General features: G+C 38.5%; 7 protein-coding genes, 3 long non-coding RNA genes, 5 other non-coding genes and 7 pseudogenes across 52 annotated transcripts; 11 read left to right on the forward strand and 11 right to left on the reverse strand.

The window, feature by feature from the left end:
- Positions 1-18,991: 18,991 nt before the first annotated feature.
- On the reverse strand, positions 18,992-174,473 carry DTWD2 (DTW domain containing 2). Of its 4 annotated transcripts, none has more exons than XM_016953657.4 (7): positions 174,097-174,415; positions 130,358-130,448; positions 124,991-125,085; positions 114,364-114,556; positions 112,803-112,862; positions 29,773-29,901; positions 21,394-22,772 (listed from the first exon to the last, which is right to left on the reverse strand). In XM_016953657.4, exons 1-7 carry the CDS (start codon positions 174,312-174,314, stop codon positions 22,602-22,604), a joined length of 957 nt encoding a protein of 318 aa, XP_016809146.1. In that variant the 5' UTR covers positions 174,315-174,415; the 3' UTR covers positions 21,394-22,601. The 4 variants fall into 4 exon arrangements, with proteins under 4 accessions (XP_526988.2, XP_016809151.1, XP_016809146.1 ...); XM_016953661.4 differs by lacking the exon at positions 174,097-174,415 and adding an exon at positions 173,933-174,069; XM_526988.9 differs by lacking the exon at positions 112,803-112,862 and having other exon boundaries at positions 18,992-22,772; positions 174,097-174,473.
- LOC112209233 (prothymosin alpha-like) lies at positions 159,053-160,717 on the forward strand. The gene has a single exon (XM_063811471.1). It carries the CDS (start codon positions 159,721-159,723, stop codon positions 160,042-160,044), a length of 324 nt encoding a protein of 107 aa, XP_063667541.1. The 5' UTR covers positions 159,053-159,720; the 3' UTR covers positions 160,045-160,717.
- MIR1244-9 (microRNA mir-1244-9) lies at positions 160,506-160,589 on the forward strand. Its single transcript, NR_035598.1, has one exon. It is a non-coding gene; the product is annotated as a microRNA mir-1244-9 (primary transcript).
- Positions 174,474-181,753: 7,280 nt separating the features above from the next.
- LOC134809971 (uncharacterized) lies at positions 181,754-192,711 on the reverse strand. 2 transcript variants are annotated; one of them, XR_010156986.1, is made up of 5 exons: positions 192,580-192,657; positions 190,156-190,364; positions 187,774-187,802; positions 186,976-187,111; positions 181,754-181,846 (listed from the first exon to the last, which is right to left on the reverse strand). It is a non-coding gene; the product is annotated as an uncharacterized LOC134809971 (long non-coding RNA). The 2 variants fall into 2 exon arrangements; XR_010156985.1 differs by lacking the exon at positions 187,774-187,802 and having other exon boundaries at positions 192,580-192,711.
- Positions 192,712-193,078: 367 nt separating this feature from the next.
- On the forward strand, positions 193,079-193,176 carry LOC112209288 (U6 spliceosomal RNA; annotated as a pseudogene).
- Positions 193,177-195,345: 2,169 nt separating this feature from the next.
- Positions 195,346-196,170, forward strand: LOC741042 (N-acylneuraminate-9-phosphatase-like; annotated as a pseudogene).
- A 710-nt stretch (positions 196,171-196,880) lies between these two features.
- Positions 196,881-197,628, forward strand: LOC107974824 (cation channel sperm-associated protein 2-like; annotated as a pseudogene).
- Positions 197,629-200,657: 3,029 nt separating this feature from the next.
- LOC134809970 (uncharacterized) lies at positions 200,658-255,972 on the reverse strand. Its single transcript, XR_010156984.1, has 3 exons — positions 255,809-255,972; positions 205,638-205,801; positions 200,658-200,814 (listed from the first exon to the last, which is right to left on the reverse strand). It is a non-coding gene; the product is annotated as an uncharacterized LOC134809970 (long non-coding RNA).
- Positions 254,243-254,346, reverse strand: LOC112209368 (small nucleolar RNA U13). Its single transcript, XR_002944105.1, has one exon. It is a non-coding gene; the product is annotated as a small nucleolar RNA U13 (small nucleolar RNA).
- On the forward strand, positions 255,951-447,442 carry DMXL1 (Dmx like 1). 18 transcript variants are annotated; one of them, XM_063810594.1, is made up of 47 exons: positions 256,090-256,260; positions 256,558-256,659; positions 266,407-266,530; positions 282,734-282,859; positions 286,673-286,744; positions 289,911-289,989; positions 294,873-295,005; positions 299,193-299,259; positions 300,876-301,054; positions 303,533-303,722; positions 305,692-305,860; positions 321,213-321,425; positions 325,133-325,386; positions 325,495-326,179; positions 326,269-326,390; positions 335,854-335,943; positions 336,549-336,654; positions 338,853-338,972; positions 339,265-339,486; positions 340,755-342,437; positions 343,953-344,060; positions 356,543-356,712; positions 357,217-357,314; positions 358,653-358,818; positions 359,621-359,882; positions 362,209-363,299; positions 363,796-363,987; positions 367,193-367,269; positions 369,290-369,417; positions 369,933-370,181; positions 370,512-370,625; positions 381,657-381,835; positions 385,771-385,910; positions 388,314-388,399; positions 389,692-389,893; positions 401,619-401,736; positions 405,128-405,190; positions 415,200-415,286; positions 418,767-418,888; positions 419,235-419,376; positions 423,021-423,081; positions 431,671-431,798; positions 435,660-435,752; positions 437,329-437,420; positions 438,757-438,809; positions 442,692-442,909; positions 445,318-447,442. In XM_063810594.1, the coding sequence occupies exons 4-47, from the start codon at positions 282,845-282,847 to the stop codon at positions 445,540-445,542; spliced, it is 9,063 nt and encodes a 3,020-aa protein (XP_063666664.1). In that variant the 5' UTR covers positions 256,090-256,260; positions 256,558-256,659; positions 266,407-266,530; positions 282,734-282,844; the 3' UTR covers positions 445,543-447,442. The 18 variants fall into 18 exon arrangements, 15 of the variants coding, with proteins under 15 accessions (XP_063666661.1, XP_016809156.3, XP_009447814.4 ...); XM_063810595.1 differs by lacking the exon at positions 266,407-266,530 and adding an exon at positions 283,987-284,171; XM_009449538.5 differs by lacking the exon at positions 266,407-266,530 and having other exon boundaries at positions 255,972-256,260.
- Positions 318,792-320,473, reverse strand: LOC101057969 (septin-7-like; annotated as a pseudogene).
- Positions 330,868-330,974, forward strand: LOC112209265 (U6 spliceosomal RNA). The gene has a single exon (XR_002944018.1). It is a non-coding gene; the product is annotated as a U6 spliceosomal RNA (small nuclear RNA).
- A 16,269-nt stretch (positions 447,443-463,711) lies between the features above and the next one.
- TNFAIP8 (TNF alpha induced protein 8) lies at positions 463,712-647,613 on the forward strand. Of its 8 annotated transcripts, none has more exons than XM_063810600.1 (3): positions 463,712-467,353; positions 613,346-613,402; positions 647,378-647,613. In XM_063810600.1, the coding sequence occupies exons 1-3, from the start codon at positions 466,916-466,918 to the stop codon at positions 647,555-647,557; spliced, it is 675 nt and encodes a 224-aa protein (XP_063666670.1). In that variant the 5' UTR covers positions 463,712-466,915; the 3' UTR covers positions 647,558-647,613. The 8 variants fall into 8 exon arrangements, with proteins under 8 accessions (XP_063666670.1, XP_063666672.1, XP_003950653.1 ...); XM_063810602.1 differs by having other exon boundaries at positions 647,373-647,516; XM_003950604.5 differs by lacking the exons at positions 613,346-613,402; positions 647,378-647,613 and adding an exon at positions 593,204-594,989 and having other exon boundaries at positions 467,123-467,353.
- Positions 548,867-556,210, reverse strand: LOC104006532 (uncharacterized). The gene is made up of 3 exons (XR_680281.5): positions 556,124-556,210; positions 554,684-554,795; positions 548,867-549,571 (listed from the first exon to the last, which is right to left on the reverse strand). It is a non-coding gene; the product is annotated as an uncharacterized LOC104006532 (long non-coding RNA).
- A 5,208-nt stretch (positions 647,614-652,821) lies between the features above and the next one.
- HSD17B4 (hydroxysteroid 17-beta dehydrogenase 4) lies at positions 652,822-738,259 on the forward strand. 5 transcript variants are annotated; one of them, XM_003950608.3, is made up of 25 exons: positions 652,839-653,034; positions 656,738-656,791; positions 672,059-672,123; positions 674,361-674,468; positions 674,854-674,913; positions 676,156-676,177; positions 676,274-676,320; positions 677,865-677,949; positions 679,282-679,469; positions 689,636-689,727; positions 692,559-692,583; positions 694,353-694,481; positions 697,061-697,164; positions 699,832-700,068; positions 702,523-702,574; positions 707,308-707,379; positions 709,634-709,737; positions 715,479-715,544; positions 721,113-721,182; positions 721,815-721,921; positions 723,051-723,137; positions 725,814-725,900; positions 727,194-727,332; positions 732,348-732,475; positions 737,831-738,259. In XM_003950608.3, exons 3-25 carry the CDS (start codon positions 672,084-672,086, stop codon positions 737,918-737,920), a joined length of 2,139 nt encoding a protein of 712 aa, XP_003950657.1. In that variant the 5' UTR covers positions 652,839-653,034; positions 656,738-656,791; positions 672,059-672,083; the 3' UTR covers positions 737,921-738,259. The 5 variants fall into 5 exon arrangements, with proteins under 5 accessions (XP_003310890.1, XP_003950657.1, XP_517892.3 ...); XM_517892.5 differs by having other exon boundaries at positions 652,898-653,222; XM_003310842.3 differs by lacking the exon at positions 672,059-672,123 and having other exon boundaries at positions 652,822-653,034.
- Positions 669,381-669,480, reverse strand: LOC112209375 (small nucleolar RNA U13). The gene has a single exon (XR_002944112.1). It is a non-coding gene; the product is annotated as a small nucleolar RNA U13 (small nucleolar RNA).
- Positions 738,260-743,053: 4,794 nt separating the features above from the next.
- On the reverse strand, positions 743,054-743,529 carry LOC129144095 (large ribosomal subunit protein eL21-like; annotated as a pseudogene).
- A 7,614-nt stretch (positions 743,530-751,143) lies between these two features.
- On the reverse strand, positions 751,144-751,676 carry LOC129144094 (fatty acid-binding protein 5-like; annotated as a pseudogene).
- A 58,400-nt stretch (positions 751,677-810,076) lies between these two features.
- LOC112209363 (small nucleolar RNA U13) lies at positions 810,077-810,180 on the reverse strand. The gene has a single exon (XR_002944100.1). It is a non-coding gene; the product is annotated as a small nucleolar RNA U13 (small nucleolar RNA).
- Positions 810,181-825,807: 15,627 nt separating this feature from the next.
- FAM170A (family with sequence similarity 170 member A) lies at positions 825,808-838,602 on the forward strand. 6 transcript variants are annotated; one of them, XM_054685140.2, is made up of 8 exons: positions 825,808-825,932; positions 826,531-829,712; positions 832,639-832,779; positions 833,851-834,143; positions 834,919-834,977; positions 835,591-835,635; positions 837,001-837,024; positions 838,496-838,602. In XM_054685140.2, exons 2-6 carry the CDS (start codon positions 829,643-829,645, stop codon positions 835,613-835,615), a joined length of 588 nt encoding a protein of 195 aa, XP_054541115.1. In that variant the 5' UTR covers positions 825,808-825,932; positions 826,531-829,642; the 3' UTR covers positions 835,616-835,635; positions 837,001-837,024; positions 838,496-838,602. The 6 variants fall into 6 exon arrangements, with proteins under 6 accessions (XP_054541115.1, XP_009447823.2, XP_063666674.1 ...); XM_063810604.1 differs by having other exon boundaries at positions 825,810-825,932; positions 833,851-834,625; positions 834,922-834,977; XM_009449547.4 differs by lacking the exons at positions 837,001-837,024; positions 838,496-838,602 and having other exon boundaries at positions 825,810-825,932; positions 833,851-834,625; positions 835,591-835,712.
- A 13,975-nt stretch (positions 838,603-852,577) lies between these two features.
- Positions 852,578-861,545, reverse strand: LOC100610717 (tubulin alpha chain-like). Its single transcript, XM_024356507.3, is given in 3 exon segments — positions 852,578-853,083; positions 853,548-853,632; positions 861,471-861,545. Coding segments are annotated over 3 exon segments (654 nt in total). The 3' UTR covers positions 852,578-852,589.
- A 13,486-nt stretch (positions 861,546-875,031) lies between these two features.
- Positions 875,032-882,723, forward strand: LOC471611 (large ribosomal subunit protein uL10m-like; annotated as a pseudogene).
- Positions 882,724-1,026,921: the final 144,198 nt, after the last annotated feature.

The raw sequence follows: 1,026,921 nt of genomic DNA on the forward strand, positions 1-1,026,921 counted from the left end.
AACTGAGAAGGGGTCATAGAAAGAGAATACAGAGAGAATACTCCAGAAATCTCAAATAATGCATGAAAGATCTTTCATATTGAACCACGTAGTCTGCCTAGACTGAGCTCTAGGAATCCAGCAGTCCAGTGTCCTTTCCCTGCACAAAACAGAGATTCTCATTTCATGATGTGCAGAAAAACCACCTGGGGCATTAGTTAAAAATGCAGACTCCATACTCTGCAAGGCTCCAAAGATTTCTATTGAATAGAGACTATAACATTGGAACCCAGCAATCTTCATTTTTACAATCGCCACAGGTGATTTTATGACTTTGATGCCCAAATCTTAAGAAAGAATGTCAGGTGCTCTTCCTAAGTTCCATGCTGTAGGACAGGGATTGGCAAACTTTCTCTGTAAAGTATTAGATAGTTAATATTTTAGGCTTCAACAGTCATACAGTTTCTATCGCAATTACTCATCTTCACTGTTGCAGTGTGAAAGCAGCCATGGATCATATGTAAATGAATGAATGTTACTATGTACCAATAATAATGTAGTTATGGACACTGAAATTTAGATTTTATATTATTTTGACATGTTACTAAAAATTATTCTTTTGATTTTTTTTAACTACTTAAAATGTAAAAAAAAAAAAAAAATTCTTAGCTCCAGGGCTATAAGAAAACAAGTATGGGACTGATTTGCCATCAGGCAGTAATTTGCTGATGAAAGGTGACAACCAATGAGTGCATGGGGAGAAGGAAGCTCCAGAAACCAGAGTTAGAAAATAAATCATTCATTCTCCTTGTCATTCGATAAAATTTATATGTGACAATATTGGATATAAGGATTAATAAGATTATTTCATTACTTGAAGCTGGTTTAGAGAGACTGACCCCTGTAATTAAACATATGTTCATAAACATGATTATTTATACATCAGTTTTTAGGGTTTCTGAAGTATTCCTATGACCAGAACATTAGGATAATTCTTTCCTCAGAGTTAAGGCTTCCAAAAAGATAGTCTGGCATCTGTGAGATTTTACTTGTCTTATATTTTCAAGCACCCACAGTTAGATTAGCAACTATTCCAATTAAAGCTTAGCTTCTAAATCACCTAATTAAGGTTTTTTTCTCTTTAATGTTTAATATAAAAATACACAGACCAGGCTGCCATATATTATATCACATTGTTTACCATCAATTTTTGTCATTATTCTAGATTGTTTTGTGACTAACCAAATAAACTAATCAGTATATTTTTATATCTTCAAGTTATAAATGGAAGTGTTTTGAAGGAATATAATCATTTGAGATGATTTCAGAAATAAAATGTGTATATTAAGAACTCAAATTATATATCTTTGATTTTATCATGAAAAGTGATTAATGACTCCAAAATTTAGTGCAACTTAATGGTCTGTTAGAGCTTGAAAATAAAAAAGAAGCAAATACTTCTGCACAGCTTTTGCAGACCTCAGTCAACATTTAAATAATCACGTGGTCTTGGAAATGAGTCTGTCTACAGTCTGTTAGCAGCTCTGCCCCATTTGCCTCTTAGGTACCACTTCACATGCAGATAAACAGTTTTCGAAAAAGCAATGAAACTTTGATTTGTCCCATTCTGAGCGATTCTTACTGATTTGATTAATTATCCAACCTTAAAATTCCTTGAAAGACACTCAAAAATTATGCAAATGTCAACAGCAGTCAGGAGAGCAGATGTGTAGAAATGTAGACAAGAAAATAAGGCTGTGGCATTTGAACTCTATACTCAGTTTATCTCATAGGTACCCTGTGTTATTTCCAATTCTGTCTGAATTATTCCCTGAAATCTCCCCTCTCCCTTTCTTTCAATCTCCTCTCCTTCATTCACTCACTCTCATTTACTGTTCCACACCCACCCTACTCTTGATGCTCTCCAGAAAGGCTAGCCCCTTCAACATTTTTACATTCATCTTCCAACATTAGATTACTTCTTCAGATGCTCACTCTATAACATATTCTTTTAACACAGTTTCAATTAGGAGTAAAAATAAAAAGAAAAGAAAACATTAAGATCTCACATAAAAACTCTTCCAATTTACAGGAAAGCAACAGAAATATAACCACTTTTGCTTTAGTCTCTGTCAGGAATTGCCAATATCCCCTACAAACAAACTACAGAGATAAAAAGAACGATGGGGTAAGAGCTGTGGATCCTGCCTACAATCTTAGCACTTTGGGAGGCTGAGGTCGAAATGCTTGAGGCTAAGACTTCAAGGCCAGCCTGGGCAATATAACAAGACTCCATCTCTACAAACATTTTTTTTTAAATTAATCAGATGTGGTGGCACACATCTGTAGTCCCAGCTACTTGGAAAGCTGAGGTGGAAGAATCACTTGAGCCCAGGAGTTCAAGGCTGCAGTGAGTCATGATCATGCCACTGCACTCCAGCCTGGGCAACAGAACAAGACCCTAACTCAAAAAATAAATAAATATAACAATGGAAGGTGAGCTGCCTCTGAATCTGGGATCAATTAGATTCAGTACTTCATAGAGTTTCACTAACCTGCTGCTTCTGTTGTCCCTTATGATAGTACTAATAAACTCTTAGAGTCTATTCATTCTTTAGTTGTTTGCTATACATTCCTTAGTGTCTGTTCAAGACAGACACTATTCCTTCAAACCAATTTGTTTATTATTCCTATATAATGGAAATTTTCCTCAAGTACTCCAATTGGAAATAAAAGCATGTAAAATGTTTCAAGTGCAGACAGAAGCAGCAGAATGTCTATACTAATGCTGCCTCAGCCACAAGGAACAAAGATTCTCAAACAAGCAACTCAGTTCAAATTTAACTATTGAAATATGATTTTTTTTTTTTACCAAAAAGACATGTACATCTAAAAAACCTCCACATTCACAGAAAAACTGAAAAAAACCTTAAACAGATACAATATTATTTTATTCCATTTCTGCACCATTAGATCAGACAGATGTGTTGAGAGTAATACATCAGCATATATACCTACAACAAACAACCTACAGAATAGTGTTGGGAGCATGAAAGTGCCTTTCTTGGCATCTTCGTTGACTAGGAGGACCTCCAACTGACTGTTTCCATGAAGGAATATGGGCCCAGTGAGGCCAAAATCTTTTAATTTTTGAAAGAAGCCAGAAATCTGGATTTTTTAAGTGAGATTACCCAACATGAAATGCTGGTAACTAATTTTTAAACAATTAAATAAGTGTGCATGTTGCTTTAAAAAAAAATGTTAGTCCACGAGTTACCAGTCTGTCATATCTACTCTAAAGAAATTATTCATCATAGCCCTTCCAACTCTATCATCATGGAGCAACTCTTGAATAAGTCTGTGATAAAACCAAAGCAAGAATTATGTCCCATCTATCACCTTCCTTAGGACTAATGATTGCATATTTTGGTAAGAGGAATATGGGACCATGAATAGAAGTGGACTAAGGCAACACTCACTTTCTTCTATTTATGATCAACTTAGTGTGTGAGAGATAAAGGTGAAGTAGGCTGAGAATGCAGTGAGGCTCTACAGAAAGGTAGCTGGCCTCTTGGAGAAAGATGATTTAGCAAACATGTGTATAGAATGATGAGGTGATAGAACAGAGCTAAAGGCCAAGGTACCACCATATCATATATCTGTAACCCTAAGGCTTAGATCCTAACTCCTGGTCTTGCCAGGGGAAGGGCTAGTGTTTCCCCCCAATAATTCATCTTCTAAACCCCGCATTCCAAGAGCTGAGTATCTTGCTAGGAGCCTACCATCCAGCCATGTTACATGCCATGTTATATTTCTGTGCACAGTTCCAGAGGTAAAGGACAATGAGGAACTGCATACCTCCTACTGCTCCTCTCCTCTAAGTTTTCTCCAACAGATGTTATTACAGGCCCTGGTGCACTGTCAGGTGACTCAATCTTGCAAGGCCTTTAAACGACCTAGCAGAGGCTTCAGAAAGGAAGCGAGGAGAAGCTCAATATGCAAGTTGAGGCTTCAAATCAGAATGATGAAAGGAGAGACTTTGTGGTTTGAATATGATCAAGCCCAGTTCCCTAGGACTGAAGGTTAAACAGTGATTAAGGCAGGACAGAAATACAGCCACAAATGCATTTACTAGCAATTCCCCTGAGTCAGAACTCTCAGTAATAGGTGACAAAACAAGGTCCAATGAAAGGAAAGTGAGCTGGGATTCACAACTAACAGTGGGAAGCTTATTATTTTTATTGTAGAAAAGCAGACTGCCTAATGCAAAGAATGCCACAACACCACAACCTGCAGCTACATCATCAGCAAAGATCAGTTAGTAAAGTCTTACTATTGTTCTTCTACATTCCTGCTGTTTCAGGTCAGCATAAAAATGACTGATTATAATACTGGTCAAAAAACAGTAAGTTTTCCTTGAAAGATATTTTGTCCCGTTAAAAGCAGTTTATACAGATAAAGTCATGTCAGTGTAGGGCTTTGAGGCTCTCCGGAAGGTTTAAAGAAAGAAGAAATGATGTCCACCAACTAGGCATGAACTGGTAAATTGTCTAATCACCCACAAGATGCTTGAAAAATTTTTCTTAATTCAAAATTTTTATAAAGTAAAGATGGGGTTTTGCCATGTTACCTAGGCTGGTCTCAAATTCCTGTGCTCAGGCAATCCACCCACTTTGACCTCTGAAAGTGCTGGGATTACAGGCATAAGCCACTGAGCCTGGCTAAGATCTGTAAAAATTTTCAACGTGAAAATGTTGAAAAGGTGACTTAGCTCATTAAGACAGATTGGATTATTGATAAAATGAAAATAAAGATGACTGTGAAATTAAAATTAACATGATAAAGATTGGTAATTCCTTTGTCATAGACATTGAGCAAAAAATGAAGACTTGATTTTTTTTGGCCAAAACATTTAGTGGTACAGTACAGAAATTAATCAGTAATGAAACAAATCAGAATGAATCCCCAATATCCTGAAGTTTTATAATGTTCAAGTGCTAGACTCGTAGGTAGTGTAAATGTTGACTTTTTATTTCAAATCAGCGGAATCCTTCATAAAGAATTCGTGCTACACAGGTAATTAGGCTTGATGGACAGAAATGGTGAAGTGTTTCGGTTTTCTTAGTAATTCAGAAGAAACAAACTATAATTTCTTCACCACACTTTCACAGTAAAACTAGGTTGATTTCAATTTTCTTCATATCCTGAGCTAAAATTTTTGAATACTTTAATAAACCAAAATGAACAATCAAGAGATAATTTTCTTACCTTTCAAAATGTGAAAAAAGGGGGTTTTGGTTCTGAGCACAATTCCAGGAACATTACTAAAATATTGCAGAATACGTGTACAACCTTCCAATCTTATTATTCTGATGAGGACACTGCTCCTTTGGATGTATATAACCAGGTATATTTTTAAGAAATCACTTTAATAATTTTATTTAAGATTTTCTACCATAAGTACTTCATAAAGGAATCTGTATGGCTCAAGGAGGGGATGGATATTCTCGAGACCGATGGCTACAGGTGCAGCACTTTATAAGGCTAGAACTCTTCCTTGTCTGAACTACCTTTATGCCCCTCTTCTCTCCTGCTACCTCCTGTTTACGAGGGTCTCTGTAGACTAGTAAACACTTTTTTCTTCGTTTGTCATATATGTTTGGCCCTTTTGAGAAAACGCATTCATTTTTCATTATGAGCTCTAGAGATGCAATGAGGAAATCTCCCCATCTAGAAAGGCAATCCTGATATCATTCACAGGATGTAAGGATCCTGGGCAGCATACACATGATCCCCCTTTCTGCACAGTGGGGATCAGTGTTAGCTGCCTGCTCCAGGATCCATGTTTCCTCTGTGTGGTTTAGCTGCTAATGTAACTGTCAAGTGCCCCTCAGGGTTTCTCTTCTGCTAATCACAAGAGTTTTCCTAATAGTTCTCCTTGGCTTGGGTTAACTCCCTGAACTCTAACACCATGACAAATCATTAGCTGGTTCATCTTCAACACTCAGCTGGAGATAGCCATAATACATTGTCAAGGGGGAGTAATTGGGGAATGAACAGTAAGGCTTTAAGTTTAAAGCCCTTAAGCAATAAATGTGGCCTTTTCCTCAAAAGGCAGCATACACATCTTAAAATTCAGCACATAGCAAAAGCCATTGTTTCTCTTTGCTATTCCTGACTTTTGATCAAGTCAGACAAGTTGAGAGCACCATACTTGATATTATGATATAGATTTTATCATTCATTTCCTACTTAAAAGGAGTGGGAAGATCCACTATTGACATTATGTTTAAGATGCTCCCACAGAATCTGTTCCAGAATTTCTATCAGAATTTTAAAATCTGAGAATCAGGAGCCCAGTTTGCAATAAAATCAGGCTAAGTTCTCTATAAATTAGAGAGAACTTTGGGGGAACTTTTTTTAATACATGAGCAAACAAGTTGAAAGAGGAGAAAGAAGTTCTCATTGCAGTCTCAGAATCTTGGGGAAAAAAACCCTGTAACTTGTGAAATACTAGAATTGTGTACAGCTGATTGGTGGGATCCTAGCAATGCACAGTGAGAATTTTATCTGTAAATTAGAAAACTCGGGTTTCATATTTTTATCATTTGAGAAAATCCTTTGTTAAAAAAAAAAAAAAGACATTAGAGATCTATGAGCCATTCCTTACCTTACTCCTCTTCTTATATACTCCATGCAGGCCTAAGATAAAAAGTTAAAAGCAGCAGTCAGATGTATAATGCCCATTAATGAGCAATTATTTTAGGATTCTTCATATATCACCCCATTTTAATTTTCCATATTATGACAATATATTTGAGGGCTCTTTATTCCATAACTTAATTTCAGAAATGTTTTTCTGTATGTTTGATAAATACCTAAATCAATTTAAGAAAAAAGATCTCACTATTAGCTTCAAAAAATATATCACTTCCTTTGGCATGTGTGTGTGTATGTGTGTGTGTGCTTATGTACATGTGTGTTTATGCATAGTGCTGTTCTTATAACCAGAAAAGTTTTACCTTTTGGGGAATCTCTGTATTCACATCAAGGAATGCTGGTACAACTTCAGACAGCAAGCTCTCAAGCTCCTTCGGGTTCTATTTTTAAAGAGATTGTTTTGACAGCTCTAATTATGGCATACAGAAATGCCAGTTGGGTAGCTGAACTTGCATTTCAAAGACTAACCTTCAGGAATGTATTTATTAAATATGAAATATGAGCATTAAGAATATCATACATTTTACATAGAATATTTTGGTTCCAACATGATTTCTTCTCTGGAATCAGTGGTCAGTCCAATCTCTTGCTACTATCTTACCTGAATTATGCACTAGGTAAGGCATTTTCCTGTAGAAAGCAGCAAGTAACTAGAACAACCTCTGTGCAGGAAGGCCCTAACAACACGTATTACACTCCTTTTTCTGAATTATATTCTGATGATAATAAACTGAAGTAGTTTAAAAAAAGAAAATTAATTTTATTATAAGAAACACCTAATGAAGCTTTTATTCACTTATGACAGAGATTTACCACATGATGAGAACATTCTGGGCTCAAAGAAAAATTCAGATTCTATTCCCCACTCAAAAAGGAAGTAGATGTGACATGGTTTTTAAGGTGATAAATTAGGGAGTTAATGACTAGATCACAAGGATTGAGACAAACATTTTAATCTAACAAGTAGATATAAAATATTACTGTTGTTATATCCTTCCTTACAAAGACCAAGACAGGATTAAAGGATTTACTAAAGACTACTGATGCCTACCACTGTGATAAAAAATGAAAGAAAAGTAATAGGTCATTTGCCTGGAATTAACATTATGTTTTTTTCGACTAGACATTTATAGCTACAAAAAAAGTATTAACTGGATGGTCATGTCATACAAGGTGGCTTTCTTCTTTTAATAACAAGGTTTATTTTAGGAATAAATATCTATATTAAAATATCCTAGCCCTACTAATTTTTCCTATCTAAACCCCAAATATTGGAAAATCCAAATAGCTAGATTTTTGCATACATCGTTGCAAAAGTAGCCATTTTGATGACCCTGAAACAGTGCTCCAGCATTCCAAAATACAATTTGAGTTAGAAAAATACTGATCATGATCGATAACTTTTTAATGTTAAATACATTTAAATTATTTGAAAACGGATACACTGTATGTCTTAACTCTTAAATAATTAATGCAAATAGCAAGAATAATGTTCTCCAACCATTCTAAATAAATCCAAGTTGTACTGTACTTTTAGAGCTGTCAATAAATCTTCAAGAGTGAAACCCAAGGAATTCTTTTGCAAGATTTGTTTTGATGGCTCCCAGTAGATGGACTAGAGCAAAATCCATCTTATGAGATGAAAGAAGAGAGCCCATTTGTTTTATTATTCAGAATAGTCTCTTCTGTATCTTTATCTTAGATGCAAAAAAGTATTTCTGTACCTTACAGAAGAAATTCAGATAATTATTTCTTTGCAGCAGTAAACATGAACTTGCTTATCGTTTCTAATTCATGCTAAAATAAGTATCCCTATTCTATACTAGACATATATGATGTCAAGATATTTTAAACACCAAGAACAAAATGTCTTTTTAAAAACCATACTATTCCTTATTCTTTAATTTGACAACTATTCACATTGAACTTTAAGGGCTAAGCAATACGGTAGACACGTGAGGAGACAATGGCAAGCAAAAACTTGGCAGAACTTGCAGTACAATCAAGGAGATGGATATTAATCAAATAGTTACCCAAATAAAAAATACTGTACCTGCAAAATGTTATCTGTATTAGTCCATTCTCATGCTGCTAATAAAGACATATGCAAGACTGGGTAATTTATAAAGGAAAGAGGTTTAATTGACTCTTAATTCAGCATGGTTGGGGAGGCCTCAGGAAACTTACAATCCTGGTGGAAGGGGATGCAAACAAGTCCTTCTTCACATGGCAGCAACAAGGAGAAGAATGAGCAAAGAGGGAAAAGCCCCTTATAAAACCATCAGATCTCATGAGAACTCACTCACTATCATGAGAACTCACTCACTATCATGAGAACAACAGCAGGGGAGTAACTGCCCCCATTATTCAATTACCTCCCACCAGGTCCCTCTCATGACACGTGGGGATTATGAGAACTACAATTCAAGATGAGATCTGGGTGGGGACACAGCCAAACCCTATCAGTATCAAACAGAACATAGCTTTATGTAAACTGTATATAATAGGGCTATGTGACTTGATGAAGTTGGTCAGGAAGGTTCCACCAAGAAAACTGTTAGTAACCCAATATCTGAAGGATGTGAGACACTAACCAGGCCAATAAGAAAGCAAAAACATGAAAGAGAGAAAGATACGACATGTGCAAATGTCTTACAGTGGGAGGGAACATGGCACACATGAGGGCCTAAAAGAAGATATTCTATATCTGGGAGAGAAGGGGTAGCAAAGAAGGGAACAGGGCACAAGATGAGGCTGTAGATGTAGGTTTACCATATAGAGTATTTTAGCACATATTATGCTTTGACTTTGTTTTTATTCTAAGGGCAATAAGAAGCCATTAAAGATGTTAGATAGGAGACATACCTCCACTTTCCATTCTTTTATCCTAATCACCTACAGGCTTTCCACTGACCTTTCTCTCACCGTGTTCCAGGGAAAACAGAATGCTTTATCTAATAATCAATTTGGGAAGAATATCTAGACGTGAGTAGTTCAGCTCAAAAGTCCTTCTTCTCTTTGCAAGTAGGCTCGCCTCAGAAGAAGTTACAGTGTAAATCTTACTTTGGCAGACCTCCCATGAAGGCAGGCTACCTGGTCCAGTACTGCCCAGGGATGCGTGGGCAAACCTGCCTGATTCTGAAGCACAGTTTTCTATTTAGTTCTCATATAAACCACATTCTCTATGTACCAACTGCAGTGATAAGGATAAAATTTTCGTTCTTCCTTTACCTCTATTCCTTGTTTTATTATATTGCTTATAATCCAGGCCAAAAGAGGCATGCTGTTTACTAGGGGACCCCTCAGAGACTCAGCAGAACAGTTTTAATGAGGGAGTCTCAATGATAAAAGAAATGGATGAAATATTCGTTGAGAAGAGCAGAAGAGTAACTTAAGAGAAAAATAAGAACAAATTGGACAAATAAGGTGGCCTTTCTTGATGTTAATCATGTATTCATAATACTATCAGTGTCCTCTCTTTAAACTTTTTTTTAGCGCACTCATCTCTTTAAGAGAGGTATAAAAAAGTCAATACTTGGTCTCAGCTAGGGTTACAGTTTTGTTAGATAATGTGACTCAAAGAAAGAGGGGCACAGGATTTCAGGATATTGGCAAGAGTTTATCAGTTAATTTACTGCTGGATCTCCAATGCTTAGATCAGTGCGTGACAGTTATTAGATGCTAAGCATATATTTGTTGAATGAATGAGTAAGATGGTTTAGAAAACAAAGTCGGGGTCTGATTGAGCAAAAGACAGTACAGGGATAAATGAACTTAAAGACTGGTTGAGGTCAAAGAAGGATTACAGTGAAACTATTAATACTTGAACAAGATGGAAGAAGGGAGGTGGTAAGATACTAAAAGATCATTTTCAAGTTATAGCTTTACAAGTGAAATGGTGGAACACAGGGCCATGAAATGGGAGGGTGAGAAGTGGAGGAAGTTACTGAGGATGTGGAGGTTAAAAATCTTCGAGGCCATAACACGATATCAGGCAGGCTGCTATCAAAACCTGAAAGGAGCAGAAAGTATAAAACTTGATGCCCCTTCTTCATTCAGTGGGGAATGAAGAAATTCATACTTCATTAATAATTGGTACAAAGAGAAAGAAAAAAATTCTTGCCTAATTCATGTCAGTATTTCTTGTAAATCTTCATCAATTCTACTCCTATCTCGATTCAGCTCCTTCTTATCCTTAGGCTTATGATCGAGTTATAACTTTTAGCCAGGATTCATTTCCTTGAACTTAAATATTTGAGTGTACATGAGATGAGTCCATTAAAGTTCTAACAAAGTTGTACTTGTAGGATTACCAATGTCATCAAACTGGGATATGAAGCATGGTGAGAATATAGGAAAATTTATCACACAGCATAGAAAGTAGGGTGTGACAGTTAATATGAAAGGCTCAGGAGTCATAAAAACCTAAGTCCAAATGCTGATTATACCACCATTTGCTAGGATTTGCCATTTTCTTTAAAATAATTTTAAAAAGCCTCAGCTTCATTTGTAAAATACATATAACAACAGAACAAACTTCATAGGGTTCATTATGAATATTAAGTGAAATAATGCACTTAAAAACTTTGTAGGATCCAAATACATACTAAACATTTATTATTGGTTTTTTACAAAGGTTAAAGTATTTTAAAAGAAATAAAAAATATCTTAATACATATGTACCTATATCTGTGTGTGTGTGTGTGTGTGTGTGTGTGTATACACTATAAAAGAGTACAGAAGAGCTGATAATAAATAGCAACAGTCTTCTTCACTACTTCTCTGGATATAAGTCCTTCACCATATATGTGACTTGTAAATCTTTTCTCACAGTTTGTGTCTCATCTTTCAAAGAGAAGAAATCTTAATTTTGATACAAATATGCTCTTTTCTTTTATAGATCATGCTTTTGGTGTTGCATCTGAGACATTTTAGACAAATATAAGGTCACAAAGATTTTCTCTGTTTTGAAGTCTTACATTTACATCCAGGATCCATTTACAGTTAACTTCTGTATAAAATATGAGGTTTACGTAGAAGTTACATGTGTGTATTAAATTGTTCTGGCATTATTTGTTGAAAAGACTATCCTCTCTTACTGAATTGCATTTGTACCTTTTTAGAATCGTCTTTTATTTTTAAAACACTTTTTTTTTTTTTTTTTTTTTGAGATGGAGTCTTGCTCTGTCACCCGGCTGGAGTGCAGTGGTGCAATCTCAGCTCACTGCAACCTCCGCCTCCCGGATTCAAACAACTCTTCTGCCTCAGCCTCCCAAGTAGCTGGGACTACAGGCGTGCGCCACCACACCCGGCTAATTTTTTGTATTTTTAGTAGAGACGGGGTTTCACCGTGTTAGCCAGGATGGTCTCGATCTCCTGACCTTGTGATCCACTCGCCTTGGCCTCCCAAAGTGCTGGGATTACAGGCGTAAGCCACCGCGCCTGGCCTTAAAACACTTTTGAAACTTCTGCTACAACAAGATATTCCAGGTTTATTCATGTACGTTCTCTACCGCAGTCCTAGAATTAGCTATTTCTCCAGGGAGTGCTGGGTGCCTTTAATGAGAAATATGTGTGTACTTCTTTACAGAATTTTGCTGGAAGTCCCACCCAACAACTATCTTTTATGTATCATCCATACCCAGCTGCAAAAGATGCTAGACAATATAATTTTTTAGTGTGGTAGACTTTGTAGAGTACTGTTGTTATGGAAGAAAGATAAACTAGATATTATGAGGTAATTTACATTTGTTGATAAGGTGAATAATGTGATAGAGAATAACTTCTTAAGACCAAAAGCACAACTTACATTGATACAGTTGATAACATTAACAATTAAATTTACTCTAGAATATATACTATTCTCAAAATATAGTCACAGTGGGAGAAGATTTATAACTTTCAAAAGAGAACTGGTGTCAAAATCAAGAGAAGCCACACCTGATGAACCTTATCCACTTCTAGGTTTAATACAGATGCAGATATCATGGATTTTGAGCTGATGCCATAATTATATGAGTCTTTTGGGATCATGGAAAGGAATTAGCGAGTCTTGAATATGGAAAGATGTGAATTGTTGCCCCAAAAGGCAAACTGAGGTAGGTTGTCTGCAAAAATAGCTGCCAAGAATTCCTACCATTCCCATGTGTGTATGCCAATCTTTTTGTCAAGAGATCGAGTTTACATCCTTGTATGAAACTCAGATCCCCTCATAACTTGTATCAACTGCTAGAATATGGTAGGAATTACATCGTGTGAATTCCAAGACTTCAGCTACAAGAGGGCTGGAAGCTTCTGCTTTCATTCCCTTGAGGGCCTGAGGCACCATGTCAAGTAGTCTGGCCATCCTGTTCAATAGGTCACATGGAAAAAGGCCAAGAGAGCCTGTTTCAGCCATTCCAGCTGAGGTAAAAGACATGTAAATGAAGCCATCTTGGATCACCTAGCTCTAGTCAAGTCTCCAGATGACTACAGCTGTAAGAGCAATCCCATAAGACTAGCAGAGGAACAGCATACTTGAGACTAGTCCAACTGAGTGCAATACAGCTATCAAAATGATGAGCAAATAAATGGTGGTTGCTTTAAAGCATTAAGTTTGAGGTGGTTTGTTATAAAGCAGTAGATAACTAAGTGTGATATTTGTGAGCCACGTAAATAACTGCCAAAGAGCAACTTCAGTAAGAGGAGGATCTTAATAATCAGGTGGACAAGATGTCACAATCTATGGATATTAGTCTTTTTCCCCAACCACCCATGCCCTTGCCCAATTGGCCCATGAACAAAATGACCATAAAGACAAGGATATAAATTGCACATGGGCTCAGCAACATGGATTTTCATTTCCCAAGGCTGATCTGACTACAGTCACTGCTGAGTACCCAAAATGCCAATAGCAGAGACCAATATTTAACTCCATACCATTCCATCACTAGATCAGCCAGTCACTTAGTGCCAGGTTGATTATACTGGCATCACAGGAAGCTCAGTGTTTTGTTCTCATTGAAACAGACATTTACCCTGGACAGAAATTTTTCTTCTCTGCCTGCAATGCTTCTGCCAAAACAACCATCTGTGGACTTAAGAGAAACACATATTCACTACTGTGATATTCCACACATCATTGTTACTGACCAGGAAACTTCTTTTGTAGCAAATGAAATCTGGCAATGGGCTCTTGCTTATGGAACTCACTGGTATTACCACATTTCCCATCACCCTGAAGCAGATGGCTTGATAAAATAATGAAACCTTTTGAAAATTCAGTTATAGCACAGTGTAGGATAATTGTATGGCTGAGATAATGTCCTCCCGAAGGTGGTACATGTCCTGAATCAGCAACAAAAATATGGTACCATTTCTCCAATTGCTAGGATCCATGGCTCTGGGAATCACAGGGGTAGAAGTGGAAATGGCTCCTCCTTAACCCTTAACCCCAAAGATCAACTAGCAAAATTTTTGTTTCCTGTCCCTGCAATTCTAGGTCCAGCTGGCTTACATGTCTTAGTTCCCAAGGAGTGATGCTTCCATAAGGGCATACAACAGTGGTTCCACTAAACTGGAAGCTGAGACTTCCACCTAGCTATTTCAGTTCCTCATGCCAGAAAACCAACAAGCAAAGAAGAAAATTATAGTACTGACTGAGGTAACTGATCCTGACTATCAAGGGCAACTGGGTTGCAAAATACAAAATGTGAGTGAGAAAAAGTATGTCTAGAATGAAGATCCTCTACTGTGTTTCTTAGTTCTCATGTGTCCTGTGACAAAAGTTAATGGAAGAGTGGCATCAGCAAGATGGCAAAATAGAAGATCCCCCAGTATCACACCTCTCAAAAAAACAGAAGCAGAAACTATTTAAAGACAAGAATACCACTCTAAATTAACAAGAATTTATGGGAGGAGCACAGAAACTCCCTTGGCCCACAGAATGTAGAGGCCACGACCAGTAAGAGAAACAACCATTTCAGATTGTGCAGCCCTCTCCCCAGATCCTGTATAACATCACTCACAAAAAATTTCCCTAGACTCATGATTTCCAAAAATTTCAGGTGAATATACACTCTCCCCAATGGTTTGAGAGTGTTTGTGGGGAGTCCACTCCTGCCCACAGGAACCACTGAGAGTACCACAAGGATACTAATATACATTCTGACCAACAGTATCCTAGCTAGTGTTCCACTTCCTCTGCATCTTTGCCAGCATTTGTTATTTTTAGTCTTTTTAATAATAGTCATTTTAACTAGGCTGAGATAATATCTCATTGTGGTTTCCATTTCCATTTCCCTGATTAGTGATATTGAGCATTTTTTTTTTCATTTACCTGCTGGCCATTTGTATGTCTTCTTTTGTGAAATGTCTATTCAGTTATTTTGCCCATTTAGTAATTGAATTATTATTTTTTGCTATTGTTTGAGTTCTGTATATATTCTGGTTATCAATTCCTCTCAGATGGGTAATTTGCAAATATTTTCTTCCATTCTATAGGTTGTTTCTTCACTCTGTTGATTACTTTGCTGTACAGAAGCTTTTTAGCTTACTGTAATCCCATTTGTTGATTTTCCTTTTCTTGCCTGTGCTTTTGAGGTCTTACTCCAAAAAATGTTTGCCCCAACACATGTCCTGAAGTGTTTCCTCAAAGTTTTCTCCCATTAGTTTTATAGTGTGAGGTCTGGGGCCAGGAATGTGGCTCATGTATGTAATTCCAGGACTTTGGGAGGCCAAGGTAGGAGGACTGCTTGAGGCCGAGAGTTCAAGACAAGTCTGGGCAACATAGCAAGGCTATGCAGCGCAGCAGTTTCCAGCTTGTCCTGACTCTCCTTTCCTTTTCTTCCTGCCTGCTAGTCCACCTGACCAAGAGCAGCACTAGGCCCACTAGCAGATACCTTGACGGGAACCTACAGAGACAGCAGCTATTCTGAGGCAACAAACCTCTCCTCACATTCCCACTTTGGTGGCCAAAAGTGCTTGGCTTCTCAGAAATTTCCTTTAAGATCTCACTTGCTCACCTATGCCAGTGCTTCAGGAGGACTGAGTAGTGACTCCTTTTCTGATCCTCTAACTCCCCCTTTTGGATCTTCACTTTCCTAGTTCCACTCATAATTGCATAAGGTCTAATGCCTACAGTAAATCCCTTTTCCGTAACACTCATATTGGTTCTGTTTCCCAGACTAAACCCTAAGGCAAGGCCAAAGCACAGAACATATCTTAGTCTATTTTGAGCTGCTGTAACAGAATACCATAAACTGGGTAGTTTATAAAGAACAGAAATTTATTTTCCTCACAGCTCTGGAGGCTGGGAAGTCCAAGATTGAGGAGCTGGCATCTTGTGAGGGCCTTCTTGCTGCATTATCCCATAATGGAAGGCAAAAGGGCAAGAGTGTAACAGGGGAACAAACCCACCCTTTCATAATGGCACCAATCCGCCCATGAGGGGACATTCAAACCACAGTAGATCACTTATTTTAAACTTACCTTCTAATACAGGCATACCTTAGAGATATTGTGGGTTCAGTTCCAGACCATCACAATAAAGTGAATATCACAATATTGATGATTGATTCCTTTGATCTATTATTTCTCTGAAAAGTCACCTCCTCCAGCAAGGCTTTTCCCAACTACTGTGACTAAAGTTTCATTATGCTCTCTACTATAGGAGCACTTTCATATCAGTTATCAACACCTGAAATTATTTTATTATGATCAATCATCAGAACTTCAACTTTTTTAACACAGAAATTCTGTCTTCTACATCACTGTATTCTCTAGTACCTAAAATTGTGACTGGCACATAGTAAGTGCTAATTAAAATATCTATTGAATACATGTATGGCTTATTGCACTAATTACTGAGAATTACTAAAGAAACTAAAATCTGTTGACTAAACATAAAAGATAGAAGTTACAGAAAATGCTAATATATACTAAAACCTGATATTTTATGGAAATCCAACCTTATTTCACTACTAACATATTATATTCATTATCCAAATTAATGGTACAAGCATGGGGAGATAATATTAACAGACTCTGCTCTTTGCTGCTAAATACTAGATATAATTCACATATTTCAAATTAAATATTATATTTTAATAATAGGATTAAAGAGAATCATCAGTGAAAATCTATGACAATTACATTTTTAAAAACAATTCACATAACTTTTGTTATTAACAATGAATAGTAAGCGCATATAACAAAAAACCATTATTAGTGATTTAACTATTTTTAAATGAAAATGAGGTTTAGCATTATATTAGGAATGTACTATTAGATATTAGAAACCACAGATGTTTAGTTCTAAGTAAACTATTACTATATCCCATCAGCAAAGATATTAATGAACTAAGCTAAATGATGACCGATACTCTTTAAAGAAATGAAATTAATTAGCACAAGTGAAAAGCCAAAAAGTGACACTATAATTCACTTTCCCTACTTTAACTTACTAAACACTTTACAAATTAAAGAATTAGTCACTTTGTTAATGATGTATTTTACTTTAGAGATACTCATTGTGTCTATCAATCTTTACTTTTACCTTATGCACTAAGAGGATTTTTTTCTTTTATAGGAGACCGTATATGTCTTGGATAAAACTATCAATCACTGCTTGCCACATAGAATTTGAATTTGCAAGAGTTCGGAGAGTTGCCAAAAAAGTATTAAAATATGATGCTAAAACATTGGTTTCCTTTAAATAACTATAGACAATTCTAGAAATGGAAAAAAGGGAAGTATACATTTTAGACTCAAAATCACGTATATTTAAAAATCTTTCTTCATTGATTTTACTAAGAAGCAACTTTAGAAATAAAGCTATTTAATAAAGCTAAAATACTAAACAGTAAGTTTATAAAATTAAATGACATTTTGTAAATCACTGCCAGTTTTCCTAACAATTGTTTCCCATAAAATTACATTTATACACACAAAAAAAATGAGGAAATTTTCCCCTTGCAAATACATTTGGAGGCAGAAATGAGTAAATGATATTTGTATGCAAAATCAGTAAGGAGTACTCTGTAATGAAAATAATCCTGAGGCAGGTACACTTTTTAAAAATGTTTTAATTCTTTAATATACTTCTAAGTAACGATAACAGTAAGACATATAGTATAATTTCTTATTCGAATAATTTTTTTAAAAAACCTTACATTAAAAAGTTTCTTTTAAAAATAATTCTTACGTTGTTAGTTCAAGTGAATCTTATTTTTATTTATTTATTTATTTTTTTGAGACACTGTCTCACTCTGTCGCCCAGGCTAGAGTGCAGTGGTACATCTCAGCTCACTGCAACCTCTGCCTCCCAGGTTCAAGCAATTCTCTGCCTCAGCCTCCTGAGTAGCTGGGATTACAGGTGCCTGCCACTACACCTGGCTAATTTTTGTATTTTTAGTACAGATGAGGTTTCACCATCTTGGCCAGGCTGGTCTTGAACTCCTGACCTCATGATCTACCCACCTCGGCCTCCCAAAGTGCTGGAATTACAGATGTGAGCCACCACGCTCGGCTCAAGTGAATAATTCTTAAAAATTGAAAGACAATTATTTATTTCTCCAATATGCTTTTTAGTAGAGTACAGGAGTTGCTATGGTCTGAATATTTGTGTCCCCACAAAACTCACATGTTGAAACCTTAATTCCCGAGGTATAGTATTAGGAAGTGGAACCTTTGGGGGATGATTAGGTCATAAGGGTCTCAGAGAGCTAGCTCGACCCTTCCACTAGGTGAAGACACAGCTAGAATGCACCATCTATGAACCAGTGAGTGGGCCCCTCACCAGACACCAAATCTGCTGGCACCTTGATATTGTATTTCCCAGCCTCCAGACTTAGAAGAAATAAATTTCTGTTTTTTATAAGCTATCCAGTCTCTGGTATTCTGAGATAGCAGCCAGAATGGACTAAGACAGAAGTCAAGTGATCAGCATGGTGTAAAAAGTCAGGGATTTCCAGATTTCCTGAATAATTTTTAAATGTAAAATTGTAAACTGTTAAGACCACTACAGTATCTTTTGTTTAAAAACATGCTATGTAAGGATGTATGAATATTTGCATAAATAACAACAGCTAGTACATACAATAAGAATAGTATAAAAGGAAAGGGGACAATGTAGGTGATGAAAGAGGGAGAGGAAGACCCTGGGAAGGAGGAAGAAAGTGTGAAGAGAAAAGAGAGAGAATATGCTTTAAGTTAATGTAGCTAATAAAAATTTAGATTGGACAATTTAAGAGAGTAATTCATTCTACAAAAAGCCTACTTATGGGGCAAATTAAATGCAAAGTTTCATTCCATCTATAATGCAATATTATTTATTCATAAAAATATCCATCCATACCTATTTTAAAGAAATACATCTACATAGTAAAATACAGTTTTGTAAAACTTTTGAGTTTACTAAGTCAGATCTAATTTTTTACTTGTAGCATCAGTAAAATTTACTTCTGAACCAATAACAACTACAGGCAAGGGTCAACAATTTAGCTCCCTGAAATTCAGCATCCCTGAAATTCAATGGAAAGGATTTTCTAATAACATGATCACATTTTTAAACCTATTTAGGGCAACAGTTGGAAATATGTGATGAAGAAACTGAGTAAATTATACAGAAGTGCTCTTCTATATAATTTACTGAGAGGCCAAGGCAGAAGGATCGCTTGAGGCCAGGAGTTCAGGACCAGCCTAAACAACACAGCAAGACCCCCATCTCCACAAAAATTAAATGAAATTAGTAAAATTTAAAATTAGCTGAGTGTGGTGGCATGGGGCTGAGGTTCTAGCTACTTGGGAGGCTGAGGCAGGAGGAACACTTGAGCCCAGGAGTTTGATGCTGCAGTAAGCTATGATTACACCACTGCACTCCAAACTGGGTGACAGAAGGAGGCTCTGTCTCTAAAATACATAAATAAATAAATCACTAACTGGTGGTATAGTGAGGAGCTTATTTCTTCCAAAATATATGAAAAATATTACTGGTCATGACTAAGAAAAGTGTCTCTGGAGTCTTAAAGTTAGAGAAAATAATTTTTTCCCAATATAATTCTCCTATTCCACATAAGTCTTGTAATCCAACCTGTAGAAAGCTGCCATGCAGTGTGACTTACTACTATGTATAATCTAGTTCTCAACCTTTTACACTCATGTGTGCAAGAAACTCTCAATACCTCTCATTACACGCAGTGATTTTCAACATACTATAAAGGAGCTGATTAAAAGTGAGGTCACTTTATGTATGAGGAAATACTATTCTCTGAGTTACATGGTTTAAATAACTCACAAAACCATCTACACAACATCAAAGTGCAGATGGGGTACACAAGTAAAACCTACTATCAGCTACAAATTCATAAAACTTGGAACTTCCAGGAAAATCAAGCAAATATAAAGAATCTGAATTTAAAAGCCAACTAATACAATAAAAAAGTAATTTTTAAAAGCCTGATTAATTTTTCTGTTAAAATACTCAGATAATACTACACACTTGAGAACTTTTAGTAATTAAAATAATGGCTTTTAAAACTTACTTACAACTGTTTAATGAGAACAGGTGACTAGAGAAGCATTTTATACCACAGATGATTAAATGGACTCACCTTGTTAAGAGGTCAGGAAAAAATAAGTAAAAAACAAGTACAGTGAGTTAACAGGTCAGTAAAGTAATTTGGAAAACTATACATACTTCAAGAAAATTTTATACATTTCCAAAAACACTAAATTTTAAGCTTTTTAAGTCTTCAAAAATACTCTAAAATGTTTTATTTAAAAGATAAAAGTAGAAATTACTCTTAAAAATCAATAAAGTAAAATTTTGAGATACAAAATGGTATACTGGGGGTAGGGGGAGTTTTCTTTTTAAAAAATAATAATGATGGCTGGGCACGGTCCCAGCACTTTTGGAGGCCAAGGCAGGGAGATCACGAGGTCAGGAGATCGAGACCATCCTGGCTAATACGGTGAAACCCCATCTCTACTAAAAATACAAAAAATTAGCCGGGCGTGGCGGTGGGCACCTGTAGTCCCAGCTACTCAGGAGGCTGAGGCAGAAGAATGGCGTGAACCCAGGAGGCGGAGCTTTCAGTGAGCCAAGATTGCGCCACTGCACTCCAGCCTGGGTGACAGAGCGAGATTCCATCTCAAATAATAATAATAATAATAATAATAATAATAATAATGACTAAAAGAAACTCATGAAGTTTAATATCAATGTGAAAAATTACTACAAAATGATTTTAGCCCCACTTGTTAAGAAACTATTATACATTATTATATGCTGTTTCTTTTCTAGTACACCAAATAATCATTTGATATTAGGTGCTTTACATTGTAAATGAGCTAGTTTGTTTATTTATTTATTTATTTTAGACAGGTCTCACTCTGTAGCCCAGGCTGGAGTGCAGTGGAATGAACATAGCTCCTTGCAACCTTGATGTCCTGGGCTCCAGCGATCCTCCCACCTTAGCCTCCCAAGTAGCTAGGACTACAAGTGCACACCACCACATCTGGCTAATTATTTTTTTTTTTAATTTTGTATGGAGATGGAGTCTCACCATATTGCCCAGGCTGGTCTCAAACTCCTGGGCTCAAGCAATTCTCACATCTCAGCCTCCCAAAGTGCTGGGATTACAGGTGTGAGCTAATGGGCCCAGCCCTAATTTGTTTTTAAGTCCAAAAATAAATCAACAATAGAAGCTAGCACTCTTTTAATATTTTAAAATATTTTCTGCATAGTTTCCCCAAATATTAGCATTCTAATTGTGACCAGCATTATACCTTTTAATGAGTCTAATCCAAGTAAATAATAAACAAATGATCATGAAAACTGTGAGAAATAATCATTGGTGTATGCTCTATAAATAGTTACCAAGTTTACCTTTAAATGGCATGTTTAGTTTTTCCTTACAACTTAACACTAGATACAGGAAACTCTAGAAGTCATAAACAAAGACTAAACAAAATCCCCTCTTCTTGCCAAAATGTGTACATAATTGCAGTAGACTTGTGCTGAATATACATATATGTTACATACATGTCTCTTATTCTATACAAAATCTCAGCAAATATTTTCCCACAGAGCAGGAAGAATTTTTTCTCTCAAATGGAAAGCTTTTGCTCGTTAAAAAGGTTATATTAAATAGCCCTAAAGAAATATGTTCTGAAAATAACAATTGCATCATATTCCACTTATTATCTTCCATATGAAAACATCAATAAAATAAGTTTACCAGAGTCAATAAGCCTGTTCAATGAACACTGAAAAATACAAATTTATCCAGAGTGATTACAAATGAAAATGTGTGCTATTTCAAAATTACATGCACCTCTTTAAAAATCAGGGCAATTAATAGAGCACTTAAATCATATTAGCTGAGTTCAAATTTAGCCCCTAAACAATACTTAAAATTTCCTTATTCCTCTATACTATTTTACAAAATAATAAATTACTTGATTATCATAATTTTCTTTTGCTACTTATTTCAAACTGTAAAGTCAGGACTGCAAACTGATGTAGGAATCTTATATTATTGGTCTACACCTAATTATTTATAAACATTAATGGAAACAACACCGTTCCAATCCACTACAACAATTTTCTTCTATTTTACAAGTAAGAACTTCTAACCTATCACAACAACAAATCATATTTTAAATTTGGGTTTGAAAACGTGTATTAGAGGCACATTTTTAAAAACAAGTACAGTAGGAAATCCTGCTTTTCAGTGAGCCAGTGAATTTCTGTTTATTTGTATTTATGAATATTTGGTTTACTTCCTTCTTCTGGGTAAGATTAGTATGCAATTCTCATTCTTCTTTAGCAAGTCAAAAACCTACAGACCTTAACTTTATGAAAACTTAATTTGGTATTGTTAGATGAAGACAGTTAAGCTAGCACCAAAAGAATAACTGTACTAAATTTTAACACTATTCATTAACAATTCCATTTTCCTGAGTTTGCGTTTGTTCTTTGGCATTGGTTTAGGATATAATCCATTTTTCAGAAGGTGTTCCTTGCTGAGGCGAATTTGGGCACCATGCTGAAGTTGAAAGGAGCATAAAGCTTGAAGAGGGCGAAGCAAAGTCTGTCAAGAGAAAAAAGACACTAAAAAAGTATCTGTGACAAATCATGATATCCTATCTACATTTTTCATTCAGAAATAGGAGTTACTATGTTTCTTTTATTATGATTGGCTTTTAACTATGAGAAACACTAGGCACTCTGATAAGTATATAATTATTTCTAGATAAATAATGTCTTTAAAATTCATGCCTTAATATTACACTAAGGAATTTTATTAAAAAGATACAAATACTGATTTTCCACATAGGTAATAAAGTCTGGCATTAGTTTTATACATTAACTTATTCAAACACCACGAAAAATTGTTGCCATTATAATTGAATCCATAACAAGGAGACTAAATGAGACATTTAAATACAAAGATAAGTATACCAAAATAGTCAATTCAGTTTCTATGACAAATTAATGCAAGCTTACTGACACCTGACAACAATTAGATGATGGCAGCAATGGGTAAACGGTTTGCTATTTCTCTCACATTAGTGCCATGGACCACATACAAGTTAGATGCCCAGGTCTTGGTGCATTTGAAATCATTCTAACAATATCTGAACTGTTTAAATTCAAATACCTATAGGCCAGCCATGTAACAGAAACACGTAAACTGGGTGGATCTTTACAAGCCAACAGAGAACAGTGGCGGCTGTAATACAACTGGAGTATATGCTCTACCTGAAGTTATTCAAATTCAAAAATTAAAAAAAATAACAACACTATGCCAGTGTTTTAAACATATTTTGGGTGAGATTCCTTCCTTGGGCCTGAGACCCCTGATGAAGATGTTTTCAAAAATAATAGCAAAAAAACTTAATTAAACAGATTGTTAAAGGAGCACAAAAGAAACAAAGAAAAAACTGATAGATTTAACTACAAAAAATTCACAATGTCTACGTGAAAATTTATTAACCCACAAAGAAAACCCCACATGAATTAACAAATGCAGTAAGGGTTCTCTTACATGCGGCCAAATATCATTCCTAACTATAATACACACTCTCACATCTGTAATCCCAGCATTTTGGGAGGCTGATGCACAACGTAAGTGGTAGAAAAAGGGCTTAATAGCTTTAATTTACAATGAAATTAAATTTATTTATCGTGATAGTCACTAGTATTTGCTTCTTCATATTATTTTCTCCCTTATTAAAATAATTCAAATTATATTCAAGGTAGCAATGTGTCCAGCTACTAATATTACATTCACTAATGACCCAATCTATCCAAGAAGATGTAACTAGAAGTCCTTGGATGGGGCTTCTAGAGATACTCTTTAAAGGGGACAAACTTAGCAGGCATAGGTTTTTGTCCTTTTTTCCTGCCTAGAAAATAACTGTTGAAGGTAGGACAAGCATCATGTGACTACTAGGCAATAAACATGAAGATTAAAGCCAAATACAAAAGATGATGGACAGAAAGAAAAGAAAACTTGTCCCTGAATTCTTTTTCAAGCTGCATTCCCAGTCAGGACTGCCCACCTCAGCATTTCTGATTTACAGGAGAAAAAGAAAACCCCATGTGAATTAACCACTGCAGTAAGGGCTCTCTTACATGCAGGCAAATATAATTCCTTACTGTAATATACACCCCCACATCTGTAATCCCAGCATTTTGGGAGGCTGATGCAGGAGGACTGCTTGAGCCCAGCAGTTTGAGACCAGCCTAGGCAACATGGCAAGACCCTGTTTCTATTAAAAAAAAAAAGAAAATAGAAAAAATTAGCCAGACATGGTGGTGTGCACCTGTGGTCCCAGCTACTCGGGAGGCTGAGGCAGGAGGATCGCTTGAGCCTGGGAGGTCAAGGCGGCAGTGAGCCACAATCATACCACTGCACTCCAGCCTGGGTGACAGAATGAGAAACTTTCTTCTTCCTTTTTTTTTTTTTTTGAGATGGAGTCTTGTTCTGTCACCCAGGCTGGAGTGCAGTGGCACAATCTCAGCTCACTGCAACCTCCGCCTCCTGGGTTCAAGTGATTCTTCTGCCTCAGCCTCCCAAGTAGCTGGGACTACAGGCGCATGCCACCATGCCCAGCTTATTTTTGTATTTTTAGTAGAGACGGAGTTTCCCCATATTGGCCAGGCTGGTCTCGAACTCCTGACCTCGTGATCCACCTGCCTCGGCCTCCCAAAGTGCTGGGATTACAGGTGTGAGCCACCGCATCCGGCCCAGAATAGAAATGAAAGAAAAGGAAGGAAGGGAAAGGGAAGGGAAAAGGAAGGAAGGGAGGGAGGGAGGGAGGGAGGAAGGGAGGAAGGGAGGGAGGAAGGGAGGAAGGAAGGAAGGAAGGAAGGAAGGAAGGAAGGAAGGAAGGAAGGAAGGAAGGAAGGAAGAGAGATAGAAAGAAAAAAGGTAAACATCTTGGAAAGGCTCTGCACAGTATTATTGTAGAAAACTCCTTATGCATGTTCCCATAATTTATTTTAATGAGGAAAATAAGAGAGGGAATGCTAAAATAACTATATATGACTTTACGTACTTTACAGAGTCACCACAGTGGACTGTATTCTGAAACACTGAACCCAGGAAACATACCTAGGATGATATACAGACCAAGACAACTGAAGATTCTATTGATATTTTATGACATTTATTATATTCTTGTAAACAGAAGAAAACTCATATTCTTATAGTCAAAAGATTCCAACTTTTACATCCTGAAGATAAGATTCTATCAATTTACTGAGGTAATGAAGAGAATGAATTTTGGAAACAGGCAGATCTGGATTAGATCCCTACTCCATCTCTGTTGGTACTCCCTACAGCTGTTCACAAATAAGCCAGCCTCCTTCCTGATACATGAGCACATTGGCATTTTCTATCCCTTTTCAAATTTAGGCACAGCCATATAACTTGCTTTGGTTAATGAAATGTGAGTACAACTAATACGTGTCACCTTAGGGCAGAAGCATTAAAAGTGGTATAGGATACACCACCTTCCTTGCTCCTTCCTTGATGAAAGTGGGATGAATTATCTAGATAGTTCCTCCATCAGGTTGGGTGCCTGAGTGACTGCAATCAGCAGAGGTCCTCAGGGTAATCCCACTGGACAAACAGCATGAGAGATGAATAAACTTTTGCCATCTTATCTGATTTCAACTTTAGAGTTTTAAAGTTGTAGCCTATCCTAGTAAATCCTTTTTGCTGCATGTGAAAAGTGACAGTTTTCAAGGAACCATTACTACCAACTGCAGATATTGGGTAGAGCCAAAACATTCAGGTTATAGCAGGAGGTTTTGCCACATCTATGTTTAAAAATTCCTATGATAAAACTTCATAAGTAGAAAAGGTTCTGTAATAAAAAAGAACCCCAAGCTAAAGGCTTCCAAGGTATGAAAAGTCCTGGTAAATACTGTAGTAGCTAATGAAAGCCACCATCTTTTAGTTCAGACTTTCTTTTGCCAATCTACAGGCAAAAATTAGAGAGGAAAAGAGGGGCAAGAGGATTAACTCTTTTTGAGTGCCTGTGTTGACAACTATGGCGATTACTCATTATTATCTCAGTTCTTGAAATACTATGAGGTAGCATTTTGTATATTACAGATAAGAACACAAGTACAAAAAATTATGTGGTCTGCCCACTTGCAAAAAGTGATGATAATAAGTTGTAATTCAAAACTACTTCAAAATCCACATCGTGCTACTTTCATGTAGCCATGCTTTCAGGTGCTTGAAAAACTGCTCTAGAATAAAGAGTGAGGATGAGACAACAGATTAACAAAGCTATTCTGTGCCAAGTTCTTTATTTTGAGGAGCCCTGCCTCTATAGAATGAAGCCAAGTGAAAATTTACTCTTCTCTGGCAGGCACAGTAGCTCAGACCTGTAATTCCAACATTTTGGCAGGCGAAGGCAGGTGGATCGCTTAAATCCCCTAGGAGTTCAAGACCAATCTGGGCAACATGAGACTCCCCCCGCCTCTCCCATCTCTACAAAAAATACAAAAACTAGCTGGGCATGGTGGTATGCACCTGTAGTCCCAGCTACTTGGGAGGCTGAGGTGGGAGGATCACTTAAACCCAGGAGGCAGAAGTTGCAGTGAATCAAGATCATGCCACTGCACTCCAGCCTGGGTGACAGAGCAAGACTCTGTTGGAAAAGAAAAAGAAAAAAGAAAAAGAAAAGTGAAGGAAAGTGAAGCAAAGAAAAGAGGAAAAAGAAAAAGAAAATTTACTATTCTCCCCCACCATCTTAAGGTTTTATTAGAATGCCCCTGATAAAAGGTTATTGGGAAAAAGTGTATGTCATCACTTTCCTCCCCAGGAGGGAAAGAAAACACCTATGTTTAGGGCAGACTGATACTGCATTTCACAAAGATGCTAATTTATTATCGTAACTAGATGCTAATTTTTTTCTCATAACTAGATTTGAAAAGGCTGGATGTGGGGTTCCCCCACTAAGAAAACAGCTTTCACTATAAATTGTGGCTGGAAGCAATTTTTGCCATCTGTAATAATAAGTAACTTGGGATGTTTTATTATGTATTTCTTCTGCTCACTCTCCCACCATGTTATCAGTACCTCCCAAATCCCAGGTTTGACTGTCAAATATCCTTTTTCTACTCCTGGCCACTGCAGTACAATTACTCCTGGCAACCAAAGCAAGCAGAATGAGGGCTCTAAGACCTCACTATTACTTTGGGACTTTATGTTTAATTTTATCTACAGACAACAATAACAAAAGCTGAAGAGATAATGGGTCCTGTCACCATTCTGTTGTCTTAAACTTTGCCTTTTGTTAGATATTACACTCAGAATGTATTTTGCAAGTCTCAAGTTGTCACAATAAGGATTCCTTTTTTTTGTTTGTTTGTTTTTAAGATATCACATCACAAAGCACAATCTAGCAAGATTCAAGTCAGCCTGTGGCTTTATGTCATCAATAAATGCCTCGGGTTATATAAAACAATAGAAGTAATGAAAGAATGAAAAAATGCTGATGGAGAAGAGGCCCTAAAACAACGTAAAGTTGTCCTAACTATATAATGTTACATCATTTTTTCAAAAAGTTCCTCATCAGTTAACTTTGAAAGAATTCACTCTAATACTTTGTTGAGTCTAGAACATTTGTAAAATAAAGCCTGAAACATTCTTAGCTAATAGGATTCCTAATATAATGGTATATTAATTTTTAAATTTATCTTTTTTTTACAAGTAGATGGTATATTAATTAATATAATGTACAAAATAATATAAAACTGGAGAGAAGGGAGCACCAGCAGAATTAGTAGTAGTAGTAGTACAAACCCTATCCTTAACTGTAACCCTATTATTCTACAACCACTATTACCACAACCACCACCATTACTAACATTAAAGGTTATATTTAGGATTGCAGTAAAGATCCAATTCCAGTTGTGGGAATAGGAGATATAAGTCCACAGAGAATTCTTTCCAGAACCCAAAAGGGGAGAAAAGTAAGCTTTAAATCTATAGCTAAGGAATATATTTTTCCCTCAAAATTTGAACTTTCAATGGGTCCTTGTTTGGTCTGATGTTGTCTGATCCTAGAGTTTTACATCAACAAAAAAGAAAACGCAGAGACTGTAGAGAAAGCAAGTTTAAACAACAACACTGGGTTACATAATTCTATTAAGACACCTGTGAAAAGTGTGTATATTTATTTGCTTAAGAATATACAGAGATGATGGTAAATAAAACAGAAAGACACATATGGGGTATATAAAGTACTATGTTTATGGCTAGGGACATGGGAGTAGGTGACATGGTTAGAGGAGATGGAAAGGTGTCTGAGAACACTCCCTGCTCATTTAAAGTAAGAATCTATGTTCCTTCATGAATTTTTTTTCAAAAGCAGAGAAAGTGAAATTGCCTAGACCCTAAACAAAGTCTACTCAAACACACACGCACACACACACACACACACACACACACGAAAACCCTAGTTTTTTCAAAAGAAGAAAAGTCTCCAACTCTGACATATTCCACAGCTTAGGGTAGAGGAGAGGAAAAAAGTAATTCAAGGCCTGCTTCTAACATTCTTTAACACTCCTTGCTTTTGCTATCTTTTTGTTCTCTTTAGGATTAATATCTTGGTAGCTAATACATTACTCTGAACTGAGCTTTCATCTATTATTGAAATTTCCTTCGTGTTTAAGGCATACTCATAACTGTAACCATAATAGATAATGAGAAAGAAAGAAGGCAGGAAAGAGTACCTCTTTCGCGTGTGTATGTGCGTGTGTGCATCCATGTGTTCATGCTGTGTTTTGAAGGGGGAGTTATAAATCCCTTTTAGTGGTGCTCATTATCCTCTGACTTTCTTCATGAGTTGTATTTATCAAAACTTTTCAATAATTAAAAAACCCTAACAATTTAGGTTTTATTTCACTATTTTTTCTTTTGCTACAAATGCTGTTTCTTGCATGTTCCAAAAGACTGAGATGTTAGTAAGCACACTGAAACATTATTCTTTGCTGATGATTATTAATTATATATGAAATTATCATGCTTTCATAGAAATTAAATGAAATAATTGCAGGTTATAATACTTTCATATTCTCTAGGCTTTTTTTTTTTTCAAGAAAAATGTCTTTTTTACATTCTAAGCAAGGTTAACACGAGAAACAGAAAGTTAGTATACGGCACCAAGGCAAAAATAAAAATGTTGCTATAGAATGTTCTTTTAACCAAAAAGAAGAAAAGGCTGAGCACAAGAGAACACAAAATACCAAAAAGAGACGAGAAAACACTAAAAGAAAAATCTAGCCAAAAAACTACTTAATGTTGTGCTACTTAAATGTAATTTAGCATATTACAAATGCTGTTTGCACAGTTTAGTATGAATATTTAAATAATGCAATCTGGAATGCTAAACACACACAGAAAAACACCAGAGGGGAAAGAAGGTTATAAAAGTACATAAATTTCTAACACAGAAGATTCTACTTGTCACATGAGTTACAAATTTAACAAGCATGTCTAAATCTTCTATGTAAAATCTAAGAAAACTCCCACTTTCAAAAACTATAACCTTACAAAGACGTACCTCTTGTATGTAATTATTTTTCTCCAAGATGGAAAGAGCAACAGCTGCACACTCCAGTGTAGAAAGGCATCTATTAGTCGGCTGCATCCGAATTACATACTGACTAGAAATGCTAGTTTTTAATTGCACCTGAAATCAAAAACAAAATAGAACATAATTTTTGTTTTAAATTTAAAATTATAAAGCTTGTGTTTTAAATACTAATTACTTTCCTTCCAAAACTGCCAGCAGCTTAGAAGTATTAAATGTGTCAATATCTTTTATGTATAACATCCTTTTGTTGCTATTGTTAAATAGTAGAAGATAGCTATACAGAAGAAGACATATCCACAATATATACAACCAAAATAAAAAGACTAATAATCCCCTTGCAGTAAAGAGTGAATATACACTTCACAAAAGAAGTTATAAGAATGGCAAATAGGTACACAAAAAAGTGTTCAACATGATCTAATGTAAATTAAAACCACAATGGGGTAACATTTCACACTCAACAGAGTAGCTAAAATAAAAAAGGCTGCAGCTAAAATCAAAAAGGCTACAAGGCTACAGTAACCAAAATAGCAAGGTACTGGTACCAAAACAGATATATAAACCAATGAAACAGAACAGAGGCCTCAGAAATAATGCCACACATCTACAACCATCTGATCTTTGACAAACCTGACACAAACAAGCAATGGGGAAAGGATTCCCTATTTAATAAATGGTGTTGGGAAAACTGGCTAGCCATACGCAGAAAACTGAAACTGGACCCCTTCCTTAAACCTTATACAAAAATTAACTCAAGAGGGATTAAAGACTTAAGCATAAAACCTAAATCCATAAAAACCCTAGAAGAAAACCTAGGCAATACCATCCAGGACACAGGCATGGGCAAAGACTTTATGACTAAAACACCAAAGCAATGGCAACAAAAGCCAAAATTGACAAATGGGATCTAATTAAACTAAAGAGCTTCTGCACAGCAAATGAAACTATCATCAGAGTGAATAGGCAACCTACAGAATGGGAGAAAAAATTTGCAATCTATCCATCTGACAAAGGGCTAGTATCCAGAATCTACAAGGAACTTACACAAATTTATGAGAAAAAAGGAAAACAACCCATCAAAAAGTGGGCAAAGGATATGAACAGACACATCTCAAAAGTATACATTTATGTGGCCAACAAACATAAGAAAAAAATCTCATCATCACTGGTCATTAGAGAAATACAAATCAAAACCACAATGAGATACCATCTCACTCCAGTTGGAATGGTGATCATTAAAAAGTCAGGAAACAATATATACTAGAGAGGATCTGGAGAAATGGGAACACTTTTACACTGTTGGTGGGACTGTAAACTAGTTCAATCATTGTAGAAGACAGCGTGGCAATTCCTCAACGATCTACAACCAAAAACACCATTTGACCCAGCAATCCCATTACTGGGTATATACCCAAAGGATTATAAATCATTCTACTATAAAGATGCATGCACACATATGTTTACTGCAGCATTATTCACAATAGCAAAGACTTGAAACCAACCCAAATGCCTATCAATGACAGACTGGATAAAGAAAATGTGGCACATATACACCCTGGAATACTATGCAGCCATAAAAAAGGATGAGTTCATGTCCTTTGCAGGGACATGGCTGAAGCTGGAAACCATCATTCTCAGCAAACTAACACATGAATCAAAAACCAAACACCACATGTTTTCACTTGTAAGTGGGAGTTGAACAATGAGAACACATGGACACCGGGAGGGGAACATCACACACCAGGGCCTGTCGGGGGGTGTGGGGGCTATGGGAGGGATAACATTAGGAGAAATACCTAATGTAGATGATGGGTTGAGCAAACCACCACAGCACGTGTATACCTATGTAGCAAACCTGCACATCCTGCACATGTATCCCAGAACTTAAAGCATAATAATAATAAAAAAGAAAATGAAAAAAATAAAATAAAATAAAATAAAAAATAAAAAATGGGGAAAGAACTCCCTAGTCAATAAATGGTGCTGGGATAACTGGTTAACTATATGCAAAAGAATGAAACTGGATCTCTACATATCACCATACACAAAAATTAATTCAAGATGGCCAGGTGGGGTGGCTCACACCTGTAATCCCAGCACTTTGGGAGGCCGAGGCTGGCAGATCACTTGAGGCCAGGAGTTTGAGACCAGCATGCTCACATGGTGAAACCCTGTCTCTACCAAAAATACAAAAAAAAAAAAAACATTGCCAGGTGTGGTGCATGCGCCTATAATCCCAGCTACTTGGGAGCCTGAGGCAGGAGAACCACTTGAGCTCTGGAGGCAGAGGTTGCAGTGAGTCAAGATGGTACCACTGCACTCCAGACTGGGTGACAGAGCCAGACCCCATCACACACACACAAAAAAATTAATTCAAGATGGATTAAAGATTAAAATGTAATGCCAAGGACTATAGAAATCCTGGAAGAAAACCTAGGTAATACCCTCTGGATATCAACCTTGGCAAAGAATTTATTACTAAGTCCTCAAAAGCAACTGCTACAAAAGCAAGAGTTGGCAAGTGGAATCTAATTAAACTAAAAAGCTTCTGCACGGAAAAAGAAATTATCAACACAGCAATCCAAAAACCTACAGAATGGGTGAAATTATTTGCAAACTATGCATCCAACAAAGCTCTAATATCCAGAATCTACAAGAAGCTTAAACAAATTTCAAGCAAAAAACAAAGAACCCCATTAAAATGTGGGCAAAGGATGTGAAAATACATTTTTCAAAAGAGGACATACATGTGGCCAACAAGCAGATGAAAAAATGCTCAGTATCATTAATCTTTAGAGAAATGCAAATCAAAACCACAATGGGGCTGGGTGCAGTGGTTCAGGCCTGCAATCCCAGCACTTTTGGAGGCCGAGGTGGGTGGATCACATGAGGTTGGGAGTTCAAGACCAGCCTGGCCAACATGGTGAAACCCAATCTCTACTAAAAATACAAAAATTAGCTGGGCATGGTGGTACATATCTGTGGAGAATCACTTGAACCTGAGAGGCAGAGATTACAGTGAGCCAAGATCATGCCACTGCACTCCAGCCTGGGCAAAAGAGTGAGACCCTATCTCAAAAAAAAAAAAAAAGAAAAAACTATCAGGGTAACCCACCCCCAATATTTCAATATAGGTTCTTTCTATTTTCCTTAAATGTCAGCTGGTCTGAGAAATAAAGAGAAAGAGTACAAAGAGAGGAATTTTACAGCTGGGCCGCCGGGGGCGACATCACATATCGGTAGGACCGTGATGCCCACCTGAGTCACAAAACCAGCAAGTTTTATTAAGGATTTCAAAAGGGGAGGGGGTGTACGAACAGGGAGTAGGTCACAAAGATTACATGCTTCAAAGGGCAAAAAGAACAAAGATCACATGCTTCTGAGGAAACAGGGCAAGGACAAAATCGGGAACTCCTGATAAGTGTCTATGTTCAGCTGTGCATGTATTGTCTTGATAAACATCTTAACAGAAAACAGCGTTCGACAATGAGAACACATGGACACAGGAAGGGGAACATCACACACCGGGGCCTGTTGTGGGGTGGGGGGAGGGGGGAGGGATAGCATTTGGAGATACACCTAATGTTAAATGATGAGTTACTGGGTGCAGCACACCAACATGGCATATGTATACATATGTAACTAACCTGCACATTGTGCACATGTACCCTAAAACTTAAAGTATAATAAAAAAAAAAAGAAAAAAGAAAACAGGGTTCAAGAGCATAGAACAGGTCTGACCTCAAATTTACCAGGGCTGGGGTTTTCCCAATCCTAGTAAGCCTGAGGGTACTGCAGGAGACCAGGGCATATCTCAGTCCTTATCTCAACCGCAGAGGACAGACACTCCCAGAGCGGCGGTTTATAGACCTCCCTCCAGAAATGCAATTCTCTTCCTAGAGTATTAATATCAATATTCCTTGCTAGGAAAAGAATTTAGTGATATCTCTCCTACTTGCACCTCCGTTTATAGGCTCTCTGCAAGAAGAAAAATACGGCTCTTTTTGCCCGACCCGGGAAGCAGTCAGACCTTATGGTTGTCTTCTGTTGTTCCCTAAAATCACTGTTATTCTGTCTATTTTCAAGGTGCACTGGTTTCATATCATTCAAACACACATTTTACAATCAATTTGTACAGTTAACGCAATCATCACAGGGTCCTGAGGTGATGTACATCCTCAGCTTATGAAGATAAGAGGATTAAGAGATTAAAGTAAGACAGGTGTAAGAAATTATAAGAGTATTACTAAGGAAGTGATAAATGTCCATGAAATCTTCACAATTTATGTTCCTGTGCTGCGACTCCAGCTGGTCTCTCCGTTCAGGGTCCCTGAATTCCCACAACAAAAAATCACAATGAGATACCACCTCACACAAGTCAGAAGGGCTATTATTAAAAAGTCAAAAAATAGCAGATGCTAGCAAGAGGTTATGGAGAAAAGGAAATGTTTATACACTGCTTGTGGGAATGTAAATTAATTCAGCCACTGTCGAAAGCGGTGTGGTGATTTCTAAAAGAAATTAAAACTGAACTATCAATTGACCCAGAAATCTCATAACTGGATATATATATATATATCTAAAGGAATATAAATTATTCTATCATAATGACACAGGTACTTGTATGTTGACTGCAGCACTATTCACAATAGCAAAGGCATGGAATCAACCATGATGGATTGAATAAAGAAAACGTGGTACATATACATCATGGAACACTATGCATTCATAAAAAAAAATGAAATCATGTCCTTTGCAGCAACATGGATGCAGCTGGACGCCATTATCCTATGTGAATTAATGCAGGAACAGAAAACCAAACCACATGTTCTCATATGTAAGTGAAAGTTAAGGACGGGGTACACATGGGCAAAAAGACAGGAACACAGACACTGGAGACTACTAGAGAGAGGAGAGAGGAAGTGGGGCAAGTGCTAAAAAACTACCTATCAGGTATTATGCTCACTACCTGGGTAACAGTATCATTCATACCCTAAACTTCAGCATCACACAATATACCCATGCAACAAACCTGCACATGTACCTCTTGATCTAAAATACAAGTTGAAATTGTTTTTTTAAGTTAAAAAATAACAGATGTTGGCAACGCTGCAGAGAAAAGGAGATGCTTATACACTGTTGTTGAGAATGTAAATTAGTTCAGCCACTATAGAAATTAGTTTAGAGATTTCTCAAAGAAATGAAAATAGAACCACCATTCAACTCAGCAATCCAATTACTGGCTATACACACAAAGGAAAATAAATCATTCTACCAAAAAGATATATGCACTTATATGTTCACTGCAGCCCTATTCATAATAGCAAAGACATGGAATCAACCTAGGTGCCCACCATTGGTGAATTGGATAAAGAAAATGTGGTACATTTGCATTATGGAATACTACACAGCCATAGAAAGAATGAAATCATGTCCTTTGCAGCAACGTGATGCTGCTGGAGGCCATTATCCTAAGCAAATTAACACAGAAAATGAAAATCAAATACTGCATGTTCTCCCTCATAATTGGGAGCTAAACAATGGGTACACACAGAAATAAAGATAGGAACCACAGACACAGGGGGGAGGAGGGCAAGGATTGAAAAACTACGTATTGGGTACTATGCTCACTACTTAGGTGACCCCAAATCTAAACGTCAGGCAATATACCCTTGTAACAAACCTGCACATGTACCCTCTGAATCTACGAAGTTAAAATTTTTTAATACTTAAGTTTAGGGGGTTTTGTGACTTTACTGGGGAAGAAGATGTGGGGATAAGGAGTGGAGAAAGGGACTGTTTAAAAAGGTTAAGCATTTGTGTTAAACAACTACTTTAATCATGTATTAACTTTTAGTTGGAAAATTTTAAATTGGTAAACAAGTATTATTAGTCATAATTTATATCTCTGGAGGAACTTTGGTAAGTTAATAAAGTGGAGGTAGCTCACTTACAGCATACAAATATTACAAAAATTACAAATTTAGACATTTTTTCACATTATGAAAAATGGAATACATTTCCATTTAATCTGAGAAATCTATAAAAACTGCTTAGACTTTTGATCCAAATAAGAATTGTGTTTAATTTATAAAATATGTCATGCTTATCTAATCCTTTCCTAGGACTATTAAAGGATTGCTTTCTTTTATTCTATGCAACTGTAATCTTTTTTTAATAATGCAAAATCTGAAAACCTTATGTCAAAATATTGTCATTAATTTCTCTTAGGATACAGGAAAAATTCAACCAGAGCAAAACTTAGCATGTTATTGAAATCAACATCAAGAATATAAATAAATAATGTTTTCCAAACATTATGCCTCAATTTAAAGTGACATTTTTAGAGCACTCATTTAGAAAAAAAAAATTCTAAAGAGAATAAACATGTAATTTTTTAAATTATATAGTCATATAAGAAAAGTGGATGTTAAAAAGACCTTTTCTACAACCATTATATTTGTCTAATCACATACACACAAAAGCAAACACACACAAAAACATCAAAATGGAGATTTATTCTCCCACAAAAATGGAGATATACCATCATCTTCAAGGTAGTCAACTCAAGAAATAGGTATAAACTTGATACTATGGGAAACTAGTGTTTCATTATCAATTACATCATTCATATGTTTCTAAAATATTTCACATTCTATATAAAGTTATACTTTCTTAAAGATTTTAAATTAATCATAGAAATATGGTTTTAATAACCATATAATTTATATTTTGTTCCTTTAAAATTAAAATGTTGACTGGGCACAGTGGCTCACACCTGTAATCTCAGCAACAGGAGGCCGAGGTGGGAAGAGTTTGAGACTAGCCTGGGCAACAGGCCAGTGACCAGGTATTAGCCATGGTTAGCCAAGCGTGGTGGCATGCACCTGTGGTCCCAGTTACTCGGGAGTCTGAGGCAAGAGGATCACCTGCGCCTGGGAGGTTCAGGCTGCAGTGAGCCATGACTGTGCCACTGCACTCCAGGCTGGATGACAGAGCAAAACTCTGTCTCAAAAAAAATAATCATCATCATCATTTTCGGACCTGTAACTTAGTGTAAATATGTAATTACAAGAAGTTGCGGTAAAACTTTTTACTGCAACTTCTTGTAATTACATATTTACACTAAGTTACAGGTCCTAAAAGAAATTCCAAAAAAAGACAGTGTCTTGCAGAGGCAGTGTCTTGCAGGCAAGGGATATTTATCGCACAGCTTTTAAAATTAACTTTTACTTAAAACAAGTGATATGGGAATTTTTTAATTTTTATTTCTTTATTTAGTCCATTCCTGTTGATTGCAGGCAACTGTTTGATAATACTGCATATAAATGGATACCAAGTATATTATACCAATAAAGAAAACACTAACCTAAATTTCGACTTATTAAAATACTGATGAAAGATAAAGATGTTCATCTGAAAGTCTGCAATGGGAGTAAATATTGGGCCTAGTGATTGGCAAGAATATCTTTAGTGTCAAGACAGACATGACAGCTTAATAGGATAGCATATAACTCAAGGTTACCACCCTTGTTAGAAATATATTGTAAACATTTTGCATTTGTTATTTTACTTTCTATAATTATCTTTTCTAAACATAAAAAATGCATGTTAATTATTAAAGACTTACAAGATTTAGAAATGCATAATATAAAAAGTGAAGTGCCCTATAATATCACCAGCCAGAGAAAACGACTATTTACTTCAAGGTATTTACTTTTACAACACCTTAATTTTCAAAATATGATTATAAAATTTTTAATATTTATAAAATAGAATAGGTAATAGTTGAGTTAGGAAGTATAAGACTAAAACTGACATCCTTGAATCTTCTAATAACCATTTAAGAAACTGAATATATCCAAAATGACTGACACCGTCAGTATGCTCCTCCCAGTACACTCCAGAGAAAGAGAATCAAGATCCATCCAAGTTCACTTACGAATGTCCATAATAAAACAGTAAAAGTTCTCCTAGTAAACCCCACCTTTTCTGAAATAGCCATTACTCTAAATTTTTAATAATTCTCTTAGTTTTTGGTGTCCTAAATAAGACAATTGTTCAATTTTGCCTATTTTTGAACTTTATAAAAATTTAGGTTATATATTCTTCTATAACTTGTCTTTTTAACACTGTTATCTCAGGTATTCATCCATATTATTCCTATAGCTGCAGTATATTTATTTTATTTCTATCTTACAGTATCCCTGTCTGTGAATTTGCCACAATTTATGTATTCATTGAAATATTTGGGATCTTTAAAGTTATTTGCTATTATAAACAAAGTAATAAAAATTAACCTATCTTGGTCTAGAAGTGCAAGAGTGTCACTACAGTACACCCCTAGGAGTGGAACTGATTTAAGTACTAGGTTAAGCACATTTGCAATATCACGAAACAAAGACAAACTGTGTTCCAAAGTAGTTATATTATATACACCCTTCAGTTCTGAATAAGAGTTCCGTCTGTTCCATGTCATCTCCTACATTTAGTATTATCAGATTTTTAAAAATGTTTGCCATATTTTGTATTTTTCTTTACTAAATTAGTCATCAGTTTATAAAGCTATTTTATATCCTTTACCTTCATTCCATTGAGGCTTACTTTTTTTTTTTTTTTTTTTTTTTTTGAGATGGAGTTTTGCTCTTTGTTGCCCAGGCTGGAGTACAATGGCGCAATCTCAGCTCACTGCAACCTCTGCCTCCCCGGTTCAAGGGACTCTCCTGCCTCAGCCTCCCAAGTAGCTGAGATTACAGGCACCTGCCACCACGCCCAGCTAATTTTTTTTTGTATTTTTAATAGAGACGGGGTTTCAATATGTTGGCCAGGCTGGTCTGGAACACCTGACCTCAGGTGATCTGCCCACCTCAGCCTCCCAAAGTGCTGGGATTACAGGCATGAGCCACCGCACCCGGCAGCTTAGATTTTTACTGTTCACGTTATAAACGAAGAAATGTAGATGCACACGTACACTTCCATTAAAAAAAAGTTTGAAAATTGTAAGCGATCTTAACAGCAGTCTCTACTCTGCAACTAACTAGATGAGTGAACTTTCCTATTCATGTGTGTGGGGGTGTGTATACGTGTGTGTTAAGCTTTTGTGGTTTTTTAAATTAAGTATAACCTCTATGTGTACATACGTATACATACATAATATAGCGTGTATAAGTCTTAATATGTGTTGGGCTTGATATATTTTACAAAATGAAAATTTTTACTTTGGCCATATGTTGGGGGTTTTTTGCAGTTTCCTAATGACAAATGCTATTAAGACTTTTGTCATATGCTCATTGGCCATATATCGTTTTTTGTGAAATGGCTGTTTAAGTCTTTTACCCATTTTACAAAAATTGGGCTGTCTTCTTATTAATTTTTCGGAGTCTTTATATATTACAAATATCTTCTCACTGTGAATTATGCTTTCACTCTAGTGTCTTTTGATGACTAGAAGTTATTGATTTTAATGAAACATAATTTATAAATATTTTACTTTATGGTTACTGCTTTTCATATTGTGTTTAAGGAATCTTAAACACCAAAGTCACCTAAAAGAAAAGGAAACAGTAACTAGCAGATACACAGTGCTGGGTATGTGCCTGTTCCCACTAGCCAGAGTGGAAAATCTGATGATTCACATAGTATTGAGTGAAGTACACAGAAGTCTTTCCTCTGTAGCAGAGAATAGGTAGCTCTAGAATTAAGACTTGAAAAGTGGTTGTGCAACTGGACTTACTGCTTCCTCTTACATATCTGCCATCATCAAGCGACTACACCTGGGATAGTTTACAGATGTATGAAAAGCAAGCAGAACAGAATTGAATCTTATTAGTGGCCTAACCAGCCTGTGCTCGTTATAACAGTAAACCAACCAAGATTAGCAGAACTGCCTAGAAGACACCCAACTGACCCCCATGTGGGAGCAATAAGCTTATTGTTATAAGGCTACTAAGATTTTGTGGTTATTTGTCACACAACAGTATTGTGGCAATGTGTAACTGATACTTTCACATGGCAAAAAAAAAGATTTCTTGCCTTAGGATGACTGCAGAGCTTTGCAATACTTCAAAATGAGATTTTCTGTCATTTAAAATAAGGGGGTTGATTTAGAGAAAAGGTACTCAATGGAATTTAAGGGTTTCAGAAAAGAATATCTATATTCAGATAAGCTCTATAATTTCAATAAAAGCTTTCCCCACCCAAGTTTCTAATGTTGACACAGACCAGTACTTTAATAACACAAGAACTGTTTGAGCTGGTGAGAAGTCTCTCAGGAGAAAAGTGTGATTGTCTTTTCGGTGTCTGTTTTAGAATAGCATGTGAGTTAGAGGTTCTTCACCAACTCTTAAAAACTTTGTATTACTGAACTTTTCAAACATACCCAAAAGTAAAATAATATAATGAAGACCTATGTATGTATTATGCAGATTCCAGAATTATCAACATTTTGCCAATCCTGCCTGTTGTAACCCCCCTAGTTCCTTGCTATCTTTTTTAAAACTATATTAAAGCAAAGTACAAACTTCTTGCTGTTTTATTCCTATAAGCTTCTGTATACAAGCATAGGTGATTACTATTTAAAATCATTACCACACTTTTATTACACCTAACAGAATTAGCAATTATACCCTAGTATCATCAAACAAATTTCTCAACTGTCTCAAAACAAATACAGCTGGTATTTTCAAACTATGATCCAAACAAGGTCCACACATTGCAGTTAGCTGTTAGGTTTCTTAAGCCTCCTTTATACCATCCAATTCCTTCTTTTAAGTAAGAAAATGTCAAAGGTGATGTGCTGAGTATTTCCCATTGTATCACATTATGAGGTACATAATGTCTGGTCATCCCACCTTTAGTGGTGCTAAAATTCATCATTAGTTTGGGTCAACACCCTGACCCCTCCATAATAAAGTTTTCCACCCACTCACCTAATGGTTGAGCATCTATTGATAATCTCTTCCTAAAACTATTATTTCAGCGGAGGATTGCATGACTATAATTTTTCTAAGTCTAGATTTCCTCGGTATCTAGCTGGAATTCTTGAAGGAAAAAAAAAAACCTCTTCAAGTACCTGGTAACACTGAAATACAGTTTCTGTAGAAAAGGCAGGATAAATAAAGAGAAAGAATCACATATTCATTATTTTCAGATTAATGAGTTAATAATCTCATAAATGTCAATGAAGATCAATATTTGATTTTTCACTTATTTTTAAAGTATCATTTTAAAGTATCATAAAGTATTATGAATTCATGGCATATGTTTTACATGTTGCATATAGTATACATTTTTGAAATGTTTTGATCCATTCCAGACATTAATATTTTAGATACTCAAATTATCCCATCTTATGGATCCGTTCAATTGGCTCCTGCAGCCTTTTGCTATAATATCATTAGTTTTGATGTCTTCTTTGCCCCAGCACCAATAATTAGGTTCATTTGTTTCCTTTTATTTTTAATGACTGCCATTTTTATGTAAATTATTTATTAATATGAAATAGTCACACAGTTGCATAGTCAAATTGTGTAATAAGATAAGCTTATAGAAGTTTGGTTTCAAGGTCTGTCCCCTCTACTTATTGCTTTCCTCCCTCATAGGTAACATTTTTGGTTTGCCTACCACTTTTTTATAAAAATATGAATAAATACTTAGTATATAAAAATATAGGCCAGACACCATGGCTCACACTTGTAATCTCACCACTTTGGGAGGCCAAGACAGGAGAATCACTTGAGCCCAGGAGTTCAAAACCAGCCTAGGCAACATGATAGATCCCTATCTCTACAAAAAACACAAAAATTAGCCATGTGTGGTAGCATGCACCTGCAGTCCCAGATACGTGGGGAGCTGAGGTGGGAGGATAGCTTGAGCCCAGGAATGCACCTGCAGTCCCAGCTACTTGGGGAGCTGAGGTGGGAGGATAGCTTGAGCCCAGGAAGTTGAGGCTGCAGTGAGCCATGATCATTCCACTGTACTCCAGCCAGACTATTACAGAGTGAGACCCTGTCTCAAAAAATAAAAAAATATATACATAAATATATGTTATATTAGTTATACTGCTATAACTCATTATATATTATATAAAAGCATAGTATGTTTATAATATGTATTGTATTTACTAATATATTATAATCTTAAATGAATATATCATATAAATTAACATGGCTTTCTTACACAAAATGTATGCTATAAACATTGTTCTGTACCTTGCACTTTTCATTTAAATTACTCTTAAAAGTATCTAAATATCATTCCTTTTCATATTTTTTATATTTCTTTTTATAATAGTATAATACTTGATTGTATAGCTATACCATAGTTTATTCAAACAGTCCACATTTTTGATATTTGGGTTGTTTTTCTAGTCATTTGCTATTTTAAGAAAAATAATAAATAGCTTTGTGTTAATCTTCCTGCTGGAATCCTAGGGATGGCTGGGTCTAAGGGAAAATTTACGTAAATATTCATTGAATATTATCAAGCTACTCTCAATAGAGTGGTAACATTTTGCATTCCTACAAACAATACATGAAAGCACAAGTTTCCCCACAAGTTCATAATAGAGCATATTGTTTAGGACTTTTGACAATCTGTTAGGTCAGAAATGGTATCTCAGTACAATTTTAATATGCAGTATTCTTGTTAGGACAGAGGTTGAGCCTCCTTGCCATATATCTAAGGGCTCATTTAAACTTATTTTTTTCTTTGTCTATTAATATATTCTGCCTATTCTTCTATAAGATTAATGGTCTTTTCACTTTTAGAAATGATTTTGCATTATATAAGTCACAAATTTTTTTCCTGGTTTATCTCTTGCCTTTTGACTTTAAATCCACATCCATTTTGGGGTAAGCTAAGTGCAAACTGCCTCCATTTCTCAATAGTTAAGTCAGGATGAGAATTCATTTGTATGCATGACTTCATTGCTTTACACTAGAACTGGGCTTTAAAGGACAATTTTCTCTAATTACTAATTAATGTTTGAAAATGCCTTCACATAGAAGGGTTCTAAAAACGAAATGATGGTTGTTGCTAAATGTCTCCCAATGGTTACCTGGATTAGAGTTAAATCATTTAAGCAGACATTGTGCAATGAAGTTTTTATTGGTGGGTTCACCTGGAAGTTACTTAGCCTAAAGTTTGATGTTCTAATGATACCATGAGATTGAAGTTTATGATTAGAGTAAGCATTTGGTGAAGCCCACTTAAAAGATGTCCAAACTAAAATAGTTTCATTCTTGGGGCTTCATCTACGCATTTCAACAGTGCTGAAAGCAGGTACAGAAATTTAAAAATTTTCCCTGAGGCAAATGTTGGCCCTGCTCAAAGGTATTAAAGTATTATCTTTATTTGTCCTACTTATAGAGGTAGCATAGCCTTCTACTGCAATAGCTGCCCTATAAGATCCTCAATCTCACCCTCAGTTTGGCTGATAACCCAAATACATAGGTTTTAACGAAACTGATTTTTTTTTTAAAAAGAATACTTTCAAACTCACTATTTCTCAGTATTTTTTTCTTTCAATAAACATTTATTGATTACCAACTATGTGCCTGGTACCTAGAAAAGAGACTGGGATAAGGCAGAGACAGCAGGGGAGAAGTTCCCTGTGTCATGGGTCAGTATAGCGAAAAGAGCAGAAAATGAATATAAACGCAAATAAATAATAGTACTTAGTGGTAGGTCCCAAAAAGAAAATAAAATGGACTGATAGAAAGTAACTGGAGAGGCTCAATTAGAATGAGTAATCAGGGGAAAGACTCTGCTGAGGGAGGTAACATTTGAGCTGAGAGCTGAAGAGCCAAAATCACAGGGATATGGAGAAGCAAGTTCCAGGCAGAGCGAGTAACAACAGTAAAGGGGCTAAGCCAGGGATCCCCAGCCCCCAGGCCATGGACCGGTACCGTTCTGTGGTCTCGCAGGATGTGAGTGGCAGCAGGTGGGTGAGCAGGCATTACCGCCTGAGCTGTGCCTTCTGTCAGATCCACCCCAGCACTAGATTCTCGTAGAAGCGCCAACCCTATCATGAATTGCACATGACAGGGATCTAGGTTGCACATTCCTTATGAGGATCTAACTAATGCCTGATGATCTGATGATCTGAAGTGGAATAGTTTCATCCCAAAACCATCGCTCCATTCGTGGAAAAACTGTCTTCCAGGAAACCAGTCCCTGGGTGCCAAAAAGGTTGGGGACTACTGGGCTAAGCAATAGTGGCATGTGCAAGGAACAGCTGGAAAGCTGGAGTGTCTGGAGCATAGTGAGTAAAGGAGGGCATCCTTTTACATCCAGGGAGTTTTAGATACCTATTCCTAGGGTAAAGCAAAAAGAATGTTAGAAATGGGGCCGATGTAAATGAGAAGGTATCAAGGCAGCTTTGGTTACTTTATTGTCTTTGTTTATACACAGGTCTTTAGTGTGATTTAAAAATAAAAAAAAAGTGAAGATCTTGAATTTGCATCTCAAAACAGGGAAGCCACTTAAAATATTATTTACTTTGAAGAAACACAAAATACTATACATATATACCAATTTATACCATTGTACTTCTTAGTTGGTAAAACAGTCTTGGTTTTCTACCTATCATTTACTTAACCTTCCTTGCCACCAGAACCCCCCATTTGTTCAGATGTTCAATTAACAAAGTACTCAGAGAAGGTGGGGCTAGCCTCAGGGAATGAACTGTAAGTACAAGCAAACTATGACTATCCCATTATTCTTTCCCAGTGATTAGTTTAGGGGTCATCATATGAGCCAATTTTGGTTAATGAGACATAACAGGAAGTCTGATGTGGCAGTTTTGGAAAAGTTTTATCTGATAAAAGGAGACAGAGATGTTGAAAAGGCTATATCCCTTTTTCTTCTTGCTTCGGACATTCTCATGTGAAAAGCTGATCCAGAGCCCTGATCTTGCTGAACTGCTGACTTAGCCAAACCTGAACTACCTACCTCTGGACTTTTTATGAGAAAGCCCATATTTTTTCAAGCCACGTTTAGTAACATATTCTGTTAAATATAGGCAATGGCAACCTCAATAACACAAGTGGACACTGCGTTACGTTTTTCAGTTCATAGCTTTTATTTCAGGTTATTTAACTTTATACTTTGTATTCCCCTAAATGTTCCAAATTATAAAAACAAATAGTTGTCCCCAGAAAAGGCAGAAGTTCCACAGACTCCACAAGGGAATGCATACTATAAATCAAGTATGCATATATTATATGCTGCCTATATTCTTCTGAATCCTTTCCACTGTGCATTCTATCTTTAAATTAATTACATGTCATCATGCACCAAACCAAGTAGGCACTAAACCATAGAAGAAAACATCTTATTCAAGAAGTCCTTTCCTATAAGAAGGAATACACATTTCAAAGCACTTCCATTCTTTTGAGTCAACTGCATATCTATTGCATAAAGAAGTCCTTAAAAGCAGATACAGTTACTATAATTTCTGTGGGTGAGTAATGTGTGTGTCACTTCATACAGAAAAGAGACCTATGACTTTTAAGTTAATAAAAAAATTTCCAGTTCAAAAAGGCTTTGAGTCATTGTATTATAGCATTTTTGGACATAGAAGACATGCAGCTTGAGATGAAAAGGTAATTTTGGACATTCTCATGGAAGGAGCAGATCCAGAGCCCTAATACTGTACATTTACAAAGTACCTAATAGGCCTTTAATAAATACTATTATCTCATTTAATTAGTTTCCAAGTATATATAATTGTTCCTGTGTCCAAATTAGAAGACTAAGGCTCAAAAACAAAGTACACAACATGCCCAAAGCCACTGGCTAATAAAAGGGTTGAACCCATGTCTGTCCAGCCAAGGATCTTACCCTTACACAATATCAGGCATTAATACCACAGATGGCATTAAAAAGTCCTCCATAATCTGGGCCCTATCTTACTCTCCGGCCTCTTTTCTTGCCATTTCCTTAGTTGCACCTTATTTTGCAGAACCCTGATGTACCTGTAGTTTCTTACATATATGATTCTCTTTCTCTCCTCTAAGACTTTGCTCCTACCCTCTCCTCTTTATGTAAGTGTCCTCTTTCTCTGCTCATCTTCCCCTGGACGACTTTTACATATTCTTTAAGTGGGTAACACTCCTCCATTAGGAAACATTCCATAATTTCCCCTGCCAAGATACATGATATTTGTCTTCTCGCAAAATACCTACTACCATTGTTCTTGGCATACTGCATCAGAATTATATTCGTGCATTTGTCCCCCTCAACTCGACTGTGATCCTTCAGAACGGAAATGTTCCTTTCCCCCCATCTTTGTATTTGCACCTAACAAAGGGACTGGCACATAAAATATGCTGAATAAAATTTGCCTGATAAACACATGTGTAACCAAACAGACTAGCCAACCAGTCACATTCCTTTCACAGGAAAGGCAGAAGCTTTACCTTTTAATTCTATTTTTTTCCTTGACACAGAGGAAAGTACCCTGGAATAGGATCTCATTTATATTGACAGAAAAATAATCAAGATTTATGAAGAATACATCAAATTGGGAAGTAGTTTCTGAACTAAAATACTTACTGATAATTATGAAAAGAATGCATATAATAGCACAGCTCTCCAGAAGTGCTTTTAATCATAAAATAATGCATGGCTCCAAACATGTTTCCTATCTCTGTTTCAAGAGTTACTATTAAAAGTAAGAAACATACAAAGAAGCTGGCCTTGTAACAGTCACTAAATTCTGAAATGCAACTTCAACAAGATTTGCTTTAAAATGTTTTAGTATAATAGTAAAATAATTTTTTTCTTTTTTTCCCTTGCTCTATCTTCAGCTGAATAAAGTATTTTTTTAATTAAAGAAAGAAGTTTATTTTTTCATACACATACACACACACACACACACAAAATCTGAAAGTAGTAGGCTGACAGCATGGTTCAGTGCAGCAGAACCATGCATTTTTAATCCTCTTGCTGATGTCTCTTGTTGGTAACATCTCCAGTTATCAACATAATCAAGAAAGAAAAAGAGAATATACACAGCTGAGGTGAGAGATCAGTTCTTAGCCCATCCGTGCTTCATAACTGGTTTTACCCAGTGGAAAATAAACTTTTTCCGATTTTCAAGACAGAAGGCAGTGTGATGCCTCCAGCTTTGTTCTTTTGGCTTAGGATTGACTTGGCGATGCGGGATCTTTTTTGGTGCCATATGAACTTTAAAGTAGTTTTTTTCCAATTCTGTGAAGAAAGTCATTGGTAGCTTGATGGGGATGGCATTGAATCTTTAAATTACCTTGGGCAGTATGGCCATTTTCACGATATTGATTCTTCCTACCCATGAGCATGGAATGTTCTTCCATTTGTTTGTATCCTCTTTTATTTCATTGAGCAGTGGTTTGTAGTTCTCCTTGAAGAGGTCCTTCACGTCCCTTGTAAGTTGGATTCCTAAGTATTTTATTCTCTTTGAAGCAATTGTGAATGGGAGTTTACTCATGATTTGGCTCTAGACTTCAAACTATACTACAAGGCTACAGTAAGAAAAACACCACGGTACTGGTCCCAAAACAGAGATATAGATCAATGGAACAGAACAGAGCCCTCAGAAATAACACCGCATATCTACAACTATCTGATCTTTGACAAACCTGAGAAAAACAAGCAATGGAGAAAGGATTCCCTATTTAATAAATGGTGCTGGGAAAACTGACTAGCCATATGTAGAAAGTTGAAACTGGATCCCTTCCTTACACCTTATACAAAAATTAATTCAAGATGGATTAAAGACTTAAATGTTAGACCTAAAACCATAAAAACCCTAGAAGAAAACCTAGGCATTACCATTCAGGACATAGGCATGGGCAAGGTCTGCATGTCTAAAACACCAAAAGCAATGGCAACAAAAGCCAGAATTGACAAATGGGATCTAATTAAACTAAAGAGCTTCTGCACAGCAAAAGAAACTACCATCAGAGTGAACAGGCAACCTACAAAATGGGAGAAAATTTTCACAACCTACTCATCTGACACAGTGCTAATATCCAGAATCTACAGTGAACTCAAACAAATTTACAAGAAAAAAACAAACAACCCCATCAAAAAGTGGGCAAAGGATATGAACAGACACTTCTCTAAAGAAGACATTTATGCAGCCAAAAGACACATGAAAAAATACTCATCATCACTGGCCATCAGAGAAATGCAAATCAAAACCACAATGAGATACCATCTCACACCAGTTAGAATGGCAATCATTAAAAAGTCAGGAAACAACAGGTGCTGGAGAGGATGTGGAGAAATAGGAACACTTTTACACTGTTGGTGGGACTGTAAACTAGTTCAACCATTGTGGAAGTCAGTGTGGCGATTCCTCAGGGATCTAGAACTAGAAATACCATTTGACACAGCCATGCCATTACTGGGTATATACCCAAAGGACTATAAATCATGCTGTTATAAAGATACATGCACACATATGTTTACTGCAGCACTATTCACAATAGCAAAGACTTGGAACCAACCCAAATGTCCAACAATGATAGACTGGATTAAGAAAATGTGGCACATATACACCATGGAATACTATGCAGCCATAAAAAATGATGAGTTCATGTCCTTTGTAGGGACATGGATGAAACTGGAAATCATCATTCTCAGTAAACTATTGCAAGGACAAAAAACCAAACACTGCATGTTCTCACTCATAGATGAGAACTGAACAATGAGAACACATGGACACAGGAAGGGGAACATCACACTCTGGGGACTGTTGTGGGGTGGGGGGAAGGAGAGAGGGTTAGCATTAGGAGATATACCTAATGCTAAATGACGAGTTAATGGGTGCAGCACACCAGCATGGCACATGTATACATATGTAACTAACCTGTACATTGTGCACATGTACCCTAAAACTTAGAGTATTAAATAAAAAAAAAAAAAGACAGAAGGCAGTTTTAAGCCCAGAAAAGTTGGGCTCCTAACCTCCCATGGAGATTGGGAGATAGGGGCCCTATCTTTCTTTTTTTATTTTATTTTATTTTATTTTTTTATTTTATTATATTATTATTATACCTTAAGTGTTAGGGTACATGTGTGTACTTTAAATACTAGTGGCAAAACAGAAATGGATGCTATTAAAAATATCAAAGAAGATAAAGCCATATGTTTTTCACCTATTCCTAATTCTAAAATTCTAGCAGACTTATTATGTGTAAAAACTGCACAGTGCTATGTTACCATGTATCATAATGCTCACTTATAGAACTTTTCTTTTTAATTGCTAGGCTGCCAAAGCCATATTGCGTATTTTCTCATAAACACAGAATAGCAGCCCTCCCTCCTCTTAAATGCAAATAAAATCCTTTTTGCCTACAGAAAGTGTTAATGAAAGCAAATACTGTCTGAAAAATTTAAACACACACACACAAACACACACACAGAGCATATAATGTACATGCCTTTCCAATCTCATGACTAATTATTTACTTCATAACCTTATGTATGATACACCCACAAGTGAGTACTTACAATTTCTGAAATACATCTGAATTTGAATTTGAGAAAAAGCATTCCTTCACAACCGGTAACCTTCAATCTAGGCTGATTCTAGCTTCACTAATGATAATCACTTTAAAATAAGATACAAAAGCAATGTAAAACATGTTAAATGACATTACAACTGTCTTATACTTTATGCAAATACAGCATAAAGGAATAAAGCACTTGCTGACTCAAGAAACACTGCTTTGGACTCATGAGTATAAATAAGTACTTCTATCTTTACTTTCCCTTCAGTTCGTTCCTAAATATACTATATACCAAAAATATGGTCTATGTAAAAAAAATAAATAAATAAAAAGAATCGAGTATCGGACATTCACTTACAGAAACCAGAAGAGAGCTCCCTCTCCCCTCTCCCCTCTTTCCACGGTCTCCCTCTGATGCCGAGCCGAAGCTGGACGGTACTGCTGCCATCTCAGCTCACTGCAACCTCCCTGCCCGATTCTCCTGCCTCAGCCTGCCGAGTGCCTGCGATTGCAGGCGCGCGCCGCCACGCCTGACTGGTTTTCGTATTTTTTTGGTGGAGACGGGGTTTCGCTGTGTTGGCCGGGCTGGTCTCCAGCTCCTAACCGTGAGTGATCCGCCAGCCTCGGCCTCCCGAGGTGCCGGGATTGCAGACGGAGTCTCGTTCACTCAGTGCTCAATGGCGCCCAGGCTGGAGTGCAGTGGCGTGATCTCGGCTCGCTACAACCACCTCCCAGCCGCCTGCCTTGGCCTCCCTAAGTGCCGAGATTGCAGCCTCTGCCTGGCAGCCACCCCGTCTGGGAAGTGAGGAGCGTCTCCGCCTGACCGCCCATCGTCTGGGATGTGAGGAGCCCCTCTGCCTGGCTGCCCAGTCTGGAAAGTGAGGAGCGTCTCTGCCCGGCCGCCATCCCATCTAGGAAGTGAGGAGCGCCTCTTCCCGGCCGCCATCACATCTGGGAAGTGAGGAGCGTCTCTGCCCGGCCGCCCATTGTCTGAGATGTGGGGAGCACCTCTGCCCTGCCGCCCCGTCCGGGATGTGAGGAGCGTCTCTGCCCGGCCGCCCTGTCTGAGAAGTGAGGAGACCCTCTGCCTGGCAACCGCCCCATCTGAGAAGTGAGGAGCCCCTCCGCCCGACAGCCACCCCGTCTGAGAAGTGAGGAGCGTCCTCCCTCCTCGTCCGGGAGGGAGGTAGGGAGGTGGGGGGGTCAGCCCCCCGCCCGGCCAGCCGTCCCGTCCGGGAGGTGAGGGGCGCCTCTGCCCGGCCGCCCCTACCGGGAAGTGAGGAGCCCCTCTGCCCAGCCAGCCGCCTCGTCCGGGAGGGAGGTGGGGGGGTCAGCCCCCCGCCCGGCCAGCCGCCCCGTCTGGCAGGCGAGGGGTGCCTCTGCCCGGCCGCCCCTACTGGGAAGTGAGGAGCTCCTCTGCCCGGCCACCACCCCATCTGGGAGGTGTACTCAACAGCTCATTGAGAACGGGCCATGAGGACAATGGCGGTTTTGTGGAATAGAAAGGGGGGAAAGGTGGGGAAAAGATTGAGAAATCCGATGGTTGCCGTGTCTGTGTAGAAAGAGGTAGACATGGGAGACTTTTCATTTTGTTCTGTACTAAGAAAAATTCTTCTGCCTTGGGATCCTGTTGATCTGTGACCTTACCCCCAACCCTGTGCTCTTTGAAACATGTGCTGTATCCACTCAGGGTTGAATGGATTAAGGGCGGTACAAGATGTGCTTTGTTAAACAGATGCTTGAAGGCAGCATGTTCGTTAAGAGTCATCACCACTCCCTAATCTCAAGTACCCAGGGACACAAACACTGCGGAAGGCCGCAGGGTCCTCTGCCTAGGAAAACCAGAGAACTTTGTTCACTTGTTTATCTGCTGACCTTCCCTCCACTATTGTCCTGTGACCCTGCCAAATCCCCCTCTGCGAGAAACACCCAAGAATGATCAATAAAAAAGAAAAAAGAAAAAAAAAAAAAAAAAAAAAAGAAACCAGAAAAAAATAAAATAAAATAAAATAAAATAAAAAGAATCATACATATAAATACATACATATTTGAAAAGTGAGCAAAAATAAAGCTTAAAATTTGAAACTTTACATTTTGGCATGGCCATGTTTTCTCAAACTTCCTTTGAAGTTAATGTTTAAAAACTGTCTAAATACACACAAATGAAAAATTTAAGAAAGACAAGAGTAGATGAATAGCGACTATATCTCAAGGAAAAATTATGCTCCTTATTTTGCCTTACTTTAGCCTCATTTTTTAAAGCTAGCAAACTGATGAGAGCAAAAGTGTCCTCATTTTATCTCATTGATTCACAATAAACACTCCAAAAATGGAAATAATGAATTTTCATTTTTTTCATAAAGAATATAACCTATCTCCTTAGGTTTCAATAAACCTAAAAAATAAGAACCACTTTTGATTTGCAACACATACTTAAGCAACGACCTTACCTCTCTTGTAGACCTTAATATCATCAAAGCTTGCTCCAGAGCAGCTGACAACCAGTAAAAGTGTATGAAATGTACCAAAGGTCTAAAAGAGGTACGTGTGTCTGTGTGTGTGTGTGTGTGTGTGTGTGTCTGTGTGTGTGTCTGTTAGTGATTTCTGGGAAGGAGAGTAACTGATGACCCTTAGAACCAAAATGCCTTAACTTATTCCATTTTAGAACAACCAGGCATGAAAGTTATGAATCTAAAAACTGCTAAATTGTAGCCTGCCTTTAAAAAAGTCTCTCCCACTTAAAATTAATTAGTTGTTTAACGCCAGAGAAGTCACTTAAAGTTCTTGAATTAGTTTCCTCACAGAGAAATTTGTGAAAGTACCAAAGACCTTACAGTTTAAAAATTTTATGATTCTTTAAAAAAAAAAAAAACATCCAAAGCATCCAAACTTTCAAATCATTTCTACAGACAGCATACTAGTGATTACAGAATCAGACACATACTATTTCCCACGAGAAAGCCATGGGTCAATTACACTCATAATAACACTGATGCAAAAATTCTGCAGTCTTCATAAGCAAACTGAATCCAGCAGTGTGACAAAAATGGAGTTCAAAAGATGGGAAAACATAAATGAACATTAGTACTCTACAAGGAAACACAAAAGACTTGAAATAAATTGAAAGGTAAAATATGTAAGGAAAGGAAGAATTTTATATTTTAAAAATATAAATTCTTCTTCAATTAAACTACAAATTCAGGCCGGGAGTGGTGGCTCATGGCTGTAATCCCAGCACTTTGGGAGCCCAAGATGGGTGAATCATGAGGTCAGGAGTTCGAGACCAGCCTGACCAACGTGGTGGAACCCCATCTCTACCAAAAATACAAATATTAGCCAGGCGTGATGGCACATGCCTGTAATCCCAGCTACTCAGGAGGCTAAGGCAGGAGAATCACTTGAACCTGGGAGGCGGAGGTTGCAGTGAGCCAAGATCATGCCACTGCACTCCAGCCTGGGTGACACAGAGAGACTCTGTCTCAAAAAAAAAATAAAAATAAAAAAAAAACTACAAATTCAGTATCATTTCAAAGAAACACCAACAAATACATTATAGTTGTTGTTGTTTGAGTTGAAAAGACATTTTTAGGCTGAAAAAAACAGGAAAATTCTGACAAATGTAGTAATGACTAATTTACTAAATATTCTACCAATCTACAAAAATACATTAAAAACTTACAGTTAAAGAAAACTAAATTTATATTGGCCTGAAATGGACAAGCATATTACAAAATAGAATAATGGAATGAGGTAATGATTTATAAACTTTACAGGCAGAATATATAATATCTTAGTTTAAAATTGAACAGCATACATAATCTAATTTACCTCAAAATAACTGATCAAAAGGAAAAAATTAATTCTATGGATCCAAGATAGAATTACTTACTCCAAAAGACTCTAAAGAATTCCACAGGAGAAAAAAAAAACTCCTTACAACTATACTCCAGCTAAACATCTGTTCTCTAATTAATAATTTACATTATCTATCCTACACCTTTTTAGCAAGACAATTTTTCAAGACAGCAGAACGATTAAAAACTCTCTTGAGCCAGACTGTCTTTGAAACCAGGACTGTCACTTTCTAACAGCATGTCCTTGAGCAAGTTACCTAACCTCTCTGGTCTTCCATTTTCTTAACTAAATATTATGGAAGCATCTCAAAAAAATACATATGGTTAAATCAGGTTGTCGGACTGAGCCCAAGAATGTATTCCCTCCTACCTAAAATGTCTTAATTGATAGAAAAGAAAAATACACATGAACATGCAGTCATCTATAACAACACTTAAAAACCATAACCACACTGCTGAAAGAAATTAACGAAGACACCAATAAATGGAAAAATACCCCATGTTCATGGGTTAAAAGACTTAATATTGTTAAAATGTCAATACTACCCAAAGAAATCTACAAACCAACGCAATTCCTATCAAAATCCCAAGTCTTTTTTGCAGAAGTAAAAAACAAAACAAAACAACCCTAAAATTCATATGAAATCTCAATAAACTGCAAATAGTCAAAACAATCTTGAAAAAGAACTAAGTTGGATATCCCATACTTTCTGATTTCACAACTTAAACTATGGTAATCAAATAGTGTGGTACTGGAATAAAAGCTGATTAAAACCAATGAAATAGATTAAAGAGCCCAAAAATAAATTCTGGCATAATGGTAAAATGATTTTCAATACAGGTTACAAGACCATTCAATGGGAAAAGAACAATCTTTTCAACAAACGGTGTCAGAAATACGAGATACCCACATGCAAAAGAATGTTGTTGGGCCCTTAGCTTACACCATACACAAAAAATTCACTCAAAATGAATCATGGACTAAAACATAAGTGCTAAAACTATAAAATTCTTAGAAAAAAAATAGGGGGAAATCTTTACAACATTGGACTTGGGATTGCTTTCTTGGATATGACACCAAACGTACCGGCAACAACAACAAAAAAATAGATAAATTATACAACCTCAAATTTTAAAACTGCATCAAAAAACACAATCAAGAAAGTGAAAAGGCAACTCACAGAATGGGAGAAAATATTTGCAAATCATACATCTAGTAAGAGGTTAATATCCGGAACATATTAAAAATTCCTACAACTCAACAACAAACAAATAATGCCTCTAATCCCAACACTTTGGGAGGCTGAGGCAGAAGGATCACTTGAATCCAGGAGTTTGAGACCAGCCTGGGCAAGACAGTGAGACTCTGTCTCTACCAAAAACATTAAAAATTAGCCAGTTGTGGTGGCCTGTACCTGTAGCCCCAGCTACTCAGGAGACTGAGGCAGAAGGATCACTTCAGCCTGGGAAGTCGAGGCTGCAGTGAACCGTGATTGCCACTGCATTCCAGCCTGAATGAGAGATCAAGACCCTGTCTCTTAAAAAAAAAAAAAAAAAAAAGATGGGGTGGGAGGGGAGGAGATTTTGGCTATGCCACAGCATGGAAAATCTTGGAGAACATTACGCTAAGCAAAATAAGCTAGTCACAAAAAGACTAATATTGTATAATTCTACTCATATGAGGTAACTAGAGGAGTCAAAGTTATAGAGAAAGGAGGCAGAATGGTGGTTCCCAGGAGTTGGAGCACAAAAAAAAGGAAAGTTATTATTTAATGCATACAGTTAGTTTTGCAAGAGAAAAAGAGTTGTGAAAATGGATGGTGGTGGTGGTGGTGGTGGTGGTTGTAAAATATGAGTGTACCTAATTCCACTGAACTATATATTTAAAAATGGTTCAGACTGTAAATTTTATATGTGTATTTTACCACAACTTTTTTTACAAAGCATTAAAAGAGATATCAGTTGATCAGAAATCGTTGGGACAGAAAATAGCTGGTGAGTGGATGGGATCTGATTGGTAGAAATGAAGTCAACCACAACACAAAACTGCTAGAGAAAACTACAGCAGATCCACAAAAATTCCACGCTCAGAAGAAATAATACAAAGATTGACGAGGGGTTCCTACTGCAATCTTTAGGATAATTAAACAATACTAAGGAACCTAGACCACCCATACCCATACTAAAACCATCCCCCATATCCTAAGCTTCAAGGAACAGAGAAATTTTTGTTGCCAACCTGAAAAATAAGAGCTGCTCTCTTTATAAATAACAGCATACCATAACATAATGTTCATCCTCCCCAGTAAATCAGGAAATCCAAAGTCAGTGAGATCTCTTTCCACAAACAATTTGGTCAGATTTTAATCATTAATTCTGTAGGTATGGAAAAAGATACTCCAATATGTTAACATAGCCTTTGTTACGGTAACTTATAGTTTCTATACAATTTAAATATAAATACTTTTCAACTGAGCCATTTTACTTCCAATTATCTTATACGGCCTGGATGTGTGTCTCTCCAAATCTCATGCTGAAATGTCTCATACTCCAATGTTAGAGGTGGGGGCCTTGTAAGAGGTGTTGGATCACGGAGGCAGATACCTCATGAAAAGCTTAGAACCATCCCCTTGATGATGTGTGATCCTTGCTTTATCACCACTTCACACAAGAGCTGGTGGTTTAAAAGGAGCCTGGCACCTCCTCCTCTCCCTCTTGCTCCCTCTCTTGCCATGTGACCTACTAGCTTCCCTTCCACCATGATTGTAAGCTTCCTGAAGCTTGCCCTCCCCAGAAGCAGATGCCAACACTGTGCTTTGTGTACAGCCTGAAGAACCATGAGCTAAATAAATCTCTTTTCTTTATAAATTACCCAGCCTTAGGTATTCCATATAGCAATGCAAACAGCCTAATACATTATGTATCACAGATAAAATACTCACATACACATATGCATAATGACATTTACTATAGCACTGCTTACATAATAGTAACGAACTAGACATAAACTAAACATACATCAGAATAGCTGAAAAAACTACTGTACAATCATTCAATGGAATGTCGTGAAACACTTGTTTGGTTGGTTATTTCTTTGTATATTTTAATTTGTACCAGCATTCCTCAGAGATATAGCAGGTTTAAGTTCCAGACAATGGCAATGAAGCAAATACCACAAACAAGTCACACAAATTTTTTGGTTTCCCAGCACATATAAAAGTTTTGCAGTCTATTAGGTATGCAATAGCATTTTGTCAAAAAAATGATATATCTTAATTTTAAAATACTTTATGGCTAAAAAATGCTTACACTCATCTGAGCCTTCAGTGAGTCATCCTCCTTTGGTGGAGGGTCTTGTCTCAAAGTTGATGTCTGCTAACTGATCAGAGTGGAGGTTGCTAAAGGTTGGGTAGGCTGTGGCAATTTCATAGAATAAGACAATAATGAAGTTTGCTGCATCAATGGACTCTTCCTTCCATGAAGGACTTCTCTGTAGCATGTGATGCTGTTTGACAGCATTTTACACACAGGAGAACTTCTTTTTTTCCACAGTAAACTTTTTTCAAAACTGGAGTCAATCCTCTCAACCCCTACTGCTGCTTATATAATATTCTAAATCTTATATAATAACTTATATAATATATAATGTATATATTATATAACATATAACTAAGCTTATATAATATTCTAAATCTTATATAATATTCTAAATTTTAATATTCCAAATCTTACATAATATTCTAAATCTTTTGTAGTCATCTCAACAATGTTCACAGCATCTTCACCAGGAGTAGATTCCATCTCAAGAAGCTATGTTCTTTGCTCATTCATAAGAAGCAAATCCTCATCTGTTCAAGTTAAATTATGAGATTTCAACAATTCATTTGCATCTTTAGGTTCCACTTCTAATTTTAGTTCTCTTGTTATTTTCATTATATCTGCAATTACTTCCTCACTGAAGTCTTGAACCCCTTAAAGTCATCCACGAGGGTTGGAATCAACTTCTTCCAAACTCCTGTTATTATTATTTTGACCTCCTCCCACGAATCACAAATGTTCTTAATGACATCGAGAATGGTGAATCCTTTCTAGCAGGTTTTGAACTTACTTTTTCCAGATCCATCAGAGGAATCACTATTTATGGCAACTATAGCCTTATGAAATGTATTTCTTAAATTATAAGACTTGAAAGTCAGATTTACTCCTTGATCCACGGGCTGCAGAAAGGACGTTGTATCAGCAGGAGTGAAAATAACGTGAATCTCCTTTATACATCTTCATCAGATCTCTTGCATGAACAGTAATATTTTGAAAGGTATCTTTTTCTCTGAGCAATAGGTGTCAAAAAGGAGCTAAAAATATTCAATAATCCATGCTGTAAACAGATGAGCCATCATCCAGGCTTTCTTTTTCCAGTTACAAAGCACAGACAGAGTAGATTTTGCATGATTTTTAAGGACCTTAGGTTTTTCAGAATGGTAAATGACCACTGGCATCAACCTGAAACTCACCAGCTGCATTATCCCCTAACAAGCAAGTCGACCTATATTTTGAAGCTCTGAAACCCAGGCACTGATTTCTCTCTCGCTATCAAAGTCCTTCTAATAGAAGTCTATTTTGTCTACATTAAAAACCTACTGTTTAGTGTAGACACCTGCATCAATAATATTAGCTAGATATTCTGGACAGCTTGATGCAACTTATACATCAGCACTTGACGATTCACCTTGCACTTTTCTGTTAAAGAGATAGCTTCTCAAACCTCATGAACCAACCACTGATAGCTTCAAGCTTTTCTCCTGTAGCTTCGTCACCTCTCTCAATCTTAACAGAATTGAAGAGAGTTAGAGCCTTGCTGTGGATTAAGCTTTGCCTAAGGGAATGTTATAGCTGGTTTGATCTTCTATCCAGATCACTCAAATTTTCTCCCTATCAGCAATAAGGTTATTTTCACTTTTTTATCATTTATGTGTTCACTGGAGTAACACTTTTAATTTCCTTCAATAAATTTTCTTTTGCATTCACAACTTGGCTATCTAGCTTGGTACAAGAGGCCTAGCTTTCAGTCTATCTCTGCTTTTGTCATATCTTCCTCAATAAGCTTAATCATTTCTAGCCTTTGATTTAAAGTAAGTGACATTTGACTCTTCCTTTCACTTGAACGCTTAGAGGCCATTCTAGGATATTAATTGGCCTAATTTCAAAATTGTTGTATCTCAGAAAATAGGACAGCCTGAGAAGAGGAAGAAAGAGAAAGGCCAGTAGGTGGAACAATCAAAACACACAAAACATTGATTAAGTTTGCCTTCTTCCATAGGTGAGGTTTGTGGCACCCCAAAACAATCACAAAAGTAACATCAAATATCACTGATCACAGACCACCACCATAACAGAAATAATACCAATGAAAAAGTTTGAAACATTGTAAGAATTACCAAAATGTTAAACAGACATGATCTGAGCACATGCTATTGGAAAAATGGTGCTGACAGATTTACACGAAGCAGAGTTGCTACAAATCTTCAATTTGTAAAAATCGCACTAGAAGATGGCCAACTAGACAGAAGCAAGTAGAATAGCTCCCACAGAGGGACTGGAATGACAGGCATGCTTGAAACAGATCTTTAGAGGGATGGCACTGAGAGTGAACGGAGGGAAGACACAGAAGCTGGGCAGAAGGAGGAGAAAGACAGGAACACTGAAAAGACTAACATGCACTGGGACTCATTTTTGAGCCACAACAGCTCCAGGGAAGCAGGTGAGGTGAAAAGGCAAGGAGCAATCTGCTCTCACTATGGGCCTCTGGATCCCTGGCAGAAGGGGACCCCTTGACCACCATGGACACTGAGGTAGCAGGAAAAGCTGCTTAGAGAACCCAGAGGGTTTGGTGCAGGAGTGTCTATAGTGGAGCACAGCCCGGAACAGCCATCCCGCTAGGCTCAACTTGCTCCCATAAGAGACTTTAGCCCTAGGGGAAATGTCACACGTGAACTCTGCAGGGCAGTCTTGCACGTTAGATGGGGCTGGTCTGACCTGAGCACCCCTCAGTTGGCTGGCCTCTCCCAGGGCCCCAGCCTAGTCACACTTGCTTAAAGAGCAGTCTCCTGTGCCCTGGGGGCCTATACCATACCTTCTGCACAGACAGACTGTGCCTGTCTGGTAGAGAGCTTCAGCAGGGTGGCTCCTACAGCCATACATCAGCCTGCATGCAGCTTCTTCATACTGCAGCATACCTGCAAGCCCACAGCAACTCCCCACCTCACTTTGCTGGTACATGTCTGCATGGTGAGTTTTGCTTTACTTGCACCACCCACATGTGAGAATGCAGGACGCCCATCGCCCCTGCCAATCCCCACTGACGGCTCCCTTGGTGGGCACACAGCCAGCATGGCCTGCTTTCACCAGCAACTCACACTTGCGCTAACCCTGATAGAGAACAAGGAATCCTCCCACAACCTTAGAGACACTTCATCTTGAGGGGCACAGAGAAGGCACCTAGACCTGTACCAACCAGCATCCTGCCCCAAGCCAACTCCATCTCAACTGCAACAGAGCAGAGTCTCCAGGAGGAAGCCCCCTTTACTTACCCCACACAACTTGCCTTCACCACTGTGGTGAATGCCAGCAGGGAAGCAGGCACCCCTGCATCCACCAGCACTCTGCTGCAGCTGCTGCAGCTTGGACCCCCAAGTGCAGTGGATTCCAAGGCTTAAGGAGCCAGAGAACAAAGTCTGGGTGCAACACAAGTCCCCAGGAGTTACAGCACTCAGTCTAAGAGGTGGGAGTTGAGCATTGGCCCTGTAAAATCTCCCAGAAACAAAACCAGTCGACTGAATCCACCTTATTCCACAATAAAACCCTCAAGGTCATCAAACAAGATAAAAGAAAAAGAAAACCCATCCAAGGGTGAGCAATCTCAAAGACTGAATATAGATAAGACCACAAAGATGGGAAAGAATCAGTGCAAGAATGCTGAAAACTCATAAAGCCAGAGTATGTTCTTTCCTCCAAATGACCACATCACCTTTCCAACAATGGTTTGGAACCAGGGTGAGGCTGAGATGGCTGAAATGAGAGAAATATAATTTAGAATATGAATATGAACAAAGTTTGTTATTTACAGAAGTACATTAAAACCCAATGCAAGGAAGCTAAAAATCATCATAACACAATGCAGGTGCTGATAGACAAAAGAGCCAATATAGAGAAGACTGTAAGCAACATGATAGAGCTGAAAAACACACCATAAGAATTTCACAATGCAATCAAAAGTATTAACAGCAGAACAGACCAAGAGGAGGAAAGAATCTCAGAGCTTGAAGACTGGCTTTCTAAAATAAAACAGGCCGACAAGAATAGAGAAAAAAGAAAAGAAAAGGAATGAACAAAACCTCCAAAAAATATGGGATTACAAAAAGAGAAAAAATCTATGACTGACTGGGGTACCTGAAAGAAACGGGGAGAAAGGAACCAACTTGGAAAACATATTTCAGGATATCATCCAGGAGAACTTCCCAAAGCTAGCTAGAGAGGCCAACATTCAAATTCCAGAAATGCAGAGAGCCCCAGTAAGATACTCCATAAGAAGATCAACCACAAGACTGATAATCATCAGATTCTCCAAGATCAAAATTAAAGAAAAAAAATATTAAAGGCAGTCAGAGAAAAAGGCCAGGTCACCTACAAAGAGAAACCCATCAGACAGTGAACCTCTCTGCAGAAACTGTACAAGCCAGAAGAAATTGGAGGCCAATATTCAATATTTCTTAAAGAAAGGAAATCCAACCCAGAATTTCATAACTACCAAACTAAGATTCATACGGAGAAAAAAGTAAGATCATTTTCAAACAAGCAAATGCTGAGGGAAATTGTTACCAACTGCCTTATGAGAGTTCCTGAAGGAAGCACTAAATATGGAAAGGAAAGACCACTACAGCCACTACAAAAACAAACTGAAGTATGCAGACCAGTGACACTATAAAGCAACCACATAAACAAGTCTGCAAAATAACCAGCTAGCATCATGATGACAGGAACAAATCCACATATATCAATACTATCCTTAAATGTAAATGGGCTAAATGCCCCAATAAAAAGACACAGCATGGCAACCTGTATAAAGAACCAAGACGTATTGGTATGTTGTCTTCAAGAGACCATCTCACATGCAGTGATATACATAGGCTCAAAATAAAGGGAGGGAGAAAAATCTACCAAACGAATAAAAAATAGAAAAAAGGCAGGGGTTGCAATCCTAGTTTCTGAAAAAAAAAAAAAAAAAAAAAAAGACTTTAAACCAACAAAGATCATAAAAGACAAAAAGGTGCATTACATAATGGTAAAGGGTTCAATTCAACAAGAGCTAACTATCCTAAATATGTATGTGACCAACACAGGAGCATCCAGATTTATAAAGCAAGTTCTCAGAGACCTTCAAGGAGACTTAGACTTCCACACAATAATAGTGGAGACTTTAACACCCCACGGACAATCTTACACAGATCAAGACAAAAAACTAACAAAGATATTAAGGACCTGAACTCAGCACTGGATCGAATGGACCCAACGGGTATCCACTCTCTGTGAAAAACAACAGAATATATATTCTTTTCTTCGCCACGTAACACATACTCTAAAATTACCACATAATCAGAAGTAAAACACTCTTCAGCAAATGCAAAAGAACTAAAATTACAACAAGTAGTCTCTTGGACCACAACACAATCAAAATTAAAATCAAGACAAAGAAAATTCACTCTAAACCATACAATTACATGGAAATTAAATAACCTGCTCCTGAATGACTTTTGGGTAAATAATGAAATGAAGGCAGAAATCAAGAACTTCTTTGAAACTAATCAGAACAAAGCTACAACATACCAGAACCTCTGGGACACAGGTAAGGCAGTGTTAAAAGGAAAATATATAGCACTAAATGCCCACATCAAAAAGTTACAAAGATCTCAAATTAACAACCTAACATCTCAACTAAAAGAACTAGAGAACCAAGAGCAAACAAATTCCAAAGCCAGCAGAAGACAAGAAATAACCATAATCAGAGCTGAAGGAGGCTAAGACATGAAAAACCGTGAACTGAAGGAGACTAAGACATGAAAAACCATTCAAAAGATCAAGGAATCCAGGAGTTTATGTTTTGAAAAAATTTAAAAAAAGAATAGACCACTAGCTAGACTTATAAACAAGAAAAGAGATATGATTCAAATAAATACAATCAGAAACGACAAGAGGGGTATTACCACTGACCCCATAGAAGTACAAACAACTATCACAGAGTAGTATGAACACCTCCATGCACATAAACTAGAAAATCTAAAAGAAATGGATACATTCCTGGACACATACACCCTCCCAAGACTGAAACAGGAAGAAGTCCCTAAATAGACCAATAATGAGCTCTGAAATTGAGGCAGTAATAAATAGCCTACCAACCAAAAAAAGCCAAGGACCAGATGGATTCACAGCTGAACTCTGCCAAATGTACAAGAAGAGCTGGTATCATTCCAACTAAAACTATTCCAAAAGATTGAGGAGGAGGGACTCCTCCCAAACTCATTCTGCAAGGCCAGCATCATCCTGATACCAAAACCTGGCAGAGACACAATAAAAAAAGAAAACTACAGGCAACTATTCTTGATGAACATCAATGTAAAAATGCCTAACACAATACTGGAAAACCAAATTCAACAGCACATCAAAAAGCTTATCCACCATAATCAAGTAGGCTTTATCCCTGGAATGCAAGGTTAGTTCAACACATGCAAATCAATAAATGTGAAAACAGAACTAAAGGCAAATATACTCCTTATCTCAACAGACGCAGAAAAGGCTTTCAATAAAATTCAACATCCATTCATGTTAAAAACTCTCAAGTGGCCGGGCACAGTGGCTCATGCCTATAATCCTAGCACTTTGGGAGACCGAGGCAGGTGGATCACAAGGTCAGGAGATCGAGACCATCCTGGCTAACATGGTGAAACCCCATCTCTACTAAAAGTACAAAAAATTAGCCAGGCGTGTTGGCGGGTGACTGTAGTCCCAGGTACTTGGGAGGCTGAGGCAGGAGAATGGCATGAACCCAGGAGATGGAGCTTGCAGTGAGCGGAGATCACACCACTGCACTCCAGCCCGGGTGACAGAGCAAGACTCCGTCTCAAAAATAAAAATAAATAAAAAAATAAAAAAAAGCTCTCAAGAAACCAGTCATTGAAGAAACATACCTCAAAATAATAAGAGCCATATATGACAAACCAGCAGCCAACATCATACTGAATGGGCAAAAGAGGGAAGTATACCCCTTGAAAACCAGCAAAACACAAGGATGCCCTCTTTCACTACTCTTATTCAACATAGTATTTGACGTCCAGGCCAGGACAATCGAGCAAGAGAAAGAAATAAAGGGCATCCAAAAAGGAAGAGAGAAAGTCAAACAATCCATGTTTGTAAACAACATGATAACATGATCCTACAGCTAGAAAACCCCAGAGTCTCATCCCAAAAGCTTAAGCTCATAAACAACTTAAGCAAAGTTTCAGGATACAAAATAAATATGCAAAAATCACTAGCATTCCTATACACCAACAACAGTTAAGCTGAGAGCCAATTCAGAAACCTACTCCCATTCACAACTGCTACAAAAAGAATAAAATACCTAGGAATACAACTAACTAGGGAGGTGAAAGATCTCTACAAGGAGAACTACAAAACACTGCTCAAAGAAACCAGAGATCTCACAAACAAATGGAAAAACATTAAAATGGGCATACTACCCAAAGTAATTTATACATTCAATGCTATTCCTATTAAATTCTCATTGAGATTCTTCACAGAACTAGAAAAAAACTAATTTAAAGTGCATATGGAACCCAAAAAGAGCCCAAATAGCCAAGGCAATCCTAAGCAAAAAGGACAAAGCTGGAAGCATCACACTATCCGACTCTGAACTATACTACAGGGCTACAGTAACCAAAACAGCATGGTATTGGTATGAAAACAGACACATAAACCAATGGAACAGAGTAAAGAACCCAGAAGTAAGCCCACACACTTACAACTATCTGATCTTTGTCAAACCTCACAAAAACAAGCAATGGGGAAAGGAGTCCCTATTCAATAAATGGTGCTAGGATAACTGGCTAGTCATATGCAGAAGATTGATACTGGACCCCTTCATTATACCATATAAAAAATTAACTCAAGATGAATTAAAAACTTAACTGTAAAACTCAAAACTATAAAAACCCTGAAAGACAATCATTCAGGACACAGGCACAGGCAGAGATTTCATAACAAAAATCTTTGTTGACAATGTCAAAAGCAATTGCAACAAAAGCAAAAATTGACAAATGGGATCTAATTAAACTGAAGAGTTTCTGCATAATAAAAGAAACTATCATCAGAGCAAACAGACAATCTACAGAATGTGAGAAAATTTTTGCAAATTATGCATCCAAAAAAGGAATACTATCTATTAAACAAATTCACAAGAAAAAAAAATCCTATTAAAAAGTGGATAAAGGATATGAACACTTCAAAAGAAGACATACATGTTGCCAACAGTCATATGAAAAAAAGCTCATTATCACTGATCATTAGAGAAATGCAAATCAAAAGCACAATGAGATGCCATCTCACACCAATCAAAATGGTTATTATTAAAAAGTCAAAAAATAACAGATGCTAGCAAGGTTGTAGAGGAAAAGGAACACTTATACACTGTTGGGGGGCTGTAAATCAGCTCAATCACTGTGAAAGGCAGTTTCGAGATGACTCAAAGACCTAAAGTCAGAAATATCATTTGACCCAGAGGTCCCATTACTGGCTATATACCCAAAGGAATATAAATCATTCTATTATAAAGATACATGCACGTGTATCTTCACTGCAGCACTATTCACAATAGCAAAGTCATGGAATCAACCTAAATGCCTATTAGTGATAGACTGAATAAGGAAAATGCGGTACATATACACCGTGGAATATTATGCAGCCATAAAAAAGAAAAAGATGGGCCAACTGCGGTGGCTCGTGTCTGTAATATCAGCACTTTGGGAGGCTGATATTGGGCCTTTGACTTTGGGAGGTCAAGAGTTCGAGAGCAGCCTGGCCAGCACGGTGAAACCTGTCTCTACTAAAAATACAAAAATTAGCTGGGCATGGAGGCGCACACCTGTAGTCCCAGCTACTTGGTAGGCTGAGGCAGGAGAATCACTTGAACCCAGGAGGCAGAGGTTGCAGTGAGCCGAGATCCCACCACTGCACTCCAGCCTGGGCGACAGAGCGAGACTACAGCTCAAAAAAAAAAAAAAAAAAAAAGAACGAGATCATGTCCTTTGCAGGGACATGGATGGAGCTAGAAGCCCTTATCCTTAGTAAACTAACGCAGGATTAGAAAATCAAATACCACATGTTCTTACTTACACGTAGAGCTAAGTGATGAGAACACATGAATACATAGAGGGAAACAACACACATTGGGGCCTACTGGAGGGTAGAGAGTGGGAGGAGGGAGAAGATCAGGAAAAATAACTAATGAATACTAGGATTAATATCTGGGTGATGAAATAATCTGTACAAAGAAACCCCATGACACACATTTACCTTTGTAACAAACCTGCCCATGTACCCCTAAACTTAAAATACAAGTTAAAGAAAACTTTTAATCACACTATCTGCAAAGTGTGATAGAGTGAATACAATACAAAAGCGGTATGCCTCTATATCTTATGCACCAACACAGAAAGATAACTACAAATGAAGAATTATATTTTGGCAGTTAAAAGAGAGTTTTAAAGTTGCACTAGTGCTCAATTCACATCCAGACTGCAGTATTTTTGTCACTTTAAATAAGCTATTTGACATTTTTCTGTTGTGAACAATAATCTTGTATCTGTCTAATTCTCAGACCCACATTTTCCTCCACATTTTACCATCTCTAAAATTAGGATATGTCTTATAATAAACAGAATTTTAGATTCCCAAACATCAAATACAACCTGTTTTAAAAATTAATGAGCTCAAAAACACTTATCAATCAGATGCGTGTAACAGTTGGGATTCCCTTTGGAATTTTAAAAACTCTCTTTAAAGCATGCCACCTGATTTTCAAGTGGAATGGGGTTTTGTTTTGTTTTTTAATTAGATTCTGGGCACAACAAAACCGTTATTATATTTACTTATTTCCTTTTAGAAAATACATCTCAGCTTTTTTCCATTTACAGATTATCTCAATTCTCATATATTTGTTGGCCTATGGCATCTCTACAAACACATACCACTGGAAAATATATACTAAAATGCATTTAAATGGTGTTACTCTTCATGTAAAGTGTATTCATTATTCTGAAAACAAAAGGCTATCGAACTAGTTATTTATTTTTTACATATAAAAATAATATTATCTTTCTCATACATTTCATACTCTTTCCTAGCAGGCTAGTCTAAAATGTTTAAATATTGAAATAACCATCAAAAGTCATGGCTAAACTTATACATGAACCAAGACCTTAAGCTCTTTAGTTTGAAGAAGTATTTTGTTTGGGGGTTTCTTTAACAATTAAAACAAATACATTTCTCAATATTTTTATACAGCTTTTTGGAACTCACTGAAAACCACTTCAATCACCTTAAAGCTCTAATGCTATCAGCAAAACGTGTTGCATGCAAATGATTTGATCTTAACTGATTAGTAACTTCATCCAACAGAATTAAACTCATAGTTTTAGTTTTAATATTATATATTAGATTTTGAATGCATTCTAACATACATCTATTTTGGAGAAAAATACTTTATTCCTGCAACAAAATACTTAACATGCTAGCTACCTTGTGTTTCTCATACTATGTTTAAATTCATACAGAAAAAGCAAATACAGTACTAAAGGTGTAGGTACCATTTTTAAAATATCTGTTAAGTCACATGAATTTCACAAGAATTTGATTCAACTGATATCTTTGCTTTCTATTTTATCATAGGTTAATATGCCTCTAAATACCATAATCTAAGATATAATTTTTTAAAATCTTCATTGCTAATTTCAAAAAAATATAATTTGAGTATTTGAAAAGTTCATACGCCTAAGAAATAACATGGCTTATATGAGTATTAATAATTTGAAAGTATTATTTCTTTCTAATAGCTATCAGCATTATTTGAAACTGATATATTTCTAGAACCTCAATATTTCTTTTAATAAAGAAATGAAAAACAAATACTACTGGTCTTAGAGGATGTATTAGTCTGTTTACATACTGCTATAAAGATACCACCTGAGACTAGGTAACTTATAAAGGAAAAAGGTTTAATTGACTCAGAGTTCCACATGCCTGGGGAGCCTTCAGGAAACTTACAATTATGGCAGAAGGTGAAGGAGAAGCAGGCACCTCTTACACAACAGCAGGAGAGAGAGAGAGCACAATAGAAAACTGCCACTTTTAAAACCATCAGATCTCGTAAGAAATCCCTCACTATCATGAGAATGGCAAGAGAAAAACCAGCCCCATTATTCGATCACTTCCCAACAGGTCCGTCCTCCAACACTGAGAATTAAAATTTGACATCAGATTTGGGTGGGGACACAGAGTCAAACTATATCATTCCGTCCCTGCCCCCTTGCAAATCTCACGTAATTTGCACATTTCAAAGCCAATCTCGCCTTCATAACAGTCCCCCAAAGTCTTAACTCATTTCCACATTAACCCAAAAGTCCAAGTTCAAAGCCTCATCTGAGACAAGTCCCTTCCGCCTATGAGCCAGTACAATCAAAAACAAGTTAGTTACTTCCAAGATACAATGGGAGTACAGGCATTGGGTAAATGTTCCCATCCCAAATGGGAGAAATTGGCCAAAACAAAGGGACCACAGGCCGCATGCAAGTCCAAAACCCAGCTGGGCAGTCATTAAATCTTAAAGCTCCAAAATATCCTTTGACTCCATGTCTCACATGCAGGGCAAGTTGATGCAACAGGAGGGCTTCCAAAGCCTTGCGCATCTCAGTCCCTGTGGCTCTGCAGGGCACAGTCCCTACGGCTGCTTTCATGGGCTGGCATTGAGTATCTGTGGCTTTTCCAGGTGCATGGTGCAAGCTGTCAGCGGATCTACATTCTGGGGTCTTGAGGACAGTGGCCCTCTTTTCAGAGCTCCACTATGCAGTGCTCCACTGGGGACTCTGTGTGGGGGCTCCAACCCCACATTTCCCTTCTGCACTGCCTTAGCAGAGGTTCTCCATGAGGGCTCTGCACCTGCAGCAGACTTCTGCCTGTACATCCAGTCGTTTCCACACATCCTTTGAAATCTAGGCTCCCATAACTCAACTCTTGACTTCTGCACACCTGCAGGCCCAAGGCACATGGAAATTGCCAAAGCTTGGGGCTTGCACCCTCTGAAACAATGTTCTGAGCTGTACCTTAGCCTACCCTTTAGCAATGGCTGGAGATGAGCTTCGGGGCACAGGGCACCAAGCCCTGAGGCTGCACAGAGCAGCAGGGCCCTGGGGCCAGCCCACAAAACCATTCATAGGAAAGTCTGCCAGGAAGATATCTGACATGCCCTGGAGACACTTTCCCCACTGTCTTGCCTACTAACATTCAGCTCCTCATTACTTATGCAAATTTATGCAGCCAGCTTGAATTCCTCCCCAGAAAATGGGTTTTTGTTTCCCACCTCATGGTCAGGCTGCAAATTTTCCAAACCTTTATGTTCTGCTTCTCTTTTAAACATAAGTTAACAAAAGTTCCAATATCAAACCATCTCTTTGAGAATACCTACATCCTGAATGCTTTGCTGCTTAGAAATTTGTTCTGCCAGGTACCCTAAATCATCTCTTTCAAGTTAAAAGTTCCACAGATCTCTAGGGCAGGGACAAAATTCAGCCAGTCTCTTTGCTAAAGCATAGCAAGAGTGACCTTTGCTCCAGTTCCCAATAAGTTCCTCATCTCCATTTGAGACCACCTCAGCCTGGACTTCATTGTCTATTTCATTATCAGCATTTTGGTCAAAACCATTCAACAAGTCTCTAGGAAGTCCCAAATTTTTCCACATCTTCCTGTCTTTTTCTGAGCCCTCCAAACTGTTCCAACCTCTGCCTGTTACCAAATTCCAGAGCTGCTTTCACATTTTCAGATTATCTTTATAGCAGTACCCACTCTGCCAGTACCAATTTCCTATATTAGTCCGTTTTCACATTGCTATAAAGACACTACCTGAGACTGAGTAATTTCTAAACAAAAGCAGTTTAATTGACTCACAGTTCCCCGCATAGCTGAGGAGGCCTCAGGAAACTTACGATCATAGTAGAGGACAAAGGGGAAGTAGGCACCTCTTACATGGCCACAGGAGAGAGAGCACACAAGGGGAGACTGGCACTTTTATAACCATCAGATTTCATGAGAATTCCCTCACTATCACAAAAACAGCACCCCCATGATCCAATCACCTCCCACCAGGTCCCTCCCTCAACATATGGGGATTACAATTGGAGATGAGATTTGGGTGGAGACACAGAGCCAAACCATATCACAAGATAAAACTTATTTCAAAATCTTTTTACAGGAGAGAGAAAATAAATAAAGCTAACAAAAATGACACTTGAAAATGGTGGGGCTATGAACTTCACAAATATTTATAGTTCTGTAAGTAATGAGCAGAAGAGACAGAATAGTGTAGTTCAAAATTAGACAGCAGATTTTTGTAAATTTGTAAAAGCTCTTTTTCTGTAGATACAATTTTGCAGTTACTAGATTAAAAAGGAACAGGCAAAAAGAAACATGAAGACTATGATGAACATTTCTCATCTCTGTTTAATCAAATCTAGAATGTTCTTAATAAAATTCTTCCAGAAGCACTAACATTTGAGAGTAATGTATACTTCTCACTTCACTAACAGATCTGTGCTTTTACATACATACATACATACATGTAGTTCCTTTTGTATGTTTTTCAAAAACTCACCCACAGAACCTGAACAATACTAAATTCTTCACTCCCATTGGCTACTTCAAGAAATATTATGCTGTCTTGCTTATCCTGAGTTCTAGAAATGTTAAGTTTGTAATACACTATTAACCTCCCACTCTCCTTCAGAAATCAGTGTCTATGAACCACATCAGTAACACTAGAAGATAATTCCATGTCACATAAATTTGCTGTAACTAAAGGTGAACTAAATTATCGACACACTCATACACAAAGTTCATCAAATACATATTTAAATTTATCTTAGTACAGGGTACTGTACTTTACCCAACTCAAAAAAATTTACTTTCTGAAAATATTTCACACTTTAGCCAATTAAAATTTTTTTAATCATATGCACAGCTTTTTCCTTTCACAAAAATTATTTCTTCAAATATCCTCTAACACTTTGTATCCTATTTCTCCGGATGGTCAAAATAAGCTTTTAAAAACCTTCCAGGTTGGGGCTGGGCGTGGTGGCTCATGCCTGTAATCCCAGCACTTTGGGAGGCCGAGGCAGGAAGATCACAAGGTTAGGAGATCCAGACCATCCTGGCTGACAGGGTGAAACCCGGCCTCTACTTAAAATACAAAAAATTAGCTGGGCGTGGTGGCAGTCCCAGCTACTTGGGAGGCTGAGGCAGGAGAATGGCATGAACCTAGGAGGCGGAGCTTGCAGTGAGCCGAGACTACGCCACTGCACTCCAGTCTGGAGGACAGAGCAAGACTCCATCTCCAAAAAAAAAAAAAAAAAATCGTCCAGGTTGGGTATAGTGGCTCATGCCTGTGATCCCAACACTTTGGGAAGCCAAGGCAGGAGGAATGCTTAAGCCCAAGAGTTCAAGACCAGCCTGGGCAACATAGGGAGATGAAGTCTCTACAAAAAATTAAAAAAAAAAAAAATTGGCCGGGTGCGGTGTCTCATGCCTGTAATCCCAACACTTTGGGAGGCCCATGTGGGCAGACCACGAGGTCAAGAGATCGAGACCATCCTGGCCAACACAGTGAAACCCTATCTCTACTAAAAATACAAAAAATTAGCTGGGTGTGGTGGCGGGCACCTGCAGTCCCAGCTATCAGGAGGCTGTGGCGGAAGAATCGCTTGAACCCGGGAGGTGGAGGTAGCAGCGAGCCGAGATCGAGCCACTGCACTGCACTCCAGCCTGGGCGACAGAGCAAGACTCCATCTCAAAAAAAAAAAAAATTGGCCAGACGCAGTGGCTCACACCTGTAATCCCAGCACTTTGGGAGGCCGAGGTGGGCGGATCACCTGAGGTCAGGAGTTTGAGACCAGCCTGGCCAACAGGGCGAAATCTCGTCTCTACTAAAAATACAAAATTAGCCAGGCGTGGTGGCACACACCTGTAATCCCAGCTACTCGGGAGGCTGTGGGCAGGAGAGTTTCTTGAACTCGGGAGGCAGAGGTTATAGTGAGCCAAAATTGTGCCATTGCACTACAGCCTGGGCAAAAAGAGTGAAACTCTGTATTTAAAAAAAAAATTAAAATAATAAATAAATAAATAAATAATAAATTAGCCAGGCATGGTAGCATGCAACTGTAGTCCCAGCTACTTAAGGGGCTGAGGTGTAAGGATCCCTTATACCTGGCAGGTTGAGGCTGCAATAAGCTGTGATCACACCACTACACCCCAGCCTAGGTGACAGAGTGAGAAATGAGACCCCTGTCTCAAAGAAACACACACACACACAAAAACTTTCCTAATCACCACCTGTGAAAAGAAAGGGGACCTGGGGGGAACTACCTAAAAAGCCAGACCCATACAGAAACCACTATCCACTTTAATCTGGTTTATGTTTTATTATAAATTGTGCTTATTCACTGGAATTATTATTTAATTAACATACTGTCTATCCATCCTGTACAATAATTTCTCATCTATCCTCTAATATTTACCAAGTCTCTGTATGTAACAGGCACTGTTCTAGGGCACTGGAAAAAAATAAGTGAAATGTGTGCCTTCAAAGAGTTTACGGTTATTGGAGATTGAGGATGATCAAGAGAAAATTCCTTCCTCAGTTATCTTGTAGTCTACAAAGAAATGCAGGCAACTCAATGGACAACTATTAAAGCATGAAATAAATCCCTGTGAAGGAATATGTTGTGGGTACTATGGAAATAGTGGGAAGAAAAGCCTAACCTTATAATAGCATAACAAGGAAATCAAGTAGAGGAAATGCAGTTGAAAACTGGGTTTATGGGACAAATATAAGTTAATCTGAGGAATATGAGACTTCTAGATATACAGGGAATGGCAGGTAAAGCCAAGAGGTAAGAAAATTCATATAGAAGTGAGGGAATTACAGAGTCTATTATTAATGAACATAGAATTTAGGTGGCTAATGGAGAGAGAATGCTGTATACTACATTGTGTAATACAAGTTCTATTATTTATCCATTATTATTTCATCTATATTCACTTTATATTTATGTAGCTTAAAAAGCTGAATGTTTCTATGAAATATTTCTTACAACTGCATGTGAATCTACAATTATCTCAAAATAAAAAGTTTAATTTTAAAAAGCTAGATGGGGATTTTTCAAAATAGATTAGGATTTCATTTTTAAGCATAATTTCAGTAAGAAAATGTAATCCTTTGATTTCATAACTCCAATAATTTTATAAGGGTAGAAAATTTGGGTAAGAAATTAATGCCAATAAAGAAACCCAAATTAACAATAGGAAAAGTACCGTGTTTATCTATTTTACAATGTGTTGATCCATTCAGGATCCTCTCCCAAAAAGAAGTTAGAGGAAAGCAATTTGAAATTGCTATTACTAGCAAAAAAAATTTTCTGAGTGGTTTGGGTGGCTAGAAACTGTATGGTATAGTGGATATAATGAGCAGTTTATGTCAGTTTCAAATCCTGGATCTGCCACTTTCTTAACTTGCTAGGGGGTCTTTTAATTTAAAATTCGTGATAAAAATATTCTATCCTCTAAAAGTTTGTGCAAGAATATCAGATACAGGGATATACCCTAATAAAGTTAGTCCATGGCTCTATAGAGTGATTCACAGAGATTCCCAGCTCATTTGACATTTGTTCTAGATAATTGGCACTAAGTTTGGACATGTGCTTGGACCAGGTTTTGATTGTTTGGGAAGGCTAAGGGTGATCAATAAAGACTGTGTACATGTCCAAATGTAAAGATCTACACAATTACAATAAATACTGCCTATCCCTAAGACAGATGGAGTACACCCAACCACATGAGATGGTTCCCTCCATATATCAAAATCAGTATCTTGCCCTAGCCTTCTGTATACAAAAGCATGGGTCTGAAGGGGAATGGTTGAACTTCTAGATGTTTTTGTTTGGTTGGCTGGTGTTTTGTTTTGTTTAAGACAGGGACTCGCTGTTTTACACAGGATGGAGGGCAGGAGTGCAGTCATGGCTCACCGCAGCCTCAAACTCCTGGGCTCAAGCAATTCTCCTGCCTCAGCCTCCTGAGTAGCTAGGACCACAGACATGTGCCACCACACTTGACTAATTGTTCGGTTTTGTTTTGGTTTGGTTTGGTTTTTTAGAAGAGACGAGGTCTCTCTATGCTGCCCAGGCTTGTCTCAAACTCCTAAGCTCAAGTGACCCTCCTGCCTTGGCCTCCCAAAGTTGTGGGATTACAGGCATGAGTTACCATGCCTGGCCAGTTCTAGATGTCTTAATGCAACCCTTACTCACTGGACAATACCATCTGCAACTGTGCACACCTCAGCAAGAATTCTGAGGCTGGAGACTATTCCTGATCTCTTTAGCTATGACACACTTTCATCTGTTCCATTTATATGTTTTTAGTACTTTACTAAAGTAAAATTGACATAAACTGCATATATTTCAAGTATCCAATTTGATAAGATTTGACATACGTATATATCTGTGAAATCATCACTACCATCAAGATAATGAACATAAGCATGACACACCTAACCCTTTGTAATCTCTACTTCTTGCGTCTCTCCTTCTCTTTCCTTCTTCCTTCATCCATCAAGGCTAGCAATGGATCTGCTTCCTGACTATACATTAGTTTGAATTTCCTACAATTTTATATAAATGAAATCATACAATAGGTACTCATGTTTATCTGGATTCTTTCACTGAGTATAATTATTTTCACATTCACCTGTGTTATAGTGTGTATCAATAGTGCACTGTTTTTTTACTACTTAGTAGTTTTTCATTACATGTATATGCCACACTGTTTATCCATGCACCTATTGATGGACATTTGGGTTGTTCCTAGTTTGGGGCTATTACAATTAAAGCTGTATGAGCATTTACATGCAAGTCTTTGTATAGACACATACTTTTCATTTCTCTTGGTTAAATATCTAGGAGTGAAATGGCTGGATCACATGTTACCTGCATATTTAACTTTTCAAGAAACTGCCAAAATACGTTTCAGAGTGATACTATCATTTTACATTACCACTAGCTATGTTTGAGAGTTTCAGTTACTCTCCACAGCTTTGCCAACACATGGCATGACAGCTTTTAATTTTAACCATTCTAACAGGGGTGTAATGGTATCTCATGTGGTTTTATTTGCATTTCTCTAATGACTAATGTTACTAATATCTTTTCGTGTGTATTTGTTTTTCATATATCTTCACTAATAAAGTGTATGTTCAAAACTCTTATGCATTTTTAACTGAGATGTTTACTTATAACTAAGTATGGAAAGTTAATTATACATTCTGAATACAAGTTTTTTCTCAGATAATTCCTTGAAGACATTTCTCAGTATGTGATTTGTCTTTTCATTCTCTTAATGTATGACCTTTGTGTCTTTCGAAGAGATTTTTAATTTTAATGAAAGTCCAAGTCAATGTGTTCTTTTATGGCTCATGCTTTTGGTGAAATCATAGACAAACCCAAGGTTACAGTGAAAATTCCTCTTAGGGCCCTGACCTGGTCCTTCCCTGGTACTTCCTGCAAATAACAAGCCAAGAAAAATTCATCTCATATAAAGATAAGTACTCAATCAATAAATAAAACAGCACAGAATCCATATAAAGCTAATACCAGAAAATAAGGAGAAAAATAAACTGGAAAAACAAATGGCTAAGGCAGAATAATTTAACATCAAGCAATAAATTACATTCAGACATGAAATTCGAGACAGCTATAAAAATGAATAAAGAAGCTCTTCATATACAGACACAGAACAGGCCCTAAAATCCATTATAAATTGAAAAAAGCAAAACAGCAGATACTTGTCACATATCTAACAAGGGGGGATATGCATGTATATTTATTTGTATATAAATAAAATAATTTTGAAAAATAAACAAGAGTCTTGATATATAGGTTGTCTCTAAGAAGGAGAACTGGGTAGATGAAGCACAACAGTCAGAGAAAGGCTCTTCACTGTATACTCTCTCATCTTCTGATTTTTCAGCCATGTAAATATATTACTTTTACAAAAAATTTTAAATCTCAAAAAACGATAGTTTTTTCAACAATTATTTCATTAGTGTGATGTAAGAAAGTGATTAAGTCACTGCTTTCTAAGACTAAAATGTATCTCTTAAGAAATACAATTTTTCATGAAATAATGAAAATCTACTTAGCTATCCCCTGAAACTCAAGATCCTCTGGCTTCAAAAACGTATGCATCATTCTGTTACAATTTGGTAATAATATAATACAAAGTAAAATCTATTAACCAAGAAAAAATAAATTGAAGTGGGTAAGTCCATTTCCTGACAAAAGAAAGTAAATGTCATTATATAAAATATCAATAAATAATACTTCGTGAGTACTCAGTACAATCAGAAGCCATCTGAAGTGTTTTGCACATATTATCTCACAACCATCTGTTAAGTAAATGCTATATTATTACCATTTTACAAATGAGGAAACTAAGGGCAGAGAGGTAATTTGCCATGTCAAAAAGCAGATAAGCTGTGGAGACAGGAATAAAGTCAGTCTGACATCAAAGCCTGGGCTCCTAAGCATTAAGTCATATTGTTTGTCCTACACATTTCATTACACTAGGTACAATAAAGTTCTAAACAAATAGTCTTATATATACTTCAGTAATTCACATTTTATACATTTTAAGGTTCTTAGATTTTAAATTAATTCATGTAAATTTCCACGTACCTTTGAAAACAAGTGGACTTTATTTTAGACAGAATGCAATCCTAATGATGTAAATTAAAGCAATCAAACTCCTGATTTCATGAGTTTTGTGCTCTAATTACATAAATTTCTCTATTTCAGAAGTCAAATAAATGTATATGTAAAAAAGTGGGGCTTTTAGGTTTTCCTTATTTTTTTTTTTTTTTGAGACAGAGTCTCCTTCTGTCACCAGGCTGGAGTGCAGTGGCACAATCTTGGCTCACTGCAACCTCCGCCTCCCAGGTTCAAGCGATTCTTCTGCCTCAGCCTCCAAAGTAGCTGGGACTACAGGCGCACGCCACCACACCCAGGTAATTTTTGTATTTTTAGTAGAGACGAGGTTTCGCCATGTTGGCCAGGATGGTCTCGATCTCTTGACCTTGTGATCCACCCACCTCGACCTCCCAAAGTGCTGGGATTACAGGCGTGGGCCACTGAACCCAGCCCAAAAGTGTGTTTTAAAATGTGCATAGTTCATTTGTGTTAAATAGTTTGAAGGTAAAATTTTTAAATAAATAAAATGTGCAAGTTCCTTAGTAAGCAGATAGAAGAATAGAGGAGGAATATGATGGGAGCTAAATATAAAATTCTGTAAGGTGAAAAATACGTACATATTTATACAACAACTTTACCAATAAAGAGATTTCATTAGTAATTTCCAGATGCAATGGAAGAGATTTTTTACTATAACTTCTTTCCTCTGATTAAATTTGGCTAAATTTTTCCATTTGTATTTAGGTTGTTTTCAAAATCCATAAGAAAATTATCCTGATTTTTTAGAAAAAAAAATATTTCATTATTAGTATGGCAATGTACTAGAAGGTCAAGTATTTTTTTTTTAGCCATCTGTTCCCACTATGCAATCCACATCACTCATAAACAAAGGCAGTTTTACCCACGATGCCCTATAATTGAGGCACATAATCATATCAGCTGCCTAACTATGCCAAGCACGCCTGCTATGCAAACAGCTCTTCTTTCTCTGAATTAATTATGACTACTGGACCAATTTAATACAGTGCTTCTCCACCATTACCTTTGCCAATTGTGACAGCTGTGGTAAGAAAGTCTACAAGGCATACACTACTGCTCACAGCCTACTCTCAATTGTGGCTATGCAAAATATCTCTGAATAATGTACTCCTCTGAAACAATGCAAGCAATTAGAGGCTTAAACACCAGCAGTCTCATAACATAGCTCACTAGAAGTTACAGTAATTGATATATATAAACACAAAGTCATTTCACTTTATTAGATGCTTTCAGATATGAATGCAACACAGTCATACACAGTCTATAAGATACACTGAATGACAGCACTAATATTTAATAAATAAATGAAATGTATTACAAACCTTTACTAACAGAATGGTTGAAATAATGAGGATAACTAAGAAACTACTAGTGACTGAATTAAGAACAAACTGCCTTTCGGTCTCTTAGCCTCAAACATCCAGAAAGAAAACCCACAAACTTTTATACAAGCAAGAAAATAAAATAATCTAGCTCAATGCTAATAAAATACATCACGTAAGTTATATGTGTAATGTTAAATTTTCTAACAGCCATATTTAAAGGAGTAAAAAAGGTGAAATTAATTTTAATAATATTTTATTTAACCTAACAGATCCAAAATAAAATATTTTAACATGTAATCATTACAGATTATTAGTAAGAGATTTTATTTTTCTTTTCCAAATAATCTTTGATATCCAGTGTGTATTTTATCTATACAGAGCATTTTCATTAGGAAGCTCAATTTTAATCAAAAATATTTAATCTATATTTAGATTTTATCAAATACAGTTGAAAAAAGTAGTTCACATATCTAAGTTGTGCCAAGCATACCTCAAATTTTACAATAAGATAATCATGTAAACACCTTCAAATACTTTCCTTTAATATTCACAAACACATTGACAAAATTGGTTCATCTTTTTAAAATCACCAATTTAACTCAGAAGCAAAAGTATATCAGTTTAAAAACTATGCCTGTTCACAGTAAGTAAACTCACTAAAACCATAATGAGGTATGACAGAAATTGTTCTACATCTTTACTGAGGATTCTACATTTTAATTGTTGTGATGGTTACATGAAATGTATATTTGACAAAAAACATTCTACATTTTAAATAAATTCATTTTATTTTATATAAGTTATACTTAAATTAATTTGAAATACCATTTCTCACCTGTCCAGTTGACAAAAAACATTCAAAATCTTAACAACAAATTTGTGGGAAAGGCTGCTGGGAAATACACATTGTCATAAAATGGCAGAAAATCAATGGAAGGAAATTGTATAGTATTTAACAAAACTACATATGTATTTTCCATCTGATCCTACTTCTAGGAGGTAAAAAAAACCCACCTCCATAAATATGAAACAACATATGTACAAACATTATTCAATGCAGCATTATTTGTCAGGGCAAACATGAGAAACAATCTAAACACATTTCTATGGAAACTGGTTGAATAATTGTAGTTTATCCACTTACAGAATGTAAGAAAGAATACAGAGGCTATAAAAAGAATAAGGAAGATCTCTGAACAGATATGGGAGTGGTTACTAGGAAAATATTGTTAAGTTAAAAAAATATATATATATACGCAAAGGAATATATACAGTACTGTAGTTCTATATAAAAAAAAGTGGAAATGAAAGGCCAAGCGTGGTGGCTCATGCCTGTAATCCCAGCACTTTGGGAGGCCAAGGCGAGCCAATGCTTAAGATCAGGAGTTCGAGACTAGCCTCGCCAACATGGTGAAACCCTGTCTCTACTAAAAATACAAAAATTAGTATGCTCCTGTGGTCCAACTACTTGGGAGGCTGAGGCACGAGAATCTCTTGAACCTGGGAAGTGGAGGTTGCAGTGAGCTGAGATCGCACCACTGCACTCTAGCCTGGGCAACACACTAAGACACAGTCTCAAAAAAAAAAAAAAAAAAAAGTGGAAATGAGACTATAAATGTATACGTGTGTGTGTATCTGCTAGTTTTCTGAAAAATGCAATAGAGGAAAAATAAACAAGAAGCCAATGAAATTGATTACCCATAGAGGATATGTGGAAATAAGAAAGAAGGAATATAGAAAGAAATGAGACTTCTGAGTATATATTTTTATAGTTTTTCAATTTTTGTAGATGTGATCAAATTAAAGATGTTCAGATGGGGAGATTATACTAGATTACATGAATGGTCCCAATCTAGTCACATGAGTCCTTAAAACCCTTCCCAGAACTTTTACCAGTTGGGTCAGAAAGAGGAGACTGAAAAAGGAGGAGAAAGCACGAAGGGAATCAACCCACCATTGCTGGCTTTAAAAATGAATGGAGAGGACCACAAGCCAAGGAGCACAGATAGCCTCTAGAATCCGGGAACAGCCGTCAGCTGGACCCAGCAAGAAGACAGAAATCTCAGATCTACAAGCACAAAGAACTGAATTCTGCCAACAAGCCAAATGACAAGGGAACAGTTTCTATCTCAGATCCTCCATAAAGGAGCACAGTTGGTCAACAAACTGATTTTAGTCCAGTGAGAAGGGCAGAATAATAAATTTGTGCTGCACCAGGCACCCAGCCTGGGTGACAGAGGGAGACTCTGTCTCAAAAAAAAAAAAAAAAAGGAAACTGACACACGTTTCAAAAGTATCTATAATCCCCTATATAACATACCACCAGTGTCTTTCTTCTAGTCTTCATCATCTATGACTTAAACTCTGGCAAACTGCTCTGACTTCAATCCTGCTCTCTTCTAACCCACTTTTAAACTCTGACAGAAGAGCGACCCTTCTAAAATGTAAATCTGATTAGAAAAGGCCACTTTACTCTCTATCCATCCCCACCTGTAATTCAATATGTACAATCCCAATCCAACTCCTAGCAAGATTTTTGTTGGAAAACAAAAAACTGATTCTAAAATTTATACACAGAAATGCAGAATAAAATACAAAACAATTTTGATCAAAAAAAGAGAAAGAATAGAGCTTAAGGGACATACTACCTGATTTCAACTCTTCCCACAAAGCTACAATAATCATAGCAGTGTGGTATTGCTATTTAAAGACAGATATATAAATAAATAGAACAGGAAAAAGAACCCAAAAATATACTCACACATACTTGTTCAAGGTATTTTCAAAAAATGAAATCAAGGTACCCCTGATGAACACAAATGTAAAAAGTCTCAACAAAATACTAGCAAACAGAATTTAACAACACATTAAAAAGACCATTTACCATGATCAAGTGGGATTCATCCAAGGAATACAAGCATGTTCAACATATGCAAATCAATAAACATAATACATCACATTAACAGAACCAAGACCAAATGTTTCAACAGATGCTAAAAAAGATTTCAAGAAAATTCAACATCCTTTCATGATAAAAACCCTCAACAAACCTGGTATAGAAAAAACATACCTCAACATGATAAGGGCCATATATCACAAAACCACAGCTATTATCACACTGAATGGGGGACAACTGAAAGCCTTTCCAGTAAGAACGGGAACAAGACAAGAAAGCACATTTTCACCACTGTTATGCAACATAGTACTGAAAGTCCTGGCCAGAAAAATTAGGCAAAGGAAGAAATAAAGAACATCCAAACTGAAAAGGAAAAAGTCAAGTCAAATTAGCCTTGTTTGCAGACTACATGTCCTTATATTTAAAAAAAATCTAAAGACTCCACAGAAAACACTTAGAATTGATACATTAAGTAAAGTTGCAAGATGGGTACAAAATCAACACGCAAAAATGATCAGCATTTCCGTACACTAGCAGTGATCAACCTGAAAAAATCAAGAAAGCAATGCCATTTATAATAGCTACAAAGAAAAAAACACCGATGAATACATTTCATCAAGGATGTTACAGATCTATATAAGGAAACCTGTAAAACACTGAGGAAAGTAATTGAAGAGGACATGCAAAAAAAAATGGAAAGATATCCCATGCTCATGGATTGGAAGAATTAATATTGTCAAAATGACCATACTGCCCTAAGCAATCTTCAGATTCAATGCAATCCTTACCAAATACTAATGACATTCTTCACAGAAACAGAAAAAGGAAATCCTGCAATCCATATGGAACCACAAAAGATGGTGAATAGCTAAAGCAATTTTGAGCAAGAACAACAAAGCTGAAGGCATCACATTATCTGATTCCAAATTACACTATAAAGCTATAGCAACCAAAATAGTATGGCACTAGCATAAAAGGACACATAGACCAGTGGAACAGAATACAGTACCCAGAAATAAGTCCACACACTTACTTACAGACAACTCCTTTTCAACAGAGGCACCAAGAACATACATTGGGGAAAGGGCAGTCTCTTTAATAAATGGTGATGGGAAAACTGGATATCCACATGCAGAAGGATAGAACTATTATATATCCCTATTTTTCACTATACTACCAAGCCTCAGTTCCTCATATAACATGGAACCATTAATAATACTCATTCAAACCACCTTACAATTTGTTTAAGGAATAAAATTATATAATTCATACAAAACTATTTTCTTTTCTAATATGCAGTAATATCCCATGAAGATGTCATTTACTGCTATTAATACACAAAAATAAACATGATTACTGAATATAAAAAAATAATGGTTGAATAACATTCACTCAGGAGTTCTGAACATACTTAAATGTAAAATTATCAAACTATGAGCGAAAATGTGAAACAGCCACTGACAGGATTCAAGGATTTTTCATGTTATTCATAAAGGCGGCTCCAAGGGCTCTTAGGAACTACAAACCAGTGAATAAACAAGAAACATTTCTAATCATAGGTTGCAAAGTTTCCATATTAATAATTATTTCCAGTAATAAAAAGCAATAATATTTTCTACAAAGAGAATTCATGCTTCCATAGTTCTTCTGGAGAATAAAAATTATAGTACATCTGAGCCTGTAATACTACATGTAGGTCAGATTTTTCATTTTCAGATGAAAAACATGAGTCTGAAAAAGGTTAAGATAAAAACAACTAGAACATATACTCTCTGAGGAGGATAGAAAAAAAACATTAATTCTCTTAGAAACATAAGAGCCAAAAAAAGATGTAACATGTTAATAAAACCAGAGAAGGTATAGATAACATAAGCACAGAATTATTCAAAGAATGAAAAATAAATTCCTTAACATTTGAAAAAGATGGTTCAGGGACAAATTCTAAAAACTAACACAAAGTATTTATAAAATATGTGGCCGAATAGGGAGTTCATTACATCAATTAATACAGCTAAGAATAAAAATATGAGCTATTTCAGAAGTATAAGATTATTGAACAAATGATCTGCCTAGTCAGGGTAATCTGATTTTTTAAATGGCATTTCAGGGCTCTAATACTGGAGAGGCCACGTGTAGGCATTCCAGTCAATGGACCCAGCTGAGTACAACCTTTCACCCATCCCTGCCAAAGTGCCAGGTATGTGCCTAAAGCTGTCTTGGATTCTCTTGCCCAGCCTAACCATTAGACGAAAACCACCAAGTAACCTCTATGGACACCAAATCAAACCATGACTAAACTCTTAACAAATTCATAAGATACAATTAAATGGTTGTTCTTTTAAGACAACATTTTGTGGGAGTTTGTTATGCAATATTTCAGGAGGACCCAAGACCACAGTCAGGTTTAGTGATTCTCTGGGACTCACAGAACTCAGTATATAGTGGAACTCACAGTTAATATTTATTACAGTGAAAGAATACAAAGCAAAATCAGCCAGGAGAACACACACATGGGACACAGCTCAGAGGAAACCAGGCACAAGTTTCCAAGTGTCTTCTCCCAGTGAAATCACATAAGATGTGTTTACTTAAATCTTCCAGTACTGAATTGTAACATGTGTGAAGTGTTATCTACAACAGAAGCTCATTAGAGACAGAGTGTCTCTAATTTGAGGTTTACTGGAGGTTAGTCACCTAGGCACCCTTTGCCTGGCATGTATCAAAATTTCAGACTCCCAGAAGAAAACTGGTGTTCATATACATAATTCTTTGCACAAATAGTTTAGGCACAGTGAGCCACTCCTATCACTTAGGAAAAGCTTTGTATCAGTGCAGGAAATTTTACCATTTACATTCTCAGATCCCAGACAAAGGTCAACCTTCTAAGCATGTTTCCAAGGAGAGTAGCCTCCAACCTGCTATGTTAATTATTGTGTGCACATGCAGCAATAGATAACTGCAACAATAGCCACACATCAGTGTTAAAAACAATACAGACCATACAAACCATACAAACCACTGGCCAGACCTGACATAAAATGGCGTATCTCCTGTTCCTGTCAGAAAATTAAATTAAAAGTAATTCAAAGGAATCTTTGTGTAAAACAAATGTACTATGTAATATTATTTTTGAAACAGGTACTACTGCATATGAACTCAGAGTAAAATTAATATTTGAAAATTAAATAATTTCTTTTTTTTGAGACGGGGTCTCACTCCTACGCCCAGGGTGGAGTGCAGTGTCACAATCATGGCTCAGCCTTGACTTCCTGAGCTCAGGTGATCCTCCCACCTCAGCTTCCCAAGTAGCTGGGACCACAGGCATGTGCCACCATGCCCAGCTAATTTTTTAAACTTTTAGTAGAGATGGGTTTTTGCCGTGTTGCCCAGGCTGGTCTCAAACCCCTGGACTCAAGTGATCCACCTGCTTTGACCTCCCAAAGTGCTGAGATTATAGGCATGAGCCACCATGCCCAGCCAAAAAATTAAATCTTAACCCCAGTCTTTTATATTGGTACATTTGAAGTCTTCTAGGTAAACTTTGATACAATTTCATTCTGAAGAAACTATATTACACCACTTGATATGTAATCATTTAATGGTCAGTTGCTACTGGGCAAAAACAAAAAAATTAATGTACAACATTACAATGAATCCCTGATCAGCAAAGAATGAGAAGATAAATTTTATGGCCGAGCACAGTGGTTCACGCCTGTAATCCCAGCACTTTGGGAGGCTGAGGTAGGCAGATCACTTGAGGTTGGGAGTTCAAGACCAGCCTGGCCAACATGGTAAAACCCCGTCGCTACTGAAAAAAAAAAAAAATTAGCCGGGCATGGTGGCGGGTGCCTGTAATCTCAACTTCTCAGGAGGCTGAGGCAAGAGAATCGCTTGAACCTGGGAGGCGGAGGTTGCAGTGAGCTGAGATCATACCACTGCACTCCAGCCTGGGCAACAAAGTGAGACTCCATCTCAAAAAAAAAAAAAAATGAGAATGAGAAGATAAATTTTAAAATCTAATAAAACTTGGCATCAAAACAGTTACGAAAATCTACAGTATGGTACAAAAAATTTACAAAATTGGCACCCTAGAACAGCTCTAATTTTAATCACAAAAAAATTGTTATTAAGACATTTAGTTTAAGAGGAAAAGGTTATCCTTAGCCTACTTGCACACTTGATTGAGAAGTAAATATTTACTCAGGTACTAGCAGGTATGTATTTAGATATTATTTGCCAATTCTGTATCTGTGAAATCGCCTGCTTACTAAAATTTATGTATAAACCCAACATGCACAAGCACAGAACAGCAAAAATTTAGAGTTGCCCAATGCACACATTCCCAGCTGAGGTAGAATTCAGTGATGCTGTATCTTGTTTCAGCTCTCATACTGTAAATATGTGTCTTTTTCACAGCCTATTTAGTGCCACATTTTTGCATTGTTGTGCTTTTTGTTGGCAATTCCACTACGTGGCCCGCAACTTGTAGCACTGAAGTGCTGTCTAGAGTTCCTGAGCTCAAGAAGACTGTGATGTGTCTCATGAAGAAAACACATGTCAGATAAGCTTAATTCAGACATGAGTTATAGTGCTATTGGGCATAAGTTCAATGTTAATGAATCAATGATATTTATGAAATATGGTGTATGTAAACAGAAACACATGTAAAACAAGGCCATGTTGTACTGCTTGGTTAACTAAAATGCGATCAAAGGCTAGTAGGAACCTAATCCTGTATTTTCCCTAGAGACAATAGTTCGGTATTCACTAACTTAGTGTTCACAGAAACTTTCTAGAACCTAACTATGACAAATAACAAGCACTGACTGCATACATAAGCGTTTTCTGGAAGTCGAATATATATACCAAAGTGCCCAAATCATAACTGTACAGCTCCACGAATCTACAAAACAAACACACTTGTGTAACTAGTACCCAAGTCAAGAAGCAAAATATAACCAGAATCCACAGACCTCCTCATACTCCATTCCTGTCATTATGCCCTCCCTACAAAAGAAACTACTACCTTGACATCCAAAACCAAAGTTTTGTCAGTTTTAAATTTTATAGAAATTGAATCATTGAATCATATAAGTCATACTTCGTTTTTTCTTTTTTTTTTTTTTTTTGAGACGGAGTCTCACTCTGTTGCCCGGGCTGGAGTACAGTGGCACGATCTCGGCTCACTGCAACCTCCGCCTCTCGGGTTCAAGCGATTCTCCTGCTTCAGCCTCCCAAGTAGCTGGCATTACAGGCGCACGTCACCACACCCTGAAATTTTTTATACTTTTTGGTAGAGAGGGGATTTCACTATGTTGACCAAGTTACCTGGTCTCAAATTCCTGACCCAAATTGATCTGCCCACCTTGGCCTCCCAAAGTGCTGGGATTACAGGCACAAGCCACCATGCACGGCCAAGTCATACTTCTTTATGTCTGGCTTCTTTCACCAACATTATGTTTATGTAATTCATTCATGTTGTTATGTGTAGTTTAGTTTTTACTGCTGTAGAGCATTCCATTACATATACCACCATTTGTTCATTCTGTTGTTGACAGGAACTGGGGTTATTACAGACAGTGTTAATATGAATACTGTTAATAACTTGCTAGCTTAATATTTTTAAAAACTTTTTCCCTTAATTACATTAAATGCAAATATTAAAAAAAGCTACTTGTCATATAAACATCTCTAAATCAGTAGATGTAAACACAATAATGCTACAAAACTGCAGGCAAGTTAACAGAGATGGTACAGGAATGAAGAAAAGAAGTATAAAGTTGTGGCAGTGAGCTAAATAAAGAAGCACTCATTTTATAGAAAAAAATGTATCTAAAACTATAGTCATATCCTGATATACAAAAAAGATAAAGTATTTTGTCTTAAGATAGACTGGATAACAGAGCTAATAGATTAAACTAAAACCAGTGATGAAAAAATGACTCAAAATCAAGGGCCAGGCGGGGTGGCTCACGCCTGTAATCCCAGCACTTTGGGAGGCCGAGACGGGCAGATCACAAGGTCAGGAGATCGAGACCATCCTGGCTAACATGGTGAAACCCCGTCCTACTAAAAACACAAAAAATTAGCCAGGCGTGGTGGCAGATGTCTGTAGTCCCAGCTACTCGGGAGGCTGAGGCAGGAGAATGGGGTGAACCCAGGAGGCAGAGCTTGCAGTGACCCGAGATCACGCCACTGCCCTCCAGCCTGGGCAAGAGAGTGAGACTCCGTCTCAAAAAAAAAAAAAAAGAAAAAATGACTCAAAATCATATTTCCTGCTCTACTTTTAGTGGAGGTAATCAGTGATAATGATTATCAGAATAATTATCACTACCCAAATATTTATGTATTCACATATATTTTATATTCTGCAAAGATTCAGCTATATTATAAAATATGTGAATATAATTACATTTATAATTACTTATCATAAAGATTTTTAGAACTTCTAATGCCACTCAGTTTATGTATTTTATTTAAGATATTTTACCTGTATTTTTTGGTAGTCACAAGACAATCAACACCCTATGACTTCCCTTTACATGGTAATATTCTAAATAGTAAAAAAGGGGAGGGGAGAATTCCAAACACACATAAGTATTTACATTGCACAGTAAGTATTCCTGATAATCCAGGGATTCAACAAACATAATAAAAACAATGAAGCAGCACTGAAACAATCAAATTTGAGAAAAACCAGACAATACAGTTTCACAATCTCTAATTTCATTTTTAAAAATTTGATCTTCTCTACTGAAAATCAAAGTAATACAGACGCCAGAATGCCTCTCTGATGATTCTTTTTCTAAAGCTTGCTATCTTGCCTAAGTCACAACTTTCATGTAGTTTAAGAAAATAACATATATATTAGAGTATATTAGAGTATACCATATGGGCTTAAAAGAAAAAGAAAATCTTGTATCCAGCTAAGAGAGTATCTAGTAAGTATTACCATGGGCTACAAGTTAAATCTGAGACCTGTCGATAAAAATTAAAATAATAATTAAATGTGTCCTAACTATCCATAAAGTAGATTATTTCCTCAGATTATCAAAAGATTAAAATTACTTCACTGGGAATTATTATTATTATTTTTTTAAGAAATGGTGGTCTCACTGTGTTGCTCAGGCTGATCTTGAACTCCCAGGCCCAAGCGATCCTCTTGCCTCAGCCTCCCATGTAGCTGGGATTTCAGGCACAAGCCACTGCATCTGGCTCAGAAATGTTTATTTTTAACCCAAGCTAAACTCATAATTAAATCAGGTGATTGACTATAACCTCCAATTCTTTTTAATAATTCATACTTAATTACTTTTTATTATTTAAGTATTTTGAACAATTTACCATTAAACATATTCTAATAATGTGTCTATATAATCACATAACAATCCCTTCTCTCACCTTATATCAACACATATCACTATATCTAGTGATCCTGAGAAACAAAATAAGTTATGAAAATATAATTATTTAAACTGATGAAGTACTGAATAGTGGAAAGCTACAAATGTGCTACTTGAAATATCAATTATCAAATGTTCAAAGCCAAAAAGAAAAAAATAAGTCCTTTCTGTTAAATAGTACCTGAAACATAGTAGAAACTCAATAAATATGTATAGAATGAGTAAAATATAAGTAGGTACATCTGTGGAAATGTATAGCTAAAATTATAGCGCACATGAATATATAACAACCATAATCTATTTATACTTTAAAATAGATCAAATAATGTATCACAAACTGGTAAAAGTACCCAGATTTCTGTAAATCAAATAATTATATCTTCAGATAACAGAATCTTTACAGTTAAATTTAGTTATATACACACATTTATCATAATTATTCTTCAACATAATTATCTCAATGGGTTTTCTTTATACTCAGAAAATATATGTTTTTAAAGTTTCTGATCAATGTAAACAGTAAAAGCATGAAAGACTTTTTTTTCAATTACAACCACCCCTGCAAACACCCATCTGGAAAAAGTAAGCCTGTTACTCTCTATGGCAATCATCATATTATTTACAGTGTTCTTAATAACTACTGGAACTCATATAGCAATTTTTGAGATATCTTCTACCATGTATACACAAATGGTTGCCATATGGATCTTGAGATGTGGACTATATGCAAAGCTGCTAATGATATCAAAGGACCAGATGCTCTAAGCTTATGAATCATTACAATGTTATTAATATCCTTTTATACCACATAGTTTATACCACATAAATAAATAGATGTTTAAAAATATCTGACATTATATTACATCCTTTGGGTATATCTATGTTGTAGCACATCATAACTAAAACAGATTTTAGTACTAATAAATTTCTATGTTTTCAACTTAGTCATTAAAATGATATTTAAAATTACAGTCCTAGTGAAAATAATATATCCTAAAATTCCACATTTTTCACCAAAAATTTGTTTATTAATACTCATTGTGCTAAAATGGTAAAAAAAAAAAAAAAAAAAAAAAAAAAACTTGAGTCAGTATGCCTCTAACATAGTGACAATATTGCCTACAAGGTTTCTCTGGGAAACAAGATAAACACTGAACAGCTGGGAAAACTATAAACTGCTACACAAATGTTAAGCATTATCAATGTGTTTTCATAAGTACAAAAAATATTGCTATTTCTTTGTCTAAAGAGACAGGGACAGAAATTATGAGAGACAAATGGAGAAGGTACACCTTATTAACTAAGAAGTAATAAATAACCTTCTTCACATAGTTCCACTTTTGCTCTTTCTTGCAATATCAAAACTATAATCTAGTCAGAATATTAATCAGTGTTAAAGGGTTGAAAATATTCCAATTGCACACAGTGAAAATTAAATTATGCTTGAAGCTGGCTTCAAAATACTAATACAAGTATGATCTTGTCTCCAGAAGCCAAGCAGAATTTTCAAGGAGAATACTGGGATCTCTAAATCTCTAGCTAACATGTTAAGCAGATTCTTACCACCCACATATGTTCTTTAAAAGCTCATTAAGTATTACAAACATTATGTTCTGTCATTATGAAGATGAAATCCCATTAAAAATAAAATTGAATTTCCTGGAAATGTAAAAAAAAAAGTTACGAGGGGCAACAAAAGCGAAATAATAAAATCTCTGCCATCTTGATCATCATCATAATCTTGTCTGCTTATATATATTTGAAATTCAATCAAATGAAATAGAGTTAAAAAGAAATGTTATCTCTAAAAATACAGCATTCATATCAGAGAATTTTACATATATATTAGTATGAAATTATGTCAAAAGGATAGAGGATCTAAAGCTCTGTATTTCCTTAATTAGGACTATAACCAACATTTTTAATGTACACTATAGTGTCTGTACTAAATTTAGGGTTACACCAAGGTTGGTGATTCAATCAGAAAGACATTTAAAACAATGATCAGATACCACTTCACAAAATTTACAATAATAATAAATACCCAGGGCTGTTGAGATTATGAGACCACCTATGCTGTCACAGACTGTTAGTGGACACTGACCTGACAGAATCCTTTAAGATATAAAATACACACATGTTTTAACCCAAAATTCACTTCCAGAAATCTAATAAAAACACCCACATGTTCAAAAAGTTAATGTTTTCAAAGATATTCACTAACATATACCAATAACATCCTCAGTGTCTAATAAAAAGAACAGCTAAGTGTATTATCATACTTATATACTGGACTGACATAGAAAAATATCCATGACATAGTATAAAAATAAAAAGCAAGTTCCTGAACAATATATGTAAGAATGGCACCATTTTTTGTATAACATGTGCATGCACACACATGTTTATGTAGCAGGAATAAAACATTTTTTGTCTGTTTTTTAATCGACTGACATTAAGGTTTCTGCCTGTGTTTAGAAAAATTCCTTATATAAGACGGGTACATAGACAGATAATCAAAGACCAGTAGTATCTCCCCTGAATTTGGAAATAGCAGCAAGTTAAGAAGCAAAAGAAAATAAAATAAGAAATTGATAGAAGAAACAGACATACAGAGAAAAAGAGGGAGAATATGGCAAGAAACAAGAACTGATAACATGTGGAGAAAGAACAGGGTTATTAAACGTTCAGTTTTGAATAGTTCACCTTGTTACAACCCTCTCCTCACCACTTTGGCTACTCCAACATTCACTAAAGTCTACAATACAAACAAAGGCTTTGTGAGAGTGACACTGGGTAAACTGAGCCAAGGAGCTACATTTCAACTCTGAATAGGCAGGAAGCAGAGAACAGACAACATTCAGGGAAGGTAAGAGTTTAGCAGTATAAGAACTCCAAGAAAGAGGTTACCCTAACCAAGAAACTTCCAAAGCATATTTGATAATCACCTTGACACAATTTTATTTAAATCTCAAAAGACAGAGCAACCTCTGCTAACAACTGCATATGTATGTACATGTGTGGATATGTGTCTGTGCTATATTAATGTATAAGTATAAACATGTTTTAAAAATAAAACACTACATTACCCACATTTGATTTGTTAAAATATATTTTCTCTTTTATTTCACATTGTAAATATTTAATGCTCCTTTTTCCAAGGAACTAATAACTAATGGAATTTCCAGTTTAGCTTTAAGAACACAGGCCCTCCAAATTAGCAACTGGAGGAATTGCTAATTAGGAATTCAGAAAGGAGTCTCAGAAAGATGAGAAGAGATGCTCCTGCTCTCTCCCCTGCAGCTGCAGAGCGTATAACATTCTGAGTAAGAGGGCCTGTCCTGATAAGATATAGAACTGAAAGCATTCACATCATAAGTCTAGTATAGAAGCTGTGTATAAAGTTATAACTGCAATCATCCTGCTCTATTTTCTATGATAAAACAGTTCTTACAAATGTTATTTGTTTCTCAAGCCATCTGGATTCAAAGAATCTATGTCCTGTGATTCTAACCCATATCTAAAAAACTCTGGTTTTTTAATTGGTTGTCTCGTTTCAAAAGTGATTGCCCTGGTAAGACTATTTTAATGACATTTCTATTTATGAAGATAAAAATATTTGTCTTTGGATAACTATTTTTTTTTATAAATATGGCTTTGCTAACCAGAAAGGCTTTAAAATTTTATCTCTTCCCACCCTTCATGCATAAAAGTAAAATGAGCAAACTAATCTGGTAGATTCCTTATTTTTTAAAATCATGTATATGACTTTTTAAATTGATTAACTGAATTTCATCAAAATTAAGAAATTCTGCACATCCCAAGAGACTGCTTAGAGGATAAGAAGACAGACTAGGAGAAAACATTTGCAAGTCATATACTGAAGACTTGTATCCAGAATATGTAAACAACTCTCAGGCTCGTTAACAAGAAAACAAAACAATATAAAAATGAGCAAAAGATGTGAATGTACACTTCACCAAAGATGACAAATAAGCACATGAAAAGATGTTCCACATCATTAGTCAATAGCAAATGAAAAGTAAAACCAAAATGAGATATCCCTACTCAACTATTAGAATAGCAAAAATTTCAAAGACCACCCATACCAAGTGTTGTTGGAGATAAGAAGAAACAAGATTTCTCATAAACTACTGGTAGGAGTGTAAAATGTTAAATACTACAGCCATTTTGGAAAACAGTTTGGTTTGTTAAAGTTTAAAATGCACCTACCACAGAATTGAGCCATTCTACACCTGGGCAGTTATCCATAAAAAAAGAAAGCATGCGTCCACACAAATACTTGTATATGAACGTTAATAACCATTTCATTTGTAACAGCCAAAAACAGAAAACAACCCAAATGGTCATTTGCAGATGCCCAGATAAACAAATTGTAGAATATGCAAACAATGGAATACCATTAAGCAATAAAAACAATGAACTTCTGATACATACAACAAAAATTAATTGTCCAATAATTATGCTTAATAAAATGAAGCCATTAAGAGTACATAATCTATTATTATATTTATATAAAATTCAAACTAATCGATAGTGACATAAGATCATGGTTGCCTAAAGATAGGGAAAGGGTAGGAAGAAAAGATTACCAAAGGGATAATCCCTTGATAATCATTTAGGGAGCAATGGATATCTTCATTATCTTGATTGCATTAATGGTTTTACAAGTGCGCATGTATGTCAAAACTTAGCAAACTATACACTTTAAACATGTGCAGTTTATTGCATGTGGGTTATAAAAAATGGAAAAAGAATTATTGAGTCCCAAAATAAATATAAGGCAATGTTACATCACATTTTTAGTAGACTTTATGGAAAGAAAAGGTAATTAAACACTGAATTAGAGGGACAAATTACAATTATCAGGCTTTCCAAAGGCAAAGAAAATGAGACTGGGAACATGATGACAAACTATGCTAACATTTCTTCACCTGGAAATTTTCCTGTTTACTTTAAATGATAATCCACAGAACCATGCTCCAATAGAAACTATGCTTAAAGGTACTCACATCAAGTGGACCATGCAGTATATTACAACATCATTTCCTATGAATTAGAAAGTTTCCCCACTTCTCCTTTCAAATATAGCTTTGCCATTAACTAGCTGACCCTAATTAGGAATTCATTTAACTGCATTGGGATTAATTTTTGTTCAACATTTCAAGTGGTTATTTTAGACTTGTATTAGTCAGGGTTCTCCCCAGAAACAGAACTAATAGGATATATATATAGAGAGAGAGAAAGAGATTTCTTATAAGGACACACATAATTATGGAGGATGACCAGCCCAAATCTGCAGTGTGAGCCAGCAGGTTCAAGACCCAAGAGGCTGGGCATGGTGGCTCACACCTGTAAACCCAGCACTTTGGGAGGCCAAGGCGGGCGGATCACTTGAGGTCAGCAGTTCGAGACCAGCCTGGCCAACATGGTGAAACTCCATCTCTACTAAGAATACAAAAATTAGCCAGGCATGGTGGCACATGCCTGCAATCCCAGCTACTCGGGAGGCTGAGGCAGGACAATCACTTGAACCTGAGAGGCGAAGACTGCAGTGAGCCAAGATTGTGCCACTGCACTCAGCCTGGGCGACAGCGAGACTCCATATCAAAAAAAAAAAAAAAAAGTCCAAAGGTCACCCAGGAGTCAGTGGCACAGATGAAGTCCAAAGGCAGTCTGCTGGAGAATTCTTCTCTTACTCAGGGGAGGGTCGGTCTTTATGTTCTATTCAAGCCTTCAACTGACTGGATAAAGCCCACCCATATTATGGCAGACAATCTGCTTTACTCGATCAATAAAAATGTTAATCTCCTCCAAAATACTTAGAGAAATACTCAGAATAATTTTTAAACAAATATTTGGGCACCCAGTGGCTCACTCAAGTGGACACATAAAACTAACCATCACTGGACCATACAAACTTGCCTTGAAGATGAAGATGCCTTGCACCTCTAAAATTATTTAATTTCATGTTTATTAAAAATGAGCTCAGGACTTCTGTGTCCATGAAGATGAAACAGATGTAGTTTTCCCTGTTTTTCCTCCTAAGTACAACAAAAAACTGGACATTACATATAAAAAATAACCTGAAAAGACTGAAAAGTGATGAGAAGAAAGAAGACCTGCATAGGGACCTCAGGATCCTCAGGACCAAGGAGTGATGTGGGTGAGTTCCCTGGATTTTCATTTTGCCTCATATATGCCTGGCTTGGAGCTAAAACAGCTGGCAGCCAGTGTATCTAACACCCTAGATACATCAATGAGTGCCAAAAACAAAAACAAAAAACCCAAGCTTCATTGCATTTCTGGGTAAACTATGGCTCAGAGAAATTAAATGAGTTGTGTTAGTCAAAGAGCTAGTAATTAAGAAAACAGATTTCAAACACATATCTTCTAATGTCAAACCATGTCTTATATAGCCTAGAATAAATAACAAATGAGTAAATTCAAATTTGTAGAGACTGAATTATGAATGCAAGATAAACCAACTTCTAGGGAAACCGACAAAACAAATGCATCCCACACCACCACCACCACCACCAAAAAAAAAAAAAAACACCAACTCACTGATACCCATCAAAATGAACAAAAGTAATAGAAAAGAAAATGTAACCTGAAGACTGCACCGCCCTTCTGGTTAAAACATTTCAGTTGCGGGTGATGAAAAATTAAACTCAAATCACTTAAGCTAAAACACAATTGATCAGAAAGAACGTCAGTGAGAAGGCAAAGTAGGAGATACCAGCCTTCCTCCACCCACAAAAAACTATTATCCACAAACGAAAATAGCTCTAAAAGAGCTCAGGAGTTAAGGAGCTGCAGCAACACAGTAGAGCAAAAGCCCAAAAATAACTGCCCAAAGATGGTAAAAACAGTCTCATTTTTCCTGAATGAAGCCAACAGTGCTTAGCAATACAAGGAAACTCCCTGACCCGAGTTCCCTTCACAAGAGAAAAGATTAAGGTAAGCACCAGTTTCTCCATCTTTTTAGGGTTCTGCTGCAGTTATACTCCACCCAGATCAATGGGGAGACCCGCAGAGCTGAGTCACCTGGAAACAGCTAGGAACAAAGAAGTGTGTGGCCTATTGGCATCAACCACATGGCAGGTTGTGGCCTTCTCAGCAAAAGACTCTAACACCTTTCAACATGGAGAAACTCAACTCAACAGCCCTTGGGGTCACTGCAGATGCCCCACAGTTGTGAGCACTGAGGACCTCAAGTGTTCATAATCATGAACCCCAGAGGCCTGCTTTGCAGAGGACTCAAGAAGCTTTCACCACTGAGGAAACCAATAGCCAGCCAAGCCACTGCAGACCCCCAACAGCTTTTACTGTCAAGGGCCTACCAGTTTTTCACCTTCTCAGACTTCACTTGCCTAAGCTACCTTAGTAAGCATCACCATGGGCAACCCAGCCCTGGGAACCAGGGCAGCCACCCCACACATGTCCACTACCACCCCAGGGCCCTGCCACCAGGTTCAGCTTCCACCAGTGTGCACACTGCTGCAATCAGACCCTGCAAGCGCACACATGCAGATTTCAGGGCTGAAGCCCCAGTGCCAGATCCATAAGCACAGATAAGAGTCCAAACAGCCCTCACAGCTACCAAGGACCTCCCAAAATTCTTGCCACCAATGACTATGTAGCTGACAATAACACAGAGAGCTGCCTGAAATGACAAGACACTGTGCCCCTGCCTCAGACCTGGAGCCACTGTATTCCCCCGTACTTAGCACTCCATGCCACTAGACCTGGTTCCATAGTATGCTACAATATGCCCTCCAGTCAGCCCATCTGTGCTCTCCTCCTGCACATAAGATATTCATTTACTGAAGCTTGTGATGAGAGTAGCAGGCCCAGTGGTCTCCAAAATGACTTCAGGTTTATTCTTTCCTTGTCTTGGTGAACAGCACCTGGCTTCTGCCCATCTATACCAATCTCCTTATAACATGTGAACATTCATTTAGCCATACCCTTGGTGCTCTCTCCCAAACACACTTTTTCATTCTTTAAAACATGGCCAGGGTGACAATTTTCCAAATCTTTAAAAGTTCTGCTCCTCTTTTGATTATAAATTCCATCTTTAATTTGTTTCTTTTTGCATTTTACTATAAGCATTTAAGAGAAGTCATGCCTCACCCTCAACACTTCGCTTAGAGATTTCTTCCACCAAATATACTTTTTCACTGCTCAGTAGTACTGCCTTCCACAAATCACTAGGACACGAACACAATTCTGCCAAGGTCTTTATTACTTTATAACAATAGCCTTTCCTCTCATTTCCAATAAAATCTTCCCATTTCCATCTGAGACCTCATCAGAATGGCATTTACTATCCACATTTTTACCAACATTTTAATCATGACTACTTAGGCCATCTCTAAGAAAACTGGGGCTTTCTCTGCAGTTATCTTCTTCTGAGGCCTCACCACAATTGCCCTTAATGCTCCGTTCATGGCAGTGTAGGCTTTTTCTAGCATGTATGCCAAATTCTTCCAGACTCTCCCCATTATCCAGTTCCGAACCTGCCTCCACATTTTTAGTTATTTGTTACAACAGCACCCCACTTCTCAGCACCAATTTTCATCTCAGTCCATTCAAGCTACTATAACAAAATACCTTAGGCTGGGTAATTAAACAACAGAAGTTTATTGTTCACAGTTCGGGAGCAGAGTCTGAGAAGTCCAAGATCAAGGCACCAGCAGATCTGGTGTCTGGTAAGGGCTTGCTTCTCAGAGATGGCACCTTCTATGTGCTCTCAAATGGGGGAAGGCACACATAAGCTCCCTCAGGCCTCTTTTATAAGGGCACTAATCCAATTCATGAAGGCAGAGGTCTCGTGACCTAACCTCTTCCAAAGTCCCCACCTCTTAATACCATCACCTTCGGGGGTTAGGTTTCAAATACAAATTTTGAAGAGACATAAAAATTCGAGCACAGCACCATATATCTGATCATGACAAACTCCAAAATACATAAGGAACTTATATAACTCAATAGCAAAAACTCAACCCAATTAATAAATCAGCAAATGACCTAAACAGACATTTCTCAAAAGAAGAAATTCATGTAAGTACTACACACTAACTGATTGTGCCACTGGAGCACCCGAAAAGAAGAAATTCAGATGGTCAACAGGTATATAATCTCTAATCATCAAGAAAATATAAAGCAAAACCACAATGAGATATCACCTTACATCTGTTAGAATAGCTATTAGCAAAGACAAAAGATAACAAGTGTTGGCAAGGATGTGGAGAAAAGTGAATCCTTATACACTGTTGGTGGGAAAGTAAATTGGTATAGTGTATGGAAAACAGTAAGGAAGTTCCTCAAAGAAATAAATATAGAACTACCATATGATCCAGCAATCCTACTTCTGGGTATATATCCAAAGGAATTGAAAACGGAATCATGAAAAGACATCTGCACTCCCATGTTCACAGTAGCATTATTCACAATAGCCAAGTAATGGAAACAACCTAAATATCCTTCAATGGAAGAAAAGATAAAAATAAAATGTGGTGTGTGTATATATATACATGCACACACATATACACACACACACACAATGTAATATTATTCAGCCTTAAAAAAGGATTCTGCCATTTGCGACAAGCTGGATGAAACTGGAGAACAACTCAAATAATATCGACAGGACCCAATCTTCGTCTAGCTATTATCTCTGTACTTGGCTCTGCTCTCACAGACCAACTCTCACTAGTGGCAAGATGGCCATCAGCAACTCCAAATTTCTATCCCTACTCGGGGCATATGTGTGGGTGTGCATTTGGTGCACCACACAAGGTACCAAAACAAGGGGGCAAAGGAACTGAATCTAACCAACACGTCACTCAGCTCTGGCATCTATGAGAAAGAGGCATATTTTTCTTCACACCAAGCCATCTTCAGCAAGTTATGCATTAGAGGACACCTTTCTATAATTCATCCATCAGAGGGGCACTGTTTGGTAATTACTCTCACAGAGACATAACGTAAGCTAGCAGAAGCCTGACTCAAAACAGAAATCCCAAATTCACTCTGATTAAATGTAATTGTTTTGATTTGGGACACAGATCTATCTCTCAACTAATCACTATAGCCTAGAGCCTAGATTTTAAAAATCTCCACCTGAAGTACTTGGACTGAAAATGGCAGGAGTGATTTCCACCCAAAGCAAGATCAGTGTGGTGTTTCAAAGGAAGGGAGAACTGTACAGAAGATAGAAAAAACAACAAATGTCCATGGCTTCACAGTACCTTTAGAAAAAAAAAATCCAAACTTCTTACTAAGGCCACAAGGCCCTGCATTTGGCTCAAGCCTATCCCTACAAACCTATCTTGACCCATTCTGTTCCTCTCTCACTAAGCTCCAACCACCCCGGTCTTCATTCAGTTCCTCAAACATGCGGAGCTTTTTCTCACTTCAGGTCCTTTGCCCATATTGTTTTACTCTACTGGAATGTTTTCCTCAATTTTTTCATGGCTAATTCTGCCTCATCTTTCAAGACTCAGAGCAAATGTCAGCTCCTCTGACAGGGCTTCTCTTCTCCAGGTATTCTCCATCTCAGTCCCCTGCTGCTTCCCTTTGAAATATATATGGCAATATTTTATTTATTATGTTTATTTTTGTCTTTTTCCCCAGCTTACTATAAACTCCATGAGAAAAACAGTAGAATTCACCAGTAACTTATAGCATTAAAGGAACGTAGCTGAACTGCAAATGAATTGGGTAAATGTATGGATTAATCAGTGAATTAATGGATCTATACTGAAAACGAGAAAAGTCCTAAACACAAACTAAACATACCAAAGCTATCAACAAGATGCAATTTAATTTGATCCACAACGAAAGTCAACACTCGGTGCTGATAGTTTGTAGGTATAGTTAGGGCTCATTACGAAGTGGAAGACATTCTAATTAACCCACTTATGCCTAGCGTTCCATTATTGGGATGCTAAGCATGTGGGAGTTATTTATATCCTACTGCGCAGGGTCATCGCCAAGGTCTGATTGCAAAAATTCAAAATATTGCCACCTCAGGTATAAATGGGTTAAACGTTCTTCTAATTGTCCCTAGCTTAGAAGGGTAGGGGCCAGGGACATGGCTCATTAGGGAAGGGTGAAAGTACTCCAACCTGGAGCTCCCTCAACACGAAGGACTTCTGCCAGCAGATCGCCTTTGGACTCAAACTGTAACTCTTCCCTGGGTCTTCAGCCTATTGGTATACTCTGCAAATTTTGATCAAGCTTCCATAATCACATGAACCATATATACACACACACACACACACACACACACACACACACACGTGTGTGTGTGTTTCTCTCTGGAGAACTGACTCATCAGTGAGTATGGTCTATAGAGTTTTAAAATTAAAAAGATGTTAAGTAAGAATTATATACAAAACCAAACTGTATTTCACTTGTCACAACAACAAAGATTCTTAAGTATATGAGAGTTCAAGAAGTGAATGAAATCTTTATCATCTTCCTGAAGTTTGTGTTAAAAACACAGTCTAGCTAACTAAAGAAGTGAATAACCGTAAGTCATAAAAACTGGGAAACTACAGAAAAAAGTACTAGTAGTGAGCAATAAATCAATTTAAACACAATTTAAATAACTGGCAAACATGATTATAAAACCAAATAAAACTGTTTAATCTTTCAAAGAAAGCTGTATCATATGAAAATAATAATGTAATAAACTTGATAAAATACAACTAACAAAAACTGCCGATTAGGCTGGTAGTATAGTGGTTTTTATTTTCATTTTATGAGAAGGAAAAAAGCAAAAGAACATTAAAAAGTGAAAGTTAAACCAAGCATACAATAAAAATAAATATAAATGAAATAAATTAATATGTATTAATGCATGACCTTTTCTTTGTATTTTATGTTTATGATTTTGTCTCACTGACCTTAGATATGCCTTCTTATCAGATATATAAAAGCCTAGGGCAGTTTTGTATCCTTGGTGGTTTCGCCTTACTCTGGTTTAAATGTGTCCCCTAGAATTCATGTGTTGGAAACTTAATCTCCAATGTGACAATGTTATGAGGTAGGGTCTAATGTAAGCATTTCTGTCATGAAGCTCCACCTCATGAATAGATTAATACCATCATTATTAAAAAGGCTCTAGGAGTGGGTTCTTTCTCCTACTCTCTTTTTGTCCTTCCACCTTTCACCAGTTGAGGACAAAGCACACCATCTTGGAATCAGAATCACCAAACCTATCAGTGCCTTAATATTAGAATTCCCAGCCTCCAGAACTGTGAGCCAGAACACCCAGTCTGTGGTATTCTGTTACAGCAGCACAAACCAACCAAGACACACCCATATCAATTATATTATTTACTTATTTAAATGTTTATTGAGCACAGGTACAACGCAAAATCCTTGACTACAGTAAATATAATAAGACATTAAAAGTAACAGCAAAAAAGCAATTAATTTTGCACCAACCAATCCTGCTCTCATGGAATTTACAGTCTAATTGGCAAAATATAAAACAAAATATTAGCAAAGATAATCCAGCAATACATTAAAAAGATAACAGCTGCACTCCAGCTTAAGCAGTAAAGCTGGACTCTATCACTTAAAACAAGTAAAATAAAACAAGTAAGGGTGGTTTCTTCCAGGAATGCAGGCACAGTTCAATATTAGGAAGCATTCACATAATTCACTAAATTATGAAATCAAAGGAGTAAGGCCATTTGGCTAGCATCCTGGGTGATGAATACACATTCAATAAAATTCGTCACCATTCCTGGTTTTTAAAAATCCTTATAAAACAAAAATATATTAATATAAATTTAATTTTTCTGGCTCACGCCTATAATCCCAGCACTGTGGGAGGCTAAGGTGGGTGGATCACATGAGTCCAGGGATCGAGACAAACATGATAGAATCCTGTCTCTACTAAAAATACAAAAATTAGCTGGGCGTGGCAGCACACGCGTATAATCCCAGCTACTTAGGAGGTTGAGGCACGAGAATCACTTGAACCTAGGAGGCAGGGGTTGCAGTGACCCAAGACAGGGCTACTGCACTCCACCTGGGCAACACAGTGAGACTCTGTCTCAAAAAATACATATATTTTTCTTAATATGGAAAAAAAAGCCTGTATCATGTTTAGTGATCAGGTACTAGAAGGCTTTCACTAAAATCAGAAATAAAAATAAGGATTCCCACTAACCAGGACAAGCCCCCAAAATAACCCATATGTAAGCTAATCTTTGAATTTTTTTTTTTTTTTTTCAGACAGAGTCTCGCTCTGTCGCCCAGGCTGGAGTGCAGTGGCGCAATCTTGGCTCACTGCAAGCTCCACCTCCCAGGTTCACGCCATTCTCCTGCCTCAGCCTCCCTAGCAGCTGGGAATACAGGTGCACGCCACCACGCCTGGCTAATTTTTTGTATTTTTAGTACAGATGGGGTTTCACCATGTTAGCCAGGATGGTCTCGATCTCCTGACCTTGTGATCAGCCTGCCTCGGCCTCTCAAAGTGCTGGGATTACAGGCATGAGCCACTACGCCCGGCCTAATCTTTGAAATTTAACTGAATCCAATTAAACTCTTCCCATGTGCAGTGAGTGGAAGCCTACAATTTCAACTAATCACTAAGAATTCCATCTAGGTGTGTGAGTAAAAGAGTAAGTGGCTGATGGTTTTCTAGGTATTTCAGGATCTAGTCCTCTGGTTACCCTTGTCCTTTACCATCAAGACTGACTGTGTCAACATATGGAGGATAATTCTAAAAGTAAGAGGAAGTTCTGATATCCAAATAGGAACTACTCCACAACAGTAATGCAACGTGAATGAGCACTCTTAAAGATAAAGAAGTTGGATAAACAACAAAAGGGAAAGTAAATTCCCAATAAGGGATTGGGGTTGAGGGAAGGGTAGCTACTAAGGCCATTAAATGAAGCCACTCACTCACATTTCAGAAACTTGAGAAATTGGTTGAAGATCTGGGCCAACTGGAAGACAGACAACTAATATCTCAAGGAAGCATTCAGACCCACAGTATGAAGATTGTTGGATAAAAAGGTTAGCTGTATAAAAATGACAACTCTGTTGCCTAACTGATTTGCCTGTCACCTTCTAGTGTTTACTCTCACATTTTATCTAAAATCAGAAACAAAGGATATGTGGTCCATGATTATTTTTTGTTGTTATTTAGTGGCAGTAAATAAAAGAGATCCCATACTCTGATTTATAATACATCACTAGTCTATTAAAAGACATTAAGGCCGGGTGCAGTGGCTCATGTCTGTGATCCCAGCACTTTGGGAGGCCGAGGTGGGTGGATCACCTGAGGTCGGGAGTTCGAGACCAGCCTGATCAACATGAAGAAACCCCATCTCTAATAAAAATACAAAATTAGCCAGGCATGGTGGCGCATGCCTGTAATCCCAGCTACTTGGGAGGTTGAAGCAGGAGAATCGCTTGAACCCGGGATGCAGAGGTTGCAGTGAGTGGCAATCGCACCATTGCACTGCAGCCTGGGCAACAAAAGCGAAACTCTGTCCCAAAAAAAAAAAAAAAAAAGACATTAAAAGAAAGTAAATCTAATAAAACAGAAACATAATAGAAATGATTTTGCCTTTCAATTTAATGTGGAAGAAGCTTTCCTTACGTATCTAAAATGATACAATTTTAGTCATAGTTATTACTCAGAATAAAATCCAAATAGCCTTTGTCACTAACTTGTCACTAACTCTAGTGTCGAGAGTCTAATGTCACTAACTCTGGATCAGAAAGATCCAGAGGAATACTTGCTTTTTTTTCTGACCCCATTAGAACTACAACTAATTACAATTATACTCATCAATAAAACTGAACCTCATGAAAATCTATGGAAATTGAGTTTCCTCCCTTCATCCTAACTTGGGTATCACAAAAAGTATTTTAAACTGACAAAAATATAATAATATACTAACCTAGTTTTATTACATTATTTATATGTAGATGCTTATAATTTGACTACCAAACCAAGTAGCAAGATAGTTGAGATAGACAAGAAATCTCAAATTCGGGTTTAAGTTAACCGCTGATGTGCTATTACCAGACAATGACAGTGCAGGAACTACAATCTTTTTACTTGCATGTCTTAATAACTGAAAGAAAATAAGAAGGACATTTTACAAAAGGACATCTTACAAAAAGAGTAGCTCTAACAGGTGATGAGGGTCCCTTTCCCTAAAATAAAACACATGGAAAGAAACAATAGGGAAGGGAAAAAGAAACAGCCAGGTTTTTGACTCTTAGGTCATATTAAGGATTTATCAAAATAAGTGTACCTATGTTCAAATGCAAGAATACAGTCCATTTCAGAGACAATATTAGTCTGTTCTCACACTGCTATGAAGAAAAACCCAAGACTGGGCAATTTATAAAGAAAATAGGTTTAATTGACTCATAGTTCCACAGGGCTCCGGAGGCCTTAGGAAACTTACATTCATGGCAGAAGGGGAAGCAAACATGTCCTTCACATGGGGGCAGGAGAAAGAAGTGCCAAGCAAAGGGGAGAAAAACCCCTTGTAAAATCATCCAATTGGCCGGGCACAGTGGCTCATGCCTATAATCCCAGCACTTTGGGAGGCTGAGGTGGGTGGATCACTTGAGGTCAAGAGTTCGAGACCAGAGTGACAAACATGGTGAAACCTTGTCTCTACTAAATTATTAGCCAGGAGTAGTAGTGCGTGACTATAATCCCTGCTACTCAAGTGTCTGAGGCAGGAGAATCGCTTGAACCCAGGAGGCAGACGTTGTAGTGAGCCGAGATCGCACCACTGCACTCTAGCCTGGGCAATGGGGCAAGACTCTCAAGAAAAAAAAAAAACCATCCAATTTCATGAGAATTCATTCACTATCACAAGAACAGCATGGGGAACTGCCCCCATTATCTAATCACCTCCAATAAGGTCCCACCCCCAACACATGGGGATTACAATTCAAGATGAGATTTTGGGTGGGGACACAGGCAAACCATATCATGGACTAATATATTCATTATTTAGATTTTCAGATGCAGCAGAGAAGTCAGAAGCCTAAATCCCTTCAGTCTTTTTGTTTGTTCTTCTAAATATACAAGTAATACATTGCTCACTGAAAACGTTTGGAAAATAAAAGAAGGTAAGAAACATCAAATGGACAATCTGACCGCCAAGAGATGACATTTTATATCAGTCAGGTTTTTTTTGATTTTCTTTTTGAGATGGAGTCTCGCTCTGTCGCCCAGGCTAGAGTGCAGTGGCACGATCTCGGCTCATTGCAAGCTCCGCCTCCTGGTGAACACTAGAGTGAGTGACAAGTTAGTCAGAGTGAGACTCCGTCTCAAGAGAAAAAAAAAAAGAACAGGGCTTTATTATGCAGTTCACAAAATCATTGAGAGAATTATAGAAACAGAATCAAAGTTAAACTCCCAGAAGCAATATCCGAAGCTACCACAGAAGGCCTGATGAAGATGATGCTTTCTTACTTTTACCATCATCCAATGCCAAGAGCCCAACTTTACTGCAACTGCTACTGCCACCAATGCCAACACCACTCTTGCATCAAGAATGTGATCTCAGCCAGGCTTAGTGGCTCACAACTGTAATCCCAGCATTTTCAGAGGCCAAGGCACAAGGATTACTTGAGCCCAGGGGTTCAAGACCAGCCTGGGCAACGTGGTAAGACCCTGTCTCTACCAGGAAAAAAAAAGAAAAGAAAAGAAAAGGAATGTGACCTCACAACCACTGGAAAACCTATGCTACTGCTGCTACTCTCATAACCAAAAACAAGACACATTTGCCACCACTCATACATCAAAAATTGAGATTTTAAATAGGGCCCCTTCCTGTCACTTGCCAAAGTCTCACTCACAGGTGGCTCTGATCTGAAAAGTAGAGGTCATTTGTCTGATGCCTAGCTGCAAGAGAGACTGGATATTATACACATACATATATTTATTTAATTATCCTGACAGGAAACACAGGTTCTAGATCAGAGACAGACTTTTAATTGCTCACAGAGCATATTATGCCAGTTCCCCCGATTCCCTGTGGTGCAAAATAGTGAAAGCAGATGTCATCATCTGCTGGTGCAAGAGTTGGAAGCAAAGGAGAGGAACTCTGAAATTATCAAATGCAGAGCTTACATAGGAACTGCCAGCACATGTACTCCTCCTTTCCTTCACAGAGAATGTAAACAAATCCTTTCTGTGGAGAGAAGAAAACGGTCTCTAGGTTTTTAAAACCCTTGAAGTACGAGCAAATGACTCAGGTTTTATTACCATTAGAATGCAAACTAATGGCTTCTTTAGGTCTACCACCTTTAGAATGTGAACAAATGGCTCTGGATCAACACACAATCTCAAACTTCAAAGGCATGTGTACCATTCATACATCCTTTAATGGAGGGGCCAAGTGTTCTATGCTCAAAAAATCATGAGTGTGCAGAAACATGAAAATATTCACAGACTATTGTTTCCCCATATGGGAGATTTACAATCTGAGCTGTAATTTGTATCACATATAAGGTTCATAACAAGGGAATTCCCAGGAGATGATTATACTCAGCCATGCATATGATAGCTGTCTACCACAATGCTGTTTAAACATTATGATGTTTATCATTCCTGTTTTTTTCTACCATCTATGCTTATATTGAACCAAAGATCATCTCATATTTATACTATATTTGAAATTTTATTCTCATATAATTAAATTGTCCTACAAACAGTGGCGTTTAACACTTCAAATAAAATCTTAGGCTTATACATGTAAGATATAGTCACCTGAAGCTGGATTGTTTGAAACAGTAGTAGAAAACTAGGATCCCCACCAATTAGTCTCCTTTCTTTGTTTCATTGTATATTACAGTGTAATAAAAATTTTAAAAAAGTGCACATTAAATGTAACATGCTTGAACCATCCCAAAACCATCCACCACCCCACCTCCAGTCCATGAAAAAAATTGTCTTCCACAGAACCTGTCCCTGGTGCCAAAAAGACTGGGGACCGCTGGTTTAAGCCACTCAGTCTTTGGTATTTTGTTGTAACACCCTGAAAAAACAAAAAGCCCAAGCCAACTAAGACATATCTACATACACTAATTTCAAGGAATGCTCCCATGAAAAGGAAAACTGGGGTATCATATATATTACACTGTCATCCTGTTTCTTTTTTAAAAAAAGAGATAAAGAATACTATATCTGTGATATATTATTGTATTATATATATACTATTATTGTAGTATATATGAACACAGAAAAACTTTTGGAAGCAAACACAACGTACTTTTAACGCTAAATATCTAAAGGTATGGGTAGGGAAGTACAGGTGTGAGGTTACCTGGAATGGGGGCAGAGATTAACTTTTGCTTTAAACACAGTTCATTTTGTTGAAGTACCTAGATTAAGAAAATGCACATCTTCATAATCCTTTTTTTATTAGGCATTTTTAAATTAAAAATATACTTTAGATTTTATCTAATTCTTCAGCATCAATCAATGAAATCACAATTTCAAAAATATTGAACTAAATTGTATTTCTATAAAATATAGTACTAACTCATAAAACATTATGATAGATTTTGTGGGCCAGGATACTACTTAGAAATATTACAGTTATATTCATAAGATTAGTCTGTTTATATCTATGTGTTATTGTCAATTTTTGATATTATTATGCTACATTCATAAAGTAAATGGGGAGCGTTCTTTGTTTTTTCCATGACCTGGGTTAGTAAACTTGGATTCAAGTTTCATATCTGCCACTAATTATCTATGTAACCCAGTAAGAGAAGTGAGTTCACCGTTAAGAACTCAATAAAGAATGGATGGAAGTAGGGAGGCAGAGAATTCCATGTCAAGATCTCTAATAACCCTTTTTAAATTATCCTTTTGCATATAGGAAGATCATAGTTCCTATTATGTCCTATTCTATCACACAAAATCATACACCCAATGGAAGCAAATGTTCCTTCAAGTTAACTCAAGTTCTATTTGTAAATACTATCTACAACCTCAGAGATAAGCCTCGTAGCTGTGAGGGGTACACAGCACCCTAAAACAGAAGCCAAAAAGATCCAGAGGTGTGGATATATTCTGCCAACAAAATTATGAATAATATGCAAAGGTAAAAAAGTAAATCCCTTGAGAGGCTGAGGCAGGGGGATTGCTTGAAGCCAGGAGTTCAAAACCAGCCTAGACAACATGGCGAGACCCCTTCTCTTAAAAAAAGTGTTTAAAAATTAGTCAGCTGCGGTGGTACACACCCGCTGTCCCACCACTGAGGTCAGAGGCTGAGGTGGGTGGATCGCTTTGAGCCTAGGAGTTGGAAGCTGCAGTGAGCTATAATCACACCCGTGTACTCCAGTATAGGCAACAGAGCAAGACCCCATCTCTTAAAAAAAAAAAAAAGAAAGAAAGAAAAAGAAAAAAAAAGTAAAAAGTAAATCACTGATTTGTTAGACCATGGGCATTTTGAATTTAACACTCAAGGGTTCTAGCTCTCCCCCAAAGGAGGAAGACATTTCAAAACATGAAATTATTTTGCTGTGGCACTAATTTAAAGCATATTTCCTGGAAAATACAGTACAGAAGTCACTTAACGAACAGTAAGTAGAATAGCCTATTCAGAATCTACATCTCAATGAGACTGTGTTAAAATGTAAACCAACTCTGAATGCTGACAGAGATTTAAAAAACTGAAGTTTTGGATAAAATAAAAAGAATAACGATGTGTTTGGCAATAGATCAGATATATAGCATAAAGCAGTCTGTAACAGCTCTATGTGGACACAAGAAAAAGTTCTCATAAAAATGTTTTACCCAATGAGTGCTCCCAACAGCGCTCTGCTTATCAAGTGAGAAATTAAGCTTTAGTGGACATTTTAACAGCAGTAGAGAAAGGATATGCAACTACTCCATGGAAATATGTTTATGAAGAAAGCCAGGAGCCTCTACAAACATTTCCATATTCACCTTGGATTTATTCCTAGCAAATGTCAAGGGTCTTGTGTATAAAATTCCTCTGGGAAAGAGATTCACTGCCAAATGGTCTGGATATATTAGAATTCAAAATTAAAAGGAGGCCAAGTTAATGGGTTTGCATTACAATTCTTTCATTCCTCAATTATGTAAGTATGAAGTTCACATATGGTTAGTTACTGATTAGGAGGGCGAAAAAACTATATTTCTTCTATAAACACAACACTCTGGACTTGAATTCTGATTTTTGTTTCCTTTCTGCCATTTTTCTCTCATACATTTAGAGCAAAATTTTTACACTATTAAAGAAACCGAATGGATCACCTAAGTAATAACTAATAATTCTATGCAAAAAACAGGGGTGGGGGTATATGCATATTGAAGCATAGTAAGAAAAAATAACACTACATTTAGAAATAAAACCGAATTATTTTAAACAACATTATAGATTTGGGAAACTTATGCAAAAACTGATCTAAATTTTCTTTTAACATTTTTACTTTGTAGACAAGACTATAAGAGAGAATTGTTAAAACATTTATAAAGAGCACCTTGAGTAAACAAAAAAATAAGCAAAAGACTATATTTACAAATAAACTATATACAGTAGACTATAGCATACAGTGAGTTTTTTGTTTGCTTAGTCACACTTTTAAATCATCCTTCTGAAAACAACAGCCCATGTCCTCTGAGGAACTTCCTAATTCATGCAGTCCTCTTGTCAATAACGGTATCACTCTCCACCCCAACCTCAATAAAAGGGCCATCCAGGATTCTACTCTGGGAAAGAGTAACCATCTTTCTGTTAGCATAAATAAAACCAGCAGGTTATTTTTCTTTTTTGAGAACTCCTCAAAAGTTTTTATTCCTATTCTTTTTTTTAACCAGCACATTGCCTGGTATATACTGCCAGGTAGGCATTCAATAAGCTTTTTTTTTTAATAGGCAATTTATAACACTGGGAAAATTTCATTTCAGTGAAATGATAATCATGTTTTTGGAAACACTGAAATGAAATTTCACCTTACTTCACCTTATAAATTGTACCTCATTCTCACCTTGTTACAGGTAGTTAGATAGGCATGAGCAGGGCAGGAGAGAGCTCTCCCCCTAACCACTAGGAATATCAGGTGAGGTTTGACAATTATCACACTGCCCCCTCTAAAAATGATAATTTGGCAGCCCATTCAGGGCGCCAGAGCGAGGCCATTTCCTGATGATCCACAGCTACTAACATTAAAGTGTTAGTTGAACGCAGATGCCAGGGAGAAAAAACTTCCTGGGCATGCTCACTAAGAGACAAAATGGCGAAATATGACCTTCCGGGTATACACCACCGGAAAAAGGGAAGAAAGCCTCAGACAGGCATGTATGCAACTTGCTAAACACACTGCATGAGCTCCAAGGGTAAGGGAGGCACTGCGCATGCGGGAAACCCACCCTAACGGAAGAATCATGGGAAAGAGGCGAACCTATAAAGCCCTAGGATCAAGGTAAAACATTCTCTTTGACCTTCAGGCACCCTCTTGGATCTCTTCCAAGTAAGCTTTCCTTTCTTTCCTGTTCTAAAGCCTTTTAAATAAACTTCGACTCCTACTCTGAAACGTGCCTCGGTCTCTTTTCCTGCTTTATGTCCTTCAAAGTCTTTCTTCTGAGGAGGCAAGGACTGAAGTTGCTGCAGACCCGCACAGATGTGCTGCTGGTAACTCAGGGTAACTCGGATCTCTTCCACCGGTAACAGCCTGACTCTGAATAATAGAAGTTTTGTCCCTGCTTTTATAAGCCACCTCAGACAGACACTGGAACATGTTAGACAACACTTAAATGCTTCGGAAGGGCATAAAAAATTCTAAAAAAAAATTCAAGAGCTGTCATAATTGCTGGGAAGACTGGCTTCTGCAGCCCAGTGTGGCTTCACACTAGTCAGAAGACACAGATTCTGTATCCCTCCCCTACCTGGGACCTCCAGGAAAACTCCTCTGGTTGATTCTCAAGAGTCTTCCAAAAAGGCAGAGGGCAGACCAACAGACAGGGGCGGTGAACTCCTCTAACCGGTCCAGGTCTCACACAGCTGTTTATCAGCAGTTTAGCTACTGAGCATGTCATATTATACTGGAAGTATCTCCTACCAGGAGGATATTAATCTCCTGCTTCCTACAGATAATTTCCAGTACAGGAAAGAAGTCCATTCATAAGAGAAAATCAGACCAAAACAGAAGCATACCCCAAAAACAGAACTGCCTGAGAACCAGATCCAGCAAAGCCTGAAGCCTCTCCTACTCACTCTGAACCTCACCAGTACATGATCTATATATGTCCTCGTTTAAGTTAGTTTGAGTCGAAATTCTGTCAGTTACCCATGAAAGGGGCATGTTAACTTATTTGTATCCATCTACTAAGGCAGGCCCCTAGGAAAGCCTATTATGTAATTAAATGAATTTATCTTCATCCAGAAAAGCTGGGAAACAGGGTTACTAACTAACTAAATCTTGCAATATACTAAAAATGTGAACAGGCAATTTTTCAAGAATTTAAAAATATATTTTAAAATAAACTTTTAGTGTTACATAAGGTAGTTTAGAATTCATCATAAAATCACTACAATTGCCACTATCATTTTACAATCGAAGTTTTCCATTTAGAAACAGTATACCACTGTGGTTGAGACTACTGGCTTTAGCTCTAACAAGATGGGTTCAAATTGCGGCTATGCTATGAAATAGTTATGAGATCTAAAGCAAGTTATTTAATGTCTCTGTACTTTGGTTTCCTCATCTGTTATCTAAGATGCCAATACTTATTACCTCATGGGATTTGGGGAAAGATAATACATGTAAATACATGTAAAACATTTGTAATCGGGCCTGCTCCATCAAAGCACTCAATGCATTAGCTATTTTTTAGAATTGTGTTAGGTATTTTAGTCTCATCTAAAAACAATGTCTGCATTTTGGTCAAAGGGAATAAAAACTATAAAGAATTTAAGTTTAAAACCTCAGAAGTCAGGGTTCCATTGTTATTCTTCACTAAGTGTATGGCTTGTATGCACCCAACAACAGAGCAGATAACACAAAAACTACTGGGAATGCAGGGATAACATCGTTAAAAATACATAAGCACTAAAGCTTTTCATAATCCTTTTACAGTATCAAACAGTCCAAGTATACCAAAAAATAAAAACATAAAGAAAAATACAATTAACAAACTTAAAAGCAATAGTATGAATGTTTACATCCCTAAATAGAGAATGTACATTTTTATAGTAATAGAACATGAACAAAAATCTACCAGGTACCTATTCACACAGAAATCATAAACTTATTCAAAATAGTGTGGCTAATGCTCTTTTATCACGATTCCAAAAATCAGAAATAAAAGTAAAATAACGATGAAAAGTGTTAAAACACTTAAGAATTAAGAACTCATTGATAGTATGGAGATTCCTTAAAGAACTAAAAGTAGGCCAGGCACGGTGGCTCATGCCTGTAATTCCAGCACTTTGCGAGGCCGAGGCGGGTGGATCACAAGGTCAGGAAATCGAGACCATCCTGGCTAACATGGTGAAACCCTGTCTCTACTAAAAATACAAAAAATTAGCCGGGCACGGTGGCGGGTACCTGCAGTCCCAGCTACTCAGGAGGCTGAGGCAGGAGAATGGCGTGAACCCGGGAGGCGGAGCTGGCAGTGAGCCGAGATCGTGCCACTGCACTCCAGCCTGGGTGACAAAGCAAGACTCCATCTCAAAAAAAAAAAAGAACTAAAAGTAGATCTACCGTTCAGTCAAGCAATCCCACTACTGGGTATTTACCCAAAGGAAAATAAGTCATTATATGAAAAAAACACATAAACAAAGTGTGATGCCTCATGCCTGTAACCCCAGCACTTTGGGAAGCCGAGGTAGGGAGAGGATCACTTGAGCCCTGGAGTTCAAGGCCAGCCTGGACAACACAGTGAGACCTCATTTCAATTTAAAAAGAAAAAAAAGACACATGCGCAGGCATGTTTATAGCAGCACGATTCACAACTGCAAAGACATGGAACCAATCTAAGTGCCCATCAACCAATGAGTGGACAAAGAAAATGTAGTACATATATACCACGGAATACTACTCAGCCATAAAAATGAACAAACTAAGTTCATTTTGCAGCAACTTGGATGGAACTGGAGGCCATTATTCTAAGTGAAGTAACCCAGGAATGGAAAACCAAATTCCGTTATGTTCTCACTTATAAGTGGGAGCTAAGCTATGCGGATGCAAAGATGTACATAATAAATTTTGGGGACTCTGGGTGGAAGGAGGGAGGTGAGGAGTAAAAGACTAAATATTCGGTACAGTGTACACTGCTCAGGTGACGGGTGCACTAAAATCTCAGAATTCACCACTACAGAATTCATCCATGTAACCAAAAACCACTTGTACCCCAAAAGCTATTGAAATTTTTAAAAAAAGAATTCATTGATAATCCATGGGTAGAAAGAAATCAAAACAACTTATATCAATGTTACTGATAAAAGAACACTTTAACCCAAAATGATGGGATACAGTGACAGTTACACTAGCGGAAATATTGCATCCATCTCGCCCCTTTTGTTCAAAAAAGAAAGTGATTTTTTTTTTTAGAGACAGGGTCTCTCTCTGGCACCCAGGCTGGAGTGCAGTGGCACAATCATAGCTCACTGTAACCTCAAACTCCTGGGCTCAAGTGATCCTCCCACCTCAGCCTCACAAGTAGCTGGAGTTATAGGTACAAGCCACCAAGCCTAGCAGAACTCAGAAATCTTAATAAAGAAATTTAGTACTTGTTTTAGTCAGCTTAGGCTGTTGTAACATTCATTTCTCACAGTTCTAGAAGCTGGGAAGTCTGAATCAGAGCACCTGCATGGTCACGGTCCTGGTGAGAGCTCTCTTCCTGGCTTGCAAATGGAAGTCTTCTTGCTGTGTCCTCACATGCAGAGAGAGACAGAGAAAGAGAGAGAGAGAGACACAGAGAGACGGAGAGAGACAGAGAGCAAAAAGGAAGTATCTCTCATGTCTCTTCTTCTAAAGGTACTAATCCCATCATGAGGGCTCTGCCTTCATAATCTAATCACCTCCCAAAGGTCCCATCTCCAAATACCATTATATTGGAAGTTAGGGCTCCAATATATGCATGGGGTCGGGGGAGGGACAGGGAACACAATTCAGTCTACAGAAGTACTCTTAGTAAAAATCTTATAAAATCAGAAGAATAACAGAAGAAAATAAGCCCAAAAAGATGAAATATAAAATTGGTCAAGAAAAAAGTTCAATGTAATGAAATAAAAATAAACTATAATAGCCAATATAAACAACCTAAAAGCTTATATTTTAAAAGTTCTATAAAATAGAGAAACCCCTTTTGAATCTGTTTGTGTAAAAAACGTTTGTGTATGTGTGTGTGTGTCTATGTCTGTGTGTGTATGATTAAAAACAAGAAAAAAATGCATTCCTGAGTAATTAAAATAATTATTTAAGACTGTATATAAGTATATGGCAACCAATCTGCTAACTTAGAGAAAAGAGATAATTCCCTAGAGAAATATAAAAGTTATTAAAAACTGATCTAAATAGAAGTAGAAAGCTTGAATAATTTCCTTAGAAGAGTTTGAAAGAAGAATTTAAAAGCTACCATTTTTAAAGAGAACAGAACCAAGTGATTTCACCAATGAGTTCCATCTAATTTCTAAGGTGCAAGGAATTCTAGTATTATTTAAACTATTCCAGGTCATAGAAAAATATTAAAATCTCTCCAATTTACTTTGGAAGTTAACATTATCTTAATAACCAAACATGACAGTGGACCAAAAATACACATAATTCAATGCCACTAAATAAAATATAATTTTCAGCAATATATCAAAAATGTTTAATAGTTTACTCAGTCGAGTCCATTCCAGGAATATAAGAATGGACCAATATTAAGAAAGGTGTCTTCATAATTAATTACATCAAAAAACTGAAGAATAAACCATATAACTGTAATAATGAGTGACAAAAAAGTATTTAATAAAAACTTAGTCATTCCTAGTAAGAACTAGGTAATTCAGTAACCAAATAATAGTATTTAAATAAGATAATGCTTCTTAACAAAACACATTAATACATATAAAAATAATCTTTAGACTTCTCTGATTAAATGTCTAAGAGACTCTTAATATAGCCAAATGCCTCAACTACAGTAAAATTTGGCAGTAAGAGAGAAGAAATGACAAATTTGAAATTTTATATATATATTCAAAATATATATATATTCAAACTCATAAACATAAGCATACATATATCTAGGTACTATATATTCACACACAGAAATACCACCAAATTCATATATAAAAATCTATGTGTATCCCTTCACAGAAAACATACACAATATACCTAATTATACATTTATATTTATTCTCTGTTGAAATTACTAGTTTACCTGTTTGGGATGTCGGAACAAGGAGTTCTTATAGAAAATGTCCTTAGCCTGGCTCCATGTACCATCAATGATGATGATTGTAGAAGGATAAACAGGAGAATCTAATATAAATTCTTCCAAATTAGCAGCTTCAGACCCTGGATATAATATTAATGTACCAGACTTCCGGCAAACAGTTGAAAGTTCAGGATCTCTGAAAAAGTTTTTAAAAAATATATCTTTATTAGCTTGTGAGGAAAAAAGGTTTTATTATGCTTACTGAATTTCCTAATAAAAGTTTCCCTATATGTAGTCATTTGTCTAATCAAATATAAGTATTAGTTTATAAAGTATGAATTAAAAAGACTCAAAATTTTGTGTACTCTCTACTGATGTATTCACCACAATTCTGCCACTCTCCTCTAGGCTTTCCAATCCTCACTATTCTTCTCTATCAAAGCTTTTCTATCCAACTGCCAGTGACATAACTTTAGCCCTTCCAAAGAATTCTTCCTTTCCTAATACTTCATGTGTAATCTGATCCACTTTATCAAAGTAAACAACTGGCACTGCCTAACAATCCTAGCACAAACAATCCTAACAATCCCAAGGCAAAATCGAGTAGCAATGGAAGAACCATAAAGAGAAGTTAGGTTGCATAGGCAAGCCACATTCTCAAATTCACCTTTGTTAAAGCCAACTAAATATGGCCTGAGAAGGACTCCATACTTCTATATTTGAGTCCTTATGGATGAACCCTAATCTATCTTAATAGGCAGACAAGATTGAAAACCTAATTTAGGAGTATGCACCTGTAACAATGGCTGAGTCTTGGCCAATCCCAGTGGCCATACTTCAACCATTCACAGAGTGCTAAGTGTTCAAACTGTGTTCAAATAAGGCACACCCCAACCTGTAACCAATCCAGCTGTTTCTGTACCTCATTGCTGATTTCTGTACGTCACTTCCCTTTTTTTTTTTGGTCCACAAATTTGTTCTGACCACGAGGCATCCCTGGGGTCTCTTTGAATCTGCTGTGATTCTGGGGACTGCCCGATTCACAAATTGTTCATTGCTCAATTAAATTCCTTTAAATTTAATTTGGCTGAAGTTTTTCTTATAACATCGTATATTATCTATTGAAGGAAACCAAAATACTTCACTTCAAAATATACTTATTTGACATATGTTGACGCAGCTGTTTAGAGGGCTTGCAAACAGCAGTAGCCTTGAAAAGCTGTTGCATCTGTAGAGAAAAACACATGGCAGCCAGGCTTTCTCTGAGGACCTTCTCTTGTCCAGATCTAGGAAATAGTAACTGAAAGTCTGACAACCTTAATGGTCTGAAAGAAATATTTACCCTCTATTCTCTATGAAGGCTGCTATCGGTGCGGTTTCATCTGCATAACAAGACCACTTTTGCCAGCCAGGCCTCCTCTTCTCCCCGTCCCAGATGTTTTTGCCATAATAACCAGCTTTGCCATGCTCTAAGCCCCTATTCTTTCTGTAAACCTCAAGATGACATAAAAGCATCAACCATCTGGCCATTTCTCTGAGTTCTTATATTTCATAAGACTCCCTTACACGTCAATACATTTGTATGCCTTTTCTCCCTTTAATTTGTTGTTTGTCAGATGATTTTCAGCAGACCTTCAGAGGGTGAAGAGGAACGTTCCCCTTGGCCCCTACACCATCATCCAGTTCTGTTATAGAGTTAGTTGATTCAACATTCATTCAAAAATGTGTCAAAGCTTTTTGGTACTGGAGACAAAACAATGAATGAGACACCCTTTGCCCACAAGCAAAAAACAAAACAAAATGCTATTAAGGGGAAAGGAGACAAATTATCATTTTTCTTTGAAATATAATTTGGACTTCCAAATTCAGCTCAGAAATAAAGAGTTTGAAAGTCATCAAGCCCATCTTCACAAAAAACAATGCTAACAAACTGAAAATTAACAACTTTTCTTAGATTCGTCAGAGAATTGAGGCTCCAGGGCAAATACTCCAAAAACCAGAGGAAAAAAAAAGAAAAGTAACCATCTTGAAATAGCCCGCAGCATTCTCCATAACAAAGGCCTTTCCCTCAAGAGAAACTACTTACCACAGCTTTTTTCTACCTATTATTTAACCACAAAAAGAAATTAAGTACTAATATATGTTACAACATACATGTTACAACCTTGAAAACATTATGCTAAGTGAAAGAAGCCAGTCACAAAAGTCCAAATATATTATCTCATTTATATGGAATATCAGATATCAAATATGGATAACAAATAGGAAACTCAATAGAAACACAGAGTAGACTAGTGTTTGCTTAGGACTGGGAAGGCGCAGGGAGTTGCAGAGGACGGAGGGCATAGGGATAGGTAGGTGACAGTTAAAGGTAGAGGGTTTCTTTTTGAAGTGATGACATATTTTAAATTGACTGGTGATGGTTGCAAATATCTTTGGATATACTAGAAACCAATTAATTTGTACATTTTAAATTGGTAAGTTAAATGGTATGTGAATTACATCTCAATAAAGCCCTTTTGAAAAAAAAAAGGGATGAAGATATATGATAATACTAATCAAAAGATAATTCCAGGCCAGGCAGTGGCTCACCCCTGTAATCCCAGCACTTTGGGAGTCCAAGGCAGGAGCACTGCTTAAGCCCAAGAGTTCAACATCAGCCTAGCCAACACTGTGAGACTCCCATCTCTCCAAAAATGTTTAAAAATCAGCCAAGCATGGTGGCGTGCACCTATGGTCCCAGCTACTCGGGAAGCGGAGGCAGGAGAATCGCTTGAGCCTGGGAGGTCAAGGCTACAGTGAGTGAACCATGATTGTGCCACTACACTCAAGCTTGGGCAACAGAACGAGACCTTGTCTTAAAAAAAAAAAAAAAAAAAAGTAACTGCAGTCTGCAATAGCTATATAAACTACAGACAAAGCAGACATCAGAAGGAAACTTATGAGGATGAAGAAAGGCATTACATAATAACAAAAGAGTCAATTCTCCAAAAAGACAACAATCTTTTAACATGTATGTACTTAAAAATTCACTGTTCACAACATGTAAGGCAAAAACCAATAGAACTGAAAAAAGAAACAGACAAATCCAGTAATACAGTTGGAGACTTCAGTACAACCTTGTCAGTAACCGGTAGATCAAGCAGACAAAAAAATCAGTAAGGATATTGTTGGCCTGAACAGCATTATCAATCAACTTGATCTAATTGATATTTATAGAATAGTCCACCAACAACAAAATACACATTCTTCTCAAGTTCACATGAAACACTCACCAAAACAGACCACATTCTGGGCCATAAAACATACCCTGACAAATTTAAAATAGAAATCATACAAAGTATGCTCTCAGACTACAATGGAATTAAATTAGAGCCAGAAAACTTGCTGGAAAACTCCGCAGTATTGGAGATTAAACAACATACTTCTAAATAAACCACGAGTCAAGAGATAAGTCCCAAGGGAAATTTTTAAATATTTTGAACTAAATGAAAATGAAAATACAACTTATCAAAATGTGTGGGAAGCAGCAAAAGCACTGCTTAGAGGGATATTCATAGCATTAAAATGCACATTAAGAAAAAGGAAAGACCTGAAAATCAACAGTCTGAGCTTCCTCCTTAAAAACACAACAACAACAAAAACAACAACAACAAAAGCTAGATATGGCCGTGCATTGTGGCTCATGCCTCTAATCCCAGAGGCAGGAGGGTCACTTGAGGCCAGGAGCTCAAGACCAGCCTGAGCAATGTAGCAAGACTCTGTCTTGACAAAAAAATTTAAAAAAAAAAAAAAAAAGCTAGAGAAAGACGAGCAATTTAAGCCTAAAGCAAGCACTATAAAAAGAAAAGAAAGAGTAAAACCTAAGATGGAAATCAATGAAGTTCAAAATAGGAAGACAACAGAAAAAATCAATGAAATCAAAAGCTGATTGTTATAGAAGGAATTGTGTCCTCCCCAAAATTCATATGTTGAAGTCCTAACCCCTAGTAGCTCAGAATATGATGGTATTTAGAGATAGAAAAATCACCTTTAAAGAAGTGATTAAGTTAAAATGAAGCCATTAGGGTGGTCCCTATTCTAATCTAACTGGTATGATTATAAGAAGAGGAAATTTGGACACAAAAGAAGAGATGGCAGGGGCACACCTGTTCAGAGGGACAACCATATGAACAGGCAATGAGACGGCAACCAACTGTAAGCCAAGGAGAGGCCTCAGGAGAAACCAAATCTACTGGCCTCTTGATCTTGGAGTTCTAAACTCAAGAACTGTGGAAAATAAACTTCTCTTTGGCCGGCCACCCAGTATGTGGTATTTTATTATGGCAGTCCTAGCAAACTAATACACTGGTTCTTTGAAAAGATCAATTAAATTGATAAAACTACACCTGAGGTAATCAAAAAAAGAAGAGCAAAGACACAATTACTGATATCAGAAATAAAAAGGGTGATCATTACTGATTCCAAAGTCATTAAGAAAATAATAAATACTACAAAAAACTCAATGCCCACAAATTTCATAGTTAGGAGGAAATTAACTAATTCCTTGAAAAACAAACTATCAAAACTCACACAAGGAGAAATACGAAAACTGAAAAGCTCTATGTCTATTAAAGAAATTGAATCGATAATTAATAATCTTCTAAAAAAGAAATCACCAGGCCCAGGTGGTTTCAGCAGTGAATTCTCTCAAACATTTCAGGAGGAAATGGTATCAATTCTCCACAATCTCTTCCAGATCCTAAAAACAGACAGAACATTGCCTAATTCATTCTATAAGGCCAGCATTACCCTCATATCAAAACCAAATAAAGGCATTACAAGAAAGGAAAACTATAGATCAATATCCCTTATGAATATAAAGGCAAAAATTCTCAACAAAATATCAGCAAATTAAATCCAAAAAGTTATCTACCATCACAAACCAGATTTATTACAGGGATGGAAGGTTGGTTTAACATTCAAAATCAATAAATGTAATCACCCACATCAATGGACTTAAGAAGAAACATCAAAGGACTGTATCAATTCACAAAGAAAACGCATTTAACAAAACCCAAAGCCCACTCATGATAAAAACTCTCCACAAACTAGGAATAGGGGAGAATGTCCTCAATTTAGTAAAGAACATTTGCAAAATACCTATAGCTAGCATTATACGTAACTGTTCTCTAAGACTGAGAACAAAACAAGGATGTCCTCTCACCACTGCTATTCAATCCCTAGCTATTGAAATAAGAAAAGGGAACCAAAGACATACAAACTAGAAAGATGAAACAAAACCATATATACTCCTCAGAAGACCTAATCATCTATGTAGAAAAGTCCAGGGAACTGACCTAAATAAATAAATAAATAAATAAATAAATAAATAAAAATAACCTCCAAGAACAAGTAAATAAGTACAGCAAGGTCACAAGATATAAGGTTAATATACAAAAGTCAATTGCTTTCCCACATACTAGCAACGAAAAATTCACATTTGTAATTGTTTTAAATACCATTAAAATAGCCCTGCAAAAATGAAATTCTTAGGTGTGAATCTATTAAAATATGTAAAGTACCTGTATGTGAAACACTAAAAAACACTGATAAAAAGCAAAAAGGACTGGGCACAGTGGCTCACATCTGTAATCCTAGCACTTTCGGAGGCCAAAGCAGGTGGATCCCTTTAGCCTAGGAGTTTAAGACTGGCCTGGGCAACATAGTGAGACCTTGTCTCCATTAAAAAAAAAAAAAAAAAAAAAGCAAAGAATATCTAAATAACTGCTTTAGATTTACAGAATTATTGCAAAAATAGTACAGAGAATTCCTATATACACCACACCCAGTTTCCCTTATTATCTAAAAGTAAAATACATGAAAACAATAATACAAAAAATAGAAGGAGATTGCATGGAATTATATTTTTATAAGGTTCTTATGTTATATATTAATGTATAATGTTATTAATTCAAGGTAAACAGTGATAAAGTAAGAATACATAGTATAATCCAAAGACTAACCACAAAAGGCACACCTAAAAAGCCAACAAAGAAATAGAATGGAACGCTAAGAAAAACTTAGTAACCCAGAAGAAAGACATAAAAGAGGAACAAAAGATCAAATAACTGATAGGACTAACAGAAGACAAATATCACTATGGTATTCACTGGTAATGTAAAAGAAAACAAGTCAATAACTACATCCAGGAAAATGAAATAAACTCCCCAATTAAACAACAGAGATTGTTAGATTAAATTTAAAAACCAAGACCCATACCATATAAACACTAGCACCCACACATAGTAGACTTTAAGACAAAAGAGTATTACCAGAGATAAAGAAAGACATTTGTGATATTGTGAAATATATATTTGGTCTTCTTTCCGTTTCCTGGCATAGAACTCCTAAAATCCTTAGAATCTTCAAAGTGTTGTTTTTTTGTATGCTAATATTGACTGACAGCTCCAGGGTGGGATTAGTCACTGGAAAGACTAAGGGGAAGGAGAGAGGCTAAAGGTCAAGTTGATCACCAGTGGCCAATGGCTTAATCAATCATGCCTGAATAACGAAGCCTAAATAAAAACCCAAGCAGACAGGGTTCAGAGAGCTGAACATGTGGCCATTCCTGGAGGATAGTGCACCAGGGAAGGCATGGAAGCTCTGCAGCCCTTTCCCTGTACCTTGCATTACGTGTCTCACCTGTACCCTTTGTAATATCCTTTATCATAAACTGGTAAACATTAAGTGTTTCTAACTAACTGAACCCAAACCAAGAATTGTGGAAGCCCCAACTTGAAGCTGATCAGTCAGAAGTTCCTGAGGCCCGGACTTGCCAATGGCGTCTGAAGGGGGGAAGGGGCAGTCTTGGGAACTGAGCCCTCATCCTGTGGGATGTGACACTATCCCCACGTAGGCAGGGTCAGAATTGAACTGGAAGACACCCAACTAGTATTATTGCAAAACTGACTGCTTGCTTGCTTGCTTGCTCGCTCGCTCGCTTGCTTGTGGGGAGAAATCCTCACATATTTGGGGGTCTCGGAAGTTTTCTGTGTTGAAGTTTGTGGTGTTGACACCACAGCAGAGGAAAAATGGTTGAGAGTTTTTCCAACAACACATAATAATGATAAAAGGACTAGTGCATCAAGTAAACATAATAATACAAAATACATATTCACCTACTTAAAGAGTTTTCAAATAGATAAAACAGGAACCAAAAGAACAAAATGTAAAAATAAACGAATCCCTAATCAAAGCTGGAGATTTTAACACAATTTCCTTGATATTTGAGAGAAAACATGCTCATAAAATCAGTCAAAATACAGAAGATTTGAATAACACTATCAACCATCTTGACCTAATTGATAGTTTGTGTAACACTACATCTGACAACTGAGGAATATAGTCTTTTCTTGTGCATATAGAATATTTACCAAAAGACAGATCACATGCCAGAACACAAAACAAGTATCAATAAAATTTTTAAACCTAAAATCACAGAGTATAAACAAATAAGAGTAGAAATCAAAATAAACATCATGATACATCTAAAACTTCCCCAAATATCTGGAAATTAAGCGACACACTCCTGAACAATCCATGTGTGAAAGAAGAAATCACAAAAGTAATTTTAAAATATTTTGAACTGAACAAACCAAAATCACAATATAACAGAATTCGTGGGATATATAAAGCAATGGTTAAGAAGAGAAACTTGGCCAGGAATCGTGGCTCTCACCTGTAATCCCAGGACTTTGGGAGGCCAAAAGGGGTAAGATACTTTGAGGCCAGGAGTTCAAGACCAGCCTGGGCAACATAGCGAGACCCTGTCTCTACAAAAGAAAACTTTTAATTGAGCCCAAGAGTTCAAGGCTACAGTGAGCTATGTGTGTGCCACTGTACTTCAAGCCTGGAAAACAAGACCCTGTCTAAAAAAAAAAAGGAAAAATTTATAGATTTACAGCTGAAATGTTTATATGCACGGGCCAGGCACAGTAGCTCACATCTGTAATCCTAGCACTTTGGAAGGCCAAAATGAGAGGATCACTTGAGGCCAGGAGTTTGAGACCAGGCTAGTCAACATAGCAAGACCCCATCTCAATTTATTTTTTTTTTTTAATTTATGCTTATATGAATGAACAAAAAGGTTTAAAGTCTGTTATCTAATCTTCTACTAAAAAAAGAAAAAAGAAATTAAATCCAAAGCAAGAAAAAAATTGACAATAAAGAGTAGAAATCAATTAGAAAACCAAACAAAGAAAAACACAAAGCCAAATCTTGGTTCTTTAAAGAGATCGACCAAAACAGACTAAGAAAAAAGAAAAGACACAAATTACCTAAATCAGGAATTAAAAGAGGTTACCACTACAAATTCTACAGACATGAAAATAACAACAAATAAATGCTACAAGCAACTTTATGACAATAAATTCAACAATTTAGATAACTTGTACCATTTCTTTGAAAGGTACAAAATATAAAAACTGACACAAAAATAAATAGAAAATATGAAATGCCTTATGTTTAATAAATGAATTATATTTGTAGGAAAAAAACCTTCCCACAAATTATAATATGACCAGGTGGGCTTTATCTTAGAAATAGAAGGGTTTTAACATGCAGAAATCAATCAATATAATACACTATATTAACAGAATTAAGGAGAGAATCTACATGATCATTTTAATAGATGCATTTCACAAAACTCAACAAACACCCATTCATAATTAAAACTCTCATCATTTTAGAAACTGATAAATGACATTGTATAACATGGTTATTACAGTTAATGTATTGTATACTTGAAAACAGCCATGAAGGCAGCTCTTATATGTTATCACTGCAAAAAAAAAAAAAAACCATAAAACTATTGTTATAAATCTGTTTAATACAGTTGTTGCCTTGGCATCCATTTTACGCCTGACGTAAGTTATCTGTAATCCAGCCAACCCTATCACCTTTGGCCTAGTTAAAACTTTCCCTCCCTGTGTGGTGTTTGCCATATAGCCTACTTGTTCCTCACTAATCCAAAACCCAACACATCGCATAGCTGCTGACCACAATAAAACCTAAAGGTCAATACCAGAGTCATATGAATAAGCTCCCCCTTCACATTGTTCTCTTTAAACTAGCCAGTCTACAACCCACAGGGAAATCCCAAGGGATAATCCCCACAGACCTTAATAAAGGCATAATCCCACAGGTCTCCCCTTCCCACCCACCCAGCGGTTGAATCCCCTGCTGTTTCCAGACTTCCCTTTGGCCTCACATTGGCATCCTAACCTCTCTGGTATCTGTGTGTAATAAACTTCTTTCCTTTCATGCATTTTGGCTTCACTTCCTCATTATGTGTCTCCTGACACAGCCATACTATAGTATTCTCAATATTATTGAACGTTTTGAACAAATCTTAACTATGTGAGGTGATAAATTTGTTAATTAGCTTGATTGTGCTAATCATTTCACAATGTATACATACATCAAAACATCACACTGTACATGATAAATATAACTTTTTCTATCAATTATACCTCAATAATGCTTGGTGGGGAGAAACATACAGCCGATATCATAGTTAATAACGTCCACAGAGTTTGGGACCAAGGTAAAGATGTTGGCTTTCACCACTTCCAATAAACGTTATACTAAAGGTATCAGTTATTGCAATGCGGCAAGGAAAAAAAAAGGATAAGTATCAGAAAGGAAGAAATATAAATGATCTCATTTGCAGATGACAATGCTGCTTACATAGAAAGTTCCAGGGAATCTACAAAACAATTTCTACAACTAACAGACGAATTTAGAAAGTTACTGGATATGGGGTTAATATACAAAAACCAATTGTTTTCTTATATACTAGAGGCAAAAATTTACAAAGGACACCAAAAGCAGTATGTCTCTTAATCATTCCCCGATGATTTCATCATGTACTCTAACAAAAGCCTAAATTAATCATTCAATTACCACATTTATATTAATAGTTCTAATCTGCTTTAATTTAAAATTCATCAGCAAATAATAATTTACTGGCCAGGCCCAGTGGCTCATGCCTGTAGTCCCAGCTGCTCAGGAAGCTGAGGTGGGAGAATCACTTGAGCCCAGGAGGTGGAGTCTGCAGTGAGCCAAAATTGCACCACTGCACTCCAGACTGGGCAACAAAGTGAGATCCTGCCTCAAAAAATAATAATAATAACAATTTACTGAGTAAGCACTATATTAGGCACCATAGGGGGAAAAAAACTGAACTAAATCTAATACAAGAACCCTACCAAAAAAAAAAAAAAAACGTTGTGGAAGATATTTAAGAAAAAAAAAAAAAAAGAACCCTACCATCTACCAACTGAAAGGCACTTTTAACAAAATGATATAAACACTAAGTATATTTGCCTTTTAAGTTAAACATACATTACTATGAAATTCAGATAATGCTATCATTCCTTTGCTTATACATTATTTTTTTATTTCTGATTTTGTTTTGTTTTGTTGTCTTGTATTATTTTGTGTGGTCAGGGGTTAGCAGAACCTAAATTTTTTGACTAATTTCCACTCTTTAGACCATGAATAAGCTGAAAGAAATAAGCTGAAAGAAACCATTTTTTAAGATCTGTGTAGAAAAGAATTATTTACATTGCCCTAACAGTTAATTTACCTTTCTTCACTGAAGCGACGACCGATCTTCACTTTACACTTGTCCTGGGGGAGGCATGCTGCTAGTAGAGGAACTGTACGCAACACTTTGTTTTCCTTTAATTAAAAAATGAATTGAAACATAGATTTTTACTTAGATATACACACTTTTAAATATTTTATAATGAACATCTGATTCATAACTTTATGTATAACTTTCACAAGTCTTTTACTAAAGACCACAGTTTAATAAAAAGAGGTAAAATTTCTCTGATTTATCAGTATTAACCATAAACAAGCATACATTTTTATTCTATTTGGGTATGTTTTACAGGTTTACTGATCAAAGAAGATTACATTAATATATATAATGATTAAGATTACTAAAATGTAAATTTGTGTTTAACTAAATTGAATCATTTACTCTGACAAGTTTTTCATTTCACAAGTAATTACATTTTGCACTATGCCAGCTTGAAGATAATTGCCTAGATCTTTATGCCCAAAAAAGCAAGGAAGTGCTCAGAAAACAAAACAATGGGTTCTTCCCAGCATAGCCTCTTTACTTAAATTAAAAATTTTTTTAAAAAAGAAAACAAAACAATGGGGTATGTCAAAGGGACACAGAAGCCAATCTTAAAGAGCTCCCAATGGCTAAAATTGAACAATCTGAGCAAGAAAATAAATAACACAGTACTGGGTTATAACCCAAAGTACAAATTAGAGTCCAGAATGATATAAATAAATGACTTAATAAATAAATGGGAGAGAAGAAACAAATCTTCCTTACAAAAGAATTCCAAATAATAAATGTAAATACTCCCCCCTCCTGAAGGTGGAACTTAATCTCTTCCTCCCACTTGAGTGTGGGCTGGATTTATGGCCTTGCTTCCAAAGAATATAGAGTATGGAAAGAGAACAAAAATAATAACTTTAGAGTGGAGAAATCTGGTGGCCATTTCTGAAAATGCCATTAAGTTGACTGTCGTCAGTGGTTTCTTCAATGTCCTAGCTTCCATCACTGGAAACCATCTTTCTTGTTGCCACGAGAATTCTACCTTGAATCCCATAGAGCCAAGTGATTAGTTACTCCGCCTTAGGTGGTTTTAGGACATTTTCCAATGTTTAATACAATGTTCTTCTCTCTTTACCATCACCATGAGACTGTGACACAAACTTAATCAGTTTCTAAACCTTTATCAAAGTAATACATGTATATATGTCAAATTAAACAGTGCCATAAGATTTAAAATGCCACAGTTGTTCCCAGATGTACTCCCCAGTACCACGTCCTGGAGGCAATCACTTTAACTCTTTTGGCTATTTCTTCTGGTAGTTATCTCCATATAACCATACAATATATGTTGTTTTTCTATTTCTTGATTTATCGATTTTAGATATTATCCAAAAACTACCAATTATCATCATCATAACAGCTAATATTAAGGCACACAATTCTAAGTACAATACACAGAGAGAGAGAAATATATCTTTTGTCATATCCATTTTACTAATGAGGAAACTGAAACACAGAGATGTTAATTAACTTGCTCACAGTTTCAGAGTTTACAGAACTATTAAGAATTTGAACTCAGGCAGTCTAGCTCCACAGCCCTTAAGTACTGCCTCTCATAACAAATGAGGATTTAGCTTTCTAATACCACTCCTTCCTCTCACATCTAATATTATTAGTTAAGTCAATAAACAGTGTTTGCATCTTCACGACTAAATACACATTGTTCACAAAGGCCAAGTCCTTTAACATAAGATTATTTTCTTGTAAAGCTTTCTGTTATTTTTGAGATAGCTTTTCTATTTTTACCCTTAGGTAATTTTACATGTATGTATACCTACTCTTTGAAATGCTCCATCATATCACCTCCATATCATCTACTCCACCAAGTCTTCTTTTCCCAAAGCCCCCTCCTAGAGCCTATCTAAATGGTTAATAACTTTTTTATGGGAGAGTCAAAAACTAGCAAATCCTTTTTTCTTTTTTTTTATTATATATATATTTTTATTATACTGTAAGTTCTAGGGTACATGTGCACAATGTGCAGATTTGTTACATATGCATACATGTGCCATGTTGGTGTGCTGCACCCATTAACTCGTCATTTACATTAGGTCTATCTCCTAATGCTATCCCTCCCCACACCCCTCACCCTACAACAGGCCCCGGTGTGTGATGTTCCCCTTCCTGTGTCCAAGTGTTCTCATTGTTCAATTCCCACCTATGAGTGAGAACATGCAGTGTTTGGTTTTCTTGTCCTTGTGATATAGTTTGGTAAGAATGATGGTTTCCAGCTTCATCCATGTCCCTACAAAGGACATGAACTCATCATTTTTTATGGCTGCATAGTATTCCATGGTGTGTATGTGCCACATTTTCTTAATCCAGTCTATCATTGTTGGACATTTAGGTTGGTTCCAAGTCTTTGCTATTGTGAGTAGTGCTGCAATAAACATACGTGTGCATGTGTCTTTATAGCAGCATGATTTATATTCCTTAGGGTATACACCCAGTAATGGGATGGCTGGGTCAAATGGTATTTCTAGTTCTAGATCCCTGAGGAATTGCCACACAGACTTCCACAATGGTTGAACTAGTTTACAGTCCCACCAACAGTGTAAAAGTGTTCCTATTTCTCCACATCCTCTCCAGCATCTGTTGTTTCCTGACTTTTTAATGATCGCCATTCTAACTGGTGTGAGATGATATCTCATTGTGGTTTTGATTTGCATATCTCTGATGGCCAGTGATGAAGAGCATTTTTTCATGTGTCTGTTGGCTGCATAAATGTCTTCTTTTGAGAAGTGTCTGTTCATATCCTTTGCCCACTTTTTGATGGGGTTGTTTTTTTCTTGTAAATTTGTTTGAGTTCTTTGTAGATTCTGGATATTAGCCCTTTGTCAGATGAGTAGATTGCAAAAATTTTCTCTCATTCTGTAGGCTAGCAAATCCTTTTATTGGAAATGGTGTGCTAAAGTTAAGCACAGGCAGCCCAGTATTAATAAGTTAGATGAAAACTGGAAAATTCCTTTGCTGAGAATGGCTGGACACAGTGGTTCACGCCTATAGTCCCAGCTCTTAGGGAGGCAGAGGTTGGAGGATAACTTGAGCCATGGGTTTGAGACCTGCCTGGACAATATAGCGAGACCCCGTTCTTAAAAACAGAAAATAATAATAATAGAAAATTCCTTGGCTGAGAAGGAAAAACTGTATGGATGCATTTCTACATGCATAAAACACATCTGTAGCACACACAGTGATGAATGAATCATCTAAACCATGGATTAATAATGGTCAAAAATAAATTAAAAATAAGATATTTGAAAACATTAAAAAAAAAGGCCAAGCATGATGGCTCACGCCTGCAATCCTAGCACTGTGGGAGGCTGAGGCAGGAGGATCACTCGAAGCCAGGAATTCAAGACCAGCCTGGGCAACATAGTGAGACCCTATCTCTACAAAAAATAGAAAGAAAACATTAATATTGCCACAAATCAATGAAAACACCCACACTAAAAAAGCTATCTTATATCTGGAACCACACAATAATGAAAAGGCACCATACTGTGTATACTGCAAAATGAACACAGTATTTGCCATCAAATGTCAAGTGGTTTGGGTTTGTTTTTTTTTTAAGATAGGGTCTTGCTGTACAGCCCAAGCTAGAGTGCAATGTCACAATCATAGCTCATTGCAGCCTAAAACTCCTGGACAGAAGGGATCCTCCCACCTCAGCCTCCCAAGTAGCTAGGCCTATAGGCATGCACCACCACACTTGGCTAATTTTTTTATTTGTTTATAGAGATGGGGTCTCGCTATGTTGCCAGGCTGGTCTCAAACTTGTGGGCTCAAGTTATCCTCCTTCTTCAGCCTCCCAAAGTGCTGGAATTATAAGCATAAGCCACCACTCCCAGCCTCAAAAGTCAGGTGTTAACCAAAATTGCTGTGGCCGGCAAGCTATCAGTTTACATAAATTTGAGCTGTACAATGTTTTAAGTTTAACTGAAGTAAAATACTGCTAGTGACCAAATTGTCATAATCCTGACAAAAGCATGATGCTGCTAAGACTGAGAAAAAGGTTAGGCCAGGTGCGGTGGCTCACGCCTGTAATCCCAGCACTTTGGGAGGCTGAGGCAAGTGGATCATGAGGTCAGGAGATCAAGACCATCCTGGCTAACACGGTGAAACCCCGTCTCTACTAAAAATACAAAAAGTTAGCCGGGCGTTGTGGTGGGCACCTGTAGTCCCAGCTACTCAGGAGGCCGAGGCAGGAGAATGGCATGAACCTGGAAGGTGGAGCTTGCAGTGAGCTGAGATCACGCCACTGCACTCCAGCTTGGGCAACAGAGCAAGACTCCGTCTCAAAAAAAAAAAAAAAAAAAAAAAGGCTGAGAAAAAGGTTGTCCACCAAATGGAGTAGTTAACAATTTGCAATAAAAGAAAAAATGTTTCAAGGCTGAGGCATGAGAATTGTTTGTACCCGGGAGGCAGAGATTGCAGTGAGCTGAGATTGTACCACTGTACTCCAGCCTGGGTGACAGAGGGAGACTGTCTCAAAAAATAAATAAATAAGTGTTTCATCATTTGAAAGAAAGAAAAGATTAATTTCTTTTATACCTCTGTTAAAGTCTTCAAGTGATCCAGACTTGAGAAATTTAAAAAATAATTATTCCTTCTTAGAAAGCTTGACTGCGCCTATGATGTCCTCAGTTCCTAAATACTGAAAGAGTTTTAACTGCATTTTACAGTAAGTAATTTCATAGTATGCATTGAGTAGCTTTGTATTAATTATAACTTCCTCCCCTCTTCATTATGCAGCTAATCAAGAGTTACAAACACATATACACACTGGCACATATGTATTTTACCTGCACAAGAAAGTATTAATTTTAAAATCTTTACATATAACATGCATTATAAAATATACATGTTTCTTCTATTAATCTAAAATAAACCAAAAATTTATTTATACATTCACTTTGTAAGAGTAAAATGCCAAAGTTACTTCTACTGGAGCAAGAAAAGACATCAAGCATCAAGAAACATAAGCTATGACCAAAATTTAAAAAGCAATGATTTTCTTAGCTCTTTATTCACAAAACCTCATTTTTTCTTCATACAAAATTGTTGGGAGTTTTAAATTTCTATACTATTCAATAACATAGATTTTGTGAAATGGTATCTCTCTCTAGAGCATAAGACTCTATACTATCAGTTGAAATTAAAAAGAAACTATTTTTTCCAAAAGAGAAAGCATTTATCATCAACTTCTTTTCAGAAATGCTAAAGAGCTGGTAAGGATAAGTATGTTTATCTTCGTGTTTCCTCTTGTGGACTCATATTCTATTTGAAATCCTGTATTTTACAAAATCTTACCTCTGCTGGATGCTGAATTATGTACAAGTGGGTAGAGATATGCAGAGGGTGCGCTGGGAGAAATGGACACAAACACACTTTCTGAGGCCGGCTAAAGGGTAAAAAGAAAAATAAAACTGGTAAATCTTAAAAATACAATGATATAACAATTTTTTAAATGACCTTAATCCCACTGCATTTATACAAAGAGGTTTGCTAAAGCTACATTCTTTTCAAAATGAAATACCAAGAATGAATTTAATCAATCAGACTTTAGACAGAATTTGGAGAAATTCAAGTAAATTCTTTACCACTTATATAGATTAAGTACCTCAAAACAAAAATCTTACCTTAGTTATATTTAGAGAAAGAATACCTATAAGTCATCTGGTCCCTTTATTCAAAACATGACACTTCTGATTTGCATTCCAAATCAAGAAGAGATCTCATATCAAAGAGAAACCTGGCAACTCTTCTGTATCACTTTAAGTTGAGTAAACAATAAGATGATAAAATACTAGAATATAATTACCAACTAGAGAAAAACACTAATCAAACTTAGCCATCAATCAATAATAGAGAACTTACCAATTGTGAGAAGAAACTCAAATAGACGCCACCAAATTATATTTGGCTAGAATTATACTAGACGAGTATTTGCCTTTTCCATTTAACTTACCTTTTCTTACTGTTTGTCATTTTTATTTTACTTACATTTTAGTGCTTTACTACTGTTTAGGTAACTCTTACACACAATATAAAGTTCAATTAGAATTAAAGGGTATACCTCTTATCTCTGTCCTCCAGCCTACAGGATTCTCTTCCTTTAGGGGCAACCAATGACTGGTTTTTTATGTCCTTCCAAAGGTAATGTATGAATAAACATTTGTATTTTACCATTAAACACTATATTTGGTATATGCATTTATAATATGAAATTCATGACTAGGCACAGTGGCTCATGCCTGTAATCCCAGCACTTTGGGAGGCTGAGGTGGGCAGCTCACCTGAGGTCAAGAGTTCAAGACCAGCCTGGCCAATGTGGTGAAACCCCAACTCTAATAAAAATGCAAAAATTAGCTGGGCGTGGTGGTGGGTGCCTGTAATCCCAGCAACTCGGGAAGTTGAGGTAGGAGAGTTGCTTGAACCCAGGAGATGGAGGTTGCAGTGAGCCAGGATTGTGCCACTGCACTCCAGCCTGGGCGACAGAGCGAAACTCCATCTCAAAAAAAAAAAAACAAAAAAAACAAAAAAACAAAAAAAGAAAGAAAGAAAGAAATTCATTAAGCGGCCAGATCCCAGATATGGGAGTAAATTTTTCACAAACGATCACAGGCAGATGTTATATGCCATTACAATAGTATACAAATAAATGTTATATTAAAGGGAATTTCCAGTACCATACATACAAGCTGATCACTGTTAACTCTTTCCTCAATTTTACTTATTGTGGAATTTTAGACTGAGATTAAGAAATGCTTATTAATAAACCATACAGTGTGGGTAAATTGGCTCAAACATCTGTTAAACACACCCTCTCATTCTGCAAGAAACTGCCAAATCTATGCTCTGGATGAAGAAACTATCTAGATATCTTAGGCAGAAGTAAAATCATATTATACATGACTCCACCTCCTCTTTCCAACCCCACTGAACCTGGAATGGAAGTTTAACCCAAGGAAAATCAATACACCTGATTTCCAGTGACTTCTGAGATGATTTCCAATGATTGTTCTGCCCCACACTGGATTTCCTCTCAGGAATATGAGGAGATTTTTGAGATGGAAAGTCTTTCTGTGGTCACAAGAGTAAACACAAAAGAGGGACAGACACCAACTGATGAAACAGGGTGCAATGACAAACAGATCGAGGACTGCTATAAGAAAGGATTCCTCACTCAGTAGAAAGACGAATAGGATGAGGTACATTCAAATTCTAAAAAACAAGATTCTGATTTTTTCTATTAAGTTAATCAAAACCAAAAACTAAAATGATTCAAAGAATAAATACATCATAGGACAGAAGAACCAAGTAAAAACATGTTTCTCCAACATAACCAGGCAAATTTAAATAAAGTATCTCTATGCTAATAGTATTTCAATGTGGTGGGTGGCGTAGAGTTTGACTTTGAATTTTTTTTAATAAATCTATTCAAATTTTGACTGAAGAAAAGCTGTAAGTCTACAAACATTAGCTTTAATCTTTAAAAACAAACAAACAAACAAAACAGAATCTCACTCTGTCACCCAGGCTGGAGTGCAGTGGCACAACCTCAGCTCACTGCAACCTCTGCCTCCCGGATTCAATCGATTCTCGTGTCTCACCCTCCTGAATAGCTGAGATTACAGGCACACATCACCATGTCCAGCTAATTTTTTATATTTTCAGTAGAGAGAGGTTTTCACCACTGTGGCCAAGCTGGTCTCCAACTCCTGACCTCAAGTGATCCGCCCACCTCAGCCTCAAAAAGTAGTGGTGAAACAGAAAATTTTCCTTGACCCCTTCCTGAGCATCATGACAGGAGTGCCTCACTTACTCAGCCCACAGCTCTCAACGCCTGGTGGGACGGGGAGCAGCAGGTGAGCAAGTGCAGGAGCCAGAGCTAGCACTGTTGGGTGCCGGCAGGTGCAAAACTCCATGGGGCCCCCCGGCAGTGTCTAGGTGAGTACTCGTGACCCCTGAAGCCCCAGAGGGCATGTGATACAGTGCTCTTTTAGCTTTGCTGCCCACACTGGTGGCACCCAAGCTCTTGTTCGGCGTCCAGTAAAAATCAGGTCACAGGAATGAATTGAAGGGTGGTAAATATGGAGGATTTTATTGCCGATGAAAGTGGCTCTAAGCGGGAAGGAAAGCTGGAAGAGGGATGGAGCAGGAAGGTGATCTTCCCCTGGATTCCGACTGTCCCGAGCTGGACTCTCCGAAGCAACAGCATCAAGCCATCCCTCTGATGTCAAGCTGCTTTTCCCCAACGTCAAACTGCAGTCCCTACCATACAGCTGCCTTTCCTCCTCTCCCCTTCTCTTCTCTCTGCCAGTAGAGTCAGGGGTTTTTATGGGTACAGGATGGGGGTGGAACGGGCCATGTGTGGTTTTGGAAAAGACAGCATTCGAGCGGGAAAACAGGAATGCATGTTCTCACTTTGGGGCATAGTTCCAGGCTTGAGGGTGGGGCTTTGCCAGGGACCTTGCCCTTTTCTGCCTAGAATTTCTCTGCTTCCTGTTCCTATCACTGGGATTACAGGCATGAGCCACCATACTCAACCAATTTTAACCTTTTACAGATAAAAGTCCTAACTTTTATCTGTAAAAGTTAGTTAAAAAGGGCAGTTCAAATAAGTTGATTTTGTGATACTATTGAGGAACTTCAGTTATATTGTGGTTTTGTATAGTTCTAAAAATCCCCAAAATGAATTGAAGTTAGACTCACTTTAATAACAAATGTTGCATAACACAGTTGATGAATGATAATATATATTATAAAAACATATTGTAATAGGTAGTTCATCTACTAAAGGTTAGAAATCAACCTTTTAGGTAAAATGTTATTGGAGCAACATAGAGTGTTGACAGATGTGGAAGATACTATAGCATAGCCTGCCTTAGCTGGTGAGTGGCGATTAGGCCTGGTGGAACTGCCATTAATAAACCAACTGTGGGCCAGGCACGGTGGCTCACGCCTGTAATCCCAGCACTTTGGGAGGCCGAGGCGGGCGGATCACAAGGTCAGGAGTTAGGGACCTTCCTGGCTAACACGGTGAAACCCCGTCTCTACTAAAAATACAAAAAAAAAAAAAAATTAGCCGGGCATGATGGCAGGTGCCTGTAGTCCCAGCTACTCGGGAGGCTGAGGCCAGGGAATGGCATGAACCCGGGAGGCGGAGCTTGCAGTGAGCCGAGATCATGCCACTGCACTCCAGCCTGGGCGACAAAGCAAGACTCCATCTCAAAAAAACAAAAACAAAAACAAACTGTGATCAGGGCGAGGAACAGGAAAAAAGGAAATATGGGGAAATGGAGTGAATGCCAGGTGGATCAGAGAGACACGGTCATGGGGGTCAGGTGTGGTATCAGGAATAATGTGGGGGCCAGCCTAAAACAGTAAGGTCAAGTTGTTTGGACAGAAAGGCTACAGGGCACGGTCCCGGCTCTCGTGTAAGAATTCTGACCGCACAGCCCTGCACTTCGGCTGTGTGTGATGAAAAGGGTTGGGATTAGTTAGGGAGAGCTAGTGTGGAAGCAGCTTCTAAGGCTGTTTTTAAGGAAAGGAAAGAGGAGTGGGGAAAGGATTTAGGATCTATGAGGTCAGCTAAGTTTCCTTTTGTGAGTTTATATAACGGTTTAGTCAGGATGGCAAAACCAGGTATCCAAAGGTGAAAGTACCTAACCATGCTAGGAAGGAAAGGAGTTGTTGCTTTGTAGAAGGGGTTAGAGTTTGGGAGATTAGCCAGACACGATCAGCAGGGAGAGAACGTGTGTTTTTATTAAGAATTATGCCGAGATAGGTAACAGATGAGGAAGAAATTTGGGCTTTGAAGGAGGATACGCGATATTCTTTTGAGAACAGATGTTGGAGGAGCAGAAGGGTGTCCTTTTGGGAAGATTTGTAGGAGGGGCTATAAAGTAGAAGGTTGTCAAAATATTGAATAAAGTGAGAAGCAGATGGATGGAAAGAAAGTAAATCATGAGAAACGGCTTGACTGAAGTAATGGGGGCTGTTCCTGAAGCCTTGTGGCAGTATAGCCTAGGTAAGTTGCTGAGACTGATGGGTGTCAGGGTCAGTCCAAGTGAAAGCAAAGAGAGGCTGGGATGAAGGGTGCAAAGGAATAGTAAAGGAAGCATGCTTGAGATCCAGAACAGAAAAATGGGTTGTGGAGGGAGGTATTGAGGACAAGAGTGTACGGGTTGGGCACTACAGGGTAGACAGGCAAAACAATTTGGTTGATAAGGCATAGATCCTGAACTAACCTGTAAGACTTGTCTGGTTTTTGGACGGGTAAAATGGGAGAAATGTAAGGAGAGTTTATATGCTTTAGAAGCCCATGCTGTAGCAAGTGAGTGATAACAGGCTTTAACCTTTTAAAGCATGCTGTGGGATGGGATATTGGCATTGAGTGGGGTAAGGTTGATTAGGTTTTAATGGGATGTTAAGGGGTGCATGATCATTCGCCAAGGTAGGAATAGAGGTGTCTCATACTTGTGGATTAAGATGGGGAGACACAAGGGGAGGATGTGAAGGAGGCTTTGAACTGGGGAAAAGGGCGGCAATGAGTTGTGGCTGTAGCCTAGGAATAGTCAGGAAAGCAGATAAGTTAGTTAAAATGCCTAGACCTAATAAGGGAACTGGGCATGTGGGGATAACTAAAAAGGAGTGCACAAAAGAATATTGTCTAAGCGGCCGGGCGCGATGGCTCACGCCTGTAATCCCAGCACTTTGGGAGGCCAAGGCGGGCAGATCACGAGGTCAGGAGATCGAGACCATCCTGGCTAACATGGTGAAACCCCGTCTCTATTAAAAATACAAAAAATTAGCCGGGCATGGTGGCAGACGCCTGTCGCCCCAGCTATTCAGGAGGTTGAGGTGGGAGAATGGTGTGAACCCAGGAGACGGAGCTTGTATTGAGCCGAGATCACGCCACTGCACTCCAGCCTCGGTGACAGAGTGAGACTCCATCTCCAAAAAAAAAAAAAAAGAATATTGTCTAAGTTGGCACCAGAGTTGGGGAGTTTTAAGAGGTTTAGAAGCCTGGCCATCAATACCCACAACAGTTATGGAGGCAAAGGAAACAGGCCCTTGAAAAGAAAGTAATGTGGAGTGGGTAGTCTCTGTATTGATTAAGAAGGGGACAGCCTTCTACAGTGTTACAGGTAACACTGTAAGAGTTACCTCAAGCGCCTGTGATGGTCCAGGAGGCTTTTGAGGCAATCAGGCAGTGTCAGTCTTCAGCTGCTAAGCCGAGAAGATTGGGGAAGGAGTCAGAGAGCCTTGGGCCAGAATTCCAGGGGCTCTGGGAGTGGCTGCCGGGCAAGTTGGACAGTTCGATTTCCAGTGGGGTCCCGCACAGATGGGACATGGCTAAGGAGGAATCCCGGGCTGCAGGCATTCCTTGGCCCAGTGGCCAGATTTCCGGCACTTGAAGCAAGATCCTGGGGGAGGAGGTCCTGAAGGAATGCCTGACCACTGTGGCTTAGGTGTTTTGAAGTTCTTCTGTGCTGGAGATGTGGCTGGGGTTTCTCTCACAGCAGAGGCAAGTAATTGCAACTCAGAAATACATTGCTGCTTGGCTGCCTCTTTTTAATTATTGTACACCTTGAAGGCAAGGTTAATTAAATCCTGTTGTGGGGTTTGAGGGCTGGAATTTAAGTTTTGGAGCTTTTTTTAAACGTCAGGAGCAGATTGGGTAATAAAATGCATATTGAGAATAAGACGGCCTTCTGGCCTTTCTGGGTCTAGGAAGGTAAAGTCTCTAAGGGTTGTTGCCAAACAAGCCATGGACTGCGCTGGGTTTTCATATTTGATGAAAAAAAGCCTAAACACTAACTGATTTGGGAGAGGCTGGATAAAGAAAAAGGAGCATTAACCTTGACCATGCCTTTAGCTCCAGACACCTCTTTAAGAGGAAATTGTTGGGCAGGTGGGGGAGGGCTAGTCACAGAATGAAACTGAAAGCCGGACCGGGTGTGAGGAGAGGAGGTGATAGAAGGATTATAGGGTGGAGGAGCAGAAGCCGAGGAAGAAGTGGGACCTGGCTCGGCCTGGCGAGGGGCAGCCTGGGGAGGAAGGGAGAGGTCATATAGGTCTGTAGAAAAGGAGGATTCAAAGGACTCAGAGCTTGGGGTGGAGACTGAAGGAACAGACAGGAGAGAAAGAAGAAAGATTTGGGACGAGTTGCATTGGGAGCAGAGATTAGAAAGGGACTGATGTGAAAAAGAATGCCTAGACGTCAGGCACCTCAGACCATTTGCCCATTTTACGAGAATTATTATCTAGATCTTGTAGGATGGAGAAATCAAAAGTGCCATTTTCTGGCTATTTGGAAACACTGTCAAGTTTGTATTGGGGTTAAGCGGTGTTGCAGAAGAAAATAAGGCATTTAGGTTTTAGGTCAGGTGTGAGTTGAAGAGGTTTTAAGTTTTTGAGAACACAGGCTAAGGGAGAAGAAGGAGGAATGGAGGGTGGAAGGTTGCCCATAGTGAAAGAAGCAAGCCCAGAGAAAAGAGAGGGTAGAGACATGGAGAGAAGGGGTGGGAGGGTACTTGCCCCGCCTCGGGGAGGTAGTGCTTGCCACCAAGGTGAAGGATCAAGGCAGGCGTCCCCATGGTGATCAGACACCTCTGAAATGTGGCTGAATAATCAGGCAGGTGTCCCCGCGTGATTAAACACAAAGGAAAGACTGTCTTCCCAAGTCTGTGACTGGCACCGGAGTTTTAGGTTCACGGATAAAACGCGTCTCCTCTGTCTCTACCAGAAAAAGAAAGGAACTGAAATTAAGGGAAGGGAGAGATTGAAAGGTGGCGCAGAAATTGAAATGAGAAAGGGGTTGAGGGATAGTGAGAGGACAGAGAAGACAGTAAAAAGACGCCGCTTACCCAATTTAAAATTGGTGAGATGTTCCTTGGGCTGGTTGGTCTGAGGACCAGAGGTCGTAGATGGATCTTTCTCACGGAGCAAAGAGCAGGAGGACAGGGGATTGATCTCCCAAGGGAGGTCCCCCAATCCGAGTCACGGCACCAAATGTTTTGACACCAAATGTCACGCGCGTCCGTGTGAAGAGACCACCAAAGAGGCTTTGTGTGAGCAATAAAGCTTTTTAATCACCTGGGTGCAGGCAGGCTGAGTCCAAAAAGAGTCAGCAAAGGGACATAGGGGTGGGGCCATTTTATAGGAGTTGGGTAGGTAGTGGAAAATTACAGTCAAAGGGGTTGTTCTCCGGCAAGCAGGGGCGGGGGTCATGAGGTGCTCAGTGGGGGAGTGTCTGAGCCGGGAGAAGGAATTTCACAAGGTAATGTCATCAGTTAGGGCAGGAATTGGCCATTTTCACTTCTTTTGTGATTCTTCACTTGCTTCATGCCATCTGGATGTAAACATGCAGGCTTGGGCTCAAAGGCCTGACAGGAACCTTTAAGAACATTTAGAAACTCTACTCCAAAAGTCTATTTAAAAGTTGTTTGTCTGGAAGTGGTTAGATTCTCAGCCCACAACAGCAGTCTTTAACCCATAAATCTGCAATATTTACAATATTATTTTAAGTACAGTATCTAACCAGGACCACATTGCTTATGCTCCAAGACAACGCCTCTCATCTTGTTTGCACGTCTCTGTTACTCCCAGGGCTGAATTCACTTTCTTTTATTTTAGTCGTATGTATTTCCTTTAGATTCCTATTAATACTTCCATTTAAACACGTGACCACATCATATGACAAAATTTTGTTTTCACATCTTCCTCTCACTTCTAGATGACGAACCCTCTAAGAGCAGAGTTTTCATTTAATTTTTGTATCCCCTAGTACAGTGATTCCCAAACTTTTGCTGTTATCAGAATCACCTAGAGGACTCATTAAACTAGACAGCTGAGCCCCAGCCCTCAGAGCTTCTGATTCAGTAAGCCTGAGAATGTGCATTTCTAACAAATTCCTAGGTGGTGATGATGCTGCTAGTGAGTAAGGAGTGAGGGGGTGAAGAATGTAAAGACCACAGTTTGATGTGCAAGGCTCTAGAGGTGTCCGCCCCAGTGGGTTTTATTTTTCAAGTGACTTGAATTCATTCGTATCTACATCCTGCCCACTTACCCATTCCTGTCTACATCTGAAGGTTGGCAAAGCTTGATGAACTTTTGTGAGAAGTAGTAATCAAAGAATAATAAACAACAAAGCTATGGACAAAATGGCTTACCCAAAACCCTTCCCCCTGCATGAAAATTTGACCTTCCCTTAACTAACGAGCCCTGTTACCCTGGCAACATGATAACTATATTGCTAAGCAACACTGTATGTGATTTAAATGACAACTGACTGGTAGATTGCATATGGACTAGAGACCTATAAAGACCCTATGGGGACACCATACTTTGGACTTCCTTAAATTGGAACCCTAGAAATTTGCTAGAGAGTTGTTACAAAAGATGTCGGCTCCTGAGGGCATAAAGTTATTAGGCTACCTTATCTGCCTAGTGCGGAACATATCACCTTCCACCTGAGCTGGACTGCTATGCCAGACTGCCACAAGGATGCCAGCAGAAAAGGGTCATCTAAGGTTGCTCTATAATGCCACAAATGCAAATTTGTGGCTCCTGGCCTATATCTTTCTGGTATTAGGTGTGGCCTAAAGTAGTCTTATGCACCTGAGTGTCTAGCAACTGGTGCTCTGCCTGGTATCTTATCCCAGATATCTGCAGAGCTTAAAGATTCACTTAGACCAGGTCTTTGCTCCAATGCCCCATTCTAAAATAATCCAAGGCAAGGCATGGTGGCTCATGCCTGTAATCTCAGAATTTTGGGAAGCTGAGGAGAAAGGATCACTTGAGCACAGGAATTCGAGATCAGCCTAGGAAACATAGCAAGACCTCATCTCTACTAAAAATTTAAAAATTAGCCAGACACGGTGGTGCACAGCTGTAGTCCCAGCTACTTGGGAGGCTGAAGCAGGAAGACTGCTCATACCCAGGTGTTTGAGGATGCTGTGAGCTATGATCACACCACTGTACTCCAGCCTGGGCAACAGAGAGAGAAAAACCCTGGCAATCAATCAATCAATCAATCAAATCATCCACCTTTTCTCTCACTATCACTCTCTATCCCCTTATTCTGACTGATTTTTCTTCACAGCATTTTACTACTATTTGACATTATGTTAGCTGAATGTGGGTTTCCTTCCCTAAAATGTAAGCTACAGGGAGGCAAGGACTTAGCCTACCTTTTTCACTGCTATATCCCCAGCACCTGGCATAGTAGGTGCTCAATAGATATTGCTGAATACATAAAGGATTTTTTTCTTTTTTTGAGACAGGTGTCACTCTGTCACCCAGGCTGGAGTGCAGTGGCATGATCTCAGTTCACTGCAACCTCCGCCTCCCAATTCAAGCAATTCTCATGCCTTAGCCTCGTGAGTAGCTGAGGTTACAGGTGTGCGCCACCACATCTGGCTAATGTTTGTATTTGAATAATTAATGTTATTTTTGTATTTTTTTTGTAGAGGTGAAGTTTCTCAAATTCCTGGCCTCAAGTGATCCACCTGCTTCGGCCTCCCAAAGTGCTGAAGTTACAGGCGTGAGCCACCGTGCCCAGCCTGAAGGAATATCTTTACATTCCGTCTTCTCTAAACCTTTGAATGCTTTTCTCCTCCTATACAATTTTCTATCCCATTCGTTAATTTTTTTTATATATCAAAGTTTAATTTCTCCTTTATGCCCTCTCTGGTACTTAAGTAATTCATTTGTATTACAAATGAAATTCAGAGTGTCAGGTCTTCCTTTATTATATTTTGTGATCATTTTGATAAGTGATCGCACATAAAAGACAAAAATATTTACTGAAGAAAACAGTTACTAAAAAAATAGCTAAGCGATTTATGTGTAAACACTATAAGCGTGATTTAACCTAAAACTAATTGCTTTAACTCATGATTTTATATGCTCACAAAACATTTTCTATTTACTTTAAAGCATATTCTCTTTATTAACCTAATTTTAATTATAATTACTTCAAACTAATAAAACTGTAGCTCTTTAAAACATCTCAACTAGCTTTATATTTAGCAAGTTACTTTATAAGACGCATTTCTGCTTATTACCTTACTATCAATCTTTCCTCCCCGACAATGCTCTGCATGCATGGTAATGGTGATTAGCTGACCAACTGTGAAAACATCTCTTCCTAAACTAGTGGGTAAGTGCAGAGTAACTGCTCTCCTCATTCTAAAATCTCTCTAGAAGGTTTAAATATTTAAATTAATAATGGATTGAATAATTTATAAATTCAACAAATTTTTATTCAAATATTTACTGCATACCTAAGTGCCAGATATTAGGCACTTGGGACAATAAAATGAACAAAGATTCCTACCCTCATGGAGCTTATTTGTTCTCACTGTGCCAGAAATAATTTTTTAAAAGTTCCTTGCTTTTCCAGGCACATAGCAGGGTGCAGCTACTCAGGAGGCTAAGGCAGGAGGATCACTTGAGCCCACTTTGAGGCTGTAGTAGTACACCCAGTGAATAGCCACTATGCTCCAGCCTGGACAACACAGCAAGACCTCTATCTCTTAAAAAAAAAAAAAAGTTCCTTGCTTCCTATGAACTATTAAACTTGACAGGCAAAAAATATCACATAACTATATATCAAAACTGATTATTTGTAAATAATGAATATTCTTTTTTTTAAATCAAGCTACTTCTAGAATTTATATAGATATGAGAAATAAAAACTAACATCTAAAGAAATATACACTGGTCAACTGGGTATAGGTTTGGGGAATAACTATTATAATGTCACTACCAATGTTATTGTCTTGCTATGTGACCTTGGGCATGTCACAGATTTTCAATTTCCTTCCTTACAAAACTGGTAACAATAAGGCAACAAGAGAGTTCTGGGGAATAACTACTGCATTACAGGCAAACATTCTGGCTATTATTTTGAGCTAATTTATAACAGACTGACCAAAATAGGTGCTGAGATTTTTCCCTTTTCTATATTTATAATGTATTTACAATGTATTTTTCCGCTCATGGGGGTTTATCTTCTTTAAAACCTATACAACCCAATTAATGTTAATTACATTCTTAAAATATAAATGAAACCTTCAAATCATTTCCCCAAGGAAATTCTGTGAAATAAGCTTTTTCTTCTTTTCTCATTAAGGATGTAGAAATAAATACACGGGCTTCCTGTCAGACTAAGACTGACTTGCTTCCTAAACAAATGCTGTAATACAAAGGTAATGTGCATCACTCTGGGCATACTATCTCTGACAGCCTGTGGGCTAATAAAATTATATCTGACATATGACTAGAGACGCTACGACCTACAAAAACATCTTTCAAAGCTTTAATTAGATTTCTTATATAATATTCACTGAAAGCTTTTTTCTCACAGTACTGATTTTAATCAAGGTAATTCAAATAAGTAAACTTTAAAGATTAGTGAACAGATTTACAAGTACTCTTTTTAAAGAGTACTAAACAAAAGCAAATGTGGAACCCAGAAAAATAGTGCACCTCAACTTTACCAATACTCAACAAAATTTTTATACTCCTAACATAGCGAAAAAGCAAAGAACAAAAAGTTTCATAGCTTTTCATTCAACTAGTTGAATAGATACACTGCATTACACATAAAAATGGCAACAATTTTCCAATTTTAAAACTGGCTTTGGAAAACTAAATACCATAGTGCCCTCTGCTGTCATTTTAAAGAAACTAAAGTGATCTGTAAGATAAAGTCATTGTCAGATTTCTGAAACTATATAACCAACATAACCAATAAAAGTAGAAATAGCTTTACATGATTAACATTATAATACATTTTCATCTCCAAAACAGAAGTAGGTAACATCTTCCATGTCTGACTGCTTCAAGTACAAATAACAATAATATTCCCATACCCTGTAAAATTGTTTTCCTTACTAGATTCTCTTATAACTGGCTTTAGGAGTGGAGGAAGGATAGACTTAGAAAAAATATACTGTTGTGATTTTTTTTTTTCTGAGACATAGTCTTGCTCTGTCACCCAGGCTGGAGTGCAGTGGCATGATCTCGGCTCACTGCAACCTCCGCATCCCGGGTACAAGCAGTTCTCCTGCCTCAGCCTCCCAAGTAGCTGGGATTACAGGGGCGCGACACCATGCCTGGCTAATTTTTGTATTTTTAGTAGAGATGGGGTTTCACCATGTTGGCAAGGTTGGTCTCGAACTCCTGACCTCGTGATCTGCCCGCCTTGGCCTTACAAAGTGCTGGGATTACAGGTGTGAGCCACCGCACCTGGCCACTGTTGTGATTTTTTAGATTTTTTAATTACAGTGTGAAGTTGTCCTATCCTAAAACGGTGATATATATAATATATATCTGTTTTAAATATATATATATATACACACACATTTTTTTCTTTTTGTGAATTGGGCAGCCTCCCACAAAGGAATAGATTCAGAAACACTCCCAAGAATAAATGTCTTTAGATGAGAGTTTCCGAGACTTGTGCCCCGGAGGGCATGCCTAGAGCAGTGAAGAAATTATCAAGTTTATTTGAATTGTGGACTTGCATCTTACTATCCTTAACAGGGAATCTCACCCTAAATATATATTGTGCTTTGAGATAATAAATAATGGTAGTGAGACTCCATTATACTATCATTACTGACCAAAACATTTTTAAAGACTTTATCTCACCAATACTTCTTCCTTTTTTGATATCTAGTTTTGTGTATGTTTTATAAGGTGCATCATATACTAATATATAATAAGTGTGTGTAATTAGAGAAAAATAAGCCTATCTATTAAAATGCACCCTAATTTTTTTAAATCAACTGCAGTATGTAATCAAAATAATTATATCACTGGCCTAGACATGTTTGTTCCTACTAGATCTATAATTAATATAAGTTTTCATGTGAAACCAGAAGTTGGTTATTTGAAAGAATAAATAAGACAGACCACTGGCGGCCAGGCGCGGTGGCTCACACCTGTAGTCCCAGCACTTTGGGGGGCCAAGGTGGGCAGATCATGAGGTCAGGAGCTCGAGACCATCCTGGCTAACACAGTGAAACCCCGTCTCTACCAAAAATACAAAAACAAAATTAGCCGGGTGTGGTGGCAGGTGCCTGTAGTCCCAGCTACTCCAGAGGCTGAGGCAGGAGAATGGCGTGAATCCGGGAGGTGGAGTTTGCAGTGAGCCGGGATCACGCCACTACACTCCAGCCTGGGCAACAAAGCAAGCTCCGTCTGAAAAACAACAACAACAACAACAACAAAAGACCACTGGCTAGACTAATAAAGAAAAAAAGAAAATCCAAATAAAGAATCAGAAATGACAAATATAACATTAACACCAACCCCACAGAAAGACAAAAAAAAAAAAAGACTATTATGAACACCTCCACGCACATAAACTAGAAAACCTAGAAGAAATGGAAACTACAAGCCAATATCCTTGATGAACATAAATGCAAAAATCCTCAAAAAAAAATTAGCAAACCGAATCCAGAAGCACATCAAAAACAAATTCACTGCAATCTGATCAAGTAGGTTTTATCCCTAGGATGCAAGAATGGTTCAATATATGCAAATCAATAAATGTGATTCATCACACAAAGAGAACTAACAACAAAAACCACATGATCATATCAATAGATGCAGAAAAGGCTTTCAATAAAATCCAGCATCCCTTCATGTTAAAAATCCTCAACAAACTAGGCACTAAAGGAACTTACCTCAAAATAATAAGAGCCATCTATGCCAAACCCACAGCCAACATCATACTGAATGGGCAAAAACCAAAAGCATTCCCCTTGAGAACTGGAACATGACAAGTCTGCTCACTCTCACCACTCCTATTTAACATTGTATTGGAAGTCCTGGCCAGAGAAATCAGGCAAGGGAAATAAATAAAAGACGTCCAAATAGGAAGAGAGAAAGTCAAACTATCTCTGTTTGCAGACAATATTCTTTTTTACCTAGAAAACCCCATAGTCTGCCCAAAAGCTCCTAGATCTAATAAACAACTTCAGCAAAGTTTCAGGATACAAAATCAATGTAAAAAAATCAGTAGCATTTCTATACACCAATAATGTCCAAGCTGAGCGCCAAATCAAGAACACAATCCCACTCACAATAGACACAAAAAGAATAAAAATACTTAGGAATATAGCTAACCAAGGAGGTAAAAAAATCTCTACAACGAGAATTACAAAGCACTGCTCAAAGAAATCAGAGATGACACAAACAAACAGAAAAGCATCCCAAGCTCATGGATAGGAAGAGTCAACATTGTTAAAATGACCATATTACCCAAAGCAATATACAGATTCAATCCTATTTCTGTCAAACTACCAATAGACATTCTTCACAGAATTAGAAAAAAAAACTATTCTAAAATTCATATGGAACCAAAAAAGAGCCCAAATAACAATTGCAATTCTAAGCAAAAAGAACAAAGCTGGAGCAAACACATTACCAGACTTCAAACTATACTATAATGGTACAGTAACCAACACAGCATGGTACTGGTACAAAAACAGACATACAGATTAATGGTACAGAATAGAGTAAAGCCACATACCTACAACCCTCTGATCTTCAACAAAGCTGACAAAAACAAGCAATGGAGAAAGGATTCCCTATTCAATAAATCGTGCTGGGATAAGTAGCTAGCTGTATGTAGAAGACTGAAACTAGACCTCTTCCTTACACCATATATAAAAGTCAACTCAAGATGGATTAAAAACTTCAATGTAAAACCTAAAACTATAAAAATCCTGAAAGATAAACTAGAAAACACCACTATAGACTAGGCACTGGCAAAGAATTTATGATGAAGATGCTAAAAGCAACTGCAACAAAAATTAAAATTGACAAATGGGACTTAATTAAAAGGTTTCTGCAAAGCAAAAGAAACTTATCAACAGAGTAAACAAACAACTCACAAAATGGGAGAAAATCTTTGCAAACTATGCATCTGACAAAGGTCTAATATTCAGAATCTACAAGAAACTTAAATCTACAAGCAAAAAAAACCCATTAAAATGTGAGCAAAAGACATAAACATTTTTCAAAATAAGACATATATACGGCAAAGAAGCATATGAAAAAATGCTCAACATCACTAATCACCAGAGAAATGCAAATCAAAATCACAATGACATACCAGCTCACACCAGTAAGAATGGCTATTATTAAAATGTTAAAAAAACAAGAGATGCTGGCAAGACTGCAGATAAAAGGGAATGCTTATATACTGCTGGTGGGAATGTAAATTAGCTCAGACACTATGGAAAGCGGTTTAGCAATTTCTCAAAGAACTTAAAACAGAATTAACATTCCATCCAGCAATCCCATTATTGGGTATATACCCAAAGGAATATAAACTGTTCTACCATAAAGACCCATGCACATGTATGTTCAATGCAGCCCTATTCACCAAAGGAAAGACATGTAATTAACCTAAATGAGCATCAGTGGTAGACTGGATAAAGAAAATGTGGTACATATACACCATGGAATAGTATGCAGCCATAAAAAAAAAACAAAATCATGTACTTTACAGCAACATGGAGCTGGAGGCCATTATCTTAAGTGAACTAACGCAAGAACAGAAAACCAAACACTGCATATTCTCACTTATAAGTGGGAGCTAAACATTGAGTACACATGGATGCCAAGAAGGAAACAACAGACATTGAGGCCTAATTGAGGGTGGAGGGTGGGAAGAGGGTGAGGATCAAAAAATTACCTAGTAGATACTATGCTACTTACCTGGGTGACAAAATAATATGTACATAAAACCCCCATGATACACAATTTATCTATAGATCCAACCTGCACATGTACCCCCGAAACTAAAATAAAAGTTAAAAAAAAAAAAGTTTTAGTGAGTGTTATAATTAAGAAAGCTTAAGAGAGGCCAGATGCCTAGAGAACAAACGTCTCGTATCTAGAGAGATGAATATATACAGCAGCTAGAAAAGCCCCTACTAAAACTGTGATGACAGTTATGGATCAACTAAGACTGAGAATCTTATCATAATCATCTCACGTTCAGTTAACCTATTACTTACTTCCTTTTTATAGAAATAAAAACAAATATAAAATATAGCAAACAGCTTTCTTAACAGCAAATTAATTTAATCACTCTTTCCTCTGCAAACTATTATTTTATATTTCCATAGTTTGTCTTAAATATTACTTAGACATGTTTTCTCTCATACTTAATTCACTATATGTTCTAAAGGAAACAATTTCTTAATCATTTTTGTATTATCCCAGCTGTGCATTTCCTGGGTACTAGATATTGAATAAATAATGATTGGACAAATAAAGAATGTCCACATGATTTATTCAAACTGAGCCTCCAGGTCCTCATGTAGCAGAATCCTCTGCAACTTATTCACTGGCTCCATGAACATCCATCCTTATAAGCAGGAATCAAAGATTAAAGTAGAGATATTCTGCATAGAATAGAATGAGAAGACAATGTTATTGGGAAACTTACCTATTTTGCTTATTCTCTCATCTCCTTTTCTTATCTAAAAACTGTCTGTATTTTAAAACAGTGATTTTTGTATACTTGCTTTATTGGGGGGGGCATACTTCCTCATTTTACATCAATGTCCATTTTCTCAAAAAAGCACAAAGACAGTTAAAAATTTTCTTTGCTACAAAGTAAAGAAAATATATTGATTTAGGTTAGTATTACATTACTACATAAGAGAATACAATAGTGCTACGAATAAGCCATTGATTTTGAGAGTTAAAAATTTTCTTTGCTGCCGGGCGCGGTGGCTCATGCCGGTAATCCCAGCACTTTGGGAGGCTGAGGCGGGAGGATCACCTGAGGTCAGGAGTTCGAGACCAGTCTCAACATGGAGAAACCCTATCTCTACTAAAAATACAAAATTAGGTGGGCGTGGTGGTGCATGCCTGTAATCCCAGCTACTCGGGAGGCTGAGGCAGGAGGATCGCTTGAACCTGGGAGGCAGAGATTGTGGTGAGCCGAGATCACGCCATGGCATTCCAGCCTGGGCAACAAGAGCAAAACTCCGTCTCAAAAAAAAAAAAAAAAATTATTTGCTATAAATTAGAGAAAATACATTAAGATTTAGGTTAGTATTACATTACTATAAGAATACAATAGTGCTACAAATAAGCCACTGATTTTGATGCCTTTCCCCCAAAAAAGTGGTTTTCATCAATGCAACACCTATATACAGCTAAGAATTGAGTACAACTGAAAGTACCAGAATGACAAAATTCCCATCACGAGGCAATTTATTTATGGTGACCTGCCGCATTAACACATGAAAAATTATTAATTTGCCCATAACTTCTGAATCCAAAAAAAAAATCCTAAAAGAAGCTGGATATTAGCAAAACAGACTAATTTCATAAACAGTAATGATATTTCATGGAGAAGAAAAAAGAAGTGGGATTAGGGAGTAAAAATAAAAGAGGGGAGGAAAAGGAGAAGGGAGACGAAAAGAAGGGACAGGTAAAGACAAAGAATTTAACATTTATTGCACACTTTTATGTTTTAGGCACTACGCTAAATACTTTAATTCTCACAAAACCTGTCAGCAGGAGGTAGTATTTTTAGCCTAACTTAAAGATGATGAAACTAAGGCTTAGAGAGGTTAAGTAACTTTTTCAAGAGAAAACAGAGCTGGGGCTAGAGCTTGGTTCTGTCTGATTCCAAAAATGCATGCCTTTAATCAACACATTTGACTGAGTCCACATAAGCAGTTAACGTTCAATGAAAAGTCTTAACACATAGTTCTATCCAGCTGTCCTAGAACCCAGAAGACCTAGCACTAGAATTAAAACATTTAGAGATAAATAAACAAACCTGAGGGTCTAAAGAGGATCCAGAAGCAAAAGATCAAAGCCAAGATATTCATAAAATTCCTCAGTATAAAATGGCTAAAAGTAATTAAGGATATGTGGTTAAAGATATCGTAAGAAATACGAAGAGGCTGACCCACAGGAAGCTAACAATATAGTAGAGAAAAAAGACAAAGTGAGGAGTTAGAAGAAGAAACTATTCAAACTTGGGAGATAGCTAGAAGGATAAGAAATGGTTTCATGCAAGACATGGAACTTGAGCTGGACCTTGAAATAGAGTATGATTGCAGAAAGCACAGATGAGGGAGGAGCTTTTCACAGAGATAGAATAACAGAACAAAGGCATGGAGCCAAACATTAAAAAGCACCTGTTTTGGGGGAGCAGTTCAGTGTAACTGGAGAAAGGGGTGTATGGAGGAGGAAGAGATGAGTGGACAGGCTGAGGACTGACCTGCAGGACTTGGATGTTACACAAAAGATTCTGAACTCCTTTCTTTACCTAAAATATAAGCATTGAAGTTCTCCAGGAAAGGAACAAAATGAGCAGACAGACATGTTAAAAATATAAAGAACTTCATTAAAAGGGAATTGAACAGATGACAAAATGGAGTTTAGAAAACTACTTCATTTAGCACAGGACTGAAAAAATTCATTGCCGAGTGATGGCACAGAGAGAAGCCAGGTACTAAAGAGTAGTTTAAATACCACCTCCCCTGTAAAGTTCCAAGCAGGGGTCCCTCCCACCTCTGCACTCCTAAATCACACTATTCATGTTATATTACAATTATTGGCTTACCTGTGTTTCTTCCCTTAAAGTTCCTTATGGTAATAACCAACTTTCATTCATTTTAATACCCCCAGTACCTAACTTGGTGAAAGAAGATATAAGCATTTGCAGGCCAGGTGCAGTGGTTCACACCTGTAATCCCAGTACTTTGGGAGGCTGAGGCGTGTGGACCACTTGAGGTCAGGTGTTCAAGACCAGCCTGGCCAACATGGTAAAACCTCATTTCTATTAAAAATACAAAAATTAGCCAGGCATGGTGGCTCACGCTTGTAATTCCAGCTACTTGGGAGGCTGAGGCAGGAGAATCACTTGAACTCAGGAGGTGGAGTTGCGGTGGTTGCAGTGAGCCGAGATTGCACCACTACACTCCAACCTGAGCAACAGAGCAAGACTCCATCTCAAAAAAAAAAAAAAAAATTGCAGAATGAAACATCTCAGATGTGTTTACTCATTAATGAGATATGACTGCAGGATGAGATTGGTTCCAAATTATACTTCATATAAGGCACCAAGTTGTGGTCATTTGGTGGCTGAAAGAGATGCCAGGGGAAAATTCCTCTACTTTGCCCTCTCCCTCTCCCTCTCCTTCTCCCCACGGTCTCCCTCTCCCTCTCCTTCTCCCCACGGTCTCCCTCTCCCTCTCCCTCTCCCCACGGTCTCCATCTCCCTCTCTTTCCACGGTCTCCTTCTGATGCCGAGCCGAAGCTGGACTGTACTGCCACCATCTCTGCTCACTGCAACCTCCCTGCCTGATTCTCCTGCCTCAGCCTGCCGAGTGCCTGCGATTGCAGGCGCGTGCTGCCACGCCTGACTGGTTTTCGTATTTTTTTGGTGGAGACGGGGTTTCGCTGTGTTGGCCGGGCTGGTCTCCAGCTCCTAACCGCGAGTGATCTGCCAGCCTTGGCCTCCCGAGGTGCCGGGATTGCAGATGGAGTCTCGCTCACTCAGTGCTCAATGTTGCCCAGGCTGGAGTGCAGTGGCGTGATCTCAGCTTGCTACAACCTCCACCTCCCAGCCGCCTGCCTTGGCCTCCCAAAGTGCCGAGATTGCAGCCTCTGCCCGGCCGCCATCCCGTCTGGGAAGTGAGGAGCGTCTCTGCCTGGCCGCCCATCGTCTGGGATGTGAGGAGCCCCTCTGCCCGGCTGCCCAGTCTGGGAAGTGAGGAGCGCCTCTTCCCGGCCGCCATCCCGTCTACGAAGTGAGGAGCGTCTCTGCCCGGCCGCCCATCGTCTGAGATGTGGGGAGCGCCTCTGCCCCGCCGCCCCATCTGGGATGTGAGGAGCACCACTGCCCGGCCACAACCCCGTCTGGGATGTGAGGAGCGCCACTGCCCGGCCACAACCCCGTCTGGGAGGTGAGGAGCGTCTCTGCCCGGCTGCCCCGTCTGAGAAGTGAGGAGCCCCTCTGCCCGGCAGCTGCCCCATCTGAGAAGTGAGGAGCCCCTCCGCCCAGCAGCCACCCAGTCTGGGAAGTGAGGAGCGTCTCCGCCCGGCAGCCACCCCAGGGAGGTGGGGGGCAGCCCCCGCCCGGCCAGCCGCCCCGTCGGGGAGGGAGGTGGGGGGCAGCCCCGCCCGGCCAGCCGCCCCGTCCGGGAGGTGGGGGGCGTCTCCGCTCGGCCGCCACCCCGTCCGGGAGGTGAGGGGCGCCTCTGCCCGGCGGCCCCTTCTGGGAAGTGAGGAGCCCCTCTGCCCGGCCGCCACCCCGTCTGGGAGGTGTACCCAACAGCTCATTGAGAACGGGCCATGATGACGATGGCGGTTTTGTCGAATACAAAAGGGGGAAATGTGGGGAAAAGATAGAGAAATCAGATTGCTGCTGTGTCTGTGTAGAAAGAAGTAGACATAGGAGACTCCATTTTGTTCTGTACTAAGAAAAATTCTTCTGCCTTAGGATGCTGTTGATCTATGACCTTACCCCCAACCCGGTGCTCTCTGAAACATGTGCTGTGTCCACTCAGGGTTAAATGGATTAAGGGCGGTGCAAGATGTGCTTTGTTAAACAGATGCCTGAAGGCAGCATGCTCCTTAAGAGTCATCACCACTCCCTAATCTCAAGTACCCAGGGATACAAACATTGCGGAAGGCCCCAGGGTCCTCTGCTTAGGAAAACCAGAGACCTTTGTTCATTTGTTTGTCTGCTGACCTTCCCTCCACTGTTGTCCTGTGACCCTGCCAAATCCCCCTCTGCGAGAAACACCCAAGAATGATCAATTTTAAAAAATTAATAAATAAATAAATAAAAGAAAAAGAAAAAAAAAAAAGAGATGCCAGGAAGAAGTATCTCTTAATTCCTTGTTTTTCACTTGCCACTGGGCATTATGCACATACCAGTATTTCTCTTGAGAAACTCATAAAGATATCAGCTATGGTTTGGGTGCAGTCATGCATTGCCTAGAAAAAAACCCTGCCCAGAAAAATACCTTAATACTATCAAAATCCCACAATTTCTCCTAACATCTATATTAGTTTCCTAGATGTACAGTGGGATTTGGCCGTTTCTCTATCATTCTGGCAAATTTACAAAAGTAAACCTCAAAAAATATGATAAAATGTTCAAGTTTAAAAAAGCATTGAACAGTTATCTGGTATATGTGGGTGCGCAGTGGTTGTCATAAAGGGTTATGAGGAATTTCTGTATGTTTCATTTATTTCTGTAAAGTGTGACTTTTTCTTCTGAGTATACACCTCTTTTGTGTTCAGAAAAAATATATATTTTTAAGAAGCATTGAATATCTGTCACCTCAAAGTTACTCCAACAATCTGTGGTTTTTAGATCTTTTCAACAGAAAAGATGTTTAATATTTTCTTATGATCATACTCAAGAAAATTAGTTGATGATATGCTATAATGCCAGTCTTATATCTTTAGTACATTACATACGGCAAAGTAAACTATAGAAGGAAAAGTTGATAGGAATGATACCTAAGTTAATTAAACTGATAAAAGTTATCACTATCAAAATCCATCTCCTAGTATGTTGCTTTCCTTAACAGTTCTCCATAATTACAAATTAAAAGTCAATCAGAGGCCAGGCACAGTGGCTCACACCTGTAATCCCAGCACTTTCAGAGGCTGAGGTGTGAGGATCACCTGAGGTCAGGAGTGCGAGAACAGCCTGGCCAATTGGTGAAACCCCGTCTCTATTAAAAATACAAAAATTAGCCAGGCACGGTGGCAGGTGCCTGTAAGTCCCAGCTACTTGGGAGGCTAAAGCAGGAGAATCTCTTGAACCTGGGAGGTGGAGGTTGCAGTGAGCCAAGATTATGCCACTGCACTCCAGCAGAGCAACAGAGGGGGACTCCATCTCAAAAAAAAAAAAAAAAAGACAATCAGTAACTCAAAAAAAAAAAAAGTCAAATAGTAACAGAAGTATGGGTTCGCAATTCCAAAACAACTGTATGTGTAGATTAGGGTTGAACAAATAATCAAACATGTTGCAGATAAAGAGAGTCAGATTTCTTACTGTCAAAGAAATAAACTACAATTAGAGAAGGGAGGAAGACTAGAATGAACTCTGTGGTATTGGATGAAACTCATGGTTTCTTTACATAAGTGTATGTGTACATATAGATTTAGAAATAGATATAGGTATATGCATGGGTTAGTATATACACAGAAATCCTAGATCTGTCCACTAATAAGATAAACATCTCAGTAGCAATAAACACACCAAGCACCCGGATCTTGGTTTTGAATATCATTTTACAATAAACCAGGGCTTCCTGAAAAAGTGGTTGATTCTAGGGCTGGGGCAGGGAAAATATAAGATAAGCCTGGATCATCTTACAGTGTCAGAAAGTAAGAAAGTTCTCAAAAAAGGATAAGCATGTCAAAAGGTTCCAGGAACCAACCTGAAAGAGTTCTCAATGACCCAGGAGGGAACAATTTGAGCAATAAAAGAAATAAAAATAGTACTGGATTATAATCCAGTAATAAAATAAATATCCATAATTCCATACAGATATAAGCAAATAACTGAATAAATAAATAAATGGGGAGAAAAAGACACAGCTCTTCCATATAGAAACATTCCAATCAATAAATGTAGAAAGAATGGGGAAAATAGAAAATCACCATCAGAGCACCATAGCCATAATTGTTGCAGACAAGATGGATACTAAAATCAGTGGGCAAAAATTTGAGCAGAAACAGTATATTTGCAAAGTCTCAAAGTAAATTCCTCCCCAAGATATTTATTAACTACAAAGGGAACAGGAGTAACTGCATAGTAGAAAAACACAGCAGAGACCACATTAACCAAATGATCTATGTTAATTTCACCAAGAATAATGCATATTGATATCATGTACCTCTGATATGATATTTGCTAAAAATATAGTATTTTTAGACTATTAATTTGTAGCTAGTCTTACCAAAAATGTATAACCTTGCTGTAATCATGAGAAATCATAAGTCAAACCCAACTTGAGAGATATTCTACAAAATAACTGACCAGTATTCTTCAAAAGTAACAAAATCGTGGAAAAAAAAAAGAAAAACCTAAGGAATCATCACAAACTAGAGAGGACTAACAAGACATGACAATTAATGCAATGTGGGACGCTGAGTTGGATACTGAACCAGATAAAATGAACTTGAGTGGAAAAACTGGTGAATTCTGAACATAGTTAACAGTACTGTACCAGAAGCAGCTGCAGTCAGTGGCTATCACAGAGAAGAATGAAAACGGCAAATGAAATTCTGAACCTTCAACTGAGGTATCCAGGTTCTCACATTGGGACTCACTAGGTGGATGGCTAAACCCACAGAGAGTGAGGAAAAGCAGGGTGGGGAGACGGCCCCTTCTGAAGCCAGGGAAGGCCCTACCCCCAGCCAAGGGAGGCAGTGAGTGTGCGACCCCACCCAGGAAACCACGTTTTTCCCATAGATCTTTGCAACCTGCAGATCAGGAGATCCCCCCACTGAGCCCACACCACCAGGACCTTGGGTCCAAAGCATAGCGCTATGCGGAGTCTCAGCAGAGTGGCTCAGGTATGCACAGAGACCCAGGAATTTTGCATACTCTGGCCCTGGGAATTCCAGCAAGGCGGGAAATCCATCCATGCCTTCCCCTAGGAAGGGGGCTGAATCCAGGGGGCCAAGCAGCATCGTTCTGCAGGCCTCACTCCCATGGCACCTCACATGTTAACACCCACTGGCTTGGAATTCCAGCTGGCCAGTGGCAGGAAGCTGGAGACTGCCTGAAATGAACCAAGTTCCTGAGGGGCTTGGGAGTTGGGGCAGCTGCCATCTCTGTGGTTCCAGCCTGCCGGCTCCTCTGGGGAGTCCAGGAGGTCTGGAATGGGAAGAGTTTTCCACAACACAGCAGACTGTGGTCAGACTGCTCCTCTAAGTGGGACCCTGCTTCATCCCTCCTCACTAGGTGGGGCCTCCCTGCAGGAATTTCAGCTACAGTAGCCTGAGTTATATGAACAGATCTCTGATCACTCCCTGGGACTGAGCCACCAAGAGGGGAGGGGCGGGGGGGAAGCGGTGACTGTATTTGCAGTTCAGCCAACTTAGCCTTTCCAGCCTGCTGGCTCTGGAGAGTCCAGGCAGTCTGTACAAGGAGGATTCCCCTCAGCTCAGCACACCCACTCAGCCAAAGGGCAGCCAGACTGCTTCTTTAAGCAGGTCCCTGATCCTGTTCCCCCTGACTGGGTGAGAACTCCCAGTAGGGTGCTCCAGACACCTTCTACAGGAGCATTCAGGCCAACATCTGTTCAGTGTGCCCCTGGGACAAAGCTCCGAGAAGAAAGAGGAGGCTGTCACCTTTGCTGTTTTGCAGCCTTCACTGGTAATATCTCCAGGTGTGGGAGGACCAAGGAGATTAGGGTCTGGAGTGGAACCCCAACAAACCACAGCAGCCCTATGGAAGAGTGACCTGTTAAAAGAAAAACAAATGAATGGAAAACAATAACAACAACAATAACATCAACAAAGAAGATCCCACAAAAACACCATTCAAAGGTCAGCAACCTCAAAGATAGAAGGTAGATAAGCCCACAAAGATGAGAAAGAATCAATGCAAAAACGCTGAAAACTCAAAAATCCACAGTGACTCCAGATGACTGCAACACCTCTCCAGCATGGGTACAGAACTAGGCTGAAGCTGAGATGACTGAATTGACAGAAGTAGGCTTCAGAAAATGGGTAATAAAAAGCTTCACTGAGCTAAAGGAGCATGTTCTAACCCAATGCAAAGAAGCTAAGAATCATGATAAAACAATACAGGAGCTGATAATGAGAATAGCCAGTTTAGAGAGGAACATAAATGACCTGATGGAGCCGAAAAACACAATATAAGAAATTCACAATGCAATCACAAGTATCAACAGCAAAATAGACCAAGCAGAGGAAAGAATCCAGAGCTGTAAGACTATCTTTCTAAAACAGGACAGAAAGACAAGAATAGAGAAAAAAGAATGAGACTGAGCACAGTGGCTCACGCCTGCAATCCCATCACTTTGGGAGGCCGAGGCAGGCAGATCACCTGAGGTCAGGAGTTCGAGACCAGCCTGGCCAACATGGCAAAACCCTGTCTCTACTAAAAACACAAAAATTAGCCAAGCATGGTGGTGTGCACCTATAATTCCAGCTACTCAGGAGGCTGAGGCACAAGAATCACTTGAACCCGGGAGGTGGAGATTGCAGTGAACCGAGATTGCAGTGAACCAAGATTGCACCACGGCACTCCAGCCTGCTAATAAAGCGAGACTCTGTCTCAGAAAAAGAAAAAAGGAAAAAAGAAAAGACGATGAACAAAACCTCTGAGAGATACGGTATTACGGAAAAGGACTGAACCTACAACTGACTGAGGTACCTGAAAGAGACAGGGAAATTGGAAACAAGTGGGAAAACATACTTCAGGATCTCATCCAGGAGAACTTCCCCAACCTAGCAAGACAAGCCAACATACAAATTCAGGAAATTCACGGAACCCCAGAAAGATACTCCATGAGAAGATCAACCCCAAGACACGTAATCATCAGATTCTCCAAGGTCAAAATGAAAGAAAAAATGTTAAGGGCAGCCAGAGAGAAACGCCAGGTAACCTACAAAGAGAAGTCCATCAGACTAAAAGAAAACCCTCAGTGGAAACCCTATTAGCCAGCAGAGATTAGGGGCCAATATTCAACATTCTTAAAAGAATTTCCAGCCCAGAATTTCATATCTGGCCAAACTAAGCTTAATAAGCAAGGGAGAAATAAGATCCTTTTCAGACAAGCAAATGCTGAGGGACTTCGTCACCACCAGGCCTGCCTTTCAAGAGCTCCTGAAGGAAGCACTAAATATGGAAAGGAAAAATCATTACCAGCCACTACATAAATCCACTGAAGTACGCAAATCAGTGACACTACGAAGCAACCACATAAACAAGTCTGCAAAATAACCAGCTAGCTTCATGATGACAGGATCAAACTCACACATAACAATATTAACCTTAAGTGTAAATGGCCTAAATGCCCTAACTAAAAGACACAGAATGGCAAGCTGGATAGAGTCAAGATCCATCTGTATGCTATCTTCAAGAGACCCATCTCACATGCAAAGACACATATAAGCTCAAAATAAAGGGATAAAGGAAAATTTACCAAGCAAATGGAAAACAAAAATGCAGGGGTCACAATTCTAGTTTCTGACAAAACAGACTTTAAACCAACAAAGATCAAAAAAGACAAAGAAGGGCGTTATATATGGTAAAGGGTTCAGTTCAACAAGGAGAGCTAACTATCCTAAATATATATGCACCCAATACAGTAGCACCCAGATTCATAAAGCAAGTTCTTAGAGATCTACAAGGAGACTCAGACTCCCACACAATAATAGTGAGAGACTTTAACACCCCACTGACAATATTAGACAGATGATCAAGACCTGAACTTAGCTCTGGATCAAGCAGACCTGATAGACATCTACAGAACTCTCCATCCAAAAATAACAGGATATACATTTTTCTCCTGGACACATGGCACTTACTCAAAAATTGATCACATAATTGGAAGTAAATCACTCCTCAGCAAATGCAAAAGAACTGAAATGATAACAAATAGTCTCTCAGACCACAGTGCAATCAAATTAGAACTCAAGGTTAAGAAACTCACTCAAAACTACACAACTACATGGAAATTGAACAACCTGAATGACTCCTTGGTAAATTACAAAATTAAGGCAGACATCAAGAAGTTCTTTAAAACTAATGAGAACAAAGAGACAATGCACCAGAATCTCTGTAACACTGCAAAACAGTGTTTAGAGGAAAATACATAGCACTAAATGCCCACATCAAAAAGCTAGTAAGATCTCAAATCAACAACCTAACATCACAACTAAAAGAACTAGAGAAACAAGACCAAACAAACTCCAAAGCTAGCAAAATACAAGAAATAACCAAGATCAGAGCATAACTGAAGGAGATAGAGACATGACAACCCCTTCAAAAAATCAACAAATCCAGGAGCTGGGTTTTTTGGGAAAAAATAACAATAAATAGACTGCTAGGTAGACTAATAAAGAAGAAAAGGTGGAAGAATCACATAGACACAATCAGAAATGATAAGAGGGATATCACCACTGACCACACAGAAATACAAACAATCATCAGAGAATACTATAAACACCTCTGTGCACATAAACTAGAAAATCTAGGAGAAATGGATAAATTCCTAGACACATACACCCTGCCAAGACGAACCAGGAAGAAATTGAATACTTGAATAGACCAATAATGAGTTCTGAAACCGAGGCAGTAATTAAATAGCCTATCAGCCCAAAAAGAAAGCCCAGGAAAGGATGAATTTACAGCTGAATTCTACCAAAGGTACAAAGACGAGCTGGTACCATTTCTACTGAAACTATTCCAAACAGTTGAAAAGAAGGAACTCCTCCCAAATTCATTTTATGAAGCCAGCATCATCCTGATACCAAAACCTGGTAGAGATACAAAAACATAAAAAATTGCCCTCCAATATCCCTGATGAACATCAACACAAAAATCCTCAATAAAATACTGGCAAACTGATTCCAGCAGCACATCAAAAAGCTTATCTGTCATGATCAAGTTGGCTTCATCCCTGGGATCCAAGGCTGGTTCAACATACGTGAATCCATAAATGTAATTCACCACATAAACAAAACTAAAGACAAAAACCACATGATTCTAAGGCCTTGCTTTTGAATCTGGGTGCCCCTGTATTGGGTGCATATATATTTAGGATAGTTAGCTCTTCTTGTTGCTTTGATCCCTTTGCCATTATGTAATGCCCTTCTTTGTCTTTTTTTTATCTTTGTTGGTTTACAGTCTGTTTTATCAGAAACTTACAGTCTGTTTTATCAGAAACTAGGATTGCAACCCCTGCTTTTTTTTTTTTTTTTTTTTTTTGGCTTTCCATTTGCTTGGTAAATCTTCCTCCATCCCTTTATTTTGAGCCTATGTGTGTCTTTGCACGTGAGATGGGTCTCCTGAATACAACACACCAATGGGTCTTGACTCTTTATCCAATTTGCCAGTCTGTGTCTTTTAGTTGGGGCATTTAACCCATTTACATTGAAGGTTAACATTGTTACGTACGAATATGATCCTGTCATTATGATGTTAGCTGGTTATTTTGCCCCTTAGTTGATGCAGTTTCTTCATAGTGTCGATGGTCTTCACAATTTGGTATGTTTTTGCAGTGGCTGGTACTTGTTTTTCCTTTCCATATTTAGTGCTTCCTTGAGGAGCTCTTGTAAGGCAGGCCTGGTGGGGACAAAATCTCTCAGCATTTGCTCATCTGTAAAGGATTTTATTCCTCCTTCACTTATGAAGCTTAGTTTGGCTGGAGATGAAATTCTAGGTTAAAAATTCTTTTATTCCCACTGGCTGCTCTGAAAAGCCATCTTTGCATTGTTCCTCGTCCACCTCCTTGCTCGCCGCAGCCTCCTTGCTCGCTGCAGCCGCCTCCGCCGCACGCCTCCTCCACCGCCGCCGCGGACTCCAGCAGCTTTATCACCAGAGTTCCTGAACTCTCCCTTTCTTTTTAATTCCCTGCATCGGATCACCGGCGTGCCCCACCATGTCAGACGCAGCCTTAGACACCAGCTCCGAAATCACCACCAAGGACTTAAAGGAGAAGAAGGAAGTTGTGGAAGAGGCAGAAAATGGAAGAGACGCCCCTGCTAACGGGAATGCTAATGAGGAAAATGGGGAGCAGGAGGCTGACAATGAGGTAGATGAAGAAGAAGAAGAAGGTGGGGAGGAAGAGGAGGAGGAAGAAGAAGGTGATGATGAGGAAGAGGATGAAGATGAAGCTGAGTCAGCTACGGGCAAGCGGGCAGCTGAAGATGATGAGGATGACGATGTCGATACCAAGAAGCAGAAGACCGACGAGGATGACTAGACAGCAAAAAAGGAAAAGTTAAACTAAAAAAAAAGGCCGCCGTGACCTATTCACCCTCCACTTCCCGTCTCAGAATCTAAACGTGATCACCTTCGAGTAGAGAGGCCCGCCCGCCCACCGTGGGCAGTGCCACCCGCAGATGACACGCGCTCTCCACCACCCAACCCAAACCATGAGAATCTGCAACAGGGGAGGAAAAAAGAACCAAAACGTCCAAGGCCCTGCATTTTTTCTCAAAAGTACTTTAAAAAGGAAATTTGTTTGTATTTTTTATTCACATTTTATATTTTTGTACATATTGTTAGGGTCGGCCATTTTTAATGATCTCGGATGACCAAACCAGCCTTCGGAGCGTTCTCTGTCCTACGTCTGACTTTACTTGTCATGTGACCATGTTCATTATAATCTCAAAGGAGAAAAAAAACCTTGTAAAAAAAGCAAAAATGACAACAGAAAAACAATCTTATTCCGAGCATTCCAGTAACTTTTTTGTGTATATACTTAGCTGTACTATAAGTAGTTGGTTTGTATGAGATGGTTAAAAAGGCCAAAGATAAAAGGTTTCTTTTTTTTCCTTTTTTGTCTATGAAGTTGCTGTTTATTTTTTTTGGCCTGTTTGATGTATGTGTGAAACAATGTTGTCCAACAATAAACAGGAATTTTATTTTGCTGAGTTGTTCTAACAAAAAAAAAAAATTCTTTTATTTAAGAATGTTGAATATTGGCCCCCACTCTCTTCTGGCTTGTAGGGATTCTGCTGAGAGATCTGCTGTTAAGTCTGATGGGCTTCCCTTTGTGGGTAACCCAACCTTTCTCTCTGGCTGCCCTTAACATTTTTTCCTTCATTTCAACCTTGGTGAATCTGATGATTATGTGTCTTGGGGTTGCTCTTCTCAAGGAGTATCTTTGTGGTGTTCTCTGTATTTCCTGAATTTGAATGTTGGCCTGTCTTGCTAGGTTGGGGAAGTTCTCCTGGATAATATCCTGAAGAGTGTTTTCCAACTTGGTTCCATTCTCCCCATCACTTTCACGTACATCAATCAAACATAGGTTTGGTCTTTTCACATAGTCCCATATTTCTTGGAGGCTTTGTTCATTCCTTTTCATTCTTTTTTCTGTAATCTTGTCTTCACGCTTTATTTCATTGAGTTTATCTTCAATTTCTGATATCCTTTCTTCCGCTTGATCGATTTGGCTACTGATACTTGTGTATGCTTCAAGAAGTTCTCATGCTGTGTATTTCAGCTCCATCAGGTAATTTATGTTATTCTCTAAACTGGTTATTCTAGTTAGCAATTCGTCTAACCTTTTTTCAAGGTTCTTAGCTTCCTTACATTGGGTTAGAATATGCTCCTTTAGCTCGGAGGAATTTGATATTACCCACTTTCTGAAGCCTACTTATGTCAATTCATCAAACTCATTCTCCATCCAGTTTAGTTCCCTTGGTGGTGAAGAGCTGTAATCCTTTGGAGGACAAGAGGCATTCTGGTTTTTGGGATTTTCAGCCTTTTTGTGCTGGTTTTTCCTCATCTTCATGGATTTATCTACCTTTGGTCTTTGACGCTGGTGACCTTTGGATGGGGTTTCTGTAAGAGACTTAGACTCCCACACAATAATAGTGAGAGACTTTAACACCTCACCATCAATATTGGACAGATCAATGAGACAGAAAATTAAAAAGGATATGCAGGACTTGAACTCAGCTCTGGACCAAGTAGACCTAATAGACATCTACAGAACTCTCCACCCCAAATCAACAGAATATACATTCTTCTCATCACCACATCACACTTATTCTAAAATTGACCACATAATTAGAAGCAAAACACTCTTCAGCAAATGCAAAAGAATGGAAATCATAACAGTCTCTCAGACCACAATGCAATCAAATTAGAACTCAGAATTAAGAAACTCACTCAAAACCTCACAACTACATGGAAACTGAACAACCTGCTCCTGAATGACTACTGGGTAAATAATGAAATTAAGGCAGAAATAAATAAGTTATTTGAAACCAATGAGAACAAAGACACAACGTACCAGTTTATCTGGGACACAGCTAACGCAGCGTTTAGAGGGAAATTTATAGTACTAAATGCCCACAGGAGAAAGTGGGAAAGATCTAAAATCAACACCCTAATATCACAATTAAAAGAACTAAAGCAAGAGCAAACAAATTCAAAAGCTAGCAACAGACAAGAAACAACTAAGATCAGAGCAGAACTGAAGATAGAGACACAAAAAAACCCTTCAAAAAAATATATGAATCCAGGAGCTGGTGTTTTGAAAAGATTAACAAAATAGATAGACCGCTAGCCAGACTAATAAAGAAGAAAAAAGAGAAGAATCAAATAGACACAGTAAAAGATGATAAAGGGGGTATCACCAATGATCCCACAGAAATACAAACTACCATCAAAGAATACTCTAAACACCTCTACATACATAAACTAGAAAATCTAGAAGAAATGGATAAATTCCTGGACATATACACCCTCCCAACACTAAACTAGGAAGAAGTCGAATCCCTGAATAGACCGATAACCAGTTCTGAAATTGAGGCAGTAATTAATAGCCTACCAACCAAAAACAGCTCAGAACCAGATTCACAGACGAATTCTACCACAGGTACAAAGAGGAGCTGGTACCATTCCTTCTGAAACTATTTCAAATAATAGAAAAAGAGAGACTCCTCCCTAACTCATTTTATGAGGCCAGCATCATCCTGATACCAAAACCTGGCAGAGATACAACAAAAAAAGAACATTTCAGGCCAATATCCCTGATGAACATCAATGAGAAAATCCTTAATAAAATACTGGGAAACTGAATACAGTAGCACATCAAAAAGGTTATCCACCATGATCAAGTCAGCTTCATACCTGGGATGCAAGGCTGGTTCAACATATGCAAATCAATAAATGTAATCCATCACATAAACAGAACCAATGACAAAAACCACATGATTATCTCAAAAAATGCACAAAAAGCCTTTGATAAAATTCAACACCCTTTCATGCTAAAACTCTCAATAAACTAGGTATTGATGGAACATATCTCAAAATAATAAGAGCTATTTATGACAAACCCACAACCAATATCATACTGAATGGGCAAAAGCTGGAAGCATTTCCTTTGAAGATCAGCACAAGACAAGGATCCCCTCTCTCACCACTGCTATTCAAAATAGCATTGGAAGTTCTGCTCAGGGCAATCAGGCAAGAGAAAGAAAGAAAGGGTATTCAAATAGGAAGAGAGGAAGTCAAATTGTATCTGTTTGCAGATGACATGATTGTATATTTAGAAAACCCCATTGTCTCAGCCCAAAATCTCCTTAAGCTGATCAGCAACTTCAGCAAAGTCTCAGGATATAAAATCAATGTGCAAAAATCACAAGCATTCCTATGTACCAACAACAGGCAAGCAGAAAGCCAAATCATGAATGAACTCCCATTCGCAATTGCTACAAAGAGAATAAAATGCCTAGATATAGAGCTAACAAGAGACGTGAAGGACCTCTTTAAGGAGAACTACAAATCACTGCTCAAGGAAATCAGAGAGGACACAAACAAATGGGAAAACATTCCATGCTCACGGACAGGAAGAATCAATATTGTGAAAATGGCCATACTGCCCAATTTATAGATTCAATGCTATTCCAATTAAACTACCATTAACATTCTTCACAGTATTAGGAAAAACTATTTTAAAATTCATATGGAACCAAAAAATAACCCAAATAGCCAAGACAATCCTAAGGAAAAGAACAAAACTGGAGAGGCATTACACTACCTGAGAGGCATTACACTACCTAACTTCAACTATACTACAAGGCTACAGTAATTAAAACAGCATGGTACTGGTACAAAACCAGACACATAGACCAATGGAACAGAATAGAGAACTCAGAAACAAGACTACACACCTACAACCATCTGATCTTCTACAAGCCTGACAAAAACAAGCAATGGGGAAAGGATTCCCTGCTTTTTTTTTTAACTTTTTTTTAAGTGGTGCTGGGAGAACTGGCTAGCCATATGCAGCAGAAAGTTGAAACTGGACCTCTTCCTTACACCTTATACAAAAACTAACTCAAGATGAATTAAAGACGTAAATGTAAAACCCAAAACTAGAAAAACCCTAGAAGAAAATCCAAGCAATACCATTCAGGACGTTGGCACGGGCCAAGATCTCATGACAAAAACACCAAAAGCAATTTTGCAACAAAAGCAAAAATTGATAAATGGGATCTAATTAAACTAAAGACCTCTGCACACGAAAAGAAACTATCATCAGAGTGAACAGACAACCTACAGAATGGGAGAAAAACTTGGCAATCTACCCATCTGACAAAGGTCTAATATCCAGAGTCCACAAGGAATTTTAAATAAATATATCAGAAAAAAACCAACAACCCCATTAAGAAGTGGGCAAAGGACATGAACAGACACTTCTCAAAAGAAGACATTCATGTGGCCAACAAACATAAGAAAAAAAGCTCAACATCACTGATTATGGAAATCCATATCAAAACCACAGTGAGATACCATCTCATGCCAGTCAGAATGGTGACTATTAAAATGTCAAGAAATGGCCAGGCACGGTGGCTCGCACCTGTAATCCCAGCACTTCAGGAGGCCAAGGAGGGTGGATCACTTGAGGTCAGGAGTTAGAGATCAGCCTGGGCAATATGGTGAAACCCCATCTCCAACAAAAATAAAAACATTAGCTGGCCATGGTGGTGCACACGTGTAGTCCCAGCTACCTGGGAGGCTGAAGCAGGAGGAATGCTTGAGCCGGGAAGATGGAGGTTGCAGTGAGCCAAGATCACATCACTGCGCTCCAGCCTGGGTTACACAGTGGGACTCCATCTCAAAAAATAAAAAATAGAGGCCAGGCGCGGTGGCTCACGCCTATAATCCCAGCACTTTGGGAGGCCAAGGCAGGCGGATCACAAGGTCAGGAGATCAAGACCATCCTGGCTAACATGGTGAAACCCCATCTCTGCTAAAAATACAAAAAATTAGCCAGGCATGGTGGCGGGCACCTGTAGTCCCAGCTACTCGGGAGGCTGAGGCAGGAGAATGGTGTGAACCCAGGAGGCAGAGCTTGCAGTGAGCAAAGATTGCGCCACTGCACTCCAGCCTGGGCGACAGAGCAAGAGTCCATCCCCCAAAAAATAAATAAATAAATAATAAAAAATAAAAGGTCAAAAAACAACAGATGCTGGTGAGGTTGTGGAGAAAAAAAGAACACTTTTATACTATTGGTGGAAGTGTAAATTAGTTCAACCATTGTGGAAGACAATGGGGCAATTCCTCAAAGATCTAGAAGCAGAAATATCATGTGACCTAGTAGTCCCATTACTGGGTATATTACCAAAGGAATATAAATCATTCTATTATAAAGATAAATGCACGCGTATGTTCACTGCAGCACAATTCACAATAGCAAAGACATGGAATCAATCCACATGCCCATCAATAATAGACTGGATATAGAAAATGTGGCATACATCATAGAATACTATGCAGCCATGGAATGAGATCATGTCCTTTGCAGGGACATGGATGAAGCTGGATACTTTATCCTCAGCAAACTAATGCAGGAACAGAAAACCAAACACCGCATGTTCTCACTTATAAGTGGGAGCTGAACAATGAGAACACACAGACACAAAGTGGGGAATAACACACATTGGGGCCTGTCAGGAGGGCAGGGGGTGGGAGAGCATCAGGAAGAATAGCTAATGGATGCTGGGCTTAATACCTAGGGGATGGGTTGATCTGTGCAGCAAACCACCATGGCACATGTTACCTATGTAACAAACCTGCCCATCCTGCACATGTACCCTGGAACTTAAAAGTTGAAAAGAAAAACAGTACTGTACCAATGTTCATTTCTTCATTTTGGTAACTGAACTTTGGAGGTAATTCTCCATGGGTCTCTTACATTTCTGTGTGTTTTGTGACTGAGACAATAACCTTTTGTTCTGGACTATCTTTTCAAAGGTATCTACATGGTGAATAGCCCTGAAAGACCCATAAGGTCTCCCTCTGGAAAAAGAGCAGGTTTACTGGCAACCCATTGTAAAAAATTCAGGAACACACTAAGTTCAAGGTCCTTCAGCCAGGACGCAAACCCACTGTGTGCACAGCATCTACCAAATTATCTCTGAAATCCCTGTAGAGCTTGGAGTGGGAGGGGACAACAAAAGAAACAACACAAACATGAAGCTCATACTCCCTGTTGCGCCTTGAGTAATAAAGTCCTTTGTCTTTGGCCCAGGAATTTCATGTCTTTTGCCAGTGTCCATGAAACTGTGACAGGCTAACTTGTCCACTTGCAATTCGCCTGCCAAAAGGACTTGAATAGACATTTTTCCAAAGAAGATATGCAAATGGCCAAAAAGCACATGAGAAGATGTTCAACATTATTAGTCAGCAAAATACAAATCAAAACCACAATGAAATATTACTTCATGCCTCCTAAGATGGGCATAATAAAATGGATAATAGTAAGTGTTGGCAGGAATGTGGAAAAAACAGAAAGCTCATACACTGCTGGTGGGAATGTAGGTGGTGCAGCTACTGTGGAAAATAGCTTGACAATTCCTCAGAAAGTTAAACATAAAACCATATGACCCAGCAATTCCACTCCTAGATAGTAATGGCAAAAACCACAATTACTTTTGCACCAACCTAAAATATATATTAAAAAAAAAAAACTGAGAGTAGGAACTAGAACAGATTATTTGTATACCAATGTTCATTGCATCATTATTGACAATAGCCAAAAGGTAAAAACAACCCAAGCATTCATCAACAGATGAATGGATAATAGATCAACAAAATGTGGTTATACACATAAAATTCAGCCATAGAATTAAGTGAAATTTTCATCCATTTGCTACAACATGGATGGACCTTGAAAACATTATACTCGGTGAAATTAGCCAGACACAGATAGACAAATATATGATTCCACTTAAATCTAGAATAAGTAAATTCATAGAAACAAAAAGTAGAAGAGAGGTTACCAGGGTCTCAGGGGAGGGAAAAATAGGAAATTACAGTGTAATGGACAGAGTTTATGTTGGGATGATGAAAAGGTTTGGGGTTTATACCATTTACATCGTGATGATGGCTACACAACATTATATATTTAATGTCACTAAACTGTACACTTAAATGATTAAAATGATAAATATTATGTTATGTAAATGTTACCACAATTTTTGAAAAAAGAATTAGACTGCCAAATAACTTGTCTACATAAACAAACATATCAGAGACATTTCTATCAGGTCAATTTCCCTACCCTTTGCAAGGTCAACAGGCTCAATACATACCTTTTCAACTAGGTTTCCAATAGTGAAAAATGAAAAACAAGCAAACAAACAATAAACTCAGCAGAAAAAAAAAATCCAACACCTCCCTCTCTCTAAGAGATGGGATCTTACTCTGTCACCCAGGCAATAGCACAGTGGCACCTTCTTACCTTACTACAGCCTCGAACTCCTGGGCTCAAGTGATCCTCCCACCTCAGCCTCCCTGAATCTGCCTTTCTAACATAAAAGTGAAAAGCCAGCAATAGAAATGAGAATCTCATCACAGACAGACAAAGAATTCAGGAGATACAGGCTTGACTTTAAGAAATACAATAATTTAAAAATTGCTTACCTCAAAATAATTAAAAATACCCATGGCCAAAGGTAAAGGAAAAGAATCTTTAGATTAGAAGAAGGCAGAGAAACACCTCATGTAAATACTTACTACATGCAAGAAAAACAAATGCAGTCATACTGTTCATTATTATGTGGTGTAGCAATAATTCATTATCATGTGGTGTAGCAATAAAAATATGAAAGCTAAAGCAGCTCTGCCTCTTATTAGTCATCTGACCTAAAGAGTCTATAAAAGAGAATAACACTATTTAAATCATAAGGTTGTCTCATGTTTTAAACAAAAATGTAAAAGTACTTTGTAGCCTGTGAACTCTTTTTAAGTGATACCAAATTTTAGGCTAGACTATTTTTGAATATATTATCTGACTACATAAGCACTAATAGAAACTATGAATTATTAATTTTGGGAAAATGAACTCAAGGAATTAATGTGCTTTTACAGTCTTTGAAGAAAACTTCTACCTATCGGAGGGTAAAAATATAATTCCTATTTTTCCTAGGGAAAATAAATCAAACACTTAGAAAGCTCTAATGTGGTTTTTAAAACTGGCCATTCCTCTTTGGAGATTTAATTAAGGTTATGAAAAAATTCCCTCTTGACATATATCATTGCTCAACTTTGGACATACAATTAGCCTGCACAATGATTTGTAAATCAGTTAGCTTTTCACATATATCATGAATAAACTATTTCAACAAATAAACATATTTTCTATACTAACAGGAAAGAACAAACTAATATAATAATTTTCTCTTGAGAATATATCTTTGATATATACAAAAATTAAACTTCAGAATACCCAAATTTTTACCCTAAAAATTATCAATAATCTAGCTGATTTTAAATTTACCAAAATAGTTTGTTTTCTTTTTTTTTTTTTTTGAGACGGAGTTTCACTCTGTCGCTGAGGCTGGAGTGCAGTGGAGCAATCTTGGCTCAGTGCAACCTCCGCCTCCCAAGTTCAAGCGATTCTCCTGCCTCAGCCTCCCAAGTAGCTGGGATTACAGGCACTCACCACCACGCCCGGCTAATTTTCGTATTTTTAGTAGAGACAGGGTTTCACCATGTTGGTCAGGCCGGTCTCGATCTCCTCTGACCTTGTGATCCATCTGCCTCAGCCTCCCAAAGTGCTGGGACTACAGGCATGAGCCACTGTGCCTGGCCCAAAATAGTTTATTTTCTAAGTGCTGATACTGATTCAACAGTTTCAGTTATTCTACATTAACTACCCTAGGAATTACCACTTTTCACTTTTCCCACCAAATTTGAAGACTGATTTACCAGTTGCTCAGTCAGACAACCACAATGATGTACAGGAGACCCAGAATCAAAACATAAATGCCTATGGGGGGCCAGCAGTTAACCACAAATGAGTTAAGCAGTAACGACTGGGAGCTACAGTGACCTGGAGAGATCACGCCCAATATACGGGCACAGCCAATAATACTGAGCTTAACCAACTGCTGCTCAGGAAGGTGGTCTCTGAAGCTGTCAGATCTTCCCACTGTCACAAAAGCCAGAAATCTGGATTTTTATATAAAACATCTTGATTTTGAACTATTAGCAACTAATTTAAAAGCTGATAAAACACAGTTCAAAGCAAAACATCTGTAGAGTGCCAGTTTGTGGCTCGTGCATTCTTCTTAAACACCTGCACTCTTCCCTTCTCTCTCTCCTTTCCCCATTTTATCTCTCTGTCTCTCTCTTATGATGTTCCCCCCATCACTTTTTCCTCCAGAATATCCAAGCCTAAAGAATAAGGAAAAGGTAATGATATGTGGAATTAAAAAGCCAGAGAAAATACTAAAACTCAGCATCCTAACTTAAAAAGTCTGAAAATCTTGCAGACTTAGTGATGCCATTTCAACTGGTGATAATACCTACTGTGCAAACAAAATCTTAACGCTTCTTCAGCAAGGAGCCTGGAGTGAGATCAAGTACTTGCATGAGCTAGGGAACCAAGTGGACTGGAGCTAGAGACCCAATTCTGCTACTTGCCTGTTACCTGTATTTCCTCATCATTTAAAAGCAAACAGTAGCTGGGCGCGGTGGCTCTCACCTGTAATCCCAGTACCTTGGGAGGCTGAAGCAGGCGGCTCACCTGAGGTCAGGAGTTCAAGACCAGCCTGACCAACAGGGCAGAAAACCTGCTTCTACTAAGAATACAAAACCTAGGCTGGGCGCAGTGGCCCACGCCTGTAATCCCAGCACTTTGGGAGGCCAAGGCAGGTGGATCACCTGAGGTCGGAAGCTCGAGACCAGCCTGACCAACATGGAGAAGCCCCATCTCTACTAAAAATACAAAATTAGTCAGGCGTGGTGGTGGTGCATGCCTGTAATCCCAGCTACTCAGGAGGCTGAGGCAGGAGGATCGCTTCAACCTGGGTGGCAGAGGTTGCGGTCAGCCAAGATCACGCCATTGCACTGCAGCCTGGGCAACAAGAGCAAAACTCCATCTCAAAAACAAATACAAAACTTAGCCAGGCATGGTGGCAGGCACCTGTAGCCCCAGCTACTCTGGAGGCTGAAGCAGGAGAATGGTTTGAACCTGGGAGGCAGAGGTTGCAGCGAGCCAAGATTGCGCCACTGCAATCCAGCCTGGGTGACAGAGCAAGACTCCGTTTCAAAAAAAAAAAAAAGCAGCAATCTAAAAGTTTGTTACAAGAACTAAATAAAATATTATCATATATAAAATATCTAGGCCTAGTATGTGCCTGGCAGATGGCTGGTGTTTAGTAAATGGGTGTTAAATACATAGATACGGTTTATTATAATTCTTAAGCTTGTTACTTTTGAAAAGAAAACACTGGAGAGACAAAAACTTCCATCTCAGGGTCTATCTGATTCAGTTTATGTGCATGCTCTCCCTGCTGTTTCTTCCCTTAAACAGGTTTTAAAACATGCTGTTTTTAGACATTATTCCATTATTCCTATGACCAATGATTTGCAAGTGGTTTATGACTCATCCTCAAATGCATAGCAGTAACTACAGAAGATATAAAAGTATAATTAAGATGCCTAAAATATTTCTGGAATGAGGCCCTAATTCTTCCCAGTCAAGCTTGTACCCTTTTATCACCATCCAGTTGCTTTTTTTATAAAATAAAAAAGTACAAATTATACAGCAAAAGTCACGTACAAAAGTCAAACTTGTCACCACCTTTCAAATATAAAAATATTACAGTGGCTGGCTTGTTGGGTTATAGAGCATTAGGCCCAAACTCCCTGACATAGTTTATTTTGCCCTTCCTGGGGCAACCACCACTAATCTCTGCAGCCTCGTCTCTCATCACTCCCTCCCTTCTCCCAAACTCCCCAAATACACTATATATTCTATACACTAAACTCTCGTACATACTGTTTCCTCAACCAAAGCTCACTTTTTCCTCCCTCAAGCCCTCTCCTCAGCCAGACTCTTCCCTAATTAATCCTAAATATTAGAATCCAGATTAAATATTTCGTTATGTCCTTCAGTCTCAGCTTACATGTCACTTCCAAGATTTCCCAGATCTTTTCCTCATCTCCACCATACAAACTTAGGGTTAGGAGCACCTTTTTATATGTTCCTATAACACCTTACATATACCCATCTAAGAAAGAAGCTGATAGTATAGAATTCAACAAGAAAAAGACCACATGCTTATGTGCATTTATATATATATATATACACACACACATATATACATACAAATACACACGTACATTACACTTTATTTCCTAACAAAATTAAAGACTCTAGTAAAATCTCAGAAGCACTACTTGGTGAACATGCATCCTTTTGCCTTCTGACTCTTACTCCACGACGGCCTAATTTCGAAGACTGCCAAAGGATATCAAACACATATAAAAAGTGTTTAAATCTTTCCACTCTGATGTCATATAATTTAAATAAGATTGTTTAAATTAGCAAGATGATTTTAACTTGAACAAAGTTATTTTACAAATACTTTTACTTTGAAAAATTCAGAAAACACTTTTTGCTGTTTTCTTCAGAGCTTCAAAATTTTGATGCGGTTCATTACCTATAATTTGAAAAAACTGCCCTACATCATAGGATTTTTAATCTGAGGGCTCCCCATGTAAATAGATATGCCACTTTCCACTAGATCCTGATCTTCAGGAGAACTGAAGTCATCTCTTTTTCATCTTTGTATTTCATAGCCTATCACACTGTCTGGAAGTAGGGTCTCCAAAAATATTTGCTGAACAACTGAATTTTACCAAGTAGTTCAACAAATCTTTTGTGCACCTACCATGTCCCATGACCCTCAGCCTTCTTATGTTATCTCAAATAATGCTAATGATACATACTCTGGGGAGATCAGCCAAGGTTTTGTCTTTATCTGAAAAAAAATAATTATATACGTTTGGGAGTGGGGGATAGGAAAAGTATTCTAAGAGGTAAATGGAATACAGGCAAGTTTTGTAAACAAGACATACATAAAGGACAGAATACATTTATAGAATCTATATCTTGCAATAATAAATTACAAGTTTGGGATCTTTTAAAGAATATTCCATTCATATTTAAGATATGTTATATTACTAATGAGCAAGATTCTGCTGAAAAGTTAAACTGAGTTTGCACTTCCTGAACAAAGCTAATTTCTGGAACTCCCCTAGGCTGTGACATTTGTAGTAATGTGTTCAGAGAAATGAATACAGTTTAAGTAAATAGCCAAATAACTGTGACTCAATGATCAATCAAATCTAAGAATGCATTTTTAAAACTATTTTAAGCATAAATGTAAAGAAGTTCACCCAGGGTACTAGTAGAACTCTAATAGCATAATGAAATAAAATATAAAAAGCCATCAATTCATTTACATTTTATTGACAACACCTAAATATTCTCCATAATTCTAGAATTATATTCTACCTAATTAAAGCAAATAAAATGCATAGCAAGAGGGAGGAGAGCTTTTCACAGGTAGCAAATTTCACCAGAAATAAGCAAAGTGCAGAAATGTTGGGGAAAATTGTAATCCTAAGGTATTAACTAAACGTAACTGAAAAAAAGATTAAATTCAGCAAGCCATTTTTTTAAAAAAGCATCATAAAATAAATCTCTGCTAAACAGATTTTTAACTATATATTTATAATTAACAATTCTGAACAGACTAAAAACTAAATAAAGCTAGCAGAGTAATTTAGCCTTTGATTTATATTTGAAACACTTTTCCTCCAGTATCCTATTGAGACCCCTCCAAACATTTTTAAATGCTTCCCCAACCCCCTCAGACGACTTGTTTAAATTAATTGTATTCACAAACCCCTATGTTCAAATTCACAGTCCCTTCTAATCACAAATTTTCCATCCTCCTCAGAGGTTTACTGAGCGTCAACTATACATAGTACATTTAGAAAATATAAAAACATTCTACATTCAAGATCCTTTCCTCTGAAGTCTTACAATCCAGCCCTAGGAAAAGGTCAAACCTGGGAAAAGGTCAAAATGTCCAAAGTATGATACTCCAAGTATTCAAGCAGTAAAGACCTTCAACCATATTCAGTCCTTCTGTTCCCCTTCTTGGAATGCTTTTCCCCTGGCTGGATTCTTCTCATCTTTCAAATCTCAGAGATAGTTCATGACACCATTGAGCTATTTTCTACAGTAGCAACCCATTCCTTTCCTTCACTGCTTTTTTCCCAGTTTGTAATTACATATTTGATTGCTTGTTTGCTGGTTTATTATCCGTATCCAGTAAGAGAATACTCTACAAAAACATGAACTCCACTGCATTGTCAGTGATTACCAAAGCACTCAATAAACACCTGATAAATTAATGCACCGGTCCGGTGTTCCGAAGAAAGGTCTGAGCTAGACACACTGGGATACAGATGATAATTTACCATGAAAACTGATTTTATAAATTACCAGTGAGACGTATGTAGGGTTTGAAGAGAACCTAGAATGAAGACCTGAAAAGGCCCTATATTTAGAGTTCTGGTAGGATAGGTAAAGGAGACTGTCTCTCTCCTCCAATCCACTTTATGCTTTTTAACTGTGATATAACTATGCCACTTAAGTATGACTGTGTAACTATTTTACAAGTATTATTGTCATCACCCCTTACTTCCCCTTTTGGACGCTTAAGTTTCTTGGAAACAGAACTGATGTCTGCTCATCCCATGATACGCTCAGCATATTGCAGGAAGTAAGGTTAGATAATCATGAACCTGGAAAAACGGCTTCTTACTAGGTAGCTGTGCCTGGCATTTCCGAGATTTCCAACGTGCACCCGCCAACTCCGCCGCCCTAATCGCAGAGCTGCCCAAGCCGCCGACTCCCCGGCAGGGGGCGCCGCACCCTCCTCCGAAGGCCGCTGCCGGCTGCAGTCCCCGCCCCCAGCCCAGCGGTCACCTGCAGCGGGTGCACTCGGGCCTCCGCTCGGCCGGCTCCACCGGCAGCTCCCACAGCCCGTCCGCACTGTCGTCGTCCGCCTCTGCGCCCAGGGCAGCCGCCGCCGGCACTGCGCCGCCCTCCCGCCGCTCCTTGTCGTTCGGCGTCTGAGAGCTTGAGGCCCCAGAAGGCCGCGCAACGGGCTCCTGGAGTGTTCGCGCCTCTTTCTGCGACTCCATGGCGGACACTCCAGTCAGGCCGTGGCATTGAAGCCCGGCTGCCGCCGGGGGGCGCCACGCGCTGTAGAAACCGGCCCGCGCCGCGTAGCGCCATGCACGCACGCCACGTACGGGGGGCGGGTCTCCGAAGCCCAGGCTGGAGGTCCCACCCTGCCGCTGGGAAGGAACGAACCCATTGGTCCGTGCCCAGTGGGACCGTTCACCTAGAACTGGGTAGGCAAGTGTGGGCAGTGTTGGAGTGCTGGTGAGGTTAAGTAGCGTCATTGGGAGAGGTAAGGGAAACCTCCCCGAGAGCACCCCAGTACCAAGCCCGAATTTAACCCCTTTAAAAGTTAAAATAAAATGGCATTCTGCATTTTCCTCCTTGGGATGGCAGTTTAAGAATTTGCAGGATTTCCACGCGTGCATGCATCGCAGGTGCGGCAGCTGATGCACTTATTATTTAAAGGCCAACAAAGGAGAGGTTATATCCACTGGAAACTACTCACAGCTGGTCCGTTTCCTTATGTGAATTTCCTGCTCTTCTATGTCTTGTGCTAATAAGACATCAAGCATGCTATTTTACACTGGACACCAGATATTTGTTAAATTAGATTTTTAGATCGTCCCGGATCAGGAAGCAATAGGAGAGCTGGCCCGGGGTACCAATAGGTTTTATGTATGAGGAAACAAGCCCTAGAAAGGTAACGTTGCCCAGGTATTAAACAACTACTGGATACAGCGGTATATAGCACAGCAGCTGTTTTTTAAAAGCCAAAATGAAATCTATGTTAGAATGAAGGCAGAAATACTATTTACCCAAAATGGGTGTCGAATTCCTTTTATTTATTAATGTTTTGTGTTACTTCCAGCAATACACAACATTTAAACAGAATTAAGCTTGGTTTTCATCAATCATGTGAATTAAGTTTAGGAATCACAGTTGTCTTAACTCTATAGTTGTAATAGATTAAATGTGAGGCAAAGTAGACAACACAGTAATAGAGCAAATACTGTATTTCTTAAAATGTTTATTTCACATTAGATTTTTCAGTCATCTTAAAATCAAGTTTGTGAATAAAATACCGTGCTGTTTTCAACTATCCTACGTTCTTTCCCCCCGGAAACAGCACCTCTCTTTTCCTTTGGAGCGTCCTATGTGAGGGATAGAAAAAGGCTGAAACACCCACCTGGTGATGGACGTAGAGTGGGAGAAAGAACTAGCAATTATGCCATTTGGAATTGGTGGATAAACAAAATCCAGAAACTGTAGGAAAGGAGATGAATCAGAAAATTCATCTTGGCTGCAGATTTAGGTTGGGGAACCAATTCTTTAACTGCCAAAATTAAATTCTCATGTGACTTATCTTTAAACGAAAGGAAGCCGCTCATCTTTAATTTCAAGAGGTGAAATGTGCTCAAGTCCACTAAGGTCCCTTGAGACTCCCAGTTGTGTGGTGTGAGAAGACAGATGATAAGGAAAAAAAAAAAAAACTTTTTATCTAAGGAATGCGAGCAGTCATGTCTCACTCTCCCTTGAGCTAAATAATTACCTCTTGAAGGCGCTTGCTATGCAGGCCCTAGACTGACACCAAGTAGCCATAAAACGCCGTATGCCCTATAGTTCAACAATATGTATAGCCAATCACTAACCAATGTTATTTCTGTAAATAAATGACACTTCCTGAGACATAGCTTTTGTAATGCCCCCCTCTGCTGATTCGTTCTCTTTTCTTTAAAAACTCCAGCCCATTTTGTTCTCCAGAGCACTCTCCACGGCAACCTGGAAGTACGACCTAGGCTACAGTCCTCAACGTTGGCCCAAATAAACTCTCTATATTAATTTTGCCTCTGCTCCTTCCTTTTAGGTTGATGTGAGCCTACTTATTTGGGGCTTCCTTTTTAACACCCCATATCAGATTATTGGCTTTACCCTTCAAGTATTCAAAATCCAAACATTTATCTCACCTACTACTTCTGCCCTGGTTCAAGCCCCCATCATCTCTTGCATAGAATATTGCCAAAGACCTAAGTGGTCTCCTGCTCCATCTCCACTCCTTATGAAGAAAATCTGCTACAAGTCCATTGTCTCAGAGGCTGACCAAAATCAAAGAAAGCTTCCATCCAGGCAGGACACAGAGTTGAGAAAGGAGAGCCATTTTCCTCTATAGGAAGCAAGAAATTCACCCAATATCCAGGTTTGTGAACAATGACCTTCAGACGCCTGAGGAAACATGCAGGTGAGGTTACCACCTTGGGGCAGACCGAGGTATCAGACCATCAGTGACTCAGCTTCTGGGAAGTGCCAAGACACCAGAAAGGGAAGTAAAATATCCTTTATGGGATACAGCCAACTTACTAGTGTCAAGATAATGTATTGAGGTGTTAATGTATGTTTTGTTTATCTCCCAACTTCAGGTAGAAAACCAGACTTTTATGCTCCTTTGCCTCAGAGGAGTTTGGGTAGTAAAGACTGAGGACAATCTTAGGTCCACGCCTGGTGTTGTGGGAAAAGGAGATCCTGTTACTGGTAGAGGAAAGGGCCTCAGTAATGTAAGGGATTGAATATCCTGCCAGGCCTGCAGTATGAAGATTCAGCATTGTATAAGATTTGATTTAAATGAAATAAAAACATGGTATTTTTTGCTATATTCATTTTCTATCACTGTGGAACTAATAACCACAAATTTAGTGGTTTTTTCTTTGTTTTTTTTTTTTGAGATGGAGTCTCGCTCGGCCGCCCAGGCTGGAGAGTAGTGGCGTGATCTGGGCTCACTGCAACCTCCGCCTCCCGGGTTCAAGCAATTCTGCCTCAGCCTCCCGAGTAGCTGGGACTACAGGCTGCATGCCACCATGCCAGGCCAGTTCTGTATTTTTAGTAGAGACAGGGTTTTACTGTGTTGATCAGGCTGGTCTTGAACTCCAGACCTCAGGTGATCCACCCGCCTCGGCCTCCCAAAGTGCTGGGATTACAGGAGTGAGCCACCACGCCTGGCCACTTATTTTTCTTTTAAGTGAAAACCAAGTTTATTAGGCAAGCAAAAGAATAACAAATGGCTACTCCATAGGCAGAGCAGCAGCTTAGGCTACTTCATCAAGGATACTTTTTTTTTAAATTATTATTATACTTTAAGTTCTAGGGTACATGTGCACAACATGCAGGTTTGTTACATATGTATACATGTGCCATGTTGGTGTGCTGTACCCATCAACTCGTCATTTACATTAGGTCTATCTCCTAATGCTATCCCTCCCCCCTCCCCCCACCCCACAACAGGCCCTGGTGTGTGATGTTCCCCTTCCTGTGTCCAAGTGTTCTCATTGTTCAATTCCCACCTGTGAGTGAGAACATGCAGTGTTTGGTTTTCTGTCCTTGTGATAGTTTGTTGAGAATGATGGTTTCCAGCTTCACCCATGTCCCTACAAAGGATATGAACTCATCCTTTTTTATGGCTGCATAGTATTCCATGGTGTATATGTGCCACATTTTCTTAATCCAGTCTATCATTGATGGGCATTTGGGTTGGTTCCAAGTCTTAGCTATTGTGAATAGTGCCGCAATAAACATACGTGTGCATGTGTCTTTATAGCAGCATGATTTATAATCCTCTGGGTATATACCCAGTAATGGGATGGCTGGGTCAAATGGTATTTCTAGTTCTAGATCCCTGAGGAATAGCCACACTGTCTTCCACAGTGGTTGAACTAGTTTACAGTCCCACCAACAGTGTAAAAGTGTTCCTATTTCTCCACATCCTCTCCAGCACCAGTTGTTTCCTGACTTTTTAATGATTGCCATTCTAACTGGTGTGAGATGGTATCTCACTGTGGTTTTGATTTGCATTTCTCTGATGGCCAGTGATGTTGAGCATTTTTTCATGTGTTTTTTGGCTGCATAAATGTCTTCTTTTGAGAAGTGTCTGTTCATATCCTTTGCCCACTTTTTGATGGGGTTGTTTGATTTTTTCTTGTAAATTTGTTTAAGCTCTTTGTAGATTCTGGATACTAGCCCTTTATCAGATGGGTAGATTGCAAAAATTTTCTCCCATTCTGTAGGTTGCCTGTTCACTCTGATGGTAGTTCCTTTTGCTGTGCAGAAGCTCTTTCGTTTAATTAGATCCCATTTGTCAATTTTGGCTTTTGTTGCCATTGCTTTTGGTGTTTTAGACATGAAGTCCTTGCCCATGCCTATGTCCTGAATGGTATTGCATAGGTTTTCTTCTACGGTTTTTATGGTTTTAGGTCTAATGTTTAAGTCTTTAATCCATCTTGAATTAATTTTTGTATAAGGTGTAAGGAAGAGACCCAGTTTCAGCTTTCTACATATGGCTAGCCAGTTTTCCCAGCACAATTTATTAAATAGGGAATCCTTTCCCCATTTCTTGTTTTTCTCAGGTTTGTCAAAGATCAGATGGTTGTAGATGTGTGGTAATATTTCTGAGGACTCTGTTCTGTTCCATTGGTCTATATCTCTGTTTTGGTACCAGTACCGTGCTGTTTTGGTTACTGTAGCTTTGTAATATAGTTTGAACTCAGGTAGCATGATGCCTCCAGCTTTGTTCTTTTTGCTTAGGATTGTCTTGGCAATGTGGGCTCTTTTTTGGTTCCATATGAACTTTAAAGTAGTTTTTTCCAATTCTGTGAAGAAAGTCATTGGTAGCTTGATGGGGATGGCATTGAATCTGTAAATTACCTTGGGCAGTATGGCCATTTTCACAATATTGATTCTTCCTATCCATGAACATGGAATGTTCTTCCATTTGTTTTTGTCCTCTTTTATTTCATTGAGCAGTGGTTTGTAGTTCTCCTTGAAGAGGTCCTTCACATCCCTTGTAAGTTGGATTCCTAGGTATTTTATTCTCTTTGAAGCAATTGTGAATGGGAGTTCACTCATGATTTGGCTCTCTGTTTGTCTGTTATTGATGTATAGGAATGCTTGTGATTTTTGCACATTGATTTTGTATCCTGAGACTTTGCTGAAGTTGCTGATCAGCTTAAGGAGATTTTGGGCTGAGACAATGGGGTTTTCTAAATATACAATCATGTTGTCTGCAAACAGGGACAATTTGACTTCCTCTTTTCCTAATTGAATACTCTTTATTTCTTTCTCCTGGCTGATTGCCCTGGCCAGAACTTCCAACACTATGTTGAATACGAGTGGTGAGAGAGGGCATCCCTGTCTTGTGCCAGTTTTTCAAAGGGAATGCTTCTAGTTTTTGCCCATTCAGTATGATATTGGCTGTGGGTTTGTCATAAATAGCTCTTATTATTTTGAGATACGTCCCATCAATACCTAGTTTATTGAGAGTTTTTAGCATAAAGAGCTGTTGAATTTTGTCAAAGGCCTTTTCTGCATCTATTGAGATAATCATGTGGTTTTTGTCTTTGGTTCTGTTTATATGATGGATTACATTTATTGATTTGTGTATGTTGAACCAGCCTTTCATCCCAGGGATGAAGCCCACTTGATCATGGTGGATAAGCTTTTTGATGTGCTGCTGGATTCGGTTTGCCAGTATTTTATTGAGGATTTTTGCATCAATGTTCATCAGGGATATTGGTCTAAAATTCTCTTTTTTTGTTGTGTCTCTGCCAGGCTTTGGTATCAGGATGATGCTGGCCTCATAAAATGAGTTAGGGAGGATTCCCTCTTTTTCTATCAATTGGAATAGCTTCAGAAGGAATGGTACCAGCTCCTCCTTGTACCTCTGGTAGAATTCGGCTGCAAATCCGTCTGTTCCTGGACTTTTTTTGGTTGGTAGGCTATTAATTATTGCCTCAGTTTCAGAGCCTGTTAATTTGTCTATTCAGGGATTCAGCTTCTTCCTGGTTTAGTGCACCAATAATATTTATAGTTATTTCTTGATTATATGTTAAACAAGGGGTGGATTATTTATGAGTTTTCCAGGAAAGGGGTGGGCAATTTCCAGAACTGAGGGCTCCTCCCCTTTTCAGACCACACAGGATTACTTCCTGATGTTGCCTTGGCATTTGCAAACTGTCATGGTGCTGATGGGAGTGTCTTTTAGCATACTAATGCATTATAATTAGCATGTAATGAGTGCTGAGGACGACCAGAGGTCACTTTCTTGGCCATATTGGTTTTGATGCGATTGGCCAGCTTCTTTATCACATCTTTATGACGTGTGCCTTGTGCTGACTTCCTGTCTCATCCTGTGACTTAGAATGCCTAACCTCCTGGGAATTCAGCTCAGTAAGTCTCAGCCTTATTTTACCCAGCCCCTATTCAAGATGGAATTGCTCTGGTTCAAACGCCTCTGACGTATTTCCCACCTTCCTTTTATACGAGAACCCTTAATGCTAAGGGTTTTAGAGGGACAAAGATCCATCTTCTGTAGCTTCTTCAGGCTGAATAGGGGTGATGATACTCCTGTCTGACTACTAGGGTCTCTTGTATTTGGGGTAGAGAGGAGCTTAGTCAGAAAGCATCAGTATTGTGAGGGCCATCCATAACTCTGACAAAAGGTGATATCTGGAGGATTAATAGGTGTCCAATTTAAGATAACATTGAGTAAACTTACCCTGAATTCTTACACAGAGAGTACAGCAGCAACATATTCCGCAACAGTAAAACAAAACTATCCCAAGTAAACTAGTTAAGAAAGCTTTCCATGAACTGGGCAATTTGAAACCAAGCTGATATGGTGTCACTACCTGATTCCAATATATGCCCAGAATTACAATATTGATCTCTATTTTTACATTATCCATCCCCCTTGTTTTGTTTGAGCAGCAGGCAGAGATCACTGATTGGTTCACAGGAATGAGTGGTCAGTCTCAATTGCAGGGAAAAAATCCTCAAAAACAACTGATGAGGTTACAATCTAATTATAATTGTACCATAGTTCTTGAAACATAGTTTTTCTCTCTTCAGTCTCCCATTTTTACTAAATACAAATCATGGTAAAACCAATTTGCCTTATTATACTTAGCCTGATTATTTGTATAAAGTGCAGCAGGAATAATTATTTGCCACGTAGACTTATTTTAATTAGCTTTGATGGAACTTTTGTTCCATCAAAGGCATCTTAGATAAGACTTTTTTAAAAGCCCAGCCCAACTATGGGGTTGTACTGTCAAATACCTATGAGTTGGGTAAGTTCCTCTTCTCTTGAGGTCCCAAGATAATTTGGGGCTTCTGGGCCTGTCAAAAACTGACATTCTTTACTTACCACAGGTCTGGAACTCTATACAGGGACTATGTAGACAGGGTATGAGGTGAGGCCAGTTTCCCAAGGGGTTTTTATTGGATTTATAAGTCAAATTTAATTCCTTAAAAGAAAGCATGCTATTCCAGTCAAAACCTTGGTAAAATAACCAGTGTCTCCAATTGTGTCCCGTTACAAAAGAAAACAGATTCTTATTGCACTTATGCAAATAACTATATTGCCATAAATTAAGAATGCTCGCAAATAATTTCCAATTCTGGAGAAATCAGGTAGAGAGAAATAAATATGCTCCAAATTTTGTTCACAGGAATAGACTTTACTCAATTGTTAAAAGCTGTAAGTAACTTGAAAGTTTTCTTGGCTCTGAAAAACAAAACAAAGGATCAGCAATGTTTTAAACAGAAAAGTCAAGAAGATTACTGCAGTCTTCTATAAGTTCAGTCTATGTAATTAACTCCTGTTGTGCTTGATATTCATGAACATTCAGCTCTCCATGAGAGTCCTGAAACTTTTTTCGTCTACTGTAATGTTACAATCTCCAAAGTTATTAGAAATGTGCACTTAAGAGCACCTGTCAAAGTCCTATAGCTGATTATAAACCACCTTTTGAAGAGGATCAAAATAAGACAATTGTCTGTGGATGACAGTCTTAGGACAGCCACTATTAAGAGCCACAATTGACAAGAAAATTTGGTTACTTCTGTGGCATACAACAATTTTACATAACAATTATAACTATTAATAACATAACTAAGTCATATTAGAATTATAAGAGTTTACATGATTTTGGAATACACACCAATTACATTTATACAAATACAGCCCAAAGAAAGCCAAATACCATTTTATATTTGACAACACTTCCTGCATGATTTTTATTTTTATTTCTATTTTTGAGTCAGAGTCTCACTCTGTCACCCAGGCTGGAGTGCAGTGGTGAAATCTCAGCTCACTGCAACCTCTGCCTCCTGGGTTCAAGCGATTCTCCTGCCTCAGCCTCCCAAGTAGCTGGTATTACAGGCACATACCACCACGCCCAGCTAATTTTTGTGTTTTTAGTAGAGACAAGGTTTCACCATGTTGGCCAGGCTGATCTCAAACTGCTGATCCCAGGTGATCCATCTGCCTCAGCTCCCCAAAGTGCTGGGATTACCAGTGTAAGCCACCGTGCCCGGCTCTACATGATTTTTATACCAAATAAGCCAAATATGTCTCTTTTGAACTTTAGGGGACCTAATATCTAAAAGATTAATTAGGTCAGAAAAAGATATAATTTAGAGTATGATTTTGGAAAGTTTGTCAGACATCAAAGGTTTAAAACATGATATGATAAAATAGAATCCCAGGCCACCATAAGTTATTCATTCAGGCAAAATGATGATTTAAAAATATTTTTAAAGGCAAAAACCTTTATTCATTAAGAGGGAAGACTTAGCTTTCTAAACAATCTGTGTCTTTTTTTTTTCTTTTCTTTCTTTTTCCTATAGTTTATTTAAAAGGCAAACAAAAATCTTTCTTTTTTTTTGATAGTACATAAAAATCTTGTTCAAGAGAGAAAGCCAAATTTTACCCTTTGTGTTAGTGTACTATTAATGTCAACCCCAATTTTTAATAAAACTTTATAGACAAATCTACCCAATTTTTATGTCTGATCATAAGGTAAGATTCTCATAAACCTTTTACAAATCTTTACAAATTTTTGTTAAAGAACAGATTAGTGCTGTAAGAAAAACCTGTTATGCTTTTATTCCAATATTCCAAAGGGTATTCCAATGAATACCCTTTTAACTTTAGCCAATATGTTCACACATTGAATTTCTTTTACAAGATTAATTTTTCACAAATCTTCCACAACTGACTCAAACCTTCAGCTTTATTCTACTTAACTTAAAACAATCCTTTAACCGTTTAGGCACACAAAAAAATCTACATTCCCATGACATCTTATAATCTTTTACAAAAAACACATTTCACTTTCCTTACACATCTTGCATGTAAAGCTGTTTTTATTTCCAAGATTACTAAAGTCATATGAACTAAAAGTCATTAAAGTTTTTACTTTTCTGACAAAATATTTGAGTTAAGCATTTATTATTTTTAAAACAAATAAAGCTCTTTCTTATGTAAACATCACACACATGGCCAGGCGCGGTGGCTCACGCCTGTAATCTCAGCACTTTGGGAGGCCGAGGCAGGTGGATCATGAGGTCAGGTGTTCGAGACCAGCCTGGCCAACATGGTGAAACCCCATCTCTACTAAAGATACAAAAATTAGCCAGGTATGATGGCGGGTGCTTGTAATCCCAGCTACTCAGGAGGCTGAGGCAGGAGAATTGCTTGAACCCGGGAGGTGGAGGTTGCAGTAAGCCAAGATCATGCCACTGCACTCCAGCCTGGGTGACAGCAAGACTCCATCTCAGGGAGAAAAACTAAATTAATAAAAATCATACAGTCTCCTTCTCCCTGTCCCTCTCCCTCTCCCTCTCCCCCTCCCCCTCCCCCTCCCCCTCCCCCTCCGCCTCCCTCTCCGCACAGTCTCCCTCTGATGCCAAGCCGAGGCTGGACTGTACTGCCGCCATCTCTGCTCACTGCAACCTCCCTGCCTGATTCTCCTGCCTCAGCCTGCCGAGTGCCTGCTATTGCAGGCGCGTGCCGCCACACCTGACTGGTTTTCGTATTTTTTGGTGGAGACGGGGTTTCGCCGTGTTGGCCAGGCTGGTCTCCAGCTCCTGACCACGAGTGATCTGCCAGCCTCGGCCTCCCGAGGTGCCGGGATTGCAGATGGAGTCTCGCTCACTCAGTGCTCAATGTTGCCCAGACTGGAGTGCAGTGGCGTGATCTCGGCTCGCTACAACCTCCACCTCCCAGCCACCTGCCTTGGCCTCCCAAAGTGCCAAGATTGCAGCCTCTGCCCGGCCGCCACCCCGTCTAGGAAGTGAGGAGCATCTCTGCCTGGCAGCCCATCGTCTGGGATGTGAGGAGCGCCTCTTCTCGGCCGTCATCCCGTCTGGGAAGTGAGGAGCGTCTCTGCCCGGCCGCGACCCCGTCTGGGAACTGAGGAGTGTCTCTGCCCCGCCGCCACCCCATCTGGGAGGTGAGGAGCGTCTCTGACCAGCCGCCCCATCTGAGAAGTGAGGAGCCCCTCCGCCCGGCAGCCGCCCCATCTTGGTAGTGAGGAGCCCCTCCACCCAGCAGCTGCCCCATCTGGGAGGTGTACCCAACAGCTCATTGAGAACGGGCCATGATGACAATGGCGGTTTTGTCAAATAGAGAAGGGGGAAATGTGAGGAAAAGAAAGAGAGATCAGATTGTTACTGTGTCTGTGTAGAAAGAAGTAGACATAGGAGACTCCATTTTGTTCTGTACTAAGAAAAATTCTTCTGCCTTGGGATGCTGTTAATCTATAACCTTACCCCCAACCCCGTGCTCTCTGAAACATGTGCTGTGTCCACTAAGGGTTAAATGGATTAAGGGCGGTGCAAGATGTGCTTTGTTAAACAGATGCTTGAAGGCAGCATACTCATTAAGAGTCATCACCACTCCCTAATCTCAAGTACCCAGGGACACAAACACTGCGGAAGGCGGCAGGGCCCTCTGCCTAGGAAAACCAGAGACCTTTGTTCACATGTTTATCTGTTGACCTTCCCTCCACTATTGTCCTATGACCCTGCCAAATCCCCCTCTCCCAGAAACACCCAAGAATGATCAATAAATACTAAAAAATAAAATAAAATAAAAATCCTACACACATCACATATAAATATAGACAGAAGAAGATCCAGTAATTTTAAGATTTTTCATTTGCCAGTTTTTTTAATTACTGACTCCAGGGTGGAGCCCTTGGAGGAACAGGGCCAGGAAAGCATGAATTTCTATGGCCTAATAAGCAGGCACAGCTGAAAGGCAAAACATCCCTCAAAATTAAGGGTCTCATTTTTTACCAGATCCTGGATCCCAAAGAAAGAGAAGTGCTATGGAATAAGACAATGCAGTGATTTTGCCATGCATTTCATTGCAAAGCAATACAAAGCCAATCAGCCCATTCTGTAATTAGCCCATCTTTCATGAGAGTCTTATCTCTCAGTAGGGGGTAGGGACATTTTCATTTGTTTTAGGTAGCCAAAGGCATGCTTCTCTAATCCAAACATGCAAAGAGCTATCTCCCCATAACCGCCATTAGCCAGCCCCAGAAGTACATTTCCTATCTAGTTATTACAACCAAAGCTCTCTCATAGTGTGAAGTAATTTCCGCTAACCCCAAAAGTCAAAACCATTAGATAAGCCAATGCAAAATACAACAGAGCTTTAGATTTTGAGAAGGATTTATCTGCTTTCAATTCCAGGGGTTTCATGAGGAAAACAGAGGTTTTTCCCAAAACGGGGTCTGTGGTGCCTCCTCTGTTTTTCCCAAGGAGTCCCATAAAGCTTGAATATCCACTTTTAAATAAGCTGACTTTTAACCATAGTGCTCTTTAAAAAATCTTTTTAAGTCTCTTATTACATGACTTTAGCCAGGCCAAACAGCCAATATTTTTGTGCTTAGAGAAAGGAAAATTCAAGACAGTCAGTGGAGGGGAAGAGAATCAACAAATAGTGAAGGTCGCACAGACAAACCAGAAAGGACTCATTCCCTAAGCAAGGAATTGAACCCTGAACCTGGGCCACCATTAAGAAAAGATAAAGCCTTAGCCACTAAGCTACAGCATTGGGCAGTTTCTGATGCTTTTTCCCAGAAGGAGCCTAAAGCAGCCAATTTTGTGCTTTGCAATGGGTTTTAACTGCTCAAGACAATTTTTAGAGCTAACTATGACATGAACCCTAAAATTCCTTTTCCCTGGAAAGGGGAGAGCAAGCAAAAGTACTGCCACATGGTTACAAGGTCAGGCTCCAAAGGACATTTTTCAGTGTGTGGTCTCTGGGCAAGATGTTTGTCCTGAGTAATAGAAAAGATAAGAAAGGGAAAGGAAAGGGAGAAAAGCATTGCCTGAGGCAGGGTGGGGAAGGCAAGGTGCTCAGGGAGGCCAGAGAAAGACCCACCCAATGCAGTGACACTGAATCAAAAGTTCAGGCAGCCACTTGTCAGTTGAGGAGGGATCTTTTCCAGCAGCTCCATCAGCTCTAAAGTTTCCCCCTTTGGGGAGGAAAAAGCTCCCCATGCCCCACGGTCCTGTACATGACTAATCCTGTCACCCATAGCCTTCAGCAAAGAATGCAAGGCAGATTAATCCAAAGAGAATAGTGGTTAACTTCCCATAATAACAAATCTATTTTTAACTGAAAGGGACTTTACTGATAGGGTGGTCTCTAACCCCCTAAATCTTAGGGAGGACTCTGACCTTCCTAAGATCAGCCTTGACCCTAAGTTTGGTCAAGCATCCTTGCCTTTTATTAAGAGGGGCTTTTAACCCACTCTGTCTTAGGAGAGACTCTAACTCCCCTAAGCTGGGCCTCTAACCCAATCCCATCCTTTACCCAGGTACAGCACCACTTACCCAGAGTCAGCCAATCAGTGCTGCAGTCTGTTTCCTTTGAGTCCGGGGTCTCCTCAGTATCACCTCTTTGGGATTCATCAGGAAGATGTTACCAGAAAGGGGTCCTGATCCAAACCCCAAGAGAGGGTTCTTGGACCTCACACAAAGAAGAGTTTGAGGCAAATTAATAAAGTGGAAGCAAGTTTATTAGGAAAGTAAAGGAATAGAGAATGGCTACTCCATAGGCAGAGTAGTCAATTTACTGGCTTTTTAATAGATACTTTTTTTCCTCCAACCCCTCCTACCAACATACATTATTTATCTTACAGCTCTGTATGTCAGAAATCTGACATGGATCCCACAGGACTAAAATCTAGATGTTGGCAGGCTGGATTCTTTTGGAGGTTCTAAAGGATAATCTGTTTTCTTGCTTATCTAGATGTTGGCAGAATTCAGTTCCTTGTGGTGGTTATTTTCCTGCTGTCAGCTAAAGGCTAGTCTCAGCTTCTAGAGATAACCCATGTTCTCTGGCTCAGGGCCCCCATCCTCCATCTGTGAAGCCAGCAGGGGCAGGTTGAGTCCTTCTCATGTTCTGAATCTCTCCTGCCTCTTTTTCCATTACATCTTTCTAACCAACTCTCTGCCTTCCTTTTCCACTTCCATTTCTACCCAGATAATCCAGGATAATCTCGCTATTTTAAAATCAAATGGTTATCAAACTGAATTCCCTTTTGCCGTGAAGCAACATATTCATAAGGCTTTATACCAGAGGACAAAGATCACAGGGGTCAAAATTCTGCCCACCATAAATTTGCTCACCTGAATTCCTGCTTGCAAATTCATACAAACTACATATGAAAAAAAATGGAAATACATTTACCAAAAAAATCAATATTTCTATCAAGATACTGAGATTAAAGGTCTGGGTGTGTTTTTCTTATATCTTACAAATATTCTACACAATGACCATGTAAATACTATTTTTAGAAGAATTGTAACATTAACTAGACATCAACATCTAATAATGGTCTGATTAATACCAAGTTATATAAGTGGAAGATAGTTTCTATTAATTCCCTTCTTTGGTTAACTTGCTGACCTTTCCTTAATAATGAATTTCTAATTTTTTTTTTTTTTCTTTTTTGAGACGGAGCCTGCTGTTGCCCAGGCTGGAAATGCAGTGGCATGATCTCAGCTCACTGCAACCTCTGCCTCCCAGGTTCAAGCCATTCTCCTCCCTCAGCCTCCCAAGTAGCTGGGATTACAGGTGTGTGCCACCACACCTGGCTAATTTTTGTATTTTTAGTAGAGAGAGGGTTTAGTAGAGACAGGGTTTCACTATGCTGTCCAAGCTGGTCTCAAACTCCTGACCTCAGGTGATCCACCTGCCTTAGCCTCCCAAAGTGCTGGGATTACAGCCATGAGCCACCACACCCAGCCATATTTCTAATTTTTTAATGTGAATTAGTAGTGAGTCCAGTGATGCTAATATTTAATGCAAGGTCCTCAAGTACAACTGTCATGATTATTTTTATATAAGTTATTCTTAAATGACTTTGTTGATGATAGAGAGGTCTCCTTCTTTCTCTCAACCTCCAGGTTGAGATAGTTTTTCTTAGGGCAGGGCCTTCCTTCACAGCTTCATGCCTTTCACCCTTTCATCCAAATTGTTACCAATATGTCCTGAACCATTTCTTTATTAGTTATACCATTGGTATAATGCTTGTCTTTTTGTTTCTTTAAGTTTCCTGACACTAGCTATCTATAAAAATGTCTTTTTCTGCCTGATTTTCCTCAGGGATCTATTCTAATTTTTATATTTTTTGGCGGTGCAGTGTTGCTTTTATATTTTCTTAAAATTCTAGGTTAATTAAATTGGGTATTTATTATTTCTTCTTTTTCACATGTGAAGACCCACTATATTATTTCTTATCCACATATAGAATATATAATCTTAAAATAATCTTAGTCTTCTGCCTGTAGGATTTCTTTTTAGAGGAATGTTGCATAGGCTGAACTAGAACTCCTGGCCTCAAGCAATCTGTCTACCTCCTGATTAGTGGGAATTATAGGCACTGACTGCAGCAAAGGATTTTTTTTCCTTTTTTTTTTTCTCCATCTTGGTGAATACAGGGATTTTTTTTTAAGCACTTTATTTGCTTGGATTTGTTTGTTTCACCAATCAGTTTTATAACAGGGTGTATGTGTATATATATATATATAATATGTAAAATATATAATATAAATTTATAATTACATATAATATAAATTTATATATAATATATATTTTATATATATATATATGTATTTTTTGTAGACAGAGTCTCACTCTGTCACCCAGGCTGGAGTGCAGTGGCTCAATTTCCCCTGGGTTCAAGCCATTCTCCTGCCTCAGCCTCCTGAGTAGCTGGGACTATAGGTGCACACCACCATGTCCAGCTAATTTTTGTATTTTTAGTAGAGACAAGGTTTCATGATGTTGGCCAGGTTGGTCTCGAACTCCTGACCTCAAGTGATCTGCCTGCCTTGGCCTCCCAAAGTGCTGGGATTACAGGCATGAGTCACCACACCCAGCCAATTTTATATTTTGAATTAAATATTCCTACTGGGAGTTAAATAATTAAAATTGTAAAACCCAATTCTGATGACTGGGAATTTAATTTAACTATTTGAATGAAATAAAAATTAACTCTATTACTAGAATCATCTAATTTTCAAGCAAGAATGGCATTTAAAGATTGCGTAGCACAGTACTCCTCCAGCCTGGCTCACATTAGAATCACGTGAGGAACCCCCAGGCCAATTACATTAGAACGTGGTATCAGGGGGAAACTTGCAGGCATCAGTACTCCTGGGAAATCTGTCCTGCAGCTTGAATTGAAAACCGCTGACCTAATCTAAGATTTTACTTCTACAGATGAGAAAGTTAAAGCTCAGAGGAAAACGACCAGGTAAAAAATTCAAGCCTCCTGACTTCAAACCTACTGAGTTTTCTACTCCACAGATTGTTCTCCATCTTTGAGGTGTTCGAAGGCTTCTCTAGAGCATTCATAACTGTTCATGAAGTCCTAGGTTCTACCTCAAACCTAATGAAACAGAATTTGTCACTCCTTAGGTAATCCAGATGAGCACCAAAGTTGAGAAACATTGCAAGTTACCTAAAGTAATGAGGTTTTTATCATATAAAAAAATATAACTTACATTTCTGTCTTCCATTTTTTAAATTGATGGCTCTTTGTTTTTGTTAGATATATTGTTATTGTTTTTTTAATGTATCACAATCCAATTTGGGGGACATTTTCACCACAGCAGTAATCATTACCACAACCACTCTTCTTTCCTTTGTTTTTCCTCTCGTTTTGTAGTCCTAAATTCTACAAGATGTTGAGCTGAGGCAATAAATAATTGAACTGGAAAAATATGATGCAAAATGATTAAAACTAGAATGTCTAAATAGCTGCAAAGGCCTTGGCAGATATAATTGTTTAATTAGTCTAGAAAAATATAATTTAATTAATAGTTGAGTAAGTCTTAGCAAGAAGAACATTTATTGAAAACTCTCCATTTGTCAGGCACTATACTAAGCACTTTACATGTAATCCTAAGACTATCTCATAATCTTAGGATTAACCCTATAAGGTAAATATTATGTTTACCTCTACAAAGAAAAAGACTGAAGCATAGAGAGATTATAACACCAGGCACAGTGGTTCACACCTGTAATACCAGCACTTGGGGAGGCTGAGGTGGGAGGATCACTAGAAGCCAGGAGTTCGAGACCAGCCTGGCCAGCATGGCAAAACCCAGTCTCTACTAAAACTACAAAAATTATCCGGGCATGATGGCAGGCACCTGTAATCCCAGCTACTCGGGAGGCTGAGGCAGGAGAATTGCTTGAACCTGGAAGGTGGAGGTTGCAGTGAGCCGAGATCTTGCCACTGCACTCCAGCCTGAGAGACAGAGCAAGACTTCATCTCAAAAAAAAAAAAAAAGAGAGAGAGAGAGATTGAGTAACTTGGTCATGGTCACGGTCACACAATAGTAACTTTCAGAATTTATAAATTGGAATCATTAACAAAGATGTCCAAGGCCAAGGAACTTGTCTGTCTCCTTAAAAGCACTGAATAGACACAAATAGTTCTAGAAGTTAGCAGTATTGAGTACAAAGAAGAACCACTGAGAAGGCATTGAGCTACTTTCATATCCTATACTTTATATTAACTCAATTTTTCAAGACTGCTGGCTGTCCTCACGATTTTCTGGAAATTTTAGTTTCAAAACTTGACACAGGAACAAAATAGAAGAACTGAATAGACCAATACCATGAAAAATGTGTCAAAGAATTGCCTCCAGTATACTCTAGGCTCAAATAATTCTGCAAATGCATAATTTCAAACATTAAAAGATTAAATGTGATTAAAACTGTCATGGAAACATGGAAAGCTATTCAGTTATTTATTTTATTTTATTTTATTTTTGAAGCAGGGTCTCACTCTGTCACCCAGGCTGGAGTACAATGGCATGATTATGGCTCACTGCAGCCTTAAATTCCTGGATTCAAGTGATCCTTCTGCTTCAGCCTACCAAAGTGCTGGGAGTACAGGCATGAGCCACCATGCCTGGCTCAGATCTTGGTTTCTAATATGCTGAAATATATTCATTTATATTTAGTACTGTTTAATTAAAGGAACCAGGGCTCTTTGGAGAAATGGTCAATTCCAAAAATGGGGCAGGAAATAAACAAGATAAATCTTGAGCATCTTGTAGTGCCAGAAAGTAAGGAATTATAAAAATAAACATAATTTTAAATAATTCATAAGCACAATGATGTAGGTACATCAAAGGGACAGAGAAGCCAATGGAAAGAGCTCCCAGTGACCAATGCTAGAACAATTTGAGCCACAAAATAGTTTAATAAATAATGAGTCTGGGCACAGTGGCTCATGCCAGCACTTTGGGAAACCAAGGTAGGAGAATTGTTTGAGCCCAGGCGTTCAAGACCAGCCTGGGAAACATAGTGAGACCTTGTCTCTACAAAAAATTTAAAAAATTAGCTGGGTATAATAGCATGCACCTGTAGTCCCAGCTACTTGGGAGGCTGAGGTGGGAGGATTGCTTGAGCACAGGAGGTTGAGGCTGCAGGGAGCCATGATTGCACCAGTGTACTCCAGCCTGAGCAAGACCCTGTCTCAAAAAAAAAAACAAAAACAAAATATTGGATTATAACCCAATGTGTAAAATGAAAACCCATGGGTTTATAGTGATATAAATAAACACTTGAATAAATAAATGTGGGAGGAAAGACAAACCTCCTATGCAGAAGAGTCCCAAGTAATTTATGTAAGTACTCCATTCTCAAGGAGGGGCAACATAATTCCTCACTCCCTAAGAGTGGTCTGTGCATAGTAACTTTCTTCCAAAGAATACAGCATGGAAAGGGGGTGGGAAGAGAGTAATTTTTCAGTGGAAAAATTTGACAAACACTAACTCAAGGTCATTATGAGCAATATAAGTCATGATGGTAGTGTGTGCCCTTGTACCATGTGATGTAAATGAAAATAACCCCAGCCTAATTATGAGAAAAACACCAGACAAATCCCAGTTGTGGGGTATTTTATAAATTACCTTATCACTACTCCTCAAAACTGTCAAGGTTATTAAGAACAAAGCAAAACAGAAGTCTGAGAAACTGTCACAAACAAGAGAAGCCAAAGAACACGTGATTAACAAATATAATGTGGTAACTTGGATGGAATCCTGGAACAGAAAGAGGACATTAGGTAAAAACAAAGGACATCTGAATAAAGTACGGATTTTAGTTAACAATAATGTATTAATATTGGCTCATAAATTATAATGAATGTACAAGACTAACATAAGATGTTTATAATAGAGAAACTGGATACTGGATATGTAGAAACTTTCTGTACTATCTTCACAATTTTTCTGCAAATCTAAAACCAATCTGAAAAAATTTATATTTTTAAAGAAGATAATTGTAGGCAGTTAAAACGTAAACTAAAACAAAAGTTATCTTCCATAATAGAAACATGAAATACTTAGGACTAATCCTAATAGGAAATTGACAAGAGCTATGTGATGAAAAGACATAAAACTTCAGAGTGTGCTCACTTCAGCAGCACATATACAAAAATTGGAATGATACAGAGAAGATTAACGTGGCCACTGCACAAGGATGACATGAAGGAATTAAACATTTTAAAAAAAGAAAAACTTCACTGAGTAATGTGAACATTTTTAATAACTAAAAATGTATAGCATTTGGCTTTATAGAAAACTGAATATCACTAACATGTTGTTTCTTCCCAAACTATATAATCTTAATTCAAACCTAAAAGGGGCTTATTCACTGCTAGTGAAAATGTAAAATGGTAGTACTATGACAGTTTCTTAGAATTCAAATATATACCTACCTTTGGACCAAGCGCTTTTACTCCTCCTCAAAAGAAATGAAAATATATGTTCACACAAACACTTGTACTTAAATGTTCACAGTAATTTTATTTGCAATATCCCTCTCAGTGGGGGCTGCTATAACAAAAATACCATATACTGCATGGCTTATAAACAACAGAAATTTATTCCTCACAGTTCTGGAGGATGGCAAGTCCAAGATTAAGCCACAGGCAGATTCAGTTTTTGGTGAGGTCCCACTTCCTGGTTCATAGACAGATGGCCATCTTCTCATTGTTTCTTCATACAGCAGAAGAGGCAGAGGAACTCTCTGAGGCCTTTTTTATAAGGACAGCAATCCTATTCATGTGGCCTCCAACCATATGACCTATCATCTCCAAAGGCCCCACCTCCCAACAACCATATGACCTATCATCTCCCAAAGGCCCCACCTCCAAACACCGTCACATTAGGGATTATTAGTTTTCAACATATGAATTTTGGGAAGACACAAACATTCAGCTTATAGCAACCTTAAAACTGGGGGAAAAATAAGAAATATTCATCAATAGATCAGTGGATAAAGAATATGGTATATCTATACAAATGGAATAATATCTGATAACAAAAGAGGAATTAACCACTAGTAACTGCAACAATATTGTTGAATCTCAAAATCGTTATGCTGGTGAAAGAAGCCAGACACACCATATAATTCCACACATAAAAAGTTCTAGAAAATGCAAACTAGCATATACTGACAGAGAACAGATCAGTGGCTGCAAAGAGCCAAGGGCAGAAGGGAGGTTATATGCAAAGTGGCTCAAGAAAACAGAGGTGACAGAAATGTGCCATACATTGTGTAATACAAGTTTCACAGGGGTTATACATCTGTCAAATATCACCAAATTTTACCTCTTAAATATATGCAAGTTATACATACATTTGTATGTATGTAAGTTATGCCTCCAAAAAGTTTTTTAAAAACCTAAATCAGGTGAGGGCCAGATATGGCAAAATAATTTTTTCTTATTTGAGAATAGGAAAGAAAAAAAATTTAATGAAAGGTAATGAGTGGGTCCTGTCAAAAAGCAAACTCAGACTTAGTAAGGAGACTTTGTTGGAAGGATTATTATAAGAGGAAAAGGGTCTCCAGAATAGGAGAAGGGGAGCTATTGCAATAATAGGAACTCTTTGACCATAATACCTGCAAGCTTCTCAAGAGTTAGGTGAAAAGAGTTTTTCTTTTATAGAGAGGAGTAAACTAGATTAGAAAGATTTGGATGTGGGCAAGTGGGATAAGAGAATGGGATTAAAGAATGTTTTACCCGGAAGCCAGCCTTCTCTCCAGAGATGCTGTTGAAGAAGGGTTACATGCTGACTCAGACTGAGGATGGGCCAAGGTTCAGAGACCTGGCGGATAGACAGAATCTTAACCAAAGTGTGATTAACAAGCATTTTGTTCCCATTGATCATTAGTACAAACAAGTTTAGTTAATCATTTATGAGGCAAAGAGTGGGAATTTGGAGTCTGTTTCTGGCCTTGTCATAGGTAAACAAGGCAGTATACATGAGTTTTATCTAAATTATATGGGAAAGGGTGCTTCTTTGCAGCAAGGCCTTTCTGAAACACAAAAGGGTGGGGGATTTCTCCATCTTTGCTCTTTTCCAGGAGCACAGAACTTAGGTGAAATTCAACACTGTCAATTTCTTCTAAACAAGGCTGCCATGTTGCACAATTCTAGAGGGCATTTTATTATTTCCCAGATAGGCATGTAAAGATATGATAATTAAGACTAATCAATTGAAAAAAATAGATAACTGTTGAAGAGAATTTATTACAGTACATAGAAGAACCTAAAACATGATAAAAAAATGTAATAGCCATCAATGAAAAAAAATCACACATTATTAAAAGTAAGACATTGCCGGGACGCCCACCTCACACATGCGAGGGTGGCAGGAGCCATGGGGGCTATGGGGATGAGCCACATGCTGGCCTCTTTCTTTGACCTGGACAACATGCTCATCGACATGGCCAGGGTGAGCAGGAGAGACCTGTTGGAGGTGATAAAGCTCTTACAATCAAAATATCATTTTAAGAAAAGGCTGAAATCATCTGTGATAAAGTTCAAGTTAAACTCAGGAAGGAATGTTTTCATCCTTACAGTACATGCATTACTGATCTAAGGACTTCAATTGGGAAGAAGCAGTCCAGGAAACAAAAGATGGTGCCGCCAATAGAAAATTGACTGAAGAATGTCACTTCCTTTGGAAATCTACACTTTTACAGCTTATGACACTAGCAGAAAATATCAAAGTCATGCTCACCGAACTTTGAAAGAAGGTCTGCCTATTTTTATTAAGGAATGGGGACAGACAGATCCAGAGGGAGAAGATTGAGCCTTGTGCCTGTCGGTCGTATTTCCACGCTATTGGAGGTGGAGAGCAGAGAGAGAAGCCAGAACCATCCATATTTTATTACTGCTGCAATCTTCTCCAAGTACAACCTGGGGACTGTGTGATGGTCAGTGATATGTTAGAAACCGACGTCCAAGGAGGCCTCAATGCAGGACTGAAAGCAACAGTCTGGATCAATAAAAATGGAATAGTGCCACTGAAGTCCTCCCCCGTTCTGCATTACATGGTTCCTTCTGTGCTGGAGTTACCTGCTCTCTTACAAAGTGTACACCACAAAGTCAGTATGTCCGCTTAAAGCACATAAAAGGGCATGATTATGAACTTCAGAATCAATGTGCAGAGTTTGAACTAAGAAAAGTTAGGGCATTCCACTTACTATGGTCCAGAATAATTTTACTTATCATTTAATGACCAATATTGCAAAGGTCCTCCCAACCCTATTGCTTTTAAGTTCAACCATTGACTGGTATTTGTATCTGAAAATTCAGATTGCATTAATACAAAGTAGTATAGCCCAGAAAATTTGAGGAAATATATTATTTGTCTGTAACAGGAGATTTTTAAAATTAATTTTATTAATCTTTTAGTACCTTGACTGCATGATACCAAGCAGGCTAGCTTACACATGGATACACAAATGCCAGGTTTTTCTTCTGGCTTAAAAATAGATATTTTTTAAAAATAGATTTTCTAAAACACATAATAGATTTATCACAACTGAATCTGGTTAATATGAAATAAGTTCTAAGTCACATGCAAATCAAGGTATTTCATCATGAAATTATTTTGCATGTTTTTAAAACATAAAACATATTTTTGCCTATTTTGGAGGTATACTTCCTTTTCTATTATGAATCTGATTTTTTTGCACGACTTTTTTTTTCAGAGGAGGACACAATTTTTTTTGTGGTGTGTGACAGATTCCTCCAGTTAAAAAATAAATAAATAAATAAAAGCTTAAAATCTACACATGGTGGCTGAGTAGGGCGAGGCAGCTCACCTGAGCATGGCTGGGCTCAGTCCTGGGCTGGGGCCGGGGCTGGGAATGGGGCGCAGTGAGGCTGTGAGCCGGCCCTGAGCCAGCCCTGCGTCGGGGGAGCGGGGCTCAGGGGGCGCCAGAGCTGGAGGCGGAAGCGTGAAGTCAGGACTGAGTGGGCGAAGAGAACTTGGGCTGAGCAGACATGGCCACTTATCACCAAGAAGGGCAGATGCAGCTGCCCCTAGCTGATGCCATTCGTTCATGTCTCATCGATACTTTCTCATCTAGCATTTGCAAGGCTTGAGCCAAGCTGTGCCGTGGCACACTATCGGGGAGTTACTTCATCCTTCCCACCAGAAGAAACTTGTGTTGGGAGATCAACACTAGCTAGCGTGCTTCTCCATAAAGCCTCAACGTATAGGACAGATTTCACATGCCCAAAGGCTGTTGAGCAGGCTTCATGTGCGCTGCACTCAGAGGCCACCTCTTTCTTTGTGGGCCGGATGGGTCCTTGAGTGTCCTCTCTTCACAAACTTCGTCATCTTCCTCATCTTTTTGAATATGATCGTATTGATGGTTGAAATAGAATTGCTGGAATCCACAAATACCTAACTGTGGCTATTGAAGCTGAGCTTGGAGGTGGCAACTTGGTTTATCTTGTTTATTTTCATCCTGGAGATCCTTCTTATGTGGCTATCCTAGCTTTTCCTTTTTCCGGAAGAGTGTCTGGAATGTCTTTGACTTTGTTGTTACCATGTTGTGCAGGCACTGATGAACTTGGAAGACAAAGCAATGGATGGCTTCAATATCCTTGGGCCCAGCAAAAGATAATGAAGGGAAGTGTTGGAAATAGAGAATTCAAAACATAAATGTCTGTTCAGATAGAAAAAAAATCCACACATGGTCCTCCTTTCTCACCTGTGCACAGTGAGCTTGTAGCTTCCTTGTAGTCTTTACCTCTCAAGGAAAAGTTTTTACTATCTTTTCCCAGATACACAATGGGGTTGAGGGAGCTAGGCTGTCTTACTGGAGATAAGTGCAAGCCACATGGCACCACAAGTCATTTTTCTTCTGTGGATCCATAAAAGCAAAATTTCCTTGGTGCAGCCTAACCATGCAGCCCCCCTTCTGTTCTCTACTGACAGTGGTTTCACCCATATGATGAACCGAATAGAAAATTCGGTTTTGCTACGAGCCATTTCCAGAGCGCCATTTTAATACTTGAGTGACTCTTCTTAGAGTTACCATCTGCCTTAAATCTCCTGTTTTTCACATTTTTTAATATATCGGTTTTGCAGATTTCTATATCTAATTCAGGATTTACTTGGAGCTTAATTATTAATGGCTCTGTAGCAAGGCATCATCTTGCAACCAGAGAATTTTCTCTGGACCATTAGGCTGGACAATCTCATGATTACACTTACTAAACTTGGAGTAAAGTAGTTGATAAAGAATAAAGGAGGTTATTAAAGTGGTTTATAAATATAATTGGATTGGTTTTTGGTGGGTTTTTCTTTTAACCGTTGGATAATAAACTACTAAATAATTACAGCTGTTTGTGGTGGCCCACACCTGTAATCCTACCACTTTGGGAGGCCAAGGCGGGTGGATCACTTGAGGTCAGGAGTTCGAGGCCAGCCTGGCCAACATGGTAAAACCCCGTCTTTACTATAAATACAAAAATTAGCCAGAAATCACTTGAACCTGGGAGGCAGAGATTGCAGTGAGCTGAGATTGTGCCACTGTGCTCCAGCCTGGGCAACAGAGCAAGACTACGTCTCAAAAAATGAAATAAACTAATAATGGAAAATATTAGATTGTGTGTTTGGATGTATAGCTATGTCTCCAAGATTAATACTCAGAGAATCAAATTGTATATTGTACCTATCTGTGAACTTATTTCTTTAGCCAGCTGTTTTTCTGTCTACTGCCAAGAAACAGGATTCTCTGTCTTGTGTGAATGCCCTTTTGTGTTTACTGCTTACTCTTGATTTTTAAAAATGTGATTGTACCCTTGACTGTCCCAAAGTGTTGTTTCTATACCACTGAACATTTGTGAACAGAGTGTATTTGTAGTTTCAGATACAGTACCTATATGACATTGATCATATTTTAGCTATTTAAAACTTAAGTTGGAGGATTTTGGCAAAAGTAGTTATGTGGATGATTGCTCTAATAGACTGGTTGGCATGTGTGATGCTGGGGGCTCGTTCTTTTAGCTGTCCCACAGGATGGATGTATAGGCAGTGTCACATTCATTACACTATGGATAAAGGGTCATCCCTTTTACACAGTGGTGACAAATCTCAACAAGGTAGTTCCTAGGATGTTAAGTGAGCAGTTCTTCAGCAAAAATAATGTAGGATAAAAAAAATGGAATTATTTAATTTCCTTGTCTTCACAGTTTGTATTCTACATAGTACAGTAAGACAATATTAAATTCCATTTGCACCCTTCCTTACGGAAGAACTTTGTGGTTATCTACCTTCTGAGTGGAATGTTACTGAAGATATTTTTAAATATTGAAATAAACCCATGATTTTATTAATAATTTTTCATTTTAGACTAAGATCCCTTAAAATTAAAAAATGTCATAACAGTGAAAAAAAAAGTATGATATTGGGAAAATGGAATCTTTGGATAAAAAGCAAGTTAGAACTACACATGACATAAAAAAACAAAAACAAAAACAAAAACAAAAAAATAGGTCACAGAGAAAAAGTTGAATTTAAAAATGATACCACCAGGCCAAGCATGGTGGCTCATGCCTGTAATTCTAGCACTTTGTGAGGCCAAGGCCAGGGGATCACTTGAGCTCAAGAGTTCGAGGCCAATCTGGGCAACAAAGTGAGACCCCTCCATTCTATTTTTAAAATTAAAAAAAATAAAAATTTTTAAATGAAAAAAAAAATGGCCTGGGCATGGTGGCTCACACCTGTAATCCCAGTACTTTAGGAGGCCGAGGCGGGCGGATCACGAGGTCTGGAGTTTGAGATCATCCTGGCCAACATGGTGAAGCCCCATCTCTACTAAAAATACAAAAAATGAGCCGGGCATGGTAGCATGCACCTGTAGTCCAAGCTACTCAGGAGGCTGAGGCAGGAGAATTGCTTGAACCTGGGAGGCAGAGGTTGCAGTGAGCCCAGATAGCGCCACTGCACTCCAGCCTGGTGACAGAGCGAGACTCCGTCTCAAAAAGAAAAGAAAAAAAAAATGATAACATCTTTTGTAAATTCAGAGAAAATATACCTTAATATTTGGTTGATATCTCTACAGGAAAGGTCTTTATAACCATAAAGGCAATGCAACAAAAGCATAAACGAAAAATGTTTATTTGATTAATAAAACCATAAAACATTTGTATGCCAAGACCAATGTAAACAAAATTTTAAAACACCTAATAAAATCTACTACTAAACCAGGCATTGTGGCTCATATTTGTAATCCCAGCACTTTGGGAGAGCGAAGTGGGATGATCACTTGAGCCCAGGAGTTCAAGACAAGCCTGGGCAACAGAGCAAGACCCCATCTCTATTTTTAGTAAATCTTTTTTAAAAGAAATTTTTTTAAATCCACTACTACACTCCCACCCACAAGGTGCAGATATATCTTTAACTTGGAAGTGGTTGCTGATATGGAAGAAGAAAAGATTTGGAGAAGTTATATCATAAGACCATTGAGCACAGACCTGATAATCAACGAATGTGCACAGATATGACCAAAAACCTATTAAAATGCTGATTTACAGTATCCCCTGCCTGGAGCCCCATTTTTCCTACTTTTGATCCAGCACCAAAGAGGTAGGGTTAGCACAGAAAGAGGCCTCTAGAACCCTGATCCAGCCCTGCTATTTGCATCCATTACAATTGGTCAAATGAGTCCTATGTGGTACTGATTCTTAAATATTTTAATATTACCCTTGATTGTAGAGATATCACTCAAGAGCATTTTTAGGACCAGTAGGAAGAACCATCTCCTCCTCATCTTCCTTCCTCCCACTCGTGCTGTGATATAGCTATGTTAAAGAAGTTTACTTTTGTAATTACCTGGAGGGATGAGAAAGAAGATTATTTACTGAAAATGTTCGGCATTAGGAGACTGGAATAATACTCAATAAAATAATTATCTGTGATGCTAAATAAAACATTTGTCAATAGGGGTGAGAAGTGAGGAGAGAAGAGAAGAGCAAAGCTCAAAGGCAACGTATGGGAAGGCACCACAAAGAGGTAATGGAAGATAGACTCCTATTTGTCTGTGGCAACTCACACTACCTCTCCTCAGGGATTCCAAAGCTGGTATCAATAGTCTAGGCTTATGGATATTGTTCCGTATGTTAAACTATCTAAGGAGATAAAAATCCCAAACTTGGAATTCCTTGAGGAACATCCCCTCCCAAAATTTTGAGCCCCAATAAGCACCTTGGTCTAACATGTCATCTGTTATCTCCTCATTCTAGCCAATAACTAAAAGTCATAAGCCCTGAACCTATCTCTCCTTTTGAATTATACTGCTTTGAAATGAAATGTAGACAGAAGTATAACTTCATTTAAAAGCATCCTGGCAGTTACCTTTTGCTCTTTATCCTTAAATCCTTGAAAGAAAATGTTGGAAAATAATTATTAGTAGATTTTGGGCTTTAATGTTCAAGTTCCATAATCAGTATACACAGAGTCAAGATCCTTGAGCACAAAGAGGCCACTTTTGCTCATCTGCTTCCTCCAGAGCAACAACCCTGTATGTGAGTTTCTATGGTAGCCTGCAAGAACCTTAAAATTAAGAACTGTCTTCTATCAACCCGCCCTTCATGTAGTGAACCTAACTATTAACAAAGAGCCTCAGAATTGTGCTAGAATTCAGTCTGAGACTAAAATACGGGGACACAAACCATCCTTATATAATTATGAAATTCTAGAACCACTAGGCTCCTCAGTGATAATCTTGTATAACCTTATACTTAAAGAAACTAAGAACCAGATATTTTAAGTTACTAGTGAAAGATTTGACAGAAGGCAGTGGTAGATAGAACCAAGCCCCCACTTCCTTTCATGTATTTTCATAAAGGTACTACATAGGCTGGGCATAGTGGTTCACGCCTGTAATCCCAGCACTTTGGGAGACCAAGGCAGGGAGGATCAGTTGAGGCCAGGAGTTTGAGACCAGCCTGGCCAACATGGTGAAATCCTGTCTCTACTAAAAATACAAAAATTAGCCAGGCATGGTGGTGCACGCCTGTAATCCCAGCTACTCCACGGGTTGAGGCACAAGAATTTGAACGAGAAAGCAGAAGTTGCAATGAGCCGAGATCACGCCACCGCACTCTAGCCTGGGAAACAGAGCAAGATTCTGTCTTAAAAAAAAAAAAAAAAAAAAAAAAAGGTATCATATAAATAATTAGGAGAAGTGAAACTATAATGGTGCTATCTATGAACCAATCATTCTGTGCTAGGTACAACACATTGCTTAAGCTTGTCCTGCAGATTTAGGGTAGCTAAAAGTGAGTATCTTTTATTTAGACAATTAGAGATAGCTGAACAAAATCTACAGATTATAGTAGTGTATCTATGTTTATTTATTTAAAAAATTATAATGGTATAACAGAATGTCCTTGTATTTGGGAATTAAACACTGAAGTATTTAGGGATAATGAAGTATCATATCTGCAACTTACTCTTAAATGGCAGAAAGTGTGTGTGTGTGTGTAGAGAGAGAGAGAGACAGACAGACATTGCTTTGTAATAGGATGATAATAGAGATGGGAAGAAATGCACAGATTAAATGTGTTTTAGAGCTAAAGTCAAAAGATTAGCTGATGGTTTAAATATATGGCTAAATGAAAAAGAATCATGAGAAACATAGATTTTGGACTGGAGTAACAGTGACAATGGTATCATCAAATGAGATAGAGAAGACTGGGGTAATCAACATGTCTGGAGGAGAGGGGTGACAAAATAGGGTACCAAGAATTCTGTTTTGTTCATGCTGTATTTAAAGTACCACATCAAGATATCAAATATTCAGTTCTGTGTGCGTGTGTGTGTGTATATATATATATAGAAATATATATGCATGCATATACATATATATACACACATACCTATACACATATATGTATATACGTACACACACGCACACATATATGTGTATAGGTATGTGTGCATATATATACGAGAGAGAGAGAGCATGGCTATATTATGAAAAAGTCAGGGATAAAAACAAAGATTTTAAATAAATGGTAACATTATTCAAAGTGACTTTGATTTTTTTAAAAAACAGGCATTCAAGTGTACCTTAGAAATACCTACTGTTTGCCTGATTTCAGAAGGGGCAGCAAATAAAATGAGCCATCATTTTCCTATATATAGGCTTTACTAAAGCTAGAATAGCTCCAGGAGATCTTTTCAAATCCCTTTGATTATACTGTAAACTCCTAACAGATCTGGAACACAAAAATGACCATTGGTTCTTCTATAAACATCTGTTTTCAGAGCCGGGTGTGGCGGTGCCTGCCTGTAATCCCAGGACTTTGGGAGGCGATGGAGGAGGGTCACTTGAGGCTGGGAGTTCGAGACTAGCCTGGGCAACTCAGCAAAACCCTGTCTCTACAAAAACTAAAAAATAAGCTGGGCGCGGTGGCTCACACCTGTTGTACCAGCTACTCGGGAGGCTGAGGCAGGAGGATTGCTTGAGCCCAGGAGGTCGAGGCTGCAATAAGCCAAGATTGTGCCACCATACTCCAGCCTGGGTGATAGAGTGAGACCCTGTCTCATAAAAGAAAAAGAAGAACATCTGTTTTTAGTTTACTGTTTGTGGGGGTGGGAGTTGGTGGAGAAAGGAATGGAGAACAAATGGGGAAAATCAAGTAATTCTCAAAACAAAAGTAAATCATTGAAATAGTATATGTATGAGTTAACAGAAATGAGTCAGAATTCTAAAATAAATATCCTTTGAATTTCATTATACCAACCTAGAAATTCCTGCAAATATGAATATGATATAGCCTTGCCACTGACGTACCCCTTTCAATAGTCTGAAATAGAGCAGCATTATGTTGAATTCCATGCTGTAGCAAATGGTACTATAGCAAAGCCCTGGTGTTATTTCTGAAATTATAACTTTGCAATTTGTAAAGTCCTTTTACCAACACTATTTAATTTTGTACTTCCCTACAGCCTTAAAATATAAATAAGATATGTATTATCATCTGTATCTGATAGATGAAGAAAATGACAGCCTCTGAAAAATGAAATGGCTTGCCTAAAGTAACATGGCAATTTTAAGTGAAAATACTATATTTAGAAGCCAGATCTTCTAATTCCTGGCCAACTGCTCTTTCTGTGACATCATAAAGCCTCTTTCATCCTTCCCACATTGTTGAGTGTAGTTATTTACTAGCAGTTTCCCAAATTTTATGAGATACAAAATCAAAATAACGTAGAGTAAAAAGAATGGCTGACATGACATTACATCAGAAATAGCTAAGATTAAAATTTATATTTCCTGAGTCACTATTTCTTAACTAATCCATTAAATATTCACTGACGACTCAGCTATAGATGTTTACCATTGTTTCTTTTGGCAATAACTATGTAATACCTTGAGCTAAAACTATGGGGAAAATATATCTGGCATTCCCAGCACTTTGGGAGGCCGAGATGGGTGGATCACCTGAGGCTGGAAGTTCAAGACCAGCCTGACCAAGATGAGAAATTTCGTCTGTACTAAAAATACAAAATTAGCCGGGCGTGGTGGCACATGCCTGTAATCCCAGCTTCTCCGGGGGCTGAGGCAGGAGAATCTCTTGAACCCCGGAGGCTGAGGTTGCAGTGAGCCATTGCACTCCAGCCTGGGCATCAACAGTGAAACTCAGTCTCAAAAAAAAAAAAAAAAAAGAAGAAGAAAAAAGAAAAGAAAAGAAAAAGAAAAAGAAAAAGAAAGAATGCTTGGGCCAAGGGCGGTGGCTCATACCTGTAATCCCAGCACTTTGGGAAGCTGAGGTAGGTGGATCACCTGAGGTCTGGAGTTCAAGACAAGCCTGGCCAACATGGCGAAACTCCTTCTCTACTAAAAATACAAAAATTAGTCAGGTGTGCTGGCGCACACCTGTAATCCCAGCTACTCAGGAGGCTGAGGCAGGAGAATCACTTGAACCCGGGAGGCGGAGGTTGCAATGAACCGAGATTGTGACACTGCACTCCAGCCTGGGCGACAGAGTGAGACTCCATCAAAAGAAAAAAAAAAAAGAAAGCTTATAATTCCATTTCCCAATAATTTTGCTATATTTTTCCAAGTTTCCAAAGAGATAATGGTTATATTATACAAGCAACATAAATGTTTTTAAAACTGTTTTGCAGGAGGAAGTTTAAAAATCACAAAATTGCTAAAGCAGATGTGGCAATTACCAAAAAAACAAACAAACAAAAAAAAAGAGGAAGTTTAAAGAAAAACTAAATATAGAAATAATGTTAGACTATTAGATGTTAGAATGCATGAGTGGAGTTATTGTGGCAGCCACATATGGGAAATCTTAGATTTTACATTTTGGGACATGTTCTGCACAATACCTCTATTCACTGAAAATGCCATTATATGAGCGTATGATGGATGATTGATTTTGTTTATTTTAGCAGAGATGTGAGTGTAGTTTAAGAAAAGCCCAGAGAATAGTAAGTTGAAATGTTTCTCTTCTAGATATCATGTTTCTCTTCTAAAATAATCTTTTTTTGTTAAAAAAATCATTTATTCTTATATTCATATAATAGCTTTTGAATACAAGCTCCAAAATTAAAATTAAATATGGTAACAAGTCAGCTGAACCAGTTAATTTTGCCCCAAGTCATATAATTACAGTCTCAATTGACTTGTTATTTACCCTTAGAAAGTCACTCCAAGCTGGCTGTGGTGATTCGTGCCTGCAGTCCCAGGTACTTGGAAGTCTGAGGCAGAAGGATCACGTGAGTCCAGAAGTTGGAAGCTGCGGTGAGCTGTGATTGTGGCACTGTACGCCAGCATGCGCGACCGAACAAGACTCTGTCTCTTAAAAAAAAAAAAAAAAAGTTACTCCTATACTAAAAACACACACAGTGACCCACAACTGTTACATAAAACAGACTAATAATTGAAGATTGAAAAGATTCATACTCCGCTATACATATATTCAGTTAAACCAGAATTATTCTAAAACAGTATAATCCATAATGTGGAAGATCAGTAGTGTATATAATCCAGAATAGTCCATAACCCCGAAAGAGAAATTAAGGACATGCATTTTGGTAAGATATGAATATTTGACATCCTGATAGTTCGTACCTCCTTAAAAAGATGAAGGTATATTATGAATACTAAAGATCTGACTAGATAAGAGCTAAGTTTTACATTCTGGCTCCTAACTACAATGTTTATTTTCTTTCTTTCGTTTTTTTTTTTTTTTTGAAGGAGCCTTGCTCTGTCACCCAGGCTGGAGTACAGTGGTGTGATCGGCTCACTGCAACCTCCACCTCCCGGGTTCAAGTGCTTCTCCTGCCTCAGCCTCCTGAGTAGCTGGGATTACAGGCCCCACCACCATGCCCGGCTAATTTTTGTATTTTTAGTAGAGACAGGAATTTCATTATGTTGGCCAGGCTGGTCTCAAACTCCTAACCTCAGATGAACCACCTGCCTGGGCCTCCCAAAGTGCTGCGATCACAGGCATGAGCCACCATGCCCAGCCATCCTAATTACAATATTTTCAAATAAAAAATTATGATAAATAATCTTAAATAGTCTGAAATCAGCTCTGCTATAGATAATTCATAAAGGCTGTCCAGCCCATTTCTGGCTCCTAGTCCAGTTTCCTGTCCCCATACTCCAAAGTCCTCTTCCCAAGACAGAAGTTCTTGATTCCCTGCCTGGCTTCAAGCTTTGGAAACAGTGCTGCCTTTCCTCAGGTAGGACAGCCGAAAAGTTATTTTTTTATTATGCTTTTTTGTATTTTCTAAATGTTCTATAATAAACAATTTTAAAACTCAGTTTTTAAGAAGCAATAAAAATATTGTAAGGGATTTACATTCAATTTGCAAGTGATTCAGTAATAAGTGATATGTGATCTTGCCATTTGTTGCATCCTTGTTCTGATTTCCCGTAACAATTACCATACTCACAACCTAGGCCTTCCTGGTTGGAAATTGTCTTGTTCCCTCTGCCACCACAGAGAACTTAGAGCCCTTCACTGAGCCCTGCCTCCTGCCACTCTCATCTGTGGAACTGGGACCCTGTTAACTAATGGCTTACTTCTCCCATATTGCATGCCATAACAACACTCATGCTCAGGTTATCCTGTTACACCTGTGTGAACCTTCCTGATAGGAACCGCTTTTCTGGCTCACCACTACTACCTGTTGCTGTTTTCCCTAGAGACCAAGTTCTGTAAGTCTTGAGGAGGTTGCAAACTGATGGTGCATAGGACAAATTTAGCCCGCTAACATATTTGGTTTGGCACATTCAATGTTTGAAATGTTTACATTTGAATGTCCTTAGGCCAGACATATGTTCCCCAGTTTGCCATAGCCTCCAGTACTCCCTACTGTATATCTGCCCCTTTAGTGGTTTACTTACTTGCTTGGAACATGAAGTCATTTGAGTTAGATCCTTAGGGAAAGAGTCCCTCCACTATCCCTACAGAACTTATCATCTCAGCTGGGCTCTCCTTACCTAGTAACTCAACAGAATGTCTAATTCTAAGTCTCAATTTTGCCTAGTCTTTCTGGCTCCGTTGATGTCAGCAAGTCCATTGTGTGAAATAACAATACTGCCTCAGTTGCAAGAAATTGAGCCAGGAAGATGATAAGATATTGGATGCTACTCTAGACTTACTGACTTGTTTACTACATCCCTCCAAATTATAGCTGCTCTCTGAAGAAATCTAAAAAAAAAGAAAGAAACTCACCAGAAGAGGGAAGCAAAGGACAGCCCAGATTTGCAGAAACATACAAATCTGATGGCTACTGAAGTAAGCATTACTGCACTTATTGATGACTTTAAGCAACTATCACAAGGATGGATGTTCATTGCCCAACCTTTCCATATGTAGTAGGTCCAGAAAATGCACCCAGCCCCAGGCCCACATTCAATAAAGGATTGAATAAAGGATTCAATCCTTTATTCTCTACTGCATATTGAGAATTTGTTGAGTTTGAGAAAACATAGCATATCAGTTAGGGGAAAATTTGGAGGGAGAAAGAGTCCAGATAGGGAGAACGTTGAAGGAGAAGTCAGAATAGAATAAAAAACAAGCAAGCAAGCATGCGTGGAAGTAAAGAGGAAGGGAGGGGCCAGGCATGGTGGCTCACAACTATAATCCCAGCACTTTGGGAGGTCTAGTGGGAGGATTGCTTGGAGCCAGGAATTCGAGACCAGCCAGGGCAACAAAGCAAGACTGTAACTCTACAAAAAGAATTTTTTTAATTAGCCAGGCATGGTGGAGCACATGTGTGGTCCCATCTACTCAGGAGGCTGAGGCAGGATGATTCCTTGAGCTCGTGAGTTCCCAGGAGTTCAAGGTTACAGTGAGCTATGATCATACCACTGCACTCCAGGCTGGGTCACAAAGTAAGACCCCATCTCTGCAAAAAAAAAAAAAAAAAAAAAGAGGAAGGGAGGAAAGGCAGGGGAGCAGGAAAGCAAGTTAACAATTTATTGAGCATGTACACGTGTACTTGATCCTTTTATAGATATAATTTCATTTAATGCTCACACCTTACTAAAGGTCACAGGGGCTCAAAGCAACAAAGTTGGAGTGTATGTGAAGCCAAATATGTGACTCACAAGTCCATGCTCTTTTGATAACACCACAACTCTCTCAAAGGTGATTTATTTTAATCTGTGCAGCAAACTTTTACATAAGAGCTAACTCAACTGTACTTCACACGAGTTGAATGAATAGATAAATGTAACTTTGAAAACAATCCTGTAAGGTACAGTTGGCCCTCCTTATCTATAAGTTTCACATCCACAGAGCCAACCAAACATAGATCAAAAATAGTTGTTAAAATGAAAAATAATACAAATGTTAAAATATACATATAGAACAACTATTTACATAGCATTTACATTGTATTATGGATTATAAGTAACCTAGAGATGACTTAAAGTATACAGGAAGATATGCATAGGTTATATGCAAATACTATGCCATTTTATATGAGGGACTTAAGCATCAGTGGCTTTTGGCATCTAAAGGGGTCCTGGAACCAATCCTTCCCCTGATATGAGGGAAGACTGTATTGTGTTTTCCATTTTCACAGATGAGGAAGCTAAAGGTCACAAAAGTAAAACATCATGCTGCCAGCCAAGGGCTCTTGCAAACATCTGCAGTATCACTGGGTGTGTATGCCACAGGCAGAAGGGTTACCCCATTCTCTGGGCATCTTGCAAAGAGGTGAGCTAAGTAGGGCCAGGGTGCACCTGGATGCATAACAGGGCTGTGCTTAAAGAGAGGAATCCACCCCTGTTCCTCTCCCCTTTACAGGGCAAGATGAAAGTGGAATTATAAGCAAGGGACATAAAGTCTGGTCTTAGACACTAAATGGTCTGAATTTGGGTGCCAGTCATCTGGCAACACTGCTTATTAGTTCCTATGGAAAGTTGATTTTGGTCACAGCTCTGCCCACTGGGAGAAAAGGAGCAACAGTTACCAAGACAAGTTGTTTCAGACATAGCCACTTTCACTGGCAAAAGGAGAGGAGGCCCCAGCTTCAGCTAGTTCATCCAAACAATCTAGAGAGAACTTCTAGTGTCAAGATGTCTTTAATCATTCACCAAAAATAGTGACAGAGCCAGGACTTGAATCCAGGTTTCGTTATCTCAGAATCCAGGTAGGAGCTATAAAGCTATTCCTTCATAAGTGAAGGACAACAGCCAAATCCAATAGCTATAGCAAATTCGAGGTTGTTTCACATGACTTTAGATTTCAGTTGTTCAAATGGCAGGTGAGTGTAACAAGGAAATGGTTCCAAGAGAATGATTCAATCATAACACCCCAGACACGGCTAGGGACATGAAGAGGAAGAACTGGGAGGAAAAGGGTACCTCAGAGATTAACAAAGGAATCACTCAATTGTCTTATTTATTTATTTGCTTACTTTATTTTTACTTTAAGTTCTGGGATACATGAGCTAAACGTGCAGGTTTGTTACATAGGTATACATGTGCCATGGTGGTTTGCGGCACCTATCAACCTGTCATCTAGGTTTTAAACCCCCCATACATTAGGTATTTTTCCTAATGGTCTCCCTCTCCTTTCCCCTCACCCGCTGACAGGCCCCGGTGTGTGATATTCCCCTCCCTGTGTCCATGTGTTCTCATTGTTCAGCTCCCACTTATGAGTGAGAACATGTGGTGTTTGGTTTTCTGTTCCTATGTTAGTCTGCTGAGGATGATGGTTTCCAGCTTCATCCATGTCCCTGCAAAGGACATGAACTCATTCTTTTTTATGGCTGCATAGTATTCCATGGTGTATATGTGCCACATTTTCTTTATCCAGTCTATCATTGATGGGCATTTGGGTTGGTTCTAAGTCTTTGCTATTGTGAACAGTGCCACAATAAACATACGTGTGCATGTGTCTTTATAGTAGAATGATTTATAATCCTTTGGTTATATACTCAGTAATGGTATTGCTGGGTCAAATGGTATTTCTGGTTCTAGATCCTTGAGGAATTGCCACACTGTCTTCCACAATGGTTGAACTAATTTACACTCCCACCAACAGTGTCTTCTTTTGAAAAGTGTCTGTTCATATCCTTTGCCCACTTTTTGATGGAATTGTTTGTTTTTTTCTTGTAAATTTGTTTAAGTTCCTTTTAGATTCTGGATATTAGACCTTTGTCTGATGGATAGATTGCAAAAATGTTCTCCCAATCTGTAGGTTGTCTGTTCACTCTGGTGATAGTTTATCTTGCTGAGAAGAAGCTCTTTAGTTTAATTAGATACCATTTGTCAATTTTGGCTTTTGTTGCAATTGCTTTTGGTGTTTTGGTGGTAAAGTCTTTGCCCATGCTGATGTCCTGAATGGTACTGCCTAGGTTTTCTTCTAGGGTTTTTATGGTTTTAGGTTTTAAGTCTTTAATCTATTTTAAGTTAATTTTTGTATAAGGTGTAAGGAAGGGGTCCAGTTTCTGTTTTCTGCATATGGCTAGCCAGTTTTCCCAATACCATTTATTACATAGGGAATCCTTTCCCTATTGCTTGTTTTTGTCAGGTTTGTCAAAGACCAGATGGTTGTAGGTGTGTGGTGTTACTTCTGAGGCCTCTGTTCTGTTCCATTGGTCTATATATCTGTTTTAGTACCAGTACCATACTGTTTTGGTTACTGTAGCCTTGTAGTATAGGTTGAAGTCAGGTAGTGTGATCCCTCCAGCTTTGTTCTTTTTGCTTAGGATTGTCTTGGCTATATGGCCTCTTTTTCAGTTCCATATGAAATTTAAAGTAGTTTTTTCTAGTTCTATGAAGAAAGTCAATGGTAGCTTGATGGGAATAGCATTGAATCTATAAATTACTTTCGGCAGTATGGCCATTTTCATAATATTGATTCTTCCTATCCATGAGCATGGAATGTTTTTCCATTTGTTTGTGTCCTCTCTTATTTCCTTGAGCAGTGGTTTGTAGTTCTCCTTGAAGAGGTCCTTCACATCCCTTGTAAGTTGTATTCCTTATTTTCTTCGCAGCAATTGTGAATGGGAGTTCATTCATGATATGACTCTCTGTTTGTCTATTATTGGAGTATAGGAATGCTTGTGATTTTTGCACATTGATTTTGTATCCCAAGACTTTGCTGAAGTTGTTTATCAGCCTAAGGAGTTTTGGGGCTGAGATGATGGGGTTTTGTAAATATACAATCATGTCATCTGCAAACAGAGACAATTTGACTTCCCCTCTTCCTATTTGAATACACTTTATTTCTTTCTCTGGCTTGATTGCCCTGGCCAGAACTTCCAATACTATGTTGAATAGGAGAGGTGAGAGAGGGCATCCTTGTCTTGTGACAGTTTTCAAATGCTTCCAGCTTTTGCCTATTCAGTATGATGTTGGCTATGGGTTTTCGTAAATAGCTCTTACTATTTTGAGATATGTTCCATCAATACCAGTTTATTGAGAGTTTTAGCATGAAAGGGTGTTGAATTTTATTGAAGGCCTTTTCTGTATCTATTGAGAAAATCGTGTGGATTTTGTCATTGGTTCTGTTTATGTGATGGATTACGTTTATTGATTTGAGTATGCTGAACCAGCCTTGTGTTTTAGGGATGAAGCCAACTTGATTGTGGTGGATAAGCTTTTTGATGTGCTGCTGTATTTGGTTTGCCAGTATTTCATTGAGGATTTTCGCATTGATGTTCATCAGGGATATTGGCCTGAAATGTTCTTTTTTTTGTTGTGTCTCTGCCAGGTTTTGGAACCAGGATGATGCTGGCCTCATAAAATGAGTTAGGGAGGAGTTCATCTTTTTCTATTGTTTGGAATAGTTTCAGAAGGAATGGTACCAGCTCCTCTTCGTTCCTCTGGTGGAATTTGGCTGTGAATCCGTCTGGTCCTGGGCTTTTTTTGGTGGGTAAGCTATTAATTACTGCCTCAATTTCAGAATTTGTTATTGGTTTATTCAGGGATTCAACTTCTTCCTGGTTTAGGAAATCACTCAATTTTCAACGTTTTCAGTTAAACTCATTTTTTGAATTAAAAGACAACTTCATAAATAACTGTACTCACTGTTCTTCACCAAAAGTCTCTTTATGAAGAAAATTTCTATATAAACAAATATAAGAGCTCAAAGAGCATTTCTACTCTACAAGGCTTGGATCTCTCTCACTCATTTATGTCATTTTTGCTTTTAAAATAAAGTTGACTGTATATAAGAAGTCTTATTGTGAATACTCTTGTAAATACCTACTCCATAATTTTTTTTAATTTCCAATACTTTTGCAAATATCTATCCCATAATTTTTTTTTTTTTTTTTTTTTTTGAGACGGAGTCCCTCTCTGTCACCCAGGCTGGAGTGCAGTGGCGCCATCTCAGCTCACTGAAACCTCTGCCTCCCAGGTTCAAGCGATTCTACTGCCTTAGCCTCCCGAATAGCTGAGATTATAGGCACCTGCCACCATGCCCAGCTAATTTTTGTATTTTTTGTACAGATGAGGTTTCATCATGTTAGGCAGACTGGTCTTGAACTCCTGACCTCAGGTGATCCACCTGCCTCAGCCTCCCAAAGTGCTGAGATTTCAGGTGTGAGCCACTGCACCCGGCCTTCAATTAATTTTGAAATCATAACTGAGCTCTTAAATACAGATTTCTTTATACTAGGCTCACAGAGTTCTATGACTATTATATTAGTGTTTTACCTCTGTATAGATTTGGAGCAAAGACTTGCATTGTTTTTTCTTTGAAAGGTTGAGAGGTGTTTTGTTATGTCTTGTGAAGAACTGTTCTTACTAAACTGGTACTGATCTAAGAATGCTCCTGTTTTTATTCCTTTCCATCCCAAAATTGACCCAAAGATGACAGGAAATCAAGTTTTTTCAATTCATTTCTTTATTCACAAACAGCTCATTTGATGAAGTAATATTACCTCCTTTTTGCATGAGATCAAAATCAGGGCCTTAGTGTTCATTTATTCCTACATTTGCTCCTTGGAGGCATGGATCTGTGAATCAAATGACACATTGCTAGTGTTTATGAATCACAAGGCCATTTAAAAACAGAACATTCACCCTGTATGTAGATTTATTTTTTCTCTCCCTTCTTCTATTTTCTCACCGCTTTCCTTCTTGCTTTCTTTCATTTTTTTCTTCTTTTAGCTGTACACACTATAATTTAACTCATAAACAAAACTAATATTAATACAGTTATGTTTTATGATAAGTTGAAATAATTGAGTATTAAAATATGATCATAAGAAAGTAAAGTTTTGCTTCCTAGATTTGTACTATATTTTACAGTCTAGATATATCTTATTATATTGCTAATGTAATATTATGTTTTGAATATTTGTAGTTTTTACAAGACCATTTGTATATTTGTAGTTGTTACAAGACCATTTCTTGGTACTTGGGATCAGTAGGTTAGTGAGTAGGGGGTGTGACTTACACAGTGTTTCCCCAGAAGCATATACTGAGACAAGAATTTGAATACAGGTAGTTTACTTCGGAATTGAATCCCAGAAGCACCAGTAGAGGAATAGAGAAGTGATCCAGGGAAGGGAAAAAAGAAAATCAATAATGTTACCTTCATCAAGCAGATTACAGTTGTGGACAATTGAGGCTCGATTCTGTTGATAACTCTGGCAGACGGGTAGAAGTTGTAGTTGAGTGATCAGTGGGATCACATGGAGAGCCACGGCTCTCCATGAGGGAGAGGAGAGATACAAATATGGAATGAGGGAGAGAGAATAAGAAAGATCCTGTGGTATTTGAATGGAATTGATATCTGTATGAACTCAACATTTTTTAAAAGCATGTGTGTGAATGTGTGTGTATATGTAAACTTACATGTGCACAGAGCATAACTAGTGGGAGTTTGATGGTTTTGTCAACATTTGGGTCAAAGTTTTAAAGGAAGGAGCCTATCTCTGAAGGAGACAACGTAAGTGGCAGTGACCTGAAACAATGAGAAATCCCCAAAGGGGACACCTAGACGTAAAAAGTTTTCTCCTCCTTTTTGGACAATATACTTTAAGAGGTCTTCTCTGCACTGAACAGGAAATACTTTGCATTTTTATTTAATGAGGAGATCACTTGAAAAATAATTTTATTTTCTTTTTTCTTCTTTTTATTTTAATACCACTATACTAATGAGAAAGAAATCACTTTTTTCTTAATCAGTTCAAGAAAGTAGGGTAACATTTGCCATAAAATAAGCTTGTCTTCACTTTCATAAAATAAACATAAGTGAATAAGTTTGCAAACTTAATATTTGATTTTTTTTTTTTTAAAGAGGGTTGTAGGAAGAGGAGGTATAGCATTAAGTAAAAGATTTAGGCCAGGTGCAATGGCCCACACCTACAATCCCGTGCTCTGAGAGGCCAAAACAGAAGGATCACTCGAAGCCAGGAGTTCAAGACCAGCCTGGGCAAAACAGCAAGACCCATCTCTACAAAAAATAAATTCGCTGGGCATGGTGATATGCACCTATAATTCTAGCTACTTGGGAGGCTGAGGCAGGAGGATCACTTGAATCCAGGAGTTCAGCTATGATCTATGATTGCACCACTGCACCCCAGCCTGAGTGACAGAGTGAGTCCACATCTGTTAATAAATAAATCAATTAATTAATTAAAAGATTTGAGTCAGGCATGGTGATTCATGCCTATAATCCCAGCACTTTGGGAGGCTGAGATGGGTGGATCACTTGAGGTCAGGAGTTTGAGACCAACCTGGCCAACATGGTGAAATCCTGTCTCTACTAAAAATACAAAAATTTGCTGGGCATGGTGTTGTGCGCCTGTAATCACAGCTACTCAGGAGGCTGAGACAGGAGAATCACTTGAACCCAGAAGGCGGAGGTTGCAGTGAGCCGAGATGGTGACACTGAAATCCAGCCTCGGCAAGAAAGCAAGACTCCATCTCAAAAAAAAAAAAAAAAAAAAAAGATTTGATTCTTTTTAAAAAAAACACACAGTGTGGATATCTGATTCTAATAGTGGCAGACAAAGTGATATAGTTTGACTGTGTCCCCCAAATTTCATGTGTTGAAAACTTAACTCCCAATGCAACAGTGTTGGGAGGTGGGGCCTAATGAGAGGTGTTTAGGTCATGAGGTTGTCAAAAGATGCTAGAGAAAATTATCTCTAAATATGTTGAGTCTATTTGGGAATAGAAATAAGGATTATAGGCCGGGCGCCTGTAATCCCAGCACTTTGGGAGGCCGAGGTGGGCGGATCACGAAGTCAGGAGATCGAGACCATCCTGGCTAACACGGTGAAACCCCGTCTCTACTAAAAGTACAAAAAATTAGCCGGGGGTGGTGGCGGGCGCCTGTGGTCACAACTACTTGGGAGGCTGAGGCAGGAGAATGGCGTGAACCCAGGAGGTGGAGCTTGCAGTGAGCCGAGATCAAGCCACTGCACTCCAGCCTGGCAACAGTGCAAGACTCCGTCTCAAAAAAAAAAAAAGAAATAAGGATTATAATCTGGAATGCATGACATGGCAAATCACCAGAGCATTCAGTGAAGAAAGGGTAAGGAGAGCCTTTATTAGCAAAAAAGATTTACATGAGCTGCTTAGAAATGGCTCATTGGTCATGGAGTTTCTAAGCCAGAGTTGCTGTTAGTTCATTGATAGAAATGCCATTACTGGGCAAATGTTTTTCCAAGAACAGCTTAACTTAATCACTGCAGTCTTAAAGAATGTCTTGTGATAAATCTTTTGGGTTTTTTTGTTTGTTTGTTTGTTTGTTTTTGAGATGGAGTCTCACTCTGTCGCCCAGGCTGGATACAGTAGCGCTGTAGTGATCTCGGCTCACTGCAACCTTCACCTCCTGGGTTCGAGTAATTCTCTTGCCTCAGCCTCCTGAGTAGCTAGGATTACAGGCACATGCCACCACACCTGGCTAATTTTTGTATTTTTAGTAGAGATGAGGTTTCACCACATTGACCAGGCTGGTCTCAAACTCCTGACCTCAAGTGATCAGCCCGCCTCAGCCTCCCAAAGTGCTGGGATTATAAGTGCGAGCCACCGTGCCCGGCCATCTTGTGATAAATCTTATCAAACGATGTATGAAAGAAGTGAAAGGATTTTTAGAAAGTTCTTGGAACAGTTCTTATCTCAGATATGTAAGTATGAGCCTCCTCTCCTTCAGGACTTGCTGTCCCTATTTTGCCCTGTGGAGACACAGAGCTAAACCATATCATTCCACCCATGGCCTCTCCCAAATCTCATGTCATTCTCACATTTCAACACACAATCATGCCTTCCCAAAAGTCCCCAAAAGAAAAAAAATAAAGAAAATCATTGCCAGTCCCTTGAGCAGATGATATAACTCATACCAATACTTGTATAGAAGAAGCATATTCTGAGTATTCAAAATTGAATCAGACTCAGAAGTAAAAAGATATAGCCTCAAAAAATGTGGCATACCTAAAATATCCGTGAATCTTCTTACTCATTTAAATAAACTAAATTTGAATTTCAAATTCACTGACTTTTCCTATTACTATGATGTGAGACAGGAAGCGTCCTTCAAGATTTATACTTTTTAAAAAATAAATGACTACACTTTTTCAACAGGACGAATGTTACAGGAAATGAGCATACAAAATAAGAAACAGAAGGTGGAGGCAGTTAGCAATGGCTTTAATTTGGCTCCTTACTTTCACACAAAAACACCTGCAGAGAGCTTCAAATGCTATACATGTGCTGATGATTCTCAAATTTACAACTTCTGAAAAAGTCTTTTTTCTGACACCCCCACATCCTCCTGTTCATTCTTCAGATCTCAGCCTAAAAAAGGTCAATTCCCAGAGAATCCCTTTCCTGAGATCCAAGACTAGGTCAGTTTTAAGACAGGGGTTTTCAATCCTTTTGACCTTGATCTACCATAAGAAATATATTTCATATCATGATCTGGTGCACACACATGCAAATATGCATTCTTAAACAAACGATTATCTCTATCTGCCAGTCACTATTATAAACCACTAGGGATACAAAGTGAATAAAACTTATAAAAACTTTGCTTTAATGGAGTTTACATTCTAGTAATTCTGTTTCTGCCTTTGCCTTCCTTAAAACTATTCTCAATCCTGCAGCCAAAGTGATCCTATTAAAACATAAATCAGACGTCACTCTTTTCCTCAGTGCCATCCAATGGCTTCCCATCTCACTCAGAGTCAAAACCAAGGCCCTGCCTACTACAAATCACATAGCCTTACATGATCTGCCCCGCTGACCATGACTCACCCTCTTTCCTCGTCACCTGCTAGTCCTCCCATTCACTCCCCTTCAGTCATATTGGCCTTGCTTCTCTTCAGACAGGCCAGCCACACTCAGGGCCTTTGCACTGACTATTCCTTCTGCCTGGAATGTTCCTCCTCCAAGTATCCATATGGCTAACTCCCTCAATTCTTTGAGATCTTTAACCACAAGGCGCTTTCCCAAATAAGTCTTCTCTGGCTACCCTTTTTAAAAATTTAACCCCCACCCTTCACATTTTATATACTCCCCTTCCTTGCCTTTTTTCAGCTTCTTGTCATCTTATAACATATTCTATATTTTACTAATTTATCTTGTTTATTGTCTATCTTTCCTCTTGAAAGCATACTCTATAAGCCCCTGGATTTATATATTCATTCACTGACAACGTAAGCAGAAATAAAAGTTTCACAAAAGAATACTTATCATCTGTGATTTACTAGGATGTTTTATTATTTATTTTGTTAAAAATACTGGTCTTAAGCCACTAGATAGATTTCATGACCCACTCATAGATCATGATCCACAGTTTACACTGTCTTAATGTAAGCTTTCGTTGTATCTGACAAATTGTTTCATAGCACATCACAACTGTGTGTGTGTGTGTGTGTGTGTGTGTGTGTGTGTGTGTATTCCCTACCCTACTGTGGGTCCTATGCGGGGCTGAGAAGTCAGGGCTGCCTTACTCACCGCTATGTTTCCAGCACAGAGCATAGTACCATTACAAGTCCAAGTCATGTGCACACAGAAGTTAAAAGGGAGCAGAAACTGTAAGCAGAAGTTAGCCACCAGGAAGACAATGAACAGAAACACAGAGGGAAGTAGAAACTGACCCATGAAAGAGAGAGATAGAGCTGTAGTTCCAGTTCGCAGTCCATAAGTTTCTTTACCCCCCATTATTTTAGACTGAGTTTTTGTTTTTTGGAACTAATACTATATTAATAGCATATGAATTAAACATCTTGATCAATCAGAGCAAACAATCCAAAAACTTCTGTAAAATAAATATCAATAGTTTCTAAATTTTAAGAAAGTGATATTGGGTAAATGGAAGGATTAATTTTGTAGTCTGGAGATGGGGAAGGCAGAAAACCATGTTTGCTTCTGTAGCTTCCATGTCCCTGTACCACCTAGCCAACTTGCTTTGCTCTGCTGCTTAGCTCTGCCACACAAAAGGGCTCCTGCCTGGCCCCTTGCCCTACAGGAGGAAAGATAACCTACGGTGTTTTAGGAAGATGCTTTCAAAGGTAAATGGAACTCACAGGAGTGATCTCTCTCTCGGTGTCCTCTCTTCTAGGAGGCTTAGGTAAAATAGGTCTGATCCTCATTCAGGGAAGTGTCTAGGTTAGTAATGCAGGCCAGCTTAAGTTTAGGTATTTGGACTTGCTCTTTTCCAGTCTAGCACATTTCTCTCTACCTCATTTTATTTAAGAGCTGTAGGCCAGCACGGTGGCTCAGGCTTGTAATCCCAGCACTTTGGGAGGCTGAGGTGGGCAGATCACAAGATCAGGAGTTCGACCAGCCTGGCCAATATGGTGAAACCCTGTTTCTACTAAAAATACAAAAATTAGCTGGGTGTGGTGGCGGGTGCTGGTAGTCCCAGCTACTCAGGAGGCTGAGGCAGGAGAATCGCTTGAACCCAGGAGGCAGAGGTTGCAGTGAGCCGAGATGGCGCCACTGCACTCCAGCCTGGGCGACTGAGCGAGACTCTGTCTCAAAAAAAAAAAAAAAAAAAAAAAAAAAGAATTGTAAAATCTGAGATTCAAATTTGACCATTTAGATGGTCCAATCTAACTCACTAGATTCTGTATTGGAGGTGGGAGACAAAACCTCACATAGAAATAGTGTTCCTATGAATATGTTGTTTTTTGTTTCTCACATATATAAATATATGTATATGAAACCACACACACATATACAGGAATATATATTTTTGGTATTATTTTACATCCATTAATTATTTCACTTTCAAAAATTTCCTTAGTAGTGGCAGACTTATCCATAAAGCTAACAAACCTTAAGCTTCAGTGCTTCGCATTGCTTGGGCCCCTTCTAAGAAATGAACGTAATTTTGTCTATTATTTTGAAGAGGGCCTCTCAAACTGTATAATCTTCATGCGCCATAAAGTCTGGATCTAACTATACCTTCAGGAATGTTATCGGTTGTATTGGCTGAGTAGGGTTAAAGGTTTCAGGAACTCAGGTTTGACCAGCAGCCCTAGCTTTCATAAGGAAAAAAAAGAGACAATATAATAATAATATATAGGCCAACAACAGAGAAGTCCACTCATTTAATGCTTACTATGTTTAAAAACCTTCAAATCTGCAAGGCTATATGTTTCTTTCTGAAAGCAAAAATTAGGGTATAATGTAGGGTTGCTATTTATCCCATCAATTAGAAACTTTTGGTGGCAGGATGGAAAAAAAAATCCTTGCCTTTCTCAGGAATGGAACTGTTCTGTTCACCAAGTTTGCTTCTGGCCACTGCATCTCCAAAGCCTCTGCAGCATATGTGCAGTGAGCAGCCCAGAAGAAGGCTGAGTACAGTGTATGAGACTGCATCAATGCATATAAATTGACTTGAATGATAATTCCATAGTCTCCCAAGGCGGGCAGATTACCTGAGTTCAGGAGTTCAGGACATTCTGACCAACACGGAGAAACCCCATCTCTACTAAAAATACAAAATTAGCTGGGTGTGGTAGTGCATGCCTGTAATCCCAGCTACTCAGGAGACTGAGACAGGAGAATCGCTTGAAACCTGGGAGGCAGAGGTTGCAGTGAGCCGAGATCACGCCATTGCACTCCAGCCTGGGTAACAGGAGCACAACTCTGTCTCAAAAAAGAAAAAAAGAAAATAGTACTTCACCTCTGTGGTCTTCTCCCAAAATCGTATAGCTTCAGTACAATCATGAGAAAACAATCAGAGAAACCTCCGTAGAGGGATATGCTACAAACTACTTTACCAGTACTCCTCAAAATTGTCAAAATCATCAAAAACAGAAAATATCTGAGAAAGTGTCATAGGCAAGAGGAGCCTAAGGACACATAATAACTAAATGTAATGTGATATGCTTAATGAAATCCTGGGACAGAAAAAGCATATCAAGTCCAAGAAATATAAATAAACCATGGACATTAGTAAAGAACAATGTATCAATATTGGTTCATTAATTTTAACAAATATACCTTTTTGTTTTTGTTTTTGTTTTTGAGACAGAGTTTTGCTCTTGTTGCCCAGGCTGGAGTGCAATGGCACGATCTCGGTTTACCACAACCTCCGCCTCCCGGGTTCTAGTGATTCTCCTGCCTCAGCCTCCCGAGTAGCTGGGGTTACAGGCATGCACCACCACACCCGGATAATTTTGTGTTTTTAGTAGAGACGGGGTTTCTCCATGTTGGTCAGGCTGGTCTTGAACCCTCAACCTCAGGTGATCCACCTGCCTCGGCCTCCCAAAGTTCTGGGATTACAGGCGTGAGCCACTGCATCCGGCCTACAAATATACCATATTAATGAATGTGAATAATAGAGAAAGTGGTATGGGGTATATGGGAATGCTGTACTATCTTCTTAATTTTTCTGTAAATCTATAAGTGTTCTTTAAAAAGTCTATCATTTTTAAAAAGTTTTCAGTTATTCTAATAAAAGCATATCATTTACACATTAAATCATACTTTCTGTTTAGTTGAAGTCATTTTAGGAGGCTAATATTTCTGAATCTTTAAAAATTTATGCTACTGATAGGCTTAATTCTACTTTAAAGTGAAATAAGCAACTGATTTAATTAATCTAACTTATGGTATGCTTTTGATACTGTGTGGATTTTTTTAATTAGCAAAAAAACTAAATTAAATTCAACAAGAAATCCTTCTTTCAATTTATTTTATTTAACACAATGACCAGAAACCTACAGAAGCTATAAAATTTCTTAACGAGACATTTCATACGGGAGGAAAAGTTTTTATCCCCTACATAAAAAGGTTATTACAGAATTGATCTATACCAAAATTAAAACATTTTTGAAGTTTTATAAAACTACATGTTAACATAAGACTCTCCAACCTTGTAATTTTCTAGCACCTTTTATCTGTGCAGTCAGGCATTTCACAGCACCTTATGATACATTTATAGTGACTTTTCCTAAATGGGAGAAGCAGATGAGTCAAATGACTTATACTAGATTCTCCATGAGTCAGAGGTACAACTGTTCCAATGAGTCATTACCTATCAGTTCTAAAGTAATTGTCAGGAGAATCATTTAAACATAAACCCCAGAAATCATAGAAGGAAAGAACATTTTAAAACATAGCTATTTTCCTACTAGTTTTTAACAATAACTTGTTTGAGAATGAATTTAGAAGGATTCAAATACCTAAAGACATTGTTAAAATGCAATGCAAAGACATAGATTTTTGTTTGCTTGTTTGTTTTGAAACGGAGTCTCACTCTGTCACCCAGGTTGGAGTACAGTGGCATGATCTCGGCTCACTGCAACCTCTGCCTCCCGGGTTCCAGCTATTCTCATGCCTCAGTCTCCCAAGTAGCTGGGACTACAGGCGCATGCCACCACGCCCCGCTAATTTTTGTATTTTTAGTAGAGAAAGGGTTTTGCCATATTGGCCAGGTTGGTCTCAAACTCCTGACTTCAGGTGATTCGCCCGCCTTGGCCTCCCAAGATATACTGATATCTGTTGCATTTATGATAGCCTACATAGGAAGTACATTAGACAAGTCAATAGTTTTCTTTTTCCTTTTTTTTTTTTTTTTTTTTTGAGACGGAGTCTTATTCTGTTGCCCAGGCTGGAGTGCAGTGGCATGATCTCGGCTCACTGCAACCCCCGCCTCCCGTGTTCAAGCGATTGTCCTGCCTCAACCTCCTGAGTAGGTGGGATTACAGATGCCCGCCACCACGTCCAGCTGATTTTTGTATTTTTAGCAAAGACGGGGTTTCACCATGTTGGCCAGGCTGGTCACGAACTCCTGACCTCAGGTGATCTGCACGCCTCAGCCTCCCAAAGTGCTGGGATTACAGGCGTGAGCCACTATGCCCGGTGACAAGTCAATAGTTTTCTACTAATTCCGTCATTACTATCTGGTATCCTGGCTTGTAAGATAACCACCTTATAAGTAATCTAACAACACTGTGGCAGAAAATATAATTATAAAATTATTAGATGTTATAAAACAAGAACATCTGATCACAGAGTTTTTGCTACTTTGTCCTTTAGTGATAAAGTTTCTTATGAAAACACATACCAGAAATAAAGCACTAATATTTTGTATACAAGTCTAAACTTTTATAATAATTAGTTCTCACATAGACTAAAAAATAGGTTGGGCCCAGATACCCTTGTTTTCAAATTATGAAATGTAAGATTGTGCTAGTAAGAGACGTATTTCAGACAACCCATTTAAAGCAGTGTGGTTTTAAAAAGTGAATAAGTAGAAAAAAACTTGATCTAAAGCCCACTGGGAAAAAGATACATTACCATAAGAGATCCAGTAATTCTAGAACAGTATGATGTATCTTACAAATGAAAACCTTGTTCTTTCTAGTTAGTACATGTTCTGTTAGTATAAATTTATAGTGACAGAACTAATAAAACTCTGGGACCTTGCCCTAAGAGTACATGTAACATAATATAAGGTAAGTCCTTGTTGAATCCAGCAAAATGGTATTAACTACAGGAAATACCCAAAAGCCCTCATTAGAAAGGAATCTTGGCCAGGCGCGGGGACTCATGCCTGTAATCCCAGCACTTTCGGAGGCCGACGCAGGAGGATCACCTGAGGTCAGGAATTTGAGACCAACCTGACCAACGTGGTGAAACCCTGTCTCTACTGAAAATACAAAAATTAGCCGGGCGGGGTGGTGGTGCCTGTAATCCCAGCTACTCCAGAGGCCGAGGCTGGAGAATCGCTTGAACCCAGGAGGCGGAGGTTGCAGTGAGGTGAGATCGCGCCATTGCACTCCAGCCTGGGCGACAATAGCGAAACTCCGTCTCAAAAAAAGAGAAAGGAATCTTATTGTGGACCCAATAGGTACCCTGAGGACAATACCTTACCTTATATCTTCACTATTAATACCCTTTGCAGGGCCCCAGTAGGGAACTCATTGTGAGTGGGACCATATACCTTTCTTCAGGATCACCTCACAAATAATTTTCCTTGGTAGAGTCTAAGACAGACCTGTATCATCAAGGAAAGTCCAATTTCACTAAATACCTGTACAATTTAAGTTTCTATTTTATGAACCAATTCCCATATCCAAACAAATTACCCATGAATCGTAAGGCAGTTTACATGGTTCAACAAATTATACTGAATGGAAAGCGCTATATAAAAGTTTTGTTCCCAAACACCAGAATATCCAACGTGACTACTCTGGAATTAATTCTTTATGCTCTGTGTTTGTATGCTGGGACCTTAATCGGCTGCAAAACAGGAAAGAAGAACAGAGAAGTGACGTAAACAGGAATAGACCCACTGGGCAACTCTAAAAACGTGTAAAATGCAAATGCTGGCAGGATAGAGGAGCTAGGCTAAGGAAAAGGTTATTGCTTTTTTTTTTTTTTTTGAGACTGTGTTTCGCTCTTGTCGCCCAGGCTGGAGTGCAATGGCACGATCTTGGCTCACCTCCACCGCTGGGGTTCAATCAATTCTCCTGCCTCAGCCTCCCAAGTAGCTGGGATTACAGGTGCCCACCACCATGCCCAGCTAATTATTGTACATTTAGTAGAGACAGGGTTTCACCATGTTTGCTAGGCTGGTCTTGAATTCCTGACCTCAGGTGATCCACCAGCCTTGGCCTCCAAAAGTGCTGGGATTACAGGTGTGAGCCACCATGCCTAGCCGTTTATTGCTTGCATTTATTTATTTATTTATTTATTTAGATGGAGTTTTGTTCTTTGTTGCCCAGGCTGGAGTGCAGTGGCGCCATCTCAGCTCACTGCAAGCTCTGCCTCCTGGGCTCAAACGATTCTCCTGTCTCAGCCTCCCCGGTAGCTGGGATTACAGGCACCCGTCACCACGCCTGGCTAATTTCTGTATTTTTAGTAGAGACAGGGGTTTCACTATGTTGGCCAGGCTAGTCTCCAACTTCTGACCTCAGGTGATCCACCCGCCTTGGCCTCCCAAAGTGCTGGGATTACAGACGTGAGTTACCGCACCCAACCTACGATGATTGCTTTTAAAGTGCAGGGAGATGTAGAGATAAAAGAAGGGATACTGGGCTGGGTGTGGTGACACATACCTGTAATCCCAGCACTTTAGGATGCTGATACAGGAGAATCACTTGAGTCTAGCAGTTCCAGACTAGGCTGGGGAACGTATTGAAATCCTTGTCTCTACAAAAAATAGAAAAAATTGGCCGGGTGCGGTGGCTCATGCCTGTAATCCCAGCACTTTGGGAGGCCAAGGCGGGTGGATCACCTGAGGACAGGAGTTCTAGACCAGCCTGGCCAATGTAGTAAAATCCCATCTCTACTAAAAATACAAAAATTAGCCTGGCATGGTGGCAGGCACCTATAATCCCAGCTACTCGGGGGGCCAAGGCAGAAGAATTGCTTGAACCCAAGAGGTAGAGGTTGCAGTGAGCCGAGATTGCACCATCACACTCCAGTCAGGGGTACAAGAGCAAGACTTTGTCTCAAAAAAAAAAAAAAAAAAAAAAGAAGAAAGAAAAGAAAAAATTAGCTGGGCATGGTGGTGCATGCCTGTAGTCCCAGCTACCTGGGAAGCTGAGGGAGGAGGATCACTTGAGCCCAGAAGATTGTGGCTGCAGTGAGCTGTGATCATGCCACTGCACTCCAGCCTGGGTGACAGAATGAAACCTTGTCTCAAGAAAAAAAAAAGAAAGGGCACTGTGCAAATGGATTTGAAGCCTAATCTGACATGAATTTTGTCCCACATGACAAGATTAAAGCAACAACAAAGAATTTCCTGATATAAAAGTCATCCTCTTCACTAACAAACCAACCCAAGAAGACACTTGCTTTATTATGATTATATATATATATATATATATATTTTTATACGGAGTTTCGCTTTTGTTACCCCAGGCTGGAGTGCAATGGCGCAATCTCAGCTCACTGCAATCTCCGCCTCCTGGGTTCAAGCGATTCTCCTGCCTTAGCCTCCAGAGTAGCTGGGATTACAGGCATGTGCCACCACGCCCAGCTAATTTTCTATTTTTAGTAGAGATGGGGTTTCTCCATGTTGGTCAGGCTGGTCTCGAACTCCTGATCTCAGGTATCTGCCTGCCTTGGCCTCCCAAAGTGCTGGGATTACAGGCATGAGCCACCACGCCCAGCCATTTTATTATTTTTTGAAAAAACCTTTGTGATCTACACTTTTAGCAATTGGCTTCTTTTAAACATTATCTAAAACCAGCAATTTTAACATCCTATTAAGTTTGTTCAAATGGGAGTTTAATTATACTGAATTTTTCCATTTCATAAACTAACTTATAGCAAATGGCCAGTGGGGACAAACAACTCTTCTACGAAAAAACTGAATCGCATTTAGGGGCTGAGCCAAATGTCTGCTTAGATTAAATGAGATGTGACAAAAATCAGTATGAGTCCTTGTCCTTGTAGTGAGAAAAAATAATTTAAAAAAAATCAATCCAGGCATGATGGCTCATGCCAGTAGTCCCAGTTATTTGGGAGGCTAAGATGGGAAGATCTCTTAAGCCCAGGAGTTTGAGTCCAGCTTGGACAAAATGCAAGACCCCATCCATAAAAAAAAAATAATAAATCTAAATAAATAAAATGAAAATCAGTATTAGAATATGTCTAGGCCGGGCATGGTGGTTCACGCCTGTAATCCCAGCACTTTGGGAAACCGAGGCAGGTGGATCACAAGGTCAGGAGCCCAAGACAAGCCTAACCAACATGGTGAAAACCTGTCTCTAGTAAAAATACAAAAATTAACTGGGTGTGGTGATGCATGCCTGTAATCCCAGCTACTCGGGAGGCTGAGCAGGCAGGAGAATTGCTTGAACCTGGGAGGGAGAGGTTGCAGTGAGCCAGGATTGCGCCACTGCATTCCAGCCTGGGGGATAGAGCAAGACTCCGTCTCGTGAAAAATATATATATATATATTCGAATATGTCTAGAAGAATACCCAAAACAGTGATCACCTCCAGGAACTGGGTGGCTGGAAGACAAGGGTAGGAGAAAAACATCTTACTATATACCCTTTTGAATCTTTTGAATTTTAAACCATATGAATGTACTATCTATTCAAAAAAAAGGAAATAGAATTTTTTAAATTAAACTAACACTTTCCCTTGAAATATTATGAAGACCGATAACATAATCTACTGCGAAAACCCTATTCTTAAAACAGTAAAATACACAGCAAATGCCATCCTATCCCTCAGGTTAATAAGCTGTGCTATCTTGCAATCAGGAAGAATGCAGTCAATCAAGCGTCTTTTGGAGTCAAAGAACAGTACTCCAAAAAGCCATATCAACAGTAATATTTTGTTGTGTCCCATCATGTGTTATTTAATATGCTCCTTAGGGTGAAAAATGGGTGTGGTTCCAAAATTAAATCTTTCACCTTTATGGATAAAAGGGTAAGTTAAAGTACAAAAGGAAAATAATGTTAAGCTTCTTTTTGTTTTTAAACCTCAAAAGGTTTTATTAATCTCAAGACTGACAGACACAAAAACCAAACTTTGATAAAGGAGATGGACAAGAACATACATAATAGATTATGAATTATTCAGTATAGCCTATTTTAAATCCTGCGTTTAAAAATACTTCTGACAGGCGCAGTGGCTCACGCCTGTAATCCCAGCACTTTGGGAGGCCGAGGCAAGCGGATCACGAGGTCAGGAGTTTGAGACCAGCCTGACCAACATGGTAAAACCCCATCTCTACTAAAAATACATAAAATAGCCATGCGGGGTGGTGCGTGCCTGTAATCCCAGCTACTCAGGAGGCTAAGGCAGGAGAAGTACTTGAACCCGGGAGGCAGAGGTTGCAGTGAGCTGAGATCGTGCCACTGCACTCCAGCCTGAGCGACAGCGATACTCCGTCTCAAAAAAAAAAAAAAAAAAATATATATATATATATATATATTTTTTTTTTCAGTATTGTTACTACTGATGGGGATTAAAATGATTGAGTCCACTTGTAACAACAACAAAAAACCTTGGAATTACTTTTCTTTAATACTAGTATCAAGAAATTTGATAGAGACACAAAACTGCAGGCAGCTGGGTGTATGTAAGAGGCAGGAGAACATAATGGCAATAGTACTTTTTTAGGCCCACTTCTCTGACCCTATCTCTAGCTCTATATCAACACACTTTTCTTCCCGCCTTCCAATAGATTGTCCCAGGCAGCAGGAATTATATAAACTGTCTCTGGACAGGTATACAAATAACCAAACAAATATCATACAGTTAATAAATGATAAACACCATGAACAAAGCGCTATGGACACAGAGAAGCATAGCTGGTAGTATTCTGACCTGGCCACTTTCTAGTGCTATGAGTACTGGTGTTGCCATAGCAACATCCTTGACCCACTGTAAATGAAGATAAAGTTTAGATTAAGGGCTGTGGTAGAGGAAACAATTTAATAAACAATCTATTGTAAGTACAGTATATGAATGGGTACATACAACTTTGCTTCCCCTTGGGAATTAATGGCAATTTTTTTTCTGCTAAAATCTTTTGTTTTCTCCTCTTGGCCCGCATAGAGGAAGTAAAAAAATAAAAGAATATTAAAAAAAGAAAAAAAATTTTGTTAACTTATTACAATTTTAAAAAATGTTTCTCTCTTTAAATGACGGGTGGCAGTACTATGAGTATTTGAGAGCAATTCATAATGTAAAACCTCTATTGTGCTTTGAAATGCATTTGAGGAAGAAGGGAGCTAAATGTTCACCTTCCTTATTGCATTTTGCTTAAGCTAATACTACAATTAATTTTAATCTATTAAGACATTAATGATGTTTAAGCTGAGTAAATTGGATGAAGGAAAATGCTAACTAAAATTTCGCAGAGTTGGCCCATAGAGAAGGTAATTCAAACTCCAACATACATATGAGGCATTTAAGTCCAAGAAAAGAATATCTTATTATTATTTTTTTTTTGGACGGAGTCTCACTCTCTCATCCAGGCTGGAGTGCAGTGGCGTGATCTCGGCTCACGGCAACATCCACCTCCGGGGTTCAAGTGATTATCCTTCCTCAACCTCCTGAGTAGCTGGGATTACAGGCATGCACCGCCACACCTGGATAATTTTTGTATTTTTAGTAGAGACAGGGTTTCACCATGTTGGCCAGGCTGGTCTTAAACTCCTGACCTCAAGTGATCCGCCCGCCTCGGCCTCCCAAAGTGCTGGGATTACAGGCGTGAACCACCATGCGTGGCTTCTTTTCTTATTACTATTAAAAATGTTTTCCTAAACCCTCCATACTTTCTCGATGTCTACTCTAACACCAACTTGCTATACTTCTTTCAGCTGCTTCTAACATTCAGCTTAGAAGACAAGATTAGATACAGCAGGATCTAGTGATAGCATAAACAACCTCCCTCAGCTAAACTGGCTTGAAATAGTGAGGTAAAACAAAACAAAAATATCTTAGAGACTGAGCTGTGAGGTTCACAGAGAAAAGTTAAACATTCAGTGTACCAACAGGGGCATTCATCAACAATATTTATATGAGTGTCTACTATGGACCAAACTTAGGATTGTTCTAGGATTGTTTATAAATGACTAAATTTACAATGACAGGCCCTAATTCTGACCACATTTAAATTTGATAATGATAGTTAAAATGAGGAAATACCAGAAGGGCATATATGACTTGTTATTTTATTTATTTTTATTTTTTTCTTTTGTTATTAGAGAAGAGATCTCACTATGTTGCCCAGGCTGGTCTAGAACTCCTGAGCTCAAGTGATCCTCCTGCCTCAGCCTCCCAAAGTACTAGGATTACAGGTGTGAGCCACTGCCTCAGCCAATTTGTTATTTTATTTAAAATAAGAATGACAACCATTAACATTTACTATTAATAATATAATATTAAGTATTTACTGTTTCTCAGAAACTGAGCTAATCACTTTACTTATCTAAACCTCTCTTATCTAAGTAACTCCATGACGAAGGCACTGGTTTTTGAGACAGTCTTGCTCTGTCACCCAGGCTGGAGTGCAGTGGCATAATCTTGGCTCACTGCAACCTCCCCCTCCTGGGCTCAAGTGATTCTCCTGCCTCAGTCTCCCGAATAGCTGGGATTACAGGTGCTCACCACCACGCCTGGCTCATTTCTGTACTTTTAGTAGAGACAGGGTTTCACCATATTGGTCAGGCTGGTCTCGAACTCTTGACCTTAAGTGATCCACCGACCTCAAGTGATCCGCCCACCTCAGCCTCCCAAAGTGCTGGGATTACACGTGTGAGCCACCGCGCCCAGCCGAAGGCACTGTTTTTACCATTTTACAGATGGGGAAACCAAGACAAGGACACACAGTATCATGGCTGACCAAAAAGCCCATGTACTTACCCTGCTGTACAAACTTTTGGGATTTTAGTGATGAAGAGGAACAAATTGGTATGATCTATATGACTATGAAGTGATACACGCTGGTGGGGGTGGCTCACGCCTGAATCCCAACACTTTGGGAAGCCAAGGTGGGTGGATCACCTGAGGTCAGGAGTTCAAGACCAGCCTGGCCAACATGGTGAATTCTTGTCTCTACTAAATACACAAAATTTAGCCAGGCATGGTGGTGTGTGCCTGTAGTCCCAGCTACTCTGGAGGCTAAGGCGGGAGAACTGCTTGAACCTGGGCAGTGGAGGTTGCGGCGAGCTGAGATTGCGCCACTGCGCTCCAGTCTGGGCAAAAGAGTGAGACTCTGTCTCAAAAAAAAAAAAAAAAAAAAGTAAAAATAAGGTGATACATGTTGGTATCTCAATAGTAACTACACATATAAATTATTTCAATTTAATTTAATTTTATCTACCAACTTCTACCTTTCAGGTAACCACATTCCAATTAGGCATACAGTTTGGGCTATAAAACTAATAGTTAATATTAATTGAGCCTTTAATATGGTGTAGGTGCTGATCTAATTTGTGAGGCAGGTACTGTTTTGGTCATCCCTAGTAAAGCCCTGAGGGCTTAAAGTTACATGGCCAGTGAAGTCCAGAGCCAGGATTCAAACACAGGCAGTCTGGCCCAAGCCTAACCACTGTTCTGTAGAGCCCCTCAACTGAAAGAGGCTAATGAGCCAATAACGATGAAACTTGTGCCTTGAGAAATGAGGGTCAAAGCACAGTTCCTTACAGGAGCCAGGAGTTCTATCATTTTTACAACAAAATCTTTCCTCCTTTGCTTTTAGCCCTATGGGGGAGCTAAATTTTAGTCAGAATTAGGCATTGAAAGAGAGACAAATGGTCGTGGTTATTCAAGTAGCCTAGACACCCCTAATATCTGCTCACACTGAAAGTCTGGTCATTAGTGCCAGCCTCTTCCTAATGGAGCAGCTGGTAAGGTTCACTGAGGACTTGTAATTTACTATTAAGGAATAAACATGAACTCCTTCACAAAAGATGAATTTTCTTTCTAATTGTCCATCAGTTACTTGCTCCTCCTGTCACTGTCTTAACTGAGTCCATAACTTTGGGCAGGTTAAATGCTTTATGCTTGTTCACCTTTGAAATGGCTTATTAATACCTGAGTGGAAGAAACACTATAAACACAAAATATTAATTATACTTACCTTCAGGATTATAAACATAACTAGATTCTTCAATGAGATGACATAAATTAACACGGATTCAGTGCTTTAAATTTTCACAATCTTATTTATGTACAATTGCAATGTCATTTTCATTCCTCAGTTGAAGAATCAGAGTGACAGTTTTGCAAAGTAACTTGCTTAAAGTTGCATGGCATAATAGTAGTTGGGATTCCTAGCTTGGACTACTCTTTGTCCATATGTCCATAATCAAAGTTCTTTTTTTTTTTTTTTTTTTGAGACAGGGTCTTGGTCTGTCACCCAGGCTGGAGTGCAGTGACATGATCAAAGCTCATTGCAGCCTCACCCCGCTGGGCTCAGGCAATCCTCCCACCTCAGCCTCCTGAGTAGCTGGAACTACAGGTGCACACCACCATGCCTAATTTTTTCATAATTTTTGTAGAGATGGGTCTCACTATATGCCCGGTTCTGGTCTTGAACTCTTGGGCCCAAGTGATCCACCCATCTTGGCCTCCCAAAGTTCTGGAATTACAGGCATGAGCCACCACATCCAGCTCATATTGAAAATTCAGAGAAAATTAACTCTTAGAGATGTCAAATCATTTTCCGAAGATTATATGTTTATTAAGTGGCACAGAACCTAGTCTCTCTGACTCCAGAGCATTTCTAGGATTTCATTTTGATCTAAACCCTAGGGAATGGGAGAACATATGTAAAATATTTCTCTCACCTACAAAGTAAAGCAAATGATGGCAATGTGCCATGAACAAGGAAGTTAGCTTAACCCTCTAAACCTGAGATCCAAAACTAAAAGGAAAAAAAAGGATATGACATGTTTCTGTTTCCATCATTAGGTTTTTCATTGCTTATACTCTGAAAATAATGTTTATACTCTTTGTAATATTTATATTAATATGACAATATATTTATATTACTCAGTAAAAGTACTGAGTAAGGCTGGGCGTGGTGGCTCCTGCCTGTAATCCCAGCAGTTTGGGAGGCCAAGGCAGGAGGATCACCTGAGGTCAGGAGTTCGAGACCAGCCTGGCCAACATGGCAAAACCCCGGCTCTACTAAAAATACAAAAATTAGCCAGGCGTGGTGGCAGGTGCCTGTAATTCCAGCTACTTAGGAGACTGAGGCAGGAGAAGCCCTTAAACCTGGGAAGCAGAGGTTCTGGTGAGCCAAGATTGTGCCATTGCACTCCAGCCTGGGCGACAGAGTGAGACTCTGTCTCAAAAAAAGAAAAAAAAAAAAAGTTAAAAAAAATACTGAGTAAGGGCATTGAATTATGGTTCAGTTGGCTTACTGTAATACTTCTCTTCATGTACAGTGTTTACTAACAACAGTGCTACATAACAATAATTAGAAAACCATCAGATGATAACATGGAATGTTGGGTTTAGGTTACAAAATGATACTACAAAAACAGAAATGATATTTGTGTGTACACATCCACAGATACAAGCACATACACAGGCACATAAAAAATATGTATTTGTTATTCAAGTATAAGAATACAGGCAGCCAGGCATGGTGGCTCACGTCTGTGATCCCAGCACTTTGGGAGGTGAAAGAGGGCAGATTGCTTGAGTCCAGGAGTTCAAGAACAGCTTGGGCAACATGGTGAAATCCCATTTCTACTAAATATATATAAATTAGCTGGACATGGTGGCGTGAGCCTGTGGTCCCAGCGACTCAGGAAGCTGAAGTGGGAGGATTGCTTGTTGCGTTGAGCACCACTGCACTCCAGCCTGGGCGACAGAGTGAGAGACCCTGCCTCAAACAACAACAACAAAAAAGAATACAAGCCACCTTTGTAAATATTCTGAATATCAGAACATAACTGCTTTCCAATTGAATAACATCTGGTTAAAAGTAAACACATTCTCATGAATTTATGCTCATCCGGAATCCAGAATGAGGTTTTAAAATATTGCAGCAACTGGGTGATGGTGGGAGAAAGTATGTCATTAGAATTGAATATGTGGCATAATTCTTAAGCTAAGTTTTAGGGCAATTAAGAAATAAGTGAGACTATCAGAATCAAGATATATTTATAACAGTAAAAATCAGAAGCTTTTCAGCTAAAACATTCTATGTACTGATACAAAATTATGCTTTTACCAAATCCTTTCCCTTACTCCAAATTTCTTTATTTAAGGTAGGGATCAAGGTGCACATATTTTCCACATTTGGAAAATATGTTCTTTGGTAACAAAGAAGAGATAATACATACTGTTTGTAGATCCCTGGACCTGCCACACAAACTGTTTGCAGGTCCCTGGACTGGCCAAGCTGCTTCATAAACCTTGCTTAAGCTGCCTTTGCTTATGCTACCCACTTGGCCTGGAAAGCCTTCCCTTTCCAGAAAAGTCCAGAAGAAACTGTTCCATATCCATTACTATCTCCTTCCCTTTCTCAAGAACTGATGATTTCCTTCATATGGCAAATCCTGTTTGCCTGACAGGTTACTTCTGTAAGATTATTTATATCGGTTATTGTATTTACTTGATTACATGCTTCTCCCACATAGCTGGATTGTGAGCTCTGTTGAATGCTGGCATTTTGCAGACTCCTTGATCCTCTTCAAATATGTAGCTTTTTGAAGTATCATGAGGGCTAAGATCTTAGTTGAGTGCCAGAGCATGCCTACTTTAATAATAGCTACCTCCTTAGGAAACACTAGAATACTCAAAATTCTTTAATTAGCTGACTATTCTTTTTGTTGTTGTTAAGACAGGGTCTCATTCTGTTGCCCAGGCTGGACTGCAGTGACATGATCATAGCTCACTGTAGCCTCAAACTCCTGGACTCAAACAATCCTCCTGCCTCAGCCTCCTGAGTAGCCAGGATTACAGGTGCATGCCAACATGCCCAGCTACTTTTTGAAACTTTTTTTTTTTTGTAGCGACAGGGTCTCACTATGTTGTCCAGGCTGGTCTTGAACTCCTGGTCTCAAACCATCCTCCTGCCTCAGCCCTCCAAAGTTTTGGGATTATAGGTGTGAGCCACTGCATCCAACCCAGCTGGCCATTCTTAATTGGGCTCCTCCTGAGGTCAAGAACCCTCAGGAGCACTTTAACTCATGAACTATCCCCAAACATATCTACTTTCTCTGTAAATGTTAACATTCTAATCTAGCTAACAAGCTCTAGTGAGCACAGTGAGTTTAAAGCTGTCCTCGCAAGGTTAACAAGAATTCTGGAGAGAAATATAGTTATAATTAAGCATTATCAGGCTGTACTTTGACCCACTTCCTTGTACCCAAAAGTCATCTAACACTAGATACTGACAACTTGCATTCCCATTTTTCCTATCAATAGGATTTCTGATGTTAGAATCATAAGGCTTTGTTTAAGAATTGCTTAAGCAGGCCACGCGGATGGTCACGCCTGTAATCCTAGCACTTTGGAAGGCTGAGGCGGACGGATCACCTGAGGTCAGGAGTTCAAGACCAGCCTGGCCAACATGGTGAAACCCTGTCTCTACTACAAATACAAAAATTAGCCAGGCGTGGTGGTGGGCGCCTGTAATCCCAGCTACTCAGGAGGCCGAGGCAGGAGAATCACTTGAACCCGGGAGGCGGAGGTTGCAGTGAGCCGAGATGAAACCACTGCACTCCAGCCTGGGCGACAGAGCAAGACTTCATCTCAGGAAAAAAAAAAAAAAAAAAAAAAAAAGAATTGCTTAAGCACAGCCTGAATTCCAGCAGAAGAGCTGATGCCAATGAGTTTAAAGATTTCCCCTCCAGGAACCACAGAGGAACTGAATCAGCATGATAATACAGTTTTTTCATCTCTGTGTCACATGACTTCACCCTGCACTCTTTGATCAATCAATGATATCCATACTTCGGCCCAATCTAAAACCCTTAAAATTCCTAGCCCCCTCTTGCCTGACACCGTGTAAAATGTGACTTTGCCCCTCATTCACCTTCTGCCATGATTGCGAAGCCTCCCCAGCCATGTGGAACTGAGATTGAGTGTTTTGTGGAATCAAGCCCTGCTTTTCCCTTCGGTTTCTGAACTGCACCTCCTTGGCAGATTAAAGTAATGAAAGGGGTCAGAATCTACTGGTGTTAAGAAGTCAGCCTCAGCACTAAGAGAAAGAAGGAAGGAAGGAAGCAAGGAAGGAAGGAAGGAAGGAAGGAAGGAAGGAAGGAAGGCAGGCAGGCAGGCAGGCAATGAAAGCATTTTAAGAAATATTTATACGGCAAATGTTATAGAGAAAAACCTCAAACCAAATTTTATTTCAAAAAATGTTAGAGGAAGTGTTATATATTTTTATGTGCTTAAGAAAACGGTTAAAAAGAATTTCATAGCATTGGGTCTATTAAGTACATTTATTCCAGTGATTTTCTGGATATTTCCAAGTTCCATTTAAAACAGAAGTCTCCTATCAAGCAATCCTTTGAAATTATTTATTCTTTTATGGTTGTAAAGAATGGAAATGTAATACTTTTAATGGAAACCCTAATAAACGGAAGAAAAAAAAATCCTAGCCCCAAGCCCCTTGAGGAGATGGATTGAAGTTTCCTCCAATCTCCTCATTTGGCAGCCTTCTGATTAAACCTCTTTCTCTGCTGCAACATAGTGTCTCAGCATATTGACTTGCTGTGTGCATCAGGAAATGGATCTATTATGGTTACAAGTTCTGCCATTTCTGGCAAGGGGTTATATTTTAGGGGTGAATTTAGTAATTTTTTTAACAGTGTAGTCTAAGTGACATTTTTCTGTTTTAATGTTAAAATATGACCCACCAACAAACAAGATTAAGTCTGGATTTTCTAAAGGAATTTCTAATCTATTTAATGCACAGATATTTCACAAACATAGGTTAGACAGTCAAGAGTTTCCTTTTCTTCAGGTGATGGAAGGAAAGTAATAGGATTTTCCAAGATTATAACAATGATTAGAAATATGTAACAGAGAAGGTAATAGGATTTCATAAGAGATAAGCTTATTTACTAAGAAATGTTGTATATATTCAGTGAGAACCAAAGATTACACAGCATGAAGGACCATGAAATTTAAAGGAGACTCCAAAAACAAAAACAATTGCTGAAGTCTCTACTAGTTTAGCTGCTGCTGTGGCTACTCAGACTAACCACACAAAGCTACTGAAGGGCTCTTTTTGTTTTTGTTTTTGTTTTTGTTTTTTTGAGACAGAGTCTCACTCTGTTGCCCAGGCTGGAGTGCAGTGGCGCGATCTCAGCTCACTGCAACTTCCGACTCCCAGGTTCACGCCATTCTCCTGCCTCAGCCTCCTGAGTAGCTGGGACTACAGGTGCCCGCCACAATGCCCGGCTAATTTTTTGTATTTTTAGTAGAGAGGGGGTTTCACCGTGTTAGCCAGGATGGTCTTGATCTCCTGACCTCGTGATCCACCCGCCTTGGCCTCCCAAAGTGCTGGGATTACAGGTGTGAGGAAGGGCTCATTTTTAACTCAAGAAAGACTCGTTCATATTTAGATTCCCAAAGAAGCGGTTTGTTACAAAGACTGGTTAACTCATATAGCTTCTTTGAACAGACACTTGTTGGAACTCACAAAATAATATCTGAGCCAAGAACAGTGGCTCACACCTGTAATCCCAGGACTTTGGGAGGCTGGGGCAAGATGACTACTTGAGCCCAGGAGTTTAAAGTTTAAGACCAGACTAGGAAACATAGTGAAACCCTGTATCTACAAAAAATAAAATAAAAATTTAGCTGGGTGTGGTGGTATGTACCTGTAGTCCCAACTACTTGGGAGGCTAAGGTGGGAGGATTGCTTGAGCCCAGGAATTCGAGGCTGCAGTGAGCAACAGGGCGAGACCCTGTCTCAGAAAAAAAGAAAAAGAAAATGATACCCCAAAATATGGTGCTTTGACATGCTACACTGAAGAAGCAGACTTAAAGTCTATCTCTATCCTACCTCCCTGTCTCTCATTCTCTTTCCCAAAGCACCAAGAGGGACTCTCCTCTGGAATTTTCGTATGGGACTAAGAAAAATTCTTCCAACAGAAATGCAATTGTCCCAGCCTGGCCAACATCTCTACTGAAACCCCGTCTGTACTGAAAATACAAAAATTAGCCAGGCACGATGGCACTTGCCTGTAATCCCAGCTACTTGGGAGGCTGAGACAGGAGAATCTCTTGAACCTGGGAGGCAGAGGTTGCAGTGAGTTGAGATCGTGCCACTGCACTCTAGCCTGGGTGACAGAGTGAGACCCTGTCTCAAAAAAAAAAAAAAAGAAAAAAAGAAATGCAATTGACTTAAGAACCCCTCCCCAGGAATCTCATCAAATAACCAGGAAAAATTAGCCACCTAGAGAGGAGAAGCTACAAGGAATCACCACACCCAGACAGGCTTTTCCTCTGTTCATCGGAGGGCAGGGCCCAGAGATTATGTGGAAGACTTTATCTGCATGAGAAAAGCTTTGTTTCTGTGCCATTCTGCCCCTCACCCTCCCATAGCTTGCAACTCTTGGTCTCATCTACAAAATAGTCTCATTTACAAAATAGTATCTGCTGCCATAAATCTATATAAGCCTCGACCATCTGGCTCCTCTTCTAGTCTCATACTTTGTATATGGCTCCTGTATCCATATGCATGTCAGTAAGTTTTGCGTGCCTTTTTCTCCTATTAATCTGCTTATTGTAAGTTAATTTTCAGTGAAAATGTAGAAGGCAGAGGGGAAGCTTTCCCTTGACTTCTACACACTGTTGGGCGCCCACTGCCTGAAAAAGCCAATGTCAACTAGGAGTCCTCTTAATTGTGTCTTAGTTAGTGGCTTAGCAAAGTTTCAAATGGCCTATAATCTGTCAGAAGTATTTATCTCCTTGGGATGTGCTATGGTCTGAATGTTTCTGTACCCCCCAAAAACCTTATATGTTGAAATCCTAAGCCCCAAGGTGATGGTGTTAGATGATAGGGCCTTTGAAGTCATGAGGTCATTTGGGCTGAGCCCTCATGAATGAGATTAGTGCCTTTTTTTTTTTTTTTTTTTTTGAGATGGAGTCTTGCTCTGTCACCCAGGCTGGAGTGCAATGGCGTGATTTCAGCTCACTGCAACCTCCGCCTCCCAGGTTCAAGCGATTCTCCTGCCTCAGCCACCCCAGTAGCTGGGATTACAGGCGCCTGCCACCACGCCTGGCTAATTTTTTTTTTTTTTGTATTTTTAGCAGAGACAGGGTTTCACTATGTTAGCCAGGCTGGTCTCGAACTCCTGACCTCAGGTGATCCACCCGCCTCGGCCTCCCAAAGTGCTGGGATTACAGGTGTGAGCCACTGCACCTGGCCATTAGTGCCTTTATAAAAGAGATACAAAACAGATGCAGTGTTATGTGCCTGTAGTCCTAGCTATCAGGGAGGCTGAGTCAGGAGGACACTTGAGCCCTGGAGTTTGAGTCCAGCCTGGGCAAGATAGTGAGACCTCATTTCTAAAAAACTCTATGTAAGGAAAGTTTGGTTTAAAAATAAAAAAAGACACAGAGAGACCCTTGCCCCTTCCACCATGTAAAGACACATGGAGAAGGCACTATGAAGTGAAGTGAGAATGAGGGCCCTCAGCAGACACTGAATCTGCCTTAATCCTGGACTTCCCAGTCTCCAGAACTGTGAGAAATAAATTTCTGTTTTTTTATAAGCTATCTAGTTTATGATATTTTGTTATAGCAGATTGAACCAACTAAGGATAAATCATGTCCTAGCTAATGAACTTTACTTTTATAAAATTATAACTTCTCTTTGGAAACCTTATGGCATTTCTGAGCTAAAACAGCAAGTAAAGAGATGGAATCAGTCTTAGGATTTACCTCATCTTTAGAATACAACAAAAAGTAATCTACATTTGGGGTTTATGTTGTTTATCTTTGTTGTTGTTATTTGTTTTTTTACTTAAACATAGCATCTTATTATGTTGCCCAGGCTGGTCTCGAACTCCTGGTCTCAAGCAATCCTCCCACCTCAGCCTCCAGAGTAGATGGGACTACAGGCATGCACCACCACACCTGGCTTCCGTTTTGAATATAGGTAGAATCACTGAGAAACTTACATTATTTGAATTCTTGGTTAAGGAATTGTGAAAAGTAGGAGTGTACCTCAATAAAATTCTAGGCGTAGTTGCCCAGGACTATTGTTGATTTTCCCAGGAAAAGGCAAACAAATATAAACTCTTGATCTAAAATATCAAGGGGCTGGGCATGGTGATTGACACCTGTAATCCCAGTATTTTGGGAGGGTGAGGCAGGAGGATTGCTTGAGGCCAGCAGTTCAAGACCAGCCTGAGCAACCTGGTGAGACCCCATCTCTATGAAAAAATTTCAAAAATTAGCCAGGTGTGGTGGCATGTGCCTGTAGTCCCAGCTACTCAGGAGCCTGAGGTAGGAGATTGCTTGAGCCCAGGAGTTTGAGGCTGCAGTGAGCCAAGATAATGCCACTGCATTCCAGCCTGGGTAACAGAGTGAGACCCTTTCTCTAAATTAAGTAATTAATTTTAAAAAATAGCAAACAGTGGAATTTCCTGGGAGAACCATCAACTCTTTAACAAAAGTTATCAAATAGCTTACATCCCAAATCTCACCACAAAATTCTTACCTTGCTGTGTCTACCAATTCTAAACTATAAATCCATTTAATTCATGTAATGATCTATATCTAATCCTAGTCAACACCATCACACATACTGGAATTAAAAGGTTTGCCTTAAATCAAATTTCAACATCTCAGTAAATATCCCAACTCTGTTCTTCCTTCTCTGAGACACTATTAAGACTGTTGAAGTAGTGTTCTCTCTCACTACAGTAAGCAATAAACAACTTTGTCTTATTAACAGGTTGATTAGGTGATTTGGGGGAGCCAGCTTTCGACAGTCCCTGAAGATCAAGGGTTATTTCTTATTTATTTCCGTGTTTTATAACATCTAGTAAAGCATAAGATGCTTACTAAACATTTATTTATTTATTTACTGAGACAGGGTCTCAATCTGTTGCCCTTGCTGGAGTGCGGTGGTGTGATCATGGCTCAGTGCTGCCACAGCCTCCCAGGCTCAAGTGATCCTCCCACTTTAGCCACCCAAGTAGCTAGGAATACAGACACGTGCCACCATGCCTGGCTAATTTTTTATTTTTTGTAGAGACAGGGTCTCTCTATGTTGCTCAGGCTGGTCTCAAACTCCTGGGCTCAAACGATCCTCCTGTCTTGGCCTCCCAAAGTGCTGGAATTTACAGGCATGCACCAACACGCCCAACCAGTAAATACCGTAAAATGTTGCAAATCAGTATTTGCTGAATGAATGGATGATTGCAACATTTTGAGCTCTAGAATGTTGAGCAAGTTGGCAAGGCTTTCTGAGAGGAGTTGGTTCTCCTAAGAGGTCTTACCACTCTAGGAAGCCTAAGGATTAGAGTTGTTAGATTTAACATATGAAAATATAGCAAGTTGGAGCAAAGAGGATTTTTAGGGAAGTGACATTACCCTGCATGATGCTGTAACAGTGGGTATATTATCATTATACTGTCGATGAAAAGAGTCAAACTATGTAACATATTTGAAGAGATTTATTCTGAGCCAAGTATGAGTGACCATGGCCCATGGCATAGCCCTTAGGAGATCCTGAGAACATATGCCCCAGGTGGTTGGGGCACAGCTTGCTTTTATACATTTTGGGGAGACATGAGACTTTAATCAAATACATTTAAGAATGGCTGGACAAGCTGAAGCAGGGCTTCCAGCTTACAGGTAGATTTAAAAATTTTCTGGTTGACGCCAGGTGCAGTGGCTCACGCCTGTAATCCCAGTACTTTGGGAGGCCGAGGCTGGCGGGTCACCTGAGGTCAGGAGTTCGAGACCAGCCTGGCCAACATGGTGAAACCCTGTCTCTACTAAAATTACAAAAATTAGCCGCGTGTGCTGTCACCCAGCCTGGGTGACAGACCGAGACTACATCTCAAAAAAAAAAGAAAAAAATTCTGGTTAACAATTTGTTGAGTTTATATAAATATCTGGGATTAACAGAAAAGAATGTCTGGTTAAGGAAAGGGGTTGTGGAGAGGAAGCCTTCAAATAGTAGGCTTTAGAGAGAATCAGTTGTAAATGTTTCTTATCAGACTTCAAGGTCTGTGTTGTTAATTCCAGAAAGGTATAATGAGGTATGTCCAATCCCCACTTCCCATCATGGCCTAAACCAGTCTCTCAGGTTAAATTTTAAGAGTGCCCTGGATGAGAAGGAAGTCCATTCGGATGGTTGGGGCATCTTAGAATTTTATTTTTGGTCTACAACACATTTGTCCAAACCCGTGGAATGTATAATACAACACCAAGAGTGAACCCTAATGTAAACTATGGTCTCCTGGTGATAATGATGAATCCAAGAGCATGACTTGTAATAAATGTACCACTCTGGTTGGGGATATTGATAATTGGGGAGGCTGTGCTTGTGTGGGAGAAGGAAATTTACAGCAAATCTCTGTACTTTACCTTTCAATTTTGCTGTACACCTAAAACTGCTCTAAAAAATAAAATACATTTTAAAAATACAGGAGGCCCAGTTAAATCCGAATTTCAGAGGCCGGGCATGGTGACTCACACTTATAATCCCAGCACTTTGGGAGGCCAACATGGTGAAACCCTGTCTCTACTAAAAATACAAAAATTAGCCACTGTGGTGGCACACGCCTGGAGTCCCAGCTACTTGGGAGGCTGAGGCAGGAGAATTGCTTGAACTTGGGAGGCAGAGGTTGCAGTGAGCGGTGATCGCTCCAGTGCCCTCCAGCCTGGGTGACAGAGGGAAACTCCGTCTCAAAAAAAAAAAAATTTTTGAATTTCAGACAAACAACAAATAATTTTTAGTAAGAAGTATATCCCATGCAATATTTAAAACTTATTAAAAAAATTATTCTGGGCGGGGCATGGTGGCTCATGTCTTGTAATCCCAGCACTTTGGAAGCCAAGGTGGGCCGATCACCTAAGATCAGGAGTTTTGAGACTGGCCTGGCCAACATGGCAAAACCTTCTCTCTACTGAAAATACGAAAATTAGCTTGGTGTGGTGGCATGCACCTCTAGTCCCAGATACTCAGGATGCTAAGGCAGGAGAATTGTTTGAACCTGGGAGGCGGAGGTTGCAGTGAGCTAAGATCTCACCACTACACTCCATCCTGGGCGACAGAGCAAGACTCTATCTCAAAAAAAAAATTATTCTGAAATAATCTGAAATTCAAATTTGACTGGGATTCCTGTATTTTATCTGGCAATCTTACTTAGGATACATGTGGAGCAATTTTGGTGACATATTGTAAGATGGGGGACAGTGGGGAAGTGGAATGTGTGTATACTACGGGTTATGGACTAGTCCCACACAGTGAACTGTCCCACCAAAATGCCAATAGTACTACTTGTGAAAAATGACAGGCTTGTTGAGGAGGATAAAAACTTTTCCTCTACCCTCTTAGGTACATCAATGGGGACCTTTCTTTTTTTTGTTTTTGTTTTTACTTTTGCTCCACACATACAGAGAAGCTTCTCTAGTAATGATCTATAGAAATTATCCCTGATACCATAGCAATGATCTATAGAAATTAGTAATGATCTATAGAAATTATCCCTGATAGCATAGCAATGATCTATAGAAATTAGTAATCATCTATAGAAATTATCCCTGGTAGCATAGTTTTAGGGCCTTTCAATTAGTAATGATCTATAGTAATGATCTCTAGTAATGACCTATAGAAATCATCATTTCTATATTAATGATTTACAGAAAAGATCTATAGAAATTATCCCTGATAGCATATTAATGATCTATATAAATTAGTAATGATCTCTAGTAATGATCTATAGAAATTATCCCTAGTAATGATCTATAGAAATTATCCCCAATAGCATAGTTTTAGGGCCTTTCAATTAAACTGACAAAAGGCAGATTAAGACGGGGAATGAGGCTGGCTACGGTGGCTCACAACTGTAATCCCAGCACTTTGGGAGGCCGAGGCGGGCAGATCACCTGAGGTCGGGAGTTCGAGACCAGCCTGACCAACATGGAGAAACCCTGTCTCTACTAAAAATACAAAATTAGCCAGGCCTGGTGGCACATGCCTGTAATCTCAGCTACTCGGGAGGTTAAGGCAGGAGAATTGCTTGAACCAGGGAGGCGGAGGTTGCAGCGAGCCGAGATCGCACCACTACACTCCAGCCTGGGTGACAGGGCAAGACTCCGTCTCAAAAAAAAAAAAAAGAAATATCCCAGGCTAATTTGTTTCAGATGCAGATACCCAGGCTCTTGGCCTCCTGAGCATCTGGGAGAATTCCAGGAAGAGTTAGCCACTACTACAAAAAATCTGCAGTCCTCCCAAACTCAGTAGAATCCAAAACACAGAGCTACCTTAATCAGATTTATTTTCATAACCAGGTTCATGTTTTGGTTTTTGAAGTTTTGCTTGCTATTCAAGTGTGCTACTCAAATCTCAAATCTTTGTTCTCAGCTTCTCAGCTTTGTGAGTTTATATGAAATCTGTTCATATCTGACGTTTCTCAAGCAAATATTTCTTGGTTTTATTATCCTTTTTCCCAATGAATAATACGGCAGACAGTTTGGTTGCCTACCCAACAGCCATTTCCAGCCCCTCCTTTCATGCACTTCTTTTTCTAAGGCTAAAAAACCTAATTTTTCACTTTGCCAGCCACCCTTGAAACTAGGGGTTTGCAATGTGCCCCCCTTCTGGCCATCGATGTATAATAGGAAGTTTGCTTGGTAGCTTCCTAGAAAGATTTTTCTTCCTGATAAAAGAAAAGTAGAAAGTGAGAAGCATGCCTTTTTCCTTCCCCACCTTCCTGCTTTTCTGTATGTTGTGTGGTGAGAACAAAACACTTGGTGCTTCTATAGCCAATGTGTGCCCATCAGGGGTAAGCCTACACTTTGCTGCTGAACAATTCTGGAACTATCTTTATTGTATGACTCAATTGTATGTCTTTATTTTTATTTTTATTTTTCAGAGACGGGGTCTTGCTATGTTGCCCAGGCTGGTCACAAACTCCTGTCCTGGGCTCAAGGGATCCTCCTGCCTCAGCCTCCTCTGGCATACATAGCTGGGAATATAGGCACATGCCACAACCTAATAATAAATATTTATAAAATATATATTTAATAATAACATATTATAATAATATATATTTAATAATAAATATTTTTTATTTAAGCCACTGCTAGTTGCCTAGTCTGTTATGTACAGCTTAACACATATAATATAAATATTATTTATGCATTTGAATATTTAATATAGCCATCACGTTTGCATTTGTTGATTACTAAACATATGGTTATGCTTCATTTGTTCCCTTTCTGGAATGACTGCTAGAAAGTTGAACAGGTTGTATGGAAACCTTTGGAGCAATCTAATATTTCAATTAAAAAGGAAGAGAGAAACATACAGACTACTACATTCACTCTGTATAGAAACATCATTAAAGAGATCCATAACCAGGAATTGCCATCGTAATATGAATGTGACTTTTAAACCCAATACTTTCCTAATTCTAGTCCGTCTCTTACATTCTCTGCTGTTTAAAAATAGCTTTATTGAAAGATAATTCACATACTATACAATTCACAGTTCCTCTTTGAAAAGAATTTGCATCCTACTTTGTAGAATGAAGACTATCAGGTTTAACCTTTCTGACTAGATAGTCTCTATCTCTACATTTACCATGTCCAAGACCAATCCCTCCACCCTTGATTCCTTATCTCCTGTGTGTTTACTCCATCAGGAGTCTTTGATGTCCTTCCATTTATATAAGGAGCTACTTCTTAGATAGGACTTTCCAAAGGAGGCATAGCAGTGGGGTGTGACACAAATGGGGTTAGCTAAGCCCTGTGGTCAGACAGTAAGAGGTCTGTGCAGGGCAAGATTACTGACTAGACCCAGGCAGCAGGGCTTGGCAAGTTTAGGAGACCAAACAGGCTTTAAAGCTTCTTTTAAAGGTAGCAATCAAGGTCAGAGAAGCAAACTAATTAGACTTTTCAAAACGGTAGTCCTGAGCCACTGCTAGAAAGGACTTGTTCTCTGCAGCCTAGGAAGCCACTGCCTTTTTATCTACTGTAGTGTAGGTATTCTCCAGTCAGCACCTTTCCCTGTGAGAGCCTTGTAGATATTAGGGCAATTTTAAAACTTCTTAGTCCCTAAAAAACAACCAAACAAATATATTTAAAAAGAAAGATTGAAGGAAAGAAAAAGAAAGATACTATCTTCATCTATTCAAGGGTTCTCAGTCTCCAGGTCAGATTCAAGCCTCCGATTGAGTCCCTCATGGCAAGCTAATTCTTCAGAGTCTTGTCATTTTCTTCATAGATTTCCTATTTCAGGACCCCGCTTGAGAAAAGGGCAAAAAGTAAGTAAAAGGGCAAAGACAATTTACACAGTGAAGGTCTCCTTATGTCTTCATCATCTAATCTAACATTGATAACCTCCACTTTACCAAAGTACATTTCTGACATTCACTAATGACTTTCTAAAATCCTAAATCCGATGTTCTCTTAGACTTCAATTCTTTTTACTCTCTGAGCAGCAACCTTTTTTTTCCCCCAGGCACTTCCTAAAATCATTATTCCTCAATGCCCCTCCCATCCACCTGACTGCGTTAGAAGAGTTGACCCCTTGACTACTAATATTGGGTAGTCACTAAGCTTTAGTTCTCAGTTCTCTACTCCACTTTCTTCACCTTCTACCTTGGAAATCTCCTCCATTCATGACGCTAAACTCTTGACAAAAGATAGCTCTTGGTTTTGTATTACCTGCTCTGACAGCATTCCTGAGCCCCAATCCCATCTTCCCAATTATCTTCTGTAATAGACGCCCCATGATTACTTCAACTTCTAATGCTGAAATTAGTCTTAGCCTTACCTACCCAAAATGGCTTATCCTACTATTTTCTCCCTATCTTACTACATTAGTAAAATACCATTTCCTTAGTCATCCAACCCTGCTAATTAGTGGCTAGTTTCCACTACTACTTTTCTTTTCTCTCTCTTTTTTTTTTTTTTTTTGAGATGGAGTTTCACTCCTGTTGCCCAGGCTGGAGTGGAATGGCACGATCTTGGCTCACTGCAACCTCTGCCTCCTGGATTCAAGCGATTCTCCTGCCTCAGCCTCCCGAGTAACTGGGATTACAGGTGCCTGCACCATGCCCTGCTAATTTTTGTATTTTTAGTAGAGACAGGGTTTCACCACGTTGGCTAGGCTGGTCTCAAACTCCTGACCTCAGGTGATCCACCCACCTTGGCCTCCCAAAGTGCTGGGATTACAGGTATGAGCCACCGCGCCCAGCTTCCATTACTTTTCTAAAAGAAATCTTCAAAATGTTTTCCCTCTTTTTTTCCAGGACAAAAACTTTTCTAGAAAAAATATTAAGCAAACAAATGTAATATGTCAGACACCAGACTGCATTATCTATAATAAAAAATTAGAAATATGTAAAACTACCATTATGTATTTTAACATTTCTTTTTTTAAAAATAGAGATGAGGTCTCTCTCTATGTTGCCCAGGCTGGTCTTGAACTCCTGGTCTCAAGCTATCCTGCCTTGCCCTTCCAAATTGCTGGGATTATAGGCATGGGCCACTGTGCTTGGTCAAAATATTTCATTTTAAAGAACACAAGCTTGAGGGTGAGATTTTTTTCTTCCCAGAAATATATATATAGTAGAGCAAAAATTACTTTTTCACTTACAGTAAAAGATGTTTCTTTTATCTACCTTTAGTTCTTTAGATTTAGAGAGCAAAAGACCCTATTTACTAAAAATCCATTATTGTTTAATTAAAGCAGTATGTGCAAACCTGGAGCTTTCTCTCTTTGGATGCTTTAAATCCAGGAATTATAATCAAAAGCCTCTGTACAGAGAATATGGAAGTGTTCTTCTAGAATACAGGGAAAGGTATTGTGGATATTTGCATTTCTAGCAATTTCAGTGACAGAAATGAGTGTTTTCAGAAAGCTGCTTACTGAATTTCTTTCTTAAAAAAGTTATCTCTTTTTTTTCCTTCTGCTGTACAGGGAATGAAAACTCAGCAGGTGAAAGATTAAGCAATTCACCCATTCCTCAACTCTGCTTTCTTCTATTCATTCAGAACTCTGTAACGTATTTTTCTGTAGAATTTTCACCTTGTGTCTATACTTTTGTTTTTAAAAATCCTTTTCTGGCCGGGCGCAGTGGCTCATGCTTGTAATCCCAGCACTTTGGGAGGCCAAGGCGGGCGGATCACGAGGTCAGGAGATCAAGACAATCCTGGCTAACACAGTGAAACCCATCTCTACTAAAAATACAAAATATTAGCCGGGTGTGGTGGCGGGCGCCTGTAGTCCCAGCTACTTGGGAGGCTGAGGCAGGAGAATGGCGTGAACCTGGGAGGCGGAGCTTGCGGTGAGCCGAGATGGTGCCACTGCACTCCAGCCTGGGCAACAGAGCAAGAATCTGTCTCAAAAAAAAAAAAAGTTTAAAAATCCTACTGCTGGCAATTAAAGTTAGTTTTGTCAAGTTATGTATTAAGCACCTTTCAGGAATCATATTCTTGCTTTTCTCTAATCCTCTAGTGTTCTTCTCTCTGTTAATTCATATGCTTAATACTTTCTAAAGATGCAGAAAAACTGGAACTCTCATGTTGGTGGGAATTTAAGTTATCATGTGTTAGTCTTGTTATCCAAAGTGACAGAAATGGAATTCAAGCGAACTTAAGAAAAAAAAAAGTAGGTAGAGGTTGGGCATGGTGGTTCACACATGTAATCCCAACACTTTGGTAGGCCAAGGTGGGAGGATTGCTTGAGGCCAACATAGCATGACTCATCTCTCTCTCTCTCACTATATATATATATGTAAAGTAGGTGGGGAGGATTTTGTGCTCACATAATTGGGTAGGATGGACATCAAACAGGACTGGACCAAGAGTTCAAGTGAGGTTGTCATGGCTTCCCTTTACTCCCTGTAGTAAATATCAAAAATGGAGTTCAGCTCTACTTTTCTTTCTTCATTCTTCCTAAAACACTCAGGGGTCATTTATGTTCAGGGACAATGTTTAATTACTTCAAAAATGCAAGAGTTCCCTGCTAGATGCAGCAGAAAATCCTGGAGAAAGATTCTGATTGACCCAGCTGGGGTTCATCCCTGACTCAATTACAGTAGCCAGGGAAACAGAGGTGAGGCAGTACAGACCTGCCTGGGAAAGGGCATGTGTTCTGTGTTGCCAGACATAATGGACTTAAATCCCAGCTAGCTGTGTGACCTTGGGAAATTACTGCCCTTTACTGTTTTCGTTTCCTTATCTGTAATCTAGGGATTATATTGTAAAGATTACATTCTGTGTAGAAATACACAGAACAATCCCTGGCAAGCAGAATATATTGCATAAATCTTACCGAGTAGTTTTATTATCGGTCATGTGTCTTTCCTTGTGGTTTGAGTGGGAGGGGTTGCTATGAGTAGGAGGTGGTAGTGGAGATGGAGAACAGTGTAGAGTGTTCGTTTTTTCTCCTGTATAGAGGCAGTATACTATAACAGTTAAGAACTTCTGCCTCTACCCCTTACTATGTGACTTGGGCAAGGAAATTTACTCTGTCTCAGTTTCCTTACTTGTACAAGGAAGAAAATAATAGGGGAAAATAAGGGGGGAGGAGGGAATAATAGTATCTATCTCTTCAGGTTGACATGAGAATTAAATGAGTCAATACAGAATGCTTAGAATAGTACTTTACTAAATATTCACTTGATGTTAATGACTACAATGATTACACAATTGATATTTCTTTTTAATTTGCCCATGGTATCTAACTGGTATCTATACTGCTAGACTTGGTTCCCATGTCCCACTTTGTGAAATGTGTAGGATTTATGTAATCTACTTCTAATGAGCTCTCTGATACTTGCCAGACTTATAATCCTCTTCACATGGGAATTACTACTGGAATTTGGACCGTTCCCTTAATTCAGTGTAGGGCCCTGGAGCCTATGTGTTTGCTAACGAGAGGTAGCCCAGGTTGTGGTTGTTTATTTCTCTTTTTATTCATCTCTCTTGTCAAACTAAAACAAAAGAAGCTGAGCCTCAGAATTAATATAGAGTATATTTGGGCCAAAGTAGCGAACAGCTGCCTGGGACACACTTCCAAATTGTCTTGGGAAGTGCTCCGTTCAGACCTTTGCTACAAGCAGATTTTTTTTTTTTTTTTTTGAGACAGAGTCTCACTCTGTCACCCAGGCTGGAGTGCAGTGGCGCGATCTCTGCTCACTGCAAGCTCCGCCTCCTGGGTTCACGCCATTCTCCTGCCTCAGCCTCCCGAGTAGCTGGGACTACAGGCGCGTGCCACCACGTCCGGCTAATTTTTTTGTATTTTCAGTAGAAACGGGGTTTCACTGTGTTAGCTAGGAGGGTCTCAATCTCCTGACCTCGTGATCCGCCCACCTTGGCCTCCCAAAATGCTGGGATTAGAGGCGTGAGCCACCGCGCCCGGCGCTACAAGCAGATTTTTGAAGGCAAAAAGGGGATAAGGAGTGGGCTTATACAAAGTTGTTTGTCAGGAATTCTCATCAGTTCACAGAAATAACATTGATTAGTGATTGGCTATACATTGTTGAGCTACAGTGTGTGGGTTATACTGTCCAGAATGTGGCATTGTTAGATTAATTTATAGTTACTTGCAGCAACAGCTAATATAGCTAGTAGTTTCTTTCTTTTTTTTTTTTTTTTGAGATGGAGTCTCACTCTGTCGCCCAGACTGGAGTGTGATCCTGGCTCACCACGACTCCAGCGGGTTCAAGTGATTCTCCTGCCTCAGCCTCCCCAGTAGCTGGGATCATAGGCGGCTGTCACTACTACGCCTGGCTAATTTTTGTATTTTTAGTAGAGACAGGTTTCATCATGTTGGCCAGGCTGGTCTCGAACTCCCAACCTCAGGTGATCCACCCACCTCAGCCTCCCAAAGTGTTAGGATTACAGGCGTGAGCCACTGTGCCCAGCCACGAAAGCAGTTTCAAGAGATTACATAGTTCAAGGAGAGAAATAGGATATGAATGCTGTCTCATTTTAATGCCTTCCTGGGCCTGATAATTTAAATGGGCTTACATTCCTCATATAAAAAGTGTGTGTGACCAGGCATGGTGACTCACACCTACAATCCCAGCACTTTGGGAGGCCGAGGTGGGTGGATCACTTGAGCCCAGGAGTTCGAGACCAGTCTGGGCAACATGCCAAAACCCCGTCACTACAAAAAATACAAAAATTTGCTGGGCATGGTGGCGTGTACCTGTGGTCCCAGCTACTTGGGAGGCTGAGGCAGAAGGATCACCTGAGCCTGCCAGGAGGTCAAGGCTGCAGTGAATCGTGATGGTGCCACTCCACTCCAGCCTGGGTGACAGAGTGAGATTCTGTCTCAAGAAAAAAAAAAAGTGTGTGTCTGTGTGTGTGTGTACGTGTATATAATTCTTTTTTCTTTGTCACTCTCTAGCAGCTATTTCCACTTCCCTCAGGCAGAAGAGATAAAAAATAAGAATATACGGTAGTTCCAGTTCACATCTTTCTTTTTTTTTTTTTTTTGAGACGGAGTCTCGCTCTGTCTCCCAGGCTGGAGTGCAGTGGCGCGATCTCGGCTCACTGCAACCTCCACCTCCTGGGTTTTACGCCATTCTCCTGCCTCAGCCTCCTGAGTAGCTGGGACTACAGTCATGCACCACCTACGCCCAGCAAATTTTTTTTGTATTTTTAGTAGAGATGGGGTTTCACCATGTTAGCCAGGGTGGTCTCGAACTCTTGATCTTGTGATCCGCCCGCCTCGGCCTCCCAAAGTGCTGGGATTACAGGCATGAGCCACCGTGCCCGGCCTGTTCACATCTTTCTAAATTTGGATTATTTGTACAAATTCTTTTTTTTTTTGAAACGGGGTCTTCCTCTGTCACCCAGGCTAGAGTGCAGTGGTGCCAATCATGGAACATCGCAGCCTCAATCTCTTGGGCTCAAGCGATCCTCCTACCTCAGCCTCTGAAGTAGCTAGGACTACAGGCATGCGTCACTACCCCAGGCTATCAAATATCTATTTAACCTATACTATTCCTGATGAATTTTGCTGTAAGCAAGGTTGCTCTTGGCGGTAGAGGCAAGTTTCCAGAGCAACTAACATCTTCGTTGCACAGAGACCCTCATATTATTTTTACGAGATAATGAGGTTAGAATGCTTGTGAAATTCAAGCAGCATACTCCCCTTGATTTAGGCTTAGTTATGAGAATTTCCCTTACTGCTAACTTCCCTCATCTATCGGTGTTGGCAGTGGGGACTGAAGCCCCTATAGGTGGATCTAGTGACAGAGGCCCTGGGAGAATAGGGATTTTTTTGAGAGGAAGTCTCGCTCTGTTGCCCAAGCTGTAGTGCAGTGGAGCAATCTCGGCTCACTGCAACCTCCGACTCCCAGGTTCAAGCGATTCTCCTGACTTAGCCTCCCAAGTAGCTGGGACTACAGGCACGTGCCACCACACCCTGATAATTTTTTGTTTGTTTGTTTGTTTATGAGACGGAGTTTCACTCTTGTTACCCAGGCTGGAGTGCAATGGCATGATCTTGGCTCACTGTAACCTCCACCTCACAGCTTCCAGCGATTCTCCTGCCTCAGCCTCCAGAGTAGCTGGAATTACAGGCACCTGCCAGCACTCCTGTCTAACTTGTTGTATTTTTAGCAGAGACAGGGTTTTACTACGTTGGCCAGGCTGGTCTCAAACTCCTGACCTCATGATCCACCTGCCTCGGCCTCCCAAAGTGCTGGGATTACAGGCATGAGCCACCGCCCCCAGCCCTAATTTTTGTATTTTTTAGTAAGACAGGGTTTTGCCATGTTGGTCGCTGGACCTCAGGTGATCCGCCCGCCTGGGCCTCCCAAAGTGCTGGGATTACAGATGTGAGCCACTGCCCCCCGGCCAAGAATAGGGATTTAGATTGGTCTATTTGGGGTGGGGGAGGAGGGTAATGACAAGGATTTCAAGAAATCAAGAGTGGGCAAGAGGCATGATTATTTCCCAATCTGAGCTAGCTTCCTATATGCTCCTTTTCTTTACAAGAATCTCAGAATTTGGCCTGCTTGGGTTTCTTTACACTATCACCACCCACTGACTCTTATAAAATTCCCCCTCTTCTTGAGATCGCGCCTCTGGTCTCCAGTCTGGGTGACAGAGCAAGACTCTGTCCCAAAAAAAAAAAAAAAAAAAAAAAAAAAAAAAGATTCCCCCTCCTCTTGAAGACTAGCATTGAAAACCAAAACTTATCTTTGGCCTGCCAATCTCAGAAACCACATGGCACTTCGGTTATGTAAGAGATCTTGCTGCTAGTAATAATGCAAACTATACAATAAAATACTTCCTTTATTTTATTTTTAATTTTTTATTTGGTTTTTAAGAGACTTGATCTATTTTACCTAGACTGGACTTCAACTCCTGGACTCTCAACGATTCTCCTGCCTTAGCCTCTTGGGTAACTGGGACTACAGGCGCTGCATACAGCAAGACTTTTTTTTTTTTTTTGGAGAGCCATCCTTTCTCTCTTATTTTTTTTAGAAACTAAAAAAGAAAACCACCGAAGCACACAGTCAGTGAGCATTCAAAGGATGGAATGATATAATTCAATTATAGTTGAGGGGATAATTAGACTCAATAATTCTCCAGGATTTTTTTTTTTTTAAGACAAGGTCTATCGCCCAGGTTAGAGTACAGTGGTGTGATCATAGTTCACTGCAACCTGGAACTCCTGAGTTCAGGGATTTTCCTGCCTCAGCCTCCCAAAGCGCTGGGATTGCAGGTGTTAACCACTGCACCAGGCCCTTCTCCTGGATTTCTTGGATTAGCAGGTGGATTTGTGAGCCTTGGATAGAAGGAATGTGGAGACTTTGAGCAAGTGGAATGGAGGCATGCAGTGCTGCCTTCTAGACCTGCAGTAAGGAAACAGGAAGAGGAGGATGAGGGGCAAACAACCTAAAATTTACTTTCACCTCCTCCACCTTCTTATTAATCTTCCCATAAGGTCAGAGTCATGTCAAAGTTGCACAATAAATCAGGAATAGATTTAGGATTCGACAGAACCTTATTAGGGGAATTTTATGACATTAGGAGATGATCTGTGAGGAGCAGCATCTTGGAGGCAAAGGGAATTTTGTTTGTTGTTTTTTGCTTTGTTTTGTTTTGTTTTGTTTTTGGGATGGAGTCTTGCTCTGTCGCCCAGGCTGGAGTGCAGTGGCGCAAGCTCTGCTCACTGCAAGCTCCGCCTCCCAGGTTCACGCCACTCTCCTGCCTCAGCCTCCTAAATAGCTGGGACTATAGGTGCCCGCCACCACGCCTGGCTAATTTTTTTTTCTGTATTTTCTGTAGAGACGGGGTTTCACTGTGTTAGCCAGGACGGTCTTGATCTCCTGACCTCATGATCCGCCCGCCTTGGCCTCCCAAAGTGCTGGGATTACAGGTGTGAGCCAACGTGCCCCGCATCTTGTTGCTCAGTTTTATTCTAATACGTGGAATGCTCTTCAAAACTAACAACTGGGCAAAATAGAATGAGTAAACATGTTAAATTATGAACCAGCCACAGAATTTATGTGGGAGCCACACAAGTACAACAATCCTGGTTCTGGGTCTAAAATATAAAATTAAAAAGCACTTGAAGTATAATTTGAAATAATAAAAGACAAACTGTAGGTATGTTAGACCTCAAAAAAAAATATATTTTTAAAAAAGACAAATTAAGTTTTGTCCCTTATCTTATGAAAAGCCTGGAATACATAATGAAATTCATTTTTTAAATAAGTTTCGGGTTTTTTTTTTTCCCCCACATCAGATGGGTAATGTGCAGATGATGGCGCAACAAGGTTTTAGGGAGGGACATCTCACACAAGTGTGAACACACAATCATCACACTTATGAACTAAAAAGTATCTCGTAAGTAGCTTTTTATTGTAAGATAAATGTACATTTTATTGTAAAATGTACATTTTATTGTAAGATAAATGTACAAAATAAATGTACATTGCAAAAAACGTAGTAAAAATAAAAGGAAATAAATTTACTAGTACTTGTCCCACCCAAGTATTATTATAGTTTGAAGTCTTTATACTACAACAAAAGGGGGAGTTTCTTTCTTTTCTTTTCTTTCTCTTTTTTTTTTTTTTTTTTTTGAGTTTCTCTCTTGTTGCCCAAGCTGGAGTGCAATGGCACGATCTTGGCTCACTGCAACCTCCGTCTCCCAGGTTCAAGCGATTCTCTCGCCTCAGCTTCCCAGTAGCTGGGATTACAGGCGCGTGCCACCATGCCAGGCTAATTTTTTAATTTTTAGTAGAAACTGGGTTTCACTATGTTAGCCAGGCTGGTCTCGAACTCCCAACCTCAGGTGATCCCCCCGCCCCCACCTCGATTTACCAAAGTGCTGGGATTACAGGCGTGAGCCATCGTGCCTGGCCTATTGGAGAGTTTTGAGGGTTTTTTGTTTGTTTTGAGACGGGATCTCACTCTGTCACCCAGGCTGGAGTGCAACGGGGGTCTTGGCTCACTGCAACCTCTGCCTCCCGGGTTCAAGTGATTCTCCTGCCTCAGCCTCCTGAGTAGCTGGGATTACAGGTGGGAGCCACCACGCCCGGCTAATTTTTGGATTTTTAGTAGAGAAGGGGTTTCACTATGTTGGCCAGGCTGGTCTCAAACTCCTGACCTCGTGATTCACCCTCCTCTGCCTCCCAAAGTTCTGGAATAACAGGCGTGAGTCACCATGCCTGGCCTATTTGGAGAGTTTCTATACACATTCATGCAACATTTACAGAACACCTTGAATGGGTGGGACTGGTGCGGTGCTAGACATTAAGGACAGACTTGTGTCCTGTTCCTCTGTATTCCAAAGAGGCTTACGGTATACAGGGGGAGACATATAAACAGATGTTTGTCAATTATAATACAAAACTTGTGTCAAAATACAATGAGAGTTGAATCTCAGTTTGTAGCTGTGACTCTGATCATTCTGGAATTCCTAGGTTCTTTTCCAAAACAAACGCTCAATGCAGGGCTGGTGTGTTGTTATTACCAGCACTATTTCAAATCATGTGTTAAGATTAACTTAGGCCAAGAAAATACCACTTTCCTACTTGTCAAGTGTTCGAGCCTTTCAAAAACCATCCCGTTTAGGGACTTGGAAACACGCGCAAGGCTAGAGAAACCATTAAGCTGCTAACGTAGACGTTTCAAGGGTCACATTTACTTAGAGACACTCGGGTCGCCCGGGGGAGCGGTGCATATTGGGACTTGTAGTCCTACCAGAACCGAGGAAACTGCAACTCCATTTAGGATGCACTTCTCCCCTTCAAATTTTCTGGCCCAACAGTTAGATTAAGCCCTAACCTAAAGCACAACTTACCACATCTCACTCATTCTGGGTTCGTCAGGCTTCTGCCAGGCTTATCAAGTTGAAGCTCAAACGCACGACGTTCTCCTGTAGAAGCCTCAAAGAGATTGGCTTATTCTCGGTGGTGGGCGGAGCCCTAGGTGGACCGGGGGTCGGGACTGGCCAGTTTCTGACTAGAAGAGGCGTTTTTATGTTCACTTGCTGATACGCACGCTGTGGTAAAAAAGTGAATTCTTTACCACAGTAGCAGCGGCCCCGAGCGAAGTCTCGCGATATTTCGGCCGCAGGGATCCAGAGGCGCGTAGTGAGTGGCGGAGGACTGTGGGGGTGGCGGGCACCGGAGCCGGGAAGGGACAGGTCAGGCGGGGAGTGCGAGCGCGTACTGCTTGCGCCACTCGGGCTGGGTCAGGAGCGGCTGCCCGAGGTCCAGAGGAAGTGTGTGGACAGCGCGGCCTTCCTGGCCGGTGAGTCGGCCCCGGGTCGTGGCCGGTGAGGGGACCCTGAGCTTCACCTGGGCTAGCGCTGGGAGTGACAGGTGCGCGAAGGAGCGCGGCGCTCCGCCCTTTCGCCGACCCGCCCCCTCCGGGCCTCGCCCTCCCGGGCTCGGGATGAGCCGCGGGCCCCAGCTGAGCGGCTCCGGCTCCAGGCGCCTGTCGCTGCTTCTGCCGTCGCCACCGAAGAGCGGCCGCCGCCCCTGAGGGAAGGAGGGAGGGAAGCAGCCGCTGACCCGTGGCATGAGCTGGATGCGGTGTCCGTTGCAGGACTAGGGCGCCGACATGAACCTGCACCAGGTGCTGACCGGGGCTGTGAACCCTGGCGACCACTGCTTCTCCGTGGGCAGCATTGGCGACCAGCGCTTCACGGTGAGTGAGGGAGGCCCTCGCGTCGCCCGTGGCCCGGCCTTTGCCCGTCATTCTGGGCCGAGCTTGGCCCAGAACGACGGGCAGAGGCGCGAGCGTCTTGTCTCCCCAGGGGGGTCCTTACCACCCAGAGCCCGGCAGACCTGGCCCTTGAGAACTAAGGAAGAAAACCATGTCGGTCAGTGAGGTACTGTATGGAGCCTGAACTCAAGTTAGAATATTTTGTAGGATTTTTAAAGTTTTTGGTCTGTCTGCCTTGGGCCAGGGTGCTTTGCCAAAGTCGTTTGTCCAAAAATCTTTGTTGAGTAACGAGTTGGGGGCTTTTTTATACCATTCTATAGGTTCAAATTGTCAAATTTAGGAATAGTGGAGATTGGTTTCATTTTGTATTCTAAGTTAAGGTCAAGTATCTTTGTAGTTAAAAAGTGGGTGTCTCAAAACAATTACCAATTGTTTGCCATCAACAACTAGCCTTGACAACAGTGCTTTTCATTTATTTTCTTTTCAAATTCCCTGAGAAATAACTTCGGAAAGAAAAGCCTTTTCATTTTTAAAAATATTTCTTGGATATTTTACAATAACCTGGTAATCCCAGGTTAAGGTTGCTTAACTTGCTTTTCATTGGTCACATATTGACAAGAAGAGGGCACCAAATTTCGGGCTACTTGTCAGTATAGTGGCATTTTTCTACCTTAACTATAGGTTTTTTTAAAATAACAATTTCAAAATATAAGTCAGTAATTGCACATGATACTTTTATCTACATAAATTTATAATGCTAATGATTTTTGCTACAATTTGTGTAGATACCTCTTTAGTTGTGATTAAAAGTAAAACTTGTCACTGCCTGGGAATACTAAGTGCTGTAGGCTTTTTTTCTTTAAAAAAAATAAAAGTAAAACTTAATTTTGTATAAGTGACACAAAGTAAACAACGTAACCAATGCCCCAGGTTTAGGAGTGTTAAATTTCTAATCTTTTTCTCTGCTTTTAATTTTTCTGTGGTCTTTGTTGGTCAGAATAAATAATACTCAGCATTTAAAATGGTGGAGGCATTTAATGCCTGAATTGTACTTTTAGAATTGTGCCAAGAAGCATTTTGTTTTCAAATAGAGACTGTACCTCCCCTTTAGATTGACTCATACACATCTTAATTATCGGGATTCCAATTCTAAATGTTTGCCCAGCCTGAATACTTGGGAAAAGAGTGAGCTCTGAGGGTCCCAGTGAGCAACTATAGTTTCCTTACACCTGGGCATTGCTCTCTGCTCTTGCTGCTTGAGAGGAAAGTAAACATCATCCTTAGAAGGTTTTCCTAGTGGGAAATTATAGGATAATATTGTTGCATTCTCTGTCATTTCCTAAATTTATATGAGTGCTTTCTCCAGTGTAAATTCTAAGAACTTTTGCTCTTTAAAAAATTTTGAAATGAGGTCTCCCTCTGTCACCTAGGCTGGAGTGCAGTGGCGGGATCACAGCTCACTGCAGCCTCGACCTCCCCGGCACAAGCCGTCCTTCCACCTTAGGCTCCTGAGGAGCTAGGACTGCAGATGCTAATCACCACGCCTGGCTAAGTTTTCTATTTTTTGTAGAGAGGGGTCTCCTTATGTTGCCCAGGCTGGTCTTGACTTCCTGGGCTCAAGTGATCCTCCCACTGCAGCCTCCCAAAATGCTAGGATTAGAGGCGTGAGCCACCATGCCCAGCCCTAAGAATTTTTTCTAAGAAGGCATTCACAATCTATGTAAGCAGTGGTGTGAACTTCAAAGCATATGCAGTATGGATGGCCTATTTATATACCTGGATGCATTCCTCTATAAAACCTTGGTGAATGTCTGTGTATTATTTTTAAGGAGAGATCAGTTAATGTGCCGAGGAGGATTAGATAGATGGTCATCCTGTACCATCATGTAGCTTGTTGCTCAGTTCTGCTGAATTTTAAAGTTCATTTCCATTGAGTAGGATTTAATCTCCCACCAAGCCTACTGCAGATTTCTTCCAGGTCTCTGGAAGCATTCAGTAAATAAACTAAAAATAAAATTTTAAGTATAAAGAGAGTTCAGCTCTCTTTAGTTTTGATGGAATTTTAAGGATTTAACAGTCATGGTTTTCCTTTGCAGCCTGTCCATCCTTGACACTTTAAGTTGCTTACGCTCATTATCCTGGACACTTGTATACACCTTAAATTTTTCTCTCTTGAAATCGCCCTTTTTTCTTCTCTCATGTTAAAAGGCAGAATCTATTGTTTACTTCTTGAGTTGTTTTGTTTTGTTTTTTTGAGACGGAGTTTTGCTGTTGTTGCCCAGGCTGGAGTGCAATGGCGCGATCTTAGCTCACTGCAATTTCCGCCTCCTGTGTTCAAGAGATTCTCCTGCCTCAGCCTCCTGAGAAGCTGGGATGACAGGCATGTGCCACTATGCCCTGCTAATTTTGTATTTTTTAGTAGAGGTGGGGTTTCACCATGTTGGTCAGGCTGGTCTGGAGCTCCTGACCTCAGGTGATCCACTGGTCTTGGCCTCCCAAAGTGCTGGGATTACAGGCGGGAGCCACTGCACCCAGCTTTGAGTGTTGTTTTTAACCTCTTTTGATTTTGACTTTTCTTTGATAGGAAAATAGTAAACATTAATGGTAGATGGTATGTGAAGACTAAAATATCCCTCAGTTGCATTTTACTTGAAGTGGAGCATGACATCTTCCTCTTGCATTTCCCCTTGAAAAATTCTTTTATTCCTTTTGGTACTTTGTGTTTTCTTTTAGGGCAGTCCTGTTTTTGTAATTCCTCCCTTTGCATGTTTGCAGATAACTTACGTGTTCTTGGTTTGAAAGATTACAAGATGTGAGATCTTGTTTTACTCATAAAGCCTGACAGGTTTTAAATGGAAATGAAACTGAATACCACTTCTCCTATTTTCTAGATTTGAAAATATGAAATTACCAACGCAGGTTAGTCTATTTAAGTATTAGATACTTTTTTACTACCTCATCAGGCATCAAGCTGTTTTGACTTTGCTCTTAGTAAGAAAACCTCTTGTGGGCAATGACCATCTCTCCTGTGCTTTCAGAGCACTTTCTTTGCATCTTTATTCTATCATTAACCAGTCTTGCCTTGTGGATTGTATGTGTATGACTTCCCAGACTTCATTGTGAGCACCTAGAACAGTGATTGAAAGAGTGTTTAAACCTAACAGTGAGGTCATTACTTGGAGTTGATTTCCAATATGGTCCCTTTTAATTAGCTGTTTATCCATTAGCAAGTTATACTCTTGGAATTTCTTTTTTTCTCTTCTGTAAAATGGGACTAAAAGAGTATTATTCATAGAGTTGCTACATGAAAAAGTGCTAAGCTGTAAGTCCATGGTTTAGCACATGTAAATCTCTCAAAAATGTCAGTTTTCATAAAATTAAGGTTATATTTATTGTAATGCCTAACAATAGAAAGTACTTCATAAATTGTGGTTGAATTAATGAAAAATGGATAGAGAAACCTTATAGTAATATAAATATTAATTGCTACATTTAAAAATAGCTTTAATCATTTAGATTTGAGTCCAAATAAAATATTCCTGTTAGTTTCTTTTTTTTTCTTTTCTGCTTTTTTTTTGGAGACTGAGTATCACTCTATCACCCAGGCTAGAGTGCAGTGGTGTGATCTCAGCTCACTGCAACCTCCGCCTCCCGGGTTAAAGCTATTCTCGTGCCTCTGCCTCCCAAGCAGCTGGGATTACAGGCGCACACCACCACGCCCAGCTAATTTTTGTGTTTTTAGTAGAGATGGGTTTCATCATGTTGGCCAGGCTGGTCTTGAACTCCTCACCTCAAATGATCCGCCCACCTTGGCCTCCCCACGTACTGGGATTACAGGCGTGAGCCACCGCGCCCTGCCTGTTAGTTTCTTTTTCAAAGTCAGTTGTTAGGCATTTTATCATCAACAAGTGAGCAACTAGGGGAGACTTTAGGTATGCTAAGCAAAAATTATTTATTTTTTCCTTATTTACTGGAATGCTTCCTTCATGCCTTTTTCCTTGTTAATTTCCTACTGATCTTAGTATGTGAGAAATCTGGTCTTTTTTAAAAAAAAAAAAAAAATGGAGGCTGGGGTCTCCTTATGTTGCCCAGGCTGATGTCTAACTCCTGGGCTCAAGTGATCCTCCCGCCTCGGCCTCCCAGGCTGCTGGCATTACAGACGTGAGCTGCCATGTCCAGCCTGCAATTTTTGTTTTTAGAATTAAATGTATTCTGTTTATAAAAGGCAACAAGTTAAAAAGAAGACTAGTTAATTAGAATCTACATTTATAGATTCTACTTTTATGCATACTATTGATACGATACTTTTTTTTTCTTTTTCTTTTGTGGTTTATCCATACTTAGGGTTGAAACTGTGATTTGAATGATATGGAAAGGGAGATAATTTCCAAGAGACAGAAAGATTGTACCAATATATAAGACTAACTGTCTCTGATTTGGAATTTAAACATCTTAGCTATGGGAGGGAAAGCAAATATGTTATAGCTCCAATTTCCCTTTAGTATTAGAAAACTCAGTGTTTCTAGCTAAGGGAATCTAGATTAGAAATCAAAAGACTGTAATTATGTGAGTGTCATTAGAGAAATAGGGCTGAATAAGTAGTCGTCTTCAGCTTTCTGTAATAAGCATCCTTGAGTTTAGCTCTGTTTTGTTCACTTTAAGGAAATCTTTATTGGTAGAAGTGTAATTGCCAAATTGGGAGGATGGGAAGGTGTTTTTTTTTTTTTTTCTGAAAGGGGGCATGTGAATCTTTTTTGGTGGGGAGAATATAGAAGGGCAAAGATTGCTACTATTCACATGTGAAGAAAGAGAAAGATGTTTGTGGTGCATAAAATATTGCAAGTACTAAAGTGGACTTCAAAATATGTTGGCCTGTTTTAAAACATAAAGTTTTACAGTGTTTAAGTACCTTTAAAATCATTGAAATGATAGTAGTTCTCAATACTTTATTATATTTTAAAGATAATAATTGCTGTATGCCAAACTTAAAACCTATGTCATTTAAATAGGACATATACCAGAAAGGAATTCTTTGGGGGTGTTTACCTGGTATTGTTGATTAAAACTAGAATACTGACTGTTACAGCCTTGAATTTTATTGAAATTTAGAATATTTGAGAAGATTCTCTGCCAAAATTTAAAGTTGAAAGTTATATTTTGATTATATGCTTGATAGCACACATGTGACTCAGTTCTTCCTGTGCATCGTGTTTATTCTTAAAGTTGATAAACCTAATGTTGTATGTGCCTAATAGAAGGATTTTCATTTGTCAATTTAATTTTATTGGTTAGTAATAGATTATTCTGATTATAGATCTTTTATTATTTTTTAATTAAAACATTTTTAAATAAAAAGAGATGGGGGTCTCACTGTATTGACCAGGCATGACCAGGAACTCCTGGCCTCAAGTGATCCTCCCATCTTGGCCTCCCAAAGTACTGGGATTACAGGGGTGAACCAACAGGCCCAGTGCTATTTTATTTTATTTTTTTGAGGCAGGATCTTGTTATATTGCCCAGACTGGTTTGGAACTCCTGGGCTCAGGTGAGCCTCCCTGTGATTACAGGTGTGCCCCACTGTGCTCAGTGATTATAGATCTTTTGACAGAAGCAGCTGGTGACATCGACAGTTTATTTGATAAGCCAGTGCTGCTATTATTGTTTTGATAACCTTCTATATTATAGTCAGGGCACCTTGAAATGAGTTTTTGTGAATAATTTATTTTAGACATCTGTAAAACCAGTTTTACATTTTGATTTAGAAGTTTCATGTATTGTATTACATCTTAATCTTAGGTTTTTTTGTTTTTTTTTTTAAGACAGGGTCTCACTCTGTCACCCAGGCTGGAGTACAGTGGATCTCAGCTCACTGCAGCCTCTGCCTCCTGGCCTGAAGCGATCCTCCCACGTGGCTGGGACCACAGACACGTGCCACCATTCCTGGCTTTTTTTTTTTTTTTTGTATATGTGTGTGTGTGTGTATGTGTATATATACACTTAAAAAATATATGTATGTATACATATATACATTTATTTTTTAAGTGTATATATGTGTGTGTGTGTGTGTATATATATATCTGTACTTACCTGGCGAGACCCTATCTGTACTTAAAAAATATATATGTGTGTGTGTGTGTGACACACACACACACACACGTATATATTTTTTAAGTACAGATAGGGTCTCTCCATGTAACCCAGGCTGTTCTCAAATTCCTGAGCTCAAGCAGTCCACCTGCCTCAGCCTCCCAAAGTGCTGGGATTACAGGTGTGAACCACCATGCCTGGGATGTTTTAGGTTTTTATTTAAAATCAGGTAGACGGATTATTTTTTTATTTAAGAATTTAGTGGTACAAGGATTATTTTAAAATCATGCACAACCCATTCTATTTCACTTATTTATTTAAAACAATTTTTTAAAGATGAGGTCTCGCTGTGTTGCCAGGGCTAGTCTGGAAATTCTGGCCTCAAGTGATCCTACTGCCACAGCCTTCCAAGTAGCTGGGACTACAAGCCTGTGCTGCTGCACCTGGCTCATATTTTCACTTTTATTTTCACAAACTTTCTAGTATTAAGGAGAACATTGAAACTGGAGATTTAGTATGCCCTTTTCTTTTAGAAATGAGACCACTTATATGGACTTGGAGCTTGAATTATTTGTCCAGCCACTGATGCCTCTGTTCTTAGCACATATTTGTGAGATATTTGTTTTATTTATTTTTTTGAGACAGAGTCTTGCTCTGTCACACAGGCTGGAGTGCAGTTGTGGGATCACAGCTCACTGCAGCCTCAATCTCCTAGGCTCAATCAGTCTTCCCACTTCAGTCTCCCAAGTAGCTGGGACCACAGGTGTGTGCCACACCATGCCCAGCTAATTTTTTATTTTATGCGGAGATGGGGTCCCACTATGTTGCCCAGGCTGGTCTCAAACTCCTGGGCTCCAGTGATCCTCCCACCTTGGCCTCTCAAAATGCTGGGATTACAGGCATGAGCCACTGCACCCAGTCTGTGAGATATTCAGATCAAGGAGTTCCTATCATGCCTGTGTTACAAGATGAAGATAACTATATGGAAATCAGACTTTAATTCTTGACCTTATTACCTGTTGTTTCACAGTTATTGCTACGCATTTTAACTTTACAATTTATATAATTTAGCATGAGTTAATTTAGCAACAGTTTTTGTTGCCAGTATCCTTTAACTGTCTGGACCCTTTTTGTTTGCGTCAGTCTGATGAAATTCCACACACTTGATCAGTCTCATGTTCTTTCTTGTTCCTGTATATCTCATGAGCACTGCTAGACTATGTAAAGAAATTCCTGTGGAAAATAAAGTCATGTTTGCCAACCTCAAATGGGACCTCAAAGCTTTCCAGGAATCCTCCCACCAGTCTGCTCATTTTTCCTTTCTTGTACCTTCTGAAACCTCCCACCCCAGTGCTGTCTTAACTCATATAAACTTGCCACCTGGAATCATTCAGATGGCAGCTCCCTCATTTTTGACTACAAGCTGAAAAATCCACTTATATCAGCATCCATTCTTTCCTTCTCTCCTCCTGGTACAATAAAATAAATGTCCCCCAGAATTGTCCAGGGTTAATCAGTCTTCCTGGTGCCCTGGATCTTATCTATTCAGGCTGTCTCTGGGAGCTCAGCCCTAAAGTTATCTCTACTTTTTTCTTTCCAGAGTTTCTAAGACATGCTTAAAACTCTCATCTTGAAAAACAGCCAACCTGAAAATCCTTTGCTGCCACATCCCTCTTTATCTTTGACTTCAAAGTCCTTGAGTTGTCTGTATTTGTTGCCACTTTTATGTCCTGCTCACTTCTTAACTCACTATACTTTGGCAGCTTTTTTCTCCTTAGTCACTGGTAACCACATTGATGCTAATTTGAATCAACAGATCTCCTTTGTACCTTGCTTTCTCTTTGGCATTTGTCATGTTGATCATTTTCTCCTTCACTTTCCTTGGCTTAGTTATACCATACTCGCCCCCAACCCCACCCTCTTAGTCATTCTCAATGTTCTTTGCAAGATATCTTTCTTGTCTGTCCCTTAAATATTGGTGACCGTCAGGCCTACCAGGCCTTGGTCCTCTTCTCGTTTCATTCTACATGCAGCTCCTGGTGTATAGTCTGTGATGGTGAGATCCCTGTCTTTAGCTTCATATTGATAGTTTTAAATACCTCTTGGATTGTTCCACTTGAAGTTGCTACAAATAATCAATTTTAAAATGTTCTGCATGCCTGTAATCCCAGCACTTTGGGAGGCTGAGGCGGGTGGATTGCTTGAGGTCAGGAGTTCTAGGCCAGCCTGGCCAACATGATGAAACCTGTTTCTACTAAAAATACAAAAAATTAGCCAGGTGTGGTGGTGGGTGCCTATGATCTCAGCTACTCGGGAGGTTGAGGCAGGATAATTGCTTGAACCTAGGAGGCAGAGGTTGCAGTGAGCCAAGATTGTCTCACTGCACTCCATCCTGGGCGACAGAGCAAGACTTCGTCTCAAAAATAATATAAGTAAAATAAAGTGTTCTATACTCAGTCAACTCCCCTACCTTGGTGCACCTTCCAACCCACACCCCAATTTGTTTTGTTCGTCCTCCTGTGTTCATTATCTCTGTGAATGGTTCCATTATCCAGCTGTTTTTTTTTAAGCCAAAGATTTGGAAATATCCTTAACACCTAATCCTCCCACATTTTTCTTATACAATCAATCAAGCCCTGTAGATTCTGTCTCCTGAGTAATTTTAATATATTTCCACTTGTCTTTTCAGTAGTGCAGTTACTCTGTTGAAATAGCCTTTTAACCTCTGTCCCTGTATTTAATCATAACTTGTCTTCAACTTAAACAATATTGCCAGAGGGAATCATTTTAAAAGGCAGATTAGGATAAGGTATGAATTCTTCCCAATGCATTTTACTGTACTTTTCTAGTCTCTCATCACTTTTCCTCCTCTCTGTAATAGCTGCCTCCCTAAACTGTAGCTGTATCTAACGTCTTTCCATTTACACAGTAAGAAACGCTTTCTTATTTTCAAGCCATTTCACAAGCTCTTCAGGAAACTTTTCAATTACCCCTCCCTAGGCAAAAAAGATGTAAATCTGGCTAACATCCCTAAAGGCTTGGTTTTGATGTGCCTAGTCAGACTAGATGATCTTCCTATTTGTAGCCTATCTTATAATTCCTTTTTCAGATGTTACCCACTAGAATTGTACTACCTCTAGGGGCAGTGACTTCATATTGCATTCCAAACAGCTGGCAAGGGTAGGGCCTAGTAAATACATGAGGACAAATGGGACAAAGAAAACCTGTGCTGGAGTCAGAAGAGCTCCAAGGACTAAGCTGTCCTGGGCAAGGCAAAGAAGACAGCTGCGTTTGAGCTGCCTCCCCTTCTTCACTCCCAGCTTAAAATCCTCAAAAAGTCAAATCCAGATGACTTCTTGGAAGGCCTTAGGGTAAGAAAGTGTGATTTCAGCTTTCTATTCACTCCCCACAGAAATAGCACTCTTCCTTGATTCATTTAACTAACATTTATTGATGCCATATGTGTGCGAGGCATTGTTTATTGGTAGCTAAAATCTTTACCTGAGTCAGAACCTTTTTAAAATAAAACATATTTTAATGTGTAAAAACTGCTTGAGAACATACTTTGACTCAAACATCTTCACACTTAAGTCAATTAACAGGTATATATAGTTGGCTTCTGGTTAAGTTTTGTTTTTATAGGAGGAATAAGAACTCCTAAGTGTTGGATGCAAGAAGTGTAGATGAGAAGTTAATGTGAAGAAGATATAGAGCTGCAGAAACAAAGATTGAAGACCAACTTAGACTTTACCAATTTTAACCAGAGGTACCCTTGCTTAACCTTTTCATTTTAACTAATGGGGACAAATTGAGACTGTGCATGGAGAATTTTGTTCTTATGTGTATTTGAAGGTAGTTTTTGGCCATAAGTTATAAAGGATTTAAGAAAAGAGTTCCTTTGGAAATAAAAATTGAGTTTTTACTGCATTTGGGGTCCTGCTATCTAAAAATATGAGAAAGAATTATGAATAAACATGATTCTTGCCCTTCAGGAGCCTAAGTTTATTGTTGTCTGAATTGATTGCTGACTGTCATAACTATTTCCCAGAGGAAGTTTTCTTAAGGTTATATGTATATATATATACACACACACACACACACACACACATACATGTATATACATGTTCTTAGAATGTTTTATAAAATCAATTTTTATTTTATTTATTTTTAATTTTTTTTAGAGACAGAGTCTTACAGTGTTTCCCAGGCTGCAGTGTAGTGGCGCAGTCATAACTCACTGCAGCCTCAAACTCTTGAGTTTAAACAGTCATGCTACCTCAGCCTCTTGAGTAGCTGGGACTACAGACATGTGCCACCATGCCTGGCTTATTTTATTTTTTTAGAGACAGGGTCTCACTCTGTTGCCCAGGTTGGAGTGCAATAGTGTGAACACAGCTCACTGCAGCTTCAAATTCCTTGGCTCAAGTAGATCCTCCCACCGCAATGTCCCAAGTAGCTGGGACGACAGGCATGTCCCACCATGCCTGGCTAATTTTTAAAATTTTTTGTTGAGTGGGGTCTCACTGTATTACCCAGACTGGTCGTGAACTCCTGGGCTCAAGCAATCCTCCCACATTGGCCTCCCAGAGTGCTGGGATTATTTATAGACGTGAGCTGCCATGCCTGGCCTTATTTTATTTTTTAATTGATGCCTAATAGATGTACATGCTTTCAAAGTAAATGTGATAATTTAATACATTCATATAATTTGTAAAGATTAAATCACTGTACTTGGCATATCCAGCACCTTAAATATTTGTGTTTATGCTAGAAATATTTGAATTCGTCTAGCTGTTTTGAAATATACAATAGATTATTGTAAACTACATTTACAGTAGTGATCTGTCCAACACTAGGTCTTATGACTTCCATCAAACCGTTTATTAGTTCCAATTATTCAAGTTCTCTTCGTCGTCTCCCCCAACCTCCTTAGCCCTCTGGTAACCATCAGTCTGCTCTCTATGAGATCCACTTTTGTAGCTCCCACATATGAATGAGAACATGTGATATATTTGTCTTTCTGAGCTTGGCTTATGTCACTTAGAATGACCTCCAGTTCCATCCTTTTTATTGTTTGTTTGTTTGTTTTGTCAGAGTCTCAAAAAGGCTGGAATGCAGTGGCATGATCTTGGCTCACTGCAACCTCTGCTTCCCAGGTTCAGGCGATTGTTGTGCCTCAGCCTCCCCAGTAGCTGTGATTACAGGCATGTGCCACCATGCCTGGCTAATTTTGTATATACACATATATATATTTTTTAGTAGAGATGGGTTTCGCCATGTTGACCAGGCTGGTCTCAAACTCCTGGCCTCAAGTGATCTGCCCACCTTGACTTCCCAAAGTGTAGTTCCATCCTTGTTGCTGCAAATGGCAGGATTTCATTCTTTTTAATGGCTGAATAATATTTCATTGTGTACATATACTACATTTTTTTCATCCATTGATGGGCACTCAGGTTGATTTTATTATCTTGGGTACTGTGAATAGTGCTGCAGAAACATGGGCACATAGATGTCTTTTTGATGTACTGAATTTCATTCTTTTGCATATATACCCAGTAATGGAATTGCTGGATCATACGGTTGTTCAGTTATTAGGTTTTTGGATTTTTTGAGATAGAGTCTTGCTCTGTTGCCCAGGCTGGAGTGCAGTGACACAACCTTGGCTCACTGCAACCTCCGCCTCCTAGGTTCAAGCGATTCTCCTGCCTCTGCCTCGGAGTAGCTGGGATTACAGGTGTGTGCCACCACGCCTGGCTAATTTTTGTGTTTTTAGTAGAGATGGGGTTTTATGTGAGACAGGCTGGTCTCAAACTTCTGGCCTCAGGTGATCCGCCTGCCTTGGCCTCCCAAAATGCTGGCATTACAGCCCTGAGCCACCGTGCCTGACCAGTTTTTAGGTTTTTGAGAACCTGCATGCAGTTATCTGTAGTGGTTTTACTAATTTACATTCCCACCAACACAGTACCAGGGTTCCCCTTTCTCTGCATTTTTGAGAACATCTGCTATTTCCAGTCTTCTTGTTAAAAGCCATTTTAACTGGGGTGAGATGATATATGTTTATAGTTTTTATTTGCATTTTTCTGATGATTTGTGATGTTGAACATTTTTTCATATACCTGTTGGCCATTTGTATGTCTTCTTTTTAGAAATGTCTGTTCATGTATTCCCCCCCCCCCCTTTTTTTTTTTAATACAGAGTCTTGTGCTGTTGCCCAGGCTGGAGTGTGGTGGCTCATTCTTGGCTCCCTGCAACCTCTGCCTCCTGGGTTGAAGCAATTCTCCTGCCTCAACCTCCAGGTAGCTGGGATTACAGGTGCACACCATCATGCCCAGCTAATTTTTGTATTTATAGTAGAGACGGGGTTTTGCCATTTTGTCCAGGCTGGTCTCGAACTCCTGACCTCAAGTGATTCACCCGCCTCGGCCTCCCAAAATGCTGGGATTTCAGGCGTGAGCCACTGTGCCTGACCTTTTCCCCAAAAGCGTTCTTTTTGCTTAAAATTGTTTTGGCTATTTGGGGTGTTTGTGGCTCCACCTAAATTTTAGGGTCATTTTTTTTCTATTTCTTTGAAGAATGTAATCTGTATCAGAATACCAAAAATACTCTTCACAGAAATGGAAAACGATCCTTGGCTGGGTGCTGTGGCTCATGCTTGTAATCCTAGCACTTTGGGAGGCTGAGGCGGGTGGATCATCTGAGGCTGTGAGTTCGAGACCAGCATGTGACCAACATGGAAAAACCCCATCTCTACTAAAAATACAAAATTAGCCCGGCGTGGTGGCAGATGCCTGTAATTCCAGCTACTCGGGAGGCTGAGGCAGGAGAATTGCTTGAACCTGGGAGGTGGAGGTTGTGGTGAGCCAAGATCATGCCATTGCACTCCACCCTGGGCAACAAGAGTGAAACTCCGTCTCAAAAAAAAAAAAAAAGATCCTAAAATTGTCTTCTGTGTGGTCATTTTAACAATATTAATTCTTCCAATCCATGAGCATGGAATATCTTTCCATTTTTTGTGTGTCTGCATCAATTTCTTTCATCAGAGTTTTATAGTTTTCCTTGTACAAATCTTTCACTTCTTTGGTTAAATTAATTCCAGCTGGTCACAGGGGCTCACTCCTGTAATCTCATCACTTTGGGAGGCTGAGGAGGGCAGATCACGTGAGGCCAAGAGTTCAAGATCACCCTAGCCAGCATGGTGAAACCCCGTCTCTATTAAAAATACAAAAAACTTAGCCAGGCATGGTCGTGTGCACCTGTAGTCCTAGCTACTCGTGAGACTGAGGCATGAGAATCGCTTGAACCCGGGAGGCAGAGGCTGCAGTGAACCAAGATTGGTGCCACTGCACTCCAGCCTGGGCAACAGAGTGAGACTCTGTCTCAAAAATAAATAAATAAATAAATAAATAAATATAATAATAATAATTAATTCTGGATTTTTTCTGTTCTTCGTAGCTATTGTAATGGGATTGCTTTCTGATTTCTTTGTAAGATTGCTCGCCATTGGTGAGCATACAATGGTGTATGCTATTCTATACACCATTGATGTATAGAAATGCTGCTGATTTTTGTATGTTGATTTTGCATCCTGGAATTTTACTGAATTTGTTCATCCGTTCTAACAGGTTTTTTTGGTGCAATCTTAAGGCTGTTCTGAGTATACAATCATATCATTTGTGAACAAGGCTAATTTGACTTCTTCCTTTCCAATTTGGTTACCCTTTATTTTTTTCTCTTGCTTAACTGCTCTGGCCAGGACTTCTAGTACTATACTGAATAAAAGTGGTGAAAGTTGGCATTCTTGTTCCATATCTTAGAGGAAAAATCTTCAGTTTTTCCCTATTTAGAATGACGTTAGCTGTGGGTTTTTCATAAATAATCTTTATTATTGTGAGGAATGTTCCTCCTATGCCCAGTTTGTTGAGGGTTTTTATCATAAAGGGATGTTGAATTTTATCAAATGCTTTTCCAGGATCTGTTGAAACTATCATATGGTTTTTGTTCTTGGTTCTGTTAAGGTGATATATCACGTTTATTGATTTACATATTGTATTAGTCTCTTCATGCTGCTGATAAAGACATACCCAAGACTGAGCAAGTTACAAAAGAGGTTTATTGGACTTAGAGTTCCATATGACTGGGGAGGCCTCACAATCATGGCTGAAGGTGAAAGGCACATCTCACATGGCAGTGGCAAGAGAGAGAATGAGAGCCAAGTAAAATGGGTTTCCCCTTATGAAACCATCAGATCTCGTGAGACTTATTCACTACCGTGAAAACAGTATGGGGTAAACCGCCCCCATGATTCAATTATCTCCCACCTGGTCCCTTCCACAACACATGGAAATTATGGGAGTACCATTCAAGATGAGATTTGGGTGGGGACACAGAGCCAAACCATATCACATATGTTGAACCATCCTTGGGTCCCTGGGATGAATGCCACTTTATCATGGTGAATGATCTTTTAATGTGTTGTTCAATTTGGTTTGCAGGTATTTTATTGAGAATTTTTGTATCTGTCTTCATGTGTGATATGGGCTTGTAGTTTTTTGTTGTTGTTGTTGCTTTGTCTGGTTTTGGTGTCAGGATAATGCTGGTCTCATAGGATGAGTTTGGAAGTCTTCCTTTCTCTTCAGTTTTTTTGAAGAGTTTGAGTAGAATTGGTGTTAGTTCTTCTTTAAATGTTTGATAGAATTCAGCAGTGAAACCATCAGGTCCTGAGCTTTTCTTTGATAAAATACTTTTTATTATGGCTTCCATCTCATTACTCATTATTGATTTGTTGAGGTTTTGAATTTTTTTTGAAGAGTTTGAGTAGAATTGGTGTTAGTTCTTTAAATGTTTGATAGAATTCAGCAGTGAAGCCATAGGTCCTGAGCTTTTCTTTGATAAGATACTTTTTATTATGGCTTCCATCTCATTACTCATTATTGATTTGGTAAGGTTTTCTATTTCCTTATGGTTCAATCTTGGTAGGTTGTATGTGTCCAGAAATTTATCCACTCACTTCTGGATTTTATTGAATTTGCTGGTATATGGTTGTTCATAAGGATTCTTTTTAGTTCTTTGATCTAGTTGTTTTGTCTTCTATTTAATTTGTTACTTACTTGGGTCTTCTCTTTTTTTCTTAGTCAAGCCACAATTTTGTTGATTTTAACTTTTCATTAAAAAGTTTCATTTCATTGATCTTTTTTTTGTCTCTATTTCATTTATTTATGCTCTGATCTTTATTTTTTCTTCGTACAAATTTGGGTTTGATTTGTTTTTGTTTTTCAGGTTCCTTGAGGTGCATTATTAGGTTATTTGAAGTCTTTCTACTTTTTTTCTTTTTTCTACTTTTTTAATGTAAGCATTTATTGCTTTCAACTTTTCTTAGTACTGCTTTTGCTGTATCCTATAGATTTTGTTATGTTGTATTCCCATTTTCATTTGTTTTAAGAAAGTTTTAATTGCCTTCTTAATTTTGTTATTGATCCATTGGTCATTCAGGAGCATATTTGTGAAGTTTCCAAGGGTTTTCTTACTGATTTCTAGTTTTATTCCATTGTAGTGAGAAAAGGTACTTGATATAATTTCTGTTTTTCAAAAAATTGTTCAGACTTGTTTTGTGACCTCAGATATGTCTATTCTTGGGAATAGTCTATGTGCTGATGAAAATAATGTATATTCTGCAGCGGTTAGGTGGGTGTTCTTTAAATGTCAGGCCTATTAGATCTAGTGTATCGTTTAACTGATGTTCTTTGTTGATTCTTCTGTTAGATCTGTCTATTACTGAGAGTGGGGTGTTAAATTCTCCTACGTTATTGTATTGCATTCTATTTAGATCTATTCATGTTTGCTTTATTTTTATTTTATTTTTTTGAGACAGAGTCTCATTCTGTTGCCCAGGCTGGAGTGCAATGGCGCTATCTTTGCTAACTGCACCCTCTGCCTCCCAGGTTCAAGCGATTCTCCTGCTTCTGCCTCCCAAGTAGCTGGGATTACAGGCACCCTCCACCATGCCTGGCTAATTTCTGTATTTTTAGTAGAGACAGGGTTTCACCATGTTGGCTAGACTGGCCTCAAACTCCTGACTTCAGGTGATCTGCCAGCCTCGGTCTCCCAAAGTGCTGGGATTACAGGTGTGAGGCACCACGCCCAGCAGTGTTTGCTTTATATGCTTGAGAGCTCTGGTGTTGGGTGATAGAGATATTTATAATTGTTTATACTATTTCTGGATTGACTGCTTTATCGTTATATAGTAATCTTTGTCTCTTTATAGTCTGTCTTTGATTTGTAGCATATTTTATCTGATGTAAGTATAGCTAGTCAAGCTATTTTTTGGTTTTCAGTTGCATGGAATATCTTTTTCCACCCCTTTACTTTCAGTCTATGTATGCTTTTCTTGGTAAGGTGGGTTTCTTGTGGGCAGTATAGAGTTGGTTCTTTTTTCTTCATTTATTCAGCCACTCTGTGCCTTCTAATGGGAGAATAAAGCCCCTTTACATTGTGTTGTTAGGTTGCTGCAAAAGTAATTGTGAGTTTTGCCTTTAAAAAAGTATTATTGGTAAGTAAGGATTTACTACTAGCATTTTGTTGTTTTTCTGGTTGTTTTTCTACTCCTCTCTTCCTTTCTTACTGTTATCCTTTGTGGTTAAATGCTCTTCTCTGTTAGTGTATTTTACTTTGTTACTGTTTATTTTTAAAGTATTTATTATTGGTTTTGGCACTGTGGCTACCATGAGGCTCACATAAAACATCTTATTGAAGTGTGTTATTATCTTAAAGGTATGACAGCTTATATCTCAAAGAATAGAAACAAATAAAAATAAAATTCTATACTCACATTTTTGGCTTTCATTTGTCTTAATTTGCCTGTTTTTATATTGCCTGTCTCTTAAAAAGTTATTGTAGGTATTATTTTTGATAGATTTGTCTTTTGGGCTTCATAATAGAGTTATGAATAGGTTACACACCACAATTACAGTATTCTTCTAGATTTGTCTGTGACTTAATTTTTCCAGTGAGTTTTGTATCTTCCAAAACAATTTTTTTTTTTTTGCATATTAGTGGTTTTTTTAAATTTCATGTTGAAGAACTCCCTTTAGCATTTTTGCAAGTCTTAATCGTGGTGAATTTCGTCACCCTTTGTCTGGGAAATACTTTATCTCTCCTTCATATTAGAAGGATAACTTTGCTGGCTACAATATTTATAGAAGACAACATTTTGTCTTTTAGCATTTTGAAAGTGTCATCTAGCTCCCTCCTGGCCTATGTGGTTTCTCTTGATGAATCTTTTGCCAGACAAATTGGAGCTCCATTATATATGCATATATATATATATATATATTTTTTTTTTTTTTTTTTTTTTTTTGAGACAGAGTCTCATTCCATCACCCAGGCTAGAGTGCAGTGGCATGATCTCAGCTCACTGCAACCTCTGCCTCCTGGGTTCAAGCAGTTTTCATGCCTCAGCCTCCCGAGTAGCTGGAATTACAGGTGCGCACCACCACACCCTGCTCATTTTTGTATTTTTTTAGTAGAGATGGGGTTTTGCCATTTTGGCCAGGCTGGTCTCAAACTCCTGGCCTCAAGTGATCCACCCACCTTGGCCTCCCAAAGTGCTGGGATTACAAGCATCAGCCTTGTGCACAGCCACTTCATTTTTGGTACTGCCTTTTTTTTTTTTTTTTTTTTTGAGACAGAGTTTCACTCTTGTTGCCCAGGCTGGTGTGCAATGGCGCAATCTTGTCTCACCGCAACCTCCACCTCCTGGGTTCAAGCAATTCTTCTGGCTCAGCTTTCCTGAGTAGCTGGGATTACAGGCATACGCCACCATACCCAGCTAATTTTGTATTTTTAGTAGAGATGGGGTTTCTCCAGGTTGGTCAGGCTGGTCTTGAACTCCAGACCTCAGGTGATCCGCCCGCCTTGGCCTCCCGAAGTGCTGGGATTACAGACTTGAGCCACTGCACCCAGCTTTTGTACTGCTTTTAGGATTTTCTCTTTGTCCTTGACCTTTGAGAGTTTGATTATTTTATGCTTCGGGTTAGTCTTTTTTTTTTTTTTTTTGAGAAGGACTTTCGCTCTTGTCACCCATGCTGGAGTGCAATGGTGAGATCTCGGCTCACTGCAACCTCTGCCTCCCGGGTTCAAGTGATTTTCCTGCCTCAGCCTCCTGAGTAGCTGGGATTATAGGCGCCCACCACCCCACCCAGCTAATTTTTGTGTTTTTAGTAGAGACAGGGTTTCACCATGTTGGCCAGGCTGGTCTCGAACTCCGGACCTCAGGTGATTTGCCTGCCTCAACCTCCCAAAGTACTGGGATTACAGGTGTGAGCCACTGTGCCCAGCCACTTGGGGTTAGTATTATTTGGGTCAAATCTGTTTGGGGTCTTTTGGCCTTTGTCTACCTGGATATTTATGTCTTTTCTGAAGTTTTAGAAAGTTTTCTGTTACTTCTTTGGATAAGCTTTCTACTTTCTCTTGTTCAAATCCCTCTTGAATGCCAATTCTTAGATTTCATTTTTTGAGGTAATTTTTTGTATCTTGTAGGCAACTTCATTACTTTTCTTTTTTGTTTTTTTCTCCTCTGTTTTTTTTTTTTTTTTTCTTTGAGACAGAGTTTCACTCTTTTTGCCCAGGCTGGGGTGCAATGGCGCGATCTCGGCTCACCACAACCTCTGCCTCCCGTGTTCAAGCGATTCTCCTGCCTCAGCCTCCCAAGTAGCTGGGATTACCGGCGCCTGCTACCATGCCTGGCTACTTTTTTTTTGTATTTTTAGTAGAGACGGGGTTTCACCATGTTGGCCAGGGTGGTCTCGATCTCTCGACCTTGTGATCAGCCCGCCTTGGCCTCCCAAAGTGCTGGGATTACAGGCGTGAGCCACCGTGCCTGGCAGTCCTCTGTGTGTTTTTAAATAGCCTGACTTTGAGCTCACTGATTCTTTCTTCTGCTTGATCCATTCTTCTATGGAGAGCCTCTAATGAATTTTTCGCTCAGTTCCAAGATTTCTGTTTGATTTTTAAAAAATATTTCAATCTGTTTATTAACGTTTTCTGATAAATTTCTGAATTGCTTTTTGTCTTATCTTAGAGATGACTGAATAGTTGTTTCCTTAAAACTATTTTGAATTCTTGGTCAGAGAGCTCACATATCGCCTACTGGTTGGGGTCAGGTTCCTTGCTTTGTTTGGTGAGATCGTGGTTCCCTGTTTGCTGCATTTATTTATTTATTTATTTGACAGTGTCTTTCTCTGTTGCCCAGGCTGGAGTGCAGTGGTGAGATCACAGCTCACTGCAGCCTTAATTTACCAGCTCAAGTTGTCCTCCCATCTCAGCCTCCTTAGTAGCTGGGACTACAGGCACATGCCACCACACCCAGCTAATGTTTTTATTTTTGTTTTTTTGTAGAGGCAAGTCTTGCTGTGCTGCCCAGCCTGGTTTCAAACTCCTAGGCTCAAGGGATCCTCCTGTTTTGGCCTCCCAGTGTTGGGATTACAGGCGTGATCCACTGTGCTTGGCCTGCTGTTTCTTGTGGATGCACACCTATGTCTTTGCATTTATGGATTAGTTTTTTATTCTAGTCTTTGGCTTGTTTTGGTTTATATTGGATATGTTTACTTGGAGATTCTTCACTGCTAAGCCACTGCCCCTTTTTAGGCTCCAGGTGTTGCCTTAAGTCCAGGTTCACCTTGGCTCTAGTAAACCATCAAAGGGCTGCCGTTCCTAAAGTGAGGAGATCCCACAGGAGGTATCTCAGCAGAGGGGGAATGCTGGCTAAGGGTTAATGTGCTGGAAACCTGTGGGACAAACCTCCTACAGGGTGGTGTTACTACTGAACAGCCTCTCTCATGTGGCATCTCCTTTGGCTGAGTTATGGAGCACTATTTTCGGGGATGCAGATAATAATACTGCCTGCCCTCTTTGTTTCTCCCTGTCCTCAGAGATATTTCTTTAGGCACTTGTGATGCTTCTTATGGGTTAGGGCTGGGACAGATATCCTGCTAGAGAACCCAATATGGTGGGGAAGCTGGCTGTTCACCATAATCTCCCTTTTTCCAGTGTAGAAACAATGTTTGGGGAAATTTTCTGTGCCCTAGGTGCTGGGCAGAATTGGGGGAGGGGTGTTGTGAATGTGGAAGTCTCTTTGTCTTTTTTCATTTCTGAAAATTGTCTTTTTTCATTCCTGTGGCCCCAGGAACTGTCTTGTCTTCATATGTGAGTTCTGGGTTATTTCTGGTGATACTTTCAGCACTGTATATTTGTTTTGGGTTTTCTTTTTCTTTTATTTAAGAAAAATTCTTTTTCTTTTTTTTTCACATAGGGTCTTGCTGTGTTGCCCAGGCTGATCTCAAACTCCTGGGCTCAAGCGATCTTTTCTCCTTAGCCTCCTGATTCGGTGGGATTACAGGTGTGATGTTGTATGAATCTGTTTTTCATTTTCTTTGGAGGCAAGTGAAACACCACCTTTTTGGAGCCACAGTTATTATTTTTTAAATAACAGCTTTATTGAAATATAATTTACATACCATAAAGTTCACCCTTTTAAAGTGTAAATTTTAGTGGTTTTAGTGTATTAACAATGTGTATTACCACAATCTGATTATAGAACATTTTCCTCACCCCCAAGAGAAATCCCGTGTCTATTACCAATCACTGTCTATTTGCCACTACCCCTAGCCACTGGCAGCTGGTATCTTACAGCCACTTACATTGCTTGTTTGCTTATTTGCACCAACTACCTTACTGACTCTATGGATTTGTCTATTCTGGACATTTCATATAAGTGAAATAATAAAATATGTGGTCTTTTGTAAAGTTCATCCATGTTCTAGCGTTTACTAGTACTTTTTATGGCTTAATACTATTCCATTGTATGGATATATACTATATTTTGTTTAGCCATTGACAGTTGATGGACATTTGAGTTGTTTCCCCTTGTGGCCATTATGAATAATGCTGGTATGAACATTGATGTACAGGTTTTTGTGTGGACATGTTTTCAGTTTTCTTGAATACAGGCATATCTTGTTTTCTTGCTCTTTCCTTTATTGCACTTCAAGTATTATGATTTTTACAAATTGAAGTTTTGTGGCAACCCTTTGTTGAGCAAATCTGTCAGCACTATTTTTCCAGTTGCATGCGCTCACTTTGTGTCTCTGTGTCGCATTTTGGTAATTCTCAAAATATTTCAAACTTTTATTATTATTATTTTTGAACAGAGTCTTGCTCTGTCGCCCAGGCTGGAGTGCAGCAACACGATCTTGGCTCAGTGCAACCTCTGCCTCCTGGGTTCAAATGAGCACGCCTGGCTAATTTTCATATTTTTAGTAGAGACTGGATTTCACCATGTTGGCCAGGCTGGTCTTGAACTCCTGACCTCAAGTGATCTGCCTGCCTTGGCCTCCCAAAGTGCTGGGATTACAGGTGTGAGCCACCATGCCTGGCCCCTTTTAAAATTATTATTATATCTGTTATGATGATCAGTGATCTTTGTTACTATTGTAATGGTTGTGGAATGCCAATGAACTGCACTCAGACCTCCCTATTCACTGAGACACAATGATATAGAAATTAGAATAGTGACAACCCTACAGTGTCTTTTAAGTGTTCAGAAAGGAAGAGTTACACATCTCTTTCTTTAAATCAAAAGCTAGAAATGATTAAGTTTAGTGAGGAGGGTGTGTCAAGATGGGCCAAAAGCTAGGCCTATTGTGCTAGTTAGCCGTTGTAAATGCAAAGGGAAAATTCCAAAGGAAACTATTAATTAAAGTTCTGTTCCATTGAACACATGAATGATAAGGAAGCAAAATAGCCTTATTGCTTATATGGAGAAGGTTTGAGTGGTCTGGCTAGAAGATCAGACCAGCCACAACATTCCTTTAAGCCAAAGCCTAATCCAGAGCAAGACCCTAACTCTTCTCAATTCCGTGAAGGGCTGGGAGAGGTGAGGAAGCTGCAAAATTAAAGTTTGAAGCCAGCAGAGGTTGGTTCATGAGGTTTAAGAAAAGAAGTCATCTTTATAACCTGTAAGTGAAAGGTAAAGCAGCAAGCGCTGAGTGATGTAGAAGCTTCGGCATGTTATCCCGAAGATCTAGCTGAGATAATTGATGAAGGTGGCTATGTGAAAGAACAGATTTTAAAGCAGATGAAACAGCCTTCTGTTGGAAGAAGATGCCACCTAGGCCTTTCATAACTAGAGAGGAGAGGTCAATGCCTGGCTTCAAAGCTTCAAAGGACAGCCTGACTCTTGTTAGGGGCTAATGCAGTTGGTAACTTTAAGTTGAAGCCCATGCCCATTTATCATTCTGAGAATCCTAGAGTCTTTAAGAATTATGCTAAACCTAGTCTGCCTGTGCTCTACAAGTGGAACAACAAAGCCCGGATGACAGCACCTATGTATACAGCACAGTTTACTAAATATTTCCAGCCCGCTGTTGAGACCTACTGCTGAGAAAAAAGATTTCCTTTCAAAATATTGCTGTTCATTGACAATGACCTGTGCTCTGATCAGGCAGGTGTACAAGGAGATTAGTGTAGTTTTTATGCTTGCTAAAACATTCATTCTGTAGTCCATGAACCAAGAAATGCTTCCAACTTTTAAAGTCTTATTTAAGAAAGTTATTTCATAAGGCTATAGCTGCTATAGATAATGATTCCTCTTATTGATCTGGACAAAGTAAATTGAAAACCTTCTGGAAAGGCTTCACCATTCTAGATGCCATTAGGGACATTTGCAATGCATAGGAGGAGGTCAAAATATCAACATTACCAAGAGTTTGGAAGAAGTTGATTTCAACCTTCACAAATTACTTTGAGGGGTTCAAGTCTTCAGTAGAGGAAGTAACTGCAGACTTACACAATCTTTTTTTTTTTTTAATTTTTAATTTTTAGACAAGGTCTCACTCTGTTGCCTGGGCTGGAGTGTAGTGATGCTCACCACAGCCTTGACCTTCTGGGCTCAGGTTATCCTCCCACCTCAGCCTTTTGGGTAGCTGGGACTACAGGCGTATGCCTCTGCAACCAGCTAATTTTTTGTGTTTTCTGTAGAGCTGGTTTTGCCATGTTGCCCAAGCTAGTCTTTAACTCCTGGACCCAAGCGACTCACCTGTCTTGGCCTCCCAAGGTTCTGGGATTACAGATGTGAGCCACCATGCTCAGCCAAGTTCAATAATTTTATTTGATTTAAAATTTACCAAGACTACGGAGACAGCTTTGTTAACTTCTAGTACCATCGCTGAGAAAAAGTCAAATAGTAGTAGTATGATGCAGCAGCAGCAAAAGAACAAGGGTAATTCAGAACTAGATAAGTCATTGAATGATGAAGTGGTAATTGTGTTATTAGTTGGTATTTTCCTCTGTATAGTACTAAGTGTTTATTTCTGGGATTACTTTACATTTCTCAACTCTGCAAGTGTAATATTTGTATTAAGTAGTAATTTGTGTGGGCTTCAAAATTAATGTAGACTTGATGTGGGAAAATTTTGGGTCATGTTTGACAAAATACTTGCAACGTAATATCTGAAATGAGGTAGATAATTTCAGGTATAACAAAGGTGAAGTTGTGAAGACATGAGTTTTTTTATTCCACTGAAAGGAAACTGAAAATGTTGTTTAGAAGGGAGCAAATCTAAATTGTAAACATGTAAAATTCAACACAATATTTTGAGAAACAGTGACAATCAGTATTCTCAAAATTTAATATCAAGGAGAAAAATTAGTTTCTAAATTATTTGAAAGACAACTTCTCTTAAAATTAGCCTTTGGAATTTATTCTTGCTAATGGTCTTATGACAAGCCTTATGATCCCATCATGGGTATTTATATAGGAGAGGAGATCATCATGTGATTTTTTTGTTTGTTTGAGCCAGTTCTTTTCACTTTGTGAAACTAGTGGAATCATACTTGATTATTCTTTCTAATTTTTAGGTAAAATTCCAGGCAAGCATGTTAACTAGGGAAGGCCCTGTTGGTACCATGGAAATAGCAGGAGACCAAAAATCAAGAGATCAGGTTCTGAAGCCCCACTCTGCCACTGAGATGTTATCAACTTATTTGGGCCTTGATTTTCTTTTCCATATAGCACATTCATTTGTATGTTCTCTCAAGTCCCATTTTTAATATTTTTTGATAGAGTATACAGAATAATTTTGGTTTTGGTAGGAATTAAGGTATATATGAAGTATAATTTTTTTTTTTTTTTGAGATGGAGTTTTGCTCTTGTTGCCTAGGCTGGAGTGCAATGGCGCGATCTCAGCTTGCTGCAACCTCCACCTCCCGGGTTCAAGCGATTCTCCTGCCTCAGCCTCCCAAGTAGCTGAGATTACAGGCATACACGACCATGCCTGGCTAATTTTGTATTTTTAGTAGAGACGAGGTTTCTGCATGTAGGTCAGGCTGGTCTTGAACTCCAGACCTCAGGTGATCCGCCTGCCTCAGCCTGCCAAAGTGCTGGGATTACAGGCATGAGCCACCATGCCCAGCCTGAAGTATAATTTTTAAATATATGTGCGTGTGCAAAAATGAGGAGCAAGTAGACAGTTGATAAAAACTTTATGAACTCAGGTTGGAAAACAGTTTGTGTTAGATGTCTTATTGTTGTAACGTGTACCAGTCTATAATATGAATCCTAGGAGAACAACCATGTACCCTGTAATGGAAAAAACTCCTGTGATCAAAGAAGGTGGTAGGGAAAAGGACACACAAAAGAAGAGTTGTAGTTGGGAGAGTTATGCTAACTGTTGTAAAATTGAAAAAGAGCTATGAAATGCTTGGCAACAAGTCTTGAGCTATGTATACTTTCTTTTGTTGTGATGACTGTTTTTGTGAAATTAAATGCTTCATTTATTCCACTTATAAATTATTAGCTGCATTCTAGGCCCTTGTGTTAGAATTGAGGACTAGAGTAGAGAACAAGATAAACTTGAATCCTTCCTTTTTGGAATTTAACTTTTAATAATAGATATGGACAAAAGACGTTTAAAAATTGTGATATATGCCGTGAAGAAAATAAACAGTAATGTGATAGAAAGTAATGAGAGAGATAGTGGTTGGGAATTGTAGCCTGAATGTTGGAAAGCAGCTAACTAGAAAAGACCAGGCAGATAAAAGGCAGATAAACACCTTGAGATGTAAAAAGGAACAGAAACAAGAGCCAACTGAGAGAAGGAAAGAATAGCCTGAGATGGGTTTATAGAAGGACCACCATTTCGGATATTGACCATGGTGTGGTGTTGAGATTTTATTCCAAGTGCAGTGGAAAACTGTTGAGGGGTTTAAGCAGGGAAAATTACTTGGTGCAGTAAACATTTTTCAAATATCACTCTTTGTGGAAATGCATTAGAGGGAGGCAAGAATGGAAGTTTGCTATTAGTAGAATAGGAGAGAGATGATCATGGTTCAGTTTAGACAAGGGTGGTAGCATTCACTGGAGATGAAAAAAGTGGGCCGGGTGCAGTGGCTCACGCCTGTAATCCCAGCACTTTGGGAGGCCGAGGCGGGTGGATCACGAGGTCAGGAGATCAAGACCGTCCTGGCTAACACGGTGAAACCCCGTCTCTACTAAAAATACAAAAAATTAGCTGGGCGTGGTGGTGGGCACCTGTAGTCTCAGCTACTGGGGAAATTGAGGCAGGAGAATGGCGTGAACCTGGGAGGCGGAACTTGGAGTGAGCCGAGATTGCGCCACTGCACTCCAGCCTGGGCGACAGAGTGAGACTCCATCTCAAAAGAAAAAAGAAAAAAGTGGACAGAGTTCAGAGTTGATGCATATTTTGCAGAAAGGACTGACAGAATTTGCTAATAGGCTGTATATGGGGAGATAAGGGAAATAGTGCCAAATGTAGATTTTTTTTTAAGAAAACACCTAAAATTGGTCTTTTAAAACATTTATTCTCCCTGCCTTAAAACATGATAGTTAATACTAGTATTCTACATGGTAAATGTTTCCTTGACACTTTTATCATTTTTATTTATTTATTTATTTTAGGCTTATGCATCTGGATGTGACATTGTAATACTGGGAAGCGATTTTGAAAGATTACAGATAATCCCAGGAGCTAAACATGGAAATATTCAAGTGGGATGTGTAGACTGTTCAATGCAACAAGGCAAGGTTTGTAATCTTCTAATATACAAATTTGTTTGGAATATGGTTTTTGTCAGGATAATCTCTGAAATGTGTATTTCCTATTGAATTAGAGACTTGGCTTTGTTTCAAAGATAGTGTAGCTAGAAGAATTTTTGGCTGTCTAAGATGCATTCTATAGAGTGCCAGAAATTCTCTTCTTATATAATTTTAAATTATAGCATCATCTTCTCTGAGAAAGAAATACAATACTTACTGATGTAGAATGAGTCTAAAGCTTACGTATTTAAAAGGTGATTGGACTGGGGGAAAGGAGTAACAATGAATCTTCAATATTTACAAATAAACTAAAGGAAATGATTTAGAGTTTTTTTTTTTTTTTTTGGTCTGTGAACAGGTAGTTATCTCCTTGTAACTTCCATGTAACAAGGGCTGTGTAACTTTTTGTGGAAATGAAAAACTCTTTGAGAGTTTATAATATTCTCAGCCCATAAGAAAAGTGAAAAACTTTATCTGGACTTCTATTTGCATATGAAAAGTAGAAAGGTAACCTTGAAAGTAAAATAGCAACAACATAAACAAAAGTAACAAAGTATAAAATTCTTCTAGATCAGGTTAAATACAGTTCCAGTAGTACCAGAATGAGAAAGTCATACTACTAGGCAAGGCAGCATAATATATAGCTTAAAATAACTCCATGTAGGCATAGGTGGTAAGGCCTATATATAGTTGTAGCTAGACTGGACTGAACTTCGCAAATACACTCATATGATTCCACTAGAACATTTTGTGTAAGGAATCAAAATGGTCATATTAAGAGTCCATGGACCCAATCATTTGTTTTTAAATCTAATCTTCATTTGAGGTAAACTTTCTAGGATTAAAAGTTGCCACCTGGGACTTAAAGATATTAATTATAAAATGAGTTTCTGTTTTCTGAATCTTTACATATTTGTTGGACTACTGTTCTTTTTGTTACATGGTATTCCTTCCCTTTAATATAGTTACAGGTGTCCTCTATCTTTTGTTGAGGCCTCTTATGACTTCTCGCTATACAACAAAAATGATCTTTATTATGGAATGCTGGAAATCCTTGGGTTTTTTTTTTGTTTTTTGTTTGTTTTTGTTTGTTTGTTTTGTTTTCTGTTTTTCAGATGGAGTCTCGCTTTGTTGCCCAGGCTGGAGTGCAGTGGTGCAATCTCGGCTCACTGCAGCCTCTGGCTTCCGGGTTCAAGCAATTCTCCTGCCTCAGCCTCCCAAATAGCTGGAATTACAGGTGCTCGCCATCATACCCGGCTAATTTTTGTATTTTTAGTAGAAACGGGGTTTCATCATGTTGGTAAGTCTGGTTTCAATCTCCTGACCTAGCGATTTGCCCTCCTTGGCCTCCCAAAGTGCTGGGATTACGTGAGCCACTGCGCCCAGCCTATCCTTGAGATTTTTATTTTCATTCTCTTCATGTTTGTTTGATCTTCTAGCTCTTTTGTTCTGTAATCTTTCTTAACTGTATAAAAACTTGCTTAATACCATCTGGACTCACATGGAGCTGGTTAATGTTAAAAATCTAATTTAATACTTTCCAATATGAGCTATCTTTTTGTGATAGACTATATGACAGTCCAGGTTAGAATGAAGAAATCATGGCCATGTGTGGTGGCTCATGCCTGTAATCCCAGAGCTTTAGGAGGGTCAAGGTGGGCAAATCGCTTGAGACCAGAAGTTTGAGACCAGCCTGGGGCAACCCTGTCTCTACAAAAATAAAAGTAATAAGTAAATAGCCGGACGTGGTAGTATGCTCCTGTAGTCCTAGCTACCCGGGAAGCTGAGGCGGGAGAATCACTTGAGCCCAGGAGTTCCAGGCTGCAGTCAGCTCTGATGGCACCACTGCACTGCAGCCTGGGTGACAAAGCAAGACCCCATCTCTACAAAGAAAAACAAAAAGAGGAATTAAGAAGTCATTTGGTTTTATAATCATTCTAATGAAGAAATATTTTCTTCATTTACAGATATCAGTATTATCATAGTGGTTCCTTAAAGTATCAGGAAGAAAATTGGCAGGTTCTGGTACCTGGGGACTTCTGACTGTTTACATTTAAGAAGGAAATGTTCTTTGGGAAGCCGAGGCAGGTGGATCATGAGGTCAGGAGTTCAAGACCATTCTGGCCAAAATAGAGATACCCCGTCTCTACTACAAAATTAAAAAAAAAAAAATTAGCTGGGCGTGGTGGCGGGCGTCTGTAATCCCAGCTACTCAGGAGGCTGAGGCAAGAGAATCGCTTGAACCCAGGAGGCAGAGGTTGCAGTGAGCTGAGATCGTGCCACTGCATTTCAACCTGGGTAACAGTGTGAGACTCCGTCTCAAAAAAAAAAAAAAGAAGGAAATGTCATAGGCACCTGTATTTTTATTATTACTGTTTTTTTCTTTGTACTGTACTACCACCTAATTCATTTTTCTGAGAAAATTAATCCTCATTTATCCTTTTATTCATCAGCTTCAAAGTATTCTTAGCCCATTACCTTGGAAAAGTTCAAATTGTTCACCTTGGTGTGAGGCCTTTTACAACCTGGCTCAGATCTGCCTTTTTAGTCTCAGGTACACTATTGTGTTATAAGGAGCACTCTCTTCTTGGTGGGATGGTGGTCATTCACCTCTAAACATACATTGCCTCTTTTAATCTTTACACCTGTTTTCTTTTTTTTTTTTTTTGAGACGGAGTCTCACTTTGTCGCCCAGGCTGGAGTGCAGTGGCGTGAACTCGGCTCACTGCAAGCTCCGCCTCCTGGGTTCACGCCATTCTCCTGCCTCAGCCTCCCGAGTAGCTGGGACTACAGGCGCCCGCCATCACGCCCGGCTAATTTTTTTTGTATTTTTTAGTAGAGACGGGGTTTCACCGTGTTAGCCAGGATGGACTCGATCTCCTGACCTCATGATCCGCCCGCCTCGGCCTCCCAAAGTGCTGGGATTACAGGCGTGAGCCACCGCGGCCGGCCTTACACCTGTTTTCATACTATGCCCTATTTATAAAGTTGAATACTCGCTGCTTTTTGAAATCCCACCCATAATTAAAGGCCCAAACTAAACACTTCCTCCAGATCAATGCAGCACAAGTGATATCTATATCCTAAGAATTCAGAAGGCTTAAAATATCCATTCACAGTTTTTTCTCCATGTTTGTTGTGTCCTCATTTCTTACCTTCTCTTTACTACATCATATGTTCTTTTTTCTATCCCTGATTCATTCATTTAATCTCTCTCTGTGTTTGATTTCCAATATTTTGATGTTCTTTATATGAGACTCACTCAAGTTATAGTAGTAGTTACCTTATAAAACAGAGCCAGGAAAGGTTATGATCCATCAATTTAAAGAGTAAATTCAAAGGATAAAATAGAATATGTTTTAAAATGTACTCAGGGAGTTTCCAGAGGAATAGACCTAAGTTATATTTTTGAAAAGTTAATGTACACTGACAGAATTGTCAATTTAGAGGATGGATGACGACAGTTAGCATTTACTGTGCATATTGTATGTCACTTATTATATGTTAGGTGTTTTACAAATGTTATTTCAACCCTCAATGCTGTTAGGAAGATAGTGTTGTACATATTATGAACACTGTAATGGAAACTAACGTTTGGAGAGATTAAGTTGCTAGTTAACATAGTAAGTTGCAGTTCTAGGATTCTAATGCAGATGTGATAGTCTTCAAAACTGACATTCTTAAGCATCAGTGAATGAAATTGTGTGTATTGGCATATTTAAAGTTATAGTATTCATTTCTTTGCTTTTTTTGATTCATAAGTAACATATCCCTAATAAATTCTTTTTTTCTTTTTAAAAGATTGCAGCGTCTTATGGAAATGTTATCTCCATTTTTGAACCAGTTAACCTACCAAAACAAAAGAAAAATTTGGTCAGTAATTTATGATTTCTTCTTTTAGGAATTGAAATGTTTTAAGTATTGAAAGAGTGTAAAATCAGAGTGATCATCGAGTAAATCGGTATTACTTATATACTGTAATTGAACCTACGTGTTAAATTCCATTTTGATATTAAAAATATATTTAAATTTTTCATTGGAATAGAACTAAAATAAATTGTGCCAATGAATTGTTGAAATGCTTTATTATTTTATTTCTGACATTTTTAATTTTATAATATTTCAAGAGTCAGTAACCTAAAGTTTGGCACTACTTTATTACTAGTATCAAATACCGTTGTCCAGCCATATGTGGTACTCTTTCCTTTGTTTTATAATCTACCTTTATACAGGTTTTCTGCCTCTTCAGGGCTTAACTTCCTTGCATTATTTAGATCATGTAATACAATCGTTAACAGGTCAATGAATGTTTTTCTTTATAAGCAAGCTGTACTCAGAAATAGTTCCGAAAACTGGTTACCCAATAATTTATAAATATTCGAATCATGTTAGCAGATTTTATAGGTTCTTTAATGCTTGTGCCTGTAATCCTCTCTATTTGGGAGGCTGAGGCAGGAGGATTGCATAAGGCCAGGAGTTTGAAACCAGCCTGGGCAAGATTTTAAAAAAAGTTTAGCCAGGCATGGTGGCACATGCCTACAGTCTCAGCTGCTCAGGAGGCTGAGATGGGAGGATGGTTTGAGCCCAAAAATTTGAGGTTGCGGTGAGCAATGATCGCACCACTGCATTCCAGCCAGGGTGACACAGTGAGACCCTGTCTCCAAAAATAAAAATAAAAACAAACCGTCTGAAAGAAGATAAGTGTAGTGTCATTGAAAGAGCAGTGTAAGGGAGCTAAATGATGAGAAATTATGAACACAAGGAAACAACAGACACTGAGGTCTACTTGAGGGTGGAGTGTGGCAGAAGGGAGGGGAGCAGAAAAGATAACTATTGGGTACTGGGCTTAATACCTGGGTGATGAAATAATTTGTACAAGAAAATCCCTTGACACGAATTTATCTATGTAACAAACCTTCACAGGTACTCCCAAACCTAAAATTAAAAGTTTTTTTTTTTTTTTTAAAAAGAAAGAGCAGTGTATTGGGAGTCATAGGACTGGTTTCTATTTCTGGGTCTATCTAGCTAATTGGTCTTAGGTAAGTCAGCCTTAAGAAATTCTTTGCTTAACTCTCAAATTGATTACTATCTATTCAGTCTTGATGGGAATATTATTAGGCTAACATGTCAAAGATGGTTTAGGAATGTATTAATTATAAAGGACTAAACTTTTAATAGCAGACATACCTTTATATATCTTTTGATAGTTTTCATGTCATCTTCACTTAGCTCATTAGTATTTTACAAATTACTTCAAACCTAGTTTGTGCAGCCATTATTTCTTCTTTTTATGAATAAGGCAGTAGAGTAGGCTCAAAGAATATAGTGACTTGACAAGTGAAGCAGCTGTTAAGCCACAGAACTAAGAGTAAAACCATCTGTATTGATTCCTAGGTGTGAGTGTTCTTTCCTTACCTTGTGTTAATGAAAACTATTTTCTGAGTTAATTGATATTTATCTTTAAATTTCATAGAAATAGTGTTCACACTTCTGATTTCTATTTGTTTTTATAGATTGCCTAGTGAATCCAATATTTGAGCCTCTTAAAGCCTTAAGAATTAGTAATTGGCAGTACTAAAAAGAATTTTTTAAGGCGATTACCCCACCCAGCCCAGAATGGTGTATTTCAATACTCAATAAATATTTATTAAATAAAATAAGTAGCTTTTGAAAATCAGTATGTTATGTTAAAATGCCTTTATTGGGAAGGATAGAATAGAGAATTTCAATGTTTGCCCATTTTCTCCTTTCCTAATTATAATTGATGAATGTAATGTATAAAACTCAAAAAGAGGCTGGTTTATTGGCTTATCAGCACTGACTTTGCAGAAAGGACAATAAAAAACTTGATGAAGAAGGGCAAAAGTGGATCAAATGGTAAAGTTATAGACTTGAAAGATGTATAAAATCTATGATTCTAAAATATAGTTTCAGAATGTTTAGATCCTTGTAAAAATATATTCTTTCCTTTTCTTTGTATATTATGGAGTATTCTTGTGAGGTGGTGGTCTTCATGAGAGTTGCACATCACAACTACCATTGGATACATGTGCCCAAATCCTGCTCTGGGAATTTCTAAATCTGTAGCTGTGGGATTGTGTCTATGCACTTATATGTCTTGTTCTAGAGAGGGTTCTGGTATGTACTGTGATTGAAAGACATTCCTGCAAGGCAGTGTTTCATGAAAGCATATTCTGTAGGTCACCTATGTCAAAATCACCTGGGGTGTTAAAGTACAGGTTTCTGTGCCCCATCCTGAAGCTTTTGAACCTGAATTTTTGGGCACAGGTCTCGGAAATTTGAATTTTTAGTAACATCTCAGGCTATTATTTGTTGTACCAAAGTTTGAGAGCCACCACATTAAGAGAGTATGAATCTCAATCTGTAATTGGGCTGTGAACTCAACTTAGTGTAGGCCACAACCCGAATTTAAAAAGAGAATGAAATAGAGAAAATATCAGAGTATGTCACATGTAATAAGGACAAACATAGGTTATATTTATTTGTATGTGTGTGTGTTCTGGGTCAGAGTACATTGTGTATTTCTTACTGATTTGCAGGCAGAAAAAAAGGGAAAAATTTCGCTTTAAGAAGTTGTAAGGCCATAAATTATATAGTAGTATCAAAATGGTACATCTTTTATTCTGAATTTTCCCACATACTATTATGATCTCAGATGGGGACAAAACAGTAAAAGAGAAGGAAATGTCAAATAGTAAAGCCACAGACACATTTAAAATTAACTTTTTAACTGTAATAATAAAGTAATAATTAAATCTGAGGCTAATAAGACTGTTATCCAAGGTAGCGTATGGTTATTGATTGTTTATACTAAAGATAGAATTTTGACCACCAGTTATGGATATTCTCTCACATACCTTCTTTATCATGCGTTCTCTATTTTTGTTGACTGAACTGAACATTTTGTTATCTTTAAAATTGACTGCCTGTGTTATTGTAAGAATAACAAGCATAAACGTACACATTTGACAGAAAATATGCCAATCATAATGGGCTAAATGACTTTTCTTAATTTTAGGAATTATATAGTCAGTGGCAGAAAAGTGGCCAATTTTTTCTGGAATCAATAGCACACAATATAACCTGGGATCCCACAGGTAAGAAAATAAGCAGGATTAACTAAAATGAAATATCACTTGCCTAGTTGTTCTTATTTTTATTACTCTTGTGTATTTCACTTCTGCTGTGTGTGAGATTGTGGGGAATACCAAAGAAGTAAAATGGATTATGCCCTTTTAGAGTTTATACTGAAATGAAGACAGATATGCACTGTAAGAAAGGAGAGAATGTTCTAAGTGCCATAATAGGATACCCATTGTTTTTGGAAAGAGATATTTCTCTGGAGAATTAACGTTTCATTGAAAAGGAGCCTTTGGACCTGAGAGTAAACAGACTTTAGCAATGAGAGTTGGGTAGATGGAACAGGAAAAAAGTGAAATTCAAGAAAATATATGCCAGGCGTGGTGTCTCACGCCTGTATTCCCAGCACTTTGGGAGGCTGAGGTGGGCAGATCACCTGAGGTTGGGAGTTCAAGACCAGCCTGACCAACATGGAGAAACCCTGTCTCTACTAAAAATACAAAAAATTAGCTGGGCATAGTGGTGCATGCCTGTAATCCCAGCTACTTGGGAGGCTGAGGCTGGAGAATCGTTTGAACCTGGAAGGTGGAGGTTGCAGTGAGCTGAGCTCATGCCATTGCACTTCAGCCTGGGCAACAAGAGTGAAACTGTCTCAAAAAAAAAAAAAGGAAGAAAATATAATGAATATATGTATCAGTTATCTATTTCTGCATTAGAAAAGCATCGTCCAAAATGATGGATGGCTTAAAACATCCATCATTTTATTGCTTATGATTCTGTTGGTCAGGAAGGCTCTGTGGGAATGGCTTGTCTATTGTTCCATGTGGTAGTGACTGAAGCAGTTTATCTGCAGCTAAAAGATCCAAGAAAGGCTTTGTTCACATATCTGGGCCTTGCTGCTTGCTATCTACTGGAATGCCTTTGTTCTCCTCCACATGGCCTCTTCTGTGGCCCTCTCTAGCAGGGCAGCCTGGATTTTACATGGTGGCTGCATTCTGAGAGTGAAAGTAGAAGCTGCAAGGAAGTCCCAGAATGTTATTGCTGCCACATTATATGGTCACAGGTCCAGCTAATATTAAGGGTTGGGAGACGTAGACTCCACCTCTTGATGAAAGATATGGCAAAGTCATATTACATGGAGGCATCAACACAGGGAGACATAATTTATTGGGAGCCATTTTTACCATTCTACAAAAGTGAGGGAAGGCACAGAGAGAGAAAGCATAAGATACATTATAATAAGGATTAGTATTTCACTGGGCTGAGTCTCAGTGGTGGTAAGGAGATAAGACCTTACCATGTTATAGGAGACCTTTAAAGTCATGCTAAAAATTTGAATTTAATTCTTTATGGTTGTCTAAAAACTATAGGTTTTCAAAAGAGGCTAGTGATACAAGATTTATGGTTTTGCGAGATTTGTCTGCTAGCAGTGAGTTAGAAGGGTCAGTGGCAAATGGAACAGGAGAAGGAGTGACCTTTGGAGAGGTTGTATTCTCATTAGTCTGGATGAGAAATAAGAACTTATTTCAATGCCTTTTCCATAGTAGGTGTTCAATTAATATTAAATGAATTAATGAATAGTGAAAGGTATACATGGATATGAAATGTGTTTAGGCAGTAGAATTGACATAACAACTGGATTTGAAATTACTTTGAGAGTATCTATGACCACACAAAGAGTAATATGTAGGAGTTAGAGGTAGTGGAACATAAGGTATTAATTGGATATGTGGACCTTGAGAAGCTTGTATATCATAAAGCAATATATAGACATTTGAATCTAGAACATAAAAAGTTATCTTTGGGGCTGGGCACGGTGGTTCAAACCTGTAATATCAGCACTTTAGGAGGCTGAGTGGGGAGAATTGCTTGAGCCCAGGAGTTTGAGACCAGCCTGGGCAACATAGGGAGACTCCATCTCTACAAAAAAATTTTTGAAAAGTTAGTCAGGCTTGGTGGCTGGCACCTGAGGTCTCAGCTATTCAGGAGGCTGAGGTGGGAGGCTTGTTTGAGCCCAGGAGGTTGAGGCTGCAGTGAGCCATGATTGTGCTACTGCTTTCTAGCCTGGGTGACAGAGCAAGAACTTGTCTCAGAAAAAAAAAAAAGTTATCTTTGAGACATAGAAGTCATCAGAGAGAGATATAAAACTATTGGTAAACTGATTAATGCCTTTCTTTTGTGTCCAAATTTACTATTTTATGTTGCCTAATTCATAAGATTTTCTGTTTTAGACTTTTTATGCTTTTTTCCTGCTTTACTATCCATAATATCCTGCTTTAATATCTGTAATTTAATATCTGTAATATCTAATTCTTAGAGTTTGAAATCAGTATACCATATTATATCTTACCTACTTTTGTTTCATTCCATACCTGGGATTAAGTTTGTATTCTGTATTAAATTCTTAATCTTTTATGGGATATGTTAATGTTATCTTCAGTTTATATTAAGCAAAAGAAAAGTTGTATCTGTTGGTAAGTTCAAAAGTGGAATAATCAACATATTTAAATGGAATGTTTCATTACTTCTTGTGCTTTTTTTTGCCCCCTGTCTATGAAACCTTCTGTCTAGTTGCTCTACTATTTATTGAGCTTCTGCTTAGTGCCTGGCCTGTGCTAGAGACTTTGTGCATATTATATAGCTAATCCTTACAACAACTGTATTTAAACCTCAGATTTTATAGATGAGAACATTGAAGTTCAGAAATTACCCAACTAGATCAAATTCACATGGCTAATTAAGCATCTTACTTGGGATTTAGACACAGGGATTTCTGATCTAAAGTCTATGCCAGAGATCCACTTTCCTTTTGAAACAAGAAAACGAGGGCGAAGCATGCTGGCCCATACCTGTAATCCCAGCAGTTTGGGAGGCTGAGTTGGGAGGATCGCTTGAGCCCAGGAGTTTGAGACCAGCCTGGGCAACATAGCAAGACCCTGTCTCTTCAAAAAATTTAAAAAAGTGATTGTTCTAGAAATACACAAATCTATAGTCTTAAATTGCCAAGGTGAATGCCATCTTTATTGTCAGCTTTTTTGCCAAAATTGCTTGTCTTTTGTATGGATGATAGCACGGCCTTCTACTTAATTCCCAAGTCATAGAGTTGGAATCTGTCCTTTAACCCTCTTGTTTTTTCTCTGTATTTATTTGGTGTCAAATCTTGACAATTCTTTTTTTCATTTTTTCTTGAGACAGGGTCTTGCTCTGTTGCCCAGGCTAGACTTCAGTAGCACAATCATAGCTCACTGCAGCCTTGACTCCCCAGGCTTGAGTGATCCTTTCACCTCAGCCTCCCTAGTGTCTGGTACTACAAGTGCGTGTCTAACTAATTTTTGTAATTTTTTTCTGTGGAGGCAGGGTTTCACTATGTTGCCCAGACAGGTCTTGAACTCCTGGGCTCAAGCAGTCCTCCCACCTTGGCCTCCCAAAGTGGTGGGATTACAGGTGTGAGCCACTGCACCCAGCCTTGACAATATTTTTTGAAACGGCTTTCAAATGCTTGCTTTTTAAATATTTGGTTGAGATCCTCATTATTTACCATCTGAATTTTTTTTTCTTTTTTTTTTTTGAGGTGGCGTTTCGCTCTTGTTGCTCAGGCTGGAGTGCAATGGTGTGATCTCAACTCACTGCAACCTCTGCCTCCTGGGTTCAAGTGATTCTCCTGCCTCAGCCTCCTGAGTAGCTGGGTTTACAGGCATGCTCCACCATGCCCGGCTAATTTTGTATTTTTAGTAGAGATGGGGTTTCTCCATGTTGGTCAGGTTAATCTTGGACTCCCGACCTCAGGTGATCCACCCGCCTTGGCCTCCCAAAGTGCTGGGATTACAGGTGTGAGCCACCGTGCCTGGCCTACCATCTGAATTTCTATAGTTAATTAACCAGGTTTAATAGTTTAATAGTTGGTTAACCACACACTTATGGTTTCCCTGATGTTGTCTGTCTCTGGAGTTGTTTTCTAAAAAGTATTTTTAACCTTCTTTGTATACTAGAGTCTTTGAAATTTCGATGTAAGTTACATATTATCTTTCTGGAAAAAATGCACATATTGTACGTGTGATTTTTGTATGTTATCTCAATAGAGGGAGACTCACAGGCCTCTCCATCTGTTGACTGCCCCTCTTCCAGTTAAGCCCTCTTGTTCTGAAATACAGATCCAATTTTGTAACAACTCCCCCACAATCCCCCACTGCCACTTGAAAATCTTTTACTCCCAACTACCTATAACAAAGTCCAAACGCTGTGAACTTGAAAAACTCTTCACAGTCTCACCTTGGCATTTTTTCCATAGTAATTTTTTTTCTAGCCTTTCTATGTACGTTATTCGTTAACCTATACCAGATTAAGAGGCATTCTTGGGAAAATACATGAATTTATATGTCTTCATGCCTTTGTTCATGTTAGGTTTCCTTTCTGAAATGCCTGTCTCTTCTGCTTATTCATCCATTAAGGACCAGGTTGCATTTCCTCACTTTTCCTGGCACTTTTACTACAGGTACACATTAATGTCTCCTTCCTGTGGGCTTCCATAAAGCTTTGCATGCATTTCTGTCATGTATGTAACACTTCTACATGGTATCATATTTCCATGTCTTTCTGCTGAAATATGAACTCATGAAAAACGACAATGTTTCGTTTGTCATTGTATTTCCAATGTCTAGCACAGTGCCTGGGACAAAGAAGATGCTCATTAAATACTTGTTAAATGAGAGATTATAAGATTTCTTCCTTTCTATCTCAAGCTATTTTAACGAAATTAAAATACAGCCTTCTCCTCCGTTCTTCAAAATTTTTTTTGATATTTGACTTTTTTTAGAAGTTGTTTTATATGAAATTCTTGAGCATGTAAATTAAGTCACTATTAAATACCTAAATAATAAATGATGAATAATATTTTTTTTAGGCAGTCGTCTTTTAACTGGTTCCAGCTATTTGCAACTCTGGTCCAATACTAACTTGGAGAAGCCAACTGAAGATGAAAATTTAAATAAAACAGATCTTAACTTTGGAGATTGGAAATGCATTTGGCATTGCAAGTAAGCAATTAATCAGGGGAGTAAACTGATAAACCTGTTGTTCTATGTGGTTTTATTATAAATGTATTTTAGTTGTGTAAAACCACACTGACATAAAAAGTATTGATTTTTAGTCTATGATATGCTTTTTCTTATACACAGATAATTCTCTATTTCCCGTGTTCTACAAATACATTTTTTAAAAATGTCAAATAGGAAGAAACAAATGTGTAAGGCTTACATGAAGACCATTAAATACAAACTTGCCAAATTATATGAAAAGATAGATGACTTTCATGCTTTTGAATGGAAGACTTCCTATTGTGAAGAAATCTATTTTTCCCACATAATCTATATATTGAACATAATCCCTGCCAAAATCTGAGTGGAATTTCTATTAAGCATAGTTCTAAACTCTACTTAAAAGGACAAATATGGGAAAGTCAGAGAAATTCTGAAAGAAAAGAAGAATAAAGATATACAGTATAGTACAATGAATTCTAATGCCACAGATGATCAAGCATTTTGTTATTGATGTAGGAACAGACAGATTAGGATCCAGGGTTAGACTCTGGAGTGCAATGATGTGAGGCTTACTGCAACCTCCACCTCCCTGGTTCAAGCAATTCTCCTGCCTCAGCCTCCTGAGGCACTGGGATTACAGGCACGCGCCACCACATCTGGCTAATTTTTGTATTTTTAGTAGAGACGGGGTTTCACCATGTTGGCCAGGCTGGTCTTGAACTCCTGACCTCAGGTGATCTGCCCGCCTCAGCCTCCCAAAGTGCTGGCATTACAGGTGTGAGCCACCGTGCTCAGCCTTAAGATAGTCTTTTATAGCAGGGAAAACTAGCTAGCTCTGTAGACGGGAAATTAAATTAGAGTCTTTCATACCTGATACCAAAACAAATGTGAGATGGAAAAAATTTCTATAAAATGAAACAAAAATATTAGAGGAAAATACAGGTGAAATTTTATATTTTAGAGCTACATTGTCCAGTATGGTAGCCACTAATTACATGTTATTATTGAGCACTTGAAATGCAACTAGTCCAAATTGAGATGTGCTGGACTTCAAAAATTTAGTATTAAAAATAGTGTAAAATATCTCTAACGTTTAAAAAAAAATGTTGAAATGATGTTTTTATATATTAGGTTAAATAAAAAATATTAATTTTGCGTGTTTTAACTTTTTTTTAAAATGTGGCTGATAGGAAATTTAAAATTACATATTTGGCTAACATTTGTCATTTATGTTATATTGCTGTTCGACAAGAAATGCTGCTTTAGAGTTAGGGAAAGACTAAGAATGACACCCAAACTGGAAATGGATAGGATAGGAAAAATTAATAGTTCTAACCGTATCAATAAAACATTTCTATAAAGCAAATTGTCCATAAGGGAAGAAACACAAACATGAGGAGAAATATGTGCAGTTTTGGGCAAATGCGTTTTTAAAAGTAGGCCTTAAATTAGTTAGAAAATAACAGGTATAACAATAGTAAGCAACATTGGGCAATGGAGAGAAAATTTTAACAAGGTATAGCACATATTAAAAATAAGTGCAATAAGAGGTGATCTCACTTGAAATCAAGAATGTGAAATGTTCAGAAAAAGGATGAATCTTATCTAATAGTGTTTAGAGAAATAGGTGCTCTTGTATACTGTCAATAAGGGAGTACAGTTGATATTATCTTTATTTTTTTTTTTTTGAGACGAAGTCTCGCTCTGTCGCCCAGCCTGGAATGCAGTGGTGTGATCTCGGCTCACTGCAAGCTCCGCCTCCCGGGTTCATACCATTCTCCTGCCTCGGCCTCCCAAGTAGTTGGGACTACAGGCGCTCTACCACCACGCCCGGCTAATTTTTTGTGTTTTTAGTGGAAACGGGGTTTCACCATGTTAGCCATGATGGTCTCAATCTCCTGACCTCGTGATCTGCCTGCCTCAGCCTTCCAAAGTGCTGGGATTACAGGCATGAGCCACCGTGCTCGGCCTGATAATATCTTTCTAGAGCACATTTTGGAAGTATGATTCAACAGGCTTAATTTTTTTCATATCCTTTAAATAAGATTTCCAGGTTTCATTCCTTCATTCAACAAATATTTGTTGAATGGTTCCAGTCAGCTTTAAAGATGCTTAGAATATTGCAATGAACAGATAGGGGTAGATAGAAAATAAACCAGTAAACTGGTGTAACAGGATTTAAGTGAAACTGACTAGGTTTATATGAAGTGGTGATAGCATAAATATCACATACCAAAGTAAGGCAGACGTCCCATATGTAGAATTTACAGAGGAGATTTCAAAGGAGCTCGTTCCATGTATTTTGCACCCCTCAGATAGGTAATGGGTTAACATGTAGAAAGGGAACAGAATTTTGCATAAATAATTCTTTAGAAAGAGCTGTAGGCTGGATTCGGTGGCTCACGCCTGTAATCTGAACACTTTGGGAGGCCGAGGTGGGTGGATCACCTGAGGTCGGCAATTCAAGACCAGCCTGGCCACCACGGCGAAACCCCGTCTCTACTAAAAATACAAAAATTAGCCAGGCGTGGTGGTGCATGCCTGTAATCCCAGCTACTTGGGAGGCTGAGGCATGAGAATAGCTTGAACCCGGTGGCGGAGGTTACAATGAGCTGAGATCACACCACTGCACTCCAGCCTGGGCAATAGAGTGAGACTCCATCTCAGTAAAAAAAAGAAAAAAATAATAATAGTATTTTGTCTTAAGGATATCCTTAGGATTAACCAGATGTTCTAAAAATGTGTGTGCAGGCATGTTCACTTCTCTTTTTTGTTGTTGTTGCAGCAAAAATTAGAAAACAGCGGTGAAAAATTATTTGAAATCATTGTATGTATATATATGTAAACATATACAGTGGAATATAAGCCAGTAAAGTAATAATGTAGATCTGTACACCTGCACACATATACACATCTTTTGCATCTATATGCAAAGATGTTCATGACATATTTTTGTTGTTGTTGTTGTTCGAGATGGAGTCTTGCTCTGTCACCCAGGCTGAGTATAGTGGTGTGATCTTGGCTCACTGCAACCTCTACCTCCTGGGTTCAAGCAATTCTTCTGCCTCAGCCTTCCAAGTAGCTGGGATTACAGGGGCGTGCCACCACGCCTGGCTAATTTTTTGTATTTTTAGTAGAGATGGGGTTTCATCATGTTGGCCAGGCTGGTCTCGAACTCCTGACCTTGTGGTCTGCCCACTTCAGGCTCCCAAAGTGCTGGGATTACAGGCGTGAGCCACTGTGCCCAGCCCATGACATATTTTTTTAGTGGGTGATAAGTGTGACTTCAGTTTCTAGCCCTACTTCTCCCACCTTTTCCTGCAGAAAGTAGAGAGAGTGGAGAGAAGGATTTGGAAGTTTATGTATTAAAATGTTAACATTGGCTTTGTCTGAGGAAAGGATGTGGTGGTACTGATGAAAAATGTAAATGATTTCATTTGGTTTTTATCTACCTGTATCAACTTTTCTGTAATGTATTATGCTTAAAATCAGAAAAAAAAGTTATTTGTATCTGAAATGAAATGTGACAGAATTCCTCTTTGGATATCTTTATAAATAAATTTAGAATTGACCTATCTAATCATGAATTTGGGCAAATAAAAGGAAAGCAGTGATAGTGGTGGGTGTCTTGAGATCAGTATATATGAGTAGCTGTAAGGGAAGGCAATGAAGAGAAATGAACCAAAGTTCCTTTGAGAAGAAAAGGCAAGTATCTACCAAGTATATAGGTGAAGCTGGTAGGCTGAATCCCTAATTGTTGCAAGTCCCCTGTTAACCCACACATAATCTTTAATTAGGTAAGTATTACCCTAAGGCAAACTTATTATATATTATCCATGAAAATGTATGTTGGCATATAGGGATCCATGGTTCTGGAAACTAGATTTTCAGATTTAAAAAATGAAACCATTCTCTCTCATTCTAAGGGAATGAAAGTTACAACTTTTGTTTTAGGCTTTAAAGATTTTGACAAGCCATTCCTTCCATGAGTCTATGGGTGTATGTTTTTATATTTAAAATTTATCTTACTAACTAGTTCATTTTTCAGGTACACAAAGATGTGAGTGTGAAACTTATAACATTTTCTGTCTTTTGAACCAATTGCTGATTTATAATTTTGAGAATATTGAACTTTTTCTTTTTAGTTTTCATTGCAAATTATTCCTTATCTGTTTAATTTACAGAACTGCTTCCCAAGTTCATTTAATGAAATTTTCACCAGATGGAGAATTTTTTGCCACTGCTGGGAAGGTAAATTTTGAAAATGCTATTGCCAAATTATGTGTTTGTAGTTTACTTTGAAACTTTAAAAACATCAACTGGCTTCATTCTTTTATTTATTTAACTTGAAAATAATAGTTTCCATTAAAAATTTGTTTTTTTGTTTGTTTGTTTTGAGGTGGAGACTCACTCTATCATCCAGACTGGAGTGCAGTGGCACGATCTCGGCTCACTGCAGCCTCTGCCTCCCAGGTTCAAGCGATTCTCCTGCCTCAGCCTCTCAAGTAGCTGGGACTATAGCCACACACCACTATGCCCGTCTAATTTTTGTATTTTTTAATAGAGACGGGATTTCACCATATTGGCCAGGCTGGTCTTGAACTCCTGACCTCGTGATCCGCCCACCTCGGCCTCCCAAAGTGCTGAGATTATAGGCGTGAGTCACCATGCCCGGCCATTAAAAATTTGAAATAGCAAAAATTGACTCCATTATTGTGGTGTTAAAAGACTGTGTGATATAATTGAAATTACATAGACTTAGGGGCAGATCTGGATATAAATCTGCCATTTACCAGCTTTATCACCTTGGGCAAGTTAATCTTATTGAGCCTTTCTTTTCTCATGTGTAATATGAGGATAAAAACACCTACCTCATAGGTCATTAATCGTAGGATTAATTTAGACAATATATGCAGTATAGAGTGACCGGCACAGTGCCTTTCATGTAGTATACAATCAATAAAGCATAGCTTCGATTTATATTACCTTTTAGCTGATGTGTATTAGGCTGTTTTTAATATATAAGACTTCATAGGCTTTCTAGAAAGATACTAGTAACCATTTCTTTAGTGTGCATACTTTATTACCTGTCTATTTTAAAGCAATGTATTTCTTTGAAGTTATTTTTATTCATTGGTTCGTAGAGCATTTCATGAGCTGCTAATAAGTCAAATTATTGTTCTCATGGCTCAAAGCATTCTGCAAACTAAGAGTGTAAGATACTCTAAAACCACAGTAAGGTTTTTGTTTTTTAGGAGAGAAGTTGAGCTGTTTATTCTGATTGACTTTACAGGTGGGAACTCAGTTATAGCTTAAAAGCAGTACCTGGTACATTCTAGTCCCCTTTGCTTTTCCTTTATTTCCCCAATTATGACTATAAATTTGATTGTACAAAGAATATTTTATATAGTATTTATATATTAACTCATTTTTTTCACCATCAACATTTTCTTTGAAAAGTCACATGAAAATTCATGAAAAGTATCTCTTTTTTTCAATAATTAGCAGTCTTCATAAGTCTGCTAGTGGTGTTGATTACTTATTTAATATTTGGCTTACTGGAAAAGACGTCCTTAATTTTATCTTTCAGTGTTTCCTGAATGACTCCATTCCCCATACTCTAGTAATTAGCAAGCATTTTTCTTGAACACAGAATACACACATTCACACACTTCAGTTTTTAAAGCACAGTTAGGCAATGCTAATAGAAAAGTGCCAGAATCAGAATTTCCTTAATTCCTCTGTGCTCAACGTCTCTTCCCATCCCCAAGTTCTTGCCACTGGGGAGAAAATTCTTACTTTTGCTATTTGATTTAATCTTTAATTCTGATCTCCATGATTTTCTGTTTTGTTTTTTTTTTCCTTAGGATGACTGTCTTTTGAAGGTATGGTATAATGTAGAAAACTGGCGGACAGCTGTTACTTCTCCAGATGGAAGTTCAGAAAAACAATCCCAAGGAGAAATTGACTTTTCTTTTGTGTATCTGGCCCATCCTCGAGCAGTAAATGGATTTTCCTGGCGTAAAACAAGCAAATATATGCCTAGGTCAGTGGATTGGTCATTTCCCCCCACATATTAAGGGAACATCATCTTTGTTACTTTGATTGCTTCTCTCACTTTTGAGAGTCCATAGTTACAGGACTTCTGAGCCTATGAAGATTAGAGTAATATTAAATCGTCTCTGGCCTGCACATCTCTGGCTGTGGCTCAACTATGTTTGATGCTTAGGATAAGAGCCGTATTAAAGGAGTTTAAGCTGGGATAGTTTACTCCATATCAGATGTCTTTAAGTCACAGAGTTGTACATATTTTCTTTTTCTTTGTGTTTTGTGTCTAATTCTGTCATCTATTTTCTCCAGATTGTTGTTTGTTTATATTTTCACATAAATACTCTGTCGTCTTGTACCTTCTAGTATGTCTTCCCTGGTTTTCTTCTTTTAAAAAATAGCTTTATTAAGAGGATATATCATGAGTTCTTGTATGTTTATTTGACTACACCCAGCATATCTGAGGAAAAGAGAGAGTAGGTTAATACCCTACCTTATTCTTCTTTGAAACAGCTATAAGTTTAACCACAAAAGCCCACAGTGACACACACATACATATCCTCAGTATCTTCTTTTTTTTTTCTGTAGTTCTGGAAAGAGTTAATGTAATACTGAATTTTAGTAGGTTATAGAGACCTATTACTTAAATACAGGTATAAATTCCCTATTTTTGTTTGTTTTTTATGTGTTTTTGTTTTGTTTAGTTTTGAGACAGGGTCTTGCTTTGTCACCCAGACTGGAGCGCAGTGCCCCAGTCATGGCTCACTGCAACCTCTACCTCCTGAGCTCAAGTGATCCTCCCGCCTCAGCGTCTCAAATAGCGGGGACTACAGGTGTGTGCCACCATGCTGGGCTAATATATTTTTTTCTTTTTGGATTTTTTGTAGAGATGGGGTTTTGCCATGTTGCCCAGGCTTGTCTTGAACTCCTGAGCTCAGGCGATCTGCCTGCCTCAGTCTCCCAAAGTGCTGGAATTACAAGCATGAGCCATGTGCGCAGCCAGAAATCCCATTTTGTACTGTATGGCCATTTTCAACTTGGCCACACCATGTGGCATTTTTTTCCTACCTTTTCACTGTTCTATGAATTTTGCTGACTAGATGTTTTGAGCTATAGTGTAGCTATAGCCAGGACAGGGATAGAGAAAAGAGAGTGAGAAAAAATGGAGGGAGATGGGTGTGAGGATGGGGAAAGGAGGAGAAACAAGGGGTTGGGGAAGGAAAGGAAAAAGATGGTAGGAAGGGAGAGGTAGGGGACAGAAGGAGAGAGGTAGAAAGGGAAGGTGGCCTGGAAAGGCTGTGAAAGCAAAGAATGGTGGGAGAGAGAAGCCCGGAGAGGAGGTAGAAAGGGAGAAGAAAACAAGGAAGTAGACAGAAAGAGGAGAGGGCGCCAGAGGGAGAGAGATGCAAGAATGGAGGAGGGAAGGAGAAGGAGAGAGCAGCCAATACAAATTATGCTGTTCTCCCTTCTCTTCTGCAACTTCTTTTTTAGTCAGTTAGGTAAGTTTAACAAAGTGGCTACTAGACAATATTTTGATTTCTCATTTACTTTAACTCACTGAGTTACTGATAAAACCTGCTGATTGTTCCGTTTTTAAAAATCAGATATGTATGCTGGAACAAGTTACTACTACAAAATATTGTGACTTTTTCTTTCTTTCTTCTAAACTTACTGAATTCCCTGATGGAAGGTAGTCCTTGTTGATAGGGTTTCAGCCTTTGAGCTCTTGTTGCTTGTGGGACTTATTAACATATATGTAATTGATTTTTGCTTTTATTTTAAGGAGGTGGCAAAAAGGAAATTAACTGAAAGTCAAGGATGACTAAGGAGGGGGAAGTGTTTAGTACTTTATCATGAATATTCAATTCTTGCATTTCACTGCTTTGGGCATCTGTTAGGTAAGGACAGAATAAGTGTACTCAGTAGTTACTGTAGCTTTTTGTGACAGTGTGCAGGTGCCTTTATAGGAAGTAGAAATGAAGCATATGATATAATTCAAAGAACTATCCACTCAATAAATCAGAAAATTTTATTAGAAGATGTGGTTATTTCTTGTGTGTCAACTGAGAGATTGTGGCTTAATCTCAGTCTTTGTTTTTTTAGATGTAAAAAGAATCTTATTGAGTGCTGGGATGGTGGCACACACCTGTAATCCCAGGATGAGGCGGGAGGATTACTTGAGCCAGAGGATTGCTTGAATCCAGGAGTTTGAGAGCACCCTGGGCAACATAGTGAGACCACATCTCTTAAAAAAAAGAAAGAACATTTGGCAACATTATTGAAACAAGAACTACTGAATTCTAGGCAGAAAAGAAATAGGTTGGCAAGCATTTGCTGTGATGAAATCTGTACATATTGATATTTTCTTCATTGGTACCTTAGTTGGTACATTTAAGTAATTACAGAAACGTTGTAGAATTTCTGTGATACTATGTGAAATTTGTATTTTTGCTTCTAAAATCTTTTCATTCCTTAGGGCTTCTGTATGTAATGTACTGTTGACTTGCTGCAAAGATAATGTGTGTCGTCTTTGGGTAGAGACATTTTTACCAAATGATTGTTTGCTATACGGAGGTGACTGCAGCCACTGGACTGAATCAATTAATTTAACAAATAACTTCAAGAGAAATGCTTCCAGTAAAGAACGAGTTCAAAATGCTTTAGAAGTGAGTGTTTTTGTTACATTACTTACTACAAGTTTTAAAACCTTTGGTACATTGCCTTTTTGGTAACACAGTAATGTTATAAAAAAATCTATATCCTAGGAAAATAATTCTTAGAAAATTTTCAGTTCTATTTGGTTCAAAAAACATATTTTTATCTAGATTTTCTCTGGAACACAAAACTACCTATAATTATGAAGTTACTCTTAGGTTTACTGATGATGATAAAAGGATGATTACATTTGACTTAGCTGAAGTAACATGAAGTAAAATCTGAGAATGCAGAGATTTAACTCTGAAAATAACTTATTTTTTCTTTCTTAGAGCTTGAGTAGTTTATCCTATTCTGTTCTTCTACCATTTTATCTTTAGAAAACCCACCCCACCCCCAGAACTTGGGGTCTTTACAAATTAATATTGAAAGTAAAAGTCAATTTTTGATTTTTGGACACGCTAAAGGTAGAATAGTAATACATTTGATCGTAGCCTAAAGGCTGAGAAACAATAGTAGAATAGTAATACCGATTCTTCCAATTTTTTTTTTTTTTTTCTGAGACAGATTCTCACTCTGTCAACCAGGCTGGAGTGCAGTGGCATGATCTTGGCTCACGGTATTCCTGGCCTTAGACTCCTGAGTAGCTGGAATTACAGGTGTGCATCACCACGCCCAGCTAATTTTTGTATTTTTAATAGGGGGAGGGCTTTACCGTGTTTGCCAGGGCTGGTCTCGAACTCTTGACCTCAAGTGATCTACCTGCCTCGGCCTCCCAAAGGACTGGGATTACAGGCATAAGCCATGGCGCTCGGCCTATTATTTTCTTAATATTGAAAACGAAGTGATTTTATTTCTTGTGGATTTTTTTTTTTTGGGTGGGGGAGTTGTTTTGTTGTTGTTTTTTTGAGACAGAGTCTCTGTCTGTCACCCAGGATGGAGTGTAGTGGGGCGATACCAGCTCACTGCAACCTCTGCTTCCCGGGTTCAAGCAGTTCTCCCTCCTCAGCCTCCCGAGTAGCTGGGATTACAGGTGTGTGCCACCACGCCTGGCTAATTTTTGTATTTAAAGTGGAGATGGGGTTTTGCCATGTTGGCTCAAGTAATCCTCCCACACAGATTGGTCTCGAACTCCTGGCCTCAAGTGATCTGACTGCCTTGGCCTCCCAAAGTGCTGGGATCACAGGCGTGAGCCACCATGCCCGGCCCTGAAAACAGAAGTGATTTTGAAACAATTTATCTTTGAATGCTTTGTATGATTATGCAGCAACAATTTTTCTAATTTGAATAGTATTCTGATGCCTCAGAATATAATAAATTCTGTATTGATTCAACAACGAATAGAATGGTTACATGTAGTAATAGCTGAAAGAAGTTACTGACCAGGAATCTGAAGACTTGTTCTACCTTTTGCCCTGCCTCTTCTTAGCTAGATGATCTTGGGTTCTATATAGACCATTTTATCATATGAAAGATGGGAATAACAATATTTGCACTGCCTGCCTCATGGCATCAAATGGGATGATCTCTATGAAAATGCTTTGTAAATTATGAAATGTCCCATGTGCAGTGGTAATATTATTTAATACTATGTGGTCACAAGGAGTTAGCTATAGACAAAAGACAGTGTATGTAGAGATATCAGTCACAAACAATAGTATTGGGAAAAAAATTTTTAACATTTGATTTTAGGAAATACATTTTAAGAAAATAAGCCTAATAAAAATTGCAAAACACTGTGTGAGGATTAAGAGAACAGCCAGGTACTTTAAGTCATAACTTTATTCTTCAGGATTCAAATTTGCTATACCAAAATATTGAAAGGTGTTTTTACATATAAAATGTTAAAAGGCGTTTTTACATATAAAACATGTAAAATGTTCTGAGCTAGGATATATGTAACTTCTGACAATCATTATATAACCTATACGTGTATGACTTTTGACAATATAGGTATTAGTTTTGTTTCTATTCACACAGGTAAATCTGAGACATTTTCGTAGAGGTCGGAGGAGATCACTTGCACTTGTAGCACATACGGGATATCTACCACATCAGCAGGATCCTCATCATGTTCACAGGAACACTCCACTGCATGCCAATGCACTTTGCCACTTTCATATTGCAGCCAGCATCAACCCAGCCACAGGTAATGAAACATTGTTCAAAACATGTTTCTGAAATTGAATAGATTGATTTTATAACAACTAAGTTATACTTTTAGTTTTCAAATAAGTAAAATATTGGAGGTGACTGTCTTAGCCTATTTTTATTTTTTTATTTTTTTATTTTTTATTTTTTTTAATTTTTATTGATCATTCTTGGGTGTTTCTCGCAGAGGGGGGTTTGGCACGGTCATAGGACAATAGTGGAGGGAAGGTCAGCAGATCAACAAGTGAACAAAGGTCTCTGGTTTTCCTAGGCAGAGGACCCTGCGGCCTTCCGCTGTGTTTGTGTCCCTGGGTACTTGAGATTAGGGAGTGGTGATGACTCTTAACAAGCATGCTGCCTTCAGGCATCTGTTTAACGAAGCACATCTTGCACCGCCCTTAATCCATTTAACCCTGAGTGGACACAGCACATGTATCAGAGAGCACAGGGTTGGGGGTAAGGTCACAGATCAACAGGATCCCAAGGCAGAAGAATTTTTCTTAGTACAGAACAAAATGAAAAGTCTCCCATGTCTACTTGTTTCTACACAGACACGGCAACCATCCGATTTCTCAATCTTTTCCCCACCTTTCCCCCCTTTCTATTCCACAAAACCGCCATTGTCATCCCGGCCCGTTCTCAATGAGCTGTTGGGTACACCTCCCAGAGGGGGTGGTGGCCGGGTAGAGGGGCTCCTCACTTCCCAGTAGGGGTGGCCGGGCAGAGGCGCCCCTCACCTCCCGGACGGGGTGGCTGGCCGGACGGGGCGCCTGGCCGGGCGGGGGGCTGACGCCCCCACCTCCCTGCCGGATGGCGCGGCTGGCCTGGCGGGGGGCTGACCCCCCCCACCTCCCTCCCGGAGGGGGCGGCTGGCTGGGCAGAGGGGCTCCTCACTTCCCAGTAGGGGCGGCCGGGCAGAGGCGCCCCTCACCTCCTGGACGGGGCGGCTGGCCGGGCAGGGGGCTGACCCCCCCACCTCCCTCCCGGACGGGGTGGCTGCCGGGCGGAGATGCTCCTCACTTCCCAGATGGGGTGGCTGCCAGGTGGAGGGGCTCCTCACTTCTCAGACGGGTCGGTTGCCAGGCAGAGGGTCTCCTCACTTCTCAGACGGGGCGGCCGGGCAGAGACGCTCTTCCCCTCCCAGACGGGGTCGCGGCCAGGCAGAGGCGCTCCTCACATCCCAGACAGGGCGGCGGGGCAGAGGCGCTCCCCACATCTCAGACAATGGGCGGCCGGGCAGAGACGCTCCTCACTTCCTAGATGTGATGGCGGCCGGGCAGAGACGCTCCTCACTTTCCAGACTGGGCAGCCAGGCAGAGGGGCTCCTCACATCCCAGACGATGGGCGGCCAGGCAGAGACGCTCCTCACTTCCCAGACGGGGTGGCGGCCGGGCAGAGGCTGCAATGTCGGCACTTTGGGAGGCCAAGGCAGGCGGCTGGAAGGTGGAGGTTGTAGCAAGCAGAGATCACGCCACTGCACTCCAGCCTGGGCACCATTGAGCACTGAGTGAACAAGACTCCGTCTGCAATCCCGGCACCTCGGGAGGCCGAGGCTGGCGGATCACTCGTGGTTAGGAGCTGGAGACCAGCCCGGCCAACACAGCGAAACCCCGTCTCCACCAAAAAAATATGAAAACCAGTCAGGCGTAGCGGCGCGCGCCTGCAATCTCAGGCACTCGGCAGGCTGAGGCAGGAGAATCAGGCATGGAGGCTGCAGTGAGCCGAGATGGCAGCAGTACAGTCCAGCTTTGGCTCGGCATCAGAGGGAGATCGTGGAAAGAGGGAGAGGGGAGACTGTGGAAAGGGGAGAGGGAGGGGGAGGGGGAGGGAGAGGGAGAGGCCTATTTTTCACTGTAGCAAGCTCACTGATTTCTGTTTGTTTGCCCTTTAAGGCCATGACTTGACTTGTGATTTAGGATCTTGATAAGGCATTGAAGTTCATTATTAGTTTATTCAAAAATTGATATTTGAACTGTTACTTAATAAAGGTTAGTACTACAGATATAGTCTTGTATTTTTTTAATTTTTATTTTTTATAGGCATGGAGTCTCACTGTGTTGCCCAGGCTGGTCTCAAACTCTTGGCCTCAAGCAATCTTCTTGCCTTGGCCTCCCAAAATGCTGGGACATTACCAGCATGAGCCACCATGCCCAACCTCTAAAAGTAGTATTTTATAATTATCGTATATTCTTAAAATCTTTGTGTTTGGTACTTGATCTTTGGAGCCAATTCCATAAAGAGGGCAGAAATATGTAAAAGTTATTACTGGGAGAATTAAGAAACTTATCTCTGTAGTCAAATATGTACTATTAGACTAAGAGATCTAGAATATCTGGGTCTGCCTATGAATTTGAAGATTTAAGTACTTATTATTTTTGAGATGAGGAATCACTCCCATTACCCACGTTGGAGTGCAGTGGCACAAACATGCTTCACTGCAACCTTGGCTTCCCAAGGCCAGGTGATTCTCGCATCTCAGGCTCCCAAGTAGCTGGGACTATAGGTGCATATGACCATGCCCAGCTAATTGTTTGTATTTTCAGTAGGTACTCAGTTTCACCATGTTTCTAGGCTGGTCTCGAACTCCTGGGCTCAAGAGTTCCACCTGCCTTGGCCTCCTAAAGTGTTGAGATTACAGGCATGAGCCACTGTACCTAGCCAGGACTTATTATTTTAGTAATTTTTTTTTTTTTATTATACTTTAAGTTCTAGGTTACATGTGCACAACGTGCAGGTTTGTTACATATGTATACATGTGCCATGTTGGTGTGCTGCACCCATTAACTTGTCATTTACATTAGGTGTATCTCCTAATGCTGTCCCTCTCCCCTTGCCCCACCCCACAGCAGGCCCCGGTACGTGATGTTCCCCTTCCTGTGTCCAAGTGTTCTCATTGTTCAATTCCCACCTATGAGAGAGAACATGTGGTGTTTGGTTTTTTGTCCTTGCGATAGTTTGCTGAGAATGATGGTTTCCAGCTTCATCCATGTCCCCACAGAGGACATGAACTCATCCTTTTTTATGGCTGCATAGTATTCCATGGTGTATATGTGCCACATTTTCTTTATCCAGTCTATCATTGATGGACATTTGGGTTGGTTCCAAGTCTTTGCTATTGTGAATAGTGCCGCAATAAACATACGTGTGCATGTGTCTTTATAGCAGCATGATTTATATTCCCTTGGGTATATACCCAGTAATGGGATGACTGGGTCAAATGGTATTTCTAGTTCTAGATCCTCGAGGAATCGCCACACTGTCTTCCACAGTGGTTGAACTAGTTTACAGTCCCACCAACAGTGTAGAAGTGTTCCTGTTTCTCCACATCCTCTCCAGCACCTGTTGTTTCCTGACTTTTTAATGATCGCCATTCTAACTGATGTGAGGTGGTATCTCATTGTGGTTTTGATTTGCATTTCTCTGATGGCCAGTGATGATGAGCATTTTTTCATGTGTCTGTTGGCTGCATAAATGTCTTCTTTTGAGAAGTGTCTGTTCATATGCTTCACCCACTTTTTGATGGGGTTGTTTGTTTTTTGCTTGTAAATTTGTGTGAGTTCTTTGTAGAGTCTGGATATTAGCCCTTTGTCAGATGAGTAGATTGCAAAAATTTTCTCCCATTCTGTAGGTTGCCTGTTCACTCTGATGGTAGTTTCTTTTGCTGTGCAGAAGCTCTTTAGTTTAATTAGATCCCATTTGTCAATTTTGTCTTTTGTTGCCATTGCTTTTGGTGTTTTAGACATGCCTTGCCCATGCCTATGTCCTGAATGGTATTGTCTAGGTTTTTTTCTGGGGATTTTATGGTTTTAGGTCTAACATTTAAGTCTTTAATCCATCCTGAATTAATTTTTGTATAAGGTATAAGGAAGGGATCCAGTTTCAACTTTCTACATATGGCTAGCCAGTTTTCTCAGCACCATTTATTAAATAGGGAATCCTTTCCCCATTTCTTGTTTTTCTCAGGTTTGTCAAAGATCAGATGGTTGTAGATGTGTGGTATTATTTCTGAGGGCTCTGTTCTGTTCCATTGATCTATATCTCTGTTTTGGTACCAGTACCATGCTGTTTTGGTTACTGTAGCCTTGTAGTATAGTTTGAAGTCAGGTAGCGTGATGCCTCCAGCTTTGTTCTTTTGGCTTAGGATTGACTTGGTGATGCGGGCTCTTTTTTGGTTCCATATGAACTTTAAAGTAGTTTTTTCCAATTCTGTGAAGAAAGTCATTGGTAGCTTGATGGGGATGGCATGGAATCTATAAATTACCTTGGGCAGTATGGCCATTTTCACGGTATTGATTCTTCCTATCCTTGAGCATAGAATGTTCCTCCGTTTGTTTGGCCTCTTATTTCATTGAGCAGTGGTTTGTAGTTCTCCTTGAAGAGGTCCTTCACATCCTTTGTAAGTTGGATTCCTAGGTATTTTATTCTCTTTGAAGCAATCCTGAATGGGAGTTCACTCATGATTTAGCTCTCTGTTAGTCTGTTATTGGTGTATAAGAATGCTTGTGATTTTTGCACATTGATTTTATATCCTGAGACTTTGCTGAAGTTGCTTATCAGCTTAAGGAGATTTTGGGCTGAGATGATGGGATATTCTAGATATACAATCAGGTCATCTGCAAACAGGGACAATTTGACTTCCTCTTTTCCTAACTGAATACCCTTTATTTCCTTCTCCTGCCTGATTGCCCTGGCCAGAACTTCCAACACTGTGTTGAATAGGAGTGGTGAGAGAGGGTATCCCTGTCTTGTGCCAGTTTTCAAAGGGAATGCTTCCAGTTTTTGTCCATTCAGTATGATATCGGCTGTGGGTTTGTCGTAAATAGCTCTAATTATTTTGAGATACATCCCATCAATACCTAATTTGTTGAGAGGTTTTAGCATGAAGGGCTGTTGAATTTTGTCAAAGGCCTTTTCTGCATCTATTGAGATAATCATGTGGTTTTTGTCATTGGTTCTGTTTATGTGACAGATTACATTTATTGATTTGCGTATGTTGAACTAGCCTTGCATCCCAGGGATGAAGCCGACCTCATCGTGGTGGATAAGCTTTTTGATGTGCTGCTGGATTTGGTTTGCCAGTATTTTATTGAGGATTTTTGCATTAATGTTCATCAGGGATATTGGTCTAAAATTATCTTTTTTGGTTTTGTCTGTGCCAGGCTTTGGTATCAGGATGATGCTGGCCTCATAAGATGAGTTAGGGAGGATTCCCTTTTTCTATCAATTGCAGTAGTTTCAGAAGGAATGGTACCAGCTCCTCCTTGTACCTCTGGTAGAATTTGGCTCTGAATCTGTCTGGTCCTAGACTTTTTTTGATCCTTAGGCTATTAATTATTGCCTCAATTTCAGAGCCCATTACTGGTCTGTTCAGAGATTCAACTTCTTCCTGGTTTAGTCTTGGGAGGGTGTATATGTCCAGGAATCTATCCATTTCTTCTAGATTTTCTAGTTTATTTGTGTAGAGGTATTTGTAGTATTCTCTGATGGTAGTTTGCATTTCTGTGGGATCAGTGGTGATATCCCCTTTATCATTTTTTATTGTGTCTCTTTGATTCTTCTCTCTTTTCTTCTTTATTAGTCTTGCTAGTGGTTTATCAATTTTGTTGATATTTTAAAAAAACCAGCTCCTGGATTCATTGATTTTTGAAGGGTTTTTTGTGTCTCTGTCTCCTTCAGTTCTGCTCTGATCTTAGTTATTTCCTTCTGCTAGCTTTTGAATGTGTTTGCTCTTGCTTCACTAGTTCTTTTAATTGGGATGGTAGGATGTCAGTTTTAGATCTTTCCTGCTTTCTCTTGTGGGCATTTACTGCTATAAATTTCCCTCTACACACTGCTTTAAATGTGTCCCAGAGATTCTGGTATGTTGTGTCTTTGTTCTCATTGGTTTCAAAGAACATCCTTCTTTGTGCCTTCATTTCGTTTTGTACCCAGTCGTCATTCAGGAGCTGGTTGTTCAGTTTCCATGTAGTTGAGTGGTTTTGAGTGAGTTTCTTAATCCTGAATTCTAGTTTGATTGCACTGTGGTCTGAGAGACAGTTTGTTATAATTTATGTGCTTTTACACTTGCAGAGGAGGGCTTTACTTCCAACTGTGTGGTCATTTTTGGAACAAGTGTGATGTGGTGCTGAGAAGAATGTATATTCTGTTGATTTGGGGTGGCAAGTTCTGTAGATGTCTATTAGGTCCGCTTGGTGCAGAGCTGAGTTCAATTCCTGGGTATCCTTGTTAACTTTCTTTCTCGTTGATCTGTCTAATGTTGACAGTGGGGTGTTAAAGTCTCCCATTATTATTGTGTGGGAGTCTAAGTCTCTTTGTAGGTCTCTAAGGACTTGCTTTATGAATCTGGGTGCTCCAGTATAGGGTGCATATATATTTAGAATAGTTAGCTCTTCTTGTTGAATTGATCCCTTTACCATTACGTAATGGCCTTCTTTGTCTCTTTTGATCTTTGTTGGTTTAAAGTCTGTTTTATCAGAGACTAGGATTGCAACCCCTGCCTTTTTTTGTTTTCTATTTGCTTGGTAGATCTCCTCCATCCCTTTATTTTGTGCCTATGTGTGTCTCTGCACATGAGATGGGTTTCCTGAACATAGCACACTCACGGGTCTTAACTCTTTATGCAGTTTGCCAGTCTGTGTCTTTTAACTGGAGCATTTAGCCCATTTACATTTAAGGTTAATATTGTTATGTGTGACTTTGATCCTGTCATTATGATGTTGGCTGGTTATTTTGCTTGTTAGTTGATGCAGTTTCTTCCTAGCATTGATGGTCTTTACAATTTGGCATGTTTTTGTAGTGGCTGGTACTGGTTGTTCTTTTTCATGTTTAGTGCTTCCTTCAGGAGCTCTTTTAGGGCAGGCCTGGTGGTGACAACAAAATCTCTCAGCATTTGCTTGTCTGTAAAGGATTTTATTTTTCCTTCACTTATGAAGCTTAGTTGGGCTGGATATGAAATTCTGGGTTGAAAATTCTTTTCTTTTAGAATGTTGAGTATTGGCCCCTACTCTCTTCTGGCTTGTAGAGTTTCTGCCGAGAGATCAGCTGTTAGTCTGATGGGCTTCCCTTTGTGGGTAACCTGACCTTTCTCTCTGGCTGCCCTTAACATTTTTTCCTTCGTTTCAACTTTGGTGAATCTGATGATTATGTGTCTTGGGGTTGCTCTTCTCGAGGAGTATCTTTGTGGCGTTCTCTGTATTTCCTGAATCTGAATGTTGGCCTGCCTTGCTAGATTGGGGAAGTTCTCCTGGATACTATCCTGCAGAGTGTTTTCCAACTTGATTCCATTCTCCCCGTTATTTTCAGGTACAGCAGCCAGACGTAGATTTGGTCTTTTCACATAGTCCCATATTTCTTGGAGGCTTTGTTCGTTTCTTTTTACTCTTGTTTTCTAAACTTCTCTTCTCACTTCAGTTCATTCATTTGATCTTCAATCACTGATACCCTTTCTTCCAGTTGATCAAATCGACTACTGAAGCTTGTGCATTCATCAAGTAGTTCTCTTGCCATGGTTTTGAGCTCCATCAGGTTATTTAAGGACTTCTCTTCATTGGTTATTCTAGTTAGCCATTCGTGTAATCTTTTTTCAAGGTTTTTAACTTCTTTGTGATGGGTTTGTGATCGTCTGAAGCCTTCTCTCAGCTCGTCAAAGTCATTCTCTGTCCAGCTTTGTTCCGTTGTGTTTTTTTCAAGGTAGATAAAACCACAAAGATGGGGAAGAAACAGAGCAGAAAAGCTGAAAATTCTAAAAATCAGAGCGCCTCTGGCGAGGAGCTGCATTCCTTTGGAGGGGGAGAGGCGCTCTGATTTTTAGAATTTTCAGCTTTTCTGCTCTGTTTTTTCCCCATCTTTGTGGTTTTATCTACCTTTGGTCTTTGATGATGGTGACGTACTGATGGGGTTTTGGTGTGGATGTCTTTTCTGTTTGTTAGTTTTCCTTCTAACAGTCAGGACTCTCAGCTGCAGGTCTGCTGGAGTTTGCTGCAGGTCCACTCCAGACCCTGTTTGACTGGGTATCAGCAGCGGAGGCTGCAGAACAGCGAGTACTGCTGAACAGCAAATGTTACTGCCTGATCATTCCTTTGAAAGCTTCGTCTCAGAGGGGTACCCGGCCCTGTGAGGTATCAGTCTGGCCCTACTGGGTGGTGTCTCCTAGTTAGGCTACTCGGGCGTCAGTGACCCACTTGAGGAGGCTGTCTGTCCGTTCTGAGATCTCAAACTCTGTGCTTGGAGAACCATTACTCTCTTCAAAGCTGTCAGACAGGGACATTTAAGTCTGCAGAGGTTTCTGCTGCCTTTTGTTCAGCTATGCCCTGCCCCCAGAGGTGGAGTCTATAGAGGCAGGCAGGCCTCCGTGAGCTGAGGTGGGCTCCACCCAGTTCGTGCTTCCCAGCTGCTTTGTTTACCTACTCAAGCCTCAGCAATGGCGATGCCCCTCCCCCAGCCTTGCTGCCGCCTTGCAGTTCAATCTCAGACTGCTGTGCTAGCAATGAGCGAAGCTGCTTGGGCGTGGGACCCTCTGAGCCAGGTGCGGGATATAATCTCCTGGTGTGCCATTTGCTAAGACCGTTGGAAAAGCGTGTTAGTAAGGTGGGAGTGACCCGATTTTCCACATGCTGTCTGTCACGGCTTCCCTTGGCTAGGAAAGGGAATTCCCTGACCCCTTGCACTTCCTGGGTGAGGCGATGCCTCACCCTGCTTTGGCTCACGCTCGGTGGGCTGCACCCATTGTCCTGCCCCCACTGTCTGACAAGCCCCCGTGAGATGAACCTGGTACGTCAGTTGGAAATGCAGAAATCACCCATCTTCTGTGTTGCTCACGCTGGGAGCTATAGACTGGAGCTGTTCCTATTTGGCCATCTTGGAACCCTCCTTTTTTTTTTTTTTTTTTTTTTGAGACAGAATCTTGCTCTGTCGCCCAGGCTGGAGTGCAGTGGGCCAATCTCCGCTCACTGCAAGCTCAGCCTCCCGGGTTCACGCCATTCTCCTGCCTCAGCGTCGTCATTAGCTGGGATTACAAGTGCCTGCCACCACGCCGGGCTAATTTTTTTGTATTTTTTAGTAGAGACGGGGTTTCACTGTGTTAGCCAGGATGGTCTCAATCTCCTGACCTTGTGATCCACCTGCCTCAGCCTCCCAAAGTGCTGAGATTACAGGTGTGAGCCACTGCACTCGGCCTTTTTTGGACAGAGTCTTGCTCCATTGCCCAGGCTGGAATGCAGTGGTGCGATCTTGGCTCACTGCAACCTCCATCTCTCAGGGTCAAGCGATTCTCATGCCTCAGCCTCCCAAGAAGCTGGGTTACAGGAATGTGCCACCGTGCCCAGCTAATTTTGGCATTTTTAATAGAGATGGGTTTTCGCCATGTTGGCCAGGCTGATACTGAACTCTAGGCCTCAAGCATTCTGTCCGCCTCGAGTAAATAATTTTTATGAGTATAAAAACTAGTTGTCACAATTGAAGCATTTAAAGTAGAGCCTGGAATATTACTTGAGGAAAACATTAAAGGCAATATTTGCATAAGGTGTTATTTGCACAAAAAGTGAAAAGTGAAAGCCTCGTTTCACCTCTCCTCCAGCTTTGTCCCTCTCCCTAGAAGACAGCCACTAACAACTATTGATGAATTTTTGTTTGTTATGGAATATTCTTTTTTTTTTTGAGACGGACTCTTGCTCTGTTGCCCAGGCTGCAGTGCAGTGGTGTGATCTCAGCTTATAGCAACCTCCGCCTCCTGAGTCAAGCGATTCTCCTGCCTCAGCCTCCTGAGTAGCTGGGATTACAGGCACCCACCACCACGCCCAGCTAATTTTTTATATTTTTGGTAGAGACCAGGTTTCACCATGTTGACCAAGCTGGTCTCAAACTCCTGACCTTGTGATCCGCCTGCCTCTGCCTCCCAAAGTGCTGGGATTACAGGCAGGAGCCACTGTGCCTGGCCTTTCTTTACCTTTCTTTTAAAACATAGATTTGTTTTGGAGAAAATTGTTCACACTCCTTGAGTTCATTCTAGCCTTTACAGTTTAGCAGACACCAACATGATCCAGGTTTGATTTAATGTGATACTTAAATTTTTGCTTACTTCTACTGATTAGGGATTATTTGCAGCAACTCACTGGATTTGTACTTCAGTGTACTCAATTTAACATTCATATCAAAAGTAACACCAAGGAGCTGGGCGTGGTCACTCATACCTGTAATCCCAACAGTTTGGGAGGCTGAGGCAGCCAGATCACCTGAGGCCAAGAGTTCAAGACCAGCCTGGCTAACATGGTAAAACCCCGTCTCTACCAAAAATACAAAAAAAAAAATTAGCCGGGTGTGGTGGCAGGCACCTGTAGTCCCAGCTACTTGAGAGGCTGGGGCAGGAGAATTGCTTGAACCTGGAAGGCAGAGGTTGTAGTGAGCTGAGATTACACTACTGCACTCCAGCTCCCTGGGTGGCAGAGCGAGACTCCATCTCAAAAAAAAAAAAGTAAGAAAGACCAAGGAACAAATGCTTTTTTAGCTGTGTGACTGTCTTGAATGCTTTCCTTGAGCGTGAGAAGGGAACCTCAACTTCAGTCTTAATGCTAACAAATAAGCAGTCCATCTTAGAATTAGCTCATTAAAGAGGTTGATAGGTAAGTCTATTAAGTAAAAACTAGTTGTTGTTGATATTAAGATACATATGTTACTAGTTCCTTTGACATTATGGTGATGACTTTTTTTTTTTTTTTTTTTTTTGAGACAGAGTCTTGCTCTGTCGCCAAGCTGGAGTGCAGTGGTGTAATCAAGGCTCCCTGCAACCTCTGCCTCTCGGGTTCAAGTGATTCTTCTGCCTCAGCCTCCTGAGTAGCTGGGATTACAGGCATGCACCACCATGCCTGGCTAATTTTTGTATTTTTAGTAGAGATGGTGTTTCACCATGTTGGCCAGGCTGGTCTCGAACTCCTGACCTCCTCGTGATCTGCCTGCCTTGGCCTCCCAAGGTGGTGGGATTACAGGCATGAGCCACTGCACCCAACCAACATTTTTTTTTTTATTGTGGATCAGTTTAAAATTTGCTTGTTACCAAAATTTGTTATAAATTAAGATACTTCTATTAACAGAGCTACAAATTATAGACATTTTATCATGTGAATATTTTTCACTGTTAAACATTTATGGTTAAATAAATTATACTATATCACCTAGGATATATAATTTAATCTCCTTTGCAATAGATACATTAAATTTACCGTTCAAATCTGTTACCGTTAATAATAGTGGCAAACATTATGTTGGAAGTCTTTTCTTTTACATCACAACGTTGTTATGTGAATTTTTGACAGTAGAAACAAAAATAGAGAAATACAATATATGAATATAGCTAAATACAGAATGGTGACTTTTTTCTCTTCAAGGGTAAAAAGACTTTTTTTCTCTTCTAGTGAATTAGACTGCATAAATAGAAAAAGATTGATTCGTTAGCTTTACAGTTTTGCCTTGAAATGATCTATAAATGCATTTCCCCACCTGCTACTTACGGAAAGTATAAAAAGGAAGTTAAAGGAAAGTTTCCTTGTTGGTTACTACCATAAGAAAGATGCTATATTCTATTTTAGCAGGGCCACTATATGGAAAATATCTAAATTAAATGTTGTTACAAAAATGAATTACTAATGAGATTCTAGCTAAGGAGGGCACTAAATGAGGATTTTGTGTGTATATATATATATAATTATTATTATTGTTATTATTTTTGAGACGAAGTCTCACTCTGTTGCCCAGGCTGAAGTGCAATGGTGTGATCTCGGCTCACAGCAAACTCCACCTCCTGGGTTCATGCCATTCTCCTGCCTCAGCCTCCCAAGTAGCTGGGACTACAGGCGCCCGCCACCACTCCTGGCTACTTTTTTGTATTTTTAATAAAGGCGGGGTTTCACCGTGTTAGCAAGGATGGTCTCAATCTCCTGACCTCGTGATCGTCTCAGTCTCCTGACCTCGTGATCCACCCACCTTGGCCTTCCAAAGCATTGGGAATACAGGCGTGAGACATCGCACCTGGCCAATATATATTTAAAAAATCCAAAACAAACAAAGGTTGCTATAAAAAAGCTCTGTATGCACTGTAAGCATATAGGTTTTTTTCTTTTTTTCATGTGTGTTTTTAAACAATGGAAGAGTCAACTGTGTTAGACTAAATTATGTTATTGAGTGGGCGCGATGGCTCACATCTCTAATCCCAGCACTTTGGGAGGCTGAGGCGGTGGTGAAGTCAGGAATTTGAAACCAGCCTGGCCAACATGGTGAAACCCCGTCTCTGCTAAAAATACAAAATTAGCCAGGCGTGGTGGTGCCTGCCTGTAATCCCAGCTACTCGGGAGGCTGAGGCAGGAGAATCGCTTGAACCTGGGAGGCGGAGGTTGCAGTGAGCTGAGATTGCGCCATTGCCCTCCACCCTGGGCAGCAAGAGTGAAACTCTGTCTCAAAAATAAAATAAGGTAAAATAAAATAAAATAAAAACATTATTGTATGTGCTGCATTGAATGGAACCTTTATATTATAATTATCAAAAAAGTTTGCGTCATAGCAGTTTATCCTCATTGAAAACCTTGCAGCATCCTTTTATTTTGGAATATCCTCTCAACAGTCATACCACCAGGACATGACTGTGTAACAATAAAATATTCTCTTGCATTAAGTTGGGGATATCTATTCAATAAAAGACAAAAAAGAAAATGTAGGAAATGTACTTAGAGCTGTTACTTTCTAAGTGCCCAACACCGTGGACAATTCAAGCATCATAATCTCCATAAATAACAATAACAAAAAATTTTTGTCCTGCTGTTAAAATCCATCATTATAGACAAAACTGGTGAAGATTGATTAGACAGATTCATCTAACACTGATGTCCAAGCTGGCATTGGCAACTAATGCATAACTGGTGGTCAATAGAGATTTTGAAAGATCTTCATTTTCTTTTGTTCTTTTCCAGGGGTCTTGAAGAGTTCTGTTCTAAAATATGTTGTTGAGTTGAGCTTCTCAGTTTGCTTTCTCATTCTCAAACTGGTGACGTTTTTCCTCTAAGTCTTTGTGCTGTGCTTAAATTCCTTTTTGCTCTTGGCACCGTTGGAGCTCAGTTTCAGAGTCCTTCAGTTTTAGAACTTTTTTTTTTTTTGACCTTCATCTTGAACACCTGCTTCATCTCTGTCCCCATCTTCTTCATTTTAGCTACATGCTGTCTTCTTTCCTCTTCCATTTGTGCCAGAGGGCTCTTAGTAAGCTGCCCTTTATTCTTGTTGTTTTCAACTCCATTGTAAGTCAGCTGCCATTTTTCTGCTTCTGTGGTTTTCGTAATGGGCATTATCAGGAACATCTTTCAAGTCTTGTATGTGTGTTCCTATCAAGATACTCCTTAGAATTGTAAAATTACAGTGCTCACCATATTCAAATCAGCAACACCCCTAGGATACTGCCTTCCTCTGACTGTCTTGCCATTAACTTCAATGGTAGTATTATTGGCTACCACAGCAAGTGGTAAACAGTCCTTTATCCTTTTTTTTTTTTTTTTTTTTTTGAGACAGAGTCTCACTCTGTCACCCAGGCAAGCCTGGTGATAGCTGGTTGTCCAGGATAGAATTTTAGTTCAACTTTAAACTTACCGAATTACTCACAGAATTTTACTTAGTCTGGTAATCTGGAGTGCAGTGACCGATAGCTCACTGCAACTTCTGCCTCCTGGCTTCAAGTGATTCTTGTGACTCAGCCTCCCAAGTAATTGGGATTACAGGCACATGCCACCATGCCTGGCTAATTTTTGTATTTTTAGTAGAGATGGGGTTTCGTCATGTTGACCAGGCTGGTCTGGAACCCCTGGCCTCAAGTGATTTGCCTGCTCTGGCCTCCCAGAGTGCTGGGATTACAGACATGAGCTGCTGCACCCAGCCAGTCCTTTATCTTTTTAACAAGTTTATTTTCTTCATCATGTGTTTTTGGAAATTCATATATTTAATTTTATGTTCTTAGATTTCTTTCATTATCTGTTTTTAAACTATTGGCATTTCTCTGGTATCAGCATGTCTGCTTTGGCAATAAGTGGGAATGATATTCACTTTTTCAAGTAAAAGCTTCATAAACTTAGTATCAAATGGTTTAAGTCCATGTCCTGAAGGAGAAATGAAGTATAAACAACACTGCACCCTGTTATCAGGCATCTGACATCTGTTTTATCATGATTCTCCATTTAGGTGGTCCTCAATTTACTATCAGTGTAGTCAGTAACCAACAATTACTATTACCCATTGCAAGTCTAAATCATGGGATATCAACTCTTGTGAGCAGCAACTGAACACCACCTTCTTTGATTAAAACTTTGCATAGTTCCACCTGCACGGTCTTTTTAATTCTATGAGAAGGATCTGGATACTCTGGAGAATGCAGAGTGAGGAATAATGAGTTGATTAATGTAAAGTTTCCGAATCCAGATTTCCCCACTGCCATAAGTATGAATTCCAACCCTCTCTTCACTAATTTTCTGGATATTTGATTTGGGAGATTGGAAAATCCCACGTAGACTTCAGGGTTCTTCTGTTGAGCTACCATGCTGCTGTTGATGCTTCTCTCCTCAGCAGCAGATCTCTTGCTGACTGACATACCCTCCCCACTCCATGACTAGCCCCAGCTGGAAATCTTATTTAGAGGTTAAATAAAATGTGTTCCAGAGATTTAAAGATAAATGAAATATTATAAATTTGTTCAGACCCGTAGAATGTACAACACCAAGAATGAACCCTAAGGTAAACTATAGACGTTGGGTGATAGTGATGTGTCAGTGTAGATTCATCAATTGTAATAAATGTACCACTTTTGGTAGTGGATGTTGATAATGTGGGAGGCTATGCATATGTAGGATGGGGAATATGGCTGTACCTTTGAATTTTGCTGTGAACTTAAAACTACTCTAAAAAATAGTATTTAAAAAATCTTAAAATAGGCCAGGCACTTTGGGAGGCTGAGGCAGGTAGATCACGAGGTTGGGAGATCGAGACCATCTTGGCCAGCGTGGTGAAACCCTGTCTCTACTGAAAATACAAAAATTAGCTGGGCGTGGTGGCGTGTGCGTGTAATCACAGCCACTCGGGAGGCTGAGGCAGGAGAATGGCTTGAACCAGGGAGTTTGCAGTAAGCCAAGATCACACCAGTGCACTCCAGCCTGGCAACAGAGCGAAACTCTGTCTCAAAAAAACAAAATCTCAAAATAAAATTAAAAAGTGAAAGAGAAAGACTTTCAGGCAAACAAAATAGAAATGTAATAGTAATAAAAATATGAAACATGGATGTTTCATATGCTAGAAGGTAAAAATTTTAATTTTATCTTTTTTTTCTCTTACAGACATTCCACTTCTTCCATCTATTACATCTCTGAGTCTAAATGAAAATGAAGAGAAGACCGGACCTTTTGTTGTACACTGGCTAAACAATAAAGAACTGCATTTTACTTTGTCCATGGAAGTTTTTTTACAGCAACTTAGAAAAAGTTTTGAACAACCATCTTCTGAGGCCAGTGTAGAAGATTCTAATCAGGCAGATGTAAAATCTGATGAAGGTAAAACTTTAAGAGGAAAGAAAAATTTAAAGTTTTGCTCAAAATAGCAAACATTTTCATATTAGGGTAAAACTAGCTACTTGTAATAAACTTCAAAATTGCAATGACATGATCCAAACATGGACTAGCTCATTTAATAATCTAATGTAGATATTTCTGTTATAGGTAGCTTTCTTCCACATGGTTATTTAAGGACTGGGGGTTCTCATTCTTCTGGTTTTGTTAGCCCTTAGGACTTTCCTATATAAAGGACTATCTGTAGACTAGCAGCATTGGTGTTACCCAGGAGCTTGTTAGAATGCATGTCTCAAGGTCCACACAGACCCACCAAACCAGAATCTGCAATTTAATGAAATTTCCAGGTGATTTGTGTGTACATTAAAGTTTGAGAAGCATTGAAACTAGGACATTAAATTTCTCTGCCTTTGGCCTTCAGTTGGTATAGAGAGAGAGGTAGAGAGAAAGAATGCATAGCTATTTTTCAGCTACCTTGATTGACGCATATCACTTAAACTGTCATTCAGCTGGCAAGAACATTCAGCTGGAATTCACAGGGCCCGTGTAGTTCCTGACTCTGTAGCCTTTATATACTGAGAAATGGAAAGTAAGAAACTGTGGTGGGCAGCTGGCCATCTCTGTGACAGTCTGGTTCATAAATGTGTTTGGTTTTTTTTTTTTAAAGTTTTGTTTTAATTTGTTTAATTTTTAATTTCAAGATTGTTTATGATCATTAGGTAAGAAAAATCAAACAGGTACACAGATAGTTATAAAGTTTCCACATTGTTAAGTTTGATAAGTATCCTTCCAGTTTGATTCTTTGCTTATGCTCGTACAAACATCTAAATACAGACACTTAAAAGTTGTACTGTGGGTGTTCATTTTTATACAGAAATAATGTTCTGCACTTTGTTTTTTTGTTTGTTTGTTTGGTTTTTTTTTTTGATGGGGTCTTGCTCTGTCACCCAGGCTGGAGTGCAGTGGCACAATCTTGGCTTACTGCAGCCTCCACCTCCCGGGTTCAAGCAATTCTCCTGCCTCAGCCTCCCGAGTAGCTAGGATTACAGGCATCCGCCACCACACCTGGCTAATTTTTTTATTTTTAGTCAAGACAGGGTTTCACCATGTTAGTCAGACTGGTCTCGAACTCCTGACCTCAGGTGATCCATCCACCTGGGCCTCCCAAAGTGCTGGGATTACAGGCGTGAGATACCATGCTCGGCCTGTGCTTTGTTTTAATTCAGTCAGTAATGGGCAGTTTTTCATATCATTGTATTTAACGGCTGCTGAGTATTCCATGTCTAAGAGAAATGTCTAACAGGTCTTCTATTGATAGACATTTAAATTAATTTAAATTGTTTTTCATTATTCTAGGTACAATGACTTGTCTTTTTCTTTTTTCTGTGAGTTTTTCTATAATCTTGATTTCTAGATGGGGAATTTCCAGGGAGTGTAGCAATTTTAAATATCAATAACTTCTGACAAATTGCCCTCCAGAAATGTTTTACCAGTTTATACTTCCTCTAAGTGTATCTAAATATATGCTTTACATCCTTATCAACACTGGATGTTTTCATTATATTACTTTTTTTTTTTTTTTTTGCCAGTTGATAACGGGACAATGGACATCTTGTTTTACTTTGCATTTTCTTGATGCAAATTAAGCAGAATATCTTTTATTATATTTTTGCCCTTCTGTGGCTTGCCTTTTATACCGTTTGTCTAATTTCCTGCTGAGTTTTTTTTTTCTTATTGATTTGTATATCTTGACTTACTTTTTAAATCTGGTAAACAGTCAAAACTTAAAAAAAATATATCTCTTCAGAGAAAGGCTCTATATTGCTAACCAGGAATTGGGGGAGGGTGAGGGGACTGGGATTTTTGAAAGAGGAAAGAATATACATATTTACCTGTATTGATAAGTTGATACACAGTTTATTTTTTATTACTAAGGTGTTGAAGGAAACCTGGAAATTGGCACCATAAATGCATTCCCTTGAAATGATTTCTTTAAGATGCCATACCAGTTACAAGTCCATACACCTAGAGGATAACTACTGTAGCATACTGAGGTTTGGATAAACCTGGTACTTTAGAGATAAAGTACAAATTACACTCAAATAATGTATTTTTAAAACTCAGTCCCAATTTTAGTTCCAATTCCAATTCCTTCTTTTTACCATGAGCAAAACTGAGGTCCAGAAAAGTAGTGTGTGTTACTAAAGGTTAACTGAGTGGTTAAATATAGAACATCTGCATTGAGAAGCCAGTTTACTTATTTTCCAGTTTAATATTAGGTCTTCTACCAGTAATCCACTGACTCAGTCCTGTATGGCTACTGATTACTCAGTGAACTTCAGTGACCTTATATTCCTGGAGCAAAGTTACTTTTAATGCAGAGCCCATTTCTTATTAATATGAAAACTGTTACGTTTTTCATCTTGAATCCATTTATAAAGATATTTGTGTGTGTGTTTGTACTAATTGTATTAGTTTTGCTAAGGCATTTTATGTTCCTCACACTCAAGGCAAAGAGATAAAACATAATCTGAAGAAAAATATATACTTCTTCAAAATAAAAAGAGTCTTCTTCATTATGCAGATCTGGGCATATTGTACAATACTTAATGGCTCAAGGGGATCAAAGTACCAGTTTGATGCTGATTCACTAAATAGAATCTCATTCATATTTGATGACTGGACTGTTTGGGGGCTGTGATAGATTGAACCATTCTGGTTATATCCTCAGATCTCACTAAATAAGAAAAGGCTCTACGCTAGAATATGTAACAATTGATCTGGCTATAAATTATGTCTATAGGCTCTTTATTATTATAAGGTGGCGAAAGAGGCCCCTTTCTTGAGCACATGTTTAATAAAAGTATTATTGTCATCTATAGATTGCTGGATTGATTTTGTGTTGTTATAATGAAGATAAGGTGCATATACCACTGTCAGATTAAGAAACTTACATAACTTGGCCGGGCACAGTGGCTCACGCCTGTAATGCCAGTACTTTGGGAGGCCGAGGCAGGTGGATCACGAGGTCAGGAGTTCAAGACCAGCTTGACCAAGATGGTGAAACCCCGTCTCTACTAAAAAGTACAAAAATTAGCCGGGCGCAGTGGCAGGCACCTGTAATCCCAGCTACTTGGGAGGCTGAGGCGGAATTGCTTGGACCCGGGCAGCAGAGGTTGCAGTGAGCTGAGATCACGCCACTGTACTCCAGCTTGGGCAAGAGTAAGACTCCGTCTCAAAAAAAAAAAAAATGGAGCAAGTCCCTTTTCTGGGTTGACAATTAGTCCTATATTGGCATTGCTGCTGGCTATGAAACTCACCACCAAAGGTAAACGATTAATTTGAACTACTTGGTAGGTGTTATGGTAACAAATGATACTTTTATTTTTTGAAAGTCCAAGTTTTCTCCTTTCATCTGTGCAAGGGCAAAAGTAGATAAGAAACTAGATCTCAAAGTATGCTCTGGAGCATTATCATTAAGCATTACATTTACTGGTTTACTTAAAGTATATTGCAAAGAATACGGATAAAGAGATGTGTAGGGTGAGGTGTGGCGGAAGGGGTACGGAGCTTCCATGCTCTCCTTAGGCATGAGATCTCCATGTGTTCAGCTCTCCAGAAGCTCGGTAATTCTTAATTTATAGTAATAACCTGTTTGTATTTACTTGGTTCATGAACTCTTTTGCTTATAGAAACGGATGATGGTGTTGATGATCTGAAAATAAATCCCGAAAAGAAGGAATTAGGCTGTGATAAAATGGTACCAAACTCAAGTTTTACATCATTATCGTCAGCTGCCATTGATCATCAGATTGAAGTACTTCTGTCTGAATGGAGTAAAAATGCAGATATGCTATTTAGTATTCATCCCATGGATGGTTCTTTGCTAGTTTGGCATGTGGATTGGCTGGATGAATACCAGCCTGGTATGTTTCGTCAAGTACAGGTACTACTGTTATTTCTGGAGAGCTACTTCCTTGTTTATGTGGGTACTGTTTTCTAATACCTCTTTATATAATTTTATATGTTCTAACACTTGCTTTCTTGATTCTAGGTGTCCTTTGTTTCCAGAATTCCAGTAGCTTTCCCCACAGGTGATGCAAACTCTCTCTGTAAAAGCATAATGATGTATGCCTGTACCAAGAATGTTGACTTGGCTATTCAGCAGGGGAAACAAAAACCTTCTGGCCTCACCTGTTCCACATCAATGCTTATTTCTTCTGGTCACAATAAATCATCTAATAGTTTAAAATTAAGTATTTTTACGCCTAATGTTATGATGATATCAAAACATGCTGATGGTTCTCTGAATCAGTGGCTGGTCAGTTTTGCCGAGGAATCTGCTTTTTCTACTGTTCTCAGTATTTCCCACAAATCCAGATATTGTGGTCATCGTTTTCATCTTAATGATTTAGCTTGCCACTCAGTATTACCATTATTGCTGACAACATCACACCATAATGCATTAAGGACACCCGATGTTGATAACCCAAAGCAACCTTTTGATGCTCTAAATATTGAAGAATGCTCTTTGACACAACAAAATAAAAGCACTGTTGACGTGGCATTTCAGGATCCCAGTGCAGTTTACAGTGAGCTTATTCTGTGGAGGGTTGACCCAGTTGGGCCATTGTCTTTTTCTGGAGGAGTTTCTGAGCTTGCCCGGATTAATTCTCTTCATGTTTCTGCCTTTTCCAATGTGGCATGGCTGCCCACTCTGATACCCAGTTATTGTCTGGGTAAGTATTCTGGTTTCTATTACAGTAATTTAGATTTGCTGACATTATCATCAAAGGGTGAAATTTTAATATTTGTAAATACTTTCTAGGTGCATACTGCAACTCTCCTAGTGCATGCTTTGTAGCCAGTGATGGACAATATCTGAGATTATATGAAGCAGTTATTGATGCTAAGAAACTTTTATCTGAGCTTTCTAACCCTGAAATTTCTGTAAGTAATGTCTTTTAAAACAGCTTAAGTATATAATATTATGTTTTTAGATAGTTTATATTTATTGGGCATGTTCTACAATTGTGACCTATAATTTGTAATAAGCATTTGTATCTTTGTTCTATTTTTTCACATTTGTATTGTACTCTTGTAATGATTTAAAGCTCCTTTAAAAGGAAACCATTTCTTTCACTCTTTGAAAGAAAGTAGAGTCTCATCTCCTGTAATATGTTTCTGTAACACTTCTTTACTCATAGATAAATGAGGACTACTGACAGTATAATGTAGAAGTTATATCGGCCCCCCTGCAATTATTTTATAGGCAGGAGGAGCTGGAACAACAGGAATAGAATTTTAATCTTAAACATGAAAAGAAAGAGCCCTTAGCTTGGTTACAGTTCAGACAAGAGTTCTTTCAGTATTGTTGTAAGGCTTTTGCCTTATGACAGGCCACATTTGTTCTCATACCCACCTAATAACAACCTTCTAACTGCATTGTCTTGGAACATCCAACAAGCAAGCGTTTCCACTTTTCTGGTTTTGGCGATTTTTCTTTTGGTATCCCCAGAGGCAGCCTTCAGCTGTACCAAGCTTTCTATTTAGGAGATTCAAGCCATCTCCCTGACTACCAATTAATGTATTTGTTAATGCTCGGCTTACAGAGTTGCATAAATGTCAGTGATCTGTTCCAATCCTGTTTTTTTCTGTACGTTAATTTTAATGCATAATTTTGCAGAACACAAGGTTTTCCAAAGCATGTATATAGTATTACAGTAGAAATGTACATATTTTGGGGGGGGGTCTTCTATTTATCAGGCATTTTTAAGTAATGGGAATTTAGATGTGAAGAAAACAGGTAAAAATTTGTATCATAGAGCTTATATTTGGGTGAAGGGAGATAGGAAGAAAACAGATAAAAATATATTAATTAAAAATACTATGGATAGAAACAGTGTTGCAGAAGAATTAGGAATTGCCAAGTAAGTTGCTGGTCAGGGAAAATTTCACAGAAAAAGTACTATTTGATTAAAGATCTGAAGGAGATGTGGGAACTAGATATGTAGATATTTATTAAAGAGAATGTGATTTGGGAAAACGGACAGCCAGTTCAGAGATCCCAAGGCCGGAGCATGTTTGGTATGTGATAAGGTTTGGCTCTGTGTCCCACCCAAATCTCATCTTGAATTATACTTCCCACGTGTTGAGGGAGGGACCTGGTGGGAGGTGATTGGATCATGGGGGCAGTTCTCCCATCCTGTTCTCATGATAGTGAGGGAGTTCTCACAAGATCTGATGATCTTAAAAGTGGCAGTTTCCCCTGTGCACGTGCCGTCTCCTGACACCTGTGAAGAAGGTGCTTGCTTCTCCTTTGCCTTCTGCCATGATTGTAAGTCCTGAGGCCTCCTGAGCCATGTAGAATTATGAATCAATTAAACTTATTTATAAATTACCCAGTCTCAGGTATTTCTTCATAGAGTGTAAAAACAGCCTAATACAGATAATTGGTACCAGGAGTGGGGCACTGCTATAAGGATAACGCAAAATGTGGAAGCGGTGTTGGAACTGGGTAACCGGCAGAGGTTGGAATAGTTTGGAGGGCTCAGAAGGAGACAGGAAGATGTGGGAAAGTTTGGAGCTTCCTAGAGACTTGTTGAATGGTTTTGACCAAAATGCTGATAGTGATACGGACAATGAAGTCCCGGCTGAGGTAGTCTCTGATGGAGATGACGAACTTACTGGGATCTGGAGCAAAGATCACTCATGTTAATGCTTTAGCAAAGAAACTGGTTGCATTTTGGCCCTGCTCTAGAGATCTGTGGAACTTTGAACTTGAGAGATGATTTAGGTTATCTGGCAGAAGAAATTTCTAAGCAGCAAAGCATTCAAGAGGTCACCTGGCTTATTCTGAATGCATTCAGTTATATGTGTTTACAAAGAGATGGTTTGAAATTGAAATTTATGTTAACTTACGTTTAAAAGGGAAGCAGAGCATAAAGGTTTAAAAAATATGCAGCCTGACCATGTGGTAGAAAAGAAAAACTCGTTCCTGGAGAAGAATTCAAGGGCTACAGAAATTTGCATAAGTAACCAGGAGCTGAATGTTAATAGCCAAGGCAATGGGGAAAATGTCTCTGGGACATGTCAAAGATCTTCATGGCAGCCCCTCCCATCAGAGGTCCAGAGGCCTAGGCGGGAAAATGGTTTCATGGGCCAGGCCCAGGGCCCAGCTGCTCTGTGCAGCCTTGGGATTCAGTGCCCTGCCTCCCAGCTGCTCTAGCTCCAGCCATGGCTAAAAGGGGCCGTGGTGCAGCTCCGGCTGTTGCTTCAGAGAGTGCAAGCCCCAAGCCTTGGCAGCTGCCGCATGGTATTGGGCCTGTGGGTATGCAGAAGATGAGAGTTGAGGCTTGGCAGCAACCACCTAGATTTCAGAGGATGTATGGAAACACCTGGATGTTCAGGCAGAGGTCTGCGGCAGGGGTGAAGCCCTCATGGAAAACTTCTACTAGGGCAATGCAGAGGGAGAATGTGGAGTTGGAGCATCCCACAGAGTCCCCACTGGGGCCTCATGGAACTGGGAGAAGAGGGCCACCATCATCCTCCAGACCCCAAAAAGGTAGATCCACTGACAGTTTGCACCATGTGCCTGGAAAAGCCATAAGCACTCAATACTAGCCTGTGAAAGCAGCCACAGGCACTGGACCCTGCAGAGCCACAGGGGCAGAGTTTCCCAAGGCCGTGGGAACCCACACCTGTGTCAGTGTGCCCTGGATGCAAGACATGTAGTCAAAGGAGATTTTGGAGCTTAAGATTTAATGACTGCCTGGCCAGGTTTCAGACTTGCATGGGGCCTATGGCCCCTTTGTTTTGGCCAGTTTCTTCTATTTGGAACAGAACATTTACCCAATGCCTGTGCTCCCATTGTATCTTGGAAGTAACCAACTTGCTTTTGATTTTACAGGCTCATAGGCAGAAGGGAGTTCCCTTGTCTCAGATGATACTTTGGACTTGGACTTTTGGGTTAATGCTGTAAGGAGTTAAGACTTTGGGGAACTATTGGGAAGGCATGATTGGTTTTGAAATGTGAAAAGGGGATTTGGGAGGGGCTTGGGTGGATTGATATGGTTTATTGCTGTGTGCTCACCCAAATCTCATCTCGAATTATAATTGCCACATATCAAGGGAGGCACCTGGTGGGAGGTGATAGGAACATGGTGGCCATTTCCCTTATGCTGTTTGCATTATAGTAAGCAAGTTCTCACAAGATCTGATGGTTTAAAAAGTGTCAGTTTCCCCTGCATGCTTTCTTTCCTGCCACCTTGTGAAGAAGGTGCTTGCTTCTCCTTCATCTTCCGCCATGATTGTAAGTTTCCTGAGGGCTCCCCTGCCATGCAGAACTGTGAGTCTGTTAAAATTACCCAGTCTCAGGTATTTATTTATAGCAGTATGAAAATGGACTAATACAGTATGTAAAGGAACAGCAAAAAGGCCACTGTGGCTGGAGCAGAGCATGTGAGGTGGAAAATAGTCAGGGATAAAGTCGGAAAGTTAGCCTGGCCAGGTCATATGAAGCCTGATAGGCCATTGTGGTAACTTCAGCTTTTACTCTGAATAACATGGAAACTATAGAAGAGGTATGAAATGATTTAGGTTTTAAATGATTCCTCTGGTGGCTATATAGATTAGACGTGGGATGCGGAAGTAGATCCAGAGAGACCAATTTAGGAACCAATTACAGTAGTCCAGGAGAGGGAAAAAAGGAGCTTAGAATATAGCAAGTGGTAATGGCAGAGATGATAAAAATGGCCAAATTCAAGATGTTGTTTAGAACATTGAATAGCTATGAATGGACTGTATGCGGTATGTGTGTGAGAAAAAAAGAGGACTCCCAAGGTTTGTGATTGAATATTAGGAAGAACAGAATTGCTGTGAATTGAGATGTGGAAGAATGTAGAAGTAGCAGGTTTTGAGGGGCAGGGAAATTCAAGAGTCTGGCTTTGGTCATGTTAATTTTGAGATGCCTGTTTGACATCCAAAAGACACAGTAGGTTAGTATCTGGAGTTCAGAGAGAGGTCTGGCCTGAAAATATACAGTAGTTGTCAGCATATAAATTTGAAGTTGTGGAAGTGGATGAGATTGCCAAGGGTGAGACTATAGTTAGAAAACAGAAGTGTTAAGCCAGGAGCGATGGCTCATGCCTGTAGTCCCAGCACTTTTGGAGGCCGTGGCAGGTGGATCACTTGAGGTCAGAAGTTTGAGACCAGCTTGGCCAACATGGTGAAACCCCATCTATTAAAAATATAAAAATTAGCCAGATGTGGTGGCAGGAACCTGTAGTCTCAGCTACCTGGGAGGCTGAGGCAGGAGAATCGCTTGAAACTGGGAGGCAGAGGTTGCAGTGAGCCAAGATGACACGACTGCACTCCAGCCTTGGGTGACAGAGAGAGACACCATCTTAAGAAGTAATAGATTGAATGTGTGCTCACTTCAGCAGCACATAAACTGAAATTGGAATAATACTGAGAAGATGAGCATGGCTCCTGTGCAAGGATGACATGCAAATTTGTGAAGTGTTCCATATTTCTCCAGAAGGGACTGGGGACCTATATTCAACATCCTTAAAGAAAAAAAAGTCTTCAACCAAGAATTTCATATCTAGTCAAACTAAGCTTCCTAAGTGAAGAAGAAATAAGATCCTTTTTAGATAAACAAATGTTGAGGGAGTTTGCCTTACAAGAGGTCTTGAAGGGAGTACTAAATATTGAATGGAAAGATCACTACCACCTAATATAAAAACCACTTAAATACACAGACCAGTAACAGTATAAAGCAACCACACAAACAAGCCAGCATAGTAACCAGCTAACAACACAATAACACAATCAGATCCACACATGTCACTGCTAACCTTAAATGTAAACAGGCTTAATGCCCCACGTAAATGGTATAGAGTGGCACACTGGATTTAAAAAAACAATGGTATGTGGTCTTCAAGAGACCCCTCTCACATGTAATGACACCCATAGGCTCAAAATAAAGGGATGGAGAAAAATCTACCAAGTAAATGGAAATCAGAAAGAAGCCGGGTTGCCATCCTGATTTCAGACAAAGCAGACTCTGAACCAACAAAGATTAGAAAAAGACAAAGAAGGGCATTACACAATGGTAAAGGGTTCAATTCAACAAGAAGACCTAACTATGGTAAATATATATGCAACCAACACAGGAGCACCCAGATTCATAAAACAACTTCTTAGAAACCTACAAAGAGACATAGACTCCCACACAATAATAGTGGGAGACTTCAACACTTCAATGTCAGTATTAGACAGCTCATCGAGGCAGAAGAGTAACAGAGATATTCCGGACCTGAACTCAACATTGGACCAAATGTATCTGACAGACTGCTGCAGAACTCTCCACCCAAAACAACAGAATATATATTCCTCTCATTGCCACGTCACATACTCTAGAGTGGACCACATAATTGGACATAAAACAATCCTCAGCAAATGCAGAAGAACCAAAATCATACCAAACACACTGTTGGACCACAGTGCAATAAAAATAGAAGTCAGGATTTAAAAAATAGCTTAAACCAGTCAATTACATGGATATTAAAAACATGCTCCCGAATGACTTTTGGGTAAATAGTGAAATTAAGACAGAAACCAAGAAGTTCTCTGAAAGTAATGGGAATAAAGATATAACATGCCAGAATCTCTGGGACACAACTAAGGCAGTGTTAAGGTGGAAATTTATAGTACTAAATGCTCACATCAAAAAGTCAGAAAGATCTCAAACTAATAACCTAACATCACTACTGAAAGAACTAGAGAAGGAAAAACAAATCAACCCCAAAGCTAGCAGAAGATAAGCAATAATCAAAATCAGAGATGAACTGAAGGAAATCGAAACACAAAATACCATTCAAAAGATCAGCAATTCCAGGAAATGGCTGTTTGAAAAGATTAATAAGATAAGTACGTTGCTAACTAAGCCAATAGAAAATCCAAATAAACCCAATTAGAAATTACCAAGGGGATGTTAACCACTGACTCTACAGAAATAAAAACAATAATCAGAAACTACTACGAACACCTCTGTGCACACAGACTACAAAACCTACAAGGGATGGATAAATTCCTGGACATATACCCCCTCCTAAGACTGAACCAGGAAGAAATTGATTCCCTGAACAGACTAATACGAGCTCCGAAATTGAGTCAGTAATAAATAGCCTACCAACCGAAAAACCCAGGATCTGAGGGATTCATAGCTGAATTACACCAGATGCACAAAGAAGAGCTGGTACCATTCCTACTGAAACTATTCCAAAAAATTGAGGAGGAGGGACTCCTCCCCAGCTAATTTTTTGAGGCCAGCATTATCCTGATACCAAAACCTGGCAGACACACACACACAAAAAGAAGACTTTAGCCCAATATCCTCTATGAATATCAATGCAAAAATCCTTGACAAAATACTGGCAAGCCAAATCCAGCAGCACATTAAAAAGCTAGTTCACAGTGATCAAGTAGGCTTAATTCCCGGGATGCAAGTTTTGTTCAACATATTAAAATTAAATGTGATTTATCACATAAGGAGAACTGAAGACAAAAAACACATAATTTTTTCGATAGACGCAGAAAAGGTTTTTGATAAAATTCAACATTCCTTCAGTTAAAAACTCTGAATAAACTAGGTGTTGAAGGAACATACCTCAGAACAATAAGAGCTATCTTTGACAGACTCTCAGCCAACATCATACTGAATGGGCAAAAGCTGGAAGCATTCCCCCTGAAAACTGACACAAGGAAAGGATGCCCTGTCTTGCCACTCCTATTCAGCATATTATTGGAAGTGCTGGCCACAGCAATCAGGAAAGAGGAATAAAAGGCATCTAAATAGGAAGAGAGGAAGTAAAACTATCACTGTTTGTACATGACGTGTTTCTATATCTAGGTAACCCTATGTCTTGGCCCAAAAGCTCCTAGATCTGATAAACAGCTTCAGTAAAGTTTCAGGATACAAAAATCAATGTACAAGAAATGACTAGCATTCCTATACACCAACAACAGCTAAGCTGAGAACCAATTCAGGAAGACAGTCCCATTACCAACTGCCACAAAAAGAATAAAATACCTAGGAATACAGCTATCCAGGGGGGTGGAAGATCTCTACAATGAGAATTACAAAACATTGCTCAGATAAATCAGAGAAGACACAAACACATGGGAAAAACATCCTATGTTGATGGATAGAAAGAATCAATATCATTAAAATGGCCATACTGCCCAAAGTATGGCCCAAAAATTTACAGATTCAATGCTGTTCCTATCAAACTACCAACAACATTGTTCACAGAACTAGAGAAACCTATTTTAAAAGTCATATGGAACCAAAATAAGAGGCTGTGTAGCCAAGGCAATCGTAAAAAAAAAAACAGAGCTTTGAGGTATCATGTTACCCGACTTCAAACTATACTACAGGGATACAGTAACCAAAACAGCATAGTAGTGGTACAAAAACAGGCACATTGACCAATGGAACACAATAGAGAATCCAGATATAAGACCACACACCTACAACTGTCTGATCTTTGACAAACCTGACAAAAACAAGCAATGGGGAAAGGATTCCATTAATAAATGGTGCTGGCAGAATTGGCTAGCCATATGTAGAAAATTGAAACTGGATCCCTTCCTTACATCATATACAGAAATCAACTCAAAATGGATTAAAGACTTAAATGTAAAACCTAAAACTCTAAAAACCCTGGAAGACAATCCAGGCGATGCCATTCTGGACATAGGAATGGGCAGTGATTTCATGACAAAGACATCAAAAGCAATCATAACAGAGTAAATAGACAACCTACAGAATAGGAGAAAATATTTGCAAACTATGCATCTGAGAAAGGTCTGAATATCCAACATCTGTAAGGAACTTAAATTTACAAGAGAAAAACAGCTCCATCAAAAAGTGAGTAAAGGACATGAGCACTTTTCTAAAGAAGACATACGTGTGGCAACAAACATGATAAAAAGCTCCATCACTGATCATTAGAGAAATGCAGATAAAAACCGCAATGTGGCACCATCTCACACCAGTCAGAATGGCTATTATTAAAAAGTAAAAAAAAAAAAAAAAAAAAAAAAAGATGCTGATGAGGTTGCAGTGAAAAGGGAACACTTACACAGTGTTGATGGGAGTGTAAATTAATTCAACCGTTGTGGAAAGCAGTACTGTGATTCCTCAAAGAGCTAAAAACAGAACTGCCTTTCGACCCAGCAATCCCATTACTGGCTATGTACCTAGAGGAGTATAAATCATTCTGTGGTGAGGGCACATGCAGGCAAATGTTCATTGCAGCACTATTCACAATAGCAAAGACATAGAATCAATCCAAATGCCCATGAGTGACAGATTGGATTAAGAAAATGTGGTACATACACACGATGGAATACTGTGCAGCCATAAAAAAGAATGAAATGATGTAATTTGCAGGAACATGGGTGGAGCTGGCATTCATAAAGCAACTTCTTTATGGAGGCCATTCTTTAAGGAGGCCATTATCCTTAGCAAACTAACAGGAATAGAAAACCAGATACTGCATGTTCTCACTTGCAAGTGGGAGCTAAATAATGAGAACTCATGAACCCAAAGAATGGAAAAACAGACACTGGGGACTTCTTCATGTTGGAAGTTGGGAGGAGGGAGAGGACCAGAAAAAATAACTCTCGGGTACTAGGCTTAGTACCTGGATGATGAAATAATCTGTACAACAAAGCCCTGTGACATGAGTTTAGCACACGTACTCCCAAACCTACAATGAAAGTTAAAAAAAATTAAAGATTGAATGCTGGAATGCTCTGTTAAAAGTAGGGTGGAAATACAAGGGTGAATGTGGTATATAATGGAAGGCAAAAGAAAAAAAATATTTCAAGGAGGAAGAAGGAATGATTACCAAGATCAGATACTGCTGATAAAGGAAGTCTGATAAAGATTTGAAAATAGACCACTGAATTTAGCAGTGTGACCTTGACTAAAGCAGTCAGGACATGAATGGCTCAAGAGATCAGCATATTTGAATAGTATGTAATCTTGTTTCTTTAGCTCTATCCTTCCTATCTCAAAATTAATGTTTAAAAAGCACTAATTATTAGAACATTTCTAGGAGATTGAAGTCAATTTTTCACATTTATGGATGTAATTTTTTTCCTTAACAGTTATCAAGCATTACTTTTATTTTTCTCTGTACCAACTGAGCTGTAATGCTTTTTCATTCGTTTGTTAATTCCTATAAAGACTAAAGACCTAGAATTTTTATAGTTGAAAGGGACTATATTTAGGCCCACTTGAATTTTATTGTTATTTATCTGTTATGCCTGAAATTTTGTTATTTACTCTTATTTGCATATGAATTGTTTAGTAAATTGTAAATTTTTTTAAAAAAAACAGAAATATGTTGGTGAAGTCTTTAACATCGTCAGTCAACAATCAACAGCCAGGCCAGGATGCATTATTGCATTAGATCCCATTACCAAACTTGTAAGTATTAATTTTGGGGGGGAGGTATATTAAAAAAAAGTTTATGAAAGCATTTTGCATAAAATCTATATATTAATGTAATTTGAAAATTTGCTGTATATTTACAGGTAGATTCAGTAATTAACTCATCACATAATAGATAACATATTATTGTATATTGTACTTCCTAGACTTCAAACTAGAAAACAAATTATCCTCATTACTATATTCACAGCCAAATAAATTTTGAAACTTTGACTCAAACATATTATAAATATTATCATATTACCATTAGATTTAATAAAGTGGTGTTAGGTTCCTCATCCATGGTTATTGAAAATCACTGAAAAGAAAACTAGGTTCCAATGTGTGGCTAAATAAAAAACATTGGTGGATATTATTTCTTACTTATAAAGACTCATTGTAATGAAAGCAAATCATCTTGACCTAAATTTTTATATTCATCTGTTTAATCTAATGGAGGTGCCATACACTTACGTTCTGCTGAACTTTTGACTTCTTATTCTGCCTTTAAATATCTCATTATGAAGTATTATTTTTCTGGCTATTTAGCATTAGGTAAATAACACATAGGTCAACTTACGTTGATATTTATTTATATTCAGCATGGCAGAAAAACCCAACTGCTTCATGTTTTTCAAGAAGACTTCATTTTGAATAACCTTGAGAAGAAGAAAAGCCTTGGCAAAGACAGCATTTTATCTAATGCAGGTAAGGAAGAATTGTTTATGGAATGAGAAATACTATGTACAGTATGTTAGGCAGGTAATAAAGATGAATTGGTAAAATGCTTTACATTGTCTATTTGAAGTAAAAATTGGGGTAGGTTTGTTTATTAAATATTTATCGTAAATATGAGTATCTTTTTATTCTTAACCAGGTAATAAATACGAACAAAATTAAAGGGGCATCTTGGTTGTATGTTTTTTAAACTGCATAATAGAAATGCTTTATTATTAACATATGAGAGCTTTTTGCATGGATGGGGTCCTACCCATCCATTTGGATATTACGGACCTCCTGCCTTTTGAAAATTTATAATTTAAAGAAGTAGCTTAAAACTTCAAGCTAGAAGGTCCTTAATTTAAAAACTGTCTTAATTAATGCTTTTATAATAAAAGTTTTTAAAATGTTAAACTCCTCTCATCAACACTTTACATGAAGGCACACTGAGTAAAATAAAGCTACAGTCTCTTGGTCATCACTTGCAATTACAGAGCCAAACCAAACTCAAAAATGGCATTCTTGAATATCACAATCTTATAAATCAATTATACAGTATGTGCCTGTTGCACAAAGAAGTTATCAAGATTCATATGTTAAATATCTTCTCCATTTGTTCAGACTTTTTTCTTCTCTTTTACATCATGTCTTTCTGCCACCTTTTCCATTTTTCTTTTATGAGAAGTACTCCTTAGAGTTCTGCACTTTTATGTTGACATCTAATTTCTTACCATTGCTTTTAGTCTTCTATCAGTTTTCTCTGAGTTAACGAGCTGTGCAAATACACTTTATGTGTTTTTTAAAACTCTGAACATGTTGGAAGTATGCTAAAAATGGGGATTAAAGATATCAGGCGTAAGAGATAAGATTATTTATTGTATAAGCAAAACTATCCTTTTCATATTAAAATATTAATGAACATGTTAATATTGTTAACAATTTAAGTCTCTTTAAAACTTTTAAAAGAAGTTACTCTCCTTTGCATAATAAGGTTGAGTTTTTCTGTGTTCTTCTTGTATTCTAGCATTTGCTTTTTTCGGATTCTTCAATTTTTAATGTATTTTAATTCTCTTTAAGGCTAAGATTTTTCTTAAAATATTCAGGAAATTTTTACTTTTACCCAAAAACTATTATGTTCATTATTAGAGTTTCCTAGAAAATACCTAAGGAGTTATGGTTTCATATCTTTTGCTCTATTATGAAGAAGAAAAATGTTTTACAAATATTTTCATTATTGGAGCATTTTTTGTTGTTAGTGAAATTATCAAAACTAGGATTGATTTCTATTCTGTTTACTTTTGTTATAATCTTTATCCTTTTCTCTTAATTTCTGTATTTTGGATGCCTAACTTAGGATACATTACCAAAGTTACCTTTTCATTTAGTCTCTCAATACAAGATGATTTAAAACATTTATGGTTACCTTTTTTAATTTTTTTGCTATGCAAATTTATAAAAGGGCAAAGTCTTTGTGCTCTAATAATACCTGCTTTCTCATGTTTTACATGTTCTACGATTTATTTTGTCTTTTTAATGTAATTTTCGTTTACCTAATTGTGCACATAGTGAATAATAGATTATAATGAAGAAAACTTGGATTAAAATCTATTGTTAAAAAGGTTTTTCAGGCAATAATAAATCATTGATTTTTCTGATGTATTTTAAAAAGATATGTTTATTTTGAGCAACTCGTGTGCTGTGTAAACTATGCAATTTGGGCGAAGACAAATTTTCTTGAATGATATGTTTTATAATGAAAACTTATAGTTTGGCCATTGGATAAATATCATGAAGTCATCCATTATAGAACTTATTCATTTGAAAAATGTTTGGCACCACCATTTCATCATGATATGTTGAGTTGAAGTATATATTACATAGTTCCTATCTGTTTAGAAATTTCCTACTTCTTATGGTTTAATCTTTGTGAACAATTTGATGATGATGACTGTAAACCTATCAATTCAAACACGAAATAGCATACATATTATTGTAAAAATTTTAAGTTAATACAAATTCATGTGGTAAAGGATTTGAATATATTTTATAATACCACTTGTGTTTGAAGCCTTAGGTAAAAGTTTTTAATTTTCTTTTTTTAAAGTCCAATTATTTTAACTTGGCATGTTTAGCAAGTTGTCTCTTTTACACATAGTAACAGTGAAAAATATCATTAATACCAACAGGCAGCTCACCTAATGGATTTTCTGAGAAGTTCTACCTAATTGTAATAGAATGCACTCAAGACAACCGTTCACTGTTACACATGTGGAATTTACATCTAAAGTCAATTCCTGTCTCATTAGGTGAGTCTTTTGTGTGTGTGTTTGTGTAACTTTAATAGGTGTAAGTTAACAAATTACACAAAATTAGATAATTTGGGACATATTTCTTAAAGCCATTCTCATTAAATGGTGTTAACTGTAGATTATTCAATTAATTCAAAAAGCTTTTCTTATTTTCTTTCTGTGAAGAATGATATTAATATGTTTACTATTTTATCTTTTACAAGGCAGTTTTGGATTGTAAAATGTAGCAATCGTAATATTTATAGGGTTCCCCTGCCTCAGTTTTTGGTTCTTTTCTTATGTTTTGTAGATGAAAAAGTAGATACAAAATTATCTGAAGCAGCTTGGCAGCCAGAAGAACATTATTCTTCTTCTCCAGAGAAGATCCTATCTCCTTTTTCACAAAAGTATCAGGCTTGCAGAGCAAATCTCCAGAGTACCAGCAGGTTGACTCTGTTTTCAGAAATGGTTTATAGCCAAGAATTGCATTTACCAGAAGGAGTTGAGATAATAAGTATTAAGCCATCAGCAGGTTTGTAAATTTTATGAAAAGAGACTAATTTTGTAACACATGAGTATTTACCAGGTATTTAAAAATAGGTGCTGCAACTACCTCTTAAATCCACACAAAACTAGAAATGGAAATAATATATTCAAGTACCCTAAATTGAAGACTTATAGTTCTCATTATGTTTTCAGATTACTCTGACATTTATCAGCCAGTTCTAGTCTTAAATATTGATTTCTAAAACAAATTTTCTTTGTCTTTTTGGGAAGACAAAGGGACAGTTTCTAGAGCGGAGATGGTAACTAAGTTGTACTTTATTTGCAGACTTTGATGGTATTGGCAATAGCTGCCTGGAGCCATGATTCTGATTGCGTGGTTTCTGCTATATATTTATTATCCTTATTCTACAGCAGTGGTTTTCAAAGTGTCCCCAGGCCAGCAGCATCAGCGTCCTGGAAACTTGTTAGAAATTGGCCACTCCATTTCTTGGGCCACCCAGGGTTACTGAATCTCAAACTCTGGGATGGGGCCCAGTGGCCTGGACTTACAAACCTTTAAAGTGATTCTTATGCATGCAAAAGGTCAAGAACCACTGTTCTGGAGCATCAAGAATACTAATCAAAAATACAAATCAAGGCTTCTGTTTTAGGAAACTAATAGTGCATGATTACTTTAAGTCTAAGCAAATGTTAAGTTGTAGTTAGGAATCTTCTCAGCATTTGTTATGGCAAATATACCTCAATCATGAAGGGCCCTGTAAAGTGACCATTCAGTACTTAAGTAAACATAGGCCATTCACATTTATATTGAAAAATGTGAAAGAGAAGGAGCCAGTGAGTGTTGACAAATTTAAAAAAATACATTGATACCTTTAAAATTAGATTTATAATGTATAAAACTAGCAAAGAGCTGTGAAACAAATTCTGGATTAACTAGAATTAAATTCTGCCTATGCCTGAGTTGTTTGATTTAGGCCCAAGATGTTTAACCTTCAAGAATTGAAGTAAATTATCTCAGAGTTCCCTTTCAACTCTAGGTTTTGGTGATACTTTCTTTTTATATACCTTTCTGATGTCATTAAAAGCCTCTTTCTTACTATTCTTGCTGCCCCTTTTTAACTTAAATAAATATAGGCTGTCTATTATGCAGTTTAAAAAACATACAGCCAAGATGCCCCTTTGATTTTGTTCATATTTATAGTAGTTAATACAAAAGACTAAAATCGTAAGTACATAAAAACAGAAGTATTTAACCAAATTTGACATTTTGTTAACGGATTATTTTTATTTTAGGACATCTGAGTTCATCTTCTATATATCCTGCATGCAGTGCTCCTTATTTATTGGCAACTTCATGTTCAGATGAGAAAGTAAGATTCTGGAGATGCAGAGTAACAGATGGAGAATCTGCCACATCAAAGAATGGAAAAATTGATCTTGCATACATTTGGGAAGAATGGCCATTACTTATTGAAGATGGACTTCAGAGCAATAGTAGTATAACTGTACCTGGTAGGCCTGTAGAAGTTAGCTGTGCACATACAAATCGTTTAGCAGTAGCTTATAAGCAGCCTGCATCTAATAGTAGATCTTCCCAGGACTTTGTGATGCATGTAAGTATTTTTGAATGTGAGTCAACAGGAGGTTCATGTTGGGTCCTTGAACAGACAATTCATTTAGATGAGTTAAGCACAGTATTGGATTCTGGCATTAGTGTTGATAGCAATTTAGTGGCCTATAATAAGCAAGACATGTATTTATCTAGTAAAGAGAATATCACATCAAACACAAAGCATTTAGTTCACTTAGATTGGATGTCTAGAGAAGACGGTTCTCATATCCTGACTGTAGGAATTGGATCAAAACTTTTTATGTATGGACCCCTGGCTGGCAAGGTACAAGACCAAACTGGTAAGGAAACCCTGGTGTTTCCTCTCTGGGAGAGTACCAAAGTTGTGCCCCTTTCTAAATTTGTACTATTACGAAGTGTGGACCTAGTTTCTTCTGTAGATGGCTCCCCACCTTTTCCTGTTTCTTTATCGTGGGTCCGGGATGGCATCCTTGTGGTAGGAATGGACTGTGAAATGCATGTGTATTCCCAATGGCAGCCATCTTCTAAACAAGAACCTGTTATAACAGATTCGTACAGTGGGAGCACTCCATCTATAACAAGTTTAATAAAACAGAGTAACTCCAGTTCTGGGTTACATCCTCCAAAGAAAACTCTGACTCGATCCATGACCAGTCTTGCACAGAAAATCTGTGGAAAGAAAACTGCATTCGATCCTTCAGTGGATATGGAAGATTCAGGTCTTTTTGAAGCAGCTCATGTACTTTCCCCGACTCTACCTCAGTATCATCCCTTGCAGCTTTTGGAACTCATGGATCTTGGTAAAGTTCGGAGAGCCAAGGCCATCTTGTCCCATCTTGTTAAGTGCATTGCTGGGGAAGTTGTGGCTCTGAATGAAGCTGAATCTAATCATGAACGCCGCCTTAGGTCTCTCACAATCAGTGCTAGTGGAAGCACTACCAGAGACCCCCAGGCATTCAACAAGGCTGAAAATACAGATTACACAGAAATAGATTCTGTTCCTCCACTTCCTTTATATGCCTTACTTGCAGCAGATGATGATAGCTGTTACTCATCTTTGGAGAAATCTAGTAATGAGAGTACCTTAAGTAAATCAAACCAATTATCAAAAGAAAGTTATGATGAGCTTTTTCAGACTCAACTTCTAATGACTGATACTCATATGTTAGAGACAGATGAAGAAAATACAAAGCCTAGAGTTATTGACCTTTCACAGTACAGTCCGACTTACTTTGGACCTGAGCATGCTCAGGTTCTTTCTGGCCACTTACTTCATTCTAGTTTACCAGGACTCAGCCGGATGGAGCAGATGTCTTTGATGGCCTTAGCAGATACAATTGCAACTACAAGCACTGATATTGGAGAAAGCCGAGACAGAAGCCAAGGTAAAACTAAACTCCGTACTGATAACATTTTTACTTATTTTCACAGAAAATAATTTTAAATAATTTTTATTAAAATGATGCCATTGGCTAGGCACAGGGGCTTATGCCTGTAAATTCAGCTCTTTGGGAGGCTGAGGCAGGAGGATCACTTGAACCCAGGAGTTTAAGACCAGTCTGGGCAACATAGTTGAGACCCCCATCTCTATGAAAACAAAAAAAAATTAGCCAGATATGGTGCCTCATGCCTATAGTCTTAGCTACTCAGGAGGCTGAGGTGGGATGATGCTTGAGCCCAGGAGGTTGAGCTGGCAGTGAACTGATTGTGCCACTGCACTACAGCCTGGACAATAGAGCAAGACCCTGTCTCTTAAAAAAAAATACCATGAAGGTTTTTTTTGGAAACATCTTTGCTACCTTCACAGCAGTTTTAACTTTTTTTCCCCCCGAGAGTATCATAAACAGCAAACTCTTAATATGCACTATTTATCCTGTAAATCATAGTACTATGAGCAAGTGCACAAAGACTCGTTATGCCGTTCATTTTTACTAATTTTCTGCTCAATAGTATAAAAGATCCAACTGAATCTTTCTGAGTTTAGCAAAATTTAACAGTTTCTTATTAAACAATTATTTTAGGTACCTAAAAATAAAAGGTGGTTTCTGGGTTTTTTTCCCTCATTTTGTAATAATCCACTATTAACAATTATAATTTGGTTTTTAAAACATTGAGTTTTTTTAAAGTTAGCCTTAATATATGCTCCTACCTAGAAAAGCATAATGTAATTAGGTCTTTTCCTCACCCAGAGAGCATTTAAAAAAAAAATACTGCCGAGTTATGAACAGTTTCCCATAAAATCTCAAGTAAGTTCTGAAATGAACAAATTGAGCCTTGTAGACCATATATACGTCAGTATCCCTTTGAATGAAACTTGAAAGGAAAATATAGGGTAAATTTAATATAATAACAAAATTTAAATTTAAGAAAAATTAAGTTGGTTATGAATCTTGACACTTTTAGAGATATTACTAGTAGATACTATTTTTGATGTGAATATGTTATAGGTGTTTTATGTTTTTAGTTTTTGCTTCAAGGAAAAAATATCAGGCCCTCCCACCATAGAACTATTTCTCCCAGTGTTAACAGCAGATTATTGGGGTGGATGTATGATTCGAACAAACTGTATTGGTTAAAGATAATACTGTACATGTGCCACAGAAAAGGTTAAACTGTTCAAAAATCAGTCACATTTTAATTTAAATAAGATTTCAGTCAGAAGAGGTCAGTTTATAAAGAGTATCAGATTCTCTTTATTCTCTTCTTTATTATTTTTCCAATTGTTTATACTATTTTTTCTGTAATGTAAAATTCTGTAGAAAAAGATAAATGTTAGAAAATATTTTACACTGATAACTTTTTTCTTGGTCAGGTTAAGAATGTTATATGCCTATATTGGGTGTTCTTTTGCTTACAATTTTTTTTTTTTAATACATTGCTTCCCCTTTCTCCCATTGCAGGTGGAGAAACTCTTGATGAATGTGGGTTAAAATTTCTTTTGGCTGTTCGACTCCATACCTTTCTTACAACTTCCCTTCCAGCCTATCGAGCTCAACTCCTTCACCAAGGTGATTTTGATAGTAATCTATTAAAGGGAAATAAAGCGAGTAGAAAATGAGAGACTTGGGAGTTTTTAAACTTGTTTTTACCCAAAAATGATAATGATGACATATTTAACACATTTTAAGTTTCCTTTATTTGTTAAAATGTTTATTTTGTCATAATCTTTGCTTAAAACATTGGAATTTTTAGTCGTAGGCAAAAGGAGTTAATGAAGAAACATACTGGAGATGTTCTGTGTTATGTTTTTAAATGCATGATATGTTCAAGGCAAATTAGTATTGTTTCATTTTCTTTAATTTCTTCTTTAGATTGTCTTTTCTCTCCTTTTCTTTGACATTTATCTAAATTCAGTTTTTCCACCAAACATTGAATGACATTTGTGTTATAATACATTCTCAAATTTTAAATATTTCACAGAGTACAGAATATTGAAAGTGTAAATTTACCCACACTTAAAACTACTGATAAAATATGTATTTCAGATATTAGTTTAGTATATTTCATGTATTCTATATTTAGTGCTGTATTTCAGATACTGTTAGTTCTCTTGCTTTGAACTATCTTAGACTTTGAACTGTCTTAGCATAACGTAATAGATTCTTATTAAACGATTATTGTAGGTACCAGAAAATAACATTGTCTTAGAGAGTTCAAAGTAAGAGAAATCTCACTTAAGTTCACTTAGACAAAACAGCATGTTTTTTGGCTCATCTCCCGGGAAGTTCAAGAAATAGAGCTAACTTTCAGCATTATTGGAACTATAGGTTTAAAAAGTGTTATTGGGACTTTGCAGTTTAGCCTTTTAGCCTCTGCTCCTTGGTCTCAGTCTCTTGCTCGTACCTTATGTCTCTGTCTCTTTGTTTCTCTCTCTATTTTCTTTTTCTCATTTTGCATATAGCTTTGAAAAAAGTAAAGTTGAAAATTCTAAATCAAATTCTTTTTAGTTTTTTTTTTTTTTTTTGCTTTTTTGAGATAGAGTCTTGCTCTGTCACCCAGGCTGGAGTACAGTGGTGTGATTTCCGCACACTGCAACCTCCATTTCCTGGTTTCAACTGATTCTCCTGCCTCAGCCTCCCAAATACCTGGGACTACAGGCGCACACCACCACGCCTGGCTAATTTTTGTATTTTTAATAGAGATGGGGTTTCACCATATTGGCCAGGCTAGTCTTGAACTCCTGACCTCAAGCAATCCACCTGCCTCGGCCTCCCAAAGTGCTGGGCATTATGGGCGTGAGCCACCTTGCCAGGCCAGATTCTCTTTAAAATTTTTAGATTGTAATTTAGCACATTAAAATTGTATGTATTTATAGGGTACAAAGTAATGTTCTGATATATGTATACAAAGTGGAATGATTAAGTCAAATTAAACATATCCATCACCTCAGATATGTAAAATATTTGTGGTAAGAATATTTGAAATGTACTCTCTTAGCAATATCGAAATATACAATACACTATTATTAAAGGTAGCTACAATGCTGTGCAGTAGATATCAAAAATGTATTCCTCCTAACTGAAACTTTTTACCCTTTGACCAATGTCTCCCTTCTCATCCTGTCCCCAGCCTTGGGCAAATACCGTTTATTCTCTGTTTCTTTGATTTCAATTGTATTCGATTCCACAGATAAGTGAGATCATGCAATATTTGTCTATGACTGGCTTATTTCACTTACTGTAATGTTCTCCAGGTTCATCCATGTTGTTGCAAATGACAAGATTTCGTTTTTTAAGGCTGACTGGTACTCCAGTGTATATACAGGCATACTCCTTTTTATTGTGTTCTGCTAGGTTGCATTTTGCAAATACAGCAGTTTTTACAAATTGAAGCTTTGTGGCAACCGTTTGTTGAGCAAGTCTGTCAGCACCGTTTTTCCAACAGCATGTGTTCACTTCATGTCTCTGTGTCTCATTTTGGTAATTCTCACAATATTTCAAACTTTTTCTGTCATCTGTGATCAGTGATCTTTGTTACTATTATAATGGTTTTGGAGTGCCATGAACTGCGCCTATGTAGGACAATGAATTTAATCAATAAATGTTGTGTGTACTGTGGCTACAACACTGATCAGCCATTCCCCTGTATTTCTCCCTCTGCTCAGACCTCCCTAATCACTGAGACATAACAATATAGAAATTAGGACAGTTTAACAACCCTACAATGTCTTCTAAGTGTTCAAGTGAAAGGAAGAGCTGCATATCTCTCCCTTTAAATCAAAAGCTAGAAATGACTAAGCTTAGTAAGGAAGGCATGTTGAAAGCCGAGATAGGCTGAAAGCCAAGCCTCTTGTGCCAAACAGTTTACCAAATTGTAAATGCAAAGGACAAGGTCCAAAGGAAACTAAACGTTCTCCATTGAACACATAAATGATAAGAAAGCAAGGTAGCCTTATTGCTTATGTGGAGAAAGTTTGAGTGGTCTAGATGGATCGAACTAGCCACAAGATTCTCTTATGCCAAAGCCTAATCCAGAACAAGGCTGTAACTCGTCTTAATTTCATGAAAGCTGAGAGAAGTGAGGAAGCTGCACAATTAAAGTTTGAAGCTAGCAGAGGTTGGTCCATGAGGTTTAAGGAAAGAAGCCTTCTCCGTAAACTACAAGTACAAGGTGAAGCTAGGTCTTATGGATAACATGCTGAAGCTTCTACGTCATTCAGCACTTGCTTCAGCATGTTTTCCAGAAGATCTAGCTAAGATAATGGATGAAGGTGGCTACACAAAAGGACAGATTTTTAAAGTACATGGAACAGCCTTCTGTTGGAAGAAGATGCCATCTAGGACTTTCATAGTTAGAGAGCAGTCAGTGCCTGGCTTCAAAGAACAGACTGACTCTTGTTAGGGGCTAATGCAGCTGGTAACTAAGTTGAAGCCAGTGCCCATTTACCATTCTGAAAATCCTAGAGTGTTTAAGAATTATGTGAAACCTATTCTGCCTGCGCTCTACACATGGAACAGCAAAGCCCAATGGCAGCACCTCTGTTTATAGCATAATTTACTGAATATTTGCAGCCTACTATTGAGACCTTCTGTTGAGAAGAAAGATTTCCTTTCGAAATATTGCTGTTATTGACAGTGACCTGTTCACGCAAGAGCTCTGATGCAGGTGTACAAGGAGATTAATATAGTTTTTATGCCTGCTAACACAACATTCATTTTGCAGTCCATGAATCAAAGAATGCTTCCAACTTTTAAGTCTTATCATTTAAGAAATACATTTCATAAGGCTATAGCTGCTATAGATAATTATTCCTCTGATGGATCTGGACAAAGTAAATTGAAAACCACTGGAAAGGCTTCACCATTCTAGATGCCATTGGGGACATGTGTAATTCATGGGAGGAGGTCAAAATATCAACATTAACAAGAGTTTGGAAGAAGTTGATTCCAGCCTTCACAGATGACTTTGAGAGGTTCAAGACTTCAGTAGAGGAAGTAATTGCAGATATGGTAGAAATAGCAGGGGAACTAGAATTAAAAGTAGAACCTGAATATGTGACTGAATTGCTGCAATCTCAGGGTAAAACTTCAGCAGAGCCAGGCACGATGGCTCATCCCTGTAATCTCAACACTTTGGGATATTGAGGTGGGAGGATCGCTTAAGGCCAGGAGTTTAGGATCAGCCTGGGCAACATAGATCCCATCTCTGAAAAAAATTTAGGTAGGTTTGGTGTTATGTGCCTGTAGTCCTAGCTATTCAGGGAGCTGAATAGGAATATCACTTGAGTCCAGGAGGTCAAGACTGCAACGAGCTATGATCACACCACTGCACTCCAGCCTGGGCAACAGGAGGAGACCCTGTCTCAAAAACAAACAAACAAACAAAAAAAAACTTCAGCAGATGAGGAGTTGCTTCTTAAAGGATGAGCAATGAATGTGGTTTCTTAAGGTGGAATCTATTCCTGGTGAAGATGCAGTGAACATGGTTGAAATGACAACAAAGGATTTAGAATAGCCTGTAAACTTAGTTGATAGAGCATTGGCAGGGTTTGAGAGGACTGACTCCAATTTTGAAAGAAGTTCTAAATTCTATCAAATAGAATTACATGGTATAGAGAAATCTTACATAAAAGGAAGAGTCCATCTATGTGGCACACTTCATTGTTGCCTTATTTTAAGAAATTGCTATAGCCATCCCAGCCTTCAGTAACCTCTACCTTGATCAGTCAGCAGCTGGTAACATCAAGGCAAGATTCTCCATCAGCAAAAATTATGACTTGCTTAAGGCTCAGGTGATTGTTATGTTTTAGCAATGATGTATTTTTTAATTAAGGTATGTACACTCATTTTAGACATAACGCTATTGCACAGTTAATAGACCACAGTATGATGTAACCATAACTTGTATATGCACTGGGAAACAAAAAATTGTGTTACTCATTTTATTGCAATATTTGCTTTATTGTGGTGGTCTGAAATCGAACCCATGGTATCTCCAAGGTCTGCCTATATATACGACATTTTCTTTATTAATTTATTGATGGATACTTAGGTTGAATTGATAACTATTGTGAATAAAACTTCACTTAACATTGGAGTGCAGCTATCTCTTCAACATACTGATTTCACATCCTTTGACTATATACACATAAGTGGGATTGGTGGATCATGTGGTAATTTTGTTTTTAAATTTTTTCTTATTTTTTTTTAGTTAAAATTTCTTTTCTTTTCTTCTCTTTTAATAAAACATTGTCCCAGAATATTTTTAGATATTTGAGGAACCTTCATACCCTCTTCCATAATGGCTGTACTAATTTATGTTCCCATTAGCAGTGTACCAGGCTCCCCGTTTCGCCACTTCTTTATGAAAACTGTTTGTTTTTTTCTCTTTCTGATAATAAACATTCTAGCAGGTGTGAGTTGTTATCTCATTATGGCTTTAATTTGCATTTTCCTGATGATTATAGATATCAAGCGCTTTTTTCATTTATCTGTTGGACATTCATATGTCTTCATTTGAGAAATATCTGTTCAGTTCATTTATCCCCTCTGGTTTTTTTTTTTTCCCCCAAGAGTTGAGGGTCTTACTCTGTTGCCCAGGCTGGAGTCAAACTCCTGGCCTCAAGCCATCCTCCTGCCTCAGCCTCTCAAATAGCTGGGACTACAGGTGTGCACCACTTGTGCCTGGCATGCCCATTTTTTAATTGAGTTGTTTTCTTGCTATTGGGTTACTTGAGTTCTTGATATATTTTGGATATTAACTCCTTATCAGATATACAGATTGCAGATATTATTTCCCAATCCACTGCTTTTCTCTTCACTCTGCTAATTGTATTCTTTGCTCTGCAGACATTTTCAGTTTGATGTCATCCCATTTGTTCATTTTTGCTTTTGTTGCCCGTCCCTTTGGTGTGATATCCAAAAAAATCATTGCCCAGACTGATGACATGTAGTTTTCCCTCTGTGTTTTCCTCTAGTAGTTTTACAATGCAGGTCTTATGTTTAAGTATTTAATCCATTTTGACCTATTTTTGTATATGGTGTAAGATAATGGTCCAATTTCATTCTTCTGCATGTGGTTTTCTAGTTTTCCCAGCACCATTTTTTGGAGAAACTATCCTTTCCCATTGTGTGTTCCTGGCACGTTTGACAAAAATCAATTGAGTATAAATGCATGGGTTGATTTCTGCGCCTTCTATTCTGTTCCATTGGTCTGTGTTTCTGTTTTTACACCAGTATCATGCTATTTTGGTTACCCTAGCTTTGTAATATAGTTTGAAATCAGGTAGTGTGATGTCTCTAGGTTTGTTCTTTCATCTCAAGTTTACTTTGAGTATTTGGTGTTTCTTGGTATTCCTAATGAATTTTAGGGTTTTTTTTTTCTATTTCTGTGAAAAATGACATCAGTATTTTGATAGAGATTGCATTGAATCTGTAGATCATTTTGGATAGTTTGGACATTTTAACAAATTAAAAATTTAACAAATTAATTTTTCCAATCTGTGAACACTGAATATCTTACCATTTATTTGTGTCTTCAAATTTCTTTCATCAATATTTTATAGTTTTTATTTTAGAGCTCTTTTATCTCCTTGGTTAAATTTTTGTTTTTAATGAGATGGGGTCTTGCTGTGTTGCCCAGGCTTTTCTTAAACTCCTGAGCTCAAACGATCCTCCCACCCTGGCCTCCCAAAGTGCTAGGATTACAGATGTGAGCCACCGGCCTGGCCGATATATTTCTAAGGTTTTTTTTTGTTTTTTTTTTTAGTAGCAATGATTAATGAGATTGTTTTGTTTATTTTTAAAATCAGATCAGATAATTTGTTGATGCTGTATGGAAATGCCACTGCTTTTTGCATTTTAATTTTGTATCGTTCATGTTTAATGTAGTTGTTTATTAGTTCTAACTGTTTCTTTGGTGGAGTCTTTTGTGTTTTCTGTATGTAAGATTGTGTTGTTAGCAAACAGTGACATTTTCATTTCTTTATTTCCTATTTGGATGCCTTTTTATTTCTTTCTCTTGTCTAAATGCTCTGGGAGGGACTTCTAGTACTATCATAATTGAGTAGAAGTTGTGAGAGAGTGCATCCTTGTCCTCTTTCTGATCTTAGAGGAAAAGCTTTTAAATTGTCACTGTTGGGTATGATGTTTAGCTCTGGGCTTGTCATTTATGGCCTTTATTGTGTTGAGGAACGTTCCTTCTACACCTAATTTGGTGAGAGTTTTTGTCATGAAAGGATGTCGAATTTTATCAGATGCTTTTTTTGCATCAGTTGAGAGGATCATATGGTTTTGTCCTTAATTTTGTTAATATGAACAGAATGACATCAGTTAATTTGCACATGTTGAGCTAATCTTGAACCCATGGCATAATTCCTACTTGATCACAGTGGGTGATCCTTTTATTGTGCTGTTAATTTGGTTTGCTAGTATTTTGTGGGGGGTTTTACATTTGTATTTATCAGGGATAATGGCCTATAATTTTTTTTAATTCATTTTGCCTGGCATTGGCATAAGGGAAATCCTGGTCTCATAAAAAGAGGAACTTTTCTTTCCTTTCTGTTCTTCGGAAGAGTTCAAGAAGGATTGGTGTTAGTTTTTCTTTAAATGTTTAGTAGAATTCACCGGTGATGCGATCAGATTCTAGGCTTTTCTTTTGATGGGTTGATGGGAGACTTTTTTTTTCTTTGAGACAGAGTCTCGCTTCTGTCACCCAACGCTGGAGTGCAGTGGTGCAATCTCGGCTCACTGCAACTTCTGCCTCCGGGTTTCAGGTGATTCTCCTACTTCAGCCTCCTGAGTAGCTGGGGTATTTTTAGTAGAGACAGAGTTTCACCATGTTGGCAAGGCTGGTTTGGAACTTCTGACCTCAAGTAATCTGCCTGCCTTGGCCTCCCAAAATGCTGGGGTTACAGGCGTGAGACGCCATGCCCGGCCTGATGGGAGACTTTGTATTACTGATTTATGTCCTTACTCATCATCAATCTGTTCAGATATTTTATTTTTTCATATTTCGGTTCTGGCAGGTTGTCTGTGTCTAGGAAGTTATCTATTTCTTCTGGGTTATCCAATTTGTTGGCATATATCTGCATATTAATCTCTTATGATTATTTGTGGTATCAGTTGTAGTGTCTCTTCGTTAACTTCTAATTTTATTTTTAGTCTTTGGTTTATTTATTTATTGAGATAGAGTCTTGCTCTGTCGCCCAGGCTGGAGTGCCATGGCGCCTCGCAGCTCACTGCAACCTGTGCCTCCTGGGTCCAAGCGATTCTCCTGCCTCAATCTCTCAAGTAGCTGGGATTACAGGCTTGCTCCACCACACCCAGCTAATTTTTGTATTTTTAGTAGAAACAGGGTTTTGCCATGTTGGCCAGGCTGGTCTCGAACTCCTGATCTCAAGTGATCTGCCTGCCTCCGTCTTCTAAAGTGCTGGGATTACAGGCATGAGCCACTGCGCCTGGCCCTTCTTTTTCTTAATCTTGCTAAGGAGTTGTCAATTATATTTATCTTTCCAGAAAACTGGAAAGCGTTCAGGTTTTTTTCCCTGTCATTTTTCTAGTTTATACTTTATTTATTTCTCCTCTGATTTTCATTTCCTTTCTTCTGCTAACTTTGGGCTGAGTTTCTTCTATTTTTTGTTCCTTGATGTATAATAGTAGGTTGTTTATTTGACAGAGATATATATATATATATATGGGGGGAGGCACTGAATGCTGTAATTTTCTCTCTTAGAAATGGTTTTGCTGCATCCCATAAATTTTAGCATATTCTGTTTTTGTATTTGTTTGTCTCAAGATAATTTTTAATTTCTCTTTTGATTTCCTCTTTGACTCATTGTTTTTTTCAGGAGCATGTTGTTTAATTTCCACAAATTGGTGACTTTTCCAAGATTTCTCCTGTTATTTATTTCTCATTTCATACTATTGTGATCAGAAAAGATACTTCATATGATTTACATACACTTGAATTTTTTAAAACTTGCTTTGTAATCTAACATAGTATCTATTCTGGGGAATATTCTTTGTGTGCACAAAAAAGAATGCATATTCTCTTGCTGTTTGGTAGAATGTTCTGTACATGTCTTTTAGGTACATTTGGTCTAAGAGACTAAACATTCTGTCTGGATGGTCTGTCCTTTGTTGCAAGTAGGATATTGAATCCCCCTATTATTACTGTATTGTAATCTATCTCTCCCTTTAGTTTCTTTAATATTTGTTTTCGAAGTCTAAGTGCCTCTGATGTTGAGTACATATATATTTATAATTATTAACATCCTCTGGATGAATTGACCCCTTTATCATTATGTAACATACTTCTTTGTCTCCTTTTACAGTTTTTGACTTAAAGTCTATTTTGTCTAAGTATAGCTACCTCCATTCTATTTCGGTTTCTATTTGAGTAGGATTTATTTAAATAAGAATAAATTTATTTTAATTTTCCTCTATATATTCAGGTAGTTCACTGAACTTTTTAAGTGGATTATTCCAAATATTCGTCAGTCATTTCATAGATCTGTTTCCTTTGGGTTCATTATTGGAAATTTATTAGTTTGTTTCGAGATATAATGATTCCCTGATTCTTCACCATTCTCGTGTATTTGCTTTGGGGTCTGCTCATTTGAGCAAGCTATCTGGCCAAGATAGAGCTTCACTATTAAACCTAGCCTCTGATTATGCGTGGTTCAGCCTGAAATTACCCCAGGGAGGCAGGGCTTGCAGTTGGGTTCTCTAGGTGGCTAGGCCCCTGCCTTTAGGTTCTGAGGTTGGTGCTGCTCTCTAGGTTCTGCTGTCTGGCAAGACCACTGTCAAGACCACTGGCTGGTCTCTGCAGTCAGTCAGACCTGCTGGCTGGGCACTGCGATAGCCTCTAATTGGGCTGGGTTACAGGATGTGTTCTCTGGCCAGGAAGTATTATCGTTTGGGTTCTGAAGTTGGGCAGGGTTGCGGGCTGGCCCCGAGGTTAGGCAGAGTTGTTACTCCAGATGGACAGATTCAGAGGCTATGTTTTATAGAAATGCGTGTTTGAAGCTTGCCCTCCTGCCTGAACGGAACCTTGGTGTGAGGTCTGGGGCTGGGCCAAGCCCCTGTTTGGCCTCCCAGGTTGGGCAGGCCTGTCTTCTAAGGAAATACACAGTGATCGGTGTCTCCCTGCCTGGGTAGGACCTGGGAGTGGTGTTTGAGGCTGAGCCAAGCCACTGTTTGAACTCTCTGGTTGGGCAGGTCTAGCCCCTGAGCTTTGCTGAAATATGCTGAGGTAGGTGTCTACCAGTCTGGGCGGGGCTTTGGGGTGGGCTCTGAGGCTGGTTGTGGAGGTTGGCCATTTAAGGACTGAAGCCAGGTTGAATTTTTTACCATGCTTCTGGAAGCAACCAGCTTGACTTTGCAGGTAGGATAGGCTATTGGCTGTTACCTCTAATTGGATGCTACCACTGGCAGGAACACAGAGCTACCACCAACATCTGCAGGCTAGTTGCTATAAGGTCTACCTCCTTTCTTTGTTTCTACCCAACACCAGATGATCTAGCTGTGACATTGCCCACATTGTTTCCCTTGAGGTGAGACCAGCGTGAGCTTCCTGGGAAACATTTTAGAACACTGGGGAAGCTCAATGTCTGACCGTGGCTTTCTTTTCCCACTGTACAAACTGTGGATCTAGGGAATTTTCTTGTTGTACCGCAAGCAAATCAGCTGGGATGGGAACAGGTGATGTGCTCAAAGTGAGACTGTTACTCTTACCCTTCTACTGCAGTTTTTGTTTGGTTCTGTGGTCCTTGCAGGTGTCTCAGCTCATTCCCAAGTTTGGGGGTAAAATGGCATTTTCTAATCTGTGGCTAGTTGCTACTTAAACTCTCTTTGTGCAGGAGTGTCTGTCTTTTGGGGCTTCTATAACAAATGTCTTAGACTGGGTAATTTGTAAATAGGAAGAAGTTATTTTTCATATTTCTGCAGGCTGGGAAGTCCAAGATCAAGACACCAGCAGATTTGGTGTCTGGTAAGGGCTTGATCTCTGCTCCATAGTTGACACCTTCTTGCTACATCCTTAAATGATGGAACTGGTAAAAAGGACTACCTATGTCTCTTGATCCCTTTTATAAGGATGTTAATCCCATTCATGAGGGCAATGGCTAGTTATCTCCTTAAGGCTCTGCCTGTTAATGCTGTTACATTGCAGGTTAAGTTTCAACATGAAATCTGAAGGGATATAAATATGCAAATCATAGCAAGGAATGAAACCTGGAACTTCTATTCCTGCCATCTTACGGATGTCTAAATCAGATTCTTTAATTATTTATGAAAATGTATTGAAGTTGCTGGAGAGATAACAGGAATCCAAAAATTTGATTTAGAATAACAGTCCATTCACAATGTAGGGTTTTTTTGTTTTGTTTTTACCTTTCATTTATTTTCAAAGTGTTCCGTATAGAAAGCATTTCACATTGCTTGGCATGGGAGGTGATTCCTTGCTTGGCTTAGGTTAAAAATTTGAGGCCATATATTTCAAAGCCACATGCTATAATTAATCATTTACTTTACCTAGTAATGCTAAACAAAATGTATTATGAAAAGTGAAAACAGAAGCTGAGCAATAAACATGTGTAGGCCACTGGGTTGAGAGAATTACTGACATAAATGATGTTGTATAAATATACAAATATCTTATTAATATGGTGATATGGAGTAATAATTACTGTGTGCCAGATTCTATTCTAAATTTTATAACTGTATTATTTAATTATCAAAACTATGTTATAAGATAGTTCCATGATTATTTGCATTTTTACATACAGAGAGATTGAGGCATTAAGAGACAACGTAACTTATCCAAAGATTATATGAATATATTATGCTGGTACAAAAGCAATTGCAGTTTTTGCCTTTTTTAATGGCAGAAACCACCTGCAATTACTTTTGTACCAACTTAATAGTCAACAATAGAGCTGGAATTTATTTTTTGTTTTTATTTTCATTTTTGAGACAGAGCCTTACTCTGTTGCCGAGGCTGGAGTGCAGTGGCACGATCTTGCCTCACTGCCATGTCTACCTCGCCAGTTCAAGTGATTTTTCTGCCTCAGCTTCTTGAGTAGCTGGGATTACAGGCACATACCACCATGCCTGGCTAATTGTATGGTTTTGTTTTGTTTTGAAGATGGAGTCTCACTCTGTTGCCCAGGCTGGAGTGCAGTGGCACAATCTCGGCTCACTGCAAGCTCTGCCTCCTGGGTTCACGCCATTCTCCTGCGTCAGCCTATCGAGTAGCTGGGACTACCATGCCCGGCTAATTTTTTGTATTTTTAGTAGAGATAGGGTTTCACCGTGTTAGCCAGGATGGTCTCGATCTCCTGACCTCGTGATCCGCCCACCTCGGCCTCCCAAAGTGCTGGGATTACAGGCATGAGCCACCGCGCCCAGCCTAATTGTACGTTTTTTAAGTGAGACAGGGTTTCACCATGTTGGCCAGACTGGTCTCGAACTTCTGACCTCAAGTGATCCACCCACCTAGGCCTCCCAAAGTGCTGGGATTACAGCGTAAGCCACCGCACCCGGCTAGATCTGGAATTTAACATATGCATTATGATTCTGGAGTCTGTGCAGTGCTATTCCTAATTCATCAACCTGAACTGCTTGCTTGATTTTTTTTTTTTTTTTTTTTTTTTTACTAATTCCATGGAATTACATCCACAAAACAAATGTTGACCAAACGAAGGTGAAAAGCAGCTTTGAAGACAGAAATATATCAACATAAAATAATGCTTTAAGTGTTTCTCATTTTTTAAAAAGGATCAGAAATACGTCAGCACAGTGGAATTTGCCATAAGCATTTTTTCTTTTCCTTTCAAAAAAATGCTATTTTTGCAAAACATACATATGCTCATTGGAGTGATATAGTTATTTGAAGAAGGAAAAACTTTAAAAAGCCCATATTTCCAATCTTAAACTGTGAGTCTCATAAAAGTTGACACATTTATATTGAAAATATGGAACATACATTTCTGATAATCATATAAGCATATTTATAATTCTTATAAACATCATTTTTTACATTTCTTCAGGCCTGTCTACAAGTCATTTTGCTTGGGCATTTCACTCAGTAGCAGAAGAAGAACTGCTGAACATGTTGCCAGCCATGCAGAAAGATGATCCCACTTGGTCTGAACTAAGAGCTATGGGTGTGGGGTGGTGGGTCCGGAATACCCGCATCTTACGCAAATGCATAGAAAAAGTAAGTGTTTTATTTTGGTGTATAAGTGAATTAATATTTTTTGGACATTTCTTTAAATGGCATTTCATATCTTCTCTGCCATTACTCCCTCTTGTTTTTGAAGCAGCAAAAGGCTTTTGAATAGTCTTTATATTTCATTTATAACGTGTTTCAAAATATCTAGTTTTAAAATGTATATTCTAATTCCCAAGTTTTTAATTGACAAACTTGTTAGTAGTATATGTCTGATTTTTACAAAATAATATATATGTTTAGAAAAATTTAAAAATAGTACAGAAGAACTTGTAATGAAAGGCAATAGTCCTATTATTCTCTGTATCCATTGAAGCCACCACTGTAAGTCACTTTTGTTATTATTTTATATATACATGCACATATTATTCATATACATATTTTTAAAATTTTATTAAACATGCAATGGATATGTGGCAGCCTTTCATATGAAAGAAATTACTTGTTCAAAACTGTTTCTGTGAAATTTTGATCAATATTTTTTGATTATAGGTAGCTAAAGCAGCCTTTTATAGAAAGAATGATCCTTTAGATGCTGCCATTTTTTACCTTGCAATGAAAAAGAAAGCTGTGATTTGGGGATTATATAGGTAGGTAAAAAAAAAAAAAAAAAGGGGGGGTGCTTCAATGTGAAAACCTGTTCATAAGAAGTAAATGAATGAAGTAAGATTTGTTGTTCTTGTTGATGTTGATTCATGTAGATTCTTAGTTGTTTTATATTTAAAAGAGAGATTTCATAAGGAAAAAGCTCCAAGTGTTTTTCAGAGTGGAAGAAACCTGATGAGGTCAGTTTAATTTGTTTTCAGGTTTATCAATCCAGAAACAATATTTTGCTTAAGAACTTCTCATTATGCTCCTATAAAACAAAGGTAATGTATTAGTCCATTTTCATGCTGCTAATAAAGACATACCCAAGACTGGGCAATTTACAAAAGAAAGAGGTTTATTGGACTTACAGTTCCACGTGGCTGGGAAGGCCTCACAATCATGGCAGAAGGTGAAAGGCATGTCTCACATGGCAGCAGACAAGACAAAACAGAGCTTGTGCAGGGAAACTCCTGTTTGTAAAACCAACAAATCTCTTGAGGCTTATTCGCTATCACAAGAATAGCATGGAAAAGACTTGCCCCAATGATTCAGTTACCTCCCACTGGGTCCCTCCCACAGCACTTGGGAATTCAAGATGAGATTTGGGTGGGGACACAGCCAAACCATATCAGGTAACTAAACCAGAAACTTATGCTTGGGACAGGGAAGAAGATGAATTAAATGGTGGAGTCTGGAACAGGCATTTACCTCTGCACTATGGGCCAGCCTACCCCACAAAACTGTCTCCTTCCTGTGGGCCCCACCTTCTTTCTGAGCTGAATTCACTTAGAATTTTTCTCTCTCACTTCTGAGCAAGACTGGTGAACATGATTATCATAAATAGTTCATCATTTGTTTTGAGTTTATTTCCAGATGACCCACATGAACAGCAACCTTTGGGGGAAAAATCACGATAACAAATCGGTTTTCTAAGAGACTTGATGATTTACGGTTGTTTTGATTCAAGGCACATTCTTTAGATTTTTATCTCTTAGGTCATTCTCAGATGGCAGGGGTGAAAAGATACTGATGAGTTTCAATGGTGGCACCCAAGTTAATATAAATCAAACATTTTGCATGGATTTAAAAGTAATTTTCACAGTCCTGCTAATGTAGTTTTCTTTGTATTTAGAAAGAAAAATTTTTTGTAATCTCTGAGACTTATATAACAAATGTTTACCTAATATAATTTTTACTGGGAAAAGAAGTAGATACATAGTAAGTTATGAACTGGCAGATGTTTCTATTTAGACTTAGCCAAATCTTAACTTTAGAAAATTGATTCTGATGTAAAGAAAATTGTATTCCAAAATTTTCACACCATTTTTTTTCCTTTATAGAGCTGAAAAAAACACCAGGATGACACAGTTTTTTGGACACAATTTTGAGGATGAGAGGTGGCGTAAAGCAGCTTTAAAGAATGCTTTTTCTTTGCTAGGCAAACAAAGATTTGAACATTCTGCAGCATTTTTTCTTTTAGCTGGTTGCCTCAGAGATGCAATTGAGGTAATGAGTGAAATTTAAATAACAAAGTATAGCAATATCATCTTTTAAAGCTCCTTACTGCTTAAATTTTTATTTTTTTAAATTCAACTTTATTGGAAATAACACAAGGCCAAATATCTGAAATAACTGTTAATATTTAATAAAGACATTTAATTTTGACTGTTAACTTGAATGGTATTTATACAGAATTAAGATTAACCAAATGGTGTTTGTTAGTTGGTATAAATAGGTAATTGATTTGACTCTTGAGAATATTCAAAAAATTAAAGGGTTTGTCCTACCAGTTTAAACATATTTGAACCCCATATCTGGCTCTCTATTATTTGATGAATGTTAGAAAATCCTTAACTGATTATTTCTTAGTAAACCTTAAAAAAATTATGACTATTTAAGATATAACATTTCTGTCTCAAATTGCCCTTTTGCTCAGAGTTTCATACAAGTAATTCAAAACAACCTTTTAATATGGAGACTAAAGTCTCCAGGGGCGGATGGAGAATAGTAGAGGTTCAAGACAAAAATAAAATAATATAGCTTAAATTGACATCATTTAAATTATCCATTGTTTCCTCATTTAGTTTAGTTTTTGCACATATATATATATTTAGTACTAGAAGGTGGGTTTGCAGTTATTAAATGTTGTCAAGTAGATTTGCTAAAAGCAAGCAGCATATGTTTTGTTTCTTATCCTTCTTTGCTAATTTTGGATATTTATAAGCCTTTATATTTTTCTAGTTATTAGTGAGTTAACAGAAAATGAAACCTGCTCCTGCTTATTTAAAAACAATATTTTTTTTTAAAGGTATGTCTTGAGAAATTGAATGACATTCAGTTGGCTCTTGTAATAGCAAGACTCTATGAGTCTGAATTTGATACATCTGCAGCATATAAATCTATTTTACGTAAAAAAGTTTTGGGAATCGATTCTCCTGTCAGTGAACTGTGTTCATTGAACATAAATATGCATCATGATCCTTTTCTTCGGAGCATGGCATATTGGATTTTGGAAGATTATAGTGGTGCTCTGGAAACATTAATAAAGCAACCTATCAGAGAGAATGATGGTAAGCTGCACTTCTAAGATGTTAATGATTAAGAGTATTATTGATAATTGCTACATGTGCAGATCACTCTATTAGGTGGTAAGGGTAATACAAACAAATTGAATTCATGGTCTTTATAACAGTTTTTGGTTGGTTGGTTGGTTTTTTTCTCCAGAAAGATAAATCCTTTGAAAACAAAGAACGTTGGATTTTCTGTTTTTACAAAATAGATTTACATAAATATTGAACATAAATATTGTCAACACTTGAATATAAACATTTTGAAGAAATACTGTTATAAAGCCAGTTTTTAAATCTTAGGTTGAATTTAGTGTGTTTGTCAATCAGTTTTAGAATTCTTACAGTGAAAAATGTGTTCAGTGTAAAAACAAGTTGACTTAAGTGATGTGATTAGAAAATCTTTAGCTAGATGAACTTTTGACTGTCTTGTTATGAACTGGTAGAGCTTATGTACTCTTTTGAGTCTACTAGTACCTTTTCTTTTAGAAATCCTCTTTGCTAAAGCTTTCTTAGAGGCCAGTATAAAATGGAATTTTTTATATAGATGCATATAAAAATGAGATTTACTTTTCAGATATGTTTTCATAGATTGAATTGTGTTTGGTAGCTGATAAAATAGGTATTATATTATTTGGAATACTAATTGGAAAAGGGTCTAGTTCATAGATTTTTATGTGCTATCATTTAATCAGGAAGTGGCCTTCGCCTTACTTCCTAAACCTTTGAGAAAGCTGTGTGACTCGTTCGTTTAAGTCTCCTAGCCATTTAAGCTAAAGATTTTCAAACTAGCCTCTATGTAATGAAGGGAAAATGTAAATGCCTTTTCCAGCCACTTTCTTTTTTTAGTGTTTTTATTTAAAAAAAAAAAAAAAATAGACACAGTATCTTGCTTTGTTGCCCTGGCTCATCTCAAACACCTGGCATCTAGCTGTCCTCCCACCTCAGCCTCCCAAAGTCTGGAACTACAGGCATGAGCTACTGTGCCTGGCCCCCTTTCCCTTTCCCTTCCTCTTTCCTTTTGTCTTTTCTTTTCTCTTTTCTTTCTTTTTCTTCTTTCTTGAGATGGAGTCTCACTCTCACCCAGGCTGGAGTGCAGTGGGGCTATCTCAGCTCACTGCAGCTTCCACCTCCCAAGCTCAAGCAATCTTCCCACCCCAGCCTCCTGAGTAGCGGGGACCACAGGTGTGTGCCACCATGCCCAGCTAATTTTTTTGTATTTTTGCTGGAGATGGGGTTTCACCATGTTGCCCAGGGTGGTCTTGAACTCCTGAGCTCAAAGTGCTGGGATTACAGGCATGAGCCACCACACCTGGCCCTGGCCCACTTTCTTGTACTTACACATATTCATGTAAAAATTGTATTTTGATTTGGGACTAGTACATTTTTACATACTTTTATTATGAATTAAACTTGTATTCTTCTAGAAGAAAATTGCAAAAAATAATAGCGGCTTGGACCAGAATGATTGGAATGGAGGCAGAGAGATGTGGTTGGATTTGGGATATGATTTTAAGATTGATTACATAGGACTGGATTTGATAAGGAGTGTAAAGGAATTAGGAGTCAAAGGTAACTCCTGGGTTTTTAGATTGAACAATAGGTAGATGATATGGGGAAGAATTGTTTTAGATCATGGAGCTTTCTCTGATAAGGTGAACTTTGAGCAGAGAACTGGTTGAAATGAGTGAGTTAATCAGTATAGATATAGGTAAAGAGTGGTTTGGGTCAAGGGCACACTAAATAAAAAGGCCCCAAAGCAAGAGTTTATACACATAAGTAAAAATGAAATGTAGGCCTTTGGATATAGGAGTTTAGGTTTTCAGTGTGAAGTTGGGACTGGAGATAGAGATGATGTCCAAGTTATCAGTGTGTAGATGTTATTGAAAGTCATGGGGACTATATGAATTCAACTCAGGGAATATAGATAGAAAATAAGTCAGCAGTTGAACCCTAGGAGACTCTCAGCTTTCAAAGGTAGAGAAGATGAGGAGGACTAGCAAAGCAGACTGAGGAGAAGTGTTCAGGGAAGTAGGAGAAAAAGAACTAAGAGTCTATAACTGGATGTTTTAAATTATCCTAGAATATTACCTGAAGAGATTTGTTTCAATGGGAAAGCATCATAATCTTTGTTTTCCTACTTTGTTAGAACATGTTCATTATAAATGTGTTGTTGTCTCTTCAGTGCCATGGATCATTGTGGCCTATTAGTAAAATTTTGTCAAAAGACTCTGTAGATAAAGGTGTCATAGTAGATAGAGAAAAGACACTACAATAGAAACACACAGTTCATAACTTTTCTTGGCTCATAAAATGAATTTACTTTCAGATCAAGTTTTATCAGCCAGTAATCCTACAGTTTTTAATTTCTACAATTACCTAAGAACACATCCTCTTTTGCTGAGACGTCATTTTGGATCATCTGATACATTTTCCACACATATGAGTCTAACAGGAAAAAGTGGACTGGCAGGAACAATTAATTTAAGTGAAAGACGTTTATTTTTTACCACTGCCAGTGCTCATTTAAAAGCTGGCTGCCCAATGTTGGCTTTGGAAGTATTATCAAAGATGCCTAAAGTCATCAAGAAAACAAGACCTTTTTATAGGGCTTCTAGTTTTCTGGATACTAGTAAAGACTGTTCTCCTTCTTCTCCATTAAAGTTGGATGCAAGGGAAGATAAGTCTTCTGCTGTTGATTGGTCACAGTCACTGATAAATGGTTTTGGATCTTCTTCAGAGGGTTCCTCAGAGAAGCAATCAAACTCCACTCTTTCTTTTGACTGGAGCCAACCAAGTGTTGTGTTTCAGGATGACTCTTTAGAGTTAAAATGGGACAGTGATAATGATGAAGAAAATGAGGATGTCCCTATTTCAATGAAAGAACTAAAACCTTTACAGAGAAAAACAGATAAAAAGTTGGATGACATAAGTTCTAACTACACAGAATCTTTCAGCACACTAGATGAAAATGACCTTTTAAATCCATCAGAAGATATAATTGCAGTTCAGTTAAAATTTAGAGCATGTTTAAAGATTCTCACAGTAGAACTTCGTACTTTATCTACTGGCTATGAAATAGATGGTGGAAAATTGCGTTACCAACTATACCACTGGCTTGAAAAAGAGGTGATAGCTCTTCAGAGGACTTGTGACTTTTGCTCAGATGCTGAAGAACTACAGTCTGCATTTGGCAGAAATGAAGATGAATTTGGATTAAATGAGGATGCTGAAGATTTGCCTCACCAAACAAAAGTGAAACAACTGAGAGAAAATTTTCAGGAAAAAAGACAGTGGCTCTTGAAGTATCAGTCACTTTTGAGAATGTTTCTTAGTTACTGCATACTTCATGGATCCCATGGTGGGGGTCTTGCATCTGTAAGAATGGAATTGATTTTGCTTTTGCAAGAATCTCAGCAGGTATGTAATTTACTTGATAGTCAAAAATGGTACATGTCTAAAACTGTTTTTGGTGTTTCTTTTTTGGTTTTGAATACTGAGACTTGATTTTCTTCATTACGGTTGCTTTAGGGAAAGCTCCCTTTTGTGTGGTCCTTCATATTATGAATTAGTAGAGTTGTGTATTTATAGTAGTTACAGACGATTCAGTATCAGGCCTTATGACCTGCTTAATTCACACTCCAAAGTGTTGTCTGAATGCCTTGTAGGGTGACAGACTTCTTATTGCAAGAGGATATTGTCTTATTTTTTTTTCCCTCTCTGTGTCCCTAAATGTCTTATTTTTAAATATGATTATTGAAATGCTGACTTCTTCACATCCCTTCTAACTCTAAGTTTCTATTATGCTTTTATTTTTTAATTGTTTTGAAGTGTTTTAAAGAGCCCTTGATTTACTGAAGTAATGGTTTGTAACTGTAAATAGTTGGTTAACCTTTTATCCCTCTTTGTTTTTAAGGAAACATCAGAACCACTATTTTCTAGCCCTCTGTCAGAGCAAACCTCAGTGCCTCTCCTCTTTGCTTGTACAGCCAATGCCAAAACAGTAGTTGCCAATCCATTATTGCACCTCAGTAATCTGACACATGATATTCTCCATGCCATAATAAACTTTGATTCACCACCCCACCCTGATATCCAAAGCAATAAAGTAAGTATGCTTGGTTTCAAGCTTTTACTTCATCTGTACAATGATAAAACTACAAGATAAATATTAAGGGTTTTTTTTAAGTAATTTTAAACATCAGACTAAGCATAGCAATTGTTACATTGCCAAGTTTATGTTGATTCCTATTAAAGAAATCTTCTGGTTGTGGACTGGCTTATCTTACTCATGTTACTTACACCTGGTAGAGTTCTTGAATTTTTTATCACAATGCCTAGTTATTTAGTCTAGCTGCTTTAAGAAAAATAGGTACGTATGAGTCCTTTAGTAGTACATTTAACCAAAAAGCTCGTTGTTTTTTTAAATATAGAAACTTAATATTTTAATGTAAAGGCACTAATATGTAAATGAAGTTTCCCCTTGTTAATACTAAAGAAATCCACATTTTAAGGATAATGTGAACTATTTGCCCCTGTCATCCTTCTAGGGTAGGCAGTACTTTGTGAACCAGCTGCAACAGAATCAGCTGCAGTGCTTGTTAAAAGTCTGGATTCTCAAGTTCACGCCAAACTTATTCAGTCAGTTTGTGAGAGTATGTCCCAGGAATGTATATTTTTAAAGAAGTTCCTTGTGTGATTCTAATGCATGCAACTAATTATATTGTTATAGTTAATTGTCTAATCAACCAAAGCATCCTATTCATCATTACTTTATCTGCTGTTAATGTCATATTTTATCTTTACTTTTCAGACATATTGAAATCCTTTGAAGTATAACTGACTTTGACCATTTTCATATGTCCCTAGTGGTTTTTGTTTTTTTTTAATAGTCTATCATGTAGCTCTCATCCACCTCACAGGTTGTATCACACCAATTCGATTTTCTGTTTTCCTGATGGTGGACTGTCCTACAATTTTACCCTCTTTAGTTACCTTAATCCTTGTAATTAAATTTCACTGCTTATTTTTCTGTACTGCTCTGTAGTATAAATGCCCATAGTGCTTATTATACAGTTTGGAATTTAATTTCTTTCAGATTGTGCTCATTTTAGCCAAACTATATTTCATATTTAAAACTAATTATAGCATACCTGTGGTGTATCAGTTACCTTTTGCTGCTTAAGAACTGTCCTGAGGCCAGTGTGGTGGTTCACGCCTCTAATCCCAGCATTTTGGGAGGTCGAGGCGGGCAGATCACCTGAGGCCAGGAATTCGAGACCAGCCTGACCAACATGGAGAAACCCTGTCTCTACTAAAAATACAAAAAATTAGCCAGGCGTAGTGGCACATGCCTATAATCTCAGGTGCTTGGGAGGCTGAGGCAGGAGAATCACTTGAACCCAGGAGGCAGAGGTTGCGGTGAGCCAAGATCGCACCATTACACTGCAACCTGGGCAACAAGAGCAAAACTCCATGCCCACCCCCCGCCAAAAAAAAAAAAAAAAAAACTGTCCTGAAACATTAGTGGCTTAAAAAGCCATCATTTATTTTGCTTATAATTCTGTGAGTTGGTTCATTAGTTCTTTGGTTTGGGCCAGCTATACTAATGTCTGGACTCTCTCATTCATCTTTGGTCAACTGGTGAGTTAGTCAGGTTCTAGATGATCTAAGAAGGCATCATTTACATTTCTGGTGGTTGGCGCATGTTGACAGCACTGACAGGAGAATCTGGGTCATATGTATCTCATCCTCCAGCAGGCAAGCCTAATATATTTGTCTGGATTCACCAAAGAAACAGAATCAGTAGGATGTATGTATGTATGTGTGTGTGTGTGTGTATGTATATATATATATATAATGAGAGAGAGATTTATTATAAGGAATTGGTTTATGTGGTTTTGGAGGCTGAAAAGTCCCAAGATCTGCAGTTGGCAAGTTGGACACTCAGGAGAGCTGATGGTGTAGTTCCGGTCCAAATCAGAAGGCCTGAGAACCAGGAGAGCTATAATTTAAGTTCAGGTCAGAAAGTCAGCAGGCTGAAGACCCAAAAAGAGCTGATGTTTTAGTTCAAGTCTGAAGACAGGAAAAGCAATGACCCAGCTCAGTGCAGTTAGATGCGAGTTACTCAGCCTTTTTGTTCTGTTCAGGTCTTGCCAGTTGAGTCTACTCACATTACAGAGCACAATCTGCTTTAATCAGTCTGATTCAAATGTTTGTCTCATCTGAAAACATTTCACAGACACCCAGAATAATGTTTGATCAAATGTCTGTGCACCCCATGGCCCAGTCACACCTAGATTTTTTTCAAATGGTAGTTTCAGGGGTTAAAGAGCAGCAAGAATAGAATTTGCAAGGCTTTTTGAGGTGTAGATTCGGAACTCACACTTCACTTCTGTTGGGTCCTCTTGGTCGAACAAGTCAAGCCCAGCTCAGATTCAGTGAGTGGAGAAGTACGTCCAACTCTCTCTTGCAGAAGCTGCAAAATACTGTGATCATTTTTGCAAGCTCCCATACATAGTTTTTGTCATCTTCAATTATATAATATCTTTTAATTCATACTACGTTTTATTGACATTTGAAGGAAAAATTAGCAATTAGATTTGATCTGTCATTCTCCATTTTTATCTACAAAATGACTGGCATACTTCACAATCAGATGAAGAACCTGGTCTTTTAATATTCTAGTCTAGTTTGCTTTCTTACCTAGCTGAAGTTTCTCCTTCATCCTCAGTTCTGCCTAATGTTACGGCCCTTGCCATGCCATGTTTAGAGTCTTCTCTTCCTTAAAACAAATGCCTGACTCCACTGCCTTTCAGTTACTGCCTTTCATACCTTATATCCTTTCTCTTCTCTAGTTTCACTCTCTTCAAATTGTTTTTAAGGTAACTAGAATATGTGGTAGCATATTCTTCAGTGACCTGTCCGTTGGTGAACTGTCAGTTATCAGGCTGTTTCTTCACATTTTGGTTGAGGAAAAAGCAGATTGAGTGTTGGAGGGCTTACTTTAATACATGGTTCATGCTCTACTGGAGAGCTGACATCTGTTCCCCTTTGCTCTAGAAAAAGAAATTAGGTAGCAAATGTGTGTTTTATAATTTCTGCTGAAGACTTTAGCGTGTTTTCTTTAAATTTTCTGTAGTAAGACTCATGTAGATAAAAATGAGTGTTATAGAAAAAAAGGAAATAGTTTATGAAGGCAAAGAATCAAAAATTTTTTCATTCTTTTAAAAATGCTGATTATATTAGGTCTTGAAAAAAAATCTGTACTTTAAAAAGGTTATACTTAAAGTAATTTTGTTTTTGTTTTCCAGGTGTATGTAATGCATACTTTAGCAGCTTCACTTTCTGCTTGTATTTATCAGTGCCTTTGTGGTAGTCATAACTACAGGTAACTATCTTTTTATGAAATTTAAGAATGCTTACAGTAAGCAATGAGGTTTCATATTTTGTATGTTAGTGGTTTAGAACTATATATAACAGTCTATTTTAAATAATGCAAAAAGCATATGGTTGAGGTTTTGAGTACTTTTTGTTCATATTTGAAATTTTTATGGCAGGTGAATCTCAAACCCTTATTCTGTATAACTTATTTAGCAGCCTATTACTGGTCACTGCCTTATGTCAGACATTGTGATTGGCACTGAGAATTTTAATGCAAATAATATGATAAAGTCTATTTCTTAGGGCCAGTCTAGTTAGAGACAAACATGTGAGTTGATAAATGATACGTATATAATATGGCATAGTACTAAAATGGTAACTATAATAAGACAGTAGATAGTAAAAGGCTCAGGGACCACATGGGAGGGAGTAACTTGGAATTGAGAAAAATTTTACTGAATAATTGATGTATAGGATATTTCTCTGTATTTCTCTTTATGTTATAAAGTTTTACTAAAATTTATCTAGGCTTCAAAAAAATAGTTTGTTACCCTCTGGGGTCTTTCTATATCTATCTTTAGTTGTTTGAAATACTCTATTTCTTCAAGTATTGTCTCATCTCTCTTCTATCTTTCCTATTAAACAGATATTGCAACTTCTGGGTCATTTCTTAATGTTCTTTAACTTTCCCATCCTATGTTCCTTTTCTTTATCTCTTTTTGTTTCATTTCAGGAGAAATTCTAGCTTCATTTTCCAAACACGGATTCATTATTCAGCAATGTCCTGTCTTATTTAGCAAGAATTTATATTTTAGAAATTCTGTTTTTCATTTTCAGGATCTCTTGTTGAATTTAGTATTTGCTTCTGTTTCTATAACATTTCTTGATTAAAAAAATTATTTTGAGTATGGAGTACTTTACTGGTAAGTTGGGTTTCTCAGGTGAAGATCTTTTGTTGAGTTTGTTATTTCTTACATGGTGTCAGCCTTCCTTGTTAATTTTTGGTTGTCTGTCCAGTTTGTGTTTTTGAATTTTCTGTGGGTAGCCTTACTTACCACTCTGGTTGTATATTTCCCAAGGTAGCTTCAACTTGATTTCTTTAACCCTGATCCTTCAAGAATTCACTTTCTTATTATTTAGGCTTTATTTTCATTAACTTCTTTTTATCTTTCCTATCTATGATTTCTATAGGAATGAGGGAGTTTTTTTTGTTGTTACTCTGCCATCTTGAAACTGGAAAGTAAAGCAAGGGAAACTACAAAGGCATCAAAATGTTATAACCAATGAGATTTGCCAATCATAACACATTTACACCAATAAATGCTCTATATTTAAGTATATTCATGTACTTAATGTATGATATAGGAATTTCTAAAGGAAATTCCTTATACCATTTTCTGTCAGAATTATTTCATAGTTTATGTCAAGCTGCAGGTTTTTTTGTTCATTCATCTGTTAGTCTTCGCTTTGCATCTTTTACTTGGGGAAGCTTATCCTGAATTCTCAAATTGTGTGAAATACTCCTCTGTATTGCCTTGATAGCATCATATGCATAGGTTTCATCTTTTAAGAGTAGTATGATAACATTATTTGTGTTTTGTTCCCCTATTAAATTTTATGGGGACAGAGACATTGTTATTCCTTATATGCCTAGTACCTGCTACAGTGCCTGATGTAGGGTAGGCTAGCCATTATACATAAAAGTGAGCCTAAACGGACTTCATTTTCAACCAGATAACTATGTTTTTAAGTCAAATATGTAATCTTGCTGCTTGTGGTACATAGCGATTTAGTTTTCTCATTTGTACTTATTCTGTCCCTTAAAATGTGTTTTAATTTAGAAAATGTGTATATTTACACTTAAAGGATACTTTGTTTTTATATAGCACTAGACTGTACATTATACTACTTAGATGTACTAGCAGTATAATTAATAAACAAAAATTGATACTCTTGAAAGTAGATCTGAAACATGAAAATATTATATAAAATTTATCAGAGATTTAAATATTGTTTTCTTCTCTTAGTTCATTTCAGACGAATCAGTTTACTGGAATGGTATATCAGACAGTACTGCTTCCTCATCGACATTCTTTGAAAACAGGAAGCTTAGATGAAGCATTAACTCCCAATACGTCACCAGCTCAATGGCCAGGTATAATTTTTATGTATAGATCAGTTTTTTCTTAGTCTTATTTATAATCTTAGATAAGTAGAAAGACTATTTTAGTTTTGCCACATGGTAATCATTGTTAAATACTGTTAGAATTGATACCAGTTAAGTATTCACCACTCATTCTGAATTACACAGTTACTTAACATTAGTGTTCCCTTGATCATTATACTAATATAACTCAAATGTTTTGTAATACCGTTTTTTAAATCATTTTGCTTTTGACATACTAGAAAAACCCGTCTATGAAAATTTATCTATGAGATCTTAGTCATGAAAGATTTTAATGTTTAATATTAAAGATTTTTAATGTTTCTCTCAAATAGCTCATTTTTGCTTAACTATAATAACCGCTACTAGTCTGTGAATCTAGGGAAGAAAATACAGTATTAAATCTTGATGCAATACATTTTTTCCTAAAATTAGAAAAATATAGTTAATTTTTAAAATTTTAAAAATTTATAGTCAGTGACAGCTATGTTTGTTTGTCGTTCTAGGAATAACTTGTCTAATTCGACTTTTGAATTCTTCTGGCGAGGAAGCCCAGTCAGGGCTTACAGTCTTGCTCTGTGAGATTCTCACAGCAGTGTATCTTAGTCTCTTCATCCATGGCCTGGCCACACATTCAAGTAATGAGCTATTTCGGATTGTGGCCCATCCTCTAAATGAGAAAATGTGGTCTGCTGTGTTTGGTGGAGGTGCACATGTTCCTAGCAAAGAACAGACACATTCAAAAACTTTACCTGGTGAGTTTAAAAAATTTTTTTAGGACTGAAGCTTTATTTATCTGAGTGATATCATTCTCAAACGTAATTACATTTTAATTTAGTTATAGAAAGTTCTGGTTAGAGACCATTTGCGAAAAGCATAAACAAATAGTCATACAGTGAAAATGCAGTATTAAAGTTTCTGGTGCAGTTTTTAATCTTTAAGATATTCCTGTACCAATAATTAGAACGATCTTATGTAAATTTATTAAATATTTTACTACTGAAACTTTCATTTGTTTTGAAACACACTGTAATATTGGTTTTTGTTCTATCCCAAATACGGATTCTTTCTTCTTTCTTTGGCAGGAAGGCACTTTGCTATGCCTAGCCCCCACCAGGTAGTGGTATTCTCCATGGAATGTGTGGGCTTTTCCAAAGCTCTTTCAGCCATCAGGTCTCATAGCCCTCCCAGTCTTGCAGGCAAGATATGAGCTTTAGAAATAGGCTTTTATCATTCAGCTTGCTTTGTGTTGTTTTGAGGGGTTGGGGTACAGTGGGACAGTTTTATTTTGTTTGGCATTTATAGAAAATTGAGAAGTTTCCTTTGATCAAGCCATATTTTTGATTTAAAACAATGATTAGCAGTTTAGAAAACTATCTCTGCTATTTTATTCTGCTTTTAAATTCTTTGTTTTTTATATTTCTGTCCCTTAGACTTTAACATTTTAAAGTGTGTAAAAATAAAACACTGTCAGTGCTAATCATAGAAAATCAGACTATGGCTTGAAATGACTAGAAAAACATTTCAAATTAGGCTGCTTTATGATTTGCATATTATGATTCAGGCCATTGGAGTTTTTGGATTTCTAAGTGTTCATAATACCATGAAAAGTAAATATTTTAAACAATTGTATCCCCGTTTAAAAACTTTCTAATGTTAAAACTGTATTTTTTTCATGTATTAGCCCATGTGTGATAATCTTAGTTTTCCAATTATGGAGGGCATGAGGAGTAGCTTTATTTTTAATACATAGTACTTGAAAACTTATTTCATTCTATATTGGTGTTGAATAAATTGAAAATGTTAAATGTTTTTCCAAAAAAAAAAAAAAAAAAAGCCCTATGCATACATTTGAGAGAAGCTCAGCAAGGTTATTTATCTCTTTATGAGCTTTCATTCACTTCTTCCCTGACGTTTACACTGAACATATGCTTGTACATATAGGTGTATGTGGGCTTGGATATATATGTTTTGGGAGGTCAAGCAGTTGGTGAGGGACATGAGAGAATAAGAAAAGCTTGAATTTGGCTTCATTATTTGGGAAAAAAATTATTGCCAAAATCTATACCATGATTGATGAATATTCTTTGAATGAAGCTATATTAAAAAGAATTTAGAAAAGTTATTACCTTGTTAAAATATTTAAAAGTTATTAGTAGCAATGTTGGCATATATTATACTTTTCAAAAGCAGTTTCCACTAACCTGTGGCCCTGCATGACTATATAGCAAAAAATCATGATGGCCTAGCTTCTACTTCCCCTCCTTAAATGAAATTGTTTCTTCAGTTACCTAGCTAGGACTCTCATACTTTCTAGTCTGGGTCCTGCCTCTTTCTTCCATCAAGAAAAAACAGGCAGGAATTTCTTTATGTATAATACTTACCATGAGGCAAATTCAGTTTATAACTTTCAGCAGAGTTCAACTAGCTTTTTCTGTAAAAAGCCAAATATATATTTTAGGTTTTGGAGTCCATTTGGTATCTCACAACTATTTAGTTCTGCCCTTGTAGCACAAAGGCAGCCATAGACCATTTGTAAACAGATGAGTACAGCTGTGTTCTAAGAAAACATTATTTATTTGTTGAATTGCAATTTGCCAACCCCTGCTTTACAAGTAGAAGCATTTTATTATTGGTCTATTTGGAATAGAATATTTGCTTTCCCTGTTAAAGGAATTTCAGGTTTTAAGAACAACTGAAGTTAATATTTTGGGACATAGAGTTCACTGTGGGTCTCTTAACGTATTTGACCTAACCACAAATTGTACTTACGGAATAGTATAAGTGGCATCAGAGGGATAATTTGTAATCTTCCCTGCCATGGCCCTTAGCTTCCTTTAGCCAATCTAGGGGCTAATTCAGTTTTTGCTGTTGTAAAATACTGAAAATGTAGAATCCTAACATGACTTCTCCAGAAACCTGATACCATCCTGCCTATTACTCATCCACCTACCACACTTTGCTTACTACTTTGATGGCTGTTTTATCTCTCTGGTCCCTCCCATTTGCCTTAAATTAAACTCATTTACTTCTCCTTTTTCTTCTTATGCACGTCAGATTTCATATGCAAATTTACCTTATTTGCCAGGTTTACCTTTGCTTATTAAAATATTAAGTATTTTGTTTTTGTGACATTCCTTTTCTGTTTTTTAAAAAGTTGTTTATTGTGCTTTTTGTATAGATTTTTTTAAAAGACTAATTTCACATGAAATTTGCCTTGGACTATATTTATACTTGAGATATCTGAATTCAATTAAGGAAAAACTTTCAAAGTCTAAGGGAAGTAAGATCCATTGCTCTGTTGAGTTTAATTTTAAATTAAAAATTGGCAAATTAATTTTGACCATATTTTTAATATGTTCTGAGAAAAATTCATTTGTTAAGACTGTGATCTTGTTGATGTAAAATGTTAAAAAGGGATAAATTATTGCTAAGGAATGTGCAGATATCCATAAAAAAGAAAATGAAAAATACATTCTTACTAGCCATCAGGTCTCAATTCATTTTTCCTGAGCACAGATATGTGTAAGGAACCTTATTGAAAGTCCAGGTTGATCTTTGTATAAGGTTGGTGCAAAAGCAATGGCAAAACTGCAGTTACTTTTGCACCAATCTTGTTAACCACTCTAGTTGTTGGTTGTAGGCAAAAATACCATTACATAAATTATTTTGGGGGGGCCATTATAAGTCCGTCATAAGCTGTATCCTACCACTTATTTAACCCCAAGTAAAAAATAAAGTGACCTAAAATTATCTGCATCTATATGTTTAACCTCAGCCAATAATAAGGAATACTTAAAACGTATCGTTCACTTAGTGGTAGGGCTGGATATAGTCATATCCAGGTTATATGGTGCTCATCTGTCCTTGAGTACCCAGAAAGTATTCTAAATACAATCATGGAAGTAGCTGAAGGAGTACTTAAAGAAAACATGAATGGTACAATTTGTCCATTTGCTAACCAGAAAAAAAGGAATATATTCACTGAATGATGAAAACTAAAGGCCTGCTGGTTTCAAAGCCAAGCTAATTTGAAAAGGAGCAGGAGGGCTGGACATGGTGGCTCACACCTGTAATCCTAGCATTTTGGGAGGCCTAGGTGGGCAGATCACCTGAGGTCAGGAGTTTGAGACCAGCCTGGCCAACAAGGTGAAACACTGTCTCTACAAAAATTAGCCGGGTGTGGTGGCATGTGCCTGTAGACCCAGCTCCTCAGGAGGCTGAGGCAGGAGAATCGCTTGAACCTGGGAGGTGGAGGTTGCAGTGAGCTGAGATTGCGCCACTGCACTCCAGCCTGGGCGACAGAGCGAGACTCCATCTCAAAAAAGAAAAGAAAAGGAGCAGGCAGAAAGAGGAAAGGAAAGAAGTGAAGAGAAAGGGAAAGAAGCGAAGGTCCTGTGGAGTAGGGATCCACTGAAAACTAGAGAGAGAAAATCTCAGAACAGAAAATCAACCAAGACAAGGAACTACTAGCAGCATTGGCTTTCAATATAAAGTAACGTTCAGAAATCTCAGTTTTTTTAAGGCATTATTATGTTGCCCTGAAAACCTACCGAGGCAGGACAGCAACCTGATAAATTTTAGGTTGTAGGTAAGCAGTCCTGTGTGTTTGGATTACTGCTAATCATAATCGTTGATGTACCAAGAGTCTAATTGCATTAAGTAATGTTCAATATACATTGTTGACCAAGGGAATAAAACAGTGTATTTTAGAAAAGTTGACTTGAATCCAGTTAAAATTAATGTGTATTTAAAATTTTTTATCTTTTAAATTTGGCCAGTGAAAGCTGACAAATCTAGAATATTTCATTTTCCTGACTACTCAAACGTGTCAAAGCATTGTATATTGAAGATGAAATACGTGCATATTGAAATACATTGTATATTGAAGATGAAATACATTGTATATTGAAGATGAAATACCCTTAAACATGTTTTCTAAAAGTGTTCCATAAGTTTAGGTACTGTATTATGAGAGGAATTTGAAAGCCATCATTTGTTTTCCTTGTTCTGTTATAAATTTGGATTTAAATTTTCTTTGCAATGATGGCCTCATGAACTAGATTATATTTCTTTCTATATATCTATTATATACTTAATGTATTCTTGTAGTAACATAATATTTAAAGATAAGCTTCATAACTGAAGGAAATTATAGATTTTTATTAGACTCTAGTCTGGCAGGTCAAAATTCTTAACAAAAATGTTAATGTACATAAATTAACTTTTAATCAAATTTTTTTTGTGTGAATTCCACATTATATATTAATGAAGAGTTTGATTTTTCTAATTAACTAAAACTGTAGTGCAGGTATATGTTCATGGAACTCTGAATTGTTTTGTTATGGTCAGTTTTAAAGAAGAGAACCAGCTAAGCAATAGCAATTTTCAAAAAATTACTTTTTCTGCTAACAGTTAGAAATCCATACTTTTGCTTTTTATTCTGTATTATAAATAAAGCAGTGTTTTTAAGAATTGTTATTGTGTTTTGTGATACTTGCATTTATAAGAACTGTGAATTACCTCTTTATCTTAATAAATTCATAGTAATGACTTTTTTATGTCTCCAAGTTGAGGAATGGAAATATAAAATGAACATTTTATTTGTGGTAAGCATGTCATATATTTTTTACTATGAGATTGCTAATGATATTCTAGACATAAAGTTTATTTCTGACTTATTACACTAAAACAGATCAGAAAATCCATTTTTTGCTTTTTCTTATAAAACTTGTGTAAAAACAAAAGTTCTGTATTGAGTAGTCAGTGATTATCACATGTCATTGCTAACATTCCTTTAGCAAAGTAAGCAAAACAGCAAAATATCTTGACCAGAAAAGACTTGAGCATATTAAAATATAAAACAAAATAGGTGATCTAAAATATAATTGAATATGCCAAACATTTAACTGGTGGTTTATTATAAGGAACTTTTAAAAGACTGCTGAACTTCAAAGTAACTAATTCTGTGGAAAGGAATACTTTCCTTTTCTTTTCTTTGTGAGGCAGAGACTCGTACTGTCGCCCAGGCTGGAGTGCAGTGGTGTGATCTCGGCTCACTGCAGCCTCCGCCTCCCAGGTTCAAGCGATTCTCCCACCTCAGCCTCCCAAGTAGCTGGGATTACAGGCGTGCACCACCACACCTGGCTAATTTTTGTGTTTTTTGGTAGAGACGGGCTAGGCTGGTCTCAATCTCCTGACCTTCAGTGATCCGCCTGCCCTGGCCTCCTAAAGTGCTTGGATTACAAGTGTGAGCCACCACGCCTGGCCAGGAGTACATTTTTGTTAGACTTTTCATTGAAGACCATATAATATAAATTTTAATTTAAAGTTTAAAAAGTGTTCTATTCATTCATTTTACAAATGAGTCAGGAAGGCAAATTTTTATACAAGAGTAGAGAAAGCGTAGAAGATAAAAGAAACTCCAAGAAATGTGCATGTATAGATTTTTACGTGTAATTATTCTTTTATTTCACTGCTAAAGCCTGATGACAATAGAAGAAACTAACCCTATAAGAAATGCAACATTCAGTTATCTGACCTAGACTCCCTCATTCAATGTTTTCTTCTCTTTTTTTTTTTTTTTTTTTTTTTTTTGGGGACAGGGTCTTGCTCTGTCGCCCAGGCTGGAATGCAGTGGTGTGATCACAGCTCATTTTACAGCCTTGGCCTCTTGGGCTCAAGTGATCCTTCCACCTCAGTGCCCCAAGTAGCTGGGACTATAGGTGCAGGCCATCATTGATTAGCCTAGTTAATTTTTTAAGTTTTATTTTTATAGAGACAAGGTCTCACTATACCCAGGCTGGTCTTGGACTCCTGGACTCAAGTGGTCTTCCTACCTCAGCCTCCCAAATTGCTGGGATTACAGGTGTGAGCCACCATGTCCTGCTTAATTCAGTATTTCTGTGTACCTTACTGAGACCAATAATGTGATCTCTCTCTTCAACCCAGTTTTCTAATATTTCTAAGTCCTAAGTCCTGCAGCAAAATGGCTTGAATATATTTTTTCCATTATAGTTTTTTTATTATGACTAAAAACACATGATATAAAATTTAGCAAGTGAACCATTTTTAAGTATATAGTTCAGTAGTAAGTCTATCATGTGGTGAAACAAATCTCTGTAACTTTTTCATCTTGCAAATCTGAAACTATACCCATTAAACAATTCCCCCACTTCATACAATCCCTGGTAATCACCATTCTACTCTGTTTCCAGGAATTTGATTACTTTATATACCTCATATAAGTGGAATTATATAGTGTTTTGTCTTTTTGTGACTGGCTTATTTCACCTAGTGTAATGTTCATCCATGTTGTAGCTTGCGACAGAATTTCCTTCCTTTTTAATGCTGAATGTTCCGTTGTGTGTGTATACTCCATTCACATTTTCAATAAGTTTGTTGAGTTTGGGTTGAAATCTTATATACAGAACCGTGTTGTGGCATTCAGGGTGATTGAAAAGTAAGTACTACTCTAGGGCAGTGACTTCAGGCTTTTGAATACATTACCTTATCCATAAAACATGCTTGACCAAATTCTCAATATATGTATATTGATGTCTACTACTATCGATCCAGATGTTAAACATTGACAAAATTTAGTTTCTTCTCCTTACTTTCCTTCTTCCCCTTCTTTCCTCTGCTTTCCCCTCCCCCTGCCCCCATCCCTCCTTTCTTCTTGTCCCTTCTCCTTTCCCTCTACTTCTTCCCCTGTCACTTTCTGCTCCTCTACCTCCTTCCCTTCTCCTTCTGCCCTTTCCCCCTATTTATCAAAAAATAAATCTAAGTAGAAGTTGTAGTATTTTCCTTCCATATTCTGGTGAATCATTTTGTACAACTACCATGGAGACTGCCTTGCTCTGTGGTTTGGAGACAAATCACCACTTTCTATTAAGATATTTATTATTTCATTTTTATAGATATTTATGGAGCCATGTTCAAGATACTGTGTATGGTAATGATCCTAGGAAGACTTTGAGGGTCAGTCTTTCTAAAAGCTGGATAGTATCATCTTCCAGACTTTTTTTGTTTGTTTGTTTTTTTGAGACAGAGTCTCACTTTGTCACCCAGGCTGGAGTGCACTGGCATGATCCTGGCTCACTGCAACCTCTGCCTCCCAGGTTCAGGTGATTCTTGTACCTCAGCTTCCCAAGCAGCTGGGACTACAGGTGCACACCACGACACTTGGCTAATTTTTGTATTTTTAGTAGAGATGAGGTTTTGCCATTTTGGCCTGGCTGGTCTCAAACTCCTGGTCTCACGTGGTCTGCCTATCTCAGCCTCCCAAAGTGCTGGGATTACAGGCATGATCCACTGTGCCTGGCCAGACTTTTTTTTTTTAATCACTAATCTTATTCTTTGATGATTAAGAAGTACCTTCAATTAATTGCTTCTTTAATCCTTTTATTTTTGGAATATTTGAAGTTTACTTGGAAAATCATGTTTTACATTTAATTTTGAGGATTTGTTTTATACTTAGTGTTCACGTACATTTGTAGTTCTCACACTTTTTACCTGAAGATAAAGGTTAACATATACCTCTTAGGAGACTGAGGACTTAGACTGAATTGGCTTGCTGAAAGCAAGAAATAAATTTGAAATCTGTTTGTCTTAAACTTACATGACTTTTATCTTTTCCATATTTGGGGGGCTCAGTTAGAAGGTCCAGACTAATGTGCCTCCTGAAGCTTCGTGTATACTCTGGCACACTCATGAATAGCTCTGTGGATATGGGTGCCTTAGATTGAGAAATAGAGAGTGAGACCTGCTGGTTAGTTTAAGTTCAGTTATTTTGTTGTTTGTTTTGTTGTTGAGACAGGGTCTTGTTCTGTTGCCTCGGCTGGAGTGCAATGGTGTGATCTCAGCTCACTGCAACCTCCACCTCCTGGGCTCAAGTGATCCTCCCAAGTGGCTGGGACTACAGGCATGTGCCACCATGCCCAGCTAATTTTTCTATTTTTTTGTAGAGACTGGGTTTCACCATGTTGCCCAGGCTGGTCTTGAACTCTAAGTTCAGTTTTTAAAGAAATGACATTTAAATCTACATTCAGAATATTAATTTCATTGTGCTGATTTTAAATGATAAACTGAAAAATAAATATTAACTTAATAACCTTCCCCTTATATTTTAGTTTTAATCACAGCAATATATGTGTGTGGTAACAAGTCTAGTAGTACAGAAGAATTTATAGGAAGGAATGTTGTCTTATTCCTCTGCTCCTCCCCTTCCCTATGTGTAGCCTGTTAGCCATTTCTCCATTTCTGTTTTGGGTTCTTTGGGGAGTTACTTTTATAATTCTTAGAAAACCACAGTGCAGATATTCTGAGGGTGAGGAAAGGATTGTTAAGGGAAGGAAGGTGTGTTTGTCTGTACAGTCTACTATCTTGACATGGAAGCTTTGTTTTAAAAAGTACAGGAAGGGGAACATCACACACTGGGGCCTGTCGTGGGGTGGGGGGATGGGGGAGGGATAGCATTAGGAGATATATCTAATGTAAATGACGAGTTAATGGGTGCAGCACACCAACATGGCACATGTATACTTATGTAACAAACCTGCACGTTGTGCACATGTACGATAGAACTTAAAAAGTATAATTTTAAAAAAAAAGTGCTTCCTGGGAAAGCAACTGAAACTTATTTTTAAAATTTATGTCAGGACATGATTCTGTTTTTCCTGTGAATGCCTTAGTTTTTCTTCAGCCACTTTCTAGCCTCCCTATACCTCTTAAAATTCATAAATTCTATATTCAAGTTGCTCTTAATTTCTCCCTAATACTATTTTCTTTCTTCTGTTACTAATAAAGTAGCTGTTTTCCCATAATAGTAGAACCGTAGGGTTAGTTTGCACCCAAGGAATGGCAGACATTCTTGATATTTGATTATTAGCATTTTCAAAAACAACCAGTTGAACACCCAGCAGCTATAGTTTTTATTGGTGCCCCTAAGCTTCACGACCAATCTGACCCAGCAGGATTCAAGCATAAAATTGCCTTAAGTCTTCCTACAATTGGAGGACAAAGAAGAGGGAGTAACTACCCTATTGACAAGTCACAGGTCATTTCTTGTTTACTGGGTGGCATCGCTAAGGTCTTTTTAGTTAAAGCATCTAAAGTAATACACATTCATTACTGTGAAACTGCCAATTTTTTTTCCTTTGGTCCTGCTTCATTAAAAGTGTTGTTTTTGTTGTTGTTTTTGAGATGAAGTCTTGCTCTGTTGCCCAGGCTGGAGTGCAGTGGTGCGATCTTGGCTCACTGCAACCTCCCCCTCCCAGGTTCAAGCGATTCTCCCGTCTCAGCCTCCCGAGTAGCTGGGATTACAGGCACGTGCCACCATGCCTGGCTAATTTTTGTATTTTTAGTAAAGGCAGGGTTTCACCATGTTGGCCAGGCTGGATCCTGACCTCAGGTGATCTGCCCACCTCTGCCTCCCAAAGTGCTGGGATTATAGGCGTAAGCCACCGCACCCAGCCAAAAAGTGTTTTAATAAGTGGTTTTATACTTCCTGGTGTTGAGTCTGTAAATTTTAAACATTTCCTCCCAGTGTGGTTAATATTTTCATGTCACGTGACTGGATTCACAGCTTGTAGTTTCAAATGTTTCTGTCTTTAAAAACTCTCTTATATTTTACTTTTAAAACTATTTTTGTCTACCAGTGGGTCAGTAAAAGAAAAAAAGAAAACTATTTTTATGACATACTAATCTTGGCAAAAATCTATTAATTTAACATTGTACGTTTTTTTTTTTTTTCAGAGATTGTCTATACTTCTTGGTTCACATGCTTTTTAATAACATAAAAACAAAAACAGCCAGGTGCAGTGGCACAAGCCTGTAGTCCCAGCTACTCAAGCATCTGAGGTGTGGGTATCCCTTGAGTCAAGGGATTAAATCCAGCCTAGGCAACATAAGGAGACCTCCATCTTTTAAAAAAGACAAAACAGTAATGTTAAAGCCAAATGATAAATCGATATATTTATCTTAAAACTTAGCATTAAGTTTTTGAAAGGTAAAAAAATATCTCTATATTTCTCACTTTTCACTTGATGAGAAGTTGGTAAACTACCGTTTAAGTTTTAGAATGTGTGTTAATGTATGCAGCAGTAATACTGGAAACTTGATTGTTGGTTATCAAATGTTAGTAAGAACAAAGAAAAAAATCAGCACATTTAATCTCACAGTTCCTTTTAAAATCATTTGAAAGATTAAGTAATAATCATGCCACTTTTTAGTAATCTCTTAGAATACTAATATTTTATTCATCTTTCCCTTTTTCTGAAATAACCAAATTACTGTGTTAAACTCAGCTTGACTGTAGCTTGTTATAATGCATGTGCATGCTGTGTCTGCAAGCTGAGACGCTTCAAACAATAAAACCAAATTGTATTACAGCACAAGTATTTGCATTCCTTTGGAAGGTCAGTAAAATCTCATCAGAGCCATTAAAGGAGAATATTGGTGTGCCTTAATGTGGAATTCTTTGCCTGTGTATTAGATCATGCCTTTGTCTGCAAAATCCTTGACTGTCTACTGGTGATTTGCATTTTGTAACTCAAGGTTGATTAAAGATTTGTATAACTTTTTTAATGCTAATCTCTTTAGTATTCTGAGGTAATATACTAAAAAAATACTATCTAATTATAGAGTGTTCACAAAATAAAACAACAAAATTGCATTATTTTCTTCTTTGTAATTCCATTGACTAGAAAATTCTGTCTCTGAGCCGTTTCCGAAAGTTTGAATCAGTTTAAGTAGTTATGGTGCCTGAATTTTGTTTATATTTTCTAATGAAAAATATAGTTTTAGATATAAGGCCACATCATTACCGAAGAATCTCAGAAGGGAGTTGTTGCTTTTAATTAACACTGACATCCCATGATAATCTTTAAAAAAAAGCAAAGTAGAAGGATGTTGGAAATTTCCTATCGTGTTCCTAGTTAAATTGTGGACTGATTTATGGGCGGATATTACATCCTTTTATTTTTCACATACAATAGATAAGTCAGCATTTAGAGAGTGAGGGACAAATTGAGGAAAAAGCAGAGGTTGCTAGACAGAAATGATTTTTGTCTTCCTCTACTTATTTTCTTACCTGCTGTGTACTTTCATAATCTCAATCTTATTTTTTTGTGTGTGCTTATTTGTAGTTAACCTTAGCTCTTATGTAAACACAGGTGAAATAAATGCAATGAAAATAGTACTTCAGTAACATTTTATTTTCTTTTTGTTAGTTTCTTCACTAGTTGAAGAAGGAGAAAAACAGAACAAACGTTTTAGGCCGTCAAAAATGTCTTGCAGAGAATCTGCCCCACTGACCCCTTCCTTGGCACCAGTAAGCCAGGAGTCACTGGCGGTTAAAGAAAAGTTCATCCCACCTGAGCTCAGTATCTGGGACTATTTCATAGCTAAGGTAATTAAAATGCTATCTAGATCAATATTTTCATAGTCAAATAGAAATGAGAATATCAGAAATAAGTGTCATTTTTGGTGCTTCCAAATGTTTTCCCACTTTGGTTTAGAAAATTTTCATTAGTATCAGGCTACATTCCAAAAATATATACCCTAGAATATTTTGACCATATTTCATACAGTTTTTAAGGCAGTTTTTTGGTAAATTATGACATTTGCATTTTAAACAATAGCTTTTGCATTTTATTATATTTCTTATAAGATAAAAGAGAATTTGCGTAACATCTTCATGTTAATGTACTTGATGGTGATTAAGGAATCAAAGTGCTCTGGTCATCTATTATCCATATACTCTTTTTTTATACTACAGCAGTCTCTCATTATTCTGAAATGCATAAATTTCAATTACCAGTGTTAAGTAACATTATTCCCTCAACAACATGGTTCAAATTTGTTACCACAGTGTATTAAATATAAGTAAACTTCCCTGCTAGCGCTTCATTCTAGAAATCACTTCGTAAATGTGCACTTTTTGATCAGTGACCAATCATGTCAGTTCTTTTAAAGTCTTTCAGTGATTGATTATGTAGCACCTGTTACTCAGTTCATACACAGCAAAGCATGCAGTTGTTTTGCTTCATCTCCTGTGATAAATCCATATGATAGTGTACAAAATTGGATTTGATCAAAAGAGAGAAGTGGCCAACTAAGATGAAAGTGCATCCATAAAAAAAGTGATAGTACTGAGAGTGAAATTCAAGTTGAACATAAATGAAGTTAGAGAGAAAATAGCCAACTGTGGGTATGTTGACAGTGCTGCCATTTGAAAGACTCTAGATGAACAGCCAGAGGAATTTAGTGAAAGTGAACTTATAAATGTAGAAAGTAGTTGTGATAAAATGATGAAGATGTTCAGAGATAGTGACTTTGCCAAAAAACTTTACGTTAAAGGGATTCACAACATTGAAAATGCAAAGAACAGTATGTTGGAAGCTGATAAAATCTTAGAAATGTGACAGTTTGTTTAAGGCACAGAAGAAATGCTTGCTTCATATCCTGAGTTACAGAGATAGAAGGCAATCGCTATTCAAACTATTCTTGATAAAATGTTTTATTTCTTTGTATTCCTAATGTTTTAATTACAGTATGTTAAAATTAGTTTATTTAAAAAAACTTTTTCTATACATTTATAGCTGATGGTAAGAGTTTTTAGGGTTTTGACAAATATCTTTAAAGGTCACAAAACATTTGTAACTTTTCCCATTGATTATTATTGCTCTGTATAGTTTATGCGTGCATGGTCATTTTTGTAGGCATGCAATACTGTGCAAAATAAGGACTGCCTATATAAGTATCTTTCACTTTTTGTGTCATCAGCCACATCCCTCACATTCTCAATTTCCAGACGTTCTCCTGCACAAATTGACATCTAACTGTAACTGTTCTCTGGTGACACAAGTCTCCCAGGCCTGCTAAGCTATGGCTTTTATTTTTCTCATATCCTAAATGTTTAAGGGTAGTGAAGGGAGTTTGGGTCTCCTTGTTCCTCACTGCCCTTTTTTGAGTCACTTATTCATTCATATATTCCACAAATGTTTATTAAGCACTTCATTTATCTAGGAATATCTTTATTTCACCTCTATATTTTGAAGGAGAGTTTTGCTGGATATAGGATTGTTGGTTAGCAAGGCCTTCTTTAGCTATCTTGTTTCTGAATCTTTTTGTTAAATATTTAGTGTCTGCCCTTCCACCCAATCAATATCACAACCTCAAAGTAGTTGAGATGTTACCTTCCCTAATTGTTTGCTACTGAGATCTCTGTTGCTTTTGATAATGCCTGTGTGCCTAGAATTTTAAAGACAATCCTGTCTGGCAGGGCATCAGAACTCTTAGTCTTCACAGCCTTTCCTGCTGACCCTGGTGGAACACCTACACCATAGAGATTGGGGTGGGATGGGAACAGCTCCTGACCAAGTTCTTACTGTTTTACCCAGATCAGATCCCATAGATTTTTAAAAATAAATACTTCTCTATGTGTTATATGCATGGGTCAACCATTGTTTGTTTTCTACAATTTTGTTCAATTTTATTGTTGCTTTTTGGAGAAAGGACTTACCAAGCTCTTTACTCAGCTGTTGCAGAAGTTCCACTCTCCCTGCTGTGTTTCTTTGTTGGTCTTCCAAGGTTTTACAACCCTTTTTTCAAACTTCCTGCATCTCCCCTTCCATCCTATCCTCACTCTTAATTGATGACCTCACCTTGTAAGTCACTGAGAAAAATAAAATCAGACAAAACTTTTTCATCATCCCAATTTAAAGTTACAGATCAATTACATTTGCTCCTGTCTTATTTCCTCCTGTTATAATGGAGAAAGAGTCCTTCTATCAGACACCTTTTCTCGAGTTTTACTCTGAATTGCATTCTTTCTTTTCTTCTCTACTTTCCCCTGTGTTTTCAGTTCTCTTCCTCTCTGTTGAATCCTTCACATCAGGAGAGAAATGTGCTTTAGTATCTCCCATTCCAAACCCCTGCTTTGACCCTGAAACTTTTTCCAGCTGCTATCCCATTTCTCTGTTCCCACTCACATTCAGCTTTTCAAAACTAGACACATTTGCTTTCTACTGCCTTTTTCCCCTTTCATACTTACTTATATAACTTTCTGACCCAGTTACACCCATTAAAACTGATCTTGTTGAGATTCACGTGATATCCATGTCAAATGTAGTGGAAACTTTTAAATTATTTTCTTACCTGTCTTCTTAGCATCATTCAACATTCTTCACTACTCCCATACTGAAATGCTTTTCTCTCCTTTTCTCTTGATGACAATCTCTTGTAGCTTTTTTTCTTAAACTTACTATTTATTCCTTCATAATCTTCTTTCTTCATCCTTCCTCTTCTATTTGACACATAAATCTTGGTCTTCGTGATTTGGGCATTTTTATATCGATTTTTCCCAAAACCTTCCCTCTCATACCCAGTCTTTCCATTTTATGAAATTGTATATTCACCCTTATAATTGCTTAGGCCAAAAACCTAAGAGTCATTCATTTTTCCTCACCTTCTCTTGTTCTCCAAATCTATCAGCAGACCTTTTGGTGCTTTCTCCAGAATATATCTTAAATCTACTACTTGTCTCTAGCTTCATTACTAACCACCTATATCCAACCTGCCAACTCCTGTTTTAGTTACTGATGTCTCCATTTCTACCCTTGCCGTTTAGCTTTTCTCTCATAAGAGAGTGATCATAGTGATATACTTAGCATATAAACCTCAGTACCTGTCTTCTACCTACAACTTATTGGTGGCATTCCCTTACATTCCTTTACCATGGCCTACAAGACCCTGTCTGAGCCGTCATTTGCTATTCTCTCCAACCTTTCTCCCAGCATTTTTTTGCTTAGCAGACTTGATCAAACTACTATTTTCATACCAAACTCTTTCTGCATTATTTTTCCCCTGTCTAAAATGCTTTTCTTCCCTCTTGTTATATGGCTTGTTTCTTCTTGTCATTTAGTTCTCGTACTTTTCAAAGAGGCCTTCCATGGTCAGCTTATCTCAATTCTCCTTATTCTCCATTTCTTTTCTTTGTAGCACATAATACAGTTTGTATTTAGTTTTCTGTTATTTGCCTATTTTTTTCCAGTAACATGTAAAAAGTAAATGAGGGTGGTGATTGTATCTGTCTTAAAAATTCTTAAATCCGGTAGAATTCTTGCTGCACAGTGGATACTTAATAAATTTTTGCTGAATGGATGAATAAATAATGGAATAGTATCAATTGATGTCAAAGGCATAGGATGGTAAGATAATAGTTACTTAACTCTCTTATAATGAAGTATCTGCAAATGAGATGAATTATTACTATTAGACTATATGTTTGAATGTATTAAATTAGATATGTGGCTGCTAAATTTCATGATTTCTTTATTTTAGCCTTTTCTACCCCCTTCTCAAAGTAGAGCCGAATATGATTCAGAGGAGAGTCTGGGAAGTGATGATGATGACGATGATGATGATGATGTTTTAGCATCAGATTTCCATCTCCAGGAACATTCTAATTCAAATTCATATAGGTATGGAATATTTTATTTTAAATTTCTTTTTAAAAATAATGGTGTATATAAATAATATTTTTGAAAAAATTACATGCGAAATTAATAGCTTGTTGACTTTATAACACATTATAACCCAGATTTCTTTAGTTGAAATTGTTAAATTCCTTTCCTTAACAATAATTTCTCTGTTGACTTTATAACACATTGTAACTCAGATTTCTTTAGTTGAAATTGTTAAATTCCTTTCCTGAACAATAATTTATCACATACCTTTGGTTGTCCATTAATGGACCATCCGTAATTTGCATCATTCCTCACAAATCTTGCTCCAAGATTATACCTTGCATTTTGGGCTCTAACATAAACAAGTTCTACTGTTTTCATCTGGAAAATATAAAATATTTTCAGTAGAACACTAGTACTATAAGATGTCAATAGGTACTATCTTCAAAAAGTACTCTGTATGTCATATACATGTTCTAAATGCTCACCTCTAGCTCCAATACTGCGTTATTCTTACATTCATGAATGATGGAATATTATCTAGTCTCTATTGATATGTTTACATCTAAAACGTGTATGTTTTACTAAAACATGGTATGTTAATGGTGTGATAAAAAATGTGAATTTTCCAAAAGAAGTAAATATATGAGGGACATTGAAGTCATTCTTTATTTGAAAGTTACCATGAGATTTTTACTTCCTGGTTTATTGAGGTTTTTCACCCTGCTGAATGAATTTTACTTTTTGAATATATAAATCATTTAAAAGTCAAACTGCACAACTCAACAACAAAAAGGTAAATAATTAAAAAAATGAACAAAGGGCTGGGCATGGTGGCCTATGCCTGTAATCCCAGAACATTGGCAGGCTGAGGTGGTCAGATCACTTGAGCGCAGGAGTTCAAGACCAGCCCAGGCAACATGGCAAAACCCGATCTATATTTCTAAAAAAAAAAATTTTAATGAACAAAAAACTTGAATAGACATTTCTCCAAAGACGATATGAAAATAGCCAATAAGCTCATGAAAAGATGCTCAATATCATTAATCATTAGAGAAATGCAGGTCAGTTTCCCAATGAGACAACATCTCATATGCATTAGGATGGCTACCAAAAAAAAACAAAAAAACAAAAAAACAAAATAACAGTGCTGGCAAGGATGAGGAGAAATTGGAATCTTTGTGCACTTTGGTGGGAATGTAAAATCGTGCAGCAACTGTGGAAAATGGTATACTGGTTCCTTAAAAAGTTAAAAATAGAATTGCCATATGATCCAGCATTTCCACTATGGATATATACCTGAAAATATTGAAAACAGGGACTGAAACAGGTATTTGTACTTCCCATGTTCTTAGCAGCATTATTTACAGTAACTGAGGGGAAGAAACAATCAAGTGTGTTTTAACAGATGAATTACTAAACAAAATGTGCTATGTACGTTCAACAGAGTATTATTCAGCCTTAGGAAGGAAATTCTGACACATGCTGCAACATGGATATAATGCTAAGTGAAATAAATCAGTCACAGAAAGGGTTATAGTATGTGATTTCACTTACATGAGGTACCTAGAATAGTGAAATACATAAAGAATAAAAATAAAATAGTGGTTTTCAAGGGCTGGCGGTGGGGGGAGAATGGGGAATGAATTTAGAGTTTCAGCTTTGCAAGATGAAAGGAATTCTGGAGTTGGATGGTGGTGGTGGTTGCACAGCAATGTGAATGTACTTAATGCCCCTGAACTATAAAGTTAAAAATGGCCAAAATGGTAAATTTTATGTTTTTGTATTTTACCATTAAAAAATTACTAAAAATTCAATCCTTTAAGAAATAAATATGTTCCACTTGAAATAAAAGAGAAGCTGACTTTTTTAAAAATCAAACTATATAAAAATGTGAAATCACAAGTTTTACTTAAACTTCTCTTTACTCTATCCAATTTCTTCTGCACATCCTCTACAGCTAACCACTTTTATTAGCTTCTGGTTTATCCTTCTGTTTGCAAAAATAAGCAAAAGCATCTATCTAAATTTATTCCCCCTGCTTTCTTGCAGAGAGGGTGGCATACTACATATAGTGTTCTGCTACCTGCTTTTTATTTATTACTACATACCAAAACTGACTCCATATTAACACTTAGAGATCCTTCTTCATTCATCCTTATGGTTACCCTAATATTCCATAGGTCAAAAATAGTTATTCAACAAGTACTCTCCTCATGGACAATTTTGGTTATTTCTACACTTCTGCTATTGTAGATAAAGCTGACATGACTACCTCTATGCATATATTATTTTGTTTTCATAGAGGGGTATGTTCAGGTTGATTCCTGATAGTGGAATTTGTTGAGTCAAAGGGTAGTATACTCTTCTAAATCCCTATAGAAATCGTTAACAGATCCATCGTTGCTTTATTTTTAGTTGGTCCTTGATGCGGTTGGCGATGGTGCAATTGGTGCTCAACAATTTGAAGACTTTTTATCCCTTCGCAGGTCATGATCTTGCAGGTAATAAATAGCTCAACATGAGCTAATGGTGCCATTGCTTTTGACTTACTACTCTGTTGTTGTTTTTTTGTTTGTTTTTTTTTTGTCTGGACTAGGGGAAAAGTTTAGTGATTTCCTGTTATAGAAGTTAGATTTCTTTTAACTAAACCAACCATCTGTAAATGTATCCGTCATACTGTTAGGTGCTTGAGGATGGCGACATCCAAGAAATCAAGGGCACTGAATGTGATGTGATTGACTGTATTGAGACTCTATCCCCAAGTGTTGAGGGATTTTACAATGGAGAGAAAACTAAGCAAATGCAAAAGCTAGCAATTATTAACTTCAAAGGAGGAAAAGATTGTACAGGAAAGAAAGGGGCATGATAACATACTAAGTGATTCTGCTACGAACTATAGTTCCCTATATATGATAAGGTAAACACAAAAATACCAATTTAACCAAAGATTTTTATGAGACACTATCATAATGATGGACAGAGGAGTTTATTCTCATTATGCCGTAGTAGTAAATCAGTAGGTCATTTCTAAAATTGAAAAATTAAGTATTAAGCATGTTATTTAGATATAGGGAGGTAAGTAGTAGAAATAACTAAAAGTTGAAACTGAGATCAGTACTCAAGAGTATGGATGGGCAAAACTGCTAAGTGCTGAGTTCCATGGCAAGTATTATTTAATTTTAACTTTATGTATTGTTTTCATTTTCTACAGATCTTAAAGAGTTATATGCCATACAGAAATTAGTCTGATACAAATTAAAGCAGGGGTGTCCAATCTTTTGGCTTCCCTGGGCCACACAGGAAGAAGAATAATTGCCTTGGGCCACACATAAAATACATTCATACTAACAATAGATGATGAGCTAAAAAGAAAAATCACAAAAAATTTCATAATGTTTTCAGAAAGTTTATGAATTTGTGTTGGGCTTTATTCAAAGCTATCTGGGCCGCATGCAGCCTGTGGGCCATGGGTTGGACAAGTTTGATTTAAAGCGATTTAATTTTCCCCACATACATATTTTCATAATCTTCAGATACATTTTTCTTGTAATATTAAAGTCAAAAGCAGTAATGTTGAAATACACAGATTTATGGCATACCTTTTGTAATCCACTGGGTTTCTTTGCCCACCTCACCTTGCACATCTTCCCTGCCAAAGTGTATGTTAATATTTCATCTCAGTCTTTTTTTTTTTTCCTGCATCTGCTCTCCCCTCTCTCATTTCAGTCTTTCTTAAAATTGAATATGGCATTTTACTGCATAAGATTAATATGAGTCAATGTTCCCATTTTAGAGCTTCCAGTTAGTTCACCTCTTTGTCATGCGGTTCTAAAAACTCTTCAATGTTGGGAACAAGTTCTTCTCCGACGACTTGAAATCCATGGTGGGCCACCTCAAAATTATATCGCAAGTCATACCGCCGAAGAGAGTTTGTCTGCAGGTCCTGCAATTCTTCGCCACAAAGCTTTACTGGAACCTACAAACACTCCTTTCAAGTAGGTTTTCTTATGAATGCTATTTGGGTTTTTTTGTTTGTTTTTTGAGATGGCGTCTCGCTCTGTCATCCGGGCTGGAGTGCGGTGGCACAATCTCAGCTCACTGCAGCCTCTGCCTCCTGGGTTCAAGTGATTCTCCTGCCTCAGTCTCCTGAGTAGCTGGGATTACAGGCGCCTGCCACCACGCCTGGTTAATTTTTGTATTTTTAGTAGAGATGGGGTTTCACCATGTTGGCCAGGCTGGTCTCAAACTCCTGACCTCAGGTGATCCACCCGCCTCGGCCTCCCAAAGTGCTGGGATTACAGGCGTGAGCCACCGCACCCGCCCTGAATACTGTTTTTAAGATAGGAGTTTTACTTTTTGTGCTGTACATTCTTGTCATAACTACTCAACCCTGCCATTGTAGAATAAAAGCAACCATAGACAACATGTACACAAATATATTCAGTTTTTGTCCAATAAACTTTATTTCTTAAAATGGTAGGTAGGCTAGATTTGGACTGTGAGCTGTAGTTTATTGATGCCTGCTCTAGAACAATGCTTTTCAAAATAGCTGGTCACAAAAGTGTTAAGATGAAAGTTTATAGCACTAAACAACAAGCAGTCAACAGATTCAGCACAATTCCTGTCAAATTACCGACATCATTCTTAACAGAATTAGAAAAAAATTATTCTAAAATCAGATGGAACCAGTAGAGAGCTGGAATAGCCAAAGCAATCCTCAGCAAAAATAACAAGGCATCACATTACCTGACTTCAAACTGTACTACAAAGCAACAGTAACCAAAACAGCATGGTACTGGTACAAAAATAGACAAATAGACCAGTGGAACAAAATAGAGATCCCAGAAATAAACTCACGTCATGAGGATTTGTTCTACAAATTATTTCATCACTCAGGTAGTACTAAGCCTGGCACCCAGTAGTTATTTTTCCTTTTTTGGAGACAAAGTCTTGCTCTATTAATCAGGCTGGAGTAGAGTGGCACAATCACAGCTCACTGCAGCCTCCACCTCCTAGGCACAAACAGTCCTCCTGTCTCACCCTCCTGAGTAGCTGGGATCACAGGCACACACCACCATGCCCAGCTAATTTTTTGTATTTTTTGTAGAGACAGGGTTTCACCTTGTTACTCAGGCTGGTCTCAAACTCCTGTGCTCAAGCAGTCCGCCTGTCACAGCCCCGCAAAGTGCTGGGATTTTAGCTGTGAGCGACCGTGCCTGGCCCCCAATAGTTATTTCTGTGATACTCTTTCTTCTCCCCACTTCCCCCTCAAGTAGACCCCACTGTCTGTTGTTCCCTTCTTTGTGTTCATGAGTTCTCAACATTTAGCTCCCACTTATAAGTGAGAACATACAGTGTTTGGTTTTCTGTTCTTGTACTAGTTTGCTAAGGATAGTAACCTCCAGCTCCATCCATGTTCCCACAAAAGATGTGATCTCATTCTTTTTTATGGCTGCATAGTATTTCTTGTATCTGTACCACATTTTCTTTATCCAGTCTGTCACTGATGAGCGTTTAGGTTCCATGTCTTTGCTATTGTGAATAATGCTGCAGCGAACACTTGTGTGCATGTGTTTTTTATGGTAGAATGATTTATATTACCCTAGGTATATACCCAGTAATGGGTTTGCTAGGTCAAATGATAGTTCTGTTTTTAGCTCTTTGAGGAATCGCCATACTGCTTTCCACAATGACTGAAGTAATTTACACTCCCACTGACAGTGCGTAATTGTTCCCTTTTCTCTGCAACCTTCCCAGCATCTGTTATTTTTTATAAATAATCTGTTATTTTTAAATGATAACCATTCTGACTGGTATGAGATGGTATCTCATTGTGCTTTTGATTTGCTTTTCTCAAATGATCAGTTATATTAAGCTTTTTTCTTAGGCTTATTGGCACATACGTCTTCTTGTGCAAAGTGTCTGTTCATGTCCTTTGCCAACTTTTTAATGGTGGTGTTTTTCTTTTTTAAATTGGTTGAAGTTCGTTATAGATGCTGGATATTAGACCTTTATCAGGTACATAGTTAGAAAGTATTTTCTCCCATTTCTGTAGGTTGTCTGTTTACTCTGTTGGTAGTTTCTTTTGTTTTGCAGAAGCTCTTAAGTTTAATTAGATCCTATTTGTCAATTTTTGCTTTTTTTTTTTTTTTAATTATACTTTAAGTTTTAGGGTACATGTGCACATTGTGCAGGTTAGTTACATATGTATACATGTGCCATGCTGGTGCGCTGCACCCACTAACTCGTCATCTAGCATTAGGTATATCTCCCAATGCTATCCCTCCCCCCTCCCCCCTCCCCACCACAGTCCCCAGAGTGTGATATTCCCCTTCCTGTGTCCATGTGATCTCCTTGTTCAGTTCCCACCTATGAGTGAGAATATGCGGTGTTTGGTTTTTTGTTCTTGCGATAGTTTACTGAGAATGATGGTTTCCAATTTCATCCATGTCCCTACAAAGGACGTGAACTCATCATTTTTTATGGCTGCATAGTATTCCATGGTGTATATGTGCCACATTTTCTTAATCCAGTCTATCATTGTTGGACATTTGGGTTGGTTCCAAGTCTTTGCTATTGTGAATAATGCCGCAATAAACATACGTGTGCATGTGTCTTTATAGCAGCATGATTTATAGTCCTTTGGGTATATACCCAGTAATGGGATGGCTGGGTCAAATGGTATTTCTAGTTCTAGATCCCTGAGGAATTGCCACACTGACTTCCACAATGGTTGAACTAGTTTACAGTCCCACCAACAGTGTAAAAGTGTTCCTATTTCTCCACATCCTCTCCAGCACCTGTTGTTTCCTGACTTTTTAATGATTGCCATTCTAACTGGTGTGAGATGATATCTCATAGTGGTTTTGATTTGCATTTCTCTGATGGCCAGTGATGATGAGCATTTTTTCATGTGTTTTTTGGCTGCATGAATATCTTCTTTTGAGAAGTGTCTGTTCATGTCCTTTGCCCACTTTTTGATGGGGTTGTTTGTTTTTTTCTTGTAAATTTGTTTGAGTTCATTGTAGACTCTGGGTATTAGCCCTTTGTCAGATGAGTAGGTTGCAAAAATTTTCTCCCATTTTGTAGGTTGCCTGTTCACTCTGATGGTAGTTTCTTTTGCTGTGCAGAAGCTCTTTAGTTTAATTAGATCCCATTTGTCAATTTTGGCTTTTGTTGCCATTGCTTTTGGTGTTTTGGACATGAAGTCCTTGCCCACGCCTATGTCCTGAATGGTAATGCCTAGGTTTTCTTCTAGGGTTTTTATGGTTTTAGGTCTAACGTTTAAATCTTTAATCCATCTTGAATTGATTTTTGTATAAGGTGTAAGGGAGGGATCCAGTTTCAGCTTTCTACATATGGCTAGCCAGTTTTCCCAGCACCATTTATTAAATAGGGAATCCTTTCCCCATTGCTTGTTTTTCTCAGGTTTGTCAAAGATCAGATAGTTGTAGGTAAGCGGCGTTATTTCTGAGGTCTCTGTTCTGTTCCATTGGTCTATATCTCTGTTTTGGTACCAGTACCATGCTGTTTTGGTTACTGTAGCCTTGTAGTATAGTTTGAAGTCAGGTAGTGTGATGCCTCCAGCTTTGTTCTTTTGGCTTAGGATTGACTTGGTGATGCGGGCTCTTTTTTGGTTCCATATGAACTTTAAAGTAGTTTTCTCCAATTCTGTGAAGAAAGTTATTGGTAGCTAGATGGGGATGGCATTGAATCTGTAAATTAACTTGGGCAGTATGGCCATTTTCACAATATTGATTCTTCCTACCCATGAGCATGGAATGTTCTTCCATTTGTTTGTATCCTTTTTTATTTCCTTGAGCAGTGGTCTGTAGTTCTCCTTGAAGAGGTCCTTCACATCCCTTGTAAGTTGGATTCCTAGGTATTTTATTCTCTTTGAAGCAATTGTGAATGGGAGTTCACTCATGATTTGGCTCTCTGTTTGTCTGTTGTTGGTGTATAGGAATGCTTGTGATTTTTGTACATTGATTGTGTATCCTGAGACTTTGCTGAAGTTGCTTATCAGCTTAAGGAGATTTTGGGCTGAGACAATGGGGTTTTCTAGATAAACAATCATGTCATCTGCAAACAGGGACAATTTGACTTCCTCTTTTCCTAATTGAATACCCTTTATTTCCTTCTCCTGCCTGATTGCCCTGGCCAGAACTTCCAACACTATGTTGAATAGGAGTGGTGAGAGAGGGCATCCCTGTCTTGTGCCAGTTTTCAAAGGGAATGCTTCCAGTTTTTGTCCATTCAGTATGATATTGGCTGTGGGTTTGTCATAGATAGCTGTTATTATTTTGAAATACGTCCCATCAATACCTAATTTATTGAGAGTTTTTAGCATGAAAGGTTGTTGAATTTTGTCAAAGGCTTTTTCTGCATCTATTGAGATAATCATGTGGCTTTTGTCTTTAGCTCTGTTTATATGCTGGATTACATTTATTGATTTGTGTATGTTGAACCAGCCTTGCATCCCAGGGATGAAGCCCACTTGATCATGGTGGATAAGCTTTTTGATGTGCTGCTGGATTCGGTTTGCCAGTATTTTATTGAGGATTTTTGCATCAGTGTTCATCAAGGATATTGGTCTAAAATTCTCTTTTTTGGTTGTGTCTCTGCCCGGCTTTGGTATCAGGATGATGCTGGCCTCATAAAATGAGTTAGGGAGGATTCCCTCTTTTTCTATTGATTGGAATAGTTTCAGAAGGAATGGTACCAGTTCCTCCTTGTACCTCTGGTAGAATTCGGCTGTGAATCCATCTGGTCCTGGACTCTTTTTGGTTGGTAGACTATTGATTATTGCCACAATTTCAGCTCCTGTTATTGGTCTATTCAGAGATTCAACTTCTTCCTGGTTTAGTCTTGGGAGAGTGTATGTGTTGAGGAATGTATCCATTTCTTCTAGATTTTCTAGTTTATTTGCATAGAGGTGTTTGTAGTATTCTCTGATGGTAGTTTGTATTTCTGTGGGATCGGTGGTGATATCCCCTTTATCATTTTTTATTGTGTCTATTTGATTCTTCTCTCTTTTTTTCTTTATTAGTCTTGCTAGCGGTCTATCAATTTTGTTGATCCTTTCAAAAAACCAGCTCCTGGATTCATTAATTTTTTGAAGGGTTTTTTGTGTCTCTATTTCCTTCAGTTCTGCTCTGATTTTAGTTATGTCTTGCCTTCTGCTAGCTTTTGAATGTGTTTGCTCTTGCTTTTCTAGTTCTTTTAATTGTGATGTTAGGGTGTCAATTTTGGATCTTTCCTGCTTTCTCTTGTGGGCATTTAATGCTATAAATTTCCCTCTACACACTGCTTTGAATGCGTCCCAGAGATTCTGGTATGTTGTGTCTTTGTTCTCGTTGGTTTCGAAGAACATCTTTATTTCTGCCTTCATTTCGTTATGTACCCAGTAGTCATTCAGGAGCAGGTTGTTCAGTTTGCATGTAGTTGAGCGGCTTTGAGTGAGATTCTTAATCCTGAGTTCTAGTTTGATTGCAGTGTGGTCTGAGAGATAGTTTGTTATAATTTCTGTTCTTTTGCTGAGGAGAGCTTTACTTCCAAGTATGTGGTCAATTTTGGAATAGGTGTGGTGTGGTGCTGAAAAAAATGTATATTCTGTTGATTTGGGGTGGAGAGTTCTGTAGATGTCTATTAGGTCTGCTTGGTGCAGAGCTGAGTTCAATTCCTGGGTATCCTTGTTGACTTTCTGTCTCGTTGATCTGTCTAATGTTGACAGTGGGGTGTTAAAGTCTCCCATTATTAATGTGTGGGAGTCTAAGTCTCTTTGTGGGTCACTCAGGACTTGCTTTATGAATCTGGGTGCTCCTGTATTGGGTGCATATATATTTAGGATAGTTAGCTCCTCTTGCTGAATTGATCCCTTTACCATTATGTAATGGCCTTCTTTGTCTCTTTTGATCTTTGTTGGTTTAAAGTCTGTTTTATCCAAGACTAGGATTGCGACCCCTGCCTTTTTTTGTTTTCTGTTTGCTTGGTAGATCTTCCTCCATCCTTTTATTTTGAGCCTATGTGTGTCTCTGCACGTGAGATGGGTTTCCTGAATACAGCACACTGATGGGTCCTGACTCTTTATCCAACTTGCCTGTCTGTGTCTTTTGTCTGGAGAATATAGTCCATTTACATTTAAAGTTAATATTGTTATGTGTGAATTTGATCCTGTCATTATGATGTTAGCTGGTGATTTTGCTCGTTAGTTGATGCAGTTTCTTCCTAGTCTTGATGGTCTTTACATTTTGGCATGATTTTGCAGCAGCTGGTACCGGTTGTTCCTTTCCATGTTTAGCGCTTCCTTCAGGAGCTCTTTTAGGGCAGGCCTGGTGGTGACAAAATCTCTCAGCATTTGCTTGTCTGTAAAGTATTTAATTTCTCCTTCACTTATGAAGCTTAGTTTGGCTGGATATGAAATTCTGGGTTGAAAATTCTTTTCTTTAAGAATGTTGAATATTGGCCCCCACTCTTTTCTGGCTTGTAGGGTTTCTGCCAAGAGATCCGCTGTTAGTCTGATGGGCTTCCCTTTGAGGGTAACCCGACCTTTCTCTCTGGCTGCCCTTAACATTTTTTCCTTCATTTCAACTTTGGTGAATCTGACAATTATGTGTCTTGGAGTTGCTCTTCTCAAGGAGTATCTTTGTGGCATTCTCTGTATTTCCTGAATCTGAATGTTGGCCTGCTTTGCTAGATTGGGGAAGTTCTCCTGGATAATATCCTGCAGAGTGTTTTCCAACTTGGTTCCATTCTCCGCATCACTTTCAGGTACACCAATCAGACGTAGATTTGGTCTTTTCACATAGTCCCATATTTCTTGGAGGCTTTGCTCATTTCTTTTTATTCTTTTTTCTCTAAACTTCCCTTCTCGCTTCATTTCATTCATTTCATCTTCCATTGCTGATACCCTTTCTTCCAGTTGATCGCATCGGCTCCTGAGGCTTCTGCATTCTTCACGTAGTTCTCGAGCCTTGGTTTTCAGCTCCATCAGCTCCTTTAAGCACTTCTCTGTATTGGTTATTCTAGTTATACATTCTTCTAAATTTTTTTCAAAGTTTTCAACTTCTTTGTCTTTGGTTTGAATGTCCTCCCGTAGCTCAGAGTAATTTGATCGTCTGAAGCCTTCTTCTCTCAGCTCGTCAAAATCATTCTCCATCCAGCTTTGTTCCGTTGCTGGTGAGGAACTGCGTTCCTTTGGAGGAGGAGAGGCGCTCTGCGTTTTAGAGTTTCCAGTTTTTCTGCTCTGTTTTTTCCCCATCTTTGTGGTTTTATCTACTTTTGGTCTTTGATGATGGTGATGTACAGATGGGTTTTCGGTGTGGATGTCCTTTCTGTTTGTTAGTTTTCCTTCTAACAGACAGGACCCTCAGCTGCAGGTCTGTTGGAATACCCTGCCGTGTGAGGTGTCAGTGTGCCCCTGCTGGGGGGTGCCTCCCAGTTAGGCTGCTCGGGGGTCAGGGGTCAGGGACCCACTTGAGGAGGCAGTCTGCCAGTTCTCAGATCTCCAGCTGCGTGCCGGCAGAACCACTGCTCTCTTCAAAGCTGTCAGACAGGGACATTTAAGTCTGCAGAGGTTACTGCTGTCTTTTTGTTTGTCTGTGCCCTGCCCCCAGAGGTGGAGCCTACAGAGGCAGGCAGGCCTCCTTGAGCTGTGGTGGGCTCCACTCAGTTGGAGCTTCCTGGCTGCTTTGTTTACCTAAGCAAGCCTGGGCAATGGCGGGCGCACCTCCCATAGCCTTGCTGCAGCCTTGCAGTTTGATCTCAGACTGCTGTGCTAGCAATCAGCGAGATTCCGTGGGCGTAGAACCCTCCGAGCCAGGTGTGGGATATAGTCTCGTGGTGCGCCGTTTTTTAAGCCGGTCTGAAAAGCGCAATATTCGGGTTGGAGTGACCCGATTTTCCAGGTGCGTCCGTCACCCCTTTCTTTGACTAGGAAAGGGAACTCCCTGACCCCTTGCACTTCCCAGGTGAGGCATTGCCTCGCCCTGCTTTGGCTCGCGCATGGTGCGCGCACCCACTGGCCTGTGCCCACTATCTGGCACTCCCTAATGAGATGAACCTGGTACCTCAGATGGAAATGCAGAAATCACCCGTCTTCTGCGTCGGTCACGCTGGGAGCTGTAGACCGGAGCTGTTCCTATTCGGCCATCTTGGCTCCTCCCCCCAATTTTTGCTTTTGTTGCAATTCCTTTTGGGGTCCTTGTCATAAAATCTTTGCCTGTTCCTGTGTCCGGGGTGGTATTGCCTAGGTTGTTTGCTAAAATTTTTATAGCTTTTGGTTTTACATGTAAGTCTTTAATCCATCTTGAGTTGATTTTTGTGTATGTTGCAAGGAAGGCGTTCAGTTTCAATCTTCTGCATTTGGCTAGCCGGTTATCCCAGCACCATTTATAGAATAAGGAGTCTTTTCTTGATTGCTTGTTTTTGTCAGCTTTGTCAAAGATCAGATGGCCAGAGGCGTGTCACCTTACTTCCCATTTGTCTATTCTGTTCCAGTGGTCAATGTGCCTGTTTTTGTACCAATACTGTTCTGTTTTGGTTACTGTGTTTTTGTAGCATACATCGAAATCAGGTAATGTGATTCCAATTTTGTTCTTTTTGCTTAGGATTGCCTTGCTATTCAGGCTCTTTTTACGTTCCATTTTAATTTTAAAATAGGTTTCTCTAGTTCTGTGAAGAATGGTGGTGGTGGTTTGTTAGGAATAGCATTGAATCTGTAAATTGGGCAATATGGCCAGTTTAATGATATTGATTCTTCTTCTCCATGAACATGGGATGTTTTTTCCATTTGTTTGTGTCTTATCTGATTTCTTTGCACAGTGTTTTGTAATTATTGTAGAGATCTTTCACCTCCTGGTTAGCTGTATTCTTAGGTATTTTATTCTTTTTGTGGCAGTTGTGAATGGGGCTGCCTTCCTGATTTGGCTCTCAGCTTAGCTGTTGTTGGTGTATAGGAATGCTAGTGATTTCTTGTACACTGATTTTTGTATCCTGAAACTTTGCTAAGTTGTTTATCAGATCTAGGAGCTTTTGGGCTGAGACATGGGGTTTTCTAGATATAGAATCATGTTATCTACAAACAGGCATAGTTTTACTTCCTCTCTTCCTATGTGGATGCCTTTTATTTCTTCCTCTTTCCTGCTTGCTCTGGCCAGGACTTTCATTACTAGGTTGAATAGGAGTGGTGAGACAAAGCATCCTTGTCTTGTGTTGGTTTTCAAGGAGAATGCTTCCTGCTTTTGCCCATTCAGTATGATGTTGGCTGTGGGTTTGTCATAGATGGCTCTTACTATTTTGAAGTATGTTCTTTCAATACCTAGTTTATTGAGAGTTTTTACATGGATTGATGTTGAATTTTATCAAAAGCCTTTTCTTCATCTATTGATATAATTATGTGGTTTTTGTCTTTAGTTCTGTTTATGTGATTCATCACATTTGTTGATTTGCATATGTTGAACCAAACTTGCATCCTGGGAATTAAGCCTACTTGATCATGGTGAATTAGCTTTTTGATGTGCTGCTGGGTTTGGTTTGCAAGTATTTTGTTGAGGATTTTTGTGTTGACATTCATCAAGGATATTGGCTTGAAGTTTTGTGTTTTTTTTTTTGTTACTTCTGCCAGGTTTTGGTATCAGGATAATGTTGACTTCATAGAATTAGGTGTGGAGGAGTTCCACCTCCTCAGTTTTTTGGTATAGTTTTAGTATGAATGGTACCAGCTTTTCTTTGTACATTTCGTAGAATTTGGCTGTGAATCCATCTGGTTCTATGCCTTTTTTGGTTGGTATGCTATTCATTACTGATTGAATTTCAGAGCTCATTATTAGTTTGGTCAGGGAATCATTTCTTCCAGGTTCAGTCTTGGGAGGGTGTATGTGTCCAGGAATTTATCCATCTCTTGTAGGTTTTGTAGTCTGTGTGCATAGAGGTGTCCATAGTAGTTTCTGATGGTTATTTTTATTTCTGTGGGGTCAGTGGTAACATCTCCTTGGTCATTTCTAATTGTGTTTATTTGTATCTTCTCTCTTTTCTTTTTTATTAGTCTAGCTGGCAGTCTATCTGTCTTACTAATTTTTTCAAAAGACCAACTCCTGGATTCGTTGATCTTTTGAATGGTTTTGTGTGTCTCAATTTCTTTCATTTCAGCTTTGATATTTGTTATTTTTTATCTTCTGCTAGCTTTGGGGTTTATTTGTTCTTGCTTCTCTGATATTTTCCATTATGATGTTAGGTTGTTAATTTGAGATCTTTCTAACTTTTTGATGTGGACATTTAGTGCTGTGAATTTCCCTCCTAATGCTGCCTTAGCTATGTCCCAGAGATTTTGCTAAAGCATACCTACTTTTGTTAGATCCTATGGCCCTAGGTTAGGGATCAGCAAACTATGGCCATCCCCACAGGTGAAATCCAGACCTCTCCATGCTTCTTTAAATAAAGTTTTATTGGATTATAGCCATAAATCCTCTCAATTGCATATTGCCAGTAGTTGCTTTCCCACTGCAAGTTGACAGTCCCTAATTCAAATCTGAAATGCTCCAAAATTCAAAATTTTTTGAGTACCAACATGATGCTATAAGTAGAAAATGCCACATATAACTATTTAACACAAATTTGTTTCATGCACACAATTATTAAAAATATAATTTCTCACCTTCACTGCCTGTAATGCCAGCACTTTGGAAGGCTGAAGTGGATGGATCACCTGAGGTCAGGAGTTCAAGACCAGCCTGCCAACATGGTGAAACCCTTTCTCTACTAAAAATACAAAAATTAGCTGGGCATGGTGGCAGGTGCCTGTAATCCCAGCTACTCGGGAGGCTGAGGCAGGAGAATCGCTTGAACCCAGGAGGTGGAGGTTGCAGTGAGCCAAGATCGCCCTGTTGCACTCCAGTCTGGGCCAAAGATTGAGATTCCATCTCAAAAATATACATATACATATATATATACACACATATATATTATATATATTATTTATATATATATTATTTTTATATATAATTATACATAAAAATAATATATATATTATTTATATATATATTATTTTTATATATAATTATATATAAAAATAATATATATATTATTTATATATATTATTTTTATATATAATTATATATATAAATAATATATATATTATTTATATATATATTATTTTTATATATAATTATATATATAAATAATATATATATTATTTATATATATATTATTTTTATATATAATTATATATATAAATAATATATATATTATTTATATATATTATTTTATATAAATATATTTATATTTATATATATTTATATTTTTATATATATTTATATATTTTTATATATATATAATTTCTTACCTTCAGGTTATGCATATAAGATGTATATGAAACATAAATGAATTTTTAATTTAGACATATATATTCAAATATTTCAAAATCTGAAAATATATGAAATTCAAAATACTTCTGGTCCCAAGTACTTTAGATAAGGGATACTTTACCTGTACAATATCAGACTTGAGTAGTTGTGACAGAGACCATATGGTCCACAAAGCCTGAATTATGTACTAATCCTTTAAGGAAATCCTTTAACGAAAAGGTTGGCCATATGATCTGCCTCCAGTCATAAAGTCTGATTGCAGTTAATTTATTATAATTTATATGGCACCAAGGAATTGTTATCAAGTTAATCAGAAATTTCTGAAGTTAATGATTAAATTTGCTGTCTCTCTCTGTAGATCCAAACACCATCTGGCACTGTCTGTGAAGAGGCTTTGGCAGTATTTGGTGAAGCAGGAAGAAATTCAGGAAACCTTTATCAAAAATATATTCACAAAGAAACGGTGTCTAAATGAGGTCTGTATAAGTTAAAACCTGTTTACTATTTTATTATTGAAGTCTTTTATATTATCATGTAACCATTAAAATGAGTTGTATTTTACAGATTTTTTGAAAACACGTATCATAAACATAGGCAATTAATGCTTAGAACAGTGTAATTTATAAAAGGGGCAGTATTTTCATAAATCAATTTAATTAATTCAAATGTATTTGGGACTTTTTTCTCGATAAAAATGTTTAATATTCCGCGTCTTGTTTTGAATTGTCATGATCATCAATTTAAGAGACAAGATAGAAATTTTCTATGATTTTCATGTGACAGTTAAAAGAAGTCTATCTTAGAAGTTTAATTGTAACTTAGAAGTTTAATTGTATACTGAAAATTTTTTATTTATTTATTTATCTTTTCTTTGGAGACGGAGTCTTGTTCTGTCACCCAGGCTGGAGTGCAGTGGTGCGATCTCAGCTTACTGCAAGCTCCGCGCCTCCCAGGTTCACACCATTCTCCTGCCTCAGCCTCCCGAATAGCTGGGACTACAGGTGCCCGCCACCACGCCCAACTAATATTTTGTATTTTTAGTAGAGACGGGGTTTCACTGTGTTAGCCAGGATGGTCTTGATCTCCTGACCTGGTGATCCACCCGCCTCAGCCTCCCAAAGTGCTAGTATTACAGGTGTGAACCACCACGCCCGGCCTGAAAAATTTTTCTTGTATTTATTTATCTTTTTTGAGATGGAGTCTCACTCTGTCACACAGGTTTGAGTACAGTGGCACCATTTCAGCTCACTGCAACCTCTGCCTCCCAGGCTCAAGCGATCCTCCCACCTCAGCCTCCCTAGCAGCTGGGACTGCAGATGAACGCCACCATGCCTGGCTAATTTTTTGTATTTTTGGTAGAGACAGGGTTTCACCATATTGCCCAGGGTGGTCTTGAATTCCTGAGCCCAGGCAATCTACCTGCCTTGGCCTCCCAAAGTGCTGAGATTACAGGCTTGAGCCACTGCACCCAGCCAACTTTTTAAATATGTACATTTTCTTTTCTGTGGATTATGCTTAAATTAATGAAATTTTACAAACCCAAATTAACCTGTAGTGTAACTGGTTGCTTATACCTTGATATTATCATAATGGGTTTTTTTTTTTTGTCATTTAGTTTAGTGCTAGTAATAATTATCAGTCTAATGATATGGGGAACTTGTTTCTTTCATTGGGAAAGTTTTGTTACTAAAAAGTTCAGGTGAACTGAACAGTAGATGCAGTGATGTAGTCAATTCTTTTTGTCTCCTGGACTGGTAACGAAGAGTTCAGAACTGACATTTGGTATGTGAACCACATTTTGAGTAGCACTGAACTAGTCTGAAAGCAAGCTTTGTACAGTTTTTGAAGGTGGAGGAAACACTGAAGATATTTCAGTTGAAGAAATAAATTGAATGGCTTCACAATAGACAAGTAAGCAAAAAGCAAGATTGACATCTAACCTTTCTACCTTAAAGGAAAATTACATATATATCTCATTGTCTCTCAATTTAAGCACCAATTTTAAGTGGAAACTGTATATGCTGTTATTTACTATTTGCCTCATTTTGTAAATATATTCAAATCGACCAAGTCAGGAAATAGTATGTAGTGTTCTTGCTGACTTAGAAGACTTTTGACCTGAGTACCTTGGTGTAATATTGAAATTTAGACAAACATGAATGTATTTCATTTGTTTATTTGATCTTTTTTTTTTAAAATTGACATATTTGATTAATCTTAGAAAAATCTTATTTTTCTACTGCTGATATATTTGGGTATTTGGGAAATGAAGTAGTTCTGAAAACAATACAAAAAAACTGTTGAGCCATTAGATTGTCTAGTTGATTCAGGAATAGACTCATTAAAGAAATAGAGTAGTATAGTCAAGCCAGAATAGGTAAACATAGCAAATAATAAGTATAACTACACATTTTAAAATTTCTGTTATTCTTTGGAGTTTCATGATATCTCAAAAAAATTTTTAAATTATTTTTATTGTAATTATTTTAATCAGGAGCATGAATATGAATGTTGGACTAACAGTTTTGTGACTATCAGTAAGCTGAATATTTTCTCTGAATTTTGTTTTTTTAATGCAAAATGACTATAATAGCCCTTACTTTGCAATGTTTTGATAAATAGATTTAACTTATTTAAACCTTGACGCAATTAATGGTAGTTACTAAAAGTTTGTTGTTATTGCTTTGTTGTTTTATTCTTGATAGTGATACTCTTAAAATAGTGTCTTTTTGATAGAGAATATGAAAAGAAAAATGTTATATAGTAAAGCATAGATTTGAATGGAGTTAAATAGAATATAGAGTTTGTGTGAAATTAATCTTTACCGGAAAGGTTACTAGCCTATTTTTAGTATTAACAAAATCACCTTCCATCTCTTATTTTTCTAAAATGATGATTATGCTTAAATATTTTAGTCAAAGTCACTGTGACTTTCCAGATGGTTAGGAGATACATATATAACAGGCCCTGTATTTTGGATGGCAGGTGATGGGAGAGTATTCTGAGAACTGCTCTTTCTTTATTTCTTTATGTGTTTGAAAATGAAATTTTACGGTTTCTTCATCTGACCCTAAAATCCTGGTTTTCTCAGATCGTTTCTTTTCCTGTTTGATAAAGTTTACTGGTACCTGTGTTTTAAAATAGAATGTCTTCCCTTTGTATTTAAATAGAAAGTACAGACAACTGCAATTAGATTAAGTCATTCTTAATAAAAAAATTGGGACTTGACAACTCCCATCATTGTTCCCAATTCCTTTTTCTGTTTTTTTTTGTTTTGTTTTGTTTGAGTTTCTGAGAAGAACTAAAAGTCTTGGAACAACTCTTTCTTTAACAAGTACTACTATTCCCTTTTAAGAAGTGTATGTGCTTCCCAGCAATTTATTGACTATTTCTGGCTTCATCAGTGGAAGAGAATTAGATACATGTAGAAATTGAAATTTTCTAATCAAGAGATTTTCCTGAAGGTTCAGATGTGGAGATAAGACAAAGCAGCGAGTAAGAGAATAATTCGACTTTGTTCATAGTACTCTGACACCAGTAGCTCTGATTATTTTAATATAAAGTATTTTGGTTTCAATCGTGCTTTAATGTCAACATTTCGAAATTGAGTAAAAACTTCTTAGGGTTAGAATAAAATTTATAGTGGTAGTTAATGAGTTCTGAGGGATTAAGTTTTGCTCATTTCCTAACCATGCACCCTCACACATGCTTCTTATAAGGTGTATGAAATTTTAAGAATAGTAACTCCATATAATGTTCTTTTCTAGTAAATTTGGTTTAAAATATAGCATTTAAACAGTCCCCAGTATTTTGCATGTTACATCTCATCTTTACTCTTTGTCATGTGGTTATTCTTTCTTGATGAAGTCATTAGAGGACAACAGTGAAACCATCAAAAATTCTATGATGGAGGAGCCAAACATCAATAAGGTACAAAATATCATTCAACTGAAATTAAAAATTGCATTCTTTCACAAAAGAACAAAGCATTTGCATTTTAGTTTTAAACTGGTCTTTGTTTCCAATGGATTTAAAGTATTGTTCCCTCAAATTATTCTCCTTTTATTTTAACGACTTAAATACTGCAGTTGTGAAAGTGGTTTCTGTTTTGTTAGATAAGAGAATGCAATTTTAAAGGGAGTTGAATGTATCTTGTTTTGGCTACAAATTTTTCTGAGTAAATACAACTAAAGTTCTTAATACATGTGATTACAATAGCAATTGTCTAGTAGTATTGTTTTAATTCTGCAAATATCACTTTTGAAGTTAAAATTCAAATTAGGAATTAATGATACTAAAATTAGGAATTAATGACATTAAAATTAATGATATTTAAAAATTCAAATTAGGAATTAATATTAATTCCTAAAAATATAGTAAATACTGTTACATAGCATTTATTTTACTGGTAGTAATAGCATGTAGCAAAGTGCCTTAAGGATACATAGTAAGTACTCATGGTACTTGAGAACCAAAGCACAAAAGATGAGAATCTGTATAATTATGAAAAAACTCCTAGGCGTCCTGTGGTTGCATATTCAACTATGACTTTATTTTATTTTATTTTTGAGTCGGAGTTTCGCTTTTTTGCCCAGGCTGGAGTGAAGCGTCACAGTCTTGGTTCACTGCAACCTCTGCCCCCCAGGTTCAAGCGATTCTCCTGCCTCAACCTCCTGAGTAGCTGGGATTATAGGCGCCCACCACCACACCTGGCTAATTCTTTTTGTATTTTTAGTAGAGATGAGATTTTGCCATGTTGGCCAGGCTGATGTCAAACTCCTGACCTCAGGTGATCCACCTGCCTTGGCCTCCCAAAGTGCTAGGATTACAGGCGTGAGCCACCTCGCCTGGCCAATTCAACTACGACTTTATGAGGTTAATATTTAACTCATGTTTTTCATATTCTGTATTTAAAACAATCTCAGCAGTGATTTTTAAGTGAAAAATTGCTCAAAAAAATTTTTAAGGTTACTAATTTCTACCCCTTATTCTTTCCAACGGAAATCCTTTGGTAAAATAGGAGAAATAATTCTGTGCAATTAATTAAAAAGCCTGATTTGATATCAGGTGTATATTATAACTAAAACTTTTGCAAAATAAGTCTATATGTCATTCATACTTTCAAACTATCTAGTGGCCTTTGGGGGTTTTGAGGGAATATAATTCAAACTTTTAATCAGTTAACAATTTTCCTTGCCTGGGTTTTGATGATTACTTATTACTGTCTACACATTATCAGGATTTTTTTTTTTTTTTTTTTTGGAAACAGAGTTTCGCTCAGGTTGCCCAGACTGGAGTGCAGTGGTGCGATCTCAGCTTACTGCAAGCTCCACCTCCCGGGTTCAAGCGATTCTCCTGCTTCAGCCTCCCAAGTAGCTGGGATTACATGCATGGGCCACCACATCCAGCCAATTTTTGTATTTTTAATAGACAGAGTTTCTCCATGTTGGTCCGGCTGGTCTTGAACTCCCAACGTCAGGTGATTTGCCTGCCTTGGCCTCCCAAAGTGCTGGGATTACAGGTGTGAGACACCACGCCCAGCCAGATATCAGGAATTCTTATACAAACATTTTTGTTTTGATACTGTTTATAAAATGTTAATAGTCATAATGTTGTATTTCTATAGTCAGCTTCATGCTGCGTCAAAATACAGTCTTTTTGAAGGGAGGGTTAACATCATTTTGGCCAGCATTTTTCCAAGCCCACTGCTATATAGTTTAAAAAAAAAATCTTTGTAAGGTATGCCTGACCTAAAATAACTACATATATTTAAAGCACACAACTTGTTCAATTTTGGCATGTATATACACTAGCGAAGCCGTCACCACAACCAGGATAATGATTATATCCATCAGTCCCCAGAATTTAATCCCTCCATTTTTTTTTTCTCTCCCACCTGTGCCCTCTTCCCCAGGCAGCTACCAAACTTTTTCCTGGTGTTAAAGATTCATTTGTTGTTTTCTGGAATTTTATGTAAATAGAATCATATAATACGTCATTTTTGGTTTATAGTCTGTGTCCATTGACTTAGCATAATTATTTCAAGATTCATCTATGTTGTGTGTTTTAGTAGTTCATTCTTGTTATTATGATGCTTATTACATTATATGGATATACCATAGTTTATTTACCTGTTAATGAACACTTGAGCTGATTTTATTTCGGACCTATTCCAAATAAGGCTGCTTTGAATATTCATGCAAAAGTCACATTTTATGGAAAAATGCTTTCATTTGTCTTGTGTAAATGCCTAGGAGTAGAAAGACTGGATCATGTGTAGGTATATGTTAAACGTTTTGTGAAACTATTCAAATATTTTCCAAGGTGGTTGTACCATTTATGTATATTCTCAATGGATTGTGTACGAAATCCCATTCTATTTTTTTTTTTTTTTTTTAAAGGCAGGGTCTCACTGTGTCTCCCAGGCTGGGTGCAGTGGTGTGATTACGGCTCACTGCAGCCTTGACCTCCTGGGCTCAAGCAGTTCTCTTGCCTCAGCCTTCTGAGCAGCTGGGACTACAGGCATGCATCACCATGCCCAGCTCAATTTTATTTTTTGTAGAGATGGGGTTTCTCCATGTTGCTCAGGCTGGTCTCAAACTTCTGGGCTCAAGCAGTCTTCCCACCTCAGCCTCCTGAAGTGTTCGGATTACAGGTGTGACCCACCATGCCCAGCCTTGCATCACATTCTTACCAACAGTTGGTGTGTAGTCTATATTTTCATTTTAACCATTCTAGTAGGTATGTAGTAGTAGTTCATTGTGGTTTTAATTTGCATCAAGCATCTTATCACATGCTTATTTGCCATTTGTCTATCTTTCTGCATGAATTGCCTTCAAATCTTATGTTTATTTTGTATTAGGTTGCTTGTTTTCTTGATTCAATTTTAACAGTTATTTGTATGTTCTGGATAAAAGTAATTTATCAGAAATGTGATTTGCAAATATTTTCTCTTACTCTATGGCTTGTCTTTTCATTCTGTTTACAAGGTGTTTTCATTTTATTTATTTATTTTTTAAGCAAAGTCTTGCTCTGTTGCCTATGCTGGAGTGCAGTGGTATGATCTTGGCTCACTGCAATCTCCACCTCCTGGGTACAAGCGATTCTCATACCTCAGGTGTGCACTAACACACCCGGCTAATTTTTATATTTTTAGTAGATGAGTAGACTGGGTTTCACCATGTTACCCAGACTGGTCTCAAACTCCTGGGCTCAAGTGATCTGCCCACCTCGGCCTCCTAAAGTGCTGGGATTAGGAGCGTGAACCACCGCAGCCGGCCACAAGTTCTTTTGAAGTGCAGAAGTTCTTAATTTTGATGATGTCTAATGTATTAGTTCTGGTTATTCATTTTCTTTTGGGTGTTGTATTTAAGAAATCTTTGCCTAACCTAAGATCACAAAAACTTTCTCCTGTTCTAAGTGTTTTTGAGTTTCAGTATTACATTTAGGTCTATAATCCATTTCAAGTTAATTTGTTTACATGGTGTGAAGTATAGACCTCAGTTCTTTGTTATTGTTGTTGTTTTTGCATCTGTATGTCAATTGTTACAGCATTATTTCTTGAAAAGATTATCTTTTCTTTCACTAAACTACCTCTTTCACCTTTTCAAAAATCAGTTGACACAGATGTGTAGGTCTAATTCTGGAGTCTGTTTTGGGCCATTGATCCATCTTTATGGTAATAGCTCACTGTCTTTATCACTATAACCTTATAATAAATCACGAAGTCATGTATTGTAAGTCATTCAAATATATTATTCTTCTAAGTTCTTTTTTCTTTTTTCTTTCGGTTTTTTTTTTTTTTTTTTTTTTTTTTTTTTTTGCCTTATCACTCTGACTTAGAACTTCCAGTCCAATGTTGAATAGAAGTGATCACCAGCAGACATTATTATCTTGTTTCTGATCTTGGGGAAAGCAGTCTTTTATTATTAAGTATAATGTTTTCTTTAAGTTTGTTGTAGATGCCCTTTATAAGTTTGAGGACGTTTCTTTGCATTCCTACTTTGTTAAGAGTTTTTAATAAGGAAAGGATGTTGGATTTTATCAAATGATTTTTTTGTTTTGCCTACTATTGAAATGATCATCCTTTTTTCTTTTTTAGTATGATAGGTTAAGGATTTTTAAAAAAAATGTTAAACCAATCTAGCATTCCCAGCATAAGCTATACTTGGTCGTGATGTGTTATCCTTTTTATATATAGTTACATTTGATAAAATTTTAAGAATTTTTACATCTATGTTCATGAGGGATATTGGTTTGTAGTTTTCTTACAATGTTGTTTGTGTTGGTCTCAGATTAGTGCTAGACTCTTAGAATGAATTGACGAAGGTTCTGTCCTCTTTAATTTTGGGGAATAATTTTTATAGAATTAGTGTTATTTCTGAAGTGTTTGGTAGAATCCTGAAGTTTTTTAAATGACAAATTTAATTTCTTTAACAGATGTAGGGCAATTCAGGTTTATCTATTTCTTAAGTCAGTTTTGGTAGTACATGTCTTTCAAGAAGTGTACATTTCATTTATGTTGTCAAACTTACTGGCATAAAGTTATCATGTTGCCCTATTAAAATATGTGTAGAATCCATGGTGATGCTGCCTCTCCTTCTTCTGCTATGACTTTGAAAACCAAATTGTGTCTTCTTTAGTATTTATATTCCCTAATATTTGGGGTATTGACACCATTTTATGTTCACCTGATTGCTTCCTATTTTCTTTCAGTTATGCCTTCGGTATTCTTTAGATATCATTTTACTTCATATTTGTGTCATTAGAGTGGCAATGAAGTGTTCCAAGTACACAACCTTATATTGTAGGTTTTAGTAAATGAAAATCACTACTGACTACCCAGGGTCTCAGTCACTTTTTCCATGGATCTGCTGTATGACCTTTCACTTCTTCCATTCTTGGAGCTTCATTTACTGACATGTAAAATTAGGGCTGATAATTTTAAACCTGTTGCTTCTCTAATTGAAATATTCCGTAGGATCCTGGTGTTAATCTATTGTAACTATCTCTTTCTCCTCCAGCTTCTAAGGGCAGCTCTGTGGAACCCAAGCAATGTTCAGATCAGTTTCTGCATAATTCCTTTTTGTGGTAAAATATAAATAACATAAAAGTTACCATTTTAACCATTTGTAAAGCAGCCCAGTGGTCATAAGTACATTTAGACTGCTCTGCAACCAACACACCATCCATCTCCAGAACTTTTTCATCCTCTCCAAACTGAAAATTTGTGCCCGCTAAACAACAGCTCCCCATTCCTCTGGCGCCCACTCCAGGCAACCACCATTCTGCTTTTTGTATCTATGAATTTTACTATCCCTAGGTACCTCATGTAAATGGAATTGTATAATAGTTGTCCTTTTGTGACTAGTTTATTTCACCAAGCATAATGTCTTTAAGGTTCATCCATATTTTAGCATGTGTCAGAATTTCCTTTCTTTTTAAGGCTGAATAGTATTCTAATGTATGTTCATATATTTTGTTTATCCATTCGTCAGTTAGTGGACATTTGAGTTGTGTCTGTCTTGGTTATTGTGAATAATGGTGCTATGAACATTGATATACAAATATCTGAATCTCTGCTTTCAGTTTTTTGGGGTATATACAGAAGTGGAATTGCTAGATCATATAGCAATTCTGTGTTTAGTTTTTGATCTGCATAATCTCTTTAAATCTCTTTTAGCGTTAATATTTGGATTCTTTTTTCTTCACATGTCCAGCCCAATCAAAGCATGAAATCTTTACACAGTGTGACTTGAAACTTTAGGAGATGTTTTAAGACCATATTCATTGTGATTTTTTTTTAACTGTAATGTTATGTTGTGAGGCCTTTAACAAATAAAATTACATTCATAGCACATGCAAGTTCTGTCTCTATTTTTAGCTGACTGTATCATGTTCCTAGTTCCTTCCCTTCCCAGCTTAGATTTCATGATCCATCATGGAATCAATCAGTCACTTGCAAACATCCTTATCCCTGTTCTTCCTACTTGCCTTGAAAATTCCCAAACCTTCTTAAACCCAACTTTTTGTCCTATTCTGTGCCTGCACTCAAGCAGCTGAACATGTTTGGAGGAAAAGCACAAACCCTGGAGCTTGCCTCACTTTAAATTTATTAGCACAAATCCAAAATTAATATAAAACTACCCTGCAGTCATAATAAATTGCTCTATAGCAAATTTGTTTTTTCATTTTCATACTTTTTCCTTGTTTCCTGAAACTTCCAGTATTTGTTTCCTACTCCCCACAGATCAATATATTTTGCTGTCAAAATAAGTGTAGTCAGCAGTGATTTAGCCTAACCTGCCCATCATCATCTAATTTCTGCTCTGTATGCAGATATTTTCTTCTGCCTCCTCTAACAGTGAGTGAACTGTTACCCTTTTTGTTCAAGGCCAGAGCTTTCACTTCTGCACAGTTCTTACCTGCTTTCACCTACCCAAGAACTTGTCTTCAGTTCTTAATAATTGAAGCCCATCTCCCTCTCTCCTTGTCAATAAATGTTTACCTCTCTCAAATTATTCTCATTACCATGAGCAAATATATTTTAATGTTTTGCCTTTAAAAAATACTCCATTTCTCTAGTCTCCTATGTAGCAAAATTCACTTAGAGTTGCCTATAAAGTCCTTCAAGATTTAAACAATAATGTTGAAACACCATAAACAAACCACCCAGCTTAAGAAATAAAACATTATCAATTCAGTTGAATGTCTCTGTGATCCTTTCCCCGTGGACTCCCCTTCTTATTCACCAGATATCACATTCTTTCTAATTTGGTTATTATCTCCAGCCCACTCCACTGAGATTGTCCTAGACACAGTTACCACTGACTTCCAGTATACTAAATTTAGTAGTCAATTGTCTATCTTCATATGATTCAACTTCTTAATAATCATTTGGTAGTGTTGACGCATAACATTTTTCTAAAATTGTTTCCTCACTTAGTTTCCATAATATCAAACTAATCTATTTCTTATGTTAGCTAATTGATAACTACTGAATTGTCCTTTTTCCCATCCTTGAAATATTGGTTGCCCCAGAATTCAGTTCTCTAACTTTTTATCTTTCCTATCTTTCCTCTCTCCTTGGGTTATCTTACAGTTTAAATATTAATATAATTTGTATGCTGACAACTCTCAAATCTCTCTCAACTAATTTCCCGAACTCCAGACATTGCCTGCTCCGAACCTACTCCCTACTGTTTCCTTCACTTCTGTCCATCTCAGTAAATGATACCTTTACTCACCCACCTATCAGGCCTGACACTAGGGTTCATCCTTTTTCTTTCCTTCTTTTATTCACACTATGATTACAGTCCATTAACAAAATGTATCCCAATTCCAGCCACTTACCACTGTCACCATTCCTACTGCCCTAATCCAACCCACTATGATCTCTCACTTCAGCTACTGTAGTCGCCTTTTAACTGGTTTTCTGATAGTCATTCTCAAACCCTTTATGTTTTATCTCACAGTAGCCTGGCTTTTCAAAATCCACCAATGGTTTCTCTGCCTTAGAACAGGATTTGAACTCTTTATTATGTCTTTTAAGGCCCTGCAAGAACTGAACCTCTACCTTTATCTCCAATCTTATCTTCTGCCACTTATGGTCATTCACAAATTTAATTTAAGACTTCTGAGATACCACTATTTCTTTGACCCACCCCCATGACATTCTGATTATGTATCTGACATGGGGTTCAGAGTATTTGTATTTAAAAAAAAATCACCTCAGTTGATTCTTATTCAGGTTATCTTGACACCACCTTATTGAGAAACAATGTTTTTAGTAAATAATGAGGACAGGAATGTATTCCTACATAGAGAAAGGTTTTTTGAAGTTCATAGCTGCAGGAGCTTTCTTCCCAAACTTTACATGTAAAGTTCGAAAAAGCTCCCCAGGTGAAACTGATATGATCCCCTATCCAACCATTACCAGCAAGTGGCACATCCCTCTATTCCATGGAGCCATCATCTTTCTCTGTCGCCAATTTCTTCAAAACCTAAGAATGAACATTTAGTATACTTTAGATACCAGGCAGATTGGTGGGTAAGTTGGAATTTTGTCATAAAATTATGGAATTTGACTTGTACATCATTAACGGATGATCGGCGTTTTGTAGTCAGAGCTGAGACTTTCCTTAGAAGACAAGTTGATCCTCAAGTCAGCCAGAATGTTCAGCGAATACTGAAATTCTTCCTAAGCAAGTTATACTTTAGATTAGAATATATTTGACTCTTTATATCTGGCGACTGATTTTTGTTTGTGTAGGGATATTTTGGTTTGGTTATCTTGTAAGTCTCTTTGAACTTTCCAGTTGAACAGTGATCTTAATTGCCTTTCTTTTATTTATTTATTTTTTTGAGACAGGGTCTTGCTCTGTTGCCTGGGCTGGAGTACAATGGCTCGATCTTGGCTTACTGCAGTCTCTGCCTCCTGGGTTCAAGTGATTCTCGTGCCTCAGCCACTCAAGTAGCGGGGATTACCGATGCGCACCATCACGCCTGGCTAATTTTTGTATTTTTAGTAAAGTAATTTTTAGTAAATTTTTGTAATTTTAGTAAAATTTTGTACTTTTCTCCATGTTGGCCGCTCCTGACCTCAAGTGATCCCCTCACCTCAGCCTCTCAAAGTGCCGGCATTATAGGCGTGAGCCACCACACCTGACCTTAGTTGCTATTTTTAAAACACTGCATATTCTGATCCATTCTGTGGTCAATGGCCAGGCATTGGTGATATTTCTATCAAAATTTTGCAGTAAGTAAATTTATTGTATGCTGATTTCAGATAATTTATGCATTTCACAATAAGTCTGTAAACCTAATTCATTTTAAAAGATTGAAAGTTAGAATGGCTGGGCGTGGTGGCTCACGCCCATAATCCCAGCATTTGGGAGGCCAAGGCGGCCAAATCACCTGAAGTCTGGAGTTCGAGACCAGCCTGGCCAAAATGGTGAAACCCTGTCTCTACTAAAAATACAAAACTTAGCCCGGTGTGGTGGCAGGTGCCTGTAATCCCAGCTACCTGGGAGTCTGGAGCGGGAGAATTGCTTAAACCTGGGAGGCAGAGGTTGCAGTGAGCTGAGACTGTGGGACCACTGCCCTCCAGCCTGGGCGACAAGAGCATCCATCTCAAAAAAAAAAAAAAAAAAAAAAAAAAGCAGGATAATATGAAATAATGTCCTATATTAGGCAACATTTCAACTCTTTAATTGCCTCCTCTTTTCTGCTTATTTTAGTAAGTGTCGATTTTATATAGTATTCTTTTCTAAGTCCAAAGATGTATATACACTTTGTCTGGAGTAAGCAGAAGGTCAAATATATGTCCCTCATCTAAAGTACTTAGAATGGTGGTTTATTTAGCTACTAAAATGATTACTCACTTGGGCAAGTTACATTGCCTTTCAGAATTTCAGGTTTCTCTATAAATCAAAGGTTAACTACAGCCATCTGGCCAAATCTCACCTGCTTCTATATAGTCCATGAGCTGAGAATTTTTAAAGGGTTTGGAAAAAATGCAACAGTGACCCTTTGTGGTCTGCAAAACCTAAAATATTGACTATCTGACCTTTTAAATTTTAAAAAATAATATTAAAGAATTATAATGCTAGGAAACTTGGTAAATACATTTTGCTTTAATAATTAGAATGTGTTGATCCTTTAAAGTCAATTAACTGTATCTCGGGAGGATAGCCACTTAATGAAGTTGTATGTTGTATCAGCTGTTTTTTTATGTGTAAAAAAGCAAGTTTGAAGAAATTTAAATTTCCCATGTCAAATTTTGTTTTAGGGACAATTAGCATATACAATAATACCTTTAGAATTGAAATATCTACTTTCTTAAAATAATTTATGCAAGTACTAATTGATAGATTGGCATATATTATTAGTTCTATTACTAAAATCAGTGCATTTTTGTGTTTTGTTTCCTTTTATTTAGATAGAAGCAGATTTGGGATATCCTGGAGGTAAAGCAAGAATTATTCATAAGGAATCTGATATCATTACTGCGTTTGCTGTTAATAAGGTAAGTACATAGACATTCTTCTTTTGTTTATTAAGTATTTATAGTTGGATAATATCTTCTGTTTTATCAGTTTATCCAGTATTTCTTTCCCAAAGCTGCTTCCAGTTCCTTAAATTGCAATCTGGATACTTTTTTAATTTTATAAAATGATATTATTTGATAATGTGATTTTGTTATTATATGATTTTGGAGATACAGCTGATACATAATGTTTTATTACTATGCAGAGAGAAGTACCAAATATGTAATCGCTTTAGAATTTATACAATGTACTATAGTAGTTAACCCACAGAAAAAGTTTTTTATGTTCCTTATGAATATGTCAAATGTGGTTCTGGGTATTTGGTAAGATTTAAGCTTATATGTGACTCAAATTCTCCCTCTTTGATTTATACCTCCAATAGCTGCCCAACGTGTGTATTTTCTTAGTATTTCTTAAATTTCTACTTAACATCCTCCTTAGATGTCTATACACTCCTCACAGAAGAGGTGGCCTTAGGTACTATAGTCCAAGATTGAAATCTGTCTTATTAATCATTTTCCCCTTCTGTCTCCCCTAATTGCCTTACTGTATGGTTCCTAATGACTTCTAGTTATTCTTTTGTTTTCCTTCCATTAACTTAAAGGATATGTGTGTCTTCTTTTTATGTATTCATAGAAGATACCTAAAGGAGATATTGTATACATATATATAAGATGTTCGTATGTTCCTAATTTTAAAATAATTGTTAAATGTTATGTAGATACATACCCTGTAATATGTATATGTAATATGTAATACAGGGAAGTGTGATATACAGGGAAATTACCCATTTAGTAATCCTTTCACCAGTTGGTTTTCTGTCTTTCTGTGCTATGTCTGTCTTCTCTGAATTCTTCTGGACAGTATCTTTGTTGTTCTGTGTCCTTCACTTAATTTCCTTCTTAGACACCGTTGAGCAATGACTGGCTAAGGGGCTGACTCCAGATTTGCCTGCTTCAGACAGTTCTGTTATCAAAGAAACAGTTCTGTTTGAAACAGGCAAATCTGGAGTCAGCCCCTTAGCCAGTTGTAATATCTGTATAACATGATATTATATATACATGTCAAATACAAAATTATTGGCCAGGTGTGGTTGCTCACACCTGTCATCCCAACACTTTGGGAGGCCAAGGCAGTAGGATCACTAGAGGCCAGGAGTTTGATACCAGCCTGGGCAACATTGTAAGACCCTGTCTCTACAAAAAAAAATTATCTATACCTGCATTACCTGCTCTTTCTTGAAGAAAATATGATTTAAAATAGTCTGTGCTATAAAAGAAACTAGTTGTTTTCTTCTTGAGGGTTTATATATAAGTACTGGTAATGAATAGCTATTCACATATATAAAGTCTACAAGTTACTGTCTATGAATATGCCTGTTTAATTTTTATTTCCCCAGATTTGCTATTTTTATTTATTTTATTTTATTTTACTTTATTTTATTTTATTTTATTTTGAGACGGAGTCTCACTCTGTTGCCCAGGCTGGAGTGCAGTGGCGCGATCTTGGCTTACTGCAACCTCTGCCTCCTGGGTTCAAGCGATTCTCCTGCCTCAGCCTCCCAAGTAGCTGGGACTACAGGTGTGCGCCACTACACCCAGCTAATTTTTGTATTTTTAGTAGAGACGGCGTTTCACCATGTTGGTTGGCCAGGATGGTCTCGATCTCTTTACCTCGTGATCCGCCTGCCTCGGCCTCCCAAAGTGCTGGGATTACAGGCGTGAGCCACTGCACCCAGCTGATTTGCTATTTTTAATATCCTTACTAAATTTGCAGCTGAGAAATAATACCTCTTGCTTTAAGTTGCATTTTTTTAAATGCCATTGAGATTTTTTTGCCATTTGTTTAGTTGGGAACTACCTGTGTCAAAAACTATGAAGGGTCTCAGATTTTACCTTAAATTAAAACTAGCAGTTAGCTTTCTGTTTCTGTTGCCACAGAAACAGTTCTGTTTGAGGCAGGCAGTGGATTGTTTAAACAGTCCATTTAATTGATCCATTAAACATTTTAGTGGATGCTGTTAGAAGACATACGACTCTTGGATCAGAGACAAAGGACAGTTTATGTCTAACAGCAAAAGCAATAACCAGAAAATCAGCACTTTACACTGGTTGCCTGAGCCACAATTTCCAGAGAATGACGGGAAGAGGGCCAGATGATACCTACCTTACCTACATACATAGTAGGTTATATTACAGGAGAGGATCACTGAGTTTAGGGGACCCAAATCTTTTATAATCGATAGTAAGCATACTTGCCCTTTGCTCTGGAGGGAGAGACGATAGTTATACAAACATCCTGGCAATTATACTGCAGAAAAAAGGGCAGACATGACTCACTTATAAAACATGCAGAATTTGGGATACCCATGGAGAATAACCACCCAATAATCTAGCTATATCATTTTTTCATTTATTTCTAAGGTCTCAGTTTTTTCTTAATAGTTTGTGTTAAAATCTAACATAACAGTAATGGTAATCCTATTTTCTCTTCGCTGTCAATATCTTCCTGTTTTCTGTTTCAAAGATACACATTTAATTTATTTATTTATTTATTTATTTATTTATTTATTTATTTATTGAGACAGGGTATCATGCCTGGTGCCCAGTGCTGTGGTGCAATGTCAGCTCACTGCAGCCTCGACCTCCTGGGCTCAAGCAATCGTTTCACCTCATTCTCCCAAGTAGCTGGGACTGCAGGTGCATGCCACCATGCCCAACTAATTTTTGTATTTTTTGTAGAGACAGTGTTTTGCCATGTTGCCCAGGCTACTATCGAACTCCTGAGCTCAAGCTGTCTGCCTGCTTCAGCCTCCTAAAGTGCTAGGATTATAGACGTGAGCCACTGCCCCCAGCCAAGATGTACATTTTTGATTCATAGGCATTTAAAATTTCATGTCATTTCACCTTAGCAACTTTTCATTTGTGATCTTTTTCTGGCATACTTCTCCCACTATATTTCTGCCCCTACACCTTTTTTCTGTGACCCTTTCCCACTTCTTTTTTTTTTGCCTAAGATTGAAAAGCTTTAGGAGAAAGTTGTTTTATTTAAATAATTAATAATTATGTTTTTAGTTTGGAGTTCCTTATTGCCCTCACCTTTCTGTACCCTACAGGTTCCTATCTTTTTCAGCATCTTCCTCCACATTTCTGAATTGTGCATACCTTAGAGCGATCATAGCATTCTAGCAGTCTAGAAAAACAGTACTGGGAGAGGAAATAAAATGCTGCATGTATTGCCATTTATACTGGCTTTCTATTGGATGTACTTTTCCTAGAACATAAACATATCTCCAAACTGAAGCTTATTATTTCACTAAAAGTAAGAATGCTGTATATCCTGTACTTTAGTTATCACTGCTAGAGGTTATTTCAAAACTACCATTTTCAAAAAAAGCAGCTCATATACTATCTCTTTTGCCTATTTCTTTAAAAATTACCATTTGACTTATTTTTCAGGCAAATAGAAACTGTATAGCAATCGCTTCCAGTCATGATGTTCAAGAACTGGATGTTTCTGGAATTCTGGCCACACAGGTCTACACTTGGGTAGATGATGATATAGAAGTGGAAACCAAAGGGTACCTTCATACTTTGTTTCTATTTAGTAATGTTGCAATATGAGTGACTATATTTACTGAACTAAAACTTTCAAAAGATTCTTTAAAGCAATGTATAGATTGTAAGCAGAGTAGAAGCTGATGTGCTAAATGAGGGGTGGCAAGAGCTTTAAATAAGGGAACTGAGAGAAGAGTAAGTGAAGGGAACAGAAATTGTTGAGGTATGAGGTCATTGTGTGTGAGTTACAAATAAGAGCTGAAGAAAATTAATTTTAAAGGGAACTATAAATTCAAATTTTAGACCTTTCAAGTGTAAAAAAGAAAGAAATGATGAGTTGTTTTTATTCTGGTTGACATTCCTTTATAGATCAGAAGATTTCTTGGTTATACATGCTCGTGATGATTTAACAGCTGTTCAAGGTACAACTCCATATACACATAGCAATCCTGGCACTCCAATCAACATGCCATGGCTTGGTAGTACACAGACTGGCAGAGGAGCATCTGTGGTATGTAAAGTTACAAATAAATTTAAGTTATATGTAACTTTTATTTTTCCCTCTAGGTTAATGGATAAAGGATGATTTAAAACATTTTTCTTAATTCCTAAAGTTTTAGTAAGTCTTACATGTTGGAAATTGTAAATTTTGATAATGAAGAATAGTATGTTTTCATTTGAAAGGGTAATAATAAATTGTTTTAAAAATATACTTTGCTTGAAAACCAAAGAGCTATATTTTAATTAAGAATTATTTGAAACATGGTTCAGATCAGGCTTCAGCAAGGTGTTCCCCATAGGTCAAATACTACCCATGACCTGTTTTTATATAGCTAATATGCTAAGAATGGTGTATACATTTTAGTGAAATGGTGTATACATTTTAGTGAAATGGTGTATACATTGTTTTTTCAATAGTTGAAAAAACAAACAGTATTTTTTGGCACATGAAAATTACATGAAACTGGATTTCAGTGTTTTTTTACAAATAAAGTTTTATAGGAACACAGCCATAGTCATTTGCTTCTATTTTGTCTGTGGATGCCTTCACACTACAGTGGCAGAATTGAGTATCTGCAATAGAAAGTAAATGCCCATAAAGCCAAAACACTTGCTATCCAGTCCTTTATAAAAAAAGGTTTGCTAACCCCTTGTCTAGGTATCTTTTAATGGATATCAATTAATAACTATATCCATATTAAGTATCACTTTTTTAAATGCCAGGACAAATATTCTTTTTTTTTTAACAAAAACAATATATAATTTTTTAAGTTAAGCAAAAAGCAGTATAATAATGAACTGAAACATAATTTTTCTGTAGTGTTGGAGGATCTTTTTTAGCCCTGATTACCTAGAGATGTGATTCATATTTGTACTTCCAAGAGTTTCCTTTATTATTACGTAGGTTATAGGAACTAATGAACAGATTTGAAGAAGCAAAGAAAGGTGGTAGGGTTTTTCAGAATTTTATAAGTACTGTAGAATGCTTTCCTTGGCCAAAAAAAAATTATTTTTCATTAATTAGTATGAGCAATTGTTCAAGTAAAATCTCAGTTATCTTTAATAATACCTTGTAATATTTTGTACCTAATGGAGTTCCTTTATAGTTGCTATAACCTTATAATTTGCAGTATCTGTTGTAGTTGTTATTTACTCGTATTTAAACATTCTTCTGATGAAGCTTGAGATCCAAAAAGGTCAAGTGGATCGACTTATGTCACTTTGTTAAATGTATGGTAGAGCTTGTTTTAAAGCCCTCTGTTCTCCTTAGTTCAGTGATTTCAAGTAGCAGTGTTTTAAGGATTAAAATGAACTTGAAAAGCAATCTAGTAATTATTCAAATGAAATGACTTGCTCAGTGGTGGTTAAATAATTTTTCCAGCTGACAGATATGTTACAATTCATTGGTAAAACTTACTGATATTATATTCTTTTAAAGGAGAACTCAAAGGGAATATATGCCAAAGAAGTGCATAGGACTAATAGGCACTTTTTTGAATTCCAACCTCAGAGATTACAATATAGTTCTTCCTGTAACATCTTTCTTGTTGGTCTCTTCCTACTTCTATTCTTTACACAGCAGCAGCCAGTTACTCTTTTCTAAAACATCATTCAGGTTGTCACTCACTTTCTAAAAAATTTCAGATTTCCCAATACAACTTTTAAATAACAAGTCATTAATAGGGCCCTACAAAATTTAACCTTCTGCCATCTTATCTCCCTTTATTCTACATCTGATTCTCTTTGCTGTAATTACACTGGCTTCTTTCTGTCTCTTGAACTTATTAAGCTCATGGTTATGTCAGGAGCCCTTGACTTTCCTTCTGCTTAAAATGCTCTATCCCTCTGTTGTACCATTCACATCTCAACTCATATCCCCCCAGATTTCCCTGGCTTCCCTAATTAAGGCATTTGCCCCTACCCACTCTACCCCCAGTCACCTTATATTTTATCATCTTTATTATCCCTTGCACTTACCAGTTATTGAAATTATTCATTACTTAGTTGTCTTTTTTTTTTTTTTGAGATGGAGTCTTGCTCTATTGCCCAGTCTGCAGTGCAGTGGTGCAATATTGGCTCACTGCAACCTCCACCCCACAGGTTCAAGCAATTCTCCTGCCTCAGCCTCCCTAGTAGCTGGGATTACAGGCATGCACTACCATGCCCGGCTAATTTTTGTATTTTTAGTAGAGATGGGGTTTTGCCATGTTGGCCAGGCTGGTCTTGAACTCCTGGCCTCAAGTGATGCACCCGCCTTGGCCTCCCAGAATGCTGGGATGACAGGCATGAGCCACTGTGCCCTGCCTTAAGTTGTCTTTTTTATATGCCCTGGAATCCAAGCTCTTCGAGAGCTTGGATTCTGCCTGCCTTGCAGATTGATGATTTCTAACTAGAATGGTATTGGACGTATAGTAGGTGTTCAGAAAAATGTGTTTATACTCCAAAGCATTGTAATACAGAAATCTACCATAGGCATAACACTAAGGATTGAATTTTCTTCCTACCTAAATCTTAGGACATCTTTTTATTTCAGATAACTGTGATTTGTTAACATGAGGGTTGGGATTGCCTCACTCTACCCTCAACAAAAAGACACCAGTAGAATAAGGTTGTTCTTTTTTACATGGATCTTCTAAAATAATGATTTTACATATTTTACATGTGCTTTCAGAAACTTTTTTAAACCTGTGTTTGTATACTTTTTTACTTATGGTTCTCCTGTGAGTATTAAAAGAAGACAAAAGCAAGAATAGGAACCTTCAGGCATTTCTTTAATTAAGAAGAACATGGAATTTAAATATGAAGTTTACTAAACAGAAGTCATATGCAGCAGGTTTTTATTTTTTCTAGAGAACTGATAAAATATTTTCTTTATCCTTTCATTTTATCAAATGATAAAAACTAATAGCAAAAAAAAAATCATTATGACCAGCTTCTGCTATTTTGGAGTATAACTGCATCAATATATGTGTTTCAGTTTTATTTATCCCTCTTCTTTTCTCTGGCCTAGTCTCTGTTCTCCCTACCAACTCCCCACCTTCTCCACAACTTTAGGCTAATTGAACCATTTAAAATCCAAAAGAATAACAATAACAAAACCTACCTGAGACTGATGCTACAAATTTAAGATAACATATATTTGTAGTTATGATGCTATATAAATTGGAAATGTTCTATAAATTTTTCCTTTAATTTTATGTGTTTGTTTTACTCTTATTTGACAGGCTAGTTAAATTATTCAAAGCATAACTTTAAAATGAGTAAATACATAGTTCCAAACTGTTTTTAAATTTATTTAATTTTCTCTTCTTTTATTTTCACATGCTCCTGTCTTTTAAACTTACACTATTCAGGATTATTACTGAATAATAAATGTAATGGGATCAGAAAAGAATTGACAAGAAAGGAGGGAAGACTAAATTCTTGAAAGGAATTTATCTTTAGATCCTAGTCAGTAATGCCCAAAATATATGTGCAAATATAAGAGCTGCACTATTAAATTTCTGTTATCATGTTTAGTATTTTTAGCACCCATAATGATAGTTATTAACTCATGTAAAAATAAATAAATGAATGTTATTTGAATTTCCTGTCACAATTTAAATGTTTAATCCTTTTTATTATGGCTATAAAATAATTTTTCTGTTTTACCAGATGATTAAGAAAGCCATTAATAATGTTAGAAGAATGACTTCTCATCCAACTCTTCCTTACTGTAAGTTGAATAATAATTAGCAATTGTCCTTTCTTATTCTTAAATCTATTTTTGGTAATTTTATTATAAGAAATGTGTGGGAACCTTTTTGTTTTAATTGAAAGCATTTATTTGACTTTTTTTCTAGCGAATATTTGCCAGTAAATAAAATCTTGATTTCAAAACTGGGTAAAAATAGAAAAAGATATTTCCCTAAAAGAGAAAGCTGATTTAATGAAGTAAACTTTTTGACATTTTGACTACCAATCAAAATTTGTGACTACCAATACACAAAATTTGTGTATTTCTAAGTTAACACATTTTATCTTTGAACATTTCTGGATTTCTTTGATCATGCTAAATTATAGTGAATAATTATTTTAATAATAGAACCACTGCCAACCTTTGTTACATAAGCCACAACCATACCTCAATTATTTATTACCTCATCATACTCAGTTTGTATTTTATTACTTTTTTTCAGTTGGTCTTTTATGAGACACATTAATAGTAAACATAGGAAATTATTATTAGTAAGTTTTTATATTCTAAGGCAGAATATATGTGTTTTCAGTTAATCTTCCTAGGAATCTTAAAAGTTTCTCTTCCTTCAACCAAGAACTTAATTAATGGGGAATTTATTGGAGGTATTGATTCTGGTGGGTTGGAATCAATACTCATCCTGGTGTGTGAGTATTCCAAGTTTTTTAATATTTTTTTTTAAGTTATGCCCTTCGTCAAGTTGTCCTACTACATAGTAACAAGAATAATGCATGTTAATTAATGGGTATTCATGTCCCCCAGTTTAATAGCCTATTAAAAACTTTAGAAACTTTCCTCTTGGGAGATATTCTGATAAAATGCAGTTAACAAAATCAGTATTCTTTTCTGCTTCATTTATGATAAATGCTCAAATAATCTATTATCAAAGTTGTGTACGCTGTACGAAACAAGGCTCAAGAGAACCGTATATGTAAAATGAAGAGAATAACATCTGTTACTTATGCTAGAGGTATAACATAATATAAAAAATTTGTCTGTTTTCACTACATCAAATTTATTCATCGCTAGAAGTGTGTATTTTTTACCCACAAGTTTAATGTCAAGTGAGAACTAAAAAGCAGTCATGAAGCCTATAGTGTAAGGAGTCAAAATGTGTTTTATATATAAAATTTAAATAATATTATTCTACATCAAGAAATACTTGATATTGCTTAAAACTACCCTATTCTATGCAGTCTGGTTGGAAGTTTTCTGAGATACTGAAGGGACTTCATTTTTCTCTCAGTCCCATACCATGTGTCCTGGCAGGTGTAAATATCCTATACCTTAATCCCATAAACTTAAAGAGGCCACGCTCAAAGCTTCAAAGGTAATTGATGGACCTATTGTCAGAGGTGTTAGGTAGCATCAATTACTGCTGTCTTGAGAGATAAATACTTTCTCTGTTTAGAGAACTGCTATAACTAGCAGATAAGACACCTGAAAAATTAAAAGCTAATTACTGGATTTTTTTTCCAGTATATCTTTTCATGTCACAAACAAGTCCCACAGGTAGTAATTTAGTTTGATAACAAACACTTTTCATGTTGTGAAAATGTTATGAGACAGGATTTTTAAAAATATTAGTCTGAAGTTCAGATACCTCAAGATCGCTGTTTTCTTTCCTTGGAATAGATCTTTTGAAAAATTCTTAAAGAACTTTTTAGAAGTTAGCCTAGTACATTTTATAATTTTCTGAGTAGAAAACACACTGTTTCTCTATGCTGTCATGTACACTTCTGATACCAGATGTGTTGGCTTTTGTCCACTCCAAGCCATTCTCCACCTCTCCAAGTACTGGCTGGGTGCCTTATAATTTGGTTTAATTATGACACAGTCTACCTGGAGTTAGAATCATATCCTACAGGTTAAGGGCTCAGTCCCACAAAACTGCTCCTTACTTCAGACACCAATCGCAGGTTATCAGTTTTCACCTACACATCTGGCATACTGGCTATAAATCAGAGTGCCCACAGCTCCCTCCTTGGGTTTGATTAATTTGTTACACTGATTCACAGAACTCAGGGAAAATGCTTTACTTACATTTATCAGTTTATTATAAAAGAAACAGATGAAGAGTACATAGAATGAGGTCTGTAAGACTCCTAAGCAGAGGAGCTTCTCTCCCCTTGGAGTTAGGGTGCACTACAAACCTGGCACATGGATGTGTTCACCAGCCAAGAAGCTCATCAGATCTCCTTGTTCAAGAGTTTTTATAGAACTTAATCTCCAGCTCCCTTTCCCACCCTTTTCTGGAGGTTGGTGAGTGGAACTGAAAGTTTCAATGCTTTAGGCTATCTATGGGACCCCATCTAAGTCACTGCATTAGCGTAAATTCAGGTGCTCTTCCATGGGTTTTAGTAGCTGTATGCCAGGATCCAGGGACAAAGACCAAATATGTATTTTATGTCACACTGGGTCATTTTTTTTCCCTTCTAAAATGTTTAATGTGTTTTCCCTGTTTAATTTTTTTCCCCTTCTAAAATGTTTAATGTGTTTTCCCTTTTTAATAAGTATTTGTTGAAATCATACACTTGATAGGTTCTATATAAGCCTAGCTGAGTAAAAGTGAAGTCTGCTCTGCTGGAACATTAATAAGGAATCTCAGATAAGATTTTTTAAAACCTCTTGAGGCTCAGAAGCCAAGCCAAGGACTTGCCATCTGATTTCACCTGCAGTCCTATAGATTTGGGTTGATTGCTCTTTTCTTGAGGTCCTCAGAAAATCCTGGGGTTCCTTTGTCTGCCAGGAAGTGATAGTCTTTACTCTTCTGTAAGGCAACCACGTAAGGGACTATATATGTACAGTACCAGGCCAGTTTTTCTGTTTTTTGGTTTTTTTTCAAGGTATCTTATTTGCTCTGTCAGCCTTTGGTTCCTTAAAACTGTCTGGGTCATATCTGATTCTGTGCATAGTCTCCAATATGATATATGAGTCAAAGCCTTGGTAATATGACCGATGTTTCCAATTATGTCCTGCTATAAGAAGGACAGGTTCTTTTTGCTTTTACTCCTGGCAAGCTGTAAAGAACAGATTCTTACTGAACTTATGCAAATAACTATATTGCCATGAAAATAAGAATACTCACTAATAGCTTCCAAATTCTGGAGGGATCAGGTAGGGAGAAAAAGTAATTGTTTTATCTTTGTTCACGAAGGCATACTTTGCCAAATTTCCATAAACTACTGAATAGCTTAAGAGAAAAGAAAAAAGTTTTCTTAAATCTGGAAAACAAAATAAAGACCTAGCAATGTTTCAAAACCATAATTATTAAAAAATCATAGATTTTCTTCAATAAGTTATTCAGCCTCTCATAGTTAATTCTTGTTTGACTTGATCTTGGTTAGCAGTTTAATGAATTTATAAGTTTTTTCCCTTAGAGTTCTGGAAGTTCTTACACTGTCCAATGATAGGATCTAAATGTTATCAGAAACCAGTACCTTTCAGAGTCTTTTCTATGAATCTCCTTGAAGACAGAGCACTTTAGGATTATAGTTACTTGCAGACACTTTCAGTGAAGATCAGGAGAAACAATAACCATCTGTCAGTGACAAAAGACTTAACATGGCCATGGCTAAAGGTCAGTTCATTATCATAATGCACAATTGACAAGTAAATTTGATTGCTTCTGTGGCATACAATATTTTAACAAAATAACTGAAAGTATGGCTGATAACATTATACAAGGACACATCAGATTTTTAGAACCTTCATGCAATTTCTGGAATACTTATCTAATAGTATATACCCATACAAATATAATATAAGAAGGTATCACCGTTATTTGACAATGCTTCCCATGCAATTTAACATATCAATTAAGCCTAATTATTTTAACATTCTTCTTTTTAGAGGGAGTGAGAACAAATTTTTTTTGAGATATTGCAAGGGCCCTTTGGAAACTCGCAAAGTTAGAGTGAGGTCAAAAGTACTTCATTTATAATGTATTTTTGGGAAATTTGTCAAAAATATCAAACAGTTTAAAACACTTGATTATAGTAAGGTTACTGTGGAAAAATATTTAACCAGAGTGATAATTAAAAGACATCAAAGGCAAATACAGAAAGTTATGTTGTTGTAGAAAAATCCTTAGCTATTTTAATGTTGTAGAAAAAAACCTTAGATATTTTAATATTGAAATGTAGCTAATTTAATAATAATGTTAATATTAACATTAGGTCTTAGGTAATCAAAGACCTAAAAAGACATGAAGCACAGGAAATTATCTTGATAAAACAAAATCTCGGCTGGGCGTGGTGACTCATGTCTGTAATCCCACCTCTTAGGGAGGCAGAGGTGTGGGGATAGCTTGAGCCCAGGAGTTTGAGACCTGCCTGGGCAATATAGGGAGACCCCATTCTCCACAATAAAGGGAAAAAAAAAAAGACAAAAAAACAAAATCTCGATTTTGTAGTCAGATTGCTTAAAAGGTAAAAATAATAATATTAACATTAGGTCTAGGTAATCAAAGACCTAAAAAGACATGAAGCACAGGAAATTATCTTGATAAAACAAAATCTCGATTTTGTGGTCAGATTGCTTAAAAGGTAAAGGAAAACCTTTCATAATCTCTTGTCAAGAGAAAACCAATACTCCAGTAAAACTTTGCACCAATGTACTTCTGATATTAAGGCTCATCATTCTTTTAATAACATATATAAATACACACATATTAGCCAGCTTGGCCACACATAAAATTATTTTTCCAAATTCCTCTTACACAAACCCTGTATAGCATTCTCGTATCCATGCATATTTTGTTCTGTACTCTTCCTCTTTCCCAATATGAAACAGTCTGATTTAGGACAAAAATTATTCTTTTTCCCATAAGAAAAACATCCTTCATACCTCATAGCTTCACATTCCAAAAACATCTTTCCTGACATACAAAATTATTTATCTATTTTCAGTAGTTTTAATTACATATATTGATTAGAATTCTTAACTGTTAGTAATGTTAGTTTCTAGTGAAAACTAGGTAATAAGCAGTTGTGCACTGTCAGTCACACCAGCATTCTATAGAGTAGCAAATCTATATCTTTCATAATTTACAGAAGCATGTTCTTTTTCATAGTATAGTTTTTCAGTGTGTCGCAGGACACCTTTACTAACAGACCCAAATATCTTTATTCTTCTGCAATAAGAAGCCAAAAGTAGATAAGCTTATGTTTAACAATTAATGTTTTAGTATTTTATGTAATTTGGAAGTGATCTAGATATTCAATTAATATCCATCATTTAATTTAACTTAATGAAATACTAAGGGTATAAGTTGTCAAAGGGATTTGGAAAACTGTTTTGAAGTAGACATAACACCAGACAAGGCCAGCCATCAAGTTAGTCATTATTTATTTTTTGCTGACAAATTTTGTAACAAAGATAACATGAGTGTATTTGACTAGTAAGCCTAAGTAAAATAAAAGTTGTATATCACATTATATTTAGTGCTGGTAACTCTTAAGGATATGCCTGCTTTAATTAAACCAACAAACTTAAATTTGCTTTCATTTACCAAAGATTATCCCACATCAGATGAACTTGAAAAACATTTGGGTCTGTTTCTATCTTTCTAAAAGTTTAAGGAATACTTAATTTATATAAGTGCTTATTTTAAGCGCATTAGATATAATTATTAAAAATTAATTTTGACAGTACCATCTGGTGATAGAAAAATATTACATATATTTAACATATATAAAGTCATACACAAACATACAGGCAGAAGCAGATTCTATAGTTTTCCTTCTAAATTTTGGTGATCTGCCAGATACAAAATATCAAACTCAGTCGTTTATAAAAAGGATATCTGGGCCGGGCACAGTGGCTCACACCTGTAATCCCAGCACTTTGGGAGGCCAAGGCGGGCAGATCACAAGGTCAGGAGATTGATACCAACCTGGCTAACATGGTAAAACCCCACCTCTACTAAAAATACAAAAAATTAGCTGGGCGTGGTGGCACACGCCTGTAGTCCCATCTACTCAGGAGGCTGAGGCAGGAGAATCACTTGAACCCAGGAGGCGGAGGTTACAGTGAGCCGAGATCACATGATTGCACTCCAGCCTGGGCAACAGAACAAGACTCCGTCTCATAAATAAATAAATAAATAAATAAATAAATAAATAAATAAATAAGATATCTGGATCCAAATTGTGTTTCTGAAAATGGGACAAGATTACCCACCCAGATTGCTAAAACTTTACTAGTATTTGTTGAAGACTTTTAAGATTTCTCATTTGTCTTTTGTAAAGACTCTTTTAGAGAGACAATTTGCAATTCATTTAGTCTTCTAGTAGCCTCTGCATACCAATCAAAAAATGCCTCCCACTGTTTGTGAAGCATTAGAGATTCCCTTTTATTTAGTGCTTCCTGTAGATGGACAATTTTGTGTAAATTTAAAACTTCCCTGTTGTGGCCACCATAATTCTAAATTGTCTTTGGTAAATATACTCATTTCTCTAGGAAAGCACAGGTTCTGAGTCCATAATGTTTATACATAAAATTAGCTGGAGTTCCAGTTGGAGGAGTTTTTGAATTCCTTAAATTCAGATGAACCCATGATTTCTTGTCCTTCCAAAATCTTATCTACCTGAGGCCTCTGACTGGACCCAATCCAGTCAGGTTCAGTCTGACTTCTAGACCTGATCTGAATGAAAAATGCTTAAAGGATAAAAGTTGCAGGTTTCAGGTCAAGCGGTAACCTTCAAATGCACAGAGAGAAACAGTAAGCACAAGGGGCCTACCAGGAGGTAACTGTGCCTGGTTACTTGTTGCTCCTGGAGGTCATCATCAGGGGGTCTCCTTCATGTTCCTCTGCTGAGAACTCTTAAAACATAGGTACATTAAAAATTTAATGAGTTTATTTGAGCTTTCAGCTCAAATTCATGAACTGGGCAACACCAGACCAGAAGCCATTAAGGCTTCACCGAGGTGGCATGAGGGGAAAACTTTTATAAGGTGTTCAAGGAAGCACAACAAAGACAGTATTTGATTGGTTAAGTGGAAAGTCCTCAGTTAGAGGTTAGTTGGGGGTTTCTAATTGATAAGCATCTAGTTAGAAGTTAGTTGGTGGTTTCTGATTGGTTAAGCTTAAGCTTCATTTTACTGTTTACATTGAATTGAGTTTTGATTTGCTCGTGTAGGCATGCAAGGCCCTGGAGCTGTCTTAGCCTAATAGCCTCCCAATTAATTTCTTTTTTTTTTAATTTTTTTAAGAGACAGGGTCTCATTATGTTGCCCAGGCAGGAGTTTTATGGCTACTTACAGCACAATCAAGGCACACTACAGCTTTGAACTCCTGGGCTCAAGTGATTCTTCTGCCTCAGTCTCCTGAGTAGCTAGTACTATAGGTGTGTGCCACCAAACCCAGCTCTTAATTTTTTAGCGTTATAAATAATAATAGAAAAGTTGAGCGATTTTAGTGCAACCACCCCAATTTATTTTTCTGATTAAGCTATGCAAGCGCATTGGGGGAAAGGGAGTAGAGCCAGTCAAATACCTAGTCTCAAAAAACTCTACCTCCTACCGCTGCCCAATGGTAAAACCTTTCAAACCAATTGAAGTTCATTTATTTTAAATATTTGATAAGGAATGAGGGAAACTTGACTGATATGTGACTAGCAAGTGCTAGATGTTTTATATAAATGTATTTTTTTTACTACCTTCATACCACATTAATATTGATAATGATACTCTGTAAATTGAGTGTTATATGTTAGGCATATTTTTGAGTGCCTTATATATGTGATCTCATTTTCTACTCACAACTGTCCAGTGACTTATATATCATTAGTCCCTTTTTACAGGAAGGAAATGGTCTCAGAGAGATTAAGTAAATTTCCTAGTATAACACAAATAATAAATGGCAAAAGGAAGAATCAATAGTCATTTATCTTATTCATATTTCTCAGTGAAACAAGAAGTCCGGTGCAGTGGCACGTGCCTATAAATCCCAGCCTCTTAGAGGCTGAAGTGGAAGGATCACTTGAGGCCAAGAGTTAAAGACCAGCCTCGGCAACACTGCAAGACCTTGTCTCTAAAAAAAAAAAAAATTAACTACAAAATTACAAAAAAAAACAGATAACATATATTTGAGATATTAGGCCAATCAGGATAACTTTTAGAACTGATTTTTTTCTTCAGCATGGCATTTAAAACCTTCTTTAATCTGATTTTTTTCAAAGAAAAATGTGTATACATTTACACATTAATAGTATAATAAGGATTGATTCTAACCTAAGAATTTCTTATAATGAGTAATATATAATTTATTATAAAAAATAAAAGGCTGTTAAGACATCATTGAGATAACTTTAAAGGGAAATAAAATTTATGGAGCTATGATTTAAATGCTCCTATCGTATTTAGGATGTGTTCTTAGTCAAATGAAAGGGTATTGTATAACTATTTTTATGATGAATAGTATTCAACTGAAATTTCATACAAAGGTAAATTTATATAAGTTGATTTAGATGTTTCTTTCATAAAGATTTTCACATAGGATAAAGAAATAACTTTTCCCAAAGATTCTTGAAATAAATATGCAATTTTTGCCCTCTTGTAATGCAGATCTGACAGGAGCTCAAGATGGAAGTGTCAGAATGTTTGAATGGGGCCATTCTCAACAAATAACCTGTTTTCGATCTGGTGGCAATTCAAGAGTTACAAGAATGAGATTTAACTATCAGGGAAATAAGGTATTATATAAAAATGTAAATGGTAAAAAATTTATTGTGTTGGAGGTTTATAAATTCCACTAGTTTGGGTTTCTGAAAAGAACAGCTCCGTGGGTAGTAGTAAAGTATTGATCTATATAGATGCTTTTAAATTCTTCTCAAAGAACACTTAACTTCACTTGTTCTTCCTAGATGTATGTTATATAGGTGTCCATTAAAACTCAGTTAAGTGATTCTTAATGACCAAACGATTATAAGTTCACCTTATATTACACACTTTTTATTATTAAATGCTCCTACTCTCTTTATCCCTCGGAACATACTCAGTGTGTGATCCAGCAGCAAGTAACATCTAGAGCTTATTATAAATGCATATTATTGTTCCTTCTCCAGATGTGCTGAATCACCATCTGCATTTTAACCCGATATTGTTGTGATTTTTACAAATATTAAAGTTTTTTAAGAGGTACTGCTCCAGAACCACATCAGCAAACTACATCCTAGCCACCTGCTTTATAAATAAAGTTTTGTTGGACCACAGTTACCCCTATTCATTATTTTTCTTTGGCTACTTCCTACTACAGCAGCATAGTTCAGGAGGACAAAGACCTTATAGCTGGCAAAATAAAATATTTATTATGTGGCCACCTAAGAAAAAGTTTGCCAGACCTGCTCTAGAGCATCCTTTACTGTCTTCACTTCTCATAATCCTTTGTTCAAACTGCCCCCCTCCCCACTTTTATGTTAGACAGCAATCTTTTATTGAACAGTACTGCTCCTTGTGAAGCAGGGCTAGTTCAGAGGCAGTGCACCCACAGCCAGCCCAAACTGCCTCTTTTTGCTCCTAATATGTTATTAGCCCTTTACAAAATAATTAAAGAGTAAATCAGTCTTCTTTTTGTCTTCAGAGCCATGCTGCACCAAAAATTACTCTCACAGACTCTAACTGATGGTTCACCTTGCCTTTTCTTTCCCCTCAGCCTCCCTCACACATTAAATTCTCCTCACACATTCCTTTTATCATTGTGTGCTGCAACCTTTTTTGTCTACCATGTTTGTCACATGGCTCTATTTTCATTTCACAAAAAATGTAGTTTTATGTAGTTGTGAAACAAAATTTTGAGAGCTTGTTTCTTAATACTAATTAGCAACATTCTTAGCTCCTTAGTGGGAAATTAAGGGAACTTAGTACAGATGCCTGTATAATTCTATTGTACTTTTAGTTGTATTCTCTATCAATGTGCTTTTTGTGCATTTCAACTTGGGTTGTCAGTTTTATATTGCTCCTAACTAATCTCTATACCTGAACCCTTATCTCTCTAATGCATCTTGCCAACAGTATTATATAACAAAAAACATAGCTACATGATTACAATATAGGTGAGATCACATTATTATTTTTTTCAAGAACCCTTCAAGGCTCCTCATGTCAACTTCTTTAACAAGTATTTAAGACCTTCTATAATGTGACTATTTTTCGGCTTTAACACTCACTACAGCCTTCTGCATAGGCTATTTTAAGGCACAAAAAACTGCTTGTCTTTGCCTGCACAAGTATCTTTGACCGGCAGTCAACTTACTATTCATTCACCTTAGCCTTGATGAAGTCTAATAGCACAGCCCCTAAGCATGCTATCTCTTCTAGTAGGGAAGTCTCTTAAGGTAAATGGAAGAGATAACTCACACTGTATCACAGTAATTCTGATGAATTGGATATTCAATTATGAATAGAAATACACTGCCAAAAGCCAGTGAATATTTCAGAAAAACTAAGTGTCTGGAAAGGGGTATTAAGCAGAATAAATAATAAATAGCCTATGAGGACTAATTCCTCAGAGAGTCAAGAATATATTACATTTATAAAACAAGAACATGCTAGCATTAAACAAGGACAGTAGGAAAACAGAAAAGAGTTATTGGAAATTAAAAATACGATTCCCAAAAATGTAGTCAGTGGGGGAACTACTTATTAGAAAAGCTGAACAGCAGAATGGAAATAGTTGAAAATCAGGTTTGTTGCTGGGAAGCACAAATTAAGAAATTATCCCATAATGATGATAATTTAGGAAATATTTCAGAAGAAAAAAAATGGAGGAAAAACAATATTCAAAGGAATACTAGATACTTCCCCAAAGCAAAGAATAGAATATTGGAAGAGAAAGGGCCTACCAAGTATTGAGAAGCAACACGTACCTGCACACATCCTGTTTGTGTAACTTTTGGTTTTTAGAGTTAAAGAGAGAATCCTATAAGGTTCTAAAAAGGAGTGAGGATGAAAAAGGTTATTTACAACCCACATCCCACCCTGCCACTAAATGTCGTTGGCCTATCACAAATAGATAGGAGAACAATATCCACAGAATTCTGATGGACAAGGAATGGGAACTGAGTCAATGTGCATCCAAACTATCATTCAAATTTGCTAGCAAAATAAACATATTTTTAGGTATACAGAGACTTAACACATTCCATGTGTATACTCTTTCTGAAGAACATACCTAGATCTACTCCAGAAAATGTAAGATAAACTAGAAAAAGGAATAGACCTGGGAAAATATTATTAACAAATATAAAAACAGTAGGTTAATATTAATAATATTAGTCATATCAGTTAAATTTTTTAAAAGACAAATAGTAGAGAAATAGATAAAACATCTTAACAGTTTACCAAGAAACTTTGCCTGGCCAGTAGCCTTCTACCCTCACTAATAATTGAAGAAGTGCAAATAAATTGAGACTTATTCTTGTCTGCATAAAATTAACAAGTATTTTAGATTTTAAAAATACCCCATGTTAACTAAAGTGTAAGAAAAATGGCTGTATCAATTTATATTACCACATAGGATTTAATTTTGGCATAGTCTATTAATTTTAAGTGATGCTCTTTAACAAAACTTTCCCATTTCTAGATGTCTATCCTACATAATTACGCAAAGGTATATGTGTATATAGGAATGTTCAAAGCAGCCCTTTTTATATTACAGAAAATTGAAAATGATATGGGGAAAGTTTTAAATTGTAATACCACTGTACAGTGTAATACTACACACAGCACAAGAATGATCTAAATTTATGTGTAATTACCTGGGAAAGATAGCTATAATAAATCAAAAATGTAATTGTGTAGTGGTATTATTATGATCCCAATTTTTTAAATGCTATATTGTGAATTTTCGAATACTCATAGAAACAAATCTGAAAGGAAGCACATCAAATTGTTAATAGATGTTAGATCTAGAGGCAGAGGAGGGTGGGAGTACAAAGCAGACATTTGTTTTATTTTATATACTTTATAATAAGCTGCGTTATTTTTATAATCAAAGGAAAAAAATTTAGCTGTCTTACTCATCCTTCAAGATCTGTATCACATACCGCCCTTAGTGGATTATTTTGACATCTTACCAGTCAGACTTGCCCTGAGCTCCCATAGCGGAATTATTTTACTTTGATAATCCTTATATCATTTTACTTTGTACTCTTGTTCATGTGTTTTCCTTATTGTTTGTTTCTGAAAATCCTTATTTTATCTTTCTGGAAATGAACAGTTTTCTTTCTTATATATGATAAAGTTCTGTCACATAGCATAATCTGTTAATCCAGTATCCTGTTTTTGTAATACTTACAGAGAATATATAGACTATGCTAGAGGCTACTGTAATAAAATGGGTGTCTGATGTTTGTTCTCTTTATGTTCACCCTGGGATTTTTAAAGTAGTAGCTGAATGTTTTTCTGAAATAGATCCATGTATAGGTGAAGTGAAAAATCACATGACATACAGTCAAATGTTTACGAGTCAAAATATGGGTGTCACACTGAGGGTAAGGATAAATATATGCTTTTATATTTATATTAAATACTTTTAAATATTTTCTTTCTCTAAGTTTGGAATAGTTGATGCTGATGGATATTTAAGTTTGTATCAAACAAACTGGAAATGTTGTCCAGTTACTGGAAGCATGCCTAAGCCATACCTGGTAAGCCAAGAATTTCTACCTTTAAATAAAATTTGAATTTTCATTTTAAATAAACCAAGAATACGTATTTGAGACAAGAAATATAGAACTAATAAATAAAATATAGTCCTGTGTTCTCAGTCACTTTGCTGTAAGATTCTGTCCTTGTGTTATGTGAAAATTACTCTGTGAAGCATAAAATTCCTTAGTCTCTGATAATTTGGGAAGTTGACATGTATAGAAGCAACATGATACCCCCAGATACCTATACATCTTGTGGATTACTAGAGCCCTTTTCTAACCTCACTAAGCTGGTTATTATATTATGCCTAAATAGAATGATTACCAGACCAATGCGTCTGGTTATTTTTCTGCAATTATCTCTTATGAACAAACAAAGTGAAAAGGACATCCTATAGCTGGTACTGTTATTTTCTTGTTCATCTCTTTTAATTCAGGATTATGCAGGCTTTTATGAACTTTCTGTGGCTTCATAGAATACTGAATTTATATTTCATATCTTCAGTGAAGCTCTTTATAGGACTAAGCAATTCCTATCAGAAAAAAAGTTAAGAATATAGGTTAAGATTCTGGTAATTTGCCCAAGGTTAATTGCTAGAATACAGTACTGATCTAAGTAAAAGCAAGCAAGCATGGGAGGATTGATTAGGGTACCTTGAAAGAATATTAACTGTTTCTCATATTTTTATTAAGCTTAAAGATTTAGATGTATAAGTTTGTTCTCTAAGGGACTGTTTTTTTTTTAACTTTTAAAAAAATGAATTGGTTTAAATTGTGAATAACTGGCTTTTGGAGATTAAGAGGATTTTGTCTGTTTTAAGGACACATCATCTAGCCCAGCTCCAGTAGTGTTCCAGGGGAAATGGGGAGGTGGCTCAAAGGAATAATCTTTGGTGTGGTGATTTTGGGATACTTAAAAAAATCATTTTTTATTAAAGAGAAATATGTAAAACATAATTTTGAAGCTTTTATAAATGAAGAAACCTCATAATTAAGTGTACTGTTTGGTAGAATATTGAAAAATGCTATATGTTTTCTAATTTTGATGACTATTAGTAATTTTTTTCAGGTACTTGAATTTTTAAAAGCTTAGATATTTTTGAAAAATATATGTCAATTATTTAACAAAAGTCTGGTATCATCTAAAATTCTAGTTTCTGTCTTCTGAAACAGAAATTTTCACTATGCTAGGGGAAGGTCTTAAAGTTTAACCTCATGTTTTCCTTTGAACTTTTGGTTGAACAAAAGCAAAGAGATTCATAACGGGTCATGATATATGCAGCCTACTTAAATAGTTCAGGAAAAGTGTGTGTATGCCTGGGTGTCTACAAATATGAAAGAGAAGTAGAGGCAAAACAAATGTGCCAAAATGTTAAAAAGTTGCTGCATCTGGGTAAAAGGTATATGAAAGTTCTCTGTATTACTTTTACAATTTTTCTAAAGTTCAAAGGAAAAAAAACGATACAGAGGATTTAAGAAAGCCAGAAACTACATGATCACTTTTCGAAGAATACATTTACCTGGTTATGACATTTTTAGTGAGAGGAGTAACATGTATTGTTTGTAACCATTCCAGACTTGGCAGTGTCATAACAAAACAGCCAATGATTTTGTCTTCGTTAGTTCCTCCTCTCTGATAGCTACAGCTGGTCTTTCAACTGACAATAGGTAAGAGATGATAGCTAAAATTGAAGTATGAGAAAGTATAGCTGAACTTTTTTTTATTGTTTCTGTCCTTGTGTTTGACTAAAGTTTACTTATGGCTTTAGATACAGTATTTTTGTTCTAAAAACTATTATTTATTGGCCATGTTATTCCAGCCCCACCCCCAAAAGCTGTGATTTTAAGAAAGTGTCATCTCCTGCCCCAGTATCTGTCTGCCTCTTTTGATTTCTGTTATATAACTGAGTTCTGAGATCAAGGCCCACTGAGTTTGCTTAGCTTTTATATTTATCTGTAAGGCCACACTTTGCACTAGAAACAGGATTGTAAGACTATAGATTCTTCAGCTCATCTTCCGTAGATATTTCTTATGTATGTTGGTCCCCCCACACAGTAGAAACAAGTTTTCTTTGTGCTTAAGAAAATTCAGCATCTCTCCTGTTAGTGTATGTCAGTCCAACTGTTAGAGATTCAGTGAATACAAAAAGAAGTTTCCATATTCAGCCTTCATATATTATTGTTTGTAAACGCATGTTAATCTAAAGTTATTCAAATTTTTAAGCTATAATAGTAGCTTTAAATTTTCTGTAAAAATTGTGGGTCGGGCACAGTGGCTCATGCTTGTAATCCCAGCACTTTGGGAGGCCGAGGTGGGCGGATCACTTGAGGCCAGGAGTTTGAGTCCAGCCTGGCCAACATGGTGAAACCCTATCTCTACTAAAAATACAAAAAATTAGCCAGGCGTGGTGGCAGGTGCCTGTAATCCGAGCTACTCTGGGGGCTGAGGCAGGAGAATTGCTTGAACCTGGGAGGCAGAGGTTGCAGTGAGCCAAGATCACACCATTGCACTCCAGCCTAGGCAACAAGAGTGTAAAACTCCGTCTCAAAAAAAAAAAAAAAAAAAAAATTGTAGCCAGAGCATGTTGGCTCATGCCTGTAATCCCAGTGCCTTGGCAGGCTGAGGCAGGAGGACCATTTCAGCCTAGGAATTTGAGACCAGCCTGGGCAACATAGGGAGACCCCATCTCTACAAAAAAATTTTAAAAATTAGCCAGACATGGTGGCACACATCTGTAGTCCCAGCTACTTGGGACATTGAGGTGGGAAGATTGCTTGAGCCCAGAAGGTCGAGGCTGCAGTGAGCCAAGATTCCACCACTGCATTCTTTTTTTTTATATAAAAATTAGTTTCATATAAATTTGTTGGTTACTTGTATTTGTTGCTTTTATAAATTTAAGAACCTTCTGTGACAGCAAGGTTTAAAGGTCACACAGTTATATATGACATATTTTTTATTGTTAGCTTTTGTGTCACTCAGAAGTAATCTTTTTTTTTTTTCCAGAAACGTATGTTTGTGGGATACTCTTGTAGCACCTGCCAATAGTTTAGTCCATGGTAAGTTTTCAAAGCATTTTATAAATTTTGAAAGTCAGGAAATTCATAAGCTAAATATTATTTATAAGTGGATTTGTTACTAATGACACATATATTTATTAACCCATGAGATTTCTTTTGCCCAGGATGGCAGGATTTGAAAGCAAAAAGATGCAATATACGTAATTAACTCTTCACTATACCTTGATGGGGGACAGTGAGACATCGATAATATAAAAATCATTTGTCTTTACTTTGAATCTGGTAGCCACAGGTTATCGTTGTAAACATGATGTAAACTCAATATTATGTCCCCTCTTACCACTCCTATTCAACATTGCACTGGAATTCCTAGCTAATGCAGTAACACAATAATAGGAAATAAAATGTATATAAATGGAAGGGAAGAAATAAAACTCTTTATTCACAGAAAACATAATTTTCTATAAAATATCCCAAAGAATCTACAAAATAAATTCACAAGTATAGCAAGGTCCCAGGATACAAGGTCAATATACAGTTGACCCTTGAACAACATAAGGATTGGGATGCTGACCCCTGCACAGATGAAAATTATATTATAATTTTTTATTCCCCCCAGAATTTAACTACTAATAGCCTAGTGTTTACTGGATACCTTATTATTAATATAGTCAATTAACACATATTTTGTATATGTGTTTTATAGGAAGCTAGAAAAAAGAAAATGTTATGAAAATCATGAGTACATACAGTAGTGTACTGTATTTATTGATATTGTAAAGTTTATGTCATCTGTTTACAAGATGAATTTTCTGTCTGAGGCCGGGCGCAGTGGCTCACGCCTGTAATCCCAGCACTTTGGGAGGCCAAGGCGGGTGGATCACGAGGTCAGGAGATCTAGACAATCCTGGCTAACACGGTGAAACCCCATCTCTACTTAAAATACCAAAAAAAAATTAGCCAGGCGTTGTGGTGGATGCCTGTAGTCCTAGCTACTCGGGAGGCTGAGGCAGGAGAATGGTGTGAACCCGGGAGGCGGAGCTTGCAGTGAGCTGAGATCGAGCCACTGCACTCCAGCCTGGGCGACAGAGCAAGACTCTGTCTCAAAAAAAAAAAAACAAAAAAGATGAATTATCTGTCTGAAATGGCAGGCAACTACAGCTGCAGACCTCAATTTGTGGTGCATATCAAGCAATTCAACTTTTTTCTTGTAATGTCTTGACTTTGGTCTGCTTTTTGGGAGCACTTCCAGCATTACTAGTGGCATGTTGTATGGTTCCCATGGTGTTATTCAAGGTTTACACTGTTGCACTAAATACAATGAAAAATTCACAAGTGCCACAGGAGATCACTTTTCACTGCAATATACAGTTTACTGGAGAGAGGACCTGCTCACATGGAGATGATTAGCATCACACAGCATTTTAAGTATATACTCGCAACACTTGAGCTAACTGCAATAGCAACAGGAGGTGGCTACTAAATTATAACAGTAGTACAGTATGTACTATAATTAATTTTATGTACTTATGATTTCATACTGTATTTTTGTTTACATTTCTCGACTGTCGATGGCACCACTTACAATCTGTATTTGTGTGCGTATGTTTCAATAAATTTAACTTTTTGTAATTTGTTTATATTTTATGGTAGTAAATGATAAAATAGACTAGTATCTACATATGTTTTATGCATTCATGGCATACTTTTTCTTAATTTTTTGGATATTTCTTGGCTATGTGGGTTGTCTGCAAGTTTTTTCAAATTATCTCAAATCTTTAAAAAATGTTCCAATATATCTATTGAATAAACCACATCTAAGTGGACCCACACATTTCAAACCAGTGTTGTTGAAGGGTCAGCTGTACTAAATTCAGTTGCTTTTTGATGCATCAACAATGAACAATTGCAATTTGAAATTTAAAGAATATTACCATTTACAATAGCATCCAAAACAATGAAATACTGAGGCATAAATCTAACAAAATATGTACAGGGTGTGTATGCACAAAACTATAAAAATGATTTAAATCAAAGAAGATCTAAATAAATGAGTGATACTCCACATTCACAGATTAGAAGACACAATATTCTTAAGATGTCAGTTCGTCTTGATTTTATAGATTCAACACAATCCTAATCAAAATTCCAGCATGCTACTTTGTAGATATCAACAAATTGATTCTGAAGTTTATATGGGAAAGCAAAGGAATAGCCAACCAAATACTAGAGAAAAACACACTTGTGGGACTCGCATTATACTATCTGATTTCAACACTTATGAGCTACAGTAATCAAGACATTGTGGTGTTAGCTTAAGAATATACATATAGATCATAGAACAGAATGGGGAGCCCACTAATAGACTCACATATATAGTAGACATCTTTAATATGTCAGAGAGGCAATTCAGTGGAGAAACGATAGTCTTTTCAACAAATAATGCCAGAACAATTTAATGTCAACATATAAAAAATTGAACCCAGATACAGACCTCACCTTTCATAAAAATTAACTCAAAATGGACCATAAACCTGCATGTAATATGCAAAATAATAGAACTTCTGGAATGAACTAATTGGATAGAAGTCAGAATAGTGATTGCTTTTGTTGGGGAGGAGAATTGACCATGAAGGGGCATGAAGGAACCTTCTGGGATGATGAAAATATTCTGTACCTTGATCTTAGTGATGGTTACACAGATGTATTCATTTGTCAGTGCTCATCAAGGTATATACTTAAAAAGTGTGCATTTTCCTCTGGGAAGTTATATCTCAAAGTGCTGGTCAAAGTTCCTTCTCTATAATTAATTTTATTTCAAGTCTTACAATAATAACTAAGTGTTTAGTTTATGCCATGGACTATACATGATCTGCATATATTAAATCCTCAGGCAACCCTATTAGGTAGGTGATAATCTCTTTTACAAATGATGAAACTGAGACTTAGGTAAGTAATTCAGCAGAAGTACACATTTAATCCCGCACAGAAACCAGGATTGAAACCCAGGCAATCTAACTCCAGAATCGTCACTGTTCATTATGCAATATTCTCCTTGAGCTATATGCAGATTTTTTTCCCTAAAATTTGTTAGGCTGGACTCTTTTTTAAAAATAGTATCATATTTTTATATTTCTCATACTGCTGTGTCTTCAAATTCATGAATATTTTATTTTACAAGGCTTAATCTGCTGTTAATCCCATCCAGTTCCTTTTTTATCTTGAGCCTTGCTGTTTTTAATCTGTTAAATTTTGATTTAGGCCTTTCATGCCTCTAATTAACTTACAATTATAATGGACTTTTAATTTCCTTACCTACTAATTCTGTCATCTCTATTATTTCTGGGTTAGTTTCAATTGATGGATTTTTCTTCTCCTTATGGGTTATATTTTCTGCTTTATCACATTCCTGTTTATTATTAGATGGCAAGCATTGTGAATTTTACTTCATTAAGTGCCTATTATTTTTGTATTCTGTAAATGTTCTTGAGCTTTGCTCAGGGACAACTTACTTGGAAACAGTTGAATCTGGGGGACCTTGGTTAAACAGGACCAAAGCAGCATTTGGTCTAGGGCTGATTTTCCTCCGCTACTGAGTCAAATGCTTCTGAGTACTCCACCGAGGCTGGTATGGAACCAGTTCAACCAGGGTTCCTCTCCTGGTGCCATGGTCAGAAAACTCTAAGTAGTAAGCTAGGGCAGTTTTATGACTCACCCAGTTTGTTTCCCATCTCTCAGAGATCATTCTTCATTACCTTATATCCAGTGTCTGAAATCATTGGTTTTTATATTTCATTTGATTTTTTAATTGTTTCAGGCAGGATTGCAAATCTGGTCTACTATTTCACTTTAGCCAAAAGCCAGAAGTCTATTTCTTTTATTGTTAAGTGTTTTTTTTTTTTTTTTTTAATTTACTTTCAGCATTTACCTGCCATGACAGTGGAGCCACAGTTTTAGCATATGCTCCAAAACATCAGCTACTAATATCAGGTGGCAGAAAAGGTTTTACATATGTATTTGACCTTTGTCAACGACAACAGAGGCAGCTTTTCCAGAGCCATGATTCTCCTGTTAAAGCCGTTGCTGTTGATCCAACTGAAGAGTACTTTGTTACAGGATCTGCCGAAGGCAATATAAAGGTAAACACAGTTGATGCCACAACATCTACAAAATGAAATCTTCAGAAACCTTAGCTCTTTAATCGTATCGATGACATCAATCTATTTAAATAATAGTTATATTAATTCCTTTGTAGTCAGCAATGCTAATTGCTACTTAATCTTTCAATGAATGGAATATTTAACTTGAAAATTTTCTATTTTTCAGTTGTTTGAAAATATGTTTAATTCATACTAAAACACCAAATTTTCCATGGATATAAACATAATTCAGATATTAGAATTTGTCTTGACTCCATGTTCAGAGTTACATAATTTACTGAATTTAATTTCCAGGGGCTGAGAAATGTATTGATATTTTCTTTTATCCCACATTGCTCGCCAGTTTTTCATATATATTATTATCTAGTCCCTCAGTGCCTAATTCAAGAATTCTGGATAAACCTTGCCTTTAGCAGTCCTTTTCAGAGTCCATTGTGTTGAAAACTTAAGACAGGTTTTTTCAAATGTTAAGCAGCTTGTTAAAAATGTTAAACAGCTTATTAAATATGCAAATTGCTGGGTCTCACTCCAGAAATACTCAGTTGATAAGTAAGTCCAAGACTCAGGGATCTGCATTTTAATAACACACCTAGTAATTTTAATGGAGGGTCTTTTGGCCCTGTTTGGTAATTAGTAAATCAGTTTAGACTAATCCCTGTGTTATTTTAATGGTCAGCAACCCTAGACTAGGGGGGTTTAGTTTCATCGAATTTATTAATTTAAGCACTTATTTAGTAGAATCAGATGGGTTTTTTAAAACCAGCAAATTGTTTTCATAATTCTCAACCAGGAAAAGACTAGAATTATGGAATTTTTAAAAGCCTTTTTCTTAAAATCAAATATATATATACCAACAAAATTATTTTCCTTCAGTTTGAAACTACTTTCTTATTTGGACTGACTCTCTAGTTTAGAATATGCCATAGTTAGGTTGGTTCTTTTTTTTTTTTTGAGACGGAGTCTTACTCTGTCGCCAGGCTGGAGCACAGTGGCACGATCTCGGCTCACTGCAACCTCCACCTCCCGGGTTCAAGCAATTTCCCTGCTTCAGCTTCCAGAGTAGCTGGGACCACAGGCGTGCGCCACTACACCCTGCTAATTTTTTGTGTTTTAGTAGAGATGGGGTTTTGCCATGTTGGCCAGGATGGTCTCGATCTCCTGACCTTGTGATCCGCCTGCCTGCCTCTGCCTCCCAAAGTGCTGGGATTACAGTTGTGAGCCACCGCGCCTGGCCTAGATTGGTTCTTTAGTTTGTACTTTGATCCTGTGGTTTATTGTTTAATCAAGGTTAAAAAAAAAAAAGAGTTGAAAATATACAATGTATTCAGAAGCCCTAATTTAACAAATTCATATGCAGGGTAGTATGAATTAATGAATTTCTTAGAGTAAAGAAACGTTTAGAAAAATGATCTCCAATAAAACCAGGAAATAAGTAGGTTTCGCTAAACCTAAAATACATGTCCTGAAAGCATTTACGTTCTTCCCATAAGTAAAGATGCGTATAATTTGCTTTACAGACACATTTATTTTGATAAGGGCTGGAAATACAAAATCTTAGTAAATTAAGTATCCTGAAATTGTAATAATTGACTTTGTCTTATAGTTAAAATATAGCTTTGCCTGGTCAGAGGGCCTCTAGGTGTCAAGTACTTCCCTCTTTCTAGCTGTTCTGATCCCTGGTGAGCATTCAATAATGTAAAGAAGAGATTACCTTACTGTACAACTATACGGCAAAAGCTCTGCTGAGAGATAGGAAACGTTGATTTTAATCCCTATAGTATTGTAAGTTTCTGTAGCATTGTACACTTAACCTCCTTGTTACCTACATTGTTTCTCTTACTCTCTTCTAGATGGATTTTTAAGTATTTTGTGTTAAAGCAATTGGTAAATTACAACACTCTATACAGAATCAAGGTGTTATGATCCAGGCCTACACAGATTTTTCTCTATTTTTGTTTTGGAAATTCCTTACTGCACAGGAATGCAGGCCTAAAATTTTTATTTGGTTTCTTTTCTTTTCCTTTTTTTTTTTTTTTTTTTTTTGAGATGGAGTTTCACTCTTGTTGCCCAGGCTGGAGCGCAATGGTGTGATCTTGGGTCACTACAAACTCCACCTCCCGGGTCAAAGCAATTCTCCTGCCTCAGCCTCCTGAGTAGCTGGGATTACAGGCATGTGCCACCTCGCCGGGCTAGTTTTGTATTTTTAGTAGAGATGGGGTTTCTCCGTGTTGGTCAGGCTGGTCTTGAACTCCTTACCTTAGGTGGTCTGCCTGCCTTGACTTCCCAAAGTGCTGGGATTACAGGCATGAGCCACCGCACCTGGCCTCATTTGATTTCTTAAGGTCATCATCAACCCTAATTTTCCGTTTGTTCTTAATATCTTTCAGATTTGGAGTCTCTCTACCTTTGGTCTTCTCCATACTTTTGTCAGTGAACATGCTCGGCAGTCCATTTTTAGAAATATTGGAACTGGAGTGATGCAAATTGAGACAGGGCCCGCAAATCACATTTTCTCCTGTGGAGCTGATGGAACAATGAAAATGAGAATACTGCCAGATCAGTTTAGCCCTTTAAATGAAGTGTTGAAAAATGATGTGAAATTTATGCTATAACATTTTTACAATAAGATGTACAATTTATTACCTATATGGAAGTGGCCAACAGATGTAATATACAGTGATCATTCTCTATGCCACAAATTAGCTAATGCTTTCTTGTTTTTATATTTATTTTATGGAGCTTTGCCCTTGATGCACTGATGCCTTAAAAATTAACAAGGTCATTCAGAAGTAGATTACATTCCCTAAAGTAGAATGTGTAAGTAATGCTGTAATAATACATATCATAGTATATTATAATCAGTATGTCATAGTGTTAAAGGTGTTTTGTTTTCTTATTGATACTTTTCCACAGGCATCTCTGCATGAATTTCTTCCACAGTAAAAATACGTTTTTTGTAAAGGCAATTGTACATAATACTCATCACTTAATTCACCACACTCTCACTTCCTTTATTAGCCTTATACGTCTCAAACTCTTCTCTTAATTAATGATAGGTATTTGAGTAAGAATGAAAAAAATAATGAACATCTTCATTAAAATTGTCATTGAGACGTCAGTGATAAATGAGCTAGATGGCTCAGTATGTAAGGTTTTCAGTAGTTTACCCTCCGGAACCCAAGTTATATGTATGTATACGTGTGTGTGTGTGTGTGTGTGTATCTTACACATCTTATTTGAACTTAGTTGTATATATTAGTGAAAACTGGTTTTTCATGTGTTTTTGTGCCATAACAACTATTGCCACCAGAATAACTTTTTTTTGCAACTGTGCTTTTCATTTTTAAAAAATTTTTGAATTCCCATCCTAATTTTCAAATAAGTTTCAAGGAGACTATCAGGATTATTATTTTAAAGATTAGATTTAGTCAAATAAGTCTTAGCAGGCAATAAAGTTTCTGTGGTGGCATATATCATGTAAGACAAAGTAAGTTTGTGAATTTGTCAACTTTCGAGCATCAAACAAATATTTTACTTAAATTTTATTTTATCTTATTTTTAGGTGCTTTTAATCTCAAAATTCTGAAAAGCGAATAGCAGTGTTTTCAGAAACAAATGTGAAAGCAGTCAAATTAAGTAGATACTATTTAGAAATGTAAAATACTCTCCAGATCTACCATTAATAGAAAATAAACTAAACCTTATATTTTATTTTTGCCAAAATATTTTATTATAAAATATGACCAAAATATGTAAAATGCACAATGCTTTTAACTTAAATGTGCTAACCCTGTTTCTGTCTGTTTTGTGCTGTACCTTTTCTGATTCAGAATTATAGAAAACTTGATAAATACTTGATTTTAACCAATGAGACTACAGGCAGATGGGACTAAGTGTTTATGGGACAATTATGTACTATTTAACTTAAATATATTTTGTTTAATAGGAAATATATAATAATAGCATTTTATGTAATAAAATATGGGCAACGATTATCTTGGAAATTAAAGAGTCAAAGCAAAGAAATGAAGGGCTGGTAAAATGAATTTTGTAATATCCTCAGGATACTTTTATCTTAAAAGTATGTTGTTAAAGATTTTGTAAATTGTATTTCAACAATTTTAAATGTGTTGAGCAAGTTGCAGTGCAAACACTGTCATTATATAGAGAGTTTATATGCACACAATAACCTGTACCTATAAATTGTGCAATAACCATATGCGACTATTTTGCCATGGAGAAATCTGACAGCATTGCAAACAATAGTATTGTTTGATGTAGTTAACCTTAAGTTATTTTTCAGTAATTTCTTCACAAATCAAGATTCAAACAGCTTTAAACACTTCCAATGAGATAAAATATTTACTATTATGCTTATTAGAACAAAAGGTGTTTAAGGATGAACTAAATATTTTAATTGAGCATTTATATGGATAATCATACATTATGTAAGCCCATATGTATTTACATCCAGAGTCATAATATTTTAAATAAACAATCATGCAGAAACTTTTTTAGGGGGTATACTATTGTTTTAATATCTTTGCCAATTTAGCTGACTTAAAATATGTGACATTTTAAAATCAAGAATTTCTATATTTGTATTTGGTTAATGTAAGGAGGATGGAATAACTTTCCCAAATACCCTGTTCTTTTCTACAGTCTTTTTAAGTTGATAGGTAAGCAGCATTCAAGGAAGGTGGGAATAAAAATTGTTGAAATGTTTAAGTATAAAATGATATACATATATGTAAAATTTCATTATCCACATTAATGGAGTGGATACATCAAAATACATTTTTTAATTGTGTGTTTCCTAAGAATGTGGCTTTGTGATCATATAAGGATTCACAACATTAACAAATCTTATTTTCTGATATCTAGGATTTTTCTTAACTAAAACCATGGACCAGTCATCTCCATCCTCCTTTCTTGCTCTTTGCCCTTGCCCTCCCTTCTTTGAAAAAAAAAATTTTTTTTAGAAGAATTGCAGAAATTTCTCACATTGTTCTCAACAATGGAAACACAATACAAAGACACATTCAAAGAAAAGTCTATACAACCTTAGGGTGGAAGTGATCTTTTTAACAAGATTGGAAACACAGACATATTTTACTTAATAAAAAATTTAAATGTCGTATGGCAGGGACCACAGTCAAAGTTAAAACAACAAGTAGACTAGAAGAAATATTTGTATAGTAATAGGAAACATGTCAGTGTCCCTGTATACAAAGAGAAGTTTAAGTTATTGGAGAAGTGGTCACACTGTGAATAAGCAATTCACAGAACAGGACATTGAAAAAGTCAACAAATATAAAGTGTGTTCGTCTTCATTATAAGGGTTAATGGATTGTTTTTTTAAAAGTATTACTGTAATACTAGTTTTTATCAGATTGGTTTAAGGTTAAATAGTGACAATATCCATTTTGGTGAAGATGCAAGGAAATTGGCAGAAACATTGCTGGCAAAGTTATCTGGGTGTGAATTAAAATCAAATACACATAACTTTCAGTGAACAACCTTCTGAGAAATATAAAAGTAAAAGCTTCCATGCACAAAAATGTAAGCACACAGATGTTTATTGAAACATATTCTAGAGGCCAGGTGTGTTGGCTCACACCTGTAATCTCAGCACTTTAGGAGGCTGAAGCAAGCACAGATCACTTGAGGTCAGGAGTTTGTGGCCAGCCTGGCCAACATGGTGAAACCCATCTCTACTAAAAATACAAAAATTAGTGGAGTATGGGGTTGTGTGCCTGTAGTCCCAGCTACTCAGGAGGCTGAGGCAGGAGAACCACTTGAACCCAGGAGGTGGAGGTTGCAGTGAGCCGAGATCACGCCACTGCACTCCAGCCTGGGTGACAGAGCAAAAGTCTGTCTCAAAAAATAAAAATGAAAAAAAAAACAAAACTGGAAATCTAAATGTTAATTAGCAAGTAAATGGTTGAATAAATTGTGGTACATACATGTAATATTATAGAATATTCTCTCACCACTAAAAAGAATGTTAGATATGTATATGTTGGCCTGAGAAGAGGCTGATGAGGAAAAAAAATTACAGAGCAAAAGATACAATATCCTAATTGTTTAGACTTTTTTAAATATATATGAACAAAGAAATGCATGTGGAAAAAATACACAAAACTTTTAGCATTGGGAAAAGGAAGAAGGGTGTAATATTTTCCCAAACTCCTTTAAACCTCACTCAGTAAAGTAATACCAAAGATAGTTTTGTTGAATGTGTGTACGTGGGAAAAACAGCTTTATTTTTAAACCAAGTAGTACTTCATGACTTTGGGAGCTGCTCTGTTGAATAAAGTGATCTGGTGTCAGGAACACTCCTCTTTGAATTGTTGAGATATTTTTGGTGAAATTTATTTAAGCTGAATGTTAAAATGTTACCCTTTGGAGCAGGAGTCCCCAGCCCATGGGCGACAACTGGTACCGGGTTGCATAGCAGGAGGTGAGTGTTGGGCAAAGCTTCATGTGTATTTATAGCTGCTCCCCATTGCTTGCATTACCACCTGAGCTCCGCCTCCTGTCAGATCAGTGGAGGCATTCGATTCTCATAGGAGCAGGAACCCTACTGTGAACTGCGCATGCAAGGGATCTAGGTTGTGTGCTCATTATGAGAGTGATGCCTGATGATCTGTCACTGTCTCCCATCACCCCAAGATGGGACCATCCAGTTGTAGGAAAACAAGCTCAAGACTCCCACTGATTTTATGTCATGGTGAGTTGTATAATTATTTCATCATATATTACAATGTAATAATAAACTGCACAATAAGTGTAATGCACTTGAATCATCCTGAAACCATCTGGCTCCATGGAATAACTGTCTTCCCACAAAACCAGTCTCTGGTGCCAAAAGGGTTGGGGATTGCTGCGTTGGAGTACCTGGAAAAAGTTGATCATAGATTATTTGAATGTGCCTGTTAGTATTCTAGAAATGTGTGTAGATTTTAGTACAGTTATTTTCAAAGCTGAATCTGTTTTTGAGCTTTTCAAGATGTTTTTTCTTTCTGCTTGGCTGTCATTGCACATATATGGTCCATTACTCAAGGAACTAACACTGAGAGTGTCACATTGTTTCACAGGGGTCCTTGGAACAAAAACACTTTTAAGTTCTTCCACTGCAAATACAGATGACTAATAGAAACAATTGGTGTGACAACACATTTCACTCCACAGTGGAAAAAATGCTTTATTCATGGACAATCCATTTTCTATGCAATGTACAGGTATGACCTGTGTAACAGAACTCAGCCAGTATGGTGTATCCCTGGACATATGTTAAATAAGTTTTAAAAATCCTTTGGAATCTACTCTTAGCATCATTTCTGAAATTGCAGCATATTTATTTTCTGAAGCTATACCTTTTTTTTTTTTCAGTTTATTCTGAACACAAGCAAAGATAATTCCTTAAAATAGGATCTGGTTGTCTGTATTTGGGTTGTTTCATTCTGTGTTTTGCAGAAAATGCATCAGATTACTGTGGCCATTCAGACATGAAGATAACTAAGCAAGCTACAATACTTGCAATGTATGTTAAGATCTCATAGGGCTTTTTCCTAATGAGAAGTTTTATGACGGGGGGGAATGCCCCATCTGGAGTTTACATTAAAGAAAACTTCATGTGTAGATGAAGTTACATGGATGTAGCCCCACAAATGAGGCATTTCTTCTGATAATGCAGTTCCACAAGAAACAGCAAATGAAGCGAGGGCTAGACTTCACCCCAACACATCCCCCTAATAAGTTATATAAGCATTCACCATGGCCCTGTACCTCATAGTCAGAAGCCCAAGATTCTTATACAGTAATGACAGTCATCTAAATTTCAACTGTTTCACAAATCCCTTTAAAGAACAAAAAGAACAAATCACTCAGATACCATACCTAAGCATATTAGATGGCAGAGAAGACAGCAACCTTTAAATTACATATAATTTAGGAAATAAATATCTGAGTTTCCCAGACCCCACACTGTAGCAGAAAATGATTGGAAAAGGGGTACATAGAAGAGTGCAGGATTCTACTGGTACTGACACAATATGAACTGGAGTTTAGAAGGAGAGGGTCTCATTCTGAATGGTGAAATAGAACAAATAACTGGCTACTGAAAAATAGAGTTGGAAATTGTATGTGATTAGGTGTGAATATTTTGGGAAATTAGTTCTGAAATAGGCCATCTTCAGAGGAACTGATGTCCTTTGGAGGCTTACTGGTGAAGGGAGAGAAGGAAGTAAATGAAGGTAAGTGTCATTTAACAAGATATCAAAGAATCCAAAAATATCCTCCATAAAGGTGTGTGATTTTTTTAAAGGAAATCGTGATTTATTTTACAAATAAAGCACTGTGCTCCTGAATGAAAAAAACAGCCCCCCCTACACTTGTCCATAAGATTGTTTACTATTGTAACGTGAATAGTTTACACCACATGTGAAAAAAAAAAATCCACACAAATTTACTCTCAAAACGTTTCTTTGAACATACAAAAACACGCTAGGCCAGGTGCAGTGGCCAGTTCCTGTAATCCCAGCACTGGGAGGCCCAGGCAAGAGGATTGCTTGAGCCTAAGAGTTCAAGACCAGCCTGGGCAACATAGGAAGACCCCCATCTCTACAAATAATTTAAAAATTAGCCGGGCATGGTAGCACATTCTTGTGGTCCCAGCTACTTGAGGCAGGAGGATTGTCTGAGCTGGGGAGGTTGAGGCTGCAGTGAGTAGTGATCATACCACTACTTCAGCCTGGGTCCAAAGTGAGACCATGTCTCAAAAAAAGCAGGGGAGGAGGGGTGGCTCATGTCTGTAATCCCAGCACTTTGAGAGGTCAAAGTGGGAGGATTGCTTGAGTCCAGGAGTTCAAGACCAGTCTGGGAAACATGGTGAAACCCCTTCTACAAAAGAAAAAAAAAAATAGAAAAATTAGTCATGCATGGTGTCACGTTCCTGTAGTCCCAGCTACTCAGGAGGCTGAGATGAAAGGATTACCTGAGCCTGAGGAGACCAAGGCTGCAGTGAGCCATGATTGTGCCACTGCACTCCAGCCTGGGTGACAGAGTGAGACAGTCTCAAACATAAAAATATAAACCACCCTCAATAATTTCACGAACAGAGGAAAGCAGTAATTCAAAATACTCTAACTTACTAATTGATCGACAGGGTCTCACTCTTGCCCAGGCTGCATTTACAGGACCTGCATTTACTCAGGAATGAAAACAGCAAAATTATCTCATAAATCAAGGCTAAATTAGAGATGGCCCAAGGGAGAAGAGATATGACTGAAAGCACACATAGAGAGGATAGAAATTAAATGAGCCAAAAAATGAAGTAAAAAATTGTTGTAGAGAAAATAATAGATATAGAACACAGAAAAATATGCAATGTTTACGGGAAGGCAGAACTCTGGGTGCAGAGCCAGGAGTTGCAAGCCCAGAGAGCAGAGCTTTGAATCACAGGGTTATTCTCAGGCCTTGAAGCTGAATGGAATTTTCCCTGCTGTTCTTTGAAATTGCTTGGGACAATGTCAGCACCCCATCAAAAATTACCAGACAGGAACAGAAGCTGAAAAATGTGACTCATACAAGAGAAATATCAGTCAATAGAAACAGAAAACATGGGCCGGGTGCAGTGGCTCACGCCTGTAATCCCAGCACTTTGGGAGGCCAAGGCGGGTGGATCACAAGGTCAGGAGATCGACACCATCCTGGCTAACACGGTGAAACCCCGTCTCTACTAAAAAATACAAAAAAATTAGCCGGGCGCAGTGGCAGGCGCCTGTAGTCCCAGCTACTTGGGAGGCTGAGGCAGGAGAATGGCAGGAACCTGGGAGGCAGAGTTTGCAGTGAGCAGAGATTGCGCCACGGCACTCCAGCCTGGGAGACAGAGCAAGACTCCGTCTCAAAAAAAAAAAAAAAAAAAAAAAAAAAGGCAGCATGGCAGACTAGAAGTTCTGGCACTTGTCTCTCTCACAAGGACAACCAAAACGATGAAAACTACAATTTAATCTGGGCATCGTGGCTCATGTCTGTAATCCCACTACTTTGGGAAGATGAAGTGAAAGGATCTCTTGAAGCCAGGAGTTTGAGACCAGCCTAGGCAACATAGCAAGACTCCATCTCTACAAAAAATTACTTAAAAATTAGCCGGATGTGGGTGGTGCATTCCTGTAGTCTTAGCTACTAGGGAGGCTGAGATAGGAGTATTGCCCAGGAGTTTGAGGTGTATCACAGTGAGCTATGATTGCACCACTATACTCCAGCCTGGACAACAGTGAGATCCTGTCTCAAAAGAAAACACAACATTTTAAAAACAACAAACAAAAATAAAACGGAGAGTTCCAAAGTGTCTCAGAGGAGTAACATAAATCTGGATGGGAACAGAAACAGATGGCCACCTAGAAAACAGAAGAAAACATTGGGCCTCTACCACCCCATTCCCCAACTAGGATTAGCTGAAAACCAGGAGGAACTTCTCCTTTCAATAAGGAGGTAGGAATGAGGATTGTAGCAACTCCCATCAATACTTTGGACACCAAAAAAAAAAAAAAAAAAAAAAAAACGGATAGGAGGCAGGACTAAATCACAGCTCCCACTCATACAGAGCATTGGGTGGAGACACATTGTGAACTCTTGCTCCAAGAACTACTGCAGGAATATACCAGGAAAGATGAGCGAATCCACAGACCCTTTGAAGGAAGTGGATTGCTCCTGCAGGACCCAGGAGATAGCCCAAATACTGTGAGTGCCCAAACTGTGAAAGTGGGAAAGAGGGATCATCTGCCCCTGAACACATACCCTCACTGGGGAACCTGAAGGTTCAGGTCATAGGAGAAGGATTTGACTTACCAGGAGCTGAGACAATTTAGAAAGCCAAGCAAATTACATGGGTAGAGGAAGCAGTGGGAAAAGCCCTGTGGGCTCTCTGGGTCCCCACGAAAGCCATTTCTGACTTTTCTCACAGGGATCCTTGGGGAGGTATGCCAGAGGAACAGGGAAAAGACCACAGGGAGAAAGAAACCTCCAGCTGAACTTTGTAACAATTCCAACTAAACACAAAGTCTCCTGGCCAGAACTCTGGGGATGGTGTGAATCCAGTGTGCAGACCGATAGGCGGGGAGGAGTGAAAGCCCTGCGTGCTTCCTCAGCCAGGAGGCTGGTAGCCTGGGGCAAGTTCTCAGCCCTGCTTGCCCACTGCCTGGAAACCAACTAGGTGCTGTTGGTTGGGGGGCATGGTGAGAGTGAGATCAGCCTTTTCAATTACATGGGAACTGGGTGAGGCCTGTAACTGCCAGCTTTTCCGCACTTCCCTGACAACCCGCATGACACAGCAGAGACAGCCATAATCCTCCTGGGAACATAACTCCATTGACCTGGGAGCCACACCCCCATCCCCAACAGCCACCACAGCAAGCCCCGCCCAAGGAGAGTCTGAACTCAGACACGCCTAACCCTGCCCCTACCTGATGGTCCTTCCCTACCCAACCTGGTAGCTAAAGACAAAGGTCATATTCTCTTGGGAGTTCCAGGGCCCTGCCCACTGGCTGATCCTCCTCCATACTACCACAGCTGATGGTCTTTTGATAGCACCACCTCCTGGTAAGAGGTCAACCAGCAGAAAACTAGTGCATTAAACAACTACAACTAAAGACACTCAGAGTCCATTTCACTCATCTGCCACCTCCACAAAAGCAGGTACTGGTATCCATGGCTGACAGACCTGAAGATGATTCACATCACAGGACTCTGCGCAGACACCCCCCAGTAGCAGCCCAGAGCCTGGCAGCCCTGCTGAGTGGCTAGATCCAGAAGAGAAATAACAATCACTACAATTTGGCTCTCAGGAAGCCACATCCCTAGGAAAAGGGGGAGAGTACTACATCAAGGGAGCACCTCATGGGACAAAAGAACCTGAATGGCAGCCTTGAGCCCCAGATTTTCCCTCTGACATAGCCTACCCAAATGAGAAGGAAACAGAAAAACAATTGTAATATGACAAATTAAGTTTCGTCAACACCCCCCAAAAATCACACTAGCTCACCAGCAATGGATCCAAACCAAGATGAAATCCCTGAATTGCCAGAAAAAGAATTCAGAAGGTCAATTATTAAGCTAATCAAGGAGTCACCAGAGAAATGTGAAGTCCAACTTAAGGAAATAAAAAAAATGACACAAGATATGAGGGGAAAAATCAGTATGTATAATTGTGTCAATTAAAAACAATAAAAGCATAAAAGAAAAAAGACTCAGAAATGACACATAATGGAATTAATAGAAAAGGGCTGTAAAACAGCTATTGTAAGTATGCACAAGATCTGAGGAAAAACATTAATGTAATGAAAGCAGATGGTAGAACTATATTGAACTTTTAGAGATGAAAAATACAATATCTGAAATAATTCACTGGATGGGCTTAATTCTAAAACACTTTTGAAGAGAAGATCAGAGAATTTAAAGACATGGCAAGTGAAGCTATTCAAGAGAAAGAAAACATAGTAAAAAAAAATTAGAAAAAATACAAGAGAGCAAGGAACACTGATTAATTAATGATGCTATAATACCAAGTGGTATGATACATGTACTTAGAGTCCCAGGAGAATGAAAATAAGAGGAAGAAAAAATACTTTAAAAAATAGCTTTAAAATTTTCCAAACTTGATGAAAACTATAAACCTGAAGCTACAGGAAACTCAAAAACCCATAGTTGAGACAAGGTCTGGCTCTATTGCCCAGGCTGGAGTGCAGTGGCATGATCTCAGCTCACTGCAACCTCCATCTCCCAGGCTCAAGTGATCCTCCCACCTCAGCCTCCTGAGTAGCTGGCACTACAGGCACACACCACCACGCCTGGCTTTTTTTTTTTTTTTTTTTTTTTGTATTTTTAGTAGAAATGGGTTCTCGCCAGTTGCCCAGGTTGATCTCAAACTCTTGAGCTCAAGCGATCTGCCCACCTCAGCCTCCCAAAGTGCTGAGATTACAGGTGTGAGCCACCATGCCTGGCCTCCATAACTGGATTAACACACATACGTACCGCCATGATACCTCATAATGGCATTGCTGAAAATCAGTGATAATGAGGAAATGATAAATGTAGCCAGAGAAAGCAATATATTAGGCAAAGAAAAACAATATAAACCAGTCTTTTCTCAGAAATTATGCAAGTCAGAAGACAATGGAACAATACCTTTAAAGTGCTGAGGAAACAACAAAGACAAACAAAAAATCTATACCCAGCAAAAATATCCTTCAAAGATGAGGGCAAAACAAAGCCCTTTTGGACAAAAGAAACTAGTGAATTTGTAATTTGTTGCCAATGCATCTGAACTACAAGAAATACAAAAGGATGTTTTTTAAAGATTCAATGCTATTCCTGTCAAACCACCAATGACATTCTTCACAAAACTAGAAAAAAACTATTTTAAAATTCATGAAGAACCAAAAAAGAGCCCAAATAGCCATGGAAATCCTAATCAAAAAGAAGAAAACTGGAGGCATCACATTACCTGACTTCAAACTATACCACAGGGCTACAGTAACCAGAACAGGGGAAAGGAAAGGACTTCCCATCAATAAATGGTGCTGGGATAACTGGCTAGCTATATGCAGAAGATTGAAGCTGGCCCCTTTCCTTACACCATATACAAAAATTAACTCAAGATGGATTAAAGACTTACATGTAAAAATCAAAACTATAAAAACCCTGGAAGACAACCTAGGCAATACCATCCTGGATATAGGAATGGGCAAAGATTTTATGACAAAGACACCAAGAAGCAATTGCAACAAAAGCAAGTATTAACAACAGTTATCTAATTAAACTTAAGAGCTTCTGCACAGCAAAAGAAACTATCCACAGAGCAGACAGACAACCTATAGAATGGGAGAAAATATTTGCAAACTAGGCATCTGACAAAGGTCTAATATCCAGGATCTATAAGGAACTTCAACAGATTTACAAGAGAAAGACAAACAACCCCATTAAAAAGTGAGCAAAGGACATGAACAGACACTTTGCAAAAGAAGACATACATGAAGCCAACAAGCATATGAGAAAAGCTCAAAATCACTGATCATTTGAGAAATGCAAATCAAAACCACAATGGGATACTATTATCATTTTTTGACTTTTTAATAAAATCAAAAAACAACCTGCTGGCAATGTTGCAGAGAAAAGGGAACACTTATACACTGTTGGTGGAAGTGTAAATTAGTTCAACCATTGTGGAAAGCAGTGTGGCAATTCCTCAGTGAGCTAAAAATGAACTATCATTTGACCAAGCAGTCCTATTACTGGGTATATACCCAGAGAAATATAAATCATTCTACCATAAAGACACATGCACATGTATTCACAGCATGTGAATTATTCACGCAGCAGCATTATTCACAATAGCAAAGACATGGAACAAACCTACGTGCCCATCAATGACAGAATGGATAAAGAAAATGTGGTATACATACGCCATGGAATATCATGCAGTCATAAAAAAGAATGAGATTGTGTCTTTTGTGGGAACATGAATGGAGGAAAAGGCCATTATTCTTAGCAAACTAATGCAGGAACAGAAAACCAAATACTGCATGCTGTCACCTATCAGTGGGAGCTAAATGATGAGAACACGTGGACATGAACGAGGGGAACAACAGACACTGGGGCCTACTTGAGGGTGGAGGGTGGAAAAAAGGAGAGGAGCAGAAAAAATAACTATTGTACCTGAGTGATGAAATAATCTGTACAACAAACTCCTGTGACACAAGTCTGCCTATATAACAAACCTGCACAGGTACCCCTGAACCTAAAATGAAAGTTAAAAAGGAAATGTTAAAACCAAAAAAAAAAGAGTTCCTTTTTTTTTTTTTTTTTTTTGAGATGGAGCCTCGTTCTGTCACCCAGGCTGGAGTACAGTGGCACGATCTTGGCTCACTGCAACCTCTGCTTCCTGTCTTCAAGCGATTCTTCTGCCTCAGCATCCTGAGTAGCGGGGACTACAGGCACGCGTCACCATGCCCGGCTAATTTTTGTATTTTTAGTATAGACGGGGTTTCACCATATTGGCCACACTGGTCTCGAACTCCTGACCTCCTGATTTGCCTGCCTCAGCCTCCCAAAGTGCTAGGATTACAGGCGTGAGCCACCGTGCCTGGCCAAGAGTTCCTTTTTTTAAGGAGTCCAATTTTTTTAAAAAAGAAAATTAAAAAAGGAATTTCTTCAGGCTAAAGGCTAAAAGGAATGCCTGATGGAAACTTGGATCTACAGTAAAAATTAAGAGTCCCAAATATACTAAATAAGTGAGCATATATTTTTAAAACTTTTCTTCTGTTTTAACTTTTTCAAAAGATATCTGGGCATCATGGCTGGAACTGGAACCCAGGAGGCAGAGGTTGCAGTGAGCTGAGATTGCGCCACTGCAGTCCAGCCTGGGTGACAGAGCGAGACTCCATCTAAAAAAAAAAAAAAAAAAAAAAATGTGTGTGTGTGTGTATATATATATATATTTTTATATATTTATATTTTATATAAATATATTTATATAAATTTATATAAATATATATTTATATTTATATACATATTTATATATTTATATTTATATAAATATTTATAAATATATAAATATATAAATATTTATATATATTTGTTTAAAGCAAAAAATAACTATTTTTATAGTTATTATATGCATAAATAGAAGTAAACTGTATGACAATCATAATACAAAGGGTGTTATTTTTAATATCCTTTATGAAGATGATTGTTATGGTTTGAATTGTGTCCCTGACAAAATTCATATATTGAATCCCTAAGCCCCACTGTGACTGTATTTGGAGATAGGCCTTTAATGAGGTAATTAAGGTTAAATGAGATCCTACAGGTGGGGCCCTAATTCAATATGACTGATTTCCCTATAAGAACAGAGACTAAAGAGAGAGAGAGAGATTTGATATGTGCTTGCACAAACCAAAGACCATGTGAGGATACAGCAAGAAAGTGGTCATCTGCAAGCTAAGGAGAGAGGCCTGTAGAGAAACCAGATGTATTACCTCGATCTTGGACTTCCAGCCTTCAGTACTGTGAGAAAATAAATTTCTGTTGTTTAAGCCACCTGGTCTGTTGTAGTGATCATGTAGTTTTTTAGTTGTGCCAGAACAAACCAAAAGCATTTCCACTGGTCAAATTTACAATAATTTGATCATCAAATGTAATGTTAATTAAATGTTAAACTTTGTATGCTGTGTAACCAACTACTCCCTAATTTAGTGGTTTAAAATAGCAACCATTTGATAATGTAATGTTCCATGGCTTTGTGAGTCAGGAATTCAGAGGACTCATCTGGGTAATTCTGCTGCTCCATGTGGCATCAAGTGGGGTGGCCCAGTAATATTCAGCAGGCAGCAGAGTTAGTCTGGAGTGCCAAAGACAGGTTTACTAACACACCTTGGAGGGCATGACCAGAAGTATGGGCTGAGGCGGAACTCTCCCTCTACATGTAGTTTCAGGGCCTTTCCATACCGTTTCTTCAACAGGGTCCAGACATCTTACATTATGGCTTAGGACTCCAAGAATAAATGTCCCAAGAGATAGTTGAAGATAACAGTCTCTTAAGGTTGGACCTAGAAACTTGCACAATGTCATTTCTATCATATTTTATTGGTCAAAACTTCACAGAGCCCATCCAGCTTTAAGAGAGGAGGCCGTACCCTCCATCTCTGATGGGTAAAAGTGTCAAAGAACTAGTTGTGTCCACTTAAAATCTACCACAGTCCATCCTCTGTCCATAAATTATTTATGTTTCTCTTACATATAAAATAAACTCCCTCCTTATAAAACTCTAGTAGTTTCATCCTACTACATCATCAGGACATTGGGACCAGACTCAAGCCTCAGGATCCCCATTATTTAAATCAGGTCCAAGGATCTATTAGGCTTTTTTTTTTTGAGACTCAGTCTCAATGCCCAAGCTGGAGTGCAGTGGCGGGATCTCGGCTCACTGCAACCTCTGCCTCCTGGGTTCAAGCGATTCTCCTATCTCAGCCTCCTGAGTAGCTGGAATTACAGGTGCCCGCTACCATGCCTGGCTAATTTTTGTATTTTCGTAGAGACGGGGTTTCGCCAAGTTGGCCAGACTGGTGTCGAACTCCTCACCTCAAGTAATCCGCCCACCTTGGCCTCCCAAAGTGCTGGGATTGCAGGCCTAAGCCACTGTGCCCGGCCTCTACTAGGCTTCTTAAATGAGGTTTTAAAAGTATGATACCTTTCATTCTGAAGACCGGTGAATTAAAGAGACAAATTGTGTGCCTCCTACACACCAAGCATACAGTGATGAAACAAAGAAGAGCTCTCTCCCATTCAAAAAGGAGGAAACATTAGAATTACATAGCAGTCCCTGGTCCATAGAGATTCTAAAATTTAGATAGGCACTTGTTGCCAGTTCCTTAAATAACCCTTTTCCCTGGGAGTTACTCTCCACAGATCTTGGCTCCTCCCTCTGGGCTTCCCACCACCCCATCCCCACTCCCAGTCATTCTTCCTTTTCCATAAAAGTGGACCACGGTTTCAACTGATTAGTCTTCTCAGCTTGATTTCTGGCCATAGAAGTTTGAAGGTTCAAAGGCTTCTTTAAATTTTATGCGGTTCCTGTGTTTTACAGTTCAATCTAGTAAAATTCTTTTTAAAACTTTGTGGATTTCTTATATACTGAATTATAAACCACTCCACTCGACAAAAGCCACACCAGTATTTTTTTTTTTCTGAGACAGGCTATTCTTTACCTTGGGCCACCTGTGAGATTGCTGTGGTGTACCACCTTCAGATTCTTAGAAATCCTAGTGTCTCACAGAAAAGGTCTACATGGCACACCCTTAAATCCTTCTGAGATCTTAACAAAGGGAATAACAACTAAAATCTTGGCTATATTTTTACTTTGAGATCTTTTTTTGGTGGAGACGGAGTCTCGCTCTGTCACCCAGGCTGGAGTGCAGTGGGCACGATCTCGGCTGACTGCAAGCTCCAGCCTCCCAGGTTCACGCCATTCTTCTCAGCCTCCTGAGTAGCTGGGACTACAGGCGCCCACCACCACACCCAGCTAATTTTTTGTATTTTTAGTAGAGACGGGGTTTCACTGTGTTAGCCAGGATGGTCTCGATCTCCTGACCTTGGGATCCGCCTGCCTTGGCCTCCCAAAGTGCTGGGATTACAGGCGTGAGCCACCGTGCCTGGCTGAGATAATTTTTAATCCACAACGATGTTGAATAAATTTTTTAAGTCCAGGAGACCATTGCTATGAAGAGTGAGAACTCATACATGATAGTAAGCAGTATACCAACTCTTTACCCTGAGGATTGGTATTTATAATGAAAGAAGTAAGGCTATTGAAGGAGAACAACATGGAAGTCAAAATCTGCTAGGTAAGGGTGCTGTGCTTGAAGCAATACAGGACTAAGATGGGAACTTGTCTTGTTTAAAATCAAGTAGAGCATTCCCAACGTGGACTAGCATTTGGTGAGTAGAGGTATACAAGATAGCTCTGTCAATAGAGCCAGGACTTTAAGCTATATTTATTTATTTTAAAAGGCCTTAAAAGGAGCTGAAAAAGTAAAATTGTGTCTTCAAGAACAAGACAAAACAAAACTGGTCATTGTGGTATTTGGGATAGATTCACATGAGATTTGAGACGGTCCAAAAGGAGAAAATAGTTCAGGTGGGGAAGAACCCACGCAGAGAAACCAATGGTGCAATCATAGAAAAATAAGGATTCCGGCTAGAGACAACACTATAATTCCTAAGAATGTCTTAAGGGGTGGCCAATTAGAAACACACAAAGAACTTGGTTTCATGGGGAGTGTGGCTGACCCAATTGGGGACAGTTGTAGATAAAGTCACATTTTGAAGCAGCCTATAGTCTAGCAAGCTTTCTTAGGAAGAGATGTGTTTTTGTGCCCACGTTATCATAGGAGGTAAATAATTCTGCTTAAAGAGTGAAAAATACTCTAAAATGGAGGTACAGTCACTAGTGATATATAATAGCCATGAGAGGCGATTGAGGTCTATTAAAGCAATGGGAAAAGATTACTATCTTAAAACCTTGATTCTTATTCTATCCCAGAGTTTCTACTATTTAATAGAAAAAAAAACTATACTCTTTATCTCACTCATCTGGTTACTTTGAGGACAAGATAAGATTTTATGATAATCCTCCAAAAATAAATAGGACTTGAAAGATAGAGTTGAAACAGTGGACAATTAAAGAGTAATTTGGAAGAATGATGAAATTACAGCCATGCTTTGAATCAGGCGGGTTCACTGGCACATTCCCACAAAGATGTGGTTAAGGCACAAAGGCTACATAAACCTTTATGTGGGCTGCATTTAAGTTGCACATCTTTGCTTCAGTACTTTGCAGCTTGCTGGAAAATGTTAAACCTATCTTTCCCTTTTCTCTTACTTTTGCCCATAGTGTCCTCCTCTGCTTGGCGAACTCCAGTTCATCCTTTTAACTCAAATGGATGGAACCTCCTTTGTGAAATCTTCCCCATTTTCCCAGGGAATGTGAGCTACTTCTTTTCTCTCCTCCCAGACTATTTATGCATACATTTTTTATTGCATGTATCACAGTGCCACACAATTATTTCCTTACACTCAAAAAGAAGATGCTTTCTTCTGAGTAAGCAGAGTAGGGGCTTGGAGCAAAAGAGAAGAGTACACAAGAAAACTGGGTTAGAAGATTTTTTAAAACTTCACAAATTTCTCTGGAGTTAGTTTCCTTACCTTCAGCTGGGCAGAAACAAAAATAGAAGGCATACACAGAGGTATTTTTGGCATGCAGCTACAGTAACAGCTATCTCTACTTCATGTGATTTATGGAGTTTGGGGGTTTTTGGGTCTGTGAGGATTCATCAATTTAGATGTAGCTACAATTATTTTAGAATATATTTAGCCATTGAGTAATGGACTAGTTATTAGGAGCTTCTAGATTCCAATGTGTTTTATTGGCCCCAAATTGGAAACATGCAAGAGATAGCTTGAAAAGGAAATGACCCAAGTATCTATTGGCCCAAATAAGACAGCAAAGTTAGTTATCTTGCTAATTTCTAAACATCATCACACTATGAAATAAGGCAGAGAGGAAAAAAAGCCCTATTCAATTTCATTAGTAATAAAATGATGAATTGATTTTCAATGCAAAGGACCCCAGGGTTGCAAGTCACATAACCTGAGCATGCCCAGATAAACCAAGTGTTCCCAATTCATGACCCCGGAGCCAACCACAGCAGAATGTAAGTACTCACATTGAAGAATGGGGATGGAATTAAGAAGTGAGGGGTACTGTGTTTTGCTGCAGTATGGATTTAAGAGCCAAGGACCCAGCATCACCTCTTTGCATGACCCAATCAGATCATGCCTCCTTGCATTGTTCTGTCTCTCTCACAGTTATCCTCTGCCTATAAACCCTCCCTCCAGACCCCAGCCTGGGGAGACAGATTTGAGCATTGCATCCTATCACCTTGCCAGTCAACTTGCAATAAAGCTTTTTCGTTTTTCAAAAGCCAGTGCCATAGAATTGTTTTCTAAACACATTGGGCGGTGAGCTCACTGATAGGATGCAAGTTGCCTAAGATTTCAGGGGTGCCCCACTCTCCATTCCTCCCCAAAAGTAAACACTGAGACAGTGGTCACTCTGCATTGTTTCTACCATTAGAGTCTCTCGTCTCTTAAGTTTAGATGGTTCTAGAAAGTGGATCATGCTGAGAGAGTGGGACCTCCATGTAGAATTTTAAATTTTGTATTATTTTTTAAATTTTAGCATTTTTATGTTTTGCAGGGGAAGTACAGAAATGAAAGATTGAGGATAAAAGTGAATGAATAGTTAATGGATATGGCCTCTGTAGACAGAAGAAAGTGATCATCGAGGACCCAGAGAACTGCTGAATGAGTTTGCTCTGATCCATTGAGACAAGAAGAAAGGAAGTCAAGATGAATGTGGATGCAGAGAGCATTTTGGGTGGCTGGGGCATGATGTCAAGAAACTTCTCTATTGATGATCTCTAAATTTCCTATGAACTAGGAAGTGAAATCATATATCAAGAGAGTGGGAAAAATGTCTTGAGGACATGGTAAAAAGATTAAACCCCTTCTCCTTCCCATCCATGATGCTGGAGGATATGCAGGCTGCAGGATGGCCTAGTGGAGACTTGAGGTCATAAATCTGTAGTGGTACCAAGTTTCACACTTTTTGGTTGTTAAGTAGTCCATATAAAAAATGTGGATGGCTAAAAAGATTTGCCAGGTGGGTACAGGGAAAGGACAATGGGATAAAGGAATAGGGAGGACTAGCAAGGGAGTGACTGATGTGTTGACTCTCGGAGTTAGGCTGGATAGGAAAAGAGGCTGAATGGAAGAAAGGCAAATCTAGATCAGATAAAAGAAGATTGTGGGGATCAAGGGTGGGAGGTTGTAGTTGGGGTATAGAATGTCAGAGATACAGATAATAAAGGTAGAGGTGGCTCTGAGGGTGCTGCTACAGAGTGCAGCCGGGGACAAGGGAGACTAAAATCAAGCAATGGTGAAAGTTACTGGGGTTGAGGTTTCAAACACCATGACATCCTGGGTGACTCTCACAGCAATCATGCAGATGGAGCTTCTCCTTCTATCTCACACAGTAGAAGCTAAGTCTCATTAAGGTTTTGTGCTTTGCCCAGAGTCATCCAGCTTACAAAAGGCAGTTCCAGTATTAGAATTCCCAATTGGTGGTAACAAATATCACTATCCATGGGCATTCAGAGATAGTTTCTGATTATTTGGGGATGGGAGAGGTTGGGTGTCTACAAACCCTTTTAATCCTTTAAATCCTAGTTTAGTTGCATTACTGCAGAATCCAGAGGTATTTAGAAAGTACCTATCTTTGTCCTTCTTTCCACTGAATGACACCACCAACGACTGACCCTGCCAGTCCTGAAACCCTTTAAATCTACCTACATGACTCACCTTCCTTCACTCCCTCCATCCCCTCAATCTCCAGGCTTTTATAAGTCTTGAATGCATATTCTCCTTTCCATCCACATAGTTTAGGCCCTCAGCATCTGTATTAGTTTTCTACTATTGCCATAGCAAATGATCACAAATTTAGGGGTTTAAAATAACACAAATGTATTACTTTACAGTTCTGTAGGCCATAAATCAGTATTAGTCTCACCAGGATAAAATTAAGGTGTCAGTAGAGCTCAATCACTTTCTGAAGACTCTAAGGGAGGATCCATTTCCTTGCTCATTTAGGTTATTGGCAGAATTCAGTTTCTGCTGTTGTAGGACTGTGGAAGAAAAACAAGTCTAGACCAGATAAAGAAAGTGAATTTTTTGTTGGCTGTCAGCTAAGGTCCTTTCCCAGCTCCTGGAGGTTATCCACAGTCCTTGGTTCGTGGTTCAGGTTGAGTCCCTCTCACACTTTGAATCTCTTTGACCCCCTCTTCTTCCATTTTAGGGGATTCATGTGATTAGATTGGGCTCACTGAAATAATCCAGGATAATCCCCCATCTCAATGGCATCAATCTTAATCACACCTGCAAAATTTCTTTATTCTTTTTTTTCCCATGACCGAATGAGAAGGTAACACCTGCAAAAATTCTTTTGCCATGTAAGATAACATATTTACAGGTTCCAGGGATTAAGAAGTGGACCTCTTTCTGTAACTCTACTCATTCTGCCTACTGAAGTATCTCACCCTGACATATTTCAATATTTCCTAAGCAAGTTTCTTGGTTCTGGGATCTTCTATGTTTCCAGATTAAACTTTCTAGAACCACACCTGACATATCTCCTGTGCTTAAAACCCTTCTGGCTTCCTACCAATCAAAGGTCAAATTAATGTTGTTTAGTTTCTATAGGAAAACAGCCCTTGAGTTTGGTCCTGTTTTACTGTTTTAGCTTTATTCCGGCCACCATTCCACTTCTCCTCCATCCTTATTCAGGCTTGAAAAAGTTTACTGTGATTCTTCTTCACTTATAAGCCGCCTTTGAAGCTCCCATTTCTTCTTCCAAACCCAGCTCAGACATCACCTACTCCAGGAAGATCTCCCTGACGCCCTTCCCCAAAGTTATAACCACAGGACAAGGTCCTCTTTTAAAAACCTCCGTATCTTGTGTATGTTTCTATCTTTTGCATTAAACCCAAATGTGTTGTGATTTTGTCTATTTCACCTATCAAGAGTTTACTTTCCTCTCTCCAAGCCAAACTCAGCCATTTCCCAAACGTGTAACTTTCTTTGGGAAGGCTATTTACTTCACGATGTCTCCCTTTTCCTTTGTAAAACAGGGATAGCGACAGGATCTATATCATAGATTGTTGTGAGTAGTAGAACGGTGACCTACACATATTAAGTTTTACTAGTATTATTAATATTTCCAGCCCTCTGCGCCCCGCTGCCATGTACTAGGTGCTTAATGGATGTTTATTGTATGGATGGATTCATCGTACTCCCACCAAGGTCCCTCGCCCTTGAAAATGGCTACCCCGGGCCAGGGCTCCTCAACAGACTGAAGGTCCAGATCCTACTCCATCCTGGCGGTCTCGGGTGGCCCCTGAGGAGGGCAAGCCTTCCGCTCCACAGGCAAGGACAGTCACAGCTAAGTCCGCGGGGGGCGGCAGAGAGCGAGGGCTTTCCAGGAGCCAATGAGTCTTTAACTCCAAGAGGAAGCCCTGCATTCTCCGCAAATGGAAACCAGGAATCGGGAGCGCGTCAGCTATCGTAGGGTAGACTTAAGGCCCGCAGAAAATTAAAAGCAAAAGAGCAGGCGGAATTCAGGGGCTTTCACGGATCATCATCATAATAGTCAATAATGATGGCAGCAGACACTAACATTCACGCGTTCTTGTTAAGTGCAAGGCACAGTGCAAATGTGTATGGCCCCATTTAACCATCTCAACACACTACGAGGTTGGCGTCTCATTTTTACAACGGAAGAAACTGAGAGGCTCAGGAATACCGTATCCTATGCATATCTCCCAAGCGGGTCCTGTTCTCCAGCGCCCAGCGATCTGGGCCTCGCGGTCCGAGTCCGGCTCCAGGGCCGCCGCCCAGCCCTTCTCCGCGCTCTCCTGCGCCTGGGCCACTTCCGACTCCTGCTGTCCCGTCCCCAGCTCCTCCTCACCCACTCCGCCCCGCCATGCCCCGCCCCAGCCGCTCGGCTCCTCCTTCCCTGCACGCTCCGCCCCCGACCTCCCGGCTCCTCCCCGGCCTGCCCGCCACACCCTTGGTCCCTCCTGCAAGTTCCGCCCCTGGCCTCTGCCTCCTTTTCTCCCGCCGGCTCTAACCCGCGCTTGGCTAAGGTCCGCGGGAACCCGTGAGCCACCGAGAGAACAGAGAACTCGGCGCCGCCAAACAGCCCAGTTCGCGCTTCAGCGTCCCGGCGCCGTCGCGCCACTCCTCCGAGTAAGTGGCTCCTGGGCGCGCGTGTCCCGCGCACTCTCCAGCGCGCCTCTCCCGCCGCTGGGCTGCGGGCTGCTCTCGGGGAGCGCCTCCGGCTCAGAGAGTTTCTGAAGCGAGTGTGAGTGAGTGTGAGTGGGTGCGTTTGAACAACTTGTTTAGGTGGGTGTGCGTACGGGTGTGTGCAGGAGCGCACAGCCTCGGAAACTCCGCGAAATTTTACTCAGTTCCAGTGCCGCACTGAGGATCCAAGACCCCTTTTAGGAACCCTTACCTATTCAGGGCGACCTCTTAACCACCTCCTGCCGTGAGCCTCATTCTTCCCTCCCTTTGTAACTGGGTTCCCGCTATTTGTCACGTCCTCCTCTAACCGCACATACTGGCGAAAGCACTGCCCGGGTTATCAGGGTGCCCCAGATTGCAGACTGAGATGCTGGCCTGAGATTGTAATCCAACCTTGCATTGTAAAACGGGCAGAGACCAGAGCCCTGCTTTGAGATCATTCGGTGGAGACTTCCTTTGAGGAAGAAAATGTGTGTGTGTGTGTGTGTGTATGTGTGTGTGTGTACATGACTGCACATGTGGCACTGGAGCCCTCAGCACCTGCTGCAAAGACACCTGATGAGCTCCCAGGCTCCGCGGACTCCTCGCGACTGATAGGCACGTTCAAGACCAGGCTGACCCAACAGGCTTAGGCACCTTGAATATGTTTATTGCTTCAGTGACACTGTATTTCTAAACCAACAGATTTTCGAAAACACAGAAGCTCTATGTAGAAAAAGTAGTATCCCTAGAGGAATCATGGAAGGAATCAAACAGTAGTTCAGTGCCCAGTGTTGAAACAAGAAAATCCTTGGATTGCTTAAGACTGATAATTCCATCCCTACATAATTATTTTTATGAGGGGAGGTGGGGGTCAGTACTCCCTCAATGCAGGACATATTTCTACATTTAAAAAGTTAATTGGAAGCTTTGCTATCATAACAGCAGTATTGTACAAATAGTTTCTTCATCTATAAAATGATTGCCTGGTTGCTGGGGTCCTATCTAATTTTAATAGTCTCTCCGAGTTCTACATTTCAGTTTATTCTTGCCACTTTCTTGCTATGAAAGTAAAATATTCTCCTACTTCCTTGATAATAATCCATTTAAGAAATGTTCAAAATCACATTCTGAGTAGAAATTATTCTTTGAGGGTGAGGATAACAAAGCTGTGTGGCCAAAGGAAATAACCAAAAAGGGTAGGCTTTAAGAAGCCATTGTGCATTGGCACATGAAAGGTAAGAGTTGATAAATCACTGTAAGTGCTGCTTATCGCAGCCGATATTTTTATCCTGGTTTGAATCCTGTATTACACAGAAGTGTTTCCACACTGTTTTAACTAAGGAAACATTATACTTTGCAGTGTAAACATATGACTCCATCTCTCTTTAAGGAAAGAAATAATTATCACGTTTAATTAAACACTTAGACACGTTTATTGCCACCGTCTAATTAGATCTGTCATGAGGAGTTAAGTCAGCAAGCTATGGTTGTTGTTGTTTTTAGAGACAGGGTCTTGCTATGTTGTCCAAGGTGGTCTTGAACTCCTGGGCTCAAGCGATCCTCCTGCCTCAGCCTCCTGAGTAACTGGGACTACAGGGGCCCACAAGTAATTGTTAATATTCTAGCTAGTAACACAATTTGCTTTTTTGCAGATTTTTTGGATGCCTTTTCTCCTCCATACACATTAATTGCCTCCGGCATTCACTGCCCATCTTTTGAGTTTTTACTTGTAATCTGAGTAAATAAAGTTTAGGGAAGTAGACTACCTCTGTAAAATATGAATCCCTTAGATATTGAATGTGTTGTGTTAAGCTCTTTGGATTGACATATGTAGACTTTATAAACCATTATATTAATCTAGATTATGTGATGATTTAAGAATTATTAATAAATCAGTGAATAAAACAAGGTTCTACCAAAAGCATAGTGATCCTGCACAAATGGGCCTTTTAAACACTTTCTTTAAGGGCAACTTTTACTCCGTGTACCTTTTGTTCCAGTGTGTTTAAACTCACCAAGAAAAGTTGGTGTGAGTTGAGAAATCTCATGTTTGTTGTCTCTTAATTTTCTATTTCAGACTATATTGCTAGACATAGTCTTTGTTTACGTGTTGAGCTGTCGTGAGGACAGGCTGTCCTGGGATCCTAAACAGAATAGCAGAAACCTGGGGGTGAACACACTGCAGAGGCCAGGAACAGAGTATTTTATGAGGCCGGTTCTTTGCAATTCTCATTCTGTTGAAATGGAGGAAAGGGTGTGTGGAGAGGAATGATTGCATCCAAACAGTACTAATTAGGAAATGCTGAGTTGGGGGAGGAGTGGATTTCTATGTGACTTACGGCTTGGAGACCTTCACAGAGGTGATCTTTAAAGTTGAGTCTGCCACAGTGCCAGGCACTGCAGAGGTCTCATATTTAATTGATCCAATTAATCCTCTTCTGCAGGAGATAGCCCAATGTGGTAGTAACACCCTTCCTGGAGATTTCATTCATTCTCAGAATTGAGCTTTGATCTACATCATGTAGAATGGTCCATTCCTCACTCCCTCCATTTATGCGTGATAGCAGTTGAAGGGGCTGAACATGGGATAACCTCCAGGAGACAGGGGAGAAGCAGTGATGATAAATAAGGGCCACCTGCTTTTTCACAGAGGGGAAGGGCATAGGGGCTATTAGTACAATTCCAGTGCCAGGGGCATTGACTTTGGCAATGGCAACATGCACAGGGGCCAATCTGGATAACAAAGTGGACAATTTTCCCTGCTTTGGCATTCTCAGGGATCTCTGGCTCTGATACAGAAGTTAAGGGAAGGAATTGTGTGGTGCCAGATTAACTTTTATCACCTCACCCCTCCTCACACTGCCCACATCCTGCATTTAATACCAAATGCACACAGCAAGAACTCAACAAACACTGAAAAGGCCCTCGTAACACCCAACCTTTATGTTTCCCTCTGGCTAAGAATTTTCTTCCCATACTCTTGTCTCTGGTTTTGATGACTGTGGCCCTGGAGTCTGAGCCAACTGCAGTTTCTAGGCTTCTATACTTCAGTTGTGCTGCCCAGTAGCTGAAAAGGAATAATTTGTAGAGGGTAAAAAACAAAAACAGAGAACCATGTTGCAAAATGTAAAGGAGGTCAGTTCATTTTTAGCCTACATTTTGGCCTGAAGAGGAGGAAATGAGCTACCAGTGGAGGGTAGATAATTCTAGAATAGCAGAGCCAAGGGGTATCTTGGAAACCACCTGGTCTATGGCCTTACACCATATGGTTGCTATTCCTCAACTTTGGAGGTGTCCACCTCCTTAAGTCCAGCTTGCAGGAGGAGAGCACCATTCATTCACACAGCAGGTATTTATTGAGCTCCTGCTATGTGCCTGGTACAGCACACCCTTCTCATGTTTACATGAAATCCTTGGGATTTGAGAAGGCAGGTAACTTGCGTAAAGATGCCTGTTGATAAGAAGGAGTCCCTGAAGGTAAGTTGCTAGTGGTAAAAATGGGTTTGGAATTCTGTTGTGTTTCACAAGGACAGTAGAATGATATTCAAAATATTTGTCTTTCTCAACAATAAGAAACTCAAAAGAAGCTCATTTCTGCCAACATCTGTTTCAAATAACCAGTGGTATTACTGAAACAAACCTGATTCCATAGGATATGGTTTTACATCAGACGTAAGTTACCTGAGAATTGTTTGAAAATGTCACAGGCTCAGCAATAATCAAATAATACCCAGCCCATCCTTTTAGAGAGCAGTTGTTTTTTCTCTGGAAGCAAGTGTTTATGGTTCAGAACTAAGGTAGCTGAGGTTCAGAACCAGCTGCAAAGCTGGGTGTGTGCCAAAAAGGTTGTTTTCCTAGGCTTGCCCTTTTCCGTATAGGACAAGGGGGATTAAAAACCAACATGGTGATGTTTCTGTCAAGGTGACGGGGGGCTAGGTGTACAGATCTTTTCCACTAAAAACAAGGGTTGCGGGGAGGTGGTCACAGGAATGAGACTCCAGGCTAACTCGTAAACACCTCTGGGTTAGTTTCTTTAATAACAGAGAATGGAATTAAGTTCAAAATTCCACTTGTAGTTTCCTTAAACATTGGGAATAAAGATGACTTTAGTTAAGAAGTAGTTGGTCCAAATGCCTTTGCTGGAATCAGCAGCTCACGTCTCAGCCCCTGCTGGCTGTGTGGCTTTGGACAATCTACTTAGCTCTCTGAGCCTGTTTCTTCACCAGAGTAAAAACTGGGGATAGTATTTACATTATAGGATTGTTGTGCAGATTAAGCCAGATGTTCCTCTCCTGTGTCAGTGTGCAGAAGGCACCCATTAAGTGGAGGACTTAGTTAGATTGGCCAAATAGGTCTCATTCCAGTAAGTGTTGGTACTGAGCCACAGTGGAGTAGAGAGGGAAAGTAGTAACTTGTGTCATATGTGATTTTAGCATGAATTCTTTTTTCCTTTAACAATGCCAGAGGAGCCCAGAGAATGGGGTGAATGTAGCACAACTTCAATGATTGCCAGCTGCAGGGTCACATGATTATATAAGGGAAATGTCGCCGCTGCTGCCAAAGATAAGTGAGCCAGAGCAGGGCATTCGAGTTTTATGTGCCTGAGAAAGAAGACGAGCCATAGTACCCATTAAGCTTCTCTGCATGAGGGAAGCTTTCAAAAGACCTATTACAGTTAAATTGTGAGCAGTGGGTTGGCCTTTCACAACTCCCATGTTTAAAACAGGTAGTGAATGAAACCAGATTATTTAAGACAGACAGCTGCCCTTGGTGTTGCAAAGGGAATCGGGCTGGCATGTCTTCAGGGGAAGTTGCGTGAGGTCCGGGAGGCCCAGGGCAGGGACCGCATCTGCAGGATTAGGCACCGGGGTAAGGTCTTTTGGGAACACAGTACTCAGCAAGGCACACAGTAGACTCTTGGATATTTTAAAGGAGCCAAAAAGTAAGCAACAGCTCACTCTGTCAATACCCTCTCTAAGCCTGGCTCTTACTCCTTCAACCCAAATTCATTTAGCTCAAGCCTTCCTCATTCCCAACTCTTATTTATTACTCTTATTTATCATTTGTTTAACAAAATGAGGTTCTTTGTTTGTTTGTTTCGTTTTACAACATGGCTGTCAACATAAATAGGGGAGACAGAGATTGTGGTGTGTGCTATGTAGACCTAACTACACTCATCTTTCCTGTCCTGAGCTCTCTTCTGACTGTGTTCAGACCCTCACACACATGCAGACACGAAAAAAAATGCCACAGTCTTCTGAGAAAAAAATGCATGGACAGTGTTGGCAACAGTGCAAGTTTCAGAACAAACTTTGGTCAAGTAAATCTTTGGGAAGTAAGTCCAGTACCTCATTCCATCATTCTGTGGTCAGGAAACTACTCTTTTATTTTTCCTTCTTCACTCTTTAAAGGGTTGAGATTGTCTTCTGGAAAATGGCAGGTGTTTGGTTAAATACTGTTTTGCTACACTTGAAGGGCAGAGCAGTCCTCACTTAGTGATGGAATTCCTTTTGCCTTGAGGCAGAATTAGGCTGCTAGTGACTCATGAGGTATACCTGGAAGAGGTGAGTGAACTCAGGTCTTCCCAACATCCGGTGATGACCTCTGTTTGCACACACGTAGCCACTTTGCTCCTTTGCTTTTATGACCTGGAATGACTGATAGTGCCTGAAGGAACAGGCTGCTATTACTTTTCAACGTAAGAGACCCTGTGTAAATAGGGAGCCTCCTGAGGAAGCAAGGATTCCCTGCCCTGTGTACCTGTGGTGCTTATCACTTCCCTGGCAGGGAAGCTCTGCCCAGGTGGGGTAGTTTGAGAGCATCATTATCTGGGCAGCTACAAAAGTGATACACCAAATGAAACTTTGAACTTATCCAATGTGCTGTGTTTTAGGGCTCATCTGGGACTATAGCTCTGAACCTGTTAAGTCAGAATCACCAGTGAAGCTTGATGCAAATTGAGAAACCCTAGCCTGGGAGACTTATGTGACTCATTTTCCTGTCTTGTTCTAGAAAGAAGCTTATTCAGGCAGCAGCTAGCTGTAGGGATTTATTTATTTATTTATTTATTTTTTTATTTTTGGCAGTGGAAAGAGCTCTTGAAAGTACAGAGTGGCTTTAAAGTTTAAAGAAGATTAAAATGAACACAACATATAAAATAAACACAACATATAAAACAAACACCTATGTACCCATCTTAAGAAATAACAAAGTTGTTTTTATAGGTCTTCACTGGGTGGAAAAATATTAACAAGCAACCAGGTCAAGAACAAAAAATAACAACCAAAACAATTAGTGGTGTGCCACAAATAGATCCAGAAATTGAAGGCCGTGAAACAGAGACATTGGAGAGTCTGCCCAGTGTTCATTAGTTGAAAATCTAGACTTGAGTCACCAACAATGCTGACATCATAAATCCAGTATGCCGGCTGACTTAAGGATAACTCAGGTGGTTTGTAGATACTGAACTGGGATGGGCATCCTTATTTCAACAGCGGCGCATGTTTGGAAGAGCCCGGGCCCAACTCAGGACTCGGAGTTGCCAAGCGAACCGTTTCCCCTAACCCAGGCCTGTTTCCTGTCCTGAGGTCCTGGTACCTCCAGGAATCTATTCTGTTCTCAGAGTGTCCCTCTCATTTTGTAATGGTAGAAAATGAGAAAATGAAAAACGGACCATTTTTTTCTTTGAAGCCATGTTCTGTAACTTCCTCCCTCTTCTTTTGCATTTTGGGTTTTGCCAGTACTTGAGACTTCCCTTTTTCTGAATTTTAGTCAGTTTTTAATTTATCATTCTAATAGGGACCATGGAAATTATGAATAATAAAGGTCTGCTGCTGATCATAACATAGTATTAATTTTAGTAGAATGACAGCTTTTTTTTCCCCCTCTAGATTTAAATATTTGAACAGAGAATAACAGGTATGAAACTGACTAATTCAGGTCTGGCCTCTGCCTTCCTCTGTAGTCAGCCATCCCCCAGGTTTGCTGCCCTGGAGTTGAGCACACCAGGGCCTTTCAGCCTTACCATTAGGGAAATGAGGCAGATAGAGGAGGTTGGGCAGTGATTTGTGGAGACAGGTGGCAGGGGCAGAGGATTAACCACCCAAGCCCAATAAGCATATCCACACTGAATTTTACCCTTTAATCAGTCTTTCGTTAAGTTTTGGTTTTTTTTTTTTTCTTTTTTTGAGATGGAGTCTTCTTTTGAGATGGAGACTCCATCTCCCAGGCTGTCTCCCAGGCTGAAGTGCAGTGGTGCAAACTTGGCTCACTGCAACCTCTAACTCCCGGGTTCAAGCGAAGCTCCTACCTCAGCCTCCCGAGTAGCTGGGATTACAGGCAAACACCACCACACCTGGCTAATTTTTGTATTTTTAGTAGAGACAGGGTTTCACCATGTTGGCCAGGCTGGTCTCGAACTCCTGACCTCAAGTGATCCACCTGCCTTGGCCTCCCAAAGTGTTGGGATTACAGGCTTGAGCCACCGCACCTGGCCTGTAAGTTCTGTTTTTTTTATGGTTGCCTTTAGTGATGATAGTGTTCTGTATAAGTGTATTAGTTTTTAAGGGCTGCCATAACAAAATAGCACAGACTGGTGGCTTAAACAACAGAAATTTATATTCTCACAGTTCTGGAGACTGGAAGTTCAAGATCAAGACGTCAACAGGTTTGATTTCCCTGAGGCCTCCCTCCTTGCCTTTCAGGTGGCCACATTTCTGCTGTATTCTCACAAGAACATTTCTCTGTGCACAACCCTGGTGTCTCTCCCTCTTCATAGAGTGCCAGTCATATTAGATTAGGGTCCCACCCTTATGATCTTATTTAACCTTAATTGTTTATTAAAGGCTGTCTCCAAACACAGCCATACTAGAGATCAGGGTTTCAGTATATGAATTTGGGTGGTACATTTCAGTCTATAACAATCACCTTTATAAAGGATATTAGTTGTCCTCCTTTACACAGGGAGGATCTTTTCAGGACCTCCAGTCTATGCCTGAAACTGCATATAGTACTGAACCCTATATAAGCTATATTTTTTCCTATACATATGTACCTATGATAAAATTTAATTTATAATTTAAGCACAGTAAGAGATTAACCATAATACCGAATAATAAAATAGAACAATTATAACAATATATTGTAATAAAATTTATATAAAAATGATCTTTCTGTCTTCACTTTCTCTCAAAATATCTTGTATACTGCACTCACCTGTTTTCAGACTGCATGGTCTGTGGTCACACTGCAACTGTGGAAACCGAGACCATAGATACGGGGGACTACTGAGGAGACCACACCATTTGTGTTGTGATTGTCATATGGTTTATTTCTGTATCTATGTATAATCCCCACAAATTATAGTTACTTTTTTCTTTAAACAATGATCTTTTGAAGAAATTAAAACAGGAGAAAAATACGCATTTACTGTGTGTGGGGCTTTTGATTTTTTAGTGTAGACACAAGTTTCCATCAGGGATTTTTTTTTTTTGTCCTTCAGCCTGAAGAATAAAAATTTTTAATATTATAGCTCACATCTACTGGCCACAGATCCTCTCAGCTTGTTGTTTGTGCACACACTTGGCGTCTGTGTGTCCAACTCTCCTCTTATAAGGATACCAATCAGATTGGATTGGGGACCACCTTAAGACTAATTTTAACTGAGTCACCTCTTTAAAGATTCTGTTTCCAAATGCAGTTGCTTTCTGAGATATTGGGAGTTAAGTCTTCAGCATATGAACTTTTTGGTGTTTCTTAGTCTGTTTGTACTGCTGTAACAAAATATCTGAGACTGGGTAATTTGTAAAGAACAGAAATTTATTTTCCACAGTTCTGGGGGCTGGGAATTCAAGATCAGGGCACCCACAGATTCAGTGTCTGGTGAGGGCAGCTCTGGGCTTCCAAGATGGTGCTTTCTTGCTGTGTCCTCACATCGTAGATGAGATGGGAGGTGGAGGGGCAAAAGGCACTGGGGTATACCTTTCAACATCTTTTGTAAAAGCACTAGTCCACTCATGAGGGTGGAGCCCTTATGACTTAATCACTTCTAACCACCTCTTAATACCACCACCTTGGGGTTTAGGTTTCAACATATGAATTTTGAGGGGAGATACACCTTCAGACCATAGCAGGAGGGACACAATTCAGATCATAACAATCGGGATGTTTTAGACTGCAATTAAGCGAATACCAATGAACAGTGATTTGAATAGTAAAGACATTGAATTGTCTTATATGAAGGGCAGTCTGGGATTGGGTAGATTCAGGATTGGATCCTTGGCTAAACAGTGTCATCAGGGACCAGTTCTATCTATTCTCATCCTTAGCATGTTACATTTTTATCTGCAGACTTGCCTCTTTGTGGGCGGAAAATAGCTTTCTCAGCAACAGGTATCACAGGTTCCTGCCAACCTCTTTTTAAGACAGGAAGAGGGAGAGAGAGTGTGTGTGTGTGTGAAGGGTGGACACAGAGGGCAGCAATAAATTGCTTCTCTAGTAGTGTCTATCCCTTTTCATCTGGGAGTAAAATCTTTCCTGGAGCCTCTTTAAGCCTCATTGGCTAGAACTGAGTCACAGCCTTAAGGGAAGCTGTGAAAGTGAGTATTGGGCATTGAGGGAGAACCTCTATTGCGGGAGGTTGGCTGTGCCTATAGGGGAAGGGGAGGGGCATGGTTACAGGGTGGACAAGAAGCATCTGTACTAACCCCGGGCTCCCATTCCCTAAAGGCCAGTTACAGCCATCAGTATTCCTGATACTAATAATCCCAGGTTTCATTGGAGTTAAAACTAACCACCCATGATGGCAGTTGGGAGGAGAAAACCAAATAATAATATGGAAGGTGTTGAAAATCACATATACATAATTACTACTAGCAGTGACTTTTTCTTATTCTTTTTCATTTTAAAACTGACTGGAAGTATCTTGAAGCAGTGATTTTTTGATGTTAAAGGTCATGGGTTTATAAAATAGCACTACTTACTTTGGGGAAAACATCCTACATTCCAGCCAGAAAGGTATCCATCATATAGAGAATTCCTTAATTTTCCAGAAATGTTTACCATCCCAGTAATCATGGCAAACACTTATTGAGTACGTAGGGTGGGCCAGCAGGCACTGTGCCGAGTGCTTTATACACATTATTTAATTTCATCTTCAGGAGGAATCTATGAGAAAGATACTATTGTTAAGCCTTGTTTGCAGATAAGGAATTGAGGCTTAAGGAGGTTAAGTAACATGCTGTGAATGCCTGGCCACGCTGGGATTTACACTCTGATGGCTCAGCTGCCCTCCCATACTTGTGCTACAGGGTGTTACTCTTCAATAATACTGCCACAAACACCCTCCTTTTCTGTGAACTCTCAAAGGCTGTTGCCTCTCCAACCAGTCTGGTTCTGCTACAAAGCTTGTCTCCATGTTTCATTCTTCACATTTTGTTGTTTTTAATAGTAGAAGGATGAACCATGGTGGTGTGCAGAGCTGGTCATGCCATACCTCATGGAGTGTGAGATGTGTCATCTTGTATTTGTGAGAACCCGATGCCCGACTGTTCATTGCAATTCTGGTAGATATCTAAGAGGTTATTTTGTTATTTTATTTTATTTATTTATTACATGTGTTTGTTAGAGATAGGGTCTTGCTCTGTTGCCCAGGCTGGAGTGCAATGGCTATTCACAGGCACAATCATAGCACATTACAACCTCAAACTCTTGGCTTCAAGCAGTTCTCTCGCCTCAGCCTTTTGTGTAGCTGGGACTACAGGTGCATGCCACCACACCCAACTCTAGGAAGTCATTTTGAATTGAGATTGCTCTTGAGGTATTTTGGAGCATGTCATTTGTTATATGCTTTTAAAAATAATTTAAAGTGTTATAAGGCAAATTTTAATTAAACAGTGTAGATTCAGTTATTTACCTTCAAAGTGAAAAGTTCATTGAAACAGTGTTCGTAAGATGCTGGTTCCTGTCTGATTTATTACTGGGTCCCTACACTTTTCCACCTAGCACTGAGAGACACGTTGCAATTTTTTCCGTCAGTTGGCTACTGTGCTGATATGCCTAGATTTTCTTAATGCTTTTTTAATACTTTTATTGTAAAACATAAATATCAAAAAGCCACACAAAACAAATGTACACAACTTAGTGAATTATTACAAAGCAAACACTCATATATATCACTAGCATTTAGGTCAAGAAATAGAACTTTGCCAGAGGGACCAAAATTTTACATCCCATCCTGATCACATTTCCCTCTGTTCCTCCAAAAATAAATGCCATCCTGACTTTTATAGTAATTACTTCTTTGCATCTCTTTATGGTTTTATTACCCAAATGAGCAGCCTGACCCACTGAGTTTTAGTCTTACCCATTAAAAAAAAAAAAAAAGAAAGGTGTTTAAGTCTCTTTTAATCTACAGATCCCTCTACCAGAGTCTCCTTCCTTTAATTTTTTTTTTTTTTAATTTGTTGCAGGACCTGGGCTGTTTAATTTGTAGAGTTTCCCACAGTGTTGATAACAAGAAAGATTCACACTCATGGTACAGTTTAACTTACTACTTTGCCCTCTGTTTCCTGTATCTGGATCCAGAGACTTGATCAGATTCAGGTCTGATCCCTTTGGCAAGATTACAGATGGTGGTGTATTCTTTCACTGGGAGACACATGGGGTCTGGTTTTTCCACTCTTTTGATGTTAGCAGCTGTTGATCCTCAGTGTCTCGATCTGTTAATTCAGTGGGGGCAATTGCAGAATGGTGATACTCTAATTCTATCATTTTGATTTTATTTATTAGCTGGAGTAATTTTATAAGGATAGACGCCTTTTCAATCTGTTATTTGATTGCCCAGTGATACAATTCACATAGGAAAGGGATGATAAATGCTTGATTCTTTCCTTTGATTTACTCAGTTTTCAAGAATTGATTTCATGTCATTCTCAGAAGATCACTGATTAGGGTTTTTTTTTTAATTGTTACGAGCTCATGGAATTAAATCTTTTTTATAGGTTTTAGTCTATTGAAATTTTAGTTTTTACTGAGACTCAAATTGTCCCATCTTTGACCAATGGGAGCCTCTTCAGTTGGCCCCTAAGTCCTCCTGACCTGACCTTAGTATTCTTGTTAGTTTCCTGCTCTTTGATTTGCTAAGGTGATCCATGCTTGTCTTGTACATTTCTTGCCTATACCTGGAGTCAACCATTTTCCCAAGAAACCCTGGTTATTTTGTAGCGAGAAATGGTATTTCAAGACTATAGTCCAGACACTGGGAATCCTCATTCACTGGAATGGTTAGTATTTATAGGCCTTTCCTTGGTCAGAGCTGGGAAACACACACACACACACACACACACACACACACTCTCTCTCTCTCTCTCTCTCTCTCTCACACACACACACACACTTACATGCAAACATAAATACTCATATAAAGATAAAATACTTTGTGAGTTCATAATGCTATTTCCAATTCAAGTTCAAGACTATAGGGTTTCTGTTTAACCTCTTATATATTACATTTTTGTTCCTTTTCTTCCACACTTAGAATCCTGGTTTTTTGGTCACAAGGGAAATAGACTATTGTGTAATTACCTATTTGATTACCCCATATTACACACAAATCGTCTCCAAATAATGACATTAATACTACCATTACCAGCTATGATTACTGAAAACAATAAAAATAATTTCTTTGGCATATGCCATACTAATTCTTTCCCATGTTAAAAAATGGTTTAGTACTTCTGCATCATCAGATCTTATTATTGTTATATATTAAAATATCTCCCTTTTAATACTCATTTAGTCTTATTTGTACAGGTTGTTGTATATATCATGCTTGTCACTTGTCCTCATATCAGTGTCTCTAGACATTTTGATTAAAGCTCTTTCTCTAGTAGATTTAATAGGAGGGGATCATGAGAACAATATTCCCTAATTTCAAGTTGATAAAACTTGGTCTGTGACCTTTATAATTAAGGGTCACTGTTGTCTGATATAAAATCCTTGGCTCAAATTTTCTTTCCTTGAGAATCTTAAATATGTCACTCCATTTTCTTCTGACGTAAACTATTGTTGTCCGAAAGAGTCTAATGATGATGATCTCAATGTTTTCCTGCTATACGAGCTACTCTTTTAGCACTTTTCAGAGTATCAACTATATATCATTTCATTCAGTCAACAGAGTATGAGCATTCCAGTACTGTAACTAGTGAGCTGTTATGTTACCAAATCTGAATGTATGACTTGGTCAACCCTGTTCCCAAATAATCTCTTTCTGCTCTTGACCCAGAATAAGCCAGTTACTCTCAGTAACTGTAGGTTTTTTATCTTTGTAACATCTGCTGGACCTTGTAAAGAGTACAGAGTTAACACTAAATATATACTTGTTTATGAAATAAATGCTGTGGAAGGATGTGGGCTTTTTTCTTTTTCTTATTAGCCTGTTGGGAACTGTCCCATCCCTTTGCCTCTTTTCCTCTGATCCGGTGAGGCTTTGCCTTTGTGCTCCTTGAAACAGGCCCTTCCCCTGAGCAGAAGGTATGTGGGTGCAGCACCCATTGGTTCTGGGTTGTCCCATGGATTCAGTGTCAGGTTTTCAGACTGTGTTCTTGTTGTATTGCATTTTCAGGACTAGCATGTCGGGAACTCCTGGCGCACAGAGTATCTGACTCCACAGTAAGGCCACTGTGGTCCCCATGCCTGCTTGCCCTTTTCTTTGTCTACACCCTGATCTGTTCCTTCCTGGGTTTCACAGCCTAGGCCCCTGGCATGTGGGGCATAGACCCCAGCCTCTCTGTGACCTTCCTTTTCTGACCACTGCATCAGTGGGTGCCAGGGATTCCACCTGCCCAGACAGGCCCTTTCTTCCTTCCTGCCCTTTCCTTTCTTGACTGATCTTTTTGGTCTTCATTTCTTGCCCATCAGAACCTTTTGCAGGGCACTACAAAATGGGACCCTTGGCCAAGATGTGACCCAGATGCATTTTGCTCAACTTATACACTGTGTTCAGCTTTTAAAATTTACATCTCACTTAGTGGGGCATTTGTGCGAGTTTGGCCAAAGACTCTGCTGCTCCCTATTGTGTTCCTCCTGGTCGGTCATACATTTCATTTATCTGCCTGGCTTCTAGAGACAGGTGAGTTGGTGACCTCTGAACTTTGGTATCTCTTGCTTCTCAAAGCATTCACCATGTGGTGATGACCTTGGGCTGCCCTATTTTATTCATGACCTGCCCTAGTTCAGCAAGACATTCTTGCCCTGGTTCACTCACCCTGTTAGGTCCTGGCCTGTGGGCCATTCCGACTTTTTCTTTCATCCTCTTGAGTATCCCAATCACATGTAATAATAGGAAAAAAACGATTTTATGACACTTAGCTTTTAAAAGCATTCATTCTACAAAAACAATGATGAAAATGATCAAGGAGTGATAGGCTAGGCATAGTGGCCCACACCTGAAGTCCCAGCTTCTCTGGAGGCTGAGGTGGAAGGATCCCTTGAGCCCAGGAGTTTGAGACCAGCCTGGCAACATAGCAAGACCCTGTTTGTATTAATTTAAAAAAAGTAATGGAATAATGGTTCTTCCCTGATGGATGTGAATGCTTAGGTGATCTCTTATTGCAGGTATAAAGAAAAAGGGAAACTCTTAGCCTTGGTCACACCAGGGAGAGCTTGCTGTAAGAGAGTCAGTGATATGGAAAAGCTGCCTGTGACTTGAGAAATTGCTCTTACTCCCTCCTTTTCTGTTCCTTGTCAGTGCCCTGAAGTAAGGAGTTGTAGAGTTGGGCTCTTCTCTGCTGTGGCCGGGCCTGTGGGAGGCAGCTCATGAGCCTGACTGCCCTAGTGCATTTCTTCCCAGATGTAGTTTTTCAGGTCACAATTGAAGCAGTACTGGAAATGACTCTTTGCTCCTAAGAATCTTCGAGACAAATAAGGACTTGGGTTAAAAAAACAAAACAAAACAAAACAAAACTGTTTCTATTCCATTTTATTAATTCAGCAGAAGTCATACCGAAGACTTGTTCTTCTCCTGTTCTCAGCTGCCTGTCTTTTTGCCTTTTGCCTCTGGTTGGCCCATGTATGTGCCAAGTGTGGCAGTAAAGGCTGAGTAGTTTTTGACCACTTACTATGTGCCAGGCACTGTGCTAAGATCTCTCTGTACATTGCCACATTCTTCAATGGCAGTTTGAAATAAGTTCTATCATTATTATCCCCATTTTAAAGATGGGAAAACAGACTGCTAGAGCTTAAGTTGTTACCCAAGGTCAGAGGCAATCTGATGTTCAAATCCGGTGGTTTCTAACCATATTGCCGTAGTTCCTCTTGCAGGAACTATGCCACCTAGCCAGCTTGCAGGGGCTTGCTGGAGGGCAGTAACAGAGCTGGGCTCCAGAGGCTGCAGGATGGAGATCTTGAATATTGTAGAACAGTTCTTCAACAGAAAAAAAAAAAATCTTTGGAACAGATTTTTCTCAGAGCTATTTAAAAATCCCTGATTTAGCCCAGGCACCTATAATCCCAGCACTTTGGGAGGCCGAGATGGGTGGATCAGTTGAGGCCAGGAGTTCAAGACCAGCTTGACCAACATGGCAAAACCCCCTCTCTAATAAAAATACAAAAATTAGCCCGGCATGGTGGTGCATGCCTGTAGTCCCAGCTCCTTGGGAGGCTGAGGCAGGAGAATCTATTGAACCCAGGATGAGGAGGTTGCAGTGAGCCAAGATTGCATCACTGCACTCCAGCCTGGGTGACAGAGCGAGACTCCATCTAAAAAAAAAAAAAAAATCTGTAGCATAAAAACATGACTCCAAGTCTCACAGCCTGAGTAGCCCCAGGTTTATAAATCCATTGTCAGGGCTACAAACAACTTGAGAGCAACCTGCCTTGCTGATAACAAGTCAGCAGTGTTACTAGCATTTGCTTGTTAACAATACCTCAATAAGGGACAAGAAGAAGGGAGGTGAAACTTAAATGTGCCAATTTTGAAACTTGCTAGGCATTCTAGTAGTGAGTTTGGTGGAGAAAGAAGTTAAAATTATCTAAAAATAACGTTTTTGAATTTCTTACTATCTGTGCTATCTCTCCATATGTTGTCAGAATCTTTTTTTTTTTTCTAATTTAAAGCATCATTTATACCCAGAGGAATATCATAGAGAAATTTTGCTTACATGGTCTTTTTGAAATAGTTAAGCAAAGGACGCAGCCATTATTTGGTGCTAGGTAATGGGAAAAGCTCTGGACAGGCGAGCAGGAGGAGGCGAGCAGGCGAGCAGACTGGGTATATAATATTGCTGAGATGCTCAACCCCTCTGGGCCATAATTGGTATATCTAAGAAATGTGAGTTGTCAACTATAAATCATCTCTAATCCCTCAGTGTGAAAATTCTGTATTCTGATAATTATCACATGTACTTTTCATTGTCATTTTAAGCATGGGAACCAGGGAGTCCAAAGCTACTGGTAGAGCCAGAGGGGTAGTATCCTGGGTCCCTGTGGGAAGGAGTGCTGACTGCCCCAGTGTGGAATGAGGAATTCTGCACAAGTGGCTTTGGGTGGGAAGCCAGGAAGAACTCTGGCCCCAGAGGCTTCCCAGGAGGCTCCAGAACTACAAAATATTGCCTTGAGATAATCTTGTGAGTAGGTTTATTTTTAGGCTATATTTGTGTTCCCTCTCATTGCTAAGATAAGTGACTGTTAACTATACTAACATACAAGGAAACTTTGCTAAATTATCTTTTACACAAGAGAGCCTATCTGTGAAAGTATCCAAGAAGCTGATACAAGTGACCACAAGTGAATTAATTTTGATACAAAAAGGGTTCATTACAGCATTGTTCTTAAGAATGAACAAAACAAAAACTCAAACCACTTAAATATGCATCAGCTGCTTACATACATGAGGGTGCTTCCTTGAGATGAAACACTGTGCAGCTTTAGAACAAGATTGGTCTCTATGCACTGATATGGAAAGATCTCCAAGACAGATTAACTTAAAAAACAAAATACTGATCTCATTATGTGTAAAAAGGCATATTGTAAGTTTATGAGTACATACGCTTTTTTTTTTAGAAGAATGAACAATATACTGTTAGTAGTAGAACTATGAGTTGAAAGAGAGAAAAAGAGTTTAACTTTTTATTTTATACTGTCTGTGTGTTTAAATTGTATAATAAAAATATATTTGGCAAAGGAGGGAATTTAGATTTCAGTTCAGGTTTTGAGGCATTCTAGTACTTCCTTAGAAAAATCTGTATAAAAAGTGCATGCTGAGAAAAGGTGGGCATTGTCTGGAAACTCTTCAGCCTCCCAATGTTGGGTAACTCCCTCACTGCACTTCCCCAGCCTTTACTATCCTCTTCTCAAAACAGAAATCTCTGGTTATTGATTCCTCTAACCCAGAATAGTCAATGGCTCCTAGTGTCTATTAAAAAAAAGTCCCAGTCGGCGCGGTGGCTCACGCCTGTAATCCCAGCACTTTTGGAGGCTGAGGCAGGCGGATCACGAGGTCAGGAGATCGAGACCATCCTGGCTAACACGGTGAAACCCCGTCTCTACTAAAAATGCAAAAAAATTATCTGGGCGTAGTGGCGGGCGCCTGTAATTCCAGCTACTCTGGAGGCTGAGGCAGGAGAATGGCGAGAACCCGGGAGGCAGAGCTTGCAGAGAGCCAAGAATGAGCCCCTGTGCTCCAGCCAGGGCGACAGAGCAAGACTCCCTCTCAAAAAAAAGTCCCAAAGAGCATCATGGCAGAGCAGACAGGGTATGGGCCTGGCCTGTGAGTTTGTCATCTTGCATTTGGGCAGTGTTTGTGGTGGCTCTGCCATGCCCCAGTCACAGTGTTAGTGCGGGAATACAAAGGTGAACTGCGTGCTGTGAAACTGTATGCAACTTCCTCTAGCCTCAGTCTTCCCACTTACAAGACAAGTTGTCAGGATTAAATAGAACAACAAATGCACAGAGCCCAGAGGACAATATTTGCTCGCTTGCCCCATCCTTCTCTCCATGTCCAAGGCCAGATGTGATGCCTACTCCTCCTCTGAGTGTCTCCTTTGGTTCCCATTTCTAAACCCTGCATTGTTCCAGAACGCATCGCAAGCATCCCTTCCTTTGCCTGGTTGTATTGCCCCTTTCCTGCACTGCCCATTGCTTCTCTTTCCTGGACATCATTAGCCTACCCTTTAGGAGACAGTTCAGATGCTGCCTCCTCCAGGAAACCTTTTCTGGTCCAGAAGTCATCTCTTCCTCTTAAGGTTTTGTGTAGTTCTTTCTAGTCTCCTTTGTTTATATTGATTCTGTCACTTACAGCATTCCGCCTTAGTTTGCAGCTTTCTGTGCCTTACTGGGATAGCTTCCAGGGGACAGTAACCAAGTTATTTTTTTTTTTTTTTTGCTTTCTTTCCCCAGCTTTACTGAGGTATAATTGACACATAAAAATTGTATATATTCAAGGGGTAGAATGTGATTATTTGATGTGTAATGATTACCACAGTCAAGTTAATTAACACATCCTTCATCACACATAGTTACCGTGTGTGTGTATGTGTGGTGGGAACACTTAAAATCTGCTCTATTAGTAAATTTCAAGTAAACAATACAGAATTATTAACTATAGTCGCCGTGCTGTATATTAGATCTCCAGAACTTACTCATCTTATAACTGAAGGTTTGTATCAACAACTCCCCATTCCCCACCCTCCAAACCCAGCCCCTGGCAGCTGCTGTTCTGCTGTCTGCTTCTAGGAAGTAACTCAGTTTTGTTATCTCTAGAACTCATCTTTGTGCCCATGTTCTCAGTAAATATGTGTTAACGAATGACTTCATTTTTAGGATTTGCCTAAATATCATTTTTACTTTCACTTAAGGGATTATTTTAGTTTCAGCTAAAAATTAGAACATTTCCTTGAAATCCACTCTGTTTAGCAGGCTAGACACAGTTTCTTTCCCCATGCAGGGATTAAACTTGAAAATTGTGGCTTTACTAACCCTGAGGAATTTTTAGGAGGAGACCAGGCAGGCATCTTATCTCAGTTGGTCTAGACAGTCACCACCTTGTACGTGAGTAATTGGCCCATAAGCTCTTGTCTGATGAGGTGAGGTGTTATCCTGATAATTTAAAAAGCAAACATACTACCCCCATTACTAAGACAACTCCCAGCAAAAGTAAAGGAAATGTATAAAGAAAAAACAGTAAGGTTATAGAGGTGTGTGTGAAAACAAGTGTTTCATTTCTCATATTCCTTTCCATCCTCATCTGTGGTTATATATAGCTGTGACCATAGAATATACACAGTTTAATGTTCTGTTTCCTCTTAACATTATTTTGTACACAGTTTTTCATGTTTTTATGGACACTTGATATGTTTCTAAATGAAACAATTGGAGTTCAGTTGATTGTTGCCTTTCCTGAGAGAGAAATGGAGAGTGTGAAACAAAGGTGTACCTTGAGGGAATGTCAGCATCATCTATTCCTAAAAGGCACGGTCTTATTCTGATGTTGCTAAATTTTACTGGAGCAAAAACATTAACAAATGATTTGATTGATGTTTGCAGCACAATCAATGGGATTAAGGTCTTGAGCCACTGAAAAAAGTTTTCTTTAATTAAATACACATCTTTAAGAGATTAGACAGAGTTTTGCTCAAGCAATGGCTCTTTATTTAGAAAAGCTGTTGGGAACAGCTGGAAGGCAGCCTTTCCTTATCATCAGGCTTGTATAACTAACCCCAAGTTGTTTGCTAATAAATTTCAGGTCCCTAACACTAATAGGATGAAATAATTTTACATAGAAGGATCAATCTCTAACCTCTTTTTTCAGAAGAAACTAATCTGACTGGTGCCTATAGGCAATGAGGTGTGTTTAACATTTGGAAAGAATTAGACTAAATACCAGAATCTCTTTGAAGTTTGTGGATGTAGTCTCCAAAGAGAGAGGAGGGCATTTAAAATTAAACTGCACAGAATTATAACGAGCACTTACTACTCATTCTTGGAGTGAATCTGGCTTTGGCCCTAGGCTAAGTTGACTAGATTTGTGCTCCTTTTGTTGGCTTAAAGCCACATTCACTCCTTTTTACAATGAGAACCAACTGCTTCCTAGCACGGTTTTGTAGCTTTCTTTTATGGAGGTTCCTAATTATTTTGCTATTTCTTTCATCATGCAGAGTCATTAATACAAATGTTGATTCAAAGTAAATTTACCTGCTGGACCAGCTTACCTGTTAGGAATTAGTGTATTTTATATCATGATCACACCTTACTATACTTATTGTATACAATCAAATCTCATAATTTCACAAAGGGATGCTTATCAGACTTGTGTTCCCAATAGTGTGTATCTTTGTGTGGTATCTATGGTTTTATTTGTGAAAGAACTGCCAAAAGATTGGTCCAGGTTTGTTTCTGTTTTTATTTATGACTTAAAGAGAGGCATTCGGTCTTACTAGTCACCCAGAGCAGTTTCACTGGATCCCAAGAAGACCTAAGAGGACTGTTAGGTTTGTAAGAGAAGGACTGTGCTAGGCTGTACTTAGCCATAACTTCAAGAGAAGACCTGTATTGGGCTGGAAACCTCTTTTAAAGATTGGAGAATTCAGAAGAAATCTTGTCAAATAAAAACTTATGAAATGCTATCAGTTTCTGGGGCTGAGGCAGGGTGCCTGGCACAAGGGGATTCTACCAGGTTCAAGCTGCTTAGACATGGCTGACTGACACCAAATCCTGTACGTGGCTGCTGTTTATTATTGCCAGCCTCTTCCTCCTGTTCCCATCACTAATTCTTGCCTTGCTCCAATGCCCATTTACCACCTATGACACTTTGAAGCTGCTCTTGCCCTGGGATAAGTTAGGAAAGCCAGAGTGGGAGAAAAGTCCGAGGTAGAAGTGAGGCGAGATCTCTCTATATTTTTGGCAGTATTTTCTAAAAGCCAGGGCTGGGATCAGAATTCAGGCTGCCAGCTGTTACTACTTCCACACTACTAAGTCCTTAAAGTTAAAAATAAATTACAAAATCATTCAAAACCATTATGAAGTCAGTCCAAGACACAGCTTCACCAACGATTTCATTAAGTTTAAAAATTCTCTTATCATTCAGTCAACTAATGATTACTAAATGTCTTACTAAAGCATGCAGAGTCGAAAAATATTAAAGAAAGAAATTCTCTGCCCTCTAGGACTTATTAATCTAGTTGTAAGAAAAATGTTAGGACAGAAATAATTGGAATGCAATACAGAATACATAAGTGAAGTGTATTAGTTGTCTGTTGCTGCATAACAGATTACTAAAACTTAGTAGCTAAAAACAACAAAAAACATTTATGGTTACATACACTTTCTGTGGGTCAGGAATTTGAGAGCTACTTAGCTGGTTGGTTCTGGCTTGAGGTCTCCCATAGGATTGTAGTCAGTGAGCTGGCCAGGTCAACAGATATCTGAACATTTTCTGCGGCTGGAGAATCCAGTTCTAAGCTGGTTCACTTATGCAGTTGGCAAGTGGTAGTCGCTCTAGGCAGGAAATCTCACTTCCTCAATATGTAAACCTCTTCACAGGTTTATTGGAGTGTCCTCATGACATGGTGGATGACTCTTCTTAGAGTGAGTGATCCAAGGGAACATAAGGTGGAAGCCTCAGATGTCTCCTATGATCAAGCTTTGCTTGATCACCATTGCTGTTGGTGTGTGACTTATTGGTTACACAGGTCATATGGGAGGGGATTACACAAAAGAATGAATATCAGGAGGTGGGAGTCATTGGGGACATCTTGGAGACTGGCTGTATGAAGAGGCGAAAATCTGCATAATAATGGAAAGAAGTGTTGGGATGCCTCAAAGGAAGGAGGCAGAATGTAAAATTGATGGATTTTCAGTAGCTGAGGTTGAGGGAAAGGGTGTTGGTTGAGATAGGGCATCAGGAGCAAAGCAGGGCAGACAGCAGCAGGTGTCAGTGTGTTCAAGGGACATTAATGGAGCAGTGTGGCTGGAGGAAAGCCTAGTCAGGTAGGAAGGGGTCAGGGCCTGTAGGGTCTTGCATGCCAAGCTAAGGAGTTTGGACTTTCTTTGATTATTAGTGATGGGTCTTTGAAGGTTTTTGAGCAGGCAACTGACATAATCATTGGCATATTTTACCTTTAGTTTGTGTATGACCTTTAGGGTTTTGGTGCCCTTCTCGTTTGTTTCCAGTATTATCCAGGTAGTCAGCTCTCTAATTTCTAAAATTGTGTAACACTTTTGCCCATGTCCCTTGATCACATACTACCTTGTACTATATAACTTTTCATGTATTTATCTTGTTATCACAAGTAGATAGCAAGGGCTATAGGGCCATGTCTTTATCTGTTTCTATTTCCCCTGCTGTATCTAGCACACTGGGTGCCCAATAACTACCTGCTAGCTGCTTGGATAATAGCAGCCAATTACTACATGTGTGTACAGCCACTGTTTCTGGCCTGTCATGCATAATTTACAGTTAAGCATTTTTCAAAAGAGGAAGCAATTGCAGTGGATTCGATTTATGTAAGTGGAAAAAAGTGTTCAGAATCAGTTATGCGTGCTTGGCATTTGCCATAACATTTTTAGGAAATTTGGAATAATAATTTTATTTTTAAAAACTCATGGATTATTTTTAGCTTCAAAGAGTGTTCTTATTTTGCGTAAGTTAAACTAATGGGGCAGTACCAGCCACGGAGTGCAGGAAGGGCTGCTTTCATCTTTGAATAGTGAAAGGCAGCCTCTTTCATGCATATGTTTATGGGATAAAATTCCTTTTTAGGATTTGGGGCAGAGTTTTTTCCCTCTTATGCCCCTTAGTTTGAATGGAATAGTCATTCATTGTCCTTGTATTTTCGTTGCCCGGGTAAGTATTTCACTCAAGAGATAGTTTCAAGAAAGTTGGAGATTTTTTGTTTCAAATTAGCAAAGACATTTTTGCTTTTGTCTCTTGAAAGTCTCCCTCAAACTAAAAGAATGAAAATCAGGAATGCAGACTGTATCCTTATAAACCTTGGAGACATCTGTAACCCTGACCCATACAGGACCTAAAGATAGAAAGCAGATGAAGTGATGGCAAATGCATTTGCAGAGAGGAGAAGTGAAGTCAAGAATAAAATGCCTGCAGGGCTCACAGGGAGAGGACCGGAAGCGATTGATTTGCTCACAGAATGCCAGGAAGGCTCAGAAATGAGAGTTCCCCAGTTCCCCAGAGGCATAGGTGAAGCAGAGGCTTTAGGATGGGAGTAGGGGTGGGAAAGTCTGCAGGAGGTAAAGGGGAGCCCCAGAAGGACTTGAGAAGGGAAGTTCCCTATTGCAGCTCTGGCCCAAGGAGAAGAGCCCATCTAGAATAGAGCTGAAGGAGGAGGGCTCCAGGAGGAGTGTTTCTGGGAGGAGCAGGAATGAAACTGATTAGAAAAGAAGAAAAAAAGAAGAATGGGCCGTACTGGGTTTGAATTCTTTCTCTGTCACCAATGAACTGTGAGTATGAGGAAATTAGTTAATGTCTTTGGACTTTTCATTTCCTTATTTATTAAATAAAACATTATATCATATGGTATTTTGTTATTCTGTTGGGTAAAAGACAGTACAGAACCCAGCAAGTCTACTTCCAGATGTCTACCCCAAAAAATGAAAACATGTCCATACAAATACTTATAAGCAAGTGTTAATAGAAGATTATACATAAGAGCCAAAAACTGGAAACAGCTCAAATATCCACCAATTAGTGAATGAATAATCAATGTGGCATATATATATATATATATATATATATATATATATATATATATATAATGAAATACTATTTAGCAATAAAAAAGAACAAAGTACTGTACCTGCTACAGCATGGGTGAATCTTAAAAACATTGTGCCAGGTAAGATAAACCAGATGCAAAAGGCTACATACTGTGTGGTTCTGTTCATGTGAAATGCCTGGAAAAGGCGAATCTATAAACAGCAAGTAGATTAGTGGCTGCCTGAGGCTGAAGTAAGAATGGGAATTAACTAAAAATGGGTGCTGTGGGATGATGAAATGTTCTTCTTCTTTTTTTTTTAAATAGTATTTATCTTTATCTGTCTGACTTATTTCACTTAGCATTATTCCAGGTTCATCTGTGTTGTCACCAATGGCAGGAGTCCTTTTTAATTTTGTTTCTAAATTTTACTTTAATTGACAACTAAAAATGGTATATATATGTGTGTACAACATGATTTTTGATATATATGTATGTTGTGGAATGGCTAAATCAAGCCATTTAACACATGCATTACGTCACATCCCTTTTTTTTCATATGTGGTGCCAATACTGAAAAATCTACTCTTTTAGTAGTTTTCAAATATACAATAGATTGTTATTAACTGCTGCTACTGTGATGTACAGTAGATCCTTTTGAACTTGTTCCTCCTGTCTAATTGAAATTTTATGTCTTTTGAGCAACATCTCCCCATCCCCCAACCTTCAACCTCTAGTCACCTCCATTTTACTCATTTCTGAGTTCAGCTTTTTTACTACACATATGAGTGAGATCATGTGGTGTTTGTCTTTCTGTGCCTGGCTTATTTCACTTAATATAATGTTCTCCAGGTTCATCCATGTTGTCATAAATGACAGGATTTCTTCTTTTTTAAGGCTGAACAGTATTCCATTGTGTATGTGTACTATATTGTCACTATTCATTCCGGATGAGGAAATGTTCTAAAAATTGGATTGTGGTAATGGTTACGCAACTCTATACATTTACTAAAAATCATTTAATTGTACACTTACAATGATAAATTATATCTCAATAAGGCTATGGGGAAAAATGGTAACAAAAGAAGAGTCAAGGGGTAGAGAGGTACAAATGAAACAAGATTGGCAAAATACTGGTTATTGTTGAAGGTGGGTTGTAGATGAGAGTTTATTATACTCTTTCTACTTTCATGAATGCTTGAAAATTTGAATAATAAAAAGTTTTTAAAAGGGCAGTCACATGCATGTTGTTGTATGGATGTCAGATAACACTTTCAGTGCTTTACAGTGGTGGATGTTCTAGGCACTCTTGGGACATAATTTTACCTTCATTGGAACCAAATCCATAGTATATCAATTCACTTTTAATGTGTTAGCTCTTCCCAATACCTTCTTTTTTTTCTTTTTTTAAAATTTTATTATTATTATACTTTAAGTTGTAGGGTACATGTGCACAATGTGCAGGTTAGTTACATATGTATACATGTGCCATGCTGGTGTGCTGCACCCATTAACTCGTCATTTAGCATTAGGTATATCTCCTAATGCTATCCCTCCCACCTCCCCCCACCCCACAACAGTCCCCAGAGTGTGATGTTCCCCTTCCCGTGTCCATGTGTTCTCATTGTTCAATTCCCACCTATGAGTGAGAACATGCAGTGTTTGGTTTTTTGTCCTTGCGATAGTTTACTGAGAATGATGATTTCCAGTTTCATCCATGTCCCTACAAAGAACATGAGCTCATCATTTTTTATGGCTGCATAGTATTCCCTGGTGTATATGGGCCACATTTTCTTAATCCAGTCTATCATTGTTGGACATTTGGGTTGGTTCCAAGTCTTTGCTATTGTGAATAGTGCCGCAATAAACATACGTGTGCATGTGTCTTTATAGCAGCATGATTTATAGTCCTTTGGGTATATACCCAGTAATGGATGGCTGGGTCAAATGGTATTTCTAGATCTAGATCCCTGAGGAATCGCCACACTGACTTCCACAATGGTAGAACTAGTTTACAGTCCCACCAACAGTGGGACTCCACATCCTCTCCACATCCTCTCCAGCACCTGTTGTTTCCTGACTTTTTAATGATTGCCATTCTAACTAGTGTGAGATGGTATCTTATTGTGGTTTTGATTTGCATTTCTCTGATGGCCAGTGATGGTGAGCATTTTTTCATGTGTCTTTTGGCTGCATAAATGTCTTCTTTTGAGAAGTGTCTGTTCATGTCCTTTGCCCACTTTTTGATGGGGTTGTTTATTTTTCTCTTGTAAATTTGTTTGAGTTCCTTGTAGATTCTGGATATTAGCCCTTTGTCAGATGAGTAGGTTGCGAAAATTTTCTCCCATTTTGTGGGTTGCCTGTTCACTCTGATGGTAGTTTCTTTTGCTGTGCAGAAGCTCTTTACTTTAATTAGATCCCATTTGTCAATTTTAAATTTTGTTGCCATTGCTTTTGGTGTTTTAGACATGAAGTCCTTGCCCGTGCCTATGTCCTTAATGGTAATGCCTAGGTTTTCTTCTAGGGATTTTATGGTTTTAGGTCTAACGTTTAGTCTAACGTTAGACCTATAGGTCTAATGTTTAATCCATCTTGAATTAATTTTTGTATAAGGTGTAAGGAAGGGATCCAGTTTCAGCTTTCTACATATGGCTAGCCAGTTTTCCCAGCACCATTTATTAAATAGGGAATCCTTTCCCCATTGCTTGTTTATCTCAGGTTTGTCAAAGATCAGATAGTTGTAGATATGCGGCGTTATTTCTGAGGGCTCTGTTCTGTTCCATTGATCTATATCTCTGTTTTCGTACCAGTGCCATGCTGTTTTGGTTATTGTAGCCTTGTAGTATAGTTTGAAGTCAGGTAGCGTGATGTCTCCAGCTTTGTTCTTTTGGCTTAGGATTGACTTGGCGATGCAGGCTCTTTTTTGGTTCCATATGAACTTTAAAGTAGTTTTTTCCAATTCTGTGAAGAAAGTCATTGGTAGCTTGATGGGGATGGCATTGAATCTATAAATTACCTTGGGCAGTATGGCCATTTTCATGATGTTGATTCTTCCTACCCATGAGCATGGAATGTTCTTCCATTTGTTTGTATCCTCTTTTATTTCATTGAGCAGTGGTTTGTAGTTCTCCTTGAAGAGGTCCTTCACGTCCCTTGTAAGTTGGATTCCTAGGTATTTTCTTCTCTTTGAAGCAATTGTGAATGGGAGTTCACTCATGATTTGGCTCTCTGTTTGTCTGTTATTGGTGTATAAGAATGCTTGTGATTTTTGTACATTGATTGTGTATCCTGAGACTTTGCTGAAGTTGCTTATCAGCTTAAGGAGATTTTGGGCTGAGACAATGGGGTTTTCTAGATATACGATCATGTCATCTGCAAACAGGGACAATTTGACTTCCTCTTTTCCTAATTGAATACCCTTTATTTCCTTCTTCTGCCTAATTGCCCTGGCCAGAACTTCCAACACTATGTTGAATAGGAGTGGTGAGAGAGGGCATCCCTGTCTTGTGCCAGTTTTCAAAGGGAAAGCTTCCAGTTTTTGCCCATTCAGTATGATATTGGCTCTGGATTTGTCATAGATAGCTCTTATTATTTTGAGTTACGTCCCATCAATACCTAATTTATTGAGAGTTTTTAGCATGAAGGGTTGTTGAATTTTGTCAAAGGCCTTTTCTGCATGTATTGAGATAATCATGTGGTTTTTGTCTTTGGTTCTGTTTATATGCTGGATTACATTTATTGATTTGCGTATATTGAACCAGCCTTTCATCCCAGGGATGAAGCCCACTTGATCATGGTGGATAAGCTTTTTGATGTGCTGTTGGATTTGGTTTGCCAGTATTTTATTGAGGATTTTTGCGTCAATGTGCATCAAGGATATTGGTCTAAAATTCTCTTTTTTGGTTGTGCCTGTGCCCGGCTTTGGTATCAGGATGATGCTGGCCTCATAAAACGAGTTAGGGAGGATTCCCTCTTTTTCTATTGATTGGAATAGCTTCAGAAGGAATGGTCCCAGTTCCTCCTTGTACCTCTGGTAGAATTCGGCTGTGAATCCATCTGGTCCTGGACTCTTTTTGGTTGGTAAGCTATTGATTATTGCCACAATTTCAGAGCCTGTTATTGGTCTATTCAGAGATTCAACTTCTTCCTGGTTTAGTCTTGGGAGGGTGTATGTGTCGAGGAATTTATCCATTTCTTCTAGATTTTCTAGTTTATTTGCGTAGAGGTGTTTGTAGTATTCTCTGATGGTAGTTTGTATTTCTGTGGGATTGGTGGTGATATCCCCTTTATCATTTTTTATTGCGTCTATTTGATTCTTCTCTCTTTTTTTCTTTATTAGTCTTGCTAGCAATCTATCAATTTTGTTGATCCTTTCAAAAAACCAGCTCCTGGATTCATTAATTTTTTGAAGGGTTTTTTGTGTCTCTGTTTCCTTCAGTTCTGCTCTGATTTTAGTTATGTCTTGCCTTCTGCTAGCTTTTGAATGTGTTTGCTCTTGCTTTTCTAGTTCTTTTAATTGTGATGTTAGGGTGTCAATTTTGGATCTTTCCTGCTTTCTCTTGTGGGCATTTAGTGCTATAAATTTCCCTCTACACACTGCTTTGAAAGTGTCCCAGAGATTCTGGTATGTTTTGTCTTTGTTCTCGTTGGTTTCAAAGAACATCTTTATTTCTGCCTTCATTTCATTATGTACCCAGTAGTCATTCAGGAGCAGGTTGTTCAGTTTCCATGTAGTTGAGCGGTTTTGAGTGAGTTTCTTAATCCTGAGTTCTAGTTTGATTGCAGTGTGGTCTGAGAGACAGTTTGTTATAATTTCTGTTCTTTTACATTTGCTGAGGAGAGCTTTACTTCCAACTATGTGGTCAATTTTGGAATAGGTGTGGTGTGGTGCTGAAAAAAATGTATATTCTGTTGATTCGGGGTGGAGAGTTCTGTAGATGTCTATTAGGTCTGCTTGGTGCAGAGCTGAGCTCAATTCCTGGGTAAACTTGTTAACTTTCTGTCTTGTTGATCTGTCTAATGTTGACAGTGGGGTGTTAAAGTCTCCCATTATTATTGTGTGGGAGTCTAAGTCTCTTTGTAGGTCACTCAGGACTTGCTTTATGAATGTGGGTGCTCCTGTATTGGGCACATATATATTTAGGATAGTTAGCTCTTCTTCTTGAATTGATCCCTTTACCATTGTGTAATGGCCTTCTTTGTCTCTTTTGATCTTTGTTGGTTTAAAGTCTGTTTTATCCGAGACTAGGATTGCAACCCCTGCCTTTTTTTGTTTTCCATTTGCTTGGTAGATCTTCCTCCATCCTTTTATTTTGAGCCTATGTGTGTCTCTGCACAGGAGATGGGTTTCCTGAATACAGCACACTGATGGGTCTTGACTCTTTATCCAATTTGCCAGTCTATGTCTTTTAATTGGAGCATTTAGTCCATTTACATTTAAGATTAATATTGTTATGTGTGAATCTGATCCTGTCATTATGATGTTAGCTGGTGATTTTGCTCGTTAGTTGATGCAGTTTCTTCCTAGCCTCGATGGTCTTTACAATTTGGCATGATTTTGCAGTGGCTGGTACCGGTTGTTCCTTTCCATGTTTAGTGCTTCCTTCAGGAGCTCTTTTAGGGCAGGCCTGGTGGTGACAAAATCTCTCAGCATTTGCTTGTCTGTAAAGGATTTTATTTCTCCTTCACTTATGAAGCTTCGTTGGGCTGGATATGAAATTCTGGGTTGAAAATTCTTTTCTTTAAGAATGTTGAATATTGGCCCCCAGTCTCTTCTGGAGTGTAGAGTTTCTGCCGAGAGATCAGCTGTTAGTCTGATGGGCTTCCCTTTGTGGGTAACCCGACCTTTCTCTCTGGCTGCCCTTAACATTTTTTCCTTCATTTCAACTTTGGTGAATCTGACAATTATGTGTCTTGGAGTTGCTCTTCTCGAGGATTATCTTTGTGGCGTTCTCTGTATTTCCTGAATCTGAATGTTGGCCTGCCTTGCTAGATTGGGGAAGTTCTCCTGGATACTATCCTGCAGAGTGTTTTCCAACTAGGTTCCATTCTCCCCGTCACTTTCAGGTACACCAATCAGACATAGATTTGGTCTTTTCACATAGTCCCATATTTCTTAGAGGCTTTGTTCGTTTCTTTTTATTCTTTTTTCTCTAAACTTCCCTTCTCACTTCATTTCATTCATTTCATCTTCCATCACTGATACCCTTTCTTCCAGTTGATCGCATCAGCTCCTGAGGCTTCTGCATTCTTCATGTAGTTCTCAAGCCTTGGCTTTCAGCTCCATCAACTCCTTTAAGCACTTCTCTGTATTGGTTATTCTAGTTATACATTCGTCTAAATTTTTTTCAAAGTTTTTAACTTCTTTGCCTTTGGTTTGAATTTCCTCCTGTAGCTCAGAGGAGTTTGATCGTCTGAAGCCTTCTTCTCTCACCTCATCAAAGTCATTCTCCATCCAGCTTTGTTCCATTCCTGGTGAGGAACTGCATTCCTTTGGAGGAGGAGAGGCGCTCTGCTTTTTAGAGTTTCCAGTTTTTCTGCTCTGTTTTTTCCCCATCTTTGTGGTTTTATCTACTTTTGGTCTTTGATGATGGTGATGTACAGATGGGTTTTTGGTGTGGATGTCCTTTCTGTTTGTTTGTTTTCCTTCTAACAGTCAGGACCCTCAGCTGCAGGTCTGTTGGAGTTTGCTAGAGGTCCACTCCAGACCCTGTTTGCCTGGGTATCAGCAGCAGTGGCTGCAGAACAGTGGATTTTCGTGAACCGCAATGCTGCTGTCTGATAGTTCCTCTGGAAGTTTTGTCTCAGAGGAGTACCTGGCCGTGTGAGGTGTCAGTCTGCCTCTACTGGGGGGTGCCTCCCAGTTAGGCTGCTTGGGGGTCAAGGGTCAGGGACCCTCTTGAGGAGGCAGTCTGCCCGTTCTCAGATCTCCAGCTGCATGCTGGGAGAACCACTGCTCTCTTCAAAGCTGTCAGACAGGGACATTTAAGTCTGCAGAGGTTACTGCTTTTTGTTTGTCGTGCCCTGCCCCCAGAGGTGGAGTCTACAGAGGCAGGCAGGCCTCCTTGAGCTGTGGTGGGCTCCACCCAGTTCCAGCTTCCTGGCTGCTTTGTTTACCTAAGCAAGCCTGGGAAATGGCGGGCGCCCCTCCCCCAGCCTCGCTGCTGCCTTGCAGTTTGATCTCAGACTGCTGTGCTAGCAATCAGCAAGACTCCGTGGGCGTAGGACCCTCTGAGTCAGGTGCGGGATATGATCTCTTGGTGCACCGTTTTTTAGGCCCGTCGGAAAAGCGCAGTATTAGGGTGGGAGTGACTTGATTTTCCAGGTGCCGTCTGTCACCCCTTTCTTTGCCTAGGAAAGGGAACTCCCTGACCCCTTGTGCTTCCCGAGTGAGGCAATGCCTTGCCCTGCTTCGGCTCGCGCACGGTGCGCTGCACCCACTGTCCTGTGCCCACTATCTGGCACTCCCTAATGAGATGAACCTGGTACCTCAGATGGAAATGCAGAAATCACCCGTCTTCTGTGTCGCTCACGCCGGGAGCTGTAGACTGGAGCTGTTCCTATTCAGCCATCTTGGCTGCCGCCCCCAGTACCTTCTTAGCAGGAACTTGAGAAAATCATGGTAATCACATCCTCAGAAAGAAGGTTAAATTTGGTTCAGCGTATTCTCTTTAAGTGTGGTACATTTTAGAAAGGGTAAAATTACAATGAGCTTTACTGCTTTACAGGAGAATCTTTAATCTTAAAAAAGTAGACCATCTAAAACAAATGTTATTTGTAAAAGCACTGAGTAATGGAATTTTTTTGCATGTCCTTGCAACTTAGAAGCGATATTGCATTCCTGACTCAGTCTATTGTCAAAGCATATAAAAGAGTGATAGTTACCATTTTTTCTTGCTTACTATGTACTTGTCTAAAGATCTGTTTTCCAGTCTCATAATTAACATTCTTAAAAAGGTAGTTTTTTGTTCCCGTTTTGCAATGAGGAGGGTTGAGGCACAGAGAAACTGAATAACTTGCCTGAGATCCAGCAGCTAGTCACTGTTAGTGCTGGCACTGCTTGACTCTACAGGCTATGCTGTTACCCCTTTATGGTTGCATTGGAACATATTTTTCATTAAAAGCCTTTTCCCCACAAATTTCAGTTTAACCTATGTGTTATGCTTTCTTTATGGAATCTATGTGAGGTAGGTGAGAAAGAGGAGGTGATATTTTCCTAGAGGGAAGAATTGCAGGTGCAGATGGGAGTTAAAGGCAGTGACCGTCTCCGAGGCACAGTTTTAGGGTGCCTGACGCTAAAAACATTACAAGTGGGCCCCAAGCTTTGATTTGAAGGTAGTGGAAACAGTTGTTTGCAATTCAGAATTCAGATCCTTATTCATTGGCAAGATTATCATAAGTCTCCTAACCAGTCTCCCAGCTTCCGGTTCATTCCTGGACTTGCCACCCAGTTGCATTACTTCTTATGTAAAAACTCTCAATGAAATGGCCTTACATTCCTACAGATTAAAATTTGAGCTTCGTAGTTTGGTGTTCAGAGCTCTTCATGTCTTCCTTCATGCTGTTTTTCTATCCTCCCTTCTATTGTTCCCCATTGGGCACTCTATGCTTATGCCATCTAGAATATTCCACAATTCTTACCCCTCTGTCAGTTGGCTTGTTCCCAGTGACTATAGTTCCCTTGTCCCCCTTCTTTACTGGCCAGATCCTATTCAGTCTTCAAAGCCCCAATTAAAAAAAAAATCATCTCCTATGGGAAGCCTTCTCCAGTCCTCTCTCAGCAGCAGCAGCTGCTTCTTTCCCTGGGTTTTCATGACACTTTCTGCACACCTTGATTATATGTGGTTTTGCCATTATTTATATGCCATAGCTCCTTCAGGCTGGAGACATTGGAGTCCCATCTATATCTCATTACTCAGGTCTGAGTCTAGCACGAGGTAGGCCCTCAGGGAATATGAGTGGAATTAACTTTTTTATAGAACTGTGATTTATGATTTTTGAAATGAACAATCTTAAAGATAGAAAATAAAAATACATTTAACAAGTCATCTTTATGTGAAAAAAACAACCAGGAATCAACCTGGAAGTATTAAGGCACATATTTGTAATGGACCAGAAACGTAGTCCTGTTTCTTAGGATAAAATATATTCCAAGTGCCAACCCAGATACTCAGGATATTCCCACTATACCTTCCCTACTCCAAGATCTCATTTAACTTTTTTGTATTGGGGAAGATATGGGAGAAATGAAAGTCTAGGAACTGGAGATGTGTGAAACAGATGTTCCTAAGAATTTTCTAGTTTATCTTCAGGAATGAAGGTACCACTTTGATTACATAATTTCCAAGGTCCTGTCATGCTCTGAAATAGTTTTAATTGTTTAAGTCCCCATCTCTTAGCAAATAAGGGAGGAGTTGGTTATTCACTCACCAGATATTTTGAATCATAGGACCATTATTTAGTTGTCCTAGTTGGGGTCAGGCTAACTGGCCAGTGCATTGAACTTGACCTTCAAACCACCTGTTGAATTTGGTTTTAAGGTATAGCTTCCCTGTAACTGTTCTCTGGTACTTTATGAGATAGAAGATCTGTGCTCTCAAGGGTGACAACCTCAAAAAACTTACATTCCAAGAGAGAGAATCCAGAAATATGGACATCCTTTTATTAGAGAAAATGATTTCTAGAGAACACTAAATAGTTTTTTTCTCCTCTATTTTTAGTATGTTTCCTGCTAGAATCCCATTTTCTCCTCTGCTTCTAGTATGTTTTCAGCTAGTCACTGGGTAAATGTAAAAGTAAAAATTCACCTGTCTTTGGGAAGGATGTTTTGAAATTGATTTGTTTTTCTCTTGAGAATTGGCTCTGCTGAACTGTCAAATTATTCACCTTTATCATATTGAATAACATCATCTTCTGCCACTCCTTTTACCCCACAGTCTTTCAGTGGACATTTCATGAGCTCATCTGGAGGGTGTTGCTCACTTGACCATCATCTTTTCATTAGGTTAGCTGGATCAGTGCGTTAATTTCCATCCATAATTAACACTTAAAGCTTATGACCTAAGATCGTTCACCTGACAAAACAAGCAAAAACCCCAAACAGCAAACTCTCTTATCATATGCTGAGATGAAAAGGAGAATGCTTTTTATATATTCCTGGAATTTCTCTCTGCCCTAATTTTGCATCATTGTTGAAGGAGAGATGCTTCCTAATTGAGATTTCCCACTCCTGAGTGGAGACATTATTGCGAATTGTTACGCAGTCAGCCATTAGAAGTACAATTTCTGCCGTCATTCATTTGATTTTATCATGTGTTAGAACTTTGCTTGGAAGGACCTTTCATGTCTGACACACTCTTCAGCTCCTCCTTCCTGTTAGAAAGACTCCCTTCATGTGCCTAGTGCCCTGAAAAAACCACACACTAGGAAATGAGGAAACCAGAGCCTGGTTTCCCCACAGATTCCTTTAGGGGAGCAGCTATGCAGCCAGTGTAAACATTCCAATTCAATTAGAGATAACTTCTTGGTTTTCCATTACCCATGCCAGTGAGGTCATGAAGAATATGCTTACTTTAATGAGTACTGTGTTTTGTTTAAAGTGTATGTCATCTAGAAAATGCTCAGAGTTTGGAAGTCAGAGGCTTGGGTCTCAGTTAATGTTTTGCCACTGACAACATGTTATGCAGAAGGTGTTTCACCTCCTTCCTTCTCCCTCTACTCTCTCATTCCTGGTACAGTATGAGCAGTGCTGTGTGCTCTGTAATGGGCTCAGTTAGATGGACTTGTGCCTCTTGTGGGTCAGTAAAGCTACACACCTTGACTTGCACCTCAGAGCTCTCAAAGGTTGGTGACAGGGCTTTTGCTTCCCTTATCATTTGGGTAGAAGTGGGTGTAGTAGATCCAAAAAGATATGTAATGGCATATTAACCGGAAAGGTTGAATGCTTGCTTCAGACAAGTAGAACATAAAATAAAAACAAGTTGAATTCAAGTAGAAGTTTCATGCAGTAACCATGAGCAGCAACGCAAACAACAGGGAGACAGAGAGAGCCTCTTCCAAGCAGGGCCACACAAATTCATGAGATGGTTCCCCTTCCCAGTTCTTTAGTCACATTGTTTAAGTGAACCCAATAGTAAGAAGTAAATATGAAACAGCCACACTTAATTTCTAGAACCTTGTGCGATAGTTCCCCACTATTGTAAAGGGGTGAAATATTTTACCTAAGTAAACATACACGGTAAGTGAGTTCTAAATGTCAGTATTTGAATGGAGGTTTTCTCAGCCTTTTCTCCCTCTGTCTTCTGAGTATAAATGGAGTGACTGCCCTCCTGAGTCTCCTTTCTTATGGCTTGAGCGATCTTTCTACGACACAGATCGGATCCTGTCATTCCTCAGCTTGAAATTCTTTTTGATTTTCTTTTTTCCTTTTTTTCAAATTTAAATTTAATTTTTATTTTTTGTAGAGATACGGTCTTGCTCTGTTGCCCAGGCTGGAGTGTAGTGGCATGATCATAGCTCACTGCAGCCCCAAATACCTGGCCTCAAGTGGTCCTCCTGCCGCGGCCTCCTGTGTAGCTGGGATTACAGGTGGCTTGGCTAACCCAGCTTGAAATTCTTAAAAGTGCTCCTCCTGCTTTCAGAATCAAGTTCAAACTCCTTCACCAAACGTATTAAAGGCCTCTTTATCTGGTTCCTGTCCAGCTTTGCAGCCTCATCTCCTCCTGCTTTTCCAAAGGCACTCACTCTGTGCTTTTGCCATTCTGAACTGTTTCTTACCTCTAAACTAAACACACAATTCCCTACAATGGTCCCTCAGTGACCCACAGGGAAACCTGATCCCCTTCCCTGCTACCATGCACACACCATAGGCAAAGTCCTTAAAACTTGCACCTTATAATTACCTGAATATGATGCCTAGTCCTCACAGTTACTCTCTGGTTGGGAATGTTGTGCAAAGACCACGATTGCATGAGCTCACTTCTATGAGATGAAAGTAACATAACTGTTCCTGTTTTCTTTCCAGAGGATAATTTCCTGTCAGTGAAACTGATACTATCCTTTTAGAAATTATTTTCAGTTATCTTCTATATCAACTGTGTAGCACAGGTTTCCCTTTTGGATGCATCAGGAAGCAAATCAGCATATTTCTGTTTAATACAAATTGATTGAAGTGATAAATTCTAACTCTGTGTTTGAAGCTGCATTGTACCAGAACAGAAAAGTCCCAAAAGAATGGTGAGGTGAAAATTATCTGAAAAATGATATATAATTAAAATCATTTATGAATGAGTCAGTGTAATCTGCATTCTGCTTGACATAAAGAGAAAATACCACATTCCTGGGAGGGAGGAGGGAGGTGAACGTCAATCTGTAAACTCCAAGCTGGAATAACAGAGGAAGAGCTATTGGAAGTGTAGATTCCAGCGCTGTGAACTCCCAGTTATAAGATCACTCTGTAAGCAGAATCTAAATAAGCTGATTTACAAAGGAAAATAAAAGGTTTCAGAAAATATGGGGTATCTTAAAAAACCTCTTTGATAGTCATTTTCGGGCTTCCTCCGCTCAAAAATGAACTGATTTTTCAAATGACTATTTTCTTAATTGAATATGTTGGGAAAGATACATATTTTCTAGTTCTCAAGGAGGAGATGAAATTTCCAAATATCTGTTTCAGTTTCTAACAACTATTAAAATATATAGGCTTTAATCTGAGAATATGTAGATGCATTTTATTTGAGTGGTCATATCAATTCTAATTTTAAAGGTCATTTGGGCCTGGGTGTGGTGGTGTACACCTGTAGTCCCAGCTGCTCGGAAGGCTGAGGCAGGAGGATCACATGAGCCCAGGAGTTCAAGGCTGTAGTGCACTTGATCACACCTTTGAATAGCCATTGCACTGCAGCCTGGCAACACAGTGAGATCCCATCTGTAAAGAGTTTTTTTTTTAAGTCATTTGAAACAAAATTTGTTAAACTCCATTGCCTCAAATCTACTTTTTGCACTTTATAAAGGTTATCTAAATTTCTAGACCTCGCTTTATAAATGACACATTACAAATATCCCAATCATGATAGCTCAGGTATACTGTTGGAATGTTTATGGAAATTACTTTGCTGAGGTATGGGTAGGCCAGAGGAACCTGCATGTTAATAAGGGTCCCTTGTTCATTCTTGGATGGAGGGCCACAGGGTGAGCAACACTGCCCTAAAATCTCCATCCTCTGAGGGCTCTTGAGGGTTCCCACTTACCTGTGCCGTGCACCTGGCTCCGGATCCTTCTGGCCACCCTCCAGTGTTGCGTGTGGTTGGCCTTGTAACGGACTGCGTGCGCCGCCCTGCCCTCAACCCCCCTGCCCACCACCTCCCAGATAAGGAGACTATATTGCTGTTTCACACCTCCATCCTCCCAGATAACAGGACTTCCTATGAATTCCTCTGAATTACCAACCCCCTCTACCTCTAGCGTGGAGAACAAGCTATACCTTTGGCAAAACTTGCCTAAATGATCAGAAAACAGAAAAGAAGCAGAAGAGCTAGGTGCTTAGGATCTCCTAGTGAATGTCTTCTTTCTTTGATCCTTACATTTCCTTCTTTGATCCTTGCTTTGCTTTGCTTTGCTTTTCTCTTTTCTTTTTTCTTTCTTTCTTTTTTTTTTTTTCCCCCCAAGATGGGGTGTCTCTATGTTTCCCAGACTGGAGAGCAGTGGCTGTTCATAGGCGCAATCCCACTACTGATCAGCACAGGGTTTTGATCTGCTCTGTTTCTGACCTGGGCTGGTTCTACCCTCCTTAGGCAACCTGGTGGGTCCCCTGCTCCTGGGAGGTCACCATATTGATGCTGAACTTAGTGTGGACACCTGATCATCATACAGCCCAGAACTTCTGGGCTCAAGCAATCCTCCTGTCTTGGCCTCCCAAGTAGCTGGGACTATGGGCACATGCCACCGTGCCTGGCCTTGCTTTTTATTTTTTTATGAAATATGTTTTTTAATGAATAAAAAATTTTCCTAGGAGTGATTTTCCCAAAAGGGATACCCTGTCCCAGTGATTATCCAAGCCATTACCTTTTAGGAGCCTAGAATGGTTTATACTTTGTTGGTTGGTTGGTTGGTTTCAGAAGTAATATATATTCAAGGAAACATCTCATACTTAAATAAAGGCTGTAGGGTAAAGTAAAATAAAACAAATAAGACATCTTTCTCTTTTTCTACTTTACAGTTAAAAGTAGCTTCCCAGAAATTTCCTATGCATATTAAGGCATGCACATTTCATACATATATGTACAAATAGGATCAAACTACTGTTTTTTGTGGACTCTTAAGATGCTATTGATTGGTACACCCCAATTTCAAATATGTTAAAATATGAAATGATGTATATTTTATAGTTGATGACATACAGAAAATTACTCTTTGGGACTCGCCTTTTTTCCACATTAAATACTTTGAACATCAGTTCATATTAGGAAGGAGAGAAATCTACTTCATTCTTTTTCTTTCGTAGTATTCCATATTCTAAATCCATATTAAGATATGTATTCTGTATTCCAAGTCCACAAATATACTATGGTTTATTTAAGAATTCGCTTATTGTTGAACATTCTTGTTCTTTACTGATTTTTATATTATAAATAATGCTGCAATAAACAACCATGTTTATATGTCATTACATACAAGCAATTATATTTATAAGTTTCTGGAAGTGTAATTGCTGAGTCAGAAGGTGTACATACAGTACTTTTTTTGTACAACTTAAAAAAATCTTTTGCTAGCTTCTGTGTTTTTCAGTGTTAGAAAGAAACCAAACACACAAATGAGCAGCTTCTGCCAAGGTTCCTTGTAGAGAAAAATTTCTGGAAAGATGGATAGATACATATAGTTAAGCATCTCTATGTATCCATTCATACCATCGTGTTTCAATTCTAAGGTGCATATTTTTCATTTTTTAACAATTCTCAATTGGAGATATGTTGTATAATGCAGGTGCACAGATAATACTACAGTCTTTTCCCCAAAAAATTCTGCTGTTAAATTGTGCATCTTACAACCAATGGTATTTTAGAATCATGGAAATGCAAGTCTATTTTAGTAAGACTGTGTGTGTGTGTATATATATATATATATATATATATATATATATATATCCTTCAAGATTTATTTGGAAATTATTCTAATTTAATAGTGAAAATGTGGTTTTAATTGTTTTCCCATTGGAGCAATCTTGGAAACAAGCCAGAGTTTTGCAGACACCCCATGTTTATCAGTAGCTAGTACTGTCCTTTGGAGTCTGCACATGTGATTTAAAAGCCAGCCTTCATTTGCTAAAGAGCCTCATTGCAAGGAAAAATCAAATCACAAACAGCACCTTGAAAAATACTAATATCATGTTACTTAGAGAAGTTAGTTTATTCTAACCCCTGTAATTTACAGATGAGCAAACTTCTTGTGGTGCAACATGTGGCATTTTGCACCTCTTGCCCAACTGATAATTGATATTAAAATAATATTATTACATAAATATTACAGGAAGGCACACTAGTTGTGAACTGATAGCGTTCTTGCAAATGACAGCATTCCCTCTTTCCTGCAGGTTTTCCAGAAGTCTGCTGCCTGTGAACTCTCCTAGGGTAATCTGTATCATTTCCCAAGGGCTTGGTGTTGGCAAGTTTTGTCCCTCACATCTGTTTCTCTCTTTCTGTTTAATTAGATTTGAAATCTATATTTTTCTCTCTTCTACATTTCCCACCTTTTTTTTTTTTTTTTTTTTTTTGGTTGCCCAGCTGTGTGTGCAGTGCATCATGTAGGCTGTGCCTTCCTGCCTCTTGGCACTGAAAGGTTTCCATTGCATCAGGATTGGCCTTGGGAGGAGGTCTTAAACAGTTGGCACTTAATAAATGATCTTGACTGTATAAGCTTTTTTGGTCTTTCTTAAGACCATTCTAGGCTGGGCACAGTGGCTCACGCCTGTAATCCACCACTTTGGGAGGCCGAGGCGGGTAGATCACGAGGTCAGGAGTTGAAGACTAGCCTTTCAGGATGGTGAAACCCCATCTCTACTAAAACTACAAAAATTAGCCAGGTGCAGTGGCAGGTGCCTGTAATCCCAGCTACTCAGGAGGCTGAGGCAGGAGAATCTTTTGAACCCAGGTGGCAGAGTGAGCCAAGATTGTGCCACTGCACTCCAGCCTGGGTTGCAGAGTGAGACTCCATCTCAAAAAAAAAAAAAAAAAAAGACCATTCTGATATTGCACTGGAAGAGCATCTGAGCCAGCGTGCTCCTCGTTGCTCTATTTGACTCATGCTCTCTCCAGTTATCTATCATAGCCTGGTAAAAAGGCAAAAGCAGTTGTGCATATATGTGATAAAATTGCTAAACTGTTTCTTGTTAACTGTCAAGTGGCATTGAAGGAGACAGTTATTTACATTTTCAGTTGCTTTTTGTGAAATACAAAGATCAAAGACCTTTTCTGCAGTTTCCTCCTCGACTCAAACCACAACTTCCTTCCTCTGTGTTAAAAGCCTCTGCAACATGCATTGGTATTCTACTTTCTCACCTTCAGTGACAAATAATAATTTTATTGTGCCAAGATGAAATGTGGTCACTTGAGGGCTTTTCTGTGGGTGCCTCTGCATCTCTGAATGGACACCTTTGGAAGACACTTACCATACTTTCAGCAGCATTTTTAGTTTTTATTTGTTAAAGGAAAAAAAGACTGTAGAAGTGTTCCTGACTAGATTTCAATCCTTTTTTGGTTTCTGGACCCTTTTGAGAATCTGATGAAAGCTTGAGGGTGGTGATGCTTGTCACAGGGGCAGCTGTGGCTCACTCCAGCACATTCTCCAAAAGTGATTCCCTTTCAACAGTTGTTTAAATAAGATGGCAAGAAGATGGCTCTCAAGACTATAATGAAAAGATAACAATAGAGGAAATGGCAGAAGAGCAGGGTGGGTAGTTCTGCACGTGATCGAAGCATCGGTGTTCAGACTATGGGAGGAGCAGGGGAGGCAATGTGGGAGCATTCAGAGTGACTCCCCACTCACAAAAGACACATCACCCCAGTCTCAGGACATTCTGATAACCCCAAAGCCCATCTAGGGGCTGCTAGGGAGTCTGTGGGCCTCAGGTTGGAAAATTCTGCTCTTGTCTTATTGGCAGTTAACATGTGGGCTCAAGAAGTCTGGGGTGGACCATTACCTGAATTTCAGCTCTAATGCTTACCAAGTGTGAGGCTTTGGCTAGTCAAGTCATTTGCTTCTTTAAGCCACTGTCTTCCCACTGAAAATGGGAAGAAATAAAACCAGACACATAGGACTGTGGAGGGCCAACTGGGAAGACCTGAATAAAACATCTGGCACATTGTCACATAGTAGGATCTCAAAAAGTGGCTGTTCTTTTCCCTTCTTCTGTCTATCTTTGATTTCTTTTATGGGGAGAGGTTTTCTTCCCCAAGGAGATGGTTTTTAGAGCTGTGGAAATCAGCTACATTGAGGCTAATTGTATCTGTCAGAACTCAGATGCATTTGCAGATGTAGAGGTTAGGAAACAGATGTCACTCTTCCGCTCCCCGGACTACCTCCACAAGATGAGGTACTACGGCTGGTAGACACTGGGCTGAGGCTAGAAACATGGTAAGGTCGTCCTGGGTGAGCCCTGAGTGGAGGGAATTCTGTGCTAATTCCCAGAAATTGAACTTCTCCTAGGACAGTTACCGCAGCAGGGATACTTCGCTGGAGAAGGCCAAAGGCTGTAGGCCAAGGCAGCGCCCACTGGAGGACTACAGGGCACCTCTCACGGTAGGGACAAGGAAGAAGATCTCAGAAAACTTGGAGAGGAGAGAGAGCGAAACCTGGTCTGGGCCAAAGCCTAGTCCTGAAGGCTTATTAAAATGCTTTGAGGCCAGGTGCGGTGGCTCACACCTGTAATCCCAGCACTTTGGGAGGCCGAGGCAGGTAGATCACTTGAGGTCAGGAGTTTGACACCATCCTGGCTAATATGGTGAAACCCTGTCTCTACTAAGAATTAGCTGGGTGTGGTGGCACGTGCCTGTAATCCCAGTTACTTGAGAGGCTGAGGCAGGAGAATTGCTTGAACTGGGGAGGCGGAGGTTACAGTGAGTGGAGATTGCGCCACTGCACTCCAGCTTGGGTGACAGATCGAGACTCCACCAATCAATCAATCAATCAATCAATACATTTCTCTGAGAGCAGGGGTTGGCCCTTCTCTCCCCTGTCTGGTCCCCTTCTCCTTCCCCATACTCTTAAAACCTACTTAAGAGTTTTCAAACAAAAGCATTATACTCCAAAGCCTTAAATATTCCTAGCTTTGTTTTGGTGTTCATTTTATCTGTTTTTTGTTTGTTTTGTTTTGTTTTATTTTTTGAGACAAGGTCTTGCTCTGTTGCCTAGGCTGGAGTGCAATGGCATGATTATACCTCACTGCAGCCTCAACCTCCTGGCCTTGAGCGATCCTCCCACTTCAGCCCCCAGTGTAGTTGGCACTATAGGTACACACCACCACACCTGGCTAATTTTTAAAATTTTTCATAGAGATGGGGTCTTGCTATGATGCCCAAGCTGGTCTTGAACCCTTGGGCTCAAGTGATCTTCCTGCCTTGGCCTCCCAAAGTGCTGAGATTACAGGCATGAGTTACTGTGCCCGGCCTTGGTGTTCATTTTAAAGGAAACAAAAGGTTGAAATGGCACTGTGAATTTTGAACAGTCAAATAAATATTAAAAACCCAATGAATGGGCTGGGCGTGGTGGCTCACACCTGTAATCTCAGCACTTTGGGAGGCCAAGGCAGGTGGATCACGAGGTCAGGAGATTGAGACCATCCTGGCTAACATGGTGAAACCCCGTCTCTACTAAAAATACAAAAAATTAACTGGGTGTGGTGGCGCACCTGTGGTCCCAGCTACTTGGGAGGCTGAGGCAGGAGAATCACTTGAACCCAGAAGGTGGAGGTTGCAGTGAGCCAAAATTGCGCCACTGCACTCCAGCCTGGGCGACAGAGTGAGACTCTGTCTCAAAAAAAAAAAAAAAAAAATCAATGAATGAACTCATATCAATGGAACGGGCAAATAAGGTGATTAGCAAGAGCAGAGTAAAATTATTAGGAAGTGCTGATGAAGGGACATTGTGGGTGTTCACCCGTGAAGGAGGGACAAAGCTCTGGTTTATAGAGTTTGAGTGTTAAGCAGAGGAATGAAAGTATCCATAGGCCTGTGGTGCTTAACAGCCTAAATGTTCATCAAATTTAACCAAACCTAGTTTAACTAAGGTTAACTTTGTTGCAGTACTACCACAGGATGGACTAGTGTGGAACCATGACAGAAAGAGAAAAGAGCTTTATATATTGACTATGAAAGATACACTATAGTATTAACTTTTAAACTAATGTATATAATATGGTCCTGTTTAAGTAAGAAAGAAGGTGGTAGGGCAAAGGATAGGCATGCTTATTTGATATTTAAAACTTTGGGAAAAAAAATAACCAAATTATTATCTGGGATTCTAGCTGGGAATGGATTGGGGAGGAGTCTGGTTTGACACAGCAGTTTGAGCCAGGGTTTGGAAACAGAGCTGGATTCAAATTCTGACTCTGCTCTTTCTGCTATTGTAACTTGGCAATTTGCTTAACAACTTTCTCATGTAAAATGGAACTCATCAGAGCACTGACCTCATATCACGAGGATGAAAATAAGATTAAAAAATACTTAGTTCAATGCCTGGCTCATAGTAAGTGGTAAGTGCTCACCATATTTTAATTTTTACATAGAAAATGTCTTACTTTTTCATTAGAAAAAAAGAAAATAGAGTTATTTCAGTGGGAAGTAGTGGTTGAGGTTAAGAAGCTTAATGACATACACCGGGACTCAAATGACACCGCCAAAGGGGGCACATTTGTTTAAAGGGAAGAGTGTGAACTTGAAAAGTTTAGGAAATAAGAATGTAGATGGGCTCGGTGGCTCACGTGTGAAATCCCAGCACACTGGGAGGCCAAGGCAGGGTGGATCCCTTGAGCTCAGGAGTTCGAGACTACCCTGAGCAATATGGCGAAACCCTGTCTCTGCAAAAAATACAAAAAAAAAAAAAAAAAAAAAAGAATATGAAGATCTACATTCAGAAGGAAAATGTTGGGTAACTACAGTGAAAGAATACCAAAGGGCAGAGGTTAGCTCTCAGATCATGCAGAATAGGCAAATGTGGTAATTAAAAGTTCTGTAGATTCTGAATACAATGTACATTTTTAAAAGAGAAAATGAAGTTCACTAGGACAATCTGTACTTGGGAAGATAGGCTATCTAATAAAAACCGAGACAAATACTTGTTTTGATTATTATTATAATCTTTACTTGGCTTAGTATTAAGAAGGGTTAAATTATATTAAAAGAACCTCAATGAAGATGGGGAAGAATTACACTGAGAAGATATTATATGCAGTGAAAATGGTTGACAGTGCTTCAAAAATTTCCAGAACAATTGGGTAAGAGTGGTCAGCTTCATATTTGTCATTTTTGTTATAGATAATTAGTTCAAAGCCAAGAATCTATATTTGAGTTCAAGACTACTTAACAGCTCCAAAGAAAATTCTTCTGCTTATTTTAAAAGCCCACTTTTTGAAATCTGCCACAAACTCAAAGGAGTTTTACAGAAACCTTAAAGGCACTTGGAAGTCTGAGGGCACTCAGCTTGTAATGAAACATGAGGCTTTGGGGGCCAGGGTGGAAGGAGAGAAGGAAGGGGAGTAGGTTTTGCTTTCACTTTCTTGAGACCACCATTGCCAGAGCTGCCAAACCCCCAAATCCAGAGATGTTATACTGTTCCTAAGGGTCTCATAATAGGCACGGGCTTTGACATTTTCTTTTATTTTAAAGATGCCCTACAACAGGGAAGATATGCATTTGCTAAAGTTTAGTACTTTCCAAAATATGATAGCCTCCTTTTTAACAAATAATGTTTATTAATAGAATTGTCAGTACCTTTAATAATTTCATGGAAGTACAAATTATGTGTGCTTATTTTAAATTCTGGGACTGGTATATTGTGAAGCAGCCTTAAGATGGAATGCTTTTATTTGGTACATATAAACATAATGTGATCCTTGTGCTTAAGAAGTTTATACACTAGCTGGAGCAACAAGGCTCAAGCACGTGAAACATTTTGCATCTAACTTAGCTTTTGAATTAAGTGCTAAAGTGTATGCTGCTGACCAATTCATTTATTCGGCAAATATTAAAGTGCTTATTATTCACTAGGCATTCATGTGTGGGTTTTGAGGTTAAAGGGACAAACAAAATTAAGTTAGTTTTCCTTGCTATAGACAGAGTAAATGCAACTAGCATAAAATCTAGTAGAGGCAGCATAATTACTGGTTAAGAATGACCTGTGTCATGACACATGCCTGGCATTACAATCCCAGCTACCTGGGTGGCTGAGGCAGGAGGATTACTTGAGCCCAGGAATTCGCATCTAGCCTAGGCAATATAGCGAGATGCTGTCTCTAAAAACAAACAAACAAACAAACAAACAAAAAAACCGTGTCTGTCCTCTGTTTTGTTCATTTGTGAATCTGCAGCACATGGGACAGGGTCTGGCCAGTGGTAAGCACTCAGTATTAGTTGCTGACTGAATAAATGCTGATAGAAATAGTCCCTGTCCTCTTGGAACTTACAAACTAGTGGTAAGACCAGGTTTTCCCGGATATGTTCATATGTTCTGTGAGATGTTTCCTCTCTCTGTCATATACACATGCACACACACAAAAAAAACAGACAGATTCAAAGACATACACAGTGCCCTGTGGTCTTGTTGATGGAGTCTGGAACAAAATTTGTGTATCATGCATCCTCTCCATATCCACAAACTTTTCTTCTAACCTAGTCCAACCCAAATCAGTAAGAACTTGAAACACTCACAGGTGGTAGAGTTGAGTTCATATCACTGATTGGGATTTGTTTTTTTGTTTTTGAGAACCAGAGAGACAGTATTGTGTAGTGGTTAAAAGCATCAGCTTTGGAGCCAGAGAGAAATAGGTCCAGGTCCTGGCTTTGCCTTGGATAAATTTCTTAAGACTGCATAAGCCTCAATTACTTTATCTATAAAATGAGGACATTAATAGGACCTGCTTTTCAGTGCTGTCAGGAGTTAGTGAGATTAAAGCATGTATGGCGCATAGTAAAGTACTGTACTCATCCTAACCACTTACTACAAGTTACCAATTATTTATTTATTTATTTATTATTTTCTGTCACCTAGGCTGGAGTGCAGTGGCATGATTTCGGCTTACTGCAGCCTCCACCTCCCGGGTTCAAGCAGTTCTGCTGCTTCAGCCTCCCCAGTAGCTGGGATCACAGGCACTCACCACTACGCCCAGCTAATTTTTGTGTGTGTGTGGTTTTTTGTTTTGTTTTTTGTTTTTCGAGATGGAGTCTCTCTTTGTTGCCCAGGCTGGAGTGCAGTGGTGCGATCTCAGCTCACTACAAGCTCCGCCTCCTGTGTTCTCACCATTCTCCTGCTTCAGCCTCCCGAGTAGCTGGGACTACAGGTGCCCGCCACAAGGCCCAGCTAATTTTTTGTATTTTTAGTAGAGACAGGGTTTCACCATGTTGGCCAGGCTGGTCTTGAACTCCTGACCTCAAATGATCCACCTATCTTGGCCTCCCAAAGTGCTGGGATTACAGGTATTAGCCATCTCGCCTGGCCATAAGTTACTGATAATTCTTATTCCTGAAATGGGAGAAGAATCCTTATTATGTGTGTATGCATGTGTGTGTCTCCTTACTTTTTTCTTACTCAAAAAAACAGTGTGTGTTGGCATAACCAGTAGATTGGCACACAGTTGATGAGAATACTGTAGCCAGACTAGCTCTCAGGGGAACAGTGCCTTCAGGGGCAGTGCTGTGCCACTGTCTGCAGAAGTTGGAATCAGGCCCAGTGTTGTTGAACACACTGAGGAAGCTGGCAGAAGACCCCGAGGTGTAATGGGCAGGAGGGAAGCATGTGGGCTGTTCATGACCATGGAGCTTTTCTACAGGAATCAAGCTTTGCTGTCAGCTCCTGACAGGTTCCTGGTAGTGTCGTCTATTTAAAGATGAACCCCACCTCCACCACCCACACACAGAGAAGTCTTGATTGCAGTTCCTGTGTGGGTCCTCTGGGTGTCTTCACACACACAGATTTGTTTATTATTTTAAATGAACTTGGCATTTCTCTGAGGCTGGTTTAATGGTGCCCATTAAAGAGGTGGCAGCTCCAGAGTTTCGTCATTGTAGAGCTGGCATTTTACCATGTGAGGAAGTAATTCTGTCTTCCTACCTGTGAGGCTTATTTTCTAAATCTCCAAAACTGGAGTGTTTTTAGTTGCAATGGTAAAGCTGAAATAAATTTTTATGCACTAGTTTCTGTTCACCTAAAAGGGTAAAGAACTTTGCAGATTAGAACTACAGTTGACCTTTTTCTAGTTCTTCCACTTTTTTTTTTTGAGACAGGATCTTCCTGTGTCACCCAGGCTGAAGTGCAGTGGTGAGATCATAGCTCACTGCAGCCTCTAACTCCTGGGCTCAAGCGATCCTCCCACCTCAGTCTCCCGAGTAGCTGGAACCACAGGTATGTGTCACCATGCCCAGCTAAGTTTCATATTTTTTGTAAGAAACGGTTTCGCCATGTTGCCTAGGCTCTTTTCGAACCCCTGGGTTCAAGTGATCCTCGCATCTCGACCTCCCAAAGTGCTAGGATTACAGGCGTGAGCCGTCACACCTGGCCTTCTCCACTTCTTTCTGTGTCCCCTAATCATGTTGATTCTGGTACCAAGATAAAGAAGACCCTAGTGTGGAGAGATACAATGCATTTTTGAGTTGGGTTAAATTGATTAAATGACTTACTTGATGGTATTGATAAACTCTAAGGCAGAGATTCTCACACTTGGCTGCACATTAGAATCTCTTTCAAAAATCCAGGTGCCTCAGGCCTACTCCAGACTAATTAAGTCAAAATCTCTGAGGGTGAGACTCAGGTATCAGTATTTTTAAAACCTCCTCAGATGCTTCCAACATGTAGCGAATTTAAGAACCAGTGCTCGAGAACATGGCTCTCAACTGGGGGCAGTTTTGCCCTGCCCGCAAGAGACATTTGGTAATATCCAAAGACAATTTTAGCAAACTGGGAGGGGTTTGCTGCTGGTATCTAGTGGGTAGAAGACAGAGATGCTTCAAAGCATCCGACAATGCACCCAACAGCTCCCCATAACAATTATATGGGCCAAAATATCAGTAGAACCAAGGCTGAGAAACAATGTTCTAGAAAAATCAGGCTAAAGAAATGCCAGAGCAATGTATATGCCTGTTGTGAGGAAATAATAGCATGTAGAACTTTACATTTTTAGCCACCCGGCAAGATAATAAAAAGGAAGTAGTTTTGCCTCTGCCCTTTGAGCCTCTTCTGCGTCTGCCATCATGGAGGCCTGTCCTTGTGGCTGGTGCACCTCCTGGTTCCGATTTCTTGGGTAGGACTTCTTCCTGTAGTCCATAAATTTATTGTAGTTGAATGGCTTGGAAGAAGACCCAAGTTAAGAACATTAAACCAACAGAAATTGGCCAAAATAAATAATTTTTAAATACGCTTTTAAATTGTTTGGCCTGATATAAAGTTTTCTAAAATTACAGAATGAACCATTTGAAAGTGATTATATAAGAAATTATATAAGAAATCTGATTCTATGTGCTGTAGAGACTTTTTATTCTTTCTTCCTTTTGATTAGATAAGGGGAGGCTAAGAAAGGCATTTTTTAGTTGTATCAAAATCAGTTTTCTTTAATTTTGAGATATTCAGGATGCTTTCATAGCAGGTTATATTGACCTATATTTATCATCAAATATTTACCTTATATGATAATAATAATAATAATTATTATTATTATTTGAGATGGAGTCTCACTCTGTTGCCCAGGCTGGAGTGCAATGGCGCGATTTCAGCTCACTGCAACCTCCACCTCCCAGGTTCAAATGATTCTCCTGCGTCAGCCTCCCAAGTAGCTGAGATTATAGGCACAGGCCACCATGCTGGCTAATTTTTGAATTTTCGTAGAGACGGGGGTTTCACCATGTTGGCCAGGCTGGTCTTGAACTCCTGACCTCAAGTAATCTGCCCGCCTTGGCTCCTAAAGTGCTGGGATTACAGGCATGAGCTCCTGCACCCAGCCCTACCTTATATAGTTGATATCATGATCTTTATTTCCTTTGGACACATCCACTTTTCCAGAGTGTGGGACACATAAAAGATCTTCATCATAAATAAGTTGTGTTTTTTTCTTGTATGCAGTTGTCAAATTTAGTCTTTAATCAAGGTGGTGAATTTAATTGACTTACCACCTTGATTAATTATATTAATTAATTATAGTCAAACATTAATTATAGTCAAACTGTTTTCTTCCCCAAAACTGATCAAAGTAGTCACAGCTCTTGAAATGCTCTGAATTCATTGATCTTTTGCAGGTGATTGATTGACACTTCTTTTTTTTTTTCAGTTTGTCCCTTTAAACGGGGATTTCAAGTGGTACCTTTAATGCTCTATATCAGCCTTTTGTTCTAGAATGGATTTCTTTTTGAGACAGGTCTCCCTCTGTTAGCCAGGCTGGAGTCTGGAGTGCAGTAATGTGATCACAGCTCACTGCAGCCTTGACCTCCTGGGCTCCAGCAATCCTCCCACCTCAGCTTCCTGTGTAGCTGGGACTATATGCATGTGCCATCATGCTTGGCTAATTTTTTTTATTTTTTATTTTTGTAGAGACGGGGTTCCCCTATGTTGCCCAGGCTGGTCTTGAACTCCTTGACTCAAGTGAACCTCGTGCTTCAGTCTCCCAAAATGCTGAGATTACAGACATGAGCCACTGTGCTTAGCCTAGAACTAAATTGATGTACATATGAATCTGGAGTGATACCTGTTATAGTTTTTCAGTTTTCTTCTTCCTCCCCGCGCATCCTCCTGCCCCCTCCCCTCTCCTGTCCCTCTTCCTGCCCCTCCTCCCCTTCCTCCTCACCATCTCATGAACCCTTGACTCCAGCGTAATGCAGTTTATTAATTCAGAAAACATTTCAGAACCTACCATGTGCATTTTGCATTAATTACTATACTGGTTTTAAAAATTGTTTTAGCCTATTATAGGGTTATTTGAGACACTAAGCCAGTACTCTTACGTGTTTGGGTCCCTTTCACTTCCAGTGGTTGGAGTGTTTTAAAATAAGACTAGAAGAATAACAGCTCATATGATATTTGGCATGAATACTCCTTCAGTTTTGGAACAACATACCTGTTTCTTCATTGAATATTAGCAGTGACTCCATAATTCAAGGGATACTTTAATTGTAGTCTAATCCTGGCTTTTGTAACTGTGCTTTTAACTTAATTTATAATTGCATTAAAAGTATTCTTGGCCAGGTGTGGTGGCTGACACCTATAATTCCAGCACTTTGGGAGGTGAAGGCGGGAGAGTCACTTGAACCCAGGAGTTCAAGGCTGCAGTGAGCTGTGATGGCACTACTACACTTCAGCCTGGGCAATGAAGTGAGACCCTGTCCCTGAAATAAGATAAGAGGAAATAAAATAATCCGTTTGGATATGTAAACATTTAGGTTTTTCTTCTGGCTTTGGAGTTTGTATTCCAACATGAGGTTTCGAGAAAATAATCAGTTAATACTGTAGAGACCCTTTCCTAAAAACTTGATTTAATGAGAACATTCCAACGTGTGCTTAATAACACGGCAGCTGTTGATGGTCAAATTTTCTCCTATCTGAGAGTCTGAGTGAGTGTGCATATGTTGAGTGTGTGGTGTGTATGCGTACACACATGTTGTGGGAGAGTTCTCTGCTAGAATTGGGGAACAAGATGGAGAGAAAGATAATTAAATGAGTGCTTAAGGATTGAGTGGATTAAGTCCAACTAGCCTGGAACCTCTCTGGTTTCTTGGTAACCAGGATTATTATGGGTTATTTCTATGTATATTGGTGCACCTTTTATTCTATTATGCTTGACAATACCTTCTTTATGTTAAAGAACGCCGGGGTGGATTTGTAGCCCATGTCTAGATATTTTCTAGAATAGAATCTGTTTGTCCATACATGTGAAAAGAACTGGCTTGGTTTAGGGAGTACATAATTAACAAGGTGGGACAGGAGTTACTAGTTTTCATTTGTTTGAAAGATGTGAAAGAGGGATTAGACATGTTCTGTGTATCCCGAAGGCACAGCACCAGAACCAGTGGATTGAAGCACAGGAAAACAGATTTCTGTTCAGTTCAAGGAGTGTCCGAAGAGATCATGAACCATGGGTTGGTGTTGGGGTGGGTGGAGTGTAGAAATTGCCTTTCAGTGGAGGTTGTCAAGATGACTACTGGGAGGGGACACAGGGGATTCAAGTAGTGGACTGGGAGTAGACGTTGGACTAGATGATTTTTAAGGTTGATTTCAATCTAGCGACTGTGATTTTTAGGACATATTACATCTCCTGGAAAATGAAAAATGAAGATACATCTGGCAGTTGGGGAATTTCAGATTCATTGGTTCAGGGTCCCTAAAGGCTTTTTCTCTCCAACTTCTTCAAGTCCTCCTGCAATTATATTCTTTCTCTTGCACGTCAATTTCTTTCCAGTTATGGAAACATCCCTGTCACCATCAGAACATGCCTTTTTATCACCCTTCTTAAAAAACAAGTTAAAGAAATTTCTCTATTCAATGTAGCCTTCCAGCTCTATGGCACTTCTCTCCTGCCCATTCTGGCAGAACTGCTAGAAGACTTGTCTCCTGGGGTGTGTACAATCTCCCCTTCCTGCTGCCCCTCCCCACTCCACTACTCCTCAAAAACCCTTTCTGTTAAGGTCACCAAAGACCTCCATTTTAACAAATCCCGTGGCCTGTTCTAGTCCTCATCTTTTTCAGTCTCTCAGTAGTAGTTGGCATCATCCATTCCGGCCCCCTTCTTTTTCTTTTTGTAGTATGACCTTGTAACCACCCCCACCCCCTCACTTCCCTTTGAAGCACTGTCCTGACTTGACTTCCAGGGCATCACATCCCCTTTTTTTCTCCTACCTGAATAACTGTTCTCTCCAAGGGCCTCTACAGATGGAATTGCCCCAGGGCTTAGTCCTTGACTTTCTTCTCCATACTACACTGTCTCTAGGGTTCTTAACCTGCTAAAAAAAAACAAAAAACAAAAAACAAAAAACTAAAAAAGACTAGACTTGGCTGGGCACGGTGGCTCATGCCTGTAATCCCAACACTCTGGGAGGCCGAGGTGGGCGGATCACAAGGTCAGGAGATTGAGGCCATCCTGTCTAACACGGTGAAACCCCGTCTCTACTAAAAACACAAAAAAACTAGGCGGGCGTGGTGGCCGGTGCCTGTAGTCCCAGCTACTCAGGAGGCTGAGGCAGGAGAATGGCGTGCACCCGGGAGGCGGAGCTTGCAGTGAGCCGAGATTGAGCCACTGCACTCCAGCCTGGGCAACACCGCGAGACTCCATCTCAAAAAAAAGACTAGACTTGGATACCAAGTCTAGTTAATTGAGAACCTTTGGGGAAGACTTGTGGGCATCAGTTTTTGTTTTGTTTTGGTTTGAATTGGTTTTTTTTGTTCATATTTTGTTACTGGGTATACCAGCATACAGCCAAGATTGAGAATCTGGATGATTTCTAGTCCTGGAGGATAAATACCAAATACTAATAACTTCCAAATTAATGTATTTAACACATTTTTCCCAAACTCCAGATGTGATTATTCTGTTGTCTGTTTTACATTTCCACTAGAAATAGGCATCTTGATTGCATGCCCCTTACCCCACACTGGCTCCTTCCTGGGTTTGCCTTTCGTGCATGCAGCTCTCAGGCCACAAGCCCAGGAGGCATCCTGATTCCTCTGTTCACTCATCACACAGCTCACCTGGCAGCAAGTTCTTTCCACTTGCCCTAGCAAATACGCACATCCTAAATCTCACTGCTTCTTCTCCCACCATCACTTCTCTTCTGGGTAGCCTCAGAAGCCTCCTAACTCCCCTGTGCTCTTGCACTGTCACTCTCAGACAGTCTTTGTGCAATGAGAATGGTCTTATCGCTGATCACAGTCATTCCCTTGCTCCAACCCCCCACGGCTTTCCATTCCAACGGACAAACTCCCCACTCCTTACCAGGAGCTACAGGCTCCCCTTCATGTGGCCTCTGCCCAATTCTGCTACCTAATTTCCTCCCACTCCCTCCTTTCCTGCCTCAGTCAGGCCACACTGACCACCATGCTGTTCCTCAAACTTCCCAAGCTCTTTCCTCCTACTTCAGAGCCTTTGCACACACCCCTTCCTCTGCCTGGAAGCCCCTTCCCCATAGATTGTTCCTTGGCTCTCACTCTAATTTTTCTCAGGTTTCTGCTCAGATGTTACCCCAGGAGAAAGCCTATCCAAAATGCTCCTCTCTCCCACCCACTCTCTAGCCCCTGCCTCTGGTTTGTTTTTTCCCTCCACAGCGTTTATCTCCACTCAAAATCCTGTTTTTCTAGCTATTTTGTTAGAACTTTTGTCACTGCTCTATCCCCAGCACCATCAGCAGTGCTCACACGCAGTAAATGACCTATACATACTTGTGGCTGAATGATGAAGTGCTACTCCTTGAGGGGTGGTCCCAGGACCTTGGCATTTCATCACTTCTGTGGCCCTTGGCCCCTTTTCCAGCCTCTGAGCAGACCATGCTGGCTATGGCCAGGATCTCCTGCTAAGTTTATCTCAGAACCTGCTCTCTTCTTGCTGCCTCCCATTTGGCCCCCTGCTGTTTACCAATAACTCCAGAAATACACAGGCGTGGAGAAGTTGAGCAGCCTCTGGCATTTTAGTGCTAGGTGGGGACCTTTCACTTCTCTTCCTGACCATTCCAAACGAGTCCATGCTGCTCCCATTTCTGTAGACAGACTGGTCCTCCATAATCCACTTTCCTGATTTTCCTCCCCGTTTTCTCTGTGCCCCTCCTTGGTCTTCTTTGCAGGCTTCTTCCTCTTTGTCCAATATCAAAACGTTGGTATTTCTTAGGCTCTACCTGGATTCTCTGCCCTTCTTATTCTACTCTCTCCCTGGTGACCCCGCGCATTTCTAGGGTTTCAGATTCTCTACATGCCGGTGCCTCCCAAACTTACATTCCAGGCCCAAGCTCTTGTCTAAGTTCTAGACCTGGGTGTCTAGCTAGAAAATGTTCTTTGATGTCTCATAGGCAACTCAAATTTGATGTGAAGAAAGCTGAACTTGCCTTCTCTTTCACTTTTCCCCTTAGTCAATGACCCAGGTAACTATCTCGAAACTTGGAAGGCTGCTTCTTCTGGCCTTACCCCTATGCCCAATCAATTGTCAGTATAGTCAGTTCTCCCGTGAATAGCTGTACACTCTATATACTGCCTGTCACTGTGCACTGCCACCAACTAAGACCAAGCCACTGCTGCCATCTCTTTCCTAGGTTACTTAAAGGACAGTTGCACCCCCTACACTTTCTCCAGTCTAACATCCTATGCTGCTATTGGCCTCATAAAATGTCCATCTGATTGCATCATCCTTTGCTTAAAATGCCTCATTAGAGTTTTGATAAAATCTAAACTTTTTAACAGGGCTTATAAGATCCTTAATAACCTGTTCCCACGCTGGCTGCATTTCTTGGAGTTTCTCGGAAATATCTGCCTCCCTCAAGCACATTCCCACCCCACCCTGCATACATACACATCACTCCTCTGGCCACTTGTTTGTCATTTACCCTAGAGTCTAACATAGGGCACAGTAAGGCCTCAATAAATATTTGTTAAATAAAGGTAGGAAGGCAGTGGTCCTGGATTTTAATTGTATGTCCTCACATTTTAATTTAATTTACCTTAAAAATGTAAATGATTCCAGAGTCAAAAGTTGCTGTTTTATTTTATAGTGCTGTGTATGTTTCCCTCCACTCTGTAGTTTCCAGAGGGTTATTAAAAATGGACTAAAAGAAGCATGTGGGCTTCTGTTAGCAAATCAGTTGTAATCTGTGTTCTTTGGCTGTTGAGTGCTGAGCTTAGGAGGCTGCCAGATGGGGACACAGGAACCAAATCATCTTTGCTTCCCAGTGGGGAACAGGGGCATAAATTGGCTGAATGGGCTTCTGCAGTAAAACTCCTTCAATTTGAGCTTGTGTAAACCAGGATCAAAATACCTGAGACTTGTTGAGACTTGTCTAGACTGTTTGTTAAACTTTCAAACCTGTTTGGGAAGAAGGCTTGGAACAACAGTGGGTTTGGGTCTTGTGAAGTAAATCTTATTCAAAGGAAATAGACAAAAGCTTAATCATGTTTAATTTGTAACATTATAGGTAAGACTGTTGGTTGCTGTTGTAATGACTCTAAAAAAGAATAGAGAATATTTTTTTCCTTAGAAGTTCCAGGTTCAATGATGAAACCCCATCTCTACCAAAAATTCAAAAATTAGCCAGGTGTGTTGGCCAGTGTCTATAATGCCAGCTACTCGAGAGGCTGAGGCAGGAAAATCACCTGAACCCAGGAGGTGGAGGCTGCAGTGAGCCGAGATCGCGCCACTGCACTCCAGCCTGAGCCACAAAGCAAGACGCCATCTCAAAAAAAAAAAAAAAAAAAAGAAGTTCCAAGTTCAACATTCCCAACTTCCCCCTCGGGGCTGGGAGCTCCTGGGTGAGGTTTCTAAGTCTCCATCCTCTCAGAACTCCTATCTTTAACTTCTTCGTGCATGGATCAGAGGGGCCTCCAGTCACTGCTGAGTCACAGGGATAAGCAAAAAGGGAATGACACACTTCCTGCCCCAAGTTCTAGGGAGTTTTTATGGTTTGTTTTTCTGTTTCGCTTTGAAAATTCCCTGAAAAGACAGAAGATTGCCCCAGCCGCCTCCTGATTGGCAGCCTCTATTTATTTATATGATTTCATGGGATATCCTCTCTGCTGTGCCTTGTAACTCACAGGGTTTTTGAAACCTTTTTTCGTTATCACAGCAGTATTACATGTTTGTGTAGTGTATTTATCAACTACAATTTGACCAATAAAAGAAAAAGAGGCACTCCTTATTGTCACTACCCAGAAAAAAATATATTGTGAATATCATCATTCCAGGCTCTTTTCTGTGTGCTTATAGTTTTCTCTTTAAAAATTATATATGGCTTAATATAATTTCTTTGCTTTTATATATTGTTTTGTAGCCTTTGTGAAGAGTTCTCATGTTATTAATACTCTGCAAGATCGGTTTTAAAGATTGCATTACTGGCCAGCCGCAGTGGCTCACACCTGTAATCCTAGCCCTTTGGGAGGCTGAGGCAGGAGAATTGCTTGAGGCCAATGGTTCAAGACCAACTTGGCCAACATAGCAAGACCCTGTCTCTTAAAAAATAAAAAATAAAAATAAAAAGACTGCATTACATGCCATATATGGATGTGCCATAATTTACTTAATCAGTCCCCATGTGGATAGTTAGGCTCTAAAAGTTTTCATATGGGGTCATTGTCATAACCCCGCGCAGTTTCCTTGCACTTGTCCACACTTCTGTCTATTTCATGGGATGTATTCCTGTAAGTGGTTCAAAGGGCCTGTGGAGTTTTAAGGTTTTTGATCTTTATTGTCACTTTGCCTTCCAGATGTTTGTCCTGTTTTACATTCCTGTCATATAATATAAACTCCTTACCATGTCCTATATGGTCTACATATTCTGGCCTTTGCCTAACTCCCAGCTGCTCTATTTTATTTAATTACTTAATTTATTAATTAATTAATTTATTTATTTATTTTTGAGACGGAGTCTCACTCTGTCGCCCAGGCTGGAGTGTAGTGGCGCGATCTCAGCTCACTGCAAGCTCTGCCTCCCGGGCTCACGCCATTCTCCTGCCTCAGCCTCCCGAGTAGCTGGGACTACAGGCGTCCGCCACCATACCCGGCTAATTTTTTTTGTATTTTAGTAGAGATGGGGTTTCACCGTGTTAGCCAGGATGGTCTTGATCTCCTGACCTCGTGATCCGCCGGCCTCGGCCTCCCATAGTGCTGGGATTACAGGCGTGAGCCACCGCGCCTGGCCTCCCAGCTGCTTCTTACAGCTTTCCTCCCCTTGCTTCCGTCACTGTAGCCACACCAGCCCCTGTCCCCTCCTTCCCCTGAAGCATGCCTGGCTTGTCCTGTCTCGGGCTGTAGCACTTGCTCTTTCTGCTGCCCAGACCATTATTCCTGTGGCTTTCAGCATATACCTCCAATGCCACTTCTGCTAGAGTGGTCTCCGTCAGAACCCCCTGTTTATTTTTGCCCTAGCACCTTTCACAATCCGTCCTTCATTTATGTATGTGCTTACTGGTCTGCTGCCGCTTTTTCCCACTGAATGTCAGTTTTGTAACACAGGCAACCCCTTATGTTTCATTTCCCATGTCCCCAGCATCTAAGTCAATGCCTACCATTCAGTAGGTACTAGGTAAATGCAGGTGGATTCATTCATGCTGAATGAATGAAGAAATCACCCTGTCGTTTAGGAATGTGTGGTGTAATAGGGCTGATGAGGTGTGTATAGTGATGGTTACCTCTTGGAGCCAAACATGGCTATCTCTTGGAGCAAAATGTGGGAAATGCTGTAAGTGTCCAAATATCACGGAGATGCAGGAGTGGGAGCAGTGACTGGCTACAGTGTCATGAAAGGCTCCATCTGAGCTGAGCCTTGGGAGACTGGCAGTGTTTTGCAGCTGGTGATGATGGAAAGAATCCGAGGGGCTGAGGAAAGCAGGTGAGCAGAGGCCCAGAGGCAAAACAGTGAAGCACGGTGGGGGCAGGACTGGGGACTGCTTTAAGTCCTATGTTGACTCATGGACTCAGACCCCTGAGCAGCAGGGAAGCATTGCGTGCTCCTCATCAGAGGGTAACATGGTGAGAGAGGATATGGAAGTGCTTTTTAAACTTAATTCTAGGTACACATGGCAGTGTTAAGGGTGATCGGGCTGTGCTTTGAGAAAATGTATCATGAGGACAACTAAGTAAGAAGCACAGGAAGTTCAGGCCAGAGGATGAGCCTGAAGGAGGTTGGGGTGATGGGGCTGGAAATGAAGAGAAGGCAGAGGAGTGTTTTGAAGGTGAGGAAGAGGGAGAGTGGGACCCACGATGACACTGAGCCAGAGAGTTTTAGTTTGAATGACTGATGGGAAGATGAGATATGGAGCCCTAGAAGAGAAGCTGTTTGGAAGTAAGAACATTTATGAATTTAGTTTTGACCCATCCCTTTACTGAATTAGTGAGCCTCTTCCAGATTAAACCAGCCCGTGTGCCCTCCTTTGTCCTGAAGGGGCTTGGGTGACAAGAAGAGAGAGGAGACAGAAGTATATACCACAGGATAGGGGCTCGGGCTCCCATGGCCTCTTCCTCCTCTGTAAGAAAAGGACTGCATTTGTGGAAAGGGGAAATGAGGCTCCAACTCCTTTCCAGGAGATGAGATGTTGTTTCCTGGAAATGTCTGTTCCCAGACCCCCATTGGGAATGATTTGCTGCCAGCCCTGTCGTTGAGTAAATTTCTTCATTTTGTTAGGCTGAGGCGGATGGGGGCGGATGTGTGTTGACTGTGGAGTACATGAACATGTGGGCTCAGGGTACAGATGGGAAGAGGCCCAGAACTGGGTGACACATCATATTTTCCCCACAAACATTCAAAAATGATGTGTGCTTTTCTTAGGGGAAAAAATCAAAAGGAAAATACTCAAGACGTTATAATTCTGATTGCTCTCTAAATTGGAAAAGGTTTTATTGTTTTGGGTTTTTTTGTTTGTTTGTTTTTTGAGACAGAGTCTCGCTCTGTTACCCAGGCTAGAGTGCAGTGGCGCGATCTCTGCTCACTGCAACCTCTGCCTCCTGGGCTCAAGCGATTCTCCTGCCTTAGTCTCCCAAGTAGCTGGGACCACAGGTGCCCACTACCACGCCTGGCTAATTTTTGTATTTTTAGTAGATACGGGGTTTCACCATGTTGGCCAGGCTGGTCTCGAACTCCTGACCTCAGGTGATCCACCTGCCTCAGCCTCCCAAAGTGCTGGGATTACAGGTGTGAGCCACTGTGTCCAGCCTGGAAAAGTTTTTGAAACTTACTTCGCAAAAAAAATTTGGTTTGAAAATAGCCACATGGGTAAAACTACATAATGAGAAAGCTCTCTGTCCTCTAGAGAGGGAATGGAGAATAGAAGTGCTTGGCTAGCATTCTCTGGATTGTTGTCTTTTCAAGAAACCACCTTCTGCTACCTTAAAAACAAAAGGAGGTTTAACAGAATGCAAATGGAAGTGAGAATGGGAGACACACAGATGAGAAGACAGCAGAACTTGGTGAGTAAGTGACCACCCAAACCAAGGGAGGAATCAGTGATGACTGAGTGACAAGGTTGTGAAGGGAGCCAGAGAGGTTAAAACAGAGAGAAAAAAATAACAGGTTGGTGATGGAGGGAGGATGAGAAATTTAACTTGGGAAATATCATATGTTCCCTTATTAGCCAGAATTTCTAGAAATTTACAGAGAAACTTACCTTACAATTGGATAGTTTTTCTTGGCAAATTGAGAGTTTAATTAGTTTAGTATTTTATTACGAGGGATCATGTTCAGTTTTACATGAGGTTTTGCAATGGAAGAATGCTATAAAATGTCAGGCCTCTGTTTATATTCAGTTCAGTAGAGAATAAACCACATTCAAATGCCAGCATATTTATTGCAGCCAGCACTCGGTGTTTCTTTGCTTTCTAAATGCTGATTTAGTGTTTTCATTGGTGGTGCAAGTGTGAAGAGAGACTTGAGCATGAATCATAGGAAGACAGACGTAGATGCTCATTCTGCAGGCCTAGGACCCAGCGAGTGCCGCAGCTGTGCTGCTCACAGCTAGTGGTGGGATTCTGGGCATGCCTTTCAGCCTCCTTGGATGGCCCTGTTTTCCTGGCTTGTGAAATGAGGTTAGATGGTATCAGCGGTCTTGCCAACACCCAAGTTATCTGATTCTAAGAGAAATTAGAAGATAGTCTTCTTTTTTTGCTTCTAACAACATTTTTACACAATTTATACTTAAAACATAGAAATAAGTACTATATGATAAAAAGGCCTACCTTCCCACACTTACCTTTTGTGCAACCCATTTGGGCGGGCAACGTGAATGGCAGCTGTGGTGATGACAGACCTGAGCAGTCTCTGCCCCTGTGCTGGCCCTCAGCAGCAGCTGTTCACACTGCTTAACTCACCACTCTACCTGGCCTTGGGAGGTCTTTTGCCTTTCTATTAAATAGAAAGGTGTTCTTCCTATTTTCCACACAGTTTGCTTTTTGTGCTTTCTGTCTGGTGAATCATGGATGCTTTTGCGATATGATATGAAGAGAAAAAAGCCAGCAGATGTAGGCTCATATCCCAGCATTCTGCTGAACAGATATGTTAACTTTATGGAGCTGGGTTTCCACACCTGTAATCCGAGGATAATGATGCCCACCTCCCAGGGTTTTGGCGAGGACTGAGTGGACCACAGTGAGAGCACCATGCACACTGTGGACATCTCCAGGTGCTTAGCAGCAGGATTTCCCCAGCCTTGTCTAGACATGGACCATGCAAGGCCATGTCCAGAAAAGGTTGGGGAAATCCTGTGCTGTGCAAGGCCTCCTTTATGTGAGAAGTGAGTCTGACCATCCGCCGTCTCTGTTAGGCCATCTGGAAAACGCTTCTGAGCATATTGTTTATCTCAGTCCCTGAGTCTCCTGGAATAATTCCTTCTCAGCCTGCCTTCCTCCCTGCTTCACCAATGACTCTTTCCTCTTTGAAGAAGAGGAGAGAGACAAAGAGGAGTAAGTTGAATAGAGGAGGGGGAAGCTATAATTAGCGCCATGGTTTAAGCAGGCCATTGAAAGAGTTAGCATGGGCAGGATTCAGCATACGAGGAGGGTACAGAGAGGACTGATGGGAAGAGAGGAAGGTTGAACAGAAAGAAAATGAAATTTATCTTGGCAGCCATGGCATTAAGCACTAGGGATTAGGGAACGTCCTGGGAATGCCAAAGCATAAAGGCCAAGGTGTTTTGTAGACATTTCCAGTTCTGTCTGAGGCTGTAGAATTAGATGAAATAAACAAATGAAAGTATCTTTTTATGCAGACACAAATGTCATCACTCTTTTGATGATTTTGTTGAATGTGCTTCTGATAAGGATGTGGGTAGCTATAAAGGAAATATTTTTCTTGGGGTATGTGATAAGCAGTTGATGAAACTAGGCCAGCGAGAGCATGTGTGTCTAGAGATTGTTCTGGGAGGGTAGGGGTTAGGCCTCATGGCCTCTCCTCTCAGCCCTGCCCTATTGTGCAGGGTCCTGCTGAATATGCTGCTTAACCTCTCTGCTCTGACACTCGCTTTGGAAACTGGGATTGCCACCCACTTTCGCTGGGTGTGGGGAGAGTGAAATGATGTAAGTGATAGTCTCTTGCTCTGAGATGCCGAGATAATGTGGAGTACACACACACAGAAGAGAAGGATCTCATTTTCTCATGGCCACCATCATGTGTTTGCAGAGAGATAGAGAAGAAGTACCAGATAAGATGGCCGCAGACTTCCCTAATGACAGCTTATTTGGTATTACTGTGACACTCCAGGCTACCTCCATGACTGTCAATGCCAGTTGCACTCTCAGGGGCTGGGGGTTAGGGCTTGGGGTACAGATTAGCCCTGCGCTTCTGCTGCAGAGTTGTGCCCACCAAGAAAAAGGCCAAGAGCCAACTATATTCCTGAGCACAAATTGCTTTCATGAAGCTAGGCCTGGACAGATTCTTCAGCCACTAGGCCACCAGGCAGGGCTCCTAGGGCTGGAAGTCCTGGCTGCCTCCACTCTCCTCCTTGCCTTGAAGCATGGGTGATGCATCCACATTGGGCAATCATCACAATGTTGATCCCTGAACCTACCTAGAGTGTCTTAATTCACAAGTCCTAGGGAAGCATGGAAGTGCTGTGCATAGTCATATCTACAAAGAGATATTAGCTTTTTTTTTTTTTTTTAAACATAAGGCTATTCTGTAAGGTTTGACTGCTTCATAAATACTTACTTGAGAATCTCCCTGCTCTCTAGCCTATGTCTGTGATGACTCTTCTTTGTTCCCAAATCTAGTAGGATAAGCAGGATGCTAACTGCTGGGACTGGTTTAAACAGCACACTTTGAATAGATCTGGGGATATCTTGGGCATTCTAGTCTCAAGTGAGAGAAAAGGAGTGTCTTAGGGAAATGCCTGTGCAGATGCTTTGCTTTTTGTTCTCCTGTGTTTGGAGAGCTCTCTCCAAAACCAGGAGTTTCCTGCTGGGTGTAGAGGTGCCCACTGGATACATGAGGCTACCATGTCCTCTGCCCTTGCCTGGTGTTGGGACCTTGCTGGTGCCTCCCCGACTGGGCCTGGAGCATGTGTAAGGGCCCTGATGCCATGAAGGCAGTTGTTTTCACATAGGACTGCAGGATTCTTCCTCCAGCCTTGTCTTCCTGCAGCCTCACTGCACTGCCCCGCCCCATCCTCCCCCAGCAGAACTGGAAAGAGTGGTTCCTAGTGACCACCTAGCCACGCAGCCACCACTGAGGTCACATTTTAGGGAAATGTGAGAGGCCTGTTCCACTGTTTAGATGCAGTATTTCTGCTCTTTGTAGCTTACCTTTGGAATTGCCAGTGAGTCACAGCCTGGGAAGTCCTTGTGATTTAGGGTCCTGCACTTCCAGGAAGAGCTTTCTCTTGACATCTTCTTTGACCCTTAGTCCCTGATGTTTTCATGGCATGAAGGGCCAGTCAGAATTTGGGGAGATAACACAAAAGAACACAAAAATATGGTTTCTAAGGTATAAATGTCATATTGCTATGAGTTAGTCACATGATAATGTAGGCCAAAGAAAATAAGAAATACAGAGATATGTTTGTAAATTGATGTTGATTTGGTATCTCTTTTGGCCTCCTTCCCAAATTAGTATTGGGCATTTGATTTTAATTTAGGTCAATAATAATGCTCATTACTGCTTGAGAACTCTATGTGCATCAGGCAATATGTTATTTGCTTCACGTGGTTCTCGTTAAATCTTAATAGCAATTCTGTGACATTGATGATGTTATTCTCATCTTACGGAAGTGCAAAATTGTTCAGGGGTGTTAAATAACTTGCACGTATACACAACCAGAAGGTGGCATAAATAGACTCTGAACCAGGCCTTGGAGAGTTTGTCCATCACCTTCCACTTTTTTTGCTAGGTGCTTGGTAGTTTCAAGGTAGAGTGTTATTGCTACAGAGTATAGAAATAAAATCAAGAAGCTTACCATGTAGGGAGAGTAAGATAGATAAACAACTGAAGATAATATAAGGACAGCTGTGATAGATACCAAAAAGTGTTACCAAGAAAGGTCAACCAAGGTGCAGTAGGGGCTAAAGGAAGAGATTGAGATCATACATACCTAATAGGGATCACCCAAGAAAAGCCTTCTTAGAAGTGGTGCACTTGAATCTTACTTGGGGGAGTGGATAAGGAAAGATTTGTGGGTGGCAATGACTGCCAAATGCCCAGGTAAATAAACAGGCTCCTAAAGAAACTATTAGATTGTATATATGCATGTATGTGTATGTGTACATGTGTGTATTGTGTATGCCTGGATACACTCACACTTACATTCATTATGAAAACCTTATATACTCTTCTAAAGCAAAAGGCTGATGATTTTAAGTAGCAACATTGTCCAAACTCTGTTCTTAGTTCTCCTGAGAACAGAAACACCTCTGAGCAATACGTATTATTAATAGACGTTCATGTTTATACAGGTAGGAATGAGGTGTTTTTTTTATTTTCTTTTTTTCAGGCATCTGTGAATGGGGCCTCTCCCTTTTTTTTAGTTTTTTTTTTTTTCTAAGTATCTGTTTCTATTTTCTAGCATGTTGAAACATTAGACTTCCTGTTTCTGCTTGATTTTGAATATACTCCTGTTTGCTTGTCACAGGTAATCTTGCATTTCTATGTAGTTGTAGTTTACAGGGAGCAAGTGCAGGCAGCAACCAGTCCATCCCTGTTGTGAATGTGGAGACCTCTCTGGACTCACAATTAAAGGCTACCTAATGCATTCCACTACAAGTGACGAAACCTAGCTCCCAGAATAACAAGCAAGACAACTTTCAAAGTGACTGTAGTTGACCAGTGCCTTCTGTGCATTTATGTGGTAAGCTTATGGTAGATTTTTCAAAAGAATAGTATAAATTATTTTGAATTATTCTTGAGAAGGACTGAGTCTCCCCGAGGGTGATGCAGGTTCCATAGGGTACACGTCAACAGGGTGGTTGCATGCATTCCTCAAGTCTGTATGACTCTACCAAGATACTGTGAAGTTGTCCTTCTGATTGCACACGGGGAGAAAATGCTGAAACTAGGTGAGTTAAAACGGCCTTCAGAATATGTTTAGATATAATGTCTTTGTTGAAATCTGGTAAAATGTTCAGATGACTAACATAGTATTGCTGTCTTCAAGGAAATAATGTTTGGTCGTGGCTTTAGAACTACTGTGTTCAACAAATCACTGTTTTGTTTTGTTTTGCTATGGCTCTGGGTGTGGGGAACCAGTGTTAAGCAGGGAGAGGTATGAGTATTGTGGGTGGAAAAATGGCATTTAAAGTTTGCATGTAGACAGTTTCATTTGTAAACAGATAAAGATTTGAAATGTTTCAGAGTTGGGACTCTGAAAAGATTGGATGGCTTTTTCACTCAGAGTTTCTCTTTTACATTTTCCATGTGTTTATTAACTGTAGGACACCTCTGGTTCCCAATGGTCTGGTAGCAGTGGTAACACCGTGGGGCAACCCGTAAACACAAGGGTGTTTATTTCTATTCTCTTATTGGATAATTGTTTGAATATTGCTGTTGCCATTTTCTCTAACAACCAAAAAAAAAAAAAAAAAACAGTTTACCTTACATATAAAGTATTTTGTACTTTTAAAATAACACCTTAGGTTTGTTTTTAGCCATACTTAATGCTCCCACAAGTAGACTTAATTTTATTTTTAAAGTAAATTGAAAAAGTTATCAAGGATTAGAATAGAGTGTTTTAAATAGCCCTTAAAGTTATATTGGTATTTATACACTTTTGTTCAAGTTGATATATAATATTTGCTTAGGTTTACTTAAAATTGTTCTGCTCAACAGATTTTTTGGAGCTTAAATTTAATACTAGGGAAAAACTAGAATTTGGAAGACATAGGTGGGTGTTGGTATATCTAGTCTTTTGGTCCATTATTGAACCCTTGGCAGCCAATAAATATTATTTCATAGAGTCCTGACTTCTCTTGTATGGAATGTGGTCACCTGCATATCATTTATAGTAAAGGTACATTCATCTACTAGATGCCTAGAGCTGTGCATGTGATCCTTTCGTGTGTGTGTGTGTGTGTGTGTGTGTGTGTATACCCGGGAGTCTGAGGCAGGAGAATTGCTTGAACCTGGGAGGTGGAGATTTCAGTGAGCCGAGAATCGCACCACTGCGCTCCAGCCTGGTGACAGAGTGAGACTCCGTCTCAAAAAAAATGGTTATGTGTCTGTGACTGTATGTCATTGCATACATAGAGTTGAGATCAGAGCCAGCTTTGCTTGGGAGGATTTTGTGGAAGAAGTGAGTTTTGGGTAGAGTTCCAAAGGGAGGGTAGGTAGCGTACTTTGGCAGAAAGACGTGTACATAAAGCTTCCAAGGCTGGAGTGATTAAGTCATAAGCATTCAAGGGTAAGCATGAACCATTTGAGAACGAACTGTAAATTCATGGTTGAAAATAGCCAGGCTAGAAGTGAAGGGGAGGCAAGGTTGTGCGTGCCAAGCTGAGAACCGTAGTGGCAGAGTGGCGCGTAGGAGCTTGTCTACTCTGTTCCTGGTAAATTTCACTCTTGGATATCAGCACATCCTGACCATGTTGCCATCTAGTGGAACTGGCTGGCTGAATTGCCTGTGGGAGCATCACCACCTTTTCCCAATTCAGGATAAACTCTAGTGTGATATCCTGGCAATAGGGAAACGTACTTCTCTTTTGCCTAGGAATTTTAAATGAAGAATGAGAGAGAGGAGGTGAGTGCTCTCCCCAAATGACATTAATTTAAGGAATTTCTCATAGACAGTGTCTGGAGTCCAGGGCATGACTGCTGAGAATGCTGGGTGTACATGTCCATCAGCTTAAGGCATGGAGTGAGCAGGAAGCAGTGCTTGGGAGGTTCTGCAGTGGAGTGAAAGCATACCGCATCTCGCTCTGGGCCCTTTATGTTTCACCTGGGCTGGCTTGTTTTTGTCATGTGGTTACAGAGTCCATCCCAATGGCAGAGAGAGCCCTCTGACCATAAGCACCACACCCCACAGACCCCAGACCAAACACATTGTAAAGGTCTGTAATCCTTCTGCCCTCCCTTCCAGCCATCCATGGACATATCTATTCAGCAAATACTTCTTGAATTATGTCCCAGGCACCTTCCAGGTACTAAGGCAGTGAACAAAGCAGATAGAAATCCCTGCTCTTGGAGAGCTGATATTCTAGGTGCGGGCAATAAACATCAACAAAATAAATAAGTAAAATATATAATAAGTGGAGAACCGAGTGCTAAGTAGAAAAAGATATTTTTAAGCTGAAGAGGGAAATAGGGATTGTTGCAGGGGGTGAGAGGGTGGAGGTGGGTAATTGTGGTTGCAATTGTGAGTGAATCCTCACTGAGAATGTGATTGATATTAGACTCACCTAAGAAGTGTGAGGAAGCCAGATGTGGATATCCTGGGGGAAGAACTTTCCAAACAGAGGGCAAGCGGCTGCAAAGGCCCTGAGGTGAGAATGGGCTGATGTGTTCCAGAAAGAGTACAGAGGCTTAAGGGAGGGGGAGAGATGAGTCAGAGAGGTGGTGAGGGGCTAGATGGTGGGGCCTTGTGGACAGTTATAATGAATTTGACTTGTACTGGGCATGAGATGAGAAGCCATTTGATTTAGTCCAATCTTCTCATTTACAAATGCAACGTAGGCCAAAGAAATCAAGGCAGATGTCCCTGATCATCCAGCCTCATGGTGTGAGAGCTGGGATGAAAACCTGCCTCCTGCCTCCGGCACTCTTCCGTCCACCCTGCCTGCCCTGGGGCATACATAACCACGTGCAGCTGTAGACTTCCAAGTGCAGTGGTCTGAGAGGAAGAAAAGTGCTGTGGGCTCCTCCAGCACCTGTGTTTCAACATGGTTCATCTTAGATGTTCCCCTGCTGTGTCTCTGTCTACCTATAGAGGCCTCATAACAAACACAGAAAGGCTTAGACTTCTTATTTCAGAGAAATACTCTGCTGAATATTGCCTTGCTTTGTTTTGCTATGGAGATAAATCCTTCAGGTTTTCCCAATGATATTCTGCCCATTAGCTGTGAAGCACAAGAAGCTACAGTCTCATAAAGCCTCCTCTATTTCTTATTTGCATTCATTTTTAAGCTATTTGGATATAATAAATATAAAATTTCTACAATCCTAAGAAGTTTGATCACCCCATTCTCAGTATCACCCCCTCACCCTGAAAGTTGGTAAGACTGAATATTAAATGTTATTTAAAATGAATTTGAAAACAGGATTACTAGTTGAGGAGAGAATGTGAACTCGCCACCAAGTACAGCTTAACATGGACCATTTTGGCCCAATACTCATTGTCTTCTTGTTTTACTTTGAACAAGCTCAAGCCTTTTTTTCCCCTTCTATCTCCTTTAGATCTTATGACCATTGTCCTCTGGACACAGGCCAAATCCTCTGATATCACTTTATGATGAAAGTCAGGCCAGTGCTAAGTATAGAAGAAAATGACTTTGTGCTGTCATCGGCATTGTCTCCTGTTTAATTGTCTCCTAGCCTGTATCCAGTGGACAAAGTGACATGAAATATTTGCTTGTGGAGAGAACTCATCCTGAATTCTCTTGCCTCATTCTTTCCCTTCCTGTTATAGCAGAGCTCCCATTCTAGACTATATGAGATTTACGTCATCATCATATCTTGCACTTGCATATGTTTGTATAGCACTATTTCTTTTTTGCCAACCAAGGTGATTTCATGTTTATTTGTATATGTTGTCTATAAATGAGCTTGACATCCCACCAGCTTGAGCCATTAGGGTTAGCATTGATTTGCTTCCTTTGGTATCATTTCTCCTTTCAGTAAAATTGCCTGTCACTAGAACCTGAGGGCATAGACCTCTGTGGTCTTTTGGTTTCTATTTTTAGGAGAGTGGTGCTCCTCAGGGAGCTATCTGAGCTGGATTTGATGAGAAGCTAAGAATGAGTGCTTGCTGGAGGTAATTTCGTTATCAAAACTCAGGGTCATGTGCTTGGAAGTTAGCAGCCAGAAAAAAAAAAATAAAACAAAAAATGTCAAGGCTAATAGGACAACAAAGTACATGCAGAAATGCAGATATTAATGCGGGGCTGCCGTGAGCACTAGGCCATAAGAAAGCTTGACAAGAAGCATTTCTACAGTTCCTGTTTACCATCTAAACTGGAGCATTACAGCATTTGCTGCATGTGGGAGATGGAGAATGAGAGTGCTCATTTAAAGTTGCCACCAAAGAAAGCCTCATTAACACCCTAACTGATTTCCCCAGCTTCCAGAAAATCTTTCTGTTGGAATTCAGCATCTCAGCTGTAAGACTGCCAAGTAGAAGTGCAGAAATGCAATTTGCTGTCTGCGGAGCCGCAAGTGGACTTTGAGCACATTCTAAGACAAAAATCTGGCCAGACCTTAATAGGCCAGGGCTTTCCGCTGATTTGCCCCTCTCCTGCTAACTGCTGAATAATGTTCCTCCCCTTCACCACATGTGCCCCTGAGCTCCTCACCACACCTTCAGCTCCTGGGAGAGATCCCAGGGCAGACCTGACATCCTCATTCCTGGCTCCTTATTCCAGATTGGAATCTGGAACTTTGACACGCACACACACAGACACCTTCTCAGCACCTAGTCACACCCTACAAGTCTTGTCCTTTTTGCTCCTGTCAGGCAGGCAGCCACCCCCAGTATGACAAGGATATTCTCACATGGGGATTATCAGGAAGCCCCGTCAGGGAGGGTAGGGCAGCACCAAGCTGTGAGTCGGAGAGGAAGATCAGGGACCCAGGTCCTACCTTACAGACCCCCTACCCCATCTGTGCCTCTGTGGTGTCTTAGCATCCACCCATTTTTCCCCAGCCTTAGGACTCTGCTCTCTGCTATCAGTCACCAGACAGGCCAGACATGGCCCTGCTGGAGAGGAGGCTTTCGGGCTACCCTCTGGCCTTTGTTGGACAGCAGGCTTGAGGAAATGGGCAAAAGCATTGATCAGTTGTGCATCCTTGGGCTCCTTCACTCACTCTCCTTCAGGTGTTGGGAATGTTGTAAAGCCAGCAGCAAGATTAGAAATTTTCATGCACTATTCCTCCTTAGCTGCCCAGGATGTTACATCCGTTGTGGCTTTTACTGTACAAGAAAGAGAAACCCCAGGTTAGACTTGTTCATACAAAAGAGTTTTTTTTGTTGGCTCACATAACTGGAACAAAGTTTTGATTTAGCAGTTCAGTGATGTCAAGAACCTACTTTCTAGCTTGGGCAACATCGTGAGACTGAGACTCTATATATACAAAAAGTAAAAAAGAATTAGCCTGGCATGGTGGTGTGTACCTGTAGTCCCAGCTACTCAGGAGGCTTAGGCAGGAGGATGTCTTGAGCCCAGGAATTTGAGGCTGCATTGAGCTATGATTGTGCCACTGCACTTCAGCCTGGAAATAGAGCAAGACTTTGTCTCTCAAAACAAAAAAAAAAGGCCCCATTTTCTGCCCTCTGTGATTGAGCTTCATCCTGAATTGGCGTCTCTGATGTTGATAAAATTCTACAGCAATTCTAGACTTCATATCCACCATACACTGTCCAGAAGGAGAGAGAGAACTGGCTTCTTGTGGTTGTGTCAGAGAAGCAAGTGACTTTTTCCAGAAGCCCCCAACACATTTCTGATGTCTCAGTGACCAGCTTATTGGCTATGGCATCTGCTGTGATGATTGGCTTAGGCTTGGGTTGCCTAAACCCGTCACTCTATGGCAAGGGGTTATGGGATTTCTGTGATTTATTTAAAATGATCAGGATTGCTACCCAGGGAGAGAGAAATGGACATGCTGTTGGGTCAGCCACAATGTCTACTACACAGGTCTCCTCTTGTGGTGTTTTATTTGTTTGTTTGTTTTGTTTTAACTGAGTTTCTCTAATTTGGTGACTGGCTATGGTATGTAGTAAATGGGGCCCTGTATATGGGATTGCCAATCCCTGATGACAAATGTCAGATGCTATCAGGGAGAGCAAGAACACAGATTTTGTGAACCACAGTAGCACTGCAGATCACAAAGGGATTCTCAGAGGTCGATAAAGCATCACCAAGGTACTAGTAGGTTTGGTAAGTTGAACAATGAGAATAAGAAGTGGAGCAAATTAATTATAGACAGCTCTTCAATCTATGGTAATTACATGCTCCGATAAAACACTGAAGTCCAATATAATTTGTATGTAAAAACTGTTTAATAAGGCCATATGTTTCTGCAAAGAATGGCCTTACATTTCATAACTATGACCTTAATCACCATATTTGATTAATTATTTTATCCATTTTAATGGAAATAAATGGGCTGTGGATAATGTAAAGCTTTGGAAGCTGCACACAAATAAATAAAATGGGGCAATCAGTCATAGAGAGTTTCATTTAGTTTTCTCTAGATGAGTCCTCCAGGAGGATGGCTGTCTAGAGCAGGGGAAGGGGCTGGGGCAACATTCAGAAGGCTGGTGAAAATGAAAGTCACAGTGACACAAGAAAACACCATCTTGTGGTAAGTCAGTTGGAGCAGAAGAGGTAGCCATTTATCTTTTAGATGAAATCTGTGGCTGGAGTATCGGATTCCAAACTCCAGAGCGTTGTCCCTAGCCAGCCAATCTTCCCCACCACATGAAATGTGTGGAAATATACGCACAGGGGGCCAGCCAGAGCAGAGGAACCCTTTATTACCAGGGAGGCTTTCACCCAGACCCTAACAAGGAACTTGAGTGAGCTAGACTGCCCATGTGGGTCATAGAAATTCGATTCAGGAACATTGGGCTAGGCTGCAGAGGACCACTGTGCCCAAAGGCATGCCCTGCTCCCGGGAGGCTGGTTGCAGAAAGGAGCCCTGAGCTCCTGAGGCCACCATGGAGGTCCTGGAGATTTAATTCTATTAATAGTTCCTCTTAAGATACTCATCATATCAACTTGCTCGGCCTGTTTTCTCATTTGTGAACAAGTTTGAGGAATGGGGAGATTGAATAAGACAACCTTGAAACCTTCCTTTGAGCATTAGCTTTCCGATTCTTGGGTTCTGGGCAGGGTGTGGCAGGAAGTGTCATGGAGAGCTGAGGTGGGGGTAGGGGTGGGGACTTTGGTCCTCCATATCCGGACATATGAACAGACAGGTGATGGCACAGTTTCTGTGGTATGTGCTGCAGATGTCTTAAATAGCCACCAAGTGGCTGGACTGGCTGAGTGGCGGTTTGAATTGCACCAAGTTGAGTATTTTTAGTTGGATACCACAGATAGTGCATTTATGGCCTTAGTTCACCGAATAGACGGGTCGTTTCCTTTGCCGAACCAGAATTGGATGTTGGCTGCCAGGCTTGTGTTCTGGGACATCCAGATGTCGGGGTATTGTGGGAGCGGTGCACATGAAGGAAGCTCAGTGACTCCTGGCAGGTACTTCTGTTATAAAGCGGTTTCAAAGCCGTAGACACCTTTTATTCAGGGCTGGTGAGCTTCACTGGTGTTTTTGGTCTCCTGCTTTTTTTTTTTTTTTTTGTAAATCTGATTACAATGGTGTTGCACACTGTTGTGGTTTATCGTTTTTTAGTGATCCTGTTGCTCAATAACCCTCCAGCGCTCTGCTGTGAAACAGCACCAGAACTCCACCTAAGCGAGAGGTTGCTTATTTGTTTTTAATGTTAGTCTATATAAGTCAATGGTCCCAAACTCAAATGTCCACAGGAACCAGGCAAGTAATATGAATGTGTAAATAGTGCTCTATGTGAACAATCTCAAGTCGTGAGACCTGTGGTAAATTTAGAAACAACAGGTCTCATCTAAAGGCATTGAAGTTCAGTTAAAAAACTTAAAACAAACAAAAAAACTACATGAGCTGGATTCGGTCCCAAGTCTACCAGCTTACGATCCTTGGGCTATAAGCCATCTGACTTCAACTATCACTGCTGTGTTTGCTCAGTCTCAGAGATACCGTATTTATGGATGTGAGCCTTTTATAGTTTCATTTATATACTTGATTCCAGCTTTTGCCTTAGATGAGAAGACTGGCTATCTCCGGGATAAGAGTGCCACCAAAATTTTCACCCACAGATTGGAAGCACATCAAAAGAAATCATATCTTCACGGAAGTCATTTTTTTTGGTTCCTGGCCTTTAGAGGTTGAATCTGTTTAGAGAAGTAGAGATGGAAATCTCAATCAAAACAGTTCTGAGTATTTTACATCATTTAAAAAAATTTGCATCACTGAAGAGAAGGAACCCTAAGCATTTGAAACTCTCACTTCTGCTTTGCAAGTTATCTGCTGGCTATATTCAGTCCTCTTTGTCTTCTTGGTCTTAGGCAGGCATGGGGTTAGTGGCCAGGGCAGAACTGGGAATGGGACAAGTTTGTGTTCATTCTTCTCCCAACCCTTGTAACAGCCTTAATTTCTGTATCTCTGTTTCCTATCTGGGGTGCCCTCTAGTCCTCATCTCTGAAGGGAAGGAACAAAGAGATGAGTGAATTCTTTACTCTTAGCTGTTAGTCATCCACCGGCTTTTCCTCCAAGGGATGTTTAGTGTTTTTAAAAGAACCTGATGGTAGAACAGAAAATCAGAGTTTAACCCAAGGTATCACCCTTCTAATGATAGTATCTCCTGTACTGCTAAGAGCATAATCTGGGGCTTGGTAGCCTCTCAGAGATAACACCTTGTGTTGTCCCCTTTAGGTTAGAGCTGCGGAACCAGCACCAGCCACTGAACATGAAGAAGGTTTTGACTTTATCTTTTTAAATTTGCATTATTCAAACCCATGTCAGAGTCCACGCAAATTCTTGCAAATGTGTTTTTGTAAGAGCTGGGTGTCACCCTGCTTCCCCGTATTTGGTGTTGGCCAATGGGAGAGTTATGGGAATGTCATATTCCTTCCTCAAAGCCACTTAAAGCTGTGCTAAATTTGCAGGTTTTTTTTGGATAATGCTTTCTCCTCAAGGTACTCTCTCAACTTACTCCCTTCAGGAGTAATGAATAGTCCACCAGTGCTGTCTCTGCTTTCTCAACACCAGATCATTCTGCAACCTCTTGCAATTTGGCTGCTATCTCTAGTCATGTTGCTAAGTTATCTTTCTCAAAGAATCTCCAGTGGTCACCCAACCATCATAGCCATTGGTCTTCAGCCTTCACTTCTGACTGGTTATTCTCTACCTGGGGGCATTTTTCTTTCTTTTCTCCCTCTCTTCCTCTTCTTTGGCTGGCGTTACTTTTTTCAGGAACCCTTCCTTCACGACTCCGTCCCTCAGGCCTGATTGAGGTACTTCTCCTATGAGCTTTCATAACACCTCCTGCTTTTCTGCTATTAAACTTATTGTACTATATTTTAATTAGTATGTTATGTTTCCTCCTCCAACCCCTTTCCCACCCTCACCCATGACTGGCTCTGTGAGGGCAGATATCATGGCTGTTGTATCTACATCATTGACCTTGTACCTGTACATGGTAGGTGCTCAATAAATGTTTGTGAAGTTAACAAATACATAAAGATGACATCTGAACAGTGACATCTACAGGTTCCTTTAGAGTAGACAGTGAATCCCTGGTTTCCTTCACAACCTTTGATTCTCCCTAGTTCCCATTCCCTAGACCTCCAATTAGAAACTGTAGAGGGGATATTAGATGCTATCAATAAAAAGTGACATCTGGCCCTGAGGAAGAAGACAGTTGTCAGGAAATCCTGCCCATTCATATTCAGCCACTTCATTACCAGGGAGGAACTCTGCATTGCTTGAACGAATAACCGCTACCTGTTCATAAAATGTGTGAAGTGGATGAGTTTTAAAGATTCTGACCATCAGCAGAATGGGAAGCACATTGTTTAGAAGACCAGGCAAGTGGGCTATAATGAATTGATCGTCATTATGAAGGAAGAACTTGAATATCTGACTGACCACTATAGAGAAATATAGACTTACAGTTAGAGGAACTGATATAGTATTGTGTATATTCAAAACCATGTAGGTAGTACTGAACTTTCCGGGTCATCTAAATAATTTTAAAAGTGGTTTTAACTATATGCAGTTTTACTTTTCAGATTTTAGAATGCAGTGTCCTTTCCCTTACCTCTGAAAACCAGACTCTGTTATATTCAGGGAGTTACATCTATTCTGTAGCTCTACTATGTATTGGGACAGGCTTTCTAGAGCATTTAAAAGTAATGTGAAATCCTGATCACATGCATCTTCTCTCTTGAAATTGGGCAGAAATTGTTAACTGGGTGTAAAGGCAATGAAAAAGCACAACTTTATTAGGCAGATTTAGTGAGCAAATGTAGGTTCCTATGTATGTTATAGAACAGTGTGATTAACAACAGTCTTTTTTAAAAAGTATGTTCTATAGCTTTCATGTAGTTAAGAGTAGATATTCTACATAATCTGTTTTAGAAATATTTTCATTGAAGACTGTGGGCTTTATAGCAGACCCAGTGCTTCCTGGAAGAGCTCTGGCTATGTGAGAAACAGATCTGATAGAAGATGCTCAAGCTCATTCCACATCAGTTACCCCGCTGAGACCTCAGGCTTAGACGTGTGAAGTGGAGCTCCTTGCCCTCCCCCTTGGCCACACCTGTTCCTCCTCTGGACTTCCCCTTTTCTATTAATGTCTGCCTCCTTCTTTCCCCAAGTCAGCCAAGCTCAGAGTTTCCCAATCAGGACTACCCTCTGACTTCCCTTACTTCTGTTATTGCCTGACCCCTTCTCTTTTTTTGACATGGGGTCTTGCTATGTTGCACAGGCTGGTCTCAAACTCCAGGGCTCAAGAGTTCCTCCCACCTCAGTCTCCCAAATAGCTGGGATTATAGGCATAAGCCACCACACCCGGCTGTTTTTTTTTTTTTTTTTTTTTTTTTTTTTTTTTTTTTGAGACGGAGTTTCATTCTTGTTGCCCAGGCTGGAGTGCAGTGGCGCGATTTCAGCTCACTGCAACCTCTCCTCCCTGGTTCACGCACTTCTCCTGCCTCAGCCTCCTGAGTAGCTGGAATTACAGACGTGCGCCACCACACCCGGCTAACTTTGTACTTTTAGTAGAGATGGGGTTTCACCATGTTGGCCAGGCTGGTCTCGAATTCCTCACCTCAGTGATCCACTCACCTTGGCCTCCCAAAGTGTTGAGATTACAGGCATGAGCCACCATGCCTGGCCACCCGGCTCTTATTTCCTATTCTGTTGGGGCATATGGCAGATTTGCCTTGAAGTATAATTTTGTGCTGTGCTCAGAGACACCATAGTGTAGAGAAAATATAGCGTGGAGTGAGGTCAGAAGACCCACAGTTACTCTCAGCTCACACTCAATCCTAGCTTACTGTGTAATCCAAGTTACTGTGGGCCAGCCACTTGATTTCTCTGAGGATCTGTATCCTTATCAGGAGCAAACAGAGTTAGTTATTCCCAAGATACCTTCCTTATAGGATTGTTATGAGGGTTAGTGGCAACGTATGCAGCAGCACTTCATGAGCTGGAAAACACCGCTATGCTGATACGTAGTAAGAGTAGAGGTATGTTCTATTATGTGCCTACAATTGTACTTAGCACATAATAGGTGCTTGATAAATTATGCTTATTATTTCTAGGATATTAAGATATAGCTTAATATAAGCGTATACATTGTTTGGTTCTATACTGGATGGCTGATTCAGAATTTGGGGCTATGGCCAAATAGTATACTTTTGTCTTTCTCTGATCTAATAACAAGATATTAGGGACAACTAAGGTGCTACCTTTTTACATTCACAGATTAATTTCATCCATTAAAAAACAGATGACAAAATTAATTACACATTGTGCAATGAGGGATCCCAAATTGGCTTTAGAAAACACAGTATGCTGTAAATGAAAACAGTCTCTGAAGGGAAGCTCACTCCTAGGAGACTTGCTTAATAGAATGTTTATCGCCTGCATGTCTTTAGCAAAGAGGTGTCTGGAATTCCCATCTGGGATTTATTAGTCTAAATATTCAGGTGGTCCAGTGCCGGATGTTAGTTCTTAACTTAAAGGAAACAAAGTTTCCAATCAGAGGATGGTGAGATTGCTGCTCTTTTACAGTGGGCAGCCGCTGCTGGTGTCTTGCTTGCCCTGGAAATGCCATCAACTGAAATGGAATTTTGTTCAATCCATCTTATTAATAGTTCCTAAAGCAATTGTGGTGGGTTTGATAGGTGGCTAGTAAGGTTGCCTCTGTAAAGATAAGCACAATCCATTAATTAAGTCTGGAGTCCACTGGACTTCTACCGGGGATGTTTGCATTTGCTCGGCACTCTGTTTATAAGGATGTCGAAGGAAGTGCGTCCATTCTGTGCATGTTGTAAAACAGAAGGTTTGCAGCTGTCAGATTTATTTCTTTCTTGGCTCCTTTTCTGACAGAACTTTTGTAAACTTGATAGGTTTATAGATTGTCGAAAATTACTAACCTCGGTTCTGCAGATGCCATGCAAATTTTCTTGTCTTGTTTTCTTTCTTTGAAGATAGCAGATATTTATGTACATAGTTTCTTGTAAGGTACTTTTTGGGGAAGAGGAGATTAAGATTATTCTTATATGCTATCATAATTCAGTATTATGAAATTATTAAATGATTATTTTATTAGTTATATAGTGCTTTGAAAGTGTCCAGCATGCATTGTATGCTCTAGAAAGGAGAACAAACAAATGCAAGGTATAATCTTGTGTTTTAAATAGCTTATGGAGCTGCCTCAGAAGACAACTAACATCAAGATTATCAACTTTAAGTATAGCACAAGTTCACTGTAGAAGTATAGGTCCACTGTGGGTTTCAGTAGGCTTTTAAGAGGAGTTGGGACCTGAGTATGGCTTTGGGTAGGGTAAAAAGCGGATATAACAGCTGAAAAAATAGACCAGCAGCAGCTGCCCCCGCTGTGTGACCACACAGGGTGTCATGATTCATCATAAGGTTTGTCTCAAGTAATTTCCAGTTAATGAAAACAAGTGTCAAAAATTTCTGAATGATTCCTTTTCAAACCACTCATATCTACGTGTGTGTGGGCGCACATTCATGATTTTGCCTCAAGTAGCATCATTCACACTCACTTGCATTGCCATTGCTTTCTTTGAGAGTGAGAAGTTGGTACTTCAGCTGGTGTATTAGTCTGTTTTGTATTGCCAAAAAGAAGAACCCGGGTAATTTATAAAGAAAAGAAGTTTATTTGGCTCCTGATTCTGCAGGCTATGCAAGCATGGCACCAGCATCTGCTCAGTTTCTGTTGAGGCCTCAGGAAGTTTTTCCTCATGGCAGAGGTGAAGAAGGAGCAGATGTGTCACACAGAGAGGAAGCAAGAGAGAGGGGAGGAGATACCAGGCTCTTTTAAAAAACCAGCTCTCGCATGAACTAATAGAGCAAGAACTCACTCATTACCATGGGGAGGGCACCAAGCCATTCATTAAGGATCCACCCCCATGACCCAAACACCTCTTATCAGGCCCCACCTCCATCACATTTCAACATGAGGCTTGGAAGGGACAAACATCCACACTGTAATAGCTGGCATCCTGGGAATGGGGCCTCACCCACAGCCTGTCCTATTGGTGTTGCCTTCATGGGTGCAAGGACTGAGGCAGCCAATTCTTGTGTGGCAGGTATGAATTAACATATTTCGAGCCTCAGTGAGCATTTGAATTTTCAACCCACGGTCTTGTTTAAGGGAAACTAGCTTAAAATCTGTTAGGCAATGCTAACTAGAGATGATGGCTTTACTGACTGCTGCAGGAATGGAGAGAAAAAAAGGCCAATCCAGGAAACATTTTGATGTGAGATTAGAAATAAGGGGAGACAGAGCAGCATAAGTCAAAGATAATTGTAAGGTTTGTAGCCCCCAGTGCCTAAGTGAGAAAAATTTATAAAGAAATGTAATATTAAGTACGGTTAATATTAAGGCTCCATCTGTGCCTTCAGGGATACCCCTAGATAGGGCGAGCCTAAGGAACCACTCAAGCAGACAGGTCCTAATGGCAGCTGGAAACATGTAGGCTAGAGCAGAGCCTTCCAAATGTTCTTGGCTCATGCACCCTTAGTGGTCTCAGTAATTTAGTGGTCTCAGTAATTCTTTTCATGCCATTTCTAGGACAAAAGAAATACTTAGCAGTTTCATTTGTTAAGTACTTAGTTCCAAACAACTTAGTATTTCTGTATTGATAACTTTGTAGTTGTACAAAATAATACATATATATTGAAATATTTAAAAATAATGTTTTTATGTTACTCTTCATTTCTTAATGGAATGTATGTACCTGTTGGGCATTGCATATATTGGTCAGGGTCTAATGACAATATAAAGTACACAGTAATTTAAAGGAAAGTTTAAAATAAAGAAGTATTAGCTAGGAAAACAATATGACAGTTCCTTAAAAAATGAAAAATAGAATTACCATATGATTTAGCAATTTTACTTCTGGGTATATACTCAAAAGAATTGAAAAGGCATCTCAAAGAGATATTTGTAAACCAAAACCCAAAAGGTGGTAGCAATCCAGGTATCCATCTACAGAAGAATGTATAAACAAAATGTGTTATACACATACAATGGAATATCACCCAGCCTTAAAAAGGAAGGAAAGTCTGACCTGCTACCATGTGGATGAATCTTGAGGATGTTAAGTGAGATAAGCCATCACAAAAAGACAAATACTCTTTAATTCCACTGAATGTAAGTTACCTGGAGTAGTCAAATTTATAGAGACAAAAAGTAGAATGGTGGTTGCCAGGGGCTGACAGGAGCAGAGAATGGCGAATTAGTCTTCAGTGGGTACAGAGTTTCAGTTTTGCAAGATGAAAAAAGTTCTAGAGATAGATAGTGGTGATGATTGTACAACAGTGTGAATGTACTTAATTCTCCTGAACTGTATATTTAAAATTATTAAGATGGTAAATTTTATACTATATGTATTTTGCCACAATTTTTAAAAAATACAAAAGAAAACTGTTAAGAAAAAGAGAAATAGTTCACTATAATGGGGACTAGCTAATAGGAAGTAAAGAGAACTTTAAATAACAGAGGAATAGCAGATATAAGGAGCAGCCCCTACCCGTGGGCCGTGGGTCTGATAGAGCACCCAAACACATGCTTCTCTCTGCTCCAGACCTTGCTGGAGAGGTCATGGCCTGCTGTGGCTCCTGGGCTGGCAGAGAAGTCACTGGGGTGCTGTGCTGGCAGAACTCGCTAGAAATCTACCCTCTAAGATGCTGAGGAAAGCTATTCATGTGGAGGTCTTTCATTGGATGCACTCTGCTGCAAAATCAACCGAGAGGGATGCCAGTGGAAGCTGCTGGAGGCTGGGAGGTGCTGACCATCATGTTCAGCAGGAGCCAGTTGCTGAAGAAGGTGTGGATACTCTAGGAGCCATGCGTGTTTGCAGCAGCCTGCAGAAAGAGTGTACCAGAACCAGGAAGGAAAACTGCTTCTTTCTGTAATGTCTCTACAGTACTCTCCACTGATGAAGCTTAGAATGGTACCAGCTAACAAAAGAAAAAATATGTAAAGGTCCCTTCTATGTCTTCACATAGTGAGTAATGAAGGGTGAATTTCGAGCTGTGAGGCAGTAAACTTATTACAGTTCCTCAAACTTAGAAATTGGGTTGAATCCCAATACCCTAATTTCCTGTTCCACATCACATTTCAACTAATACTTGCCTTTTATCACAGCAACCACCAACAACCTAGCTTTGCAAAGAAATGACATCATCAAAAGGAAAATAACACAATATGTTAAACTGTGAATTCGCTTGAAATAGTCATTCATGCAAGCATCTGAGAAATGTTGTGTATTGCTTTGTTTCCCTCAAAGACAAAATATCCTGCACACCTCTGTGAATTTGCTGTAGTGCCCTGAGGTACACTGGCACATAATTTGGGGACCTCAGAACTAAAATCATGTCTTTTTCAGCAACTCTTGACTGCATCACTGTAACATATGAGATTGTAAGATGCCAATTTGGTTAAGACTACGAGTAATATGTAAAGTGAAAATTGTATGGGGTCAGTATTATTTTAAAAATCCTCTTAGGAAGTTACCAGGTTGGAGGCTGATATACCATCTCCTATTAAGTATAAGACTTACTCCCACTGTTTCCTTAGCATTGAAACAGGTTGCTATTTCTTTAAGACCAGATACTAGAGTTAGCATGTCTTTGAGGCATTTTGCCATGAAACAATACATTGCCTTAAACACAACATTCATTATCAGTGTGTGAGATGCTCACAGTGTAAAAGTCCATGCAGAGACTAGAGGGAGAGAGGGAACAGCAAATTCCCAGCTCCTTCTCATGCTTACTCTGCAGCATATAATCATTAGGGGGAATGGTAGCCAATGTACCCATTTAGATCATTTCTTTCTATCTGATATGGGCTGATTATATATCATGGAAATTGAGAAAATTAAACGGCATATGATGGGGCTTTGCTGAGTTCAGTAGTAAAATGTCTGTTGAAACAGACTTCAGATTGAAAAGGTTGGTGAATTTTAGATCTCCTGTTTGTACTAGGAAATTTATGGACTTAATATCATCTTTTTTAGGTAGGCTAGCATATTGTTCAGGTGAGCAGTTTCTCAGAAAACGCATTCATTTTCATGATGCCTACAACTTTGTGAATCATAACTAGTACATATTTCTGCAGCTCTTCTTTAAGGAGAGGCTGAGTACCTTAAATTTTGTAACCTGACCTATTCAAGAGGAGAAACTTCTGATGCATGCCTTTCACTGCTACCTGCAAAAATAACCTCCCATTTTCCCTGAAGCCCTGTTTGGATAAGTTCTGCTTCAGTTCACATTTTCACCACCTGCTGAGTTTTTCTGTTGAGTGTCAGCCTTGGCTACTCTCAACTGCAAGCCTATGTCAGCCTTTTCTGTCTCCTAAGCAGTCATCAGTTGGCACAATTGTTAATAGATTCTACCCATGTCAGAAACTCAATGCCAAAATCAAATTATGGCAACTAGAAGTGGGTTAGACTTTCAGATAGATCTCAGACCAGGAGTCTGTGGTCCAGATTCCACAAATGGAGTACTACATTTGTCTTCTTTGTGCATTTCACATTTCAAATTTTGTTCAGAAACTTGAATAAAGCTCTTAACTGCTCAAATACAGTCAAGTAGGGCCCGTTACTCAACCTGTCTTGGCATTGTTTTCTGCCCCCTTGGAGTGAGCACACTGAGGAGAAAGATTATCACTGGGTGTCTTGAGCAGAGCTGCTTGCTTCTGAATGCTCACGATAATCAATAGCAGATGTGTGGCAAGCACTGGAAAGTTGCATAACTGTCTCACACTGAATTCAGCTACATCAGCCAGGCGATGTGAGGGGTCTCCACTAGGTTGTTGAAAATAAAATTTAGTTAAAAACCTATGTTTATCTCATCACAAAATTATTTCCTTGCTGTAAGGAGTAAAGGCAGTGGTTAGAGTGGAAATAATTTGACAATTACTGCCCTTAGACTTGAATTTTAGTTTAGTATACACAGGAACTTTCTAACGGTTAGGATGGAAATGGAGTTGTTTTTTCAAGGAGGCTGTCTCTGGTAGTAAAGTTTGTCAAGGCAATTCTGGATGAATGTCTGTTGCCGGTGATGTGATAGGAGATTGCTTCACCAGCCAGGTAGAGGATTAAACAATCTCTGGCCGGGCACGGAATCTCACGCTTGTAATCCCAGCACTTTGGGAGGCTGAGGTGGGTGGATCACCTGAGGTCAGGAGTTCAAGACCAGCCTGGCCAACATGGTGAAACCTTGTCTCTACTAAAAATACAAAATTAGCCAGGCAGGGTGGCACATGCCTGTAATCTCAGCTACTCAGGAGATTGAGACAGGAGAATTGCTTGAACCTGGGAGGCAGAGGTTGCAGTGAGCTGAGATTGCACCACTGCACTCTAGACTAGGCAACAAAAGCAAAACTCCATCTCAAAAAAAAAAAAAAAAAAAAGAATAGACAACATCTAAGGTTTCTTTCAAGCCTGAGTTCCACACTGTGATTTTTGATCCCTTTTTCTTTCTGCTGCTTTTCTGAAGGAAGGCTGAGGATGCCTTGGTCAGATGTGATGTCGTGCTGTCCTGGCCACCTCAGCCCCGCCTTTCCTCTTCTTCCTGGTGAATCCCTTCTGTGGCCCCTCTCATGCTGTTTCCATGTTGACCCCATTCACCTGAGCACAGGAAAGAAATTCAGCCCTTTTGTTTTCCTTTTCCATTGCTAGACCACACACATTAAATTGCCACACCTATCTGGAATATTTACAGAGCCAGCATTTAGGGCCTCCATATAGACACTCTTAAACAATCTGGGACAATCTGGCCTTAATCATGATTATATTTGGAAAAGTGAAGAGGGGAACCTCATGATTTTCAGTGTTCCATCATGTTCTTTACTCATTTCATCATTATAACAACCCTGTTAAATAAGTGACGTCATTCTTATTGTACAGATGTGCAAACAAAAGCACAGAGAGGTTAAATGACTTTGCCTATTTTTAGAGGAAAAATGAAGAAATAATGAATAGGAAGAAAACCCATCTTAATGCAAATGAGGCACAGCCAGTGCTTGCTCCGCTGATGCGGGTGTCAGTAATCAGGGCCAGGTCTCCCAAATTGAGTCTGGTGTTCTTTTCCTTGCTCCTGGCAGCCCATATCCGATGAGGCTTACTGAACTTTTAATTAAGGTCCTTACTGAACTTTTGATTTAAAAAAAAGATTCATAGTTTCAGGCAGCTGAATAAATAGAAGCTATTGAATTTATAGCATATTTAAAGCATTGAATATCAGGAATTGAATGGCTTCAGTTTAAGGCTGTGATCAAATCATTTGAACAGAGAGATTTGACGATGGTTCAACGCTAGAACCATGGCCAGCCATAAACTCTATGGGGACCTCCCAATATTAGCAATCTTTGAGTTACTCCTCTGCAAAATAAGGGACTTGGATTTTATAGGAACAGTTTAATACAGTGAGAAGTCTGGATATAGGAGACAGGAGGCTTAGATTGCATTCATTGTGGTCTAAAGAACATTATTACTTAGTTTTGTGACCTTGAGCAAATCATGTAACCTCCATTTCTTTAATTACATATCTGTAAAATGAGTATGATGACCCAAGGGGGCTAATTTGGGAGTCTAAATAAAACCTAATACAAGACATTATTGCTAAGTACATCCAGCCCTCCATATCTGTGCGTTCCATATTCATAGATTTGGCATCTGTGGATTCAATCAACGGCAGATCAATAATATTCTGAGGGAAAAAAAATTCCACTAAGTTCCAAAAAGCCAAACTTGAATTTGCCGCTACTATGTTGAATTTACGTGAATGAAGTGATATGTAGCCATTGTATTAGGAATTATAAGCAATCTAGAGATAATTTAAAGCATATGGGATGATATATGTAAGTTATATGCAAATACTTCACCATTTTATATGAGACGAGCATCTTTGGATTTTGGTATCCTCAAGGGTCTTGGAACCAATCTCCCACAGATGCTGAGGAATGACTGTGTTATAAAAGAAGGACCGTGGGTCATAAATTGTTCAGATAATATTTTCTGACCTGATTTGGAGAGTATGCTTGTGTTTTATCATCTGCTAAAAGCTTTTTAACAAGGAAGATTTCTTAGAAGAGAAATACACCTAGAAAGCCTAGGAAACAAGCACATCCCAGATGTATTATTGTCTCTCTGTGTGTGCTCATCTCCGATGTCAGCAATTCTTCCCATTCTCTCAGAATTAGGCACTCACATCCAGAGCATTAGTGAAGGTGTAGAATTTATGGGAGAAGTCACTGGGCAGACTGAGGAGAGGGATTACCCATAACTTCAAACTCCCAGGACCTGGCCACCAGTGGCTTTCTCCTTCCCTCATCTCCACACTCATCCTCAGCATCTTCCTCTCACATGGTTCTGCCCCAGCCCACATCAGCCTCCCCAGTCTTATCCCAGTGCAGATGGTCCCTGACTTACAATTTTTTAACTCTATGTGTATTTGTGTGTGTGTGTGTGTGTGTGTGTAGAGGGGTCTCACTCTGTGTGTGTGTGTGTGTGTGTGTGTGTAGAGAGAGGGGTCTCACTCTGTTGCCCAGGATGGAATTCATTGTATGATCATAGCTCACTGTAGCCTTGAACTCCTGGGCAAGAGTGATCCTCCTGCCTCAGTCTCCCAAGTGGCTAGGACTACAGGCATGCACCACCATACACGGTTAACCTTTTAAAAATTTTTTTGTAGAGTTAGGGTCTCTCTATGTTGTCCAAGCTGGTCTCAAACTTCTGGCCACAAACAATCCTTGCACCTCAGCCTCCCAAAGTGCTGGGATTAAATTCATGAGCCAGTGTGCCCAGCCTTACTCTATTTGTATTGTACTAAAAGTGATACACATTCAGTAGAAACTATACTTTGAACACCCATACAACCATTCTGCTTTTTTTGCTTTCAGTGCAGTGTTAAAAAGTTACCTGAGATAGTCAACATTTTATTATAAAATAGGCTTTGTACTAGATAATTTAGCCTAACTGTAGGCTAATGTAAGTGTTCCGAACACATTTTAGGTGGGCTAGGCTAAGCTATGGTGTTGAGTATGTTAGGTGTATTAAATATATTTTCAACTTATGATGGTTTTATCCTGATGTAGCCCCATCGCTAAGTTGAGGAGCATCTGTACTCAGCACTTAAGGCCACTTGAGGCACAGAGCTTGACCTTCTGCAAAGGTGTATAAATCCACTGTCATTTTAGCATCCCCTTTTTCAATTCTAGTATATACAATTTTCTTTTTTCTTTTTTTTTCTTTCTTTTCTTTTTCTTTTTTTTTTTTTTTTTTTTTTTTTTGAGATGGTGTCTCACTCTGTTGCCCAGGCTAGAGTGCAGTGGCACGATCTCAGCTTGCTGCAACCTCCACCTCCTGGGTTCAAGCGATTCTTCTGCCTCAGCCTCACAAGTAGCTGGGATTACAGGAGCCTGCCACTGTGCCCAGTTAATTTTTGTATTTTTAGTAGAGATGAGATTTCACTGTCTTGGCAAGGCTGGTCTCGAACTCCTGACCTTGTGATCCACCTGCCTCGGCCTCCCAAAGTGCTAGGATTACAGGGGTGAGCCACTGCACCCGGCCATAAATACCATTTTCTTAAGGCTAAGAGAGCCAAATAACCTGGGCCAGGGAGAGGCCATGGAGAGATACCCACTTAGGCTTACTTGTGTTATGGAAGGGTAAATGTAAATGTGTCTGAGGATAATAGGAAGAACTCAAAGCCTACAGGCCTAACCAGGTGAGACCAAGACACAGATCTCTCCCGCATATGGGGAAATAGGAGTGACAGCCAACTTTTTATATAGATCACGGAAGCCTTCGAAGGCTTTCAAGGGTGTAGACAAAAATGATACAAGAGAAGTTGAAGAAGGTCTCAAAGTCAAATTGAAGGAAGCAGATTCAGCCTCAGCAGGATAGAAAAAAAAATGACCACTTTTGGTGACCTGAAGTTTTTGCGAACTAGAGGCTATAGGTCCATAACTAGCTTACAGAGGTGCTTCATATTTTTCACTGCAGAGAACATATAACATTCTTGAATGTGAGTGGAATATTTGATACCTCCTAATTAAAAGGTACCTTGTCTTCCCAGTTCTGCCGGCTGGCCTTCTAATTTGTGTGAGTCTGAAAACTCACTGATCTCCCCTTTTCTTAACAGACATCTGGGGAGCTGTGAGCAAAAGGCCTAAAAGTCAGGCCTTTAAAAAAAACTCTTTTAACAGCTTTATTTAAGGCATAATTTGGAAAGAGATTTTTCTGCTGCCCTGTGATAAAGTTCAGTCGAGAGTTGGTGTTAATAAACCTTCCTTAGAACCAAGGTGACTTGGAAAGTTGAGTTCTTTAGGTCTGTGGTCAAATTAACAAAATTATGTCAATAAGCCCCAGGTGAGTAGGGTCAATTTACATATGACACACACAAATATTTGATTATACCTCAATGAATGAATAAACCTTCAGAATCTTAGCTACCATTTTCATTCTTCCATCTTGACACAAAAGGTGGGAGTTCCATTATTAGACACTTGTAGGAGTTCAACACAGTATTTAAATTTAAGTACAGTTTGTTATTAAATGAGAAGTGTTGCTAACTTAGTTGCAATTTTGTATCAGGCGGGCGGTAATAGTTTGTTGGTATGACTTCCATACATGTTGCCATGTGAAGGATGTTGGGGTGTTTCTTAAACATACAAGAATCAACAAGTCCCACCTACAGGAGATAACAAATCATTATGATGTACTGGACCATTATTCACTGGGGCTAAGAAGTAAATTATCCCCTTTTGAATAAAAGCACGGCAAAATCAAGATGACCTAGTACATATCTGAGAGCAGCAGAAGGCCAAGGGGAGCCCTAGAGAATCAGCTGCCCTTTGTCACCATGTTGCAGGGTAGGGGTATGGGGCAATGCAGCCTGCCCAGAGCAGATGGCTTTGAGGTTATACGGGAGACTGAGGAATGTACTTATTCACATAAAGCCTTTTAAAATAAGCTGAGCATTCATTGCTCTTGAGCTGAAACAGAACATTCTTCCCCAAGGTGACTGCTTGCTTGCATTTAAATACAAAAGAAGTTTCTCTCCAGGCTTCCTGAGGCCGATGGTGAATGTTCAAAGATCAACGAAGCTAACATGAATCTAAAATGAATTATAAGGCTGACGTGGGAGCGCTTGAACTATTCATTCAGCAGTTGTAAAACAAGTAGCACATTAAAGGACATGTATTTTAACATATCTTATGTGGTTTGTCCCCAGTTGGACTTGCAAAATGACATTTAATAAATATTTCTTGTAAGGGTACTTTCTAAAAGAAGAGAGTGAAAGTAATTCTGCTGTAGGCAGATTGGGCCTGAAATTTGGGTTGTCTGGATTTGCATAATCATCACCTTGAAAAGGTGTTGCTTTACCCCAATTATAGATCAGTGGAAGCTCTCTTGTGTAGCACACAGCCCTGGTGAGATCCCTTAAGATCTCTTGTGGACTATCTGTGGACATCTGGGTTGCAGTGAGGAAGGGCAAGGATAGATGGTATAGGGAGAGAGGGGCAGAATGTTGACTTGGGCAGGACAGGAAAAGCCACTTGTGACTGGTGAGGGAGCATTTCTTTGGGTTCAGAATCATCCTCATCTCAGTCTATCTCCCCATAAGTCTGAGATTACTGAGTGCAAGGTATACATATCAGCAGCTCCTGACTCAGGATGTGTGGCAGAGGGGACCATGAAGTTAACTGTGACTTTCGGAAGGGTGCAGTCTGTTACCCTTTCGGTGGCGAGGTCAGTTTCCGGGAGGCTCTGCAACACTGATATTTTCCAGATGTTTCTCCTCTTCTCCCTTCTCTGGCTGGCTATATCTTCCTCCCTTCATCCTGCTCTTTCAGTGAAATTGAGATAACATGTTAGAATCTTAGGCATGTTAGAATCTCTCAGCAGTAGGATGTGATTTAATATCTAGACCTCTTACATTAATATTTATAATAGCCTTCACTGCTTGTGAATAGCATAAGCACTCTTTTCTGTTCAAAGTCAATACTGAAATAAAACCCAAGAGTATCTTTTATAAAAATTTACTTTTAATGGTGCAATGGTAATAATCTATGTAGTCCTTATGGTTTTCAAATCCCTTTGTGCTTATATTACCTTATTTAATACAGACATAAATCTGTGAAGTAAGTAATAGTATTTTTATCTTCATTTTACAAATGAGGAACTGGAGGCTCAGAGAGGTTAATTTGCATAAGGTCATACAAATGATAAATGGCAGAACTGGATTTAAGTTCAGACTCATTAAATCCATGTCTTTTGTATGTTCTTTTCACTAAATTTGCCATAGTGTTTCTATTGATTTTTGCCTATATAAAATCGGAAACAAAGAAAAAGAAACGAACTGGAAAATAAATTTGTCAAAAGTATATTTTTTTCTCATAATTTCCAAGCGGATCTTTCAGATATGTTATTTGAGGACTTTTTGCCTCAGACTGGCGATAAAACAAGTGTTCTACAAAATACCTCCATAAGACAGGCCTATCAGTGGCAGCTCTTGTCCCCGCTTTGCAGAAGGGAAAACCAAGGCTCCACAGAGCTAAGGGGACTTCCTCTCAGCCAATTTGTAGGGGCCTGTGGGCCAGACCCGGGGGCAGAATTGAGATCTGTTGTGAAGGCTGTCCGGCTTCTTTATTCTATCAGCATTTCAAATCCTGAAAACCTCCCCTTTGGCATTTTGAAGGAATTCATCCCCAGTTTTTGCTGGTAGCCGGGAGGGAACCGTGCTCTCCCCCTGAGGAAGGCCCTTTGGAGTAACTGCAGCAGTGAGTGCCCGGTCTGTGCTTGGAGTAACAGTGCTCGCCCGGGGCTATACTGAATGAGTAAGCAGCCCCGTCTGCTTTTACTGTGCAAAGGTAAGGGTGGAGGCCGCTCCACTTTCTTCAAAAGGCCCCGCTCTGGGACTTGTGAAATTGTGCTCTCTTAAGCTGGTCCTTGCAACCCCATGGACGATATCCATGCGACTTTCCTACAAAAATAACATACCAAAGCCGCTTTAAAATCCGTAATTTTTGGGGTGCAAGACTCCAAGACAAAGTCAAATGGGCATCAAAAAATGTAATCCAAAAGTACAGAGGCATTGGTTCTACCCTATATGCATTTACTATTTATGTAAAACTACAGTGTGCTCTGAGATGAGACTTTTTTTTCTTTTTATACCTTTTTTTCCGCCCGTCTGGTGCGTTTGCCGACGGCTCTTCTCGGCCCTGTGTCTCGGGAGAGTCGGCTGCCGTCTGGGCCTGCGCCCCACCTGCGTGCGCCCGGGCCGAGCCAGCCCCGCCAGGTCGCCTCCGCCCCGCTGCCGGCCCGAGCGCGCGGCTCCGGGGGCGGACTCCCGCCGCCCAGCTGACACGCGATTCGTCACTCTTGCAGAACTTTCCCCCTGAAAATCCCTGCACCAGAACCCGCTCTCCCGCCCCGGGGAGGTTTTGATTTTAGTGGCTTTCTTCCTTTTATTTTCCGTCGTGTGCGGATTTCGCTGCAGAGCGAACTTGCGGCTTGTCCGAGTACATGTGAGCGGTAATCGCCCCTGCAGCTGGTTATCCTGACACTATGCACTCCGAAGCAGAAGAATCCAAGGAAGGTAGGATTCTGGTTTCTCCTGGGGGCCGGCCAAGTTCTGCGGAGGAATTTGGAGGAAGGCAGTGGTAGAAGCGGATGGGAGTTTTAAAGTGAGCGGTGGGCACTTTGTCCGCTTGCCCTGCGCCTTCGAAGCCAAGTCGGAGCTGGATAAGCGGAGCCCGGGTCTCATCTTGGGCTCCCTTCTCCCCCCGCAGCCATTCAGAGGGGAGGGGAGGAAAAGTCGGACCTAGTTCAGCCAGCCCACTAAGTCTGCTTTTTAGCTTTCTCTGGAAACGAAAGAGCCCCACTTGGACTCCAAGAATGCAAAATGTGCTTGGAAAAGGGCTGCCTGCCTGCATCAGAAAGACTGAAAGCGGGATCCCTGGAAGAGCCCTGAGTGGAGTGTCCCTTGAAAAGGGGTTTCAGAAATTAGAAACGCTATATGTTTCCGGCTAAAAGGGGAAGCTGAGTGAGGGGAAGCGAAAATCTGTATTTGAGAAATAGATTAATTTTTTTTCATTGCTGGGTTTTCAGCAGTGAGTTCATTTCGTTGGGGGTTTGAGGGGGCTGAAAGATATGAGGGGGTCCTTGTGCAGCTTGAAACTGAGAAGAGTTTGTCTGTTTCTAACTTCGCAAAAGCAAAGGGTTTCATTTACTCCTAACAGAGAACGGGTGACAGGGCTGGAAAAGCTCCAACCAAAACACAATTATACGCTGGTGTTAGTTTGGGGAGTTTATTTGTGTGTGAGTGTTTGTATGCTTTGTTCCTTGAAACTTTATGTATACAAAAGTTCTCTTGTAAGTGGGGGGTGGGAGTGAGGGTGGTTGGGGAAAATTAGAGAGTAAGAGAGGAGACTATTCAAGATTGTGAAATATTCTTTCTTTTCATGTAGTCTCTTGGAAAGCTGGTTAATTTCAAGTCAATCACAGCAGTTCTGGCAGACAGAGGAGCAGCCCCATCATTTCTCCATTTGGTAGACACCAGTTAGGAAGAGCCCTTGAAACTTGTCCTCTTCTGCCTTTTACTGATTCCCCTCCCAGAGGAAAGCTTTGTGTTTCACCATGTAGTCTTTGTGGGCTCACGTTTACCTTATTATGCTGTGTGAGGGAAATAGTCAATAAAAAGGAGGTTTGTTTAATAGAAATATGGGGCTGGCATGAATGAAAAATGACAGCCAGGAGCATTGTTTTTGAGTTTGATGTGGAGTATGGGGGGAGTAATGCTTTCTTGCCGTGGCCTGTGTTCTGATGGAGCTGTGTGCTGATAGATGCTTTTCTTTTCTATGTCTTTATACCAGCAGTTTATTCAAAGTCAAAGGTAGTTGAAGGCAAATAGGAACCAGGCTGAGAGAACTCAAGGGTGAACTTCTGTGTGAATTACAAGTAGCACTTAAGCTGGTGTTTTCTCCCAGGTGTGTTTTCCCTGTCTTTTGGGAAAGAGAGAGTGGGAGAGAAAGTGGAAAAACAGTATCCCAAAGTGTGTATTATACATTCCCCTAGCAACATCCACAGTCTTCCCTCCTCGAGGGCCCAGCTCTCTGGTTTTAAGTTTGGAAGCAGCCTGCAAACTGGCCTATGAAGAGGTTAATGGGGCCCCTTCTGCTTGTTCCTCACCTTCCCTCCACTTGTCATCATTTACATTCTGCAGATCGGCCACAAATGATATGGCGCTCTGCTTTTTAAAGAAAGCCCAGAATGTTTCTTTTAAAATAATCTGAGGTAGTAGAATTTTAAATTGATAGCAATTAGGGTGGGATACTGAATAACTCTTGAGGGAGATTGAACACTTTATTAATCAGATAGAATCATATAGCTTCTGCCAGGAAATGAAGGATAGGTGTCTGTGTGTTTTGGGTGTGTTTTCTCCAAGGCTGGTTCATTGGCTGTAATCTAGAACCTTCTGGTTAGCTACCACCACTCAGATGTCGATGAAGCGAGCTATGTTGTGTAAATAACTCAGTTATCTTCTCTATCGTTACTAGTCCTTTTCCTCTTATACGTAGCTTTTTTTTTTTTCATCCTGGTGAGCTTATGTATCCCATTTAGTGTGAGATCACCATGAGTTCTTAAGAATGTCTGTATTGCAAGAAAACTGCCTTTGGATGCTTCATGCCTGATACGCTGTAAGAGGAGATACTTTTAAGTCATTTTTCTCAACTGTATTGAGAGACTAGTATACTTTGGGGTTGAATCTAAGTCCTTGGAGGCCAGCATATTTTTGCATATGCGTGAATGTAGAAGCAAATGACTGGGGATATTGTTAAGCCATCAGAGCTTAAAACATACTTGACTCTGTGCCAGGGGTGCTGGATATTTGTCCCCAGCCTATAGCCATCTCCTAAATAATTGATTTAATTTTTCCTGCTTAACAATGAATAAGTGATTGTGCTTGGGTATTAAACAGAGAAAAATAATCCAGGCCTTGCTTTATTAAAAACTGAATGAGTTTAAATTATTCAGAAATAGAATAAATAGGAAAGAAGGGGAAATGAAGGAAGAAACTCACTTTATTAAAAAGGTGACTACCATTAAAAAGAGGATATCAACAGTTTCCAGTGGATGGGGCTTCCTGAGGAGATAGGCTGATAGCCATGTATTTGGCATTTAGTTGTTTCCTGAGTAAATTGCTTAATTATGAAGTAGTTAAAGTGAGTGGCAGTTGAGATCTCTGAGAATCTTTCTAGTGCTAAGCATCAAGGCATCCAGGGCTCCTTTGCTCTGGATGTTGAAGCATTGGTACCAGAAATTGAGAAAGCCATTGTTAAGGGGTGGGCGAGGTGTCACTTTGTGGGGACTTGGAAAAGAGTGAGGATTGAGTGGTGAGTGAGTCTGGCTCGCTCCTCCATTGCCCATAGTAGCCATTTCCCACCACCACCTCACCCAGTTCTTACTCTCATGCCTCACCAGGCCTGCTATTTCACAAAGAAAACAGTAGCCGTTAGATAACTCCCTCAACGTCCTGTTCCAGACTGACAGACTCATCTCCTTCCACATCTATCCTCCCTGTGTCTGTGGAACAGGTGTCATTCCTACTGCAGAATGCCCCGCCTTCCACCTTGGGCTCCTCCTACACCAGTCAGCCCATATCCTTCCTGGCTCCTTCTTTTCTGCATATAGAAGAACTCAAGCTCCCCATTCTAGGACGTTGGCACTTGCTGGTCTTCCTGCCCCAAATATCCTTCTCTCCACCTGACCTCCTTTTCTTGGTCAGCTCTTTAGAGAGGCTTTTTCTGAACCTAAACTCAGATCCCCTGTCGCCCTCTCTCAGAGCACCTGTTCCTTTCCTTGCTGGCTCTCCCCACACTGCTTAACATCTCTTCTAGACCACAAGCTCTTCAGGGAAAAACAATGTCTGTTTTATTCCCCGCTGTATGTCTAGGACCTACAGAGTAAAAGGTGCTCATTAAATGTTGTAGATTGAGTGAATGGTCTCCATTCTTTAAAGTTAATCCTTGGCAAAAAAAAAAAAAGTTTAGTTGTTCCGTAGTGGTGATTAATATCCTCTTCTGTAATAAAAATCCCAATGATATTTTATAAGCTACCACACTGTGTAGTACTCTGTTTTAACCTCACATGGTGTGGCAGCTTATATAATATCATTCATCACTAAGGACTATTTTGTAAGTTTTCTCCCCTATTCCTGCCCTTCCCCAGCCTTTGCTTTGCAGAGGGAATGAAGAGAAAAGGAGGTTAAAGCAGTGGTTCAGCTCTGATGAAACCAAGGGGTATAGCTGACCTTGATGTCATACATAATGTAAAAGGTACAGCATATGCTCTTAAACACCGGACTTTGACGTGCTTATCTGTTTCCTTTTATGTAGTCATTAGGCTTGGAGTGTTGTGTGCTGACAAGGACTAAAAGTGGAAAATCCATTTAGAGATCTATCATACTCTCTCCTCTACAGTGGACATCACTTGATAACTTGGCATTGCCAGACACCTCCAGCTCTGTAAACTTAAATGCATTTGGAGCTTTTTTCCCCTCACTTCTGAAATTTTTATCATATTGAATATGCATCCTACCTTTCTTGCCCCCACATTACGCCATTGAACAGTCAGGATTATATGGATGATTAAATTTCCTGCTCCTGACTGTTGGTGATCCAGGAAGTAGCCAAAAAGTGGGTGGGTGAAAGAGAATGCAGTAGAGCCAGAAAAACTCAGGACCCAGCGATTGCATTTCAGAACACTGCAGAATTGCTGGATTTACCTATAAATCATTTATTTGTCAGCATTTCTGTCTTTATGCTAGCAACTTGTAAGTCAGTGAGATTAGTGTGGTTATAGACCTGTCTTCATTTAGAGAAGATTGTTCTTTAAAACATAGTGTAAGCTGAATTAAAACAAAACCAAATGATATGTATATCTTTAATGTTTAAGGAAGGTCTGTAGTAAGAAGTCTTTTGTAATTTAAAGTGCCCTTCTCCCACCAAATACACATAGAATCACCATGATTTAGAGCTAAAAGCGACTTTGCCAATCCTTCTTTCTGACCTCTTCATTTTAGAGGTGAGGCACTGAGGCCCAGCAAGGTGATTGCCAAGCCCTTTCTATCCTCTTTAATACATGTTCTGCAAGCAAGGATTTTTGCAAACACAGGTTTTAGCATCCTGGGTATTTGTATGCACTCTCCTTGAAGTAGGACAGACCTAGTCTGTTTGTATAGTTGTCATTCACTACCTCTTGGGGGGATTTATAAAACGCAGATGAATGTTTAAACAAATGAAGATTTCCTGTTTCACCTTCTATGTGTAACTCAAGAGAATAAAACACGAGACATTGTGAAATAAAATTGAGCTCTGCAAGTAGATCCTATTAGATCCCGGATTTTGAAAGTTGTAGACCAAGTGAGAGGCAGGTAAACAGTGAGCTCACTTGTTTTCATTCCTTTGAGAATATCATTCAGGAAAAATTAGCTATTGAGGGTGCTGGTTGGGTACAGACACTCTTCCTTGGGGAGAAGGTATGTATGTGTGTGGGTGGGAAGCATTCTGACACAGAATGTGCTATTGCAAAAGCAGACATCCCACAGCCTCTCTTTCTCTGGAGCACATTGCAGCAGGCCCGGTGCACTCTGGGAGTCAGGACACCTTTCTCAGGAAGCATTTGTGGGGCTGCAGCACATTGCTCCCCCAGCCGCTGACCAAGATATCTGAAAGAGCAATTGCTTAAATTTTATTCTAAAAGTTTATAAGCCTTGAAGAAGAGGTACAGGGATGTAGTATGTCCTGAGTGACTAACTGCTGAGTTGGGAATAAATTGCCTAAGGGAGTGCTGCCCTGGGAATCTGTAAGATTGAGTAAAGCCTGTTAGTTAAGCTGGTATTTATATGGTTTTGAAGATGGGGGAGGGGAGGAGTTGTGTTTATGTGGACTTAATGATAATACATTCTCCAGCTTTGTAGTGAATAATACTTAATTTTATAAGTAACTAGGAACAGAGTTTCTTCTAAGAAGGTAATGAAGCAAAGAGACTATAAGCAGAATTCCCTACGTGACTCTGATAGCTTTAGGTGCCTGAAGCCTCCAGACCACATTTGTTGAAGTCAGGGTTGACTGTCAAGAAGTGAATAAGCAGCTCATGAATTTTCCTTCCAGTTTGACCTGCCATTTATGCTTGGTGCCAGCTCACCTTGCTTCAATATGTGTTTTCGTGTGGCCTACGCAGCCAGGCTGAGAAGCTGGGGACCAGGGGTGTCCCCAGAGGCACAGGCTGTTCTGCCTGTCATGGACTGTCCAGTAGACTCCTGCTTCCAGGGTGCAGCCCCTCTCCCTTGCCTGCTGCTGCCTTCTTTGAGCCTCAGATACTCCTAATAACAAATGTTAACTGAGCTAGCACCTCCTCTGCAGGGCCTGGAGAAGCAAAAATGTGTGTGTAGATAACCCCATCTTCAGAGAGTTTTTGGTTCAGGGCATCACACACAGCACATGTGCATCCATAGTACAAAAATACATGATGGAGAGGGATGAGTACAGCTCAGAGGATCAGACAGTGGACCCTATGAAAGTCTAGAAGAGGGGGTATTCACCAAAAGTCATGATGGACAGGAGTGACTTCAAAGAGGGGTAACTTGTATTCCAGCTAGTTCCTTTAAGCAAATAGAGAAGAGAAAAGAAGTGTGATTGACAGGGAACCTACTTATGCTGTGTGCTGGGATCAGGAAGAATGTCTACAGAAGTGTGGAGAGCAGTGATCATGGTGGGCATTCGTGGTGATGTTGTAGTGGTACATGGGGCCAGTCTAGAAGCTGGACTTTCCCAGGGGGACATTGTATGTAGTTAACAGAGATAAGACCCTGTGAGTCAGGAGACTGATCCTACTTGTGACTTTGTTCCTGGTTGTCTGTGCAACCTTCAATAGCTACTTAATCTTTCTGAAGTTCAGTTTCCCCATTGGAAAAATTAAGGCTAGGCACAATGGCTCACACCTGTAATTACAGGACTTTGAGAGGTTGAAGGAGGTGGGTCAGTTGACCCCAGGAGTTCAAGACCAGCCTGGGCAACAAAGTGAGACCCCCCATCTCTACAAAAAAAATTTAAAAATTAGGCACAGTGGAATGCACCTGTAGTCCCAGCTACTTGGAAAATCAGGAAGATCATTCGAGCCCAGGAGTTCAAGGCTGCAGTGAGCTATGGTCGTGCCATTGCATTCCAGCCTGGGTGTCAGAGCAAGATTCTGTCTCAAAAAAAAAAAAAAAAGAAAAAAGAAATAGGATGGTTTTCAGCTGGATGGAGGAGGGCAGATGCAAAGTAGTGTTTTAGTAATGCCAAGCTGGCAAGAACCATGAGTTGGTCTGGAGGGCAAGATTGAACCTGAGTATAAGGAGCCTCGCCAAGAAAGTGTGAGAGTAGCCAGTCACAAAGGGAGAGTTGATTCCCCATATGTAGTCTCTGAGGGCAAGACTGTAGGGAAAGGAGGGGACTGGGCCATGGATTTAGCTTCTGAGAACATCCACTTTTACAAAGGAGAGAGGTAGATGGAACCAATAAAGGAAATAGAAATGGAGTAGCTCAAGAGGTAGGAAGAAACAAGGAGAGCATGGGTCCTTGGAAGCCAGAAAGGCGAGAGCCCCGTGGAGGCTGTGGTCAGCCTGTCTGTAGAGAAGAGCTGCTGAAGACTGCTTTGTCTTCCTTTTGGGCCTCAGCTAAAACCAGGAGCCTGGGTTTGAGGAGCTCATCTTCTAAGGGATGGGAATACATCATCAGTATTCAGTCAGTATTTAGCAGGTGACCAAGGGCATGAAAGAAGGCATGTGGGGCCCAGGAGGTGACTTCCCTGCCGAGAGCAAGTGCCCCAGCCTCCTGAGAAGCTGGCCGTCTCCATTTCTTCATGCTTTCCAAGTCCTAGTTGCCAGTAGATTCCTTTCCAGATTGTCACACCATCACCTCCAACCAGCATTTGGAAGAGCATTTGCCTACAGGCCTCTTCCTGTGGCATCACACAAAATATGCAGTGGTACATGAGGGTAACAAGTGAATATGGGCAGGAAATTTAATTCATCTTAAAAAGAAAAGTAACTGGTTTCCTATACATTCACAACATTGCTGACACCGAATGTGGGAGGGTCTTTCTTACACCAACCAGTTTTCCAAATCTCAGCAGACATTGACTAGACGTCCTATAATTTAACTCATTTCTGATACTAATTGTCCAGAGTTAGGGCAGACCCCACAGGTTAAGGGCTCAGTCCCACAAGACTGTCCTCCAACTTGAGACAGCAATTGCAAGGCCAGGCATCCCATGCTTTTGACCAACTGGCTATGAATTGGGGGTTTGCATGACAGCCCCTCAGGTTCAGTAATTTCCTAGAACAGCTCATGAAACTCAGGGAAACATTTACTGATTTATTCTAAAGGATGCAACTCAGGAAGTGCCAACTGGAAGAGATGTGTAGGACAAAATACAGTAGAGGGATGCAAGCTTCCATGCCTTGTCCAGGCAGGCCACCCTCCCAGCACCTCCAGGTGGGATGAAGTCATTGGCCATTGGTGATTAAACTCAGTCTCCAGCCCCTCTCCCCTGCCCAGAGTGGGGGAACTGAAAGTTTTCAACCTCTAATCACCTGATTGGTTCGTCTGCTAACCATTCCCCATTCTGGTTTATGAGTCACCTCATTAACATAAACAGGTAAATTTGAAAGGGGCTTATTATGAGTAACAAAAGGCACCCCTCTCACAACTATCACTCAGGAAATTCCAAAATTTTAGAAACTCAGTGCCAGGAACTAGGGACCAAGACCAAATATTACAACAAAAGATGCACCTATCACTCTGTTGTTTTAGAGATAGTCTCACTCCGTCACCCAGGCTGGAGTGCAGTGGCGGGGTCATAGCTGGGCTCAAGCAATCTTCCTACTTTACCCTGCCAAGTAGCTGGGACTACAGGTGCATACCACCTGCCCAGCTAATTTTTAAATTGTTTTGTAGAGACAAGGTCTCACTTTGTTGCCTAGGCTGGTCATGAACTCATGAGCTCAAGCAGTCCTCCCACTTGGCCTACCAAAGTGCTAGAATCACAGGGATGAGCCACTGCGCCCAGTTATCACTCTTATCATTTAGGAAATTCCAAGAGTTTTGAGAGCTCTAGCCAGGAGCTAGGGATGAAGACCAAATGTATATTTCTTACTATATAACAGTATCACATAGCTCTTCATACTGGGGGAAAGCTTTGGCCACTCAAAATTAGATAATTTTTTTAAGGTAATGAAGGGTTTTTTCCCCTTTTTCTTTTTTCTTTTCAGGTTTGTTTTTTTTTTTTTTTTGAGATGGAGTCTTGCTCTGTCGCCCATGCTGGATTGCAGTGGCGCCATCTCGGCTCACTGCAACGTCTGCCTCCTGGGTTCAACCGATTCCCCTGCCTCAGCCTCCCTAGTAGCTGGGATTACAGGCGTTCACCACCACGCCCAGCTAATTTTTGTATTTTTAGTAAAGATGAAGTTTCACCATGTTGGCCAGGCTGGTCTCAAACTCCTGACCTCAGGTGATCCTCCTGCGTTGGCCTCCCAAAGTGCTGGGATTATAGATGTGAGCCACCGCACCCAGCCAAAATTAGAGAATTTTCATTTGCTCCCTTTGGCCTTCACTTCCTCTCTCCTCGTATTTTTTTCTTCCTGTGACAGGAGTGCATGTCTTAGAAAACCACTGATGTTTCTGCCAGGGGTACCCTAGATTTGGCATATAATTTGGAACTCTTAGGACTTTAGTCTTATACATATTAACTAGGATTTGGGCCACACTAGTAAGCTGAGCCATTTTGAGAAATTTTAGATTTCCTCTGAGATGGTAAGCAGTTGTTACACCAGTGGAAATATGCTAGATGGCTTATTCCTTGTGAGAACCAATGAGATAATGTTAGTGTAAAGCTCAGTGCTCAGACAGCTTCACTCAGGAGGTACTGTATAAATAAGGAGGCTTATCATCACACCCAAAGAGAGAACCCTGCCCAGGCCTGCCTATTCATTCAGTTAAGAAGTCCTCATTTCATGTTCTCTAAAAAGCAGGTAAGAGTTGGCTTGCTCCAATAAACTTTTTCCTCCTGTAAAGTTGTTTGATAGCAAAATATTAGTGCACTGAGTGTTCTTATTGTTAAGCACTTACAAAACCATTTTCACCTTTCAAGGATGAATATGAGAATTACATCAGTTATGAAATATCTAGAATGAAAATGCATGCCTCCTCAATATCACAAGTCTAAACATTCGACTCAACATCTTCAGAAGAAAAGAGAATTAAAGAGGAAATCTCTCAGGAGAGTTTTCCAAGAGGTAGATGGAATTCAGGGGCAAGTAGCACCCACTGTAAGGGAAAGGAAATAATTATTGGGAAATCAAAATAGCAAAGAAAGTTAAGGGAGTGGCAGTTTGGCAGATTTCACAGTTCTGCAGGAACAATGAGGGAGACGTAGCAGTTGGGAGCGATGGGTAGTAGGAGGGTGTGAGAGCCACAGGGTGGGTGGGATCCAGGCCTGATGAGAGCCTCCGAGGGAAGAAGTAGGAGTGGAGAGAGAGAGGAAAGGAGGAGTAAGGAAATAACTCTAAAATGAAAAAAAAAAAAAAAAAGTAATATGTGCAAAACTTGAGAAGTGACCAGCAGTATAATAGGCAAGAGACCATTGTAACTGGGTTAAGAAGTTTTGGCAGCTTGCTTATTTTGTTTGATTTTGCAGTTAACAGGAGAGAAAGTGGGGTGCTGGTCTCCAAAGCACTATGCAGACTTGGAGCCAATGAAATGTGGCATTTGGAGGACACAGAAGCTCTCTAGTGCTTCTGAGGCAGGATTAATGCAGAGGCCCATAAACAAGGATGTGACATTGAGGAATGCTGCACCTCTTCCAACTGCTAAATTGGGGCCAGTCGGAAGCCAGGGCAGTGTTATGTTGGCTTGGATTTCTAGCAACTTTCTTACTGGGTTATAAAAATGATTTCCTCAAAAAAGCTTGAAAATGGCAGATGATGAAGTAGAAAAGCAGTGGTGTCTGCCAGTGGGCATCATTTCAAAACTGCCTGTGACATCGTGATGGCCATTTCTGGAGGGCCAGTGGTGAGTGGTTTGTTGGAGGGTTAAAGCCATCACTTGCAACCAGTGAAGCTGTACCTAACTTCGGGCGGTTTCCCTCATTAACAAGTCTGATGGTAAGCAGGCTTCTTGAAGGATTTCAGGCAGAGGATTTTTAGGGGTAGAACTGGTTTAAATTATTTGGCTTACTTGGCCATAGCTCTGAGTTGGTGATTAGGCTGATGACCCTAGAAGTATAGGGGTGATTACTTGACATTCCTGTCCTTGCCACCTACCTATTCCAGCATACTTTGGGGTTGCCTCTCTGTGCAAATGGGGAGGGACATGAGGGAGAGGAGATGTTGATTGTAGGTCTCAGCAGTGGAACTTTAGCTGGCTTGTTTCAACATGTGTAAGGGTTAATCGGGTAAATTATAATTGCTGCTAGGAGAGGCAGCCTAGCTGAGCCCACCCAGCCCTCAGGGTTGCTGGGGAAAGGGTCATTCTTGCAATCCTTAATTGTTTTCCTCTTTCCCAAAGATGAGTTCTTAATGTAACATCATGGTCCATAGACCCATTAATAAAGTTTACATTCCTGATTTGTTTTAGTCTTCTGCATTTCTAGTTCTTTAAATTCTCAGATAACCCTTCCTTTAAAAATGTAATTCGGCCAAATTAAGCAAAGAAAGGAATAATGTGATTTTTTTGTTGCTGTTGTTTAGTTATTTGAGTCATTCTATGGTCTTAGGCAATTTTCTAAATGAAACGTGGAATTTCAACTGGACTATTTTGTCGTAGAGGATGGGAGGGAGAGAACTGTTATATTTGGTAGTGGTACTAGAATAGTATAGAACCTACCAGCAAAAGTATCTTAGAGTAATATTGTCTGTTGTTTCCTTTCTATTTTTTTAAATGGCACCATCTATCCCTATCTTGTGAACTAGTTAAACATGTTTTAATTGTATATCTTTTAAAGCTTCAGTTAGCCAGATTTTTAAAAAAATGTTTGATGTTGTTTTTTATTCCATGAATGACTCAATTGACTACATGTAGGCAGCTACTAAACTTGGCAGTTTGTTGCCATTAGCATGCCCTTGGACAGGAAGTATTCAGTATAGATATGACAAACCAGTTTCCAGGCTTAAAAATAAAGCGGGGATTTCTGGACAGAATAGGTCTTTGTCACTCATTTCAACATGTCTGATGAGTGTTAAAGTTCAAAGCCAACCACTTTGCTTTCTCATTTTTTTTCAGGCCATCACTTTACCTGACATATTCTATTATACAGATTGAAATTTATTTCATGATGCTGGTGTTTTGTTCAGTTTTTAAAAATGAAATAAGAGGATATTTGAATAGTCATGAGAATCAGCTAGAGTCAGTATTCTCTCCTTATTATCTCTTTTATGTTTAGTTCCTTTTAAGTCATCTCCCCACTGAGGTAGGTAATGGTGAAATAATGTTTCCCTGCCTGTAAAGCAGCTTAAATTAAAAGTAGCAAGTATGTGCCAGGTACACTACATGACTTCTCTTCTTGAATCTGTGGTCCACTTGAAATAGCATTTTTTTCCCCAAAAGTTGCTTCCCATCAGTCTTGTAGTTCTTAATTTCATTTGTCAGGTAGTCCCTTAGCAACTCGGGAAGAATCATACTATTTTGACAGATACTAACAGGTTTTTTGGCATCTTGTTGCCTACAGTTATTGCTTTATGACTTAAAAAGTAAGTTCATACTTTTTTTGCTATCTCCCGAAATAATATAATTTTCCCTCCTGTCCGTTAAAAAAAAAAAACCCCACACTTTCTCTTCTTTCTTTCACTTACCTATTCTAAGCAGCGTGTGTGTGTGTTGGGGTTTAAGAAGCCTTGACACCACATTTCCTGGAAATACTAAATTAGACACAGCATTTATTAGATGAGAGTGTCTACAACAACAAAAAACTTTCTTTTTCTGAAGACTTAACTCCATGCAAGTGTCAATCTCTGAGCATCTATTTGTTTTTCAAATAAGAAACTGTGCCAGGGAAAGATGATTTGAAATACAAAATGCTTGCAAGTGTTTTTAGTTTGGGGTAAGGTAAAGTCAATAATGATTCTTTGGGACATTTTTAGGGACCCAACTAAGTTTCATTTGCCAAACTTAGCAATAAACCATGTTTATAAAGAGTGAGGTTAAGTTCTTGTTCTGGGGCAGGAAATGGCTGTGACCCTGAGGTACTTGTGCTCTGGAGCTCCTTGACTCTTCTTTCATGATGGGAGCAGGCCTGAGTAGCCCCTGCTACGCTGTAGATTGAGCTTGATAAAACTCTGGCCTTTTGAAAATACTGGAATCCTCTACCCTAAATACCCTATACCTGTTCAAATAGGATGCTTTTAGGGAAAAAAAGGGAACTGTTAACATAAGCCAAACTTTCTTTTCTTTTCTTTTTTTTTTTTTTTTTGAGAGGGAATCTTGCTGTGTTACCCAGGCTGGAGTACAGTGGTGCAATCTTGGTTCACTGCAACCTCCGCCTCCCAGGTTCAAGTAATTCTCCTCCCTCAGCCTCCCAAGTAGGTGGGATTATGGGCACCCATGACCATGCCCAGCTAATTTTTGTATTTTTATTAGAGATGGGATTTCACCATGTTGGCCAGGCTGGTCTCGAACTCATGACCTCAAGTGATCCGCCTGCCTGGGCCTCCCAAAGTGCTGGGATTACAGGCATGAGCCACCACACCTGGCCCAAACTTTCATTGAGTTAAATGATTCCCTGGTCTGAAACTGTAATTTCTTTAGCTTTGTAGTGCTCAAGACTCTTGGACCTGAAAGTGGCTGGTAAGCGTCTTCTAGTTTTTATGATGATGGGCACATTGTAGGCAAACAGAAAATGCCTGATAACCAGTGAGGTGTGAGGACAGGCATATGATTCAGAGTGTAAAATATTTTGCAGAATTAAAACTTATGCAGTTTTTCATGAGATTCATAAATCATCCATACACTGATATTTTTTGTGCCTCTGGCCTCATTGTTTGGTTTTTAGGCATAGGAGTGTGTTTTACTCAATAGGTAGTTGTATCATCCATGGTACCACAGTCTGTCAAAACCACACCAGACATTGATAATGTATTGTGCATATGGGGTGACCGTTAGGAAGGCTTGGTAGGACCTTTTTCTTGCTGGCTCCCTTCGAGCCAGTGTGAGTGATATTCCGTCTCCTAGTCTGTGTTTTGGATCACTGTGCTCACACCTAAACTCAGAACAGACAGACCCATGGGAGGGACTTAACCAGGTTTGTCTAGGCCGATGGAGGGCTCTAATGGGGTCACTTCTGACTCTTTTGAAAAGTGGTGGAAACTGAAATGAATTGTCTTTCAAATTTGGTCCAATCACACTTTATTGTCTGAAAACTTCTGTCACATCTTGTGGCAGCAATGGAAAAGGGAATGTTTTAGGTAACCCTTGTGTTTGAAATGCCTGCTTTTCTTGTTTTTTATTATTTTTTAAATGGATTTTTGTTTTTTTTGCCACAGAAGCAGCTCTCTGTTTTAATTTGTTGGAATTTAACATCTTTGGAGTTCTTCTTGGGTTCTAGCCACTGGAACACAAATCAGTCCAGAAGCTTATTACTAGTTAACTCTAATTTAAAATAAAAATCAAATTTCAGCAGAAAGATTGGAGAAGAGAAAGATATTACTTGATTGAGCAACAGAGAAACAATGCATGAATCCACACATAAAACTCTTTAAGTTGAGTAAAGGAGGCTTTCAAACCCTAATTCATGCATTTAACAACTAAAATCCCAGCTTTTCCTATGTTGAGTTTACACAGAGAAGTTAAAAGATAAATAGACTTTATCAGACTTTGACAGTAAATTAAAGACCCTTTATCTTCCTGCCTGGAAGTTCTATAAAATAATGGGTAATAAAGGCATGCTATTAGTCAAAATGGTCTGAATTATGCCTGGAAAGAAAATCTTGCCTCTAAGAGCAGAAGGGCGCAAAACACTGGCCCCTCCTGGGCTTGGGCCCAGAGACAAAGGAATAGCGGTTACTATGACCCAACATCAGTCTGCAGCCAGAGTTCCAAGCATCTTCTCTGCTATCCCTAATGATTTAAAAATATATAAAAATATTTCACATTCTTTACCCTCCATCAGAATGCAGTGAGCAGTAAGTCAGCTCAAGAAAACATGACCCAGTGCCTAACCCGTTGATACTTTATTAGATGCCTTTAAAACTTTAGAGAGCTGGGAGATTATTAAGGCCTACATTTGGAACCTGGAATCTTTTCCTTTGGGAACCTGGAATCTCAACTCAAGGATTCTGTAGCTTGCTTTTTTGCCTGTATCTAAGATTGCTCTATTTTGTGATAATGTAAACTTAATGGAAGAAAATTACTTCATAGATGCTAGACATTCAAGAATTAAATCCCCTTTTCATGTTAGCTAGTGTCAAAACGTTTGTTTAAACATGGTTTCTAAATTTTGATGGGGTAGCATACATGGTTTTATTTTATTCTGTAGATGTAGTGAAAAAATATTTTATTTTGATTCATTGACACAGAAGATAAGACAGCATTCATTTTGAGTATTTGCTATAGAATATACCCTGCATTGGACTGTGCGTGGAGTCTGGTATTTGTATGTTTCCAGGAAATAAAGGTACAGAGAAGCACTTGTTCGTTGCCTATATAAAGACTAACTGTACAGCTGACAGCTTAAAAATACTGTATGACACTGCATTTCTTGTCCAACAGTAGCATCTGTTTCCTTCATTCCAAAACCAACAAAAAACATTAAAGATGAATGCTGAAAATGTGATAGAAAAAGACCTTCCTTTTTGGCATGTCCATTAACTGCCCTCACCGTTCTTTTCCAAGCATAACTGCTAGACTGGATGGCATAAATTAAACAATTAACAGGATACTAGTTCAAGGGGAAACTCTCCAGCTAGGGTAGATTTAATTTTCAGATTTGGAAAATGAATCAAATTACACATTCAAAAGACTTGATTCATTTTTTTCCCTAAGCATGTACTTTTTATAATATACATTGTCTAACATCTGAGAGATAAATTCAGTATTATTTTCCTAAGATACTTTCTGCCTTTTGTAGCAGTGAGAATACTAGAAATCAGCTAGGCGTGATGGCTCACGCCTGTAATCCTGGCACTTTGGGAGGCCAAGGTGGACAGATTACATGAGTCCAAGAGTTCGAGACCAGCCGGGGCAACATGGCAAAACCCCATCTCGGCCGGGCGTGGTGGCTCACACCTGTAATCCCATCACTTTGGGAGGCCGAAGCGGGCAGATCATAAAGTCAGGAGATCTAGACCATCCTGGCTAACACAGTGAAACCCCGTCTCTGCTAAAAATACAAAAAATTAGCCAGGCGTGGTGGCGGGCGCCTATAGTTCCAGCTACTCAAGAGGCTGAGGCAGGAGAATGGCGTGAACCCGGGAGGCGGAGCTTGCAGTGAGCCGAGATCGCGCCATGGCACACCAGCCTGGGCGACAGAGCAAGACTCCATCTCAAAAAAAAAAAAAACCCATCTCCACAAAAAAAATTTTTTTTAAATTAGCCAACTGTGGTGGCACACCTGTAGTACTAGCTACTCAGAAGGCTGAGGTGGATCACCTAAGCCTGGAAGATGGAGGTTGTGGTGAGCAGAGATCGTGCCACTTCACTCCAGCTTAGCAACAGAGTTAGACCCTGTCTCAAAAAAAAAAAAAAAAAAGAATACTAGAAATCACATCAAGAAGAAAAGTTCAATAAAATAGGTTGTCTTTCTTCATAGAAATGATGTTTTAGAGTTTATTATTTATAAGAACTTATATAAAATAACAGCTAGATATGGTCAATAATACAATATTTTCCAAGAACAAAGATATGACCGTAAACCTTGCTAATCATTTGACTAAGTAAAATAAACTCCTAGCTTTGTTAAATGGACACCACTATGTGTGCAGATTTTATAAAGGCTCCATTCTTTTAGAAAAAGTAGCCCACATACCATAAAAATACAAGTTGACCATCATAAATTGTATCTTAACATTTTTTAAAAAAATTATGTTAGTGGCTGGGCACTATGGCTCATGCCTGTAATCCCAGCACTTTGGGAAACTGAGGCAGGAGGATCACCTGAGGTCAGGAGTTCGAGACCAGACTGGTCAACATGGTGAAACCCCATCTCTCCTAAAATATACAAAAATTAGCCAGGCATGGTGGCGCGCACCTGTAATCCCAGCTACTCGGGAGGCTGAGGCAGGAGAATCGCTTGAACCTGGGAGGCAGAGGTTGCAGTGAGCCAAGATGGCGCCACTGCACTCCAGCCTAGGTGAAAGATTGAGACTCCATCTCAAAAATAAAATAAATAAATAATAAAGTTATGTTAGTTAACACTGCATGTATTTTTTATGATCTTTGTCCTATATCTCTACCATGCTGACCTTGGTAGTGTGACTGGATTCTTCTTGGGCATGTATGACACCTGAAGTCATTACAGAAGACACTCAGTCCCTTCATCCACCCCAGACACAAAGCTTAATAACCATACCCAACCCCTTTTCAACAGCCTGCTGGCCACACTGACTTTCCTATAAGATAAAAACTGCCGTATGTGGGATAGCTCTTGTTAGTACACCAAGAATGACTTCCCAATAGTAAAATTACTCTTACCCCAAAATGTAAGAGAGAGTGAAGAGATGCAGATATTTTCCCTATGTTAGGCACTTCATGTACTAAGACATTTTTCATTCAGTTCATTTAGAAGCTTGTTTGGAATTCTAAAAAGTCACTTCAAAACTTTCCTCACCGGGACGTCAAGACAGGCATACAATGGGAAAGTGACTAGGGATAAGTTAATACTGGTACCTTCACCAGAGGAGGAGTATGCAATGTGGAAGACCTGTTGCTGCTGTTGAGTAGTTTTCAGTCTAGAGGAGTTAACATGCATACAAGAAAGTACATATTACATGGGGGTTAGAGAGGTTTCAGAAGGGCTGTCTGTGGCTGAGATCTTTGAGGCAGAACTGTTGAGACGGAAGGGATTGGCATGAAGCTTTGGAAGACTGGACGTGTGGTTGTTTCCCAAATATGGTACGTATGCCACTGGTAGTACAGTGACTGATTTTAGGAGGTCCCAGGTATAGTATTAAATCATCTTCAATCATATCACAAAAAAATTAGTTCCTTTTCAGTGTCCTTGGAGTCCTTGACATCATTCACGGAGAATGCCTGCGTTTTGGGCTATGTGATCTCTGCCACCTCACAGAAGCTTACCTCTTTTTGTGCCATGTAGGTAGATGGGGATTCATAGCCTTTGGCAGGCAACAATATCTGGCTAGAAACTAATAGTATTGGTGTTTTTTTCCTCATTGAATTATTTCTTATGGTTTTAAACATTTTTTAATGATTTTTAATGATATATTTAGGGGAGTATCAGTTTCCATTCACATAATATATAGGGTTTCCTTTTATGTGAATTAATTTTTTTAATACAAATACATTAAGTAACCATAAGTTAAAGTAAAATACAGGTAGCGTATCGCTTATCCAAAATGCTTGGGACTGAAGTGTTTTAGATTTTGGATTTTTTTTTTCAGATTTTGGAATATTTGCATTATACTTACTGGTTGAGCGTCCTATATCCAAAAATCTGAAATCTGAAATGCTCCAATGAGCATTTTGTTTTAGTGAGTGCCATATCAGCTCTCAAAAACTTTCCAATTTTGGCATATTTTGGATTTTGGATTTTCAAATTTGAGATGCTCAACCTGTACCGATAGTAAATAGAAAACAAGGCAAGTGGGTTAGGATGTTCCTCACGTAGATACAGCATGACTTTTCAGGGGAAGAGAGATTCCAGCAAAGATCCTGGGATGGAGAAGGTAACATTTTGAGAGAAAGGTGAGTAAGAAGTTGGCAGAAGCCCAGGGGGTCCCGTTGAAGAGTCAGAGTTGGACGCCTTCTAGCTCAGCTTGGTTGCCAGCGCAGGGAACAGAGGGCTGTAGCTCTTTGCATCTTATACTCAAGGCTCTCTGCAAAGTGATTCAGAATGGTTTGAGCCCCTGATCATTTCAGTGTGGGGTAGCTAGGGCATATCCCTACAGGAGCCAGGAAATTACCCAAGTGCTGGAATGGCCGGGGGGCTAATTGGAGAGGACCCTGTGTTTCCCACTCTCCTCCCTCAGTATTGCCAGAAGATCAGATTTTTTTCTGAGAAGCCAGAAATGTGAATTTTTATTGAAAGTTCCCAACTTCTACAAGTTTTTTAAAATACTAATTACAGAAATAAAACTTAGAACCTTTTGGGGGCCAATTTTGGGGGTGATGGACATGTCCTGGAGTTAGATAGTAGTAATAGTTGCACAACATTGTGAATATAGTAAAAACCACTGAATTGTAGATTTTTTAAATGCTTACAGTGGTGAATTTTATGTGATATGAATTTTATCTTAATTAGAAAAAGAAAAAAACACTATGAGGGCCCAGCCAAAACATGTTGCCTGCCAAAAGTTTGTAAGCGTTGCTTCAGATGGAGGAATTGCTATTTACTGCTTTTCATAATCCCAACAGAAAGCACCTTTCCACAGGGCAGCAAGTGATTGGGAATTAATGGGGGTCATGTTGTGATCCCTACATTAACCTCTAGGCCTCTGTTTTTCTTCCTGTGGTCTCCACGGCTTCTTCTATCTCTTAAAATAGGACCCATGATAGAAAAGGTGGGATGTGGAGTGGTGGACTTTGTTTTAGAGTAACGAGTGAGTAGCTGAAAAGACACAGCTACGAAAGGTGGGGGCTGCTCAAGTATTTTAGAGAAGAAATTTATTTTATTTTGCAACTACTTATAACATTGATTGGTTGTGTTATGTTACTTGCCGAAGTTTATTTTACCCAGATATTAACCATTAGAGAAGTAATTAATCTTCAAGACAGCAAGTTCGTATATTTTGGAAAACGTTTTTCAATTCTTACCAGGGAACGACTATAATGATCTTTTTAGTTATTTTCTTCAAGTGGAAAATGAGTTTAATATAGCAAGTATATGTCATCAACATCAACGGATTATATAATTATTTTAATAAAACAATTTGTCTTTGTAACTTTTGGGAGGCTCTATTAAATTTTAAATATAATTTTAAGTTTGCCAATTTCAATAGAGGCAAAATGTTCAATTTAGGATCTTAAAGTAAGGATTATATCCTTAGTTAATCTTCAGCTTTTTTTCTTTCGTAGCAAACCAGCAAAGAAAGGTAGAGTTTCTGCCTTTTTCTTATGACTTAAACCTAAAGAATATGACTTTTTAAAAATCTTGAACCAACATTTGTACTAAAAACAATTATTATTTTTCAAAGTGTGGGTTATTCAGTAGTTTTTGCCAGTTCCAAATGTTATCAGATGACTTTTTGGATGCCTATCTTTAGTGATGAAATGACGCATTTAGAATAAACACTTTCCACCCAAAGAACACTGAAATTAAAATGAAAAAATACATATAAACTTAAATTTTCTTTTTTGTTTTTTTTTTGAGATGGAATCTTGCTGTGTTGCCCAGACTGGAGTGCAGTGGTGCAATCTCGGCTCACTGCAACCTCCCCGTCCCGGCTTCAAGAGATTCTCCCACCTTAGCCTCCTGAGTAGCTAGGATTACAGGCATGTGCCACCACAGCTGGCTAATTTTTGTATTTTTAGTAGAGATGGGCTTTCACCATGCTGGCCAGGCTGGTCTCGAACTGCTCTCTATCACCTCAGGTGATCCGCCCACCTCAGCCTCCCAAAGTGCTGGGATTACAGGTGTGAGCCACTGCACCCGGCAAAAATAAACTTTTTCGAAAGGACTGCATTGGAATTTTTATTTCATATGTAAGAGTATTTGAAATATAATTAAATCTAATGTTATTTATTTGTAGCCTCTTATTTCGGTTGTTTTATAAAAATCAGTATTCATTGTCTTCCCACCCCCCCGTCTTTCTGCTCCCCCAGAAACAACCTGAGAATGCTTTTAATCCAGCAGATACATATTAAAGATTAATTGGTCATTTATTGCAAGGAATAAACAATAAATTGTAACCAATCACTAGGATTTACTTTCAGGGAGTACGGAAACAAACGTATGATAAGCAGTTTCCAACAGCAGTTAGAGACAGGATAGAGCATTTCTGAATGGACGGTCAATGAGGACTTCCTGATATTTGGAAGGTGATATTTGGGAGGGACTGTGGGAGACTTCACCAACTCAAGACAGGTCCCCCTTGATTCCTTCATGCCTCTGCTCAAATGTCACCTTTTCGGAAAGGCCTTCCCCAAGTACATCAAGTACCCTAGATAAAATAACATAGTTCCCCCTCCCATACACACATTTCACTTTTCTTTTAGCCTATATTGCTGCTTGACGTATTTATATATGTTTGTTTGTTTGTTTATGTATTAGGTGTCCTAGAATCTGTGCTTCCTGAGAGTAGGCACTTTGCCTGGCACATAACAGTTGCTTAATAAAATAAAAGTGTATTGAATGAGGCTGGGCGTGGTGGCTCATCCAGTAATCCAGCACTTTGGGAGGCCAAGACAGGAGGATTGCTTGAGGCCAAGAGTTTGAGACCAGCCTGGGCAACATAGCGAGACCCTGTCTCTACCAGAAAATGCAAAGATTAACCAAGCATAGTGGCATGCACATGTGGTCCCAGCTACTTAGGAGGCTGAGGTGAAGGGATCACTTGAGCTTAGGAGGTCAGAGTGACATTGCACTCCAGCCTGGGCAACAGAGTGAGACCCTGTCTCAAATAAATAATTAAATAAGAAGTAAAAAATAAAAATAAAAATAAAAATTTGTTGGAGAAAGAATGAGGGAATGAATGGGGGAAAGTTTTTCTGCCATAAGGCTCTTGACTGTGTAGAGCTCCAAACTGGTATGGAGAATCCAAGTTCAGTTTTCTCCTGGGATCATTATAAATTTGGCAAATTTACCACTGCTCTGTGACTTAGTTGACACATTCTATAGAAATAAGGAGATTTTGGTACTCAAATGTAGCTTCCTGAAGTCTATGAACAAGTGTTATGAAAACAAATCATGATCACTCTTAACCTTCCCACCACTTCACCTTGCAAACCCCTCCTTAGAACCTCATATAAGTTGTGTTTAAATTATTTCACAAATCCATAGACCCCACACATGCCCCTCAGTTTCCAACATACGGGTACACTGCTGGGCCAGATTTTTAATTCCTGACTACCCAGTAGGAGTTGTTCCACTGAAATATAATCACATTTATTTCTGTAAGGCAGTGATTACCTACGCAAATGCCTACAGAACCCAGGAAATGAACAGAAATGTGTAGATGGCCAGGAGGGATGTGGTAAGCTGGAAAGGGTAGTCTTCTAAAGGAGGCAGCCATAATTTAGCTCAAATCCATTGTTGTCATGTGAGAACGTGGGCCCATTTGGTCAGATCTGATTGTTCGAAGAAAATCAGACACACACATGTTGAAGCTAAATTTCCCAATTTTCTAACATGGAGCACTAATCCTAAAGTACAATCCTGGATGGGCCAAATAATATGATATCCAGGTTACAACTTCTGCAAGGCATCCTGATCTAAATAAAACAGGGATGCCTGAGCATGCGGAGAGGAAAGGTTAGAAAGGGGTAACAACCACTTCACAGAGAATATAAATGCTGTGCTGGTGGTGAGCAATACTGCTTCTATAGAACTCTGGGTTTTTTTTTCCTAGAATTTCAGAGCTTCAGAGTGTCTTGATGTTTAAAATGAGATAGTTTACATTAAAGCCTAGCAAATTCCATCTTACTCTTTGTTTACCTTTAACTGGATCTAGCCTCCTGACATTAACATGGCTATAAAATGCCTGACTAACAACATTTGGATACAGTTATTGAGGAAAAATTGTGACAAGAATGTTGAGAGGTTGTGCCAAGATGCATATTTGAGAGATGCCCAAGCTGAGGCCAAGAGGTTACTGCTCCTAAAATATTCAAACAGATGGGTTTGGGATCTTTGCATGGAAGATTCCAGAACATTTGCTGTAAGGATTGAGTTAACTAAATATGGTCACTTCTCCAAACAAAAGTAGCTGGTTATTCTGTATGTTTTGGCAAAGGGCAGGGAAGAAAAGCAATAGATTAAAAAAATGAAAATGCATTTCTTTTACACAGCTTCCTCCCCTTTAAAGCAAAAGGTGGCTGGGCGCAGTGGTTCACGCCTGTAATCCCAGTGCTTTGGGAGGCTGAGACAGGAGGATCACTTGAGCCCGGGAGTTTGAGACCAGCCTGGCCAACATAGTGATAACTCATCTTTACAAAGAGAGCCTGGCATGGTGGTGTGCGCCTGCAATCCTAGCTACTCAGGAGGCTAAGGTGGAGGATCTCTTGAGCCCAGGAGTTCAAGGTTGCAGTAAGTTATGATCTGGCTACTGCACTCCAACCTGGATGACAGAGTGAGACATTCTCTTTTAAAAATAAATAAAACAAAAGATAGTTTGTATCCGTATTTAGGGTTATGTGTTTATTCATGGAGTACAGATAAATTCATTTATTAAGCTCTAAATAGAAGAAATTGAGTTGATTTCCTGATACATCTTCATGAATTGCTGTAAAAGAGAGTGAAGGGTTCCATGGAGGCAGATTAGAGCATAGGGTTTAGTGCACCCCATGCTAGCTGGAGGGCACGTGTTAAGCACTTTGAAGAATACAGAGATGAAAAGGCATGTACCTGTACCTTACTTGTCAAGGATTCTAAATAGATAAGAGAGGAATTTAACTCTTTCACAAGACAGAAAAGCAGGTTAGGAGAGATTTATTCTGGCCATTGGATTTGGAAAAGTCTTTTGGAAGGGGCGGCATTTACATTGAGCTTTACAGGATCAATAGCACTCTTTCAGGCAGGGATGAAGGGGGAAGGTGAAGGCAGATATATAGCTTTTCTTTAGTTTCTGTTCCCTGATGTGTTTGACCTGTGCTCCTTCATTTTATTTGTTTTATTTTTATTTGATTTGATTTGAGACAGGGTCTCATCTGTCACTCAGGCTGGAGTGGAGTGGCGTGATCTGAGTTCACTGCAGCCTCAACCTCCTAGGCTTGAGCAATCCTCCCAGCCCAGCCTCTTGAGTAGCTGGGACCATAGGCATACACCACAACACCTGGGTAATTTTTTTGTATTTTTAGTAGAGATGGGGTCTCTCCATGTTGGCCAGGCTGGTCTCAAACTCCTGACTTCAGGTGATCTGCCCACCTCAGCCTCCCAAAGTGCTGGGATTATAGGCATGAGCCACTGTGGCTGGCCTGTGCTCCTTTTTAGTTCGAGGAGTTGCTTTATCTGGGGGAGCAGGCAGGCTCTAAGAAGTGGGATTCTGCAGCTGGCAAGCAGCTTCATGGCATTTGGTAGGCAATTTATAAACAATGAACATTATCCTAATTTCACTTTTCTTATAGAGCAGCTGTGTGCTATAGTAAGAAGTAATGGGCCTCAGCTCTGCCACTATTTATGCACCCTTAGATAAGTCACTTGACTTCTGAGCCTCGCTTCTCTTATCTGGGTCCCCCAGCGTTAAGTAATAACAGGACCAAACCAGAAATGCATTTAAAAGTGTTAGTGAAAATATCTTGCAAACTGTAGAGTACTATACAAAAATCAACTGTAAGTTTTCTTGTCTTTGTTATGTGGCCAGGAGCAACCTGATGAAACCAGAAAGGGTGTGTTGACCATTGATGCCAGCTGTGGGTCTGGTTCAGTAACTTCACTCTAGTGTGCTGGATTTTAAAATGTTACTGGTTTTCTAAGCCCTGCATGAATATAAATATTCATCAAGAGTCAGGGCCTCTGGCAGGACGGGAGAATTTAGGAATGGAAAAGTGTAGAAAATCACGGAGCTGTTGAGAGGATTATCCTCTACATTCTGGTAGATGATTGGATTATATCAACAGTGGAAAGGTTTCATGTCTTCAAGAAAATATGTAAATAAATCCAGCTTAATTGAAAAGTCTTTAGAAAGACTAATGTATCCTAATTCAACATAATAAATAAGGAAGATTCATTTAATTTAAAAAGACAAAGGATAGTTTACTAAGTTCAGTTTTGTATAAACAATTGTAGGATATTTTAATTTAATTTCAAAGCCATTTTGTAGCCTAGCGGTAGAGTTAGGCTCTGTTCAAACTTTGGTTTACAGTATTATCTACAATGGGCTAACTTTTCTATTCTCTTGGATACTTTATCAAAATTTTTAAAATGTTTAATATAGTGAGCTCTGTTTAGGAAACATTTTATCTGTATTCCTTACACAAGCTTACATCTGTATTTTTGTGAAAAAAATCTTGAGAGGGAATTAAATCTGTCCATAATCTACTCACAGCATGCCTTTATAGCCAGAGTACGTCTGAAAATTTTAAGTACGGCATTCTAGGAGTACAGCTCAGAGCAGGCGTGTTCCAACGTTACTATATATCAGAATCAGGTAGGGTGCTTCCTACCTGATGCTGGCTCTCAGACTGCAATCCTGGAGATTCTGATTCCGTTGGTTTAGCCATTTCTAAGAGGCCTCTGGCACTTCTGTGGTGGACGGCCCATGACACTAAGAATTCTTCCTCAGATACCTGCTATATCTATCCTCTCCCTGCCAAACAAAGCCTTCTTGAAAACCAAGTATTGGCTGGGTGCCGTGGTTCACGCTGGTAATCCCAGCACTTTGGGAGGAAAAGGATGGCAGATTGCGTGAGCTCAGGGGTTCAAGGCCATCCTAGGCAACATGTTGAAACCCTGTCTCTACCCAAAAAAATACAAAAAATTAGCCAAGCATGGTGGTGTGCCTGTTGTTCCTGTTGCTCAGGAGGCTGAGGTGGGAGGATTACCTGAGCCCAGGAAGTTGAGGCTGCAGTGAGCCATGATTGCACCACTGTCCTCCAGCTGGGTGACAGAGCAAGACCCTGTCTCAAAAAATAAAAAATAAAAATTAAAAAAACGGAGTACAGAGACTATATACCACAGTATAGAGGCCATTCCCCTGTCTCTTTTTCCTAGGATGTAGTAAGAAGGTCCACTCCTGTGAGCAGTCCCAGGGTCCCGGGCAAGATTTCTTGGTTATACTCCCAATAAGGGTGGCACTTTGGCCAGAGGACTTTTACCAGGGACAGAGTGGCCAATATGGTGAAACCCCGTCTCTACTAAAAATACAAAATTAGTCGGGCATGGTGGTGGGCACCTGCAGTCCTAGCTACTCAGAAGGCTGAGGCAGGAGAATCGCTTGAACCCGGGAGGTGGAGGTTGCAGTGAGCCAAGATCACGCCATTGTACTCCAGCCTGCAAGACTCCGTCTCAAAAAAAATAAAAAAAACACCGAACAAAAAACGGAGTATCTTTGTAGTATTTCCTGGGTCTTAACAAGCTATATATAATGTTTCAATTTTTTCTAAAATTCATAGGACACACATACATCCTTGGGTTTCTGACATATAGGTACACTGATGAACAAAATTTTTTAATTCCTAATTAGCCAGTAGGAATTCCACAGATCTGCTCTGAAATACAATCATATTTATTTCTATAAGGCAGAATCTTCTTTTTCTTGAAGTCAATCTCCTTTTGTGAAACTTTCCTCAAACCTAACCTCCCTCTATCACCCCATCAGCAAAAACTAATGTTTCCACTCTTTGCTACCATTGCATTTTTACATGTTCCTGTTACACAATTTATGGTGCATTCTGCCTAGCTGTGTACTCATCTATCCCCGGACCAGTCCCTGGGAGTCTTGAGTGGAGAAGAGGGATAGTGTTATTTATCTTTGAAACCACAGTATCTTATACATTATACACACTCAACAAAAGTTTTTGTTGACTGACTCATGTCTTTGGGTTTATGTTCTCTCTTTTCCCCACACTCCTTTCACAAGACCTGATCATAAGACCTGTGGCATCCTATACCAGCAGAACGTTTACAGTATCTATCATAATAATGATAATAATAATAATAATTGCTTACATCAGTTGACCCAATTATTTTATATTTGGTGCTGTTCTAAGCACTTTATATGGATTACTTTCATTTAATCCTCTTGGTAGTCCCATTTGCAGATGAGGAAACTGAGGCATAGAGAGGTTAGATAATTTGCTCCAGGCACATGAGCACTCAGTAGCAGGGCAAGGCCCCTGACCCAGTCTGACTCTAGAGCCGGTGCTTGCAATTACCATAATGCCTGGGTTTACCTGACTGCCTGTCTTGTACTCCCCTATTTGCATCTGATAATTGTGAATTCATTCCAGAGGAATACCAAGAACCCTAGTTAATTTGTTAGCCAATTATTTTCACTGACTTTATTCTACAAATTTGTTATGGTATCCTTTGTGAAATTAATTTGCAAAACTTGGGTAAGCAAAGTTAAAATGGTTCTTTATTGCACTAATCCTCAAAGCCTTTAGTATTATTAAAGCATTTTGTGCATCTCCAAAGGGGACCTTTGTGTACACTGTTTCCCAAACTTATTTAATTAGAGATAATTTTCCCCCATAAGACTCCTTTAGCTTATTGAAGAATTAAGGTTTTGTTTTTTTAATGTAGTTTGTAAGAGAAGCTAGCTAATGCCCTTGGGCGGTTGCCAAGAAATTTCTCAGGTCTTGAATATTTAGGTAAATCCTTATTTTTGACACTTTCTTATTTAGTCATAAATAGGGTGACCACTTACATTCTGGGTCAGTCACAGATCTGTTGTCATGGTGTAATTACTAACAGCACTGTTTCCAAAAGTATTCCCTTTGGATGATAAATTATCTAATCACTCTAATCATAATACTTGCCCCCCAACCATTAAATAAAGACCTACTTTACATACTTGCTACCTTCTCATCACTTACTGAAGGATTCTTACTGATAATGTGTGTGTGGGAACAAAGGTCATAGCCCGTATTTCTCCAGCATTTTACCATTTTATGTCCTAGTTTTATGTGGAATTATGGACACATATACAGTTTATATTCTTTCATCACTCAAAAGTTGCATTTCTTAAGAATTGCAAGCCTCGAAGACTTCTTTGCACTGCTCAGTATCTATTCATGTATTTGCTTAGTTATGCAGGGAGAAAAAAAACAAATCTAAGTTGTCTCTTGGAAGCAAGGGCAAGGGTTGAGGGTCAGAACTGCAGTGGGTGGCAAAGATGAGAAAGAGCTTTTCCATTCTGTATATTCTGACTTTTGAACAATGTAACTATATTGTCGTTTTAGGTTATATTTTAAAATGCTTATAAACTGCTCAAGTTCTTCCCTGGAAGCTATTTCAAGCCCAGCTGGGTTGATCTTCCTTATGGTCTGTTTCTTCCCTGCAGGGAGACCTGGTCCCTTTCTTTTCTTTCATCTTACTTCACTTAGCTAGACATTATTAGATCTTCCTATACTTTCAAGAGGAAGCTTCTTTTCTTAAGCTCATGTATTATAGTGTAACAGCTTGGAGTTGGACATAATCTGAGTTCAAGTTAATCTCTGCCACTTACTGTATGACCTTGAGATAGTAACTTAATTTCTCTGGGCCTCAGTCACCTCATTTCTAAAATGAGTATAATAATAACCTCCTTCCTAGGGTTGCCGTAAAGCTTCAGTAAGATAACGTGGCCCGGCACGGTGGCTCACGCCTGTAATCCTAGCACTTTGGGAGACCGAGGCGGGTGGATCACCTGAGGTCAGGAGTTCGAGACCAGCCTGGCCAACATGGCAAAACCCCGTCTCTACTAAAAATACAACAATTAGCTGGGCGTGGTGGCATGTGCCTATAATCAGCTACTTGGGAGACTGAGGCAAGACAGTTGCTTGAAGCCGGGGGGTGGAGGTTGCATTGAGCCGAGATTGTGCCATTTCACTCCAGCCTGGGCAAAAGAGCGACACTCCATCTTAAAAAAAACATAAAAAATAAAAAAGTAAGATAACACAAGTTCTAGGCGGTTCCAGGGATAATGTAGTACAAATTCAAAAAATGGGGGCTGCTGTTATTATTGTTATCACTGTAATCATTATTGCCTAGGGCAACCAATGAGTCTTGTGGATATAAACCTCTGGCTCTGACTTTGGGTAACCACAAAATTCATTTCCCATAACCTCTATCCTAATATTTTGAGACTGACAGTCTTTGAGGTCCAACCATACTGCTTTATACTAACATCACCAAACTTTCTTCCATTACTGGTATCAGAAACCTAGAAGCAGCAGGGATATTTTGTCAGAGTTTATGCCATAAAGAAGGTATCATATGATTCCTGGGGCAAATTAATAGAAAAAGAGCAGAGATGGGGTCTGATATGAAGTTAGAGGAGTTGAAACTCAGGAAATGACATTTTCAAAATCGTCATAAAACTAAGCCACAGGAATAAAAGATACACGGTTGAACTCAAAATCATGATGAAGAGATTCCAGAATTAAAGCCTGAGATCACAGAGGGAAAGGCTTCATCCTGTTTTCTTCAAGGCATCATTTTTCTTGTCCACGAATTTGGCAAATAAGGGATGTAAGGAGAAATGGCCTAGTACACTGCTGGATCTTTTCAGATTTATAAGTCATTAAATCTCATTTAAGCCACACCAACTTGAAATGACCTCCAGTGTAGAAGATGAGAAAACTGTGTTTCAGATAAATTGCACCCAAGTTTACAACCTGGGACTCTTGACTTTGAGCCTTTTGTTTCCATCCATGCTGTTCTTACTTGGCTTCACGCCCTGCTGTTGGATCTCTGGTTCTCTGGGAGGCTTCAGAAACTGCATGAGAACGCTGTGACTTCTAAAGTGACCTTGTCAGCCCCTGTGGCTTTTAACTGTGGGTTTTCACTTTGGCTTTATTTTTGGCCCATTACCTTTGCATCTTGCTGTTGTTGCATAGCTTTTCATGGATGTTGACTAGGCTTCTCCTCTTGTCTTGTAGTAGGCTCTCATTCTGTTCGTGATAGGCCAGTTTTCTCTAGGCAGAATACCCCTATTTTAACTATCAGAGTCCTCGTAGTACTAAATCTATTGCTAACAAGAAAGTAAGCACCTTAAAAAAAGAGAAATTCCCTTCTAAAGAAAGTTTTTAATATGTTATATATTTTAAATATTATGAAAGAGAAGATGTAACTCCTTATTAGCTGAACTATGTGAGGTCTCTGTTTTCACCCAGCCATCTGGCATTTTGCATTTCTCAGTTCATGATACTACCAGAAGGAATTAATTTCGGCCAAATGTGATTCTGTACTAAAGAGCATCAGAATGTATTTGAAGTTTAATTTGTTGTGTTCTTTAACCTATGAAGAAGGCTGTTCTGTGACAGGGATTGTGTGAAACACATCTATGTGGTCCATGTCCATTTATCTCTGGAACAACTCCAAAAAGTGGGGATCATTGTACTCATCTTACAGATGAGGAAGCCGAGTACCAGTAATATCCCTGAGCAGTATGGCAGTTCATGGAACCATTAGCTACAGAGTATTTGGACTTTTATAAGTATACTATAGTTTTCCAGGACCCTGGGGAAATAAGTTGCCACAGAAAAAGAACACTAGTGCATTAAAGGTTCATACTGCAGTCTTTTTAAAAAAAAAGTTTTCGGTGGAAAACATTCTAATATGTGTTACAAGGTATGTTTTCTAAGAGGATAAATTCATGACTCTCATATAAATACAAATTGCACATATTGAAGATTTTACTTAACTCATTTATTAATGAGGGAACCAGTAAGCTCTTACATTTGGTTCAAGGAGGATCTTAAGAGCAGTCAAACAAGAAAATCAGGAATCAATTGCAGCTCCACTGAACACATTTTATTTGTGTCTGTATGTAGAAGAGCCATTTGCAATATTATCAGTTTTCTACAATTTACAGAGTTATAAAATAGCTAAGCGAAGGAAAATAAAGGGAATCTGGAAGAGTGTCTTAGACAATTCCTAATACTCCCGTCAAAAGAACCCAGTGTTTTGTTTTGTTTTGTTTTGCGGGGGAGGAGTATTTCAAAGTCACCATTTTCTCTGACATGTCTTCTTTACTATGTTGCCTTTTAAGGTTAGCATGTATTTTTCTGGAGTATAAGAAACAGAGTGAATGACTTAGCTTGCCACTGTAACGGTGCCTGTCACTGGTTCTTAACCACTTGGGGGGATGTGCATATACCCCAAAATGTGCATTCCGTATCAGGTTAAGGACTTCAGATGTATTGATTCTCCCAAGACTATGTTCTGTGTGACAGCCTCCATCTGTGTGGCATAAGGCCAATTTTGGGATTAAGGTGCCTGGCACTTGTCTTCTCTCTCTAGGTGATAAGACTGCCTCCAGCTTGCTGCCATGGTCGTTGCTTCTGACCCTTCCAGGGCAGCCCCCTTTAGAGTTCATATCTGTGCTGCTTCTACTGGGTCTCCCTCCCTCCCTCCCTCCCTCCCTCTCTTTCCTTCCTTCCTTCCTTCTCCCTCTCTCTTTCCCTCTGTTGTTTCTTCTCTATGCTGTTGAATTTCTGACTTTGGGATTTTGAGTATGAAAGCTGGTGACACTGACACATCACTAGCTACTCCGAGCATTCATTGCTTTTCTCTGGAGCACTGCCAAATCTCCATGTAGGGAGGTCAACTCTTCGCCTGCTGACTTCTTATGACAGGGTTCGTTGTTTGTTCTGGCCACTTTCTTACCACCAAAGCTGACTTTTTACTAAGTCCCATTAGATTTAGAATTATTTAGATGCAAGAGAGCTAAGGTTTTATATATTTATTTAAAGAACTTTTATTAACAGACAACAGCCAGACATGCTTTCCAAATTATTATCTTTTCTATCCTTCCTAATATTGGAACCCTGGATCGAGTTTTAACTAGGCAAGAATTTGCAATGTATGTACATCTGTTGTCATCACTGTTAAAGAGTCCCAAGTATAATAGATTTGAGGGGAAAAAATTATGTATTAACTGGTAAGACTGTAAAGAAAATGATTTGAGTACTTTATTAGAAAATTCTCAGTGGGAGTAGTTATGTTATGGGGCATTTTTGTTAATTTTCATAAAACTATAAGTATTAATAACAAAGGACTTTTTTTTCCTTCTGAGCATATTTTTTCTTGAATATTTGGGTCAGTATATTTTTACCATATTTATCTCTAACTTTATAATTTTGATGCTAAAGCCAGAATTCCCTAAATATCACTTTGCCTTACAGCAAATGTTGCTGAAATGGCCAAGGGAGGAGATACAGAGACAGAGAGGGAGGGAGGTAAGATAAGTAATGTAAAATAACATTTACACGCTATTTCTAGAAAATAATCTTAAACAGTTTTAATGTGGTGGTAATGCTTTGTATTTTTTTTTAATACAGCATTATTCTTCATTAATGAACAATTTACATGTCTGTTTCCAAACACAAGTGAATTCATCTTAAGAGGCAAAAAACTGAATGAATATTTTCAGTACTTTCTCCTTGGGGAACATCTCCTGTTTACATCTTAGTTGCTTCCCAGGACATGCCTTAGGTATCCCTCTGGCACATGTCTAAACATAGATCCAGCCAGAAGTAGAGGTGGGCCTGTGTTTAATCTCCTGCTACAGTTCAAGTCAGAACTACACCTTGCTTTTACTCTAAATATTTGCATTATTGTCCTTGGATGTTTTCCCATTATGCACAACAAATCTCTCCTCTTTAAAAGAACTGGTTGATGACAGTAAGAGAAATCATACTCTGGAGCGCACTTAGAGGGAAGAAAAACCACATGTTTAGTGAGGTAAAACAAATACCTGTTTTTCTACCTTTTAATACAACAAACAAAAACACCCACTAATGTATTTACAACTCTCGTTTTACAGGCCAACATGTTTTCATAGAGAAGTATTTGAGTATATTGTGGATGAGATAGGGGAAATTGATTGCTGCTTCTGGACCAGCCACTCTCTAGGCCTGCAAGATGACACAGTGAACATGATATACAGAATCTTTGCTCTCAGAGTTTAAATCCTAGTAGGGAGAGGCGGACAATAAAAATGTAGGCAAATGAAGAGGATTTAAGGAACAAGGAGGTGTGATAGTTAGCAAAGAACTTACATGAAGCATCTTTTTTTTTTTCTTTTCTTTTCTGAGACAGGGCCTTGCTGTGTCGCCCAGGCTGGAGTACAGTGGCATGATTATAGCTCACTGCAGCTCTGTAGCCTTGAACTCCTGGGCTCGAGCAGTCCTCCCACCTCAGCCCCCTGAGCAAATAGGACTACATGCCCAGCTATTTTTTTTTTTAAGTTTTTTTTTGTAGAGACAGGGTCTTGCTATGTTGCCCAGGCTGGTCTCAAACTCCTGGGCTCAAGTGATCCTCCCACCTTATCCTCCTAAAGTGCTGGGATTACAGGTGTGAGCCACTGCGCCCGGCCCCATTTGCAAATTTCATTTCTTGAAACTCTGGCTGATATGTGAAAAGAGATGGAAAGGGGTTTGGACTAGGCTGCTGTCCGTGGAGATGGAGGGAAATGGATAGAATTCAGAGAAATGCAGGAGGAAGGTGGAATGGAAAGAACTTAATAATGGACTGGGTGAGGGAGAGAATGGTATGGTGGATGATCCCCAGGTCTCTGATTTGATTGAGCAAAAGGTTGGAAGGGATGCTATTAATTGAGATCATAAAGAGTGAAAGAGGAGCACTTAGTAGGGAGGCAGGAGAGAATCAAAGATCAGTTTTGCCTATGGTACATTTGAGATGCCTGCAAAATAGTCAAGGAAAAGAAAAATCTTGAATGCACTTACAAAGTGAGTCCAGAAGAGAGGTCAGGGCTGAATTATGGCTATGGGAGTCATTGGCACATGGGTGGTATCTGAAGCTGTGGGAGTGGATGAGATCACACAGGGGTGAAGATAGACGGAAGGAGAAAAACTTGATCCAGGACTAGCTCTGAGATACACGAGACTTTTAAGGGATCTGGTAGAGCATGTGGAACTGACAAATGAGCCTGCACAGGAATGGCTAACAGCAGTTAATTTGCAAGAAAAAGAAACAAACTTCATGAGCACAGACCACACATCCCTGGCCAGCGACTCTCAGCCACAAGCCCCAGTTGGCTCCAAAAAAACTTTCTCTAATGCTGGAAAATAAATCTACTCATGCGTGTCTTCTTGGTGGAGGGGGAGAAAGAGCTTCAGATGGTGGAGGGGAACAAGGAGCTTCAACCTCATTTAAAAAGACGACTTCACTGGAATAACCCAAAAAATAAAAGGAAAGTGTGACACAGCTGCTGTGTTTCTGGAGCGGGGTTTGAAGTTCCTCTAGGACAAATATGAAAGCCTCAGAGATCAACTTCTCTATCTTGATTCATACTTGATTACCAGTAAATGGGGAATGATCTTGCTTAGTTGGCAGTAGATTTGCCTGTTACACACTCTCTTGCAGGAAGTTGAAGTGCTGTATCATAGAGTTTTTGTTTTCCATGTTTGAAGTTAAATGGGATATTGAGATTTAATCAGAAAAGTAGCTGAGAAGAGGTGTAAACATGAAAGTCCAGTCTTGGATAAAGGAGAAATCTTATGAATACCTCTCCCTCTGGTTTCAATATTTCACAACATAAAGTATGTCCAACTGATAGACTTGTAGTAAATCCCAGGTAAGATATTTGTTGACTGTGCCATGTTCTAAAACATTAAAAAAAAACACAATAACATTTCAACTTTATATGAAATATATTACTGAAATCCTGGTTATTTGCTGAGTAGCTGAAAATGGTTGGGTATCCCTATATAAATCAAGTTTATTGATTTTTTTTGAGGTCTATATCAGGATTTCTAAGATGAAATATGGTCCCTGGTTTTAATGTGATACTGTTAGCTACATGGATGCCATTTCTTTTGACATAAATTCTTTAGTGTGAATTAATCTTTATACTCTTTTGCAAATCATTGAAGAATAGGAATAGAAACAGATTTCTGCTTAAATGATAAAAACATAAAACATTAAATGAAGGAAACTTCTCCATAAAGTTGGCTGTTTCTCACACATTTTCACTTTCCTCCTCTTTTTCAAAATATATTTTAGTTCTTCTGCAGTTTCAGTTCATGTTTCAGAAGTTTAAATTTCGACATTTGTGAGGGGACCCTTTCTTATTCAATCAAGACATTCTTTGAGTGGATGTATGGCACTGTATATTTATAAATGATGTTCAGGTCATAAGGAACCATTTTGCAGCTACCTCTACTATATACCACGAACTACTTTGGTCCAAATTTCAAATCTAATTTGGTTCTTCTTTTCCTCAATTTTATTTAATTTTAATTTTTTCTGAGACAGGGTCTCACTTTGTTGCCCAGGCTGGAGTGCAGTAGTGCAGTCACTGCTCACTGCAGCCTCAACTTCCCAGGCTCAGATTATTCTCCCACCTCCAACTGCCTAGTAACTGGGACTACAGGTGCACGCCACCACACCTGGCTAATTTTTTTTTTTTTTTTTTGTAGTTTTTTGTTGCAATGGGGTTTTGCTATGTTGCCCAGGCTGGTGTCAAACTCCTGGGCTCAAGTGATCCTCTCCCTACCTTGGCCTGCCAATGTGCTGGGATTTCAGGTGTGAGCCACCACACCCCGCCTTTCCCCAATTTTAAATCCAACATGGCAGTTCTGGATTAAGGGAGTCACTCTTCCTATATGTCCTCCCAGTCTGGATTTTGAAGCAGCTGCCTTTTTGCTTCCTAATGATGCTAGCCTATCCAAACTAGAAATAATCTTATATAATCATTGATGCCTTGACTCATTTGTATGTATCTGTATTTTTAAACTTTTTATCTTTCATTACCAAATGACTGCTTTCTGATACCCAGGCCTAGGCTTAAACACTGGCATATATGGAGAGAACAGTTGCCACTCGACTCAGAGATGGAGTAGACACCCAAAGAACTGCAGTTCTTAAGCCTTAGGAGAAGCGAGAGAAATGGGCCAGGTGCGGTGGCTCATGCCTGTAATCCCAGCACTTTGGGAGGCTGAGGTGGGCAGATTACCTGAGGCCAGGAGTTCGAGACCAGCCTGGCCAACATGGTGAAACCCCGTCTCTACTGAAAATACACAATTAGCCGGGCATGGTGGAGGGCGCCTATAATCCCAGCTACTCTGGAGACTGAGTTGTGAGAATCACTTGAACCCGGGAGGTGGAGGTTGCAGTGAGCCAAGATCACGCCATTGCACTCCAGCCTGGGCAAAAAGAGTGAAACTCCGTCTCAAAAAAAAAAAAAAATTGCTACATGCATGGAGTGGGGAAAATTGTGGTAGAAGAAAAGTAAACTTGATTTGGAGAATAAACATTTATTGAGCATTTTCACTTGACCAGCTCTAAGCTGGGAAGATTACATATAGTGTCTGTTTAATATTTAATATGTATAGCCATTATTATGTATATTGTAAACATCTGTCAGAAGTTATAATTCCGAAAGTAAACTCTAAGCAACAGCTTTTTCAAAGTATATTTTTCATGTAGCACATTTCATTAGCTCATGAAAAAGGTTATTTCCCCAAAATGTATAAAAATGTAAAGTGAACAATGGCCATTCATCAGAAATAGCAAGTGACAATGAGCTCTCCAAGGAGCACTTCTTTCCAACACTCGACTTCTGGAGGCTGAAATTCAAGGTACTTAGGACAGCCAAATTGGTAGGCACTGGCCAATGTCTTGGGAAATTTGACTTTTTGCAACCGGATTATAAAACAAGGCTTTCCTTTTGATTTGCTTAATCTGCCATTTTACTCAATATTATGGCTTTGCCATTTGTTCTTCTTCCATTTAAATGAATTTCTTTTAAATCGCTTGTGGTTGCTGTTGCCCAGATGACAGGTGTAGAGTTGATTTTGTATTTTTTTTTGGTTTTGAGACAGAGTCTCGCTGTGTCACCCAGGCTGGAGTGCAGTGGAGCAATCTCAGCTCACTGCAACCTCCGCCTCCTGGGTTCAAGCGATTCTTCTGCCTCAGCCTCCTGAGTAGCTGGGATTATAGGTGCCCACCACCACGCCCATGTAGGCCAGGCTGGTCTCAAACTCCTGATCTCAAGTGGTCTGCCCACCTCAGTCTCCCAAAGTGTTGGGATTACAGGTGTGAGCCACTCCACCCAGCCAAAAATTCTTTTCTGAACAGAGACTAATGTCAGTAGATGTAAGACAAACCACAAATGGTGGGAAAATGAGGAAAAAAAGGGCTCCCAAATACCTGTTTTTAGTTCGCTTCACTTGCTGATATTTACTAATTGTTAATTCTTTTCCTCTCTTTTTTTTTTTTTAGTGGCCACAGATGTGTTTAATTCCAAAAACCTGGCCGTTCAGGCACAAAAGAAGATCTTGGGTAAAATGGTGTCCAAATCCATTGCCACCACCTTAATAGACGACACAAGTAGTGAGGTGCTGGATGAGCTCTACAGAGTGACCAGGGAGTACACCCAAAACAAGAAGGAGGCAGAGAAGATCATCAAGAACCTCATCAAGACAGTCATCAAGCTGGCCATTCTTTATAGGAATAATCAGTTTAATCAAGATGAGCTAGCACTGATGGAGAAATTTAAGAAGAAAGTTCATCAGCTTGCTATGACCGTGGTCAGTTTCCATCAGGTGGATTATACCTTTGACCGGAATGTGTTATCCAGGCTGTTAAATGAATGCAGAGAGATGCTGCACCAAATCATTCAGCGTCACCTCACTGCCAAGTCACATGGACGAGTTAATAATGTCTTTGATCATTTTTCAGATTGTGAATTTTTGGCTGCCTTGTATAATCCTTTTGGGAATTTTAAACCCCACTTACAAAAACTATGTGATGGTATCAACAAAATGTTGGATGAAGAGAACATATGAGCACATGAGTTAAGATTGTGACTGATCATGATTTATTTGAAGATGGAGCACTGCTGATTTATGAAGGAAAAAAGAAGAATTTTCTAAAGATTACACATATTTCAGAAAGACTTTGCCCAATTCAGTTGTCAGACATAATGATTTATTTGAAGGCTTGTTTTATTTGAAGAAAAGCATATTGCCAAAAATTCTGGTTAAAAGCTTCCTAACGGGTAACAGACCATGGGAGAGATATGTGGTTGGGTAATGCAAATGTAGTTATACAAAGAAAAATACAGATGTCTCCAGACCTGAGGACTTTTTAATAGGGCAGTTGTTGTGTTGGTGGCACATTGGATATTTCTAACATGTACAAAGCTATGTATTTTGATTTACTTTCATTTCTTGCTATGTATATGTACTTTTCTTAAAATGCCAAGAACTTTCTCTTGCTATCATTGCTCCTTTTGAAACAATTCAATTTTCATGTCTACAGCTGACTGTTTTGTTAAGATTGAGTCATCGACATTCAGGATTTAAGTCTGAGGTAGTCAACCCTCAGGAAAAAAAAATGGCTTATCTGAAATCAGTACTGTGGAAATGAACTATATTAGCTATTATGAATAATGTCCAATATAAGAATATGCTTCTGGAATTGAGTTCTCCTTTTAAGTACCAATGATACTTAAATTTTTCAGAAATGTAATGGTATGTCATTGCCTTGAAATGCTTGCTTAGGGCTTCTTTTATATTATCTTAAAAAGTGATGGTGAATTTTCCATTTTTTACATCCATTTCACATGTAAGAGACAAAAAAATCTAGATTGGTCTTGATATTGAGATAATAAAAAGTAAGTAGCATTAAGAAAGGTAACAGTCTTCATTCTACAGATGAACTCATTGAAACAATTTAGGGGAATGAGGGGCAAAAGGGGAGAAATGATATTGCTAAAGAACATGAGCATAAAAATGAGTGCATTTCAGTGTTTAAGAAGGTTTGATAAAGAATGTCACTTTTTTATTTAACTGATAAGATTTTTGTTATTTTTTACTTTGATAAGTAAACCAAAGAATATTTGTATTTCAAGCAGTTTGTGTGGTGTTTCTATATAATTTTCTGTGTATAAATAATAAAGTAGGCATTTGTTTATTTTGTAAAAAAGAAATGAAAATCTGCTGGCCAGCTATGTCCTCTAGGAAATGACAGACCCAACCACCAGCAATAAATATTTCCATTGTCACTGTGTCTATGATTTTTTTTTTTTTTTTTTTTGGAGTCTCGCTCTGTTGTCTAGGCTAGAATGCAGTGGCATGATTTTGGCTCACTGCAACCTCTGCCTCCCAGGTTCAAGCGATTCTCCTGCCTCTGCCTCCCAAGTAGCTGGGATTACAGGCATGCACCACCACACCCAGCTAATTTTTGTATTTTTAGTCGAGATGGGGTTTCACCATGTTGCCCAGGCTGGTCTTGAACTCCTGACTTCAAATGATCTGCCTGCCTCGGCCTCCGAAAGTGTTGGGATTACAGGTGTGAGCCACTGTGCCTATGATTTAGTGTACTCTCTTGCCTTAAATTTGCCTGCCTCCCAGAATATTGACATTAAAATAATAGTTTACCAGGAAAGGTTCCACAACTAAAAATTCCAGAAGTTGAGATCTGCTCTAACCCATTTCAGCCTAGAGAGGGTGGTCAGTTTCTCTGACACCCTCATTTGCTTGGCTAAGACAAGCAGCAAAGGTGTAGAGTTTCTTCCTGTTTGATATTAAATCCTGACACTAAGATTTGAACTGAAAGTATCATTCTCACTTCCTACAGCCAGTAGGTGATCAGTATATGCTGTAACAATAACACAGTGACTACAGAAATGACCCTTCTAGCTTCATAACTTGCTAAGTAGCTTATAAATGGAATTCAGCAGCCTTCCTTGACCAGCTGTTTTCCTCACATGTGAAGGCTGAGAATGTGATGGGGGGTGTGAGCTACTGACTGGATGTGTTCTGTTCTCCAGATCTCACACAGCAGAGGTATGGGAAACGAAAGCCCTGGGCAGTCCATGGATGCTTCTTGCTCATCTGTAGCTATAGACAGGACCAACCAGAGAGAGAAAATGTACGGAGGGAGAAATGTGGATCTCTCTGGACACACTGGATCATAGGGTTGTGCCAGCAGGCTAGCAATCAAATGTGCATGGGATTGGGGGAGCAATGCTTCATCTCCCACAGAGGGAAGGCAGTGAGGAGTAGACCGAAGGAGGGAATCCTGTTTGCTACCATTTCTCAGCATTTTCTGGAGGGGACCCATCTCCTTACCAGTGCTGTGCCTGAAAAGCATGCCTTGGATCAGGTCCAAAGTCGTGATTAGCAAGTTCATTTCTAATACAATAGGACTCCCCTTGAGCATTTAGGGTGGCAAGGAGCGTGGGAGCTGGGAAGAATCCCCACGTGCTTAGGGTAGATAAATCTGAGCCGAGTTAATACTAATTTGGGGGTCCTATGAACCTTTTTATAAAATAGTATCTGTTCACGTTTTGAAAAAAATTGTGTTGTAATTGATTTTATTTTGTGCTGGTGGCTTCTCTGCAAAAATTATGAGTGGATATGATAAGTGGATGATAATACTAATGGACAACTAACACAGAGTAGTTTGTATTATGTGTCGGGCACATTAACTCATTTAATTCTGCCACAGTCTTCACCATCTTATAGATAAGGAAACTAGGGGAATAGAAGTTAAGGAATTTCCTGAGGTCACATGTGCCCGAGGTGTCCCAGCCGGAATATGTATAAAATCTTATTTTCACTTAAAGATGATATGGCTAAAGGCAATGCTAGGAACATCTTTGGCTCAGAGAAGCGTGGGCAGTATGCTGCTGAAATGGTTCCTCATATAGTGACATTTTAGGCAGTACCTAAGTCAGCACAGGTCTGGCCTGTTCTCTAAAGATCCGTGTAGATTTTGTACAAAGACATTTTTCAAAGTTTTCAACATGACTCCTACTTTGGGGGCATCTTGTGGCTCAGTTTTCTGTCTCGTGGAACTTCACTTCTAGGTGCTCACAATGACTTTTAACGTTGACTTCTGAGGTGCAGTGAGCTCCTCCCCCACAGCTGTCCCTAGCAGTGGTGGGTTCAGAGGATGACAAGGCACTCAATGTGCATTCACCAAGAGAAGCAAGGAAGCAGCAGTTCAGTACTGTGCTCCCTAGAGTAGGCACGGCATCAGTTTCAAACTTCAACATTATTTTCCAGATTTGGAGGCTCAAAATATTTGAGCAAGTAAGTTAAAAAATAGCCTTTTTCTGATTATTAGGCCTTTCATGTACAACTCAAAATTAGTTTAAGAGTAAAGCATGGGGTGGGTGCGGTGGCTTATGCTTGTAAGCCCAGAACTTTGGGAGGTGGAGGTGGGAGGATCACTTGAGGTGAGGAGTTCAACACCAGCCTGGCCAACGTGGTGAAACCCCACTGCTACTAAAAATACACAAGATTAGCCAGATGTGGTGGCAGGCACCTGTAATCCCAGCTACTTGGGAGGCTAAGGCAGGAGAATCGCTGGAACCTGGGAGGCAGAGGTTGCAGTGAGCTGAGATTGTACCACTGCACTGCAGCCTGGGCAACAAGAACAAAACCCTGTCTCAAAAAAAAAAAAAAAAAAAAAAAAAGCATGAGTTAAGAACTTTGATCGTACAGAAATATTGCTTTTTAAACTCTTATATAATAGTATGCCATTCACAATTATCTGGAAAGTTCTTTTTCTCCCACCATGTGAATACACACACACACACACACACACACACACACACACAATTTTTAAGCCCCCAAAGGCTTAAAATAGTACTTTTTGTGGTCTGTACCGGTCAGTTGGATTTTTACTAAGAATTTTAATTTATCCTTGAGATACTTGATGAGTGTATATAAGCAGTTGCACTTTAGCATACAAAACCTGACAAATGGTAAATAAAAGAATATGTTTATCCAAATGATGAAATATTTGTAGTAAAAAGTGCTATTCAATTGCCAGGAAATTAAAATACTCCAGTAAAATGAATTAAATTAGCATGTTAATAGGAGCGATAATATTTAAAAATTTTAGTCAATCTTGCATTTCCATACTTGCATTATCTAAACTAGTTGAACTTTTCAGTGTTTTACTTGATATATTGCATTCTTGAGCATTAGGCTTCTAGGTGATTTGTTAAACTCATAGCAGGTTTTAGTACACAGTGCTGTTTATGACAGATAAAATTTTATCCTACCTCTGAAATAATTGTACTTTTTGTGATTCAGATAAAAACTTTACAGAAACTCCCTAATGAAAATATTGAACCATTAACCAGAAAATGAGTCAGCTTTTTGTTTCCAAAATGATACAACAGGAAAACCTTTAACTACTTGTAATCCCATATAATCACCATCACCACGAAGTATTGAAAATCTGTTTTCTCTTTTACTAAGTGTCTGCACGGTCACTTATGTATACCCAAAGCCAGAAAGATATTTTTATCTCAGGGAAATTCCAGAAATGGAAACATTTTTGTGTAATATTGATTCATTTCTGTCTCACCAAAGATGTGTTTTCCACGTAGCAAAGAACATCAGCCCCACGTTATAGGGAACAAGCGAGTCCCAAATCGTACCGTCTGCTGAGCACTGAGAAAGGATATAGACAAATCAGTCAGCATTCACAATTAAGAGAAAAACATCTGTGCTTTGGAAAATGTTCTTCAAGGATAGAGAATTGTGCTCTATGTCCACCAAATTTCCATGAGATCTTTATAAGATTAGACAGCCAGTGGATAAGGCCCCTTATCTTTCTTCATGGATGGCTGAGGAAATTCTCCGCCTTCCCTGACATCAGCTGCATAACTGTATTTCTGCCTCGTGGAAATAAAGTAGATGATCAGGCACTTGCGGTTTGTTCTTAATACAAGAAAGACAATTTGATTTTTTAAAGTTTTGATTTGTAGAATAATGTAAGACAATATGTTTCTTTCTACTTTGGTTTTTCCATTCAAAAGCTTACAGATGAATTCATTCGTTTAAAACTGCCAGGCTGAGTGCGGTGGCTCATGCCTGTAATCCCAACACTTTGGGAGACTGAGGTGGGCGGATCACCTGAGGTCCAGAGTTCAAGACCAGCCTGACCAACATGGTGAAACCCCATCTCTACTAAAAATACAAAATTAGCCGGGTGCAGTGCCACATGCCTGTAATCCCAGCTACTTGGGAGGCTGAGGCAGGAGAACCACTTGAACCCAGGAGGCGGAGGTTGCAGTGAGCCAAGATCACACCACTGCACTCCAGCCTGGGCAACAAGAGTGAGACTCTGTCTCAAAAAAAAAAAAAAGAAACTCTGTCTCAAAGTAAATAAATAAATTTTTAAAAACCAACCTGATGTGAAGTTGAAACACAAGACGCGGAAATAAAAACTCCGAGTATAAATATATTGTTACCATTATCTGGGATAATTGATGATTTATAAGAAGCTCAGGTTTCATCTTCCTAGAAATGGACTTTTATTAGGCCAGCAAGAATGACCACTTAGCCATTTAAATGATTTGTCAGCATCTTTTGCTGCTCTCTTCTAAGACCACTGGTTTTCACTAAAGGATAAATACCTGCTAAGCAAATTATAAAATACTATAAGACATTTAATCTCCTGGAAGAGGACTTGCTGATAATTGGATCAAAGTTCCAGCATTATTGCTCTTTTCGAATCATATGGACTTGGTGTTCTCATGACCGAGGAGTCACATTTTTAGCTTGCTAAAATACTCACTGGAGAACATGGTGAAATCCACGAGTGGAAATGTTCCATGGTATTTTCAAACGCCACGTGTCAGGAATTTGGCATGCCTTCCTCTGGGAGAGGCACTGGAGTGTGGCCAGATGGAACCCGGCAGGGTACAGAGGGCATTTGTGGGAGCAGTTAGGAAACCAGGACGTCCAGCTTCTGCCTGCCAGGGAGCTCGCTCATGTTGTCTCTGAAATTTGCATAAAAGCAATTACCTCATATTCTAATTTTAAAGATAAAATTTTTAAAGACATGGAAGGCTCTGAGGCCTCCTGAAGGCTATTCCTATGTGAGGTATTGTTTACGGGTGGCCTTTCACTATTTCCAAATCAGCGACGAAAAGAAGACTGAGTCTAAAATAAATGAAGCAACAGACTTCAGCAGCCTGAGAGAATTTTGTTCAATTCCAGTCTCCTTAAAAAAAAATCGGTTTTTGCTTTCAATTTAGGAAAATTGTTTTGGGTTGCATTGTTGAAAGAAATGATTTCTAGCAGCTACTTATGTATAATCTCTTAACCAATTAAATTCTGAATCTCTTAAATCATTTGATTATTCATGCTGGTTTTAGTTATCCACTGCTGTATTATAAGCCACCCCAAAATTTAGTGGTTTAAAACAACAACCATTTTGTTCCCGCTCACAATTCTGTGGGTTGAATGTGCTCACCTGGGCAGTTCTCTGATTTGGGGTCTCTCATGTGGTTGTGGTCAGATCATGGCTGGGACTGGAGTCTTACAAAGATTTGGCTGGGACACCTGGATGACTGGGCCTCTCCTCTCCCCATGGTCTCTACTTACTACTTACTAAGAGCACCCCAAATTGCAAGAGCAGAAGTTTCCAGGCATTCTTAAGGCTGATGCCCAGAACAGGCACAGTATCATTTCTGCCTCATTCTACTGGTCAAATCAAATCACAGGCTGTATTGGGGTCCCCAAGACACCCTCAGGTTTGATGATTCTCTAGAAGGACTCAGAAATCTCAGAAAAGCTATTGTACTCATAGTTATGGTTTATTATAGCAAAAGGATACAGATTAAAATCAGCAAAGGAAGAAGGCACATAGGGCAGAGGCCAGGAGAGACCAAGGTGCAAGCTTCCAGCTGTCCTCGACCAGTAGAATTTTATAGACAGCACAAAATTTTCCTAGCAATGATGTGTGACAACATGTACAAAATATTGCCAACCAGGGAAGCTCACCCCAGCCTTGGGAGTCCAGGGTTGTTAATGAGGCATGGAGCACTCACATGACTAACCTTAGTTACTCAGGGTCCAGCCCCTCCAGAAGTCAAACTGAAACAGGACGGCCCAGAGCTCCAGGTGAATATCATAAATCACATTGTTAGCATAAACAATGTGTCATGGCTTAAGCCCTAGGCATACAAAGGCACTCTTATCAAGCACTATATTCCAAGGGCTTGGAGACTGTCTCCCAAGATCTAGTCAAGGGCCAGTCCTTTCTTTGGAATTTGCAGGGTTCGAACTTCCCAATCTTGCTGAGTTAATCCTTTACTGCACACTGGCTCAATCTGGGTTTAGTACAGGAGGAACTACACAAGGGCATGAATTCTGGGATGCATGGCTCTTTGAGGCCATCTTCAGAGACTAGATGCCATATGATTGTTTCCCACCCTCTTGGCTCCAGCAAAAACAGAATTCTTGGGGAGTCTGGAGTTCTTCACATAATAGTTTGTTTTTAATTGGAAACAAATATATAAAATAAGGGTGGACTAACCTGAATGTAGTTAATAGCTACATTCCTGTCCATGTGAACATGTGAGTCCTGACAAGTTAATCTACGTAATTCAAGAAATGATGATTAAACAGCTACTATGTGCCTAACGCCAGGCTGTACCCTGGAACTATGCAGTAACACCTAGTTCTTTACTGACTGGTGGGGACACTTACAATGCACAGGTAACTTAATACCGAACGGGGCTTCCCACGATGCAGATGAACCTAAGAAAGGCTTTTTTAGCCCAGCATAGGCTTTCTGATGTAACAATTTTCAAACAGTGTTTTGAGCTTTAAACTGATATTTTAAAAGCAATAAGCTCAAAGTAGCGGCCGATTTCTTTTTCAAAATCAGTGGCAAGTATGTGTGCTGGGGGCGGGTGGGGGAGGTGGTATATGTGAGACAGTATAAGTGGAAGATAAAATGGGCCATTTTTCCTTTATTTTCCTTTATAAATGCATGTTCCATGCATTTCCTTTAGTTCCTGGGCCCAGTGGCTCACACCTGTAATCCCAGCACTTTGGGAAGTGGGCAGGTCACTTGAGCCCAGGAGTTTAAGACCAGCCTGGGCAACATGGCAAAACCCTGTCTCTACTAAAAATACAAAAATTAGCGGGGCATGGTGACATGCACCTGTAGTCCCAGCTACTCTGGAGGCAGAAGTGGGAGGATAGTTTGGATGGCTTGAGCCTGGGAGGCGGAGGTTGCTGTTAGCCAAGATCTTGCCACTGTACTCCAGGCTGGGCCACAGAGCGCAACACCTGTCTGGAAAAAAAAAAAAAAAAAAAGCTTACAAGTTATTTTTTTTTTCAAAATAACAATGGTTATAAAAAGCCCCTGGCAAAATGTAGATTATAAATTCTACTGAATGGAAGAATGTAAAATAATATTTTAAACACTTTTTTTGGTTCATTTTGTTAAAAAACAGAGTTTTGCTCTGTTGCCCAGGCTAGAGTGCAGTGGTGTGATCATAGCTCACTGCAGCCTTGGCCTCCTGGGCTCAAACGATCCTCCTGCCTCAGCCTCCTAGGACGTTAGGCACTTGCCACCACACCCAATTAATTTTTAATCAACATTTAAGTAACATCTTATTTAACATTCTGATTCTTGGGACTATCTGAGTAATAGCAACATGGGAGATGCTTTTAACATTTTAAAATCGTTTATCTAGAAATTAGATTGCAGCCTGATTTGTGAAGCTGCATAAACTCTGACTTCATATCCTTGTGCCCAGTGAAGCATATGTGTGTCCCTTGATCCCTCAGGCCAGGACACAGAAGTACATGGTTGAAGAGGTTCAGTTTGTGACTAGCCATGCCATAGGCCCAGATCTCAGTGGGTACTGCTCACCATTTGGTTCTGTCTGTTGGCTTGTCCCTATGACTACCCTGAGCTCCCTGAGTCTTGAAGAAGAAACATTAACAAAACAATCCATCCTCTTGCTGGCAAATGACTGGCAATCAAGCCCAGGAACATAGCCCTGAGGACAAAGCGCAGTGTGGGGTTGAGGCTGTGGCTTTCCCTAGGGCTCCAGACAAGACAAGGATCTTTTTCTTTTCACTCCCTTACATTCAGAGAGTTGGAGTGCAAGGTCCTTTTTTGAATGAATTACAAGACTTTCTAACACTTGCTAATTCATGAAAGAATTTTACAAAAATATGGGCTTTTGTAGTTCCAGTTTTAGTTTTAAAAATTGTAATCTCTTGACTAAACTGTGTAATTTCAACCAAGAACAATAATATAAACATGGCTGATTGCGTAAAAGCCTACCCTATGTTCAGAATCAATTTGGCTTTTATTAGCAGGTCGAGAAAGATGTCTACTCTACTCTATTCTGCCTTCAAGTAGCCTTTGCCACACTCCCCTCCCCCAGACTCTAAAAGAAACAACCCCACCAACAGGACGTTGGCTCCCCACTCCTTTCAGCTTAAGGAAAGGGAAAGCTACTGTCTTGGTAAGAGACTCTGACTTCCTGGTTACTGTTAGCAAGAATTGAGTTCGGAATTCAAGACAAACTAAGCTTTTCAGTCTTTTTCCAATGGTAATTTCAATACATCTGTTTTCCCTAATAGCTCATCTTTAATTCCTCTGTTTAGTTCTCATAAATCTTCCATTCGTATATAAAGATTCCTATTTTAGAAAAAGAGCCTTAAGTTCTATGTTGATGTGGTTCTCGTCACATAAATCATCGCAAGCCCAAGGAGCAAGAGATCAACCAGAGTGTCTAAGAAGCATGGTTTGGTTGTTCCTTTCCCTTATCTTTTGTGAGTGTTTTCTGTAAATGTACTTCCAAGTAGGACTTGTGTTTTCCACTGACCGCGCTTCACACTAAACTGCAGGAGTTGGGGAGTTCCAGCCCTGCCCGAGGGGAGCGGCATTCATAAACGTGTGTGGCTAATTCAAATTGGACAGGGTCAAAGATTCTTCTTTTTCCTTTAAACTTAAAAAAATTATTATAGACTCATAAGAAGTTGTAAAAATATTACGAAGAGTCCTGTGTCCCTTCATCCAGCTTTGTCAAATGGTGACCTGTAATGTAGTACAATATCAAAACCAGGAATTGACACTGGTATGTTGGTGCTAGACTACAGACTTACTTAGTTTTCACTGTTGTATAAATGGAACCATACAGTTGTAATCTTTTCAGATTGGCTTTTTTTTACTAAGCATAATACCCTTGAGATGTAGCCAGGTTGTTGCATGTATCAGTAATTGATTCCTTTTTATTGCTGAGCAGTATCCTATTGCATGGATGCACTAGAGTTTATTCAACCACTCACCCATTGAAGGATATCTGGGTTGTTTCCAGTATTTTTCTAGCATGAATAAAACTGCTATGAATATTCATCCATAGGTTTTTGTGTGAACATAATTTTTCATTTCTCTGGAATAAATAGCCAAGGGTGTGATTGCTGAATTGTATGGTAAAGACTGCAAAAACTATTTTCCAGAGTGGCTGTGCCATTTTACATTCACACTAGCAATGTATGAGAGACTCTGTTTCTCTACATCCTTGCCATTATTTGACATTACCATTATTGTTTACTTTAGCTGTTCTAATAAGTGGGTAGTGATATTGCATTGTGATTTTAATTATGATATTGAATGTCTTTTCAGGTGCTTATTTTTTTGCGTGCTGTTTTGTTTTAAATTCCATGCATTTCCTTTAGTTCATTCTTTCATTTATTTCTCTCCTCTTCCTCCTTGCCCCCTCTTTCTCTTCTCCCCTTTTCTTCTTTCTCTTCCTCATCTTGTTCTTCCTCTTCCTCTCAGTAAACTTACTGAAGTTCAATATACAGAAAATCATAAGCGTACAGTTCGAGAAATTTCTCACAGAGTAAACATAACTATTAACTAGCAACCACATTAAAAAGCAGAACATTTCTATCACCCAGAAGTCCCCCACCCAAGGTAACTACTATTTTGACTTCTAGAGATTTGTTTTGCCTATTTTTGAACTTCATGTAAATGGAATCATTCAGTATATATATACTCTTTTGTGTCTGGTTTCTTTTACTTATAAGATTCATCAAATATTTTTAAATAACCTCTAAGACTGACTGACTACCAATTTTAGGCAGCAAACACTATGAGGATGCTCTCCCAGGTATGTTGTAAAGTCAAATATAAGAGTGTAATACCACTCTCAGCTCCTTGCTCACTTGAGCCTAATACCAGCAATCAAGCCAACAATAGTTCTGAGGCCTGATAAACAGCAAACGCCAAATACTGTGTGGGATGATGATGATCATGGTGCTTATAAGTATATGCTGAAATACAAACAACTGAACCAATCCCCTACTTTGTATAGTTTCTCCTTGGTTCATCTTTTTTTTTTTTTTTTTTTTTTTTTTTTTTTGAGAAGGAGTTTTGCTTTGTCACCCAGGCTGGAGTGTAGTGGCGCAATCTTGGCTCACTGCAATCTCTACCTCCTGGGTGCAAGCGATTCTCCTGCCTTGGCCTCCTGAGTAGCTGGGATTACAGACACATGCCAGCACGCCCAGCTAATTTTTGTATTTTTAGTAGACATGGGGTTTTGCCATGTTGGCCAGGCTTGTCTCAAACTGCTGACCTCAGGTGATCAGCCTGCCTTGGCCTCCCAAAGTGCTGGGATTACAGGCGTGAGCCACCACGCCCACCCTTGGTTCATCTTTTGAAGGGAGGAACAGCTATTTTTAGGGATCACTTTGGTGAAGGGGAAGCAGACATGATCAAGAAGACTAATGAGCTTGAACAGGGATGCTTAAATGCTGTTTCCCTAAGGTACGATGAACCACCACCATCAGCTTTTCAGTATCTCAAGAAGTGACATTTCTGAAATCATTTGCATGACAATAGAGGCCAATTGTCCTGCCTGTTCCACCCTCTGCTTTTTCTCACTAGTAGCAGGGCTGCTGCAAGTTCCAATCTGAAAACTTTTGTTTACAAGTGAGAGTGTATCAAGGGACACTTTGACGTGAGTTCTCACAGATGATAAAATTATTCTTTGTTCCAGAAAAGACAAAGTGGCACATCTGAGGTAATCAAGATTAGTTTTTGCAGAGATAAAATTAGTATCTCTAACTTTAATCCTTTCCTGTCTGCAGTCAATTCCGTTCCTTCTGCAGTTATCTTCTCATAGTGATGTCAGGATTCAGACATCCCCACCCTGAGTACGATGCCATGATCACGAACCATTTGCTGTGTGCTGCTAGATGTTGTATACAGCACCCTCTTACCATGAGATATATGGTGTCATTCCCTTTTACAGAAGAGAAACTGACACTGAGAAGATTACACATTTTCTCAGCAACACAGCTGGTCAGGGGGCAGAGCAAGGGCTTGAACCCAGGACTGACACAGACCCCTGCTCTGTGCACAGCACCCTAGCACTCCCAGAAGGGTGGGTGGCTGAGGTGAATCTTCAGTATTCTCTTCTGGTTCCAGATGTTCAATTGCAGTATGTTCTATGGTGGGTCAAAGAAAGCTGTCTTCAAAAAATTATCTAACTCACCTTAGTCTTGTCTTTACCTATGTGTGGCTTGCTTATGCAAAGATCCAAGTTAGAATGCTGATATTTATTAGATGTAACAACTAGCTTGTTGCTGAAAGTCAGAAAATTGAGATCCTTACTATCATATCCACAGATCAGATGATTGTTAAACATATGAAGGGGGAGCCACTTACTGGCTGTGATCTTGTTCTGGTTTCTTATTTTCTCTGCCCCTCGTTATTTTCACCTGTTAAGGAGAGATCATTGTAGTATTTATATATAATCCACATGAAGCACTTGTGTAAAGAAGAGTGCCTCACATATAGCAAGTGCTCAATTACTGTTACCACCACCACCATCGTTGTCATTGCCCGGAGGATGTGGATGGGGATGTGGAGGTAACGGAGTGGTGCTGAGCGTGGGCTGAAGCCAGGTCTCTGGGCTGAGATACCTCTGTAGTTGGCAGCTGCCTTTCCTAAGGATATTCTAGTGGTTGAATTTTAGATTGAAGTGCACTTTAGCAATCATCCAGACTGTTTTAAAGAAGAAATCTGATGCAGAGGGAATTTATTTAGGAGACTTGCTTAATCCTTGCACCATTTTAAATGAGCAGTTTTTATGAGAAGAAGATTTAGATTTGGAGTGAAACGTTCATCTTCATTTTGAAAATATTCACCAATTATCATTTTTCATGTCTTTCTCTTTACTTTGGAATATAATAACACACTTAACCAAGGGGACCAGGGCTGTGCTAACAGTTTCATCCGACCAAAACCAAATTCCGTCTTAACATTCTGCTGGCTCCCTTCAACAATGACCCTTCTCATTCCCTGATGTCTGGCTGAGATCATGTTCTTGGTGGATTCCAGCTCCAAGAAAGGTGATTGGTCTGTTCCTTCTGCGTCACCCTTGTCTCTGGCTGTAGCTTTGACATAAATTCCATGTACGCAATATGTAAACCAGCCATATGGGCACCATCTGACAAGAGTCTTTCTTCTCTGTTAGCTCTTTAGGACAAGCTGAAACTTATCTGCTTACCTCTGCCCCCTTTGGTCTCTTTTATGGCTCCTCTGTTTAAATCTTGGAATTTCCAAGGTCTTGACCAAGTGTGTGGAGGTAGCAGGGTGGGAGGGGAGAGGGATGATTGGCACTTGTTACATTACTCTGGATTCACATGTTAATTCTGGCATAATAATTGCTGAGTGAAAGGTGCTTTATATTAACTGATTAAATCCGTACTTTGCCAGAACATAGGACCTCTGCCCATATGTTGGCCTTGGTTATCTGGCCTGCATTTTAGGGACTGTCCTGATTTCTAATGTTATATATTATTGTTCTTCTGCATGCCTGGAGTTTAGTTAAAAATATATATGGTTGAATCCCTAGACTTATAGGGCATTTGGATCTATAGTCATGTATGTTTGTGGTTGTTTACATTTACTATTCAGTATCCATTCCTTGTTCTACTGTTCAAAACATCCTGGGGTGGGCATGGTGGCTCACACCTGTAATCCCAGCACTTTGGGAGGCCAAGGGGGCAGATCACCTGAGGTCAGGAGTTCGAGACCAGCCTAGCCAACATGGCGAAACCCTGCCTCTGCTAAAAATACAAAAAATTATCCAGGCATGGTGGCTCATGTTTGTAGTCCCAGTTACTTGGGAGGCTGAGACACGACAATCCCTTGAACCCGGGAGGCGGAGGTTGCAGTGAGCCAAGATCTCGCCACTGCACTCCAGCCTGGGTGACAGAGTAAGACTCCGTCTCAAAAAACAAAACAAAACAAACCCATTCCGGTTTTTCTTTAGAGCTATCACCCTTCCCCAACTCTCTATCCATGTGCTGATGTCACCTCTGATAACAGTTGGGCACATGAGCTGGATCTGGCCAATCACAGCATTTCATTCCTTTCACCACAGGGATTGATGCAGGGGTGAATACATAATGGATAGACTGTAGAGCACCTAGGACTTCTGCTTGAGATACATATAAGAAAACACTCTCTCTTCCCACTGGACTTGAAACTATGAGGTTAGGAACCTGGAGATTCTTGCAGTCAATGTGCTCCCATGAAAAAACAGCCAGCCTGAGAAAAAAGTGAATCTGGAAGGCAGAGCCAAGAGAGGGGCAGAAAGGGAGTCCTGATGCTGTCCTCTGAGCTGCGCTTTCAGCCACACCTGCAGCCAGCCTTCCCCTGGGCTTCTTCAGGTTCAAGAGACAATACATTTTGGTTCTTTTGTTTCACTTAAGCCTATTTGAGTAAAGTCTCTTTATTGATACAGGATATTGCTAGGTTGATTTTGCATTCCCTGTGGAAAATTCTTGCTTTTATTTTTTTTTTGAGACAGAGTCTCGCTCTGTCGCCCAGGCTGGAGTACAGTGGCGCGATCTCGGCTCACTGCAACCTCCACCTCCTGGGTTCAAGCGATTCTCCTGCCTCAGCCTACCGAGTAGCTGGGACTATAGGCACGTGCCACCATGACCAGCTAATTTTTTGTATTTTTAGTAGAGACAGGGTTTCCCCATTTTATCCAGGATGGTCTCGATCTCCTGACCTCGTGGTCTGCCCGCCTTGGCTTCCCAAAGTGCTGGGATTACAGGCGTGAGCCACTGCACCCAGTCAGTTCTTGCTCTTTTAGAGAAGAGAGAGGGAACCTAAGAAACCTCTAGTCCATGAACACTTTGCCTAGAAACAGACTACAGAGCACCTGGCATGGGCAGTGGAGACGGACCAGCCAGAACTCAGAATTAAAGTCTATCCAGAAGTATCATGAGAATGTATGGATTCAAATCAAGATTTGTTATTTTTAAGCATTCGTGATCATTAATTTAAAATATTTTGTAAGTCTGCAAGGTGTCCTCAGGTTAAGAAAACAAGCCTTGTCTTAATAGCTGGAGCTTGGGAAAGTTACTCATTTATTTGAGCCTCTGTTTCTTCATGTGTAAAATGACCTATCTCAAAGGATCATTAAAGGAGATAATTGATATAAAACATTCAGAATAAGATGTCAAGTACATCCTCAATAAATAGAAGCTATCGCTATTAATAATGCTCTAAATTTTTCCTTTTTGGATTGAGTGATGATGGATCATATCACATCTTTGAGTCAGAATTAGAGTCAAATGTAAACTGGGAGCACCAACTCGCTAGAAAGAGGATTCTGGATTTTTGAAACATTCCTTAGATTCACAGATTTGTTTTCTAGCTCTTCTAAGGTGGTAGGCAAAGGGAAACCTAAATACTGGTTGTTTCTTAGTCTCAGTGAGGGGCCAGGTTATCCAATGGTGTTTCCCTTGCTCAGTTAAGTTGTGAGTGACAGACCTTCTACTGATGGAAGGAAGGAGTCAGGCCAAGTTTTGCCTCTTGGTCACAAATGAAAAAAAAACCCAACAAAACACAAATCAAAAAGCCTAATCCAGACTAACCCTCATTTAGTACCATGTGCCTGGCAGTATGCTAAACACTCTTGTGCACTGTCTTGTCTCTGTCACAACTCCAGAAGGTGAGAACTCTTACCATCATTTTACAGAAGAGAAAACTCGGGTCAGAAAGAAAGGACTTGTTGAAGGACACCTGCTGGTAAATGGTGGCAGCTGGTTTGAATCCAGTGCCTGTTCTTGTAGCCACTGTGCACACTGACGTCCCCTTCCCTGTGCACACTCAAGTCTAGCAGGATTTGAGTCCAAAGCCCGTGCTCGTGGCCCCTGTGCTCACAGTAGTCCACTGAAAGTCTGAGCTCATCAGGAGATCTAGTTCCCAGGAGTCAGTACTCCCAGAATCACTCACAAGGCTGACAGTGGGATTTTCCAGGGGCAAGCTGCAGAGGACAGGACAGAACTGCATCACTTTGAGGAAAAGGGATGTTGTTCCTGGGAAGAATTGTTATATTTTCATTATTTCTGCTTGTTGCTCTGCAAATTTGGGGACGATGTCTCATTAGGAAGGACAACTGCTTCTTTCTGATGAACCACTTAATAATTGATTTGATTACATGTAGTTAATATAAGAACCAGATGGGAGCAAAAGGTAATTACTTTATTGCAATGGTCAAAGAGGGAACTCAATATGTTTCAGGTAAACACCTGAAACAAATGACTTAATTCATGTAAATTTTGTATTGATAACATGCCTTGTACTACAATGAATTAAAGACAGTGCTAATAAACATCTTCTATCACCCCAGGGATTCCTGAAGTTTCCCTTATCACCTTAACAGTTATTATCTGAGATCTGTGTTGTTGTCATCAAATGTTGTCATTGTCTTGGCTTGTCTCCTTGAGATTTGTGTGTATGTGACTTGGTGACTATAGAAATTAATGAAAGATATGGGCAGAGACTGAAACAGTACTGAGCAAATGAATACTAATGATCCTTATCACAGATCAACCAGCACATGATTGCTGAGAGTCAGGGCCACCACACTTCACAACACCAAGAGCTCCATTTGCTCTCTATTCAAATACACAAGGTTCCATAGTCACCTGGGCTGTGCTAGACTACAGAGAGGGAAGGGCTGAAAAGTGATTGAGGTGGATTTCTCTTGCTTCTTGACAGCCCAGCATCCACTTACTCTACTTAAAATAGCCTCCAACCTTCTCAGGGAATCTACGCTTCTACTCTCAAGGCTGGGGGTTCCAGTGGAGCTGATTTCCAGCTCTAAGGGTGGCATGTGACCATGTTTGACCATCAAAGCTTCACATTCCCTTGACTGCAGTGATTGGATCAGAGATGGATAATGACAAGCCACCGAGACTTCCTCCTCTTTTGTTGAGACTTCTGAGATGAGTCTTCTTGACACAGAGACTTCTCAGCCAGAGTACAAGGCTGGCCTGCTTCTCAGAAGTCCCTGAGCTTTGGGGCCCAGGTGTAAAATGATATGGATTCAAGCAGGTCTCAAGCTGGGAAGGAACATATACCGTGGCAGGAATACAAGTTTATGGTGAGCTGGAGGCACAGATTTCTCCATAATAAATAAGCATTGTGTAGGAGGGACCAGTGTTAAGAGCAGAAGGGTGTTAGGGAGGGGCATCTGGCGGGTTTGAGGAGTCTGGATCTGAACTCTGCTGGAGGATTCCAAGATGCGGAATGTGATGAGTCTCCAAAATTGCAATATGCTCCTCCAAGCTTTCAAGATCTCTGTAGTGAAGAGCCTTGGCTGCACCCTCCTTCCTGTAGCCAGCTGCATGTTTGCACACTGAAGAATTTAGCCATTGCTCTTTCTCCAGTCCTCTCTACTTTAAGGCATCTTGGTTATTGTTTTTTCCTTCTCCCATCTTTTCTCCCACCATCAAGGTGAGACTTCACTTCATCTCTGGCAGTGTTTAAAAGAAATTTCCATTCAGCACAACTCTTTGAATCCTTTGGAGAAGAGTTTATCAAAGAAATGTAATAGGAAAATAAACTCTGTGGCAAACATTTGGCAATTTATTTTCAGTTTTTTCCCTTGTAGTTTGGCAACCTGTTCTGATGAATCCATGTGCGTGAATAAGCGACAGCCAGGATTCAAGGAATTGTATTTCTATTGTCTCAGTCATAACTTATCTCCCATTGTGTTGGCTCCTCCCTGTATTTTTTGCCTGACATACTGCCTGCAGCTTCTGAGTAATTCTGCTGAGGGACTAAATATCTTACTCAGCTCTATTCATCACTCCTTTGTTCAAGCTGAACTAATAGCAACAACAAAAAACAAATCCCCAAACAACCGTATGGTAATTTGGTATATAACACGCCACCATTTATGGGGCTGAGTTTTAGAACGTCCCCCCACCCCCTACCCCCCGCCCGGTGCCAAGGACTCAGGAATGATGGGGAGTGTAATTGAGGGATTTCCATTTATGTCATTCCTAGGAAAGTATGTTTCCCCAGGCTCTCAATCTGACTTTTCTCCTCTTACTGAGTGCTTACTGTAGCCTTTACAAGGGATTCATTGGTCTGTATATCATCTAATTGCTTCAGTGCCATGATAAATCAATTTAAGAAGCGATTGAAGCGTTCAACATAACACGTCTTCCCATAAACCAGCTATTTGGGCTCTGGTGGCAAATCGGAGAGCAGAGACAGGCACCGGAGGGTGCCCTCAGCACGGAGACAGGAGCCCACTGCTGGTAGTTTGGTATTGGAAAGTGTTCCTTGGGGAAGTCAGCCAGGACAGCAGCGGGAGAAGCTGCTCCGGGCTAACTTTGCCTCATCGTAACAGCGAGATCTGTAGATACTAGCTCTGCCTTTGGTCAGAAGAAAGTCTCTGAATTATTAGAAGGAAAAAGAGAGTGGGGGAAATAGAAACAACAAAAGTTCTCTATTTCCTCGGGAATGGTAGAGCCTAGCCTTGAAGACGCTAATGTTTCTGTGGCTCTTTACTCCCTCTTGTGGCCATATGGTGCCAGTGTTTTCTATCACAGACCATGTTTGCATCAATCACTCTGTTGTTTAACGTGAGAATATAATTAGTTTGGATGTAATAATCTAAGGACACAAAGCAAAGAGGGTCTATGTGCATCTGGACACACTTCTCAGAGAGTTAAAGAATTCAGTTGTAAAAAGTCGTAAATTAGCACGTAGATCCATTGTTCCTGCCAATATATAGCTTCACAAACACCTTTTTCACCAAATATTGGACTAGTACAGGGATTATACGACTTGGGAAGGAAAGAAAGCAAAAGAATTTTACTCTTTTACTTCAGCTGAGGGTAAATAATATAAAATTTCCCTACAAGAATTAAAACGTAGGATCTGAATTCATACATACATCTCAGCGATGTAATGTATGTTTGTAATATTTTTGGAATTATTTTACTTATTGCATATTGTATTCTCTGTAACATGCTCTCCTCTGCAGCACAGGCAGGAGTGGAACAAATGACAATTTAATTGAAAGGTCCCTTTTTTGAAAACTTGAATAGGATGGGCAGCTCTCCAAGAAAATGTACTAGAAATAGATTCTGTTTTTCAAGGAAAATGAGCTGGCAGCAATTTTTAAAGTGCTGTGCATTGCTTTAGGATTATTCTCAATAGGGCCAAGTACATCTGCAGTGTGGCTTAAAGTTTTCAGTACTTTGGTAAATTATGCGACATTAAAACAAAAATACTATACTTTTTTCACAGGTATGGACTCTGTACAGGGCATTCTTTAACTGGCCTGGCTGCTTGGGCATGGTCAAGGTACTGTAAACATTTGTCTTTCCTGGTAGGGTGGGCAGCCTCTACAATTGTCCCCACAATCTTTCCCTCTTGGTATCCATGCCCTTGTACAATCTCTCCCCTTTGAGCATGGGGTGGACTTATTGACTTGCTTCAAATGAAGAGAATATTGCAAAAGTTATGGGATATCATTTCCTTAGGTTACAAAAAGACTATGGCTTGCCAAAAATGGAAGCAACCAAGATGTCCTTCTACTGATGTGGCACATCCACAGAATGGATCATTATTCAACACTTAAAAAAAAAGAGCTTCATCTTCGCTGTTAAAATTGACAGTATTGTGGATCATAAAGCCAGTTTCCCTATATTTAAAAGGCTTGAAATCAGAGAATGTTCTTTGATGATAATGCATTACACTCAAAATCATTAATAAAAAGATTACTAGGAAATTTCCTTGTTTGATATTAGGAAGCAAACTTGTAAATAGCTCACACATCAAGAAAGAAATGTTAGAAGCTGGAAACCATCATTCTCAGCTGCTGCGGGAAGTCAGGGACCCCGAATGGAGGGACTGGCTGGAGTTGTGGCAGAGGAACATAAGTTGTGAAGATTTCATGGACATTTATCAGTTCCTAAATAATACTTTTAAAATTTCTTATGCTTGTCTTACTTTAATCTCTTAATCTTGTTATCTTTGTAAGCTGAGGATGTACGTCACCTCAGGACCACTGTGATAATTGTGTTACTGTACAAATCGATTGTAAAACGTGTGTTTGAACAATATGAAATCAGCACACTTTGAAAAAGAACAGAATAACAGCGATTTTTAGGGAACAAAGGAAGACAACCATAAGGTCTGACTGCCTGCAGGGTCGGGCAAAAAGAGCCATATTTTTCTTCTTGCAGAGAGCCTATAAATGGACATGCAAGTAGGGAAGATATCACTAAATTCTTTTCCTAGCAAGGAATATTAATATTATTAATACCCTGGGAAAGGAATGCATTCCTGGGGGGAGGTTTATAAACGGCTGCTCTGGGAATGTCTGTCTTATGTGGTTGAGATAAGGACTGAGATACGCCCTGGTCTCCTTCAGTACCCTCAGGCTTACTAGGGTGGGGAAAAACCCTGCCCTGGTAAATTTGTGGTCAGACCAGTTCTCTGCTCTCGAACCCTCTTTTCTGTTGTTTAAGATGTTTATTAAAACAATACGTGCACTGCTGAACATAGACCCTTATCAGTAGTTCTGCTTTTGCCTTTTGCCTTGTGATCTTTGTTCTGCTTTTTGCCCTTTGGAGCATGTGATCTACTCCCTGTTCTTACACCCCCTCCCCTTTCAAAACGCTTAATAAAAAACTTGCTGGTTTGAGGCTCAGTTGGGCATCACGGTCCTACCGATATGTGACGTCACCCCCAGGGACCCAGCTGTAAAATTCCTCTCTTTGTACTCTTTCTCTTTATTTCTCAGCCAGCTGACACTTATGGAAAATAGAAAGAAACTACATTGAAATATTGGGGGCAGATTCCCCCGATACTCAGCAAACTATCACAAGGACAGAAAACCGAACACCATGTGTTCCCACTCATAGGTGGGAATTGAACAATGAGATCACTTGGACACATGGTGGGGAACATCACACACCGGGGCCTGTTGTGGGGTGCAGAACTGGGGAAGGGATAGCATCAGAAGAAATACCTAACATAAACGATGAGTTAATGGGTGCAGCAAACCAACATGGCACATGTGTACCTATGTATCAAACCTGCATGTTGTGCACATGTACCCTAGAACTTAAAGTATAATAATAATTTTCTAAAAAAAAAACTGCCAAAGGGGGGGAAAAAAGAAGTTAGAGAACATTTTAAACTGGAAAACTTCAAAGTTTTCTTTGGAAACCAGGAGGGAATGATAGAAGGAAAGGAGAAGCAAAGTTGTGGGTTGTAATGGTGGATCATAGAGTCTAAGCAAGAGGAGAAAGTAAGACAGAAAAGAGTCTGGTATTAGGAGAGCCAATGGAGTCAATGCACTTCCATGAAAAGGCATGGAAGAAACTGAAATTCATATTACTAAGTGAAGAAAGCCCATCTGAAAAAGGCAACATACTGTATGATTTTAACTATATGACATTCTGGAAAGGAAAACCTATGGATAAAATAAAAAGATCGATGGTTGTCAGGGGCTTGGGGAGAGGGAGGAATGAATAGGCAAAGAAGAATTTTAGGGCAATGAAAAACTTTGTGTGATACTATAATGATGGATATATGTCATTACACATTTGTCAAAACCCATAGAATATACACTGATAGGTTTCTGGGTTTATGGGTTTACATTAGGGGTTATGTAAACCACAGACTTTGAGTGATAATGATGTGCCAGTGTAGGTTCACTGATTGTAACAAATGTACCCCTCTGATAGGGTGTTGATAGTGGGGGAGTTTATGTGTGTGTTGGGGGAACAGAGTGTATATGGGAACTCTATACTTTCTGCTCAATTTCGCTATGAACCTAAAACTGCTCTAAAACATAAAGTCTTTTTTTTTTTAAGATGGTGGCTTATTTTGCGGGGAGTCTTCTCTTGCTCTCTCATTTGCTCACCTTGAGTTGCCAGTTGCAGGCTGTGAGTGGCCTTATGGAGTGGTCCAGGTGGCAAGGAACTGATGTCTCCAGCCAACAGCCAGAAAAGACCCGGGGTCTGCCTATTGCCACAGAAGTGAACTCAGAGTGGGTCCTCCCCAAGATGAGTCTTGAAATGATTGCAGTTGAAGTGGACACCTTGATTGCCTTGTGAGACACATTTTGAGAGTCTGCAAGCTTTAGGTATCTGGCTAAGCTATGCCCAAATTTCCAACCCACATAAACAGAGATAATAAAGAAATGTTTGTGATGTAAGTGTCTAGGTTTTGGAGTGTTTTGTTAAACAGCAATAATAACTAATATACCTTTGAAGCCACCTCTCATATCCAAATGTTGAAGAGATTCTTTAAAACTGAGAATTAGATGAGAAAGACTAAACCGATAGTTTATACTATGAACTCTATGCATAATTAAGCATAAATATGTCCAATCATCTATGAATATAAAGTTATAATCACTGTGGTGTTCTAGAGTAAACTCACCCTCCTTACGTAGGAAATTAACCTTTATTGAGCAGTTAGTATTTACTAGGCACTTAAATTGTATCTTTCAGAAGGGGATTAGAGTAGGTAAATAATTTATACACGTTTATATAGATAGGGAAGGTGTTGAAATTCAAACTGAGGTGTGACTTTTAAGTAAAAGTAACTTGTATCACTCTTTCCAGAAATTTTCTTGCATTTTCTGATTCTATATTCTTTGCTCATCTATGTTAAATACTTAGGCCCCTCCCATGGTCTACAGTGGACGGGCTACTGCTTTGAATCTGAGTTGCTAATGCTAACTCCAAAGAGTTGTCATGCTGTCTATTTACAATTGTAAAAAGCTAGTTGCAGTGCAAATGTATTGTCTGTGCAAAACAGTAGTCCACTTTTTTTTTGAGGAATTTCTCCACGTTTTTGTAGGAGCTGACAGTCTTAGATCTTGCCCTAAAGAATTAGCTTATGACGGCCAGATGCGGTGGCTCATGCCTGTATTCCCAGAACTTTGGGAGGCTGAGGCGGGTGGATCATGAGGTCAGGAGATCAAGACCATCCTGGCTAACACAGTGAAACCCCATCTCTACTAAAAATACAAAAAATTAGCCAGGTGTGGTGGTGGGTGCCTGTAGTCCCAACTACTCGGGAGGCTGAGGCAGGAGAATGATGTGAACCTGGGAAGCGGAGCTTGCAGTGAGCTGAGATTGCACCACTGCACTCCAGCCTGGGCGACAGAGTGAGACTCCGTCTCAAAAAAAAAAAAAAAAAAAAAAGAATTAGCTTATGACTCAGCATTGGCTTGCCAAGACACTCCTTGGCCATAGTGATTGTATTCCAGCGAGACACTAAACAGACAATTTCTCTAGAATTTAAAAAAGTAAACCTGCTAAGGTCCTCATGATCCTCGGGAAGTTGTAGATAGTTTCCTGGGGTCTGGTCTTCTATAGTATAGAATGGATCACAGGACAATAGCAAACCTTCAAATACGTATAAAGCAAAAAAATGGAAAGAATAACAAGAGATTTAGAAAAACCCTGAATCATAGTGGGGTATTTTAAACATATTTCTGTAAGTAACTGATAGTACAAGCAGATAAAATGTCCATAAAGATACAGAAGACTTGAACAATATGATCTACAAACTTGACCTAATGACCACATATGGAACCCTGAGCCCCAAACTGCAAATACACATTCTTTTCAAGTATACATGGAATCCCTGTTAAAATTGACAGTATGGTGGATCATAAAGCCGGCTTCCCTATATTTAAAAGGCTTGAAATCAGGGAATGTTTTTTGATAATAATGCATTAAGCTCAAAATCATTGACAAAAAGATGACTAGGAAATTTCCTTGTTTGATTTTAAGAAGATAACTTGTAAATAACTCATGCATCAAGAAAGAAATGTTAGAAGTTAGAAAACATTTTAAACTGGAAAACTGCAAAGTTTTCTAGGAAAGCATGATAGAAGGAAAAGAGAAGCAAGGCTGTAGATTGTAATGGTGGGTCATAGAGTCTAAGCAAGACAAGAAAGTAAGACAGAAAAGGGTCTGGGTATTAGGAGCGCCAAGGATGCACTGGAGGTCATGGTGCTGGAGACTTCTGCAGTGGGAGCACTTGTGCTAGAAAGGCAGGACATTCGGACATGAGATTTCAGAAGTGGTAAGGTTCTTGGTAATGAACACATTCAGGGTGTGAGTATGGGTGAGAGTGCTAGCAGTTGTTAAATTTAAAAAGTCACTGGAAATGAGAGCGTTAACTAGGATACAAAGTATTGGATGGGTCCAATTCAGTGGGTCCAATGCACATTGATTCTGAAGTCCCCAAGCAGAATAAAAGCAGTTGAGGTGGAGCGCAAGACAGCAGGAAATAAACTAAGTGATAAAAGAGGGGTTGTGAACAGGAAGTTGGAAGACTGAACGTAACAAAATGTGAAAGTGGGTGGTAAATCCCAAGTGGCTTAAGTGTCAAAGGAATAGGTGAATGAGGTAAGCCAGTTTTACTCCTAATTAACATTTCACTGGGTACATTCTGTAAAGAGAGACAAATGCTGGCAGTAGCTCAACTTTACACTGAAAGTGGTTTTCATAGTTTATACAACGCACAGATCATCCACGGCTTTCCAGTTAGAGAAACCAGCTAAGTTCTTATTCCTGAATTGCATTTTCTCAGCCTCAGCATGCAGCTTTATTTAGCATGCTTCTCCTCAGTACTCCCAAATTCTCTGCTTCCTAAGCTGATTAGCTTATTATGCAATACACATGGCTGCTTGTGGTTTCTCTAAGGGAGATACACATCATACAACTCAGGCTACACAAGCTGCCCAATATTGTGTTTTCTTTAGCATGGTGCATCTGCTTGTAATTGAGTAGGTTTTACGCTATGCAATACATGGTATTTTAAGGAGCTTAAATTGTTTTTTTAAAATTATTCATTTGTATAATTACACAAGTACATTTTCATGTGAACAAAAAAAGATAAAGTGAAAGTCTCTTTGATCACTGTCATGATCCCGAACATATCTCCAGAACTAACCACCGTTATCAGTTGGTATGCCCCTCCCTGGTCTTTTCTCTAGGCACATACATTCTTATAAGTATATGTAATGAAATTTGTGGTTTTACATATCAGATTATTTTACTCCCTGGCTTTTCAAGGGCTTTCTATTATAATTAGAAGAAAATTCATACTCGTAACTATTGCCTACAAGGCTCCACACAATCTGGTCCTTGCCCACTTCTTTGACCTCCTCATGTACCAGGAAGTCAAGGGGTTTTCCCCACAGAGCTTTTGCATGTGCTTTTCATTCTGCCCAGAAGGGTCTGTCCTAATCCTTGCTTGACTGGTTCCTTGTTGACATTCAGGTCTCAGCTCAAAATTCACCTCCCTGTAAGCCTTTCCAGGATACCTTCTGTAGATTTGTACCTCCCCTCCCTGTCTCTGCTTCCAGTCTCTTTTGAATCGAATTATCCAGTTTTAGGCAAAAATCACTGGGGTTTGAATTCTCACTTCACTCTATGCTAGCAGTTATTTAACCTTTTTGTGGAAGGGTTTCTCATCTGAAAATGAGGATAATTATAGCATCTACTTTTTAGGTCATTATGAAATCAGATAAGTTAATATATGTAAAATACTAAGAAAGTGCCTAGAAAATAATGACATCTGTTAAATTAATAAATATCTTCCCTTAGCACTTAAAGTTATCTGGAATTATTTATTTGTAGTTTATCAACTCTTTTCTCTCTAGAATGTAAGATCTATAAATGCAGGGACCTTGTCTATTTTGCTTGCAGCACCAAGAACAGTGCCTGACCCATAGCAGCCCTGATATGGTTTGACTGTGTCCCCACACAAATCTCATCTTGATTTGTAGCTCCCATAATTTCCACATGTCGTGGAAGGGACTTGGTGGGAGATAATTGAATCACAGGAGCAGTTTCCCCCATACTGTTCTCCTGGTAGTGAATAAGTCTCATGAGATCTGATGGTTTTATAAGTGGGATTTCCCATGAACAAACTCTCTCTTGCCTGCTGATTTGCAAGATGTGATTTTGCTTTTCATTCACCTTCTGCCATGATTGTGAGGCCTCTCCAGCCACGTGGAACTGTGAGTCAATTAAACCTCTTTCCTTTATAATTACCCAGTCTTGGGTATGTCTTTATTAGCAGCATGAGAACAGACTAATAGAGTAAATTGGTACCAGTAGAGTGGGGCACTGCTGTAAAGATACGCGAAGATGCGGAAGCGGCTTTGGAACTGGATAACAGGCAGAGGTTGAAACAGTTTGGAGGGCTCAGAGGAAGACAGAAAAATGTAGGAAAGTTTGGAACTTCCTGGAGACTTGTTGAATGGTTTTGACCAAAATGATGATAATGATATAAACAATGAAATCCAGGCTGAGGTGGTCTCAGAAGAAGATGAGAAACTTGTTGGGAACTACAGCAAAGGTCACTCTTGTTATGCTTTAGCAAAGAGACTGGTGGCATTTTGCTTCTGCCCTAGAAATCTGTGAAACTTTGAACTTAAGAGAGATGATCTGAAATTGGAACTTATGTTTAAAAGGGAAGCAGAGCATATAAGTTTGGAAAATTTGCAGCCTGACAATGAGATAGAAAAGAAAAACCCATTTTCTGAGAAGAAATTCAAGCTGGCTGCAGAATTTGTGTAAGAAATGAGGAACCAAATGTTAATCACCAAGAGAATGAGGAAAATGTCTCCAGGGTATGTCAGAGGTCTTCACAGCAGCATCTCTCACCACAGGCCTGGTGGCCTAGGAGGAAAAACTGGTTTTGTGGACTGGGCCCTGGGTCGCTCTGCTGTAGGCAGTCTAGGGACTTCATACCCTACCACACAGTCGCTCTAGCCATGGCTAAAAGGGGCCAAAGTATAGCTTAGGCCACGGCTTCAGAAGGTGTAAGCCCCAAGCCTTGGCAGCTTACACATGGTATTGAGCCTGGGCGTGCACAGAAGTCAAGAATTGAGGTTTAGGAATGTCTGCCTAGATTTCAGAAGATGTATGGAAACTCTGAATGTCCAGACAGATGTTTGCTGCAGGGGTGGGGCCCTCATGGAGAACCTCTGCTAGAGCAGTACAGAAGAGAAAATGTGGGGTTGAGGCCCAAAAAAGAGCCCCCACTGGGGCACTGCCTAGTGGAGCTGTGAGAAGAGGCCACCGTCTTCCAGACCTCAGAATGGTAAGTCCACTGACACCTTGCACCGTGTGCCTGAAAAAGCCACAGACACTCAATGCCAGCCCGTGAAAGCAGCCCGGAGTGGGGCTGTACCCTGCAAAGCTGGGGCAGAGCTGCCCAAGACCATAGGAACCCACCTCTTGCATCAACATGACCTGGATGTGAGACATGGAGTCAAAGGAGATCATTTTGGAGCTTTCAGATTTGACTGCCCCTCTGGATTTTGGACTTGCATGGGTTCTGTGGCTCCTTTGTTTTAGCCAATTTCTCCAATTTGGAACAGGTATATTTTCCCAATCCCAGTACCCCAATTGTATCTGGGAAGTAACTAACTTGCTTTTGATTTTACAGGCTCACAGGCAAAAGGGACTTGCTTGTCTCAGTTGAGATTTTGGACTGTGGACTTTTGAGTTAATGCTGAAATGAGTTAAGACTTTGGGAGACTGTTGGGAAGGCATGATTGTTTTTTGTTTTTTTAAGATGGAGTCTCACTCTTTCACCCAGACTAGAGTGCAGTGACACTATCTCAACTCACTGCAATCTCCTCCTCCCAGGTTCAAGCAATTCTCCTGCCTCAGCCTCCTGAGTAGCTGGGACTACAGGCATGCACCACCATTCCTGGCTAATTTTTGTATTTTTAATAGAGACAGGGTTTCACCGTCTTGGCCAGGCTGGTCTAAAACTCCTATCCTCAGGTGATCCACCTGCCTCAGTCTCCTAAAGAGCAGGGATTACAGATGTGAGCCACCACACCTGGCCGGTGTGATTGGTTTTGAAATGTAAGGACATGAGATTTCGAAGGGGCCACGGGTGAAATGATATGGTTTGGCTGTGTCCCCACTCAAATCTCATGTTGAACTCTAGCTTCCATAACTCCCATGTGTCATGGGAGGGACCTGGTGGGAAATAATTGAATCATGAGGGCGGTTTCCCCCATACTGTTCTCGTGGTAGTGAGTAAGTCTCACAAAATCTGATGGTTTTATAAATGGGAGTTCCCTTGCACAAGCTCTCTCTTGCCTGCCGACATATAAGATGTGGCTTTGCTCCTCATTTCCTTTCCACCATGATTGTAAGGCCTTCCCAGACATGTGGAATCATGAGTCAATTAAACCTCTTTCCTTTGTAATTACCCAGTCTTGGGTATGTCTTTATTAGCAGCATGAGAACAGACTAACACAAGCCCTTAATAAATAAAGGCTGAATGTATGCATGATGAAATCTTACCTCCTGCATAGGGATCTGTGTGCCCAAGAGATAAGTTTAAAATGGAAAACATGGTACTGCTTTTATTAAAAACACCACTTTTTTAAAATGTGGAAATGTTTATTTTTTTAGTTTTATTTTACTTTAAGTTCTGGGATACATGTGCAGGATGTGCAGGTTTGTTACACAGGTATATATGTGCCATGGTGTTTTGCTGCACCCGTCAACCCGTCATCTAGGTTTTAAGCCCCATATGCATTAGGTATTTGTCCTAATGCTCTCCCTCCCCTTGCCCCCCATGCCCCAACAGGCTCCAGTGTATGATGTTTCCCTCTCTGTGTCCATGTTTTCTCATTGTTCAGCTTCTACTTGTGAGTGAGAATATGCAGTGAAAGCATCACTTTTATACACTAGTCACCACTGGATGCTATCACCGTATCTTGTGCTGTTATACTAGAATGAATGCTAGCTCCTCTTGCACCTCCAAAGTGGGATGAACTCAACTGCAATTCTCTCACTTGTCTTACTTTTCCAAAGAGCACAGGATGCATAAGACCAGTGTAGCAGCAGCTATACACCCACAATACTTAGGAAACATGAGCAGCAGTTATCACAAGCAAACATGATATTTCCCAGATCCCAGCACAATTTAGATCTATATTGCAGTTGCCAGCCAAGCGATTTAGGATAATTTGCAGAATGGAGAAAAGAGAAAAGCTTGTTTGAGCTTGTCAGGTTGCTTGCCAGGTTACCAGTCATACTGTGCCAGTTGGCCAGGATCTGTGAGCCTAAACTCAATTGGGAAATTTCTTCTGTAATAAGACTAGTTGTGTTTCTATGTATTTTTTTTTTTTTTTTTTTGACAGAGTCTTGCTCTGTCACCCAGGCTGGAATGCAGTGGCATGATCTCGGCTCACTGCAAGCTCCACCCCCTGGGTTCACCCCATTCTTCTACCTTAGCATCCCAAGTAGCTGGGACCGCAGGTGCCTGCCACCATGCCCGGCTAATTTTTTGGACTTTTTAAGTAGAGACGGGGTTTCACTGTGTTAGCCAGGATGGTCTCGATCTCCTGACCTCGTGATCCCACCTCGGCCTCCCAGTGTGTTGGCATTACAGGTGTGAGCCACCGCGCCCGGCCCACTGTGTTGTACCTTTTGTTACCAACATAACGAGGTTTCAGAGGCCCAGTTAGGGTGCAATGACATTTGCTAGGCATCGATTAGTAACACTGACTTTGCTACTCCAAAGGATGCTTAAAAATTTCCTTCTTGCTAACATTTTCTTGCTGCAGCAGGTTCAACCTGGATCATCTATCCAAGGCTAAGGAATAAGATAAAGGAGAAAAAAATTAGAAAAAAAAAATCTATGAGATTTCCACCTAGTAAGCTGAGCTTGAGAAAAAGAGCAAGTCTAAGCTCTGCTCCTGGCTCTAGCAATGGTTCTACAGTTCATGCAAAATCCAGCTGCCTTTGCAGTATAGAGCCCCTTAGTAAGCTTCTTGTGACCTCAGGAAAGGAATTTCTATCTCCATTCAAGACTTGATCCTGACTTATGCAATATGAGTTCCTGGAAAGCCTATGTTGATCCCCAAATGGATCCATTTTCTTATTAAACTCAGATACTGTGGTTTAAAAATGCTAAAGCATACTTTTGGCCTGTATAGCTGCCATCTAAAGACAGCTGCAGCTCAGTGACAGCTCAAATCAGCCATGGTAAATACAAAAGTTTTAATCTCTCCTTGCCATATTTTGGTTTCAGATGGTAGCTCTCATTTGTTGCCACATTGAGCACAAAATGTTCAGGATTCAGTGTGGGCCTCTCCCTATTTCATACCTCAAGTTCTGTAACTGCAGAGATAGGAAAGCTATGCCCATAGGAACCAAATGAAAACAAATAAGATTACAAAAAGGAGTATGCTTGTTCCAGTGCCCAATGCCAGGCAGGTCTAGGCTGGCCACTCCATAGTTTCAAGTGATAGTCTGGACGAAACTGCCATACTGGAAGATAAAGAACAGAAAGGAGATGGCCTAGCCTCTTACTAGCTGAGTAACAGTCTTGATCAGCTTGCTGATAATCCATGCGACAGAATAAAGGAAGCAGAAGGAAGCCCACCGTATAGGTGTAGGAAGTGAAAGAGAAACGGTGGGGCTTGTTACTGCCTTTAGAGCATGGTATCCTCACCTTAGTAAATGTGGTTCAGCGAATATCTCTGGCTCTCTTCAGTCAGATTGGTCTTTCTTCCTTCCTCTGGGGAGAGATATTAAGTGGGGCCATACAAAAGAGGGGCTAGCTATGTCTGTCCTCACTGAGCCAAGGTTGAATCATGGCCTAAGATGCAGAAAATTTCTCCTTCTCCCCAAGTAAGATAAGTCCATTAAGATGACACTTTTTCTAATTATATTATCTGCAGCATCTGACACTATTGACCTCTTCAGTTTCTACTCTCCCTTTGGTGAATGCTATATTTTTCTGGTCACTGTCACAGCTCTCACTCACTTTTCCTCAGTTGTTATTGTTGCCTTTCCTCTAACTGGGTCTTAAATGTGGGGATCTCCTCTCTCTGTCTCTCTCTTTGTGTGTATCTCTCTATTTCTCTGTCTTCCTCTTGCTCTGCATATTCTGGCTGGATAATTTCATCCACTTCCAAAACACCAACTCTATTTTCATGTTGTTCTCTTTTATATCTTAAACTCTTGATTCCCTCTTAATTTCTAAAACTAATTTTCCAGATGCTTTCTGAGTTGTCTACAAAAAGTCCTCATTTGCATCTTAAAATCCACATGTTAAACAAAATCTATTGACTCCATCTCTGTTGCCCCAATTTTTCTACTCATTGCCCTCCATAAACTCACTCCTCTTCTGATGTTTCCTATTCCAATTAATGGCATGCCTGCCTAAATCCTTCAAGCTTAAATCAAATGCCTCCTTCTTCTTGAAGTCTTTCATGCCACCTTGGTTAGAATTATGAGCTCTTTTCTTTGCACTATATGTTGCTTATTTTTCTTTCTTAGTATGGATTTGTCAAGAACTGTGAAGGGTCTGAGATTATAACTTACTGGCAAGCTAACTAGTTAGCCTAACTAGTTCAGTGGATGCTGAGACAAGATATGAGACTCCAGGGTCAGAGACAAACGCTTTTATTGCTGACAGCACAAGTTCTATGAGTTTCAAGTTTTCATTGGTTTCCTTGTACTTGCCATGATCCATGAGTGAGAGGCAGAGGGGCCTAGGTTGGTGCTGAGCATGCAGCAGTTTTGTGCCACAGCTGAAGAACTCTGAGGCTAGGAAACCTGGATCTTTTATAATGGCTGCAAGCAAACCTTCCCGAACTTTGCTCAAGAGGGAGATGTTATATTTATGACACTGGACAGTAAACAAACCTGTCCTTTGTTCCATAAGCAAATGCTATCTCTATTTTCCATTTCATTGTCTTATTCATTATACAAACATCCTTAAAAAGATAGTCTGGGACAAAAGGGTAGTTAGTACCTATTGTCATAAGATGAGCAGAAACATGAAAGTTCTATGGAGAATTGGCTCTCAATGGGATTCACCCTGCCTTGTGAATCCCATTGTATGTACTTAGTATATACAATGTTTTTTTTTTTCCTACATGTCCAAATGTAATCTCTGATGTTGGAAATTGTGGCTGATTTAGGAATATTTTTGGTAAAAATAATCAACCTAAGGTTTCTTCATACCCAGAGGAAACCTGTTAATAGAACAATGTAATCTTGCTATTGGTAGGCTGCTGAGACCCTGCAAGGGATGGGGGAAGTGATAGGCACAGAATCTGTTTAAAATCATTACAAGAACTATGGCTTCAGCCACGACCTATGTAACAAGAATAATACTTTGGAAATAACTGTCTTGCTTAGGGTTCCTATTCATAAGCAAGAAAAACTGACTCTGGCTGATTTAAGTACGGAAAGATTATTAAAAGGAAACAAAGTAGCCACCAGAATCTCTAGGTTGGGGGAAGAAAGCTAGATTCCGAGGCTCTGCAGTCAGTAACTATGTCTAAATCATGCCACAGAGTTGGTATGATGAAGATACTGTTATCCTCACAGCTGGATATTAGATGACGCCACTTGCACCCCTGAGACTACCACCACTGAATCCTGCTCACTCCTGCTAGAACTGATGCCATTTCTCCTCCAACTATCCATCACCAGAATGCATTCTGTATAGTTTGTCATTCACCCCATCAATCATTAGTTCTCAATTCAGTGCCTTGGGAGGAAGTACATGATTTGCAGAACTTAGGTCATGTGCTATGCCTGGCTGCCGTGGAGGCTGGGAAGAAGAGTACCCGGTATTTTCAGACTCTGAAGTAGGAAACAAGTAAGGTATTATCCAACAATGGGTAGGTAATTTAGAGACTAGGCAGCAAAAAAGAAAAAGAATGTGGTTTCATCGTAATATCTCTTCATGCTCTCCCAGCTTTCCATGCACTGTTCAGACTAAGCCAAAAAGCCTAGTGTCTCCCTTAGAAGAGTGAATCTTCAGAATAGAGCTATCCATAAGTTGGGAGCAAGGAGAACAAACATGGGAGGAGTTCTAACAAGCAGCAAAGATCAGTAGAATTCTTACTGGGAAAAGGATGAAGATGACTAGGAGGGTGGATAATAGGGGTGTGGTCTGCCTGGGTTCTTCAGGGAATCAACATGTTTTTCTTTTTCCTGGCTCTACCTGAAGAGATAGGGCAGTGAAGAGGATAGAAACACTAGATACATTTTGACTTTGAGAAGACATTGCCTTGCAGGTGATCTTAAAGCATCATAGGTTGACTGTAGCAGAATGACAATGGCCTTATTGTTGATTTATGCCGTAAGTGAGCTGAAGATCCTATTCTTATCTCCTTTGCTTCCTGGATGGAATGGAAGAGATATATTTTTGTTCATTTAAAATTTTTATTTTTATAATTTTTTATTTGGAATAATTTTAGACTCACATAGAAGTTGTTAAAAATCATATAGAAAGAGAGAAAGCACAGCATATTCTAGGACTACCTAAGCCCACACACTGATGAAAATATAATTCAGAGGCTAGATAGATTTGAGTTGGAGTCAAATGCAGGTGGGTTGAGGACTCCTGGGACCCCTCAAATATGTGAATAAAGCACAAGTTTCATCTGCCACATACTTTCTCAGTAGCTGGGGAGTAGCTGAGGGAGAAGCGGAGGCCAGCATGGCCTTAAAGAACACCACTAACCCTGCCAAACCTTTCCTGTCAAACATGTCACCTGTTTACATACACACTATGCAGTCATAAAAAAGAATGAGGTCATGTCCTTTGCAGGAATATGAATGATTTCAGAAGCCTTTTCCCGTAAACGCCAGGCAGCATCTCATACTATCCTTGACTGGTTAGTGTAAAAACAACACTCTTCCCCTAAGAAGGTGCAGAGTCCTCTTTTCTCAGCAGTGAGGAGGTCTAGGCCTCAGTGATTTTGGAGAGTCACTGCTGCCAAAGAGTCTATTTGGAATTGTAGAGTAAGGATAGATTTTGTTATTTCTTGCAAACTGTCTGAGAAATGCTTTGAGAGTGTGTGGTATTAGGATAGTACATGTTACACTGTTAACTATTGGCAAACTTTAGTTGAAAATCTTGTAAGTTTGGGATTTTAATTCTTCTTTGCTATTATAAAACCTCGTTCAGTTCATATTAACTTAGAATTGGTATAGATCACTCCTTCCTGTTTCTGTAAGTACTTTAAGATTTGGCTGAGTGCAAACAACTCACACATTTGAGCAGACCAGTTATTAGGCAATTTTCCTAACTCTGCTTCTACAAGAGTTTCCTTATCACTTACTGAATACCCATTGTGTCTTTTTCCCTTAATCGCCTGGGAGGAACCATCTATCATGCTGTCCTGAAGGGAGTTTCCTCCTAGATCTGGTCGGACCTTTGTATGGTAATTAATTAAGATTTAGATCCCCTGTTAGGAAACCTGCTGGGTTAAGGATTTTTGATAGGAAGGCTATGGTTTTTCAGTGGCCTCAGTGCTTTCGGGCTATGCCCTTGTTTACACTGACAACAAGGTGGTATTGGAGTGTTACATGGTTAGAGACAATACCTTCAGTTATCAATTATAGATTTTAAATTTACCCTGGCTTTTAAAGGAATAGGGTACACTGTTTTTTCTTTACTACTTCTATCTCTCTCTTTCTCTCTTTGACTTCTTTGTCTGTCTCTCTCTTTCTCTCTGACTCCCTCTTTGTCTCTTCCTCTCTTTCCTTCTTTGACTGTCTGTCTCTCTGTCTCTTCCTCTCTCTCTTTGACTCCTTCTTTGTCTCTGTCTCTTCCTCTCTCTGTCTCCTTCTCTTTGTCTCTCTGTTTCTTCCTCTCTGTCTCTCTTTCTCTGTCTCTTTCTCTCTTTCCTTTCTGCTGCCTCTGCCAGCTACTTATGCTGCTGTTCTCTCCTCTCCTTTCCCTTCTGATGGCTTTGGTGGTGTAAGACTGCCACCTCCTTGGGTTTATGCACTGCGTGCAATAACTCCATGGTTTCCTTGTAATATTTAATGGGGGTTCCCCCAGAGGCTAGGAACTCCCTTTCTTTCCATATTGCAGCATGGGCATGTAGGATTAGATAAGCATACTTGCTATCTGTATACACATTTATTCTTCTTCCCTTTCCCAGTTCTAAGGCTTGGGTAAGTGCCACTAGTTCTGCTAACTGGGCTCTGGTCCCTGGGGGAAAAGGCTTACTTTCAAGTACTGTTACTATGGCATAACCTGTCCTTCGTATCCCATTCTCCACAAATGAACTTTCATTGCTGTATAGGTTAAGGTCAGGATTAACTAAGGGGACTTCTTGGGTGGCACAAGTCTGGACTATAATTTGTTGGCAGTCATGCTCGACTGGTTCCCCATCCTCTGGGATAAAAGTGGCAGGGTTGAGGGTCACACACATGCATATTTGAAGCACTGGTCCCTCAAGGAGCAGCACCTGGTATCTAAGCAGGCAGTTGTCTGATAGCCATAAACTTCCTTTGGCACCCAGTATGCCATTTACATCATGAGTAGTCCAGACAGTGAGATCCTTTCCTTGTATTATTTTGATAGCCTCTGACACTAAGATGGCCACCACCACAACTACCTGTAAACAGTGAGGCCAGCCTTTTGCTACCATATCAAGTTCCTTACTTAGGTATGCCACTGGTTGTGGGGTTGTCCCACGAGTCTGAGTAAGGACACTAAGAGCTATTCCTGCTCTCTCTGTGATGTATAAAGAAAAGTTTCATCCTGTGGGAAGGCTTAAGGCTAGAGCTAGAGTTTGTTTCTTCCAATGCCCAGACTTCAGGGTTGATTCCCTCCTCAAGCAGGGGACAATAAATGGGTAACTTGTTCCTCATATTCATTTAGATAATAGCTCCAGCTTTGGCTAATATATCCCTCCCTAATAAGGGTATGGGACTTTCAGGCGTAACAAGAAAGGCATGTGAAAAGAGCAGTCTCCCAATTACAACTGAGGAGTTGGGAGAAATACCTGGTTACAGGCTGTCCCAGGATTCCTCCGATGGTAACGGACCTTGAGGACAGCTGTCTGGGACAGAAGATTAACACTGAGAAGGCTGCACCAGTGTCCAGGAGGAAGTCAATTTCCTGACCCCCAGTGGTTAAACGTACCTGGGGCTCAGTGAGGGTGATGACACGAGCTGGCACTTGCCCCAGGCACCCCCAATTCTGTTGTTGGATCATCTGGTTGGGGGATTCTGGCCCAGAGAACCTTTGTCCTCTGGGGCAGTGCACCTTCTAGTGATTGCCTCGGCTTAGTGGACATGGATGAGGGGGCAGCTTGTTTCTCACTGGACAATCTTTTTAAAAGTGTCCTTGCAAACCACACTGATAACAAGCCCCACCAGGTGATTGGTCTACTCCATTTTCTGTCCTCTTTGAACCACCAAGGTTTGTTTGTCTGAGGGCCATGACTAAGGCTGTGGCCTTTCTCTGATCTCACTTTTCCTGTCCCTCTTGGTCCCTATTACAGAACACCAAGGTTGCCAGGTTTAATAATGCCTCCAGATTTTGTTCAGGGACCAGGGCTCACTTTTGAAGCTTTCTCCTGATATCTGTGGCTGATTGGGTAATAAACTTATCTTTTAGGATCAGTTGACTGTTGAGGGAGTCACAGGGGAGTATATTTCCTTAAGGCCTCCCGTAGCCGCTCGAGGAAGGCAGAAGGATTTTCTTCCTTTCCCTGAGTTATGGTGGACATCATTAAATAATTCATGGGCTTTTTCCTAATTCTCCTTAGTCCTTCTAGAACACAGGTCAACAGATGTTTGTGACTCCAGTCCCCATGATCTGAGTCAAGGTCCCTGTGGGGATCCATACTGGGGACAGCTTGCTGACTGGTAGGGAATTTGTCCTTTTCTTTGGCTGTCATTCTATCATTTACTTGACTAAGATACCAGGTATATACAAACTCTTGGGACGCAGCTAAAGCCGCATTCTTTTCATTAAAGGCCAGGGTTTCATCTAATAGCATGACCTCTCTCCAAGTGAGGTCAAAGGTTTGCCCTAGACCCTGTAGGACATCTATATACCTATCAGGATCATCTGAAAGCTTCTCCAGGTCTGCCTTGATCTGCTTTAAATCAGAGAGGGAAAAGGGGACATGTACCTGGGTTGGGCCAAATTCCCCTCCCCCTACAGCTTGAAGGGGACATAACCGATAGCCCAGGGGCTTTTGTGGTCCTTTGGAGACTTCTTTGCTTATTTCCTTCTGGGCAGGGGAGATTAGAGGAGGCTTATCATTAATAGGAAGGGGAGCTATAGGGAGACTAGGTTATGGAGGTAAACTGAGAGGTCCTCCTCTGGGATGTAAATTGCAAGCTTTGCATAGTTGAGGATTCACCTTCAATGAAAAGAAAGCTTGTACTAAGGTACTTCACTCCATTTGCCTTCCCTCTTACATAAAAGGTCAAGCTGCAGGATAGTTTTGTAAATTATATGTCCCTCAGGTGGCCATTTTGGCCATTTTTCCCCACCAGAGAGAGAATACTGGGGCCAGGCCATAGTGCAGAAAAAAATGAGCCATCTCTTTTTCAGGGTCTGTGAGTCAAATTGGTCCCAATAGCTTAGGATGCATTTCAAGGGTGAGCCTCTTGGTGCCCGAGTGTTTCCCATCTGAAAGACAAAACTGCCTGTGGTTTTGGTTGGTTTGTTTTTCCCCCTGCCCAAGAACCTGCAATGGTCCCTGGACCCTGCTGATCAGAACAGTTGTGCTCACTGACACAGCAGCAGAAACACCTCTTGCCCAAGAACTCACAATGGTCCCTGGACCCTGCTGATCGGAATAGTTGCACTCACTGACACAGCAGTAGAAACACTAGTTTTCCTCCTAGACCACAAGGAGGACCAAGGAAGGTCGGATTTAGTGGCCCTTACCGACGCATTCTCGAAAACCTGCACCCTTGTCTGTCTTCCGAGACCACCAAGAGGACCAAGAAAAATCCGATTTAGTGGCCCTTACTGATGCATTCTCGAAAACCTGTTAGAGTCCTAAGCATTCTTCTATTAGTATTGGGACTTTACCCCTGTCCTATAAAGATGTTATGCCAACAAAATGAAGTGAACGTCCATACCCTGAGGGAGGGAAGGGATCTCCAGGGTTGGAAGAGTGACGCCTTTTGTCTTCACTTGAATAGGAAGGATATCATTTCTGAAGCTTCCCATATCCTAGCTTCAGGAATAGGTTTTGTTAGGCCTGCTAGTCTGAGGAGGGATCCTAAAATTCCAGATCGTCCCCCCCTTGATGGGGCTTTGGACAAAAATTGTGTCTTTCTGATTGGTAAGCCCAAGTGCCTAAGGAAGGGAATAGAGTCCTGGAATTTATACTAGAAATCTTTCTTATAGAAGAAACTAGAAAAGCACCAGAGACAGGGAGTGGTTTTTAGAAGTGGGACTAGCCTCAGGGAAGAGAGGCAAGAGGAAGTTTGTCTGACAGGCGTTGGGACCCAGGAGGCAAGGGTCAAGATAGATAGGATAGATGGGCGAGTCTCACTTTGGCGACATGACTTTGAGAGTTCTGCTCATGGCTGCAGGGTCAACCAACTTGTTGTCGGGACCCCCAGAGCTGAATAACTTTTCTCTCTGTTGACCCTCAGCTCATCCCGGAAGTACAGGAAAACTGGAAGCTGGTTCCAGGCAACCCAACGCTCCCAACTCCGAAGAGTCACGGGTTGTTAGCTCTTTCCCAGAAAGCCTGACACCTGTGTCTTTAGTCTGGCAGCCACGCTAGTTGCTTTTAACTGGCTGACAGATGCCCGGTATTTAGCCCCTGAATTCTAAGGAAAAATAGGACAGAATAGCAAGTGAAAGGGGTCCGACGTTACTCATCTCTTGGTGATAGTCCCATCTGGGTCACCAAAACGTGTCCGGAATTTATTCTTTCCGGTGGGTGCTTGGTCTTGCTGACTTCAAGAATGAAGCCACGGACCCTTGCAGTGAGTGTTACAGCTCTTAAAGATGGTGTGTCCGGAGTTTGTTCCTTCAGAAGTTCAGATGTGTCCAGAGTTTCTTCCTTCTGGTGGGTTCGTGGTCTTGGTGACTTCAGGAGTGAAGACCTTTGCAGTGAGTGTTACAGCTCTTAAAGGTGGTGCGTCTGGAGTTGTTTGTTCCTCCCGGTGGGTTCGTGGTCTTGCTGACTTCAGGAATGAAACCACAGACCCTTGCGGTGAGTGTTACAGCTCATAAAGGTAGTGCGGACCCAAAGAATGAGCAGCACCAAGATTTATTGTGAAGAGCGAAAGAACAAAGCTTCCAAAGCATGGAAGGGGACCCGAGCGGGTTGCCACTGCTGGCTGGAGTGGCCAGCTTTTATTCCCTTATTTGTCCCCCCCACATCCTGCTGATTGGTCCATTTTACAGGGCTCTGATTGGTCCCTTTTATAGAGTGCTGATTGGTGCACTTACAGTCCTTTAGCTAGACCCAGAGCACTGATTGGGGCATTTTTACAGAGTGCTGATTGGTGCATTTACAATCCTTTAGCTAGACACAGAGTGCTGATTGGTGCATTTTTACAGAGTGCTGATTGGTGCATTTACAATCCTTTAGCTAGACACAGAGTGCTGATTGGTGCGTTTTTGCAGAGTGCTGATTGGTGCATTTAGAATCCTTTAGCTAGACACAGAGCTCTGATTGGTCCATTTTACAGAGTGCGGATTGGTCCATTTTACAGAGTGCTGATTGGTGCATTTTTACAGAGTGCTGATTGATGCATTTACAATCCTTTAGCTAGACACAGAGTGCTGATTGGTGCATTTACAATCCTTTAGCTAGACACAAAAGTTCTCCAAGTCCCCATCCAACCCAGAAGCCCAGCTGGCTTCACCTCTCAATCCCAGTACTTTGGGAGGCCGAGGTGGGTGGATTACAAGGTCAGGAGTTTGAGACCAGCCTGGCCAACATGGTGAAACCTATCTCTACTTAAAAAATACAAAAATTAGCTGGGCATGGTGGCATGTGCCTGTAATCCCGGTTACTCAGGAGGCTGAGGCAGGAGAATTGTTTCAACCCGGGAGGTGGAAGTTGCAGTGAGCCAAGATTGCACCACTTTACTCCAGCCTGGGCAACAGAGCGAGACTCTGTCTCAAAAACAAAACAAAACAAACAAACAAACAGACAGACAAAAAATCACTTGCTCCAGTGACATTTAGACGAGAGAGAAGAAAGAAATCCAGAAAGACAACATTTACTCTAAACAGAGTCACTTTTAACTGGCAACTTTAAGACTCTATTTCTGCCTCTGCTTCCACAAGAAAGAGGATTTGAGAGCAAGGTAAGACCATTAGAGAAAATAATCTACACTTCTATAGCAACATTCTTTTGTAGTGTGCTAAATTTCATATGTCATTGTACTTTGATGACTGTAATTTCTAATCTGTATTGCCTCTGATTCACATTCGAGTCATTTATTTGGGTACTTACTGTAGTAGGCATTAGCATTTACCTATCCCCATTGACTCTGGTCTAGGACTAGCCAATATCCAGTTTTGAGTCTAGGAAGTGGACTATTGCCTTCCCAGCAATGGCTGAGAGAGGCTTAATTCTCTCACATATTGTGGGCCTGTGGGTGAATGCACTTCCTTTTAGGTTATAAGTGAGTTAATTATTTTTCTTTTTTTTGAGATAGAGTCTCACTCTGTCACCCACGCTGGAGTGCAGTGGCGTGATCTCAGCTCACTGCAACCTCCACCTCCCAGATTCAAGCAATTCTCCTGCCTCAGCCTCCTGAGTAGCCGGGATTACAGGCATGTGCCACCACGCCTGGCTAATTTTTTTGAGTTTTTAGTAGAGACGGGGTTTCACCTTATTGGCCAGGCTGGTCTTGAACTCCTGACCTTGTGATCCACCCACATCGACCTCCCAAAGTGCTGGGATTACAGGAATGAGCCACTGCACCTGGCCAAGTGAGTTAATTTTGCACTTACATTTCTGAAAGTAAGAGTGAGACAGGAGAATAGGGTCTGGAGGCAGGGAATTCATGCTGATTTCCTAGAACTAAATCAAATGGAAACACTTCAGCTATGACAGGAAAGATCCTCTCTGTTTACATAGGAAGCAAACCAAGTAAATGTTCTTGTAACTTTACTTCATCTTCTTCATTTACATAGCACGTACACCAGGTAACCAATGGAAACCTCTAGAGGGTATTTGAACCCCAGACAATTCTGTAATGGAGCTCTTGAAGGCTCTATGCTCGGGGTTTGCTCCCACCCTGTGAAGTATACTTTCATTTTCAGTAAATCTCTGCTTTTGTTGCTTCATTCTTTCCTTGCTTTGTGTGTTTTGTCCAATGCTTTGTTCAAGACACAAAGGACCTGGACACCTTTCACTAGAAACAAGAGTAATGTGCTCTGCCTCTTTATTTTTATCTTTTTAGGCTTAAAAAAATAAACAGAAGAGCAAGGTTATTGGGCTAAACAAGAGAGATTACAATGGAATATTGAAACAGATATCCAGCCATGGTGATCTGGGAACTTGCTCCAAGGCGGAGCTAGTGAAGGAGTGAATGCACAGCTCAATAGGCTTCCTCAGTGGATCTGTTTGAAGAAGTTTGGTTATTCTCTGTTTCTGTAGCTGCATCAGCTTCTCCTGCAGGGTATAGGAGTGTGAAGACCAAAGTTTAAGGAGTTGCAGTACAGGTTTACCCTTGAATTGTGGATTACCAAGTGGCTGTACTGGAGGCTTACTTTTACACTTTGGTCTATGCTTGCATTCAAAATGCCCAGGGGCTTTCTTGTGACCAGTAAGCAAAGAAGCTTGTCCTTTGTTTAAACCAGGGACAGTAGCAGGAGTAGATGCGCTAAGGGCAGAGAGGTGTGTCAGGTGCTGGCAGGGTGGCTTGGGACCGAGAATTGGGCCTCACCTCTAGGCATTTCATCCCATAGTAGGAGGCTGCACTGAGTTGGTTGAGGTCCTGGCCCAAGGACGTGCCCTTGGTAGACTGCACCTCTTATCTCAAGAGCTTTCTTATGTTTGGCTCCTGTGCTCTCAGAGCTTGTCTCTATGAGTTTTAGTGAGCATCAGAATTCAGGGGTCAAACCTAAGGTAGATGTGGACGAATGGCTAAGAGAGCAAGGTGCTAGTTTAGGGATGAACTGTCAATGGAAGGACGTGCTTTTTGAAATTTTAGGCTTGTGTTACAGAGAGATTTTTCTTGCTACAGACACCTGAGTGGTCTCTGGTTTTCTCTTGTGAGGAGGCATGCCCCGCCCCCTTGTGGCGGCCTCAGGAGTGAGAAATCAGGACCTACCCAGTTGGAGAAGTAACCTGCACTCTCAGCAATGCGGAAAGAAACCAGCCGGCAACCTGGGGTAAAGGATCCTCACATACTGCGGTGACAACTCTGTGCACAGACCAAGGAAGGAGAAGCCATGAGAGCCAGTAAAATACTTCCTTGGTGGTCAAATTCTGGAGGGCTGAATGTGTGTGTGCATGAATGAGCACAAACAACCCTGCTTGCGGTGTTGTTTGTGTGGATGGTGACAAGTCCTACTGCTGGAGTAAGGGGGTCCTCTCTGCGGTTCCATAGCTACCTCATATGGCTTAGGGCAGATCATGCTGTGGGATTTATACTGGCATGCCAACTCTAAGAGGGGCCTAATTCTCCCTTGGGGGAGTGACCAGAGAGGACAACACGAGTGGGAAGTGTGCAAGGGACCTTCAGAGGGGGAAAGGGAAGACACAGGTCCACCTCCCAGGGCAGGCAAGGCAAGACACCCCCTGGTTTGAGGGGTTGAACCTTCTGGGACAGGCAAGGCAAGGCATCCCTGGTGTTGTGGGAAGTCAGGGACCCCAAACAGAGGGACTGGCTGAAGCCATGGCAGAAGAACATAAATTGTGAAGATTTCATGGACATTTATTAGTTCCCCAGATTAATACTTTTATAACTTCTTACGCCTGTCTTTACTGCAATCTCTGAACATAAACTGTGAAGATTTCATGGACACTTATCACTTCCCCAATCAATACCCTTGTGATTTCCTATGCCTGTCTTTACTTTAATCTCTTAACCCCATCATCTTTGTAAGCTGAGGAGAATGTATGTTGCCTCAGGACCCTGTGATGATTGCATTAACTGCACAAATTGTTTGTAGAGCACATGTGTTTGAACAATATGAAATCTGGACACCTTGAAAAAAGAACAGGATAACAGCAACGTTCAGGGAACAAGAGAGATAACCTTAAACTCTGACTACTGGTGAGCCAGGTGGAACAGAGCCATATTTCTCTTCTTTCAAAAGCAAATGGGAGAAATATTGCTGAATTCCTTTTCTCAGCAAAGAACATCCCTGAGAAAGAGAATGTGTCCCTGAGGGTAGGCATCTAAAATGGCCGCTTCAGCTGTCTTTTATGGTTGAAGCTGTAGGGATGAAAAAAGCCCCAGTATCCCGTAGTGCTCCTAGGCTTATTAGGACTAGGAAATTCCCCCCTAATAAGTTTTGGTCAGACCAGTTTTCTGCTTTCAAACCCTGTCTCCTGATAAGATGTTATCAATGACAATGCGTACCCGAAACTTCATTAGCAATTTTAATTTTGTCCCGGTCCTGTGGTCCTGTGATCTCGCCCTGCCTCCATTTCCCTTGGGATATTCTATTACCTCGTGAAGCACATGATCTCTGTGACCCACACCCTATTCGTACACTCCCTCCTCTTTTGAAAATCACTAATAAAAACTTGCTGGTTTTAAGGCTCAGGGGGCATCACGGAACCTGTTGATATGTGATGTCTCCCCCGGACACCCAGGTTTAAAATTTCTCTCTTTTGTACTCTGTCCCTTTATTTCTCAGACCGGCTGACACTCAGGGAAAATAGAAAAGAACCTACGTGAAATATTGGGAGTGAATTTTGCCCCATATCTGGCTGAATTTCTCCCAATATCATGAGTGGGAAGTGTGCAAGGGACCTTCAGAGGGGGAAAGGGAGGAAACAGGGCCACGTCCCAGGGCAGGCAAAGAAAGACACCCCCTGGCTTGAGGGGTTGAGCCTTCTGGGACAGGCAAGGCAAGACACTCCCTGGTTTGAGGGGTTGAGCCTTCCGGGGCAGGCAAGGCAAGACATCCCTGGTTTGAGGGGTTGAGACTTCTGGGGCAGGAAAGGCAAGACACCCCCTGGTTTGAGGGGTTGAGCATTCCATGACAGGCAAGGCAAGACATCCCTGGTTTGAGGGGTTGAGCCTTCCACAAATTTCAGGGGGTTGAACCTCACACAAACCTTCAGTAGTAAGAAAAATATTCAGAACTCCCCTTTCCTTTATTCTCAGGGGAAGAAAGAGTAGCTCCACTCCTGCCAGTCCCCCCCAGGGAAAGGGGAAGGAGACGGGAGAACAGCAGCATAAGCAGCTGGCAGAGGCAGGGAAAGACCAGCAGAGAGGAAAGAGAAATTGGGAGAGGAAGTCAGAGAGAAAGAGACAGAGAGTCAAAGAGAGAGAGAGAGAAAGATACAGAGGTCAAAGAGGGAGTCAGAGAGAGAGAGAAAGAGTGAAAGAGACAGAGAGTCAAAGAAGAGAGAGAAAGAGAGAGGCAGAGAGAGAGAAAGATACAGAGAGTCAAAGAGGGAGTCAGAGAGAGAGAGAAATAGAGAAAAAGACAGAGCATCAAAGAGAGAGAGAGAGAAAGAAAGAGGCAGAGAGAGAAAGAGACACAGAGACAAAGAGAGAGAAAGAGACAGAGAGTCAAAGAGAGAAAGAGAGAGATAGAAGTAGTAAAGAGAAAACAGTGTACCCTTGTCCTTTAAAAGCTAGGGTAAATTTAAGACCTATAATTGATAATTAAAGGTCTTCTCCATGACCCTATAACACTCCAATACCAGCTTGTTGTCAGTGTAAACAAGGGCATAGCCTGAAAGCACTGAGGCCACTAACAACCCATAGCCTTCCTATCAAAAACCCTTAACTCAGTAACCCGTGGATGGCCCAAATGCATTCACTCTGTAGCAGCAACTGCTTTGCTAAAGGAAGAAAATAGAAAAATAACTTTTAGAGGAAACCTCATTGTGAGCACACCTCACCAGTTCAGAACTATCCTAAGTCAAAAAAGCAAAAAGGTGGCTTACTAACTCAAAAATCTTAAGGTATGGGGCTATTCTGTTAGAAAAAGATGATTTAACATTAACCACTGATAATTCCCATAACCCAGCAGGTTTCCTAACAGGGGATCTAAATCATAATTAATTACCTTACAAAGATCAGACCAGACCTAGAAGGAACTCCCTTCAGGACAGGATGATAGATGGTTCCTCCTGGGTGACTGAGGGAAAAAACCACAGTGGGTATTCAGTAAGTGATAGGGAAACTCTTGTAGAAGTAGGGTTGGGAAAATTGCCTAATAGTTGGTAAGCTGTTTGCACTCAGATAAGCCTTAAAGTACTTACAGAATCAGGAAGGGGTCATCTATACCAATTCTAAGTTAATCTAAACTAAACAAAGTCTTATTAGTAGCAAAGGATAATTGAAGTCCCAAACTTACAAGGTTTTCAATAAAGGTAAAGTTTGCTAAAAGTTAGCAGTGTAACCTGTATTCTCCTAACTTTTAATCTTGTGGCCTTAGGCAGTCTAGTCCACAGACATGAAGGAAGTTTGCTTTGGAAAAGAATGGTTATCATCTTTGGGAAAAAAAAACGGGGGGGAGAATTTATGTAAAAAGAAAGTTATGTGGTAGAGAGATCTGTTCCAAGATGGCTGAATCGGAACAGCTTCGGTCTGCAGTGCCCAGCGTGACTGATGCAGAAGTTGGGTGATTTCTGCATTTCCAATTGAGGTACCTGGTTAATCTCATTGGGACTGGCTGGACAGTTGGTGCAGCCCACAGAGGGTGAGCTGAAGCAGGGCAGGGCATTGCCTCAACCGGAAAGCGCGATGGGTAGGGGGATTTCCCTTTCTTAGCCAAGGGAAGCTGGGACAAACTGTACCTGGATAAACAGGACACTCCCACCCAAATACTGCACTTTTCCCAAGGTCTTAGCAACTGGCAGACAAGTGCTATTGCTGAGGCTCGAGTAGGTAAACAAAGTGGCTGGGAATTTCGAACTGGGTGGAGCCCACTGCAGCTCAGCAAAGCCTACTGCCTCTAGACTCCACCTCTGTGGGCAGGGCTTAGCTGAATAAAAGGCAGCAGACAACTTCTGCAGACTTAAATGTCCCTGTCTGACAGCTCTGAAGAGAGCAGTGGTTCTCCCAACATGGCATTTGAGCTCTGAGAATGGACAGACTGCCTCCTCAAGTGGGTCCCTGACCCCCGTGTAGTCTAACTCAGATACATCTCCCAGTAGGGGCCGACAGACGCCTCATATAGGGGGGTGCCCCTCTGGGATGAAGCTGTTCTGCAATATTTGCTGTTCTGCAGCCTCTGCTGGTGATACCCAGGCAAACAGGTAAACAGGGTTTGGAGGAGACCTCCAACAAACTTCAACAGATCTGCAGCTGAGGGACCTGACCGTGAAAAGGAAAACTAACAAACAGAAAGCAATAGCACAACATAAACAAAAAGGACATCTACACCAAAACCCTATCTGCAGGTCACCAACATCAAAGACCAAAGGTAGATAAAACCACAAAGATGGGAAGAAACCAGAGCAGAAAAGCTGAAAATTCTAAAAATGAAGTGTCTCTTCTCCTCCAAAGGATCACAGGTCCTCACCAGCAATAGAACATAGCTGGACAAAGAATGACTTTGACAAGCTGACAGAAGTAGGCTTCAGAAGGTTGGTAATAACAAACTTCTCTGAGCTAAAGGAGCATGTTCGAACCTATCGCAAGGAAGCTAAAAACCTTGAAAAAAGGTTAGACAAATGGCTAACTAGAATAAACAGTGTAGAGAAGACCTTAAATGACCTGATGGAGCCGAAAACCATGGCATGAGAACTTTGTGACACACGCAGAAGCTTCAATAGCTGATTCGATCAAGTAGAAGAAAGGGTATCAGTGATTGAAGATCAAATTAATGAAATAAAGTGAGAAGACAAGGTTAGAGAAAAAAGAGTAAAAAGAAATGATCAAAGCCTCCAAGAAATATGGGACTATGTGAAAAGACCAAATCTACATTTGATAGGTGTACCTGAAAGTGATGGGGAGAATGGAACCAAGTTGGAAAACACTCTGCAGGATATTATCCAGGAGAACTTCCCCAACCTGGCAAGACAGGCCAACATTCAAATTCAGGAAATAGAGAGAACACCACAAAGATACTCCTCGAGAAGAGCAACCCCAAGACACGTAATTGTCAAATTAACCAAAGTTGAAATGAAGGAAAACATTAAGGCAGCCAGAGAGAAAGGTCGGGTTCCCACAAAGGGAAGCCCATCAGACTAATAGCAGAACTCTCGGCAGAAACCCTACAAGCCGGAAGAGAGTGGGGGCCAATATTCAACATCCTTAAAGAAAATAATTTTCAAACCAGAATTTCGTATCCAGCCAAACTAAGCTTCATAAGTGAAGGAGAAATAAAATTCTTTACAGACAAGCAAATGCTGAGAGATTTTGTCACCACCGGGCCTGCCTTACAAGAAAGAGCTCCTGGAGGAAGCACTAAACATGGAAAGGAACAACCGGTACCAGCCACTGCAAAAACATGCCAAATTGTAAAGACCATCAATGCTAGGAAGAAACTGCATCAACTAATGAGCAAAATAACCAGCTAACATCATAATGACAGGATCAAATTCACACATAACAATATTAACCTTAAATGTAAATGGGCTAACTGCCCCAATTAAAAGACATGGACTGGCAAATTGGATAAAGAGTCAAGACCCATCAGTGTGCTGTATTCAGGAGACCCATCTCACATGCAAAGATACACATAGGCTCAAAATAAAGGGATGGAGGAAGATCTACCAAGCAAATGGAAAGCAAAGAAAAGCAGGGGTTGCAATCCTAGTCTCTGATAAAACAGACTTTAAACCAACAAAGATCAAAAGAGACAAAGAAGGCCATTATATAATGGTAAAGGGATCAATTCAACATGAAGAGCTAATTATTCTAAATATGCACCCAATACAGGAGCACCCAGATTCATAAAGCTAGTCCTTAGAGACCTACAAAGACACTTAGACTCCCACACAATAATAATGGGAGACTTTAACACCCCACTGTCAATATTAGACAGATGAATGAGACAGAAGGTTAACAACGATACCCAGGTCTTGAACTCAGCTCTGCACCAAGCAGACCTAATAGACATCTACAGAACTCTCCACCCCAAATCAACAGAATATACATTTTTCTCAGCATCACATTGCACTTATTCTAAAATTGACCACATAGTTGGAAGTAAAGCACTCCTCAGCAAGTGCAAAAGAACAGAAATTACAACAGTCTCTCAGACTGCAGTGCAATGAAATTAGAACTCAGGATGAAGAAACTCACTCAAAACCGCACAACTACATGGAAACTGAACAACTTGTTCCTGAATGACTACTGGGTAAATAATGAAATGAAGGCAGAAATAAAGATGTTCTTTGAAAGCAATGAGAAAAAAGACACAGTGTACCAGAATCTCTGGGACACATTTAAAGCAGTGTGTAGAAGGAAATTTATAGCACTAAATGCCCACAAGAGAAAGCAGGAAAGATCTAAAATTTACACCCTAACATCACGATGAAAAGAACTAGAGAAGCAAGAGCAAACAAATTCAAAAGCTAGCAGAAGGCAAGAAATAACTAAAATCAGAGCAGAACTGAAAGATACAGAGACACAAAAAACTCTTCAAAAAATCAATGGATCCAGGAGCTGGTTTTTTGAAAAGATCAACAAAATTGATAGACTGCTAGCAAGACTAATAAAGAAGAAAAGAGAGAAGAATCAAATTGACACAATAAAAAATGATAAAGGGGATATCACCACCAATCGCACAGAAATACAAATTACCATCAAAGAATACTATAATCACCTCTACACAAAGTAGAAAATCTAGAGGAAATGGGTAAATTCCTGGACACATACACCCTCCCAAGACTAAACCAGGAAGAAGTTGAATCTCTGGATAGACAAATAACAGGCTCTGAAATTGAGGCAATAATTAATAGCCTACCAACCAAAAAAAAAAAAAAAAATGTCCAGGACCAGATGGATTCACAGCCAAATTCTACCAGAAGTACAAAGAGGAGTTGGTACCATTCCTTCTGAAACTATTCCAATCAATAGAAAAAGAGGGAATCCTCCCTAACTCATTTTATGAGGCCAACATCATCCTGATACCAAAGCCTGGCAGAGACAAAACAAAAAAAGAGAATTTTAGACCAATATCCCTGATGAACATCGATGTGAAAATCCTCAATAAAATACTGGAAACTGAATCCAGCAGCACATCAAAAAGCTCATCCACCATGATCAGGTCAGCTTCATCCCTGGGATGCAAGGCTGGTTCAACATACACAAATCAATAAACATAATCCATCAGATAAACAGAACCAATAATAAAAACCACACGATTATCTCAGTAGATGCAGACAAGACCTTTGACAAAATTCAACAGCCCTTCATGCTAAAAATTCTCAGTAAACTAGGTATTGATGGAATGTATCTCAAAATAATAAGAGCTATTTATGACAAACCCACAACCAATATCATACTAAATGGGCAAAAACTGGAAGCATTCCCTTTGAAAACCGGCACAAAACAAGGATGCCCTCTCTCACCACTCCTATTCAACATAGTGTTGGAAGTTCTGGCCAGGGCAATCAGGCAACAGAAAGACATAAAGGGTATTCAATTAGGAAAAGAGGAAGTCAAATTGTCCCTGTTTTCAGATGACATGATTGTATATCTAGAAAACCCCATCGTCTCAGCCCAAAATCTCCTTAAGCTGATAAGCAATTTCAGCAAAGTCTCAGGATACAAAATCAATGTGCAAAAATCACAAGCATTCCTATATACCAATAACAGACAGAGAGCCAAATCATGAGTGAACTCCCATTCACAATTGCTACAAAGAGAATAAAATACCTAAGAATCCAACTTACAAGGGATGTGAAGGACCTCTTCAAGGAGAACTACAAAACCACTGCTCAATAAAATAAAAGAGGACACAAACAAATGGAAGAACATTCCATGCTCATGGATAGGAAGAATCAATATTGTGAAAATGGCCATACTGCCCAATGTAATTTATAGATTCAATGCCATCCCCGTCAAGCTATCAAAGACTTTCTTCACAGAATTGGAAAAAACTACTTTAAAGTTCATATGGAACCAAAAAAGAGCCTGCATTGCCAAAACAATCCTAATCCAAGAGAACAAAGCTGGAGGAATCATGCTACCTGACTTCAAACTATACTACAAGGCTACAGTAACCAAAACAGCATGGTACTGGTACCAAAACAGAGATATAGATCAATGGAACAGAACAGAGCCCTCAGAAATAACACCACACATCTACAACCATCTGATCTTTGACAAACCTGACAAAAACAAGCAATGGGGAAAGGATTCCCTATTTAATAAATGGTGCCGGGAAAACTGGCTAGCCATATGTAGAAAGCTGAAACTGGATTCCTTCCTTACACCTTATACAAAAATTAATTCACGATGGATTAAAGACTTAAATGTTAGATCTAAAACCATAAAAATCCTAGAAGAAAACCTATGCAATACCATCCAGGATATAGGCATGGGCAAGGACTTCATGACTAAAACAACAAAAGCAATGGCAACAAAAGCCAAGATAGACAAATGAGATCTAATTAAACTAAAGAGCTTCTGCACAGCAAAAGAAACTACCATCAGAGTGAACAGGCAACCTACAGAATGGGAGAAAATTTATGCAATCTACCCATCTGACAAAGGGCTAATATCCAGAATCTATAAAGAACTCAAACAAGAAATTTGCAAGAAAAAGACAAACAGCCCCATCAAAAATTGGTCAAAGAATATGAACAGACACTTCTCTAAAGAACACATCTATGCAGCCAACGGACACATGAAAAAATGCTCATCATCACTGGTCATCAGAGAAATGCAAATCAAAACTGCAATGAGATACCATCTCATGACAGTTAGAATGGCAATCATTAAAAAGTCAGGAAACAAGAGATGCGGGAGAGGATGTGGAGAAATAGGAATGCTTTTACACTGTTGGTGGGAGTGCAAATTAGTTCAACCATTGTGGAAGACAGTGTGGTGATCCCTTAAGGATCTAGAACCAGAAATACCATTTGATCCAGCAATCCCATTACTGGGTATATACCGAAAGGATTGTAAATCATGTTACTATAAAGACACATGCACACATATGTTTATTGCAGCAAGCACTATTCACAATAACAAAGACTTGGAAGCAACCCAAATGTCCATCAGTGATAGACTGGATTAAGAAAATGTGGCACATATACACCATGGAATACTATGCAGCCATAAAAAAGGATGAGTTCATGTCCTTTGCAGGGACATGGATGAAGCTGGAAACCATCATTCTCAGCAAACTATCACAAGGACAGAAAACCAAACACCGCATATTCTTATTCATAGGTGGGAATTAAACAATGAGATTACTTGTAGACAGGGCAGGTAACATTACACACTGGGGCCTGTCGTGGGGTGGGGGGCTAGGGGAGGGATAGCATTAGGAGAAATACCTAATGTAAATGACGAGCTGATGGGTGCAGCAACCAACGTGGCACATCTATACCTATGTAAGAAACCTGCATGTTGTACACATGTATCCTAGAACTTAGAGTATAATAAAAAAAATCAGGCTATCTAGAATATACATTAAAAAAGGAGTAAGCAGTAATGAAGAAGAAAAAATTAGAAATATTGATTAAGAAAATGATAATTGTTGAAATAAAACTCTGAACGCAATGACTAGCAGAAGAATGAGCAGGTAAGGGAAAGAGTCAAGAAGCACTCCCTAAAGGCATTAGGAAGGAATAAAGTGATAGAAAGTGTAAGAGAAACATTAAGAGGTATGGTGGATAGAAATAGAAATGTTAATATCGCCTCAAAGGAGTCCCCAAAGGAGAAAAAAGCAGTAAATGGAGTAGAAGAACTACTTGAAAAAATAATACCAAGGATTTACCTGAGTTAAACAAATATGTAAGACATCAGATTGAATGTGTTCAGAGAGTTCCAAATAGAATGGATAATTAAGCTTTTGCCTTCCCGCTCCCTCCTTCTTTCCCCGTTTTGTTGCGAGGCTTCCCAACTGCCCCTTGACTCTTCTGCCCCTTTTCCACCCGCCTGCGCCCCCGCAGGAGCCTGGGACCGCCTGTGGGCAGCCATACCAGCCTGAAAGCACCCAATCTCATCTGATCTCGGAAGCTAAGCAGGGTAGGCCTGGTTAGTGCTTGGATGGGATTCTGCCCGGGAATGCTGGGTGATGTAGGCTTTTGGCTTCCCACTCCCTGCCTCTTTCCCACTTTTGTTGCCGGGCTTACCAACCGCCTCCTGACTCTTCTCCCCCTTTTTCACCCAAAAAGAAGAAAAAGAGAAAAGAAAGAATGGATAATTAAATACCCCACATTAAATACATTATAATAAACATTTCAAAGAGACAATTATAAAATGTTCCAGAGATAAAATTGCTCAGTAAATATGAATAACTATCAGATTATTATCAGACATTTCCATAGCAACACTATAAAGGTAAGAAAGCAATAAAAAAATGTTCAAAATTAAAAAAAAGTTATATGGTAAATTCTTGTCCTAAAATAAATTAACTGGTTGTTTAAAGAAAGGGATGTTTGCAACAAGTCAGAAAGTTGAGGCATGTTGAGGAATTGTCTGTGAAAGTCGTGAAAAAAAAGTTATAACAGAGAATTTATGCAAGAAATGTTGCATAATTTAATAGTAATTAGGCTTCCTGAGTGTAAAACTATTGAAGAAACACTTTATGTGCAAGGTGTGTAAGAAAAGTAAAATATACTTTTGGTAAAAAGATTATAAGGTGGCATAAGAATGTGGATTTTTACCTACATTAAAAGGTTAAAAATATTTTGTTTTAAAGGTTTAAGCAAGTTTTAAAACGTTAATTGTAAAGGAAATTCTATGTGTAAACATGGTAGCTAAAGTTAAAGGGGTATCATGCAGTTTTTCCGTGAACTGGACGTTAAAATAAAAGCACAGTGGGTTTTTCTTAAAACACTAACCGCTCTTTAACAAAATTATAAAAGGTTAAATAGAGTCTATGGAAATCTTACCTTATGGTCAGACATTAAAATTTGATAATTATGTCTATAGGGTTTTATTAAAATCAAGTTTAACATTAATAACACACTAATATAAAGGTAAAATTTAGCTTATCTGGTATAAAATCATACAGGAAGCATTGTCAAATGTAAAAGGGTGTTTGGGTTTCTTTGGTCTAACAACTAATAAAAATAGGTGCCAAAGGAAATTTCTCAGCAGGGAGGCACTAAGGACTATAAAGTCCACTGCTGGTGTTCCCAAATTTAAAACAAAAGATCAGTTTCTCAGAAATTATACACTTGGTTTATCTTCCACTTTCCTTTCTCTCAAAACTAAATGTCTTTTAGCACAGGTACCACCCCTAGAATTTCCAGTAAATCAGCACCAGCCTGGGGATCACATTCTTGTCAAAGGGTGGAAAGAAGGAAAATTTGTGCCAGCCTGGGAAGGACCCTACCTAGTGCTGCTAACCACTGAGACTGTTGTTCGTACCGCGGAAGGGGGTTGGACACATCACACCCGAGTCAAGTAAGCGCCATTATCATCAGAATCCTGGGCCATTGTTCCTGGATCAAGCCCTACCAAATTAAAGGTAAGAAAAGCGTAGTCTATATATCTTTTCCTTTCCTTTCTGAATCCAGTGCCTATATCCATTACTATTCCTACCACTAGCAACTCTAACCCCACTTTTGAGCATTTTTATGGTTTAGGAGCAGAGGTCACTGGAAAGGATCCTATAGGTTTCTTTAAGATGTGGTTTGTTCTCCCTCCTCCACCTCCTACAACTGCCCCTTTCCCAAACCTATGAAATCAAACTATGCCTCGCCTCATGCCAAATGACAAAAGCAAGGTCTCAGTAGTAGAAATAGAAGACCTAAGGCAAACCATAGCCATTGAAACAGGGTAAAAAGATGTAAATGCCTGGTTAAAATGGATTAAATATTCCGTTCGCACTTTAAACAAAAGCGACTGTTACGGTTGTGTGCACAGTAGGCCAGAGGCCCAGGTTGTTCCCTTTCCACTGGGATGGTCCTCAAATCAACTGGACATGGAGTGCATGGTAGCTCTTTTTCAAGATTCTACCGCCTGGAATAACAAATTGTGCCAAGCTCTTTCTCTGCTATTTCCTGAAGTTCAACACCCTGTGGGTCAGCCCCCGAGGGCCATCCAGCCTCCATCTTCCAAAGCCAATTTTACCTCATGTCTCCAATGACAAGGGGAAAAATTTGGCATTCCCTGGAGACTTAACAGGATGCAGGCAAGTCAGGCACTTCCAAGAGCTGACCCAACAGTCTGCTCTTATTCATCCCTGACTGGTTGTATGGTGGTATTACGGAGGACCTTTACTGGACACTCTGCCAAATAATTAAAGCAGTACTTATGGTCTAATTCAATTGGTTATCTCTTTTACTCTGGCATTTCATCAACTGGAGGAAGGAAAAATAAGACATCGTAAAGTGAGAGAGGCCCCTTATGGGTCTTTCAACTCTCATGTCTATTTAGACGCAATTGGAGTCCCACCGGGAATACCAGATCAATTTAAAGCCCAAAATCAAATAGCTGCAGGATTTCAGCCAGTATTTTGGTAAGTGGCAATTAATAAAAATGTAGGTTGGATAAACTACATTTGTTGCAACCAACAGCGATTTATTAACTACCCTAGAGATGCTGTTAAAAGAATAGCTGAGCAATTAGGGGCTACTAGCCAGATGGCTTGGAAAAATAGGATAGCCTGAGACATGATATTAGCAGAAAGAGGAGGAGTTTGTGTCATGATTAAAACTCAATGTTGTACCTTCATCCCAAACAATACCGCCCCTAATGGAAGTATAACAAAGGCATTGCAAGATCTGACTGCTCTGTCCAAAGAGTTAGCCAGCAACTAGGGGTAAATGGCCCCTTTACAGGATGCCTAGAAAAGTGGTTCGGTAAATGGAAAGGAATAATAGCCTCAATTCTTACTTCCCTTGCAGCCGTAATGGGTGTACTTATTCTTGTTGGGTGCTGTATCATACCATACATCTGTGGGTTGGTGCAGAGGCTCATAGAAACGGCACTTACTAAATCCTCCCTTAACTATCCTCCACCTTATCCAGAGAAGCTTCTTCTTTTGGAAAATCAAGCAGAACAACTAAGCCAAGACATGTTAAAGAAGTTTGAAGAGAAAGAGCTGTAAGGAAATGCAAGAGGAGGAGTTGTTAGATATGAGTTCTAAATTTCTTTTAAAAGAATCAGTATGTCAGTGTATTAAATTCTTTGCCTTCTACTTTGAAACTTAACTTCCTCGTAAAGCAACCTTTTCTGATTACCTGCTCCACCCTGTCTCATTCTGATTACCTGCTCATTCTCTACCCTGACTCATTCCGATGTCCTCTCTGCCATAACCATTTTTCCTGCCAAACCACTCACCCTGTCACTCTCTTTAAATTAGCCAACTGGAATTAGTTTAACCTGTGTGGACTAACCCTAGCCAATAGGGGAATGACACAGCAGCAGGGGCTACATGCATCAGGAATAAGGACCCCTTCCCCTCCCTTGTCCGAGTGTGCGCTCACCATTGCTCCATCTGTGAGAGTGCAACCTTCTATAGAAGTAAACTGCCTTGCTGAGAAGAAAAAAAAAATTTTATATTTGAGTGCTATTTCTTCTGTGGCACCGAAACTTTATTTATAACAGAAACCAAGCTGTCAGAGCTCTAGAACCACAGCTGTCTCCTAGGTGTCTCTAGCCATAGTTTTGCTTCCCCTTCCCAGATGCAGTTTGTCTAAAATTGGAGCCATAACCCCTCCAAAGCCACTCTTTCTCCACTATTTATTTTGATGAATGGCCCATCGTAATCTAGATTTTCAAATCAAAATATAGGATTATTTCAGTTGCTCTTTCCTCATATCTACATCTAATTAATCAAAAAGACTAGTTCTGAAGCAGGAAATTTTCCTGACCCCTTCATGGGTGGGGGCAGGAACTGGAGCACATAGGATCTAGAACTAGCTGGCCGCTTTGGTTCTGGCAGGGGTGGACTCCACTCACTGGGTCCCACTGCATTCCACCCCTCACAGGAAGGGGAGCACAGGTGAGTAGGTGCAGGAGCTGGGGCCAGTGCACGCAGGAGCAAAACTCTGTGTGGCCCTTGGCAGTGTCTAGAGGGGTACCTGAGGCCCCTGAAGCCCCAGAGGGTGTGTGTTACAGTGCTCTTTTAACTTTGCCATCCACTGATGGCTTAAATGTTAAACAGCTCAGTGGGCCCTCTGTTTTTTGGTGTGAGGCAGTTGCTCTCAGCCAGTGAGGGCAGAGGGTCAGTGTGACAGCCTTTAGTATCACACCTGTGGCACCTGAGCTCTTGTTTGGCATCCAGGAAAAATTAGGTCACAGGAACAAATTGAAGAATGGTGAATGCAGAGGATTTTATTGCCGATGAGAGTGGCTGTCAGTGGGAAGGGGAGCTGAAAAGGGGATGGAGTGAGAAGGTGATCTTCCCCAGGAGCAACGCCATCAAGCCATACCTCTGAAGTCGAGCTGTTTCTTCTCTCCTCTCCTCTCTGCCAGTGGAGCCTGGGGTTTTTATGGGCACAGGATGGGGGGCAGGGGGACCACAGGTGGTTTTGGAAAAGGCAACATTCAAGAGGGAAAACAGGGATGCATGTTCTCACTTTGGGCCATGTTTTCAGGCTTGAGGGTGGAGCCGTCACTGGGGACCTGCCCTCTTCTGCCCAGAATTTCCCTGCCTTCTATCCCTGTCAGTTCCATTTGCAAATACAGTTTATCTCAACATTTCTTCTTCAACATTTCCTCTGCCTTACTTCTGGTTTCCATAATTTCCCCCAAATCTTTTCTATGTTCTCCTTGCCCACCTCTAATTATCGGGGGAACCTGACCCCAATATTTCAACATAGGTTCTTTCTATTTTCCATAAGTGTCAGTCAGCTGAGAAATAAAGAGAAAGAGTACAAAGGGAGGAATTTTACAGCTGGGCTGCCGGGGGTGACATCACATATCAGTAGGACCGTGATGCCCACCTGAGCCTCAAACCAGCAAGTTTTTTATTAAGGGTTGCAAAAGGGAAGGGGGTGTAAGAACAGAGAGTAGGTACAAAGATCACATGCTTCAAAGGGCAAAAAGCAGAACAAAGATCATATGCTTCTGAGGGAACAGGACAAAGGGCAAAAGCAGAACTACTAATAAGGGTCCAACAAAGATCACAAGACAAAGGGCAAAAGCAGAGCTACTGATAAGGGTCTATATTCAGCGGTGCACATATTATCTTGATAAACATCTTAAACAACAGAAACAGGGTTCAAGAGCAGACAACTGGTCTGACCACAGATTTACCAGGGCCGGGTTTTTCCCCACCCTAGTAAGCCTGAGGGTACTGCAGGAGACCAGTGCATATCTCAGTCATTATCTCAACCACATAAGACAGAGCAGCCGTTTATAGACCTCCCCCCAGGAATGCATTCCTTTCCCAGGGTATTAATATTAATATTCCTTGCTAGGAAAAGAATTTAGTGATATCTTCCCTACTTGCACGTCCGTTTATAGGCTCTCTGCAAGAAGAAAAATATGGCTCTTTTTGCCCAACCCCGCAGGCAGTCAGACCATATGGCTGACTTCCCTTGTTCCCTAAAAATTGCTGTTATTCTGTTCTTTTTCAAGGTGCACTGATTTCATATTGTTCAAACACATGTTTTACAATCAATTTGTACAGTTAACACAATTATCACAGTGGTCCTGAGGTGACGTACATCTTCAGCTTATGAAGATAACAGGATTAAGAGATTAAAGTAAAGACAGGCATAAGAAATTATAAAAGTATTATTTGGGAACTGATAAATGTCCGTGAAATCTTCACAATTTATGTTCCTCTGCTGCGGCTCCAGCAGGTCCCTCTGTTTGGGGTCCGTGACTTCCCGCAACATCCAATCAATCCTCCATAATGGGCAAAGTGATCTTTCCACAGTGTAAATGTGTTCCCACCACTCTCTGGAGTAATCCTACTTAAAACCGTTTTCAGCACAAAATTCAAACATCTAAACATGATCTTGCTGGCTTTGCTTTTGTGGCTTTACCCTCTTTCTCCGCAAACCTAGCTAGTGTTTGTGCTGCCTGTAATGCCCTTCTTTCTTTGCAGGGGTCGCCACTTTAGGTCCTGCTTCCTCCTTCAGAAAGTTTTTCCTCTTTCTCCCCAGCGGGGATAGGGTCTGTTTATTTTGACACCATTAGCACACTTACACACATTGGTCACAAGTCTAGGCTGCACCGTTATTGAAAGTTTACCATCTGACTCTGAGTAGCTTGAGGATCCTATCAAAACTCAGGAGATGCTCAATAAATGTTGATTGAACTATGACTGTTCTCAACATACAAACGCAAGATCATTTAGGAACACTTGTCAAAATGTTTTTGCCCCTTGAGATTCTATTCTGGGAGGTAAGCAGTGGGGGGTCCAGGACTCTGCATTTTGACAGTTCCCTGATGTTTGCATGTAGAAGTGCAGGGATTATTACACTGAAAAATCTTTACCATCCCTAAGGGGGAATTTCCTTCCCAGGGGCTATCTCTGGAAGCCCCTCAAAGATAGGGGCCGCATGCTGTTTCTCTAGGTCAGCAACTAAACCCAGAAAACGTTTATTGAGTGAATGATGAAACGACAGGTGAATAGGTGAACGCAAGGTGTTGAGTCAACTACTCTTCTACACAGGTCCTAGCAGCTCTCATTGCTTCCAGCCGCAGAAATGGCCCTTGGAAGGCAAGTCCTTCCAGCGAGTGGAGTCACTCTTAACTACATTTCCCAGGATTCCAAGGGAGCCGCGCGCTCTGCGCTCATCTTCCTACCAGAAATTGGCAAGTCACTGACCCTCGTCCCGCCCCCGCCATTCCCCGCCTCCTCCTGTCCCGCAGTCGGCGTCCAGCGGCTCTGCTTGTTCGTGTGTGTGTCGTTGCAGGCCTTATTCATGGGCTCACCGCTGAGGTTCGACGGGCGGGTGGTACTGGTCACCGGCGCGGGGGCAGGTGAGCATGCGAAGGTTGGAGGCCGCGCCCCTTGCTGAGGCGCAGCTGGCTGCTCTTTTCGGGCCGGGATACGCGCGCAGCCGCAGCTGAGGTCACCCCGCTGAGGTGGTGGGGAGGGGAATGGTTATTCTTGAGGCACCGCATCTCTTGAGGAGGAAAGAGCCGGAAACACCTGGTCTCTCAAGCAGGTACAGCCCGCTTCTCCCCAGCACCCCGGTGTGGGCTTCCCAAGGTCCTGCCTGAGAGGAGAGGCCAGGCTGGGCTGCTGATTGCAAAACTGGGTGAAAGTTCTCCCTGACCCTTATCTGTGGGCATCGATTGTTACTCTTCCTGCAATTAACTCTCTTAGATCTTTGCCTAGTCTTTTAAAGGACTGAAAAGCCGCGAGGGGCGGGGGCTGGAATTCGCCCCCTGAAGCGCAGAGATGTCAGCTCCTGAAAAGTCATTCAGTCGTTCAGTGTTTGTTTCCCTCTGTCGTAAGATTTTAAGTTCGTGAGAGGACCTTCTTTAAAGAGGGCGTCTGATAAGAGCCCTTCCCCGTTGGAGTTTGTATGCTTAGCAAGTCACAAACTGTTCTCGAAATCCACTGGAGTCTTGGCAGAGGTTGTAAGCTCAAATGCGCACAGGGGTCAGGCGTATGATGGAGAAAGAAAATGGGAGTAGGATGGGCACATCTGAGGAACTGGAGAGCAGAGAATTCCGAAGTGGACCGGCCAGTGGGAAAGTTGCCTGTATTTCAGGAGCGGCAAAATGGAAAATTGTTATGTGAAATAACCCCATTTTTTAAAGTACAAAAAATTAAAACAAACCATTCATACCAACATAGATGCTGTGCAGTGAGATTTTACATTAGTTTCTCACCAGTGGGTGACCTCTGTAACCTCCAAGTGCAGGGATCTTGACATTATGCACCTTTGATTCTCCACTGGTAGTACCTTATACCTGGAAAGGCCCTAATGCATGAATTATTTGAGTTATATGTTAAACGTTACAAACTGGAATTCTGTCAATTAATTCCTATGTACTTTCATATCTGTATTGATAAAGTGGCTTCTTATGCTGCCTTTCAGAAAATGCTTTCAGTATTGATGAATAGCCAAGTATTTTATACCCATAGCTGTCTGGTTATCTCTGCATGGGCATGTATTTGGGTGTAGCCATACCTTCTAAATGTTTTTAGGAAAACATTTTGTTTACACTTTGCTTTTATTGTAAATAATGTATTTTACAACGCTTGGTGTTTTAAATCTTTTTTGACAGCTCTTGGATAATTTTCATGCAGGAGGTCCAGGGATTACATTCTAAGACGTTTTTGCCATCGCTAAGGAGACTTTCCTTTTCAGGGGCTATATCTGAAAATCATTCAAGGATAGGGACTGCTTCTTTTGACACCATTAGCATACTTACACATGGTATGCAGTACATTTTACACCAGTACTCAGTACACTTACACATGCACACACATCTGTATTTAAAACCAGTTCATGATACAGTGTGTAGTACAGGCAGTGCATCCTGAAATTTATTTTCTATTCTGTTTTATTTATAAATTGTAATTGTAACCCACAAAATTGATTTTGTGAAACAATGAGTTGTGACTAGACAGTTATGAACTTAGCACTTGCTGTTCATAAACTGGTTAAATTCTCTCTTACCCATTCAGAGTTGATTAAATTTTTTTTGTTTTTCAAAGCTAAAGGTTTTACTCTGTACCCAGGCTGGAATGCAGTGACCCGATCATGGCTCACTGTAACCTTGAACTCCTGGGCTCAAGTGATCCTTTTGCGTCAGCTTCCAGACTAGCTAGGACTATAGGCGTGTGCCACCACGCCCAGCTAATTTTTAAATGTTTTCAAGAGATGGAGTCTCGCTTTGTTGCCCAGGCTGGTCTCAAACTCCTGGCCTCAAGTGATCCTTCTGCTTGGATTAAATTCTAAAATAAGGTATTTGGTGAAATTTCCTAGTTTTGGAAAACTGTATGTTTTTGGTTCTTTTTGTTTTTGTTTGAGAGGGAGTCTTGCTCTGTTGCCGAGGCTGGAGTGCAGTGACATGATCTCGGCTGATTGCAACCTCTGCCTTCCGGGTTCAAACAATTCTCCTACCTCAGCCTCCCAAGTAGCTGGGGGTACAGGTGCACACCACCACGCCCGGCTGGTTTTTGTGGTTTTAATAGAGACGGGGTTTCACCCTGTTGGCCAGGCTGGTCTTGAACTCCAGACCTCAAATGATCTGCCCACCTCTGTCTCATAAAGTGTTGGGATTACAGATGTGTGTCACTACTCCTGGCCTTGGGTTGTTTTTGGAAGGGGCTAATAATTTATGTATCTCAGTTTGTTATTTGTATACTTATTGATTAATTTATACTAAATATAAATTGTTAATTAAATTTATTCATTTGTCAATGAAATTTATCAATTAACTTAACATGTAAAAAATATACACATATTAAAAAATGTAAACAATACAGAAAAACAATCCAGAAGTAAGCCTTCCACCCCTTGTTGCTAGCCACATAGTTCTGTTCTCCAGAGGTAACCACTAATTGCCAGTTTCTAATGTGTTTTTCCCGAGATACTCTATGCCTATAAAACTTCTCTCTTGGCTGGGGATGGTGGTGGCTCACGCCTGTAATCCCAGCACTTTGGGAGGCTGAGGTGGGCTGATCACGAGGTCAAGAGATCGAGACCATCCTGGCCAACATGGTGAAACCCCATCTCTACTAAAAATACAAAAATTAGCTGGGCGTGGTGGCGGGCGCCTGTAGTCCCAGCTACTCGCGAGGCTGAGGCAGGACAATCACCTGAACCTGGGAGGTGGAGGTTGCAGTGAGCCGAGATCACGCCACTGCACTCCAGCCTGAGCGACAGAGTGAGACTGCATCTCAAAAAAAAAGAAAAAAAGCAAAACTTTCTCTCTCTCTCTGTATGTGTATATATATATATATATATATATATATATATATATATATATATTTCTTTTTGGATATATAAATTTACACCTTATAGCTTTGAGTCAGAATTAAATATTTTCTGTATTTGATGACTGTGTAGTCAAGGTTCACTGTGGGATACAGAAACCACTAGATATTTTAAGCAGCAAAGGATTCAATACAGGCAATTAGGTTTTAGGCAGGTCTTCTTAGAATAACTTCTGAAACAATAGGAAATTGATCCATTAGAGGAGGCAATACCTCTGAGGCTGTCATTGGAGCTGTGCCACAGCCCAAGTAGCACTGGCACTAGGGACCTGAAGTATGGAAGCTGCCATCCAGGGATTAGGGAGCTGAATGAAGAAGTCGCTGCTATAGTCAGTTTCTGAATACCTAGGAACTTTCAAGAAAACTAGCTTCTTAACAACAACAACAGCCAGAATTCCCAGTAAGGTGGTCTCTGTCTCACTTACACCTTCAAAATTTTATGCAGATGCATCAGATGGTGGAACCCAATTCACAGCATCCTAGCAGCTAAGTAGAATGGTAGGAAATGGTAGTAGAATAGGTGGAAAAATACAGTTTTAAGCTTTCCAACCTCTGCAAGCAGAAGAGAGTGGATAGGTTGAGAATGTCAGTGATAGGATAGGTTGAGAGTATCATTAAAATGTAGTTAATTGTTCACCAATTTCTTTAAATGGGGATTGAGTTGAGCGGACCAAAAAAATTATGCTGACATTTCTTCAACTTTCTGATTATTTTGTTTTTGATTAGGATTGGGCCGAGCCTATGCCCTGGCTTTTGCAGAAAGAGGAGCGTTAGTTGTTGGTAAGTTGGTGTGTTTTTCTTTTTAATCTGTAGCTGATAACTGAAATACAATCTTCACAAGCTATCTTTGTCGTTCTATCAAATAATTTGTCAAGGTTGAATTTTATTATTAATTTTTACTTTTGCCAGAAGGTTTTTACTCCGACTAAGGCTGTCTGTCTAAATTACTTTTAAAAGTGAACCAGTTTCACAGAATTCCCAGCTTAACAGAATTGATAACGAAGGGCTAGGGGGTAGGCATGCTGGCTTGTGGCTATAACTCCAGTGACTCAGGAGGCTGAGGTGGGAGGATCGCTTGAGACCAGGAGTTCGAGCCTGCAGAGAACTATGATTATACCACTGCACTCCAATCTGGGTGATGGCGCAAAACCCTGTTTCTCACAGAAAAGGGTGGGGACAAGCATTTATTGTATAAAAGGAAATTCTTGACTTCAGTAAATTGTAGGCTGTAATTTTTTGAGACAGGAGGTTTGTCTACTGGTACGAGATCAAAAGAGAGCCCCTGTAAGTGTATTGATAAAAGTAAGAAATAACTGAATTTTGAGAACTGGAAGTTTGGAGTCAAGGAATCTAAAGTATGGGTTTCTTGACTCTTTCATCAAAACTTTTCAACTGGAAGTGTTTTAAAAAAATTTAATTGAGGGGGCAGTTACATGAGTTTTTGTTTGTGGAGGGGTCAGATGGAAGATACTGTATTGAAGAATCCTAAAGGTGGGAGGTTTTAGTAATCTGCATGGTTTGGACTGATCTAATGTGCTTGACAGTTGGTGTGGACACAGAAACGAATTTGTCCACAACTGAGCCTTTCTGGGGAATAACTAAATGGGTGCTAAGTGCAGGGGGATATGTAGGACCCAGTACTTATTAGCATATTTCCTGGGATAAAATTGTGGGCCCACAATGGTCTTCTAATTTCAGCTTTCTGACATCTTAACGAGGCAATACAGAGAGACGAATTTTCATCAGTTTGTTCAGGGAGACACATATAACAAAAGAGTAAGCAAGCAACCAGGTTTTCTAAACGAGCCCTAAGCAGAGCACTTGATACACTTTTCTCCTTCATTGTGGATGTGTAGCTTATCTTTATGGAAGGAACACTGACGCTTTGGATGTTCCTTGTTTAAGATCATAGCCACTGTCTGCTAATCCAATCTGCTTCTTCTGGCAGGGATGAATTTTGACATTGTATTATTTGGACAGCGAGTATATATTTCAGGCCCACTTTGTCAGATTTTCCCAAGAATAGCTCATGTTGAGGCCTAAAGACACATGCTGTTACTATTTTTAATTTTCCTTCTCTTTTTATGTTGCTATTTAGTTCTTAATATTTTTACCTTATAAGTTTTTATTTATTTACATCTTTTCTGCTCAATTCCATAACGGCAAGGATCTTGTTTTATCTTTTGTATCTACTAAAGGACCTAGAATATTTCTTTGTGCAAAGAAGGTACTTTGTTCATTGGTTCTTTTATTGTTGATATACTTTTTTGGGGGAAGGGTGTGTTTGAGATTGGTTGAATACATTTCTTTTTTTTTGTTCTTGACTAAGATATAAACTTAGTTTATAAACCTGTTTTATAAAAAATTTTATAACAGTGTGTTCCTGTGCATCAGTTTTCCTTTATTTCCCTGTTCCCTCTCAATTTCTTAAATTCAGATTAGGAGTGTTTGAATTCTAAGAAAAAATTAAACAGAGATGCTGTGTCTATCTATTTTGTCATTGCATTATTATAGTAGAGATGATAATTGTGTCAAGTCCTGATAAAAGTCCAAGAATATAGAAGAAAAATATTTCATAAACTTGAATGAAGAGCCAGATTTAGTTTAGTATTAAGGAGGAGAATTCAATCCATGTGGAAGTGCAGAAATTTTGACTGATGTTTTCTATTCCTTTTTAAAGTCTGTGTCTTACCTGTTAGCCTTTTTACATGTACACCATAGACACCGTGTTTCCAAGTTGCATCACACACACTAATTTTTTTTTTTTTTTTTTGAGATGGAGTCTTGCTCTGTTGCCCAGGCTGGAGTGCAGTGATCTTGGCTCACTGCAACGTCTGCCTCCGGGTTCAAGCAGTTCTCTGCCTTAGCCTCCCAAGTAGCTGGGATTACAGGCGCCTGCCACCAAGCCTGGCTAATTTTTTTTTTTTTTTTAAGTAGAGATGCGGTTTCACCATCTTGGCCAGGCTGGTCTTGAACTCCTGACCTCTTTTTAGAAGTGGCATGTCACTTCTACCGACATTTCATTGGCCAAAGGAAATCATTTGGCTAAGCCAAAAGTTAGGGGCATCATTTAAGATAGTCTCCAATTTTGTGTTAATATGATTGCTATGTTTTATATTCCATAATATAAAGCTTATGGGATATTTAAATTTGGTATAAGAACTGCTAAGCCTTAGGCTGATACTGTAAAAAGGGACATTTGCTTTTGTGTAAATTACATCTTTCAGGAAATGCTTGTGCATTTCTTAAGTAGGTTATTGGGAATTCAGTAGTTTTGAGGTTTCCTCAGTAGGTGAGCTATATCTAGTTCTCTGAATAGTAAGTTTTATTTTGAGGACATAAACACAAGAAGGACTGACAAAAAGGAGCAAAAAGAACTCCTTAGTAAAAGAAAGGGAGTTCTACTCTTGAACTGAAGTAACACCTTTGGGTAAATTGAATTACAATCTTTTTAAGTAAGATTGACATGACTTTTCCGTGCTACAGGTACATAATAATGGTAAAGCTGAGTCCTAACTTCCTGTGGCCTGATGCTAGAGCCATTGTTTTTAACCCCTATGGGATCTTGACAGCTGGAAGGTGAACTGTAGTGGGCAAGGTGCATTGCCTTTGAAGTCAGGCCAAGTTTTAAATCCTGGCTCTGCTGCCTAATTATATGACCTCTCTGTTTATAGCTGTCTTAGCTAACTTCCAGGATTATGGTGAGGGTAAATGACAGAAAATTAAAGACTTTCGGAAAGGGAAGAGAAAGGAACCAATATCAGTCCCTGCTTACCATATGTGACTCACTCTGCTCAAGAACTGGATATATCAAAGTGAAGGTCTTGTTGACTGAGGTCTTGTTGACTCAAGGCACATACTAGCCCCCTTATACATGTTTCTCCTAGATGCTTACAGGAAAAGCTCTGTGTCTTAGTCTGTTTTCTGTTGCTTATAACAGAACACTTAAAACCGGGTAATGTATTTTAAAAAAGGAATTTATTTCTTATAGTTATGTAGGCTGCGTAGTCCAGTGCTGAGGGGCTACATCTGGTGAGGAGGGCCTCCTTTCTGGTGGGGACTCTGTAGAGTCCCGAGATGGCACAGGGCGTCACAGGGCAAGAGGCTGAGTGTGCTGGCTCTCGTCTCTTTTCCTCCTCTTATAAAGCCACTAGTCTCACTCCCATGATAACCTGTTAATTCATTACCCGATTAATCTATTAGTCCATGAATAGATTAATGCATTTATAAGGGCAGAGCCCTCACAATTCAATCACTTTTTAAAGGCCCCACATCTGTCTTTTTTTTTTTTTTTGAGAGGGAGTCTCCCTCTTTTGCCCAGGCTGGACTGCAGTGGCGCTATCTCGGCTCACTGCAAGCTCCGCCTCCTGGGTTCACGCCATTCTCCTGCCTCAGCCTCCCAAGTAGCTGGGACTACAGGTGCCTGCCACCGTGCCCAGCTAATTTCTTTTTTGTATTTTTAGTAGAGATGGAGTTTCACCGTGTTAGCCAGGATGGTCTCGATTTCCTGACCTCGTGATCCGCCGTCCTCGGCCTCCCAAAGTGCAGGGATTACAGGTGTGAGCCACCGTGCCTGGCCAAGGCCCCACATCTCTATACTGTCACATCAGGGATTAAATTTCAATGTGAGTTTTGGAGGGGCTAAATATTTAAACCATCCCAGGCTGCTTTAGGCACTGATATACTCTCCGCAACGGTAAGTATAGTACTTAGTAATCAAGAATATATACTGATTGAATAAGTGAAACTGATATAATACAGGGAGAAAGATCATAAGAAGGCACATGTGAATTCCAGCTGATAATAAATGAGCCGTACATGAAATACCCACATCTCCCTTGGATACCTCCATGACTATCACCAATCTGGATTATGGGGGAAAACCTTTGAATAAATTTAGAGTAGCTCTTAGCTATTTGTCATTTTAAGAGCTAGAGTAGTTCTTAGCAATTCGTTATTTTGTCATTTGCCAGTTTTAAAAAAAGTAATAAGGTTAATAGACTTAACATCAAATAGATTCATTTATTCATCTAACATGTATTTATTAAGCGTCTATTATGTAGCAAACACTGTTCTAGATGCCAGAGGAATATAGTGGGAATAAAACAGGGTCCCTACTTTCATGGTGCATATATTCTAGTGGGGAGCAGTGGAGGGACAGATAATCAAGAAATACATATGTAAAAATATAATAGATGTAGGTGCTGTGGAGAAAAAAATGAGTGAATGGAACAGAAAATGCTGAAAGAAGACTTTTAAGGAGAGACTGCACGAAGTGAAGGAGTGCGCCTTGAGGAGATCTGCTGTCGCAGCATCCCTGGCAGAGGAAGCAGCTGAAGCCAGGTTACTGAGGCTGCAGCAGGCATGGTATATTTTAGGGTTAGGAAGGGAGCCAGTGTGGTTATATAGCGAGCAAGGTCATAAGGGAGACAAAAGTGAGAGATGAGGGCAGAGGGGTCCTAGAAGGCCAGATCACATAGGACCTTTAGTTCAGAGTAAGGACTGACTTTTACCCTGAGATGGGGTAAAAAGCAATGTACATAATACTCATCAAGTAATATTGATGCTCAGATATGAACTTTATTTCTCTCTCAACATTTCAGTAAAGGAATTTATGATTCATATCTTATGTAACAAAGAATTAAGATCTTTTATAAATAAAGGACATTTACAAATCTGTAAGCAAGTATCCCAAATAAAATGTGAACTAAATAGGCAAAACAATAATAAATATAAATATAAGCCATGAAAATAAAATATTACTTCACTAGTACTCAAAAAAATGTAGACTAAAATAATGAGCTACAAATTATAATCATGTAATTGTCAGACTGAAGGCAATGATAATAACCAATGTTGTGAGAATGTGGGGTAACAGGCATTCTCACAAACACGTGGTTCTATTTTCAGGCTATTGATGCCTGATAATTTGGTACCTTGTACTTAGTTATCTATTTACCTACTTATAGAATACTTTTTATTGGATCTAAGTGTGTTTTAGAATTCCTTGGATCCTGGCTGGGTGCAGTGGCTCATGCCTGTAATCCCAACACTTTGGGAGGCTGAGGCAGGAGGATTGCTTGAGGCCATGAGTTCAATACCAGCCTGGGCAGCATAGCAAGGCCCGCTGTCTTTGCCAAAAAAAAAAAAAGAAAAAAAAAGCCAGGTGTGGTGGTGCATGCCTGTAGTCTTAGCTACTGAGGAGGCTGAGGCAGGAGGATGGTTTGAGCCTGGGAGTTTGAGACTTCAGTGAGCTATCATTGTGTCACTGCACTCAGCCTGGGTGACAGTGATACCCTGTCTCAAGAAAAAACGAAAAGGATTTCCCAATATTCGTACATTCCCAATATAGCACGTATTTGACAAAATTTTGGGAATGCTTTTTAGGAAAAATCTTCTGTAGTTAATAGACTGTCCGAGTCACTGATTTATTTAAAATGACAGTAACAAGGAAAAGATTTATGTTAAAAAAAACCCTCCAGGGTTATGAACTAGATTTTATATGGAAAATGTACAAATGTATCACACTTTGGAACATTTTGATGGTTTCAGCTGAAAAGACTTGACCCTTGACTATCATACTCTTACCATTTTTTGCTACCTATTTGAAAGCTATTTGAGTTGGGTGGTTGATTTATTTTTTCCTTCATATCCTCCCCCAACAAATGTGATTTTTTTTTTTTTTTTTTTTTTTTTGCTTAGTGGAACTAATGATCTTTTTAGGGTAAAAGAAACTTGCTTAACACATTTGAGGAGCAGAGGGGTACTGTAGTAGGTCCAATTTCTAGTGTAAATTTTGCCGTTTCTTATAGACTTAGGGACCCGTGGTAGGGTAATCTTTTCCAAACTGTTTTCTTATCTGTGAAAGTAGGAACAATTGTTACTGCCACTCTCTTAAAAAGCTATCTGGAGATTAAATGCATCAGTGTACATAGCAGTTTTATTGAAATGTGAAGTACACACATATCAGTATAAGTTATTATTATTACTACTAGAATTTTAGCTATACGTTTAAATGGTAACAGTGTCACATGTTACGGATACAATTCTCTTTGTATATAATTGCAAAAAGTATTTTTAATGTTCTTTCTATATCTAAGCTTTTCAGCATGTACCAATGATTTTCTTTTCTTATTATTTTCAATTGACACATAATATACATATTTATGGGGTACAGTGTGATATTTTCATACCTTTATACAGTGTGTAATGATCAAATCAGTAATTAGCATATCCATCACCTCAAACATTTATCCTTTCTTTGCATTGGGAACATTCAAAATCCTCTCTTCTAGCTATTTGAAAATATAGTATAAATTACTATTGGCCATAATCACCCTAGAGTACTATACACCACTAGAACTTATTCCTTCTATTTAGTTGTAATTTTGTATTGGTTAATCAATCTCTTCCTATTCCCCTCTTCCCTGCTACCCTTCCCAGCCTCTAGTAACCAGTATTATACTCTGTACTTCTGTGAGATCAACTTATTTAGCTTCCACATATGAGTGAAAACATGCTGTATTTATCTTTCTGTGCCTGGCTTATTTTACTTAACATAATTTCCTCCAGGCTCATCCATGTTGCTGAAAATGACAGGATTTCATTTTTTTAATGGCCAAATAGTATTCCATTATGTATTGTGTGCCACATTTTCTTTATCCATTCATCTGTTGATGAACGCTTAGGCCAGTTCCATATCTTGACTGTTGTGAATAGTGCTGCAGTAAACATGGTAATGCAGATACCTCTTTGACATACTGATTTCCTTTCCTTTGGATTATATATACCCAGCAATGGGATTAATTCATATGGTAGTTCTGTTTTTAGTTTTTTTGAATAACCTCCATACTATTTTCCATAATGGCTGTACTAATTTACATTTCCACCAATAATATATGAGAGTTTCATTTTCTTCACATTTTTGTCATCCTTTGTTATTTTTTTTTTTTTGCCTTTTTGATAGTAGCCATTCTAACTTGAAATGATCTCATTGTGATTTTGATTTGCATTTTCCTCATGATTAGTGATGTTGAACATTTTTTCATATATTTCTTGGCCATTTATATGTCTTTTTTTTTTTTTTAAGAAAGAGTCTCACTCCGTTGCCCAGGCTAGAGTGCAGTGGTGTGATCTTGGCTCTGTGCAACCACCACATCCCGGGTTCAAGCGATTCTCCTGCTTCAGCCTCCTGAGTAACTGGGACTACAGGCACCTGCCACCACACCCAGCTATTTTTTTTGTAGTTTTAGTAGAGATGGGGTTTCACCATGTTGGCCAGGCTGGTCTCAAACTCCTCATCTCAAATGATCAGCCTGCCTTGGCCTCCCAAAGTGCGGGGATTACAGGCGTGAGCCACCACACCTGGCCATTGAGAAATGCCTATTCAGTTCATTTGCCATTTTAAAAATATACTGTTTATTATTTATTTATTAGCATTATTTATTTTTTATTTTTGGTGTTGAGTTTTTTATGTATTTTGGATATTAATCTCTTGTTGGATGAATAGTTTGCAAATATTTTCTCCCATTCTGCAAGTTGTCTCTTCACTGTTGATTGTTTTTTTGCTGTGCAGAAGCTTTTTAGTTTGATCTAGTCCCATTTGTTTATTTTTGCTTTTGTTGCCTATGCTTCCGAGGTCTCATTTATAAAATCTTTGCCCAAACCAATGTCCTGAAGTGTTTCCCCTATGTTTTCTTCTAGTAGTTTCATAGTTTCAGGTCTTATGTTTAGGTTTTTAATAAATTTTGTGTTGATTTTTGTATATGATGAGAGATAGCGGTCTATTTTCATTCTTTTGCATATGGATATCCAGTTTTCCCAGCACCATTTATTGAAGAGACTGTCGTTTCCCCCACATATGTTCTTGGCACCTTTGTAGAAAATCAACTGGTTTTAAATGCGTGGATTTATTTCTGTGTTATCTATTCTGTTCCATTGGTCTATGTATCTATTTTTATGTCACTACCATTGCTGTTTGAGTAGCTATAGCTTTTTTTTTTTCTTCTTTTGAGACAGCGCCTCGCTCTGTCGCCCAGGTTGGAGTGCAATGGTGTGATCTCGGCTCACTGCAACCTCCGCCTCCTGGGTTCAAGTGATTCTCCTGCCTCAGCCTCCCGAGTAGCTGGGACTACAGGCACCCGCCACCATGCCCAGCTAATTTTTATATATTTTTTAATAGAGATGGGGTTTCACCATGTTGGCCAGGATGGTCTCGATCTTTTGACTTCATGATCTGCCTGCCTTGGCCTCCTGAAGTGCTGGGATTACAGACGTGAGCCACCGTGCCCGGCCTTTGGTAGCTCTAGCTTTATAGTATATTTTGAAGTCAAGTAGTGTGATACTTTCAGCTTTGTTCTTTTTGCTCAGTATTGCTTTGGTTATTTGGGATCTTTTGTGGTTTCATGTGAATTTTAGGATTTTTTTTTTTCTATTTCTTTGAAGAATGTCACTGGTTCCCTGGTTGTTTAGTGGCTAGGAACAACAGCAAAAAAAGAATGCCACTGGCATTTTGATAGAGATTGCATTGAACCTGTAGATCACTTTGGGTGGTATGGCCATCTTAACAGTACTAATTCTTCCAATCCATGAACGGGTTAATTTATTTCTAGGTACTTTATTTTATTTTTTTGGTGATTGTAAATGGGATTGCTTTCTGGTTTCTTTTTCAGCTAGTTTGGTATTGGTTTATATGGTATGGATGTTTTTCTCCTCCAAATCATGTTGAAATGTGATTGGCTTAACACCAACCCATTGGTGATAAGTGAGTTCTTACTCAGTTCATGTGAGATCTGGTTGTTTAAAACAGTCTGGGACCTCCTTCTCTCTCTTGCTGCCACTCTTGCCATTGTGATGCACTTGCTCCCCCTTTGCCTTTTGCCATGATTGGAGGCTTCTTGAGGGCCTTACGAGGAGTAGATGCTGGAGCTCTGCCTTTACAGCCCACAGAGCTATGTTCCAATTAAACCTCTTTTCTTTATAAATTACCCAGCCTCAGGTATTTCCTATAACAATGCAGAAGTAGCCTGACACATTGGTGTATAGAAATGCTACTGATTTTTGTATGTTGATTTTCTATTCTGCAACTTTACTGTATTCATTTATCAGTTCTAAGAGTTTTTTGATGGAGTCTTTAGGTTTTTCTATATGTAGGATTGTGTCATCTGTAAACAGGAACAGTTTGATGTCCTTCTTTTTAATTTGGATGCCATTTGTTTCTTTCTCTTGCCTAATTGTCCTGGCTAGTACTTTCAGCACTATGTTGAATAAGAGCGGTGAAAGTGGGCATTTTTATTTTGTTCCAGTTTTTAGAGGAGAAGCTTTCAGCTGTTCTCTGTCGAGTGTGATGTTAGCTGCAGGTTTGTAATATATGACCTTTGTTGTATTGAGGTACATTCCTTCTGTACCTAATTTGTTGAGAGTTTTTATCTTGGAGGAATATTGAATGTTACCACATGCTTTTTCTGTGTCTCTCGAGATGATCAGATGGTTTTTTTCTCCTTTGTTTTGCTGATGTGATATCACATTTATTGATACACATAACCATCGTTACATCTCTGGCTAAATCTCACTTGATTATGATATATAATCTTCTAATTGGATTCAGTTTGCTAGTATTTTGTTTAGGATTTTTGTGACTGTGTTCATCAGGGATATTGGACTTCAGTTTTCTTTTTTTTGTTGTTTTGTCCTTGTCTGGTTTGGGTATCAGTATAATGCCCACCTCATAGAATGAGTTTGGAAGAAATCTGTTCCCTCCCCCTTCAATTTTTTGAAATAGTTTGAGAGGAATTTGTATTAGTTCTTTAAATGTTTGGTAAAATTCAGCAGTGAAGCTGTCTGTTACTGCTCTTTTCTTTCTTGGGAGACTTTTTATACCTGCTTCAATCTTGTTCTTTGTTATTGACCTGTTCAGATTTTCTATTTTTTCTGAGTTGAATCTTGGTAGTAGGTCATATGTCTATGTCCAGTTTTCCTCTAGTTTGTTGGCGTAGAGTTGTTCATAGTAGTCTTTAATGATCTTTTTTATTTCTGTGGTATCAGTTGTAAATGCCTTTTTTTCATTTCTGATTTTATTTGTGTCTTCTCTTTTTTTCTTAGTCTAGCTAATGAATTGTCAGTTTTGTTTATCTTTTCAAAAAACCAACTTTTTGTTTCAGTGACCTTCTGTAATTTTTTAGTCTCAATTTTGTTTATTTCTTCTCTGATCTTTATTAATTCTACTGATTTTGGATTTGGTTCTTGCTTTTCTAGTTCTTTGAGATGCATTTTTAGATTGTTTATTTGAATTCTTTCTACTTTTCCAATGTAGGCATTTATTGCTATAGGCTTTCCTCTTAGTACTGCTTTTGCTGTATTTCATAGGCTTTGGTATATTGTGTTTTTATTTTCATTTGTTTCAAGAAATGTTTAAATTTTCTTCTTAATTTCTTTGCTACCCATTGGTTATTCAGGAATATGTTGTTTAGTTTGCATGTATTTGTACTGTGTCCAAAGTTCTTGTTATTGATTTCTAGTTTTTCTTCATTGTGGTTAGAAAACCAAAATCATATCAAATAAAAAATTTATTGAGGCTTATTTTGTGGCCTAACTTATGGTCTGTCGCGGAGAATGTTCCCTGTGCTGATGTGTATCTGCAGCTGTTTGATCAAATGTTCTGTTAACTTCTGTTAGGACCATTTCATTTCTAGAGCAGTGGTCTTTTTGGTCCATTTTGTTTATAGAGCAGTTTAAGTCCAAAGTTTCTTTGTTGATTTTCTTTCTTGATGATCTGCCCAATGCCATGAGTGAGGTATTGAAGTCCCCAACTATTATTGTGTTGAAGTCTATCTTTCTCATTAGATCTGGTAGCATTTGCTTTATATATCTGGGTGTTCCAGTGTTGGGTGCATATATATTTACAACTGTCATGTCCTCTTGCTGAAATGATACCTTTATCTTTATATGATGACCTTGTTTTTCTCTTTGCACTGTTTTTGACTTAAAGTCTATTATATCTGATGTAAGTATATAGTTGACTCTTAAACAACATAGGTTTGAATTGTGCAGGTTCACTTATACATTTATATTTTAAAAACCAAACATCAATAGAAAATACAATATTCATAGGATGTGAAATTTGCGTATATGGAGGGCATACTTTTTGTATACATGTGTTTCACAGGGCCAACTTCAGGACTTGAGTAGGCATAGATTTTGATGCACGTGGAGTGTCCTGGAACAAATGCCTTGTATATACTGAGTTATGAATGTAGTTATTCTGCCTATTTTTGGTTTCTATTTGTATAGAATATCTTCTTCTATCCTTTCATTTTCAGTCCGTGTGTGTCTTTACAAGTAAAGTGAGTTTCTTGTAGGTAGCATATAGTTGAGTATTTAAAAAAATCTATCCAGCCAATCTCTTTATCTTTTAATTGGGAAATTTAATTCATTTATATTCAAGATAAATAGGCAAGAACTTCTGTCATTTTGTTAATTGTTTTCTGTTTTTTTTTTTGTATGTTCTTTGTTCCTTTCTTTGTCTTTTATTGTCTATCTCTTCAGTTTGGTGGTTTTTTTGTAGTGATGAAATTGGATTCTTTTCTCTTTCTCATTTGTGTATGTGCTCTGCCAGTGAGTTTTAAGCTTTCATATGTTTTCATGATGGTAGTTCATCCTTTCACTTCCAGATGTAGGACTCCCATAAGCATTTCTTTTAAGACGGGTCTAGTGGTGATAAATTCTCTCAGTTTTTTCTTGTCTGGGAAAGACTTTGTTTCTCCTTTATTTCTGAAGGATAGCTTGCTGGAGTAGTGTTCTTGGCTGGCAGGTTTTTTGTTTTTTTTTTTTTCTTTCAGCATTTTGAATGTTATCATTCCATTCTCTCCTGGCTTGTAATGTTTCTGCAGATAAATCTGCTGTTAGTCTAATAAGTCTTATATGTGACTTGATGCTTTTTTCTTGCTGTTTTTAATATTCTCTTTTTGTCTTTGACTTCTGACAGTTTTACGAGAATGTGCTTTGGAGAGGACATTTTTGGGTTGAATCCATTTGAAGACCTTTGGGTGTCCTGGATATGGATGTCCATCTTTCTTTCAGGACTTGGGAGTTTTCAGCTAAAATGTTTTCTATGCCCAACTTCGCTCCTTCTGTAACTCTCAATATGTAAAAATTTGTTTACTTAATGGTGTCCCATTACTACCATAGGCTTTCTTCATTCTTTTTTATGTTTTTCTCTTTCCTTTTTTTTTTGTCTGACTGGGTTATTTCAAAAGACCTGTCTTTGAGTTTAAATATTCTTTCTTTTGCTTGATGTAGTCTGTTGTTGAAGCTTTCAATTGTATTTTTAAATTTCATTGATTGAATTCTTGTTTTCTTTTTTTCTTTTTCCTATCAGTTGGGCAATGTGATTATTTCATGACAAAGTTTGAGGGAGGCACATCTTACACATGAGTGTGAACATTCAGTCATCACACTTTATTCATTGTGTTCTTAAGCTGTTTTTTTTTTAATGATATATACATCTTTTTGTTGAATTTCTCATTTAGATAATGAATTGTTTTTCTGATTTTCTTGTATTATCTATCTATATTTTTCTTGTATCTCACTGGATTTCCTTAAGATCATCATTTTGAATTCCCTTTCAGGAATTTCGTAGATTTTCTTCTATTTAGGTTTGTTACTGGAGAGTTGTGTTTCTTTGGAGGTGTTGTGTTTCCTTGTTTTTCCATGTTTCTTTTTTTTTTTAACTTAAAAAAAGTGTTTAAAGAAAGGTATCTATTTTTATTTCTTTATTTATCCACCTAGAGACAGGGTCTCACTCTGTTGCCCGGGCTGGAGTACAGTGGCGCGATCTCGGCTCATTGCAACCTCTGCCTCCTGGTTCAAGCAATTCTCCTGCCTCAGCCTCCTTAGTAGTTGGGACTACAGGTGTCCACCACCACGCCTGGCTAATTTTTGTTATTTTTAGTAGAAATGTAGTTTCGTCATGTTGGCCATATTGGTCTCGAACTCCTGACCTCAAGTGATCCACCTGCCTGGGCCTCCCAAAGTGCTGGGATTGCAGGCGTGAGCCACTGCACCTGGCCTGTTTTTCCATGTTTCTTTTGTTCCTACATTGATATTTGTGTGTCTAGTAGAACAGTCGTATCTTCCACTTTTATGAATTAACTTTTGTAGGGAAAGACTTTTTTCTCTATGTATCAGTTAGGTTAGGTGTTTGGTTTAGCTTCTGGTTGGGCACAGATGTGTAATTGCCTTGTGATTTCTTTGGCTGTAATCAACATCAACAGTGTCTGTATGTGCCTCAGTGGCCTTGACTTTGGTGTTTGTGGAGACAGTGGCATGGTTTTGCTGGGAACAGGGATTCCCAGATGGGTTAGTTGTCTGTCCCTGGTGGGTGAGCATGGTGCATGGTAGATCCTCCATGGGAGGGGGAAGGGTTGCTGGTGGTGTCAGTTGTCTTGGTCCATATGGGGCACATGTGGCACATGGTTGCTCTACTGCTAGATAGGTCATGGTTGCTTGAGGTGATAGATGCTGGCCAGGCTAATTCTCAGTCTCTGGGGAATGCGTATGTCAGCCTTTCTCTTCCTGGTGGCAGCGTCCCCATTGTACTTGAATGTCTGTTTTTTTTTTTGGAGTGTAGGGTGCTGCATGGACTCAGGTGCTGAGGTCATAGTGGTACCACTGAAACTAGCTGGGGTCATGATCCTGCAGCCTTCTGTGTGGGCATGGTGGGATGATGGCAGATGGCACCCCTAGGATGTGGAGGTGTCTGGGCTATTGGCCTCCAGGTCAGAATGCACACCAGCAGTAGTTCCATTACCAAAATGGTGTCATACTGTAACAGCTTGGGTCTCATGGGATAGGGAGGACTCAGCTTGTGTTCCTTTTCAGGAGCAATTCAGCTGTGTATACTCCAGGCAGCTTCCTATACTGAGCTCAGGGTCTGTGATTACAGGTATTTGTGATGGTAATGGCGACTCTTGGGTATCCCCCACTTAACCTTTTGCCCACAATGGGAAGTCCCTGTCAGCTCTAAGCTGATTCCATCTGGATGCTTCACTTCCCCCTCTAAGCTGCCATGCAGAGTTTCTGTGCCTCAGAGGGTTTTTGTCACTTCCTTGCTGAATTTTCATGTTCTCTCTTAGACATTCTACCTGAAGTGCTGTTATTTGTTGTTTTGATTCTTCTCTGCGGAGGAGACAAGGATTGGGCACCTCTAGTTGGCCATCTTGATGACATCTAACCAGTATTTTCTAGTTAAGATTTTAATTTCTGTGATTTCGCTCTGGTGATAATGGGATTGCTGAGTGGGTCAGTGTCAATTTAGTGGTCTCTAATGTAGAGATTTGTTTGAGATAAATTTACCCCAATATTATTTAACTGCCCATGATTGATCTCAATAAATTATTTATCCACCTTTCAATGCTTGACTGCCTGGTTGCGCTTTGTAAAATTTCCACTTGGGGGTAGTGTTTCATTGCACAATCAAACAATGCTTTCTTCACTTAAGTATCACGTTTTCTAATTTGCTTTTGAACTTTCTTGTGCTTAAAAAGGGTCATAAAAGACTGTTAGCTGTCTTAAAATCTTGATTTTTTTAACTGGTTGTTTCCTGTCATTTGAATAATTGCATTGAAATGAACAATTAATAAGAAATTCAGTCTTTTGAGAATCCTAACACTTTTTCCATCTCTTGAGGGATAATACAAGCCTCTTTCTATTATTTTGTGTCTTGTAACATTTTTATTTTCAGTAAGACTTATCATATTATACTGTCAAAAAAAAATCTCAGTCCACATTTTGAAAAACTCACTTCTTGTTTTTAAAAAGTTAAGTGAAAATATATATGCCTTAGCTAATTTTAGGCGTTGGCTTTTTCTCCATATTATCCCATTACTTATTTATCCAATTCCACTTTCAACTCTCACCCCAGTTTTAAAAAGAGCAGTTTTTCAGAAGAAAAAAAATCTTGTTTAAAAAAAATTGTGTTAATCATAACTATTACATTTTCATGTATACCATTATGCTATTTATTAATTAGTAACTTTTTTATTGTTACAGCTTTCAAAATCTATGCAATAACCCTATGGAGAAGATCATTTCACAATGCAGATTCTTTGTTTCAAGTAATTCTCTTAAGTTCTGTTTTTCCAAGTTATTTGGCATTTATCTATGTATCTTTTTATTAGTTTTTGCATGTTATTTTGTAAATTTTTTCATGAATTATTGTGTAAATTAACTTTGATATTTGTTCTTATTTGATTATGTTGGCTTGGATATACACTTTATGCTAAAATCTGTGTATTACTGTGGCCATCGCATACTTAACTTTCAATAGATTATAAACTCTTTGAGGGCAAACACCATTCTTATACATTTGTGTGTCCCTCTGTAGATTTTCTTGCAAATAGTAAATTATCAATTAATGTTTGTAAATATATAATTGGATATAGGGAGATGTTTTATGGTAAGTGTCATCAGTTAAACATATGAACATGGAGTTATGGTATAAATTAGTGACTAAACATATATTGGTTCTGTATGTAATTTTTGACCTCTTTTGAGAAATAGTTTTTATTTCTTTCATTTTAGACACTGTGTGTTGTAAAAACTTAAAATATGATTTTCTAATATTTTAAGCTCATGTGTGTTTCTTTTAAAATCACCATTCTTATACATAAAGACTTTCTTATGGAGAAGATATTTCAACATTGTATGCTTAATCTTTAAAAACTTTTTTATTGTGGTAAGAATACTTATGACATCTATCCTCTTCACAAGGTTTTAAGTGTACAATATAGTATTGTTATAGGTATGTTGTATAGCCGATCTCTAGAACTTATTTATCTTGCATAATTGAAACTTTTTTTTTTTTTTTTGAGACAGAGTTTCCACTCTGCTGCCCAGGCTGGAGTGCAGTGGCACGATCTCAGCTCACTGCAACCTTTGCCTTCTGGGTTCAAGCGATTCTCCTGCCTCAGCCTCCCAAGTAGCTGGGATTACAGGTGTGCATCATCACGCCCAGCTAATTTTTGGATTTTTAGTAGAGACGGGGTTTCACCATGTTGGCCAGGCTGGTCTTGAATTCCTGACCTCAGGTGATCCACCCGCCTCGACCTCCCAAAGTGTTGGGATTACACGCATGAGCCACCGCGCCCGGCCCAACGTAATTGGTACTTTATACCCATTGGTTATCAACTCTCCATTTCCAGGATCTCACTAGTTCCTGGCAACCATCATTCTATTTTCTGATTCTATGAGTTTTGATATTTTAGATACCGCACATAAGTGGAATCATGCCAGTATTTGTCCTTTTGTGACTCACTTATTTCGTTTAACATAGTGTCTTCAGAGTTTATTCATATTATCACATATTGCAGTATTTTATTCTTTTTAAATGCAGAATTATGTTTCATTGCATGTATATACCCCATTTTCTTTATTCATTCACCTATCCATGGACATTTAGGTTGTTTCCACATCTTAGCTATTGTGAATTGTGTTGCAGTGAACATTGGAGTGCTAATATCCTTTGTTATTTGAAGAGAATTTCAAGTCAGTTTTTCTTCTGATTTCAGTTCTTTTGGATAAAGATGTGGAAGTAGGATTGATCGATCTTATAGTAGTTTTGTTTTCCTGTGTATTTAATCTTAAAGCGATTTTCACATTTTTTCTTTTCTTTTGCTGAAAAGTGGGTGAATCTTTTTTTTTTTTTTTTTTTTTTTTTTTTTACTTTTCTTCCCTGCTCCTTTTTTTTTTTTTTTTTTTTTTTTCCTGGAAAGGGTCTTGCTCTGTTGCCCAGGCTGGAGTGCAGTGGCATGATCATAGCTCACTGCAGCCTTGATTTCCCAGGTTCAAGCAATCCTCCCACCTCAGCCTCCCAAGTAGCTGGGACTACAGATACATGCCATAATGCCCAGCTAATTATTTTGGTTTTTAGTAGAGATGAAATCTTGCTATGTTGCCCAGGCTGGTGGTCTTAGACTCCTGAGCTCAGGTAGTCCTCCCACCTTAAGCCTCTCAAAGTGGTGGAATTACGGGTATAAGCCACCATGCCCAGTCTTCTTTACTTTTTGAAAGAGGAAAAACACTGCACAGTTAAAAATTTCATGAGAACAACCTGTATTTAAATATTTTTGCTGTTTCTTTATGTCTGTATTCAAAAATGAAGAGGAATGTTTTGAAAATGGCTGTGTTGTGTTTAGTAAGATGGGATAGGGTAGGAAGGAACTGGGCAGGTGACTGAAGAGATGTGCTAGTAATTAGAATTTCATTTTCCACACACACACACACACACACACACACACACACATTTTGAAAACCTAGAATAATTAATTGTTGTTTGCTTGTTTTTGCATTACAGTGAATGATTTGGGAGGGGACTTCAAAGGAGTTGGTAAAGGCTCCTTAGCTGCTGATAAGGTTGTTGAAGAAATAAGAAGGAGAGGTGGAAAAGCAGTGGCCAACTATGGTATGGTATTTGAGAGAACTATACTATTTATTTTCCTTCAACTAATGCTATTTGTCACATTAATAATCTTTGAGGAAATATCTCAGTATTCCAGTATAATTATGATTTTCTAAGTCTGCCAAAGTTTTCTGACTACATATTTTATATATGTGAGAATTTTTAAAACTTTTGATGTAGACTGTTTCATGATTCTAAGCTTTGTTCTATTGTTTACTATTTTTATTAGTGAGCACATGATATAATTAGTAAATTATTGTAGATACGGATATGTTCTTCTAAGTTCTGTTGGGTGAATAGTATCTGTCGTGTACTCTGACCCACAGAATTTAGAAGTCCTTTGGAAGGGAGGTTGCCAAAATTTCATACAAATTTTCCTTTCCCTCAGATTCAGTGGAAGAAGGAGAGAAGGTTGTGAAGACAGCCCTGGATGCTTTTGGAAGAATAGGTGATGTTTCTTTGTGTTATGGCTCTTGTGGAGCAACTTCTACCTTCCTAATGAAATATTTTTAAGTTGACTTTCATTTACTAAACAGATACCTCTTTCCTCATAATCACATTTTAAAATTTGATTTATAAGTTAATTATTGTATTTATTTCATAAAGTGTTTAATTGAGGTGGCAATTTTATGGATATAGTGTTGTTTGTTTTTTTGCACCTTAAGTGCTTTAAAAAACTTATGAGCGTTTACTCAGTGCCCTTTTTAAAATAATTCAGTTAAACCTCAAAGATGTTTATAAGATTAAAAAATAAACCAATATTTTGGCAATAGAGGACCCAGTGGATTCTTTTGGATAATTATAATAATTTGGATTAAAATAATCCAATATCTTGCAAATTACTTAAGATGATTTCTCTATAATAAAAATCTTAATTTTAAGAAGTATTTCAAATAAATTGTTGAGTTTGTTATTTCTGTAGCTAATCTTCCCAGTTTAGTCCCACACACTCTTAATAAAAGATTATTTAACTACTAGATGGAGACATCCCGGAAGATAAGCCCAACATGTTTACAATCTGAAAAACATTACTTATTCTTAATTGAATGTGCTCTCCCTTTTTTGTTTGGTCTATTACACTTATTTTTCTAATTATGTTTGATTGAACTCATAAGAACCATGTTCACATATCATCTGACAGGGATAGAAACCACAAAAATGTGAAATCATAGGGTGAAAATAGCCACAAGAGGGTTGAACCTTAAAAAATAATTATTTTCTTTCATAGTGAGAAAATAATTATGTATCAAGATAAGGCATCAGTTTGTAACTCTAATGGTTTTCTTTTTGGACTTTTTACTTTTGAGTGGCAAGGGAAAAATGTAACTTTAACTTGCTAAGTGAATTTTGAGGTTAAGTGTAGAATGGCTTATGGTTCTGATTCCTTAGAACCTAAGAGTTGTAAAATGGCTCATTCTATAAATAAGTGGATAGAATTTTGATAGAGAGGTGGGAAAATTTATAGATGTTAGTTTGAGAGGAAGGTGCTTGATATAATGTGATACTTAGGCTTTTGTGAGTCAACTTTTTTTGATGTAGGTATAGACTTTTGTTTTGAAAGCACTCTTTACCTATTATATTTACTTTTTCATGGTTAAAAAACGCCAGTTTTGAGAGAAATGTGAGTTGTAAGCAAATGCAAACTAATATGCTTGCTTTTAGATGTGACTTGTATCTTTTTATATTGTAGATGTTGTGGTCAACAATGCTGGGTGAGTATTTCTTTTTCATTTTTAGTGATGTGTGTATAATTTTTTAAAAAAGTATATACTTTCCTCCTTTTACCCTATACAACATTGATTTTTTAGAATTCTGAGGGATCGTTCCTTTGCTAGGATAAGTGATGAAGACTGGGGTAAGTTGTTTTTAGTATTTCTCTGGGGAACATACTTATCCATTTAGCCTTTTTAGTATTTGATAAATTTATACATTTAAGGAAAAACCTGCTTCTATCTACTTTTGCTGCTAATATAAATGATGAGTAAACTGTATACTGAAAACAATGAATAGTTAGAAGTAGCCTCTTTTAGGAAACATTTAATACTTTAAAAAATGTTAAATCATTTGTTTAGAAGTTATCTAAAAGGATTTTATTTCTTCAGGTTTCCCTCTCCCCTTTTTTTCTCCCTAAGAGGTTGTCAGCATTTTCTAGCGGTATTAACTCTTAACAGCCTTTAACGTGCTTATCCAGCTGTGTGAATCTTTTTCAAGAACAGGAGCAGGATATGTAAGGGAGTCTAGTGCACTAAAAATGATGGAGATCTTAGAACAGGTTAGGACAAAACCTGGATATAATTTTGAAGCTTCTAGTAAATAGGAAAGTTTTCCATTCTTTCTGAATTGGAAAGATTGAGTTTAGATAGTGAACAAATCACAGTTAAGAATTTTTTTTTTCTTTTGCTCCTTTTTGTGCTTACTTTCATTGGCCATCAGAACTAAAATGAACAGTGGTGGCTGACACAGAGGGAGGCATGGCAACTGAGGTGAAACAATTGTATCATTGTTTATAGAGTGTGTTTTGGGGGAATAGTGCCTGACTGTCTTTTGGAAGAAGAGTTAGTATCTTTGATTTAGAATTAAGCTAAGAAGAGCTTTTAGTTTCTGCTTCCCTTGTAACAACTGGGGTAAAAAAGAAGCTGAGAAAGATAGGATTTGCTGTCAAAGGCGGCCTATGTTGGTGCTTTTCTTGGTGCTGCAATGGGACTGAGGTATTTCCTTCTCTGATTCCATCCTACTAAGCCACTACTCCTGACTACCCTTCTCCCTCTCTTTCTTTTTTTTAGTTCCTTTTTTCACTCTTACATTCTTCTTCTAATATACACATGAAAACATTTGTTTTACCAAAAATAAGTAAGAATGCTTAAAAAACTTGACAATTAAAATCTAGAAATGTCTGTCTGAATGTTTCATAAGTGGTCTGTTCGTTAGATCGAAATCTGTGAAAACAGGCCTCTCACTAACTCATTTGCAAATGGTAACAATAGGGATCTAGTGAGTATTTTGTAAATATTTCTTAATGAGCTATGTGGTTTATGATTATGCTTTAACTGATGTTAGTGTTGGGTGCCAGTTATATTTATAAAAATCTTGGATTTTATATTAGCAAAATTTTTTATAAAGTAGGCATAAAATAAGGGCGTAGCATTATATTTAGATGTGTATAGGCATTACATTAATTTTACAAATTATGAGGAAAGCTGTTGTAGTTCTAGGTGTGAAGTATTGATTAGTAGCATAACTGGAATAAAGGCAAAATACTCATTGGGGTGTGACAGTAGGCAATTTTATACATTAGGTATAAAATGAACATCTTTGTATAAATACAACATTGCTTATGTTGATTCTTAGACATGCCTAAGTTTTTACAAAATATTTAATAAAAATAATTTATTGTTTTAGATATAATCCACAGAGTTCATTTGCGGGGTTCATTCCAAGTGACACGGGCAGCATGGGAACACATGAAGAAACAGAAGTATGGAAGGTAGAGTTGCATGTGGTTGTCAAGGGGGATTGAAGATGTTGTGTCTGGGGGTTCTTGTGTACAGGGAAAGATTATGTGAAGTGTTGTGAAATGATTTATGACATTGAGGAATATGTACAGGCTTTTAACATATGGTTTTGGCACATACCCTCATTAAATTGGTATAATTTAGTCACAGATTGGCTGAGCTGGAAAGCTTTATATTTATTTTTTACCTCTTTTTGTTATTAAAGATTTTCTTGCTGCTCTCTGGCAATTTTTATTTTATTTTGAGACATAGTTTCATTCTTGTCCAGGCTGGAGTACAGTGGCATGAACATGGCTCACTGCAGCCTTACCTCCTGGGCTCAAGCAGTCCTCCCACCTCAGCCTCCCAAGTAGCTGGGACTGCAGGTATGTGCCACCATGCCTGGCAAATTTTTTAATTTTTTGGTAGAGACAGTATCTCGTTTTGTTGCCCAGGCTGGTCTCAAACTCTTGGGCCCAAGTAATCTTCCTGCCTTAGTTTCTGGCATTTTAGAAGATAGTATACACATTGAGGATTCGGCTATACCTTATTCTGTAACCCGAATATTATTTCATGTCTTACCAGCTGGGGAGAGATGAATGGCTAGTCCCTGCTGGCTGTTGCTAGTCAGACGTGAGTTAGTCTTTATAAACTGTTTAGGAACTGTAGGACCCCTCATGATTGCTCCTAGATAAGTAACTCATTGTGGCAGTGCTAGTATGCTTTAGTCCATGTCCTCTGTTGCACTCTAGTGCTGAGGTCATTCCTGTTAATTTAGGATTCATACATACCTAATAGAAGCAAATTGCTTGTGATGCCTGTTTTTGTTGGAGATTTCTGGTTTATCCTGGTCCTGACAGTTTCTGAAAATAAATAATATGATTTATTTTACTTAGCCTAAGTAGAGTGAGTGAGGTTGGGTCAGATTTTGAGATGGCATTGTTTTAATGAGGCATTTAATATTATTCAGAAAGGGAGAGAGGCAAAGTGATGAGGACTGAAAAATTAGAACTGTTCGATTTAATATTTCTTGCTAAAATTTTAACTTACATGTTACCAGGTTATTTTATGGCTATAAAGCATAAGTCTAAGATCATTTGGTTCTGGCCAGAGAATCTTTTTAAAACAGTTGAATCTTGTAGTTGAATTTTGAGAGATTACTTATATATTAATATTATTTTAGTTACATAAATCATGATCGTAAGAAGCTAATGACAGTACACATAGTTGCTTTTGATAGGTGCAGTAGTACCAAAACAGAGTTAGAGTTGCAATGTTATCAAATTATGGAAAAGATGATATTGAGAGATTGATTTTCTTTTTAGGATTATTATGACTTCATCAGCTTCAGGAATATATGGCAACTTTGGCCAGGCCAATTATAGTGCTGCAAAGTTGGGTCTTCTGGGCCTTGCAAATTCTCTTGCAATTGAAGGCAGGAAAAGCAACATTCATTGTAACACCATTGCTCCTAATGCGGGATCACGGATGACTCAGACAGTTATGCCTGAAGGTAAGTAAGCAAGCTTATATTTTTCAGTGCTGTTACTTACAAACCTATGTGGAATGAGCTTTGCAAAAGTATTTAATTTTCTGAATACTTAAAAATTATTATTTTTTTCAATTTCGAAAGCATTATCTGTAAATTGTGTTCATTGTGGAAAATTTAGAAAAGCACAAAGGAAAAAATAAAAAATGACCCATAATTCTACCACATCGATAAAAGCTTTCATTCTTTTTCTCTGCATATTCATAATTTTTTTTTTTGTTTTACACAATGGGCTAATATTCTTCCTGTTTCATAATAATTATTGTAAAAATAGATTATTTTTTAGAGCAGTTCTAGATTTACAGAAAAATTGTACAGAGAATTCTTCTATACTTTACCTCCCACAGTTTCCCCTGTTATTAACATCTTTGGTCAGAGTGGTATATTTATTACAATTGATGAACCAGTATGGAGCCGTTATGATAAGCTAAAGTTCATCGTTTACACTGGGATTCACCCTTTGTGTTGTACAAATGTATGGGTTTTCACAAATGCATAAAGTTATGTATCCACTGTTATAATGTCATGCAGAATGGTTTTACTGCCCTAAAAATCCCCTGTGCTTCACCTGTTTGTCTCTCCCCTTTTCTTCCTGAATTCTCAGGGATTGAAGCTCATTTCTTTTTATTTTTCAGTAATATTCCATGGTATGAATGTACTACAATTTGTTTATTCATACACCTATTGGGGGAGATCTTGGTTGCTTCCAGTTTTTGGCACTTATTAATAAAGCTGCCATAAGCATTCATGTGCAGGTTTTTGTGTGGACATAAGTTTTTAAGTCGTGTAAATACCATGGAGTGTGATTGCTGGATGGATGCTATGATAAGACTAGGTTTAGCTTTGTAAGAAGTTGCCAAACTATCTTCCAAAATGATTGTATCATTTTACATTCCCACCAGCAATTAATGAGAGTTCTTGTTGCTCCACATCCTCGCCAGCATTTTTTATTGTCAGTATTTTGGATTTTAGGTTTTCTAATAGATATGTAGTGATATCTTATTGTTTTAATTTGCACTTACCTAGTGGCATATGTTATTGAGCATTTTTTTCCTATGCTTATTTGGCATTTATTTGTCTTTTTTGTTGAGATGTCTATTCACATCTTTCACCCATTTTTAAATTGGATTGTTTGTTTTCTTGAATTTTAAGGGTTCTTTGTATATTTTAGAAACAAGTCCTTTATCAGATATATGTTTTAGAAATTTTTTTTTCGGTCTGTGGCTTGTTATCGGGGGACCTGCCCCGATAATCACGTAGGTTCTTTTCTATTTTCCTAAGCATCGGCTGGCTTGAGAAATAAAGGGACAGAGTACAAAAGAGAGAAATTTTAAAGCTGGGTGTCCAGGGGAGACATCACACATTGGTAGGATCTGTGATGCCCCACAAGCCACAAAAACCAGCAAGTTTTTATTAGGGATTTTCAAAAGGGGAGGGAGTGTGTGAAGAGGTGTGGGTGACAGACATCAAGTACTTAACAGGGTAATAGAATATCACAAGGCAAGTGGAGGCAGGGCGAGATCACAGGACCACAGGACCGAGGCGAAATTAAAATTGCTAATGAAGTTTTGGGCACCATTGTCATTGATAATATCTTATCAGGAGACAGGGTTTTGAGATCAACGGGTCTGACCAAAATGTATTAGGTGGGAATTTCCTCTTCCTAATAAGCCTGGGAGCGCTATGGGAGACTGGAGTTTATTTCACCCCTGCAGTCTCAACCGTCAGAGACAGGTACGCCCCGGGGGGGCCAGTTCAGAGACCTACCCCTAGGTGCGCATTCTCTTTCTCAGGGACGTTCCATGCTGAGAAAAAGAATTCAGCAATATTTCTCCCATTTGCTTTTGAAAGAAGAGAAATAATGGCTCTGTTCTGCCCGGCTCACCAGCGGTCAGAGTTTAAGGTTATCTCTCTTATTCCCCGAACAATTGCTGTTATCCTGTTCTTTTTTCAAGGTGCTCAGATTTCATATTGCACAAACACACATGCTGTACAATTGGTGCAGTTAATGCAATTATCACATAGTCCTGAGGCGACATACGTCCTCCTCGGCTGACAGGATTAAGAGATTAAAGTAAAGACAGGCATAGGAAATCACAAGGGTATTGACTGGGGAAGTGATAAGTGTCCATGAAATCTTTACAATTTATGTTTAGAGATTGCAGTAAAGACAGGCATAAGAAATTACAAAAGTATTAATTTGGGGAACTAATAAATGTCCATAAAATCTTCACAATTCACGTTCTTCTGCCATGGTTTCAGCCGGTCTCTCTGTTTGGGGTCCCTGACTTGCCTCAACAGCTTGTCTTTCTATTCTCTTAATCTCCTTTACTTTTGAAGGATAAGTTCATTGGATACAGAATTCCCTGTTGGTGGCTTTTTTCTTTCAACACTTTAAATACAGGCATATCTTGGAGATGTTGCAGGTTTGATTGTAGATCACCACAATAAAGCTAAGATTGCAATAAAGCAAGTCATATAAATTTTTTGGTTTCTCAGTGCATGTAAAAGTTATATTTACACTATGCTGTAGTTTATTAAATGTGCAATAGCATTATGTGTAGATCTAAACCATATACATGCCTTAATTAAAAACCACTTCATTGTTAAAAAATGCCAGTATGGATAAATGAAGTGAGCACATGCTGTTGGAAAAATGACACTGATAGACTTGCCTGATGTAGAGTTGCCACAAACCTTCAATTTGTGAAAAACACAATATTTGCATAGCATGATAAAGTGGAATATAATAAAATGAGATATGCCTGTATTTCACATCACTTTCCTCTTGGTTACATGGTTTCAGAAAGGAAGTGTGACATAATTCTTATCCTTATTCCTCTATAGGTAAGGCATTTTTTTTTTCCCCTCTGTCTTCTTCCAAGATTTTCTCCTTGTCTTTGGTTTTCTGCAGTTTGCGTATGATGTATTTAGGTGGAGATTTTTGATATTTATGCTGCCTGGTGTCCTCTGAGATTCCTGTGGTTTGGTGTCTGTCATTAATTTTAGAACATTCTCAGCCATCACTCCTTCAAATACTTCTGCTTATTCTCTTTTTCTTCTTCTCGAGTTCTCATTGTATGCATGTTATATCTTTTGTAATTGTCCCACAGTTCTTAGATACTCTGTTCCATTTTTCTCATTCTTTTTTTGTGTTTCCGTGCAGGAAGTTTGTATTGACATATCTTCAAGGTCACTGATTTTTTCTTCGTTTCTTTTACGATGGTTTTGATTTCTAGCATTTTCTTTTGATTCTTTTTTAGAGTTTTATCTCTCTGCTTAAAGTAACCATCTGTTCTTGTGTATTATCCACTTTTTCCATTAGAGCCCTAAGCACAGTAATCATAGTTATTTTAAATTCCTTGTCTGGTACTCTCCAAATCTCTGCCATATATGAATCTGGTTCTAATGTTTGTCTCTTTAGCCTGTGCTTTTTCTTGCCTTTTAACATGGGTTGCAATTTTTTTGTTGAAAGTAAAAAATAATACTATTGAGTAATAATAGCAAGTGAGATTAATAGGCTTTTAGTGTGAGGTTTTATGTTTATCTCGTTAGGAGTTAGGCCGTGTTTATTATTTACTATAGCTATGGGTATCACAGGCTTCTGTTTCCTCTCTGTTCTTGTTTTTTTATACTCTGTTGTCTTTGAGTTTCCTTAGAAACTCTTTGTTAAATAGAGTTTGTATCTTGCAGCTCTCACCTGTAATTGTTATTATACTGGAGCCCTGTTGATGGAGTGGTAAGGTATTGGGGAGGGGAAGTGTTCTGTACCCTTATTATTAAATCTCCATTTTTTTAGTGGGTCAGAGTCCTGGGTTGGGACCTTCAGAAGAGTTTTTTAGCCTTTTTTTTTTTTCTTTTTTTCTTTTCCTTCCCTTATTTGAGATGGGAAAGCTAGAGAAGTTCCAACTGTCTAATCACTCTTCCCCTAGGTCAGACAAGGCTCTGGTAAAGTAGTTTCTCTTCAGAGCAGGCCTTAAGTAGAACAGAATGGGCATATTTCAAAATGGTTTCTTCCCCCTTGTCTTGTCCAAAGCATGAGGGGATTTTTCTCTGATCTTCCCTGTGTGGTAGGAAATTCTGGAGGTAAAACTTATAAAAGTGTTGGAGTCTCCTCCTAAGATTGGGCCCTCCTAAGATGAAACAAGTCCACATTCAGCCTCTAGCAATTTGTTGGTTACTGTTTAAGTGTTCTAACTGCTTGGGCTCTGGGGGCTTCTATCTCAGTAAGCTGGGTTTTCTGAATTTGCCTGTGTCTCCAGTTTTCCTGATGGTGGTTTGCCCTGTGACCTGAATTCTCTGGTGCTGATAAGCAGAGTTGTTGATTTTTAGCTTGTTAAGCTTTTATCTTGGTTTGAGGATGGAAGTAACAACTTCCAAGCTCTTTTTATGTTGGAGTGCAAACTGGAAGTCTAATTATTATTATCTGTTCCCATATCATGAACATTTTCCCATTTAATAAAATAGTGCAGGGTATCTTTTAATGGTTGCATTGTATTTTACCTTATTCATGTTCCATAATTTTAAAAAATGCTTTTTATGGTCATAGTTTCTTTGTGTAAAAGAAAAGACTTTTTTGTGTAGCTTTCCAATATACATAAGAGTAAAGAAAGTTAAGAACTGTTTGTACCCATCGTTCAGCTTCAGCAAATGGTCAACAGCCAATTTTGTTTCATTTTTTGATCACCTCCCTTTTCTTCTGCATTATTTCAAAGTAAATCCTAGACATTATGTTTTATCTAATGAACACTTGGAAATGAATATCTAACAGATATGGACATTGTAACCATAATGCCATTATCACAACCAAACAAAATAACTTGCTAATATTACCTACCAAATTCATATTAAAATTTTCTAGTTGTCTAGAAAGAGATATTTTTCGAGTTGGTTTATTCCACTAAGGATCCAAACAAGGTCCACAGACATTTTTGTTGTTATAGCTCTTAAGTTTCCTTTAAAACATAATAGTTCATCTTCTCTTTTTTAAAAAAAAGTCAAGCTGGACGGGGTGGTTTGTGCCTGTGGTCACAGCTACTTGGAAGGCTGAGGTGAAAGGATTGCTTGAGCCCAGCAATTCGAGGCTACAGTGAGCTACGGTTGCACCTCTGCACTCCAGCCTGGGTAATGGACTGAGACCCTCCCTTAAAAAGAAAAAAAGCTGTTCGTTTATTCAAGAATCTAGTTCTTTTGTTCTATAGACTAGTCCTCATTCTTGATTTGGGTTGCCTTTTCACCTTTGTGGAAAATCAATCGACTACTTACACCTGGGTCTATTTCTGGCTTCTCTGTTCTATTCCATTGATCTGTGTGCCTGTCCTTTCAGCAATATTATGATGTTTTGATTACTCTAGTTTTATATTAAGTCTTGGAATGAGATAGTGTCTTTCCACTTTCTTTAAACATTTAAATGGATAATTGAGAGCCTACCTTTATTTACTTATGCAATATATATATATAATAGTTGACTATGGAGAACTGTGGCTTTTGGTACTCTTGGTTTTTATATATTTCTGAAAAGAAAATCTACATAATACTTTAAAAGTAGCTTCTGTGAAAAGGTACAAAATAATTGATGAAATTATTTTAAAATTAGCTACTCCATGGAACACAAATACTTATGGTACCATATATTTTCCACATTTGAACTAACATTCATTTTAGAACTTGGAATTTGTAATACTACAGCAGTACTTTGCAGTCTTTGCCAAGAGCTGTGTCTAACCAATTTTCTTTAGTGTAGAATACCTATTTGGACCTGAGATCTAATTTTTTCTCCTGTTTCCTTGACAGCAGAGCCATTTTTAAAGCCTCTTATTCTTTAAAAACTCTTTATGTTCTCATAGTCGTGTCAAAGGAATTCTTGTTGAAGAATCGTATTATGTGAAAGATATATAATTTATTTGTTTCAAGTATGATACTATATAGACACAAAACAGTATAGGTTATAGATAAGAAATAAAGCATGAAAATGTAATGAATATTCATGAACTCACTTCTCAACCCAAGAATTGGAACATTGCCAATAACTTGCATCTAACTTTGTACCTTCTTTCTACCCCCCTGCTTCATACCAAGAGACAAACCACTAGTTAGAATTTGTGCTGATCATCCCTTTGTTAGATTTTTACCTTTAGTCACTTTTTGCCATCGGTTCTAGACTTTTTGGGAAGCAGTACGTTTTCAAGAAAGTACTTAAAACTTCAGATTTTAAATTTGTTTTTCTTTGGGAATATGGTATCATTTATTTGAACAGATCTGGACCACTAAAGGCATTAGGTAAATGTTTAATCCTTTATGCCTACCATGCTCTAGTAAAAGAAGTTTAGAAAATAAAGTCTACTTTAGACAAATGACTTAATCTTTCTGGATCTGTTTTCTCTTCCACCAAGTAAGAAAGTTATAGATCATTTTTAAATTTCCTTTAATTTTGGGACTATTATTTCTAGTCCTAAAATTCCATTATTTTTATTCTGCTTTTTTCTTACTCTTTTATAGTTTAGAATATCTGAAAATTTATTTTGATCTGAAGCTTTTCTTCTCCTCCTCTAAAATATTTCCTTATGGGCAATTAAAAGAATTATTTGTTAAAGAACCAGATATTGTGAGTAATGTGTGGAGACATTTTTGCTATTTCATTTCCCCTTTGAAATACACTTGATACTTGAAAAATAATGTGTATAACTTACATGTTTCTTACATGAAATAAAATAAAACCCTATAATGAGTATCCAGGAACTAACTTTCCAAGCTGTATTAGTTATTTACTGCTCTGCAGTAAACTACTCTAAAACTTAGTGGATTAAAACAGCAAACATTTATTATCTCACTCAATTTCTGGGGTCAGGAATTTAGCCTGGCTAGGAGGTTCTGCTTCTAGGTCTTTAATGATGTTTTAATTAAGATGTTTGCTGGCACTGAAGTCATTTGAAAGCTTGGCTTGGAGGATTTACTTCCAAGCTCATTTGTGCACATGGCAGTTGCCAAGAGGCCTCCGTTCCTTCCTACCTGTTGTCAGGAGGCCTCAGTTTCTCACCATGTGGCTTTTCCATAGGACTGCTCTTGACATGGCAGCTGGCTTTCCCCAGAGCTAACGATTTGAAAGAGAGGGTCACCAAGACAGAAGCTGCAGTGTCTTTTATAACTTATTTCAGAAGAGATGTACCATCACGTTTGTCCTATCCTGTTGATCACACAGACTAGCCTTGGTACACTGTGAAAAAGGACTACAAAAAGGGATAAATAAAAGGACATGGGGGTCATTGGAGGTCATCTTGATGACTTGCTGTCATGCAGCCCCCAAACTGGAGCATTTCCATAACTTGTGTCTATTTTTGTTACCTTTTTACCTCACCCCATTTCTTCCCCCAAGAGGTAATCACTTAAAGAGAATATTCATTCCCTTACCTTTAATTTTTTTTTAATAAAAATTGCATGAATAAACACTTTATTGTTTGGTTTTCTTGTTTTTGATCTTTATGACATTTGTCATTTAAAAAAATTTGGGGGAATTGTACTTTGTCTTTCCATGCAATTTTAGGGCTCTAAGATTTATATAAAGCTGTAGCTCATTCGATTATATTGCTGCAAGACTGTTATGTGAATTTACTTAATTATTATTAATGAACATATCGGTTGCTTTTTAATTAATCTGCTTTTATTCTTGTACATGTGTTCTGGATTACAAGAACAAGAATTTTTCTAGGATATGTACTTCAAAGTAAAATTGTTGAGTCAGGAAGGGTACAAATGCTAATCAATAGTTAACTTTTCTTTATAATATATTTTAAAGTCCAACATTTCTATTCCATTGTAGTTCAAATCTGCTGTTTCTTTTAACTTTTACTCATAGTGGCTTCCCTTCATTGTGTGCTTGGTGATTTCTAATTACCAGCTCTTTACCTGATCTTTTTCTGTATTTGTTCTGTGTTCTAAATTGGCAATGTTTTCTTCAGAGAGGATCTGTCTTTGCTACTGCTGGTTACCAGGAAGCATAGCCAATTTTGTTCTGCTTCAGTCTTCCTTAAAAGTTGAAGTTCAGCGTAGAACAGTTTAGGTTTAGGACCCCATCTTGTTGCTGGCCTATCTCTGAGTACCTAGGTATCAGTATTGTTATTTGTATCATTCTCAGGGCAACCCTGCCTTCCCTGTAGCATGTAGCACTAGGGACTCTTTTCTTTCTTTTTTTTTTTTTTTTTCTGGTTGGAGGATACCTTCTTTATCTCAGTAATGCTTTAAAAGAATCTCATTTCTGGAAGCAGAAGTATTTCTCAGAGTACTTGGCTCACTGTAATGCTAGATATCCTGACATCTACTATTGTGGAAGAAACACTGGGTTGAGTAAGTAAACCTTTCTGTTTTTGATTTCATATAACTTTATATCTTAATAGCTATGGGACTTCTCTGATCTTTTATTTACTCTCTTAGGGTTGGTTTTTTATTTATAACATTGAGTTTAATAGATGCTGGCTAACCTAGGAGTTTGAGAATGAACTGGAAAGCAAGAATATTTGCTTATATTATTAGTGATAATATATAAAATAAACTGCAAGGCAGACGTATTTTTTTGTATGTGGCTTATGTTCTTTTCTTTTTACTCACCTAAGGTAATAGATACTCTGTTGCATTTTATAGATATGTTTATTTCCCATTCAGTATGAAGTTAGCCAACTCAAATATCCAAATCCCTGTACATAAATATCCTTTAACATTTAGTTTTGCCAATTGATATATGGGAAATTAGAGGAATTTATGTATTGAGATGAATGGATATTTAAGTTAATAATTTGTTTTAATGTACAATTTGAGATGGTTGGAGCCTTCCTTTTGTTTTTTCCTCATGCATATAATGAAAAATGGAAGACAGGGTGCCATTGGAATGCTTGTGTACTTTTGAGAGCTTTTAGAGGCTATAAAGTGAAGAGTTTTTGCAACTACTTTTTAATTTACAGGACTATTTACACCATCTTTTTTACTTTAACACATTAATACAAAATTGTATTTTGTCATTTCACAATTTTTGCATTTATTTGATCTTTTGGATAAAATTCTGTGATTTGTAAGACACAAATTGTATCTCATTTGAGCCTTGGAACAACTTGGTGGAATAGGAAGCAGAAGCATTTAAATTACTAGCTTACTGATGAAGATACAGGCCCAGGGAAGTTGAATGATGGGCTCAGGTTCCTAAGTTGCTTGCATAGCAGGTTCAGTACCAAAATCAAAGTCTTCATGTTCTTCATGTAGTACCTTTCTGCTTCACCAAGGTACTCACAGAAAGGGTGCAATGGTAAAGAGAAGTTGGCTAAGGGCTATGAAAGTAAGCTTAGATAGAAGGAATAAATTCTAGTATTTGGTAGTACAATAGAGAAATTATAGTTAACTATAATTTATTGTGTATTTCAAAATCGCTAGAAGAGAAGATTTATAATGTTCTCAACACAAAGACAAGATAAATGTTTGAGTTGATGGATATACCAGTTACCCTGATTTGGTCATTACACATTGTATAAGGTATCAAAATATCACATGCACCTTCAAAATATGTACAACTATTATATATTAATTTTTAAAAAGTCAAAAAGGTAACATATGCAGTGGGAAATTAGTTCTTATACTTTGTGCACTCACCAGTGATGTCTTCAAGGTCTATTTCAATCATTATCTGCCTACCCTGGTGGTCTAGTGGTTAGGATTCAGCACTCTCAATCATTATTTGCCACTATAATGGTCTAGGCTGTTTTGTGATTTTCTAGATTGTTGTTAATAGCTGGGAGAGTAGAATAATTTTGGGAATGAATGGTACCCAGATTTCTCATGTTAAATACAGTTTTGCTCACCAATCTTTGTCCAGGCAGTTCTAACTTTTCTTCTTCTGAACAGTATTAATATGTTACTCATCTTGGAAAGGTGTGTCTGATACTTACAATTTTAGAAGCTTGAGAGCCCTTTAGAAATGGCTCAGTTGAGATTACAAAAAGTTCTTCGCAAAGACTTAAATGTTAGACTTGTTATGTACATACTAATTTTGTTCCTATTTTAAAGGTCTCTGAATTACCTATAATTTTATAAGTAAGAAATTCTTAGAAAGTAAAATGATTGATAAGATATGTGTATATTCTTTATTTCAGATCTTGTGGAAGCCCTGAAGCCAGAGTATGTGGCACCCCTTGTCCTTTGGCTTTGTCACGACAGTTGTGAGGAGAATGGTGGCTTGTTTGAGGTATTTGCACCTTCCTGTTTTCTCTTATTAGTTTTCTCCAGTTGCTTACATTTGTAAAAATCTGTACCAGTGGACATCACTTGTATATTTTTAAATATTGTGTCTATGTTATAATTAAAAGTGTTGACTAATATCCATTTTTTGGAAAGTAATAGTAACTTTATAAATTCTGTTTTTACTTAGTTCTACATTTGTAACATTCCTACCAAATGAAAATGTGGCTGGTTTGATCTGTTCGGTCAAAATGTGGGAAATTTCATTATTTAAGAAGCTGAATGATAAGGTGGAAAGATGAAGCTTGGAGTTTAGAGTCAACCAGGCCAGATTTTGAATTCTTATTCTGGGAATTGCTGATTTGACCTTCGTGAGCTTTAGTTTTCTGGGGCTTTCTTGTGACAACTCAAGTCATATTTTAAACCCTTGGCATAAGGCCTAATACATAGCACTCACCCACCAATTTTAATTATCAGTATAGCAGGAATTTAATCTTGTGTGATAGGTCAATAAATATAACATTATTTATTTTTACATAAAAAATGAACTTTTCTGTTTTTCTTTATTGCAGAGCTTTAAATGTTTATTATAAAAATAATTATCCACACATAATCCCATCATGCAGTGAGATCCATTGTTCACTGTTTGATGAAAGTTCTTTTAGACCTTTTAAGGCCAATTTATATATTTTTGATTACTCATTTGAGTTTGATCTCTTTTTTCTAGCGTAAACTGTTGTATATTAGACCCCCCCCCCATTTAAAATTATCTGTGGTAATAATGAACCTGTTGTATACAGAACCTGTTGTAAACCTGGCTCAATTTAAAGTGAGGGATATATTAGCTTATTTCATTTGAATGAAAAGCTGATGGGTAAATTAAGACAAAAAAACAGTTTGCATATCTCTGAGCAGATATATGCACCTCCACTTTCCTAATCACAGCCATTGGATGTGAATTGTGGCATAGTAGAGGTAGAAAGAACTTTACAACTCTGTTTTATAGAAGAGGAAAATTTAATAATCTCAAGCCATCTGTAATTCAGAATTTTGCCTGCTCTACTTTTACCTCATTAAGGAATTTTTAAAAACTATTTATCTTTTACAGTTATGTTTATTACTAACTTTGTGAATAAAAATAATATGTGCTGTTTGTGAAAATTTCGAATATATAAGACCATATAAAAAATAAAATAAAAATTGCCTACATTATCACTATCCAGAGAGAACTAGTATGAATATTTTTATGTCTTTCCTTCCAGTCTTTTATTAGATATGTGTTTTATTTTTTATTGTTATTTTTTTTGAGGCAGAGTCTTTCTCTGTTGTCCAGGCTGAAGTGCAGTGGCGTGATCTTGGTTCATTCACTGCAACCTCCGCCTCCCGGACTCAAGTGATTGTCCTGCCTTAGCCTCCTCAGTATCTGGGATTACAGGCACCCACCACCAAACCCAGCTAATTTTTGTATTTTTAGTAGAGACGGGGTTTCACCGTGTTGGTCAGGCTGGTCTGGAACTCCTGACCTCAAATAATCTGCCCGCCTTGGCCTCCCAAAGTCCTGGGATTACAGGCGTGAGCTACCGCACCTGGCCTAGATAGGTGTTTTATACACCCAAACACACAGACAATTAGGATAATGCTGCAGATGAAGTTTTGTTATGTTGCTGTTTTCTTTTACTATATTGTGAACATTTTTAGTGAGGAACATTTAGCATGCATGATTGATAAACTATACTATGAGCTGTGCATAATATCCTGACTTAAACCTTGAAAGTAAATTGCCACTTTTTGAAGTTCTGATAGATATCTAGAGTGGCAGATACAAATATTTTTTGGCTCAGCTGGAGCAATTGTTTTTAGCACCTGAGAGGAACTTGTAGCTTATTACTTCGCTTCCAAAATACAGTAAAAAGTGGTAGTTATTTTGCCTGTTATCAAAACCACTGCTGATTTGTCTAGTGTAACTTTATCAAGGCTGACTGGTTGTATCATAAAAGGTGTAGCCATATTAATATAGAGGCAAAGGATGATGAAAAGCCACACCCTTGAACTTAGAGCCACTAAGATGTCTGCTGATACATTTCTTCTATCATATGCATATGAAATTTTTGTGGTAAGTTTGGGTACACTGTAGTTGTGGTGTTTGAAGTGACAAACAGATTTTCTTTACATCAGACTCATCAGACTTTTTTTTTTTTTTTTTTTTTACGATTTTTCTTGAATGACCTCTAGAAAAAATTATAGAAGTGAAAAATTTATCTTTCTGGGTAGCAGTTATTATTTGGTCATTTGTCTTATCTCTGCATAAAGATGTTTCATTAAAATGAGTATATGTAGTTCACTAAGTCAAATACTCTTTTTATTTGGCTTTGGTTTTCTTTGTAATTCAGTAGGTCCTTCAAGAGGGACATTTATTTGGATCTCATGATATGCTAGGCAGTGTACTATTTATATTGTTTGCTTCATGGTAACCACATGAAATATGTACTGTCATTTTTATTTTACATTTGAGGAAACTTGGATTTAGGCAGATCACAATATTTGGCCAGGGTAGTCAGTAGACAAATTTGTGTCAAGCCTTGGTCTCTGACATCAGATTCATTCTTTTCTATTACATGCATTTCTACTTCATTGTACTGTTTTATGTTTGTGCTCCGATAACATGAACAGTGCAAAGTCATGGGGGCCAGTGGACTCTTACGGAGCTGTATTATTTTCATCTCCTGTTGCCTTGAATTCTAATACTGCTAGTAAAGGAGCTGACTTTTTTCTAATTAAAACAATTGTATTAGTGATTTCACATTAGATGGTATAATGTTTTCCCCCTCTTTTTGGTAGGTTGGAGCAGGATGGATTGGAAAATGTAAGTCTCTCTCAGTTTTTGGTTTGTATAGATTATTTCCTTATCTTTAAACCTACATATCCAGTTGAGATGGGTAAGATTTTTGTCAAATGCCTAACCATTGGATATAGTGCTTGCATATTCAAACTTAAACATTGCTATAGCAACAGGTATTTTTAAACATTGTGATTATCCTATAGGTCTGTGGCCCTTTCAAGACCCTATCTATTCTTCCTGTAGGTAGTCCTTATTCAGGACTTGTCCTGTTTTATTCAGAACTGGCTATTCCTTCAGACAGCATATATTGATAATCATCCTCCCATGTCTTTGACTTCCCACATGCTCGTTGTTGCTGTTTCAGCAGAGAAGTGAGTGGGAGGGAGAGCTGTTTTGGAAAAAGATGGGTTGAGCCTATTCTAGAGCAGCAGGCAAGTTCTCCAATTTTCCCATGTAATTATTTTCTTCCATGAAGCAGGAGACGTCAAGGGGAGTGAGGAATCACATTGGACAACTTACTGGGACAGAAATTGCAGCTGATCTATGGGAATTATTCCGCTTTAGCCCAATAGTTATTTTAAACAGTAAAATTATTTTAAATAGTTATTTTAAATAACTATTTAAATTAAATATTTTAAAGTTATTTTAAATAACTATTTAAATTAAATATTTTAAATAGTTATTTTAAATAACTATTTAAATTAAATATTTTAAATAGTTAAATAGTAAATTTACTTGGCTTTAACCCTCTCCTACCCCATCTCTCAAACCTTGTGAACTCCAAATTTGAGAATTGCTTTATGGCATTAAAAAAATTGTGAAAATTTCTGTGTCTCAGCTTATATTTAGTTGGCTATGGGTATCAAAATTAATCCAATTAACTGAATCAGTTAAAAGGTTGCTATCTCTGGAGGGCATTGCTGTCGTAGTATAATATTTTTAGAATTAATGGTCATTTTCTCTAATTGTTAAAGTGGCTTATATTCTTGAAGCATTTTTGAGTGTCTTATTGCATTCATTTAAAAAAGGAACATAAGGTTTTGCAGTAAAAGCTATATCTGGCACTTTATCAATAGGAAAGCTCTAGACACAGGCATTTCTGTCATTCCCAAAGACAAATCTTCAGTTTAACAATCATCAATGTCTGACTATTATGTTTAAATAAGGTTATTAGTAGTTATTTATACCTCTGGTTTTTAAAAAGAAAACAATGTTAAAAATTCTCGTTATGCAGCAGTAATGGTTTTTATGAATCTGTGCATTCTAACTGACTTCTTGTGGAAATAGAGGTAGAGCAAAGAGAAGGTAAGGGAGAATTATTTGGGGCCACCTGTTACACTAAATTTTTGTTAACTGAAGTCTTTGACCTATTATTTACTATTAGTCTTCAATTTGCTAACTCAGCGAAGCTCTATTCAGTTATCTTCATTTTATAAACAAGAAGAATGAAGTATATTACTTTGGGGATCTGTGGTCATGAAGTCAGTCTTTTGATGTGATTATTATATAATTAAACTTTTTCACATACAGCATAACATTCTACCTTTAGTACTGTCTGGCATAGTCAGAGGAGAAATTTTTCCCTTCAGCTTCAAATGTTTCTTTAAATTGACCTTATCCTAGTGGGTTTGTTGGGAAAAATTCATTTTAAGGCTTATGGTAAAACTCTTTAGGAGTTAGAATCCCTTTTTTTCTGAATTTCCTTTCTCTTTAAAAATGAAAGGGTTCTTATGCATCTTACTTTCTGTCTCTCAACTATGTGCTCAGTATGTTAGTTTTGTTTCTATAACCAGTACGCTGGGAGCGGACTCTTGGAGCTATTGTAAGACAAAAGAATCACCCAATGACTCCTGAGGCAGTCAAGGCTAACTGGAAGAAGATCTGTGACTTTGAGAATGCCAGCAAGCCTCAGAGTATCCAAGGTAAAGAGAGTCCCCGTCACTTAGCCCTGGTTGGGGAATCAGAGGCAGCAAGCATTTTCTTCTCTTATGGAGTTGTCTTCTATGTTAACTGTAGTGTTAAGACACTTGAATCGTCTATAGCATATTTTCTGCTCTAGTAGGTATTAGAATTCTTTACATTTAAGATATTTATGTTATTCTCACTGTCAGTTTTTCAGCTTTATTATAATCCTGTTTTTTGGGTTTATGTGTGATTGGGGGATGGATGGCATAAGATGTTTACTCATTTGTGCTGAATGCACTTACATCCTCACTGATGGTTGGTTTCAAAGTCTTCCATTACCTACCTATATGCTCCCAATCTTACCATATTTTTCTTTCTTTCTTTCTTTCTTTCTTTCTTTCTTTCTTTCTTTCTTTCTTTCTTTCTTTCTTCTTTCTTTCTTTCTCAAAAAGATTATTTAAGCCTTTTTATTATTTAGGCTTAGCTCTTTTCTGTTTAGTGCATAAATGTGGCTTTGTTTTAGCACTTTGTCTTTGCTACTGTTTCTTTGCTTTTCTAACATAGTTCTTCTACCTTTGATCTCCTCTGCTAATCTTAATGCTTCTTTAGAAAAACTCAAGCCCCAGATGTTCAACAAAACCTGCCCAGATATTCTAGGGTATATTGATCTTTCTGTTAGCTGAGCTCCTACCACTTGAGCATCTAATTTTAACTGTTCTCCACTTCTTTTGTTTCATGAATGTATGGTTTCTTAATTGGCTGGTAAGTTCCTTTGAGGCAGAGACTGTATCTTGTTTGTACTTCTTGTATATATTTGGTGTTAGCATAGTGCTGAACTCATAGAAGGGACTTAATAATTGCTTATTAACTTGAGTTATTTAATCTCCTGTTACATACCACAGAAATAGATAACCAAATAAAAGTCAGATTATTTTTTTCTAGTATAACTCACATATACATGTAATATATGAAATTTGAAGTATTTTTCTGAAAAGATCATGAGTCAGGGTCATTTTGTAGAAAAACTTTTTTTTTCTCATAGTAATGTAATATGTAAAGTTTGATAGAAGAATATATTTGAAAAATGACTATTCGGTTTTTTTTTTTCTCCTTAATGATACTTTCCTATCTACTGGAATACTCACTGAAATTTTCATTATGCTTATTCTCAATCAGATGATAACATGATTGTTATGTCATAAATGGTTAACATTTTTGTATTTTATATTTAGACATTTGAGAAATTTATTCTATGAATAACAGTCACTTATCCATGAAAACAAATGAAAGAAAAGTATAGGAAAAGCTTTCCTCTGATATTTATCTCAAAAAGTATTTCTGCCTCAAAAGTGTTAAACTTATTAAAAAGCTATCTAATTGAATTATTATAACTAATTATAAGTGAAAAGATACCTCTATTTGAAGCACAATTTTTAAAAAATGATCTTTTCGATAAGAATTGACTTTCCAGAGCATCTATTCTACTGTTTTTATTTTACAGATGATGGAACCTGTTTAGGTTCCTAAACTAGCCAGTGTTTGAGCCAAGAAGTAATTCAAGTTGTCTATTTCTGGAAAGAGGTGGCTTTCAACTAAATAGCCTTCCCTCTAGATAGCAGTATGAATGGGATGGTAGGGAGAAGATTAATAGGCAAGAAACCTCTCTGCTGGTGTCATCAGGAATGGCAGATATCTCTGGTCTTCTCAGACTCTGTAATTTGGTTATTTATTTATTTATTTTTAAGACAGAGTCTTGTTCTGTCTCCCAGACTGGAGTACGGTGGCATGATCTCAGCTCACTACAACCTCTGCCCCTTGGGTTCAAGCGATTCTCCCACCTCAGCCTCCCAAGTAGCTGGGATTACAGGTGTGTGCCCCCACGCCTGGCTAATTTTTGTATTTTTACAAAAATTAAAAATTTTTGGTTATGGTTTTGTCTGAGTTCAGAAGGAAGCCCATGTCTCTAAGGTTTGTGAGAAAGGTCCCAGGGCCTTCAGAATATCTTATGGATATGTGGATGCCCCATGAGCCTCCTTTATTAACCTTTTAGACCCGCAGAAGAGCAGCTTTTGATCCCTGTCTGGAGTCATTGGTTATGATGATGATTTTCTCTGGAAGAATTTTTGGTACTATCTTCAGAGCTATTACTTGTACAAAGAACTGGGAGTAGGGGTGAGGAGGTAATCTTGGCATTCTTTCATCCTGGGAAGAATGGAAATCAGTTGAGAGGAGGAATCAGTGATGTCTCCATCAGACAAGTTGCATGTCTATAGACAAGTATTTCCCTTTAAAGGTTGTAAAATAGCTTAAAGACATTGGAAAGCCCAGTGCCGCCTTAGAATCAGATAACCAGGGAAGGATATGCTAGACAATGTCTTGTATTTCATTGAAGATGTCCATTTATTTTTGGCCTATTTCGGTCTTTCACAATTTTTTCCTTCAATAGCCTGACATACATTCAGTTCGTGAGTGGCAATGGAGGCTCTGTAGCAGGTTTGCTGAACGTTATAGGAATAATTATGTAGCATATTGTAGCTTTTCTTAGTCACATCTTTAACAAAGCTTTATTTTTTTTGTTTTTCATTTTTCATTTTAGAATCAACTGGCAGTATAATTGAAGTTCTGAGTAAAATAGATTCAGAAGGAGGAGTTTCAGCAAATCATACTAGTCGTGCAACGTCTACAGCAACATCAGGATTTGTAAGTGGGAAAAAAGCCTAAAGCGTTTGCCTTCTCTGGAGACTTTCCCTCCCTTCTTCCCTCCCTGCTTTCTTCCTCCCCTACTTCTTTCTCTTTTCTTTTGGATGCAGTTACTTTCTTTCAGTCTCTAATAATGGAGAGAAGCAGTGGCAGAGATAATTTAAAATAGAGGATTTATTCAGGAATCGTTTATGATTGACTTTATAACATACAGCCTGATTTCAACATACAGAGTATTCAGGACAGTTGAGCCACATGAAGAGATGGCTCAGGATGAATTCTAACACTGTCCAGAGTACTTTATTTGTCGTTTTAGTTTCTCCTTTTCCCTCTCTTAGATTTCTCTGGACTGTACCCTGCATTTCTTTTCCCTAATGGGAAAGGAGATCAGAGCGATTGGGTATCAGTTTCCAAGGTTTTGCCTAGTAGCCTAGTGGGGCTTGGAAAATGGAGGTAACCCACTCAGCTTCTTCTCCTGGTTGGAAACAGAGCTGCTGAAAGCTTATCATGAACTTTTTAGAGGGATACACCTTACTTGCATATAATTTTTGGTAGGCTCCACTGGTGGGTGTGATGAATCAGGTTAGCTGCCTGAGTGGTGCTTTAGCCAACCTCATTTTTACCCCCTGCAATGCTGTTTGGAAATTGACTCAGGGAGGTACTGAATGGAAGAGGAAAAAAGGGAGTAGTACCTCAACTGTTGATAAAATGAATTGTGGCTAAACTGGTATCTAGTCCAGATATCTATGCCTGCCTGGACTGTCTGTCTTCCATATACAGTTCTCATTCTACCCGTTCATAGTTCTTTATCTCTTTAAGGATAGCTTTAAATTGACTTTAAGTAGATTTGAGTTGTGTGGGAATTTGTATTTGGGAGGGGAGACTGTGACACCATGACTTCTGGAGGTTATATGCTCCCAGGTTCTTTGTTGTGTTTTTTACCCCTTTACCTAATGCCCACAAGGCTTTAAACCTATATGTTGAAAGTGAAGTGCCTATAATCAGCAAAATTTTGTTTGAAATGTAAATAATTTTGAAACTTTTTTCACATACAAAAAAATTATTTTCTAAGCTATTTATTGCTAAATGAGTGATGATAAAACTGTATAAAATATGTACTAAATATTGATAGAATTTGAACATAAGCTCAGATATTAAACTTTTGCTTTTTCTTTTTCAGTACCGTTAGATTTCTGTATCTAACTGTATGACAAGTATCATTTTTTTTCTTGACCATCAATAATCCTACTTTAGTAACATTTTCTGACTCTTTAGAAAAGGATATCTAGTTTAGTGCTCTTTTGGGTCCGTTTCTTTTAAGGGAAGCATCGATATTGTATTTTAGAACTATTTCAACATGGCTGCAAGTAAAATGCTTCCCATTGAGTCAGAAATTCGAGAAAAATGGTGATAGCTCATGTGAAATTTGCCTATTTACTGTTCCTGTTTGTATTCTTTCTTAAAAAAAACTGTACTGGATAAATAGGAAGAAGTAAATCATATGCCATATTAGATTCTGTTGTTTTGTAACCTATGGTAGGCATTGTGATAAAGAAAATTAAAATTCTAATTTTAAGCCTGAGAATGTGGTCAGTATAGAAATGTGATTTTTCCTCAAAATAAGGGTTGGCAAACCTTTTTGATGAAGGGCCATATAGTAAATATTTTAGGCTTTGTGGGCTACATAGTGCTTCTATTCTAGTACATATTCTTTCTCTTTTTCTTAATTTTAATCAACCTGTATAAACCATTTTAGCTCTTAGTCCTTGTTTGCCAAGTTCTACTTTAGAATAAAAATGATTGAAAAATTGGACATTATTCTTTTATATGTACTTCACTTATTAGCTATGCATATTATCACTAAGTAGAAAAAGACAACATCCAGTTAGACAAAGGATATTCCTGGGAAGGAAATTCAAGTTAAATTTTATTTTACTTAACATTATGAGGGACTGGGCGCAGTGGCTCACGCCTGTAATCCCAGCACTTTGGGAGGCCGAGGTGGGTGGATCACGAGGTCAGGAGTTCCAGACCATCCTGGCCAACATGGTGAAACCCTGTCTCTACTGAAAATATTTAAAAAATTTAGCCAGGCATGGTGGCATGGGCCTGTAGTCCCAGCTACTTGGGAAGCTGAGGCAGGAGAATTGCATGAACCTGAGAGGCAGAGGTTGCAGTGAGCCAAGATCATGCCACTGCACTCCAGCTTGGGCGAGAGAGCGAGACTCCATCTCAAAACAAACAGAAACCATTATGAGGCAATCAAATTTACATCCATTAAGCAGCGTTTTACTCATCTGTTTACAGTGAACTTTATACATTAGATCGTACAAGCAATTTACTATCCTTAATAACAAATTCATTATTTTTTGGATTTTTGGGTAGCTAATAGTTGCTGAATTAGAGACAGGAAAGTTGAGTATGAGGCATACTGTCTGTTAGCAAGAAGCAAGCAATAAAAAACTTCTTAACTGTAAATGAAGTCCTTTTCTACACATTACCTAATTAGTTTCTATTAAAAAGTAAAATATAATTGCAATAATTATGCTCCATCAAATTCACTAACATTCTAGTCACATCTATTCAAAAACAAAACTAGGTATGTAAGAAGTTAATAGTTTTGAAAAGTTATCAATGAAATAAATTACTTTTTAAAACTGTTCTTAGGCTGGAGCTATTGGCCAGAAACTCCCTCCATTTTCTTATGCTTATACGGAACTGGAAGCTATTATGTATGCCCTTGGAGTGGGAGCATCAATCAAGGATCCAAAAGATTTGAAATTTATTTATGAAGGAAGTTCTGATTTCTCCTGTTTGCCCACCTTCGGAGTTATCATAGGTCAGAAATCTATGATGGGTGGAGGATTAGCAGAAATTCCTGGACTTTCAATCAACTTTGCAAAGGTATGCCTAATAAGAAACCTTTATTTTGCTTTTCTATTTCTGTAAATATTATTCATTAATGTCATATCTTATATATATGTGTGTGTAGTGTGTGTATATATATTTATATAATTATTTATAGTGGTTAGTTTAGCATATCTTTTGATTTTTCTTTTTAAGAATAAAAGAGGGGAGAGTTAGTTCAAAATGCCAGCAAAAAGAAGAAAATAACAAGTATGTGTAGTCTCATAACCCTGGCATAATGTTATTCTCTCTCTGCCATTTACTTGATTCTTGACCAAGGGTAAATAACATCTCTAGGCTTCAGTTTCCTTATCTATAAAATGGATATGATAATCCTCACCTCATGACATTGGTGAAGAAGCAAGCCAGGGAGGAGTATTTAAAGCAAATAGCACATACTTGGCTTGTTTTTGGAACAGAGTGAGCAAGGGGGCAATGGTAGAAGGTCATGGAGTAATTGTAAAGATTTCAGCGTATACTTTGATGAACATGTGAAGCCATTTGTTGATCTGAGCTGAGTAGTGACATGATCTGGCTATGTTCACAGACTGGTACAAGCTTGTTGCTTTTGGAGAATAGGTTATAAGGGAGTCAAGCATGAAAGCAGAGAAACCACTTAAGAGTCTATTATAGTAATCCAAGTAAAAGTGCTGCATATGAGGGTTAGAAAAGAGGAGTCAAGGATGAAGATGTTTGTTCTGGATAATTGGGATATATATAGAGAGAGAGAGAGAGAGATGGGTGCATATATATACATTGTATATAGTTATACATTGTATATAGTTATACATTACACATATCTATATGTAATGTATAATTATGTATAGTGTATTTAATATGTATAGTAGTTACATATGGCATTATGTATAATTTATACATACACATTTATTTTAAGGTGGGGCTGATCAGGAGTTGGTTTTAAATATGTTTGAGGTGTCTGTTACACATTTAAGTGGAAATATAAGATGGACAGTTGAATATATGAGTCTAGAGTTCAGGGAGGGGTCTAACTGGGTCCTTAGCATTTACGTGATGTTTAAATACTGGAGATTAGATGAAGTCACCTAATGTGTGAGAGTAAGTAGAGAAGAGGCCTGAGTTTAGAGGCCCTGAAATGTTGAGAGGGTAAAGAGATACAGAGGAACTAGCAAAAAGAGACTGCACAGGAATGGTTGGTGAGGTATGAGGAGTATCATGAGAATAGGGTATTTGAGAACCCAAATGAATGAAGTGTGTCAAGAAGGAGGAGTGAACAGTTCTTTGAGACAGGGTATATTTTATTTCTTGGAGTAAGAGTCAGGTTATGAGCCTGGTAATAATTTTTGAATCATGGGGCTATGAGCTGGTATCTGTAACTTTGACTGATTGGAGAACTTATTTACTGGTGGATCAGTTAGCCCATTGCTGCTCTGAGTTGATGGCCACTTATTTTATTAGAGTGTTTCATGAAGTTGGGAGGAAGACAAGAAATATGTGCTGGGCAGTTTGCTGTTTCATTCACACTCCCATGGTTAGTTACTATATACTTTGAACAATGTAAATGCAAAAAATTAAAACAAATGTTTCAAAATTCCCCCGAACTATTGGAAATCGTAAATGGTGTTCATGCATCTTGGAACTTGAATCCTAGTCTTCTTAACCTTGACTTTTTCAAGCCGTATGACACAGTAAAGCTGACCTTCATTTGTCTTCTCATCAACCACCTCCCCTTCTTCTTCTTCCTTTTTTTTTTTTTTTTTTTAAATCCTTTTGGGTTCTGAGGAAGACTGGTAAACTGGCCCTCTGCAGTGAAAGTGGGATCATTTGAGTGTATGCTTCAGGTTTTGGTTTTCCTGTCCTGTTGTTTTCCTATATACCTTGGTGCATTCTTTGTTTGATACATTGAGGTTAAGTGGCTATTAAGTTACACAGTGTCCTTAGTATTTACTCTTTGTAGATAATTTACAAAGTATTATAAGAAAGGGATATTCACATTGACAGTGCTTTCATTTTGAACATGGTTGTAAGGTTTTTCTTTGTGTTTTAGTTGTGTCATTTGTATTTGGTATATGTGACCTGAAATTACTAGCACTGGCCCATTTGTTCATTCTTATTCAATGAATATTTATTGGATGCCCAGTATGTTCCGGGCACTGTTATAAGTTCTGGGAATACAGCCTAGTTTATTGTCTCTTGGCAAATAATATGTAATTAACAGTCAACAAGGCTTTATGAACGCCAAGAAAGAACACAAATATATCTTCTCTGCTCCAGAAGAGCTGACTGTCTTGAGATTGGGGGATTGATTATTTTTCAATCACATGATTAAGAAGAAGCCAAACAGAGATAGATAACTTGGGGAGAAATGTGAGCCTGTGGATGGTAAAATGTCACTTGCGAGTAACAGTATCCATAGGCAGAACCTGTGGAGCAAGAAAGTTTGCTAATAAAATTTTGTTTACCCTAACATAGGTTCTTCATGGAGAGCAGTACTTAGAGTTATATAAACCACTTCCCAGAGCAGGTGAGTTATTGATACACTAATTCCATAATACCATACTTTTATTTCCGGATTAACCTTTTAAACAACATCAGTGTGTTAAACTGGTGTAGAGTGACCTAATGAAACATATCACAAATTGTTATGCACATGTGAGCCATTAGAGTAGACTGATGTTAACTAGTATCTGTTTTGGTCACCTTAAGCTTTGTCCTTTAATAGTCTTAAAAATTTATTTCATAATTTATCTCTGTTGATGTATGTGTTATTAACAACTGAAAGGAACGTTCGTGTGTGTGCTCTAAACTTAGTGATTGCATATAATCTGTTATGGTTCTTATGATTATTGTTCTTTTCTCAGGTATTTATCTTTATACTGATTTTCATAAAGCAAACAATGTTAAAAGATACAGAATTTCTTGTAATTCATTTTTTTCTTTTTTTTTGGAGAAAATAAAAACAAGTCTGCTTTAATAATCATTTTTACTTTTCTCAAAAATATCTTACTTGTTTAGTAAATCTCTTTTAATTTTTTTCACTATAATTGGATATATTTATTTCTCTACTTTGATGTTTGAATGTTGTCTAATTATATACTGGTCATATAAGGTGGTAGAATACAAAAAGGAATGTTTTGTTAATATTTGTCATTTCATGTTGTACAATGTAGAGGTCGGCAAGTAGCTAGAATCCTACTTGAATATTTTTCTTAAACCTTTTTATTTGTCTAAAAAATGTATGAGATTTTTATTGCTTGAAGCTGAATAGCTTTATTTCAGTGTAAGTATTATAGCATATGTTTTCAAAACAGCTCTTTTTATGTGAAACAGTACACTTTGTGGTGATTGTGCATTGATCATATATCTGCTGGATACCCAGTATTTGCAAGGCACAGTATTAGGTAGTAGGTAATTTTCTAACCTGTCTGTATATCAAAATCACCCGAGTTATTACATTATATTATCTGTTAATTTAAGTAAAATGTAGATTCTCAATCCCAACCTTGGAAATTGTGTGTGTGTGTGTGTGTGTGTGTGTGTATGTGTGCATGTATGTATGTGGTGGGGTGGTGGTGTTGGTGACAGTGGCTAGGAAGCTCCTTACATGTTTCATATGTACCCAGCCCTATGGGTCCACTTGGAAACCATTGTTATAAGGGAAGTAGAAATGTGCAAGATAGGTTTCTGCCGTTAGGGATTTTAAAATACGAAAAGAGAGGTTAGATATATACTCCAGAGTGATGATAACTGAACAGTGATGTGAATAGGAAGGTGTAGAGAATAACTTTTTCATTTTTTTTTACTTCCTTAGCCTCAAGTTATATTTCTCATGAATTATTTTTTCTCAGTACAGCCTGTGCATTTTCTTTAAGCAGTTTTAAAATTTACTGTGTAGTAAATGTGAATGTTCAAAATATGAGATATTTGTGGTTTGGAACCTTTTAAACTGCAGAAAACCAAGGTCACTACTACTGTTTATAATCTACTACTGTTTATAAAACACACCAATTGATGAGACACAGAGTGTCAAGCATCAGGAGACTGATAACAACATCTCTTAATGGCTCATTTGTTGGCTATAGTGGTAGTGTCATAGGCTGACTTACCCTCATCATGTTAAAAATAACCACTAGAAGGAGTGAAGGAAACCTCGCAGCAGTACTTTCTTTTCTGTCTGTTTTTTTTTTTTTTTGGTTTTATATAAACTTTATTATTTTAAAAAAGAATTTTAACTTTTATTTTAGATTCAGGAGGTACCTGTGCAGATTTATTATGTGGGTGTATTGTGTGATGCTAAACTTTGGGATATGAATGATCCCATCACTCAGGTAGTGAGCATAGTACCCAATAGGTAGTTTTTCAGTTCTTGCTCTCCCTACTCTAGTAGTCCCCATTGTCTGTTGTTCCCATCTTTATGTCCACGTGTACCCAGAGTTCAGCTCCCACTTATAAGTGAAAACACACAGTATTTGGTTTTTTGTTCCTGCATTAATTCACTTAGGATAATGACGTCCAACTGTATCCGTGTTGCTGCGGAGCACATGATTTTGTTCTTTTTCATGGCTGTGTAGTATTCCATGGTATATATGTACCACATTTTCTTTATCCATTTCACCATTGATGGGCACCTAGATTGATTCCATGTCTTTGCTATTGTGAATAGTGCTGCAGTGAGCATATGAGTGCATATGTCTTTTTGGTGGAATGATTTCTTTTCCTTTGGGTATATATCCAGTAATGAGATTGCTGGGTCAAATGGTAGTTCTGTTTTAAGTTCTTTGAGAAATCTCCAGACTGCTTTTCATGGTAGCTGTACTAATTTACATTCCCTCCAACAGTGTATAAATGTTCTGTTTTATCTGCAGCCTCACCAGCATCTGTTATTTTTTTGACTTTTTAGTAATAGCCATTCTGACTGATGTGACATGGTATCTCATTGTGGTTTTGATTTGCATTTCTCTGATGATTAGTGTTATGAAGCATTTTTTTTATGTTTGTTGGCCACTTGTGTGCCTTCTTTTGAGAAGTGTCTGTTATGTCCTTTGCCCATTTCTTAATGGGATTATTTGTTTTTTGCTTGTTGAACTACGTTCCTCATAGATTCTAGACATTAGACCTCTATTGGATACATAGTGTGAGAATATTTTCTCCCATTCTTTAGGTTGTCTGTTTACTCTGTTCATAGTTTAATTAGGTCCTACTTGTTAATCTTTGTTTTGATCGTAATTGCTTTTGAGGACTTAGCCATAAATTATTTCCTAAGGCTGATGTCCAGGATGGTATTTCCTATGTTTTATTCTAGAATTTTAATACTTTGAGGTCTTACATCTAAATATTTAATCCATCTTGAGTTAATTTTTGTATATGATGAAAGGTGGGAGTCTAGTTTCATTTTTCTGCATATGGCTAGCCAGTTATCTCAGCACCGTTTATTGAATAGGGAGTCCTTTCCCCATTCCCTATATTTGTCAACTTTGTCAAAGATCAGATGGTTGTAGGTGTGTGGGTTTACTTCTGGGTTCTCTGTTCTTTTCCATTGGTCTTTTCTTGTACCAGTGCCATGCTGTTTTGGTTACTGTAGTTTTATAGTATAGTTTCAAGTCAGTTAATATGATACTTCCAGCTTTGTTTTTTTTTTTTTACTTAGGATTGCTTTGACTATTCTGGCTCTTTCTGGTACCATATGAGTTTTAGAATAGTTTTTTCTAATTCTGTAAAAAATGACATTGGTGGTTTCATAGGAACAGCATTGAACCTGCAGATTGCTTTGAGTAGTATGACCATTTTAACAATATTGATTCTTCCAACCCATGAGTATGGAATGTTTTTTCCATTTGTTTGTGTTACCTGTGATTTCTTTCAGCAGTGTTTTATAGTTCTCCTTGTAGAGACCTTACACCACCTTGATTAGATGTATTCCTAGATATTTTATTTTTTTGTGGCTATTGTAAATGAGATTGCATTCTTGATTTGGCTCTCAGCTTGAATATTGTTGGTGTATGGAAATGCTACTCTTTTTTGTTCATTGATTTTGTATCCTGAAACTTTTACTTGACTCATTATCAGTTCTAGGAGCCTTTTGGTAGATGGAGTCTTTAGTGTTCTCTAGGTATAGAATGATATCATTGGTGAAGAGAGATAATTTGACTTCTTTTCCTATTTGGATGTCTTAAAATTTTTTTTTTTTATTGCCAGATTGCTCTGGGTAGGAGTTGCAGTATTGTGTTGAATAGGAGTAGAAATTTAAGAAAGAATGGGGTAAACAGTATTGGTTGTATGCTCAACAAATGTTTGTTGAATAACAGGGTCAAAAGAGACCAAGAGGAGTCCTTGACATTGCCAATGGTTATTTAAAAAAATCTAATGTATCAAATATTGATGTTTGAAATTTAGCGATTCGGGTATTCTGACTGCTTTTACTGTTGAATTATTTTTTCTAGTGAGTTCAGGAACATTATTATTATTTTTTATTATACTTTAAGTTCTGGGGTACGTGTGCACAATGTGCAGTTTTGTTACATAGGTATACACGTGCCATGGTGGTTTGCTGCACACATCAACCCGTCACCTATATTAGGTATTTCTCCTAATGTTATCCCTCCCCTTGTCCCGCACACCTTGACAGGCCCCGGTGTGTGATGTTCCCCTCCCTGTGTCCATGTGTTCTCATTGTTCAACTCCCACTTATGAGTGAGAACGTGCGGTGTTTGATTTTCTGATCTTGTGATAATTTGCTGAGAATGATGGTTTCCAGCTTCATCCATGTCCCTGCAAAGGACATGAACTCATCCTTCTTTATGGCTGCATAGTATTCCATGGTGTATATGTGCCACATTTTCTTTATCCAGTCTATTATTGATGGACATTTGGGTTGGTTCCAAGTCTTTGCTATTGTGAATAGTGCCACAATAAATATATGAGTGCATGTGTCTTTGTAGTAGAATGGTTTATAATCCTTTGGGTATATACCCAGTAATGGGATTGCTGGGTCAAATGGTATTTCTAGTTCTAGATCCTTGAGAAATCGCCACACTGTCTTCCACAGTGGTTGAACTAATTTGCACTCCCACCAACAGTGTAAAAGCGTTCTTATTTCTCCACATCCTCTGCAGCATCTGTTGTTCAGGAACATTATTTCAAACCATAGTTTTTTAGTTTTGCTGAGCTTACAGTGGAAATGCTATTAAATTCTTTCACATCTTATTATAGTAATCTTTGGTTTTTAAGACACTGTATTTCTTTTACTTTTCTTTCTAGGAAAATTAAAATGTGAAGCAGTTGTTGCTGATGTCCTAGATAAAGGATCCGGTGTAGTGATTATTATGGATGGTAATTTATTTACAATTCTTATAATAATATTGTTAGATTGATAGGCTTTGTGTATGACATAATACTTCACCATAGAAGTTGATTAATAAGTTAGTATTTGTCTTCCAATTTGTTAGAAAACAAGATAAGCATTTTTAAACTCTTTAAGAAAAATAAAGAAGGAGGGGGAGAAGCATTTATTTCTGGGCTTAGGCTGGGAAGGGTGAGGCATTTCATTGGATTTAAGACAACATAACCAAAGCACAAAGGTGATAAATGTGACTTGTATTGATAATGTAGAGGAGAATTAAGCTTGCTGGAGTATGTTTTTGGCAGGAAGGAATATTAGATAGTCCTCACTTGACAATTAGGCTGTGTTTTAGGTATTCTTTAATGTGTTAGCTATTTGGAACTTGGAACATATTTGAACACTAAATTATTCTTATAAATGGTAGTTAGGCTCCTAGACTTGTGCTTTTATAAGTTTCTAGACTTGACCTTATGATGTGGTTTAAACACCACAGCCACATTTTATTTGCAGTAGGAAAAAAGATTGTAGTAGTTTAATAAATGTTGAAATACTAGTAATTAAACATAAGGTGAAGATATGATGCTTAAAATTTGTAAATTTTACGCTGGGCGCGGTGGCTCACGCCTGTAATCCTAGCACTTTGGGAGGCCGAGGCGGGCGGATCATGAGGTCAGGAGATCGAGATCATCCTGGCTAACACGGTGAAACCCCGTCTCTACTTAAAATACAAAAAAAAAGCCGGGCATGGTGGCGGGCGCCTGTAGTCCCGGCTACTTGGGAGGCTGAGGCAGGAGAATGGCGTGAACCCTGGAGGCAGAGCATGCAGTGAGCTGAGATTGTGCCACTGCACTCCAGCCTGGGTGACTGAGCAAGACTCTGTATCAAAAAAAAAAAAAAAAAATTTGTACATTTTATAAATTAAATTTTAAAAATTAAATTTAAATTTAAGTTTAAAATTTGTAAGTTTTAAAGTTTAAGAACAAAAAAGTAGATATTTGTTGTCAGTGATTTTGGAACCCAAGAACAGTATAAAGTTTGACATTATTTAATATTTGGAATATAAGTTTATCATTTTTGTTGTAAATACATAGGAGGTTATACTATATATGCTGTTTTGGAACTTGCTTTATTTTTGCTTAATAATCAATTGAGAACATTTTTGATGCTCTTAAATATTATGTATGTTCTTTATCTTCCTTCTCCTCCTTTTCCTCTTCCTTTCTCTTCTCTTTTTAGGTTTTCATACTTGTCATTCCAGATGTTGGCCAACACTTGGCTACTATTCTCCCAGTTCTCTTTTAGTCTTCTCACCATTGAACCAAATGTAACATACCAAAAAAAAAAAAGTCCTGCCGAAACCTTTCTTTGATTTTTACTGTTCTCTCTTGATCTGCTCCATTTATTGAAATACAACTTGGTAATGGTCCTTAGTATATTAGAATTTGTAGACAAAGTGAAATTGGTTATTCAGTTGCCTATGTGATAAAAATAAAAATCTTATTTGAACTACATTGACATGCCTTTCCTTATTTTTGTTTATAATTAGATTTTTCTTTAGTATGCAATTTAAAATCATATTTCTAGTTTTGCAGAGCTAGATATGAAACAGATAATAATCTGTCCCTAGTAAGTTAGTAAATAGAGGGACAGCTGTCTTATTCATTACTTGCTCACTTATTTGCTAACTTGCTCACTCATATCATTTATTCACTGATTTATTAATTAATAAACACTTATTAGGTGCCTTTTTTCTGTACAGGAACTATTCTAGTTGATGGGAAAATAAGAGTGAGCAGAACAGCCATGATCCTGCCCTCATGTGGCTTATACCTTCATTCCCACTTATTTCCTCTCCATGCTCTTCTTGACTGCTTTGGCAGAATGTTTGAAAGTTCGAGTGTGGTTACCTGTACTTTCTAGTGGGATTATTTGAAATGTTTAAGGTGGAAATAACTGGGATCTGAATAGCAGTTGGAGAGCCTTAAGAAAAGTGAAAGAACTGCTATTTCATAGTTAAGAAAGGATTTTTGAAGCTCCTCTTCTCTCTGCCTTTCAGATTCTGGTATGAATGGATTAAAATGAATGCTTTGTAATCCAAACTTGGACACCTTTACATGTTAGAACTCTTTCAGTAATTGGATTTTGTTTTTGAAACCTTGACAGGAATTGTTGAACCTATCTTGGTTAACTAGTTATGCCTTTTGGTGGTAACTTCTTTTATTTTTTCTTTTATTTACTTTTCAGTCTATTCTTATTCTGAGAAGGAACTTATATGCCACAATCAGTTCTCTCTCTTTCTTGTTGGCTCTGGAGGCTTTGGTGGAAAACGGACATCAGACAAAGTCAAGGTAAGCCATGACTTTGTAAGCAAAATATATGTGTAGTTAAGGATTCTTACCTATACAATTGAGACTTGAACAGCATGAGTTTGAACTGCATGAGCCCACTTATAGGCAAATTTTCTTATACATCTGCCACCCCTGGGACACCAAGACCAATCCCTCTTCTTCCTCCTCCTCCTCCTCCTCCTCAGCCTACCCAATGTGAAGATGATGAGGATGAAGACCTTTATGATGATCTACTTCCACTTACTGAATAGTAAATATTCTTTCATTTTTTATGTTTTTCATGACATTTTCTTTTTCCTAGTTTCTTCTTCCTCTTCTTCTTCTTTTTCTCAGAGACAAGTGAATGTTTATTTTTGTGCCTTTCTTCCTATGTGTATGTCAAGTCTTTTTCAAAACAAGGCCCCAGGAAACTCCAGATTCCATTATGTCCCCAGGCTTGGTCGACTGCTGCAGGAGTCTTAGGGAGCCTTGTACAAATGCTAGATTTGCTCATTTACCAACATTAAACCCTTGGATAGACGATGCAGCAAAGCAGGACTCCTTCCTCCATGGAATGTGCTGATTTCAGATGAGGTGGCAGCCAGTGTAGAAAACGTTTCCTAGCTCATTTTATTGTAATAATGCAGAATATAATAACACAAAATATGTGTCAATTGATGGTTTATGTTATTGGTAAGGGTTTTGGTTAACAGTAGGCTATCAGTTGTTAAGATTTTAGGGAGTCAAAAGTTATACGTGAATTTTTGACTGCATAGTCAGTGCTCCCAAGCTGCACATTGTTTAAGGGTCAACTGTATATTGATCTTATATTACCATATATGTAATCTTATAGCATAGAGACTTGGTAATACGTACTTTGAAATAGTGTGTGTTCCTTGAATTTGAAGTGCTGTTTATGTTTATATATTCTCTGTACAACATATTTTATATATAGAAAAGCCTTGCTGAGTTAAGTATAATGTATCTGAGATAATTATGGGAATATTTGTTATTTTCTTGTACAATCTTTGCAGACCCCAAAAGTTTTTAGAAAAATTGAACACAAGTGATCCTTGTATAGATTAAAATCTTCATTTATTAAAGGACCTAAGTATTTCTCTTATGCAAGATAATTCTGGTTATTCTTTTGTTCTCAAATTCTAGAAACATATTTTTCCTAAAAATATTTAATTTGGATTTCACGTTAATCTGGCTTTACCTTTAAGTTACTTGTGGTAATAAGATTATACTGTAGTCAATATTCTTCTGTAGTAAATAAAGTATTATTTAAAGCAGTATTGGGAAAAGACTTCTGGAATGGTGACGTAAGAAGCTCCTTGGACTTTCTTGTCAGTGAAACAACCATGACTTGTAAAAAATTATTTTAAAACACAGCTATTTAATGTCTCTGGAAATTGTCCTAAGGGTATAGAGCAAATGAAGAAACATTTATTCAAGAAAATCTATTATATTTTGGTAAGAACAGTGAGACTGTGTGGCATTTGAGTCACAACCCCTCTCTTTGTTCTTCCTCTCCTGGCTGAGCATGACAGAAACTGTACCCCAGGCGTTTGCAGCCAAGAACGTAGGAGCCCTCTGCCATGCTGTCTTCCCAGGATGGGCAGGCTATTAACTTTTCTTATCCTTCCCACTAGCTCTGAATTGCGGATGCTCTATTCCAGGTAAAAGTGACTGACTTGTGAGCCTCTATTTCTCCATCCAGCCCCCACTTACAGAGTGGAGACTTTACCCTACCTGTGGCAGGCTGAGAATACTGGGGCCCTGATTGCACTTGCCCTAGCTTTCCCGTAGCGTGGAGGTTCCATGGTTGGAGAGCCAGCAGAGAAGAACAGAAGCTACTACACCTGCCCTGCTTCCTTCTTGTAAAGCAAGTGTATCATTTGGAAAGAAGTATGTCACTATTCCTGCAGAAGTTCTGCCTAGAGGGAGAGGAAGGCTGTAATAACACAAAGTTCTGACCCTCTTCTCAAGGAAACAGAGTCTTTTTGTAACTAAGTATTTGGAAGTTCAAGCATAGGGATGCCCTCAAAAACAAGGTGTGACTGTAGTGATAAGCAATTAAGAGAAGGCTGGTAGTTCCGTAACAGCAGGGAGCTAAAGTGTAGCCCAGCTAGACATTTACTAGAAAGAACCAGGGAAAGAGATAGCTAAGAAAAGCCCTCCTGGGATTGTAACAAACGTCAAAGACTGGCCTCAATGACTACCCTTGCAAAGAGGCTTGAATTTAATTGGATCAGATTGTTGAACAATTTATACCCCAGGACACTGTTGAAAAAAATAGAACAGTCATCTAGCAATTAGTGGAACCTTACAACTGGGTATGATACCAAAAGAGGCAGACAGTTTAACAGAGAGACCAACGAGAGACAGTCAAAGAGAGCCTGCTAAAACCAGTGTCATCGTAGGGTGACTGCACCTACTCAGGGTTCACTCTCTGAGGAGCAATATCAGAGGCTGTACACTATTGGGAGAATAGACTCACATGTAAGAGTCTAGCTAAGTTACTAAATAAATAAACAATAACAACAAGCCCTGGAAGGGGTGGGGGATTAGTGTCTAGAGTTGTTATAATCTATTATCTGAAATGCCCAGTTAGCAACAAAAAATTATAAGACATGGAAGAAACAGGAGAGTGTGATGCATAGACGGAAGAAACAAACAGGCAACAGAAACTGCCTTTGAGAGAACTTAGTAGACAGACTTCAAAGCAGCTGTTATTTATGTTCAAAGAACTAGAGGAAACCATGCTTAAATGTTACTAAATATATATAAATTATTACAAAGACTCAAATAGGAAATTTGGAGCTGAAAGTATAATAACTGAGATGAAAAATTTACTGTTGAAGGGCCAAATGTAGATTTGACAAAAGAAAGAATCAAAAAAGCTTAAAGATAGATTGATAGTGATTATACAAACTAAAGAACAGAGAGAACTACAGTGAAGAAAAGGAAAAAGAATGAAGAGCCTTAGAGAAAGATGGAGTATCACTAAGCACACTAACATTCATATAATGGGTGTATCAGAGACAGAGAAAGGAACAGAAAAAATTTTTGAGGAAATAATGGCTTTTGATGAAAAACATTATACATCCAAGAAGCTCAGTCAACTCCAAATAGATTATATATCTAAAGAAATCCATATTCTCTTCATTGTAGTAAAAGTGTTGAAAGCCAGAAACGAAAAGGTTGAAAATAATCAGAGAAAAAATGACTCATTACTTACAGAGGAACCCTAATAAGATTAAGAGCTGACCTCTGACTTCTCATCAGAAACAATGGAAGTCAGAAGATAGTGGGCTAATGTATTCAGAGTGCTGAAAGGAAAAAAAAAATACCACAAGGTCAACTAAGAATTTTATAACCAGCAAAATGAGCTTTCTAAAATAAATGTAAAATAAAGACATTCCTGGACAACAAAAACTGAGAGAATTTGTTGTTAGCATTCTTGCCTTATAAGAAATCCTAAATAAAGTTCTTCAGATTGATAGCAAGTGACCACATACTGTGTTTATATGAAATACCCAGGTTAGGCAAATCTGTAGAGTCAGAAAGTAGGTTAGATGTTGCCAAGGGCTGGAGGAGAAAGGAGACAAGGGAGAGTGACTGCTGATGGGTATAGGGTTTTCTTTTGGGGACATGAAAATGTGCCTAAGTTGATTCTGGTGATGGTTGGACAACTCTATGAATATACTAAAAATGACTGGATTTTACATTTTAAAGGGGTGAATTATATGTGTATTGTGTCAGTAAAGCTGTTTGAAAAATTAGTATTGATCAATACTATATGAAAACAATGTCCTGGGCCCGCATTTAAAAAAAAGTTGTCCTCACTTATTGCTTGGATGTGAAAAAATTACCTTGACAGATATTAAATGGGTATTATTTACGTGAGGTTGTATCTATTCACAGGTAGCAAATTATGAGTTATTAAGAACCCTAAGGCAAGTTGTGCAATGCAGAAACATGCAGTGGCATTCTCTGAATGAAAAGCTTGGAAATGTTATATTCACTCTTAAAACTTCCAAGCTTTTAGTGAAGATATTATTTTAGAAAGGGTAAAATACAAGTCTGAGGCTATATTAGATGAAGTAAATATAACATGCTATTTGTTTTTCCTTTTTAACTGTATGTTTTTTTTCTTTGTTCTTTTTTTTTTTTTTGAGATGGAATCTCACTGTATTGCCCAGCCTGGAGTGCAGTGGTGCAATCTCAGCTCACTGTAGCCTCTGCCTCCCAGGCTCAGGTGATCCTCCTGCCTCAGCCTCCCAAGTAGCTGGGATTACAGGCGCCCGCCACCACACCTGGCTAATTTTTGTATTTTTAGTAGAGACGGGGTTTCACCATGTTGGCCAGGCTGGTCTCGAAATCCTGACCTCAGGTGTCCCATCCACCTCGTGCTCCCTGTATGTTCTTTTTAATATTGGGCAATAATGAATTACTGTAGACCAGAAAGTAATCTAAACTAGATACCATTCTCTAAGCACTTATCACAAGTATCACTTGTTGCTTTGAGAAAAAAATCAGAGATGATGTCAAGTCATGGTGAAGCCCTGTGCCATAAACGAGTTTCTAGTCTGTTAACAGTAAAACTACCATCGCAGCACTGTCCATCTTAAATGCCCTTTGTATACATGGCATACAATGGATTTTGTGGAATAAAAGGTACTCAGAATTTTTTAATTTTTAATTTTTATTTGTTTATTTTTAATCAGGCAGCCCTCAGAATCAAGACAGGTTCAGAGAACTCTTGGTACTCAGAAATTTTAAAAGACTGCTCGGGACCTATAGATTGAAGTCAGGTCCTCCAAAACCTAGTAGAATGCATTGAAAATGAATTTGTAAATAAAACCTGCAAAATACACTGGATGCAACTGAAACAAAGGAGTGTAATTCATGCAATGATTTTTGAAAAACGGCAGCCTGACTTTTGTTTGCTTTTAGAAGCAGCAACTTCCCTCATGATCTTTTTTTATGTTTTGGGTGTGGCGGGGTTTGTGAGGAGAAGTTTGGGAATATATCTAAGTGTGGCATTTTAGTAATGAAAAATCACTAATTTCTTAACTCTCTGAAAGGATAAAAGCTTACTTTGTTGTGGAAAATTTACTTAAATTATTCTATAATAAAATTTTGCCTCTATTATAAATGATTGAGAAGTAGATATTAGCTACTTGAATTTTTTATGTTTACTTTGGTTTAAATCAACCCTAAACTGGCACTCAGATACTTACTTTGTAGATGTTGCAAACTTTTCATCAAAAAGGAATTTTAAGTGTTGGCATTAAGGGATCATAATAATTCAAATATTTTTGGTAACCAACTTTAAAATGTATTATTTTGTTAAGATGGCAAATTAAAATATGCAAGGATTTAAAAGACCAGTTTTAAAGACTGAATCAATTTAGATGTGAATTATATGTCTAATTCTTGTAGTTGTTTTCATCTTTTACATAGGGAGTAACTGTCCTTAACTTTTTCTCCATTGTGGCCTGGAGGATTTATCTGATTACATAATTCTTTACATTTAAACAGGTCATTTCAGGCAAATCATAGAGTAGATGAAGCTAGGAGTTATGAAATTTTAAATATCATTATTTCCTGAGCATGATTTTTTTTTTAAACCCTTTTATCCAATTTGCAGAGTTTATTGTATTGAAACATGATCGTGTATCAAATGTGAGTTTGGTTAAAGAGAATAATGATAATTTGTATTTAAGATTAAACATGTAATGTCTTAATTTTAGGTAGCTGTAGCCATACCTAATAGACCTCCTGATGCTGTACTTACAGATACCACCTCTCTTAATCAGGTAAGATTGTATTTTTAAAAAATGATAAATCCACCTGGTTGATGACACTTTTTAATTTATAGCTCTGATACCTTATAACATTATGCATCTAATGCATAATGAATAATATGTTATTATTCAACATAATAAACATACAGACATGTTTCCTGTGATTGCACGTTATTTTTTTTAATTTTTAGTTATTAATGTTTTCCCACTAGATACCAAAATAAAATATAAAATGGTTTTTTATTAGTCAATTTAAAAAGCATTGCATGTTGTTGGTAATGGAGTGCTTTCTTTGGAGAGGCCGCCCACTTTAAGAGTGAAGAATTTCATGAAAGCCTCAGAGTAAGTGCAGGATAAAAATTAGTTAAAAGGCAAGTATTAGTCATCCTTTCCTCTTTGGGAAAGAAAGCAATGCCACACTGCTTGGAAACAGATTATTTTATACCAACTGTAAAGGATAGGCAAATAAAGCATCTTAGAAGCAGTAGGTGATTTAATCTTTTTTGTTTGACATAAAAAATTTGTTTTCTGGTGAAGGAGATAAAATGTCCTGTCAGTTCACAAATTCTGTGACCATAGAAAAATTTGTTTAAGAAGCAAAAGGCAACCATAAAAGTGAGAAAAGCAAGTTTATTTTTGAGAGACCTTAAGATTCTTCTCTAAGATGGCCAGTAGACTAACCATGCCGATATAGCATAAAATCCTTAAACCTCTGGAGTAATGCAGTGTGTGTGCATGTAATAACAGCAAATTGTTCAGAAAGGTCACTTTAAAAAATTTTTGGTTGTGTTTTAGAGGAGAACAACACAGTGGGGCCTACTGGAGGGTAGAGGATAGGAGAAGGGAGAGGATCAGGAAAAATAACTAATGGGTAGTAGGTTTAATACCTGGGTGATTAAATAATATGCACAACAAACCCCCATGACACACAATTACCTATGTAACAATCCTGCACATGTACTCCTGCACTTAAAAGTTAAAAAAATTTTTTTTGTATGTTCGATATGAAAACTTCTGCAGAACTTATGTTTCCTAGCAAATAGAATTGTAATCTCATAAGCCAGAGAGAATTAAAGTTGGTACATATGTATTTTTTTTCTGTACCATATAATCAGGTGATGGAGGGAACATTGTTTTATTCTTGCTTTTAAATATTTTTTCCATCCATTACTGTTTCTTATGAATTTCTTAAGAATGTGCTCATATTTATGTTTACATAAGGCTTAATTGAGAAACTAATTCTGTTAGAGTACTAAAAAACAGAAAAGGCTCGTGGTTTCATGGTTCAGAAAACCCAAGAAATGCCTCTTTATTATGCTGAAATAAAAAATATATCTGCTACAAATAAAAGCTGAATAGTTTCCAAGGTTTGAATTTCTACGCACAGTAAGTAGTGGGGTTTTCTTTCTTTTGTTTTTTTTTCAGTTGACTAAAACTTTTTGTTAGTTTTAAGGTAGGTTTTAATATTTTGCTGCGTGACAAAAGACAGTTTTTAAATCAACAATATTTTTGTGTGAATAATGGGCACTCATCATTTGGCAGAGGTTCTTGGCCATTTTGTATTGTATGATAATTAGAGAATATAATGGAAGCTATATACCAGTTCCCTAAAAAACATTTGGCATAAAACTTTGCGTAAATTTCAGGGAATTTGTGGGACATTTGAAATTGGATCCATGCTATAAGAAATACAAGTCAATTAGAAGAAGTGTCATCTATTGTCAAGGAAGGGAAGGAACACTTGGATACTCAAGACATAGATGTCTGAGATAACTAGGGCACCTATTCCAAGCAATGAATGTTTAAATACAAGGCTTTGATTTGTAGTATAAGTGTAACAGACATTCAGAGAAGGGATACTTATTAGGGAATGACATGTAGAACTGAGAGGTGACAGCGTGCTGGCAGTCCTCACAGCCCTCGCTCGCTCTCGGCGCCTCCTCTGCCTGGGCTCCCACTTTGGCGGCACTTGAGCCCATCAGCCCACCGCTGCACTGTGGGAGCCCCTTTCTGGGCTGGCCAAGGCCGGAGCCGGCTCCCTCAGCTTGCAGGGTGGTGTGGAGGGAGAGGCGCTAGCGGGAACCGGGGCTGCGCATGGCGCTTGCAGGCCAGCTGGAGTTCCGGGTGGGCGTGGGCTTGGCGGGCCCGGCACTCGGAGCCGCTGCTGCCGGCCCCGGGCAATGAGGGGCTTAGCACCCAGGCCAGCGGCTGCGGAGGGTGTACTGGGTCCCGCAGCAGTGCCAGCCCACCGGTGCTGTGCTCGATTTCTCGCCGGGCCTTAGCTGCCTTCCCGCAGGGCAGGGCTCAGGACCTGCAGCCCGCCATGCCTGAGCCTCCCACCCCCTCCATGGGCTCCTGTGCGGCTCGAGCCTCCCTGAGGAGTGCCACCCCCTGCTCCACGGAGCCCAGTCCAATCGACCACCCAAGGGCTGAGGAGTGCGAGCGCACCCCGCGGGACTGGCAGGCAGCTCCACCTGCAGCCCCGGTGCGGGATCCACTGGGTGAAGCCAGCTGGGCTCCTGAGTCTGGTGGGGACATGGAGAACCTTTATGTCAGGGATTGTAAATACACCAATGGGCACTCTGTATCTAGCTCAAGGTTTGTAAACACACCAGTTAGCACCCTGTGTCTAGCTCAGGGTTTGTGAATGCACCAGTGGACACTCTGTATCTAGCTGCTCTGGGTTGGTTCCAAGTCTTTGCTATTGTGAGTAGTGCTGCAATAAACATACGTGTGCATGTGTCTTTACAGCAGCATGATTATAATCCTTTGGGTATATACCCAGTAATGGGATGGCTGGGTCAAATGGTATTTCTAGTTCTAGATCCCTGAGGGATTGCAATTTTAGTTTTATGTTAGTGTTGTACAGATGAAGAATATTTACCTCTGTGCGTTTTGTGGTTTGGGATGGTTTCCAAGATTCTTAGTTCAAAATTGCCCTTTCTCTCTGTGTAGCAAAATGCAATTTCTTTAGTGGGTGGCTTTAAAGAAGGGGCACTGTGGGGAGGTGTTTTATTTTTAAAAATAAAAAAAATTATCTTTCAGGATCATTAATTTCCTCTCTTGCTTCTTTTTTTCTTCATCCAGTCTCCAAAGGTGATATCTTTGTTTTATTCTCTTCTCCCCGAAAGTGATATCTTTCTGGGATTGCCACTGGAAGACCAGTGTACTATTAATTATTTTCATTGTAGTCAGTGCTGTAATCTTCCAGGATTCATTTCAGTATTTTTGCCCTTAAGATGGATTTATCTGGGAGTGATTTTCCTTTTCCCTCTTCCATGCACTGCTTTTGCACCCCTCAAGCCCTGCCACTCTGCCGTAGCTTTCAGAGGGTGCTCAAAAGTTAGCACTGATAGAAAAGTGGTGTTTATTTTGAGACTTACTGGAATTTGAACTCTGCAGTGTTCTCTGTCTTCTAGTTACACTGTAGGCTTGAGATTTGTGTAGTTTTATTTGTTCTCATTGTTTGTATTTTTTTTTTTTCGAGGATATGAGGACTTAAAAAGCACAGTTTCCTGAGCCTATTTATTTAGCATTTAGTTTAACTTAATGGTACAATTTTAAAAAATCAAATTAAGAAATAGTTTACCTGTATGCAGATTATCCTCCCACCTACTTTTAATATGCAAAATAATATATAGCTATTTTTCTTTTTCTTATTTTTTTGGTGGTTGTTATTTATAATGACTTATTTCTAGGCAGAAATGAAACGAAACAAGAAACTTTTAGCTTTCCTTCTGAAATATGCCATTTCTTCAAAATACGTAGAAGATAAGCTTTGGCAGTGGTCATTATTAATTGAACAATGCTTATTTTGTGTTATGATTGAATGGGTCAAACATCTAGTCAGTTGGCTTTTGTCATTTCTCATAATGAGCCTTTTTTGTCTTCGTTTAACTCTGTTATCTATAGAAAGCAATGCTATCATTGAAATAATGTGAGATATTTCATATTAATATGATTTCTTTAGAACACTGTATTCATTTATAGGAATGATATATGTGGGATAAGAATACTAGTACTAATCTTAGAAACTTGGTTGTTTGTATTGTTGCTATAATCTTTAAAAAATAACTAACATTTATTGAGGTATTATTTATCAAAGATAATACCTTGTAAGCTTTATCCCACCTTTTTCCAACTACTCTGTGAGAGTAAGTTCTGTTAGCCTCTAAATGTTTCTAAATGAGCAATTGAGGCTTCGAATGGTGAAGAAACTTGCCCATTAATGGTAGAGCTGGCTTTGAATCTAGATCTGACTAGTACCAAATCCCATGATCTAGCATGTGTTTGATAATTTCCTGTCACAATTTCAGGCCCTGAAATGTGTTTTTCTTTCATTTGTATACATCATGATATATATTTGCTAACATTTTATTATATAAAGTGCTTTTAAAAAATTATCATTTACTTCTCTTAGCATCTCATATGGGACCTTGCAAGTCACCAGTATTCAATAATTGTTTATTTGATTTCATTATATTAAGAAGACATGTAAAGGAAAGAATATTGAGTCATTGGGAAAGTAAATAATCTATAGAACCATTGTATGGAGTAATGGGGAAGGAAAAGAGCTTATTGGAATTATACGAAGCATATTAAAAAGAATGATGCTTTCTTATGAATTATAGAATATTTTCTATAAATAAAACTTGTTAAAAATAGTCAATAGTTTAAAAGTAATAAAAGATCAGTAATTTTAAAAAGATATGGCTAGTCTTTACACAACATTTCAGTAGTCTTTGGAAAACAGCACAGCAATTAATGAGAAAGGGAAGAAGTCTTGAGGCTGACCTAAAAGGGTCAAGTTTACAGATACATTAAATACACTTTCTTGGTAATTTACTTAATTGGTAAATTATTTGGTAAATTACTTAATTGGTGAATTTCTTCCTTTCAATGCTGGTAAGTGCTTTCTAACTTGGAAGAATGTACCATTTAAACGCCAGAAAGTATGGTGACTTTTTCCCTATTGTTATCCAGGCCACGCTGCTAATCCTACTTTATCTAAGTAAACTAGTGATGTGGAAATCTGGACTCAGCAGAACTTTTATCATAATAGCAAGCTATCAGTTCAGTCAGTTTTCTTGCAGGGTGAGCTAATGTTCAGGATTTAGTGTACCAGCAGAATGAAAGTTAGTGAGAAGTCTTTGATGTTTCTATGTCTGATATTGTCTTAGAAGCTTCAATTTAAAACACCCCAGTAAGAAAGTTGGCATAAATTTTGCTTGCTTAGAGCAGACTATAAACATTTACCTTATCTGCGTATAAATGGGAGTAGATTGATTGACTTCTTTTTGTGAATTTCTCCTTAGGTAGTAGTAACAGTGTTTTACCTAAATATAATTCTTGGCTTCCCTTTCTACATTTTTTTCCCTCCCACTGATTTTAGTGGCAAGTGTTAAAAAGACATTTCATTATAGGTAATCTTTATTGTTAAAAATAATTATTTTTAAAATCAGAGCCTCAGGTACATTATGATACAATGCTTATACCAATAACCAGCCATGTTTCCTATTTTTCATTTAATGTATTCTAACAAAACACTGAGTTCTAGTTATGTTTATGCTTTCTCCACAGGCTGCTTTGTACCGCCTCAGTGGAGACTGGAATCCCTTACACATTGATCCTAACTTTGCTAGTCTAGCAGGTGAGTTGTCTTTAATATGTATCAATGAAAAATATTAGCTATTCGATATTTAATTAAATAATGTAAAGACACGACTACTTATGACTGGTAGTTTGAGTAACATTTAAAAAAATGTTATTTTATTTATTACTTTTATGCAAAGGATATGGAAAGGTAGGAAATGTGTTCAGAAAATAGTGCACTTGAAATTCAGATTATGGTGGAGGGAAGTTCCTGCTAGTGCGAGGTCTAGGATAGGACCACAAGGGTGGGTGTCTGAGTTATCACAAAGGACAAGGTCATTGGAGAGAGAGCAAGGAACTGAAAGGTTAGGGAAGGATCATCCACCTGTGTGGATGTTGAGAGTACCCTGGATGATTTCATGGTTACAACCAAAACTAAACAAAACAATTGTGTTTCCAGATCTCTCACATTCTTTTCCTGTTTTGTTTTGTTTTTTTTCTTTCTTTCTTTATTTCATAATTTCCTCCCGGGAAATACTCTTTAAAAAATATCTACTGTGTTTCTTAAAATAGATGGTATAATTCCTGCTAATGCAGTCTAAGGACATTTTTAAAGTCCTGAATTAACTACACTTGATTTTTAAACTTTAAAGGTACCTGTATCTAACTCAGTGTTCTCTCTTTTCCTAGGTTTTGACAAGCCCATATTACATGGATTATGTACATTTGGATTTTCTGCCAGGCGTGTTTTACAGCAGTTTGCAGATAATGATGTGTCAAGATTCAAGGCAATTAAGGTAAATGTGTATTACTACGTAATTTGAATATTACTTCCTTTTTCTATCTTTAGAGAAGAAAAGGGGTTTTAGTGATTTAATTGAAAATAGGTATTGTACTACAGCAATGTACATTTTTATTATTTCATTGACCTGGCAATCAGCACACTTTCTTTTTGTAGCTATAAATAGCTCTGTTGCACATGCACCAGGAAGGATGCACATTGCAATTTTGACAGATTAACTGGGTTGCTTTATAAATTAATTAGGTGCATATATTATGTGTATATATATATATATATATATATATATATCAGTACATATGCCTTGAAAACTCAAGATTTGCTTTTTTTAACTGTTTTATCATTTTCCTTAATTTAATTAAAAATGTTAAATGGCTGATTAAGTCCAATAAACATACATCTACAGCAATATAATGACTGCATATTGTTTTAACTCTGTACTTTTTAGTTGATTTCAAATTTTTATCCATTTTAAATAACAAGGAAAAATATCCGTGCCCATATTATTTTTGTGTACGTTTAAGCCAAAAGATGTACACTTAAAAAAGTTTAAGGCGTTGTCAAATAGCTCCAAAAGCTTTTAATTTATCCTCCATGCAGCAGTCAAAATATATTTTCTGATGCGTTGCCTTTGATAGCACTAATTACTCTCATGCTTTTCGTTTTGTTACAACTATTTTTTATTATCCAGTAATATATACACAGAGAAAATAATACAAAAAATTATGAAATAAAAAGTGGAATTATTTTGCCCTGCATACTCACCCCAGGCCTCATTCCTTAGACTTAATTTGTACCACTTTTAACTGTTTCTTTAAGTTGTTCTGATGTACCTATATAACTCTACCTAATATGATTATGGTTTTATTTCTTGATTTGTCAAGATAAAAAACACTATTTTTTGATTCCATACTTTGAAAGACAAAGAATTGGCTTACTTATATTAGTTACATCTTTATTTTACTAATTTTATCATATTATACTTAGGTCTTTTATGAATTTAAATATCTTTAAACTTTGATTTTTTTTTTCTTTTGTGCTCTCTAGTTTCCTTTCCAATTTTTTCCTCCTACAAGTAAAAGAGTTTCCTTTTAAAACATTTTTAACCCCACAATTCTTTTTTAAAGGCTCGTTTTGCAAAACCAGTATATCCAGGACAAACTCTACAAACTGAGATGTGGAAGGAAGGAAACAGAATTCATTTTCAAACCAAGGTATCAATTTTGCTTTTTCACCCTTCTCACATGCTTTATCATTGTGTTCCATCTTATCATTTTTTTTTGGTTAGTACTATGGATAGAAAGTTCTTTTTAAGTAATGGTAAATTTTAATTAAAAATAAGATACAGCTTGTCTGGCGTTTTCAAAATTTTTATTTATCAGGCAACACTTAATAAAATAGAAGTGTTTTGCACCCTGTGTTTTATTTTCTCTTTTATTTTCAACTAAATTGGTAGCTATCTATGCAGCAGTGGCCCAGCTATTCTGAAAACCCAGCCAACCATGTCTTTTTGGCTCAACTAGTCAATCAAGTCATTGTCAAAATATCATCTTAAAAAATTTAAAGGCATGACTCAGACAGATATACAGTGAAAACATGACAGAAATCTATCTGACTCATTAATGAAGGATCTTGCAATATGATAAAACATGTTCAAAAAAAAATTAGAACAACAGTTTATATGGTCCAATAGGAAAGTCATTCTAAAATAATTTTGCAGAGTTAGAGACAAAATTAGTTAATATCCTATAGAACAATAAAGTCTTATCCTTTATGAGTTTTCTCTGGACAGAAATCATATGCATCTTGATTACACAAAAATCCACAAATTAACAAGTTACATCACAGAGTCTGGGCCTAACAAATAGTAAATGAGGGTATTTTGGGGTGAGGCTGTTAGCAATGCTCCAGTAAAATACTAAAAGGACATGCAATCATTGTTTTATTTGCAAGTTATTAAAGACAGTTTTTGTTAACACAGTTGACCAGGCTAATACTTTTTGGCTTGATCATTTCATGCTATATAGAGCATATTAAACAACTCCAATGGTAATAGTAACAGCTTTCATTTATTGAGAACCTATAAACTGGCAATAGTATTTTCTTTAATATGCATAATAAATCTGTATGTAAATATAAGAAAATCTAGGTTCCTAAGAAAATCTAATCTAGGTGTCCTAAATAACTTGCTCATGGTCACACAGCAAGTGGTTGAGCTGGGATAGAAACCCGATCAGCATGGCTTCAAAGCTTTGATTACAGGCCCCAAATGTCTTTTCTGTATCATGTTTTCTTTCACAAATAGATAACTCTGCAAAATTCTTCTTACATGGTTGCTTTACTCCTAATTCCTTTCTGCTGGTTGCAATATCATTTTCCTGCTTAATCTGTACATATTGTTTATTTTACTTTTCAAATTCCTCCTGTCCTTCAGGCTTAAGTTCAAGCTCCACTTTGCTCTTAGAGACAGTCTCTTACTATTCCCCACTTTCCTACCCATAGATACACTCAAATTGGTGTTCTCTGAAAGCCTTTGCAGCTAATATCTGTGCCACATATTTTGGAGCCCTCACATTTTCTAATTTGTTTTGTATGAGTAAGTTTTGCTTTTTGATTAAGATTATGAACTCTAAAAGTGTTAAGGACCATGACTATATTACAGGTTTTTATTTTCCTGCAATTCTGGTGATGAATAGTATGTAAATAATTTCTATGGATACAAACTTGAAGGGCTGAGAAATGATTAAATGTCTAAATATAATGTATTCTTGCCATTTTGTTAAATTCTAAGCATGCTGTCTTATCTTTTCAGCATATTTGCTATATTTTTCTTCAGTGATTATAGATATTCTTTTTCTATTAGTTTTAGGACTCCTTCTCTCTCTGCCTCCTTTTCTCACTTTCTCCCTCCCTTCCTCCTTTCCTTTCTATTCTTAAGATATAAGAAACATTTTAAACCAGTGTTTTAAAATGATTTGCTTGATTTGGTAACAATAAAGTAATTTACTGAACTGCATTTTGTTCATTAATTATCTCTTTCCATGCTTTTCAATGTACGTAATTTGAAGTAAAGTGAACAAATTACTTGAAAGATCTTTTTTCCTCCAAAATATGATGAGATGTAGTCAAGAGAATGATCTTCTTGATTGTTAAAAATCAAAGTTTTAATAAACGCTACATTAAACTTTAGAAACTTATCCTATACATTTGTAGCAATAACATAATTTTTATGAAAGAATAGCCATTGGAATAATTTGAAATGAAGGACTGGGAATTAGAATTTGAATTCCTTTAATGACTATTTTGATAAAAGCCTATTTAGACATTTAGTTCATGCTGTGTACACTTCCTCTTGAAATAAGACCTGGAGTTACTACTTAAAAAACACTATTATGATTTGTTCCTAGCCAATTTTATTCTATATTAGCAGAACAAATGTACTTTGAGTACCACTACCTCATGTGGCTATTGTGCTATGCCTTTTACTATTTATAAGGATTCAGCATGGACTGAATTCTATTTATAAGAGTTCATCCCCTGATCCCCACTTCCCCCCAAAAAGATGCCCAAAATACCAAGGCCCAGTCTCTATCAGTGTATTTACATTAGAATTTTGGGGGATGGGACCTCATAGGGTTTCTTTGTTTGTTTGTTTTAAAGGGCTCCAGCTGATTATAAAGCCAGGTTTAGTAACAGTTGTATTAAATCAGAAAGCCTTTATGTTTGTTCATCTTGACATTTACTTTAGCAGCCTTTTATTTTATCTGGATTATTATATTCTTTTTCATATGAGGCAAAAATAATAAATTTTAAACTTTGTACTGTTTCACAGTGAAATTACACTTCCATTGTAATCAGAATAAATCTTTTTTTTTTCTTCTCCTCCTAAGGTCCAAGAAACTGGAGACATTGTCATTTCAAATGCATATGTGGATCTTGCACCAACATCTGATACTTCAGCTAAGACACCCTCTGAGGTAGGTTATAAAAATTAGTATCCAAGCCACTTCTTCATTTAGGAATTTCAGTTAAGATGACTTTAAGAGTGGTTAGGCTACGTTAGAAAATTAACAACCATGAAACTATTCTTAATTCTTGAAGTGAAAAACATTAATACAAAACAGCTTGGAATAGAAGGAATACTCTGGCAATTTATGAACTTTAAAAAACTCATTTTGCAGGATACTAGGATATCTTTCAAGAGAACACAATTTTCTAGTTTTAGAATAAATAAATCAGTTGTTTAATCAGAATCTTAAGCAAACAGCGTTTTGGAGAAAAATAGATTAAAAAGTTGAATATCCTTTACCTTTTTCTTGATTTAAAGGTTTATATAAAGTTTTGTATGCAAATATATAAACCAGTAGCGTGTATAATTTATTAAAACATTGTATTCTTTATTAGCATGCTGAGACTTTTGATAAAAATGTTTATATTCTATCTCTGAAATATTAACTTTGTAATGTTGAGGTTTCGATACCCATGATCTTTAATTGTCTGTCATAAACCACATAACTGACTGAAAATTAAAATCCCTTAAGAATAGTCTAAGAAAAAAAAAAACATAGAGCGGGCTCGGTGCCTCACGCCTGTAATCTCAGCCCTTTGGGAGGCTGAAGTGGTTAGGTCACTTGAGGTCAGGAGTTCAAGACCAGCCTGGCCAACATGGTGAGACTCCGTCTCTACTAAAAATACAAAAATTAGCCAGCCTTGGTGGCAGGCTCCTGTAATCCCAGCTACTCAAGAAGCTGAGGCAGGAGAATCACGTGAACCCGGGAGGTGGAGGTTGCAGTGAGCCAAGATTGCACTACTGCATTCTAGCCTGGGCGACAAGTCTGTCTCAAAAAAAACAAAACAAAACAAAACAAAACAAAAACCCCAAAACTTAAGTTTTAGAGCTGTAAAGAAATTCAGACTTCATGTAATTTAGTCTTATTTTATAAATAAAAAAAATGAGACCATAGAAGTTGATTAATTTGATCAGGATATTTCTAAAGTTAGCTAAAACATAGGTTGTCCAGTTCCTATTTTTCTTTTAAAATATTATTTCTGAATTCTAATAAAAGTAAAATCCTGTTATTAAGAGGACTGAGGTTCTGAGTGATGTATACAAATATAAAGAAAGTATGAAAGACACATTGTATGAAGAAAACTGACTTATTTATGTACAGAGTTTTAAAAAATCTTTTTTTTGCACATGTTTTATAATCACTTTTCTCCATGAGTTGTTTTTACAGAACTTTTACAGTTTATTTTGTTGTTGTTGTTAGGGCGAGAAGCTTCAGAGTACCCTTGTATTTGAGGAAATAGGACGCCGCCTAAAGGATATTGGGCCTGAGGTGGTGAAGAAAGTAAATGCTGTATTTGAGTGGCATATAACCAAAGGCGGAAATATTGGGGCTAAGTGGAGTAAGTTATAGCCCTGATTTTATAATATTCTAAGGTAATTCTTAGTAAATAAAGTATCTTTTTAACAATTAAAGACCTTTGAAGGTAGGTAAATCTTACCTTTTTAGGTAAGTTTTTTTTTCTTTTCCCGTGGGAATGAATAGGTTTGGGAATGTCCAAAGGGGTGTGTGTGTGTGTGTGTGTGTGTGTGTGTGTGTGTAAGTGTAAGAGATGTAGGGAATCAATTGAAATGAAAATAACCTGTTTTAAGATTTCATTGTAATCCTTGAAACTAGTTTAAACAGTTGTCTTGGCTATATGCATCTTTATCTAATCTTCAGCTTCTTAAACATAAGGCAAATTCATCAAGTCAAAATGAAGTATTTTTAAGTCATGATATTTGACAGTTACAAAATTATTTTATTCATACCAAAACAATAATTTGGATTATCTTAATTATCAATATAAAATCACTATTTTCTAGATATATACAGATTATAGTCAAAGGTGTTTGTTTATCTAATCTAGGGAAATTATCTATTAGAGTGCCATGCACCCAATATAAAACATCTTGCCGCAGAAAGAAAGCAGTCATATTTCTTTTCACTGATGTGGAGGTCCAAAGAGACCCTGGTACCATTTTGTGAAGAAAGAGAAATTAGAGGATAAAAAGAATAAAGAAAAAATATTCTGTCAGATCTTTTGCGTCTGCTGTGTAACTCACATCCTTAATCATGGCACACACTTTAATTATGGAATATTCTAACCTCACCTTTATTTTCCTAGAGATTCTTCAATTAGGTTGAAAAGATGAAAATGGATAGGAGGTAGAGCAGTAAGTCCCTGAATTCCCTTTCAACAGAGTCTGTTGCTTGTCACAGTTATCTTACTGTATTATGGTCATTTATAATTGTATGTTTTCTCTCATTTGACTTTGGGCTTAATCCTGAGAAATGGCTGCAGTTTGTCTATTTCTAGCTTCTAGTATAGTCAATAACACATAATAACTAGCCTGACTCTGTATATGTTGGAATGAGTGCTAAAAGCCATGTAGAAAGCATAGTTTTAGAAAATAGTATGGCTGCCTTTTAAAAAAAAGGTTCTGAAATTGATGCTTTACCTTCTATTAAAATAATGTTTATTGTATGGATAGTGATGTTTATTTTTTATTTAGTATGAGTGAAATATGTAAGTATACTATGATACTGAGATATTTCATAAATAACTAACATATTTTATAGTATTTATTACTATTAATTTCTAAACCCAGCCAGAAGTTATTGTAGTAAACCCTTTGAATCCTATTTTATTGTTCTAAGCAATGGTAAAAAATCGGAGGAACTGAAAGATGACATAAAGGCATAAGGGAGATAAAGAATCAGAGGATTTATGTGGCCTACAGAATAGTCTGCTCTTGAAAATTAAAACATAGGTACTCTTATCTGAAACTCCAGAAACCAAAAAGCTCTAAAAAGGAATAGTTTTTTTTCTCATGATTCACTGGTGGTGAAGTCTGACTTGAACTTATATGATGCTGTTGATTGTCTTTAACTCAGCTAGTGTGAGTTAGACAAGTATAGAAGTAATATGCACGTGTATAGATTGTTGCACCGTTGGGGGCCTTTTGTAATATGGAATACATGTTTTATGTATTACATTTCCTTCCTAAAATCTGATTCCAAATTCCAAAACACATCAGCCTGAAGCAGTTCATTCAGATAAGGACTTGTGGACCTGTACATGTATATAAATAATTCTTGTAGAACACAAGTGATAAGAGACATGGAAAAAAGTGCTCTCTACTTTCAGAGAATGGGAGGATTGGTTCATTCAATGAACATTTGAGTATTTATATGCCAAGTTCTCTGCTAGGTGGAGACTACAAATATGAATTGACAGGATGCCCTTTTTTTTTTTTTTTAATCCATAGGGATAATTATTTACAGGCTGTGTGTCAGGAAAGGTGAAATAACTGGGGTTGAGGAAACAAAGGTTGTTGCATTGCAGAGTGAAAGGAAGACCTCAATTAAGGAAATGGTAATAATGGAGAGGAGAGGGCCTATGTGGAACTATTGCTAAGATTGAATTGGCTAACTTAGCTACTGATTATGTCTAAAAATTAAGAGGAATGAGAAAGAGTCAAAACTAATACTGTGGTTTTGAGCTTGTGTGCTTGAGGATGTTGACTGCATTACTAGAAGTATGAAACAGGTAGAGGAGGGAGGTTTGGGAGAGAAGAAGATAAGTTGTGGTACCAACACTGTAGCCAACCAAGATCTGGACTAGATTGTGGGGACTGTGGGCCTGGAATTTAAGAGTAACTTCATAGCTGGAGGCAGAGAGTTGGAAAGCATATTTGAGGAATTAGTAGTTGGAACCAAGAACGTTGGCTTCATTCACCACCTTGCTTCATGACAGGCAGGAAGAAAATGGAAGGAAAATCTTTGTTGGTCCTGCTGTTCCTGTTCACTTTATGGAATAATGGTTCTAAAATTTCCATTTGTCTGTAAACAAAATGAATATCATAGAATTTGGCCCACAGGTTTTAAATATGCAATTTATCAGTATTTTAGGCAAAGACAATCCTATACTTTCAAATAGAAATCTATTGTTTGTATGTATCCAATACCTGTAAAATAATAATAGTGTAACTTTTTACAAAGATTTATTTCCATGTGTTGAATACAATGTTGCTGAGCAAAGTCTGTTTTGTTTTCTTTAGGATGATAGGTTTAAGCTGGTTGGCATTGAGCAGTTTGGTTGTTTTCCTCCTGAATTTAAATTTGGTTTCCTTTCACATGTTTGTAATCATTTCCATTATAGGAACATAAGTGGAATTTACATTCAGTTGGCAAGATACTATGGATTTTTGTTTGAATATGTTTTTGTTTGAATAAATAATAAAATGAGCCGAGTTTTAAAAGGCACGTACTATAATTAGTTGTGTAGAGTTAAGTCTGCATATCTGGACTAAATCCAAGCCTCCATTATGTACTATATATGTACTGTATGATGATGTGACTGGATGAGGATGTTCTTTGACTGTTAGAGGTTATCTATTTTGAATCTTAGACATTTGCCACAGTATGTAAGAATGTACAGAGGTTTGGGAACTGGCATTCTTTTGATACCAGAATAATTAATTCTTGAGGATACCATGTGATCATTAAAACCTCTGAGCTCCTGGGTTGGTGCTCATCTTCTAGCAGTCAAACCAGATTGCCGCTTAGGATTCTCAACTTGGATATAAACTAAATCTCAAGGGTGTTGGTTCCAAACGTTGGATTTGGATTGAAATGAGTATCTCATGCATTTATAGAAAAGTCTTGAAAGATTTTCCTTGAAAAGGAATATGCTCTCCAGTTAGGAATGGGGGCCTGTTTGTTGGAGGTGTATCTGCCTCAGGGTTACTCTCTATTCCCAAAGCAACAGTGACTGTTTCTTCTCTTACTAACAGCAGCTCCTGACTGCATGCTCATGTACATTTATCTTCAAAAGTACACACAAGTGCACGAAATCATTTAAAACAATTTCTGACTTTCCATCTTCTGTGTGTTATTCATCTTAATAACATCATTTTGTACTTTTTTTGTTTGAAACAATTTGAGAATTATAGAAAAGTTGCAAAAATACTAGAGAACTTTTGTCTTTCATCCAGTTTCCTCAAATTGTTAAAATTTGTATCTCATCTTCTTTACTATTTTTTTCCATCATATGTGTTTTTTTCTTCTGAGGCATTTAAGAGTAACTTGCAGACATGATGTCCCTTTATGCCTAAGAGACTATGCTACTAGCATTTTCTAAGAACAAAGACATTCTCTTATCTATTCACACAACAAAGATCAATATCAGGAGATTAACATTGATGCAGTATGTTAGCTAATCTACAGATCTTGTTAATATTTCAATTGTCCCAATAATGTCCTTTATAGCAAAACAATAATAATTATTATTCATTACTAAAAAGAAGAAAGAAAAAGAATTGATCAGGGTCCCATCTGGGATTATACATTACATTTGGTTCTTAGGTCTCTAGTCTGCTTTAATCTGGATGAGTTCCTCAGTCTTTGCTTTTCCCAATTTTGAGATATTTGAAGACTGGAGACCAATTATTTTATAGCCTGTTTCTTGGTTTGTTTTTAGTTGATGCTTTTTTCATGTTTAGTTTTAGTTTATGAACTTTTGGCAGGAATAACACAAAAGTAATATGCTCTTGGTGTGATTTTTAAAAACTTAATTTTTAACCTGGGTTTTTTTCTTTGTGTTTGTTATTACTAATATATATTATATATATATATTTTTTTGGGGGGTAGACATCCTTCTTTCATGTGCTTTTCCATTTATCAAATAATTCCTAAGTATTTTCTCTTCAAGGAAGTATAGGGGATACAAAGGCGAAACATGTTTGTGCCAGCAAAGACCTAATATTAAGGGAAGGTAGCATAAACAAAAACAGTTCCTTCTTTCTCCTGGAGTGACCCTTTGTGATTTGTAAAGTATATATCCTAATAAGATCCTCAGGGGTCTCCAAGTTTTCAAATGCCATATTCTTATCTGTTACCTCACCCCTCCCTCATTAAATGCTGTAAAGTATGACTGAAATTGTTATGGACTCTTTCAGAAGCTTAGTTATTAATAAATACAGAGCTAAAAATCAACAGTAAAATGCGTATAATGAATTCTGCCACTAAGAGAAAATGAATACAATCTCTTTCTTCACTTCTGCAATAAGATTAGCTGTGATCTTATAGGTGTCTATAAACTCAAGGTGATGGTGGTGGTTGCAGACCATGACCTGAGCCACTACAGAACTGGAAGTTCCGCTTCTTTACCTCAAATTTCTGTATTCTTGTATTTCTATATTTTGCTTTTTTTCTAAATGACAGATAATGTATAATTGATAGATAGAATATGTGTAGAATAAGTGCCACATTAACATGGAAACTATAGAAATGTCTGCATTTTACTTGGTTTATTTTACCCTCATTTTGTTGGAGAGAAAAAGATACACATTGGTTTCTTCCTATTTTTCCCAGCTATTGACCTGAAAAGTGGTTCTGGAAAAGTGTACCAAGGCCCTGCAAAAGGTGCTGCTGATACAACAATCATACTTTCAGATGAAGATTTCATGGAGGTGGTCCTGGGCAAGCTTGACCCTCAGAAGGTAATGTTCTCAAATGTTCATTTATTCATTGTTTTATTGTTTCCTCTTTTGACAATTGCAGTTTTTAAGCTGATGCCCAAATTCTGATTTATAAGCCAGGTTTCTTACAACTCTGAAGATGACACACTTGCTACTGATATTCTGGTTGACAGGTCATATATTTCTTTTTTAATGGAGTTTCACCTGACACTTTTTAAGACTGAACCCGCATCTAGATTTTTTAATATATTCTGTTATGTGTTCAAAGGTGAAAAACCATATGACATTAGTAGGTACTACATAAAATTAGACATTCCCAATAAATAAGATTAAGAAATCATTGAATATTGGAACTAGAAGGATATTTTAACATAATAGCCCATGTCTTACTTAGGGTGAATCTTAGAGGCATTTCAGTGGAAAATCATGATTAACAGAAGAATGCCTTCTGTGACGATTATTTAGTTAATATTATTATGAAACTTTTGACCAATCCACAAATATACAAAATTAAAGTAATTGATGTGGCAATTAGAATGGAGGAGAAAAATTTGTTATTTTCAATTTGTGATTATGTAGCTAGAAATTCCAAGGGAACTAACTTATTGATTCTTAGAATGAAGGAGTTCAAACAAATGGCTGAGTGCAGTTATTTAAAAATAGCTTTCACATAGGAGTAATTTGAATAAATGAGGAAATATATGATTTTCCTGTATAGAAAGACTAAAAGGAATTGTAAAGTAGTATAGTAGGTAAAAAGTAGTCTTTGGCATCAGATAAAATCTAAATTTGAATCTTGCCCCTGTCACTTCATCCAAAAACCTTAATCTTCTCATTTGTAAAATGAGTTTAATAATTTTAATGTTTACGAGGCTTGTTATAAGAACTAAACCCAATAATATGTATGAAGAGCTTAGTACAGTGCTTGGCAATGCAGTGAACCCTCTGTTAATTTCTTTCCAGGAATTTATTTAGTACCTATTCAGGTTCTAGGTATTGGCTGAATTAAGACAAAACCCTACTGTATGGAGCTTCTTTTAGTATACTAATGCAAAAGAAATAAAATCTCAAGTTAGAGAAGAGTAAGCCTGAGTATAGTGTTAGAGCAATGACTGGCAAACTTTTTCTGTAAAGGGTTACACAGTAAATATTTTAGGCTTTGTGGGCAAGATGGTCTCTGTTGCAGCTCTTCAGCTTTGCCATTGTAGCCTTAAAGTAGCCATAGATAATATGTAAACAATGGAGTGTGACTGTGTTCCAATAAAACTTTATTTACAGAAACACACAGCCACTAGATCTGGTTCTCCAGCTGTTGTTTGCCAACCCTTGAGTTAGAATGTGACAGGACAGGGGAACTATTTTAAATAGGTTGTTTAAAATACCTTCTGGGGGTTTTCTAAGGTACCTGAAATGCCTGATAGAGATTTGAACAGAGTATCAGAATGAGTCATCAGACTAAGGAAACAACTAATACAAAGGCCTGCCGCGCGAGGAACTTGGCTCCACTTAGTCTTCTCTGAGCTCCATAGTGAGAGAACCATCCCTCTACTTGACCACTCTGATGGGAAACTTTCTGGCATGTCAAACTTACTGTGACCAAAATAGAACTTGTGATTTATTTTTCTCCCCCAGTCTCTTCCTTCTTAATTAGTGGCACCATCATCTATTTACCCAAATTAATAAGCCCAGAAATGTAAAAATTATCTTAGATTCCTTCTGCCCTTCTGTATCCTTTTCTTCCTTACTTCTGTCTGATCTTTCTCCAAAATATATCTTGAATTCATCTTCTCTTCCTCTCTAGGGATATCACTGTGATCCTAGCCTCTGTCATCTCTCACCTGTCTGACTTCTTCCAGTCTTGTCTCTCCCATTCAGTCTGTTGTTCTCCACCCAGGAGCCAGACTAATCCTTTAAAAATGTAAATCAGATTAGATTATTTATGTATGTTAGTCATTTCTACTACTTTCATTAATTACTGGTTCATATTTATCATCCCATTTGATAAAAAATCTCCAGGATTTCCTTTTGCACGTGTATAAAATCCAAGTTAGCTGTTACCATGTCGTGTATGATGTTTCTTTCCCTTGCTTCTTTTTCAGGCTTCATCCCATGCCACTTGCCCCATCACGTGTAATGCTAATTCTAGTTATTTTGTTGTTATTTTGTCCTTCCTTTCAGTTCCTTCCCATCAGCTTTTACTCCTTCAATCTCTATGCATTTGCCTTTTCTGGAATTTCTCCTCCTAGCTGTTTGCATGGCTGGCTTCATTTCATCCAAAGTAGTTTCTTCCTGTTATATTCTGATAACATCCTGTTTTCTCCTTCATTGCATTTATAACAGGCTTTAATTATTTGTTTACATTTTACTTTTTGACTCCCCTAGTTTAATGTTAGCTCTGTGAGAACAGGGGCAGATATTTAGCCTAGCCTAGAATATTGCCTAGTATACTGTAGACATTCATACTCAGGTAGATTAAAGCAAATATAGAAGGAATGAAAGTTCAATATCAGAAGTTTAGGCTGTATAGAAATTAGAAACTTCTGCATGTCAGACTCTATAGTATATTTCCATAAATCAAGGGAAAAAAATAAAATGATGATACAGAGTATCATTCCAAAAATTCTGGAAAGCACTACAACCTCAATAGAAAAAGTGGACAAAAGTCCATCAATGATAGACTGCATTAAGAAAATGTGGCACATACACACCATAGAATACTATGCAGCCATAGAAATGGATGAGTTCATGTCCTTTGTAGGGACATGGATGAAGCTGGAAACCATCATTCTCAGCAAACTATTGCAAGGACAAAAAACCAAACACTGCATGTTCTCACATGTGGGAATTGAACAATGAGAACACCTGGACACAGGGTGGGGAACATCACACACGGGGACCTGTCATGGGGTTGGGGGAGAGGGGAGGGATAGCATTAGGAGATATATCTAATGCTAAACGACGAGTTAACGGGTGCAGCACACCAGCATGACACATGTATACATATGTAACAAACCTGCGCATTGTGCACAGGTACCCTAGAACTTAAAGTATAATAATAATAATAAAAAAGAAGAAGTGGACAAAAGGTATGGAACAATAATTAATGAAATAAATAGAAATGACTAACATACAAAAGAAAAAAATTTTTCCAGTATCCAGAAATACAAATTAAAGCATGTTATTTTTGCCTCATATTTTCAAAGTGTAAGAAAATAGTATTTTTAAGGTTGGGATAAGATAATTTACTCACAACTGGAGGGAATATAAAATTGGTATAGGCCAGGGACAATGTCTCGTGCCTGTAGTTCCAGCACTTTGGGAGGCCAAGGCTGGAGGATTGCTTGAGTCCAGGAGTTTGAGCCTGGGCAAGACAGTGAGACCCTGTCTCTACCAAAAAAAAAAAAAAAAAAAAAAATTAGCCTGGTGTGGTGGCACACACCTGTAGTCCCAGCTACTTGAGAGGCTGAGTTGGGAGGATCACTTGAGCCCAGGAGGCTTAGGCTGCAGTGAGTGTGATCATGCAGCTGTAGCCTGGGTGACAGAGCAAGACCCTGTGTCAATCAATCAGTAGTTGGTATAGCCTTTCTGGAAAGCACAGTGCTTCCAGACCTTCTTCCTTTATGGCAGTTTATAGTCTTACTACTTTTTGCATGGCACTCCTAGGCCAAACCATATACCTAACAGTTTCATTTATGAAGTAGTTCGAAACAGTTAGTTTTTTGTGTTCAACCAGTATGACTGTATTTCTCTCCCAAATTAACAGTATTGGGAAAGTGTCCCTGAGAGAGTTTGCTGTGATGTCCGGTGCATGGCAGTGCAGAGTTTGGAAACTGGCAATATGGACGTATGGTTAAGGGCTTTAAGAAATAAGAAAATAGATAGGAGGAAAGATTTATGTACAAAATTCTTCTGCTCAAAAATGTCCAAAATTGATATTTTTACTTCTAGTAATCAGGTGTTCTTGTTTTAGGTTGTAAATCTCTTTCAGAGTTTAGTACATAGCAGGCTGGCCTAAGTACTGACTCCTTCCCTGCATGAGTTGCAGACCATCGTTTTGTTTGTTTGTTTTTTGTAACTGCATAGTGAAAGAAATCTTAGTTTTGAAATTCTGGTCTCCTGTTTGAATGCATTTGATTGTGACTGAATGAGCTCTCTCTGACTATTTCTGGAATAAAAAGTTGTTGCCTTTTCTCCAGTTCACGAGGGTTTGCTTCTGAGACTAAGTGCTGCTAGTTAACAAGTATTGTTAACAAGCATTGCTGAGCAAAGAACACCTGAGTTTAAGCCCTGGCCCTACTTCTTGCTGGCTCTGTAGACTTGAGCAGGTTATTTAATAAGCTCTCTGAAATTCAGTTTCTCATCTGTCAACTGGGGTAAGAACTGCTGATGTGCCCACTTCAAATTGACAGCTATAATTCTTAAATGAGATTATATTTGTGGAGCTGCTTTGTAATGCTCAGTGTATATAGGTATCACTATTTTTTCCATTTAGCTAGAAATCTAGAGGCTTTTTCACTTCATATTTTATGTAAGCTATCAAAACTATGATTGATTATTTTTATTTTACTGATAGGGAATTTACACTGAAGGAGAACTTAAGGAACTTGCACCAGTTTCTGTATCAGGTTAGATACAAAACTGCTACAGGAACCCTTCATTTTTAACACACCAGCTTTTGCTTGGTAATAATGATGAATTAATACTCTCTTATCACATGTCAAACTACTAAGCTAAGCACTGTACACATTATTTTATTTAACACGCACAATAGAGTTGTGTTATTTAGGGACTGTTGTTATGCCTTTTATAGATGAGATTGAAGCTCACAGAGGCCACGTATCTAAGCATTTTCTCAAGCTCACCTTGCTATTAAGGGGCAGAGCCTGGATTTTAACTCAGGCATTCTGATGCTATAGCTGTGATCTATTCAACATTGTGTTATATTCTCTAATTTGTCATTTCGTGGCTTTCTAGTTCATGAAACTGTAGTAAATATTTTAAATCTGCTTTTAGAAGTTCTGAATTGAATATTTTTATTAGGAATACAGTGTAGCCTTTTATTAATATGGTCTCAAATTGTAAGAACATAAAGTAAAGCCAGAAACGTAGGTTGAAACAGAACTCCCAGATCCATGAGTTCAGATAAATTATTGTATAGTTTTCTAAAATACACAGGAGTGATTTTTCTTTTTTTTAGATGTCTAAAAAAATGTGCTATCTATAGTTATTAAATTGTCATTGCTAAATAAAGGTTGCCTTTGTTGTCCAGAATTATTAGCTCAATTGTATTCAGTCTGAATAATCTTAAAAAAAAAAAAAAGAAATAAACTATAACATGGTAACAGTTGGCACTCTTTTTCCCTCCTCTCCTTGCAGGCATTCTTTAGTGGCAGGCTGAAGGCCAGAGGGAACATCATGCTGAGCCAGAAACTTCAGATGATTCTTAAAGACTATGCCAAGCTCTGAAGGGCACACTACACTATTAATAAAAATGGAATCATTAAATACTCTCTTCACCCAAATATGCTTGATTATTCTGCAAAAGTGATTAGAACTAAGATGCAGGGGAAATTGCTTAACATTTTCAGATATCAGATAACTGCAGATTTTCATTTTCTACTAATTTTTCATGTATCATTATTTTTACAAGGAACTATATATAAGCTAGCACATAATTATCTTTCTGTTCTTAGATGTGTATCTTCATAATAAAAAAATTTTGCCCAAGTCCTGTTTCCTTAGAATTTGTGATAGCATTGATAAGTTGAAAGGAAAATTAAATCAATAAAGGCCTTTGATACCTTTGTTTTTTTGTGATTTTCTGTTTTTTTATTTATTGATACCCCAGTTTTTATGTGAATTTCCATGTATGCACTCATTTTTCATACTTTGTTCTGATAATATTCTGTTTTAAAGCAAGAGAAAAGTCTTTGTGCTCCCAAATAGTTTTCTTTCTTCTCCCCTCCCCTTTGCTGGAAATTCTTTACTACATATAATGTTTATAAATCTACCAAGTGTAGCTTTCTTGAAGAATCAGAAGTCTCAAATCAGAGAGATAGTCACTAGCAAGTACTGCCACATCACTGTTTTCCTTAGCATTTAGCTCTGATGAAGTGCACTGGGAAATGCTCTTTGGATGAGTTGGCTGCAGAGGTGACCAGCAGCAGGTGGTATGCTAAGCTCAGAGATGGAGTAAATTTCAATCAGGTAACACAGCTGAGGAGAATATGTGTGGGTGGCTAGTATGGGCTGAGTTTCCCAGGAAGCTGACTTTGAGATGGAGATTCATGTGCAGGAAGTTGATTTGGGAGGTGCTTTTATGAGCAGCACCTGCCAGGAGAAGCAAAGGAAGCAGAGCTGGGCAGATGGAGACATTAGGCTGTGGTTGCAGTTACCATAAGGCCTGGACTGATCGTTTGGGGAGCTCTGAAGCTGGGATGGCCATTCAGAATTGTCCTGAGGCAAGTAGTCATTGGTTATGACCTGCCCTGCAATGGGGCCATGACCTTGGTCAAAGCGGCAGAGCAATTCCTGGAGTTGGCTTGCACAGCAGTTGGGGGAATATGTCTTTTTTTTTTTTCCTTAAAACTTTTAAGTTCAGGGGTACATGTGCAGGATGTACTGGTTTGTTACATAGGTAAACATGTGCCGTGGTGGTTTGCTGCACAGCTCATACCATCATCTAGATATTAAGCCCAGCATCCATTAGCTATTCTTGCTGATGCTCTCCCTCCTCCCACCTTCACCCCTGCAACAGGCCCCAGTGTGAGTTCTTCCCCACCATGTGTCCATGTGTTTTCATCATTCAGTTCCCTCTTATAAGTGAAAACATGCGGTGTTTGGTTTTCTGTTCCTGCGTTAGTTTGCTAAGGATAATGGCCTCCAGCTCCATCCATGTCCCTGCAAAGGATATGATCTCACTGTTTTTTATGGCTGCAGAGTATTCCATTGTATATAGCTACCACATTTTCTTTATCCAGTCTATCATTGATGGGCATTTGGGTTGATTCCATGTCTTTGCTATTGTGAATAGTGCTGCAGTGAACATTTGTATGCATGTACCTTTATAATAGAATGATTTATATTCCTTTGGGTAAATACCCAGTAATGGGATTGCTGGGTCAAATGGTATTTCTGCCTCTAAGTCGTTGAGGAATTGCCACACTGTCTTCCACTATGGTTGAATTAATTTATACTCCCTCCAACAGTGTAAAAGCGTTCTTATTTATTCACAGCCTCACCAGCATCTGTTGTTTCTTGATTTTTTAGTAATCACCATTCTGACTGGCATGAGATGGTATCTCATTGTGGTTTTGATTTGATTTCTCTAATGATCAGTGATGTTGAACTTTTTTTCATGTTTGTTGGCCACATGTGTGTCTTCTTTTGAGAAGTATGTGTTCATGTCCTTTGCCCACTTTTTAGTTGGGTTGTTTTTTTCCTGTACATTTGTTTAGGTTCCTTGTACACTATGGGTATTAGACCTTTGTCAGATGGATAGATTGCAAAAATTTTCTCCCATTCTGTAGGTTGTCTGTTCACTCTGATGATAGTTTCTTTTGCTGTGCAGATGCTCTTTAGTTTAATTAGATCTCATTAGCCAGTTTTTGCTTTTATTGCAATTGCTTTTGGCGTTTTTGTCATGAAATCTTTGCCCATGCCTATGCCCTGAATGTTATTGCCTAGATTTTTTTCTAGGGTTTATAGTTTTGGGTTTTTACATTTAAGTCTGTAACCCATCTTGAGTTAGTTTTTGTATAAGGTGTAAGAAAGGGGTCTAGTTTCAATTTTCTGCATGTGGCTAACCAGCACTCACAGCATCATTTATTAAACCTATTAGAGAATCTTTTTTCCATTGCTTGTTTTTGTCAAGTTTGATAAAGATCAGATGGTTGTAGGTGTGCAGTCTTATTTCTGAGTTCCCTATTTAGTTACGTTGCTCAGTATGTCTGTTTTGTACCACTATCATGCTGAGGAATATGTCTTTCAATCCTGAATGGGGCTTTGTAGAACTCAGCACACTTTATTTGAGGAAACAAGAATGCAAATTCAGGGATCAGGGGAGAAGGTTTCAGAAATTTGGAACTGTGATGCTTAGAACAGTGATGGAACAGTAGAAGACCTCAATATGTTACTTATTTTAATGAGTGAACAGAATAAGTAGAAGGCATAGGAAGAAATTATATTTTTGGCAATTATGCCTTTGTCTCATGAACTGTATTTTTAAATTTAATTCAGAGTGCTCTGTTGTTATGCCAATTGAATTAATTGAGTTAATTGTTGGACATTTGGGTTGGTTCCAAGTCTTTGCTATTGTGAATAGTCAATGGCAGTATTTTTAATGTTGGTCTATTATTGTACTAAATAGTTGTTTATATTGAGCTTGGGAAAGCTTTCGTGTCCAATAGAAATAGCATATTAAAATAAATGCCACTGTATGTTAATGAAAGTGTTGATTATATACCCTAGATACTTAAAACTTAAGGAAGTTATGTTTTAATTTTCTTACACATCTCTGTCAATATTTATGGTCAGAGAACTACTCATATCCAAATTTGGCAACTTACCAGTCATGCTCCTTAACCCTTCTGTAATATTTAATATTATCAAATGCCCCATCTTCCTTAATTCTTCTTACCTTTCAATAAGAAATATATTAACTTCTTAATGAACCTGTTAATCTGACTTCTACTTGTCTCTTTTGTGATTTCCTTTGACTACCAGTGAAGTTCATTTAGAGAGTCAGTTCCCCAGGTTTTTACTGGGGTCTTATTCACATGGGCTCCTCTACCTGAACACATCCCCCAATTCCAGACTCAGGAGGAAAGCAGGTGTTTAGCATAAACCACATTGTTTGTACAAACATGGCACAGAGAGCCACTCAGTGAGGGAATGGTGGGAAGCTTCCCAAAATTTAAGTTCCCAGATACCAGCCAGGCATCAACCTCAGAAGCATTCTAAGGGCAGCAGGCTCAAGGTCTGCTTTGTTAGCTCTTTTTCTACACTGATAGGATCAGCCCCAACCAAGCCACATGGCCTAAGAGCAAATCAGGTGTGATATCAGGAAATTTGGAGGACTGGAAAGCCAAATCTCAAATATCCACCCCACAGGTTCTTTAGCTCTCTTAATTTGCTTCTTTACCTTAACATCAGGTAAACTATATATCCCTAAGCCTTCCAAGTGTCACCTGTGTGAGACTGTTCTCAATCGAGCCTAACAGAATAATCTCTTGACTTCTCACAGAACTTTGTATATATTTTAAAGCAAACAATAAGAAAGCTGATTTTTTTTTCATTGGAAATAAATAGATTTGAATAGTATTACCCCAACATTTTAACTTTGCCTGTTAGGTCAACAAATAAAGCAGAAAAACTGAAAGATAATCCAGTTCCACTGAGAAATTCTGAAGTTCAGAAACTTCAAAAGCTGACAGTTATGGAAAGTGATTTTCTGAAGAGAAGAACATTTTAGGTCAATGTGGACTAAGCTATTTTTATGAGGGGAGAGGAGAGAAAATAACCTATTTTACAATGCATAAATAGGCAAAATACAGAAATTGCAAGCCTTAGCTAAAAATGAGTCTAGATTTATATTACATGTATACATGGTATCTTGGTTGAAGTTGCCCAATTAAGTGATTTCTAGACATCAGGGTTAACATAGCTTAAAAAAAAAGATACCTGAGATTGCCGAGTGTTGAGGCACTAAAATTCAAAATTTAACCATGTAAGATCTGTTTGTAGCTTCATTCAAAATCCATCTTTTAAGAAGCTTGGTTACGTAACTTTTAAGCCTACAGCTCACAAGAATGGAAAAACAGTCAAGTAGAAAGAACCATGTGTTGTTGCAGGGAGCACTGGCTGGGGGTAGTTTTTGTAGGCAGCATGGAAGAAGTCATAAAATTAACCCAGAAAACAGACTAAGAAGTGTCATTTGAAGTGAGGTTGAACAGCTCTATACACCTTAATCTCTTGAAGTTACAGAACTGTCAGTAAAGAACAATGATGGGTTAAATCAGGGGTCAGCATACATTTTCCGTAAAGGGCCACACAGTAAAGACTTTTGGCGTTGTGGGCCACATTTGGTCTCTGTACCGTATTTCTTAAAAAAAAAAAAACACAAAAACCTAAAATTGAAAAAGCCATTCTTAGTTTGCTAGCTGGACAAAAAACAGGCTAGGAACTGGATTTAGCTTGCAGGGTGGAACCTGGATATAGGTGCTGAGAGCCACTGGTTTAGAAAACAAAATTTTCAACTGTCATCTTTATTTTTTTAAAAAATTTAATTTTTAAAAACTTTTTGTAAATTATTTTATTTCTTCCATGATGATTTAGTGGGACTATCTTCAAACCAGTACAAATATTTCATAAATAATATCTGGCTGTTTTCTAACCAATTGAGTAATATGTTCCACAGTAAGCCACCTCACCTCTTTGAGCAAGAAATACATTAAATTGGAATAGTAAAGACATTACATAATGGATAAGGACAATTAAAATTTGCTTTAAATATTTCTTTCGGGAAGAGGACACCACACTTCTACTCAATGAGTAGAAACATTTTTACAGTCCAGAGGTCTTTTATTTTTTTAACACCTACTATGCCATGAATTCATAGGGAATAAGTTCCAGCAGCTCAGGCTCCTTCCCATCGGTTCTCACAGTGTACTTCGCTGAGTGGAGCAGACTGGCGCTTCAGTTGAATCCAGGTACCTTTGTCTTTGGCTTCTTTTTCTGATTATTTTCCTTCACGCGTTTCAGGAAACTATCTTGGCTCTTAGAGTGCTTAATGTGTTCAATACGCACATTAATTCGCTTGGCAAGAATCTTGCCTTTAACTTGTTTGTTTACAATAAGGCCAACAGCATGCCAGGTAACACTGTAGACTCTTCCAGTTTTGCCATGATAACACTTGTGGGGCATTCCTTTTTGAACAGTACCCATTCCCTTGATGTCTACAATATCACCTTTCTTATAGATTTGCATATACATGGCCAAAGGAAAAACTCTTGTTTTCTAAAACGCTTAGAGACCATATATCGGGTGCCTCTCCTCTTTGCCTTTGTCTTCATCATTTTGGTGAATTACTGGAAGATGGTGGTTCCAGCCGAAAGAACTGTCATATTTATTTGCCTTAAACAATTTATGAAAGTATGAATGCCTTTCAGGAAAATTTTTTCAATTATGAATGTCAAGGGACAGAACTAGGGTCAAGAAACAAATACTTAAAAAAGTTGCTTATTTATATTTTGCTTACTAATGGAGCTTTGTTTTTGCCATTCTTATTTAAATATGTTCACGTAGATTTTTCACCATTAGAGAATAGCTATTTTAAGTCACTTTGCTCATCATTTAACTTGTCTTTTCATATGCTTCCTGTTCCTTTAAGGCTCTTTCTATCTCATAATCTTTAAACCAAATAAAGTATATTAATGAAACAAAATAATTGGCATACAACTTGCGATTCTTGTTGAGATGTTGGAACTACCATGCATACAATTTATCCCATTCCTCCCACTGTTTTTTAAATATTAAAAATAGTAAGGCTCATTAATAACCCAATTTTTAAAAATGGGCAAATGATTAGGACATGCCACGTGTCACATTAGAAGTACTCAACACCATGAGAAGTCAGGGAAATGAAAATGAAAACCATAGTAAGCTACCATTACATACTAACTGAGATGATTAAAGTTAAAAAGACTGACAATACCAAATCTTGGTAAGCATGTGGATCAACTGAAAGTCTTATACACTGGTAGCAGTGTAAAATGGTATGACCAGTCTAGAAAAAGTTTTAGCATTTTTTTTTTATAAGTAGTATACACTTTTCCTGTGAGTCAATTCAATTTCTAGCTACTTTCTCAAGAGAAATGAAAACATATTACAAAAAGGCTTATATAAGAATTTTTACAACAGTTTTGTTTTTAGTAGCTAAAATCCATCCACTAGGGAATGGATAAACAGATGATGGTATATGATACAGTGGGATTCTACTCAACCATTTAAAAAGTTAACTAGCCAGGTTCAGTGGTGTGCACATGTAGTCACAGCTACTTAGGAGGTTGAGGCAGGAAGATCGCTTAAGCCCAGGAGCTCGAGGCTGCAGTGTGCAATGATCATGCCTGTGAAGAGCCACTGCCCCTACATCTCTAAAATAAATAGTTTTATGTTAAGCAGCATGAATAAGTCTCAAAAATATACTGAATGGCCAGGCGCGGTGGCTCACGCCTGTAATTCCAGCACTTTGGGAGGCCAAGGTAGGCAGATCACGAGGTCAGGAGATCAAGACCATTCTGGCTAACACAGTGAAATCCCGTCTCTACTAAAAATACAAAAAATCAGCCAGGCGTGGTGGCGGGCGCCTGTAGTCCCAGCTATTCGGGAGGCTGAGGCAGTAGAATGGCATGAACCCGGGAGGCGGAGCTTGCAGTGAGCCGAGATCGTGCCACTGCACTCCAGCCTGGGAGACAGAGCGAGACTCCATCTCAAAAACAAGAAAAAAAAGTATATGGCATTCTAGAACAAGAAAATTAAAATATGGTGGAAAAGTTCAGAAAGTGGTTGCGCTGAGGAGGAAAGGTTGGATTGCTTGGGAAGGACCATGAGAGAACTCTGGTAGTTATATCCTACATCTTGAATAGGAATTTGCATTACACAGGTAAATACATTTGTCAAAACACATTGAGTTTTACACTGAAGATTTATACCTTTGATTGTATATATAAATTTTTCTTAAGAGAAAAAACTATAAACAAATATTAAACTCTCATCCATGATATGCATGCCAAAGCACTAAAGGATAAAGTGCACTGATATCTGCAATTTACTTTGAAATGCATAAAAAAATAAGAGGGATGTATAGAGAGATAGACAGATGGACAGATGTGACGCCACAAGCGTAATGAGGCAGGAAAATGGAGTCTGGAGGCAAGGAACCTAAGGCCAATTCACGCTGACTTCCTAGAACTGAATCAAAAGGAAAACCCCAACTTTCCACACATAAGTAACAAAAAAATTGGAGACTACTCCCTTTGCAACCCCTCCTCCCCGCCTTTTTCTGCGTGGCAGATGGAAAATTGAAAATATCTGTGATTGGTTGCTTTCTGCAACCAATCGGACATTTGCATGGGAGTGTAATTTTGTAAGTTTGTGTAACTTTGTAACTTCACTTCAGCCTCTGACTTTCCACAACCAATCAGACTGACTGCAGGCCCAGTCTTCGTTTGCATAGAAGTATAACTTTGTTACTTCACTTTAGCCTCTGTTTGGTTGCTTTCCGCAACCAATCACATGCTTGCGTAGGGTGTAACCTTTGTAACTTCACTTCAGCCTCTGAAGTAGTTGTGTGCCATCTTCATTTCCATAGGGCGCACACCAAGTAACCAATGGGAAACCTCTAGAGGGTATTTAAGCCCCAGAAAATTCTGTAAAAGGGCTTTTGAGCCCCTGTCTTCAAGCCTACTCCCAGCCTGTGGAGTGTACTTTTGTTTTCAATAAATCTCTGCTTTTGTTGCATCATTTTTTCCTTCCTTTGTTTGTGCATTTTGTCCAATTCTTTGTTCAAAACGCCAAGTACCTGGACACCCTCCACTGGTAACAATAGTACAATGTTAATTATTCAGGAGGTGGTTATAGAGGTGCTTAGTGTAAAATTCTTTCAGGTTTACTGTATTTTCAAACATTTTTGCAATTTAAATATTGGGAAAATACAATAGTGACATAAAAAAAGAAAATTCAACTATATGCTATAAAATAATACACACCTAAAGCAGAATGACAGAGAAAGATTTTTCACTATAGGAAACATGTATCCCGACACATTATGTCGTTAGCAAAGATTACCGTGGCAGTTAGGGTATGGTGATTATAGTGGAGGGGAGAGGAGTGGAGGGAGAAAGGGAGACCAAGCAAAAGGAGACGGAAAAAGGTATATTAACAAAGCTTGCATATTATTACATTTATTTTATAAAATTATGTCTGCATACGGGAATATATGGAAATGGTATAACACTGCAGGATACAGTTAAAGCAGTAATCAAAGGAAAATTTCATAGTTTAAAATTCTTATACTAATTATAGGAATATAAATAAATGAATTAAGCATTCAACTTAGTAAGTTAGAAAAACAACAAACCCAAGGAAAGTGGAGGAAAGGAATTATTTATAATAAAGGCAGAAAAAGAAGAGAGTTGAAAATAAAAAATCTAGCATAAATAAATAATTAAATGAACAAACAAATCAACAGGCTGATCTTTACAAAGTCTAATAAATAGCTAACTCACAATCTTACCTAATTAATTTTTAAAAAGGAGAGTATTTTGCTTAACTGTATGCCAATGAACTTCAAATGCTGTATAAATATAATGATTTTTTTACATCATTGACACAAAATAGAAAATCTAAACAGATGGCTTGACATAAAAGAATTTGAGGCTGGCCATTGTGGCTCGCACCTGTAATCCCAGCACTTTGGGAGGCTGAGGTGGGAGGATCATTTGAATCCAGGAATTCAAGACCAGCCTAGGCAACATAGTGAAACTCTTTTCTCCAAAAAATGAAAAAATTTGCCAGCCTGGCACATGCCTGTAGTCCTAGCTACTGGGGAAGCTGAGGCAGGTGGATCAATTGGGCCCGGGAGGTGGAGGCTGCAGTGAGGTGTAATCATGCCATTGCACCCCAACCCATGATAGAGTGAGACCCTGTCTCAAGAAGAAGAATAGAATTTGAGAAAGTTTGAGAAACGACTATTCTCCCTGAGTTCCTAAGCCTCAGATTCACATGTGAATTCAGCCAAAACCTTAATGAACAGATAATGCCAATCTTACTTCTGTTGTTCCAGAGGGCACAGAATGAGAGCTACCATGTTTGTTCATTAAGTTGATATAATAACAATACTAAAACTTCAAAGGTGACAGAATCAAAAGAAAGTATGGACTAATGGCCTTTAAAAAAAGTGTCTAATAGCAAATTAAAAGCATACCCCTTATGGTTCAATATTGGAAACTCCATTAATAGGATTAATCACATTAATAGATTGCGATGCAGAGTACTAACCGCTATTTGATCATGGTGAGCTACTGGGGACAAGGAGAAAAATTTATATTATCTCCATAGATTTGGAAAAAGCACTTAAAATTCAGCATCATTTGCTTTTAATTTTATTTTATTTTAAGTTCTGGAATACATATGCAGAACGTGCAGGTTCGTTACATAGGTAAACATGTGCCATGGTGGTTTGCTGCACCTATCAACCCATCACCTAGGTATGAAGCCCAGCATGCATTAGCTATTTTTCCTGATGCTCTCCCTCTACCTGCCTCCCCTGACAAGCCTCAGTTTGTGTTGTTCCCTTCCCTGTGTTCATATGTTCTCATTGTTCAGCTCCCACTTACAGGTGAGAACATGTGGTGTTTGGTTTTATTTTCCTGTGTTAGTTTGCTGAGGATAATGGCTTTCAACTCCATCCATGTCCTTGCGAAGGACATGATCTCATTCCTTTTTATGGCTGCATAGTATTCCATGGTGTATATATGCCATATTTTCTTTATCCAGTCTATCATTGATGGGCATTTTGGTTGATTTCATGTCTTTGCTATTGTGAATAGCGCCGCAATGAACATAAATGTGCACAGAAAATAGAATGATTTATATTCCTTGGGGTATATACCTAGTAATGGGATTGCTGGGTCAAATGGTGTTTATGGTTTTAGGTCTTTAAGAAATCACCACACTATCTTCCGCTATGGTTGAACTAATTTACACTCCCACCAACAGTGTAAAAGCCTTCCTATTTCTCCACAGCCTCCCCAGCATCTGTTGTTTCTTGACTTTTTAATAATCACAATTCTGACTGTTGTGAGATGGTATCTCATTGTGGTTTTGATTTGCATTTCTCTAATGATCAGTGATGCTGAGCTTTTTTGCATGTTTATTGGCCCCATGTATGTCTTCTTTTGAAAAGTGTCTGTTCATATCCTTTGCCCACTTTCTGATGGAGTTGTTTTTTTCTTGTAAATTTGCTTAAGTTCCTTATAGATTCTGGATATTAGACCTTTGTCAAATGGAGCGATTGCAAAAATTTTCTCCCATTCTGTAGGTTGTCTGTTCACTCTGATGATAGTTTCTTTTGCTGTGCAGAAGCTCATTAGTTTAATTGGATTCCATTCATCAATTTTTACTTTTGTTGCAATTGCTTTTGGTGTTTTCATCATGAAATCCTTGCCTGTGCCTCTGTTCTGAATGGTATTGCCTAGATTTTCTTTAGGGTTTTTATAGTTTGGGTTTTGATATTTAAGTCTTTAATCCATCTTGAGTTGATTTTTGTATAAGGTGTAAGAAAGGGGTCCAGTTTCCATTTTCTACATATGGCTAGCCAGCACCCCCAGCACCATTTGTTAAATAGGGAATCTTTTCCCCATTGCTTGTTTTTCTCAGGTTTGTCGAAGATCAAATGGTTATAGACGTGTGGTCTTATTACTGAGGTCTCTATTCTCTTCCATTGGTCTATGTATCTGTTTTGGTACCAGTACCATGCTGTTGTGATCAGGTTCATGTTTGCCTTGTAGTGTAGTTTGAAATCAGGTAACATGATGCCTCCAGCATCTCTTTGCTTAGGATTGTCTTGGCTATACGGTCTCTTTTCTGGTTCTATATGAATTTTAGAGTAGTTTTTCCTAATCCTGTGATGAATGTCAATGGTAGTTGAATGGGAGTAGCATTAAATCTATAAATTACTTTGTTCGGTATGACCATTTTCACAATATTCATTCTTTGTATCCATGGGCATAGGATGTTTTTCAATTTGTTTGTGTCCCCTCTTATTTCCTTGAGCAGTGCTTTGTAATTCTTCTTGAAGAGTTCCTTCATATCCCTTGTTAGCTGTATTCCTAGGTATTTTATTCTCTTTGTAACAATTGTGAATGAGAGTTAAGTCATGATTTGGCTCTCTGCTTGTCTTTTGTTGGTGTATAGGAATGCTTGTGATTTTTGCATGTTGATTTTGTATCCTGAGACTTCGCTGAAGTTGCTTATCAGCCTAAGGAGCTTTTGGACAGAGACAATGGGATTTTCTGATATATGATCATGTCATCTGCAAACAGAGAGAGTTTGACTTTCTCTCTTCCTATTCAAATCCTTCCTTCCTTCCTTCTTTCCTTCCTTCCTTTTTTCTCTTTCTTTCTTTCTTTTTCTTTCTTTCTCTCTCTCTTTCTTTCTTTTCTCTCTCTCTCTTTCTCTCTTTCTTTCTTAGTGTCTCGCTCTGTCATCCAGGCTGGAGTCCAGTGGCATGATATTGGCTCACTGCAACCTCTGCCTTCTGGGTTCAAGTGATCCTCCTGCCTCAGCCTTCTGAGTAGCTGGGACTACAGGCATGTGCCACCACGCCCAGCTAATTTTTGCATTTTTGGGAGAGACAGGGTTTTGCCATGTTGCTCAGGCTGGTCTTGAACTCCTGGGCTCACGTGATCTGCCCACCATGGCCTCCCAAACTGCTGAGATTACAGACATGAACTACCATGCCCATCCTGAATACCCTTTATTTCTTTCTCTTGCCTGATTGCCCTGGCCAGAACTTCCAATACTATGTTAAATAGGAGTGGTGAGAGAGGGCATTCTTGTCTTGTGTTGGTTTTCAAAGGGAATGCGTCCAGTTTTTGCCTATTCAGTATGATATTGGCTGTGGGCTTGTCATAAATGTCTCTCATTATTTTGAGATACGTTCCATCAATACTTAGTTTATTGAGAGTTTTTAACATGAAGGGATGTTGAATTAGGCCTTTTCTGTGTCTATTGAGATAATCTTGTGGTTTTTGTCTTTAGTTCTGTTTATGTGATTAATTACGTTTATTGATGTGCCTGTTGAACCAACCTTGCATCCCAGGGATGAAGCCAACTTGATCGTGGTGGATAAGCTTCTGGATGTGCTGCCAGATTCGATTTGTCAGTATTTTTTGCATCAATGTTCATCAGGGATTGTGGCCTGAAGTTTTCTTTTTTTGTTGCTGATAAAGACATTTAATGTGATAGGTATAAAGGGATACTTCTTTAACCTAAGTTGAGTGATTGTTCTATCTCTCCCTTGTCCTTTAATGGTAAAATACAAAGGACATTTCATTATAGACAGGAAGATAAGTCCACTGTCACTACTACTATTTAACATTGTCCTCGTGGCACTCGTGAGTACAAGTGGAAAAGGGAAAGGAAACAGATATATAAATAGACATGTACTAAAATCAGAGTCAGGGATTGCACTGAGTGATACAAGCATGCTGGAAAGCCTGAGTCAGGGATGGTGTTCAGGGACCCTAGGGTACTGACACATGAGGTTGTGTTCTAACTGATATATTTGTTAATATTCTAACATTCTATTACATGATTTCTCTTTCTTTTCTTTTTTCTTTCTTTCTTTCTCTTTCTTTCTTATTCTCTCTTTCTTTTATACAAATACAATTATTTATTAATCAAAGCCATATTTCTATGGCTATATTTACATGTAATAAAGGGATAAAGCATGGACTGGAGAGGGTTCTAATTAAACCAACACTTTGAAATAGTTGCATGTAAAATGTTTTTGATAAAGGTAATTGAATACAGTAATGACAAAAAAAGCAGTAGTAAGGGGATTTGTCCATTGAACTGAGCTTGTTCATTCTGAGAACTAATTCTTGTCCAAGGTGATGATGGAGTTTTTATTCTACTTTTTCATAGATCTGAGTACAGGTGACATTGTTTATGATGCAGTCCACCACTAATTTCCTGTCTTTCAATTTTCTTATTTTGCCTTCCTTTCCATTCCACTTCTGATGTCGAACCAATGTGCCGTATGTAAAGGTGCAGTCTGAGTTTTTCCGCTGTCACCTGTAGTTTCTTTGAATTTCCCTCCCCTGAGTGTGAGAAAGCTATACGATTTTAAAGTACTCTCCATTTTTATGGTGAGGTTTTTGCCATCAAAAAAGCTAATACAATCTTTTTTGGCCATAGCACCCTTTTTTTCGCAGAGGGCTAGTCCCACTCCTAGTTCCTTCATGTATTTATTATTCATCAAAGCCTTTGCTGTCCATCAGGTGCCCTCTTTCTTCCAGCTGCTGAACTGTGTCCATGGTGGGTGTCGGAAGGTGTGTGGAGTGAGCAGAGCAGGGTTCAGCATGGGAAACACGCTGTGCCCTCTTACATGATGTTATAAGGAAAGAATAGAAGGGCAATGGCATGACAAGAGTGTGGCTGTGTTCTCAGATGCTTCAGGATCCTTCCTGTGTGGACTCTGTCCCTGGATATGGTGCCCACCTTAGGGAGCTAGAGGCTGGGAAGAGGTCCAGCAGTCACCTGCATCTGCTACTGTTCTGTGTGGACACTTTGATCCTGATAGTTATTATATAGTTATTTCTTGTTTAATGAGAAGGCAAATATTCCAGTTTCATAGTAGACATGTTTGTGGTCCCAAATATATAACCAACTAAAACACAATTGTTGGCCAAAATAAAAAAAAATCACTCCAGAAATGTGTAGAATGATGCAATTCATGTAAAAATTTAAAAACATTATACTTTCTATGGCTATATTTACATGTAATAAAGGGATAAAGCATGGACTGGAGGGGATCCACACCTGCTTCATGAGAGTGGTTGCTTCTGTTGAATGAGCGTGCAGAAGTTATCAAAGATGATTTCAGTGTATCTGTAAGGTTTCATTTTCTTCATCTAAACTGTATTCATTAATTTAACTTTTTGCTTTGATTTTATTTCTTACATTTCCTTTATTCATGTTTCATTTGGAATCTTTGTCCCTCTGTATCATATAGATAGAAACCCTCTGTATCATAATAATTTGATTATTTTTACTTCATTATCTATCACTTTAATAATGGTCAACAGGGGCCTGGCAGAGGAGCTGAGGTAGCTCCCACCCTTCACCCTGATAAAACCTCAGCACATCTCACTGGGAGCTCCCCCGGACACCTTCATCAAGCCTGGGACCTCTGCCAACCATTGGGTATTACATCTACACATCTGCCTTAGCTACTACCAGTGCTTACCCAAGGACACCTCCCCTAATTGGTCTAAAGCCTGAATCATCAACTCAGTAAATAAAATACTGGGGAAAAAGTAGATAAATAATTAAACTGTATACCTTGAGAGAATGAGATAAGCTTCAAGAAATCCCTGCCATTCCAACCCTATAGGAGACAGTGAACTTGCCCATGCACCAAGTATATAACTACTACAACCAGCATCTGGGAAAGCCAGTGCACAAGACTCTCTGTAACTAAGGAATTCATACAGAGTGTTCACTCTTAAAAGCACCAAGAATCAAATTAGGCTAAAATAAACTATAAGCATTAAAGTCATATGCTTAAAAAAAACACAGTCCAATTAAAAATAAATTCAAGAACAATTTGAAGAAATAGTCTACCCAAGTGAGAAGGAAGCAGAAAAGTAAATCTGGCTAATATGACAAAACAGAGTTCTATAACACCCCCCAAAATATCACACTAGCTCTCCAGCAATGGATCCAAATCAGGAACAAATCTCTGAAATGCCAGATAAAGACTTCAGAAGGTTGATTATTAAGCTACTCAACGAGGTACCAGAAAAAGGTGAAAACCAACATAAATAAATTTAAAAAGTCCAGGATATGAATGAAAAAGTTTCCAGAGAACTAGATATCATAAAAACAATCAGAACTTCTGGAAATGAAAGACACTCTTAGGAATATATAAAAGGCAGTAGAAAGTTTCAAAAATAGACTAGAACAAGTAGAAAAAGGAATGTCAGAGCTTGAAGACAAGGCATTTGAATTAACCCAATCAGACAAAGAAAAAAGAATTTTAAAAACTGAACAAAGTCTCCAAGAAATATGGGATTATGTAAAATGGCCAAACCTAAGAATAATTGGTATTTCTTTTTTTTTTTTTTTTTTTGAGATGGAGTCTCACTCTGTTGCCCAGGCTGGAGTGCAGTGGTGTGATCTCGGCTCACTGAAAGCTCTGCCTCCCAGGTTCATGCCATTCTCAGAATAATTGGTATTTCTGAGGGAGAAGAGAAGTCTAAAAGTTTGGAAAACTTATTTGAGGGAATAATTGAGGAAAACTTCCCTGACCTTGCTAGAGATCTGGACATGCAAATACAAAAAGCTCAAAGAACACCTAGGAAATTCATTGGAAAAATATCACCATGGTACATAGTCATCAGTTTATCTAAAGTTAGGACAAAGGAAAAAATTTTAATAATTGTGAGACAAAAGCATCAGATAATCTATACTGGAAAACCTGTCAGAATAACAACAGATTCCTCAGCAGAAACCTTATAAGCCAGAAGGGATTGGGGTCTTATCTTTAGCCTCATTAAACAAAATAATTTTCATCAAGAATTTTGTATCCAGCAAAACTAAGCTTCATAAATGAGCAGAGATAAAGTCTTTTTCAGACAAACAAATGATGTCAAACCCGCACTACAAGAAATGCTAAAAGAAGTTCTAAATCTTGAAACAAAAGTTTGAGATACACCAAAATAGAACCTCCTGAAAGCATAAATGTTATAGGGCCTATAAATTTACATTCAATGTTAATATTGAGATGTGAGGTGCTATTCTATTCATCATGTTACTTGTTACCTAGATACTTTGTTTTTTTCATTGTATTATTTTGGGGTTATGATTGGGTTAATTCAAACGCCTTGTCTTCAAGCTCTGACATTCTTTCTTCTACTTGTTCTAGTCTATTTTTGAAACTTTCGACTGCATTTTGCATATTCCTAAGAGTGTCTTTCATTTCCAGAAGTTCTGATTGTTTTTCTTTATGATATCTAGTTATCTGGAAACTTTTTCATTCTTATCCTGGATTTTTTTTATTTATTTATGTTGGTTGTCACCTTTTTCTGGTACCTCCTTGAGTAGCTTAATAATCAAAGACACAAGGAAAAAAACAAAGTATCTAGGTAACAAGTAATATGATGAATAGAATAGCACCTCACATCTCAATATTAACATTGAATGTAAATGGCCTAAATCCTCCACTTAAAGGATACAAAAGGGCAGAATGGATAAAAAATCACCAACCAAATATCTGGTGTCTCCAACAGACTCATCTAACACATAAGAACTCACATAAACATAAGGTAAATGGGTGGAAAAAGATATCTCATGCAAATGAAAACCAAAAGTGAGCAGGCGTAGCTATTGTTATATCAGACAAAACAGACTTTAAAGCAATAACAGTAAAAAAAGACAAAGAAAAATATTATATAATGATAAAAGGATTAGTCCAACAGGAAGATATTACAGTCCTAAATTTATATCCTAACACATGAGTTCCCAGATTTATAAAACAATTACTACTAGACCTAGAAAATGAGATAGAAAACAAGACAATAATAGTGGGGACCAATATTCTACTGACAGCACTAGACAGATCATGAAGACAGAAAGTCAACAAAGAAACAGTGGACTTAAACTATATCCTAGAACAAATGGACTTAACAGATATTTACAGAACATTCTACCCAACAACTGCAGAATATACATTCTTCTCATTAGCACATGGAACATTCTCCAAGAGGGACTACAAGATAGGCCACAAAAGTCTCAATAAATTTAAGAAAATTGAAATTATACCAAGCACCCTCTCAGACTACAGTGGAATAAAACTGGAAATCAACTACAAAAAGAACCCTCAAAACTGTACAAATAAATGGAAATTAAATAGTCTGCTCTTGATTTATTTTTGGGTTAACAATGAAATCAAGATGGAAATTTAAAAATTCTTTGAAATCAATTATGACAGTGACACAATTTATCAAAACCTCTGGGACACAGCAGAAGCAGTGCCAAGAGGAAAGTTCATAGCATTAAATTCCTACATCAAAAAGTATGAAAGAACACAAATTGACAACATAATGTCACACCTCAAGAAACTAGAGAAACAAGAACTAACTAAACCCAAACCCAGCAGAAGAAAAGAAATAACAAAGATCAGAGTAGAACTAAATGAAATCGAAATAAACAAAATACAAAAGATAAATGAAACAAAAAACCGTTTCTTTGAAAAGATAAACAAAATTGATGGACCATTAGCAATATTAACCAAGAAAAAAAGAGAGAAGATCCAAATAAGCTCAATTAGAAACGAAACTTGGGATACTGCAACCAATATCACAGAAATACAAAAGATCATTCAAGGCTATTGTAAACAGCTTTATGTGGACAAACTAGAAAACCTAAAGGAGATGGATAAACCTCTGGAAATATACAACCCTCCTAGACTAAACCAGGAAGAAATAGAAACTCTAAAAGACCAATAACAAGTAGTGAGATTGAAATAGTAATAAAAAAAATTGCCAAAAAAAAAAAAAAATTCCAGGACCAGATGGATTAACAGCTGAATTCTATTAGACATTTAAAGAAGAATTGGTACCCATCCTACTGAAACTATTTCAAAAGATGAGAATTAGAGAATCCTCTCTAAGTTGTTCTATGAAGCCAGTATCTCACTAATATCAAAACCAAGAAAAGACATAACAAAGAAAGAAAACTACAGACCTATATCCCTGATGAACATAGATGCAAAAATTCTCAACAAAATTCTAGCTAACAAAATTCAGCTGCATATCAAAAATATAAGACATTATGATGAAGTAGGTTTCATACCAGGGATGCAGGGGTGGTTTAACATATGCAAGTCAATAAATGTGATACATCCCATAAACAGAACTAAAAACAAAAACATACGATCATCTCTATAGTTGTGGAAAAAGCATTAGATAAAATCCAGCATCCTTTTATGATAAAAACTCTCAATGAAATAGGCATAGAAGGGACTTACTTCAAAGTGATAAAAACCATCTATGACAAAATTATAGCCAACATTGTACTGAATGGGCAAAAGTTGAAAGCATTATCCCTGAGAACTGGAATGAGACAAGGATGCCCACTCTCACCACTTCTATTCAACATGGTACTGGAAGTCCTGGCCTGAGCAATCAGACAAGAGAAAGAAATAAAGGGCATCCAAATCGGAAAAGAGGAAGTCAAATTGTTACTGTTTGCTGATGATATGATCCTATACCTAGAAACCCTTAAAGACTCCTCTGGAAAGCTCCTAGATCTGATAAATGAATTCAGTGAAGTCTCAGGATACAAACTCAATGTACACAAATCAGTAGCACTGCTGTACATCAACAATGACAAAGCTGAGAATCAAATCAAGAACTCAATCTCTTTTACAACAGCTACAAAAAAAGTTCTTAGGAATATACTTAACGAAGGAGGTGAAGGATCTCTACAAGGAAAATGACAAAACACTGCTGAAAGAAATCATAGATAACACAAACAAATGGAAAAACACCCTATGCTCATGAATGGGAAGAATCAATACTGTGAAAATGACCATATTGCCCAAAGAAATCTACAGATTCAATGCAATTCCCATCAAAATACCATCATCATTCTTTACAGAACTAGAAAAAACAATCCTAAAATTCGTATGGAACCAAAAAAGAGCCCACATACCCAAAGCAATACTAAGCAAAAAGAACAAATCTGGAGACATCACATTACCTGACTTCAAATTATACTACAAGGCTATAGTTACCAAAACAGCAAGGTACTGGTATAAAAATAGGCACGTACACCAATGGAATAGAATAGAGAACACAGAAATAAAGCCAAAAACGTACAGCCAACTGATCTTTGACAAAGTATACAAAAATATAAGTTAGGGAAAGGGCACCCTATTCAATCAATGGTGCTGGGAAAACTGGCAAACCACATGTAGAAGAATGAAACTGGATCCTCATCTCTCACCTTATACAAAAATCGACTCAAGATGGATCAAAGACTTAAATCCAAGACCTGAAACCATAAAAATTCTAGAAGATAACATTGGGAAAACTCTTGTAGATATTGGCTTAGGAAATTAATTCATGACTAAGACCCCAAAAGCAAATGCAACAAAAATAAAAATAAATAAATGGTACATAATTAAACTAAAAATCTTCTGTACAACAAAAGAAAGAATTAGCAGAGTAAAAGACAACCCATAGAGTGGGAGAAAATCTTCACAAACTATGCATCTGACAGTGGACTAATATCCAGAATCTACATGGAACTCAAACTAATCAGCAAGAAAAAAACAAATAATCCCATCAAAAAGTGGGCTAAAGACATAAATAGACAATTAATAAAAGAAGATATACAAATGGACAACAAACATATGAAAAAAATGCTCAGCATCACAAATTATTAGAGAAATGCAAATTAAAACCACAGTGAGATACCACCTTACTTCTGCAAGAATGTCCGTAATTAAAAAGTCTAAAAACAATAGATGTTGGTGTGGATGTGGTGAAAAACAATTTTACTCAGCTGGGGGGAATGTATATTAGTACAACCACTATGGAAAACAGTATGGAGAGTCCTTGAAGAACAAAAAATAGAAATACCATTTGATCCAGCAATCCCACTAGTGAATATCTACTCAGAGAAAAATAAGTCATTATATTAAAAAGATACATGCACATGCATGTTCATAGCAGCACAATTTATAATTGCAAACATATGGAACCAACCTAAGTCCCCATCAACCCATGGGTAGATAAATAAAATATGGTATATATACACTGTTGAATACTATTGAGCCATAAAAAGGAATGAAATAATGTCTTTTGCAGCAACTTGGGTGGAGCTGGAGGCCATTATTCCAAGTGAAGTAACTCAGGAATGGAAAATCAAATATCATATGTTCTCACTTATAAGTGGGAGCTAAACTATGAGGATGCAAAGGCATAAGAATAATATAATGGACTTCGGAGACTTGGAGGGGAAGATTGGGAGGTGGGTGAGGGATAAAAGACTCACCCACAGGGTTACCTGGTTATCTATGTAACAAAAAACCACCTATACTCCAAAAACTATTGAAATAAAAGTAACAATTAATTTAAAAAAATGGCCAGCAGGGAGAACACAGAAAAGGTGCGTTGAATTAGGAAGGAGCTACATACTCCAAGGACAGTTGAAGGCTTCTTCTTCCTTTCTGTTCCAGCTGTTCATCTGTTCCTCCAAATAGTCTTCCCATATCTTTTCTATTTGGCTCTTGTGAAAGTTGATAATATGAATTGTGTCATTCTTGTCATAGCCAACTAAATCTGAGTCAAGAGGGCAGGCAGGAAAATCACTTGAGGCACAGAGCACCTGCTCCAAGAACTGAATTTCCCACAAGCCTGGCTGCTGAAACAGCTTGCTGTAACCCAAAGAGCAGTTTTACCTTGTAGCTGCTGAAATGACTGGGTGTGACTCTAAGACTAATTGTACCTACCACCGTCACTTACCAGTCAGAGCTTGACAGCTTTCAAAAACTTCTCTAGTGCTGATGAGATTTCTTTCAAAACAGTACATAACATTGATCTTTCTAATAAAACTCCCAATCTTCTTTTTGTTCTTTGGACATGCTGAAGACTGCCTGGTCTGTGTATGCCCTGAATTGCAATTCTGTGATTCCCAAATAAAATATTACATTTAGAGATTTGTCTCTGTTTTCATTTTAATTTTGATACTCTTGAAAAAAACAGACAGCATCCAGGGACAATAGCAGTTCTTTCCCTTAATCATATATATAAATTCTAACATGCTCGTTTTTTCACATTCTCACATCTCTGAAATTAGTTTGTATCTTACAATTGATGATTCTTACGTGCAATGAGCCATGATAGAAGATATAGCCCTGTACAATGGGGTAGTTACTGCTTCTCCTGCACACTGATGGCTCCACGTTTATGTAACTCCAGCTAAACCTCGGTCCTGATCACTGCTTCCTATCCTGCAATTCCCCTAGATACCTCAGGTGTTTCAAAAACGGAACACACTCACAACTGAAAGCACACTTTTTCCCTCTCATCCAGAGCTGCCTGTAGGCCACAGGGCACTCTTTTGTGTTAAAAATACATGCTCACCGCTGCAGGTAAGTAGGGCCTTGTGAAAATTAGAAAAGGTTATCCCACTCCCACAGTAGTGCAGTTAAAATGGCACAGCACCTGATGTGGCCCTGCTCCTACCTGCCCACCCTTATGCATTCCCTAGATCAGTGAGTGGCCCCAGCCCCAGCATCCACTCGGTTTTCCAACTGGCTGCTCACATAATGTCTTGGATCTTCCGTTTTCATCCCGATCAACATTTATGAATCACTACATTCTATTATAGGAAATACTGCTGTAGATGTTTCACTTCTGAATTGTTTTCTTAGATTAAAACATTTAGGAATGGAATTGTTGGAGACCACGTGTTTTTATGTTTATGAATGGTGAGTTCTGTCATAAAATAAAAGTAACACCCTATATAAGTCAAAGCCTATTGATTAAGCATTCTTTATTTCCCAGGTTTATTAAATTTTGTGTCCAAGTAGGAAAAGGCAGTAAGACTTAGACCTCTGATTCAAATGTGGTGGCTGTGGGAGTAACTACTGAGACAAGAAGTAAGCACACTAATTCTGTGTGCAGATGATGGACCAGGAGGAGACTCCTGCTTCTGATTGGGAATGGACACTATCAGAATATTCTGTCCTGCTCACAGAATATATTATAAGGAGATGGGTAGTTCTGTGTGCTAAAATGACTTGAATCTTTGGCCCTTTTGAACAATCAATTGAAGTTGGGGCTCACTGACAACCAAACCTCAGCCCAGGTCACCCTCATGTCCCAAGGGAGGACACCAGAACAGTGAGAGGATTTCACCTTGGAGCCCAGATTGGCATATTAGAGGTGATTGGTACTGCTACTTTCTGGCTCCCTGCACACTATAAAATAGTCTTCTCTTCTTTTTCCTATGCCTGGTTAAGAATACACAGTTTGGCACATGAGGGCAGGTCAGGACAGACTGAAACAAACCATTTTCTCTCATGCTTTACCTTGAAGCTTAATTAGTTGGCTCTACCAGAAATATGTGCTCCATGTGGCTATACTGATTCTCAAATAGCAGTTTTCAACACCACCAATGGCTAGTACTGATTGAACAAATATTTACTGAACTAATGTTTACAGGCCCTGGCGATTTATATATAAATAAGGAAGAGAGAATATCTGCTTTTAAGCAGCTGATTGCATTGAATGAGTGAATCCAACTTTATTGTTATATCTTAAAGATTATGATCATTTAAAGACATTCTTACTCTTTAGCAGACATTTGGTGGTTTCTCAGGTTTAAGTTGCATTTTTAAATTATTTAGAGAATAAATTCTTTTCCAACAGTTGTTTAAGAAATATGCATTTCTCCACATGTGAATTATCAGTTTCTATTCTTACTGTTGATAATTTTAAAAAGTCCCATCTGGCAAATGGCAATGAAACTCTGAGAAGTTAAATGAGTTGTTCCAGGTCACAGTGGGAGAGGTAGAGGTATCAAAGTTAGATCAAGAAGCAAGGTCACCTGCCTCTTAGTTTGTGTTGATTCTACTAAGCATTCTAAGCGATACCTCTAAACATATCTTTTCAGCCTCATTTTAAAGGATAATATGCTTTGTCTTAAAATCTCTCCTTAAGGTGAATGTGCTGTGAAGAGGGCTGTCTCTAAAAGCTAGCTGTACTTTCACTCCATAATTTTGGAATTATAGAACATTATCTAACTGAAGGGCTGGGGATTGTATTTCTTGGTATTTGTGGTATTCTTGGACCAAAGAAGTCCCTTTATCTTTGACATTTTAAACTTCTGACTTTCCTTACAGAGTTGAAAATGTGCCCCTAGCTTATACCTTGTTAGTGCCTTTCTTTATGTATTAAGGTTTCATTCCTTAAGTGTCTTTTTACAACACCTCAGGGACTCATCTCTTCTAGACCTCCACCCCCCTCTTTTACACTCCATATGCAAACCAATATATTTTGTATTTTTACTGATAAAATCTTATAGTTGGTATTTGTCAGGGTTCTCTAGAGGGACAGAACTAACAGGAGAGATGTATATATAAAGAGGAGTTTATTAAGGAGAGTTGACTCACACGATCACGAGGTGAAATCCCACAATACGCTGTCTCCAAGCTGAGGAGCAAGGAAGCCAGTCTGAGTCCTGAAACCTCTTAAGTAGGAAAGCCCATAGTGCAGCCTTCAGTCTGTGGCCAAAGGCCTGAGAACCCCTGGAAATCTTTGGTGTAAGTCCAAGAGTCCAAAAGTTGAAGAACTTGGACTCTGATGTTCAAGGGCAGGAAGCATCCAGCATGGCAGAAAGATGAAGTCCGGAAGACTCAGGAAGTCAAGTCCTTCCACATTCTTCTGCCTGCTTTTATCCTAGCAGAGCTGGCAGCTGATTAGATAGATGGTGCCCACCCAGACTGAGGGTGGGTCTGCCTCTCCCAGTCCACCGACTCAAATGTTAATCTCCTTTGGCAATATCCTCACAGACACACCCAGGAACAATACTTTGCATCCTTCAATCCAATCAAGTTGACACTCAATATTAACCATCACAGTTGGCAAAGATAAATTGTCTCTTGAATTAAATTCAGTTTATAACTATTTTAAAGAATAATAGCTACAAGTCTGAGACATGGGCTATTTACTCCGATTTCTATACAATAGCTTATCTATATTTTCTTTGTGGATCTTAAAAGTAAAATAATTACCATTATAAACACACTGAATTGCTGTAGAATTATGATTTTATCATTCAGCCATTTAAAAAAATCAGTTTTCAAATCTCCTAATTAAATTAATTTAAATGTTTAGTTGCTTTTTATTTTATAAATTCAATGATAATTAGTCTAATCATTTATTCAATAATTAAACTACAACAGAAATGAATTATTCAGAGATTCATATTCTTTGTAAAGGCATTGAATTTTCTAAGTTCACTTCAACTCAACTCAACTGAAAATCAGCTCAAAACACAGGAAAGCAAATGAATATATTAGAAGTTCTGATGATCAATGGGACCTGTTTTCATGCTTAATTTCACTTTTATATGTCAAAGAATGGGTTTCATCATGATATTTCACTCCAAGGAGAGCATTAATTTATCATTATAAAGGTATCTGATATAATAATGTATTGACATAATTAATTGGTAGAGTTAATATAAAGAGATTGTCCATTGCTAAAATGGATTAATGAATGTCTCAACTCAAGAAAATATGCAGACAGCTAGGAATAGCTCCCTAGTTTTGTGAGCTACCTTACCTGCTCAGGCTTATATATATTCCCTTTCTTACTTAAAGAAGGGAATGGTCTCCCTTGGCTGAAAGCTCAAGTCCATTTGCTGCTGGCAACTTGCCATGAGAACTGGGAAAGTCACTCTCCAGGCTTGCTTCCTAGCTGTTAATTTAAGAGCGTGCACTAAGCCATGGCTAGAACGTCTTCTGGTTTCAAGATTTTAGGAGTCCATAAGCATTAGAGTTTCAGCCTTGCTTTGAAATCAAGTATTTTACTTTATCAAGTAAGAGTTACACTGTATATGTATACATAATGAAAAGCAAGTGATGAAAAGGAGAAAATGGTATGATTAACATGTTAACAGTATTGGTGGGGCAAAGGTGGTGGAAACCCAAGTTTTTTAGCCCTCCTGGTCACCTCTCATTTAATATTTAAATCAAAAGAGCTTGCTTGAGTCCTTATTCTGCTTACATGAGAAATTAAAACCCCGACTTCTGATTTCATGAAGTTATTAGTCTCTCATCTCACCTCATTCAGCTATTCCCTTCTTTCAACATTGCATTGAATCCAAATGTGGAATAGCATTCTTTTTCATTGATATTTTCCACCAAACCACACCATATGTACTAGACTTACTGAAGTGTTAGGCTCAACATACAGCTAAGCTTAGCAGGCTGTTTGCACTCTAAGTCTTTGAAGTGCTTGGCCAATCCCACTGCTGAAAAGTCACGAACCAGAGACCCCCTCACATCTGCCCTCCTCATATCCCATACCTCCAGAAGCTCCCAACTTCTTCCACTTTATTATGCATAAGTGTTTAGCTCTGTTTCTCAACCAGGCCATCAGAGTGTTTCTTTTCACAGCTGATGATGGTGTTAACATGTAGATAACTAAACAAAGATGTTTCTCTCCACATGAGGAATTCTGCCTCTAGGTTACTTGTTTTCTTCTTTCTAGGCAAAGTGGGATGGCAAGGTAGGAAAGAGTGAGCAGGAAACATGGAGGTGGCTTGGAAAGAAGGAGGCCAAGAAAGGGAAATACTATCCCTGAGTTGCCCACCACTGGCAGCATCCTGTGTTGAGGGTCTTACAAATATTATCCCAGTCAGTCATCTCAACAATATAATCTACCTATGAGGTAGATTATGTAATTGCCCCCCATTATAAAGATGAGTACACAGGTTTGGGGAGGTTAAGTTGCTCAAGACCATAATGCTATTAAGTGGCAGACTTGAGATCTGAATATAGGCAGTCTTTTTGCTTAATCACTGTAAAATGCTGCTTTGTCTATTATGCTGGTGTGGTACGTACATTATTGCATTTTATTCCCATGAGCTATGTGCAATTTTCATCATTATTTTCTGAAAAGTAAACTTTTCCAAAGTCACAAAGTTAGGATGTAATGGCACCAGGAATCAAACCCAGCTCACTCAACTCCAAAGTCTATGTGGCATGATAGGCTTTCCACTGAAAATATTAATGTACCTATACATTTACTTGAGTTTAACAAGCAGAATTTATAATAATTTTATTAAAAATTTTGCAAGGTTTTGTAATAAACATCACAGATTTGCTGCTTAAAAGAACATTAAGTTCCCAGGCGCGGTGGCTCACGCCTGTAATCCCAGCAGTTTGGGAGGCCGAGGCGAGCGGATCACGAGGTCAGGAAATCGAGGCCATCCTGGCTAACACGGTGAAACCCCGTCTCTACTAAAAATACAAAAAAAAAAAAAAAAAAAAAAAAAGAAAAAATTAGCCGGGCGTGGTGGCGGGCGCCTGTGGTCCCAGCTACTTGGGAGGCTGAGGCAGGAGAATGGCGTGAACCCAGGAGGCGGAGCTTGCAGTGAGCCGAGATCGCGTCACTGCACTCCAGCCTGGGCGACAGAGCAAGACTCCGTCTCAAAAAAAAAAAAAAAAAAAAAAGAACATTACGTTTACAGTGTAAACAATAGAAAGAAAAGGAGAAGGAATGCTTCAAAGAAGATGAAAGAAAACACTTTTAGATAGTAAAGATACAACTGGGCAAGAAATACACACAGTTGGGATTGTGAGGTACTAACTAGTATGCTAATTTCAGGATTTTAAACCCATGGATTCTAGTAGGAAACATCTTACTGTGTGCTTTAACTTGATGAAAATTAACTGGCAAGTATGAAAACATACATTGTCGTTATTTTAAATGTTGCAACTAAAATACGGTGTTTTTGCTGTCTTTTGAAATTAGAATGCCCACAGAAATATTTTACCCGTAAAAATTACAGAAAAGGCTGACAGGCAATTTGAGTCTGTTCTTAATGAGTAGCCCACCAGAGAAATGAAAAGAATTTAGAACCAATTGACTCTAATGCATCGGGGCCATCCCAATGAATGCTTGAGTCCCTTTTTTTGAAGTACCTGACATGTGTTTGTGCAGCCTCTGCTTGGTCCCCGCTGTGGATGGAGAACTCTGTTTTGTCTTAGGCAAGTAGGCTGTCGTGAGTATTAGAAAATTCAGTGCAGTGATAAAACGTGTTTCCTGATATATTCTGTTCATTTTGGATTTTGCTTAATGAAATGGGAGAATAAATTTATCCCGCTCTGTAGTGTTGGTTTAAATCCTTCTTTTTTTGAAATGTGGTCTTGCTCTGTTGTCCAGGCTGGAGTGCAGGGACACAATCATAGCTCACTGCAATCTTGAATTCCTGGTCCCAAGTGATCCTTCTGCCTCAGCCTCCTGAGTTGCTGGGATTACAGGCTGAGACACCATACCTGGTTCCTAAATCCTTTTTAAAAGGGAGGGAATGTGGTCCAATAGAAATGATGTTAGACTTGGGTCTCAGGGCCAGTTGTACAATACCTGAGGATCTGTTCTCTTGGCTGTTCTCTTTGCCCATCTCATGGGGTTACTTTAAGAGTCAAATGAGAATAAATATGAAAGTGTCTTAATAACAGCAGCTGATAGCTGTCCTTTATGGTTTATAAAATTGGTGCAAACAATGCTCTAAATGTAAGCAGATAAGTCTAGAGTTCAGTAATTCAGAAACTTTAATTACACAAGAATTGTCAAGACACAGACACTGTGGGCATAAGTTTGTCTGTGTGGGGATGGGGGTGGGTTCTGGTTGTCAAAGGTCTGACACCAGAAGAGGGAACACATGTTCCAATCTACCTGCAGATGGGTCAGATCCTTCTCATGGGTGATGCTCCCAGGCGAGGCTCTGTGTTCCTTAGCCTGATTCCCTTGAGGGTTGTGGACCTGATTGATTCCAGCAGGTGGATTGTGACTATAGGACCCTGCCTAGTTTTGTCCACCTTTTCCACAATGAGACTTTAATCCCCACGTGAGGATGAAGGGCCTGACCTATGGAGCAGATTTCGGAGACTCAACCATTATCTGCCTACCTCCTGTCATTGGTGGCTTAGTTTTCTTAACACTATGTTCTGCTTTTGGATGGGATTCACCTAATATCAAACCATTTTCTAAACAATGCTTCAGGTTTTTAAACTTCTGAGATTCTATGTCTTAGACCTCTGGTCCTCAAAATATATAGTCCCTGAATCAGTAGTATCAACATCCCCTGGGAACTTGTTAGAAAGGCAAGTTTTGGGGTCCCGGTCCAGATCTACTGAATCAGAAACTCTGGGGATAGAGTCCAGAAGTCTGTATTTTAACAAGCCCCTCAGGCGATTCCTATGCTGATTAAGGTTTGAGAGCGCTGTCTTGGACTGTCTGGTTGCCCTCTGTGCAGGCAATTTAGGCCACATCACCTCCTCCTTCTCCCGTCCTAGTCACAGAGAAGGGTTTCTGCTTGATGTCGGCTTGCACTGCATTTCTACCAGCCTGTTGTTAAAATCCATCAGAAGGATCACCACTGTATCTATATATAAATAGTCTAGGTTAACAACAACAAAAAAGAATCATAAAAAGAAAAGTAAATAGTCTAGGTTAAGAGTACCGCAGGGCCATGTTGACCCACATATTTTGATGCTCTAATTTACAGATGTCCATCCTGATCTGAATTAACTAGGCACTTATATTGCAATGACAAATAACATACAGTTCCTTCAAAAATGAAAGAAATGCCACTGAAGATGTTGGACTTGGGGTGAGGGGGCACAAAGGGCGGGAAGTCAGTTAGGGTAATAGCCTATTTCACACATAAGATAACTTTCCTGTACTTTCTTCTTTTCTCCTCTTCGTTTTCCTTCTAGTTGTGTTTTTCTTTCTTCTCACAGGAACAGATGAGTAGTCTGACAATGTTATTAGCCAATGAAAAAAAGAGAACATTACCTTATTTATAGACTTTCAGCATTAATATCCAGAGGTTTAAATGTGAAAGCTAAGGTGGGGCTTAATGTGTTCTACTTAATTTCCTCAGGAATAACAAAATGGAAGCTACAATACATCTTTGTTTAGCTGCTATGGTTTTCATTAAATTTAATTAAGTCTCCCAGAAGCTTTAAATTTAGGCAACTTCAAAATGCAGGTGGCTTCTGTTAAATGTAATTATATTCCCTTTATAGCTGCCATGGTTTGGGAAAGCTGAGCTGTCAGACTTCAAATCTTTAATGAGTTCACCAGTGCTTTGGTTTCAGAATCCATTTCCAAGCAAAGCTTTGATTTCCCTCCCTCTCTCCCCTCTCTCCTTCCCTTCTTCTTCCCCTCCCTTCCTCCTCCTTCCCTTCTTTCTTCCTCCTTTCCTCCCTCCCTTCCTTCTTTTCTCCCCCCTTTCTTCCTTTCCCTTTTGCAGAAGGCTGAGGCTAATATGAATCTAGCAAAAGCTTACAACCTCAGTAATGAACTGAGGTCAACACTTCAGAGGTTAGTTTTCCCAGAGGTATTCTAAGCCAGTCTGGTTGACCAGCGGGGCAGGTGTATGAGGCAGGCAGGGGTCCTTGAGTTCAGTAGGTTATCTGTCCAAAGAGCCAAGGGGCCACAAGTCTGGCAGGGATGAGAACAAATGTCTGGCGCTACCTTAGCAGCAACCACCGCTGTCAGAGTGGATGGGGACTTATATGCACGGAGCTCCCCCTCACCTTCTGTTTAATCCTTTTTCCTTTGATCCAAGTACATCCTTTTTATTTTTAGATTTAGAAAGGAGTTAGTGCTAATTTCTTGTGAAGTTAGTACAATAACATTGCAGAAAGCCTCTGATCAGTGTTTCCCAATGACAAATTGAGTCACAAAAAGTAATTTGCTCAAGGTCACACAGAATAGAATCTCAGTTTTCTGAACCCCCATCTATGTGCAGTTCTGCAAATTGAGGTGGGCTTAGGGAGTAGGAGGAGGAGGATGAGGAGTTATTAACAAGCTAGAGGGTGCAAAACTTTTTTCAGGATCCAACATTTTCATATGAAAACAGTTCCTCCTCAGAGATCCCAGAACAACTGTATTTCTGTAATTGTGCTGAAGTTTCATCTCAGCATTTCTGTCACCTACCTAAGAGCATAATATATCATTGTAAAGGTAATGAGAGAAGGTTGTCATGAGTTTGCTGAAGTTCAAATATTTTTGTATTCTTGATATCAACTACATTTCCCTGTGTCTGAATATAGATTATCTAGGTCAATGCAATTTATTTGCAGGTAAACAATTTTCTTTTAAAGTTGCAAGCAGATTTCTGTACTACTTTTGTACACTTTAATTCCAACTATAATGTGGCACACATTTAATGACATGCATAATTGTTATTGTGAATTGTGGTCACTGGGGAAAAATGGCAAGGAGTTGAATAAACTGTTTTAATTGGTGGTATTTCTACACAGCTAAGCAAATCAAATGTGTAAGTTTTATTTCTCTTTGATAGTTGTTCATTATCTATAATCAGCATTACTATAATCGATTTTTCAATATTATCAATTTTTATTTTATTCATACAAAATAAAAACATTTCTCTCCAATTCAGGATTGAATATGGACTAGGTATTAGATGATATCAAGGAATTTTATTAAGTATAGTAATAAAAATTCTATTTTATTTTGGTGTTCTAATTATGTAAAAAAATCCTCATGTTATATAAAAGCACACTGAATTTTATAGCATTGAAGTGATATGATAGTTGTTTATACTACTCTCTCTACTTTTGTGCATATTTGAACATTTTCATAATAAAAAGTTAGCCCCCTCATATATGTGCATGCTATAATGCAAAGCATGGATCTAATCCATGCATATATGAGGTTGCAGTCATGGGCCCTGTATTCAAGATGGCAGTCATTGCTGGTTCTCCCATAGCGCCTTCTTAGGACTGTTCTGCTCAGGCTCTTTTTTGCTTTTTTCTTTTACTCAGCATAATTCTTAGGTTCCCATCACCCAGGCTCTTGATATCTACAATTTAACACTAAATTCTCTTCCATAACACCCTGAATTCCAGGACATAGCAGATTCAGGTAAAAGGCCCTACTGTGGCCTTAGACCTAAGCTATGTTTTCCAATTCTATTTACCAGAGCCCCTCATTTAGGGAAATCACTTGGCATTTGTGTCATCTAGCAAAGGCCGTTGACAGAGTGACCTAGGGAAGCCTGAGAAATGCGAGCGCTACTTCCCAGTTTTTGTGACAACCAGAACGACCCCCAGATGTCCAAATTGGCCCAGGCCCCTGGCATGTGGGTAGCTAGTTCTACGGTGGGTAGGGCTGAGAGGATGGGAAAGAAGGAGCAGTCTCTGCACTCAGACTGAGACTGCGTGAAAGCTGGGCTCCTCATGCTGGGGAAGGAAGGGTTCCAGTCCCTCAAGCTGTGTTTATGGCATGCCACTTGCCCCTGGCTCATGCCTTCCACCCACCATTTCCCCTTCCATCTCCAGAAAATCATTAAGTGCTCCCTACACATTTTCCCTTCATCTACTTGCTGATGGGCAAAATGCCTGTAAGGAGAGAATACATTTTAATCAGCAATCATTGATGAAATATATAAAAGCAAACAGTGGTTGAAATGAAGCACTGGAATTCCTTTGCCCCGAAGGCTAATCAGTCCTCAAGTATTTAGTGGCGATATCAGAGCTTCTCCTAATGATAGGGAAAGAAGGTGGTGGGGATGGTGCATGGATTTTCTTCTAGAAAGCAGAAGAGGCTGCTCTGACTCTCCTCTGTGGACTCACAAAGACGGTTGTCACTTCTCTGGCCCTTTTTGCCTAAGGCAAGGAAGACCTGAGGGGAAGCCCGAGGTGTGCTTTTGAAGCACAGAGGATCCTTGCTGTATTTGGCCTATGGAAATAAATGTTATGGCTTTGGAGTATGAAGTTTTCCTTTCTCCAAATGCGACTGGGGAGGGGGTCTCAGAGCTTCGGAGAAGGCGAGTGTAAATTAGGAAGGCCGGCACATGTTCTCTTTGTACTTAGGTGCTAGGATGGTCACCTCATTTGGATATTGTAACAATTGAGTTTTTATCTCTGGTTGTGTTATATAGAGACTGGGGTTGCACACATAAAACAGCCGAGCTATGATTCCTAATATGGGTGCTTGTGTTTTTAAATCCTTGCTCTTTGCTATAAATTAACTCTAATTGTTAATGTGCTTTGATACTGTCTTAAGCTGTGTTTGTTGTGAGAAGATAATTCAGAAAGAATTTTTAAAATTTCTATATCTTTGGGGATACAAGTGGTTTTTGGTTACATGGATGAGTTCTATAGTGGTGAATTCTGAGATTTTAGTGCACCCAGCACCCAAGCAATGTATGCTGTACCCAATACGTAGTCTTTTATCCCTCAGCACCCTCCCAACATCCCCATGCTGAGTCCCCAAAGTCCGTTATATTACTCTGTATGTCTTTGCTTCCTTATAGCTTAGCTCCCACTTAGAAGTGAGAAGATAAGGTACTTGGTTTTCCATTCCTGTGTTACTTCACTTAGAATAATGGCCTCCAACTCCATCCAAGTTGCTGCAAAAGACATTAATTCATTCCTTTTCATGGCTGAATAGTATTCTGTGGTGTTATATACCACATTTTCTTTATCCATACCTTGGCTGCTGGGCACTTAAGTTGTTTTCATATCTTTGCCATTGCAAATTGTGCTGCTATAAACATGAGTGTACATGTGTCTTTTTAACATAATGACTTCTTTTCCTTTGGGTAGATACCCCCAGTAGTGGGATTGCTGGGGTGAATGGCAGATCTACTTTTAGTTCCAGAAAGGATTTTTTTTTTTAAATAAAGAGTACCCATGACTACTACCTGAGCTATCTTACATACAGGATTAGACAGACACAAGGTAATCAATACATAATTTTGATTCATGACCAAAATAACAGTGCCTCATACAAAATGTCCTTTGTGCCAAGGACTGTAACAGAGCCTAAGTTATATTTTAAGTGTACTTGTAAGTGGCTTGAAATGAGAAGGGATAAATTAAGTTGGCTATAAAGGGGACATGAGTCTCAGCCTTATCTTCTCTCAGTCTTAGCCTTATCCTTACTCCTGTCGTTCTGCAGTCCCCATTTCAGGCATGAGCTCATTGAGGACACGTTGTAGCCTCTCTGAATTGTTCACAAGCTATTAAAGTATTTGCAGTGGTGAAAGCTAATATCAGACACTTCACCTCCCTATGATTTTGGAGATGTTTTAAGATGTGCAGGGACTTACTGAATTGCTAATTAGTGTTGAACTCTTAAAAAGCTTGCGCTACAGAGGAATCATGACCTGGTGAGCAGTTTTATCTGCCTTTAGAAAGCATGATTATATTTTTCCTCATTAGGCTTTCATCTGAGTCAGAAATTTTACAATAATAATAATAATAATAATAATAATAATAATCATATACTTCTGAACCTAAGAAAGAAAGTACTGGCTTAAGAAAGAAAGGGGAAAAGAGTGATTCTGGGAAACACCAAGACACAGACCTGACTAATGGTAATCAAGTTGATAACATGAAAAGGGAATTTATTCGATGAGAGTAAATAAAATTTTGTATCAAAATGAAGCATATAAAATTAAATACGGATGGATGATTACCATCAAATTGTTGAATTTCAGTAGAGGCAGTTTCCATTAGTAGAAATCACATTTTTATTGCCGTACCAGCTCAAAGACAACATTAATGGTAGAAAAGAGTAATGGGGTTTTTAGTCATTCACCCTTGAATCAGTTATATTACAGGTCCATGGTTGGGAATCTGATGGCATAAGGATTAAATATGAAACTCCTCTTGCATATCATTATACACGTAATATTGTTCTTCACATTCAGGTTGATTCATTTGGTAATGTAAGGAATTCCAACTGGAATATGGACTTTTATGAATGTTTTTCTTCATCAGTGAAACCAGCACTTATTAAGTGGCTGTAATGTGGGTAATGGGTAAGAATGTTCTCTCCCTTTCTCCAAGGAAAAATTCATGTGAACAATAGTAAGCTATTTGACTACAGGTTAACATCAGAATAAAAAGGATACAAAAGTAAAGGCAAATAAACAAGAAAACCTGACTTCAAGCCAAACTCTAAGCTTTTGAAAATGAGAGCCTTTTTGTATAAAAGAGAAACCATATCTAAAACTAAAAATATCACTTTGTAGATGCTTTGCCTTTGGGATATGGGGCACTTAATTTTCTAAAATGACTTTTTTCTTTCTATGTATATTAAATGCTGAACTAATTATTCCTTCTGGAGCATCCTTTTAGGCTGAATTGATTCCCTATCATGACTGCTCTGAAATAGTGAACACGCAAATTGTTTTTTAGAAGGCTGGATATAATATCAGACACGGACTAAGAAAGGCTTCCTCAATTCTTCATATGTCCACTTTGTGACTTACTCTTCTCATCATGTGCTTTAGAAATGAAACATAAATCAGATTTTCATGTCATTTTTATAAACAATAGTCTTTTGAATCTTTTTAAATAAAATACATGCTTTCTGCTACTAGATGTCTAGAAAAAAAATGGAGTAATGTTTCTTCCTTGGAGCTCTAGTAAAAATTCTTTTATGTTAATGTTCTTTTTAACAAATGAAGCTTCAGGGTAAAAGTCCATTCAGCAACACCAATAGGAAATAAATGACAAGCAACAAACCATAATTAGTCAAAAAACAAGGCTAGCTCTTAACTGAGAGCTGGTTTTTAACCTTGTAGAACATAAACACACACATATATATTTGCCATGTATGGTTATATCTATATCTATCTATCCATATCCATATCCCTCTCTCTCTATATATAATACACACACATACATATATAGTTATATATATATGCACACATACATATATAGTTATACACACACACAGACACACACACATGCACACACACATATATAGTTATCCAACTAGGTAAAGATACCTTTACCTTTTCCCATAGCAGGCCAAAATATTTGTGCTTTACAGTATGGGATCAAAACCTTCATTATATTTAAGCAATGAGAATATAAAAGATTTAGACATTGGAAGGCAGGAAGTGGGATAAAAATTGAAGGGAGGAGGGTCTAATATTTCAACAATAAGCCAAGTGTTTCTATATATTATATGATCTTCAAGGCAATGCTTTAGGGATAATATCTCCATTTTATAGATGAAGTACAGAGGGATCAAGAATAGCCTCAAGATCATGGACTAAAAATAGGGATTTATTGAAGAAATCTGTAGCAAAGGCACGTCTTTGGCAGCATTGGGACAGCAAAATCCAGGGAATGCCAGAGCACTAATGGGGTGAATAGTTGGTAAAAGTAATTCAGTGCTGACCTGTGCCTTTGGTCATGTATCGCTCAGATTTCTGACCCTCCGGACTCAAAGGGCTGATGAATATGATCTCAGGAGACTGCCTCCTCCTGATGTGCTGTGCTTCCCTAAGAGTTTTCACATTACAATCTTTTCTGGAGGAGTTGCTCAGTTGTGTTTCTATGAGGCCTGGGATTCTTCTCTGGACCTCATCAAATTACCTCTCTTTAAATTCATTGTTATCCAAATGCAAAAGTGGGATAAAGATATTTTCAGGCACACAAGTCCTCAGATGGTTTGCCATTGTGAACATGTATATTGAAAACATTTGGGGAGGAAATATTCAAGTGAGAAGAAAAACACATTCAGAATATGGTGCAAGAGATCAAGAAGAAAGTAATAAAATAGCTTGGTAAAATGTATATGTCTTAAAAAAGATATGGGAGAAAGAGAAAAAGCATATTTGTAACAATCCAGATTAAAATTCTAGGCAATAACAATGTAATAAATGGTGGGCATTAGAAAACAAAAGGAGACAAGTACTTGTCTTGTGAAGGGGATGGTGTAGCTTTTGATAACTTTAATAAATTGGTAGGTTTAAATAATGTGTGAATGATGAATCTTAGGTTAAGTGCATTCACTATAAGAACAATGGTAGGGCTGGGTGTGGTGGCTCACACCTGTAGCCTGTAATCCCGGCACTTTGGGAGGCCAAGGCGGGTGGATTGCCTGAGGTCAAGAGTTTGAGACCAGCCTGGCCAACATGGCAAAACCCTATCTCTACTAAAAGTACAAAAATTAGCCAGGCATGATGGTGGACACCTGTAATCCCAGTTACTCAGGAGGCTGAGGCCGGGAGAATTGCTTGAACCCGGGAGGCAGAGGTTGCAGTGAGCTGAGATCGCACCACTGCACTCCAGCCTGGGCAACAGAGTGAGACTCCGGCTTAAACAAAAACAAAAACAGAAAACCAAAGGTAGATATTTAATTTTTTATCAGCAGAAAAAACTTAATGCTTAAAAGACAGCCGGAAAAGAGAAATAAAGGAAGGTATGATAAAGAGTAACTATTAGATTAGATGAAAGAAACATCATAATGTATAAGTAATTAGAGTAAATGTAAATGGTTGAAGCTAACCATCTACAAGACAGTAGATTCAAATTTGATTTAAATAAAACCAAAACCCTGTCACTTAAAAAATACAAAGCTTGAAAATAAAAGAATGGAAAAAGACGTACAATGAAAGAGAGTCACAATGTTCATATTTGACAAAATAAAAACTAAAGGCAGAGGGGGTTGTTATATTCTGGTAAACCAATGATGAGAAAAGAAGCTGTAATGACCACAAACGTATACTCTCAATAACATAGCTATAAAAGCAAAAATTGACAGAATTTCAGGCAGAAATCATGAGTCAGGACTTGTAGCTGTAGATTTTAACACACCTCTCTGCAACAGGTTCTTTCATTTCATTTCAACTATTTGTACTAATAAATGAGTTTAGCAGGGTTACAGGATAGAAGATCAGTATACAGAAGTTAATTGTATCTATACAGTAGGAATGAGCAAACCTAAAATGAAATTAAGAAAACAATTTCATTGACCATTTCATATTATGTACAGGTATCAAAATGTATGTGTCCTCAAAATATGTCCAACTATTTTATATCAATTAAAAAATCAATAAAAATTCATTTAAAATCTGCCGACAAAAGAATAAAATACTTAGAAGTAAATTTAACTAAACAATTTCTAGCCTTGTACAGTGCAAACTAGTAAACCTCATTCAAATAAATTAAAGTGGACCTAAGTAAATGAAAAGTCATCCTATGTTCATAGACTGAAGGATAATATTATTAAGATGACAATATTTCTCAAACTGGTCTACAGATTCAATGCAACTCCTATCAAAATCTCAGCTACTGTTTTTGCAGAAATGGAGAAGTGATCCTTAAATTCATATGGAAATGTAAGACAGCCAGAATAACCAAAACAAAAAAAAAGAATAAAGTTGTAGGACTCACACTTCCTGATTTCACAATTTACTACAAAACTACAGAATTCAAAACTGTGTGACACTAGCATAAGGATATACATATAGATCAATGGAATAGAATTGAGAGTCCAGAAATAAACCCATACATTTATAACTGATTTTTCATAAGCAGTTTTTATTTTTAGTTTTTGTGGAAACCAGTTGATTTTTGGCAAGGGTACTAAGTACAATCAATGGGAAAAGAATAGTCTCTTTCACAGGTGATGCTGGGACAACTGTTTATCCATGTGCGAAAGAATGAAGTAGGACCCCTACTTCACACCATACACAAAAATTAAAAACAAGATGGATTAAAGACCTAAATGTAAGAGCTGAAACTATAAATCACTTAAAAGAAAACATAGGCGCTGGGCGCGGTGGCTCACACCTGTAATCCCAGCACTTTGGGAGACCGAGGCAGGCAGATAACAAGGTCAGGAGATCGAGACCATCCTGGTTAACATGGTGAAACCCAGCCTCTACTAAAAATACAAAAAATTAGCCGGGCGTGGTGGCGGGCACCTGTAGTCCCAGCTACTTGGGAGGCTGAGGCAGGAGAATCGCTTGAACCTGGGAGGCGGAGGTTGCAGTGAGCCAAGATCCCGGCGCTGCACTCCAGATTTTGTCTCAAAAAAAAAAAAAAAAAAGAAAAAGAAAACATAGGCATAAATCAATATAACCTATGATTAGGCAATGATTTCTTAGATACGATATCTAAAGCACAGGCAGCAAAATAAAAAATAGATAAATTGGACTTCATAATTTTTTTAAAAAAATTGTGCTTCAAAAGAAACTATTAAGAAAGTAAAAAACTGAGAAAATGGGAGAAAATATTTGCAAATCCCATATTTGATAGAAGTCTGGTGTTCAGAATACATAAATAACTCTTATAACTCAACAATAAAAACACAAACGGACACAAGTTGGAATAGACATTTCTCCAGAGAAGATATACAAATGCCAATAAGCATGTGCAAAGCTGCTCAACATCTTTAGTTATTAGATAAATGCAAATCAAAGCCATAATGAGATGCCACTTCATACCCACTAGAATGTGGAAAAATTGGAACCCTTATTCATCTTACTGGTGGAAATGTAAAATGATGCAGCCACTGTGGAAAAGACTGATAGTTAAAAAATATAGATTTACCATATGATTCAGCCATTTGACTCCTAGATATATATTTAAGAGAATTAAGAACATATGTCCCCGTAAAATCTCAAAGATGCATGATCATAGAATACTATTCATAACAGCCACAAAGGGGAAACAACCCAAATGTCCATTGACAATAAACAGGTAAACAAAATATGGTATATCCATGCAATGAAATTGTTTCCTACCATAAAAAGGAAGAAGCACTGAAATAGGCTACAATATGGACAAACCTTGAAAGCATTATGTCAGTGAAAGAAGCCAGATATAAAAGGCCACTTATTGTATGACTCAATTTATGTGAACTATCCAGAACAGGAAAATCCACAGGGCCAGAAAGTAGATTAGTGGTTGCCAGGGGCTGGTGGAAAGAAGGGAATGGGAATTGATGACCAATGCATATAGGATCTCTTTTTTGGGACGATGAAAATATTCTGGAATTAGACAGTGGTAATAGTTAAACAATCTTATGAATATACTAAAACCCACTGAATTGCACAGTTGAAAATAGTGAGTTTTATGGTCTATGAGGCTAATTCTAAACGTTTCACAATTACACATGACTGATTTTCTAGAACAAATATAGAGAACTAATAAAACCATAAACAGTAATACATTAAAATGGTATTTCAATTTATTTAAACAAATTGAACCCCCATGGGATTCCCCTCCGTGGAACCCCAGCATCAGATTTTTCTACAGGTAAGTTCTAACAGACATTCAAGGAACAGTTCATTTCTAACTCAGATATGCCAAAAAATGGAAGATAATAAAAACTGCCTAGCTCATTTTAGGGATCTAGAGTAATAAATATGATTCTCAATGTGTGTGGGTGTGCCCCTCTGCCAAGATGTGTGGCTCCCTCAGCACCAGCTGGTCCTTGGAGCCTTCATGATGCTGATGCTCACTGTGACCAGAGATGTGTCACAAGGTGCCAGGTCCTTCCCTTCTCCCCTGTCACTCGCCATTGCCCAGCAGATGAGAGCTCTATGTGTTCAGAATTGGAGATTTAGGCTTCTGAGATTGCATCTATGTCATACAGGTATCTGAGTGTGGTTGAGTGTGGTGGGTGGGGACTGAATATCAAACAGGAACCTCCTGATTAGAAGAAACTGAGGCACATAGAAGAAGAGTGCATCGTTGCATTTGAGGCTTGGAGATGAAAAGAGACACCTGGAGCCTGATTATTTACCAAATGTCTGAGTTGGAAGTGACTGCAGAGATCACCATGTCGGTTTCTGGGCCACTGCAGGTGTTGCTTCTCTCTGACCAGGCTGAGTGAATGTCCTCTTCCCTGGGGTGAGGTCACTACTACTTGGGAGCTGCTCCCTCCCAAGATAGCTGGGTCAGAAAGTCCTTCTTTGACTGAGTTGAAATCTACTTCCCTGGGGGTGTCCCTGAGAACATGAACAGATTGAGCTACTATGGGAAGGCGAACATCAACTGGCTGGGAAGAAACAGGGACTTCAGAATTTGAGGGCATAGGTTACCCACCAAGTGCCAAGAAGGTGCTGGCTGCTACACAACAGGTACTTGAAGCAGATGGAGGACAACCAAGACAGTAAGGGGTCTTGACTGGAGGGGTCAAAGGGCAGCTGGGCTAGCTTTTTCACATACAGTGGCTGTTGCTGGGTAGCACATGATATTAATGTGCTGGGAAAAATATCCACACAAACCAGAGGCTGTTATACTGATGTCATTTCTATATCAGCCCATGTATGGGAAGTCCTCCAAGACAGATTAATCTAGCAATTAATTTATCCAAGAATATACATACTCTCTGTGAAGAAAAGTTTAAATTATAAATAAAGGACATAGTAGATAATCTGAATAAATAGACATTTCATGCTCTTGGATAAGATGACTTATGCAGTAAGGGTTATTCTTCTATAATCTTTAGTTTAACCCCAATAAAAATTCCAGTTGGACTTTTTTGATGATCTTGATGGCATTTATTATAAAATTTTACAGAATAATGAAAGTCAAAAAATAGCAAACCAATCTTTTTTTCTATTGTGGTGAACAAGAGATCTACCTTCTTATCAAAATTGTAAGTGTCCAGTACAATGTTGCTAACCTAAGCACAATGTTGTACAGCAGATCTCTAGAGTTTTTTCGTAGTAAGCCAGTTTTGAAAAAAGAAGAGTATATGGGGTAACTTTCCCTTGAAGATATTAAGACATACTACAAAGCAGCCATGGTACACAATAAAAACAGTGTGATATTGGTGCAAGGACAGTCAAATAGGTCACTGAAACTGAATAGAGAGCTCAACAATGAATTCATATTGATTGGAAATTTATATAATAGGAAGGTGGCACCATAAGTCAACAGTGAGAGGAAGGATTTTGTAGTAAATGCTAATAGAAAAACAGGTTCATTAAATGGAGTAAAAAAGATTGATCTTATCATAACACCACATTATAAAAGTGGATTCTAGATGAATTAAAGATCTAAATGTAAAACTTAAAACCATACAGTTAATTAAAGAAAAATGTAGGATAATATCTTTGTGACTTTAAGATGGGGAAAGATTTAGTAAATAATAATTCAAATGTAAAATCCATAAGAAAGAAAAGTTGATTTTGATTATATCTGGGCAATGTTATTACAAAGATTAGAATGTCAGTAGTCTGTAAGTAAAGTTTCTAATGCCAACAAAGGACTAATACCTAGAACACACAGATAACTAAAATAACAAGAAAAAGGTAGAAATCCTAGTGGAAAATGGCAAAGTATATGAAAAGAAAATTTACATACTACGTACAAAATTTCTACAAGAACGTATGCAAATAAAAGAATGCTAGGGTTTGGTTTGTTTGACCCCTCTAAATCTCATGTTGAAATTTGTTATCCAGTGTTGGAGGTGGGGCCTAGTGGGAGGTGTCTGGGTTATGAGGGCAGATGCTTTATAAATAGATTAATGACCTCCAGGGGGCAGGGTGACTGAGTTCTCACTGTTCTCCTGAGAGCTGGTAGTTAAAAAGAGCATGGCACCTCTCCTTGTTCACCATGTGATTTCTGCATGCACCAACTCTCCTTTTCCACCACTAGTGGAAGCAGCCTGAAGCCCTCACCAGAAGCAGAAGCTGGCACCTGCTTCTTGTGTAGCCTGCAGAACTGTGAGCCAAATAAACTTCTTTTTAAAAAATAAATTATCCAGCCTCATGTATTCCTCTATAGCAACACAGACTAATACAAATAATATACATTGTTACCTATGAAAAGGAAAGAATATGCTAGTGGGGCATAGAGATTTAACAAATATGCATGTGAAAAAACAAAGGAAGTAATGAATAAATAAGAAAGGGGTTCTGCATGAACCAAAGAACTGAGTCCCACTAATTGAGGAGTATAATTGCCTTACCCTTCTCCAGTGGAGACACAAAAACAAAAGAAGAGATGAAGCTGTATATGTCTCTTTTAAGCTTCAGGCCCACCCACCTCTTCCTAGTTTTATCTCTTTAGGCCATTTAAACATCTCCTTGTTAGATAATTAGGTAACCCCAGAGGCTGTTCTGATGATTACCTGAATTAATGTATAAAAGACATCTGTCATTGAGTATATACTCAAATACTGGTTTCCTCTTCCTCATTTTAATATTTTCTTTTGCATCTGCCTTTCACCTAGTAGTTCTTTATTTGAAATCTTTCAAAACCCTTCACCAATGTGTTCATTCTCCTCTGTTTTTTTCTTTCTCTTTTGAAGTATGGTCACCTTAGTACCCTACTGAAAGTATGTTTCTGATGCGTCCCTCTTCTGGATATGGCACATCTGTGAATGCAGGCTGGGAAAACATGGGTGGTTTCAGCAGCCACATCACCACCCACCCAGCCTCCATCCCTACCCTGGAAATCTATCGTGTAACTCTGCTGCTAAAGCCCTTTCTCTCCTATCCTCTCTTGGTGAGTTGTTTCTTAGCCCTAAGTAAAATATAGGATGTAGATATCTGTTAGATTTTTATTAAATTTGACCTCAGATTTGCCCTCAGACTGTTCATTGTGTTATCAAAAAATTTCCTCCAGGTTTGTATCATTTCCAAATTTGATAAATGTATCATGTAGATTTCTTGGGCCGAGCTAGGAAAAAATTGGCGAAAGTTACAGAAAAGCAGGTTTAGCCACAACATAAGTAAAACCTTTAGTAATGAGAATGATTTTAGAATGGTCTTTAAAAGGAATTAATTTTTAGGAAGGTAGTCAATTCCTTGTCACCAGAAGTGCCCATGATGTAGCTGCTGGATTAAGGCAGGCATTGGAGTCCAGTGGATCTTATCCCTCCCTCCCCTATATTGCTAGTTTTTAAAAAACTTCCCAAGGCTTGCCCCTTAGCCTAAGATATTTTTATTTCATTGATCTGGCATGGAACCAGACATCAGATTTCTTTTTTAAAGCTCCCAGGTGAATACAATATGGCCCCATTGCTGAGAACATCTGTTGTAAAAAGTACCGTTGACGCCTAGGTTGGGAAAGTTGGGTCTGACAACCTAAAGTTTTTCCTTTTGCCTTATGAGATTATGTATTTTAACTTCCTGTCTGGTAGAAAGATGGGTGCTTAGTGCCTTTTTATGCTGACCTTTCCTCCTTGTGTTTTCTTCAAACCAAGCTTTCTCCCCTGTGTCCACACCGGAGCTGTCTTTGTCAAAGGTAGTGCGTGCTTTTACTTTTGGGTGCTGAAATACTGTTCTCGCTTTGAGATCAATTGCCTTAAAGTGCTCTGTTAACCCCTCAAACGGGAAATCGCAGCACTTTCTCCAAAGGGACAATTTTCTGTAGAAGAAGCTATTTAAATAGCAGCACAAGATTGAAGACAACACATTTAACTGTGAAAAGGTCATCCTCAGTAGTCTTAAGAATAAGGTGGGTTTTTTTTTTTTGGTTCTATATGTTGAACTGGTTTAGAAAACTCCAGATTCTTGTTAACTTTGACAATTGGAAAAGCCATTAAGGGATGATTACAAGACCTTCCATCTATAGGCACTTGTTAATTATCTGCATCCTGCAGGGAAGAGAATGAAGTTGGGAGGAAAAGGGAACAAAGAACAGGGAAAAAAGAACAGAGAGAAATCAGCTGCAGAACTCCAACCTGAAGTCCTCTCATCAGCATTGGCTTCTTGCTTTTCTGCAGAGTGAACTTTTCATGAAATTTGAGTCCTCAGGTGCCTCTTTGTCCTTTCAGACTCACTATCTGCTCTTTCTGCCTTTTTAACTCCCCCGAGGGTAGATGGGCAGGCTGCTCTCCTGTGACACAGTGCCATTTTTTAGAGTTAATTCTTATGTCTTTTGCTTCCTTTCAGGAAAATGTTCATTGCTTGACATTATAACAGGCTCCTTAAATACCTGTGAAAGGGTAAAGTTCACTAAAACAGAATCTGTTGCTTCTGGTTGAATAGCAATAATACTTGATTCAAAATCTTAACCTTCCAACTATTAAAATGTTAAATGTAAACAGACTGTTATGTTGCCTTAAATAAATGCCTTCCTTAAAAAACAAAAACAAAAACAACTCTTTCTCAAATTAATTTTCCCAGATTCATAGATTTCTCTCCTTAACCTGACAATTGGCCAAACAGTATTTACTCCTAAATACTGTTTCTAAATTCTTGTGTTCAGCGCACTGGGATGCATGAGGGTATATTTTTTAAGGCACAAAGAAAATTTGTTTGCCTGTGATCTCACTAATGGGTGCTTATTGCCCACATTGGAGCCACAGTTGCTGTGTCATCTCAAGGCTGGAATTCTGGATGAAGAGGAGGAGTTTTTTGGGGTAGAACCTGAAGGATGGGGACGGGGCATTCATTTATTCATAAAATTATATGCTCTCCTTGGACATATAGAAAAAATCGTAAGTTCATGTTTATGCAGATAATTTTTAATTCATATGCTTTTTTGGGAACATAAAAAATGATGCATATATAAAACAAAAAGAAGTACCATGCCTCAACTGCATGCTTTCAGAACGTTGGCTGATGTGTAGTGTCAAGCAGGCTTCTCGAGAAAAAAAAACACAACAATGAACAGAATCGGTGAGGAATTTTAGTTTTGGCTTAGCTCTTCTTGACACCCAAAGATTTCACCTTAGAAGTCTGACCCCCAAAAGGGCTAGGGATAGGTAAGTGCTCACTGCTCCAGGAAGTTCTTCTAACTCTTCCGGGACCCTTTTGAATTGTTTGCATGATTGTAGGAACCGGGCTTAAAGAATTTCCCAACCAAGAGTCAGTGCTCTGTGGCCTGGTGGAGGTTGACAATGTTGACATGACCAGGTGTGACCACCTCCCTTCAATCTCCTGGAAGCCTTCCCTCAGTGTATGGTCCAGGCACCATTACTTAGCCTGGAGGAATGGAGACCATTGCAACTAGAAGGAATCTTGGTGTCTTGGCCAGTAAGAGGCTCTCAGACCAGCACAGCCACCTGATCTTTGGGTCCTGGCTGCCTGAAAATTTTGGTTCAATTAAAAAATGACCAAACAAGAGCATGCATATAAACTAGCTCCTGTTGTATAGCTGGCTGCTGCCAGGATTCATGTTACAGATGGGATGGAAATGAGTTTTGTTAATTACATAATTTTGAACTATTTAATTCAGCTAAAATTATACCAGACCCATTTGATGAATAGATTGTGAATATGAATAAGCTTTGGTATGCATTTGTCTTATATTTGAGTAAAATTCCATATTTATATGCCAATCACTGATCTTCTCTAACTATGATTATCATCAGTTCAAGCAGCCCTCCTACTTGTGTTTTTATTTTCATAAGACCTGCTACTTACAAAATTGTCAGTGCCTCTGATCTAGACTATGGTTGTCTAGGACCTGCTTGTCCTCAGATACTTTTCTTGTTTTCTCCCTGCTGTGTTTTTTCACAAAGGGGCTGAGCCATGAAGGCTGTTGTTTATCAAATTCCTGTGTTAGCTGGCTTCTCACTTAGTGTAGCCAGTAGGAGGCACTGGTTAGAGATTGGAGGGAGGCTGGGATACAGCAGAAGAGAGAAGCCAGGGTATTTCTCCTTCTTCCTTTCTGCCTTGGGCTGATTCTCTGGCAGCAGGCACATTAATCCCATGGCTCCAACTCCCATTGTACAGGCCCAGCATGGGTCGAGCCTTTGTTGGATGATTGAATCTCCTGAACTCCAGCAATACCACCTTCCCTCTTTGTTCTCCAGCCTAGTGGTTGTAGTGGCTTCCTTTTGTAGGTAACGTCTGAGTTGCTGCATCATCCCATTTGGCTCTCAGCTTTTCTGTAACCTGTGTAACTCATTCTGTGCATTAAATTCCCTGTTATAAATACTTTCAGTGGTACATAATCCAACCTCCTCATTTTATAAAGAAAAAATATGAAGATCAGAGCAATTAAAGTATGCCTCCTAAAGCTATCTGGAAGTCAGATTTCTAGCAATTTCAATCACTGACAACACATTTAAACACCCAGGAGTAAGAAAACTGTAATATCTTTAATGGGAGTAGCTAGCAAAAATTCTTGCACTAATACTAATTCATCAACCCCTGTAAGCCGACCTTCATTCAGCCTGTTATTTCTGTTTTTGCAAGAAATTATTTAAGTTGCTGTCACAACTAAGTTCTCCTGGGAAACTGGTGTTCATATTTGCCTAGTTGCAGCATTACTCACATGCTATTATTCACTGCATACAGCCTTCATAGCCCGGAATGATGGATGCATCTCCCCAGACACCTAATTTACTATTAACTAGAGACTCAGTGGAAAGAATCTGGGTCAATAATTCGTAGAAGCACAGAGAACTGAAACCCCAATACCTAGAACTAAACAAATTAGGGGTTTATTTTTTCTTGCACAATAGGAAGCCAGAGATGGGGGTTGCTGGCAGTAATTTCAGCTCAAGGATGGAAATCAGCTCAGGGCTGAGACCTTCATGGTGGTGGTAGCCCTGGCTATGGAGGTGTGCTGTTTGGATCTTCCTTCAAGGAAGAATTTGCCATCTTGAGAGCCCCCAAATTCAGTGCCTTCAGAATCTGCCTCAGCTTTTGATCCAAGGCTACACTTTTTTTCAGGTAGCTCCCAAGCAATGACAGAGCATGCAGGGGACACTTGGGCATGGCCATGGCCATTTCTGCCCAATGCAGACCTCCTCTAATGGGCAACCTTTGCTCTGGAGGTTCCTATTGGGCTTGCTGAAATTTTGTTAGATGTGCATCATTGTTCAAGGCTCCTCCTGCTCAATATTGTCTCCTTCCGCTTTTCTTTTCATAAAGGTGTATGGCAGATGAACCTGACAGCAATAACTTAAGTGTATCCCAAGAATGACACTGTATGGCAGATGAACCTGACAGCAATAACTTAAGTGTATCCCAAGAATGACACTGTATGGCAGATGAACCTGACAGCAATAAGTTAAGCATACCCTGAGAATGACCATATGGTCTAAGAAGAATGCACGTTCAGAGTTGGGAGCTACAGAATCTGGGTGTGGCCAACCTGGAGATTCATTCCTTGTCTATGAGGGACATCTGAGCCTTTAGCCCATCCTGTGGAATGCAGGTGATACAGGGGACCAAGGCCCATTGTTTTAGATTAAATGAAGATTTCCAAGTGGAGGTTGCTAAGTGAAAATGCTGTCTAAATTGCATGCTTTTAATAAGTGGTTGCAGTTCTCCTCTCCAGCCCACTGCCACTGGACCACCCCTGCATGTAAGTTTCCTCAACAAACCCTATGTATTCTTCACTGGCTCTAGGTCTCTTCTTGGGCCTCTTAAACATGGTGCGGTTTCTGCTGAAGTCATAGGGGTCCAGCATGTCAAAGCGTCAAATCAGCATTGTAATCTAAAGACTTTTCTCACCCAATCCTATTCCACATCCCTACTCCCACCTTGCTTTTTGCCTCTACACTCACAATAAAGCTCTCCCAGTCTTACTTCTGACTCAGTGTTTGCTTCCTGGGGGTTCCCACTGGCAGTTCTTCTCTTGGCCCTTTCTTACTGGTCTACTTGAGGTTGCAAATGGCTGTCCCACCTCCAGCATCTCAGCACTGTACCCATGTTTCCAGCAAACAGTGGTACTATCAGCTAATTCTGCTCTTCTTGTAGGGATTCTTCCTGCTTTCATTTCTTAGTCAGAGCTGCGTTGCATAACTCCAGCATCCACAAGTGGGACTGGAAAATATTTTTTGTTGGGTTGTTTCAGCTGAACATATTGTGGTCCCTATGAAATGGAATTCTGTTACTAAGAGAGAAGAAAAGAACAGTCAGTGGGCAATTGGTAGTTTCTACCCACTTTATTTTCATTTATGGAAAATCTTGAGTTTATGTGCTTGTTGATAATACAGATGGTAACCAGGCATGAAGAGACAGCTGACCATCTGCCTTTTGGTATATGGGAGGGATTTCTGCCTCTGGAAAGGGGAGGAGAGAAAAAAAAGATGAGGCTTATCATTAAGCACATCCGTATGGTTGGAATCTCTAGTCTAAGCTAGTATTTGCATTTAACAGATAAGGAAACTATTATCAAATAACAGATAAGGGAGATTAAGCATTCTTTTACAAGTATGCCTACAAAGTACACATTCTAAATGCTTGGGATTAATAGTAAACAAAACAGTTAAAAATTTCCACCCCAAGGGGCTTAAGGCCTCACCCACAGGGGCAGGATTGAAACTGGAAGCCAGGTGTCTTAAATGCCATTGCTATATTGTTGGGGTCAAAAGGACTGTAACTTTAAGGTTGCTTGGAATTCAAATGAGGTAAATATTATGATTGAAAGACATTAGTGTTTTGTCTGCTTTGGGAGGTATTGGGAGATTCTGGAACAATCTTTGTCTTAAGAATCTGACCAAACTCTACATCAAATGACAGTTCAATAATACCTGCTGGCCACCTCCCTTTCCCCCAACCCTGTCTTCTCTTCAACAATTCTTGGGTTTTTCTTTCTTTTTTTAAAATTTTACTTTTAGTTCTGGGATACAAGTTCAGAATGTGCAGGTTTCTTACATAGGTATACATGTGCCATGGTGGTTTGCTGCACCTGTCAACTGTCTTGTAGGTTTTAAGCCCTGCTTGCATTTGATATTTGTCTTAATGCTCTCCCTCCCCTTCCCCGCCACCCCTCCGACAGGCCATGGTGTGTGATGTTCCCCTCCCTGTGTACATGTGTTCTCATTGTTCAACTCCCACTTATGAGTGAGAACATATGGTTTTTGCTTTTCTGTTCCTGTGTTAGTTTGCTGAGAACGATGGCTTCTAGCTTCATCCGTGTCCCTGCAAAGGACATGAACTCATTCTTTTTTATGGCTGCATAATATTCTATGGTGTATAGGGTTTTTCTTTGCTGTTTAAATAGAAGAGAGCCAGAGCAGACAGAGTAAGTCCTCATCTCTCCTCCCAAATAATACTGGAATAGAAAATAATCCATTTGGATGAAAATAGGTAGGTAGCCAGTTGTTTAGAAGTATGCCTTAAGTTGCCATTGACAAATTACTGACATTGACAAGTTATTTTTGAACAAAATGCAAAAAAAAAGTAATGAGAACAGTTTTGAACATCCAAATTTAAATGTTCATAACAAAAAAAAGTTTTATTGTTCACATTCATTTTGGAAAAAGATGTATCTTTTCTTATGATGCTGCCATTAATTAAAACACTTTGGAATTCCTTCTGTCCTACTGATTTCAAAGCAGTTTATAAGACTTACATGAAATTTGGTGACTTTACTTTATAGGGAAACTACAGTTGATCAAAATACCATTTCTTGGAAAGATCATTTACCTTATTTGCCAGATCTGGCTCTGAATGTCTTTGTCTATTTTCCAAATAAAATCAAACTATTGATGATGAAAATTTCTCACCACTTAGAAGATTTAAAAGTCTATGTCAGAAACTAAAGGTCATTTTTTAAAAGGTGTTCAAAATATTTTGAGTAATGTCAGGATTGTTAGACTAAGGTCACAGATTCCCCAGGCATCTACTTGGAAAATGTATAACCCTTTCTTTTGGCATATATTGATCTGCTTATTCCATGAATAGTTGAAATACATATTCAGTCATCTTTATCCAAATCTAAGCAAATATTTTGGATATACAATTTTTGTATAGTGGTAGCCTATATCTCATTATTTTAAATGGGGGAAATTATAAAGTATTTCTAGCTCACCCCAAAACACACAAACAATGACAAAATCATTCTTTGTACATGTGAAAAACAGTAAAGCTTTCTGGGACCAACCACAATTGCAAATGTCTTTTAAAATTTTTCATGCTTACAAAAAATCATAGATTTGGCAGATGAAAACAAATGCATGCCAAGCATATGTCTTTTACATGTTTATTCTTCACGTGCCTCATTATTCACCTCTTTCTTCTAATATATGGGCTTTCCCACATCTCTTAGACTTACCTGCTTTATTCAAAGACCTTTACACTTTTCTATTATTTCAATAAACTTTTTCTTTTAGTGATGTAGGGGAGTTGAAAGTGATAATGCACAAAACTTTTAATCAAAAAATGCGTAAGTCGCAAACCTGTCTGGAGAACAGTTGAGACTAAGGCTTTTCACTTTTCACTAAGACTTTTTCGAGACACTAAAATGTTTTTTCTGGCATGCATATGCAGATTCATTGAAGTAATTTTTCACTTGGATAGTAAATTTTGAGTGAACACTTTTTTAAGTTGTTAGAGTAGATATTCCAATGGTAAGTATTCAACAAGTGAAGAAACCCGTATAAAGTGGCTGTCTTTCTTCGAAAGTAGTGATTAAATATTCTTTTTTGGCATCTTGAAAGAATTACCTATAGTGATGTTTGCTACATGATACATATAATTCTTTTTTTAAATTGCTATTTGTTTTTTGGCTAAGTATGCTCTTTGTTGGATGAAGGAAAAATTTCCGTGGGCTCAACTAAACTCCTAAAGCTGACTTGTGGAACTATCTTTAAGCTGGAGTAATTCATTAGCTAAGTGTTTCTCAGAATGGTATTTCCTGAAACAACATTCTGGGAATTAATAGGTGTAGCTAAGAAATGTTTCATTGTAAAATAAGTATGGAGACATATGTCCTTTCTCTGGCGAGTCACAACTTATGAGAAAATATTAAAGAGACTGAGAAGTCTTATAGATAAAATGAAAACTTGCTTATTAGCTTTGGTCAATTTACATTTCCCATTTCCTAATGAAACACCTATTAATATCCTGCAAATGCCAGTTTGGGAGACGTTCTATTAAACCAATTCTTTATTTCAATCACAGATTGAAGAGATTGCTCTAGAGTTTGAGGAAGTTAAGAAATATAATACAGTTAAACATTTTCATTTTCCAGCTCTTAAAAATATTCCGAGGAAGTTAATTCTAACACTAGACATCAGAATTTGGCAAGGATGGAATAACAAAGAAGTTGGCAAGATGTAATGCTATAAATATTAAATGAGTTTTTTCAATATAGAAGTGGAAAAAATAATTTTCCTTTCCATCCTTCTTAATTCTTGACTGGGACCCCTATAACAAGAAGACACATTAACCAGTGTTAAATCAAATTAAAATCTGGCCTTAGAAAGCCTCCGTACTCTTATATGAATTCTGCTGAAAATCTATCTTAAGAGAATGCTTCTGTAACAACAGTTGAGTCTCAGCCAATCACAGCAGCCATACCTTGACTACTCAAAGGTGGCCAACTGTTCAAACTGTTTCAAATAAGGCAACCACCAAACTGTAACCAATCCAGCTGTTTTTGTACCTCACTCTTGTTTTAAGTATGTCACTTTTCTTTTTCTGTCCATAAATCTTATCACACCATGTTGCAGCCCGAGTCTCTTTGAATCTCTTCTGATTCTGAGGGCTACCCAGTTTGCAAATCATTTTGTCTTTTTTCTTGCTCAATTAAACTCTGTTAAATTTAATTTGTTTAAAGCCCTTCTTTTAACAGATTTGATGTCAGAAGTGAGGATGTGAAGTAAAACACCAGTGACCCCTAGGAACACTAGGCAACCAGGCAAACTACCCATGAAGCCAGCTGTGTTCACTATTCTCTTGTTTGTAACTGGAGATCATGAGTGAATTTTCTTTTGAATTCTGAGCTCCACTAATTTGTGATTTGAACTCTCTGAATTTATTTGAACAATATTTAGACTGGACTGGGTGCAGGATTTAATTGAATTAAATATTTAACAAGATCGGATTCAGTGAGAGGCCTAAGGGTTTGGGTAGATACCTTTTGGATAATGGGTTTATCTCAATCCAGGGAGACTAAGACTCTACCTTCTGGTACTGCAGCTAATGTTTTCTATAAAACTTATGGGCCCTGAATGTGTGCATTTTCAGAAAAATGAGTTAATTTTACAAGAGACAACTTAGAATTGTGATGACACCAGTAACATTTCAAGTTGGATAAAATTGTTTATTGTGAGGCATATTAGAAAGAAGGAGATCAAAAACTCACACAAAACAATGGGATACAGAAGCATCTAACAGGCTAAACAAATCAAAATTGCTTCCTTCAAAGATTCTTTGCAAAAGCCAATGAAAAGCTTAAGCAACAGCTTAAGGACATGATAAAAGAGGACTGTTGTCTTACTGAACTAACTTCAGCTGTTCCTTCTCTTTATCCATCTCTACCTCAATACTCTGAATCTGCTAACCTTTTTGCAACATTATCCTTTCATCCTGAAGGTGATGAAAAAAGAGGAGTTAGTAAAACCTTCTGATCAGCCAGGTTTTTCCTGCTGTAACCATTTTTACTTCATGGTCTAAAACTCATCTTAGAGACATTGTAAAGGACTTCCCTAACCCAAGGGAAAAATCCTCAATCATTTACTGAAGAATTTAGAATCCTCATAGGAGTCTATAATCCATGACTCCCTGACCTTTACTAATATATTCATACAATATTGACGTTTGGTGAAGCTTAAAAATGGATGGCAGGAGTGCGATGAGACAAATCTGAGGCGTGTATTAGACTTCTCCAAAACTTCCTCATGAGAAAGGCCAAAAGGAGCTAGAAAAGTTGCTGAAAACCATTTATATTTAATTCCTAAGATTTTCCCACCAAAGGTTGATTGGTTCATCATACAGTCTTGCAGACAAAAAAAAGGATGAATCATTTTCTGATTACAGAACTTACTTAGAAATGCTGTTTGTAAAATATTCTGGACTCAAAATACAGCAAGAAGTATTTCCTGCAGGGACTGAAATGATATTAACTCCTCTATTTGTAAATGGACTTCATCTTGAACTTACCTGTTTAATTAAGAAACACAAACCTGGATGGAGAGTTACAGGTATGAACTGGTGGCCTCAGCTGAACGTTTTGAGAGGACTCTGGAGCAAAAAAAAAAATATATATATATATCCAAAATGCAAACAATTATGACTCTTCAATTACAACAGTTACAGGGGCTGAGGCTAAAGGGATCTTCTCATTTTTATTTTAAATCATAACAAACAGGTCCTAGAACAAGAAATTCTTTATCCTGAGATGTTTGCCTTCATTGCAAACAACAAGGACATGTGGAAAGAGGTTTCTTGGTTTTATATTAGTCTGCAATAAGCCTCCTTTCTTTAGGCTAGATCATTTTACCCCTAGAATGAGCCCAAGAGATTTTAACATTAATGATGATAATCAACATTTATTAGGCTCCAAGGATTCTCTGTTAAATTGCCCCTGACATAATACCGTTACATAAACATGGAGAAACAAGTTAAAATAAATAAGGAATCTTGTACATCCTGGTGGATACTGTAGCCACCTTATGTACCATAAACTCCACTTTATTAAGCCATCAGATCCCTTGACGCAAAAAAGTCATTTCTCTGGTGGGGGTTTCAAATCAAATTCATGAGATTTTCATATATCAACTCATTCAACTTACTTTTGGGCCATTTTCAGAAAATTATACCTTTTCACCATATGATACTACTCCAATAAACTTGCTAGGGCGAGCTTCACTTTCAAAACTAAAAGAACATATATGATTCTACTCAGAGGGAGACAGAGTTTCCAGATTCTCCTGAACCAGGAGAGTTATGCTCTCTACAGGCAGAAATTGATAAGATTGAAACTCAGGTCTGTTATATACCTAAGCTTTCTAAAACACCTGAATGTTATGGGCCCCTTCCTCAACTGATATAGGAAGGATTAAAAGTACGGAACCTATACAAATTCAAGTAGATCATTCTAAACCTTTGCCTAAATTACTGTAATATCCACTAAAACTTGAAGCAATTCAGGGGCCATCACCAACTGTAAAAGATTTACTTTTAAAAAGACATAATTCTGTGTACCAGTTCTTGTAATGCTCCAATTTTACCAGTTAAAAAGCCAAATGAGGCCAGGTGCGGTGGCTTATGCCTATAATCCCAGCACTCTGGGAGGCCGAGGCAGGTGGATCACCTGAGGTCAGGAGTTCAAGACCAGCCTGGCCACAGTGAAACCCCGTCTCTACTAAAAATACAAAAAGATAGCCAGGCATGGTGGTGCGTGCCTGTAATCCCAGCTACTTGGGAGGTTGAGGCAGGAGAATTGCTTGAACCTGGGAGGCGGAGGTTGCAGTGAGCTGAGATCATGCTATTCCACTCCAGCCTGGGCAACATGAGTGAAACTCCATTAAAAAAAAAAAAAAGCCAAATGAATGAGGCTGGAGATTTATTCAAGATTTACAGTTAATTAATACAATTATAATACCAAGGTTTCCTGTAATTGCAAATCCCAATACTTTATTGTCTAATGTTCCTGCTTATTTGAAGTGGTTCACTGTAGTAGACCTCTACTCAGGAGGAGTAATGTCACAAAAGTAATGGAGTAGAAGCATTCTGGCTCCACTCTTCCCATCAAAAAACTAAATATCCAGCATCCAGATTATCACCAGCAATATCCCAGAACTCAAATATGAGGCTGAGATGATCCCCAGGGCCACAAAGAAGTGCAAAACTCCAAGCAGAGAGTAAGAGAAAGTGATGTCTCTATCCGTGACGCCCCTCTCCCAATCTGCCAGGGATTATACATGGAAAATTCATCTCAGACTTATGGTTTCTACTCTGGAAAAAGTGAGATTGAGGCAGACAGCCAGCTTCTGCACCATCTTGGGTACGCTTACAAGAAAACTGTTCCTGCCTCAACCCATAGGAAGCATTGCAAGTGCCTGTAGGGAGAAAAATCCCAAAGAGCAGTTAGAGACAAAATAGGGAGGTGAGTCTAGCAATCTCAGCCTGTGAATTCTGCTCTTTATCTCAGCCACAGGAGATTTCCAATCAGAGTAGCTGTTCTGCAGCACCATGCTGTAGGAGGCACCCTCCATAGGTCTTCTGGGCACAAACCTCCAGCCAACCTTCTTACATAGAACAGGTGTATCCCATTTGGGACCCCCTTCCCATATGGGACAGGCAGTGCTCTGAACATTTGGGAGAGCTGAGGCAAACCTAAGCTTAAGGTGCCATGTAGTCCCATAAAGGAAGCAGTGGTCTAGGATTAAGGAGACTCAATAGGAAACTGCGAAGAACCTCTAAGTAAACATACTCTGATAAACATACCCTAAGTAAATATACCCTCTAAGAGCAAAACAAACTGTACAGTGAAAACTGGAAAAAAATAACTAATCCTGCAATATGACGCTATAGCTGTATGTCCACAAGAAACAACAGCAAACAAGGAACAATGACTTCCCAAACAGACAAAACAAGGAGCCAGTGACTGTTCCTAATGAGATGGTGATGTGTGAGCTCTCAGATCAATAATTCAAAATAGCAATTCTAAGGAAACTCAGGGAACTCCAAGATAACACAGAAAAGTAATTCAGAAATTTATCAAAGAAATTTAAGAAAGAGATCAAAATAATAATAAAAAATCAAACAGAAATCCTGGAAACAAGAAATACATTTGCTGAACTGTAAAATACATTAGAGATTCTCAAAAACAGAATGAATCAAGCAGAATGAAGAATCAGTAACCTCAAAGACATGCTGTTTGAAAATACACAGAGGAGAAAAAAGAAAAATAATGAAAGGAATTAAGAATACCTACAAGATATAGATAATAACCTCAAACAAAACAAAATGAAAACAAATCTAAGAGTCACTGGAATTCAAGAAAGTTGTGAAAAAGGAAGAAGTAGAAAGCTTATTCAAAAAAATGATAATAGAAACCTTTTAAGGCCTAGCGGAACATCAGGTACAGGAAGGTCAGAGACCTCTGCTCAGCCTTCCTTAGCACTTCAATCCATAAATAGAGTTAATACTTGTTTGCTTTTACTTAGAAAAACCAGCAGTACACCTTGACTGTAATGTCACAAGGGTTTACTGAAGGCCCTTTGTATTTTTCCCCAATATTGCATCAGGACTTAATACCCCTATAGTTTCTTCAAAATTCTGCTGTTACTTAGTATATAGATGATCTGTTCTTAGGCTCTCCCATTAAGAGTGCTATAAAATGGACTAAATTTACCTTTTACAGCAACTCACACATAAGGGTCACAAGGCTTCGATGAAAAAACTTCAGTTTTCAAAAGAGCAAGTCCATTATGACTTGACTGCTAAAGGGATTTCCCTCTTGCCTGAAAGAATAAAACTATTTAAAGTTTTCCTCAGCTTGTAACCAGAAGACAATTAAGAAGTTTTCTTGGACTTGCAGGATATTGCCAATTCTGTGTCTTGCATTTTTTCTGAATGGCCTCACCATTGTAAGAGCTTGCTAGAAACACAGTACCAGAGCCTTTACCTTGGGAAGACAGTCATGAGCAGGCTTTTAACCAAATGAATTTTGCCTTACGACAGCCTCCAGCTTTGGGACTTCCAAATTACACTAAACCTTTTACCTTGTTTGTCCATGAATGTAACAATCAGGAATTAGGAGCTCTTATCCAAGAACGTAGAGGAAAACATAGGCCCATTGCATATTATAGCCCTCAATTAGACCTAGTAGTGAATGTACATGCTAATTGTTTAAAAGCAGTTGCAGCCAAGTTGATAGAAGCTTCATCTGAGCTGATTTTAGGGAATAAACTTAATTTGCAAGTCCCACATACTGTGGGAAGTCCTTTACATGCCAACCAAACTCAGTATTTTTCAGAAAGTAGACCAACATCTTGTTAAATTAATCTCCTTCTAATCTCCATTTAAAATTCTGCAACATACTTAACTCTGCTATTCCATTACTCCTGTCTGATGATGGTGAAGACTACAATTTTGTAAGGATAATATCAGAAATAGTTGCCTCTTGTGTTGATTTATGAGATACACCATTGGATAATCATAAGTTTTTGTCAATGAGCCCTGTGCCAAAAATTCAGAAGGAAAATATTGGGCAGGGTATGCCATTGCCACCCAAAATAAGTTGAGAGACAAGGGAGCTCTTCCTCAATTTAAGTCAGCTCAGGACATGGAGCTTTTTGCTCCCACCTGAGCTTGTCATATAGCTGAGGCCAAGTCAGTAAATATTTATGCAGATGGCTGATATACCTTTGGCATAGCACACAATTTTGGTATGTTATAGAAACACCAAAGGTTTCTCATTTCTAGTGGGACCTCCATCAAAAATAGACTCCACGCGGATGAACTCCTTTCTACTATCCTGTTACCATCACAGATTGTCATTATTAAGATTGACTCTCATGCATATAAAACTGAACCTGAACATAAAACATAATTCTCTAGTAGGTTTTTATGCTCAATCATTTAGTGCTGGAACGGTTAGGGTATGCTTTCTGAATCAACCTCCTAAGATCGATCCAAGTCAACTTCCTTATGATGACCTATTTAGAAAACAGTATAATGCACTTGATTTGGAAAAACAAAAGTGATCTCTGAAAGGACACAAATTCATTGTTAAAAAAGGATCCAAATTCATTGTTAAGCACGGACTCACAGAGGGCCCAGATGGCCACCTTGTCCTTCCGGAGTCTTTGAAGCTTCTATTGTTAAAAGCTATGCACTTCACAACTCAACATGGAAAAGACAAAGTGATACAAGTTATGAAAAAATATTGTTGGGGTTACTGTGCTAACATTTCTAAAATGGTTCATAACCAATATTTTGGTTTGTCAAACTTATAATCCTGGGAAAACAATCAAAACTTCAGGTAGCATATTCCTACCATAAGATGGGCTATTTGAACACTTAAAGATGGATTTTATTCAGTTGCCACTCTCAGTGGGGTATTAGTATGTTCTTGTAATAATCTGTGTGTTTCCTGGTTGGTAGAGGCTTTCCTATGTAGGAAAGCTGGTGCTGTAACAGCAGCTAAGAAATTATTGGAAAATGTGTTTCCTTAAGGGGCATTCCTAGAGAAATCTCTAGCAGTAGGGGAACTCATTTTACTGGGCAATTTATAAAGCAATTAAAGAATGTTTTGTGAACATAATGGCATTATCATTGTTTCTATCATCCTCAGTCTTCTGGAAAGGTTGAAAGAACAAATGGCATATTAGAACTGAAATTGGCAATGCTAACTAAGTCAATTGCATTTTCTTGGCCTAAGACACCGCTGTTGGCTTTAATGGTAATCAGATTCACTCTGACTAGAAATCGTAAGTTGAGCTCTTAGGAAACAGTCACTGGAAAACCTATGTCCCTAATAATAAAAGCTCACACATTCCTTGCTCTCTTAAACTCTGATATGATTAAATGATGCAAGGCTTTAAGCATTATGCCAAAGTGTATTTTCACCAGGTAAAAAAAGCTTTACATGATCCACCATCTGAGGTCAATCAAATACTTCGTGGTCTAGAACTTGGAGATTGGGTGTTTTGGAAATAACATCAGAGTAAGACTGCCCCTGACCCCTATTGGAAGGGACCATATCAAGTTTTTCTCACCACTCACACTGCAATGAAGGCCTTAAATCCTAGGTCCACGTTGCAATTCAAAAGAGCCCTTTCAGATTCTTGGAACAGTACTCCTGTTGGGACTTTAAGGTAAAACTGACCATGGAAATTTCTCCCTAGAAGTAAATGGCATCTTAAATGTTAACAGCTTTCTCAAATTCACAGATCAAGACTTCTGTACCATCATGAAAACGTTATACTTTTGTCTTTTTCCCTCATTTTCTGCTGCCCTAATGCTTTTTTCCTACAGGAAGATTCATGAGGCCATAATCAGTGGATGGCTGTAGTTCAAGCTTGTATTCTAGCATAAAACTAGAACAATTGTTGGGTTTGTGGGCTAATGCCAAAAAATCAGGAAACAGTCCCACTGATGCCAATGCCTCTCTGCATTCTCAATGACAATCACTATGAGATGCCAGAAGAAGAGTGGAAAGCTATCTTTGGTGTTCTAAATATCACTGCTACTTGCTTTCCAGTACTCACTAGAAACAACATTCTATCTTTTATATTTAATAACCTGATCATTACCAAATATAGGAAACCTATCCAAGTAATGTCTGCAAAATGTATTTTGTGCTTCCTGGCATCACACACTCAAGGCCTGGGAATTATCCATGTGGGTACAAGTAATCGCTCATAGAAAGTCACTAGATTAAATCCAGTAGGTCCCCCTGCCCCATCCCCCTGTTTTTTTTTTTTTAACTAAATATGGTTATACATCCTTACAACATTTTATGAAAGGGCCACAAAAAAGTAAATTTTCCACTGGGCTTTGTTCAGGAGCTAGGCAGAACAAGGGTGAAAAATTTAACTAACCCTTGCTCAAATACAACTAGATGGCCCTCTTTTCCAATCCCTTAGGGACTATATTTGGTCTGCACAGAATTTCATTCTACCTCCTTGCTGGTTTGGATCTTGCTATTTGGTCTGGCTCATTCCTGCCTTTTAAATAGCTTCTCGTGAGAGTTCCTGTAATAGCTCCTATGATCAGAAACCAAAGCAGTCAATAACTGAAATTAGCACCAATCTTGAAATAGATGAAAGATAAATTAGATTCTACTGAGGAGACTTTCCATCGTGGTTCCTGGGGACTCACTCTTGGTGGTAGTGGGGTAGTAGTTGTATGGAATTTAAAGCTAATTCATAAATTGAGAGAAATCTTGAAGTTTATAGCCAATCAGACTTCCCACGGTTTGAGGTGGGTAGGAGCCACTCTCTGAAAGGTAAATGGTACCATAAGTGTTCAACAAAAACACATCATGCAGCTTTATATTTCCTTTTAGCTCAAGTGGGGCCTTATGTTTGCTATTGAACAAAACTGAATGTTGGAACTATCTTTCCCCTAATTTTATTACTACAGAAGGCTTAATTAAAAATATGGTAGATACTGTTCTTTCCTTAGACACTGCCACCAAATAAATTAAGGAAATCTTTCAAGAGAAAAGAACATAGAATGTGTTCACGGGAAAAACTAACAGTTGGTTTGCAGATATCCTAAATGGTGGATAGCAAGCTGGTGTTTTCCAAAGCTTTCTTATCTTTATATTTCTTCTGTTAGGTCTCCAGGTTATTATAACTTGTGTGAGCAGGATAACAACAAAAATGGGTACCTCTTTAAATCAGAACATTTTACAGTGAATGATGGTCCTTAATTACCATGACACCCTGAACAAAGACTATGACCAATTAGACTCAAATACTGTTGAACTGCCTATATTGCTGAACTTTGACTTGTTTGATTTGACTTGGTTAATTTCATAAGAAATCTGTTTAAGAAGTACACTTTGGTTTTTTGATATTACACTCTTGATAGTAATTTTAATAGTCCCCCTGGTAACACTGTATCCTCTCAAGTCTTAAATGTTTTGTATTTAGCCATCCATTGAGTATTGAATGGTCTTATGATTTTACTTTGACTAGATCAGCAAGAACATAAAGAATTATTCAACTGGTGTGACACTGTGACGTGTGAATTCCACAATGAGACCAAAGAAGATGTGTGAATTTCATACTGAGACCAAATAAGTTATTTATGATGGTGACAGAGAGTGGCACCACTGTCTGAGGTTTTGGTTAATATCTAAAGTTGAGAGGCTGACCAAAAGGAGGGAAATTGTTAAATCAAACCAAAGTCTGGCTTGAGAAAGCCTCCATATTTGCATACTTGAGTTCTTATGTATGAATCACAACCTAACCTAGCACATATACAAACTGAAAACCTCACTTAGGAGAATGTGTCTGTAATAGTAGCTGACTTTCAGCCAATCATGGCAGTCATACTTCTGCCACTCACAGTCAGTCAGTGATTTAAATGGTGTTCAAATAAGGCAAACACCAAGCTGCAACCAATCCAGCTGTTTCTGAACCTCACTTCTGTTTTCTGTATGTCACTTTCCTTTTTCTCTTCATAAATCTTATCCCACCATGTGGCAGCCCCAGTGACCACCTGATTCACAAGTCATTTTTGTATTTTTTCTTGCTCACTTAAACTCTGTTAAATTTAATTTGTCTAAAGTTTTTCTTTTAATACAAGAGAAAAACAAACAGAGGTTTACTAACATGTATATTTCATATATACCTGAGAGAAAACTCAGGGAAAGACTAACTCTTAAAGAGGTAGCTTAGAATGGTGGCTTATGCATTGTCTTCAACAAAGAACAAAACATTTTTAGAGAACTGGCAACATAAAGCAGAAGGACCTTGACTCTCTAGGGGCAGAAAATTGTGAGGTGGCAAATATGTGGGAAACTGATGGTAGATAGAGGCTAGTCAGTAATTTTTTTTGTTTGTTTTTGAGATGGAGTTTTGGTCTTGCTGCCCAGGTTAGAGTGCAATGGCGCAATCTTGGCACACTGCAACTTCCACCTCCCCGGTTCAAGGGATTCTCCTGCCTCAGCCTCCCAAGTAGCTGGGATTACAGGCACCCACCACCCCACCAGACTAATTTTGTATTTTTAAAAGAGATGGGGTTTCTCCATGTTGGTCAGGCTGGTCTCGAACTGCCAACCCCAGGTGATCCACTCACTTTGGCCTCCCAAAGTGCTGGGATTACAGGCATGAGCCACCGTGCCTAGCCCCTTGTCAGTAAATTTTTTAACATGGATTCCTTTGGTGCCATCTCTAGGCTGATAAAGATCATCTCTGGTGATCAAACTTTGTTATACCTGGTAGAAATGGGGAGGAAGGGACACCTTTGTTTCCTTAATGCCTTGCTTTTACGCAATTAGGAAGAGGGCAGATATTTTGTTTTTGTATCTGTTTCTTCTCAATTGCTTTCCACTCAAAATAATCCCTACATCAAAGTGGTATATTTTGGGGAGGCAGACTCTGCTGTCCTTTAACGTTAGGCACAGATCATTTTTGGAAAAGACCAAGAAGTATATGTTCTGAATTCTAATAAAAATGGAAGAAAATACAATTATTAAAAATCACCGGGAGCCAAGATGGCTGAATAGGAACAGCTCCAGTCTACAGCTCCCAGCGTGAGGGACGCAGAAGATGAGTGATTTCTGCATTTCCAACTGAGGTACCAGGTTCATCTCACTGGGGAGTGTTGGAAAGTGGGTGCAGGACAGTGGGTGCAGTGCACCGAGCATGAGCTGAAGCAGGGCGAAGCATCGCCTCACTCAGGAAGTGCAAGGGGTCAGGGAATTCCCTTTCTTAGTCAAAGAAAGGAGTGACAGATGGCACCTGGAAAATCGGGTCACTCCCACGCTAATACTGCACTTTTCCAATGGTCTTAGCAAATGGCACACCAGGAGATTATATCCTGCGCCTGGCTCGGAGGGTCCTATGCCCACGGAGTCTTGCTGATTGCTAGCACAGCAGTCTGAGATCAAACTGCAAGGTGGCAGCGAGGCTGGGGGAGGGGTGCCCACCATTGCCGAGGCTTGAGTAGGTAAACAAAGAAGCCGGGAAGCTCGAACTGGGTGGAGCCCACTGCAGCTCAAGGAGGCCTGCCTGCCTCTGTAGACTCCACCTCTGGGGGCAGGGCATAGCCAAACAAAAGGCAGCAGAAACCTCTGCAGACTTAAATGTCCCTGTCTGACAGCTTTGAAGAGAGTAGTGGTTCTCCCAGCATGCAGCTGGAGATCTGAGAATGGACAGATTGCCTCCTCAAGTGGGTCCCAGACCCCTGAGTAGCCTAACTGGGAGATACCCCCCAGTAGGGGCAGACTGACACCTCACACAGCCGGGTACTCCTCTGAGACAAAACTTCCAGAGGAACGATCAGGCAGCAACATTTGCTGTTCACCAATATCTGCTGTTCTGCAGCCTCCACTGCTGATACCCAGGCAAACAGGGTCTGGAGTGGACCTCCAGCAAACTCCAACAGACCTGCAGCTGAGGGTCCTGACTATTAGAAAGAAAACTAACAAACAGAAAGGACATCGACACCAAAATCCCATCTGTACATCACCATCGTCAAAGACCAAAGGTAGGTAAAACCCAAAGATGGGGAAAAAACAGAGCAGAAAAACTGGAAACTCTAAAAATCAGAGTGCCTCTCCTCCTCCAAAGGAATGCAGCTCCTCCCCAGCAATGGAACAAAGCTGGATGGAGAATGACTTTGACGAGCTGAGAGAAGAAGGCTTCAGACGATCAAACTATTCTGAGCTAAAGGAGGAAGTTTCAACCCATGGCAAAGAAGTTAAAAACCTTGAGAAAAAATTAGACGAATGGCTAACTAGAATAACCAATGCAGAGAAGTCCTCAAAGGACCTGATGCAGCTGAAAACCATGGCACGAGAACTACGTGACGAATGCACAAGCCTCAGTAGCCGATTCAATCAACTGGAAGAAAGGGTATCAGTGATGGAAGATCAAATGAATGAAATAAAGCAAGAAGAGAAGTTTAGAGAAAAAAGAATAAAAAGAAACGAACAAAGCCTCCAAGAAATATGGGACTATGTGAAAAGACCAAATCTACGTCTGATTGGTGTACCTGAAAGTGACGGGGAGAATGGAACCAAGTTGGAAAACACTTTTTGGGATATTATCCAGGAGAACTTCCCCAATCTAGAAAGGCAGGCCAACATTCAGATTCAGGAAATACAGAGAACACCACAAAGATACTCCTCGAGAAGAGCAACTCCAAGACACATAATTGTCAGATTCACCAAAGTTGCAATGAAGGAAAAAATGTTAAGGGCAGCCAGAGAGAAAGGTCGGGTTACCCACAAAGGGAAGCCCATCAGACTAACAGCTGATCTCTCCGCAGAAACTCTACAAGCCAGAAGACAGCTGGGGACAATATTCAACATTCTTAAAGAAAAGAATTTTCAACCCAGAATTTCATATCCAGCCAAACTAAGCTTCATAAGTGAAGCAGAAATAAAATCCTTTACAGATGAGCAAATGCTGAGATTTGTCACCACCAGGACTGCCCTAAAAGAGCTCCTGAAGGAAGCACTAAACATGGAAAGGAACAACCAGTAGCAGCCAATGCAAAAACATGCCAAATTGTAAAGACCATCCAGGCTAGGAAGAAACTGCATCAACTAATGAGCAAAATCACCAGCTAACATCATAATGACAGGATCAAATTCACACATAACAATATTAACCTTAAATGTAAATGGGCTAAATGCTCCAATTAAAAGACACAGACTGGCAAATTGGATAAAGAGTCAAGACCCATCAGTGTGCTGTATTCAGGAAACCCATCTCACGTGCAGAGACACACATAGGCTCAAAATAAAGGGATGGAGGAAGATCTACCAAGCCAATGGAAAACAAAAAAAGGCACGGGTTACAATCCTAGTCTCTGATAAAACAGCCTTTAAACCAACAAAGATCAAAAGAGACAAAGAAGGCCATTACACAATGGTAAAGGGATCAATTCAACAAGAAGAGCTAACTATCCTAAATATATATGCACCCAATACAGAAGCACCCAGATTCATAAAGCAAGTCCTTAGAGACCTACAAAGAGACTTAGACTCCCACACAATAATAGTGGGAGACTTTAACACCCCACTGTCAACATTAGACAGATCAACGAAACAGAAAGTTAACAAGGATATCCAGGAATTGAATTTAGCTCTGCACCAGGCGGACCTAATAGACATCTACAGAACTCTCCATCCCAAATCAACAGAATATACATTCTTTTCAGCACCACACCTATTCCAAAATTGACCACATAGTTGGAAGTAAAGCACTCCTCAGCAAATGTAAAAGAACAGAAATTATAACAAACTGTCTCTCAGACCACAGTGCAATCAAACTAGAACTCAGGATTAAGAAACTCACTCAAAACCGCTCAACTACATGGAAACTGAACAACCTGCTCCTGAATGACTACTGGGTACATAACGAAATGAAGGCAGAAATAAAGATGTTCTTTGAAACCAATGAGAGCAGAGACACAACATACCAGAATCTCTGGGACACATTCAAAGCAGTGTGTAGAGGGAAATTTATAGCACTAAATGCCCACAAGAGAAAGCAGGTAAGATCCAAAATTGACACCCTAACGTCACAATTAAAAGAACTTGAAAAGCAAGAGCAAACACATTCAAAAGCTAGCAGAAGACAAGAAATAAGTAAGATCAGAGCAGAACTGATGGAAATAGAGGAACAAAAAACCCTTCAAAAAATCAATGAATCCAGGAGCTGGTTTTTTGAAAAGATCAACAAAATTGATAGACTGCTAGCAAGACGAATAAAGAAGAAAAGAGAGAAGAATCAAATAGACACAATAAAAAATGATAAAGGAGTTATCACCACTGATCCCACAGAAATACAAACTACCATCAGAGAATACTATAAATGCCTCTCCACAAATAAACTAGAAAATCTAGAGGAAATGGATAAATTCCTTGACACATACACCCTCCCAAGACTAAACCAGGAAGAATTTGAATCTCTGTACAGACCAATAACAGGCTCTGAAATTGAGGCAATAATTAATAGCTTACCCACCAAAAAAAGTCCAGGACCAGATGGATTAACAGCCGAATTCTACCATAGGTACAAGGAGCAGATGGTACCATTCCTTCTGAAACTATTCCAAGCAATAGAAAAAGAGGGAATCCTCCCTAACTCATTTTATGAGGCCAGCAACATCCTGATACCAAAGCTGGGCAGAGACACAACAAAAAAAGATAATTTTAGACCAATATCCCTGATGAACATTGATGCAAAAATCCTCAATAAAATACTGGCAAACTGAATCCAGCAGCACATCAAAAAGCTTATCCACCGTGATCAAGTGGGCTTCATCCCTGGGATGCAAGGCTGGTTCAATGTATGCAAATCAATAAACGTAATCCAGCATATAAACAGAACCAATGACAAAAAACACATGATTATCTCAATAGTTTCAGAAAAGGCCTTTGACAAAATTCAACAACACTTCATGCTAAAAACTCTCAAGAAATTAGGTATTGGTGGGACATATCTCAAAATAATAAGAGCTGTCTATGACAAACCCATAGCCAGTATCATACTGAATGGGCAAAAACTGGAAGTATTCCCTTTGAAAACTGGCACAAGACAGGGATGCCCTCTCTCACCACTCCTATTCAAGATAGGGTTGGAAGTTCTGGCCAGGGCCATCAGGCAGGAGAAGGAAATAAATGGTATTCAATCAGGAAAAGAGGAAGTCAAATTGTCCCTGTTTGCAGATGACATGATTGTATATCTAGAAAACCACATCATCTCAGCCCAAAATCTCCTTAAGCTGATAGGCAACTTCAGCAAAGTCTCAGGATACAAAATCAATGTGCAAAAATGACAAGCATTCTTATACACCAATAACAGACAAACAGAGAGCCAAATCATGAGTGAACTCCCATTCACAATTGCTTCAAAGAGAATAAAATACCTAAGAATCCAACTTACAAGGGACGTGAAGGACCTCTTCAAGGAGAACTGCAAACCATTGCTCAATGAAATAAAAGAGGATACAAACAAATGGAAGAATGTTCCATGCTCATGGGTAGGAAGAATCAATATCGTGAAAATGGCCATACTGCCCAAGGTAGTTTATAGATTCAATGCCATCCCCATCAAGCTACAAATGACTTTCTTCACAGAATTGGAAAAAACTACTTTAAAGTTCATATGGAACCAAAAAAGAGTCCGCATCGCCAAGTCAATCCTAAGCCAAAAGAACAAAGCTGGAGGCATCATGCTACCTGACTTCAAACTATACTAGAAGGCTACAGTAACCAAAACAGCATGATACTGGTACCAAAACAGAGATATAGACCAATGGAACAGAACAGAGCCCTCAGAAATAATGCTGCATATCTACAACTATCTGAACTTTGACAAACCTGACAAACACAAGAAATGGGGAAAGGATTCCCTATTTAATAAATGGTGCTGGGAAAACTGGCTAGCCCTATGTAGAAAGCTGAAACTGGATCCCTTCCTTACACCTTATACAAAAATTAATTCAAGATGGATTAAAGACTTAAATGTTAGACCTAAAACCGTAAAATCCTAGAAGAAAACCTAGGCAATACCATTCAGGACATAGGCATGGGAAGGACTTCATGTCTAAAACACCAAAAGCAATGGCAACAAAAGACAAAATTGACAAATGGGATCTAATTAAACTAAAGAGCTTCTGCACAGCAAAAGAAACTACCATCAGAGTGAACAGGCAACCTACAAAATGGGAGAAAATTTTTGCAATCTACTCATCTGACAAACAGCTAATATCCAGAATGTACAATGAACTCAACCAAATTTACGGGAAAAAAACAAACAACCCCATCAAAAAGTGGGCAAAGGATATGAACAGACACTTCTCAAAAGAAGACATTTATGCAGCCAAAAGACACATGAAAAAATGCTCATCATCACTGGCCATCAGAGAAATGCAAATCAAAACCACAATGAGATACCATCTCACACCAGTTAGAATGGCTATCATTAAAAAGTCAGGAAACAACAGGTGCTGGAGAGGATGTGGAGAAATAGGAACACTTTTACACTGTTGGTGGGACTGTAAACTAGTTCAACCATTGTGGAAGTCAGTGTGGCTATTCCTCAGGGATCTAGAACTAGAAATACCATTTGACCCAGCCATCCCATTACTGGGTATATACTCAAAGGATTATAAATCATGCTGCTATAAAGACACATGCACATGTATATTTATTGTGGCACTATTCACAATAGCAAAGATTTGGAGCCAACCTAAATGTCCAACAATGATAGACTGGATTAAGAAAATGTGGCACATATACACCATGGAATACTATGCAGCCATAAAAAATGATGAGTTCATGTCCTTTGTAGGGACATGGATGAAGCTGGAAACCATCATTCTCAGTAAATTATCACAAGGACAAAAAACCAAACACCGCATGTTCTCAGTCATAGATGGGAATTGAATAATTAGAACACATGGACACAGGAAGGGGAACATCACACACCGGGGCCTGTTGTGGGGTGGGGGCAGGGGGGAGGGATAGCATTAGGAGATATACCTAATGTTAAATGACGAGTTAATGGGTGCAGCACAGCAACACGGCACATGTATACATATGTAACAAACCTACACGTTGTGCTCATGTACCCTAAAACTTAAAGTATAATATAAAAAAATCACCTAGAATGTATTTCACATTTTTAATTCTTTCTCAGGGGTATTAGAAAAATGCAGTTGTTCCATTTTTGAAAAATAATATTTGCTGCTGTTGTTAAAAGGGAGTAATGTTGGCAGTAATCACATCAGTGTTATTTTTCATCAAATGTGAGTACTCTTAGACTAGTTATTAGCAAAGTCAAGCTGATATTCCAGGAACCGATGAAGTAGATACTTCTGGAAATGCAGACTAAAGATAGCTGGAGGAGTTGGTCTTCCGCCTTTCTGGAATACCTACTCCTCTAGCCCTACCATACTGTCCTCCCTATCTGTGTGGCTTGCAATATTGCTCAAAGCTTAACTTTTATTACAGATACCTCCTCTGCCATGATGCCTTTTCTGATCTTCCCCAGCTGCCTGTTACTTCTCTGTCTCTAGATTCATAGCACTAGAGAGTTATGTATTTGTCTTATGGCATTTACATTCTGCCTTGGTTATGGTATTTGTGTTCTTGTCAAGACTCCCTCTTGCAACCTACGTCCCATCCTAAAATCCTTATTTGTCCTGTTGTACTTAGCCAACATGAAGTTGGCATCTAATATTTGTGGTATTGAATCAAATAGGGGGAAAAATCCCAAACCTAATTGGTTTATTTAAATACTCTCATATAGAAGACAATTTGTAAAAACAAAATGGGCATCTGAGGACAGTCTCCTGAGTGTTTTGTGTTATGTTGGTGTTAGCATTAATGGTCTCTCCAGGACACCACTTTATACCCAAGGAAAAATTTAAAATATGTCATTCCATCATTGTGTTTTTATGAGGCAATGCTAATTTAACTAGCAAAATACTTTCCACTATTTTGATTGCATGAACTGCTTTTTTAGTGTATTATTTTGGGGTGTGTAAATTTTTGGCAACTGTCTGGATTAAACAAACAAAAACTAAGAATGCTATGAAATAAGACCACTTATAAGGCTCATTACATTTTGACTTTGAGCAACTATCTAATTACCTTAAGTTCAAAGCTAATTACGGAATTCCATGTAATAATGCTTTACATTTGTCTAGTGCTCAGATGTTTACAAAGTGCGTTCATCTGCAGAATTCATTCAACCAATCAACTAGTCAATTAGCAAATTAATCTTTTAACCGAAATTCCTTTAAAACCATTACATAATGAATATCAACAAGCTTGATTTGGGGATTCCTAAAATAAATAAGGGAAAGGTCTTGTTCTCCAAAGGCTTTCAGTTGAGTGAGGGGAGACAGAAATATAAACAAGTAAGTGGACTAAAATGTTGTGATTGAAGTCTGTATACACCACAGTGGGGTCACAAGGCAGGCAGTGGGGGCTGTTCTTATTAGAAACATATAGAGTGAAGTCCTATTTGATTCTTACTAATGTTACTGTTGTCTGCAGTTGGCAGTTGAGGGATCCAACTCAGAGAAGTAAAGCATTTTTTTTCTGAGGTGACCCTCAGAAAAAAGATTGCTGAAGTGAATTGTCCCACCCTACAGCATCTCTTCTCTACCCACACAGTTGCTAGGATGTAAATCCTCATGTTCTAGCTGATATGAGAAAGAGAAGAAGGTAATACCAGTGAGCCTGAAATGGGGGATTATGTTTATTCAGAAAGAGCCTGTTTCCCAGAGTAACAAGAAAAATGACTTGATTGAAAATGTTACTCATCCAGAAAAGAAGAGAGAAAGGCAGACCCAAAGGCAGGGTTTTGAGCTGGAAACAGTGGCTTTGCTAAGATTTACAGGCCTGTGGGATTTCACATTTGCATAAAGTATTAAGGAAAGTTATTTGAAAAATATTCAAATTACTTTGACGTCATTTTCCCCTAGGTAATATAGAAACTCATATTTTGGAGATTGGGCTTCTATTAACACAAACTTTTGAAAGGAGTGGGGTTTATAAGGATGACCTATTTCTCCTGCTATCACCATCCCCAGACTCCAATTTAATTTTGTTTTTATTCTGGCCACTAAAAGCCACTAGTTTTTTCATGGAAAAGATGCTTCTCTTTAGTCATACGTTTACCGTATGGTGCCAGATTTCACTAAGTTGGTGGCATATTGATTTGCAAAGTGCCTTAAGAAGACATCCATGTGCATTTAGGATAACAATGGCAAAAGCAGCTTTGTATTGGTACATATTTTCTTTGTTCTCCAAAAGAACTCCTAGCGTTGGATGTTAGAATGCAGCATTGCTTAAAGATGCCTAATATGAGCAAAAATTGCCCAGAAACTGTGATGGGAGGGGATTGGTCTTTATTTTCTTTCCCTCTGAATTTCATGTAATTACATGAGAATTGTGAGCTGGAGTGCTAAATTTTATAAATTACTAAATTTTAATACCAATAGTTAGGGAAGCAGGTATCTTAACTCACCTGAAAACAAGTTTCTATTTCTCCAATGGACTAAGCAGCTCTTTATTTTTCATGATCCCTTATAGGTTAATAAAGCTTTCAGATGATCTCCTCTGACTCTCAAGAACTCCTAGGGGGAAGCATAGGAGATATTATCTGCAAAAAATGTGTTTACACTAATGAAGAAACTGAAGCCCAGACTGAGGCTCTAGATAACAATAACAATGAGTTTTTTGTTATCCTCTGAAGGAATGCTGCTTAATTTTCCATATTATATTGCTTCTTTATAGAGAAATGCTCTCACGGTCATAGATGGTCCCTAACCCTGACCTACTCTTTTTCAAACACATGTGATTAGTTTCAAGGGAACCCGAATGAGAAAATGGATAATTCAGTACCAGCCCATCATACTTACAAGAAAAGTAACAGAAATCATATAACCCGGCGGTACAATAGTTTGAATTACTTTAATATATAAAGAGCAGCACCTAATTAAATTCTAAGCATCAAAAATTGTATATCTTTGACAGAGAACACCTGCATCAGAAGAGTTAGTTTGTATGAGCACAGCTCAGTAGGGATCCTCATTATAACACTGTATGCAGTTTAAATTGTAGGAAAAGGAAAGGAGGTGATATTACGAATATAAGCTCATTTTCTCAGGCTGCATGAACTTGGAGTTTTAAAAGGGGTCATATAAATGGTAATAACCCATATTTTTTGGCTTTTGATCCTTCTGGCTATTACAAACCTCTATGTCCTTTCTACCCACCCACAGTGGAGTCCCCAGGGGTGGTCTGTCTGTGCTGGCTAGTTCTATCAACCACCCAGGAATTTCTGATGTTATTTTCCCCCCGCCCTGCTTCTGGCCTCATGTTGATAGGTGGGCTGCCTTCGGAGGGGGGGATAGCCTTTGCTCTCAGTCAGTACCCTCTCCTGGTACCATTTTTGCCTATGCCTCTGATTTCTTTCTTGGAGTTCTTGATGTAAGCTGGGTGGAAGTGGGATAATGCCTTCTTCTCCCTTTGGGGATACACGCGGATCTCAAAGCAAGGTTTTTAGTATATATATATATTTATTTTTAGATGTACAGCCTTCTCTCTTTTTAGTACTGAGATCTGAGGCCATGAGGGCAGGTATGGTATGGACAAAGCTGGAAAAAAGCTTAAATGCTGTGTTAAGACCATCACCTGGTCCTCCGTTTGGCTCCTCATGAAAACAGACTTTAGCTTTACTTGATCCATTAGTTTGCCAGAGTGGCTCAGAATCCCAGCACTAAATAGAACCTAGACTCAAGCTTGGGCATCCAAAAATGTCAGTATTTTGTGCTCAACCCAGGGCTGACTTTTTTCCCCTTCTATTTTCTGTTCTCTTTCTTGTATTCTTGACTTCTGATTCTTTGGTTAATTGAATTTCTTTTATCCTTGGTTTGTGAAAGCTGCTTTGAAAGCCAAAACTCCTTAGGTCAGGTCTATCTCACTGACAAAAGGGAAGGAATGAAGGAAAACCCACTGAAGCAGTTATGTATTTCCAATTAGAAGAGGGACATTCTATTTCCTTCTAGTGGTGAGTGACATCAAATCAGCTAAAAAAGGATATCATTACCTAGGGATAAGAAGTAAGAACTCTGAAACTCAGTGATGTTGTACATATACAACAAAACAAATCTAAACTTGGATTAAAAAGCAGTGTTTAAAATTAACCCAGGAAGGCAGAGCTTGCTGAATTTGCATTTGTGGGTGGCAAGTATCTAGAGGCCCTGTTCTTGTTTTACTGTCTGGAGAGAGGTGAATGTCCCCTTTCTGAATTGGAACTGCTAAGAAAATTGCTGAGGAGCCGCCCTCTCCCTTTATATTCCTGGCATCTCTTCAAGCTACCTCAAGCTCACGAAAATCGCAGAGGATCAGATGCCATCTGACAGTTTGCAAATTATTTGTTGGAAGGTGTTTCTCAACCAAGTAATACTTTTATTTTTATTTTTATTTTGTTTTCAGGTCAGACAGGTAATGTGCCAATGTCATAACAAGGTTCAAGGGTGGCACATCTCTCACACGTGCTTGAACACCCAGTCATCATGCTCATGAGCTACAAGAGGATCACTCAACCAAATAACACTTTTAGAAGGCAGAACAATGCAGTAATCTGGGTGCAGGAGGCCTGGAATTTCTCTTTTTTATTAACTATGACACCTTTTCAGGGTTAACTCCCTTCTCTACCTCCCTTGGTCTTTTCTTTTGTAAATAGGCTTCATCTACATGATCCCACCTTCTCCAAAATGCAGAGTCTACAATTGTGGAATAGGCCTTCCTACCCAGTGAGTTTCTTCAGACCCCAATGGAAAGTTTCTAGTTGTGAGGGGAGATGTTTTCTCTTACATTTATAGAGCACCTCCTAGGTATCAGGTATTGTGCAAGGCACACTTTACATGTGTCACTTAGTAGTGATGGCGATGATGATGATGATGATGATGACAAACACACTGCCCATATTCTGTGCTAGACACTGTTCTAATCAGTTTACATATATTCACCTGTCTAAATCCTCATCACAAACTCTATGGAGTTGGTACGATTATGATCTTCATTTTGCAAATGAAGAAATAAACAGATAAACAAAAGAGAGCCCAAGGTCCTAGAGCTGGCCTCAGTATTCACAAACAACATAACAGTTGTCCTATGTTTATAGATGAGGAAATTGGGGTTCTAACTAACTATGGAAAACTGCCTGTGGTCACAGAGCAAGTAAGTAGCGCACCTGGAAATCAAACTCATATCAAAATCATTTCAGATCCCAAGCTCTTTACACTTTGCTGCTTTGTCTTCCCAGAGGCATTTTTGCTTTGTTTTAAACCACACAGCATGGCACTTTTAATGAAATAAAAGTTTGCCAAATGAAAAGCAGATTAATGAGATATTTGGGATGCTTTGCAGTAAATAAGTCTGTTTCAGAATTCTCATCTTCTCCCACTCAACCTGCTAAAGCCATAACAATAACAATTACCTCAGCCTGGTTAAGGCAGTGTGGGAGTGAACCTCTTAATTTTATTGCTCAGGGTAGACACTGGAGACCAACAACATTTTCCTTTAGCTTGCTGAGGTACAGGTCAGAAATGGGACATATCAGGTGTTGGCTTTCCCCATCAACCACTTCTTGTTCCTCTTGCTTTAGCCATGTCTTGGAACACCATTAATTTAGGAGAGAAGTTGAGCTTAAAGTAGGCTCAACATTAAAAATATAATAAATGTCAATGCCAACCTGTTTGTCAAATAGATTGGAACTAGAGCTTCAACACGACTGCCTGGGACTTGAGGAGGGCATTTTTTTTTTTTTTTTAATAATAGTTGATCTTAGATAATCCCTGAAAATCTTCAAACATCCCTTGTGAAAATGAGAGACCAGAACAGAAATGTGATTATTTCTAGATGATATGCAACTGAACTTGAAGCCAGATGCTCACATTTATATTCAAGAAGAATGTGGGTGTCTACTTATGCTAGGTGTCGGGAATATGAGGGATATGAAGAAAAGCAAGTCTCAGTCCCTTCTTTATGAGCGAGTAATCTTTTTAAGGGAAATGAGATGTAAGCTGTAATAATCTGTGCTGTGAGGGAAGCATGCCATTTACTGCCTATTTACAAGTATTGTGTCAAGCGCTTTATACAGGAACATGGCAAGGTAAAGGGTATTATCCCCATTTCCAGGGAGGAGGGAAACTTGTGCTGGGCTGATGGCTTGTTTATTAGTGCAGCTGAAATTCAAACCCAGGTGGTTCTAATGCCAGACTTGTGCTCTTTCTCCTACATTTTGCTATCAACCAAACAGAATATCATTTGGCAATTAATGGTTTAACTTATTAGGCATGCCTTCACGGGAGTTAAAGGTTTATGTAGGTAGCTCACCAAGTTGCATGACATTTTGAGACAATTATTTTTGACCTGAGGAGATTTGGAAGAATCTTGAGCAAATCAAATCTAGAAATCAAAGCAAATATGTAATAAACATTTAACAAATATTAGGTATTATTATTGTTGTCAATGTTGCATTAAGATTAGGCTGGCATAAAACATTAGAATCTGTTCAGTGCATGGAACAATTACATTAAACACAAGAGTATACTCTATCACCTACTCAAGAGTAGGGTAAAGAAATAACCATGAAACCAGGTGGTAAGAGTTTCTACAGCACTGATTGCAAATATTTATCTTTGTGGCCCCAGTAATTTTGAGAGCTGTACATAGTGGGTCCTCAATAAATGTTGAATAAATGAATGTTTTATTTTGCTGATTTTTAAAAGACTTTTCTACCTATAAAAAATAAAAGGAAAGTACACAACAAAACCTTTCACCCATTTATTGTGCCTTTATGTTTCTGGGCTAAGGCTTATGGATGGTCTTCAGGTTGGGGATAGAAGAGTCCTAGTTATCATTTGGCTAGATTACTTGGGAATAAATAATGGTTTTGAATTTTGACTTGGCTACTTCAAAATGCCTGGATCAGGTCAGCAAGAGTTAATGTGATGTGTATACCAAAGAACTAGTCTTAGATGAAGTATTTACGATGGAGAAAGTAAGAACACAACTCTTATTTTGTTTTGGTCAGGGCTTAGTTGGAATATCGTGTGCAGTTGTGGGAAATGTACATTAAGACAAATATAAAGCAACTAGGACACATTAGGGGAAACTTGGATGGCAACAGGCTAATAAAATCTGAATGCTTGGAGGATAGGACTGTGTAGCTTATGAAAAGACTTAAAGGGCTGAGATAATAGTCTTGAGATTTTAGGAGGGCTGTCTTATGGAAGAGGAATGCAGACTTGTTCTCTGTGGCCCCAAAGGAAGCAACTAGAAACAACAGACTCTGGGAAGTAGATTTGGCCTTACAAAGAAAAGTTTTCTATCATACTTGCCCAGAGATATAGTTTTCTTTAGAAAGTGGTGAGTTACCAGCCCCTGAAACTTTGCCAGGTGACTACTTGGTGGAGCCATTGTAGAGGAAATTCAAGGGTAGCATGGGGACTGGATTTCACAAACACCAGAGTCCTTCCCAATCCTGAGCATCTCAGCAACTGCTGGATTATCTTTCCAGGCTTTGCCTCCACATCAAGGAGGTGGGACTGGTCACCAGGGTTGGGATATAGTTTTGGGGGAAGAATGATGGATGGTAGGAGATGGAAAGAATCCACAGTGATAGAGCAGTTGCTTTGTCCATTATAATTCTGGTCTGCCATTTTTTATTTTGACTTTTCTATACACTGCACACACCTGCTTTAGACTGTGGGAACTAGGAGGCCCAGAGACTACAACAATCTAATTTGTGATCTTCAACTTAGAACTTCAATATGTCATGCAATTGGGTTCTTAGAAATGTTATTTGACAATGATGTTATCAGGTATTAAATATTTTCAGGCTTCAATGGTATGACAGTCTAACTTGGCTACTCCAATTTTAGGTTTATAAAACTTGTGGCTGCTTCCTTTCTCTGGAGGAAGACAGAACTTGAGTCATTTCCAAAATTGCAATGAGATAGAAATTTTGGGACACCTGAAAGACAGAGAACCAATAAAAAGGTTCCACATATCCAAGCAGTCTTAAAAATTACCCACATGGTAGATGCACTGCTTCCAGCTCTCTGTCAGGTTGGAATCTTCAACTGTTCAGATACTCTTAAGCTTCTCCAACCCCTTTCTACCCACTAAAGAACTGAATGTGAATGACAGAAGGTTTTTGCTCATAGGTTACAGCTAAACTCCTTTAGTGACAAACAGTAAGTATTCCAGCAAAAGGAGTAGGAGGTTGACCACTTTATTGTTTTTCTCAGGGCAGATATTGTGAGCTCATGCAGCATGTAATCTTCAGTGACCTCAGTTATTGCATCTAGGAAAAAGTTTCTCTCTAATCATTTATAGAACTATAAACAGCAGGAAGGCATGATTTATAGACCAAGAGGCATTGTAAGCATGGGATTTGCCAGCAATTCATATTCCCCCCTCTCACTGTGGATACACTGCCCATCTCTTGGAAGGGACACTGAAACCTTGGCCAAAGCCTGTTAATCCCATTTACTTTCATGGATTGATGTCAAGGGTATCAGGTCCATGGAGATTTTCAAACTCTACAAAACAGGTTCAGTGGAAGATGTGGCTCAGTTCAGAGTTATCCTTTTGGGCCAGGAGTTTTCCTAGGCACCAGCAATCATCTGAGCCTGCTTTGTAAGGGTTGCTTCTCTTGCTTCTCATTTATACACAGCAACAAAGTGTCTGATGGGAAGGTTTCCTTTAGAATTGTGCATTTTATCCAAATCTCTGGGCTCTTCTATAATTAAATTTTGATTGCTGTGTAGTTATTTGAACTTCTGTGAATCTCTGTTCTACTGAACAGTAATAATGTCTGCTAACATTATTAATTTGGCTATGGGTATATATATAAAATATGTTCCTTATGTTCTTAATACATTGCTTCATACAGGCACACTATCTCAGGAAGATCTAGTCTGTTGCAAATTTATGCAGAAGTTGAATATTTTTGTTGTTTTCTCACCACCACCGTCATCTACCTGCTAACCAGATACTATTCCCTCTCTTCCCTGTTTCCATGTCCTTTATTCCATTAAGAAATGGCTTAATTCCTGACTTGTTTTCCTCTAATCATTGCTAAAACATTGGTTGATAATGGTTTAAATTAAGGTATCACTTCTCACAAAAGTACTTGTATTTTAATAAGAAAATTTGAAAGTTAAATATTCAAAGTGCTGACTCTCCATGGTTAAATTTTAGGCAGTGGAAAAAATAGTTTTTGGTAAAGATAAAGGGAGTTGGGTTTATTACGCAAGACAAGCAGCATTCTCACTTTGCTTCAGATACGTGGGTATGGTGACAGGCCTGACAAATCCCTCCTTTTACAGATAAATGCAGAGATTACACTTCTGTGCTTGTGTGAAGAAAAGTAAAAGAGAAACCAGTTGGGACATTGTTTGGGCCAGGGAGAAACAAGATCCAGTACTTTAGCAATTTATTTAGGCTTTCGTTTTTATTTTGAGGGGGAGGTGGCGAGTAGGGGATCTTAAACTAAGTTCAAGGAGCTGTGGAGAATCCAGAGATGAGAAATTATAGCCTCTACTTTCCAAGGATTTATATCCTGTGTTGTGGGGAAATCAGAAACGTTCATTAATAGACTGACCTGAAGGCAGAATATGAAAAGGGCTATCATAGAAGAACAACTAACATGTTATAAATATGTGTAGTCCAGGCTGGGCGTGGGGGCTCATGCCTGTAATCACAGCACTTCGGGAGGCCAAGGCAGGCCTGTGGTCAGGAGTTCAAGACCAGCCTGGCCAACATGGTGAAACCTTGTCTCTACTAAAAATACAAAACTTAGCTGGGTGTGGTGGCTGGTGCCTGTAATCCCAGCTACTTGGGAGGCTGAGGCAGGAGAATTGCTTGAATCCGGAAGGTGGAGGTTGCAGTGAGCTGAGATTGCGCCACTGCACTCTAGCCTGGGCAACAGAGTAAGACTCTGTCTCAAACAAAACATAACAAATCAAAACAAAACAAAAACCAAAACAAACCAAAAAACCAAAAATGTGTAGTCCATTCCCAATGGGATATCTGAAAAGGCTTCTTATAGAAAGTGGAACTTTAAAACAAATTGTACTTTGAACATTTGTGCTATTGAAAGAAACAACTTGAGCAAGGACCTGCACTCTATTTCAAGAGGGAAACTTGGCTTGCTTGAATAGAAGCTAAAGGGGAGTGTTGTGCTGTAGGCTAGAAAATTCAGTAAGGATTCCACCCCTGCAGGGCTTTGAATGTTTGGTTGAATATTTTAGACTTTATTCTCCTCATATTAGGAAGGCATTTAAGATTTGAGCAGGAAAGTAATATTCTTTAAAAAAGTGTCTCCAGCCAGGATGGATTAAAGTGATGGAATGATATGCTCATTTGTCCACCATTTGGGGAACGGTGGAAGACTGCCTCTAATTCATAAGATGTGCATTGTATCTACAGAAGCAAAATAAGCAGCATATCTTAATGCATAATCTTCGTCCCATATATGTGTTCCTTTTTTATCTTGGAGCAAATATTTGGCAGCCAAGTCTTTAAAGTAATAAGAGCAAAACATATTTGGAATAATTGTTTCAGAACCATTTGTTATTTTGCACAGAACTATGAGCAAATAGGATTGAGCTAAGGCATTTACCATATTGTGTGGTTCTGCAGAGGCTGCCATGCTATTATATACACTTTTATCTTGGGTAAAACTCTGTGGCTGCTGCTGCCACAATTACTCAAAGACCCAATGTGTCAAAAAAATAATCGAAATAGCAAAGTGAGAGTCAAGAGTTTTTCCGTTGTTTCTTGAAGTCTTAGAAAGATTGTTTCCTTTGTATTCCCTATATTCAGAATATAAAAGCCTCTCAGAAATCCAATCTTTACTAGGTCAAACATTTCAAAAGGGAGTAAAATTATTTTGCAGTCGCTTTTCAGTTTAAGGCATGTGCTTTAGGAACTTCCAATCTTCCTCCTATTTATGAATAAGAAAAACAAAACAAAAAACTAAGTAAATGCCATATAATCCCAGCTACATTGTCCTCATGTAAACATCCTAACACAGCATGATGGAAAAAGTTCCAAATTGTGATCTCAGAGATCTGAGTTCCAGCCCTAGTTTTGTGAAAATATAGCTTGATGGGTTTGTCAAATTTTGTATTTAATGATAAGGAATTAGGATTTTTTTATCCGGTGTCTGTGCTATTCAGCAGTACTGTTCACAAGCATTTAAAAAAATAGAGACAGGGTCTTGCTCTGTTGCCCAGGCTTCCGTGCAGTGGTGCAATCATAGTTTAGCTCACTGCAGCCTTGAACTCCTGGGCTCAAGTGATCCTCCTGCTTCCTTTCAAGTAATGGATTCTACAGGTGTGCACCACCACATCTGGCTAATTTTTTATTTTATGTTTTGTAGAGACAGGGGCTTGCTATGTTGCCCAGGCTGATCTTGAACTCCTGGTTTCAAGTGACTTTCCCACCTCTGCCTCCAAAGTGCTGGGATTCTAGGCATGAGCTTCTGTGCCTGGTCACAAGTATTTTTGACTCAGGACTCTAGAATATGGAGTGGCACATGATAAGATTATATTTCCTGGTCAATGATTTTGAGTGGAAGTGATCTGTATGACTTCTAGGTCAGAACATTTAATGCCCAAGTGAGACTTTCCAGAATTCTCTTTCCTTCTGTAATGCCTGGAAATTTTCCAGAAAGTGGTGGTTTTATAAGCCTGGGTGCAAGGGTGAGGACAATGAGGAGCAAGCTCCCAGCTGACCCACAGAGAGCATGCACTAGGAGCAGGAAACCTTGGTTGTTTTAAGCCACTGAGATTTTTATGGGTTATTTGTTAACAATAGAATAAGCAAGCTTATTCTTGATTGACATAGTCTCTAAAGAGTGTAATGGTGATGAATGAGGGAAAGTTTCATACTTACAGAAGATCTTCTTTTTTCTTAAATTAAAATTGTACAGACCTTTCTATAGATAGATGTTAAAACTACTTTTAGGGGAAGCAAGCTTCCTATCAGTGGGAATATTGAAATATGGACTGGGCAACCTCTTGATGGAGGTTGCTATAGAAATTGAAGAATAAATGGTGGTTAGAGAATTTCAAAGTTCATTCTAGTTTAAAGGTATTTAGATTTGCAATTCCTGAGGGTAACTCTTGCACATTTTTGCAGCAGGTATAGTTTATAAATTGCTTTCTCCAGTGTTAACTTATTTGCTCTCCTGTGAATAGCAAGAAATTTTATCTACTGTGCCTTCCATAGAGACTTGCAGAGGTGTTAAGAAAAATGTATTTTGTAGGAGAAGCAAGATAATTCTTTACCTGAATCCCATAGTGACGAACCTCAACCTTTTAAAAAATTTTTTTAAAAATTTTTGTGAGTATATAGTAGGTATATATATTTATGGGGTACATGAGATGTTTTGCTATAGGCATACAATGTGGAATAATCACATCATGGAAAATGAAATATCCATCCCCTCAAGCATTATCCCTGTGTTACAAACAATCCAATTACATTCTATTAGTTATTTAAAAATGTGCAAATAAATTATTATTGACTATAGTCAACCTGTTGTGCTATCAAGTACTAGGTCTTATTTGTTCTTCCTAGCTATTTTTTTTTTTGTACACATTAACTATCTCCACCATCCCCTCAACCTCCCACGACCCCTCCCAGCCTCTGGTAATTATCCTCCTACTCTCTATCTGTGTGAGTTCAATTGTTTTGATTTTAAAATCCCCCAAATAAGTGAGAATATGCGATATTTGTCTTTCCCTGCCTGGCTTATTCCAATTAGCATAATGACCTCCAGTTCCATCATGTTGTTGCAAATAACAGGATCATTCTTTTTTTTTATGGCTGAATAGTACTCCATTGTGTATATGTGCCACATTTTCTTTATCTATTCATCTGTTGATGGACACTTAGGTTGCCTCCAAATTATGGCTATTGTGAGCAGTGCTGCAACAAACATAGGAGTGCAGCTATCTCTTCAATATACTGATTTCCTTTCTTTTGGGTATATACTCGGTAATGGGACTGCTGGATCATATGGTAGCTCTATTTTTAATTTTTTGAGGAATGATCAAACCGTTCTCCATAGTGGTTGTACTAATTTACCTTCCTACCAACAGTGTACAAAGGTCCCCTTTGCTTTACATCCTTACTAGCATTTTTTATTGCCTGTCTTTCGGATTTAAACCATTTTAACTAGGGAGAGATAATATCTCATTATAGTTCTGATTTGTATTTCTCTGATGATCAACGATGTGATGTTGACCACCTTTTCCTATGCCTGTTTGTCATTTGTATGTTTTCTTTTCATAAATGTCTATTCAAATATTTGGCCCACTGTAAAATCAGATTATTAGATTTTTCCCTTAGAGTTTTTGAGCTCCCTATATATTCTGGTTATTAATCCCTTGTCAGATCGGTAGTTTGCAAATATTTTCTCACATTCTGTGGTTGTCTCTTTACTTTGTTGACTGTTTCCTTTGCTGTACAGAAGCTTTTTAACTTGATGTAATCCCATTTGTCCATTTTTGCTTTGATTGACTGTGTTTGCCTCAAGAAATTTTTGTCCAGACCAATGGCCTCGAGAGTTTCCCCTATGTTTTCTTCTAGTAGTCTTATAGTTTGAGGTCTTAGATTTAACTCTTTAATCAATTTCAATTTGATTTTTGTATATGGTGAGAGATAGGAGTCTAGTTTCATTCTTCTGAATTTGGATATCCAGTTTCCCCAGCACTACTTACTGAGGAGATTGTCTTTTCCCCAGTGTATGTTTTTAGCACTGTTGTCAAAAATGAGTTCACTGTGGTTGTGTAGATTTGTTTCTGGGTTCTTTATTCTGTTCCATTGGTCAATGTGTCTGTTTTATGCTAGTACCATGCTGTTTTTGTTACTGTATCTCAATAGTATAATTTGAAATCAGGTAATGTGATTCCTCTAGTTTTGTTCTTTTTGCTCAGGGAAGCTTTGGCTATTCTGTGTCTTTTATGGTTTCATATAAATTTTAAGATTGTTTTTTCTATTTCTGTGAAGAATGTCATTAGTATTTATATAGGAATAGCACTGAATCAATAGATTGCTTTGGGTAGTATTGACATTTTAATAATACTGATTTTACAATCCGTTAACATGGAATAACTTTCCATTTTTTTGTATCCTCTTCAAATTCTTTAATCAATGTTTTATAGTTTTCATTATAGAGCTATTTCACTTCTTTGGTTAATTCCTAGGTATTTAATTTCATTTGTGGCTGTTGTAAATGAGATTACTTAAATTTTTTTTCAGATTGTTCACTATTGGTATATAAAAATGCTGCTGATTTTTGTATGTTGATTTTGTATCCTGCAACTTTACTGAATTTGTTTATCAGTTGTAATAGTTTTTCGGTAGAGTTTTTAGGTTTTTCCAAATATAAGAGCATATCATCTGCAAATAAGGATAATTTGACTTCTTTCTCTCTGATTTGGATGCCCATTATTTTTTGTCTTGTCTCATTGCTCTAGCTAGTACTTCCTGTACTATGTTGAATAACAAGGTTGAAAGTGGGCATCCTCATATTCCAAATCTTAGAGGAAAGGCTTTCAGTTTTTCCCCATTCAGTATGATATTACCTGTGGGTCTGTTGCATATGGCTTTTATTATATTGAGGTATGTTCCTTCTATACCTAGTTTTTCTAGGGGTTTTATCATGAAGGGATGTTGAATTTTATCAAATGCTTTTCCGATGTCAATTAAAAGGATCATATAGTTTTTGTCCTTCATTCTGTTGCTATGATGTATCACATTGATTTATTTGCATATGTTGAACCATGCTTGCATCCCTGGGATAAATCCCACTTGGTCATGGTGAATGATCTTTTTAACATATCGAATTTGGTTTGCTAGTATTTTGTTGAGGATTTTTGCATCAATATTCATCAGAGATATTGGCCTGCAGTTTTCTTTTTTGATGTGTCTTTGTCAGTTTTGGTAACGGGGTAACACTGGCCTCATAGAATGAGTTTGTAGGTAGTCCCTTCTCTATTTTTTGGAATAGTTTAAGTAGGATTGATATTAGTTTTTCTTTAAATGTTTGGTAGAATTCCGCAGTAAAGTCATTGAGTCCTGGCCTTTTCTTTACTGGGAGAAATTTTGTTATGGTTTCATCTTGTTTCTTGTTATTGGTCTGTTCAGGTTTTGGATTTCTTCATGGTTCAGTCTTGTAGGTTGTATGTATCTCGGAATTTGTCTATTTCTTCTAGGTTTTCCAATTTATTGGCATATAGCTGTTCATACTAGCCACTAATGATCGTCTGACTTTCTGCAGTATAAGTTGTAATGTCTCCTTTTTCATCTCTGATTTATTTGGATCTTTTCTCTTATTTTCTTACTCTGGCCAAAGGTTTGTCAATTTTGTTTAACTTTTCAAAAACCCAACTTTTTGTTTCATTGATATTTTGTATTGTTTTCATTCACTTTCACTTATTTCTGCTCTGATTTTTATTGTTTATTTGGTTAATTTTGCATTTGGCATGCTCTTGCTTTTCTAGTTCTTTAAGGTGCATTGTTAGCTTGTTTGAAGTTTTTCTTCCTTTTTGATGTTGTAGGCACTTGTAGGTATAAACTTCTCTCTTAGAGCTGCTTTTGCTGTGCCTCATAGGTTTTGGTATGTTGTGTTTCCATTATCATTTGCTTCAAAAATTTTTTCAATTTCCTTCTTAATGTCTTCATTGACCCACTGGTCATTCAGGAGCATATATTTAATTTCCACGTATTTGTATAGCTTCCAAAATTCCTCTTGTTATTGATTTCTGGTTTTATTTCATTGTGATCAGAGAAGATGCTTGATATGATTTCATCCTTTTGAATGTTTTTAGACGTCCTTGGTGACTTAACATATGATCTGTCCTTGGGAATAATCCATGTGCTGAGGAAAAAAATTTGTGTTCTGTAGCTACTGGATGAAATGATCTGTAAATATCTATTAGGTCAATTTGGTCTGTAGTGCAGACTAAGTTTGATGTTTCTTTGTTTATTCGTCTGCAAGATCTTTCCAATGCTGAATGTGGGGTGTTGAAGTCATCAGCTATTATTATATTGATGTCTATCTCTCTCTTCAGCTCTAATAATATTTCCTTTATATATCTATGTGCTCCAGTGTTGCGTGCATATATATTTAAGATTGTTAAATCTTGCTGAATTGACCCCTTTATTATTGTATGGTGGCCTTTTTCATCTCCTTGCATAGTTTTTGTCTTAAAATCTATTTTGTCTGATGTAAGTATAGCTACTCCTGCTCCTTTTCAGTTTCCATTGGCATGGATTATCTTATTTCTCCCCTTTCTTTTATTTCTATGTGTGTCTCCATAGGTGAATTGTATTTCCTGTATGCAGCAGATCACTAGGTCCTGTTTTTTTTAAAATCCACACAGCCATTCCATGTCTTTTGATAGACTAATTTAGTCCATTTCTATTCATTGCTAATATTGATAAGTAAGGACTTACTCCTACAATTTTTTTATTTGTTTTCTGGTCTTCTCTCCCTTCTTTCTTCTCTTTCTGTTTTCCTTTTAGTGAAGGTACTTTTCTTTGGTGATATGATTTAGTTTCTTGCTTTTCATTTTTTCTGTATTCATTGTATGTTTTTTGGTTTGAGGTTACTATGTGGCTTGCAAATAGTATCTTATAACCCATTATTTTAAGTTGATAACAACTGTTTGCATAAACAAGCAAGCCAAAGGAAAGTTAATAAAGATGTTATGCCTTAATTTTGTCTCCTGATTTTTAACTTTTTGTTATTTCTATTTATATCTTATTGTACTTTCTATGTCTTGAAAAGTTGTTGTAGTAATTATGTTTGATTTGTCCATCATTTAGTCTTTCTACTTAAGATAGTTTATACTCTGCAGCCACAGTTTTTTAATATTCTGTGTACTTACTATTACCAGTGAGTTTTTTTTTTTTTTTTACCTTCAGATGATTTCTTATTGCTCATTAACATCCTTTCTTTCTGACTGAAGCACTCCCTTTAGCATTTCTTGTAGAACAGGTGTGGTGTTGATTAAATCCCTCAACTTTTGTTTGTCTGAAAAAGTCTTTATTTTTCCTTCATGTTTGAAGGATATTTTCATGGATATATTATTCTAGGGTAAACTTTTTTCCTTCAGGACTTTAAATATGTCATGCCACTCTCTCCTGGTTTGTAAGGTTTCCACTGAAAAGTCTGGTGCCAGATGTATTGGACCTCCATTGTATGTTATTTGTTTTTTTCTTTTTTGCTTGCTGCTTTTAAGATCCTTTTTTTATTCTTGACCTTTGGGTGTTTGATGATTAAATGCCTTGAGCTTGTCTTCTTTGGGTTAAATCTGCTTGGTGTTCTATAACCTTCTTATACTTGGATATTGATATCTTTCTCTAGGTTTGGAAAGCTTTCTGTTATTATTCATTTGAATAAACTTTTAACTCCTATCTCATTCTCTCCCTCCTCTTTAAGGCCAACAACTTTTAGTTTTGCCCTTTTGAGACTATTTTCTAGATCCTGCAAGTGTGCTTCATTGTTTCTTTAAAATCTTTTTTCTTTTGTCTCCTCTGACTGTATATTTTCAAATAGCCTGTCTTTAAGCTCAATGAATTCTTTCTTCTTCTTGATCAATTCTTCTATTAAAGGACTCTGGTGTATTCTTCAGTATGCCAGTTGTGTTTTTCTTGTCTTCAATTTCTGCTTAATTATTTTTAATTATTTCAATCTCTTTGTTAAATTTGACGTATAGAATTCTGAGTTCCTTCTGCATGCTGTCTTGAATTTATTTGAATTTCCTCAAAACAGTTACTTTGAATTCCTTTTCTGAAAGATCACATATTTCTGTTTCTCCAGGATTGATTCCTGGTGCCTTATTTAGTTCATTTGATGAGGTTATGTTTTCTCGGATGGTCTTGATACTTGTAGATGTTCGTCTGTGTGGGCATTGAAGAGATAGGTATTTACTGTTGTCTTCTCAGTCTGGACTTAGTACTTGTCCTTCTTGAGAATACTTTTTTTGAAAGGACTTTGGTGTTGTGATCTAAGCTGTATCTGCTTTAGGGGGCACCCCAGCCCAGTAACGCTGTGGTCCTTGCAGACTCCTAGAGGTACCACCTTGATGGTCTTGGACAAGATCTGGAAAAATTCTCTGTATTATCAGGCAGATACTTTTGTTCTCTTCCCTTACTTTCTCCCAAACAAACACAGTCTGTCTATTCTGAGCCACCTAGAGCTGGGGATGAAGTGACACAAACTCCCATGAGGCCACCACCACTATGATTGTACTGGGTCAGACCTGAAGGCAGCACAGCACTGGGTCTCACTGAAGGCATACTGTAACCACTCCCTGGCTACCACTTATGTTCACTTAAGGCCCTGGGACTCTACTGTCAGCAGGTGGTAAAGCCAGAGAGGCTTGTGTCCTTCCCTTCAGGGTGGCGAGTTCCCTGAGGCCCTGTGCATTTTCAGAGATGCTGTCCAGAAGTCAGGGACTAGAGTCAAAAACCTTAGAAGTTTACCTGGTGTCCTATTGTTGTGCAGCTGAGCTGGCACTCAAACCACAAGATGCAGTCTTTCCCACTCTTCTCTCCCCTTTCCAAAGGAAGAGGAGCCACACCCCATGGTGTGAGTGGCAGTGGGATGCTCTTTCATAGCCATATTGCATGTTGCTCTTTTATAGCCACATTTGCTTTTCTCTCACTCTCACCCCCTCTTTCACCACTGGCAACCATTAATTGATTTTTCATTTTTATACTTTCCTTATTCCAGGAATGTTTTATAAGTGGAATTACACAGTATATAACATTTTGTCATTGACTTTTTTTTCCCCCTCTCTGCGTAATTCTCTGAAGATTCATCCAAGTTTGATCCATTTTATTGCTAAGTAGTATTCAAAGTAAGAAAGTACCACAGTTTGTTTAATAATTCACCCCTTGAAGGGCATCTGAGTTGTTTCTAGTTTTTGGCTATTATGAACAAGCTGTTATGTAGGTTTTTGTATGCAGGTTTTTCATTTCTTTGGGATAAATGCCCAATAATGTAATTGCTGGGTAATAAGGTAGTTATATGTTTCAGCTGCCATACTTTTGGCTATAACATTTTACATTTCTAGCAGCAATGTATGAATGATGCAACATCCTCATCAATATTTGATGTTGTCACTTTTTTATTGTAGTCATTCCAATAGTTGTGTAGTGATACACTGTGGTTTTACTTTGCATTTTCCCAATGGATAATGATATTGAATATCATTTCATGTGCTTAGCCTCCCGAGTACCTAGGACCAGAGCCATGTGCTACCACCCCCAGCTAATTTTTAAAAATTTCTTTTGTAGAGAAGGGTTCTTGCTATGTTGTCCAGGTTGGTCTGGAACTCCTGGGCTCAAGGGATTCTCTCGCCTCCACCTCTCAAAATGCTGTAATTACAGGCATGAGCCACTCTGCATGGCCAGTGGTATTGTTTTAATTTTGGTGTTCACGTGTCTGTTGCTAATATATAGAAATACAATTGATGTAATTTTATCTTCTGCCCTGTAACTTTGCTGCATTCATTTATAGAAGTTCTCTCTCTCTCTTTCTTTTTTCTTTTTTCTTCCTTCTCTACCCTTGTTCCTCCTCTTCCTCCTCCTCCTCCTCCTCCTTCTCCTCCCCCTCCTTCTCCTCTTCTTTCTGTAGATTTTCTGGGATTTTCTACACAATCATGTCACCTGGAAATAGGAAGTTTTATTTCTTTCATTCTCTCTTGTGTCACTTTTGTTTTCCTTTTTTTGCCCTTTGCACTGGCTTGAACATCCAGTTTTATGCTAAGAGCATTATTATTAAGAACATTGAGAGTAGACAGCTTTGCCATGTTCCTGTTCTTAGGAGAAAAACATTCAGTTTTACCATCAATGTTAGTGGTAGGCTTTATGTAGATTCTCTCTACTGAGTTGTGAAATTTCCTCTCTATTCCTATTTTTATAAGAACAACTTTAAAAAAAAAAGATATGTGGTCTTGCTGTGTTGTCAGGATGGCCTCAAACTCCTGGGCTCAAGTGATCTTCTCGCCTCAGCCCCCCAGTAGCTTGGACTATAGGAGTACCAAACCAACCCAGCTAGAATGAATATTTTAAAATGCTTTAAAAAGTTTTGCATCAGTTGATTTTCTTTTCTTCTTCAGCCTATGCGATTTTTCTTTTTTAGCCTATAAATACAGTGGATTATATGGATTGAATTTTGAAGGTTAATCAGTCTTGCATCCTTGGAATAGATCAGTCTTGCATCCTTGGAATAGACCCCACTTGGTCATGGTATGTAATTCTTTATACATATTGCTGAATTCTGTTTTCTAATATTTTATTAAGAATTTTTGCATCTATATTTATTAGGAATATTGGTATTAGTTTTCTTTTTTGTTGCTATCTTTGTCTGATTTGGTATCAGGGTATTACTAACTTCATAAAATGAATTGAGAAATCATCTCTCTTCCTCTTTTTCTGGAAGAGATTGTGTAGAATTAATGTTAATTCTTCTTTAAACGTTTGACAGAATTTCCCAGTGAAACCATGTAGTCATGGAGATTTCTTTTTTGGGAGTTTAACAATTACAAATTCAATTTCCTTTATAGTTATAGGGCATGAAATTTACTTATTTCATATTGAGCGAGTTGTAGCAGTTTGTGTTTTTTGAGAAATTTGTCCATTTCATCTAAGTTGTCAAATTCATGTCCATAGCTTCGTTTGTGGGGTTTCCTTGCTATTTTTTTGATGTCTGCAGGGTCTGTAATTATATCTTCTGCTTTATTCTTAATATTGTCAATTTTCTAGGAGTGGCAGGCTCGCTGGTTTGTTCTTAATATGTGTATATTTTTAGTTACACAAGTTATATGTTGGTACATTTTTGTTATAGAATTCTAACCATCCAGAGTATGAAATATAAGGAGTAGAGTTCTCTTTCATTATCTTCTGCACCTGTTCCTCTCATCCTCCTTCTTGACTCAGAGGTAAGGAAAGTGAACAGTTTGGGGTATGTCTTCCAGGACTGTGACTCCTACCCCTAAGTAATATTTGGTCACCTGGTGGACATTTTTTCCCTGACTCTTCAAGGATCAGAAGGAGTTTTGATGATGAAACTGGTGGTGGGGGAAGTCAAAGAGGAACAGAGGAAAGCCAGAGTGGGAGGTCAGAGGGAGGAACAAACAGCCATCTTTGTCGGCTACAAGAGGAGGCTCCTTTGATCTAGTGTCCCCACATGTTCCCCACATGAAGGCTATGACTTCAGGGGCAGATGTAGAATGGCCTCTTTTGGTGGGGTACCAGATGAAGGAGTCCACAAGCCTAGCTTCTGGAAAATATCTGATCTTTCAGCAAATTCTGTTGTCTCTTCCTACAAAATACATCCAGAAGATGACCACTATCCATTATTTTCACATCTAACATTGTGATCCAAACCAGTCTCATCTCTCTCCTGGATTATTGCAATAGGCCCACTGTTCTCTCTGATTCAGCCTTTGCCTTCTAAAAGTCTATTCTCAACATAGTTACCAGAGTGATCTTTTCAAATGTAATTTCTCCTGCAAAACTCTGCAAGCTTCCCATGTCACTGAATCTAAAACTAATCAATTATCTAGACCTAACTACCTGTTTATAAGGCAATTCAGCTCATAGGGGAACATCTAGATAACATCACAAGAATACAATTAACCATTTCCAAACTGTGGAAAATTCTAGAAGATAAATTACTTAGTTTTTTCCAACAGGTGAATGCCTTAAAAAGGGAGGGAGAACTGTTATAGACTAAAAGATGTATCAACCAATCACAATGTGTGGACTTTGTTTGGATCTTGATCTCAACAATACAGTTATACAAAGATATTTTAGCATATTTGGAGGAAATTGAGTATGGCTTGGTTATGAAATTATATAAAAGAATTATGATTAAGTTCATTTGGTGAGATAATGATATTTCTGTTATGCTTTTTAAAAGTTCATATCTTTGTAGGTACATACTGCTGCATTCAAGGAGAAATGACATAATGTCTGGAATTTGCTTTAAAATACAGCAAGTCCCCCACTCCTCTATCTCAAACACCTGAATAAAAAGAAATGAACAAAAGACTAAAAGTCTGCGTGTATGGTGGTTGGAACAAGAATGGCAGAATACTGATAACTGTTGAAACTGGATTATGTGTACATGAAGCTGCATTCCTATTACACAATTCTCTCTACTTTAGTTTGAAAATTTCTACCACCCAAAAAAATGCTCTTTGGCCCCTCTTTTTTAGGGATTCTTTAAGAAACTGGAGATTTAATCTCATCGGCAATTTTTTACAAGGCTACATTTGCCCTATCTTCATTCTCCTTCTGCCTGGGGACAGTCTGCAGTGCCCTTTCAAATTTGGGCCCATCTTGGTCCTCTGGGTATTTCTACTGCTTTTTTAATGCAGTGATTTCTGGGAGTCCCCCTCATACTTGTCAACTAATAGTCCCACTGGACTGGGGCCACTGCCCCAAATAAGGTGTCTCTAATTTTAGATTGGAATCAGGAAGTTCCAGATGGGTTGCCACTTATAACTGGTACACATTTCAGCCCATGAGCAGAGATGTGCAGGAAATAGTATGCAATTTTCTTATGTAACTCCATTTAATTTGTAATTTAAGCCTTGGTTCTGTTGATGTCCTGTTTGGATTTCCACCCCTCCCTATTTGGAATTCATACAGGGCTGAGGTTTTGAGGGTGGGGTGAGAGCATAGTCTCTGGTTATTGGAGCATACAGCTGAAGTTTAGATGCCCATCAGCTCAGCTGCCAGGGAGTCTTTAGGTGGTGTGGCTCCTATGCCATGTGTGAGATAGGTCGCCATGATTCTGCCTGTACGCATAATACAGGCAGCCCTTCTTGAAGTTTTTGCCACATGTACCTCTTCAGCCACATTTTAGAGGGCTCCTCTCCTCCATAGTTTGAAGATCCCTCTCTCTCTCTGACCTAATCAGTACCTCTCAACACTATAGTAGAGCAAGAAGCGGGCATGCCTAATTAAAAAAAATCCTGCTTCCGTTATGTTTCTGCTAACTTTCCTCTTTCCTACAGAGTTTGAGATTTTAGAAATAAAAGTCAGGTGGGGTGTGGTGGCTCATGCCTACAATCCTAGCACTTTGGGAGCCTGAGGCAGGAGGATAGCTTGAGGCTAGAAGTTCAAGACCAACCTGGGCAACATACTGAGACCCTGTTTCTCAAAAAAAAAAAAAAAAAAAAAAAAAAAAAAAATTAGCCGGGTGTGGTGCCTCGTGTCTGGTGCCTGTTGTCCCAGCTACTCGGGAGGCTGAAGTGTGATGATCACTTGAGCCTAGGGGCTGAAGTGACCCTATGATCACACCACTGCAATCCAGCCTGGGCAACAGAGAGAGACCCTGTCTCTGAACAAACGAAACAAAATAAAAACAACAACAAAAAAAAAAAAAAAAGAAAGAAAAGTCAAGATGATTAACATGCTATTGCTGCTTTCAGCCCTGCCATACCCCTCCTCTGAGCAATGAACACAAAGCCTGCTACCTGCTTGAGTCCAGAAGGGAAAGGGTGAAAAAAAAGGAGAAAAGAAAAAAATTAAACAGAACATGTTAACATCTCAAAATATTCTGCCACATTTGAAATACGGGAGAGTTGAATTCATTAGAGGACTTCTATTGGAAAAAAGGAATTGTTTTTGAAAACGACGTCTCTGCAGTTGCACAGACTGTGTTGGACCTAGGTCCGTAGAACGCCGTGATGTCATCATCGAGGTCAGAGAATCTGCGGTGGGCCTGGTGACCTTTGAACCTTAACAGTCCTGCAGTGTAGTGGGCACTGGGCAGTGCTGCTCCTTCACTAAGAGGTCTGAGTTCTTTAGCTATCTCGGAGATTCAACTACGTTTATTCGTACTGAATCTTTTTAATGAATTTCCTGAGAGCCAAGAAGGGCCAATCTACAGGAAAAAGTGGGAGGTGGACATTAAGCATCTTCTAGAAACTCTTCTAGCTGATATCATGAAACGACGACAAAAGAGGAAACATTTGGAAAATGAAGAGTCCCAGGAAACCGCTGAGAAGGGAGGAGGTATGTGCGGGGCAAACTTTCTGGGGCACAAGCGTCACTGGCCAGCCTGAGCCTTCTTCTTTTTCTTTTTTGAGACGGAGTCTCGCTCTGTCGCCCAGGCTGGAGTGCAGTGGCGCGATCTTGGCTCACTGAAAGCTCCGCCTCCGGTTTCACGCCATTCTCCTGCCTCAGCCTCCCGAGTAGCTGGGACTACAGGTGCCCACCACCACGCCCGGCTAATTTTTTGTATTTTTAGTAGAGACGGGGTTTCACCGTGTTAGCCAGGATGGTCTCGATCTCCTGACCTCCTGATCCACCTGCCTCGGCCTCCTTTTTTTTTTTTTTTTTTTCGTTTCTGAGACAGAGTCTTGCTCTGTTGCCCAGGCTGGAGTGCAGTGGTGTGAACTCGGCTCACTGCAAGCTCCGCCTCCCAGGTTCACGCCATTCGCCTGCCTCAGCCTCCCGAGTAGCTGGGACTACAGGCGCCCACCACCACGCCTGGCTAATTTTTTTTTTTTTTTTTTTTTTTTTGTATTTTTAGTAGAGACAGGGTTTCACCGTGTTAGCCAGGATGGTTTCGATTTCCTGACCTCATGATCCACCTGCCTCGGCCTCCCAAAGTGCTGGGATTACAGGCGTGAGCCATCGCTCCCGGCCAGCCTGAGCCTTCTTTAGGGAGGAGAAACTGAGGAGAATATACCACCTATGCAGTAGGGAGGGGAAGACCTGACTGTTGGCTGATGCCCGCACATCCATCTTGAGGGTACCCAGATGTGAGACGGACAGGAAGTTTATATGCCACTGGCACACAGAAAGCCAACCCTGCTGGGCTGAGAACTTTTGTTCTGGGGCTGCTGGTACCTGGAACTATGCCAGTCTCAGGCAGGCGGGGGACCCACTTACAAAGACCCAGTGATGCAGCCTGAGTCTCGTCTTTCTCTCGTGTTCTCTTTATTTGCTCTTTCTCTGGGGTGACTGAGGTGGAAGGTGTGAAGGGTGCTGGTAGAAATCTATGATTTGCACTACACCTTTTAGCAGAAACGAGAGTAGCCAAATGAGTTAAAGGCCTTGTTGAAAAATATCTTGAGAAGTGAAATGCTTGTTAGAAAGTAGATTAAACACTTGTTTAGGGATGGCGTCATAGTGAAACCACGGAGGTTTGATTGCTTCAGCGGGAAGAATTAACCAATTAATCCAATAGAGTTTGTGAATCCACGGTGTGGGACTTCCCAGAGGAAATGAAGCACAGGGTAAGGGCCTCAGATCGCTGTCAATTTACTTCCCAGGCTGCATGATAATGGCATGTATTAAATGTAAACAAGCCACTTATCCTGAAAGGGGGATGCTCACATGCAGGAGACAGGGCAGAAAGGAGCCTGCCCCAGAGATGGCCCTGGAGGCTTCTGCCCCGATTAGAGCTCAGCAGCGCCTATGAGGCCGAAGGTCGTAAAGACCTGTAGGTTGAGCCCTGGGAATGGAGGCCTGGAGAGTAGGCATGGAGAGCAGGGGGCTGGGACAGGAAGGGGAAGGCAATGGTTTTCCTCTCCTTCATCTACCCTTACATTTCAGAATGTTTTGTCTGCCTGTGTGTGTGTGTGTCTGTGTGTGCACGTGTGTGTGTGTGTTGGGAGGGGGAGGACTGGAGATAATGGGAGCACAGTGGTGGCGTCTGCGGGGTGAACTTCCTATCACCATGCCTGGGCCTGGGCAACACTCAATACACATAACAGTGTATACCGAATTTTTGTTAAGGGTATTCCAGGAGACAGTCACTCATATGCCCATATATACTCTGATACAGAAAAAGAGTCACACACCTCCACACACAGTGGATATAGTTATATACACATGCCATTCCTCTATTACATACTCACACAACCCATGTGTGTGACAGTCTTTTCTTCCTGCAGAGATTTCTTGTGTGTGGGGAGTGTGTGTGTGTGTCCCCTCAACTCTCACACAAACACAGCTATGTTAAACTATCTCTAAATACCTCTTTAAGAGCCAGTCACACATCATACATGCCGTATCTGCAACACATTGTGTAGCAGAGCCAGGCCTGCTTTGCATAGACCACAATGAAACAAAGATTCACCACCATCCCCTTATTAGGGTTGCCGGATATAATACAGGATGTTCAGTTAAACTTGAATATCAGATAAACCACCAATGATTTTTTAGTATAAGTGTGTCCCAAATATGGTATGGAACATACTGACACTAAAAATAAGTATGACAAATATTGCATGGGACATACTTACACTAAAAAAATTATTTGTAATTTATCTAAAATTCAAATTTAACTTGGCATCAGCTATTTTTGTTTGCTAAATCTGATGACCCTTATATATTCATAATGAGCTGACCTATGATATACTTATATATTTCTGCTTAATGTCTGTCTTCCTTGTCTAGAATGGAAAGTCCACTTAGAAGAAGGACTGTTTTGTTCAGTATTTCTAGAGCCTAGAAGAGTGGACTGGTGTCTGATTCATGGTAGCTGTTCATGAAAATATTGCCAGATGAAAGAATTAATGTACATTATAAATACAAGCCACACCAAATAATCAGGGAAAGTTACATATTGCATAATTTCAGGGTTGTAAACACAAAACTATGCACACAAACTCCACAGACACAGACACATATTTCTACAATATACCCACACAAATCTACACATATCAAAGGCTATCTGGTATGTATCACTCTTACACTTCAGACGTATTCATAGTCACCACACAGGCCTATGTTCCTATTGATACACTATCAAAATACCTGTTGACTGTAATTAAATACTGGAGTATCCACCAGAAGCCTGTCTCACAAACCATGTGTGTTCACTACACCTGACATATGTCAGCCACTCAGTAAGTATTTGTTGGATGGTAAATGATGCACAAACATTCCCCATCCATCATATCTCTGTGCCCCTTCATACCTTTCTCAGGAATGTCAAAGTCCCAAGAGGATGCCCTGCAGCCTGGATCCACTAGAGTGGCCAAAGGCTGGAGCCAAGGGGTGGGAGAAGTTACTTCTACCTCCGAATACTTCTCCTGCGTTTCTTCTTCACGCAAGCTCATCCACAGTGGTAAGGGTGCAGGGTTCCTTGGGCACGTGGCTCCTTGGCTGTGGGGTTCATTGGGCATGAAAATATTTGAGTGTGGGGCTCTGTGGGCATGAGACTCTTTGGTTGCAGTGCTGCTTGGGTGTAAGACTCTTTGGGAGTGGGGCTTTTTGTGTTTGGGGCTCCTTCGGTGTGACACTCTTTGGGTGTGGGGCTCCTTGGATGTGAGATTCTCTGGGTGTGAGGTTCCTTGAGCATGAGACTCTGGATGCAGGGTGCTATGGGTATGAGACTTTTTGGGTGCTGGACTCCTTAGGCATGGGATTGGGTGCAGGGCTCCTTGGGTAGGGGGCAGGAGGCCCATAGATCCAAGGATGAGGCTAAGAAGAAACCCAGGGCAGTTGGATATGATCAGAGCTCTGCAGAGGTGTCTGGGCAAGATGACAGAGCTGTTAGAAGAGCATGGATATAAGCTCAGTGTAGGAGAGCATGAGCCCTGGTGTGCAGTCAGGCAATCAGGGAGCAGAGGACGGAAAAGTCTGCTGTTGGGGTGTAGGGCCACAGGACCAGATTAAGCACTTTCATCGGAACTATTTGGGCTCTGCCTTTGCCTTCCAGAGAAAGACAGAGTTCCTCAGCCCAGGCCTCCAGCACTGCAGCAGGACTGTAGCTCAGGCCCACACACCTCACACATACAGCCACACGCTCCACAGGTACACTTTCTGCACACACACCACCCAAATGCATGACCTGCAGTGCCATTCTCCCACACTACCTCCCACATTCCACAAATAACACATCAATGATTGCACCAACTCACATCCTCATAGCACACACATGCTGCCGACATTCCACATATGCTGCGGTCCTCACCACCATACTCCACACCCCTATATATGGACACCCCACCAACATCCCTACACGCAAATGACACTAGAATCACTACCCCACAATATGAACAACAAATACCAAGCTCACCACACAGCTGCATCTCACCACAGTCCCTGTCTCCTGCACCACACATATTTAACTTACATTCCCTCAGCTCCTAGCATGGCCCATGCATCTGCTCATGTTTCTAATTTCCTTTCCCAGGAATCCAGAGAATACATCGAGACAGCCCCCAGCCTCAATCACCCCTGGCCCAGGTTCAGGAACGAGGAGAGACTCCTCCCCGCTCACAACATGTCTCCTTGTCGTTCCATTCATCCTATAAGACTTGTGTGTCCTCTCTGTGTGTAAACAAAGAGGAAAGGGGCATGAAAATATACTACATGCAGGTACAAATGAACAAAGGTGTGGCTGTCTCCTGGGAGACAGAGGAAACTTCGGAGTCCTTAGAAAAGCAGCCAAGGATGGAAGAAGTGACCCTTTCTGAGGTTGTGAGGGTAGGTACTCCCCCCTCTGATGTGTCCACCAGAAACCTCCTGTCTGACAGTGAGCCCAGTGGGGAGGAGAAAGAGCATGAGGAAAGGACAGAATCAGACAGCCTGCCAGGCTCACCCACCGTTGAGGACACACCCAGGGCCAAGACTCCTGACTGGCTGGTGACCATGGAGAACGGCTTCAGGTGCATGGCCTGCTGCCGGGTGTTCACCACCATGGAAGCCCTCCAGGAGCATGTGCAGTTTGGGATCAGAGAGGGCTTCAGCTGCCACGTCTTTCATCTCACCATGGCTCAGCTGACAGGCAACATGGAATCAGAGAGCACCCAAGACGAGCAGGAGGAGGAAAATGGAAATGAGAAGGAGGAGGAAGAGAAACCAGAAGCAAAGGAGGAGGAGGGGCAGCCCACAGAAGAAGACCTTGGCCTGAGGAGATCCTGGAGCCAATGTCCAGGCTGTGTGTTTCATTCTCCAAAGGACAGGAAGTGAGCAAAGCCTGGGTTGTGGGTCTGCTGAGGGAGCAATGGCTTCCCCGAGCCAGTACTGTCTCCCCAGTTCAGGCTTAGGTCTCTCTAAGGAAGATTTGGGGGCTTTATTGGCTGAGGGAACAATGGAGGGGGACATAACTGGGATCCCTGCTTCTTGCCTAGGCATCTAATAAGGTCTCGATTGTAAGTCAGGATTTGTCTTGACCTTTCCAGCTCCTGCAGGAAATTCTGAGAATTTCAAAAGTCGCATTAACTAAGAAGTGTCTTTCTTTGGTTTGATTTTCACACAGCAGCTGAGACTTATGGGCCAGAAGATACTGGAAGATGGTGTGGCCTTCTCTTGCAAGAGGTAAGGAGTGAGACTTGCAGTTTTCTGAGGCTGTGTTGTGAGGGCCCAGAGGAATCCAAGGGAAGGAGCTGCAGGGATGCACTGGGTCACCTGGTGGCTCTGCAGCCACATCAACTTATCGTGCACCTGGTGCTTCTGGGGGAATTGTCCTCCATTTGCTTAGATGACAAGGTGAAGAGCATTGACTGGGAACTTTCTCAATGTCTCCATCGTTGTCCTCAATTCTAAGAGGAAGTGCTGCAGCTCTTCTAGGCAGCGGAAGCTCAGTGTAACCTCAAGGGCCAGGATTGGCCTGAAAGGACAGGATGCCAGCAAGATCAGAGGTGTGGAGTCTGAGAGCCTTTGGCCTGAGCTGGGATCCCACCTGAGCCCATGGATATAGCCCTTGGGGAAAAGGGGAATTTGGAGAGGTAACAACATCATCCTGATGAGACACCAAGAGAACTGGAAATGTTTCAGAACCTTCATTTTGCTGCATTTGATCTGGAAATGAACTCACTGTGGGTTGCATGACTCTGAGCTTCAAAACAAAGGTGAAGGGTAACTGACTAGCAATGCTTGTATTGTTTCTTGCCTCTTCCTCTTCTGCCTCAATTGTTTTCTTCACTTCCAGGGAGAAGAAAGAGCCATGGAGATAGTAGCAGACAGACTGCCCAAGGTATGAAGCAGATGAGGGACCAGCACTCAGTCTAACATGTAAACATCATACGTAATAAAGGTTGTGTTTCAAACCTTCCCTGGATATATTATTTAATTAACAAATTAATCTACCTATCTATTCATCATTTTCTTTTTTTTTCCTTTTCCTTTTTCTTCTTCTTCTTCTTTTTTTTTTTTGAGATGGAGTTTCATTTTTGTTGCCCAGGCTGGAGTGCGATGGCATGATCTCGGCTCACTGCAACCTCTGCCTCCTGAATTAAAGTGATTCTCCTGCCTCAGCCTCCCAAGTAGCTGGGATTACAGGCATGTGCCAGCACACACAGCTAATTTTGTATTTTTTTTAGTAGAGATGAGGTTTCACCATGTTGGTCAGGCTGGTCTCGAACTCCTGGGCTCAAGTGATCTACCCGCCTGGGCCTCCCAAAGTGCTGGGTTTGCAGGCGTGAGCCACGGCGCCCAGCCCTATTCATTATTTTCATCTATCTCTCCAGTGGTTTGTGAACGAAGTTTTACATCAGCACTAAAGATATCTACCAGCCTTTTCCAGAGGCAGCAATAGCCAAGCTCCTGGGTTTGATTAGACTTCCGTGTGACAATTTTTTCAAGGCTGGATACCACATTTCATATGAGACCATGACAAACTCCACTACATACCTATGTTTCCATCATCCCGCTTTATTAAGCTTAGCATTTTTCTACGTTTGCTTCAGATGGCTTTGAAGTAAAAATGATTACAAATACAGCCCTAGTCCCCTGTTCCATTGCCTTACATATGGATTTTGAGTATTTTTAATACTTCTGTGCATGTTTAATACTATTATATAAATATATAAAATGTTTTGAATATCTTGAAAGTTTCACATACTATTGTACTTCATTATTAGTTTTCAACATGTTTTTATTAAAAAACAGGTTTTTAAGATTATCCATTGTCATACACATATCTGTAGTTAACTAATTTTTACTACTGTATTATAGTTCATTCTATGAATATGCCAACTTTTTATTTATTGTCTTTTTGATGAAATTTTAGTTGCATCCAAATTTCCTCTATTACCACAGAATGTGAGTCTCTCTCTAGAATGTATACCCAGACATCCATTGCTGTGCTGAATTATATAGATATTTCAGTTTAGTAGTTACTGCCGTGGTGTATTTCTTTCTTTGTTCAAGCATTTTTTTTCTTTCTTTTTTCTTCAATAATGATTAATGCTTTTCTGCACAAATGTTATATACAATTTTTATTCGATGCAGTCCAAGATATCTTTTCTTTTCATTCTCCTTGTAAATGGTATGTTTTTTCTATTATATCTTAGAATTGGTTATTACTGATGCATATTTTAAATTTTCATTTCACATCTAGCAACCTTTTGGAAATTTTTCAGGTGTAAGTATTTCTATATAGTATTCTGTATTTTTCTATATTCAATCATATTAATACAAATAAAAAGAATTAGTTTTTTCCTTTTTATTTCTAGATGGCACTTTTATTTTTCTTCTGTTACTGAACAGGCTAGGACCTCTGGTACAATATAAAATAATAGTGACCATAAAAATAACCTAATTTTTAAAAAAAGGTGAGAATGATTGTTGAATTTTACGTGGGTTTGATGCATCTATTCAGATGATTTAATTCCTTTAGTTGTTAATTTTGTGTAATGCATCATAGGTTTTTGGATAATGAACCATCCTGGCCTCCCTGAAATAAACCTCATTTTACCATTATTGTTTTCTTTTACTAAGCTTTTGAATTCACTTTGCTATTAAGAAATTTAGGATTTCTATGACTATTCACAAATAAAATCAGAGTATAATTTTTTTTCTTACATTACCCTTGTCCATTTTTTTTTTAAACCAAAATTAGCTATCTCCTATGCCATGATTTTTTTCCTCTCATCCCTGAAAGAGCTTCTGTGGAATGGGAGTTCACTTAGTCCTTTTTTTTTTTTAATTTAATTTTATTTTAAGTTCCAGGATACATGTGCAGGCTGTGCAGGTTTGTTACATAGCTAAACATGTGCCATGGTGGTTTGCTGCACCTGTCAACCTATCACCTAGGTGTTAAGCCCTGCATGCATTAGCTATTTATCCTGATGCTCTCCCTTCTTCCCTCCTAACAGGCCCCAGTGTGTGTTTTTCCCATCCCTGTGTCCATGTGTTCTCATTGCTCAGCTCCCACATACAATTGAGAACATACAGTGTTTGGTTTTCTGTTCCTGTGTTAGTTTGCTGGGAATAATGGCTTCCAGCTCCATCCATGTCCCTGAAAATGACATGATCTTGTTCCTCTTTATGGCTGCATAGTATTCTATGGTGTGTATGTACCACATTTCCTTTATCCAGTCAGTGCAGGATTCACACGCTGTGTTGATTCTTTTTGGTGGGAGCCACCGACTTGCAGCTGTTTGTAGTTGGCCATCTTGGCCCCTCCCCTCCCATTTAATGCTTGAAGTTTAGGTAAAGTTTTTCTTTAAAAGCCTTACGTAGGATTTTTCTTTTCTTGGGTAGAGAGAGGGTTGAGAATAATTTTTCTTATTATTTCAATTTGTTGTTTAAAGTTTTCAGTTTTTCCGGAAACAAATTTATATTTTTTACAAATTACATTTAATAACACAAAGTAGTTCATAGTTTTATCATGGTAGTCTGTGATTTAAAAATCTTCTATTGTACTTATGTTTGCATTTTTTTCTAATTTTTTATTTGCACATTTACTCACCTAGTTCAACTGATTAGTGTTGCCAGAGATTTGTTATTTTAATAATTGAAAATGAAATCTTTTAGTAGTGTTGATATTTTGTATTATTTCCTTTTTTTGATTTTCTAATCATACCTTTATTATTTCTTTCCTTCTTTTATAGGTTTACTCAATGTTTTCTTTTTCCAGCATCTATTGAACAATTAACTTATTGATTTTTAATCATTCTTATTTTTAAATAAATGCATATGAAGCTATGCAAATTTTCTGAAATGCCATTTTAGTAGTATTCCACAAGTTTTGTGTTATACTTTCATTGTTATTTATTTCTAAATGTTTTATAATTTCTATTCTGATATTCTTTTTAATCTGTGATCACATAGGAATACATTTTAAAGTTGCCAAAGTTTTATTGTAACCTGGTGCGTAATCAATTTAAAAAGTGTTTCATATGTACTTGAAAAGAATGTGTATTCTCTATTGGATTCAAGTTCATATGCATATCTGTTAATCAGTCTCCTTTATTTTATTCAAATATTTTTTATCCTTTCTATTTTTAAGTCTGATCTTCCAGTTTCTGGTATAGCCTGAAGTATTTTACAATGATTGTGAACTTGTCAATTTCTCCTTATATTTGTACAGATTTAGCTAATATATTTTGAAATTATATTACAAGTCATGTGAAAATTTATGTTTTGTACTTTTTTTGGTGGGTTTTCTTATTGTCAAATATTTCCCCCCACTTTTTCTCTATTAATTCCTTTCTTGCTTTAAATTCCATTTAGTCTGCTTTAATATGCTTTTTGTCTAAGAACTGTTTTGCTGTATTTACAATATTCAATCTGCTTTTTAGTAGGTGAGTTTAGCTGATTATACTTATTTCAAAGACTGAGAGGTTTGGAATGATTTCTACATCTCCATCTGTGTTTTTCACTTACCATCTTTGGTAGATCATGTCCTAATATCACTCTCTGCTTCCTGCTAGCTGAACTCTGATTTTGTTCAGGTTTTGAGCTTTACTGGGCACAGCCTCAGGAGATGAATCTTGATTTACTGAAGCTGGTCATATTGCTTCATTCCACTTTTTTAGTGATTGATTTTTACCAAATAAGTAGTAAGGGGAAGTTTGCTGGGGAACTTCTGGCAGAGATTTTCCTCTTTGATAAAAAGGGAGTGGCTCACGGTGAAAAACCCTGACCCCCTCCTTCTTGTTTTTGAAGGTGGATTTGGAAGGTGTAATGCCTACAGGTATGACAACTGTCTTTTAAACATGAGGGGATAGCCAGAAGAATTACAGAAAATCCAACTCTGGGACCCATAGTCATTGAGTCACCTACCTCTCAAATCTGAACTTTATGAAACAGTAATGTCATTACTGTTGAAGATGCTTTTAGTTTGGCACACCATACTGATATGCCATCTGTGGCTGTCACACTGCTATATGCTCATAAAATCTGTATTTCTTTTCCTCCTGAGCATTTACATAAAGTATATTTCCTATCCTCTGTTACAGTTAGGTGGGGCCATGTGGCAGAACTTTCTGATAGAATATGGTAGAAGAGATAAATGCCACACTTCCAGGCATGCCCCCCCGACCCCCCAAATCTTCCACATGATCTAAGTCTTCTCTCTTCTCCTTTTTGCTGAAGTATGTGGAGGATTTAGGTTTCTAAAAGATGGAGAGTTCAACAGAAGGGTCTAATATAGTTCTTGCTTGTTCTGCAGGCATAAAATGCTTAATGGAATGGGTTCCAAACGAGCTGCAGGCAGAGTTCTCTAAGTTTCTCCAAGTGTCTGTGATTGGGAGTGGTGGCTGGAGTACAGGTCAAGTGCAGGCTGGCTAGTCTGTAGATACTGATTCTCTTCTCGTATGTATAGTCTTTAAAGTAGTTTTCCTTGTCCCTGGCCATGCTAACCTTTCTCCCTCAACACTTTTCTCCCTGTCTCTGACCTTCTAGTACAGGGAAATCTTTCTACAATTGAGGTGAGATTTATTGTTTGTTCACAGAAGTCTTTTCTGTTCTCCTGTGGTTTCTGCTTTTGACATTCCATAGCCAAAAATTTTCCTTTTTTTCTCCTTTGTTTCTGCTGGGTCTTTATCTTCCTAATGCAATGAACTTGAAGTGCTTAGCTGACTGGATGGGGAAAAATCCAGCAGCAAAGAGAAGTGATAAAAAATATTTCAGTTAATTTTTCAAAGTAGCATCCAGCTACATATTTTTAAATTTTAGGAGCAATATAGAAATATTGTCATCATAAAAATGCAAATGATATTAAAGTAATCAATGTATAAAAATAAAATTAAAGTCCCCTTCAAATTATCCCTACTCTCCTCCCAAGCCTACTTCCCTTTGCAGAGATTTTGATTGTTAGTTGTTTGGTTTCAAGATCTTAGGTCCATGTATTTACATACATAGCTGTTTTATATGATATATGTAGCTTTATAGAGATTTTTGATTCATAAATTGTATCATACTATGTGTAATCTAAATCAACATTTTTGTTGAAGATCTTTTAATGCCTTTAATATAGATATTTAACATGGATCTTTAATATAGATTCATCCCATTTTTTTAAGCAAGTGTAATTTATTTACTTCCAGTGAGAAATCATAATATAATTAACTATCCCCTAATTGATGGCCATTTTGAGAAAGGTGTTCCTTTCTCCTGCAGTTGTCTCTCGACTTTGTTAACCAGATTGCATTTCTCCTAAGTATTCAATGGTTATCACCATTGTCTAATAAAATACTTTAAATGGTCTGCAGTTTCCCTACGGATTAGTAAAATTTTAAACTCTGCACTTCAATTCTCTCTCAATATCTAGAATTTTGTTAGCTATTTCTTCACTTAAGTTTGAGTAATTACATGATTCATAAAATTACTTTCTCCCTCCAGGGTACTAATTTTGACTATGTCTTGTGAATTACTGAAAAATGCTAGTCTTGCAGTCAGGACATTGGGCCCTTGGATCAAGGAACTTAACTTCTCTGGCCTCGGCTTTATGTGTTATCAAAAGGTTTGAGCTAGCTCACATTTAGAATGCTGTGTGTCTTTGAATCCCCCTCATTTAATTGTCTGCTATTTGAGAAGAGAGTGTTTTCTCATGAAGCATGAGCATCATAATAGTTAACATTTATTGTTGTGTTTAACCTTGAATTGGGCAGAATTTAATCATACACAGCTTTTTAGTTATACGTTATGTTACATATATTTTTAGCTCTAAATACTTTATATAGCCCTTGGTACTATTTTAAATAGCATTGTATTTTCTCTTACATTTTCTAATTTGCTATTTCTATTGTAGAGGGACTTGATTGATTTTTAAATTTTTGATCTTGTAACCATGTGCCTTGGTGAACTATATTATTAGTTTTTACTATTTTACCTGTGGATTATTTTGGATTTCCTAGATAAATGATGATATCAAATGTAAATAATGTATTCCATGAAGAAATTTAGTTCATTATAATGCATCTTATATACTTTTAAAACTCATGATAACTGTTTTTCATACATTTTTAGGACTACCCCCCCACCCCCACACAGAGGTAACTAATATAAAAGATCTGCATATATCCAGTCCATGTTTTAATTATTTTCTTGCAGGTATATATCCATAGCAATATTTAGAATTCATGTGACTATTTACATGATTGTTATAACATTATGAAACATATTTTACTTCAATCAACATGTTTTCAAGATTTATCTATGTCAATCATGGATCAAGATCCATTTAACAATTTGATACTGTTCCATCATATGCATGTAGACTAATTTATTTTCCATTAAAATATTATCGAACAATTGAATTGTTTCCATTACTTCTCTGGAACAAACAGGATTTAATAGAACACTGTGTAGACTTCTCCTGAGACTCAGAAAGTGTCAGGCTGTTTGAAGGATTGCTGCTTGCCTTTAGCCCCCTTCCACAGGCTTCCTCCAGTCAGACACTTGAAGCATGGATGACATTTGTCAGGAATTTGAAGCACAGATGAAAGGAAAATTCACCCACATGGGGAGATCTAAGCCACTGCCCAGAAGGTAACAGGTTAATTTTAGGCATCCTGTTGGGCCCTCGGGAGAATCTGGGCTGGCCTGGGCCTCCATCCTTCTGCCTCTCCTCAAAACAAATGTGGAGAAAAGGAGAATCCAAAAACCGTGAGTAGACAAAGGGAGTGATCTTGGGGGCTGAAGCTGTTATTGAGATCTCTGAGTGGAGTGTGAGGGCACTGTGCAACCAGATGGCCTGGCTCTGCCTTCTGAGAACTTCTTTCCCAGGAATGCTAGTAATTAAGGTGGTGCCAGACACATACAGCTGACATGGACCATATTGTCACAAAAATCTGCTGCTTTATGCGTATCTCTTCTTATTCATACACTCTTGTTTCTCATTATTTGGTCACTGCCTTTTGTACTTCACTAATGTGAATCATGATAGCTAGAGGACCAGGGACACGAATGACTCTTCTTGCTAGGCAGCATTAGTCCATAGCTTGAAGGTGAGGGAGGAGGTCAAACTAAACTCAAGAAGGAAAGATGGTGTTGAAGAGATGATCTCAGAGCTGGGTGTATTTTCTCAAAAGTTGATGAATGATCGATAGCTCCAGGGCTGCAAGTGTTTCCTGGAGGCCTGCTGGCCATGGGGCTGGGTTCACTCAATGAAGGAACCAGGTACCCCCTTTATTTCATTCCTTGCTCATACTTGTCCTTTTGCCAGCTTCTCTGCTTTTGATACACACTCTACAAAAGTGATCTTCTCCTGAAACCACTTTCTACTTGTTATTCTAGTCTTATGAGCATTTATTGTCCCTTTCCAGTGTTCCCCTAAAATGCCACTGCAGGGAATTTATAATTTGATGATCATGCTTCTGGGTCCCCAGACCCTTCTCTTCTCATTCCTGGGGAATATTTGTCCAAGTCTCTTGGCCAAGCTCTTCCTCTCCAAGGCATTCTACTTCTTCTTCAAAACTGTAAAGTCCCCTATTTTTCAACAGTAGTTTTGATGGCTCATTAAACCTAGGGCTAAAATCACTGTCAATAGGTAAACTAGTTTATCTTTTTTTAGAGGTCATGGGAGTTTGATCTTCAAACCTCTCTGATAAGGAGGGACATATAATAATAAATTTAGCTAGATATTACTGAGAACTGATCATGAGCCAAGCACTCTTCTAAGCTTTGTTTGACTCATGCAATCAGTCTGAAGAATGACTCTAGGAGGCAGATGCTATTTTCATCTTAGGATGAGCACCTTAGTGGTCTAAGGAAATGTGGGCACAACTCCTGGAACCATCTGGGAACTTTGTTCTTTTTCTGCAGACTTGAATTCATCTGAGACCAGACCACACTAGTCTGAAGCATACAAAAGGTGGAGGAAGAGTTTGTTCATGCCTGAGGTTACTGTACACTGTAGTCATGAGGTTACTGTACACTGTAGTCATGAGGTTACTGTACACTGTAGTCACATCAGCTACTAAGAAAAAATTCTAAGATCAGTGAGGTGCACCTGTTCCAGATAAGGCACATGATTTCAGACAGAAATCATGTGCAGAAAACCTCTGGCCTGGGGGAGTTCTGAGGTTGTTCTGTTTCTTCCCATGAAGTTTGGGTTCAGGCGATCCCCCTTCATACCATTATCACCCCTATAGGTGTTGGAGCCATCCACAACTCTGGGCTTATAAGTGTCCTGACATAGTGGATGCAGAATAAGTTGGATGGGACACCCCTGAGTGTCATTCTTGCTGGGGAGTCACGGGTGAAGTGCTGGCTGCTGGAAATGCATCCTTGCATGGGGGCAAGCAGAGTGTCTCAGGATGATTGCTCTGCACTTATTTGTGTGTCCTTTTCTGCCCGGCTCCCTTGTTCAGCCACCTCTGACCTTCCTCCATCCTCAGCCCAGGGAGTCCCTATCTTCATAAAGGTAGGACATTTGCCTCATTTTCCCTCATCATATCCTTTCTCCAAAATACTGTCATTGTGAGTTTTTCCCATTTCCTAGACTCCTTTCTCTCCATTCATTTTTGTTCTGTCATCTCTTTCCTGCAGCCTGCTAACTCAGTGGGGTATTTCTTTCTATCCAAAGATGAAAGAAATACCAGCCATTCTAAAAAAAAGAAAAAAAAAAAAAACACAGACATACCAGGAAAACTTCAAAACATTTATCCTGCCACATTTTAAAAAAATCACACAACCAATATATTGAAAGTCTCACTGTAAAAACTCAAACGATTTAAAAATTGAGTAAAATTTAATTTTTTTCCATACTCCTTCCCCAATTTATTTTAGTCCTCAAAGTTGACCTCATTAACCATTTACTATTCTAACTTTCAGACATTTTCCTATGCACACATATAATTTTCTTTTTTCACATAGAGTATGAACTAGGTCACCTCCAAAATGCTGTGATTCTGTGATTCACTCTCTCTCTCTGAGTCATCCACTGATAATATAGTCCTTTTCATGGAGAAATAATTCCAATAGCTAATAGTTAATATCTGCCGAGTGCTTACTGTGTGTCAGGCACTCCTCTAGCTACTTTATATATACTATATATATTATATATACTTTATATTTGATAATATTACATATTATCACATGTAATTTTCACAACATCCTTATAAAATAGGTATAATTATTGACCCCATGTGACAGATAAGTGCAGATAAGTACAGACAATACACAGATGTCAAGTGACTCCTCCAAGACATAAGAGCAAGTCAAAATCCATGCCTTTAATTACTTTGCTCTATTGCCGCCATCTGGGAGACGATGGTTTTGCCACAAAAACTGTTAAAAATCATGTTAGATTTTTACATCTCTTAAGACAAGCATGGTACTGTTATATGGAAGAGGTTAACTAAACTGACCCTTTATTTTATAAAACTCCATGTAGCTGGATGAAGGAAAACAGCTACAGATTCAGGGTTCCCACTACCCCCACTCCCTTTTTATAGAAAATAGCTTCTTGTATGCAGTTCACGTAATGTCAAGTCTAGGATGTAGTCCAAATAATCAGGGAAAAATGGAGATACATAGAAAAGTACTTAAAGTTGGCAAGTACTAGGAGCTTAGTATTATTGGGGCCCAGGTGGAAACGCACAGAAGAAGCTTGCCTGGTTCCATTTCAGGCCTTTGGATATGCTCCACCAACTGCCATGGTCCCTGGGTCAGCTACTCGGCCCATTTGTTGATACAGTAGTATCCTCAATTTGATAGAATCGTAAGGACGCCTTAAATTTGGTTAGCAGTTCTACATTCTTGATGCAATAATATTTTCAGAGTGTGGGAGAACATCAAACTATGGAAATATCCCTGGAGAGATTTGCTTATTAAGTTAGTTTTCTTCCGTCTTCCTGGTAGTTTTTGTTTTTCTGCTAAACACCAGGGGTTTTGCCTTCATTTTTCAGATACATGTTTTTCATTTGTCTAGTGAACTTTTGAATACTTTTTGATGAGATATTAAGGTTGGAAAAAATAACCATCTCTTTAAAATAAGAAAGATTATGATAAGTATATAAAGCCCTAAAACTGAAGATATTCATTACAGCCTGTTAATTGGAATGAAAAGCTCATGCTTACTAATTCAGAGTCTATAAATAAAAGTCAAGGATTATTTGGGGCATCTTTGGGGTCCTTATTACTGATCCTGGTGAGCCTCCACCATTTCCAATGAGTAGGGTTGACACATAAAATACAGGCTGTTTAGTTAAATTTGAGGGTCAAAAAAATAGTGAGTCCATTTTTAGTCTAAGTATGCCTAAGTATTACATAGGATACACTTATATTAAAATAATTATCTGTTGTTTATCTGAAATTCAAATTTAACTGGGTATCATATTTTTATTGGCCAAATCTGGCAACCTACTGATGGACCACAGCAGAGGCAGCTAAGGGAAGGTACAAATAGTCACAAGTTGCTTGAGGAGTTCGGGGAACAATGTGAAATCTTGACTGCAAGTACTTCCTTGTGCTTCCCTGAGTTAAGGTGACCTTTCCTGACCTTCCTCTTGCGAGCTTTCTAGTAAGTCTGGAAGCCCATATCTAAGGGGGACCCTCAAAGTGACTGTCACCCTCATGACTTTGTTTCCAGTTCAAAATGGAATCTTCCTAAAAATAGCTGCATGTGGCCAACAAGAGATGATGAGGCTTGTGAAACTGGATGAACACAGCTTTGATGCCTATGTGGTTTTTCTGTCTTGGGAGATTTAATGGGATTGATGTGAAAGATTCCAGGTTCCCAGATAGACAGAAAAAGTCCTGTTATACATCTAGATGCATGATCAGACTCTAGTGGGTCAGAGTGCACAGACAGATGCAAACTTAGATGTTTATAAGGATCAGGTACAGACCCAAGTTTCAAGATGGGACCAGGTACAGACTTGAGTTTGAAGATCACCTTTTATGGCCTGTGGAAACAACAATGAACTACACAGTTTCCAGAAGGGAAATCACAGAGCAGATCTTGGCTTCATCACATGTAGGCTCTTATATTTGGTTCTGTCTAGATGGTATTTCAAAGACGGAGTTTGTTTACAACTCTGGAGTTCCAGGAAATTCTCTGATATACTCTTTGGACTCTCTCACTTTCTGAGAAAAAGAAGGGCTGAGGCTATAGAAAAGACATGAATTTTCTGGGCTGACAATGGCACTGCCCAGACCCTGAAGATGTGGTGCTGCTCCCTGCACAGTGCAAAAGAATTTTCATCTGTTTTGTTCCCTTTCATGGCACAAATAGCCGATATTTATGTAACACTGGTATTACAGGAGCCAAGGAGAGCAAATTATTAGGGATAATTTGGACCATAGTAGAGGCAGCTAAGGGAAGGTAAAAACTGGTTTTTGAATAGTCACAAGTTGCTTGAGGAGTTCTGGGAACAATGTGAAATAGGGATGTGTGGAATGGGAAGAATGTTGCTGGAAATTCACAAATGGCACATGAAGAGGGATGGTAGTGGGCTGTGATTTGGGTTGTAGGCCAGGGAGTGAGGAATAGCATTAGGGATTGGCCAGCTTGTCATTCATTCATCTGTTCCTAGGTATTTACTGAGTAACTGTCATGTGTTAGGTAGTATTCTGGGTTTTGAGATACAACAGTGAAGAAAACGAATTATTAGGCTTTAAGGAGCTTATAGTTCAGTCAGAGAGACTGATAAATAGGCAATGACAATATAGGAGATAGAAGAGGTAAGTGTAAACTGTGGAGGCAAACAGGAGCGTCAGCTAATTAAGTCTAGTTGTTAGGGTAGGGAATGGGGGACCCAGGAAAGGCTCTCAGCGGAAGTGACATTGGAGTTCTGCAGGGTGACTAAGAATTTTCAAGGACTTTCTCAGGCAAAGATGGAGAAATGGAAAAGTTTTGGACAGAGGGAAAGTCTGTACAGAATCTCTAAGATGAAGACAATGTGCACATTCTTCAGTATGGCTGGGCATAAAATCCAAGGGAGAGAGTGGCTGGGAAGGAAGACAGAGCTCTGTTGACTGTGTTAACAAGCTTGGACTTGTTCTGTGGGCTAATAAGCAGAAAAGGGACATCATCAGATGTGTGTTTTAGAGAAGTCACTAAGGTACCTGGGTATGGAGTGGATTTAACTGAGCATCAGCCAACATGGAGTAAGCTCGAATTCTTCTGTGTGTGGACCAGTGTCCCATATGGGACTAGGTAGGTCGCTGGAGCTAAGGCGGAGGGTAGGGGGCAGTGAGTTTTGTTTTTTGTTTTTCGGTTTCTTACAGGAGGCTACACCACCACATTGATTCCACTAAGAGTAACATGCCAGTAAATTTCCTGATTCTGCAAGGCAGATCTTTCTTTGTATTATTCTAAATTACCTTAGGATCCAAAAGGGCCATCACTGTAGAAAAAGGGTCTGGTGGCTGCGTGCAGTGGCTCATGCCTGTAATTCCATCACTTTGGGAGGCTGAGGCAGGTGGATCAGGAGGTCAGGAGTTTGAGACCAGCCTGGCCAACATGGTGAAACCCTGTCTCTACTAAAAATACAAAAGTTAGCCAGGCATGGTGGTGGGCACCTGTAATTCCAGCTACTTGGGAGGCTGAGGCAGGAGAATTGCTTGAACCTGGGAGACAGAGGTTGCAGTGAGCTGAGATTGCATCATTGCACTCCAGTCTGGGTGACAGAGTGAGACTCTATCTCAAAAAAAAAAAAAAAAAAAAAAGAAAAATGAAAAAGGGTCTGGTACATGTAGTAGCCTGTTAGGGTGATCAGGTCCCAACACCAGGTCGTAGGGGTGACAAAGTCTGGCAAAGTCAAAGGAATGAGGAAAGACAGTTTGAGAGAGCAAGTGGGTCCAGGTGGCCAAAGCGAGAATGGAGGCTGTGAAGGCCCCGAGCTCTGGAAGCCCAGACTATTTATTGGTGATAAAGAAACAGGTGATGAGAATGTGGGGGTCGAAAGGGCAAGCACATGATCTACAGTTGTGATGGTTTAGCATTTCCTTTGAAGCATGTGGAACATATTCTGCTACTTGAGATGATGGGGAGCATGTTCTTCTAGTTTAAGCTAGAAGCAAGGAGCCTGCAAGTCTGGACTCGTTCCAGGGCCCATGAGGGGTTTTATGCCCCAAGTCCTGGGCATTATGTCAGACCCACAAGTCCTGCCTCAGCTTTTTTCCCAACACTCGGCTTTTTCCCAACAGTAGCCAAGTGAAAATAACAACTGATGGAAAAAAAATGAAATTTAAGGAATTCTGGGGCAGGGACCTAGAAGTATATAACAGTAAGGGCCAAGACACTTGCAGAATTTCTAGCTTTATGACTCCTGGTCCTCTTTACCTTCTTTTCTTTCTATCCCCACAAGCTTGTGAGGATGAAAGGGTATTTTAGTGACCTTTGATCATATTCCTTTTTATGGGCCCTTCCTACACATTCAATAGCTTCTTTCTTTGTTATGAGAAAAAGATTAAATTAATGATCGTGATGATAAAATGAGTTGCACCGCCTGAGGCAATGTATGCCACACGTTGTAAGCAGTGGCGAATGTGGAGTAGTTGTAAATTTCTTCAAAGAAGTCTCTCTGGTCCAAATATGCACCAGCTCAGCATGCAGTGCTGCTCCCCTAGAACAGAGCGGGACAGGCCTTGTGGGCTCACCTCAAAGGAGGCAATGGAGTTTTGATTGGACCTCACCACAGGTAACCATTTTTTGCTTCAGAAGAAGTTATCAAAAAGCCAGAAAACATCTCTCCTCTTAAAACTAGTTGCTGAATACATCACTTATTTAATACCTCTCTTCTCCACCAAAGGCTGTGTGTGTGTGTGTGTGTGTGTGTGTGTGATCCAGATCTACTCAAACAGTTCAGAAGTAATGTTAAATAAGAAATGAATTCTGTATATGAATGAATTTCAATACATTTTAGTGTATAGACTGGTCTAAGTCTCTTGGCTTTCTAAAATATTTACCTTGTTTTTATTTTAAGAGAAGAAAACTTAGGCCTACCTCAGGGGAGGAAGCCACTCCTGGAAGACTGTTTAGCTTCACTTTTGAGGAAGGTTAAATATTCCTGTGGAATGAATTCCAGGGTGGAAAGGAAGCCTCCAGTCACATTGATAAAAGACCTTCAGTTCTGTCAAGCACAGACTGTGTGAAAGGTTTCCCTTTCTCCATATGTATGCGTATGTGTGTGTGTGTGTGTGTGTACGTGCACACACACCTATGCACACACACCTATGTCTATATTTAGATTAACACTGAATTGTGTTTCACAACCAAGCTGTAAGAAGGAAGACTAATCGTGGCAGACACCCCCACTGCCTCCCTGCTACCGCACGTGGTTTGAAAGTAACAAAATTCCCTGAATGGTAATATGCTACTTATCTTCCTGTCAGTCATTCAGTACCATTTATAAATTCTAGAAGGCTACTGTTAGTAAAACCCTCTTGCTTTCTATTCCTGAGCATGTTTCATCGTTGTCCATTTTGATCTTGGAAATGTAATCTTTAACAAGGTACCAATGTCTGTGAAATGTCACTCCAACAAAGGATATCAGTATTCTCCATGGCTTTTGTTGTACTCGGATTTGACCTTCATTGCTAATTGTTGGTCTGTCTTCCTAGCTTATGGCTTATTTGGACGTACATTTCTTCTGTTACCACTTCAAAGCTTTTGTCTAGAAATTAGACTGGTAAAATAATATAGAAGGGTTTTCTCCTATGATATCCTTTTCCTTTGATACAAATAATTGAAAATTGGGTATGATAGCATAAAAGGACTTAAAGTTTGAAAGTTTTAAGAAAGATTTGGAGAATCAGGAGTAAAAGAGAACAAATGCACGTGAGTATGAAATATTATTTTGCCCAAAATGCTACTTAAAATGGATTTGAATTTAGGTTTATTACAGAAGATGGTTACACGTTAGGTCTTTGAAGTTCTAACATCCAGGTGTTCTTTAAAAATCTATTTTAAAGTTCTAACTGGAGATTTTAGAATAAAATTGCCAGAATGTGAAGAGGTAAAAGAAAAGTCAGATTGGAAGATGCTACAAAAAATAAACTTCCCCATCAATGACCAGGCAGTGTGAATGGAAGTCAGATGGGAAAGGAAACAGATGCAGAGATGGTCTTGTAATTAATGGAGCTTGCAGCTCTTTAAAAATGTTAAACTTGGCTGGGCGTGGTGGCTCATGCCTGTAATCCCAGCACTTTGGGAGGCTGAGGTGGGCAGATCACTTGAGGTCAGGAGTTCAAGACCAGCCTGGCCAAGATGGTGAAACCCCATCTCTACTAACAATACAATAAAAATTAGCTGGGCGTAGTGGCACACGCCTGTTATCCCAGCTACTTGGGAGGCTGAGGCAGGAGAATCGCTTGAACTCGAGAGGTGGATGTTGCAGAGAGCTGAGATCGCACCAGTGCACTCCAGCCTGGGTGAGACAGTCAGACTCTGTCTCAAAAAAAAAAAAAAAAAAACAGGAAAAAGAAAAAGTGCTAACTTGAAAGAAGCAGGTACAGAGCGTGAAATGAGAGACTTCTCATAAAAGTCTACCATTCTGGCAGGGCCACCAGGGTGGGAAATTTCTTCATTTTTGGTACACAGGCTGGCATTTCAAAGATGTGAAGACACAGGTCTTTCTCTGAAGGTTGTGGATGGTTATATTCTTTAGATACAATTTCTAGAGCTTAGTGTATACTCATTCTAAGGAAAATATTTCTCTCTCAATCTGAGGACCTAAGAAAGCAATGGGAGGCAGAAAGAGAACTTACTCTGGTTTGTTACTTCAGGAAATTTCTTGATCCCTCTAATCCTAACTTCCTCATTTGTAAATTGGTGATGATTATAATAGGGTTGCTATGAATTTTAAATGAGATCATGGATATTGGTTGCTCAGAGCAATACCTGGCACATAGGAGCTGCTTAATAAATGGTAACCAGCAATTATTATTAAAATCATAGAGAGTAATTCATCTTAGGCTTTTGTCAAAAGAGACTTATTATCTTTGCTCAATTGCTTAGATGACTTGTGAACCCCTCTGAATTTACACTTGGCATTTGTCTTTTATTGGCAATTCTTTCAGTGTCCCTCCAGTATCTCTTAGACCTTACCTCTTTGGTGCACTCTGGCAGACTTCCAACTGGCAGATGGTGTCTGCCATCTTCCAGCCCAAGAGCTTCCATAAGCTATTGACGTCTGCTCTGTCTGTGTAGATGGCAGGGAGGAAGGGATGGGAGCTAAGAACCCTCCAGGAACAGCCCTCAGCCAGGGATTGATGGGAGGGATACACAAGTGCCCTAGCACCCTTCTCCTTCATGTGGAATTTTCTGATTCCCAGAGTTTCTCTGCGGATTAGCTCCAGTTGCCTATAATATTACCCAGTGAATAACAGACCCTTTAATGATTTTTTTTTCTCTTCTCTTTCTCACCATCTTACTCCCATGTTGGATTCCCCCTACCCCATTTCTCACATTTAACTACTTGAACTAGGATGCTAATTACTGGGTTTGAATCTGGGAAAAACCATATGAAGACATTTTCTTGAGGAAACAAAGTTGTCAAGTTGCTTTCTATTAATCTATTAATATCTGTTAAATAATCTTTTAATAGAATGTTTTTTGTTTTTCTGTTTCTTATATGAGAGGCTAGACCATGCATTGATTTCACTAAGAGTAACATGCTTAGTGAGGTTTTTTTTGACACTTAAAATGGAATTATTACTTTTATTGACAATTTAGGGATATAATGGACATTTTCACAGAACAAAAATGAGACAGTCCCAAGACAATGGAGTATAAAAGTATAGCACACAGGTTAATACTCTTCACCCTCATCCTTTCCCTCAGCACTATCTGCTCCAACCTCCTCATAATCCTTTTCAAGGGCAGCCATGTCCTCACGGGCTTCATAAAACTCTTCTTCCTCCATCCCCTCACCCACGTACCAGTGAACAAAGGCATGCTTTGCATACATCAGGTCAAAGTTTTGGTCCAGGTGAGCCCAGGCCTCAGCGACAGCTGTGGTGTTGTTCAACATGCACACAACTTTCTGTACTTTGGCTAGGTCTCCACTAGGCACCACAGTGGGAGGCTGGTAGTTAATACCAACCCTGAAGCCAATGGGGCACTAATCCACAAACTGGATAGTACACTTGGTCTTGATGGTGGCAATGGCAGCATTGACATCTTTGGGAACCATGTCACCATGGTACGACAGACAGCAAGCCATGTATTTACCATGGTGAGGGTCACATTTCATTACCTGGATGGCTGGCTCAAAGCAAGCACTGGTGATCTTGCTAAAGTTACCTTTATGGTTAACTTACATTTCCCTATACACGTTATTAACTTACAGTATTGTTTAAATAATTATACAGTGTAAAGGCGATATAAAAAGCATAATGGCTCTATTAAATTTATAATTAAATGCATTCACTTTAAGCATATAAGAGTAGGTGATATGGTTTGGCTCTGTGTCCCCACTCAAATCTCATCTCAAAATTATAATCTTCACATGTCAAGGGAGAGCCCTGGTAGGAAGTGATGGGATCCTAGGGATAGTTTCCCCCATGCTGTCCTATGATAGTGAGTGAGTTCTTATGAGATCTGATGGTTTTAAAAGTGGCCATTTCCCCTGCTCCCTCTCTCTCCTGCCACCGTGGGGAGATGTGCCTTTGCTTCCCCTTTCCCCACCATGATTGTGTAAGTTTCCTGAGGCGTCCCCAGCCACGTGGAACTGAGGGTCAATTAAACCTCCTTCCTTTATAAATTACCAGCCTTGGGTAGTTCTTTCCAGCAGTGTAAAAATGGACTAATACAGTAGGCATCACTTATGTGAAATGCTAAGGGGTAAATAATCTAAGATAAACAGGTCCAATGTCATTTAATTCCAATATCATCTACAGTCATGGAGTCTTGCTGAATTCAATTGTCTGCACACAGTAGTGATCGGTAACATAGGAACACTAGATTAAATTGATAGCTATTAACAAAGTTTAGAAGAATGGATATGGGAGGGGAATTGGCTGTCAGTTCATATTCTTTTACTACTTTATTATTTAAAAAGCAAAGTAAAAAGTGCGACTCTCTACATTTCTCACTTTGTTCTCTTATTTGAGGAATAAAAGGAGTGAAAATGGAAGCAAAGTATAAGTTCTTTCTTAGTAAAAAGCAGATTATATTCTCAATACAACTTTAATTAGAAGGTTATACCTGCATAACTTATTGGAGTAGCTTGATTTTGAATTTGGAGCCCATCTCTAGGAGGCAAATGAATAGAGACCAATAGGAAGGGACTGAAGGGGACAGGAAGGTTAAGGGCTCAGCTGGAAACCATATATAATCACAGATCATTATCTTACAACTGCTTCCTTATCGTAAATATAAAAGCGAGGCCAGAAGCATCCCACATTTATAGTACATGTTGATAACATATTATCATCATGGCACCTATTTTTCATTCTTTCTGAGGTTTCATGTCTTCCCAGGTTTACTTTTCTAGTTTCATGCATTGACTGCACATTTGATTCTGGGGAGCTGTTCCATCTGTGTGTCAGGTTGGCAAGAGGTAAAAAGTCTCTCACTAGTGTTGCCTACTCACAGGATGGTTCTGCCTTCCAAATACACCTGGGACCATACATTCAGTGTTTTGTGTTTGCCTATCAGGATGGTTTGCAAATGATATCAGTGGTTGTACCTTCAAAATAGCAGTTTTCAAACTCTTATTTTCCCAGCAATTGAATAATTTTTTCAGATATAATATTCTGTAGAACTCCAAAACATAATTATATATGAAAACACTGATTCAACAGATAGGTAGCTGAAAATGGTAACAGCCTGCTATATACTCTCACTGCATTCATTATTTATCCAGAAACATGAAAGAGATGGTAAGAAATTTTCATTTCAAAATTTAATCACCAACAATATCTAACTGCTGCTTGTATTTCTTATTATAAACATCAAAGTCAGACAGGTAGCACATAAAACTTGTAATACGTACTAAAATTTATAATTCAACAAAATTGAGACATGACCTGCTAGAAATTAAATTCTTATTGAAAAATCGACTATTACATGATAAGACTATGTTCCAAGCAGATGAGTCTGAATCTCATTTGGTGTAAACATGGGAGGGTCATGTTATTGCATGACTGGGTTACTGATATGGGAAAAATGAGTTATCATATAAATCTTATAGAAATACAGTTTACTGTGATAAGCTCAAAGGATGTGCACTTAGCAAATCATACCAACAGATATCAGATCAGGCTGGGGGATATTCAAGAATCATGGATTCTCTATTCTCCTTGGTTCTCCCTGTACAAAATTCTATCTGATTGCCAAAAACCCAGAATAGGGCCTCTTCTAACCCTTTATAATTCAAATTTGTCACCCTGAAACTCCAGCACGATTTCCTAACATGATTGCAAAATCCCATTAACCAACCCTTGTAGTAACTTAGTCACATTGTTTTTTTTTACTTCACCACTAGCATCATCTTGCTACACTGCCACAGATTATGTAATAATGGCCAGGTGTTGTGCATGCCCACTATGGGCTGGCCTAGCATATAGGCCTCAGTAAAGCCATTCACATATGTGGGCACTTGCTTGTACATCTGAAGAATGAGAGTAAATCAGGCACTGACTTTGAAAAAAGAAAAAGACCAGGGCTAATCTATATTTTTACTAAGAAATACTTAACAGAAGGTCATCTATACATACAGATTTTTACAGAAGCTTTTTTTTTTTTTTTTTTGAGATGGAGTCTCATCCTGTCCTCCAGGCTAGAGTACAGTGGCATGATCTAGGCTCACTACTACCTCCACCTCTTGGGTTCAAACGATTCTTGTGCACCAGCCTCCTGAGTAGCTGGGACTACAGGCGCCCAATACCATGCCTGGCTAATTTTTGTATTTTTAGTAGAGATGGGTTTCACCATGTTGGTCAGGCTGGTCTTGAACTCCTGAGCTCAAATCAAGCAATCTGCCCTCCTCAGCCTCCCAAAGTGTTGGGATTTCAGGTGTGAGCCACCATGCCTGGCCTATAGAAGCTTAGTATACTGAGATTTGCACACAAGAATGGGTTAACAAGGCAATACCTTGAAAGGATGTTCCCCAAAATGTGTTAAAATGTCTATAATACATGTGAGTTAATAATTTCTGGTATATTCCCAAAGTGTTAAAATATATTAAAATAAAAAATTTGAGTGAAATTATTTGTATGAAACATGTTGAACTATGCAGAATTTTAGAGCTTCTAGAAACATAGCTTGAAAATATATCCTAAAATGAGGTCCCTGACTTTGGGTGGCTGTTTGCAGATTGAATTTGGATTATTGCCATTTCACAAATGAAGAAAGAAAAAACAAACATCTCCCCCTAAAAAAAAAAAAAGTCAAAGGAATTTCAGTTGACACAGGCATGATTACTCAGGAACTCAGTGGCAGAAATGAAAAGTGGAACTGAGGTCTTCTGTGCTGAAGTCCAGGAATCAAATGAACTAAACTTCCAGTAAGTAGAGCCTAGCACAGAAGTTACAGATTAGAGCTGCATTATTGTAATTTGGGGTAAAACAAAATTCATTTCACTCAACTGGGAACTATTAATTGTTTAAAAATAATACTAAGATATAATTTCCTATTACTTTGACTTTTTTCCTAATCCATGTCTGATGGCTTGGGAATGATAAACAATTGAAATGTAAAGCTATGTGTAGAAATAATCATTAGGCTATGAAGACAGAACCAGTACTGGTAGAAATTGTAAGCCACTGTCTTTGGCTATAAAATCATCCATAATAATCTTCTTAATAGTTTTTGAGCCATCAGATAGATTATAAAGGGTTTGTAAAAAACCAAGTGTCATTTGCTTTTCCTTAACAAATGCTAAAGTACATTCCCAATAGATGATCATTTTACATGACCAGCATTTAAAGAAATCCTTTTCCTCAAAGTAAAATTTAGAACAGTCTACTGTAGACTGAAGGTTTGGGTGGTTATTTGCATCTAATCTCATTCTCATGGGAAGTTTTGAGCCACCCCCTCTCCCTATCATGGGGATTTAAGGGGTGGCTCAGGCAAGGTGCTCACCTTGGAAATGCATGACAAGGTTTCAGTAGTGGAGGAAGGCATGGGGTGAGTATTCATTAAAGCCATTTAGTTTGCTCACTCAAAAGATAAGTTGAAAGGATGAAAAAGGATCTAGAAATGGAAAACAAAGTCAATAGTAGAATTGAGACAATGTGAAAGCAGGTGGACACGGAGCATAAAAGGGTCTCGTACCTTTATTGATTTTCAAGCATGTGATTTTATTAGTTTTGGAAGGTAGGTATAAACATATGTTTATGTATGTGCAATCATTCTTTTCCTTTTACTGAGAGTCCTTGATATAATGTAGGGATTAGGGTCAGTGATAGTGGGTATAAATCAACAAAGGAACAGATCTTATAAACCAGTTCAGTTAAAGAACATTAATAACTAATAATCACATGAGAAGATAGGGCATGTTTAGGCCATTGCATACAAACAGAGGATACATTTTAAAAAATTTTAAGTTCCAGAATACATGTGCAGGATGTGCAGGTTTGTTACATAAGTAAATGTGTGCCATGGTGGTTTGCTGCACCTATTAACCCATTGCCTAGGTATTATGCCCTGCATGCATTATCCCTTTATCTTGATGCTCTCCCTTCCCCCACCCTCCCAACAGGCCCCAGTGTGTGTTGTTCCCCTCCCTGTGTCCATGTGTTCTCGCTGTTCAGCTCCCACTTATAAATGAGAACATGTGGTGTTTGGTTTTCTGTACCTGTGTTAGTTTGCTGAGGATAATGGCTTCCAGCTCCATCCATGCCCCTGCAAAGGACATGATCTTGTTCCTTTTTATGGCTGCATAGTATTCCATGGTATATATGTACCACATTTTCTTTATCTATTATATCATTGATGGGCATTTGGGCTGGTTCCATGTCTCTGCTATTGTGAATAGTGCTGCAATGAACATAGGCGTGCATGTATCTTTACAATAGAATGATTTATATTCCAAAGGAAACATTTTATATCAAAAATATACTATCCCTATAATATGTATTTGTACCCAGTGGGATAATTCTGGGAGTAAGGCAGTGTAATGCAGTTTGTTGGGTTGTTGCAGAGGTTCAAATGTTCTGCTCCCAAACATGACTTTCTTTCTTCATTCTTCTTTTTGACAAGAATACTTACAGACTTGGCAGAGTAGAAACAATGACAGAATATATATTCTTAGTAGATAAACAGGTTATTAAAGTACCTTTTGATTGGATAGGGCCAAAAAGTATCATGAATAACCAAATGTTCATTTTATTCCAGGGAGGATGTTGGGTAAATGACTCTGATTTAGGGCCAGGTGTTAACAACCTGATCTAGTGGCAAAAGAGACTTGCTGTGTCACTTTGGAAAGCATGTGTTGACGAACATTGTTGCTCTTTCTAATGGCAGTCTTTCTCATCATTCGCCACAGCTGAGAAGGCAGGCATCTCCCACAAAGTTGTTTAGATGACAGGTGCTTCTTGCATGGACGCTCTGAGTTAACTACTTTTATAGAGATCCCTTTCCAGCTCAAGCTGGGATTACAGAAACCATTCAGCAAATGAACATTGACTGAACCAGCTGCTCCATATATAACATATTGAGGCTCTTCAACTTGTTTGGAGCCTGGTACAATTTATCTGCACAGGTGCTGCAGTTGGAAAGCTATTAAATTTTCATTTATGTTGGCATTTCACAGGCATTCAAGCTTTCCAGAGCTGGAACAGGCTGCCATCTTAAATGATAGGATTTATAGGAAGTTCAAATCTTATAGAGAGAAAAGGGAACATGTAGGCAATGATCTTGTTGGCTCATAATGTCTCCTTGATTTCTGAACTTATTCAGTATTTTGTCCTTCCTGCATTCCAGATGCTGTTGTGCCAGATTCATTAACTGACTAACCCTGCTTTTCATTTTAATGACAAACATTTCAAACGTCCAAATAATAAACTCTGGTCTCAATAGTGACTGCTGACTTTAATCACTGGTCATCTGCTAGTCAGCTCTAGCTTAGTCTTAAAGACTTGCCTGAAGTTACCATTCTGTGGTGCTATATGAAAAAAACATTAAAAATGGCCCAAAAGACTAGATTATCATATGAATGGATTATTATTTTCACCCAAACACAGATGAAAGTGACACAAATAGGATAAATACATCCTATTCTGGAGCAGGGCATGTCTAGAGTGAGTAGAAAAGAGACAAAAATATGAAAATTGGTTAGCCCTTACACTAGAAGCTGGGAGTAAAGTGACATATTAAAAATTCCTTTAAGTTTCTTAAGAAATGATTTTATCCTTGAGTCTGAATGTTAAACACATGGAACCTGTTGGACTCTTGATTATACGGTGGGAGTCCTATACTTACTTTATAAGATGGCTACATACATTGGGTCTTTTTATCTAGCCTGAGTTACTGTATTAGAAAGAACATTAAGATAGTAGTTACATGTCAAAGGGGATTTACAATATTACAGTGCACTGTGCTGTGATACTTCTCTCCTTTTATTCTCTCCCCATTCTCCTCCTTCTCCTTAGAACATACAGAAGGCAGAAATTTTCTAAACTCCTTTTATCTTTAATATTTACCATGTGCCTGGCCCTCTGCTAAGCATATAGTCTTAATCACCTCACTTAATGCCCCCAACACACAACAGAGGTAAGCATTATTGGCACCATTTTACAGAAAGGAAACTGAGGCTAAGAGAGTGAAGAAACTCATGCAAGTTTCTGTAACTAGTAAGTGATACAGCTGAGGTTCAAATCCATGTCTCACTGCAAAAGCCTTTTACTCTCACCTGATTGATACGCATCAACTTTAAATCAATGTTTTCTTTAAAAAAATTTAGAGAAAAAGAGACCAAGTCTTTGACTTGAGTTAAAAAGGAATTCCATAAATCTGAATCTCAAAATACCTTTAAGTTAATGAAATAAGAAACAATATGAAGAAGGGAAGGCATTCTCAGGGATTGGAATAGTTACTATTCCCATAGCATTGTGCCTGTTTCATCAAATATGAATTGATGATGACTCAATAAAAAAAGACCCCTAAGCCCTGAAGCTGAAGAATGTAAAGACATCTTTTGAGACTTGACAGTCAGTGAATGTTTGATTCTTCACCATTGCTATGTATTAAGGGCAAATATAGATCTAATTACAGAATGTAATTTTATTCTTCTCAGTATTCTAGACAGAAAGTGCATTCAGCAGCAGTGACGTCTACTCCAGAGAAATGTGGCTGGAGAGTCACAGGCAGTGCCAGCAATTGCTCACCCAAGAAGCACTGTTCCTGTGGATTGACAGATGTCTTTGGGATCAAATGTGGTAGTTGTCTTGGAGGGCTTAGGAAGGTTGAATGCTGAGAAATGATGGCCCTATGGATGGTTGTTGTGAAATAGATCTTTGTTAGGCAGGCAGGGATTTGTTTAAGATCCCAAACACTGAAATGGTTGTCTTACCACATGCAACATGGCTTTTATGATGGGAATGTTCAGCAACTTGAGGTCAAGAGGAGTTTCAATAAAAAGAGGAAAAGCACATAGGTCAATTACATTTTGCTCATCTGGACAGGTGTTTGCCTCTGAAGCTCGGCATGTCTTTGGACACAGTGCATCCTTCTGTCATGTACTTTAGCCATTGTGGGCAGGTGTTTCGTTACTGCGATGCTGCCAGTGGATTAGGGGGACTGCTTGCTGATGGAGCTCACTGGCAGCTCCTTGTGCATCTTCTTACTGTTCTTACCCTCCAGGAGGTGTCATGCCTTCATCATCTTCTACTGCTCACCTCAGGCACAGCATGTGCTTTATCCCCTGGCACCACCGTGAACCTGGGAGCATGGCATCTGTCCTTGAAGCTGATTGTGTCAAGCATTTAATATTTGTACACTTAAACCTTGCCAGAAGCTAAATGGGCACAACATTTTCTTAAAACTTATTCTTAACATTTGACAACTAATTTTTTTAAAGGTTTAACCAGCTTATTTTGTTGGCATTTTCTATTATTGTTTTATGAATTTTCTATTAATTCTCCATTCACACAAGTGCCAAAATTGATGTGCCCTTTATTTGTCATTAATTTTATGTAACTCAGTATCTATGGATATTTAAACTTCTTTAAGCATGTTTCATGGTGGTAGTGGCCATTACAAAAATTTTGAAGTTCTTAGAGCCATCCAAAAGAGGGAAGATGGAAAAAAATAAGAATCTTCACTTTTCTAGAGGAAGTGGGACCAGACCTTCCAGTATTCTAGAATGTGTAAAATAATTGCTGTTTAAAACCACAAGACTGTTTAAGCATCTATAGTGCAGTTTTGTTTGTTTCAGAAGGACATCATTTAGTTTCTCTGTATTACATACAGTGTCTGATAAATAATCCCCCGTGCCTGTACATTCATCCTGTTAGGAGTTTAAAGACTTTATTCTCACAGATTATACAGGCTGACTTTTGTTTATGCTGTTATAATAAGGATTTTTGTTTATGCTGTTATAATAAGTAGTTTGTTGCCTGTTATAAGTAGCCTTGCAAATAATGTTCTGGAATTATCAGGTACACTAAAATCTTTTTGGCCTGGAATGTATTCATTGATCCTACTCACCTCATTGTGCTCAACTTAGCCTGTCTAAGCTTCCTTACTTGTTTCCACGGATTTCCCTCCAAGTCGGAGTCCCTATAACCAGTACTGCCAAAGCAGGTACACTCAAAGTTCATTCACCCTGATGGATCATAGATTCCCATGTCTACCAGACACAGTGGGAATATACTGTGAAAAGAGAATGTATCAAGTTCTTCTGGCTGGCATCTCATGAGACTCTCTTGGCATATTGGCCAATATGCTTTTAAGATTCTCATAGTCTTTGTCTTTAGAAAAAACAGTTTTAAGTTGTGGAAAAACTAATACATAACATAAAAGTTACCATTTTATCTATTTTTTAAAACTATACAGTTTAGCGACATTCACATTTAGAACATTCACATTGTTCTGCATCCATCACCACCAACCATCTCCAAAACATTTCTTATCTTGCAAAACTGAAACTGTGTACCCATTATATAAGAACTCCACATCCCTCCCTTCCCCTAACCCCTGGAAACCACTATTTTACTATCTTTATGAATTTGACTGCTCGATATACCTCATATAAGTGGAATCATGTGGCTTTTGTCATTTTGTGACCAGGTTATTTTACATGGCATAATGTCTTCAAGATTCGCTCACGTTGTAACACGTATCAGAATTTCCTTCCTTTTTAAGGCTAAATAATATTCTATTTTATGTATGTACTACATTTTGTTAATTCATCATCTGTTGATGGACACTTTACTTGCTTCTACCTTTTGGCTATTGTGAATAATTCTGCTACGAACATGGGTATACAAATATCTGCTCAAGTTCTTGTTTCCAATCCCTTTAGTTATATACCCAGAATTGGAATTGCTGGATTATATGGTGATTCTATTTTTAGCTTTTGAGGAACTGCTGTGCTGTTTTTCACAGTGCCTTCACTATTTTACGTTCCCACCAAAAGTGCACAAGTGTTCCAGTTTCTCTACATCCATGCTAACATTTATTTCTGTTTCTTTTTTTGATAATAGCCATTTGAACGGATGTGAAATGTTATTTCATTGTGGTTTTTAATTTGTATTTCTTTAATGATTAGTGATGTTGAGCACTTTTTCATGTGCTTATTGGCCATTTGCATGTCTTCTTTAGAAAAATGTCTATTCAACTCCTGTGCCCATTTTTAATTTGTTTTTCTTGTTGTTGAGTTGAGTTGTAGGAGTGAGTTCTTTGTATTATCTGAATATTAACCCCTTCTCATATATATATATAAAACCCCTTATCATATATATATAATATTATGTACATATATATATATTTATTTTATTTTTGAGACAGGATCTTGCCCTGTTCTCCAAGCTTCGAGTCCAGTTGTGTGATCACAGCTCCCTGCAAACTTCAACTCCTGACCTCAAGTAATCTTCCCACTCTGGCCTCCCAAAGTGCCGAGATTACAGGCATGACACACCATCCTAGCCTCAGATATATATTTTTTTCCTTTCCATGGGTTACCTTCTCACTCTATTGATAGTGTCCTTGGTACATAACAGTTTTAGATTTTGATGTAATCCAATTTATCTATTTCCCTTTTTTGCCTTTGCAGCCTTTATTATTATTATTATTATTATTATTATTATACTTCAAGTTTTAGGGTACATGTGCACAATGTGCAGGTTAGTTACATATGTATACATGTGCCATGTTGGTGTGCTGCACCCATTAACTTGTCATTTAGCATTAGGTATATCTCCTAATGCTATCCCTCCCCCGTCCCCCCACCCCACAACAGTTCCCAGAGTGTGATGTTCCCCTTCCTGTGTCCATGTGTTCTCATTGTTCGATTCCCGTCTATGAGTGAGAACATGCGGTGTTTGGTTTTTTGTCCGTGCGATAGTTTACTGAGAATGATGATTTCCAATTTCATCCATGTCCCTACAAAAGACACGAACTCATCATTTTTTATGAATGTTGACTGTCTTCATAGTGTTTTTATCCTGATGGAAAAATTTTGGTTACTTTGCTGTTTTCTTAAGCTTTATGTTACAGACCTTTAATTAACCTCGCTGCCTGAGATGCTTTTCATTCCTGTAGATTTTGACGTCCAGCCTGAATTGTAGCTCCTTATGGAGTGCCAGCAAGCAAGCAATGGGGCCAAGGGACCTTACAGGCCAAGTTGACTTCTATTTATGTTCTCTTCAAAATTGGAGTTCTATTCTAAACGGCAACACTTTATTTGGTTGGCTTGATAGCCTCAGGATTCCACCATCTTTTATATCTATTTATTCACCGTTCCCTGGTGCTTATAATTTCAATTTGTGCAGTTTGTTTAATCCCTATTTGTGCCATCTGAAAAATTAATGATCATACCTGATACTGTCATCTAGGTCAGGTTTGGTTTTTTTTTTGAATATTTTATTATTTAAACTTTTTCCACATCTTTCTCCCCTACTTAATGATTTCTTACCACGTTGTTTCATAAATAAGCTTTTCAAATCTGTAATTTGAACTAACTCTTAGATAACTTCTGAATTAGAAAAAATTATTCTTTTTTTTTCTCACTTATAACCCTTTCTGGCACACTTTGTGCACAGAATTACGTGTTAAGTAAAATTTTTATCCTTAGTAACCTAAAACTTTAGTGGAACCCTAAAAAGGAAGAAATCCTGAATAATAGTGGGCATTTATAGGTAAGAACAATTCACAATTTTAGAAACATATTTTCCCCATATTACAACTCTTCTTAATTGGAAATGACCCAGATATTAAATGAGCATTAAAAATAACTTTAAGATTTTAATTTATGCAAAAAGTTTACCGAAGACATTTATCCCATTCACTGTACTTATTACTTTTAACAAACAAGATATGAGACATCAACTAACGTATGTAAAATAATCATTGGTTTGGTCTGGAAAGGTGGGACAACTTGAGGTGAGGAGTCTTGGGGGCTTTCAGATCACAGGTTGGAGACAAATGGTTGCATTCTTCTGAGTTTCCAATTAGCCTTTCCAAAGGAAGCAATCAGACATGAATTTATCTCAGTGAGACTTTGAATAGAATGGGAGGCAGACTTACCCTAAGCAGCTCCTAACTTGCATTAATACTGATATTTTAAAATATTTAGCAAAGACAAACATAAAATTCAGACAAAATGTATGCTGAAAATTCTGAAGGCATTTCTATTTTTATTCCATCAATAATTTTAAGGCTAGCTTGTTTAGTAAAGTTTTACTTTAAGTCACGTTAACTTGAAAGTTGCTTAGACTTACTTAATTTATAAGTGTTCTTTTACTTATAAGCCAATTTGGTAGACATAACATATAACAATAAGTGTACATACAAATAAACACATCTAGACATGTATACACAGAAAGATCCAATAGCTTGACACCTTAGCCATGAGATAGCAATATAAGCTTGCTGGTTTTACTTTGCCCTAATAGATAATCCAAAGAAGGCTGTGAACCAAAATTTTGGGTAAAGCAGTCTCCATGGCCGTTTGATTTTTAAAGGCTAAAACCTCCCCAGACTCCAGGAACACGAGGGCCAAACTGTACAAAAGGAGGGCATCACACATTAACCAGGCTTCCTGCTTACAACAGGAGCACAAAAGCACATGCAATGCCATCCCACTTTCCCATTAGACAGGAAACTTCAGATTTTAAACAAATTTGGGGCCAAGCAGTATTGCAACTGCAAGAGAAAATTCTAAGGAGGGTTTAATACTAGGCCTCAGAACCTCTCCCAAGAGCATCTCCTTTTGAGAGTTTGAGGTCCACAGAACCCACGGAGCATCCTCCTGTGGGGTTCAATCTTAGAGTTCCAGACATCTCTGACCTTAGGTGGGTGCCACATGCAGGTTTCCCCTCCAAAGCATATTATGAGGTTTATAAGAATAGGAAACAGCCACTGTAAGACTCTTTCTCTGGGCTGGCTCGCCAAAATATGTTAACGGTGGAGGGTGTCCAGGTTCTTGGCATCTTGAACAAAGAATTGGACAAAACGCACAAACAAAGCAAGGAAGGAATGAAAGGATTTATTGAAAATGAGAGTACACTCCACAGTGTGGGAGTGGGCCTGAGCATAGGGGCTGTAAGGCCAGGTTTTTTTTTTTTAAATATATATATTTTAAAGCAGCTAAACCCACTTTTTCTAACAGAAGCTTAAGTGAAAACTCAGTACAGCTGATAAGAGCAGCAGCTTCTCTGTTTGGGGCAAGGGATAAAGAAGTTCAGACTCCTGCTTTCCCTCCTCCAGTTCCTGAAGCTTTTCTTCTGAACTTCGATAGAGGCTTTATGGAGTCTACTCAGAAGAGAAAGACCCGCTGATAAGGTAGGAAATGGAACACAGTCATTCACTCCTTCTTTCCCAGCCCTACTTACATCAAAGCAATTCTGCTTTCATATGTTAAACGGGTTTAGAAGTCCATGTAACGTTCAACTTAAACAACAGGATTCTCCATGTGAAATAGCTGTTCAAAGACCTCCAATCTAGTTCACAGGCCAAAACGTCAATCCATATAGAGCTGAGGACTTGTAACCATGATACAGCTCTATGACACCCCAATGTGGGTACTAACCCAGGTGAATAGCTCACACAGGGAAGATTCAAAACTCAGAGGAGGGTCACCTGGCAAAGAGACCAGTTACTAAGACACAGAACTCTTAGTTTTGATTATAGAAATTGTAAACTGGAAGGAAACTCAGAGATCACCTAGCCCAGAAGCTGCAAATGATGTGTTGGTATACATAGCATTTAAAAAATTAGTCAACAGCATTAAAAAAATCAGAAATTAGACATAGGGCTTTTTGAAACCTACAGGGTTGGTCCAGTGGGAGGGGGCCGGACAGAACTGCCACAGCTTGCAGAAATCATACAGATTATATAGCAATTTCACTTATCATCCTTCCCTCAACTACCTCCACCTGACCATCTTTGTTAATCCAAAACAGAGGGCCTTGATTGCCTGTATGGCCTGTGTTCCATGGGATGGGCAAGGGCCTCAGATGTTTCTTATAGATAAGGAATGAATCTCCAGGTTGGTGATGCTCAAAAGTCTGAACTCACAATGCCCACCTATACATCTGTCATACTTGGGCATTCTCAGAATAGGCTTAAGTTATCACTGTCAGGTTCTTCTATCATCTGCCATAAACTTTTTGTGCTTAACATAATACCCTTGAGATTCATCCATGTTATAGCATGTGATCAAATTTCCTTCTTTTTAAAAATGGTGTAATATTTGCAGTATGAACATCATCAAAGTATACAGTCACCAGACTATCCAAGGTCAATGCTGAAGAAAAAAATCTTAAAAGCAGCTAGATAAATAGGTCAGTTCACATACAATAGGAACCCCATCAGACTAACAGCAGATTTCTCAGCAGAAGCCTTACAAGCCAGGGGAGATTGGAGGCCTATATTTTTAATTTTTTTTATTATTATTATACTTTAAGTTTTAGGGTACATGTGCACAATGTGCAGGTTAGTTACATATGTATACATGTGCCATGCTGGTGTGCTGCACCCATTAACTCGTCATTTAGCATTAGGTATATCTCCTAATGCTATCCCTCCCCTCTCCCCTCACCCCACAACAGTCCCCAGAGTGTGATGTTCCCCTTCCTGTGTCCATGTGTTCTCATTGTTCAATTCCCATCTATGAGTGAGAACATGCGGTGTTTGGTTTTTTGTCCTTGAGATAGTTTACTGAGAATGATGATTTCCAATTTCATCCATGTCCCTACAAAGGATATGAACTCATCATTTTTTATGGCTGCATAGTATTCCGTGGTGTATATGTGCCACATTTTCTTAATCTGGTCTACCATTGTTGGACATTTGGCTTGGTTCCAAGTCTTTGCTATTGTGAATAGTGCCGCAATAAACATACGTGTGCATGTGTCTTTATAGCAGCATGATTTATAGTCCTTTGGGTATATATCCAGTAATGGGATGGCTGGGTCAAATGGTATTTCTAGTTCTAGATCCCTGAGGAATCGCCACACTGACTTCCACAATGGTTGAACTAGTTTACAGTCCCACCAACAGTGTAAAAGTGTTCCTGTTTCTCCACATCCTCTCCAGCACCTGTTGTTTCCTGACTTTTTAATGATTGCCATTCTAAGTGGTGTGAGATGATGTCTCATTGTGGTTTTGATTTGCATTTCTCTGATGGCCAGTGATGATGAGCATTTTTTCATGTGTCTTTTGGCTGCATAAATGTCTTCTTTTGAGAAATGTCTGTTCATATCCTTTGCCCACTTTTTGATGTTTTGTTTTTGATGTTTTGTTTTTGATGTTTGTTGTTTTTTTCTTGTAAATTTGTTTGAGTTCATTGCAGATTCTGGATATTAGCCCTTTGTCAGATGAGTAGGTTGTGAAAATTTTCTCCCATTCTGTAGGTTGCCTGTTCACTCTGATGGTAGTTTCTTTTGCTGCGCAGAAGCTCTTTACTTTAATTAGATCCCATTTGTCAATTTTGGCTTTTGTTGCCATTGCTTTTGGTGTTTTAGACATGAAGTCCTTGCCCATGCCTATGTCCTAAATGGTAATGCCTAGGTTTTCTTCTAGGGTTTTTATGGTTTGAGGTCTAACATTTAAGTCTTTAATCCATCTTGAATTAATTTTTGTATAAGGTGTAAGGAAGGGATCCAGTTTCAGCTTTCTACATATGGCTAGCCAGTTTTCCCAGCACCATTTATTAAATAGGGAATCCTTTCCCCATTGCTTGTTTTTGTCAGGTTTGTCAAAGATCAGATAGTTGTAGATATGCAGCGTTATTTCTGAGGGCTCTGTTCTGTTCCATTGATCTATATCTCTGTTTTGGTACCAGTACCATGCTGTTTTGGTTACTGTAGCCTTGTAGTATAGTTTGAAGTCAGGTAGCATGATGCCTCCAGCTTTGTTCTTTTGGCTTAGGATTGATTTCGTGATGCGCGCTCTTTTTTGGTTCCATGTGAACTTTAAAGTAGTTTTTTTCCAATTCTGTGAAGAAAGTCATTGGTAGCTTGATGGGGATGGCATTGAATCTATAAATTAAGTTGGGCAGTGTGGCCATTTTCATGATATTGATTCTTCCTACCCATGAGCATGGAATGTTCTTCCATTTCTTTGTATCCTCTTATTTCATTGAGCAGTGGTTTGTAGTTCTCCTTGAAGAGGTCCTTCACGTCCCTTGTAAGTTGGATTCCTAAGTATTTTCTTCTCTTTGAAGCAATTGTGAATGGGAGTTCACTCATGATTTGGCTCTCTGTTTGTCTGTTATGGGTGTATAAGAATGCTTGTGATTTTTGTACATTGATTTTGTATCCTGAGACTTTGCTGAAGTTGCTTATCAGCTTAAGGAGATTTTGGGCTGAGACAATGGGGTTTTCTAGATATACAATCATGTCATCTGCAAACAGGGACAATTTGACTTCCTCTTTTCCTAATTGAATACCCTTTATTTCCTTCTCCTGCCTGATTGCCCTGGCCAGAACTTCCAACACTATGTTGAATAGGAGTGGTGAGAGAGGGCATCCCTGTCTTGTGCCAGTTTTCAAAGGGAAAGCTTCCAGTTTTTTCCCATTCAGTATGATATTGGCCGTGGGTTTGTCATAGATAGCTCTTATTATTTTGAGATACGTCCCATCAATACCTAATTTATTGAGAGTTGTTAGCATGAACGGTTGTTGAATTTTGTCAAAAGTGGAGGCCTACTTTCAACAATATTAAAGAAAAGATTTCAACCAATAATTTTATATCTTGCCAAACTAAGCTTCATCAGTGAAGGAGAAATAAAATCTTTTCCAGACAAGCACGTGTTAAGGGAATTTGTTACCAGTACACCAGCATTACAAGAGATCTTTAAGGGAGTTCTAAACATGGAATCAAAAGTATAATACCTGTTACTGCAGAAATGTGCTTAGGTAAATAGTCCATAGATCCTATAAAGCAACCACCCAATAGAAAATATAAAGCAACCACCTAACAAGTTTGCAATAGGATCAAACCTCACATATCAATATAAACCTTGAATGTAAATGGTCTAAATGCTCTACTTAAAAGGCTCAAAGTGGCAATTTAGATTAAAAAGCAGGACCCATCTGTCTGCTATCTTCAAGAGACCCATCTCACTGACAACATTCATAGGCTCAAAGTAAAGCTGGAGAAAGATCTATCGTTCAAACACAAAACAAAAAAAGAGATGAGGTTGCTATTCTTGTATCGGATAAATCATACTTTAAACCAACAACAGTAAAAAAGACAAAGAAGGACATTACATAATGATGCAGGGTTTAATTCAACAAGAAAACAACTATCTTAAATATGTATGCAACCAACATTGGAGCACCCAGATTAATAAAACAAGTACTTCTAGACCTAAAAAAGACTTACACTGCCACTCAATAATAATAGGAGACTTCAACACCCTACTGACAGTACTGAACAGATCATCAAGGCAGAAAACTAACAAATAAATTCTAGACTTAAATTTGATGTTTGACCAATTGGACTTAAAAGACCTAATAGAATACTCCACTCATCAACCACAGAATATACATTCTTCTCATCTGTATGTGGTAAATACTCCAAGATTACAACATGCTGGCCAAAAGCAAGTCTCAATAAATTTATAAAAATGAAATAATTCCAACTGTAGTCTCCAATCACAATGGAATAAAAATAGAAATAAATACCAAGAAGATCCCTCAAAACCACACAATCGCATGGAAATTAAACAACTTGCTCCTGAATTAATTTTGGGTAAACAATGTAATTAAGACAGAAATTAAAAAAAGTCTTTGAGATAAATGAAAATAAAGACCCAACATACTAAAATCTCTTGGATGCTGCAAAGGAAGTGTTAAGAGAAAAGTTTTTTGCACTAAATGCCTACCCCAAAAACTTGGAAAGATCTCAAATTAAGAATCTAACACCACACCTAATGAAATAGAAAAAAGGAACAAACTAACCACAAAGCTAGCAGGAGAAAAACAACTAAAATTAGAGAACTGAATGAAATTGAGACCCCAAAATCTATACAAACAATCAATAAACCAAAAGTTGGTTTTTGAGAGGATAAACAAGATTGATAGACTGCTAGCTACATTAACAAAGAAAAAAAGAGAAGATCCAAATAGGCATAATCAGAAATGGCAAAGGTGATATTACAACTGATCCCACAGAAATAGAAAATTCCTGGAAACACACAACTTCCTAAGACTATACCATGAAGAAACAGAAATCCTGAATAGGTCAACAATGAGTAAAGAAATTAAATCAGTAATAAAAATTCTACCAACCAAATAAAGCCCTGGACAAGATGTATTCATAGACCAATTCTACCAAACATACAAAGATGAGCTCATATGAATCCTACTTACTATTCCCAAAAATCAAGCAGGAAGGACTCCTCTCTAACTCATTCTATAAAACCAGTATCATTCTGATATCAAAATCTGGCAAAGATACAACAAAAAAAAGAAAAATCTGGCAAAGACCCAACAAAAAAAGCAAATTTCAAGTGGATGTTCCTGATGGTTTGGATGTGTGTCCCCACCAAATCTCATGTTGAATTGTAGGCTCCAATGTTGGGGGTGGGGTCTGGTGGGAGGTGGTTCGATCATGGGGGTGGATTTCTCATGAATAGTTTAGCACCATCCCCTTGATGCTGTTCTCATGATAGTGAGTTCTCATGAGATCTGGTTCTATAAAACTGTGCAGCAACTCCCTCCTCAGTCTCTCTTCCTTCTGCTCCAGCCATGTGAAGGGTCTGCTCCATTTTATCTTGCACCATGATTGTAAGTTTCTTGAGGCCTTCCTAGAGGGCAAGCAAATGCCAGCATCATGCTTCATGTACAGGCTGCATAATTGTGAGCCAATTAAACCTATTTTCTTTATAAATTACCCAGTCTCAGGAAACAATGTGAACACAGACTAATACAGAAAAATTTTATAGCAATTTTTATAGCCACTTGAGATCAGACTAATACGAAAATTGGTACTGAGAAGTGGGGCATTGCTATAGATATACCTGAAAATGTGAAAGTGACTTTGGAACTGGGTATTGGGCAGCGGTTGGAAGAATGTGTGGGGCTCAGAAGAGGACAGATGAGGGAAAGTTTGACACTTCCTAGGGACTAACTGAATGGTCATAATCAAAATGCTGATAGTGATATGTACAATGAAGTCCAGGCTGATGAGGTCTCAGATAGAAATGAGGAACTCATTGGGAACTAGAATAAGGTTACTTTTGTTATGTCTTAGCAAAAACTTGGCTGCATTTTGCCCCTGTCCTAGGGATCTGGAACTTTGAACTTGATAGTGGTGATTTAGGGTATCTGGTAGCAGAAATTTGTAAGCAACAAAGCATTCCAGAAGTGGCCTGGTTGCTTCTAAAATCCTGTTCTTATATGTGTTAGTAAAGAAATGACCTAAAGTTGAACTGATACTTAAAAGGGGCACAGGATGTAAAAGTGTAAAAAATGTGCAGCCTGACCTTGTGGTAGAAAAGCCCATTTTCATGGAAGGAATTCAAGCAAGTTTTACTTATGTAAAAGTTTGCATAAGTAAAAAGGAGTCAAGTAGTTAAGACAATGGGGAAGAGGCTTCAAAGGCATTTCAGATAATATATAAAGAACTTAAGCAATTGAGCAAGCAAAAAAAACAAATAACCCCATTAAAAAATGGAGAAAAAGATATGAACGGACACTTCTCAAAAGAAGATGTACATGTGGCCAAGAAATATGTAAAATGTTCAACATCACTAATCATCAGATAAATGCAAATCAAAGCCACAATGAGATACCATCTCACACCAGTCAGTATAGCTATTATTAAAAAGTCATAAAATAACAGATGCCGGTGAGGTTGTAGAGAAAAGGGAATGCTTATATACTGTTGGTGGGAAGGTAAATTAGTTCAACCACTGTGGAAAGCAGTTTGGAGATTTTTCAAAGCACTTAAAACAGAATAACCATTGAACCCAGAAATCCCATTACTGGGTATATACCAAAGGAATATAAATTATTCTACCAAAAAGACACATGCACTTGTGTGTTCTTGAAGCACTACTCACAGTAGCAAAGACACAAAATCATCTCAGGTGCGTATCAGTGGCGGATTGTTTAAAGAAAAATTGGTACAAATACACCATTGAATACTATGAAGCCATAAAAAAGAATGCAATCATGTCTTTGCAGCAACATGGATGCAACTGGAGACCATCATCCTAAGTGAATTAACTCAGGAACACAAAACCAAATACTACATTTGGTTTTCTCACTTATAAGTGGAGCAAAACATTGGGTACTCACGGACATAAAGATGGCCACAATAGACACCGGGAACTATTAGAGGAGGGAGGGGATAAGAGTTGAAATATGATTTTGTACTATGCTTACTACCTGGGTGTTGGAATTATTCATACCGCAAATCTCAGCATCGCCCAACATACTCATGTAACAAACCTGCACATATACCTCCTGAACCTAAAAGCTGAAATTATTAAAAATGGCATAATAGTCCATTGTATATACCACTTTATCTTTATCCATTCATCTTTTTTCTTTCTTTTTTTTTGAGACGGAGTCTCGCTCTGTCACCCAGGCTGGAGTACAGTGGCGTGATCTTGACTCACTGCAATCTCCGCCTCCCGGGTTCACGCCATTCTCCTGCCTCAGCCCCCTGAGTAGCTGGGACTACAGGCGCCCACCGCCATGCCCGGCTAATTTTTTTGTATTTTTAGTAGAGACGGGGTTTCACCATGTTAGCCAGGATGGTCTAGATCTCCTGACCCTGTGATCTGCCCACCTCAGCCTCTCAAAGTGCTGGGATTACAGGCGGGAGCCACTGCGTCCGGCCCATCCATTCATCTTTTAATGGACATTTGGATTGCTTCCACCTCTTAGCTATTGTAAAAAATGCTGCTATGAACATAAGTGTGCAGAGATCTCTTTGAGATCCTGCCTTGAATTCTTTTAGATATATACCCAAAAGTGGGATTGCTGTATCATATGGTAATTATTTTTAATTTTTTAAGGAACCTTTACACTTCTTGCCACAGTGGCTGCATTGTTTTACAATCCCAGCCAAATTGCAAAGGTGTTGCATTTCTCCACATCCTCACCAAGACTTTTTTTTTTCATTATTTTGATAATAGCCATCTTAACAGGGGGTGAGGGTATTTCACTGTGGTTTTAATGTGCATTTCTCTTGTGATTATTGATCTTTTCATGCGCTAGTTGGCCATTTGTATATTTTCTTTGGAGAATTATCTATTCAAGTTATTTATCAATTTTTAAATCAGGTTATTTGTTTTTTTTTTGTTGTTGAGTTGTAGAAGTTCTTTATATATTCTGGTTATTAACCCCTTTTCAGAAAACAATTTGTGAATATTTTCTCCTGTTCCCTAACTTTCCTTTTCTATCTGTTGATTATTCTTTTGATGAGAAATTGTTTTAAATTGTGACATAGTCCTATTTGTCTGTTTTGCTTTTTGGTCTGTGCTTTGATGTAATATCTAAGAAATCATTGCCAAATTCAATATCCTGTAGCATTTCCCCTATGATATCTTTTAGGCGTTTTACAGTGTTAAGTCTTGTGTTTAGGTCTTTAATTCATTTTGAGTTAATTTTTATATATGCTGTAAGGTAAGTGTCCAACTTCATTCATTTGCATGTGGCTATCCTATTGTTTCAATACCATTTGTTGCAGAGATTATCCTTTTTCCATTGTATATTCTTGGCACCCTTGTCAAAGACGACTTGATCATATACATGTGGGTTTATTCTGGACTCTCCTCTGTTTCATTGGTCTATATGTCTGTCTTATGGCCATAACATACTGTTTTGCTTACTGTCGCTTTGTAATAAATTTTGAAATCAGGAAGTGTGAGGCCTCCAATCTTGTTTTCTTTTTCAGGATTGTTTTGGTTATTTGGGTTTCCTTGAGATTCCATATGAATTTTAGAATTTTTTTTCTGTAATACATCTGTAAAATATGCTATGGCAATTTTGATAGGAATTGCATTAAATTTGTAGATCACTTTGGGTAATATGGACATTTTAACAATATTAAGTCTTCCAATCCATGAGCATGAGATGCCTATTTGTGTGTATTTTCTTTAAGCAATATTTTGTAGTTTTTGGTGTCTGTTTTACACCTTCTTAGTTAAATTTATTCTTATGTATTTTATGCTTTTGGGTGCCATAGTAAATGGGATTTTTCTTTATATATTTATATATTTTTATTATACTTTAATTTCTAGGGTACATGTTCACAACGTGCAAGTTTGTTACATATGTATACATGTGCCATTTTGGTGTGCTGCACCTATTAACTCGTCATTTACATTAGGTATATCTCCTAATGCTATCCCTCCCCCCTGCCCCCACCCCACAACAGGCCCCGGTGTGTGATGTTCCCCACCCTGTGTCCAAGTGTTCTCATTGTTCAATTCCCATCTATGAGTGAGAACATGTGGTGTTTGGTTTTGTGTCCTTGTGATAGTTTGCTCAGAATGATGGTTTCCAGCTTCATCCATGTCCCTACAAAGGACATGAACTCATCATTTTTTATGGCTGCATAGTATTCCGTGGTGTATATGTGCCACATTTTCTTAATCCAGTCTATCATTGTTGGACATTTGGGTTGATTCCAAGTCTTTGCTATTGTGAATAGTGCTGCAATAAACACACGTGGGCATGTGTCTTTATAGCAGCATGATTTACAATCCTTTGGGTATATACCCAGTAATGGGATGGCTGGGTCAAATAGTATTTATAGTTCTAGATCCCTGAGGATTTTTTTGAGGGTTTTTGCATCTATGTTCATCAAAGATATAGTCCTGTAATTTTATTTCCTTGAAGTTCCTTGTCTGGCCTTGGTATCAGGGTAAAACTGACATTTTAAAATGAGTTTGAAAGAATTCTCTTCCTTCCAATTTTTTGGAATAGTTTGAGAATTAGCGTTAGTTCTTTAAAAAATATTTGCTACAATTCAGCAACAGCGAAACCATCCAGTCGTGGTCTTTCTTTGTTGGAAGACTTTTTAATACTGCTTTAATCTCATTACTTGTTATTGATCTGTTCAGAAATCTCTTTCTTTCTGATTTAATTTTGATGTATTGCGTGTGTCCAGGAATTTATCCATTTTCTCTAGATTTTCCAATTTTTTGGTGTATAGTTGTTCATAATAGTCTCTGACAATCCTTTGTATTATTGTGTTATCAGTTGTAATGTCTTTTTTGTTTCTAATTTTATTTATTTTGTTCTTCTCTTGTTTTTTAGTCTAGATAATGATTTGTCAATATTGCTTAATTTTTCAAAAAATTAACTTTACTCTGGTAAAAATCAATTTCAAAATGTCCATGTAATGTAGTACCATGCAGGTATTCAAGATAATTAGGTATATATTTTTGTGATGCTATGTTGCAACATTCAGGATATATCATTGAGTGAAGAAAGGAAGTTATAGAATAACATGTTCAGTATAATATCATTTGTTTACAAAAAAATGAAGACAAGAAAGGAAATATTGCTTATGTATGCTTGTATATGCATACTTTATGGAGGGATACACAAAAAATTGTTAATAATGATTTTAAAAACAAAACTAACTTTGCATTTCTTATTTAGTATTTTTTAGTCTCTATTTTTTATCTTTTCAAAAAACTAATTTTAATTTTGTTGATCTTTTGTATTATATATTTAATTTCAATTTCATTTATTTCTCCTCTTATCTTTATTATTTGTATCATTCTGGTAGTTTTGGGTTTGTTTTGTTCTTGCTTTTCTAATTCCTTGAGATACATTATTAAGGTGTTTCTTTAAAAGTTTTCTACTTTTTTGATGCAGGAATTTAGTGTTATAAACTTTCCTCTTATCTGCTTTTCCTATATCCCATATGTTTTACTATGTTGTATTTATATTTTTATTTGTTTCAAAAAGTTTAAATGGCACATTGGCTATTCAGGAGCATGTTGTTTAATTTCCATGTATTTGTAGTTTCTAAAGGTCTTCTTGTTATTGATTTTTAATTTTATTCCATTAAGGCCAGAAAAAATACTTAACATGATTTATATTTTTGTAAACTTGTTGTGACTTATGGTCTAACATATAGTCTATCCTGGAGAATGTTTTATGCTGATGAGAAGAGTGTGTATTCTGCCCAAAGTGAATGAAATATTCTATAAATGTCTATTAGGTCCATTTGTTTTATAGAGGAGTTCAAATCTAGGGTTTCTTTGTTGATTTTCTGTCTAGATGGTCTTCCTAATACTGAAAAGTGCAATGTTGAAGTTCCTTAGTATTATTATATTAGGGCCTATCTCCCCATTTAGATCTATCAATATTTGCTTCATGTGTCTGGGTGCTTCATTGTTGGGGGCATATATATTTATAATTATTATAGTGTCTTGATGAATTCATCCTTTTATCATTATATAATGATCTTCTTTGTCTCTTTTTTACAGTTTCTGACTTAAACTCTATTTTATCTCATATAAATATAGCTGCTTCTCTTTGGTTTTGGTATACATTTGCATAGAATATCTTTTCCCATCCCTTTACTTTAAGCCTATGTGTGACGTTCCAGGTGTATGTTTTTGCAGGCAGTATTTCTTTAGTTTTTTTTTTTTTTTTTCTGGTTGTTTTGAATATTCTTTGTTCCTTTATTCCTTTTTTATTATTTATTTTTGTGGTTTGGTGTGTTTCTGTATTGATAAAGTTTGATTCTTTTCTTTTTCTCATTTGTGTATCTGCTATAGCAGTGAGTTTTATACCTTCCCTTGTTTTCCTTATGGTAATTATCATCCTTTTTTCCCCCAGATAAAGGATTTCTTCTAGCTAGCTCAAAGGCCTTCTGAAACAAAAGACCAGAGATTCTCTTATACAAGCGTAAGAAAGTGGAATTTATTTTAAGACTACGTATTATAAGAACTAGAAATATATTTGAGTTCTAACGCATCTTTAAAGTCCAGTTAGTCTTTTATAGCCAAGTTGGCAGGGCTAATTTTTTCACAAAGATAAAAGGGAGAGGTATTGTGGATAAGCTGTAGAATGCTTCAAGACTTATCCAGTACAGATTTATATGGAAGCTAGCCAGGTATCTTTAGCACTTTTACAAAATTGTGTCAAACAGTTTGTTCTTTATTTTAGTGTTGTTTAAAACTTGTTTCAGCCTCTATTTTTTGCATTATTGAAACATTCTATAATCATTGCACTTCACAACAGACTGTCTTTTAAAGTCCTTTAATATGTTTTATAACTAAATGAAATATAGAATAAACTGGAAATGAGGGAGATAGTTTAGGATTAAGAAGAAGTACCATTACTAAAATTTGTAATTTTATTTAGTGTAATTATTTACAGAAAATGGACTATTATCTTGGGATTTGGTGTTAACTATTCAAATTATGACATGCACAGAGACTTAAAATTATTGCAAATTAAGCAAGTTATCTAATTTAGTAGAGTTAATCAGCTATTGCACAAATTCCTGTCATTTTTATAAAAATCATAGCTGGGTATAATAATTGAAGATAGAAATTATTTTCATGGTATCCATCCACATTAATCCTGTAACGATGCTGTGGGTTGTAAAAATCCTGACAAAAGGGCTGTATTTTGTGTACTTTCAAGTGACTTTTTGTAGCAAAGTGTTTACTTGTATAATTTAAAAGCAAGTTCAGGTTTAAAAACAAGTACATTTAGATATGTATATGTGAAAATCAGTTTTTCACTTTAGGATTTTATAACTAGGTTCAATGACTATATATTCTTTCAGTGCTCAATGGCTTCTATTTTATATGTATATTTACCTTTACATGCCTAACAAATCTCACATACCTAACAAATCTTACATATACTATATATTCTTTCAATGCTCAGTGGCTTCTATTTTGTATATATATTTACCTTTACATACCTAACAAATCTTACATACTTAACAAATTTTAAAAATCAAGGCTTTTACAGTGTGTTAGGTTTTAATATTCTGAGTAGTCATATGAATTGCTTTCAACTAGTTTTAGCAACAAAAATAGTATTTTACATTTTCATTCGGTGCCTTCACATCTTCCCAATAATACACTTTTTTTTTCTTCTCTACCTCTTCTGAAATGAGTCTACTTTTTGCCTACTAAACAATAAAGAACATGTTTTAAGTATTGTTTTCCTTTACCTCAGCTTTGGCCCAGACGGTTTTCTCAACTCTGATTATTATTCGTGAATTTGCTCATGGGTTTGTCCTTACTTTTAAATTTTCCTCAGCTTTCTTTTGCTATTCTCTTTAATATGTGCCATTAACACATATATGTAAATACTTATATTCTTCAGAAACAATAAAATTGTATTTTCTGCCTACTTTGTTAATAGTCTCTGAATATTCCCTGCCAGACACTGTGGCCACGGTAAGTCTCTAAGAACCTGTGGGAATGAATCACACCTGGCAAGCAGGTGTTCACTGAGCTGATTTTCCACTGTGCCCATTGTTTATACCCTTGCTTTATGACCTGGTTACTGACCTCAGATATTGGCTACTTTCTAAGAGTCTGCTTAACTTTGGTGCCAGTGTGTCCCTTGATCTGACTTTCCTCTTAAATTGTTGCTATCTTGAATGGGGTTTTGCGGATAACCCCTTTCTTGTTTTGAACTCCGCATGGCTAAATGAAGACATATCCCTAACCTGGAGCTTTTACCAAGCAGCAGTTCTTTTTGGATCTCTCCTATCGAGGACTCTCTTTTTTCCCCAGGGCAGTCATTATGATTAATTCACAGGATCACAGGAGAGGAACTTTTAAGTCCATTTAGGTACATTCTGGAATGTAAGACTATCCTGTGGAATAGTGGGATAAAACGTGTAAAATGCCCTCACAGGCATGCTTTATCTGTGAGAACCTGAGAGCAGAAAAGCTTTGGTAATTAATTTGATAGGTTCTGGGACGGGTATTGGACTTCGGTGGTGATGAGTGAAGAGATTGTTATTTGAATGTGAAGAGAGCTGTATGTGCTTTTCCATCTCTGAGCAGGGAGTGTAAAATCTATTTAGAGATGCAGCCATCAGCCAAAAGTGAGAAGTCTCTTAAAACAAGCAAAAAAGGCACTGCTAATAATTTTGATTCCTGCACCAATTGCTCTATAAAAGTGGTGCTAAAAATGCCACTCTTAAAAAATTGTATTTCATTATATTTTAAAGCATGGTACAACTTCTTCAAGTGATAAAGCCAGAGAACATAGTGTTTGAGAATATTTAATATGGGGATTTACATTTGAGTTGACTAAGCTAAAAAAAAATCCCCACAGAATTGAAATTATTGATAACTTATGTGATTACCATGGAGGCTTATTGCGATTTAGCATGAGAATACTACTTCCTAAGATGCAAAGAAATGTAGATTATTGACATTAGATAAATCTGTATAGAAGATATGTGGATTCTACTGGCCCTTAAATATTTGCTTTTTAAAAAGTTACTGTTCTGTCCATTCTTGAGGTGGAGATGGCTGCGGCTGTGGCGGGGCTGCTGTGAGGGGGTCTCCTGCCCCAGGCAGGCCGGCTGCCAGCCCTCCAGACTGTCCGCTATGGCTCCAAGGCTGTTACCCACCACCGTGGTGTGATGCACTTTCAGCGACAGGAGCTGATGGCTGTGACTGAATATATCCCCCCGACACCAGCCGTCAACCCAACATGCCTGCCATCTCCTCCTGGCCCCCCACAGGAGGCATCACTGGAAGCCCTAGAACTTACCCAGAGGGAGCAAGGTTGCCAGGAGCAGTGACGGCTGATGTACCCTTGGTTATTGCTTTCCAATTTCAGGAGACGGGCCTCATCAGACTCCTCTGCCGGGAGATAGCAGCAGTTTTCCAGGACAACCGAATGATAGCTATCTGCCAGAGCGTGGCTCTGAGCGTAGAAGATAAGCTTCTTATGCGACACCAGCGGCGGAAACACAAGATCCTGATGAAGGTCTTCCACAACCAGGTCCTGAAGCCCTTCCTGGAGGACTCCAATTACCAAAATCTGCTGCCCCTTTTTGTGGGGCACAACATGCTGCTGGTCAGTGAAGAGCCCAAGGTCAAGGAGATGGTAAGGATCTTAAGGACTGTGCCATTCCTGCTGCTGCTAGGTGGCTGCATCAATGACGTAGATGCCATCCTCAGCAGGCAGGGCTTTATCAACTACTCCAGCCTTCCTAGCCTGCCCCTGGCACAGGGGGAGCTTGTGGGAGGCCTCACCCCACTCATGGCCCAGACCCACTCCCTGCTCCAGCACCAGCCCCTTAAGTTGACCACCCTATTGGACCAGTACATCAGACAGCAAAGCGAGAAGGATTCTGTCGTGCCGGCCAATGGGAAGCCAGATCCTCCTGACCCTGTTCCGGACTCGTACCCAGCCTGTTTAGCCAGCCCTGCCCATAAATACACTCTGTCCTATTGGCTGTGCTGTCCTCCATGGGAGATGTGGAAGAACTTGGGGTGGGGGAGTGCATTTGTCACTGGGCTTTCACTAACAATGATATTGTCAGGTATAGGGCCACTCGGAGATGCAGAGGATTCCATTTCAAATGGAGGCTGTCAATCACTGGCTTCGTCCTTAGTTTTCCTAACTTGGGACCCAATAGAAGCAAAGTTCAAGGCACAGAGGCTGAAAAGATAAGGCTACTACTCCCTGCCTCCTTGGTCACTGCCCCTTGCTGCACGGGCTCCTGAGCCCACCCCCTTGGGGCACAACCTGCCACTGCCACAGTAGCTCAACCAAGCAGTCATGCTGAGGATAGCACCTGGTGAGAGCCTGCTGTGTGTCAGGCTTTGTGCTGAGCACTGCATGTGCATTAGTCCCTTTATTCCTGACCACATTGTACCCATGTCACAGAGAAGGAGCCGAGAAATTAAGTAGCTTGCACAAGGTCATGCAGTTAGTAAGTGGCAGAACAGGGACTTGAACCAGGCCCACTCTGCTCTGAAGACCGCATCCTGAATTTCTACACTATAGTTTCCTCATCAGGTTACCCAGAAGTGGGTCCCATCCGCCATCCAGGTGTGCTTGGATGTTAGTTCTCCACCCTTGGGGCGTGCCATGCTATGGAAAGTTTGGGAGCACTGCTTTACGATGAAAGGAAATACATTCTACTTCCTCTATTTTGTGGTTTACATGGTTGTCCTTCCTGTAGACTTATTCTCAGGGGCTTCTCTGTCCTTTGACTTTCCTCACTCTCACTTCCCTTCCTAGGAAAATCCTCTTCCCCTGTACCTGTTCCCACAAATGGCATCCCGCACATGCTTGCTCTATTAAAGGCAGCTGACAGCTGTGCCCACTAGCTAACATTTCTCTGGTGGTTCTGAACAAAAGGGCTTGGGGGAAACTAGGATTCTCTGTTAATGGAGGATTCTGAGGGCTCTAGAGTAGGAGGCCTCAAGCAAGTCTTCACGAACCAGAAATTCCTAATAAAGGAGATAGGGTGCTTAACTTGGAAAACAAAGACAAACAAACAAACAAACAAACAGCAACAACAACAACAAAAAAGTTACTTATTTGAAACTTGAAACAAGTTATGTCTGAAAGAGCAAATAAGGTATAAACTCTTAATTTGGGGTTATATTTCAGTGTAAGATGTATACATTAAAGTCTCTTGATGTGTAGATTAATTTTTTATTAATTAACCACTGTCCACAAATCATAGCAAACAGCTGCTTGCTACAGAAATAGAACTACTGCAAATTCTGGAAATGTGGCCACCTTGAGAAGATTGTTCAATGGAAGATATTAAATTGCAGGTTTACTTACCACACCTGGGAATGCTTCTTCATTGGAAAATACCTAACTTAAAGTAAATTAAATTAATTCATACTCTGTTTAGTTCCAAAAAGTGTAAAGTCAGCATTGATGTAACTTTTCTGTAACTTAGGATAATTCAAGGTTGCCTAAGGAGACAAAGTGCATCCATTGTGGAACCATCTCTGTGCCATCTGCTGACGTTTACTAGTAATCACCAGAATCATTAACATTTCTATAAGCAATATTCTTCTACACTGGGAAAGAATTCCAGTCTGCAATTAGACATTTCTTGGCAGTTGTGAAAAACGTAGTAATCAGAGTAGTTGTCAGGCACCTTAATTGAAGGTCTCCTTGTGACTACTTCGCATATGCAAATTATGATCAGTGGTTATCATTTGGGAGGAAAGGTTAAGGCAAATGAGTTAGCATTTAGACTATTGATTAAAAAGAAAGAGAAGATCTTGCCAATGAATCAAAGAAAGGGTTTATCTAATTAACTTGCTGTTTTTGCCCTGTACCTCAGACTGTAGTCAGCACACACACTGCCACAAAGACACAGAACAGCATGGAGGAGGTCTTTTTTGTTGGTCCCTTTTGATCACTGGAGAGCCTCCATTTACATATTGAGAGATCTGATAAACTCTGATTGTGTTTGTGCAGGTAGGTTGTGGTGCTTTGTCATAAATACCACAAAAACATTTATTCTAGTGAGATTCTGAAGCGAATGTCATGAAAATAAACTATCTCTGATGTTTCTCATGGTGATCTGTCAATGGTTGTGAAATTGAGAAAAATGAGATTTGAAAGGAAGCAATGGGAGAAGTTGGAGAAGGCAACTGGGGATGAGGGACAAGGAAGAGATAATATATCAACAAGTCAGAGTGATGGAAGGGCCCTAACAAACATTTTAATGGAAGAGAGTCCAAGAAAAGAAGAAATTAGAGAAACAAAGATAAATGGACAGAAAAGAAATATTTGGTGCCATTAAAAAAATCAGGTTTCAAACTTTGTTTTTTCTTTTGTTGATTTTTGTGAGAAATTTCTGTGCACCAGGCACTGTACTAAATGCTTTGTCTTTTAATTTATTATTACATTTTCTTGTTACAACCATATAAGGAAGCAGTGAAACTAGTAGTGTTTGTTTATGTATTTATTTGTTTAGAGACAGAGTCTTGCTTTGTTGCTCAAGCTGGAGTGCAGTGGTGTGCTTATCGCTCTTTGCAGCCTTGACCTCCTGGGCTCAAGCTATCCTCCCACCTAAGCCTCCTGAGTAGTTGGACCTGCTGGTGTGTGCCACCATGCCTGGCAAATTTTTAAACCTATTTATCTTTGTATGTTGCCTAGGCTGGTTTGGAACTCCTGACTTCAAGCAATCCTCTCACCTCGGCCTCCCAAAGTGCTGAGATTACAGACATGAGTCACTATGTCTGACGGCTAGTAGTGTTAAATGTGTGAACCCTAGAGCTTGAATATCTGGGTTGGAATCCCTGAGGTGCCACTTACTGGCTTTGTGATCTTGGGCATAGTAAACTTTCTGTATCCCAGTTTCTTCATCTGTAAAATGGTGATAATACTAATGGCATATACTTAACAAGGTTATGGTGAGGTTAATAGGCTGGTGAGGATTAATTGGATTAATAGGTGGGTGAGGATTAATATACAGAGCATTTAGAGCAGAGTCTACACATGGAAGCACTCAATGAAGGTTGACCATTATTTTTATTTTTATTAGTATTCCAGTTTAATAGTTGATATTACAAAAGTCAAGGCACGTTCTCAGGAGGTCTTAACAAGTGTCAAATCCAGGTGAATTTGTCTTAAAGATCCATGTATTTAATTCATGTATTCTGTATTAGTCTGTTCTCATGCTGCTATGAAGAAATACCCGAGACTTGGCAATTTATAAGAAAAGAGGTTTAATTGACTCATAGTTCCGCATGGCAGGGGAGACCTCAGGAAACTTACAATCATGGTGGAAGGCAGCTTTTCACAGGACAGCAGGAGAGAGAATGAGAGCTAGCAGGGGAAATGCCAGATTCTTATAAAACCGTCAGATCTTGTAAGAACTCACTCACTATTATGAGAACAGCAGGAGACTGCCCCCAAGATTCAATTACCTTTCACTGAGTCCCTCCCATGACACGTGGGGATTATGGAAACTATAATTCAAGATGAGATTTGGGTGGGGACCCAGTCAAACCATATCATTCTGCCCCTGGCCCATCCCATATCTCATGTACTCACATTTCAAAACACAATCATACATTCCCAACTGTTCCCCAAATTCTTAACACATTCCAGCACTAACTCAAAAGTTCAAGTCCAAAGTCTCATCTGAGACAAACAAGTTCTTTCCACTTATGAGCTGGTAGAATCAAACACAGGTTAGTTCCTTCCAAGAGACAATGTGGGTACAGGCATTGGGTAAATACACCTGTTACAAGTGGGAGAAATTGGCCAAAACAAAAGGGCTACAGGCCCCAAGCAAGTCTAAAATCCAATAGGGCAGTCATTTAACCTTAAAGTTCCAAAATGATCTTTGACTCCATGTCTCACATTCAGGGCACGCTGATGCAAGAGGTGGGCTCTCATGGCCTTGGGCAGCTCTGCCCTGTGGTTTTGCAGGGTACAGCCCCCCTCACTGCTTTCATAGTTGACATTGAGTGTCTGTGGCTTTTCCAGGTGCATGGTGCAAGCTGTTGGTGGATCTACCATTCTGGGGTCTGGAGGACAGTGGCCTTCTTTTGACAGCTCCACTAGGCAGTGCCCCACTGGGGACTCTGTGTGGGGACCCTGAACCCACATTTCCCTTCTGCACTGCCCTAGCAGAGGTTCTCCATGAGGGCTCTGCCCCTGCAGCAGACTGCTGACTAGATATCTAGGCATTTCCATACATCCTCTGAATCTAGGTGGAGGTTCCCAAACCTCAGTTCTTGTCTACTGTGCACCTGCAGGACCCTCACAGTGTGGAAACTGCCAAGGCTTTGGGCTGGCATCCTCTGAAGCAATGGCCTGAGCTATACCTTGGCTCCTTTTAGCCATGGCTGTAGTAGCTAGGATTCAGGGCACCAAGTCCAGAGGCTGCACACAACAGGGAGGCCCTGGACCCTAGGCCTGGCCCAGGAAACCATTTTTCCCTCCTAGACCTCTGGGCCTGTGATGGGAGGGGCTGCTGCCAAGTTCTCTGAGATGCCCTGGAGACATTTTCCCCATTATCTTGGTGATTAGCATTTGACTCCTCATTACTTAAGCGAATTTCTACAGCCAGCTTGAATTTCTCCCCAGAAAATGGGTTTTTCTTTTCTTCTGCATTGTCAGGCTGCAAATTTTCCAAACTTCTATGCTCTATCTTCACTTGAATGCTTTGCTTAGAAATTTCTTCTGCCAGGTACCCTAAATCATCTCTCTCAAGTTCAAAGTTCCACAGATCTTTAGGGCAGGGGCAAAAAGCCATCAGTCTTTTTGCTGAAGCAGAGCAAGAATGACCTTTACTCCAGTTCCCAACACATTTCCCACCTCCATCTGAGGCCACCTTAGCCTGGACTTCATTGTCTGTATTACTATCAGCATTTTGGTCAAGGCCATTCAACAAGTCTCTAGGAAGTTCCAAACATCCCCACATCTTTCTTCTTCTGAGCCCTCCAAACTGTTCCAATCTCTGCCCGTTACCCAATTGCAAAGTCACTTTCACATTTTCGGGTATCTTTACAGAATTGCCCTATTCTCTGCAGTACCAATGTACTGTGTTAGTCCATTGTCATGCTGCTATGAAGAAATACCCAAGACTGTGCGATTTATAAAGAAAAGAGATTTAATTGACTCACAGTTCTGCATGGCTGGGGAGGCTTCAGGAAAAGTACAATCATGGTGGAAGGCACCTCTTCAATGGGTGGCATGAGAGAGAATGACACAGCGGGGGAAATGCCAGATGCTTATAAAACCATCAGAACTTGTGAGAACTCATTCAGCATGGGGAAAGCGTCCCCATGATTCAGTTACCTCCCACTGACACGTGGGGATTATGGGAACTACAGTTCAAGATGAGATTTGGAGGGTTGGGGGCACAGCCAAACCATATCATACTCTAAGGAGATAGAAGACTTGGTTTGTAATTCTAATGCTAATATTAGCAGTCTCTTTTGTAAGTTACTTAAATGCTCTGATTTGGCTTGAATTCCTTCATAAAGCAGATCCTATGTCAATGGCTTGAGAAATAGTTCCCATGTATATAGTATATATATATATATATATGTATACTGTTAACTATCATAACCTAATCCAATAAAGCAGAATAAGCGTGATGAATTGGGAACAGTGAAATGGGAAGGAAGACAGCCCATCTAAGGATGCATTTTTAAGAAAACGTCTGGGGGGAGATGGAGGTCAAAGCTGCTCTATACAATGTGCTTCAGAATCATCCATCCATGGGGATGTGTGCACCTCTCATGGGGAAGATGGAAATATTTATCTACCAGTTACTATCCTCTTTGATCGAAGGTTGTTCCAGGGTTGTTAATGCTCTCACACTTCTAGGTTTGCTCATGACTCAGCATAGACCAAACCTCACTGGACAGAGAAGCCTGGGGCAGAAAACAAATGAGAGGCAGTGCAGCTTGAGGGTCATTTTATCAAGATGTATCTGAGGCACCACTGATTGCCACATAAATGGCTTGAGTAAAGTGACAGGCCAAGGGGATGTAAGATGGGTTATAAAATGTATTTGGCACACTCCTTTACATTAGCATACACATAGTTTGATTATGTAAGTTATTTGCTCTACATGTGTTGATGTACATTTTCTGTTATTAGAACTATGTCAATGAGGAGATTAAATGAGATGTGTGTGAGAGCGCCCTGAAGTATAATTCATATATAGAACTGTTCATTTTATATTAAGTTCTCCAAAGTTGAAAGTTAAACAGTGGTTGAACTTTTTTTTTTTAACTCATCAGTCTGTAGTTACTTGTGAAATCAGTGCCTCCTCTTAGTTCACTATATAACTGTACATGGATTTCAGCACAAGAAAATTGCTTTGAAGACCCAATAGGGCATACATGACTAAATTCCAAATTGACATTGATGTGATCATTGAATTGTAAAAGCTCAAATAATTAATCTGTTTAATGCCTACTCATTTGGCTACTTACTTTCTTGGATGCTCTACCCCTAATATTCTGAGGTAAAAATTAAATAGAACAGAATAAAAGTTTATCCTAACTAGGTTAAAATGAGAGGCAGTGTGGCACTTCCTATTATTTAGTTTAAATCAATCTGTGTTTTCTGAACTAAAATACAACTTTGAAATGTTTAATCTAATGCGTCTTCTTCCTGCTTTATGCTTGAATTCTCACTTCTTCACTCAGCCACTATGGGATGTTGGCCATATTGTTGAACCTTTCTAGGCTTCAAGTTCCTCATTGCAAAATTGGAATATTAATATTTAATCCAATGAATTGTTATGAGGATAACTATAATGTCTTTGGAAGAGTTCTCGAAACTTAAAGACATTCAATAAGGGTTAGCTGCTATTATTACAGTTATTATCACCATTTGTTTGACAAAGATCTGCAGCTTTATTTTCTGAGGGTTTAAATGTAGTGGTTATTTCTAGTAATTCAATTAAATAATGAGCTTCTCTAATCTAACATTTTATATAAAACATAAAGGCTCTGAGAGTTGTCTTAATGTCCTGACTGAGAGATATTAAATATAAAATCTTTTGACACTTTGATAATCCTTCTGACATCATGAAAGCACTTAGCCTTTCTAAAGTTGGTTTTCTAAACAGAAAAATGATATCCCTGCCTGTATTAGTTTGTTTCAGCACTGTTATAAAGAACTACCTGAGACTGGCTAATTTATGAAGAAAAGAGGTTTGAGTCACAGTTACACATGGCTGGAGAGACCTCAGGAAACTTTCAGTCATTGTGAAAGGCAAAGGGGAAGCAAGGCATGTCATCTTACATGGTAGCAGGAGAGAGAAAAAGAGAGAGCAAGTGAGGGGGAAATTGCCACACTTTAAAACTATCAGAGCTTGTGAGAACTCGCTCACTATGATGAGAACAGCATAGGGGAAATCCACCCCTATGATCCAATCATCTCCCACCCGGTCCCTCCCCTGACACGTGGGGATTACAGTTCTACTTGAGATTTGGGTGGGGACCAAAGCCAAACCTTATTGCTGCCCGTAGCTGATTTAGAAACGACTTAAAAAGTCAAATACCTTGAAGAGGAATAATGATTTTGATAATGCTGTGTATTTACAAAAGTAGTTTTCCCCCCAAAGAGTTTGATGTGCCCTTATTTTTATTCCATTTAAGCCACATGTTCTCTGTGAAGGAGATTAGGGCACACACAGCATCTATGTAACAGATCTCTGTCTCATAGCCTTATATAAAAGATCGTAAGTGCAGCCCAATGTAATGAAGAGTTTGATTCATTTTTTTGAAGATTGACTGCTGATATCTTAAGCCTCACCCCTCCCTCTTTCCCTTCTGCCCCAGTTTTGTGCACACTGATAAGAAAGACTGGATACTTCCTCCTTTGGCCCCTGTGGGAAGTTCAAATCACATAAGCCCCTGCCTGGGCACAGGAACCCTCACGCCAGCCTCAGCCCCTAACCACCATAAAAACCTCATGCCAGTCTCCTTTCCCTATTCTTGCAAGCCATTTTCAGTTCAGCTTGGGAAGCCAGCCCTGCTTCCCAGAAAGCCTCAGGTAAGTAATAAAGCTTCTCATAGCCTCATGGTATGTGTCATCAAACTTGGCACTCAACAGGCTGTCTCTTTACTCGGTTGATGATTTTCTTTGCTCTGCAGAAGATTTCAAATTTGTAGTCCCTTTTCTCTATTTTTGTTTTTGTTGCCTGTGCTTTTAAGTCTTAGTCATAAATTCTTTGCCTAGACTGAAGTTCAAGAGGGTGTTGTCTAGGGTTTTCTCCAGCATATTTATATTTTTGTGTCCTATGTTTAAGTATTTAATCCACCCTGAGTTGATTTTTGTATATATTGAAAGATAGAGGTACAGTTTAATTCTGCTGCACGTGGTTACATAACATATTTTCCCAGTACCATTTATTGAAAATGGTGTCCCTTTACAAGGGGTGTTCCCAATATAAATTTTTATCAGCTTTTTCAAAGATCAGTTGGCTGTAAATATGTGGCTTTATTTGTAAGTTCTCTATTCTGTTCCATTGGTCTATGTATCTGTTTTTATAGCAGTACTATGCTGTTTTGGTTTCTGTAGCCTTATTATATATTTTGAAGTCAGGTAATTTGATGTTTCCAGCTTTATTCCTTTTGCTCAGAATTGTTTTGGCTGTTTGCCAGGTTGGTTATTTGCCCATTTTTTTCTATTTCCTTTAAGAATGATGTTGGCATTTTGATAGCAATTGCAATGAATCTGTAAGTTGTTTTGGGGAATATGGTCAATTTAATGATATTAATTCTTGTGATCCACGAGCATGAGAATTTTTCCATTTGTTTTTGTCATCTCCAGTTTCTTTCACCAGTGTTTTATAATTTTCGTTGTAGAGATCTTTCATCTATTTAGTTAAATTTACTCCTAGGTATTTTACTTTTTTGGTAGCTATTATAAATGGGATTGCTTTCTTGATTTCTTTCTTGACTGGATCATTATTGGTGTGTATAAATGCTACTGATTTTTGTATGTTGAATTTGTATCTTTCAACTTTATTGAATTCATTTATCAAATTTAAGAGGTTTTTTGGTGGAGTCTTTAGGTTTTTCTAGATGTAAAATCATATTATCAGCAAAGAGGGACAATTTGAATTCCTCTTTTCCAATTAGGATGTCTTTTGTTTCTTGCTATTACCTGATTGCTCTGGCTAAAGTTTTAGTAATGTGTTGAATTAGGAGTGGTGAAAACGTGCATCCTTGTCTTGTTTCGGTTCTTACAAAAAGGCTTTCAACTTTTCTCCATTCAGTATGATGCTAAATGTGGGATTGTTGTATATGGTCTTTATTACCTTGAGGTATGTTCTTTCTATGCCCAGTTTGTTGAGAGTTTTTAGTATGAAGGGATGCTGAATTTTATCCAATTCTTTATTTTCATCTATTGAGATGATCATATGGTTTTTGTCTTTTCTTGTGTTGATGTAATGCATCACATTTTTAAATTTGGAAATGTTAAACTATCCTTGCATCTCTGCAAAGAATCTCACTTGATCGTGAGGTGTTGTATTTTTGATATACTGTTGGATTTAGTTTCCTAATATTTTGTTAAGCACTTTTGATTCTATATTCATCAGGGATATTGGCCTGTGGTTTTATTTTTTTGTTGTGTCCTTGCCTGGTTTGGGGATAAGGTAGATGCTGGCTTCATGGAAAAAGTTAGGGAAAATTTCCTCCTCTTCAATTTTTTGGAAAAGTTTTAGGAGGACTAGAATTAGTTCTTCGTACTTTTGGTAGAATTGGCCGTGAATTCTTGTGGTCCTGGGCTTTTCTTTGTTGGGAGACTTTATATTACCTATTCAATCTCACATCTGATTATTGATCTTTTCAGGCTTCCTATTTCTTCCTGATTCAATTTTGGTAGGTTGTATGTTTTCAGGAATTTATCCATCTCATCTAGGTTTTTCAGTTTGTCAATGTACAGTTGTTCATAGTAGTCTCTGATGATCTTTTGTATTCCTGTATCAGTTGCTATGTCTCTTTTTTCATTTCTGATTTTGTTTATTTGGGTCTTTTCTTGAATAGTCTAGCTAGTGGTTTATACATTTTGTTTACCTTTTAAAGGACAAATTTTTAATTAATTTCTGCTCTGATCTTTATTATTTATTTCTGCTAATTTTGGCTTGAGTTGTTCTTGCTTTTCTAGTTTCTTTAAGTGCTTTGTTAGATTATTAATTTGTACTCTCTACTTTTTTTGATGTAGGTATTCATTGTTATAAATTTCCCTTTTAGCATGGCTTTTGTTATCCCACGGGTTTTGGTATGTTGTTTCCATTTTCATTTGTTTCATGAAATGTTTTGATTTGCTCCTTAATCTTTTTTTTGTTGACCCAGTGGTCACTTTAGAGCATGTTGTTTAATTTCTGTGTATTTGTAGTTTTCGAGGCATTGATTTCTTATTGTATTCCCTTGTGGCCTCAGAAGATACCGGATATAATTAAAATTTAAAAAATTTATTGAGACTTATTTTGTGGCATACTGGATAATCTATCTGGAGAATGTTCCATGTGCTGATGAAAAGAATGTTATTTTGAAGTTGTTGGATAGAATGTTCTGCAAATATCTGTTAAGTCCATTTCATACATTATGTAGTTTAATTCCAATGCTTCTTTGTTTATTTTCTGTCTAGATAATCGGTCTAATGTTGAGAGTGTGGTGTTGAAGTCCTACTATTATTGTATTGCCGTCTATCTCTCTATTTAGGTCTACTAATATGTGCTTTATGAATCTGGGTGCTTCAGTGTTGCTGACATACATATTTAGAAGTGTTATATCACCTCACTGTATTGATCCCTTTATTGTTATATAATGAGCTTCTTTGTCTTTTTTCCTAGTGTTCTTGACTTAAAGTCGTTTTATGTGATATAAATATATCTACTCTTGCTTGCTTTTGGTTTCTATTTGTAGGGAGTATCTTTTTCCTTTCCTTACTTTCAGTCTATATGTGTCTTTACTAGTAAGGGGAATTTCTTGTAAGCAGTATATATTTGAATTATGTTTTTTTCAATCAATGTACGATTCTATATCTTGTCAGTGGATAATTTAATTCATTTATGTTGAAGATTATTGATATGTGAGTCTTTGTTCTTGTCATATTGTTAATTGTTTTTTGGTTGTTTTATATAGTCTTTGTTCCTTTCTTTTTCTCTTATTGATTGTTGTGGTTTAGATGATTTCCGTAATGGCACCATCTGAGTTCTTTCTATTCCTCCTTTTGTGAGTGCTTTACCAATGAGTTTTATATTTTTATGTGTTTTCATGATGGGAAATGTCATCCTTTACTTTCCAGATATAGGACTTCCTTGAATATTTCTTTTAGGGTTGGTCTAGTGAGAATGAATTCCATCAGCATTTGTTTGTCTGGAAAAGACTTTTTTTTTCCTCTTTCATTTATGAAGGATAATTTTACTGAATACAATATTCTTGTCTGCCAGTTTATTTCTTTCAGTACTTTGAATATATTATACCATTCTCTTCTGGCTTACAAGGTTTTTGCTAAGAAATTCACTGGTAGTTTGATGGGATTTCCTTTATAGGTAACTAGAGGCTTTTCTCTTGCTGTTTTAAGAATGCATTCTTTGTCTTTCATTTTAGACAATCTGACTGTAATGTGGCACTCACGTAAAAGACCCTTTGTGTTGTCTCTTCTTGTGAACCACTGAGCCTCCTGTATTTTAATGTCTAATACATTATTAGACTTGGAACTTTAAATATATTATCATATTAAATAGGTGTTCTAATATTTCCTTTGTTTCTTTGCCCTCAGAGATACTGAGAATTCATATATTTGATCACTTTATGTTGTCCCAAATGTCAAGAAGGCGCTGCTCATTCTTTTTTCTTTATTTTTGTCTGATCACGGTGATTAGAAAAGATCTGTTTTCAAAATCTGAGATTCTTTCTCCTGACTCATCTAGTCTATTGTTGAGGCTTTTAAATATATTTTGTATGTCCTTCAATGAATTCTTCAGTTCCAACATTTCTATTTGGTTCTTTTTTTTAAATTTATTTTTGTTACTATTATAACAAAACTTATTGGGGTACAAGTGGTATTTCGTTACATGAGTAAGTAATTTAGTGGTGATTTGTGAGATTTGGTGCCCCTATCACCCTAGCAGTATACACTGCCCTGTATTTGTAGTCTTTTATCCCTCACCCCCTCCCACTATTCTCCTCAAGTCCCCAAAGTCCATTATATCATTCTTATGCCTTTGTGTCCTTGTAGCTTAGCTCCTATGTATCAGTGAGAATGTAAGATGTATGGTTTTCCATTCCTGAGTTACTTTACTCAGAATAATGGTCTCCAATCTCATCCAGGTCACTGCAAATGCTGTTAATTCATTCCTTTTTATGACTGAGTAGTATTCCATCATATATATGTATATGAGATATATATGTGATATATATGTGAGATCTATCTATCTATCTATCTATCCATCTATCTATCTATCTATCTATCACAGTTTCTTTATCCACTCATTGACTGATGGGCATTTGGGTTGGTTCCACGATTTTGCAATTGTGAATTGTGCTGCTATAAACATGTGTGTGTATATATCTTTTTCATATAATAACTTCTTTTTCCCTAGGTAGATATCTAGTTGTGGGATTGCTGGATTCCATGGTAGTTCTACTTTTTGTTCTTTAAGGAATCTCCACACTGTTTTCTATAGTGGTTGTACTAGTTTACATTCCCACAAGCAGTGTAGAAGTGTCCCCTGATCACTGCATCCATGCCAACATCTACTGTTTTTTGATTTTTTTGATTGTGGTCATTCTTGCAGGAGTAAGGTGGTATTGCTTTGTGGTTTTGATTTGATTTTCCCTGATCATTAGTGATGTTGAGCATTTTTTCATATGTTGGTTGGCCATTTGTATATATTCTTTTGAGAATTGTTTATTCATATCCTTAGCCCGCTTTTTGATGGGATTGTTTTTTTCTTACTGATTTGTTTGAGTTTGTTGTGGATTCGGAATATTAGTCGTCTGTCAGATGTATAGACTGTGAAGATTTTCTCCCACTCTGTGGATTGTCTGTTTACTCTGCTGACTGTTCTTTTTGCCATGCAAATGCTCTTTAGTTTAATTAGGTCCAGCAGTTTATCTTTGTTTTTATTGCATTTGCTTTGCGGTTCTTGGTCATAAAATCCTTGCCTAAACCAATGTCTAGAAGTGTTTTCCAATGTGATCTTCTAGAATTTTTGTAGTTTCAGGTCTTAGGTTTAACTCCTTAATCCATTTTGAGTTAATTTTTGCATAAGGTGAGAGATGAGGATCCAATTTCATTCTCTTACATGTGGCTAGCAAATTATCCCAACACCATTTGTTGAATAGGGTGTCCTTTCCTCACTTCATGGTTTTGCTTGCTTTGTTGAAGATTAGTTGGCTGTAAGTATTTGGGTTTATTTCTGGGTTCTCTATTCTATGCCATTGACCTATGTGCCTATTTTTATACCAGTACCTTGCTGTTTTGGTGACCATGGCCTTCTAGTATAGTTTGAAATCAGGTAGTGTGATGTGTCTAGATTTGTTCTTTTTGCTTAGTCTTGCTTTGGCTATGCAGGCTCTTTTTTGTTTCCATATGAATTTTAGAATTTTTTTTCCTAATTCTGTGAAGAATGATGGTGGTACTTTGATGGGGATTGCATGGAATTTGTAGATTGTTTTTGGCAGTATGGGCATTTTCACAATATTGATTCTACCCATCCATGAGCATGGGATGTGTTTCCATTTGTTCGTGTCATCTATGATTTGTTTCAGCAGTGTTTTTTAGTTTTCCTTGCAGAGTTTATTTGCCTCCTTGGTTAGGTGTATTCCTAAGTATTTTATTTTTTTGCAGCTATTGTAAAAGGGGTTGAGTTCTTGATTTGATTCTTCACTTGGTCAGTGTTGGTGTATAGAAGAGCTACTGACTTGTGTACATTAATCTTGTATGCAGAAACTTTGCTGAATTTTTAAAATCAGTTCTAGGAGCTTTCTGGAGAAGTCTTTAGGGTTTTCAAGGCAAACAACCATATCATCCACAAACAGTGACAGTTTGACTTCCTCTTTATTGATTTGGATGCCCTTTATTTCTTTCGCTTGTCTGATTGCTTTGGCTAGGACTTGTAGTGCTATGTTGAACAGGAGAGATGAAAGTGGGCATTCTTGTCTTGTTCCAGTTCTCAGAGGGAATGCTTTCACCTTTTCCCCATTCAGTATTACTTTGGCTGTGGGTTTGCCATAGACAGCTTTTATTACATTAAGTTATGCCCCTTGTATGCTGATTTTGCTGAGTTTTAATCATGAAGCAATGCTGGGTTTTGTTGAATGCTTTTTCTGCATCTTTTGAGATGATCATGTTATTTTTGTTTTTAATTCTGTTTATGTGGTGTATCACATTTATTGACTTGTGTATGCTAAACCATCCCTGCATCCCTGGTATGAAACCCACTTGATCATGGTGGATTATCTTTTTGATATGTTGTTGGATTTGGTTAGCTAGTATTTTCTTAAGGATTTTAGCATCTATGTTTATTAGGGATATCAATCTGTAGTTTTCTTTTTTTGTTATGTCCTTTCTGGCTTTGGTATTAGACTGATGCCGGCTTCATAACATGAATTAAGGAGGGTCTCTTTTTTCTCTGTCTTGTAGAATAATGTCAAAAGAATTGGTACCAGTTCTTCTTTGAATGTCCGGTAGAATTCTGCTGTGAATCCTTCTGGTCCTGGATATATTTTTTGTTGGTAATTTTTAAATTACCATTTAAATTTCACTAGTTGTTGTTGGTCTGTTCAGGGCATCTAAGGCATCTAATTCTTCCTGATTTAAGCTAGGAGGGTTGTATTTTTCCCAGGAATTTATGTATGTCTTCTAGGTTTTCTAGTTTATGTGTCTAAAGATGATCATAGTACACTTGAATGATCTTTTGTATTTCAGTGGTGTCAGTTGTAATATCTCCTGTTTTGTTTCTTAGTGAGGTTATTTGGATTTCCTCTCTTCTTGATTAATCTTGCTAATGGTCTGTCAATTTATTTATTTATTTAAATAACCAGATTTTTATTTCATTTATCTTTCATTTTTTTTTGTTTGTTTGTTCAATTTCATTTAGTTCTTCTCTAAACTTCATTATTTTCTTTCTTTTGCTGGGTTTGGATTTAGTTTGTTCTTGTTTCTCTAGTTCCTTGAGCTGTGACCTTAGAATGTCAGTTTGTGTTCTTTCAGTCTTTTTGATGGAGGTGTTTAGGGCTATGAAATTTCCTCTTAGCACTACCTTTGCTGTATCCCAGAGGTTTTGGAAGGATGTGTCATTATGGTCATTCAGTTTGAAGAATTTTTAAATTTCCATCTTGATTTCATTTTTGACCCAATGCTCATTCAGGAGGAGGTTATTTAATTTCCATGTATTTTTGTGGTTTTGAAAGTTTCTTTTAGGGTTGATTTCCAGTTTTATTCCACTGTGGTCTGAGAGAGTGCTTGATATAATTTCAATTTTCTTAAATTTATTGAGGCTCATTTTATGGCCTATCATATGGTCTATCTTGGAGAAAGTTCCATGGACTGTTGAATAGAATGTGTATTCTGTGGTTATTGGATAAAATGTTCTTTACATATCTGTTAAGTCCATTTGCTCCAGGGTATAGTTTAAATCCATTGTTTCTTTGTTGACTTTTTGTCTTGATGACCTGTTTAGTGCTGTCAGTGGAGTATTGAAGTCCCCCACTATTATTTTATTGCTGTCTATCTCATTTCTTAGGTCTCTTACTAATTGTTTTATAAATTTGGGAGTTCCAGTGTTAGGAGCATATATGTTTAGGAATGTGATAGTTTCCTGTTAGATAAGGCTTTTTATAATTATTAATGTCCCTCTTTGTCTCTTTTAACTGCTGTTGCTTTAAAGTTTGTTTTGTCTGATATAAGAATAGCTACCCATGCTCGCTTTTGGTGTCCTTTTGCATGAAATGCCCTTTTCTACTCCTTTACTTTAAGTTTATGTGAGTCCTTATGTGTTGGGTGAGTCTCCTAAAGGCAGCAGATAGTTGGTTGGTGAGTTCTTATCCATTCTGTGGTTCTGTATATTTTAAGTGAAGCATTTAGGCCATTTACATTCAATGTTTGTACTGAAATGTGAGGTATGTTGCAGTTATTATGCTCTTTGTTACCTGTGTACTTTTGTTTTCTTGTTTTTTGTTTTCGCTTTTTAACTTGCATTTTTGTTTTATATGTCCTATGTGATTTATGCTTTAAAGAAGTTCTGTTTTTCTTTTCTCTCGCTCTCTCTCTCTTTTTTTTTTTTTAGATGGAGTTTTGCTCTTGTTGCCTAGGTAACAAGAGTGGAGTGCAATGGCATGATCTTGGCTCAGTGCAACTTCTGCCTCCTGGGTTCAAGCGATTCTCCTGACTCAGCCTTCAGAGTAGCTGGGATTACAGGCATGTGCCACCATGCTTGGCTAATTTTATATTTTTAGTAGAGATGGGATTTCTCCATGTTGGTCAGGCTGGTCCAGAACTCCCGATCTCAGGTGATCCACCCACCTCAGCGTCCCAAAGTGTTGGGATTACAGGCGTGAGCCACTGTGCCTGGCCTAAGAGATTTTGTTTTGATATGTTTCCAGGATTTGTTTCAAGATTTAGATCTCCTTTTAGCAGGTCTTGTGATGGCATGGTAGTGGCAAATTCTCTCAGCATTTGTTTGTCTGAAAAAGAATGTATCTTTCCTTCATATATGATGCTTAGTTTTACTGGATACAAAATTCTTGGCTGATAATTATTTTGTTTGAGGAGGCTGAAGATAGGGCCCCAATGCTTTCTGGCTTGTAAAGTTTCTGCTGAGAAATCTGCTGTGAATCTGATATGTTTTCTTTTATAGGTTACCTGGTGCTTCTGTCTCACAGCTCTTAAGTTTCTTTCCTTTATCTTAACTTTCAATAACCTGATGACAATGTGCCTAGGCAATGAGGAATAAACTCTGATTTTTTTTATTTTGCCTAAATTCCTATCTAAGGGAGTCTGAGGAGTCATGCCCTACAAATCATAAATTCTTATTGGATAAGTTTTATTTAACCCTATAAGTTGTGATTTACTTTCCAACCTGATTCTGGCACAGCATTACGAGACAAAGAAGATCAAAATATTTTACCCTAAAACATGTTTCTTTGCCATATTTTGAAATGGCCTTGCAAAGCTGTTCTTTGTGGGGGACAATTTGCATCTGTAAAGAATCTCTATTAACTTAGCTAGATCTTTTTCTTCTAGACCCTCCCAATCCTAAAGACATTAACTAAGATCTTCATTGGAAACATTTGTCGTCTATTTTCTCTAAGGGCAGCCACTATAAGACTTCAAAAGAACTTTGTTCTCCACAATCTTTATCTTAACCTGAACATTCCCTTTCTATGAATCCCTGGTCTTTAGACAATCTCAACCAATTGTCGACCAGAAAGTGTTTAAATTCACCTACAGCCTGGAAGCCCCTGCTTTGAGTTGTCCCACCTTTCTGGACCAAACCAACATATTTCTTAAATGTATTTGATTGGTGTCTCATGCCTCTCTAAAATATATAAAACCAAGCTGCATCCTGACCACCCTGGGGACATGTTCTCAGGACTTCTTGAGGGCTGTGTTATGGGCCATGGTCATTCATATTTGGCTCAGAATAAATCTCCTTAAATTTTACAGAGTTTGACTCTTCATTGACAGCAATAATCTTTTTGTAATGAATTTCCCAGGTGTTCTTTGTGATGCTTGTATTTGGATGTCTAGGTCTCTAGCAAGGCCAGGGAAGTTTTCCTTAATTATTCCCCCAAGCTTTTAGAATTCTTTTCTTCCTCAGGAACACTGATTATTCTTAGGTTTGGTCATTTAACATAATCCCACACTTCTTGGAGGCTTTGTTCATATTTTCTTATTCTTTTTTTTTTTCTCTGTTGGAATGGGTTGATTCAAAGACCTTGTCTTCAAGCTCTGAATTTCTTTCTTCTCCTGTTCAGTTCTATTGCTGAGACTTTCCAGAGCATGTTGCATTTCTAAAAGTGTGTCCAAAGTTTCCTACATTTTTTATTGTGTTTTCTTTAAGCTATCTATTTCCTTGAATATTTCTTCCTTCACTTCTTGTATCATTTTTTGGATTTTCTTGCACTGGGCTTCACTTTTCTCTGGTGCCTCCCTGATTAGCTTAATAACTAACCTCCTGAATTACTTTTTCAGGTAAATCAGGGATTTCTTCTTGGTTTGGATCCATTTCTGGTGAACTAGTGTATTATTTTGGCAGTGTTGAAGACCCTTGTTTTGTCATATTACCAGGGTTGGTTTTCTAGGTCCTTCTCATTTGGGTAGGCTCTGTCAGAGGGAAGGTTTAGGGCTGAAGGCTGTTGTTCAGATTCTTTTGTCCCATGCGGTGTTCTCTTGATGTAGTACTCTCTCCCCTTTCCTATGGATGTGGCTTCCTGTGAGCTGAACTGCAGTGATTGTTGTCTCTCTTCTGGGTCTAGCCACCCAGTGTGTCTACCCAGCTTCAGACTGGTACTGGGGGTTGTCTGCATAGAATCCTGTGATGTGAACCATCTATGGGTCTCTCAGCCGTGGATACCAGCACCTGTTCTGGTGGAGGTGTTGTGGGGGGTGCAATGGACTCTGTGAGGGTTCTTAGCATTAGTGATTTAATGCTCTACTTTTGTGCCGGTTGTCCTCCTGACAGGAGGTGGCATTTTCCAGAGAGTATCAGCTGTAGTAGTATGGAGAGGGACTGGCAGTGGGCGGAGCCCTAGAACTCCCAAGATTATATGCCCTTTTTCTTCCACTACCAGGATGGGTAGGTAAGGACCATCAGGTGGAGGCAGGGCTATGCATGTCTGAGCTCTGACTTTCCTTGGGCAGGTCCTGCTGTGGCTGCTGTGGGGGATTGGGGTGCGATTCCCAGGTCACTGGAATTGTGTACCTAGGAGGATTATGGCTGCCTCTGCTGAGTCACCAGACTTTCAGGGAAGTGGGAGAAAGCCAGCAGTCACAGGCCTCACCCAGCTCCCATAAAAACTGAAGGGCCGGTCTCACTCCCACCGTGCCCCCGCCAGTAGCCCCGAGTCTGTTTCCAGGTAGAGGGTGAGACGGACTTGAAAAGTTGCCCCAGGCTAACCACCTCCCAGCTGTGGAAAAAAATCACTTGGTTCTTCCCCCACTTGTGGAGTGTGCACACCGGATTTGCGCCCTCCCCTGAGTTCTGGCCAGGTGACTTCTCACCCCGTTCAAATTGTTACAAAGTTCAGCTAGAGATTTCCTTCTCGCTGTGGAGTTTTACCCCCTGCTCCTCTGGCCACCCTCCTGATGGATCCCTGTATTGCTAGGCAGGAATGGCCTGCTAGGGAACCCAGTGAGCTCCCAGGGCTTTTCTACTGCTTCCTCTACCCATGTATTTCACTCGACTCTCTAAATTGACTCAGCTCTAGGTAAATTTGGAGCCTTCTCCCACAAACAGACCTTGAGTTTCTCCAGTGGGGGTGTGTGTTTGGGAGAGGAGGCTCTCCCTTTCCCACTTCCACAGTTGGGGCACTCACAGTATTTGGGGTGTCTTTTGGATCCTGCAGGAGCAGTCTGCTTCCTTCAGAGGGTCTGTGGATCCTCTTAGAATTGCTGGTTTATTCTTGCAGTTGATCTGGAGCTAAAATTCACTAAAATCTGGAGCTAAAATTCAGCTAAAATGTGAGCCTCCACATACTGCTCTGTCTGGAGCTGCAATCTAATACTGCCTCCCATCTGCCATGATGACCTGTTATTCTCTATTTGGTTCTTTTTTCAAATATCTTTCTTTTTGGTAAATTTCTCATTTATATTCTGAATTGTTTTTCTTATTTCTTTGTATGGGTTTTCAGAATTCTCTTTTATCTATGTTTCTTTAAAATCAATATTTTGAATTCTTTATCTGGGATTTCAAAAATTTCTTTTTGATTAAATCTATTGGCCGGGCTTGGTGGCTCACGCCTGTAATCCCAGTGCTTTGGGAGGCTGAGGAGGGTGGATCACAAGGTCAGGAGATTGAGACCGTCCTGGCTAAAACAGTGAAACCCCATCTCTACTAAATATACAAAAAATTAGCCGAGAGTGGTGGCACATGCCTGTAGTCCCAGCTACTCGGGAGGCTGAAGCAGGAGAGTTGCTTGAACTTGGGAGGTGGAGGTTGCAGTGAGCTGAGATCATTCCACTGCACTCCAGCCTGGGTGACAGAGTGAGACTCCATCTCAAAAAAACAAACAAACAAAAAGCTGGAAAATCTTTGTGTTGCTTTGGAGGTTTCATATTTCCTTGCCTTTTCATGTTACTTGTGTCCTTACATTGATCTTACATTGATATCTGTGTATCTGGTGTCACAGTCACTTCTTCCTATTTTTGAGTTTAGTTGGAAAGAGGAAGACTTTTTCCTGAAGTTGTAGCTATGGTGTGGTTGGGTAGGGTATTTTAGCTTTTATTCTGGTTGCATACAGTACTGCAGTCACCATATGATTTCTTTAGCTACAAATAGCATTAGTGGCATCTGTGATTTCCTCATTGGGTTAGAGTGCAGTTATTAGTGGAGGCTATGGTGAAGTTGTTCCAGGGATCAGGATGCCCAGTGAGGCACTCTTTGGGTCCCAGCAGTTGCAGTAGTGGGGTGAGTGTGCCTATCTTTTTGCCCAGGGAAGTGTATTCTGGCACTCATGTTGGTGGTTACTGGTAGGCTGAGTTTTGGGTCTCATTGTGGCTTGCTTGGATGCTGGTAGTGGTAGTGGTGGACCAGGTGGGTGGATGGGTTCTTAGGCTCCTGGGAAGCTGGCATAGCATTGATGACGGCAGTAGTGGTGGAGGGACAATTTCATGCTGTGATGAGCTGGGCAGGCCAGTGTCTAGGCCTTTTAGTTGGTTCCTGCAGGTAGGTGCCATCAGAGGTGGTAGTGACTATGTGTTTAGGCCCAACCTCAGGTGCTCAGGAGGAGTGCTCAGGTTTCCAAAGTGCTGGATTGGGTTGGGCAATCCCCAGCATTCCAGGCTATATGCTCTTTCTTGGAAGGGGTAGTGAAACTAGGCTGTGTGGGTTTGTGTTCAGGTCCACAATGGTGAAAGCATGCACCAGCTGTTGTGGGTGGAGATGGGGCAATTCTCAGGCCTCAGGCAGAGTGTTCAGGTGAGGGGTGGTAGCAGTTGTGCTAAGACTCTCCCACTGGAAGGGATGAAGTCTTCCTCAGTGGCCACAGCCTAGTCTGTTGGGTGGGAAACACATGTTTCTCTAATGCTGCAGTCCCAGCAGGGCTCACCCACCAACCCTTGCAGTGGTAGCCTGTGTCTAGCTTGGGTCCCCACTCTGGCTGCAGGAACCTCCACCCTACTCATGTCCCAGTCTCCATCCTGGCTGTGCTCACTTCTCAGCACCAGCAGCTGCAGTGCATGCCTTGCCTGCTTCTTACCCTTGGCTGCAGCAGCATTCCCAGCTCACTCCTCAGTTCCAGCAGTGACAGCCCAAGTTTCCCTAATGCATCGGATCTGGCACTACTGGGTCCTAGGACAGCATGCAGTCTGCCAAAGGCTAGGTTTGAAAATGTCTCCTTACTATAGCCACTTAGATCTCAGAAAGGGTGTGAGGACCCAGTCCCAGTGTGAGCTCCCTCCCTGGAGTAGTTCCATCCCGTGTTCTCCTGGCAGCTCCATATGTTAATTTCAGGGGTTGGGAAGGTTGAGAGGTTCTCTGTGGCTAGGTTTGCACAATTCTACAGTGAGGATGTGGGCCACTGGAACTCTGTCACCTACACTTTCCCAGCTCCCAGCCAATCCTGGCCAGGCAGGCTGACTCTCTCCCTTTTTATTCCCTGTGTTTGGTGCTTTCTGTTATTTGTCTGCTGAATTCCATTGTTTCCCCTTGGATAATGTATTCAAAGAGTGACTGTCTATACACTCTTTTGGTTCTTCTAAGTGCAGGGGGTGGGCATGAAGTACTTTTAGTCAGCCACCTTGAAGTACCCTCCTCATTAAAAGGTGTTTATTGTTCTGTTCTTTCAAGTTTTTTTTTTTTTTTTTACAGATTAAAAAATAAAAAATTAAGGTTAAAAGCCTAAGATAAGCAGCAACAGAAATAATGACAAATGAACTGCAGAGGAGTGCTGATACCATCAAAATTTCTATGTTACTTTCTCTGAAAGTTTAATAGATATCAACAGAATGCAATACTTTTGTTTGTATCTGGCAATTATCCTTAATGTATAAAATAAGGAGCAATTATTATTATGTCAAAAGAGCTACTGCATAACAACCTGTGTTCATTAATCAACGTTATCTTCTTCTACCACTGGCATCTATCTGAATTACTTTGCCTGGAAAACATAGTAAATATGTGCTCTCTGCCTACAAGGATATATAGACAACTGACTGGGAAATCAAAAGATTTATGGTTGCTGCAAACTCCTTATTGTGATCTCTCATTAATATCAGATTTGATATGAGAGCATCATGCTTGAACTGCAAACGAACCCTGACTTCTATGATTGGAGAGACACTGGTGAGACTCACCTGTGATTAACATCTCTGCTCAAATAAGAGCAACTGCTTGAGGATGACATTTCTGAGTTGTTCAGCTTGTCGTTATTTCATCTGAAAACAGCAGTAATTCTTTGTCATACTCCCATGCCCCAAGAAAATAATTGGTGTCCTCATTATCTTTTAAGAGCCTGAAGGAATTTATCCTATTAAGACTATGGGCAAATGAGTAGTTATCCAGCTCTCTTTGACTTTGTAAAAGCTTTTCACAACTTGTTATCATACTGCCCTGTGCCAAATCTTTTTCTGTAGTTTCTGTTTCTGTAGTACTTTTTTTTAAAGATGACAACTTATTTTTCTTTTCCTTTGCTGGAAGACTCCCGGTATGTAGAGGGATTGCCACCCTGTGTAGTATTATAAATTTAGGGTAAAACATTTGTAAGAGAATTCTCCAGCATTACATATTCCATACTTGGCCCATGTGAGATGAAACTATTACCATGATGTTATATGTTTGTTGACATTTATTACACAGCATTTTTGTATAATTTCTTGTTTGCTTGCAAAAATGCTTCTTGAATTTCAGTCTTTATTTTACAGCAAATCATTTTTCTATGGTAGAGACCACAGCTTGCTCTACATAAAAATGAAAACCCACAAGACATTTTAATGTACACCATGAATTTAATATGAGTTTTAGGATATTTATCTCTGAAAACTAGAAAAATTCTCTTGAATGCATACTTTAAAAATGAAACCAAACTGTTATCTCAATATTATTTGAGTATTTACAGATGCTTACAATAGAGAACCCTAAAATTAAGATTCAGAGGACATGGGTTTGTATCCTGACTTTGCCACCAGACATGTGTAGCCTTTGCACAAACTTCTGGGCTTATCTAAATTACAGGTTTGTGAAATAGGTAATTTCCACCATGTGGGGGTCTTGTAAGGGCGAAATTATAATGATATCTATCAATGAGTCTGGAAATATTAAGCATCTAATATATGTTGGTTGAATTTGAATCTATCGAGAATTACTAACACCCAAATAATTAGTATGGAAAGAGAATTCACACCTTGCCAAATAGTAGCTAAACAAGTAGTTTACCTTTACCTAACAGGATGCTTAAAGGTAAGTAGTGCTCTTCTTGGTTTGTGGAATCAACAATTTTAGGGTTGGGAAGCATCTCTGTAGATTGTCTTTCCTATTCTTCATAGTCACAAGGTAGGGACTACATCTACCATTGTTGAATCTATGATTTTGGGAGGAAGAGGAGGGCAAGAGCAGTAAGTCATGTTGGTCCTTTTGAGCATGAAAAGAGAAGAGAGGATTTTCCAGAAGTTCCAGTGGACTTCTGCTTATACATCTCTGGCCAGAACTGTGTCACATGACTTGCTTTCACTGCCTTGGAGGTTGGAAAGGGAATATTTAGCTTTCCCAGCCTCTTCCATGAAGTAGGGCAAGGGAAGGAAGGGTTAGAAATGAGATTGAGGTTAACTAAAAATGATACCTGCTGCAGGGGATTGTTTGAGGAAGTAAGGAGGCAATATCAGAGCATGGACTTTAGATGACCTTGATCAGCTTTGCCTATTACCACTGGGTGACCTTGAATGATCTACTTAATGACTCTGAGCCTCAACTTCCTTATCTGTCTTAAGGGGTTCATAATAACCATCTTTCAGGGTTGCTGTAAAGACTAGAATATATATTATAGACATACTATATAAAATGCTACATATATACATATGAATATATATCTCCAGTATCTGGTACATTGCAATTAGGCAATAAATTGTAATTAAAGGCAAAATACTTTCCAAAAATCACATTTCTGTTGTGATATATCCACTTAGAGTGGATATAATTTATAATAAGTTAACCTTCTATTGATATTTAAATGTATAAAATTAGACAACATTAATTGGGAGGTATAGAGAAAAACTTCCTAAATGAGAGAGGAAATCCCAAGGCCCAAGGAGAAGATAGACATGATTGTAAACTGTTCTGAGGTGATATTGAAAGTTTCCAGTTTGACTTATGTGCTCTAGACAGGAATCTTTGTGATGGTTCCTTCAAGAGGTGATATTGAATCTTCATTAGCAGGTTTGATAATTGTAAAGAAATTATTTAAAAGTGATTACTGGAATCATGTATTAGTGGGGTTAGTTTAAGTTTAGTTAATTTAGGAGAGTGCCTCTTTAGAACATTCTACTGGGCTGAATTTTCTGTTTGAAGAATTAAATAATTGAAGCATTCCAATTATATAGGTTGTAAAAGACATTTGAAATAAAAGTATTAATTCTTTTACATCTTTTGAGGCAACATCTATCAATCTTTTGGAATAATGTTCATCAATAGGAGATATGGTATAGATTTGACCCCTTTTGAAATAGGTATAGGTTAACACTAAAAATTTCCTGTGAATGAGGCCACTTGGCTCTTAGTAAATGAGCAGTCTCTACAAGCTAGGAGTGCCAGATAAAATATAGGATGCTCAGTCAAATCTGAATTTCGGATAACAATGGATGCTTTTTTACTATAAGAAGGCCCACAATATTGCATGGGGCTTGCTTACACTAAAATAGTGGTCATTGTTTATCTGAATTTGAAATTTAACTGGGAAGCCTGTATATTTATTTCCTCCATTTGGCAATTTTATCCCAAGCAGATTCTAAAAGCTGCTTAAGTCAGCTGTAGGAACCTAGGTGTGTCCTCCAGAGTCCAAAGAGGAAACAAGACCTGTAATGATGCATCATCGTACCATTTTGCTTTCCCTGCTTTTCTCCAATAACAAATTGGTCTTCCTTTATTCATCCAAGGGTGACAAAACCAAAACCCTGTGTGAATACGGTTACCTTGTTAGCTGACGAACAGTTCTTTGTTATAATCAATTTGATTTTTTATGGACTTGCTAGAGGAGAAAACAACCTGATGGGATGGGTAGGGGGACACACAAAATTTCTGCTCCAGATTTTAACTGCAGTTTACTCAAAACAATCACATTAAAAAGAAATGTACAGCAAAAGACATGATAAATCAAGTCAAAAAGCAAACAGTAAACTGGAAAAGAACTTGCAATCCATTTGAAAAAAGGAAAATATCTTTCAGATGTGAGAGCTATCTTTGCTGACTGTCAGGGAAATGTAGAATAAACAATATGATGCCATGTTTTTGCTCACCTAATTGGGAAAAAATATATAATGATGGTATCCAATGGTGATGAAGATATGGGAAAATGAACACTCACATAAAATTGCTGGTGACAATTCAAATTGCTAAAATATTTTCAGAAAGAAGTATGGAATTCTGTGTTAAACTATAAAATATACAAACCATTAACCTCAAATATCATCTTCTGATAGCTATCTAATAGGTAATATAGAAGTAAAATAGTATAGAAGTAAAATAGTATAAAAGTAAAAGCACTAGAAAATAAGGATATATGTTCAACTAGTTTTATTGTGTCATGTGATAGTGGCAAAAAACTCCCAATTAAGGGTCAAGACAAACCTTTTCTGTAAATGAACAGATAGCATATATTTTAAGCTTTGCAGGTCACATAGCCTCAGTGGGAACCTACCTCTACTATTGCAGTGTGAAATCATGTAAATGAATGAGTATGATTGTGTTTCAATAAAACTTCATTTACAAAAACAGGAGGCAGGCCATATTTGGCCCATGGGCCATAATTTACTGATCCTTTCTTTAAGTTATAATTTACATTTACCAATAGAAATATAAAAATTAGTTGCATATAACATGATCAAATTTTTGTTACAACAAATAGCAACAGCAACAACAATACAACCTATGTGTGTGTGTGTGTGTGTGTGTGTGTGTGTCTTTGAATGTGCTGGGAAAATGTGTGAAAACACATACCAACATGTTAACATTTATTATCTTGGAGATGGGTAGGGATAAAGAAAGATTGTTAATTTTTAAAAATAAAGCTTTTTATGGTTTTGCTACATGTTGTTAAAGAAACAACAAATAAAATCGTCACAAAACAACTGGTTTTTACAATCATCAGGAAAAGATGCTATAATCACCTTGAATTCAAATATTATATTGTCAAGTGCAATGTTTAAGATTTTGACTTAACTAGGAGAATCCTTACCAAATTCAGTTATTTATGCTAAAGAGTTTCATCCTACTCATCCAGTATAATTCTCTTTCTGATATTTGCTTATGTGGCTCCAAACCAGTAAGAATATTGAGTGAACAAAAAAATAAGAAGTTCAAAAAATAGCAGAAAAACAGCAGTATTTAATGATAACAGAACTTCAACTCCCAGGCAAGTGATGTTTTCTTCTGAACTTTTCCTGCCTCTGAAGTCAAAAAGTGTAACATAGGAAAAACTGCACCAATTTCAAGACACAGGGCTGTGTTTTTGACAAGGCCGCACTCCAGCCAGTGTTGTGACTTGGCACAGTGCTCTCACCGGTGCTTTATATATTTATTTTCTTCAATTTATAATTGGTGTAACACTTACCTCATAGGGTTTCAGTTGATATCTAATGAGGTAATTCATGTGAAAGCACACTATAAATATACATTTTTATTAAGAATGAGAAGCTGAAACTAGGATTGAACTCCAAAGAAGTATTTGTGAAATTAGTGTTAATTTTGGAATTTGATAATTTTTTAAAGGAATTGTCCACTTTATACAACTTTTCAAACTTATTAGTGTAGAGCATATAATTGTTCATTAATTGCTGATATTATGGTTTTCTGCCTAAAAGAACTAATAAAATCCAGAGACAAACTATCAGAACCAATATGAGTTTAACAAAGTTATTGCATAGAACAGTAACTTACCAAAATTAGTAACATTTCTCTACACCAACAGCAATCAATAGAAAACTCCAGAAAAGTAATATCTCATTTATAATTGCAATGAAATTATATAGTACTCAGGACTCAAAGCAACCTAGAATTTCTAAGAGCTTTATGAAAAAACTTGCTAAATTATCATTTTCAAACAGGTAAAATAATCTTTCATGTAAATGTAAATTGAACATATGTTGATAGTTTAAAACTCATTAATTAATGAGAGAATCAGTAAGATGTCATGATCAGTTTGAAGAGCACTTAAGAAGGCAGGGATTTATAGGCAATTAAACAGACAACAATTAAGATGAGATTGTTATCAGTTATAAACTAATGTCCAACAGATCATAAATCTGGTTATCTTTCCATCAGACACATAGCTATTTGCATCCAGTGGACAAAATTCTAAAAGTTACAGATAATTTCAGTAAGTTTGGGACCATTTGTTAATAGTAAACAATGAGATGAACTAAGTATATCCCATGGTAAACCTTGTGTACCCTTTGTCCCCATGTAATATTTAAAGGATGTGTCACCCATCTTTTTGCATCATTTTCAAGTTTTAAATAATTTTCCTGACTTACTTTGAAATTTTAGTAAAAAACAGAAGAGATGACTTAAATAAAAAGAGTGACATTTCATGCTCTTTAATGAGTTGACTTTATAAGATATACATTTTCTTCAATTCAGTATATAAATGCAATAAAGTATTGATCACAATTTGTCATTTTTGAGAAATTCATTAAACTTGCAGTAAAATTTGTAGAGAAAAATAAAATTCCATGCTATCTATTCCTCATGGGAAGTCATAAAGAGGGAGAATTTGCTGTGTCAAATATTAAACATACTATGAGGCCGAAGTAATAAAAACAATGCACTATTGTTGCAAGATCAGATAAGTAGATAAAAGTGGAAGAAAATAATGCACTCAGAGATTCGTTTATATGTCAAAATGTAATAAACCTTAAAAAATTACCACAAATAAATGGAAATTTAGTTGAAGTTTTTTTTTGAAAATTGGTTCACTGTATGGAGAGAAATGAAATTGGATTTTTATGTAGTTGCACACAAAAGGCGGCTTCCAGATAGATTAAAGATATAAGTAGGAAAAGAAAAATTATAAAGCTAATAGAAGAGAATGTATGAGATAATGTTTATGCTATAGAAATAGAGAAACACTTCAAAAAAGTTCAAAAATAACCACAAAGCAATGGATTGAGAAATATTATTATATGAAAATTTAGCCTTTCAATTCAATGAAGATACCATCGACCAAGTTAATAGACAATTGAATGGGAGAAGGTATTTGCAATAACTAAAAGTGGCAAGGGATTAATAATAACTAAGAACCTTCTCTAAATCAATGTCAGTCACTGTGGTAGGAAAATAGGTAAAGAATACAAACAAGGAATTTGCAGGAAAACTCTCACAACCAACACATACTTACAGGCATGCTGAAGATAATAATCAAAGAAATGCAGGTTAAATTAAAAATATTAAGTTGCAAAGGCTAGAAAGCTGGATAATGCTGAGTGTTTTCAGGGAAGATGCCATGCAGGAAGTTTCATGTGGAGGTAGACTGGTGTAGCCATTCTGAACAGTCTGGCATGATGCAGGCCAATTAAACATATATATATGCTGTGACCCAGCGATACCTCTCCTGAATATTTATCCCAAAGACATTTTCAGACATGTTTATAGCATGAAATACATAAAGATATTTCTTGCAGTGTTGTTTATAGTTGGTGGCAGTTTTGGTGGAGTAGATAGGCAAGACTTGGAGAATACATACCATGGGGCATTATGCAGCAATTGAAAGGAACACATGTGATATATACATAGAAATAAGGCTGGATCTTAAAAAGATAGTGCCTAGTCCAAAAAAGTAAGAAACTGAATGAGATCTTTAAGGACTTTCGAACTTTAAAATAAATGCCAACAAAATCACGAATCACATTTGTATGCACTTTACGGTGCTTACAAGGAATAAATACAACAGAATGGTTACTTTGGAAATGGGAATAAAATGGAATAAATTAAGATTAAAACTAGAGAGCCTCATATGGATCGATAATGATAAATTGCCTCCAACTGAGGAGTATTACTATTATAATTTATCCTTGTGTAACTGATGAACAAATAAAATAAAATAATAAAATAAAATAAAACAAAACCTAAGTGTGCTGGAAGAATCTAAATGTTCATAGCTATTGAAGAGGTGTGACTTGCTTAATCCTTGCCTCTGTTTAAATTTACCACTATGATTGCCATCTGGAGTATGGCTGATTTGGGACGCTGCCGTGGGCCAGTTCAGGGTTTTCATATGCTTCAAGGTCAGAGACCAGCAAGAGAAATTCCAAGAAAAAAGGAACACAAGCACAATCAAAACAGTTCTGATCTCTGCTTTTGTGCATGTTGTTATGCTACACAAATTTTAGAAATTGTCTTTGTTTTCAAGCACCTTGATGTTTTTGCATTTCTTTCCTATTTATTTGGTAAACCATCTTCATGTTTACTAACAACTCATGCTTCTGTAGTTTTCCGGTTTGCAAATCACTTTGATGAAACATCCTCTTATTTCATCTTCACAACCCAATTGGAGGCCCTATCACGCTTCTTTTGCAGTTGAGGGAACAAAGGCCCAGAGAGACTAAATAACTTTAAAAATGTCATATCTGGGGAGTGACTGAAGTAGTATTTAAAATCGGGTTTTCTGGCTCCAAACTTTACTCTTAAAATCCAATGCTTCAGGCTGCTTTAACAAAAATAAACCTTCAGTAATTGAATTTCAAGGAAAAAAATTAATGCAATTCTCATAGAGCTTTCTGTTGCTATTTATGCAGAAACTAACTAAGAATTAATTGGTAAAGAGTCAGTAGATATGACAACCAGAGAAAGACAATTTTCTAGTGGAAGTCTGAAAAGCAATGATAAATCATATAATTCCCTGGTCATCCACTGTTTGGAAACTATGATACATTTTTATAATAAATTTTGAATTTCGAGGAGAGCTTCAACTTGTCCAAATGCATTAGGCTATGAGTTGCAAATACTCTGCAGTGCCATTTTAGATGCAGTGTCCCCAAAAGAAACATTTATGGGATTAAACTTCTCAAAATCAGAAAATTTTTAGGCATGTATGTAGCTTAATTTTGCAAAATAACAGATATGTGAGAAAATCGATTAAAATAGAACTCACGTGCTGAAGAAAGCAAGCAGAATCTACTGCAAAGTGGTCTGTGAGCTTTCTTCACTGTCACCTGTCACCTGAACCACAGTGTCCACTGTGTCCCAGTGCTCATTTGGTACACAACAGAGTGATCTCATAAAAAATCAAAAGAGATTAATTAGAGTTATCCTGCATATCCCACATTTGCTGTCAGAATAAAGACATGGATAGTCTCTGATCTAGTTCCATACACTTTTTGAACCTTAGTTTACTAACTCCTCCCACCTCCCAGCTCCCTGACCTTCATCTAGAGCAGACAAACCTAGCTCCTTCTACCTCCTCAAAGTTACTCTGTCACCAGAGGCCCTGTGCTTATGTGTTTCTGCTGACTGGAAAGTTCTTCAGTCCTTTTCACCGATGTAACTCTTATTTTTTCCTTGGATCTCAGGATGGACATCATTGCCTCAAGTTTTCTGGATCCCCAATTTATGTCACTTCCCATTGATGTAGGCTCTCAGAGAACCGGATCTCTCTCCTTTGGGTTACACATGCAGTTCATAATTATAGATTTATTGATACGATTATTTTCTTAACTTCTGTCTTGTTCTTCCTAGCAAATTCCATAAGAATGTGTTCCTTAGCATGCCATTTTAATTTTTTTCTTACCATTTCCTCACATTGTACCTAGTGCCTTGTTGCTTGTTGTGGGAATTTGTCACTTATTTGGAGTCTTCAGCAAAAAAAAAAAAAGTATACCTTTGTACAGTTTTCTTGTGTATGGGGAATTCATTTTATGAGCCCACCTGTCACAGTGGCAGAACCCAGAAACTTACTTTCCCAGCCACCATACCTTGAAGCCAGTTGCAAGCATGTGACCTGGGCTCAGCCAATTGGATGTAAAGCCTCTGTGCAGACTTGCTTTGTGAGCTCGGCAGGTGACGAGGCAGGTGCTGTGCAGAAACCATTCTGCTGAGTGAGTGGCAGTGACAGCTAGTCTTCCAGAGCCACAGTCCAGGAGATTCCAGGAGCTGTCTTTGGTGTCTAGAGTCATCAGTACAAGCTGTGGCGTTGTGCCTCATTGTAGCACTAGTGCTGGCACAGTCATGTGTTGTATTTTCGAGGTTTGTTCCTGAAAGAATGGCCTTCAAGATGGCTTCTGGGGCTTTCCCAGAGGTTCAGACGCTTATATCTGTTTTCTTGTTTCAACGTGCTACAACAGTTTCTTTTGTTTGCCACTAAAAATCTCTGAATAAATGAATAATGGAATCTCTGCTGCCAATAAATATTGGATGTTTTGATGTCTATGCTATTCTCTGAAGTTATTGCAAATAGGGACTTAAATTATAGAACTTATCTGAGTGTTGTATAGAGGCTAGTTATGGCTCACTATATTTTAACTGTAGGAAGCTACAAAAATGTTCCCAGATTTATGTAAATATATGTGTTGTTTGCATAATCTATTGCTTAGAATCCTCTGACAAGTATTTGGAAATTCTGTGCGACCAATTTCAGAATAACTCAGCTCTCAGTGTTTTCCCTTTGTTGTACATTGCTAAGCTGAAAAAGAACATTAAGTACTTTTGTGTCAGAATTTGTAAGTATAGTTGACCCTGGACAGCATGGGTTTGAACTGTCTGGGTCTACTTAAAGACAAACTTTATTTCACTTCTGCCAACCCTGAGACAACAAGACCAACCCCTTCTCTTCCTCCTCTTCAACCTACTCAATGTGAACATGATGATGAAGAACTTATGATGTTCCACTGCCACTTAATGAATAGTATATTGTCTCTTCCTTATTATTTTCTTGATAACATTTTCTTCTCTCTAGACATAGGCATGGGCAAGGACTTCATGTCTAAAACACCAAAAGCAATGGCAACAAAAGACAAAATTGACAAATGGGATCTAATTAAACTAAAGAGCTTCTGCACAGCAAGAGAAACTACCGTCAGAGTGAACAGGAAACCTACAGAATGGGTGAAAATTTTTACAATCTACTGATCTGACAAAGGGCTAATATCCAGAATCTACAAAGAACTCAAACAAATTTACAAGACAAAAACAAACAACACCATCACAAAGTCGGTGAAGGATATGAACAGACACTTCTCAAAAGAAGACATTTATGCAGCCAACAGACACATGAAAAAATGCTCATCATCACTGGCCATCAGAGAAATGCAAATCAAAACCACAATGAGATATCATCTCACACCAGTTAGAATGGCAATCATTAAAAAGTCAGGAAACAACAGGTGCTGGAGAGGATGTGGAGAAATAAGAATGTTTTTACACTGTTGATGGGACTGTAAACTAGTTCAACCATTGTGGAAGACAGTGTGGTGATTCCTCGAGGATCTAGAACTAGAAATACCATTTGACTCAGCCATCCCATTACTGGGTATATACCCAAAGGATTATAAATCATGCTGCTATAAAGACACATGCCCACGTGTGTTTATTGCAGCCCTATTCACAATAGCAAAGACTTGGAACCAACCCAAATGTCCAACAATGATAGACTGGATTAAGAAAATGTGGCACATATACACCATGGAATACTATGCAGCCATAAAAAATGATGAGTTCGTGTCCTTTGTAGGGACATGGATGAAGCTGGAAACCACCATTCTCAGCAAACTATTGCAAGGACAATAAATCAAACACCACATGTTCTCACTCATAGATGGGAATTGAACAATGAGAACACATGGACACAGGAAGGGGAACATCACACACCGGGGCCTGTCGTGGGGTGGGGGGAGGGGGGAGGGAAAGCATTAGGAGATACACCTAATGTAAATGATGAGTTAATGGGTGCAGCACACCAACATGGCATATGTATACATATGTAACAAACCTACACGTTGTGCACATGTACCCTAGAACTTAAAGTATAATTGAAAAAAAAACTAACCATCAGAAAAAAAAAAGAGAATGCAGTATATAATACATGCCACATACAAAATATGTGTCAGTTGGCCGACAGCAGGCAATTAGGTATGTTTTTGGGGAAAAGTCAAAAGTTACACGTGGATTTTCGACTGTGCCCATTGGTGCCCTTAACCCCTGCATTGTCCAAGAGTCAACTATACTTCATCCATTAATTTATGCAGAAAGAAGTTACCTCAAATTAAACAAATAAATTGAAAAACAGATGAATGTATGCTGTGGTTATGTGGATCACACAGAAAATATTCTGTGAATGTTGGTATCTTATAAGAAAGCAATCATAACTACACATTTTTCTGGTAGGCATCCTGGATGACAGGCCTGGAAGAGCATGAAAAATAATTCAGCTTGCTTTTCATTAAATGTGTTAACTGGGGTAACAGGTGTGCTGCCCTAACAGTTAAACTGGCCTTTCCTTAAACCATCTACCATTGAGCCTCATACTGCAGGAGCTTTCAAATGTAAATGCCCACCAAGACACAAAAATATGAGCTTGCTAAAAGACAATCAAGAGTGGTAGGGCCCTGAAGAACTGGAGTGTGCATGCTTAAGTTAAAGATATTCTGAATCAAAATTTAAAATGCTGCCCTGGCCCACAGAATTCATACGTGTGGTTAATTGGCCCAAAAGACTATTATCAATCCAGTTTCTGCTTAGGGGAACATGAGAAACAGGGAAGTAAGTGTCTCAAGTCACTAGTTACCCAGTTAGCCTTGCTGCTGGCTGATTGGAGACACTGCATTACTAGATATTGTCCTGCTCTTCCCAATTATAAGTACATCTCTCTTATTTAACATTGCATTGAGATGAGGTGATAAAATTGTAAACCATGCATTAAAGGCACTCTTGTGTTCAGAGGTATCTATCTTGGAAAGGAGGACAAACATTCTTGGATTCAACCAAAGAGCTCCCTCAGACAGGAAGTGGGGCACTCAGGTTGGCAGAAAAGCCTGTGCTCTCTGGACCTTTGCTTCTGGGATCTGGACTTTGAAGAGCTGAGGCCCAAGTGCCAGGGTTTTTATCAGGGAAGCTCTCTGAATGTTTGAAAAGTGAAGAATAATCTGTGTGCTTATCAGTGTTGCAGTAGATGTATATTATTATTATTATTAATAGTGCTATTTTTACCCTTTCCATTTGGTTAGGATACTTTTGGAGATATCAGAAATGTAACTTTAAAAGGCTTACATGATGGTTCAGTAACATCGTCAAAGGCCTGTGTTCTTTCTATCTTCCTGCTCTGCCATCCTTGTGCTGCTGGCTAACTTCCTTATGCCCGTAAGTTGACAACAACAGCTCCAGGTGTCCCATTCTGTCACACCAGAATCAAGAGACATAAAAGGAACCAGCTCTTTCCCCATAAGTTCCTGTCTGATTACAAGTGAACTTCTGCTCATGTTCCATCGGCCAGAATTGGGCCATAATGTGCCTTCCTGGGGCAATCTTTGGTAAAGTGATAGTGTTTCCCTATGATTGCTCCGTAGTCAAGTTCCATCCCCTAGTGTAGTTTGGGCTCTTCAGGAAGATAATTAAAACACAGTTTAGGTTTTAGGATTTTTGTTACCCTAGGGATGGTGGGAGGTAAAGTAGAATTGGAAAGGACACCTGTAATGCATGTTTGACACCCTCAGCCCAACCCTCATGGGAGCTCTGGAATGGAAATGGGTCAGCAGAGTGGGCTCACGTTTGGGCCAAAGTGACAAGGCCTTCCTATTCCCACTGTGACCAGTCATTAAGTGTGAATTGCCCCTGGAAGGGTGTGACCTTAGTGATGTGATTCTCTAAGTTGAGGAAACTCTCAAAAGGGCTGACAGCTGAAGGCTGTTTGCTGACAGCAATGCAACAGTTGAAGGACAAAGTTTTTCCTTGAAGGATAATCTGGGAGGTGCATCTTCACATCCACCCATCTTCCCTGGACCACATGGAGAAGGATGAATATTAGAGCAAACCTTATGCTCTGCCAGCAAAGGAGGGGGAAGATAGATTTGGAGAGGCAAGCAAGAGTGAGTGCTGCTGGCATGCAAATGGAGGCAATACCCTAATGGGCTTGTTACCTGGTCCCTGGAGATGCATTATTGACAGCAATTACTGGCAGTTGCTTTTCTGATTTATTCATTACCTGAGGTTGTGATAACTTCCCACCCTGCCATAATACCTTTATCCAAACATTCTCTGTAATCATATTCCCAGGGAGCACTGATGTTTCTTTTCTTTTTCCTTCTTTTAAAATTTTACTTTAAGTTCTAGGGTACATGTGCAGAACGTGCAGGTTTGTTACATAGGTATACACATGCCATGGTGGTTTGCTGCACCTATCAACCTGTCCTTTTAGGTTTTAACCCTCGCATGCATTAGGTATTAGTCCTAATGCTCTCCCTCCCCTTGCCTCCCACCTCCCAACAGGCCCCGTTGTGTGATGTTCCCCTTCCTGTGTCCATGTGTTCTCATTGTTCAATTCCCACTTATGAGTGAGAACATGCGGTGTTTGGTTTTCTGTTACTGTGTTAGTTTGCTGAGAATGATGGCTTCTAGCTTTATCCATGTCTCTGCAAAGGACATGAACTCATTCTTTTTTATGGCTGTATAGTGTTCCATGGTATATATGTGCCACATTTTCTTTATCCAGTCTATCATTGATGGGCATTTGAGTTGGCTCCAAGTTTTTGCTATTGTAAATAGAGAGCACTGGTGTTCCTTATGCCCTTTGTTTCCTATCATGGTTTTGAACATTTTTGTGACAGTACTCACTATATGAAAAACCCACAGCTAACATCCTATTGAATGAAAAAAAGTTGAAAGCTTTACCTCTATGAACAGAAACAAAGGCAGGCATGGGGGCTCATGCTTGTAATTGCAGCACTTCGGGAAGCTGAAATGGAAGGATCACTTGAAGCCAGAAGTCAAGACCAGCCCGGGCAGCAAAGTGATGAGACCTCATCTCTACAAAAATATTTTTTAAAAAACTTGGTCTGGCATTGTGACATGCTCCTGTCGTCCCAGTTACCTGGGAGGTTGAGGTTGGAGGACCACTTGAGCTCAGAATTTGAAGCTTTGTGAGCTATGATCATGCCATTGCACTCCATCCCATATGAGAGACTAAGACCCTGTCTTGAAAAAACAAAAACAAAAACAAAAAACAAAAAACAAAAAAATACCAGAAAGCAAAAAACAAAACAAAACTGGGAAAAGACAAGGATGCCCACTTTCACGATTCTTATTCAACATAGTTCTGGAAGTCCTAGTCAGAGCAATTATGAGGGAGAGAAATAAAGGACATTCAAGTTGGAAAGGAGGATGCCACATCGTCCCTCTTTGCAGATGACATAATCTTATATATAGGAAAACCTAAAGACTCAACCAAAAACTCTTCAAACTGACAAAAGAATTCAGTAAATTTGCAAGATCTAAAATTAATATACAAAAATCAGTAGCATTGCTATACATGAACAACAAAGCAGCTGAAAAATCAAGAAGGAAACCCCATTTACAATAGCTATAAAAAATAAAATATCTATACATAATTTTAAGCAAAGAGGTGAAAACAACTATAAGGAAAACTACAAAACACGGCTGAAAGAAATTGAAGAGGATACAAACAAAAGACATTTCAAGTTCATAGATTGGAAGAATTAATATTGTTAAATGACAATACTACCCAAAGTAATCTACAGATTCAATGCAATCCGTATCAAAATACCAATGACATTCTTCACAGAAATAGGAAAAAAAATCCTCAAACTCATATGGGGCTGGGTGTGGTGACTCATGCCTGTAATCCCAGCACTTTGGGAGGCCAAAGCAAATGGATCGTTTGAGTCCAGGAGTTTGAGACCAGCCTGAGCAACATGGCAAAACCCTGTCTCTACAAAAAATAAAAAAATTAGCTGGGTGCAGTGGTACACACCTGTAATGCTAGCTACTCAGGAGGCTGAGGCTGGAGAATCACATTGAGCCCAGGAGGCAAAGATTGCAGTGAGCCAAAATCATGCCACTGCACTTCAGGCTAGGCTACAGAGTGAGACCCTGTCTCAAAAATAAATAAACAAATAAATAAGTAAGTAAGTAAGTAAGTAAGTTGTATGGATCCACAAAAGACTCCAAATAGCCAATGTAATCCTAAGCAGAAAGAACAAAGCTTGAGTCATTACACTACCAACCTCAAAACTTATTACAAAGGTGTAGTAATCAAAAGAAAGTGATACTGGCACAAAAAGAGATATGTAGACCAATGGGGCAGGGTAGAAACCCCAGGAATTAATTTATATATCTACAGCCAACTGACTTTTTAAAAAGTTGTCAAGAACACTCACAGGGGAAAGGACAGCTGTGAATAAATGCAGCTGCAAAAACTGGATATCCACATGCAGAAGAATAAACCTAGACTCCTACCTCTTACCCTATACAAAATTCAATTCAATTTGGATCAAAGACCTAACTGTAAGACCTGAAACTATAAAACTACTAGAAGAAAACATGGGAAATGCTTTAGGACATTGTTCTGGAAAAAGATTTTAGGAATCAGACCTCAAAAGTACAGACAACAAAATAAAAAACAAATGAGATAATATCAAACTAAAAAGCTTCTTCACAACAAAGGAAACAGAGGGAAAAGACAACCCATGTAATGGTAGAAAATATTTGCAAACTACCCATCCAGCAGTGGATTCAGATCCAGAATATACAAATAATCAAAACATCTCAACAGCAAAAAATAAAACTATCCAATTAAAAAATAGTCAAATGACTTGCATAGACATTCACTAGAAGAACACTTACAAACGGCTAACAAATATGGGAAAAAATGCTCATGACTAATCATCAGGGAAATGCATATCAAAACCACAATGAGGTATCATCTCCCCCCAGTTAGGATGGTTATTATAGAAAAGACAAAACAGGTTGGGCATGATGGCTCATGCCTGTAATCCCAGCACTTTGGGAGGCTGAGATGGGCAGATCACTTGAGTTCAGGAGTTCGAGACCAGCCTTGCCAACATGGTGAAACCCTGTCTCTACTAAAAATACAAAAATTAGCTGGGCTGGTGGTATGTGCCTGTAATCCTAGTTACCTGGGAGGCTGAGGCAGGAGAATTGCTTGAACCCTGGAGGCAGGCATTGCCATGAGCCAAGATTGGGCAACCACACTCCAGCCTGGGTGACAGAGCGAGTCTCAGTCTCAAAAACAAAAACAAAAAACAAAACAAAACAAACAAAAAAACCCCAGATATTAGTGAGGATTAGGAAAAAAGGGAACTTTAACGCAATTGTTTGTGGGAATGTAAACTAGTACAACCACTCCAGAGAATAATATGGACGTTCCTCAAAAACTGCGAATGGAACCACCATATGATCCAGCAATTGCACTACTGGGATTTATCCAAAGGAAAGGAAATCAGTATATTGAAGAGACATCTGTACCTCTATGTTTATTGTAGCGCTGTTCACAATAGATGTGAAATCACCTTAGTTATTCAACAAATAATACAGAAAACATGGCATGTATATACAATGGGATATTATTCAGTCATAGAAAAATAATCCAATTCTGTCATTTTTAGCAACATGAATGAAACTGGAGGTAAACAACACATTGTCTCATTCATATATGCAAGTTGGAAAAAGTTGATCTCATAGAAGTAAAAAGTAGAACAGAGGATACCAGAGTCAGGGAAGGGTACAGGGCAGGGAGGGTAATATCATTTGGCTCTGTGTCCCTACCAAAATCTCATTATCTCCAATTATAATCCCCACAATTAAAGATGATGGGGCCTGGAGGGAGGTGATTGGATCATGGGGGCAGTTTCCTCCATGCTGTTCTTGTGATAGTGAGGAAATTTTCCAGAGATCTGATGGTTTAAATGTGGCATTTTCCTCTGTGTACTCTCTCTCTCTCCTGCCACCAGGTAAGACATGCCTTGGTTCCCCTTTGCTTTCCTCCATGATTGCAACTTTCCTGAGGCCTCCCCTCAGGAAAGTGAGTCAATTAAACCTCTTTTGTTTACAGATTACTCTGTCTCAGGTATTATCTTTATAGCAGTGTGAGAATGAACTAATACAGAGAATTGGTACCAGAAGTGGGGTACAGCTACAAAGACAACCTGAAAATGTGGAAGCGACTTTGGAACTGGGTAACATGCAGTGGTCAGAACAGTTTGAAAGGCTCAGGAGAAGACAGGAAGATGTTGGAAAGTGTGAAACTTCCTAGGGACTTGTTGAATGATTTTGACAAAAATGCTCATAGTTATATGGACAATAAAGTCCAGGCTGAGGTGGTCTCAGATGGAGAGGAGGAACTTATTGGGAACTGGAGTAAAGGTCACTCATGCTGTGCATTAGCAAAGAGACTGGTGGCATTTTGCCCCTGCCCTAGAGATTTGTGGAACTTTGAACTGAGAGAGATGGTTTAGGGTATCTGGCAGAAGAAATTTCTAAGCAGCAAAGCATTCAAGAGCTGACCTGGCTTATTCTGAAAGTGTTCAGTTATATGCGATCACACAGAGATGGTTTGGAAGTGGAACTTATGTTTAAAAGGGAAGCAGAGCATACAGGTTTGGAAAATTCACAACCTGATCATGTGTTAGAAAACATTTTTCTTTTTCTGGGGAAGAATTCAAGCTGGCTGCAGAAATTTGCATAAGTGACAAGGAACTGAATGTTAATAGCCAAGACAATGAGGAAAATGTGTCCAGGTAATGTCAGAGACCTTCACAGTAGCCTCTTCCATTACAGGCATGGAGTTATAGGAGGGAAAACTGGCTTAATTGGGCCCAGGGCCCTGCTGCTCTGTGCAGCCTTGGGACTTGGTGCCCTGCATCCCAGCTGCTCCAGTTTCAGCCACGGCTAAAAGAGGCCAAAATACAGCTTGGGTCATTGCTTCAGAGAGTGCAAGCCCCAAGCCTTGGTGGTTTCCATGTGGTGTTGGGCCTGCAGGTGCACAGAAAACAAGAGTTGAGCTTTGGGAGTCTCTGCCTAGATTTCAGAGGATGTATGAAAACACCTGGATATCCAGGCAGAAGTCTGCTGCAGGGGCAGAGTCCTAATGGAGAACTTCTGCTAGGGCAGTGTGAAAGGAAAATGTGGGATTGGAACCCACACACAGGGTCCCCCCCCAGGGCATCACCTAGTGGAGCTGTGAGAAAGGGCTACCATCCTCCAGATCCCAGAATAGTAGATCCACTGAAAGCTTGTACTGTGTGCCTGGAAAAGCTTCAGGCACTCAAGGTCAGCCCATGAAAGCATGGGCTGTACCCTGCAGAGCCACAGGGGTGGAGCTGCTCAAGCCCTTGGGAGCCCATGAGGCCATCAGTGTGCTCTGGATGTGAGATGTGGAGTCAAAGGAAATTATTTTGGGGCTTTAAGGTTTAATGACTGCCCTGTTGGACGTTGGACTTGTAGGGGGCCTTTGGCTCCTTTGTTTTGGCCAATTTCTCCTATTTGGAATGGGAACAAATACTCAATACCTATGCCCTTATTGTATCTTGGAAGTAACTAACTTGCTTTTGATTTTTTAGGCTTATAGGTGGAAGGGTCACGCCTTGTCTCAGATGAGACTTTGGACTTGGACTTTTGGGTTAATGCTGGAATGTGTTTAGACTTTGGGGATACTGTTGGGAAGACATGATTGGTTTTGAAATGTGAAAAGGACATGAGATTTGGGAGGCGTCAAGGGTAGAATGATATAGTTTGACTCCATGTCCACACCCAAATCTCATATTGAATTTTAATTCCCCTGCATTGAGGGAGGGACCTGGTGGGAGGTGATTGGATCATTGGGGCAGTTTCCCTCATTCTGTTCTCATGATAGTAAGGGAGTTCTCAGGAGAATGATGATTTAAAAGTGGCAGTTTCTCCTGTGCTCTCTTTCTCCTGCCACCATGTAACACATGCCTTGCTTCCCCTTCGCTTTTCACCATGATTGTAAGCTTCCTGAGTCCTTCCCGCCATACAGAACTGTGAGTCAATTAAACCCTCTTTTGTTTATAAATTACCTAGTCTCAGGTATTATCTTTATAGCAGTATGAGAACGGACTAATACAGAGGGATAGGGCAAGACTTGTTAAAGGATAGAAAATTACAGCTAGATAGGAAGAATAAGTTCTAGTGTTCTATACTACTTTAGGATGACTATAGTCAACAATAATATATTATATACTGATATAGTTTGGATATGTGTCCCCATCAAATCTCATGTCAAATTGTTATCCCAAGTATTGCAGGTTGGGCCTGGTGAGAGGTGATTTGATCATGGGGTGAAGTTCTCATGAACGTTTTAGCTCCATCTCTTCAGTGCTATTCTCCTGATAGTTAGTGAGTGAGTTATCACAAGATCTGGTTGTTTTAAAAATGTGTAGCACCTGCCCACCCTGCTGCTCTGGCCATGTAAGGCATGCCTGCTTCCCCTTTGCCTTCTGACACAATTGTAAGTTTGCTGAGTCCCCAACAGAAGCAGATCCTGTCCTGCTTCTCGTAGAGCCTGTGGAATTGTGAACCAATTAAAGCTCTTTTCTTTATAAATTATCCAGTCTTGGGTATTTCTTTATAGAAGAGTGAGAATGGATTAATACATATACTTTCAAATAGCTAGAAGGAGGATATTTAATGTTCCCAACACAGAGAAATGATAAACATTTGAGATGATGGATATGCTAATTACCCTGATCTGATCATGAACATTATATGTACGGAAACATCACTATGTACCCCATGAATGTGTACAATTATTATTTGTCAAAATATATAATTCTGAAATTTAAAAAGTTTTATTGTTCTACAAATATAATTTAAAGTGATTGAATACACATTTATATATATATATGCATGATCTTATAGATTTGTCATCTTATGTATTTGCCAACAAGCTCATTAACCTTTTTTCTAATAACCAAACCTTGATTTTTTTCTCCCATTCTTATCTGTAGAATTTTCGTGAAGCTCAGAAATAGAGCATAGGTTCTAAGTTGATCAGAGTATCGAATTGCTCTGGCAGCTGTATTTGGCTCAGAGATAGGCATATGATCCAATTAAAGTAAATAAGATAAATGATTCTTTTGCTGGAGAAATTTGTTCTTTGTCTCTGAACTCTAAATTAAGGAATGCATGTGCAAGAGTTTCTGCTGCCAACTGCTCTGCCCTGATGTCTGAGGTTGAAGGCCGTGTGGTAGAACACGAAGTGAGAAGATAGACAGAGCTGAATGTTATTATTGTTTGAGTCCTGAATCCAGTGACACCTGACTTTGAAGTCAGGACCTTGCTCCTGGGCCTACAGTTGTAAGTGTCAGCATCCCTTTTTGATTAAGCCAAAAGTCGTTTCTTGTTGCCTACCACCAAAAGAATCTCAAGTGATGGAATACTATTAACAGTTTATTTTCAAGACTGGTGAGTAATGTTCTCCACCTGACAGTTGTAAAGACCTTAGTCTTCTTTCGTTTGTCTTTCTGGGAGACCCCAAGTAGAAGTCTTGCGTGTGCCTCTGCCTCTAGCTGCTCTAGCCTCTGCTTCTGTCATCTCTCCAGGACATTATTAAAATATGTCCTATTATTGTCACCTGCAGTGTCCTCTGTGTCACCAGCACTCTGCTCTGCTTATCTCTTCACTGACATTGACTCACTCTTGACCTCTCAGGCTCCTTGTGGACTCTTCTTTCTACACCAGCACTACAAGCTCTTTGCCATCTTTCCTATGAATGAATCTTACATGCTCATTCCTTTATCTGGAGAATAAGAAATAAGTTTTCACTACTGCGTCCTGCTCTTTACTTTTAGTGGTGGTAGGAGAATCTATTGCAGTGTCTTAATTCATTAGTAATATCATTTCTATAGGCTTACCCACCCTCTCCACACAGAAGGCTGGTTTGGATAAATTGAAGTTCAGCCTATAACTCTATGAGAGTCTTTCTTCCCTTTCAACACACAAGCCTTGAAGCTAAATCTGGACTACTCACCAGGGATGCCCGTGGGTAAGAGTAGACCTGTTAGTAAGTGAACCAGTTGACCACTCTGAAATCTCTCCATCTCAGCAAGATTTTCTTGTTCTCTGTTTCTTTCAGTGTAGGCAGTATGGGTAGTATTTCTTAGAAGTGCTTACAGAATCAACCTGATGATAATCTGAGAGCACAGTGTTATCACTCACAGGGCTTTATTAAGCATTGTCCACACCAATGTGAGGAGTGGCAACTTTAGCAATCTAATGGGAAAACAATTACACAGTGGTAGAAGCCATCTGGAATTTTCTCCCTGCACAATGCATTTCTAAGTGACTTTTTTTTTTTTTTATCTTCTCATGAGAACATTTAGTCCGTAGAAAGTATCCACATGAAAGGACTATTGATGCTTGTCCTTACTCCTTTTGTTCTGGTAATAGACAGTCACAAAAATTGCTACGTAGCTTTCTTTCCCAATGTGAACTGTCCAAAAAAAAAAAAAAAAAAGAAAAGAAAAAAGGATGAACTATGGGTTGTAGAGAATGGTCACTGGGGTGAAGGGTATGCAGCCGCTATAGGCTCAGGGTAAAAGAGGAAAAGGGTCATACCACTGATAAAGCATTGTCTTTATCTCCATCAGTGGAACATCAACATCATGCGTCATCAAAAGACTAGGATCAGCCTCGTGCACCATGATAAATTGCTGTCAGTCCTCAAATCACGGGAGAAAAGAGGCTTTGCTTGTCCTGAGGGACTTCTTTTCCAAAACGGTCATAAAACAACTGCTAATTTTTTTTCTAACCTCTGTCCCCTTCAAGATGTAGGACTGAGAATTTTTTTTGCTTTGAATCATGATAAAATATGACAACTTCTAGTTTCTCAACCGCTGTGTCATTTATGATGTCTCATATTTTCCAATTTCTGGTCCTTTATCACGATGAACCTGACACAGAAGCCATATTGAAGCTAATGCTTTCCTTCTGAAAGCAGAAACAATAAATTGCAAATGGCTAGGAGTTTGACTGTTTTTTATGCTTTCCTTCTGAAAGCAGAAACAATAAATTGCAAATGGCTAGGAGTTTGACTGTTTTTTAAAATAATTTCTTGCTTTTGTTTCAAGAAAAAATGATATTGATTATAATTTGTGCTTACTGAAACATCTTCATTCTTTTACAAGAGAAAATCTGAGGTTTGACTTTTTATCACTAAAGTTTTGCCACAGTGGCAGGGATGTTGAATGAAAGGTTGTAATTTATAAATTTAAATAATTTTTTAACCTGCTTTTTCTCATGTATGGGTTTTCATAGTGTGATGATTTTTTTTTTCTTTTTGATGTGCCAACTTTACTAAGCTACATTCCCAGTTATTCAGTAAAACACTATTCTAGGTGTTGCTGTAAAAGGAATTTTCAGATGAAACTGAAATCCTCAATCAGTTGACTTTAAATATGGGAGATGGGAGACTATCCTGGATAATCTAGGGCCTGATTAAATCAGTTGAACAGCCTTGAGAGCAGGGCTGGAGGGGTGAGACACACACACACACACACACACACACACACACAGAGAGAGAGAGAGAGAGAGAGAGAGAGAGAGAGATTCTGCTGTGGACAGCAGCTACAGGCCCTGTCTGTGGTTTCCAGCCTGCCTGTGATCTTCCCTTCGTGACATCCTGCCCTACAGATTTCAGATTTGTTTAGCCAGCCTCCACAATTGTGTAATTCAATTTCTTGTAATATCTATCTATCTATCTGTCTGTCTATCTGTCTGTCTGTCTGTCTGTCTATCTGTCACCTATCTATCCATCTATCGTCTATCTATCTATCATCATCCTCTTCTCCTACTAGTTACACTTCTGTAGTTGAACCCTAATTGTTACAAAATTTGGTACCTAGAAGTGGGATGCTGTTGTAACAAATACTTAAAAATGTGGAAGTGGCTTTATGATCATGTAGTTGGTGAAAGCTGAAAATTTTGAGGAACGTGATAGGAAAAGCCTAGATTAAGTCTGCTATAGACAAGAAATCAAATTTAGGCCTTGGAGTTCAGTAAATCCTTTACCTTTTCTGAATTAAAAAAATCTAGTGTATCTATTTTCATTTGTGTCTTAAAATGCTACTGGTAAGTCTATACATGTGTACTAAAAGCCATGAAATAAGGGCATGAGTTGTCAATTTGTTCTATGAATAAATAACCCAAAGGAGCTGAAGTGAAAAACATTATTAGCTTTATTTATTTATTATTGTTAAAGCTATTTACTAATAGTTTTATTTATGTAATATTCTGCGGAGTCTTCTTGGACCCACAGAGCAATTCTTTTAGGGCACTTACTTTTAAACTCATATAATCTCAGGGTTGGAAGAGGTGTCATAGATTATTCTCAAGTTCCACTTTGAAGCCTGGCACCTTCTTCCCTACAAATGGCACCCCCAAGAAATGATTGCAAAGCCTGTCCTTAAAGACTTGCACTTGTGGAGACCATCAGACAGAAGCAAGGCACTAACTGTTGTGAAGGTCTTTTTTAAACTGAACCAAACCATGCCTCCTCACTTACAGATTTGGGAATAGAGGTACAGAAAGATGACTTAGCTTGTTCACCATCTCCTAGCCGATTAATAGCAATATTTGCTCTTTTGGCTCCTAGTTTAGGGCTGTTTCCACACACACTATCTCTTGAGTAACACACTTATCTCTAAGGTAGACTGGGTGAGTCTTTCTAGGTGTGCAAGGGTAAGCAGGATACTTACGGTGGACCTGAAACTTTTTGTTTTTAACTTTTTGTTTTGAATCATTTCAAACTACAGAGAGTTGCAAGGATATACCAAGAACTCTCATATTTTCTTTACCAAGATACACAAATTTTTACTATTTTGCCACACTTGTTTTAGCTTTCTTTCACTTTAAATACATATATAATACTTGTTTCTGAACGATTTGAGAGTTGGTTACGTTCAGCATGTACTTTTACCCCTTGATATTTTGGTGCATGTTTCCTAAGAATAAGGATATTTCCTTATATAACCACAGAATACCATCAAATCCAGGAAATTAAACACTAACACAATCCTTTAATCTATGCTAACTGTCACAATAATATCCCTTATGACATCTTCCACTCCTACCATACAGGATTCAGTTCAGAAGATGTATTGTATGCAATTACTGTGTCTCTTTAGTTTCTGTCAATCTGAACTATTTCTTCTGTCTTTCCTTGCCATTCATAACCTTAATATTCTTGAGTACAGGCCACTTATTTTATACAACATTGATTATATTGGATTTGTCTGATGTTTCTTCAAGATCAAATTGAAGCTACACATTTTTGACTCAAATACTACATAAGTGATCTTATGTCTTTCTCAGAGTAACACATCTGAAAGGACACCATGTCCAATTGTACCTTATCAATAACATTAATTTTGATCATTTGGATAAGGTGCTGTTTTCTCCACTGTATAGTTTTTTGCTTTACAGTTCACCAGATTCTTCCTTTATCTCTATTGCACCAGATTTAGTATCCATTGAATAGTTTTGCCTAAGTCAATTTTTATCATAATAGTTGCATGTGATTTCATGCTGGTTTTCTAATTGTACTTTCTAGATTTATTAGCCAGCATTCTACAGGTAGAAAGATCTATCGATCTGTGATGGTTAATTTTAGCTGTCAACTTGACTGGATTAAAGAATCCCTAGAGAACTGGTAAAACACCATTTCTTGGTGTGCTGTGAAGGTGTTTTTGGAGATTGGCATGTGAATTGGTGGACTGAGTGGGGAAGATCCACCCTTGATGTGGATGGGCACCATCCAATCAGCTGGGGACTAGGATGGAAAAAAATGTAGAAGAAGGGTGAATTCTCTCTTTCTTCTGGAGCAGGACGCTTTTCTTCTCCTGCCCTTGGACATCAGAACTCCAGGTTATTCAGTCTTTGGACTTTGGGACTCCTGGAGCTCTTAGTCCTTTGGCTTCAGACTGAGAGTTACATCATTAGTTTCCTTGATTCTCAGGCCTTTGTGCTTAGACTGAACCATGCTACCAACCTCCCTGTTTCTTCAGCTTGCAGGTGACCTATTGTGGTACTTCTCAGCCTCTGTAATCTCGTGAACCAATTCCCTGAAAAAGCCTCTCTTACTTATCTATCTGTCTACATCCTATTAGTTCTGTCTCTCTGGAGAATCCTATTTATTATCAGTATGGACTCATGTATTCTTATTTTATTCAGTGGGTTATAATGTGTTATAGTTGTTATTTATTTTGGTTGCTCAAATTGTCTCTGGCTTGGCCAGAGGGAACCACTTCATGGTGCTTCATGTATCCTTTTGCCATGTCTTCATTATTATTATTATTTTTAAAATTATTATTATTATTTTCTTTTATTTTTAGCAGCTCCTTGCTTTCTGGCAGAAAATGCTTCAGGTTCATCTTGTGTGCATTTTCTGCTCCAGTCTTGGAATCTGCCATTTCACCTGTGAGTCCTTTTAATAGAGAATGACATTCATTTGAGGATCTAAGTATGAGGTATATTCATTGCTTCTGGGGTGTAATTGCTTCTGGACTTCTCAGCCCTTTCAGTGGACAGAGCTGGGGGAATAAATTGAGTTCCCTTGAAGCCAAATATTAAGTCTCATTTTTGGACCTGGCTTCTTTTAGGCTTTTTAAGCTTGTCTTAGGCTTGATGACACTTTTTTTTCATTTTGTCACACAGACCCCCAATATGGCTGATAGCATTTTCTTGCATATTTCTACTTCCTCATCCATCAGCATTTCATTGCCCGGGGCTTTCTCAGCCTTTCAGGATCCAGTGAAAGTTTCAAATTCTATCTTGAGAGTAGATCCTCAAAGACTCACATAGTTTCTCTGACAGGTTTCTTAAAGTCTGGACACAAACTGCCTATTCCCCTTGCATTTGTTTATTCTCTAAGAGCACATACACATTGGTGGTGTTCACCTGAAAAATAGATATTTTTTTAACTGTGAACTTAACAGAGGAAGGAACATAATAAGTCCTGATCTGTGAAGTTTGACATACTTAGGAAGAGAAGGGAGTCTAGAGTAGAAGAATAAGTCATTGAATGCTCTTTCCTAATTAAGTGACCCAGAAATGCCATTATTCCCAATTCCCATTCTGGCATTGGAGAAGGGAAGAGGACTGAATGTGACTGAGTTGGGAAAATTGCACAGTGGCAAATGGCTGAGCTGGGAAACAACACACTTTGTAGTCTTTCCCCAGTTTATTTAGCTAAGCTGTCTAGAATTAAGACCCATGACCTCGGGGTATTGTAATAAGTTGGAGCTATAAAGCAAACTATCTTTCTGTCCTCAATCTTACAGGCACCTATTTGGACCCATTTAAGCAAGAGCATCAAATACAACTCAGGGAAACTAGAGCCTGGAGAGCACTACAACTATTTGGGGCCACAAATTAAGAGCCTATTATTATGGATGACAAGATAAAATGGGCTGCCTCAGGAGGTAAACAATTCTCTAGACGTGCTTCGTGCTTCGAGTGGACTGAATGGGCACGTAAGGGTTGTAAATGTGAGTTGGGCATTGGTTGAATGTGGGTAAAATTAGATGGCTAGGTGGCTTTTAAGGTTCTTTGCAGCTCTGAGATACTGTAAGGCTACTTCTCCATGTTGTATGTATACATAGATAATTTGCACCCTCACTTGCACTTATTTTCTTTCTTAAATGAAAATAGATAGAAGAAACTGATTGTTTCTCCTACTCAACCCTGGATGCAGTTGAACCCTGCAGAACATCATTTTTTTTCCTGGTGGGGTATGATCTCTTTTGTCAGGAAAAAAATTATGAGTACTTGATAATAGCATCAAAAGATGTACAGTTATCAAGCTGTTTATACCCAAAGAGAGTTTATACCCAAAAAGAGTTTAAAATGAATTTTATTTTTAAAATTTATAAATTATAATTATGATTTGATGAGAGTAAAGATCAGGGGTTTGTTCAACAGGAACCAAAAACCAGTTTCAAGTAAGGATATATATATATATATATATATATATATATATATATATATATATATATCCCTTGGAACCCATTTCCACAGTATTGCCATGACTACATAAGGCAATGATTTTTTTAATAGTTATTTATTATGAAAGACAAAGTTTTATCTTAGGAGGTTAGCTACGCATATCAAATGCAGCTTCTAAGATTCCACAGTACATTTCTAAATCATTGTATAACACATCAGAATTTCTACAGCAGCATGATTTCCTTAAGGACATAGATCCCGTAATTTTAGTAGGTACTCAATAAATAAATTTGATGTATTTTTATTTGTAAAAGAAAATGTAAGGTTTGAAAATAGAGAAGCAATTCTTGTTTCTCCGAACTTCAGATGAGATGGCAGAGAATGGATTATTTCTGTAGAAATAAAGCTCCTAAGCCCTCATCAAGCCTTCATGGTTGGCAATGACAGGTATAACTTCTCCCAGGTTCCGGAGGCAGGTGTGTAGCTGAACACGACGGAGAGGTTTTTCTCAGACAAATGCAGGAATACCAGAGATTCTTGTCAATTTTTGAAAATTAATTCCTTTATTTGGAAAGACAGAACCACATCAGTTTAGCCATTTCGTGGAACTTGCAGGAGGTCTAGGTGGAGCTGCTCTTCTTTTTTGGTCTCAGAGATACACAATATAGCTCTCTAAAATACTTGGCTTCCTGCTAAGGCAGATTATAGTCAATAGTCCAGGAGGCATTGATGTAGAGGAAATCCCTTATATTTAATCTGCAAAGCTGAAGTTGGAATGTGATGATATTCAAGGGAAAGCTTCAGGTGAAAATGCATGTCCTCTAGAAAAAGAAAATTACAATTATCCTCTGCACAATTAAAGGTAGTTTCTGTCATAACTACAAGCTACTACAAACTTGTACTATTGAGCAAGGACTCTATAAAGACCCCAAATGATCATATGGAACTTGAAAATGTACACTTGCATGTGATTTGATCATAAATTAAAAAGGAAATGATACATTAATGCTTTTTTTTGTTTTTTGAGACAGAGTCTCACTCTGTTGCCTAGGCCGGAGTGCAGTCATGTGATCTTGGCTCACTGCAACCTCTGCCTCCTGGGTTCAAGCGATTCTTGTGCCTCAGCCTCCTGAGTAGCTGGGATTACAGGCGTGCACCACCATGCCCAGCTAATTTTTGTATTTTTAGTAGAGACAGGGTTTTGCCATATTGCCCAGGCTGGTCTCGAACTCCTGATCTTAAGTGATTACCCGCCTTGGCCTTCCAAAGTGCTGGGATTACAGGTGTGCCACCGTGCCCAGCCAATACTTGGCATTTTTTTTTGTTTTAACCAAGAGAAATGTTAAGAAGTTGGTTTTAGAACAAGCCTTCTTTGTATAGGAATTCTGCTCATTGGAGACAGTGGAACAATGGATTTGTGAATGTATTAAAAGGTTGCAATGGATATATGCTATTTTTGCTTGCTGAGCATTTATCCTCACTTGATGAGAAAAAGTACATGAGTTTTCCTTTGGGGTAACAAATTCCATGGTCTCTGGCCAAGTGTCCAGATGGGGCTCTATAGCATGAAGAATGTGACAGTGATTCCCAAGGATATCACGTTTGTTTCAGGAAAAGGGATCTGACTGAAGTGGGCCAATCAAAGTCAATTATTTGAGTCTTAAGGACGCTTTCTACAAGCGATGCTCTTTATTTTCTGCTGGACTTGAACATGGAAGGCATGGACTGACTATCTTACCTCTTCTTAGAGCCTGAGAATAAGCCATTATATCAGAGAACAAGGCAGAGAGAAAGAAAGAGCCTGGTTTTGCTGATATAGTTTAAACCTTGGGCTCAAACCATCTATATATATATGGTTTTAAAATTCATATAAATAAATATATATTCTCATATATATAAATATATATTCTCATATATATATTCATTTATGTGAATTTTTAATCTCTGTGATCAATACATCCTTTATTTGCCAAAATAGCATGAATAAGGTACATATATTATACAACAAAAGGTATTTAACTAATATGGTGATTGAATTAAAGGTGGCTCCTATTCTATGTCCTCTTTAAGACAATGTAGTATTTCTGTGAAAATATAAAATAAAAATTGCTCATCAGGTTACCATGACTCAGAAACTGAAAAGCTCACACAAGTAAACAATTATATTGAATGCTGGTGCAAAACAAGTTTAATAAAATGTAATGCTTTTTTTTTCTCAATTCAACATGAGGGAAACATTATTTCTTACCGTTTTAGAGATCCCCACTTCTTTTGTTTGTAATTCTTATTCCAAGATCCTTTGCAAAATAATTGTCTATACTGTAGTTTAATTTCCTTAAAACTGTGGAAGGTTAAATAATTGTCTGGAGGCAACAGGATCTCATGGTGTCTTTTTCTGGGCTTACAGCTTTACTTGGAGCACATCCTGTATATGTTCCTAAAAAAAAGTATGTGGGAAATAATTTTTTGGGAAGAATCTAAAAATGTTTAGAGCCTACCCTCACACTTTAAGTTAGCTCAATATAGAATTCTAGTTTGAAAATACTTTTCTTTCATAATTTTGGAGACATTACTCTATTATCTTCCAGCTTTTAGTCATGCTGCTGAGAAATACAGTGTCATTCTTACATCTCACCCTTGACTTATGCTCTGTCGCCTCCCTCCCTCACCATTCATGGACATTCTCTTAATCCCCTGTCTTCAACACAGCACCTTTGTCTCACTCTGCTGAGCTTAGTATCCTTGAGTCCCAAGTCTTTCTGGACTCAATTTCTCTAGAGATTAAATTTTCTCTTCTCTTGAAGTGATGGGTAAGGGGAGGGAGAACTCACCTGGCACAAGGTAGAAGAGGTATCTAGTATCTAATAAATCCTTATACAGTCCCATCCTCTGCCTCCCAAAATGCCCATGCTTCCAATTCCTAAGCACTTTCCAGGGTTCTAAACATTTTCTCATTCTGACTCTAATCAATATCCTTCTGTCTAAGTTTCAGCTTTTTTTAATGCATTGAGTCATTTACCACTTCTCAATTCATTCCCATCTTCTAACGTTCTATGGAAATATCTTGCTTGCTATTGTCTCCTGTCCTATTTTCATTTTCCTTTAAGGTTTATAATGTTTTTTATTCCTTTATGTTATGCTAAAGGTATTTCAGGAAATAAATGTATGTAGTCAAACCATTTCAAGTGGAACTTCCAATTCTCAAGTAAAAATAAAATTACTTTATGCATCTGTTCATTCTTTACAAATTTCATTAAGGATATAGACCATGGCTGACATCTATGGCATCTTTAGTTTTCCTAACACTGAACTTTGCATTGTAAACCCAACAGTGTTTATTGATGATATGTATTTATTCTCTTTATTTTTTGTGGAGGTACTTATCTTGATAGATGATAGATTTCATTTTACAAATCCAGAACCTTATGCTTTCACTTACTATATTCTTTTCAAATACCTAATCTGAGTAAGGGACAGAGTCAGGGTGTGTGTGTGTGTGTGTGTGTGTGTGTTTGTGTGCATGCATGTACCTGATCTAGAAATACAAGATACTTACTGCTCACCTATAAGTAGCTCACTATCAACATGGGGAGTGAGAACTTCTATTCTTAGAATGTTAAAAGCGACATGATAATTAGATAGCAATAGGATAAAAATAAAGCGCTGTTATAAGGTTAAGTTATTTGCCAAAAAAGACGTAAGTGTTTGTGCTCAGAAGCTGGGCAGATCTTCCTCTGAATGAGTAGAATAGAAAACTTTCATAATAGGATTAGATTTAGTGAAGCCTTGATGGATAGACTTAAAATTATTTAATTTTTAGACTGATGATCCAAAGACTGCCATGTACTCATGAAATCTAATTTCCTAATCCACTTATCTTATCCTTGGCACACAGCTAGACTATATATCTCAGCCACCCTCGCAGTTAGGTGGGGCCATGAAGTATTGGTAGAACATCCCGCCATCCCTGTCCTATTTATTAGAAAACCTCTCAGGTGATATTATACATTCTCTTTCTTCTCTAGCCTATGGTCAGTCTTTGCACTCTCGTTCCTGTCCAAATTGACATATGGCTATAAATCTTCATGTGCAACTCTCTTTTCTAACTAGACTTGTGATTTCTGCCATCTGCTGACTTCCTCACCTAATGCCCCTAGGTTATGGCCTGACACAAATTGAACTGGAAGTGATAGCAAAGGATTCAGCCAAGCTAGTAGGCACTCCACGTGTGGGGCTGAAGCTGGAGATGGGAAGTGAGTTCCACTCTGGAGTGGAACATTTTTCTGGAGTTTGAATCCCTGAACTGGCTGACATATAAAGGATGGTCTACACTGGTTCGGCATGTATGATTTGATTGTAGTGAAATATTTGTTCCCTGAGCCAATCAATAGCTGTCCTATGGGAGGAAATCTCCTTTTTTTCTGCAAATCTTCTTTCTTTCTTTTTTATTTTAAATTTGTTTCTATGTTTTTAATGTAACATTTACAAATTAAATGTACACCTTAAAATGCTGGGTTTACCACATGTGTGGAACAATGCCAAACTGTAGAAATGACTTGGCTGTAGGGGTTAATTCTCTTGATAAGGTTGCCCGGCCGGGTGTGGTGGCTCATGCCTGTAATCCCAGCACTTTGGGAGGTCGAGGCAGGTGGATCTCCTGAGGTCGGGAGTTTGAGACCAGCCTGGCCAACATGGTGAAACCCTGTCTCTACTAAAAATATTTTTAAAAAATTAGCTAGGCTGGATGGCAGCCGCCTGTAATCCCAGCTACTCGGGAGGCTGAGGCAGGAGAATCGCTTGAACCCAGGAGGTGGAGGTTGCAGTGAGCCGAGATCACGCCATTGCACTCCAGCCTGGGCAATAAGAATGAAACGCTGTCTCAACAAAACAAAACAAAAAAAACAAAAACAACTGACCATGCTTTGTGAACATCTGGCAACCTGAGGCAATGGTGAGGCTTTTATGAATTCAGGCGGTTGTAAAGTAAAGCTGGTATGTGTGAAGGGAGTAGATTACTTAGTGGAATAAACCTTAAAGCACAGGCAATTGTGCACCACACAGCCTCTACCTGCCCAATGCAGGTATTTGGTGATGAGGGCATGAGGAGAATAACAGGATTGAATTGGGTTCTTCTACATAACCTGCTCTATTTTAGCCTGTCAACTGTGTATAACTCTTAATTCATTAGCTGTTTTCATATTAATTAGCTCCTGCATATTAAGTCTTCTTTCCCCCAATCATGACTCAAAGTTTAACCACCCTTCTCAATTTGTGACATTAAGAAGAATCACATAATGAATTGCATTTTCAATCAACTATGCACAGATTGCCTTCAATGACAGGCAAACCCAAGGCCTGTAGTTAAAGCTGCAGAAAAAATCCAAAGACCTTTTGCATATTGCATAAGCACATATGGGATTCTCTGCTTTAGCATCCTATGAGAATGAGGCTGATCAGATTGTTCTGAAGGAAACAAATTATAGAAAAGCTTTTGCCAGAATCTATTGAAATCATTTTCTGTTAGCCAGGGACTATTTTTTATTCCAGATTCTTGTAATTAATTCCATATTCAAAGCCTGTTTTCTATAGGCAGAAAGATACACTTCTTTCTCATTTTTAAAGGGTGAAAGGTGGGAAAGTTTCTTAATTTATTTTCTTGGAGAAAACAATATATAGCAAGGCAGCATTATAATCTCTTTTAAGGATTTATTGAAATGTCAAACTCTGGGGGACTGAAGCTGTACAAGGAAAATGAATAAACAGCAGATTAGCATTTAGACAATATTCTTTTATTGCTTGACTATAGGAAATAATGCTGAATAAAATTAATTTGGAATTTGGCAGGAATTTAAATAGTAGAGGTAAAACATGCAAATAATTGAGTACATCTGAGTCTTGTAGGAACATTTATTGGAATAAATTAAGGAATACCATGATGACAAAGATTCTTTTGGACGCTCTAAATACAGTCATGCATTTTTTAATGATAGGGTTACGTTCTGAGAAATGCATAATTAGGCAATTTCCTCGTTGTGCAAACATCATAGAGCACACTTTCACTAACCCAGATGGTATAGCCTACTACAGACCTATGCTATATGGTGTAACTTATTGTTCCTGGCTATAACACAGGCGTTAGTATTTGTGTATCAAAACATACTAACTATAGAAAAGGTACAGTAAAAATATGGTATAAAAGGTAAGAAAAGGTACACCTGTATAGATCATTTACCACAAATGGAAGCTGTAGGACTGGAAGTTGCTCTGGGTGAGTCAGTGAGTGAGTGTGAAGGCCTAGGACATTACTGTCCACTACTGTAGACTTTATAAACACTGTATACTTAGGCGAGACTAAATTCGTTAAAAAGTGTTTTTCTTTCTTCAGTGATAAATTAACCTTAGCTTACTGGAAACTTTTTACTTTATAAACTTAACATTTAAAAAACTATTTGACCCTTTTGTAATAACCTTTATGTACCATACATGGTTGTATGTGCTACATTTTTATATGACTGGCAGTTCAGTAGGTTTGTTTACACCAGCATCACCACATGGCTATGACATCACTAAGCTATACTAGTTTTTCAGCACCATTGTAATTTTATGGGACCGCTATTTTATATGCAGTTTGTCATTGACCAAAATGTCATTATGTGGCATATGACTGTTGAAAACAATAAGAAAGTAATGAAGTTTATATTTATCCAATACTTCTCTGGAATTAAAGAAAAGAAAAAGCCCTTTTTTTTAGCATCAGGTTTTTTTTTTATCACTAGCAAAATTGAGGACTAAAACCCATTGTTGGTAGTAACCATTGAAACCATAATTTGTTGGTGAGTTGTCTAGGCCAGAAGTATAATGATTTCAAACCCTATGTGCCCAGTTTCTGTCAAGAATAAATAAAGAATGTCCATGTTCTAGTTATTTGGAGTCTTTGGATTGCATTAGATGAGGAAAGGACACATCATTTTTAATAGAAAGTTTTTTTTAAGACAAGGACCCACTCACCCAATTTAATTACTGTAGTTTATTGAGCATAAAGGGTGGACATTTCAGTTATTCTCCTTACTTTCATTTTATATCCAGTTAGAACTAGGTAGCCTATTTAAAAGTATATGTTCAAAAAAATACTTATATTTAATGGAGAAACTTCAAAATAGCCTCAATTTGAAAGCTGTTAATTTTACTGCTGAAGGCTCCAAACTTTGGCATGACTTCATTAGATTACACAACTGAACAGAATTAGTTCATTGCATTCATTCTTCTTATTCTATGATATGACCTTTTGGGGCATTGTTGGGCCATCTCCATTATGTGTCTTGAAATGCCTGAGTCTATTATCATTTTCAGTCAAGAAAATAGTGGTTCACTCTTTTCATCCCAGCACACTTTATCTAGTAGAAGAATTTGGAAAGAAATGAAGTGACCTCTGCTTAATATGGTTGGGAACAACTTAAAGACCAAAGAACTGATGTGGGGACAGTCCATCTATAAGAGGACACTAATAGGGACCAAACCACTGCCCAGAGGGTTGTTTAGATGCAATGTCATATTCTAAATGGCAGTACCCCACCTTTGCATTTCTTTCTCTTCACTCTTATTAGTTTATCTGAGTGGGCATCTTGATAAGTCTATTTTGCTATGCCTTTTAAAATAAAGGATATCCTTTCTTTGAAGAAAGAGGAAGAAAAGAAGGAAGAAGAAGAAGGAGAAGAAGGAGAAGGAGAAAAGAAGAAGAAGAAGAAGATGAAGAAGAGGAAGAAGAAGGAGAAGAAAGGAGGAAGAGGAGGAAGAGGAGGAGAAAGAACAAGAGGGAGAAAAAAATAGATTAAAAAAAGAGTAGGTTTGGGATTACAGGAACCTGGGCATCAATTGTGGGTGTGATTAATGAGGGCCATACTGTTTTACCTGACAACAGTGACCCCAACTGGTTGAGTGGAAAATTGCTTAAGAAGACATGCTTGGCCTTCTCACAGATACTGCACAGTCTTACAATCCTAAGTAAGGAATGAAAACACAGAGAATCACCATGCCTGAGAGTAGTGAGAGGTGATGGACAGGAGGCGTTTTTTTTCCTTCCCTTTGCCTCCTTCTTACCCCCTTCCCTTGCCAACTCTCGCTCCTCCCTTCCCTTTTCTAATTTTCCTTTCTGCTGCTGTTCCACTTCTGTTCACTAACCCAAATGGCTGTTTTGTGACACAGACTTGATTTACTATAAACATTTAGTACAAAAATGAATTATGGAGGAAAAAAATGAGACCCTCCAAATCCATTAATCTCATGACCTAATCCGATATTACAGTCTATGTCCCTTGAGTGCAATTGCATTATTTAAGCATAATAGTGATTTGAATTTATAGATTTCCTACAGCCACGAGTAGAATTGAAGACCTATCACATTAGTGTAGACCTCTCAGCATAAAAATTCATTTGAGGCAGTACATTTCAATGCCCAGTGGTTTTTCCTGAGTATGTTTAAACATGAGGTAACCATATATCTCTTGCTTGTACATCGGACTATTTAAATGCTGAGTGCAAAATTGGAAACATATTTGATTTCCTTAAGTCTACTCAGCAGCATAAAACTATTATAAAAACATTTGTAAGGCTAACAGACTTTTTCCTCCATAATCCCAAAGAAATTGTTGTTCAAATGTGTATTGCCAGTAGGTGCTGGCTAGGCCTCAGAGGATTTATAATGAATGATCTAAAGGTTCCCCCTCCTGGCCGGGCGCAGTGGCTCACGCCTGTAATCCCAGCACTTTGGGAGGCCCAGGCGGGTGGATCACGAGGTCAGGAGATCGAGACCATACTGGCTAACACGGTGAAACCCCGTCTCTACTAAAAATATAGAAAATTAGCCGGGCGTGGTGGCGGGCGCCTGTAGTCCCAGGTACTCGGGAGGCTGAGGCAGGAGAATGCCGTGAACCCTGGAGGCGCAGCTTGCAGTGAGCTGAGATCGCGCCCCGGCACTCCAGCCTGGGAAACAGAGCAAGACTCCGTCTCAAAAAAAAAAAAAAAAAGATTCCCCCTCCTGTTGGTGAACAGGAAATACTTCCCTTAATGAGGGATGTTTCGAGGAAGTTGGAAGTCCTTCCTTCATTCACCGAATTCCTATTTCATTCCAGTTCCATGTAGCCATTGAACATTGTGTCTTTGTCTCTCTGGCATCTAAGACCCCTTATATCTTAGGAGAATCCCTAATTAGATGTTATCTTGATGGGGTCAGTGTCCACTTCTCAATATGAAAACGCAAAGGGCTAGGTCCTCTTTTTCTCTGATCCTGATAATACTGCCTAGACATAACCCAGCCTGAGTTGATTGGATGCTCCTGCCGAGGATTTTAAATCTTGAATGAGTAAATAAAAGAAAGGATGATAGCGTTTCCTTCGCAGAAGTGGCAGTGATGTTGAAAATCCTGTGGTGGAAATATCCTGGCAGGTTAATACTGCTGAAAATGTTTGTGTGCTTCTGGCTTCTTGGTTTTTCAGATATATATTTTCTAAGCCTGATCCTTAAGTTTTCATCAATGCTGAGAGTCCTCAATATTTTTCCAATAATTTTATTTTTGGTTGACAGAACTAGATTTAGTATCAGTGGTAAATAGAAATACTGGCCTCTATTCTTAACCTCCCCTTACATCCAAACCTTTTGCCTTGTGGCTTTGCAGTCCTTCCCACAGTTGCAATGTGTTCTTCCTCGTACCTTGACTTTGAGCTTAGCCATAACTTGCTTTGTCTAATGGAATGTGAGTAGAAGTGGGAGTGTGTCAGTTTTTAGTTTAGACCTTAGAAGACATTGCATTTCTGCCTGCCTTCTCATGCTTTTGCTGTTACCTCCTTGATACCTTCTGTTCCTTTATCCTGCACCCTAGAATGAATACCTATTGAATTGCTCAACCTTCAGTGAGTATCAAAGTCCAGCTGGAACCACAACTTGAATCAGCACCATTTGCCAAGCCCAGTCTAGATTAGTTGGCTGTCAAAAGAATCAATGATGTGTGAGTTCAGTTGAGTTTAGCAGAACCAAACCTCTCATGCTAACCTGTAGATTCCTGAGACATACATGACTTTGTTTTATGCTACTGAGATTTCATGTCTATGTTTTGCAGCATTACTGTGGCAACAGCTAACTGATATGTATCTGTTATATGCAATTTAAAGTATTTCAGCAGACGTTGATAATATGAAGTGTGTGTGTGATCTTATCTTTAGCTCACTGGGACTAAGTGCTACATAGCTTTAGCGATTATGTTTTCCTATTCTTTTTCCTGTTAATGGTTGGAATGAGCACATAACTTAGTTTTTTCCACCAATGAGATGTGTGGCGAGGCTTTCTGTGTGTGTGTGTATGTGTGCATGTGTAAAACGTTTTTTTTCCTTTCCTGATAAGAGAGGATACATTGGAAGAGAATTTCTCTGTTCTGTTCTTTCAGTCTTCATGTCTGAAGCTGAGGCAGTTGTCCATGTCCATTCAATAAATTAGTCTGAAGCTTTAGACAACACCTGAGTATAGCAGAGACGGAATGATCCTGAGTGCATTATGCCAATAAACCACTCAATTACCTCTAAGCTTTGTGTTATATGAGAGAATACACTTTCTTTATTTTTAAGCTGCTTGAGTTGGGTTTTCTTTACTTGCTGCTGAAAGTATCCTAACAGGTAAGTGTGTAGTGTGTATGCATGTGGGAATGCAAGGAGGATTAAATACAGTAGAAGTCGGAGTGAAAGGAAGGAAATAGTTAAGGTCATCCCTCATGAAATGGAAGGGATATGGCAGCATACGTTAGGTGGTATGTAAGCTGAGATCAGGTGGAAAACAGCCCACATCTAGCTGGATTTTCCTCTGTACCTCCTGCCATACGTTTATTTGCCCTGCATGGATTGTTAAAAAGTAAAGGGAGGCACAGTAAAATTTTAAAGAGTTTACTTGAGCAAACAGTGATTCATGAATCAAGCAGTAGCAGTTTCAAACCAGAAGTGGTTCAGGAGATCCACAGAGGGAATACAAGTGGGAGGCTTTTACAGGACAAACGCAAAAGTAATGCAAAGAAAATATTTGATTGGTTGCAGTCATACAGTTGCCTTATTTGGTGTATCCCATTGGAAAATGCCTAGTTACATAAGTATATGTTTGTTGGTTGCTTCTGACTTGTCGAGCTTAAATTCTGTTTTTCTTTAACTGAGGCATTTACAAGAAATAGCTCAAGTTAAGTTTCACTTATGTTTGCAAAGCAAGAAAGGTTAAGGTTCCTTATGAGGGCCTAACTGGCTTTGTCTGCTCAGGGATTCTTTAGGCTTGGTCTCCATTTTAATGTGCTTTAATAGAATTAGCAGCAAATGATGGGAAATGTACCACCTATGTTGATCCTTTTTGCAGAGTCCACATCTAGAACACCATGACCCATATAATACTTGCCCTGCCTCTCACTTTTGGAAAGAAGTAAATGTCTAGTAGGTCAGGTTGGCTCCATAACTCATCTGAAATTGAGTGACATATTGTTTGAACACCATAACTTTGATGATAGACTCAATCCTGTTGTCCAGCCCGTATCCCAGGCCAATTGAGTCAGAATCTCTGGGGATAGAAACCAAGCATGAATATTTTCAAAGCTTCCCAAGTAAACTTAGAACAACAACAGGGCTTTATGATTCCATGGATCAGAAATCTGGGAGAAGCTTAGCAGGTGTTCTTAGTGGGTGGTTATGGCTAAGGGTGTTCCTTGCAGTTACAGTCAAGGTATTTTTTTTCTTTTTTTTATGAGACGGAGTCTCCCTCTGTCGCCCAGGCTGGAGTGCAGAGGCGCGATCTCAGCTCACTGCAAGCTCTGCCTCCCAGGTTCACGCCATTCTCCTGCCTCAGCCTCCCGAGTAGCTGGGACTACAGGCGCCCACCACCACGCCCAGCTAATTTTTTTGTATTTTTAGTAGAGACGGAGTTTCACTGTGTTAGCCAGGATGGTCTCGATCGCCTGACCTCGTGGTCTGCCCGACTGGGCCTCCCAAAGTGCTGGGATTACAGGCATGAACTACTGCGCCCAGCAACAGTCAAGGTATTGATAAGGTGTTGGCCAAGGCTGCAGTCATCTTAAGGCTTGAATGGGGCTGGGGATTTGCTTCCAAGATAGCTCACTCACATGGCTATTGATAGGCAATCTTAGTTTCTCACTGACTGTAAGAAGGAAGCATCAGCTTCTTGCTAAGTGGTTTTTGTCTCTCTCTAGGGCTGCTTGATGGTTCTTGAAACATGGCAGATGGCTTCCCCTGAGTAATTCAAGAGAGCAATGTAGATGCTCTGATGTCTTTCATGATGTAGCCTCTTAAGTTATATGCCAATATTTCCACAATATCTTATTTGTTATATCGGTCAGCCCTATTCAATGTGAGAGGGGACTACGAAAGTCTTAATGCCAAGAGTTTAGGATCACTGGGACTGTCTTGGCTGCTACAATGGGATACTAATGAATAAATGATTTGTCCTGATTTCAAAAGTGGATGCTTGGTAGGCTAAATAATGAAATCCCAGGCTTGTGGCTTTCTTGAGGAACTTGCATTGGAATCAAACTACTCTGCAGAGCAGCCCTATCAATTTCTGAAACACCAGGTGTCTGGGGGGAGCCTTTGGTCTATCTTAAAAAACATCATTCAAAGGCACAATGTCCTTTAGTAAAGTCCAACTCTGCCTCAAACTAATTTCATTCAGATTCAGATCAGCTGGGATTAGCAGCTGATGCTTAGCAAGCAAATAAATTAGGTGTCAGCTCTATTAGTACTGGTTCTTCTGAAAGTGAGAGGACTTATTATAACTACCAATTGTATATAGCTATAAAAGAGCTCTCTAACATTAAGAAGTATACTGAATTATATAAAAATTGGGGTTTCCTTCTCACCTTTTGCCAGCTTTCTGAGTATGGAAAAATAATGGTTTTCAATGCAGTCCTGCAGTCCTTAGTCCTCTCTCTTCTTCATAATTGTCACTGCTGGAGTTGTTTACTCCAACCAAACCAAATATTATCTATATACTGATATTGCTAATTTTGTATTTTTAGTCCAAATCGCATACCAAGTGCTGGACTTGCACAGCCAACTTCCTATTCAACATCTATCCCCTCGTGAATGACTACTGGGAATCCCAAATTTTATTCAAAGCCAAATTCTTAATTATTTCTCTATACTTGTTTCTCTATTTTCTTTCTTAGTATCTGGAAATTCCATTTTTTTCCAGTTGATCAGGCAAAAGTTTTGGAGTCATCCTTGCACCTCTTTTTCTCTCATTCTTCACATGCAATAATCCATCTACAATGTTTTAAAGAATTCTCCCTGCAAAGTCTCTCTCAAGTCAAATTATTTTTCACTACTTCTACCACTACTATGCTGGCCCAAGGTATCCTCATCTTTTGCCTAGAAGTGCAACAGTATCTTAAGGTATCTCTTTTCTCTAACTCGGTCTTTAAAACTAATTTTCCATATAGCATTTAAAAATGGGAGGCAGATGACAGTTTTCTTTTTTAAAATCTTCTGATGGCTTCATATTTCTACAACTGTTATTTTAGCCTGTGATGCCTAACATGATCTATTCCCCATTCCTCTTCCACTCTCATTATCTCTCTGCCCTTATCTCTTACTCTCTCCCGTATCCACTCCACTTCACTCCACTCCACTTCACTCTCACACTGGCCTCCTTGCTATTCTTTGCACACCAAGCATACTCATTCACCCTCAGGGCCTTTGTGTTGCCTGTCCCCACTGTCTAGAACTTCCTCACTGCCCCTCATACTGCTTGGTTTGCTTTCTTCCTTCTTTTATATCTCAGCTTAAATATCTTTCTAATAAAGAGGAATTTTCTTCCCTCCATATATAAAGAGTATTTTATTCAACCTCATGAATTCCCCTTACTCTATTCTTTTTCCTTCAAAATATTTATTATTACTTGATGTCCATTTACTCTTTTTATTGTGACAACCATAATAGAATGAAAAGCTTCATCCTGACAGCACCATTGGCAGTTTTGGTCTTTGCTGTATTGAGAAATATTAGAACCAATCATGGAAGATAGTAGGTACTCAATAAATGTGGTTTGAATGGAATTAGATTACATTTATTCATGACATTTCCTAAAATTTCATGTTCATATATCAAGACTGTCCTCTGAATAGCAAAACCAAAGTAAAATACCACTGTGCCAAATATTTAAGGAGCAAAGTTACAGAATAAAAGGGGATCTTTAATATCTTCACTATTTCTTAAATTATCAACCTGAATTCAATATATCTAGGATTGATGAGCAAAATTATGAATTTAAATGATCATAAGATGTAACAGTATGTTTAATTTAAAAGACACTGTAGAAAGCAGACTTGTAAAAATCTTAAAAAAATAGACTTTTTTCTAAAAAACAGACAAAAAAAAATGCCAGCACAGTGATAATTCAGGAAGTTTTATTTAATAGCAGCTGGTGTCTCTCTGATATATTAGAAAATACAATTAAGTTTTTACACAATATTATACCGAAGCATATTTTGCTTTCATATTCTTGGAAGAAAATCCACTAGCTTAGGGCTACCAACCTGGCAGGACAAGTCAGTTATCAGACAGAGTAATCCAACACACCAAACAACTTCTATGCATAAATGGCACAATGATATAAACAGTGGCTGTGTAAAGTTAATTTGTTTGTGGAATTAAGGGGGTAGTATAACCACCCTAAGAGTGGTGGTGCTAGGGAACCAGAATAAAATCAAAGAAAGGAACAAGAAAAAGAGGGGGATTTCCTCTTCCGCTCTCATTACCTCTCTGCCTTTATCTTTTACTCTCTCCCGTATCCACTCCACTTCACTCCACTCCACTTCACTCTCACACTGGCCTCCTTGCTATTCTTTGCACACCAAGCATACTCATTCACCCTTCAGGGACTTTGTATTGCCTGCGCCTGAGAGACAGGACTAGCTGGATTTTCTAGGCCGACTAAGAATCCCTAAGCCTAGCTGGGAAGGTGACCACATCCACCTTTAAACATGGGGCTGGCAACTTAGCTCACACCCGACCAATCAGGTGGTAAAGAGAGCTCACTAAAAAGCTGATTAGGCAAAAACAGGAAGTAAAGAAATAGCCAATCATCTATTGACTAACAGTTTAGCTGGAGGGACAATCATCGGGATATAAACCCAGGCAATCGAGCCGGCATCGGGTACACTCTTTTGGTTGCCTCCGTTTGTATGGGAGCTCTGTTTTAACTCTACTAAATCTTGCAACTGCACGCTCTTCTGGTCTGTGTTTGTCACGGCTGGAGCTGAGGTTTCGCTCGCCTCCGTTTGTATGGGAGCTCTGTTTTAACTCTACTAAATCTTGCAACTGCACGCTCTTCTGGTCTGTGTTTGTCACGGCTGGAGCTGAGCTTTCGCTCGCCATCTGCCACTGCTGTTTGCCACCCTCACAGACCCGCCACTGACTTCCATCCCTCCAGATCCGGCAGGGTGTCCGCTGTGCTTCTGATCCAGCAAGGCGCCCATTGCTGCTCCCGATCGGGCTAGAGGCTTGCCATTGTTCCTGCATGGCTAAGTGCCCGGGTTCATCCTAATTGAGCTGAACACTCGTCACTAAGTTCCACGGTTCTCTTCCGTGACCCACGGCTTCTAATAGAGCTATAACACTCACTGCATGGCCCAAGATTCCATTCCTTTGAATCCCTGAGGCCAAGAATCCCAGGTCAGAGAACACAAGGCTTGCCACCATTTTGGAAGCAGCCCGCTGCCATCTTGGAAGCAGCCCACCACCATCTGGGGAGCTCTGGGAGCAAGGACCCTCTGGTAACATCCCCACTGGGGATGTAAATATATAAATTTATATATATATAAATAAATATATAAATTTAAATATGCTTTTTTGAGGACTTCTTGGGCTGTTACATATCTAATTTTTTTGTCAGAATAATGAAATATTGTTAGAAATTCTTCATTTTGTCCAGCCTACCAGTTGATAGAGCTGTGAGAATTGGTTCTTAGATTGAGAGATGGTAGAGTTTATGCCCCTCTTATGTTGTTGAATTCAATTATGCTGCTGTCAACTTCTCAGTTACTGGTTTTTTTTTTACCTCAGCCATAATATAGGTCATGTCTACACAGATTAACAAGTTTGAGAGATCGATCAGTCACCACAGCAATTAAGTAAAATGATTTAAAGCTGGAACTAGTTTGGAATTTTGGCCTGATGTATCCAGCAATTCAACAGATACTTAACTGGTTTGTTTATGTGGATACAACCATAGCAGCAGGCACTTTTTCTGCATGATCCTGTGCTACTAGTGACTTTAATAACTAAGATAAATGGGCCCAAAGAAGAATGAACAATGAAGAACTTTAAAACTGCTTTTAAGAATCAGGGGTCTTAGCAAGATGGTGGATAGGAGGCAGGACCAGCTTGCAGCTCCAGCTCAGACGGACACGTAAAGGCTCACATTGTGAACTTTGGCTACAGAACTGCTGCAGGAATATACTAGGAAAGCTGAGAGAATCCACAGACCCTCTGAAGGAAGCGGATTGCTTCTGCAGGACCCAAGAAACAGCCCAAATACTGTGAGTGCCCAAACTGTGACAGTGGGAAAAGAGGATTGTCTGCCCCCAAACACACCCTCACTGGGGAACCTGGAGGTATAGATCATGGAAAATGGATTTGACCTTACCTGGATCTGAGTCAGTTTAGAGAGCTGAGAGAACTACAGGGGTGTAAGAAGCGGCGGGAAAAGCCCTGTGGTCTCTCTGGGTCCCCAGAGAAGCCATTTCTGACTTCTCTCACAGGGGTCCTTGAGGAGGGCTGCCAGAGTAACTGGGAAGAGACCACAGGGAGAAGGAAACCTCCAGCTAAACTTGGTAACAATTCCAACCAAAGGCGAAGTCTCCTGGCCAGAATTCGGGGGAGGGTGTGAATTCAATGCAGACTCAACAGGCTGGGAGGCGTGAAAGCCCTGCTTGCTTTCTCAGACGGAAAGCTGGTAGCCTGGGGCAAGTTCTCAGCCATACTCACCCACTACTTGGAAACAAACTCAGGGGGAGCACAGTGGGAGTGAGACCAGCCTTTTGGGATGTATAGGAGCTGGGTGAGGCTTGTAACTGCTGGCTTTCCCCCACTTCCCTGACAACCTGCATGACACAGCAGAGGTAGCCATAATCCTCCTGGGAACATAACTCCATTGACCTGGAAACCACACTCCCATTCCCCACAGCAGCCATGGCCCCACCCCTTGGGCAGGAGTTGCCCAAGGAGAGTCTGAGCTCAGACAAGCCTAACCCTGCCCGCACTTGATGGTTCTTCCCTACCCACTCTGGTAGCTGAAGACAAAGAGCATATTCTGTTGGGAGTTCGAGGGCGCTGCCCACTTCCTGATTCTCCATATTCTACCATAGCTGATACTCTCTTGAAAGTACCACCTCCTGGCAGGAGGCCAACCAGCACAAAAATAGTGCATTAAACAACCAAAACTAAGGACACTCACAGAGTCCATTTCACTCCTTTTCCACCTCCACTGGAACAGTTGCTGGTATCCGTGGCCGAGAGACCTGAAGATGATTCACATCACAGGACTCTGCAGACAACTCCCAGTACCAGCCCAGAGCCTGGTAGCCCTGCTGGGTGGCTAGATCCAGAAAAGAAATAACAATTACTACAGTTCAGCTCTCAGGGAGTCACATCCTAGGAAAAGGGGGAGAGTACTACATCAAGGGAGCACCCCATGGTGAACAGCAGAACAAAAGAATGTAAACAGCAGGCTTGAGCCCCAGATCTTCCCTCAGACATAGCTTACCCCAATAAGAAGGAACCAGAAAAACAATTCTGGTAACATAACAAAACAAGGCTCTTTAGCACCCCCCACCATCAAAATCACACTAGCTCACCAGCAATGGATCCAAACCAAGAAGAAATCCTTGATTTAACCTGAAAAAGAATTCAGAAAGTCAATTATTAAGCTAATCAAGGAGGTACCAGAGAAAGGAGAAGTACAATTTAAGGAAATAAAAAAAAATGATAGAAGATATGAGGGTAGAAATCTTCAGTGAAATAGATGGCATAAATGAAAAACAGTCACAACTTCAGGAAATAAAGGACACACTTAGAGAAATGCAAAATGTTCTGGGAAGTCTCAGCAATAGAATCGAACAAGCAGAAGAAAGAACTTCAGAGCTCAAAGACAAGGTTTTTGATTTAACCCAATCCAACAAAGACAAAGAAAAAAGAACTTTAAAAAGTGAACAAAGCCCCGCAGAAGTTCGGGATTATGTTAAACAACCAAACCTAAGAATAATTGGCATTCTTGAGGAAGAAGAGAAATCTAAAAATTGGGGAAACATATTTGGGACTTAATAAAACTAAAGACCTTTTGCATGGCAAAAGGAACAGTCAGTAGAGTAAACAGACAACCCAACGAGTGGGAGAAAATCTTCACAATCTGTACATCCAGCAAAGGACTAATATCCAGAATCTACAAGGAACTCAAACAAATTAGCAGGAAAAAAACAAACAATCCCATAAAAATAGACATGAATAGACATGAATAGACAATTCTCAAAGGAAGATATACAATGGCCAACAAACATATGAAAAAATGTTCAACATCACAAATGATCAGGGAAATGCATATCAAATCCACAATGTGATACCACCTTACTCCTGCAAGAATGGCCATAAAAAAAAAATAGATGTTGGCATGGGTATGGTAAACAGGAACACTTTTACACTGCTGGTGGGAACTAGTACTGAGGGAAGAGAGAGACCCTCTCATATTGTTTTATATTGTTTCATACTCAGTACCTGTTTTTTTTTAAAAAAAAACTAAGGATGTAAAACCCAAGACAGGCAGCTGGGCGCCAGGCCCGAAACCAGGTCTGGGCCTGCCTGGCCTAAACCCAGTAGTTAAAAATCAACTCATAACTTAGAAACCAATGTTATTCATAGATTCCAGACATTGTATAGAAGAACATTGTGAAACTCCCTGCCCTGTTCTGTTTCTCTCTGACCACTGGTGCATGCAGCCCCATCACGTACCGCCTGCTTGCTCAAATCAATCACAACCCTTTCATGTGAAATCTTTAGTGTTGTGAGCCCTTAAAAGGGACAGAAACTGTGCATTTGGGGAGCTTGGATTTTAAGGCAGTAGCTTGCTGATGCTCCCAGCTGAATAAAGCCCTTCCTTCTACAACTCAGTGTCTGAGAGGTTTTGTCTGCGGCTCGTCCTGCTACAGTACAACCACTGTGGAAAACAGTATGGAGATTCCTTGAAGAACTAAAAGTAGAACTACCATTTGACTCAGCAATCTCACTACTGGGTATGCACCCAGAGGAAAATAAGCCATTATACAAAAAACATAGTTGCACACACATGTTTATAGCAGCACAATTTGCAATTGCAAAAATGTGGAACCAGCCCAAATGCCCATCAGTCAACGAGTGGATAAAGAAACTGTGGTATGTATATATCATGGAATACTACTCAGCCATAAAAGGAATGAATTAATGGCATTCACAGCAACTTGGATTATATTGGAGACTTAATCTAAGTGAAGTAACTCAGGAATGGAAAGCTAAACATCGTATGGTCTCACTCATAAGTGGGAGCTAAGCTATGAGGACGCAAAGGCATAAGAATGACACAATGGACTTTGGAGACTTGGGGAAAAGATGGGAGGGGGTTAGGCATAAAAGACTACAAGTAGGGTGCAATGTATACTGCTCGGTGGTGGTTGCACCTAAATCTCACAAATCACCGCTAAAGAACTTATTCATGTAACCAAACACCACCTATTCCCCAATAACCTATGGAAATAAAATATTGATAAAAGAGCTTACTCATGTAACCAAATACCACCTGTTCCCCCAAAAGCCTATGGAAATTAAAAAAAAAACTGACTTTAAAAAAAATTGTGGCAGACTGTAATGTGAGTATGAACAGCTTTTATTTTATCATGACACTTCAGATACTCTGTTTTGTTCTTTAATCATTTTAATGGAGGAGATGCACCTAGTAGGCAATCTGTTGTTCACTCTTTTTTAAAAAAAATATTTTTCTTGGAAAAGATATTAACCTGAAATATGTGCATAAATTTTTTCCTTTTCCTTTCATTATTTCAGTTTTTTTTCACTACGTTGGCATTGTTCTAAGCACTGAGGTTTTCTTTCTTTATCTCTCTCTTTGCTTTAAAAAGATGTAGAGGGTGGGTATGGTGGCTCATGCCTGTGATCCCAACACTTAGGGAAGATGAGGTGGGAAGATCACTTGAGTCCAGTAGTTTGGGACCAGCCTGGGTAACATAGTGATACCTCATCTCTATGAAAAATCAAAAAATTAGCTGACTGTGGTGTCACACACTTTTAGTCCCAGCTACCCAGAAAGTTGGGGTGGGAGAATTGCTTGAGACTGGGAGGTTGAGGCTACAGTGAGCTGTGATTGCATCACTGCATTCCAGCCTAGGAGACAGAATGAGAGCCTGTGTCGGAAAAAAAATGTAGAAATGAATTAATCTATAAGCATATAAAGGAAGTGTGAACATTTAAATGGAAAAATATATAAAAGTTCAGCCTTAATTGTGTTTTAAACCAATATTACTAAAATGTACTTATCTACACTTCAGTCTGAAAGATTAGCAAGCTGATAGAGACATTTTAAAATTACGATTTTAGCATTATAGATTTCTGTTTTTTTAAATCAAGATGTGAATACAAAATAAAGAAAAATGATGAGTGATACTGGATTCCTATCAAATATGCTCATATTCAGACTTAAAGTTATATGAAATGCAAATTTCATGCCAATTAAAATTATCATATTCAGAAAACAACATATCCTGAGATTATACACTTCATATTTTAATACTTGTGCATGCAATACATTTGGAGTATATAATCATGAAATTGTCAAGTTTTTGTGCATAGAAAGAAATAATCTATTATCTAGCATGACAAATGGCCAATAACCATTCCTGTGTCTTCTAGTAAAAGCAATATTCATTCCTTTGACTTGGTAATCATCATTCAATGATTTACCATTTCTTTGTGCTTTTTGAGGCCCTTAGCAAATTGCAAACCTCGTATTTTTCAGGAGAAACAGTTGGAATAAATTAAGAGGAGCAGACCGATATGCCACGCAACAAATGAGAAAACCACATTAGGGTTTATAGAGGGCCTATCTTCAGTGTTGAAATGGTTTTTCCTTCATTCTTATGGGAGCCCCATTCTCATCTTCAAGCTTGAACCGTTCAGCTTGTTTTCTCTTGGCATTTGAATGGAAAAGTAGAGTGAGCCAGGCTTTAAATTAAATAGCAGAGTACTCTTGGGATGGGGGCCTAGTGCTATTCATAGGGAGTTGTTTTTATTCTCTGCTTTGCCCCTTCTTGGATGAGTTAGATTGGAGTGTGTACCTCAGTTCTCCATTCTATAAACAGAATGCAATCACTCATTTACAGAGCCTTGTTAATGCCTATGCACACTTTCAAGAAAGTATTGAAGCCATCACATGAAGCTTTTCAGTATGATCCTTTTCCTTAAATCTGAGTTGAAGGTCTGGCTTGTTATAAGAACCCCTCTATTTTGAAAATGAACGATGTTTGAAAGATTATTATTGTGGAAAGAATTGGCACCCAAAATCAAGTGCCAGTCTTTCTTATTCCAAACACATTGGAACTTCTTGACAAACTGGGTCCCTAAGTGAAATCAACCTAAAGGAAAGGGAGTTTGAAACTGGCAGGAATATTTAAATGCCCATCCAATAAGTCAGAAATTATAATCACCCTGGCTGAATTTCCTTATAAATGAAAAGTCCTGCAAGTTTTGCCATGAATTAAGGGTAAATAGATTCAAAAGTCATTTGTAACAATTCATATCTAATCCCAACACATCTTTGTCAGGACTGTAGGCTAAGCCTTGGATAACAGTGGTTTGTGATAACTGAACTGAATTGCTCTTGAGGCAGTTAGAAGTTAGAAAATTGGTCACTAGCCAGGTTATATTAGGCAAAAATCATGTAATCATTATGAACCTTATTTCTTCATCTTTAAGATGGGGTATGTTCTCTCATAAGATTATAATATTAAATAATTTTAATATAAAATATGTTTAGTACTGTTAGTGGCCTCTAGTAAGAATTAAAAATCAGTATTATGTTGTTAGATGGTTAATATATCTATCACCCTAAACATTAAGTGAATGAGTTAATATGAACCATTAGACACACTTGTAAATTTCAGGACATTTTATTTCTTTTCTTCTTATTTATTTATTTTTTTGAGATGGAGTTTCACTCTTGAGTGCAATGGCTTAATCTCGGCTCACCACAACCACAGCCTCTTGGGTTCAAGTGATTCTTCTGCCTCAGCCTCCCAAGTAGCTGGAATCACAGGCATGCACCACCATGCCCAGCTAATTTTTGTATTTTTAGTAGAGATGGGCTTCACCATGTTGGCCAGGCTGGTCTGGAACTCCTGACCTCAGGTGATCCGCCTTTCTTGGCCTCCCAAAGTGCTGGGATTACAAATGGGAGCCACTGTGCCTGGCCCAGATATTTTATTTCCAAAAATGTTTCATTACTTTTACTTTTTCTTGGCTCAATTGCCTTCTTTTGCCACTTTCCTTAAAAGCTATGACTACTTAATTTTTACTGGTTCTTTTTCTTAGTGAATTACTTAGTGAATTATTCCAATTATTGCTCACTAGGACAAAAGTTAAAAAGCTTATCTATGCTATGCTGTGATCAACTCCATTTCCACAAAGTGATGATGAACAAACTGATGAACTCTTCCTAATCTGGTAAGGCCACTGATGGTTGTAAGAGGGGGAGATGTCAGTGATTCTCAACTCTGCTGCTTGTGAGAATCACCCTGCCTGAGCTCCATACCTGAAGATTCTGGTTTAATGGATCAGGTAAGGACCTGTCCTGACTGGGTGCTAAAAGCTCTCCAAGTGCGTTTAACATGCAACCAAGATTGAGACTCACTGGGTTGTCTGTATGGAAGCTTTGGTTTTAGCAGAGTTGCTCTTAACAAGGTCTAAATTGTGAATTTATCCATGTTTTCATCAAGGATAGTAACTAGCACTTGGGAGTTAACCTTGTTTGTTTTTTAGGTTGCTTTAGTTTAGTTCAACTCATGCACTGAAGATTTCAAGTTCAACTGTAACTTTTAAGGAAATTTTATTCCCCCTTTACTGTCTATGTTATGGCTCATACGTGAAAGGCTCCTACTTCGAATGTGAGAGTTAATTGGACTCATTTGCAACTATTGAGTGCATTGCCCAAATTTAGACAAGCAGTATAAGTGAACCCCAGTTAGTGTGGGCATGAGTTTGGCATCCTTTTTTTTCTGTCTTTCTAATGCTACTGAAATTTTTTAGAAGTGCCTGCTATTGTATTTTTAGTCTTTGGTTAGTGATGTTTATATCAAGCACAGGTAATATCACATTTAGTAACTGATGAATCCACAGATGAAGAGAACATGTGAGCTTCCCTTAAGGGAGGCTGCTAGGTGCAGCCCACATTACACCTTCCTGACTGTCCTGTATTGGTCCATCTGTCTCCACATCTTATTCCTACTGCCAGGGCTCTTCGTTCCACTCTGGAACTTTGAGAAGGGCCCTTCCTCAAGGACAAACTTGAGTGCTTCCTCCTCCATAAACCTTTTCCACTTCTGGCTATCCCTGCCTCTGTGATCCCATCTTCCTTTTCATTCCTGTTTTCACCCACCCCATAATCCAGTTACTTCAAGGCTGCTGTTTATACTTTTTATGTCTGCATCTTGTCTTTGTAACTAGCTTTAAACTATTTCAGGTTTAGGGAAATTCTATTGGCTTTACGAATAAGGTCCTGTATTTCTTGATAAATGTGTGATGGTGGTGGTGAAGTAGAAATTGCTTTTGAGAAAAAGAATAGACATGGTCTGGATTTATTAGGGAAGACAACAGAGAAAGTAGAACTTGAACAGACACAGAGGATTTGGTAGAATATATGTTGTTGGAGGAGAGATCCGTCTACAAAGTGCTATTTTTGGTCAGGCATGCATATTCTGTGTGTGTGTGTGTGTGGCCTGTGTGTGTTTACAAACATACACATAATATGTACATGTAGTGCCTTACTTCTTAATACATGACTTCAGAATCTTCCCTGATATATACCAATTTTGCATATCTGATATATACCAGTGTTTCAATTTCCAGTCTCCAAGTGAGGGCAAAATATACGTCTTTGAAACTTACTTCTAAATGCCAAGTAAAGGAATGTACACATTATTCTGATTCGTATACACCCTTAACTGGAGTGAATTCTAACTGTTGTTCCTTATCATTTTTCAATAACATGATCGGGGAAGAAGGAATACTAATGTTATCTTATAACCTTAGCACTTGCTATTCAAAAATTTGTAGCCAAATGTCTTCCCATATGCATTTTGAACTAGGAATATTGTATTGGAATAGAGCATCAGTGATCTCATTCACTTAAAAGTCTGTTTGGCGTTGCATGTGAAATTAAAAGCTTTTAAAGTTAACTGTGTAACAGAGATGCAACTGGAACTCTTGTCAGCAGTCCTAGCTCTGACAGCTACCTTAACTGCATAATTGGAACATGGGATATACAAGAGGAGGGATGGTAAAATTAGCCATTAACCTGTTTTTAATTATTATGGCATTGATGTCAAGTCAATGCCACTGTCACAAAATCATCTTCTTTTGCTCTTTTGGTTTGGGGGACTAGACTTTTCTGTCCAGTAAGGCATTTATTTATTCAAAATTTAAAGCTTAATTTTAGGTTGAGGGCCTTTATGTATACCCAATTTTCTTTTTCTTCTGAGGACTACTCAGCTTTCTTACAACATACTTGACCTTGCATCTAGCCTTCCTCCTAAATTTCCCTGTGGTTTTGTATTCAGCATTAGCTGACTCCCACAGTAAATTCAGTGTGCCCAATTACTTTTCATAATGAAGCTCATGTAAATTGGAGTAGAGCAGAGGTTTTATTAATGAGACTGATCTATTATTAAGGTTGCTTCGATTATCTTTTCTGAATAGTGCGATGAAAGTCAGAAATAATATAAAGTCTCTTGTCAATAGGCTTGATGAAGAAAATGAAGCTTGGGAAATTTATATTTCTCAAATTTTTTTTTTTGCTTTTGGCAAGGCAGAGTAATTTATTTCAAGTTCTATTCTAGTATTTTATAATTTCAACTAGAAAAATTCAGATCTTCTAAAGGTATATCAGTCATACATATTGAAAATTTTATTTATTGCAATATGGAGCTGAATGGTGATATCCTTTGGAATCCATGTATAGCAGATTTTCTTGAATACTCATGTTTTCATTTCTTATTTTCTGTTTTATCTTCTTAACCTTCTTATCTATTTTATGAATATGCTTATGATTATCATGAATGTATCTGGATTTTTAGTGTACAAAACATGATCAATGTGTCAGTACTCAGCTCACTTTTTTATAACTTAAACAGTGGGAGTATTAATGGTTAATACTTCCTGTGGTTCCACAGAAAAAAGAATAAACAGCAAGGTAATACAGTTTCAGAGTGAGGTGGGGCCCTTCTAAATGCTCCTCAACCTGTGCTAGCTACTTGCTCTGTCTACTTTATAATCACCATTGTTTTTAGCAGGTATCTCAAAGCCTTCATCAGTGATCTTATTAATTTATATGCTTCCTGTGAATTATTTCCATGTTTTCTTGTATTTCTGACTGTTTATAATAATTTTAAGCAGAAAGAATTAAAACACATTCGGAGATGAATCAGGCAATCCACATTAAAAAAATGACATTGCACAGAGCACTGGTATGTAGAGAGAAGTAGAGGATAATTAGAATAAAGCTCAGATGTGTTTCCTGAGTTTGTGAATGAAGGTTATACATTGGATCATGTAAAGAGACATGATTTTGTCAGCTTCAGATGGGGAGGAGGCCAGGTTAGCACTGGCCTTAGATCGGAGAGGAAGGCAATTGAAGAGTGTGGAGTGCTCTGTGGCATACCAGATACCAATATTTCTATTTGCAAGTGACAGAAAATCAATTCAAACTGACTTAATTAAAAAGAAAATCTGCTGACTTACAAATTGGCTTAATTAAAACAAATTATGGGCTTACCTAATTGAAATCCAGAGAAGGCATCTCTAAAGGCAAGCATATAATTGTATCAGAAATGTCTCTTTCTTCACCTCTTGATTGTGTTTTCCTGTGTTGGTTTCATCCTCAGCTGAGCTCTCCTCAGAAGCTTCTGAGCTGTATTCGCCTTGTTTCCCAACCCTAATGGAAAGAGAGCTGCTTTTCTAACAATTTGCATTAGTTTCTGGACTAATATTTGTAAGTCCAAATTGATTCATTAGTCCTTTGTGAGCTAAACAGTGTAGTCAGAGGATGCAATGATCTGACTGCTCTGCCCATTTTTGAACTTGGAATGGAATTGGCCCCACCCATCCAGACCACAAGGACTGAGGGAGTGGGGAAGGGAAGCTCTCCAAGAGAAGCTTGGGAACTGATAACAGATGAATGGGCAATAGAGGAAATAGGCCAATAAGCTGAAAAGCAATTAAGAGGGCTGATGGCATATGGTTTCAAATAATATCAGGATGAAGAATGGTCCTTAAGGGAGTAAGGGCTTCAGGGAAAATATAAACCAGGCATTGGTGCCTTTGTAGGAGAATCTAAGGAAAAAACTATTCAGAAAATTATAATGCTAATACCTGGTTGATGGTTATTAAGAGAATGAATAGCTAAAGCAAAGAACATATTTTCATGCAAATGTCTTAAATAATTAGAAAAATATGAGGAGGATTGATCAAACTAAAGGATTCTCAAAGTTTTTGAGGAGAAACTTTTAGGTCCAAATTATTTGTTCTTAGCAAGAGTGGGTGCATTTGTGAAAACAGAAAACATCCTCACAAGACAACATTTGTTTTTCAGTCTCTGCTTATTTATATGCCATTCAATAAAATTGTAATGCAGGCACAAGTGGCTTCATTTTGCTGGTAAAATACTGCATGTTTGTCCAGAATAACTTAATTTGTCATGGAGAGAAAAAACGTGTTGTTACCAAGTCCCATTAACTTGAACTATAGACAAAAGCTTGTCACTCTGGAACTATAGACAAAAACCTTGTCACAAGGGATTGACTTGGTTAACATGTCAAAATTAAATATTGTTTGTGAATTTATTCTTGTTTTCTTTGATTATTTTTTAAATAGTAAAAATGGAATTTCATATCAAGGTATAGAAAGACAAATAAGGTACAACTTTGGATTTTTGATAGTTTTTGTTTCTAAGGAATAATTTTGCCAGACAATTTGACATGTGTGTCAGAAAACTCAATGCAACAGAATCCAATTCAGAAATTATTTATTAAAGATAGGCACTGCAGAGTATAAAACAAAAAGAACCTTTCCTGCTTTCAAGCAATTTTCAATCTAGCACAGAAAAAAGTGCTGTATAATCAAGTACAACATGATTATAATGCATCATAAGTTCTATAAGAGCAGTATAAGTCAAATATTATAGAGGTTCAGAGAGGGAGGAGATCATTTGGTTGGGGGAAGAAAAGAGAGGAAGGACTGTGAAGGAAGTGACACTGACATTTATGCCTTACATTTTTTTTTTTAACAGATCTAATGACTTAGCAAAATGTTCTTCTATTAGAGTAAATAATGGAGAGGCAAATCCTAGATTATATTCCAAGAATAGGATGAAGACCATGAAGAGAAGAGGTGGGAACTGAGGCTGGAGAGGAAGACTGAAACCACATGAGAATATAAACAATGATTCACATCTGGATTCCAGAAGATCTGGTGACAGATTTAGTGTGAGGATTGTAGGAGAAGGTGATAAGAAATGCCTGAGGTGTTGAGCGTGGAGGAATGGGAGATAGCTGATGCTAGAAATAAGAAAGTCAGTGGGAGTTGTCAATTACTGTGAGAGGGTGAAGATATAATAGGTTTGGGATAAATTAATTTTGAGTGCTCAGGAAATAACCAAGTAATGTTTAGGGTAGAGAAAACATTTAACTGCAATATTCTGCCTGGAGGTAATGGTTGAAGCCTTGAGAAGAATGGATGAAATTAGAGAATGAGAGAAAGTTTGAGGATAGGGACTGGAAGACTTGGAGAAAAGAAGAATAAGGTGGTAGTCTGTAGATGAATGGAGTTCAGTTTTTCTTGTAATTTATCTCTGACCTTGTTACCAATTTCTTCTACATGTGTCTTCTGTCAGAATTTACTATTGTTCTCTCCCATACCAATGTTGGCTTCAGTTTTCTTAGAAGAGGTTTGCTGTTTAATCAGATCTTGGGTAAGAAGAATCAGGTTCTTATCTTGGCACTCAGATTCCTGGTGACTCGATTTATTTTTTGGCTTGTGTTTCAGAACTTTTATCCACTGTGACCTCAGATACATACCTTCTTAACCTGTAACTTGAGGTATCAGTTAGGTATTCATCAGAAAACAGATGAAAAATTCAAAAGGGTAAGTGAAAAAAAAGAGAAAAGGTTTAATAAACGGGCAATTTTCAAGGGTGACAGGTTAAAGAAACTGACAAAGGATGGTGAAGCAGGAAGCTATTGCTCCTCTTGAACTTAAAGGGACGAAGGAAGTGATAGTTATTGGAAAATGGGGAGAATTGTAGCTGCAAGAGAAGATCCAGAGTGACAAATTACCCTTGAGAGAAAAATATAGCCACTGCCACACTTCTACTCAGCAGGGAGGGATGCAGCAGTAAATTCCCTGACCTCTCCCTTTTCCCACCCTCCATCTCCTGCCAGTACCAACGAGGAAGCCAGAGGGTAAGGGAACCCAGGTGGTGTCATTAGTAGAGGTCAGCTTGCTGAGGAAAAAAGCAGAGAGACATGTTATTTTACACCTGCCTATACTACTTAGACACTAGCTTCTTGCTTTTTATGATCTCTAATAGATAAAAATGAATGTTTCAAAGGCACTGAGGAGATGTCAAAAGCTTCTTCTTTTTCCATTCCCCTTTTGCTTTTTCTCCTACATCTTAAGCTGTGGAGTATTAAAGAATTTGAAGAAAAATAAAAGCAGAAGGCAAAAAAGACAGGAAGATTTGTAGAATGGGAGACTTCTTTTTATGTCTCTGCACAAAAAAAAATGGACATTATATATCATTAAGAATTTGGCTACTAAATACATTTAAGAATTTGGCTCAGAAGTTCCATATTCCTCAATCTGACTATGGGAAACTTTTCTTTTAAAGGCAGTAGTAAGCACCACACCGTCACTGTGACAGACACCCTTGGCTGCTTACCCAACCTCCTTCCCATACTTCCTTCTTGCTATTAGACTCTCATTTTGTTCCAGCATTTGTGGTCAAGGGCTTTAGGAAAGGGGTAAATCTTGATTAAGAAGCTAATTTAGGTGTAGCAGTCTAAATACTATTTTTTTCATGAGTTTCATAATTATAATTTGGGTTCCAAAGCTGAGGACAAAAAGCATTCAAGGATCATATGTTTTAAAGAGTGTAGATCATCTGTGAAGAGTTTCAAATAATTGGTACTAAAAACAGATATAGTGATTTTTAGTTCATCATCCACATCATGAGTACATGAGAAGTAAGGAGACTCTAAGAGAGAAGATTTTATTGGAGAGCGTTACTGGAGTTCTGTGTCTCTGCTCACCTTTCGCTGAGTGAACAGACAACTTGAGCAAACCATTCATAGGGTGTGGGTGAGCTACGGAAGTCCCTAAAGTCCTGGTAAAGCCAAGGGATCCACAGAGAGTACAGGAAGATGACTCCTGGGAGAACCTAACATGGTCCCATTGATTTGGGAAGCCAGAGAGTTCTTAAGGCATGTCTCAGAGCTACCCAGTAAAGTGAGTGGAGAGCGTCTCAGTGGATACATGTTGTTTTCTGCTGATATCTCTTTTTCTCATCTGTCTGTCTATCTATCTATCTATCTGTCTATCTGTCTATCTATCTATCTATCTTTCTAATCTCTCTGTCTTTACATTACTTTGTTGACACCATTGATCATCAGTAGTGGGAGACTCTGGCACTAATATCCATAAGTATACCTGATTTAGTTCTGGGAAATACTTTTGTAAAGACAGAATATAATGCAGAAAACATAAAGGAAAATTCTGATAGCCCTGGATATACAAAAACTTAAAATTCTGCTGGACAATATTAATAATGAATCTGAAAAAAATGTAGCATAAAAATCCAAAGGGTTAACATCTAATAAATCTCCCTCCAGATATTCGAGAGAGGCAAAGTTGATTCATAAAAGAAGAAATGTGAAAAGCCAATAAATATGTGCAAATATGCTTAAAACTGAGAGTAAGCACTTGCTCTGCTGGTGGGGGTACAAATTGGTAAAATCAATTTAGCAATATGTCTCAAAATATTTCCCTTTTGATTCAGTATGCCCCATAGTAACATTCTCTTCAAAACAATGATGAACGGAGACATCTGTGAAGGAATGTTCATAATAGTGTTATTTATATTTGTGAAAAATTGGAAACAACTTATATCTCCACAAAAATAAGCAAATCCATATATTTTTGTGGTGAAATACTATGCAACTATTAACAATCATATTTTAATGACCTGGCAATATTGTGATATGAGGTTGTTAAAAAAAATAAAAGGATACACACAGGGCAAAAAGAGCACTAGCCATAAACTAGACTTTATTGAAATGGAAACATTATACTTATTCTAATTGAAATAAAAAACTATTAGTAAAATATGAAAGGCAAACCACAGACTGGGAGAAAATATCTACAATATGTATATCTGACCATTGCTGCAACTCAATGATGAAAAGAAAACTAACTCAATAAAAAATGAGCAAAAGACTTGAATATTTCTTAAAAGAAGAGATAAGGATGGCTAATAAGAACATGAAAAGGGAGTTTATATCAGTGGTCACCAGAGAAATGCAAAATATAGCCACAATAAGACACCACTATATACCCATTGGAGTGGCTAAAGTAAATTTAAAAAAAAAGAGCATAATATCAAATATTGGCAAGTTGTAGAACTACTGGAAGTCTCATATACTACTAGAGGGAATGTAAAATTGTACAACTCTTTTGTGAAACTATTTGACAGCTGCTTATAAAGTTAAATATAATACCTACCCTATAACACAGCAATTCCATCCTAAGAGTTACTCAAGAGAGAAACAAAACTACATGCCTACAAAAGACTTATACAAGAATATTAATAGCAACTTTATTCATACTAACCAAAAATTGTCAGCAACGTAGCTGTTCATCAACAGGCAAATATATAAACAAATTGTGGTATTGTTCATAATATAGAATGTTATGCAGCAGTAAAAAGGAAAGAAATATAAAATCAATAAACCAATGATTCTCAAAAATATTATGTCAAGCTAAAAGAAGTCAGACAGAAAGAGGACGTAAATATGATTTTATATATGTTAAGTTCAAGGACCAACAAAATAAACCTATAGTAATAGAAATCAGAATAGTGGTTGTCTCTGAGTGAGAGTGGCAATAGAGTGCAAAAGAGCATATGGAAATTTTGGAGTGATGGAATCATTCTCTTTATTGAAGTAAAGATTACATGGGCTTATAAAATTGTCACAACTCACAGAGTGGTACACTTAAGACAAATGCGGTTTATTGTTTATAAATTATGATTCAGTTAAAAAATGACATGAAACTGTATAATCTGGATAGGTGAGGTCGATGGACAAGAAATGCTTAAATTTTCCTTTAACTGAGATCCAGCAGAAAGAGCTAACCCACTAGTTGATTTGGCAGGTGCTTCTCTGCAGTAGAGATGGAAATGTAGACTGATGATTCTTTGTTTTTTTCATTTGACTGATGATTCTTCTGTCTCAGTGATATCCAATCCATCTAGTTCCCCTTGCTCTGATTGTATGTTCACCAGGAACATTCTCATTGCAGTAATTGTTTCCCTATGTAGATGTTCTTGTTGGAGAAAGAAGGTGCTGATCAGTAGACATGTACTAGGCTGTTAGGTTCCTAGCTATAAGTTCATATATAGGTGCTCTGTTTAATATATTGACTAGCATCAGTGGGCCCTCTAGTTGACCTTTCTGATCCTGCAATATTGAGAAGGTGACTCTGGCACAGGACCCTACCTGCCATGGATATCCACAGGACTATGGATGTCCACAGGACTCTTAAAAAAAAGCCAGTTCTTTCCCTGCTCAACAGGGAATGGTTTTAATTGTAGTGTACACATAACTTATATATTCAGTCTCTTTGGACAGGTTTGGCATGTCGTACATTAGAATCAGGCCCATCCCTGTTGTGATGCTGGTTTTAAATTCCAGCAGGGTCCAGAGATAGTGAGGGGCTGTAGGCATGAAGAAGACTGCCTTCCAATTTGAGCTTTATTACATTTTAACATTAAGTCTGCATTTCAGTCATGGTGGGTTAAAGGCATAATGTTTCTGTTGTTTGCTGATATTCTCACTATAACTGCTGCTCACTGCATTCATGGAAATAAAGGAGATGCTGTTAAAAAGATGATGGTTAGTGGAAAGATGGGGCCATTACTTTGATTGGGAAAATGAGAAGAGGGGAAAGAATAACACAAAAACTACTTCAGAGAGTCAGAAGGACACTCTTTTCCATTTATTTTCCAGATTGTATTTTTTTTTTAAATTGCCTTAAGAAGAATCAAAGGAGAAGTTAGTTTATTATTGCTTCAGATAACCTGGTAATTTATCATTAAATGAACAAAAAGTAATAACAGTATGAACATCAATAAAAGCTCTGTTTGGAAAAAACTGCTTTGTGTAGAAAAGAAATTCTGTAATTTATCCTAAACTGCATTCACTAGATTCATAGCACGACATAATCCTATTACGTACCATCTTGTGTGACTAAAATTATGGGATCTTTTTCTTTTTCCTTAAAGATGAATCATGCTATTCAGACAGTACTTTATTCTTAGAGCTCATAGATTGTATATAAAAAGTGTAAAATATTTACAAATATACATATATGTAATTTCACCTATAGTTATGGGGTAAAAGAGCATTTCAATAGTATTTTAAAGATGCTCTGGGCAGCTAGCAAGCGGTCGAATGGAAACAGCTCTGGTCTTGCAGCTCCCAGCAAGACCAACACAGAAGGTAGGTGATTTCTGCATTTTCAACTGAGGTACCTGGCTCATCTCACTGGGACTGGTTAGACAGTGGGTGCAGTCCACAGAGGGTGAGCCAAAACAGGGTGGATCATCACCTCACCCAGGAAGCACAAGGGGTCAGGGAACTCCCTCCTCTAGCCTAGGGAAGCCAGGAGGTACTGTGCATGAGGGATCATGTTATCTGGCCCAGATACTACGCTTTTCCCATGGTCTTTGCAACCCGCAGACTAGGAGATTCCCCTGGGCACCTACACCACCAGGGCCCTGGGTTTTAAGCACAAAACTGGGCAGCTATTTGGGCAGACACCAAGCTAACTGCAGGAGTTTTTTTTCTTACCCCAGTGGCGCCTGGAATGTCAACGAGACAGAACTGTTCACTCCCCTGGAAAGGGGGCTGAAGCCAGGCAGTCAAGTGGTCTTGCTGAGTGGGTCCCACCCCCATGAAGCCCAGCAAGTGAAGATCCACTGGCTTGAAATTCTTGCTGCCAGCATAGTAGTCTGAAGTCGACCTGGGATCCTCGAGCTTGGTGGTGGGAGGGGCATCCACCATTACTGAGGCTTGAGTAGGCGGTTTTCCCCTCACAGTGTAAACAAAGCTGCTGGGAAGTTAGAACTGGGCAGATCCCACTGCAGCTCTGCAAAGCTGCTGTAGCCAGACTGCTTCTCTAGATTCCTCCTCTCTGGGCAGGGCATGTCTGAAAGAAAGGCAGCAGCCCCACTTAGGGGCTTATAGATAAAACCCCCATCTCCATGGGACAGAGCACCTGGGGGAAGGGACGGCTGTAGGCACAGCTTCAGCAGGCTTAAAGGTCCCTGCTGACTGGCTCTGAAGAGAGCAGTTGATCTCCCAGCACAATGCTCGAGCTCTGCTAAGGGACAGACTGTTTGCTCAAGTGGGGCCCTGGCCCCTGTCCCTCCTGACTTGGAGACACCTCCCAGCAGGGGTCGGTTGACACCTCATACAGGAGAGCTCCAGCTGGCATCTGGCAGGTGCCCCTCTGGGATGAAGCTTCCAGAGGAAGAAGCAGGCAGCAATCTTTGCTGTTCTGCAGCCTCTGCTGGTGATACCCAGGCAAACAGGGTCTGGAGTGGACCTCCAGCAAACTCCAACAGACCTGCAGAAGAGGAAAACTAACTGTTAGAAGGAAAACTAACAAACAGCAAGCAAAAACATCAACATCAGCAAAAAGGACACCCATGCAAAAACCCCATCTGAAGGTCACAAACATCAAAGATCAAAGGTAGATAAATCCACAAAGATGAGGAAAAACCAGAACAAAAATGCTGAAAATTCCGAAAACCAGAATGCCTCTTCCCTCCAAAGGATCACAATTCCTCGCCAGCAAGGGAACAAAACTGGACAGAGAATGAGTTTGACGAATTGACAGAAGTAGGCTTCAGAAGGTGGGTAATAACAAACTCCTCTGAGCTAAAGGAGCATGTTCTAATCCAATGCAAGGAAGCTAAGAACCTTGATAAAAGGTTACAGGAACTGCTAACTAGAATAACCATTATCAAGAAGGACATAAATGACCTGATGGAGCTGAAAAACACAGCACGAGAACTTCAGGAAGCATACACAAGTATCAATAGCTGAATCAATCAAGTGGAAGAAAGGATATCAGAGATTGAAGATCAACTAAATGAAGTAAAGCCTGAAGACAAGATTAGAGAAAAATAATGAAAAGGAACGAGCAAAGCCTCCAAGAAATATGGGACTATGTGAAAAGACCAAATCTACGTTTGATTGGTGTTCCCGAAAGTGACAGGGATAATGGAACCAAGTTGGAAAACACTCTTCAGGATATTATCCAGGAGAACTTCCCCATCCTAGCAAGGCAGGCCAACATTCAACTTCAGGAAATACAGAGAACACCGCAAAGATACTCCTCAAGAAGAGCAACCCTAAGAGATGTAATCATCAGATTCACTAAGGTTGAAATGAAGGAAAAAATGTTAAGGGCAGCCAGAGAGAAAGGTCGGGTTACCCACAAAGGGAAGCCCATCAGACTAACAGTGGATCTCTCTGCAGAAACCATACAAGCCAGAAGAGAGTGGGGGCCAATATTCAACATTCTTAAAGAAAAGAATTTTCAACCAGAATTTCATATCCAGCCAAACTAAGCTGCATAAGCAAAGGAGAAATAAAATCCTTTACAGACAAGCAAATGCTGAGGGATTTTTGTCACCACCAGGCCTGCCTTACAAGAGCTCCTGAAAAAAGCACTAAATATGAAAAGGAAAAACTGGTACCAGCCACTGCAAAAACATACCAAAATGTAAAGACCATCGACACTATGAAAGAAACTGCATCAACTAATGTGCAAAATAACTAGCTAGCATCATAATGACAGGATCAAATTGACACATAACAATATTAACTTTAACTGTAAATGGGTTACATGTCCCAATTAAAAGACATGGACTGGCAAATTTGATAAAATTCCAGACCCATCAGTGTGCTGTATTCAGGAGACCCATCTCAAGTGCAAAGACAAACATAGGCTCAAAATAAAGGAATGGAGGAATATTTACCAAGCAAATGGAAAAAAAAAAAGCAGGGGTTGCAATCCTCTTCTCTGGTAAAAGAGACTTTAAACCAACAAAGATAAAAAAAGACAAAAAAGGTCATTACATAATGGTAAAGGGATCAATGCAACAAGAAGAGCTAACTATCCTAAATATATATGCACCCAATACAGGAGCACCCAGATTCATAAAGCAAGTTCTTGGAGACCTACAAAGATACTTAGACTCCCACACAATAATAGTGGGAGACTTTAACACCCCACTGTCAATATTAGACAGATCAATGAGAGAGGAAATTAACAAGGATATTCAGGACTTGAACTCAGCTCTGGACCAAGCAGACCTAATAGACATCTACAGAATTCTCTACCCCAAATCAACAGAATATACATTTTTCTCAGCACCACATTGCACTTATTCTAAAATTTACCACATAATTGGAAGTAAAACACTCCTCAGCAAATGCAGAAGAATGGAAATCACAACAAACAGTCTCTCAGACCACAGTGCAATCAAATTAGAACTCAGGATTAAGAAACTCACTCAAAACTGCACAACTACATGGAAACTGAACAACCTGCTCCTGAATGACTACTGGGTAAATAACAAATTAAGGCAGAAATAAATAAGTTCTTTGAAACCAATGAGAGCAAAGACACAATGTACCAGAATTTCTGGGACACAACTAAAGCAGTGTTTAGAGGGAAATTTATAGCACTAAATGCCCACATGAGAAAGTGGGAAAGATCTAAAACTGACACCCTAACATCACAATTAAAAGAACTAGAGAAGCAAGAGCAAACAAATTCAAAAGCTATCAGAAGACAAGAAAAAACTAAAATCAGAGCAGAATTGAAGGTGATAGAGACACGAAAAACCCTTAAAAAAATCAATGAATCCAGGAGTTTGTTTTATGAAAAGATTAACAGAAAAGACTGCTAGCAAGACTAATAAAAAAGAAAAGAGAGATGAATCAATAGACACAATAAAAAGTGATAAAGGGAATATCACCACTGATCCCACAGAAATACAAACTACCATCAGAGAATACCATAAACACCTCTATGCAAATAAACTAGAAAATCTAGAAGAAATGGATAAATTCCTGGACGCATACACCCTCCCAAGACTAAACCAGGAAGAAGTTGAATCCCTGCATAGACCAATAACATGTTCTGAAATTGAGGGAGTAATTAATAGCCTACCAACCAAAAAAAGCCCAGGATCAGATGGATTCACAGCCGAATTCTACCAGAGGTTCGAAGAGGAGGTGGTACTATTCCTTCTGAAACTATTCCGAACAATAGAAAAAGAGGGACTCCTCCTTAACTCATTTTATGAGGCCAGCATCATCCTGATACCAAAATCTGGCAGAGACAAAACAACAACAAAAAAAATTTCAGGCCAATATTCCTGAGAAACATCAATGCAAAAACGCTCAATAAGATACTGGCAAATCAAATTCAGCAGCACATCAAAAAGCTTATCCACCATGATCAAGTTGGCTTCATCCCTGGGATGCAAGGCTGATTCTTAGATATTAGATAAAGATTATTTTTAACAGATTTTTTCCAAAATGACTGCTGTATTTTCATAATAGTAATTATTTCTCTTGTTCTATGATGTTTTTATTTTTGAAATTTTTTATATTGAGTTATCCTTAACTTGGGGTAGTAAGTCTGAGTTACTTTTCATAAAGGGGAAGTGAGCGTTTTCCACAAACATAGGTGAAAAAACACATTTCGTGAGTGAAAAATTTGACTCTTGGGTATACAGTTTGTGGGTTACAATGTTTCCCTTTACTACACTATAAACCTTATTTTATTGTAGCCAGCTCTCTAGATTTTTTTTAAAAGAAAAGTGCAAGGTCAGTCTGTTTTTTATTTCTTTTATATAGCATGTTGTTTTTAACATTTTCATTTTTTATTTGAAACATTTTAAATTTATTCTTAAAATTAACACAATATTGAACATGTTTATATATCATTATTTTTACTCATCTTTTTTTAAACATTGAAAGCCATTCATCTGTCCCAATTTTATCTTCAACTCAGAGAAGATTTCTTCTCTTATTTTTGTAATTACTACCACCCCATTTGTTTACATTTTTTTTTTTTCTTCTGGACTTCCAATTATACAAATCTTTGATCTTTTTATTATTTTCTGTATTTTTCCTTTTATCATTTTATTCCCTTATGATTTTCTTTAAATCTTTAAAGAAAACCTTGAACTTGTCTCCTACTATACTAATTGGTTATTTTATAATAGCCAATTCTATATTTTCTGCTTTCATGCAATTTAAAATTTTCCATTAAATTTTTCCATTTATGTGCACTTTTACATGATCTCACATATATGTAGATTTTTTATTATGACTACCTGGTCTAGTTTCATGGACAAAATGTTCTTTTGAAACCTGTCGAAAACTCAAATTAAAATATTTTAAAAATATTGATACTAATTTAGTAGTTTCCTAAATTTTTTAGCAAGGAAATCATTATTTCTGATTTTGCCAAGTGAAATTTCATTTAAACTGCATCATATTCTTAGTGATTTTAAGATTCTTTTTTTTTTTAAGTTTTTTTTTTTTCTTTTATTATTATACTTTAAGTTTTAGGGTACATGTGCACATTGTGCAGGTTAGTTACATATGTATACATGTGCCATGCTGGTGCGCTGCACCCACTAACTTGTCATCTAGCATTAGGTATATCTCCCAATGCTATCCCTCCCCCCTCCCCCCACCCCACAACAGGCCCCAGAGTGTGATGTTCCCCTTCCTGTGTCCATGTGATCTCATTGTTCAATTCCCACCTATGAGTGAGAATATGCGGTGTTTGGTTTTTTGATCTTGTGATAGTTTACTGAGAATGATGATTTCCAATTTCATCCATGTCCCTACAAAGGACATGAACTCATCATTTTTTATGGCTGCATAGTATTCCATGGTGTATATGTGCCACATTTTCTTAATCCAGTCTATCATTGTTGGACATTTGGGTTGGTTCCAAGTCTTTGCTATTGTGAATAATGCCGCAATAAACATACGTGTGCATGTGTCTTTATAGCAGCATGATTTATAGTCCTTTGGGTATATACCCAGTAATGGGATGGCTGGGTCAAATGGTATTTCTAGTTCTAGATCCCTGAGGAATCGCCACACTGACTTCCACAATGGTTGAACTAGTTTACAGTCCCACCAACAGTGTAAAAGTGTTTCTGTTTCTCCACATCCTCTCCAGCACCTGTTGTTTCCTGACTTTGTAATGATTGCCATTCTAACTGGTGTGAGATGGTACCTCATTGTGGTTTTGATTTGCATTTCTCTGATGGCCAGTGATGATGAGCATTTTTTCATGTGTTTTTTGGCTGCATAAATGTCTTCTTTTGAGAAGTGTCTGTTCATGTCCTTTGCCCACTTTTTGATGGGGTTGTTTGTTTTTTTCTTGTAAATTTGTTTGAGTTCATTGTAGATTCTGGATATTAACCCTTTGTCAGATGAGTAGGTTGCGAAAATTTTCTCCCATTTTGTAGGTTGCCTGTTCACTGTGATGGTAGTTTCTTTTGCTGTGCAGAAGCTCTTTAGTTTAATGAGAACCCATTTGTCAATTTTGGCTTTTGTTGCCATTGCTTTTGGTGTTTTGGACATGAAGTCCTTGCCCATGCCTATGTCCTGAATGGTAATGCCTAGGTTTTCTTCTAGGGATTTTATGGTTTTAGGTCTAACGTTTAAGTCTTTAATCCATCTTGAATTGATTTTTGTATAAGGTGTAAGGAAGGGATCCAGTTTCAGCTTTCTACATATGGCTAGCCAATTTTCCCAGCACCATTTATTAAATAGGGAATCCTTTCCCCATTGCTTGTTTTTCTCAGGTTTGTCAAAGATCAGATAGTTGTAGATATGCGGCGTTATTTCTGAGGGCTCTGTTCTGTTCCATTGATCTATATCTCTGTTTTGGTACCAGTACCATGCTGTTTTGGTTACTGTAGCCTTGTAGTATAGTTCGAAGTCAGGTAGTGTGATGCCTCCAGCTTTGTTCTTTTGGCTTAGGATTGACTTGGCAATGTGGGCTCTTTTTTGGTCCCATATGAACTTGAAAGTAGTTTTTTCCAATTCTGTGAAGAAAGGCATTGATAGCTTGATAGGGATGGCATTGAATCTGTAAATTACCTTGGGCAGTATGGCCATTTTCACAATATTGATTCTTCCTACCCATGAGCATGGAATGTTCTTCCATTTGTTTGTATCCTCTTTTATTTCCTTGAGCAGTGGTTTGTAGTTCTCCTTGAAGAGGTCCTTCACATCCCTTGTAAGTTGGATTCCTAGGTATTTTATTCTGTTTGAAGCAATTGTGAATGGGAGTTCACTCATGATTTGGCTCTCTGTTTGTTGTTGGTGTATAAGAATGCTTGTGATTTTTGTACATTGATTTTGTATCCTGACACTTTGCTGAAGTTGCTTATCAGCTTAAGGAGATTTTGGGCTGAGACAATGGGGATTTCTAGATATACAATCATGTCGTCTGCAAACAGGGACAATTTGACTTCGTCTTTTCCTAATTGAATACCCTTTATTTCCTTCTCCTGCCTAATTGCCCTGGCCAGAATTTCCAACACTATGTTTAATAGGAGTGGTGAGAGAGGGCATCTCTGTCTTGTGCCAGTTTTCAAAGGGAATGCTTCCAGTTTTTGCCCATTCGGTATGATATTGGCTGTGGGTTTGTCATAGATAGCTCTTATTATTTTGAAATACGTCCCATCAATACCTAATTTATTGAGAGTTTTTTTAGCATGAATGATTGTTGAATTTTGTCAAAGGCTTTTTCTGCATCTATTGAGATAATCATGTGGTTTTTGTCTTTGGCTCTGTTTATATGCTGGATTACATTTATTGATTTGCGTATATTGAACCAGCCTTGCATCCCAGGGATGAAGCCCACTTGATCATGGTGGATAACCTTTTTGATGTGCTGCTGGATTCGTTTTGCCAGTATTTTATTGAGGATTTTTGCATCAATGTTCATCAAGGATATTGGTCTAAAATTCTCTTTTTTGGTTGTGTCTCTGCCAGGCTTTGGTATCAGAATGATGCTGGCCTCATAAAATGAGTTAGGGAGGATTCCCTCTTTTTCTATTGATTGGAATAGTTTCAGAAGGAATGGTACCAGTTCCTCCTTGTACCTCTGGTAGAATTCGGCTGTGAATCCATGTGGTCCTGGACTCCTTTTGGTTGGTAAGCTATTGATTATTGCCACAATTTCAGATCCTGTTATTGGTCTATTCAGAGATTCAACTTCTTCCTGGTTTAGTCTTGGGAGAGTGTATGTGTCGAGGAATTTATCCATTTCTTCTAGATTTTCTAGTTTATTTGTGTAGAGGTGTTTGTAGTATTCTCTGATGGTAGTTTGTATTTCTGTGGGATCGGTGGTGATATCTCCTTTATCATTTTTTATTGTGTCTATCTGATTCTTCTCTCTTTTTTTCTTTATTAGTCTTGGTAGCGGTCTATCTATTTTGTTGATCCTTTCAAAAAAGCAGCTCCTGGATTCATTAATTTTTTGAAGGGTTTTTTGTGTCTCTATTTCCTTCAGTTCTGCTCGGATTTTAGTTATTTCTTGCCTTCTTTCAGCTTTTGAATGTGTTTGCTCTTGCTTTTCTAGTTCTTTTAATTGTGATGTTAGGGTGTCAATTTTGGATCTTTCCTGCTTTCTCCTGTGGGCATTTAGTGCTATAAATTTCCCTCTACACACTGCTTTGAATGCATCCCAGAGATTCTGGTATGTTGTGTCTTTGTTCTCATTGGTTTCAAAGAACATCTTTATTTCTGCCTTCATTTCGTTATGTACCCAGTAGTCATTCAGGAGCAGGCTGTTCAGTTTCCATGTAGTTGAGTGGTTTTGAGTGAGATTCTTAATCCTGAGTTCTCGTTTGATTGCACTGTGGTCTGAGAGATAGTTTGTTATAATTTCTGTTCTTTTACATTTGCTGAGGAGAGCTTTACTTCCAAGTATGTGGTCAATTTTGGAATAGGTGTGGTGTGGTGCTGAAAAGAATGTATATTCTGTTGATTTGGGGTGGTGAGTTCTGTAGATGTCTGTTAGGTCCGCTTGGTGCAGAGCTGAGTTCAATTCCTGGATATCCTTGTTGACTTTCTGTCTCGTTGATCTGTCTAATGTTGACAGTGGGGTGTTAAAGTCTCCCATTATTAATGTGTGGGAGTCTAAGTCTCCTTGTAGGTCACTCAGGACTTGCTTTATGAATCTGGGTGCTCCTGTGTTGGGTGCATATATATTTAGGATACTTAGCTCTTCTCGTTGAATTGATCCCTTTACCATTATGTAATGGCCTTCTTTGTCTCTTTTGATCTTTGTTGGTTTAAAGTCTGTTTTATCAGAGACTAGGATTGCAACCCCTGCTTTTTTTTGTTTTCCATTTGCTTGGTAGATTTTCCTCCATCCTTTTATTTTGAGCCTATGTGTGTCTCTGCACGTGAGATGGGTTTCCTGAATACAGCACACTGATGAGTCTTGACTCTTTATCCAATTTGGCAGTCTGTGTCTTTTAATTGGAGCATGTCGTCCATTTACATTTAAAGTTAATATTGTTATGTGTGAATTTGATCCTGTCTTTATGATGTTAGCTGGTGATTTTCCTCATTAGTTGATGCAGTTTCTTCCTAGTCTCGATGTTCTTTACATTTTGGCATGGTTTTGCAGCGGCTGGTACCTGTTGTTCCTTTCCATGTTTAGCGCTTCCTTCAGGAGCTCTTTTAGGGCAGGCCTGGTGGTGACAAAATCTCTCAGCATTTGCTCGTCTGTAAAGGATTTTATTTCTCCTTCACTTATGAAGCTTAGTTTGGCTGGATATGAAATTCTGGGTTGAAAATTCTTTTCTTTAAGAATGTTGAATATTGGCCCCCACTCTCTTCTGGCTTGTAGGGTTTCTGCTGAGAGATCTGCTGTTAGTCTGATGGGCTTCCCTTTGAGGGTAACCCGACCTTTCTCTCTGGATGCCTTTAACATTTTTTCCTTCATTTCAACTTTGGTGAATCTGACAATTATGTGTCTTGGAGTTGCTCTTCTCAAGCAGTATCTTTGTGGTGTTGTCTGTATTTCCTGAATCTGAACGTTGGCCTGCCTTGCTAGATTGGGGAAGTTCTCCTGGATAATATCCTGCAGAGTGTTTTCCAACTTGGTTCCATTCTCCCCATCACTTTCAGGTACACCAATCAGACGCACATTTGGTCTTTTCACATAGTCCCATATTTCTTGGAGGCTTTGCTCATTTCTTTTTATTCTTTTTTCTCTAAACTTCCCTTCTCACTTCATTTCATTCATTTCATCTTCCATTGCTGATACCCTTTCTTCCAGTTGATTGCATCGGCTTCTGAGGCTTCTGCATTCTTCACGTAGTTCTCGAGCCTTGGTTTTCAGCTCCATCAGCTCCTTTAAGCACTTCTCTGTATTGGTTATTGTAGTTATACGTTCTTCTAAATTTTTTTCAAAGTTTTCAACTTCTTTGCCTTTGGTTTGAATGTCCTCCTGTAGCTCAGAGTAATTGATCATCTGAAGCCTTCTTCTCACAGCTCATCAAAGTCATTCTCCGTCCAGCTTTGTTCCATTGCTGGTGAGGAACTGCATTCCTTTGGAGGAGGAGAGGTGCTCTGATTTTTAGAGTTTCCACTTCTTCTGTTCTGTTTTTTCCCCATCTTTGTGGTTTTATCTACTTTTGGTCTTTGATGATGGTGATGTACAGATGGGTTTTTGGTGTGGATGTCCTTTCTGTTTGTTAGCTTTCCTTCTAACAGACAGGACCCTCAGCTGCAGGTCTGTTGGAGTACCCTGCCGTGTCAGTTGTCAGTGTGCCCCTGTTGGGGGGTGCCTCCCAGTTAGGCTGCTCAGGGGTCAGGCACCCACTTGAGGAGGCAGTCTGCCCCTTCTCAGATCTCCAGCTGCTACTGGGAGAACCACTGCTCTCTTCAAAGCTGTCAGACAGGGACATTTAAGTCTGCAGAGGTTACTGCTGTCTTTTTGTTTGTCTGTGCCCTGCCCCCAGAGGTGGAGCCTACAGAGGCAGGCAGGCCTCCTTGAGCTGTGGTGGGCTCCACCCAGTTGGAGCTTCCCTGCTGCTTTGTTTACATAAGCAAGCCTGGGCAATGGCGGGCGCCCCTCCCCCAGCCTCGCTGCCGCCTTGCAGTTTGATCTCAGACTGCCGTGCTAGCAATCAGTGAGACTCCGTGGGCGTAGGACCCTCTGAGCCAGGTGCTGGATATAATCTCGTGGTGCGCCGTTTTTTAAGCCCATCGGAAAAGCGCAGTATTCGGGTGGGAGTGGCCTGATTTTCCAGGTGCCAACCGTCACCCCTTTGTTTGACTAGGAAAGGGAACTCCCTGACTCCTTGCGCTTCCCGAGTGAGGCAGTTCTTCACCCTGCTTCGGCTTGCGCATGGTGCGCTGCACCCACTGTCCTGCGCCCACTGTCTGGCACTCCCTAGTGAGATGAACCCGGTACCTCACATGGAAATGCAGAAATCACCTGTCTTCTGCGTCGCCCACGCTGGGAGCTGTAGACCAGAGCTGTTCCTATTCGGCCATCTTGGCTCCTCCCCCCTAAGATTCTTTACTTATCCTTACAGAAGGAGGTTTACTTTTGTCTACATTGGCAGATAAAGTGAGTTTGGTAAGACATCCCTGTCCATTTCTGAATACATAATGCCTTGATGGAAAATAAAGGTAAAATTTCATATTAACTGTCCTTTACTTTTCCAGATCAGTAGTCCAGAAGCCAAAATGTGTGTAGGGGTGGTGTGGTGAAGGGAGATGAGACACTGGAGTCAATGTAGTAAGAAATAGTTGCAGTAAAGATCCTTTTCTTTCTTTAGAAGAGTTTCTCTCCATATTTTGTGTGGCAACCAGTAATTAGGAACATATAGTCAAGTATATGCCAGAAGATTATGTGGTTTAGACAGCCTTCTCAGATTAGTCCTGAAGCCAAGAAAATCTTCCACAGCTTCTGACAAGTGTTGTCGCTTCATTCAATTCACCAGCTTTCTCTCTCATTGTGGGGCAGTAGTGGGATACTCCTGCCACTCTCTTGCCTTTTTAGTCTTTCTTCACAAGTATATTTTAGAAGACATTATTTATCCCTTTATTCTGTATTCCTATCTATGATACATCTCATAGAAATATGGGTTGAAAGCCTAGAAATTTTTGACGTGTAGGTGTCATCCTTCTGTGGCTTCCATTCCTTATGCTTGATTTTCCAGTTTTTAAATTCTGTTTCTCACTTTGTGAGTAATTAGGATTGAGGGATTGAGGAGGTGCAGTCATATTATCTCTTACCTGGAAGTTATAATGCGTTATCATTTTTAGTTAATTTTCCTATTTAGTCAATTTTATGGTGTTGTTACAGTGTGATGGATCCATATAGCCTAGTTTCTTTATTTTAGAAACTTAGATTCTACAGTGGTGAAAAAAGACATGTTCCCAGATATGTAATTATTGTGATTTTTAAATGGTTTAAAAGATTTTTAAAGTTTTGCATGTTTCTTGGGATGACTCTATCTGCTTAAATTGGAAAATCTAAAACAATAGCAGCAACAAAAATCCAATCAGTTCTGAGCTGTGTTAGAATATATTTGGCTGCTAATTTCCCAAGTGTCTAAAATAATGTAAATTTAGAAATAGTTGGAAGTGAGAAAAATGTTGTTATTAAGTAATACTTCATATATGTAACTATAATTGATTCATTAGTTTTTTATTTGTGAATTTATTTCTATAAAAAATCTTACAAAGTCATCAACATTAAATAATGTTTGGTGATAGGTTTAACAAATTTACTTTATTGAAAAGAACAAAATAATGTGAAGTTGACAATGTTTGGTCATGGTGCATGCAGGGATAGCTTGATTTTTCTTCCCGAACAATCTGATGGGAGCATTTCCAACTTAAAGTGTTTTCCTTCTCATAGCCACATGGTTGTAGACAATTTACACATAGGGATCCTGGATTTGTTAGTTGAGAAATTTGAAGTTCCTCAGTTTCAAACCAATAAGGCAGCTATTCTTTAAAGGAACTATTCTTTGAGCATGGGTAAAAAGAGTGACAGAGTTTCTGGGTATTTGTGTGTGAGGTGTCATTGCATGAATTGCCCAGACCCCTGTCATGCTCATGGTGGCTTCTCTGAGAATCAGGAAGGCAGGACATCATATTCTTTAATAACCAAGAGCTTCCCTTGTTTGAGCTGAGGGCAGCATTCAGCAGTTCTGGGATATTCACCAAATAGAGGTCCTGTCTCTTCTACTTATTTCTTTGTTTGTATACTTTATGAAGTGTTATAAAACATACTTAAGTTGATTGTAGATAAATGAGATTACCAAAAAGAAAGTGGCCAAAAAATGTATCTACCTAGTAATATCTACTGATATGTTATATATATATATATATATATATATATATATATATATATATGTTTATATACAGCGGTACACATATTTGCATATGCTTCTTTTGATCACAGTGGGATCATACTAAAATACTGTTTTTGTCTGTTTTAACTCACTAATATATGACATTCAACTAAATTTTGTCTACTTTGCAGAGGCAGTCATTTATTCATGAAACATACTTAATTAGCATGTACTATATATCAGACACCATGCTAGATACTGGAAGACATAGCTAAAGAAGATGCAGCTCCTGCCTGAAGTATTTTACAGTCAAGGAGGAGGAAAAACAATTAGACTAATAGCCATAATTGATATGTTAAGAGCTAGAATAGAGGCAGAATATAGGTAGGATATTTCTTCAAACCAGAGTACTTGTATTCCCAGAGGTTTGTGAAAAATTTCCATGAGGGCACTTGGACACTAAGATTATTTTAAGGCAATTCAGTTGCAATTTCTCAATGCTCATTTGTATTTTTTCTTTCAGTTGAGCTGCACTAGACTGGTAAAAATGTAGTCAAGGCACATGGGTAGGGGGAGGTTTAAAGCATAGTCTCTGATCTTCTGTACCTTTCTTGATAGCCTTTTCCTTCACTTTAGAGAAAGGAAAACCTCTCACCTGCTGCTATTCTATAATGTTGCATTGGCCTGGATGCAAAGACCACTAGATTGCCAAACAAAGGGACAATTTGAAATCATCCTATTGATGTTGAGAAAGTGAGTAATGGTAATGCCTGAGAACCAAATCCTTTGGCAAGTCAGGTGGTTCCCAGTTCATTGCTTTAAACACACTGGAGCAGGACCCAAAGGAGTTGTTCACTGAGAGGGGATTAAGAATAAGGTGTGGTTTAATATAATCAAGTGATGTTGGCAGATTATTCAAAAATTCAAATAATTGTATGACATGGTTATAACAAAACACCATCCTACCCCATCCATAGTGTTTATTTAGATGAACAAATTTTCCCAGTCCTGTATCTACACAAATGAAAACTAGATATAGTATTGATGTTTAGCTCTATTTCAGTCTAGGAATAAGTAATATTTAACAATGGACATGTGAACAATTAATAACCATAATCAAGAAGTATTTTTAAAACATTTAGAATCTTAAATTTATATAGTAGAGATGGATAGAGTGATCCATGAAAGATGTTTAATTATATAATTATTACATTTCACTAAAAATTTGTTGGTGATGTTGAATGGAAAATCAAGTAAAAAATAAAGAAGAATGATACAAACATTCCAATTGTAAAAACATGTAGTTGTTCATTTATTCTTCAAATAGATGGTGATTATTAAATTGCTATGGCATTTAGATTATATTGGATGTTTTCAAAGAATAATGCAATTATATATGTGAAGTGTCAATATTTATAATACACAGAACATAACATCTTTTATAATTACTCAGTTTTTTTAATGAAAAATTTTAGATGTCATTGTAAAAATGTGTGAGGGCATACTAAGTTTTTCTAAATTATAGTGTGTGCTTAAAAAGTATGGTATAGTACAGTTGCCACATGAACAGTTTTTAAGGTAGGAAAAAAGTGGAGGTGAACTCTGAATATGTGAATACCTAGTTCTATGACCTCCAGCAAGTTGCTTAATCTTTTTAAGCCTTAGTTTTTTCATCAATAAAATAAGTTTACAGTACCTACTCATAAGATTTCCATGAAATTAAAGGTTTAACAAGAATGGGTATGCTCCACAACAGTGGGATTCAAAGAGAATCACACATTGTAAAATAATTTAAAAATATATAAAAAGTTAAATCTGTTTAGATGCCACATTCAATTATTTTTTATTTTTAAATTTTTGGTGGAGTTGGCAGCAGTACAAAGGGGGAAGATTCTTGTTCCTGGGAGTCATTTAAGAATCCCAAAGGAATAATACAGTTCTGAAAACTTGGACTTGGGTCTTCGGGATATCAAGGCTGCCACTGAAGTCTTCAAGTTTCAAGCCCACAATAGAATGAAGTATTTCTTGTACTCCTCTTTTTTGCCAAGCATATAATCAAGGCTCTTTTGATTTGGTTTTCAAAGTTCTGATCCTTAGTGTTTTGATCCCATGACATCCACATATATCACCCTCCCCTGACAGACAGCCCACCCCCACTCAAACCTGCTGTGTTAGAGGAGAGCATTGGTCCCTGCCGCTTGCTAAAAGGCTATTCTTATCTTCTTTTTCCATCTCAGAGAAGCCACACAAGGGATCAGGTCATGTTCTTCTTTATCCCTTGCTTCTCACAGAAAATCTAGCTTAATACCCTTCTATGAATCTACACTCCCCCAGGAGCTTGAGATTTTCTTCAGGGCTCTAGATTTGGACACAAAAGTTTGGCCATCCTATCTCTAAGGGGATGTGCACAAGAGAATTATTGTACCAGTCTTGCATCTGCCATTCTTAGAAGGGCCTTCTTGCAAAGTTGGCACTTGGCTGGTGTTTAGGAACTTGGATTTTTGGAGTGTTCACTTTTTCTAACTAATGAAAGTGGCTTACTGTGCCTAATGTGTTTGTGCAAACAGTATGGTTTACTCTGGGCACCTGCTTTACTTCTTCTGAGAGTCTGGGATTTTGGCAGAGGCAGAAGGTGAAACCAGTTCCCAGTAAAACTTTGGGCACTGAGTCCCTAATGAACTTCCTTGGTAGATAACATTTTATATGTGTTGTCACAATTCAGTGCTGGAGGAATTAAATGTATTCCGTATGATTCCACTGGGTAAGGACCCTTGAAAATTTGTACCTTGTTTTTGTTTGGAATACAACTCTTTGCTGAGTCCTCTGAGGTTTCCTAGTCAGGCACCAAAACTTGAAGTGGTCTTAGGGCCTGCCTACACAGGGAGGAATATGAAAAATTATCTTTTAATATTTCCTAGACTTTCTAGACCAGTAAAAACAGTATAACTAAGACAAAATTAGTATCTTAATGAATTATAGAAATTAAAATAAAATGCCAATAATAATTAAACCCAAAGAAAATTCTCCATAGAAGATGACCCTTGGTAGGTCTCAAAGTCCTGATGTTTAGTCGTTACGGTATAGTTTAGACAAGTTTCTTAGAAGCGGGAACTCTTGAGTCTAGTTTATATCTTCTAGAGATGATCTTTTCTTTACAATAATTGAATTCTAAGACCATATCCATGAAGTTATAGTTGAACCTGAAATCCTCCTTTTTCTAGAGAGCCTAGCTGGATGGAAAGATAATACAAGATGTACTTTTTTATTTTCTTGATTTTTCTCTTTGCTATTTCTCTTGATACAGTTATTTGCTGTTTAAATATTTTGCTAAAAACTGTGTGTGGGTGTGCGTGCATGTACCCCACGACTCAGGAATGAGCACAGTTACAGAAATCCAATGAATAATCCCAGAACTTAAAATAAATAAAAAAGTCCAATGAGTAAATAAAAAAGTAAATAATGGAAATATTATAAAAACAGTCTCTAGCATTGTTGAATCTGTTTTATGCTTTGCTAACAAGCATGTCAGACTTTTCAAAAATAGTACCAAATAGAGCTGAAAGCAGATGATTGAATATATGGTAATCTTATTAAATTGCATTTTATTTCTTAATCTCAATGGATGAACTGTTGCTCCATCTTGATTTTTCACCGGTGAATGTCGATACAAAATATTTAGTTTTAAGCTGGCAAAATCTGGACAAAATAAACGTCACTACCCTTAGATAGCAACCCAAGTTTTTTTTGTTTTTCTCAGGTAACTATTTCTCAAAAATCCTGTATTTGTATTTCAAAACAACAGAAATAAAACATATCAAACAAATAAACTTATAGACACTGGCACAAAACATTATTGTTTAGGTATCAGTCATAGAGCTCTTCCAAAATGGTAGAAGACGCTTGGCATTCACAGTCAATGGCTCATCAATAAATCAGCTTGTGGGAAAATTTAGACTGCCTTTGAAATAAAAGAAGAAAAAGAGAGATAAGGTTTGATGTACCTTATTTTAAAATCTGCAATATGGCCATGTTGGATATAACAGCAACGACAAACCTCACCACATTTATCCCACAGAAATCATCATTTTATTGATTGACATCCCTTTGCATATTCTATCTACCAACTCTTGCAACTGAATCTCTGTTTAGTGCTAACAAACTGTCAAGCTTTGCTCTCCTTCAGGACTGGGTGTGTGTGATACTGGCCTTCTAGGGACAAGTCAGAAATGCCTCTCTCATATGCCTCATGTAGTTCTTGCAGAATTAGTTTTTTTTTCTACCAGTGCATATGCGCTCCTGCTCCCTCTTCCTTACCCTTTCATTTGCATCTGAACTTTGTAGACATGATTTTAACAGAAGGTCTCCCTTCTATGAAAAAGTAAATGAGAAACTACTTATGCTGACACTTGTCAAAGAGTATATAAAAAGAAATATTACATTTACTGACATGCTGTATAATTTTTTATAGAATTTTTCCCTTGGGTCAGTTTATTTGTTTTATTTGTGGAATGGAAGTAGTTTCTGCTAAGTTTTCTCTTATGTAGGCTTTTTGGCTTTGTAAATAATAAAAGGGCCTTATTTTTAGTTGCTAATTTTAGAATCTCTTCCTGTTAACCAATTTAAAGGACTGGAATCATTCCCTCTAGCTGTTATTATTTTTTATTCTCGTTTTCATAAAAATTATCTAGAGGGCTGCCAGGGGCCACCAGAGGTATACAGCTGTGGTCCACCCCACCGACTGTTGTCTCTTTTCAGTGAGGCCTCACTCACTCCCTAGAGCACTCCAAATGTTCTCTCCTTGCCCCACAGAGGAGAATGAACTGCGACAGGGATGGCGCCCCTCTCACAGGAGCTTCTGTGTTTTTCTTGTATTATGTCTCAACATCTGTGAGAATTTTCCTAGTAAGGAGCTGTCTCATCTCCTTAGTATTAACCCCGTATCTCCATCTTGGATTTTAATCTCCCAGGGAGGTTTCCTTCCTCCTGAATTAGTGTCATTAGTTTTTAGTGACCCAATTTTGCCTCTCTTCTTTCAAAAATATGGTCTGCTGATTTGTTAGTCACCTTCTTGTGACTCTGCCACTCTCTCCATAGCTGTCATCATCTTTATCTATTTACTGCTAAATTTCTAGAATAAATGATTTCTATTAAATCCTCTGTTAAATGCCTCTATTTTCTTAGCATTCACTGTTTTCTTGTTTGTAAATGTCTTAATTTTTGTTGTTTAATGAATGTCTCCTATTATTTTTCCAATGACTGAATTCAATAGCCCTACGTTTCCATTATTCTGACACTATTTTGTACTTTCTTGGAAATTTCAGTATCTTATGCTCATTTTCCTCTTTGAAATATAACTCCTTCTCTTTGGATTAGATTTCTCCTACTGCTCCTATATTTCAGTCATTCTTCTATGCTTCAGGACTCTGTTTTCCTTTGTTATATACTAACCCTTCAGAGAACTTCCTCATAGTCTTGATTCTGAGTGTTGTTTATATGTTGATTTTAACTCCTAACAACCTATCCTTAGCCCTGTCCTCTACCCTGAATGGCAGGTCTAATGCATCCAGCACAGATACATACATGGTAAGCATGACCCTAGTACGAATTAGGTGACTTATAAAGATTAATACAGCATGGATTTTTATATAAATATTTGTTAGAAAGGCAAATTTTAGTGCCTAATCTGAGAAATTTTAGTAAAAGAATTACATTATAAATTAAATTAAAGGTCAACTTCGTCTGGGAACTTTGTCAGAGAATAGGACAAAGGGCCACCCACTTTGACTTGAGTCAGAAATTTCTAAGTTACAATGAAATAGCTTCAAGTTCATCTTGTATTAGTTCCAGGATGGGTAAGGATATCAGAGGGAGTAGTACTCCAATTATTTTTTTTAAGAGTCTGGCTCTGTCGCCCAGGCTGGAGTGCAGTGGCGTGATCTTAGCTCACTGCAACCTCTACCTCCCGGGTTCAAGAGATTCTCCTGCCTCAGCTTCCTGAGTAGGTGAGATTACAGGCATGCAGCACCATGCCTGGCTAATTTTTTTTTTTTTTTTTTTTTTTTTGTATTTTAAGTAGAGACAGGGTTTCACCACGTTGGTTATGCTGGTCTCGAACTCCTGACCTAGTGATCCACCCACCTCAGCCTCCCAAAGTGCTGGGATTACAGGCGTGAGCCACTGCGCCTGGTCTCCAATTTTTTTTAAATAAGGCATTTTTAAAATTTCCATCAAAGAAATCAGATTTCAAAATATCTTCCCAGAAATGTGAAGATAGGGGTGCTATCTTTTGATGTTTACATTTCAAAGAGATATCTCCAAGTACTAAGAATACTAATTTTTTATAGTGATATTGACTCTAAAGAGTTAATGTTTATATTGTGTTAAATGTGAAAAGTCATACAAGTAATGGCAAGAATGTATACTTTAAAAATACTAGTGAGTTTTAAACTTTAAGGTTTTTCCTTGGTTTTAGGCATTCTGGGGTTTTACTATGATGTCTCTAGGTGTTGATTTATTTTTATTTACCGTGCTAATGTTTCTTTAGCCTGAGGACTCATGTGTTGGGGGAGTCGTTTTCCCATGAGCTTTATACTTATTAAATGTGAGCCTATCTTTAGTGTGACTTGCTTTCTTCTGTGAAAACGCCTTGTGGCCTGCATTTTGGAAGCTTCTCTCCAGAATGGCCCTTCATTTGCTCTGCCAAGCACCCCAGGGATAGCATCAGTTTTACCTTAATTTTTCAGTTTAGAATTTTCTGTACCTCTGAGGAACTGTACATTTGGCCTCTAGATCCGTGTTAGGTACAGGGCTGGGCTTTCAATTTCCCACCAGAGTCTGTCTTTTTCTTTCCCAGAGAGAAGCTCATTATTTCCTTGCCTGCTTTGTTAGAATTTTTTTAGTGCCCCTTTCATGGTAGTAATAGTTCTTGGTGTGTCTTGGCTTACAGCCATGGTGTCAGCTGCAACAGCTGCAACATTCCTCTTCACATCCTTATCTCTTCATTCTTCCCCTAGAAGCATGGATGTTAACCCTCAGCCCCTAGTGACCACTGGATTTAATCTCTATCTCTATCCCTCACACTGAGAGTTTAGGATCTCCCTGAGTATTTTGGTAACAGGAATATCAGGGAGAGACAGTATCATGCAATGGAGGTTTATTATTTCACTTTTTAAAATAACAGATCTCTTTAACCACAAGGGACAGGTGATCATTCTGTTGATCTAAACTAGTGTAAGAACCCAAATGTTGAATACGAATTTTTTATGTGGGCAGCAAGACATCAAAGCACAAGACAGTTATTCATGAGCTTCTCTAACTTCCTTCCTTTCTCACTTTCAGGCTGAAAGAAGTACAGGCCCAGAAGAGAAGAATTAATAGTCTAAGCATTCAAAATCTAATCTATTTTAGTAGTTCCATAAACTATAAACATACCAAAGGACAACCCTATGCCAGTTTCCTTGGTAGGAATAAAATCTGACTTAGAAAAAACAGGAACAATTAGAAAAAGTATGCATTCCATAGGTGGAGTGATAAACATAGGGGTTTGGTTCATAAGTAGCACTATAGCATCACTGTTGAAGTCATTGGCTCAGGAACAAGATGCCTAGATTTAAATTTTTATCCCACATTTCAAAAATGGTAGGACTTTAGGTAATTAACTTCTCTGTGCCTTAGCAACTCATCCATAAAAGGGATATTATAATATGACCTGCCCAAGAGTAGTTGTGAGAATTAAGTTATTGGATGAGAAGTACTAGGAATACCTGATACAAAGCAGGCATATGTAGTATTAGCTATTATCTTGATGACAATAAGGGGGTTGATGATGTCTAAAGCAGGAATTGTAAATGTAAAGGCATTCAACTTCAAATGCTTTTAAAACACAGTGGAGGCAAACCAAACACCTCTGTGGACTTGTATTAGTCAATGTTTACGACCTGACTAGTTTATGACTTCCATTAAGCATAGACATACACAATTAATGTAGAGCCATTATAGAGGACAATTGTTCAATTAAAGCAAAATAAGACAAAGCAAGCAAATATAGGAGTAATGGCACCCTTAAAATAGCATGTCTATGAATCAATAGATATTAATTGAATATTTAACATGTACCTATTATTTATTTGAGTTAATTATTCATAGAGCTAATGAAACAAAAACGGTCAATTCAGTTGCTCATGTGAGTTACTTCATTCCTTTTTGGGGTCCCAAACTGGTCACAACCACATGCTACTTGGAGGGTTTGTCCATGGTTCTTACCATACGTTCGGGAAATAGAAGTAGAAACAAATTCTTTTCCCAACCCAGAATTCTCTCCATAAAGATAGAAGAGAAAGAAGACACTTTCATAATTGAACAAGCACTAAAGCAGAATGTGATGCACATCACAGGCAAAAGATTGCAAAGGCAGAAAGAAAACTTCAGTCTTTTATATAGTCAAGTAAATACAACCTGTTACATGTGTGTTTTAAAGATAAACAATAACTTATTCTAAAGTAGGAGGACTTGAAAGCATCATTTTTTTATACATAGTTCATCCTCAGTTTACCTGGTAATTGGGGTGACCACCTGTGTTAGCTAATTAATTGACTTTACCCAGGGGAAAAACAAACTTCCCATATCTTTATGGCAGAAGGTAGTTTTGCAACTGGAGCAAGGAACTAACAATAGTTAGGCTCTTACCCTCCCACAGAAATGGGAAGATAGGGGTGCTATCTTTTGATGTTTACATTTCAAAGAGATATCTCCAAGGTCCTTGAAAAGACATTCCTTGATTATAGAACTGACAAATGGCCTATCTAGTTTTTAAAGGATTTTTATGCATTTCCAAGAGAGGAGAAGGTAATTACAATTACAAATGTAAATTAAATGCTCAGAGAAAAAGGAGGGAAGGAAAATCTCCTTTTTTTTGAAATACGAAGACTTAACTTTCTTATTTTTAGTTTGTATTTGTTCTTACAGATACACCTGACATGGATCACCTGAACATGGTTAATCTCCATTTCACGGATGAGTTTCTGAGGCACAGATAAGTAAATTACCTAATCAACAGTTGATGGTTCAAATTAAGGTTTTATACATTTTTAAAGTTGGCAATTCATGGTGTATCTCAGAAAAGAAATGAGTATACTCCAGATAACCTTTCATGTTAGTTAGCATTCTTTCTTTATTACAAGAACCTTGGGGAGAAACTCTTGACTGCTTTAATTTAAAAAGAATTGCTTATTAATTTTTTCAATATGCAGACCATTTACTATGTTAAATCAGCCTGATGTTAGAAATGTTTAATTGTTAACCACAATCGGATTGGTAGTATGTCATTCTGTCAGGAAGTTTTTCAAATATTCTCACCAAATGTGAATTTTAGATCAACTAAATAATCTGGAGGAAAATAAAAAGGAAAAGAAAAAGGTAGAGGAAGTAGATCTTGTGATAAATTCTCTTTATGTGCTTGATAGGAGCCTGAGGCTGCAGATGAGGAATAAAGGATTTCGATACTGGTAGCAATGATGGTGGTAGGAAGTGAGTGGTGGTGATGAGGAGAATTTCTGGGGGACTTAACACTTGACATTCTTTTTGCCCTTATTTCGTATTTTCAGTTGTGAGAGAGTATCTGCTTTTAGTTTCTGCTAAGACGCAATGAGGTTGTTGAGTTCAGTTGACTGATTTATGGAATCAAAGTTCAAGTAAAGCTCCCTGATTACTCTCTTTTTTTAGTCTGACATTTTATTACATGGGCAGTAACCTTGCTCTGTGTGCTGTTTTAATTCATGGCCTTATCTCACAGAAACCTTTGCTGTGGACAAAGTGAAAACATTTATTTGGAATAAACAGTTTTCTCTTCTGCTCCAGTTTTTTTTTAAAAATATATATAGCTTTTATGACATTTTAAAGGCATTATTCTTTACAGACATCAGGCAGTTCAATTCAAAAGTGGCCTTAGTGACTCACAGACATGCTTTGCATCATTGCTGAGCTTAGGGTAGTGCAGCCTCCTGGCTTAGCAGATGTTCTTGCATCTTGAATAGGTCTGGTCAGAGAATTGGGAACTCTGGATCTATTTTTATAGCTTAAAACATTTGATGACCTTCTGAGGAGTATCCTTCTGAAAAAAATGTAAAAATTAGTGATTCCAAAGTGTAAAACTGAAAACTTGAATTATACGTTATTTAATTTAGATTAGAAGTGTGTTAGAGAACATAATTATTTATCTTGTGGCCAAGTGAGAGAGAAAGAAGAGCAGCAGCAGCTTTTTTAGTTTTGAAGTTGGAATGGAGCATGCAGCTTGGATCCAAAGACACAATATGATGCCTCCTACTTTTTCCCTTGCTTCTAAGTCTAGGTCTTGTGACCCTCTTCCTTGGAAAGCTAGGTTTATTCCATGTGGAAAAACAAATGAGGAGTTGGAGTTGAAATTGTTTACTTTGACTTTGTTTCTTTTAGGGGGAGTTATGGAGGTGGAGGGGAAGACTCTTTAGAAGCCTAAGGAGTGAGAAGACAAGTGCCTTTCTTACTATAAAAATAATTAAAAGCAGAACACTTGTAGAGGACACTGAACACACAATCGAAAACGCTTGAGACTTGCAGGGTTTGTATGACATACTACCTTTCTCGTTGAAAAATATTCCATCAAATTTAGGTTGAATAAAAATTGGTTAGGATTTGAGTTAATAAGTTTAGCTGTTCTTTGGTCATTTCTTATTTCTGTCACCATTATTAATTGTCCTTCAGTAGCCACAATGTCAAAGGCACACCTATGTTTCTTGCTGACCTCCGTGCAAAGAATGGCAAATTTACTTATATGTCTTACTCCTTATGTACAGAATTTATTTGAAGAATTGTATATTTCAAAGAGAAAAGTGGCACTAAATATGTACCTTGGTTTTTATGGTTGACAAATGTAAAAAACAGTATTTGTAATCCTTTGAGAATCAGCAGTGGTCAAGCTATGATGCAAGGCAGTATAAATTAGTTTTTCAGCTCTATTGCAGACATGAAAACAGTGCTCCTTGTTACTGTCTTTTTCTTCTGATTTTTTTTATTATACTTTAAGTTCTAGGGTACGTGTGCACAACGTGCAGGTTTGTTACATATGTACACATATGCCATGTTGCTGTGCTGCATCCATTAACTCATCATTTACATTAAGTGTATCTCCTAATGGTATCCCTCCCCACTCTCCCCACCCCATGACAGGCCCCGGTGTGTGACGTTCCCCTTCCTGTGTCCGTGTGTCCTCATTGTTCAATTCCCACCTATGAGTGAGAACATGTGGTGTTTGGTTTTTTGTCCTTGAGATAGTTTGCTGAGAATGATGGTTTCCAGCTTCATCCATGTCCCTACAAAGGACATGAACTCATCCTTTTTTATGGCTGCATAGTATTCCATGGGGGTATATGTGCCATATTTCCTTAATCCAATCTATCATTAATGGACATTTGGGTTGGTTCCAAGTCTTTGCTATTGTGAATAGTGCCGCAATAAACATACGTGTGCATGTGTCTTTATAGCAGCAGGATTTATAATCCTTTGGGTATATAACCAGTAATGGGACAGCTGGGTCAAATGGTATTTCTAGTTCTAGATCCCTGAGGAATTGCCACACTGTCCTCCACAATGGTTGAACTAGTTTACAGTCCCACCAACAGTGTAAAAGTGTTGCTATTTCTCCACATCCTCTCCAGCACCTGTTGTTTCCTGACTTTTTAATGATTGCCATTCTAACTGGTGTGAGATGGTATCTCATTATGGTTTTGATTTGCATTTCTCTGATGGCCAGTGATGATGAGCATTTTTTCATGTGTCTGTTGGCTGCATAAATGTCTTCTTTTGAGAAGTGTCTGTTCATATCCTTCGCCCACTTTTTGATGGGGGTTGTTTGTTTTTTCTTGTAAATTTGTTTGAGTTCTTTGTAGATTCTGGATATTAGCTGTTTGTCAGATAAGTAGATTGCAAACATTTTCTCCCATTCTGTAGGTTGCCTGTTCACTCAGATGGTAGTTTCTTTTGCTATGCAGAAGCTCTTTAGTTTAATTAGATCCCATTTGTCAATTTTGGCTTTTGTTGCCATTGGTGTTTTAGACATGAAGTCCTTGCCCATGCCTATGTCCTGAATGGTATTGCCTAGGTTTTCTTCTAGGGTTTTTATGGTCTTAGGTCTAACACTTAAGTCTTTAATCCATCTTGAATTAATTTTTACATAAGGTGTAAGGAAGGGACCCAGTTTCAGCTTTCTATATATGGCTAGCCAGATTTCCCAGCACCATTTATTAAATAGGGAATCCTTTCCCCATTTCTTGTTTTTGTCAGGTTTGTCAAAGATCAGATGGTTGTAGATGTGTCGTATTATTTCTGAGGGCTCTGTTCTGTTCCATTGGTCTATATCTCTGTTTGGGTACTGTTTTTTTTTTAAACAAAAACAAAAACAAAACACACACGTCCCAATGTCCAATTCTGGGTCATGTTGATGACTTCAAGATTGGAGACTGGGGATATGGGGAAAAGTAGCCAGATCAAAGAAGATAGGAAGCTGGCTAATCCAAAATGAACACCTAGTTATGTGCAAATTTATTTTTCCATTTCCAGAAAATAATAGTCCATTCACCAGCTTAGTTGTATTTTTATTCCCTAAATATTAAATCACACATAGACAGTTGTAGAAATAATAGATGAATCAGCTAGCCACCTAACTAGTGTAAACTCAAGGATTTGACAACATTTCTCCTGCCTAGAATACTGGAACAACCTAAGGCTAATATTGAGTTTTTTATCCTAAGAGTTTCCTGTTGCAAAAATGCAAATGCACTTCAGACACGCAATTTCCTTGGAGCATCACAAATTTAGAACTTGTTCTAAATAAATTTATTAGGCAATGCCCTGAAAAACTCATTTTGATGGAATGGAGACAGAAACAATTTGAGGCCACTGTGGGTATCTAGAACAGAGGCTGATGGGTATCTAGAACAGATGGCTAAGTTTGTAGGACTGTAACCATCCAGTGGATTCACCTTGCTCACTGCCTAGACGAGCTGATTTATCAAGACAGGGGAATTGCAATAGAGAAAGAGTAATTCACACAGAACCTGCTGTGTGGGAGATCAGAGTTTTATTATTACTCAAATCAGTCTCTCTGAACATTCAGGGATCAGTGTTTTTAAGGACAACTTGGTGGGTGGGTGGAAGCCAGTGAGCCAGAAGTGCTGATTGGTTAGGTAGAAGATGAAATCATGGAAACTTGAAGCTCTCGTGCTGAATCAGTTCCTGGGTGGGGCAACAAGATCAGATGAGCCATTTTACCGATCTGGTCAGTGTCAGCTCATCCATCAAGTGCAGAGTCTGCAAAATATCTCAAGCACTGAATTTAGGAGCAGTTTAGGGAGGATCAGAATCTTGTGGCCTCCAGCTGCATGACTCCTAAACCATAGTTTCTAACTTGTGGTTAATTTCTTGTCCTACAAAGGCAGCCTAGTCTCCAAGCAAGAAGGAGGTTTGTTTTGGAAAAGGGCTGTTATGGTCTTTGTTTTAAACTATAAACTATAAACTAAATTCCTCCCAAAGTTAGTTCAGCCTACACCCGGGAATAAACAAGGACAGCTTGGAGGTTAGAAGCAAGATGGAGTCGGTTAGGTTGGACCTCTTTCACTGTCTCAGTCATAATTTTGCAAAGGTGATTTCAGGACAGAAATGACTGGAGATATAACTGATCTTTTCCACTATTTTATAAAGGACTATTTTTGTCCTCACAACTTTAACATATGCCAAATATTTAGCCATGCCAACATGAGTTTTCATGCTGATATTTGTTACTTTGGCACATCAAAGCAATGTGGTAATGTTATATAGATAGGGAAAGAAAAGTTCTTATTAGTTTAGCCTGTTATACAGGTTAGCAAAGAAATGATTGGCAAGGGGGAGCTTTTGTATACTATCTGTCCCATAATCCTGTGGAGTGCTACATTGAAAAAAATTGATTCATATTTCCTTCTACAAAATAATAAATAAAAAGTACTAGGTGAGGAGTGGGATGTACGCCTCATATTTTATTTAGTACTTAGATAGCATTTTTGATGTGTTCTGCAGTGAGCAGGTCTATACAAACCTACTCCTGAAGGCGGAGGAAACTGAGAGGCTGAAGAAAGAAACTGACCAATTCAGTTTCTCAGAAATAAACATTTAATAGGATTTTATGAGCAGAAGCCACTTCTTGGCAGCCATGGGACAAGATGCTGGATCTGCAGGCAGTTACCCCCACCCCCACCAAACCTAGGGCTTATATGCCATAGGAAATTTGCCTAAGGGTGGGATTTATGGTAATTATGTGTTTATGATATCATCAAGGTTGTTTTGACCCAAGGGGCGTATTTACAGTATGTATGTGAAAGTAGAAGTCTTAGAGGCATTCCCAGAACAGGGGTTAATCAGAAGTCAACATGGTGGATTAGAATCCAAGATGAAGTCGCTTTTGCCTCTGCAATATGCAATTCAAACAAATTAATGGATAAATATTTTAAGTGAGCTCATAAAACAAGAAAACATTTTAATGAGTATTTAAATCCAGTAAGTCCCAAACTTTTGATGTCATGACACACACAGAAAATTATAATATTTGGGGTAACTGGAGTAAAGGGAATAGACATTTAGTGGTCAAACTGAGTTGATAAACGTCTCAGCCCCTAAAACCCATTTCAGTGTCAGCTGCAGAAACTCTGCCTCAACAGTTGAGTAGAATAATATTGCTATATTTCAATCACACAATTTATAATGGTTTCCAATATTGTATCAAGTGACAATGATGCTTAGAAATTAAATAATAAATCTATTTCCATAAGATCAGAACTGTGAAACTAGAACAAAGCTAATATATTGTTTAGTTTATAAACTTTACCTTTAAAATTGTGCTTAAACAGGTTATCAGAATGAATGATTACCTTCTTTATGTACAAACAAATGTCCTAATCCCTTCTGTATGGCTAGTGAGTAAAACGATCTCTTTCAGACTATTGCATTACCACCTGGAAATAGGTGCCTCAAACTTAATATGTCTAAAATTGAACTCCATCATCTCTGCCAATCCTGCGACTCCTGTGTTTTCAGTTTCTGTAAATAGCTCCACAATCTTTCCATTTAACCTAGTCACTCATCTGGCTACATGCTTTTATTTTTTGCACCCCTATATAGAATTTGTAATATAACAGGTCCTATTGATATTCTACTTATTAAATTACAAAAACAAATACTTAAAAAAATAATAAATTTAAACTTTTCAGAGTGTGTAAAGTAAAAAAGGGAAAGTTTCTGGCTTGTCCCTTTGTTCCCTGTAAGATTCTGAGGGGCCATATGAAATGTGTCTCAGAACTACATGCCGCACGGAAGGGAGCTTAGGTGTACCCAGTATGGGCTGAAGTGAGGCATGTTCACCTTGCACCTGGGCAAGGCTGGTCAAAGTCTGCGGAACTGGCCAAGGCAGCAGTGTTTGTAAGAAGTGGGGATGAGGCCACTGAAGGTAGCAAAAGAGGTGTCTGATAATATATCCTTATATAATTTTATCTGCATTCTGTACATATACAATCATGCACTTCTTTTAAACAAAATACTGAATTACATCTTTGTTCTACATCTTAAAAAATAACAAAAATATGGCTGGCAACTTTTCATGTCAATATTTATAGAATTATCTCATTCTTTTAAAGTTTTTTTTGGAGGGGATCTATTGCATTGATGTATAACAATGTTGAAACTGCCTTTTCAAAAATCATAACTGAGAAAAGTATTACAATGAAAGAGAGCTGACTTAACCTACTCCATCTTGCTTCTAACCTCCAAGCTGTCCTTGTTCATGTCTGGATGTAGACTGAACTAACTTTGGGAGGAATTTAGTTTATAGTTTAACTTTGAAACAAAGATGATAACAATCCTTTTCAAAAACAAACCCCCTTCCTGCCTGGGGACTATACTGCCTTTGTAGAACTAATAAATTTGTCACAAGATTAGAAATTATGGTTTAGGAGTCATGCAGCTGGAGGCTGTAAGATTCTGACCCTCTCCAATAGCTCCTGGGAATAGCATCAGTACTGTAAAACCTAAGATCAGTGCTTGAGACAACCAATCAGCAAACATGACTCACTGGCACCTACCCACCAAATTATGCTTAAAAACCCCTGATCCCTGAGTTTTCAGGGAGACTGATTTGAGTAATAATAAAACTCCGGTCTCCCATACAGGTGGCTCTGTGTGAATTACTCTTTCTCCACTGCAATTCCCCTGTCTTGATAAATTGGCTCTGTCTGGGCAGTGGGCAAGGTGAACCCAATATGGTAAAATAGAATTTTTCTGCTGATGGAAACTGGTTTCCAATTTATTTTATTTTATTTTTTTGTTATTGCAAACATCAATACAATAAACATCCTTAAACATATATTTTTGCTTTTGTGTTATTTATTAGATTTTTTAAATATCTGTCAGTACATTTTTATAGTTTTTTTCATATAGTCTTGTATATTGTCTTACAAATAAACCAACAAAATGAGGACCTGATATGAGAACACTCACTATGGATACTGTAGAAAATCAAATGCCTCCATGACTGTTTTTGGTAAAAGAGCCCAGCAGTCTCAAGGTCTTCAAATTTGCCCTCTAAAGTCTCTTGTGGGTGTATCTGGTAAAAGCTAGTCATATGTTTGTATACTACGAGAAAGGATGATGGGAAATATAAATTTTGGATTCAACCTGGAAAAAGTGGTAAAACTATTAAAATGGAGAAAGTCCAAAAGTCTTTGGATAACCACAAATGACAGATTTCCATCACACCCAGTCTGCCATTTTGTGTAAAGCTTCATTTTTTCTTTAAAAATTTCAAATATTCTGATATTTGTGTATTCATTCATTCAGTACACATTTATTGAGAGTCTATTATGTGCCAATCATTGTGGTTTTTAGTGGAAATACAATGGTGGTCCTGACTTCCTGGAGTTTTTAGTTTAGTAGAGGAGACAGACATTAATTACCGCAGAAATAAATTTAGCATCACAATGTGATCATTGTGAAAAACGGGAGGAAGTGGTGTGCTGAGAGGATATATCAGGGATAATTGATCCACTAAGAAAGGTCATCTAAGAATTTGCTCATGAAGTGGTGCTTGAACTGAGATTTGGAGGATGATTAAGCATTGATTCAATTCAGGCATTGAGGGAAGAGTGTTACAGGCAGCGCAGATAGCATTTTCAAAGTCTGGGAGCAGGAGCGCACCTGCTAAATATGAGGATTTGAAAAAACATTATGGTGATTGAAGTATACAGAGCGAGAGAAAATGTAGTTCTGAATGCTCCTGGAAAGTTAGGTAGAGGCCAGACCATGAAAGGCCTCTGGCTAAGATTAGCATTTTGGTCTTTGGCAAGTCTCAGCCTCAGGATTTAGTGTGGAAAATAGTTTGGAAGATTTGAGTTACCTTGGATGTACAAATTTGGAGGTGATCACAGTTATTCAGAGAGGAAATACCCAGTGCTCAACCCAAAGAAATGTTTGACATATGTTGGCTGAATAAATGAAGGAACTAAATGACAAAGGCAATACTGTACATTTTCTAAGCAATAATAAAGAAAAGATAAAGGTAGCTGGAGGGAATTCTGTGAAATTTGATGAACACATCCAATATAGAGTGGAGAATAAAGAAGCTATTTGATACAGATTAGCCAGGCATGAGATTTCTACTAACTGAAAATACCAAGTTATAACACAGAGAACATCTAGGCTGCATATAATTATTGTGTTTAGTTCAGGTTATTCATTTTGAGAATTTAACATTTTCATTGTCTGGCTGATGAGATTTCCTAGTAATAACATGTAAACAGCTCAGTAGAAATCTATTAATTTAGATCTTCAGGTTGTGTAGAAGCTTCCTTAAGAAACACTCAGAGCCTACCAAATGTACTGTTAACTATGCTGGTTAATAAAGTCATTTGTAGAAAGGAAATAATCTGTCATGCCTTGAGTTTACATGTTAATGGCCACTGAGGAGTCAGAAAGGAATTTAGTAGTGTAACCTGTAAATGTTTTTGTATGTCCCCAAAATCTCAAAATGCTATGAATGTCAGTATAAATAATAACCTTGAATCAAAAGCTACCATAACAGCTACCAGCACGTAAATGCAACATTTATAAACATAGCAAAGAAAATATCTCTCACAAACTCCAAGTTCTCTTCATCAGCCACACAAACAAATTCAACACAAACCAAATGTTGTTACCTAATTTATTTGTAATTCTTCCTTGAAATACCATGCAGGGAGCCTTATGCTAGAGCCTAGAGGCAATTGACAATATACAGCAAGTCTTATAGCTGAAAAAAATTCTGTTCTATAAATTCTTGTTCATTTTCTTTTTCTTTCTTTTTTTGTTTTTTAGTAAACTTTAATCCTTTTGCCCTTAAATTTTTCTTGTCAAAAGTAACATCATCCTCCATTTTAACATCCCATTTTGTCCTTGTTTACTTACAAAAAAATGACTCTTAAGTCATAGTTTCTCATTCCCGTTGAGTGGGCTAGATCCTCCTTGACGGAAAGAAAGGGTTAAGTCAGCACTCAAAGCAACAAACTCCCTTGGTTTTCAGCAAGTCATGTCAGAATGAGTTCCTTTAAGTTAGTGATAAAGAGGAGAAGTCACATGGGTTTAGGATTTATCTGCATTTGATCACAGACATATTTGTGAAAGAGCATATATCTTCATTACTCAAAATTCCCCTAACTTACTGGGTTCTGCAACCCAGCCTGTTTCCTAGGCCTTCCACCACAATTTAGCTAAACCTCATATTTTCCCACTTATTTCTATTTACCTCATTTGCATGATAATATAATTAATGGAAGAGAGTAGTCTGTAAGCAGAACAGTAGGGAATAGGCTTGTTTATAAGCTTTACTCATATTCATTAATATGTCTTTCTCCTGTCCTTCCAGTCACCTTGGAAATCTCCCACCTCATCTTCCTTAAAGTTGGGCAAATTAATTACCACAAATAGGTTGTGACTGGAGGTGATCTGAGCTGCTTTTGGGCCAAGGCATTGAATTTTCCAAGCAAGAGACTTCAGCTGTCTTTTTCCCTGCCACGTTAATCATGAAGACACAAGATCAAAGCAGCCTAATTGCTGAGCTGCCAGAGGGATGACACAGCCTTGAAAGTCACAGGGATTGATGGAACACTTTCTGTGGGACATAAACATTTACTATATTATATCACTGAGATTGAGTGGAATTATTCATTCCTGCAGCATAACCTTATCCATCCTCACCATTACACTGAAACGTCTAACCTAATTAAACACAACATTCTTGACTCACCTAGTTCTTTTAATTTACTTATTTTTAAAAATTTTGTGGTCACATAGTAAGTGTATATATTTATAGGGTACATGATATGTTTTGATACAGGTGTGCAATTTGAAATAAACACATCACAGAAAATGAAATGTCCATCCCCTCAAGCATTTATCCTTTGAGTTACAAACAATCCGATTACATTAAGTTATTTTGAAATATACAATTAAATTATTATTGACTATAGTCACCCTATTGTGCTATCAAATAATAAGTCTTATTCATTATTTGTATTTTTTTGGTATCCATTAACCATCCTCACTTTCCCCCATCCATCCCCATACCATTCCCAGCCTCCAACCATTCTTCTACTCTCTATGTCCATGAGTTCAATTGATTTGCATTTTAGATCCCACAAATAAGTGAGAACATTAGATGTTTTTACTTTTGTGTCTGGCTTATTTCACTTAAAATAATGATCTCCAGTTCCATTGATGTTGTTGAAAATGACTGGATCTCATTCTTTTTATGGCTGAATAGTACTCTATTTTATATGTGTACCACATTTTCTTTATCCACTCATCTGTTGATGGACACTTAGGTTGCTTTCAAATCTTAGCTATTGTAAACAGTGCTGCAACAAACAGGAGTGCAGAGATCTCTTCAATATGCCGATTTCTGTTCTTTTGGGTATATGCCCACCAGTGAGATTGCTAAATCATATTATAGCTCCATTTTTAGCTTTTGGAGGAACCTCCAAACTGTTCTTCATAGTGGTTGTACTAATTTACATTCCCACCAAGTGTTCAAGGGTTCTTTTTTCCCCACATCCTCAACAGCTTTTGTTATTACCTGTCTTTTGGATATAAGCCATTTTAACTAGGGTGAGATGATATTTCATTGTAGTTTTGATTTGCATTTCTCTGATGATCAATGATGTTGAGGTCTGATGGGTTTTGGCGCTGGTCCCCACCAAAATCTCATCTCGAATTGTAATTCCCACGTGTTGGGGGAGGGGCGTGGTGGAAGGTGATTGAATCATGGAAGCTGACTTCTCCCTTGCTGTTCTTGTGACAGTGAGTGAGTTCTCATGCGAGCTGGTTGTTTGAAAGTGTGTGGCACGTCCCCCTTCACTCTCTCTCCTGCTCTGCCATGGTAAAAACAAGATTACGTCCTCTTCACCTTCCACCGTGATTGTAAGTTTGCTGAAGCCTCCCAGCCATGCTTACTGTATAACCTGCAGAACTGTGAGTCAATTAAAGCGCTTTTCTTCATAAATTACTCAGTCTCACGTAGTTCTTTATAGCAGAGTGAGAACAGACTAATACAAGTTACCTTTCATATGTCTGTTTGCCATTTTTATGTCTACTTTTGAGAAATGTCTATTTGAGTCTTTTGCCCATTTGCTAATTGGATTATGAGACTATTTCCTGTGGAGCTGTTTGAGCTCCTTAAATATTCTGGTTATTAATACCTTGTCAAAGGAATAGTTTGCAAATACTATCTCCCATTCTGTGGGTGTTTTCACTTTGTTTCTTATATCTTTTGCTGTGCAGGAGCTTTTAAACTTGATGTGATCTTATTTGTCCGTGTTTGCTTTGGTTGCCTGTGCTTGTGAGGTATTGCCCAAGAAATCTTTGTTCAGATTAATGTCTTGGAGAGTTTCCCCAATGTTTTATTGTAGTCATTTAATAATTTGAAGTCTTAGATGTAAGTCTGTAGTCAATTTTGATTTGATTTTTGTATATATAGAGAGATAGGGGTTATTTTGATCTGATTTGTTTATTTACTTATTTTTTATTATTATTATTTTTTAAGATGGAGTCTTGCTCTGTCACCCAGACTGGAGTGCAGGGGCATGTTCTTGGCTCACTGCAACCTCTGCCTCCTGGGTTCAAGTGATTCTCCTGCCTCAGCCTCCCAAGTAGCTGGGATTACAAACGTGTGCCAACACGCCTGGCTAATTTTTGTATTTTTGCTAGAGATGGGTTTCATTATGTTGGCCAGGCTGATCTCAAACTCCCAACCTCAGGTGATCTGCCTGCCTCGGCCTCCCAAAGTGCTGGAATTACAGGCAGGAGCTACTGCACCTGGCCCTAGTTTCATTCTTTTGCATATGGATATCCACTTTCCCCAAGATCATTTATTGATGAAACTGTCTTTCCCCCAGAATATGTTCTTGGCATCTTTGTCAAAAATGAGTTCACTATAGGTGTGTGGATTTGTTTCTGCGTTCTCTATTTTGTTCCATTGGTCTATGTGTCTCTTTTTATACCAGTACCATGCTGTTTTCATTACTATATCTCTGGGTTCTGTAACCCAGCCTGTTTCCTAGGCCTTCAAATATAATTTGAAGTGAGGTAATGTGTCCTTTCATTTTGTTCTTTTTGCTTAGGATAGCTTTAGCTATACCAGGTCTTTTGTGGTTCCATATAAATTTTATAATTTCTTCTATTTCTGTGAAACATGTCATTGGTATTTTAATAAGGATTGCATTGAATTTGTAGATTGCTTTGGATAGTATGGACATTGTAACAATATTGATTTTGCCAATCCATGAACATAAATTAATTTTTCAATTTTTTTGTTGTTCTCTTCAATTTATAGTTTTCATTATGAAAACTTTCACTTCTTTGGTTAATTCCTAGGTATTTAACTTTATGTGTGGCTATTGTAAATGAGATTTTTAAAAATTTCTTTTTCACATTGTTCACTCTTGGTGTACAGAAATGCTCCTGATTTTTGTATGTTGATCTTGTATCCTGCAACTTTAGTGAATGTTTATCAGTTCTAATAGTTTTCTTGGGCAATCTTTAGGTTTTTCCAAAGATAAGATCATATCATCAGTAAACAAAAATAATTTGACATATTCTTTTCCAATTTGGATGACTTTTTGTTTGTTTGTTTTTTGTCTGATTGCTCTAGCTAGGACTTCCAGTAATATGTTGAATAATGGTGGTGACAGTAGGCATCCTTATCATGTCCGAGATCTTACAAAAAAGGCTGTCAGTTTTTCCCCATTCCATATGATGCTAGATGTGGGTCTGTCATATATGGCTTTTATTATGATGAGCTATGTTCCTTCTATACAGTTTTTTGAGAGTTTTTATTATGAAGGGGTGTTGAATTTTATCAAACGATTTTTCAGCATCAATTGAAATGATCATATAATTTTGTCTTTCATTCTATTGATATGATGTGTCATGTTGATTGGTTTGCATATGTTGAACCATTCTTGCATCTCCTTTGTTGAGAATTTTTGCATGAATATTCATCAAAGATATTGGCCTGTAGTTTTCATTTCTTTTTCTTTCTTTCTTTCTTCTTCTTTTTTTTGATGTGTCTTTGTCAAGGTTTGGTATCAGGTAAAACTGGCCTCACAGAATGAGTTTGGAAGTATTCTTTACTCCTTTATTTTTTGGAATAGTTTAAATAGGACTGATATTAGTTATTTAAGTGTTTGGTAGAATTTAGCAGTGAAGTCATCAGGTCCTGGGCTTTTCTTTACTGGGATAGTTTTTATTTTGGCTTTGATCTGGTTACTTGTTATTGGTCTGTTCAGGCTTTGGATTTCTTCCTGCTTCAATCTTGGTAGGTGGTGTATATCTAGAAACTTGTCCATTTCTTCTAGATTTTCCAATGTATTGGCATATAGCTGCTCATAGTAGCCACTAACAATTCTTTGAATTGCTGCAGTACCAGTTATCATATTTCCTGTTTCATTTCTAATTTTATTTATTTTGATTCTCTTAGTCTGGCTAAAGATTTGTCAATTTTGTTTTTTTTAAAAACAACTTTTTGCTTCATTAATCTTTTGTATTGTATTTTTATTTCAATTTTATTTATTTCTGCTCTTATTTTTATTATTTATTTTCTTCTACTAATTTTGGGTTTGGTTTGCTTTTATTTGAAATATTTCTTCTTTTTTGATGTAGGCACTTGTAACTGGATACTTCCCTCTGAGCACTGCTTTTGCCGTATCCCAAAGGTTTTGGGATGTGTTTGCATTATCACTTGTTTCAATACAATTTTTCAATTTCCTTCTTAATTTGTTCATTGACACACTGGTGATTCAGGAGCATATTGTTTAATTGTCATGTATTTGTATGGTTTCCAAAATTCTTCTTATTATTGATTTCTGGTTTTATTCCATTGTGGTCAGAGAAGATGCTTGATATTATTATTTTTTTGAATGTTGTTAAGACTTGTTTCATGACCTTACATATGGTCTATTCTTGAGAATGGTTCATGTGCTGAGGAAAATAATGTGTATTCTGTAGCCCTTGGATGAAATGTTGTGCAAATATCTATTAGATCCATTTGGTCTGTAGTGTAGATTAAGTCTGATGTTTCTTTGTTGATTTCTGTCTATAAGACCTGTCCAATGCTGAAAGTGAGGTGTTAAAGTCTCCAGTTATTATTGTATTGGGGCCCATCTCTCTCTTTAACTCTAATAATATTTCCTTTATATATCTGGATGCTCCAGTGTTGAGTGATATATGTTGAAAATTGTTATATCGTCTTCCTGAATTGACCCCTTTATCATTATATAGTGACCTTCTTTGTCTCTTCTTATAGCTTTTGTCTTGAAATCTATGTCTAAGTATAGCAACTCCTTCTCTTTTTGGGTTTTCATTCGCATGGATTATCTTTTTCCATCCTTTTCTTTTCAGTCTATGAGCATCTTCATAGGTGAAGTGTGTTTCTTGTAGGCAACAGATGAATGGGTCTTGTTTTTTTTTTTTTTAATCTATTCAGCCAGGCTATGTCTTTTGATAGTAGATTTTAGTTCATTTACATTAAATGTTATTATTGATAAGTAAGGACTTAACTCCTGTTATTTTGTTACTTGTTTTCTGCTGTTTTGTGGTCTCTCTTTCTTTCCTTTCTGTCTTCATCTAGTGAAGATGATTTTCTCTTGCGATATGATTTAACTTCTTGTTTCTTATTTTTTTCTGTATCCATTGTATGTTTTTTGATTTGAGTTTACAATGAGGCTTGCAAATGCTATCTTGCAACCCAGTATTTTTATTATTATTATTTTTTTGAGACGGAGTCTCGCTGTCGCCCAGGCTGGAGTGCAGGGATGCAATCTCTGCTCACTGCAGGCTCCACCCCCCAGAATTTACACCATTCTCCTGCCTCAGCCTCCCGAGTAGCTGGGACTACAGGCGCCCACCAGCTCGCCTGGGCTAATTTTTTGTACTTTTAGTAGAGATGGGGTTTCACCGTGTTAGTCAGGATGGTCTCGATCTCCTGACCTCGTGATCCGCTGCCTCGGCCTCCCAAAGTGCTGGGATTACAGGCGTGAGCCACCGCACCCAGCCGCAACCCAGTATTTTAACCTTATAACAGCTTAACAGTATTTGCATAAACTAATACAAATTCGCTTTAACTTTGTTCTCCAGCTTTTAAAATTTTTGTTTTTTCTATTTATATCTTATTGTACTGGCTATGTCTTGAAAAGCTGTTGTAGTTCTTATATTTGATTGGTTCATCATTTAGTCTTTCTACTTAAGATAAGAGTAGTTTGTACACCACATTCACAGTGTTTTGATATTCTGTGTAGTTACTTTTACCAGTGAGTTTTGTACCTTCAAATGATTTCTTCTTGCTCATTAACATCTTTCTTTTTCACTGAAGTACCCTCTTTAGCATTTCTTGTAGGACAGGTTTGGTGTTGATAAAATCCTTCAGCTTTTGTTTGTCTAGAAAAGTCTTTCTTTATTCTTATGTTTAAAGAATATTTTCATGGGATATACTATTCTAGCGTAAACTTTTTTTCCTTCAGCACTTTAAATATGTCATGCCACTCTCTCCTGGCCTGTAAGGTTTCCACTGAAAAGTCTGGTGCCAGATGTATTGGAGCTCCATTGTATGTTATTTGTTTCTTTTCTCCTGCTGCTTTTAGGATCTTCTCTTTATTCTTGACCTTTGGGAGTTTGATTATTAAATGCCTTGAGATAGTCTTCTTCAGATTAAATATGCTTGGTGTTCTATAACCTTTTTGTACTTGAATATTGATATCTTTAGATTTGAGAAGTACTCTGTTACTATTCCTTTGAATAAACTTTCTATCCCTGTCTCTTTTTCTACCTCCTTTTTAAGGCCCATAACTCTCAGTTTTGCCCTTTTGAGGCTATTTTCTATTTCCTCTACGTGTGCTTCATTGTCTTTTTAAATTCCTTTTTTTAATCTCCTCTGGCTGTGTATTTGCAAGTAGCTTGTCTTCAAGCTCACCTATTCTTTCTTCTGCTTGATCTACTCTGCTATTAAAGGACTCTGATGTATTCTTTAGTGTGCCAATTGAATTTTTCAGCTCCAGAATTTCTGCTTGATTCATTGTAATTATTCAATCTCTTTGTTAAATTTATCCAATAGAATTCTAAATTCCTTCTCTGTGTTATTTTGAATTTCTTTGAGTTTACTCAATACAATTATTTTGCGTTCTCTGCCTGAAAAGTTACATATCTCTGTTTCTCCAGGATTGGTCCCTGGTGCCTTATTTAGTTTAGTCGGTGAAGTCATGGTTTCCTGTATGGTGTTGGTACTAGTAGATGTTCTTTGGTGTCTGGGAATTGAAGAATTAGGTATTTATTGTAGTCTTCACCGCCTTGGCTTATTTGTAGCTGTCCTTCTTGGGAAGGCTTTCCAGATATTTGAAAGGACTTGCGTGTTGTGATCTAAACTGTTTCTGCTTTAGGGGGCACCCTAAGCCCAGTAACACTGTTGTTCTTGCAGACTCCTAGATATGCAAGGTGTTCTTGCATAACACCTTGATGGTCTTGGGCAAGATCTGGGAGAATTCTCTAGATTACCAGGCAGAGACTCTTGTTCTCTTCCCTCACTTTCTACAAAACATATAGGGTCTCTTTCTCCGTTCTGAGCTACCAAAAGCTGGGGGTGGGATGACACGAACATCCCTGTGTTTACCACTACAACTGGGCTGCGTTAGACCTGAAGCCAGCATAGTGCTGGGTCTCACCCAAGGCCTGTTGTACCCACTCCCTAGTTAATGCCTGTGTTCGCTTAAGGCCCTGGGGCTCTGCAATCAGTAGGTGGTAAAGCCATCCAGGTCTCTGTCCTTCCCTTCAGGGAAGTGAGGTCTGCCAGGCCCCAGGTGGGTCCAGAAGTGTCATCCGGGAGTCAGGGACTAGAGTACAAAATCTTAGAAGTATACCTGGTATTCTATTGTATTGCAGCTCAGCTGGCACTTAAACTACATGGTGCAGTTCTTCCCACTGTTTCCTCTCCTTTCCAAAAAAGAGAGGAGTATCACCCTATAGCCCCTGCCAACCCTGGCCACAAGGAGAACTCCCAGACTACCACTGATGTTCCCTTAAGGCCCAAGGTCTCTTAAGTTAGCTTGTAGTGAATGCTGCCTGGCTTGGGACTCACCCTTCAGGGCAATGGGCTCTCCTCTGACTTAGGGCAGGTCCAGAACTGCTGTCCAAGAGTCAAACCCTGGAACCGGGGACCCCAAGAGTCTGCTTAGTGCTCTACTGTGGTGGTGTTGGTACCTAAGGTGCAAGATGTCTCCTTTGCTTTTCCCTCTGCTTTTCTCAAGCAGGAGGAGTTTTGCCCTGTAGCCACCACACCCTATAATGTGCTGGGTCTCACCTGAAGCCAGCAAGTCTCAGAGGCTCACCAGCGCCCTCGATCTAGTACTTGGGATGTTGCTGTTTGTTATTCAGGGCCCAAGGGCTCTTCAGTTAGCAGGTGATGCATACTGGCAGGAATGGGTTCTTTCCTTCGAGGTAGCTGGTTCCCTTCTGGCCCAAGATGTGTCTAGAAATGTCATCTGGGAGTTAGGGCCTGGAATGGGAGCCTCCTGACTCTGACTGATGCCCTATACTGCTGTAGCTGAGCTGGTATCCAAGATGCAGGACAAAGTCCTCCCTACTCTTGCCTTTTCTCTCTTTGAGTGGAGGGAAGGGTCTCTTTTGGAGCTGTGAACTGTGCAGCCTGGGGTTAGGGGATAGCACTTTGGCTCTCTGTGGCAATGTTTGCACACAGTGAAGTTCAGACCACTGGGATTGGTGATTCCCCTCTGGGTAGGGGTGGTTTAAAGGCTCCCTTTGTGGGTGGGCATTAACTGAGTTTGGTCCAGTTTTCCTTTCTGCTCTAACAAGAAAGCACTGAGTTCAATGCCTTATAATTGCTGTGTTCTCCCTCTCCTAGTGCCCAGAGATGCTCTCTGCACCTTGCCTCCACTGCTGGGGGTGGGGAGGGATGGCATGAGTGATTCAAGGCTATTTTTGCTATCTCTTCAGTGTCTCTTTCAGCGATATGAAGTTAAAACCAGGTACCATGAGTGCTCACCTAATTTTTGGTTCTTATGAAGGTATTTTGTGTGTGTGTGTAGATAGTTGTTGACTTGGTGTTTTTGCCCCGGGGGATAATTGGTGGAGTTTTCTCTTCTGACATCTTGCTGGAGCAAGATGAAAATGTTGACTCAATTAGTTCTTAAGGTCACAGGAGTATAAACCCTCTGCATGGAACTTGTTTCACTATCTGGTTTGTGTTCCCAATGTCCTGCCAAATGGCACATGTTTTCTAAAAATAGACAACACATTTTATTGCTGCTAAATAGACATAAACCCAAAAGTTAACCGTTACAAAATTTCTTCTACAAAATCTATTATCAAATACATGTTAAAAACTTGTTTCCCAATCTCATGTATTTTTTTCTATGCAATAGATTTTTTCTTTTAATCAAAACTGCCTACCAGTCATTAAAATTCTAAAACCTTTAAGGATACATAGAAATGTTTTGTCGACTATAAAGTTTCTATGCTACAGTGATAAATTAGTTATATTATTCATGTTTGTTTATAATTTTCATAGTACCCTGCAGATATGAGTGGCAAGTTATAGGAAAGATTTACATCTAATACCTCAGAATTTCCTAATAGAAGTTGATTGGTTAATCTGGCAGTATTAAGTAGCTGCCATGATCTCCTTCAGCTTCTTGTCCTCCCCAGCTCCATTTGACTAGGCTCCCAGCAGGGATAGAAGCACAGTGGTCATCGAGTAGGGATAGCAGTCACAGCAGTCTCCCTACCTTTCTCAGGGAGAAGGAATCTGCTCCTGGAGGATAATTATCAGAACTGATATTTGCATGGCTTTTGGCAAGTGTAAAGTATATATCCCACATTATCTTTAGAATAAACATAGCAGGTAAGTTGGGATGGTTGTTATTTTTGTCCTTGCTGATGCTAGTATTCTTGTTATTCTTTATTACTTCTGATAGAGATAGAAATTGAGATATAGACAAAAAAGAAAACTATTTTAGAAAACTTACATGGGTTGCCCAGTGTCCCATACATAGTAAGTGGCAAAGCATAGACTTGAATCTTGATCCTTGAACTCTAAACCCTTTTTTCTTTTCTATTGGCAAACCTGAATGCCCACTTAAGGCTAGGCATTAGACTAGTCCCCTTACCATAACTAACTGATAATTGTGAATTTGTGACATATTTCCAGTTTTTCAGAGTTAAAGCATGTTGAGTATCTTCCTATTCTTGATGCTTGAATAATAGCTTCGGTTGTAGCACAATCCACAGTACAATTTTATACTGCATATCTCCAGGTTTCTTTTTTCTTTCTTAGCTTTTATTCATCCTGATGGGCAAATTCCTATGTTAATCTTTCTCTCTTAGTGTTCTTTGTTGAGAAGTATTTTCACTGTGGGACATCCTCTCTCACTACTTTATAGGCAGCTTCTTTTTTCTCAGTAGTGAACACACTGTGCTAAGGGATGTGTCAAGTTTGTTTTATCTTCTTCAGGCGTTTGAAGTTCTACTAAAAAGACTGACTACCCAAGGGCATCACCCTTTCTGGTAGGGTTCTGTGTTGCTAGCTTAGATGTATGAGGCCCATTTAAAACCATCTTTACGGGGCTTCTCATGAAACGACTCTTACAATATTAAAGGTTTTAAAATTTTATTTTAAAACTCTCTTTTTGAAATCATTAAAGTTTTATTTTTATCAGAGAAATATATGTCTATATTACAAAGTAAGAAAGACAGAATAGTTTTAAATACATAATGAGTTTTTTTTGTCCTCACTCCATCCTATTCTCACACCTACTTACCACGGGCAACCTATTATTTTAATTGTATCTGTTTCTAGTGATTCTAGTCATTACCTTTATCACTGTAAATACTATGATAATCCCTTTATTTTTTGATTTATGATCACTAGAGAAGAGCTGCTGACATTACCTGCATTCCTAAGGAATGCATTTGTCTCCCTTGCATAATTTCCACCACTTTGCCCCATTTTCCTTCTTTCCATTTCTTCTAATTTGTAAAATTTCCTATTGGTTCCCATTCTAACTTCCAGTAATATCCATATATATTTATTATTTGTCATTCACTTTATTTTATTTTATTTTTTGAGACAGGGTCTTGCTCTGTCACCTAGGCTGGAGTATAGTGGTATGGTCACAGCCTCGACTTCCTTGACTCAGGTGATTCTCTCACCTCAGCCTCTTGAGTAGATGGGACTAAATGTGCACGCCACCATGCCTGGCTATTTTTTTTTTTTTTTTTTTTTTTTTTTTTTTTTTGTATTTTTGTAGAGATGGGGTCTCTCCATGTTGTCCAGGCTAGTCTTGAACTCTTAGGCTCAAACGATCCCCCTGCCTTGGCCTCCCAAAGTGCTGGGATTACAGGCGTGAGCCACTGTGCCTGGCCAATTTTACATCCACTTTCAATATTCTCCTTTGAATCCCTGATATGTAAGATGGATGTTTTAGAGTCACTAACTTTTCCACAAAACTGTCTTTCCATACTCAACTTCTAGCAGTTATAACTCTACATTTGTCAAATTGAAAACATTTGCAATTTATTTTGTAATCATAATTAATCTTGTGCATTTCTATAGGCTAATTCTTAAATCTGAAAATTAATAAAAAGTGTTTACATCATTATATCAAAATTGTAATAAGTTACAAACTTATTACATCATAATAAGTTTTTATTTCTGTCTCCTCCCCCATGCCACGTGGGGAAGAGTGTGGCATCAAGGCCAAATAAAGCATTTTTTCTTACATTTCAACATTTTCTCATAATCTTGCACATTTTAGTTAGCAACATTTTAGAGTCATGACTCTTCTGCATAGTTTTCATTTTCCTGGGTTTTTTTGGTTGCTTTTTCTTTCTTCAAGATTTTCTCCTTGTCTTTGATTTTCTGCATTTGAATATGACATGTTTATTGTCAAATTTTTAGTATTCATTCTGCTTGATGTTCTTTGCACTTTGTAGATTTGTGGTTTGGTGTCTGTCATTAATTCTGGAAAATTCTCAGCCATTATAACTTCAAATATTTTTTCCTTTTCTCTCTCTCTTTTCCTTCTGCAATTCTCATTATGCAATTTACACCTCTTGTAATTGGACCACAGTTCTTGGACATTTGATTTCATCTATTTTTCTTTTTTCTTTTAAGTTTGGACTCTTTTACTGGCGTATCTTTAAGCTCACTGATTCTTTCTTCAGTCATATTCAGTCTACTGATGCTCTCATAGAAGGCAGTCTTTATTTCTGTTACAGTGTTTTTATTTCTAGCATTTCCTTTTGATTCTTTCTTAGTTTCCATCTCTTTGCTTATGTTACCCATCTGTTCTTGCATGTTGTCCCCTTTTTCCCATTAGAACTCTTAGCAAGTTAATCATAGTTATTTTAAATTCCTAGTCTGATAATTCTAAAATCTCTGCCATATCTAAATCTGGTTCTAATGTTTGCTCTGTTTCTTCAAGCTGTGATTTTTTTTTTTCATTTTAGCATGCTTTGTAATTTTTTTTTTGTTGAAAGCCAGACATGATGTATTGGGTAAAAGTAACTGAGGTAAGTTTTATGTTTATCTGGCTAGGAGTTAGGCTGTGAGTAGAAAAAAAAAAACTTTAACATTTCTTGCATGTATAAAAATGCCATCTTACCATTCCCTTCCCTGATGGATAATTTGGGTATTCTAAGTTTAAAATAATTTTCAGTGTGGCTGATGAAGTCTGAGGCCAATATGATTATAATTTCTTTAGAGACGTAACTTTTTAAACTATGATGAATTTTTAGAACTTTCATTTTTACTATGGGTATTCTGAAATTTTACAAATAAGTCTTTAGGTGTGGGCTTTTCATTCATTTGCTCAGGGACCAAGGAGATCTTCCAATCTGAAAATCATTTATCTCCAACTCTAGTAAGTTTTTATTCTTTCTTTGATAACTTCAAATCCTTTACTTTTCTGAAACTTGATTATTTTTTCATGATTAAGAATAAAGGGCACAGTTTGATTAGGCTAGTAGTCAATGTACATTTTCTTCTACTGTTGTGTAAGCAGAAGTGTTTTTTCTATGTTTCTCATCTAAATGAGAAGTCTGTGTTTGTGGGCAGAACTTGTTGAAGGGCAGCTTTCTTTTCAGACTATGTAAGCAGAGGTGAGCAAGGGATTTTTTTTTTTTTTTTTTTTTGAGACAGAGTCTTACTCTGTCGCCCAGGCTGGAGTGCAGTGGCAATCTTGGCTCACTGCAATCTTTGCCTTCCGGGTTCAAGCAATTCTCCTGCCTCAGCCTCCCAAGTAGCTGTGACTACAGGTGTGCACCACCATACCTGGCTGATTTTTGTATTTTTAGTAGAGATGGGGTTTCACCAGGTTGGCCAGGATGGTCTCGATCTCTTGATCTTGTGATCCACCCACCTTGGCCTCCCAAACAAAGTGCTGGGATTACAGGCGTGAGCCACCGCACCCAGCCCCAAGGGGATCCTTAAGTGCCTAAATAAGTGCTTTCATCTGGGAGTACCAACCTGTACCCTGGAAGCTTATCTGCAGTTAATTGGATTGCCTTAGAGATGACCTCTGCCCTTGCTCTGCACGAAGTATTTTACCTGTGAATAGACACCCAGAAGAAAGCTGTGTGGTTGAGACAGGAACCGGAGACAGTAACCAGCAGAGGTTGCTGCACAGTTAAACTGCTCGTGTTCTGTCCTGTTCCCACTGCTAGCCTCAGTATGTGCTCACTTTCAGCTTCTGGTCTCTGAAGTTCAGTCACTGGGCTCAACTTTCAGCTTCACTACAGCCAGCATTTCCCCTAGTTTTATCCATCGACTTGCTTGAATCCACTGTTTCCTAGAAATTCATTGAAATCCTTTGCGAGCTGATGACTATGCCTCGTTCTTTGCATTGTTATAGTTCTATTCATTTTGTATGTTTATTGTGTTGTTTCAACAGGCTGGTGAAAAAGAGAGATAAATGTGGATGCTTAGTCCATCTCTTTGAACCCAGAGTCTTCTAATTTAAAATTTGTCTTAGTTATCTAAATAATATATGAAAAATTGTTACCGTAAAATTCTAAGAACACAATTATACAGAATAAAAAGTTAAAATCTGCCTTTATCTCTGCCCCACTTTCCCTCCAGCTGCTCATCATCAGTTGACCTTTGCCATATGCAAGCCCCACTTACCCACCTACTTCCTCACATATAACTACTGTTGGTAGTTTGGTATATAACTCAGTAGACTTTTCTCAATGTATTTTGAATCAAATATAATTATAAAGGTTTGTTCCCTGTTATAATAAGTACATTTATACTCCATGTATCATTTATGTAGCTTGCCATTATTATAGAATGACTACATTTCTTCCTCAAATTAGCTGAAATAAATTTGGATTGAATCCTTTCCCTTAAGATAGCTATTTTGGATATTGAAAGTTTGATATTAAGTCATAATTATCTGATAATCATTTTGTAATTTAGATTTTATTTATTTTTAATTAAATTATTCCTGTTAAGCATTTTTCCCTTTTACTATAAATTATGCAAAAAACAGAAGTTCTAGGCTACTTATAATAAAAGCATTTTGGCTTTTATTAACATCGTTTTTTAAAAGAAGAAATTGCAGTTCAGAAATACTGTGATTTTCACAAGGTCACGTGGATAATGATCAGAGGACAAGAGTTTCCTGACTCCTATCACAGTGTTCTCCAGCCAGACAATGTTTCCTTCTAACTGAAAACTCTGCTTCTCCCAGGAGAAAAATAAAACTACTAACAAATATGAGTGAACCTTTCAACTAGAATAAAACAAAGACTCTATAAAAAAATATGTAAGGGGGCATTTATATGAGAAATATATCCAGTAGCTCTTGGCACACGCACAGTTAAAAATTATCATATAATAAGCAAAGATAATCTGGAGAGTGTGTGTAAATCTTTTCTGACAATTTTCCTGACAACCTGCCCCATCCTGCCCAGCCCAGATAGTTAAACAGTTAATCTCTCCCTTTTCTAAACTTTATTGTCCTTTTGACTCTAAATTATGACTTGTTTCATGTCCATATCCTCTCTTAGTAGCAAACTCCTTGATTACAGGGACTTTGTCTTATTCATACCTGAACCCCAGCACCTGGGGCAATACATGGAATGTGCAAGGTGCTCACTAAATGTTTCTTGAATGAATAGACACCTTGAATTACTATGCCAAATTCTTTACATTTGACCCCTAAGGATAACTAACTGTGGGCTGTGACAAATATTAATTCTATGAATAATCTTATAGGAAGGAGATTCTAAGTATTTTTATGATAGTTATGAGATAAGACAGTGTAATAGCCTCATAATTTAAAGCAAACTAGGAAAGAAGTTTGTATCTATTTTTTCACTCTGAATTTGTAGACAGAAAACATTACAGTTTTAGAACTTGCACAAAAATAAGCATATCACCCAATAAAAACATTCCACTATGTTTTGGGCTGACTATATTTTAAAATCTCCCTTGCTAATCAGCACCCCTCACCTATTGCTTAAAGTATGGGCTAAAGTATCTAGCTGAAATTTAATAATGTTTTGCTTTCATTGTTTTTTATTTAATTGCAATAACCTGACATTTATGGTTAATGACAGCTTTTTATTCATAGTATTGGCATTAAATTTCCCTTTAATGATAAACTAATTTATATTTTAAAGTGGGCCAATTCAAAGAATGACAGTAAGGAAAGGATAGTACAGGGAGTGCCACATGATAATAATTGTGGCAGTTGCATATGAATGGCTAAAGCTTGGGCATACTAGGTTATAGTGTAAGGCCAGAGCTGGTGTCTAATTCCAGTAACAGATCAACCAAAGCCACATTTGTACAGCTAGAGAGTCTGACTCAGTAGCTTTAGTGTGACTCCTAAATGGGTTGTGGATGGAGAACTAGGATTTCTGGCCTAATGTGAATGAATGTGGAGTCTTGCCGAAGTCCTGTGAAGCTTTAGAAGACCAGGGCTGTGAGGGGCAGGCCTAGCTGGAGTCCTGAAGGCCACTTACAGTGGACCTTTTTCTCAATTTCTTCATCTCCCATTCACCTTTTTATGCAGTCCTGTCTGGCATCCACCCATCTCACATTACTCTACCAATACAGCTCTCACATAGTCAGTAATCACCTTCCCAGGGCATTTATCAATCCCCATCTTTCTTAACCTTTCTCTAGCTTTTAATATGTATTTTCTTTCCACCATTCCTTACACATTTCTTTTCCTTGGCTTCACGACACCTCATTCTCCTGGTTGATTTTTAATCATATGGTTTCAGGAAGGCAACCAAAGGGATAGAGGTTAGCTTTGCAAACTCATTCTCACTTGTTAAGCCACTCAATGTGGGTTTCCTCAAAGCTGGAGCCTAGGCTCTCTTTTTTCCCCTCTGGACTCTTGCTCTGAACATGGAATCCACATTAACATTGAATTCTTACCCGTATGTAAAAGACTCACAAATAAATACGTCCAGCCAGATCTTATCTCTAGGACCTAGACCCATCCACCTAATTGCTATGCTGACAACTTTACATTGATGAGGTGTGAAAATTCTGTCCAAATCAGCTCTTGGATTGCCCTCCTTCTTTCTGTCTGTCTCCATTATCAAACCTAGTCCTTGTCTCCTGTCTTCTATCTCAGTAAACATTGTCATATTCCAGACATTACCAAAGCCAGAAACCTAGAGTCGCCCTAATACCTCCTGGAACCTTACATTCTATATCCAAGCCATACCCAAGTTTTGGAAGCTTCACAACTTAAATATCTCTCCCTGTTTTCTCTCTCTGCCTCTAGATTATTATTACTGCCATTTCCCTGTTCAAGCTACCATCTTCTCTCCTGCATGACTACAATGGCTTCTATGTCCCCCTCTCTATTTTTTGTTTTTCATTTTCTTGCTACTTCCCTTCCACATTCTCTATGCTGTGCATTCTCTTCCTTCTTCCTGAGATGCTTCATCTGTTCTCCAACCTTCACATCACACAAATTCAAATGTCCACCAAGGATCACTCTGTCAGAGAAACCTCAGCTCTTCTCCCTGACTACAGCAAATCCTCCCATGATAAACTAACATGACATTGTATGCCTTCCCTTCATGACACTTAATCATGGTAATGGTTTTACCTGTACTGTGTGTTTTTGTTAGTTTATGTCTATCTTCTCTGCTAAATCATGTTAGCTTTTGTTCACTTGAGTATTTACTTTTTTTTTTTTTTTTTTTTGAGATGGAGTCTCGCTCTGTCACCCAGGCTGGAGTGCAGTGGCGCGATCTCGGCTCACTGCAAGCTCCGCCTCCCGGGTTCACGCCATTCTTCTGGCTCAGCTTCCCGGGTAGCTGGGACTACAGGCGCCCGCCATCACGCCCGGCTAATTTTTTTGTGTTTTTAGTAGAGACGGGGTTTCACCTGTGTTAGCCAGGATGGTCTCGATCTCCTGACCTCATGATCCACCCGCCTCGGCCTCCCAAAGTGCTGGGATTACAGGTATGAGACACCGCGCCCGGCAGAGTATTTACTTTTTAGGAAAATTTCTGGTACATACTAGATACTTAATAAATAGGTATACAATAAATGAAGAACCAAGTAAGGCCATGAAGTTGGTGTTGGAAGAGCGCAAAGGTAATGAGATTTGAGCACGCCAAGGGCAAATGGTCTTTTCACTACTTAGCTATGGTGAGAGTGAGTGGCTTTTCTGGCTAGTGAATTCAAACTAGAGATACCAGAGAGAGTGAGATTAAGAGTAACTGGCGATATTGCTTCTTTGAATGTTTCTATTCTCTAATTTGCACTTCTCCTCATGGGCTAGGTTTTTGGTGTGAGAGTACATTTATAGGAAATGGTTAATTGTGGGATTTGGAATATAGAAGCTTTGCTGGATTAAAAGTATTTTCAATGGCTGGGAAGATTTTCCTAGGGTGAAAATACTTACTCAAAGGTCGTTTCTATATTCAAATAAATGGTTTTCTGATGGCATAAACTAGATATTTTGTAAGGTACTTGCAAAAAAAAAAATCTTTGTTCATTTAAAAATCATACATTTGTGTGCAAGTAAAATTACCTGTCATGATTTGAAAGGATTATTTATGGTTTCTAAACATTCGTCTCTCCCAACTTGGCTCATATATTGCCTTTACAAAGTGGAAACTGAATTCCATTAGAATGTTCTATTTTTCAATATATACACCTTGTTATATTGTATTGTAATATGATTACTTTCAATTTCCCTACTTGCTATATTAGAAACTGCCAAAGCACATTAAATAATGTTTAAGTTTTTACTATAAATGTACTGATGACTGTGACTAATACTCTTGGTGATCATTTCAAAGGGAATCTTTAGTAACAGTAACGTTTTGCATTGACCCAAGAAGAAAATAGTTCATAGTAATATAGAAAATAATAATTATGAAAAATGGTTATACAATATACTCTCCAAGACCTTACAAGGTGGAAAGCAGAAGTGTAGCATTTACTTTATGTATTTTACTTTTTTGAGACAGGGTTTCACTCTGTCACCCATGCTGGAGTGCGGTGGCGCAATCAGGACTCGCTGCACCTTCAAACTCCTGGGCTCAAGCGAGTCTCCTGGTTCAGTTTCACAAAGTGCTGGGATTACAGGCATGAGACACCATGCCTGGCCAGAAGTGTAGAGTTTAAATGACATTTCTCCGAATTTGAATTTTAGAAATGATTTCTTTGGCTTACATTGAATTGCATTGTTTGATATTAAACAGGTATCATGTAAATAGAACATTGTATTAATATGATTTTTTGTGACTATAAAGTTCTGGAATTCTTGAACTCTTAAATTATGTTTCTCTGTCTATGAGATGGTGTTGCTTAGGGGTGAGGAACAGACTGAGATCTGACAAAAGAGTCTCAATGATGCCACGTCCCTAAGAAATTATGATAAAGAGAGGCAGTCAGACTGAAGTGTACCCATCAGACTTTGGAAATTGTCTCTGTTGTTCTGTTTTGGCCAAATGCTTGCTTCATAGGAGGAGAAACCATCTGCTTTAGGCATTATTCACACTGAGGGGGGGCATGAGCAGTAATTAAGAGGAGATAGTGCATAGGCTGTTAACCACAGAGGAAGACTTCAGAGGAATTTGGTACTGTGCACAAACATATAGTTAGGAAGGACACTCATAGTTAAAAATTTGAAGGGAAATGCACACATTTGGTACTGAAAATGAACTTATTTTTAAAGACCAGTTTGCACTTTTTAGACAAGAGCAGTCTGTATGATTTGAAATGTCTATGTCTTCCCATCTTTTTGTTCTCTTCCTCTACTGAATTTGAGGATAATTACTTTAGTATGTTGGTATGTTCTTTGACCATACTTTCAAATTAGAATATGTATGGTGGTTCTCCGTAGCTACTTCTCAGTGCATGAGCAGGTGCATTGGATGGGGGCTGTATTGTGTCCTGAGCATACACACTCATAAGGGGCTTATAGAGGTCATCGGCTTTACCTGGAATGAAGTCACTGATTGAAAACTGTAAGTTTTGATCCAAGATTTCCATTGAATTGTGACAGCCACACCATGGAACTAATGTACTGTCATATTCTCTTTGTTTTTGTTGGTAGCTTCAAGAAAAATAATCTCTGCTGTCAGAGAAAAAAGCTTTATTTCCAGGTAAAAGGCACAACCATGGCAAGTGTCGGGATTATTATAAAACTCATCAAATCATGGCAGGCTTTATTATGATATTATGGTAATTTATCTTAACTCTCAGGAGATTTTGACAATTATTTCCCAATTTTAGTGACAGAGGAGATGTATAGGGATCAAAAACCTCAAAAGCATTGTTTGGCCTCCTGAGAAACACAGTGTGGTCTGTATATGTGCTTAGGAGATTTATTTTTGTAATAAAATGAAAGAGTTTTATAATCTTTCTTACTCTCATTTTCTCCTAAACCATAGGGACAATTGGTATTAATGCTTGTATAGTTTTATTTTTGAAAACAGCCTGTGTGTTATGGGAAAGCAATTTATAATTTTAGCTGTTTGATGAACTATACTTACTCAAGGAAATCAATCATAAATTTATCTTGGGTCATATTTTTTTTTCTAAGAACTAGTCTGTAACCTCAATGACGGCAGGAACCATGACTGTTTCATTCATCTACATAGCCTGGGACATACTGTGTGCTCAGTAAATATATGTTGTTTGGATGGTTAAATGAATAAGAAATAATGGCAGATTGCTGACTAGTATTATTTAGTAGATGGCATATGCAATGAAGACAATTATGGTTTTTCTCTGCATGCTAAGTATCATGTAGTGTGTCATGCAGATTTAAAATACAGGGTCCTGCTGACCATATTAGACAGGAGAGGGAAGAAAAAAGGTACAATAATGTAACTTATCCATAATGATTGAACTGAAGGAAAATTCATTTCTATTGATGTCAAGTAAAAACTGATGAAAAGATTCTCCAGATGGTTTGCATACAAGTACTTTGCTTTGTGAAATAGATATATTTATGAAAAGTTGTGTTAGTTGATAACATATTTGATGCTGAAGGAGAAATTACTACATAAAACAATTCTTATTGAAGAATTCCTTGTAAATCTTTTGAAATGATGGAATTTATTCTTCATGTAAGTTAAGATTTCATCCTTTGGAAAAGCATAAAATGCAGAACAGTAGTACAAAGGACACACTGTTATTTATAATAAAACTGAAGATTCTTTTTATGCTGCCATACAATGCCTTCCATAAAAGAATTCTTGTAGAGTGCTATCAGAATCACACCTTGCTTTACAAGCAGAATGCAAAGTTTGCAACATGAGGCAAAACAGACAAAAATAAGCCTAATGTCATCAGTTTTCTGTAAAATGACTTCTTTGTTTTTTCCATAAGAATCCTGATCTAAAGTCAAGTTGGGTCTACCCATCTACATATAAATATTTATATCTGAAATCTATATTTTACTCTATACCTACATCTACCTATGTAATCTACGTATGTATTTATGTATCTTTCTATCTATCTATTGGCTCATTTATCTATATATCTCTCTATAAAAATCCCTAGAGGTTTTTAAGAGAGTGACTGAGCAATAATGAGAACTCTGCTCAATTTCTTATAGACATATGCAAACACTTATTAAAACCATCAATAATCTACCCTCTAAATACCAGGTGTCCTTTTGTGTATCCTACTCTGGCTTACCCACAGGGTCTACACTATGATGCCCACACTGTGATGTCCATACTGTGATGCTTTGGGCCCTTATTACTTAAGTGAGCTAATATGTATAAAGTTTTAAAAAGAGTACCTAGTACATTTCCTAGGTACTATTAAATAAAACAATAAAGAAAAGAATAACTCACTAAAAAAGATAAAATCCCTATGTCAAAATAGGTTTTGGGAGCAGATAGAAAAAAATCACTGTTGATTCAGCTGAAGGGCACTAGAAAGCAAGATATTAGTAAGTGTACATATACAGGATGGAACATAAATAAAATAAAATAAAATAAAATGAAAACCTTTGAAGGCAACTGCAAACCCTCTTACCAGGAAGATTGAGTTCAGAAAGTGATTTGTCAGCATCCATAAAACTGTAGCAGGCTGACTGGTAGCCCAAAGGTAAAGTAAAGTCTCTTCACAGTTCTAGGCAGTCATCTCTTTATTTAGTTTATATTCCACAATCTTGATTTTCACTTACTAATATCTTGCTTTCTAGTGCCCTTCAGCTGAATCATCAGTGATTTTTTTCTATCTGCTCCCAAAACCTATTTTGACATAGAGACTTTATCTTTTTTAGTAAGTTGTTCTCTTCTTTATTGTTTTATTTAATAGTACCTAGGAAATGTTTACATAGATAAACATGTGTCATGGTGGTTTGCTGCACCTACCAACCCATCACCTAGGTATTAAGTCTGACATGCATTAGCTATTTATCCTGATGCTCTCCTCCGACCTCTCTACCCTCTCCCGACAGGCCCCAGTGTGTGTTGTTCCCCTCCCTGTGTTCATGTGTTCTCATTGTTCAGCTCCTACTTATAATTGAGAACATGCAGTGTTTCGTTTTCTGTTCTTGTATTAGTTTGCTGAGGATAACGGCTTCCAGCTTCATCCATGTCCCTGCAAAAGACGTGATCTCATTCATTTTTATGGCTGCATAGTATTCCATGGTGTATATGTACCACACTTTCTTTATCCAGTCTATCATTGAAGGGCATTTGGGTTGATTCCATGTCTTTGCTATTGTGAATAGTGCTGCAATGAACATACATGCACATGTATCATTATAATAGAATAATTTATATTCTCGATTCCATTCTGAACCAAATTCTTCAGTTGCCAGCTGAAAAGCCTGTGAGAGATTCAGTTCAGGTGCACTACGGCTGTAGCACAGCAGAACTATGGCTTCTGGTAACATTTGGTAGCCACCCCCAGTCCTATTTTTTCATAGTCCTCTCTCACAACTGGTTGGAGATTAGAGCTAGAGATTCAGCACCTTAGTTTTATGTGAAGGATTTTTAAATTTCCTCTTGCTCTCAGCATCTATTGCTTGCTTCACAATTTCTGGAACAGATAATCTGCTTTGACTCCTGTTTACCATTGGCTTTTGTTCCCTGTCAAGTTGGTAGAGATGTCTATCATGTATTTAAACCCATGCCATTTTTCTTTTTATATTTTATCCATCTCTTTGGAGTAGAAAGGATTAATTACTTGCCAAGTCACTGTACCATCTTGAGCAGTTCACACCCTGAGCTGATTTTAGAGCTGTGATTTTAGGCCACGGTCATCTACTCTTATTCTGTTTTGTAATGCCCATCAACAGTTCCATTTCCTAATTTGAGATGATGGTCTTGTGATTGTTGGATCAGCTGTAAGTCCTAGTCATAAGACAGTGCATTGAAGCAGTCATTTTATGTTAACATCCAGCTGTAGTGGATTAGGCATGCATGTGCTTTTATAAAAATAATTTAAATAAAAAATACATTCTTACTATACTTCCTCCCACAATTGGAAAGTTTGGTTGTTTTTTATTTTCCATGACTCCAAAATAAAATACCAACCACATATATTAGATTAAATACTAGGTTATCACATGAGAACACTCCTTAGGAAATAATCTAGAAAATGTTTGTCAATCCCACCCTGTGGCAGAAGGGACTAAGTAATTTTTTGATGTGTCTCACAGTCTTGATCTGTTAAATATGAGACAAAGGCAGAATGTTAACTCTATTTACCACACAAAGTAGATGTTATTTTCTCTGTTCACTTATTACTTTTCAAGGAGATGTTTACCCATGAAAGTTCAGCACCTGGTACAGTACACAGCTCAATAATGAATTCTTGCCTCAGTGAATCACAAGTTCAGTTTAAGACAATTATGGAAAAGGTTGAGAACTACATCAATTACACTTAGTGCACCTGTGGCATTAGTACATATGTTTATTCTAGAAACTATTATTTCATCTAGTTTCCAAAGGTTCATTTTGGTGAATTTCATTTTCTTAAATAAACAATATTTAATACAGGTTTAATAGTATGTTGATGACCTACACTTGGTTGTATGATTATAATGACATGTTTAACTACTCATGGCATGTTCATATTTTCTATTTTTAAAATAGACATCAATCATTTACCACAGCCTCAACGAGACATTCTTAGGAACAATGTTGTCAAGGAAACATACTGAAACTGTTACATAAAAGAATGTCTCTGTGAGGAAAATCTTTCAAAATAGTATTTCTATTTTTTCCCAAATTATGTAAAATTATAATTTACAAGCAATTCAATTTAAGTAAATAATTTATAAGCAGTTTATGTAATGGTGCAGCTGTGGGAATCTGTCAGGTAAAGATATTTTTTAATTTGAAGGTTAAGTGATTAGATGCCACTAACATAATACAAAGACCTAATCGGGAGGAGATTTTTAAAAGTGGTATGATGCCTGATTCCCATGTTAATTTAAGCATATAAAATTTCAGAGACATCTTTAAGATACAAATGACATAGTTCTTAATAGAATTAATAGATTAAAAAATGTTCCTCTATTTCCATGTTGATAGAGTGAGGGAGAGAAAAAAAAGAATGATTACCTTTGAAGGCATAAATGTCAAAGTCCATGGGAACTTACTAGGAAGTGTCATTAAACAGCAAGTATATGTTATTTGTGTGTTCAAGCAACTATGTTAGAAAATAGTAGTTGGAGACTAGGCTGGTCTCAGACTTCGATCATTAGCACTTGCTTGTTATCTATTTTACATTTATCATTTAGCATTGAAGGATATAAGCTTGAATGAAAAATATGTAGGAAGATTTCCTGGAATATATATCACATATGTTTAGTTAAAAAGTATAGATTGTCCTACATGACATCATAGAATATTTGAATTTGAAAGAACTAAAGAGATTTTTCAAGAGATGAGAAAATGTGCAAAGAAAGGCTATGAAAACTACCTAAAGTTACTTAGGAACAAAGCCAGAAATAGAACCTGGTTTCCTGATTCCTAGTTCAGTGCTATTTCCGTGATATTGTTAGCTTAAAGAACTCGGGGTACCACTCCTTTCCTGTGATTCTTTTCCAATCGTTAACACTACTGATTTTCAACTGAAATGTCAACTACATATAGCATTTTGTATGCTATTTAAATTATTCCTTGTGGGATAGAGGAAAGAATATAAAAAGTAAAAAAAATGTTTCCTTAAACATATAGGAATTCTCAATGGCCTTGATGATATATTAAGAAATAAAAGGCTATCCAGTAAGTGTCAAGGAACTGTAATCATTTAAATACATTTTCATAATCAAAATCTAAAAAAAGAATAAGCTTTTGCTGGAGTCAAAGTAAAAAAAGATGTAAGCAGGAAGTTAAAGATTATGCTTTCTCCTTTCATTTATTTTTCATTCATTCTTCTACATTCATACTATAAAATATTACACAGACAAACCCTGTCTAAGATGATATTCTTACCTGGCTTGTCTCTGAGAGCACCAGCATCTTGACTGACATTGTCAAGTAGACTCATCCGGTAGATATCTACAACTGACAGAATGGCATTTATACTGCCGTTTTCAAGGCAGCAAAATGATCATTGAGTGCTAATTATCAATGATCAATTTTGGTTAATAATCCTATCCATTTGAAAAAGCATGTACTCGTTTTTCCTCCGGCTGTTTTATTATGTGTTAATTAAAAATTTTAAAAATCAAATAAATGTTCTCTTTGCTTTTGGTTTTCAGAGATTTACTAGTATATGTCTACATGCGATTTTCTTTGCAATTATCCCTCTTATTCTGTTCATAGCACTTTTTGAATCTGTGACTTAATATATTTTATCAGTTTTGGACACTTCTCAGCCAGTAGCTCTTCAAATACTGTTTCTGCTTCATTTTTTCTTTCTCCTTCTGGGTCTTCAAATACATGTATGTAATACCTTTAAACCATATGCCATTTGTTATTTCTACACTTGTTTCTGTATCTTCCATCCTTTTTTTTCCAGACTGTAGCTTGAATATTCTGTTTTAGATATTTCTTTTTTCTATGTCACTCATTCTGTCTATAGGCATATTTAGTACTACTGATACCAGCATACTGTTTCTAGAATTCCCATTTGGTTTATTTTTGTAATAATTTTGGTTAATTGCTCAATTCTATTTACTCAATTCTATTAGGCATATTTATTTTAATGCTCTTGTTTCTGAATCCCTGGTGTGACTGTTTTTTATTACTTGTTTCTCTTGGGAGTTTAGATGAACTATCTTGTCTCCTATGTGGCCTAACTATTTTTGATCAAGTGCTAGATATCACTCATCGAAAATTATGGATATAATTTGAGGATCATGATACTGTTATCTTCTATAAGAGAAAATTTTTATTTGTTTCTGGGACAGTTAGGGACACTAACAATTTCAGGCCAAAATTTTCAGTCCATATGAAAATAGTTTTATTTCTAATTCCTACTTGTCCCCAGGATGTCAGTCTTTGTAATCTCAGCCCTGTCTTAGTGGTTGACCCAAGCACCTTCCCTATCTCTCCCCTTGATTCATCCTTGATTTATGTTTTATTTTCAATCTTGTCCTCTTAGCCTCCTGAGTGTAATGAAGGCTTTCTTCAGCTTCTTTTTGGGCTTTTCTAGTAAAACGGGCAAAGCAGCTCTCAAATTCCAGGTTATAAATCTGTTTTTTTTTTCTTTTCTTAGATCTTATCACAATAAATCTTCACTGCCTTAGTAGTTCTTCAGTGCCATTACACAGATTTTGTTTTATTTTGTCCAAACTTTCTATTTTCTTTCAGCAGGAAGATAGTTCCAAAATATCTAGTTTTCTATTACTGGAAGCGAACATCTCAAATTTTATCTTTGAAATTTGTCTCATTTTTATATACTTGTGAAGTTTTAATTTTTCTACCAACAAGATTTTTTTGCGAGGGAGGGAGCTGCTGTGCATTTCTTTTTCTTTTTACTAGTGATACGAAGCTATAACATAGCTAAGAAAAAATTTAACTTAGTATTTTTACTATGCTCCTTTTAAGGTTTGCAGGTACAAATACAGTAGAATTGGTTGAAAGTGGAGGAAATGTAGCATGCTATATCTTCTTAGTCACTCATTTAATACCAACGTTGTTTCCGCTGATAACATATGTTTATTCCAGAAGTTCAAGAGATATTATTTTTATTTCCTGATTGAATGTTTGTATTGTGGAATATAATTAGCAAGTATAGAGTTTTCTTTTATTGATGTACTATTGAACATTCTATAATGTTAAGGAAAAAGTTATTAAGAATCAATTTTTATGTAATTAAAACATCTCATTTCCAGTTTTCAGAACATTACAAATGAAAGCAAAAGTTGTCTGCTATTGTAAATAATTTTTTTTGCATACGAACATTATGTATACGTATATATATATCTTTTACTGTACTCTAGGTACACAGAATTGAATTGCTCAGAATATTTGATGCATTGTCCACTTTTATTATTGATATATCATGGTCCTCTTTTATTTGTTTCATTATTTACTTATTTTTAATGAATTAACCTCCATAAAACCACCACGTGATCAGAAAACTAGACCCGAAAACATTAACAAAAACTTCCATCTGCCTATTTGTTTTCTCCATTCCGTTTTTCTTTCTTCTTTCTGTCCTGATGTAACCACTTTCTGGGACTTGTGCTCAGTGCCTAAACAATATATTGCTTAATTTTAGTTGTTTTAAAATTTTTGTTTAGAGTCTTGACCTTTTGAAAGTATCAAAATCTTCCTGAGTGTTTATTGCTAAGCTAGCCGAATAGAAGGCTAATGCCCTAGGCATCTCAGTTCTATTGCTGATTCCTGTCCAAGAAAAAGAGAACTTTTACTTCTTGTTAAGGCTCACATCAAAATAGAGCTTAAGCATACATGCTTAATGAGCATTGGTGAGTGGGATAATTGTGCTGCTTTTATTGTATTTTTTTAAGCCAGGTTTATAGATGGTTTGTAAAGACAGCTAAGTCCATGTGGGCTACAAATAACTAGTATGAATTTTATGCCTGGCATACAAATGCAGTGCTTCATCGGTTGCCCCAAATTCCATTCCTATTTATGTTATTCTCAACTACATTCAGCAACAAGGGAGGGAACTGCGGGGGAGCTAACTGCTTAGAATCTCATGAATTGTGCACTCTTCCATCCAACTTCATGGACTCACATGGGTTCTGAAAATAATAATTATGTTAATTCTGACAGTGGTTTTTTTATTTCAGAGACTCAGATTCTGGTTTTACCCGTAGAAGTTGGAAGAACAAATAAAAAAGAATAGATGCTCTTAGTACATAGTGGATAGTGCAAAAAGTCAACAAAATTATTGTGAATCCAAAGCTTAAAATGGCAATTAAAATAGATTGTGCCTCCTACACTCTGTTTCTGGAATAGTTTTATTTGGAATTTAAGAGGAATGTCTTGATTTAAAAATATGCTTTGGTTTTATTATTAGAATAAGAATTTTGGGAAGAATGAAAGAAAAATAAAGTAACAGACAAATTCCATTGTAGTAAGAAAGACTTTTTCTTAGGAGAAATGTTAAAATCTTAAAGGTTTGACTAGCTAGATATGAGAAATTAAAGAAAATAAGCCCCAATTTATCTACTTTTTAAAGTGGGACTGTAAAAGAGGGGATTGTTTTAGTTCTTCTAGAATTAGGGAGGGTAAATGGAGCATAGAAAAACATGGTTGTAGCATAGTAGCAGGGTCAAAGAGAGTGTAGTGTAATTGTTATGTTGAGCAATCCCAGATCTAACAAGTTTTTTTTTTTTTTTAAAAAGAACTTTTGAGTAACCTTTATTCTAAACCTAATAATGAGAAGTTTTAGGGACAGACTGACAATGTCAGGCTTTGTTTTGTTCTGTTTTCTCTTTCTACTATGTGGATCTAGAAGAAAAATAAAAGCCATTGATATAACTGACTCTACTTGAGGCTAATCCACTTTTCAATTTCATTGTAAAAGAGAAAGATTTTTAGAAACTTTACTTAGCCTATAAATATACTTGTCTATAGACACCGTTATTATAGACACAGTTATAGACAGATGTTTCATATTTTGGTAGAATTTGTTTTTTTAGAGTCACCTATGAAATTGTGGGCTTGACAGACTCTTGAAAATGTTCCTCTTAAAGTTGTAGATAAGGAGTCTTTAATGAGAACTAACCACATGGCTATAGAATATCTGGACAGATGTGAAAGAGAATGATTGAAATAGCAACCTACATTAAAAGAAGTACTGATGCAAGGTGATACACCTGTTGTAAGTGGGTGGGAAGATATTGTCTCTCTCTCAAGGAGAAGAAATATAAAATAAGGGCTTTAAGGGAAGTGATAGGAGCTACTATATATTGAAAAAGAAAGAAAATAATACATCTAATTCAGCCTGTCTCTGACAAGACAGTGATTGAGATGATTCAACCCAGGAGGTGAAGGTTGAAAATATTTTTTTAAACAGTGGATGTTTTGGGCAACACCAGAACTCACTCACTATAATGATCTCAAGATAGGGTACCCTACCAGACAAAACCTGGAGAAAATTATGTCATTGAAAACAGACAACTGAGCTTAAAAACAGTGAGAAAGAGAAAGAGAAGCAGCTACTCAGGTCTTATGGATAGTTATTCCTAAGGTAGAGAAGGAAAGTAATCCATTTAAGAAGCAAGGTAAACTATTGTGAACCTACTTTGAATAAGAGAATAGCAGACAGAAATAAAGCATTAGAGACCTTTCCTGTTGCAGAAAACTATTAAGCAAAAAGAGATGTTGCTCAAAGCCTAGAACATTAGAAAGCTGAGGAAAAGAAGGGCCTGCAGAGGGTGATTCTCCAGCAGAGACCAAGACTGGGGAGAGGGGAATCTTCCCTAGCAGGCAAGTCTCATGCTCTAAGACATTCCAGAGCAAGCAGCAATAGTCCTTGTGAAACAGGCCTGCATCCTGGACAGATCTCACCCTCAACTGCTATCCTGGAATGCGGGCAGAAAATTAGGCTCAAAGGGAAAATGAAATTAACAAGTTTTAAGTATGCTGCATAGGAAAGAAAGAAACTTCAATAAGACCCGCTGACTTGGGGCCATGACTACTGCAAATTTCAAAACTTTGTCAAGAGTTTTTCCCACTCTCTGATTGAAGAGAGAGAATGCAAAAATGAACTCCTTTCCCCTTGATATTTGTTAAGAATAATTAATCTCATGGCTGACTTCACAATTCACTGATTTTGGACCCTGAACAAGCGACACTGACCAACTGGGAGTCTAGAGTAGCAGAAATTGTTTCTCTGAATTGACTCTCCTTTCATTAGATAACATTGAGCCTTTTATGGTCTTTGGGGGCAGTACATATTGGTTCCTAGTTTCTGGAGATTCTTTTCTAAAAAAATTGGAGATATTCACTTTGGAGCTGCAATTAAGTTGTTTTAAAACTAGGATTCTATTAATTTTCTGTGTTGTGTTAACTCTTTGGACTTTCTTAGTAGAGGAGCCCATGGGGAAAAGAATTTAATTTCTGATGTCTTGTACTATATATATATATTTCTGAATTTAAAGCCAGGTGTCTTAACATTGAGACTTTAGTTTCTTCCTGAGAACTTCATAAGGGAGTATATTTATAGTCCCATTTGGTAATTTTTATGTTGTTGATGCTATTATTGGAGAATAATTATGCCTCTATTTGACTTCATCGTGTAACCTCTGGTGAATTATGATGGAGAGTGAGGCTGGGCACAAATTAGAATGAGAAACAGAATAGGGAGTAAAAATAGAACTTCGTATGAGGGTAGAAGTAGAACTTTGGAATAAATTTACTTAACGTATGATTCTTTGGACACAGTGGAGCATTGGTTGGTATTTGCAGAGAAGCCTTCATAAACAGGGTTGTTCCGAAGCTCATCTCTGTCCCTGGGGATGAGCTGAACCCATCATTAGCCATTTGCTTAGCTGTTAAACCAAATATGTGAAGAGAATGGAAACCAGAGGAATATGTATACATACATGTGTGGGAATCTTATTTACTACTCCTCATATTTCCACAAGTAGAAAATAATATATATTCAATCTCCAAGAAGGAAAATGGGCTAAAATCCTTCTAGACTTCTCTCTACTGACTTTACTCCTAGATAAAATTCAAATGATGACTTTTGGGATTGATACATTGGGGAAAAGGTACTGAGCATGAATGGTTTTGATCTTTCTGGGTTTCCCTTTCTTTGGAGTCAACTTGACTGAAGCACACACTAGAGGGAAGCTTACCAGGGCAGATTCTGTCTCTGCAGCAGAGCGGTCAGCAGTTTTGGACGGGGTTAAATTCAGATCAAAGTGAAATGTATTAGGAGACCCATTTGGCCACTGATCCAAGCCATATTCTTCAGTTTAATGTTATCACTAATACAGTTGAATTTTTATGTTCATTTCCCTGACTCCCTATTCTGTATTTTTACTCTGGGAGGCTATAGGCACAAGAGTGATTATCACTCCTAAAACCCCAGGAGATTTAGAGAAGTACCAACTAATGAAGGAGGCACAGTGAGTGCAAGAGCAGTCAGTGAGCTGGGAGAGCCCGTCACGGGGCACCATGTATTCAAACATAAGAGGAAGATTTGGGTCATCAAAAGCAGAATAAAAACGGTGACTTGTGACTATGACCACTTTTTATTTTTTTATTTATTTTTATTTTTTGAGACGGAGTCTTACTTTGTTGCCCAGACTGGAGTGCAGTGGCGCGATCTTGGCTGACTGCAAGCTCCGCCTCCCGGGTTCACACCATTCTCCTGCCTCAGCCTCCCGAGTAGCTGGGACTACAGGTGCCCGCCACCACGCCCGGCTAATTTTTTTTGTATTTTCAGTAGAGACGGGGTTTCACCATGTTAGCCAGTATGGTCTCGATCTCCTGACCTCATGATCCGCCTGCCTCGGCCTCCCAAAGTGCTGGGATTACAGGCATGAGCCACCACACCCGGTCAACTATGACCACTTTTTTTTCTGAAGCAATGGTTAAGATTTCACATGTCTACAAGGTGAAATGAAAAGTAACAAAGGGCTGGACTTATGTGTTTTTTGTGTGAGCAGAGGTGATGACTGGCAGGCAGATGTCTCCTCCAGAGTAGAAGTTCTTGTGTGTGTTAGCAGCCTGTAGCTATGGGGGAATTGTTGGGTCTTCTTATTTTAAAGAAAATGCCGATATAAGTATTTTTATAAGAAATTCCCTAAGTTTTAAATGTTGGCTTAAATTTATAGGAAAAAATTCTTGGCCAATTAAAACAGGTCTATAGACTTGAAGTGGTTTCGGGACTGTTGTAATAGAAATGATATTTCTTTCAGCATGTTGGGGACCTGCCCCCTAATGCACTTAGATTTGAGTTTCTTTCTTACGAGTTTATTTTATTCCAATTGGCTAAGGCAGTTCAGTTTCCTGTCTGTTTGCTGTATTTAAACTTCTGCTCTACCTTTTTTATTACCACTGATTTAAGAATTTATCATATACTTCCCTAGACCAAATGTAAAGTTTATGAGTCCAGTGTTCATGGGACTTGACTGGATCCAAGAAAGCACATATAGAGAAATGTGCCATCTCAACGTTTTGTCAATTATGCCA

The sequence above is a fragment of the Pan troglodytes genome, chromosome 4, assembly GCF_028858775.2.
Source record: "Pan troglodytes isolate AG18354 chromosome 4, NHGRI_mPanTro3-v2.0_pri, whole genome shotgun sequence".
NCBI lineage: Eukaryota > Metazoa > Chordata > Mammalia > Primates > Hominidae > Pan > Pan troglodytes.

Excerpts from the sequence above, each read along its gene's own strand:
- TNFAIP8 (XM_063810600.1), top strand. The coding sequence starts at position 466,916 with ATGCATATCTCCCAAGCGGGTCCTGTTCTCCAGCGCCCAGCGATCTGG. Across the intron at positions 467,354-613,345 it reads CCGTCGCGCCACTCCTCCGA|GTATGGACTCTGTACAGGGC; the intron begins GTAAGTGGCTCC and ends CTTTTTTCACAG. Across the intron at positions 613,403-647,377 it reads GCTGCTTGGGCATGGTCAAG|GTACCACCCCTAGAATTTCC; the intron begins GTACTGTAAACA and ends CTTTTAGCACAG.
- FAM170A (XM_009449547.4), top strand. The coding sequence starts at position 829,643 with ATGAAACGACGACAAAAGAGGAAACATTTGGAAAATGAAGAGTCCCAG. Across the intron at positions 829,713-832,638 it reads AACCGCTGAGAAGGGAGGAG|GAATGTCAAAGTCCCAAGAG; the intron begins GTATGTGCGGGG and ends TACCTTTCTCAG. Across the intron at positions 832,780-833,850 it reads ACGCAAGCTCATCCACAGTG|GAATCCAGAGAATACATCGA; the intron begins GTAAGGGTGCAG and ends TTCCTTTCCCAG.
- DTWD2 (XM_016953657.4), bottom strand. The coding sequence starts at position 174,314 with ATGGAGTCGCAGAAAGAGGCGCGAACACTCCAGGAGCCCGTTGCGCGG. Across the intron at positions 114,557-124,990 it reads CGTCGCTTCAGTGAAGAAAG|AGATCCTGAACTTTCAACTG; the intron begins GTAAATTAACTG and ends AAACTTTTTCAG. Across the intron at positions 29,902-112,802 it reads CCAGGACCGTGACCATGCAG|GTGCAATTAAAAACTAGCAT; the intron begins GTGCTCTGATTC and ends TTTTGATTTCAG.
- LOC112209233 (XM_063811471.1), top strand. The coding sequence starts at position 159,721 with ATGTCAGACGCAGCCTTAGACACCAGCTCCGAAATCACCACCAAGGAC.
- HSD17B4 (XM_517892.5), top strand. The coding sequence starts at position 653,155 with ATGGTTATTCTTGAGGCACCGCATCTCTTGAGGAGGAAAGAGCCGGAA. Across the intron at positions 715,545-721,112 it reads ATACCACCTCTCTTAATCAG|GCTGCTTTGTACCGCCTCAG; the intron begins GTAAGATTGTAT and ends CTTTCTCCACAG. Across the intron at positions 727,333-732,347 it reads AAATATTGGGGCTAAGTGGA|CTATTGACCTGAAAAGTGGT; the intron begins GTAAGTTATAGC and ends TATTTTTCCCAG.
- DMXL1 (XM_063810591.1), top strand. The coding sequence starts at position 256,573 with ATGAACCTGCACCAGGTGCTGACCGGGGCTGTGAACCCTGGCGACCAC. Across the intron at positions 356,713-357,216 it reads TACGCAAATGCATAGAAAAA|GTAGCTAAAGCAGCCTTTTA; the intron begins GTAAGTGTTTTA and ends TTTTGATTATAG. Across the intron at positions 401,737-405,127 it reads AGAAACGGTGTCTAAATGAG|TCATTAGAGGACAACAGTGA; the intron begins GTCTGTATAAGT and ends TTCTTGATGAAG.